The 1,153,433-nt window shown below is 41.6% G+C and overlaps 3 protein-coding genes, 1 non-coding gene and 1 pseudogene across 5 annotated transcripts; 2 read left to right on the top strand and 3 right to left on the bottom strand.

The window, feature by feature from the left end:
* Positions 1-125,606: 125,606 nt before the first annotated feature.
* Trnap-cgg (transfer RNA proline (anticodon CGG)) lies at positions 125,607-125,681 on the bottom strand. Its single transcript has one exon. It is a non-coding gene; the product is annotated as a tRNA-Pro (tRNA).
* A 211,988-nt stretch (positions 125,682-337,669) lies between these two features.
* On the top strand, positions 337,670-894,793 carry LOC126235479 (diacylglycerol kinase eta). The gene is made up of 25 exons (XM_049944200.1): positions 337,670-337,981; positions 535,979-536,083; positions 589,898-589,997; positions 606,533-606,669; positions 606,841-606,932; positions 629,544-629,674; positions 634,187-634,358; positions 647,235-647,337; positions 667,576-667,721; positions 670,215-670,373; positions 709,334-709,493; positions 714,362-714,445; positions 719,191-719,376; positions 733,613-734,981; positions 754,995-755,171; positions 760,527-760,626; positions 783,156-783,324; positions 783,546-783,646; positions 790,523-790,710; positions 791,003-791,109; positions 805,291-805,490; positions 863,804-863,921; positions 864,821-864,916; positions 871,262-871,387; positions 891,944-894,793. The coding sequence occupies exons 1-25, from the start codon at positions 337,670-337,672 to the stop codon at positions 892,223-892,225; spliced, it is 4,920 nt and encodes a 1,639-aa protein (XP_049800157.1). The 3' UTR covers positions 892,226-894,793.
* Positions 339,674-339,791, top strand: LOC126237977 (5S ribosomal RNA; annotated as a pseudogene).
* A 138,085-nt stretch (positions 894,794-1,032,878) lies between the features above and the next one.
* Positions 1,032,879-1,107,860, bottom strand: LOC126237298 (GPALPP motifs-containing protein 1). 2 transcript variants are annotated; one of them, XM_049947256.1, is made up of 5 exons: positions 1,107,216-1,107,860; positions 1,101,078-1,101,507; positions 1,088,048-1,088,221; positions 1,068,164-1,068,307; positions 1,032,879-1,033,412 (listed from the first exon to the last, which is right to left on the bottom strand). In XM_049947256.1, exons 2-5 carry the CDS (start codon positions 1,101,486-1,101,488, stop codon positions 1,033,257-1,033,259), a joined length of 885 nt encoding a protein of 294 aa, XP_049803213.1. In that variant the 5' UTR covers positions 1,101,489-1,101,507; positions 1,107,216-1,107,860; the 3' UTR covers positions 1,032,879-1,033,256. The 2 variants fall into 2 exon arrangements, with proteins under 2 accessions (XP_049803213.1, XP_049803212.1); XM_049947255.1 differs by lacking the exon at positions 1,107,216-1,107,860 and adding an exon at positions 1,105,879-1,106,038.
* Positions 1,105,902-1,107,198, bottom strand: LOC126237297 (phosphatidate cytidylyltransferase, mitochondrial). Its single transcript, XM_049947253.1, has 2 exons — positions 1,106,779-1,107,198; positions 1,105,902-1,106,691 (listed from the first exon to the last, which is right to left on the bottom strand). The coding sequence occupies exons 1-2, from the start codon at positions 1,107,089-1,107,091 to the stop codon at positions 1,106,048-1,106,050; spliced, it is 957 nt and encodes a 318-aa protein (XP_049803210.1). The 5' UTR covers positions 1,107,092-1,107,198; the 3' UTR covers positions 1,105,902-1,106,047.
* Positions 1,107,861-1,153,433: the final 45,573 nt, after the last annotated feature.

Here is a 1,153,433-nt window from a genome sequence, read left to right as displayed (position 1 = left end):
GCCGTTCCTGGCGTGTAAGGCTGTCAACTGTGATTGTGGACATTTGCCTTAAAATTCTAATTTGGTATTTGCATTTTAGCAGTAAGCCTTAAAACCTTATTTACTGCAACTCCTGGTGTCTGGTGCCTTCTGCTGTGTTTGTGTCGACTTACCTTAATATTTCAATATCTGTAAGTCGTAAATTGCAGTGCGTGCTTCAACAATTCTTAATTTATTGCCATTCTTTTCGTGTAAGACCTTAAGCCGTGATTGTGGTCGCTTGCCTTCAAATTCTAATACGGTATTTGAATTTACGCAGTAAGCCTTTAAAACCTTATTTACTGCCATTCCTGGCGTCTGATGCCGTATGCTCTGTTTGTGGCGACTTGCCTTTAATATTTCAGCACCTTTAATTTGTAAGTTGCAGCGAGTTTTAAACAATTCTTAATTTATTGCCGTTTCTGGCGTGTAAGGCCTTCTGCGCAGATCACAAGGACTTGCTTTGAAAACAAAGTGATCCTATAAGGGTTTGGTTATAACAGATTGACGCTCGAAATCCAAAAAAATGACCGCGGAATTATTCATTCTACTGAAGCTCGTCTCTGACAGTCTATACATTTGGACCATCTAGTGGCGCCGTAAATTCAGTGCTATGTGGACGCAGTCCTCAGCAGTCACTCGCTGCGCTATCCCTGCAGTGCTCGTGCTCATCAACATCGGAGGCAGTCCTGTTTCACAGAGTGAGTCTGCGATATCGTGGTATCGCACTAGACCGCCGTCTAACATGGTACCAGTTCATCCGAAACACGATGAACCAATCCAGCAACTCAGCAAGTTGTACCCTGGATCAATCTTCCAGCCTACCGACGCAGCTTGTTATTTCAGTGATCAGGGCGCTGTTCCACACCGCACTAGAAGACGTGATCGTCATCTCGCGTCAAGTCGTCAAAACGCATTTACTGACGCTACAAAAGAGAGGAGACTCGCGCACTGTGTTTGGCTATGCACTTCTCAACGAGCTTTCTGACAGCTACACTAAATGGATGAGGTCGCCTCAATAGGAGATGGCCACAACAGCTAGCTGCCTAAGCAAGCGCTATTGGCTCTAGATAAACTGTATAAACAAGAAGACAGCGGCATACATAAAAAAATCAATACTTCATGCCAAAAAGATCTAAATCTTTTAGTAAAATAGGCCGCTAAATACGGTGGTGTCCAAAATTAAAGCAACAAATGGAAATTTTGCAAGGCTACGTTTATTTTGCCACAAAACAGTATAAACAGGAGATGGTAAAGTAGAAACAGTGTAAAGAATACAGTACGTAATTGTTTGCAACACGCCATAATAGATTTTCACACACATTCCGAAAACTGCTGTGAATGATGTCATCAACGTCATACTGAGGCAATAACGCCCATTCTTCCTGCGGAGCTGCTCGCAATTGTTGTTGAGTGGTTGGTGGATGCTGACGTGATGCAGCCCGTCTCCGCATTGCATCCCAGACATGCTGCATGGGATTCAAATCAGGACAGCGAGCAGGCCACGACTTGCGTGCAATATCTTCCGTTTCCAAGAAAACATCAAACACCTGTGCTCTATGAGGTCGAGCATAATCTTCCGTCAGTACGAAGTCTGGGCCTGCAGCACCTCGCAACGACCGCATCTGAGGTCCCAAGATCCCTTCACGGTATCTAACGGCAATTAAACCGTGTCGATTCACCAGTAAAATGTCACGAAGAGTTGCGAAATCGTGTTGCACGTTCCCTCCAGATGCGAATCCGTCGAGAATCACTCTCCAGAACAAATGGGGACTCATCTGTGAAAAGAACATTGGCCCACTGTTCGAACGTCCAGGTGGCATGTTGACGACTCCACTCCCCTTCTGCGAAGACGCGTCAGAGGTACACATACAGCAAGTCAAACAAAGGCCATTCTGTTGAATCCTTCTGTACACCGTTTGCCTCGATACAACATATCCAGCGGATGCTGCCATCTCACATGCCAGTTTCCGTGCAGTACTAAGGCGATACTCTCGTGCTTTCAGCCAAATACCTATCCTCTCTTCCTGATGTCGCACGTGGACGACCCAACGCCGCTCTTCGAAATTCAGTTTCGGTCTCTATAACCTGTCGCCACATCTGAGAAACAACAAAACGATTCCCATTAAGCCATCGGGGCACATCAGTTTGTGACTCCATTCTTCCTGTGGCCGCCACCAGTGAGAGTCTGGTACGCGTCTTCCCTGTGCCATACTACACCGTCTGTGACTGTGTACACAACGATTGTGGACTACTCGGCAAAAACTAGCCCGTTTGATAGGTGCCATGTCGTTGATGATGGCGTGGTTGATCGTAGATCGGAATGCCATCTTCCGTGCAGAACAGTATTGTACGGACATTTGTTGACAATCTGTATGATTACATCGTCAATTAGACACAGGGCGGGGAAACAGCGGTTGTGGCTTTAATTTTGGACATCAGTTTAAAAAGTTTACCTTCCATTCGTAAAACCAGTCACAGGCCGCATCAGCAGAGTACTTAGAAAACATGGTGATGTTTACACCAAAAGGAAATGTGCGTGAAGATTTGAACTTGCCGCCGCCACTAACTAAAACAGCGGTATATAAAATGTACAGGGAAATAAAAAAGCAAGTACTAACATGCTGTTTAAGGAACACAAGAAAAATTGTCCTGTGGGAAATACGCACAAATCGACAGATCACGCACTGTGGCCAGAGGATCATCAGATTCATTTCTCCGGTTCTTCGGTTTTATCAGTCTCGAATTATTACTATCCTAGGACGCATAGAGCGGCTATAGAAATTGAAGAGCACAAAATCAACTTTAACAGAAAAGAGGAAGACTTTAACTTGGACATATTGTGTCTTAATACTGAATCAAGCACTTCTCCCCGACTCTTTTTTTTTTCCCTCCACGAATTCCTCTCTTGCCAACATTTTCAGCTTGGAGTTCTTGCAACCTAGCTCCTCAGTCACTGGCTGGATGTATTCAAATCTATGTCTACTTCTACAGTTTTTGCCCTCTACAGCTCCCTCTAGTACGATGGAAGTTATTCCTTGATCTCTTAACTCACGTTCTATCATCCTGTCCTTCAAATCGTTCAAATGGCTCTGAGCAGTATGGGACTTAACATCTGAGGTCATCAGTCCCCTAGAACTTAGAACTACTTAAACCTAACTAATCTAAGGACATCACACACATCCATGCTCGAGGCAGGATTCGAACCTGCGACCGTAGCGGTCTCGCGGTTCCGGACTGAAGCGCCTAGAACCGCTCGGCCACTTCGGCCGGCTCCTGTCCTTCTTGTCAGTGTTTTCTATACATTCCTTTCCTCGCTGATTGTCAGGAGAATCTCCTAATTCCTTACCTTGTCATTGCACTTAATTTTCAACATTCTTCTGTAACACCATATCTGAAATGCTTCGATTCTCTTCTGTTCCGGTTTTCCCACCGTTCATATTTAACTACCATTCAATGCTGTGCTCCAAGCGTACATTTTCAGAAATTCCTACCTCAAATCAAGATATGTTTGACAGTAACAGACTTCTCTTGGTCAGGAATGCCATTTTTGCTATTACTAGTCTACTTTTGATGTCAGCTTTGCTCCGTCCATCAAGGGTTATTTTGCCACTTAAGTAGCAGAATTCTTTAACTTATGATCCCCAATTCTGATATTAAATTTCTTACTGTTCTCATGTCCGCGGTTTGTGGTCTTGCGGTAGCGTTCTCGCTTCCCGCGCAAGCGGTCCCGGGTTCGATTCCCGGCGGGATCAGGGATTTTCTCTGCCTCGAGGTGACTGGGTGTCTTTCATCATCATTTCATCCTCATTCAATCGCAAGTCGCCGTAATGGCGTTAAAGATCTTGTGGAGCGGCGGCCGAACCGCCCCGCGAGGGGTCTCTCGGCCACCAATGCTATACGCTCATTACATTATTACTGTTCTCATTTCTGCTACCTCTCATTATTTTTGTCTTCTTCAATTAACTCACAGCTCCTGTGCATTAGGCTGTTCTTCCCGACTGCGAACTTCATAACAAGCGTCGGCGCGACTCTGCTGTTTCAGGCAGCGGTCAGTTGGCTTCACGTCGCAATAGTTGTGTGGATACGTGTAACCAGTTCGGCTTGCTGAGCTTGTTTGAACCTTAATAGCTTCTGATCATGTCTCCAGAATTAGGAGACGAAGCGTTACGCACAAAAATACGCCTTGGACTACAGCCTAATGCCCATAAATTAAAACTCGCCAAGGACACATCCACACTTAATTTTTGGCGATTTCTCTACACTCATGCTCATAAATTAAGGATAATTGCAGAATGTAGTGCCACACAACGTGGCACTACACAAAACTGGCGGTAATAGCAGAGGCACATACGTAACACACACGACACGGATCTGTAAGTCCACGGTATTGGTGATAAGTTGAGAAAACCGTCACAAAGCACATGTGCTACAAAACGCCACGTTTCCTGCGCATTTACCCCGACATCAATATGGGATATGATCACCATGCACACGTACACAGGCCGCACAACGGGTTGCCATACTCTGGATAAGGTGGTCGAGCAGCTACTGGGGTATAGCCTCCCATTCTTGCACCAGTGCCTGTCGGGGCTCCTGCTGTCGTAGGGATTTGAAGACGTGCAGTGACACGTCGACCGAGAGCATCCAGGATACCTGTTAAGGTCTGGAAAACAGGCAGGCCACTCCATTCGCCTGATATCTTCTGTTTCAAGGTACTCCTCTACGATGGCAGCTCGATGGGGCCGAGGAAGGTGGGACCCACTGCACCCCTGAAAAGGCGGACATACTGGTGCAAATTGGCAGCCCGATACACCTCACCTGTTACAGTTCCTTTGTCAAAGACATGCAGGGGTGTACGTGCACCAACCATAATCCCACCCCACACCATCAAACCACGACCTCCGTACAGGTCCCTTTCAAGGACATTAAGGAGTTGGTATCTGGTTCCTGGTTCACGCCAGATGAAAACGCGGTGAGAATCACTGTTCAGACTGTACCTGGACTCGTCCGTGAATATAACCTGAGACCACTGTTCCAATGATCATGTACCGTGTTCTTGACACCAGGATTTACAGGCCCTCCCGTGACCAGGTCTCCAAGCGAATAAACCATGTCTGTTCAGTCGTCTGTACACTGCGTGTCTGGAGACAACTGTTCCAGTGGCTGCGGTAAGGTCCCGAGCAAGGCTACCTGCAGTACTCCGTGGCCGTCTGCAGGCATTGATGGTGAGATATCGGTCTTCTTGTGGTGTTGTACACTGTGGACGTCCCGTACTGTAGCGCTTGGAGACGTTTCCTGTCTGCTGGTATCGTTGTCTTAATCTTATCACCCTATGTGGCACACGGACGGCCCGTGCTACGACCTGCTGTGTTTGACCAGCCTCTAGTCGCTCTAGTATTCTACCCCTCATAACGTCATCAGTATGTGTTCTTTGAGCCATTTTCAACACACAGACACCATTAGCACGTCTGAAAACGTCTGCACACTTACTCGCTGCACCGTCCTCTTACATGCACCAACACACCTCTGCGTATGTGGACTGCTGCCAGCGCCAGCGTGCGACGACCGCTGGTCAAATGCACCGCATGGTCATACCCCGCGGTGATTTAAACACGGAAACAGCCCACCAGAGCGTTGCTTCACCATGTATCAGCATTATTCTTAATTTATGAGCATGAGTGTAAATCGCTCAAGGAAAATGCAAGGATGGTTCCCAAATCCAATCGTAAGATCTGTCTCTAATGAGCCTGTGTCGACGGAACGTTAAACCCTAATTAATTTCTTGTTACGTGCTGCTAATCAAGTTGTTTCCTTTAAACAAATTTCTTGGTCAGTAAGTAATACTTGAGATGCAATATCTGGGTAGAATAACTAGTTTCTACCGTAACTGTGGTCGACAGATTGTAATTTTTATGTTTTGCACATGATTTCATTTTTTCCTATTATTTATTACTCAACTTTAAAATTCCTGTTTTTCTTTTTACAGGTATGCAAGGAACTGACTGTAGCGGAATCATGATCGTAAGTAAAACATACCGTTTTCCTAGGCGCTAGATCCTAATCATTTCCTTTTTTTTTTTTTTTATCAAAGTCGCTCATATCAGTTCATCGTCGCTCCAATGAATCTTCACTCGCCTCTGCTCTGCTTAGATACAGTTCCTTCCTAACTGTGTCACGCCACGCCAACGACACTAGGTGATGTGCTTTCATACTAATAATCAGCAGTTCTGCAATCAGATTGACTGGGTTGCAATGGTAAAAGTCAAACATAGCCAAGGAGAGACTTTATTGCTCATATGACCCCCCAAAAAAATCAGATACAGAACTATTCTATAAAACGTAGTAAAGTATAGATATAGCATTCCCCTTTGATTTAAATCAACTGGCACAAACTATAATACACCCACCCACGAGCGAGAGATGTGGCGTTTCAGGTTGTATGTGAAACAAACTTTCTCAGACGACAGAAACAATTCTGCAGAGTGCGAACCAAGAAGACATTTTTGCCACCAGTTAGTATTACAAAATGTATAGTGGCGCCAAGGTGCATCAGCTAATGTACATTTATCATGGTGTGTGTGACGGCTGTTAACCAACTCATTATAACACAAAAGTTTTCTTTAAGCTCGTGGTAATGACTTTACAGTGATAAAAGATTACACAAAATATTTGTTAAATTCGGGAGTATTAAGTGGCGCCACACATCGTCAAAAACTACAGAAACAACTGTGCGGTATGATAGAGGATATAAAATTAAAATAAAAAATAGCAGTACAAAATTATGGCACAAATTTAAATACAGGCATTGAGACAGGGGAAAGGAGAATTCGATATGTTCATCAAAAAATAGGCCAGTCTGTCCGTTAGACTCAAATCAAGTACCAGAAAGTACTCAATATGAGTTACAGCGGTTTCGTCAAGTAGAACAACTTCCTGCTAACGAGCGAAACCAGCATTTTATGGAACATAGGAAGTATTTTAGTCAACAAACATTAAACGTGGAAGCTTACAAGCCATGTCCACATAAAACTAAGAAAAATTATTTGGTTCCACGTACCTTCAAACGTTATAAGCCTAGTGTCTTTTAATGCTTTACAAAAGTTATAAACTCGAAATATTAAATAGTAGTGTAAACGTACATTTCCGATCATATAATACAAGACACCGACGGGAGAAAATTTTGTCGTGGGCGGGGTGGAAAGGGGCGGAGAAAGGAGACGAGGAAACCAGTATTTTATGAAACATAAAAATTATTATTTTGGTACAGACAAAAATCAGTCATGGTAGATTACGTGCCTGAAAATCGTCTACAAATGTCAGGCTTCTTATTTCAGTAAACTACTGCTTTCCAAGCAGCTGTATTGGTGATACTTGGTATTCTCTTGATTTTTCATTCCAAATACTCAGTATTTTATATATATGTTGAATTTGCCTTACATTTACATATACACTCCTGGAAATGGAAAAAAGAACACATTGACACCGGTGTGTCAGACCCACCATACTTGCTCCGGACACTGCGAGAGGGCTGTACAAGCAATGATCACACGCACGGCACAGCGGACACACCAGGAACCGCGGTGTTGGCCGTCGAATGGCGCTAGCTGCGCAGCATTTGTGCACCGCCGCCGTCAGTGTCAGCCAGTTGGCCGTGGCATACGGAGCTCCATCGCAGTCTTGAACACTGGTAGCATGCCGCGACAGCGTGGACGTGAACCGTATGTGCAGTTGACGGACTTTGAGCGAGGGCGTATAGTGGGCATGCGGGAGGCCGGGTGGACGTACCGCCGAATTGCTCAACACGTGGGGCGTGAGGTCTCCACAGTACATCGATGTTGTCGCCAGTGGTCGGCGGAAGGTGCACGTGCCCGTCGACCTGGGACCGGACCGCAGCGACGCACGGATGCACGCCAAGACCGTAGGATCCTACGCAGTGCCGTAGGGGACCGCACCGCCACTTCCCAGCAAATTAGGGACACTGTTGCTCCTGGGGTATCGGCGAGGACCATTCGCAACCGTCTCCATGAAGCTGGGCTACGGTCCCGCACACCGTTAGGCCGTCTCCCGCTCACGCCCCAACATCGTGCAGCCCGCCTCCAATGGTGTCGCGACAGGCGTGAATGGAGGGACGAATGGAGACGTGTCGTCTTCAGCGATGAGAGTCGCTTCTGCCTTGGTGCCAATTATGGTCGTATGCGTGTTTGGCGCCGTGCAGGTGAGCGCCACTGTCAGGACTGCATACGACCGAGGCACACAGGGCCAACACCCGGCATCATGGTGTGGGGAGCGATCTCCTACACTGGCCGTACACCACTGGTGATCGTCGAGGGGACACTGAATAGTGCACGGTACATCCAAACCGTCATCGAACCCATCGTTCTACCATTCCTAGACCGGCAAGGGAACTTGCTGTTCCAACAAGACAATGCACGTCTGCATGTATCCCGTGCCACCCAATGTGCTCTAGAAGGTGTAAGTCAACTACCCTGGCCAGCAAGATCTCCGGATCTGTCCCCCATTGAGCATGTTTGGGACTGGATGAAGCGTCGTCTCACGCGGTCTGCACGTCCAGCACGAACGCTGGTCCAACTGAGGCGCCAGGTGGAAATGGCATGGCAAGCCGTTCCACAGGACTACATCCAGCATCTCTACGATCGTCTCCATGGGAGAATAGCAGCCTGCATTGCTGCGAAAGGTGGATATACACTGTACTAGTGCCGACATTGTGCATGCTCTGTTGCCTGTGTCTATGTGCCTGTGGTTCTGTCAGTGTGATCATGTGATGTATCTGACCCCAGGAATGTGTCAATAAAGTTTCCCCTTCCTGGGACAATGAATTCACGGTGTTCTTATTTCAATTTCCAGGAGTGTATTTTAAAGGTTTTATAAATGTCACTCTCGAACATTACTTTTAAGATACAGCTTTAATTTACTAAATGTTATTGCTTTAGAATTCTTTAAATTTTGCACATTTTCATATGAAATGGCTAGCGGTAATGTCAAATACATAAATAATGGCTATTAGTAAACTGTGAGATACGTTGGTGGATTTTTACGATGCATGGTTTGAAATTATAGTGAGTCGAGAGGATGGACCCCAAGCAACATTGAAATGACAGCATGGAGGCACTGGCAGGAGTGATTTCTGTCGCAATGAATTTTTTTTCGAGTAGGGCAAAAATTACAGGAACACGTTTCGTAGCAGAAATACCACCTTTTTGGACGTGCCAAATGAATGACTCATTTCATTTAAATTATAAATACAATGCAAATTTTATAAGAAAATTTGCATAATTTTTATCCCTGCTAATGAACTTGTTCCGCTTGGGCACCTGGAAAATTACTCAGAAGCGAAGCTGGCAGAAAAATCCTTCTGGAGGTCACGAAGTACAAATGTTAATGTAGTGAATTGGTGCAGACTGTAAATTGAATTATAATACTGTTTCGAGTAAAGAGTCAAGACGCAAAATCGCAAATACATAATTCAAAAAATAAATTCTCTAAAACATATTCAGTTTTAAATTAGCACTTTCTTTCATACAAAGAGCATTCAGAAAGTAAGTTCCGAACATCCGCGAAATGAAAAGCACTGTGAAAATCAAAAATGTTTTATTTGCAAGAGTTAGCTACAACTTCCAGCTACTTATCTACATAGCCGCCGCTCCGACTTAGTCATTTGTCGTAACGTTGTACCAACTTTCCAGTACCTCGTCATAGAAGGCTGCAGCCTGTGCTTTCCGACAATTCACTGTGCTTGTCTACAGCTCGCTGTCTGTGCCAAAATGTTGTCCTCATAGCCAGCGGATCATGTGAGCAGAGATGAAACTCAGAGAAAGCCAATTAAGGGCTAGGAGGAGGCAGTTATGTTATGTGGCTGCATAACTTCAGACGAAATTTCTCATCAGGCCCTTGTACTTTGTGGGAGACACTAATTTCTAGGCATCTTTTTGTAAAACCGGTAAAAAGAAAAAGAAAAAGACAACAGTCAGATCGCGATGGTACTTTATGAAGGTGACCGGTTTCGGCCTAGGCTTAGGCCATCTTAAGTCAGCACCATCAGCTGAAGTTGATGCCTAGAATCGTCAACTGACTGTTCTGCGAACTGTCGGCTACAGCTGATGGTTCTGTCTGAAGATGGCCTAAGCCTAGGCCGAAACCGGACATTTTAATAAAGTACGTATCATTGCGATCTAGGCTGCTCTTTCACTGATTTTATACAGATTACAATATCGGTGCTTCCCGAAAATGTTCCCAAAAGTCTTTATGTGCTCACTGTGCGCTCAGAACTGGAAAGAGTGACGTGGCGCGATCTACGCGCGTCCTAGAGACATTGTCCCACACATCTGCGCAAAGCTTTATCGGATTTTCACAGTGGATTTCATTTCGCAATCGATAGGAACTTACTTTCCGAATAGCCCTCGTATTACTTGAGTATGCGATGTTGATTTTGGTGTAGTCTTCAATCAGAAGACTGATTTGGTGCATCTCTCTGCCCTAGACTGCAAGTCTCTTCATCCCTGCATAACTATCCAATCTATATCCACTTCAACCCACTGATCTTAGTCAAGCCTTGGTCTCCCTCTACAATTTTTACCTCCTGCAATTTTCTCCACTACAAACCTGATGCAGTAGGCAACGCGTTGTGGAAAATCGGCTGGCACCAAAGCGCGTACCTTTTGTAAGTGGCTTGGCTGCAACTGTGGCTCACGCAGAACATTCCAGACGATACTGTTACTAACACCGATTGCACCGGCAATTGTTAGAATGCTCGTTGATGGGTTTTCTTCAATGCGGTACATCTTCCAATTCGGCCGTACTGTGTTGCCGTAGAGCACCGCAGTCCGGCCTACTTGTTACACGGATCCGCTGCGTAGCTTGGGCAAAAAGTTTGTGCGATGGTGTGCTACGTTGAGCAAAACGTTCGTGATACAGCCGACTAGCAGCTCTTCCGTTATTTCGATCTCCGACATACACAAGGAGCATGTCCGCGTATTCCGAAAATGTGTACCGACCCATGTTTCGGAGACGCACAGGCATTGAATAGGTCTCGCAGCAAGGCAGACGTCACGTGACATCAGATGACCGTCTGACTTAGTACACATCATCCCATCTACTCTACTGTATACCATGACGAATCCTCGTATAACGCAAACAGTACGTTTCCGGACATGGCTTCCATTCAAAATATTATATACTCACTCCCCTCTACAAGTTCTAGAAGTTTGTAACGGGAATTTCATCTTTATCAACTTTTATGTTCTTTTAGTCAAAATGAACAATAAATATCTTTTCTCCCAGACTGCAGTCACTGTCTGATGTAGATATCCGATCCACCCATATAATATTCAGCATTCGTCTGCAGCACCACATTTCAAAAGCTTCTGTTCTCTTCCTGTATGTACATTTTGTTGCCAACGTTTCACTCCTATATGAGGCTTGCTCCAAAAAAAATACTTTCAGAAAAGACTTCGTAACATTAAAATTAAATTTACGTCCGCCTGCCTAGGGGAGTGGTAGTCGGAACGGAAGCTCATCGTGTTCGGTCAGAGGGTTAGCTACCCTTTGGAAAAAAAAAAAAATCACAACTGAGTGAACGGATCAACGAACAACCTGAACGGGTGTCATCGGACGTCCGCCCCGAATAAATTCAACGAACAATACAGGACAAAATGAGATAAAAAAAGTGGTTACGTGCTTGCCTCCCATGCCCTGGGCCCGAGTTCGATTCCCAGGTGGGTCGGAGATCTTCTCCGCTCAGGGACTGGGTGTTGTGTTGTCCTTATCGTCATTTCATCCTCATCATCGGCCGCAAGTCGCCAAATGTGGCGCCGAATGAAATAAGACTTGCACTTGTCAGCCGAACCCGAATGGGACATCACGGCCAACAATGCCATACGATCATTTCATTTCACTTAAATTTAAGTTCAACGTAAACTTTTTTTGTTTTGTGGCAAACTCATTATATTCTATATATGAATTTCTCGCATTAGTTGACAAATTTTCCCAGTAACGCTTTATTTCTTCTTATATTCTCCTTTTTTCCATGTTTAATTAATTGTTTAGTTCCTTTTCTTTATAAATTTTTCAGTCACCATTCAGTAAATTATATTCTGACAATGTGGGTCTGACAAAACATTTAAATAAATAAATAAAAGTAAGCCAATAAAATAAAGTAAGAAAACCTTAATCTGTATGTTCTATATCTTCTCAGACTGCATTAGTCCAACAAATTAATGTAAGGGACCACCAAACCGTTTACTTTAGGTGGCCGTACAGTTCCCAATCGGTACACCAACCACGCAAAATCGCCGTGAGCATTGAGGCAATCATCCCACGGACGCACCCGGTTGAAGAGACCCGTTTGGTAAAAAACCGGGTCGTGCTGCGTGAAGAACTCTGTAATTGCCTGCTATACGTTCTCGTCCGACAGGAACCGCGGGCTCTTCATGGCCTCTTTTAAGAGGCCGAAGGCGTGATAATCGCATGGGGAGAGGTCAGCACTATAGGGCAGGTACTCGAGTGTCTTCCACAAGAGTTGGTGTAAAATTTGCGATATGGATACGTGTGTTTTCATGAAATAGCAGCATGCCTTGTTCCACGGAAGTTCGTGCACCATTCCACAATGATGATTTTCGACAGGCATGCTGCCCAGTACATATTCTTTATTCTCCAATAGATGACTGAACGCACTTCGTCATAGTTCACGTTTCCGCATTTACTACACGCAAGTTGGAAAGAGACGAATTCCACACCAATCCCTTACATGTATGTCTGTATTTATATTCCCGCATCGCGCTACGTTGCATATATGCTGCACCAATGTCCTCAACGGGAAACTTTCTGATTGTCCCTTACATAATTTTTTATCTTTTGTGTATGTTTTGTGCAAACGAAGTCTGGATTTTTTAATGCACGTTCTGTTCTGGAAGTTTAGGAAATAAATTACACTGCAGTAAATTTGGCCTCTACTATCCACCAAGAATTTTTAAATTGGTATGATGTAGTAGTTATAATAGGTCATTATTAATATTCTTAAGAACGAACAAGGTGTGAAAATCTATGCCTACATTTTTTTTTCTTTCGTTTCCCTCGAGAGACTTACTAAACAAATAAGTTTCCAGTAAACGTAACGTGTATTATCCACCATGGATTTTATTTTTAACGCTGTCGCGATGTATCACAGCTATTAGGTATTGTCACACACACGCACAGGCTCATACACAGAATGAGGGAGAGCTTTAAAGTGTTGATTTTAGCAATTTTTCATGCGTTTCTGTTAATATTTTTGGTGAAAGGGTCCCTTTGCCAGATATATTACATAGCTACTGCAAGTTGCTTCTATCCCATCCTAATTATCGCTCCTTCTGCTTCTCCTCCTCCTTTTTCTTGTCTTGCTCATCCTTCATCACCTCCTCCAACATCCTTCGTAGGGCCACAATTTCAGCTAGTGTAAATTATACAGAAAGCCATTATGTTTAAGGTTCGAAGGGCTGATAGAACGCCAGTCTATATAGCAAACGGCTTGAAAGTACGCTTCTCCGCCCTGGCCAAAGGCGATACAGATATTCATTCGACGATAGACATTCACTTTAAAGCGTATGAACGGCGGTCACACTTGAACGGGGACGCTTTGTTTGCTCCTACCTCGCCCCTTAGTGTATGCGGCTGTTTGGTGACCGTTTACACAGACCTTCCTTGTGAGTCAATCTATCAGCGAATACCGTATCAAAATCCCTAAAAAAGATCCTGAGACTAGCCTTCACAGAAAGAAAACCCATCAGTGGCCTTTAATTTATAATACGTGTATGTTCTGATCAAGCTTCGCATCTATCTCGATTTGCACCGTCCGTTACTTTACTGCTCCTCCCGCCAGATACGCCCCCTCTCTAGCATGTAATTCTGAACGGAGAGAAGTCTTCAGACTACAAATAACTTCGGATGTGCCCCTTGGGTGTGTTATAGTACCATTACTTTTCACAGTATAAATGACCTAGTAGATAACATCGGAACTTCTACGAGGCGTTTCGCGGACGATTCAGCTGTATACAAAGAAGTCGTAACGCTAGAAAATTGTAGCGCAATGCAGAAAGACCTGCAGAGGGTCGACGTTTGGTGCAGAGAGTGGAAATTCACTCTCAGCATAAGCAAATGTAACACACTGCTTATACATAGACAGAAAGACCCTTTATTTTACGATTATACGGCTTCAGAACAATCACTGGGAGAGTTACTTACACTAAATATCTAGGAGTATACGTATGGAGCGATTCAAAGTGGAGCGAACACATAAAATTTATTGCGAGTAAGGCAGACGGCTGACTAAGATTCATTGGAAGAATCCTCAGGAAATATAGTCCATCAAAAGAAGTAGGTTGCAAAACATACGTTCGACCAATACCTGAATATTTCTGGTGAGTCCGGGATCCGTACCAGACAGAATTGATACAGGAAAAACATCCAAAGAATTCATTTAAATGGTTCAAATGGCTCTGAGCACTATGGTACTCAACTGCTGAGGTCATTAGTCCCCTACAACTTAGAACTAGTTAAACCTAACTAACCTAAGGACATCACAAACATCCATGCCCGAGGCAGGATTCGAACCTGCGACCGTAGCGGTCTTGCGGTTCCAGACTGCAGCGCCTTTAACCGCACGGCCACTTCGGCCGGCAGAATTCATTTACAAAGCACGAAAGCGGCACAGTAAACGTCAGTCAGCTCCCGTGGCAGACGTTGTAAGAGAGGCATTCTGAATCACTGTATGGTTTACTTTTAAAATTCCGACAATTTACGTTCCATAAAAGTCAACCAATATATTGCTTTCTCCTGCGCATGTCTCGCGAAAAGACCATCAAATTTAAATCACAGAGATTCGAACCCACATGGAGGATTACGAGCAATCGTTGTTCGTACGAACCATACGGCATTGGAACAGAAAAAGGGGAACGTGACAATGGAACCGTATGCGATTGGAAGTGACTCTAGTACACGAAACATCCTCCGCGACACACCACAAAGTGGCTTGCGAAGCATACATTCAAATGTAGCTTATCAGCTTCCAGCTCACGTCATTGCCACGACATATCACTCCAAACGCCAACTAATTCTGGAACAAGATCAAGACGTGCAGTTTCCAGTGATGCGAGTAAGAGTTGTACAATACAACCTGCAACAGGACGAGAGACTACATACTTAGTTTGTTAACAGCAATGAATCAATAAAATACCTATTCAATTAGTTTGTTCGCGTGGCCATTATCCGCAGCTAGATTACACATATTGGTTTTATAAACTGAAACGCCTTGTTTTAGCTGCAATCTATATTTCTTTATGTTCCAGGCGCGCTTCGCCTTTACGTTACGGCAGCTTCAGTAGCTTTAATCTGGAATAATACAAATTCTTCTATGCGATACTTTTAAATTAGCGAACAGTTATCACAATTTTTACATTAATAAATTATTACTTTTAGTTATTCGTTCTTCCAGACGAAATTCCCGTTCCCTCTAGTCTTATAATAGGTTAGGTTAGTGTCATTTGTAAGATACCAACATATTTTCACATCACGATCTTTCTGGTTCTTTTTTTTTCATGTCTCGTAAGTTAACAGCAATGGTACACTATTATTGGTCTGCCACCATCTGCAGATTTTTCTTATGATAACTGTGAGCGAGGAAAAAAGACTAGGAGTAAATGTGAAACAGCTCACTATTCTCATTGACAGACAAAATAGCAGAGTAACATCCCAACAGATGATTAATGCCACACAACTCATTTCACCTCCCTCTCCCGTTTACCCTCCAGATAACATCTGAAAAAAAAAAAATTACCTTCATCCGATCACCTAGAACTATCAATCCACTCCGCAACAGGTATTAGATATACATTCTAATTTCCGCAGCCCTCTCCCTGATTGGCATCAATACTGTCCCCTCAAAAAAAAAAAAAAAAAAAAATGGATGCACGCATGTACGCAAGCAAACACACTAACACATAAATAGAGGGGACAGAAATTAACTGTCGCTAGTTTGCAGCATTTATGTCGCTAAGCTGGCAACAGCTTCACCAACAAATGAGAAAAGAGGCATCACATGGACATGCAGTTACTACATAAATCACTCTCAGTTCTCATAAGAAAAATTTGCAGTTCGTGACAGACCAGTACTAGCGCTCCAGTTAGCTGACGAAATGTAAGGTTCAAAAATGGTTCAAATGGCTCTGAGCACTATGGGACTTAACATCTGAGGTCATCAGTCCCCTAGAACGTAGAACGACTTAAAGCTAACCAACCTAAGGATATCACACAGATCCATGCCCGAGGCAGGATTCGAACCTGCGACCGTAGCAGTCGCACGGTTCCAGACTGAAGCGCCTAGAACCGCTCGGCCACACCGGCCGGCCGAAATGTAAGGGCGAAACAAAAAGATCGCGACGTGATAATGTGCCAGTTTTTATAAGTGAAATTGCTGAACAATCTGGAGAACGAATAAACTGCAAATAGTAACTTATTATTGTCAAAATTATGATGTGAATGTTTTCTGATCTCTAAGAATCACATATGAAAATAAAACTGCAATATTCCAGCTTAGATTCACTGAAGGTGCGTTAATATAGAAGGTGAAAAGAGTGTGGAAAATGAATAAATATTGAGTGCAGTTTGAGCTTATAAAACGAATGTCCGTTCAATTTTCTTTGCGTTAAAAGGACTTTAGTTGATAGGAGAACACGGTGAGAGGAAGTGCGTATAGGCCGCACCTGCGGACAGCGACCTCTGTGTTGTCGCTGGCTGGGCAGCTTTGATTACGGGACCACGTCGCGGGCTGCACGGCGCAGCCAGAGCTGGCGGTGCCCCTGCTACCTGGTGGGGCTGCTACCTGCACCTGCCGCCGCTGCTGCTCCCCACCATATCGAGCGAGCCCTGCCCTGCCCCGGCCCGGCTCCGCGCACCACCGCGTGACGTCACCGCTGAACCCTGCGCGCCCCATCGGCCTAGCCAGCGCCCCCTGTGCTCGGCTCGGCTCGCAACGGACACAGCGGTATCCACGGCCCTTCTGCTAGGCTACGCCGCCACATACAATCGCAGTCCTCTCTGCTTGTACTCCAGACGTCTTCTTGAATTACTCTGGACTCCAAGAACGTAAAAACATTGGTACCTCAAAAAGGCGCTCGGCGGGCGGAATGTAATAATGCAATGGTAATTGACCACTTGGGAGGGGGGTCAAAATGAAATTTTCTGAGAGTAGAAACCATAAAGGTTCCATTGTGTTTACTCACGAAAGTAAATTATTTTTAAAATTTCGTTACTACTATCACATTTTTTTGATATTCTAATATCGGTGGCATAAGTTACCAGTAATAACACTTTTTCTCAGTTAACAGTATCAAAACGGTCACGATGTGTTACAGGCTACAACTTGTGGGACAAATGTATGAATAACATGGTCCACCCAATATACAAAAAGTTCGTGCTTTGTACCAAGCATTTTTGACGGTAAAAGTCAACCGCATATAACGGGCAGTCAAATGAAAACGAGGGACACTGGACTCGCATTCGGGAGGACGGCGGTTCAATCCCGCGTCCGGCCATCCTGATTTAGGTTTTCCGTGATTTCCCTAAATCACTACAGGCAAATGCCGGGATGGTTCCTCTGAAAGGGTACGGCCGACTTCCTTCTCCCCTAATCCGATGAGACCGATGACCTCGCTGTCTGGTCTCCTTCCCCAATCAACCCAACCCCGTTCCCTACTGTAATGGTTCTTTATTTACGTGATCATTACGGCACTCCAACCCCAGTTCTCGATACCAGTAATATCGTACTACTTTTCTGCGAAGTAACAGATATATAGCCGGCCGAAGTGGCCGTGCGGTTAAAGGCGCTGCAGTCTGGAACCGCAAGACCGCTACGGTCGCAGGTTCGAATCCTGCCTCGGGCATGGATGTTTGTGATGTCCTTAGGTTAGTTAGGTTTAACTAGTTCTAAGTTCTGGGGGACTAATGTCCTCAGCAGTTGAGTCCCATAGTGCTCAGAGCCATTTGAACAGATATATATTTGTGACGATATTCACATTTGGTTTTATTAATGTATAGGTACTCCGATGTATCGATATATTACAGTGATATGGTTCTTGTGTGTAGTCATTTCTGTGAGACTGTCATAATCTTTGATTTACTTGTAACCGTTTTGGTGCGAATGCGCACAGAGCAGTCTTCGTTTCAGTTTGCAGAAGTTGTTATTTCGCTTTGTAAAAGAGCAGTCAAGTTTTGTGTTTGGTTAAAGTGGAAATTAAATATATGAAGATTGATACAAAACTCTTTTTTTGATGATGTGACAATTAAGAAGAAGTATATGTGAATTTACAAGAAGTTTAATAAAAATGTGGATCGTGAACACCAAGTCAAAAATTATTTCTACCATACCATTGTTCTGATCTGGGATTGTTTGATCATTAAGAATTTCCTGAAAAACGCATTTGTTAGGGCTTCAAATATTGCTAAAATACGGATCTGGACCTTTTAGCAGTCAAAGTGGAATCACCCTAGAATCAACAAGATGAGCCATAACAAATTCGACGAAATCTACGTCGGAATCCATTCAAGATAAGTGCCAAAATTAATGACTTTTTTTCAGTGACTTCATTATTTCCATTCTGACGATACCATCCATAGTCAATAACTTTGTTGTTGCCCGATAAAGGGAAAATATGTTGCGTGAGCAACATTAGTAACCTGATTTCTAACCTACTTTGCAAGTGGTGGTATTGTTAGACTACGGAATCGTGCTTGTATGAAATTGCATGGAGAGAGTTTCCGGCTCTTTGGAGGACGTGTGAGGGCTTCCCAGCGAAACTTCTGCAATGTCGTCGAAACAATTTTCCAATTCCCGCTAACATGTTTCCAAGGTACGATATTGCAGTGCCTGTGTTATTCCGAATTACGACGCAAAGTTCCTTACATCGTAATTCGGAATAAAACAGGCACTGTAAAATCGTATTTATCCGCCGACACCGCCGTGAATCATGCACGGATAGCCAACTGGTAAGGCAAGCGGTCGCGATAAGCGGGTAGTCCGGGTTCGAGTCCCAGTCCGGCACAAATTGTCATTGTTGTCATTCCATTCTACAGCTGATAGGTTGTCCACATTCGTAGTTGTGAATACATTAAATGTTCTCAAGCTCGTTTCGAGTACGCTGCAGAAATATCACTCAGAAGTTTCACACAGTCCCGATCTATCCCCGTGGTGGTATTGTTAGACTACGGAATCGTGCCGTCGATTCGCTCTGCACAACGAGGTGCATGTTTGGGTACAGTCGCGGTTCCAGAGGCAATCACAAACATTTTTCCATGAAGACGGCGAACGTCACGTCTCACAGTGGGATGAATATACTGACAATTACGACGATTACTTTGAAATAATAAACGATTTACTCTTCTCTTTCCATCGCCCCCATTTTCTTTTGACTGTTCCTTGTATGCAACAAATGATAAATCATGAAAATGTCTTCAAGATGTAGATACGAAAGCGTGCTGACAAGTAGTGCCTCCGAAATTTTTATTCTGTTCTCAATATCAGTTAGGTTATGCCATGTGATGCTTGTTACTAGCTCGACTTTCGCGCTTCGCTGACGCAAGTTGCATTCCTCTACATCTACATCTACATTTATACTCCGCAAGCCACCCAACGGTGTGTGGCGGAGGACACTTTACGTGACACTGTTATTACCTCCCTTTCCTGTTCCAGTCGCGTATGGTTCGCGGGAAGAACGACTGTCTGAAAGCCTCCGTGCGCGCTCGAATCTCTCTAATTCTACATTCGTGATCTCCTCGGGAGGTATAAGTAGGGGGAAGCAATATATTAGATACTTCATCCAGAAACGCACCCTCTCGAAACCTGGACAGCAAGCTACACCGCGATGCAGAGCGCCTCTCTTGCAGAGTCTGCCACTTGAGTTTGCTAAATATCTCCGTAACGCTGTCACGCTTACCAAATAACCCTGTGACGAAACGCGCCGATCTTCTTTGGATCTTCTCTATCTCCTCCGTCAATCCGACCTGTTACGGATCCACACTGATGAGCAATACTCAAGTATAGGTCCAACGAGTGTTTTGTAAGCCACCTCCTTTGTTGATGGACTACATTTTCTAAGGACTCTCCCAATGAATCTCAACCTGGCACCCGCCTTACCAACAATTACTTTTATATGGCCATTCCACTTCAAATCGTTCCGCACGCATACTCCCAGATATTTTACAGAAGTAACTGCTACCAGTGTTTGTTCCGCTATCGTATAATCGTACAATAAAGGATCCTTCTTTCTATGTATTCGCTATACATTACATTTGTCTATGTTTAGGGTCAGTTGCCACTCCCTGCACCAAGTGCCTATCCGCTGCAGATCTCTCTGCATTTCGCTGCAATTTTCTAATGCTGCAACTTCTCTGTATACTACAGCATCAGCCGCGAAAACCCACATGGAACTTCCGACACTATCTACTAGGTCATTTATATATATTGTGAAAACCAATGGTCCCATAACACTCCCCTGTAGCACGCCAGAGGTTACTTTAACGTCTGTAGCCGTTTCTCCATTGGAACAACATGCTGTGTTGATACGCGAGCAAAAAACATGTTCTAAAATTCTACAACAGATCAATGTCAGAGATTTAGGTCTATAGTTTTGCTCATCTGCTCGACAACTCTTCTTGAAGACTGGGACTACCTGTGCTCTTTTCCAATCTTTTGGAACCTTCTGTTCCTCTAGAGACTTGCGGTACACGGCTGTTAGAAGGGGGGCAAGTTCTTTCGCGTACTCTGTGTAGAATCGAATTGGTATCCCGTCAGGTCCAGTGGACTTCCCTCTGTTGAGTGATTTCAGTTGCTTTTCTATTCCTTTGACAGTTATTTCGATGTCAGCCATTTTTTCGTTTGTGCGAGGATTTAGAGAAGGAACTGCAGTGCGGTCTTCCTCTGTGAAACAGCTTTGGAAAAAGGTGTTTAGTATTTCAGCTTTACGCGTGTCATCCTCTGTTTCAATGCCATCATCATCCCAGTGTGTTTGGATATGCTGTTTCGAGCCACTTACTGATTTAACGTAAGACGAGAACTTCCTAGGATTTTCTGTCAAGTCGGTACATAGAATTTTACTTTCGAATTCACTGAGCGCTTCACGCATAGCCCTCCTTACGCTAACTCTGACATCGTTTAGCTTCTGTTTGTCTGAGAGGTTTTGGCTGCGTTTAAACTTGCAGTGAAGCTCTCTTTGCTTTCGCTGTAGTTTCCTAACTTTGCTGTTGAACCACGGTAGGTTTTTCCCGTCCCTCACAGTTTTACTCGGCACATACCTGTCTAAAACGCACATACCTGTCTAAAACGCATTTTACGACTGCCTTGAACTTTTTCCATAAACACTCAACATTGTCAGTGTCGGAAAAGAAATTTTCGTTTTGATCTGTTAGGTAGTCTGAAATCTACCTTCAATTACTCTTGCTAAACAGATAAACCTTCCTCCATTTTTTTGTATTCCTATTTACTTCTACATCCATGGATGCTGCAACGGCCTTATGATCACTGATTCCCTGTTCTGCGCTTGCAGAGTCGAAAAGTTCGGGTCTGTTTGCTATCAGTAGGTCCAAGATGTTATCTCCACGAGTCAGTTATCTGTTTAATTACTCGAGGTAATTTTCGGACAGTGCACTCAGTATAATGTCACTCGATGCTCTGTCCCTACCACCCGTCCTAAACATCTGAGAGTCCCAATCTATATCTGGTAAATTGAAATCTCCACCTAAGACTATAACATTCTGAGAAAATTTATGTGAAATGTATTCCAGATTTTCTCTCAGTTGATCTGCCACTAATGCTGCTGAGTCGGGAGGTCGGTAAAAGCAGCCAATTCTTAACCTAGCTCGGTTGTTGAGTGTAACCTCCACCCATAATAATTCACAGGAACTATCCACTTCTACTTCACTACAGGATAAACTACTACTAACAGCGACGAACACTCCACCACCGGTTGCATGCAATCTATCCTTTCTAAACACCGTCTGAGCCTTTGTAAAAATTTCGGCAGAATTTATTTCTGGATTCAGCCAGCTTTGTGTACCTAAAACGATTTCAGCTTCGGTATTTTCTATCAGCGCTTGAAGTTCCGCTACTTTACCAACGCAGCTTCGACAGTTTACAATTACAATACCGATTGTTGCTTGGTCCCCGCATGTCCTGACTTTGCGCCGCACCCTTTGAGGCTGTTGCCCTTTCTGTACTTGCCCAAGGCCATCTAACCTAAAACCCCTGCTACCCGTGTAGCCACCTGCTGTGTGTAGTGGACTCCTGACCTATCCAGCGGAACCTCTGCCGCTAGAGGGCTCCGAATTGTACTGTGTGACGTGGCACGGTTAACATAACTACGTTGGTACGTCAGAAACAGCATGCTGTAATCGAGTTTCTCACGGCAGAAACCGTGCCTCCAACTGAAATCCATAGAAGAATTAAAGCTGTGTTCAGTGATGACGTCAGTAATGTGCTACTTTTGGGTTGTTCCTGGTCGTAATGAAGGAAACTGGTGCTAACCTCAAGGCGTGTGACGGAGCTCGGAGTAGACAACCGCGTACAGCAACCTACGAGCCTCATCGGAATCGGATTGATGAACTTATCAGAGGAAATCGTCGGACAACGCAGACAGAGCTCTCAAGTAAGTGTGCCATTTCACGAGAGCGTGTACAGGCCACCATTGCAGAACTGCGATGTAGAAAGCTCACACCTGAAATGAAACAGAGGTGGTTCGACATCTGCCAACAATTTACTTTGCGTTTGGAGCGTTTGGGTGACGGTTTCCTTAACAACATTGTAACAGGTGATGCAAACTGTATTCCTAATTTTGACCTCGAAAACAAGAGAGCATCAATGGGAGTTCCTCAATAAAGGATCAGCCGTCAGCTGGCAGTCATGCTGACAGTGTGTCCCTATGTTCAAGGTATGGTACTGTTGGAACTCGTACCTAAAGGCACAACTATTAACTCTGCAAGGTACTGTGAGACCTTCAGAAAACTGAAAGAACGAATTCGAAGATTTCGTTCACGCATAGAGCGCCCTCTCCATCAGCAAAAAAAAAAAAAAAAAAAAAAATCTCTGAGCACTATGGGACTTAATTTCTATGGTCATCAGTCCCTAGAACTTAGAACTCCTTAAACCTAACTAACCTACGGACAGCACACACATCCATGCCCGAGGCAGGTTTCGAACTTGCAACCGTAGCGGTCGCGCGGTTCCAGACTGTAGCGCCTAGAACCGATCGGCCACCCTGGCCGGCCCTCCTTCAGCAAGACAGTGCGAGACCATGCACGAGTCCTGCGACATCAGCAACAATCCGACGCCTTGGTTTCACTGTCATCCATCATCCTCAATAAAGTCCTGACTTGGGCTCACTCGATTTTAATGTTTCCATAGCTTAAAGAACACGTTCTAGGACTTCGCTTTGATAGTGATGAAGTGGTGCAAGTAGAGGTGAGGTTGTGGCCCCATTAACAGAGCCAAACGCTCTACAGTGACGGCATCGAGAAAATGTTCTCTCATTGGGAGAAATGGGTTCATCGCCAGGTTGGTTACGTCGAAAAATAAATATGTAGACGTGATGAATAAAGAGGCAGAATATTAATAAAGTTTGTTTTATTTAAAAAGCTTTGAGAGTGTTCATATAGACAGTTCGGGGCCATTAATTTTCAGCATGCCCTCATACTTCCTCCAGTGGTCCAGAAATTACTGCAGTACTCACTTCCAAAACAAATTACACTCATACTCATTAATTAAGGATAACTGCAGAATGTGGTGCCACAGAACGTGGCACTACACAAAACTGCACTAATAGCATAGGCACATAGGGAACACACACGACACAGATCTGTAAGTCCACGGTATTGATGATAAGTTGAGAAAACCGTCCCGAAACAAATGTGCTACAAAACGCCACTGTTTCCTGCGCATGTACCACGACATCAATATGGGATATGATCAACATGCACACGTACACAGGCCGCACAACGGGTTGGCATACTCTGGATCAGGTGGTCGAGCAGCTGCTGGGGTATAGCCTCCCATTCTTGCACCAGTGCCTGTCGGGGCTCCTGCTGTCGTAGGGATTTGAAGACGTGCAGTGACACGTCGACCGAGAGCATCCAGGATGCCTGTTTAGGTCTGGAAAACAGGCAGGCCACTCCATTCGCCTGATATCTTCTGTTTCAAGGTACTCCTCCACGATGGAAGCTCGGTGGGGCCGTGAGTTATTATCCATCAGGAGGAAGGTGGGACCCACTGCACCCCTGAAAAGGCGGACATACTGGTGCAAAATGACAGCTCAATACACCTGACTTGTTACAGTTCCTCAGTCAAAGACATGCTGGGTTTTCGTGCACCAATCATAATCCCACCCCCCACCATCAAACCACGACCTCCACACACGTCCCTTTCAAGGACAGTAAGGGGTTGGTATCCGGTTCCTGGTTCACGACTTGACAACCCGGCGAGAATCACTGCTCAGACTATACCTGGACTCGTTCGTGAACATATCCTGAGACCACTGTTCCAATGAACATGTACTGTGTTCTTGACACCAGGCTTTACGGGCTCTCCTGGGGCCAGGGGTCAATGGAATGCACCTTTCAGGTCTCCATGCGAATAAACCATGTCTGTTCAGTCATCTGTAGACTGTCTGGAGACAACCGTTCCAGTGGCTGCGGTAAGGTCCCCAATAAGGCTACCTGCAGTACTCCGTGGCTGTCTGCGAGTACTGATGGTGAGATATCGGTCTTCTTTGGTGTTTTACAATGTGGACGTCGCGTAATGTAGTGCCTGGACACGTTTCCTGTCTGCTGGAATCGTTGTCATAATCTTTGGATCACACTTTGTGGCACACGGACGGCCCGTGCTACGATCTGCTGTTTTTGACCAGCCTCCAGTCGCCGTAGTATTCTATCCCGCATAACGTCATCAATATGTGTTCTTTGGGCCATTTTCAACACACAGTCACCATTAGCACGTCTGAAACCGTCTGCGCACTTACTCACTGCACCGTACTCTGACTTGTACCAACACACCTCTGCATATGTGGACTGCAGCTAGCGCCGCCGTGCGACGCCCGCAGGTCAAATGCACCGCATGGTCATATCCCGAGGTGTTTTAAACCCGCAAACCGCCCACCAGAACGTTGTTTCACCATGTATCAGCATTATACTTGATTTATGAGCATGAGGTTCATTGACATCACTAATAATTACTACGTAATGGCAACTGTAGTGCTGCACAGTTATTATTATTATTATTGTTTAGTAGCAGTCGTCAGACACAAAGCAGTGACAGCCTGAAGTCTTCACCATTCTCTTCCATATTAGAAGTAGGGAATCCAGTAGTCAACTGATTTACTACCGGTAAATATAGTGACTATAATTCAACTTGGTTGACTACAAATGGGGGTGTAGGGTGTGAGTGAATCAAGTGGCACTAGGGGAGAAGTGGTGCAGGGGAAACGCGTTTTGTAACAAGCGTCTTCCCCAATGTGGATACTTAGCTTTCTTTTATGAGCAGGATTTGTAGGTAGCACTCGTGATGCACGAGGAATTGCTTCACCGTTCATTAAGAGCGTGCGCGCACACACACACACACACACACACACACACACACACACACACACACTACCCGAACACAGCACATGGAAAAACAATGTGGCGTTTAGTATTCATTGTTCGCAGAGTAGATTTTTGACAATGAAAGCAATGCAAATAAAACCAAGGAATTGAATGAATCGGAGTATGATTTATGATGTGCACTGAATGAGAAACAAGCAAATATAAAGAAGATTGTTCAAAATAACCAGTACCAAGTCTCATTGACTCATTAGTTCGCGGTCTAATGAAACACCTACAAAAACTAAATATCAATTTATTAGTCATTTTCAAAGAAAAAATGTGGAAAGAAATTTCTTTTTCATTGTAAAGTTGGTTGGGAGCAGTTACTGGTGATGAAGGGGGAGTGGAGGAGAGGATACTACGTAATACCTGACTGCGCTCAAGGTTAATGGCCTAAGGAAACCTGTTACCACTGTACTAGTGTCAACAGGGCCATACCAAGGGTGTGGTGAACAGGCCTCTACCATGGATACAAGCACAGGTGGAGCGCAAAAACTGACCGAAAAAATATGAACGACAGTCATTGAAAAATATTGAGACGAAAAATATGCGATAAACAATAAATACTTTCAGGTTTTTTTTTTTGAGAACTTTATGCAATTAGTACTTTAGTTACTACAGAATGCAGTTATTTTTGTTCAATACAGCGTGCAAACGTGTGTAATTTTTTTTTATCGGTTGAGGAGCCGGCTCTGAATAAGGGCAATGTAAATAGCTGAAAATTTAAAAAAAATTGTTGATGCTTTTTTAATTTTCAAGAAACGAGTGTAGCTAGTAACAGTGTTCGAAAGAGTACTGGTAAGTGATCATATTCTAGAGAATGAAAGCGCTTTACTACATTTCCGTGCAAAACTTATAAGTTAATGTATTAGGGATAGTCAAATGAAAAACGGAAGTGATGGAATAGAATGAGTCAATCGTTTATTAATTCAAACGTAATCGCCGTAACTGTTAACACAGTTATCTCACTGTGAGACAGATTGTCAATGCCGTCATAGAAAAATGCGTGCCTACGTGTTGCCAGCGTTGTTTTGAGTGCGCTGTGTAAGTTTAGCTGGAAAGCCCTCACACGTCCTCCATACAGATCCGACTCTCCATACGCCATTTCTGTATGTTTGGAGCCCTGAAGAAAGGCATTCGTGGTCGTGCATTTGCTTCGGTCGAAGAGATGCACGAGGGGGTACAATCATGGTTCCGTAATTAACCGCAAACATATTTCCATGAAGACGTTGACCGCCTTGTCTCTCAGAGGGATAAATGTACGAATATTAACAGTTACGGCGATTGCTATTGAAATAATAGTTTACTAATTTTTTTCCATCTTTTCAGTTTTCATTTGACTACTCATTATACTTTCCATCTTCTCGAAGAAAATGTGATGTGGATGAATATAAAATAAAATCACTTTTTACCGGGAGAGCTAGCAGTTCCAAGTTAAGTAAAAGAAAGCACTGTCTGCCGACATGCATTAGATTTACCACTGCGAGCTTCTAGCACGTCCTCAAGTTAAAAGGATTGTTTGTCGGCGTTACCGTCTTCTCGGAAGGAAAACTCGCACCTTCAGGATGCTGCCGTTCTAATGCACTTCGTGAAATGAATTCCAGGACAGCGAAAAAAATGTACGCTTCTACTGCAAAATACAAGGTCTTAGAAGGAAAACATCAGTGCGTCGTCTTGATAAATGCACAAGACAGCTGCAACTGTAGATTTAAAGTAACGTTGGTTTATTTTTATGGCTTTTCATTTACATCGCGGGTAGGCTCAGGTTCAGCAAGACGCTGCAATAACAAAACTCAGAAGACGGGAGTTTCTTAGACGACTATTGACACAGATGATCTCAGGAGAAAATTTAATAGCCAAGAACGTATTCATTACTATTTATTCCTGATTACCGGTTTCAACAGTTAAGACTATCATCTTAAGGGGCTCCAGAAAGGCTCAAAATCATGAAAAGTTCAATTTTTACTTTTTTGCGTTTTCTGAATCTGCAGACTATTACCTTTTAATAGATATATAATTTATTCAATTCCGAAGACTACAACTATTTTTAAATTTTTTTTTGAAATGTGTTCTACATGGGTGTGACCCACTGTGGCGCTGTTAAACTGCTGTCAAATGGTGTTATTATTAACGTCCGTGTTCATCAGGTACATTTTAGTGATGTGAGATAAAGTATGTGTTGTGGCTAACCTGTGATGGTTCAATATATATCGCTGGTGTGATTGTCGATTGTTTCATGTTTATTTACTCTGTCGTTATCTCGAAAATATTCGTAATTAATTCTGTTTCTTGAGTCTCTGTTTTGTTGAAGTATAATAATGAGTAAAAGTAAAGTTATTAGAAATCCTCTGAAGGCTTTTAAGAAAAGGAGAAATGTTGGAAAGCCAAAGGTATGTGTTATTACTGTAAACAATAAAGACGATAACCAAGTGAGTGAACCTAACCTCTCAAGTTCACCTGCCCATAGCAGTCAAAGTGGGTAAGAAAATACTTCACAGAAGAAGCTTGGTTCAATGAGTGAAAACTATGAATGTTTTATGGGCGAATCGGATGTGAATGAAATATTTGATATGTCGGTTCTCAAAGGAATTTTTTCAAACTGTGTAAGATGTATTCATTGTAGTGAAGTTGGTCTGGAACTCTCCATAATAAAGCACGTAGGACTTGCTAGTGAAATACAACTGAAATGTGATAAGTGTTCATACATGACCACCTTTTGGAACAGTGTTGCAGTAACTGCAGCTGAAGAAAATGGTAGCAAAATCTACGAACACAACATTAGATTTGTTTATTCCTTGCGTTCAGTTGGTAAGGGTGCTACTGCAGGTGCAATTTTCTGTGGCATCATGAATCTTCCAAATCCCCCAACCAAGTTTACGACCTATAATAAATTAATAGGGTCTAAAGTAGAAGATGTCTGTATAGAATCTATGAAGAACGCTGTGGAAGAGGCAGTAATGGAAAATAATGGTAACAGAGATTTGACTGCAGCGTTCGATGGTACCTGGCATAAACGGGGACACACATCTCTTCATGGTGTAGTATCTGCCACCAGTATGTATACAGGGAAAGTTTTAGATGTAGCAGTAATATCAAAGTATTGTAGATGTACACAAAAATATAAAGGTACACATGAAAATAATTGCAAAGCTAACTATAGTGGCAGTAGTGGAGGAATGGAAGTGGCTGGTGTTGCCAGTATATTCCAGCGTTCTGAGGCGTGTGATAAAGTGCGATATGTTAATTACCTTGGTGACGGTGATTCTAAAAGTTTCAAACATGTTCAAGGACTGAAGCCCTATGGTGATGATGTTGTGCAGAAATTTGAGTGTATTGGACACGTACAGAAGCGAATGGGAACAAGACTTCGGCGACTGAAAGCTTCGTACAAAAAACAAAAACTCAGTGATGGTAAAGGGTGGATGGGAAGGGAAGGTTAACTGACAGTGTAATTGACAAAATACAGAACTATTATGGAATGGCTATTAGGCAAAATACACAAAGTGCCGACGAAATGAAGAAGGCTGTTTGGGCTCTTTTTTTTCATACTTCTTCAACCGATGAAAATCCCCAACATAGCTTGTGTCCCAAAGAAGAAGACAGTTGGTGTAAATATAACAAAGGATTGCTAACTGGTGAAGTGTACACTCATAAGCATAGTCTGCCTCATGCAATAATGGAGGTGATAAAACCTATTTTCAGAGACTTAGCAGCACCTGAACTGTTGAAAAAGTGTATTCACGGAAAAACTCAAAACCCCAATGAAAGTGTAAATAGTGTTATATGGTCGAGAATCCCCAAGACTGTATTTGTTGGAATAGAAACACTTCACTTTGGTGTGTATGATGCTGTTGCGACTTTCAATGATGGCAACATTGTAAGGTGCAAGGTATTTAGAAATATGGGAATGAAGATAGGTTCTAACATGGTACGAGCGATGCTTGCTTTAGACAAGGAACGCCTTCGGGCTGCAGACAGGGCTGTAAAGAGTCTAGAAATACAAGCAAGAGTAAACAGGAGGAGGAAGAAGAGGAAGCTGGAGGAGGAGTTTGCAGAGGATGAAGATAATCCATCCTATGGACCTGGAATGCACTAAAAAGTTAATCCAATCTTTGTCGCTCGATTCCCAAAACTTTTATTTTCTCATACTAATTACATGTTTTCTAAGGATCTTCCAAACATATTTGTTTCAAACTTTCAGTAAATGTTACACAGTACCTTCTGCATAATTTAACACAGCCTTTTTCCAAAAAACTGTATATTTTTGAATATATAAATAAAAAATTGCAAAAAATGTTGTGAATTTTCATTACAATTGAAAAAAAATCATCTTTAATAACTGAACTAAAATTTTGTAAAATCCCTGTGTTAAGTTGTAGCCCATATTCCAATAAATAATCTGTAAAAAGTTCAACTTCCTACCTCAAATACTTTGTGAGGAAAGATGTAATTTATAAGCGTTATTTTAACATTGCAAGTATAGGGCGTTCCGGAGCCCCTTAAGATGTATAAAAACCTTGTTGTTATACGTCCTGTTCCATTATGACTGTATCAGCCATATGATGTTGACATTCTAGTGCATATTATGTAGCACATTACAACACCCTCGTTGGCATTATATCGAGAAGGGAGTGCTTCTCTGGGCAGTATCACTAACCTGATGTCTTGCTGCTTCGGTAGGTCCCTCGTAGCACAGTAGTAGCGCTCAGTCGCCAGGTTCTATGTAGGTGGTGATCCTGCTGAACTGGAGTGTTTAGGGATGCCAGTTGTTAATTTCAACAACGTTTGTACTATGCTTGTTCTAATACAGAAATTGCTTTGTCACACACGTCACAGAATCAGCATTTGCAATATGGCGGCTCTGGACTACGCCGTTATATTCGACCCGTTACCACATTAACACACTTTTCTGACGTTACATGATGATAGACACTGCCCAAGACACGTGGCTTTCTGATAACTAATAACTTCACTTTATATATTGTTTAACAGCTGAGAGATGCACTCGCGACCTTTCTTTTAGAGCCGCCCCGGTTACTCGATCGTGCGTTTTGAGTGGCTCCTCGCGACTCGCGACTAACTCCCCTTCAGCCAATAAGCAATAGAAGGGAGAAAACATAGACGAACTCAAGGTACCCTCTGCCACACACCGTCAGGTGGCTTGCGGAGTATGGATGTAGATGTAGAAGGACACTTCTCTCGTTATATATATATATATATATATATATATATATATATATATATATATATATATATATACAGGGTGAGTCACCATACGTTACCGCTGGATATATTTCGTAAACCACATCAAATACTGACGAACCGATTCCACAGACCGAACCTGAGGAGAGGGGCTAGTGTAATTGTTTAATACAAACCATACAAAAATGCACGGAAGTATGTTTTTTAACACAAAACCTACGTTTTTTTAAATGGAACCACGTTAGTTTTGCTAGCACATCTGAACACATAAACAAATACGTAATCATTGCCGTTTGTTGCATTGTAAAATGTTAATTAAATCCGGAGATATTGTAACCTAAAGTAGACGCTTGAAACCTCCGACGTTCAGTTGCGTATTGTAACAAACACGGGCCACGGTCGGCGAGCAGTATCTGCAGGGACATGTTTACGATGACGACCGTGTTTACGAGTGTGGCTGTGGTGCACTGTTGTGGTTTGGTCTAGCTGTCGCAGTGTCCGCATGTAGCGCTTGCTGCTATTGTTATTCTGCATTCGTCTCCGCACGCAGACCAACTGTAGTACACCGTGTTACCAGACGTCTGTGATGGTGTAGTGTTGTAGGAACTGTGACCATGGTGTATTCGAACTCTGAAAAGGCGGAGATGATACTCATCTATGGCGAGTGTCGACGAAATGCAGCTGAAGCCTGCAGGATGTATGCAGAACGGTACCCGGGCAGAGAGCACCCATTCTGTATGCAACAGGTATGATCGTAGCACGCAAACGGGTCCATAACAGGCCCGTCACAGGAGAAGTAGGTGCAGTTCGTGTGTTATCTGCTGTTGCCATGAACCCACACATGAGTACACGGGACATTGCTAGAGCCGGTGGACTGAGTCAAAGTAGTGTCATGCGCATACTGCATCGTCACCGCTTTCACCCGTTTCATGTGTCGCTACATTAGCAATTACTTGGTGATGACTTTAATTATCGAGTGCAATTCTGTCAATGGGCATTAACAGAGAATGCGTTGCAGTTCTACCTGTTTACCGATGAAGCGGGTTTCACAAACCACGGGGCAGTGAATCTACGGAACATGCATAACTGCTCCGTGGACAATCCTCGCTGGCTCAAGACAGGTAGAGCGACAGCGACCGTGGACTGTAAATGTATGGTGCGGAATCATTGGCGACCACCTCATTGGTCCTCACTTCATTGCAGGGGCCCAAACAGCTGCAACATACATCGCGTTTCTACAGAATGATCTGCCAACGTTGCTCGAAAATGTCCCACTGGAAACGCGTCGACTTTATGTGGTATCAGCATGATGGTGCACCTGCACATTCCGCAATTAACACTAGGCTGACCCTTGACAGGATGTTCGACGGGCGTTTCATAGGACGTGGAGGACGCATAAATTGGCCAGCCCGTTCTCCTGATCTTACACCTCTGGACTTCTTTCTGTGGGGTAAATTAAAGGAGAATGTGTACCGTGATGTGCCTACAACCCCAGAGAATATGAAACAACGTATTGTGGCAGCCTGCGGCGACATTACACCAGATGTACTGCGGCGTGTACGACATTCATTACGCCAGAGATAGCAATTGTGTGCAGCAAATGATGGCCACCACATTGAACATCTATTGGCCTGACATGTCGGGACACACTCTATTCCACTCGGTAATTGAAAACGGTAACCACGTGTGTACGTGTACCTCACCCCTCATGGTAATGTATATGTGCGTCAGTGAAAAAGACCAATAAAAAGATGTTAGCATGTGGACGTAATGTGCTGTTCCAGTCTCTTCTGTACCTAAGGTCCACCACCGTTCCCTTTGGATCCCTACGTAATTCGGTGCTCTCCGATACACACGATCGAACAGCGGGGGAGTGGTACTCAAGCTTCAACTTTAGGTTACAATATCTCCGGATGCAATTAACATTTTACAATGCAACAAACGGCATTGATTACGTATTTGTTTATATGTTCGGATGTGCTAACAAAACTAACGGGGTTCCATTTAAAAAAACGTAGGTTTGTGTTAAAAAACATACTTCCGTGCATTTTTTATGGTTTGTATTAACCAATTACACTAGCCCCTCTCCTCACGTTCGGTCTGTGGAATCGATTCGTCAGTATTTGATGTGGTTTACGAAATATATCCAGCGGTAATGTTAGGTGACTCACCCTGTATATATATATCCCAACCTTCAGCCAATCGGCGTTCAGATCGCTGTTGCTAGGCGGATGACGTCACGTTTGTGGACATTGTGACGGAAGTTTGTCTCGGGACACTGCCTCAGATTACGAGATCCTACTCCCAAATAGTCGGATCTTGTCCCTGCTAAGGTTGTACAACATTGCCTCCTTTGATTTCATCTCTAATACTCCTTGCTGACGCTTAATTATTAAATGTACATGTAGCCTGGCTGCTACTGAGCATTCCCGATCGCATAAATGTGCGTAATACTTGGCTTAAACACATGTAGGGAATGCATGTATGCATTACAACATGCCACAAGGTTTGTTACAAATAAAAGTAAAAACTGGTTTGTCACAAGTAAAAACAAAACACTAAAAAAGCATCTTGTGTAATCTAGGATATCCACACACATAACACTCCACTGCTACTTGTTAGATGTTGAAGTGCTTAACAGTGCACATTTCCTGCACTTGTTTACGTCTACATCACTGGTTGAATACATCATGGATCCACATTCTTTAAAGTACACAGTATGCTTGAATTTCTTACTGGAGAGCCATGTTTCTTGAAAGACGACCAAAATCAGGTTTTGGGCTCATGTTGTAAATACACCGGCATGCAAATATTTTTAAACCTGCCTGCCATTGTTTTAATGACAACTCTTTTTTGTCTGATCGTTGGATTCTTTTTGGAGGTGTAGATCAGTGTGTGTAGTATCCAATACACCTTACGGCCGAAAATCCAGTCCACCCTTTTTATTATTGACTCATCTAAAAAATTTGGTTCACCCTAGCTCCCCTTCCCCATCTTAAATTCAGTATTCGAGCTGATACTATTGAGATACAGCAAGTTGTTGTTGTTGTTGTGGTCTTCAGTCCTGAGACTGGTTTGATGCAGCTCTCCATGCTACTCTATCCTGCGCAAGATTCTTCATCTCACAGTACCTACTGCAACCTACAACTTTCTGAATCTGCTTGGTGTATTCATCTCTTGGTCTCCCTCTACGATTTTTACCCTCCACGCTGCCCTCCAATACTAAATTGGTGATCCCTCGATGCCTCAGAACATGTCCTACCAACCGATCCCTTCTTCTAGTCAAGATGTGCCACAAACTTCTCCCCAATCCTATTCAACACCTCCTGACACTTAAATCTGTACTGGATGTTAACAAATTTCTCTTTTTCAGAAACGCTTTCCTTCCCATTGCCAGACTACATTTTATATCCTCTCTACTTCGACCATCTTCAGTTATTTTTCTCCCCAAATAGCAAAACTCCTTTACTACTTTAAGTGTCTCATTTCCTAATCTAATACCCTCAACATCACCCGACTTAATTCGACTACATTCCATTATCCTCGTTTTGCTTTTGTTGATGTTCATCTTATATACTCCCTTCAAGACACTGTCCATTCCGTTCAACTGCTCTTCCAAGTCCTTTGCTGTCTCAGAATCAGCAAGAAGACATCCAATTTCGTTTCAGTGTGTGTCCATACTATAAAGTACCACCGGCCATTTAATTTGGTCACTTATAGGCAGGCGGTTACTCAAACGTTTGCATAAACAGTTGGAGGTGAAACGCCAGAGAACCGTTTTACATATTTGCCACAGGTTCTCTTAGAACTTTTAACTGCTCTAAACACAGGCTGGGAAAACCTACACTGTACGATTAAGATGTAGTAGCAGTCTGTTCACAATAGTATAGGGCTCCTCTGCGGTAATGTTCAAAATAACATTCGTAAGGATTGGCTGAAAGAATTTCATGAGTTACTGCCTTTGATACACTGCCGCGCCAAAGAAACTGGTTGGCATGCATATTCAAACACAGAAAAATGTTAATAGGCAGATTACGGCTCAGCGGTCGGCAACGCCTATATAAGACAACAAGCGTCTGGCGTCATTATTAGATCCTTCACTATTGCTACAATTCCAAGTTATCAAAATTTAAGTGGTTTTATAGTCGGCGCACGAGCGATGGGACACAGTATCTCCGAGGTAGCGACTAAGTGGGAATTTTCGAGGATGTACCGTGAATATCAGGAACCCAGTGGAACATCAAATCTGCGACATCGCTGCAGCCGGAAAAAGAGCCTGCAAGAAAGGGACCAACGACGACTGAAGAGAATCTCTAAACGTGACAGAAGTGCAGCTCTTCCGCAAACTGCTGCAGATTTCAGTGCTGGGCAATTAACAAGTGTCAGCCTGCGAACCATTCAACGAAACATCATCGATATGGGCGTTCAGAGCCGGAGGCCCACTCTTATACCCTCGATGACTGCACGACACAAGGCTTTACGCGTCACCTGGGCCCGTCAACACCGACATTGGAAAGTGGATTACTGGAAACATTTTTCCTGGTCGGACGAGTTGTATCCGAACCGCACAATAACCCTGGGTTCGCTGTGGGGTGGCGGTGGACTGTTGTAGCCTGTTGTGTGGTTGTGAACCACTGAGGGCTACGGCTGAACGAAGCCTCTCTGACGTTTTTAGGTCCCCAGTTCAATACACACATAATATTGTCATACCTAAGCATGACCATCAACATCAGGATCTTCTGCCTCTTTCTCTTTGTCGAGAACTTGCGTTAAGTTTCTCTATATTTCCGTTACGAGAAGAGCTACACTGGAGAGCCGAAGAAATTGATACACCTACCTAATATCGTGCAGGGCCCCTGCGATCACTCATAAGTTCCGCAACACGACGTGACAGGGACACGACTAATGTCTGAAGTAGTGCTGGAGGGAATTGGGAACATTAATCCTGCAGGGCTATCCGTAATACTACGAGAGGGTTGGGAAGGGCATGCCAGAGAGTTTCTTAAGCGCCTAAACCTGTATTTGCCGTGAGGATGATGTCAGATGTAGGAGATATAAATATAAAAAAATTGCATACTTTCATTCTGTTATGTCATATGGGATCATATTCTGGGGCAACTCATCAAACCGAGCAAAAGTTTATGGTGTGCAAAAGCGTGTGACAAGAATCATTTGTGGTGTAAATTCAAGAACATCTTGTAGAAACCTGTTCAAGAAACTTAGTATTCTAACCCATGCTTCTCAGTATATTCATTCCTTTATGAAATTTATTGAAAGTAATACATCTCTATTTCCAACTAATAGCTCAACACATAGTATCAACAGTAGGAATAAGAACAATCTACATAAAGACCTAAAATCACTTACGTTGGTAAAAAAAAAAGGGACCGAATATTCAGGAACGCACATTTTCAATAAATTGACAGCAACCATTGAAAACTTGGTTTCAGATAAAGCACGGTTTAAACACAGTTTGAAAGACTTTTTGATATGCAACTCCTTCTACCCCGTAGATGAATATCTGTTAAGCCAGCTTAAGTAAAAATATGTCTCAGATTTCTGTTTTGACAGCACTTCGTCACAACAGTCAAGATGAGGTTTTTTTGTGTATGATAAACTTACTAATAGAACATAACAGTGTTTCATTCTGAAAGCGTGTTAATTCTGCAAATATTAGCTGTTAAATTTTACGGCATTGTATTCAACTATTTCGACAATCTCCTGACAAATGATCAGGGTAGCAAGTATACTATACAAAGGTTTTATGTTTTTAGGTTATATTTTCTGGTAAGTTCCTCACCCACAAGAATCATCTTATTTTTTGGGTCTATGGAACGAAAACTGAATCTAATCTAATCTAAATCTCTTCTGAACTGTACGTTGCAAGGCATCCCAGGTGTACTCCATAATGTTAATGTCTGGAGAGATTTGGTGGCCATCTGAAGTATTTAAACTCAGAAGAGTGTTCCTGAAGCCACTCTGTAGCAATTGTGGGCGTTTGGGTGTCGCATTGTCCTGCTGGCCTTGCCCAAGCTCGTCGAAATGCACGATGGACATGAATAGATGCAGGTGATCAGACAGGATGCTTACGTACGTGTCACCTGTCAGAGTCGTATCTAGACGTATTAGGGGTCCCATATTACTCCAGCTGCACGCGCGCCACACCATTACAGTCTCCACCAGCTTGAACACTCCCCTGCTGACATGCAGGGCCCATGGATTCGTGAGGTTGTCTCCATACCCGTACACGTCCATCCACTCGATACAGTTTGAAATGAGACTTTTCCGACCAGACAACAGGTTTCCAGTCATCAATAGTCCAATGTCGTTGTTGACGAGGCCCAGGCAAGGCGTAAAGCTTTGTGTCGTACAGCAATCAAGGGTATACAAGTGGGGCTTCGGCTCCGAATCCCATAGCGCTGATGTTTCGTTGAATGGATGGCCCGCTGACACTTGTCGATGGCCCAGCATTGAAACCTGCAGCAACTGCGGAAGGGTTGCACTTGTGTCACGTTGAACGATTCTCTTCAGTCGTCGTTGGTTCCGTTCTTGCAGAATCTTTTTCCGGCCGCAGCCATGTCTGAGATCTGATGTTTTATCGGATTGCTGATATTCACGGTACACTCGTGAAATGGTCGTACGGGAAAATCCCCACTTGATCGCTACCTGGGAGACGCTGTGTCCCATCACTCGTGCGCCGACTATAAAACTACTTTCAAACTCACTTAAATCTTGATAACCCTCCATTGTAGCAGCAATAACCGATCTAACTATTTCGCCAAAGTATTGGCAAGGCATCGCGCCGAAAAGGCATTGGCTGTGAATCCCGCTAGCAGACTTTACATACGACCAGAATCTCTTTGGATTTTCTGCCAGGTTTCGAGATAAAGTTTCGTTGTGGTAACTGTTACAGCATTTCACATTGATGTCCACGCTAAATTTCGAGCTTCTACGTATACATCGATACTCCACAAGCCACCTGATGGTGTGTGGCGGAGGGTACCTTGAGGACCTCTATCGGTTCTCCCTTCTATTCCAGTCTCGTATTGTTCTTGGAAAGAAAGATTGTTGTATACCTCTGTGTGGGCTCTAATCCCTGATTTTACCCTCATGGTCTCTTCGCGAGATATACGTAGGAGGGAGCAATATACTGCTTGACTCCTCGGTGAAGGTATGTTCTCGAAACTTCAACAAAAGCCCATACCGAGCTACTGAGCGTCTCTCTTGCAGAGCCTTCCACTGGAGTTTATCTATCATCCCCGTACAACATCAGGATCTTCTGCCTCTTTCTCTTTGTTGAGAACTTGCGTTAACTTTCTCTATATTTCCGTTACGAGAAGAGCTACACTGGAGAGCCGATTACTAAATGATCCTGTAACGAAGCGCGCTGCTCTCCGTTGGATCTTCTCTATCTCTTCTATCAACCCTATCTGTTTCGGATCCCACACTGGTGAGCAGTATTCAAGCAGTGGGCGAACAAGTGTACTGTAACCTACTTCCTTTGTTTTCGGACTGCATTTCCTTAGGATTCTTCCAATGAATCTCAGTAAGGTTCTGTAAAAGATCGCCAATCTTGGAGATGCTACGTTCGTTTATATTTGGCATGCTTTTTTCGTTGTTTCTGCAACAGTGTTCTGCTGTGCCAAGGGGGATCAACTCCGTCGTTTGTTAATTTCTTTGGTATAAATCTCTCAATCGCTGTCGATACTATTTCTTTGATGATAGTTGGCAGGAGTGGAGATTGTGTCACTAAGTCGAGTATGTCCTTTCTTCGTATGTACAGCAGTTCTGGGTCATCTTCTGTTCCCTTACGAGAATGGTCCGTTGCGTAGACACGTTTCTCAACTGCTGATTTCTCGCAGTTACTGAATGGATATTCGTGTTGTTTGTATCTGATATTCATCATGGCGGCATCAGAGATCCTCATGGTTTATGAACTGAACGTGCTTCCAATACGGGCATCCCCTGCTCATAACGGACCCTCCCCTCCCCCTCCCCCCCCCCCCCCCCCCCACGCTGCTCCCGCCCACGGCGCCCAATCAGTGAATTAGAGAGTATTGCATATTAGCTTCCCGATGGCACCCAAGCCTACCGCTCATTCATTTGCTCCAGTGTTGGAAGTCACGCACTCCGCCGTCAGTGAATAGCCCCAATTGCCAATGTGAATTTCCGAAATGGAATGTCCCATGCGCCTATCCCCAACTACCACCTCTAGTTCACAGTCTGTTAACTCCCGCCTTGCGGCCATAATCGCATAGGAAGCCCATTCACAGAATCACTTGAGTAACAATGACAACTCCGCCAATGCAGTGCACCCTTATGTCTTGAATATGTGATACTACGGCCATCTATATACGTGCGTATCACAATCGCGAGATTTTAATCGTCCGTGTGCATTGTTTCTTATTCTAAAATGGGGATCTATTTATTCATTCACGAAGACAGGTGTAGTAAACCGCTCATAAACCACGCTGCTTGACTGCGTGAGTTTCTGTAGTGGTACTACACTGGACTCACATTCGGAACGAAGGCGGTTGAAATCCACGTTACGCCATCTAGATTCAAGGCGTCCGCGGTTTCCCTAAAACGCTTAGGCAACTGCAGGATTGGTTTCGCCTGAAAGCGACAGTGCTGGTTCCCTGGCCTTCCTTTTCTCAAGCTGATTTCCAGTGCCGTCTCTAACGACTCTACCGCCCACTGGACTTAAACCCCAACCTTCGTCCGTATTGTTTACTGCCATAGCGGAGCAAGACCTACGTCTGTGAAGGATGCGATCACTACCTGTTTCATCTCACAGCCTCATCAGTTAATGGCTTAAGCGTGAAGCTACCTGAACAGGACAGCTTCCACGTCCACCACCGCATTTAATTTTAGTGTGCAAATATTTACAACTCGCAACTTCATGACAGCGCGTTATTTCTACACGTGTAACCGCATTTTAATTAACATAATTTGACTCTACAGATTAAAACGGAGGGAAGCGTGGGAGTGGTGGAGTGTAATGTTCTCGTTGTTTTACTGGACAGGTTGACCTTCATAGTTTATTAATAGCAACTAAAGCCAAATTTTACACATCATTGCGGAGCGAATTCACACTGGCAGATCATAGCAGTTATTTCTCGAAATATATTTGTTACTGAAATCTGGTCTCGCAGGACGGAGTGGATCAACTACTGTTAGTTACACAAGAACACAGAGCTTTATTCCTCTTTAAAACAACAAGGCTGAGGGCCCAAGTAACTTCTCAATAATGAGGTTTAAATAATTCCTTTTAAAACACAAGGATTTAGAGAAACGGCTAAAGGCCTTAAATAATTACTTTTAAGGCACAAGAATTTAGACAAATGGCTGAAGGCCTTACATTAAGTAAAATTAAGTATCTTCTCGGCTAAAGGCCTGAATAATATTTCAGATCAAATAAGGAAATTCTTTAAAAGGCAAGCAGTTACCAATTTCGGAGAAAAGCCATATTAATGAAATTTGAATTAATTCCTCGGCTGAAAGCCCAATAATATTTCAACGTAATGAAAGGCAACCTTTAAAGACAAGCATTTACACAATACAACAGACAACCATCTTAAGAAAACTTGAAATATCTTAATGGCTGAAGGCCCAAACAATTATTCAAAATAATTAAAGACAAACCTTAAGATAAACATTTACACAGTACGTCTGAAGGCCATTTTACGAATTCAAGATAATTAAAGAGAAATCTTACAGACAGGAATTTACGCATTACGGCTGAAAGACACAAATTTTAAAACAAAGTTGGCAGAAGGCTCAAATACAGAGCAAACAAGAATTTTAAATAAAACACGGCTGAAGGCCTAATCTTAAAATACTTCACATAAGATTCGGCTGAAGGCCATATACTGAACATAGAACAGACAAAATTAATAGACAGCTGAAGGCCTGGCACAGTACTTTCGACAAAAGAAAATCACAATCACAAACAACAAACAGTGGTGCTCAGAAGTGTTCCAAGGGTCGGCCTGGGCAGGAAACTCTAACAACAGTTTAGGTGAGACTGGCAGCCAAGCGTAACACTAAATAATAGGGTGGCAGCACGACCTAGGGATGGCTGACGAACCACCCAACAACCTAATCAATTTCCTTCCACCCGACCAACGGCACTACAACCGAAAAAGATCCCAGCAGCACTACGTCTTGACAATTGGCATCTAAACACAGTCAAGGCACAGTAACCACTCAAAGACAAAAAATTAAATCCTCATCAGTCCAACCACGCATGCACGCCGCCAGCTCCACGGCCTGACCACATGCCGCGGAGACTTCCTCGCTCCTCTCTCGCAACCGACCGACTGGCTACTCCAGTATGCAGACAGCATTCATCTGCTCAGTGTAAATCACAGAAGCTACACACAGTTCCACATAAACGCACCAATAACTCTGACAACCCTAAAACCAATCACCGTGGAACAAAAAGGAGAAAAGACAAGTCACAAACACGGAGACATTCCATAAGTGCTCGGCGACCATATACACGTCATCCGATGAGACGACCAACCGAACGACCAACCAAGGTCGTCCCCACCAAAGTTATGAATGTCGGCAATGGTCGGGCCAGTCTTGGCTGTCCAGAGCTCACTGCAGCTCCAACCCGACTCAACTCTATGTCTGTTCAGAACTCGGAGACACGGCGACCCGGTCACACAGGCTCAGACCCAACCATGCAGATGTAACTCTTGCCCATTGGCCACGACATCTCTACACAAGGAAGGAATCGACCCACGTCCGACAAGATGATCAACTGATGAGGCCCAGAAATGGTTAAAACACCAAATACACGTCGCCCAATGAGGCGATCAACTGAACGACCAACCACTGGTCGTTCCCGCTACAATCTCCTTCCGTTGGGACAGTTCGTGTGTGTCGCCAGCGGTCGGCGAGTACTGGCTGTCCACACCTTACTGGCGCTCCGTCCCCGACTGAACTGCCGACAGACGACGACCCGGAAATACTAACGGTCACTCCAGAGATAGTACAACAGTGCAGTTATCGATAAGCGCTGCTGCTGCTGCCACTCACGAGAAAGCAAACTAACAACTTAGTGACGCCCAGACAATTGAATAAGAAAGAGGTGACAGAACCATAAAAACAAGATGACCAGCTATAAACAGCATGACCGCGAGCCGCGCACGGCTCAGTTACTTGTGACTACAAGACAACAAATCTTTAATCTTATAACTGGTATCAAAACGTATGGCTGTAGTGTCTCATGCACTTTATATAAAAACACCGAATAAGAAACTCAGGTGTACATATATGATCAAAGCAAAACGATACTCGAAACGTAATAAACTACGTGCTAGTGGCCAATATGAAAATTCAAAATATTAGAATAAATATCTCAGCAAATTCTTTAAAATGAAACTGTTAACGGGGAGGTGTGTACATTTTAACGCTCTAAATAACACACATCACTCATAAATATTATTTCTTTTGCAGAACATAAGATTAGCCCGAATTCATCTCCTTTCCTAAAGTAGCGCTCTTATGATTCTGAAACTGCCCGTCTTATCCCATACATACGCTGAGGTGATAGAAGTCATAGAATACCTCCTAACACCACGTTGGACGTCCTTTTTCCCAGTGTAGTGCAGAAACTCAGCTGGAATAGGCTCAACAAGTCGATGGATGTCCACTGCAGAACTACTGCTGCCTCTTCACCCGTCTACATTGCAAAAGTGTTGCCGGTGCAGGATTTTGTGCATGAACTGACCTCTCAATTATGTCCCATAGATGTTCGACGGTTTTCATGTCGGTTGATGTGGGTCGCCAAATCATTCCCTCGAACTGTCCAAAATGTTCTTTAAATCATTCGAGAACAATTGTTGCCGCCTGACTGGAGCATTGTCATCCATAAACATTCTATTGTTTGGGAACGTGAAGTCCTTGATTGGCTGCAAATAGTCTCCAAGTAACCCAACATAGCCATTTCAAGTCAATAATCGGTTCAGTTGAACCAGAGGACCCAGTCCAATCCATGTAAACACAGCCCAAACCATTATGGAGCCACCATCAACTTGCACATTGCCTTACTGACAACTTGGGTCCATGGCTGCGTGAGGTCTACACTACACTCGAGCCCTACCATCGACTCTTACCAACTGAAATCGGGACACATCTGACCAGGCCATAGTTTTCCCGTTATCTAGTGTCCAACCGATGTGGTCACGAACCCGAAAGAGGTGCTGCATGCGATGTTGTGCTGTTAGCAGAGGCACCCGCGTCGGTTGTCTCCTGCCATAGTCCATTAACGCCAGATTTCGCCGCACTGTCCTAACGGATACATTCGTTGTACGTCCCACATTTATTTCTGTGGTCATTTCACCCAGTGTTGCTTGTCAGTTAGCACTGACAACTCTACGCAAATGCCGATGCTCTCTGTTGTTAAATGCAGGCCATCGGTAACTGCGTTGTCCATGGTGAGAGATAATGCTTGAAATTTTGTATCATTGGCGCAGTCTTGACACTGTGGATATGGGAATATTGAATTCCCTAAAATTCTGCGAAACGAAGTGACCTGTCTGTCTAGCTCCAACTACACACATCAAAAAAAAATTTGCATTACCCCGGTTCGCAGAACTCCTAAAGAGAGACGTTGACTGTGGATATTGTATCGCAGACACAGTCCCTTTCACTGTTCAGAGATGTCACTAAACCCCCCCAAAGATGTAAACAACCATGCATGAGCAGCGCCTATTAGACGGAGGGTGTCCGACAGCCCATCAGTTCCAGTCATTGCACCAGGAAGGAGGTACACGGCTCGTGTTGTCTGTAGTTCAACCATGTCTAGACGGTCAGAACCGCGGTTAGATCGCGTCCGCATTGTTACTTTGTGCCAGGATGGGCTCTGAACAAGGGAAGTGTCCAGGCGTCTCGGAGTGAACCAAAGCGATGTTGTTCGGACATGGAGTAGATACAGAGAGACAGGAACTGTCGATGATATGCCTCGCTCAGGCCGCCCAAGGGTTTCTACTGCAGTGGATGGCCGGTACCTACGGATTATGGCTCTGAGGAACCCTGACAGCAACGCCACCATGTTGAATAATGCTTTTCGTGCAGCCACAGGACGTCGTGTTACGACTGAAACTGTGCGCCATAGGCTGCATGATGTGCAACTTCACTACCAACGCCGGTGGCGAGGTCCATCTTTGCAACCACGACATCATGCAGCGCGGTACAGATGGGCCCAACTACATGCCGAATGGGTCTCTCAGGGGTAGCATCACGTTCTCTTCACAGATGAGTCTCGCATGTGCCTTCAACCAGACAATCGTCGGAGACGTGTTTGGAGGCAACCCGGTCAGTCTGAACGCCTTAGACACACTGTCCAATGAGTGCAGTAGGGTGTAGGTTCCCTGCTGTTTTGGGGTGGCGTTATGTGGGGCCGACGTACGCCGCAGGTGGTCAAGGAAGGCGCCGTAACGGCTGTACGATACGAGAATGCCATCCTCCGACCGATAGTGCAACCATATCGTCAGCCTATTGGCGAGGCATTCGTCTTCATGGACGACAGTTCGCTCTCCCCTCGTGCACATCTTGTGAATGACTTTCTTCAGGAAAAAAATGGTTCAAATGGCTCTGAGCACTATGGGACTCAACTGCTGTGGTCATAAGTCCCCTAGAACTTAGAACTACTTAAACCTAACTAACCTACGGACAGCACACAACACCCAGCCATCACGAGGCAGAGAAAATCCCTGACCCCGCCGGGAATCGAACCCGGGAACCCGGGCGTGGGAAGCGAGAACGCTACCGCACGACCACGAGATGCGGGCTTTTCTTCAGGATAACGACGTCGCACGAATAGAGTGGCTGGCATGTTCTCCAGAAATGAACCCCATCGAACATGCCTGGGATAGATTGGAAAGGGCTCTTTATGGACGACGTGACCCACCAATCACTCTGAGGGATCTACGCCGAATCGCCGTTGAGGAGTGGGACAATGCGGACCAACAGTGGCTTGATGAACTCGCGCATAGTATGCCACAACGTATACAGGCATGCCTCAACGCAAGAGGACGTGAAACTGGATATTAGAGGTACCGGTGTGTAAGGCAATCTGGACCACCACTTCTGAAGGTTTCGCTGTATGGTGGTAAAACATGCAATGTGTGGTTTTCGTGAGCAACAAAAAGGGCGGAAATGATGTTTATGTTGATCTTTATTCCAATTTTCTGTACAGATTCCGGAATTCTCAGAACCGAGGTGATGCAAAACTTTTTTTTGATGTCTGTACCATCCATCGTGCGGTCATAATCAAGGTGATAACCTTCTGACATGAATCACCAGAATACAAATGATAGCTCCACCAATGCACTGCCCTCTTATACCTTGTGTACGTGATACTACCGCCATCTGTATACGCGTATATCGCTATCCCATGACTTCTGTCACGTAATTTTACGTCAAGTAGGGGGAATACACAGTTAAATTCTGCTCCGGTCAGGTGATGACAACTGGCAAAATTAGTGAACAGTACGGGCGGCAGACCATCTGGCACAACAACGTCACGGGTTCCGCGTAACCGCTCTGCACCAGAGGACCGTTGTGTAGTAGTTCCACTAAGCGGCTCTACCCGCGCCATCAAGGGTCGTGAACCCAGTGGGACCTATTTTGCATACGTGACCCAAGTGACCTAGAATAGTTCCAGCGGTATCCTGCCGCGCAGCAGAATTTAGACCGGCGAAAAGTCATGCATAATGAGTTTACGTCGAGCGAGAGGTAGAGACGGCCATCCGCTCCACTACGATGCCGGTGCCTACTGCCGACCAGCTGTCTGGTCGATGGACTCTACCTGGCCTCTGAAGCTCCGCCGCCGGTCCAGTGTCCTTGGTTGGATGTCAAAACCTGGCTCACGAATTTCTGTAGAAATACTATTGTAGCACCTAGCTGCTGAATGCCTAACATCAGGCTTCAACACGCGAGAGGAAAACGGAGTGCGCCGCATCAAACCAGTCGGAAGGGTGATGATGGAATAATAGTTTGTGGGCAGAACTATAAGTAGCAGGTGGGTCGTTATACGGAGAGGAACCTCAGTGGTGGAGAGGGAGGTATGTGAGGAGACAGAAATGGAGTAGGGGGGTGCAGTTTTGGTTGGACCTTAGTATGAACAAGAAAGGATTAGAGAAAGATGGAAGGAGAGAGGTGGGTGGTAGGACACAAAAATGGAGTAGAACTCAGAGGAGTAGGCCACAGATGGGGTATGAAGGTCAGATGTGTGGTGGGACAGGGAGAAAAAGGTTTCATCTGATAGTACGAAAAAGTAACGGCATGGATTTCGTTCTCTGTAAGAGGGACACGATTCAGGTTTTGTGTTGAGGAGGTATTGGGTGTCAGCAGGTATAAGTTTGGTAGAAAGTATGAGTATAGGCGAGGCAGCTTACCAGAATTTGAAACAATGAGATTGTTGTATTAGAGTCAGCGGTGAGTGCCGGATATACGATGGTATTCAGTGTGTCGAGGAGAGACAGAATTTGATCAGATGGTAAAGGATCCTTCTGAAGGAAGATACACTTGCGGAAGGCGAGATGGAGGGCATGACGTTCACAGATATGGAACTGGCGGTAGAACTATAGGCTAAATCTCCCCTCTCTAATATCCTCGTCAGGAAATGCGCTATCAGCTCTTAGTTACGCGCAACCTTTACGCACTGCTGTGGACACGAGTTCATTTCAGACTTTTACGGTCTAATGATGAACGATAGCGAAGTGTACGGCCTAGGTTCCGGGTTCTGATGTTCTGTGTACTGCTATGGGCCGCTCTTGGAGGCTGTAGGGTATACTGAACCGTAAAGGACCACCACCGAGCGAGTGTGAGCTATCAACGTGAAAATCTGGGCTATCAAAGTGAAAACCAGAAAAAAATTACGTAAGAACTTGTGTAGGTAGCCTAGACATACACTAGAAGCGAGATAGTTGACACATGACTCCAGGCGCGATGTGCGAGTAGCAATCTGGCTAAACAGCCAGGATGAAACTGTTAAATCAGGATATTAGATAAGTACGAGCCAGACAACAAAGAAACTCCAACAAATTACATAGAGAGGGAGAAGAGATATAATAAATCAGCAAATGCAGAATGTTTCTAAAAGCATTTAACAACTTTGAAAATTCGTAAATATTTATTAACCTGGTTTTGGTGTCATTCATTTAGCAAAGTACATCAGTTTTTACCTTATAGCTAAACAGGTCGAATGTGCTTTCCGTTTGTTATATGGCACTGATCCCATATGAAGTCTACTTCTTGCCTAACTTGTTTAATGTTGGAGTAAATTCTGGTTCTGCGCTCTGCTACAGACGCGAATGAATCCCACAAGAAAGAAAATCAAGATGTGTCAGGTGCACTGGACGTGGGGTCCATGCAATCGGTGAAACTCGACCAATCCACTTACCTGGAAAGCGGTCGTTGCGGAAATCCCGGGCGTCTATGAGGCAGTGAAGCGCCTTACTTGAGGCGTACGTTGCATTCTCGGTCAGCCTCGTCAATCAGCGGGATTAAAAAGTTTTCTACCGTATTTATGTACTGTTTCTCATGCAGAAACAGAGGTCCGTCAACATTTTTCTTGATCTACGCACAAAAGACTCAACTTTTCGGACATCACAGACATGTTCCAAGATTTGTCGTGAATTTTACTACTTGAAATCTTGCAATTGTGTTTCTTAACTTTACTACATATGTGTAAAATCGACTAATCACTAAAGGCGTTGTTTTCAATGAAATATTCGTCTTTATCCAACCGATATAACATTTCTACATTTCTTTACAGCATGAAATTAAAACTAGAACAGTCTCTTTTGCATTTAATTTATCTATGCAACCAGTTTCAGTGTTATAAATACACCATCTTCGGGCCCCTTGAACAATGTAAACTGGGAGGAATCCGATATCGTGTGCAGTCATTACCCAACCCAATATTAAATAACTGCTGTCCGTAGATCTCTGGTGTGCACGTCACTATCATTACGTTCATCAACCGATGACTGACTGCACACAACATGGGATTCCTCCCACTTTATGTTCGTCAAGGGGCCTGAAAATGATGTAATGGAACACCGAAACTGGTTGTAAAAATCAATTAAATGCAACAGAGACGCTGCAGGTGTTTCGATTTTCATTTCTTACTGAACAACCGAAGTCCCAGTAACCATCTATTGCAAGGACGGATATACAAAGATTCGTTACGAGCAGTCCTGTCAGTATCTTTTAGTTCTTAAACCGAATTTGTATGGTTTGAGATGACAAAGTTTCCTTAACATATGCCAAAGAGTCTTCTGTGGGATGCTCAGCTCGCGAGAAGCATGACGGGCCGATTTTGTTGGACTCTTAACAAAGCTTTGCCTCACTTGTTCTACGAATTCGACAGACACTTGAGGTCTATCAAGATTTTTTTGGCTTGCTTAGAACCCTGTTTCAACCAAAATACTAATACCAGTCATAAATGATATGCCTTTAAGGAGGATCTTAACCGTAGACTGTACGAAAACTACGTTCCACATTTGTCACGGACACCGATTTTTCAAACGAAAAGACACAGCGAACACGCTCAAAACCAATGAAGGACAATCTTTGCTACAACTGGCGGTAGCACTTGCGACAATTTGATTCGTACTAGCGTAGTGCGTAAAGTAAAACGTGATGTATTTTCGTATATAATAACATCAAGACAAGGTTTCTATGTCGTATGAACGAGTTTTATGAATTTTCAAAGTTTTGAAGTCGTTTCAGACCCACTCTGAACTTCGAAAAAGATTTGTTATGGATACCACTTTCTTCATTTAACCACCGCTCTGGATTTTTTAAAAATTAATAAAAATTTCAAGAACTCCAAGTATATCCAAATGGCAAATTTAGAAACACAATGACAGATATACAGCTGTTGATCTATGCATTCTGCTTTATGTCCACCTATTTTAAATTATTAGTAACACATCTCAAGGCAGTAGCATTGCATAAACTTGCAGAATGGGATAACATTATCAGATAAAGAATGTGATTGATGCAGGAACGATATCAACTAGAATGTAGTCCAAAGATTTTATTTATTATTTGTTCTTTAAAATCGCTCTAAATGTCATACAGACTTGTATGGAGCCACATTTCAGCTACTACACGTGCACCTCTAACAGCTGGTAACAATTCGGAACTTAATTATCTGCGTCGGTTACGAGGGAGAATGCTTGCGATAAACAAGTGTGCGTGGTACTATTTTCCATTCGTTTGTTTCACGTCATTTTGGGCACAAATTACGACTGCACATTTTCAGTGATTAGCAGAAAAACACGTCTGAACTAGACAGAATACAAGCACGGTAGGAATAATTCATTGCTGTCACATCCGACACACGCTGTTACATTTTAATGTCGCCTACAGCCAGCAACATGGCTGCAACACATTTTGGGGCAGGAATTGCGTGATGATACGTGTGCACGTCAGATCGACATACGAGAAGCTTAGCGCCTGTTGCGTAGCAGACGATCTAGAAGAGAATACAATAGAAGCTCGACAGGCTAACATCAAAATTTTTAGCCTACATAACTGAAAGACTTAGGATGATATTACCTTCCTCCGTTTGAAAAGAGCCGTGTAGAATTTCTATATATTTTGTATGTGTTAATTTATTACGTAAGAAATATGATACACTACTAGTCATTAAAATTGCTGCGCCAAGAAGAAATGCAGATGATAAACGGGTATTCACTGGACAAATATATTATACTAGAGCTGACATGTGATTACATATTCACGCAATTTGGGTGCATGCATCCTCAGAAATCAGTACCTAGAACAACCACGGTAATAACGGCCTTGATATACCTAGGCATTGACTCAAAGAGAGCTTCAATGGCGTGTACAGGTACAGCTGCCCATGCAGCTTCAACACGATACTACAGTTCATCAACAGTAGTGGCTCTGAGCACTATGGGACTTAACTTCTGAGGTCAGCAGTCCCCTAGAACTTAGAACTACTTAAACCTAACTAACCTAAGGACAACACAAACATCCATACCCGAGGCAGGATTCGAACCTGCGACCGTAGCAGTCGCGCGGTTCTAGAGTATCGCCTAGAACCGCTCGGCCACTCCCGTCGGCCAAGATTAGTGACTGGCGTATTGTGACGAGCCAGTTGCTCGGCCACCATTGACCAGACGTTTTCAATTGGTGAGCGATCTGGAGAATTTGATGGCCACGGCAGCAGTCGCACATTTTCTGTATCCAGAAAGGCCCGTACAGGACCTGCAACATGCGGTCGTGCATTATCCTGCTGAAATGTAGGGTTTCGCAGGGATCGAATGAACGGTAGAGCCACGGGTCGTAACACATCTGAAATGTAACGTCCACTGTTCGAAGTGCCGTCAATGATAACAAGAGGTGACCGAGACGTTAACCAATGGCACTCCATACCATCACGCCGGTTGATACGCCAGTATGGCGATGACGAATACACGCTTCCAATGCGCGTTCACCTCGATGTCGCCAAACACGGATGCGACCATCACGATGCTGTAAACAGAACCTGGATTCATCCGAAAAAATGACGTTTTGCCATTAGTGCACCCACGTTCGTCGTTGAGTACACCATCGCAGGCGCTCCTGTCGTGATGCAGCGTCAAGGGTAACCGCAGCCATGGTCTCCGAGCTGATAGTCCATGCTGCTGCAAACGTCGTCGAACTGTTCGTGCAGATGGTTGTTGTCTTGCAAACGTCCCCATCTGTTGACTCAGGGATCGAGACGTGGCTGCACGACCCGTTTCTTCCATGCGGAAAGATGCCTGTCATATCGACTGCTAGTGATACGAGGCCGTTGGGATCCAGCACGGCGTTCCGTATTACCCTCCTGAACCCACCGATTCCATATTATGCAATCGTGATAGGCTACAATCCGACCTTTATCAAAGTCGGAAACGTGATGGTACGCATTTCTCCTCCTTACACGAGGCATCACAACAACGTATCACCAGGCAACGCCGGTCAACTGCCGTTTGTGTATGAGAGAAATCGGTTGGAAACTTTTCTAATGTCAGCACGTTGTAGGTGTCGCCACCGGTCCCAACCTTGTGTGAATTCTCTGAAAAGCTAATCATTTGCATATCACAGCATCTTCTTCCTGTCGGTTAAATTTCGCGTCTGTAGCACGTCATCTTCGTGACGTAGCAACTTTAATGGCCAGTAGTGTATAAGTTACATTAGTTCTTGGACTGCACTGAATATTATAACTTAAACATGTAACAGTTTATAACATCTGTATATCTTTGCTCTGTGAGTAGTGTTTCTAGGAACGGGGTCAAAAGGCAAGGTTAGTACCTCGTGATGGAATTATAACGAAGCACAGACGTTTCCAGACGCAACAGCGAGTAGGAGACGTCGGCGAAGACACGCGCTCAAAGTTCCATATACTACCTCTGCAGCATGCTTGTTTACGTCACAGCGAATTCCGCTCAACCCCCACTGTCCCCCACCACCACCAACTCTGCAATCAAGACGACAGCATCGAGCATCGTCTCACTACACAGTGCGAGAGTAGTGTTAGACAGAACTACCTAGCGAAGTTTATAATCTCAGAAGAGACGGTTACCTTGTACTTTGTTCAGAGACAGTAATAAATACACACGACATTCCAATGGAAGTGTTTGTTTCCAAGTATTTCACATTGTTCAAGCTATAACACAGTGACCTAATACTTTCTGTGTGCTATAGCATCAACTCGGCTTCCTCCAGAAGTAAACCTAAAAATCCACCGCTGTGCCAAAGAGTGTCAATTCGTCCGGCACAACACTATGAATACCCTATCTACGTTACTTGTAACAAGTCATTTTCAAAAATAATGTAAGACGAAGAATTTTCTGTCGTGGGATTAGCTGCAAGAAGTAAAATAACGGTGATAAAATTCGTTGCTTTTCATACACCCCACTACACAACATGTATTTCTAGTTTTCATTTACAATTTTATCAAGGTGGCTGGACACGTACAGAAGTTGTAGAAAAATATGGAAACATCCAAAACACAACACAGCACCATGTCTTATACGGTGTAAAAAAAAAAAACCGCTAGCGTTGAAAGCAGCTTCCATTTGTCTAGGAAAGGATAAATACAGGTCTTGTATGGTTTTCAAGAGAATCTTATACCATTCTTCCTGCAGAATAGAAACAAGTTCAGGTAACGAGGATGGAGCTGAATAGTTAGCACGTACTCTTCCCTCCAAAGTACACCACAAAGGCTCAGTAATATTGAGATCTGGCGACTGTTGTGGCCAGGAGAGATCCGACACTTCATTCTTGTGCTCACTTCACCGTCCTGGACGAAGAGAGCTGTGGAACTAGGGGCTCTCTCGTCTTGGAACACAGCATTACCATTGGGGAACAAACACTCAACCATGATATGGACCTGATCAGCCAAACTGGTCACACAATTGTTGGCACTAATACGACGTCGCAGGGTAATCATGGCGTACATGGATTACCATGATAGTGTAAGGTGTCAGGCAAATCCAACACCTTCCATGAAAACCCTGACATGTTAGCAAATCCGGCAGTATGTCACGTAGTTCCGAATAAATCCTGACATTAAATTAACCAAAGTAATACGATCAGCGAGTGAGCAAATGGAATACCACAAACACAAGAACTAGGCGTTCTTGTGTTGCATGTCATACCTTCCCACCGTGAAACAGACGCAGTTCCGAGGGGAGAAACGAGAACAGAAGCCGAGAGCAGAGTCGTGTAGGCTAGGAGGCCCTACGATAAGGGACGGACATCCACGTTGCCAGCCGTCCGCCAAGACCACCCCCAGCCCATGTTAAAATTGTAAATTGTAGTAAGAAGAAGTTAGAAAGAGTTGCTTCCGAGACAGCGAGGTGTGTGGAGCTGCGCCGCCCACCGCCCCATGACACTGACTAACCACCGACAAGGTAATGAACGCAGGCGATGCCGCATGAGCGCGCATAAGGCTTCACTCAGAACTGCAGAAGTCTCATCTGTAACATCCCCTTTTTGCGTAATACTAGTGTCGATCATCAATTAAAGCTCATGGTATTCACATTTGCTACTAGAAGTTAAAATCTGAAACGCAATTATGTGGCTTCAATTATTGAGAAGCCACATCAGCCACTGTAATTTACGACAATTTAAATAAGTAATTAAAGATAATTGAGGGTCACTGTAGACCATTTTGATAGTTTTCTCTTTTATGAAACTTAACTTAAACCTAGATTATAGATGTGATATGGCACAGGTCATCCTTCGATCCATTGTAGAACTTGGAAACCCATTCAGGGAATATTCGTTCACATTTTTGTTGAACGCAGTTGGTTTTTATCATCCTGTATTAAAATATTTCCTTTTATCAATAGAGCAATTCATAAACAATGTTTTGTGAGTAGAATAAAATTTCCAATGGTAAATTTAACTGCTTTTTCGACGTTATTTTACCAGCTAACTAAAAATAGGAAAGCCTTGAACCCCTTCCACTAAATTTAGTTAGTATTAAGATTCTTTTACAGGGAGTGCAGTGTAGCTGACGCTGAAATCATTAAGTATTTGATTATATCATCGCTAGTCTCGCTGAACTCTTCTGAACTCTACATGTCATGTGTGGTCTGGCGTCTCCTTACCAGCAACAGGTCCCAGGTTCAAACTAACCAATTCCCTAAAAAACACGCTCAGAGCGTCGTTGCGCGAAAGTGGTAGGGAAACACGACTTAGAACAATCAGACACCACGCAGAATGTGAGAATAGGGCTGCCGAAATCAATCACTGGACCCGCGCGATGTTTCACTCTTGGGACGTAAACAGAACCAGAAGTTGAAAAAGTTGCGAAAGAAGATTCACCCGACCAAATGGAATTCTTCCATCGCTCCATAGTCTAGGTTTCCTGGCTTCGGCACCATATTTTCCCGTTACAGGCACTTGCATCACTGATAAGTGCTTCTGGAACTCCAGCTCGCCTAGCAATTCGCAGCTTATGGAGCTCGCTAAGAATTTTTTTGCTGCTGATAGGGTTTGCGACTGCGACGTAGAATTTTGCAGTGACTTTTACAGCTGTCTTATTTTTCGTCACAATCCTCTTCAGTGACTGCCCGTGACTAGCACTCGACACACACTTCCGTCCGCGTTGTGACTTAGTGGATGATGATTTTCCGCTTTTCCGTATTCGATACAAATTTTCGAAACGGTGCCTCTTGAAACACCAAACACTTCTGCTCCTTGGCTAAGCAAGCGCCCACAATATTAGCTCCAACAATACGCTCACGTCGAATTCAGTTTGCTCCGACATAATGCACCAACAGCACCACGTAACACTATTCTGATCACGACTGATATCAGCAACATATTGACGACACTGCATAGATGCCATTCGTTGTCAAATACAACAGCACAGCGTGCAGGCTTGGCTAGCATCTCTATGTTCAGGCATGCATTTCTCACATTTTTGTCCAACCGTATTGAGCAGTGCGTGGCTCGTGTTCGTGCCATATCTCATTTGACATCCTGGTTTTACTGTACTACCACCTAAGTCGAAACAAGGCCCCGGGAGTAGACAACATTCCATTAGAACTACTGACAGCCTTGGGAGAGCCAGTCCTGACAAAACTCTACCATCTGATGAGCAAGATGTATGAGACAGGTGAAATACCCTCAGACTTCAAGAAGAATATAATAATCACAATCGCAAAGAAAGCAGGTGTTGACAGATGTGAAAATTACCAAACTATCAGTATAATAAGTCACGGCTGCAAAATACTAATGCTAATTCTTTACAGACGAATGGAAAAACTAGTAGACGCCGACTTCGGGGAAGATCAGTTTGGATTCCGTAGAAATGTTGGAACACGTGAGGCAATACTGACCCTACGACTTATCTTAGAAGAAAGATTAAGGAAAGGCAAACCTACGTTTCTAGCATTTGTAGACTTAGAGAAAGCTTTTGACAATGTTGACTGGAATACTCCCTTTCAAATTCTGAAGGTGGCAGGGGTAAAATACAGGGAACGAAAGGCTATTTACAATTTGTACTGAAACCAGATGGCAGTTATAAGAGTCGAGGGACATGAAAGTGAGGCAGTGGTTCGGAAGGGAGTGAGACAGCGTTGTAGCCTCTCCCCGATGCTATTCAATCTGTACATTGAGCAAGCAGTAAAGGAAACAAAAGAAAAGTTCGGAGTAGGTATTAAAATCCATGGAGAAGACATAAAACTTTGAGGTTCGCCTATGACATTGTAATTCTGTCAGAGACAGCAAAGGACTTGGAAGAGCAGTTGAACGGAATGGACAGTGTCTTGAAAGGAAGGTATAAGATGAACATCAACAAAAGCAAAACGAGGATAATGGAATGTAGTCGAATTAAGTCGAGTGATGCTGAGGGAATTAGATTAGGAAATGAGACACTGAAAGTAGTAAAGGAGTTTTGCTATTTGGGAGCAAAATAACTGATGATGGTCGAAGTAGAGAGGGTATAAGATGTAGACTGGTAATGGCAAGGAAAGCGTTTCTGAAGAAGAGAAATTTGTTAACATCGAGTATTGATTTAAGTGTCAGGAAGTCGTTTCTGAAAGTATTTGTATGGAGTGTAGCCATGTATGGAAGTGAAACATGGACGATAAATAGTTTGGACAAGAAGAAAATAGAAGCTTTCGAAATGTGGTGCTACAGAAGAATGCTGAAGATTAGATGGGTAGATCACATAACTAATGAGGAGGTGTTGAATAGGATTGGGGAGAAGTTTGTGACACATCTTGACTAGAAGAAGAGATCGGTTGGTAGGACATGTTCTGAGGCATCAAGGTATCACCAATTTAGTATTGGAGGGCAGCGTGGAGGGTAAAAGTCGTAGAGGGAGACCAAGAGATGAATACACTAACCAGATTCAGAATGATGTAGGCTGCAGTAGGTACTAGAAGATGAAGTAGCTTGCACTGGATAGAGTGGCATGGAGAGCTGCATCAAACCAGTCTCAGGACTGAAGACCACAACAACAACAACAACAACCTCCTCATTATGTTAATTTCAATTACTGGTGTCACTGAGTTGCCACCTTGCCTGCCCGTGAGCGGCAGCAGCGGCGCTTATCGATATAAGCCCTGGTGTATTATCTCTGTTGACTGCTATGACTTTCCGGTTGCCGTGTTTTCAGTTAGTTCGGATCTGCCAGTGAGTTGGGAGGGGCTAGCAGTGAGTTCAGACCGGGCAGTGTATGACTTAGACGCGGCAGAAGTTCAGTCGGGGCATAGCTTCAGTGTGGTCTGGACAGCCATGACTCGTCCGACGGTTGTCGATACATAACACTTGAGTGCGGACCACCTTTGTTGGTCTTCGGTCGTTCGTCTTGTCGGACGAAGTGTATGTTGGCCGGCGATCGCTTATGGGTTGCCTGCGTGTGCCGACTCGTGATTCGTCCTTGTTATTGCACAATCGCTGCTGTAACTATTGTCCAGTCCTTCCTGCAAGTGTTCGTGAAACTGTGTGTAGTTTGTGATGTCGACTGCTCAGTTATATTAATGCTGGTGTGTGGAGCCGGTCGGTTGGCATGGAGCAGCGAGGAAATCTACGTGGGGCGTGGTTTGGCCGGGCCCGCTGGCTGCCTCTATGCAGTGTGTGGGGGGCTGTTCCCAATGCAACGAGGTCCGTGGCTCACCGGCCCTGGACATGAAAGTTGAGTTTGGATTTAATTTATCAGTAAGTCAATACTGTTCACATTGTGCCGTCTGGTTCTCGTTGTTGGCTGTTGGGATATTCCCACGAGCAACAACGTGTGTGTTCGAGTTGGCGAAGGTTTAGCCACCGTCCGTTGAAGTCTAACTGTATTTGGTTATTTGCAATTGAAGTGCACCAGCGGAATTATCTGCCTTGTGGCCGTTAACGTTCCGGTTACCTGCCCTGGCCGTTGAAGTAAAATCAGGCAGCATCCTCACCGTGTTGTCGCTGTCCAGCACGGTTTGTAGTTTGACAGCTTAATGTATGCTTGGTTTTGGGCGTCCATGCGTTTTACGTTTTGCATTGAACCCTCAGTTGTGTGCTGGTCGAATGGAGCCCAAGTTACCTTGTCGGTGGGTCCGTTGACTGTGTGTTGGTTGGGTTGTCGACGGATCTAGAATGGTTGGGCCGACTGCCTGCCTCACCTAAGTGATCGTTAGTATTTCAAGTGCTGGCCGACCTCCGAAACTTCTGAGCGACGTCAGCTGCACTGCCTTTTCTTATTTTCTGTTGCGTGTATTTGTATGGCTCATAGCCGATGGTTTTGAATTAAAGTTGAATTGTTTTTAGTGGTGTTTTAAGTTGTGGGCCCTCAGCCACTTTAAAATTAAAATTCCTTGCTTGTCAATTGTTAGATTGTTTGGGCTTTCAGCCTGATTAATATATTGTTTAAATATAAATCTTTGGGCCTTCTGCCTACAAAAAATTATTTTAGTTGTGTTTTAAGTCATGGGTCGTTTTAAAATTAAAGATCCTTGCTTGTCAAGTATTAGATTGTTTGGGGCCTTCAGCCTAGTTTAAGATAAGGCTTTGTTGTTTAAATTTATTTTACCTTGAGTCTTATCTTCAGTCATGGGGCCTTCATCCGTTTTTAAATTAAGGATATTTGTGTTTCGAGCATCAGACTGTTTGGGGCCTTCAGCCCAATTGAAGATAAGGCCTTCTGACTTGTGTTCTTTTTATTTAATTTTACCTTGAGTCTTAAATCATCAGCCTTCAGCCGTCTTTAAATTAAGGTTGTTGCTTTTAAAGTGTTAGATTTTGGGCCTTCAGCCAAATTGTAGAACTTACTTAACGTGAGGCCGTCTGCCCTCTAAATATTCTCTTTGGCGTCTGAATTTTGAGTTAATGGCTTTTAGCCGTTTTTTTAATTAAAGTAGTTGTGCCCTTAAGGTATAAGATAGTGTGGCGTATTAAGCCGATAACAAAGTTCAAGAATTTGTACTGTAATGTTTAGTCAAATAAATAAAGTTATATGTGTTCGAGTGTAACTGACAGCCGCACATTTTGGCCCCTTTCCACAATTCCGCCCTGTCCTGCGGGTTTATCAGGGCGTTTCACCTATATTAATGGATATTAATGTGGGCTGTGTCCACCCTGCACCTCTATGACGGCTTGAACTCTGCTGGGGACATTTTCGGTGAGGTGTCTGAATATCGTCGGAAGAACGGCAGCCTGTTCTTCCTCAAGAGCCGAAACCAGAGAAGATGTTGATGTTGGTTGATGGGGTCAGCAGCGAAGTCGACGTTCTGACTCATCCTGAAGGTGTTCCATTGGCTTCACGTCTGTATTCTGGGCAGATCAGCCCATTTCAGGAATGCTATTGTCCACAAGCGACTGGCTCATAGATGCTGCTTTATGACATAGTGCATTTTCATGCTGATATAAAGAATCATCGTCTCCGAACTGTTCCTCTACTTGCGGTACGCGGTACAAAATGGTGTAACATGTGTTAATAAACTTCCGCAGTAATGGGACCGCACCGTAATCATGAAAAATACGCCCACACCGGAACATCGCCTCCTTCGTAATTCACTTTCGGCTTTATATATGATAACAAGCAACGTTCTCCAGCCACTGGCCATACCCAGACCCTTCCATCGATAACCACTGGGTATAGCGAGATTCATCTCTTTATATTATTCGTTTACAGTCGCCCAATGACGTCATTCTTTATACCAGCTCAAGCGTCAACAATTGTACCCTATTTTTAACTCCCGAGATGCAGTCATTTCATAGCTGGAGTGCTGGTAGCAATTTAGAACTAACGAGTGACTGCTTACATGCGATGTTTTAAACAAACACCGTCCGTAATACTCGACGGCCCTTGCCCATCAGTAAATGAGATCTGCATGGTCTCGTTTTAGCTGTGATAGCTCCTGGGCGTTTCCACTTCTCAATCACATCACCAACCATCGACTTGGGCGGCTTTACAAGAGTAGAAATGTCAAATGGAGCGCCAAGATTTCATACGTAATTTAGGTTTTGAATATGATAAATGAGTCTTCGCGTTAGACAAGAAAACGCACGTCTTCATATGGAAATTCGAAAGAGAATTGCTGATCAACTGGGAAAAAATTCATGGCCAGTTCCAAAGGAAATGACTGGTAGATATGTCACGTCTGCTGACTGTACTGAAAAAAAGACAGGAAGACAAAACATTCTTGTTCAAAGTGTGAGAAGCCAACATGTATGGAGCACGCGAAATTTATGTGCGCAGAATGTGCTGATTTGTAAGTGTAATGTTCGTGCTGAGCTAATTGATCTCATAAGACCTTTTATTTTCTTTCTCTGTTTTATAATTAGAAGATAATATCATTATGTTAATTAATCAAAGAAACTGTAATTTTGTTCGACTTTTGTATGAAAAAAGTGTTACACTTCTGAAACTTGTACTTTTTCTGAGAAAATATAGACACTTCATTATTTCATCCAAAAAAACAGGTTTTATATCTTAAAACATAGTATTTTTTACTTAATCACCTTGTTTAACAGACACCATTGCTAATATTTCAAGTAAAAACATACTTAATACTCGATTATAGTATCAAAAATTCGTTATCAGAGTTTCGGGTATCTCATACCCACCTCATAGCTGGTGTAACAGTTTCTCACCTCATTCACGCCGTTTTAAGAGTCGTTGATAATATTGCTTATCCTCAGTGAAAGTGAAGAAGAATTACATGATCTGGTGAATGGAATGACCAGTGTAATGAGTACAGAATATAGATTGAGAGTAAATCGAATAAAGACGACAGTAGTGAGAAATAGCAGAAATGACAACAGAGAGGAACTTAACATCAAGATTGGTATTCACAGTAGATGAAGTTAAGGAATTCTGCTACTTAGGCAGCAAAATCACCCATGACGGACTGAGCAAGGAGAACATCGAAAGCAGACTAGCACTGGCATAAAGTGCGCTCCTGGCCAAGCGAAGTCTACTAATATCAAACTAGGCCTAAATTTGAGGAAGAAAATTCTGAGAATATACATTTGGAGCACAGCAGTGGCAGTGAGATATGGACTCTGGGAAAACCGGAAAAGAAGAGGATAGAAGCATTTAAGATGTGGTGCAACAGAATAATGTTGAAAATTAGGTGCACTTATAAGGAATGAGGAGGTTCTACGCGGAATCATCGAGGAAAGGTATATATGGAAAACACTGACAAGAAGAAGGGACGCCCGCATCTCGTGGTCGTGCGGTAGCGTTCTCGTTTCCCACGCCCGGGTTCCCGGGTTCGATTCCCGGCGGGGTCAGGGATTTTCTCTGCCTCGTGATGGCTGGGTGTTGTGTGATGTCCTTAGGTTAGTTAGGTTTAAGTAGTTCTAAGTTCTAGGGGACTGATGACCATAGCTGTTAAGTCCCATAGTGCTCAGAGCCATTTGAACCATTTGAAGAAGGGACGGGTTGATAGGACTTCCGCTAAGACATCAGGGAATAACTTCCATGGTACTAGAGGGAGCTGTAGACGAAAACAGAAATTAGAACACCTCCAGCAAATAATTGAGGACGTAGGTTGCAAGTGCTTCTCTGAGATGAAGAGGCTTAAACAGGAGAGGAATTTCTGACGGGGCACATCAATAGAATCAAAAGACTGATAACAAAAAAGAAATCTGCTAAGTTTTGACTACAAACAATACTCTAATTGTGCCCCTCCCACCACATTTGCCCCATAAGACTTCTTTCTGTTTCCAAAAATGTTTTAACGAAGTTGTCTGGAATAAATTCATTGAAATTATGAAGGTATCATGAATTTAAAAAAAAGTAACCAGACCAGAGTCACAAGTGTCGAAGGACACCAAAGGGAAGCGGTATTTGAGAACGGTTGTACCTATCCCAGATATTATTCAATCTGTACGTTGAGCAAGTAGTAAGGGAACTTACAAACAAATTTGGAAATAGAATTAAAGTTCAAGAAGTGAAATTAAAAGTTTTAAGAGTTTGCCGATTACGTTCTAATTCTATCAAAGTCGGTAAAGGGCTTGGGATATTAATAAAAAGGAGTCGACAGGGTCTTGAAAAGAGGTTATAAAGCGAATATGAATAAATTTAGAACAAGGGTAACGGAATGCAGTCGACTTAAAGCCGGTGATGCTGAGAGAATTAGATTAGGAAATGAGACGCTAAAAATAGTAGACGTTTTTGATATTTGGGCAGCAAAATAGCTGACGATGGCTGAAGTGCAGTGGCCAGCTGCGAAGAATGCTTGCGAGGTTTGAGGTGGGGAGTGGGGAAATAGGCCTTACCTTCGCTTCATTCCACCCCTGTGGCTCCGTTTGGACTGTGTTACTAGACATCCAAAAAGTCTTGCCTTATCGGTAAATATGAATGACAGCTTTGTTGTTTGTCATTGTGTGCCGAGTATGGTCTCAGAGTTTATTTCATTTACAACTCCATTGCCAAACGCGAAAATTCTGGCGAAGAATGACTGCAGCTATTACATCTACAATAAGAGCAACAAATGGATGAGATAATCTCACCAGTGGTGATTTTTCAACTGAATAAAATGAATCCACTAGTGCACACGCAGTATTATTACTAATAAATTCCTAGGACAGCAGTTAATCGTACCGTATACACTGTACTCGGCACAGCGTGCAAAACTTCACCTACGCACGATGTGCTGCAGGCCTGGGGTCCGAGGTTCGGCCTGTCTCGGCACTAATGGGTACGTCTCGGCTTTGCTCGGCCCTTCTCGGAAGTACTCGGTACAGTGCGACATTTTACGTAGCTTTGTGTGCATCAGATCTTACTCTAAAGTACACGCAAAAGCTGAGGGCGCTCGAGAGGAAGCCGGCCGTTGTGACCGAGCGGTTTTAGGTGCTTCAGTCCGGAACCACACGGCTGCTACGGTCGCAGGTTCGAATCCTGCCTAGGGCTTGGATGTATGTGATGTCCTTAGGTTAGTTAGGTTTAAGTAGTTCTAAGTCTAGGGGACTGATGACCTCAGATGTTAAGTCCCATAGTGATTAAAGCTATTTGAACCGTTTTTAGTCCGCAGCTCGTGGTCGTGCGGTAGCGTTCGCGCTTCCCGCGACCGGGTTCCCGGGTTAGATTCCCGGCGGGGTCAGGGATTTTCTCTGCCTCGTGATGACTGGGTGTTGTGTGCTGTCCTTAGGTTAGTTAGGTTTAAGTAGTTCTAAGTTCTAGGGGACTGATGACCATAGATGTTAAGTCCCATAGTGCTCAGAGCCAACCGTTTTTAGTTCTGTTTGCTTATGAAATACTACATCGGACAAATGACGAGCATTCGCGGCCACACAATACTTGAGGTATTTCACCCAGATTTTGTACACATTTTTAATAACTTCTGGAGGAATTCTGAAAATTTCATCGTGAATTCGATCTTTTAACTGTTTCAGGCTTCTCGACTGGTAGGTCAAATAACCCCACAGGCAAAAGTCCGTCACTGTTAATTCAGGCAACCGATGCCAGTTGTCGGCAGCTAGGGCAGTTTTCAGAGGGCCGGTTGACTTTCGATTCAGTGCACTGTGTAATGGTTCTTTATTTACGTGACCATTACGGCACTCCAACCCCAGTTCTCGATACCAATAATATCGTACTACTTTTCTGCGAAGTAACAGAGATAGTTTTGTGAAAATATTCACATTTGGTTTTATTAATGTATAGGTACTCCGATGTATCCATATATTACAGTGATATGGTTCTTGTGTGTATTCATTTCTGTGAGCCTGTCAGAATCTTTGACTTACTTGTAACCGTTTTGGTGCGAATGCGCACAGAGCAGTCTTTGTTTCACTTTGCAGAAGTTAAGTCGTTATTTCGCTTTGTAAAAGAACAGTCAAGTCTTGTGTTTGGTTAAAGTGAAAATTAAATATATGAAGATTGATACAACACTGTTTTCTTGATGATGTGACAATTAAGAAGAAGTATATGTGAATTTACAAGAAGTTTAATAAAAATGTGGATCGTGAACACCAAGTCAAAAATTATTTTTACCATACCATTGCTCTGATCTGTGATTGTTTGATCATTAAGAATTTCCTGAAAAACGCGTTTGTTAGGTCTTCAAATATTGCTAAAATACAGATCTGGAGCTTCTAGCAGTCAAAGTGGTATCACCCTATAATCAACAAGATGAGCCATAACGAGTTCGACGAAATCTACCTGGGAATCCATTCAAGATAAGTGCCAAAATTAATGACTTTTTTACAGTGACTGCATTATTTCCATTCTGACGATACCATTCACAGTCAATAACTTTGTTGTTGCCCGATAAAGCTAACATATGCTGCGTGAGCAACATTATTAATCTGATTTCCAACCTACTTTGCAAGTGTTGGTATTGTTAGAACTGGTAAATGCACGTAAGTTCATTACCGAAGTCAATATTGTTCCACGAGCAGGAATTGGATGTCGCGGCTGAATCGCGAAATGCTTGTGAAAGGCACGTGGCACACCGACGTCAGATTATTCATCATGGAAATAGCAGTCCACCGCGAACACATAATGTTGCTTCGACCAGTACGACGTGATTACTGACCTGTATACGGGATGAAACTCGATATTCCACACTACCGATAAACAGTGCCACTGTCGGCTGTATCTTGTTTTTCGCATCGTTGTTCAAATTTGAGATCGTCAAAACATTGTGAAACACCCTTCAGAACATGTGTGGTGTGCAGTTTGGACAATCACAGTAAGCTGGATATCAAGGACAAGTTACAACAGCTGTGAACCAACTTACCTCAGGAGCCGATACAACAGTCTTATGAGACCCTTCCCAACCAAACCAATGCATACACCCAGGCGAGAAGGGGTGCAGCCTCATGCTGTTTTCCATAAACTTCTGGATGCTTCGCTATTTTTGTCAAGCAGTGTATTTCACGCACCTTACAATAGGGAACCCAACATCAATCACGCGCTCTCAGGGAGAATAATGTAGGTAGACTGCCTATTGTAAGGTGCACGAAATATTTTCCGCGCCAATTTTAGTTTGCCGTCGCTTATAAAATGCAATTGATAATAGAAATAAAAGACATTCTGTAAAATACATATAATTTCGCATCGAATTTATTTTTTATGTTCTAGAAAGTATCTTCTGAAATATTCGTCTGAAATTTAGCCTTGTACAGAAGTGGAATGTGGACAGTAAACAATTCAGTCAAGAAGAGAATAGAAGCTTTTGAAATGTGATGATACAGAAGAATTACGTACGAGGTTCGGATAACTAAGGAAGAGAGAGTGAGTCGAATGGGGGTTGAGGGGAGGGGGAGAGGAGGCAAATTTATGGCTCAGCCTGACTAAATGAAGTGATCAGTTTATAGGACACATACTGGGGTATCGAGGAAAGGTCAGTTTCGTGATAGAAATGAGTGGTAAAAGCCGCAGAGCGAAACTAAGGTTTAAGAAGATTCAACTGGATGCAGGCTGCAGTAATTAAGTGGAAATGAAGAAGCTTGCGTAGGATATACTGTCACGAAGAAATGCACCTAAACAATTTTCAGACTCAAGACCACAGCAGCAGCAGCAACACCAACAACAAGAACAACAATGACAAACGGAGTTATTTTTATCATCTGTTGGATTAAATTTCCTTTACTTTTCGTTTCCTTTACTTTACATTTATGGTCATAAATTTTTATGTCATCCGACATTTGTGACCATAGACGAGAAGTAAAGGAAATTTATTCTATTTCAGGGTCACTGTTCGATTCGCGACCATATCGCAACTTGTGAAATCTATTAGATTGTTTGCATCTTAAAATAATTATATAAACTTTTTATTTAATTATACATGGAGAAATATTTTACACTGTTTTAATGTACTGATCTATGACATATGCACATGTCACGTGACTATACGACACTTTTTCCCGCACCACATTCTTGCTTTTTGTGTTTATTTTATATTACTCTTGACAAACTACACCCTGCGGCGCCAGGTATGTGTGGGTTCCCGATATTTTTTTGTTATTTATACAGCCAGTGAGAAAGTATGTGTAGTATCGCATTTCTGTAATTAAAAAGTTGTGGCTCTTTTTTATTGATCTGCAGCGCAGATTGAAACCGGTAGTCGGTAAATTTAAGTCTGTGATCCAGGCACTGTTTGTTTATTTATTAAATAATTCGTGAAAAAATTTTTGCAGCTGACTACGTCACTCACTCCGGTGCTGCACTAAACCTGAAGTGTGGGAAACATCCACGTTTAGAGAAGCCAGAAACGGAGCTGACACGGCTGAGGGCTCAGGGGAGGAAACGCCAGAGAGTTGATAACGCTACGGCGTAAACCTGATTGCCGGTGGGAAGTCGATGCTCGTCAGCGCTCCAGCCCTCGGGTTACGCGTCGTCGCCGCTACGTGAACGGAATAGCGTCTTCCGATAAGAGTCTGCAGGGGCAGGAGTACCGCCCGCTCCCCAAGCCCCGCGTCTGTTTCGGCATCTCGCTGATAGACGTTAACTGTTGTGTGTAGCATTTGTTTAACGGTTCCATGTTTCACGTGGTAAATTTTAGTTTTTAAGGCGGGTTAAGAAATTGTCGACTTATGCTGGTAGCTCTGCCTGCTCACCTCCAGCGTGTTTCTGCAGGTCACAAAGCACCAGCGATAATTCCGTTGCATTTGTAAGCCAAACATCACTTTAATTCAGGAAGTGAACATAATGAAATTTTAGCAAGTTCTCTCATTAAACGTATGAAAAACTGGTAGAATCCGATCTCGGGGAAGATCAGTTTCGTTTCTGGAAAAATGTACGAAAACGCTAGGCAATACTGACACAACGAACTTGGAAGTGCTCCCTCCGTTCGAACAGGCCTCGGAAGACCCAACTGTACCGACCGACCACCGTGCCCTCCGCCCGGGATTAGCGGAGTGGTCTAAGGCGCTGCAGTCATGGGCTGTGCGGCTGGTCCCGGCGGAGGTTCGAGTCCTCCCTTGGGCATGGGTGTGTGTGCTTGTCCTTAGCACAATTTAGGTTAAGTAGTGTGTAGCCTTAGGGACTGATGACCTTAGCAGTTAAGTCCCATAAGATTTCACACACATTTGAACATTCGAACAACCGTGTCATCCTCGGCCGACAAAAGTCACTGGATGCGGATATGGAGGAGCATTTGATCAGCACACCGCTCTCCCGGTCGTTGTCACTTTTCGTGACCGCAGCCGCTACTTCACAGTCAAGTATCTCCTCAATTCGCCTCAGAAGGGCTGAGTGCACCCCGCTTGCGAACAGCGCTCGCCAGACCCAGACGGTCCCCCATCAAAGTGCTAGCCAAGCCCGACAGCGCTTAACTTTAGTGATTTGAAGGAAGACTGTGTTACCACTGCGGCACGCGAGTTGGCTGATTTAGAAGATAGGATAAAGAAAAGAAAATCTATGTTTATAGCATTTGTAGAGTCAGAGAAAAAAATGTTTCAAATGGCTATGAGCACTATGGGACTTGCTGAGGTCATCAGTCCCCTAGAACTTAGAACTACTTAAACCTGACTAACCTAAGGACATCACACACATCCATGCCCGAAGCAGGATTCGAACCTGCGACCGTAGCGGTCGCGCGGTTCCATACTGTAGCGCCTAGAACCGCTCGGCCACCCAAGCCGGCCAGAGAGTCAGAGAAAGCTGATGAGAGTGTTAACAGGAATAAATTCTTTAAAAGTCTGAAGGTATTAGTGATAAAACACAGGGAGTGAAAGGTTATATACAACTCGTACAGAAACCAGACTGCAGCTACAAGGTTCCAGTGGCACGAAAGGAACGCTGTAGTTGATAAAGGATTGAGACAGGGTCCGTATTAAGCAACCATTGAAGAAAACCAAAGAGAACTCTGGGAAGGCAGATTAAGGACAGAGGAAGAAATAAGAACTGTGAGCTTTGCCGATGACATGGTAATTCCCACAGGCCGGCCGAAGTGGCCGTGCGGTTAAAGGCGCTGCAGCCTGGAACCGCAAGACCGCTATGGTCGCAGGTTCGAATCCTGCCTCGGGCATGGATGTTTGTGATATCCTTAGGTTAGTTAGGTTTAACTAGTTCTAAGTTCTAGGGGACTAATGACCTCAGAAGTTGAGTCCCATAGTGCTCAGAGTCATTTGAACCATTTGCTCAGAGCCAATTCCCACAGAGACGGCAAATGACTTTCAGCTGAGTGGTGAGGATAATGTTGGGAAGACGTTATGAGATAAACATTAACAAAAGTAAAAACGTCGGTAATGGAATATAGTCGAATTAACTCAAGTGATACCGAAGTAATTAGATTAGGAAATTTGGCTCTAAAAGTAGATGACTCTCGCTACTTGGGGCAGCAAAATAACTGTCGATGGTCCAAGTAGAGAGGATGTAAAGTGCAGAATAGCCATAGCAGGAGAAGCATTTATGAAAACCAAATTTGTTAACATTGAATATAAATTTAAATATTTGAGTGTTTTCGGAATGTATTTGTCGGGAGTGTAGCATTGTACGAAAGTTTAACGTGGCCAATAAACAGTTCAAACGAGAAAAGAACAGAAGTTTTCGGAACATGGTGCTACAAAGTGCTGAGCCGAATAACGGAAAAAATAAATAAATAAAATTATGACACAACTTGAATAAAACAAGAGATCAATTGCTAGGACACATCCTGAGGCATCAAGTCATGGTAACGGAGGGAGGCAGGGGAGGAGATTTAAAAATTATATAGGGAGATGAAGGTTTGAAAATAGCAAGCAGGTTCTCATGGAGGTAGGTTTCAGCAGCAATGCAAAAAGATGAGCCTTGCACAGCATAGACTGTTGTGGAGAGTAGGTGGCAGCTACATGGCTCTCGTCGGCAGGGCTATTCAAGAGAAATAAACAAATGTGTGCGTATGAGGAGGCAGGAAGCTGTCAGACGCATGATGTAAAATGACTGGTGAAAAATCCGTTTATTCTGCAGCGCTTTCTGTGCGAATAACCGAAAGAAGTTCTAACACTGGCATTAACCTTCCGCCTACAGCGTATAAACTTCAAAATGACTCATTAAAACAGTACTGCGAGACCTAACACTTATACCTGTGTTTGAATTTTTAAGTGTCTGTGGGAGTGGCTGCTTCACATTTCTAGTCAGTCATTGACTGGCAAGGTCTATTGACAATTCACTATTTTACTCTTTGTTTAAATTTCAAAAAAGATTTTTATTTACCGTTCTTTACGTTCTTTGTGTAGTGCAGTAGCTGCGTGTCTAGTGCCTGAAATACATTGTTTTATAGAAATATTTTACATTTCTTCAGAAATACTGGTCTATTATCAGTACAGGCACTAATACACCCTAAACACAAAAATATCACCACCACCACCACCACCACCACCACCACCACTCTCACCATTCTTATCCAGTCCAAACTTGTGCTCTGTGTCTTAATGATACTCGATCTCAAGTATACGTTAATTTTTTTATTCATTTGCTTACTGATTAAACATAAACTGGCCGGTTACTTGTCTTCTCAGAACATAAAGGCGTTATAGAAACATATCTTGTGGATTTAGTAATTTTAGAAAATTCTGCGTAGTTCTGTGAGTTTTTTTAATTGTAACGAAGTTCTGCTTAAAGGCCACCGGGACTGTCAGCAGTCAGTAAAAGAAAACCTACGAGATGTGTGCAAAAAGTAACGGGACAGTTTTTTCTCTTCCAAAGTTTTTATTTTATCATACAACAATACTGTTCCCTTCAAAGTAGTTCACTTCGGGAGCTATACACCGGTGGAGTCGTTGTTTCGTCTTGGTAGCAGCGGTTGATCACATTATTTTGAATGTTCTCCAGAGTCCCGTAATGACGTCCTTTTAAGACATTTTAAAAATTCGGCAAAAGAAAAAATGTCACAAGAGCTTAGATCAAGTGAGCAGTAGGGCTGTGAAACAACAGAAATGACTTTCGAGATCAAAAATTCCGTGATCGAAGTGGACGTGTGGCATGTGGCGTTTTCATTATGCGGCATCCACTTGTCTACGTGTCCGGTCTCTCGCGATTCAATACTTTCCTGAGCCTTTCAAGGACATATTTGTAAAACACTTTATTCATAGTTTGTCCTGTAGGAACAAATTCTTTTCGCACGATACCCCTACTTTTAAAATATCAGCGTTGTTTTGATCTTTGATTTGCTCATTCGAGCTTTTTTCAGTCGAGGAGATGCCTCAGCGTGTCACTCCTCACTTTTCCGCTCTGCCGCAGAATCGTACTCAAAAATCCAGGGTTTATCACCTATGATCACACGACTAAACCATTTGTGGTCATTGGGAATCTTCTAAAGAATATCAACACACACGTTTCTTCGACTGTCCTTGTGCTCAGTAGCGACGTTTCTCGGCACCATTTTGGCGCAAACCTTTCCCATGTGCAAAACTTTGGTCAAAATTTGACGTACGGTGAAAGTGTTTAACAGGGCATCTATCATCCTTAGTGTTAAATTTCGTTCTGATCTTACAAAAGCACGCAGACGTTCGACGTTTCCGTGGCTTTTTGAAGAGGAAGATCTCCCTGAGCCGGGTTCATCTTCAGCGTGTTCTCGGCTTTCCAAAAATGATTTGTGCCAGCGAAAAACTTGTGCTCTTGATAAGAAATACTCCCCATAGGCCTATTTCAACTTTTCGAAGGTCACACTCGCGGATGTCCCAAGTTCAAGACAAAACCTCATGCCATAGCGTTGGTCTAAATTACGATGTTCCATTTTCGTAAAACACAACAAAAACACAAATTCACTGATGGAGCTCTCAAAAATCACGTGACGGCTGTACGGATCTGAAAGTCGGGTTGAGCATCTGGAAGAGATGAACACACCAGTCTAGACAAGTAGAGCAACACAGAGTTGCGAGATCACTCGCAGTATTGTCAGTCTCACCACTTTTCTCACCCACGTCGTAAAAACTGAACTCCAATCATATTCAAATGGTTCAAATGGCTCTGAGCACTATGGGACTCAACATCTGAGGTCATCAGTCCCCTATAACTTAGAACTACTTAAACCTAACTAACCTAAGGACATCACACACATCCATGCCAGAGGCAGGATTCGAACCTGCGACCGTAGCAGTCACGCGGTTCCGGACTGAAGTGCCTAGAACCGCTTGGCCACCGCGGCCGGCTCCAATCACATTCCCTTAATTTTATATTGGAACTAATTCTTAGAATTGATCCAGATGTTACTACACCCGTATCAGAGTACTTGGTGTGCTACGTATGTCTTACCTCCACAGTATTTCCTTCCAGGTACAAATCCATACATTCATACAGGTACCAAGTTTATCGAATTCCTCCATAGGATCCAGATCTGTGAGGGCACCCACCTACAAACATACATCAGTGTATGTAAAGTACTCCAAAACAGCAAGTTTTTCGTAACTACACTCTTGTATAATATATTCTCAAACTTATTGCTGGGTGAATTCTCGGGAAAAGTCAAGCTTCCGGCGAGTACCACCATCGCCTTCAATATCGAGAGGAGCAAGCTGTCGACACTGAGAAGAAACAGAAGTTAGTTTAAAGATTTTACTCTCATACTAGAGCGGTGGCGCCATCAGTGCATATGACTCAAAATTAAACTCTGAGCTTTCAGGAGCCGCTACTCCCGTTGTCAGGCCACCAGGTACCTAGGGCTGCCAACAGATGTCACACTCTGCGAGTCGTCCTTTTCCAGAGTTGTGAAAATGACTGCAGTGTATTTCGGCTATTCTCGGATTTGTTACACGCTCTGTCTGTGTTTTCGCTCTGGTCAGACTGCAAGTTGTGAAGATTTTACGGCTGTGGCCGTACATATTGTGCGCAGACATTAATTTTCTAAAGCGTTTCGACAAAATTTTAAAAAAAGGAGAATTCAGAAAAGATTTCTCTAAAAATAAGGTGATATTTTAGCGCTGTTGACTGTACAGCAATCGCACATATTGTATAGATGTCTGTAGTGGGATTCGTTGCGTCGATGTACAGTAAATTCAAAAGGGTGGACCCAGCCAGCAAACAGATCTGATGATCAACTGAAAATGCATTTTTTCCTGGGTATTCTACAGGGTGGTCAAAAGTCCGGAAACACCCTCATAAAATTCAAATGCAGTAGCAAACAAGGAAACAGACTCCCTACACACGAGGAACGGGAAGGGGGAAACTTTATAGGCTATGCCACCAACATGGCGGCCATCTTGAAAGCCGCCATCTTGGATTCAACTCCAAAATTTCAAATGGGAATATGGTCATGTGACATATCAAACAGATAGAGAATTTCACCAAAAAAACAATGCCGTTGTTATTTTAGACGTAGCATTATTCATTCTCCGATTATAGCCAGTTACATGTGGCAGCGGTGGGACGCTCGGCCGCATGTGTGTTATGTGCCGAAGAGGCATTACGCCGATGTTACAGTCCCGAGAGATCACCAACAGTCATAGGAATGGCTCGATATGTTGTCCATTATGTTGGATTGTTAATTCTATCCTCCAAACCCAGTACTGATGAACTTTGACCAACACATCTGGCTGAATTTGACCACACGCATCAACAATGCGCTGCTTTAGATGATGCAAATCCCGTACTTTCACAGGATAAACCATTGCTTTGACATGACCCCAAAGATAAAAATCCAAAGGAGTCAAATCTTGGGAACAGGGTGGCCACTCCCTACAACCAATCCATTTTTGAGGGAACTGCACATCCAGGTATGATCGCACATTGTGCCCATAATGTGGTGGGGCTCCATCATGATGGAAGAATTCCGGAAATGTCCCATCCTCCCTTAACAACGAGGGAAACACTTCTTCATCCAATAACCTCAGATAACCATTGATTAAAACGTTAGCATGAGTAAATGATACCTAACAGTTAAACACATGTAACACATCAGGCATGGGATAGTCACTTTGCACCGTTTCAGACTCCATTTTATGACTTCTCAGTACGTAATACTCACGCTGCCGAGCGTCCCACTGCTGCCGCAAGTAATTGGCTATAACCCGAGAATGAATAAAGCTATGTTTAAAATAACAACGGCATTGTTTTTCTGGTGAAATTCTCTATCTGTTTGATATGTCACATGAGCACATTCCCATTTGAAATTTTGGAGTAGAATCCAAGATGGCGGCTTTCAAGATGGCCGCCATGTTGGTGGCATAGCCTATAAAGTTTCCCCCTTCCCGTTCCTCGTGTGTAGGGACTCTGTTTCCTTGTTTGCTACTCCATTTGGATTTTATCAGGGTGTTTCCGGACTTTTGGACCACCCTGTATATCTCCTCTGCTTACTGCTAATGCCCACTAATTTCTTCGTTCCGTGGTCGCTTAGAAGGCACATTAGGTTGTACATTCAGGAAAATAGGCAATCGTTTTAATACATCAGTGAAATGAATAAACCGCCGCAATAACGTCCATCTGAATACAGTTAATTATCAGGTTATCTTCCATTCAAAAGGCTGTTGCACGCAGCGGCTGTTATATTGACTATCAGTCGTCCTTTTTAAATTTTATTGGCAGATCTAGATTTCAGCAAGAAACTAGCCATTCTCAATGCACTCATTTTTGATCATTGCATGTAATGCAATGTAATTGAGTATTCAATTAACTGTGGATGAAACCCGACCAACAGGCATTACATGCAATGATCAAAAATGATAGTGCATTGATAATGGCTAGTTTCTTGCTGAAATCTAGATCTGCCAATAAAATTTAAAAAGGACGACTGATAGCTGAAATCTATTATTTACAGTTAATTATGTTAAGCATTTGCTACCACTCATAAAATTTTGAACGTTTCTAGCTCCCTTATTAAAACTGACAGAAATTTGATTTGAATTGATTTACATACAGTTGATTTAAACATATCAGTTAGATGTCAGAAACAGTTTTTGTTCTATTTAAAACATGATAGTTCTTCGCTATAACACATTGGAAAATAGTGACCGCATGGTACTAATACGGCACCGCCTAGCGTGTTTTGTCCGATCGGCTTATGTGTAGCTAATTACGGTTAACGACCGCTTTGAAAATAAGAGATCCTGAACTGAAACGTATTTTCCAAACACGTGTAATATCTGCTAATTTTTTTTTTCGTGTACCGTGGCCAAGACAATGAATGTTCTGCAGGCCCCACGCAATGGTTTTTGCTGTAAAAGTGCATCACGGGTTGCCGACTGCTGTTATAGGAGCAAGACCTTCTGGTGTTCGCAAGTATCTTGGGGTCAGCTCGAAGAGATATGGCGTGTGGTACTAAACTTGTCGAGGAATGTTTCCTCCTTTGTTGGCATAGCCATCGCCCTAGAGTCACCGGTCACATCTACATAGCGAAATTCTGAAAGGCAAGTAATAGTCATTCAGTCAATTGTGATTTACAACATTTGTATATTAACAAATTACTCAGCATGACACTACTCATAAATGAATAAAAAGACAGATGTAGCTACTATACTGAGTATTAATGCGTCATTTATACCGTGCCAATGACATACGGTAATGTAGGCGGGTGATATCGTCTCGTGCGCTCTCAGATTTTGCCTGTACTTTAGAGTAAGATCTGATGCAAGAACTAAACGTCTAGCAAAGTAATGATCAAAAGATAGATTAGACTTGTTATGATTTAGCGTCTGTCAAAGTCTCATTCGCGCATAACAAAGAAGTAATTAATCTTGAGGCATATTTTCACGAACGCTGCCGATGACCAATGGCAGACCATATGTTTGTTTACAATTAACCACTGCCATAAAATTATTAATCAGCCACAGAAGGATAATTCGTGAATTATTTTTTATTTACATAGCAAGTCGTTCCAGCCGAAACTTGGGAGTAACGGAAGTAATGGCTGGATGGGAAAGTAAATTACATGTCTCCTCCATTTCTGTTTTGCTTGCTTCCCACTCCGTCGGTTCTCGTTACAGTCTCCAGACTGAGAAATCGGCAAAAATCGGACGTCCTCGGTCGCATAGCATATACGCTTCAGAACCTGATTTTCTACATCTACATCTACATCTATACTCCGCGAGCCACCTTACGGTGTGTGGCGGAGGGTACTTATTGTACCACTATCTGATCCCCCCTTCCCTGTTCCATTCACGAATTGTGCGTGGGAAGAACGACTGCTTGTAAGTCTCCGTATTTGCTCTAATTTCTCGGATCTTTTCGTTGTGATCATTACGCGAGATATATGTGGGCGGTAGTAATATGTTGCCCATCTCTTCCCGGAATGTGCTCTCTCGTAATTTCGATAATAAACCTCTCCGTATTGCGTAACGCCTTTCTTGAAGTGTCCGCCACTGGAGCTTGTTCAGCATCTCCGTAACGCTCTCGCGCTGACTAAATGTCCCCATGACGAATCGCGCTGCTTTTCGCTGGATCATGTCTATCTCTTCTATTAATCCAACCTGGTAAGGGTCCCATACTGATGAGCAATACTCAAGAATCGGACGAACAAGCGTTTTGTAAGCTACTTCTTTCGTCGATGAGTCACATTTTCTTAGAATTCTTCCTATGAATCTCAACCTGGCGCCTGCTTTTCCCACTATTTGTTTTATGTGATCATTCCACTTCAGATCGCTCCGGATAGTAACTCCTAAGTATTTTACGTTTTTCTGCCCCTATGTATGCGCATTATATTACATTTATCTACGTTTAGGGAAAGCTGCCAGCTGTCGCACCATTCATTAATCCTCTGCAGGTCTTCCTGGAGTACGTACGAGTCTTCTGATGTTGCTACTTTCTTGTAGACAACCGTGTCATCTGCAAATAGCCTCACGGAGCTACCGATGTTGTCAACTAAGTCATTTATGTATATTGTAAACAATAAAGGTCCTATCACGCTTCCTTGCGGTACTCCCGAAATTACCTCTACATCTGCAGATTTTGAACCGTTAAGAATGACATGTTGTGTTCTTTCTTCTAGGAAATCCTGAATCCAATCACAAACCTGGTCCGATATTCCGTAAGCTCGTATTTTTTTCACTAAACGTAAGTGCGGAACCGTATCAAATGCCTTCCTGAGTCCAGGAATACGGCATCAATCTGCTCGCCAGTGTCTACGGCACTGTGAATTTCTTGGACAAATAGGGCGAGCTGAGTTTCACATGATCTCTGTTTGCGGAATCCATGTTGGTTATGATGAAGGAGATTTGTATTATCTAAGAACGTCATAATACGAGAACATAAAACATGTTCCATTATTCTACAACCGATTGACGTAAGCGAAATAGGCCTATAATTATTCGCATCTGATTTATGACCCTTCTTGAAAATGGGAACAACCTGCGCTTTCTTCCAGTCGCTAGGTACTTTACGTTCTTCCAGAGATCTACGATAAATTGCTGATAGAAAGGGAGCAAGTTCTTTAGCATAATCACTGTAGAATCTTACGGGTATCTCGTCTGGTCCGGATGCTTTTCCGCTACTAAGTGATAGCAGTTGTTTTTCAATTCCCATATCGTTTATTTCAATATTTTCCATTTTGGCGCCCGTGCGACGGCTGAAGTCAGGGACCGTGTTACGATTTTCCGCAGTGAAACAGTTTCGGAACACTGAATTCAGTATTTCTGCCTTTCTTCGGTCGTCCTCTGTTTCGGTGCCATCGTGGTCAACGAGTGACTGAATAGGGGATTTAGATCCGCTTACCGATTTTACATATGACCAAAACTTTTTAGGGTTCTTGTTTAGATTGTTTGCCAATGTTTTATGTTCGAATTCGTTGAATGCTTCTCTCATTGCTCTCTTTACGCTCTTTTTCGCTTCGTTCAGCTTTTCCTTATCAGCTATGATTCGACTACTCTTAAACCTATGATGAAGCTTTCTTTGTTTCCGTAGTACCTTTCGTACATGATTGTTATACCACGGTGGATCTTTCCCCTCGCTTTGGACCTTAGTCGGTACGAACTTATCTAAGGCGTACTGGACGATGTTTCTGAATTTTTTCCATTTTTGTTCCACATCCTCTTCCTCAGAAATGAACGTTTGATGGTGGTCACTCAGATATTCTGCGATTTGTGCCCTATCACTCTTGTTAAGCAAATATATTTTCCTTCCTTTCTTGGCATTTCTTATTACACTTGTAGTCATTGATGCAACCACTGACTTATGATCACTGATACCCTCTTCTACATTCACGGAGTCGAAAAGTTCCGGTCTATTTGTTGCTATGAGGTCTAAAACGTTAGCTTCACGAGTTGGTTCTCTAACTATCTGCTCGAAGTAATTCTCGGACAAGGCAGTCAGGATAATGTCACAAGAGTCTCTGTCCCTGGCTCCAGTTCTGATTGTGTGACTATCCCATTCTATACCTGGTAGATTGAAGTCTCCCCCTATTACAATAGTATGATCACGAAACTTCTTCACGACGTTCTGCTGGTTCTCTCTGAGGCGCTCAACTACTACGGTTGCTGATGCAGGTGGTCTATAGAAGCATCCGACTATCATATCTGACCCACCTTTGATACTTAACTTAACCCAGATTATTTCACATTCGCATTCGCTAATAACTTCACTGGATATTATTGAATTCTTTACTGCTATAAATACTCCTCCACCATTGGCGTTTATCCTATCCTTGCGGTATATATTCCATTCTGTGTCTAGGATTTCGTTACTGTTCACTTCCGGTTTTAACCAACTTTCCGTTCCTAATACTATATGCGCACTATTTCCTTCAATAAGCGATACTAATTCAGGAACCTTGCCCTGGATACTCCTGCAGTTTACCAATGTTACGTTAACTTTTCCTGTTTTTGGTCTCTGAGGACGGACGTTCTTTATCAACGATGCTGATGTTCTCTCTGGTAAGCCGTCAGGTATTTTATCGTTTCGCCCAAGGGGGGGTCCCTCTAACCTAAAAAACCCCCGTGTGCACGCCACACGTACTCTGCTACCCTAGTAGCTGCTTCCGGTGTGTAGTGCACGCCTGACCTGTCTAGGGGGGCCCTACAGTTCTCCACCCAATAACGGAGGTCGATGAATTTGCAACCATTATAGTCGCAGAGTCGTCTGAGCCTCTGGTTTAGACCCTCCACACGGCTCCAAACCAGAGGACCGCGATCGACTCTGGGCACTATGCTGCAGATATTAAGCTCAGCTTGCACTCCGCGTACGATGCTGGTTGTCTTCACCAAATCAGCCAGCCGCCGGAAGGAACCAAGGATGGCCTCAGAACCCAAGCGGCAGGCGTCATTCGTTCCGACATGTGCTACTATCTGCAGCCGGTCACACCCAGTGCGTTCAATAGCTGCCGGAAGGGCCTCCTCCACATTACGGACGAGACCCCCCGGCAAGCACACCGAGTGCACACTGGCATTCTTCCCCGACCTACCCGCTATTTTCCTGAGGGGTTCCATAACCCGCCTAACGTTGGAGCTCCCTATAACTAATAGGCCCGCCCTCTGTGACTGTCGGGACCTTGCCGGAGAATCGGCCACTGGCCCAACAGGCGAGGCATCCTGTGGTGGCTCGGAAACGATGTCATCACCACTAGGAAGCACCCCGTACCTGTTGGAAAGGAGTAAGGCAGCTGCCACGCGGCCAGATCCCACCTTCGCCTTTCGGCCAGGCACGCGCGAGCCCACCACTGTCCGCCATTCACCCTGGAGTGATGGCTGACCGGTAAGATGCTCACTGTCGGAAGACGCAGCGACATCAGGGGTTGCATGTGATTCCAAGGCCACCGAAGTAGGCATAGGTCTCACCACAGTTGCCCCAACGCCACTACGAGCCGACGCCTGCGCCTCGAGCTCGATGAGCCTAACAGACAAAGCCTCCACCTGCCCCCGAAGAGTGGCCAATTCTCCTTGCGTCCGCTCACAACAACCACAGTCCCTACACATGACTATGTTTACCCTACTCTATACGGTGACAAATTCCCAAGATAATCTTCTGATGAGCTACTCTGATAATCAAGAAACACTCACTGAAATACGAGACGCGAAAACTACGCTAGGTTTTCCCAGAAAAACTATTTAAAAGCTAAGCGCAGCAAATAAGTACAAAATAAATTTCTCTCCTAACGATCGAGAACTGTTAGTTTCTATGCAGAGCAGATAAATACAAATAGAATCCCTTCCTTAGTGGAAGGTCGTAAACAAAATGCAAAATAAACGCTTTATACAAACAGTACTCGCTGCTGCTGGTGCTCTCGCTCTGGCTGTCACAAGACAACCTTTTGAGATCCTACAACATCGTAGCGAAGTACAGTACAGTGATGCAGCTCTCCAAGGTAGTCTATAATGCGCTGTCCTCTATCTCTGCGAAATTATTGTGATTTATATCCGCTTATAGCTGTTTCCTATAATCAACTAGTCAAGCCTTGGCCTCCTCCTACAATTCCCACCGCCCCCTCGTCACCGACTTCCTTCAGTTACCAATGTCCTTGCTGCCTCAGGGTGTCTAATATTAACCGATCCCTTCCTTTATTTAGATAGTTGACTAGATATATTTTCTCCCCCATTCTATTCAGTACCTCCTCATTAATTATTCGTTCTGTCCTGCAAATCTTCAGAACTACGTTTCAAAAACTTCTCTTCATCCACGTTTCACTTCTGTGTAAAACTACACGCCGAGCAAAAAATTTCTGCGAAGACTTGCAAACATTTAAACTACTTGTTAACAAATTCCTCCTTCCACTGAAATGGTTTTCCTGGTATACCTTGTGCATTTTATATCGTCACTGCATCGATCATCATGTTATTTTGTTAGCGAAATAGAAAAATTCGTCTGCTGCTTTCGGTGCCTCAGTTCCTAATCTAATTTCCTCAGCATGGCCTGACTTAATTCGACTGTATTTCATTACCTTTGTTAATGTTCATCTTATAACCTATTTTCAAGACACTGTCCACTCCATTCAATTGCTCTCCAAAGTCATTTGTCATCTCTGCTGGAATTACAGTGTGATCAGCAAACATCAAAGGTGTATTTTTTCCCCTCATTTTAATTCCCTTTCCAAATTTCTCCATTGTTTCCTCTACTATTTGCTCGCTGAACAGACTGAAATATCAGTACATTAAATGCATTCCCATTTGCAAATACCGACAACCATTAGCTGTATAATGGAATAACGATAATGAAAATTTGTACCGGACCAGTACTCGAACCCGAATTTCCCGCTTGTCGTGAGCGGTCGCCTTACCATTAGGCTATCCGCGCACATCTCACGTCCAGACCCAATCTTCCATATTTCGTCAACCATGTGTCTACATCCTGTACTCCTGTATGTATATCCATCTACAGGGAAGACATTTTACTTGAAAGTCGCTTTCCATGTGTCGTCGGATAGAATCTAAAGTTCCTTAGTTCTGTAATTCAGAATAACACAAGCTCAGCAATATCGTATTCAAGTAAAATGTCTCCCCCGTACGGGAATATGCATAATGGATGTGCGAGTATAGAATGCAGACACGTGGTTGACGACATATGGAAGTTTGGTTCTGGGCACGAGTTGTGGTTTGAAAGCCAAATGGTAAGACGACCACTCGCGATAAGCGGGAAATCTGGGTTTGAGTACCGCTCCAGCACAGATTTTCATTGCCCTCATTCCATTATACAGCTGTTGGTTGTCCATGTTGGCAACTGCGAATACACTTAATGTATTTCATAACGGCTGTAGTCACCGCAGTACATGTTCCTTCTGACATGCATGCATACAGGAAGGAATTTTGCATCGTGTTGCTCAGTACAACAGGCACTGCAATATCGTTGTTGTTGTTGTGGTCTTCACTCCAGAGACTGGTTTAATGCAGCTCTCCATGCTTCTCTATCCTGTGCAAGCTACTTCATCTCCCAGTACCTACTGCAACCTACATCCTTCTGAATCCGTTTAGTGTATTCATGTCTTGGTCTCCCTCTACGACTTTTACCCGCCACGCTGCCCTCCAATACTAAATTAGTCATCCCCTGATGCCTCAGAATATGCCCTACCAACAGATCCCTTCTTCTAGTCAAGTTGTGCCACAAATTTCTCTTCTCTCCAATTCTATTCGATACTTCCTCATTAGTTACGTGATCTAACCATCTAATCATCAGCATTCTTCTGTAGCACCACATTTCGAAAGCTTCTATTCTCTTTTTGTCTAAACTATTTGTCGTCCACGTTTCACTTCCATACATGGCTACACTCCATACAAATACTTTCAGAAACGACTTCCTTACACTTAAATCTATACTCGATGTTCACAAATTTATCTTCTTCAGAAACGCTTTCCTTGCCATTGCCAGTCTACATTTCATATCCTCTCTACTTCGACCATCTTCAGTTATTTTGCTCCCCAAATAGCAAAACTCATTTACTACTTTAAGCCTCTCATTTCCTAATCTAATTCCCTCCGCATCACCCGATTTAATTCGCGCGTAATGGGGCCCCTTAGGGAAATGGCAGCAAGAGAGGGGAAGAAAACCAATGTGCACTCCGTGTGCATACCGGGGGGAGTCATTCCAGATGTGGAAAGGGTCCTTCCGGATGCCATGAAGGGTACAGGGTGCACCCATCTGCAGGTGGTCGCTCATGTCGGCACCAATGATGCGTGTCGCTATGGATCGGAGGAAATCCTCTCTGGCTTCCGGCGGCTATCTGATTTGGTGAAGACTGCCAGTCTCGCTAGCGGGATGAAAGCAGAGCTCACCATCTGCAGCATCGTCGACAGGACTGACTGCGGACCTTTGGTACAGAGCCGAGTGGAGGGTCAGAATCAGAGGCTGAGACGGTTCTGCGACCATGTGGGCTGCAGATTCCTCGACTTGCGCCATAGGGTGGTGGGGTTTCGGGTTCCGCTGGATAGGTCAGGAGTCCACTACACGCAGCAAGCGGCTACACGGGTAGCAGGGGTTGTGTGGCGTGGACTGGGCGGTTTTTTAGGTTAGATGCCCTCGGGCAAGTACAGAAAGGGCAACAGCCTCAAAGGGTGCGGAGCAAAGTCAGGACATGCGGGGACCAAGCAGCAATCGGTATTGTAATTGTAAACTGTCGAAGCTGCGTTGGTAAAGTACCGGAACTTCAAGCGCTGATAGAAAGCACCGAAGCTGAAATCGTTATAGGTACAGAGAGCTGGCTTAAGCCAGAGATAAATTCTGCCGAAATTTTTACAAAGGTACAGACGGTGTTTAGGAAGGATAGATTGCATGCAACCGGTGGTGGAGTGTTCGTCGCTGTTAGTAGTAGTTTATCCTGTAGTGAAGTAGAAGTGGATAGTTCCTGTGAATTATTATGGGTGGAGGTTACACTCAACAACCGAGCTGGGTTAATAATTGGCTCCCTTTACCGACCTCCCGACTCAGCAGCGTTAGTGGCAGAACAGCTGAGAGAAAATTTGGAATACATTTCACATAAATTTCCTCAGCATGTTATAGTCTTAGGTGGAGATTTCAATTTACCAGATATAGACTGGGACACTCAGATGTTTAGGACGGGTGGTAGGGACAGAGCATCGAGTGACATTATACTGAGTGCACTATCCGAAAATTACCTCGAGCAATTAAACAGAGAACCGACTCGTGGAGATAACATCTTGGACCTACTGATAACAAACAGACCCGAACTTTTCGACTCTGTAAGTGCAGAACAGGGAATCAGTGATCATAAGGCCGTTGTAGCATCCCTGAATATGGAAGTTAATAGGAATATAAAAAAAGGGAGGAAGGTTTATCTGTTTAGCAAGAGTAATAGAAGGCAGATTTCAGACTACCTAACAGATCAAAACGAAAATTTCTTTTCCGACACTGACAATGTTGAGTGTTTATGGAAAAAGTTCAAGGCAATCGTAAAATGCGTTTTAGACAGGTATGTGCCGAGTAAAACTGTGAGGGACGGGAAAAACCCACCGTGGTACAACAACAAAGTTAGGAAACTACTGCGAAAGCAAAGAGAGCTTCACTGCAAGTTTAAACGCAGCCAAAACCTCTCAGACAAACAGAAGCTAGGCGATGTCAAAGTTAGCGTAAGGAGGGCTATGCGTGAAGCGTTCAGTGAATTCTAAAGTAAAATTCTATGTACAGACTTGACAGAAAATCCTAGGAAGTTCTGGTCTTACGTTAAATCAGTAAGTGGCTCGAAACAGCATATCCAGACACTCCGGGATGATGATGGCATTGAAACAGAGGATGACACGCGTAAAGCTGAAATACTAAACACCGTTTTCCAATGCTGTTTCACAGAGGAAGACCGCACTGCAGTTCCTTCTCTAAATCCTCGCACAAACGAAAAAATGGCTGACATCGAAATAAGTGTCCAAGGAATAGAAAAGCAACTGGAATCACTCAACAGAGGAAAGTCCACTGGACCTGACGGGATACCAATTCGATTCTACACAGAGTACGCGAAAGAACTTGCCCCCCTTCTAACAGCCGTGTACCGCAAGTCTCTAGAGGAACGGAGGGTTCCAAATGATTGGAAAAGAGCACAGGTAGTCCCAGTCTTCAAGAAGGGTCGTCGAGCAGATGCGCAAAACTATAGACCTATATCTCTGACGTCGATCTGTTGTAGAATTTTAGAACATGTTTTTTGCTCGAGTATCATGTCGTTTTTGGAAACCCAGAATCTACTATGTAGGAATCAACATGGATTCCGGAAACAGCGATCGTGTGAGACCCAACTCGCGTTATTTGTTCATGAGACCCAGAAAATATTAGATACAGGCTCCCAGGTAGATGCTATTTTTCTTGACTTCCGGAAGGCGTTCGATACAGTTCCGCACTGTCGCCTGATAAACAAAGTAAGAGCCTACGGAATATCAGACCAGCTGTGTGGCTGGATTGAAGAGTTTTTAGCAAACAGAACACAGCATGTTGTTATCAATGGAGAGACGTCTACAGACGTTAAGGTAACCTCTGGCGTGCCACAGGGGAGTGTTATGGGACCATTACTTTTCACAATATATATAAATGACCTAGTAGATAGTGTCGGAAGTTCCATGCGGCTTTTCGCGGATGATGCTGTAGTATACAGAGAAGTTGCAGCATTAGAAAATTGTAGCGAAATGCAGGAAGATCTGCAGCGGATAGGCACTTGGTGCAGGGAGTGGCAACTGTCCCTTAACATAGACAAATGTAATGTATTGCGAATACATAGAAAGAAGGATCCTTTATTGTATGATTATATGATAGCGGAACAAACACTGGTAGCAGTTACTTCAGTAAAATATCTGGGAGTAAGCGTGCGGAACGATTTGAAGTGGAATGATCATATAAAATTAATTGTTGGTAAGGCGGGTACCAGGTTGAGATTCATTGGGAGAGTGCTTAGAAAATGTAGTCCAGCAACAAAGGAGGTGGCTTACAAAACACTCGTTCGACCTATACTTGAGTATTGCTCATCAGTGTGGGATCCGTACCAGATCGGGTTGACGGAGGAGATAGAGAAGATCCAAAGAAGAGCGGCGCGTTTCGTCACAGGGTTATTTAGTAACCATGATAGCGTTACGGAGATGTTTAATAAACTCAAGTGGCAGGCTCTGCAAGAGAGGCGCTCTGCCTCGCGGTGTAGCTTGCTGTCCAGGTTTCGAGAGGGTGCGTTTCTGGATGAGGTATCGAGTATATTGCTTCCCCCTACTTATACCTCCCGAGGAGATCACGAATGTAAAATTAGAGAGATTGGAGCGCGCACGGAGGCTTTCAGACAGTCGTTCTTCCCGCGAACCATACGCGACTGGAACAGGAAAGGGAGGTAATGACAGTGGCACGTAAGGTGCCCTCCGCCACACACCGTTGGGTGGCTTGCGGAGTATGAATGTAGATGTAGATGTAATTCGATTACATTCCATTATCCTCGTTTGGCTTCTGTTGCTGTTCTTCTTATATCCTCCTTTCAAGACACTGTCCATATCGTATCGAATAATATTAGAGAATATGCTACAACGATGTCACCCTCCTTACTGAATTATGCTTCCCTTTTATACTCTTCGATTCTTGCAGCTGCAGCGTTGTTTCTCTACAAGTTGCAGATAGCTTGTCACTTCCTGTACTTTATCTGCAGAGAAAGTAATCCAGTCAGCACTGTCTATATCTCCCAAAATCTATAAATGCTATGAATGAAGTTCGCCTTTCTTCAACCTGTCTTCTATGATACAGCCTCGCATGTTCCTACACTTCTCGGAAACCCCGAACTAGTCTTCCCCAAAGCCGCTTTCTACCAGATCTTTCCTTTTTCTGTAAGTAATTTTGCATCAGTATTTTGCAAGTAGCACTTGCGGAAATGATACCTCGGTTACAGTCACACAAGTCAGCACCTTTCTTCACTCGAATTGCAGTTATTACATTCCTCTCTGTGTCTGAGGGTATTTCGCCTGTGTCATATATGTTGCACACTATGTGAAATAGTCTTATCATGGCTGCCGCTCCGTACTAGCTTAAAAATAAATAAAAAACTTAAAAATTGCATTAAAAAACGCACAACTGTTCAGCTATTTTTTTAATTGAGGATAGTCGCTGTCGACCAAACAGCGGACCATTCAATACCAATTATAGCTGATAGATTGTTCCGTTACTATCATTCGCTGTCTATGCGTAACATTTATGCCCTGACATCAGTGACAGTTGTGTACACCCTGTCATCACGTTTTGAGTCCTAGAACGTTATGGAGCTGTGCCTAAGTTATAAATGGTACTGCAATTGTGTAGCTTAGTTTTTTGACACCCGAAGGCCGATTGTGTGATTGGATTGAAGAGTTCCTAGATAACAGAACGCAGCATGTCATTCTCAATGGAGAGAAGTGTTCGAGAAGTAAGAGTGATTTCAGGTGTGCCGCAGGGGAGTGTCGTGGGACCGTTGCTGTTCACAATATACATTAATGACATTGTGGATAACATCGGAAGTTCACTGAGGCTTTTTTCGGATGATGCTGTGGTATATCGAGAGGTTGTAACAATGGAAAATTGTACTGAAATGCAGGAGCATCTGCAACGAATTGACGCATGCTGCAGGGAATGGCAATTGAATCTCAATGTAGGCAAGTGTTATGTGCTGCGAATACATAGAAAAAAAGAACCTTTATCATTTAGCTATAGTATAGCAGGTCAGCAACTGGAAGAAGTTAATTCCATAAATTGTCTTGGAGTAGGAATTAGGAGAGATTTAAAATGGAATGATCATATAAAGTTGATCGTCGGTAAAGCAGATGCCAGACTGAGATTCATTGGAAGAATCCTAAGGAAATGCAATCCGAAAACAAAGGAACTAGGTTACAGTACACTTGGTCGCCCACTGCTTGAATATTGCTCACCAGTGTGGGATCCGTACCAGATAGGGTTGATAAAAGAGATAGAGAAGAGCCAACGGAGAGCAGCGCGCTTCGTTACAGGATCATTAAGTAATCGCGAAAGTGTTACGGAGACTCTGCAAGAGAGACGCTCAGTAGCTCAGTGCGGGCTTTTGTTGAAGTTTCGAGAACGTACCTTCACCGAGGAGTCAAGCAGTATATTGCTCCCTCCTACGTCTATCTCTCGAAGAGACCATGAGGATAAAATCAGAGAGATTAGAGCCCAGACAGAGGCAAACCGACAATCTTGCTTTCCACGAACAATACGAGACTGGAATAGAAGGTAGAACCGATAGAGATACTCAGAGTACCCTCCGCCACACACCGTCAGGTGGCTTGCGGAGTGTCATATCCTAGCCAGTAATGCCAACCGAGCCCGCTGCCAAAAGGTTGGCAGCATCAAAGTCCGGACGCCGTCCGCATAAGCAGCGCCAGCGATACAGGAAATCGCCGCAAGTCTGCGCGCGCCACCGCTGGCTTCTGGCTTCTTAAGCGCTGGAGTCGCGAGCGCTAGCACAGTTCTGGATTCGCCGCTCAGTTGTAGACTCGCCACCGAATTGTGTACTTGCTAGTCAGTTGTGTGTTCATCGCAGCAGAGTTGTTGTTTGTCGTCAGCCGACGCTGACCTAGCCGCACCGACTCGAACTAGACAGATTTCTGTAGACCATGTTCACCACTGTGTTCTGTATCGTCGTTAATAAAGATAAGTACCGACTTTCATTTAATCCGAGTGTTTGGGTTTTCATCTTTCTGTTCACTGTTCCAGCGGACCGGTCGGCCCGCTATTAAAAGTGTGGCGGTGACTTCGTAGGCCGTTTCTACAGCGAAGTGTTGTCGCTACGAAGGCCGCCACAAAACGGAGTATGGTTGTAGATGTAGATGTTGGACCGAAATCAATTGTCTTCAAGAAAAAAAAATAGTGGTTTAGCTATGCTTTTTATAATGCAGATTTTAAGCTTCCTAAAAGCTGTTCAGCACCGCCTACACAAAATACATAAAAAAGTAATCAACATCTTTCAGTACTGTCGATACCCATACTTTTACTCCAGATAGATATGTATTGTTGTTGACGCTAAAGGTCGAATCGAATACGCTACGGGAAAGTTCATGGTGGCGTAAAACAGAGCGCAGCGGGCGATCTGGTTGGATTTTTCACAGCGCAGGTAGTAATCGGCCTCGCGGGCCACGGTTGGTGAAACCTCTCACCCTCCAGTTCACAACGTGATACTGCGAGCTGTGAGCTGTGAGCGCGACGTCATGAATTAGTGAGCCCGGCCGCCGCGGCGCTGGGCTGGCCGCCCTGAATAATTGACGACGACGCTCTGACGTCACGCCGAAACCCCCTGGCGTTCCCTTCCCCTCGCTCTGCAGCGAGTCCGAGCCCCTGCGTGTGAACAGGGGCTCCGTACGCGTGGAAGCACCCTTCCATAAGAAATACACTACTAGCCATTAAGTGCTACACCAAGAAGAAATGCAGATGATAAACGGGTATTCATTGGACAAATATATTATACTAGATTTTGATTACATTTTCACGCAGTTTGGGTGCATACATCCTGAGAAATCAGTACCCAGAACTACCTCTGGACTTAATAATGGCCTTGATAAGCCTGGGCGTTGAGTGAAACAGAGCTTGGATGGCGTGTACAGGTACAGCTGCACATGCAGCTGCAACACGATACCACAGTTCATCAAGAGTAGTCACTGGCGTATTGTGACGAGCCAGTTGCTCGGCCACCATTGACCAGATGTTTTCAGTTGGTGAGAGATCTGGAGAATGTGCTGGCCAGGGCAGCAGTCGAACATTTTCTCTTTCCAGAAGTTCTAGGCGCGCAGTCAGGAACCGTGCGACTGCTACGGTCGCAGGTTCGAATCCTGCCTCGGGCATGGATGTGTGTGATGTCCTTAGGTTAGTTAGGTTTAAGTACTTCTAAGTTCTAGGGGACTGATGACCACAGCAGTTGAGTCCCAGAGTGCTCAGAGCCATTTGAACCATTTTTTCTCTTTCCAGAAAAGGCCATACTGGACCTGCAACATGCGGACGTGCATTATCCTGCTGAAGTGTAGGGTTTCGCAGGGATCGAAAGAAGGGTAGAGCCACGGGTCGCAACACATCTGAATTGTAACTTCCACTGTTCAAAGTGCCGTCACGCCGGGTGGTACGCCAGTATGGTGATGACGAATACACGCTTCCAATGCGCGTTCACCGCGATGTCGCCAAACACGGATGCGACCATCCTAATGCTGTAAACAGAACCTGGATTCATCCGAAAAAAATTACGTTTTGCCATTCGTGCACCCACGTTCGTCGTTGAGTACACCATTGCAAGCGCTCCTGTCTGTGATGCAGCGTCAAGGGTAACCGCAGCCATGGTCTCCGAGCAGATAGTCCATGCTGCTGCAAACGTCGTCGAACTGTCCGTGCAGATGGTTGTTGTCTTGCAAACGTCCCCATCTGTTGACTCAGGGATCGAGACGTGGCTGCACGATCCGTTACAGCCATGTGGATAAGATGCCTGTCATCTCGACTGCTAGTGATACGAGGCCGTTGGGATCCTGCACGGCGTTCCGTATTACCCTCCTGAGCCCACCGATTCCATATTCTGCTAACAGTCATTGGATCTCGACCAACGCTAGCAGCAATGTCGCGATACGATAAACCGCAGTCGCAACAGGCTACAATCCGACCTTTATCAGAGTCGGCAGCGTGATGGTACGCATTTCTCCCCCTTACACGAGGTATCACAACAACGTTTCACCGGGCAACGCCGGTCAACTGCTGTTTGTGGAAGAGAAATCGGTTGGAAACTTTCCTCGTGTCAGCACGTTGTAGGTGTCGCCATCGGCGCCAACCTTGTGTGAATGCTCTGAAAAGCTAATCATTTGCATACCACAGCATCTCCTTCCTGTCGGTTAAATTTCGCGTCTGTAGCACGTCATTCTCGTGGTGTAGCAATTTTAAGGGCCAGTAGTGTAATATGAACGAACAGAAATTTATAGACGAGTAGTACAGTAAAAATGGGCAGCTTTCTGACACTTTTACCACTTTTTGTAACACAGCCTTAGTAAAATATGAACCGCAACATTTGACCCTTTCGCTGCTGTAGATGTGCCCTGTGTATTCCGTTGTGAGGGCAGCTTCGCTGCGGCAGTATTGCACGACAAATGCTGCTACATGTGTTCTGGGACGGCATTTCGGCCACTGTGAGATACTCACCTCACCATTTTAAGAAAAAAATACAAAAGAAAACTTGACTTTTGTACATATTACATTCTAACATATTTGCTCGATAAGTAACTGAATCTCTTTTCGTTATTGGTTGCAGTTATTGTGCTTCATAAAATTACGTAAAATATTGCACAAAATTTTCAAGATTTTGCTGAGGTAAAATGCATTGCGTAAACTATGCGCATGATTGATTTTAGCTAGTACATTACCTTATGCGAAATGCAGGTAACATCGAAATTTTATTTAAAATTGAGAACAGAACGATATCTCATTTCGCTCTCGAGTTATCGATTTTTAAACCTGACAGACGATCATGCGACGCGCCCATTTCAGTCCCTGTGCATCGGGAACTATACGGCCATAACAATCGCCATATTTCATAAGCGTTTCAGGATATCAAAACAAGATTTTTTTTTTTTGCGAGTGACAGGACGCAAATAGGAAGATATGTTGTATGATAAGTACTCTATACCTTTTTTTTCTCTCCAAGATATGGAACCAACTTGCCAGAATGAGATTTTCACTCTGCGGTGGAATGTGCGCTGATAGGAAACTTCCTGGCAGATTAAAACTGTGCGCCGGACCGAGAGTCGAACTCGGGATCTTTGCCTTTCGCAGGCATCTGAGCTACACAAGCACGACTCATGCCCCATCCTCACAGTTTTACTTCTGCCAGTATCTCGTCTCCTACCTTCCAAACTGGCAGAAGTAAAGCTGTGAGAACGGGGCGTGAGTCGTGCTTGGGTAGCTCAGATGGTAGAGCACTTGCCGGCGAAAGGCAAAGGTCCCGAGTTCGACTCTCGGTCCGGCACACAGTTTTAATCTGCCAGGAAGTTTCATGGAACCAACGTCTTTGCTGCAGTGAGAGGTCAGCGGCTCAGGACGCATACTGACGTCAGTAGCAGTGTGGGAAAACCCAAGCGGGCCGTGTATACGCGTCCACAGCACCTGCGCAACGGCAGAGCGGGATGTGAATACGCGTCCACAGCAGACAAACTATTAATGTCCCATTTTTATGAATTTTTATAACCTAATTTTGACAGCAAAAAAGTTATGTGCCATGAGGAATTTGGAATATGACCCACCTGTCTAACCGTGCATGTTAAACTGGTCGGAGAGCTGCGCTGACCACAGGTAAAACCTGCCGGGCTGATTACCGAGATGACTCGTTGTGCTACCCAGCTTGCCACACAGTCTGAATGCGGTTTTTAGGCGGTTTCCACGTTCCATTAGGTGACTACTAGGATGATACCTAAGTCTAGCCTAACCTCAGTTATACGATTCGCAAGCATTTACGAGGGTCACTCCAAAAGAGAGGGTCACTCCAAAAGAAATGCCCACTATTTTTGTAAAAATACAGTTTTCATTCTGCATGTGTGAAAGTTCTGCAGTGTGTAGATACATCCTTCCCGCTTGTTTTCAAACTTAGTTCAACCTGTTCCCCTGAGTGCCGCCGCCACAGCGTGTCTTCAAGATGGCTGCTACACTTGACGTTCGTCAGAAGCAACGTGCTGTCATAGAATTCCTGTGCTGTGAAAACGAGACAGTGGGAAACATCCACAAGAGGTTGAAAAACGTGTATGGAGATGCTGCTGTCGATCGCAGTATAGTTGGTGGGCGAGCAGGTTACGTGATGAAAGCGGGCACGGCAATATTGACGATTGTCCTCGCAGCGGCAGGCCTTGTACTGCACACAATCCAGACAATAAAAGTATACCTGTTTCAGTGTTTATGGAAATTCAACGCCTAAGGGAGTGCAATGCGGAATGAAATATCATTATATTAAAAAAAAATTAAAGCTGATTTTATGAAAACTGTCATTTGACTTCTCAGTTAGATATAAAGAAATATTTGCTACAGGATGAAAGTTGCTATGGAAATATGTCCACAAGAACGCAAAAGGTACGATTGACAAAAACTTCGGACCCCAGCTACCATAATCGCTTTTTGGTCAGAAGTACAACCGGAAAAGTCCGTGCCCATATGGCGTTAATTAACGTGAAGAAGCTTATAAGATATTGCCGTTCGTGACCAACGTAGAAATTCGAAAAAATAAAAACAAACAAAAACTTCAGCAGGCCACACAGTCTTCGCGAGCGAAGCAGCGGGCGCTAAGGTAGTTGTGGGAATATAGTGAGTGGAGACATCTGTCTCATTTCATTGATAATGACGGAAACATTCACCTACAATCACCTGTATCTACCAACGGCCATCGCTATGTTTCTCTCGGTTCTCTGTCTCGTGATTAGAAATTTATCTGTAGTCGAAAGGCGCATGCGTTAACATGAGAGTAATTTTGTGGGAATCTGGGTTATCCTTTAACAGTTTCATGTTTCCACTACATCTAAAGCAAGAACATTTCTAAAACCTCTGGAGCAAACTGAAGGACACTGCGTGACTTTTAGCTGCAGCACTTAGCCATCTAAGAAGGTCTAGTTTATCCTTGCCCGCCGTGCTGTCAAGTATTGCAGTTAATTCTGATGCAGAGCTTTCGCCGGCATGAAGCACCGATTCGAGGACTCGACGTGGGCTGCAGCTGGTGAGGGGAAGACAAGTGCGATGACACGATTTCCCAGGAACTTTGCTCAGCGGGAGAGGGGCCGCAACAAGCGAACACGTGTCTCGGCTTATACGTTTTTGAGAAAACGACTGTCGAAGTTTCCGAAGTACTTCATGTGCCTTTTACCCAGTAACAAGTTCAGCCAAAGCGGTGCCTCAAGTGGCTAAGGTCACGACTTCACAATTTGGACCCCGTGCTCGAAACTCTGTTCTTGTTTTTGTTTTAGTCTTTTTTCATTTATGTATCTACGTCCGTAGAAGATAACTAGACGAATGTGTAAAAAAATAAATGAATGATAAAACTATTTTAAACTGTTTGCCGTGAAATTCCTGTAGTGTGTCTTGTCAGTTGGTTAATTAATTATGGGGGCAGGGGGGGGGGAGGGGGAAGGACCAAACAACGAGGTCATCGGTCCCATCGGATTAGGGAAGGATGGGGAAGGAAGTCGGCGTGCTCTTTCAAACGAACCATCCCGGCATTAGCATGAAGCGGTTTAGGAAAATCACGGAAAACCTAATTCAGGATGGCAGGACGTGGGTTTGAACCGTCATTCTCCCGAATGCGAGTCCAGTGTGTTAACGACTGTGCCATCTAGTGCGGTGTGTCATGTTAGTAATAATGTTGGTGTTGCGTACTTGTTCCCGAGAAGCAGGGTTCATTCCTGCTTTCTGCAAGGAGGACCTTGTATTCAACCGATTCTCACCTGCGTACCTTGTTTTGTCCCATTGAGCGGATCAGTAATAGAAACACATCATTTCGAGTCAGCTCTCGAAGCAAACAGACATCAATCGAACCCCAACAAAACTGAAACGAAAAAACAACGAAACCGAGCCCATAGCAGGGAACTTGCAGACCGGTCATCAGGACGAATGCAATATGAAATAATCTATGGATATTCTAAATGAGTGTGACACTGGGATCCCTGAAACAAGAAAGGAAATGACAAGTGCAGTGTGCTATTCTATTTGCCTGTTAAAGAAATAGGATATAACTAATAAAATACAAACAATAAAATCCAAACAATCTAAAATCTTGGGTAAATACGAGGGGCGTTCAGAAAGTAAGCTCCGATCGGTCGCGAAATGGAAACGACTATGAAAATCCGATAAAGCTTTGCACAGATGTGTTGGGTAGTGTCTCTAGTATAACCCCAGTTAGCATCACGTCGCTCTTCTCATTTCTGAGCTCGCAGTGAGTGCGTAAAGATGTCTAGAAAATAGCGTCTGCCGCCAAGTACGAGGGCCTGGTGAGAAATTTCGCCTGAAGCTATGCAGCTAACATTACATAACTGTCGTGCTGTTTCTTCTTCAAGACAATTCTCAGCCGCATTCTGCAGGGGCAATGAAGATGCTCCTGCATCGTTTTCAAATGGAAATGTGAGATTACCCACAATACAGTCCGCAATTGTCTCCCCCTGAGTTTCATCTCTGGTCACATGAACCGCTGTCTTTGAAGACAACATTTTGACACAGACAACGAGGTGTAGGCCAGCGTGGAGAATTGGCGGAAAGCACTGGCGGCTGCCTTCTATGATGAGGCTATTGAAAAGTTGGTACAACGCTATGACAAAAGTCTAAGTCAGAACGGCGACTACGTAGAGAAGTAGCTGAAAGGTGTAGCTAATTGTTACAAGTAAAACATTTCTGATGTTCACTGTGGTTTCAATTTGGCAATCAATCGGAGCTTACTTTCTGAACAGGCCTCGTATATGGCAGGAAAAAATTTTTAATGATGAAATAGAACTCTTGGCTGCAAGAAGATATTGTAAAGGAAGCAGGTTAAGGGCATACTGAACATACAGTCGTCGAAATAAAGACTTCTAGTTCATCATAGATGAGTGAAGACACGGCAAAAATTGACCCCGTTCCACTAGAATTGAAGGTAAATTGATATGTATATATTTATAAATATGTTCAAGCGACTTCTATGTTAAGTTAAAATGTTGGGCAGATGAAAGAAAAATCTTTCATTTTTGATCACAGGTAAAGGCAGTTAGACTTCATCTTAAATGGTCATTGAAAACGAGAGCGCCAAAAAGCTTGCGCAAACTAAAACATAAACAGCTATGGTAATAGAAGAAACAAGTGAAGAACGGTGGAACAAACCACGAAAACATAAAATAAACGATTCGTGGGTTTGTGATGGTTTCGAAGAATCAAGAAAGAATATATATTTGGCTACAACTCGAATTTTTCGCCGGCCTGTGTGGCCGAGCGGATCTAGGCGCTTCAGTCTGGAACCGCGCAACCGCTACGGTAGCAGGTTCGAATCCTGCCTCAGGCATGGATGTGTGTGATGTCCTTAGGTTAGTTAGGTTTAAGTAGTTCTAAGTTCTAGGGGACTGATGACCTCAGATGTTAAGTCCCATAGTGCTCAGAGCCATTTGAACCATTTGAACCGAATTTTGCGGCAATGGCCGATGGAGGCAGCGGGTTCATTGCAACCCGAAGGTAGTGAATTTGAAGTTTTGCAAAGGTGACGTGCTTCCAGGCAAAGCATAGCATTCGGCAGCGACATGTTACCAAATACGTCAGCACAAAGGAAAAACAAACTTTCAAAGAAATATTGCAAACCAAAGAGTCTTTTCAACGTCAAACGGCTGCTGTGCCGTAATTCCGCACTTCAACCCTAATTTTGTGATCACCACGTATCAGACAGTAGCGAATTTCACATCAACAGTAAACGAACACTGTCGCGTCGAGGTGAAAAAATCATGGAACTTGCTGTCAACCAGTTACATCACTTAACACATTCACATACCGCTGAATACTGCCCGAAAAACTGCCAACGGTCTGCATCTGTTCTCAGGATGATTGCGGATACATGAGTCCTCGAGTGCAACAAGAGATGAACCAACTAACGGAATAATCTCCGCACGTATGCGCAACCGCCACAAAATTCGGGAAGCTGACAAAAGAAACATGCAACCAGTTGTTGGCTAAAGCTATGTGGCCGTACGTTGAAACGGACCCACTATAGTTTATTATTGATTTAGCAGTTCTTCGTGATACGAGGAGAAAATAGATTGATATGGAATACCAGCCTATTTGTTGAAATTACACTCATAGTCAGATAAAAAATAGATCACCTTGAATGACTGGAGTTAGGACATTTATATTCACAGGGTATGTACATTAGTATGTTGTGCAGAAATGATTAGCATTTCAGTCACTTCGGTTCAGCATATGTCCTGTTGCCTAATAGGCACAGGGTCCGCCGTGGCCCCGGTAACTTGTTCCACGCGTGGTGGCTTCGACGCGTATAAGGCGCGAATGCCGTCCTGTGGTATAGCCAACCATGCTGCGTTCACCTGCTTCCAAAGTCCATCTGTGGTGAAACTTCCTGGCAGATCAAAACTGTGTGGCCGACCGAGACTCGAACTCGGGACTTTGCCTTTCCGGGCACGTGCTCTGACAAAACCTAATTACCTAATTTATTTTTTTATTACGTAAACATTGGCATACCATATTTAGATTAAAATTGACGTCTTATTGGCCTCACATAACATTCTGCACGTTCTGACAAAGACTATGCCTTTTTTGTTTCGTCCATGCCTAACAGGGGTAGTCAGATTCCTTCTGTAGGTCATGTTTTATTATTTAAAATGTTTTTTCTTTTCAGAAGTAGAGAACCAGTCTCTTTACAAACAGCGCTCGGCAGACACGGACGGTCACTCAGCCAATTGTTCGCCAAGACCCGACAGCGCTAAATTTCAGTGATATGACGGAAGCGAGGGTTATCGCTGCGGCAACGCCGTTTGCCGAAAGAGCTGTGTACGCTGCACTAAAATTGTATTTTGTGGAATGTGTAACACATCATAAACTAAAGTGGAAATCAGTCAAAAGTATTGAATTTTGGCTTACTTATTGCATGTTGCTGACATACTGATATGAACATCACGGTTGGTTGCTGTCTTTTTTTTTTTCAATATTTTTATCTGTACAAAAAAATATTGAAATACAAACAGCAACCAACCGTGATCTGTACAACCTTCCCAATGAACCATGGACCTTGCCGTTGGTGGGGAGGCTTGCGTGCCTCAGCAATACAGATGGCCGTACCGTAGGTGCAACCACAACGGAGGGGTATCTGTTGAGAGGCCAGACAAACGTGTGTTTCCTGAAGAGGGGCAGCAGCCTTTTCAGTAGTTGCAGGGGCAACAGTCTGGATGACTGACTGACCTGGCCTTTCAACATTAACCAAATCGGCCTTGCTGTGCTGGTACTGCGAACGGCTGAAAGCAAGGGGAAACTACGGCCGTAATTTTTCCCGATGGCATGCAGCTTTACTGTATGGATAAATGATGATGGCGTCCTCTTGGGTAAAATATTCCGGAGGTAAAATAGTCCCCCATTCGGATCTCCGGGCGGGGACTACTCAAGAGGACGTCGTTATCAGGAAAAAGAAAACTGGCGTTCTACGGATCGGAGGGTGGAATGTCAGATCCCTTAACCAGGCAGGTGGATTAGAAAATTTAAAAAGGGAAATGGATAGGTTAAAGTTAGATATAGTGGGAATTAGTGAAGTACGGTGGCAGGAGGAACAAGACTTTTGGTCAGGTGAATACAGGGTTATAAACACAAAATCAAATAGGGGTAATGCAGGAGTAGGTTTAATAATGAAAAAAAAATAAGAGTGCGGGTAAGCTACTACAGACAGCATAGTGAACGCATTATTGTGGCCAAGATAGATACGAAGCCCACACCTACTACAGTAGTACAAGTTTATATGCCAACTAGCTCTGCAGATGATGAAGAAATTGAAGAAATGTATGATGAGATAAAAGAAATTATTCAGGTAGTGAAGGGAGACGAAAATTTAATAGTCATGGGTTACTGGAATTCGAGTGTAGGAAAAGGAAGAGAAGGAAACATAGTAGATGAATATGGATTGGGGCTAAGCAATGAAAGAGGAAGCCGCCTGGTAGAGTTTTGCACAGAGCACAACTTAATCATAGCTAACACTTGGTTCAAGAATCATGAAAGAAGGTTGTACACATGAAAGAATCCTGGAGATACTATAAGGCATCAGATAGATTATATAATGGTAAGACAGAGATTTAGGAATCAGGTTTTAAATTGTAAGACATTTCCAGGGGCAGATGTGGACACTGACCACAATCTATTGGTTATGAACTGTAGATTAAAACTGAAGAAACTGCAGAAATGTGGGAATTTAAGGAGATGGGACCTGGATAAACTGACTAAACCAGAGGTTTTACAGAGTTTCAGGGAGAGCAAAAGGGAACAATTGACAGGAATGGGGGAAAGAAGTACAGTAGAAGAAGAATGGGTAGCTCTGAGGGATGAGGTAGTGAAGGCAGCAGAGGATCAGGTAGGTAAAAAGACGTGGGCTAATAGAAATCCTTGGGTAACAGAAGAAATATTGAACTTAATTGATGAAAGGAGAAAACATAAAAATGCAGTAAATGAAGCAGGCAAAAAGGAATACAGACGTCTCAAAAATGAGATCGACAGGAAGTGCAAAATGGCTAAGCAGGGATGGCTAGGGGACAAATGTAAGGATGTAGAGGCTTATCTCACTAGGGGTAAGATAGATACTGCCTACAGGAAAATTAAAGAGACCTTTGGAGAAAAGAGATCCCCTTGTATGAATATCAAGAAGTCAGGTGGAAACCCAGTTCTAAGCAACGAAGGGAAAGCAGAAAGGTGGAAGGAGTATGTAGAGGGTCTATACAAGGGCGATGTACTTGAGTACAATATTATGGAAATGGAAGAGGACGTAGATGAAGATGAAATGGGAGATGCGATACTGCGTGAAGAGTTTGACAGAGCACTGAAAGACCTGAGTCGAAACAAGGCCCCGGGAGTAGACAACATTCCATTAGAACTACTGATGGCCTTGGGAGAGCCAGTCATGACAAAACTCTACCATCTGGTGAGGAAGATGTATGAGAAACGCGAAATACCATCAGACTTCAAGAAGAATATAATAATTCCAATCCAAAAGAAAGCAGGTGTTGACACATGTGAAAATTACCGAACTATCAGTTTAATAAGTCACAGCTGCAAAATACTAACGCGAATTCTTTACAGACGAATGGAAAAACTGGTAGAAGCCGACCTCGGGGAAGATCAGTTTGGATTCCGTAGAAATATTGGAACACGTGAGGCAATACTGACCTTACGACTTACCTTAGAAGAAAGATTAAGGAAAGGCAAACCTACGTTTCTAGCATTTGTAGACTTAGAGAAAGCTTTTGACAATGTTGACTGGAATACTCTCTTTCAAATTCTAAAGGTGGCAGGGGTAAAATACAGGGAGCGAAAGGCTATTTACAATTTGTACAGAAACCAGATGGCAGTTATAAGAGTCGAGGGGCATGAAAGGGAAGTAGTGGTTGGGAAGGGAGTGAGACAGGGTTGTAGCCTCTCCCCGATGTTATTGAATCTGTATATTGAGCAAGCAGTAAAGGAAACAAAAGAAAAATTCGGAGTAGGTATTAAAATCCATGGAGATGAAATAAAAACTTTGAGGTTCGCCGATGACATTGTAATTCTATCTGAGACAGCAAAGGACTTGGAAGAACAGTTGAACGGAATGGACAGTGTGTTGAAAGGAGGATATAAGATGAACATCAACAAAAACAAAACGAGGATAATGGAATGTAGTCGAATTAAGTCGGGTGATGCTGAGGGAATTAGATTAGGGAATGAGACACTTAAAGTAGTAAAGGAGTTTTGCTATTTGGGGAGCAAAATAACTGATGATGGTTGAAGTATAGAGGATATAAAATGTAGACTGGCAATGGCAAGGAAAGCGTTTCCGAAGAAGAGAAATTTGTTAACATCGAGTATAGATTTGTCAGGAAGTCATTTCTGAAAGTATTTGTATGGAGTGTAGCCATGTATGGAAGTGAAACATGGACGATAAATAGTTTGGACAAGAAGAGAATAGAAGCTTTCGAAATGTGCTGCTACAGAAGAACGCTGAAGATTAGATGGATAGATCACATAACTAATGAGGAAGTATTGAATAGAATTGGGGAGAAGAGGAGTATGTGGCACAACTTGACAAAAAGAAGGGACCGGTTCTGAGGCATCAAGGGATCACAAATTTAGCATTGGAGGGCAGCGTGGAGGGTAAAAATCGCAGAGGGAGACCAAGAGATGAATACACGAAGCAGATTCAGAAGGATGTGGGTTGCAGTAAGTACTGGGAGATGAAGAAGCTTGCACAGGATAGGGTAGCATGGAGAGCTGCATCAAACCAGTCTCAGGACTGAAGACCACAACATCTGCACCAAACAATTTAAGTGCTTGTAAGCTGATACCAAAGCAAAGTGCGGTGCTGTGTAGACAAAAATTACAATGAGCTTCGAAATTTTTGGAAATTTGTGGTGAGTTCGTATGGGACCAAACTGTGGAGTGCATCGGTGCCTAGGCTTACACACCACTTAATCTAGCTTAAACTAACTCACGTGAAGGACAACACACAGACCCATGCCTGAGGGAGGACTCGAACCTCCGACGGGTGGCAGGGGGGGGGGGGGGGGGGAATCGCGCGAACACCCGAGACCGCGCGGCTACCCCGCGTGACAATAAGCTTCGAACTTCTTATCATAGAGTCGTTGTATCTGTTGAAGATGCCTTCAAATACAATTTGAAGCTAACCTCGTGAAAGTTGTATCACCAAAATATCACAGTTAGTAGCGATTACAGTTTTTCCGTCAAGAGGCCTGAAATTTAATGTTTTTATGTCAGTGCATGCTTGGACAAAGTCTGAACTTTCCATGCGATGAATTCCACATACACGCTCTTCTTGAAAAACAAAATGACAAATGATCGATTCTGGAACTCGAAATATTGCGTTGATTTGTAATTCATTCAAGTGATGCAAATGTATTTAACAGAACTGACGAATTTGCAGTTAGGTGTTTTATGCCTTCTGTCGCAAATCGTGCTTTAACTAGATTTTTATTAGGAGATTTACGTATTCTATCGGAATTCCAAGAGATCATCAGTACCACGGAGGAAACTGATCACAGCTCTTATGAGTCATCGTATGACCATGTTTTACGGATAGTTCATAATCCTACAGAAAATATAGTTAAAAAGTGGTTGTAGTTATAATGATTTTCAGTTCTGTGACTGCTTTGATGCTTACGCTAGTTTATCCTATGTGAGTCTCGTTATGTCTGGATATATACTGCGATCTACGTCCCAAGGAACTAACTTATTGTATTCGAGCCTATATCTTCCTGTTCAATTTTTACCTCCTTCGCTTCCCTTCATTAGTAAATAGACGATGCATACCATCAACTGAGCCCTTCTTTAGTCAGGTTTGTAGTAGTACGGCCTTTTTAATACATTACAGTAGCATAATAGCAGTGCTGCGTAATTCTCGATGTTGCTACGTATCTTCGCTTCCCTTATTACTCGCCATGCCGTGGTCTACGCTGGCACGGTACCTCAGCGTGTTCGGTCAGAGGGTTAGTCGCCCTCTGTAACAAAATACTGAGTAAATGCATCAACGATGAACTTGCATGAGTGGCCCCGAACAAATGGAACGAACAAAATGAGATTTTAAAAAAAGGAAAAAAGTGGTAGCGTCTTTTATTAGTAATCAAAACGTCATCGGTCCCGGGTTCGAAACTCGCCTCCGCTTAAATTGTGATTAATAATTGGTACTGGGACGGCCGAAGACTTTCGGCGTAAGAAGTCATACTCATTCCGCCAACGGCCTTGTCAAAGAGGGCGGAGGAGCAGACAGGGTACTTTCTTGCCCTTGGGGTGGGAAACTGCCCCTGAAGACAGAAGAATCAGCAATGATTAACGGCATGAGGATGCAGAAGGCAATGTAAACCACTGCACTAAAGACACGTACCGTGTATCCACAGGACACGTGGCCTGTAATTGAGAAAGTGTCACGATAATCTCTCCATTGGAAAAAGATTCCGGAATAGTCCCCTATTCGGATCTCCAGGAGGGGACTGCCAAGGGGGAGGTGACCATGAGAAAAAGACTAAATAACCAACGGAGAGATAACGTTCTATGAGTAGGGGCATCTTGAACGTGTCAGAATCTTGAACGTGGAAGCGAAGGCAGAAAATCTGAAAAGGTAAATGAAAAGGCGCAGTCTAGACAGCTGGGGTCAGTGAAGAGAAATGGAAAGAAGACAAGGATTTCCGGTCAGGCGAGTATACGGTAATATCAACAGCATCAGAGAATGGTATAACGGGAGTAGGATTCGTTATGAATAGGAAAGTAGGGCAGAGAGTGAGTTACTATGGACGGTTCAGTGATAAGGTTGTTCTGTTCAGAATCGACAGCAAACCAACATCGACAACGATAGTACACGTTACATACCGAGATCACAAACTGAAGATGAAGAGATAGAGGAAGTATATGAGGGTACTGAGAAGGTAATACAGTACGTAAAAGGAGATGAAAATCTAATTGTGATGGAGGACTGGAATGCAGTTGTGGCGGAATGAGCAGAAGAAAATGTTAAAGGAGAATATAAGCTTGGGAAACGAATGAGAAAGGAGAAAGATAGGTTGAGTTCTGTAATAAAGTCAGCTACTAATGGCGAACATTCTGTTCGAGAATCACAAGAGGAGACGGTATACATGGAAAAGGCCGGATGATACGGGGAATTTCAGTTCGATAACATCATGGTCAGATTACGAAATCAGATACTGGATTGTAAGTCTTACCCAGGAGCAGATATAGAATCATATCACAATTTAGTAGTGATGAAGAGTAGGTTGACGTTTATGAGATTAGCCAGGAAGAATCAACGCGCAAAGAAGTGGGATACACAAGTACTAAGGAATGACGATACACACTTGAAGTTCTCTAAGGCTGTAGATACAGCAATGAGGAATAGCTCAGTAGGCAGTACAGTTGAAGAGGAATGGACATCTCTAAAAAGGGCAATCACAGAAGCTGGAAAGAAAAACATAGGTACAAAGAAGGTAACTGCGAAGAAACCATGGGTAACAGAAGAAATGCTCCAGTTGATTGATCAAAGAAAAAAGTACAAATATGTCCAGGAAAATTCAGGAATACATAAAGTCATTGAGGAATGAAATAAATAGGAAGCGCAGGAAAGCTAAGACGAAATGGCTGCATGAAAAACGTGAAAAAATCTAAAAGGAAATGGAAAGACTGACAGCATATAGGAAAGTCAAAACGACCTTCGGTGAAATTAAAAGCAAGGGTGGTAACATTAAGAGTGCAACGGAGATACCAGCGTTAAATGCAGAGGATAGAGTGGATAAGAGGAAAGAGTATATTGAACGCCTCTATGAGGGGGAAGATTTGTCTGATGTGATAGAAGAAAAAACAGGAGTGGATTTAGAAGAGATAGGAATACTTAAGATCAAATAAGGCAGTAGGCATAAATAACTTTCCAACAGAATTTCTCAAATCGTTGGATGAAGTGGCAACAAAACGACTATTCACGTTTGTATGTAGAATGGATGAATCTTACGACATACTATCTGACGTGCGAAAAAATATCATCCACACAATTCCGAAAACTGCAAGAGCTGACAAGTGCGAGAGTTATCGCTCAGTTAGCTTAATAACTCATCCATCCAAGTCGCTGACAAGAATAGTATACAGAAGAATGGAAAACAAAATTGAGCATATGTTAGATGACGATCAGTTTTACTCCATGAAAGGTAAAGACACCAGAGAGCCAGTCCTGACATTGCAGTTGATAATGGAAGTAAGACCAAAGAAAAATCAAGACATGTTCATAGGCTTTGTCGACCTGGAAAAAGCGTTCGACAATGTAAAATGTTGCAAGGTATTCGAAATCCTGAGGAAAATAGGGGTAAGCTGTAGGGAGAAACGGGACAATATACAATATGTACAAGAGTTTTGTAGAAGAGCCAAGTGAGAATAATAAGGTTGAACGACCAAGAAAGAAGTGCTCGCATTAAAAAGGGTGTACGACAGGGATATAGTCTTTCGCTGCTGCTGTTCAGTTTAAGCGTATGAAAAGTTTTTTGTTAAACTTGGGGAACCCGCAAGTGCGACCTTTGAAAAGTTGAAACAGTCCTATGTGGAACGTTCCTTACCAAGAGCACAAGTTTTTCGTTGACACAAATCATTTTTGGAAGGCCAAGAACACGTTGAAGATGAACCTCGCTCAGGGCGACAATCAACTTCAAAAACCACCGAAACGTCGAAAGTTTGCGTGCCCTTGTGAGATCAGATCTCCAGGACGAACTTTCAACCTAGTTTTTACAATTTCCTTGAATGTCTCAGGATCTGTTTCGCGTCAGCTCCTTTAGGTGGCCATTCCAATACAATAACATTTCTGTGTCGATCGAACGACCTCTCAACCACATGAATGGGTGAGTGATCATCTTGAAACATGATCTGATCATCACTAAATATCGCTGCCACAGACGAGAACATCATATTCTTTAAAACTGAAGTGTAGTTTAGTGTGTCAACTCTTCCTTCAACTTCCCACAGGGGCCTCACCCTTCGGCAGTGCCCACGCCCACACCGTAACCGATTACCTGCAACAGCTGCGGCAACTGTAAATGTATTTTGCGGCATACCTAGCAGCTTTAGGCTACTTTTCCTGTTTATGTATAAACATGAGCTGACTGCGGAACACTTTCAAACTCATAATATCTCCGTACCATTTTCTCCATGGCAGAGACGATCTGCTCAGAACGTCTGCACACAAACAGAGCTACCACTGCCTTCAGCTAGCCATTGAAAAGTGTATTCGTTATTCGAGCAACAGTTCTCACAGTGACTGCGAGACTTGTCGTATAAACTGGTTAAGTGGACAGTTCAAATGTTTACATACTTAATTCCCATAAAAAGTGGTATGACTACGTTGAACAGACAGTTCAAATTTTTCGATACTGTATACCATTAAAAATTGGTTATTGGACACATAAATTGTATATTTCTGAGTATCAAGTACACAAACAAACACCTTCCGAACAGGCCATGAAGGCCCAACGGCAGCGATCGGCCGCCGTGTCATCCTCAGCCCTAAGGTCCGTTGCACACTTACGCGAATGGTCCGCGCTCCGCGTTCCGCGCGCGGTTGGTAGTCACGTATTCGAATAGGGCACCACACAGTTACGCGGACGGTCCGCAAGCGGCAGAGCCGTCCGCGCAGCCCTTGCGCGCCGCGGACCGTCCGCGTCAGTGGAATACACAGAAACAAGTTGGCGCGTGCGCAGTCCTGCGGACACCGTGCGCGCAGTAGAAACAGAGTACCTCATTCAAGCCGTAGCAGTCGACTAGTGTGGTAAATGTGGGTGTGATTTAAGAAGTCTGCAGAATGTCTTGTGAAATCGATATAGACATGTTAATTGCCGAAGTTGAAGGAAGGCCTCACATATGGGATCCATCGCATGGGGACTACAAAACCCGTGAAATGCGATTGAAGGCGTGGCTAGTCGTCTGTGCAAATATAACACTTGGCTTTGAAGGTTTGAACGAGGCAGATCAGAAAAAGTGTGGTAAGTAGACGCATATTTTCATTGTGTTTTTATTGTAGTTCTATACAAAATACAATGATTTACAATTATAGAATTATAGACAGTCACCAGTTCAGTTTATGCACTGTACAAACATTGATTATGTAGAAAAATTGTACACAACCGCAAATGTCTGTCATTGAGATAAGTGGCCTGTGTTCAGTGAATTTTTGATTCCTGCCATGGCACAGCTCCTCTACCGACAAAATATTCGGCAAATTTATCTCGTACAGTATTACCCGATTTACTGACAGGTGTATTTTCTACCACATCTTCGAAGCCGGTAACATACAGGGTGTCTTCAAAGTTGTATCCGTCTCTTACTCGAACAAAATTATGCAAAATGCAGCACGTTTTGACAATAGATACTGCTAGATCAAGACTGACATTCAAGGGCCTGTGAAAAACCCTCCACTTGTGACTTAATATTCCGAAAGTACATTCAATAAGCCTTCGGGCTCTGGTAAGTCGGTAATTGAAAATCTTCTTTTTGTGAGTAATATTTTTTCGCGCATACGGCCTTGACACATGTGAATGTGAAGCCTTCGTCTGCCACAAGAACATATGGCAGTGGCTTTGGTGGGTGTAACGCTGATTTTCCTTTTTCCATTTCCCCGCAAATGACGCTGTTTTTAAATATATTTGAATCACAGTTCTTTCCGTATCCTCTGACATCAATGAACGTGAAACAACAGTTAGTGTCATAGATGGCCATAAGAATAATGGAGAAATAATTCTTGTAACTGAAGAAAAGTGATCCACTTTTGATAGGTTTTACTAGACGAATATGTTTTCCATCCAGGGCTCCGATGCAATGAGGAAAATTGGCGACATTTTGGAAACCATGGATACTTTCGTTCCATTTGTCTGTTGAGGACTCAGGCATGCGTTCTTCTCTTAACGTAGTCCAAATAGTGGCGCTCATCTGCCTCGTAATCTGTCCAGCTGTTGATGCACCCATTAAATAAGAGTAATGCAGATCTGTAAACGTGTTTCTGCTTCCAAGATACCTGTAACGTGTAAAGCATATATTTGATACTTACGTACATTCACAGAGGAAAGTAGACTTAATTCTAGGTATTAAGTCGGCTACGCTGACATAAAACCTTGGATGTATTCCTTCTTAAAATAATACATGTACGCGTCCTCAGTAATAAAAGACTTATCGGCCTTGATATTTCAGTTGACAAGGTCCAGACGAGATGGAAAACTGCACGGGATGCCTATTTTAAAAGCCTCACTAGAATAAAGCAAACGAGGTCCGGATCAGCAGCAACTAAGAGACCAAAATACATCTACCATGAGCAGTTACACTCTCTTGACCGTCTCCGAGATGCACCAACAGAGAGTAACTTTAACTCAGTATCGGTCGTGGAAGATAATCTGTCCAACAACAATGCACTCCCAGAAAACAGTCGAGCCGAACCCTCTGAAGAACAGACCGATGATGTCCGACTGAATGTCAACACCGATAAACAGTCCTTCAAAAGGAAGAGGTCTATCAAGAACACAACATTTACTTACATTATTAAAAGATGGTAAGGAAAAGGAGGAAGACGACGTCCGAGCATTCTTTGTTTCGCTGTGCCTTCTATGAAGACATTAAATGTTGATCAGAAGCTATTATTTCGTACTCAGGTACTTCAACTGCTTACGTCAATTAAGCAAACAAATCAGACTGATTTAAACATATACCCCCCAGCTCCCATCAGCTCTTTCCACTGTCCACCGACCTCTTTTACCTAAGCCCCACGAAGGTTCGAATCCTGCCTCGGGCATGGATGTGTGTGATGTTCTTAGGTTAGTTACGTTTAAGTAGTTCTAAGTTCTAGGGGACTGATGACCTCGGAAGTTAAGTCCCATAGTGCTCAGAGCCATTTGAACCATGTTAACCTACGCCCCACCTTCAATATCCCAACAGCATCCTAACCAATCAATGCAGTACCGCGAGGATCCGTCCGTACAGACACAAGTTGCGACTCCCCATCCCTCTCCAGCCCAATCAACGTCATCATCATCTTGGGAGATGTTATAAAAATTATAGAAATTCAGTAGTAATGTAGTAATTCAGTAGTAATGTAAAATGTAAAATTTTCAATTGCCAAACTAATGTAATACATAGTTGTAGCAACGCTTTGAATGATTAAATATATTATTAAAATTAATCGTCATCCGTATACATATTCATATTCTTACCTTAAGGTCATTGCTATTCGTTCTGTCGAAGTAATAGGTATCCTTTTGAGACTTTCAAGTGTCAGGTTGTCTTGTATTTTACCGACAAGCACGTCAAAGTAACGAATAGACACACGAAAATATGTTTTAAATTTGTCTTCGTCTTTGCGCAATTCGGAATACAATGTGACGAAGGGCGCCTTTCGTTCATCTTTGTTCCACCATAGGATGCACCCAAAACCGTCTCTCGCGCGTGGAGTTTCTCTTTGTATATCATATAGGATGAAATGACTTTTACTTGCAGCGAGCTCATCTCTATACATCCGATCAAACAGAACGATGTGTTACTCCACGGATGAGATCCAGCACAGTGCAGGGAAGACCGCGTTCACTCGACTGCACAGAACCGCGCGCATCCGCCCGACTGTGTGAACCATGAGGCGGGTCCGCCAACCGCGCGCGGAACGCGGAGCGCGGACCATCCGCGTAAGTGTGCAACGGGCCTAAGGCGTCACCGGCCACAGAGGGGAGCGTGGTTAGCACAGAGCTCTACCGGCCGTTGTCAGTTTCCATGACTGGTGTCGCTACTTCTACATCTACATATACACTACGATAGTCACCAAGCGGTGTGGGGCGGAGGGCACAATTCGCTCCAAAGTCATATTTCTCCCCTTTTCTTCCACTCGCGGATTGCGCGAGGGATAAACGACTGTCTGAACGCCTCAGTACGAGCTCTTATTTCCCTTATCTTTGAATGGTGATCATTGCGCGATTTGGTGGTAATAAAATATGCTCTACATCCTCGGTGAAGATCGGATTTCGGAATTTAGTGAGCAGCCCCTTCTGTTTAGCGCCCCGTCTGTCTGCAAGTGTGTCCCACTTCAAACTTTCTATGAGATTTGTAACGCTCTCGCGATGGCTAAATGTACCAGTCACGAATCTTGCCGCTCTTCTTTGGACCTTCTCAATCTCTTGAATCAGACCCAACTGGTAAGGGTCCCATACAGACGAACAGTGCTCCAAGACTGGACGAACTAACGTATTGTAAGCTATTTCCTATGTTGAAGGACTGAATCGCTTCAGGATTCTACCAATAAACCACAATCTAGAGTTCGCCTTACCCGTTACTTGTGTAATCTGATCATTCCAAAAAAAAAAATGGTTCAAATGGCTCTGAGCACTATGGGACTCAACTGCTGTGGGTATCAGTCCCCTAGAACTTAGAACTACTTAAACCTAACTAACCTAAGGACATCACACACATCCATGCCCGTGGCAGGATTCGAACCTGCGACCGTAGCAGTCCCACGGTTCCGGACTGCGCGGCTAGAACCGCGAGACCACCGCGGCCGGCCTGATCATTCCATTTCAGATCATTTTGAATAGTCACACCCAGATTCTTGACGGACGTTACCGCTTCCAAAGACTGGGCATTTGTTTTGTACTCGTACATTAGTGGGGGTTTTCGCCTCGTTATACGCAGTAGGTTACACTTACTAATATTGACGTCTTAGTCAAGTACCTCCTCAATTGGTCTCACAAGAGCTGAATGCACCCTTCTTGCCAAGTACTAGTTATACCAAGACTATGACCCATCCATGTACTAGACAAGCCCGACCGCGCTTAACTTCGGTGATCTGACGGAAACAGGTGTTAATATTGCGGCATGGCCATTGGCTGAGTATCAGATATACAGATTGAAAATTTAATTACTCACACAAACGAATACACAATAAAAATCCTGCTGTGAAATGCACTCGATCCTAGTGCTTTGTTTTACGCGTCTGTGCTTTTATGGCTTCATCACCATACCCTACAAACAAACTGAACATATTACACAGTGATGAGCGAAAAATTATGACACCTGCTTAATGACTTGTTTGTCCCCTTCTGGAACGAAATGTGTCATTGATTCTGCGTATCAGGGATCCGACAGTTTGTTAGTAGGTTTTTGGAGATATGTGGCATTAGATGTCTACGCATAGGTCATGTAATTCGCGTAAAGAACGTGCCACTGATTTGGATCCGCGGTGCTGGCGCCCTATAGTGACCCAGATGGATTCTATAGGATCTACATCTAGGCAATTTGGTGCCTGAAACTTCAACGTGAGTTCACTTTAATGCTCCTCAAACTAATGTCGCACGGTTCTGGCTCCAAGACACAGACAATTATACTGCTGAATGATGACATCGCCGTCGGGGAAGAGATGCAGGTGGTTTGTAGCTGTCAGCTTATCTTCCAATACTACCACAGGTCCCATGCAAGCGCAGGAGAACGTCTACTACAGCATAATAATGCTTCAACCGATGGGCGTCCGTGGGGCGCCATTCATCTAGATGACGGCGTCGGCGGAGATGCCATCCACCTAGTGCAGCAAATATGTAAGTCACCTGCATAGCTGATACGTTTCCATTGATCGACAGTCGAATCTCGATGGTCCCGTGTCCACTGCACGCGCAATTGACGACGTCATTGGGTCAACATGTGAACACGAAGGGGTGGTCTGCTGCGCGGCTCCATGTTCAACAGTGTAAGATGAACGGTGTGCTCCGATACACTTGTGTGTGCACCAGCATTGTGCTCTTCCGCCAGAGATGCCTCAGATCACCATCTGTCCTACTGTACGCAGCAGGCAACCTCCCGAACCACTTAGCGCCTATGGTAGTTTCACTGTCCTACCTCTATCTATAGATGCTCACGACAGTAGCACGTGAACATTCGACCAGCCTCGCCGATTTCGAGATAGCCGTTCACAGGCACTGCGTAGTAATAATCTTTCCTTTGTCAAAGTCGCTTATCTTGATGAATTTCCAAATTTGTAGGCCTTATCTTCGCTAGAATGATCCTCCGTGCGTGCCTGCTCCGCTTACATTCTTTTGTTAACGCGTCACGTGTCGGCAGCGCCACCTGGCGTCATCCAACGTTGTGGTGGGCTGTGGTCATAATGTTTTGGCTCACCAGTGAATATTACGTGAATATTACGAACACATTTAATGCGAGCTTCTCGAGTTTGGCCCGCCCAAAAATACGTTTTATGCTTGTGCCTATTTTATGTCTTGGTCGTGAACTTAACGTGTGTTAAAAAATAGATCGAATTGGTAAGGGAACTTTGCTGTTAGAAAAAGCGTAAACCTCAGAATTACCGATTTTCGAACTTCAGCAGGAGCGTACTATTTACGCAGAAGTGACAGGCACCACCCAGAAACCACGCACCTTTTGATTCCTGGCAATAAATCGTGGTTTTGATTTCTGTATACCGATTCACGACAGTCTGATACTGTCCTTCTACTTCAGCGTCCACAGTAGAATAATTCCAAGAGATCAGCGTAAAAATGATTTATCCTCAAATATTTTTCTCCTTGCTTTCACACAGTACAGCTGCGGTCACGAAGACGAAAGTCGAAAATTCGGATCTTAGGCGCGAAAGTTTACTTCTCACAAGTTATCCAGTACTTTTCTTTCGCTGCTCACAGTATCATATTACGCCTGCTGCTTGGAAAAGATATCCAATTTCAATGTAAGGCGATCATCGAGAAGACTGCTTTCTGTATATTTCTGGATGTGGATGGTCTGTCGGATTGGATTTTGTTTAGTATGCGAAAGGTCTCGTGTCTGATGCTCACAAGCGGCAATAATTTTAACTCACACCAAAATGCCTCTTTCACCTCTGGCAAATACCAAATGAAAAACGTCGGGCTCTGCTATTATTAGGAATACTTGCCAAAGAGGACGCCCTATGACTGCCGATTGCAGTGAAATCGGATTAATTTAGGCCATAACAGAGGCAGATGACGTGGCCAATTAAAACTCTTACTGTTGCTTACAAAATGCAGTTTTTGTCTCATTGAAAAATAAGAAATAAAAACATCGTTATGTATGTGGATATGATAACTTCGAAAAATTCGCTTGGTGGAACACAGTACTCTTTTGTACAAGTTCCTTTATCACTAACCAGATTTTTTCAGTGCTATGAAAGAAGACTGTGAATGACAATTATTTAGCCATAGCGTTTGCCATCGCCATTATTGTTAAAATTTTATATTCATCTGGTTTTGTAACGAGCAAAACGCAACAAGAAGTATGGAGAAATGCAAGAACAATATGAGAAACACAGTACTTGTGTCGTCGTGTATTGGGCAATGGTATCTCAGCTGCTCACTTCATAAAGAAACTTATAATATAGCAAAACTCGGTGCCCTGAGATTTCGTTTCTAATAATCACATGCGTTAAGCCACTATATGTTATTCTATGTTTATTGTATTAATATAACGACATTGGATTAGTTAGCTGCAGCTGTGAAGGCTCACTATCGCGAGTGTAGTGAAACTGAAGTGCACCTGTGCCAGGCGTGTAACCAAGCGAATTTATTGCAGTAGCAGCAAAAATGGAAGATGGGTAGACAACATTATGAAAGATGCGGGAACAACGTGAATACGAATAGCTGAACACCAAAATACGTGGGAAAATGCAGAGGACTCCTTTATACGTCAGTTTACATCGAATGGCGAGTGATGGTAACCATTATAGGGAACACAGAGGACACCATCTCTGTAATTAAAGAGATGCCTTCCTAGCATCTATTAACACAGATGTGTAGCTGTTATCGTACGGAAATAAACAATTTTTCTGAAAAGGTTCGCTTCCTTCTCCCAATGACACAATTTCAGCAATTTTTCTAAGCGTGAATGACAGAATTAAAAAAAAAAAACGTTTCGTTGCTCTTTGCAGTCTGTCCAGGGTCTCAAGAACCAGCTAATATTCTGAGTAAGTCAAACAGTTGTATGGAACTTCTCTGAAGTCAATGTTACAATTGATTTATGTACTGTCGTAATTTGTGCATTGGTTAAAAAAAAAAGAAAAAAACTAGTGTTACGAAGAGTTAAATTACGAAATTATTTCTCAGAACAACTGATGAAACAGTTCTAATTACCGACTATTAGATAACCGTTGACTTCAAATTATAGTGTATTTTCAGGCTGTCTGTCATCAAAGTCGCTTCGATTTCTTTGCTTTGTCCAGGTTTTCTCGAGCAACTCGACGATAGATTATATTTATCAAGACAGTCTGTTTATCGAGGATCGAGTCAACCTGAGTCGGCTGTACCAGCAACTACATTTCTCGCAATGAAAGAGAAAACAAATTGCAAAACGATTTAGAAAAGATATCTGTATGGTGCGAGAATTGGCAATTGAGCCTAAATAATGAAAAGTGTGAGGTCATCCACATCAGTGCTAAAAGGAATCCGTTAAACTTGTGTTACACGATATATCAGTCAAATCTAAAGGCCGTAAATTTATCCAAATAGGTAGGAATTACAATATGGAACACCTTAAATTGGGAAGGACACACAGAAAATGTTTAGGGGAAGGCGAACTGCATTTTACTGGCAGAACATTTATAAGATGCAACAAATCTACTAAAGAGTCTGCCTGCAGTGCGCTGCTCGATGTGGGGTACATACCAGATAGGATTAACGGAGTACGTCGAGAAAGTTCAAAGAAAAGCAACACGTTTTATATTATCGAGAAATAGGGGTGAGAGTGTCACGGACATGATACAAGATGTAAGTCTGCAGGCTTTCGTGGCCGTTGTTATTGAAGTTAAAATCTTCTTGGTTATTAGGCCGCGTCGTGTTTCTTTTAAAATGTTCGACGTTTCGACCCCTCTGCTGGGATCTTCCTCAGGATCTTCTGGTGTGCACTACTGCTAGAACACAGTCAGAGTGTCGCGTCCACTTATAAAGGGGGAGTTTTCTGGTGTTCGTGCTGGAGAAGTAATAGAATTGGTTAAAATTCATATGGCTACCATTGGTGGGCCATAGTCATAGGCTAATATTCCCGCTCTGATGTAGAAGAACGGGCGCTGGTAGCTCATCTCCTGTGGATACCATTGGCGGTCCATCGTCATTGGATAGAAAGGCACTATTCCACACTTATGCTGTATAAGGGTTATTGGTTGAAATGCCTGCTACCGCTGTGGGTCGGTCGTCATCAGTGGCTAGATTCGAAACGGCCAGAACAAGAGAGGGGGGAATGTTTACCCAAAATATTATTGTCCGCCGCGTTGTACATGTTGCTCACACACCGTGGCCGCGTATTTACTTCCTGGATGGCGGGGAGCCACGATGTGGCTCTGAGCACTATGGGACTTAACAGCTGTGGTCATCAGTCCCCTAGAACTTAGAACTACTTAAACCTAACTAACCTAAGGACATCACACACATCCATGCCCGAGGCAGGATTCGAACCTGCGACCGTAGCAGTCGCGCGGTTCCGGACTGCGCGCCTAGAACCGCGAGACCACCGCGGCCGGCGCCACGATGTCGGAAGCCTATAGTCGTCCTCTCTATTGAAATTAGATGCATTCTTAGAAATTTCAACCGATTCTCGGACCTTTCTTCTATAAATGTTTGTTTCCTTAGCCAGCACACGTACGTTATTAAAATCGATGTCAGCGCCACAGTTCTCGTGATGTTCCGCAGCTGCCGATTTTGCACTTTGTTTTAGCCGCATGTGTCGTTCGTGTTCCTTAATGCGTTCTTTAACAGTTGTTCCCGTTTCGCCTATTTACACTTTGCCGCAGCCACATGACACTTGATAGACGCCTGCATTGTGGAAGTAATTAGGTGCATCCGTTTTCCGTCGGAAAAAGGTTTTTATTTTGTTTTGACTGAAGAAACATGTCTGAATACCATATTTCTTTAAAATTCTGCTTATACGGTCAGTGACCCCAGAAACGAACGGTAACCTGACGGAGTGAGAAGGAGGTTCCTCGTCATTCTTATTAGAAGAAACATGACGCGGCCTAATAACCCAGAAGATTTTAACTTCAATGATACAAGATTTCAGGTGGACATCATTTCGGTGGGAGGCGGGATCTTCTCACGAAATTTTAATCACCGACTTTCCGCTCCGAATGCGAAAATAATGGAAATCTGAGATCGCACGAAAAGATGTAGGTGTTAGTTTTTCCGCTCACTGTTCGAGAGTGGAATAACAGAGAATTATTGTGTAGGTGTTTCGATGAACCTGTGTCACGAACTTAAGTGTGATTTGCAGAGTATACGTGTAGATGCAGATGTAGAATCATTTTGAAACGGTTCATCCTTAAAAGCAATCACTACTGTTTAGCGAGAGCACCTGTTCTTCTGAGAAAAGTCCGTAACCAATGGAGGGGAATCTCCAGTTGCTTCATAAGACCCACATGCTGGCCCTGAAAACAAAGAAGATTCTGTGTGGAATCATTTAGAACCGACCGGAGCGGTGTAGGAGCTGAGCCATGAGAACAGGCCCGAAGAACTTTTCTCATCATCGGAACTGAGAGGGGGCGGAGGGAGTGATCCGCGATGAATCGCTGGTAAGTCGCCGTGAACAGCCGCGCAGGGCTGTAATCTGGGCCCTGATGGCGCCCCCGAGATTTCACCCTCGCCAGTGTACAAGGCCGATTCGAAAACACACCCCAGAAACTTCTCAGCGGTATTGGTCCCGCACACGCTGGCCTTCTCAAACGACCACAGATACCCCTGCTCGCTAGTGCCGTTTTCGCATTCCAGTCGTATTTCCACTTTTTCATAGCTCCTTTTCATGCGTTTTCTGATTTGTAACTTTTTTCCTGATTTATTCTACGTTCATACCTACATCCAGATTTTTCCAAGGCGTTTCGCCGCTTACATCGTGTTATTTTCTCAGAAAAACTTAAGTTTTACGTGACTTAGGCTTTATAAACAACTGGTCCAAATGATACTTAACGACCATAATGCAAAACTTTGTGCTGAGTTATTCAGCTAACGTTGGAACGAGAAAAAATATTAGTGACTGGGTAGAAATCACATAGTCCAACACGGTTCAGTTTTGTGTACACTCCCGTTCCTTACACATTCATGAGCCAAAACATTATCAACATTATGACCACCTGCTTAATAGATTGTCTGTCCCTCTTTGGAACGAAATACATCCCTGATTCTGCATATCATGGGTCCGGCAGTTGTGGAGGTATGTGGCATTTTATGTCCACGGGCTGGTCAAAATGGCTCTGAGCCCATCTAAGGTCATCAGTCCCCTAGAACTTAGAACTACTTAAACCTAACTAACCTAGGGACATCACACACATCCATGCCCGAGGCAGGATTCGAACCTGCGGCCGTAGCAGTCGCGCGGTTCCGGACTGAAGCACCTAGAACCGCTTGGCCACCGCGGCCGGCTAGCCGCCATTCACCTCGATGACGGCGTTTGTGGAGACGACCATCGACCAGTATAGGAAATGTGGTTCACCCGAAGAGCCGACACGTTTCCATTGATCGACTGTCGAATCCCAATGGTGCCGTGCCCACTGCATTCGTAACTGACGATGTTGTTGAGTGAACATGTGAACACCTAGGAGTGGTCTGCTGCGGAGCTCAATGTTCAGCAATGTACATGAACGGTGTGCTCCGAACACTTGTGCGTGCACCAGCATAATGCTCTTTCGGCAGTAATGCCACAGATGACCGTCTGTCCTACTTTACGCAGTGGATAAGCACGTTTTGTGAAGAGTCATGGACGACCAGCCGTTAACGCCTGGATGCTCTCGACAGCAGCACTTGAACATTCCACTAGCGTCGCCATTTTCGAGATACTTGTTCATACGTTCTGCCTAATAATAATCTGCCCTTTGTCAGAGTCGCTTATCTCAGTAGATCTCCCCATTAGCAGCCCATATCTTCGCTATAATGTTCTCCCGTCAGTGTCTGCTCCGCTTACATACTTTTGTTACCGCGTCTTGTGCCTTCAATGCCACCGCGTGGCTACCAACGTCCCCGTGGGCAGTGGTCATATTGTTTTGGTTTATCAGTGTATGTATATGTATGTGAATGATCTTCCACTTAGCATTCATCAAGCAGAATGAGTACTTTTTGCAAACGGTATTAGCGTTATAATCTCATAAGAGACAAAGCAACAGTAGAGATTGTTACTGTTTTTACTTCAAATAATTATTAAAATGGTTTCTTCAGGCAATTTTCAGCTGCGGATATAGATGTATCAGGAAACTCATGAGGGACTGATGACCTCAGAAGTTAAGTCCCATAGTGCTCAGAGCCATTTGAACCATTTGAAACTCATGACACTTGGCTGCAGAGAACAGTTTATTTATTTGCTATCAGTTTCGGTCAACGGCCATCATCTGACACCTGAAACAACGTTAAAAACGGAAATGACAAGGAAACGTCATAAAGACAAGAAAATACAAAACGTAACTAATGCAGCCAAGTGTCGCGAGTTTCCTGAAGTAATTATTAAGTAGTTCCCTGAAAATGGACTCTCTTTAAATTTTAAGGGACCTCACAATATTCGCTTCTGTATAACAAACGGAATAACACCGATAGATGATGTAGTTCATGAACAGCGATCAGCAAATGCTCCAAATTTTTGGGTGTGCGTATTGATGAAAACTTGAACCGGAAGACACACATTACTGAGCTGCTCAAACAATTACAATCGGCTACGTTTGCTCTTCGTATAACTGGTAGTCTCGAAAACAAACGAGTCAGTCTTCTAACAAGTTTTGCATATTTCCACTCAGTAGTGTCTTGTGGACTAATTTTCTGGGGATGTTCATCACTTACGAAGAAAGTATTGGGTTCAAATGGCTCTGAGCACTATGGGACTTAACATCTGAGGTCACCAGTTCCCTAGAACTTAGAACTACTTAAAACTAACTAACCTAAGGACAGCACACACATCCATGCCCGAGGCAGGATTCGAACCTGCGACCGTAGCCGTCTCGCGGTTCCAGACTGTAGCGCCTAGAACCGCTCGGCCACTCCGGCCGGCGAAGAAAGTATTGATTGCACAAAAGTAAACAGTAAGAATAATGTGTGTTCACCGGTAGCCATCTTGTAAGCACGGCTCCAAGTTTTTAGGAATTTTAAATGCAGAATTACAATACAATTATATGCAAGTTTAACCAAGACTCCACAGACAAATTCTCAAAGGTGTTTTTTGTATAGGATACCCACAGTCTCTAGTGGCTCTTTACAAAGTAACTGCATTTGGTTTGGTTTGTTGCCCCAATTAGCTTTGTACCTGTGTTGAACTGAAAACAGGGCGTAACGGTGGAAATGTCCACGGTACGCGCGATGTGTCTTGTTTACATTCGCTCACAGAGTTTTGGTTTGCCGTGTATTTTTGCTAAAGAAATTCGTCATAAATAGTCCAAAACACTTTGAGTACAAAAGTGGTGTCCACGCCTACAGCTCTGTAGGAAAAATAATCTTTATTATCCATTACTAAAACTGTCAGTGGGTCTGAAAGCAGTTGTGTATGTAGCAAGAAAACAATTTGTCTAGTGACATGGAATGTCTTAAAGTGTAGTTTCATGAGCAGGACTGAAAGATAATATGTTCATTAATTTTAAAACAAATCATTTACACATATAAACTGGCTCGTTGAATATTATTTCGATAAAGAAACATCGTTCGAATGCTGTATGGAACATGCAGCTCACTAAATATCCAACCACCCTGCATTCTGAGACCTACTATACGAAGTGTGTGGCAGATGATAATTTTTTCCATTGACTAAATGGGATCACGCAACATGTTAAGTTGATCTACTTTCCTTTTTTTCGTGTTACAGCACCTCCCCATGTTGCTTTTTCCTTTCTTCTGCCTATGTAGTTCCTGGACTTTTTCTGTCTCTGCAGCCTTCTGAATTAAGAATCTTTGAAAAGTTTCTATCTGCTATTTCTGAGTGTTTGATGTTTCCCGCTATAGTTCTTATTCTGTTTCTCTGATTACTTTTTCTAGAAAGACAGGAATATTTGTTATTTTAGTGTGTCCTCTTTCATTTCATAGAAGTGTAAAGAAACGATTGGTCGTTGTTTTGCCATTACTTCCGATATTTTGTGAACATTTTGACAGAGCTCATCATTTTTAGTTTAGTTTTAACACTCGTATGCTGATAAAAATTCTTTTTTTATCACTGTAATAGAAAGCCAAAGTTTTATTTTTCTAGAGATACACTTCTTACTGTAAATGTGTTTGATTTAAGGGTACGATCGTTCCATTTCGTTAATCCTTATGTAGACCTTTGTTTCATGTCTTTGCACAAACACTTTAAGTTGCCAACCATTTATATTTCACCTATGTACTTATGTCTATTTTAGTGCATTTTGTTTGTCACTAATTTAGTAAAATTAAGTTCATTTATGTGACCATAGTGACCGTAGTCGCCTCACAGTTCTTAAAGGTATTTAAAATTTTGAATGATTTTTGCTTACATCAGTGTGTGTTGCCAGCTTGCACATTTTCCAGCAATTCTCGTATTTGACACTAATTTTTCCGCTTAATTTCGCTTTGGCTTCAAGCACTACACATCTTTTTAACGTAAAACACGATAAAATATTGCAGTCCCACTGCTAATTTATGTTCTTCTTACAAAATGTATGTATGTGTGATCCTTGTATCTATTGCAGCCAACGTATGCACTAATTGTGGATTTCACTTCATATCAAAAACGTTCTCGTTATCTGTGACTTGACATGTGTTGTGCATTATATGGTTTTATTTACGTTCATACATATTTATTTAAACATGTATACGGGTTGAAGGAGTAGTGTAGTGGTTAATTATCTAAATAGCGAGTAGATGGTTGGGAGTGCTAAGATGAGTACAGGTAATAACAGTTAATGAAAAATAGGGAAATGGAAAATGGTTGATAATGAGATGGAGAAAGAGGAAAAGGTAGAGGTGACATGGACCTGAGAGAGGAAGAGGTAGAGAGAGAGAGAGAGAGAGAGAGAGAGAGAGAGAGAGATAGAGTGCAGAAGAGAACAAATGTCAAAAGAAATGAAGTAGAAGGGCTCTTTTTTTTTTTTTTTTTTTGCAACCTCCGATCAGTCGCAAAATTAAAATCACAGTGAAAATGCAGTGAACGTTTGCGCAGGTATGATGCGCAATGTCCCTAGTTCAGCAGTCTATCGCGTCACGTCGCACATTTCATTTCTCGACGCACAATGAACACGTAAAGGTGCCTAGAAAATAGTCTCTCCTGACAAGTATGAAGTCATGCTGAGTGTTTTGCTTCATAACAAATCTCGAATCTCGGCCACATACTGCAGAGACAACGTAAACGCTCCATCAACGTTTTCGATGGGAAGTGTTTGAACATCAACCGTACAGCCTAGAGTTGGCTCCCTCTGATTTTCATTCTTCGCTCACATGTGCCCCTGGCTATGAGGAAAACAGCTTGGCACAGACAAGAGCTGCAGACCAGCCAATGGACTTTACAGGAATTACAGGTGGCTGACTTCTATGACGAGGGTATTGGAAACTTAGTACCATGCTACCACAAATTTCTAAGGCGGCGTAGCCACTATGTAGACATGTAGTTGGGAATTGCAGCTAAATATTACAAATGAAACATTTTTGATTTTCACTGTGGTTTCCATTTAGCAACCGATCGGAGGTTGAAAAAGCAGAGATATCGTACGTTCAGGGATATGCAAATGGTTCACATTTCAGCACAAGCACACGATGTATACTCATGTTCAGAAAAGAAGAATACCTTGAACGGCTAGAGATAGGATGTTCAAATTTACTGTACATTAGTATGTTCTGCAGAAATGATAAGCATTTCAGTCACCTTGATTCATCATGTGTCCTGTTACCTGGTAGGCACAGGGTCCGCCATGGGCCTCGATAACTTGTTCCATGCGTGATCGCATCTAAGCATATAAGGTGCGAGTGACATCCTGTGGCTACAGCCACCCACCCTGGATTCAAAAATGGTTCAAATGGCTCTGAGCACTATGGGACTCAACTGCTGTGGTCATAAGTCCCCTAGAACTTAGAACTACTTAAACCTAACTAACCTAAGGACAGCACACAACACCCAGCCATCACGAGGCAGAGAAAATCCCTGACCCCGCCGGGAATCGAACCCGGGAACCCGGGCGTGGGAAGCGAGAACGCTACCGCACGACCACGAGATGCGGGCCACGCTGGATTCTCCTGGTTCCAAAGTTCATCTGTGGTGGTTGGCATTGAGACATAATGCTGCACCCGTCGTTTCACCATGTCCCACAGATTTTCGATTGACGACAAGTCTGGTGATCTGGCGGACCAGGGCAAAGGGATGACAACCTATGACACCAAGAAGGCACGTGTACGTGCAGCAACATGTGGTCGTGCATTGTCTTGCTGAAAAATAGCGTCTTTGGTGTTGTGCGGAAAGGGTATGGCCTATGGGTCGTGGCATGCTATTCACGTAGGTCACCCTGGTCACAGTGCCCTAGACACGCAGGAACTGCGATTGGTGGATGTACCCTATAGCAGACAGTTAGAAACAGAAGAAGGTTACAAACACACAAGCATTGCTCACTCAAGACGTCGTGCCGCCAGAAATCTCATTTCAGACCATTAGTTCCTTATCCGAAAATATTCAGTTGAGGATGCTGTACTGCCTTTATGTACGCTTCCTAAATTTCGGTTTTATAGGAAATTCAGGGCAATAGAGGAACGTTCTTCGGTGGCGCATGTGACGACACCCCGTATACTGCCGAGCCACTGTCTTCACTACACCTGCTCGCAGGCGCGGAGCTGAAGGAAGAAAGATCAGTGTTCAAATAACTTACTGGAATGCAGCCGAGTGACGTCTTCGACAACCGCCGATGTAATTTTCAAGGCAAAACTGCAGAAAAGAACCGCTGTGCAGAGCACATCCGTAAAGATAAAACACACACACACACATATATATAAATGCACACACACACACTGTAGACAGAAGTGCCACCACACAACCAAAGATGACCGACGTTAGAAGTTATCGATAGTGAACTTTAATAACAAACGATTCATTTTTGGCTTGAGTATTTACACTGTGTGTGTGTGAGTGTGTGTTTGTGTGTGACAGAGAGAGAGAGAGAGAGAGCTTTGCGGCTATGCTCTGAATACGGAGGTTTTGGTCCTCCTTCATAGCTCTTCCCTGCTGCATTTGTGCATTGTAATGACGGAGTGTGCACCTGTGGAGATGTCAACGGCTGTCGAAGGCGTCACCCGGCTGCATTCCCGTAAGTTGCTTGAATTTATATGCCTGTAGAAACTCAGGTTACACGATGTCCAGCCGACAATGAAGTCATGAGAGACGGAGCACAAGCTCGGATTGAGGAAGGATAGGGAAGGAAATCAGCAGTGCCCTTTCAAAGGAAGCAGCCCAGATTTTGGCTTAGTGGAAGGAAATCATGGAGAATGTCAGTCAGGATTGCTGGTCAGGGTTTGAGCCGTTGTTCTCCCGAGTGCGTGGATGAAAGAGGTGGGTCGTGTTGATCGTGATATCCACGAAGCAAAAATTTACTATTTTTTTAATTTCCTATCTTTTTACCTAAATTATGTAGAATGAAGTAAGATGAAAACTAATAGTCTTTGTAATGGCATGATATTCCATCTTTTATTTGCTTATACACGCGGCTTTACTGGCTGCAACGAGACAGTTATCATGAATTAAGTATAATTTTGTAGGCAGAAGCGTTGATTTGCGCATGAGGTAGTCCCTCTTTCAACCATAACATACCGTACATCCCTCCACCGAAATAGGCGGACAATGGTTGGAAGAAAGCATAGATCCATCTACGAAACGGGCATCAGGAGAAGAGATACGCATAACTACAGTCCAATACATTTGCTGTAGAATCTTAGAGCATACTATAAGCTAAAACGTAATGAGTGATTTTTATCTGAGTGGCCTCTTCCAAGCCAATGAGCATGGATTCTCAAAACATGGGCCATTTGAAACCCAACTCGCGCTTTTCTCGTCCTGAAAATTATGAATCAAGGCACCCTGATATATGTTGCACGGCCTGACTTCCGAAAAGCATTTGATTCAGTACCACACATATGTTTATCGTCTAAGGTAACATTGTAATGTGTGGGTTAGCATGCGAAATTTGTGATTGGGTTGAAGATTTCCTGGTAGGAGGATGCAACAAGGTTCGTCGAGAGATATCAAAGTAACGCCGGGTGAGCCCCAGGAATGTGTTTTGGGATCCTCGCTGTTCATGTTGTATAACAGGGACCATGTTGTATCAAATTGACATTGCAGACAATATTAATAGTAATCTCCGACTATTCGCAGATGACGCAGTCATCTATAATGAAATACTGTTTGAAAAGTGATGCAAAAATGTTCGCTCAGAGCTTGATAAGATTTCAAAGTGGTTGAAAGATTCGAAAGTTGCTAGCGAAATTCAGAAAGCTAAAATTGTGTACTACACAAAAATGTTAAGAACTGCGCTAAGTTTGGATCTAGCAAAATACAACAGTCCACCACGTACAGCTCCCGTCGTGATTATGAATACAAGATTAGACAAATTACAGCGTGTGGTGAGGCTTTTAATCAATTATTCTTCCCGCGCTCCATGCATGAATGAAACGAGAAAATTGCTTAATAAATGGTCGAATATTAAATACTGTCTAGTAATCTTCACAATACCTTACATAGCGTAGTTGTAAACATAGATGGAGATTCGTCAGTTGACTCTTGCACTACATCAAATTGTTTGTTGTTGTTTCAGGTAAGCCACCATGGCTGAGGACATTCTCCAGTGTCAAGGTACCGTGAGAGGATGTCTCCGCTGTCACGGGGATGACTTTACGACATCGACACAGAGTAAGCTATTGACAGAATTCGAAGCAACACAATGATTCTCAGTAATATGTTCCAATAACTTTATAGTTTTCTATAAGGATATAGGGTCTGCAGGTTCAGGCAGTGCTGCTACAGTCAAAACTCATCACTTATTGATGAATTCGTTTGCAATGGCAGATGTACCACCATGAATTAGAGCACTTACGAGGATTGGTAGACATTAGTAATGCTTCCATGGACAGTAATCTCTAGGCGAAGACAACAGCCGCCTATAGAGCTGTGAAAAAATTTTGGAGTTGTCATAGAGAAGTTCACAAAATCGCTTGGTTGACGGAGGCACGCGAAGCTGGCGCGCCTAGTCCATTGCGACTGTCACGGATCAACTGCAGCTCCCCGCACACGGTTCCATTTCGGCCACGATAGCGACGCAAATAATGATGGCGGATAGGTCGTAAAGAAAACTCCACCCAACTTGCTGAAACCACCGAAACGTCAGTGCTGCCATCTGTTGAATACAGTACCTTGAGGCATTACATACAGCGCTCATTAACGAATATTCCATGAGTTTCGAAGTACCGCCTCTTTACTGCCTGAAACATTCCAGTACTCGCATGTTTTGTTCCCCGCTCGCAGTTCATGTATGGCTACAGGCAAGACGGTATTCCTCAAAGAGGAAGAATATACATAGAGGGACTGTGGCCGTTGTACTATTGCCTGTCGCCATGTTTTGTGTGGTCACTCTGCGATTGTACTGGAAGAGAGAGAGAATTCAAGTGTGATCTTTTAAGATAAACAATTGCGAATTTCTTGTAGAAATCTTGTCTGCCATTCCTCACCTTATAACTGCACGAGCAGGTACAACAAAACTACTAATATTTCTCATTTCAAGTGACTGTTTTTTTAAAAATAGTATATGTTAGTGGTCTTCTTCTTTTGTCTTATTCATTAGCAAAGAAAGAACTTGCTCATGTTCAGCTTTACGGTTTCATTGAAAAACAAGCTGCTAAAGAAGAAATGAGCCACCACAATGAGAAGAGAAACTTGGTTTCCAACAGAACTTCCTCGGATATGTTCTTTACATTTTAAAACCAAATTTATCTCAGATTTATAAATGAATAAAAGCGAGTATTTAACAAAGCTATGTCTAGAATTGCTGTGCTGCTACTGCGAACGGCTGAAAGCAAGGGGAAACTACGGCCGTAATTTTTCCCGAGGGCATGCAGCTTTACAGTATGGTTAAATGATGATGGCGTCCTCTTGGGTAAAATATTCCGGAGGTAAAACAGTCCCCCATTCAGATCTCCCGGTGGGGACTACTCAAGAGGATGTCGTTATCAGGAGAAAGAAAACTGGCGTTCTACGGATCGGAGCGTGGAATGTCAGATCACTTAATCGGGCAGGTAGGCTAGAAAATTTAAAAAGGGAAATGGATAGGTTAAAGTTAGATATAGTGGGAACTAGTGAAGTTCGGTGGCAGGAGGAACAAGACTTCTGGTCAGGTGACTACAGGTTTATAAACACAAAATCAAATAGTGGTAATGCAGGAATAGGTTTAATAATGAATAGGAAAATAGGAATGCGGGTAAGCTACTACAAACAGCATAGTGAACGCATTATTGTCGCCAAGATAGATACGAAGCCCACACCTACTACACTAGTACAAGTTTATATGCCAACAAGCTCTGCAGCTTACGAAGAAATTTAAGAAATGTATGATGAAATAAAACAAATTATTCAGATAGTGAAGGGTGACGAACATTTAATAGTCACGGGTGACTGGAATTCGGTAGTAGGAAAAGGGAGAGAAGGAAACGTAGTAGGTGAATATGGATTGGGGCTAAGAAATGAAAGAGGAAGCCGCCTGGTAGAATTTTGCACAGAGCACAATCATAGCTAACACTTCGTTTAAGAATCATGAAAGAAGGTTGTATACATGGAAGAATCCTGGAGGTACTAAAAGGTATCAGATAGATTATGTAATGGTAAGACAGAGATTTAGGAACTAGGTTTTAAATTGTAAGACATATCCAGGGGCAGATGTGAACTCTGACCACAATCTATTGGTTATGACCTGTAGATTAAAACTTAACAAACTGCAAAAAGGTGGGAATTTAAAGAGATGGGACCTGGATAAACTGAAAGAACCAGAAGTTGTACATAGTTTCAGGGAGAGCATAAGGGAACAATTGACAGGAATGGGGGAAAGAAATACAGTAGAAGAAGAATTGGTAGCTCTGAGGGTTGAAATAGTGATGGCAGCAGAGGATCAAGTAGGTAAAAAGACGAGGGCTAGTAGAAATCCTTGGGTAACAGAAGAAATATTGAATTTAATTGATGAAAGGAGAAAATATAAAAATGCCGTAAATGAAGCAGGCAAAAATGAATACAAACGTCTCAAAAATGAGATCGACAGGAAGTGCAAAATGGCTAAGCAGGGATGGCTAGAGGACAAATGTAAGGATGTAGACGCTTATCTCACTAGGGGTAAGATAGATACTACTTACAGGAAAATTAAAGAGACCTTTGGAGAAAAGAGAACCACTTGTATGAATATCAAGAGCTCAGATGGAATCCCAGTTCTAAGCAAAGAAGGGAAAGCAGAAAGGTGGAAGGAGTATATAGAGGGTCTATACAAGGGCGATGTACTTGAGGACAATAAAATGGTTCAAATGGCTCTGAGCACTATGGGACTTAACAGCTGTGGTCATCAGTCCCCTAGAACTTAGAACTACTTAAACCTAACTAACCTAAGGACATCACACACATCCATGCCCGAGGCAGGATTCGAACCTGCGACCGTAGCAGTCGCGCGGTTCCGGACTGCGCGCCTAGAACCGCGAGACCACCGCGGCCGGCTGAGGACAATATTACGGAAATGGAAGAGGATGTAGATGAAGATGAAATGGGAGATACAATACTGCGTGAAGAGTTTGACAGAGCACTGAAAGACCTTACTCGAAACAAGGCCCCGGGAGTACACAACATTCCATTAGAACTACTGACGGCATTGGGTGAGCCAGTCCGGACAAAACTCTACCATCTGGTGAGCAAGATGTATGAGACACGCGAAATACCCTCAGAGTTCAAGAAGAATATAATAATTCCAATCCCAGAGAAAGCAGGTGTTTACAGATGTGAAAATTACCGAACTATCAGTTAAATAAACCACAGCTGCAAAGTACTAACGCGAATTCTTTACAGACGAATGGAAAAACTAGTAGAAGCCGACCTCAGGGAAGATCAGTTTGGATTCCGCAGAAATACTGGAACACGTGAGGCGATACTGACCCTACGACTTATCTTAGAAAATAGATTAAGGAAAGGCAAACCTATATTTCTAGCATTTGTAGACTTAGAGAAAGCTTTTGATAATGTTGACTGGAATACTCTCTTTCAAATTCTGAAGGTGGCAGGGGTAAAATACAGGGAGCGAAAGGGTATTTACAATTTGTACAGAAACCAAATGGCGGTTATAAGAGTCGAGGGACATGAAAGGGAAGCAGTGGTTGGGAAGGGAATGAGATTGGGTTGTAGCCTTTCCCCGATGTTATTCAATCTTTATATTGAGCAGGCAGTGAAGGAAACAAAAGAAAAATTCGGAGTAGGTATTAAAATCCATGGAGAAGTATTAAAAACTTTGAGGTTTGCTGATGACGCTGTAATTCTGTCAGAGACAGCAAAGGACTTGGAAGAGCTGTTGAACGCAATGGATAGTGTCTTGAAAGGAGGATATAAGATGAACATCAACAAAAGCAAAACGAGGATAATGGAATGTAGTCGAATTAAGTCGGGTGATGCTGAGGGAATTAGATTAGGAAATGAGACACTTAAAGTACTAAAGGAGTTTTGTTATTTAGGGAGCAAAATAACTGATGTTGGCCGAAGTAGAGAGGATATAAAATGAAGTCTGGTAATGGAAAGGAAAGCATTTCTGAAGAAGAGAAATTTGTTAACATCGAGTATAGATTTACGTACCAGGAAGTCATTTCTGAAAGTATTTGTATGGAGTGCAGCCATGTATGGAAGTGAAACATGGATGATAAATAGTTTGTACAAGAAGAGAATAGAAGCTTTCGAAATGTGGTGCTACAGAAGAATGCTGAAGATTAGATGGGTAGATCACATAACTAATGAAGAGGTATTGAATAGAATTGGGGAGAAGAGAAGTTTGTGGCACAACTTGACTAGAAGAAGGGATCGGTTGGTAGGACATGTTCTGAGGCATCGAGGGATCACCAATTTAGTATTCGAGGGCAGCGTGGAGGGTAAAAATCGTACAGGGAGACCAAGAGATGAATACACTAAGCAGATTCAAAAGAATGTAGGTTGCAGTAGGTACTGGGAGATGAAGAAGCTTGCACAGGATAGAGTAGCACTGGGAGCTGCATCAAACCAGTCTGAGGACTGAAGACTACAACAACAACAACATGTCTAGAATTAATTTTTTCACTCTACAGCGGAGTGTGCGCTGATATGAAACTTCCTGGTAGATTAAAACTGTGTGCCGGACCGAGACTCGAACTCGGGACCTTTGCCTTCCGCGGGCAAGTGCTCTACCAACTGAGCCATCCAAGCACGACTAACACCCCGTCCTCACAGCTATAATTCCGCCAGTGGTAGAGCTCTTGCCCGCGAAAGGCAAAGGTCCCGAGTTCGAGTCTCGGTCCAGCACACAGTTTTAATCTGCCAGGAAGTTTCAAAGCTATGTCTAGTATTTTCGATTTTCCGAGCCACCTGCACAAAAAATAATGCAGAGACAGCAATGTACGGAATGGACCCGAATGAAAGGTGTTTGCAGAAGCCTCACACACCATTCTCAACACATCGAAAGCATTGTCAACTGTTTCTTGTACATACTTTTCCATTCTTTTTGGCTAAACGCTGAAAGTTTAAGGTTATTTCGTAATTTCCTTATACACTATCGTGTACCACCCGTCTCTGTTTCGATTACACAGTGTTTCCTCTTTATGATATTCTGCGTGTCTGATATTGCTCCAGTTCTTTATTCTCACTGGCCTCAGATTAACTGAAATATTTCGTTACTCGCCTCAACTTCTGCACGCGCTTCGTGCCGGCGCGTTAGCAGTTCTTTAGGGATGCTAAGTAGCGAATACATTGCCAGTCGCCAGTTTCTTTGTCCCACGAGCAATTCGAGTTCGACTCAGCAGAGTCAGCAATATCTGCAAGTCTCAAATTCCTTTCTCCCAGATACGTTTCGCGTATGCACCAGACGGGTGAATTACTTGTGCTGGAGCTGTAGGTACCCAGCACCACTTGCTTCGACCTACCAACCTTTTTTTACGAATTGCTCAGTACGATTGTAAAATTAAATTTTGAAGTGACATGAGTGGGGGAATAAGTTTTATTTTCGACTAGTGTTGTACAGTACAGACAGAATGAAACTAGCCCGGAAAATACTTCATGCACCTTAAGATAGACAGCACAGAACGTGGATGATGTAAGTCGGGTTGCCTATTTTAAGGGGCGTGTAACTTTTACTTGGACCAATTTTACATTGCCTGCCACTCCCATAACCCCACCCCACCCCCCACCCCCTCTTCCGTGTACCATTCGTATGAGTTCACATTGAGAGTAATTAGCACATTTCCTCACTGTGTAGTGCAATCATTATGGAACAGACAAAAACACAGGAAACAAAGCAACGTGTGATTTACATCTATCAAGTAATTTCAAAGGAGTAGCCACAACAAATTTAAAAAAATTCGTAACCAAACGTCGATCCACCCACGACAGTTTCAGTCAGAACTGCAACATCTGCCGCAGGTTTCTTCACCATCATTTCCCTTTTCTTCGCGTCAACAGTGTAAAAGTATCCAGCAAAGTGATACAGGCCCGTTTTTGGGTAGTCTGACAGCCCTTCCATGAAGAAGTGAAGGCAACTAAATCTATCATGCTAGGTAAAGATACCTGTGAAAGTAATACGAAAAAAGAAAGTTAGCGCTGAAACCGATTGTAAAATATCTCCAGTCTTTCTGTTGTAGAAGATCCCAGTTTATCTAAACTGCTGCATTACCTTCAGTACAATTACACATTTCCACCGCTATTTTTGCTGGTTATTGGTTCACTTCATGCTCAGTTTGTGATGACATACCATTTTCTGCCACTTTAACAAATGGTACCAAAACATTTTTATAGCTCTTGAATGAACCGGCCGGTAGCAACAGTATTTTTTTCGTCACACGCGAGCTGCGATACTAAAAGCACCCCATACACCACTTTACTTTCAGAACTACAGAGCCAAATAATTTCAATGGCTGCGTCTGACATAAAATAACAGTTTGGCCCATATCTATCATAATTCTAGCTGCGCTACATGTCGCTCCATTTATTTCCCAACTAAGACTACGCGCTCATTGCTCAACGCTGGCGATGTGTTGCAGACGCTTTATACGTAATTATGTCCAGTAATGAAATTAATAAATACTTTATAATGGATTCCCATGGTCTGGAAGGGTGCAAATATTATTGCAATATGGTTCAAATGGCTCTGAGCACTATGGGACTTAACATCTATGGTCATCAGTCCCCTAGAACTTAGAACTAGTTAAACCTAACTAACCTAAGGACATCACAAACATCCATGCCCGAGGCAGGATTCGAACCTGCGACCGTAGCGGTCTTGCGGTTCCAGACTGCAGCGCCTTTAACCGCACGGCCACTTCGGCCGGCATTATTGCAATATTAAAGCCTAAGAAGAACACTACAGATTCAGAAAACTTCAGGCCCATCTCTCTTCTATGTTCACTTTACAAAGTGTTCAGTCCATTCTGATCGAGCCATTATTAGAAAACAAGCAGTCTATCGTCTCAACAGTTCATTCTGCGGTCAAATCCTGAATCTCACGCAACATATAAAAGATGGATTCTAACGAAAGCAGATCACAGTCGCATCTTTTTTAGCTCGCAGCAGCCAACGATATAGTCAGTCTTAAGAAACGGGTAACAGAAATATACAATCCAATGAAAGATTGTAGACTGGTACAATTCATGCAGTGCTTATAAGAAAACAGACGATTCTTTCCTACCCTATAAACAAAAGAGGATTCGATGGCGGATCTTAAAAACAACGTTCCCCATGGTATATTCTCGCTCCGCTACTATTTAATATCTGTACCAACCACTAACTGATCAAACCTGACACCCGTTCGTTTATCGATGCAGATGATGCAGACATCACCGTTCAGGTCAAAATTAAAATATTGGCGGCAGTCAAGAATACACAGCAAAACTTTAAATCTGAACCTTGGAAAGATCCAAGTATGTGCTTCCCAGTAGCGGAACAGAGAGGCAAAGCGAGAGCTTACGGTAGCATGGAATGATTACCCCTTCACACATTGCTATATCCGGAAATATTTCAGATTTTTACTTCATCGCAGCCTTACCTACAAGGAAGACTGTGTGAGAACAAAAATGAAAGTGTGCAGCCGGAATAACTTAACACGAAAGCTGACAAAAGGAGATGGGGACCAGAACTCACAGTCTGCATGCGTCTGCTCTGCCTTCTTGTTTACCACCGCTGAGTATGCGGTCCCTGTCTGGCGAATCTTTGCTCATACCAGCAAGTAGATGTAGCTCTGAAAGAGACCGGAAGGATCATTACAGGATGCCTTTGCCCTGCCCCTGTAAATATGGTCCATAAGTTTATGGGCATAGCTCCTCCAAAAATAAGGAAAATAATAGCTGCAGAGGCCAAGAACAAAAGCAAGATATCCCACAAACCCAGTTTGGAGATATTCCTCAGTCGCTGAGACTGAAATCAAGACAAAGGTTTTTACAATCAGTGAAAGCAACTCTATTGTCAACTAATAAATGCTGAGTAGAACTATGCAAGAACTCGTCTCCAACAATCTCACTCAGTGACTCGAAAGGGGAATTTTCTACGGGTTTCGAACTCCCTCTCACGACCTGTAAAGCTCGGGCGTATCCCGGTGTAAAGAACTGATAAACGCTGCAAACGGCAAGGTTCACTCCACTTGCTAATATGTAGAACTGGACGAATCATGCGCCGTAAACGACTTGGTTATAGCAAACAACAAAGCTACTTTGGCTGCTATTTTCTGGACTAATTTTGGAATTTGAATACCTGCAAGCTTTTTTGGATACCATTTCCATCACCACATGATATTGATACGCACTACTGGCGTAAGCTGCCTGGGAGTGGAAGGGCTGTCAAGGAACTTACATAAGAAATTCTCCGTCCCGACAAACCGCGCAATCTGTTTAAGATCACATGGACGAAGCATCTGATTTATAACCGCCGCTTGGTCAGCATCGATGGAGATCGCTTCTCTGGACACAATATGTCCCACGAATTTTATCGAAGGAGAGGCAATAACCACCTTCTCAGGATTTACCGTGAGGCCCACCTTCCATAACCGCCCAAGAATTCCTCCAAATGTAGCAACTACTCTTGAATCGAGTTACTGTACACCACTAAGTCGTCTAAATAGTGGTACACGAACCTGAACTTCACATCAGTAATTACAACTTCCACCAATTGCGACAGGACAGCAACCTCTGTCGCCAGCCCAAAAGAAACTCTATTAAATTCAAATAGATTCCAGTCAGTACCAAAACCAAGTCAAAAATAAACACTACTGTAACGTCCTTTTAAAAGAATTAAGTTTGTTTGTTAAAGAATATGCAATGCGTAATGTTTGCCTTACGGAAATTTACTGAGAACCAGTTTTACTGTAATCAAAAAAAAAAAAAAAGTTAAACAACTTAATCTGGAAAACCAGTGTGAAATGCCTATAATGAAGTGAATCCCTCTGAAATTTACTCAGTCTCGTGAGCACTGAGTTCTATGGCCTTATGCAATAAATTGATAAAAATCCCTATGCACATAAACAATAACATAAATATTTCTTAGTTTTTGAATCGCAACGGATGTAATCATGGTATTCTGTTCTCTCCACAGTAGGCATATAAAATATTCAGTCTTGGCCCAGCCAAGTGCAATTCGGGCCCTAAAATAGCTTCATACAAATAAAGTCGGTAGATTAGTTGGTAAATGAATAACCTTGCAAATGTTCAGTGAAAATACTGTATATTGGCTCAGCGCTGTGCAGTGCTGCCCGCAATGAAGCTGTTACAAACATTAATACTTTTCTGCTTCTAGCACATTAATGTTTTTCTGACTGATTGAAAAATGATTTCTTAAAAACAATATTCATTGAGTTCCAATAACCTGGACATGTAAGAGGACGAGGTACTGATAAGGGGATATGCTAAGATCCGAATGCTTCGGTTCGAAAATTGTATTCCAAATAAGGGTTCACCTTCACAAAATCTGATACGAAACATTTTACATTAACTTCAAAAACAGTGAACTTCTCAACTGTTCTACGATTCTCACTTACTGATGTAATTAAAAATACTTGGATTGTTACATGACAAAAAGTCTGACATCGTTTGACAAAATAGGTTCCAAAATTTAACTTCTCTCTATCAGGATTACAAAACACATAAAATATTACCAATCGAGTATGCCTAATCAGCCTATACATTACCTCTTATGGAAAAATACTTAGTTCCTACACTCAAGAGTCAGTACTGTTATAATTGGCAAAATCCACATTGCGTTGCTGCATGCTTAAAACTAAATATAAAATATTTCAATACCGTACAAAACTGTATCATGCTGCGTCCATAGGCCAACAACTAAATTCTCACAGCTAGCTACTAGCTTTAATTCTTACATCTTACCTTTAACAGAGTGCAACGGCAACTACTACTGCGTTCCGCGTCCCCCTATCTACAATCGATTCTGCCCCTCAGGCAACATCTTTGGTTTAGTGGTGTCAAAGATACAATCTCTTCTACATGTGACAACCATGTCATGACATTTTTCATGAAATATATTACGAAATCGGGCTGCGTGTACAAGTGGACCTCTCACAGTATTTATACCAAAATTGTAACTGCCGATGTTTAATTCAAGTTCTATTTGAAAATTGTTGATTAGCAATGTGAATAAAAGGAATATTGTAGTAAAAATACAAAAAAGTATAGGTTTGTCATATGGCACCAGAAAATCCTATTTCCTCAAAAAAGGCAAAATTTTAAAAACTCACAACAAAAACATATCATACTTTGTTGGGCCTATGTAAAATATGTTTATGTTATCCGTAAACAACTTTTGCACGTACCAAAAATAACAGGAAATTCTTGTCTCTGTTCACGATGTAGAACGTTCTATTTAGTACAAAATAGTAATAATAATTATACACATTTATTATATTTGTGCATATAAACCGTGGCTGTATCAAAAGTAATAGCTTAGGTTGCAAAAAATGGCAGAATTTACGCGATCAAATAACTTTTATTACTTATAAAAAGCAATTTCTACTAAGGATTAAAATACACAATGGACTGACACTGAACAATGTGCGGTTCTAATTATGTGCAAAAAAAAGCAAACAACCAAACAAAGAGAAGTCGCCGGCTCCCAGCTTCTCTCATAAATACACTTATGTTTCTTTTCCTACCAGTGCTATCAATACTACCTATAATCCTACCATTTAGTACGCCATGTATGTACTATACCAAAAGTACAGAACCGTAGTTCGTTAGAGCACAACTCTGTGAGATAACCTGACAGGCGGAGCCTCCCCTGACTGCACTCAGAAAGCACCGGTGAACTTGACACACGAACGAACGATCGTCTGAAGGCTTCAGCTTCTGCACGACAGTACGTTTTCCGTGATGGGCGGTTCGCCTGTTCATTAACAAGGCTCAGTTCCACCTCTTTCCTAGAAACGCCAGTTTGATTTTGTCCACCCTGCACCACTGCTTTCTTCCAACTACTGGTCATGGCATTTTTTTCGAGGCATCTATATATATAAAAGAAAGTCGTGTTAGTTACACTGTAAGTCAAGAACGGCTGGACCGATTTGACTGAAAATTGGTATAGAGGTAGCTTAGAACCAGGAGACGGACATAGGATACTTTTTATCCCGTTCGACCGCTATAAAACGTGCTATAACAAAAACGCATCTGACATGGAATAACCAAACGCAAATGACAACTAAACGTCTATGGTTAAGTATCAGTATATATCATTAATTAAAAATTTAAAGAAATAATTCGTATTTTCTTTGAATCATCATTAACAATGCCGCGACCAAGATGATCGAATATTTCTGGACAAAGCCGTAGTGCAAGATGGATACTAAACATTGAGAACGAAAGTACTGATGAAGAACAAATTGCCCATGAAGAGCGCCGCGTTAGTATTGCTCGACTTAGTGCGTCTCAACCACAAGTCTGAGGACTGGTGAACACATCGCAAAAGAGAGTTGGACGATGTTACCACATCCACCTAGCCTCCTCGGACTGCCACTTTTTGGTGCCATTAAAGGATGCCAGTCGTGGAAGATATTTTGAGAACGATGAAGAGGTGGTTTAAATCTGGAATATCCATGTTTTTCACATGATCAATTATATGTGGCATGTTCACGGGTCGGAAGACCATCTGCGTTGTTTGTTCTTGCGCCTGATAATAAAACAAAATATGTCGTGTATCAAAAGGTACTTAATTGAAGAGTGGAAGCTATGCAGCAGAAAACATAAAGACAAAGAATCATTAAAACACTTAATTTTTTTATTTGTATTTCCTGATAAAAAATTGAACTTAACATCCAAAATCTGATTATTTATTGGCTTTAAGGCGGAACAGAGTTCGCCGGGTCAGCTAGTTTTCGGTATAATACGACTAACGTAGTGGCTAACCCAGCCGCAAATTCGGTATGTAATCTGTTAGTCATCTGTTGGCTCTCCGCGGATGAAACACTTCAACGAGGATACAAGCTACAATCATGCGAGTACGTCCCGCGTCAACAAAACTAGGGAAAGCCGAAGACACGCACAGTGCATCGACGGCCGCAAAGAGCGAAGAACAAGGTTCGGAAAAAGGAAATAAAGACGAGGAATGAAAGAGACACACAGACACAGCATCGCTGAAATAAAGACGCGCCGTACCGGCGACGAAGGAACGCTTTCAATCGGCCAATTGTTCCTTTCAAAGCCTGCAGGCAGTAATTAACTGTGAGAGCCCGTTGCTAGTGACGTGTGTGCCACTGTGCCTGTGTGTGTGGGAGGGGGGGGGGGGGTGGCGGAGGGGGAGGGAGCGAGGCTCCAGATGCTGGAGGTGATTACAGGCTGCCGCCGCCTGCTGCCGTCCCCAGAGAGAGATTCGCGCGCGCCGCGGCGAAGCGCGCCGGTGCGGTGGTTTGAAAGATGGACGATAAAAACGCGCGGCAGTTTTAATTTAAAAGGGTGCAGCGTACCGGAAAAAGAGGCTCCGGTCCCCGCTTGCTGGAACGCTGGCGGGTCCGTCCCTCCCCCTACCCTCCTCATGGTTCGGAAGCCGCGCTCTCGCCGACCGCAGCGGATCGGAGCGCGCAGTGGTCCAGTACTCCAGCCGGGGCTGTCTAGTGTCTCAAAAACCCTCCGCCTGCAAAAGCGGGGCACTCGGCCGAGTTTCATTACCGACTCGTTGCAACTTCTCCTCTCCCCCCCTCCCCCCCCCCCCGATTTATATTTGGCGCAGATTACGGCTCAATAATCCGCGTGTCGAGAACAGTTTTTAAATTACGGTCCCGGTTTTTTAAGCTTTTTTTATGTGGCGCAAAACCGTGCACCGAGTATCCGTTCGTTGAGCGGTAAATGGAATTACGAGGGGCGTTCAATAAGTAATGCAAAACAGTTTTTTTTCTGAAAGCAGGCTGTTTTTATTCAGGATTCCAAAACATCACATTATTCCCCACACATCTGGGTACAAAACTCTATTTTTCAATAAAATCTCCGTTCAGTTGGCCTTAGACCACTGGAGGGCGGTGCCCTGTGTGTCCCTATGGTACCACCAGTTTTACAGGGCGTTTGTGCGATCTCGGCTAGATTATGGGTGCACGGTGTGTGGGTCTTACTTAAAGATGTTGGACGTTGTGCACCATGAAGGGCTTCGATTGGCCACTGGGGCATTCAGAACTAGCCCCATACCAAGCCTCTGTGTAGAGGCTGGTGAACCGCCACTTCATATGCGGCGGCGGCTACTTACGGTCCGGTGCGCCAGGCGTATAAAACTTTGTCCACACCATACACACCTGCATACCATACTGTTGCTCAGCTTCCTCTGGCACGGCTACTTCATAACTGGCAACGAGCGACGCGGCCCTATGGGATTCGCGCACAGGATTGCCTCTCTGCGATAGATATGGCTGGTCTTCATGTTTTCCGTCGCGGTTGGAGGAGATTTACACCTTGGCTGCTCCGGAGACCCAGACTTATTTTAGATCTGACTAATTTTAAGAAGTACACCAGATTTTATATTCCAATCTGTTTCTTAACATTTTAGATGTGCATCACGGTTTTACCGTCGTTTACAGGAGTAGTGTTCCCTGGTCATGTTACCCGGATTCGCCTCCATGATGAATATACCGTTTTCGCAGCTGAGCTCCACGTGATCCTGAAGGCACTGCAGCCGATGAATCGTGTTCGGGGCAATCGATTTCTCCTCTGCTCCGATTCTCTTAGTGCCTTACAATCATTGCAGAATCTGTACCCAACTGAGGAGATCGTCCAGCTGATATATGACCAACCGTACTTGCTCCAACGGCGGGGTAAGGAGGTGTCCTTCTGCTGGATACCTGGTCATGTAGGAATGTGGAGCAATGAACAGGCCTATCGGGCTGCCAAGGAGGCCTGAAGAGAGCAGGATGTGGTCCAGTGTCCTATTCCTCTGCAGTCTGTCATTTCTGCACTCCACAAGAACTGCAAGAAGTTGTGGGAGGAACAACGGCTGGCGGTGACAGCCAATAAAATGCGGTTGGTGAAGTCAACAAATAAGCCGTGGCGTTCCTCCTGCCGGTTGCTCAGGCGGGAAGAAGTGACCCTCACGAGTCTTCGGATTGGGCACTGTCCTCTCACACCTTTCTATTACGGCGGGAGGATCCCCCGTTTTGTGATGCTTGTGGTGTGCACATCTCTGTCCGCTACATTTTCACAGACTGCATTTTATACCGTGATGCAAGGGCAGAAGCACAAGTTCATGGGGAAAATGGTTCAAATGGCTCTGAGCACTATGGGGGACAACATCTGTGGTCATAAGTCCCCTAGAACTTAGAACTTCTTAAACCTAACCAACCTAAGGACATCACACACATCCATGCCCGAGGCAGGATTCGAACCTGCGACCGTAGCAGTCGCGCGGTTCCTGACTGAGTGCCTAGAACCGCTAGACCACCGCGGCCGGTTTCATGGGGATCTGCGCTGTGTTTTACCTAAAGATGAGATGTGTGTGTCTAGGGTTTTAAAGCTTTGTGATGTGTCTGGACTCTGGCCTAAACTTTTAGGCTGGAGGTTTTAGTGTATTGTAGAGTGGCTGGCTCCTCCCTTTTTTTCCTTGCGGTCAGCCAGCCACTTCCATCTGCTATATTGTTTTAGCTCCCTCTACCACTTTCTTCCTGTGTTGTCCATGTCTTACTGCTGGTGGCATGCTTCGTCCCACGCTTCGGTGCGGGTAGGCACATATTTTTCCAAGATTGTTACCTCTGTTTTACGTTCTCGTTTATCTTACTGTTCTGAGTCCTTTCTTGACACCCGTCTCAATCTGTTACTGAGCGGGCGCTGAAGACCTTGCCGTCGTGCGCCCATACAACCCTCTCCATCCATACATCCATCTATTGGATCTATAAATCACCCCCCCCCCCCCCCCCGCCTCTTTCACCCATGTACTGCTTCCTGTAGAGTGCATACTTCAATGGGCCAAACAGATGGAAGCTCTATATGGTCTTCTGTTGGGTGGCGAGAACCCAGCAGGCATCCACCTTTGAATACCACAACTGGTGGACGAGTGTGTCAGCACTACCAACAGAGATGCCCAGTTGAGCAGCGAGGTGTTTGATCACCTCGAATTAGAGTGTCCACTCGTTCCAAAATTGCAGGATTCGCAGCGGTGTGCGGCCGACACGAGAGAGATTGGACAGGTTTGCGCGACCTTGTTGCGATAATGACAGACGCCTCGTACAACGACTCCCGTACTTTTCTTCATTGCCAGTTGTCGTGTTGGTACAGCAATAATTATTGTTGCTGATGTGCAGTACGATCGTGCATCAACATCCATTCCCACTGTAAATATATGGTATGCTCATACAATAAATCCTATTAGTTACGGCAAGAAAGGAAGAATGAACTGATTGTTGCATTACTGCATTACTGCAGACGACGTGTCACTGAGCACATTTGTTCTGTGCATGCAGTATACGTGAGGCGCCTAGTTGTTTCCAATGCACTGTGTGGAATACGAAGGTTCTGTTATAGTTCATTTACCTGCTGTCTTCAAGTTGATGTCCCCAGTGCAGAAAACAGCACGCCGGTCTTAGGTTCTGTATCTTGAGGCTGAAACTGACTTTTAGCGAGGTTCTGTTCTGAAATAATGTATCACTTCTTTGGGATGCCACTCGCGTATTTTAATATGGCCACACGAGAAGACTACATGATCTTAATACAACACCTTCTGATACAGCAAAGTACATGATCAAACACAATGTTTACGAAAATGTATCTTTACACTATTTGTGGCCTCATGACTACCGGAGTGAATCTTTTAATGTTGAATACTGGCAAACACATCCTACCACAGACAACAGGACTGTACATCTCGACTGCCTGATCCAGAGTGACGAACAGGAACTTAAATAAAAATTGGAAACACATCCTACGACAGACAACATGTCTGTTCTTCTCGACTGCCTAATCCAGAGTGACGAACAGCCCGAAACACTTCACCCGCCATACTAGAAAAGGCGTGACCTGAACGCTTCCGAAGTGCTTCGTCTGCAATTTCGTCAGTCTTTTGTTTTTTATTTAAATTGTTTTTAATAATTCTAAAATGACTGATTAATAGCTGTTGAGAGATATTTGTATTAAAAGGTGAAGTCATTCCAATGAGTAGTTTAAGTAATAATAATAACTATAACGTTTTCGCGCCCTTGCTCCGAACACAGCAGCCAATCACAGAGCAGTAGCATTATGCAGGCGGTCTTTCTCACGGGAATGGTACCGAATCTAACATCTGTCACAGGTACCTCTCCGGCCGGTGTGGCCGAGTGGTTCTAGGAGCTTCAGTCTGGAACCGCGCGACCCCTACGGTCGCAGGTTCGAATCCTGCCTCGGGCATGGATGTGTGTGACGTCCTTAGGTTAGTTAGGTTTAAGTAGTTCTAGGGGACTGATGACCTGAGATGTTAAGTCCCATAGTGCTCAGAGCCATTTGAACCATTTCTGAACAGGTACCTCACACCACATTTCGTCATCTATATACTTCTTGCATCTCCACTGCTCTGGGATCAGCTTCTTGGAGCCTAATATGATGGCTGACTAAGCCAGAAATATTACATAGTCCAATTGATAATACACACTCCTGGAAATGGAAAAAAGAACACATTGACACCGGTGTGTCAGACCCACCATACTTGCTCCGGACACTGCGAGAGGGCTGTACAAGCAATGATCACACTCACGGCACAGCGGACACACCAGGAACCGCGGTGTTGGCCGTCGAATGGCGCTAGCTGCGCAGCATTTGTGCACCGCCGCCGTCAGTGTCAGCCAGTTTGCCGTGGCATACGGAGCTCCATCGCAGTCTTTAACACTGGTAGCATGCCGCGACAGCGTGGACGTGAACCTTATGTGCAGTTGGCGGACTTTGAGCGAGGGCGTATAGTGGGCATGCGGGAGGCCGGGTGGACGTACCGCCGAATTGCTCAACACGTGGGGCGTGAGGTCTCCACAGTACATCGATGTTGTCGCCAGTGGTCGGCGGAAGGTGCACGTGCCCGTCGACCTGGGACCGGACCGCAGCGACGCACGGATGCACGCCAAGACCGTAGGATCCTACGCAGTGCCGTAGGGGACCGCACCGCCACTTCCCAGCAAATTAGGGACACTGTTGCTCCTGGGGTATCGGCGAGGACCATTCTCAGCCGTCTCCATGAAGCTGGGCTACGGTCCCGCACACCGTTAGGCCGTCTTCCGCTCACGCCCCAACATCGTGCAGCCCGCCTCCAGTGGTGTCGCGACAGGCGTGAATGGAGGGACGAATGGAGACGTGTCGTCTTCAGCGATGAGAGTCGCTTCTGCCTTGGTGCCAATGATGGTCGTATGCGTGTTTGGCGCCGTGCAGGTGAGCGCCACAATCAGGACTGCATACGACCGAGGCACACAGGGCCAACACACGGCATCATGGTGTGGGGAGCGATCTCCTACACTGGCCGTACACCACTGGTGATCGTCGACGGGACACTGAATAGTGCACGGTACATCCAAACCGTCATCGAACCCATCGTTCTACCATTCCTAGACCGGCAAGGGAACTTGCTGTTCCAACAGGACAATGCACGTCCGCATGTATCCCGTGCCACCCAACGTGCTCTAGAAGGTGTAAGTCAACTACCCTGGCCAGCAAGATCTCCAGATCTGTCCCCCATTGAGCATGTTTGGGACTGGATGAAGCGTCGTCTCACGCGGTCTGCACGTCCGGCACGAACGCTGGTCCAACTGAGGCGCCAGGTGGAAATGGCATGGCAAGCCGTTCCACAGGACTACATCCAGCATCTCTACGATCGTCTCCATGGGAGAATAGCAGCCTGCATTGCTGCGAAAGGTGGATATACACTGTACTAGTGCCGACATTGTGCATGCTCTGTTGCCTGTGTCTATGTGCCTGTGGTTCTGCCAGTGTGATCATGTGATGTATCTGACCCCAGGAATGTGTCAATAAAGTTTCCCCTTCCTGGGACAATGAATTCACGGTGTTCTTATTTCAATTTCCAGGAGTGTAGCATAAATTATACCTAGTGCTCCCAATAATTCAGTTTTTCTTCTTTCTTGACATAGAATGCGTGAGATAATACCAGTCCCTGGTCAAATTAAAATATAGAACTTTGAGTGTCCAAAGAATGAGAATAGCCAGCATATCCATTCTGCAGGCGCCTATGAATATCTGTGATGCTCTGGTTACCTGCCGAAAGAAACTCAGTGACACCTCTCTGCTTGGAATACACCTCCGTTACAGACGGGGAGGGAGGGCTACATATAGCGTCGGCACCTATCTGAACATCGTGAAACCGTAGAGGCTGAAGCGGAAATATTGCACGATGTCCCATGACCAATTCCGCATTTTTTCAGTCGAAATTGTCCGATAAAAGATTGTGCTGCATTACTTATTGAATCCGCCTCGTAAGATTTGCGTGCGTTAGTCTCGCATTCACAGTCTCTCCCGATTCAGTTATAGCTTCGCAGTGTGTTAGCTATGTCCATTTCAAGACTGAGGTACAGGGACTTAAGAAAAGAAATAATGTAATTAAATATAAGATATCTATTTTCTATGACCGGAAAGGGCAAAATACTCTAAAACTGCTGGCAATTTCCCTTCTGGAACGGAAAGCTAAAGTGCAAAACTAGGAAAGAAATTTTTGTAGCTCGTATGTCATCGCTGTACTAGGCTAAACATGAGAGGAACGTTGCGAGTACTGTCAGAGATCCAGATTAATGGAGAAACCTTATTCTAACAATAATTTCCTTCCCTGTCCTCAGTTCTTTATTAAAAATCGAACTCCCGTGTATAATACGGGTTTCCATTTTGCAGTTTTACAGAAACGCTAAACGATAAACTGTGTCCCTGTCATTATTTTTATGGGGCTTCAAATGACAATGAGCTTAGAAAAGTTTTGAAATTATGTTTAAAGTATGTTATAAGTCGCTACATGCTGTCGCTCTCAAATTCCGGATGAATATAGTTCAAAATATTGGTTATGAACTGTAGATTAAAACTGAAGAAACTGCAAAAACGTGGGAATTTAAGGAGATGGGACCTGGATAAACTGAAAGAACCAGAGGTTGTACAGAGTTTCAGGGAGAGCATAAGGGAACAATTGACAGGAATGGGTGAAAGAAATACAGTAGAAGAAGAATAGGTAGCTTTGAGGGATGAAATAGTGAAGGCAGCAGAACATCAAGTAGGTAAAAAGATGAGGGCTAGTATAAATCTTTCGTTAACAGAAGAAATATTGAATTTAATTGATGAACGGAGAAAATATAAAAACGCAGTAAATGAAGCAGGCAAAAAGGAATACAAACGTCTCAAAAATGAGGTCGACAAGAAGTGCAAAATGGTTAAGCAGGGATGGCTAGAGGACAAATGTAAGGATGTAGACGCTTATCTCACTTGGGATAAGGTAGATACTGCCTACAGGAAAATTAAAGAGACCTTTGGAGAAAAGAGAGCCACTTGTATGAATATCAAGAGCTCAGATGGAAACCCAGTTCTAAGCAAAGAGGGGAAAACAGAAAGGTGGAAGGAGTATATAGAGGGTCTATACAAGGGCGATGTACTTGAGGACAATATTACGGAAATGGAAGAGGATGTAGCTGAAGATGAAATGGGAGATATAATACTGCGTGAAGAGTTTGACAGAGCACTGAAAGACCTAAGTCGAAACAAGGCCCCGGGAGTAGACAACATTCCATTGGAACTACTGGCGGCCTTGGGAGAGCCAGTCCTGACAAAACTCTACCATCTGGTGAGCAAGATGTATGAGACAGGTGAAATACCCTCAGACTTCAAGAAGAATATAATAATTCCAATCCCAAAGAAAGCAGGTGTTGACAGATGTGAAAATTACCGAACTATCAGTTTAATAAGTCACAGCTGCAAAATACTAACGCGAATTCTTTACAGACGAATGGAAAAACTGGTAGAAGCCGACCTCGGCGAAGATCAGTTTAGATTCCGTAGAAATGTTGGAACACGTGAAGCAATACTGACCCTACGACGTATCTTAGAAAATAGATTAAGGAAAGGCAAACCTATATTTCGAGCATTTGTAGACTTAGAGAAAGCTTTTGACAATGTTGACTGGAATACTCTCTTTCAAATTCTAAAGGTGGCAGGAATAAAATACAGGGAGCGAAAGGGTATTTACAATTTGTACAGAAACCAGATGGCAGTTATAAGAGTCGAGGGGCATGAAAGGGAAGCAGCGGTTGGGAAGGGGGTCAGACAAGGTTGGAGCCTGTCCCCGATGTTATTCAATCTGTGTATTGAGCAAGCAGTAAAGGAAACAAAAGAAAAATTTGGTGTAGGTATTGAAGTCCATGGAGAAGAAATAAAAACGTTGAGGTTCGCCGATGACAATGTAATTCTGTCAGAGACAGCAAAGCACTTGGAAGAGCAGTTGAACGGAATGGACAGTGTCTTGAAAGGAGGATATAAGATGAACATCAACAAAAGCAAAACGAGGATAATGGAATGTAGTCGAATTAAGTCGGGTGATGCTGAGGGAATTAGATTAGGATATGAGACACTTAAAGTAGTAAAGGAGTTTTGCTATTTGGAGAGCAAAATAACTGATGATGGTCGAAGTAGAGAGGATATAAAATGTAAACTGGCAATGGCAAGGAAAGCGTTTCTGAAGAAGAGAAATTTGTTAAAATCGAGTATAGATTTAAGTGTCAGGAAGTCGTTTCTGAAAGTATTTGTATGGAGTGTAGCCATGTATGGAAGTGAAACATGGACGATAAATAGTTTGTACAAGAAGAGAATAGAAACTTTAGAAATGTGGTGCTACAGAAGAATGCTGAAGATTAGGTGGGTAGATCACATAACTAATGAGGAGGTTTTGAATAGAATTGGGGAGAAGAGTAGTTTGTGGCACAACTTGACAAGAAGAAGGAACCGGTTGGTAGGACATGTTCTGAGGCATCAAGGTATTACAAATTTAGCGTTGGAGGGCTGTGTGGAGGGTAAAAATAGTAGAGGGAGACCAAGAGATGAATACACTAAGCAGATTTAGAAGGATGTAGGCTGCAGTAGGTACTGGGAGATGAAGAAGCTTGCACAGGATAGAGTAGCATGGAGAGCTGCATCAAACCAGTCTCAGGACTGAAGACAACAACAACATAGTGAGGGTAATTTGCGCGCCATGGGCTATGTTGCCTCAAGACAGATCTATAGTTTCTAACTTAATAATCTGATTATGTTAGACCTATAACATAGTACTGTATTATACCTCTTGAAGATTATACACGATCCAGTCACATTAATGTGGCCACCACACGTCTTAGACATCAACGTGTAATAACCACTCACGGAAGGGAAACGGCAGCACTAGTAGTGGAGGGTATATATAGCGCACAGGGGTACACGCAAAATAGTGCAGTCGTTGTCGTAGAGTGGAGAACAGAACGATTTATCTGACGTCGAAAAGGGTATTATCATTGGCTTTCAGGCCAAGGGCGGAAGCATATCCGAAACGGCTAAGTTTGTAAAGAGTTTGTGTACCGCCGGGGTTAAAGTGCCCGTGCATGGCAAAATGGCAACTGACCGCCCATATTAAACGAGGGGCTACTAACAGTATCTCCTCAATAACCTCTCAACGAAAATCGCTGCGTATGGGGTCCCGCACCAGGGGCCCTATTCTGTACCGTTCATACCGATAGGTGTAGTAGGTTCGTCTCGGTAGTGACGTCATTTTCGATTCTTTATCCAAATATCCTATTCATTAAGCTTCTGAGACCTGTTACCGAACGGTCCTCCCACCGATTTTACGGCAATCAGCCGGCCAGGGTGGCCGAGCGGTTCTAGGCGCTTCAGTCTGGAACCGCGCGACTGCTACGGTCACAGGTTCGAATCCTGCCTCGGGCATGGGTGTGTGTGTTGTCCTTAGGTTAGTTAGGTTTAAGTAGTTCTAAGTTTTAGGGTACTGATGCCCTCAGCAGTTAAGTCCCATAGTGCTCAGTGCCATTTGAACCATTTTACGGCAATTGTACCGAGAGGTTTTGGATTTCGGTGTGGCCCTGTCGATCGGTGAGCTGTGGTTTATGTACACCTATAATTTGTTATTTTAAACATATGTAGCAGTTTTAACTTGGGATTTAGTGATTGTGGTACTAAAGAATCACGTGGTTGGAAAGTGAGTTCATAATAGTCTATTTTCCCTTGATAGAAAAATGGTTAGGTTAGGTTGTTACTGTGAATGATTACATTCAAACAAATAACGTTTTCGATCAATATTCTCTCAAAATACGTGTTATTTTTATGCAAATACGAGTTTAAAGATCATTAAATATCAAGACATCGGCTATGCGTACGCATATTACATGAGTGTGAACTGACGCTACTAGTGAGTTTGTGTACTTTTTCCCACAAATGGTTTAGTTAGTAATTATCGAAACGTATTTACAACTTTCAAGTAACAACGGAAAGCCTGATATTGGAAACCTTCCAGGGAATCATGCATTTATGACTTACGCAGCACCGTTTGGCAACTAAGTCAGCCTGCGCAACAGTACAAGAATTGAGCACTACGTTTCTGTTGTTTAGCGTGGCCAAGTGGTCAGCCGGCACGGTAGCTCAGCGTATTCGGTCAGAGGGCTGCTCGCTCTCTGTAATAAATAAATCTGAGTAAAGGAATCAACGATCAACTTGAACGGATGTCTTGTGATGTCCGCCAAGACCAAACGCAACGAACAACACTGAACAAAATGAAAAAAGAGAAAAAGTGGTTTGCGCGCGAGGGAATGCGATAGGAAAGGACACGGATTCGCGCACGGATAGGTGCAAAAAAATTTTTTTCCTCTTAATATATGCAACACGTTCTGAGACATTGTTATTTATGTAAGTTAAGATTTTTCTGCAATATACGTTATTGCTTGCATGTAAGAGCGCACTTCCTCAGTAATGATTTCGTGATTTCTGTGTGTTTAAAAATGAAATATGAAATTGTCGGAGATGAAATTTCTGTGAGTGAAACAACCGGCAGAGACCTTTATATTTTTTCTTGTCAGAAATAATTCACCATTTTTTCCGAATATGTAGCGATTTCCGAGTATGCGGTTCGACAGGAATGTAAGAGCACAACTTAAATTGCTGGGAATGTAACTAGCAGCAGTCATCTTGTAAGAGGCGAGGTATGCGCTATATGCCCTGCCTGCAATAGGCAAGGCATAGGAGAGTCTCTGACCAGAGAGCAGTATGTCGTTAGTTGTTGCTTATCGCTAGTCTGCGCTTGTCTGCGCGTGTCGACAGTAGTCTTGAGTAGTCTGCGTGAGTCGGCGGTAGTCGGCGCGTGTCGGCTGTCTGCTCGGCTCGGGACTCTGGTCAGGACTCTGGAGGATGAGTATTGTTGTAGAAGGTAAAGAAGCAGCCTTTCGCATATCTAGTAATATATATTAATTATCACTTAATTTCTTTCAAAAAAAATGCCCCAATAATAATTTTTATAATATAAAGTAATATATATATATATATATATATATATATATATATATATATATATATAAAAGCATTCATTTCAATTTTAAAGATTTTTTTTTCAATGAATAATCATTCCTTTCACAAATCACAAAGCATAGGCCAGCAATGCACGGAGCTGTGTCGAAAATTTTTATGTAAGAGCAGATATATTTGCAGTTTTTATTGAGGTAAGAATTTTTGCCTTTTTTTAATTCAGAATACAAGGCCGAGGCGCAGCGTGGCTGTCGTCATAAAATTTACCAGGTTACTAACTTTTTTTTGTTATTTTGGTGTTAAGGAATTTTTCTGTTTCGAACTTAACATTAAATGAGAAAAGAATTTTGTGGGAACATTAAATGTGAATGCATTTCTGCACACAGATTATAAATGGAAGCCAATTTTGTTCAGAGGTTACAATATTAAAAAGTTCATTTAATTATTATTTTGTGGCGAGGTTACACATGGTTCATATTTTAATTTAAATATTTTTGTGGGTAGTTTACGCTTGATTCATTTTCTTTTAATTATAATAATTTTGTTGGGAGGTTACATATGGTTCAAATCAATTTTAATAAATTTTTGTGGGGAGGTTACAATCTTCATAATCTTGCTTGTCACAATTATTTATCTGCGATCGAATCCTCAACAACAGTAGACAGAGATGAAAGATCGCCCGAGTGGTCTAAGGCGCTGCAGTCATGGACTGTGCAGCTGGTCCCGGCGGAGGTTCGAGTCCTCCCTCGGGCTGGGTGTGTCTGTTTGTCCTTAGGATAATTTAAGTTAAGTAGTATGTAAGCTTAGGGACTGGTGACCTTAGCAGTTAAGTCCCATAGGATTTCACACACATTTGATTTGATTTGATGAAAGATCTCCACCGTAATATTTTTAGACTGTGGCACCATATACGAAACATTTTCATTAATGAGATGCATGTTGTAAACTTCGACGAACTGCAGGAGCTCTCTAAAATGCGTTTTTTCAATTTTGTTTTTAAGACCCAAATCGTTTATGTATCATATAGGAAAGTGGACTACTTAATCATTTGGATCTCTAGGAGCGAGTTATAACCACATTCTGTTTGTCTTCTTATTCTTTGAAAGTCTCAGAATCAATTTTTTCGGGTGTTTTTATATATGTATTAGTACAATATGGTACTACACACTATTCCTAACTCATTTTCCGAAACGTAAAATCCAAAACACGATGTCAGTGTGAATGAGAATAAGATGACATAATGTGGCATTTACGACAATACGCTATTATTATGCATGCATGGAAACATGCGGTCAGGGAAACTGTAAAACTTTCTATGCATTTCAGCTGAGAATCATGGAAATGGATATACTGCACCCGATACTGTTAAGGAGGAGGCGAGAGCGAAGAAGGCGGGCACGTCAGCTCGATGAAATGTGGCGTCATGCGTTATAGAAACTTAAACGAAATTTTCGGTACTTCGAAGAATAGCGCGCCTGTGTCGTCTGCTAGCCGCTTTGTGTTCGTGGCGCTGTGAGTGCTGCAGTGCGCATGCGCGGATCTGCGGCCGCTTGTTTTTGATTGGCTTGCGCGACGTAAACCGACAACAGCGTTTCGGTTCTCTAAACCCGAACGGTATCGCTTCCGAAATGCGTACTGGATAATGCAGGGACTCTAATTCCAGTACTAGACGGTTCGGTGCAACGATCTTCCAAAGTGTTCATGCCGGAGGATGGAGTGTTATAGTGTGAGGAATCTTCTTGTGGCATTCCCTGGATTATCCCGTCATTCTGGAAGGCATAATGAATCGATACAATAAGACATCTATCCTTGGGGAACATGTCAACGCCGACATGCAGTTTGTTTTTCTTTGGCACGATGGTATCTACCAGCAGGATAGTGCAACGTGTCACAAAGTTTGCAGTGTACATGCATGGATCGAAGAGCACCAGAATGAGTTTATCGTACTCTCCTGGCCACCAGGCTCCCCGGATGGAAACACCACCGAGAATCTGTCGGACTACCTAGATAACGGCCAGCCGCGGTGGCCGAGCGGTTCCAGACGCTACAGTCTGGAACCGCGCGACCGCTACGGTCGCAGGTTCGAATCCTGCCTCGGGCATAGATGTGTGTGATGTCCTTAGGTTAGTTAGGTTTAAGTAGTTCTAGGGGACAGATGACCTCAGAACTTAAGTCCCATAGTGCTCAGAGCCATTTGAACCATTTGAACCAACCTAGATAACGATGTTCGCGCCATGGAAACCTAGCGCAACTCTCCACGCCATTGGAACAGCATAGTTAATGTGACTGATAGATTTTTAAATTTTTACATTCAGTCAATAATCATGAGAAATCCGAAAGTCAAAGTCTTGTGCCCTCCGGAAGCCGTTAGGTATGCAACCCGTAAGTTGGTTTGGGTGACCAGGTAACTGTTTTACCAGTTTAATAGTATCGATGTGTTTTGTTGGAGATTTTTTTCTTGTTGCTATCATTCAGAAGCACCGGCATACGTGACGGCTGCTGGCAGCCCCCTACCTGCGAAGAACTCTATTCTTCGATAGAATTAGTGTCCTTTTTTATATCACTTATCATAAGTAATTTTTTTATTCCTCAGTTAAGTGTCGACAGATACGCAAGAAACTGAATAATTATTACAGAGCAAAAAACTCGACTGTAGAGTACAGTTCCTGCTTTACCTGTTACGATACTGTGCTCTGAGTAACAACTCACTGAGTGCTACCTCGAATTTAAATCTGTCTGCATTAGTCTTATATACACTAACACTGTCGATTCAGCATCAAGCTTCACAATAAATGAGTTACGAGCTACGCACTTCTCAACAACGGATGTACACTGTCTCTCAAAATCAGTGAAAAAAAGGATGGTGAAACGAAATGAAACTTCACTGGTTAAAGGGGTGACTACGAAATCTAGTCGAAACACAAATAACTTGGCAGTATGCGTCCACTTATCAGTAAGACGTTGTATTCACTCCGGGCTGTATGCATGCATGATTGAGTTGGGAATGGTGCCATAAAGTTTTTGCACTCTCTCTTGAGGCAAGCTGATCCACAGCTATTGTAAATGGTCCTTGATATCCAGGATACTATAACTTGGACGGAGTTGACATCCGCGCTGGTACCGCACATTTTCTGTCGGAGCCAGCTCTAGGGATCTTACTGGCCACTGTGAAAGGCGCTCTGATACGATAATCATACTCCTTTTTCTCACAGTAATGTAGCCGAGTCTCCCACTTCTTAAGGGCAAATTTTTATACACTCCTGGAAATGGAAAAAAGAACACATTGACACCGGTGTGTCAGACCCACCATACTTGCTCCGGACACTGCGAGAGGGCTGTACAAGCAATGATCACACGCACGGCACAGCGGACACACCAGGAACCGCGGTGTTGGCCGTCGAATGGCGCTAGCTGCGCAGCATCTGTGCACCGCCGCCGTCAGTGTCAGCCAGTTTGCCGTGGCATACGGAGCTCAAAAAAAAAAAATGGTTCAAATGGCTCTGAGCACTATGGGACTTAACTACTGAGGTCATCAGTCCCCTAGAACTTAGAACTACTTAAACCTAACTAACCTAAGGACATCACACACATCCATGCCCGAGGCAGGATTCGAACCTGACGTCGGCGGTCACGCGGTTCCAAACTGACGCGCTTAGAACCGCACGGCCACACCGGCCGGCATACGGAGCTCCATCGCAGTCTTTAACACTGGTAGCATGCCGCGACAGCGTGGACGTGAACCGTATGTGCAGTGCGTGTGATCATTGCTTGTACAGCCCTCTCGCAGTGTCCGGAGTAAGTATGGTGGGTCTGACTCACCGGTGTCAATGTGTTCTTTTTTCCATTTCCAGGAGTGTATTTAGACATACACTATGTGATCAAAAGTATCCGGATACCTGGCTTAAAATGACTTAAAACTTCGTGGCGCCCTCCATCGCTAATGCTGGAATTCAATACGGTATTGGTCCACCCTTAGCCTTGATGACAGCTTCCACTCTCCCAGGAATACCTTCTATCAGGTGCTGGAAGGTTTCTTGGGGAATGGCAGCCCATTCTTCATGCAGTACTGCAGTGAGGAGAGGTATCGATGTCGGTCGGTGAGGCCTGGCACGGCGTTCCAAAACATTCCCAAGGTGTTCTATACGATTCAGGTAGAGATTCTGTGTAGGCCAGTCCATTAAGAACAATGTTTGCAAAGAGCTTACAGTCATAACAATGTTAACTTACAGATGCTGTATAGTCGATATGGGTACAGTTCTTGTTTGTAATGTGAAGCTGGGCCACGTTTTGTAAACGTTATTCGTGTGTGCTGCGTGTGTAATTAAAATGATGAGGTTAAAAGTGACGCCCATTGACTGGAATAGCACTCACATAATGCATATTGAAAAGTGTATGAAGCTTGCGTTCGAAAACATAAACGCACGAATATTTCGTCAGGCAGAACTACACAGCTCGTAAGTACACTAACCTGCAAGTTTACTAATGTTTATAAAAACCATCTCATGAGCAATTAGATCTTGTAAAAGAAGTAAATCTATCGTAAAAATACCATTACCGATATGACAACAAAGTATTTCTTTTCTTTCCCAGTGCAGCAAACGAATAACACAAAAAAAACTAGGTCCAACTAAGAATGCTTGTAATCTGCCATCTGAAGATGGATTTGTAAAGGAAAATCCGAAACCGGTCATGGTCTGAAGATAATAAAACTTTTTAAACTATACATGTGGCTGGTAGCTGTTTTTTATATAAATTAATGGTTCAAATGGCTCTGAGCACTATGGGACTTAACATCTTATGGTCATCAGTCCCCTAGAACTTAGAACTACTTAAACCTAACTAACCTAAGGACATCACACAACACCCTGCCATCACGAGGCAGAGAAAATCCCTGACCCCGCCGGGAATCGAACCCGGGAACCCGGGCGTGGGAAGCGAGAACGCTACCGCACGACCACGAGATGCGGGGCTATAAATTGTAAACCTTAAGTACAACAGCCACGTTTCTCAACATGTCGTCTTTCGACAAAATAGCGTATATCATGAAATTCTAAACCTGCTTTGACCACAAGAAAGCCAACATCCTTTTGTAATAGAGAATGAATTTCAATTAAATCACTTCTAATTTAAGCTGACTGTCTGCAGTAGCAGTGGAATACTATCTGAACTACTGTAGTTACTACTGCTTTTGAACACAGTAAGCACTTGACTGAAAACGTACTGTAAATTTAAGTAGATTTTGCTTATCTTGACTATTTTTTTCACTTGTGTCTTTCTTCGAATTTGATGAAAGGAAAGGACCCTGCTTATGGTTAACGACTCGGTACAATGAAGTTTCTCTCGTCAAGTTTGCTCTTTGACAAAAGAATCTACAGTGTGTCAAAAAGTTACTAAGACGCTGGGATGCCTGTTACACAGCTGCAAACCACTGGCTGGATCTTACTCTGCGATGCTTTGCTTGTGGTGCGAAGGAATGCTAATTATGAGATCCATTATTGGCAACAGGCTCTACTTCATTAGCGGGCAGCTTGAATACATTTAGGCCACAAAGTATTCTTCATTACTCGCGACGATATACTGTGCCCACATAGTTGCTCACCCACTTATAATTGGCCTCGCCACATATAACAACAACATCATAAGATTTTCTAGGGAAAACACTCTGACATTTGCGCGCCAATAAATATAATTATCTGTTCCACATGACAGGTGTTTTACAACTACTTCTCTGCCTTCATCTCTACTACTGTGCACACTCGCACCAGCAATGTTATTGTTACATGAAAAGTGTTCCTGATACGCCCAGCGTGTTTACTTTGACATAAATAATTCTTACTTGTCCTATCACCATACATTAAATTTTCACTGACAAAATTCATTAATGCATATACACTGATGGAAATAATCGCAGCCGGCCGGTGTGGCCGAGCGGTTCTAGGCGCTTCCGTCTGGAACCGCGCAACCGCTACTTTCGCAGGTTCGAATCCTGCCCCGGGCATCGATGGGTGTGATGTTCTTAGGTTAGTTAGGTTTAAGTAGTTTTAAGTTCTTGAGGACTGATGACTTCAGATGCTAAATCCCATAGTGCTCAGAGCCATTTAAAGTATTGCAACACCAAAAAATGAGTAATGAAATTTCGGGAATACGTTTGTCTAGGTAACGTTTTTAAGTAATAAACATTGCAAGATCACAGGTTAATGAAAGCGCGAGATAAGCCATTGTAAATATGAAATGCTGGTAGATTAATAGCCCGTATAAGCGCCAGAATGTTGAATTCAAGCATGTAAACGTGCATGCGTTGTGTTTACACGGCCGGATGTCACTTGTGTGATGGAGTTCCGTGCCAGTTGCACTTAATCTGTCAATACAAGGACGGTTAACACTGATTGTGGATGACATTAGAGTTGTTGTCCGATGATGTCCCATACGTGCTCGATTGGAGAGAGATCTGTGGTAGGATTAGGCTAAGGAAAAATGTCGACACTCTGTAGAGCATGCTGGGTTACAACGATATGTCGGCAAGGGTTATCATGTTGGAAAACACCCTCTAGAATGCTGTTCATCAATGTCAGCACGACAGGTCGAATCACCAGACTGATGTACAGATTTGCAGTCAGGTTGCTTGGGATAACTACGAGATACTCCTGCTGTCATACGAAATCGCACTCCAGACCATAACTCCAGGTGTAGTTGCAGTGTGTCTAGGACGCAGACATGTTAGTTGTAGGATCTCAACGTGCCTAGTTTTAACCAACACACGGCCATCATTGGCACCGACGCAGAACCAGTTTTCATCAGGAGACACAACAGATCTCCACCCTGCCCTCCAAAGAACTCTCGCTTGACTCCACTAAAGTGATTGAGGTTTGGGGTCATTGGAATGCACTAAAAGACGTCTGGCTCGGAACCGTCCTTAAACTAACCGATTCGTATTACACTACTGGACATTAAAATTGCTACACCAAGAAGAAATGCATATGGCAGACTGATATTCATTGGACAAATATATTATACTACAACTGACATGTGATTACATTTTCACGCAGTTTGGGCGCATAGATCCTGAGAAATCAGTACCCAGAACAACCACCTCTGGCCGTAATAACGGCCTTGATAAGCCTGGGCATTGAGTCAAACACAGCTTGGATGGCGTGTAGAGGTACAGCTGCCCATGCAGCTGCAACACGATACCACAATTCATCAAGAGTAGTGACTGGCGTATTGTGACGAGCCAGTTGCTCGGTCACGATTGACCAGACGTTTTCAATTGGTGCGAGATCTGGAGAATGTGCTGGCCAGGGCAGCAGTCGAACATTTTCTGTATCCAGAAAGGCCCGTACAGGACCTGCAACATGCGGTCGTGCATTATCCTGCTGAAATGTAGGGTTTCGCAGGGATCGAATGAAGGGTAGAGCCACGGGTCGTAACACATCTGAAATGTAACGTCCACTGTTCAAAGTGACGTCAGTGGGAACAAGAGGTGACCCAGACGTGTAACCAGTGGCACCCCATACCATCACTCCGGGTGATACGCCAGTATGGCGATGACGAATACACGCTTCCAATGTGCCTTCACCGCGATGTCGCCAAACACGGATGTGACCATAATGATGCTTTAAATAGAACCTGGATTCATCCGAAAAAACGACGTTTTGCCATACGTGCACCCAGGTTCGTTGTTGAGTACACCATCGCAGGCGTTCCTGTCTGTGATGCAGCGTCAAGGGTAACCGCAGCCATGGTCTCAGAGCTGGTAGTCCATGTTGCTGCAAACGTCGTCGAACTGTTCGTGCAGATGGTTGTTCTCTTGCAATTGTCCCCATCCCGTCGATGGGCTGTGGCTGCACGATCCGTTACATCCATGCGGATAAGATGCCTGTCATCTCAACTGCTAGTGATACGAGGCCATTTGGATCCAGCACGGCGTTCCGTATTACCCTCCTGAACCCACCGATTCCATATTCTGCTAACAGTCATTGGATCTCGACCAACGCGAGCAGCAACGACGCGATACAATAAACCGCAATCGCGATAGGTTACAATCCGACCTTTATCAAAGTCGGAAACGTGATGGTATGCACCTCTCCTCCTTACACGAGGCATCACAACAAAGTTTCACCAGGCAACGCCGGTCAACTGATGTTTGTGTATGAAAAATAGGTTGGAAACTTTCCTTATGTTGCACGTTGTAGGTGTCGCCACCGCCGCCAACCTTGTGTGAATGCTCCGAAAAGCTAACCATTTGCATATCACAGCATATTCTTCCTGTCGGTTAAATTTCGCGTCTGTAGCACGTCATCTTCGTGGTGTAGTAATTTTAATGGACAGTAGTGTAGTTCTTTGAGTCACTGTTGTGTCAACTGCTGCTCAGATTGCTGCTGCAGATGCAGTATGATGCGCCAGAGCTATACACTGAACACGACGGTCCTCCCTCTCAGAAATGCCACGTGGCTGTTCAGAGCCCGGGCATCTTGCACCCATACGTTCTCGTGACCACCGCTGCCACCAATCATGTACAGTGGATACATTCCTGCCCAGCCTTTTTGCAACATCTGGGAACGCCCATCCTTCTTACACGACCGCGTTCAAACTCAGTGAGGTGTTGATAATTGCGTATTTGTCGCTTGAAAAACAATCAAGACTAAGATCAGCACACAAGGTCCAATCTGAAAAGTAACTAATGCTCACGATCACTACAGCTGTATTTAAAGAAAACCTGATTTGCATTCTCAGACTGACGAGGAATCTGAATAGATGAGATCATATTTAAGAAGTACAAACACGCGTGCCAGGTTTCGTTTACGTCGCACAACTCCTTCTTGGTGCTGCGATTTCTTTTCGTCAATGTATTTACGAAAAATGGTTACAAACTCAATAAATCTAGTAGCTGAACAATATGTGAGGTGCTGGGCTAAAGGGTCACAGTGGAACTAACAAAACTGACAGTAGCACCGTGGAGCTGTGTACTGCGATCCGACGAGCTACTGTTTTGCCTACTTGTCGAATGATGTGGTGCGTCTAATATACCGACGGCCTAATGATGCGTTTAACCGGTTGTGTGTGGAGAGCATATTTCGGTTTGGAACTGGTTCTGTGGTGTTTCTGGGATGTTTTCCGTGCCAGGTTTCCGGAACATGAAGCAGGATGTTTATTTCAACACGATCGGAGAGCACATGTTGATCTTTCGTATGTTGCTTGCAATTCGGCAGTTCACATTGACGTTCTGTTCATAACCAAATATTTTATATTTGATGAAGGCATTGAAACGGCTTATACGGTAATACAAATTAATTTCGATACGGAAACTATTTTATATTATTTCCTTTTACATCTTCGTTATGAAAATGCTGCGGGTACTGCCGACCTCCACATCACTATAAGCGTGTCCACAAGTTTTGTGGTTTGACGAACAGTGAGGTATCGTATTACATGTCGACTGGCCTGCTACCTCCACCGGTTTTAATCCCAAAGAAAACATCGGCGATTATTTAGAACAGTACACGGAATGTGCAGTAAAACTATCCAACTACGTTGCACTCGCAGTTTCCGACATTCAGCTCTCTAGCCGTTGTGGTGATCAAGCTAAAGTTTCGGAAAAAAATCCAGGAAATTATGGAACTTTCCCTTAAGAGATGGAATAGATTTCACGTGGCATCTGTCTTAACTACAAGTTTCTAAACATATACTATATCCATTGTGAGTTGTTCGTGTGTGAACGTGATTCATACAATCTTCTCTGACTTCGCTGTATCCAGAGTCCTGAGAAGCCTGCTAAGGCTCTATGTTCATCTTACAAATATCCCACAAAATGCGACCTTTGTCATCTTGAATCGTTTGTTCATTCAGGTTTTGTGACGGCTTAATACGAAAAATTACAAGTAGGGTACCGAATCCAACAATGTGACACTAGGTTTTTTTTCAGTTTTTCACATTCTGTGATATTTAGGGGACGTATTTTCGTGTTGATTGTTACGGAAATGATTTATGGCGTGGCGAGCAGACGAAAAATGGGCAGTAGACCGTATAAAAATTATTGATCGTAACTACAGGAAAAGATCTTGTGTGACGTGAAGAATAAAAGCATCACAACTCGTCACGCAAATAAAAGGTATGGAAAACACCAGTGAGACAGGAGAAGTACCAGCACCAGCCGTGAATAAAGTAGGAAAATTCTGGACGTGGCCCAATCCACCTGATGTTGTGTGGTATAAGTCAAATCAAACTGTTCGCCGCATGGATCCATCACGAGAAACCACACCAGGTGTCTCTGTTGCCAACCTGATGAACTGAATTTCCTTGTTCAGTTCTCTTCTATCTCTGTATGTGTGAGTTGTTTTTTTTTCCGGGTTCCATACTCCAATCCGTAAAGACGAAATCCTTATACGGTCGCTTTGTTGTCTGTCTGTCTGGCCGACTGTTAAAAACGTGGCCCCTTGTGTGATAAATGTAATTTTCTAAGTCAATGCAAGACATTGCCATTATGTCACATATTTTGGTACTTGCAATCTCAGTCATCAAAAACTTAAGGGGTCTTCCAGTTGACCTACAGTCAGAAAATTTGACGAGAAGCAAGGTTTCACAGTACAAGTAAAAGAAACGATACAATATTGTTAAATTTTAGTCATATCACACGGAAAAGTTACTTTTCTTGTCGTTTGTTAACCGAATTCCAATTTAAAATTAAAGCATTCTCAAATATCTTGGAATTCCAGAGATCGATATCTTGCTAGTATCGATGTCGATATCAGGTAAGAATCGTCGAGATTCTCGAGTCCCGAGATAAACTGTCTATTTACATAACTAAGTTTGTACGGAATCCTCAGGGAGCAGTCCTACTCGCACATGGATAATTTTTTTCCTGTTCTTACTAGAGCAGTTTGATTTTTTCATAAGATTTCTGTTCAGAAGTTCATATTTTGAAGCATGGCGGGTTAAAATTGACAATTAGTGACAAGTAAACTGTGTAGATCCAGAAAAGGCACTACCAGAATTTTACACATCCACTATGGATGATTTTCTAAGTAAAATGAGGAGTATCACATTGCTGGGTAACTGGCGCTTTCAACAATGATACACAAAAAAGAAATTCCTCATCACCGCTTAAAAAAATGGGGACTCGAAAGGTGTGTAGCCATGTTGAGTGAATCCTCATTCTCCAACGTGAAATATTAAGTAAGCTATGTTTAAAAGAAACCTCACAAACTGTCATAAAGTTGGGCGGTTCTACGGTAGCAGCCAAGAACCTCAGACAGTACCCGCAGACAGTTACTGACCCTCTTCTTCGGCAAGCTGAGGCCATTATCAAGTCTACAGACGATGTTACTCGGTATTACCGTGATGTCTCCTGGTGGTCACTAATTTTTTGTCTCATGTGCCTGTCACAAAATATCTAGCCTACCGTGTCGGTTGCCTCCGAGCCGGCCGTGGGCCGACAGCGTGCCGTTGTAACATCGGCGGCGTAGGTAGCGACGGCTACTTTCATTCCACCGCCTCCATAGTGCTGAATCTTTCAGACCCCGCCAGGTGTAGCACTCCAGGTGTATTATTCACCACTGCTATCTTTGCTACCAGTGCCTACCGAAGCACTAACAACCTGGGGGCGGACATATTCCGTCGGTCACCTGTCTTATGCATGGCCCTCGCCCCCGTCCCTATGTAGGTAATGCACGGCTGGCGGCTCAACAGAAATAGGAGCGATCGTGTCGGGACTGTCAGCGGTGACCTGACTTAGGTGTGACCGCCCGAATACACTTGCGATTTATTGCTTCCACGTATCCTGTGCTGTGGTTGATGACATGCCTGATACGATATCTGCCCACAATTGTGCAATGCGGTGTCTACTCTGTCGGAATATCTGGTAAACTACGTACGATGACGTGATGATGAGTAATGCTTCCGAATTTTTTATGGGAAACTCTTAAAGAATGTTTAATAAAACAAACGTCATTAACGTTCTACATCTTTATTCTTCATGTCTGTGTGTTTATTTCTCAACATGGTCACCCTCGAACGAACACTGGTGACGGAGTCACAGCCTCCTTCTGCTTACACCGCTTCGTCACTGTCAAAGTCATCTAAGTTGCTGTAAGTATGGAAACTAATGAAAATCGGATGGGGCAAGTCGGGATTGTGTGGAGGGTGATCGATGACAGTGAACCCAAGACGTCGGACTGTCGCAGATGCTAGAGCGTTCGTGTGTGGTCTGGTGGTGTCAAGCTGAAGGAAGGACTGTTCCGCGTCTGGACGAAGTCTTCGAATTCGAGACTCGGTTGCAGTGTTCTGATTCCTAGGCATCGCTTTAGTTGCATTGCACACCGCCATGTTACACGCTATAGTTCGGAGCCCTTTAGCGGCAAGGGCTTGCAAATATGAAGACATGAAGAACGATGTAGAATGTTAATAACGTTTTTTTTTTAAAAAAAAAAAGATTTAACAGTTTTCATATAAAACATTCGAAGGCATATCCTTTCAGCACGTCCTCGTTATTTTTCTCACTAGCATTTAATTTGGAGGCAGCTAAGAAATTTTGTTGAACTTAATACCCACGCAATTCTGCAATTCTGTCCGTATCCTTGAATGAAACCCCAGTTTGTATATTGTGCATCACGTATAATTCGGAAGAATTAATATTCCTGATAAAGAACCTTAAGGCCGACTTTCATTTGTCACTCACGAACTCAAATCACGGACTGAGGAAAAACTGAATAGGACAGATGTTTCATTACTGATGGACTGAGCATGTGCTTTCCTGAAATTTTGTGGTCAGTTCTTTACTAAAATGTCACTGGCAATTCGGACTATAGAAGACTATGTGCCAGGTGGGTCCCTCAACATTTGATACGTTAGCACAAAAATACAAACGATGGAAGCTGCACTGTCTTTTCTCACTCGGCACGACAAAGATGACGAGTTCTTGAAACACATTGTTTCTGGTGACGAGACCTGTGTTTCCCATTAATGTACATAAACAAAGCACTAGTGAATGGAACCCAACAGACTAAAAAAGAGCCGAATACGTTCTAAAAACCAATAAGATAACGGCCACAGTGTTCTGAGATAGAAAGAACGCCCTGCTCATCAACTTCAGGCCTAGTGGAGAAACCATAAATCAGGGAAGCGCAGACCGCGGGCCTCATGCGACCCGTCATTGATGATGGCCCGACCCTCAGCGTTCGGTTTTCTATTTTTTTTCTCATCTTTCATTCTTTTCTGACAAGAAGGGAGCGGACTCTTGTAGAGCTTAAATCTTTTGATCTTCGTACATCCATATTTAAATTGGGTGATGGTGGAACATCAACTGGTATAATTTTTATTAAAAAGGAGGTAATTTCCAAGAATGATTGCCTATCGAAGTCGCGGGGTCCAAACGATACATATCTAACGTGCGATTGTAAATCGATCATGCGACTGGTGGCGGGCCTTATGATCAATTATTTGTGATCGTCATTTTCATTTGTTTTCCGTCGTTCCCTTAGTTGCTCTAAGTTACATACCTCCACAAATTATTTGTGAATCACTAGGGAAACCCAGACGATTTAGGTCGGTGGTGAGTGGGATGTCTGGTGTTCTTGACGTTTCTTCGGAAGATTCTATCACATGGAAAAATCTAATTCCATGCTTATCCAGCGTAGAAAATTGTTTCACTTTTTGTAGCAAATATGGAGTACTACCGGACGAGGAAAGGAGGGATCGCGCAGACTGTGGTGGTGCGAAGTGTGTAAAACTTTGTAAGAAGAGTTTCGATGCTGAAATACCTTTACAATTTCATTGAGGAAAACGAACGAGTATCAGGAAGAATATATGATTCGACTCTTCCAAATTATCCATCAAGACCAGCGTAATTCTTCTATCTTGCTGGATTCGAGACTGCACCTTTCAAGTAACAGCATCGGAAACTGACTTATCTGCTACTACCATGTACGAATATTTCTGGTTTTGCAGATGAGTGAGATATGTGGTAGTGACGAACGACTGGTGGACCGAGTCAAGTTCTTGAAGTGGACGAATCTCACATAGCAAGAAGGAAGAAGCAGAGAGGACGACCTTCAAAGAGAGAAATCGATCATATTTGGGAATTCGGTGGAATACAACGAAAGTCCCGGAAGTGTTTCGTTGTCACAGTATTGTCCACAGACAAGGTCACTTTAGCGCGTCCGATAAAGCGTAGCGTACACTTCACATGGACTTTCACATGACGACAACACCGACGACGAGTAAGGTAAGTCGTCACGTTTGTAATTACAAGTATTTTTGTAACACTCTTCTTTTGTCGTTGCTGTAGTGACCACCGTAAACATACTCATAACTCCCGCCACCAGAGTCGCATGATCGATTTACAATCTCACGTTCGATATGCATCGTTTGGATCCCGCGACTTCGATAGGCAATAATTCTTGGAAATTACCAATAATGAAACTCCACCAGCTGTACTTAAGATTTCATATTTATTTGGCTACTAGTTTCGACGTTGCGTGAACGCCATCTTCAGGCCCGTACACTTTGATGATATCAGTTGTGTGTGGCTGAGTACTAGAAATGCGCTGTGAGACCAATTCGTGCTGCACATGGGCACAGGGCCTAGAGGCGACGACAGTTCGGAACAATAACTCGTCTGACGGCACGTTATTTTTGAAATTGCAGTCCTTAAGCAGTCACAATGAGCCGTTTGTTGTCCACACTACTGGAAAGTCGGTACACCCCTCCCACAAATGCAGCGCCCCACTGCCAGACCCTTCACCGACTGTGCAGCGTCGCTTAAATCAAACGTCTTGGACTGTTGTCCAGCGTCGTCGTACTTTTCACGATAACGGTCGCCCGCTTTCTGCAGCGTTGACCAAGGAATTGCTTCGGCTTTTAAGTGGGATCTTCTAACATCCTTCCAACAGCCCAGAGATGGCCCCTAGTGAGTACCGCCTTTTCTCCAAATTGAAGGATTTTTTTTTTTTTTTGACTGGGAAGCAATTTAGAAATGACAATGAACTGAAAAAGGGTAGGTCTGCAGAAACTAGCGTTCTTTACTTTTGGAATGACATTACATCGCTAAAGAACGTAGAGACCAATAACGACCACATTTTAATACAACTTAGCCTGGCATACTCTGGCATATTCTTGACACAAAGTTATAAGTTTCTGATTTTATCAGTGAAACGACTTTTGTGAAATTTTCCTTGCTGCATTGGGAACTGAAATGAAGTCGATTTACAAGTTTTAGTCGCATATTCCATACCGTCAAATATTAGTCACTAGCGACCCGTCCCAGCTTCTAACGCATAGCATTGTCTGCGGCCTGATCTCTTAACTCATGTAGCGTATTTCGTTTGGAGACCACTGCTCAGTTATAAATAAAATTCAGCGAACAACGTTAAGTAACTGAATATCAGCACTTTGACGTAACTTACCCAGTGTAAGCACCGCACAGCAGGAAAAGTTGTGTGGAAGCAAGAATGTTATGTGTTCCACATAGAATTGGAGTGACATCTCGTGGCAGTGATGGGAGCACATTGTGATGTAGGCAATATGTTTGCAATCAATGTAAATCTTCTTCTTCTTCTTCTTCTTCTTCTTCTTCTTGTATTTGTGCCTTGTCCCACGGGTGCCGCAGGGTCAACATTGTTACAATCGGATATGGCATGGTCAATTTAAAGGGGTTGCCAGATGCCCTTCCCCCCCGCCATCCCATATCCCCAAGGACGGAATCAGTGTACCCCAGCTGTCTGCGTCTAGTGGAAACCATAAAAGAGTGCGAATGTGTTTAAAATGTCTGCGAGTCATGTAACTGAGGCGCGATGTGGGGACCAGGCCGGTATTCACCTAGTGGGATGTGGAAAAACGCCTAAAAATCACATCCAGGCTGGCTGGCACACCGGGCCACGTCGTTAATCCGCCAGGAGGATTCGATCCGGGACCGGCGCTCCTACCCTAGTCGAGGATGCAGCGCATTAGCGCTCTCAGCTAACCTGGCGGGTCTTGCAGTCAATGTAAATACTGCACGCGAATCAATTATGTGTCTGTGTGTGCGTGTGTGTGTGTGTGTGAAAGACAGAAAGAGAGAGAGAGAGAGAGAGAGAGAATCGATATGTACCGACGGCGGGCTGAGATGGCACAAATAAAAAAAAAGAGAAAAATCTCACTTGATCTGCATGTTTATCTCGTCGTACAGCACACCTCTTATGAAGCATAGTACGCACTGTGGTGCGTTGTTGATACTCATTGCCGCAATTCTGTCGCGGACTGCAAACTAGTTCTCTGTGCCATGCAAAGAATTGTGTCCACATGTAGGTTTGATTCAAGGAAGGCAGAAACCAGAAAGATGAGTCATTTGATGACCTGCTGAATAAGAAGCAAAGTTGCTGAAGTGGTTTTACGAAAATCGTTTTATATGAAGCATAGAAAATAAAATCACATATACACTCCTGGAAATGGAAAAAAGAACACATTGACACCGGTGTGTCAGACCCACCATACTTGCTCCGGACACTGCGAGAGGGCTGTACAAGCAATGATCACACGCACGGCACAGCGGACACACCAGGAACCGCGGTGTTGGCCGTCGAATGGCGCTAGCTGCGCAGCATTTGTGCACCGCCGCCGTCAGTGTCAGCCAGTTTGCCGTGGCATACGGAGCTCCATCGCAGTCTTTAACACTGGTAGCATGCCGCGACAGCGTGGACGTGAACCGTATATGCAGTTGACGGACTTTGAGCGAGCGCGTATAGTGGGCATGCGGGAGGCCGGGTGGACGTACCGCCGAATTGCTCAACACGTGGGGCGTGAGGTCTCCACATTACATCGATGTTGTCGCCAGTGGTCGGCGGAAGGTGCACGTGCCCGTCGACCTGGGACCGGACCGCAGCGACGCACGGATGCACGCCAAGACCGTAGGATCCTACGCAGTGCCGTAGGGGACCGCACCGCCACTTCCCAGCAAATTAGGGACACTGTTGCTCCTGGGGTATCGGCGAGGACCATTCGCAACCGTCTCCATGAAGCTGGGCTACGGTCCCGCACACCGTTAGGCCGTCTTCCGCTCACGCCCCAACATCGTGCAGCCCGCCTCCAGTGGTGTCGCGACAGGCGTGAATGGAGGGACGAATGGAGACGTGCCGTCTTCAGCGATGAGAGTCGCTTCTGCCTTGGTGCCAATGATGGTCGTATGCGTGTTTGGCGCCGTGCAGGTGAGCGCCACAATCAGGACTGCATACGACCGAGGCACACAGGGCCAACACCCGGCATCATGGTGTGGGGAGCGATCTCCTACACTGGCCGTACACCACTGGTGATCGTCGAGGGGACACTGAATAGTGCACGGTACATCCAAACCGTCATCGAACCCATCGTTCTACCATTCCTAGACCGGAAAGGGAACTTGCTGTTCCAACAGGACAATGCACGTCCGCATGTATCCCGTGCCACCCAACGTGCTCTAGAAGGTGTAAGTCAACTACCCTGGCCAGCAAGATCTCCGGATCTGTCCCCCATTGAGCATGTTTGGGACTGGATGAAGCGTCGTCTCACGCGGTTTGCACGTCCAGCACGAACGCTGGTCCAACTGAGGCGCCAGGTGGAAATGGCATGGCAAGCCGTTCCACAGGACTACATCCAGCATCTCTACGATCGTCTCCATGGGAGAATAGCAGCCTGCATTGCTGCGAAAGGTGGATATACACTGTACTAGTGCCGACATTGTGCATGCTCTGTTGCCTGTGTCTATGTGCCTGTGGTTCTGTCAGTGTGATCATGTGATGTATCTGACCCCAGGAATGTGTCAATAAAGTTTCCCCTTCCTGGGGCAATGAATTCACGGTGTTCTTATTTCAATTTCCAGGAGTGTATTTTGGATTCGTATGCTTTTCTCTTTGCAACTGTTCTTTGCTTGCAGTGAAACTGTTGATTAAAAATATTTGGTTATTTCAAACTGTCTCAAAACACATGATGAGATGCTTATCTTTTCGTCATTGGTCATATTTATTGGAATACTTCGAAATTGAGTAACTCACTGGTCGTTTTACGAAGAATTTTTGGCGGATTAAGAGAATCAATTACGACTACTAATGTGAAGAAAATTGGCAGTCCTAAATTATCGCCATATTTCGAAATGTGTCTCTCAAACAATTGTAGAAGTATTTCGAAATCGTGTGTATTTCGTATGAAGCTTCTGTATTCCATTCAACAAGATCGTGGCCATGATCTTTAAATGGCCTAAATCTGTTTCCTGCCAGCGTAGATTCGTTTACCGGTCTTCCGCATAATTTTGAAGTATCCAAAGAAATAATATACACTACTGGCCATTAAAATTGCTACACCAAGAAGAAATGCAGATGATAAACGGGTATTCATTGGAGAAATATATTATACCAGAATTGACAAGTTATTACATTTTCATGCAAGTTGGGTGCATAGATCCTGAAAAATCAGTACCCATAACAACCACCTCTGGCCGTAATAACGGCCTTGATACGCATGGGCATTGAGTCAAACAGAGCTTGGATGGCGTGTACAGGTACAGGTGCCCATGCAGCTTCAACACGATACCACATTTCATCAAAAGTAGGGACTGGCGTGTTGTGACGAGCCAGTTGTTCGGCCACCATTGACCAGACGTTTTTAATTGGTGAGAGATCTGGAGAATGTGCTGGCCAGGGCAGCAGTCAGACATTTTCTGTATCCACAAAGGCCCGTACAGGACCTGCAACATTCGGTCGTGCATTATCCTGCTGAAATGTAGGGTTTTGCGGGGATCGAATGAAGAGTAGAGCCACGGGTCGTAACACATCTGAAATGTAACGTCCACTGTTCAAAGTGACGTCAATGGGAGCAAGAGGTGACCGAGACGTGTAACGAATGGCACCCCATACCATCACGCCGGGTGATACGCCAGTATGGCGATGACGAATACACGCTTCCAATGTGCGTTCACCGAGATGTCGCTAAACACGGATGCGACTATCATGATGCTGTAAACAGAACCTGGATTCATCCGAAAAACTGACGTTTTGCCATTCGTGCACCCAGGTTCGTCATTGAGTACATCACCACTGGCGTTCCTGTCTGTGATGCAGCGTCAAGGGTAACCGCAGCCATGGTCTCCGAGCTGACAGTCCATGCTGCTGCAAACGTCGTCGAACTGTTCGTGCAGATGGTTATTGTCTTGCAAACGTCCCCATCTGTTGACTCAGGGATCGAGACGTGGCCGCACGATCCGTTACATTCATGCGGATAAGATGCCTGTCATCTCGGCTGCTAGTGATACGAGGCCGTTCGGATCCGGCACGGCGTTCCGTATTACCCTCCTGAACCCACCGATTCCATATTCTGCTAATAATCATTGGATCTCGACCAACGCGAGCAGCAATGTCGCGATACGATAAACCGCAATCGCGACAGGCTACAATCCGACCTTTATCAAAGTCGGAAACGTGATGGTACGCATTTCTCCTCCTTACACGAGGCATCACAACAACGTTTCACCAGACAACGCCGGGCAACTGCTTTTTTCTGCGTTGGTAGATCCACATGTTCCAGTATTTGCTTTCCCCCTTTATCTTCGGTCATAGTGATGCAGCCAGCACTCGTCCACGGTGAGCAGGCGGCTGAAGAAGTCCGCTGGATTGGTCTGACACAGCCGCGGTTCGGTCAGCCTTTTCCAGTGGGCTTGAGCAGTCGCAGAACCCAGCGCGCTGTGACCTTTGTTGTGTTCAAAATGTCGCGCACGACGCTGACAACGGATGCGTGACTGACGTTTGCGTCTTCCACTGTCTCCTCGGTAACCAAGCACCGTGGCCTCCACTTCTACTGTGATTCCCGGTTTCCCATCGACAGCTGGTCTGCCACTAGTTCTTATAGACCAGTCAACGGAGAAAAAAAATAGGGAAAAAATCATGTTGTCGCAGTTAACAATTACAAACGTGTACCCATTTAATAAACGAAAATGGGAAAAAATAATACACTACATAAAAACGAGCTCAGTGAAATTATTTTGTCTACTCGTGCAAGAGAAATGGAGAGCAAATGCTAGGGAGGTATAGTCCGTCTGTACAGTGAAAAGCGAGCAGCGCTTATCGTGAGGGATGTTGCCTTTCCCGCAAGAACGTTACAGCTGCAGTACAGGATGAGTGAGAACCAGTTTCCCCTCTAGCAGTGTAGAGCACTGTGCAGAGATTTAGGCAGATTCTGTTTGAACATTCAGGATAATGACAAAGCCCGATATAAATTCTAAATCTGACAAATCAATTCGGTAGGGAACAGTGACGACACGTTGTAGACTATTCTCTACTGACGTATGCAGTTCACAACAACTAGGGCAACATGTGTTCTAAGATACAAGGGGCCATGGAAGAGAAAGTACCGTTTCATAGTGGACCTGAGGATGGCGTAAGCGTTGCGGCGAAACTAGTCGTTTGAGGTAAATTTCTTTGATGATACGGTTGTGGTGATTCGTTTTCTTTACTTAGTTAGGGTCTAAGTTTCAAAGAAGAATGATCTACGTCCGGCGATGCAATCACAGAAATATTACGAAATCAAGAATCAGTCTCCCTGTCGGGGCAACGTCTTCTATAGAAAGGCCACGCCTCAGCATCCAGAGCGCGGAGGCTGACTCCGATTGCGATTTCAGCTTAGCGACGACCCTGGAGTGAGCTCCTGATTGTGCAAATGCAATAAGCATGCGGCGCCTGGCCCAGAAAGCAGCTCGACAGGACCTCGCTGTCCAGGGTCCGTGCGCCGCTTTTTGTTTCACCCTTCATTGTTATTTCATCCCTCATGCCCCACATGGGAGTGGGTTGGGGGGCGGATGGGGGGGGGGGGGGAGACTGCCAGTGGTACAATATTTCGCTGTTCATCCAAGAGCATTCTTAAGGGGGGTAGGACGTCAAACGGGTCGACTTGGAGCAGGAGAGGCACCACAGGACATTTTTTTACTGTCTATACTTTTACAAATAAATTCATAAAACTCTGTCAGCATGACCAGGAAGGATTCAGGATTCACACTCATAGCAGTGGAAGTGCAGAAACATAACAAAATAATTTTTTTTTTTAGATATGAAATTTCGTCATTTTTTCACTTACTGTTGGCTGCATTTGTTGTTATAGGTACATTTTTCTTCACAAGTAAGAGAGATTCTTTGATGAATTTTGCGCAGCATACAAACCATACTTACAGGTGTATGAAACTCTAGAATTTTCCAAATCTATTAAAAACCGTGGTAAAAATTGAGATAATGAACTACAATTTTGATTTTTTTCTAAACATAAAGTTTAAAACGTAACAGTTCACTCATTTTTTCACAAATTAAATAGATTCTAGAGTTTCAGACACCTGTAAGTATGTTTTGTATGCTGTGCAAAATTCATCGAACAGTCTTTCTCACTTATGAAGAAAAGTGTACCTATAGCAACAAATGCAGCCAATAGTAAGTGAAAAAATGATGAAATTTCACATGTAAAAAAAGTATTTTGTTATGTTTTTCAACTTCCGCTGCTACGGGTGTGAATCCTGAATCCTTCCTGGTCATGCTGACAAAGTTTTATGAATTTACTTGTAAAAGTATAGACAATGGAAATTAAAATGTCCTCTGGTGCCTCTCCTGCTCCAAGTCAGCCCGTTTGACGTCCTACCCCCCTTAAAGATGTAACAAAAATGAAAGAAAAAAATATGAGGACTGTATTTGTTTTAAATTAAAAAGAATAATGACGGTTAGCTAAAAGGACGAAAAATATACACAATTTAAAAACGCTATTGCAACGTGATGATATTCTTTTATGGAAAGAGCATTGAAGCACTGCACTTTCATTTAACATCTGAAGGACCTACACTGGGTAAGAAGAACTGGGGTGGGGGAGAGAGAAAGAATATGTTCCATGGATGTTGAGGTGGTGGGTAAAATGTTAGGTGTCTGTGATGTGGGGAAACTATGGAGATTATGTTATGGGTAGTGGGAATACAGACGGTAGGAAAGACAGAGGGTGAGGAGGAGTAATGATGTGTAGGGATGGTAGTGGTACAAGAGGAAAGGGGTAGGGGTGGGTGGAGGGAGGGGCCCTGATATGGAGTGGAGAAGGATTAAAGTTGGTATGGCCGGCCGGAGTGGCCGTGCGGTTCTGGGCGCTACAGTCTGGAGCCAAGCGACCGCTACGGTCGCAGGTTCGAATCCTGTCTCGGGCATGGATGTGTGTGATGTCCTTAGGTTAGTTAGGTTTAATTAGTTCTAAGTTCTAGGCGACTGATGACCTCAGAAGTTAAGTCGCATAGTGCTCAGAGCCATTTGAACCAAAGTTGGTATGGAGGATAAATATCGGGGCGGACCTCACTCCCTGGGAGAGATAATTGTTTGAAATTTGTTTGGGATAGGATATGGCTTGTGTGTAGGTTTAGGGAGAGAGGGATGAGTCTATGAAGGCGCGGCAGCACACTAGGATTGGTGATCAGAGGGAAACAATTGCGGGGGGGGGGGGGGAATTGGAATCTAGTTTTCAGCTAGTACAGGGGATGCGGAGGTGTTCGATGTGGGTGAGAATTGAAGGAGATGGTAGAGGATCCACGTGAGGGAAGGTAAAAAGATGCGGAAATCGAAAGGGAGTACATGGTATTCGAAGATATGGAGGAGCCTACAGAAATGCAATGTGGTGAAGATCCATGAAAAATTTACATGGCACAGGAGGGGTCGCATCTAGGTTTTGTAAGTGTGGAGAATAGTGGAGGAGCGTAATCCCAAAGTTCGGCCTGTTAGTGGTTTTAGTCTATTATGGGCTTTCTGTTTGATGGTTAATAGGTGAGGTTTCTACGTTAGTTGCCTATCGAGGTTTAGTCAAAGGTATTTTAGTGTGCTCGTTAACTGGGTAGGACGGTTGTAAATGGTAGGGTAGAAGTAATGGAGGCTGAAGGTGAGAGTGATTCGTCCTATAATGACCGCGCTGGTTTTGGAGGGGTTGATCTTGAGGAGCCATTGGTTACACCAGGAGATATGCTGATTGAGCTGGATTTTTAGCGATCGTTGGGATTTCTGAAGTGTAGGGTAGAGGGTGACGAAAGGGGTGTCAATTGAAGGGCCGGCCGGTGTGGCCGAGCGGTTCTAGGCGCTTCAGTCTGGAACCGCGCGACCGCTACGTTCGCAGGTTCAAATCCTGCCTCGCGCATGGATGTGTGTGATGTCCTTATGTTAGTTAGGTTTAATTAGTTCCAAGTTCTAGGGGACTGATGACCTCAGATGTTAACTCCCATAGTGCTCAGAGCCATTGGAACCATTTTTGAACCAATTGAAGGAGGTGGACTGATAGTAGGTGGTTTAGGCATATCAGCAGTGTAGAGGAGATAAAGGAGAGGACAGAGGATGCAAACTTGGAGAATTCCTGCAGTGGGATCGAAGGTACGGGAATTGGCGTTGTTAATAGCGACGGAGGATGGGCAATTAGATAGGAAAGATGCAATAAGGAGGATATAGTTAATTGCAAGTGCGTGCGCCACATCTGAAAACATTCAGTCTTGATTCTTCTCACGTGGGTGGCGTAACAAAGAGGTCTGTGGTGCCAGTGACCTCTGCTGGCGTTTTGGTCGCCGTCTGATGGTCGAGTCTGCCGCGACAGCCGCCTATATCTTCTACAGGAAAGCAGGCTGCCTGGGCAAATGACAAATGAGATGTAGTTTGGGTTGCAGGTTGGATAGGCGCAAAGCCTACCCTCCTCACTGTCCATACGCGTTTTTTTTTTTTTTTTGCGTTTTTATTATTAGTCATTCATATCTGTATTATATGCAATCTTAATGCACTTTGTGGAAAGTAAACACCGCCCCGAGCAACGTGTGCACATTACATTGCCGGTGACTCGTGAGGTGTGCTGTGGAGGGTAACTATAACTTTGGGAAACACCCTGTAGTTGCTTCTTGTGACGTACTGGGATAGATAGAGTGGGAAATCACCTGCTCGCTGTTGAGCTTGCAGACTTATGAAGGAGGGAAGTGCATGACCAGAATCTGGCGACCTACCTGCCTTCGCACTTCTGCCCACCACTTCCCCAAATTTCCGCCCTGTTGCAGCTCCAGAACACAATTTACCTTTTAATACTGCTCTGCTGCACTTAGACACGCTAAATATATTTAGTATTTGTCCTTCACCCACGTCATTTAACAGTAAACTTTAATTTTACACCATTAAATAGCTGATTTTATAATTTGCGGTTTTTTCACCCTTGCAACGCGAGAACTATTAGTCCTAAAGAAATATAAAGGACATTTTTTGTATGAAATTTTATTTTTATTTCGAAACATTTTCGCTAGAAGTCACTGTGTTCGAATTATTCAAGAAAAACTTACAAAATAACCACCACTCACCACCAGCACCACCAGACTCACACCACATCGATGGGGAACTTCAGTTTGTTGTTCATTACACTCGCTCCTCACTGTACAAAAATTTGCGACTACATGATTTTTCGCTCCTATTCGACCTTCTTTGGTCTTCATTGACTGGGTTATTATTTAAACTATATGACCACGCTGGAAAAGTCAACGCCACCTATTCACAATGGTACAGTTTTGCCATACGCTTGCACTAAGCATAGATTTGTTGCTGCGTTGCTTCCGTTTCAAAATCACGAAACGAGTTACCGCATCTCTATTGGCGAGCAACGTTAGCTTGTCGTGGAGTTCCAGTGTAATCCAGGACTACGAACTAAAAAAAAATTCATTATGTAACTTTATGTTTTCGAAATTTCAATTAAAACAGTGTGATTGCCCTTTGCGTTTCGACTATCTGCATGAATGCGACCCTATTAGTGGGCGATATGCACATTCTGTTACGAAGTTCGACGTTTTGGAATTCTGTACCAGCCTGTTACCATCATCTACATCAAAGATTGATGAAACCATCTGACGTCCGACTTGCTTTCTTTCTGGAGATGCTGAGAAATATTATAATCCCCGCCTTACATTACACCGCCAACTAGATGGTGGGGCTGCCACCTTCAGGTATCTCAGCACACCTGTTTATTTTCGTGGCTTGTCTTCCTCAGATGGTTGCTTTCACTACAGCTCTGGATCCATCTCTCAAGTTTTTCGTCATGGTTGTCTCTTCTAGGAGAGTTGGCTTCCCTACACCTAGATGACCCCTTACCCCAACCACACCCCCGTACGTTGTGACAACTCATCTGAGACGTATCTCAGAGAGACCAAGAGACCTGTATAGCTTTGGTGTCCCTGCCAGGAGTTTAAACTCACGCCAGGATAGCTCTCTGGTTTATAGCATAGTGCACAAACCTCATCGCCAACGGTAAGGTGGCCGTCCCTGAGGAGGTACCAGTCTTCATAACGACAAAAAGTTAAGGAGTTTGGCTGAAAATTCCACTCTGAGATGAAGAGGGAACGTCGGGTCGGAGTGCTTCGAAATAGTTAGGAGACTGAGCATCCAAAAAATAAAATTACGGCTCATCGGCAGAGGTGAAATTCGGTATAGATTAGTCCTCATGTTGCAGTGGTCTTGGTCCTCTGTAATCTCCGTCCCTTGTGGCGTGGAGTGCGGTAAGCTGAGCTACCCGTCGGCTACCCGATATCTGTCTGTGCGGGAATTCCTGTTCTGCGTTCTTTTGAGATCGAACCCATAATTGAAGGCATGATGTCTCAGGAAACCGCGACCACTGCCAATTACAAAGAAGAAAGAAGCTGTCTCGGTCACTTGGTATGTTTTATTTGGATTGGCCAGACGGGTTATTTAAAAAGACACCTGTTGAGTAATACATTGTCTACAGTGAAGGGTTACTTAGATAACACAGAGTACGATTTTGGTAAAAAATGTAACACAACCAAATAATAATAGAACATCTATCATTAATTTGTGGGACGTCGGCCTGTGCCATATTGTCCTCTCACATTTTTATTCCTATTTTAATAACTATTTCCATACCTCTTGCTTATTACCTTCCTTTTCTCTTTCGATTCAGACATTTGCTTCCCTTCATCGAATTGTTCCCGTGCTTCACCACGTAAGTGGTCAAGGGCACCAATGAACTTTTATATCAGTTCTGTTCTAATACTGGGGAAACGTATCATCACTTGAGTTTACAAGACCTTCTGTATCTTCTTGCTTTTGGTCTTACGGGAAACTCTAACTTCGGGACAGAAACAGCCTTTCCCACGGGGCAGCCGCGCTAACGGCGATTCAGAAACAGAGTTCGCTATTCCAGCGAGAGTAAACATGAATACGGGCTGACCAGTTTAATCCGGGGCTCCGGAAGGCCAATTAGCAGATCAAACTCCATCATTCAAGTATTTATCCCACCATTATAATTAAATTGCCAACGCCCTCGAACCACACCCACTTAAGTGAGGCCCCCTGATGAAACCACGATTTAAATTAACGTATCCTGTAAGCACCTCATTTGTACTGATAATCAATCTTAGTGTTTCATAGCGATATGCTACCGCATTCTGATCTGCGACGGTAGTACTGGCAATTGAATTTATTTGCCTATGCAACGAGGTTCGTAACAAGTTGCCGGTTGTATTTCCGAATACACCCGACATATTCAAATTCACAAAATACGTTCACACTCTTTTTCCCCATTTTAAGGGCCCGTGACTCAGTTTGTAAAAACGTAACCCTGATAGGATCGCTTTGTTGTCTCTTTCCAACTGTTAACAACCCTTTTTCTCAGGAAAGAGTGAATGTATGAAGTTCAGGTTTGCGTCACATATTACCATCTATGGTACCTAGGCTGAGTAAACGTCTTAAGCTTCTATGTCAATTCAGGCAGAAAATACAGCCATTTATATCACATATTTTGTTACTCGAAAACTCACTAATCAAAACCCATAGGGTAGTACTTCCCGTTGACGTAGAATCATTAAATTTGGCAAGAAGCAGGGTTTCATAATACAGGTAAAGAGAAAAATCCAAAATTTTTAATCTATAATTATATCACACAAAAATATTACTTTTGTCATTCGTTACCCGACTTTAAACTTGAAATTAAAACATTCTCGAAAGCCTTGCAATCCCTGCGACCAATATTTCGCCAGTATCAGTCTCGACAACACGCAAAAGTCGTCAATATCCTCAATTGCTAGAATGAATAAAATGTCTGTATGCATAATTAAGTTTGGAGGGAACCCTTAGCGTGCGACTCCTCGCATGTGGTAAATTTTTTTCTTTTTCCCCCTGCGAAAAGTTGATCTGAAACCTCTACAATGTGTAATACTAACATCTTACTCTCTTTCTGAGCTTAATGTCTCACTCATTACAGAAGGGTACTCTCAGTTTTTCAGTTTATCAAATGGAACGATGCGCTATATAAAATGGAAATCAAACATCGTCGCTATTATCCCGATGACAGTTGATAGCGAGTGTAGGGTTAGTTTATGATATAACGTGTGTGTAGTGTGTGCAGCAAAAAATAAATAACATTATGAATATAGGCCTACGCAATTTCTGCAAAGCACTGCCTGTCAGCACGTCAAGGATACAGAAAAACTTATGAAAATGATACGAAAAAAAACTATAAGCAAGATATGCAAACATTATTACGTGGCTGATAAAGTGTTTCAGCGTCCTCCTATTAGTAAAAGCCATGTTAGTATCTTTGTCGTATGCCGATGGTACAGTCAAGGAGCATCTGTACCAGCTGTACGCGTAAATTCGAACAACCTAGATCGCGGATGATCAGAACTCTTGGATTCAGTACAACTGGTCTTGTACTGAAGCCAAGCAAGGGGTATTTACGTTGTTATATTTTTAAAGAAAACTTTATTTCTTACGAGTCTCAGGCTTTTAAGTATCGCAACAATTTTTTTCTTTACATTTTATGTTCCAGATTTCACCCTAACAAAAGCAATGCTGACAGTCGCTGACCATGCTACGCTACCAGTGAAATCCTCTTCATCTCCGAATCACTGCTGCAACCTACATCCTTCTGAACTTTCTTAATGTAGTCTCCTGGTCTCCCTCTCTAATTCCCCCCTTTCCTTCCAGTAATTAATTGGTGATGCCTTGATATATCAGAATGCGCCCTATCAACCGATCCCTTATTTAGTCAAGTTTACCACAAATTTTTTTTCTCCCCTGTTCTATTCAGTGCATTCTCATATGTTATAAGATCCTTCGACCTAATCTTCAGCATTATTCTGTAGCACAAAATTTCAAAACCTTCTATTCTCTTCGTGTCTGAACTGTTGATCGTCCACGTTTACTTCCATACGGGGCTACAACCCAGACAAATAACTTCAGAAAAGACTACGTAACACTTAAATCTATAATCGATGTTAAAAAATGTCTCTTTTTTCAGAAACGCTTTTCTTGCCATTACCTCTCTGCGTTTTATATCCTCTCTGCTTAGGTCAACATCAGTTATTTTAGTGGACAAATAACAAAACTCATCTGCTACTTTGAGTGTCTCGTTTCCTAATATAATTCTCCTTCGGAATCGCCTACTAATTCGAGTACATTCCATTACATTTTTTTGCTTTTGCTGAAGTTGATTTTATATCCTCCTTTCAAGATGCTCTTCATTCTGTTCAACTTCTCTTCCAAGCCCTTTGCTCTCTCCAACAGAATCACAATGACATCAGCAAACCTCATTTTTTGTCTTTTCGCTGAACTTCAATTTCTTCTCCAAACTTGCTGTCTGATTTTTTTTTACTGCTTGCTCAGTTTACAAATTGAATAAGATCGGAGATAGACTGCAACTCTGCCTCATTCTATATTACACATGGATGGATGTGGCGTGGTAGTTACTTTTTATATTGTAACATAATTTTTCGTTCTGCAAAATTAATTAATGCCGTTGGAGTATTTTGTAAAATTTCAGTTTATAACAAAAGTTGATTACACTCTTTTCCAGAAAGTAAACTACATTTCAAATGTTATAATTACCACATGTTAGTATGTCATGGTTTTGAAGATACTACCTCTAAACCTAATATTCGAAATTACCTTTCGAGGTTTGTTTTACCCCTTAAAACTGAAACTGCGTAAAAACGAAAAAAAACACATATTGCATTATTTTGGCCGCTCTGCATACCAGCCAAGTTCCATCAAGATCGTTTATTTACACTTGAGAATGTTTCCTTGTAAGGTACATAAACCAAATTTCGAAATATGTTGGATGTGAGACCTACAGAGCAATGAAAGGGAATTCGGAAAGGCGTGAAGAGTGGAGATTTGCTGCAACTTAACTGCTTCCAACAAATACTCGCGTAGATGACTTCGACAGTAGTAGATGATGAGCTGACCTCGAATATAGCTTAAAATTGCTTTTTTTCCTTTTAATTACGAATATCAAGTACAAGGATTCTGCAGGCCATCATGCACCCAAAATTGTTTTGTACGTGAATGAGGCACATAGTCAGTGATGCGATTGGAAAGCCAGGAGAAAGAGTAAAGATTGAAAACTTTATCTGAAAATTCATGACCAAGTCATGTTGGTCTGTTCGAAGTGCAGGCTCTTTTGTGATAGTTAGCTTGTGAATCCTGTGATTTCCAGTAGCTTGGAGAAACTGTCATTTACTGAGTGTGCTTATTTATGTGTAGGCCCAAATGTACGGAATGGTGAGAGAGTAAGAAAGTTTTGTGTTAGCAGAAGAGCCAACACCGTGTTACGAGTGGACGCCGAAATGCACGCGTTTTAGCTCACGCAGGCTGGCGTGAGGAGGGAAGAACTACACTGACGTGAGGTCTGGAACATGACAAGGAATGAGTATTCAGAAAGTGGACGTAATTAGTTTGATACTTAACTTTAATCAATTAATGATGAACGTCGTTCTTGACGGTACATGATTCACAATATTATCTGTTCAGAATACATTCTTGAAGTAATTATACTAACTTAATATGGTGCCTTGCTAGGTCGTAGCAAATGACGTAGCTGAACGCTATGATAAACTATCGTCTCTGCAAATGAGAGCGTATGTAGACAGTGAACCATCGCTAGCAAAGTCGGCTGTACAACTGGGGCGAGTGCTAGGGCGTCTCTCTAGACTAGACCTGCCGTGTGGCGGCGCTTGGTCTGCAATCACTGATGGTGGCGACACGCAGGTCCGACGTATACTAACGGACCGCGGTCGATTTAAAGGCTACCACCTAGCAAGTGTGGTGTCTGGCGGTGACACCACAAAAAGTTTTGCTCTTTTTATGGAAGCACATGCTCTGACAATTCTCTCTCGTATATCGTGCAAATAGTAAATATTCACCAAATACGGCGAATCCATCTAACGTGCCAATGACATGTAAACACCATTCGACGGTTTCACAATACAACACTAATAGGAACGATAAGATTAGTATCGTCGAACCAAGCGAATGTGAATGATGTATTCCTTCGAAGAACAAGTCGCTATGCTTCTCATTTACGGAGAATGCCAACGAAATTTACTGAGAGCTAGAGACTTACACGCTGAAAGACATCCTCAACGTACTCACCCTACACCTCGTACATTTAAATATGTGTATGATAAATTGAGAACAACTGGATCTTTAACGCATCGGAAACATATCCGGCAAAGGAAAGTTACTAACAAGGAAACGGAAAGTAGTACTCTTACCACAGTGGCTGGAGATCCTTGTGTTAGTTCGCGTCAAATCGCAAGGGAATCTGGCATGAGCCAGAGTAGTGTTGTTCGTGTTCTGCATCCCCATAAATACCATCCTTACCATATTAGTCTCCACCAAGAATTAACTGGCACGGATTTTATGCATCGCACTGAATTCTGCCGATGGGCTCCACTTCAAATTCAGAGGAATGACACATTCATTTATTTGATTTTATTTAATGATGAGGCTACATTCACGGACCATGGAAATGTTAATATGCATAACATGCATTACTGGGCAACTGAAAATCCAGTTTGGCTGCGGCAAGTTGCACATCAAGAACCGTGGTCGGTGAATATATGGTGTGGGATTTTGAAGGACACAATTTTAGACCCCTATTCCATCGAAGGAAATCTTAATGGTAGGAAGTACACCACATTCCTACAAGAAACATTAGGTCTGTTATTGGAAGAAACACCTTTAGAAAGAAGGAACAGAATGCTGTATCAACACGATGGGTGTCCGGCACATTTTTCACTGATGGCTAGAAATGAGTTGCAGTGACAATTCCAAAATCGTTGGACTGGATGAGGAGGAGATGTGTCGTGGCCGGCTCGTTCACCAGACTTGACGCCTTTAGAATTTTTCTTGTGGGGATTCGTAAAAAACATTGTTTATAAAGACGTTCCAGCTGCACCTGAAGATATGCGAGAGAGAATTGTCAGAGCATGAGCTTCGATAAGAGACGATGTGATAAGGAATACCACTCAATCCATGATAAGAAGATTACAGCACTGCATTGATACCAATGGTCAACACTTCGAACACCTGTAAATGGACGTTAATGCCTCCTTTGTGACCTTTCTTGACCTTCAAAGACCTTACTGTTACACATCATTGGTTTCGTCTCGATAGCCGCTATGAGAAAATAAGTACCAAACTATAGCAAACCATTAAAAAAAAGGTAGACCTTCATATCTCTGAAGCGACCCCACCTTAGAACAAAAACCCAACGTGATATTATGGCCCCAGCTGTCCCATGCAACTTCTGTCCTAAAACTTTTCAGCTCCTATCATACTTTCGGAGTTATTCCAGGTGGAAATAGTTAGTTCAAAATGGTTCAAATGGCTCTGAGCACTATGGGACTCAACTGCTGTGGTCATCAGTCCCCTAGAACTTAGAACTACTTAAACCTAACTAACCTAAGGACATCACACACATCCATGCCCGAGGCAGGATTCGAACCTGCGACCGTAGCAGTCGCACGGTTCCGGACTGCGCGCCTAGAACCGCGAGACCACCGCGGCCGGCGAAATAGTTAGTGACTCACTCTATTTTACACATTATGACTATATTATTTTTGCCTACAACTTTGCCACTTCCAACGCATTTTCTGTTCCTTGATAATGATCATCTTCTGTACTGGAGGCTGGACGAAGTCTGTGTTGAAGCATATGATATAATGAATAGCCTGGTCTTCTCCACACACACACTGAATATTATCTTCGTCAGTGTAGCCCTATCTTGCCAAATTAACCTTTGTTCTCCTAACTCAATCTATTCAGGGTCTTCCAAGTCGTCCATTTCTCATCATAGCCGGGAGGTAAAGTTTCAGATACACTTTTTCCAGCAAGGGAGGGGGAAGGTAGTTCGCAGTCCTCCATAGTTGAAACCTAGCTTTTTCAGAAGTGCTTCTAAGTGCTGTTGATGTTCTATGGAAACTCCTCCTTCCGTCGTTGCGGGTGCGGTTCGTGCCCATAAAGAGGCTGGGTTCTCCCCTGATACATCGTCTTTCTTTCCTTATATGCGGTATTTCTCTTCGAAGATGAGATGGTGCACTGCGAGGTGTAAGGCAGTGGATTTCAAGCAACCTGTTATGATTCTGCAAGTGTCATTGAGAGCTATGTCTACTTGTTTGGCATATGTTGAATTATACCACAGAGGACAAACATTTTCTGACACAGAATAGCATAGTGTCATTGCAGAATTTCGTATAGTTTTCGGTTGTCTATCCCACTTTGATCCGGCCAGTTTCTGTAGAAGATTCTTCCTGGTTGAAAGTTTTGACTTGTAGTTCATGCAGTGCTTCTTGAGATCTTTCAAATGTCACTCCTAGACATTTAGGGGTCCTTGTTGTTGTTGTTGTGGTCTTCAGTCCTGAGACTGGTTTGATGCAGCTCTCCATGCTACTCTATCCTGTGCAAGCTTCTTCATCTCCCAGTACCTACTGCAACCTACATCCTTCTGAATCTGCTTAGTGTATTGATCTCTTGGTCTCCCTCTACGATTTTTACCCTCCATGCTGCCCTCCAATCAGCATTCTTCTGTAGCACCACATTTCAAAAGCTTCTATTCTCTTCTTGTCCAAACTGGTTATTGTCCATGTTTCACTTCCATACATGGCTACACTCCACACAAATACTTTCAGAAACGACTTCCTGACACTTAAATCTATACTCGATGTTAACAAATTTCTCTTCTTCAGAAACGATTTCCTTGCCATTGCCAGTCTACATTTTATATCCTCTCTACTTCGACCATCATCAGTTATTTTGCTCCCCAAATAGCAAAACTCCTTTACTACTTTAAGTGTCTCATTTCCTAATCTAATCCCCTCAGCATCACCCGATTTAATTTGACTACATTCCATTATCCTCGTTTTGCTTTTGTTGATGTTCATCTTATATCCTCCTTTCAAGACACTGTCCATTCCGTGCAACTGCTCTTCCAAGTCCTTTGATGTCTCTGACAGAATTACAATGTCATCGGCGAACCTCAAAGTTTTTACTTCTTCTCCATGAATTTTAATACCTACTCCGAATTTTTCTTTTGTTTCCTTTACTGCTTGCTCAATATACAGATTGAATAACATCGGGGAGAGGCTACAACCCTGTCTCACTCCTTTCCCAACCACTGCTTCCCTTTCATGCCCCTCAACTCTTATAACTGCCATCTGGTTTCTGTACGGAGAAGAGAATGGGGCATTTCCTAAGGGATTATTCGGCTTAAGTGATTTAATAACAACACCGAAAATGTAAATCTATACGGCGGGAATGGATTTGAAATCCGTTGCACCCGACTGCAAGTGCTGCATCTGTTCCATGGCGTTTCATAGCTTAGTTTCTAAATTAGGGTACCTGTGGTAATGCTATTCTCATTGGAGGTGTTCGAAGGTCGCCTTACTGGTACAGCATTCTACGAGGTTGGATTTACACCTGCTATGGTGCAACACAGCCTTTTTTATACAAAAGACATGGGTACATCGTAATCGCTTAATAGCTCACAATTCCAGGACATGCTAGGTCGTCTTAAATTGTAGAACAGAACAAGGGAGTCACCTATTTAGTTCGGGGTACTGCAGATCCATCAATAATCCATAGAACAGCAATCCAAAACGTAGCCCCGTTGAAATCCAGTAGATATCCAGGTCACTGAGTTATGGTGGAAGCGAGATGTTTTAGCACAGCACAGTTCAAAGTGTCTTGCAGCGGCCCAGTGGCCTGTTTTTATCTCAGACTTGACGTCAGTGGCTCATGTAACATCCCACTGTGCCTCTCGAGGCCCACGAGGAAGGTAGGTCTCACAGTGAACCTGTGACGTCACATTAGTCGGCTTGTCCACCACACTTTGCGAATGCATGGAGGCTCGGCTAGGGTTAGCCTCGATAACTGCGCGGTCAGCGTGGCAGATTTCTAAGCGAGAAGGGCTGGGTTCAATTCCTGGCCGGGTCGGGTTTGAACTTTGTTGTGTGCGATAGAGAGCTTGCATGCATTTAATCGCCCAGTCAATAATCATTAAACTTTTCTGAAACAGGTATTCGCGCCCTCGTAAGACCTGCAGTGTCTCGTGCTGTGACGTACGCGCTACGACCTTTCTTTCTTGTCGGCCGCAGGTGCCTCTTACCAGCCGCTTAAGGATTCGTTGGTAGCGGAAATTGCGAAGTATCGACCTCGCTACCAAATGCCAGCCACAGAAGTGGTGTTCTGAAACTTCTTCACTGCAGAGGAAAACTTGTTACGTATCGCGTAACTGCCCTGTCGGTATGTATCTCATTTTCACAAAAACGAATGGGAGATTTTACTTAAGAAATACCCCTTACGCAGTTTTCAGTTCATCTGTACACTATTCCCAAAAGAAGCGAAACCATGCAAAAGTATATATAACTATTGTTCAATTTAACGGGAAACGTTATGGATGGTATCTATCACGCAAAACGCACTTAGATGACAAAAGTCACGGAACAGCGATATGTACATGTACAGATGGTGATAGTATCGCGTACAAAAGGTATAAAAGGCCTGTGCATTACGGAACTGGCGTTTTTACTCATGTGATTCAGGTGAAAATGTTTCCATTTAGGAAATTGATAAGGAATCCAGTATTCCGAGATTCACAGTGTCAAAGTTGTACCGGAATACCAAATTTCAGGCATCACCTGTCACCATGAAAAACGCAGTGGGCGACAGCCTTCATTAACGACCGTGAGCAGCGGCGTTTGCGAGAGCTATCAATGTTAACAGACAAGCAACATTGCGAGAAATAACCGCAGTAAAATGTGTGGGACGTAAGGCGAAATTTGGCGTTAATGGGCCGTGGCAGCAGACGACTGAGGCGAGTGCCTCTGCTAACAGCGCGACATCACCTGAAGCGCATCTCCTGCGCTGTTGACCGCCTCGTTTGGACCCTACACGACTGGAAAACGGTGGCCTAATTAACTGAGTCCAGATTTTAGTTGGTAAGAGCTGATGGCAGGGGTCAAGTGTGACGCAGACCTCACAACGCCACCGACCCAAGTTGTCAACAAGGTACTATGCAAGTTGGTGGTCGCTCCACAATGGTGTGGGCTGTTTTTACATGGAATTGCCTGGGTACTCTGGTCCATCTGAAGCGATCATTGACTGGAAATGGTTGCGTTCAGATTCTTGGTCTCCATTTGCAGCCATGTTCCCAAACATGTCACCGGCCCCCAGTTGTTCGCGATTGGTTTGAAGAACGTCTGGACAGTTTGAGTGAATGATATGACCACCCACATCGCCCGACGTTTATCCCAATGGACAGTTATGGGACGTAATCGAGAGGTCAGTTCGTGCTCAAAATCCTGCACCGGCAACACTCCCGGAATTATGGACGGCTATGTATGGCTCGGTATTTCTTCAGGGGACTTCCAGTGACTTGTTGAGTTGATGCCACGTCGAGGCGCTGCACTACCCTGGACGAAAGGAGGTCCGACACGACATTAGGAGGTATACCATGACATTTGTCACCTTAGTGTATGAAGTTCACATTCATTTCGTGCGTCGACTAAGCTCAAACGACGTGACACCGTGCAAGGAAGTCTATCTACCCTCGAACTTACAAGGAAACCTTACGGATGGAAGTGTTCAAGCAAAATATGGTGTCCCTTGCGCATAAGCGCATATTTGCCCTGAGCCCAGTGATTCAGAAGGTGCGGCTGCCGCAGTGACCTGTCGCCTGCTGATCTGTGTACTTCCAGAGGTCTCGTTTCTTTCTCTGCACGACACAGAACGGCACTGCCAGGAGCTGGTGGTCTTGGGATTATCACTGTTGACTGTCGATCATGAGCCCCGGTTTCCATCCCCAGCCACGTCGATGATTTTCTCCACTTAGAAATGGTTGTGTGTGTGGGTGTTGTCCTCATCATCAATTCTTCATCACGGACGCGCAAGTCGCCGAAGTGGCCTCGAGTAAAAGGACTCACACCAGGCAGCTGAACTGCCTGGGAGGGGACTCCCAGGTAAATATGCCGTATGCACAGCGCATCGCATGGCACGGCACTACAGTCTTCACACGCGGTATGTGCTGATGGTTCAAATGGCTCTGAGTAGTATGGGACTTAACATCTGAGGTCATCAGTCCCCTAGAACTTATAACTACTTAAACCTAACTAACCTAAGCACATCACACACACCCATGCCCGAGGCAGGATACGAACCTGCGACCGTAGCGGTCGTGCGGTTCCAGACTGTAGCGCCTAGAACCGCTTGGCCACACCGGCCGGCGTATGTAGTGAGAAAATTCTTCATAATGAGGCAAGTGTGATTGTCATGCAGTTCCACAGAATTTATGTCGCAAGAAGAAAACAAGGAAGCAAAAATACCTTTTAGAAACCGTGCTTGAGAGGGATACAGGAACCGCTAACCATACCGTCGCACAATGAGGAGAACGAAGGAGAACGAAGGAGAGGGGAGGAAAAATTGGCTGCAAGTAATCCCAAGGTTTCGCTACTTACGAAAGACGCAGAAGAAGGAGACGAAAATTTGCTTTTTAGGTCATATTGCCGAATATCTTGTCACTCTCCAGCGACACATAATTTCCACGTAATTTATTATGTCCAGTATTGTAGTAAATGACAATGTCTCCTACGATACATTATTACCCACTTTTAGGACTGCGTACCTCAGGCGTTAAAAACTGAATCTTTATTGTCTGCCCGCTTGTTAAGGTGTGGGTAGACGTATCAAGTTCAAACATGTGTCGCATATTAAGATCTATGGTCCCATGGCAATGTGAAACATTTCAGCCTATAAGTCAATGCAGTCACAAAATATGGCCAGTTATGTAACAGGTTTTGGAACCAGCAAACTCGCTGATCAAAGCCTACAGGGTACCCTCCCATCGACCTAGAGTCACGATATTTGGCAACAAGCAAGGTTCTACAGTGCAAGTAAAGGAAAAAAATCCTGAAATTGATAAATTGTAATTACATCACATAAAAAATACATTTTCGCTATTCGAATGTACACAGCATTCATCGCCTGCCAAAAGCATAAAAGATGAATGTTACTGAATGCAAACATAAAATGTAAGTTGTTGCCATGTTCTGTAAGTAAATAAAAATATTTTATGAAAATCTTCTCTCTGTACATATATAAACTGAAGTTCCCTGCTCGCTTCTTTTTGTATGTCCAGCTAGTCTCGGGAACTACTGTAGAGGTTCTGGTGCGATCTTCGAATTCCCGGGACCAGTATCTCGCCAGTACCGATATCGATAACAGGCAAAATCGTCTCGAGTCTCGATTCCCAGGATGGATCAACTGTGTATATACGTAATTAAGCTTCTATGGAACCCTCAGAGTGCGAGCCCAACATGCACTTGGTAAGCATTTTTTATTTCTATTATGGAATTTCCTTCTGGCAACGCATGGTCTTTTGCATCGAATGATTCTTACTTTATGTGATTACTTACAGTAATTATTACGGTAGTCTAGTGAGAAGCTATTGACCATGAAAGTCCACATTCGTCAGATTATTAGCCGTGGCACGTTAATACAACCGTTTGCAGAATCGCCAACAGTAGCTTGTAAATGCGAGAAATGCGCTTGTGAATAGCCTTCGGATGTCGAACTGCACCCCACCCACTACTCAGTCGTCGTTAAGGGTGGACCTCCCAACGCTACGAGTGTCTCTCCCTCCCCCCCCCCCCCCTCCCCCTACTGCGTTTGCTGCGCAGATACAACCCAACCCATATTGCGCGCACTCTACACTTTACCGGTTATCTGGAGAACTGATCGATTTACCATCTAATTCTATAGTCTCCCTGCATCTCATTACCACATCATTTCTTTAGTCCTGTAGTTAACACATTTCGTAACAAACGCATCGAAGACGAGCCTAATTTATGAGTGTTTATTAACCATCCAATAAATGTATTGCAGAAATGCACCCTGAGTCTTTACTATGATCTTTCTTACATCTCTCTCAAGGGGGTAGATAAAGTTATTGCACAATACAGTTAAGGTACATTCTAAGTTTTATTTCTCAAAAACTATAAACGATAATTCCTTGCCATTTTCTTGTACGGAGAGATAGGATTTAGTCAACGGAAAAGACACATACTTGAATAAATAAGTAGATTTCAGATGTTTTAAGTAACAACTGAAATTTAATCTTGCAACAGTGTTGATTTTCGTAGTTTCCTTGCTAACTCAACATGTAATAAATAGTTTGCATTATTCCCAATGGATTATCCGGCTTTGCGCCTTTAACGCGTAGGTAGATTATCGTCTAGGATCATGAACTTATTCCACGTGGAAAAAGTTTTATAATATATTGAGTTCTTTACCCACTTTTTCTACATTATTTACTTCCATTAAAAATTCATGTCATAAAAAGTTTTCGATCTTCAGCAGAAATTCTAGTGTAGTTGTAGTCCATCGTAAGTAGAGTAATAAATGTAAATTTTGTAAATATACGAACTAAGAGAATCAACTTCGAAGCTCTAAAAGTGTTTTACTGTATCTTAGAATGACTTCTGTGGACTAATACTGTCCAGATGAATGTTTTACGCCTCTTCTTTCTTCCTTGCTTCGTTTTGTAGTTGCAAGCTCTTTCTCGCTTTCCTTGCCTCCTTGGCGAATCATTCTGCCCCTGTTTTGGAAGAGTTTATACTCTTCGTGTCTCCCTTCTTCAAACATCCGTACATATCATTAAAATGTGTGCACGTATGACATATGCATGTTCAACATCTCCTAAACCACTGGACCGATCAACCAAAGTTGGTACACATATCACTTACAATCTGGGAAGCATAAGAACTACCTACCTATCAAGTGGGTGCTGATGAGGGTGAAAAAGAAGGGTAGGCCAAGACGCGTGAATACCTATACTCCAGTCATCCGGTATTTGAGAATGTGAACACTTACAGACTTCCAACAAACTTTACACATAAATTCAAACCATTACGAAACTTTTTCTCGCTCACGACCCCCACAAAATGACTTGATAGAAAAAGCTTATCGCTTACTACATTTTCGCTATTCGTGTAGTAAAACTACCGCATGAAACATGACTTTTCAAGTTACACTTATGTTCAGGAAAAACAGAACACCTTGAACAACTACGGATAGGACGTTCATATTCAGAGGACATCATTAATATGTTCTGCAGAAATGATTAGCATTTAAACCATGTCGCCCGTGAGTTGATGTTCAATAACGATATCGCGGCGCAACGACGCCTACCGATAAAATGTGCCTGCGCTATAAACATGAGGTAATGGATCAGTGTGACTTGAGCAGACGTGCAGGATGCCTCGCAGTCGTGGGAGCGAACCACACCGCCAGATGATTGAGTTTAAGAGAAGGCGCATTATTGGCATGAGAGAAGGTGATGCACCATCCGGAAAATTGCTGCTCGTGTGGGACGAAGCCCTTCGACAGTGCAACGGGAGTGTTCAGAATGGCTCACGGAAGTTCATAGAACACGACGAGATGGTTCAGGTCGCACCACCCAGACCACCCCCCGACAGGATCGACACCTTATACGACTGACATCGCTGGACACATCTGCGTCCTCCTCGGCTCCGGCGCAACAGTGAAACAGTGTAACACATCGTACAGCGTTAGGGGTGGCAGTCAATCGCTGTTTATTACGAAATGGGTTGCGTGAGCTTCGTCTACTTCTCCTCCTACCTTTGACGAATGTGCAGAAACATGCTAGACGGCAACTTTGTATGGATCGACGTTACTGGGGACAGGAATGGCATCAGAGAATGTTTTCGGACTAATCCGAGTTATGTTTGTTTGAAAATAATGGCCGCATTTTGGTTCGCCGCAGATAGGGGGGGGGGGGCGGTATCACAGTGACTGATTTCGCACAAGACATACAGCGCCAACTCAAGGGTTGTGGTATGGAGTGCTATTGGGCACAGCCAGAAATCACCTAGTGCGTGTCCAGAACGCTGTGACCAGTGCGACCTATGTGAGTGACATCCTGCGACCCATAATCATACTCTTTCAGCACAACACCCCCGTACGCCATTTTTCAGCAAGACAATGCACGAGCACATATTGCTGCACATACACGTGCCTTATTGGTGTCACAGGACGTTAGCTTTTTGCCCTGGTTCGCCAGATCCCCAGACATGTCACCGGTCGAAAATATGTGAGATATGTGAAACCACAGGTGCAGCACTGTGACCCAGTCCCGACCACCACAGATGAACTTTGGAGCCAGGTGAATGCAGTATGGATGGCTATACCACAGGAAGCCATTCGCGCCTTATACGCGTTGATGCTATCATGCATGGCACAAATTATCAGGGCCCATGGCAGACCCAATGCAACTAGGCAACAGGGCACATGCCGAACTGAGGCGACTAAAATGCTGATCATTTCTGCAGAACATACTAACGTACATGTCCTGTGAATATGAACGTCATGTCTCTAGTCATTCAAGGTGTTCTGTTTTTTCTGAACATGGATGTCTTACTAATTTACTACTTACTGTATTTGCAACAAATTTTGCGGACAGTATTCACATATACCACTGAATGCTCCAACAAAAATATATCATTGTACGACACATAGTTCAGGAGATGTGCCGTCATAAACACAGATGCGTGAAAAACTATATCATCATACATCACGTTTAGGGGTTGAGTACTTAATATTTTGAATAGAAACCCATGTCCGGGAACTTACCGTTTCCGTTCTACGATTCTTTCATTTCAGATATGAAAAGCGTCCACGTCGGCTGAGAGAAAAATGAAAAGACCAGCCGGCTGGTGTGGCCGAGGGGTTCTAGGCACTTCAGTCAGGAACCGCGCGACCGCTAAGGTCGCAGGTTCGAATCCTGCCTGTCCTTAGTTAGGTTTAAGTAGTTCTAAGTTCTAGGGGACTGATTACCTAAGATGTTAAGTCCCATAGTAATTTGATTTAAAAAAAAACAAACAAAAAAACAAAAAAAAAGAAAAGACCGATGTGGTCCAATCGCGTGGTCGCCACGATAGCCGGATGTAATTCCTACGGACTACGTCTTGTGGGATCGTATGCAAAGTTTAATTTACCAGACTCCTGTAGAAACAGAGAAAGATCCGCTCGCACGAGTTCTGGCCACTGTGCTAGAAACTGGTGAGACACCAGGTGGGATGGAGAGTGTCTACCAGAACGTGCTTCCTAGGTACAATACCTGTAACAACATTGGTGGTCGCCACATCGAGCCGTTGTTGTAATGTATCAGTACTGTTCTGTACGTGCAGTATGCTGGGTTCTTTTTGGTTTGGAATAAAGTAAACACGTAATGTCTGGGTCTTAATACAAGCGAACGTGCTTAGGTGATAACTGGATGTTTAGTTGAGATTCCTTTCGAATTGTTGCCTAAAAATTGTACGACATCACGCCTAATTCAGTTCCTCAAGCAGAAGTGAATGAGTTAAACATCTGAATTGAAACAGTCGTAGAATGGAAACTGTTCGTATCCCGACATGGATTCCTATTCTAAATATTATGAACACACTCCCCCGTACAAGTCCTAGCAATTTGTAACGTGAATTTCTGAACACCCTATATTACTACTTTTACTACTAACTCTTTTTGCAACCCTTTTCGTACACAGAACTCACATATGCCACTGGATGTTCATCCAAAATTGTATCATTGTACAGCTCATAGTTCACCACATACGACCTCATAAGCACTAAGCTGCGCGAACATGAAACTGCACGCTGAAGTTCGGTAGAGATACAGCTGAAATACAGGGTGATCAAAAAGTCAGTATAAATTTGAAAACTTAATAAACCAAGGAATAATGTAGATAGAGAGGTAAAAATTGACCCACATGCTTGGAATGACATGGGGTTTTATTAGAACAAATAAAAAAAACAATGTTCACAAAATGTCCAACAGATGGCGCTGGACAGCAAAACTGCTACCGTGACGGGTGAGAGGTACGCCGATATGTTACAGAATCGCATCATCCCCAGCCTGGCTGATAAACACCTGATGGAATGTACGATGTTTATGCAGGATGGCGCTCCACCCCATATTGCTAGACGCGTGAAAGATCTCTTGCACGCGTCGTTTGGTGATGATTGTGTGCTCAGCCGCCACTTTCGTCATGCTTGGCCTCCAAGGGATGCTGAAAGACAACATCCGACGCCAATGCCTCATCATAACTCCGGACATGCTTTACAGTGCTGTTCACAACATTATTCCTCGACTACAGCTATTGTTGAGGAATGATGGTGGACATATTGAGCATTTCCTGTAAAGAACATCATCTTTGTAACGTGTATGCTAATTATTGCTATTCTGATCAGATGAAGCGCCATCTGACGGACATTTTTTGAACGCTTGTATTTTTTGGTTCTAATGTCATTCCAGGCATCTGAGTAAATTTGTACCTCTCTATCTACATTATTCCGTGATTTATTCAGTTTTCAAGTTTATACTGACTTTTTGATCACCCGGTATATTTACAAGTACGATTAAAATATTTTAAATAAGTGTGAAATATATTTTACATGCGCGTACATGGGCAAAGCCAAGGGTAAAGAGATCATCTTAAACCCCTGGAACAATTTCAACCACATTTGGTACACATATTAGTTACGAACTGGAAACAATGGATAAAGATGGAGATGGACAGAGAAAGGGGGTGGAAGGGAAGGACAGAGAGAAGGGGAGAAGGAGATGGACAAAGAGAGGGGGAGGAGCAGATGGATAGAGTGTGAAGTCTGATGGACAGAAGCGGAAGCAGATAGGCAGAAGCGGAAGGAGCAGAGGGAGGTTGGAGGAGGAGATTGACGGAGACATAATGGTGATGATTTTGGTTTATGGGGCATCACAACGGCGCTGTCAAGTCTCGCCATTTTCCCGAAACATGATGAAACGATAAGGACAACACAAACACCCAGTGCCCGGGCTAATAAAATCCTCGATCCGGCCGGGAATCTAACCCAGGACCCCGTGATCCAGAGGCAACAGCAGCAGTGGTAACCACTAGACCACGAGCTGCGGACAATAGAAAATTTGAACAAATACATACTCGAACAATGCCGGATATTCGGCTACTTTTATTATATTTGGCACCGTAGGTATTTTGAACATCTCAATAACTTTAATCTGCTATTCGTTCCGTCAGTAAAAAAGTAGTCAGAGCATTATGATTCCCTATTTTCACTGTTCTTGTTCCAAAAAGGCTAGTCTTTTTGCATGTATTCCAGATCCTGGAGTGGTATTACTCATAAGCTTTTGAGTGAATCCACCCACACACCTTTTATTGCCTTAAAAGTTAAATCTATATTACAAATCACGTTTCCACTATTTGCTGTAAGTGGCGTAGGACTAAAATTTTCACCTTCTTCATCAGAAGATCTGGTGTGTGGTTACTACCATTAACATTCGTCTGCAAATTATTATTTCTGTTTCCACGGAAGCATGTCATTTTTCGTTTTATAAGATACTTTGAGCTTTCCCATTTCTAACTAAAAAAGAACCACCTCACAAACGTCATTAAAACATCTACAGAAATTTGTCTGCACTCTGTAACACAGTTCAAGCAACAAACAGTTCTAAGGCGAACATCTGAAGGACTGTTGTACGCCTAACAAGTATGAGAAATTTACAGTTCCGTTCTGCGACACAGAAGTATGAGAAATTCAGAAAATGTATTGGGCGTGTAATGTCCAAATGTTACACGTGCACCAACAGTGTTACAGACATTCCCTCTAACTTGCTCAGCAACGAATAAATATTTTGGGTTTAAATCTTCACGTGTGTTCTAATGAAGGAACGAGGAATTATTTGGACGGATTCTGAAAGCTGCATTTTTGCAGCCATGATAACTGCATTTATCACATTTCATTCATGCACACTCAAACGGAATTGTAGATAGTGGAACGAGGAAGAGAGAGAGAGAGACTTAGAGACGTAAATAGAAGAGGCTTCGCCTCATGTGTGAAAAAGATTGCGCAAAAAGTGACTTGCTTCATGAGACTCCACCCTACTTCATCCCATGCCTCTAAATCTCAGTTTTCTCTTATTTCACACTTCCATCGTCTGAGAAATTCCCGTGCTCATAAATAAACATGCATTTTGCAGGCCTTTGTCCCATAGTGTGAAGGATTACTTCTCCAGAAAGGCGTCCAGAGTCAAGAATGAAGAACTTTCTTTCGCTGCGGAATACATTTGCGTAATGGATAGCCCCCTTTGTCCCGGCTGGCTGCTCGGCCTTTTGTTCGCTTCGTGGCGGATCTGCTGGTTTTATCAGGTTGTCAGCGCTGCTTTGGGTTTATGATTAGTGTCGCTCCGGGGTTAATGCTACTCAGGCCGGATTTCTGACACCCCTGGTGGAGCCGCAAAGTTGCTGAAAGAACGGCTTTACAAGAAGATTTCCACGCTCACAAATGTTTCGCGTCCTTTTCCCGCGCCATGTCTTTGGTTCCTTCTCTAATGCCTGTAGCTTTCATCTGTTTATAACACCTTTCCAAATTCTAATCTACCAGCAACGCCCTCACCGTGACTGTTTAAAGAATCGAGCTCACATATATACTTTATTGGTTCATCTTCGATAACGTTCCTGGGCGCACTACGTGTTGCCACCTCCCGCCATACGGGCATACGTCAAGAATCACGTGGAACATAATCCTTTTGGTGGTCTAGGTTATTATAGTGTGGGAGGCATAATATTTCATGGGCATACTAACCTCCAAATCACCCACTGTACATAAATTCATCCAGCTTGAGGCTCGACTTCGAGATTAAGAATCTCAGGGTCAGTTTTTTTTTTTTCTTTTTCTTTTTCTTCTTTCAGAGGACGTAATTAATAAATTTTTGTAAAATTCGCGTACGCGGACTGCGTATGTCGAATGTAATACATACAAAATTAAAGAGCACGTGGTTTTTTTAACTGTTCATTCGCTGTAGTAGCTAATGGTGTTACACTGTCTCTGGTTTCCTAAATGGTTCAGGTAAGTAGCGGAATTCTCATTAAGTGGACAAGCTTATCCTTCACTGAACTTCATCCACTTGATCCCGTGCTATTTTTGGTCAAATATCTGCACGAGGCGAAAATAAGACTGCCTAGAAATTACACAAGGTGTTTGTGATCGTATTTTAATAGCCATACGAAGAATTAGAAATGATAAAATATGGTATCAAATTAACCACAGTGGGGCCTAGTTTATTATGGAATGATTTAACTGCTTGAAAGTGATCAGCGTAATTAAGGAAAACATAATTAGTGATTTGGTAGAAAATTATAAAATTGATTCTTGTCCGCAATTATATAGCCAAACTGAGAACGAGAAATCGACAGATGGGGTATCAAATTGAACAGCGAGAGGTCTAGTTTTTCAAAACAAAAGATGGAATTTCTTGAAAATAATCAGGGTCATTAAGAGAAACTTATGACTTATTTGAGATAAAACAGAAATATTTCACTAACATCTGCTGCTGGCTATGAAAATGACTTCTCAAAAATGTTCATGTCTACAACGCTGATATTTCCGTAAAAAGACTTACATTTTTGTGATGTTTAAATGTCAAAATGGCTTCCTTCGAATCAAGTACTAATTTCAGGACATTGAAAGATCGGAAGACAATGAAAATGAGATGTCAAAAAGGTCATCTCTTCAAGGTGTAGTTCTTTGGCGTACCAAAACTTACATTTATGTGAAATTTGATTTTAAAATGGGTCCCTTCGAATCAAGAACTATGTTTAAGACATTTAGAGAACGGTTTCTGCTCAAAACGTTAAATAAACAAAATTTTGAAAAGAAATGATTAAATGTTTCGTGAATTGATTTGTCTAAAAGCAAGAAATAAAACAGACTAGAGAAACATTTGACGCACCTCGTTCGCTGTATATGATTTCCAGCATCATTCACAGACACGTCAAATGTTTCTCTAACCTATTTTATTTCTTAGTTTTGGACAGATCATTTCACAAAACATTTGACCGGCCTTTTTTTCGTTTTTTTTCTAATTATATTCACTATGATAAACAACGACCGCTCCTCCTTCCGTGACGCATTTTGTACTAACAAGCTCTGTTTCAGCAGGACATCAAAATTGTAAACTCAATCCCTGCTACAAAAAGAAGAAAAGCAGCCGTTAAGTCACCATCTCTCAGTATAAACCTGTGCAGTGCACTGCGTTGATAGTAATGTCTGCCCAATACCTAACATTACTACCAACGTTTTTCCCCCTTTAATGATGCAATATCTGACTATTTAGGAAAGAAGGAAAATTTGGATTTAACGCCCCGTCGCTAGCGACGTCATTACCTCGAGCTCCAGTTGGGAAGCGATGGGAAAGGAAATTCCTCTGTCCTTCCGAAAGAGTTTACACCGTCTTAACACTGTGCAATATCCGATATACAGGAACTTTATTCATACTGTATGCAGATTTTGACGAGTTTGTATTCATGTTTGTGCAGTGTGAGGTACGTAAGACAGACCACCGCAAAATGTATCAGCTATGAGTTTGTATATCGAGTTGCAGTTGTTGTTAACTTGTAGTAGACAACGCGCGAATTTTCTGATCGTTCCTTCTCCAAGCCCTCCATTTCGTTGTGGTTGTTGTTGTTGTGCTCTTCATTTTGGACACTGATTTGATGACGTTCTGCACGCTAGTCTAAGCATAATTGGAATCATATCTTCATTCGCAATTTCCCCCAAGTTGCATTTTTCAGAATTCAGGTACAAACATTTCCTAAAGTTTATAAAGCATTTCTCTAATTTTTTTCTTTAACTTGCCATAGTCCATACTTATGTAGTAGACCTAAACTTTATTGCAGAATCAACTAAATTATAGGAAAAATAACATTTTTATTAGGAAAAAAATTATAAAATTAAAATGTAAGACGTGATATTTTTGATCCTTGTAATATAGATAATAGTTGGAATTAAGTAGGCCTAGTACCTCCGCCATCATGTCATGCATATCTGGTAAAAATTTCGTCCCCTTCAAACGTATAACATTGGATTAAATGGTACCTTAATTTGAGGAAGCATTTTGGACAAAATTTGCATCAATTTCTTTGTAATTTTTAATAACCCTAAGCAGGTCAAAAAATATTCAAAATACTTCTAATTTGTTTAGAAAATGTGCTGCATTACCTGATATCAACAAAAAATCCCTTAAACACATACATTGTAAACAGTGCCTGAAAGAAATAAGTGTTAATTTTTACATAATATTGATCTGGAAAAGTACCCTGTATCCTTAAATCTTTTTACAAGAGAAATGCATAATTAAATTTAAGAAACAATATCTCAATCTTACTGAAGGCATTTCAAATCCATCTTTGCATCTACAAGAAAATGGGCATTTTGTCACCAAACACTTTTTGTTTTATTGAAATAAAATATCGTTACTGGTCTGCAATAAAATATTTACAATTTGGCTTGTTTTCTAGGCCACAAACCAGTTCGTTAGAAAACGGGTTGATTGTATTACGGTATTTTATGCCTGGTTTTTGCTCACATCAGGAAATGCTGTCTGCTTGGCCCCTTTTTTAGGTATTCCTCCGTTTGACATTGTTGGTTCTGGTCTAATCCCACACTGTTTTAGAGAACTACGCATTTCTTGATGTGAAACACAGCACGATGTAGCACCCCTTTCGTTTCTGTCTTTCTGTTTAAATACGTTTCAAGTGTGTCATGTTACCAAGTTTACAGTTAGTTTTTCCTTTGATCTAAAATATTCTCTGCCTTTGTAATTTGTATTGTTTCATTATCTTACTATGTATTTATTAAAGTATAAGGGAAATGGTGGAGTGGTGATGTAGTTGAAGATCTAAATTGTGAGTAGGTGTGGAGGGGAAGGAAGACAGGTGGGGGACAAAGTTGGGTGAACGGTGAATGCAAAGTAGTGAAATAGAGAATGATTTGGAGGAAAAGGGGTGAGGAGCAGCAGGTGAAATAAAAGGGAGAGACATAGAATGAGAAAGAATGAAAGATCGGAAAGGAAGAGAATTTTTTCTCATTATGTGTTATTTCGAATTATTTTATGTAGTGTCACTTTTATCTGGTCTGTGAATAACTTTTTATTTTGTGCTAATGCTTTGTGTAAATAGAAGTTTTCTTGAAAACCGACTTAACTGATTTTTATGATGCCCATATGTCATACCTGTTTAAGATGGCCTACAAATGTTGAGAGGTTTCTATCGTATTTGTTCGGCATTTCCATGCCCTGACGCACTCTGTACATCTTGCATCAAATGTCCTGCGAATCATCTTAATGTAGATTTTTTCTACTATCCCTGTCACTCTTGGTATCTGTCAGGTTTTGGATTTAGTTTAGGGGTGGGTTTCTAAATTGAGTTGCTTATTTTGTAGGCCATGTCTATGCCATGTTTTGTCAATATACTACTTATTTTGTATGTGCATTTATTGAGGTAAGTATCTGTGTGCCATTTTATTGTGATTGTACTTCTTAAATGTGTTGGTGTGATTTGGTTTGCTTATTTCATCAATTGGGTCTATATTTTCCTGCTAAGTTTATCTACTAATGTTTCTTTGTATCCATTTTCCAATGCTATCTGTTTTACAGTGGCTACCTCTTTTTGGTAACCAGAAGTGTTTAGGAGTATTTTGTTTAACATGTATTTGATTGCAGTTTATTTGTAATTCTGTGGATGGTTTAAGGTTGCAAATTACTACTGTATGCATGGTGTGGCTTTTCTGCATATTTCAAAGGTGTCGTTGAGATTGTCTTTCGATAGGGTTATGTCTAGAAAGTTGAGTTTGTTTTCTAATACTTTCTCTATTGTAACGTTTATGAGCTTGCATATAGTTTTTATCGCTTTGTGTAATTGTTGCAATTTCTTCTGTGGTTCTTCTACTATGCGTATTATGACAACCATGTACCACCACCAATAGATGATGTTGTAGCTTACCTTTGTTATTACCTTGTCAAGCATTAGTTTTTCTGCACGATTCATAAAGGTGTCGGCTATTGTTCCTGAGTTGGAGAACCCATACACAAACCTTCTTGTATTCCTGATTGAATTCAACATAGTTTTCTTATGTTATTTACTGTAAACATTTTATTGCTTTATCCATTTGTTCATGAGATAGCTGGTTGTGGTTTGTCAGGTCTTCTTTAATTGATTTAATGTTTTCATTAACAGTCATGTAACAGTACATGCTTTCTGCATCAAAGAAGAGCAGTGTTGCTTGGATGTTACTTTTATGTCTTTTATGAGTCCTATTAGCTGATTAGTACCTCCTATTGTCCTATTATTTTCAAGTGTGTAGCACGGGGTGAGCTGTGATTGCACATATTTTGCTAGGAGGTAGGTGGAAGCTGTCCTCAAATTTGTTGTTGACAGGACAGGAATGTTTATCTTATGGAAAACTGGCTGACGTCTCATATTGGGTGCCTGAGGATTTTTTGTACAAGTTTCTGTTCTCCCTGTCTAAAAACTTATGCTCTACGTTTTGGCTATGTTTTTAACTTGTATTAGCTTTAATTTTGACCTCTGTTTTTGTCTGTATTCTTTTGTTTCCATGAGCACTACAGTAGTGCCTTTGTCAGCTTTTCTTATAATAATACTTCCTGCGTACACTTTTTTCTTTAGAGTTTAAGGTTTTGATTCACCACAATTATTTTTAAATTTACTGTTTTTATGTTTGTTGCTACGTTTTTGATTCCTTCTTTTATTAAGTCGCTAGTTATCCCTGTATTTACATTACTGTCGTCATCTTTTTTTTTCTGCGTCGCGCGGCGTAGCTGCGCGATCTAGGGCGTCTTGCCACGGTTCTCGCGGCTACCCCCGTCGGAGGTTCGAGTCCTCCCTCGGGCATGTGTGTGTGTGTGTGTGTGTGTGTGTGTGTGTGTGTGTGAGCGCGTGCGCACACATGTGTGTGCGTGTGTGTGCGCGCGCATGTGTGCTGGAATGTATGTGCGTGTATGGGTGTGTGTGCAAGTGTGTGGGTGGTGTGTGTGTTTGGGGGGGGGGGATTGTTAGTTTGTTGCACTTTGATGTTTGTAATTTTCTTGTTCTGCTGTAGTTGCATTCTTGCAGTAATGTTGGTAACACTACACAAAATGCATGAGAAATTTTTAGCGAGAAAAATAGAAAGAAACAAACTGTTGTTTTTCACATCAAAAATAGCATAGTTCTTCAAGGAAATGTGGGATTAGACCAGAATCAACAGCGAAAAACGAAGAATTACCTCAAAAAACACGGAAGCATTCAGTGTTTGCTGATGTGAGCGAAACGCAGGCATGTAATAATAAACGTAAAATGAACATCTTTTGTAAGGAACTGTTTTTCGATCTGGAGAGCAAGCCAGATTTTAAATATATTTCATTACTGATGAGTTTGTATTTCGATAAACAAAATGCATTTAGTGACAGAAATACAAATTTCCTTGTAGGTGAAAAGACGGATATAATATGATGACGCAAATGTAGAAGAACTTCTCTGTTGTGACTTCTGCTTTTTACACAACTCCATTCTTGAGATCAGATGGTGTAAAATTTACTGTAAAAGTTCCTGACCTGATGAAGAACAATGGGAACGTCATTAACACGTCATTCTGTTTTGCAACTGATAAACGGTGCTGGTGTTTGAGGTTTAGTATGGTATGGCATATACCTGGCATGGTCTTTCATCATTTGGTTACACTGACATTTTTCCATTCTGTTATTTCATAGTAAGAACTTTTAGTAGGTACTTGACATGTATGAGTATGAGGAACTTTGATCATACTGCTTTCTGCGGTGTTACACGTCTGCATTGACAACAATGCCTCAGCAACGTCTTGAAAATCGAAGAAGATAGTTTTGTGCATTGTAATTCATGGAATGGGGTCACAGTTTTGCGTAAATTTTGCAGAACAATGAATCTGACCTGTGGCACTTGGGACTCCTGAAGGAAGCAAGGCTTGGTACAGACAGACCTGTCTAAGGCCCATGGGGACAAAAGCTGCCGTTTGGAACGCCAAGCCGAGAGGGACGTCAGAGGGGCCACAAATATATGAGTTTTATACAGGACGTATCACAATCAATAACAGCCGCTTGGGGAACCAAATTAAATTGGGCGCCTGTGGCACCAAAGTGGAAAATGTGCATACAGGACTCATTCAGATTAATAGCGAAAACTGACCCACATGAAAGTGTACGAGGGAAAAGTGGAAAGCATCGGAGGGAGAGGCGCCAAATGATAAGTCGCTTGTGTGGAAAAATGTTATCGAACCGGCCGTAGGCACAAAGATCATGTGTTAAACGGCAACGAATGTTTAAAACGTTTTCTCCGTGCTTTCACACTTCGAACAAGTCAAGGGACATTAACAGAGTACTGAGTTCGCAACAGCACTCAGACAGGGTTTTTGAAAAAAAGTAGCACTTACATCGTTTCCATTTCCATTCTTCATATGTCCTGTCGTACGGAATCGGCTGTGTCCATGATCTGGCAGATTTATTTTACTTTAACTTTGTGGCCGGATGTCCTCCCTGTCACCAAAGTCAACATTAACGTGGGGGAGGGAAGTCGGGTGCGCCACCTGTCTGTGAATCGCATTAACTCTGTTTTGTGTGTGATCGTATTTTGTTATCGTATTTTCTGAGGCAGAGACAGGGAACCAGCATAGCATTTGCCAAAACAAGCGTGAAAAATAGCCTAAAAACCCCAAACAGGATGGTCGGAGTTCCAGATCAACGGCCACTAATCCGGTACGCAGGTTCGATCCGGTATCTGGCGTACGACCGTGTCTCAGTCCATATTTTTTATTTATTTCTTTTTTAGTACTACCAATATTCACGACAAATTTTGGAGACAGTATTCACACACAAACTACTTGTCGGGTGACAGACGCAGATGTGGTTACGATGTGCTTCGTAGACAATACGGCAAATTTTTCTTGTAGTGGTCAGACGTGGGCTACCAGAAACTTAACTACGAGTCTGCATGTCCTCGCCTTCCCATGCAGTCCAACATCTAATGGTCCACAAATAAGGATATTGCACGATTCGTCCCAGACTGATGCCCCGTTTAAACCCTGGCAGGCGCTGATAACGCTGCCTCACACGTATACGCGGCATCTCCGAGTCCTTCGCAGTGACCATTATCTGTTGCTCCCCAAAAATGGTTCAAATGGCTCTGAGTACTATGGGACTTAACTTCTGAGGTCCTGAGTCCCCTAGAACTTATAACTACTTAAACCTAACTAACCTAAGGACATCACACACATCCATGCCCGAGGCAGGATTCGAACCTGCGACCGTAGCGGTCGCACGGTTCCAGACTGAAGAGCCTAGAACCGCTCGGTCACTCCGGCCGGCTGTTGCTTTTCACGCCCCATACATACCCAACCAGACCAACAACTCAAAACAGCACAACCTTACACTGAGGTGACAAAAGACACGGGATAGCGATTTGCACATATACAGATGGCGGTAGTACCGCGTACACCGTGTGTAAAAGGGCAGTGCATTGGCGGAGCTGTTATTTGTACTCAGATGATTCGTGTGACAAAATTTCCGACGCGATTATGGCCGTACGACGGGAATTAACAGACTTTGAACTCGAAATGATAGTGGGAGCTAGATGCATGGGACATTCCATTTCGGAAATCATTAGGGAATTCGATATCCCGAGACCAACAGTGTCAAGACTGTGCCAAGAACACCATTACATCTCACCCCAAACAACGCTGTGGGCGACGGCCTTCACTTAACGGCCGAGAGCAGCGGCGTTTGCGTAGAGTTTTCAGTGCTAATAGTGAAATAATTTTAATCTTATTTTGTTCGTTTTCGTTCGTTGTATCTGCTCGGGGCGGACGTCCAAAGACACTCATGTCAGTTCCTTGTTGATCCATTAACTCAGTTTTTTTTTTTTTATTACAGAGGGCAGCTAGCCCTCTGACCAAACACGCTGAGTTACCGTGCCGTCTCTACATCTACATCTACATCATCTACATTTATACTCCGCAAGCCACCCAACGGTGTGTGGCGGAGGGCACTTTACGTGCCACTGTCATTACCTCCCTTTCCTGTTCCAGTCGCGTATGGTTCGCGGGAAGAACGACTGCCGGAAAGCGTCCGTACGCGCTCGAATCTCTCTAATTTTACATTCGTGATCTCCTCGGGAGGTATAAGTAGGGGGAAGCAATATATTCGATACCTCATCCAGAAACGCACCAACCTGGACAGCAAGCTACACGGTTACCAAATAACCCTGTGACGAAACGCGCCGCTCTTCTTTGGATCTTCTCTACCTCCTCCGTCAACCCGATCTGGTACGGATCCCACACTGATGAGCAATACTCAAGTATAGGTCGAACGACTGTTTTGTAAGCCACCTCCTTTGTTGATGGACTACATTTTCTAAGCACTCTCCCAATGAATCTCAACCGGGTACCCGCCTTACCAACAATTAATTTTATATGATCATTCCACTTCAAATCGTTCCGCACGCATACTCCCAGATATTTTACAGAAGTAACTGCTACCAGTGTTTGTTCCGCAATCATATAATCATACAATAAAGGATCCTTCTTTCTATGTATTCGCAATACATTACATTTATCTATGTTAAGGGTCAGATGCCACTCCCTGCGCCAAGTGCCTATCCGCTGCAGATCTTCCTGCATTTCGCTGCAATTTTCTAATGCTGCAACTTCTCTGTATACTACAGCATCATCCGCGAAAAGTCGCATGGAACTTCCGACACTATCTACTAGGTCATTTATATATATTGTGAAAAGCAATAGTCCCATAACACTCCCCTGTGGCACGCCAGAGGTTACTTTAACGTCTGTAGACGTCTCTCCATTGATAACAACATGCTGTGTTCTGTTTGCTAAAAACTCTTCAATCCAGCCACACAGCTGGTCTGATATTCCGTAGGCTCTTACTTTATCAGGCGACAGTGCGGAACTGTATCGAACGCCTTCCGGAAGTCAAGAAAAATAGCATCTACCTGGCAGCCTGTATCTAATATTTTCTGGGTCTCATGAACAAATAAAGCGAGTTGGGTCTCACACGATCGCTGTTTCCGGAATCCATGTTGATTCCTATATAGTAGATTCTGGGTTTCCAAAGACGACATGATACTCGAGCAAAACACATGTTCTAAAATTCTACAACAGATCGACGTCAGAGATATAGGTCTATAGTTTTGCGCATCTGCTCGACGACCCTTCTTGAAGACTGGGACTACCTGTGCTCTTTTCCAATCATTTGGAACCCTCCGTTCCTCTAGAGACTTGCGGTACACGGCTGTTAGAAGGGGGGCAAGTTCTTTCGCGTACTCTGTGTAGAATCGAATTGGTATCCCGTCAGATCCAGTGGACTTTCCTCTGTTGAGTGATTCCAGTTGCTTTTCTATTCCGTGGACACTTATTTCGATGTCAGCCATTTTTTCGTTTGTGCGAGGATTTAGAGAAGGAACTGCAGTGCGGTCTTCCTCTGTGAAACAGCTTTGGAAAAAGGTGTTTAGTATTTCAGCTTTACGCGTGTCATCCTCTGTTTCAATGCCATCATCATCCCGGAGTGTCTGGATATGCTGTTTCGAGCCACTCCTGGGCTCATGACGATATCGGTTGGACCCCAGACGACTGGAAAACCGTGGCCTTGTCTGACGAGCCCCGATTACAGTTGGAAAGAGCTGATGGCAGGGTTCGTGTGTGGCGCAGACGCCACGAAACATGGATCCAAGTTGTCAACAAGGCACTGTGCAGTCTGTTGGTGGCTCCATAATGGTGGCTCCATAATAGAGTGGTCTGTATTTTCTTGGAGTGGACTGGGTCCTCCGGTCCAACTGAACGGATCATTGACTGGAAATGGTTATCTTCGACTGCTTAGAGATCATCTGCAGCCAGTCATAGACGTCATGTTTCCAAACAACAATGTTTTTTTTTTTTTTTTTTTTTTTTTTTTTTTTTTTTTTTTTTTTTTTTTTACAATGCGCCATGTCACCGTGCCACAATTGTTCGCCATTGAGTTAAAGAACATTCTGGAGAATTCGGGGGAACGATTTGGCCGCATAGATCGCCTGACATCAGCCCCGTCGAACATTTACGGGACATAATCCAGAGGTCAGTTCGTGTACAGAATCCTACACAGGCAGTATTTTCGCAATTATGAATGGCTGTAGAGGCAGTATGGCTAAATATTTCTGCAGGGGGCTTCCAGCGATGTGTTGAGTCCACGTTCCCGTTCTACCTGCCACAGAGAATTGTAACTCTAATGATGAACAAAAATGCAAATGACGTGTCCGTGTCCGAAGTTACATTGACATCCGACCATGTGTTCTGGCTGCTTCACTTTTCTTTGCTAGTCATTCTAAATTGTACACTAATGGCCATTAAAATTGCGACACCACGAAGATGACGTGCTACAGACGCGAAAGTTAACCGACAGGAAGAAGATGCTGGATATGCAAATGATTAGTTTTTCAGAGCATTCACACAAGGTTGGCTACGGTGGCGACACCTACAACGTGCTGACATGTGGAAAGTTTCCAACCGATTTCTCATACACAAACAGCAGTTGACCGGCGTTGCCTGGTGAAACGTTGTTGTGATACTTCGTGTAAGGAGAAGAAATGCTTACCATCACGTTTCCGACTTTGATAAAGGTCGGATTGTAGCCTATCGTGATTCCGGTTTATCGTATCGCGACATTGCTGCTCGCGTTGGTCGAGATCCAATGACTGTTAGCAGAATATGGAATCGGTGGCTTCAGGAGGGTAATACGGAACGCCGTACTGGATCCCAACGGCCTCGTATCACTAGCATTCGAGATGACAGGCATCTTATCCGCATGGCTGTAACGGATGGTGTAGCCACGTCTCGATCCCTGAGTCAACAGATGGGGACGTTTGCAAGACAACAACCATCTGCACGAACAGTTCGACGACGTTTGCAGCAGCATGGACTATCAGCTCAGAGACCATGGCTGCGGTTACCCTTGACGCTGCATCACAGACAGGAACGCCTCCGATGTTGTACTGAAGAACGAACCTGAGTGCACGAATGGCAAAACGTAATTTTTTCGGATGAATCCAGGTTCTGTTTACAGCACCATGATGGTCGCATCCGTATTTGGCAACATCGCGGTGAAAGCACATTGGAAGCGTGTATTCGTCATCTCCATACTGGCGTATCACCCGGCGTGATGGTATGGGGTGCCATTGGTTACACGTCTCGGTCACCTCTTGTTCGCATTGACGGTTCTTTGAACAGTGGACGTTACATTTCAGATGTGTTACGACCCGTGGCTCTACCCTTCATTCGATCCCTGCGAAACCCTACATTTCAGCAGGATAATGCACGGCAGCATATTGCAATACGGGCCTTTCTGGATACAGAAAATGTTCGACTGCTGCCTTAGCCAGCACATTCTCCAGATCTCTCACCAAATGTAAACGTCTGGTCAATGGTGGCCGAGCAACTGGCTCTTCACAATATGCCAGTCACTACTCTTGATGAACTGTGGTATCGTGTTGAAGCTGCATGGGCAGCTGTACCTGTACACGCCATCCAAGCTCTGTTTGACTCAATGCCCAGGCGTATCAGTGCCGTTATTACGGCCAGAGATGGTTGTTGTGGGTACTGATTTCTCAGGATCTATGCACCCAAATTGCGAGAAAATGTAATCACATGTCGGTTCTAGTATAATATATTTGTCCAATGAATACCAGTTTATCATCTGCATTTCTTCTTGGTGTGGCAATTTTAATGGCCAGTAGTGTACAAACCAACTTGAACAGTAGTTTAGTGGTCACTTCCGCCAGTGATTTCAGACATTCCGAAAGTCACTCTTCACTATAGTAGTGTGATAGTGCAACAGAAGGTTGCTTAATTTTAGTGCCAAGCTCGCCCGCAATTTCCCTGGAGCTCTTCTCGCAACGAGGCCAGACTGGCGTCGCGACTGGCACCGCCGTCTAAAAATACTTTTATTTGCGGAGCGAATTGTTCACGCCGGCTGCGACGGCGGCAGGACCGCCTTTAGCTCAGACGGTGTCGTCACTGGCCTTCCCTGCATGCCGCGCCTCGGTAGTCAAGAGGACTTCAAAGCGGGCCGAGCGGATCCCACTTCGATGCGCGTTCAGGCGTTACAGTATCCGGCATCTAACTCTGCGCTCGCCTACCCATTAAGGCGTCCTCTCACGGGATGTGGAAACGCACGTGGACTGGGAGTACGTGACGTCACAGCGTGAAAATTTACGTTCCACTGCACTGCGAAGCCTGATATACACTCCTGGAAATGGAAAAAAGAACACATTGACACCGGTGTGTCAGACCCACCATACTTGCTCCGGACACTGCGAGAGGGCTGTACAAGCAATGATCACACGCACGGCACAGCGGACACACCAGGAACCGCGGTGTTGGCCGTCGAATGGCGCTAGCTGCGCAGCATTTGTGCACCGCCGCCGTCAGTGTCAGCCAGTTTGCCGTGGCATACGGAGCTCCATCGCAGTCTTTAACACTGGTAGCATGCCGCGACAGCGTGGACGTGAACCGTATGTGCAGTTGACGGACTTTGAGCGAGGGCGTATAGTGGGCATGCGGGAGGCCGGGTGGACGTACCGCCGAATTGCTCAACACGTGGGGCGTGAGGTCTCCACAGTACATCGATGATGTCGCCAGTGGTCGGCGGAAGGTGCACGTGCCCGTCGACCTGGGACCGGACCGCAGCGACGCACGGATGCACGCCAAGACCGTAGGATCCTACGCAGTGCCGTAGGGGACCACACCGCCACTTCCCAGCAAATTAGGGACACTGTTGCTCTTGGGGTATCGGCGAGGACCATTCGCAACCGTCTCCATGAAGCTGGGCTACGGTCCCGCACACCGTTAGGCCGTCTTCCGCTCACGCCCCAACATCGTGCAGCCCGCCTCCAGTGGTGTCGCGACAGGCGTGAATGGAGGGACGAATGGAGACGTGTCGTCTTCAGCGATGAGAGTCGCTTCTGCCTTGGTGCCAATGATGGTCGTATGCGTGTTTGGCGCCGTGCAGGTGAGCGCCACAATCAGGACTGCATACGACCGAGGTACACAGGGCCAACACCCGGCATCATGGTGTGGGGAGCGATCCCCTACACTGGCCGTACACCACTGGTGATCGTCGAGGGGACACTGAATAGTGCACGGTACATCCAAACCGTCATCGAACCCATCGTTCTACCATTCCTAGACCGGCAAGGGAACTTGCTGTTCCAACAGGAGAATGCACGTCCGCATGTATCCCGTGCCACCCAACGTGCTCTAGAAGGTGTAAGTCAACTACCCTGGCCAGCAAGATCTCCGGATCTGTCCCCCATTGAGCATGTTTGGGACTGGATGAAGCGTCGTCTCACGCGGTCTGCACGTCCAGCACGAACGCTGGTCCAACTGAGGCGCCAGGTGGAAATGGCATGGCAAGCCGTTCCACAGGACTACATCCAGCATCTCTACGATCGTCTCCATGGGAGAATAGCAGCCTGCATTGCTGCGAAAGGTGGATATACACTGTACTAGTGCCGACATTGTGCATGCTCTGTTGCCTGTGTCTATGTGCCTGTGGTTCTGTCAGTGTGATCATGTGATGTATCTGACCCCAGGAATGTGTCAATAAAGTTTCCCCTTCCTGGGACAATGAATTCACGGTGTTCTTATTTCAATTTCCAGGAGTGTATGTGGCATGTCAGACTTTTGCCTCGTCGAGAGATACATGGCCAATGAGATGCGACATAGTTCTACGCCGCAAGCAGAACATCGGAGCCACGATATTGTACGGCGTTAAATTTCTTATTTGGTGGGTTTTCTACCTCATAGAGCCCGTGGTAGGAATATAAGCTGTTTCACAGCGTCAGCAAACTGACGATATCGCGAAGGAAGATGGAAGGAAAGCCCCATCGATATCGACGTCGTTAGAGACGGAGCCCAAGCTCGAAGGATAGGGAAGGAACCATCCTGTCATTTTCATGGAGCGATTTAGGGAAATTACAGAAAACCTAAATCTGGATGGCCGTAAGCGGCTTGAACCGGTGTTCTCCCGAATGCGAGTCCAGTGGGCTAAAAAAATGGTTCAGATGGCTCTGAGCACTATGGGACTTAACATCTGAGGTCATCAGTCCCAACTAACCGAAGGACATCACACACATCCATGCCCGAGGCAGGATTTGAACCTGCGACCGTAGCGGTCGCGCGGTTCCAGACTATAGCGCCTAGAACCGCTCGGTCACCTCGGCCGGCTTCCATTGGGCTAACCTATGCAACACCTCGATCGGTAGGATTTCTCTAAGACGCGTCGATTTATCTACGATTTGTCCGCAGCTCGTGGTCGTGCGGTAGCGTTCTCACTTCCCGCGCCCGGGTTCCCGGGTTCGATTCCCGGCGGGGTCAGGCATTTTCTCTGCCTCGTGATGACTGGGTGTTGTGTGATGTCCTTAGGTTAGTTAGGTTTAAGTAGTTCTAAGTTCTAGGGGACTGATGACCATAGATGTTAAATCCCATAGTGCTCAGAGCCATTTGAACCATTTTTTATCTACGATTTGTTGTTATAAAATGACAGGAAACTACGTATTCGTAAGTAAATCCTTCCTGCAGCTGATGTTTTTCGTGTTGCAGCTTGTGTGCTGCGAATGTATACTGCTTCAGTACTACGGCACAATGACCTTTCATAAGCATGTCCTTTTGTTACAGTTTGCATATCAAATTTCAAATAAAGACATTTGTACAAACAGTCCATAAACAAAGTGTGTCGTATACGGAAGCCTTTTTTAGCTTCGCCGATGCTGTAGAGCAGTTGGTAGGATCGTGTACTCTTGAGCTGAAAGAAGAAAGTACTGACCTTAGGTCTACATCCTCCCAATGTTTTTTTCATCTTTTGTTTTCTAAAAGAAGTATTATCTCAAAAGTAGACTTATTTAATATAAATAATATTTGTTGCCTTCTTATTGCAAAGGCCAACGACTGGACTGGAATGTTTCCACAGTGAAATCTTAACGTGGTTGCCAGTCTATATCTAAAATTAGCCACGAGATACACACTGGTAGTTTTTGCTATACTGAAACTTTCAAATGGTTCAAATGGCTCTGAGCACTATGGGACTCAACTGCTGTGGTCATAAGTCCCCTAGAACTTAGAACTACTTAAACCTAACTAACCTAAGGACAGCACACAACACCCAGCCATCACGAGGCAGAGAAAATCCCTGACCCCGCCGGGAATCGAACCCGGGAACCCGGGCGTGGGAAGCGAGAACGCTACCGCACGACCACGAGATGCGGGCTACTGAAACTTTCTGTAATATATACACTGAAGAGCCAAAGAAACTGGTACACCTGCCTAATATCGTGTAGGGCCTCCGCGAGTTCGCAGAGGTGCCGCAACACGACATGGCATAGATTCCACTAATGTCTCGAGGGAATTGACACCATGAATCCCGCAGGATTGTCCATAAATCCGTAAGAATACCAGGGGGTGGAGATCTTCTAAACAACACGTTGCAGGGCATCCCAGATAGGCTCAATAATGTTCATGTCTGGGGAATTTGGTGGCCAGCGGAAGTGTTCAGATTCAGAAGAGTGTAACTGGAGCCACCCTGCAGCAATTCTGGACGTGTGGGGTGTCGCATTGTATTGCTGGAATTGCCCAAGTCTGTCGGAATTCAGAATGGACATGAATGGATACAGGTGATCAGATAGGATGCTTGCTTACATGTCTCCTGTCAGAGTCGTATCTAGATGTATCAGGGGTATCATATCACTCCAACCGGACTCGCCCCACACCATTACAGAGCCTCCACCAGCTTGAATAGCCCCTTGCTGAAGTTCAGGTTCCATGGATTCATGAGATTGTCTCCATAGCCGTACACGTGCGTCCGCTCGATACAGTACGAAACGAGACTCGTCCGACCAGGCAACATGTTTGCGGTCATCAACAGTCCAATGGTGGTGTTGACGGGTCCAGGCTTTGTGTCGTGTAGTCTCACGAGTGGGCCTTCAGCTCCGAAAGCCCTTATCGATGATATTTCGTTGAATGGTTCGCACGCTGACTCTTGTTACGATGGCCCAGCATTAAAATCTGCAGCAGTTTGCAGAAGGGTTGCACTTCTGTCACGTTGAACAATTCCCTTCAGTCGTCGTTGGTCCCTTTCTTGCAGAATCTTTTTCCAGCCGCAGAGATTTCGGAGATTTGATGTTTTTCCGGATTCCTGATAATTACGGTACACTCGTGAAATGGTTGTACGGGAAAATCCCCACTTCATCGCTACCTCGGAGATGCTGTGTCCCATCGCTCGTGCGCAGACTATAACACCATGTTCAAACTCACTTAAATGTTGATAACCAGCCACTCTAGCAGCAGTAACCGATCTAACAACTGCGCCAGACACTTTCTGTCCTATATAGGCGTTACCGACCGCAGCGTCTATCTTGGTTTATGAGATGGCTCGTGTTTGCATCTTGCCGATGAATATCTTGTTTCAGTGAAGTAAACAGCTTGGTAAACATTTCCCGTTCCATTCGAATGAAATAACGTTACGAATCGCGATCTTGGAAACTATTTCATGAAGCTCGTTACTTTGAGTGTTGGTAGTAAATCCAACATCGAGAATAAGGACATTATGCACGCACAAACTGCCGACAGTCACTATACCTTAACTATATTTAATATAAATCGACAATCGGATGAAAATTCAGTTGCGTTAATGAATAACGTCTGCTAAAATGTATCTCAGATCGTCGAACAGCATTATGTGCTGCTAGAAATTCGCTCTTCAATTCATCTACGAGACCAGATTCTTCTTTGTAATTTTCTCCGCTCTTCTTCGATAGTCGGTATGAGTGTTGACGCAGCTATTTTACGAGAGTCCATTTTCGTAAACAGAATGTGTCGTTTACGAGTCAAATAAAGCCGGCAGCGCTGAGAGCGCAAATCACGTTAACCAGCTCGTCCCGTTACCGACGGCGCTTCTCTCGTGAAGTTGGATGTCCCATCCATGTCCGCGTCCACGTCCACGTTCACGTTAGCTGCCTCGTCTTTTGCGACAGCCGCTTTGGGCCCTACCCATATGGAGCGACTCAAATGAAACTCGTTGCCAACTCTAATTGGTAACCGATAGATTATGAATCACTTCCTGTGTAGTTAAATACGGCTCCGCACACGGCGCGACTGCAGAGTGACTCACCAGTACGTCGCTTGTAACGCGTTGCCAACCATTTGCCGGCGGCTGGGCCCTCGCGTTGCCAAGAGACCTGTCTTGCGTCGTGTACTCTAACATTAGTTTTGTAAGAGAAGTCGAGAAACATTCCATTTTATATAATTACATGCTATCAGGATACTGCAGGAGAGATTTGGCCGAGAAAGCGTGGTGTCAAGTGTTTTCATATGACATGTATATAATGCACTGTACCTCTACTGTTTAAAATGAAATTACTGGTACGTCACAGGGAGGAAATGTACATTAAAACTGTAAATCACACCGGTAGTACAGCCTTTTTTATTTTTTTACTGGCACCCTTTTTCGTGGGAAAGCGGCTGGAAAGCGAGAGAAAAGCGACACATCTCCGATACGTGTTCAAACAAATATTTAACGAACACAACCCACCATCATCATATTTCCGCCGAGCGGTTCTAGGCGCTGCAGTCTGGAACCGCGAGACCGCTACGGTCGCAGGTTCGAATCCTGTCTCGGGCATGGATGTGTGCGCTGACCTTAGGTTAGTTAGGTTTAAGTAGTTCTAAGTTCTAGGGGACTGATGACCACAGAAGTTAAGTCCCATAGTGCTCAGAGCCATTTGAACCAATCATATTTCCATGTATAAGATACTTCGTTATTGTAATCAAAATTAACACTGTATTATGGCGAAAGAAATCAACCGTGGCAAATCGCTGTATTACTGTTTAGTAGTTCTATAAAACACTATGAATTTCGAATCTGTCTGTCTGTAGCTGTTTGGTTGCTGCATATAGGACGCAGTTTATATTTCTTACACGACTAGGTTCGTGTTTTAGTCCCTCTGCTGCTCGTAAGTTACTCACACGCAAACGATTTACGAGACAATTTGAGAGGACCTCTTCGATTGTTTGCAGATAATTTTGTTATTTACCGTCTAGTAAACTCATAAAGAAGAAATTTCTGATTATGTACTTTGGAGCACAATATTGTATGTTAGGGACACATGGACTGTGGGAAAACCAGAGAAGAAGAGAATCAAATTACTTGAGATGTGGCTCCAGAGATGAATGTTGAAAGTCAGATGGATAGATGAAGTGAGGACTGGGGAGATTCTCCATAGAATCGAAGAGGAAAGGAATGCATGGAAAACACTAACAAGGAGAAGGGACACGATGACAAGAAGTCTGTTAAGACATCAGGGATAAAGTTCAATGGTTCTAGAGGGTTCTGTAGTAGGTAAAATCTCTAGAAGAAGAGAAATATTGGAATACATCTAGGAAATAATTGAGAAGGTAGGGTGAAATTGCTACACTGAGATGAAAAGGTTGGCACAGGAGAGTAACTCGTGGCGAGCCGCATCAAACCAGTTAGAATACTGACGACAAAAAGGTCATCAGAATATGAAAGCCAATTGCAAAATGACTTAGAATGATACCTGTGTGGTGCGATAAGAGGCAATCGTCTCTCAGTAAGGAAACATGTGAGGTCGTCGACGTGAGTATGAAAAGAAATCCGCTAAATTTTGGTTACACGATAAATCACAGAAATTCGAAGGCTGTCGGTTCGACTAAGTACCTAAGAACTACAATTCCGAACAACTGAAATTGTAACGATCACGTAGATAATAGTGTGGGGGAGGCAACACTAATAATACGTTTTATTGGCATAACGCTTAGAAGATGCAACATATCTACTAAAGAGACACTATGCTTCTTCGTGCTCTGCTGTAGTATTGCTGTGCTGTATGGGATCCTTACCATGTAGGATTGGCAGAGGACATCGAAAAAGTTCAAAGAAGGGCAGCTCGCTTTGTATTGGCTCTTAGCACTGTGGGAGTTAACTTCTGAGGTCATCAGTCCACTAGAACTTAGAATTACTTAAACCTCACTAACCTAAGGACTCACTCACATCAATGCCCGAGGCAGGATTCGAACCTGCGACCGTAGCGGTCGCGCGGTTCCAGACTGTAGCGCCTAGAACCGCTCGGCCAGCTTAGTGTTATCGCGATATAGAGGAGAGAGTGCCACGGATGTGATACACAAGTTGCAGTGACAATTATTAAAGGAAAGGCGTTTTTCATGGAGCGGCGAGATATTTTCACGAAATTTCAATCACCAACTTTCTCCTCTAGATGAGAAAAAAATTTATTATCCCCAATCTACATAGGGAGAAGTGATCATCATAATAAAATAAGAGTAATCAAAGCTCATACAGTTAGATTTAAGAGTTCATTTTTCCCACGCGCTGTTAGAGAGCGTAACGGTAGAGAAACAGCTTGAAAGTGGTTCGAAGAACACTTAAGTGTCAACTGCAGGGTATTGTATTGTATTGTATGTTAACCTGGGACCTAGAAGCGACGGAGAGACTCCCGCCCCGCCGTAACTGCAGTGGCCCACAACCCCACGACGACTACCGCAGTCCACTTCACCCCTCCGCCGCCCCACACCGAATCCAGGGTTATTGTGCGGTTCGGCCCCCGGTGGACTCCCCAGGGAACGTCTAGCACCAGACGAGTGTAACCCCCATGTTTCCGTGGTAGGGTAATGGTGGTGTACGCGTACGTGGAGAACTTATTTGCGCAGCAATCGCCGACATAGTGTAACTGAGGCGGAATAAGGGGAGACAGCCTGCATTCGCCGAGGAAGATGGAAAACCGCCTAAAAACCATCCACAGACTAACCGGTTCAACGGACCTCGACACAAATCCGCCGGGCAGATTCGTGCCTGGGACCAGGCGCTCCTTCCTACCCGGAAAACCGTGCGTTAGACCGCACGGCCAACCGGGCGGGCAAACTGCAGGGTAGTCAAATAGATGTAGAGGTAGATGAATCCAGAAATTTCTTCGTTTTCTCATTTGTGTGAAATAATAATGGTGAACCTATCTTCCTCTGAGCTTGAAGCTGTACTCGACATGCAGAGTCTAACCAAAAGTTGCTCGGATGCATCAAACAAGACTCCCTCTCCTCCACGATCTCACACGTCAGCTGCAGTTTCTCACTTCAGAGCTGTACAGCGTGCGGAACTGCACTGCAAGCTATTCGACAAGTAGTTGCAAATGTAGATCCTCTGCCCGTTGCGATGCTTTTCAGTCGCTCCGTTTGCGGTCGGCCTTATGGAGGCCTAACGCTACGTTGGCATAGGCCGAGAATAGCCTATTTCGAGGAACGAGAATCAAATCTGCTTTCAGTCAGTCCGCTCTAGCCTCCATATGGCGTATCTAGAGCACTTACAGCTTATGCCAACGTAGTTCCTTCAATGCACCAACGGGCAATTTAATCGTCCCCAACGCTTTGCTGATGCTCCCTCTCTAGCTACCATACCGCTGACAGCATCTCCTTGGCTTATCATTTCCTATGAATCTACAGCGACAGAATAAAGAGATGAGCTATGAATAAAACGTTCTCGGTTTTCAAGCCGCGTCAATTCGAATAAAATCCTCGAGCTTTCGATAACCATCTCCGCCATCGTCGTCAGGAGTTCACTCACTGCCGGGGTTGCTACGGTTTCTCGCTTATATAGGCATCATGACATCAGCAGCAGCCAATCAGATAGACCCAATGTGGCGCGCGCGCGTAAGTCGACCCGGGTAGCCAGGGGAGCTATTGCCCGTGGGAGCACCGGTGATGTCAGGTGGCACCAGGGGCAGGCGCCACGTTTGAAACTGCCGCTCACGCGTCGCGCATCTGTCTTTGCTTTCTTTCGATGTCCAACGCCCGCCCCCATGACCCACTGATTGTATATCCCTGATCTCTTTTCAAATTGTTGTTTGAACGAATTTCGCCCGCTTCCATTATAACGGAGTCCCAATATGTAGATGCATGAGCCAACACTTTTGAATTTTCGAACTGTATTTTATGTCCGTTTTTATTCGAATTGACGCGGCTTGAAAACCGAGAACGTTTTATTCATGTATACCGTCGCGAAAGACTCCGAGGACACGGAGATGAGCTATGTTTAGTACTGTGCCCAATATTCATTAAATGGCAGGTGGTTTCCATCAAGTTGCAAACAGAACGCTGAGCTGGAAGGAAGTGAGCTACACTCTCCATGAGCTACTATCCAAGCTGTTCTGTATGGCCGACCAAAAGTCACACTCTTTCGCTACATGGCGAACGCTTTCGATTACAGGCGTCCGCAGCTCGTGGTCGTGCGGTAGCGTTCTCGCTTCCCGCGCCCGGGTTCCCAGGTTCGATTCCCGGCGGGGTCAGGGATTTTCTCTGCCTCGTGATAACTGGGTGTTGTGTGATGTCCATAGGTTAGTTAGGTTTAAGTAGTTCTAAGTTCTAGGGGACTTATGACCATAGATGTTGAGTCCCACCGTGCTCAGAGCCATTTGATTACAGGCACTAAAACTCATGGAAATTAAAATATAAGAGACAATGAAAAAGTTTCCGTTTGAGAGCTCTGCTGCAGTGTATATGCAACAAAATTGGTTCAAATGGCTATTAGCACTATGGGACTTAACATCTGAGGTCATTAGTCCCCTAGAACTTAGAACTACTTAAACCTAACTAACCTAAGGACATCACACACATCCATGCCCGAGGCAGGATTCGAACCTGCGACCGTAGCAGCAGCACGGTTCCGGACTGGAGCGCCTAGAACAGCTCGGCTACAACGGCCGGCTATATGCAACAAAGCGTGACTCTGATATAGCTACATAAGCATCGATATGTAGGCAAGGGATTACTGTGTCATTTGTGTCTTCCCGACGTGCGTGCTGTAAATACGGAAACGTGAACTATGGCGACGTTATTAACAAATGAGTCCAAATAGGACTAAAGTGCTTTTATTCTTTTCTTGGCTCCCGGAGTTGAAACACCGGTAGCCATCTGTCGGAGAATGAAGAATGTGTACCCATTTATGTCGAAGTTCAGTACTGGTCGCGGTTCGACACGAGACGCCCGTCAATCTGGGAGGCCAGCGGCGTCATGAGAGATGGTGCAACCACTGGGAACCGGAGTCGAAAGCTTCGACGATGTAGTGGTGTCCTCGATCGTCATCTCGCCTCAACAAGTTCAGAATCCAGCCATCTACTGAAAAGGTAACTCTCACCCTGTTGGCCTGTTCTTTGATTGCCGGGCAATCAAAATCCAGCCATCTACTGAAAAGGTAACGCTCACCCTGTTCTTTGATTACCGGGCCACATTGCTTATTGATTTCAAGGAACCTGGTTTCTTCATCATTGGGGAACGGCAGTCCGCAGTGCTGGAGAAATTACAGCGGGCAATTACGACGAAACCTCCGGGAAAACTAAGACAAGCGGTGCTGCTGCTTTACGATAACGCATCTCCCCATGTCGCAAACGTCGTACCGCACAAGTTAACCCAGCTCAAATGAGGGACACTCGAGCACCCGCCTTACACTCCTAATTTCTCCCCACGCGATTATCACGCCGTCGTTCCCTTAAAGAAAGCCTTGGAGGTCGATAATTCTTGTCCGACGAGGGTGGGTAGCAGGCATTTACAGACTTCACTGTACGGTTTCTTTCTTTCTTTCTTTCTTTCTTTTTCTTTTTTTTTTTTTTTTTTTTTTTTTTTTTTTTTTTTTTTTTTTCTTCAAGGTGTACAACTTTACTTCCGCTGTTTTTCCCCAACATTTGAGGCTTTAATGAAACAAATTGGTTACACATGTATCATTCAAAGTATTTTCCATCGCTGACCACTACTTTCTGCCATCTTTCGGGCAGTGTACGAATCCCGCATCGATAAAATTGTTCACCTTTTGAAGCGATCCACGATTCGATACAATTTGTGATTGCTTCATGAGATCGGAAGTGTTAGTCAGCCAGGCCATGCACCATTCATCTAAAAAGGTGATAGTCAGAGGGAGCAATGTCTGGAGAATACGGCGGCTGGGTAGGACTTCCCATTTTAACGTTTCCAAGTACGTTTTGATCTCTTTTGCAGCGTGGGGTCAAGCGTTTTCGTGCTGCAAAATCACTTTATCGTGCCTCTCGCTGTATTGCGGCCATTTATCTTTTGATGATCTACTCAAACGCATTAATTGCGTTCGATAACGAGCACCTGTGATTGTTTCACTTAGTTTTAACACCTCATAGTATACGACACCGAGCTGGTCCCTCCAAATGCAGAGCGTGATCTTGGAGCCGTGAACATTCGCTTTGGCCGTCGACGTGGAAGCATGGCCGGGATATCCACATGATTTTTTGCGACTAGGGCTATCGTAATGAACCCACTTTTCGCCCCCGGTCACAATGCGATGCAGAAATCCCTTCCGTTTTTGCCTCTGAAGCAACAGTTCACAAACACACAAACGCCGTTCAACATCTCTTGGTTTCAGCTCACACGGGACCCAAGTTCCTTCTTTCTGAATCATGCCCACAGACTTGAGACGTTTTTCAATGTCTTACTGTGTCACTCCCCCTAATCCTGCCAATTCTTCTTGAGTTTGTCGCGAGTCTTCACTCAGCAATGTCTCCAGTTCTGCATCTTCCAAAACATTCTCTCTTCCACCACTATGCCGGTCTATGACGTTAAAATCACCGTTCTAGAAGCGTTGAAACCACTCACGACACGTTCTTTCACTAATAGCGTCCTTACCACACGTACCTGAGAGCATTCTATGAGACCCAGCCGTTTCATATTAAAACAAAACAGTAACACCTCCCGCAAATGACGAGAATTAAGCTCATAAACTGACGTTTTCAGTCAAGAACAACTTAATGATTCAGACACAAATAGACTAATGTTTGAATGGGGTTATGTTGGCGAGGTCCAAACTAACTGCCTGACGTCTGCGATCTGTTTCTTTCGACCGCTACTTACAGTTGTCGCCACCTATCGGCAAAAGGCGGAAGCAAAGTTGTACACCTTTTAGTAATCAGTCTTCTGTCCGGTTTAATGCAGCAAGCCAAGAATTCCTCTCCTGAGCCAAGCTCTTCATCTCACCGTAGTATTTGCAACCTACGTCCTCAGTTAATTGCTGAATGTATTACAATCTCTGCCTTCGCCTGCAGTATTTGCCCTCTAAAGCTCCCTCTAGTACGATGGAGGTCATTCCCTGATACCTCAACAGCGAAAAGGTCGGGGAAGAAGGCCAGTGTTCACTCTGTCTGCTTGCACGTTCTTTCACTAATAGCGTCCTTACCATACGTACCTGAGAGTATTCTATCAGACCCACCAGTTTCATATTAAAACAAAACAGTAACACCTCCCGCAAATGACGAGAATTAAGCTCATAAACTGACGGTTTCAGTCAAGAACAACTTTATGATGCAGACACAAATAGACTAATGTTTGAATGTGGTTATGTTGGCGAGGTCCAAACTAACTGCCTGACGTCTGCGATCTGTTTCTTTCGACCGCTACTTACAGTTGTCGCCACCTATCGGCAAAAGGCGGAAGCAAAGTTGTACACCTTTTAGTAATCAGTCTTCTGTCCGGTTTAATGCAGCAAGCCAAGAATTCCTCTCCTGAGCCAAGCTCTTCATCTCACCGTAGTATTTGCAACCTACGTCCTCAGTTAATTGCTGAATGTATTACAATCTCTGCCTTCGCCTGCAGTATTTGCCCTCTAAAGCTCCCTCTAGTACGATGGAGGTCATTCCCTGATACCTCAACAGCGAAAAGGTCGGGGAAGAAGGCCAGTGTTCACTCTGTCTGCTTGCACGTTCTTTCACTAATAGCGTCCTTACCATACGTACCTGAGAGTATTCTATCAGACCCACCAGTTTCATATTAAAACAAAACAGTAACACCTCCCGCAAATGACGAGAATTAAGCTCATAAACTGACGTTTTCAGTCAAGAACAACTTTATGATGCAGACACAAATAGACTAATGTTTGAATGTGGTTATGTTGGCGAGGTCCAAACTAACTGCCTGACGTCTGCGATCTGTTTCTTTCGACCGCTACTTACAGTTGTCGCCACCTATCGGCAAAAGGCGGAAGCAAAGTTGTACACCTTTTAGTAATCAGTCTTCTGTCCGGTTTAATGCAGCAAGCCAAGAATTCCTCTCCTGAGCCAAGCTCTTCATCTCACCGTAGTATTTGCAACCTACGTCCTCAGTTAATTGCTGAATGTATTCCAATCTCTGCCTTCGCCTGCAGTATTTGCCCTCTAAAGCTCCCTCTAGTACGATGGAGGTCATTCCCTGATACCTCAACAGCGAAAAGGTCGGGGAGGAAGGCCAGTGTTCACTCTGTCTGCTTGCACGTTCTTTCACTAATAGCGTCCTTACCATACGTACCTGAGAGTATTCTATCAGACCCACCAGTTTCATATTAAAACAAAACAGTAACACCTCCCGCAAATGACGAGAATTAAGCTCATAAACTGACGTTTTCAGTCAAGAACAACTTTATGATGCAGACACAAATAGACTAATGTTTGAATGTGGTTATGTTGGCGAGGTCCAAACTAACTGCCTGACGTCTGCGATCTGTTTCTTTCGACCGCTACTTACAGTTGTCGCCACCTATCGGCAAAAGGCGGAAGCAAAGTTGTACACCTTTTAGTAATCAGTCTTCTGTCCGGTTTAATGCAGCAAGCCAAGAATTCCTCTCCTGAGCCAAGCTCTTCATCTCACCGTAGTATTTGCAACCTACGTCCTCAGTTAATTGCTGAATGTATTACAATCTCTGCCTTCGCCTGCAGTATTTGCCCTCTAAAGCTCCCTCTAGTACGATGGAGGTCATTCCCTGATACCTCAACAGCGAAAAGGTCGGGGAAGAAGGCCAGTGTTCACTCTGTCTGCTTGCCGGGGGGGGGGGGACTCATCCGAGATGTGGAGGAGGCCCTGCCGGCGGCGATAGAGAGCACTGGGTGCACCCGACTGCAAATTGTTGCTCATGTCGGCACCAATTACTCCTGCCGTCTGGGTTCAGAGGTCATCCTCAGTTCATACAGGCGGTTGGCGGAGTTGGTGAAGGCGGAAAGCCTCGCTCGCGGGGTGGAATCTGAGCTAACTATTTGTAGTATCGTTCCCAGAACCGATCGCGGTCCTCTGGTTTGGAGCAGAGTGGAAGGCTTAAACCAGAGGCTCAGACGATTCTGCGGAGATCTGGGGTGCAAATTTCTCGACCTCCGCTATCGGGTGAAGAAATGTAGGGTCCCCCTGAATAGGTCAGGCGTGCACTACACGCAGGAAGCGGCTACAAGGGTAGCGGAGTACGTGTGGAGTGCACATGTGGGTTTTTTAAGTTAGAGAATTCCCTCCCTAGGCCCGACAAGACGCCTCCTGAGAAGCGGCAAGGTAGGAGTAGGCAAAATGCAACAGGGAATAACAATATTAGTGTGCTAATAGTAAACTGCAGGAGCGTCTATAGAAAGGTCCCAGAACTGCTCTCATTAATAAATGGTCACAACGCCCATATAGTACTAGGGACAGAGAGTTGGCAGAAACCAGACGTAAACAGTAATGAAATCCTAGACTCAGATTCGAATGTATACCGCAGAGACAGGCTGGACTGTGAAGGGGGAGGCGTGTTTATAGCGATAAGAAGTGCAATAGTATCGAAGAAAATTGACGGAGATCCGAAATGTGAAATAATTTGGATGAAGGTCACGGTTAAAGCAGGCTCAGACATGGTAATTGGATGTCTCTATAGACCCCCTTGCTCAGCAGCTGTTGTGGCTGAGCACCTGAAGAATAATTTAGAAAATATTTCGAGTAGATTTCCCCACCATGTTATAGTTCTGGGTGGAGATTTTAATTTGCCGGATATAGACTGGGATACTCAAAGTTCATAAGGGGTGGCAGGCACAAAGAATCCAGTGAAATTTTTTTAAATGCTTTATCTGAAAACTACCTTCAGCAGTTAAACAGAGAACCGGCTCGTGGCGATAACATATTAGACCTTCTGGTGACAAACAGACCCGAACTATTTGCAACAGTTAACGCAGAACAGGGAATCAGCGATCATAAAGCTGTTACTGCATCGATGATTTCAGCCTTAAATAGAAATATTAAAAAAGCTAGGAAGATTTTTCTGTTTAGCAAAAGTGACAAAAAGCAGATTTCAGAGTACTTGATGGCTCAACACAAAAGTTTTTTTCTCAAGTACAAATAGTGTTGAGGATCAGTGGACAAAGCTCAAAACCATCGTACAGTATGTGTTAGATGAGTATGTGCCAAGCGAGATCGTTAAGAGTTGGAAAAGAGCCACCGTGGTACAATAACAGAGTTAGAAAACTGCTGCGGAATCAAAGGGAACTTCACACTAAACATAAACATAGCCAAAGCCTTGCAGACAAACAAAAATTACGCGAAGTGAAATGTAGTGTGAGGAGGGCTATGTTAGAGACGTTCAATGAATTCGAAAGTAAAGTTCTATGTACTGACTTGGCAGAAAATCCTAAGAAATTTTGGTCTTATGTCAAAGCGGTAGGTGGATCAAAACAAAATGTCCAGACACTCTGTGACCAAAATGGTACTGAAACAGAGGATGACAGACTAAAGGCCGAAATAGTAAATTTCTTTTTCCAAAGCTGTTTCACAGAGGAAGACTGCACTGTAGTTCCTTCTCTAGATTGTCGCACAGATGACAAAATGGTAGATATCGAAATAGACGACAGAGGGATAGATAAACAATTAAAATCGCTCAAAAGAGGAAAGGCCGCTGTACCTGATGGGATACCAGTTCGATTTTACACAGAGTACGCGAAGGAACTTGCCCCCCCCCCCCCCCCCCTTCTTGCACCGGTGTACCGTAGGTCTCTAGAAGAGCGTAGTGTTCCAAAGGATTGGAAAAGGGCACAGGTCATCCCCGTTTTCAAGAAGGGACGTCGAACAGATGTGCAGAACTATTGACCTACATCTCTAACGTCTATCAGTTGTAGAATTTTTGAACACGTATTATGTTCGAGTATACTGACTTTTCTGGAGACTAGAAATCTACTCTGTAGGAATCAGCATGGGTTTCGAAAAAGACGATCGTGTGAAACCCAGCTCGCGCTATTCGTCCACGAGACTCAGAGGGCCATAGACACGGGTTCCCAGGTAGATGCCGTGTTCCTTGACTTCCGCAAGGCGTTCGATACAGTTCCCCACAATCGTTTAATGAACAAAGTAAGAGCATATGGACTATCAGACCAATTGTGTAATTGGATTGAAGAGTTCCTAGATAACACAGCGCAGCATGTCATTTTTAATGGAGAGAAGTCTTCCGAAGTAAGAGTGATTTCAGGTGTGCCGCGGGGGAATGTCGTAGGACGGTTGCTATTCACAATATACATAAATGACCTTGTGGATGACATCGGAAGTTCACTGAGGCTTTTTGCGGATGACGCTGTGGTATATCGAGAGGTTGTAACAATGGAAAATTGTACTGAAATGCAGGAGGATCTGCAGCGAATTGACGCATGGTGCAGGGAATGGCAATTGAATCTCAATGTAGACAAGTGTAATGTGCTGCGAATACATAGAAAGAAAGATCCCTTATCAGTTAGCTACAGTATAGTAGGTCAGCAACTAGAAGCAGTTAATTCCATAATTTATTTGGGAGTACGCATTAGGAGTGATTTAAAATGGAATGATCATATAAAGTTGATCGTCGGTAAAGCAGATGCCAGACTGAGATTCATTGGAAGAATCCTAAGGAAATGCAATCCGAAAACAAAGGAAGTAGGTTACAGTACGCTTGTTCGTCCACTGCTTGAATACTGCTCAGTAGTGTGGGATCCGTACCAGAGAGGGTTGATAGAAGAGATAGAGAAGATCCAACGGAGAGCAGCGCGCTTCGTTAGAGGATCATTTAGTAATCGCGAAATCGTTACGGAGATGATAGATAAACTCCAGTGGAAGACTCTGCAGGACAGACGCTCAGTAGCTCAATACGGGAGAACATACCTTCACCGAGGAGTCAAGCAATATATTGTTCCCTCCTACGTATATCTCGCGAAGAGACCATGAGGATAAAATCAGAGAGATTAGAGCCCACATAGAGGCATAGCGACAATCCTTCTTTCCACGAACAATACGAGACTGGAATAGAAGGGAGAACCGATAGAGGTACTCAAGGTACCCTCCGCCACGCACCGTCAGGTGGCTTGCGGAGTATGGATGTAGATGTAGATGTAGATGTCCTATCATCTTGTCCCTTTTCCTTGTCAGTGTTTTCCACATATTCCTTTCCTCTCTGATTCTGCGCAGAACCTCCTCATTCCATACCCTATCAGTCCACCTAATTTTCAGCACTCGTCTGTATCACCACATCTCAAATGCTTCGATTCTCTTCCTTTCCGGTTTTCCGACAGTCCATGTTTCACTGTGCTCCAAACGTACATTCTCAGAAATTTCTTCCTCAAATTAAGGCCTATACATTTCGACTACATATACTAAATCTCATAGGCAATAACATATTCGCATTTTTTTCGTTTATTAACGTCCTACTCTATAATTTTCTGCTCTAATTTAAAAATAAAGTTCTCTCAAATACGAACAGTGAGAATACTACGTCTTATCCATTCACACTCATTTTGTAGGGGCCGCTTCAACTAGATGGCCATTTTAATTACGCCTTCACAATATGTGTATTCGCTAATGAAATTCCACAACTATAACGCAAGAAGAAAATGATATGGTGTTTATTACTCATTCCTAGAGTTAGCAGTGACTTAGAATGAAGTTTAATATACAGACAAAAGAATCTTTGAGACTGTACCCAATAGTCTAATATAAACTTACTGACGAGTATCAAAGAAATTTTAAATTTTAAATTTTTCCTACGATCATTTCTTATAGACAGACTCGAAGGGCTGCTTGTCGGTTAACACTGACATATCTACGTAAACGCCGCTGCTCTCTGTCGCTAAATGAAGGCGGTCGGCTACTGCATTGTCGATGGTGAGAGGTAACACCTGAAATTTGGTATTCTCGGCACATTCTTGACATTGTGGGTCTCGGAATTTCCTTCCGTCTTCCGAAATGAAGTGTCCCATACGTGTAGCTCGAACTACCATTCCGCGTTCGAAGACTGTTAATTCCCGCCGTGCAGCTATAATCACGTCGGAAACACGAATCACATGAGTACAAATGACAGATCCACCAATAAACTGCATTTTTATAGACTGTGCATGCTGTACTACCGTCATCTGTACATGTGCATATCATCACCTCAGTGTATGAAATACTAAAAATCAAATTTTTGTTGCCCATAGGAGACGTTAGGTTGGCAGCCTTCAATTGTAATTCAGTGCAACTCAAATACACAGGAGGAAAGAAAGAAAAATTACGTTCCTTGTGCTTACAAACCTTGTTACACCACACAGGGACAAGGTACGGGCTGACACCGGTCCTCTCTGCGGCGCGTCACAGTGTTTTGCTCACGCCGCTGGCGCGTAACCGCTCTGCCGATAACGCGCCGGCGGCAAAAAGGAAATTTCATCCCGCCGTGGCGCGCCGCTCAGCTCCGCGCGGGCCCCTCCATTGTGACAGTAAATTGCCGCCGGCGAGGGCTGCCTTCGCCAATCTCCTGCCCGGACAACCACTGCCCTACTACGGAGCGCCGCGAGTGTGTTTATCAACACGGCTCTGGCCATTGTCCTCGCCCACGCAACCTAATTACTCAGTGTCACCGCCAACTAGGCAGGAGTGACGCTCCTCTCCACATGGAACTACATCTAACTACAGGGCGAGCCAGATAAACCTGAACTACTTCAATGGGTCATAATTTCCATCCGGAAGCATGCAGAAAACGGGAAAGCTGTTTTAATGTTCCCAGTAGATCTGGGAGAATCAGAAGTACCTCCCGTTGTTTGCAAGATGATTGCCATTTCTGCGTATGAGGTCCTTTGTCTTGTATAACGCCGCACTTGATCGGCTCGTGTTAGTATGTTCGTAGCCTCGTCGGTCGCTGTTAGACATTTGAAAAACCAATACGTTGCTACCGAAACCGGTATTTTAGTTCTGAATAACTGGTATTTTTCGATATTTGTTTGGTCTCGGTTTTAAAAGGTGTTTTTCATTTTTACCAGTAACCGAGTAAAAAGACCGAAACCCGCCCGGTTGGCCGTGAGGTCTAACGCACGGCTTTCCGGGCGGGAAGGAGCGCCTGGTCCCCGGCACGAGGTCCGGTGAACCGGCCAGCCTGTGGATGGTTTTTAGGCGGTTTTCCATCTGCCTTGGCGAATGCGGGCTGGTTGCCCTTATTCCGCCTTAGTTACACTATGTCGGCGATTGCTGCGCAAATAAGTTCTCCACGTACGCGTACACCACCATTACTCTATCACGCAAACAAAGGGGTTACACTCGTCTGGTGTGAGACGTTCCCTGGGGGGGGGGGGGGGGGGGGTCCACCGGAGGTCGAACCCCACAATAACCCTGGGTTCGGTGTGGGTCGGCGGAGGGGTGAAGTGAACTGCAGTAGTCGTCGTGGGGTTGTGGACCACTGCGGCTGCGGCGGGGACGGATCCTATCCGTCGTTTCTAGGTCCCCGGTTAACATACAATACAATACAAAAAGACCGAAGTATCAACTATCCACAGCAGCACTGGTAAAACTTTTCGTTGTTAAATAAAACTTTAAAAAGAAAAGAAGAAATATTGCGTCGCTACAGAAAATGAGAAAAGCGATCACTGACTACGCCAATAGAAACGAGTAACAAACACACGGCATAAGAATTGGTACAGCGTTGCTGAGACACTAATGTATCGTGGCTTAAGATACGCGTGTATGTGCAGTGTGAAAGGTTTGCCATTATATGGCGCGAACGGCAGTTTCTCGCTGTCGTCGTCATACGCGAGCTGCTTGGCCACCCGTGCCCGTGTACATTCGTCAAGTGGGTTAAGATGACGTAGGCAAGACTGCCAAGACTGCCTGCGCATCAGCCGCTTGGGCATCCCGGTCCGCCTGTGCGTGTGCACACCCATCTGAAGGGCCGCTGAGAGCCGAGACTGGGCCCGGAGCAAGATGTGTGATTGGGCCCCCTGTTCGAGGATAGCAGCCCAATTGTATTGTTATTTTAAAGAAAATTTGACATGATTTATACGTAACACAACTCGGGGAATGGTTCAAATGTCTCTAAGCACTATGGGACTTAACATCTGAGGTCATCATTCCCCTAGACTTAGAATTACTTAAACCTAACTAACCTAAGGACATCGCACACATCCATGCCCGAGGCAGGATTCGAACCTGCAACCGTAGCAGCAGCACGGTTCCAGACTGAAGCGCCTAGAACCGCTCGGCCCCAGCAGCCAGCAACTCGGAAAATATTGGAGGTGAAACACAGAATAAATGTAATTTTTTATTAAACTCTAAATAAATCTTCACAAATGTAGAAGCCGCGCGTGAGAAATGCGGTTGTTCAGGGGGTCATATCTCACGTCCAGTTCATCACAGAGATAACGGGTTAAGTATTTTGGATAACCCTTGACCTAGCGACCATTTCGTTGGTTGATTTGGGGGAGGGGACCAGACAGCGAGGTCATCGGTCCCATCGGATTAGGGAAGGATGAGGAAGAAAGTCGGCCTTGCCGTTTCAAAGGATCCCGGCATTTGCCTGAAGGGATTTAGGGAAACCACGGTAAACCCAAATCAGGATGGCGGGACGCGGATTTGAACCATAGTCCTCCCGAATGCGAGTCCAGTGTGCTAACCACTTAGCCACCTCGCTCGGTTCGCGACCGTTTGTACGTCTAACGAAAGATCTGGCACACTGTAGCCATCCTACTGTAGTGGATCAAAATTTAATCATGGATCACGTTCTCCAGACCAGGCAAATTTAGCAAATCGATTGGTTCTTCTCATCAGCTGTGGTCCAGAGTGGACCTTCGGCGGATTATAAAAGCACGATTTGTTCATCGGCGATTCCTGAGAAAACCCTGAAAAACCCAAATCTCTGGGAAAGAAAAGTACCAGTTGTGCTGATGGCAAATTCTATAATTTCTGTTGATGGCAGATGGTCGAAAATCTTATCGTATGTTGCGAAGATGACGTTGCCGGAGATCTTCCAAACTTATTTCGATATCATCATCTGTTGCCGGTAACCAGAGGTTAAACATACTGAAGTTGTGCAGAAAACTGCAAAAACCAGTTTTTAGCCGTTTTGCACCGTGTCTTGCAAGAATCTAAATAACTCACGATAGAAGATGGCTCAGACGTTTTCTGTGCGTTCTTTAGACATTCGTCTATGAAGTCCATTTTCCCGTTTTCTAAAATCTGTATCCGTTGCGAAGATACACCCGAAAAACCATGATTTTTGGTATCCATTGTGGGGATGCCCGATTCTATTATTTCTGTTGATAAAGGTGAAAGGGTACAGTACCGCCCGGCATTGAAAATAGGTACAACATACTTCATCATTTTTGTCAGAACAACACTTTTTTTTGTAAAATAACTCAAATTAATACAGCGAAGCCGGATACCAATGTGGGAAAGAATGACAATTTATTTATTTAATTGATCACATGTGCACTCCCACAAAATAAATCCCTACATCCAGTTTGGTGAGATCTGTGAAATGAATGAATGTATGGTCGTCTGCTAACTGCAGATGGTGAATGTGAGTATATGATCATCTTTGAGACGATCCTTTGGCCACCTTTGGTGGGACCAAAGAGATGAAATTTACCTGAGCTTTGAGCGCCTGAAATGTGGCTGACCAATACGGTAGCATGGGCTTCCCCCACCTGGAGATAGGTGCGAGATGACCTGGAGAACGGCCATGTTTCAGCACTCTGCCGCTGGATCTTGTGCTGTTAAGACCTTTTTTAGTTGTACTCCGTAATGACAAAAGAGTGGAGACATGGTATGCATGTGGAATATTTAAGAGTAGTTTGAAATAATAATTTCTCTATTTCAGGAACTTTTGTGGGGAGAATTAAGTGTCAGGCAGGTAATATTAATGGGATTGTAGTAATCTTCGGAAGTGACCAACGGTCACAGTGAAACCACGTGTAGCAATAAGTTGAAATACTTCCGTGTGCTTAAGCTGAATTACTAGCGTGTGTACAATAAGTTGAAATATTTAAGAAATAGCGTGTGTACCATAAGTTGAAATATTTAAGAAATGGCGTGTGCAGGACTTGAAATTAGAGACGAGTACTTCCACGTGGTGATTACTGTGTGAGTCTCAAACTGCGTATGAGACAAAAGATAAAGAGAAGTACTCGTCCACGGTATCAATTGAGGACTCGCGTGTGTGATGAATACGTTCTTAATATTACTTTGCGTGATATGATTCCGTGTGACGCTATATTCAAACTCTGAGAGAGAAGCAAGGTGAGTCGGCCGTCTATCCAGCAACGCCACTTGGCTTGCATTGCACAGGAAGACGTGCATATATCTCCAGAGTTCATAGTAGGAAAGTAGAATTACGAAGTGGGGCAGTGTCGTATGAAACTGGGATAAATATTAATTGAAGTGGGAAAGCTGAAAGTGATAGTGTTGCGACTATTTAGTGTTTTGTATTTCATATTGTAGTGTGATGTATGTCATGTAATTTGGGTATGTGTGGTTTGCATGGGAGAGTAGCAAGGTAGTTTCAAAAGATTGGTGGGTTATGCTTGTTCCTTCTGTACTGCTCGGTATGGAGGATAGTTTCGTGATGATGATTGTGAGAGTCGAAGTGTGAGATATAATAAAAGATCCACCATCCTATCCAGAAAGTGCACTGTAGCGTTAAATAATTACGAGACCATAATATAGAGATTCACCAATGTAAAGCCATGCCCACTGGGCGGAATTTCTCATGTGTTATTGTTGTAGGTTATAGAATTTGTGTGTTTAGGTTAGAGAATTTATCGGAATAAATAAGATAGTGAAAAGAAAAAGATCGGTGGACTTTTCCTTCGAATTGTATGTTGTCATAATGTCCCGAATTTATAATTTGTGCGCCATTCATATTCAGTGCAGTGGCCACGTGTTGACAAAAGCCGTTAAATAAAAGACAAAAAGAAAATGTGGTATTGCCAGTGCGTAGTGTACAGTCAGAGTTCTGTAAATTACTGATAGTCAGATGCGTGTTTCCGTTGCGTATTTATCATATAGGAGGATAACTTGTAACTTAAGTGTGAGTACTAGAGTTCATGTTACTCGATAAATATGAATGAATCCACTCGCTTGGCAGACCACTCATCTTGCAGGCCTGACTGCTTGATGCCACAGTATGAGCAAGGCATGTGGGTGCCTCTCAAAGGATCATCGAAAATTTTACCATAATTTCTTAAGATGATAGTCTCGAGGAACTTCAAAACTTTTTTCGGTATCATTATCCTTTATCAAGATTCAATGGTTCAAAGTTATCGTACTGGTGAATAAACTATGCTCGTAATATTCGGTCTGAGGCGCAAATGTAGTTTTAACTGACGTACTGAGCATATGGCAAGGGTTCTAGGGTCATTTCAAGGGTTCCGAGATCACCAAACTATGTTTTATCATTTTTTCACTAATAAAACTTTGACATAGTGTATCTGTATAACGTGCACTTCACGCCTATACAAGTATGCAGCAGCAAAAAAAGCCTAAAAAGAGTCTTAATATGCCTGAAAAGAACTTAAAATGATTGCCAGAGACAATGTAAAACTGGAAAATCTGGAAATTCAGTAAAATATTTCTAATAGCATATTTACTCTTTTAAGATACAAATCGTAAGCTAGGCGTTTTCAGTAAATTGCGATCGTTGAGCAAAGTATTGAGAGAAAGAGTAAATCAAACGATTTTGTGTTAATTATATTATGCATAATTACTTGTTGTGTATATCTGCCAAGATACACAAATGTTTCGAAGTATACAAGTAAACTTTCAAAACTTTACCAATCTACGGGATTCGATTCATATAAGCTTCATACGTTACTGTAGCAGGGAAAAGAAGGGAACTAGTGGAAACTGACCAAGGCCTCAAAGACGTGGCTGATACTGATCTAGATGGAAGGCCATCGACGCCGACCACAGGTGTTAAAGCCCAAGGCGGTCGAGAACTGATACGTAGTAATCACAGATTTTGCGACGATGATGTAGTTAACATAGCGGTTCTCGAATGCCTCCGTGACCAAGTAGCGGATTTCTGTCATCAAGGAACTAAACGATTGGTAGAACGTTTCAAAAGTTGTTTAAAGACACTTGGTGACTATGCTGGAAAATTGCGTTAAGTGTCACTTTGAAATTTAGTGCAGGATTCAATAATACTTGATCTTAATAATGTGTAACTTACGGTTTTGAAGACCCTTCATAAATGACACTCAGCTTTGTTACACTTTGGTGTTTTGTAGGTCTCCGCACATTTACCACCATTTAGCTTTGTCCATTCCCGCATTACCTATCGCGATACAACTTGCTATGTGTCAGTTCCTATTTGGACGGCTGCATCATTTTATAGATAGGTCGTTAGTGTGATACCTTGTACTCCCAGGGAAATAGTATGACACTGTCAGCTGAGATTTTGCAAGACTCCCCTCAGTTAACATGGATTTGAAATTCTTGTTGGTTCCACTCTTCTATTGCCCGTCGTTAAGTGATGTAAGGGACACCAAGCCATATCTTTTTCACTTTGATTTGGTAGATAACGTATGCTCTCAAGGTATTTTTTGAGTATTCTTCGCGTGTTCTTCGCATTCCGTTTTTCTCTTAATATGCTGTCTGCCGTTGGGTTTTGCATCAGGCTGCATTTTTTATGCTGTGGGAACTATTTATGATATATCACTAGTAGTGATAACACTTAGGCTGTAGATATGCACACTATAGTGTACTTCATAGATTATAGTGCGGCATATTGCTTTAAATGAGGATAGGTCCTCATATGAACTAGGGTTTTCTCATCTGTAACAATCATGTAGGTTCTTACATTTTAAAAAAAATTGACGGTTGAGCTTCTGATTGTACAGTCGTCGACAAAACGAGCGAGACCCCTCGCCTTTTCGTTATACTGATCCGCACAGCTTTAAAGTCTGCTACACAGCATTGCAGGCAAGGCGACGAAGTGCTACCAACATACTATGCACAGGAGTGAAATTGAAAAACTATCTGAACTTTATCAGACTGTTTTCAATCATGTATAAGACTATATTAATGCTGATTAGTAAATATAAGAAATAAATGAAAGAACAAACGCTAATTAGTATGAACTGTACTAATAAAATTAAATATCAGCTTCTCGCGATAACATAACTGTTTTAGTAAGACAACTTACCCCAGATCGTTACGAATTAGCAAAATATTATACGCATTCGGCCGCGAAACAGTCAGTGTCAACATTCAGACCAGTCATACTGGATTACCGTTGCTGACCTACCATGAAAGTGTGCAAATTTGGTAATGCGTGAAGATTCATAACGAAAGTCAGTTAAAAATCATTCAGTGCCACACTTAAGTCAATTCAATTACTGACAGAAGCGGGAAAAGTAGGCAGTAACAAGTATGAAATTCTACGAGAGTTTCATATTGACATCCACAGGGCGGCAGTACAGAGTAAAGGTAGCAATAAAGCATACTGGGGGCGCGAGAATTTTTTAAAATTGCTTTACTGATAGTCTATCTGCCTCCATCGAGATTATAACCGAAAACAAGCCAGACCTCCCTTGCAGTAGCAAACACGTTTCACTACACTAGCAGACAACCCAGGAAAACAGTACTCTATTATTACCCCAGACATGAATAAGCCGGCAATTTCGCAATGAAAATGGCAAAATGATCTGCAGTTTCTATTGCATAGAGCTTTCCGGACTAAAAAACATGAATTTTCTACCTTTATGTCACCGCTTATGTGACACTCATTCAGGATGTTTAACGAAATAACAAAATACTGTTATTAGCTAGTAATTTTATTAGGATAATTCTGCACCACCCCAGGAAATAAACGGCGACATAGCTGCCAAACGTATTCTACAATGTTTCGAATCCTCCATTAGACTCGCCGCAGCCAGAAAACATTCATTAGCCGAAGTGTTTCTTAAGCTAGCTAGCAATGGGAATGCTCGCACTTCTAAAACGCTGTGGCATTAATATTAGGGTCTGAGTTAACATGTGTAGGCAAATGGATTTTATTTGCATTCCTGTAAACATGATTTGGATCGAAAGCGTAGCTACGATTAATATGCTGATGTATCAACTAGAACATTTCGAATGAAGAGTAGGTGCAAATGGTTCAAATGGCTCTGAGCACTATGGGACTTAACATCTGAGGTCATCAGTCCCCTAGAACTTAGAACAACTTAAACCTAACTAATGTAAGGACATCACACACATCCATGCCCCAGGCAGGATTCGAACCGGCGACCGCAGCGGTCGCGCGGTTCCAGACTGAAGCGCCTAGAACCACTCGGCCACACCGGCCGGCCGAAGAGTAGGTGGAATTATTTATGCGGCCCTCATCTTCAGTAATTGTCCTAGCTATTTTCGTTGTTAGGATTTCGTCACCTAAATCGGTAAAAATGGAACACACTAATCAGCATTAATGTAGTCTTACACATGATTGAAAACAGTCTGATAAAGTTCGGATAGTTTTTCAATTTCACACCTTTGCGTCGTATGTTGGTAGCACATCGTCGCCTTGCCTGTTATGTTGTGTAGCAGACTTTAAAGCTGTGCGGATCAGCATAACGAAAAGGCGAGGGGTCTCGCTCGTTTCGTCCACTACTGTACATTGTCTACTTTTGTTCTTTTTAATGTCTGGAATGTTCTCTTATAATTCTGTGATATTAAAATAGTTTCGATGCTAACCAGTATGTACACATATTCTATTTTTATGTGCTGCATGTACACCGGGTTTTGTCTTAACGCTTGTACTTTCATTCTGTAGTTTTTAAGTACTTTTATTATTACCTGTTACTTCCTGTAAACCGTGCTGTGGTGCACTTTGATATACACTACATGTACATTCTTTTTATTATGCAGGGACTTGAAGATGGCGTATTGAATTGCCGAGACGGGTAGCAAAAACAAAATAAAATAACTTCTCAATTTGCACGGCTGTCTAGGTAACTTCTTTGTTAAACACGTTGTACGAGTTCTAAGTTTTATGTGTTGATGCACGTAGCTGAAACCTCGCAATAAATAAAAAAGTATTAAAAGGTCTAGGCCGATTTATTCTCATAAATCTGTGTGGCTGCACCAAGACCTGAACCCATTCTATCTAAATGTAATAGACCACTTCTCCAACTCGGTATCAGAGCTCTTCGTCTGTTCACGAAGCTGTTGTGTGTGTCTGACCTTAGCAGAAAGGGCTTGTGGCGTAACTCACTCTAAATTGGTTTCCCGTCCCTTCGCCATTCAAGTCGGGATGCCTCCCTTCCAAAGCTCCTTACTGTTAAACTTAGCAGAGGTTGCAAATAAGTGTCACACCTAGTTACCGAACGTGAAGCACTTCATCTGAATTGCAGATCACGCCGTGTACATTCATCGGTGTTACTGGGAGGGGAACTCGCGGCACTAAAAGCTACACTCCTCCAGGTAGGCAGCTGAGAGCGACCATCAACAAAAGCTCCTAAGCTGCTAGCTTTAAGATTTCGGAAATCCCTTTTCGCGAAGATGAACTGAAGTGACGTGCAACTTCACTTTTTTTTTAAGGCTGTTGCCAACAGTTGTCAAGTATTTTATGGGAAGCATAATACCCACAGCTGTGACCCCCAGGTTAGCTGAGAGCGCTAATGCGGTGCTTCCTGGACTCGGGTAGGCGCGTCGGCCCCGAATCGAATCCTCCCGGTGGATCAACGACGAGGGCTGGTGTGCCGGCCACCCTGGATGTGGTTTTTAGGCGGTTTTCCACATCCCACTAGATGAATACCAGGCTGGTCCCCACGACTCGCAGACATATGAAGTTGATCGCACTATGTCAAGGCTTACACTAGAAGCAGACAGCTGGGGTACACTATTTCCGTCCCTAGGGGTATGGGATGACGACAGGAAGGGCATCCGGCCATGCTCTGACACTAACATCACCAAATCCATAATAACAAGGCCGACCCCGCGTTGACGTGGGACAAAGGCCCAAAGAAAATGATGATGACGATGATGATGATGATGATGACGTATGACCCGCAGCGGTCTGTACATCATTTCTTAAGACGACAGGGTCAGTTGGTAACAATCATCGCAGTATAAAAGTTCATACATTATTTGCATATTATGTTATGTCATAATACATCATCTGATCAAATGTATCTGTACAACCCTACGTAATGTGGAACTGAGCACCAGGTATCACGACCGGCGGATCCGCTAATATAAAAAGAGGGGAGGGGGAGAATGGGATTGTCAGTAACGAAGCATTAACAGCAGAATAGGGCAGGAGAGCTGAGCGATTTCGATCGTGGTTTGGGTCTGAGCACTATGGGACTTAACTTCTGAGGTCATCAAATGGTTCAAACGGCTCTGAGCACTATGCGACTTAACTTCTGAGGTCATCAGTCGCCTATAAGTTAGAACTAATTAAACCTAACTAACCTAAGGACATCACACACATCCATGCCCGAGGTAGGATTCGAACTTGCGACCGTAGCGGTCGCGCGGTTCCAGACTGTAGCGCCTAGAACCGCTCGGCCATCCAGGCCGGCGATCGTGGATTATTTATTGGGTGGAGTAACAAATAAATCCTTTTAATGCTTCTCAGATAGACCGTTGGTGATGTGATTGTGAACTGGGAACGCGAAGAAACAACTGGAGGAGGAGATTAATGCTTAATGTCCCATCGACAGCGAAGTCTTTCGAGACGAAGAACAAGTTAGCGGTAGGGAAGAATGGAGAAGGACATCGGCTGCGCCCTATCGAGGTAACCATCCCCGCATTTTCCCTATGCGATTTAGGGAAATCACGGAAAACGTATATCAGGATGGCTGGAATCAGGTTTGAACCGTCGTCCTCCCCAATGCGAGTCCAGTATGCTAGCCACTGCGTTACCCCACAATGTGAAGGAACAATCACAGTTATACCAAGACCAGGTACACCTCATGCGTTTAAGCTGCATTTCCTATCTTCCCTTGTTATACCAGTAATGCGGTGATGCAACATTCCCTTTTCACCTTATCCAATGCGGCGTATTTTCGTAGTTGTGTGTGACATCAAGCTATTTTTATGTAGGATAATTTTCTTCAAAGCCAACGGTCTCTTCGCAGTGGTAACTCCGGTTGTTGTCAAATCACCGAAGTTGAGCGCTGTCGAGCTTGGCTAGCAGTTGTTTGCGTCGCCGTCCAGGTCTGCCGAGTGCTGTTGTCATGTGGGATGCACACAGCCCTTGTGAGGCCAGTTGAAGACCCAATTGTTTGAGAAGTAGTAGCATCAGTCATGAAAACCGACGACGGCCAGGAGAGCAGTGTGCTGACCACATATCCCTCTGTATCCGTATCCAGTGATGACACGGCGGCCGGTCGGTACCCTTGAGCCCTCAAGGTCTGTACGGAGGGTGCGCGTGTGCAGTTTTCTTTTTTTAATTGATCTGATCCATCTGTAACCCCAATAGTTCAGTCATAAGCTAATAGTTAAGGGTAATGTAGTTGCATTTCTGAATATCGGCACATTGACTATTTTAGTGCACACCGCTATACTGGAAAAATTGCACAGTATTTTTTTCTTTCCTCTCCTGAATTAGACCTGCGTACATCCCTGCACAACCAATCCCAGTTGATGAAGACACAATATTAAAGGCAAGTTCGTCGATGAAGTCAACCAGATACAATAACGATCCAAACCATTACGACCACTGGCTTAATAGTATGTTGCTCCGCCTCCTAAACGCCATACAGTACCGATTCTGCGTGGCACGGATTCCACAATACGTACATAGCAGGTTTTTAGAGGTACGTGGCGCCAGATGTCTTACGCACAGGTCAAGCAGTTTCAGTAAATTACGGAGCGGTGAAATGAAATGAAATGATCGTGAGGCCCCATGCGGGGAGTTCGGCCGCCGTATTGCAAGTCCTTTTTAGTTGACGCCACTTCGGTGACTTGCGAGTCAATGATAATGAAATGATGATGAAGGACACACAACACCCAGTCATCTAGAGGCAGAGAAAATTCCTGACCCCCCCCTAATCGAACCCGAGACAGTGGTGATCCATCGGAGTTAATTCGGTGAGTTTAGTGGGCTAGATATCATAGTGAGTTCACTAACATGGTGCTCAAATCACTGTAACGCTATTCTGGCCCTGTGACACGGACAGTTATCGTGATGGAAGAAGCGATCGACATTAGGGAAGACGCTCAGCATGAAGCCAAGTACATCGTCCGCAATAGTGTTCACTTATTTGGGAAAAATCATTTTTTGTGCTAACAGTTATAAAATTTTATTTATCTCTACCAGCCTCGGTGCTAGTTACCATCTTCGTAGAAGATACTGCGAGGTACAAGACATGATAATACAAGTATGTGATTTCCTACAATCTTTGAACATGAAAGTAGGTGCAGGTTCGAATCCTGCCTCGGGCATGGATGTGTGTCATGTCCTTAGGTTAGTTAGGTTTAAGTAGTTCTAAGTTCTAGGAGACTGATGACCTAAGATGTTAAGTCCCATAGTGCTCAGAGCCATTTGAAAGTAGGTGCAAAACTTTTGAGGCATCGGATACTTAACTCATGTACATCAACTGGTCAAAAATAAAGCTTTGCCATATTTGGCAAAACCAAGTACTCAATGTGTCGAATTACCGCAATAACAGTTTCACTGAATTTCCACAGCTGTAGATTTACATAATCGAAGTGTGGTAACATGCCTTCAGAAATAACAACCAAAAACTCAATCAGAACATGATCTGTACTAAACGACTCTAATCGTCGGTCACAATAAGTCCGAAGATAAAATGACAATATAAACAGAAGAAGATATTACATATTCATCAAATAAAGAACACGTGTCAGTACACAGGTCATAACACTGTTCAAAAATAAACTTACAGTATTAAAAGAAGAAGAACATCAGACTATAGCTATATGTTGCCAGTATACCTGTTGTATCATTTCTTTAATCGCGGCTGAAGCGGACAAACATTCAAGTCAAGACGACGTCTAATAGCAGTGATGACAAGGGTAAATTACCCAAGAATGTGTGCGCATCATTTGCTTACAAAATTAAATAAACCCTCAACACAGGCATTTTTCACTCACTAACTGGAAGAGTCTACAGTAATCACATAACTGTGCAAAAAATAATTTTAAGTTTATTTTCAAGGAAACCTATCAATAAAAATGTCATTAAATAAACGTAATTAGGTTGTATGGAGAAGCGCACTATATGAGGATACCTAAATGTCAGGAAAGGAATACACAAGTGTCTTCTAGTATGTTAAGGTATATCATGAGCGTAACGTGTGTTACGTGTAATAGCAGTGAAAGTATTAGCAAATACCATATTCATAAAATTTATGTAGACCATTCACAACCATCACTGGCACACGTAAAAATAGTTTCATTTCAAATTTTATCATCAAATATTTTTCGTTAAAAATGATTTTTTCCAAATGCGTATCGGCTGTAGATAACCACTTTTGAAGAAAGCTGTATTGGTGAAGTTGACGGAATTGAAGTTGAAATCTTCTGGGTTATTAGGCCGCGTCATACGTCTACTGAAATGATCGACGTTTAGACCCCTCTGCTGGGATCTTCCTCAGGATCTTATGGTGTCAGAGACGAGTGTGGCGTCCTCTTATAAAGGGGAGTTTTATCGCGTTCGTGATGGAGAAGTGATAGTATTGGTTAAAATTCATATGCCTACCACTGGTAGGCCATAGTCATAGGCTAATATTCCCGCTGTGATGCAGAAGAAGGGGCGTTGTTGTCTGATCTCCTGTGGATACCATTGGCGGCCCATCGTCATTGAAAAGAAAGGCACTATTCCACACTTACGCTGGAAAAGGGGGTATTGGTTAAAATTCGTCCTACTGCTATCAGTTGGTCGTCATCATTGGCTAGATTCTAAACGGAGAGAGCAAGAGAGGGGGACTGTTTACCCAAAATATTATTGTCCGCTGAAGTGACTTGCAGCGCGTTGTTTATGTCGCTCGCACACTGCATGTTCACGTAGTTCATACACTCCTGGAAATGGAAAAAAGAACACATTGACACCGGTGTGTCAGACCCACCATACTTGCTCCAGACACTGCGAGAGGGCTGTACAAGCAATGATCACACGCACGGCACAGCGGACAGCGGACAGCGGTGTTGGCCGTCGAATGGCGCTAGCTGCGCAGCATTTGTGCACCGCCGCCGTCAGTATCTGCCAGTTTGCCGTGGCATACGGAGCTCCATCGCAGTCTTTAACACTGGTAGCATGCCGCGACAGCGTGGACGTGAACCGTATGTGCAGTTGACGGACTTTGAGCGAGGGCGTATAGTGGGCATGCGGGAGGCCGGGTGGACGTACCGCCGAATTGCTCAACACGTGGGGCGTGAGGTCTCCACAGTACATCGATGTTGTCGCCAGTGGTCGGCGGAAGGTGCACGTGCCCGTCGACCTGGGACCGGACCGCAGCGACGCACGGATGCACGCCAAGACCGTAGGATCCTACGCAGTGCCGTAGGGGACCACACCGCCACTTCCCAGCAAATTAGGGACACTGTTGCTCCTGGGGTATCGGCGAGGACCATTCGCAACCGTCTCCATGAAGCTGGGCTACGGTCCCGCACACCGTTAGGCCGTCTTCCGCTCACGCCCCAACATCGTGCAGCCCGCCTCCAGTGGTGTCGCGACAGGCGTGAATGGAGGGATGAATGGAGACGTGTCGTCTTCAGCGATGAGAGTCGCTTCTGCCTTGGTGCCAATGATGGTCGTATGCGTGTTTGGCGCCGTGCAGGTGAGCGCCACAATCAGGACTGCATACGACCGAGGCACACAGGGCCAACACCCGGCATCATGGTGTGGGGAGCGATCTCCTACACTGGCCGTACACCACTGGTGATCGTCGAGGGGACACTGAATAGTGCACGGTACATCCAAACCGTCATCGAACCCATCGTTCTACCATTCCTAGACCGGCAAGGGAACTTGCTGTTCCAACAGGACAATGCACGTCCGCATGTATCCCGTGCCACCCAACGTGCTCTAGAAGGTGTAAGTCAACTACCCTGGCCAGCAAGATCTCCGGATCTGTCCCCCATTGAGCATGTTTGGGACTGGATGAAGCGTCGTCTCACGCGGTCTGCACGTCCAGCACGAACGCTGGTCCAACTGAGGCGCCAGGTGGAAATGGCATGGCAAGCCGTTCCACAGGACTACATCCAGCATCTCTACGATCGTCTCCATGGGAGAATAGCAGCCTGCATTGCTGCGAAAGGTGGATATACACTGTACTAGTGCCGACATTGTGCATGCTCTGTTGCCTGTGTCTATGTGCCTGTGGTTCTGTCAGTGTGATCATGTGATGTATCTGACCCCAGGAATGTGTCAATAAAGTTTCCCCTTCCTGGGACAATGAATTCACGGTGTTCTTATTTCAATTTCCAGGAGTGTAGCTGTCATGGTCCATGCGATTATTATCACAGACACAATGGAAGCTCAGGGGAACTTTCCCCAGAGCACAACTTGGCCACCACCGACCTGTATCAGTAAGGTCCGTATCCATACAGGACAATCGACCTGGTGTAACGTGATTCATCAAACCAGACAACGTCTTTCCACTGATCTACGGTTCAGCCTCGGTGATCCAGCGCCCACTGCCCTCGCAACTGACAATGTCGTCGGATCAGCGTGAGAACACGGAGGGGGCGTCTGCTGTGTTCAACTATGTACTCTGAACTGTGTCCTACGGAACACTTCTGCCAGCACCAGAATGGCGTTCTGTCGTCAGATCTGCCACAGACCTCCGCCGTCCTACTTCACAGAGCTGAGAAACAGCCGGCATCCAACACCTTGAGCTTACTCGTGGCTTCATCGCCGTCAACCGCTTCCCACACATGAGCACGGCAGTAGCACTAAGCAGTTTCGGCGTTAATAATTGGCTCCTCAGGAAGGAGTTGAAGTTTGTGATGTCTGAAGATAGGTGTGATGCCGAAATGCGTAACACGTTCTAATAAAAGAGTCAATTGAATATCTCATGACTTTATTGCGATTGTACAGCATTGGTTGCCAATTACGAGTATTAACATAAAAATGATGGCAAGCCTCAGACTGGATATTATGTCCTGTATATCAGTTTCGGCGTTTCCGAGATGCCCTTACCCAGGCGCCTGGCCACACCAATCTGCCCTTTGTCGAAGTTGCTTATTTTGCGGCACTTACCGCCGCTATAGAGATTCTCGATTCGTCTCTGCTTTGCTCATATACCTTCCTTACTACATGACGTGTCCGCAACGCCATACTCGGCGTTCTGTCACCCCGTGGGCAGTGGCCGTAATGTTGTTTCTCTTCAGGGTATATCGTGTATAGGCCCCTATAGCGTGGCCAAAGAGAAATTGTCAGTATTCGTGGACATGACAGGAACGACATTTGTTATATTTCAATTTATCCGTTACTTACACTACAAAACAAACCAAAATAATGTTCGATGTATTGTATTTATTAATGTTACCATAAAAGGCAAAAAAAGAAAAGGAAAAGAAAAAGTTGTGGTTCCAAATAAAATTAAATTTCCGGGAAAGTATTGTAAGCCATACGCGAGGACTACGTATATACACTCTAAGGACAAAAAAATAAAAAAAGACTCACTACGAAGGAATTATGCGAATGGGACCAAAATGGTTATAAGTGATGTACATTTACAGACAAACAAATGATTACGATAATACGTGCACGGCATTTGTTCATCCCATTAATTGTCATCTTCTGTTACGGTAGCGCCGTCTCGTTTTCTTATTCCATTTACTGGCGTCACTAAATTCCTGCCTTGCTTGCCCGTGAGTGGCAGCAGCAGCGCGTATCGCTAAGCGTACTATCGTACCATCTCTGGAGCGAACTATAATATTTCCGGGTCGTCGTGTGTCGGGTAGAGGGTGAGTGGGAGACGCACCAGCAGTGCAGTCGCGACGGAGCAGCAGTCGCGAACGGACCGGCAGTCCAGTCGGTCGGTTGGCGTGGAGCAGCAAGCAAGCCCCCGTCCCGCGGAGTCGGGGTGGAGCCGCTGGCGGCGTGCACGCGCGGTTGGAGTGTGAGGTGCTGCTTGCGAGTGCTACGGAGTTCGTCGCCCACCGATCTTGGACATTAAAGTTGAGTCCTCACTTAACTTACTATCGATCCTCAACTGTTTACATTTCTTCGTTTGATCCTGGTTGTCGCTTTAGGGACGTTCCTGCGAACAACAATGTGTGTGTATTTAAGTCGGCTAAGATACCAGCTGTCTTCCTGTGAAATTTAAATTAATTTATTCCCTGTTATGGTAGTTCACCAGCGGTATCTTCTGCCTTGTGGCCGTTGACGATCCGGTAACCTGCCCTGGTCATTTACGTAATTTTAGGCAGTGTATTTTCCTCGTCGTGTTGTTGCTGTCCAGCATGGCGTGTATTTCGACAACTGAGGTGTTGTTGGTCGTTGTGGCTCCCAATATTCTGTCGTGTTGAAATCTTGTGGTCGTTTTTGGTGCTTGCGTGGAGCAGAACTGATTGGTCGGTCGTCTGTCAGTCGGTTGGGTTGCCTCCAGATTAAGTAGTCTTTGGACAGGCTACCTGTCTCACCTAAACGGGCGTTAGTGTTACAACCCGAGGCCGATCCTTGGAAACTTCTGACCGCCGTTCCTTGTGTGTTATGTAGTAATTTCCCTGTCTGGATTTTAGTTATTTTGTTGATGTGGGGCTTTCAGTTGAGTATCAAGATCTCTTAAATTAATGTTCTTGTCTTGCCCTTAAGGCATGAGATTGTTATATTTTTATATGAGGCCTTCAGTCGAATTTTACTGGAGAGGTTTTAAGATAAGGCCTTCTGCCTTTTGATTGAAACTCCTCTTATTGCTTAATATGCGACCTCCAGCCTAGTTACATTAAAATTAAATTGCTAAGGCCTTCAGCCGATTAGATTGAAGATTTGGACAATATTCTTGGGTGAAACCTCCAGAAGAATCTTGTATTTCAATTTTCCTTAAGCCTTGTGTCTTGGAGTTTGAGTGTGGCCTTCAGCCGATCTAAAGTTAATCTAAGGAGGTCGATTAAATTTTTGAGTGTTGTGTATCCTTGTTGTAATATTTTGTGTTGATAAAGTTTGTATGCTGAATGCAACTGACAGGAACTCATTTTGACCCCTTTCCACAACCTAATCTGCTCTGTCCTGCTAGCCCAAGCATTTCATACAATTCCAGAAAAATTGTATATTACATTCAAGAGAAAGAGCTTAACAAATTGAGCAAGTCAGTAACGTGTTGGTCTACCTCTGGCCCTTATACAGTCAGTTATTCGACTTGGAACTGATTGATAGAATTGCTAGATATTCTCCTAAAGGACATCGCGCCCAATTCTGTCTAACTGGCGCGTCAGACCGTCAAAATCACGAGTCGGTTGGAGGTCCCTACCCACAATTCAGCAAATGTTCTATAATTCTGCAAATGTTCTCAGTTGGGGATGGGTCCAGCTACCATTCTGGCCAAGGCAGGGTGTGGCAAGCACGAAGACAGTCAGTAGAAAGCATTATTTAAATGTGAGCCCAGGATGGTTTGCCTTGAACGGCAGCAAAACGGAGTGTAGAATATCGCCGACGTACCACTGCGCTGTAAGAGTGCGCGGATGACAACCAAAGGGGTCCTGTTATGGAAATAAATGGCACTCCAGACCATCACTCTTGATTGTGGGGACATAAGGCGGGCTGGTATCTCACCACTGTCCGGGTCGTATCCAGACACGTGCTCAGCCTTTAACTGGAGTAGAAATGCCTTCACTGGTTAGTCCTGTTTCGAACAGAGCACCGACGACCAGCAAAGAAAAGGCTCGAGATACTCCGGACAGCAGTGGCATAGCAATCTGACTGTCCCCCCGCCATACAGCCCGACAGCCAGGAGTGATGGTCTAGTGTGTCACTTCATATCGTAGCAGGACGCCTTTGATTGTCATCGCGACTCCCTTACAGCACAGCGATACGTCGACGATATTCTATGCCTCGTTCTGTTGCCCTTAATGGTCGGCCATACTGGGCTTACATTTCAGCAAGATAATGTCCGTCCACAGACTACTGTTCGTGTTTGCCAAACCACATCTTGCCCAGCAAGCTCTCTCCCCAACTGAGAACTTTCGGAGCATAATGGGCAGGGTCCTCCAGCCATCTCGGGATTCTGAAGATCTAACGCGCCAGTTGGAGAGAATTTGGCACGATATGCCTCAGGAGGACGTCCAACAACTCTGTCAATCAATGCCAAGCCGAATAACTGCTTGTGTAAAGGGTGGAGGTGGACCAATGAGTTACTGACTTGGTCAGTTAGTCAAGCTCTTTCTCGTGAATAAATCACCCATTTTTTATGAAACTGTAATCATTTGTTTGCCTATACATATATATCAAATCTACCGGTTTGCCTTTCATTCGGATAATTTTTTCCTTGCTGTTTTTTTTCTATTTTTTTGTCTTGTTTTTGGTGATGTTTTCATAAAAAGCGTGAAAAGTGAAGGGGAAGGAAAAATTGGGATTGCAAATAAATTTCTAGGAAAAGATCGTAAGCTTAACGCGAATACTTGGTACATAAAATTAGATATTTTTATTATTTTATAGGTGATGATTTACACGTGCTAGGGTGATAATTATCGTGAAGACAGGAGAAGCAGTAATTTTCTCGACGTCCTCAACACGTTATAAATCCCATTTCTTTTTCAATTCCGTGGTTGTTTTAAAGTTTCTGCAGAAAAACAAATTTGGCTTACATTTCTCGCACAGATTGGCAGCAGACTACGTGTAACTCAACTTGTCGCCAAATATTGGCGTCCATTCAGCAATGCAACACTTTTTTCCTGAAATCAGATTGCTCTTATTCAGGATTCCTATTGATTCATTTAATCGTATGGCTAGGGCCAACCGTCGGGCACACCGTTCGCCGGGTGCCGGTCTTTCAATTTGACGCCACTCCGGCGACCTGCAGTCGATGAGGATGATAGGATGATGATGAGGGCAGCACAACACCCAGTCCCTGGGCGGAGAAAATTCCCCGATCCAGCCGGGCATCGAACCCGGGCCCAGAGGACTGACAATCCGTCACGCTGACCATTCAGATACCGGGGGCGGACAGGATTCCAATAAACGATGTTATTCCCACCTTTTCGCTACAAAATCCTGTTCTTCAACATAGCCTCCGTTCAGTGCGACGGCCTTACACCATCTTACTGGGAAGGACTGTATTCCCGCATGGTACCACTTAATCAGTCGAAGTCGGAGCCAACGTCTTGCTGAATCAGTAACCACCCAATCATCGACGTACTTCTTCCCGCAGAGTGCATCCTTTACTGAGCCAGACAGATGGGTGTCGGAAAGTGCGAAATCGGAGCCTTAGGGTGGATGAAGAAGAACAGTCCAGGGAAGTTTCCTGAGCTCTTCTTGGGCGTGCAGACGTGTGTGAGGGCTTGCGTTGTCATAGAAAAGAAGTTTGCATTTTTGTGGCGACGAACACGTTGAAGTCGTTTCTTCAGTTTCCTGGGGGGTATCACAATGGAGTTCAAAGTTGATCGTTGTTCCATGAGGGAGGGCATCAAACTGAACACCCCCTTTAGAGTCCCAGAAGACAGTCGCCGTGACTTTACCGGCTGAAGGTGTGTCTTTGAACTTTTCCTACGGAGGAGAGGTGATGTGGCGCCACTCCATGCATTGCCCTATTTTTCCGGTTCGAAGTGAACAAGTCATGTTTCATCGCCTGTGACGATGTTCGACAAAAGATTGTCACGATCAGACTTATAAGGCGCAAGTAGTTCTGCACAGACGGTCCTTCGTTGCTCTTTATGGTCTTCGGTCAGGTGGGGAGGAATCCAGCGGACACACTTTTGAGTACCACGACTAATGGGCGAGCGTGCAAACACTACCGACAGAGTCGTCCAGTTCAGCAGCGAGGTGTCTGATTGTGATCTGTCGATCACTTCGAATGAGTGAATCTTCAGGTTTTGGCGGCGCAAAGACTGTTCCATTAAGTTTCGGGTGTGCAGCCACAAGAAATATTTCGGCTGTGTAAGAAAGATGTACAGGACACCGGAGGTACACACGACTTTTACAACCTAACAGTTAGTCGGCAGTGGCAGAGCACTGTATTGATAATGGTCACAGTATGTTGTATGACAACGTCGAAATTTTGGCAACTACATCATCCTTTTGGGACTCAATAGTGAAGGAGGCAATTGAAATTCGCTTGACGACGAATTTAATTAATAGAGATAGTGGTTTCAATCTTGATAAATCCTGGAATCCGGCACTTGCTGTAATAAACTCGCAAAGACGTCGTCACAGTGCACCTCACAATGATGTATCGATATGCCAACACAGATCAGCTGCGGAGTCATAGATACAACTCGCGCATTATGCACGTCTCTGCCGCCCAACGTCTCTGGCGCAATTGCATCTGTGGCCGCATGCGCAGTCGCGCGGTAAAATAGTATAAAGGGACGAAGCGAGCACTGGAGCGGCAGTCTTGCGGCTCCTCTGAAGATGGCTGAACGTTACACAGCCGAAATATTAGAAGAAGGAGACTTCTTGCGGCTGCACACCCGAAACTTAATGGAACACTTCGAATGAGATTTCGCTGTTTCCAGAACTGTACGAGTCAGTCGTGTGCGGCCGGCAGACATGCGGGAGATCGGACAGGATTGTGATTACAGACGGCACGCCCAACGACTCGGTGTGCTTTTGTTCACTGCCAGGTCTCCGTGGATATTCTGCAAGCGCCTTTGAACAACTGCGATGCTTCAGTTTTCCACCAAGAGAAACTCAATAGCAACTCTCCACTCGGAACGCACTTCCGTTACAGACGCAATTTTAAGATCGAGAAAAATCATTATTTATTGAACGCCCCTAATATGCTGTACACGCACAATAAGTTACGTTATTTGCTATGCTTCCTGATGTTGGAGTTGCAATCGTCAGCAGTGTGCTACGGTGCGCAGTCTGTTGTTATGCCTTCGTGCCACTGGCAGCCGGGCGGTGACCGGCGCAACGCTCCAGTGTGGTCCATAATAATCGGGGCTGGCTGCATCGACCGCTGCCGCCAGGGAGACACGTTACGTGCAAACAGCACGCGACCTCCCCCCCCCCTTAAACCCCTCACCACCCCCACAACCCCAGCCCCTCCCAGGAGTTGCGCAACTCAAGGTCGGCGCCGAACCCTGATTTTGCATAACCAGATCGCCGCTTCCACGGAAAGCTCCCGAGCAGAAAGTGCAACTTCTATCGCGAGCACAAAGCTGAAGAAGAAGGCTTGCGGAACTGTACGGTGACTGAGAGTCCCTACAGCTTGGAGACGTGGGAGTCGAGGTAGAGATTCCGTTCAGTCGTATCGGGCATGAAAATAGGCCGGATTCCCACTGACGTCCACATTCCCTGTTCCATGTCTGGAAGACTGTCGTCATTAGAGCTGCACTCTACCAAACGACGGTTCGGTAGTTTTGTTACAGAAATAAATGACTTAATAAATGACAGGACAATAGGTGTAATAGACAGCCAACCAGTTTCCATAAATGGTGGTTTTCCAATAACAATTACCATGGTTTCGGTGGATTTAAACCCGTCTTCCTCAGAGGGACAACAAACTTCACATTCGCAATCAGTCAGTAAAGCTATCTCCACATGACATGGGTAGCCAACGGTCTGTATATTCATATGTAAAATTTAAGGCCCCTAGAATCGAGGGCTTGTCACATCAGTAAAAACAATCTCATACAGTAACAGGCCAGGTTAATGGCTACATACAATAACCTGGTCTCTTATTGTATGAGATTGGTTTTACTGATGTGGCAAGCCTTTGATTCCAGGAGCCTTAAGTTCTACATGTGGGCGTACAGACCATTGCTGACATATATCACGTGGAGATAGCTTTAATGACTGATTGCTAATGTGAAGTTTCTTGTCCTTCTGAAGAAGACGGATTTAAGTGCGTCGAAACCATGGTAAAAGTTATTTTAAAACCACCTTTTATTGCAACTGATTGGTTATCTATTAAGCCTGCTCTTCTGTAACCGTTGCTGTAGGGCAACTATGTTCAAAATATTAAATGGTAGGACTGCTGCAGTATTGGTAGCAACGGCAGAGAAAAAACATAAATAAGTGTCCGAGAGACAAAATGGGGCCTTCTGTTTGTCGTAATTTTTTTTCACATAATTAGCACTGCTCATCGTTCAGTGTTAGCCCTTTGTGTATTTTCCATCCTCGTTGTTGTTGTTGTTTTTTTTTTTTGTGGTCTTCAGTCCAGAGACTAGTTTGATGCAGCTCTTCATGCTAGTCTATCCTATGCAACCTACCTTCTGAATACGCCTCGTGTTTTCATCTCTTGGTCTCCCTCTACGATTTTTACCCTCCACACTTCCCTCCAATACTGAATTGGTGATCCCTTGACGCTTCAGAATGTGTCTTACCAACCGATTCCTTCTTCTAGTCAAGTTCTGCCACGAAGTCTTTTTCTCCCCAATTCTATTCACAACCTCCTAGTTAGTTACGTGATCTACGCATCTAATCTTCAGCATTCTCCTGTAGCACTGCATTTCGAAAGCTTCTTCGCTATTTATGGTCCATGTTTCACTTCCATACATTGCTACACTCCATACAAATACTTTCAGGATAGACATCCTGACACTTAAATCTATACTCGATGTTAGCAAATTTCTCTTCTTCAAAAATACTTTCTTTCCCATAGCCAGTTTGCATTTTATATCCTCTCTACTTCGACCATCATCAGTTATTTTGTTCCCCAAATAGCAAATCATCTACCTCTTTTAAGTGTCTCATTTCCTAAACTAATTCCCTCAGCGTCACCTGATTTAATTCGACTGCATTCCATTATCCTCGTTTGCTTTTGTTGATGTTTATCTTATATCCTCCCTTCATGACACTGTCCGTTCCGCTCAACTGGTCTTCCAGGTCCTTTGCTGTCTCTGACAGAATTATAATGTCGTCGGCAAACCTCGAAGTTTCCATCCTTACAAAATATAAATTGCCTTTTATAAGTGATAAAAATTAGTTGAACGCCTAACTTCTGCGCTCTTATGTAACCGAAGCAATTACTTTACTGCAAGTATAGTTTACCGGGACAAACACAAAAAAAACTGTATAATTCTTGTTTTTATTTTATACTCAGTAGAACGTTGTTCAGCATGACCTGAGGCCAAAGTTTCTTGTCATTACCGATAAGCGTGACAGTTGTTTATGAATAGCAGACTAACAGAAACATGTTTTATATAAGCTCGACGAAGCGATGTTTGATATGTTCTTGTTTAGCGTTTTTTTTAAAATTTCACTTTTTTTGAGGAAATTGCGATTTGTAGCGCTATATGATGTACCTCTATTGTTTTTTATGTTTACTACAACATCCCTCGTTTCACATTACGAATCAACAACTTTCAAATAAAATCTGAATTAAACACTGACAGTTTCAATTTTGTGACGAAAACTGTTTATTTTTAAGTAACAGACGGAAGGATAACACCATAGAATAAAAATGTTCTGTAGCTTTCGTGGCCCTTTATAGAACCTTACTCAGTTTCTGGACGGTTCACAGCTTCCGGTTTCTGGGGGAACCTAATAAGACACTCATGGGATACACAAACTATGGCATCGAAATGAGGCAATGCCCAATAGATCGGCAGCACACCTAACATACACATAACACTATTACGATCTTAACTGACAAAGAGTACTAGAAAAACTGCGGTGTCTACCCTTACAAATGATAGTCTACAGTATCCTACGGTAGTTCTACAACTCTAGTCGTCGTCGCCGATCTCTCAGGTTTCCTCGGTTTGATAGATTAGTGTCGTGCTTCCGGGTGTTCAGCCAAGTTGTTGTTTCCATGTTATGTAGAATATCTGAGTCAACTTAATTGTTCGAGACCACTCGTCAGCTTTGAGCCGTAACGTCCTAGGTGGCGTCATTCGTTTACGAGTTGAAGCTCCTAATAACTCAGAGATTCAGCGATGCCCATGGTTGCCCTAGAAACGAACGAAAAAGTGATTACAATTTACGTGAATTACACACTGGGCCATTCAAAAAGAAATAGCATATGTCAGTTATTTATTACAGACAAACTGTAAAAGATAGAAACACATTGCACATGTCATTGGATGCAGGAAGGTTAAAAGTTTTGACACAGCTGGGCTGTTGTTTGTTTATAGCAACATTGCAACTACACTACAAGAAAAATCATTTCGTGCTGGAATTTTTGCGAGGTCAATGGATTATTGAAGTGCACCGTTCATTTCGCCGTCGAGTCAGAAGAAGCTGCCTCTGCACAAGCAGATTTATGAGCTTCATATAAAATTCTTGAAAATTGGGTGCATATGCAAAGGAAAGAGTACTGGTTGGCCACACACCTCTGATGAAAATGTCGAGTGTATCCGAGATGCGTTCACACCGAGCGCTCGGGAGTCCGCAAGGCAGACAGGCCAGGAACTGCTGAGAAATCTAACTGTCGATTCTATAATCAGGGACTTGTCGATTTTTAAGTGGAACGAAATGGTCTACCGTTTTGATGTTCCTTGAGCAAAGCATGGTGCTCAGTTTGTCTCAGTTTGTGTGTTATAATGATGTAACTTATTAATTCTATGTTTTATCGCTGTGTTTAATTCACTTGTTCCAGCATTTTGTTTTTTGATTCATAATCTCGTGCAGTAATTTCTGCAAATTTATTTTTGTGGAACTCTTCATTAACCTTTGGAAGTCGTATGTTGTGGCGGAAGATGGAAGGTCCGGGTCGACTATTACACTGCAAACAATTTTGTGTTCAGGGAAACCGCAGCTGTGAAAGTAAATCTTGTATAATGAAGACCGCGAACAGCCGTATTTATGATCCTTTGTTTGGAACCACAACAGGTTTCGTAGCTTAAAACCACATCTTCAAGTGGGTATCTGAATAAAAGTGGAATATCTATTACAAAAACAGCAGTGTTACCCCAATCCCAAGTAACGGTGCTGTCATATACACTCCTGGAAATGGAAAAAAGAACACATTGACACCGGTGTGTCAGACCCACCATACTTGCTCCGGACACTGCGAGAGGGCTGTACAAGCAATGATCACACGCACGGCACAGCGGACACACCAGGACCCGCGGTGTTGGCCGTCGAATGGCGCTAGCTGCGCAGCATTTGTGCACCCCCGCCGTCAGTGTCAGCCGGTTTGCCGTGGCATACGGAGCTCCATCGCAGTCTTTAACACTGGTAGCATGCCGCGACAGCGTGGACGTGAACCGTATGTGCAGTTGACGGACTTTGAGCGAGGGCGTATAGTGGGCATGCGGGAGGCCGGGTGGACGTACCGCCGAATTGCTCAACACGTGGGGCGTGAGGTCTCCACAGTACATCGATGTTGTCGCCAGTGGTCGGCGGAAGGTGCACGTGCCCGTCGACCTGGGACCGGACCGCAGCGACGCACGGATGCACGCCAAGACCGTAGGATCCTACGCAGTGCCGTAGGGGACCGCACCGCCACTTCCCAGCAAATTAGGGACACTGTTGCTCCTGGGGTATCGGCGAGGACCATTCGCAACCGTCTCCATGAAGCTGGGCTACGGTCCCGCACACCGTTAGGCCGTCTTCCGCTCACGCCCCAACATCGTGCAGCCCGCCTCCAGTGGTGTCGCGACAGGCGTGAATGGAGGGACGAATGGAGACGTGTCGTCTTCAGCGATGAGAGTCGCTTCTGCCTTGGTGCCAATGATGGTCGTATGCGTGTTTGGCGCCGTGCAGGTGAGCGCCACAATCAGGACTGCATACGACCGAGGCACACAGGGCCAACACCTGGCATCATGGTGTGGGGAGCGATCTCCTACACTGGCCGTACACCACTGGTGATCGTCGAGGGGACACTGAATAGTGCACGGTACATCCAAACCGTCATCGAACCCATCGTTCTACCATTCCTAGACCGGCAAGGGAACTTGCTGTTCCAACAGGACAATGCACGTCCGCATGTATCCCGTGCCACCCAACGTGCTCTAGAAGGTGTAAGTCAACTACCCTGGCCAGCAAGATCTCCGGATCTGTCCCCCATTGAGCATGTTTGGGACTGGATGAAGCGTCGTCTCACGCGGTCTGCACGTCCAGCACGAACGCTGGTCCAACTGAGGCGCCAGGTGGAAATGGCATGGCAAGCCGTTCCACAGGACTACATCCAGCATCTCTACGATCGTCTCCATGGGAGAATAGCAGCCTGCATTGCTGCGAAAGGTGGATATACACTGTACTAGTGCCGACATTGTGCATGCTCTGTTGCCTGTGTCTATGTGCCTGTGGTTCTGTCAGTGTGATCATGTGATGTATCTGACCCCAGGAATGTGTCAATAAAGTTTCCCCTTCCTGGGACAATGAATTCACGGTGTTCTTATTTCAATTTCCAGGAGTGTAAATACCCACATAAATTACGTGGTGTGAGATCCAAATATGGGGATGGATAGAAGATCCGACGTACACTGTTCAAGTACTAGTAATACGTCAAGTGAGCTTACTGTCAAATTGTAAATAGGCTGAAATAGTGCCATCAGTATTTACAGGAAACTACCACTCGTCCTTCCCTATCCTGTTTATCGTCCATGTTTCACTTCCATTTAAGCTCCTCACTCCTGGGCTTAGATTTTATTAATGGAAAGCTTGTTTTGGTGGTCAGTGCATTGTTATGGGACCAGGGTACTAAATAGCATACACCAGCAGGAAAATGAAAAACTAAACACAGAGTTCATACCACAGACATCATAAGGACAGTACGGAACCTTGAGTGGTCTGTCCAATACCCGGACTAGTGTGTCTGGGATGCGATGGGAAGACGTATACCTCATTACCATCCTCCAGCTATCAATCTACATGACCTGACACAGCGTGCGTTTCAAGCAAGACACAGTTTCTAAGGTATCATTCGGAGGCTGTCTGCATCCATGCCACAACGAATGCAAGTGTGTATTCTTGACGGTGGGGGTCACATACACTGATATTCAAGATGGACGTATAATTTTTTAATGCCAGCTATGTGATGAACATCTCCACAAAACAAAACTGCAACCGAACAGGCCATGAAGGTCCAACGGTACCGACCGACCGCCGTATCATCCTCAGTCCATAGGCGTCACTGTATGCGGATATGAGGGGCATGTGGTCAGCACACCGTTCTCCCGGCCGTATGTCAGTTTCTGAAACCGAACCGATGTACGTTCCACCCATACAGACAAAAGAACACACGACGAAGATGACGTGCTACAGGCGCGAAATTTAACCGACAGGGAGAAGGTGCTGTGATATGCAAATGATTAGCTTTACAGAGCATTCACACAAGGTTGGCGCCGGTAGCGACACCTACAACGTGCTGACATGAGGAAAGTTTCCAACCGATTTCTCATACACAAACAGCAATTAACCGGCGTTGCCTGGTAAAACGTTGTGATGCCTCGTGTAAGGAGGAGAAATGCGTACCATTGCGTTTCCGACTTTCATAAAGGTCGGATTGTAGCCCATCGCTATTGCGGTTTATCGTATCGCGACATTGTTGCTCGCGTTGGTCGAGATCCAATGGCTGTTAGCAGAAATGGAATCGGTGGGTTCAGGAGGGTAATACGGAACGCCGTGCTGGATCCCAACGGCCTCGTATCACTAACAGTCGAGATGACAGGCATCTTATCCGCATACCTGTAACGGATCGAGCAACCACGTCTCGATCCCTGAGTCAGCAGATGGGGACGTTTGCAAGACAACCACCATCTGCACGAACAGTTCGAAGACGTTTGCAGCAGCATGGACTATCAGCTCGGAGACCATGGATGCTGTTACCCTTGACGCTGCAACACAGACAGGGGCGCCTGCAATGGTGTACTCAACGATGAACGTGGGTGCACGAATGGCAAAACGTCGTGTTTTCGGATGAATCCAGGTTCTTTTTACAGCATCTGATGGTCGCATCCGTGTTTGGCGACATCGCGGTGAACGCACATTGGAAGCGTGTATTCGTCAGCGCCATACTGCCGTATCACCCGGGGTGACCGTATGGGGTGCCATTGGTTACACGTCTCGGTCACCTGTTGTTCGCATTGACGGCACTTTGAACAGTGGACGTTCATTTCAGATGTGTTACGACCCGTGGCTCTACCCTTCATTCGATCCCTGCGAAACCCTACATTTCAGCAGGATAATGCACGACCGCATTTTGCAGATCCTGTACGGGCCTTTCTGGATACAGAAAATGTTCGACTGCTGCCCTGGCCAGCACATTCTCCAGATCTCTCACCAATTGAAAACGTTTGGTCAATGGTGGCCGAGCAGCTGGCTCGTCACAATACGGCAGTCACTAGTCTTGAGGAACTGTGCTATCGTGTTGAAGCTGCATTGGCAGCTGTACCTGTACACGCCATCCAAGCTCTGTTTGACTCAATGGCCAGGCGTATCAAGGCCGTTATTACGGCCAGAGGTGGTTGTTCTGTGTATTGATTTCTCAGGATCTATGCACCCAAATTTCTTGAAAATGTAATCACATGTCAGTTCTAGAATAATATATTTGTCTAATGAATACCTGTTTATCATCTGCATTTCTTATTGGTGTAGCAATTGTTTGTTACTACAATGTATTATATGCTTCTTGCTATGAAAATGTGCAGGGGTTGCATGAGGGAGAAACGCAGATGCTAGTCAACCTTGGAGAGTGCGCTGTTGTGTTTGACCTCGAACAACACTTGCGCAATGCCTTCAATAAGTTGCATGTACCAGTCGTGGTCATAACAATGTCTTATCTAGTTGTGAGTGCATTATGTCGTCGGCCGAAGCGGCCGAGCGGTTCTAGGAGCTACAGTCCGGAACCGCGTGACCGCTACGGTCGCAGATTCGAATCCTGCCCCGGGCATGGATGTGTGTGATTTCCTTAGGTTAGTTAGGTTTATGTAGTTCAAAGTTCTAGGTGACTGATGACCTCAGAAGTTAAATCCCATAGTGCTCAGAGCCATTTTTGCATTATATCGGAGCTAAGCGGATTCGACCGTGGGCGAATGGTTGGTGCTCGTATGGTCGGTGCTTCCACAATCAAGGTAGCCGCAGTGTTTACTGTTTCAAGAGGCAGCGTATAGAATATTTATACCGCACACAGGCAAAGCGGAAAAATATCAACCCGCCAAGTCACATTGCGGGACGAAAGTGTGTATTGAGTGATGAAGAGGATAGTAATAAAAAGGAGAGGTCGACAGTTGCAAAAGTCTCTAAACAACTGAATGTCGCACTCGTGAACCCTGTGAGCGCCAAAGCAACACTAAGGCCGCTCCAGAAGCAGGGAATTACAGGGTGAGCTGTAATTCCAAATGACCGTAGCAAGAAAATGTTGTGCCGAAGTCATAAAATCTTGACTATGGAGAAGTGTAAGTATGTCATTTGTTCGGATGAGTCTTGTTTGACACTGTTTACAACCTCTAGCCGAGTTTGCATCCCGACAGTGAAATATGGCGGGGGTTCGGTGATGATTTTGGCGCCGGCCGAAGTGGCCGAGCGGTTCTAGGCGCTACAGTCTAGAATCGCGCTGCTGCTACGGTCGCAGGTTCGAATCCTGCATCGGGCATGGATGTGTGTGATGTACTTAGGTTAGTTAAGTTTAAGTAGTTCTAAGTCTAGGGGACTGATGACCTCAGAAGTTAAATCCCATAGTGCTCAGAGCCATTTGAGCCATGATTTTGGGAGCCATATAGTAGTATTCCACGGGACCAGTGGTTACACTGCAAGTTCGCATTACCGCCAAGGATTATGTGAGCATTTTGGTTGACCAGGTCCATCCAATGGTACAATGTTTGTTCCTAATTGTGATGCTGTGTTCCAAGAGGACAGGGGCCTCGTTCACACAGATCGGATCGTTCTGGGCTGGTTTTGTGTACACGAGGATGAACTGTCGCATCACCCCTAGCCACCACAGTCATCATATGGTTCCTTTGAGGATCAGCCGAGTTGTCTTAGGCGCTGCAGTCATGGACTGTGCGGCTGGTGCTGGCGGAGGTTCGAGTCCTCCCTCGGGCATGGGTGTGTGTGTTTGTCCTCAGGATAATTTAGGTCAAGTAGTGACTACGCTTAGGGACTGATGACCTTAGCAGTAAAGTCCCACAAGATTTCACACACATTTGAACTTTACTTTTTTTTTTTAAACAAATACCCATTTGAAGGAAGACAAAACTGTTTGTCCGTTACGGAAAATAGAAAAATCAGCTGTAGCGGAGCATCCTCTTCAGTCAGGAAACCATTAAGCTTTCCAGAATATCAGAATTTTGTCTACATTGACTAAATATTGTCAACGGCTATACAGAGATGCCATCGATATATATAAACATAGGGGCAGTGTTAAGAGAAAATGATGATGATGTTTGGATTGTGGGGCGCTCAACTGCGCGTTTATCAGCGCCCGTACAAATTCCCAACCTTTCCTCAGTCCAATCTTGCCACTTTAATGAATGATTAGGACAACACAAACACCCAGTCATCTCGAGGCAGGCGAAAATTCTTGACCTCTCTGGGAATCGAACCCGGGACTCCGTGCTCAGAAAGCGAGACCACGAGCTGCGCACTTTCAACAGAAAAGAACAAGCCTTGAAACGTGTCCCTCTTCTCTCTCTCTCTCTCTCTCTCACACACACACATACACACACAAAGCACGCACACCAGTGGCGTGTTTGAGATAGGCGCTCCACCACCGCCAATGTACAACAGCTACCTGCTACCGCTACACTAAAACATCAATGAAACGCAGTGCTAGTCCCAGGCTCCGGACGCGCTAGCTATCTGCCGTTTTCCTGTTCACGTTGCTTCCGCCGTCCCACATACACAGCACGCTCACCGACTTCTCTAACTCGATTCGATGGCGTAGCGTAGCGCTGATTTGATTAATAAACCAACCAGGACCACTCTACCAGGAGGGGAGGAGGAGGAGATGTAAGCAGCATGAATAGGAGCACAAACAAGAGACATGCTGTCCGCTCAGTGATCGCCGTCATGGTGGCTCAGCGTGTTCGGTCAGAGGGCTGGCTGCCCTCTGTAATAATAAGAAAATTCAGTGAAGCATTCGGCGATTACCTTGGAAGAGTGTCATGTGACGTAGACCAGATAATGAGAACAAAGTGAAGAAAAAAAAGTGGTCAGCGGTCCCGGCCTGGTCGCGGATTTTCTGCACTCGGGGACTGTGCTTTGCGTTGTCCACATCACCATTTCATCATCATCGACGCACAAGTCTCCCAGTGTGGCGTGACCTGAAAAAGACTTGCTACTTGGCAGCCAGTCTCCCCAGGTGGGGACTCCCGGCCGTCAGTGGCAACGATCATTTCATTCACCTTTAGGCTATGGTCCACCGTTCGTTTTGTCCAGCAGGATTGGAGCGAGATAAAATGCGAGAGAATTAGAAGCGTTGCCTCTAATTGAACTTACGCGACTGCTGCGCAGTTATAGCGCGTTTCCAAGGTGGCAGGTAGCAAAACGCCTAGCCGCTAATTTCTCTGCTGGGATTCGAGCTGAGTAAGTCGCGCACAGGAGTAGTTTTTCACGCAGCGTTTAGCCTGTCCCGCGCTCCCGACCAGAACGCAGCTATGACGTGAACTGAGTTCCTAATTCTGTAACTACAAAAATATACATGAATTTATGATACAAGGCGTTCACCTCAGAGGCTGAGCGGCCGGCGCGGCCGACTGCCCTGCGGGAGGCCCGGTTTCGGTTCCTGGTACTGCCTGAACTTTTTTCTGTCTTCCTTGGTGAGAGCACAGCTAAGGGATGCACTCAGCCCCGTGAGGCGAACGGAAGCGCTACTTGATAAAGTAGTAGCCAGTCAAGAAACCCGACAACGACAGGGAGAGCGGTGCGCTGACCACATCCCCCTCCACACCACATCCAATAACACCTTGTGCAGAGGGTGACACGACGGTCGGTCGGGTCCTAATGGCCCGTCTGGGTCCAGAACTCGAAACTTTAGTTACTTTTTTATGATGTAAAGTGGCCAACTATAAAAACGTGTGAATTTGGAGCCACGGCAAGCAATTACCATGCCATTTATCGGGAATGAGTAGGAGCAAATGGAATCGGAAGAAAGAAATACAGTTGGTAAGTGTTAGGACTATATAAAATATTTCATTCATTAACGCGCACATATTTACAAGCAAGTTCATCTTAAAATTCCAATCAGAAAAACCGTTTCAGTTTTACTCTACGACTAGCACAGAAGTTTTCCACAAAGTGGTCTCTGCGCATATGGCCCCAGTTGTTTTTGCGCCCTAAAACAAAACAAAACAAAGAGTTCTTTGACAAAATTTTCGCTTGTGATTCCTGTAGTTTCGCATACAATTATACTTGCCCTTGGACATGTCATAGTGCCCTCAGAGTTGTTTCAAATGGTTCAAATGGCTCTGAGCACTATGGGACTTAACTGCTGTGGTCATCAGTCCCCTAGAACTTAGAACTACTTAAACCTAACTAACCTAAGGACATCACACACATCCATGCCCGAGGCAGGATTCGAACCTGCGACCGGAGCGGTCACGCGGTTCCAGACTGAAGCGCCTAGACCGCACGGCCACACCGGCCGGCCCCCTCAGAGATGTAACCGTCAAAAATCCTAACACAGTAATGAAGTGCACAACATGTTTTAACTACACGGTCAACGAATTCAACATTTACGTCTGTTGACCGTTGCAAAATCCGACGTTCGTTTTCAACACAACGTCTGTCACTTGATAATCTGTAGTTGAAAACTGAAACCTTTTTTTTTTTAAGTGTCAAGATTTTTGCTGGATAAGGTCTTAGAGGTTTTCACACAGGGCAACTGTCTTGTCAGCCACGAATGTAAATAGAAAAGGTGTACCAGTATGACACTTTGGAGAAGTTTTCGACTGTGGCAAACTCAATACGAGCTACCTAGATTTTTTTCTTCTAGGTCAGTTGCCGTGAACAAATTTGAATCTCTTTTATGCAGATAGCCTCCCACTTCAATTTATCTGAAACAAATAATTGCTGTCTGCTACAACTTCTAGGACAATCGAAAAGAACTTTTTCTAGTTAAAAAATTCTTGCCGATCAACATAGTTTTGGTATCCTGATGTGTTTCCCATCAATGGCAATCACACAGTGTGGGAAACTAGCCTAATACTTATGACTGATTTCCATCTAGTCATTAATTATTAGCTTTTTCGTGAACTCTTTTCTGAGCGTCTCCAGTACAGCCACGCTTGTATCACGAATGATAGGTGCAATCGAAGAAGCGCCAAGTACAAACTCAAAGTGAAGGAACAAAATGTGTTTCCTGAAATATTGTAATCGGTGTCTTATCATGTTTGGTATCATCATCATTTTCTTTGGGCCTTTGTCCCACTTCAACGCGGAGTCGACCTTGTTACTATCGATTTGGTGATGTTAGTGTTGGAGGGTGGCCAGATGCCTTCCTGTCGTCATCCCGTACCCGCTGGCACGGAATTACTGTACCCCAGCTGCCTGCATCTTGTGTAAAGTATGAAAAAGTGCGAACGTTTTCAAATGTCTGCGAGTCGTGTAACTGAGGCGGGACGTATTCATCTAGTGGGATGCGGAAAACCGCCTAAAACCCATATCCAGGCTGGCCGGCACACCGGCCCTCATCGTTAATCCGCTGGGCGGATTCGATCCGGGGCCAGCGCGCCTACCCGAGTGCAGGGAGCAGCGCATTAACATTCTCGGCTAACCTGGCGGGTCATTTCTTGTATGGTATATAAATTTTATTTTGGGTAAGGATATATAGAAACGTTGGAAACGTTTATAGGTTACCTATCTGGAACCTTAAAATTGCAGGAAGGCAGAAGTAGAGATGCTTATTATGTTTTCAGCTAAAAAGTGCGTTACTTAGATATATTAAAAATTTACAGTATACGTTACATTACTTTTAACGACTGCAGTGTAGAAAAAACTGTTTTCAGTATTGCAGGAAGCAGTGAAGATGCAGTTCCAACAGTTGACGAAATTGTGACGTCAGCAAATTTTTCAGCAGCGCCTTCGGGACTCCGAGACAGTTGAGAAAAAGGAAGTGTGCTCCGGACGCCGTTTCCGAGTTGCGAGCGGAAAATCAAGCGGCCCGTCAGATACAATTAGTGTCAGTTGTTCTCACAGCGTAGATGATAGCGCGTGAGATTGTTATGCCTTTGGCTCGAATTCCATCCTTATTACCGTTCCATGACCAATTTTTGTATCGCTCTCTCGAAGGACAGGTTTAGCGATACCGTCTCTGGCGGACCGCTTGAATTTGCGCGTATAGTGACCTGATTGACTAACTTCAATGCTAATTAACTCGCTACAGTCTGGAACCGCGCGACCGCTACGGTCGCAGGTTCGAATCCTGCCTCGGGCATGGATGTGTGCGTTGTCCTTAGGTTAGTTAGGTTTAAATAGTTCTAAGTTCTAGGGGACTGATGACCTCAGATGTTAAGTCCCATAGTGCTCAGAGCTATTTTTTAATTAACTCGGAAGCGGAGCAACGTATTTGTTTCTTAACAGTTACTTCTCAGCACAGTCTACCCCGCAATACCATTACAAACTTCACAGACTGTTTCAGACCATCCTGTAGGGTGTCCAGCTGTTCCATACGTCGGTTGGTGGAGAATAAGTAAACCAGTATCATCGATAGACAGTGTATTATGAAGTGTTAGAAGCAGCGTGTACCAAAAATTTTAATAACACATCTAATAAACAGGGACAGCAGTAAGCCACAGCCGGGCTGCAGGTGGACATCCCTGCAGTGATACGCTCTAAGGAACAGAGACTCACTTCTGACGCCCTGCCAACAAGAGGAGGGGTAGTGCCTCTCATCAGCCAGAGTGCAAGTACACAATCTAGGCACAGTGTTCTGCCGAGTTCCATTTTGGCGGACCCTCAAAATTTTGACTAGTGCACGCAGTATGGGTCCATCTAAAATGCTAGAATAATTAACCGTTGGAAGGGCATCGCTTCGCAATTAAACGGCCGTTTTACAATCAGTTCAAAGTGCACTTTGGAAAGGGCACTGTACTCAGCTCATTGATTTCTAGGAAGGCAGATGGTATGGGGAACAGTTCGAACCGTTTCTTACCTCCTGCCGTCCTGCAGGAAGTGACGCTGTAAGCAAGCTTGCGACAGCATGCGCTACCTAGCTACAATACTGGCCATTAAAAGTGCTACACCAAGAAGAAATGCTGATGATAAACGGGTCATCATTTGACAAGTATATTATACTAGAGCTGACTTGTGATTATATTTTCACGCAATTTGGGTGCATAGATCATGAGAAATCAGTACCCAGAACATTCACCTCTGGCCGTAATAACGGCCTCGATACGCTTGGGCATTGAGTCAGACAGAGCTCGGATGGCGTGTACATGTACAGCTGCCCATGCAGCTTCAACACGATGCCACAGTTCATCAGGAGTAGTGACTGGCGTATTGTGACGAGTCAGTTGCTCGGCCACCATTGACCAGACGTTTTCAATTGGTAAGAGATCTGGAGAATGTGCTGGCCAGGGCAGCAATCGAACATTTGCTGTATCCACAAAGGCACGTACAGGACCTGCAACACGCGGTCGTGCATTATCCTGCTGAAATGTAGTGTTTCGCAGGGATCGAATGAAGGGTAGAGCCACGGGTCGTAACACATCTGAAATGAACGTCCACTGTTCAAAGTGCCGTCAATGCGAACAACAGGTGACCGAGACGTGTAACCAATGGCACCCCATACGGTCACCCCGGGTGATACGGCAGTATGGCGCTAATACACGCTTCCAATGTGCGTCCACCGTGATGTCGCCAAACACGAGTGCGACCATCATGATGCTGTGAACAGAACCTGGATTCATCCGAAAAAATGACGTTTTGCCATTCGTGCAGCCAGGTTCGTCTTTGAGTACGCCATCGCAGGCGCTTCTGTCTCTGATGCAGCGTCAAGGGAAACCGCAGCCACGGTCTCCGAGCTGATAGTCCATGCTGCTGCAAACGTCTTCGAACTGTTCATGCAGATGGTTGTTTTCTTGCAAACGTCCCCATCTGTTGACTCAGGGATCGAGACGTGGCTGCACGATCCGTTACAGCCATGCAGATAAGATGCCTGTCATCTCGACTGCTAGTGATACGAGGCCGTTGGGAACCAGCACGGCGTTCCGTGTTACCCTCTTGAACCCACCGATTCCATATTCTGCTAACAGTCATTGGATCTCGACCAAAGCGAGCAGCAATGTCGCGATACGATAAACCGCAATCGCGACAGGCTACAATCCGACCTTTATCAAAGTCGGAAACGTGATGGTACGCGTTTCTCCTCCGTACACGAGGCATCGCAACAACGTTTCACCAGGCAACGCCGGTCAACTGCTGTTTGTGTATGAGAAATCGGTTGGAAACTTTCCTCACGTCAGGACGCTGTAGGTGTCGCCACCGGCGCCAGCCTTGTGAGAATGCTCTGAAAAGCTAATCATTTGCATATCACAGCATCTTCTTCCTGTCGGTTAAATTTCGCGTCTGTAGCAAGTGATCTTCGTGGTGTAGCAATTTTAATGGCCAGTAGTGTAGTATCTTAAAAAACGCAGTGCATAAGAACGAGACTTTTTCGGACCTCATGTGTTCTATTCGTCATTGAAGGATAGGGTCAAGTTTATTGAATAGTCCTTGGGCTAGGGACAGTATGTATACCCAGCAGAAGGATCGTCTTAATATCACTGTCCTACAGTACAGGAGCAACATATGAAAATTGAAGAACCATTTGCAAGTGGTTCTTTTTGAATTTGTGGTTTACGGTGGGCCTTAAGGGGCTTCTGGAGGCACCATTATTTCTTGGGCGTTTCCTTAGAAAACCCGCAAAAAAAACGAGCTTTAGCATTTCCTCGTACCAGAACCGTGCTGAAGATTCCAAGAGGGCTATGTACAGCAAATGGCTGACATTTTTACGATAAAATTATACCTATCGCGAAAACCCTTAAATTTTTCTTGATATCTTTAACTGTTTTCAAGATACAGAGCTTGGAAATTACCCTACTTGCACAGGTAAAATACACTCGGCGTGGGCGATAATGTAGTTTATAAGGTAACGTAACATGGTTAAATACGGTGTAGAGTGTCTCCGTTATCATCAGAAGGTTTCCTGGAACCCCATGTTGTAGTTACTGAAAGACATTCAAAATTTTTGTGCACGTAAAATCGAAATTGAGTTGTAAAATTACTACTGCTTTATTTCAGTTTCACGTTAAGATTATCAAAATTTTACTGGATCTTAAAGTTCTTATCGCATGAGTGACATACCCTGCTGTGGCAGGAAAAAGACGGGAACTAGCAGAAAAATGGTCCTGTCAGAGCACAAAAAGGCGAATAATCTCCTGTTTAAAAGAATCTGATGGAAAAGTGGGGTACCAGCTGACGCATTCTGCCTTCCTCATCTCCTTTAAAAAGTTTCGCAAAAATTATGGCATGCGAACATATTCGCTCTTTTCTATTCTGAGAAAGAAGGAGATAGTGGCGGTGGGAAAGAGATGGAAAAGTATCATACACTGGGAGATAGGAAGTGGTTATGGTATAGACAGAACGAAGTACACGATGGCACTATGAGAGAAAGAAGGGAACAGAGTGGCAGTGGAACATAGCTGATAGTAACAGAACAATACTATGAAAATAGTCAGTGCAAATAGGACAGATATAAATCGGAGAAAGTGGAAGTCAATGAGAGCCAGCGATAATGAGAGACAGAGTCTATGACAATGACAACGAGGAGGAGAGAGGTAGTGACAACGACAACGACTCCACTGTTTCGACATCTTCCGAGACGCCTTACACACCCTCTACTGCTTGTGCTGCCGCCTGTCGTCTGTGACTGGGTATTGCACGTTGACGTCGAACATACACTATGTAATCAAACGTATCCAGACACCTGGCTGAAAATGACTAACAAGTTCGTGGCGCCCTCCGTCGATATAGCTGGAATTCAGTATGGTGTTGGCCCATCCTTAGCCCTGATGACAGCTTCCACTCTCGCAGGCGTAAGTTCAATCAGGTGTTGGAAGTTTTGTTGGGGAATGGCAGACCATTCTTCACGGATTGCTGCACTAAGACAGGTATCGATGACGGTCGGTGAGGCCTGGCACGAAGTCGGCGTTCCAAAACATCCCAGAGGTGTTCTATAGGTTTCGAGTCAGGACTCTGTGCAGGCCAGTCCATTACAGGGATGTTACTGTCGTGTAGCCACTCCGCCACAGGCCGTGCATTATGAACAGGTGCTCGATCGTGCTGAAAGATGCAATCGCCATCCCCAAATTGATCTTCAACAGTGGAAAGCAAGAAGTTGCTTGAAACATCTATGTAGGCCTATGTTGTGATAGAGCCACGCAAAACAACAAAGGGTTGCAATGTGTGTGAAATCTTATCGGACTTAACTTCTAAGGTCATCAGTCCCAAAGCTTACACACTACTTAACCTAAATTATCCTAAGGACCAACACTCACGCCCACGCCCGAGGGAGGACTCGAACCTCCGCCGGGACCAGCCGCACAGTCCATGACTGCAGCGCATAAGCCCTCTCGGCTAATCCCGCGCGGCAAGGGTTGTAAGCCCCCGCCATGAAAAACACGACCGCACCATAACACCACCGCCTCCGAATTTTACTGTTGGCACTATACACGCTGGCAGATGACGTTCACCTGGCATTAGCCATGCCCACACCCTGCCATCGGATCGCCACATTGTGTGCCGTGATTCGGCACTCCACACAACGTTTTTCCACTGTTCAATCGTCCAATGTTTACGCTCCTTACTCCAAGCGACGCGGCCTTTGGCATTTACCGGCGTGACGCGTGGCTTATGAGCAGCACCTCGACCATGAAATCCAAGTTTCCTCACCCCCCGCCTCACTGTCATAGTACTTGCAGTGGATCCTGATGCAATTTGTAATTCCTCTGTGATGGTCTGGATAGATGTCTGCCTATTACACATTACGACCCTCTTCAATTGTCGGCGGTCTCTCTCAGTCAACAGACGAGGTCGGCTTGTACGCTTTTGTGCCGTACGTGTCCCTTCACGTTTCCACTTCACTATCACATCGGAAACAGTGTACCTGGGAATGCTTAGGAGTGTGGAAATCTCGCGTACAGATGTATGACACTAGTGACACCGAATCACCTGACCACGTTCGAAGTCCGTGAGTTCCGAGGAGCGCCCCGTTCTGCTCTCTCACGTTGTCTAATGACTTCTGACGTCGCTGATATGGAGTACCTGGCAGCAGGTTGCAGCACAATGCACCTGATATAAAAAACGTATGTTTTTGGGTGTGTCCGGATACTTTTGATCACATAGTGTATGTGGTGGTGACACTAATGTGACTGGACTGCCTATTACTTATTTACAGTATTCGAAACACATCATCACTGAATTGACCTACAAAATTATATCATTGTACGACAAACAGTTCAAGAGACATGATGTCGTGAACACTGAGATGCTTGAAAAACTACAGTGCCTTCAACCACAAACGTTTTACATGCTTAACGTCAAATATTTAATATGTTAACTGATTTGTAAGGTAGTCAGAGATCTGAAGGTGTTTTGTACATGGCTCTGAGCACTATGGGACTTAACATCTGTGGTCATCAGTCCCCTAGAACTTAGAACTACTTAAACCTAACTAACCTAAGGGCATCACACATATCCATGCCCGAGGCAGGATTCGAACCTGCGACCGTAGCGGTCACGCCGTTCCAGACTGAAGCGCCTAGAACCGCACGGCCACACCGGCCGGCCCTTTGTACATGGGAGTCCGATTATTTAAATAATCGGGTTTGGGGGAGGTGGAGGCTGGAGTGGGGAGCTTCTGGTTGCTACTATCGCTCTCGGAACGTCGATCAGTTCTCTACCGAGGCAGAAGAATCTGTGGACGAAGACGTCGGATTTGCATTGGCTCCGGCCGGTTCTTTGCAACGCGCGTGCGGCGACGACAAATCGACAAGAAGTGCTGTCTGGTGGTATTGATCCTCCATGCAAGCTGGAGGGGTACGGAGAGCCGAAAAGCGTTTTAAATGTCAAGGGGTTAGCGGCAGTCGATAGCAGGCCGCGGCGACGTCGTTCCGCTACGTGGAGGCGAGGCTCCGGCCACCGGCGGAGTGGTGAGAGCCGACCCGGTATTGGATTCGGCGGAGAGCCTTCCGTCCGTGATGATGTCCACCTCGCGAGGCCGGCCCTTGAGAAATGGCCGCTCTGATACAGCTATCTGTCACTCGGGCGGCGCCACCCTTGCGCGATTGGACCCTGCTCGGCCGATCCGTCATCAATCTCGAACAAAGGAACCCATTTCCTCCACATCCTTTCTTCCTCGCTCCCTTCTTTTCGCTTTCCTATAGCAGCAAATTTGAATCTACTGTTAAGAAGGTGCGTTCACACATGGGAAACTCCCGGCGCGTGGCCGTTGCACGAAGAGGCAAGAGAGACAGAGAGAGAGAGAGAGAGAGAGAGAGAGAGAGAGAAGGGGAGGCGGGGGGACAGTATGCAACGGTGCAACGTTGAGCTAGGCGCTTATGAATGATTTTTCGATCGGCCAATCACAAAATCGTTTTGCTTCGGCAATGATGTTATATACGCTGAATCGCCAAAGAAACTGGTATAGGCATGTATATTCAAATGCAAACAGGCACAATACGGCGCAGCGTTCAGCAACGCCTATATAAGACAATAAGTTGTTAGCTCGGTTACTGCTGCACAATGGCAGGTTGTCATGATTTAAGCGAGTTTGAACGTGGTGTCGTAGCCGGCTCATAGGCGATGGGAGACAGCATCTCTGAGGTAGCGATGAAGTGGAAATTTCCCCGTACGACCATTTCTCGGGTGTATCGTAAACACAAGGAATCCGGTAAAACATCAAATCTCCGACATCGCTGCGGTCGGAAGAAGATCCTGCAAGAACGTAAACAACTACGACAGAAGAGAATCGTTCAACGTGAAAGAAGTGCAATTCTTTCGCAAATTGTTGGGCCATCAACAAGTGTCAGCGTGCGAACCATTCAACGAAACATCATCGATATGGGCTTTCGGAGCCAGAGGCCCTTTCGGGTACCCTTAATGACTGCACGACAGAAAGCTTTACGCCTCACCTGAGCCCGTGAACACCGACATTGGACTGTTAAAGAGTGGAAACATGTTGCCTGGTCGGACGAGTCTCGTTTCAAATTGTATCGAGCCCATGGACGTGTACGGGTACGGAACAACCTCATCAATCCCTGGACCCTGCAAGTTCAAGCTGGTGAAGGTTCTGTAATGGTGTGGGGCGTGTGCAGTTGGAGTGATGTGGGACCGCTGCTATGTCTAGCTAAGACTCTGACCGGTGACACGTACGTAAGCATCCTATCTGATCACCTGCTTCCATTCATGTCATTGTGCATTTCGACGGACTTGGGCGATTCCAGCAGGACAATGCGACACACCACACGTCCAAAATTGCCACGAACTGGCACCAGGAACACTCTTCTGAGCTTAAACACTTCCGTTGGCCTCCAAACTCCCCAGACATGAAAATTATTGATCTTATCTGGGATGCCTTGCAGCGTACTGTTCAGAGGAGATCTGTACCCCTTCGTAATCTTACGGATTTATGGACAGCCCTACAGAATTCATGGTGTCAATTCTCTCCAGCACTGCTTCAAAATGAGTCCAAGCCATGTCGTTTTGCGGCACTTCAACGTGCTCGGGGGGGGGGGGGGGGGGGTCCTGCACGATGTTAGGCAGGTGGCTCTTCAGTGTAGAAGTAGCTGTGTGGCCCATCGAAAATTATCGGCCGATCCACAACCGCCGACGGGGTGACGCATACAGAATTTGATGCTGCGGCGCGCATTTGTTGTTTTCGCACGGTCGATTACTGCGCATTGTGACAGTTACTAAAAAGGTGAAAAGTTAATGCGGTGGAATTGCCGTAAATTCTTTGCTACAATGTCGACCCGTGATGTACGATAGTACCGCCAAAGAAAAGTTCAAGAAACCTGAAATTTTTGAATGTTTGACAGCAATACTGGTGGAAAAAAATGCTAACATTTTTACGAAAGGTAGTAGCAATGTATATGAATGCAATTTATGTACCGAATTGTTTCACGAAATATTATACAGGGTATCTCACGAAAGACGCCCGGGAGGGATCCGAGAGCCTAGCGCGGCACAGCCACTGGCTGCCAACACCGCAACCGCCGGTCGCCGCCGCGCCCCTTCTCGGACACTAATCCCTCCGGTGGACGGATGCGCGGGCTTCCCCTTGCCACCCGATTAACTTAAGCTCACCTTTATTTACAGCAGGTGGTCAAAATGATGTCCCTCTGTGGTAAGAGCAACCTCACATCTCCTGAACACATTAGCGAACACTCGACGAATTTCGCCTGCCCAAATCTGGGAACTGACTACCCGGACCCTGGCTTCCAACTCTTCTGTCGTTTGGGGATTGGTTGCAAACACTTCGTCTTTTAACATTCCCCAAACATAAAAATCACACCAATTTAGATCTCAAGAACGAGGAGACTAATCAACTATCCGGCTGGCTGGCTGGCTGGCTCATGCTATGCGCTGGATTAAACCTTCATTGTGATTCTGTGTTTAGTCTCCCGCGGTTATCGCGATTATGCTGTTATCCTCTCCTCCCGCGGGTGGCAGCAGCGGTGTGTATCCATATTCGCACCTTGGATTATCTTTGTCCTGGCGCTGTTAGTTTCCGGCTGGGCGGTGTGTGATCAGTCGGTCGGTTGGCGTGGAGCAGCGAGGAATTCTCCGCGGGACGTAGTTTGGTCGTGGCCCTGGCGCTCTATAAGCGGTGTCGGCGTGTACGGGGCTGTTCCCATTGCTGCGAGGTCCGTGGCTCACCGACCCTGGACACGAAAGTTGGGTTTTGATTTAATCTGCCAGCAAGACAAGACTGTTCACATTGTGTCGTTCGGAGTTCAAAAATGTTTCAAATGGCTCTGAGCACTATGGGACTTAACATCATAGGTCATCAGTCCCCTCTAACTTAGAACTACTTAAACCTAACTAACCTAAGGACAGCACACACATCCATGCCCGAGGCAGGATTCGAACCTGCGACCGTAGCAGTCGCGCGGTTCCAGACTGAAGCGCCTAAAACCGCTCGGCCACACCGGCCTGCGTTTGGAGTTCGTTGTCGACTGTTGGGATATTCCCGCGAGCAACAACGTGGTTTTCAAGTTGGAAAATTCTAGCCACCCTCAGTGGTTAGACACTGGACTCGCATTCGGGAGGACGACGGTTCAATCCCGCGTCCGGCCATCCTGATTTAGGTTTTCCGTGATTTCCCTAAATCACTCCAGGCAAATGCCGGGAAGGTTCCTCTGAAAGGGCACGGCCGAATTCCTTCCCCATCCTTCCCTAATCCGATGAGACCGATGACCTCACTGTCTGGTCTCCTTCCCCGAAACCAACCAACCTAGCCACCCTCCGGTGCAGTTTCACTGTATTTGGTTATTTGAATTGAAGTGCACCAGTGGAACCTGTAGATTAAAACTGAAGAAACTGCAAAAAAGTGGGAATTTAAGGAGATGGGACCTGGATAAACTGAAAGAACCAGAGGTTGTACAGAGTTTCAGGGAGAGCATAAGGGAACAATTGACAGGAATGGGGGAAAGAAATACAGTAGAAGAAGAATGGGTAGCTTTGAGGGTTGAAATAGTGAAGGCAGCAGAGGATCAAGTAGGTAAAAAGACGAGGGCTAGTAGAAATCCTTGGGTAACAGAAGAAATATTGAATTTAATTGATGAAAGGAGAAAATATAAAAATGCAGTAAATGAAGCAGGCGAAAAGGAATACAAACGTCTCAAAAATGAGATCGACAGGAAGTGCAAAATGGCTAAGCAGGGATGGCTAGAGGACAAATGTAAGGATGTAGAGGCTTATCTCACTAGGGGTAAGATAGATACTGCCTACAGGAAAATTAAAGAGACCTTTGGAGATAAGAGAACCACTTGTATGAACATCAAGAGCTCAGATGGAAACCCAGTTCTAAGCAAAGAAGGGAAAGCAGAAAGGTGGAAGGAGTATATAGAGGGTCTATACAAGGGCGATGTACTTGAGGACAATATTATGGAAATGGAAGAGGATGTAGATGAAGATGAAATGGGAGATACGATACTGCGTGAAGAGTTTGACAGAGCACTGAAAGACCTGAGTCGAAACAAGGCCCCCGGAGTAGACAACATTCCATTGGAACTACTGACGGCCTTGGGAGAGCCAGTCCTGACAAAACTCTACCATCTGGTGAGCAAGATGTATGAGACAGGCGAAATACCCTCAGACTTCAAGAAGAATATAATAATTCCAATCCCAAAGAAAGCAGGTGTTGACAGATGTGAGAATTACCGAACAATCAGTTTAATAAGCCACAGCTGCAAAATACTAACACGAATTCTTCACAGACGAATGGAAAAACTAGTAGAAGCCGACCTCGGGGAAGATCAGTTTGGATTCCGTAGAAATACTGGAACACGTGAAACAATACTGACCTTACGACTTATCTTAGAAGAAAGATTAAGGAAAGGCAAACCTACGTTTCTAGCATTTGTAGACTTAGAGAAAGCTTTTGACAATGTTGACTGGAATACTCTCTTTCAAATTCTAAAGGTGGCAGGGGTAAAATACAGGGAGCGAAAGGCTATTTACAATTTGTACAGAAACCAGATGGCAGTTATAAGAGTCGAGGGATATGAAAGGGAAGCAGTGGTTGGGAAGGGAGTAAGACAGGGTTGTAGCCTCTCCCCGATGTTATTCAATCTGTATATTGAGCAAGCAGTAAAGGAAACAAAAGAAAAATTCGGAGTAGGTATTAAAATCCATGGAGAAGAAATAAAAACTTTGAGGTTCGCCGATGACATTGTAATTCTGTCAGAGACAGCAAAGGAGTTGGAACAGCAGTTGAATGGAATGGATGGTGTCTTGAAGGGAGGATATAAGATGAACATCAACAAAAGCAAAACGAGGATAATGGAATGTAGTCGAATTAAGTCGGGTGATGTTGTGGGTATTAGATTAGGAAATGAGACACTTAAAGTAGTAAAGGAGTTTTGCTATTTGGGGAGCAAAATAACTGATGATGGTCGAAGTAGAGAGGATATAAAATGTAGACTGGCAATGGCAAGGAAAGCGTTTCTGAAGAAGAGAAATTTGTTAACATCGAGTATAGATTTAAGTGTCAGGAAGTCGTTTCTGAAAGTATTTGTATGGAGTGTAGCCATGTATGGAAGTGAAACATGGACGATAAATAGTTTGGACAAGAAGAGAATAGAAGCTTTCGAAATGTGGTGCTACAGAAGGATGCTGAAGATTAGATGGGTAGATCACATAACTAATGAGGAGGTACTGAACAGGATTGGGGAGAAGAGGAGTTTGTGGCACAACTTGACCAGAAGAAGGGATCGGTTGGTAGGACATGTTCTGAGGCATCAAGGGATCACCAATTTAGTATTGGAGGGCAGCGTGGAGGGTAAAAATCGTAGGGGGAGACCAAGAGATGCATACACTAAGTAGATTCAGAAGGATGTAGGTTGCAGTAGGTACTGGGAGATGAAGAAGCTTGCACAGGATAGAGTAGCATGGAGAGCTGCATCAAACCAGTCTCAGGACTGAAGACCACAACAACAACAACAGTGGAACCTTCTGCCTTGTGGCCGTTATCGTTCCGGTTACCTGCCCTGGCCGTTGACGTAAATTTCAGGCAGTGTCGTTTCCTTGCTGTCCAGCACGGTGTGTAGTTTGACAGCTCCATGTATGATTGGTTCTGAGCGCCAATATCTTCTACGTTGTTCCGTTGAACTCCCTGTTGAGCCCTGGTCGGGTGAAGTGGAAGTTTTCTTGTCGGTGGGTCCGTTGACTGGTGGTCGGTTGGGTTGTCGTCGGATCGTGAATGGTTGGCCCGACTGCCTATCTCACGCATGCCTCTGATTGGTACTTACGGGCCACCGTGCGCAGGCGCAGGAGTCTCCCCCGTCCCAGAGCGAGAGCTAAGTGCAACATTCCTGTGACCGTCTTCTGTTCTGTTCGTTTGGTGCTTTGCTTCACTACACTGTAAGGCCTGGCTTACAACGGAGCGAACGCAAACGAACGAGCATCAGCGAACGAGAATTCTCTCTGGTGTAAACGGTAGGCGAGAGCCAGCGAACTGTATTCGGTCGCCATTGGCTTTCATTCGCTAGTGTTCGATCTTGTTCTGTTAGTCGACGATCCTATTGCGAACCGTCAACGGAAGTCCGCTTCCTCTCTAGCAATACAGGAATGTTTCGTATGCTATCCTGTCTCCTTTTGTTGCCGACGTGAGTTGCGTGGCCAATGGAGAAATCAATGCTGCCGACACAAGAATACAGATATCACAGTTGCATCTGGGATCCAAGAGATTCACAGCCCATGTGCCGAGAGAAAACAAACATGATTGGCAGAAAATTGGCAAAGAAATCAAGTCTCCAACGGGAAACGTGAAACATGATAGATAAATTCGTTAGATCCTCGTATCGTGTGGGAATGGAGGGTATCAGCAAAAGTTTTGTATATCTCTTTACTAAAAAGCAAAAACACAATAATTTTCTTGAAAGTGTGAGTATGTGTTATATTCTTAAAATGAAAAATATACGAGAGATGATCATTTTCGTCGCTTACGTTCATGGAAGCTGTAAAGGTAGCTTTGCTGATGATAATCAAAAATGGTTTACCTGTTATCATGCTGTCTGCCCTCTGTCTTACTGTATAGGATGGTCAGAAACAGTGTGAAATATTTGTAAAGGTGCTGCAGGATAGGTTGTGCTGAGAAATAATTGTTAAGAAAAAAATAGATACGTAGCGCCCTTTCGAGTTCATTAGAATTACAGTTAGCCAGGCAGGCCATTGTGGGCGCAAATTCAAGTGACCCGTCAGAGACAGTGTCGGCAGACTTATTCTTCGTTGGCTTCCTAAAACAGAATAAGACAGCGATACAAAAATTTGGCATGGGCAGGTAGCTAGGGCCGAACCCGAACCAAACGCTGAGCAGTCTCACGCGCTATTATTTACGCTATGAGAACAACTGTCACTAATTGCAGCTGGTGTGCCACGTGAATTTGCTAATTAACACGGAATCGGCGCAAGGTATAGAATTTTTGTTAACGATTATACACTGAAGAGCCAAAGAAACTGCTATAGGCATGCGTATTCAAATACAGAGACATGTACACTGGGAGAATACGGCGCTGCGGTCTGCAACGCCTGTATAAGACAATAAATATCTGGTGCAATTGTTAGATCGGCTACTGCTGCTACAATGGCAGGTTGTCAAGATTTAAGTGAGTTTGAACATGCTGTCATAGTCGGCGCACGAGCGATGGGAAATGATGTATCCCAGGTAGCCATGATGTGGGGATTTTCCCATTCGACCATTCCACAGATGTACCGTGAATATCAGGAATCCGGTAAAACATCAAATCTCCGACATTGCTAGGCCCGGAAAAGATCCTGCAAGAACTCGACCAACGACGACTGAAGAGAATCGTCCAACACGAGAGAAGTGCATCCCTTCCACAAATTGCTGCAGATTTCAATGCTGTGCCGTCGGCAAGTGTCAGCGTGCGAACCATTCCACGAAACATCATCCATATCGGCTTTCGGAGCCAAAGGCCCAATCGTGTACCCTTAATGACTGCATGACACAAAGCTCTACGCCTCGCTTGGGCCAATCAACACCGACATTGGAGTGTTGATGACTGGAAACATGTTGTCTGGTCTGGTCGAACGAGTCTCGTTTCAAATTGCGTCGAGCGGATGGATGTGTACGGGTTTGTAGCGAGCGGATTGATGTTTACGGGTATGGAGACAACCTCATCAATCCCTGGACCCTGCATGTTCAAGCTGGTGAAGGTTCTGTAATGGTGTGGGGCGTATGCAGTTGGAATTATGTGGGACCGCTGATACGTCTAGCTAAGACTGACAGGTGACACGTACGTAAGCACCCTGTCTGATCACTTGCATCCATTGATGTCATTGTGCATTTCGACGGACTTGGGCGATTCCAGCAGGACAATGCGACGCCCCACAGTCCACAATTGCTACAACGTGGCTCCAGGAACACTCTTTTGAGTTTAAACACTTCCGATGGCCACCAAATTCCCCAGACATGTACATTATTGAGCATATCTGTGATACCTTGCAACGTGCTGTTCAGAAGAGATCTGCACCCCTCGTACTCTTACGGATTTGAGGACAGCCCTACAGGATTCACGGTGTCAGTTCCCTCCAACACTACTTCAGACATTAGTCGAGTCCATGCCACGTCGTTTCGCGTCACTTCTGCGTGCTCGCGGGGGGCCTACACGATATTAGGCAGGTGCACCAGTTTCTTTGGCTCTTCAGTGTATCTCAACATAACTTTCCCTGCAACACACTTACAAGTTATTCAGACTGTTTCTGACCGCACTATCCACCAGATTTTATCAAGTAGCCTATGTGACTGGTCTACGAATATCTCACATTACGTTAATCATACTCACTGATTGATATTTATCTCTTGTATGTACTTTAATACAATCATTGATGTGTTTTGTATATGTCACTGCAGACATCAGTAACTATCTGATATATGGCAGTTGTTAAAATGTATTGGTTGTTAATAACCAGAGTGTAAATGCTAGCCTTCCATCATGTTAAGTCACTCGTCGGTAATCAGTGCACTGTTTTCAATTTCCTCCTCGACTGTAAGCAGAAGCCGAGGAAAAGCGTCAAACGGCACATGTGGAAAGGTTTGGAATAATGCTAAGGTCAGCTGAAATACAGTATCTGTGCTGAGCGCACTACCTTGACATATTTCACGTTTACATACAGGGAGTTTCAAAAATGACCGGTATATTTGAAACGGCAATAAAAACTAAACGAGCAGCGATAGAAATACACCGTTTGTTGTAATATGCTTGGGACAACAGTACATTTTCAGGCAGACAAACTTTCGAAATTGCAGTAGTTACAATTTTCAACAACAGATGGCGCTGCAAGTGATGTGAAAGATATAGAAGACAACGCAGTCTGTGGGTGCGCCATTCTGTACGTCGTCTTTCTGCTGTAAGCGTGTGCTGTTCACAACGTGCAAGTGTGCTGTAGACAACATGGTTTATTCCTTAGAACAGAGGATTTTTCTGGTGTTGGAATTCCACCGCCTAGAACACAGTGTTGTTGCAACAAGACGAAGTTTTCAACGGAGGTTTAATGTAACCAAAGGACCGAAAAGCGATACAATAAAGGATCTGTTTGAAAAATTTCAACGGACTGGGGACGTGACGGATGAACGTGCTGGAAAGGTAGGGCGACCGCGTACGGCAACCACAGAGGGCAACGCGCAGCTAGTGCAGCAGGTGATCCAACAGCGGCCTCGGGTTTCCGTTCGCCGTGTTGCAGCTGCGGTCCAAATGACGCCAACGTCCACGTATCGTCTCATGCGCCAGATTTTACACCTCTATCCATACAAAATTCAAACGCGGCAGCCCCTCAGCGCCGCTACCATTGCTGCACGAGAGACATTCGCTAACGATATAGTGCACAGGATTGATGACGGCGATATGCATGTGGGCAGCATTTGGTTTACTGACGAAGCTTATTTTTACCTGGACGGCTTCGTCAATAAACAGAACTGGCGCATATGGGGAACCGAAAAGCCCCATGTTGCAGTCCCATCGTCCCTGCATCCTCAAAAAGTACTGGTCTGGGCCGCCATTTCTTCCAAAGGAATCATTGGCCCATTTTTCAGATCCGAAACGATTACTGCATCACGCTATCTGGACATTCTTCGTGAATTTGTGGCGGTACAAACTGCCTTAGACGACACTGCGAACACCTCGTGGTTTATGCAAGATGGTGCCCGGCCACATCGCACGGCCAACGTCTTTAATTTCCTGAATGAATATTTCGATGATCGTGTGATTGCTTTGGGCTATCCGAAACATACAGGAGGCGGCGTGGATTCGCCTCCCTATTCGCCAGACATGAACCCCTGTGACTTCTTTCTGTGGGGACACTTGAAAGACCAGGTGTACCGCCAGAATCCAGAAACAATTGAACAGCTGAAGCAGTACATCTCATCTGCATGTGAAGCCATTCCGCCAGACACGTTGTCAAAGGTTTCGGGTAATTTCATTCAGAGACTACGCCATATTATTGCTACGCATGGTGGATATGTGGAAAATATCGTACTATAGAGTTTCCCAGACCGCAGCGCCATCTGTTGTTGAAAATTGTAACTACTGTAATTTCGAAAGTGTCTGCCTGAAAATGTACTGTTGTCCCAAGCATATTGCAACAAACGGTGTATTTCTATCGCTGCTCGTTTAGTTTTTATTGTCGTTTCAAATATACCGGTCATTTTTGAAACACCCTGTACAAATTCGTGTAACTAAATTTTTCTTCTCCTGCGCCATTTTGCTTACTTCTCAAATACAGTGCGCTCACCATGCAAAATAATCCTCTCTGAATGTCAAAGTTCTGCATCGTTACTATAACCGCACAGTGTCGTATCCCATTTCCACCTAAAAAAGAAATAAAATAAAATAAAAAATAACGCAGCGTACGTAGGATATGCGCGGCACATCCGTTCCTTTTACTGCAAACGCTTGTTCATAGATAGAAGTGCATGGTAGTGAATGATCTGCGAATGTTCGTTCGCTTGTGTTCCACGAAAACCAGGCTTTGAAAGATGCAGATTTTCTCACGGATTCAAATTTGCCATTGCATTAGCACTTTGGCCTAGTCGTCTAACGACAAACACAAGAAATTTGAGGATTATCGACCATTCCTTGTTTTCGGTTGGTTCCGGGGATTATGAAGATAGAGTGAAACGAAATGCCTATCTACAGTTCCTTAGAAGAACAACCTGGAATCAAAACAAAGACAAAGCTGAAAAATAATTTAAAATGCCTTCGTACTTCCGGCGAATACGTACTGAAGATGAAGACTGGTTCTGGGGTTATGAATGTGTCGAAGCCGTCCTGGTTCTTTTTTGAGGATCGCTCTCATTCATAAGTAGCTTGCGTCGACGAAAGTAAATGTAAAAAGCTGAAACTATGCTTTTTGTTGCTATAGCTGCTTTTAGTGTTGTACGGGATCTACAGTACTATATGTTTGCCGTCCAAAGCTCCCAACACACACCTGGAAATTCCGCCTCACTATGAAAATCTGGCGCGACCTCCAACCACTCTTTAGGACGGAACTGTAAAGTTTAATTCAGTATTAAATTCAATGCCATATTAAACATAATAGCTCCAGTTGATTTTAGTAACTGTTATTCACACATCCTGACAGGTGAACAACATATCTACACTACTGGCCATTAAAATTGCTACACCAAGATGATAAACGGGTATTGACCGATGACCATAGCAGTCTGGTCCCTTTAATACCACATAAACGGGTATTCATTGGACAAATATATTATACTAGAACTGACATGTGATTACATTTTCACCCAATTTGGGTGCATAGATCCTGAGAAATCAGTACCCAGAACAATCACCTCTGGTCGTAATAACGGCCGTGATACGCCTGGGCATTGATTCAAACAGAGTTTGAATGGCGTGTACAGGTACAGCTCCACATGCAGCTTCAACACGATACCACAGTTCATCAAGAGTAGTGACCGGCGTATTGTACGAGCCAGTTGCTCGGCCACCATTGACCAGACGTTTTCAATTGGTGAGAGATCTGGAGAATGTGCTGGCCAGGGCAGCAGTCGAACATTTTCTGTATCCAGATAGGCCCGTACAGGACATGCAACATGCGGTCGTGCATTATCCTGCTGAAAAGTAGGGTTTCGCAGGGATCGAATGAAAGGTAGAGCCACGGGTCGTAACACATCTGAAATGTAACGTCCACTGTTCAAAGTGCCGTCAATTCGAACAAGAGGTGACCGACACGTGTAACCAATGGCACCCCACGCCATCATGCTGGGTGATACGCCAGTATGGCGATCACGAATACACGCTTCCAATGTGCGATCACTGCGATGTCACCAAACACGGATGCGACCGTCATGATGCCGTAAACAGAACCTGGATTCATCCGAAAAAATGACGTTTCTCCATTCGTGCACCCAGGTTTGTCGTTGAGTACACCATCGCAGGCTCTCCTGTCTGTGATGCAGCGTCAAGGGTAACCGCAGCCATGGTCTCCGAGCTGATAGTCCATGCTGGTGCAAACGTCGTCGAACTGTTCGTGCAGATGGTTGTTGCCTTGCAGACGTCGCCATCTCTTGATTCAGTGGTCGAGACGTGGCTGCACGATCCGTTACAGCCATACGGATAAGATGCCTGTCATCTCGACTGCTAGTGATACGAGACCGTTGGGATCCTGCACGGCGTTCCGTATTACCTTCCTGAACCCACCGATTCCATATTCTGCTAACAGTCATTGTATCTCGACCAACGCGGGCAACAGTGTCGCGATATGATAAACCGCAATCGCGATAGGCTACAATCCGACCTTTATCAAAGTCGGAAACGTGATGGTACGCATTTCTCCTCCTTAAAAGAGGCATCACAACATCGTTTCACCAGGCAACGCCGGTCAGCTGTTGTTTGTGTATGAGAAATCGGTTGGAAACTTTCCTCATGTCAGCACGTTGTAGCATACAGAGATATTTTATTCTGCGGAATTACATTAATGTGACCATACGTCAAAAGCCTGAAAAAACACCATTGCAGCGCAGTCCGCTGCGAGATGTGCAGATTCTACTGACAAGTATGTGGAACCATCCCGACTCCAGTGCCTCGGCCAGCTGTGCTACGTTTCTCGGTTCATCATCCATACTGCGGACAGTCCGGTCGAGATGGTAGCATAAATTCTCGATTGAGTTTCAATTCGGGCAGTATGATGATCAGGAAAGTAAGATAAACTCATCCTACTGCTCTTCGAACCACGCACTTACACTGGATTGTCCTGTTGCTAGATGCTACAGTGCCGAGGAAAAACAAACTGCATGTAAGGGTAGGTATAATTACCGAGGACAGATGCATACTTTTGTTGATCCATTTTGCCTTCCAGAATGACGAGATCGCCCAGTGAATGCCGCGAAAACATTTCCCACACCGTAACGCTCCTTCCTCCGGCCTGGACCCTTCTAACGATTGCTGCAGGGTGTTTCCTTTCACACATTTTACCCCGTACACACCAGTGGCCACCTGTCCGATGGAGCATATAACGGATTCATCTTGTTGTAACGGCGACCGGAACGGTCGCGGGGTAGTAGTGACGGAAACGCGGTGGGACCCGCGGAGCGGCCCGCGAACAACACAACGGGAGAGGACGGACACGACCAACGGAGGACGTTATGACACAACAAGGACAGACAACAGACTAACGAACCAAAACAAAACCACGTCCTCTTGAATAGAAACACGAAAGTCAGTACGCTGTCTGAGGCGATATTTTCTGAGACGCACGCGCGTACAGAAAGCAAAGGGTTTGGCAATGTTAATAAAAGACACGGGAATCAGACAAGTAACATAGTACACACACAATTAAAAAAACATGGCGACAGTCTGGTTTCTGTTCGCAAGAGATTAAAAATCACACCCAGAGACAGTATTATGGCAGTTCGCAACACGTCCCAAAAGACGCACAACACGGAACACTCACTGTAAAACACTCACTGTAAAACACTGACTCATGAGCGAGGAGAGGGGCAGGGCAGACATGAGAGGGAATGAGAAAAGGCAGAGGAGGGAAATACAAAAGGACTCGGGGGAGAGAAGGGGGCAGAGAGAGGGGAGGTGGGGGAAAAAGAGGATGGAAGGGGGGGGGGAGATGGAGCCCAGGAAAAGGCCAGAGGAAAGGAGGGGGAGTGAGGATCAGAGTTGATAGGAGGGATAAATGGAGGGAGAGAGGGCATCATCCGGGAGGGGGAGTTGATGGAAGCCACCGTGGGAAAGGAGATGAAGGGTGTAGAGATGGAGGGTAGGGGGGACACAACAGTGAAGACGTGGCAGGGGGCAGGGATGGGAGAGGAGCTACCAGGGGGTGAGTGGATCAAGGCGGCGGGAGGTATAGAGGATGCGGATATGTTCGAGGAATAGGAGCAGATGGGGGAAAGGAATGAGGTCATAGAGGATCCGCGTGGGGGACAGGAGGCATATATGGAAGGCGATGCGGAGTGCATGACGCTCGAGGATCTGGATGGACTTATAGAATTGGCGGGGGGGCAGATATCCAGGCGAGACTGGCATAACAGTGGATGGGACGGATTAAGGATTTGTAGGTGTGGAGGATGGTAGAGGGGTGCAACCCCCATGTCCGGCCAGAGAGGAGTTTGAGGAGTCGGAGGCGGTTGTGCGCTTTGGATTGGATGGAGCGGAGATGAGGGATCCAGGTGAGGTGATGGTCAATGGTGAGGCCAAGGTAGGTGAGGGTGGGGGTGAGGCGGACAGGACGGGCGCAGACGGTAAGGGAGAAATCCAGAGGCCGTAAGGAGCAAGTGGTACGACCTACAATGATTGCCTCGGTCTTGGAAGGATTGATTTTCAGGAGCCACTGGTTACACCAAGCGGCAAAAAGGTCAAGGTGATTCTGGAGAAGGCGTTGGGACCATTGGAGGGTAGGAGCGAGGGCGAGGAATGCGGTGTCATCGGCATATTGCAAGAGGGTTACTGGAGAGGGGGGAGGGTTTGGGCATATCGACCGTGTACAGGAGGTAGAGGAGAGGGGAGAGGAAAGAGCCCTGGGGCACACCTGCAGAGTGGTAGAAGGTGTGGGAATTGGCATTATGTATGGTAACATAGGAGGGGCGGCGGGAGAGGAAGGAGGCCATCAGACGGATGTAGTTGACAGGAAGGGCGTAGGTTTGGAGTTTAAACAGGAGACCGGGATGCCAGACACGGTCGTAGGCCATTTCGAGGTCGAGGGAGACAAAAGTGGACGGGAGTTAAGCTGGACTGGCTGAGCTTTTTTTTTTTTTTTTTTTTACTTTATTGTTATTTTAATACTTGTACAAAGCAAGTAGGCTGGCAGCGGCACACTACGCCGCTCTTCAGCCACAGCGGTTTACAAAAGTAGAAAAACGGAGAAAGACAATGAAACAAAGTGACGGGCAAAAGAAAGATGTCACATAGACACAAAAAACACGGAGTCGTTCACACGTGACGATAACAACACTGATAACACTTTGGCACGGCGCACACAACACTGACGAATCCGATGGCACAAGTGAACGTAGTAGCGGGACGGCGGACACCAAAAACACTAAACGGCGGCACACACACGAGACACAGAAGGCGATGATCTCCGGCGCGCGAATGTTCACTAAGCGTGTGCGAGTCCGGGGACCTGCCAAGAGAGGAGGAGGAGGAAGTGGAGAGGGAGAGCGAGAGGGGAGAGCAGGGATGCCATGGGCAAAGGAGAGAGGGGGAGGGAGGAAGGGGGGGGGAAGCCCGGGGGAGAGGGGAGGAGGGAGGGGGGAAAGGAAAGAGAAGGGAGGGGATAGGAGGGAGGGAGGGTGCCTAAAGGATAGGACACAGGAGGAGGGGGGGGGATCAAAGTTGATAGGAGGGGTAGATGGAGGGGAGGAGGACATCATCAGGGAGAGGGAGCTGGCGGAAGCCACCTCGGGAGAGGGTAAGGAGGGTGGAGAGATGGAGACCGGGTGGGACATGGGAGTACAGGCGCGGCAGCGGGCGGGGGTGGGAGAGGATCGGGGAGACGAGCGGGTGAGGAGGATCGAGTTTACGGGAGGTGTATAGGATTCGTATCCTTTCGAGGAAGAGGAGGAGGTGGGGGAAGGGGATAAGGTCATACAGGATCCGCGTGGGGGAGGGGAGACGGATGCGATAGGCAAGGCGGAGAGCATGGCGTTCAAGGATTTGGAGGGATTTATAAAAGGAAGGGGGGGCGGAGATCCAGGCTGGATGGGCGTAGCAGAGGATAGGGCGGATGAGGGACTTATAGGTGTGGAGGATGGTGGAGGGGTCCAGACCCCACGTACGGCCGGAAAGGAGCTTGAGGAGACGGAGTCGGGAACGTGCCTTGGCTTGGATTGTCTGGAGATGGGGAGTCCAGGAGAGGCGACGGTCGAGGGTGACGCCAAGGTACTTAAGGGTGGGGGTGAGAGCGATGGGACGGCCATAAACGGTGAGATAGAAATCAAGGAGGCGGAAGGAAGGAGTGGTTTTGCCTACAATGATCGCCTGGGTTTTGGAAGGATTGACCTTGAGCAACCACTGGTTGCACCAAGCGGTGAACCGGTCAAGATGGGATTGGAGAAGGTGTTGGGAGCGTTGCAGGGTGGGGGCAAGGGCAAGGAAGGCGGTGTCATCGGCAAACTGGAGAAGGTGGACGGGGGGTGGCGGCGGCGGCATGTCCGCCGTGTACAACAAGTACAGAAGGGGGGAGAGGACGGAGCCTTGGGGCACACCGGCGGAGGGGAAAAAGGTGTAGGAATCGGTGTTATGGATGGTGACATGGGAAGGACGGCGGGAGAGAAAGGAACCGATCAGACGAACGTAGTTAATGGGAAGGGCGAAGGTTTGGAGCTTGAAGAGGAGACCGGAATGCCATACGCGGTCATATGCGCGTTCGAGGTCAAGAGAGAGGAAGATTGCGGAGCGACGGGAATTGAGCTGTTCGGAAAGGAGATGAGTGAGGTGAAGGAGAAGATCGTCGGAAGAGAAGGACGGCCGAAAGCCACACTGGGTAACGGGGAGGAGGCGGTGCTGGCGGAGATGCTGGTGGATGCGGCGGGTGAGGATAGATTCCAGGACCTTGCTGAAGACCGAGGTAAGGCTGATGGGACGGTAGGAGGAGACGGCGGACGGCGATTTGCCAGGTTTGAGGAACATGAGGATACGAGAGGTTTTCCACAGGTCGGGGTAGTAACCAGTGGACAGGACTACATTGTAGAGCCTGGCCAGGGTGGAGAGGAAAGAGACAGGAGCTTCACGAAGGTGACGGTAGGTGACACGATCGTGACCAGGAGCGGTGTTGCGTTTGGTGCGGAGTGTAGTAATGAGATCCTGTGTAGTGATGGGGGCATTAAGTTCCGCGTGTGGAATGTTGTCCAAGTACTGGAAACCAGGAGCGAGGGGAGGGACAGAGGTGTCAGTTCGATCGCGGATATCGGGGAAGAGGGAGTAATCGAACCGGGGATCATCAGGGATGGAAAACACATCGGACAGGTAGGAGGCAAAGTGGTTGGCCTTGCTAAGGGCGTCAGGGAATGGGTGGTCATCGTGGAGAAGAGGATAGTAGGGGGAGGGCTTTGTTCCGGTAAGGCGACGGAAGGCGGTCCAGAACTTGGACGAGTTTATAGGAAGGGTAGCATTTAAACGGGTGCATGTCTGTCGCCAGTCCCGGCGTTTCTTAGCCGCGAGCAAATTTCGAATGTGTCGCTGTAGTTGCCGGTGGCGTCGTAGGGTGTCCGGGTCACGCGTGCGGAGGAAGGCACGGTAGAGACGACGGGATTCACGGAGGAGGAGGACGGCCTGTGGTGGCAAGGTAGGACGGTGGGGGTGGATGGCAACAGTAGGGACGTGGGCCTCCACGGCCTCAGACAAGGTCTGCTGGAGAAAGGAGGCGGCATGGGAGACATCATCGGGACGGCGGTAGGTGAGAGGGTGGCTGTCGACCTGAGTGGAGAGGGTATCCCGGTAGGCATTCCAGTCGGCACGGGAATAGTCATGGATGTACTTGGGGGGAGGGTCAGTACGAGGGTCGGGGCGGGGGCGACGACCGTCTGAAACGGTGAGGAGGACAGGGAGATGGTCACTACCAATAGGCTCCAGGACATCCACCGTAATGCGACCAAGGAGGTTGGGGGAGGAAAGAATAACATCGGGAGTGGAATTGGATTCGGGGCGGGTGTGCTGGGGGATGGGGATGAGGTCGCCTTGAAGGGAGGAGAGGAACCGATGCCACCGCCGTAACTGGGCAGCGGAGCGACTATGGATGTTGAGGTCGGCGGCGATCACATAGGAGGAGAAAGTACGGTCGATGTGGGAGAGGAAGTCGAAAGGAAGAGGGGCGTTAGGGCGGACATAGATGGTGGCACAGGTAACGGTAAGGCCGGGGAAGAAGAGACTAAGGATCAGGTGTTCGGTGGGGTCGGGAAGGAGAGGTTGGAGCCGAACGGGGATCTGGCGGTGGTGGCCAATGGCAACGCCGCCACGCGCCACTGGGAGGGGATTATCGGATCGGTGGAGGAGATAGGGGGAGGTGTGAATGGAGTGGTGGGGTTGGAGAAAGGTTTCATTGAGGAGGAAGGCATCCACACGGTGGGTAGCAAGGGTGTGCAGGAAGAGGTTCTTGTTGGCGGGAAGGGAGCGGATATTGTTGAAAAGGATACGATGCTGTCGCGCCATGATAGGATTTAGACGAGGGTGTCAAGGCGAGAGAAGGTGAAATGGGCCTGGTTATTGGAATAGGTGGCGTACATTTTAAGGTGGAATATGGAACGGGCGGCGAGGGAGATCTGTTGGAGGGTGTGGGGGCGCTGAAAGGGATGGACGTTTTGGAGGACAATAGTGAGGAACCTGATGATGTCCTCAGCAGTGGGGGGGGGGACGAAGGGAATTGCCAGGAGGGGTGGGGGCGTCCAGGGGACGGACAGGTACGGTGAGTTCAGGGGTGGTGGGAGGGGGCCGGGCTTTACACTTTTGGGAGTAGGTAGGGTGGGGGAGGCTGCAGGTATTACAGGAGGGAGGGGATTGGAGGTTGGGGCACTGCCGGAGAAAGTGCGCTTGTCGACAATGCGGGCAGGTGGGGGCCTCGCGGCACTCGGCTGTTGTATGTGCATTATAGCGCAGACATCTCTGGCAGCGCAGGGATTGAGGGGGGGAACGGGAGGGGTCGACCTTGTACCGCTGATTGAAGAGGAGGGCACCCTCCTTCAGGAGGCGGTCAATGGAGGGGGCGTCCTCAGAGAACACCCGCATAAGGCGGGTGGGGCCGGTCGCGTTAAAAATGCGGCGGACTGCCCACACCTCCAGGGTGGGATGGGCCTTCAGCTCCGCCAACACCTCCTCCTCCGTGATCGACGGACTAAGCCGAGTGATCACGGCGGTGAGGGTCGGCGGGCGACGCGGGGGTTGGGGTTGGCGGGTAGGAGAAGGAGAGGGAGCAGGGGTGAGGGAGGCGTTAGGACCAAAACGGGTGATGGGGAGGCGGGAGAGGATGTCAGTATGGAGGGTCGGGCTGGGGGAGGAGATAAGAACAGAGTCCCGTCTGGGAGTAAGGAGAGATATGGGGGCGCCAGGGAAATGGCGGCGGAGGAGGAGGGAGAGATTCCGGGCCTCGAGGAAGGAAGGATCGGGACGGGACAGGAGATATTTGTAGAGACCGGGTGGGGAGGAGGAGGAGGAGGAGGAGGGAGCGGGGCCAGGTGGGGAGACGTCCATGGCATTTTGGGGTGGGGATGGGGGGCGGGGTGGAGCCTTTTTAGGAGCAGAGGAAGTGGGGGCGCCACTAGGGCGTTTGACAGCTGCAGATGGGCGGGTGGTGATAAGAGGGACGGGAACGATGGGGAGGTGGTGGGAAGGGGCAGGTCCCGGCACGGACGCAACAGTCGGCGCCGGAGATGACTGTGACGGTGCAGGCGAAGGTGGCAGTGATGGTGACGGCGACGAAGATGGCGGTGGTGGCGGTGGTGGCGGCGGAGATGGCGATGGCGACGGGGAAAGCTGGGCGTGGGCAGTGGCCCGACGGGCCACCACCCGAGCCGGAGCTGCAGTGACAGGCTGGGGGAGTGGGGGGAAGGGATCAGAACGAGAGGAAGAAGCGGAAGAGGGGGGGACAAAGAGCGAGGGCGAAGGGATAGAGAGGAGGGGAGGGATGGAAGGAGGGGGGTGGGACTGGGCACACCAAGTGATAGTGGTGGAGGCGGCAGAAGGGGACGTATACACGATGACGGTGGTGGTAGTAGTGACGGTGGTGGTGGGGGCGGACATGATGACAAGGAGAAGAAAATACACAGCACTAAAGGACAGGACACACACTGGGGGACGGCGGACGGCGGACGGCGGACGGCGGACGGCGGGAACGCTGCTGCCGCGGACGGGGCCGGGGCGGCGGCTGCTGCTGCTGCTGCTGCTGCTGCTGCTGCTGCTGCTGGCTGGACGGCGAGAGGCAGGAACGCTGCTGCCGCGGACGGGGCCGGGGCGGCGGCGGCTGCTGCTGCTGCTGGCGGGACTGCTGCTGGCGGGACTGCTGCTGGCGGGACTGCTGCTGGCGGGACTGCTGCTGGCGGGACTGCTGCTGCTGCCACCGGAGGGCTGGCTGGCTGCCCGACCACTGCTGCAGGCCGGGACCGGGACCGGGAACTGCTGCTGCTGCTGCTGCTGCTGCTGCTGCTTCTTCTGGGCTGGCTGGCTGGCTGGCTGGCTGGCACCTGGAACACCTAACACTTCGATAAGCGCTAGAAGGGCACTATCGAAGGGCGGTAACCTTGCGGTGTACCGCCGGAGATGCTGGCTGAGCGCGAGGCAGGCGCTTAAGTAGTCTATTGGGGGCGCCACTATTGGCCGCTGGGACCACGTGTTCCACTGTGGCGCCCTCACACTAAAAGCGGGCTGGAGGCGCGCGCCACCACAGCTTACGGCGCGAGGGTGCAGAGACCTCTATAGGTCTCCGACGTCCATGACGTCTGGCGTGTATTCAAATTCCGCGACGCAGGGTACCAAACATCTGAAGAGGCCACCTGTCGCCACTCAGTTGACATCCAGTTGGGGAATTGGCTTGCAAATTCCAACCTTCGTCGCCGATAATCAGCAGTCAGCTTGGGTGCATGAACCAGGCGTCTGATGAGGAGGTAATATACAGCGACGTTCGCTGAACGATCGTTGAGGAGACACTGTTAGTAGCCCCTAGATTCATTTGTGTAGCCAGTTGAACAACAGTTGCACGTCTGTTCGCCCGTACACATCTCCACAGCCGTCGTTCATTCCTGTCATCTATGGCCTGCGGTGCACCACAGTGCTCCTCCCGGCTTTGGACAGTGCCATTTGCATGCACGGTATACTTTCAAACTTAGCCGTCTCAGAAATGCTTCCACCCTTGTCCTAAAAGCCAGTGATCATGCCCGTTTCAATGTCAGATAAATCAGCTGTTGCCGTATCACAACTACTACACTGTTTTACGCGTCACTCTTTATATATCCCCAACTGCTAGTGCTGCCACTTGCCATACGTTAGTGGTTATTGCACGTTCACATCGTACACAGGCGGTGGTTACAGTAATGTGACTGGACGGTGTATTATGTCTCGGTACCTTTTAGAATAAAGTGTCGACTTGTTTATCATAAGCTTTTGATTTTGTCCTTAATGCCAAACGTACAATTAAGTGTGACACTCTAATTATTAATGTTCCATAATTCAAGGTGTAAACTGGTTGCTGAAGTTATTAGACAACACTGAAAAGGCATAAGGTAGATAATATCATAGTATCAATATTTTCACATTTGACTATGTCGAATTGGAATTGCACAATTTGATTTGAGCATAAGGACGGTAACTTATCTCATGGCCAGAAGAGCTCAAGCAATTTGTAACACATGGTGAACGAGTACGGCTGTTGTACTGTGTATCCACAGGCGTAAGGCTCTTTTTTTTTTTTTTAAATGTGAACAAGTGCTTTCGAGGCTGGGTCTGGTAACCCTCATTTCGATTATGATAAAATAAAAAGAAACTGAGTCTTTTTCCAGTCAGAAGCAAATTTAATCCTAGTCTCAACTTATGATACAACTGTGTTCCCGAATTCCACATATGTGGAAAAGCTTAAATACATAAACTTCCTTTCCTCCTTCGTCTGTCTGCATTCCTACATCTCGTTCAGAATTCGTGCTTTATTTTCGACACAACGTGGCACTTAAGGCGTGATTTGCTATCGACGCGACTCTTCTGAGACCACTCTCAACTGCAGAAGTATCCACCTGAGACCTGATGGGGTACGTGATGTGTCGTTCGCACTGCCACAGCGAAAAAAAAATCAAAGTTTACAAAAGTTTACTGACCAAAGAAAGAAACGTCTGCGTCGATGACAATAACAAAATCACAATTATATTGTGTCACAGTATGGTGCTTCTAGAGTCTTACAAGGTAACACCGTTAGGATCTCCATAGGCAAAAACACTCATATAGAAAATATTCCAAGCCCGAATAAGCAGTCCTGAATAAAACCAGAATATGATAGAGTCTGATGGCGCCAAGGGAACAACGATGAAGGTTGAACACGCAGTTCCTACGATGAACTTCGAGAGCGTCGTTAGACGATGGGGAGTGTAGTGCCCAACTGGAGGCTAGGAGAGGCTCTCGAAACCGAAGTAACTGACTTGTGTAGGTCTGGAGCCGACCTTTATAGCAGCCGGCGGCGGAAAACTCGCGGTGCCATTTTCTTGTGACGAGTATGGCGGACGCGAATAGGTTTCTTGGAAGTGGCGACCTCTGCCAGCGCTGGTACTGCAACCCGATGGCCGCCGCAGGGGCCGTGTAGGCTGCACGCGTTCTCGAAGGGTTGCCGATCGCTTTTGCGAAGATTTCCAGTACAGCAGTATGGCACGTCGCGCACGGAACAGAAGATATGAAACTGGTAATCACTGAGGGAGAGAAAAAAGAAAAAACTTTTCTATTGTTAGAATTGGTTCCTTAGCTTTTAGTGGAACATCATTAAGCATTATAATCGAAATTGTCTGGTTGCGGTAGCGGCTATAACCGCATCAGTACTTTTTTTTACTGTATTTTACTTCCTCATTGATGTTCTCTCGGTATATGTCTTTAATTCGTTAACAAAAATACACTACCGGCCATTACAATTGCTACACCACGTAGATGACATGCTACAGACGCGAAATTTAACCGACAGGAAGAAGATGCTGTGATATGCAAATGATCAGCTTTTCAGAGCATTCACACAAGGTTGGCGCCGGTGGCGACACCTACAGCGTGCTGACATGAGGAAAGTTTCCAACCGATTTCTCATACACAAACAGCAGTTGACCGGCGTTGCCTGGTGAAACGTTGTTGTGATGCCTCTTGTAAGGAGGAGAAATGCGTACCGTCACGTTTCCGACTTTGATAAAGGTCGGATTGTAGCCCATCGCGATTGCGGTTTATCGTATCGCGACATTGTTGCTCGCGATCCAATGACTGTTAGCAGAATATGGAATCGGTGGGTTCAGGAGGGTAATACGGAACACCGTGCTGGATCCCAACGGCCTCGTATCACTAGCAGTCGAGATGACAGGCATCTTATCCGCATGGCTGTAACGGATCGTGCAGCCACGTCTCGATCCCTTAGTTAACAGATGGGGACGTTTGCAAGACAACAACCATCTGCACGAACAGTTCGACGACGTTTGCAGCAGCATGGACTATCAGCTCGGAGACCATGGCTGCGGTTACGCTTGACGCTGCATCACAGACAGGAGCGCATGCGATGGTGTACGCAACGACGAACCTGAGTGCACGAATGGCAAAACGTCATGTTTTCGGATGAATCCAGGTTCTGTTTACAGCATCATGATGGTCGCAACCGTGTTTGGCGACATCGCGGTGAACGCACATTGGAAGCGTGTATTCGTCATCGCCATACTGGCGTATCACCCGGCGTGATGGTATGGAGTGCCATTGGTTACACGTCTCGGTCACCTCTTGTTAGCATTGACGGCACCTTGAACAGTGGACGTTACATTTCAGATGTGTTACGACCCGTGGCTCTACCCTTCATTCGATCCCTGCGAAACCCTACATTTCAGTGGGATAATGCACGACCGCATGTTGCAAGTCTTGTACGGGCCTTTCTGGATACAGAAAATATTCGACTGCTGCCCTGGCCAGCACATTCTCCAGATCTCTCACCGATTGAAAACGTCTGGCCAATGGTGGCCGAGCAACTGGCTCGTCACAATACACCAGGCACTACTCTTGATGAATTGAGGTATCGTGTTGAAGCTGCATGGGCAGCTGTACCTGTACACGCCATCCAAGCTCTGTTTGACTCATTACCGAGGCGTATCAAGGCCGTTGTTACGGCCAGAGGTGGTTGTTCTGGGTACTGATTTCTCAGGATCTGTTCACCCAAACTGCGTGAAAATCTAATCATATGTCAGTTCTAGTATAATATATTTGTCCAATGAACACCTGTTTATCATCTGCATTTCTTCTTGGCGTAGCAATTTTAGTGGCCAGTAGTGTACATTTACAACGCACGTATTATATTTTATTGGACACCTGTAAAACATACGAACTATAGTTTCTTCTATCCTAAATTAATAGTGGGCTACTGTAAATCCTTCATTCGTATACAAAGCTTTATATTTTCCAAACTATTACACTCACAGATATAGCTGATGTATGATTAGATCCGTTTGTCACTCTCTAAATTTTCTGTGAGCCCCCCCCCCCCCCCCCACACACACACCTCCTCCTCTGGTCACACTACCCACGTTCAAGCGGTAGTCAACTTCATTCCATACCTCATGGAAACATCGTGTCAGTGGTCAAAAGCACTGACGTGTTCTCTGCGCAGTTCCAGTGTTCTTGATAGTAGAGACTCGTAAAAACGGGGTTAATGCACACCAAAAACAGAAAGACACAAGGTGCTAGGTCAGGCGATCTGTTCGTCCGAGGGAACAGAGCCACATCATTCGACGATGCGCAGGTTCGACGTTTAGACAGGGACGAACATCGATGCTACAGTGACACAATACTCCCTCTAGTTGGAAGATGAAATTCTCGGGATCAGCAGCCAGTTACAGAAACGACGATAACTGCAACACAATCAGGTAAAAGTCATAGTCTTCTTGCCGAAGAATAACGACCGCTACAGCGTCGTCTGTGGCACTGCACAGAAAAGATTAGATTAGATTAGTACTTGTTCCATAGATCATGAATACGACACTTCGTAACGTGCAACGTGCCAGGTTAATAAAAGGTGTCTATAGGAGATATTACATTACACAAAATATTACATGACACTTAATATTTAATTTTTATTTATTTATTTATTTTATTTATTTATTTATTTTTTTGACGTTGGGGAAATTACCCACTTACTATATCCAAAAATTGATCTAATGGGCAGAATAAGTTGCCATTAAGAAATTCTTTTAATTTTCTTTTAAATGTTATATGGCTATCTGTCAGACTTTTGATGCTATTAGGTAAGTGACAAAAGACTTTTGTGGCAGCATAATTTACCCCCTTCTGAGCCAAAGTTAGATTTAACCTTGAGTAGTGAAGATCATGCTTTCTCCTAGTGTTGTATCCATGTACACTGCTATTACTTTTTAATTTGTTTGGATTGTTAATAACAAATTTCATAACTGAATATATATATTGTGGGGCTACAGTGAAGATCTCTAGCTCTTTAAATAAGTGTCTTCAGAATGATCTTGGATGAGCTCCAGCAGTTATTCTGATTACACACTTTTGTGCAACGAACATTTTTTTACTCAATGATGAGTTCCCCCAGAATATGATGACATACGAAAGCAGAGAATGAAAATAGGCGTGGTAAGCTAATTTACTGAGATGTATATCGCCAAAATTTGCAATGACCCTAAGTAGCTGAACTCAAACTTTTCAGCAGATCCTCAGTGTGTTTTTTCCAGTTCAACCCCTCATCAATGCATACACCTAGAAATTTTGAATATTCTACCTTAGCTACCGATTTCTGATTGAAGTCTATATTTATTAATGGTGTCATTCCATTTACTGTGTGGTACTGTATGTACTGTGTTTTGTCAAAGTTTAATGAGAGCCCATTTGCAGAGGACCACTTAATGATTTTCTGAAAAACATCGTTTACAATTTCACCAGTTAATTCTTGTCTGTTTGGTGTGATAGCTATACTTGTATCATCGGCAAAAAGTACCAGCTTTGCATCTTCGTGAATATAGAATGTCAAGTCATTAATATATATTAAGAACAGCAGAGGACCCAAGACCGAACCTTGCGGCACCCCATTCTTGATTGTTCCCCACTTTGAGAAATCACCAGTTTTTTTGCATATTATGTGAACTGGTTATTTCAACTTTCTGCACTCTTCCAGTTAGGTATGATTTAAACCATTTGAGCGCTGTCCCATTCATACCACAGTACTTGAGCTTATCTAGAAATATTCCATGATTTACACAATCAAAAGCCTTTGAGAGATCACAAAAAATCCCAACGGGTGACTTCCGGTTGCTCAGAGCATTTAATATTTCATTAGTGAAAGTATATATAGCATTTCCCGTTGTCAAACCTTTCCGGAAACCAAACTGACATTTTGTTAAAACTTTATTTTTATAAAGGTGTGAAGCTACTCTTCAATACATTACTTTTTCAAGAATTTTGGATAAGGCAGTCAGGAGGGAGATTAGGCGGTAGTTGTTGACATCAGACGTATTCCCTTTTTTATGCAGTGGTTTAACAATGCATACTTCAGTCTATCTCGGAAAATACCTTTTTTATGCAGTGGTTTAACAATGCATACTTCAGTCTATCTCGGAAAATACCCTCCTTCAGAGAGCTATTGCATATGTGGCTAAGAATCCAACTTATTTCTTGGGAACACGCTATTATTTTCCTGCTGGAAATGCCATCAATTCCGTGTGAGCTCTAACCATCGGTGAACCTCGTTCACGTGTGCTGTTTCATGAGGATATTCAGTACCTCACACTCCCATACTGTGATGATAAATCTTTCCAGATAAAAGGAAAGTTGCTTCATCACTGAATATCAGCTTCTAGGCGAAATGTTCATCCTCAAGAGCTTCCTGCACTGTGATGCAAAATTCAAGGAGCCGTCGATAGTCATCCGATTTTAATTGTTGCACGATTTGCAGCCGGTAAGGTTTGAAAAGTAGCGGCAATCGCAAACTCTTCCAGACAGTTTGCTGCGATATTCCAAGTTCGTGGCTTGCGAGAACCGTTGAGTTTTGTGGAGTGCGTGCGAAACTCTCCACGGCAGCATCTGGCACACTCGGACAACACGTACTTTTCTGTTTTCAAAGACAACCAGTGCCCCTAAATTGTCGGTCATGCATTCTAAACTTATGCCGGCACGGTAGCTCAGCGTGTTCGGTCAGAGGGTTAGCTGCCCTCTGTAATATATGAGTTAACCGATCAACAACGAACTTAAACGGATGTCTTACGACGCCCGCCCCAAGCATATTCAACGAACAAAAGCGAACAAAATGAGGTGTCCCGGCTGGGTCGGAGATTTTCTCCGCTCAGGGGCTGGGTATCGTGTTAAAAGCCGGCACGGTAGCTCAGCGTGTTCGGTCAGAGGGTTAGCTACCCTCTGTAACAAAAAAACTGAGTGAATGCATCAACAAAGAACCTAAGGGTGTCATCGGACATCCGCCCCGAACAAATTCAACGAACAATACAGAATAAAATGAGATCAACAAAAAAAATAGTTGGTAGAGTACTTGCCCGCGAAAGGCAAAGGTCCCGAGTTCGAGTCTAGGTCCGGCACACAGTTTTAATCTGCCAGGAAGTTTCAAACTAATTACTATTTCCAAAATATTTTGTCTTTTAACGTACAGTAGCGTGCAAGTAATGAAAAATGATAATTACATTTTAAACATCTGTTCTCCAGAATTTGTCATCCTCTACTCTAAGGAGCACTGTGGGGTGTTTGAGATCCGGCCCACTAAAGATCTACGCAGTCGCGGTTGTTTTCAGCCAGAAGGTCCCAGCAGGCTGGCAATGGGGCAGAACGAATTCGATCTGGAATATCTGGAAGGGGACTCTCAGCTCCGGCAAACGCCTGTTAATCAACGGAACTCCACAATAACCTTGGTCGGGACATGGTAAATGAAACTACTTATATCTGGGTCAATGTATTCAACTGTCGCAGAAAAATATTTTTTTTTTTTTTTTTTTTTGCTATTTAAGAGAAGGAAGTTCAAAATGGTTCAAATGACTCTGAGCACGTCTGAGGTCATCAGTCCCCTAGAATTTACAACTATTTAAACCTAACTAACCTAAGCACATCACACGCATCCATGCCGGAGGCAGGATTCGACCCTGCGACAGTAGCGGTCTCGCGATTCCAGACTGAAGCGCCTAGAAACGCTCGGCCACACCGGCCGGCGAGAAGGAAGTCTGCAAACTGTATTTTGGTTCTTGCTATGTACACCGGGCACAGGTTACATTGTTCCCTTTTGCCGCCAACGTTTTTCTGTGCACAAATAAATCTCCCCCATGAAGCTACGATAAGGGGAGACGGTGCTGTAGCCTTAACGTTATACATTTTTTTGAAGCTGGCGCCGCCATGTTAGATGCCCCAAAACGTTAGCAGACTTTTCTTGAGTAATGTTTAAAGCGGGCCGCCACGAGTTCCTCTTCTGTGCCAACTTTTTTATCTCGGTGTAGCACATGTAACCTATATCCTCAATTATTTCTATATCCCAGTCCTCTACAGTTTTACCCTCTCGAACTCCCTCCAGTACCGATGATGTCTTAACAGATGTCTTATCATCCTGTCCCTTCTTCTTGTCAGTGTTCCCCGTATAATCCTTTCCTCGCCGATTCTGCGTCGAAACTCCCCATTCCTTACCTTATCAGTCCACCTAATTTTCAACATTATTCTGCAGCTCCACATCTCGAATGCTTCTGTCCTTTTCCAGTTTTCCAACAGTCCACGTCTCAGTACCACACAAGCTGTGTTACAAACGTACATTCTCATAAACTTCTACCTCAAATTAAGGCTTATGTTTGCTACAAACATATTTATCTTGGCCAGGAATGCCCTTTTTACCAGTGCTAATATGATTATTATATCATCCGTGCTCCATCAGTCATGGGTTAGTTTGCTGCCTGGGTAGCAGAATTCCTTGACTTCATCTACATCGACATCACACAACCAGATATTAAATTTCTCGCTGTTCTCTTTTCTGCTACTTCTCATTACTTTCGTTTTTCTTAGATTTACTCTCAATCCATATTCTGTACTCATTCCATTCAGCAGATCACCCTAATTCTTCTAGTCATTTTGAAGCCACTTCTCCCACTGATTTTAGAAATTCTGATAGAATGCTTTTTATTCGTAATTTGTTCTTAAGTCCTCCTCTTTAAGTCATCCGCATGTCCTGTGGATATACGTTATGTCTCTTTAATGCAGTGGTTTCCATTGCCTTCTGCACCCTCATGCCGATAATCATTGCTGATTATTCCGCCATTAGGGGCATTTTCCCGCCCCTAGGACAAGAACCGCTCCTCCGCCCTCTTTAACAAGGCCGCTGGCAGAATGATGGTGGGTTCTTATGCCGGAAGTTTCCGGCTGACAATGCTGATTATTAATCAAAACTTAAATGATGTTTGGTGTAGAACCGGGGACCGGTGACGCTACCGCTAGGCCACGAGTGCACGAGCCCCTAGCCGCTTGAAATAGTCACTGGAAGTTTTTCAGACCTGTTTCGCCCGTCCTGTGTTTTCCAACGCAAGCAACTCAGTAGCGATATATGTGAGTTCCACATCGCTGAGCGCCGACATGTTCGCTATGAAGGCAGAGTTCTAACTTACTCTTAATGTAATGCCACTTCCTCGGACGAGAAATAAAAATCAAAAATTAGCTCCAAAATTCGCAAAGATTTTCCCAAAACAAGTTCCAAATTCCATGAAAAATGAACAAGCAAACAAATTTCCAGTTAACACTATTATTTGGATATTAACCAGTAATTGAATCAAAAATCTAATACTTAGTAATTTATTAACATATGAAAGAAAGATAGGATTCGAGTAAAATTAAACTCAAAATTCAAAATCATAGTAAATCGCAAAATCATTATAATTAAAATTCGCAAATTAGAACCAACGTTCCCAAAGAATACTCCATGTGAGTCCTCTTTGAGATTCGTGAGTATTGGCTAAGGACAATTCAATCCATTGTCACTACGTTACGAGAGTTAGCCAAAGCAGATCATACTTTTGAATGCTCGTATATGTAGGCGCAATTAGATTGTTTTTTCAGAATTGATTATTGCGATCTACTTTGACGCAGTGAAACGAGACTTTGACTTCAAATATTACGTTATTTAGAATTCAGATAGAGGATTGCGTATATCAGACAGAAGTGACTTTTAATTAGATAACCGGAACTTAACACTATTTAGGAACTGAACACAGATAGACAATTTCATTCGTAATAACTAATGGACTATGGAACATGGCGATAGTTACGAAGCATATAATTTATAATTCCCTCCAACACTTGGGAAAGCTTCTTCCTCACGGCTCTGTTAGGAAGTGACTAATATTGTGTCATAAACCAGCATATCGTGTCAATTCACGCATTTGTCATTCAAGTTTTACGATATTATTTATAGAGATAACGTGCTGCGATATTATTAGACTGAAGCGCTCGGCGTTTATATAGAAACTCCTTGACGTTAGGAATTAATAACACTGTTACGACTGATTATAGATTTGAAATTATAACCAGTCTGTAGGGAATTTGGTGTCGCTGGAACTAATTTGAACATCATTAATATTTGAATAGCAACCGATAAACCAACGATTATAAACGATTAAATTACGACATTTGTTGAAGTAAATGCCTCGCGCAAGTCGCGAGTTCAGTTCGCAATGTTCTGTTTTCTAACGTCGATACCGATACATAAGAAAGAACAATCTCATTGCTCTACCGCTGAGTGTTAGCCAAGACCGAAGATCGGAAGGACGTTACATCTTTCCGGGCAAAAATACACTCCTAGAAATGGAAAAAAGAACACATTGACACCGGTGTGTCAGACCCACCATACTTGCTCCGGACACTGCGAGAGGGCTGTACAAGCAATGATCACACGCACGGCACAGCGGACACACCAGGAACCGCGGTGTTGGCCGTCGAATGGCGCTAGCTGCGCAGCATTTGTGCACCGCCGCCGTCAATGTCAGCCAGTTTGCCGTGGAATACGGAGCTCCATCGCAGTCTTTAACACTGGTAGCATGCCGCGACAGCGTGGACGTGAACCGTATGTGCAGTTGACGGACTTTGAGCGAGGGCGTATAGTGGGCATGCGGGAGGCCGGGTGGACGTACCGCCGAATTGCTCAACACGTGGGGCGTGAGGTCTCCACAGTACATCGATGTTGTCGCCAGTGGTCGGCGGAAGGTGCACGTGCCCGTCGACCTGGGACCTGACCGCAGCGACGCACGGATGCACGCCAAGACCGTAGGATCCTACGCGGTGCCGTAAGGGACCGCACCGCCACTTCCCAGCAAATTAGGGACACTGTTGCTCCTGGGGTATCGGCGAGGACCATTCGCAACCGTCTCCATGAAGCTGGGCTACGGTCCCGCACACCGTTAGGCCGTCTTCTGCTCACGCCCCAACATCGTGCAGCCCGCCTCCAGTGGTGTCGCGACAGGCGTGAATGGAGGGACGAATGGAGACGTGTCGTCTTCAGCGATGAGAGTCGCTTCTGCCTTGGTGCCAATGATGGGCGTATGCGTGTTTGGCGCCGTGCAGGTGAGCGCCACAATCAGGACTGCATACGACCGAGGCACACAGGGCAAACACCCGGCATCATGGTGTGGGGAGCGATCTCCTACACTGGCCGTACACCACTGGTGATCGTCGAGGGGACACTGAATAGTGCACGGTACATCCAAACAGTCATCGAACCCATCGTTCTACCATTCCTAGACCGGCAAGGGAACTTGCTGTTCCAACAGGACAATGCACGTCCGCATGTATCCCGTGCCACCCAACGTGCTCTAGAAGGTGTAAGTCAACTACCCTGGCCAGCAAGATCTCCGGATCTGTCCCCCATTGAGCATGTTTGGGACTGGATGAAGCGTCGTCTCACGCGGTCTGCACGTCCAGCACGAACGCTGGTCCAACTGAGGCGCCAGGTGGAAATGGCATGGCAAGCCGTTCCACAGGACTACATCCAGCATCTCTACGATCGTCTCCATGGGAGAATAGCAGCCTGCATTGCTGCGAAAGGTGGATATACACTGTACTAGAGCCGACATTGTGCATGCTCTGTTGCCTGTGTCTATGTGCCTGTGGTTCTGTCAGTGTGACCATGTGATGTATCTGACCCCAGGAATGTGTCAATAAAGTTTCCCCTTCCTGGGACAATGAATTCACGGTGTTCTTATTTCAATTTCCAGGAGTGTATTATGACGTTTTTGTCTATGCAGCGCAGTATACTGAAACAATATTATTATGTCAATAGTACTGACCGTGTAAGAGCCACATCAGCTGCTCAACACTCATTAATCGCTTGCAGAATCTCAACAACTTTATTCAGTTGGAATCACAAGTCCTTTACTCCACATTTAAACACTTTTTGCTAAACATTTAGTCCTTGAGTCGTTCCGATCCTCATTTTAATACATTCGATGTCCTGTAAATCTGAAGTCAGCGCTTTGTTTTCTTTCCCTCCCCTCACTTTCTTTCAAATCTCCGTTATTCTGATTACATATAGATATTAAAATCTCTGTGGTAGTATTCACAGAACAGATAATTTAGACGTGCTGCATTTTATGTGTTTGCTTCTGTCATATGATATTCACTAAGGTGACAAAAGTCATGGGATAGTGATATGCACAAATACGGATGGTGGTAGTACACAATGTATAAAAGGCAAATGCTTTGGTGGAGCTGTCATTTTTTTCTCAGGTCATTCATGTGGAAAGGTTTGCGACGTGATTATGGCGGCACTTCAGGAATTAACAGAATTAACGCGGAAATGTGGTTGGAACTATGTGTATGGGACATTCTGTTTCGGAAATCGTTTGAGAACTCAATACTGTGAGATCCACAGTGGCAAGAGTGTGCTGAGAATACCAAATTTCAGGCATCACCTTTCACCACGGACATCACAGTGGCCGACAGCCTTCACTTAACGATAGAAAATGGTTCAAATGGCTCTGAGCACTATGGGACTTAACGTCTGAGGTCATCAGTCCCCTAGAACTTAGAACTACTTAAACCTAACTAACCTAAGGACATTACACACATCCATGCCCGAGGCAGGATTCGAACCTGCGACCGTAGCGGTCGCGCGGTTCCAGACTGTAGCGCCTAGAACCGCTCGGCCACTCTGGCCGGCTCACTTAACGATAGAGAGCAGCGGCGTAAGTATAGAGTCGTCGGTGCTAACAGACAAGGAGCACTATGTTAAAAGCCACAGAAATCAAAGTGGGACGTACTGTGAACGTATCCGTGAGAACACTGCGGCGGAATTTGGCCTCAGTGGGGTATGTCAGCAGACGACCGAAGCGAGTGCCCTTGACAACAGGACGAAATCGCCTGCAGCGCCTCTCCTGGGCTCCTGACCGTATGGGATGGATCCTAGGCGACTGGAAAACCTCGGCTTGACTATTTGCAGCCGTTTACGGACTTCATGTTCACAAACAAAGATGGATTTTTTACGAATTACAATTCCCCATGTTACCGGGCCACAATTGTTCGCGATTGGTGTGAAGAACATTCTGGGTAGTTAGAGCAAATGATTTGGCCACCTAGACATTTATGTGACATAATGGAGAGGTCAGTTAGTGCACAAAATCCTGCATTGGCAACACTTTCGCTATTATGGACGGCTATAGAGGGAGCATGGCTCATCCTTTCTGCAGGGGACTTGACTTCCAACGACTCGTTGAGTGCACGCCACGCCGAATTGCTGCAGTACACCGGACAAAATGAGGTCTGACACGATATTAAGAGGTATCCCATGACTTTTGTCACCGAAAATCACAGTGAAACTCGTGTGCTTTTAGATGACTTGAATAAAGGACGAAAAAATGAAGCAAAGAAAAAATTCCGTCACATAGTCTTTAGAGTAAAGTATTTAAGAATAGCATTCTGTCTCGAGGCAGAATATGATTTTTTCCAACGTTGACGCATTTAAGATTAATTAGAATTCCAGTCTCAAGGACTACTATTTTTAAATTTTACTTTGGATGCGGAATTTTTTGCTGACGTCTCAGAAGGCATTCGCCTAAACGGAAACTGATCGAGCGGAAATGAGAGCACTTGTAAAACAGCTTCGACACACCGTTTCCTTTTCCTTCACCTTTTTTTTTCTTTTCAGCCAAGTCAGAAAAAACTGTTAACAGGGACGTAAACAATAATATCAACGGCGCACTACCAAATACACCCGCACCACCCGTGGCGGGGCGAAACACAAATACGCAAACTGCATGCAGCGGCAAACACGCAACATGAAAAACAAACAGAAAACACAATTAGCGCCCTAGACAGAAGGGCGAAAACAGAAAAACTGCCAATAGCATGAGGTAAAAAGAAAAAACGTCTCGCCAATTACCGACGAGAGCTACATGCGCAACAAAAAGAAATCCTGGCGCATACATATCGAACCACAGCAATAATCCTAATAACTGCCTCGTTCTCGCTGTGATACGCCTCCAACACGGTGTTGCTGAAATTTCATCTCCCTAAAGGCTGCCACGAAATTTCTCTCATTTTCCCGATGTCTCAGTTAAAGGAATGAAGGTCAAGCTCTAATCCTGCGAGGTGGCTTTTTACCGCACAGAGACGCTTGCTCACTGAATTACTTGATCTGAAATGCACTTGCTGCTGTATTGGTTGACTAACGGTTTATTCAACGAAGTGTCAACCCTTATTTTAGTGAACTGTGGTGTTCATGGATCAGACCGTAAATTTGTAGAACCGGTATTTCCACCCTAGTAACGGTTCGTTAAGGAATTGACCTTACATCTGCAAAACAGTTTCAAACGACTGATTACAAAAGAGTTAATGTGTTCAGTATTTGGCGTTAAGCGCGTAAGGCCTTTATGTTTCCGTTTTACCGCATGAACGACGAACATCTAGTAAACGACAAACTGTTTTCATTTCTTTATATTGTGCGGTTGCAACAGAGAAAGAATTTGAGAAGGTTTCAAACCGTGTGGAATTTTTTTTTTAATCGCTATGTGCTCTCATTATCAAACACAAGATCAAACAGTGTGGGTAATTTGCGCTTCCTTCTAAAAAAAAGCTAAATTTTCACGGAAAGCAACGTTTATGTCGTCATATCTCCTGAACTATGTGTCACAAAATAAGATAAAAGACGTGCAGGTGCATTTACACACTTTCTGCAAAACGTATTGCCAATAGAGTTAGTAGTGAAGAAGTAATAAATTAAAACGTAATGCCTGATGTTGAACTTTTACTGCATGAACGGAAAAAATGTACTAAGCGATAAACTTTTTTTTAATATTTTTTTGTGGTTGTGGTGGTGGTGGTGCTGGTGCTGGTAGTGGTGGTGGTGGTGCTGGTGCTGGTGCTGAGGTGGGGCTGTCAGAAAAAAAAGTTTGAAAAAGGTTTGAAATTACGTGTTGGAAGTCGGTAAGTGCTCTCGCTCTAAAATACTGAATCAGAATCGTATGGGAAATACGCAAACCGTGAGTTTCATTGCCTTAAGACACACACAAAGTTTCTAACTTCAATACTTGACTTATTGTCTTTATTTTAGTGAGTAGATTGTCGCAGAATTTTAAATTTTCATATTGCGCTAATAACTAAAACAAATACTGAAAACCAAATTTTTGTTGCCCGTAAAAGCCAGTAAACTGGTAACCTGCAATTGGTATAGGTGACCCGTTGAGCGTTTTAAGCCGTCTAGTAATATACATACGTTGTTGTGGTCTTCACTCCTGAGACTGGTTTGATGCAGCTCTTCATGATACTCTCTCCTGTGCAAGCTCGTTCATCTCCCAGCACTTACTGCAACCTACTTCCTTCTGAATCTACTTAGTGTACTCATCTCTTGGTCTCCCTCTATGATTTTAGCCCTCCACGCTGCCCTCCAATACTAAATTGGTGATCCCTCGATGTCTCAGAACATGTCCTACCAACCGATCCCTTCTTCTAGTCAAGTTGTGCCACAAGCTCCTCTTCTCCCCAATTATACTCAGTACCTCCTCATTAGTTATGTGATCTAACCATCTAATCTTCAACATTCTTCTGTACCACCATATTTCGAAAGCTTCTATTCTCTTCTTCTCCAAACTATTTATCGTCCATGTTTCACTTGCATTCATGGCTACACTCCATACAAATACTTTCAGAAACGACTTCCTGACACTTAAATCAATACTCGATGTTAACAAATTTCTCTTCTTCAGAAACGCTTTCCTTGCCATTGCCAGTCTACATTTTATATACTCTCTACTTCGACCATTATCAGTTATTTTGCTCCCCAAATAGCAAAACTCCTTTACTACTTTAAGACTCTCATTTCCTAATCTAATTCCCGCAGCATCACCCAATTTAATTCGACTACATTCCATTAACCTCGTTTTGCTTTTGTTAATGTTCATCTTATATCCTCCTTTCAAGGCGCTGTCCATTCCGTTCAACTGCTCTTCCAAGTCCTTTGCTGTCTCTGACAGAATTACAATGTCATCGCCGAACCTCAAAGTTTTTATTTCTTCTCCATGGATTTTAATACCTACTCCGAATTTTTCTTTTGTTTCCTTTACTGCTTACTCAATATACAGATTGAATAACATCGGGGAGAGGCTACAACACCGTCTTATTCCCTTCCCACCCACTGCTTCCCTTTCATGCCCCTCGACTCTTATAACTGCCATCTGGTTTCTGTACAAATTGTAAATAGCCTTTCACTCCCTGTATTATACCCCTGCCACCTTTAGAATTTGAAGGAGAGTATTCCAGTCAACATTTTCAAAATCTTTCTCTAACTCTACAAATGCTAGAAACGTGGGTTGCCTTTCCTTAATCTTTCTTCTAAGATAAGTGGTAAGGTCAGTTTTGCCTCACGTGTTCCAACATTTCTACGGAATCCAAACTGCTCTTCCCCGAGGTCGGCTTCTACCAGTTTTTCCATTCATCTGTAAAGAATTCGCGAGAGTATTTTGCAGCTGTGACTTATTAAACTGATAGTTCGGTAATTTTCACATCTGTCAACACCTGCTTTCTTTGGGATTGGAATTATTATATTCTTCTTGAAGTCTGAGGGTATGTCGCCTGTCTCATACATCTTGCTCACCAGATGGTAGAGTTTTGTCAGGACTGGCTCTCCCAAGGCCGTTAGTAGTTCTAATGGAATGTTGTCTACTCCCGGGGCGTTGTTTCGACTCAGGTCTTTCAGTGCTCTGTCAAACTCTTCACGCAGTATCGTATCTCCCATTTCATCTTCATGTACATCCTCTTCCATTTCCATAATATTGTCCTTAAGTATATCGCCCTTGTATAGACCCTCTGTATACTCCTTCCACCTTTCTGCTTTCCCTTCTTTGCTTAGGACTGGGATTCCATCTGAGCTCTTGATATTCATACAAGTGGCCCTCTTTTCTCCAAAGGTCTCTTTAATTTTCCTGTAGGCAGTATCTATCTTACCACTAGTGAGAATAAGCCTCTACATCCTTACATTTGTCCTCTAGCCATCCCTGCTTAGCCATTTTGCACTTCCTGTCCATCTCATTTTTGAGACGTTTGTATTCCTTTTTTCCTGCTTCATTTACTGCATTTTTATATTTTCTCCTTTCATCAATTAAATTCAATATTCTTCTGTTACCCAAGGATTTCTACTAGCCCTCGTCTTTTTACCTACTTGATCCTCTGCTGCCTTCACTACTTCATCCCTCAGAGCTACCCATTCTTCTTCTACTGTATTTCTTTCCACCATTCCTGTCAACTGTTCCCTTATGCTCTCCATGAAACTCTGTACAACCTCTGGTTTACTCAGTTTATCCAGGTCCCATCTTCTTAAATTCCCGCCATATACATACGAGGGTTACTTTTTTTCAAAGTCCGAAATGGGAAACACAGTGAAAATCAAAGATGCCTGATTTGCAACAGTTCGCTAAATCTTCCAGCTACGTCTTACATAGTCGCCGCTCAGACTTAGATATATGTCGTAGCGTTTTACCGACATTCCGGTACCCTCGTCGTAGAAGGCACTGACAATTTGCTGTCTTCATAGCCAGCGGTTCACGTGAACAAAGAAATGAAAATTAGAGGGAGCTATCTCCCGACTGTCTGGTGGCTACCACTTCCCATCGAAAACGCTGCAAGAAAATGTCATGAAGAGGGAAACGCATTAAACAGATAGTTACGTTACGTGGGCTGCATGAAATCAGGCGAAAATCCTCATCATGAAGACACTGAATGACAGCACGTACATCTCTCTTGGAAGGAGACTATTGTTCTGGGTATCTTTACGTGCTCACTGTGCGTTCAGAAGTGAAACGAGGCCCACGAGAAATAAAGGCCGTGGCGCGTACGTCAGAGCACGTGACTCTGCAGGTCTTCCGAGTGCCAGCAGCCGTCTCCGACGAGGAGCGAGTAACGATTTTAGACGAGTTCAAAAATTCTTGAGTGTTCGTTTATATACATGTAAGCTCTCGATAGCATACGAGAAATTTAAGACCTTTAGTGAATACCTTTTCAATTGCATATTGATTTCCCGTTAGCCATTCACGAAGCCGAGCGTTCGCGAAGTGTGGGGGACAACCTGATTAGCGTGACGTCACAGGTTCGTTGCAGGGCCCCTATATCTCGTTGGCCCAGGAATTGAAAAGTGTGACGAGATATGATCGATAGGCATACTAGAGACACTGCACACCATATCTGCGCATGGCTACATCGGTGTTTCATCGTGGTTTTAATTTCGCCATTGATCTGACCTTTAAAAAAGTACCCGACGTAGATTCATTGGTTATTCGGTTAAAAACGTTCTGAAGCCAGTGTCGCATAAACATTTATTTCCAACAACCGGTTTCGTCACACTTTGCTGTCAGCTTCAGGTCTTCGGAATTTTTGTTAGAAAACGTGTTCGTCCTGAGCTGGAACTTCATGCCAGGTTGCCATGTTAGTGGATAAAATGTAGCTACTTGTACAAGTGTTTGTCAGTAATAAAACATTTACAGTCAAAAAGCACCCTGTTTACATGGCCACGTCCGTATACACATCGTTCACAGATGGTTCTTACGACATAAAAATCACACTATATAATAAAATGCACGGCATTACATCTGTTTACTTTAGCTCGACATACTTCGTTAATTTCTGATCCTCCAAAGACGGCGTATATGGTACAACTGTGAATTTTATTGTATATTGTGATCTTTATGACGTAACAATGATCTGTGAGTGATTCGCGTTTTGATTGCAAATGTTTTAGCACTGTCGACCCTTTGTATATGTTGCTACATGGCAACCAGGCGGTGAGGTTCCAACTCAAAATGAACAAGTTTTTTAAGAAAAATTTGCCGGCCGCTGTGGCCGAGCGGTTCTAGGCGCTTCAGTCCGGAACCGCGCTGCTGCTACAGTCGCAGGTTCGAGTCCTGCCTCGGGCATGGATGTATGTTATGTCCTTAGGTTAGTTAGGTTTAAGTAGTTCTAGGGATCTGATGACCTCAGATGTTAAGTCCCATAGTGCTTAGAGCCATTCGAACCATTTTGTAGGAAAAATTTTGAAGACCTGAAGGTGACAGCAAAGTCTGTTGAAAGCTGTCGTTGAAAATATAGAAATGTTTATACGATCTTGGCTTTAGAAAGTTTTTTACAAGTAAAACAGATCGCTCCTTCCCCTTCATGTAAATGAGAAAATCCAACCATTGCTTATTACCAACACTGTTCCGACCACTCTAACGACGCTTGTAAAACTGGACTTCGCCTGACGGCCAATACCGGAGACAAACAGATTACCTACTTTGTAATAAGAGGTGGAAGAGTGCTACCCAGTCAACAAAAACAAGATCTGGAGCTGATTGCCCATCAAATCATGAGCTCTTAATAGCAGAATTCCAGCTGAAACTGAGGAAAGTAGCCAAAGTTATTCCATCTTACAGAGAGGACCTTCACAGCATACCTTCTCATTATACACTAGAAGTCAGGAACAAATTTAATGCATTAGAGTTAGAAGACAAAATCCCAGAAGAGGTGTGGACGGATGTCTTCTATGCTGTCGAGGAGGCAGCAGAAAAACACATTCCCCAGGAAACGAATAACAAGAAAGCCAGATGATTATCGGCTGAGGCATTGCAAATTGTAGCAGAAACATAGAAAGCAAAAAAAATCGAAGTGGATACATCAGAAATGTTTAAATTACATGCAGAGGTTCGTAAATTAGAAGAGACAAGAATACCTTCTTAAACGAACAATGAAGAGAAGTTGAAGAGAATAACAGACTGGGAAAGGCAAGGGATCTTTACAAGAAAGTTAGAGACATCAAATGAAAATTCCAGGCGAAAACTGGAATGATAAAACATAGAAATTATACAGACCTAACAGAAGCAGAGGAGTATGGGAAAGGTTTTTTTGTAAGAAGAACTGCATTCCTGTGATGATGAAGTTATCTGATCTTAGAACGATAACCAGATGTTTTAGAAATTACAGTATAATGGGCCCTAGAAAGTATAACTAAAAACAAGGCAAGTGGACATGGAGCTCCAACAGAATTTTTCAGTTATTGGAGAGAATGCGCTGAAAGCGCTACATTAATTATTTCAGCAAATATGAAGTTCTCGATAGTGGCCAAGAGACTGAAAAATGTCAGTATTTATCCCGATTCCAAAGATGGGAATTTCTAAAGAGTGATCGAATTAGCGAGCAATCACACTTACCTCAAATGCTAGTAAAGACACGCTTAAAAACTTACAAAATAGACTTCGGAAGTTACGGCAAGAAAAAAGGAATAAAAGTGAGATAGTGTTAATGCTTTCATCTTTCTTTACCTCTTCTGCATTACTGCAGATGACGTGTCACTGAGCACATTTGTACTGTGCATGCAGTACACGTGAGGTGCCTAGTTGTTTCCACTGCCCTGTGTGGAATACATAAATTCTTGTACACTTTACTAACCTGCTGTCTTGATGATGATGATGTCCCCAGCGCAAAAAACAGCACGCAGGTCGTGGATTCTTTTTCTTGAGGCTGAAATTAACTTCGCAAGGAACTGCTGCTACAAATAAACTATAACTCATTTGGGATGCCACTCGCGTTTTTATTGATATAGACACGAGAAACTATTCTTGATCACAACGTATTGAACATATCTTTCCACAGTCATTATATCTGGCTAAAATAAAATGAAATACATCCTGCCACAGACAACATGTCTGTCTACTGGAACCGTCAGAACTGGAGAATAAAATTACATGAATCAAATACTACTATTACAGACAACATGTCTGTACCTAGCGACGGTCGGAACTGTAGTAAATAAAATTGCATGAAACAAATACTGCTATAACAGACAACATGTCTTTCTACTGGAACGGTCAGAACTGAAGAGTCAGACTGCCCGAGACACTTCGCGCGCCAAGCCAGCAAGGCGTGACCCGAACGCCACCGAAGTGCATCGGCAGTAATATCGTCAGTCTTTTGTTTTAGTAATACTTTGATTTTAATAATTTTGAAATGACTAGTTGATAGCTGGCTGTTGAGAGATGTTTATTTTAAAAAAATGAAGTAATTTGGATGACAGGTTTAATTAATAATAGCAACTAAAGTTTAACGTTTTGGCGCTCTACCGCCGAACAGAGCAGCAGCATCATGCAGGCGGTCTTTCTCACGGGAATGGTACCGAATCTATCATCTGTCACCGGTACCTCATCCCACATTGCGTCATCTCTATGCTTCTTGCATCTCCACTGCCCTGGGAATAGCTTCCTGGAGCCTAATATGATGGCTAAATAAGCCAGAAATATTACAAAGACCGATATGTAGCTGAATAACAAGCTGGAATTCGTGAAGGAAGAGGGACAAGGGATCAAACTGCCAACTTCCGACGGATTACAGAAAACGTAAAATAATTCCAGAAAGTTGTGTACTCTCCTTTGTTGATTATGCTGAAGCCTTTGACTGTGTCGACTACGATAAATTATCTGAAGTACTCAAAAATATGGAAGTGCCAGAGCACCTCATAACCCTCATACGGAATTTATACACCCACGAAGAAACCATGATGAGAATTTTATATGGCGCAACTAAACGGATCAAGATTCAGAAAGGAGTATGGCAAGACTGTACATTGTCACCTTACGATGAGGTGTCAAAAGCCATGGGCTAGCGAGATGTACATATACAGATGGTGGTGTAAAAGGACAGCGTATTGGCGGAGTTGTCATTTGTTTTCAGGTCAAATAAATGGTTCAAATGGCTCTGAGCACTATGGGACTTAACATCTGTGGTCATCAGTCCCCTAGAACTTAGAACTACTTAAACCTAACTAACCTAAGGACATCACACACATCCATGCCCGAGGCAAGTTTCGAACCTGCGACCGTAGCAGTCGCGCGGTTCCGGACTGAGCGCCTTAACCGCGAGACCACCGCGGCCGGCTGTTTTCAGGTCATTTGTGTGGATAGGTTTGCGACGTGATTATGGCAGCACGACGGGAACTAACAGACCCTGAACTCGGAATGGTAGATGGAGCAAGATTCATGGGACACCTCATTTCTGAAATCGTTAGGGAATTCAATATTCCGAGATCCACAATGTCAAGAGTGTGCCGAGATCACCAGATTTCAGACTTTACCTTTCACCTCTTTCAAATTCTGAAGGTGGCAGGGGTAAAATACAGGGAGCGAAAGGCTATTTACGATTTGTACAGAAACCAGATGGCGGTTATAAGAGTCGAGGGGCAGGAAAGGGATCAGTGGTTGGGAAAGGAGTGAGACAGTGTTGTAGCCTCTCCCCGATGTTATTCAATCTGTATATTGAGCAAGCAGTAAAGGAAACAAAAGAAAAATTTGGAGTAGGAATTAAAATCCACGGAGAAGAAATAAAAACTTTGAGGTTCGCCGAAGAGATTGTAATTCTGTCAGAGACAGCAAAGGAGCTGGAAGAGCAGCTGAACGGAATGGACATGGTCTTGAAAGGAGGATATAAGATGAACATCAACAGAAGCAAAACGAGGATAATGGAATGTAGTCGAATTAAATCGGGTGATGCTGAGGGAATTAGATTAGGAAATGAGACACTTAAAGTAGTTAATGAGTTTTGCTATTCGGGGAGCAAAATAACAGATGATGGTCGAAGTAGAGAGGATATAAAATGTAGACTGGCAATGGCAAGGAAAGCGTTTCTGAAGAAGAGAAATTTGTTAACATCGGGTATAGATTTAAGTGTCAGGAAGTCGTTTCTGAAAGTATTTGTATGGAGTGTAGCCATGTATGGAAGTGAAACATGGACGATAAATGGTTTGGAGAAGAAGAGAATAGAAGCTTTCGAAATATGGTGGTACAGAAGAATGCTGAAGATTAGATGGGTAGATCACATAACTAATGAGGAGGTACTGAGTAGAATTGGGGAGAAGAGGAGTTTGTGGCACAACTTGACAAGAAGAAGGGACCGGTTGGTAGGACATGTTCTGAGGCATCAAGGGATCACCAATTTAGTATTGGAGGGTAGTGTGGAGAGCAAAAATCTTAGAGGGAGACTAAGAGATTAATACACTAAACAGATTCAGAAGGATGTAGGTTGCAGTAGGTACTGAGAGATGAAGAAGCTTGCACAGGATAGAGTAGCATGGAGAGCTGCATCAAACCAGTCTCAGGACTGAAGACCACAACAACAACCTTTCACCGTGGACAACGCAGTGGCCGACAGCCTTTACGTAACGACCGAGAGCAGCGGCGTTTGGGTAGAATTGTCAGTGCTAACAGACAAACAAAATTGCGTGAAATTACCTCGTTAATAAATGTGGGACGTACGACGAACGTAGCCGTCAGTACAGTGCGGCGAAAATTGGCGTTAATGGGTTGTGTCAGCAGGCGACTGACGCGAGTGCCTTTGCTAACAGGACGACATCGCCTGCAGCGCCTTTCGGGGCTCCTGACCATGTCGCATGCACCCTAGATGACTGGAAAACCCTGGCCTGGTAAGACGAATCCAGATTTCAGTTCATAAGAGCTGATGGTAAAGGTCGAGTGTGGTGCAGACCTCACGAAGCCACGGACTCTAGTTGTCAACAAGGCACTGTGTAAGTTTATGGAGGCTCCATAGTGGTGTCGAATGTGTTTACATAGAATGGACTGGGTCATCTGGATGTATAGCTACTGGGACAGCAGTTGCAACCATATATGTACTTAAGGTTCCCAAACTAGGATGGAATTTTTATAGATGACAATACGCCACGTCACTGGAGCACAATACTACTAGACCGGTTTGAAGAACATTCTGGACGATTCGAGCGAATGTCTAAGCGACCCACACCGGACATGAATCCCATCGAACATTTATGGGACATAACGAGAAGTCAGTTCTTGCACCAAATTCTGCACCGGCAACGCTTTTGCGCCTCTCTAAAGGCAGCATGGCTCGATATTTCTAAAGGGGACTTTCAGCGACTTGCTAAATCCGTGCCACGTCGAATTGCTGCCCTATGCCGGACAAAAAGAGGCTCGACACGATATTAGGAGGTATCTCATGACTTCTGTCACCTCAGACTGTTACATTGTTCTACCTATTCGTGCACTGCGTTGCTTTGATCCTCATTTCACCGATTGTATGCTGATATTCGGTACAATCTGTTCTCTGGATTCCCAAAGTTAGTCGAGAACATTTTCGTCGAAGCACTCACTCATTTTAACAATCTTGGCGGTGGGTATCTACCACGCCACCGTTAAAGGAACTACCCCAGAATTCTGTCGAAGTGATATAGAGAAAGAACTGAAAACTGTGACTTAAAGTACTTTGAAGGGATTTTGAAGCCCATTAGTCCTGAAAAATAAGTCCGCAAACAAAAAAACCATACAACTCGTCTCTAGTCAAGTGAAAACGAAGTCATAAAACCAAGGTCACAGTCGTCGTAAAGTGACAAAGGCATACGAGTACATTATGCATTACTCTGTTTGTTGATATTTTACTTCATTTCAACAAGAAACATGCTTTACACACTGTATCTATATTGAGAAAAGAGCGCTTCAGATACATTTCAGCAGTTTGATTTTAGTGTTTGGTTGTTTCACTAGACGACTTAAAAGTTGTGAGTCCAAAAGTCCTATGAGTTAAAAGTAATGTTTGTAATGATCTCGGGATACAACACACTAAGAGAAGCTTGTATATAAACCAGATTGCAGTTACAAGAATCGAAGAACATGAAACGAAAGTAGTAGTTGAGAAAGGAGGGATACAGAGTTGTAGTCCCTGATATTAATGAATCTAAACAGTGAGAAAGCCATGAAGGTAACCAAAGAAACAATTGGAGAAGGAAATAAAGTTCAGGATCAAGAAATAAAAACTTTGAGGTTTGCTATTTTGGACTGCAAGGCAACTGATGATGCCCAGAGCAGAGTTAGTTAGTTAGTTAGTGTATACGTTTCGTAGATCATTCGAATGATTCTTTTATCGAAATGATGTGGAACGAGTCAGTGTAAAAGATGTGTGTACATCATTAGTGTTAACATTATTGAACACACTAATTTTTATAGTTCTACTCATACAACTACACTAAAAAACAAGTTTGTTTACTTATTTTTATTGGCTACCAGTTTTTAAAAACAAATTCGTTACTGGAATAGAAGAAGTTGCCGAGGACGAATAATTTTAAGTGATATTTAACAGACTTTTGTGGTATTTGTAAAAGGATCAAAATTTTTGTTTCTGCACACTGAACTGCTTTTTGGGCTACTGACAGCTCTAATAATGAGTAATAAAGGTCATTTTTTGCTCTAGCGTTGTAGATCTGGACATCACTGTTCTTCTCAAACTTGTGAAGGATTATTTATGATGAATTTCATGAGTGAATATATGTAGTGTGAGGCTTCAGAATTTGTCCTATCAACCGATTTCCCCCAAGTTTTCGGGCCCAAGGTACCTACATGTCGTACGTGTCTGAACATCACATACTACTTTTACTACTCGCTTTTGTGCTATCAGTACTTCTTTCAAAGTGATGAGTTACCTCATAAATTTATTCCATCAGACACAATTGAATGGGAAAACGAAAAATATGTCCAAGGGTTTATTCGTTTGTTTCCAAGATTAGCAATTATACGGAGAGCAAAAGTAGCTGAACGTAATTTTTTGAGAAGCTCAGTAATACGTTTCTTCCAGTTCAAATTTTCATCAATATGAACGCCCAGAAATCTGAAACATTTTGCCCTATTTACTGACTTTCCGTAATGTGCAATATCAATGACTGGTATGTCTATTTGTCGTACGGAACTGACTATAGTGTTTGTTTTCAAAATGTCGCTAGTGTTCATTTTCTGAGAACCACTGTATAATTCTTTGAGAAATATCATTTATAATCTCTTCCGTTGCTTGATATAAAATACAAACTGACTATAACAAGGAAAGCATTTCGGAACAAGAAGAATTTGTTAACATCAAGTATAAATTTAAGTGCTAGGAAGTAAAAAGTGGACGATAAACAGTTTACACAAAAGGACAATAGAAACTTTTGAAATGTTACGCTACAGAAGAATACCGAAGATGAGATGCTTCGATCGTGCAGTTAATGAGGAGATGTTGAGTCGAATGGAGAGAAACGAAATTTATAGGACAACTTGGCGAAAATTGGCTGATAGGACACATTCTGAGGTATCAAGGATTTGTGAATTTCGTGTCGAGGAAAGTGTGTGTGTGAGTGAGAAAGAGGGAGGGAGAGAGAGAGAGACAGAGAGAGAGAGAGAGAGAGAGTGACAGAGACAGAGAAAATGAGAGAGTGAAAGTGAAAGTGAGAGGAGGGGAGATAGACCAAGGCATGAATACAGTAATCAGGTTCAAATGGATGCAGCAGCTGTTCGGAGATGAAGAGGCTTTCACAGGAAAGCGTAGCGTGGAGAGCTTCATCAAACTAGTCTTCCGGCTGAAGACACGCAATGTTAACGCTGTAGTCTAGGAAAAGTAGCCCAGGACAAGGCCACGCTGATCAGTAAACATGCATAAACTAGAAATAATTTTAATCGACTTTAGGCATCCCAAATATGATGTAAATGAGTTTGCGTCGGTTTCTAGCTTATGCTAAACTTTTAAGGGCCGAAAAAATTGAACTATTTTTTTCAGTTTTTCGCTTATAACTCGAAAACGAAACATACCACAGAAAATTTTCATTTGGAGTAGCCATTTTTGAATTGCAGCCATTGGACCGTGATCATAACGCACTTTTCCGCCACGTCGGCAAAAACTGCCTATTTTTGACGATCGATTGCGGCCAAACCGCTGAACAGATTTTAACTTTTAAGTAGGCCATTCTATGCGAAATATTATGTCCTTTCATCATGGTATTTTGAAAATTTTCTGTGGTATTTGCTTTTTCGAAGTACAAGCGCAAAACTGAAAAAGTCCAAAAATGTCGTGGTTTTTCGGCCCTCAAAAGTTTAGCGCTAGCCATAAAACATCCCGAAGTTATTTAACTCTTACATGGGATGCCCACCGTCGATTAAAATTATTTCCAACTCGTGTAAATTTATTGACCAGCGAAAGTCTAATTTGCCTTAATTACTGAACCGCTCCCTATTCTGCACAAAGTCCAGACAACACGTTGCAACATGGCAAATGCGGGAATTGAGAGAACAGCTGGGTGTACAGCAGTCCAAGACAATGAGGCTAGTCGTGTGGTATTAGCCGTCTATTGGTCTCACGTAGTTCTATCCCACAGGCTGTTCGGAAGCACTGACGTCACTAGAGGGTAGTCGCCCCACACAAAGGGGTGGCAAGCGACGATTGAGTGTTGGGTAGGGGTAGGAATGGCATTCGGGTGGGGAAGGGAGGGTCAGTGAGAAGGCGACACCTGCTTTCGACAGGCAGAAGCCCAGGTCATTGGTGTCACAGCCCTCCAGAGCGCGAGGCAATAGCCCACGTGCCTGTTCACGGACTCCCGTCGCTTAGAGCCCGACGAAAGACGATGCTCTTCCACTCTCGCTCTCGTTTCCCACACTCCAGCACCAGAAACGGAATCACAGAGATGCCGCTGGAATGAAGGGCATCAGTCAATTAGGAGAGGAAGTTTGTTTCTCCATGGCTCAAAGCCTGTAAATATTTTACCAATGAATTCATAGTCTGTTGTAGGCTTTATAATAATATTATTTATTTAATTTCCGCGATTAGCTAATTTCAACATTGTGTCGTTTCGAAGCACATGCCTCACATCAAGTTACATACATCACGTTTTGTATTATGTGAATATCAGACTCATCGTACTCATACGATGTGGTCAGAAACAGTCTGAAAAGTTTGTAAGGATAGTGCAAGGTAGGTTGTGCTTTAGAAAAAAATTCGACACGTTGCGCCGTTCCCGATTTAATTAACACTGACGTTAGCCAACCAGGTCGTTACGCGAGTAAATTTAAGCATTTGCGCGCTAAAATACGATAATGCACAGACATACGTGGGTCCGTATGTTAGCACTTGTTAAAACGCTCATTACCAGTTAATAAATGTCTTTTTGAGAAGTGATAAATTAAAACTAGGTTTGCATAAGCTACAACTGTTCGGTTTCAGGATGCAAAAAGAAGAACACGACTGGCGAATCTGTGTTTGGCAGGCCGCTTGAATTTTCGCACGATCTGGCTGGCTAACTTCAGTGCTAATTAAATCGGAAACGGCACAACGTATCGGATTTTTTCTTAACAATTATTTCTCAGCACCCTTAACAGTTTTTCGGACTGTTACTGACCACCCTGTACATGGCTACGCGCAATAATCCATAAATGCATGTGGACAAAATCCAAATCATAATTCTACACCATCACACGTGACAAGTACTACAGTTGTAGTTTCATAATAGTAACATAATACTCACATACTACTAGACTAAATGAAGATTGACAAACTGCCTATTGGCTTCTGTCTCGGGTTCTTCGGCCGACGTTCATCTAATGATTTTTCTGACGTTTCGCCAGCACGAGTGGCTGGCATTGTCAAAGCTTCACCCTCCATTGCCGGTGGTGAACTGGAGCCGAGCTTTTATATAGGATGGGGCCCCTCCACGCCCGCACCAACGTGGTGACCAACACAAAAGTTTTACTGTCACCTCCGTAAGCATGTTAGTTTTGAATCAGGCGTCACAGGATGCAGGCTGTGGTGTTATCCATGCGTCTGGGTAAGACTACTCATTAACATGGTCCATCAGGAGATAGTAGTGGTCGAAAACGATCGAAGGGTAGCGGTTTTAAGAGCAGAGGAAAAAAAGTGCCAAGGCCAGCGCCAAGGGAAAAAAACCTCTGCGACAGTAGGACGGGTGGTAAGGGCAGTAGCGGCTTGCTAGCTGCGACAGAGCATGCAAGGTGAGGGGGGTTAGCGTGAGGTATCGTGCAACGTTACCTATGTACTGCGTGGTTGTTAGCTGGGGCAGTCCTGTGCTGCGGCTGGGCTCGCTTGTAGTCTCCTGGGCCGGCCGCAGTGGCTTACTCCCTGTAACATAAAAATTCGGCGCGGCAGGGCGGCGACGCTTCTGCGATGAAGACTGGCCTATTGGCTCCTCGACCCCTAGCGGGGCCTGGTCCCGTAGCAGTCGGCGTCGCCAGTGGCTCCTCTGCGGCGGCGGTTGTCTTCTTCTTCTTTGCGCCTCTCACCCGCGCTGCTGCTGGAACAAGAGCTGGGATAGGCGCGCGAACGTCCTTCTGCGAGGTTGCAGAAGTGTTCGCAGGTACGACTGCGCTGAGGCCTTGGGCGAAGACTGCTCGCAGTTGCCTCAAGGCCTCTTCCTTCTCTGCAGCCACGGCGGCTGCGAAGGCAGCCCTCTCCGCCGCCATGACGGCTTTGAGGGCTGCTGTGGCCTCCTTCACGGCGGTGCCGAGTTCGAGGTCACATCTCTTCGCAGGAAGGCGAGCTGCGTCCTGGCTGCCCGTTTCCGAGCGGCCGTCCCTGCCCCTGGCAGGTGGATCTGCTGCTGCGCCGTTCCTCAGCTGCGCCGGGCTGTTCTGCGCCCTACGCCGTTTCCGGCGTCGTCTTCTCTTCTGCTGCTACGTCGGTGCGGCCGCGGCCGCTTCGCCGCCCCCGGCACGGTTGCGGCTTGAGAAAGCTGCACAACCGCGCCAACTGGCGACGTGCGGGCCGCCACACCGGACACAAGTCGGCAGAGCGTTGCTGCCGCGGTCGCAGGCGCGGCTGTCGTGCTCACCTGAGCACTTGACGCACCGCGCCGCGTTGCGGCAATACTTCGCTACATGGCCCTCGCCCTGGCACCTGAAGCACTGGGGCTGAGGATCCATGGCGGTCGGGAGAGCCTCCGTCGTAACCGGGAAGCCCAGCAACTTCCGCAAGTCGAAGATGTCACTCCCGCCGTCGACCGTTTGCACGGTCACGGCATAGAGCGGCGCCCTCTTCCTGTTGGTTCGGTTGTGCAACCTTGCGGCTGCACTACCAAACCCGGCTCGCAGCAGCCCTTCCCGGACCGCTGCCTCATCACAGCAACAAGGCAACCCCCTGAGGAGTGCCTTAGTCGTCTTCATCCTTCCTACGGAAGGTGCCTTCTCACGCGTCGGCGGCGCGTAGCTCGCGGGCGCAGACTATATGTACCTGGCGCGCCAACGTCCGAGGGCTTCTCCGCGGTCATTTCCGGTGCGGTTCTCCTCTTGCTACCTGCGACGGTCGTTCGCTGCAGTACGGGAAGCCAGGATCCGTTGACCTTAAGGCTTTCCTCTTTCTTGTTCAAACTGTTCGCGTGTTTTTGTATTTCTACAGCTTCTCTGAACAAGCGCGTGTGATAGTGGTTCTCTACAGCCAGAACTTCCGTGTCGGCGAATTTTATTACGTGGTCGGTCTCATTCAGTGCGTGTTCTGCCACGGCCGATTTCTCCACCTGCCCCAACCTGCAATGTCGCTTATGCTCCTTGATCCTGGTGTTAATGGATCGTCCAGTCATCCCGACATAAACTTTTCCGCATGTGCATGGTATGCGGTATATTCCCGACATTGAAAGTGGGTCTCTTTTCTCCTTCGCCGATCTAAGACACTCTTTGATCTTCCTTGTCGGTTTGAAGATCGTCTTTACGCCATGTTTGCGCAATATACGGCCGATTCTGTCCGTCACTCTGGGAATGTATGGCAGAAAGGCCGTACCCGACATTTCTTTTTCCGGTTCCTTACTTCGCCGAGTGTTTGGCTCAGTTCCACTTCTAATATAATTTGTGGAGTACCCATTGCTCCTCAGGACTGTTTCCAGGTGTTGCATTTCTCGTTTGAGGTGTTGCGGCTCACATATTCGTCCTGCTCTCGTTACGAGCGTACTAATCATGCCCCTTTTCTGGCTCGGGTGGTGGTTTGACAGTTTGTGCAGGTATCGGTCCGTGTGAGTCGGTTTTCGATACACGCTGTGTCCCAGGTTTTCGCCGTCCCTTGTGACCAGCACATCTAGAAATGGCAGTTTCTTGTCCTTTTCTACTTCCATGGTAAATGTTATGTTGGCATGGAGGCTGTTCAAGTGTCTTAGGAAGTCACCGAGCTGTTCTTCACCATGGCTCCACACCACGAAAGTATCATCGACGTACCTGTACCACACCTTAGGTTTGCAAGTGGCCGAGTCCAGTGCCTGTGCTTCGAATTGTTCCATGAAGAAGTTGGCCACCACTGGACTGAGAGGACTACCCATGGCGACGCCTTCCAGCTGTTCGTAGAAGTCGCCATTCCACGTGAAATAGCTCGTGGTGAGACATGCATGGAAGAGCTTTCTGATGTCTAGCGGGAAAATGGAACCGATGTGCTCCAGAGCGTCACTGAGTGGCACTTTCGTAAATAACGAAACAACATCAAAGCTGACCAGGATGTCGTTTGGTGCAAGTTTCAGTTTCTTCAGCTTCTCAATGAAATGTCCTGAGTCCTTAATGTATGTGTCGGTCTTCCCCACGTGTGGTTGGAGCAGAGAGGCCAAGTGTTTTGCCAGCTTATATGTCGGTGATCCAGGAGCGCTAACGATCGGTCTCAGTGGAACGTTGTTCTTATGGATCTTGGGTAATCCATACAGCCGAGGTGGTAGGGCTTCTGTGTTGCGCAGGTTTCTCTGTATGTCCGCCGGCAGAGAAGACGCCTTGATCAATCGATTCGTATTCCGTGTGATACGTTGCGTCGGATCTGCGCTTAGTTTTCGGTACGTCGTCGGATCTAATAGGTCTCGGATCTTTTGCTCATAATCTTCGGTCTTCATTACGTCAGAAAAATCATTAGATGAACGTCGGCCGAAGAACCCGAGACAGAAGCCAATAGGCAGTTTGTCAACAAGTGGCCACGAAAGCCTCAACAATTTTGTATTACGCCTCCACGGGGAGGAGATTTGCAGATTGTACCGACGCCTTGACCAACGACGGAAGAAGAAAGCGCGACTGATGTCCTCTCTCGCCTTTCTGTCACGGTGCCGAGATGAATGTGCTACACCGAAGTTCTTGAGAAGCAAGCGCCTATTCACCACCGCCCAAGCACATCGTATCTACGACAGAATGGAACGAGCTTTTCTTCGTGAGCGAATACATACAACACGGAGAGACTTGGCAAGAACGGATCAGGAACTTCTGGACATTTTCTATCAACTAAGTAGCAGAATGCATCGAGACGACTGGGACAAGATCGACAGCATCACTCACAGGAGCATGCAGAACGAACTCGAGCGCTGCACCGAGCGACAGAAGAAAAAGTTTGAAAGATGCCGGAAGCAGACCGACAAGGCGACTCCCGACATGTCACACACAGTGGTCAACCTCACTGAACGACAATTGACCGAAGCGGAAGTGTCTGTTCTTCAAAAAGGAGGGAATTTCGCTATCATCCCGAGAACCATACCTATGGAGGACATCATTGCCAACACCGAAGCAGCCATTCGTGCCCTTCCTTGTGAAAGGGCAGAGGAAATACGCACGGAAACAGCCAGGATACTGCGCCGAGCAAAACCGCCAGCTTGCAACCTGAAGAAAGAAGAGGTACAAGCCATTAAGAATCTCAACGCCGACAAGAGTATATTGGTACTGCCTGCCGATAAGGGGAATGCGACCGTCGTAATGAAGACCGAAGATTATGAGCAAAAGATCCGAGACCTATTAGATCCGACGACGTACCGAAAACTAAGCGCAGATCCGACGCAACGTATCACACGGAATACGAATCGATTGATCAAGGCGTCTTCTCTGCCGGCGGACATACAGAGAAACCTGCGCAACACAGAAGCCCTACCACCTCGGCTGTATGGATTACCCAAGATCCATAAGAACAACGTTCCACTGAGACCGATCGTTAGCGCTCCTGGATCACCGACATATAAGCTGGCAAAACACTTGGTCTCTCTGCTCCAACCACACGTGGGGAAGACCGACACATACATTAAGGACTCAGGACATTTCATTGAGAAGCTGAAGAAACTGAAACTTGCACCAAACGACATCCTGGTCAGCTTTGATGTTGTTTCGTTATTTACGAAAGTGCCACTCGGTGACGCTCTGGAGCACATCGGTTCCATTTTCCCGCTAGACATCAGAAAGCTCTTCCATGCATGTCTCACCACGAGCTATTTCACGTGGAATGGCGACTTCTACGAACAGCTGGAAGGCGTCGCCATGGGTAGTCCTCTCAGTCCAGTGGTGGCCAACTTCTTCATGGAACAATTCGAAGCACAGGCACTGGACTCGGCCACTTGCAAACCTAAGGTGTGGTACAGGTACGTCGATAATACTTTCGTGGTGTGGAGCCATGGTGAAGAACAGCTCGGTGACTTCCTAAGACACTTGAACAGCCTCCATGCCAACATAACATTTACCATGGAAGTAGAAAAGGACAAGAAACTGCCATTTCTAGATGTGCTGGTCACAAGGGACGGCGAAAACCTGGGACACAGCGTGTATCGAAAACCGACTCACACGGACCGATACCTGCACAAACTGTCAAACCACCACCCGAGCCAGAAAAGGGGCATGATTAGTACGCTCGTAACGAGAGCAGGACGAATATGTGAGCCGCAACACCTCAAACGAGAAATGCAACACCTGGAAACAGTCCTGAGGAGCAATGGGTACTCCACAAATTATATTAGAAGTGGAACTGAGCCAAACACTCGGCGAAGTAAGGAACCGGAAAAAGAAATGTCGGGTACGGCCTTTCTGCCATACATTCCCAGAGTGACGGACAGAATCGGCCGTATATTGCGCAAACATGGCGTAAAGACGATCTTCAAACCGACAAGGAAGATCAAAGAGTGTCTTAGATCGGCGAAGGAGAAAAGAGACCCACTTTCAATGTCGGGAATATACCGCATACCATGCACATGCGGAAAAGTTTATGTCGGGATGACTGGACGATCCATTAACACCAGGATCAAGGAGCATAAGCGACATTGCAGGTTGGGGCAGGTGGAGAAATCGGCCGTGGCAGAACACGCACTGAATGAGACCGACCACGTAATAAAATTCGCCGACACGGAAGTTCTGGCTGTAGAGAACCACTATCACACGCGCTTGTTCAGAGAAGCTGTAGAAATACAAAAACACGCGAACAGTTTGAACAAGAAAGAGGAAAGCCTTAAGGTCAACGGATCCTGGCTTCCCGTACTGCAGCGAACGACCGTCGCAGGTAGCAAGAGGAGAACCGCACCGGAAATGACCGCGGAGAAGCCCTCGGACGTTGGCGCGCCAGGTACATATAGTCTGCGCCCGCGAGCTCGGCTCCAGTTCTCCACCGGCAATGGAGGGTGAAGCTTTGACAATGCCAGCCACTCGTGCTGGCGAAACGTCAGAAAAATCATTAGATGAACGTCGGCCGAAGAACCCGAGACAGAAGCCAATAGGCAGTTTGTCAACAAGTGGCCACGAAAGCCTCAACAATTTTGTAAATGAAGATTATGTGATGGTGTAGCTTTATGATTTGACGTCTGTCCATATGCGCTTTCGGGTTTTATAACGTGTAGCCATATATATGTAAGATGAATCCGATATTTACACAGTGCAAAACGTGATGTACATAAATTTATGTCACTCGTGTACTTGAAAATACCGTTATGTCGAAATTAGTTAATATCACAAATTAATTAAAGAACTTTAATATACAAAGGACCATATTTTATTTGAAAAGTTTGGTGTCATAAAGCAGTGATCCATCCAACCTCAGTCGTAGATCGATAAATCGACAAATGCTACAAACGTAGGATCGTCTTTCTACGATCTATCCTCTAAGATAAGTCTTCTTATATTTTTCCGCAACCGAAACTGATCTTCCCCGAGTACGGCTTCTACCGGTTTTTCGATTCTTCTGCAAACAATTTGTGTCAGTAATCTGCAAACATAACTTATTAATCCTTTCCACTCGATATTGCTTCCGCCTTGTACTGCCACTGCACTTGTAATATTTGCATTGAAAGTAACCTCTATTACATATAATTAAATTATGCCAACTAAACAAAATATCTGAGCAGTCAGCAACAAATAGTCGATGATGAGGACGAGGATGTGGAAAACAAATGGAAAAAATTCAAATTATTGTGCAATATGTCCTAGACTAGTATGTTCCGTGTAAGACTAAAGAGATAGGAAAAATCCACCATTATTTAATAATCGTGTTAGGAAACTGCTACGTAAACAAAGAGAATATCTCAGATTCAAGGAGCCGGCCGCTGTGGTCGAGTGGTTCTATGCGCTTCAGTTCGGAACCACGCGGCTGCTGCGGTCGCAAGTTCGAATCCTGCCTCGGGCATTGATGTGTGTGATGTCCTTAGGTTGGTCAGGTTTAAGTAGTTTAGGGGACTGATGACCTCAGATGTTAAGTCCCATAGTGCTTAGAGCCATTTGAACCATTTTCAGATTCAAGAGATGTAAAACCTTGGCTGACAAACAAAACCTGAACGAAGCGAAAATGAGCGTAAGGAATGCAATGAGAGAAGCGTTCAGTAACCTTGAAAGTAAAACTTTGTCAGCCGATCTGAGTAAAAACCATGAGAGGTTTTGGTCATATGCAAAAGCGTAGGTCAAAATCGTCTATTCACGCACTCAGTGACAATGCTGGCGCCTAAACGGAAGGTAGCAGAGAGAAGGCCGAAATACCGAATTCTGTCTTCCGAAATTGTTTCACTGCGGAAGATCGTAACACGGTCCTTCGTTTCAATCGCCGTACGAACGTCCAAATGGCAGATATTGAGATAGCCGATAGGGGAATAGAAAATCAACTACAACCGCTTAGTAGTGGAAAGGCGTCAGGACCAGATGAAATACCTATAAGATTCTACACAGCTTATGCGAAAGAACTTGCGCTACTTCTAGCAGTAATTTATTGTAGATGATTTGAGTAAGAATGGTGCCTAGCGACTGGAAGAAACCGCAGGTCATTCCCGTTTTTAAGAAGGGCCGTAGGACAGATGCACGCAATTATAGATCTATATCGTGGACGTTAATCTATTGTAGAGTTATAGAACATGATCTATGCTCAATAATTATGACGTTCTTGGAGAAGGAAAATATCTTCTATAAAAATCAATATTGATTCCGCAAACAGAGATCCTGCGAAATTCAGCTCGCTCTGTTCTTCTATGAGATCCATAGCGCCGCAGACAGCGGCGTTCAAGTTGATGCCGTGTTCCTTGACTTTAGCAAGGCATTTGACACGGTCCCGCACTACCTTCTACTGAAAAAATACTAGCTTATCGGGTATCGGAGCAGGTTTGCGACTGAATTCAACACTTCCTTGCAGATAAAGCTCAGCACGTCTCTCTTAACGGAACAAAATCGACAGATGTAAAGGTAACTTCCCGAGTACCCCAAGGAAGTGTAACAGAACCGTTACTGTTTACAATATATATAAATGATTCAGCAGAGAGCATCGGATGCTCTTTAAGGCAATTCGCAGATGACACGGTTGTCTACAATAAAGTAGCAACGCCAAAAGATAGTAATGATTTGTAGAATGACCTCCAGAGAATTGATGAATGGTGCAGGATCCGGAAATTAACACTGAACGTAAATAAATTTAGCTTATTGTGCGTACATAGTAAAAGAAATCCACTGTTGGACAACTACACTACAGATGAAAAACCGCTAGAAACAGTATCTGGCGTAAAATATCTAAGAGTTACTATCGAGAGCGACCTTAAGTGGAATGACCACATAAAACAAATAGTGGGAAAAGCAGACGCTAGACTCAGATTCATAAGAAGAATCTTAAGGAAATGTAACTCATCCACGAAGGAAGTGGCCTATAAGGCGCTTGTTTGACCGATTCTTTTGTTCATCTATCTGGGATCCCTACCAGATAGGACTGATAGAAGAGAGAGAGAAGATCCAACAAAGAGCGACGCGTTTCGTCGCGAGATCATTTAGTCGGCACGAGAGCGTTATGGAGATGCTTTACAAACTCCATTGCCAGACTTTACAAGAGAGGCGTTGGGCATCACAGAAAAATTTACTATTGAAATCTCGAGAGAGCACTTTCCGCGAAGAGTCGGACAACATATTACTTCCTTTTTGCAGTGAACATAGTGCGTAGTGGGTCGAAAACTCTGTTGTAGAAATAATTCAAAAACCAAGATCGCTTAAATGCTATTTACTGGATAACAGGTTTCAACACACTAAAGGTGCCATCATCGGATCTGAATGTAGTTTAATATTTGATTTGTGACAATGATTTTATATCAGCTGGTCTGCCTCAAGTATCGTTATATCCAAATGGTTTATAAATGTTAATCTACATTCAGATCCGATGATGGCTCCTGTAGCGTGTTGAAACCGGTTATCCACTAAACAGTATTTAAGCGATCTTGGCTTTTGAATTATTTATATTACTTCCTCCCACACACGTCTCGTGTAATGGCCATGAGGAGAAAATTCGAGAAATTAGAGCCAATACAAAGGCTTATCCACAATCATTATTAGCGAGAGAAGCAGGGTTGGAGGGCACAGTTACTGGTACAAAACGTACTCCCCGCCGCACACCACTAGCTGGCTTGCGGAGTATGAATTAGATGTAAAACAAATTACACGTACATTATAGCAATGAATAAAAGACTTTTATTAAATTCATTTCATCTATTTCGTCACTTAGGCCCTATGTTTCTTCAAGGTGCGGTACTTTTCGAAGCGCTCACCCGAATGGAGTGTTGATTTTCTGGGACATGTGTTGCAGTAGTAAATACATTCCCTTCTACTGCTCTTGTTACTGCAAGTAGCACAATCCCTACAGTTACTCTTTCCATTGGAGTAAATGGTCAGTAGCTGCTTTAATAGTCTGTCCTCCTCATCGAAAGTAGGTACCCTTCTCCTCTTTTTCCGTTTGTTTCGTACATTTCCCACCACAGCTTTCAGAAATGCCACTCCTTCTTGTGGCTTAAATTGGGTTTCTGGTTGGAAATAGCAACCAGACTGTATACAACGAAACGATTAACTACTGGCACAGTTTTGTTACTACTGCCATCGCTCAAATCACTCATATCATTCACACTTTCATCCAAGGTCTCCGGGATTCCTTTAGGATTGTCACGCAAATTCACCATTTTTGGTGTTATGGTTCCCGAACACTGCCTTCGGAGTGAACTAGAAAAGTGAAAACGAAACAATAGCGGTATGGTTTCGACAAATGCGTTTCCTCGTAGCTATATCGCTTGCGGATGGTCGTCACTTCAGTACAACACACACGGTGGTGGGAGCCCCGACATACGAGTTAAAGCGAACTGAAGTTTGCGTCGGAGGTAGGGGGGGGGGGATTGGGGGACGGGAGGGGCAACATGCAAGTCTATTGCGATATTTACGCGGTCGGAGTTGCCCTGCCCCTCGAGTGCTAAGGTCTAAACTGATGTCGGAAATATTCACACCTGTCAGGACTTTCCTTCCTTGGAATAGGCTTTTTAACACTACTGGCCATTAAAATTGCTACATCACGTGCTACAGACGCGAAATTTAACCGACAGGAAGGAGATGCTGTGATATGCAAATGATTAGCTTTTCAGGGCATTCACAAAAGGTTGGCGCCGGTGGCGACACCTACAACGTGCTGACATGAGGAAAGTTTCCAACCGATTTCTCATACACAAATAGCAGTTGACCGGCGTTGCCTGGTGAAACGTTGTGATGCCTCGTGTACGGAGGAGAAATGCGTACCATCACGTTTCCGACTTTGATAAAGGTCGGATTGTAGCCTATCACGATTGCGGTTTATCGTATCGCGACATTGCTGCTCGCGTTGGTCAAGATCCAATGACTGTTAGAATGTGGAATCGGTGCGTTCAGGAGGGTAATACGGAACGCCGTGCTGGATCCCGACGGCCTGGTATCACTAGCAGTCGAGACTACAGGCATCTTATCCGCATGGCTGTAACGGATCGTGTAGCCACGTCTCGATGCCTGAGTCAACAGATGGGGACGTTTGCAAGACAACAACCATCTACACGAACAGTTCGACGACGTTTGCAGCAGCATGGACGATCTGCTCGGAGACCATGGTTGCAGTTACCCTTGACGCTGCATCACAGACAGGAGCGCCTGCGATGGTGTACTCAACGACGAACCTGGGTGCTCGAATGGCAAAACGTCGTTTTTTCGGATGAATCCAGGTTCTGTTTACAGCATCATGATGGTCGCATCCGTGTTTGGCGACATCGCGATGAACGCACATTGGAAGCGTGTATTCATCATCGCCATACTGGCGTATCACCTGGTGTGATGGTATGGGGTGCCATTGGTGACACATCTCGGTCACCTCTTGTTCGCATTGGACGTTACATTTCAGATGTGTTACGACCCGTGGCTCTACCCTTCATTCAGTCCCTGCGAAACCCTACATTCCAGCAGGATAATGCACGACCGCATGTTGCAGGTACTGTATGGGCCTTTCTGGATACAGAAAACGTTCGAGTGCTGCCCTGGCCAGCACATTCTCCAGATCTCTCACCAATTGAAAACGTCTGGTCAATGGTGGCCGACCATTTGGCTCGTCACAATATGCCAGTCACTACTCTTGATGAACTGTGGTATCGTGTTGAAGCTGAATGGGCAGCTGTAACTGTAGACGCCATCCAAGCTCTGTTTTACTCAATGCCTAGGCGTATCAAGGCCGTTGTTACGGCCAGAGGTGGTTGTTCTGGGTACTGATTTCTCAGGATCCATGCACCCAACTTGAGTGAAAATGTAATTACATGTCAGTTCTAGTATATTTGTCCAATGAATACCCGTTTATCATCCCTCTTTTCTTCTTGGTGTAGCAATTTTAATGGCCAGTGGTGTATATTCATCTTAAAGTCTGACCGATGTATAGGACTATCATGTTGGCGAAGTGCTGAGTGCTTGCCGATTGCCCCGTCAGAAACTTGTCCATTACTCACCAAGCAGCAAGAGCTCCAAGGGAAGTTAAAATACATGTCAGTGGCTCCAAGGGAAGTGAAAATACATGTCAGTGGTAGCGGCAGCCCTGCAGACTCCTTTCCTCGAGCAGAACAGAGCGGAAACAAAGTGTCAGCCGTGAGAAGTGGTGGATGAGGTGAGGTGCCGTGCCTGGCCCACACCTGGAGAGCACTCAGTGATGCGTCCGATCGATAGACTGCCTTTGCTGCGTGCAGGCTTCTGCACTCATATTCTGTTCCTCCAGGAGGCCCTCCAACTCAGCAGCTGTCGAGGTACGGCGCGGCGAACGACAACTCACTTTCCAATGAGTTTGAGATTTTCCCAAACGCCCGATATGCTATCGACATTGTTAGAAGAGACACGCGACATTTAACTCGAGCAGCAAGGAATAGCCGAGGAACAACGTACTAGGCACAACAAGCTACTTAAAATTTTATAGTTTCGTGAAACACAAGACGAAGTACGCCGAAGAGCCAAAGAAACTGGTACACATGTCTAATATTGTGTAGGGCCACCGCGAACACGTGGAAGTACCGCAACAAACGTGGCATGGACTCGACTAATGTCTGAAGTAGTGCTGGAGGCAAGTGACAGCATGAATCCTGCAGGACTGTCCATAACTCCGTAATACTACGAGAGGTGCTCCCGCGTCCGGCCATTCTGATTTAGGTTTTCCGTGATTTCCCTAAATCGCTCCAGGCAAATGTCGGGATGGTTCGTTTGAAAGGGCATGGCCAACTTCCTTCCCCGTCCTTCCCTAATCCGATGAGACCGATGATCTCGCAGTTTGATATCTTCCCCCAGACAACCCACCACCCACTACGAGAGGTGGAGATCTCTTCTGAATAGCACGTAGCAAGGCATCCCAGATATGCTTAAAATGTTCATGTCTCAGAAGAGTGTTTCTGAAGCCACTCTGTAGCAATTCTGGACGTATGGAGTGTCGTACGGTCCTGCTGGAATTTCCAAAGTCCGTCGGAAGGCACAATGGACATGAATGGATGCAGGTGATCAGACAAGATGCTCACGTACGTGTCACTTGTCAGAGAAGTATCTAGACGTATCAGGGGTCCCAGTCACTCCAATTGCACGCCCCCCATACCATTACAGAGCCTCCAGCTACTTGAACAGTCCCATGCTGACAGCTTGTCTCCTTACGCGTACACGTCCAATCACTCGATACAATTTGAAACGAGACTCGTCCAAGCAGGCAACATGTTTCCGGTGATCAACAGTCCAAAGTCGGTGTTGACGGGCCCAGGCGAGGTGTAAAGCTTTGTGTCGTGCGGTAATCAAGGGCACACGAGTGGGCCTTCGGCTTCGAAAGCCGACATCGATGATGTTTCGTTGAATGGTTCGCACACTGACACTTGTTGATGGCCCAACTTTGAAATCTGCAGCAATTTGCGGAAGGATTGCAGTTCTGTCACGGTGAATGGTTCCTTTCAGTCACCGTTGGTCCAGTTCTTGCCAGATCTTTTTCCAGCCGTAGCGATGTCAGAGCTTTGATCTTTTACCGAATTCCTGATATTCACGGTACACTCGTGAAGTAGTCGTGTGGGAAAATCCCCACTTCATCGCTATCTCCGCGATCGTGTGTCGCATCGCTCGTGCGCCGACTATAACACCACGTTCAAAGCCACTTAAATCTTGATAACCTGCCATTGTAGCAGCAGTAACCGATCTAACAACTGCGCCAGACACTTGCCTTATATAGGCGTTGCCGACCGCAGCGCCGTATTCTGATACTGCAACGGTATGTGTGAGTCTGTATTTGAATACGTATGCCTTTCTTTGGCGCCTAAGTGTAGATCAAATTCTTGTCGGGTCTTCGGCCCGATCAAACTGTGATTTGCACACAGTATTTCCGCTGTCCACCTGACCACGATCATCAGGTGAGAAAAGCTAAGCCTCTCTCACCGATAACTGATTCAAACCGTGAACGACGGAACCTTTATATTCAGTGAAAATACGAAAGCGCATGAGCTAAGGTAATGCCCAAGCTCTTAGTCGTTACAGCTGCCTCCTGATGCAAGAGGAGTTGCAGCGCTTCCAGTATTAAATACTGTCGAAAAACAATATATCGCTAAAAATTGTTACTCATAACCGGCCGAGGTGCCAATGTTTCTTCATATCTGATAATACAGGATCCCAAGTTTCATTTAGCGGGTATCAATTATCGCAGTTAATGACATTATCTGTTTGTCTGATTTCGACAGACTCTTTCAAAACACAATCCCAGTAACGGGAGGCGCTTGCAACCACTTCTGTCTCATTGTATAACACCCTATGTCCCTCTGAAAAACACGTGTTCAGCCACTGCAGACTTGTCAGGTTGTAATAAATGCGTATGGCGATGATGTTCAACTCGTCTGTAATTGACGGTACGAATAGCTTGGCCAATGTATATTTTACCGCACTCACATGGTATTTTGTAAACGCCAGGCTTACTCAAGAGCCAAGAAGTATTCTAATCGTAGCTGGCGGACGGAACACACACCTGATTTCATATTTCTTCAAAACCCTACCTATCTTGCCAGACACGGTCCCAGCATATGGAAGGAAAGCCACAGAACTAAAAGTGTCTTCAGCTGGTTTAGGTAGTGGTCCAAACTGAAAAGCATGTCGAATCAAACGAAAAAATTGTTTTAAGTAACAATATCATGTGAAAACTGGTATTGGCTTACTTTTAAAAATTTTATTGGGAATTAACATATCGCATGTAGTGGCAGTAGCAATGTACGATACCTTTCCGTCCTCCATAACATTCTTATTTTAAATCTTCAGGTAAAATCTTTTATGTACAGCCTAAAGCGAACGTAAGGGCAAATTTATTATGTACTGGTGAAGAAATAAGAATAAGAAATAATTATCTAAAAGAAAGGCTAGTTCGTTGCACGTATCATGTTGTGTATGACAGCAATTGAAATAAAACGCCTGTACAGCGTCGTAAAAAATTTATACACTGGAACGTCTAAACCATATCCATGACACCACATCAAAGAAAAGCTTTCAGTTGAGCAATGGTATAAAACATCGCGTAATAATTAAATAAAGACAAAATTCCTGGTCTCAGCTATTAAATGTGAAGGCAAGCGCGTTACGATCAAGAAACAACATTCACGGTAAAGTAATTGCGTACGTAACAGACATTACCATATTCCAGGTACGTAAGAAAACTTACTAACAGTCGCGGCCACGCTATAAGCCACAACCAAGCAACTTACACTAGAGCGCTCACTTACAATTTGTTAACTTTGGTCACCTTAACGTCACTTGCAACTGTTGATGATTTTTCTTTCATGTGAAGTCACAGTCACATAAAATGTGCGGGAAGATATGACCTCCATTTGACTGTATGATATGCTTTATTATACGGTCTAGATTTCATCCTTAGGCCATTTTCAAGTGTTACAACTGGAATAAGTGAAGGCAATAAAAGTACAAATAGCAGAAAAATACGGCGAAAATATAATTAATGTGTAGATTACACGATTTTTTTTACTTACATGTCAAAAATCGTTTGTTATCTTCGATAATATAAACCTATAGTTAAAGTGAAAACATTTGTGTGCTATAACAGTTGGCTGGCGAATTGCATAACTTATGATAAGGCTGTGAAATAAAACATATTACCAAAGGTCTGCACTTCGTTTCACTGTGTCTAAGCTGCAACCAACGTAAAAATAAGTAAAACGATCGTCAAAGATCGTCACAGAGACATCACAGTCTGGACCAAGTAATCTAAAGTATGTCAGGAAACGGGGTTGTGTAACTGCTTATATAACAAGCTGGTTACATTATCTTTGCAACAGGTGCAACGAGCCAATGTTTACACTATATGGCATGCAGAACCAACTTCACAGTTTGTTATGCCAGAGCCAAGGTAGCCTCTAAGGGCCGGGAACCCATATTACACCACAGAGGACGGCGTTGTCTATGTTCAAGGCGTACCAAAAGCACCATGGTAAACACCGGCTATTTACATATAAGATAACGGAAACAGACATTCCGAGCACTACTTCCTGCAGGGGGAGCTCGAGTCACGGCCTGCAGGAAGTATCACTACGTCAAAACCTGACTGGCTGGAGACAGCTATTTAGGGGCTAGAAGTTCAATTCACTCCGGATGCCGACCTTGTGGACTTCGACCGCTGAAGATTACGTCTCCGTCTCTGAATTGGACTTTTACTAGTGTGTGAGTGCGTTACCACGAACCTTTGTGGAAAATTAGAAGTGAACATTTGTTTGCTTCTTTACCAAATTCTAGATAGTGTAATAAAGCATATCATACAGTCAAATGGCGCTTATATTTTTCCGTAAAACTTAGAACTATGACAGTAGTCACTTATAAGATATCACGCAACTGCCAGGTGATAATGCTCTTATGCTAATCGGCACCAGCTACTCTAGGTTTCCGGTTTAGACCGGGGACTTGACCCCTTTGCTGACATAACAAGCATACAGCGATACGGTTAGTAGTAATCCGCGCTCTAAGATAATTTACCACTAAAATAATTACAACAGTTCTCGTTTTAGGTTTTTCCTAATAAGAGCTCAGCATAGCCACTGAGAAAAGCTGACAACCTCGACCACGAACGCAGTTCCGTTGATCATTAAATGCGCCACAAGGGGATAATTTCAATACGCGCATGTGTGCACAATTAACAGAACCAACAAGGACATGAAAGGTTTACATACCACAGCCACCAAGGACGTTGTTCCTTACAACCAACCAAAACTCAATGGCAAAACCCAAGACAAACACTGATCAACACACCAGGACAACTTTAAATAAACACGCAGACGTGTGTTCAACACACAGTACTAAAAACACGACGAGACTATTCAACGCAAACAAACCAGCGCAAGGCAAGGACCTAACCAGATTCGCACACGTTTGTTCAATACAGAGACAGCAAAATAGACTACAATAAATTGATAAAACAGAACAATCCAAACTTGATAGTCGCTCAGATACGGCTCTGGCAAACCACACGTCCTCTGACAATCCCATCGAGCGACAATTTAATCCACATTAGTGCAATGCAGCTACAGCTGCTATAGATGCCGCGCAATACGTATCCTACTGGCCATTAAAATTGCTACACCAAGAAGATATGCAGATGATAAACGGGTATTCACTGCAAACAGAGCTTGGATGGCGTGTACAGGTACAGCTGCCCATGCAACTACAACACGATACCACAGTTCATCAAGAGTAGTGACTGGCGTATTGTGACGAGCCAGTTGGTCGGCCACCGTTGACCAGTCGTTTTCAATTGGTGAGAGATCTGGAGAATGTGCTGGCCAGGGCAGCAGTCAACATTTTCTGGACCCACAAAGGCCCGTACAGGACCTGCAACATGCGGTCGTGCATTATCCTTCTGAAATGTAGGGTTTCGCAGGGATCGAATGAAGGGTAGAGCCACCGGTCGTAACACATCTGAAATGTAACGCCCACTGTTCAAAGTGCCGTCAATGCGAACAAGAGGTGACCGAGACGTGTCACCAATGGCACCTCATACCATAACGCCGGGTGATACGCCAGTATGGCGGTGACGATACACGCTTCCAATGTGCGTTCATCGCGATGTCCCAAACACGGATGTGACCATCATGATGCTGTAAACAGAACCTGGATTCATCCGAAAAAATTACGTTTTGCCATTCGGGAACCTAGGTTCTTCGTTGAGTACACCATCGCAGGCGCTCCTGTCTGTGATGCAACGTCAAGGGTAACCGCAGCCATGGTCTCCGAGCAGATAGTACATGCTGCTGCAAATGTCGTCGAACTGTTCGTGCAGATGGTTGTTGTCTTGCAAACGTCCCCATCTGTTGACTCAGGCATCGAGACGTGGCTGAACGATCCGTTACAGCCCTGCGGATAAGATTCCTTTCATCTCGACTGCTAGTGATACGAGGCCGTTGGGATCCAGCACGGCGTTCCGTATTACCCTCCTGAACCCACCGATTCCATATTCTGGTAACAGTCATTGGATCTCGACCAACGCGAGCAGCAATGTCGCGATACAATAAACCGCAATCGCGATAGGCTACAATCCGACCTTTATCAAAGTCGGAAACATGATGGTACGCATTTCTCCTCCTTACACGAGGCATCACAACAACGTTTCACCAGGCAACGCCGGTCAACTGCTGTTTGTGTATGAGAAATCGGTTTTAAACATTCCTCATGTCAGCACGTTGTAGGTGTCGCCACCGGCGCCAACCTTGTGTGAATGCTCTGAAAAGCTAATCATTTGCATATCACAGCATCTTCTTCCTGTCAGTTAAATTTCGCGTCTGTAGCACGTCATCTTCGTGGTGTAGCAATTTTAATGACCAGTAGTGTAAGTACAAGCGATACTTACATGTCCTTTCCTCTAGAATGACTTGCAAAACTCATATCCCCGTCAATAAACTCACCATTCGTGTCACACAATCACTGGTATAGTGAATCAGTTCTGCATTTCAATTGGATTCCACAAACATCTCAGAAACACCATAGCCAATACAAGAAGCCAGACTAGCAATAATCTATCCACCACTAGGCTTGCGTGAGAGAAAGCAAACGAAACGCAACTGTACCTTATTAGCAATCACAAGTCGTTGCGAAAACACTCGCAAGCGAACCAAAATCAATAATACATAATTAACTGGAAACATATACGCTCACCAAACTCGTCGCAGGAGCATTAGGTCAGCCTGCCGGTTGCCGCAGTAGGAAACAAACACTACACTGCTGCTGATAGATCATGACGCACTCTAGCCGGTGCTTTCACAATTCCTACCTGAGTTACCAAGCAAAGTGACAGCAGAGAGAAGCATCTAAAAAAACTTCAGCTTCCAGGAGCATACTGCATAGTATCTACCTCGGTGCATATTTCGCTGCAAGTCACTGAACTCACTACCCGAATGGTGCAACCACTGATGTACTACATCACTACAATAAATCAATCAGTTCCACCAGGTCAAAAATACACTCCTGGAAATGGAAAAAAGAACACACTGACACCGGTGTGTCAGACCCACCATACTTGCTCCGGACACTGAGAGAGGGCTGTACAAGCAATGATCACACGCACGGCACAGCGGACACACCAGGAACCGCGGTGTTGGCCGTCGAATGGCGCTAGCTGCGCAGCATTTGTGCACCGCCGCCGTCAGTGTCAGCCAGTTTGCCGTGGCATACGGAGCTCCATCGCAGTCTTTAACACTGGTAGCATGCCGCGACAGCGTGGACGTGAACCGTATGTGCAGTTGACGGACTTTGAGCGAGGGCGTATAGTGGGCATGCGGGAGGCCGGGTGGACGTACCGCCGAATTGCTCAACACGTGGGGCGTGAGGTCTCCACAGTACATCGATGTTGTCGCCAGTGGTCGGCGGAAGGTGCACGTGCCCGTCGACCTGGGACCGGACCGCAGCGACGCACGGATGCACGCCAAGACCGTAGGATCCTACGCAGTGCCGTAGGGGACCGCACTGCCACTTCCCAGCAAATTAGGGACACTGTTGCTCCTGGGGTATCGGCGAGGACCATTCGCAACCGTCTCCATGAAGCTGCGCTACGGTCCCGCACACCGTTAGGCCGTCTTCCGCTCACGCCCCAACATCGTGCAGCCCGCCTCCAGTGGTGTCGCGACAGGCGTGAATGGAGGGACGAATGGAGACGTGTCGTCTTCAGCGATGAGAGTCGCTTCTGCCTTGGTGCCAATGATGGTCGTATGCGTGTTTGGCGCCGTGCAGGTGAGCGCCACAATCAGGACTGCATACGACCGAGGCACACAGGGCCAACACCCGGCATCATGGTGTGGGGAGCGATCTCCTACACTGGCCGTACACCACTGGTGATCGTCGAGGGGACACTGAATAGTGCACGGTACATCCAAACCGTCATCGAACCCATCGTTCTACCATTCCTAGACCGGCAAGGGAACTTGCTGTTCCAACAGGACAATGCACGTCCGCATGTATCCCGTGCCACCCAACGTGCTCTAGAAGGTGTAAGTCAACTACCCTGGCCAGCAAGATCTCCGGATCTGTCCCCCATTGAGCATGTTTGGGACTGGATGAAGCGTCGTCTCACGCGGTCTGCACGTCCAGCACGAACGCTGGTCCAATTGAGGCGCCAGGTGGAAATGGCATGGCAAGCCGTTCCACAGGACTACATCCAGCATCTCTACGATCGTCTCCATGGGAGAATAGCAGCCTGCACTGCTGCGAAAGGTGGATATACACTGTACTAGTGCCGACATTGTGCATGCTCTGTTGCCTGTGTCTATGTGCCTGTGGTTCTGTCAGTGTGATCATGTGATGTATCTGACCCCAGGAATGTGTCAATAAAGTTTCCCCTTCCTGGGACAATGAATTCACGGTGTTCTTATTTCAATTTCCAGGAGTGTATAAAATGGCAGTTGATGGTACGCAGCATCAGACAACAAATTATTGGACCCCGATCTTCAACATGTTTCGCACCCAAGGAAAATGTTAATGTCCCAGTTTAGCAATCACAATGTTTCCCCATTGTGGAAACACTCGAAAGCGAGACAGAACCAATTTCCATAGACGCGATGCCTAATCTCACCACGAGCACAAACGCTGACCGGTGCAGAACATCGGACCGACAGCTATTAATAAATAATCAGCCGATAACTGTACCTCGGGAACGGAGGATGTGCCGGCTTGTGATGTTTGATGGATTGAGTTGACAATACACGTGTGCACTTTGTTTTTAAGTTGTGACGAGGCCTAGTGGCATAAAAAAAATGGTTAAGCACTTGTGAATGGGATAATGTTCTCCCGACACATGTTGAGGTAATAATCACACGATTGACAACTGGGCTGAATGACAATATTGATGCTTTATCTGTGTTATCGATAGCAACGATGCCACAGAATAGTTTCTCAAGTTGACACTATGAGAGACACAGACGACAGCGCCCTCTAGCCGGTGCTGTCGAGGTCTACGAGCACCGCGACTGCTTCAGCCCATTTCATCAGGTGCAGCCAGCCAGGACACTTCGCTTCAGCTTCGCACCTCATTCCAAGTTATGTATTCTTATATTTTTGAGTAAAGGAGATTTAAATTCATACAGTAGTACCGACGTGTTTTGCCTTTTCCTGATCCAACCCACGCGCCACCTTCCAGGCTGGATACAAAACTATCAATTCGCAACTGAGTAGCTACACGGTCGTACAACCGAGCAACATAAGCTAAGCACTATCGCCACTTGGCAGAACGCTGAATAGTATGAATCTCCACTCTCCTGCCCATGATGGTGTGATAGAAACTTGCCACAGCAACATCGACGTAATGATTTCACGCCTCAGCGATTCAAGGAGGAAAAACCTGTCACCACAGCCGCTACAGACTGCTCATACAGCTGATTAGTTCCGCTACACTGCACGTCTCGCCGATGAAGATCCCCGTTTCTGGCCGCTGCAAGCCTCAGTCGCGAAAAGAGACGCCAGCGATCATAACTTCGACAGACAGCGCCGCGAATGCGATGTGGCGGGATTTTGAAGTCCTCGGAAGGCAGGACCACTCGGCACACCAGTTTAAGTTGTTTATAACTGCAATCCCTAGGTATTTAGTTGAATCGACATCCTTTAAATTTGTGTAATTTGCCATGTAACCGAAATTTATCGGTATTCTTTTAGTACTCATACGGAGGACCTCGCATTCAGTTATCACACTTCACTACATGAAGATATTTTGTCTAAATCTGTTTGTAATTCGTTTTAAACTTCTAGGTGGTAGACGACAGTATCATCTGCAAAGAATTCAAGAGGACTCCTCAAATTGCCTCCTAAGCCGTTTATACATTTTAAGAACAGCAGAAAATCTACAACACTCTCCTGAGGAACCTCATATCGGTTTCAGAAGATGACTTCCATTTTGTTATTACGAACTGTGAACTTCATGACGAAATCACGAATTCAGGCGCGAAATTGAGACGATACTCCATAGCCACACAATTTGATTAAAAGCCACTTGTGAGGAACGGTGACAAAAGATTTCTGGAAATTTGTAATTATGGAATTAATCTGAGATTCTCTGTCGATAAAACTGAGAACTTCGTGCGAATAAAGAGCCAGTTGTGCTTTACAAGGACTATATTTTCTGAAATCGTGCTAGTTATGTGTCAGAAGATCTTTTTCTCCGAGGGATGTTCTAAAACCCCACTGCAAATCCATTTCAGTGATATGGATCTATAATTCATCGGATTTGCTTTCATCTGTCATGGTGTCACCTGTTAAACTTTCTGGTGTTCAGGTACGGATCTTTCATTTAGCGAGCGGTTGTACATAACTGCTAAAATTGGAGCTATTTCATCGAAATACTCTGAAAGGAATCTGATTGGTATACGATACGGAAGTGAAGACTTTATTAAGTGATTTAAGTTTGCTTCACTACAGCAAGAGTATCTGATTCGAAATTACGAATGTTGACAGCTGTTCTTGATTCGCATTCTGGAATATTTGCTGCATCTTCATTGGTGAAGAAATTTCGGGAAATTCCGTCTAGTAACTACGCATTATTAGCTCTGTCCTTGGTAACATTACCATTTCTGTCCCGGAGTGAAGGTACTGTGTCTTACTGCTGGTATACTTCACATAGGACTGGAATCTCTTTGAGTTTTCTGACAGACTTCAGGACAGAGATCCGTTGTGGAAACTACTAAATGCATCTCACATTGAAGTCTGCATTAAGTGACAAGCATCTGCAAGCCTTCTGCGTGCTTTTAAATATGCCGTGCCTTATTCGTTTCTTCTGAAACAGTGTCCTGACCTGTTTTTGTAGCATGGCAGATCTGTTAGACGTCTCATGAATTTACTTGGAGCGATACTCCCAATTGGAGCCAGTACAATTTTTTTTTAATTCAAGCCACATTTGTCGGCGCTTACGCACTCGATAAGGTATAAATGACAATTGTTTGTTAGGAAGGCGTCAAGAGAATATTTATCTGCTTTTTAAAATGATATATTTTGAATTTGTTTTGGTGGACATGAACGTTACGGTATTCAGTCTCGCTGCGCTAATTCCTGTATCTGTCAACAGGCTCTATGTTTGCTAGGCTGTCGGTAAGAGGTATAGTACGTTTTAGCAACTATTTGAACTGCTTCAAATGTTTCAAGAATGTTTCAAGAAACTGAAGGTTTTTTATCGAGACGATAGATAGATAGATTTGAGGCATTTGAGGAGAAAGACAAATATTTTAAAAAAATGTATTTTTAAGCACAAGCGTCACGTTTGAAAATAATCCTCGTCTCGTTGTTGTTCCTGTTCCGCGACATCAAAGTACAACGTTTGCAAAACTAAACAGTTTCGCTTCGTCTGACGGTGACTGGATATTTTTTTATTTCAAAATAGGACACGAGAAAACATGTAAGCTCTAAATAGCAATTGATGTAGTTGCGGCATTCAGATTTGCCAAGGCAATTATGTCCTGGGGCCAAACGAAAGTGTTTGCTCGCGGGCGATTGCAGGAAATCTGAAACGTCAATAACATTTTGAAGCGTACTGACAAACACTTTCTGAACCACTAGGCGGCCTCCAGAACCGACCACGTGGAGAGCTGAGACCTGTGATAGTTTTCATTCAGCACAGTGCGGACGCAGCAGCTTCATCCAAGCAATGCAGAACTCTGGGTGTCAACATTCCATACCCGGCCCCCACCCCATACACCGTCCCACACCCCCTTTCCCCTACACCTTTTTGACCTCATGGGAAATGGAATGAAGTTGCTTGCACCTGAGTATTTTAAATATGGTAAATTATTGAAAACTTTAGTTCTGGACTCGCTGATCCCAGACAGCAGAATTTTGTGCAGATGATTTAAAATCGTTTTTAACAAAATACATTACCAGGCTGTCCATCATTGAATGAATTAAAAAATTCCTTTATTTTATTTTCATTTTTGCACAGTTCCAATAGTGAAGCCAGTTTCGCATAGTTTGGATCAGACAACTCACCACAATATCCATCATCGTCAGAGTCGAAGAACTCACTGAGTTCCACAAGTAATAATGTATGTAAACTTAGAAGGACGGCAGCATTACTAGACAATATTCTACGTTTACATACATTATTACGTGCCGTATTCGATGAGATATTCGACTACTGTAACACAATGACCGAAGCCAGATCCGCAACATGACTGGAGAGATACATGTGCGTTCATGTGAGGCCTCTTACAAAGAGAGAGACACTAAATTATTAATATTCCATACATATCATTGCAGACTCCGGACCCATTCTTAATGACTCTCTGGTGAAGTTCTAATCACGCCATCAATTTTATTTCGAGGTACAATATTTCTTCCCCAGTGGTGTAGCTGTATTCCAAGGCCACAGGACCTCTCTTCACACAGCTCACATAGTCTAGGAGTGTTTTTGTAAGCACGAGGGTAAATTCTCGAATTTCTCTTGGCCAACACAGTCACCAGATCTCAATGCTATCGAGCCTTTGTGGTCTACCTTGGAGAGAAGGGTGCGAGATCGTTATTCCAGTAATGATACGGGCCGCAAAAGGGGAAATCCAATGACATAAGTGACGACGAGAAAAGCGAGATGGCTATGGGCCGGCGCCTGGGGACACGCATCTCGACGAAGCTGGTCGCTTCTTCACGCATCACTGTCCTGAGAAAATTAGGAAAGTGGTTGAAGGGTGGTGAAAAGAGGAGTAGGCGACGAGATGTTAGACGGCTATGCCTTATCATAGAACGTGGAAATCAGTAGCTTATGCGCTCTGTAAATCAATATACACTTTTTGATCAAAAGTACCCGGACACCCACAAAAACATACTTTTTTATATTAGGTGCATTGTGCTGCCACTATTGCCAGGTACTCCATATCAGCGACCTCAGTAGTCATTAGACATCTTGAGAGAGCAGAATGGGGCCCTCCGCGGAACTCACGGACTTCGAACGTGGTCAGGTGATTCGGTGTCACTTATGTCATACGTCTGTACGCGAGATTTCCACACTCCTAAACATCCCTATATCCACTGTTTCCGATGTGATAGTGAAGTGGAAGCGTACAGGCCGACTTCGTCTGTTAACTGACAGAGACCGCCGACAGTTGAAGAGGGTCGTAATGTGTAATAGGCTGACATCTATCCAGACTATTACACAGGAATTCCAGCCTGCATCAGGATCCACTGCAAGTACTATAATAGTTAGGCAGCAAGTGAGAAAACTCGGATTTCATGGTCGAGCGACTGCTCATAACCCACACATGACAACTAGTCGAGCAGCGGTCATGAACCAAATAGTTTTATCTTGGGACTTCGGTTTTACATATTTTATGGAAAAGAATGACCAAGAGAGCAGCTGTTTTTTTTTAATTTTTTGTGACAATTATTTTATATCAGCTGGTCTGCCTTATGTATTGTTATATCCAAATGGTTTATAAAAGTTAATCTATATTCAGATGCGATTATGGCACCCTTAGTGTGTTGAAACCGATTATCCAGTAAACAGTATTTAAGCGAGCTTGCCTTTTGAATTATTTCGATAACTGATATGTTCTTAAACTGGTCTAAATTGGTCTTCACTGACATAATTCATCTTGCTCTTGTATTCAACTGGTCTCCATCATTTGTTTTCATATTCTTCCATCTTCCACTCTCTTTGCATGTTCAAACCACTTTAACCTGTTCTTCTCAATTCACTCATTCAGATTTTCTACTCCAATTGCGTTCCCAACATCTTATTTCTTACTCTCTCTTCTCGATTTCCCTAACATACTTCTTAGGATATCATTTCACTGACTTCGATTCCACTCTCCTCTTGTTACTTTTCAGTTCTCTGATGCCTATGTCAGTATGGGTGTGAAGTACGCCCTGCACAACACTTCTTTACATTTCATTGGCAACTAATTTCCCCAGCCTAACCCCCTCACACACTGGTAAAATGCATTTCTCTGCTGTACCCTTTTCCTAATTTCTACCTCCATTCTTGTATTCTCTACTATCACACTTCCTAGATGTTTCAAGTTATTCACAATTAGAATCCATTTTCCTTTAATATTAATTTGTCCCCTACCTTCTCTGTCTCCTCTGGTTATCACCATAGTCGCGATTTTCTCCACGCTGCATTCGGTTTCACATTTTTCGATTTTTCATTTAAGATGGCTGTCTGTTCTTGTACATCATTGCGTATGGGTCTTCGCACCACAATACCGCCGCCCGCTGTGGCCGAGCGGTTCTAGGCGCTTCAGTCCGGAACCGCGCTGCTGCTACGGTCGCAGGTTCGAATCCTGCCTCGGGCATGGGTATGTGTGATGTCCTTAGTTAGGTTTAAGTAGTTCTAAGTCCAGGGGACTGATGACCTCAGATGTTAAGCCCCATAGTGCTTAGAGCCACTTTGAACCACAATACCACCGGTAAACAACAATAACTTCACCTTCCGTCCTATATGAACTTCTTTTGCCTACTTAGGATCGTTACTACCACAACATGTGACTTCTGTATCTATGCGCAACATGATGGTGCAGGATATCCAATGATGCAATGTCTGAAATGCGTAATATTGTAATAATTAAGTCACTTTGCATCCAGTCAATGACTTTCTCCTCAGCGACCCATTTAGCATTCTGCAGACTTTACATACATCGCCTCTTTCACAATTTCATCCATCACCATTATAAATAATATTGTAGCTGTGAAATTTAAAACTTTCCTGGCGTACAGATCGTTCCACAACATTTCGGGAGAACTACCGGATGCCTGCCATTTGCTGCCACGATATTTCGGCGGGATGTCTTCTGGGAATCTTCAAGTGAATACTGACGAAAATGCACCGAGCTGACGTATTGAAGACCCCGCCGGTGTGGAGTATCCAGTTGGCGTTGCGTAAGGGCTTCTGCTTCAAGTCTGTGTGCCGCGCCGCGCGCGCTCCGTGGTGGAAGCTCGCCTCATCGGTACCAAATCGATTGTCTTCGTACGGTAAAATCACAGAACAACGCCGCTGTGCAGAGCCCGAAGTTCTCTATAACAGGATTCCATGCAGAATTTAACTGTAAGCCGCCGTTCCGAGGGACTCAGTCATATTTTCACTGATTCACTGGCGATTGAGGTCCAAAAATTTGACGTTTTGCCCACAATTTTCGTATAATTGTATTTCTGGATACGCCATGCATGTTCCGGCGGGGTCGTAAATGTGTGAACTCAGTGGAGAAGACTTTGCGCCGAAATATCGTAGCAGTAAGTTGTAGACATCCGGCAGTTCTCCCGAAGTTTTACAGAACACTACTGGAGCTGCTATTTTCCTTACATTTCGGGTCATTGTTGGAATATAATCTAGAAATTTTTCAACCATCTCTTTACAATCTCTGTTTTTTACATTCTTGTAATCGAGAAATGAGGTATTTTGCGGTAAAGTTGTGTACATCGAGATGACAAAGTCATGGGATAGCAGTGTGCACATTTGCAGATGGCAGTAGCACCACGTAATCAAGGTATGAAAGGGCAATTCATTGGCGGTGCTGTCATTTGTAATCACGACGGGAAATAACAGACTTCGAATGTGGGATGCTAGTTGGAGATCGAGGCATAGAACATTCCATTTCAGGAACCGTTAGGAAATTCAGTATTCCGATATCCACAGTGTCAAGAGTGTGCTGAGAATACCAAATTTCAGGCATAACCTCTCACCATGGACAACGCTGTGGTCGACAGCCTTCCCTTAACGACCGAGAGCAGAGAAGTTTGCGTAGATTTGTCAGTGTTAACAGACAAGCAACACTGTCTAAAATAACCGCAGAAATCAAAGTGGGGCATACGGCGAAGTGGTGCGTTAATGGACTTTGGCAGCAGACGACCGACGAAAGTGCCTTTGCTAATAGAACTATTTAGCCAGCAGCGTCTTTCCTGGGCTCATGACCATGTCGGTTGGACCCTAGATGACTGGCAAACCATGGCCTGGTGAGATAAGCCAGATTCCAGTTGGTAAGAGCTGATGATAGGGATCGAGTGTGGTGCAGACCCCACAAAGTCAACAAGGCACTGTGCAAGCTGGTGGTGGCTCCACAGTGGCGTGGGCTGTGTTCACATGGCCCAACTGAACCAATCGTTGACTGTAAATGGTTGTGTTCAGCTACTTTGACGCCATCTGCAGCCATTCACACACTTCATGTTCCCAAAGAACGATGTCATGTCACTGGGCCTGAACCGTTTGTAATTGGTTTGAAAAACATTCTGGACAGTTCGAGCAAATGATCTGGTCACCCAGATCGCCCGACATGGATCCCAGCGAACTATTATGGGACATAATCGAAAGATCAGTTCGTGCGCAAAAATCCTTCACTGGTAACAATTTCGCATTTATGGATGGCCATAGAGGCAGCATGGCTCAGTATTTCTTCAGGGGACTTCCAACGACTTGTTGAGTCCATGCTACGTTGAGCTGCTGCACTACGACGGACAAAAGGAGGGCCGACACAATATCAGGAGGTATCCCATGACTTTTGTCAACTCAGTGAAGGTTTTTAATGTGGTTGTGGGTCCGCTCCTCCACCACAAATGGTTCAAATGGCTCTGAGCACTATGGGACGTAACATCTGAGGTCATCAGTCCCCTAGAACTTAGAACCACTTAAACCTAACTAACCTAAGGACATCACACACATCCATACCCGAGGGAGGATTCGAACCTGCGACCGTAGCGGTCGCGCAGTTCCAGACTGAAGCGCCTGGAACCGCTCGGCCACACAGGCCGGCTTCCTCCACCACATCTGAAGCACCTAAAACTTGCTGTTATGTGAAAACCACAGGGAAACGGTTTCGTGAACGTGGTCCGTGGCAGAAGTCCGTTTGTCTGCGCCAACATGGGATATGTGCGACCGCCGGTTCCGTCAACTGCAGCTAATGGTCTGCGTCTCGTGTCTCCACGGTCGCACAGTCGGAGAACCGTTTTGTTCCAGAATCCGTCGGGAACATGCGAGGTCGTCGTTGTGTGTCCAGCTGTTCGCGAGAAACCTTCCAGTGGGCGCTTCTGCGAACCTTTGGCGTGCAGATTATTTCCGAGTCGCTTACACATGTTTCCTTTTCTGTTGCAGGCTGTGATTTTCGATGAGATCGACCTGACGGACCTGAGCTTCGCCGAGTGCAGCATCAAGAACGCGAACCACAGTTTCCAGGTGAGCACACTGGCGTAATTAGAAAGCGAGGAGAGGAGAGAAGAGGCGGGCCAGTCCGATGAAACAGCGGACGGTGTGGCGCAACTGCGCCCAGCCCTGGCCCTGCTTTCCGACTAATTGCTGGGCTGGCGTGGCGTGCAGTGGCTGTCCACGTGACTGGCGCTGCCGTCGCTCGTAAACCCCAGCGCCGCCACGCGGCAGATCACTCACATTAATGCCCACTCCGTCACTCCGGCCAGGCCACTGTCGCGACGCTGCCGAGATAAACAGCCCGTCGGGTAATTACACCAGGCGACCTGGCGCTCAGCCGCAGGCGTCACATTAATACTCGGCAGATGGAGCGTCCAAAATTCAGGTCTGGACATCTCAGTTCATCCACTGACGGAAAATAACATCGCAACACCAAAAAAGACATAATTTAGAGTAATGAAATTTATGTGAAATGTGGTAATGGTAATGGTACACCAAAATCACGATAGTAATCCGTTGTAGTTGCTACATATTTTATTACAAACAAAAGCATTATAAAATCACAATCACAGTAATATAGGAGACTGCCTTACAAGGCCAGATCACTTGGACAAATAACAAATAAATTTCTTTAACCGGAACAAGACCCATTAAACTGGAAATTTGAATATGACTAGGTAAATATACTCAGGTAAAGCTTTACTTAAATACTACAAATGTCCATACAATTCCCATCAGAACTCTCATTACTTCCAGTCAGCTGAGGAACAGATTAAGGGTAAGAACACAGATCTTTTAAGGTTTGGCTAGCCAACTTTCCTAAATAAAACTAGATACAAATGACTGAAACAATTAAGGAGGTGCTTTATTTTTGACCAAGCCAATCTTCAAATTTATTTAGTTGATTCAGATGTTCAAATGTGTGAAATCTTATGGGACTCAACTGCTAAGGTCATCAGTCCCCAAGCTTACACACTACTTAACCTAAATTATCCTAAGGACAAACACACACACCCATGACCGAGGGAGGAATCGAACCTCCGCCGGGACCAGCCGCACAGTCCATGTCTGCAGCGCCTTAGACCACTTGGCTAGTCCCGCGCGGCACTTAGATGATTAATCAACAATATTCTTAGAATGATTACAACTACAACATGACCATATGACAATACCCCTAAAATGAGGTCGCTTCAATATTGCATGTGAATTAGTGATAGACGCGAGCAGACCAAGGATTCAAATCAATACAAGAGATCCACGAGACAGGAAATGTATGCTCGCATCGACTGCTTCCAATTATCTGTAACACAACACATATAAAAAAAATGGTTCATATGGATCTGAGCAGTATGGGACTTAACATATGAGGTCATTAGGCCCCTAGAACTAATAACTACTTAAACCTAACTAACCTAAAGACATCACACACGTCCATGCCCGAGGCAGGATTCGAACCTGCGACGGTAGCGGTCACGCGGTTCCAGACTGTAGCGCCTAGAAACGCTCGGCCACTCCGGCCGGCACATCAACGGCAGACAACATTGTGAAACATAAACTACACAATCTTATCTAGGGAACAGGTGATCAATACAACTGAATAGAAACAAATTAGCCTCCATGAGTTACTTGGCCAGTGCCAGCCCTTAATCTTCGATTGATAAGTTCGCTAAAAATCATGCTCTAAAGTTTCGCTAAAAATCCTGCTCTAAAGTTAAGATGACAGGCAACGGCCTTGCCGTAGTGGATACACCGGTTCCCGTGAGATCACTGCAGTTAAGCGCTGTCGGGCGTGGTCGGCACTTGGATGGGTGACCATCTAGGCCGCCATGCGCTGTTGTCATTTTTCGGGGTGCACTCAGCCTCGTGATGCCAATTGAGGAGCTACTCGACCGAATAGTAGCGGCTTCGGTCAAGAATACCATCATAACGACCGGGAGAGTGGTGTGCTGACCCCACGCCCCCCCCCCCCCCCCCCATCCTCATCCTCCATGAGGAAGACACGGCGGTCGGAGGGTTCCGGTAGGCCACTCGTGGCCTGAAGACGGGGTGCAAGAAGTGCAAGAAAGTAAAAACTACAAGAATTATCTCGCCGCACATTTACACGCCAAACTACAAAATGAAGTACAAGGTAGAATAGAGGACGTATCTCGGCGTGTCTTGAAACGCCAGAGCTGGACTTACTACTCGGTGCACTTCTAGCTACGTCCTTAACCACGCTTCATATCGGTTGGTTGGGCGTAGCCACACTTCCTCAACTGCCGTCAAGATAGTTAGTCACGACACCGAGGTAGGTGATAAACAACTAAAACAATTCCAAAGGATTTTTAGTACACTGGCATATTCAATTAAGCCGCACGTAACCCACCGAAGCAACTCGGCGACTCCAATTCAATCGGTCGGCGTAGCTCATAACAGACGCGAAGGAGGTTATCCTTCCGACCTCTTGGAAAACCAAATCACCATGGGCGGTGGATCTGCCCTAACGACTCAACACGCCGTAGAACCAAGGCTTAACAACTGGCCGGTTTTGAGCACGAGTACTCGCGTCTGCTCACTCACGTGCCCGCGAGCAGGTGCAAGGTCGTTGAGTAGGGCGGGCGGGGAGGGAGGGGAAATGCGCGCGCACGTTTGAATAGGGCCGCAGCGTGCCAATTGAATTCGCACCGACTGTGTAACATTTAAAGTACTACGATCAGCTCTAACAGTCACTTCGCTGGTTAAGAATCATGTCAAGTCGCCGTTGTGTAATCCCAACCATGATTTCGCAGTTCAACTCCCATTGGAAGGAATTGTATCTGTTTACAGAAAAAGATGGTGTTGCAAAATGTTTAGTATGTCACAAAACGCTGAATTCTTTTAGGAACTTTAATTTGTAGCGATATTATATGTCGTACCACGCAAAAGACTACGGAAGTGGAAAATGCGATGGACCAGATCGTGCACAGGAAGTCATTAAACTTAAAAGGAAGCTATCCGAAGAAGATCTGGACGACGAAGAAAAATCAACTGAGGGGCCTCTCAGAGTGAGTTACAAAATTGCTTTGCTTTTAGCAAAATCCCTGCGCCCCTTCACTGATGGCGATTTAATAAAAGAATGTTTGGTAGTTGCAGCGGAGCATTTGTGTCCATCTCAAGTTGAACAGTTTCGGATTGTGCCATTATCTAACATGACCAGTATGCGTCGCATACAGGACATGGCAGACGACGTCCAGAGCCAGCTTGCAAATATCCTTAAAGATTTTATGGCGTATTCCCTAGCTGTGGACAAAAGTGTTTATATCACTGGAACAGCGCAGCTTACCATATTTATTAGAGGTGTTAATAGAGATCTTCAGGTGAGGGAGGAGCTCCTCGATGTAGTAGCCATGAAGAACACTACAACTGGAGGTGATATTTTAAGTAGTGTTGAAGAAAGTGTTGAAAATATAGGATTGTCGTGGAATTCTTTAGTTTCAGTGTCTACAGATGGTGCACCAGCGATGACAGGAAAAAAATCCGGTTTCGTTGCGCTGTTGAAGGAGAAAATGCAAAAACTGACCGTGCCGAATGAAATAAGGGGCGTTCACTGTGTGATTCACCAGGAAAACTTATGTGCAAAGAGTATCACTCTAAAATATGTGATGTTCGTTGTTCGTACAACCAATTATATAAGGAAGCATGGGCTACAACACAGGCAATTTAAAAGCTTTCTTGAGGAAGTAGAAAGCCAGTATGGTAGCCTGCCTTATTACAGCGAGGTCCGCTGGCTTAGTCGTGGCGAATTATTAAATCGATTTTTTTGCCTATTAGATGAGATAAATATGTTCATGGAAATAAATAACACGTGTGTACCTGAATTGAAAGAGCCTTCATGGAAATGTGATCTCGCGTTCTTAGCAGATGTAACTAGCCATCTGAATGCTTTGAACATTTCACTCAAGGTAAAGATCGGCTAATTACTCATTTTATAGATTGAATACGAGCTTTTAAAATGAAATTGACGCTTTGGGTGAGTCAGCTGGAAACAGGAAATCTAGCTCGTTTTCCTAAATTATCATCCATGCAAGATGTTCACAAAGACTGTAATCGTTATTCACATAGTTTAGTTGCCCTTAAGGAAGAATTTGATCAACGCTTTCAAGATCTGACAGCACTAGACAGTGATTTTGATCTGTTCTCCTCTCCATATTCAGCGAATATTGAAGAGATTCGTCCTGAGCTGCAACTATAAATTATTGACCTGCAGTGTGACAGAGAATACGGAGACAAATTTCAGAACGAGAAAAACATTTTGGAATTCTACAGACACTTCCCTCAGGATAGATTTCCTCGTTTGCACAAACTGGCGGCTACAATAATATCAATGTTCGGTTCCACGTATGTTTGTGAACAACTGTTCTCTGCAATGAAATGTAACACATTGTCTGATCGAAATTTAAACTGCACGCTGCGCCTACAATGCACAAGAACAATTACTCCAAACATAGACGCAATTGTAAAGGGCAAAAAGTACAAGTTAACCGAGAATCCCACATTTCAGTGCCACCTTTTATTGTGTAACAGTTCACAAATTAATACGAATATAGAGGCATAAGCTAAGCAAATAAAATTATGTGGCACGTGTACATTCTCCTTTATTTGTTTCGTTTGTCGCAGTAATAATTCGTGAGTGATATCCCTGCAGGTGGCCGCGGATTTACATCGACTGGCGGCAGCTGTTGTGTGCCCCACGTGACTCTCCCCACTCTCCGCTCTGGTCCGGTAGTGGGGGTAGCGTGCTCGCGCTGCTCCGTGCTCGCGCCTTGCTGCTCACAGCTTGCTCCGCGAGCACGTATGTTGTGACGCCCTGCCGTAGCCGCTGGCCCCGCTCCTTCGTTGTCCGACTCGTCCTCTTGCCGCCCTGTCTACGTACACAGTCCCACTTGACTCTCGCTCACCGCCGATCCCGACACAACTCCCAGCAGAGCACTCGCGCTGCCGTTAAATCCGCGCCGCCAAAGATGAGCAGAAGACAAATAAGCATCGAAGTCGACTCAAAGATCAAAATGACGATCGGTGGAAACTGGCGCCAGATTTATCAAGGTAACGTATTTAAGCGGTTAACATTGCAAAATCACAGGTTACTGTATACACGAAAGCCATTGCAACTGTGAGATACTGTATAGTAATAAGCGGTGTGACTGTCAGAATGTCGAACGCAAGCACGCAAACGTACTTTCACGTCACTACTCTCTCGAATTGTTTTAAATTGTTGCTCTTTGGTTTATTTATTTATTTTTTGATTATTGGCGTAGCAACGCATATATGGAAAGAGTTACGTGAAATACTTTTAACAATGCTGTGCTTTGAATTTCTTTATCATCGTTACCTTTTTGCAAAATAAAATGTATCTATGGAAGTCTTATTGTTCTGTATCTGGCCTACAATTTAAAGAACGATTTTTCTTAACTGCAACTCATGCTAAGGATCAATATAACTTCCCTACTTCATAGTTATTAAAAGTTGAAATTACTTTTAATGAACACTGATGTTACAGTTCGTATGATCGTTCAAAAACACAAGTTCGCAGTGGATTTTATTTCTTGGTGAAATACTATTTCATACCACGACTAGCCCAAGAACATGAGACTCTCATAAAAAAAAATTACGTTATCACTATAAAATTTGCCAGATCAGAACGGAGCACAGCAAGATTACTATCAGATTTTGAAGGTACATTAAATTATTTGCACTGTAAATTATATCCTATCAGCAGCCCGCGTCAACCTGCAACACATCATAAAATCTGCTGATCTTCACTGCCAGCCTGGGAGCTAAAAGAAATAATATTATTTTACTATTATTTTACCGCTTCCTTGCGGTATGCTCGACTATATTGTAAGTCGTTTAAATACGCCGCGGCAGCGGCTCTTCGTTCTCCACGCAGCTCAGCACCACAGATAATATTTATATAACTGAAAAATGTCTCAACAGGATGGGATAATAGGCAAGCAAGCTTTAACAATTAATAATACAAGTTTTCATTTAAACAACTCTATTAAAACATTTAAATATCTCATTGATTACAGACCTGTGTGAATTCACACGTAATGGCGTACATTTCCCAGTCTCGACAAAAGAATGCTACATTCGCGTTCTCCACGACAACAACAGGAGATCTTACTCTCACAACTTCCAGATTAAGAAGACAAAGAATTTAATTTACATCACGCATTATATACTAGTTCCTTTTGTAATCTCTGTTCAACATTTATCTTCTGTGGCGGTTTTATTACTCGCCGACGCAGACGTTCTCAAAAATAAATAATAAAAAAAATACATAATTTTACACAATGACACAATATGATACATCTAATTTTCTAATTACTACATAATATGTTGTTTTTGTTTCTTACTAGACGTTACAATGCCCCCTGGCAGCAATTGACTAACGTTGAAAATGTTCGGCAATATGCTGCCACTAACGCCTGTTTGGTTATTGTCTGTTACCTTGGTTGGAACATTCACTTTACACTTCTTAGTTCTTTCACACTGTAGGTTTAATTACACTTTTTATACTGTTCTTACACTTTGCGAGGTGACCGTCAACCTAGTCCCAGGGTCATTACATTTATTTGGCTCCCCCATTCGGGCTACGTGCGATCAGAAAACCTGGGAAAACTGCGCCGGAGCCATGGTCATCTCACAAAAAGTTCAGACTCTATTCAGTGTTCACATATAACAAAGGCTATTTGTGATAGTATGTTAAACTTTTAGTCTCTTTGTTATCAATATAATATTTGTGTTCTGGATTGTAATGAAAGTCACTTATTACACATTTTTACAATAGTATAATGAATCGTCCTTGCACTTACTCGCGACAGTTGGTTTAAAATGTCTAGCATTCGTGCGAGTATCCTTCATTAACATGACGAAAACATATTAGATCGATACATCACTAAACCCATGAATACTTTGAATTTGTGTTGGATAACTCAAAAAAAAAATGTTTGTCACATCATATCGTGTCCACTAAACCCTATTCATGTTAGTGCATTAGATACATAGTTGATAGTTCATTTGAATGACAACAATGTCGTACGGAGCTGGCGGCGCGAAGCAATTGTTGAGTAGCGTCGTCTGGAACGCCGCGTACCGACGGCCGCTGGGTTCGACGACCGGCTCTCAGTAACAGCGACGTCGTGCTGACGTGGCGCCCAAGCAGTCGCGAACCGCGGCGAACCATTAGCCGATGTCGGCGAGTGGCAGTGGTTTACCGCGACCGGCTGGCTGGTGGCACGGCACTCGTCTCTGCTTCTCCGCGTGGCTCCCCGTCGTAGCGCATGAAACAAACATTCCACAACGGTGTACTGTCTTTAAGGACACAGATTACTAGCTGTGGAAGAAGATGCAACTTGTTAAAAGCGTTTATTGTTCAGTAGCCGTCGCTTCACTGGTATGCACTGGTATGTTTTGGCGTGATAACAGGTTTCTTGTGGCATTGTGACACTGGTATTCAGGGTTCCTCACACGCACATTGTACTACACATTTTCACTCACTCCCACGGTTGATACACTGCCAGAGCGTCTTTCAACACGCGAAAATGTTTCGTTACACACATACTAAATGTCTCCGTCGAGCGATGTTTGTTTGAATCGACTTCGAACGGATCAATAACTACTGTTTTTATACACTGTCTATTGTTCGTTGAGCACTGCACTAGGACAGTCTATCCCTCAACACTAGACTTATCGACGTATATATTGGTGCAGATACAACAGTCATTTTCTGTCCCTACTACACACAATATTCCGTCCTTTCCTTAATTGTTTATGCACACAGTTTATTTTTTAATACCTTTTAACTGTTCTTCGCATAATTACTCTCATCTACATGGCGTCTATTTGTTTTTACCTTATCACAACACAGTTTTCATATTGTTACTAGGCGTATATAGCCCTTTTGTAAATTTTTTAAAGGTGTGTGATTTTTTTTTTTTTTTTTTTTTTTTTTACATAGTTTTCCTTTCCTCCTTTCAGTGTAGCTTGCCTGGTTATCACCCATCTAGCAAACAGATTTTACCATGTGCATGACAGCTTGACTTGGGCATATTGCTCAATAAATACTTCATTTAGCACTAGCATTATTTTTAATGAATTTTCCTATATGACTACAGTGTAGGTTCCGCATTGGTTGACTTAATTCGCGTATCGCGTAATGAATATTCAAGGGCGTGTACCAAGTACACAGGCTTCAATTGAAGCATTGCTACATACAGAGCGGAGTTTCCACGGAACGGGCTTGTTTTTAATTAGCTTCTGCTCCAGTGTCGTTCTCAAATCACTACTGGCAGCAAACATCACATCACATAATTGTTGCATATTACAAAGTCAATGTTTGGCTAGTAAAGACTCTCTCTCTCAGGGTTCCTTATTCTAATACAATTACAGCAATTACCTTACTATATAAGATTGCCTCATTAATTGCACTTACACACTACACATAGAAAATGGTTCAAGAAATTAATCCTTTATAAAATGATTCAAGAAATTAATCCTCACTTTATCAACAAGAAGATTGTTCGTTGCTTAATGAGCATATAATATTTTAATGACTAATTGTCTGTAAACAAAATCTTTCCTGTGTAAGCTATTGCTCACTTTCTGATTCCACTTCCTCCAAGTTTAATTACACACAAATTTCTTTCTTAATACTAACATACTTATATTCTAAAACACAATTAAAATCTTCTTACAACTATTACTCTTTATATGTGATATGTCACTGAATAAATAACTTCACATCTTTACGTGGATATAATCCTTTGATCTTCCCCGTATGGGGATGTGCTAACAAATAGCTACATTCGTGTGGCACGCTTATTACTTCAAAGGGCCCTGAATATAGCAATTGCCACTTACTATTTTGTTTTAAGGTGGCTGAAGATTTAGGGTGGTTACGAATAAGTACTAGGTCTCCTACATTATATTTCTGTTCGTTAGTTACACCTCGGTCGTACTTCCTTTTCCTCTTTGCCGCACAGCTGGTTAGTTTGTTCCATATCCTTTTCATCTTTTCCTCCCTTGTTTCTGCCTTGGCTGGTAATCTCGGCAAGGGCGTGAGCCATTCATTCGGCGTCTCATTAAATCCATTCAATATCTCTACCGGTGGATAGCCTGTACTTGAATGGGGTGTTAAATTGTGTATTTCTACAAATTTCGGTACTAGCCCTGGCCATTTTGTATGTCGGTTCCCTATGTAGATTCTAAGGAACTTATTCAATTCTCTGAATATTCTTTCCACTAGACTTGCTTCTGGATGGAATCGGGATACCAGAATATGCTGTATATTTTGTTCCCGTAGGTAATTTTTCCAAGTTCGACCCGTGAAATAAGAGGCATTATCAGTCGTTATGGCTTCGGGTTTTCCCACTTGAGGCAAGTATTCTTGATTGATCCGCCTGACCATGGTTTTGGCAGTAGCTGATTTTATGCAATAAATTGCCAAGTATTTGGAAAAAATATCGTACATGGCCAGTATATATTTCATACCTCCTCTGGCCATGGGATAGGGACCTGCTACATCCACAGATACTATTTGAAGCGGCCTGAGTGGAACTATGGGATGTAGTTCAAACTTAGTGGATCTATTATAATGTTTTGCTTTTTGACATATCACGCAAGTTCTAATTGTTGCCTGAATCTGGTGTTTCATACGGGGAAAATAGCAGTATCTCGCCATGATCTCTGCACACTTTCCAATCCCTGCATGGCCGCATGCCAAGTGCGTGTGCCATATCATAACTTTTACCGACTGGTTGGGTATACATACTGCCCAGCAGTCTTCTTTCGTGCTAAGTTTATGATACAAAATATGGTTCGCTATTTTAAAACCTTGCTCATCTCTATTGTTAACACCCTCTTCAATATTATTAATGATTTTTTTCCACATCGGATCTGATCTTTGTAATTCGAACATGTTTTTACATATATATAAAAAATCCTTCATGTAAGTATTGTCACGCACTAACAGCACTTTATACTCCGCGGATTGCTCTAACATTTCTGCTAACTCCGGTAATCCTACTGGCAGTCGCGACAGAGCATCCGCTATTACGTTATCTTCGCCTTTTATGTACATAATCTTTATCCTGTATTCTTGTAAGACAAGCATCCATCTCCTCAGTCTGGTATGGAATAGTTTGCATGACATTAAAAAACTTAACGCCTGGTGGTCACTATACACTCTAATCTCCTTCCCTTGTAAATAATAATTAAACTTTTTTACAGCCCAGACTACTGCAAGTGCTTCCAGTTCGGTTGCCGAGTAGGCTCTCTCGCAGCTAGTTAAAGTCCTACTGGCGAAGCCGATAATCTTTATTGTTGTTGGGTCGTTTCCTTCCTCCCACTGAAACAAGTACGCTCCCAAGCCATAGGAACTCGAATCCGTCGCAAGACAAAAATCTTTTGACAGATCTGGGTGCTGCAAAATATTTGCATTCAGTAGGGCGGTTTTAATCGCTTCGAAAGCTTGTTGACATTTGTCAGTCCAAACCCACTACACATTTTTTTGTAGTAGATTTAGTAGTGACGCGTCATTTAACAACTGATTGGGCACGAACCTTCTGAAAAAAGACGTCAGCCCAAGGAACGCTTTCAATTGTCTCTTAGTGCGGGGGCTTGGAAATTCTCGGATCGCCTCTAGTTTTTTGTTGTCTGGACTGATACCAAGTGGTGTAATAAGATGGCCTAAAAATTTAATTTTATTTCGTCCAAATTTTGACTTTTCGAGGTTTGCTGTCACCCCTGCTTGCCTAAATCTCTCTAGTACTCTATGCAACAATTCCATATGTTCGTCCCAAGTACCAGTAGCGATTACCAAATCATCAACATATACAGTGATTTTTTCTAGTAAGTCTGGACCCAGTACCGTGTCTAGTGCAGTAATAAACACTCCAGCACTCACATTCAATCCGAAGGGAAGTACCTTGAATTGGTAACTTCGCCCTCCGAATATGAAAGCTGTGTACTTCCTGGATTCCGGTGTAAGGGGGATTTGCCAATATGAACTTTTAAGATCGACCGAGGTCAAGTACTGCACTCCATGAAATTTTTGTATCTGCTCATCTAAATTCTCTGGACGAGTCCGGAGAGGTATAATAATTTTGTTAATGTCCCTCGCATCTAACACTAGCCTGATTTTTCCGTTGGCTTTCGCCACTGCTACAAGAGGACTACTGTATGGAGAGAAGGAGGGCTCAATGATATCCCACTCTAACATCTTCCGAATCTCTTTAGCTACTAATTCCCTCCTCGACCAAGGGATGGAGTAAGTTGCGCGACAGTATGTTTTATGGGGCATCGCCTCTATGTGATAGTGGTACCCTTTGACTATTCCTGGTCGGTCGGTAAATACCATAGTATATTCCGATAGCAGCTGCGTCAACTGTTGCTTTTGTGTATCACTTAAACCTTCAGATTCGTGCACTTTGGTTTGAAATGCCTCAACATTTGTTTCAAAATTTCGCTCTTCTAAATTCGGGTAATAGAGGTCTGCTGCATGTGAAAAATCATCGAGGTGTAGTACCCAAGGGTTCCTACCTTTGATATTGATTCGATTACAACACGGCACAAGTACCTCCTTCGATTTCATCATAGATAACTCAATCCTCCTACCCCTATTAATTATGCTTAATTTCCCCAAGGAGAGGTCGATCAATGCGTCCCTCTCACGGAGAAAATCTACTCCCAGAATGCAGGCCACCTTTAATCCTTTAACAACGAGGAACGAGCTCACTATGGCTTCGCCCTCCTTACAAATCTCCACCTGCACCTGGTACTTAACTGATTGGCTCTGTGCACTAATGGCTCCAGACACCTTACAATTATTAACCGGGAAAGTCGGAATGCTATGTCCTTTTCCCAGTGCTTTAAATAACTCCATACTCATTACACTTACTGAGGCACCTGTGTCGATGATTATATTCACTGCAACATCATTGATTTTCGCTTCGATAATAGCTTGCACATTTTCGTTATTATCTTTCTTACATTCGTGCGATTCGTTCAGTAGATCTTTATCCATACTGACACCGTCGTTGTATCGCAGCATACGTATCCCAGGTATATTATTATCACTCGTGTTGCTCTCACTCCATCCCTCGGCCATCGATGGAGAGCATATCGAGGCCGATTCTAGTTTGTTGGATTGCTTACTTGTGAGGTACTTGGACGGCTATTGTCCGCGACCTCCACTATATGTACATTCTGATTTGTAGGCCGCCACGGCTGCGCAATAGGCGCGTTTTGCGGTGGTGGTCTATTGTTGTCATACCGGTCATTACCCTGTCGCTCTGGGCTTCTTCGCTGATTCTGTTGCCAATTTCGATTACTATCACTATAATTGCTCTGTCACTGACCTCGCGCATTTTTCCAGCGGTTGGTCCCTGACATTCCGGATTCGTACCGGTCGTCAAATCGACGCTTTTTGTTATAAGTTGGTTGTCCATACCCGTTCTGGCTTCTACCATTACTACCATTTTGCGAATGTTCTTGTCGCTTGTTACCACCCCCACCATTTCCATGGTTGTGGTTTTGTGCACTACTATTTCTGTCATGTTTACATCCTGACCCATTATTCCGCGAGTGATCGCACGCTGATTTTGCGTCTTCCTGTATCAAGTCTATTGAATCTAGAACAGACAGGAAGTTTTCTATGTCGCTTTCTGGTACGTGTATTAATTTCTCTTTGATATGAATGGGTAAATGTGATTTTAGCAGTCTTATTATGTCTCTTGGTGATATAGGCTCGTCCCAGTAGCGCGTTTTGTTTATATATTTTTCAAAATACCGCCTCAAATTCCCAAGACGGGGTGAGTACGGTTCGGGATTATATACTTCTTTTCTTAGCCGCTCTTGTATACAAGGCGACCAATATTTCGACAGAAATGCCCTTTCGAACTGTTCGTATGTCCTGCAGCTGTCTGCTACTTCTGTAGCCCACAACGCTGCGTCACCTTGAATGTACGACATTACGTATTGAATTTTCTGTGTTTCGTTCCATACACTGGGCAAGATATTTTTAAAGCTTTTTATGAATACTACTGGGTGTACTGATTTCCGTTCAGTAGTAAACGTTTGAAATTGCCTATTTTTGATTAAACTTTCTTCAACTAATATTTTTGAACTACATGGGTTTGCTCCTGGGACATATGCTGTGTGCTCCGAACCGGAGCTACAGCTCTTCGCATTATCGACTACAGATTCCCCATTGTTGTATCGCGTATAAGTTTGTGCGTTGCCAAAACCATGGGCTGTTGGCGACATAGGTTCCTGTTCCAGATGTTTTCTGCTTTGTGCTAAACCCTTCTCCAGGTCGGATATCCGTTTGTTCATATTCACTTGCCACTGCGGAATACCCTCACTGAGTATTTGTTTGATGGTTTGCACGTCGTTCTGTACCTGACTATTTACTGCGGTACTGAACGAGTCGGAATCTTTATCTGCTATGGCTGCTTGTACTTTGGAATTAATATTTTTGTCAATCTCACTCTCCTTCACTTCTAGCCATGAGTTGAATTCTGTTTCAATTTTAGTTGCTTGTTCGTTCCACTTCTGCTCTACAAGCTGTGTGGAATCTATTTCTAGCTTTTCTACTCGGTTAGCTAATACACCTATTTCATCTACCATGTTAGTGTTTGCTACTTGCAGGTTGTTGACCTGTTCAGTCAGCTCCTGCACGGCCTTAGGTATCGACTCATAATTCTGTTTCATATCTGCAATCTCTTTTTTCATATTTTCTAACGTCTGCACAAGTTGCTGGTCACGCTCAGCTTGCTGACGATCTCGCTCAGCTTGCTGACGATCTCGCTCAGCTTGCTGAGCAAGTAAATTTTCCTCTAGCCTGCGATCTCGCTCAGCTTGCTGACGATCTCGCTCAGCTTGCTGTGCGAGAAAAATCTCAATTTTCTCGTCCTTTTCAGCTTGTTGTTGCGCAAATTTTGCCTGGTAATCTAACACACGCTCTAATATAGCCTGGAGTGAATACCCACCAGGCAGATTACCACTCTCTGGTTCCTGCTTTTCTGGTGGTGGTACAATTTCTTTATCTACTTCTCCTTGATCACTAGTGGGCGGTGGCACCACTTCCTGTGCCCCTGCCCCCACATTTTCGCATGTTATATCCTCAAAGAGAGTACTAGTACTACTTGAGGTACCCGGTTCCACATTTCCTACGCTACCTAATTGCTGTTCCTCAGTATCCATATTGCTCGGACGTTGACTACGCAACTTAACCATATTCCTAAATTGCTTACTAAAACACAAAATCTGACAGTTTTGTCACTTGCACACAAAATACGTTAATTTATCTACACTACACTGCACACTAAAAATTACTATCTACCATCAACTTTGTCCTGTCCCAAACACTAACATCAAACTACGCACAATATGCACACCACCAGCGATATGAGATCACTTCACTGGAGCTCAACTTCTACAAACAGGACAACTACACTGTAGTCTTACCTTTAGTTTATCTTATCTCGGGGTTCGGCTGCCCCCGGATTACGTAGTCGTTAGAGCTTCTCAGTATTATCAGGATCGTCTTCTCAGACTCGCTTGCAGTAGTACGTTTTGTCATGAAAGAGTGTTTGCACATTCATTAATGCATAGCATTGATCATGATATACATACATACATTTATCACTAAATACATATATATATATATATATACATAACAATCATCCCTGAAAGAAAAATACATAAAATTTTATAATTGTGGCCACTGCAAATTCGGGCCCCGCGTTTTTGGGCGCCAGTTTCACGTCACTACTCTCTCGAATTGTTTTAAATTGTTGCTCTTTGGTTTATTTATTTATTTTTTGATTATTGGCGTAGCAACGCATATATGGAAAGAGTTACGTGAAATACTTTTAACAATGCTGTGCTTTGAATTTCTTTATCATCGTTACCTTTTTGCAAAATAAAATGTATCTATGGAAGTCTTATTGTTCTGTATCTGGCCTACAATTTAAAGAACGATTTTTCTTAACTGCAACTCATGCTAAGGATCAATATAACTTCCCTACTTCATAGTTATTAAAAGTTGAAATTACTTTTAATGAACACTGATGTTACAGTTCGTATGATCGTTCAAAAACACAAGTTCGCAGTGGATTTTATTTCTTGGTGAAGTACTATTTCATACCACGACTAGCCCAAGAACATGAGACTCTCATAAAAAAAATTACGTTATCACTATAAAATTTGCCAGATCAGAACGGAGCACAGCAAGATTACTATCAGATTTTGAAGGTACATTAAATTATTTGCACTGTAAATTATATCCTATCAGCAGCCCGCGTCAACCTGCAACACATCATAAAATCTGCTGATCTTCACTGCCAGCCTGGGAGCTAAAAGAAATAATATTATTTTACTATTATTTTACCGCTTCCTTGCGGTATGCTCGACTATATTGTAAGTCGTTTAAATACGCCGCGGCAGCGGCTCTTCGTTCTCCACGCAGCTCAGCACCACAGATAATATTTATATAACTGAAAAATGTCTCAACAGGATGGGATAATAGGCAAGCAAGCTTTAACAATTAATAATACAAGTTTTCATTTAAACAACTCTATTAAAACATTTAAATATCTCATTGATTACAGACCTGTGTGAATTCACACGTAATGGCGTACATTTCCCAGTCTCGACAAAAGAATGCTACATTCGCGTTCTCCACGACAACAACAGGAGATCTTACTCTCACAACTTCCAGATTAAGAAGACAAAGAATTTAATTTACATCACGCATTATATACTAGTTCCTTTTGTAATCTCTGTTCAACATTTATCTTCTGTGGCGGTTTTATTACTCGCCGACGCAGACGTTCTCAAAAATAAATAATAAAAAAAAAATACATAATTTTACACAATGACACAATATGATACATCTAATTTTCTAATTACTACATAATATGTTGTTTTTGTTTCTTACTAGACGTTACAGTACATACATTGGTTTTTACAGGTGCCGGACGTCAGTTTGTGACATCAAGTTTCATGCCTGTTGCACTTGGTCGGTAAATACTAAAACCATTAATGCTGTATGTGGATGACGCTGGAGTTGTCGTCCAATGGTGTCCTACATGCGCTCGACTGGAGACAGATCTGGTGCTTGAGCAGGCCAACGCAACATCTAGATACTCTGTAGAGCATGATGGATTGCAACAGCAATATGTGAACGAGCGTAATCCTGTTGAAAACACCCCTTGGTATGCTGTTCATGAATGGCAACACAAGAGATCGAATCACCAAACTGTCACCAATGCAGAACCAGATTTCATCAGAAAAGCCAACAGACCTCCACTCTGTCCTCCAATGAGCTCTCGTTTCACAAACCACAAATGGCGGTGGTTCGGGGTCAGTGGAACGCACGTTACAGGGCAGCTGCCTCGGAGCTGTCCTTGAAATAACCGATTTGTAACAGTTTGTTTTCTCACTGTGGTGCCAACTGTTGCCCAAAATGAACCATGTGCGAGTGCCATACGCCAAATATCATGGTCTTCCCTCGAGTTAGTGCCATGTGGCCCTCCAGAGCCCAGCCTTCTTAAGACCTACATTCTCGTGCCCATCATTGCCAGCCATCATGTACAGTTGCTATCTTCCTGCCAAGTGTTTCTTCAGTATGGAAGAAAGAACAAAAAAATGGTTCAAATGGCTCTAAGCACAATGGGACTTAACATCTGAGGTCATCAGTCCCTTAGACTTACAACTACTTAAACCTAACTAATCTAAGTACATCACACATATCCATGCCCGAGGCTGGATTCGAACCTGCGACCGTAGAAGCAGCGCAGTTCCGGACTGAAGCGCCTAGAACCGCTCGGCCACAGCGGCCGGCAAAAAAGAACATCCAGCTTCTCATAGCCCTATTAATCTATCTCGTCCAAACTCAGTGAGTTGTAGACTGGCATCTTTGCCGGCTTTAAAGCATTCTTGACTAAGATCAATGCACCACGTTCAGTCTCAAAGGTAATTGACGTCCACAACCGTTACTGCGAGTATTTAAAGCAGGCTGTTCCAACCGAGCTCCAGGGAGCCGGAGCGCTCCGGAGCGCTCACTGCGGCAGCTCGGAGCCCGCGTGGAGGGGGAAAGCGAACTCACTGCCCCCTGGCCGCATGCAGCCGTAATAATCCGTGCTCAATGACAGCTATGACTAGCCGCGGGAGCCCTGTACCTCTGTTGGAGGATACCTTTCTATTCATTGAGAGGCATGGTCGACCGCAGTGTTTTGTATGTCATAAAGTATTTAATTCTGCGAAGAGATACAATATACGGAACTAAATACAGTCAGGTAGAAGGCGTTACACGCAGAGAACTGGTAGCCAGGCTTAAGAACGACATACCAGTAGACGTATGTTTAAAACGGATTCGTAATACGGAGGGTATCAAAACATGCAACATAGTTCGTGTTCTGTAATGCACCAAGAGGCACTGTGTGCTGAAACAGTAGAGCTAGGTGGCATAATGAAAGATGTCGTGAAGTGTGTGAATTTTGGGCGTCGTCAAAGGATTCCTGAAAGATGTGGAAGCGGAGTATGGGGATATATCTTACCACAGTACAGTTCGTTGGCTGAGTCGGGGAAAAGTTCTTGATGTTTTCTTTACCATTAGTGAGGAAATACCCCTTTTCTAGAAATGAAAGGGGAAGAAATGCGTTGTCTGAAAGATATAAAATGGATATCAGACCTGGCGTTCCTAGCTGACATAACTATGCATCTGAATAATTTAAATCTGTCATTGCAGGGCAAAGGGCAGCTAATCGTTGACATGCACGACCAGATCAAAGTGTTCATGGAAAAGTTACGTTTATTTGAGAGGCAGATGAGTAATGGACATCCAACGTTCTTCAATCATCTTGCTTCTTTAAAACTACCTGAAGGTACTACTTTCGGCGATTACCAAGCAAACTTAAAGCAGCTCATCACGTCGTTTGAAACACGATTCCGAGACCTCACTAGTTTGGAAATAAAACTTAAGGTGTTCAGCACTCCTTTTTCAGTTTCCACCGATGACTTGTCACCGTCACTTCAATTGAAGATTATTGATTTGCAAAATTCAACTTTGTTGAAAGAGAGGTACTACAACACGTTGTATTTGTCACGATGGTAGTGTTCATTACAGAAAAAACATTTCCCAAACTTCACAACAATGCCGCTCAGATCATGTGCATGTTCTGATCTACGTTTTGATGTGAGCAGCTTTTCTGAGCAATGAAAACAGTTATAAAGTAAGGAACAATCGCTTCTTCAGGATGCAACAATGAAGGCCATCCTCCGCATTAACGCTGCGAACACTTTGACGCCTGATATTTCCGATCTTGCAATGAAAAGAAAATTTCAAGCTACAGAGGCCCAATAAATTTAGTATGCAATTTCTTGTAAAACATTTGTTTCTTATTTATTTCCTGAAGATCGTATTTCCTGGTGTAGCACGTCACCACGTCTTAGCAGCTAAGAGTGTGAGGTTGTAGATCTTGTAAGACGCAGCTGGCACATCAAGACGCTCGCCTTGCCGCCTGCCTCAGCCAGCCGTGCCACGTGCCGGCCCACTTGACTGGTCACAGCGAGCGACACGGCTCCCTGGAGCAGGGAGCGCTCCGCGGCTCACAACGGAGCCCACGAGCTGGAACAGCCTGATTTAAAGCATACCTGATTTCCACCCTCATAGTGGCTCTACAAAGCGCCACTCTTATCCGACTGGAGCGAATTCTGAATGGACTTTCGTTTATGTCGCACAACTCCTTCTTGGTGTTGCGAATTTTCTCCGTCAGCGTAGCTGATCCCTGACAATTTCAGTGGGCTGGACGTAGCAGCCTCGCACGCCTACCTCAACCAGTAACTTCGCAATTTTGTAAACGTCTCCGTGGCAACGTCTCAGTGTCGTCACAGCTCTCTGGCCGGCTACTGTTTTCGCTTGCAGCCGTTTGCGTTTCACAGCTGAAAGCTTGCAACAGCGCTGCGAGCTGTAAGAGTTCTTCTTATGTAATCATGACTGTAGGCTCCCCGTTGCTTGTCTCAATCATTCCAGCCGAACGGCTACTTCACGGACGTCGCCGCCCACTTCTCTCCCCATACTTGTCCAGTAGCGTTGTTCTTATTTTCTAAGATGCATTTTTTTCTTTGTGCAACCTCAGGTTTGGTTCCATTGTACCAAAACTTGAGTTGTGTATAATATGGACGTAGTAGGAAAAGGTGCAAGATGTTCTCAATTATGAGAAAAATAGGAGTAAGCAACGGGAAAAGATGGGTGATATACACTGAAGAGCCAAAGAAACAGGTAGACCTACCTAATATTGTGTAGGGCCCCCGCGACCACGCAGAAGTGCCGCAACATGACGTGTCATGGACTCGACTCACCTCTGAAGTAGTGCTGGACACCATGAATCCTGCAGGGTTGACCATAAATCCGTAAGAGTACGAGGGGGTTGAGATCTCTTCCGGCAGCACTTTGCAAGGCATACCAGATATGCTCAATAATGTACATGTCTGGAGGATCTGGTGGCCAGAGGAATTGTTTAAACTCAGAAGAGTGCTCCTGGAGCCACTCTGTAGCATTCTGGACGTGCGAGGTGTCGCATTGTCCTGCTGGAGTTGCCGAAGTCCTTCGGAATGCACAATGGACATGAATGGATGCAGGTGATCAGAAAAGATGGTGACGTACGTGTCACATGTCAGAGACGTATCTAGACGTACCAGGGGTCGCATATCACTCCAACTGTACACGCCCCACATCATTACAGAGCCTCCATCAGCTTGAATAGTCCCCTGCAGTCTCACAGGGTCCATGGATTCATGAGGTTGTCTCCGTACCCGTACACGTCCATCCACTCGATACAATTTGAAACGAAGATTTCCAGAATAAGATTTTCAATCTGCAGCGGAGTGTGCGCTGATATGAAACTTCCTGGCAGATTAAAACTGTGTGTCGGACCGAGACTCGAACTCAGGACCTTTGCCTCTTGCGGGCAAGTGCTCTACCAACTGAGCTACCCAAGCACGACTCACGCCCCGTCCTCACAGCTTTACTTCCGCCAGTACCTCGTCTCCTACCTTCCAAACTCCAGAAGCTCTCCTGCGAACCTTGCAGAACTAGCACTCCTGAAAGAAAGGATATTGCGGAGACATGGCTTAGCCACAGCCTGGGGGATGTTTCCAGAATGAGATTGTCACTCTGCAGCGGACTGTGCGCTGGTTCGCAGGAGAGCTTCTGTAAAGTTTGGAAGGTAGGAGACGACGTACTGGCAGAAGTAAAGCTGTGAGGACGGGACGTGAGTCGTGATGGGGTAGCTCAGTTGGTAGAGCACTTGCCCGCGAAAGGCAAAGGTTCCGAGTTCGAATCCCGGTCCGGCACACAGTTTTAATCTGCCAGGAAGTTTCCTGAAACGAGATTTGTCTGACTAGGCAACATGTTTCCGGTAATCAACAGTCCAATGTCGGTATGACGGGCTCAGGTGACGCGTAAAGCTTTGTGTCGTGCAGTCATCAAGAGTACACGAGTGGGCCTTCGGCTCCGAAAGCCCATATCGATGATTATACAAGGAAGGGTTCGCACACTGTCACTTGTTGATGGCCCAGCATTGAAATCTGCAGCAATTTGCCTAGGGGTTGCATTTCTGTCACGTTGAACGATTCTCTTCAGCCGTCGTTGGTCCTGTTCTATCAGGATCTTTTTCCGGTCGCAGCGATGTTGGAGATTTGGTGTTTTACCGGATTCCTGATACTCACGGTGCACTCGTGAAACGGTCATCCTGGAAAATTTATATTTCATCGCCACCTCGGAGATGCTCTGTCCCATCGCTCGTGCACCTACTATAACACCATGTCCAGACTCATTTAAATCTTGATAACCTGCCTTTGTAGCAGCAGTAACCGATCTAAATACTGGACCAGACACTTGTTGTCTTATATAGGCGTTGCCGACCGCAGCGCCGTATTCTATCTGTTTACATATCTCTGTATTTTAATACGTTTGCCTAATGAGCAAATAGTATGGAATGAGAACAAATCGGAGAAATAAGTATAACGAGAAACTTAAATTCAAAATTGATGGCTACGAAGTGAATGGACTTCTGGAATTCTGGTGCCTTAGTATCAGAACAAGCCATGACGGACACAGCAAGGAGGACAGAAAACACTGGCACATGCAAAGAGAGGATTCCTGGCTAAGAGACGTCTGCTAGTATCAAACGATGCCTTAAACTGAGGAAGAAATTTCTGGGGGTGTACGTTTGGAACACTGCTTTGTACGACAGCGAATCAGGGACAGTGGAAAGACCGGACCAGAAGATGAGTCGAAGCGTTTCAGATATGGTACTACAGCAGAATGTTAAAAATCAGTTGGACAGGTAAGATTAGGAATAAGGAGGTTCTCCGCAGAATTGGCGAAGAAAGGGACATATGGAAAACACTGACAAAAAGAAGGGATGGGGTAATGGGGCTTGTGTTAATGCGTCACGGAATTATTTCCACAGCACCATCGTGAGTGTATAGGCCAAAAATGGTAGAGGAAGACAGATACTGGGATACATTCTCTGAAATGAGGTTGTTGGCGCAGGAGAGGAATTCGTGATGGGCCGCATCACACCAGTCAGAAGACTGATGAGTCAATAGTAAATGGTGAAGGTGTGTTCCTGGGTCCCTATATTTGAAAAGAAATCGAAATCTGGGACACAAATCTTGATTAATTTATTTTTCAAAAAATGTTTATTTTCAGGATTGGCTGATTAACCAATAACTTTATTAGTTTCAACTTAAATAGCGTAAATTTCCACGGCCACCGTCACAGTCAATAAAATTCTCCAGAGTACGTGAGTGCATTGTCACAAACCCTGAAGAATTTTGCCAACTATCAATGTTGGTTTATTATTTTATGACCTATATTGCTAAACGGCTGAAATGGTCACGTGCTCCCAATTGCGGGGCAACAAAAATTTGACTTTCGATATTTCATATAATTAATGACCGAATTTAAAAATTTAAAATAATGTCATAATCTACTCAGGAAGTGGTGTAATTGTACACTGAAAGCTAATCACAATAAACATTAAATTTAAAAACAGCGTAAAGTTTTGAGGCATGTAGCTCACGGTATGTAAATTACCCAGCCTAAAATCAATCAGTATTTAAGAATGAGAACAATTCCAACAAACTTTGCACATAGTTTCGTAACTTTTCTAAACATTTTTCTTACTGACAACCCAGACGAAATAATAATAAAGCACATAGGCATCTGTCATCTCCATCTACTTCCAGGTGTAGTGTAGTCAATAATGTTGTTGTGGTCTTCAGTCCTGAGACTGGTTTGATGCAGCTCTCCATGCTACTCTATCCTGTGCAAGCTTCTTCATCTCCCAGTACCTACTGCAACCTACATCCTTCTGAATCTGCTTAGTGTATTCATCTCTTGGTCTCCTTCTAAGATTTTTACCCTCCACTACTAAATTGGTGATCCCTTGATGCCTCAGAACATGTCCTACCAACCGATCCCTTCTTCTGGTCAAGTTGTGCCACAAACTTCTCTTCTCCCCAATCCTATTCAATACCTCCTCATTAGTTACGTGATCTACCCACCTTATCTTCAGCATTCTTCTGTAGCACCACATTTCGAAAGCTTCTATTCTCTTCTTGTCCAAACTGGTTATCGTCCATGTTTCACTTCCATACATGGCTACACTCCATACAAATACTTTCAGAAACGACTTCCTGACACTTAAATCTATACTAGATGTTAACAAATTTCTCTTCTTCAGAAACGATTTCCTTGCCATTGCCAGACTACATTTTACATCCTCTCTACTTCGACCATCATCAGTTATTTTACTCCCTAAATAGCAAAACTCCTTTACTACTTTAAGTGTCTTATTTCCTAATCTAATCCCCTCAGCATCACCCGATTTAATTTGACTACATTCCATTATCCTCGTTTTGCTTTTGTTGATGTTCATCTTATATCCTCCTTTCAAGACACTGTCCATTCCGTTCAACTGCTCTTCCAAGTCCTTTGCTGTCTCTGACAGAATTACAATGTCATCGGCGAACCTCAAAGTTTTTACTTCTTCCCCATGAATTTTAATACCTATTCCGAATTTTTCTTTTGTTTCCTTTACTGCTTGCTCAATATACAGATTGAATAACATCGGGGAGAGGCTACAACTCTGTCTCACTCCTTTCCCAACCACTGCTTCCCTTTCATGCCCCTCGACTCTTATAACTGCCATCTGGTTTCTGTACAAATTGCAAATAGCCTTTCGCTCCTTGTATTTTACCCCTGACACCTTCAGAATTTGAAAGAGAGTATTAAAGTTAACGTTGTCAAAAGCTTTCTCTAAGTCTACAAATGCTAGAAACGTAGGTTTGCCTTTTCTTAATCTTTCTTGTAAGATAAGTCGTAAGGTTAGTATTGCCTCACGTGTTCCAACATTTCTACGGAATCCAAACTGATCTTCCCCGAGGTCCGCTTCTACCAGTTTTTCCATTCGTCTGTGAAGAATTCGCGTTAGTATTTTCAGCCATGACTTATTAAACTGATAGTTCGGTAATTTTCACATCTGACAACACCTGCTTTCTTTGGGATTGGAATTATTATATTCTTCTTGAAGTCTGTGGGTATTTCGCCTGTCTCATACATCTTGCTCACCAGATGGTAGAGTTTTGTCATGACTGGCTCTCCCAAGGCCATCAGTAGTTCTAATGGAATGTTGTCTACTCCCGGGGCCTTGTTTCGACTCAGATCTTTCAGTGCTCTGTCAAACTCTTCACGCAGTATCGCATCTCCCATTTCATCTTCATCTACATCCTCTTCCATTTCCATAATATTGTCCTCAAGTACATCGCCCTTCTATAAACCCTCTATATACTCCTTCCACCTTTCTGCCTTCCCTTCTTTGCTTAGAACTGGTTTGCCATCAGAGATCTTGATATTCATACAAGTGGTTCTCTTCTCTCCAAAGGTCTCTTTAATTTTCTTGTAGGCAGTATCTATCTTACCCCTAGTGAGACAAGCCTCTACATCCTTACATTTGTCCTCTAGCCATCCCTGCTTAGCCATTTTGCACTTCCTGTCGATCTCATTTTTGAGACGTTTGTATTCCTTTTTGCCTGCTTCATTTACTGCATTTTTATATTTTCTCCTTTCATCAATTAAATTCAATATTTCTTCTGTTACCCAAGGATTTCTACTAGACCTCGTCTTTTTACCTACTTGATCCTCTGCTGCCTTCACTACTTCATCCCTCAAAGCTACCCATTCTTCTTCTACTGTATTTCTTTCCACCATTCCTGTCAATTGTTCCCTTATGCTCTCCCTGAAACTCTGTACAACCTCTGGTTCTTTCAGTTTATCCAGGTCCCATCTCCTTAAATTCCCACCCTTTTGCAGTTTCTTCAGTTTCAATCTGCAGTTCATAACCAATAGATTGTGGTCAGAATCCACATCTGCCCCTGGAAATGTTTACAATTTAAAACCTGGTTCCTAAACCTCTGTCTTACCATTATATAATCTATCTGATACCTTTTAGTATCTCCAGGATTCTTCCAGGTATACAACCTTCTTTTATGATTCTTGAACCAAGTGTTAGCTATGATTAAGTTATGTTCTGTGCAAAATTCTACAAGGCGGCTTCCTCTTTCATTTCTTCCCCCCAATCCATATTCACCTACTATGTTTCCTTCTCTCCCTTTTCCTGCTGACGAATTCCAGTCACCCATGACTATTAAAGTTTCGTCTCCCTTCACTACCTGAATAATTTATTTTATCTCATCATACATTTCATCAATCTCTTCGTCATCTGCGGAACTAGTCGGCATATAAACTTGTACTACTGTAGTAGGCATGGGCTTTGTGTCTATCTTGGCCACAATAATGCGTTCACTATGCTGTTTGTAGTAGCTAACCCGCACTCCTATTTTTTTATTCATTATTAAACCTACTCCTGCATTACCCCTATTTGATTTTGTATTTATAACCCTGTAATCACCTGACCAAAAGTCTTGTTCCTCCTGCCACCGAACTTCACTAATTCCCACTATATCTACCTTTAACCTATCCATTTCCCTTTTTAAATTTTCTAACCTACCTGCCCGATTAAGGGATCTGACATTCCACGCTCCGATCCGTAGAATGCCACTTACCTTTCTCCTGATAACGACGTCCTCTTGAGTAGTCCCCGCCCGGAGATCCGAATGGGGGACTATTTTACCTCCGGAATATTTTACCCAAGAGGACGCCATCATCATTTAATCATACAGTAAAGCTGCATGTCCTCGGGAAAAATTACGGCTGTAGCTTCCCCTTGCTTTCAGCCGTTCGCAGTACCAGCACAGCAAGGCCGTTTTGGTTAATGTTACAAGGCCAGATCAGTCAATCATCCAGACTGTTGCCCCTGCAACTACTGAAAAGGCTGCTGCCCCTCTTCAGGAACCACATGTTTGTCTGGCCTCTCAACAGATACCCCTCCGTTATGGTTGCACCTACGGTACGGCCATCTGTATCGCTGAGGCACGCAAGCCTCCCCACCAACGGCAAGGTCCATCGTTCATGGGGGAAGTCAATAATATAGTAAAAAAAGAGGGACAGTGGAAAACTACAGTAAGTCAAAGAGCGTCACTGAGGTAAAACACGTAGGTACACTACTCACCATTAAAATTGCTACACCACGAAGATGACGCGCTACAGACGCGAAATTTAACCGTCAGGAAGAAGATGCTGTGATACGCAAATGATTAGCATTTCAGAGCATTCACACAAGTTTGGCGCCGGTGACGACACCTACAAACTCCGGACATGAGGAAAGTTTCCAACCGATTTCTCATACGCACGAACAGCAGTTGACCGGCGTTGCCTGGTGAAACGTTGTTGTGATGCCTCGTGTAAGGAGGAAAAATGCGTACCATCACGTTACCGACTTTGATAAAGGTCGGATTGTAGCCTATCGCGATTGCGACATTGCTGCTCGCGTTGTTCGAGATCCAATGACTATTAGCAGAATATCGAATCGGTGGGTTCAGGAGGGTAATACGGAACGCCGTGCTGGATCCCAACGGCCTCGTATCACTAGTACTCGAGATCACATGCATCTTATCCGCATGCCTGTAACGGATCGTGCAGCCATGTCTCGAACCCTGAGTCAACGGACGGGTACGTCTGCAAGACAACAACCAGCTGCACAAACAGTTCGACGACGTTTGCAGCAGATTGGACTATCAGCTCGGAGAGCATGGCTGCAGTTACCCTTGACGCTGCATCACAGACATGGGCGTCTGCGATGGTGTACTCAACGACGAACCTGGGTGCACGAATGGTAAAACGTCATTTTTTCGGATGTTACAGCATCATGATGGTCGCATCCATGTTCGGCGACACCGCGGTGAGCGCACATTGGTAGCGTGTATTCGTCATCGCCAAACTGGCGTATCACCCGTCGAGATGGTATGGGGTGCCATTGGTTACACGTCTGGGTCACCTCTTGTTCGCATTGACGGCACTTTGAACAGTGGACGTTACAGTTCAGATGTGTTACGACCCGTGGTTCTATCCTTCATTCGATCCCTATGAAACCCTACATTTCAGCAGGATAATGCACGACCGCATGTTGCAGGTCCTGTACGGGCCTTTCTGGATACAGAAAATGTTCGACTGCTGCCCTGGCCAGCACATTCACCAGATCTCTCACCAATTGAAAACGTCTGGTGAATGGTGGGCGAGCAACTGGCTCGTCACAATACGCCAGTCACTACTCTTGATGAACTGTGGTATCGTGTTGAAGCTGCATGGGCAGCTTTACCTGTACACGCCATCCAAGCTCTGTTTGACTCAATGCCCAGGCGTATCAAGGCCGTTATTACGGCCAGAGGTGGTTGTTCTGGGTACTGATTTCTCAGGATCTGTGCACCTAAATTGCACGAAAATGTAATCACATGTGAGTTCTGGTGTAATATATTTGTCCAATGAATACCCGTTTATCATCTGCATTTCTTCTTGGTGTAGTAATTTTAATGGCCTGTAGTGTAATAATAAAGCGCAAGGGCTTCTGTCATCGCCATCTACTTCCATGTGTAGTATAGTCAATAATATAATTAAAAAAGGGGGACAGGGGAAAACTACAGTAAGTGAATGGGCATCAGTGAGGTTAAACATGAAGGTGTATTGGAAACCGAAACGAACATAAACTGAGATAGCTCTGTTACACAGTTACGTTTGTCTGCTTACAGTTACTAACGATTTGGCTAGCCGTCTTCCTTCTGTAGGCGAAGCGTTACACTCGATACTCACATTAATGATTTCAAATAAAATAAAATAAATATTTAAAAAAAAAACAGTGAAATCTGAAAGAGTTGAAGCACAAAAAGAAGAACTGCTAGCCATGGCAATTGATCAGAAGGAGGGGTGGCACGTTAGAGCTTACTGCATTACGGCTGGCAGATTCGCGGTGTCGAATGTGAGCGGCACTGTCGTCGACACGGCTCGATCACAGCTGCCGTGCCACCAGTAAGCTCCCGACCACCAGACATACACTGAGGGGACAAAAGTCGTGGGATAGAGTTACGCAGATATACAGATTGTGGTAGTATCGCGTACACAAGGTATACAAGGCCAGTGCAATGACGGAGCTGTCATTGTGCTGATGTGATTCGTGTGAAAATATTTCCGACGTGATTATAACAGCACGGCGGAAGTTAACAGCCATTGAACACGGAATGGTGGCTGGAGCTAGACACATGGCACATTCCATTTCGGAAATCGTTAGGGAATTCAATATTCTGAGTCCACAGTATCAAGAGTTTGCCAAGAATACCAACTTTCAGGTTTCACCTCTCACCAAGGACAACGCAGTGGCCAACAGCCTCCACTTAACGAACGAGAGCAGCGCCGCTTTGCGTAGTTTTCAGTGCTAACAGAAAAACAACACCACGTGAAATAACAGCACGAGTCAATATGGGACGCACGACGAAAGTATCTGTTAGGACAGTGTGGCGAAAATTGGTGTTAATGTGCCACGGCAGCAGACGATCGATCCGAGCGCCTTTGCTAACATCGCCTGCAACTCCACTCCTGGGCTCGGCTGGACCTTTGACGATTGGAAAACCGTGACCTGGTGAGATGAGTCCCAGTCCAGTTGGGAAGAGGTGATGGGAGCGTCCGAGTGTAGCGCAGACCCCACGAAGCCATGGAGCCAAGTTGTCAACAATGCGCTGCGCAGGCTGGTGGTGGCACCGTAATGGTGTGTGCTGTGTTTACGTGGAATAGGCTTGGTCCTATGGTCTAACTGAGCCGATCATTGACTGCAACTGGTTACGTTCGGCTACTTGGAGACCATTTCTAACCGTTTATGGACTTCATGTACCCATACAACGATGGAATTACACTACTGGCCATTACAATTGCTACACCAAGAAGAAATGCAGATGATAAACGGGTATTTATTGGACAATTATATTATACTAGAACTAACATGTGATTACATTTTCACCTAATTTGGGTGCATAGACCCTGAGAAACCAGTACCCAGAACAACCACCTCTGGCTGTAATAACGACCTTGATACGCCTGGGGTCGAGTCAAACAGAGCTTGGATGGCGTGTACAGGTACAGCTGCCCAGGCAGCTTCAACACGATACCACAATTCATCAAGAGCAGTGACTGGCGTATTGTGATGAGCCAGTACCTCGGACACCATTGACCAGACGTTTTCAGTTGGGGAGAGATCTGGTGAATGTGCTGGCCAGGGCAGCAGTCGAACATTTTCTGTATCCAGAAAGGTCCGTACAGGACCTGCAACATGTGGTCGTGCAATATCCTGCTGAAATGTAGGCAACATACGAGTGGCCAAGTAAGTGGCCCCGACAGTCGGGATACCAGTTACTTTGGAATAAGGCTGGGCATCTCGGACATATTCTGAGTTGTGGTCACCTTTGTGCTCATACTGCAAAGACTACCAAATCTATCGGTTAGTCCCTCAACCGTTAGGGGTAAAACTCAATGGAACTCGGGGCAAGTAAGGCTAGCAACCTGCTTCCCTGGTACTTTAAATATGATGCTGGCAACAATCAGAGCAAAATGCCTCGGACCTTTGGAGGTGACGGAGTACCACCTCTAACTGACAAACCTGGGACTCCTAAGATACGACTCGGCAAACAAATGGTAATGAGATGGGGAGCTATTAATATTAATGGGGGCTACTCTGGGAAGAAGGTAGAGCTGGCAGAGGCTGCAAGTAAGATGGGTGTGGATGTTTTAGCTGTTAGTGACATTCGGGTAAGGGGTGAGAAAGAAGAGGAAGTGGGAGAATACAAGGTCTACCTGTCAGGAGTCAAAGAAGGAATAGTACAATGGAGTGTAGGGCTTTACATCAAGAAAGAAATAGAACCCAGCGTAGTTGCTATAAGGTATGTAAACGAACGACTGGTGTGGATAGATTTGACAGTGTCTAGCAAGAAAATTAGGATTGTGTCAGTATATTCGCATTGTGAAGGGACAGATCAAGATAAGATGGATAGTTTTTATGAGGCACTCAGTGATGTAGTTGTTAGAGTAAAGGACAAGGACAGTGTTCTGCTCATGGGTGATTTTAATGCCAGGATTGGAAATCGAACAGAAGGGTATGAAAAGGTTATGGGTAAATTTGGAGAGGATATGGAGGCCAACAGGAACGGGAAACAACTCTTGGATTTCTGTGCCAGTATGGGCTTAGTAATCACAAACTCCTTTTTTAAACATAAGAACATTCACCAGTATACTTGGGAAGGCAGGGGAACCAGATCTGTCATTGACTATATAATAACAGATCAGGAATTCAGGAAGGCTGTGAGGGACACACGTGTATTCAGGGGATTCTTTGATGACACTGATCATTATTTAATCTGCAGTGAAATTGGTGTTGTGAGGCCGAAAGTGCAGGAGGTCAGGTCCATATGTAGGAGGATAAGAGTGGAGAAACTTCAGGATAAGGAAATCAGGCACAAGTACCTAACAATGATCTCAAAAAGGTACCAGTTAGTTGAATGTAGAAATTACAGTCATTGGAAAAGGAATGGACAAGGTACAGGGACACAGTACTAGAAGTGGCTAAAGAATGTCTTGGAATAGTAGTGTGTAAAGGTAGGATGAAGCAAACAGCTTGGTGGAATGACACAATCAAGGCAGCCTGTAAAAGGAAAAAGAAGGCGTATCAAAAATGGCTGCATACTAGAACTCAGGTAGACAGAGAAAGTTTTGCTGAAGAAAGAAACAAAGCCAAACAGATAATTGCAGCATCCAAGAAGAAATCTTGGGAAGACTTTGGAAACAGGTTGGAGACTTTGGGTCAAGCTGCTGGAAAACCATTCTGGAGTGTAATTAGCAGTCTCGAAAGGGAGGTAAGAAGGAAATGACAAGTATTTTGGACAGGTCAGGAAAACTGCTTGTGAATCCTGTGGATTCCTTGGGCAGATGGAGGGAATATTTTGAAGAGTTGTTCAATGTAGGTGAAAATATGATCAGTAATGTTTCAGATTTCGATGTTCAATGGGATAGGAATGATGATGGAAATAGGATCACATTTGAGGAAGTGGTGAAAATGGTCAATAGATTGCAGTGCAATAAAGCAGCTGGGGTGGATGAAATTAAGTCGGAACTCATCAAATACAGTGGAATGTCAGGTCTTAAATGGCTACACAGGATAATTGAAATGGCCTAGGAGTCGGGACAGGTTCCATCAGACTGGACAAAAGCAGTAATCACACCAATCTTTAAACATGGAAAAAGAAAAGATTGTAATAACTACAGAGGCATCTCTTTAATCAGCGTTGTGGGTAAAATCTTCTCAGGTATTGTTGAAAGGAAAGTGCGAGTATTAGTTCAGGACCAATTGGATGAAAATCAGTGTGGGTTTAGGCCTCTTAGAGGTTGTCAGAACCAGATATTAAGCTTACGGCAAATAATGGAGAAGTGTTATGAATGGAACAGGGAATTGTATCTATGCTTTATAGATCTAGAAAAGGCATATGGCCGGGTTCCTAGGAGGAAGTTATTGTCTCTTGTACGAGATTATGGAATAGGAGGCAAACTTTTGCAAGCAATTAAAGGTCTTTACATGGATAGTCAGGCAGCAGTTAGAGTTGACGGTAAATTGAGTTCATGGTTCAGAGTAGTTTCAGGGGTAAGGCAAGGCTGCAGCCTGTCTCCACTGGTGTTCATATTATATATGGATCATATGTTGAAAAAAATAGACTGGCTGGGTGAGATTAAGATGTGTGAATACAAAATAAGCAGTCTTGCATATGCGGATGACTTAGTTGTGATGGCAGATTCGATTGAAAGTTTGCAAAGTAATATTTCAGAGCTAGATCAGAAATGTAAGGACTATGGTATGAATAATAGCATCTCCAAAACGAAAGTAATGTCAGTGGGAAAGAGATATAAACGGATTGAGTGCCAAATAGGAGGAACAAAGTTAGAACAGGTGGACAGTTTCAAGTACTTAGGATGCATATTCTCACAGGATGGCAACATAGTGAAAGAACTGGAAGCGAGGTGTAGCAAAGCTAATGCAGTGAGTGCTCAGCTACGATCTACTCTCTTCTGCAAGAAGGAAGTCAGTACTAACACTAAGTTATCTGTGCACCGTTCAATCTTTCGACCAACTTTGTTGTATGGGAGCGACAGCTGGGTGGATTCAGGGTACCTAATCAATAAGGTTGAGGTAACGGATATGAAAGTAGCTAGGATGATTGCAGGTACTAGTAGATGGGAACAATGGCAGGAGGGTGTCCACAATGAGGAAACCAAAGAAAAACTGGGAGTGAACTCTATAGATGTAGCAGTCAGAGCGAACAGGCTTAGATGGTGGGGTCATGTTACACGCATGGGAGAAGCAAGGTTACCCAAGAGACTCATGGGTTCAGCAGTAGAGGGTAGGAGGAGTCGGGGAGACCAAGGAGAAGGTACCTGGATTCGGTTAAGAATGATTTTGAAGTAATAGGCTTAACATCAGAAGAGGCACCAATGCTAGCACGGAATAGGGGATCATGGAGGAATTTTATAAGGGGGACTATGCTCCAGACTGAACGCTGAAAGGCATAATCAGTCTTAAATGATGATGATGATGATGATGAGAAAAAACTTAATATTTTTTGTTAATAAATTTAAAAAAGTATTTCAAAAACTATAAAATGGATAAAGTAGATTTTAGTACAGTTACTATTAGCATCATGTAACATAGAGTAAAAATATTAAGTTCCTGCATCAAATAGTTTTTTTCAGAAATGGGTCAAATACTTGGCTAAATTAACATGGGTTAGATAGTCAGGGTGTGGTCCTCGTAATCATAAGGTCAAATATAAAAAATACAAGAAGTTTCAACTCTCTTGAAGTTCCAGTTGGACACTTCGTCCTATTAAGTTTTCCGTTCTGGTAAGGACTCAGAATACTGAGGGTACAAACAATAAAATCTGAAAAAATTGCATCTATTAGCCACCTTAAAAGGCAATAGAATAGAGAAACTAAGTAATTAACTAAGCGCCTTCACGGCGACCAGTGAGTTTAAATACAATTTTAAAAAATCTACAGTTAGTAGCTCACCCTAGTTGGCAACCAAAATAAGCAAAATTTTAAAAGATCACGTTTGACAACTAATGTTGACAGCAGTCAGTTTAAATTGACAAAGCAAAGAACATCAGAATTTAAATATCTGCCTGAGAAGGTCAACTACGTCTCCAGTGAGCCACCAAAACTTAAATTCCTTAAATTGCCAAGGCCCATAAACAGCAAGAGGCTGCCTGAAACACATCAGAAGTCTTTAAGATTTAAAATTCGACAAGCAGACACAATTAAACCTGAATTTAAAATTAAAAAAGTAGATCAAATATTTAGTCTTCAGACAGCGAAACAAAAATAAGGAATATACCAAAGAGCAACCGTCAAATGGCAAACAGTGTGAGTGGCCACAAGAATCAAAATATGAATACCAGTTAACGTGTAAAGGTCACGAGACAAGTCGAAATCCAAGTAATAATAAATGAGAGCAGTATTTCTTTCAATACCACCTGCCTCACGCAGTTTTACATACAATGCAAAAACAAATGAAATAGATTGCCTACTGCCAACTGTGAGGCAGAACTTTATAAAAATTTAACGAGAGGTAAGAAACTTGCTTATTACAAGAACAGACAAAACCAGTGCACCCTGCGACGTCCCTTCTCCGCCGCGTGCTGGTTTTGTCGACGCCGTGGAGCTGTTACTGCTACAGCTCGGTCGGTGGAGTCGAGACACGATGCGCGATGATGGATGTCTCCGTCAGTTAACGAAAGACAAGATCTGAAAAGCTCTTAAGAAATCGTTCCTCGCGTAATGATTAAATTTTGATTTCGAGTCCGCACAGTTTCCTTATTAATGCGAACCGCCCACTCTGACTGTCTCTTATGGTTTTAAGTTGAATTATTATGTGCCCAGTTAACATTTTAGTGCAGTAATTGATGAATCTCCCTTCATGCGCATCGTCCAAATTACCAAAAGCGAGGAAAAAGTTCAACTGTAGATCGTATTGGTCGTTGTTTGTTCGTTGCTAAGTAAAATTGTTCGCTCTGTATGACGCAAGATCCACAGATACTCTTTAACAATGTCTTAATTATCTTGCGTCGTAATATTATGTATGTCCAAACCTTCCTTGTCACAACTAACAGTCCACGAATTTACTTCCAAGTTAAATAGTCACTGTTCATTAACTTTTGATGAGCAATTACCAAATATCCATAGAATGATGGAGGCGACACGTTGAATTTCCGCTTTTGATGAACAATTTTATTGTTCCTTTTCGCTAAATACTTTATAAACATCACGCCACACGCACACACGGTTAATTAGCGCTGTCAGTTCTGTTAGTTTCAAGTATCGTGACAATTACGACAGCCTTAACGCTCGGCGTAATTGTATCTTCTTCATGTATTCGTGTCAATGTCTCCTACTCGAGACTAAACGTGTATTATAGTCTTTTGAAACTTTGTCCATTCCTTTCTATTTCACTTATATGAATGTTGTCCAATATTGCCTACTTCCGTTAATAAAGTCCAACAATTCGGTATACACAGTCAGCATACTATCTCGGTTCAAGCCTCTAGTCTGAATATCAGTTCACAAAATCTGTGCGTCTACGTCACGCAACAACGACTCTTGAACGTAAAACAATCTCGTCGCGTTCCGTTCGTTCAACTATGGCAAGAGCTGCTCTCGTACGACTTGATAGCGCGATAGCTAGCAAGCGACTTACCTTTTCCGTGAATGAGTATTGTAGACGCATTGAATTTCTTCGTTGCGTTTCCAACTCTCTTCCACATAAAAGTCATCTCTGACCGACATTTCTTTGGACTTAACTTTCATGGTATTAATTTGCAATTATTACTTAGATGTTTGGCAAATAGCTAAAGATAACCTTTCTTTCTTCTTCCTTTCTACCAAAACACACTCTGTAATGCTTAATGTTGGTGTTTATCAAGACTTTCTGGTGTTATATCATCGACAAAGTTGTCGTACCTGTCAGGATAACTTTTCCCTACTTTACATCGTGATGGTCTTTCCTAATTGGGTTTTGGGGTCCATTAGGGTGTTACAACCCACGCAGGTGGGGAGCGCACAATATCGCACCGTAATGTGTCTCGATAATCAGGATGGCTGAACCTTACGGCACATCGTAGGGATTTTCCAAAATTTCCTCTTCCCAACACCCGATGGCTGTAAAGCAGATGCTCACCGTAGTTTCCTTGATGTTCCTGCATGAAATTAAAACAGCCACAAGTGCCCTGTCCACCAGCAAGGCACAGTTTTCTGGGACTCTGACTTCATCCTGCCACTCGCCGCTGCCCAAGCAGGAAGCAAACAGCCATTCCCATGAGCATGGCTGCCCCCGTCAACATTCAACGCTTCAGTTTGATCCAACAACCGAAGCCACTCCCTCGGCTGTTACATGCAGCCGTCAACCAAATGTCGCCCACAACTCGCAGTACTGCAGGGGACGGTCAACCAACCTTCTTGCCGTTAATTCATGAGCGAGCGTTTATCCTAACTAACCTAAGGACATCACACACACCCATGCCTGAGGCAGTATTCGAACCTGCGTCCGTAGCGGTCGCGCTGTTCCAGACCGTAGCGCCTAGAACCGCTCGGCCACCCCGGCCGGCATTTATCCTCACAAAGCACTGCGTCGCTGCCCCCTAGCGGAACGCTCGAGCCGCATTGCCATACAACGAGCCAGAGGTGTTAAGCTGCAGCGCCAGGCATTGATAACGGTTTTCGCACGAATCACTTGCGTTACAGGACCTGTTTCGGTGCAGTTCTTCGAATGCATAGGCCATTCGGGATCCTATGTGCCCTTGTGCCATCTACATCTACATATATACTCCGCTAGCCACCAAGCGGTGTGTGGCGGAGGGCACAATTCGCGCCAAAGTCATATTTCCCCCCTCTGTTCCACTCGCGGATCGCGCTAGGGAAAAACGAATGTCTGAACGCCTCCCTTATCTTTGATGATCATTACGCGATTTGAAAGTTGGTGGTAATAATATATACTATACATCCTGGACGAAGATCGTATTTCGGAATTAAGTGAGCAGCTCCTTCCGCTTAGCACGCCGTCTATCTGCAAACGTGTCCCACTTCAAACTTTCAATGAGATCTGTAACGCTCTCGCGGTGGCTAAATGTACCAGTCACGAATCTTGCCGCTCTTCTTTGGACCTTCTCAATCTCTTGAATCAGACCCAACTGGTAAGGGTCCCATACAGACGAACAATACTCCAAGACTGGAGGAACTAACCTATTGTAAGCTATTTCCTTTGTTGAAGGACTGCATCGCTTCAGGATTCTGCCAATAAACCGCAATCTATAGTTCGCCTTACCCGTTACTTGTGTAATCTGATCATTCCATTTGAGATCATTTCGAATAGTCACACCCAGATACTTGACTGATGTTACCGTTTCAAAAGACTGATCGTTTATTTTGTTCTCATACATTAATGGGGATTTTCGCCTTGTTATACGCAGTATGTTACACTTACTAATATTGAGAGATAACTGCCAATAGTTACACCATGCATTTAGTTTCTGCAAATCCTCAATGATTTGTTCACAACTTTCGTGTGATACTACTTTCCTGTAGACTACTGCATCATCGGCAAACAGTCTAAGGCCGCTGTCAATACCATCAACCAGATCGGTTATGTAAATCGTAAAAAGCAGAGGACCTATTACGCTGCCCTGGGGCACACCTGAAGTTACGCTTGAAGCCACCCCGTTCAGGACGACTTACTGCTCCCTGTTTGTTAGAAAACTTTCTATCCAACCGCGTATGTCACTGGATAGACCGTAAGCCCTCTGATCAAGTATGAAACTAACGGCTCCAACTTTAAGAAAACTTGCAATCTTGAGTGATATTAATATTAATTGAATGGTTGAAGGGGGAAAAACGTTTACTCCTCTCAGCCCTGTAGGCATGCAGGCATGACGTCGGTGGCATTTGTTGGCTGTAGAAAATTAGTTTTGATACGCAAATTGGTTGACTTAATTAGCAAGCTTTTTAACTGCGTAGTTGATAGGTCCGTGCTCAGACCCAACAAACTCGACGTCTCGTCAGCATCATGAATTTGTAATCAGATAATGTGAATTAATTTTGTTTCTCTCTCTCTCTCTCTCTCTCTCTCTCTCTCTCTCTCTCTCTCTCTCTCTCTCTCCATCTATCTATCTATCTATCTATCTATCTATCATGGGTAACTGAAAAATCACATCACACAATCAGTATGATCTGTGAAATGAGGACGTATTCATTTAAGGAGACTGAAGTAAAAGTCGTGCCTCCAAAAAATGTCAATATTACAGGGTGGCTGGGATATCCAAAGAAGTCGGAAAGGGTGTTCTTCCTCTGCGGACATTACCCCCTACCTTGCGGATAGGTGAGAGTTGTGTCACATGTGTATTTGTAGCATATATACACTACTGGCCATTAAAATTGCTACACCACGAAGATGATGTGCTACAGACGCAGAAATTTAACCGACGGGAAGAACATGCTGTGATATGAAAATGATTAGCTTTTCAGAGCATTCACACAAGGTTGGCGCCGGTGGCAACACCTACAACGTGCTGACATGAGGAAAGTTTACAACCGATTTCTCATACACAAACAGCAGTTGACCGGCGTTGCCTGGTGAAACGTTGTTGTGATGCCTCGTGTAAGGAGGAGAAATGCGTACCATCACGTTTCCGACTTTGATAAAGGTCGGATTGTAGCCTATCGCGATTGCGGTTTATCGTATCGCGACGTTGCTGCTCGCGTTGGTCGAGATCCAATGACTGTTAGCAGAATATGGAATCGGTGGGTTCAGGTTTGTAATACGGAACGCCGTGCTGGATCACAACGGCCTCGTATCATTAGCAATCGAGATGACAGGCATCTTATCTGCATGGCTGTAACGGATCGTGCAGCCACGTCTCGATGCCTGAGTCAACAGATGGGGACGTTTGCAAGACAACAACCATCTGCACGAACCGTTCGACGACGTTTGCAGCAGCATGGACTATCAGCTCGGAAACCATGGATGCGGTTACCCTTGACGCTGCGTCACAGACAGGAGCGCCTGCGATGGTGTACTCAACGACTAACCTGGTTGCACGAATGGCAAAACGTAATTTTTTCGGATGAATCCAGCTTCTGTTTACAGCATCATGATGGTCGCATCCGTGTTTGGAGACATTGAGGTGAACGCACATTGGAAGCGTGTATTCGTCATCGTCATACTGGCGTATCACCCAGCATGATGGTTACACTGAAACGTCCCCTTAGAAAAATTATACATGACTGTCCTTAAACTGACACACAATATTTTTAGCGCAACGCAATCTGACTTTCAAAAATCCCTACAAAAGAATGGCCCTGACTAACATTAACCTATACCTTTCACAAATCACTTACCTCACCAAAAATCTTCGTTACTCGAACTACTGCAATACAGCGAGCGCCACTACTGCCAGCTAAATAAAAGATTCAAACTACTCAAGGCACTAACTACTGATAGGCATAGTTAGCAAATGAAAGATTTTAATAGAGAACAAACAATGTATTTACCTAAATAGTAATAATATATATAGCAGTTCATGACATCCAGTCTTACAAATTTCAAAACTCCGCCATTTCTCTCCCCACATCCACCACTGCTGGCGGCTCACCTCCAACTGCGCAACGCTACGCGCTGTTCACATCCAGCTGCCCAACACTACAATGGCCAACAACAATGAAAACTAGCCACAGACTGCACACAGCACAGCCGGTGATTTTCATACAGAGAGCTACGTGGCGTTACCAATATAAAAACCTAAACAGCCTCCTTACAACACGTCTCGGTCACCTCTTGTTCTCATTGACGGCACTTTGAACAGAGGGCGTTACATTTCAGATGTGTTACGACCCGTGGCTCTACCCTTCATTCGATCCCTGCGAAACCCTACATTTCAGTAGGATAATGCACGACTATATGTTGCAGGTCCTGTACGGGCCTTTCTGGAAACCGAAAATGTTCGACTGCCGCCCAGGCCAGCACATTCTCCAGTCTCTCACCAATTGTAAACGTCTGGTCAATGGTGGCCGAGCAATTGGCTCGTCACTACTCTTGATGAACTGTGGTATCGTGTTGAAGCTGCATGGGCAGCTGTACCTGTACACGCTATCCAAGCTCTGTTTGACCCCAAGCCCTGGCGTATCAAGGCCGTTATTACGGCCAGAGGTGGTTGTTCTGGGTACTGATTTCTCAGGATCTATGCACCGAAACTGCGTGAAAATGTAATCACATGTCTGTTCTAGTATAATATATTTGTTCAATGAATGCCCGTTTATCATCTGCATTTCTTCTTGGTGTAGCAATTTTAATGGTCAGTAGTGTAATATAGTCCTATGTTTACGTAGCATGATGATGATGATACTGATGATGAGAGAAGTGTGCCGGCACATGGGCTACTCCTCTCCAGTATCACCAAGGAGGTCGCCCAAATTAACATTCCCATCCGATGGACGTATCTCTGTCAGTACTGTGACATGACATGTTCTCATTCATGAGACACTGCCGAAAGATTAGGACATTGGCGAAAAGAGTGCTTAGGAACTTTTTCGCTACTATTTGTCCTCCCTTTCCCGGCCAAATACTGGCAGTGAGAATTTCACCCACCACCATGACTTGAACCAGCTTGCCTCCGAGTTGAGCGCAGTCGAACAACCCTGTGTTAGCGACCTCCGCTACGGAGAAAGGTATTATTCCTACAATATTTAATGAATGTATCTGTCGTGCAGAAGTTGGTGGGGTTCTTTTTTCTGAAGGATTTTCCAATTTTGAGGCTCATCAGCACCTCTTCCTCTTGTCTTGTTATTACAGTCATGATGAAGACTGGTTTGAAGCAGCTCTCCACGTAACTCTAACCTGTACACGCCTGTTCACCTCTGAATGACTGCTGCAACCTACATCCATTGGAACCTGCTTACTAAATTCAAGCCGGCCGGTGTGGCCGAGTGGGTCTAGGCGCTACAGTCTGGAACCGCGCCACCGCTACGGTCGCATGTTCGAATCCTGCCTAGGGCATGGATGTGTGTGATGTCTTTAGGTTTGTTAGGTTTAAGTAGTTCTAAGTTCTAGGGGACTGATGACCTCAGAAGTTAAGTCCCATAGTGCTCAGAGACATTTGAACCATTACTACATTCAAGCCTTGGTCCCTCTCTACAATTTTACCCGCCCCCCTCCTTCCTCCCCACACACACTCACTTCCCACAAGTACTACACTGATGATTGCTTGACGTCGCAGTATGTGCCAATTCCACTCAGTAACTACTCAGCTGTTACACGATCGACACATCTAGGCTTCATCGTTCTTCTGTAGCACCACATTTCAAAAGCTTCTGTTCCCTTTCTGTCTAAAAATATTGTCGTCCACGTTTCACATCCGTACAAGAAAATGTTATGCCTGGAATAAAGGGTCAGTGTAAACAGGGCGGCTGGGATATTCAACGGAGTGTGTTCAGCTTCCTGTCGAAAAGGGTGTTCTTCGTCGCGGACATTGACCCCTTTCCTTGCGGATAGATGAGAGTTGTGTACATTCAGAAAAGACTTGATAACACTTATACAGTATTTAACAAATTCCTCTTTCTCAAAAATACTTTCCTCACTATACCCTACTTCAGACAACATTAGGTACTTTTACTAACTAAATAGAAAAATTCGTCTACTACTTTCAGAGTCCCATATCCCAATCTAAGTCTCTCAGCATCGCCTGACTTAATTCGACTACATTCTGTTACCCTAGTTATGTTCCTGTTGATCGCATAGCCTCCTGTTAAGACACTATCCATTCGGCTCAACTATCCTCCCAAGTCATTTTCCGACTAAGCTACAGTTTTCGTCGTCAAACCTCCAAATTTTTATTTCTTCTCCCAGGACTTCTACATCTACATGTACATGGTTACTCTGCAATTCACATTTAAGTGCCTGACAGAGGGTTCATCGAACCATTTTCATACTACTTCTCTACCATTCCACTTCCGAATGGCGCGTAGGAAAAAGGAACACTTTAGTTTCACTCCATAGGGAATATGCTACAAACCCGTCTCACGCTCTTCTCAATAGTGTTATCAGCATTGTGGTTCTCCATTTGACCAGCTGGTCGAATCGTGCTATATCCAGATTTGTGGGGCATCAGATGCTAGACTGCCTGGGAGTGTGGCAGTACGCACACTCAGTGTGATATCGCAGATCAGTACCACACGCACCGACGTCTCACAGTCGCCAACAGAATGCAAGTTTCCGAAAATTGCTGATAGCGGTCATGTGGGAACCCAGTGGATCCAATGACGTGTGCCCGCTGAGCCACGCCGTCCGTGGCTCTGACTACAGGCGCCCACTCCCGCCATCATGTAGGATATCTAGCGCCACCTACATGGTGCACTCTCAGTCGCAGTCATCCACAGTCTTTAGTCTTAGCCCTCAACAGTTCGCTCATTAGTAGTGGGAGCCTCACACTGCATGACACTCTCTAGTTTGCATCTTGTAATAGCTGGACTTTATAGTTGTTTGTTCTTTTGTAAATTTTCTTCGCAACACTTGCAGAAAATACACTACTGGCCATTAAAATTGCTACACCAAGAAGAAATACAGATGATAAACGGGTATTCATTGGACAAATATATTATACTAGAACTGACATGTGATTACATTTTCAGGCAATTTGGGTGCATAGATCCTACCAGTTCCCAGAACAACCACCTCTGGCCGTAATAACGCCCTTGATACCCCTGGGCATTGAGTCAAACAGAGCTTTGATGACGTTTACAGGTACAGCTGCGCATGCACCTTCAACACGATACCACAGTTCACCAAGAGTAGTGACTGGCGTATTGTGACGAGCCAGTTGCTCGACCACCATTGACCAGACGTTTTCCATTGGTGCGAGATCTGGAGAATGTACTAGCCAGGGCAGCAGTCGAACATTTTCTGTACCCACAAAGGCCCGTACAGGACCTGCAACATGCGGTCGTGCATTATCATTCTGAAATGTATGGTTTCGCAGGCATCGAATGAAGGGTAGAGCCACGGGTCGTAACACATCTGAAATGAAACGTCTACTGTTCAAAGTGCCGTCAATGCGAACAAGAGGTGACCGAGACGTATAACCAATGGCACCCCATACCATCACGCCTCGTGATACGCCAGTATGGCGATGACGAATACACGCTTCCAATGTGCGTTCACCGCGATGTCGCCAGACACGGATGCGACCATCATGATGCTGTAAACAGAACCTGGATTCATCCGAAAAAATGACGTTTTGCCATTCTTGCACCCAGGTTCGTCGTTGAGTACACCATCGCAGGCGCTCCTGTCTGTGATGCAGCGTCAAGGGTAACCGCATCCATGGTCTCCGAGCTGATAGTCCATGCTGCTGCAAACGTCGTCGAACTGTTCGTGCAGATGGTTGTTGTCTTGCAAACGTCCCCATCTGTTGACTCAGGGATCGAGACGTGGCTGCACGATCCGTTACAGACATGCGAATAAGATGCCTCTCATCTCGACTGCTAGTGATACGAGGCCGTTGGGATCCAGCACGGCGTTCCGTATTATACCCTCCTGGACCCACCGATTCCATATTCTGCTAACAGTCATTGGATCTCGACGAACGTGAGCAGCAATGTCACGATACGATAAACCGCAATCGCGATAGGCTACAATCCGACCTTTATCAAAGTCGGAACCGTGATGGTACGCATTTCTCCTCCTTACACACGAGGCATCACAACAAGTTTCCACCAGCCAACGCCGGCAACTGCTGTTTGTGTATGAGAAATCGGTGGGAAACTTTCCTCATGTCAGCACGTTGCAGGTGTCGCCACCGGCACCAACCTTGTGTGAATGCATATCACAGCATCTTATTCCTGTCGGTTAAATTTCGCGTCTGTAACACGTCATGTTCGTGGTGCAGCAATTTTAATGGCCAGTAGTGTACAAGCAAAACGTCTGTTTACTGTATTTACGTGTTCTCTAATCGTTTTTGCGCCTGTCCAGCTTCCCTACGTACCTTTAATCCGAGAACGAGTCACAGATTCCCTGTAACATTCCGTGTCGCGCTGCACTATTGGTCATAAACTAGCAACAGCTGCACTAGGGAATTTCCGTCCCACGGATAGGCTGTCGATAAAACCGCAACACAAATGGTTGCGTTTGAAATGGTGCTATAACCGGCAAACGTCAAGCACTGGTGTATGACACTGCAATGTATTCAGAGATGTATCGTGGTTCTACATTATCCCAGATGATAATCGTCGGCGAGTATGGCGACGATCTGGTTAGAGGCCCCATTCTCCCAATACTTGGGAGAGGTACAGCAGTATTAATCCGGACGTCAGTGTGGGGGGCCATCGGGATTGACTTCAGCTCGCGGCTGGTGGTAGTTATTGGGTGAATTCTACAGAACAACGGTGTGTTACTTACATTCTGAGTACCACTCCCATGCGGCAGTTATGTGTTGCAAGTTTTAAACAGGATAATACTCATCCACACAGGGCACATGTCCCTGTCAAATGTCTGTGTGATGTTGAGTTACTCCCGTGGCCAGAAAATTTGGGAATTGGAAATTTGTGGTAAGGCCTTACGGGACCAAACTGCGGAGGTCATCGGTCCCTAAGCTTAGACATTATTTGATCTAACTTAAACTAACTTACGCTAAGGACGACACACACACACACACACACACACACACACACACACACACACACACACCCATGCCCAAGGGAGGACTCGAACCTCCAGCGGGGGGAGCCGCGCAGACCGTGACAAGATGCATCAGACTACCTAAAGCCTTCTACAGGGTTATTACAAATGATTGAAGCGATTTCACAGCTCTACAATAACTTTATTATTTGAGATATTTTCACAATGCTTTGCACGCACATACAAAAACTCAAAAAGTTTTTTTAGGCATTCACAAATGTTCGATATGTGCCCCTTTAGTGATTCGGCAGACATCAAGCCGATAATCAAGTTCCTCCCACACTCGGCGCAGCATGTCCCCATCAATGAGTTCGAAAGCATCGTTGATGCGAGCTCGCAGTTCTGGCACGTTTCTTGGTAGAGGAGGTTTAAACACCGAATCTTTCACATAACCCCACAGAAAGAAATCGCATGGGGTTAAGTCGGGAGAGCGTGGAGGCCATGACATGAATTGCTGATCATGATCTCCATCACGACCGATCCATCGGTTTTCCAATCTCCTGTTTAAGAAATGCCTAACATCATGATGGAAGTGCGGTGGAGCACCATCCTGTTGAAAGATGAAGTCAGCGCTGTCGGTCTCCAGTTGTGGCATGAGCCAATTTTCCAGCATGTCCAGATACACGTGTCCTGTAACGTTTTTTTCGCAGAAGAAAAAGGGGCCGTAAACTTCAAACCGTGAGATTGCACAAAACACGTTAACTTTTGGTGAATTGCGAATTTGCTGCACGAATGCGTGAGGATTCTCTACCGCCCAGATTCGCACATTGTGTCTGTTCACTTCACCATTAAGAAAAAAATGTTGCTTCATCACTGAAAACAAGTTTCGCACTGAACGCATCCTCTTCCATGAGCTGTTGCAACCGCGCCGAAAATTCAAAGCGTTTGACTTTGTCATCGGGTGTCAGGGCTTGCACTGTAGCAATTGTAAACGGTAAGGCTTCTGCTTTAGCCTTTTCCCTAAGATTTTCCAAACCGTCGGCTGTGGTACGTTTAGCTCCCTGCTTGTTTTATTCGTCGACTTCCGCGGGCTACGCGTGATACTTGCCCGCACGCGTTCAACCGTTTCTTCGCTCACTGCAGGCCGACCCGTTGATTTCCCCTTACAGAGGCATCCAGAAGCTTTAAACTGTGCATACCATCGCCGAATGGAGTTAACAGTTGGTGGATCTTTGTTGAACTTCGTCCTGAAGTGTCGTTGCACTGTTATGACTGACTGATGTGAGTGCATTTCAAGCTTTCTCGGCTCCTGTCGCCATTTTGTCTCACTGCGCTTTCGAGCGCTCTGGCGGCAGAAACCTGAAGTGCGGCTTCAGCCGAACAAAACTTTATGAGTTTTTCTACGTATCTGTAGTGTGTCGTGACCATATGTCAATGAATGGAGCTACAGTGAATTTATGAAATCGCTTCAATCATTTGTAATAGCCCTGTACATACAAGGCCTATGCACAACGGTCATATTGGCAAGTGACGTCACAAACTGTTGGCCATCTTATCTGTAGTCGGCATTCCTGTTGGTGAGTATGTTGTGTCGAAAGTGTGTGCCACATGAAAGTGATATATAATTCATTAAGTATTCGCCTACAGTTCTTCGAAGTATGGGATACAAGTGTTGCGTTCCCTTTTGCCAGGGAAATTATAAATCCCAAAAAGGCATTAAAGTGCACTTGTTTCGATTTCCCAAATGTGTGAAGTTGAGAAATCGCTGGATTGCAGCTATTCCGAGACAGGAATTTGTGTCTACACATCATTCAAGGGTAAGTAAATGACAAAAAATTAATAGCGTGTTATTTGTTTCCATTACACCGCATTTGCCAATTGTTTTTAAAAGCAGTTATGTATCATGTACCAGTAAAATTTGTTTCTTCATTCTGGGACATTGCTGCGAGGTTAATACGAAGCAACTATTGTCACACAGAATAGTTGTATTAATTAGTGTGGCTCGAAAATGTTTAGTATTCCTTATCATTCCTACCAGATTACTGAGTTTCCAGTACTTTTATTTGGAAGAGCTACAGAATGATTTTGTTTAGCCTTACATATACAGCTATTCCGAAATAATGTCAATTTGAGTAAACTACCTTAGAAAATTGCTTTAATGAATTCAGTGTTCGATAGATTAAGCAGTATAGAAAGCAGAATTTCGATGTAAGAGCATTGTGATTAAATTAACAGCACTCCGTGACACGAATTTCAGTGAAGGATATGTGAGAAACAATCTTTTCATGTTTAAGGTTCTAAAGTTCTGGAGAAACAGGGAAATAAAATATTTTTTCGGGTTTTTTGATTTATGAAACATTACTTCAGGAGGTGCTCAATTTCGTCGAATGTTTTCAGTTTCTGTTGAGGTCAGCAAATTTTGAAGGAAAATTTACGAAAATAACCAGGGAAACAAATTCTTAAATTCTACAGGAGCTCCAGCTGCTTTATTTAAGACCGAAAACGTCTGCTTGTTATTGCATATTGCCGATTTTTTACTAGAAGAAAACATAACTCCTTAGGTAAAAGATAGAATTTAAAATTAAAGTTTGTATTCGAGCCTAGAAACGCGTATTTAAGGCAAATCGTCAAAATAATTTTACATCTTGAAATATCATACGGCAGTTTTGTTCAGTTACTTTAAGCAATGATATAAATTTCCATACTTTCATTACAAGGCCATGTAGAAGAGGAAAGCACGAGAATCCCTATGCGGTCTCAGCACTAAAACTCGTAAAGTTGGTGTAGCTGCAGAGTGCTTAACAGGAGCGTTCCGATACAGACCCGGCCATCAGTATGTGACGTCACAAGTGTGCGCGCAGGCCTGTAGACTAGGTGGTGTTGGGCTACCCAGCGCGACGTGGCCAGAAAGATCGCAGGTTTTGTCTCCTATAGAATTTGTGTAGGACCAGCTCGGGTGTTATCTCAGTCCCAGTGTCCGCAGTATCAAAGGCCTGTTACAACAGTTGTGGACAAGCTTGCCACAGAAGGGGATAGAATTGCTATCCGAATTTGTACATGCTTCCAGGCCAGACGTTGTGCAACGTCATAGTGATATGTGGAATCATACTGCCAAGTTCTTCGCAAATTCGACTCGATTTTGTGGTCACTGAAATAAGACTGAGAAGTTTCATCTCGTTTTCTTCTCCACTTCTGAGTGCTTCACCTTTTTTATCAGGCAGTGTACTCATATAATTTGAAACGTTCGAGATAGTCACCACTAATCTTGTATCTTTTATCTATTCAAATTTAAGGACAATTGTCATTCATTACTTCAAGAGAAATTTTGTCCTAGACTTTGTTCGCTTTCTTGCGAAGGTCCAACCATAATAGTTTCCTCCGACAACTTTTTTGCGAACAATCTAACAGTGCTGCTAACGCTATCTGGCGAACTGTTCTTGTGTATCGAGAGAAACAGGGTTTCTATTAGGCTACCGCTGGATCAACCCATTATTACTTTCATTTTGTCCAGTATACATTATTAGCCCAGAATTTCATAGAGCGAAAAGCATATGCCAATCCGTATGATCATAAGTAGACCGAACTTAAAATTAATCTCCTCCACGAGACAATTCGCTAATGGCTTGTATCGTCCATTCTAACCTTGATAATGGCTCAAGTCAGCGAGGGAAAAGGGTCCGCAACAATCTTCAGATATTCCATATCATGCTGAAGCCGTTCATTAATGACGAAACCTAATCTACCAAATTGCAGAGGTGTTGTATGCTACGTTTAACCCGCTACTCCAAATAGTACCAGATTACTGAAATAAAAATTCCGGTTCTTGTGCTGTTTGAGTCTTTCCCGACGTCACGGTGACAGACCCACAAGGTATGACGCTTTAGCACCGTCTCCAGGAACCAGCTCATGTCTAGAGAACCAACGTACCTGAAGATGAGGAGCAACTGACTCGAAGTAATATTATGCAGTTTCCACAACAGCGTCCGGCGCAAACGTCAGAGGACTTTTCAGGCATTCTTTTTCATGCTCCAGGCAACCCGAATGAGTGGGATAGTAATAACACGAAAAATGTCCCCCAAAACGTTGCAGAACCATCTCCAGCCTGAAGTACACCCTCCACACACTGCAGGCTAAACGTCTCATTGGATCGTCGGGAGACTCGACGCTTAGCATTTCAAAAGGGACGAAATCGAGACTCGCCGGACTAAACTACACACCAGCAGTCAGATACCGTCCGGTTTCTGTGTTGTTTGATGCACTGTAGGCGTAAATCTTTACTTGCCACTGTCAGCAATGAACTTCTTTGCGGTTCTCCATTCCGAATGTCCGTTTTATGCAGTTCACTTCGTAATGTTTGTTCGAAAATTGGTTGAGATGTACCTACATTCACTGTGAAACAGTCCGGCGCCATGCTTCATAATTAAATAACTCCCAACTAGCGCTCTCTGCACGACGTGAAATCGATAGACAGGTGGTCAATAATCTGCGCGACTTGGAGTATCATGTCTTGTTAGTTCAGGTACCTTGACTGGTGCAATCCAATGAGAGGGCAGGCCTCCAAATTCAATTGTACCGACGTGCTCTCAACGGAGGAAACTACGATGTTGCGTCTGGTTCCCGTTCTGGCGTACTTTAGATTTCTGCAGGAATATGATGGTGTTTGTGTACTTCAGCACACTGTTTAGCACAAATGGGTAAACACGCTGCTTCCTGCAGGCGCTAGCCATGACATTCATTCGTCATCTATTTGAGGTTCTCGAGTTTTAAACATACATTTCTGATGATGGTCATTCCAAGTACACTGTGCAACTGAATTAAAGGATCACTTTTTCGAAACCCCGTAATTCTCACCCATTGCGATACATAAGTTTGAAATTTGGCTCAAAGGTGCCTACAACCTCCTTCTCTAATACTGCAACAGCTAAGCGTCCTGCGACGTCACTCTCGGACTCGGCGAAGCTTCAGACTGCAAAGGAGGGTTAAAACCGCGACGCCCAGCGCTGAAATCACTCGATTTTCTTACGAGTGGCCGAGGAAAACATTACAGAGACATCGATGCTCCGAATCGGAATCGGAGTTGCCATAAAGGGCATCAATAAACCCACCACTTTCCCTGGGACGTTGATTCCCACACATTTCATAACTAGCAATAGAGGGACGTTCTTGTCAACTTTGGACACTGCTGACACCGTCAGACATTGCAACCCTTCTCTAAGAACATTGTGAGGCTGCATCACCATTAAACGTAATCTGACGCCTTTGAAAGGCAGCACGACGGAAATTTTTGCTCTCGTGTACAGGTTATAACCACTAGGAACCGATCAAAACCATTCTACGAAATATGAACGTGATCCGTGGTTGGAAAGGGTACGTAAGCATTTTCATCCTTCCTATTTCGCGCCCTCCTCTGTCGTGATCACGATGGGGACAATTTGAAGATATGCATGAATAAAATAGCATACTGTCCCTCTAAGACCATCACTTCGGCAACACCCTGGCAGCCACCTACTCACCTTAGGTGAGCACGTTACCTATGTACCAGTCAAACTTCTACAGACGTTGAGCTTCATGGCTGCTCTAGCACCTGAAGATTATCCAACTCCTTCGACACCCCAAAGGTGGGGTTTGCTAACCCTCAGGCGCTACAGCAGCTACAAGGTGTAATGTTTGTCGAAGTTTCAGGCAGGTATATTAGTAACGTGCTCAGCTAAGATGTGTGAGTTTAATTCTGATTTGCAGCGTAATTTCTCGAAGACCGCGTTTGACAATTTCCTACAGAACTTTGTTGTATCTTTGTGTGCTTTCAGAAGCCACGTGCACGCATTGATGAGGTTATTCAATTATAACTGCTCCATCCATGAGGGGAAGTTGCTTATGATACTTCTCACTCTCTTTCGTAAAAGGCACTGGAAACATTTTGTCGCTTTCATTGTGGATTTGTGAACTGGTGCGCCAGTTGATTGGTGATATAAGCTCTCGAATATCTGTACTATTTTTTATTTTCAAACATTATTGTAGATTTTCGTACGAACATTTATTGAAGTGGGAAATTTTCGTTTGTCAGCCCATATAGCCACGTGGCTTCATTCGTTCAAACTGTCACGAGGCGGCCTATTGGCACCCTTTCCTGTGAAGTTTATCTTGAAATCAAAGCATCCATTTGTTTTGCAATGCGCACACCTGCTTTTTTTCGTAAGATTTTTTCAGAAGTCCGGTAAGTACACCGTGATGCAGATTATGAGAGGCAGTTTGGAGCAGCAATTTGACTGTTTTCAGGTCCATCACATATCACTGTTTAGAAATTTTGAGCTGATTATTTATAACAAATGGTAAGAACACTTGTCCCGCATGAATCGATTCTGTAAGGCAAGATTACTTACATCTCGTTCCACTTGCGAAGAGTCTACCTCGTCTGTACCTCAGTTTTAACACGTCAGGTTCCGTTATCTAGGGCTCCATACTTGAAAACTGATATAAAATTCAGTGTGAAACTTGCTCAAAATTTGCTTGAATACGGACTAAACCTTTACAAGATGTGCAGGCTTAACTGACAGCACCAATTCCTTTCAGTTTTGTACCTTCTCTCCCGCGTCTGTCAGTTAGCATCTTTTTGATACAACTGTTGCCACACTGTGTTACTCGTGAGTGGCTGCGACTGTTTACACTACTCCTTGTACGCGCGCTGCACATTCCGCCTCGGTACACCAACAAATCAGGACAATTCACTGACGGTGTGCTCATGGGCACGTCACCTCTCCACGTCGACCCATATTATTGCACTGATTGTATACTACAACGTAATGTCAGGTACGTACTACTTCACTGCCATGACTTTCGTTAGTGGAAGAACACTAGACTGCCCGTTACCAGTTCTGCATCATGTATGGCACTCCAAAGTAGCCTGTGTAAAGTTTTGAGGAGATGCTTCATATGCTGTGGACAAAACAAAACTGGCCTGGGAAATATTTCATTCGCATTAAGACGGGAAACCCAACTTACATATTCTGCACCTGGAATAATTATGTAAGTTTGGTTTCCTATCTTAAGGCGCATGGTATTTTCCAGGCCAGTTTTATTCTGCTCAACCTGTATTTTATCTGGTGAGTTTTTATACTGCTGAAGCCACAGTACGGTGTGTGGCGGAGGGCGCCTCGTATTACAGATTTTCAGCTCTGCTCCATGACTGTCTATATACCTCTGTCTGCACCTTTACTTCGCTTAGTTTACTCGCACGATCCTTCAACAGGTACGATGGTGGCAGCAGAACTCATATATTCCTCACTGAAATCGGATTCTCTAAATTCACACAACACGTTTCGCGAGAACTACGCCGCACTATTCGTCCACGAGACTCAGAGGGCCATAGACACGGGTTCCCAGGTAGATGCCGTGTTTTTTGACTTCCGCAAGGCGCTCGATACAGTTTCCCACAATCGTTTAATGAACAAAGTAAGAGCATATGGACTATCAGACCAACTGTGTGATTGGATTACAGAGTTCCTAGATAACAGAACGCAGCATGTCATTCTCAATGGAGAGAAGTCTTCCGAAGTAAGAGTGATTTTAGGAGTGGCGCAAGGGAGTGTCGTGGGACAGTTGTCATTCACAATATACATAAATGTCCTTGTGGATAACATCGGAAGTTCACTGAGGCTTTTTGTGGATGATGGTGTAGTATATCGAGAGGTTGTAACAATGGAAAATTGTACTGAAATGCAGGAGGATCTGCAACGAATTGACGCATGGTGCAGGGAATGGCAATTGAATCTCAATGTAGACAAGTGTAATGTGCTGCGAATACATAGAAAGAAAGATCCTTTATAATTTAGCTACAATATAGCAAGTCAGCAACTAGAAGCAGTTCATTCCATAAATTATCTGGGAGTTGGCATTAGGAGTGATTTAAAATGGAGTGATCATGGAAAGCAGATGCCAGACTGAGATTCATTGGAAGAATCCTAAGGAAATGCAATCCGAGCCGGCCGGAGTGGCCGTGCGGTTCTAGGCGCTACAGTCTGGAGCCGAGCGACCGCTACGGGCGCAGGTTCGAATCCTGCCTCGGGCATGGATGTGTGTGATGTCCTTAGGTTAGTTAGGTATAATTAGTTCTAAGTTCTAGGCGACTGATGGCTTCAGAAGTTAAGTCGCGTAGTGGCTTGGCTTGTTTAGGGAAGGAGACCAGACAGCGAGGTCATCGGTCTCATCGGATTAGGGACGGACGGGGAAGGGAGTCGGCCATGCCCTTTCAAAGGAACCATCCCGGCATTTGCCTGGAGCGATTTAGGGAAATCACGGAAAACCAACAGCTTGAGCGAGGTCAGTCGTGTACCCTATCCCTCTGTGAATCGTGTAAATTTTGTCCTCCGTGTTATTGTACTTTAAATGTTTGCGTATCGGATCCTCTGAGCGAAATATTGGTACTAGCCCAGCATTTGCCTAAATGAGCGTCGGAATTAGCCTGAACAACTCAGGTTGGCCGGTGTACCAGACCAACGGTCATTAATCCGACGCGCGGAATCGATCTGTGTCTGACTTAACTTACGAATTACACTGGGCGAGCAGGATAGATGCATTTCCGGAATCTCGGGGGAAACGCGCCGCATAGCCGTATCCGAATTGCACCTGTTGAAAGAAAGAACGTTAAACTCCTTCTTTCTCCCTTGTTATGTCCACCTCAACAATTGACGCCGCATAGCTGTATCCGAATAGCACCTGTTGAAAGAAAGAACGTTAAACTCCTTCTTTCTCCCTTGTTATCTCCATCTCAACAACTGACGCCGAGGTAAAATTTTAGTTTTCATGCGTAAGTTATAATGCATCCCAAGTTTCCACCTTTATTCATGTAAAAGGTGTAGTTCTGTGAAATTAGATGGATCTTTTTGAAATACCTTGTAGAATTCTTCAATCGTGCTTGGAGACGGCAGTACAGGTGTGTGCCACAGTGCTGTTTGTTGGCATACCACATTTGTTCCATATGTTTTCGCAGCTGAATAAGAAGAAATGAAGTGATCGTATGGCATTATTGGCGGTAGACACGTCTGGGCTGTTTCGGCTTCCTGGAGCAGGTCTTTCCATTAGACGCCACTTTGGTGACTTGCGCGTTGATCATACTGAGATGAAATTATTAGGACAACACAGACATCCAGTCCCCTAGCAGAGGAAATCCCCGACACGTCTGGGAGCCGGCCGCGGTGGCCGTGCGGTTCTAGGCAATGCAGTCAGGATCCGCGTGACTGCTACGGTCGCAGGTTCGAATCCTGCCTCGGGCAGGGATGTGTGTGATGTCCTTAGGTTAGTTAGGTTTAAGTAGATCTAAGTTCTAGGGGACTGATGACCTCAGATGTTGAGTCCCATAGTGCTCAGAGCCATTTGAACCATTTTTGAACCACGTCTGGGAACCGAACTCGGGGTACCGGGAAGCGCCACTGACCACTAGACCACGACCTGTGCAAACTGAATAAGAAATATTGTCAGTAATGAAGCCTGGGTCAGACACTGTCTGTTAATGAGCCGCACGTCGTGAGTGGGAAACGGGAGTGGAAATCGCACCGGGCAGTGTAGCTCACGAGTGCATAGAGTTGACCATCCTTTTGTTGCCAGTAAAAGCTCATCTGATACCGAAAAATATTTATCATAAATGGCAGTAAACCTCTGTATATTGAGGTGTCTAAGTCCTAGAGCTGAACGTACTATGAAATTCTCGTGTATCAAAGCAAATAAAATATTTGTGGTACTGAAACACCCAACCTTCCTGTCGCCCTGTAAAAAGATGCGGGACTGCAGTGTAATCGCAGATCGCCTACATCTGCATCTCCGCAAGCGACCTTGCGGTGTCTCGAGAAGGGTGCTTCTTGTACCATCTCCCCCTTATGAGCTCTAATGTGTCTGATTTTTTGGTTGTGGTCATTTCGCAAGACGTATGTGTCAGGAAGAAAGCTGGCCGGGGTGGCCGAGCGGTTCTAGGCACTACAGTGTGGAACCGCGCGACCGCTACGGTCGCAGGTTCGAATACTGCCTCGGGCATCGATGTGTGTGATGTCCTTAGGTTAGTTAGGTTTAAGCAGTTCTAAGTTCTAGAGGACTGATGACCACAAGTCCCATAGTGCTCAGAGCCATTTGAACCATTTTCAGGAAGAAATATGTTTCCCGACCAGTCTTCGAACGTACGCTCTTGGAATTTTAACAGTAACCGTCCCCACGACACACAACGCTTCTGCCGTTCCGACTGGATTTTGCTGAGCACCTCCGTAACGCTCTCACGTCGACTTAACGATCCCGTGACTAATTTTGCCGCTCGCCAATGCTCTATCTCTTCTGTTAATTCTACTTGGTTAATTCACAGACGGATGAGCTATTCTCAAGAATCGCTCGAGCGTGGTACAGGCTGAATCTGAAAACTTAACTTAGGAGTTTGATGAAGATCGTTTAGACCCATTAATACGCAACTCCACGTCAGATTTCTCTAGAATTGGCAAATGTGATGAAATTTGATCATTCCACCAGCGTGCGACATTTTCAGGCAGTGGAGATGCATCAAAAATCGGTTATATGGGTACCGCATGTAGGGAAGCAGCCTACTCACGCCATATAGAATTCATATGCATTCCATTGTGTGCCAGCCTAGTTCACTGTAACTAGCTATGACGTCACGAATGTTGCTCAATACCTTAAAAGTTAATAGCATGTCAGGAATTATGCTAAAATGGTAATGTGTTAAGTTTCAGGTTAATAACTTTAACAGTTTTCGAAATTTCGAAATTTTACGTAAAAATCATAGGCGCAACACGAAGGAGCTAGAAACTTCAAAATTTACATTCGGATTCCTTTTTCATTGTAATTTAATGGAAACAGCATTGAAATTCATGATTTTCTGTTTTTCTGTCCTAAAAGTGCGGAAGCAAGATAAATTAAGTAAGTGATTAGATAAAGCTAGGATGTTTAGATTTAGGTAGAATGGAGATACGCTATACTAACAAAGGTGTGAGAAGTTTCCAAAAGGTAGCTATAAAACGATAGCTGTAGCGTCTCTCCAAAGGGCAAGTTCAGAGCTCATCTACTGCGTGCAGTACAACTAAAATAATTCTCTGGCCAGAAGTATTTAACCTAGCCACATCTGAATTTTATTACAGATACTTACCTGTGTGCTGATAGCACAATTAAATTGAGAGCTTCATTGGCCTTCAGCGAATGAAGCAATTAATTATTTAGTAACTGGAAGTGGTGTTCTGCTAGCCCCAGCAACTAGTTAGGAAGGCCAATGTTGTCGGCTGCACCTTCGGCGGTCCGCACCGCGGCTATATAAATAAGAGCGCTGCGAGTTAAGTCAGGCCCCAGTTCTCTTCTAGATTCGTATCAGCGCGCACTCCGTGTCGGAAGCCGCGTCGCGTTGCAGTTGCAAGAACAGCCTTGGATGCCGTATTGCGTAACTCGGTATGCACGCAACAATGAGTTCGCATTGTGGTAAAGTGTTAATTGCGGAACAACTTCAGTGATTTATTCTCAGTTTGCGTATGTCGTATTTTCACGTGTCGCCGCAGGACAGACCTTCTATCATTATTAGCGTGGCGTTTGATGAGTATTAACATCAAATTTTGGCGAACATTCACTTTGAACATTTACATCGATAACGGTTATTGAACAGTTTCATTATCTAGGGATAATAGGATCCGCACAATAGACTCTGAACAGCTCTGATAGTACAATAGCGGATAGTAGCATTGCTTGGTTAAACATTTATCTGGAATTTTAAGCTTTATCGTTTTCAGAATATAGTGAAAATTGTTATAGTAAACTGCATTTTCTATGAATTCCAGACATCCTAAATACTCAGAGTAATGAACTTCAATGATCAATAAGTTTATTTCTCCATCAGAATGGGCACAGTAAACTTTAATTACAGGCATCACGTTTTTGCTAATCACTTTCTGGTTGCCAGCATTGTAGTTAGAGAGCCTGTGTTGAGAACGGCAAACAATAGAAATAAATTTTCCACCCGCCGCCCCACACGCATGCTATAAGCCAAAATTACAAAAATCAGTTCGTCATCAGTTGGCTTGTGAACAACACAGACCATTCCTATCCTGTATCGTTACTGGTGACGAGAAATTGTGTCTTTGTGTTAAGAAAAGACAGGAATGCTTGATCCCAAACAAAGCAGCAACTCCCCATTCAAAGACCTTCGGGCATCCGCAAAGGGTAATATTATGCATCTGGCGGAACAGCGACGGTGTGGTGTCCTACGAATTGCTTCCCCGAGGTGTAACCATCACTCCTTAAATTTCTTGTCAACAACGCAATCCTAGAACAACGACCAGAAACATTGCATGAAGTGATGCTACAGCACCATAACGCCTGCCCGTATTCTGCTAGAGCGACAAAGACCGCTATAAAGGAGTTGCACCGGGAAGTCATTCCTCACTCACGTTATTCTCCTGACCTTTTCACCTTTTCCGTTCTCTGTCAAAAAACCTTCAAGGAACGTCCTTTCCGGATGAAAATGCGCTCAGTACATGACGAGTTCTTCGCTTCAAAACGTGATTTCTACAGTCAAGGAATCGGAAAGTTATCTCAGCTTTGGCAGACTGTTATAAATAGTGAAGGAGAATTTATTACTGATTACTACAGTCTCTGCTATGTGTATGTTTTGTGTTCATTAAACTTGTGGAGAAACGCTACGAATTTATGCACCAGCCTAATAGATGATTAAACGGTTAGTCAAGTTCGTTAAAGTACTTAAAGAATCGAACACAGATGTGCAAACCTGCATCAAAAGTCTGATTACTTCAGAAACGAGTTAAATTAGTAAATATTTGACCGATGACCACGTAAAACATTTATGGCTCAAGACATTCCATTTTAAGAAATATTACGCTCAATTTCTATGACGTCGTAACTCCTCGTACAATGAAATAATTTTTCATGTACTGGGTGATTAAAAAGTCAGTATAAATATGAAAACTTAATAAACCACGGAATAATGTAGATAGAGAGGTAAAAATAGACACACATGCTTGGAATGACATGGGGTTTTATTATAACCAAAAAAAATTGCTAGACGCGTGAAAGATCTCTTGCGCGCGTCGTTTGGTGATGATCGTGTGCTCAGCCGCCACGTTCGTCATGCTTGGCCTCCCAGGTCCCCAGACCTCAGTCCGTGCGATTATTGGCTTTGGGGTTACCTGAAGTCACAAGTGCATCATGATCGACCGACATCTCTAGGGATGCTGAAAGACAACATCCGACGCCAATGCCTCACCATAACTCCAGACATGCTTTACAGTGCTGTTCACAACATTATTCCTCGACTACAAAAATTCAGTTGGGAGGAGCACACCACAGAACTGCAGAAACGCCTTAACAAATCTGTATTTGAAATTCGAGTGTTAGCAGACATAGGCGACATAAAAATGAAAAAGCTTGCATACTTTGCCAACTTTCATTCCATAATGTCATATGGTATAATATTTTGTGGTAACTCTTCAAGTCAAACAAAAGTTTTCAGAGTCCAAAAGCGTGCAATACGTATTATTTGTGGAGTAAATTCACGGACGTCCTGTAGAAACCTCTTCAAAGAACTGGGTATACTAACTACTGCCTCTCAGTATATTTACTCCTTAATGAAATTTGTCCTAAATAATATATCTCTTTTTTCCAACAAACAGCTCAGTTCATACATACAATACCAGGAACAAAAATGACCTGCACAAGGACTTAAAAACACTTACTTTAGTGGGAGCCGCTACTGAGGAACACTCATCTTCAATAATTTGCCAGCAAACATAAAAAATTTAGTTACAAATAAAGATCAGTTTAAAAGAAGCCTGAAAGACTTACTACTGGCCAACTCCTTCTACTCCATTGACGAATTTTTTAATAGAAACAAATGATGTATTGTATATATTCATACTATTAGTACTGTTATTTCAGCTTTAAAAAAATTGACATGTTACACATCCACGAGGATCTCCTCAGCACGGATCTTTGAAACGAAAAACTAATCTAATCTAATCTATTGTTGAAGAATGATGGTGGACATATTGAGCATTTCCTGTAAAGAACATCATCTTTGCTTTGTCTTACTTCGTTATGCTAATAATTGCTATTCTGAACAGATGAAGCGCCATCTGACGGACAAATTTTGAACGTTTGTATTTTTTTGGTTCTAAAAAAAAACCATGTCATTCCATGCATCTGTGTCAATTTGTACCTCACTATCTACATTATTCCGTGATTTATTCAGTTTTCAAATTTATACTGACTTTTTGATCACCTGGTATATTCAGTGTGCAAAATGTGTTCTAGAGACAGCTAGCAATAAGGAAGTAATAAATTAAAACGTCATGCCTGTTGCTGAAATTTTGCTGCACGAACAGCGAAAGTGTAATAAGCGACAAACTTTTTTCTTTTAATTGTTTTGTGTGTGTGTCTGAAGGTGTGCGTGGTCAGCGAGAGGTTTGAAATCATGCGTATGAAGTTTGAAGCCATAAAGCACTCTCATTCCCAAATATTGGATGAATGTAGTCTGGGTAATTTGCGCTATCTCAAGACTTCCACACAGTTTCTGACTTTAACATTTCGATGAGGAGAATGTGATGGCGTGTAACTTTTTTAAGACGGACAATAATTATACAAAATACAGAAAAACGTTTTATTGCCCTTGGAGTCGACGACACAGGCAACGGGAAATTGGGACCGGCGGACCGATTTAGGCATTTAATAACACAGAATAACTCTGAATGGTCTGAGGTAACTATTTATATATTTATAATTGGGGAGGATTCCGCGGCCAGAGTCAGTCGACATAGAAGTTTTCTGGGTATGGCACCGCGTCATAATGTACAGGGTGTTTCAAAAATGACCGGTATATTTGAAACGGCAATAAAAACTAAACGAGCAGCGATAAAAATACACCGTTTGTTGCAATACGCTTGGGACAACAGTACATTTTCAGGCGGACAAACTTTCGAATTTACAGTAGTTACAATTTTCAACAACAGATGGCGCTGCAAGTGATGTGAACGATATAGAAGACAACGCAGTCTGTGTGTGCGCCATTCTGTACGTCGTCTTTCTGCTGTACGCGTGTGCTGTTCACAACGTGCAAGTGTGCTGTAGACAACATGGTTTATTCCTTAGAACAGAGGATTTTTCTGGTGTTGGAATTCCACCGCCTAGAACACAGTGTTGTTGCACCACGACGAAGTTTTCAACGGAGGTTTAATGTAACCAAAGGACCGAAAAGCGATACAATAAAGGATCTGTTTGCAAAATTTCAACGGACTGGGAACGTGACGGATGAACGTGCTGGAAAGGTAGGGCGACCGCGTACGGCAACCACAGAGGGCAACGCGCAGCTAGTGCAGCAGGTGATCCAACAGCGGCCTCGGGTTTCCGTTCGCCGTGTTGCAGCTGCGGTCCAAATGACGCCAACGTCCACGTATCGTCTCATGCGCCAGAGTTTACACCTCTATCCATGCAAAATTCAAACGCGGCAACCCCTCAGCGCCGCTACCATTGCTGCACGAGAGACATTCGCTAACGATATAGTGCACAGGATTGATAACGGCGATATGCATGTGGGCAGCATTTGGTTTACTGACGAAGCTTATTTTTACCTGGACGGCTTCGTTAATAAACAGAACTGGCGCATATGGGGAACCGAAAAGCCCCATGTTGCAGTCCCATCGTCCCTGCATCCTCAAAAAGTACTGGTCTGGGCCGCCATTTCTTCCAAAGGAATCATTGGCCCATTTTTCAGATCCGAAACGATTACTGCATCACGCTATCTGGACATTTTCGTGAATTTGTGGCGGTACAAACTGCCTTAGACGACACTGCGAACACCTCGTGGTTTATGCAAGATGGTGCCCGGCCACATCGCACGGCCGACGTCTTTAATTTCCTGAATGAATATTTCGATGATCGTGTGATTTCTTTGGGCTATCCGAAACATACAGGAGGCGGCGTGGATTGGCCTCCCTATTCGCCAGACATGAACCCCTGTGACTTCTTTCTGTGGGGACACTTGAAAGACCAGGTGTACCGCCAGAATTCAGAAACAATTGAACAGCTGAAGCAGTACATCTCATCTGCATGTGAAGCCATTCCGCCAGACACGTTGTCAAAGGTTTCGGGTAATTTCATTCAGAGACTACGCCATATTATTGCTACGCATGGTGGATATGTGGAAAATATCGTACTATAGAGTTTCCCAGAGCGCAGCGCCATCTGTTGTTGAAAATTGTAACTACTGTAATTTCGAAAGTTTGTCTGCCTGAAAATGTACTGCTGTCCCAAGCATATTGCAACAAACGGTGTATTTCTATCGCTGCTCGTTTAGTTTTTATTGCCGTTTCAAATATACCGGTCATTTTTGAAACACCCTGTATAAAACTACTGCTGCTGGAGAAAATCCAACGTTTCGGCCCCGGTTGGAGCAGCCTTCTTCTGGGTCTAATGGTCATTTATATATTGCTATATGACCGCAATAACAACGCATAAAACTGTATCTTGTTACAAAAACAGCGCGTTTTATGCGTAAGGAGAAACGTACTGGGAAAAAAGCGCCAGTAAAATCTAAGGCGGATGCATTAAAATGGTCGGCTCCCAGAATACACTCATTGACAGCAGAGGTAGATGTTTGTATGGGAGAGCCGAAAAGACTGACCCTGCCGCTGGCACTAATGGCCGGCGCACTTCAGCCCGTCAGAGAGAAGAGGGAAAGAAAACTCGCGGCAATAAAAGGCTCGCACCGTTCAGTGAACATGAATGGAATCAAAAGTCGCGTGGGTCAGCTAAAACGCTCAGTACACAAGAGGTCATTATGTATGCGCCTACAAAAGACGCATTTTAAAACTTAGGACTTTCCCGCGTTGTGGGGATACCCGCGTGATATGCATGAGAGCAGAAAACACTCGGCCTCCCTTCGGCAGAACACCTACCGATCCAGCGCTATCTCCCTTTCAAGGAAGGACGTAGTCAGACGTGAACCACAGTGCAATGTTCGCCATATTTTCCACTATATGGCACTTCGAACGGAATGGCCCTCCGACAATTAAGTATCTCTCCTCACTATTCGCCTAAGGATACGTAAGTGCTCTTGAGCTCCATTATCAACTTGAGAGAGAGAGAGACTGCCTCCCAAAGATGATGTATCTGTCCAAAATTACTTTAGGATCGACAGTTCCGCAGGAGCACGTGGAGGCGTGGACTAGAGCTCCCACGTCCAACATGGAACACACGCGCAATCTTCCACTTCAATCAGCTCGCTCTGGCTCGAAAACAACTCACTGTATAAACATGGAACTCGCATGTTCTGGAAGAACTACACTACGTTTTCATTTTAGTTTTATTTGTGACGGCAAATTATTGAGACGATATATGGGCTATTTACAAAAATTGCATTTTCTGATTATGTTACCGAACTGCCGACTAGTTTTTTGTTATTGAGTTTAGATGAACGCATTACGCGAACTAAATTTTAAGAACACATCAAATTTTCATCTGTTCCAAAGCGAAACTCTGTCGTTTTCAAACACTACGTAACATTGTCCTGTCACATTAATGTGACCACCTGTCAAAAGCCAGAATAAGTACATCTTGAAGCGCAGACCACTGCGTGATGTGCAGAAAGATAGGCAATGAGGTTCTGAAAGGTACTGAGACGCCCTGCTAAACCCGCAGGTCAGGACAGGTAGTTTAAGATGTGGAAAGGGGCCCAAATAAGCGGCTGTCAGTTACACCCGGACATACAACCTTTTATTTGATCAAACATTACAAGGGCCAAGAAAAAAAATTTTTTAAAAGAAACACAGCCTTAATTTTGGAACTTAATTAGCGGACGAATGCGCCGTACATTTCGTGCCTTAAGGGCAAGAGCACTTTAACTAAAATATGGCTGAAGGCCAATAACTTAAAGCTCAACCAAAATCAGATATTTAAAAGGCAAAGCCTTATCTTAAAACAGTTCCTTAATTAGGCTGAAGGCCCACAGAATCTGACACTTCAAGAGCAAACAACTTAAATTCAAAATCGGCTGAAAGCCCTACACTAAAGTCTCAATAACATTAATTTTAAATATACAAAAGGCTTAACGTAAAACAGTTCTTAAATTAGGCAGAACAACTTTAATTCAAAATCGGCTGAAGACCCAAGAATCTACCACTTTAAGAGCAAAACAACTTAAATTCAAAATCGGCTGAAGGCCCAACACTTAAGACTCAATAACATTAATTTTAATAATGCGAAAGGCTTTGCGTAAAACAGTTCTTAAACTAGGGTGAAGGCCCAAACCATCTGACAGCTTAAGAGCAGAACAACTTTAATTCAAAATCGGCTGAAGGCCCAACATTTAAAACTCAATAACATTAATTTTAAAAATGCCGAAGGTTTCACGTAAAACAGTTCTTAAATCAGGCTGAAGGCCCAAACCATCTGACGCCTTAACGGCAAAACCATCTTAATCTAAAAATCGGCTAGAAGCCATACAAGTACAAACAACAAGAACAAACAATAAAGGGCAGTACACCCAAGGGCGCTCAGAAGTTCCGAGGGTCTGCCTGGAATTCCAACACTAACGCTCGCTTAGGTGAGACAGGCAGTCGGCCCAACCATTGTCGATCTGACGACAACCCAACCGACAGACAGTCAACGGACCCACCGACAAGCTAACCTCCGCTTCACCCGACCAGCACACAACAGGGAGTTCAATGGAACAACGTAGAAGGTATTGGCGCCCACAACCAATTATACACTGAGCTGTCAAACTACACACCGTACTGGACAGCGACAACGTGAAGAGGAAAATACACTGCCTGAATTTACGTCAATGGCCAGGGCAGGTAACCAGAACGTTAACAAGGCAGAAGATTCCGCTGGTGCACTTCAGATCAACTAACCAAGCATAGTTAAACTCCTCCGGAGGGTGGCTAAAATTTGCCAACTTGAAAACATACGTTTTTGCTCGCGGGAATATCCCAACAGCTGACAACGAACTCCAAACGACACAATGAGAACAGTCGTGACTTGCTGGTAGATTCAGAACTCATCTTTCATGTCCAGGATCAGTGAGCCACGAACCTCGTAGCAATAGGAACAGCACCACACACTCTGACACCGCATAGAGGCCGCCAGTGGGCCCAGCCAAACCACGCTCCGTGGAGATTTCCTCGCTGCTCCACACCAACCGACCAACTCCAGGCTCGGAAATGGTGACAGGGCCAAATATACGTCGCCCGATGAGACGACCAACCGAACGGCCAACTAATAGTCGTCCCGCTCCAATCTCCCTCCGCCGAACAGTTCATGTGTGTCGCCAGCGGTTGGCGAGCACTAGCTATCGGCGCCTCACCGGCGCTCCGTCCCTGACTTCACTGCTGCTGCGTCCGGACTACACTGCTGGTCCGTTTCCAACTGACTGCCAGACACACTACGACTCGGAAATACTATCAGTCGCTCCAGAGATGCTACGACAGTGCAGTTGTCGATACGCGCTGCTGCTGCCACTCATGGGCAAGTAACGTAGGAAGTTAGTGACGCCAGTAAATGGAATAAGAAAACGAGACGGCAGTACCGTAATAAAAGATGATAAACAATAAATGGGAGATATGATACTGCGTGAAGAGTTTGACAGAGCACTGAAAGACCTAAGTCGAAACAAGGCCCCGGCAGTAGACAACATTCCATTAGAACTACTGACAGCCTTGGGAGAGCCAGTCTTGACAAAACTCTACCATCTGGTGAGCAAGATGTATGAGGCAGGCGAAATTCCCTCAGACTTCAAGAAAAATATAATAATTACAATCCCAAAGAAAGCAGGTGTTGACAGATGTGAAAATTACCGAACTATCAGTTTAATAAGTCATAGCTGCAAAATACTAACGCGAATTCTTTACACACGAATGGAAAAACTAGTAGAAGCCGACCTCGGGGAAGATCAGTTTGGATTCCGTAGAAATGTTGGAACACGTGAGGCAATACTGACCCTACGACTTATCTTAGAAGAAAGATTAAGGGAAGGCAAACCTACGTTTCTAGCGATTGTAGACTTAGAGAAAGCTTTGACAATGTTGACTGGAATACTCTCTTTCAGATTCTGAAGGTGGCAGGGGTAAAATACAGGCAACGAAAGGCTATTTACAGTTTGTACAGAAACCAGATGGCAGTTATATGAGTTGAGGGGCATGAAAGGGAAGCAGTGGTTGGGAAGGGAGTGAGACAGGGTTGTAGCCTCTCCCCGATGTTATTCAATCTGTATATTGAGCAAGCAGTAAAGGAAACAAAAGAAAAATTCGGAGTAGGTATTAAAATCCATGGAGTAGAAATAAAAACCTTGAAGTTCGCAGATGACATTGTAATTCTGTCCGAGACAGCAAAGAACTTGGAAGAACAGTTGAACGGAATGGACAGTGTCTTGAAAGGAGGGTATAAGATGAACATCAACAAAAGCAAAACGAGGATAATGGAATGTAGTCGAATTAAGTCGGGTGATGCTGAGGGAATTAGATTAGGAAATGAGACGCTTAAAGTAGTAAATGAGTTTGGTATTTGGGGAGCAAAATAACTGATGATGGTCGAAGTAGAAAGGATATAAAATGTAGACTGGCAATGGCAAGGAAAGCGTTTCTGAAGAAGAGAAATTTGTTAACATCGAGTATTGATTTAAGTGTCAGGAAGTCGTTTCTGAAAGTATTTGTATGGAGTGTAGCCATGTATGGAAGTGAAACATGGACGATAAATAGTTTAGACAAGAAGCGAATAGAAGCTTTCGAAATGTGGTGCTACAGAAGAATGCTGAAGATTAGATGGGTGTATCACATAACTAATGAGGAGGTATTGAATAGAATTGGGGAGAAGAGGAGTTTGTGGCACAACTTGACTAGAAGAAGGGATCGGTTGGTAGGACATGTTCTGAGGCATCAAGGGATCACCAATTTAGTACTGGAGGGCAACGTGGAGGGTAAAAATCGTAGAGTGAGACCAAGAGATGAATACACTAAGCAGATTCAGAAGGATGTAGGCTGCAGTAGGTACTGAGAGATGAAGAAGCTTGCACAGGATAGAGTAGCATGGAGAGCTGCATCAAACCAGTCTCAGGACTGAAGACCACAACAACAACAACAAACAATAAACGGGATAAACGCGAGCCGTGCACAGCTCAGGTACCGACAGGAATGTGGCGTCATGCCAACTTTAGTACAGTGGCCAGCTGCGCTGAGTTTCTTGGCTGAGGACCCATAGCGCAAACAGCCCGATCTGGGTGGTCTCACAGATTCTAGATCGGGTTTAAATCCGGGGATTTTGGAGGCTTGGGGAGTACCGTATACTCATCCTGGTGCTCTTTCAACCACGCATGTACACTGCGATCTATGTGACATGTTGGAGTGTCCTGCTGGTAGATGCCATTGTGTTGAGGAAAAACAAATTGTATGTAGGGGTGGACATAATCTCCAAGGATAGTTGCATACTTGTGGTGATCGAGGGTGTGCCACAGATACATTCTCCAGACTATAATGCTCCCTCCTCCGGGCTGGACCCTTCCAAATATTGCTGCATGGTGCGCGCCATCTGTCCGATGGAGCCTAAAACGTGAAACATCTGAAAAGACCAACTGTGGGCCCTCAATGGACGTCCAGTTGCTGCACTGCCGTACACCACAGTTCTGTGCAGTGCCACCGTGGTCTTATGGGTGGCAGAGGGAAACATTCCAGAATCGGCATGAAAAGACCTCAAGGGGTAGCACAAAGGGCGCCAATGGAACGATCCCTTTCCCTGGGGCCCTGATTGCCATACATTTCGCGATCGAAATCGACAGTTTGCAGTGCGATGAGCAATAGGAAGACGATCCTGACAAACTTTGACATTGCTGAAACCCTCGGATGTTTCCACCCTTCTCTAAGTGCATTATGTGACTGCATTCCCATTAAATTTGATGTGCTCCCATTGGAGTGCAGCGCGAAGGGCACTGTTTTCTCTCGTGTACATGTTGGAGCCGGTAGGGTCCGTCCAAAACCATTCGAAAAAACGTGACTCAGGCAGCAGAAGGTACTCATGCATTTTCACCCTCCTATTTAGCATTCTTCTGTGGCGTGATGACTGGGGGCGGTGCGACATTGATGCACTAGTGTCCCTCTGAGACCCATCAGTTTGGCAAACCCTTCGATGGCACTTGCCCACTTTTCTTGAGAATTTTGGAAATGAACGTGTACAGAAACAACGTATAAAGTAGTCTCAGGTGCCTGTAGGTAGGCAACTCGTTGACACCCTTGCAAATACCATTGCCAACTTACTAACGCCTCGGGCTACTTTACATGTTGTTTCTGCACACGTTCATTGCTAAAATTCCCAATAAAGATGGGCGCTCTTAGAGGAACTCTTTGCCGTTTCATTCATTTGTCAGTGAATGTCGTGCGCCCCTTCCCTCCCATCATGATCAAGTCACAGGAGGACGCGAAATAGGAGAGCACATTCAAATTTCGTCGAATGGTTTTGAAAAGACCCTAGTGGTTCCAATCTGTACACGAAAGCAAAAACTTCGGTCTCGCTGCACCCCAAAGGGGCCATGTCTCCTTTGTTGGGGATGCAGCCCCACAATGCCCTTTAGAGACGGGTGGAAATATGCGAGGGTGTAGGATGACTCAGACTGTTGCAGGGAATCCGTTACTTATTTTCTGACAGAAGGTGCACATCTGAAGGAGTTACGGTGTGCTTGGTGGAAAACACGGTGATGTCCCCTTGTGGTGGTCAGACGGGTTCAAATGGTTCAAATGGCTCTGAGTACTGTGGGTCTTAACATCTGAGGTCATCAATCCCCTAGAACTTAGAACTACTTAAACCTGACTAACCTAAGGACATCACACACATCCATGCCCGAGGCAGGATTCGAACCTGCGACCGTAGCGGTCGCGCGGTTCCAGACTGAAGCGCCTAGAACCGCTCGGCCATTCAGACGGGTTAGCAGAAACCGTGATGACGAGAAGTCCTTTGCCTGCCGTCACTCTTCGATGCAGTCCAACATCGGGCAACTATCATATCTGAATTTGGCTTTCCACGAGCCGACCAGCCGACCAAATGGTAACCCATAATGAGGCCTTCTGAACCTCCATCAGGTGCTGATAACTGTGCCTCACTCGAGTACACGAATTTCCGTGTCGTTCACAGTGATCATTCAACATCTGACGCTGTTCACTCCCTTTATGTACCCTACTAGGCCTGTCAGTAACACGAAACACGAACAACCCTAATGCACTCCGGTTGTCATTCTACCAGCGACATAGAACTGCAACTCTAATCAATTATATACCCACCGCTGGTGTGGACGTACCCTTTACGAAGTTACATTGACATCCTACCATGGTTTCTGTATGTTTCAAATTTTTGGCAGGCAGAGTATTTTAGTGTATTAGTTCAATGGACAGGACTGTCGTAAATGATTACGTAGCAGTCATGAATGCGAAAGGTGCAAGTGATTCATCCTGTTTGTATTGCATTCATTTTAGAAGGTCCGCAGCTCGTGGTCTTGCGGTAGCGTTCTCGCTTCCCGCGCACGGGGTTCCGGGTTCGATTCCCGGCGAGGTCAGGAATGTTTCCTGTCTCGAGATGACTGGGTGTTGTTGTGTCGTCTTCATCATCATCACTCATCCCCATTACGGTCGGAGGAAGGCAGTGGCAAACCACCTACACGAGGGCCTTGCCTAGTACAGCAGTGCGGGTCTCTCGCATCGTCCCCTACGCTCCTCGGACTATGGGACCTCATCATCATCATATTTTAGAGGAGGGTGTCTCGAAGAGCCTTTGGTCACTGCATGAGGAAAACATTAAGATGAAGTTGGAGAGTTCTTAAGATCTTGCCGGCCGGTGTGGCCGTGCGGTTCTAGGCGCTTCAGTCTGAAATCCCGTGAGCGCTACGGTCGCAGGTTCGAATCCTGCCTCGGGCATGGATGTGTGTGATGTCCTTAGGTTAGTTAGGTTTCAGTAGTTCTAAGTTCTAGGGGACTGATGACCACCGATGTTAAGTCTCATAGTGCTCAGAGCCATCTTAAGATCTTCTGGAGTTTAGGGTACGGGACTAGAAAAGCGGTGTCATCAGCTTAATGGAGAGAATGGAGAAGGATCCGAGAAAATCGTGAGCCGAATCTAAATACATGCGAGCAGTCATGCTTGTTGTAAACACACACAAATTAACCCCAAAGAGAGTACTAACTGCAACTGGATGTGTAGCACTGTTGTTTCTATATTAACATGTAATCATGTAGGTTCCATTAACTACAAAGATATTTAGATAACACAAAAAACACTTTTCCTAAAAGCTTCCAACGACGCCAGCTAACCCGGATCCGTGGTTAGTTGGGATACTCCTAGGGGTGATTTGGCATTACCTGTATGGGTAGGGATACTTAGGCAGGACGCAGCAATTTTCGAGGAGAAGCATTTTATTTTATCAAAATTTTGGGTAACGTCCTTTTTAAAGAAGAAGTTCTTAATAAATTCCTCGTGTGGAAATAATACTTGAACAAAAATAAATTCTGCTTATGCATACAAGTTCTCCTTCATAGCTAAATGGTCAGCAAAGATGGGTACCATGCCGAGGACCTAGGTGCGATTCCCGGTAATGTCAATGATTTTGCCTCCGTGGGAGGACTGGTACAGGGTAGACTCGGCCTCTTGATTCCAATAGAAGAGCTACTTGACCGAATAGTAGCGTCTGCACGGCCTGGAAAGTCTGGGAAACGTCCAGGAAAAGAGTGTGCCGAGTACATGCGCCTCCATACTGCGTCCGCATGACGCCGCAAGGCAGATGATGACCATGCGGCCGGTAGACATCCCCTGGCCTGAGCCAGTGCAAACAATAGCATGAACTTAAAAGTTTGAACAAACAATAATTATTTGAAATGAAATGGTTGAAATGGCTCTGAGCACAATGGGACTTAACTTCTTTGGTGATCAGTCCCCTAGAACTTAGAACTACTTAAACCTAACTAACCTAAGGACAGCACACAACACCCAGTCATCACGAGGCAGAGAAAATCCCTGACCCCGCCGGGAATCGAACCCGGGAACCCGGGCGTAGGAAGCGAGAACGCTACCGCACGACCACGAGCTGCGGACCCCTAGGCAGGATTCGAAACTGCGACCGTGGCGGTCACGCGGTTTGAGACTGTAGCGCCTAGAACCTCTCGGCCACTCCGGCCGGCAATAATTATTTCGAGAGAATTAAGTTCTGCTTATTATTATAGCTACCTATAGTTATTCAAATACACTAGCAGGGGAAAAAATCGCAACACCAAGAAGAAGCTGTCCGACGTAAACGAAAGTTATTAGACGTATTTCTAAGTGTGTGAGATGACGTCTATTCAAATTTCGTACCATTCGCGTAAGGGTGGCGGTAGTAGAGCCGCTGTGTGGATGTAAATCCGGTATGCTTTAAGTACACATTGAGTTTGAACGAAGTAGTGAAATAGGGCTACGAGGAGCTGGATGTTCCTTCTGCGATACTGCAGAAAGACTTGGCAGGAATGTAGCCACTGTACATGACTGCTGGAAGAGGTGGTCACGAGAATGTGGGATAACATGAAGACCGAGTTTCGGACGGCCACGTGGTATTACCGAGATGGAAGATCATCGTCTTCGGCGTATGGCTCTGGCGCATCGTACTGAATCTGCAACAGCAATTAGAGCAGCACAGTGACACAACGAACTGTTGCAAATCGGTTACTTCAAAGACAGCTCAGAGCCAGAGGGCCCTTACTGTACTCCGCCATTTGCCACTTCAGTCTTGTCAAGTAAGAGGTTATTAAAAGTCAAGTTGGAGGTCTGATGTGTTTTCTGATAAAAGCTTGTTCTGCCTCGTTGCCAGTGATGGCCGGATGTTGATAAGAACTAGGCCAGCTGAGGGCCTGTAGCTAACCTGTCTGCATGCTAGATACACTTGTAGTTATGTTCTCTGGTGCAATTTCGTTTGACAATAGCAGCATTGTCGTGGTTATCCTATGTACGCCGGCTGTAAAATTGCACGTCCAGCTAATGATTCGATCTGTTGTGATGCTTAACGCTTGCCCACATACCGCTGTTGTGACTCAACATGCTCTGCAGAGTGCCGACATGTTGCCTTGGCCTGCTCCATCCACAAACAGCATTAACCGTCCCTGTATTGACCGACCAAGTGCTGCAGGCATGGACCACCATCCCACAAACTGACAACCTGCACCTGTACAACAGAATGCATGTAGTTTTAAAACGCAGTGAGATTCCGTATTACCTAAGCACAAAAGGCAGCGTTGCTAGTAGAGAGCTTTTCCTCCAAGAAAGCATAACGACAGCTATTCCAAAAGTAGCGGTTTTCGATTCGGGTCCTTTTCTAGCGATGTTTAAACGAGCACTTGGTATTCGGCAACGTATCTCCGTGTGTTAAATTGAACCCACATATTTGCTGTGGACTATGGGAGACTTTCAAATCACGTAGGAGAAATGAAGTAACGTGGGTCCAGCGGTCCGGACGTGCGTGGAATCGTAAGACGAGCTGGTAAACTGTGGAATCCACCCACGTACTGTGGGCAGTGGTGACGTCATAAAAAGAATGTCAGAGTTCTCCTTCCGCCTCTCTCTCTCTCTCTCTCTCTCTCTCTCTCTCTCTCTCTCTGTGTGTGTGTGTGTGTGTGTGTGTGTGTGTGTGTGTGTGTGTGTTTGTGTGAATTTATGTGTCAGGCATCCTATCACCCAACATTTGTGTACATCACCGTTCCCAAATGTATATCCGCAATGAATGGAACGGGACATATAATGAATATAATGATTAAATAAGTAAAAGAAGAAACAGGACAGACATCATATTGATGCTGGTGAGCCGGCATGAGTGGCCGTGCGGTTGTAGGCGCTACTGTCTGGAGCCGAGCGACCGCTACGGTCGCAGGTTCGAATCCAGCCCCGGGCATGGATATGTGTGATGTCGTTAGGTTAGTTAGGTTTAAGTAGTTCTAAGTTCTAGTTGACTGATGACCTCAGAAGTTAAGTCCCATAGTGCTCAGAGCCATTTTGAACCTTTTTTTTTATGCTGGTGAACGTTGTAGAGGGAAGTCAAATGTTAAACAACCACAACTTGGTGGAGTAGGATAGCAAATAACGTGCTTAATAGGGACGCTATACATGTCTAGCGCGTTAATGCAACTTCTGTAAATGTTAGATTTTTTCCTCCCATGTCAGGCACGTCACCTAGTCGTCCTCGCTGCGTCGTGTATGTACCAAAAATATAGGCCAATACTTCTAAGATGAAACTTACGGTATTTCCTCTTGGCTCTACTCCACACGACATAGTCTCATGATGAGCTATAATTTTTGTAAGTCGAATTGCATGCCAGATTTTAGCGTATTAGTCTATTTCAGATGTGTGTACGTTCTCATATTGAAGCAAACAGCTTTTGTGAAAACAAGTAAACAATCGAAATGCTAGATACAAGAGCGGAGTCTGGCGTGAGAGCCCAACTTGGCAGTTTTAACACCACAGCAGCAACTGTAGGCCACATTGCCTTTGAAAAGTACTACATTTTTCGAAAAGTTTCAACGCGAACATTAACAAGTGTTGCATCACTGCAACCCTGTTTCCTAGAGTTCTTGCATCACAGCAACCCTCTTTCCTAGAGCTTTTGAATGGCGTTAGAAATATATCGTTCCTTTCAAATAAATCTACTTCTTCCTAAGTTAAGGGAATTAAAAATACAATTTCGTGTTCCTCTGCGTACCATCATTTACTGAAAACCGCGTTTCTACGTCTTGAACCCTTCAGGAAATGAGGGCTATTCGGGAAATAACTTCCAATGAGGTGCGAAATAGAATCCATAATCAAAATCCGATAAAGCTGTGCATAGATGTGTTGGTTAGTACCTCTAGGTACCCTGTCGACCACGTCACGTTACTCTTCTCAGTTCTAAGTGCACAGCGAGCACGTAAAGATGTCTAGGTAAATAGTGTCTCATGCAAAGTACACTACTGGCCATTAAAATTGCTACACCAAGAAGAAATGCAGATGATAAACGGGTATTCATTGGACAAATATATTATTCTAGAACTGACATGTGATTACATTTTCACGCAATTTAGGTGCATAGATCCTGAGGAATCAGTACCCAGAACAACCACCTCTGCCCATAATAACGGCCTTGATACGCCTGGGCATTGAGTCAAACAGACCTTGGATGGCATGTACAGGTACAGCTTAAACACGATACCACAGTTCATCAAGAGTAGTGACTGGCGTATTGTACGAGCCAGTTGCTCGCCCACCATTGACCAGACGTTTTCAATTGGTGAGAGATCTGGAGAATGTGCTGGCCAGGGCAGCAGTAGAACATTTTCTGTATCCAGAAAGGCCCGTACAGGACCTGCAACATGCGGTCGTGCATTATCATGCTGAAATGTAGGGTTTCACAGGGATCGAATGAAGGGTAGAGTCACGGGTCGTAACACATCTGAAATGTAACATCCACTGTTCAAAGTGCCGTCAATGCGAACAAGAGGTGACCCAGACGTGTAACCAATGGCACCCCATACCATCACGTCGGGTGATACGCCAGTAAAGCGATGACGAATACACGCTCCTAATGTGCGTTCACCACTATGTCGCCAAACACGGATGCGACCATCATAATGCTGTAAACAGAACCTGGATTCATCCGAAAAAATGACGTTTTGCCATTCGTGCACCCAGGTTCGTCGTTGAGTACACCATAGCAGGCGCTCTTGTCTTTGATGCAGCGTCAAGGATAGCCGCAGCCATGGTCTCCGAGCTGATAGTCCATGCTGCTGCAAACGTCGTCGAACTGTTCGTGCAGTTTGAATGGCCAGTAGTGTATGAGGGACGGGCAAGAGGTTTCGCCTGATGTCATGCAGCCCACATCACGTATCCGTCACGCGTTTCCTTCTTCATAACAATTCTCGGCCGCTTACTGCATGGGCAATGAAGACACTCCTCAGCGTCTTCGATGAGAAGTGTTTGATCGCCCGCAATAATGCCCGGACTTGGCTCACTCTGATTTTCTTTTCTTTGCTCACGAACCGCTGGCTGTGAAGACAACATTTTAACATAGACAACGAGATGTAGACCAGCTTCGATAACTGGCGGAAAGCACAGTCGGCTGCCCGCTATGACGAGCGCATTGGAAAGTTGGTACAACGCTACGACAAATGTCTAAGTCGGAGAGGCGACTATGTACAGAAATAGTTGGAATGTGTAGGTAAGTGTTACAGATAAAACATATTTGATTTTTACAGTGGTTTCCAGTTCGCGACCAATCGGACCTTACTTTTTCCCAATAGCCCTCGTAAGTGAGGTACTTAAAGTTTCCATTGTGATAGAATGCGGGAACACAGTCGTATGATAAGTTGAAATATTAAATACATTTGGTTCTAGTTGCAGAATAATCTTCAGTTTTTTTTATTCCAGCACTAGCTGTTACCCGTGGCTGTGCGTGCAGTGTTGGTGGGTAAGTAAGCTATTGTATGTGCGATAACGTCGGCTGTCCTAACGTGCCAACCTATTTGGGTAAGCATAGCTCGTGCTGTGTGTAGCCAGCGCCCCTCACCGCCCCCCTATGCTGGCACCCAGCTGCCCCAATGTACGATGCGGCGAAACGTGCAGCTTCGCTTCCGAGCAGTACGTGCAGAGGGCTTGGCAGGCAGAAACGCACATCTATGCATTGTGCTCCTGAAATAGCTATACATTACGCAACGTGTACATCACGCAACAAATTAATTTTTTTTAACATGGTTTACGTTCATTGACGTGGAAAAACGACGTCCCACTCCCAACTTCGCCCTCTTAGAGATCGATTTTATTCATTCACTTACTTTTACTTACTAGAGTAGCCTTTGTTCTTCCTCAGCCTTCAGCCTGTCTCCATTCTAAATTTCATCGAAATTCGTTGAGCAGTTTAGTTGTGAAAACTTAATAATTACCTTAGCATTAATAACATTAGTACGACTTAAACTTGTTGGGGAACGTATAAGCATTGTATTCATTACGTTATCGTAGTACGTACGTAGAACATATCAACCACATTGAGACGGGTATCACGATTAATCAAGGAAAACCCCCAGTTGGGAAACGGGGCCAGAATTAGTTGGTTACTGTCGAGTTGCAATTTACAATTTCTTTATTGATTACTTCAACCATTAAAAGTCATTTCTTTACCACTTGACCAGGAACAGATCCAAAAAGCTAGCAGGCATGAGTGACTTTTCAAAACAATTTACTTTACAGTTAACGGCCAAGCCATTTTACTTAAAACCGGCTTTGATAAAACATTTGATAACAAATCAAAATTTTCCAAGTAATCAAACTAAAAACTTTACTTTACGGTTAATAGCCAAGCCATTTTACTTAAAACAGGCTTTGGTAAAGCATTTAATAACAAAATTAAAACTTTCCATGTAATGAAACAAAAACACCAGTTGCATACAATTTCTCTACCGAACATGTAGGGAGCCACTTCTTTTAAATTTTGCCACAACAAGATATTAAATCACAAGGGCTCGCTAACAGGGAGGCAGAACTAGCATTTTCAAAGAATGCCAAGTAGATTAAAACAATCAAAGTAAAGATACAGTCATTCACCTTTTACAATAACTAACAATTTTAAAGCCACGTAATTTAAAAAAAAACACCAATGAAAGGCAAACTTAACCCTTTTAAACAGTGGCCAAAAACAATCAGAGTAAAATACGACCATTTAACATTTTACAATAACTAAAAACTTTAATACCATGTCCTGCCACCAAAATGTCCTGGGATAGAAACAATTAACCGACCGGGTGTAAGGGCGGCCACAATTGTCTCCCGAAAGATGCTCAGGCTAGAAGCAGACTAACAGACCCACAACGCCTCACATTCAGCAATCACATCGACCTGACGCGAGGCTAGGGGAGGAGGAGGAATCAAATCAGGAACCATAATCCCTGCCCAAAAATACACTTCCTCCCAGGCTGTACTAATAAGAAGTCAAAAGATCACTGTCTATAATTACACCGGCGACAGGGACAGGAAACCCAAACGCAGGAGGCCACAAGGCAGAAAAGACGCTGGTTGCACAAACCAAAATTCTCCAATTAACATCTAAACCTTTAACCAACTTAACTTGCAGTTTATCAGAGAAACAGCAGGTGAACTCCGATGCAAAGGTTCCTCACACCCGACCGTGTCCACGTCGCCAGCGTACCCAACTGGGCACAGTCACGCAGCCACGCGCTCTGTCACCGGAGCCCTCGTCATCTCTGCACCCACGGCGGCGAAATACCACTCCTCAGGTTAGGCGAGTTACTAGTCCATAATTCCCGCCTCCAGACGGAAAATTTAAATACATCCGTTGCCGCTCCCACCAAGTAGTGACTCGGAACCACAGCCTTGGCCCCCGGGTGCTCACAGCAAGAGCTTACAGCCTTGTCCCGTCAACTCGTCCCACACGTCTCGCACCGCCAGCATAGACCACGCGGCTTCTCGGAACAACAGCCAACTCTCCACTGCCACGCCACGCCGCGGTCTCCTCGTACGACATTCTCTAATTCCCGATTTTAAAAACCGACCGACTGACTCGTCACCGCTAGGCAACCAACCGGCCATCCCCCCAAATATCTTATTCCCTTACACAAGGCTAATAGGAAGCAACGACTCGAAGATCGATAGGACCACACACGCCACCAGAGGGGAATCTCAACAGAATCGTACGTAGCATAACGATAAATATGAAAGAATCAATAACGATGGAATGGAAGGACTCAGAACAATCTTAACAGCGCGATATATATGTTGAAAGCCAACACACGGCTCACACACAAAGCATTGTAACAAATATGACAAAGTTCAAAAGTCAAAGAGTAAATAGCTTTTTTCTAAGAGAGCAGTTGGATTCCACTGTTAAATGCAGAGGAGAAAACGAATACGTGGAAGAAGTGCATTTAAGGCCTCCTTAATGGACAGGGCTTGTCTGATGACGCGGTATAGTAAGGAACAGGAGTCGACATGAAAGAGACACGGGATCTAGTATTAGAATCGGGATTTAAAAGAGCTTTGGAAGACCTAAACTCAAATAAGGCAAAAGGTATGGATACGATTCCATTGGAATTTTTAAATTCATTGGGGAGAAATTGCAACAAAATGATTATTCACGTTGATGAGTATAATGTTTGAGACTGGCGGTATACCATCAGACTTTTGGAAAACTACACAGTTCCCAAGATTGCAGGAGCCGACAAGTGCGAGAATTATCCCACAATCAGCTTAACAGCTCATGTAGCTAAGTTGCCGACAAGATTAACGTGGAGTAGAATGGAAAAGAAAATTGAGGATGTGTCAGATGACGATCAGTGTGGGTTTACGGAAGGTAAAGGCAACAGAAAGACAGTTCTGACGTTGCAGTTGATAATGGAAGCAAGACAGGAGAAAAATAGAGACAAATTCATAGGATGTATCGACCTGGAAAAAGCGTTAGACAGTGTAAAATGGTGCAACATGTTCGAAATTCTCAGAAAAATGGGCGAAACTGTAGGGAAAGATGCGTGATATATACCCGATACAAATTCCTCTAATGCGGAAATCTTTTCATGTGTATACCCGCTATAAATTCCTCTAATGTGCGAATCTTTTCATCTCAGAGAAGTAATTGCTTCCCACGTCCTCAAATATTTGTTGGATGTATTTCAATCTATGTCTTTTTCTATAGTTTTTACCCTCTACAGTTCCGTTTAGTACCATGGAATTTACTCCCTGACGTCCTACTTGCTCCGTTCATCATACGTTATTTTGCAGCCCAGGTAGCAGAATTCCTGCAAGCCTTCTTCACTTTCACTGAGGACAGCAATGTAATCAGCGAATCATATCAGACAAGACTACGTCTTCTTGAACAGAGTATTAGCTATTACTAATTGATAGTTATTGCAAAACTCAATCAGTCTTCCTCCTCTGTCGTTCCTGCTATGAAGCGCAAACCAGTCACAAGACTGATGATTCAAAAAGAAGAAGACAGGAATGTATAGTCAAAGAAGCAATGACGGAAATAAAAGAAAGATTCAAGAGTGCGATTTGAATTGGAGGTGAAAGGTCATCAATGGTAAGACTTGCTGATGACATTGCTGGGCTCAGTGAAAGTGAAGAGCAATTACACGAATTATTGAATGGAATGAACAGTCTAATGAGTGCAGAATATAGATTGAGAGTAAATCGAAGAAAGACGAATTTAATGAGAAGTAGGCCGAGCGCTTCTAGGCACTTCAGTCTGGAACCGCGCGACTGCTACGGCGCAGGTTCGAATCCTGCCTCGGGCATGGATGTGTGTGGTGTCCTTATGTTAGTTACGTTTAAGTAGTTCTAAGTTCTAGTGGACTAATGACCTCAGATGTTATGTCCCATAGTGCTCAGAGCCATTTGAACCATTTGAGAAGTAGCAATAATGACAACAGCGAGAAACTTAACATCACCAGTGATTACGAAGAAGATGAAGCAGACAGTAAAATAAACCATGATGGCCGGAGCAATGATGACAAAAAAAGCAAGCTAGCACTGACAGAAAGGGCATTCCTGGCCAAGAGACATCTACTGGTATCAAATATAGGCCTTAAATTGAGGAAGAAATTTCCGACAACGTACGTTTGGTGCACAGCATTGAATGATAGTGAAACATGGACGGTGAGAAAATCGGAACAGAAGAGAATCGAAGCATTTGAGATGTGGTGCTACATAAGAATGTTGAAAATTACGTATACTGATAAGGTAAGTAAGGAGGGGGTTTCGCAGAATCGGTGGCGAAAGAAATATGTGGGAAACACTGACAAGAAGAAGAGACAGAATGATAGGACATGTGTTAAGGCACCAGTACTAATTTTCATGGTACTAGAGGGAGGTGTAGAGGGTAAAAACGGTAGAGGAAGACAGTGAGTGGAATACATCCAGAAAATAATTGAGGACCTTGGTTACAAGTGCTACACTGAGATAAAGATTTTGGCACAGGAGAAGAATTCGTGGTCTGTGGCATCAAGCCAATCAGGAGACTGATGACTCTAAAAAAAGTTTTCCCTAATTCCCGTAATATTCTTCAAATCAACAAATATCTTCTACTACTCACTTTCTAAAGCAGCTTATACTATTCCTCAATCTTCAAGCTTTCTGCATTCAAAATTTCATCGAATTTGGTTCAGGGTTTAGTAGTGAAAACGTAACTGACAGAGTTACTTTCGCATTTATAGTGTTAGTATGGATTATCGATTTTGGGGCTACCAGCTCCATCCTCAGATTATCTTGTATACGTATATTACTAAACGGCTAAAACGGTGCACAGTCCTACCTATCTAACGCCTTCCGGGGGCAACAAAACTTTTATTTTCATTATGTCACATAATTATTGACTACATTTAAAAGTTTAAAATTCTGTCATAACTAAGCGGTAATATCTTACATTATAAGCTTAACGCAATAAAAAGCATTAAAATTAGAAAGCGTCTATATGTCTAGAGGCAGTGCAACTCACGGCGCGCAAATTATCCAAATTATTTTCATCCTGTAAGGATCACAAGCGTGGATGCCGAAGGAACATAACGTCATTTGATAGCACTTCAAGGTGCCCTAACTACACGTAAATCATACACAAGAACCCTTTCCGCCTGCTGACATTGCAGACAAGCACAAATTGGAGAGCTGAAAGTCACATTTATGATCCCGAGGTGCAGTGAAGTACGCTGACAAACCTAGAAAACGGCGCTACATTTGGTCGTCCTTGCCAAGACATAACGTCATTGCCTCTGACAAACACTATGCATAAGCGAACTCCCTTTCCAGCTGCAGTCAGCCAACATCGAGGCAGGGCTCGTGATGCGCTGCCTACCGTTCGCCAAATGGCTGCTACTTGAGGGACCGCAAGCCAGCCTGGCCTGTTGGACTTGCCCACTGTGAACTGCCAAACTTTCGTGCGCTGATATGAAGACTTGGTCATAATGATATCTTCCTCAACTGTAAGATCGACCACCACCAGCAGTGTCTTGTGTCCTCCTTCATTCACAGGTGTAGCCACAGTTTATAAGCCAACATCTCGCGTTCCCTTCTTTTTCTGCCATATTCTGCCGATGAACGTATACAAATGATCTCGTGGATAGTGTCGGAAGCTCTGTGAGGCTTTTCGCAGACGATGTTGTTGACTATAGGATTATTGCAACTCCAGAAGACCTTAGCAGAGAGACCTTCGGATCGATAATTCATAAAGGACTGGCAGTTGATCCTGAGCGTAAATAAATGGAAGGTATGCGCGTGAGTAAGCGAAGAGATCCATTACTGTTCGGTTGCGCTACTGGTGAAAAATCAGTGGGAACAGTAACCATTTGTACCATAAAACACCCAGGAGTAATCATCCAGAGCCACCTAAAGCGGTTCTAGGCGCTACAGTCTGGAACCGCGTGACCGCTACGGTCGCAGGTTCGAATCCTGCCTCGGGCATGGATGTGTGTGATGTCCTTACGTTAGTTTAAGTAGTTCTAAGTTCTAGGGGACTGATGATCTCAGAAGTTAAGTCCCATAGTGCTCAGAGCCATTTGAACCATTTGAACCACCTAAAGCAGAATGACCACATGACGCAAACTGTGTGAAAAACGGGCACCAGGTTGAGATTCATTGGAAGAATCTTACAAAACCCTTGCTCGACCTGTTCTTGAGTATTGTTCATCACTATAGGACCCAATTAGGATCCAGAGAAGAGAGAGAGAGGAGCCACCGAAGAGCATCACATTTCGTCATTAGCAGGCGCGAATGCATTACGGAGATGTGCAACAAACTCCAGTAAGGGCTGCTGCGGAATTGGTGTTATACGCGTGGAAGGTTAATACTGAAATTTCGAGAGCGTACTTTCATAAAACCTTTACCCATGTATATGTCTCGCGAAATGACCAAGATGAAAAAATCAGAGAAATTAAAGCTCATTCGGAAGTTTATCGACAGTCGTTCTTTTCAGGCAAATGAAACAGAGAAGATGGAAAATGACATTTACTTGTTTATTTACGACTAATTATTTGCTGCTTTCTTTTAGTCTGTTATCTAAATACAGGAACATACCAAATGTTGCACATGAATTTTTTTTGTAATTTTTTTTTTCATGAATATGGCACATAATGAAACTTCCTGGCAGATTAAAACTGTGTGCCGGACCATGATTCGAACTCGGGACCTTTGCCTTTCGCGGGCAAGTTCTCTACCAACTGAGCTACCAAAGCACGACTCAAGCCCCGTCCTCACAGCTTTACTTCTGCCAGTACCTCGCCTCCTACCTTCCAAACTTTACAGAAGCTCTCCTGCGAACCTTGCAGAGCTAGCACTCCTGGAAGAAAGAATATTGCAGAGACATGGCTTAGCCACAGCCTGGGGGTTTTTTCTAGAATGAAATTTTCACTCTACAGCGGAGGTGGTAGAGCACTTGCCCGCGAAGGGCAAAGGTCCCGAGTTCGAGTTTCGGTCCGGCACACAGTTTTAATCTGTCAGGAAGTTTCATATCAGCGCGCACTCCGCTGTAGAGTGAAAATTTCATTCTAGAAACAACCCCCAGGCTGTGGCTAAGCCATGTCTCCGCAATATCTTTCTTCCAGGAGTGCTAGTTCTCCAAGGTTCGCAGGGGAGCTTCTGTGAAGTTTGGAAGGTAGGAGGTGAGGTACTGGCGGAATTAAAGCTGTGAGGAGGGGGCGTTAGTCGTGCTTGGGTAGCTCAGTTGGTAGAGCACTTGCCCGCGAAAGGCAAAAGTCCCGAGTTCGAGTCTCGGTCCGGCACACAGTTTTAATCTGCCAGGAAGTTTCATATCAGCGCACACTCCGATGTAGAGTGAAAATTTCATTCTATGGCACACAATATTTTAATATAATTGCAAATGTGTTAATATAACAAAGCATTATGGTGTTTAGAAGGGGAGTGGGTGGGGGAGGGGAGAACTACATAAAGAATGAAAATTATAGCGAAAGCAGAGGTACCCTCCGCCACCCATCGTATGGCGGCTTCCAGAGTGTAGATATTGAGGATATTCTTGTCGGATCTGCAGCAGTCGCATCGTGCAATCATCTGTACACAGTATTTCCAAGATCCATCTGGTCGCCATCTCCACATGAGAACGCTGAATACTAATCTTGGCGAGGGTAGCATACAGCGTTCCCACATGAAGATGGTAGGCACCTAGACATCTTAAATATTGTGTCCAGAGGACTGCGTGGTCTGGCTGTAGACCAGGCAAGAAAATCTTCAGTTAAAACGTCGGGAGAGTTTACGTAGTCACGTGTGGATGTACACTGACGGAAGAAAGCGCAGTATCAAAAAATAATTAATGTAGAGTAATGAAATTTGCATACTTAATTGATGAACGTTGCAAAATCACAGGTTAACGCAAGCGCGTGATAAGCCATTGCAAATGTGACATGCTGGTACATTAATAACCGGTGTAACTGCCATGATGTTGAATGCACGCATGCGACCGTGCATGCATTGAATTGTACACTACTGGCCATTAAAATTGCTACACCACGAAGATGACGTGCTACAGACGCGAAATTTAACCGACAGGAAGAAGATGTTGTGGTATGCAAATAATTAGCTATTCAGAGCATTCACATAAGGTTAGCGCCGGTGGCGACACCTACAACGTGCTGACTTGAGGAAAGTTTCCAACCGATTTCTCCTACACAAACAGCAGTTGACCGGCGTTACCTGGTGAAACGTTGTTGTGATGCCTCGTGTAAGGAGGAGAAATCCGTGCCATCACGTTTCCGACTTTGAAAAAGGTCGGATTGTAGCCTCTCGCGATTGCGGTTTCTCGTATCGCGACATTGCTGCTCGCGTTGGTCGAGATCCAGTGACTGTTAGCAGAATATGAAATCGGTGGGTTCAGGAGGGTAATACGGAACGCCGTGCTGGATCCCAACGGCCTCGTATCACTAGCAGCCGAGATAACAGGCATCTTATCCGCATGGCTGTAACGGATCGTGCAGACACGTCTCGATCCCTCAGTCAACAGATGGGGACGTTTGCAAGACAACAACCATCTGCACGAACAGTTCGACGACGTTTGCAGCAGCATGGACTATCAGCTCGGAGACCATGGCTGCGGTTACCCTTGACGCTGCATCACAGACAGGAGCGCCTGCGATGGTGTACTCAACGACGAACCTGGGTGCACGAATGGCAAAACATAATTTTTTCGGTTGAATCCAGGTTCTGTTATAGCATCATGATGGTCGCATCCGTTTTTGGCGACATCGCGGTGAACGCACATTGGAAGCGTGTATTCGTCATCGCCAAACTGGCGTATCACCCGGCGAGATGGTATGGGGTGCCATTGGTTACACGTCTGGGTCACCTCTTGTTCGCATTGACGGCACTTTGAACAGCGGACGTTACATTTCAGATGTGTTACGAGTCGTGGCTCTAGCCTTCATTCGATCCCTGTGAAACCCTACATTTCAGCAGGATAATGCACGACCGCATGTTGCAGGTCCTGTACGGGCCTTTCTGAATACAGAAAATGTTCGACTGCTGCCCTGGCCAGCACATTCACCAGATCTCTCACCAATTGAAAACGTCTGGTCAATGGTGGGCGAGCAACTGCTTCGTCACAATACGCCAGTCACTACTCTTGATGAACTGTGGTATCGTGTTGAAGCTGCATGGGCAGCTGTACCTGTACACGCCATCCAAGCTCTGTTTGACTCAATGCCCAGGCGTATCAAGGCCGTTACTACGGCCAGAGGTGGTTGTCCTGGGTAATGATTTCTCAGGATCTATGCACCCAAAACGCGTGAAAATGTAATCACAGGTCAGTTCTAGTATAATATATTTGTCCAATGAATACTCGTTTATCATCTGCATTTCTTCTTGGTGTAGCAATTTAATTGCCAGTATTGTAGTTGTGCCGGATGTCAGTTTGTGTGTTGGAGTTCCATGCCTGTTGCACTTGGTCGGTCAATACAGAGACTGTTAATGCTGCTTGTGTATGTCGATGGAGTTGTTGTCAGATGATGCCCCATATGTTTTCGATTGGAGACACATCTGGTGATCGAGCAGACCAGGATAACATGTCGACGCTCTGTGCAGCATGTTGGGTTACAACAGCGGTATGTGGTCGAGTGGTATCTGGTTGGAGAACACCAGCACAACAATGTTGGAAAACACCAGCACAACAATGGCAGCACAGCTGGTCGAATCACCAGATTCAGGTACCAATTTGCAGTCAGGGTGCGGAGGATAACCAGGATAATTCTGCTGCTGTCATACAAATTCGTACCCCAGACCGCAACTTCGGGTGTAGGTCCAGTACCTCTAGCAGACAAACAAGTTGGTTTCAGACCCTCAACTGGTATCTGTCTAACGAACATGTGACCGCCACAGCCACCGACTCAGAATTAGCTTTCATCACAAAACACAGGAGACCTCCTCCACCCTGCCCACTAATGAGCTCTCGCGTGGCCGGCCGCTGTGGCCGAGCGGTTCTAGGCGCTTCAGCCTGTAATCGCGCGACCGCTACGGTCGCAGGTTCGAATCCTGCCTCGGGCATGGATGCGTGTGGTGTCCTTAGGTTAGTTAGGTTTAAGTAGTTTTACGTTCTAGGGGACTGATGACCTCAGATGTTAAGTCCCATAGTGCTCAGCGCCATTTTAGCTCTGGCTTGACACCACTGAAGTCACAAATGACGCTGGTTTGGGGTCAATGGAATGCACGTTAGAAGGCGTCTGGCTCGGAGGTGTCCTTCCAATAACCGATTTGTAACAATTCATTGTGTCACTATCGTGCCAGCTTCTGTTCAAATTGCTGCTGCTGGTGTAGTACGATACGCCGGAGACATACGCCCTCTCGGTAGTGCCAAGTGGCCGCCTGGAACTCTGTCTTCTTGCGGCCATACGTTCTCGTAACCACCGCTGCCAGCAATCTACAGTGGCTACATTCCTGCCCAGTTTTTCTGCAGTATCGAAGAAGTAACACTGAGCTTCCATTAGCCGTATTACACGAACTCGTTCAGATTCAGTAAGGTGCTGATAATGGCGTCATCGTCGTCTTAAAGACATTCTTGTTGTTGTTGTGGTCTTCAGTCCTGAGACTGGTTTGATGCAGCTCTCCATGATAGTCTATCCTGTGCAAGCTTCTTCATCTCCCAGTACCTACTGCAGCCTACAACCTTCTGAATCTGCTTAGTGTATTCATCTCTTGGTCTCCCTCTACGATTTTTACCCTCCACGCTGCCCTCCAGTGCTAAATTGGTGATACCTTGATGCCTCAGAACGTGTCCTACCAATCGATCCCTTCTTCTAGTCAAGTTGTGCCACAAACTTCTCTTCTCCACAATCCTATTCAATACCTCCTCATTAGTTATGTGATCTACCCATCTAATCTTCAGCATTCTTCTGTAGCGCCACATTTCGAAAGCTTCTATACTCTTCTTGTCCAAACTATTTGTCGTCCATATTTCACTTCCATACATGGCTACACTCCATACAAATACTTTCAGAAATGACTTCCTGACACTTAAATCTATACTCGATGTTAACAAATTTCTCTTCTTCAGAAACGCTTTCCTTGCCATTGCCAGTCTACATTTTATATCTTCTCTACTTCGACCATCATCAGTTATTTTGCTCCCCAAATAGCAAAAATCCTTTACTACTTTAAGTGTCTCATTTCCTAATCTAATACCCTCAGCATCTCCCGACTTAATTCGACTACATGCCATTATCCTCGTTTTGCTTTTGTTGATGTTCATCTTATATGCTCCTTTCAAGACGCTATCCATTCCGTTCAACTGCTCTTCCAAGTCCTTTGCTGTCTCTGACAGAATTACAATGTCATCGGCGAACCTTAACGTTTTTATTTCTTCTCCATGGATTTTAATACCTACTCCGAATTTTTGTTTTGTTTCCTTTACTGCATGCTCAATATACAGATTGAATAACATCGGGGAGAGGCTACAACCCTGTCTCACTCCCTTCCCAACCACTGCTTCCCTTTCATGCCCCTCGACTCTTATAACTGCCATCTGGTTTCTGTACAAATTGTAAACAGCCTTTCGTTGCCTGTAGTTTACCCCTGCCACCTTCAGAATCTGAAAGAGAGTATTCCAGTCAACATTGTCAAAAGCTTTCTCTAAGTCTACAAATGCTAGAAACGTAGGTTTGCCTTTCCTTAATCTAGCTTCCAAGATAAGTCGTAGGGTCAGTACTACCTCACGTGTTCCAATATTTCTACGGAATCCAAACTGATCTTCCCCGAGGTCGGCTACTACTAGTTTTTCCATTCGTCTGTAAAGAATTCGCGTTAGTATTTTGCAGCTGTGACTTATTAAACTGATAGTTCGGTAATTTTCACATCTGTCAACACCTGCTTTCTTTGAGATTGGAATTGTTATATTCTTCTTGAAGTCTGAGGGCATTTCGCCTGTCTCATACATCTTGCGCACCAGACGGTAGAGTTTTGTCAGGACTGGCTCTCCCAAGGCATTCTTATCTAACACGAACTCAACACCTCCAATGTCAGAGGTAAGTAATGCTGACGATCGTTACAGAGTGTATTTAAAGCATAGCTGATTTTCATCCTCATAGTGGCGCTACTAGCGCCTCTCTTACGCGACTGTGCGCCAAATTTGAATAGACATCTTTCAGATGTAGAAACACGCCTACCAACTTAAGTTTATGTCGCATAACTCCTTCTTGGATTTGCGACTTTTGTTTTCGTCAGTGCAGATATTCCATCAGTGGGATACGAACCAGTTATCCTCTTTATCAAGCTCCAATGTAGTTCATCGACTTTCTCACCTTCCCCAACCCGCCGCCTTCCCCTCCAGCTCTCTACCCTTTCCTTTCACCATCGGATTTGCTGTCGTTAGATTTGGAACAGTAAGTTAGCATAAGTAATTTCCAGAGCACTAATTAAAGAGTGAAGTGACAGTAATCGATTTATCGTGGCAACGAAACCATTCGGATAGAAGTTCTTAGAAGTTACGAAGTTCCATGCAGGTCATCTCTTCCGTGTAATTTAATCCCAGCCTTGAGGTCCGCTTTTAATGCCGGAAACTCTGCCCGAGTGCTCTGCTGCAGTAGCATACAATTTATATGTTTCGGTTATTACTTCCGCAGCTTCCGCCGGTCTGAGTAATGCCTTTGTTTACATCCATTTGTTCTGAACCTCTCTCTGAGAAAGCATCCTAAATTCTCTTCTCGCCGCACATTACAAATGGTGCTAAATTTGGAGCACAAAATCATGCGGAAATCCCTCTACCTAATTCCTCGCAGCACTGCCCACATAGAAAATCGATATCCTTCCTCCTCTTTGCCTGTGGCTGTCTTGAGATTACATTAAAGTGCTTAATGGTCGTACTTTTTGCTTTTCTGTTACTACGGTGTTCTTTGCCTACCAGCATACCTTATTTTTTATCACTGTGTCTACTTGTTGCTAGCATTTTCTTGATTATTCTCCAAATTGATTTCATACGCCCCTGAATTGTATATCGGTCTTTGTCTCTTAAAACTACGAACATCTTGAACAGGACCACATGTGAATCATCAGTTTAGTTGACTTACTGATAAATCTGCTCTTCGCCTGACAGTAAAACATTTTCGATTCTTCGTCCTACACTACTCTTTTGCTTTAGAGCAATAATATTATGGAAGCAAACATTAAATAAGATAGACGTTCACCTCCATGAATTTATTTGGGTCTCATACATATGAGTAGTTGTCAGTTCTTTGTGTCTGGTAGTTTGGTTAGAAATTCACAATTTTAGAGCTAAGTTTTACCTGTCTAGAATTAATTTATATTTTCTTTTTAACTGAAATTTTAATGTTTATTATTATTATTATTATTATTATTACTGCTCTATCATCACTTATTACATATGATTTTTTATAAGTAACTGACTGTACCCGGCCACGCTCTGCTATCGCTCATTCTGCTTAAATGGAAAAGAAGGTAAGGAGGGAATACACGTTTCTAATATGTATGAGAAATGGACATAAGTCCTAATCTCCTTTTCTCCCCTGTCTCTGTCCATCTCCCCCTCCAACCTTCTTTGTCCACCTCCTCCTCCTCCTCCTCCTCCTCCTTCCGCCTCTCTCCTCCCTCCTCCCCCCTATTCTCTCTCTCTCTCTCTCTCTCTCTCTCTCTCTCTCTCTCTCTCTCTCTCCATCTTCTCCCCCCCCCTCTCGCTATCTCGTCTTGCCCAGTCTTTCTCCCCCTCTCTCACTCCATCATCTCCTCCTTCCTTTCGGTATCCATCTTCTTCTCCCTCCTTCTCTCTCCATCTCCTCTTGCCCCTCTCTTTGTTCATCTCCTCTTTCCCGTTTTCTATGTCCAATTCCTCCCACTCTTCCGTCTATCTCCTCTTCCCTCCTCCCTCTGAGCTTGAGCCTTGTTTATTGATGTTGCAAATTCATATTATGTAGTAATATTCTACTTACAAACCAATAAACCATAAATACCACTATCTATTTACTAATAACGTTTCATTATTGATACTTTATAACGTTTCCCTTTTATTAAATTTATGGATTATATATATTTAAAAAATAGGTAAATATAAACACGTACGTATACCAAAGAAGCTTTTTGTCAAAATTTCTAAGCAATCGGTGAACTACTTTCGGAGATTAACAATTTTGAACAAACCAACATTCACATTTTTTTATAACGTTTTCCTTTTATTACATATATATGTTACATATATAGCAGTAGCTGTATAAAAACACATGAGTATTCGAAATCAGTGTTATGACAAAATTTCAAAGCAGTCCGTGAGAACTTCCGGAAATTTGAGATTTGAAAAAACGAACATTACATTTTTTCATCGTTTTGATTTGCAGCTCCTTGTGTTTACCGTGTTTGCAGTTAAAATTGTTGAATATAACGTGTTTTGCATAACTGGCGGACCTTACATCCAACAATCTACCCTTTTACTTATAAAGAAACTGTAAATGTTCCTAACCGCAAATCTCCAAAAACTTTTGACCAATTGCTTCGAAATTTTGACACAATGTTGCATTCTAATATAGGCATGTTTTTCTACACCTATTTTTTAAGTATATGTAATACATGTAATTTTTTATACTTTTAATAGTAGGGAAATATTAATACGAAAAACATCTCTAAACGTTAACTTACGAACATGTATTACGATAGGTCAAAGTAAGGAACGTTACACTTTCTGCGGAGCTGTGGACATAGTTTATTGTGTTATATTCCAAAGCGATTCAGCAAAGAGGTACGATTTTTTAAATGGAACAACAGTATCTATCATGCATTGGAGTTATTGAGACCAGCTATGTACGAAACAGTTTAAATCACATTCCTGTCACGTTTAGTTTGGGAGCTAAAACCCTTCAAAGTTTCAGGGATGGATACCACAAGCTGTACATGACGCAGTGCGCCTTCTCAAGGTGCTGCACGCAAGCTGTAACGTCGCCGGTGTCACGAAGCGACAAGCTTCCTCGATCCGCTGTTAGACTGTCGACTGTCGCCGTATACGCGACAGACCGAGCCACACAAAAAAATGGGTTTCAGTGGGCCGCGGTTACTGACGTCGGACGAAGGACGGCATACACGTACAACGAGTACGTTGACATGTTGCTGATGCTCGGCGAATGCCGACACGCTGCCACTGAAGCAGCCATGGCGTATGCAGTGAGATGTCCTACGAGAAGAGTTCCGGCAGCCATTAAGTTCTTACGCGCCGAACAACGACCTCGGGAAACGGGCATCTTGGGAAGGTGCAGCAGTAACAGACGAAGACGTGAAAGAAATGAGGAAACGGAGGTGTTTGTTGTAGCTGCAATACACCGCAATCCCCATGTCAGCCTACGAAACGTTGCTGCAGTCACTTGTATCAGCTTTACATCTGTGTCCATATGTGAATACTGCACGATGGTCACTTGTTGTGGAAGAACTGGTCAACAGATCTTCTGGAAGATGGTTGCGGCGCCGTGGTCCTCACGAATGGCCGGCACGGTGGCCCGATTTAACACCAATAGATTTCTTTCTGTGGAGATATCTAAATAATCGGGTTTATGTCACTGAGCCCACAACCCCAGATGATCTAAAACGGTGCATCGAGGAAGCATGTCGCTCCGTGACACCGGCGACGTTACATCTCATCCGCAGATTCTTTGGAAGGAGCATTACGTTATGCATTCAGGAACATAGGTACACAGTATGGTTTGAGAGTAAATCGGAGAAAGACGAAGGTAATGAGAAGTAGTAAAAATGAGAACAGCGAGAAACTTAACATCAGGATTGATGGTCACGAAGTCGATGAAGTTAAGGAATTCTGCTACCTAGGCAGTAAAATAACCCATGACGGACGGAGCAAGGAGGACATCAAAAGCAGACTCGCTATGGCAAAAAAGGCATTTCTGGCCAAGAGAAGTCTACTAATATCAAATACCGGCCTTAATTTGAGGAAGACATTTCTGAGGATGTACGTCTGGAGTACAGCATTGTATGGTAGTGAAACATAGACTGTGGGAAAACCGGAACAGAAGAGAATCGAAGCATTTGAGATGTGGTGCTATAAACGAATGTTGAAAATTAGGTGGACTGATAAGGTAAGGAATGAGGAAGTTCTACGCAGAATCGGAGAGGAAAGGAATATGTGGAAAACACTGATAAGGAGGACAGGATGACAGGACATCTGCTAAGACATGAGGGAATGACTTCCATGGTACTAGAGGAAGCTGTAGAGGGCAAAAACTGTAGAGGAAGACAAAGATTGGAATACGTCAAGCAAATAATTGAGGACGTAGGTTGCAAGTGCTACTCTGAGATGAAGAGGTTAGCACAAGAAAGGAATTCGTGGCGGACCGCATCAAACCAGTCAGTAGACTGATGACCAAAAAAAAGGCACACTTTTGGACACCTCATTTAAACCAACATTCGGCCGCCAGAACATCCATCACCACAGTGCCACGTATTGTGTACAGCGTGTGCTATCCTCCCCTGAAATTGAAGGGTTGTAGCTCCCAAGCTAAATGTGATAGGATTGTAACCTAAATTGATTTGTATACAGTTGATTTGATTGATTCGAGTGCATGCTAGAAACAACTATTGTTTCATTTAAAAAATTGTATCTCTTTGCTGTAACTCTTTGGAAAAATGGTTCAAATGCCTCTGAGCACTATGGGAGTTAACATTTGAGGTCATCAGTCCCCTATAACTACTTAAACCTAACTGAATTAAGGACATCACACACATCCATGCCCGAGGCAGGATTCGAACCTGCGACCGTAGCGGTCGCGCGGCTCCAGACTGAAGCACCTAGAACCACGTGGCCACACCGGCCAGCCTCTTTGGAAAAGAACACAGTAAACTACGTTGAAAGCTCCGCAAGAAGTGTAACGTTTCTTATGTTGACCTACCGCAATAAATTTTCCAGTCACCTATTACTTTGTAAGTTACAGATGCAAACACTTTTACTGAAGGAATAGGTACTTAGGAATACGGTTATATTAGAACCCAACGTTTTGTCAAAATTTCAAGGCAATCAGTCAAGAACGTTTGGAGATATACGATTTTGAGCAATGGAAATTTTACAATTTTATTTACATAGATCAGAACATAAACACTGTCAATATGTGGCTCCCGGGTCTGCCACCAGATCACATTTTGAGTAACCCACATCATTTCCTCGACGTGAATGCTCTACGTCGTCTGGTGATGGTTGCTGGTTACTGGTGGCAGGCAGTAACTGCAGGTGACTGCATTGTGGTGGTTCGTCATAGTGATCTCGTACGAAAGTCGACCAAGCGCGCGACCATGTTGCTTGCAGACCCATGGCAATCGCGTGTTCCCTTCACGCCATAGATACATGGAGACAGGGAACACACATTACCTTTGCTGTCTTAAGGTTTGAAACCAACATGTAAGTCACCTGACGGATGGCAAAAGAGCTGAGTTTCTGTTATCAGGCACTAAACTTTACAGTTTCAGTTACTCCGAAATCAAACATTGATTCGAACAACTGAACATCAGTACTGACATTACTCATGCGGCAGTGTAGTTAACATTATTTCTCCAAAATTCTCTAAGTTAATGTGATGGTTATCGTTTTAGATTTGACCAGGTGAAAGGCGAACAATCTGTTAGAAACACTGTAGTGACAATTCAGTTTTCGAACGACAGAATTGCAGTTTTCAGTAAATTCCTTATCTTGTTGGATTATGAGTCATTTAGTTCGCTTCTTCCAAAAACTAGAAGACGAATTATCAGTTTGGCAGGAAACATGTCGTTTTCCTTCCATTCCTTAACAATACGTGTGAAACATTTTATTATATTATTGTAGGAAATATACATTTCTATACATAATGACCAGTTTTTGCACAAAATAACTGTTTATGTTCTATTATATTTGCTTAATTCAATATAGATTCCGAAACAACGCTAAGATAAAAAGCAAAATACGTATTACAAAACGTTGGTTATAGGGAAAACTGTTGTAGTGAGTCATATAACAACATTCTGTCGCCTCAAAATCTTCATTACTCATAGAATTTTAAAAATTATGGAGCTACATACATTCTAACTTTCACCTATGGAAATATCTCTGCATGGATTTTGAAATATTTGTGCTCCATAGCTCTGTATACACAAGGGTTGGAACTTAACCAGTGGCAACTATTTATTCACAAACGATACAAAAGAGTTACATGTTTGCACCTGTTACGGTCCTTCAAAGTAGTCACCAGCGTTGTGTAGAACCCGTTGCCAGCGATGTGGAAGGCGTAGTATACCGTTAGCAGAGCCTGTTCTGTTGACGGTGCGAATAGGGCGGTCTACTGCCTGTCGAGTCTCTGGAACAGTTCTGAAGTGAATGCCACGAAGTAGTTCCTTCATCTTCGGGATCAAATCAAAGCCACAAGGACTCAATTCCGGGAAGTATGGAGGATGGTACAGTACTTCCCAGTCCCATCGACCGAACAGAGCAGCCACAGCTTGCGCTGTATGCACCCGCGCATTGTCGTGTAAACTGATGGGTGGTTTCCGCCGCTTCTTTCGCAAAGCTGGTCGCAGGTGATGCTCCAAAAACGGACAGTAATACTGTGCATTGACGACGTGCCGTGGAAGAACGTAATGCGTTAGGATAACACCATCAAAGTCGTACACGAGAATCACCATAACTTTAGGCCGCTCCATTCGCTCCATCAAACAGAAGAGGCTTTGCTAACGGTATACTACGCCTTCCACATCGCTGGCAACTGGTTCTACACAACGCTGGTGACTACTTCCAAGGACAGTAACAGGTGCAAACTTGTAACTCTTTTGTACCGGTTGTGAATAAATAGTTGCCACTATTTAAGTTCCAACCCTCGTACATAGACAAATGTCCTAGTTGGTGCTTCACATTTGACGTTTGTTCTGTACATCATTGAAGTTTCGAACCGTTCTGGCAAATGGCAGAGCCGGAGTACAGCGTCAAAATGGGGTCTACATACGACTCACGTGCACGCTGCTGTTATTGAATTCTTGTGTGCTGAAAAAGAAACCGTGGTGAACATCCATAAACGTTTGTGTGCAGTGTATGGCGATGCTGCAGTTGATAGGGAGTACAGTTAGGCGATGGGTAAAGAAAGTTACAGCCTCAGGAAACGCAGAAACAGAGCTCCATGATCAGCCACGCTTGGGACGTCCTGTCACAGCCACTGCTCCAGACTTGCTGAAACGTGCGGATGTGATTATTCGTGCCGGCCGGCGCATAACAACTCGAAAATTAATTCTACAGGTGACGGTCAGTATTGGAAGTGCGTCTGCAATGATCGAGACTCTCCGATATTCAAAGAGGTGCTCACGATGGGTTCCACGAATGCTCGTAACGGACCACAAGATTCAACGAAAGGCCATTTCATTTGAATAGTTGGAGCGTTTTGAGACCAGCGGAGAGGTCTTTCTGTCACGGATCGTTACGTGGGACAAAATCTGGCGGCATCACTTTGTGTAGGAAACAAAAAGGCAGTCCACGGAGTGGAATCATCCTCATTCACCACAAAAGAAGAAATTGGAGACAATCCCAACTGCCGGAAAAGTCATGGTGACGGTCTTCTGGGATTGTGATGGTGTCATTCTCGTGGAGAAGAGGGTCAAGTCTCTCAATAAACTCGAGAACCGTTTCCGACGTGTTCGATCGGACAATAATCCAGCAGAAATTACGTTTTTACAGTGACTGTAATACATAAGGAAAACCACACGTTTTTACAGTGATTGCAATACAGCAGGAAAACCACACCATGTGGTAAGAAGGTATGAATACACAATTTTATATGCTCTTCAAGAACCTGTAATTACGATTTAGAAACTAATATTTATGTGTATTTAAACAGTAAAGAACATTCCTTTTGTTTAACAGCCATAATAATAAAAAACCCAATGATGATGCTGCAACTGCAGTGAAACATGTCTGGGACAAAAAACAAAATTGTGTTTTGCTATAGGCGGACCCCACTCAAAACATATGTTATGTAAATTATTGATGATGCCCTCGTTGGGTAAATTTTGGTGACTTTTACCTTCCCCTCAAAGGCTTAAGTGTAAATACGCTACATTCGACCGGCGCTCTGTATTCTTATCTTTCGTGTCTTTGCTCTCGTTTTACGAACCAAACTTTCTCTTAGGCAATTGAAATACTTCCTGGACATGGGTCAGAATATCGGACCGTTAGTTTTACTGAAAATTGGGATGCTGCAAGAGGCAGCACAAGTCCTTTGATTGCCGCAAAGTATTCCGTGAGACGAAACCCTCCATCGCGTGCCTGGTAAGCGGTCACGGTCACGAAACGTCAACAAGACGTGGAAACAGTATTTACAGAACACGAAGGCTACGGCTTAATTTTGCCAGAAGAAATCAGTAAATGTGAGAGGAAAATGCTATGCTGAAACATAATTTAGTATATCCCACGACTGGAGAAGAGTATCACTAATGATGACAATCCGATGATGATACTTGTTACTAACGCGCAAGGAAGTTTATTTTAACGCTGTTTCCATTCCCTGTCCATGCAGTTCTCTTTATATCTCTATCATTGATCGTAACTAATAGCCTTTTCTGTGGAAGAAATTCTACACAATATTACGGACTGTCTATCAGATGATAGTACCATATGTACGTACTGCTTAAAGTTTTACATTTTTGAAGCAATCGTATAACGAGAATATAAAGTCCCAGTATCACTCAGGAACAAATTAGTGTTTATTTAACAAGAACTGTAACTTCTTTGATGTTCTGTAACTATTATTTATTTGTTCACGTGCCGGTTTTCAGCTTCTTAGACGATCATCAATTGTTATCTGTCAATTACCTGGCGATCTGGTAGTGAGCCAAATGAGATTCCATTTGAGAAATGGGGAGGTTTCCAGTTCATACCTTTGCGTTACAACACAGAGCACCCTCCCGCAAACCTTCGCCAGAATTAGAGGACTGGAGCCAGTTTTAATTTATTTCCGGAACAAAATGTCCCAGGCCAAAAATACCCAAAGTCTTGTGCTTGTTCAAATCTCTCGTTATGCACGAGAGTTACTTAATAAATAATGCTCCACAATTTTGTCACAACATGTTTACTCTTAAAAGTTAGAATTTGGTGACAATATCTCTCAAACACGTTTCTTTCACGTGTACTATCTTTCTACATAGGCTCTATCACGTTCTATGTCCTTAAGCCAGCGTTGTGTAAAAGCATGCATTCGCTGTTGATAACAGCTCCTGTCCTATGCTCGTAGTCATGTTTCCACTCCATTAATCTTATTATCTTCAGAGTGTGTCCCTTATAGAGAAACCTTATATGGATCAAATAGATAGCAGTCTGAAGGTTTCAGGTTTCGGCTATAGGGTAAATGAGGCAATGATGTCCAATCCAGTTTGGCGATGTGTTCCAGGTTCTGAGACTTGTGCGTGGACGTGCAATGTTATGTTGGAGCAATATTTCTTGACATTGTCAAACCGAACGTTTCGGAAACGTTCTTGAGTTTGTTCAGAGTATGCACATCGATTACAGCAGTTTGTTTGTACCGATTGTCTTGCATAGACGCCAGTTTGATGACTCACTAAGGCTATGTCATCTATCGCAATTGTTCGAAACTTCACACACATGCAGAAGAAACATCAACTTTGAAGCACTTAAAAGTATGTTTCCTTATATACATTAAGCACTGACAAGAAACTTGCAACATTTTTTATTGAGTGACCCTTCTGTTAAGTCTCGTCGTGTGCAAAGTAACTACCCAGCGAGTCGTGTGGGTCCTCCTACTGTAATTTCTGCATTTGCTGAGCACCTGCGAAGAATGGGCGTCTTGGCCATTAATGTTTTTAGGCCACACGCCGTAAGTTATAAGCCATTTACTGTTTGAAGTACACATTAAATAAATACCAAAACCAAACGCACGTCAGAAGTGTTTGGAAATTTTTGGAAATTTGTTTTAAGTTTCTATGGGATCAAACTGCTAAGGCCATCGGACCCTAGGCTTACCCACTACTTAATTTAACTTAAACTAACTTACGCTAAGGACAACAGACACCCGTGCCCTAGGGAGGACTCGAACCTCCGACGGGGGGAAAATTTGGAAATTTGTGGTAAGTTCCTATGGGACCAAACTGCTAAGGTCATCGGTCCCTAGGCTTACACACCACTTAATCTAACTTACGCTAAGGACAACACACACACCCATACCTGAGAGAGGACTCGAACCTCCGACGGCACAATGCGTTTCGAAAATTTACTCTCATTTTCAAGTACATTTGTGCATTTGTTTACATGAATATGTTTGATGATGGCTGGATGTGTGGTTTTCTGCCTCTCTTGTGGCTTTTTGAAATTAGACTCCAATCGGAAAATCGGACAAAATGAATCTTTGAGTGTTTTTAAATGCCAATGTTAAAAATGGTATTATTGTATATGTTATAATATGGTATATTATTTTATATGGTAAAAATACCATTTCTAACATTGGCATTTACAACACTCAAAGGTTCATTTTGTCCGATTTTCCGGTCGCAGTCTACCTTCAAAAAGACGGAAGAGAGGCAGAAAACCACACAAGTGAACATCACCCAACATATTCCTGTCTACAAACGCACAACTGCACTGGGAAATGAGAATAAATTCTCGAAACCGTTGTGGTAAGCATAGAAAAACATAAGTAACTGGGGCAGTTTTCATTATCCAAATCATTTATACGCGATTTTAGACGTTTCCTCGGCGGACTGCATGAGTTACCTTAGTCCAGTGCATTTTGAGAAAAGCCACTTCTAGAGCAGCGACCCAGTTCCCGCAAGTGAGAATGGAAATGATTTTGATTTCGTGTATTGTCTGGCAGACTTGTACAGACCCGTCGCAGGCAGAACTCGGTCGGGTACGCCACTACAGCAGCGAGCAATAGTGCTTCATTGAGATAGGGACGAATCCCCAGCGCCTGGAGGCGACACTTGGCGAGTTGGAGCCGCGAATAATTTCCAAAGAAGCGAACTTGGAACGGGTGACAATGGCTGGCGCAGTGGAGCGCCCCCTTAATTAATTACGGAGTTTGCTGGCCTGACACAGTGCGCACGCGCAATGTTTGTTCGCCGGCCCTCCAAGGCAAACGACTATTTTCCCCAATTTGTTCTCAGCCGAAACAAATGACAACACTGCAGCCGCTCCGCTTAATCAGTAAGCGACGTTGCGCAACGGCCAATACAACGGACGTGTATTCGCGAAGAACGGTGTTCAAAATTCTCAGATTTTGCGGTTTAGGGTTCCGGTCGTTTTGCTTGTACGATGAACGCCCGGATAGTTCACTGACAGAAGCCTCAGACTTTTTTTTTATTCATCCAAATGGCCAAATGGAATTCTTGGTGGTCAGCTGTATGTTTGGCATGTCCCTGTCAGTTGTCTGTATTTTTGCTGTTATCTGTACAATATGTTACCGATTTTAAAGTTATATCCAGTATAACTTCTGTGGCAGAAGCCGATTGTCATTTTTGTTCATTTTCTTCTCTGAGAAACTGCTTTCGCAATTTTTTTTCCTTTGTTGTGGAAGAGGAAAAAGTTTTTTATGTTTTCAAGATACATTTCAACACGTAAGTATTTAAAATAAACCTTTTAGATACATAAAAACAGTTTCGCCTAGCGTGCGCACTAAAACTAATATTTAGTATTTTTGAATTTGAAGTAGTTTACGTCAGCTTAGATTTTCAGTTCAGATATGTCCTTTCGCAGAAATGTCCAGTTGAGTGTTTTGCTACAATATTTCATTTACAGTTTTTTCTTACTGTGTCTACCTTTGTGCTCAAGGTTGGTTCTTTGATTTAATTAACCTTGGATTAATTATCATTAAGAGGTTTAGGCAGTACTGATAGCCATGTATTGCTCTAGGCTACTCCCCGAACACATCTGTGAACCTGAGCAATATATCCAACAATTCCGGGTGTTGGCTTCCAGTTAAGGAGCTTGACTCTGAAATCAATTCAATGCATTCTGCTATGCCTACCGGCTAGGGACAGAAAAAGAAAATTCCAAATCAGTTATAAGGATTGTATTACCAGTCCGACTGCCAACCGAAAACATTTTTCAAACACACAAAGTAACCGTTCTACTAGCCACTTCTGAGGATCACAATAAAGAAATTAAATCAAAAGAATTGTTCAAGTTCACATACAAGTTAATACCACTGCCCAAGACGGAAGTTCGATCTTGCAGTAAAAGTTAATCAGCAAAAACAGTTACTCGCGTAAGCCTGCATGAGCACCGTCTGAGACCAGGTAATTGTCTGGGATTTTGAAGACGCGAAGGCTTCCAGGTATCGTAGTGTCGACGATCGGCGGACTGTGAACGGCACCTCGGCTGCTACCAAGATCTGCGCACTCGGTGTGAACACCTCTCGTGCCTCGGCGCGGGCCTAGATAGTACGCAGGTTCCAGAATACATTGCTGACTACGTCCTGTCACTTGGTGTGCGAAAGAAAGTAGAACCGTACATACCCCGACCTCTGGTAGAGCTCGTGTGGTTGCCAAGTGGCTGCCGATGAGTTTCCGTACACCTGGGAACCGGCAAAGCTAACCCCTTTTGTGCCTGGAGCCCGCTGTACAGATTCATCACGCGGGTGGCCGGCGTTGCAGGCGCTCGGCGTGGCCACCTTACATTCCCTTTTACACTGAAGCGCAAAGAAACTGGTATAGGCATGCGTTTTCAAATACAGAGGTACGTAAATAGGCAGAATACGACGCTGCGGTCGGCAACACGCTTATAAAACAACAAATGTCTGGAGCAGTTCTTAGATCGGTTACTGCGGCTACAATGCCAGGTTATCAAGATTTAAGTCAGTTTGAACGTGGTGTTACAGTCGGTTCACGAGCGATGGGACACAGCATCTTCGAGGTAGCGGTGAAGTGGGGATTTTCCGGTACGACCATTTCACGAGTGTACTGTGAATATCAGGCATCCGGTAAAACATCAAATCTCCGACATCGCTCCGACCGGAAAAAGATCCAGCAAGAACGGGACCAACGACGACTGAAGAGAATCGTTGAACGTGACAGAAGTGCAACCCTTCAGAAAATTGCTGCAGGTTGCATTGCTCGGCCATCAACAAGTGTCAGCGTGCGAACCATTCAAAGAGACATTATCGATCTACATCTACATCTACATCTATACTCCGCGAGCCACCTTACGATGTGTGGCGGAGGGTACTTATTGTACCACTATCTCATCCCCCCTTCCCTGTTCCATTCACGAATTGTGCGTGGGAAGAACGACTACTTGTAAGTCTCCGTATTTGCTCTAATTTCTCGGATCTTTTCATTGTGATCATTACGCGAGATATATGTGGGCGGTAGTAATATGTTGCCCATCTCTTCGCGGAATGTGCTCTCTCGTAATTTCGATAGTAAACCTCTCCGTATTGCGTAACGCCTTTCTTGAAGTGTCCGCCACTGGAGCTTGTTCAGCATCTCCGTAACGCTCTCGCGCTGACTAAATGTCCCCATGACGAATCGCGCTGCTTTTCGCTGGATCATGTCTATCTCTTCTATTAATCCAACCTGGTAAGGGTCCCATACTGATGAGCAATACTCAAGAATCGGACGAACAAGCGTTTTGTAAGCTACTTCTTTCGTCGATGAGTCACATTTTCTTAGAATTCTTCCTATGAATCTCAACCTGGCGCCTGCTTTTCCCACTATTTGTTTTATGTGATCATTCCACTTCAGATCGCTCCGGATAGTAACTCCTAAGTATTTTACGGTCGTTACCGCTTCCAATGATTTACCACCTATGGCATAATCGTACTGGAATGGATTTCTGCCCCTATGTATGCGCATTATATTACATTTATCTACGTTTAGGGAAAGCTGCCAGCTGTCGCACCATTCATTAATCCTCTGCAGGTCTTCCTGGAGTACGTACGAGTCTTCTGATGTTGCTACTTTCTTGTAGACAACCGTGTCATCTGCAAATAGCCTCACGGAGCTACCGATGTTGTCAACTAAGTCATTTATGTATATTGTAAACAATAAAGGTCCTATCACGCTTCCTTGCGGTACTCCCGAAATTACCTCTACATCTGCAGATTTTGAACCGTTAAGAATGACATGTTGTGTTCTTTCTTCTAGGAAATCCTGAATCCAATCACAAACCTGGTCCGATATTCCGTAAGCTCGTATTTTTTTCACTAAACGTAAGTGCGGAACCGTATCAAATGCCTTCCTGAAGTCCAGGAATACGGCATCAATCTGCTCGCCAGTGTCTACGGCACTGTGAATTTCTTGGACAAATAGGGCGAGCTGAGTTTCACATGATCTCTGTTTGCGGAATCCATGTTGGTTATGATGAAGGAGATTTGTATTATCTAAGAACGTCATAATACGAGAACATAAAACATGTTCCATTATTCTACAACAGATTGACGTAAGCGAAATAGGCCTATAATTATTCGCATCTGATTTATGACCCTTCTTGAAAATGGGAACGACCTGCGCTTTCTTCCAGTCGCTAGGTACTTTACGTTCTTCCAGAGATCTACGATAAATTGCTGATAGAAAGGGGGCAAGTTCTTTAGCATAATCACTGTAGAATCTTACGGGTATCTCGTCTGGTCCGGATGCTTTTCCGCTACTAAGTGATAGCAGTTGTTTTTCAATTCCGATATCGTTTATTTCAATATTTTCCATTTTGGCGTCCGTGCGACGGCTGAAGTCAGGGACCGTGTTACGATTTTCCGCAGTGAAACAGTTTCGGAACACTGAATTCAGTATTTCTGCCTTTCTTCGGTCGTCCTCTGTTTCGGTGCCATCGTGGTCAACGAGTGACTGAATAGGGGATTTAGATCCGCTTACCGATTTTACATATGACCAAAACTTTTTAGGGTTCTTGTTTAGATTGTTTGCCAATGTTTTATGTTCGAATTCGTTGAATGCTTCTCTCATTGCTCTCTTTACGCTCTTTTTCGCTTCGTTCAGCTTTTCCTTATCAGCTATGATTCGACTACTCTTAAACCTATGATGAAGCTTTCTTTGTTTCCGTAGTACCTTTCGTACATGATTGTTATACCACGGTGGATCTTTCCCCTCGCTTTGGACCTTAGTCGGTACGAACTTATCTAAGGCGTACTGGACGATGTTTCTGATTTTTTTCCATTTTTGTTCCACATCCTCTTCCTCAGAAATGAACGTTTGATGGTGGTCACTCAGATATTCTGCGATTTGTGCCCTATCACTCTTGTTAAGCAAATATATTTTCCTTTCTTTCTTGGCATTTCTTATTACACTTGTAGTCATTGATGCAACCACTGACTTATGATCACTGATACCCTCTTCTACATTCACGGAGTCGAAAAGTTCCGGTCTATTTGTTGCTATGAGGTCTAAAACGTTAGCTTCACGAGTTGGTTCTCTAACTATCTGCTCGAAGTAATTCTTGGACAAGGCAGTCAGGATAATGTCACAAGAGTCTCTGTCCCTGGCTCCAGTTCTGATTGTGTGACTATCCCATTCTATACCTGGTAGATTGAAGTCTCCCCCTATTACAATAGTATGATCACGAAACTTCTTCACGACGTTCTGCAGGTTCTCTCTGAGGCGCTCAACTACTACGGTTGCTGATGCAGGTGGTCTATAGAAGCATCCGACTATCATATCTGACCCACCTTTGATACTTAACTTAACCCAGATTATTTCACATTCGCATTCGCTAATAACTTCACTGGATATTATTGAATTCTTTACTGCTATAAATACTCCTCCACCATTGGCGTTTATCCTATCCTTGCGGTATATATTCCATTCTGTGTCTAGGATTTCGTTACTGTTCACTTCCGGTTTTAACCAACTTTCCGTTCCTAATACTATATGCGCACTATTTCCTTCAATAAGCGATACTAATTCAGGAACCTTGCCCTGGATACTCCTGCAGTTTACCAATATTACGTTAACTTTTCCTGTTTTTGGTCTCTGAGGACGGACGTTCTTTATCAACGATGCTGATGTTCTCTCTGGTAAGCTGTCAGGTATTTTATCGTTTCGCCCAAGGGGGGGTCCCTCTAACCTAAAAAACCCCCGTGTGCACGCCACACGTACTCTGCTACCCTAGTAGCTGCTTCCGGTGTGTAGTGCACGCCTGACCTGTCTAGGGAGGCCCTACAGTTCTCCACCCAATAACGGAGGTCGATGAATTTGCAACCATTATAGTCGCAGAGTCGTCTGAGCCTCTGGTTTAGACCCTCCACACGGCTCCAAACCAGAGGACCGCGATCGACTCTGGGCACTATGCTGCAGATATTAAGCTCAGCTTGCACTCCGCGTGCGATGCTGGTTGTCTTCACCAAATCACCCAGCCGCCGGAAGGAACCAAGGATGGCCTCAGAACCCAAGCGGCAGGCGTCATTCGTTCCGACATGTGCTACTATCTGCAGCCGGTCACACCCAGTGCGTTCAATAGCTGCCGGAAGGGCCTCCTCCACATTACGGACGAGACCCCCCGGCAAGCACACCGAGTGCACACTGGCATTCTTCCCCGACCTACCCGCTATTTTCCTGAGGGGCTCCATAACCCGCCTAACGTTGGAGCTCCCTATAACTAATAGGCCCGCCCTCTGTGACTGTCGGGACCTTGCCGGAGAATCGGCCACTGGCCCAACAGGCGAGGCATCCTGTGGTGGCTCGGAAACGATGTCATCACCACTAGGAAGCACCCCGTACCTGTTGGAAAGGGGTAAGGCAGCTGCCACGCGGCCAGATCCCACCTTCGCCTTTCGGCCAGGCACGCGCGAGCCCACCACTGTCCGCCATTCACCCTGGAGTGATGGCTGACCGGTAAGATGCTCACTGCCGGAAGACGCAGCGACATCAGGGGTTCCATGTGATTCCAAGGCCACCGAAGTAGGCATAGGTCTCACCACAGTTGCCCCAACGCCACTACGAGCCGACGCCTGCGCCTCGAGCTCGATGAGCCTAACAGACAAAGCCTCCACCTGCCCCCGAAGAGTGGCCAATTCTCCTTGCGTCCGCTCACAACAACCACAGTCCCTTCACATGACTATGTTTACCCTACTCTATACGGTGACAAATTCCCAAGATAATCTTCTGATGAGCTACTCTGATAATCAAGAAACACTCACTGAAATACGAGACGCGAAAACTACGCTAGGTTTTCCCAGAAAAACTATTTAAAAGCTAAGCGCAGCAAATAAGTACAAAATAAATTTCTCTCCTAACGATCAAGAACTGTTAGTTTCTATGCAGAGCAGATAAACACAAATAGAATCCCTTCCTTAGTGGAAGGTCGTAAACAAAATGCAAAATAAACGCTTTATACAAACAGTACTCGCTGCTGCTGGTGCTCTCGCTCTGGCTGTCACAAGACATATGGCATTCGGAGCCGCAGGCCCACTCGTGTGCTCTTGATGACTGCGCGAAACACAGCTTTACGCCTCACCCGGGTCCGTCAACGCCGACATTGGATTGTTGATGACTGAAAACATGTTGCTTGGTCGGACGAGTCTCGTTTCAAATTGTATCGAGCGGGTATGGAGACACACCTCACGAATCCATGGACCTTACATGTCAGCAGGGGACTGTTAAAGCTAGTAGAGGCACTATAATGGTGTGGAGCGTGTGCAGTTGGAGTGATATGGGGCCCCTGGTACGTCTAGATACGACTACGACAGGTCACACGTACGTAAGCAGCCTGTCTGATCATCTGCATCCATTCATGTCCCTTGTGCATTCCGATGGACTTAGGCAACTGCAGCAAGACAAGGAGACACCCCACACGTCCAGAATTGCTACAGAGTGGCTCCAGGAACACTCTTCTGAGTTTAAACATTTCCGCTTGCCACGAAACTCCCCAGACACGAACGTTATTGAGCATGTCTGGGATGCCTTATTACGTGCTGTTCAGAAGAAATCTTCAAACTGGTTCAAATGGGTCAAAGCACTATGGGACTTAACATCTGAGGTCACCAGTCCCCTAGACTTAGAACTACTCAAACTTAACTAACCTAAGGACATCACACACATCCCTGTCCGAGGCAGGATTCGAACCTGCGACCTTAGCAGCAGCGCGGTTCCAGACTGAAGCGCCTAGAACTGCTCGGCCACAGCGGCCGTCTAGGAGATCTTCACCCCCTTGTACTCTTACGGATTTCTGGACAGCCCTGCAGGATTCATTGTGTCAGTTCCCTCCAGCACTACTTCAGATATTAGTCGAATATATGCCACGTCGTGTTGCGGTACTTCTGCGTGCTCACGGGGCCCTACACGATATTAGGCAGGTGTACCAGTTTCTTTGGCTCTTTAGAGTACAAGAATAGCTGCAGGTTGTTGTCTATCTACCTTGTTGGTCTCTATTAATTCATTTTACTCTGATACCATGAACCGTTCTACAGTTATTCACTGGTAAAATTTGAAACCTTTATTTTTTACAAACCCCAATGTGTAAGTGTGTGGACACCACATTTACAGCTGATCCTGTGTCTAAAATTATTCTTACAAGTAAGTCCATTATCTGCGCGTTCATTGCGGACTGTAAAACTGTAGAACAGCTTACAACTTTTAATATTGGAGTGCAGCTCCAGTCTAATGTCTACACTAAGAAGATTTATCCTTGCGTCACAGCCCCTGCTCCATTCCTCGACCGATATGTCGGTGCTAGATGCAGTCTTGTCTAGTTTCCTGCCTATTGTTTGTGTCAAGGTGTGTATCATTGATGTCTTCCGTAATTACTGGCTGCTTATCTTGCCAATTCTGGTTATTCTACCTTTGCTGCTCAGTGTTATGTTCGTGGTTGTTATAACTATTCAGCATATAACTAGGTTTGTATCTACACTCTTCTCACTTCTGCTTATTATGGTTGTTGTTGTTGTTATTACTGTAATATTTGTTGTTACATTGCTCATATAAACATAAAAAAATATAGACAATAATAATGGAATTGTTTATCGAGGGAAGCGGACACTATGAGCAGTAGTGGAAAGTTTTCACCCTAGCAGTAAGATGTAAGTGTGTTGCAAATCAGATTCAACTACCAACATGTATTATACGAAGCTGTGAATGTTGACCTGAAGGAAGTGCAATGTCAAACCCTTTAAAGACCCCTACCGAGGAGACAGAGTACCTATGACATTTGTGTCACATAACAAAAGCGTTTCTGTTATCTCTTGTAATAACTCCCCAAATTTGCAAACGCATTTTTTTATTTTACCTGCCGTCTAAACGTAGCAGAGACGACTGAGAAATTATGCGGACGATACCGGTCGCAAATGGAGAAATCCACTAACATAAGAGACTTTGACAAAGGAGTGACTGTTACAGTCCAAAGACGAGCGCCACGTAAACGGCGAAGCAGGTCTGCTGTTAACAACCTAATGTGGTGAGTACCTGTGGAAAGAGCTTGCACGATAGTGAAACCAGGAGAAGGTGACATGTTGTTGGATCTCTGCGCGACGTCGCAGAATGTGACAATCAGAGGTTTGCCTGCGTTGTAAATTAGGACAGATGGCGAAGAGTGGCACATTTGACTGCAGAATAAAGTGCTGGAGCAGGCAAAAGTGTTTCGGAGAAACTCAATCAGCGCACACTGCTGAGCATGGGGCTCTGTAGAAGACACCTACCTGTTCCCACGTTGACCCAACGACATCAATGGCATCGTCGCGCCTAGTTGGATGAATAACGTTTCTTGTTACAGCGGATCGATGGTCGTGTCCGGATATATCGTCATCCGTGCGAGCAGCTGCTTGAAACATGCACCGCGCCTCGGACACAGGCTGGCGGGGTAGTGTTATGCCATGGGTGATATTCAGTTCCATAGGGCCTGTGCTAGTAACCAAAAGTACCATACCACCTTTGGACTATCATCTGTGAACCATCTTAGAGTTGCAATTGCAACCTACGTCCTCAATTATTTGCTGGATATGTTTCAATCCCTGTCTTCCGCTATCGTTTTTACCCTTTACAGCTCCCTACAGCACCATGGAAGTTATTCCCCGCTGTCTTAACAGATATTCTATTATCCTGTCCCTTCTTCTTGTCAGTGTTTTCCATATATTCTTCCTCGCCGATTCTGCACAGAACCTCCTCATTCCCTACCTAATCACTCCTGTCCGTTTAAAAGGTCCAGAATCGTGCTATGCCAACGGTCTTGCCGCAGTGGTAACACCGGTTCACGTCAGATCATTGGGCTGGGATAGCACTTGGATGGGTGACCATCCGGTCTGCCGAGCGCTGTTGGCAAGCGGGGTGCACTCAGCTCTTGTGAGGGAAACTGAGGAGCTACTTGATTGAGAAGTAGCGGCTCCGGTCTCGGAAACTGACATATGGCCGGGAGAGCGGTGTGCTGACTACATGACCCTCCATATCCGCATCCAGTGACGCCTGTGGGCTGGGGATGACACGGCGGCCGGTCGGTACCGTTGGGCCTTCATGGCCTGTTCGGGAGGAGTTAGTTAGTTAGAATCGTGCTATAACGCTTTGAGGAGCGTAATAGTGAATTTACGTTTGATGACTCGGCTATCAAATACGCCTGAGCTGGCGCGATGGAACACATCTGGGACGCTGTCTGTAGTCAGTTTCGCCCCAACAAACCTCGGGCCCGTAAATTAAGACAACTGCGTGACCTGCGAGTAGACACCTGGTGCCATATATCTCCGGAAACTTATCGAGCCAGCCGGGGTGGCCGAGTGGTTCTAGGCGCTACAGGCTGGAACCGCGCGACCGCTACGGTCACAGGTTCGAATCCTGCCTCGGGCGTGGATGTGTATGATGTCCTTAGGTTAGTTAGGTTTAAGTAGTTCTAAGTTCAAGGGGACTGATGACCTCAGAAGTTAAGTCCCATGGTGCTTAGAGCCATTTGAACCATTTTTTGAAACTTATCGACTTGTCGAATCCACGCCACGCAGAAGCGCTGTTATATTGCGTTCCAAAGGTGGACCAACACTCTATTGAGCGGGTGATCATCATTGTACCTTCATCCATTGCCAAATTGCACCTTCATACCAGTACCTGGAATCTGCGAGTCTCTAACGCTCTGCCACCTGAGTCGCACACTACTACAGTTGTTTCACGTGAGGGAAGAAAGAGAAACGGAGAAAGTAGGAGTGTGGGCGGAAAGAGGGTGGAGGTAGAGAAAACCAATTCCTCCCAATCTCGAGGTAACTACCCCCTGAGGAGTAAAATTAAATTATTTAAGGGATAAAAACAAAAGGTTCCATTGTCTTTCTGGAGTGCATTTTTTTAAAAAGATTTTTGCTATTATTAATATTTTTTGATACTGCAACACTGATTACATAAGCTATGAATAATTACATTAGCATAACGCGTGACACAATGTGGTGGAGATCACAGCTTGTGAAACGAATTTATGAATATATTCCTCACATAGCCCACCCACTACCATGCATCTACGACAGTAAAACTGAAATACAGTATACACACCATATCTTACGAAAATGGCTTCTCGGAGTTATGGGTAGGTAGTTCCCGGAGTGGACCAAAAATTGCTTCATTGTTCACTTCGTAAACAGGCAGACGAAACTAAATGACATTAATAAACTGTAACTACATTATTAGTATTAGAAAGCTACAGGGCCTACACCATATTATTATTATTACTATTATTATTATTATTATTATTATTATTATTTATGGCGGTCGGACATAAACATTAGCAACCTAAAGCCTTCCAGTTTGTCAGTTCAGAAGTAAGGAGTCCAACAATCAAGTGATTTACAACCAATAAGTATTTTAAATGGCGATGCACGGTGTGAGTGAAGCAATTGTCATTAGGGAGAGAAGAGGTGCAGAGGAAGCATATTTTATAACAAGCGTCTACCCTAAGTGTGAATAGTTAGCTTTCTTTCCTGAGAAGGGTGTGTGTGCAGTTAGTGGTCCCATTCTTCCAACATTATGGAGAGGCACAGCGGTGTTACTCCTGGCGTCAAAGGTTCACCACAGACATCCTGTATCTTCAGTTGTTACCTGTAAGGGGACAGTATTGCAGTGCCGTTTTTCAACAGTACGTTCTCGTCCAGAAATGGCACGTGTCTTTATAAACAACTCCATGCCACTGCCAGTATCAGTATATCAAGGACCTGTTACAACACTTGTGGGCCAGCGTGCCTCAACAGAAGATACAATATCTTTGAGACACTCTGCCAAACCGATTCAATGCGTGCATATAGGACGGAGAGAGTGCAACGTCGTATGATAAGTGGGCTCATGCTGTCAAATCCTTTGTAAATTTGTCCCGATTTTTTGTTCATTGAAATACCATTACATGCGAAGTTTCATTTTGTTTCCTCCTCCCCTTTTGTGTGATTCACGTTTTTGGCACGCTGTGTAGTATGCTTCCTTATCCCCCACCTACAAATTTTACTATCGGCCCACAGTTTTCTAGACCACACATGATCAACAAAATGGTTCAAATGGCTCTGAGCACTAAACTAAGGACATCACACACATCCATGCCCGAGGCAGGATTCGAACCTGCGACCGTAGCGGTCACGCGGTTCCAAACTGAAGCGCCTAGAACCGTACGGCCACACCGGCCGGCACATGATCAACATTTTTTCAAGTTTAAGATGAGTATTTTTTCTCAATAGTGTATATTCACTACCTATTTTTAGTTGTTTAACACAAGAGTGGTAATATGACCACTGTCAGTTTCTTCCTGTAATGTAAATGACAGATAAATAATAGAATTATCCAGCTATCCTCACTTCATTTTATTGAACTGAGCGGCGTCTGTCCCCCAAGCGAGAAGAAGTTATTAAGCCCTGCCGCAGGTGGTTACAGTGGGTTATCGGCGTTTGGGGCACGAGCCAACTTTTCTTTTTTGACTGCGCATGTATTTTCGGCCACTTCAGAATAAAAGCAGAGAGCATTAACTCATGAATATGCATCCACCTGCGTCCTGGCTAAACTTTTCTTTCGCGCGTTTAGAAGTGCTGCAGAAAATTCGTCCAAGCTTGCTTTTTTTTTTATTCGCATGGCATCTAATTTTTTCGCAGTGCGTACGACCCTTGAGAGCTCATCGATCATCTGCATCCTCATTTGCAAGTTTATTTCTGCTGCTGTTTCTCTCATTGTTTTACAAATTTCTTTTTACGCTCAACAAATCTCCATGCGTGCCGTTATCACTGTGGGAACCACTGCCTTTTGTTCCTACAGTACTTGGAACAACTACGTCTTTACGAGGTATATTTTTCGTTTTGCTGTTTTTCATATGCATACCCTTATCTCTTTTACTCCTGCACATCACCCCAAACTTAACGCTGTCCTTCTACACAGTATCAGTAGACAGTTTGTCTGTGCTCTCTTGATAAGTGTAAATTCTCCTGCTTCTTAATTTCATCAGTGATCGACATCTCCATGCACTGCTAACATTTGAAGTGTTTATAGGAACATTCAGAGCTCGTTGCCTGACTAGTATTCCACCAAATATTGAAAACAAACGTTGTCTGAAAGCAGACTGAATAAATTTGCAAGGACGCGGCAATAATACTCAACAAAAATAGTACAAAGGAGGACAGTGATAATTTTTAAAACTTCAACACAATTACACTGAAGAGCCAAAGAAACTGGTAAACCTGCCCAATATCGTGAAGAGCCTCCGCAAGCACGCAGAAGTGCCGCAACGCGACGTGGCATGGACTCGGCTAACGTCTGAAGTAGTGCTGGAGGCAACTGGCACCATGACTCCTCCAGGGCTGTCCATAATCCGTAATAGTACGAGGGGGTGGAGACCTCTTCTGAACAGCACGTTACAGTTCAGCCCAGGTACGCTCAATAATGTTCCTGGAGCCACTCCGTAGCAATTCCGAACGTATGGCGTGTCGCATTGTCCTGCTGGAATTGCACAAATCCCTCGGAATGCACAACGGACATGAATGGATGCAGGTGATCAGACAGACGTGTCACCTGTGAGAGTTGGATCTAGACGTATCAGGAGTCCCATATCACTCCAACTGCACACGGCCCATACCATTACAGAGCCTCCACCAGCTTGAACAGTCCCATGCTGACATGCAGGATCCGTGGATTCATGAGGCTGTCTCTGTACCCGTACATTCCCGTACACGTCCATCCGCTCGATACAGTTTGAAACGACATCCGACCAAGCAAGATCTTTCCAGTCAGCAACAGTCCAATATCGGTGTTGACGGGCCCAGGCAAGTCGTAAAGCTTTGTGTCGTTCAGTCATAAAGGGTACTCTAGTGGACCTTCGGCTTCGAAAGCCCATATCGATGATGTTTCTTTGAATGGTTCGCACGCCGACGCTTGTTGACAGCGCAGCATTGAAATACGCAGCAACTTGCGGAGGGGTCGCACTTCTGTCACGTTGAACGATACTGTTCAGTCGTCGTTGGTCCCATTCTTGCAGGATCTTTTTCCTGCGATGTCGGAGATTTGATGTTTTACCGAATACCAGATATTCACGGTACACTCGTGAAATGGTCGTACGGGAAAATCCCCAAATCCCCACTTCATCACTACTTCGGAGATGCTGTGTCACGTCGCTCGTGCGCCGACTATAACACTACGTTCAAACTCACTTAAATCTTGATAACCTGGCATTGTAGCAGCAGTAAACGATCTAACAACTGCGCCATTTTTTGTCTTATATAGGAGCTGCCGACCGCAGCGCTGTATTCTGCCTGTTGACGTCCCTTTGTATTTTAATACGCATTCCTATACCAATTTCTTTGGCGCTTCATTGTATATTAATTTACGATTTTTCTGATGTTGTGTTTTTGTATTGCCAGCATTAGATTAGTATCGAAGAGATATAAAGGTATCCCTATTTTGTTCAAGCGATCTGTTTTGTCTCGAACTGCCATACTGAATCCATAACTGTGTAAAAATACAGGTTAATTCTTACAGAAAACTAAGAAACAGCAACAGCTTCTGTTAATAAATTTTATAAACATCCTTGTGGTCGGAATACTCGTTTTTGTTGTACGTGTTTGTGTTCTGTATACACTGTCTGTATCTTAAGGTTCAGAATATTCTTGCTAAGTCTTCTGTGAAATATGAAATTCTTCAAAAGCAGTTAACCGTGATACATAATGAGGCAGAATTTTCGATATACCAAGGAGCTTTCGCCACAACGGAAAACAGTCAACATCGCACGTACAGATTCTGATAAATGTAAATATAAACGTGAATAGTCTTCTGGCTGTGGACCTGTCGGTTGCAAGCCAGTAATCACCAAGTGTGGCTGGTTTTACTTTTTTGTAAGAACTAACTTATACGGGATGAACAAAACTGACGCAGGAAATCTTTCATGCATCTTATGATATGCAACCCAACATACATCATCTGCATCTGCGGCAAATGACAAGTGAAGACACAAAAGAATTACAGACATTGGCTGCGAATGGGCATTAGTTTAAATCAATGGGGAGAGTAGAAAATTTGTACTGTGCCTGGATTCGAACACGAACCGGTTACTTGGTAGATACGCTGACCTCTGCGCCATCCGGACACAATGGTCATCGCAACAGCATGAACTCCAGTCGGACCCAAATTCTCTCCTTGAACAGTATATTATCATCTTAAAAATTAAAATTAAATAAAACGCAATTATGAAGGTGTTTGTTATAATTGTGACCTTAATAGTAGTGTGATTCACTTAGTTGGCAGTAACGTGTGACACACAGTAAGGAACAGTATTAAACCGAATGCATATGACTGTATTTGATGGGACAGCTCTCTGAACAAGCATTAATGAACTTGATCAATAACACAGTCTTAATTTAGATTCAGCAAACTGATCGCAATTAAAGTTTCATTATGGAATGAGTGAAATAGTTTTCTGATCGGCAGCGGACTGCGGCTCAAACCGATATTAGTCAGATACGAGTTATATAATTACGTGTCGTGTAGATTATGATCAGTGCAATAAAATTTGTCATTTTTGAAATAATTAAAGGTACCTATATTTGTATTTTGAGGTCACATAGGTACGTGAATGATTACATGCTTCTATTCGACGTCCCATTGGATAGTAGTGACTGTTTTTAAAGTCATGTTTTCTATCTTTTGCGTTTTTAAATTTCGTAGTTAGATTATCAGATATTTTTGCAGCTCTGCGTAAAGTCAGCAATTAAGATTTTATAATAGATAACGCCCTTAATTAAATATTCTGTCTGCAAAGTCCCCAGCGATTAATATATACTGATCTCAGCGTGTTGTCACTGAGTGACATCGCTGTGATTTCACCTACAAAAATACTATAAAATTAAAGTAAGAAAGAGAGATCATCACTAAGTATACCTTTAATCAGAGTTGAAAAATGTTATTTTCACATTTCAACCGTGAGAATAGGTATAATACTTCATATAGAAATACGTTATCTGCAGATACACTGATGAGCCGAAATATTATCGATGCAGAGGACAAATGGGGAAATACGTGTCGCGTTAGGACCAAGAAGATAAGACACGAGAAATTAGGCCTCGTACTGAGGCATATAGAAAGCCGTTTTCCCCTCGCTCTATTTGCTAGTGGAACGGGAAAGGAAATGACTAGTAGTGGAATAGGGTAACCTCCGCCACGCACCGTATGGTGGCTTGCAGAGTATGGATGCAGATGTAGACTACTGGCCATTAAAATTGCTACACCAAGAAGAGATGCGGATGATAAACGGGTATTCATTGGACAAATGTATTATACTAGAACTGACATGTGATTACATTTTCACGCAATTTGGCTGCATAGATCCTGAGAAATTAGTACCCAGGACAATCACTTCTGGCCGTAATAACGGCCTTGATACGCCTGGTCATTGAGTCAAACAGAGCCTGGGTGGCGTGTACAGGTACAGCTGCCCATGCAGCTTCAACACGACACTACAGTTCATCAAGAGTAGTGACTGGCGTATTGTGACGAGCCAGTTGCTCGGCCACCATTGACGAGACGTTTTCAATTGGTGAGAGATGTGGAGAATGTGCTGGCCAGGGCAGCAGTCGAACATTTTCTGTATCCAGAAAGGACCGTACAGGACCTGCAACATGCGGTCGTGCATTATCCATTATCGAATGAAGGGTACAGCCACGGGTCGTAACACATCTGAAATGTAACGTGCACTGTTCAAAGTGGCGTCAATGCGAACAAGAGGTGACCGAGACGTGTAACCAATGGAACCCCATACCATCACGCTGGGTGATACGCCAGTATGGCGATGACGAATACACGCTTTCAATGTGCGTTCACCGCGATGTCGCCAAACACGGATGCGACCATCATGATGCTGTAAACAGAACCTGGATTCATCCGAAAAAATGACGTTTTGCCATTCGTGCACCCAGGTTCGTCGTTGAGTACACCAACGCAGGCGCTTCTGTCTGTGATGCAGCGTCAAGGGTAACCGCAGCCGCGGTCTCCATGCTGATATTCCACGCTGCTGCAAACTTTGTCTTGTAAACTTCCCCATCTGTTGACTCATGGATCAAGACGTGGCTGCACGATCCGTTACAGCCATGCGGATAAGATGACTGTCATCTCGACTGCTAGTGAAACGAGGCCGTTGGGATCCAGCACGGCGTCCCGTATTACCCTCCTGAACCCACCGATTCCATATTCTGCTAACAGTCATTGTATCTCGACCAACGCGAGCAGCAATGTCGCGATACGATAAAGCGCAATCGCAATAGGCAACAATCCGCCCTTTATCAAAGTCGGAAACGCGATGGTACGCATTTCTCCTCCTTACACGAGGCATCACAACAACGTTTCACCAGGCAACACCGGTCAACTACTGTTTGTGTATGAGAAATCGGTTGGTACCTTTCCTCATATCAGCACGTTGTAGGTGTCGCCACCGGCGCCAACCTTGTGTGAATGCTCTGAAAAGCTAATCATTTGCATATCACAGCATCTTCTTCGTGTCAGTTAAATTTCGCGTCCGTAGCACGTCATCTTCGTGGTGTAGCAGTTTCAGTGGTAAGTAGTGTAGATGTAGAACTCCGCTAACATAAGCGACTTCGATGAAGGGCAGACTGCTATAGCCCGGCGCCCAGGAACTGGAACCTCGGAAGTGGCTGTTCACGTACCGCTGTCGTGAGCATGCATGGAATGTGATTGAAGGACGGCGAAACCAGAAGTTGGCTACAAGGTGTTGGACTGTAATGTTTCCGTAAGATGAGGGTCAACAACCGTAAAGTATTTTATAACAAGCATTTTAACCATCATCTGTTTATTTGTCCCATTAGTCATCTGCCGGTTTCGGTTATTAACCACCATCCAGGATGAAGGTACAACAGAATAGGTAAAAGCATCCCGTATTCCCTTGAAGCTGAACAATATTGAAATTAACCCGTGAAATTGTGCAAACATCTGACAAAAATTGTCTTGTCAGTATTCTAAGACAAGTTACAGGTACTGACACGATTTGTCGTATCAGTATTCTACGACAAATTGTGTCACGTTTCTGTACAATTTCAGTCGATAATTTCGATATTGTTCAGCTTCAAAGGAATATGGGATTCTTTTAGCTAATCTGTTGTACCCTACATCCTGGATGATGGCTAATAACCGAAACTGGTAGATGACTAATGGGGCAAATAAACAGCTGATGGTTGAAATGCATTTTATAAAAAAAGTGTTGGACGCCTATTTCTCATCATAGAACGGTGATGTCAGAGGCCTGCGTGCTCTCTAAAGCAGCCCTGTTGGCGTCATGTGACACATCTGACGAGAGATCTCTATTCCAATTTTTTGTACAGGTTCGGGAACTCTCTGAACCGAGGTAATGCAAAACATTTTTTGAGGTGTATATAATGAAACCGAACGTAGTTTTTTTCTGAACGAAGTTCTTACGTGAGCTCATGTGAGGATTTGAATAAATATCAGAGGAGTGAAAAAAAAATATCTCCTGGCAAATAAAAACCGTATGCCAGACCGATACTCGAACCTTGCATCTTTGTAAGTGCTCTACTGACTGAGAAGTAAGAATTTTAGGAAATCCATAAAAAATCATCCAACGACAACCTCCATGTGAAATTTCCACTTTTTCACAATACTTTCTCATTAAACGTGCAGTGTATACAAATTAATCCGCCAATTTCTCAGCTTTCGTTATTTTAATAGTAACAAATGACAAATTTTTACTAGTGGTGTCGCATGTCAGTAGAGTCTTGTAGCCGTTATTTCTGAAAACTTGAAAATGAAGTAGTTGGTGCAGAATTTTAGAAACTCAGTTTGGTGAAAGAATTGTCGAAATCGTACTGGTGGAGTGTTAAAGATGTCAGTCTGACTATCACTAGCTTCGTAACTATCGCTTCTTTCGCTGCTCTCAAATATACAATCCCTTACCTCAAGAGGAATATTCCTGCCACCATGGCCATGACAGTATCAGACTATTCATTGTACTAAAGGTGTATCTTAAAAGAGATAAATGTGGGATTATCCAGCTTGTCCTTACACCATTCCTTATGCTGATGAAAATAATGTAAATAGCTCGTATGGAAATATTTATAGTACTATTCATTATTTACTATACCCGCAAATCACGTGATAGTCACATCCCCTAAAAAATTATTTCTAGATTAACACATCTTATTTGAAAGCCCCCTTTTCCTCTTTGAAGTAAACATTCACGTTTTCCCAACAGTTTAAATTCCAAAAGTTATTTTTATAGAAAATTTTCGTTTTTCAGAATGTTCCCATCTTAAGGTGTATTTTTTTCCAAAATCTAGTGTTATATTTATGCAGAGCTGATTTTTATTTTTTTAGTAATGTATATTTTTACTCAAACAACCTCTTAGTTACTTAATTACTCCAATTAGAAAATTTCAATATTCAGAAAATTCTTGACAAACTTCAGGAATTCCTGTATACACTGAAACTTCCCTCTTATAAAGTGGCACCCATTATACAGCTTCTGGTTAAACACATACATGAAGTAGTCTGTAATGAGCATCCAACGAGTAGGGTTCTAGAATCGATGGCAGATAGTTAAAAAGTGAAGATCCGTGTCCGCAGTTTGTGGTCGTGCGGTAGCGTTCTCGCTTCCCGCGCCCGGTTTCCCGGGTTCGATTCCCGGCGGGGTCAGGGATTTTCTCTGCCTCGTGATGACTGGGTGTTGTGTGATGTCCTTAGGTTAGTTTGGTTTAAGTAGTTCTAAGTTCTAGGGGACTGATGACCATAGATGTTAAGTCCCATAGTGCTCAGAGCCATTTTTGCCGCATGGGATTAGCCGAGCGGTCTAAGGCGCTGCAGTCATGGACTGTGCGGCTGGTCCCGGCGGAGGTTCGAGTCCTCCCTCGGGCATGGGTGTGTGCGTTTGTCCTTAGGATAATTTAGGTTAAGTAGTGTGTAAGCTTAGGGACTGATGATTCAAATGGTTCAAATGGCTCTGAGCACTATGGGACTTAACATCTGAGGTCATCAGTCCCCTAGAACTCAGAACTACTTAAAACTAACTAACCTAAGCACATCACACACATCCATGCCCGAGGCAGGATTCGAACCTGCGACCGTAGCAGTCACGCGGTTCCGGACTGAAGCGTGTAGAACCGCACGGCCACCGCGGCCGGCAGGGACTGATGACCTTAACAGTTAAGTCCCATAAGATTTCACACACATTTGAACATTTTTTTGAAGATCCGTGTCAGTCACTCAATCTTATGTCAGTTCTGTGTGAAAATTTTGTCAACCCACTTGTGGAAAGTATAACTTATCGATCTCTGTTGTGAAATATCGACTATAATTACAAGCTGAGCGCCTTTTCTGATAAGTAACAATAAATACGAGTGAACTGAAAAAAGAAAACATCGATTTTGTGGTGTTACATCATTATTGACTGTTTGAATAATCTATGATGCATTAGAAGAAGGTAGATTGATGGCCTTTAGAAAGACAAAAGAGTCTCTAAGCAGTTCAATAAGGTTAAAAAGACAAAAGAATTTCTAATCAGGTCAGTAAGGTTACAGTCTGTCGAAACTTGTTGTATGAATTAAATTGTGGTAGGTGGGACGGTTGCAGACAAGAAACAGTTATTATCTGGATATTCTGCTCATATAATGTACCGTGAATGTACGCACGCCACGTAGGCAGTTTTGTTTCTGTTTTTATTTTTCTTAGTATTTATCTGTGTACCTCCTTGCTTATTTTACTTTGTAACTTGGTACAGGTAGAGTTGCGTTTTAACAAAACTGCGGTTTGGTAGTTTTGATACAGTACATAAATGACGTAGTAAACGGTAGGATTACCTATAGTATTGGTAGCATCTGTAGGGAAAGAAACATAAATGGATTTGTGGGGGACAAAACTGGGAGAAGATGACTTCTCTTTTTTGTTTGTTCGTTCTGCACATGATTAGAACTGCGCACCGTTCAGTGCTAGTCCATTCTGTATTTTATATCCTTACTAAATGTAAACTGCATTTTATAAGTAATAAAAATTATTTGATCACAAAAGCTCTGTGCTTTTATGTAACCAGAGCAATTACTTTTGATACAAGTACAGTTTACATGCGCAAACGTAAAAAGATCTGTATATTTATTGTTGTTGTTTTGTGCTCAGTGGAACGTTCACCATCATGATCAACGGCAAGAGTTTTCTGTTATTATTGATAAGTGTGAAAATTGTTTCTGAATAACAGAAACATGCTATTTGATACGTTATCGTTTTGCGGAATTTTTTAAAATTTTACCTCTTTTAAGGAAATCGCGATTTTTAGTGCTATATGAAAATCTGTATTGTTTTTTTATTTTTGTTACAACATCGCTCTGTTTAAAGTTAGAAATAATAGATTTTCGAATAAAAGCCGAATTAAATACTGACGGTTTCAATTTTGCTATAGATACTGTCTGTTTTGAAGTAACAGGTAGGAGGATAACAATGTAGATCAAAAACGTTCCGTAGGCTACCTGGCCCTTTATATACCGTCGCTCAGTTTCTAGACAGCTCACCACTTCTAGCTTCTAGAGGAATCTAGTAAGGCAATGATCGCATAAGTGTACAGTGATCGAAATGAGGTATCGCCTGATGGGTATGCAACACGCCTAACGTACAGGTAACGTGGTTACTATCTTAACTAAATGGTTCAAATGGCTCTGAGCACTATGGGACTCAACTGCTGTGGTCATTAGTCCCCTAGAACTTAGAACTACTTAAACCTAACTAACCTAAGGACATCACACACATCCATGCCCGAGGCAGGATTCGAACCTGCGACCGTAGCAGTCGCACGGTTCCGGACTGCGCGCCTAGAACCGCGAGACCACCGCGGCCGGCTACTATCTTAACTGAGCAAGGCTACTAAGAAAACTACCGTAGTCTGTGCTTACTTACGGTAGTCTACAGTAGCCTACGGTATTTTTACAACACTAGGTACAGGTAACTTAAACTATTGCTGGACAGTGAGTCTACTCAAGTGTTCTTGATGATTGGTCATTATCTGAACAACAGCAGGAAACCGGGATGTGCAGTTTCAGTGGAAGACGTCTTTTCGGATACCAATCTGAAGGTCGCAAGGTCTGGTGGAGCGCCGTTGCTGGCTGAAAGGGAGACATGGCGGTACGGCTTCTGAGACCCCACGGTGCGCCGTCACTGCAGTCCTGGAAGCCGGTTGTAAACCTCAGCCGAGGTGCTATTCACAGCCATACATCCCTAATCTCGGCTCACCAACCTCCCGGGCAGGCTGATTTAAGCGCGTTTCACTGCAGATCCTGCTCAGATCTCGAGAATAACACGAGAGTTGGGGAAAGCGGCACTAGTACAGAAGACGGGAAGCGACTGCAAAAGGAAAGTCTGATGTCTAAAGTACTACAAGGTGTGTGCAGTAAGCTCAGTGAATGCTGTCATAAAAAACAGAATGTAACGTAGGACGGTGGAGTGATTATCATCTCCCTGAGACAGTAAAGCCAGGTACGGAAGTCCTACTAAATTACAGGTCGGGGGCGGGGGGGGGGGGGGTAGGTGAAGCATCCACATTGTGCCTGCCCGTGGGACACTGAATCTACACTACTGGTCATTAAACTTGAGTAGATGGGAAATGTATGTTCTACCCCAATTACCAAAATCAGCTATTTAAACCCTATTTTATGCTATTTTTAGACCATTTTACATCGAAATCAGCTATTGTTCATATTTTTACAATGATACAACCACAAAATTAGGGAAATGCATAAAGTGTCTCTTTTAGATAATACTATATAAATTATAGATGGTGTTGAATAATCTAAATATATACATATATACAATTACAAATAATTATGTTTACATAATACATACAATGAATGATGATGAAACAATAATCTAAATATATAGGATACATACATTAATAAATATAATATATACAACATATATACATATACAATAGATATTACAAGAAAATGTAATGATGGAAAATATAGAAATAAAATACAACATTTCATAAGAACATAAACGTAAACACAAACATAAACATAAATCTTAACATAAAACATAAACGTTAAACATAAACATAAACGTTAACATAAACGTTAAACATCAACACAAACATCAACATAAACACATTTTCATTCTAAATAAATGTTTACAAAATATGATCCAGCTATAGTTAAACAAGCTAAACGTAATAGAAAAAAGTAGAAAAATTAAAAGAACAATTTAAAACATGGAAAAAACAACCAAGAACAGAATATGAAAAATATAAAAATTAGGATCAACCTGTTATTGATGCTATAGAACAAGTAAAACAAGGGCTTGAAGGAATAGGTGATAATGTTCTGAAAGCTATTGAAGAAAATAGAGAGGTAGAAAAACAAGTGATTCCATATCATATACCACAAATCACACAATATGATAACTACAGTGATTTAAATGAATCAGAAATTGATGATGTATTGAGTAAATATGAAGAAGAGAAAAAACTAAAAAAAATTAATATAAGTGAAAGAATGTTAAAATATATCAATCATAGTGAGGATCCAGTTTTTGGATTAAGACCTGTTGGAATGTTTAAGTACATTGGTAAATTACCTGTAGAATTCAAAGGGGATAAACTAATAATTGGTGGACATGAATATGATGGTACAGATGGATTAATGAACCTTTTAACTAAAAAACATATTTCTATGGATGATTTGAATGATAAATTTTATCCTGTTGATTTACCAAAGTATGCAGATATTTTATACAATTCAGATGCATTATATTCTGATAAAAACCCAAATAAAATTAAATCAAGTAAAGGTTTTAAATACAATAATTTGATAAAAGAAATTGTTGATGTCTATTTACCCCAAAAAAGAAAACAAACTATAGATTCATCAGATTATTCAGATGTGTCCCCAACCAAATCAGGTACAGGATTTATTAAAAATATAGTAATAAACCAGTTGAATATATATGGATGAATGATGTTAGACAACTAATTGATAGATTAATGGTAATTCATGGTGAGGAAATGGCTGGTAATAATAATTATTACAATGAAAAAGTAGGAATAACTAAAATGTTAACAAATAAATTTAATGATTTCATCATCAACAATCCAAAAGGAATTCCATACTTGATTCGATTTTTGAATAATTTACCACATACATTTTGGAAGAATGAAAAATATGGTAAAGGCTTGATAAATACATTAATTAATAAATTACCATTTGAAATGCATCTACCTGGTTATAATTATTGTGGACCAGGTACAAAATTAGATGAAAGGTTATCTAGAGGTGATAAAGGTATAAATCCATTAGATGAAGCATGTAAACAACATGATATTGCATATAGGGATAATAAAGATATAGAAAAAAGACATATAACTGATAAAATATTACAAAATGTAGCAAAAGAGAGAATGTATAGTTCAGATGCATCATTAGGTGAAAAATTAGCTTCTACTGCTGTTAGGGGAATAATGTATGGAAAACGGAAATTAGGAAGGGGACTTTATCTTGATGAGATAGATGGGATTTTTAATCTATATAAATGAATACATTTAGTATTGACTATACTTTACTACCTAGTGGAAAAATTAAACCAAAAGCACTTAAAATTAAAGCCAATAATGGTCAACTAAATAGTATTGATCAGTTTTTAACTAATGCTCAAAAAAGAAAAAGAGATAAAAAAATTGGTGGTAATTTACTTATTACACTAGGTATTCCAGTTGTGAAAAAGATTATTGAATATCTAACAAAAAAGAAAGAAGGTTCTGGTTTAAATCAACATGAAGGTGGTTTTCTACCTTTACTATTTGCAGCATTAGGAGCATTGGGATCTTTAGCGGGTGGAGCTGCAGCAATTACAAGTGCTGTTCATAAGAAGCAAAAAGACGATGCAGAGTTAGCTGAACAAAAGAGACATAATATGGAAATGGAGAAAAAAGGTACAGGGTTAAAAAAACGATGCAAAAAATAATGAAAATGTATCCAAAAGCATTAAGTAATTTTGATTTAGAAAATATAGCTAAAAAACTAAGAATTAAACATTTTAAAGGTGTTTTTATGATAGATGAATTACCTAACAAACCAAATACAGTTGAATGTGGAATAGTTAATTTAGACACATCTGATCGTGTTGGTACACATTGGATATGTTACTATAAGAATAATAGTAAGAAATTGGTGTTTGATTCATTTGGTGGCAATGTACCAAAACAACTAGTTAAATATTTAGGTCAAAATGCATTGTACGTCAATAATCAAAGAATACAAAATTATGATGAAGTAATATGTGGGCAGTTATGTATATTTGTGTTAAAGCTATTATCAAATGGTTATAAATTCAGTGATATTTTGAATCTAATAAATGGACATTTTTGGAAATAAAATAAAATCAGAAAATATAAAAAACAAACAAATTAATAAACTAAACTCAATATGGGATTCAAAAATTCAAAATGTAATTAATGAATTTGAAAAAGAACTGATTGAGATTTTTGAGGTTACCAAAAAATATATTAGTTTTAAAGGTAAACGGTTAGTAAATATAAATGACCCAGTTAATGACTATGATGCTGTTACGAAAGGATACATAGAAAAAGAATATGTTACCAAATCTGAATACATGTCTATTTTAACACAATTTAATAACTATGTTACCAATACAAAATTTAATGAAAAAATTAATCAGATTCATCAAGATAACTACAACACTTTTAAGAATTTCTTCACAAAAAAGGAGATTGAAAAAGCTTTTTCAGATTATTTCTCGAAGTCAGATTTATCACCATACATAAATAAAATAAATAATCTTGAAAATAAAATCTGTGATAAACAAACAATTGAATTTACCTTTCTGACTGGAAATGAACAAAAAATGCACAACTTTGAATATGATTTCAGACTTAAAGGAATTGTTGTTGTTGGTAAGAATATAAACAAAGATTTGAAATTTGATGACTTTGATATTGCAGTAAGTGTAGCTGATAAATTATATGAAGTAAATAATGGTAATCAATCAATAATTGTACACAAATCAAATTTTCTAACTGTTACATTAAATGATGCAGTTAAAACTGTTCCAGTTGATGTTAAGTTAATTATATTTGGTGAATTAATAGATGAAGAAGAATTTTAAGCCTTATAAATGAATGATCACATATATTGTTTAAAGTGTAAAACATTTACAGATACACATGATCTACATAGATCAATAACTAAAAATGGACGTAATAGAATTGAAGGTATATGTGTAATATGTAAAACAAAAAAGAGTAAATTTTAAAAAAAAATTAATTGTAAGTAGAGAAAATATAATAAATGAATTACATAAACCAATGAGAAAAAATTACAATAGAAGAAAAGTAGAATCATTTGGGATAGATGATTTATGGCAAGCTGATTTAGTTGAAATGGATTCAGGTAATTTAAAAGGTATATCAAAAATAAATAAAGGGTATAAATATATGTTAACTGTTATTGATGTATATTCTAAATATGCATGGGCTATTCCAATTAAGGATAAATCAGGTGAAAATGTAGCAAATGCATTTGATAATATATTTAAAATTAGATCACCAAAACATTTACAAACAGATAATGGAAAAGAATTTTATAATAAATATTTTAATAAACTAATGAAAATATATAATGTTAATCACTATTCTACATTTACTGAAATTAAAGCATCAGTTGTAGAACGATTTAATAGAACACTAAAAGAGAAAATGTGGAAACAATTTGATATTCAAGATAACTATAAATGGGTTGATATATTACCAAAACTAGTAAATGTCTATAATAATACTAGACATAGTACAATAAAAATGAAACCAATAGATGTTAATGATAAAAATTATAAACCATCTGCTACTGTAATATATCCATATAAAGCTAAATATTCTATTGGTGATCAAGTTAGAATAAGTAAATTAAAAGGAATATTTGAAAAAGGATATACAGCTAATTGGTCAACAGAATTATTTCAAATTGAAGATGTTATTTATTCAGATCCAATTACATATAAATTAAAGATATTAAAGGTAATTTCTATGAACATGAGATACAGAAAACAAAATATCCAAATGTATATCTTATTGAAAAGGTGTTAAGAACAAAAGGTGATAAAGTATATGTTAAATGGTTAGGATTTGATAATTCACATAATAGTTGGGTTAGTAAGGACAACATAATTACGTGAATAATTTTTATATATATAAATGAAGAAGTTTGCACTTCTGTTTTTTCTATCTGTCTGTTATCCTGATGATGATGTATCTATTTTCATTAATCAGTTAAATGACGAATCTTTGAATTATGTATATGATCTGAATGGTGAGGAAATATCTGTTGTTTATGAATATTTTAAGAAACAAACTGTTTATTTTTTATATAATAAATGAGGCTGATAGAAGTCATATCTAAACTGGAACAATTCAACATTGATTTTTATTTACATAATAATCTTAGAATTGGTTATATTAAATATGAAAAAATGTTGTATACGACTTATAGAATTATTATTTATAATTATGATGAAAAGGTATTTCTAAATTTTAAAGAATCAATTACATCATCTGATTGGGAATTTTCTTCAACTATAGATAACCATATTATTGATTTATATTTTAGTGATAAGAATGAGAATATTAAGATTGAATTTTTTAAGTCTATATAAATGAAAACAATAATATTCTTATTGTTGTTTAAAATTATATATGCCAATGATAAGAGTAAAGCAATAAAGTATTTAAGTGATTATGGATATTTAGATATTACAAATGTTAATGATAATACTCATGTTAGTGATGATACATTTAGAGAAGCATTAATGTTATTTCAGTTAACATATAATCTTGAAATAAGTGGTGAATTAAGTGATGATACTTTAAATTTTATGAACATGCCTAGATGTGGTGTAAAAGATGATTTTGGTAGCTATAGAACTAGTTTGTATAAATGGAATAAGAAACATATCAAATGGTATTATAAAGGTGCTACTAAAAAAGTATTACAATTAACTGATGCTGCATTTAAAATATGGCAAGATAAAATAGATATTCAGTTTAAACATGATAGCAATAATCCTGATATCTTAATTACAAATAAAAGACGTAAACATAAATTTGAAATTGATAAAAGTATACATTGTTCAAAGGATTTAGATGGTAAAGGTAATGTTTTAGGTCATGCATTTTTTCCAGATATGAATAATAATCCTGTAGAAATACATATGGATGATGATGAAATATGGTATTTAGAGATGAATACTAATACACCAAAAGGACAAACAAATCTATTTGAAGTATTAATACATGAGATTGGTCATTCATTAGGTCTACGACATTCAGATGATTATGGTTCAATAATGTATGCATACTATAATGGATCGCATTTAGAATTATCTCAAGATGATATTGATGCTATTCAAAGTTTATATGGTAAACAATCAACACAACCAACACAATTACCAATTAAACCAATTTCACCACCTATACAATCAGAACCTATATCATTATGTGAAACTAAACATATTGATCACATATTATTTATGAATGGGATTTTATATGTTTTTTATCAGAAATGGGTGTGGATAATTCAAAATACAATACCAAAATCACAATTAATAACTGATTGGTTAACATTTTTACCAAATGATGTAAACCGTATAGATGGTATATATCAGAGACCTAGTGGTGAACTTGTTATATTTTTCAATAATATGATATATATGATACATTTACATACATTACAATTGATATCAGGATATCCAAAACCAATATCTAGTATAGGTTTACGCAATAATTTCAAATTAAATGGTATAGTGAACACTTATTCTGGTAGAACATTTATTTTCTTTAATGACTTTTTCTATGCTGAAATAGATGAATGTAATTTTAAATATAAAGTACGTGGTATTATAAGTAGAGAATATTCTGGATTACCAACTGGTATAAATTCAGTATTTAGGTACATTAATGGTATGTTGTACTTTTTTAGAGATGATGCCTTTTATGAATATAATGAATTCACCAAAAAAGTAGTAAAGTATGGTATATTTGATTTATCACTATTTGGTATAGATTGTATTAAATCATCTTCGTTAATATCAGAACTAATAATTGTACTAAACAATACAATCCAACAATTAAAACATTTTTCTTCTATATAAATGGAACTATTAACTAGACTTAATAGTGTTAATAAAAATACACCATTGGTGAAATTATGTGACATTGAAGTGGATAAAGTGTATCATATTACAAATGTAGAAATCAAAAATACTAAATTAGGTTTTAAAACATTTATTGAACTTAATAATGAATTTAATATAATATTACCAGATAGATATGCAAAAATGATTGGTTGGGATGATTGTACAACTATAATTGGTTGTAATATTGTATATAAAGGAATGATTGACAGATCAGATAAAAAGGTACATGTATTAGAATTTAGACAACAATAGAGTTTTTAAGTGTAATAAATGGATACAACTAAGAAATGTTGTAGATGTAAAGAAGATAAAAATATTACTGAATTTCATTATGATAAATTTGTAAAAGATGGGCACCGTAGAGTATGTAACCAGTGTGCATGTTATTATACTAAAAGATATTATGAAGCAAACAAAGATAAATTATTTGAAAAGTTAGCATGTGAATGTGGTAGAATTGTAGCTAGATGTAAACTTAAACAGCATGAAAAATCATTAATTCATTCTGATCTTATAAAAGAAAAAGAATCTATAAATATCCACTAATTCTTTATCAAATTATATAACCATATGTTGTATAGTGTATAATATTCTGAATAATAATTATATAAGTAAATAGATACATCTAACTGTATCTAGTTATCAAAATAAGGCTAATAAATATCAGTTATGTAATATAAAAAACACAAAAGAGACAACACATACAGACAACAATTAGTTTACTTTTTATACCTAATAAATAGATATATCTGTATCTATTTGTAAAAATACAGTTACCAAATATTATGAATAATAATTACATAAGTAAATAGACAACAAATACAGACAACAAAAATAATAGTTTTCTTCCTTAATAAATAGAGCTATCATAATGGAGATGAAGATGAATGAACTTAGAGCAATAGCTAAAAGCATAAAGATTAAAGGTTACTCTAAAATGCGTAAAAGTGAATTAATGGATTTATTATTTCCACATACAATTGATATTGCTAAGGAATCTAATAAAAGAAAAAGAACACCTAAAAATGTATCTATTGCTAATATAGAAGATAAAGATCCATCAAAAATGAATGTTAATGAACTTAAAACATTAGCTAAACATTTAAATCTTAGTGGATATTCTAAATTATGTAAAAGTGATTTGTTACAGTTGATTCAAAATACTCAAACACTATTTCCATTTGCTACAGATATATTTGAACATCCTAATGAACGAAAAATTCATGTTTATCATTCAATTGAAAAAGCATTCCAAAATAGATTACAAACATACAATATTGAAAACAACTTAAAAATTAAAGATCCACAACACATTATGACATCAGCAAAACCTATTGTATGTCAGTTAATAAAAGATAATCTTAAAGTATACAATGGATTAAAAGTTAATCTAATATTGTACTGTGAATTCAAATTGAATACTACTAATGAAATAAAACCATTTAGATTCTCAACATACAACTATACAATCACAAATGAAAAAGATCTAAATAAATTTTATACAAAAGGTAAACAACAAATATTAACACACATGCAAAATTTTCAAGATAGAGGATCAGGCTGGATGTTAAATAGTGTAATTGGTTTACAATTAGGAATTAACAAATATACACCACTTAATGGTTCATCATATATTGAACTACCAAAAACAATCAAAGATAAAAAAGCATGTATAAATGTTGAGAATAATGATGAGAAATGTTTCTTGTGGTCAATAGCATCAGCATTAAATCCAGTTGACCCTACAAAATGTAAAAACCCAGACAGAACTAGTAACTATATAGAATGTGTCAAACAATTAGAAACTAAAATTGGTCAAATAGAATATCCAGTTCAAATTGATAATATACCTAAATATGAATGTAATCTTAATATATCGATTAATGTGTATGCATATGATGAAAAATATGAAATATATCCATTAAAGATAACTAAAGATGTAAAATCAACACATATTGATTTATTATACATGAAAAATAATAATAATTCACATTATTGTTGGATTAAAAATCTATCTCGATTAATTAGATCTCAGTGTACAAAACATATTGAAAATATTCATCTATGTAAAATGTGTCTACAACACTTTAATTCAGAAAGTAAACTAAGTGCACATAAAGATGATTGTTCTAAAAATGAATCAGTTAAAATTAGAGTACCAAATGAAGGTGAATACATAACATTTAAGAATTATAAACATACAATGCCTGTTCCATTTGTCATATATGCTGATTTTGAAAGCTTATTATTGAAAATGGACACATGTGAGCCAAATCCAAATGAATCGTACACAATGAAATATCAAAAACATGAACCATCTGGATTTTGTTACTATGTGAAATACATTCATAATCATTATAAAGATCCTGTTGTTTATAGAGGACCAAATGCTAAAACTAAATTTATTGAGATGATTAAAAATGAAGTTGAAGAAATAGGACACATATATTCACAAATAGAACCAATGAAACAGTTAACACATGAACAAATAAAAATACATAACCAATCTAAAAGATGTACATTATGTGAATCACCATATACACCAAATAATAAAAAAGTACATCATCATGATCATTTAACTGGTAATTATATAGCACCATTATGTAATGAATGTAATCTTAAACTTCAACAACCAACATTTGTGCCTATATTCTTACACAATCTAACTGGTTATGATTCACATTTGTTTATAAAAGAACTTGGTTATGATGATAAGGAAATAGAATTGATACCAAATAATGAAGAAAAATATATAAGTTTTGGTAAACAAACAAATAACTTAAAAATGAGATTTATTGATACATTTAGATTCATGGCATCATCTTTAGATAAACTATCATCTAATTTGTCAAAAGATAAAATGAAAAATATTGAATTATTCTTTCAAAAAGATAAAGTAGATCTAGTAATTAGAAAAGGTGTGTACCCATATGATTATATGGATAATTGGGATAGATTCAATGAAACACAATTACCACCTAAAAATGAATTCTATAGTAAGATCAATGAATGTAATATAAGTGATGATGATTATGAGCATGCACAATTAGTATGGAATAAATTTAATATAAAAAATATGGGTGAATACCATGATTTATATTTGAAAACAGATGTGTTATGATTAGCTGATGTATTTGAGAACTTTAGAGACACATGTATGAAATCATATGATTTAGATCCAGCATGGTATTATACAGCACCTGGTTTATCTTGGGATGCAATGTTAAAAATGACTAAACAACCACTTGAATTATTACATGATTATGATATGATATTAATGGTAGAAAAAGGTATTAGAGGTGGTATAGCACAATGTTGTAAAAGATATGTTAAAGCAAATAATAAATACATGAAAGATTACAATAAAAATAAAGAATCAAATTATTTAATGTATTTAGATGCTAATAATTTATATGGATATGCAATGTCACAATATTTACCATATGGTGGATTTGAATGGGAAAATAATTTAGATATTGATGTAATGAACATTCCAGATAAATCTGAATATGGATATATATTAGAAGTTGATTTACAATATCCAATTGAATTACATGACAAACATAAGGATTTACCGTTAGCACCAGAAAATGGACATAAATTATTAACAACATTAAATAATAAACATAAATATGTTGTAAATTATAGAAACCTAAAACAATGTATAAAATTAGGATTGAAATTAACAAAAATACATCGTGCACTAAAATTCAGACAAAGTGATTGGTTGAAAAAGTACATTGACTTAAATACAGAAATGAGAACAAAAGCTAAAAATGATTTTGAAAAAGATTTCTTTAAACTGATGAACAATAGTGTGTTTGGAAAAACAATGGAAAATATAAGAAACAGAGTTAATATAAAATTAGTATCAGATGGTAAAAAATGTGATAAATTAATAGCTAAACCAAATTTCAAACATAGAACAATATTTAATGAAAATCTGGTAGCTATTCATATGAATAAAACTGAAATTAAATTTAATAAACCAATTTATGTTGGAATGAGTATATTAGATTTATCAAAAGAATTAATGTATAGTTTTCATTATGATGTAATGAAACCTAAATATGGTACAAATATTGAGTTATGTTATCAAGATACCGATAGTTATATATACAATATAAAAACAGATGACTTTTATAAAGATATGAAAAATATGATTGAACATTTTGATACAAGTGATTATGCAACAAATAATGTGTACAATATATCACAAATGAACAAAAAGGTATTAGGTAAAATGAAAGATGAATGTAATGGTAAAATAATGACTGAATTTGTTGGTTTGAGAGCTAAAATGTATGCATATTGTGTTGGTGAAAAAGAAAATAAAAAATCTAAAGGTGTTAAGAAATCAGTAGTAATGAATAAAATATCAATGGATGACTATAAAGACTGCTTATTCAATAATAGTGAATTATATAGATCAATGAATTTAATTAGAAGCTATAAACATGAAATATATACAGTGAAATTAAATAAAATAGCACTAAGTGCAAATGATGATAAAAGACACATTATGAATGATGGAATAAATACATTACCACTTGGACATTATAGTTTATTGTAAATATTGTATTTAATCACTAATTGTATATATGTATATATGTTGTATATATTATATTTATTAATGTATGTATTGTATATATTTAGATTATTGTTTCATCATCATTCATTGTATATATGTATTTACTATATAAACGTCATTATTAGCAATTGTATATAAGTAAATATTTAGAATAACCAACACCATCTATAATTGTATATATTTTTATTATTCAACACCATTATAAATGTTGTATAAACGTATATAGTACTATCTAAAAGAGACACTTTATGCATTTCCCTAATTTTGTGGTTGTATCATTGTAAAAATATGAACAATAGCTGATTTCGATGTAAAATGGTCTAAAAATAGCATAAAATAGGGTTTAAATAGTTGATTTTGGTAATTGGGGTAGAAAATACATTTCCCATCTACTAACTTGCTACACCACGGAGATGACGTGATACAGACGCGAAATTTAACCGACACGAAGAAGATGCTGTGATATGCAAATGATTAGCTTTTCAGAGCATTCACACAAAGTTGGCGCCGGTGGCGACACCTACAACGTGTTGACATGAGGGAAGTTTCCAAGCGATTTCTCATACACTAACAGCAGTTGACCGGCGTTGCCTGGTGAAACGTTGTTGTGCTGCCTCGTGTACGGACGAGAAATGTGTACCACCACGTTTCGGACTTTTATAAAGGTCGGATTGAAGCCTATCGCGATTGCGGTTTATCGTATCGCGACACTGCTGCTCCCGTTGGTCAAGATCCAATTACTGTAAGCAGAATATGGAATCGGTGGGTTCAGGAGGGTAATACGGAACGCCGTGCTGGATCCCAACGGCCACGTATCCCTAACAGTCGAGTTGACAGGCATCTTACCCGCATGGCTGTAACGGATCGTGCAGTCACGTCTCGATCCCTGAGTCAACAGATGGGAACATTTGCAAGACAACAACCATCTAATTGAACAGTTCGACGTTTGCAGCAGCATGGACTATTAGCTCGGAGACCGTGGCTGCAGTTACCCTTGACACTGCATCACAAACAAGAGCGCCTGCGATGGTGTACTCAACGACGAACCTGGGTGCAGAAACGCCAAATGTCATTTTTCGGATGAATCCAGGTTCTGTTTCCAGCATCATGATGGTCGCATCCGTGTTTGGCGACAACGCGGTGAACGCGCATTGGAAGCGTGTATTCATCATCGCCTTACTGGCGCATCACCCAGCGTGATGGTATGGGGTGCCATTGGTTACACGTCTCGGTCATTCTTGTTCGCATTAACGGCACTTTGAACAGTGGACGTTACATTTCAGATTTGTTATGACACGTGGCTCTACCCTTCAAAAAAATTGTTCAAATGACTCTGAGCACTATGCGACTGAACTTCTGAGGGCATCAGTCGCCTAGAACTTAGAACTACTTAAACCTAACTAACCTAAGCACATCACACACGTCCATGCCCGAGGCAGGATTCTAACCTGCGACCGTAGCGGTCACTCGGCTCCAGACTGTAGGGCCGAGAACCGCACGGCCACTCTGGCCGGCTCTACCCTTCATTCGATCCCTGCGAAACCCTACATTTCAGCAGGATAATGCACGAACGCATGTTGCAGATCCTGTACGGGCCTTTCTGGATACAGAAAATGTTCGACTGCTGTCCTGGTCAGCACATTCTCCAGATCTCTCACCAATTGAAAACGTCTGGTCAATGGTGGCCGAGCAACTGGTTCGTCACAATACGCCAGTTACTACTCTTGATGAACTGTGGTATCGTGTTGAAGCTGCATGGGCAGCTGTACCTGTACACGCCATCCAAGGTCTGTTTTACTCAATGCCCAGGCGTATCAAGGCCGTTCTTACGGCCAGAGGTGGTTGTTCTGGGTACTGATTTCTCAGGATCTATGCACCCAAATTGCGTGAAAATGTAATCACATGTCAGTTCTAGTATACTATATTTGTCCAATGAATATCCGTTTATCATCTGCATTTCATCTTGGTGTAGCAATTTTAATGGCCAGTAGCGTAATTTAGATATCTTGACTATGTAGGGGTGTTGAATTAGTCCCTACGTGCAGGGGATAACAAATTCATCAACATCAACGTCTACATATACATCGATACTCCGCAAGCCACGGTACGGTGCGTGGCGGAGGGTACACCGTACCACTGCTAGTCATTTCCTTTCTTGTTCCACCCGCAGATACAACGAGGGAAAAACAATTATCTGTGTGCCTCCGTATCAGCCCTAATTTTTCGAATCTTATCTTCGTGGTTCTTAGGCGTAATGTATGTTGGCAGCAGCAGAACCGTTCGGCAGTCAGCTTCAAATGCCGGTCCTCTAAATTTTCTCAATAGTATTCTTCTCTTCTTCTTCTTCCTCTTCTGTCACGCATTAGGCTTTCCCTCAGCCTGTTGCAGCTACACCTGGTACTTCCATCGTTTTGGAGGTCTTCCAATGCGTCTTTTACCTTGCGGAGAATATCGCCAAAAATGTAGTTGTAATCTTGATATGTCCATTCGTAACAGATGGGATATCCATTTTTGTCGGTATTCGTCAACCTTACCGTTTATGTCTGTATTTCTTTTGTAGTCTAGCTTGGTGTATCCTGCTATGTACCTGATGAATTTCATTTCATTGAATTGTAATCTTATTTTATCTTTCTTTTTCATTACCAAAAATTCACTTCCATATAGTAATGTTGGTACTGACATAATTAGATATGTTTCTGATCTTACTTTACGCTGGAGGGCTCTTCCGATAGCGCCAGTAGTTAAATTTCTCAATTTTGTCTTTTTGATCTAGGTCTCCCCTGTACGACAGGGGAAAAGAGTGTTTTTCAAAAAGAACATCGCCTTCCCTCCAGGGATTCCCATTTGAGTTTGCGAAGCATCTCCGTAATACACTTACCGGTACAAAATCTAGAAGCCCCCTCTGAATTGCTTCGACGTCTTTCTCCAGTCCGACCTGGTGCGGATCCCAAATACTCGAGCAGTATCCAAGAATAACACGCACCAGCGTCCTATATGCGGTCTCCATTACAGGAGCTACTCTGTCCTAAAATTCTCCCAATAAACCGAAGTCGACCATTCGCTTTTTCTACCAGAGTTCATACCGCTTTCCAGTGTTACGCCCAGATATTTAAACGACTTGAGTGACAATAGTAATAATGTCATGTAGAAGAAGATGTAATTAGATGAATGACGAACACTAACTTCACTTGACGAAGGTTTATTCAGCACTTGCACATACAAGAGCGCGGAGCGAACTGCCTCCGGCCAGAACCCATACGGTATATATACAGTTACAGAACATTGCAGTACAATGATTCTTGACATTTGTGGATCTTCTAGAACGTACAAGAACCGAATATTGAAATCAAAATTTTACAGTTCAGGTGAGTGTGGATCTCACGACCCTTCATGCAACAGTCTAGTATTATAACCATTACACCACGGTGGCTGTGCCAGTCGGCTTCTTCTGCGACAATATTGTAACCTAGCACTGCAGGTTTTTTCTTCCTACTCATCCACATTAACTTACATTTAAACAGATTAATTAATATACTGAGGGGGTCGAAGAGGTTACAACATATAAAAAAAGATTATCTTTTAAAAGTTCATATACTGAAAAGTAGTCCACCTCCATAGCTCAATGGTTAGCGTGTCTGGCTGCTGTGCAGAGGACACAGATTCGATTCCCGGAACTCCCAGTGACTTTTCATTGGTGCTCGAACTGGAATGGCGTGCACCTAGCTTCGTGATGCCTACTGAGGAGCTACCTGAGTGAGGAGTAGCAGCTCCAAAATTGAGAAAGTCAACAACGCCCGTGAGAGCACTGTGATGATTCCACGCCCCACTTTATTACATCCCGTGGCGCCATTGCCGGAGGATGACACGGCGGTCGGTCGGTCCCACCTGTCCCGTCAGGACGAAAACGGGGAGCTTTTACATTTACTTTATATTGAAAATCATGATCTTACACGTTGCGCGAACAGCGTTACAACGTACTGATATAAGAAAGAAATCATTGCAGAATATGAGCTGCAAAACATCGATAAATACGTACCTGAAGGGAAATAGATGATATTGATAAGCTACGAGAGCTGCTCATAAAGCAGTCTCTGATAGGCTATTACAAAAAAATAGAAAACTTTTGTTTATACACCGTCCATACTTAGATGTTAACATTGCTCCTTCACATAGTTCTTCACCCACACTCAAACACTTATCATGCGGTGACACAAGCTTCTTTATCCAGTCATCGAAGAATAGTGACCCCTGATGCTTCGGCCAGTTGTTGATAGTATCCTAGAGCTCGTTTTCGGTCTTGAAGTGCTGAATAGCCAACCAGGCTTCATCTTCGGAAAGACATGAAAGTAGCATGTTGCTAAATGTGGAGCATAGGAAGAATTTTGCAGCAGTTTCGTTAATCCTACAAAAATAATGTGTTGTTGCTGCATTCTCAGACATTACTCTCACGAAACATGTCAAAATTTCTTTGCTGTCTCAGGAAATTGAAACCATCATTTTGCGGTTTGACAGCGACTGCTTAAAGTTTTTGGGAGTATGAGTGTGCATCCACTGTTTAGGCAGTTTCTTAGTTCCAGAGTTCACGTACTACACTCATGTCTAGTTCCCAGTCGCAGTTATGTTCAGAAATACCTCGCTCTCTTCATGGCAGCGCTGAAATAAGGTCAATACAGAACCTTTTCTTTCAGTTACGTGACGATCAATTAGTCATTTTGGTATCCATTGTACATAAAGCTTTTGGTAACCTGTGACAAGAGCAGTGTCTTTGAAATCTGAGACACAGAAAGTTCGGAAATTTTGAACCGACGCCCCTTACTTACAATTTCGTCAACGTGTTACGCAAGTTCATCAGTCAGATCTGAATGTCTTCTTCGACCACTTTACTCACCCACATCTGCGTGACCAGTCTTGGATTTTGTGCACCAGTCCCTCACAACACCGTCACTCATAACCCTAATCCCATACGCAATCGACGATGAATCTCGGCGACAATGAGTCCTTCTGCTTGCAAGAAGCAAACGACAGGATATAACTCGCAGCTGGCGGAAGACGCAATGACGCCGCCCATTTTAGTCGCTTGCTGCCCATACACTGACGAAAGCAACAGTGAAACGACTCAAGCAGCATGGTCTTCAAAATATCATATTCCAAACACATAAGCGCCATGAAGCTAAAAGCAAAAGCCAATCGGAGATTAATTTATGAATAAGCCGCTTACTAAGCAGGAGGTAGTAACAAAGTGGCGAACAATATGCCATTATATACACATCAAAAAAAGTTTTGCATCACCTCGGTTCCGATAGTTCCGGAACCTGTACAGAAAATTGGAATAGAGATAAACATAAACATCATTTCCTCCCTTTTTATTGCTCATGAAAACAACACGTTGCATGTTGTACCACCATACAGCGAGACCTTCAGAGGTGGTGGTCCAGATTGCTGCACACACTGATACCTCTAACAGCCAGTAGCACGTCCTCTAGCATTGATGTATGCCTGTATTCATCGTGCCTTACTATTCACAAGTTCATCAAGGATCTGTTGGTCCAGATTGTCCCACTCCCCTACTGTGATTTGGCGTAGATCCCTCAAAGTGGTTGGTAGGTCACGTCATCCGTAAACAGCCATTTTCAATCAATCCCAGGCATGTTGCATAGGGTTCATGTCTGGAGAACATGCTGGCCACTCTAGTCGAGCGACGTCGTTATCCTGAAGGAAGTCATTCACAAGATGTGCACGATGGGGCCACGAATTGTCATCCATGAAGACGAATGCCTCGCCAATATGCTGCCGATATGGTTGAACTATCGGTCGGGGGATGGCATTCACGTATTGTACATCGTGCTCCCTGCCGCCGTTGGATAAGCAGCTGCAGCTGCAATTCGTATACCACTAGCTTACTTATTTGTTACATAGTTTAATTCTTAATTTCTTTGCGTGTTTTTGGGTACTTGCATTGTTTATTCATACATTTCCGGCGTATTATAGTATTTGAGAGTTGTATCATCGCGCTTTAGTACCTGAATAGTGTAAATTCGCGTAGTCGTCTGTCTTCTGTTTTTGTTTTGAACGGTCAGTGTCGGTTGGTCACAGCCAGTGTGCACCCTGCCAAGGTTGGATAAGCAGCTGCAGCAGCAAGTCGTATACCACTAGCTTACTTATTTGTTACATAGTTTAATTCTTAATTTCTGTGCGTGTTTTTGGGTACTTGCATTGTTTAATTCATAAATTTCGGGCGTATTATAGTATTTGAGAGTTTTAGCATCGCGCTTTAGTGTTTACTTCGTAGATTCTTACTTAAATTGCGTGTGAGTTTCGTATAGGAGGTGTAATTTCGAGTTTTAGTTACTGTAATCGTAAATTCAGGCAGATTGTAGCGCAGTCGTTAGGCATTTGTACAGGTTAGTTAATACAGTCTTTGCGTGTTTCCCTTGCGTTATCTAGGCACGGACTCGTGTTTCAGTAACTGTTGTTCAACATCGATTAGAATGGACAGGGACTGTGATTGCTGTGTTCGGATGAGGGCTGAGTTGGCATCACTTCGCTCACAGCTGCAAGCGGCGCTGACTTCGGTCGCGCAGCTTGAGGCTGTTGCCAATGGGCACCACTGTGGGGAGCCGGACTTGGGTATCACGGGGATGTCAACCTCGTCCCGTCTGTCCCCAGATCGGTCTGCCGCTGTGGTTGCCCCGGTTGCTGCCCGCACTGGGGCTGAGCCCTCGTCTGTGGTTAATTGGGAGGTCGTTCCAAGGCGTGGCAGGCAGCGAAAGACGTCCCCGGAGGCTGATCAGAAAGCCTCCCCGGTGCGTCTGACAAACAGGTTTCAGGCACTGTCTCTGGCTGAGCCAGATGCAGCTGCCTGCCCTGTTTCAGAGGATGATTCTCAGCCTTCAAGGTCCGGGCAGTCACAGAGGGTGGGCTTATTGGTAGTTGGGAGCTCCAATGTTAGGCGCGTAATGGGGCCCCTTAGGGGTATGGCGGCTAAGGAGGGGAAGAAATCCAGTGTGCATTCCGGGTGGAGTCATTCCTGATGTGGAAAGGGTCCTTCCGGATGCCATGAAGAGCACAGGGTGCAGCCAGCTGCAGGTGGTGGCACATGTCGGCACTAATGACGTGTGTCGCTTTGGATCTGAGGAAATTCTCTCTGGATTCCAGCGGCTATCTGATTTGGTGAAAGCTGCCGGTCTTGCTTACGAGATGAAGGCAGAGCTCACCATCTGCAGCATCGTTGACAGAACCGACTGCGGCCCTTTGGTGCAGAGCCGGGTGGAGGGTCTGCATCAGAGGATGCACGGTTTTGCGACCGTGTTGGCTGCAGATTCCTTGACTTGCGCCATAGGGTGGTGGGGTGTCGGGTTCCGCTGAATAGGTCAGGAGTTCTCTACACTCAGCTGGCGGCTACACGGGTAGCGGAGGCTGTGTGGCGTGGACTGGGCGGTTTTTTAGGTTAGAAGGCCTCGGGAAAGTACGGGGTGGGCTGCAATCTCAAAGGGTGCATGGCAAATACAGGACGCGCTTGGATCAAGGAACAGTCGGAATTGTAGTTGTAAATTGTTGTAGTTGTGCTGGGAAAGTCCCTGATTTTCAAGCGCTAATAGAAAGCACAGAAGCTGAAATCGTTATAGGTACAGAAAGCTGACTAAAGCCTGAAATAAGTTGTGCAGAAATTTTTACGAAGTCTCAAACGGTGTTCAGGAAAGATAGATTAGGCAGAATTAGTGGTGGAGTGTTTGTGTCTGTCAGTAGTGGTTTATCCTGTAGTGAAGTCGAAGTGCCGGCCGCGGTGGTCTAGCGGTTCTAGGCGCTCAGTCCGGAACCGCGCGACTGCTACGGTCGCAGGTTCGAATCCTGCCTCGGGCATGGATGTGTGTGATGTCCTTAGGTTAGTTAGGTTTAAGTAGTTCTAAGTTCTAGGGGACTGATGACCACAGATGTTAAGTCCCATAGTGCTTAGAGTCATTTGAACCATTTGAAGTCGAAGTAGATACTCCGTGCGAATTGGTATGGGTGGAGGTTATACTTAACAGCCGAACTAAGTTAATAATTGGCTCCTTCTACCGACCCCCAGACTCCGATGATATAGTTGCTGAACAGTTCAGAGAAAATTTGAGTCTCGTAACAAATAAATACCCCACTCATATGGTTATAGTTGGTGGGGACTGCAACCTTCCCTCGATATGTTGGCAAAAATACTTGTTCAAAACCGGTGGTAGGCAGAAAATATCTTCCGAGATTGTCCTAAATGCTTTCACCGAAAATTATTTCGAGCAGTTAGTCCACGAACCCACGCAAATTGTAAATGGTTGCGAAAACACACTTGACCTCTTAGCTAGAAACAATCCAGAGCTGATAGAGAGCACCATGACTGATACAGGGATTAGTGATCACAAGGTCGTTGTAGCTAGGCTCAATACCGTTTCTTCCAAATCCACCAGAAACAAACGCAAAATAATTTTATTTAAAAAAGCGGATAAAGTGTCACTAGAAGCCTTCCTAAGAGACAATCTCCATTCCTTCCGAACTGACTATGAAAATGTAGACGAGATGTGGCTCAAATTCAATGATATAGTAGCAGCAGCAATTGAGAGATTCATACCCCATAAATTGGTAAGAGATGGAAATGATCCCCCGTGGTACACGAAACAGGTCCGAACACTGTTGCAGAGGCAACGGAAAAAGCATGCGAAGTTCAGAAGAACGCGAAATCCCGAAGATTGGCTAAAATTTACAGACGCTCGAAATTTGGCACGGACTTCAATGCGAGATGCCTTTAATAGGTTCCACAACTAAACATTGTCTCGAAATTTGGTAGAAAATCCGAAGAAATTCTGGTCGTATGTAAAGTACACAAGCGGCAAGACGCAGTCAATATGAAACTTCCTGGCAGATTAAAAGGAACCTAATCGGTATACAATCTGGACCTGAAAACTTACCCGTATCAAGCGATTTGAGTTGCTTCGCAACCCCTAAGGTATCTACTTCTAAGAAACTCATGCTAGCAGCTGTTCGTGTTTCAAATTCTGGAATATTCCATTCATCTTCCCTGGTGAAGGAATTTCGGAAAACTGCGTTCAATAACTCCGCTTAGTGGCACAGTCATCGGTAACAGTACCATCGGCACTGCGCAGCGAAGGTATTGACTGCGTTTCCAGAATGAGATTTTCACTCTGCAGCGGAGTGTGCGCTGATATCGACACTCTAACGTAACTGGCTCAAATTAAATGTTCAAATGTGTGTGAAATCTTATGGGACTTAACTGCTAAGGTCATCAGTCCCTAAGCTTACACACTACTTAACCTAAATTATCCTAAGGACAAACAAACACACCCATGCCCTAGGGAGGACTCTAACCTCCGCCGGGACCAGCCGCACAGTCCATGACTGCAGCGCCTAGACCGCTCGGCTAATCCCGTGCGGACGCAGCGCGTCCCGCAGGTGCTCTATGAGATTTAAGTCGGAGGGTCGGGCAGGCCAGTCCATTCGCCGGATATCCTCTCGTTCCAAGAGCTTCTCCACCAGTGCAGCTCATGCGGTCGCACATCGATCTTCATAAAAATTTAAGCCAGGGCCGAATGCACCCCTCAAAAGATACACCACCCCGGAAAGAGACTCGAAGTCGGGACCTTTGCCTTTCGCGGGCAAGTACTGAACCAACTGAGCTACCCAAGCATGGATGACGACCCCTCCGCCAGTACCTCGTCTCCTACTTTCCAAATTTCACAGAAGCTCTCATGAGAATCTTGCAGAAGTAACAATCCTGGAAGTAAAGCTGTGATGATGGGTCGTGAGTCGTGCTCGGGTAGCTCAGTTGGTAGAGCACTTGCCGGCGAAAGGCACGCCGCTATGATAGCTCAGCATGTTCGGTCAGAGGATAGCTGCCCTCTGTAATTTAAAAAAAACTGAGTAAGTGGATCAACGATGAACTTGAACGGTTGTCGTGGGATGTCCGCCGCGAACAAATGCAACGATCAATGACGAGCAAATGAGACAAAAAAAGGGCAAAGGTACAGAGTTCGAGTCTCGGTCCGGCACACAGTTTTAATCTGCCAGGAAGTTTCATATCAGGAAGTTTCATATCAACTCACACTCAATTTCACTCAAGGGCGGATATTATTGAACCAGTAATTTAATAAATTATGACTGGAAAATGTGACACGAATTATTAACAGAAGAATGGGAAAAAAAGGTAGAGGCTGATCTTGGGGAAGATCAGTTTGACTTCCGGATAAATGTGGGAAAACTCGAGGTAATACTGGACGTACGACATAGCTTAGAAAATAGGTCGAAGAAAGGCAAACCTACCTTTGTAACATTTGTACATTTAGAGAAAAGTTTTGACAATGTTGACTGAACTACACACTTCGAAATTTCGAAGGTACCAGGGATAAAATACAGGGAGCGAAAAGTAGTTTACAGCAACGAGACTGTAGTTACAGAAGCCGAAGAACACGAAAGGAAAGCGGTAGTTGAGAACAGAGTAAGAGGCTCTTCCCGAAGTTACTTAATCTGTACAAAACGCAATTAGTAGAGGAAACCAAGGAGAATAAATAAAAACTTGGAAGGTTGCGATGATGTAATTCTTTCAAATGGTTCAAATGGCTCTGAGCACTATGGGACTCAACTGCTGTGGTTATCAGTCCCCTAGAACTTAGAACTACTTAAACCTAACTAACCTAAGGACATCACACACATCCATGCCCGAGGCAGGATTCGAACCTGCGACCGTAGCAGTCGCACGGTTCCGGACTGCGCGCCTAGAACCGCGAGACCACCGCGGCCGGCGTAATTCTTTCAGAGATGGACTTGGAAGAGCAGTTTAACGGAATGGATAATGTGTTTGAAAGAGATTTTGAATTTAACATCACAAAAGGAAAACAATGGTAAAGGAATCTAGTCGAATTAAATTAGGCAATGCTGATACAATTATATCAGGAAATGAGACATTAAAACAGTCGATGAGTTTGCTATTTGGCAGAAAAATAACTGGTGATTGAAGTAGGCAGGATATACAACGCTGATTAGCTATAGCGCGAAAATCATTTCTGAAAAATAGGAATTAGGTAATGTCTGATATAAATTTAAGTCGTAGGAAGTCTTTTCTGAAGGTATTTGTGTGTAGTGTAGCCTTGTACGAAAGTGAACCGTGGGTAATAAGCTGTTCAGACAAGAAGAGAACAGCAGCTTTGGAACTGTTGTGCTAAATAAGAATGATAAAGATTAGAAGGGTAGAGTGCTTAATTGAAGAGGTATTGAATCGAAATGAGAAGAACAAAAATTCATCACACAGCTTGACTAAAGGAAGGGATCCGTTTGTAGGACACATTCTGACGCGTCAAGGAATTGTCAGTATGGTAACTGAAGGAAATGTGAGGACAAAAAGTGTATTGTGAGACCAATTATTGAGTATGGTAAGCAAGTTCTATGGACGTAGATTGTAGTAAATATGGGGAGGGGAAGAGGCTTGCACAGGATAGACTAACGTGGAGAGCTACGTCACACCAGACTTATGACTGAAGACCACAACAGGAGCCTTGAGGCAAGATTAGACTAATTACAAAGTCATTTCAGCAGTCTTTCTTGCCACTGTTTGTACGCGATTGGAACGGGAAGAAACCGTAGCTATTGGTAAAATGCTAAGTACCCACTGCCACACACCTCAGAGTGGTTTGCAGGATGTGCAGGTAGATGTTGAAATCACAGCACTAGCCGGCATTTGTTCCGTCGTGCAGCTACGAGTAACGGCCATCGCTAATATTTTACGACCCGTCCGTAGCTAGGGGATGCATCGAAAGTACCGGACCAAATCGGCAGCAGATTTATGCCTCGACGAGAGTGGATTGCGGGCCCGTTGTAAACACGGTGTGCGCCGTCGGTTCGCCATAAATCCGGCCATGTCATTCCGTACATAAATGATTCATAACTCTGGGCGCGGCGCGGATGGGAAAAAGCGCGGGCTCGCTTTGGTGGTCACGGTCGTCGGTTTCCCCACTCTCCGCGCCTCATCCGCGCAGCCCCACAAAAAAAGCAAGCCATGCGGAGAAGCGTAAACAGAGCAGCGCACCCGCGCACTTGTGGCGGGCTTCCTAATTACAAAGCGAGCCACGGAGATTGTGTAACGGCTAGCCACCCGTTCTGCTATATTAGAATTACTGTCTGGAACTAACGAGCTTGCAAACGGAGAGCTCAGCGGATTGCAGAGACAGGTTCCGTGTTGCATCGTATACCGCCGGAACAAAAGCAGAGTAAACAAAAAAGCTCGTGCAGCGGCCAGAGTCCTTTTGTAGGTTATTATTGATTGGTTATTTTCCAAACGCGTACATGGTCACCTCGTTTTGAGACAGACAGGCTCGGTTTAAGGCACAAGAGACACAAGCCTCCGCTTGAGGCGCCAAGCTGACAGGGGTGCCTGAGGCAGTAAGATTTCTACCCAGGACGTTACAACTCTTTCTTAGTAGCGGCTGCTTGGGGCGCCTTGCTCAGAAGATTTATTTACTTCAATGTATATCACAATTAATAGCGAAAACTGATACGGGTGAAAGTCTATGAGGGAAACGAGAGGAAGGTGTGGAGAGGGGGGGAGGGGGGGGGTGGCCAAATGACACCGGTATGTAGCTTGTGTGGAAAAATTTTTTTCAATCTCCGTGGCTTTTACCTTACCATTTATGAACTTCCTACCCTGCTAACTATTATACAACTACCTTGGACTAACCTTCGACTCTCCACTATCATGGAAACTCACCTGTTAACCATTCGACAGAAGGCCCACAACAAACCAAAACTACTAAATCTACTAACTAGCCGAACTTGAAGATATACCCTTCCAGTATCCTCAACACACACCAAACTTTATCGAACTTGTACTCATTTTTGCTAATTTTGCACAGGTATCCGCCCCACCAAGTTCTCGAAGTCCCTCCAAATCTTTGAACGTCATGCACTCCGCCCCACTTTCCGCACATGTTTACCTTCTCCCAGGTGGGTCCTCTACCATCTCATCAAATTCGCACTCCTCCTTGCCACATCGAACATCTGCGCATATCATTCGCTATTCGCAAGGTGGAGTCTAATAACCCTATTGTTTCTCCTCTGATCACCAATGCCGGTATGCTACCATGCCTTTACAAATACATGCCATCGTCATTACAAATACACACTCGACATCCTATCCCAGAGCAACTTCAACTAACTCCCTATCCCAGGCAAAGATCCGTCTCGATTTGTCCTACCAATTATAATTCCCCAACTAACTCACTTCACATCACGGCTCCCCCTCGCTCTTTCCACCCCATCCCCACTTGATATCGGTTAGCACACTGGACTCGCATTCGGGAGAACGACGGTTCAAACCCGCGTCCGGCCATCCTGATTTAGGTTTTCCGTGATTTCCCTAAATCGCTCCAGGTAAATGCTGGGATGGTTCCTGTGAAAGGGCACAGCCGACTTGCTTCCTCGTCCTTCCCTAATCCGATGAGACGGATGACCTCGCTGTTTGGTCTCTTCCTCCAAACAACCCAACCCCAACCCCACTTGATATCAAAGCCCTTCCCATCCACCAGACTCCTCTTACCCTTCTGTCTGTCTACTACCCACCCCAACCTTCATCCCTGTAGTCACCTACTTTACAGACCCCTATTTCTTTTTTCTACTCACGAACCCTCAACCCTGCACATCACATTCTCTCCTCCCAAAATTCTTTTATCCCAGTGCAGATTGTTCAGCTGTTAAGTGAAAGTGAAGTGCTGTTTCTTAAAGGAAAGTCAGCCTTTATGCAATGTGTTTTTAAGTGACGAACTCCCTGTTGGATTCTGTCACGGACTCTTCGGCCAATGTTTGATGATTTTTCTCACGTTTCGTCAGCACGAGTGGTTGGCGTTGTCAAAGGTTTACCCTCCGCTGCTGGTGGTGGACGGTGAAGCTTTGATCATGCCAGACATCAAACAAACATCGGCCGAAGAATCTGAGACAGAAGCGAACAGGCAGGTTCTCAACAAGAGGCCACAAAAGCCTTAACAATTTTGTTTATATATATATATATATATATATATATATATATATATATATATATATATATATATATATATAGTGTTTTTAAATTTTAGTCCTTTGGTTTTAATTTTAAAGAAGACAGTAGTCTGACTCTTTTTATATAAGCGAAAGCATAATCCAATGTTTTCATAGTTTTAAAAAAAATCGTAAATTTATCGCCTTTAAATAATATTTGTTTTCCCAAGTTTTATATTTCTTAAAAATCTGTTGGCCGCTGGCAGCCCACCCCTTTGTCCATATGGGGAAAGAAAGAAAAATAATATTCTCGAACCGAGTCTTGGAAACAGACATACATACTGCACCGCAGTTACAGATTTCATTTCATCGTCTCCTCTTCTTTCTCCTGTCGTTGACACCATCTGGAGACCAGGAGTCAATTACAGTTATTCTACATCTACATCTACATCTACGTGGATATTCTGCAAATCGCATTTAAGTGCCTGGCAGAGGGTTCATCGAACCACCTTAACGATTCTCTATTATTCCAATCTCATATAGAGCGCGGAAAGAATGAACACCTATATCTTTCCGTACGAGCTCTGATTTCCCTTATTTTATCGCGGTGATCGTTTTACTCTGCGTAGGTCGGTGTCAACAAAATATTTTCGCATTCAGAGGAGAAAGTTGGCTTTTGGAATTTCGTGAGAAGGTTCAGTGGCAACGAAAAACGCCTTTCCTTTAATGATGTCCAGCCCAAATCCTGTGATACTCTCTCCCATATTTCGCGATAATACAAAACGTGCTGCCCTTCTCTGAACTTTTTCGATGTACTCCGTCAGTCCTAACTGGTAAAGATCCCACACCGCGCAGCAGTATTCTAAAACAGGACGGACAAGCATACTGCAGGCAGTCTCCCTAGTAGATCTGTTACATTTTCTAAGTGTCCTGCAAATAAAAACGCAGTCTTTGGTTAGCCTTCCCCACAACATTTTCTGTGTGTTCCATCCAATTTAAGTTGTTCGTAATTGTAATTCCTAGGTATTTAATTGAATTTGCGACCTTTATATTTGTCTGATTTATAGTGTAACCGAAGTTTAACGGATTCCTTAGGCACTCATGTGGATGAACTCACACTTTTCATTATTTAGGGGCAACTGCCAATTTTCGCACCATGCACATATCTTTTCTAAATCGTTTTGCAATTTATTTTGATCTTCTGATGACTTTACTAGTCGATATAAGACAGCATCATCTGCAAACAACCTAAGACGGCTGCTCAGATTATCTTCCAAATCGATTAGATAGATAATGAACAGCAAAGGATCTATAACACTACCTTGAGGAACGCCAGAAATCACTTGTGTTTTACTCGATGACTTTCCGTCAATTACTTGAGGAACGCCAGAAATCACTTGTGTTTTACTCGATGACTTTCCGTAAATTACTACGAACTGTGACCTCTCTGACAGGAAGTCACAAATCAAGTCACATAACTGAGACGTTATTCCAGAAGTACGCAATTTCACTACAAGCCACGTGTGTGGTACAGTGTCAAAAGCATTCCGGAAACCCAGAAATACGGAATCGATCTGAAATACCTTGTCAATAGCACTCAACACTTCATGCGAATAAAGAGCTAGTTGTGTTTCACAAGAACGATGTTTTCTAAACCCACCTTCACTGTGTGTCAATAGACCGTTCTCTTCGAGGTAATCCATTATGTTCGAACACAATATATGTTCCAGAATCCTGCTGCATATCGACGTTAATGATATGGGCCTGTAATTAAGTGGATTACTCCTACTACCTTTCTTGAATATTGGTGTGACCTGCGCAACTTTCCAGTCTTTGGGTACGGATCTTTCGTCGAGCGAACGGTTGTATATAATTGTTAAGTATGGAGCTAATGCATCAGCATACTCTGAAAGGAAACTAATTGGTACACAGCCTGGACCAGAAGACTTGCTTTTATTAAGTGATTTAAGTTGCTTCACTACTCCAAGGACTTTTACTTCTACGTTAATCATGTTGGCAGCTGTTCTTGATTCGAATTTTGGAATATTTACTTCGTCTTTTCTTGTGAAGGCATTTCGGAAGGCTGTGTTTAGTAACTCTGCTTTGGCAGCACTGTCTTCGATAGTATCTCCATTGCTATCGCGCAGAGAAGGCATTGATTGTTTCTTGCCGCTAACATACTTCTCATACGACCAGAATTTCTTCGGATTTTCTGCCAGCTTTCAAGATGAAGCTCCGTTGTGGGGAACTGTTATAAGCATCTCGCATCGTAGTCCACGCTAAATTTCAAGCTTCTTGAAAAGATCGCCAATCTTGGGGATTTTGCGTCTGTTGAAATTTGACATGTTTGCTTCGTTACTTCTGCAACAGTGTTCGGACCCGTTTTGTATACCAAGGAGGATCAGCTCCGTCGTTTGTTATTTGGTATAAATCTTTCAATTGCTGTCGGTACTATTTCTTTGAATTCAAGCCACATCTGGTCTGCGCTTATATTATTAATTTGGAAGGAATGGAGATTGTCTCTCAGGAAGGCGTAAAGTGAATTTTTATCTGCTTTTTTGAATAGGTATATTTTTCGTTTATTTTTGGTGGATTTTGGGGTTACAATATTCTGTGTCGCTACCACAACCCTGTGTTCACTAATCCCTGTACCCGTTTTGATGCTCCTTATTAACTCAAGATTATTTGTTGCTAAGAGGTCAAGTGTGTTTTCACAACCGTTTACTATTTGCGTGGGTTCATGAAGTACCTGCTCGACATAATTTTCAGAGAATGCGTTTAGAACAATTTCGGATGATGTTTTATGCGTGCCTCCGGAATTAAGCTTTCTGTTGTCTTCTATTCATTTCTCTATAACATTTATCGGTCCTTTCAGTGGGCTTCTTTTTCCTCTCTTTGTTCACTTTGAAACTGTTTTCTTGTCCTTACTATCTTAGAATCCTAGTATCCGTACCGATCTGAATTTAATAATCAAATAATATGGGTGCTGCGTAAAATCTGACTTCTGCACGTCTTCAGTGCAATAATATGATCAATGTAAATATGTGTCGCATAACTGATTTTCTGACTGACCACGTGTGGCTCTAATAGTCTAAAATTTACCGTATGAACCTCAGTATCTTTTGTTTCAAGTTTGTTAATACGATACGTCTTCAATGATTATTCATTTATTGCATATCCATTTTTATAATTTACAGCACAAGGTACTCACCAGTGATTTGTCTGCTATGTAATGAAATCTTTCTGAATATACTTGCAGTTTTAATTTTTTATAACGAAAAGTGAGTTAAATATGAAGTGAACAACGACATTGGGCTATGCTACATATCTATTGTTTTCAAAACGTGCATTTTCAGCTTTTCATGGTGTATTGAATAATCCATTAAATTTCAGGCAAGAGGTTCTTGGATCACTCCAAGCACTGTCGTTATGGCTCTGAAATAACAGTTGAAGAGCTCGAATTTTCACAGCTGCGTGCCCGAAAGTTAATGGATTATTGTTACCATAACCTTTATTTCACATTTACATCGGTTGGTTTCGCCAACTCACGGCCGTATTGTTACTAACATAACCTAGACCTCAGGTTACGATACATATCATTCTGCCTCCACATCTAAAAATTCAAGAGTGTGGGTAGCTGTTTGAAGGTGAGGGAGGGAGAGGATGGTCAGGTCGTGCTGTAAACAAAAACAGTTTGGTTTTTCAGGTCTATTCAAATTAAAATGTCGCTCTGCTGGTAGTCAGTTGTTTACTATTCGGCATCCACTCCACAAAGAATGGCTCTCAATAACAACCCTATCATGATTACAGTCCTGATCCTTGAACAATTAGGAGGTGCATTCAAGTTATAACACCGATTTTTTTTTCCTCGCAGACTAATTGGACGGAAACTGTGGAAACTGTATTATCAACGTGCTGCTTTGATTTATCGTGCATTTTATCTTTTTCTTTCATTGTGCTTGTATTTCTAAAATCATGTATTGTTGAAATTAAATCATCTCCGAACAACAAACACAAAAAGTAAAACAGTCCATTTTTTTGCTTCAAAGCCGCAAAGTCAACGTTTTCTTTGGTACCATTCAAATGAAAGTCACAAATATATTTCTTGTTGTTGCTTATGCCTGTCTGACACTAGAATATCAGATGCTGAACGAGTTTTTTTTTCTTAAGTGCTCATGGAGAAACAGCTGTGAAAACGTAAGCTATTGACGTTCATTTACAGTACAGAACTCATTTCCTTGTTTAAAATTGTTTTTGAAATAAAACTACCGAAGAAAGCAACAAACAGAATATCTGGAAACAATATAATAATCTAATTCTGCCCCTTATCACATTCAGGATAATGATGCACGGTTTTTAAGCGCAACACAGGCTAAGTATAACAAAAGCTACCTCGTACCAGCCCGCCAGGTTCGACAGTCGGCATTGCGGTAGCAGCAGTGCTCTTTAGACAGCCATTTCTTCGTGGGGAAAAAGCTTCAAATAGTTTAAGAAGCATTCTTAATCGGGATGTGAAAATTTTCTGGTAAATTATGTCTCATCTAGTCCAGTCAAAAATCTTTTTGAAACCCGTCATAAGTGAAGGAAATCCCCTGTTATTAACATCGAATTCAGAGATCCAAAGTTCCGGCGGAGCTTTCTGAGCCGCGCCATAAGTTTTGCTTTCCGTAATATGGAAGGGACTCCTAACTTCCATCAGACAGTCCGAACTTTTAAGTGAAACGAAGTGACTGCAGTAATTAGCTTACAGGATACGTCAAATATTTCCGTCAAACGAAACGTCTCTACCAGTTAATCTGTCTTACGTAAATCTAGGGAGAATCGTTAGAGTGTCTTTCATATCTACATCTACATGTGCACCGGTACTCCGGAGTCCACTTTACGGTACGTGGCGAAGGTTCCCCGTACCACTACTAATCATTTTCCTTCCTGTTCCATTCGCAAACAGAACAAGGGAAAAACGACTGTCTATAGTCTCATACAGTGACTACAGAAGCGCAAATCTACGTTTTCTATCGCAAGGAGACTGAGCGAGGTGACGCAGTGGTTAGTACGCTTGCCACCATTGTAGTAAGAATAAAATGAGTGAAAAAAAGAGTCCTGATGGCGGTGGTTATTTTTATTTAAATGACCAGTTTCGGTCTAGGCAGCATCAGTTAATGGTCTATCAGCTGATGATGCTGTCTGAAGATGGCCTAAGCCTAGGCCGAAACCGGTCATTTTAATAAAATAGCCATCGCTGTAAGGACTTTTTTCACTGATTTTACGTAGATTACAAGATCGCTGTTTTTCCAAAAATGTTACCAAAAATTGTAATGTGTGTTTAAAAGCTTGCAAATCAATGTAAGTGTTGTACCGACGGCCCTTTCTTAACTGGAACAAATTCTGTGTATCGTGCGTTGTTGAGTATGAGACGTTACCAGACGTACATACCACTTACCGTCTAATATTATCGATTTTATCCTGTGTGTTTACTTCACTAGTTGTAGGCTCTTTTTCCCTGAAGCGAAGGTTAGGTTGGGAATGATTCCCACATCTGCCTAGAGATGGTTGTGTGCCACTGTCTAAAGATCACATGTTCAGGAAATCAAGATGAGGTGTTGCGCTTTCCGTTGTTATACGCTTTATCACTCTTAGACTGTAAAAAAAAAATCGTTCAAAACAGGTATGCACGGTGGTACATTGCCCCCAGTTAGTTGACCTGAAATGTATCACAAAATATACGCAAATGTTTTCTTAATTTGCAAGATGAACTATCGAAAGAAGATGATGCCACTTTTATAAGTCTGGTAAGAACAGGTCACAGAAGTTACTTCATGTCCTGTTATCATAACGAGAATTATGAAAATGTGGTAGTTCATAGATAAAATTATGTATTCACAACAACAAAAAATATGTAGACAGAAAACAAAAGTGGCATTATGAATTTTGCAGTACTGTAAGGTTTTCGCTCTGACCCTAAGAGGTACTAAAAGTAGCAAGATGAAATTTGCTCGAGCGTTGTCTTACTATTCTCTTATTGAGACTGTATCTGCCTGCTTGTAGCTCTGCTACAAAAGAATTAAAAATCTGGCGGTCAGCGAGTCTCGAAAGGTGAACAAAGGCAGCATGCATCTGACAGGCAAACCGTTACCAAGGAGCTAGCGAATAGGGGCAGTGTCTTTGACTTACTTGTTGGCCCAGTAGCCGCTATGACAGATAAATCGCAACATAAGAGACGAGAGTAGCTGAATTTCCCGCGTGGAACGACTTTCGTTGACTCAAAAGCATTAACTGACATCCTCATGTCACATCTCAAGAGAAAATCTCTCACATTATTCAACTGAAATGACAAGATAATATCAAGTGATTCTAGCAGGATAGTTCTGTGTCATCAAGGAAGTAACTCGTCGATCACAGAGTTGCCAAACATATTCTGCGCTGTTGCCAAGTTTCAGTTATACTGCCAGGAAGGATACCAGCTGATTTGTTCTGTGAGTGACCACGGAAGTGACTATAGCTTCGTCTCAAAGTTTCGGGTCGCAAGGGCCGCAATATCCTCATTACATGTCAATGAGTCTTATTCGCATTTCTATAACTAGGTTTAGGAGCTCGAGTGTAATTACTTGTAATGCATCGATGCATTGAGTGCAAACTAAATGTCAAATTATTTGTGTTTTACTGTCTTAATCGGACCGAAACCTTGAAAGCGTATTCACCAGACGCGATTCATAATTTTGGATCTTGCCCAGTGGTTGAGTTGGCAACGTATCTTTCCTATACAATATTGTTATTGAGGTCACTGTCATTGGCACATTCGCCAGAAGACAGGCATGGCCTGGCTTCTTGTTGTCAGCTTTTCTGACGGATATTCTACCTTTGCTCGAAACGTGAATACTTAAGGTGAATTCGATTATTCCATATGGCGAAAATCTGATGTTTCTATTCTTCCACCTCTAACATTCAAAAAACAGTTACAATAAGCGGCAAAAAAGCGCCTGTGAACCAACAATTAATAATGCAGTCATAATTAGTGGATTCTGACAAATTCCATCTGTCATATGATAATTGTGGAAAACTACTTCTTTCATCTGCACAGCAACGCAGTATGAACTCAAGGGTTTCGTAGGATTCCTATACTTAATTTCGTTGTGATTGTTTTCAATGACAGTAGGGGAGGAGCAAAACCATCTGACTTGAAAAATACTTTTCCAGTGGGATTTGAATCTTTGGCTACAGTTGCAGTAGCACGTCCAGCAAGGTATCAAGAATGTGAGCATTCACTCATTGCTGTAGTATAGGTTAGGGCAGAAACAAGCAGGTTTCCGACAAAGTAAACGATGAGAGACCCTGTCGCTGTCACTTATTAAACAGGAATTGTTCAGAAAATTGTTTGAAAAATCATTCGTGAATGAGAACTTCATTTTTGGTAAACCAATATTGTAAAGGCTATGAAGACGAACACCAAGAAAAGTAAAGCAAGGTTAATGGGCTGTTCCTGAAAAAATTAGATGAGCAAAGAGATGCTATATAGAAGTAGTACATGAGTTTTGCTATTTTGGCAGCAATAGAGAAGATGTAAAATGCAGCCTGGCAACATCAAGGAAAAAAGTCTTGAGATCTAATATAAATTTTAGTGTTACGAAATCTTTTCTGGAAGTATTTGTTTGGAGTGTAGCGTTGTTTAAAAGTGAAACTTAGACAATAAACAGTACAGGGAAGAAGAGAAAAGGAGATTTTGAAATGTAGTGCCTCAGAAGAATGTTTTACATCAGGTAAGTAATGAAGGGGTACAGAAGCGAGTTGGGGAGTGTTGTATCATACTTTGAGCTTTTGATACAATCACAGAAGGAGACTTTACTCGTCGTCACCCTCGACACTGGAACACTGATAGTGATTAGTGACAAGAAGACACACATTTGTTGACAATTACTCAACTTCGTACAAATCGACTCAGGTAACAGTTCCTGAAGTTCAACTACTATTCCACAAGCTATGGCTGGAGACTGTTGTCCCCCTAAAATGTTCACTGAAGACGGCCTGGTGTGGACTCGCCAGAACCAGACGATTTCGGTAATCGGTAATCGAGCTGATTTGGAACCGCCCGTTCTGCTGCGGCGCTAGCGCATATCAATTCTTTGGCGGCGCGACCGCTGCGAATACTTAGTGCGGCAATCGCTGGGCTATACGCCGTCTGTGGAGTGGGTTGTCGACTTGTCGACGTCTCTAGTGCTGCCTTGTGGTGCGTGCTGTGCTTACGTCACCATAAGGAGAAACTAATTTTTTGGCACAGCGTGTCTAATAAGGAAAGGTCCCCAGCGGTGCGCCAGACTTTTTGAAACTATCTATACGGTGATGTAGGTTAAGATCCCAACCAATTCACCGTGGTGGGCTCTCGTCTGCTAGTAACTGGAGAAAAAGAATTCGAAATTTTGTGTGATACTCAATAGCGTTAAAAAACTGTTTGTTACGCAGTCGGGTAGTGTGGTATAATGGATAGGATAACAGCTTCATGTGCAGGTCGTTCTGGGTTCACATCTCGTCAGCTGCATAGTTTTTTACTATTAAATCTTTATCGAAATTACTTCTATCATTGTATTTATTCAGTGAATGGGTTTAAATATTTTTTTTTTCTATTCCTTTATCACATTATTTTAATCATCATATGAACCTTTTCATTTTTTCTTTATATCATTCTCTTCCAGTCGGAATTTTTGTGAATTTGGATTTAATTATATTTACCTATTATAATATTCAGTTATTTGAAAATCCCAGTTTGTCAGTTAAAAAATAAAAGACGAAGTAATCTATTTATATTTGTGCGACGGTGTGAAAAAAGTATTTTTGTTACCAAATGTGCAATTTCTTTGCGCAGTAATCGTCATACAACCATTTAAAACATAACCTAAATACCTACTGCACAACGGACAAAATAACGCTGACGAAAATTTAAATGAAAGACAGGGTTTGAAACTTCCTGGCAGATCAAAATTATTTACTGGACCGAGACTCGAACTCGGGACCTTTGCTTTTCGCGGGCAAGTGCTCTACCAACAGAGCTACCCAATCAGCGCTCATGACCCCTCCTCACAGCTTTACTTCCGCCAGTGCCTAGTCTCCTGCTATCCACACTTCACAGAAGCTCTCCTGCGAAACTTGCAGAACTAGCACTCCTGGCAGAAAGGACATTGCGGGGACATGGCTTTGCCACAGCCTGGGAGATGTTTCCAGAATGAAAGAACATTACCCCACGAATGGCAAAGGCCCCGGTTCGAGTCTCGGTCCCGCACACAGTTTTGATCTTCCAGGAAGTTTCAAATCAGCGCACGCTCCGCTACAGAGTGAAAATTTCATTCTGGAAAGACGGGGTTATAAGTAAAACGAAATCCCGGAGGTTCGACCCCGCCCTCGGGCACGGGTGTGTGTGTTGTTCTTAGCATAAGTTAGTTTAAGTACTGTGTAAGTCTAGGGACCGAAGTCCTCAGCAGTTTGGTCCCTTAGTAATTCACACACATATTTTTTTTAAAAAAAAACTTCATTTAAATCAATTAACTGAATAAAAATGACGATCAAAGTCATTTCGATAAAGATTTAAAAATAAAAATATAGTGCACCTGACAAAATTCGAACCCACAACCTCCTGCACGTGAAGCTGCTTTTTGCCCATTACACCCCACAACCACACTATATAATACAACGTTTTACACGGTATTGAGTATCACACAAAACTCTTAATTTTTTCTTTAATTAGTCGCAAACGGGGGCGCACACGGTGAATGGATGCAGTATGTAGTACATGTGAGCTTAACCTACATCACCGTATAAATAGTTTCAAAAATCTATCGCACTGGTGGGAATCCCTCCTTGTAAGAGAAGCAATCGGTTGATAGGAGACATCCTACCGCACCAAAGAATCGCGAAGTTGCTAATAGAAGGATGCGTGTGGGATAAAACTTGAAGAGGAAGACCAAGGCTTGATAAAATAAACAGGTTTAACTGGATGTATGTTGCTGTGGTTAACACACGAATGGAACAGCTTGCACAGATTAAATTATCTCGGAGAGCTGCAGCAGACCAATCTTAACAATCCAGATGGAAGGTCATAAAAACAACAACATATTATAAGAACACAGAGTTATAAAATAAATTTATCCACTAACAATAATAATCATTATTATAAAAGTGTAATAATGGAGGATGTTTAAAAAAGAATGACCTGATTTCAAAACTCCGTATGTATTGATAAAAACATACTACAGACATGAAATGAATTGCAAAATACTCAAAAAATCGTAAATTTTTTGTGTGTCCGCCAGCAGCTGCACGAACAACATCTAGACGATAGCTACACTTTACACAATGTATCTGCTTTTACAGAAGTTATGGCGACAGTTATTCAGTTCACCTCTTCAATGTCGCGAGGTAAAGGGAAGATGAACACACTTTCCTTCACATATCCTCACAAGTAAAAATCGCATGGAGTCATCTCTGGCGACCTTGAAGGCATAGAATCCAGGGCAGTGCCTCGAGATCCCGTGAGCCCTATCTAGCATTAAGACAGAATGTTTTTGATAGACTGACATACGTTGTTGTGCCAGTGTGGTGGAACTCCCATCTGGCTGGAAAATAAAGTCACAGGAGCCCTCCTGAAGTTGTGGAAAAAAGCCAGCTCTGCAGCATCTGAAGATAGCTCATTCCAGTAACTGTGGTTTTCTCAAAAAAGAACGAACCATACACTTTTTCACGAGAAATGGTACCAAAAAAACTCACTTTAGGATGAGATTCTGGACTCCTCATATGCGCATGTTATATCGGTTTACTTTACCGCCGCCTGCGAGGGCCGAGCGGTTCTAGGTGCATCATTCCGGAACCGAGCTGATCCTACGGTCGCAGGTTTCGAAGCCTGCCTCGGGCATGGATGTGTGTGATGTCCTTAGGTTAGTTAGGTTTAAGTAGTTCTAAGTCTCGGGGTCTGATGACCTCAGATTATAAGTCCCATAGTGCTTAGAGCCGTTTGAACCATTTTTTCTTTACCGCTAACATGAAACGTTGCTTCATCACTGAAAATTAACCGTGGTAAAAATGTATCGTATTCCATATCCTCTGGTAGAACATTGCTGAAGTCAACCCGTTTCCTTTACCACCAACCTGAAAAGCTTACGCTAATTGTAGACTGTATGGTTTATACAACACCGTAACAGTCGCCAGATAGTCGTATGGGGCGATGCCAATCTCTGCTTGCACGGCGAGTAGACTTTCGTGTACTCCGCTCAAACGTTTGCCGAATTCTTTCCACAATGTCATCATAAGTGCGATGTCCTCCTGAACTCTTATCTCTGCACAAACATACTGTCTCTTCAAATTAACGATGCCAACGACGAATGTTTTTGAGAGCAGGTGGATTACTACCAAAACGCCAACGAAAAGCACGGTGGACCGAAAACACTGACTCACTCTTCAAAAACGTTCGTCTTTTGTTTGTTTTGGTGGTGGTGGGAGCGTCTGCTACTGCTTTCTCTCTCTCTCTCTCTCTCTCTGTGTGTGTGTGTGTGTGTGTGTGTGTGTGTGTGTTCAAAATGGCTCTGAGCACTATGCGACTTAACTCCTGAGGTCATCAGTCGCCTAGAACTTAGAACTAATTAAACCTAACTAACCTAAGGACATCACACACATCCATTCCCGAGGCAGGATTCGAACCTGCGACCGTAGCGGTCACGCGGTTCCAGACTGAAGTGCCTTTAACCGCACGGCCACACCGGCCGGCTGTGTGTGTGTGTGTGTGTGTGTGTGTGTGTGTGTGTGTAAAGGCAGTTATTAAATCTTGACTACTATGTGTGTAAATTATTGCTGCACTATGGAACAATGGTGGTTGATCTAGGGTGGGAATATTTCCTAGTTTGTAATATTATTTTGTGGTATCTAAGGTGGTTGCTCTTTCTCTTCAATATGTTTCATTAGTTTACATAACGTCTGGTTGCTGATGTCTTCTGGTCATTTATTTTGATTTTATGCTGATAAAATAATTCTGCATTACGTATTGAAAAAGTATGAATAAAGTGGAATATTCGATACGAGTCATCAGCTTTGACCAATGACGTTGCAAACATCTGACAAACGGCGTAAAAAAAATGACGAATATAACGAGATTGATATCAGTCGCGATTTTTCCAAACGGGGTAAGCTGTAGATCAGTCTGTGTCCACAACTAGTTTTATTTTTTATTTTTTCAAATTCATTGGCTTTGCCAACTCATACTCTTTAACTGTCGCCTTCCAACCTAATCTAGACCTTAGCTACATATAAATGTCTCCACAACCAGCTTTTGTTTTGCTTTCACATTCATTAGCTTCGCCAACTAACAACAAAATTGTAAATACACACACCAAACTGTGAAGTTACAGCAGCCATTTACATTATGCCACTGGTCAAAACTGGCTCGTAATGAATATTCCTTCTGATCCAAATAAATACGACCGGGAGTAATTACTGCTAGCTAATAGTAATCTGTCACTTCTTTGCTGCTAATGATGTAAGTAATACAAGCTTACCCAGTTGAAGGTTTCTAATTACTGTATTAACGTGGAGGTGTAATTAAATCTTCCCTTTTAAAATGACAGAACGATTATTACGTAAAGTAGAAACTTTCATAGTAACCCTTTTCTTTGCTATTAAATGTAGCAATAATTCAGAGAAGAAAGAAGTACTAGTCAGAGATAATTCCTTTTAAATTACCGGTTAACTTCAACCTATATTCTTTTGATCTTATACAATAAAAAGATAATATCATTGATATTTCCCTCTTTCTATAACTCTTCTTTCCAAAAATATGGATCAGACTGCATGATCTAATATCCCTTTTTCTTTGATATTCAAAGTTAGATTATAGCCTTTAATTATCTGTTATTAATATGCAAAGCACCTAACACTGTGTTTGACTTTTATGGATTGGTAACATTTTTATAATCATTTTTTCTCAGGGACTTGACTCAATATTTTATTTCTTTGTGGACTAACAAAATAAAAGAGAGAGAGAGAGAAAATAGTTACCACCAGTATTTTATGCCTATCAATCAACAATTTTCTTTATTATAACGAAACTTTGGTGTCGGATCCTATCTATCTTTACTCTTAAAATTGTTATAGAGATTGGTAGAAACTCGAATCACCACTTTCATTAAATGAAAAATAAAGTTGTTCCTTATTTTTGTTGTTCCTCCGTGCCATGGAATATAATGAGTAATTTGACGATCTATAGTTTCAGTTGAATGCTAATGGAGTAACACAACGACTCGAATTATCCAGTTACTGTAACCACTCTTTTCATCGTCAAACAAAGCAACTGAGTCTTTCCAAGCTCTCATTCCACGTATATTGGAATCCTTCCACACAAAGGAATCACAAACCTCTCGCAATAGATAAGGCATGGTAAAGGGTAAGCTACTTTATACCGGAAAAAGGTCGAGAATTCTGCCGACCAAAATTTCCTTTCATTCATTTATCAAACATTACTGTTCGATGCATTATCAAGTTGGTGATCAATTAAAGAGCCCTCCAAAATTTTCTTAACCAACAGCTTCACTGCCTTGACTATCCCTTGCATGACGGTAACACTCAGTTGTTATTTCGCTACAACTGAGTGACTGCGCCGAAAATCCACGTAATTGGAACTAAGCTAAAGTTGTAGCCAAATGTTCGTATATACCTTTGTCAGATTACATTCTCGACGTAATATAGGTGACTTTACGTGATCAACTCAGGCAACATCCGCTCCAAATCTTATAATGATTACGTAAATACGGGTACTCAATGAGTGATACCCAATATTACGCAATGTTCGGCAATATGTTACCAGTGGATTGTGAGGGGAGAGAGTGTAAATAAACTGGGGAACAGAGAGCGACCTGAGTTGCGTTCCTGGAGATGTGGCATTACATCAGCCACGCAAGAAGACGACAATTAATAAGTCCCACAAGGCAACATCTGCAAAGGCCACAAAACGAAGGGCTCTGATTGGCCCAAAAGACAAGGAAGCACTTTCCTATCCTGTGTCAATGTAACAAAGCGGCAGTTGGGAAGGGACAGCGGAGGTGAGCGGTCAAGTGTCGGGCGTAGAACCAACTGATCACACTTATCAGTTAAATTGTAACACCGTTTAGAGTTTGTTAAATGTAACTGTTATCGTTTTGGCGCGATACACGAGTGTAAGACCGCTGTAATCTGCGTACGGCGCAGATGGATGGTAAGTGATTGTGTAAACGAGTTTTGTAAACCACCACAAAGAAAATTACTAGAATTAAAAATGGCATCCCTTCAAAAAACGTGCATCCTGTTATTCCTCTACTAACTCCTGTCAGACTTCATTCATTCGACACTGTTAAAGCCATCCATTCAGACACTGAGTCCAGCGAATCCACGACCAACGCTTCTACTGTGCAGACGGGACATCATCACGTGGAAGATGCAGGTCAGCATATTCTAGGAAACTACGGTGAGATATGACAGATGTGCGTGTCTCCACCAGCAGCCTCGCTTAATTCAGGCGGTCTATCACTAACAGGTTCTGTGACCGATCTTGCTAACGCAAGAGGAATGTTGAAACTGCACTAACAAAACTTTTTTAAACCTGCATTGGAATAATAAAGGTCAAACGAACAGCGTTATTAACACTTTTAATAACAGCTGTATTGTAGTAGTTGGCTGTCGGTGCTTCACACAGTGGCAAGCTTCGTGACAGAAGATATCACTTAGCAGCTATGAAGTGCAAGCCCTGCTGGCTCTCCTTTCAGAAGCCTTTAAGAAGCCTCTCCAATCCTCGTCAATTAGTGCTGAGAAAAGTAACAACAGTGTAACGTGATTGGTGTTGAGAAATGAGTCAACAGTCCTTGAAAGAATGTACATGTAAAGAAAACAGTATTTTACACTAGGAACATACAAAATGAGGCAGCATGTTTTTTTAACAATGTGGCCTTGTATTCGGTGAGAGGTATGCTCTAATCCCCATCTGGCCATCATGATATAAGATTTGCCGTGGTTCCCCTAAATAACTTCAGGCAAATGCTGTGATGATTCCTGCTATAAGGCTAACGTAGGTCTTTGAAGTAAACGTCTGTATATGTACAAATTATATTCATTGTTCTTTAAATTTAGTACAGTCAACTCTTGTTATGTCTACCGCCAATAACTCAAACTTCTCAGTGAATTAAAGTTGTTGAGTGTTCACTTGGAAAAAAAAACTTCGATAGTTCAACTCTTGTGAGTTCTGAAAAAGTCGATAGATCGCAGTGATCGTCACGACAGACTGCCTGCAAACTCTCTTTCCTACATTATAATGGAAAAAATAAATAAATATTTTTTTTAAAAATCGCTTATCTATGTTTTTATTTACCCATCTGCTGTAAACCCATCGAAGATTTTACATATGTTTACACGTCTTCTATCAGTAAAAGAGTTTGGGCCCGCCCTGTTAGCCGAGCGGTCTAGCTTTCCGGAGTGTGAAGGAGCGCCTGGTCCCCAGCACGAGGTCCGATGAGCCGGCTACTCTGTGGGTGGTTTTTAGGCGGTTTTCCACCTGCCTCGGCGAATGCGGGCTTGTTCCTCTTATTCCGCCTTAGCTACACTATGTCAGCGATTGCTGTGCAAAACAAGTTCTCCATGTACGCGTACACCACCATTACTCTACCACACAAACATAGGGGTTACACTCGTCTGGTGTGAGATGGTCCCTGGGGGGCGGGGGGTAACGGAGGGGGGTCCACCGGGGGCCGAACCGCACAATAACCCTGGGTTCGGTGTGGGGCGGCGGAGGGGTGACGTGGACTGCGGTAGTCACCGTGGGGTTTTGGACAACTGCGGCTGTGTCAGGGACGGAGCCTCTCCGTCGTTTCTAGGTCCCTGGTTAACATACAACATACAACAAAAGAGTTTGAATGTTTCTTGGTAAAGTGTTGCCAGAGCACCTGAAGAAAATGTGGCTAACATCTTCCTTACTGCCGCACTGACATGAAGAAGATGTGACCATGTTGTGATACCCCCGCCGGTGGCCAATTTTGTCAACTTCCAGCGCCTGCATCCCAGATTGAGGGGAAAGTCAGACTCCATTCAGCACCCAGGAAAGATGCGGACATGCGGGCTTTCAGCAGCCACGCAGGGGGTTGGCTGCCGAATTTCCTGGCCTAGTTTAAGAATAGACATCTCGCAAAGTGCCTGGCAGACAATGAGATATGTTCAGATAACTGTGAACCCCTGCAGGCACTAAGATAAAGAACAGACACAAAAGCTCACATTCTCTTGCCAATCCCTTAATCTCATAATCTTGTGCTGTTTGGTTTCACTTAATTATTGATGTCGCTTAATTATTTGCTCCCAACGTAAGGCAATTCAACTAGTATTCTGCACGTCATTTTATACAAGAAACCAGAGAATTCTCATTCCACTACATTTTGTCACCCAATGTGGTTTGTTGATTTTGGGGGAGGGGACCAAACAGCGCGGTCATCGGTCCCATCGGGTTAGGGAAGGATGGGGAAGTAAGTCGGCCGTGCCCTTTCAAATGAACCACCCATGAATTTGCCTGAACCGATTTAGGGAAATCACGGAAAACCTAAATGAGAGTGGTTGGACGCGGGTTTGAAATGTTGTCCTCCCGAATACGAGTCCAGTGTGCTAACCACGCGCCACTTCGCTTGGTCCCAATGTGTGCTCTGTATTTCATTTTATGCAGGAAATCAAAGAATTCTCATTTCTCAACAATGTTGAGGTGTTAGAGATCTTGTTGAACTCTCTGATGATTGAATCATAGTTGTGCTATTGTCTCTGTAAGGTTTCTCCTGTACATGCAATTTTGGTATCAAGGACATGATGGGAAATTATTTAGCACTGCGACATCATGTCTCCATTTAATTTCGTAAGATCGATGGAGCTTTTTGTTCCATCGGGCCCTGTGTCTAATACTTACAGTATGCAGGAGATCTTCAGGTAGAACTTTACCATATTTCACTGAACTACTCTACACGGCTTCTTTCGCCAGAGTGTCTACTTTTTCATTTCCCTTTACTCCGCTGTGTGCCTTCACCCTAAATGTGATGGTAGTGTTATTGAAGCGATACAGTTCCTGAATTGCTTCTATAATGTGGTATACAAGATCATTTTAGGAGTTGTTGACCACATAGCATTTTAATAGTATCACTGCTGAGCGTGAATGTGATAGAATAATGATTGTTTCTTCTTGAACTTCTTTTGCGTATTTAAATCCCTCTAAAACCGCTATAAGTTCAGCAGCGAGTTTGGAAACTACTTCAGAGAGCTTGAATTTGCCCTGTCGATTAGTTTTACCATCTACGAATGCGCTTCCGGCTCCCTTTTGTTTTTTAGATCCCCATATGTGGAAATCTTTCTTGAGGTGACCATGCTGCTAAATTGTCCGCTAAAATTTTCTCATTCATTGTATTTTAAATTTCTTAGATCTCTAACTTAATTACAAGTTAAATGAATGTAACGGATAATTATAATCTTTCCGTGGCTCAGTCTGTTATACATTTAAGTGTTGAAAATCATTCTGAAGCTAGAGTACGTTGAATGTCCTAAAGCCATTTAATAAAGTAGAAAAAAAACTCTGTGACTCGAGCGGTCGTCTCACACTCGGTAATTCGAATTGATTGGGCATGGGTGTGTGTGTCGTTCTTAGCGTAAGTTATTTTAAGTTAAATTAAGTAAGATTAGAGATCGACGACCTCAGCAGTTTGGTCCCAAAAGACCTTACAATATTTTTTTTTTTTTCGAATTGATTTGCCAATTTTTTTTCCGTATTTGTTTCGTCACTCAACTCTTCGCGACAGTCCTTTGTTCATTCAATAATGCATACCTTATTAAAGTACATAAATCAGGTGTAAAAGTGATATCATAGAAGCACAAGTGTTTGACTCTCACAGAAAATAAGCGTGTTTTTGAAGTCCTGGAATGTAGCGTGAAAAGAAAAGGATATAGTGAAAACTCTGGAAGTTCTGTTATCCCCACCTTCGACAGTCCTGAAGCAGAAATATAGGACCTTTGAAAATGTTTCGTACAGAGGGACAAAGCGGACCCGATAACACCATTTTCAAGAACAAGAATGAGCATCAAATCTATCTGTGACTCCAAAGAGTCAAAGTTGTCATTAAAGGCATTATGCATGTATACCCTTAGAATGTAAGTAAACGATGACGTATTTTAGGTTTTGGTCGAGTAGGAAATTTGTGTGACTAGGTACGCTGGAGGTTACAGAAGCATAAAAAGTTCACTCATTTCTTTGCAAAATAAAACTCAAATTTTCTTTTGTGTTTTCGGAAATTTGTGTGTGCCTTTCGTTTTAAATTTTAAATAAGAATTAATGGAACGGTAATAATGTATATTTCTCTTGAGAACTGTTTACTGCTCTGTAAGGAAATACGAACTGAAACGAAATTTTTTTTCATTTGTAGAGGGGATACTTTACATCGACTATTACTTAACTCTTCCTATATCAGTTACACTTTCATTAAATCGAAATCTCAGTTATTCGAAATTTTTCTGAGGTCCCTTGAACTTCTAATTATCGAGAGTCGACTACACCACATATCCAATGTCCTTATAAAAGAGACCCAGAGATAAAAAAAAAAAAAACTAAAAGTACTAAAGTGGAGTCGGCAGTGCGCTTGATACGACTGCTTCGGGCCACTACCTCAACCAGTCACGTAACGCGATCTTGTAAACGTCTTACGGCAACGCCTCGGTGTTGCCGCACATCTATAGAAACTATTTTTTTTTCTCCTGCAGCCGTCTGCGCTACGCAGTTGGAAGCAGGTAACAATACCGCCAACATAAGGGATCTTCTTTCGAGACTCTACACAATAGGCAACGCGCAGACTGGTCTGTGTATCAGACCAAAGGTGGATAAACCGGCGCTGTGATTCAATATATGTGTGGTTAAGTTTAAAACATGTCACATGTACGTCTGCTCATGAAACATCTATACGTCGGTATTTTACCTCAAAAAATCGATAGAGACACATGTCGATCTCACGATATGTCGCCGCGCTGGATTAGCCGAGCGGTATGAGGCGCAGCAGTCATGGACTGTCCGGCGGATGCCGCGGAGGTTCGAGTCCTCCCTCGGGCATGGGTGTGTGTGTTTGTCCTTAGGATAATTTAGGTTAAGTGGTGTGTAAGCTCAGGGACTGATGACCTTAGCAGTTAGGTCCCATAAGATTTCACACACACATTTTTTCACGATATACCGATATAGATATTGAAAATTCGGTATCGAGTGCCGATGTTTTTATTTTATAGTATACTTTTTTCGGAATTTTCGGTAAATATATGAAATTGTTCAGTATAATGGTAGTAGAACACAATCTTACTTCCACTGTGAGAGGGAGTCTCATTACTATCTGAGCTCGCATCACGTCCAGTCTTTCTCTTTGATTGTGTGAAGCAAGTATAGGTGACACAAAGAAGTGCGATTGCACGAGGGATGGCGATGTGAATGGAATAACAAGACTTCCGACGCGGAGAAATAGCACGCCATTTGCTGTAAAAAACGGTTTTTTAACGTAAATAGTGTGCAATTTCTTCACATAGGCATTCTTCAGAAACATTTGCTGAAAAAAATGACCGTAAACTAAATGACAAGATTGGTTTTCGCGTTGGGTGGAGACGTGTGTCGCTGACGTAATCGGTGCTCGGCGCTACCGACAGAAAGTGCAACGTTTAACATCACCACGCAAATGGTTCAAATGGCTCTGAGCATTATGGGACTTAACATCTGAGGTCATCAGTCCCCTAGAACTTAGAACTACTTAAACCTAACTAACCTCAGGACATCAAACGCATCCATGCCCGAGGCAGGATTCGAACCTGCGACCGTAGCGGTCTCGCGTTTCCAGACTGTAGCGCCTAGAACCGCTCGGTCACCCCGGCCGGCATCACCACGCATTTTTTCACAACTGTAAGGTCGATGGCGTTTGACATGAAAATACACGAAGTCGGCGTGAACTGTTCCAGACAAATCCGATATGGGACGAAACCGAACGACAGACCCATCGGACATCTTTTATTGTGCCACTTACTGGGTGACAATATTGAACAATATGAAAAAAAAACCTTAAATTAGTTACAAACTACAGCTCAAATGTTCAAATGTGTGTGAATTTCTAAGGGACCAAACTTTTGAGGTCATCGGTCCCTAGGCTTACTCACTACTTAACTTAACGCTAAGGACAACACACATCCATGCCCGAGGGAGGACTCGAACTTCCGGCGGGAGGGGCCGCACTATTAGTGACATGGCGCCTCTAACCGCGCGGCCACTCCGTGCGGACAAACTGCAGCGTGCACACACTTTCTTCACCATGCAAACGTCACTATACGTATTCGGATTTAGGTTATGACATGTTCGATATGCCTGCCATCATTGGCGATGATGTGGCACAGACGAATAGCTAAATTCTTCACGATCCGCTCAAGTTTCGGAACATCGATGCTGTCGATGATCTCCTGAATGGCTGTTTTCGGCTCAGCAATGGTTTTGGGGTTAACGCTGTATACATTCTCTTTTATATAGTCCCACAAAAAGGAGTCAGTTGCGGAGAATATGGCGCCCAATCGATGCCCATACCAGTGGCCTCTCGCTACCCCAGAGCCAGAATGCGGTCCCCAAACTGTTCCTCCAGGACACCAAACTGCTTCTATGGAGCCGAGCTCCGACTTGCATGAGCCACATCCTGTCGAAATCAGGCTCGCTTTGGAAAATTGGGATGAAATCATCTTCCAAAACCTTCACGTACTGTTCGATAGTCGCCGTGCCACCAAGGAATATCGCACGGATTGTTCCGTGACTGGACACTGCACACCACAGTCACCCGTTGAGGGTGAAGAGACATCTCAATCGCAAAATGCGGATTCTCAGGTCCCATCCAAAAGAAAGTGGGCTTTGTCGCAAAACCAGACAACAATGAGCATACTAATTCCCATCATGCCCCACAGGTTGAACGCCCTAACGCAAACCGTTCAGAAGCTGTGACGATTTTATTTCATATTGTTCAATAATTGTCACCCTGTACATGCAGTTACCATTGTTAGCAAGATGGTTATCACTAAGTGTGAAAATGGATCGTTTTCCTTAAAACTCTTGCTCTAAAGGAAATAAGCAGACAGATAGCTTGTTGGTGTACAGAATATCTAATAATAAATCAACACTTAAATATACAGCTCTAAAACCGGCAGTATATTTACAACGTGCAGCCGATATTTTTATAGGCCGCTGAATAGTTTTTTTTTCGTCCATATATCGATACGTTTTTCCATATATCGATGACTGATAATTTTTAACATTCGAATTACTTATATTGTTAAAAATAACAACAGTCCTAATCATACGAGGTGCGACAATAAAGTAATGAGACTGATTTTCTTTGCAAGATGTGGCAACCCTGCAGGTTTGCGTAGGCACAATATCTTTGACCTTGGTCTATAAGCTGCTTCTCGTCCAAGCAGCACATCGATGCAACTGTTCAATTGTGAGTTGTGCTGTAATATGTTAACACGTGTTTGTGTCTCTCGTCACAGAAATGGAACTGCATAATATTGCGCAACGGTATGCCATTTCTTTTTGCGTTAAATTGGGTGAAAACGCGACTACAACTTACAGTAAGCTTCAGAAGGCTTTTGCAGAGGAGGTTATGGCAAGAGCTCGAGTTTTTCGTTGGCATAAAATGTTTAGTAAACGCAGAAAGAATGTTGAAGATGAAGACTGCTTGTGTGCTTCTTTGATTCCAAGGGAATTATTCATAAAGAGTGGGTGCCTCCTGGACAAACAGTTAACCAATATTACTACAAAGAAATTTTAGACTTTGTAAAAGAGGTTTTCGTGTCCGTGCCAACATTGCTGATAATTGGATTCTGCAACACGATAATGCGCCATCCCGTACTGCTCTGTCAGTACAGCAATTTTTAACCTTAAAACATATTTCAGTACTACCACAGCCACCTGATTCACCAGATATCGGTCTGTGCGACTTTTTTCTATTTCCAAGAGTCAAAACGGCGGTCAAGGGACACCATTTTCAAACAACACAAGATGTCCAAAAAGCTGTGACGAGGGTCTTGGAGGATATTACAGAAGATGAGTTCCAGAAATGTTACCATCAATGGCAGAAGCGCTGGAAACTTGACTAAAACGGTAAGCAACATTTTTTTTCTCATCAGTCTCATTACTTTATTGTGGCACCTTGTATGCCTGATATTCGACAAATTCCTCGGAGATGGTCCCCCCCCCCTCCTCCACTACCTCCATTTCTGAAGAATTCTTAGCTCTAGGAATCTGATGGATCAAACATTAATCTAGGACTCCACCAAGAAATGTGTAATTCCGTTTGAGGGAAGGAAAATTGGTGTTTAACGTTCCGCAGATATGAGATGACAAGGTCATCAGAACGTAACCTAGGATGTAAATGAATGGAGAAGGAAATCGGCCGTTTACTCATCCAATGAAACGTCCTGATATCTGCGTTAAAGAACTTAGGGTGAGCCTAATCATAGAAACACACAGCTAGATGAGCGGGCAGGGAATCGTACTGAGCTCCTGTTAGAGACTCTTAGTGCCGTTATACGGTAAAAAGATAACAAAATGCAGGTAGAGGTGTTGTGTCTAGCTCATACAGCATAGACACAATGAGGTAGCTAGGTGCACGCTAAACTAACGCAGACGGGCTTGAAGTTCTGGAACATGAGACTTATTAATGAATAAGAAGAAAAGTACGTAGATGTTACTTAACTTTTATTCTCTTGTTGGAATACATCTCTTGAATAATAGTACGCTATTAGCACTGATACAAATGGCGCCTTGCTAGGTAGTAGCTATAGACTAAGCTGAAGGCTATTCTATCTGTCTCTCGGCAAATGAGAGGAAAGCTTCGTACGTCTGGTCGCAAGCTATGTCGTCCGTACAACTGGGGCGAGGTCTAGTCCGTGTCTTGTGACCTGCCATGTGGTGGCGCTAGGTTTGCGATTACACAGTGGCGACACGCGGGTCCGACATGTACTACAGGACCGCGGCCGATTTAAGTTACCACCTAGCAAGTGTGGTGTCTAGCGGTGACACCACAAGAGGAGACCGGGAGAAGCTGACGATGTTAGCGGTTTTCAATAAACTCATATTTTAAATTGTTTTTCTTCGCACATATTAGTAAAATGGCCTTTTATTGTACCTGTGTATAGACTTCAGATTTTATTTTACCCATGTCGCCCCACGCTAAGACCATTGCGCAACAAGAGTGTTAGAAGAGAGTACATTACATGTCCAGATTTCTTGCAGACACGGTTGTGCTGCGGAACGAATAGCAGGTGCATCACAGTGTCGATTGAAATGGCTTCCCAACTGGAAACGTACTCTGAAGTAGGCAGGACAGTACGATTCTTTTGGGAAAAACATCCTGGTATTTGTGTAAAGGGATTTAGGGAAGGCCTAATCACTGAAACATACAGCTAGATGAGCGGGCAGGGAATCGTACTGAGCTCCTGTTAGAGACTGTCTGTGCCGTTATACGGAATCTTCTGGTAAAAAGTTAACAAAACATAAGTAGGGGAGACCAGGAGAAGCTGACGATGTTAGCGGTTTTCAATAAACTCGCGTTTTGAAACTGTAAATTGCACACAGATTCACTGTGAAATTCTGGCGATGTATGGACCAAACACAATGTCGCGTCCAGTCGTGGTAAAATGGCGCCAACAATTTGACCAAGGCGCCACAGACGCGGGTGGTACTGTTTGGAAAGTCCAGATCTTGCATCTTGCAATTTTCATCTTTTCGGCAAGCTGAAAGAACGTCTGGGGAAGAATTTTCCAACGATAAGGACATTCAAACAGTGGTTCTGGAATGGCGCGATTTCTATCGTCGTGAAATTGAACCACTGGTAGAAAGTTCAGACCGTGGTTTACAGTGACTTGGTGACTGTGTTGAAAAATAATGTCAGGTATGGTGATGTAAGCTTTCAAGGCTGGTACTGACATCGCGTATTGCTATAGGTAGGGACAGGAACAAATCGGTGTTATTTTTTGCACTTTTTGGTGTTATTTGTCGGTGTTATTTTCTGGCAAGCTTTTTCTATTATCAGTTATCTATTTTTGTCATATTTAACCATTTTTCAATGCTATGTTGGAAATGGAACTATTCCTAAGATAGGGTGGGCCAAACAAGAGACAAGTGTAGAGAAAAATTATTTTAACAAAAATTTTTGACACAAATAATTAATTAAAAACAAACACCAAAGGTAAAAATGAAAATAACAGTATGATGCAGATATTTTATTGATGACATGTTTCCCGCTTCTTCATATCGTTCTTGAGCCGTGGAGACCACAGAAGTCGGTCTTGGCGGCTCAAGAATGATATGAAGATCCGCTAGGAGCGTGAAACTTGTCATCAATAAAGTATCTGAAACAGAGGCTATTACATAAATTTTTAACATTTGTATACTGTTGCTGTGCTTGGCCAGAATGGTGTGGAGTGATACATATATTTTAAATACTGGAAAAAAAGTAATTTATCAATGATGTATCCATCAGATTAAAAAATATACAGAACTTCCCTTTTTTCAGATCCCAATCAATTTTTGACACTCGACAATTTTTCTCATCGGCTTAAATATTTATGTTAAATGGTTGAAATTTCTTATGGAATAACAATATTGAAACTTAATCTTTTAATGTAAACAAAAGCTCTGCCTTTGCAATGCTATTCTTAATAAATAAAATGTCTTGGCTGCATCCTAAAGAGATTTTTCTGTATGAATTTCACCAAGAAAGCTTGAAGGTTATTTTTTAAGTATTCCTAAGTAACAAAATACTTATAAACATTTACAAAAGGTATTTAACTTGAGTTAAAAATAAGACGAGATTCAATTTTCTTTTTTTTAATGTTCACTCAGACGTTGCTTGGAAACAAAGTTTATAATATGTTTCTGTACACGTTTTGAGTTTTAAATTCCATTTTCCATCAGTAACACAGTCTTGACGCACATATACAACTGGTAGTAAGACTCATTTATGTACTGCATTTTGAGCTGTTTTTACCAAGATCTGCACAAAGGGGGTGAAAACAGACAAAGCATCTGATATTCTTACCTTACTACTAACAATGAATCCAGTGAAGTGAACCCCCACTCTAACTCAGACAGCTATGCCCATCCACGAACCTGGCAGTTTTGCAGCGTCAGACAAATTTTTCCCGGGTAGATGCTGCCTGTTTTCTCTGACTGTTTATACACCAAACAGCCACACTCCAAGTAGCCAGAAGCAGGAGTAGGCGCTGCGATTTCAGCTCTGCGCATGCGCGGCAAGCTGTCTGGTAACTGCTTAAACAAACCTCATTTCAACGAAATTTGAAAACAATCATATCGATATTAATTAAAATTTACGTAATTAATACACGCAGAAAAATACGCACTCATTAGCAAGGGTTGGCAGCGAGCACACGTAAACCAGTTGTCCTGCCAATTAATGGTCTCTGCAAACTTGACTAATGGCTTAAACACAGTCATGTACAGTATTAACATGGTTTGCATACTATCACGGAGTACACCTTTTTCTTTGTTTGGATGATTTGAGAAACGGTTCTGATACGTAAAACCGATCATCAATTAAACAAAAGTAACTGAATGTTGCAACTTTGGCTGTTTACTACATCAAACCGATTAACTCAGGTTGCTGTCCTGTTATTAATCCAGCGTGCTGGAAATCCAAAAAGATTAATTTTATAGCTACTCGTTTCCGTCGTAGAAATTAACGCTGTCCTGTAAGATACCTGCCTCACCATTCGGAACTCATCACATATTCGGAAATAAAAACCCAAATATTTAGTTCATTCTTCGATCTCTAATCAGACGGAAATGAATCATTTACTACAGAACATTCTTGGATTACACTTTCGGATTTTTTCCTTTACTTTTACTGTGAAGGGTGGTAGAGCTGTAAGCTTAATGATTGATGACGATGTTGGCAGTGTTCGCGCTCACCCTCCTTCCAAATACTTGCATTACATTCATAACAAAAGACCCAGACTGTGTCGGCAACGCTACGATGGAAAAAGTATATATATTAGCATCAGTGGAACAAAAACTTACATCCATTCATATCGTAAAACACGAAACTATCCGTGACGTCATGGCTTACTCATTCGGCTAGTCTCGTCTCAATGATCACATTTCTTCAAGCCTTATATCGTTGCTGTGTTATTAACCGTATTTAATAAACATTGGCGATGTGTTTGTGATAGATTTTCAACGCGCCATTGCTCTGAAACGGCACACTGCGGCACATACACTGCAAAAGAAATAAATAATCGAAATTCACACAGTGGTCGTTCGTACGCGCACGCAAAAATCGATAGTCGAAAGACCACTAGTTACGTCACGATTGTAAAAAGTAGTGCGATAGTTGAACATAGAACATTTCAACATTAATCGTCATTAGATTTACGACACTTCTTACGAGATCACAGAGAAATTTTGTTGAAAAACTCCGTTACCTCCTTGAAAACAGCTGAATTCGCGTTATTTCCTTAAAAACCACCAAATTCGCGTTATTCGTCGCATTATCGTTTAAACGGATTTTTCCTGTCCCTAGCTATAGGGTCTCCCACCCAGCTAGACGCCTTGCCTCTCTGCTGCAACCTCGTGTTGGAGGAACTGACAGTGAAAAATCATATCATTTCGTTGACAAATTAAAAGAAACGCACTTGGGCTAAGGTGATATCCCTGTTAGTTTTGATATCGTGTCGTTATTTACCATGATTCCAGTGAACGAAGCTATCTCATGCATAGCCGCCGCTCAGGACGCAAACTATGATGACCACGAGAGCGCCTAGGTGGAAAATTTCGCCAAGCTGTTACCGTTCCTGCTTGACAGGCAATGCTTGTAAACACTCAGGGCGACATACGACACCGCTTTCGCCGAGTGCGCGGTCCCAGACGACACAAAGCAACGTCGACGCGTGCTGAGCCGGGCGAGTTAGCGACTCCCAGCCACGGACGCCGCTCCATCCGTCACTGGTCAATGCCACTAGGAAGCTACGTACAAGGGGTGGCCACGACGTTTGGAACGCGGATTTACTGCAAACTTCGTACACTCGTAGTACTCCATGAGGGCAACAAAGTGTGTAAACAGTAGCCCGAACGTCTCATGCCTTACTGAGAAAATCGCAAGGTAATTTCGGTCGTCAAATATACACTCCTGGAAATGGAAAAAAGAACACATTGACACCGGTGTGTCAGACCCACCATACTTGCTCCGGACACTGCGAGGGGGCTGTACAAGCAATGATCACACGCACGGCACAGCGGACACACCAGGAACCGCGGTGTTGGCCGTCGAATGGCGCTAGCTGCGCAGCATTTGTGCACCGCCGCCGTCAGTGTCAGCCAGTTTGCCGTGGCATACGGAGCTCCATCGCAGTCTTTAACACTGGTAGCATGCCGCGACAGCGTGGACGTGAACCGTATGTGCAGTTGACGGACTTTGAGCGAGGGCGTATAGTGGGCATGCGGGAGGCCGGGTGGACGTACCGCCGAATTGCTCAACACGTGGGGCGTGAGGTCTCCACAGTACATCGATGTTGTCGCCAGTGGTCGGCGGAAGGTGCACGTGCCCGTCGACCTGGGACCGGACCGCAGCGACGCACGGATGCACGCCAAGACCGTAGGATCCTACGCAGTGCCGTAGGGGACCGCACCGCCACTTCCCAGCAAATTAGGGACACTGTTGCTCCTGGGGTGTCGGCGAAGACCATTCGCAACCGTCTCCATGAAGCTGGGCTACGGTCCCGCACACCGTTAGGCCGTCTTCCGCTCACGCCCCAACATCGTGCGGCCCGCCTCCAGTGGTGTCGCGACAGGCGTGAATGGAGGGACGAATGGAGACGTGTCGTCTTCAGCGATGAGAGTCGCTTCTGCCTTGGTGCCAATGATGGTCGTATGCGTGTTTGGCGCCGTGCAGGTGAGCGCCACAATCAGGACTGCGTACGACCGAGGCACACAGGGCCAACACCCGGCATCATGGTGTGGGGAGCGATCTCCTACACTGGCCGTACACCACTGGTGATCGTCGAGGGGACACTGAATAGTGCACGGTACATCCAAACCGTCATCGAACCCATCGTTCTACCATTCCTAGACCGGCAAGGGAACTTGCTGTTCCAACAGGACAATGCACGTCCGCATGTATCCCGTGCCACCCAACGTGCTCTAGAAGGTGTAAGTCAACTACCCTGGCCAGCAAGATCTCCGGATCTGTCCCCCATTGAGCATGTTTGGGACTGGATGAAGCGTCGTCTCACGCGGTCTGCACGTCCAGCACGAACGCTGGTCCAACTGAGGCGCCAGGTGGAAATGGCATGGCAAGCCGTTCCACAGGACTACATGCAGCATCTCTACGATCGTCTCCATGGGAGAATAGCAGCCTGCATTGCTGCGAAAGGTGGATATACACTGTACTAGTGCCGACATTGTGCATGCTCTGTTGCCTGTGTCTATGTGCCTGTGGTTCTGTCAGTGTGATCATGTGATGTATCTGACCCCAGGAATGTGTCAATAAAGTTTCCCCTTCCTGGGACAATGAATACACGGTGTTCTTATTTCAATTTCCAGGAGGGTATATCTGTGCGTGGCCATCTTAACCATGAAGCGGCTGCATCCGAATGGAGGCGGCACGGTAGGTCAACGTGTTTGTTCAGAGCGTTATCTTTCCTTTCTAATAAAAGAACTGAGCGAACGGACCATCGAACAAACTGAACGGGTATCATCGGACGTCCGCCCTCAACAAATTCAACGAATAATATAGAACAAATTTAAAAAAAAATGGTTGGCGTTCAAGCCGCTGGATCGCTGGATCGAGTTCCGTTCGTCATTTTTTATTTATTTTCAACACAGTCATTTTCTTTATTATTTACATTGCAATTGATATAATGGGGATGATGATGATGATAATGGGGAAAATACGTGTAATCGGATGAAAAAATCGTTCAAATGGCTCTGAGCACTGTGGGACTTAACATCTGAGGTCATCAGTCCCCTACAACTTAGAACTACTTAAACCTAACTAACCTAAGTCATCACACACATCCATGCCCGAGGCAGGATTCGAACCTGCGACCGTAGCGGTCGCGCGGTTCCAGACTGAAGCGCCTACAACCGCTCGGCCACACTGACCGGCTGTAATCGGATGAACTTTTATTAAATTTACAATGTTATTTGGCAGTGTACTAATTTTTATTATCACAAATAATGTAATATCCATAACTATCGACTAGTAAACGGTCAAACGCATAAAGTGATACTGAAAATGTATGCTTGTCCGTGATTTGAGAAATCCCTTATACCTGGAAGGAGCCCGAAACGACTTGTTACCTCCAAGTTTTGACCGGCACAGACGGCTTTTGAAAGATGTACAATTAATCGTCGCTTTCGACTTTACGAGTACAAGTTGCAGGATGGTATTTTTCGTAAAAACATGGAAAACATAAAGTTAAACGGCACCAGCTGCATTGAATAAACGCTATGTTTCCGCATACGCAAGGTCTTTTGACATTTTCCGTGGAAAAACAGACCTCGTTAAGGTTTTCAAAAACCTTTCAGACGATAGTTTGGAAGCAAACCATGCATAACGCAGTATTTTCTTAAAAATCGGCGTTGATAACTGGTTATGCAGTATCGAGTGTCTTTCAATATCGTCTTCCAAAGAAGCAATTTCACGTTCTCTTTCGATTAAATATGAACAGTTTTGAAGACATGGACAAGCATACATTTTCAGTATCACTCTATGCGTTTGCTCGTTTACTAGTCGACAGTTATGAATTATTTGTGATAATAAAAATTAGTAGACTGCCAAATAACCTTGTAAATTTAATAATAGTCCATCCGATTACACGTATTTTTCCCAGTATATCAATTGTAATACAAACAGTAAAGAAAATGACTGTTGAAAATTAAAAAAAACTGACGAACGGAACTCAATCCACCGATCTAGCGGCTTGAACGCCAACCACCTTTAAAAAAAATTGTTTTTTATTGTTCGCTGAATTTGTTCAGGGCGGACGTCCGATGACATCCGTTCAGTTTTTTCGTTCATCCGTTCGCTCATTTTTTTATTAGAAAGGAAAGCTAACGCTCTGACCGTACACTCTGAGCTACCGTCCGACACCACTCGGCTGCAGCCACTTTACGGTTAAAATGGCCACGCATAGATATATATATTTGACGAACGAAATTATCTTGCGATTTTCTCAGTAACGCTTGACAAGTACGCGCTACTGCTTACACATTTTGTTGTCCTCTTGGATTACTACGAGTGTACGAAATTTACAGTAAATCCGCGCTACAAACGTCGTGGCCTCCCCTTGTTAGTGTACGAGGGTTGCCTAGAAAGTAATGCACCGCACTTTTTTCTCACCCGAAAACAATGCTACAAATGCTAACCGTTACGTATGTATTATTTGAAGTCTCCTGAGTGAGCGCGCCGAGTTTCCGTCACTTCCGACAGATAGCGTAGCTGCAGGACAGTTTCAAAATGGCGTCTGTAGGTGATGTAAGTTACAAGCAACGTGCCGTTATTCAGTTTCTCACTACAGAGAAAGAAACTATGGTGTGCAAAGTTTATGGAGCATCTGCTGTCGAAAGAAGTACAGTTTGTCGCTGGGCACGGAGGGTGTGGTTATCAGAAGGCGGTTCGGAGGAGCTCCACGATTTGCAGCGATCGGGGAGACCATCCGCGGCTGTCACACTTGACATGTTGCAGCGAGCTGATGTTGTCATTCGCAAGGACAGAACAGACGCATTACGACTCGGCAGTTGCATCTGTCAATCAGCAAAGTAAGTTCACACACTGAAGCACTGCCTCCGTCGCCAGGACAAGGATTGGTACCGACTGGGCATACACACCCTAGTTTCGCGCTGGAGGGTAGGTCATAGAACGGAATGAGGAAATGTCTGTGTGAAATCTTATGGGACTTAACTGCTAAGGTCATCAGTCCCTAAGCTTACACACTACTTAACCTAAATTATCCTAAGGACAAACACACACACCCATGCCCGAGGGACCAGCCTCACAGTCCATCACTGCAGCGCCTCAGACCGCTCGGCTAATCCCGCGTGGCTATAGAACGGAATGGAGATTACGTGGAAGAATAGGGTGCGTAGATAAAACACCATTCTTTTGTGTGGGTACTTGTCATTGTGTTCAATGTTGAAGAAAAAAATGCGGTGCATTACTTTCTGGGCAACCCTTGTATGAATGCTGACAATAAATATATTCACAGCCAAAGTGCCCTACTGATGCCCTCGGGCGTGTCCTATAGTCCGAGCTCCCCATCCTGCGTACTTAGAGACCACGATTTCTTGGGTCTTATCAGTTCACCACCACACTGCGCGACTTTGCTTATTAGATATTGATGGGGCCCAAATTATTAGCACACTATTAAAAGTTTAAAATGGTTACAAGATCCCAGTTGCATATTGGCTGTCTACAGGCTTATCGGAGCAATAAAATTTGATTTTCAGTATTCCATATAATTACTGACACAATTTAAAAACTGAAAAAGCTCTCATAATCTTCTCATTAAAGGTTAAACACACTAACACAAGTTTATACGTCTTGAGGCAGCGTGATTCACGTTGCGCAGAACACCCAGACTATATTCATCCTTTGTTTGAGAATGAGACCACTTACCAGTTTCCAACAAACTTTGCACATAATTTCAAATCATTTTGAAACTTTTGCTCGCTGACAGCCCCCACAAAAGAACTAAAAAATAAAGGTTTATTGCTTACTACGTTTCCACTGTTCATACAGTAAAAGTTCAGCGTCTCGCATACTGATTTAATTTATTACTCCTTTACTACTAGTCGAATCACCACAAATTTTACAGACAGAATTCACATACACCGCTGAATGTACCTGCCAAATCATCTCTCTCTGTTACACATAGTTCAGGAGGTATAACATCATAAACGTTGATAAATATGGAAAAATACCGTTTCTTAACACGGAGCACAAATTACCCAGACTATAGTCATCTATATTTTGGTTCAAATGGCTCTGAGCAGTATGGGACTTAACATCTAAGGTCATCAGTCCCTTAGAACTTAGAATTACTTAAACCTAACTAACCTACGGATATAACACACATCCATGCCCAAGGCAGGATTCGAACCTGCGACCGTAGCGGTCGCGCGGTTCCAGACTGAAGCGCCTAGAACCACTCGGCCACAATGATCTATATTTTGGTTTACCGCATTTGGTTTTAAATTTCTCATTAGTTCATGAGTGAATACCCCAAAACTAATAAAACAAACATAATTAGGGTTTTGAGTGTTCACCCATAAATTATTTAGATGCTTTGCGAGGTGCCGGGGCTAGCAGTGTATTTAACACTAAATTCTTGAATCTACATCTGTAAATGATGCTCTAAGCCCCCCCCTATTCTAACTCCGACTTTTGCTGTTGCACAAGGATGAAAAAAAAATATACGCGCACTGACTGTAATCAGCCCTGCAAGTGGAGTAGAAAAGAGTTTGGCACCTGCAATAATTTAATTTGATAAATAAGTTAAATAAAGGAAAGTTTCATTAACCTAGTGAGGAATGATAGGTTTACTCTACCGATTAACAGAATGAAAGTTCTGTGCAAAATAACAATATGATTTATTACGACTAAACACAAAATACTAAACCAAAACACATGACACATTTACAATACATTAAATTGGCTCGAATTGGAAACACAAACAGACGCTATAAAGGTGAAGTTGTCCCTAACTTAGATCGTGAGGTTTAAGACGAAGTGGTATGTGGAGCCAATTCCTTTCCACTCAAATCTCGAGAGAGACACACAGCTAACCCAACAGTAATTGCTGCTACTCAAGACAGAACAAAGTTAGAAAAAGATGAACAGGCGCGCTCTGCTGAGCTCTGATTGTCACCTAGGAAAATCCCTATCTGCCTGTGCTGCGGACGTACATTACCAAACGGTCTTCTTATCTCCCAGAACACGATCTGGCGTACTGCAGGCGAGGGCTGGTTGCTTCGACGTCCTCGACTGAAAGGCGACTGCCGACCCTCTAGAGCACCCGTACAGGCCGAACACAGAACATTCCCGCCCCCACGACAGTGGCCGTGGTTAAACGTTCCAATCAGCAACCCTAAAACCGGCGGAAATTCCACTCCATTGCCGGAGCACTACCATTCCACCAATGGAGATTCTTGGCGCCAATTTCTGTGCTGATTTTGCTACGTCACGGCGCTATGCCCTGAGCAAACCAATCACCGTTACTATTTTGCAGAAAGTGCGGGAATTTTCCCGCCACAACTGCCTGGGTACACAAGTCATTCCCACGCCTCGCTGGTAGCCCGTCAGAAAGTGTTTTCGCTAAGTTTCTCCGAAGTAACGGAACCTCTAGCCCAGCCGCTACTTCACACCCCAGCGGGCGTGTCTCTTGACAATGTCGGCGTCTGCAAAGCATTCACTCGACTGCCTCACACACGTCGGCTTAACCCGCCTGTCACCGGACCACCCGGGTGACGAGAGACGCTGCGTGGGAAGTTCGCGTGTGAAGGAATAGCAACTTCTCACCGCATGCAGTTAGAGAGGAGAATCGTAAGATAGAAATATGAGAGGGGGCTCATGCCACCTCTCATTGCCCCTACGCCATTTTAGATTGTAATTGGTGAGCGGTTGGCTCACTTAGGAGCAAGGTAGTGAGTCAATCGCCCAAGAACAATCTTAAAAACTGACTCCACATGCCGCACTCTATAAAAAAAATCACTGCAACTGAAAAATGCAGCTCATAGAGGGAGGATTATTTATGATGTAGCCAACTTCACCTTCTTAATATGGAACACTAACACTCACATCACACATCCATACCCAGGGAGCCCCTTCCAAACACCGATTCACACAGACATTCACGCTCTAAATATGGCCCGGGCATGTGAGCCAAATATGGAGCAGTTTATTCTTTACAGTCAGAGTTGGAGTGCTCCGCAATTAAATGCCCAAGATTTTACAACAATTTGAATCATGAAACTAACCTGAACTCACTCACACATGATAATATTTAAGTTAACAATCTCTTTGTGAGCTTTCAGAATCTAGTTACAACCTCCGATTCATTCTGTCTCCCTGCAGCAAGAATAACCTTTACAAAATGTTCCCTGAACTGATGGTCCATTCACAATGACAGTGATGGTATCTGCTTCAGTTTATGGGGACTTCAGGCACACTGTTCGCATACACACAACAATAAATACAAAATACAAAAAAAACATGGTGTGGAGAACAATACAGTAATTTGTAATAAGAATTACAGTGTAAAAACACAAACACATACAAGGTATAACATACATTACAAAACCAACATTAGAGAAAGAAATTTAAGAAAGAAAAGAAAAAAAACAAGGTTCATGGGGCATCAAGTTGTGCGTGCACATTGCACAATGTTCACGACTGTGCTGAGAATGAGGCACTAAATCACATTGTTAGAAATATTCGAAGCACTTCACACATTACACCTTACTGACATCACATAGAACTAAACGTCGGGTGTTGTTGCTATGTTGTTGAAACGGCAGTAGGGTATGCTGGAGCATCTGCAGTACTCTGTTGAGATTGGACCAAGACCCACGCATATGATGACGGCAGTATGGTAGGAAGACACAGTGATAGGCTCTCCTCACGTCGATTAGTTGTCTCTGAGGTCTACTTGTTGGGATACATCACTAGTGTAGGCCTCTTCTCTCGCTGGACAGTACTTTATGTTTCCCAATATTGCAGTTCGACGAGGGATGATGGCACGTGGAGTGACTCCACAAGTGTGTGAGGTCATCCATACAGGATCGAACTAGGAGCGACGATTGCCAAAACTGCTCTCTAATAGAGAGGAGAAGTTAGAAATGAGACCATACATTTGTTAGTGTGGCACGATACTGCTTTGTGTATGCAGATCGGCCAATGCTAGTGAGTTGTAAAAACCCAAACAGGTGAGTATATAGCGTCCCTTTCTGTCCTGAGGCACATGAGGCGCAGGTTCTGACACGATATGTGATCTTCTTCGTGTACTCACGACAACGTGGTCTGCCGCAGGGAATCCCTCCAAACGGCTGCCGCGTCCGGAGAGCTAGCAGGCTGTCGCGTGTGGGTCGCGTGTCAGTGTCAACGGCCAGCCCACTTTCGCTTGTGGCCCGGCGAGGGCTGTCTGCCGCCTAATCCCTCAGGTACACGGCCGTCAGCTTGTAGGACCGGATGCTCTCCCGCCCTTCACGTCAGGTAGCGCGCTGACGCTTTCTTCTTGCAGGTAGCCGATGACCTCCGGCTGGCCCCTGCATTGCCACGATCCCCGTCAACTGCACAATTCTTACAAAAATCTTATTCCTAACTTTTCCCCATGACCTTCTATGTTATAATAAATTTACAGAACGATACATTGATGGTCTGTCATTTCAGACGCTCTAATTTTAATTTTATAGTTATTTATCTGTAGCTATCATAACAAAAATCATGGAAATAATTTATCTTGATATTTGTGTAGAGACCGATCTCACTATTGTACATGGTGTGTGACGCTATATAGGATGAAGAACTAAATGTGCGGGCCCGCACTAATATTACTATTAATTATATAGATCGACAGTAGACATGCTCAAGAGTTAACTACCATATGCCAACGATCTACATTCTATGTCTTCTAAATAAATTATATTATTATGCAGGCTGAAGTTTTACTGAGCTATAAAGAACATGCAACTATTGTACGTTCGAACATGCAACTATTGTACGTTCGCTCGCCGGTCGTCCCTCCATCTCGGGTCTGTGGTTTCATGACCTGAAAAATAACATACCAACAGGCGCGCGCCAAACACAACACTTGTGGTAGAAAACCCCACAATATTAATCTAGTTATTGTAAAAATCCTAAAGTTTAATTTATCCTAGAATATGGTACTCTATTATTATTATTATTACTTTTTTTTATACAATACTCTTACATAATTCCTGTTACGTTGAGATGTCTCGCTGCTCGCCGCTATTGACGACAGTGATGTGCGCGCCGTACGACATGGCCTCCGAGTTCTCACTACGCCTCACTGAAACTCCAGAGACTGGGTTAGCCATGGCTATACACGACAATAAATTTATAGTTGCAACTTCCTTCTCTATCTGATGCGGTTTTCGGGATCAAAGCACACCTTTCCAGAAGCAATGTAATATGACCAAGCCAGGGGTGGTTCCTGTTGAGGATTCAGTCGCCCAACACACGCCAGCTACACAGTATGTCACGAATATCCAAGTATAAGCCCGTGGTTATTCATCTGTGACAGTCACGAGCAGCACGCTAAATCCCCAACCAGCACATTGGCATGGTAGGCTTTATGCTCGCATTTCTCTCGTCTAGGGCACCATTGGAGTCAAACGCTCACAGGATCACCCCGACTTGCAAGACAACGATGCTGGCGCAGCTCTGCAAAAAAAACTATACTGCCCATATTCATCCTCGAAATCACGCAATATACCACAATCTTGCCGTGCACTGACGCGTGCCTGCAAGCATTGGTATGAACGTTTCACGAACTGGTTGTGGCCGCTATTGAGCGTATCACGACTTCTCAGAACGCTTCTAAGAGCACGTTGTTGTATGCGCCCGTTTGTGCGACGTCTCGTCACTCATCTTTATCCCTTAACATGGACACCAGATAGGAAAGGACAAAAACATTGCTCATGGAAAGGTAGTCCCTCTTATCGCAACGACAGATGAGATCCCGAACATAAACAAAAAGAGGATAGCAGCAGTAAATTCTTATGCAAGACAACGCAGCGTGTTAATACTTTAACAATCTTAATCTATTAATGCAACGATTATTGTTCCCCGAAGAAAGGTTCATATATTTGCCTATTCTACTATGTACACCACTTAAACTACTATTATTCCACAAACTTCTTTGTGTGAGAGATGTGGTGGAGTCCTGTGGACTAGCGCCAATCCCTTGTCAGACTCCCCCTCCTCTGACGTGCCTTAGGATTTGCAGGTCTAATTTCAATCTCCTGGTTCTCCTGTGGTCCTTGATTTCGCTCTCTCCAGTTACGGTCGCTTCGCCGTTCGTTATTCCTCCTGTCCCAGATTCCTTGTCTAGATTGACCCTGTTCCCTGACGTTCTGGTTTCCGTGTCTCTGGTTTCCATAATCTTGAATTGCGTAACCTTGATTTCCGTAACCCTGGTTTCCTAACTGACGAGCGCGATTATGCGATCTGTTGTCGTCTGCCCTTGCTGGCCCGTGGTATTTGTTATTTTGCGCCTTCTTCCTGTCCTTTGCGTCTTGTTTATCGAAGACTACTTCGAGTTCGCGCAATAGACTCTTGAATGCTTCGATGTCAGATCCACACTTGCCGACAAGTGTCTGTTGATACCTAACAGGCAATTTGGAAAAACAAAATTTGATGATTTCTCCCTTGCTATATGGACTATCTAAAAACTGATTCTTCTTGAGTAAATCATCAAAAAATTTGGTTGCGCTCTTATGCCCGGACACTTCCAGTTCAGGACAAAATATTATTTCGTCTTTAATCCTGTCTTGCGTTTCATTTGACCAGTAGATCCCCAGGAACGCATCAACAAATTCCTGATAAGTCTGACACGTCGCTGCCACACCCCGCATCTTTTCCGCGGCTTGGCCTTCGATGTTTCCACACATGAATTCTAATTTTGCCAGGGTTGGCCATGATGATAGTAATGAATTTGAAAACTGCATCACCCAGCTCTTGGGATGCATCGACCCTCCATTATCTCTGAACTTTTGGAATTTTAGTATCGACAGGAAGTGATTGTGATCAAAATCCTGTCCGATCCTCGCACTGGTGTTGTCACTCGTTTCCGATACTTGCACGTCTGCTGAGTGTCCTGATCTGCCTTGCTGATAACTGTGATGTGCTACCTCTGTATCACAGTGCCAGTGGCACTCAGAATTCACTCTCCTAAGTGGGCTACAATTATTGGAGCTATTACTAGGTGTTTCTGCGTGTGCATTGTTAGTTCCGCACTCTGTCACTGGGCTAGAGCACGGTGGGCTTTTCCTCGGAGACACAATTCTGTGTACTCCATCATTGGTATCCGAACGCGCAGTGCTCGTGTGCCCGTTTCGCTCTAGTTTCGCTATCCGACTCTCTACTTCTTTCATTCGTTTCGTGATGTTGGTAACCGCAATATTACCTTGGGTTTTTAAGAACGCTAGGGATTTTGAGTGGGCTTGTGTCGCACGTCGCAAGCGACCTTCAAGTTGAGAAGTTACTTTTGCGATTTTCATTGCCCCTGTTGCTGCCGTTTGGGCTAGGCCTGCTACTTTTTGTGCTACCATTGACAATTGTTTTGCTTCTCCACATTCTTTCTTTATTGTTAGTAATTCCCCACGAATTTCCCCTATATGCGAAATTATAGTCTGAGTGTCCTTACGCTGTTTCTCATCTTCTTCTTTCATTGATCGTAGCAAGCTCAGTATTGGGTTAATGTCATCTTTGTGATCCTCGTCACACATGGGCGATGTAACTCTGGACACCTGGGCACTAGAGCTCTGACGTGACCGAGCTGGTCCCTGTCTGCTCTCGTTCGTTTGATTATAAACTTCTGCTGCCGTCTCGACCTGTGTGCCTGTCTCTGTTTCATCCTCTACCTCACCATCATAATCACGGTCGCGACGTTGCTCTAAGATCGCGTCCAAATCACCGTCCTCATCAATGACCCTGTCGTCCTGTCCTGCTAAAAATGTGCCCATCTCACCTCCGAACCTATCCCCGTCAGTAACGTGCCCCTTATCCATTGTAGTATCCACTTTTGTTTTAGCTTCGCTCACTAATAGTCGTGCCTTACTTCTCGTGATCATTCATGAGAAACAAAATTTATCTAAAATACACAGTAAAAATAATCTACTCCCTGTATTTTTACACATAGACATAAAATTTCAACAACGCTGTTCCAACGCTGTAATCACAAAGGCAATTTGATGTGGTACAGAAACCGCACACAAATCCGACAAAGTGCGATGTGGTACGGACACCACATCAACGAAACACAAAAACAATGAACAAACAAAAATATATACACTGAAAACAATAACTGTAACCATGCGCCGCTACTTAAAACTAAACGCGGAACTACCAGAAAAAAACTTGGGTATTAGTCAATAAAAAAATTAGAGAAAAAAAATTTGAATATTCGTACTAAGAATACTGTTTGTTAATCAGTGATTCTCAGGAAAGATCCGAGGCTAAGGGTCGCCATATTATGCGAGGTGCCGGGGCTAGCAGTGTATTTAACACTAAATTCTTGAATCTACATCTGTAAATGATGCTCTAAGCCCCCCCCCTATTCTAACTCCGACTTTTGCTGTTGCACAAGGATGAAAAAAAAATATACGCGCACTGACTGTAATCAGCCCTGCAAGTGGAGTAGAAAAGAGTTTGGCACCTGCAATAATTTACTTTGATAAATAAGTTAAATAAAGGAAAGTTTCATTAACCTAGTGAGGAATGATAGGTTTACTCTACCGATTAACAGAATGAAAGTTCTGTGCAAAATAACAATATGATTTATTACGACTAAACACAAAATACTAAACCAAAACACATGACACATTTACAATACATTAAATTGGCTCGAATTGGAAACACAAACAGACGCTATAAAGGTGAAGTTGTCCCTAACTTAGATCGTGAGGTTTAAGACGAAGTGGTATGTGGAGCCAATTTCTTTCCACTCAAATCTCGAGAGAGACACACAGCTAACCCAACAGTAATTGCTGCTACTCAAGACAGAACAAAGTTAGAAAAAGATGAACAGGCGCGCTCTGCTGAGCTCTGATTGTCACCTAGGAAAATCCCTATCTGCCGGTGCTGCGGACGTACATTACCAAACGGTCTTCTTATCTCCCAGAACACGATCTGGCATACCGCAGGCGAGGGCTGGTTGCTTCGACGTCCTCGACCGAAAGGCGACTGCCGACCCTCTAGAGCACCCGTACAGGCCGAACACAGAACATTCCCGCCCCCACGACAGTGGCCGTGGTTAAACGTTCCAATCAGCAACCCTAAAACCGGCGGAAATTCCACTCCATTGCCGGAGCACTACCATTCCACCAATGGAGATTCTTGGCGCCAATTTCTGTGCTGATTTTGCTACGTCACGGCGCTATGCCCTGAGCAAACCAATCACCGTTACTATTTTGCAGAAAGTGCGGGAATTTTCCCGCCACAACTGCCTGGGTACACAAGTCATTCCCACGCCTCGCTGGTAGCCCGCCAGAAAGTGTTTTCGCTAAGTTTCTCCGAAGTAACGGAACCTCTAGCCCAGCCGCTACTTCACACCCCAGCGGGCGTGTCTCTTGACAATGTCGGCGTCTGCAAAGCATTCACTCGACTGCCTCACACACGTCGGCTTAACCCGCCTGTCACCGGACCACCCGGGTGACGAGAGACGCTGCGTGGGAAGTTCGCGTGTGAAGGAATAGCAACTTCCCACCGCATGCAGTTAGAGAGGAGAATCGTAAGATAGAAATATGAGAGGGGGCTCATGCCACCTCTCAGCTTAACATCAAATATTTAACACGTTAACGATTCGTAGGGTCACATGTAGGAAGATTTTTGAACCTGTTTGATACATGTGAGTTCAGTCTTTGAAGAAATGACGCATAGGTTAGCGGTCGAACCTAGCTCATAAAGGTAAGTACATAAATTCTACGAAAATGGCAATAATATGAGTAACAATCAATAGATTCCTGCCGCTAAGGAGGGAGATGTGCGAGACTTCACATACTGTTCTTGGGGAATAAAAATAATATGTATTTCGTTTAATTCCCTGACAACGGCTACATGAGTTAGGGAACAGTAAACCAAAACGTGGTCGAGCGTCGTTTGCTGACCTCCAGCAATATCTCCTGCCGTCTCATCGCTGAAGCACGGCGACGAGATCCAGCAGAGAGAAAACGTCGTCGTTATCCATAGGACCGGCCGCGTGAAAGCGGCGGAAGATTAGTTGATTTGCTGGTCCGCTACGCAGCGCCACTGTACTCCACCCAAAAGGGACGCTCCAGTTGAGCTACTGTTTGCTTTTGTTTCCTGTGGTGTGTCATGTCACTGCTGGTGGCGAGGAAGGAAAAAAAAAAAGGAGGGTTGGGTGCAGCACTGGATGCCCGGAGCGTTGAGGTGGGGAGGGGTTGGCCCGCCTATAAAAGGGCAAAATAAACGCTGCGGGCCGGCCCAAGTGCTCGCCACATTGCCGATCGATGCTTCCACAAACACCTGAACAGCACAGCCCGTAATTGGATTTGGCCGTGCGTGTGCATGTACTGTGCAGGTCACACACACACACACACAGGCTCCAGACATCACCTCGCAACCCTTCGGCGGCAGCAAACACTGCTCCGAGCGATGGACGGCGCAGCTGGACCATGTACTGTATATCGTGTTTGCTACTGTGCGCCGCAGCGAACTTGGCAGCGGCGAGCCATCAGTTAGCCCAGAGAAGCCCTTCCAACATTGTTTTTCATTTTTTGTACTACATTGTTTTGTTTGCGTCTGTATTGTTACTGGAGCAGTCTTTTTTCCCTATCCGCAACATGGGGGATGAAGTCAAATGGAAATCCTCCGCGAGCTACTGCCGTTGAAATGCGTCAGAGACGTAGTGTTCCGACATGAGTCAGTTCCGCATGTTATTTTTGGAACGTGAATAACAATGCCTCATCCGTCTGACATGCGCTCCGAGGTAACTGTGATGAGCTCTGCTATAAGGGACACCCTGGTGGCAGGGGAGAGGGCCTTGTTACCATTGGATTCCGCGTCGATGACAGGGCGACTGGAGATGAAGAACAAGCTCGCGAAGGTACAAGATGGAAAAGGAGGTTGGCAGTGTCCTGAAGTGAAACGGAATGTTCAGTCCCCGGCCGCTGTTTCCGAATAGTTCTAGGCGCTTCAGTCCGGAACCGAGCTGCTGCTACGGTCGCAGGTTCGAATCCTGCCTCGGGCATGGATGTGTGTGATGTCCTTAGGTTAGTTAGGTTTAAGTAGTTCTAAGTTCTAGGGGACTGATGACCTCAGATGTTAAGTCCCATAGTGCTTAGAGCCATTTAAGCTATTTTTGAGTATTCGGTCTTATCATTACTGCTCTTTTCTACAACGATGATGTGGTAAGCTGAATTTAAGTTTTAAAGTAATTATCATTTATGACGTTATGTTAATGTAATTTGTACTGTTCGCATGTAAGTACGAAAGGTGTTGTTTTATTTTGTTCCATGAGTGTACCAAGAAGTCGGTAGTGACGGCATTCTTCACATCCGAGAGAGCAGTTAATGCCACCGACTATACTCGCCATCAAGTCGGCGGCCAAAGAGATGAAGAAGATGCCAAGAGCATCAATTTCTTGCTATGACTATTTTTGTTAACAATGAATACAAAAAGAAAGATATAATTTGTATGATAAAATTTTCAGTCTGTTTTGAGATCTGGAAATATCAAGAAATGTCACCTGATCTTGTAATTAAAAGTTATTACGTGACACTACACTTTACTGATGGAATAAAACAATCATGAATACTGAGGTTTATTTGAAAATCTTGGCGTTCGTATTTTCTTACTAATTTTGAGAACAGAATATTTGAAAAAGTACTAAGAAGAGTAAAAACGCTGATATCAGAAATTACATAATTAAATATGAGCTTTTATCGAGTGAACAGAGCCAGGCCATCGGCCAACGCATGTAGTTCTGGGAACATAAAAAAAATTTACCATAGTCTTCGGTTCCAAGCGGTCTAGAATTGGCCATATTTTGTAATAATAAAAGACGAGCGTCTTACTGACGCTAAGGAAAAAGTAAAAGTTATGTTTGGCTAATGAAAACTTACGTTAGTGGCAACAATAATTTATTTTAACTGATTGGATATCAGTTCGAGGTTATAACTGATACTGAAATATTCTTTATTTAGCACGTTATAAACGGTGCAGAGAAGTGAGTGCTAAAATTTACAGCCAATTTGCATTTTATTTGGAGAAGTCGATATTACATATCATTTAACTACCTAGAACTAGTGATGATCTCTGGTGAAAACAAACCAAGTACAAATATTTGAAATGTCATGACACTATAGGCCCATATAGGCCCAATAAGTAAATGACTATTTAATTTTAAATGTTCATCTTCGTAAGGAAACTGACGATACGCTAATTAAGTGATTTTTAGATAATAAAGGTATTGGGAATATCAGAGTTGACGGGTAGAAAAATATTGCAGCTAAGCGTGATCTCTCGGTTGGTATAGCAACAGAGAAATCAAGTAATCTGGTTGCTCCGGATTATAAAACTGTATTTTCGAAAATAACAGTATTTAACTGGTGCATTATAAAACTAACACCCACACTCAGACGCGAAAGCGTACAAGAATCTATAATTATTGAATTATCTTCGGATGTGTGAGAGATATGATCTTAGGGGGCGCAGCTTGCGATCTGACGAAGAATACGACGTCGTCTTAGATACATACTGCAGGCTGAATAATGAACTTATCCCACATTAATAATATTGGACTACAACAATCCTTTCCAAAAAGGACGGCTCACCTAAGCAATTAAGGAAATCACGGAAAACTAAAATGGATGATTTTTCTTAACGTGGGGTACAACTACTGTGAATTTGTTACGTATCAAAGTCGTTGTTTTCCCCTCACTTGTTAATTATTTTATCGGCAAAATTTTATTCAATACATGTACACACTGGGCGACTGTGGCCTTGTAGAGTGTTTCAAGTCCGATCTCATTATAAGGCAAGAACCAAGATGGGAAAAAATAGAAGCCCAACAACGAAGTGATCAGATTAGATCAGATATATGTAGAGTTGCCATATCTAGCCCAACCCTCATCGGGACACTCTGAGAAGCGGTGTAGAAATGAAGAAAAACGTTTATTTAATATAATTACTTTTTATTTAGAACACAGCTAGATGGAACTTGTTGCGGCAGAAGTAGTTTGTGCACCATATTTTTCCGAAGATGCCAACTTTTCCAGCAAGTCTTTTTTTTCCCTTTTACGTATTTATAAAACTCCATGTAGTTAAACTGGCACTGTGACATTGATTTCACAGTCTCTGGCAGCAGTAGATTTCTTTCATCAGTCCATGGGCCGACAGTGAAAATACTCTATCCACAGTGGCGTTCTGTGTGTAAATAGAAAACAAATATTCGCATAATTTTAGCAGCTGGCATTTGCGTTCAGGATTTTCGGTTTCCTTAACAAAGTAAATCCACCTTTCTCCCACAGTGTGTTTGGACTTTCTTTCTTCCGAGGCATACTTAGTTTCTAAAAGGCTCTCAAATAAATATTGAAACCTCCCCTTAGAAAAATTTATGGATGATTGTGCTGATAAACCCCTTATGTTATTTGATTTTCAAACAGCTGAGCAAAACTGAACATACTCAGACATTTCTCTCTTTACTTATTCTGATCATCACTAAACTGACACACAATATTTTTTGCGCAACGCAATCTGACTTTCAATAATCCCTACAAAAGAATGGCCCTGACTAACAATAACCTATACCTTCCATGAATCACTTACCTCACAAAAATCTCCGTTACGCGAACTACTGCAATACAGCGAGCGCCAATACTGCCAACTAAATAAAAGATTCTAACTACTGAACTCACTAACTACTGATAGGCATAGTTAGCAAATGAAAGATTTTGATAGAGAACAAACAATGTATTTACCCTAATAGTGTCCAAAAGTCATTATATATATATATATATATATATATATATATATATATATATATATATATATATATATATATATATATATATATATGGACACACGTCCAGATCATCCACTCTCAAAACTCTGCCATCTCTCTCCCCACATCCACCACTGCTGACGGCTCACCTCCAACTGCGCAACGCTACTCGCTGTTTACATCCAACTGCCCAACACTACAATAGCGAATATTTCAACAATGCCAACCAGCACACAGCACAGTCAGTGATTTTCATACAGAACTCTACGTGGCGTTACCAACATAAAAACCTAAACAGCCTACTTACAATATATGCCTGAAAACAATTGTCGTCTGAAATCTTCATACCATTTTAGTCAGGTATATAACATTGTTTTCAAACATCACCCAATCTGGCGTTTCAAATAGCGTAATCCAATCAAATACATGATATTAATCAAGTGCTATGATATAGAAAGCCACAAATTTCGAAATCAAATTATTTCTTAAGTTCTTATTCTTTAATTTCTTCAAATTTATCTTGGTTTGCCTGCTAATAAAATTGGCAGTCTTCATTCAGAAATCTTTTAGTGTCGATTGATATATTTCTTTTTGCAATTTTCGATACTTTATTTTTCCCTACGCTTTTTGTATTTTTTTCAGAGCCAAGTTTGGCTGCGAAAACATGAAGTAAATTTCACTGATCGAACTACTGAAGAAATTTGAAATTATTTTAGGTGGTCTGTCTTCTGGGTCAAAAAACTATTTTAATGGAATCTAAAGCTTACGCATTCTTTCATCTACAGACATTAACGACATCCGGCGTTTTTTTTTTTTTTTTTTTTTTTTGAGAGATAAAAGAGTCTGACGATTGATATCAACGTAGAAGCACAACTCTTTCAGATTTTCTGCCCTTACCATGTGTATTGAAAAATAATTAAATATTTTCTTGACGATTATTTCAATGTCGACAGCAGCGCTTGATATAATATTGTGGGGAATATGAGCAGGGCGTCCAGTTCCTTCTACATATTTTCCTAATTCTTCTTTAATTTGGTGAAACGCATTCCGCTCGCCGCGTCAATGAAGCCCTCCGAAGTTGTGATTGGTATTGTCTCCGCAAAAAACGATTAATTTATCTAATGGAATTTTCAGCTGTCTTAAAGTTTCTAGACAAAACTTTGCAATTTCCCCAGTGTTTCGTAATTCAGCGAAACAAACTTCAAGAGCTTCTGTTGGATGCCGTCAGTTTCGGTAGGGTATTGAACAACTAAAAGAAACTTCTTTTCAGCCTTGTGGTTCGATATGTCGGTGCCTATGCCGTAATATGAAACTTCTTGAAACAGTTTTATGCATTCTGACACGGAGTGTTGTGCGAGGATATTTTCCACAATCGGTGTAGCCTTGGTCCTGGTTGTAGACTGATTTGCGGCAATTTTGGAGTCAGGATACATTGTGACATTTCAGTTTTACGGTACAGTCAAGAAAACTGAAGGATTGACGATGTTTGACACCTTTATAAGCTGTTGTTAGTTCTGCAGCAGCAAAGAGCAGTTCTTCGTGAGCATCTTCTTTAGTCATGAATGTAGAAATATGCTTTGATGTCGATGCTACCGCGAATCTATTTGTAAGATTCTTCGTAGAAATGTGATGCCTCCCACCTGCGTTACCACCGTGAGTTACTGAGTTGAAACAGCTACAAATCTCATACAACGCTACCTGATCTCTTCGTCCTTTTTCGACAAAATACCACTCTTACTGTATGTAATCATCCTAAAAGTGATACTTTCCATCCTTAGGTATTTTCATAAGCTATAAGTTTATTAGACCGTAAACAGTTAAAAATAATACTTTAGTAAACGAAGTACACGTCACTATACACTTCATGCCCCATGTACCCGCGGTGAACACTTCAAACAGTACCAACTTGCCCTCGTTGTTCGTATTACATTTAGAAAGAATCGTCTTATCAGAACGCTATTCAAATGGGAACTGTCCAATTCTTCCGCTTGGCGCTGCTTGAATGGTTCCAGTCCCGTAATACTGGAGAAGTCTGGAATTTTCTGGAATTATGACGGTAGATCTATAAGATGCTTGCATCATGCAACGCCATCTGTAAGACGACCTTGTCAACATAAACTTGTTGACATAGATAAAACTAACGGAGGCCGCATTTACAGGTTGCGACAACAGATGGTGTTACTTCAGTACTTGAGCCAATCTCGTACAGTATTTTGCAAAATCGGGACGAAATTTGGTCATGTCGGGACAAAGTGGTCCATAACGGTGATGGTCCCGATATGTCGGGACGGATAGCAACCCTAGGTATAACACAGGGATGTAGTCCTTCACTCCTACGGTTAACTCTATACGTCGAAGAAGCAAGGTTCAAGAGCGGGGCTAAAATCCAGATTGAAAGGTTGTCAGCGGTAAGCTCGCTGATAATGTTCCTATCCTTAGTGAAAGTGAAGACGTATTATGGGACAAATTATACTACTGAATGGTCTAATGAGTGTAGAATATGGATTGAGAATAAACAGGAGAAAACGAAAGTATTAAGGATTATCAGAAATAGGATTATTGCTAAACTTAACAACAGCACTGTGGGAGACGAAGCAGACAAAGTGAAGGAATTCTGCTACCTTGGAAGCAAAATAACTCATGGCGGATGAAGCAGGGAAGACATAAAAACAGACTAACACAGGCAAAGAGGGCATTCATAGCCAAAGGAAGTCTGCTGGTGTCAAACATCAGCCTTAACCTGAGGGAAAAAAATTCTCTGAATGTACGTTTGGAGCACATCATTGTGTGGAAATGATTCATGAATTGTGGGAACACCGGAAAGGAATCGAAGTGCCTGAGATGTGGTGCTGCGGAAGGATGTTGCAAATTTGGACTGATAAAATAAGAAATTAAGAGATTCTATATAGGATATGCAAGAAGAGGAACATGTGGAAAATATTGGCAGGAAGATGGGCCAGAATGTTAAGATACGTGTTACTACGTCAAGGAATAACGTCCATGGTACTTGAAGAAGCTGTAGAGAGTAAAAACTGTAGTGGCAGACACCTGGGAATACACCTAGCAAATAATTGAGGGTAGGTTGCCATTCCTACTCTGAGATGAAGAGGTCAGTATAGGAGAGGACTTCATAATGGGCCATACAACGACTAATAACCCATGTTTGTATTTCTTCTCTCTTCTTCTTTCGTTTCACCCTCTTTGGGGTAAGCTGGATTTCTTTGTGCGTTGTTATTTTCTTAGGGCCCAGTTTTTCTTCATTCTTTCTGATCTGCTTTCCCTCTCTTCTTCCGAGATGAGGGGTTTGGACTTTTGTGTAGATTTGTCTTGGAACCTTACGTTTTCATCTTTAGTAATTAATTTAGCTGTTCGATCGATAAGTGAATTTTCTGAAATCTTTAATTCTACTAGGTCCTTCTCAGTTTCTTTAAACCAGTTGGGTTTTGTTTTGCGGTTACGGAAAAAGGCAAAGATTTGTTTGGTTAATCTGTTGTAATTCATTCTGAGAAGATGACCATAAAAATGTATCCTCCTTTTTCTCATAGTATCTGAAAGTTTTTCAATTTTCTTGTAGAGAGTTTCATTTTTTATGTATATAATCTTATTGTCTTGAAATTTTGGTTCTATGATTTTTCTTAAAATTTTTCTCTCCTTTAGCTCAAGTTTCTCTATTTGGCCTTTGAAATTCATTTTCAGTGTTTCTGCTGGATACAGTGCTTCTGGCGTAATCACTGTCTTGTAATGTGTAATTTTGGACCCCCATGAAAGGGATTTTTGTTGTATGTATTTTTTGTTAGTTGGAAGGTCAATTCAAGTTTTTTTTCTGGATTTCATTACTTTGCTTTCCCAAGCATTCCAACTAATCCATTCTCCGAGATATTTGAATTCTTTTATTTCTGAATATCACACACAAACAAAAACATAAAACATGATAACTGTTTGTTTTATGTCTCTCCTGGGAGTGCCCAGTATGCTTTGAAAACGGACCTGCCGATTTCATGTGTGAACGACTCGCCTAAAATTTTTAAAGTACAAGAATCGGGTGCAGTAGAACATTTTAATGTTTTACTAGTAGGGAAAGTCCTTCTTTTTAACTACAAAACTGGCAGTTTGTAGCTATTGCAATAGCTGTATTTGCTCTCTGTGATGTTTAATATGGTACAGAATAATATTTCAAGTTACTGAAAGAAAGTGCATCGACGCCTACTGAGCTACGAAAAAACAGCCCACTGTATCACCCCTTTTGTGCACCTAGTTTGGCATTGGCATTTACGTTGCACTTTATAACTGTTACTATTCTGCTGACTCTGACGATGTTTAATTACTGATTTGATCGTATGCAGCCCAACGGAATATTGTTAATTTTAGGCATCTATTTTTCTCTTGGACCTCTCTCCAAAATGCGCTGCAAATAATAGGGCTTGATCTCCAATGACTTTGGTGGACAAAAAAGGATATTACACTCAATAAATACTTCACTGTCTACCTTGTAGTTTTATCTTCACCACAGTAGTGGACGGATTGTAGACTGACATAATCTTACTGTACAACCGTCCCTGCGAAGGTTTGTGGCCGCCAGCTCTCATGGAGCAATTTACCTTTATTCTTTCAGAAGTTATTTAACTGCTACTGAAATGAATTTACAGTATGACAATTTTCAATGTTCTACTTGAAGATAAGACGAAAGCAGCTGTGAGTTTATGAGATAGCTCGGTGGCTACCATCTTTAAATTTTGCCGTTACGTATTAATGAAAATTAGATAACTCAAAATTAAGTGAAGTAAATCTCAAAATATGAAGCATTAATTGAATTAGTAACGCGACCAGTCAATTTAATGTGCACACAAATTTAAAAGCCGTCTTTTTCAGCTAAATACACTAACGACAATCTTACATTATTGCGATTCAAAAATTATTTTATACCTTCTCTTGACAGGTTAGTTTTGTTCAGAATTATTTAAACATAGTGAACAGGAAATTAGGATTCAGTTTGTGACTTTAGGTTAATTAATTTAACAAATAATTTTAAATAATTGAAACTATTCAGTAGCTGCAAATGAAGTTTGTGACTGTAATGTTCATTACACCTCTGTTCACTTAGAATTAATAAAAAAGACTTGCCTTGTTTATGGTAGCTGTTTTGGTGCGACAGTGGTTAATTGCATAATGATAATTGGCAAGGTTCTTCGTGTCTCCAGTGTGATGAAATTAATTGATTATTAACACGCTGCTTGTGGTAGCCATTTTTCTTAATGTTGCGTTGGCTCAAAATTCGATGTTAATGGTGGATATTATTACTTTTCTAAAACCGCAGTTTCTGGAGACGACCTTGCGACACAAATGTCGTCGCCACACCAACTTTCACTCGATTATGCATAGCTTTAGCACTCAAAAAATATTAACATCGCTAGACATGACACATGTATGAACACGCACCAGGATATCCTGCCTGCCATTCAAGATTAAATCTAACTTTGACTAAAGTCTTTGGTCACTTACCAAATAGTATCAAAAGTCTGACAGATAACCAACAAGTATTTAAGAAGAAATTAAAAGAATTTCTGAATCACAACTCCTTCCACTCCGTAGAGGAATTTTTAGATATAAATGTAAAAAAAGGAAAAAACCAAAAACAGTTATATACAAGTTAAAAAAAAAACAACAAAATAAAAAAGTTGTTATATTAACTTATGTTGTTAAATTAACTTAATTATGTCATGTATTGGAAAATTTGACTCGTCCCACATCATTACGTAATATTGTATTCATGATCCATGGAACTGGTATTAATCCAATCTAATCTAATCTAATCTGACAATCGTCTTTCATTCGCTACTGTCCTCTCCGTGCCACTTTGTGCCAAGGTCAGAAAGAAAACCACATATTGAAAACCCAAAGTAGATCCCTGACTTTCTTATTTGCTTTATCAAAAGTATCATACATTTTCAAATACCCTATGCATATTACAGTCGTTATAATTATAAAAATCATTCATTATAATACTTCTGACTTCGTTAAACTATATTCATTACTCCATTTTCTAACTGGATATCAAAGGCATTCAGCATAGTTAGAAACGTCGATACTTCTTGTTTCGATTTTTATGGACATGGTTTAATCGAAAAAATTTTAATAAATTTTTTGGCCTAATTTAAGCTGTTAAGTTACAGTTTATAAGACAAAGTACACATAATGCCTTTGTAATAAAAGAGGTGTTTCACGTGTATACTTCAGTAAAATCTCTGTCATTTCTTTAAAAGTCGTTTGGGCCATCTGTGGATCACGTTGCTTGTGCTTTTGCTGTGCTGTTGTCGTCTGCCACATTTGATGCTCTTGGTGAAGTTTAGTAGATGTCTCCTTGTTAGTACCTTGAGCTTTTGTGTTAGCCTGGTATTCCTCCAGTTTCCTGGTGGTCTCTGTTTCGTGTTAGTCGGACCATTTACTGGTCTTATGTAAGAGATGTTATGAAGGGCCTGGTTTCAATAGCAAACTGGTAGGCACTCCCGTTAGTTACTATGTCTTACCTAATATGAAGTTCTGCATGGTCTTTCTTATTTGCTTGATCCACAGGGATCCAGTGGCTTTCCCCTTGTTCACTACTTTGAAGATCTTACAGGACAGACTAAAAGGGATCCAATCTGTACAGGTACCCTTAGAACGCTAGTTGTCTTCTTCTGGTGGTATCAGCGAGATTTCTTTGTGTTGGTTGAGTCCACGATTAGGTTAGTACTACCGTTTCCCACCTGGTAGGATCCTTGATGGCACTATCTTTCGCAGGAATTTCCTTTCTCGTAATTCGAGGATTCTTATTGGGATGTTCTTGGTTAGGAATAGACACACTGCCTCATAGACGACTGACAGCCTAACTGCTGTGTTATAGGGTCTTAGTTTGATTTTCATCGGTAGATGTTTTGAGGCGTACATTTTTTTCCAAGCACAGTATGCCCTGTCTACGTAGTATGTTTCTACTTTGTTAGAGAGCTACAGTTTCACTAAGATCATCTGAGATCCATTCTCTAAGGTACTTTACAGTTTTGACTCTCTTCATCTGCTTTGTTATTGAAATTAATTAGCTTAAAATTTGTTATCTAAAAAACTTGCAATTCAAAACTGTGCGACTTTTAAATTCCGATTTACAGTGTCACCCATGTATTATGATCTAGAATAGCCTTTGCTACCCTACTTTTGAACATGAACGTAAACTGTAAATTAAATTCACAGTGTATAAAGCCAGTTACTCTAAAATGAATCTCACTATCGGTAAGTGAAACTGAATACAAAGAATGTCTACCAACATTCCACGGAATGGCTTGCTTATCAGTCACAACACACTGGTTAATTGTCGCGTTGAAACTGTGCCCTTTTAAAAAACGCATCTACAGAACTTAACCCCTCGTAAGTTCAACACCATTTATAAACTGAACATTTCAAGGCATTCACTTCAGAACTGCTACAAATTCGTCGGCCAATAGACGGCGCCGCTCGAACTGTCAACACAACTGGCACTGCTAAGAGTATCCTACCCTCGTCTATAAATCTTTCATTTTGTAGCTCTCATTCTTATCATCCTAGGGACGCCTTTAATATTGGTAACGAACTCAGCCTTTCCAGAGTTTGATGAATAGACCTGTTTTCTCTGTTGTTCAATATAGTTTCTGGAGTTCAATGTCAGCCTCTTGCATGTCATTTATTAGTAAAGCCAGGTCATCAGCAAAGACCAGGCATGGGATCCTTAGGTTGTCTACTGCGATCCCCATCCTTAAAACGAAGCTCGCTGGATGATTTCTTTTTCTGAACACATTTGGACGACATACACGAAATACCGTCTCCTTGCCTCACACCTGTATTGATGAGGAACTCTCTGAGAGCTGCCTTCGAAAGTCTACACTGGATTTATTATTGCACATACTGAAAAATTAATTTTTTTCATTCCAGTTTCATATGTTTTGGCAGTTTTCTAATTTATAATGAACTTAGATTATGACAAAATTTTAAGCGACAGGAAAAAACTGAGTTCGGACAAGGATTCAGTGCCCAAAATATTGTGGGTTTAAGCTATTACCTAGCAAACTACACTTTTTCATTGGCCTATTTTATCGAAATTTATTTTCATGATTCATGAAAAACCAAAGATACTGTCCAGGGTGTCAAACACAGAAATTTTCTTTCTGCGGAGCTACTGTGTGCCTAATACCCACGCACAAGGAAAATTCTCAGCAGCTCTTAGGTATGTTAGTGGACGCCGACGCTGCAGCCTGAACTGCTACACTGGCTGACTTAACACACTAACAACCAACAAAATGTTGGTAGCAAGGGCCACACAACGCACATTCCTCTCACCCTGTCCCTCGTCCCTCGCCGGCCGCGGTGGTCTCGCGGTTCTAGGCGCGCAGTCCGGAACCGTGCGACTGCTACGGTCGCAGGTTCGAATCCTGCCTCGGGCATGGATGTGTGTGATGTCTTTAGGTTAGTTAGGTTTAAGTAGTTCTAATTTCTAGTGGACTGATGACCACAGCAGTTGAGTCCCATAGTGCTCAGAGCCATTTGAACCATTTTGAACCTCGTCCCTCAGACAACAGACACCTCATGACGCGACCATAATACACTGCTTGGTAATTGCTAAGGAACAGAGACACTGTTAGACAGGAATAATCACAGGCAACGGTGGACGACGTTGAAACACACAGTACATACGTAATAGTGGTCAGTGGTACATTTATAACGGAAAAGGTACAGATTTCACCTTATGTCTTATACAGGTCAGACTCCGAAAAAAAGGTCAGCATCGAACCCTCAACAAGGAATATGCCCTCCTCGGGCAGTAGTGCACATTTTGCACCTGTAATTCACGCTGGCTACCAAACGGTTCAGGAGTTCTTGCGGGATATTGACCCACTCAAGGCAATTTTCTGTTCTTGCTACCAAGAGCATCCCAGACATGCACTATAGGGTTTAGGTTCTGGAAGTATGCAGGCCATTCCATACGTTCAGTAGCTTCAATTCTCTGAGAGGTCCTGGATGGAAGGGCACTGTCACCCATAAAGGTCGGGACCTAGCACACCCCTAAACGGACATGATCCAGAATAATCTCACAGCAATATCACTGTGCTGTAACGATACCTCGCGCAAAGATATGCTACGGTGTTCGACCAAAACACCCTCTTAGCAACTTGTACGCATGTTAGGCCGACGCTGCAGCCTGAAATGTCAACATTGGCCCACTTAACACACTGACAACCAACAACAATATAATGCCTGTCCACATCATAACTCCTAGGCCACACAGAGGACGTTCATGAACATTTTGTGGTGTGTAACGTGTCCCTCCACCCCCCCCCCCCTCTTTCTCTCTCTCTCCACACTAACTGGGACCAGAATCACTTGCCACAGTGAAGCGGGATTCGTCGGAGTCATTACTGTTACCTGACTCCAACCAACATACTCCGTACACCAACGAACTCTTTATTGACGATGGCTGGTTGAAGTAGGATGCATTTAACAAGCTTCTGAGCATACAAATCAGTCTCATTAAAACGCCATGTAATGATACTGGCAGAAACAGGTGTACCTGTTGAGATTGCGAGGTCTGCAGCGATCTGCCTAGGAGTGAAATGTCCGTTCCTTTTCGCCACTTGGGCGACGTATTGATTCTCTTGCGATGTGCTGGTCCGTCTACAACCACTGACAAGTTTCAGCCGACGTTTTGCAATCGCGAGATGACACTTTTGGACACACCCATAGCCGGCCGCGGTGGTCTAGCGGTTCTAGGCGCTCAGTCCGGAACCGCACGACTGCTACGGTCGCAGGTTCGAATCCTGCCTCGGGCATGGATGTGTGTGATGTCCTTAGGTTAGTTAGGTTTAAGTAGTTCTAAGTTCTAGGGGACTGATGACCACAGATGTTAAGTCCCATAGTGCTCAGAGCCATTTGAACCATTTTTTTTTTGACACACCCATTACTGTGGCCACTGAACTACACGTCCACAATCGTAAGCACTCTAATTTTGTCTTGCAGGTATGTTACTGTACCACACAGAATGTCGCACTAGTCGGTTCCACGACAACCTTTGTCATAAACCATACCTCATGAACTGTCGAACGTATACAGAACGTTAGCGCGCTGGCTTCGCTGCACTTAACACGTCCCGCCCTCTACATTTCCTTTTACTATTATTGGTCGGATGTTTCGAAGCAGTTGTCGGTTGCTCCGCAGCAACTGGCGGTTGTTCCTCAGCAAGTGTTAGTTGTTCCTTAGCAATTGCCAAGCAGTGTACTCACGTCTGCAATAGCTGCACGGAGAGAGTACAGCTTGAGCCTTGCTAACTGCCGACGCCTTTCGACGTGTTGCAGGTGATAACGCCATTCCGGCGGTTGGTGCTGTGTGCAGAATCGCGGAAGGAGATGGAGGAGTGGATATCGGCGCTGAAAGCTTCCAGCAGTCGCGAGTACTACGAGGTGAGTGTGGTGCTCTAGGCCTTCAAGTTTGCGCCGCGCTGACATATTGAATACGTTTCCTAAACAGTGAAAGTTCTGCGTACTTCCTTTCCTTTACGCCAGATACCTTTAGTGCCCATTTTCAGGTTAATTCTAGCGCAAAAGACGCCCCGTTGTTACACGGGCTGCCTAAACTCGCGACCGCCACCCTGATGAATGTTGCACACAACCGAAGAAAAATCTATACCCGCCTGTGTGAAAGCGCTTACTACATTGATCAGTCACATTATTGTGACCACCTGTCAAAAGCCTGATATGCGAGACGTGCAGGAAGAAAGATGCCCCATTGTTACAAGGGGTGCCTAAACTTGCACCGCCACCCTGCTGATGAATGTTGAATGCAACCAAAGAAAAATCTATACCCACCTGTGTGAAAGCGCACACTACACTGACCAGTCACATTAATGTGACCACCTGTCAAAAGCCTGATTATGCGAGACGTGCAAGAAGAAAGACGCCCCACTGTTACAAGGGGTGCCTAAACTCACGACCACCACCCTGCTGATGAATGTTGCATGCAACCAAAGAAAAATCTATACCCGCCTGTGTGAAAGCACATACTACACTGACCAGTCACATTAATGTGACCACTTGTCAAATGCCTGATTATGCGAGACTTGTTACAAGGGGTGCCTAAACTCGCGATCGCCACCCTGCTGATGAATGTTGCATGCAACCGAAGAAAAATCTATACCCGCCTGTGTGAAAGCACATACTACACTGACCAGTCACATTAATGTGACCACTTGTCAAAAGCCTGATTATACGAGACTTGTTACAAGGGGTGCCTAAACTTGCGACCGCCACCCTGCTGATGAATGTTGCATGCAACCAAAGAAAAATCTATACCCGCCTGTGTGAAAGCACATACTACACTGACCAGTCACATTAATGTGACCACTTGTCAAAAGCCTGATTATACGAGACTTGTTACAAGGGGTGCCTAAACTTGCGACCGCCACCCTGCTGATGAATGTTGCATGCAACCGAAGAAAAATCTATACCCGCCTGTGTGAAAGCACATACTACACTGACCATTCACATTAATGTGACCACCTGTCAAAAGCCTGATTATGCGAGACGTGCAGGAAGAGAGCCTGTGAGGTTCTGGAAGGTACCAAGGGGCTGTGCAGGCATGCCGGCTACAGTGCCGCAGCCAGCTGCGCTAGTTTTCTCGGTTGAGGATCCATGGCGCGAACAGCCCGATCGAGCTGCTCCAAATATTTTCGATTGGGCTTAATCCTGGTAAATTTGGTGGACAGGGGAATACGGTAAATTCATCATGGTGCTCTTCGGACCACGCTCGTACAATGCGAGCTGTATGACACGTTGCGTTGTCCTGCTGGTAGATGCAATCGTGTCCGAAAAAAAACTGCATGAACAGGTGGTCATGCTCCCCGAGGATAGATGTGTACTTGTGCTGATCCAGCTGATCCATTGTGCCTTCCAGAATGACAGATTGCGCAGCGAATGACATGAAAATATTCTCCAGACCATAACGCTCCCTCCTGCGGCTGTTGTGTTTGTTCTCAGATTCTTGACGCCGTACACACTGATGTCTATCTGTCTGATGAAGCATAAACCGTGATTCTTCTGAAAGGACCACCTGTCGCCCGTCAGTGGACGTCCAGTTACGCTACTGGTATGCAGCCTCCGTCACTGATGAACAGCAGTCAGCATAGGAGTATGATCTAGGCGACTGCTATGTAGGACCATACGCAGCAACATTCGCTCAACAGTTGTTCAACAGTTGCGCGTTTATCTGCCCGTACGGCTGGCAGCTGTGGTCGACCGGTTCTAGGTGCTTCAGTCCAGAACCGCGTTCCTGCTACGGTCACAGGTTCGAATCTTGCCTCGGGCATGCCGGCCAGGGTGGCCGGCATGAGTAATTCTAAATTCTAGGGGACTGATGACCTCAGAAGTTAAGTCCCATAGTGCTCAGAGCCATTTGAACCATTTTTTTACAATCGTATGTTATTTACGTATCTTTCACGTCACGCCAGTAAGGCAGTATTATTAATATAGCCCCATCATAATTGCTAAACATCAAATTGGCCATACCGGAACAACATCAGTTGAAAAGAGGAAAAATCGCCACTCTTAGGTCCACATTACATTCCTCCAGTCAGCCACGATTCCATTTCTGTGTTGTTTTGCCCGGTTTGTAGATTGCAGTGAACAGCTGTCTTTTTTCGAGGAACCAGACTCCAGGCGTGCATTGTATGCAGCCCGGAAACGAAATTAAATGAAAATAATCATATGGTATTAACCGCCGGAAGCCCCCACCTGGGGACACTCGGCCGCCGAGATGCAAGTCTTTGCAGTTTACGCTAGACTGGACGACTTGCGTGTCGATGATGACTAAAGAATGGGGAGGACAGCACAACACTCAGTCGCAAAACAGAGAAAATCTCCGACACGGCCGGGAATCGAAAAAGGGCCCTCTGCATGGCAGTCAGACACGGGGACCACTCAGCTAAGGGGGCGAAACCGACCCTAACGGCAAGAAAATCTCAACACTGAGGGGGTGTCGTACGATGCGAATGAAAGTTGGTAGGCGTGTTTCTACATCCGAAACAGGATCAGATTTCACGCCGGTCACTTATGAGTGGCGCTAGTAGAGCCACTGTGAGGATGCAAATCCGGTTAGCATTAAATAGACGCGTTAGTTACCTTCGAGAGTGGCCGTGGTGAGTTGATGTTAGTCAAGAATGCCTTTAAGGCCTTTAAGGCCTTTAAGTTTGAATGAGGTCGTGTTATTCGGCTACGAGAAGATGCATATACTTTCTTCTATATTGCAGAAAGACTTGTCAGGAATGTAGCCACCGTACATGATTGCTGGCAGCGCTCGTCACAAGAATGTACGGTCGCAAGAAGACCGGGATCCGGGCGGCCATGTGACGCTACTGACAGAGAAGACCATTGTTTTCAGTGTATAGCTCTGGCGCATCGTACTGCAACTGCAGCAGCAATTTGAGCAGCAGGTGGCACCACAATGACACAACGAGCTGTTACAAGTCGGTAACTTCAAGGACAGCTCCGAGCCAGACGCCCTGCAGCGTGCATTCCACTAACCCAAACCACCGCCATTTGCGACGTCAGTGGAGGGTAGGGTAGAGATCTGCTGCGGTTAGAAGGAGGCCAGTTGAGCGTCTGCAGGGCACCTGTCTGTGTACTAGACGCACTCAAACTGCACCTAAAGTTATGTTCTGGAGTGCAATTTCGTATGACAGCAGGACCACTCTCATGGTTCGCACCCTGAATGCAGATTTGTACATTCGACCTTCTGTGCCGCCGTTCACGAAGAGATTCCAGGGCGTGTTTTCCAACAGGATACCGATCGCCCACATACCACTGTTGAAACCCGTCAAGCTGTAGTGAGTGTCGACTTATTGCCATGGCCTGCTCGACCACAAGATCTGTCTCCAATCGAGCACATATGGAACATCATCAGACGACAACTTCAGCATGATGCACATAGCATTAATCGTCCTTGTATAGACCGACCAAATGCAACAGGCGAAGAACTCCATTTCATAAACTAACATCCGGAACTTGTAAAACACAGTGCATACACGACTGCATGCTTGCATTCAACATTCCAGCGGTTACACCGGTTATTAATATACCAGCGTTTCACATTTGCAATAGCTTATCTTGTGCTTGCATTGACCTGGGATCTTGCAGTGTTGAATAACTTAAACGTCTTAGCTCGGCGAATGTACTCCCGAAATTTCAATACCCAGTATTAGTTACTTTTCGGTGTTGCGATTTTTTTCGTAAGTGTACATACACTGAAATGCCAAAGAAACTGCTACACCAGCCTAATATCATGTAGGGTCCCCGCAAGCAGGCAATAGTGCCGCAGCACAACGTTGCATGGACTCGACTAATGTCTGAAGTATTGCTGGAGGGAACTGACATCATGAATCCTTCGGGGCTGTCCATAAATCCGTAAGAGTATGAAGGGGTGGAGATCTCTCCTGAACAGCACGTTGCAGGGCTTCACAGATATACTGAATAACAATTATGTCTGGGGAGTTTGGTGGCCAGCGGAAGTGTTTAAACTCATTAGAGTGTTCCTGCAGCCACTCTGTAGCAATTCTGGATGTGTGGGGTGTCGCATTGTCCTGCTCGAATTGCCCAAGTCCGTCGGAATGCACAATGGACATGAATGGATGCAGGTGATCTAGACGTATCAGGGGTCCCATATCACTCTAACTGCACACGCCCCACACCATTACAGAGCCTCCACCAGCTTGAACAATCCCCTGCTAACGTGGAGCGTTCATGGATTCATGAGGTTGTCTCCATACCCGTACACGTCCATCCGCTCGATACAATGTGAAACAAGACTCGTCCGATTAGGCAACATGTGCGCAGTCAGCAACAGTCCAATGTCGGTGTCGGTGGGCCCAAGCGAGGCGTAAAGCTTTGTGTCGTGCAGTCATCAAGGGTACACGAATAGGAATTCGGCTCCGAAAGCCCATATCGACGATGCTTCATTGAATGGCTCGCACGCTGACACTTGTTGATGACCCAGCATTGAAATCTGCAGCAATTTGCGGAAGGGTTGCACTTCTGTCACGTTGAACGATTCTCTTCACATGTCGTTGGTCCGTTCTTGCAGGATCTTTTTCCGGGCCAGCGATGTCCGAGATTTGATGTTTCACCGGATTCCTGATATTCACAGTGCACTCGTGAAATGGCCGTACGGGAAAATCCCCACTTCATCGTTACTTTGGAGATGCTGTGCCCCATCGCTCGTGAGCCGACTATAACACCACGTTCAAAGTCACTTAAATCTTCATAACCTACCATTGTAGCAGCAGTAACTGATCTAACAACTGCGCCAGACACTTGTTGTCCTATATAAGCGTTTGCCGACCGCAGCGCCGTATCTGCCTGTTTACATATCTCTGTATTTGAAAAAGCAGGCCTATACCAGTTTCTTTAGAGCTCCAGTGTAGTTTAAGATGGATCTGCATTCACTGCCAATCGCAGTTTCTGTCAGATTTGAAATCGTATGCCAAAGGCGTGACGAAGAGACAGAATACAAATAGAGAGGCTGCGCCACGTTGTTCAACACTCACTGCGGTGCCTCATGTACTATTATCCGCCATACTTTCGGAAGTCATTGTGTACGAGCGACTAAAAACGAGGAAGTATTGCCGAGTGCAACTGCCATTCGGAAATCGGTCATGTGGTGTTAATTGCTTGCTGTGTGGTGCGATCTTTGTCCTGACGGCCAAATTTTCGAAAACGTTGTTAAGAATTCGATGGCAGCTAAATATTTGTGACAAACAAGACTATAAATATGATTGCTGCTCGTTTCATTCGCAGCAATTCAAGCTGCGTTCGTAGGTTCCTTCGTATTCACGCTGTCGGAAATCGCAACATATTCGGAAATAAACAGCCAAGTGGCTGTGACATGCAAGAACATAAATGTCATTGATGCTCAATTCACTCGCAGCAGTTAGATTAGATTCCTGCGTAACCACACCCTTGGAAATAGCAAGATATTCTGAAAATAAGGTCAGACATTTGTGACAAGATAGAATATAAATGTCATTGCTGGTTGTTTCACTCGCAGCAACGTCATCTTTCGTTGGTTAATCCGAATACAGTCACGAAATCGAAGAAACATATTCCTGACAGAACACTCTCTTATTAGCAGATAACATCAAATGTTGCAGAATGTAATTCTGTTACATGAATAAAAATGTCCCAGAGTCTGCTACAAACGCGAAGATGAAAAGAAAAGCATGTACCAGGACGCCAACATACATCCTTTGACTCCCCCATTGCTCGTTTCTAACGCTACGACAATAGCGATCGGTTATAGTTTCGAAAATTACTATCGTTCGTCTTAATATCTCCTAAGGATTTTCACAAGTGATATGTCCTTAGCTAACATTTAATTGTAACAACATACTGTCATTACATGCAAGCTATAATAAAGAAACAACGAAATAAACCAGTACAGAAAGAACTTTCATGTGTTTACGTGAATATGTGAATTTATTATTTTAGGTTAGGTTTCGTAATTTGCTTACGCACTGTCATGTACCATGCCCCTTTGTTTTAACTTCCAAAAACATGGCGGAGGGTTGTTGAATTTGTTTCACTCTGATCGCGGTGTTGCCTCTCCATGGTATTTTATATCTTTGGGCGTGACACCCGTCTCTGGTCCCTGCCGGATGGTGTCTTCATACGACGGCTGTTCTCAGGCAGCGTTACATGCCTGCGAGTGGTACAACATTTATCTTACACTCGTTGGACAGCCTTCGTTGATGCACTAAGGTACCGGGCAACTTCACTCACGATGTGGTCATGGGTACTTCTAAACACGATAGCTCATTTATGCCATTCCGTCACGTCTCCACGTCGATCCGTCTTACTGCGCTGATTCCATACAGTCCACTGGCACATACACACAACTTCACTACCGTAACTTACGTCAGCCGTCGCCTGGTACCAGTTCTGTACCAGTGCTCTAAAGTGACCAGTGTGCTCTTTTAAGGGCGGAGAGGGTCATTAATATTTCATTCATTCAGATTATGTTGCTCTATTGATTATTACGTTATAACTTAATTCGTTCCCAGCAACCACGTTGCGACGTAATATTTTCTTCTTGAAATGAAATGAATTTACGTAAATTTATTGCAGTCGGAAGATCGATGAAATATAAATGGTCTGTATGAGAGGTGTAACTGAAAATCACAGAATACTTATCTTCAGATCTGCTCGTTGTCCTGGAATTTTTGCCGAGAACTGGATTCACACTTCAGATTCAGACGGCATATAATGTGAAATAAGACGCCTATACACGGTGATTCAGCTGCCCATACGTGTGGGTTTTATGCAACCCGCAACACCTTCAGAAGCCATGCGCTAGATTTTCTTATTCTCTCACTTGCTGAGATTTTAATAGAGTTACATTTTGTACCAATACACATTTTCACTGGAGGCTACTGTTTTGGAGTTATTCAAGAAAAACCCGTTTGAAGGTAACTTCTGTATGTTTTCTTTGAATAATTCGAAAACTACAGCCTCTAGCGAGTACAGAATTTAACTACGAGGGTAATCCCAAAAGTAAGGTCTCCTATTTCTTTATAAGTACATAGACCTGTTTATTTCTACAATGGTTTACATCAGTTTATCAGTTTACATCTTGAACATTTTGCTATTTTTCAACATAATCACCGTTTCTGTCGATGCATTTTTGTAGACGCTTTGGCAGTTTTTGTATGCCTATGTCATACCAGCTCGCCACCAGCTTCGCGGCTTTGGCGAAGAAGGATGCCGCCACTGGTGTGACTCTGTTGCTTGGTCACAGATGTAAAGTGGTATGCCCAGGTTTCGTCACCCGTGACAATTGAGTCCAGAAAGTTGGCCTGTTCGGCCGCAAGGCGGTGAAGAAATGCGCGGGAAGCATAAACTCGTTGCCGCATGTGGTCCTCAGTCAGCATGCGTGGCATCCATCTTGCGCACACCTTCCGGTAGTTCAATGTTTCCGTTAAAATTCTGTGGGCGGTGCTTCAGGAAACCTCAGGAACCAACGTGCAGAGATCATCCAGGTAATCCGCCGATCTTCAGGCATGCTTTGCTCAACCTTCAACACTGTCTCCTCAGAAATTCATGGTCTCCCGCTCCTTTGTTCGTCGTGAATTTCGGTCCTAGCATCTGCAAATTCTCTACATCACTTACGAACATTTTTGACATCCATGCACGACTCACCATACACTACCGTCAATTTGCGATGGATTTCAGTCGGCGCAGTGCCCTTTGCGTTCAAAAACCGAATTGCTGCGCGCAATTCGCACTTGGCGGTAACATCCAACGGGAGCTCCATTCTCAACGGCTGCCAAGCCAAGACTGAGAACCTCAGAGCGGCGTACGCATGTTTACACACAGCGCGTGAAGCACTCTTCATAACAGTGTGACCAATTGCCACGCAAACAGAGTTCTGTACTTATAAAAAAAAATAGGAGACCTTACTTGTGGGATTACCCTTCGTACTTTAAATTTCTTACAAAAAGTTCCACTTCATCTTTTCTCTAGGACTAATAGTTTTCACATAGCGAACGAGAGGAAATGAAAATCTTGTGCGTGGTATCTGAAAGCATTGCGGGCGGCACAAAACCTGTAGGCAGGGGCATCTGAATCACCTTATATGCTTCTCATTGCATATTTATTGCACACAGTGACATAACTTCTGTGTCACAAGACCTGTGAACGACAAAGCCTGCCATTGAGCTTGCTCTCTTCCTTATACAATACCAGTTTGAAAAATGCTCCTACCATAACACAAAAAAAACGAATATGTCCTGGGAAAAGTTAGCGATGTAAAAGAAGGAAACTAGCTTTTCGGCTTATTTGGCAGTTTCTTCAAAGAGATTTAAATCAAAACATCTTGCATGTTCGTGCTTTTTTTTTTACTTGTTAGCATTAGTATCCATGTTACTTAGTGCAGAATGTCCCACTTAAAACCAATAAGCGTCACGTCCAAGATTCAGGTAACAACAAACTAACTAAAAAGGGATAGATTACAGTACGGTTAAAAATGTGTAGTTATCAGTCTATAAGAGAGGCTGGAAGTGGTAGCCATGGGCAGCCAGGTTTCATGACTTCATGTGATGACTTTACCAGCAACATTCTGTAATTCTGCAGGCGTGATGTTGTTGATTTCTCTAGTAATGTTCCGTTTAAGATCGTCGATTGTGCGAGGATTGTCAGCATACACTTTGCTTTTTAGTGTGCCACATGAACAGAAAGATCACACGGTCTTAATTCCGAGGTGTTTGGATCCCAGAGGCCTCTACTGACAAGTCTCTCTTCAGAAAATATGTTGTTGATGTGGGCCACACTTTGGCTGGATGTGTGAGTGGTTGCTCCATGTTCTTGGAATACTGAATACAGCTTCTCTGTCTTTGTTAACCGTGCATAGAAAAAGTCAAAGATCTCTAGATATCTGGTACTGTTTTTGGTGCAATAGAAAAATATGGGACCAATCATGCGCATGCTGGACAATGCACACCAGACACCTATCTTCTCCAGTAGAGAGGCTATTCATGCAGAATATGTGTTTTGTCCTGCGACCAGTATTTGCAGTTCCGAGAGTTTATATAACCTGACAAATGAAATCATGTCTCATCTGACTTGAAGTAAAGCAAGGGGTCTACGTAATCATTTGCAACTGATTTTAACAGCCAGTTACAATAATAACTCTATTTTTTCCTGATCCTCAAATTTCAACTCTTGCACAGCACGACAGGAGTTTAATTTCATGCCGCGCGGGATTAGCCGAGTGGTCTGAGGCGCTGAAATCATGGACTGTGCGGCTGGTCCCGGCGGAGGTTCGAGTCCTCCCTCGGGCATGGGTGTGTGTGTTTGTCCTTAGGATAATTTAGGTTAAGTAGTGTGTAAGCTTAGGGACTGATGACCTTAGCAGTTAAGACTCATAAGATTTCACACAATGAACATTTTAATTTCATATCTTTTCGTACACGATGTACGAGATACACCAACCTGCTGAAATAACTTCCTTAGCGACTTACGGGTACTTCTTGTAACGTCCACGTAAATTCTGTATGAAGTTTCAGGGTCCTCACTGTCGGTCTCCTATTCCACTGCACTTTCTGAACGGGACGTCAGCCCTCCATTTCTTGTACAGATCTTCATTTCTTGTACAGATCTTGATAGTGTTGGTCGTGGGGAGTTTCCAACCAGGATACTTCGCTTAAAACATTTATTTACATTCCTTGATAGAGCCTGTCTTTACGTAACACTCCACAATATCACTCACTGTTCTAATGCAAACTGCTCCATTTCTGTAATAACAATACGGGCTTCTCACAACTGACGCAAGCACACAAAGCTGCGCTCAACTTTCCGATAAAATGCTGTGTAGTCAACTTTCGGGACAGTGTTGCCACTTCACAAGCAATTCGACAACAGCTGATTAACGCGTACACGAGGCCTACCGGTTTTATATGGGACACTCTGTATAATGCATCGTGTCAAGTAAAGTAACATGATAAGCGATGTCATGTCGTGAAACATGACACATGCCTTCATACCATCCAACACGGCATTTGTCACGTAGTGCAATATGATACAACGCGCCATTTAATTTTAGGACGCAAGCATCCTCATTCTGGGATAATTCATATTATAGACCCACCTCCACTCTCGGATGCTTCCTATTGCAGATGCATCCCATTCTCCAGAAGCACATAAATTTGTGTCTATTTGTTATTAACTCCTAACCATACATGTAACAGAAAGTGGATTTTGGGAAAAATGGTCCTCTTGGGGAAAAAATCAACTGCTCTCCCAACGCCAGAAATTTAAAAATTGTTTTAGTGTCCCCACAGGAACAAAATCATCGATCTCTTATCTTAAAGTTGTTGTCATTGTTTATTTAAAGTATGCAAAAATAAAAACTGAAATCCAAGAAACTGGCGCTAAATAGCTCATATGAACAATTTTGGCGTGAAATGTTGCAACAACCAATCCGAACTAAGTAAGAGTACGATTGACTGAAATAAGCAGAACTGCGAAGCAATGTATACTCGACAAAATACTATCAACTTTTCAGTCCTGTACGAAAATTGACGAATTTAAGTTGTTTTCTCCAAAATGAATTTTGTGTAACTTGATAGTTTTTGAAGGAAACGCAGTAAAACATTTTCTGTTGGTGAGAAACAAGGTGACATTCCTTCGATAATTATTTTTGTAGCAGTTTTAGGATTACTTTAAGTTACTGCGTGGTCGTCGATAACGCTTCAAATGATCGATCAAACAGTATATCATTTCGTACAAAGCTGGGCATAATTTTGATTTGGTACATGCATTGTTTTGCACGTCCAGAGATATTTCGATGATTAAGCCACTCATGAATGAAATCCATATTTCATAAACAATGAAACGATAATCAACTGTAATATCCAGTCTTTAATTATATCCAAATGCAGTGCTTAAAATGCAACGCATTTCTACGGAACAAAGTTTCACTTCCGACCGCGTGACTTCTCGCACGTAAAGCCCGAACGATGAAATATTTTTACAAACGCTTCTGATAATTAACGTAAGAATATATTTTAATATCATCTGTGTCAGTCTAAACGGACTCAGCAGGTACGATTCGCATAAAATCGGATTTTATGTGCATGTTGCGCGCAGTTTTAGACCGCGATATCGTGGCAACGGATAAAGCTTTCACAAAACAACAGGACGACCACTAATTAAATGTATTTGTCTATTTTCTTACAAAATTTGATCGATTCACACAAGTTTGAAACATAGAAGTGCCGCGTGTAAAAAACACACAAAAAAACGTGTTATTTGACATAAAATGCGAATGAAACTAGATTTTCGAAAGCGAGTTTGTAATTTTATCGTAAGAATGCATTTGTATTTAATTGATTCACTTTAAAGTGTTTCCGCATTCAGTTCACTTAAGAACAAATTTTACGTGCTACATTTAGGTTGACTTTAAACCGTCACATCTCGACAACGGATAAAGATCACTGGACAAAAAAAAAATCGTTTTGTCTTAATCCAAAGTTCGTGCAAAGTTTGAACAGATTCGTACAAGTTTAAAGAAAAGAAGTAGTACACTTCAAGAACCTCCCAAGAAAACTGTTTTTTTTCACGTAAAATCCAAATGAAGCAAGATTTTTTTAAAACAGTTAAAACTTATCTTAGATCAAGGTCCGATACACCAGTGGAGCAAATCTGAACCATCACTTTCGCTCCAGTACGGCGTTATTCAAGGATGATTGTTTCTGCACGTAAAATCCGAGCGGTGCACATAGTTCTGTTTAGTAATTAGCTGAACATTAATTTCAGCCCAATTCAAATTTTTTGCAAAAGGAATTAATCGTTATCTGGACTCCTTCAGATCTCGCTTAATATACGGTAACATAGCCCGGTAACACAGATGTTCGAACGGCTATAAAACGGCCGCTGGTCTGGGCTAAACCACAAACTTTTTACCCGATGTTCGCAGCTCAAATAGGAACCGAGCAGCAAGAGCCCCCCCTTCTCCCAGACAGTGATTCCGCGCTGTAACGATTCCAAATAATGTTTTCATTGTTGCTGTTACAGATATTCGACATAATTAAAACAATTACATCCAAATGAAGCGACTTGCGTGAAATATCTTTCCAAATACTATCTTCTGTTTTCGACCTAAAAGTTAGCCAAATTGCAATGTTATTACAGGAATTTATATCAGATATGTAAAACAAGCAATGAACTTATTAGCTTCCTTAATAATATGATGACAGAATGAAGCATGACTCTCCTACCATGTTCTAACTTATGTGCGGTTAGATCCTTTTATTAGTCTGAGCAATAGTTCTGTTATTTTAGATAAAAGTTCAGATTGGTAAATTGTTTACATATTTCAGGCTGCATTATTTCGAATATTATTTTAATTGCTTTGAGACTTAAACAGTTACATTATGTACATTTATTTTACAGATTTACAGTAGCAAATCACATGTTACTTCAGTTATTTAGACCAAGTAAGTAACACTGCATTATAGGATTTCATCATTCAATAATTAGAACGGAAGTACGTTAATATCAGACGTTCCTACAAATTAAATGAGCTCTATAGGTTTGGTGCATTGCTGTTTCAACATCATACACACTTTATATCATTCACAAGGTAGTGATTACTGGTGCAAACGTTGTATTTACATTATAATTATAGCGTTTATTGGAATCTGGGTGATTGCATGCCCTAAATAAACCAAAATTTGTAGTATCTGTCGTTGCAGTAAACCTCTTAAACTGGACTGTCGTTGCAGTAAACCTCTTAAGCTGGTCTGTTACGTATCATGATCATAAAATAATTGCATTCAACCGTGTAGATATATCTTTAAGTCAGAGAAGGGATGGGAAAAACCGACCCGTTAAAACCAGTACCGGTATTTTAACTCTGAATAACAGGTATTTTTCAGGATTTGTTTGGTCTCTGTTGCAATAGGTTTCTTTTTTATTTTTTATTAGAAACTGGGTAAAATGCCATAGCGGCTATGCTAAAATTTTTCGCTTTTAAATAAAACTTTTTTTAAAAAACGAGTAATATTTATTTGTAACATTTCCATTGATTTGAAACATTCGTTTATTACGGAAAATGGGAAAAGCGATCAGTGCTCTTTCAATAACAACGCCGACATTTGGCACTGAAGAACAAACACATGAAGTAAGAATCGTTACAGCATCGTGGACACAATAGTGTAACTGTGCTGTGTGGCGTGACATGTTAGACGACGCACATGCACATGCAGAGCTTAAGATTTCCCCCAATTGGTTTGTCATTGTCATTGCTGAGACAATAATTCATCCATCGGCCCTATTTTATTATGGAAATATAAATGGCTGATCTGCTGCTTGTGTCTACATAATATCCTTTCGTCTACTTGTAGCCCTTGGAAACTGACAACACAAAAAATAGAGTTCTCCGACCTCAGTTTTCACCCCTTAGCACTGACTAATCGTAATGTCCAAACATCGGTGTGGTCGTCGATTACAGCAGCATTCTTTAGTCTGAAAAAATTACAATTAACAGGAGAATACTGGTGCTTTTTTTGTAGTATTTAACCCCTCATTACTTTTCGAGAAAAGCAGTGAATGGTGGCGGACGAAGTTTTTTTTTTTAACTTATTTCATATTTTGAATCAACGTATCTTGAAAAGTATAATGCAAAAATCTGAGAGAGGTTTCGAATTTTTCAATCTTTGTTCGATGTTTGCACTTATTACTAGCAATAATAGCAATAAAAAACCGAAAATCGGTTATTTCAGAAACCGGTTACTTTGAGTAGTTTTAACAACAAGCTTAAAACCAAGATGAAAAACACTTGTATAACAGAAAACCAGTTGTTTCAACGATAACTGCCATTCCTAGCTCAGTCCAACGTAAAAGCAAATCTACATTTTACTTTTTATTGACCAGTCTTTATCGCCATCTCACGTTACCTCATTCGTTTCGTTCCGCATCACAAGGGCTAATTAGGACAAAATGAGCATATTTTCGTCGTCCGAGACACGCAATATGAAGTACAAAGCAATATTTGGACTGTATGGAAGCGGTGGCGATTTGTACAAGCTTGCACAAAACGGCTGGCCATAAGTGCTTGTCAAACACTGCTGGTCTTCAGAGGTCACTTATACAACATTGGGAAGTGTTACTACGAGCCATGGTAGAAAGCATGAGGAGCCATTGACTTGCCATACGGGGGGCACCGAATTCCGAAACAGTGAGTGGAGGATGTAGTGGGTACCCCTAGACTTAATTACCGACTAGTGTTGCCACAAAGAATTTGCAGAAAGTCAGGAATAACGGACCGATGATTTTAAAAAAATCTGCGTTTTGAGGATCTAAGAGTGGGACATAAAAGACATTTTCAGTCATTAGAAAAAAAACAGTAAACCCCCACCCCAATCTTAAAGAATCGTACACCCACATACAAACCGGTCACAAACGTCTCGATACTTTAAACGTGAGTTAATGTGTTAAATATGTGACGTTCAACATGTAGGAGATAACCTAAGGACATCACACACATCCATGCCCGAGGCAGGATTCGAACCTGCGACCGTAGTAGGTAAGTACTCTCATAACCAAACACTGGATTAATAGATAAAGTCTGGGTAATTTGTGCCCAGTTTTAAGTAAAAGATAGTTTTTCACGCACCTCAATGTTTATGACATCAAATCTCCTCAACTATTTGTTGTACAGTTATATGGTTGGTTGGTCGATTTAGGGAAAGGGACCAAACGGTGATGTCAGCGCTCCCATCGGATTAGGGAAGGATGGAGAAGGAAGTCGGCTGTGCCCTTTCAAGGGAACCATCCCGATGTTTGCCTGAGGCGATTTAGGAAAATTACAGAAAACCTATATTAGGATGGCCGCACGTGGGTTTGAACCGTCGTCCTCCCCAATTGCCAGTGCGGTGTGCTAGCTACTGCGCCACCTCACTCGGTGTACAATGATAGAATTTTGCAGATACTTTCAGTAGTGTATGTTGATGCTGTCTGCAAAATTAGTTGTGAAAACTGTTCTTAGAGCTGAAGTTTTACTACATGAACAGCGTAACTCTATTAAACAATAAACTCTTTTTATTTCATTATTTCGTGGGAGGAGGGGAGAGTGGAGATCATCGAAAAAAACGTTTCATGAAGGTTTGAAATTATGTGTAAAGTTTGTAGCAAGTCGCTAAGTGCTCTCATTCTCGAATACTGGATGAAAATATTCTGGCTAACTGTCTCGCAAGGAGTTAGCTGCCTCAAGATATATACAGAGTAGTGAGAAACAGTCTGAAAACATTTGAAGGGTATTGCTGGGTAGGTTTGGCTGAACGATAATTGTTAAAAAAAACTATATGTTGCGACGTTTTCGGATTAATTAGTATTGAAGTTAGTCAATCAGGCCGTTTCACGCGCGAATTCAAGCGGACCGCCTGAGAAAACTGTGACAATTGTTCTCAGAGCGTCAATAATAGCACTCGAAACTGCTCAGGCCTTGGCTCGGGTTCTCATGTCTAATTTTTGTATCGCTCTCTTGTTCGGCTTTAGGAAACCAAACGAAGGACACGTTTGGCGACACCGTCTCTCGCAGGCCGCAGAATTTTGGCGCCCAACGGCCTTATTGGCTAACTTCAGTGCTACACTACTGGCCATTAAAATGGCTACACCACGAAGATGACGTGCTACAGACGAGAAATTCAACCGACAGGAAAAACATGCTGTGATATGAAAATGATTAGCTTTTCAAAGCATTCACACAGAGTTGGCGCCGGTGGCGACACCTACAACGTGCTGACATGAGGAAAGTTTCCAACCGATTTCTCATACATAAACGGCAGTTGACCGGCGTTGCCTGCTGAAACGTTGTTGTGATGCCTCGTGTAAGGAGGAGAAATGCGTATTATCACGTTTCCGACTTTGATAAAGGTCGGATTGTAGCCTATCGCGATTGCGGTTTATCGTATCGCGACATTGATGGTCGCGTTGATCGAGACCCAATGACAGTTAGCAGAATATGGAATCGGTGGGTTCAGGAAGGTAATACGGAACGCCGTGCTGGATCCCAACGGCCTCGTATCACTAGCAGTCGAGATGACAGGCATCTTATCCGCATGCCTGTAACGGATCGTGCAGCCACGTCTCGATCCCTGAGTCAACAGATGGGGACGTTTGCAAGACAACACCCATCTGCACGAACAGTTCGACGACGCTTGCAGCAGTATGAACTATCAGCTCGGAGACCATGGCTGCGGTTACCCTTGACACTGCATCACAGACAGGAGCGCCTGCAATGGTGTACTCAACGGCGAACCTGGGTGCACGAATGGCAAAATATCATTTTTCGGATGAATTCAGGTTCTGTTTACCGCATCATGATGGTCGCATCCGTGTTTAGCGTCATCGCGTTGAACGCACATTGGAAGCGATGGTATGATGGTATGGGGTGCCATTGGTTACACGTCTCGGTCACCTCTTGTTCGCATTGACGGCACTTTGAACAGTGGACGTTATATTTCAGATGTGGTTCGACCCGTGGCTCTACCCTTAATTCGATCCCCGCGAAAGCCTACATTTCAGCAGGATAATGCACGACCGCATGTTGCACGTCCTGTACGGGCCTTTCTGGATACAGAAAATGTTCGACTGCTGCCCTGGCCAGCACATTCTCCAGATCTCTTACCAACTGAAAACGTCTGGTCAATGGTGGCCTAGCAACTGGCGTGTCACAATACGCCAGTCACTACTCTTGATGAACTGTGGTATCGTGCTGAAGGTGCATGGGCAGCTGTACCTGTACTCGCCATCCAAGCTCTGTTTGACTCAATGCCCGAGCGTATCAAGGCCGTTATTACGGCCACAGGTGGTTGTTCTGGGTACTGATTTCTCAGGATCTATGCACCCAAATTGTGTGAAAATGTAATCACATGTCAGTTCTAGTATAACATATTTGTCCAATGAATACCCGTTTATCATCTGCATTTCTTCTTGGTGTAGCAATTTTAATGGCCAGTAGTGTAATTAACTCCTAAACAGCGGAACGTATCGAATTTTTCTTGACAATTTTTTCTCGGCACAACCTACCCTGCAACAGCCTTATAAGCTTTGCAGTCTGTTGTAGACCACCCTGTACAGTAACGCCCAAGCTCTTTTGGATCTTTATGCCTCTTGATGAGTACATTATGACAGCATTTTAAATTCGGTCAGTAATTATATAAAATAGTGAAAATAAAATTTTTGTTGTGTCTGGAGGACTTTAGGTAGGCAACCTGTAACTAGGGCTATGCGCCCTGAACCGACTTCGCTGTTTAGCAAAATAGATATCCTTGCAATCGAATATTACCAACGGCCTTGCCGCTGTGGTAACACTGGTTCCTGTCAGATCACCGAAGTTACGCGCTGTCGAGTTTGGCTAGCACTTGTGTGGGTAACCGTCCGTTCTGCAGAGCGCCGCAAGCCGGTTGCACTCAGCTCTTGTGAGGCCAGTCGTGGAGGTACTTGATCTGTAAGTAGCGGCTCCGCTCACGAAAACTGACAACGGCCGGGAGAGCGGTGTACTGACCACGTGCCACTCTGTACCCGCATCCACCGACGCTAATTTCTCGTTGTGGTCGTTTCGCGACTTTATCAGTCCTACCTGGTAAAGGTCCCAGATTAATGAACAATAGTCGCCTATTCAGTTGAACGGAATGGACAGTGTCTTGAAAGGAGGATATAAGATGAACATCAACAAAAGCAAAACGAGGATAATGGAATGTAGTCGAATTAAATCGGGTGATGCTGCCGGAATTAGATTAGGAAAGAGACACTTAAAGTAGTAAAGGAGTTTTGCTATTTGGGGAGCAATATAACTGGTGATGGTCGAAGTAGAGAGGATATAAAATGTTGACTGGCAATGGCAAGGAAAGCGTTTCTGAAGAAGAGAAATTTGTTAACATCGAGTATTGATTTAAGTGTCAGGAAGTCGTTTCTGAAAGTATTTGTATGGAGTGTAGCCATGTATGGAAGTGAAACGTGGATGATAAATAGTTTAGACAAGAGGAGAATAGAAGCTTTCGAAATGTGGTGCTACAGAAGAATGATGAAGATTAGATGGGTAGATCACATAACTAATGAGGAGGTATTGAATAGAACTGGGGAGAAGAGGAGCTTGTGGCACAACTTGGCTAGAAGAAGGGATCGGTTGGTAGGACATGTTCTGAGACATCGAGGGATCACCAATTTAGTATTGGAGGGTAGCGTGGAGGGTAAAAATCGTAGAGGGAGACCAAGAGATGAATACACTAAATAGATTCAGAAGGATGTAGGCTGCAGTAGGTACTGGGAGATGAAGAAGCTTGCACAGGATAGAGTAGCATGGAAAGCTGCATCTAACCAGTCTCAGGACTGAAGACCACACCAACCAACCAACCCAGTCACCTATTGGTTGGACGAGTGTCTTGGAAGCCACTTTATAGCACAAATACGGTGCAAAAATAGCGAAGTTAAAATAAGCAGTGGAAAGTCATGTGCACTGCAGATTATTAAGCCTTTTCATCATCTAAACGATGGTCTTCAACGCATATGCTCAATGCTTACTAGATACTACCGAAAATGCATGTTTCCGATTCCACACAATACACCAGCCGGCACCGAATTTCAGTCTCTAATACTGTTCTGCATTTGCACCCTATATCTTCACTGATTATCTGAAGGTGTTTTAGCTCACAAGGCGTCTTCTGCAGATGTCTCGTAGATGTCATTTGTAGATGTTGATGTCCCCACTGAATTCTTCTTCTCAACAGGACGTTGCTCCCATATCGATTGGTGCAAGGACAAACAATGGTGCAAAATAAAGTTCCAAATTATGACTCGTCCGAAATAAAGGGATGGACAGTGACTTAGGATGCTACAAATGCCGCTCCAGATTTATTCGAACTTAGCCATTGTGAGTGTGTGGGTTTTATTTTGTCAAGTTGCGCAATGCATTGATCCAACAAGTACCCTTTGGCTCCTGCAAGAAACAATGCCCACCTCACACTACTACAGAAGTCAGACAGACGCTCCTAATGTACCAACAAGAACTGCTTGAAAAACATTCAGCAACAAATATTTTCTGGAGTCATCCGCTGTAAGGAAAAGACACAAAAATATTCTATATATTCTTATGTAACTAGTCGAATGCTTGGGAACGGGAATATTGCTAGTTACTGTAAGAAAAACATTAAACGAACGAGAAATATTATTTATTACAAAAAATTCTGAGAAATCAAGTGAAACTTTTTCTTATAAAATAATAATAAATTTCTGGGTTCTTTTCGGAACAGTATATTGCCTCTTATGGATAGGAATGCTATTATTTTACAAAGTATGCAAAGGTTCTATTCTCCCTTTTCCTTAATAATGTTATTTACTCAACAGAATGACTGAGAGTCACACCTACACAACTTGAATAACTTTTCTAGGTATGGTCAAGGCTGTTGTGTGATAAGTGTAATGGAGTGTACTGTTATGGAGGACAGATGGGGCTCACATACACTGTAGCACATACCGGGAGCTGTGACGACTGCTGCCTGCATCGCTCGCTGCTGACAAACAACACAACTACCTCTTTCTATCTGGATTGACCTTCGCCAATCAAACTCTCCCTACACCTTTATGAAGTCAAGGACTCCTATCCGCCCCTAGTCTAACTACTGGTGTGGTACACTGGTCAGTTAACCGGTCCACTGCGATGCCGCTCAATACTCGCTCACAGGCGTTTAACTAGTACTCTGTCCGTGTTCACACTGCACAATAAGTGTGGCGACCAACACAGTGAACAACGCTTAATCGCGAGCGTCTCAATATAGAGTGTCATTCCAATTCGCTAACGACAGAGGTGCTCTCCCAGTGAAGTACTGAGGAGAGACTTTGTTCCTCGCTCTTTGCATACATGTACGAGTGCACTCACTCTCGTTACGTGTTCCTGCACCAAGAGCAACAACAGAAAGGCCCCTTCTTCTGGAAAAGTTGCAACGGTATACAATTCGCTACCTTCCCTCACTCCTCTGGCTCCTTGCGTCAGAAATATTCCGCCAATCAGTGTTGCTCTTTTAAAAGGAAGAATGACGTTTCGTTTAAGTCGACCAATGCGGAAATCTGTAGTATCTCTGTTAGCCATATACTGTCCTCCTGTGAAAACTCCGTAACTACGCAGTCGGTCCATGAAAAAATGCGTCTTCTGGGGGCTCCCACACAATGTAGCGGAATTTGCTTTTAAGTCGAACAAGGGGGTCGTTATCCCTTCGCTCGGGCAAAAGCTGTCTTCTCTCTGGGCGGTCGTTTCGGCCTAAGTAGGTATGTTGTTGACCCAGCCCTCTGAAGGGACGGTCTTCCCAGACGGCTGGTTTCCTCCACAGTGATCCTGTGAGACCCAACTCGCCTTATTTGTTCATGAGACCCAGAAATGTTAGATACAGGCTCCCAGGTAGATGCCATTTTCCTTGACTTCTGGAAGGCATTCGATACAGTTCCACACTGTTGCCTGATAAACAAAGTAAGAGCGTACGGAATATCAGACCAGCTGTGTGGCTGGATTGAAGAGTTTTTAGCAAACAGAACACAGCATGTTGTTCTCAATGGAGAGACGTCTACAGACGTTAATGTAACCTCTGGCGTGCCACAGGGGAGTGTTATATGGGACCATTGCTTTCCACAAGCGGATGATGCTGTAGTATACAGAGAAGTTGCAGCATTAGAAAATTGCAGCGAAATGCAGGAATGAAACTTCCTGGCAGATTAAAACTGTGTGCCCGACCGAGACTCGAACTCGGGACCTTTGCCTTTCGCGGGCAAGTGCACTTGCCCGCGAAAGGCAAAGGTCCCGAGTTCGAGTCTCGGTCGGGCACACAGTTTTAATCTGCCAGGAAGTTTCATATCAGCGCACACTCCGCTGCAGAGTGAAAATCTCATTCTGGAAATGCAGGAAGATCTGCAGTGGATAGGCACTTGGTGCAGGGAGTGGCAACTGACCCTTAACATAGACAAATGTAATGTACTGTGAATACATAGAAAGAAGGATCCTTTATTATATGATTATATGATAGCGGAACAAACACTGGTAGCAGTTACTTCTGTAAAATATCTGGGAGTATGCGTGCGGAACGATTTGAAGTGGAATGATCATATAAAATTAATTGTTGGTAAGGCGGGTGCCAGGTTGAGATTCATTGGGAGAGTCCTTAGAAAATGTAGTCCATCAACATAGGAGGTGGCTTACAAAACACTCGTTCGACCTATACTTGAGTATTGCTCATCAGTGTGGGATCCGTACCAGGTTGGGTTGACAGAGGAGATAGAGAAGATCCCAAGAGCGGCGCGTTTCGTCACAGGGTTATTTGGTAAGCGTGATAGCATTACGGAGATATTTAGCAGACTCAAGTGGCACACTCTGCAAGAGAGGCGCTCTGCATCGTTGTGTATCTTGCTGTCCAGGTTTCGCGAGGGTGCGTTTCTGGATGAGGTATCGAATATATTGCTTCCCGCTACTTATACCTCCCAAGGAGATCACGAATGTAAAATTAGAGAGATTCGAGCATGCACGGAGGCTTTCCGGCAGTCGTTCTTCCCGCGAACCACATGCGACTGGAACAGGAAAGGGAGGTAATGACAGTGGCACGTAAAGTGCCCTCCGCCACACACCGTTGAGTGGCTTGCGGATTATAAATGTAGATGTAGATTTAGATAGATGTAGAACGAAAATTCCTGTGGCTGTCATGTTGTGTACGCCAGCCTCGACTTTTTTCAACCTCGGTGCGCACTTGCGATTTACTTATTAGATTTCCATATCGCTTAAATGAATTCATACAAAATTGACTCTACGTTCTCGAGTTTGGGTTCGAATGAATCGTCTTGATGTGCAGAATACGACTGTAAGGACGGAATACGTAAGAAATGAAGGTCACGGGAGTTGTTTCACGCCGCACAAACTAAGCTGTTTTCCGTCACTTTGATTGGACACACGCACAGTACAAATACAACTACCAACAAGAAATGGCTAAGCGCACGAGCGGCAAGAAACTAGTTGTTTTTGTCGGACTAGCTGTGAAGTCTGTCAAGTGTTGTGGCACTAGCGTAGTCAGGGTGATTAGGAAATCATCGAATCGCCGAGCTGTCGTATCTACAAGTCCTTAGAAACGGGTCAGCGCTCCCAGTTGGGAATGTACCAGTTTCTCGCAGCCACTGTTTCAGTCGGTCGAAAATGATATGAAATGTCGTAATTATAACATGAAGTGACGATGGCGCGCTCCTCTCAGTATAGCGAAAGATTTGAAAGTGACCCGATTCAAATTTATTTTGTATCCAAGCGGTACATTTCCGGACATGAGTTCCTTATCAAAATTATAACTACGATGTCCTCTCTACGCCCCTTATAAACCTGTAATTGGAATTGTGAAACACCCAGTATATTACTCCTGTATTATACAAATTGTAATGTTGATTCATGAAGGACATCCGGTTAGGTGAAGGAAAAGACCTGAAGGCCCTAATCTTCCAGATGAAATAAATGCGTACATAAGTAAAAAACACACCTCGACATACGCATTAACCATACCAATAGTAATTTTTACCGTGTTTACATGGGACATCCAAAGCCAGTTTCCGTAAACTGATTTCCCAATACCGCTTTGGTTATTCATGTAAGCACTCCAATATCTATTCTGGAACTGCGCTTTCATCCGTTGGATTGCCTGTTCCACAATCGACATTCGCTCCATTGTAAATGATCAACGTCCAACCATTCTCAGGTTCCTCCTCGCCTTCAAAGGTATTGATTAGTGTGGACGAAACGGTTTTACGCTGATTGAAGGAAGTTATTCACTTTTCTTATTTAACTTAAATGAAGCTCATTCCGTCCTTACCAGATGTAAAGATAAATAATCGTGTATTTCGTGCATTAGAAAATTCGAACTGATTGGCAACAACCCTATATTCTCGATAGTTGACCAGTTGGTAACTGCTCTACCCACTTGCTTTCAATGGCAAAGGCTGTCGTACACACTGTCTAGTGACAATACATTCGCTAATTCTGTGTGTGTGTGTGTGGGGAGGGGGGGGGGGGTTGTGAATGTCTTTACTCATTCGGGAGTTTTCTAGCCATTCCAGGTCGCCAAAACGTTTATCAAGATAATCTTCCAAAAGTCACCAATTCGCACTTTTTTCCACAATGACGTGATTTAGGTGTGTTAACAAAATAGTTATTACGCACTAAGTGGGATGGATAAGATTTTTAAACATCTCTTCTTCTACAGTCTCCTCCTAATTCTGACGAGTTCACTGACATGCAAAAAAATGGTTCAAATGGCTCTGAGCACTATGGGACTCAACTGCTGAGGTCACAAGTCCCCTAGAACTTAGAACTACTTAAACCTAACTAACCTAAGGACATCACACACATCCATGCCCGAGGCAGGATTCGAACCTGCGACCGTAGCGGTCGCGCGGTTCCAGACTGTAGCGCCTAGAACCGCTCGGCCACAACGGCCGGCCACTGACATGCATATTTTGTTTAAAATGTTACGAAAGTACTGAAAACCTCACTTCATCAAGCACCTGAAACCCTGTAGTTGATGTACAGATACCATTCGTCAGTGAGCTCAATAGTAAAGAACACCAAAATATGAGAAGTGCACGTCCCGTGTTAACGATACGGAAGCAGAACGATAGCGTGGCGTGGCAGTGAACTTTGAATACGAGAAATACGGTGCAGAAATCAATATAATTTTTTTTCAAAATACAGGTACTATATGACAATATTTTTATTTATTTTTCATGCGTGGGTCTGGTGGTAAAGCGTATTTATTTGTAAAACGCAGTATTCCAGTTTCGACCGTCTGTCTGTTACCAAGTGGAAGCTATGTTCTTGATTACGACATTCTTGTGCGTGTTGCTCTTTGAATTGCAAAGTAAATATGTTACTCGCATTCTGGTTAATTTTTGTTCTCATCCGTAATACAAGCAGGGGGAGGGGGGAGGGCAGGAGGGGAGTAAATGATCCCATATTCGTTCTTGTTTTAGATGAAATAGAGAGTGGTTTCGTCACGTGGTATTCTGTGGCCTCATCTATTTGTTACTGCTTATGAATCCGTGTGTGAATTGCTCGGTTTAAATGCACTGTACATACATATTGCTCGTATTTTACAATATTTTGTTACCGTCCGTTTTTCATACTCTCGCATTTAATGGAGGTCACCGACATTTTCATTGACTTCTGCTAAAATATACTGTTTGTAGTGCCTTTTAATAACACGTGAAAGCATTTGCTTAACTACTATCGATTTTCTAGCATCTGCCAAGAATGCCGTAGTCACCAAGACTATAAAGCAGAGGGCCTACTCATCTAGGTCTACATCCATACTCTGCAAGCCACTGTGAAATGCGTGGTACTCAGTGACTAGAAGCAACACCATTGAAAGCAAAATTAAATATACATTCCGTGGCAAGATATAATAAAGCTGAATACCAGTACTGTCAAAACCAGCTAAAATGGAGCTCCCCATTAAATGCAAAAAAATACGGAAAGCGGAAGCAAACTTTAACTTAGAATACGAGTAATATACTTGCAATGCATTTAAATCATGTAGTTCACACTAAGATTCGTAAGCAGTAACAGCTACACGTAAGAACGCAGAACATCATGCAACGAAAGCAGCTTCTGTTTTATATGAAACAAGGAAAAAATTGGAATTATTTACTCTACCCGAAATTACCAATGCGAGAAGCACGACGAGTTACAACGCAACTGAAAGAGTGCAACACACTCGAGAAGTTGTAACCAGAACTTCTGTTAACTAAGAAATGAAAACAAACATGGAAGACTAAAAATCAACCAATAAGAAAGCGAGACGATGGACTGATGAACTTGCAGCGCTCCAAGTGGCGTGGCAGCTAACCAAGAGTGGTTGGTTGATTCGGTGGAAACGAACCAAACAGGAAATCATCCATCAGATAGAATTAGGGAAGGATGGGAAAGGAAGTCGCCCGTGCCCTTTCACAGGAACCATCCCGGCATTTATCTGAAGCGATTTAGGTAATTATGGAAAACCTAAATCAGGATGGCCGGACTCGGGCTTGAATGCAAATTTAGTGCACTAACCACTGCTCCACCTTGCTCGGTGAACCAAGGGTGTAATAACAGAAAACTTTCATTCTGTGCTCAGTAGCTCGATATTCAGCTCGTGGTCTTACGGTAGCGTTCTCGCATCCCGCGCCCGGGGTCCCGGGTTCGATTCCCCGCGGGGTCAAGGATTGTCTTTGCCTCGTGATGACTGGGTGTTGTGTGTTCTTCATCATCATTGAAGCACGCAAGTCGCCGAAGTGGCGTCAACTAAAATGAACTTGCAATACGGCGGCCGAACTTCCTCGCATGGGGCCTCCCGGCCAACAATGCCACACGATCGTTTCATTTCATTTCAGCTCGCTATTCTCCGATTAAAATTACTTTGTGGCTATGCGAGTGATAGCTGTGCGAGCACAAAAAAAGACAACTCGTCTTAACTTTTGACATGAAATTTTGAAGATTTGATACACCCGGTATATGCTGTAATGGTAAGGTAGCCAGATGTCTCGTCACGAGGATTAATGGATGCCACATTACAGACTGAAATCTAAAAATTTACCCATGAGACACTATGAATTTGCTGCAAGATTTGGACTGTGATCGGACGATCTTAAGGTAGCTAAATGCCTCGACATGTGCATGAATGGTTGCCGTGCCATAGGTCGCAATTCAGAAATACACTCATGACATTCCTGGAATTTATTCTAAGGATTTTGACACTATCGGACGATATTTAGGTAGCTAAATACCACTCCCGAACTTGAATGGTGTAAAGTTACCACTTCGTTCTCGTTTCCCTCAGTCACTTTCTATTCAAAATTATAATTTCCGAGTTGCCATAAAGCTTATGTTTTGTAACAAAACAAATTATAATAAGCTACTGCACTTTTAAAGATCATAGAGTGTGACGTCCCACTCTGTTCAATTCGGGTTCAGTCGGCGCGACGGCGAAACCATCATCGATATTGGCGGCCGCCGCTCACCCCGCGAGCACAACTTGGTTAAATAACAGTTAAACGCGGGCTGAATTGAAATCCTCTTAACCAAAGTTAACACGGTTTGGTAACTCGAGTTGACCAATCTCTTAAGTATAATCATTCCTGTACAATACAACAGACGCCGGGGAGACCGACGTGATCGGGCCGGCAAGATCGAGTCAGGTCTAAAGCCTAGTTTACACGACGACATTGGGTTGCACCACTCGTTGCGTGGAATGAGTTGCACGCAAATGGTTTCATATTTGACTATAGACACGGCGAAACCAGTGTATACTTCAGTTTCTTCGTTTAGTTGGTCGCTGAGACGTGTCTGAAAATGAAAGTTTTGGCAGCTGCACATCGCACGAGATGTTATGGAGCTAAAGTTTGTTGCGTGGAATCGGTGCATAAGAAAAAATAAGAAACGTGTTTCGATTCATGACTGGATGAAGAAAAGACGTCAGCTCGGTTGCTCAGCATCCTTGCTGAAATAATTTATAACGGAAGATCATAGAAGTTCTTTTAATTATCTTAGAATGTCACCAGAACTATTCACGTTTCTTCTAAATAGAGTTAATTATGCGATAAGGAATAAAGGTACTGTAATGCGTGAAGCACTGTCGCCAGAACTGAAATTATATATTATATTGCGTGCATTACAATCGAGAACACTCGGCACGCTATAAGATACGGTTTTAGTTGGTAAAGACGCCATTTCATTTACACCAATAATTATTAACGTTAACAATAATAATTATTAACATTAGCAACAATAATTATTCGAAGCAGGTTGCATTAAGAAGAGAATGGTTTGCAAACTACTCTCTTGAAGACAGATCTATACAGTGGCAATATTTCAAAATTCTAACATATGTAAATGGGGAGCACTGCAGCGACGTTTTAAATAGATGAATATTGAATAAAGAATGCAGCTTCTTGAATTTGTATAGCCTTCCCTCATGTCAACAATATTCCTTAACAAAGAATTGGCCTCCTCGAACGATGGGATTTTAGTCTTGTAGACGAGAGCATTGCCACAGCTAGAATTACACTACCTTGTATTTTTCTTAATTCAGTTGTACATGTGCTCCTAAGTCAATAAATTTTGTCCTGAAGCTCAGATATTGTCAAACCATCTATGTTATGATCGCACATGACGGTCTGAGCTGTAGCAATATGTTGCTTATTTTTGTAATCAGCATCACTAAAATCCCACAAACACCTATGCAAAGCATAGATATCCAAAAAGCGAACATGATTCTCCGTTCCCCACTTCGTAATTCAGTTTGTGTACACTCTACGACCATACATAACCTCAAAACTCATGCAACTAGTGTCGCCAAAGTTGGAACACACCGAAAATTTTAGTAGGTGTCGCCAAAGTTGGAACACGCCGAAAATTTTAGTTTCACCAACGAGTTGTGCAAACGCGCGGCGCTCATATGCAGTGGCCGGTAGCGCAATTGCCTGCAATAGTGTCGTCGTGTAAACTAGGCTTAATATGTAAACACAACAGCGATAAATGATTTGCGAAATTTTCTGCAAGTAAGCGTGGTGATTATGTACGGGTATGCAATAAGTGGAAGCAGAAGGTGAAGTACGCTACAAGACCTTAAGCTTGTCTCCACCTACTTTTATGCTGGCTGATGTACAGAGGTTCGATTTAGTTTATTAAATCGGCCACGGATAGCGCTCATGTCGCCCACAGCAACGTATTTGTATCACTGTCTCGTCGAGTATTCAGTAGTAGCCGAAGTCGTGTGTATTTTACAGATCTCAGAAATAAACTACTGTCAGACATTATTTGTCATGTTATAGCTTGTAACTTTTAGGATTTTCGTAATCAGCGAGCAGATATGTTCTACAAATACTGTAATGTAATGTAGTTCCTTCCGAGAATAGATGGGTGCCTGTTGTTGTTTTCTGACTGTAAGTGTTTTGACATCTTATTTCGTAGTTTTAAAAGCTAATGGAACAGTAGGTAGGTTTTTATAACCGCAAACTGCTTTAAGAGATGCTGCTAAATCTGTACGTAGTTCGTAATTGGATATGAACAGTAGGCATGTATACTTAAATATTTCTCCAGCATGTATCGTAGACGAGAATTACCAGAAAAATTCATAACGAATGCGTCAATAGGAAGCAAATAATGTTAACAGACCAATAAACCGTAAGATTTCAGATCGATGAATGTCAATTATCGAGTTGTTCAGCGGGTTGCGATATTTGGGCAAGTAAAAAATATTGAAAAGTTGTAATGAAACCAGTTTCTTTGTACATTTCAGTGTCAGTAATTGACTTTGACCGAAGTGTAGTTACTGAGCAGTTTGATGTATTTGCATCACGTAAATGGTGTAAATGTTGGGAATCAGTTGTTCAAGATTATTCATTGTTTCTTCGAATCCGAAACAAAAGACGAGAAATAACACTGAAGTGTTGATACTACTGTTCCAGTACTATTGTTAGATTCAATAAAGACAGGGTGTTTTGTATTTTGATGAATAATGTTATCGACTACAGTCATTTGCAACTAGCAGTTGCAGACTGATCACTAGCCTTACAGATGGCGCAGTCGAAATAGAAACATTACTCTCATTTAATGTTCTGTTCTGTATGGTGATATGTTTTGTCATCATTACAACTTGCTTGGATTTTCGTAATAATATGGATTAGTAACGTCAAAGGTTTCAGTGATTAATGAACACATTCGTTCTGCAGTTTCTTCTCGTTAGAAAAAAATCCAACGCACTCTGTAGCCCAGATATTCTAATTACACAGCCGAGGCCAAGGATATTAATTCCCTTCATTTATGCACAGCGCGGAGTTAATCCATTGACATTACTGGAAACATACGTATATCGAAATTCCGTTCAATAAACTGATTAACTTTCACTCTTATTTGCAAACCTTCTACAACATTGCCTTTTTTTTAAAAAAAAAAAAAAAGATGCAATATTATAGCTCTTCTCCGTAGACTTCTGAATAAAAATGGGCAATAATATTGTGCAGTAGTCTGGTTATAAATGTTGGACTATCAAGACGCTGCTTCTGTGGTAATTGCGCTACTTTGTTGCAAGCATAAGAATAAATAAAGATATATGAAAAATCGATGTACTGGAGTGTCAAGAATTTCGTTCTTAAGGAAGTAATCTTCATTCGTAGCTACATGGTAGGGCTCTCCTGTACTTAGTGGGCAACAGCTCAAGAATCATTCGTAATTTTACGGTTCTCTAATGATTTCTTCTTCTTCTACACTCATTTTAGTAGGTAGACACAATACCGAACGCATAGACGCCCAGGGGCGTGAGCGACAGGCAAGGATACTGTCAATATTGCCCAGAGACGGCAATTTTTAATGTGTTCAGTATTATTGCTCAGCCTAACCAACACACGCTGAATATTATTGCACATCCCGAAATACTCAGCAGTGATACTGACCGTTTAGGGGCCACTTTACGTGTTAACTGATGTCTGCCGTTTACCACTACCAGTATTGCTGTTACAGCTTTGGCGCAATAAATTTCAATTGCACATCGTTTAAGGTTCGGTCGAATGGGCATCTTCCGGCTGGAAAATTCACTTCTCCCACTACGCTTGGCGATTGTCAAATTAGCCGCGGTTTGCAGAATCCTTCGTAAGTGAACTGATAGTGAGACTTCGCAGTGGCATAAAAGCAACGGCGAGTAGCTTTGTGTGTGAGTTATGTTCTCCGAATGGAGGAATTCAGATCCGAGGCGTGAAGTGTCAACTAACAAGTGATTTCATTCGGACAACAGGCATTTTCCAGAAAAAAAATTTTCACTGTGCAGTGTACAGTGTTTTGAAACTTCCTGGAAAATTGGCCAGTGATCGAACGCATAAACTTGCCTTTCACAGTTTTAGTGCTTTCACCGACGGAGCTGACCACACACACACACACACACACACACACACACACACACACTTACCAGTGTTCATAGTATCAGAGCTGATTTAGTTATTTTCTACAGGTAATTATAAAAAAACGGTAAAGGAACAATAAAGTAACGAAGTGTCGGATTTATGCCTAGTAGATAAACAATATATAGTCCATAATGATTCGTCACCACGCGAAAGTACAGTGGTAAGTTTCACGCCGATTTGCCGGCCGGTGTGGCGGAGCGGTTCTAGGCGCTTCAGTCTGGAACCGCGCGGCCGCTACGTCGCAGGTTCGAATCCTGCCTCGGGCATGGATGTGTGTGATGTCCTTAGGTTAGTTCGGTTTAAGTAGTTCTAATTTCTAGGTAACTGATGACCTCAGATGTTAAGTCCCATGGTGCTAAGAGCCATTTGAACCATTTCACGCCGATTTAATTTCGACCTCTACGCCACTAATAACAATTTGGACACGAAAACTGAGGTTTAAATTTTACCACGAATACTAGAGAGCTCCTCAGATGTCATTGTATAGTCTGTACGACATGATGCGCAGTGGATTTACTAATCAATAATTAACTATTAAGCCTACAAGGACAAACGACTAATTGCAGGAATTGGACACATGTTCATATATAAGTTAAAATAAGTAGCTAGGTATGAAAAAAAAATAAACTTTTAATATGGACGTAATACCCATAGTATGTACATAGTTTTCTTATGGTGAAGTACGGGGAACACTTTTTTAGGCTAGCAAGTTGCGGCAGGTGACTGGTGATAGCCTGACCACAAGAGAAATGCTTATGTTGCAGTGGTCAACAGGAAAAATAGCTTATGACATAAACTGACAGAAAACTCAATTTTAGGAATTTTTTTGGATATGTGCCCCAAGTTCGGGCTACCGAGGTGGCTAGTTGTCTACTTCGCTTGGACGGTAAACCGGATGCTGCCTGTTCACTTGCACAAACTAACCATCAATAGGAGTTGGTAACTTTATTTCAGTCCGGATTGAAATCAAAATTTAGCTTACTGTAGTGTCAAAGATATCATTCCAGAATGAGATTTTCACTCTGCAGCGGAGTGTGCGCTGATATGAAACTTCCTGGCAGATTAAAACTGTGTGCCCGACCGAGACTCGAACTCGGGACCTTTGCCTTTCGCGGGCAAGTGCTCTACCAACTGAGCTACCGAAGCACGACTCACGCCCGGTACTCACAGCTATACTTCTGCCAGTACCTCGTCTCCTACCTTCCAAACTTTACAGAAGCTCTCCTGCTAGTTCTGCAAGGTCCGCAGGAGAGCTTCTGTAACGTTTGGAAGGTAGGAGACGAGGTACTGGCAGAAGTAAAGCTGTGAGTACCGGGCGTGAGTCGTGCTTCGGTAGCTCAGATGGTAGAGCACTTGCCCGCGAAAGGCAAAGGTCCCGAGTTCGAGTCTCGGTCGGGCACACAGTTTTAATCTGCCAGGAAGTTTCAAATCATATCATTATTTCTGTTACACCAGGACTTTTATGTTTTACATAAGCTCATCGGATAAAGTATTAGTCATTCCATTTATAAAGAACACTGGTTTCTTTGGAGGGCTGTAGATGGCCATATTACCCTAGTGTTGAGAGATCCTGTTTGCGGAAAATCGGGCCTTAGGAAGAGGTGGTTTAAAAAATCGGCGGAGCGAAGACCTAAAAGTTGTGACACGAAATAAAAGGAAGTGAAATTTTAATCATTAGATAAGTATTTTCTTGAAATATATATTGAACAAAATTGACACACTGTTACAACTGTACTCAAAACTACTCTTTTGTTCGTCAAATGTACCAACTTCAAGTCGGAAACAAACAAAAATTTGCAAAAATTAAATTTGATTTCTCATTAATATTCCAGATATCTGTGACTTATAAGCTCGCCTATAAAAATAAATAAATAAAACGTTAATACAAAAAGCCGCGCATTTAAGTGTTAAACACGAAGAAAGGCGCATTTAACAAATATTATGCTTCGCATGTCTCAAGAATACTACTCAACGCTAGTGTTTAGCCTTGTGAAGTGCAGTTCCTTAATATATCTAACTAGCATTTAGCTTCATTCTGATTGTTTGTATTACTGTGTTTTCAAACATATATCCTATAAATTACTTAGCAGTCGCATTTCCGCTGACTGAACTGAAGGAACTCAGAACGGTGACGAGGCGTTGTGCAGACACCCAAAAGACACGTGCCTATTGCCTTTTATGTTCGCCTCGATAATAGCCGGCACGGTAGCTCAGCATGTTTGGCCGTAGAGCTGCCCTCTGTAATAAAATTAAAAAAAAAAGAAACTGAGTTAATGGATCAACGACGAACTCGAACAAGCGTCATTAGACGTCCGCCCCGAACAAATACAACTACCAGTAACGAACATAATGAGCTCAAAATAATAATAATAATAATCCCTGTGGAGGCCCAGGAAAAGAATAGGCCTCCGGTATGTTCTGCCAGTCGTAAAAGGCGACGAAAAGAACAAACCACTAATAGGGCTAACCCCCCTTTTAGTGTGATTACTTGGTTCAGGACAGAACTAAAGAAGCCTCGGACAAGCGCCGTCATGGTCGGGGACGACGCTTGAACCCTATGCCCGCCCACAATGGTAATGACACTGCTAGCCAACTGGAAAATGATTTAAATCCAAATAGACGTGTTTTGCAGGATATGCTTCCTGCAACCACCCTAGAAGGAAAACAAAGACAGATGATGAGATGGTCAGATGAAGTTAATCGACACCTCATGTTCTGTTATTACCAAGCAACAAACCTAGGAACCAACACAACTGGATACAGATCACAAGTATACACAACATTTATTACCAGATACCCAGAATTAAAATTTGTAACAGAACAACGACTAGCTGATCAGATCCGTGTAATAATAAAAAATAACAGGATACCCCAGTCAGAATCAGAAAACATCAAACAACAAGTACAACAAATACTGGAACAAAATAATGTGCAATTAGAAGAAGAAGAAAATACAGTAATGTACTCAAACATCCCAGAGCAATCAAACAAAGAACAACACGCATCAATTAAACAATCAGAGGAAAACGAAATCTTAAGACAGCCACCAGCACAAGCACAAATAGAACATGAAATGACACACATGTTAGATATAGAAGAAAAATTTCAGTTGACATATATACAATACAAAGACACAAATACAGACATTAGACCATTCTTGTATAGACCACCAAATAACCCACAAGTCGAAACAACAATAAAAACTGTCAACACAATCATACACAACAAAATAAATGAATACACAACTATGGAAGAGTTACAACTACTGGTTTATATAGGAGCACTCACTACACTAAATATACACACTAGGCAGAGATCAGAACCAACCAACACACGAAGAAACGCACAAAACCAGCATGGCAACACAGGCTACAGATCAGAATAGAAAAACTGAGAAAAGACCTCGGACAGCTAACACAATTTATAAGAAATGAAATATCAGACAAAAAACGAAAAAGGTTAGGTAAAATCTCACAACAAGAAGCAATAGAGCAATTAGATGAAAAGAAGCAGAAATTACAAGCATTGGCCAAACGACTTAGAAGATACAAAAAAAGTGAAAATAGAAGGAAACAAAACCAAACATTCAACACAAACCAAAAGAAATTTTACCAAACAATAGATAACACACACATAAAAATAGACAATCCACCAAACATAACAGACATGGAACACTTCTGGAGCAACATATGGTCAAACCCGGTACAACATAACAGGCATGCACGGTGGATACAAGCAGAAACAGACTCATACAAGATGATACCACAAATGCCTGAAGTGATAATTTTGCAACATGAAGTCACCCGAGCAATTAATTCTACGCACAATTGGAAAGCCCCTGGAAATGATAAAATAGCAAATTTCTGGCTAAAGAAGTTCACCTCAACACATTCACATCTAACTAAATTATTTAACAGTTACATTGCAGACCCATACACAGTCCCTGATACACTTACACGTGGAATAACTTATCTGAAACCTAAAGATCAAGCAGACACAGCAAACCCAGCTAAATATCGCCCCATAACATGCCTACCAACAATCTACAAAATATTAACTTTAGTCATTACACAGAAACTAATGACACATACAACACAGAACAAAATTATAAATGAAGAACAAAAAGGCTGCTGCAAAGGAGCACGAGAATGTAAAGAGCAACTGATAATAGATGCAGAGGTGACATATCAAGCTAAAACTAAACAAAGGTCGCTACACTACGCATACATTGATTACCAAAAAGCTTTTGATAGTGTACCCCACTCATGGTTACTACAGATACTGGAAATATACAAAGTAGATCCTAAATTGATACAGTTTCTAAACATAGTAATGAAAAACTGGAAAACCACACTTAATATCCAAACAAATTCAGATAATATCACATCACAGCCAATACAGATTAAGCGTGGAATATACCAAGGAGACTCATTAAGTCCTTTCTGGTTCTGTCTTGCTCTGAACCCACTATCCAACATGCTAAATAGTACAAATTATGGATATAATATTACTGGAACATACCCACACAAAATCACACATTTGCTATACATGGATGATCTAAAACTACTGGCAGCAACCAATCAACAACTCAACCAATTACTAAAGATAACAGAAGTATTCAGCAATGATATAAATATGGCTTTTGGAACAGACAAATGTAAGAAAAATAGCATAGTCAAGGGAAAACACACTAAACAAGAAGATTACATATTGAATAACCACAGTGACTCCATAGAAGCGATGGAAAAAACAGATGCCTATAAATACCTAGGATACAGACAAAAAATAGGAATAGATAATACAAATATTAAAGAAGAACTAAAAGAAAAATATAGACAAAGACTAACAAAAATACTGAAAACAGAATTGACAGCAAGAAACAAGACAAAAGCTATAAATACTTATGCTGTACCAATATTGACCTACTCATTTGGAGTAGTGAAATGGAGTAACACAGACCTAGAAGCACTAAATACACTTACACGATCACAATGCCACAAATATAGAATACATCACATACATTCAGCAACAGAAAGATTCACATTAAGCAGAAAGGAAGGAGGAAGGGGATTCATCGACATAAAAAACCTGCATTATGGACAGGTAGACAATTTAAGAAAATTCTTTCTAGAACGCGCAGAAACTAGCAAAATACACAAAGCAATTACTCATATAAATACATTGGCTACACCACTGCAATTTCATAATCACTTCTACAACCCTTTAGATCACATAACATCAACAGATACGAAGAAAGTAAATTGGAAGGGGAAGGCACTACATGGCAAGCACCCGTATCATCTAACACAGCCACACATCGATCAAGAGGCATCCAACACATGGCTAAGAAAAGGCAATATATACAGTGAGACGGAAGGATTCATGATCGCAATACAGGATCAAACAATAAACACCAGATATTACAGCAAGCATATTATTAAAGATCCCAATACCACAACAGATAAATGCAGACTTTGCAAACAACAAATAGAAACAGTAGATCACATCACAAGCGGATGTACAATACTAGCAAATACAGAATACCCCAGAGGACATGACAATGCAGCAAAAATAATACATCAACAGCTTGCCTTACAACATAAACTTATAAAACAACACGTTCCCACATACAAGTATGCACCACAAAATGTACTGGAGAATGATGAATACAAATTATACTGGAACAGAACCATTATAACAGATAAAACAACACCACATAACAAACCTGACATCATACTCACCAATAAAAAGAAGAAATTAACACAACTAATCGAAATATCCATACCCAATACAACAAATTTACAAAAGAAAACAGGAGACAAAATTGAAAAATACATCCAACTGGCTGAGGAAGTCAAGGACATGTGGCATCAGGATAAAGTTGACATTATACCAATTATACTATCAACTACAGGAGTCATACCACACAATATCCACCAGTACATCAATGCAATACAGCTACATCCAAACTTATATATACAACTACAGAAATCTGTAATTATTGATACATGTTCAATTACCCGAATGTTCCAATATGCAATATAACATATACCGTACAGTTAAAAGGAAGTGACGCTTGATCAAGGTCCGCGTCACTTTCCATTTTTAACCAGACTTAACGCCTGAGAAAGTAAAGAAATAATAATAATAATAATAATAGCTGAATGGTCTGAGCGGCAGAATGTCATGCAAGGGACCAGGGTTCGATTCCCGACTGAGTCGGAAATTTTCTCCGCCCGGAGCCTGCGTGTTGTGCAGTCTTCATCATATCATCCTCATCGGCACGCAGGTCGCCCAAGTGACGTCAACTAGAGATTTGCACCATGCGACCGGTGCACCCGACGGGAGGCCCTAGCCACACATTTCATTTACATTGCCTTTTGTTTCTAACTACAAACAAAATCTCGAACGAACGAACAATCAGGCGCGAGGGACTTTCACCGCAATGGACTCCATGTTATTGAACCGCCACCCCGGTACACGGTACCAGTTGAGGGTGGCCTATCTAACGCTTTCCAGGGGCACCAAAACCTCTTTTTTCAATATCTCGCGTTATTATTGACCGCACTAAAAAATTTAAAATGCTGTATAATTTACTTATTATGTAGTATAATACTACGTTAGAAGTTTGAGGTAGCGTAAATGATGGCGCGCAAATACCCGAATCGTATTCATCCAATAGTTGAGAATGACAGCATTTAGTTACTTCCAACAATTTTCGCACGTAATTTCAAACCTTTCCTAAAGTTTTTCTCACTTGCATACTTCAAGTCAAATACGAAAGCCTACTGAAAAGTAATGCCTCCGAATATTTTATACTCCATCAAAAAAAGTTTTGCATCACAGCGGTTCCCAGAACTCCTAAAGATAGACGTTGACTGTGGACATTGTATTACAGACACAGTCCCTTTGACTTTTCAGAGAAGGCACTAAAAGATGTAAACAACCATGCATGAGCAGCGCCTATTAGATGGAGTGGGTCCGACGCCGTCAGTTCCAGTCATTCTACCAGGAAGGGTGTACACGGCTCTTGTTGTCTGTAGCTCAACCATGCCATGCAATTCGATCGCGTCCGCATTGTACTTTGTGCCAGGAAGGGCTCTCAACAAAGGAAGTGTCCACGCGTCTCGGAGTGAACCAAAGGGATGTTGTTCGAACATGGAGGAGGTGCAGAGATACAGGAACTGTCGATGACTTGCCTTGCTCAGGCCACTCAAGTGCTACTACTGCAGTGGATGACCGCTACCTACGGATTATGGCTCGGAGGAACCCAGACAGCAACGCCGCAATGTTGAATTTTCGTGCAGTCTCAGGACATAGTGTTACGACTCAAACTGTGCGCAATAGGCTGCATGATGCGCAAATTCACTCCCGACGTCCAAGGCGAGGTCCATCTTTGCAACGACGACACCATGCAGCGAGGTACAGATGTGCCCAACAACACGCCGAATGGACCGCTCAGGATTGGCATCACGTTCTCTTCACCGATGAGTGTTGCATATGCCTTCAACCAGATAATTGTCGGAGACGTGTTTGCAGGCAACCCGGTCAGGCTGACCGCCTGAGACACACTGTCCAGCGAGTGCAGCAAGGTGGAGGTTCCCTGCTGTTTTGTGGTGGCATTACGTGGGGCCGAAGTACGCCGCATGTGGTCATGGAAGGCGCCGTAAAGGCTGTACGATATGTGAATGACATCCTCCGACCGATAGTGTAACCATATCGGGAGCATATTGGCGAGGTATTCGTCTTCATGGAATACAATTCGTGCCCCCATCGTCCACATTGTGTATGACTTCCTTCAGGATAATGACACCGCTCGACTAGAGTAGCCAGCATGTTCTCCAGACATGAACCCTATCGAACGCGCCTGGGATAGATTGAAAAGGGCTGTTTATGGACGACGTGACCCACCAACCACTCTGAGGGATCTACACCGAATCGCCGTTGAGGAGTGGGACAGTCTGGACCAACAGTGCCTTGATGAACTTGAGGATGGTATGCCAGGACGAATACAGGCATGCATCATTGTAAGGGGACGTGCTATTGGTATTAGAGGCACCGGTGTGTACAGCAATCTGGACCACCACCTCTGAAGGTCTCGCGGTATGGTGCTACAACATACAATGTGTGGTTTTCATCAGCAATAAAAAGGGTGGATATGATGTTATGTTGATCTCTTCCAATTTTCTGTCTAGGTTCCAGAACACTCGGAACCGAGGTGATGCAAAACTTTTTTGATGTGTGTATAAAAGCTCTTTCACCTTTTAAATAAAATAAACTTCAGTAACATTCTACATCTTTATTCTGCAAGTCTACATATTTATGTCTCAACATAGTCACACTGACGACAAACATATTTAATCCTAAGAGACCAATTTGCTGATACTGTCGCTGTAGCGTGTTCGACTTTGTTAATTGAGCTACAACCTCACCTGTGCTTGCACCACTTCATCACAGTCAAAGTGAATTCCCCGGAGGTGTTCTATAAGTTTTGGAAACAGCTGAAAGTCGGGTGGGTCAAGTCGGGACTGTAAGGAGGATGAGCGGTGACACTGAACCCAAGGTGTTGGATTGCTGCACATGTCGCAGCGCTCGTCTGTGGACTGGCATTGTCATGCTGAAGAAGAGTATTCACCATGTGTTGATGACTCTTCCCGTTCGAAACTCGATCATGGCACACCGCCACACTACTCGCTACAATTCGGAGCCCTCCAGCGGTAAGGGTTGCAACCTGTCAGCGGAGTCGATCGAGTAGTATGCATGACATGTAATACCTCAACCGATATTGACACAGAAGAAAAAATTCGGAAGCATTAATTTTGAGCACACCCTCGTATTTGACACATTAACTCATTTGTAAGGTAATCAGAAGTTGGAAGCTGTCAAAGGGCGAAGATGAAATTGTTCAGAAAGCAGCTGCGTGGCGTTAACGGCCGGCCGAAGTGGCCGTGCGGTTAAAGGCGCTGCAGTCTGGAACCGCAAGACCGCTACGGTCGCAGGTTCGAATCCTGCCTCGGGCATGGATGTTTGTGATGTCCTTAGGTTAGTTAGGTTTAACTAGTTCTAAGTTCTAGGGGACTAATGACCTCAGCAGTTGAGTCCCATAGTGCTCAGAGCCATTTGAACCATTTGGCGTTAACGATAGGACAATGGAAACCACGCGGCTGTCTGTTAAACTTACAGTTGCCGCATGCACTGAGGCGTCCGTTTAGTTAAGGCATCTGGCGTCGACAGATTCATATTGATATTTGACGTAATCGACTGGCGCTGGTCCAAATATCGACGATTAACGATGAAATATATCGATATATCGACTCCAAAGTTTAGTTTTAGAATTCAGATAATGATTTCACGTGTTATTTAGAGCTGTGAGGAGTGGGTTTTATGGGTTATAAAAAAGATAAGCAAATCGAAATTTAATAATAGGGGAGAGCAGGGGCAGTTGGCTTAGTTTTTCGTTTTTGATTTCTCTATATTTTTGTGCAGATGTCGGAGAGATTCTGGCGAATGCGGCGCCCCTCGAGTGTGGGGTTAGTTGGCATACCCATACGAATGGGTAGCGATTCTTAGGTGGAGCACAACAATTCTCCGGTTACTTCCTTTTCAAAGAATAAATTCTTCAAATTTAAATTCTTCGTGGAAAAATAATACTCGAACAGAAATAAATTCCGCTTAAACGTATAAACAGTAGAATGAACTTAAACGTATGAACGAACAGTGATTCCGTAAAGAAAAATAAATTCCGATTGTTATTGTGGATACCTATAATTATTAAAATAGAATTAGCTCAGTATTTGAAATCAGCCACGAGTGTGGGAGTACGGCGCTCGTTTATTTGAACGGGTGAGTTCAATTTCCGCGCAATTGTACTTTGGCCACATCAGACTGAATAATCCTTGTTTGACTACGTCCACTTTTTCCGCTTTTTGAGCATGGTGGGCACGAAAATTCGCTGCCATCGGTGTTGACAATCGGACCAGAGTACTGGCGGTCATGCTACTTCGCCAAAACAAAGTCATTTTCGTGGTATTCAGGATGATCAGGCCATTAAGACCGTGGGAGACTCGTTGTTGGCCTCGTTCGATGTCATCTGTCGGTATCTTTTTGAGGTCCCCGAAGATTCATGGGAATTGTCGAATGAGAACCCTCATCACGTCTCATCGTCTTGGCAAGAGGCTGAGGATGAAAGCTCTTCGCCGTGGAGAGGTTCTTCAGCATCTGAACTATCATTAAGGAAGTGCAGGTTGTCGTCATTTTCGACGTAGTTAGTGTCTGTCACGCCTTCATCAGAATCCTTAGAAGAAAATTCGAATCTACTTCTCCTGGGAAGTTATTTTACTTCTACTTGTGAACTTTATTCATGGCGCCTTTTTCTTCTTATAGGCCCTTTCAGCCGCGATTCTGTCTCTGATGGTACCGTCTGTAACAATGGCAATAAAGCTCCTCTTTTTGCCATGCCTGGATTGCTGTTGTGCCCGGCTTTGGGAAAAGGCCGAGGTTCTTCTTTGGTGATGTGAATTTAGTAATTTTTTACGGAAATTGTTTATTATTTAACGAACAATAACGGAGGGGTTAGTTCGGATAGGTCTGGAGCGAGTTGTCATAGCTAAGGCAACCGATCCCAAACATAACCACGCCAACTGGCCCCACTGAAATACGAAAAGTGGCATGGATGCCACACAACCCATAACATCGGAAACAAAAGATCAATGATACATGCCTACAACCACAACTAACCACTCTTTCGAAAACCGTTGTCAGTACAGCCTCAATTTGATCCACAGAATCGCCAGAACAAAAAAATCTGCAATGAAAAAATTTACTCACCAGTCAGAAAACGATGACACAAGGGTCCTTCTTTCATGGCGCTTCCCAGCAGACTGGAGTTACGGTTGATGCTGCATCTTCACCCCCTCCCCCGCTACCCCAGTACAAGCTGTGCGCCAAATAACCCTGTTTCCCGTACATTATTTTACATACAAACAGAAAATTCTTAGGAAAAAATTAAAAAAGTTGTACTATATCGTATGAAACAAAAGAAAGAAAAACTCTTAAAATACGGATACTACAAATGACATTTATCTCCTATGTTGTTGTTGTGGTCTTCAGTCCTGAGACTGGTTTGATGCAGCTCTCCATGCTACTCTATCCTGTGCAAGCTTCTTCATCTCCCAGTACCTACTGCAACCTACATCCTTCTGAATCTGCTTAGTGTATTCATCTCTTGGTCTCCCTCAAGAAAGCCGTTTAAGGCTTACGCGGTACTGGTCATGACACCCTCAAAAAATCGGGACATCCCGCGAAAATAGGGATATCTGAAAACACTAATGTGATTCTCTACTGCTGACTATGTAGTCATGGCAGTGAAGTGTTCTGTGTATGTGACAGTCGGTTGTCTGGAGTCAGCGCAGCGTCATGGGTCGACGTGGAAACGTGACAAAATGACAGAAAGGAGCCATATCTCCTAAAGAACTTAAAAAAAAATTGTTGGCAAGTTCTGCTTTCAATCTACTTCTCTGAGAGAAATCACTTCACCAGCTTTTGAAAATAGCCTTTCTGCCGGAACTGAAGACCAATTAATAAATATTTCCTAGCTTTCTGATATAGACTGGAACTGTATGAGATTTCCTTCCAGATTGTGAATGGATTATCACCTGACCATCCACGGGCGGCATCCGTAAATATACTGGTAATTCTGGAGAAGTGTCTTCAATGTCTAGACTTATTCTCTTTTTTTACCCTCCATGTTTCGACAATTACATTTCAAACTTTTCTACTAGCCTTACTTCCGAGTGAGAGGAGGTTACCAAAATACACTATTGACAAGTCGAAATTTTTCTAAGAACTTATAAGGAAAAATAAAACGGTAGCTACCGTTCTTTTATTGTAACTATTTCAATATTAAAAAGAAAGTGAAGTTTTCTTAGTTATGAGGTATTTGATGAAATAATATTTTCCGATTTATGGCCACAAAATATGTTACCGATATAAATATCTAGTAAAAACATCGCGTAAGTGGTAGAGATTAATCGACGTTTCGATATATCGATGTCCGATATCCCATCCCTACTTTAGTTCATCGTCTGATCGCCATTTCCAGACGCCGCGTATTTCTTCCTTACCACCCTCGACTCGTTCGGGAACTCATTTCTGAGCTTTTACGTAGCCTATAATTTTTTAAGAGAATACGCATTATATCTCGAATTGTTAACAGTTCGCATAAGTCGGGATATATGACGTCCCGTTTAAGGCTTACGCGGTACTGGTCATGACACCCTCAAAAAATCGGGACATCCCGCGAAAATAGGGATATCTGAAAACACTAATGTGATTCTCTACTGCTGACTATGTAGTCATGGCAGTGAAGTGTTCTGTGTATGTGACAGTCGGTTGTCTGGAGTCAGCGCAGCGTCATGGGTCGACGTGGAAACGTGACAAAATGACAGAAAGGAGCCATCGAATTTGGCCGGGCCCATGAGCACAGCTTGCATGAAGTTGCCTGATTTCCTGGTGTATCAGCGTGGACTGCCCAACGTGTCTACAGGAAATGGGATACCACTTGCAGGCATGTAACATGGCGTAAGAACAGTGATCGTAGAAAGATCCTAACCGATGGGGACTAGAGATTTATGTCACACTTTATCAGTGCAGTTGTGGGTCGAGGAATGACTGGCAGTAACGGACAATGAGCTGCAGCTGGTGCAGTCGACTAACTATCCGGCCGTGGCGTTCCTCCTGCCGGTTGCTCAGGCGGCATGAAGTTACCCCTCACGCGTCTCCGCATTGGGCACTGCCCTCTTACATATGGACTTTTACTAAGGCGCGAGGATCGCACTTTTTGTGATGTTTGTGGCGTGCACATCTCTGTACGCCACATTTTAACAGAGTTCATTTTATACCGTGAAGCAAGGGCAGAAGCTAATATCGGTTGGGATCTACAGGGTGTTTCAAAAATGACCGGTATATTTGAAACGGCAATAAAAACTAAACGAGCAGCGATAGAAATACACCGTTTGTTGCAATATGCTTGGGACAACAGTACATTTTCAGGCAGACAAACTTTCAAAATTACAGTAGTTACAATTTTCAACAACAGATGGCGCTGCGGTCTGGGCAACTCTATAGTACGATATTTTCCACATATCCACCATGCGTAGCAATAATATTGCGTAGTCTATGAATGAAATTACCCGAAACCTTTGACAACGTGTCTGGCGGAATGGCTTCACATGCAGATGAGATGTACTGCTTCAGCTGTTCAATTGTTTCTGGATTCTGGCGGTACACCTGGTCTTTTAAGTGTCCCCACAGAAAGAAGTCACAGGGGTTCATGTCTGGCGAATAGGGAGGCCAATCCACGCCGCCTCCTGTATGTTTTGGATAGCCCAAAGCAATCACACGATCATCGAAATATTCATGCAGGAAATTAAAGACGTCGGCCGTGCGATGTGGCCGGGCACCATTTTGCATAAACCACGAGGTATTCGCAATGTCGTCTAAGGCATTTTGTACCGCCACAAATTCACGAAGAATGTCCAGATAGCGTGATGCAGTAATCGTTTCGGATCTGAAAAATGGGCCAATGATTCCTTTGGAAGAAATGGCGGCCCAGACCAGTACTTTTTGAGAATGCAGGGATGATGGGACTGCAACATGGGGCTTTTCGGTTCCCCATATGCGCCAGTTCTGTTTATTGACGAAGCCGTCCAGGTAAAAATAAGCTTCGTCAGTAAACCAAATGCTGCCCACATGCATATCGCCGTCATCAATCCTGTGCACTATATCGTTAGCGAATGTCTCTCGTGCAGCAATGGTAGCGGCGCTGAGGGGTTGCCGCGTTTGAATTTTGTATGGATAGAGGTGTAAACTCTGACGCATGAGACGATACGTGGACGTTGGCGTCATTTGGACCGCAGCTGCAACACGGCGAACGGAAACCCGAGGCCGCTGTTGGATCACCTGCTGCACTAGCTGCGCGGTGCCCTCTGTGGTTGCCGTACGCGGTCGCCCTACCTTTCCAGCACGTTCATCCGTCACGTTCCCAGTCCGTTGAAATTTTTCAAACAGATTCTTTATTGTATCGCTTTTCGGTCCTTTGGTTACATTAAACCTCCGTTGAAAACTTCGTCTTGTTGCAACAACACTGTGTTCTAGGCGGTGGAATTCCAACACCAGAAAAATCCTCTGTTCTAAGGAATAAACCATGTTGTCTACAGCACACGTGCACGTTGTGAACAGCACACGCTTACAGCAGAAAGACGACGTACAGAATGGCGCACCCACAGACTGCGTTGTCTTCTATATCTTTCACATCACTTGCAGCGCCATCTGTTGTTGAAAATTGTAACTACTGTAATTTCGAAAGTTTGTCCGCCTGAAAATGTACTGTTGTCCCAAGCATATTGCAACAAACGGTGTATTTCTATCGCTGCTCGTTTAGTTTTTATTGCCGTTTCAAATATACCGGTCATTTTTGAAACACCCTGTACCTTCTATTTTAGGTGATGACGAGACGAGTGTGACTAAAGTTTTAAAGTTTTGTGATGTATCTGGACTCCCGTCTAAGCTTTTAGGCTGAAAGTTTTAGTGTGTTGCAGAGTAGCTAGCTCACCCGTTTTTTATTCTTGCAGTCAGCCAGCCACGTCCATCTGCTATATTGTTTTATCTTCTTCTACCACTTTTTTCGTGTTTAGTTGATGTTTTAATATTGGCATGATACTTCGTTTCGTGCTTCCATGTAGGTACACAAATAGTTTTCCACATTTTGTTACTTTTGGTTTCCGTGCTGTTTTATACTCCTGTTTTGTGTATTTTCCCAACACTCGTCCCAAACTGTTTCCGCGCAGGTGCTGAAGACCTTGCTGTTGTGCGCCCATACCAACATACCCATCCATCTATCCATCCCAGGGATGGACATCGAGCAAAAAAAGGTGAAAATTTGTGCCGGATGGGGAGTCGAACCCGGATTTACCCGATTTACACAAGCGTTTGTTTTAGTGCTTCGGCCATCTGTACACATATCCCGTCCGACCCAAATCTCCATATTCCGCACGTTGCAGAGTAGCGCCCCTTATCCATTAATAACCTTACTCGCAGCCTAGCTAAACTGCGGTGACAAAAAAGGTCCTGGGATAGCGATACGCACATATACAGATGGCAGTAGCATAGCATTCACATGGTATAAAAGGGCAGTGCACTGGTGGAGCTGTTATTTGTACACAGGTGATACATGTTGTATTTGTACACAGGTGGTACATGTTGTATGGTTTCTGATGTCATTATGGCCGCACGACGGGAGTATTGGGACAAAGAGATTTCTATGCCATTCTGCATTGTTGCCAGATGTATCCAAGATGGCGGCGATGACGTCATCCAAGATGGCGGCGATGACGTCATTCAAGATGGCGGATTTTTGCGGGATGTTTGAATTTTGGCGGGAAGATGGTAAACTGGGTTCTTCCACTAACCTAACCCCCTCCCCCCCCTGAAAAAGGGCAGGAAGTTCAAATTCCAACAGGATAATGCATCACACCACAGTTATCTCTACTAAGCAAAGAAAATCGTGGGAAGATAAGTCACTTGGGCTACCTCCACTAACCAAAGTCACACAACCGCCATATCCTCCTATGAACTGGCGCCAAGTTTGAATTTTGACGGTAAACAAAGGTCATTTGGGGTTTCGCTGCTAATCTAAGAAAATGGCGCCAAAGAAAGAACACTTGTACTAATGTTAGTCATCCGACCGCCACCTCCTCCTACGAACTGGCGTCAAGTTTTGGTGGTAAAGAAATGTCACTTAGCGTTTCGCTACCAACCAAAAAAACTGCAGGAAACAAAGCGCACCTGCACTAACCTAAGTCAAACGACCGCCACCGCTTCTGGAGAGAGGAAGGAGTGTACTATATTTATTCTCAAACAATTTATTTAGGGATGTATTATATTTATCACAGTGATACAAACCACACACTCTGACATGCCAAACAACATACAGACCTGCAAACTACTCCTAAATAACCCGTGTATAATGCTCTACACATGCACTTGCTAATTGTAAACTGTCAAAAATAATGCATTGCACAGCCTTCAGACATGCAAACCACTCGTAAATAATGCAATACATATACATCCAGAGAGCCAAACAACTCTTAAATTGTCAAAATAATAATCTATCTAAAACATTCTGCAAACATGCTTGCTAATCCTCAACTGTCGAAATCATGCACCAGTCTTTAATTAAGCAATTAGAGACAGCACCACCATCCAGTGTGTTCGCCAGGGGGTCCGCACTCCAACTGATTTAGTACTCCGTACCACCACCACAGAGCACTGTCGTCCAAAATGGCGTTCATGATGTCAGGTTATGACTCGAGTATCGTTGTTCAAGATGGCTTCAAATAGTGTGTTCACCACAATGTTTGGGCCTAGTACTCAGAACCACCACCAGAGACCACTGTTGTCTGGTCCATGACGTAACCCAAGATGGTGGGGTTAAATGGGGGGAAAACGACTTTGCCTGTGGTGAACAGGTGTTTTTATTTTGCAGGCAGTTTCTCCACCACGAGACCTAGACTCCAACTGACCTAGTACACAATACTGCCACCAGAGGGTGCTGTCATCCCTCCTGTGACGTAATCCGAGATGGTGGTATGTGGGGGGATAATGGCACAAAAATGACTCAGCCTGTGCTGGGCTGCGAGAGAGAGAGTAAGGAAGGAGTGTACTAGGCCTATATTTATTTTGAAATATTTTATTTAGGGATGGAGTATATTTATTACACTGGTACAAAACACATGCTGGGGTCACGCCACACAGCCCACAGACATGTAAACTACTTCTAATTTTCCAAAATAATTTCAGTACAGACCTGCAAACTGCTCTAAATAATGCAGCACAGTGATGTCTAGACACGCTTAGTACTCGTAAACTGTCCAAATAGTGCATGGCACAGCCTACAGGTCCCCTCGCAAAATAGTGCAATCAACGCGCGCAACCACCATTCCCCCACACCCTGTCCACTGGACTGCACTGGAGGATACCGACAGCCCCATGAACTGATGCGGCCATCAGCTGTCAAACCACACACAGATACCCGCACGCATGAGGCAACAACATCCCTTTCGTACTTGGTATTTACAGAGCGCAGACACTCCAAGCTGGACCGTGCGCGTGGGTTCGTCACTACCCTCCCTCTAACTGTGGCCCGGGAAGACGCTGCAGAAATCCGTTCCAGAATAGCACAAGCTGCTTTCTCCTTAGTGATTCTAGCAGACCATGCATGACGTGTGGATGACGCATCGCTGCACGTAGCTACTTACCATCGCAAGCGCATCTAGCAACGTTCTCAATGTTATACTGGAGCCACATTGCTATCTAAAATAATAACCAAGTCGAACTATATTAATTTGCATATTGTCCCAGAAATACTTAACCTGCGCTTTTGTAGGAGTTTTCCTGTTGTCTCAGCTTGTATGCGCCGAAATTCTTGCCCTAACAGAACCTGTTTACGAAAATAGTGCAGAATAACGTCGAACGCACTCTTCCCAGCGCTCGTAACGTGTTACCATTCCCGCTCTCAACAGACACAAATGTTCTCACCTCTATGTAGAGGCTTCTATATCCCAGCACAAAGGATGTGAATGAATCGACCATTATGATTGGTTCTTATCGAATTTACCCACCGAATTACTAATGCCTCCGGTATCGAAGCATAATCCACCTTTTCTTTCTTTCTGCAGACAGGACTTTCAGCGGTAAAATTATTTTGCACAGATCGCTAAATTGGATTGACAGTTACACCGGCAAACTTTTTTACAGATCATCAAATACGTACTACCCTCACAAGAATATTGGAAGCCAGGAGCATATTTACCAGTGTAACTACAATTAAATATTACGATTGCTGCTACAGTCTGACACCGATCGATGTACAGGTAATATCTCCATCCCCTCATATTCTTACGGATTTATGGACAGCCCTGCAGGATTCATGGTGTCAGTTCCCTCTAGCACTGTTTCAGACATTAGGCGAGTCCATGTCACGTTGTGTTGTGGCACTTCTTCGTGCTTGCGGCGGCGCTACACGATGTTAGGCAGGTGTACCAGTATCTTTGGCTCTTCAGTGTATATGGCTGGTGTCTGCCCTTTCAGACATCCATGTTCGCTCATCTGTCACCGTTGAGTCCAATGCCCCAGTGGATATTTGTTTCGTCATGAACTGAATACAGTTGCTGATCGAATGAATGGTTCCTGTTCTATCGGGTGTCCGAAAGGGCACACACCATCCTACATAATCTTTCCTAGCGAACTTTGCGAAGGGAACATGTACATTTGGAGTCGGGTACCTTGCAAGAGGCCATTGCTCACACGAACCTACCAAGGAAGGACGTGTCGAATCCATGGCATGCAGAATCGTTGCTGTATTGCGTAACAAAGGTGTAGCAACACGCCGCTGAGAATTTGGTCTTCATTTGGCTTGTCGGTCTGTATTCTCCATATTATTCCAATCACTTTATCTACTGTTCCTTTCAGCCCATAGTTTAGCTTAAATTTACAGAAGATCAAATGAACTCCTACCATCATAATCCCAAGGACACAGAAAGACCTTGATTTAGTCGAGCTAAGCACAGTCTCTATGCGGAAAGTCGCAGCTGGAGCTTGGAGCTATTCTGTTTGCAGTGTACCAAAGCGTCTCTGCGGCTGATATTGAGTTCTCTCTTTCTCTGAGCTGAGGCTAATCAATGTTACTGTAAAAAGCTATAGCTTTTGTTAACTTTTTCAATTGTCCCAAATAATTCTGCCCTCATTAGACAAACACTTCTCTCCATTCGACTATAGGATCGCTTCCCGATGCGAGGACTGAGGCCATTGTGGATTTCGAAATCTCACAATGGTTGGTTCGTTGTATTAGGGAGAGGGACCAAACAGCGAGGTCATCGGTCCCATCGAATTAGGGAAGGAAGTCGGCGTGCCGTTTAGAAGGAACCATTCAGGCATTTGCCTGAAACGATGTAGGGAAATCACGGAAAACCTAAATCAGGATGGCCGGACGCGGGTTTGAACCGTCATCCTCTCGAATGCGAGTCCAGTGTGTTAACCACTGCACCATTCGCTCGGTTCCGCAATGGAATATTTTCTTTCTAATAACGCTCATGAAATCTGATTGTCTCTATTTCGGAAATAAACATTCGAAAAAGTCATTTTTTTAAGGATTTGATAAACGAATGTTCTAAATAACCAAACAGCATTGAGAATTACGATAACGATTCGTCTAGAGCAGCGTTTCTTAATCTTTTCTGAAGGTGGACACTTTTTAATATCCACTTTTACCCACTTGCAGAACCCGTGGTTTTTTCCTGTAGTATGTTTTAACGCAACATTCTGTAAGTAGGTTATTACAAAAATATTTATATGCTTCAAAAAATAATTTAAAAATAATACCAAATTTCTTAAAGTACTAGCTTTAATAAAGAACATAACCAAATATGACCATTAAATCTAAATTTTTATGAGAAGAGTAGGCCCACTTCTTATTTTTACATGGGACAGAATATCAGGTTCTGTAGATAGAGGTAGAATTCTCATGACAGATTCGGCGGAAAGTATGTTGCGGTATGTACACTCCTGGAAATTGAAACAAGAACACCGTGAATTCATTGTCCCAGGAAGGGGAAACTTTATTGACACATTCCTGGGGTCAGATACATCACATGATCACACTGACAGAACCACAGGCACATAGACACAGGCAACAGAGCATGCACAATGTCGGCACTAGTACAGTGTATATCCACCTTTCGCAGCAATGCAGGCTGCTATTCTCCCATGGAGACGATCGTAGAGATGCTGGATGTAGTCCTGTGGAACGGCTTGCCATGCCATTTCCACCTGGCGCCTCAGTTGGACCAGCGTTCGTGCTGGACGTGCAGACCGCGTGAGACGACGCTTCATCCAGTCCCAAACATGCTCAATGGGGGACAGATCCGGAATCTTGCTGGTCAGGGTAGTTGACTTACACCTTCTAGAGCACGTTGGGTGGCACGGGATACATGCGGACGTGCATTGTCCTGTTGGAACAGCAAGTTCCCTTGCCGGTCTAGGAATGGTAGAACGATGGGTTCGATGACGGTTTGGATTTACCGTGCACTATTCAGTGTCCCCTCGACGATCACCAGTGGTGTACGGCCAGTGTAGGAGATCGCTCCCCACACCATGATGCCGGGTGTTGGCCCTGTGTGCCTCGGTCGTATGCAGTCCTGATTGTGGCGCTCACCTGCACGGCGCCAAACACGCAAACGACCATCATTGGCACCAAGGCAGAAGCGACTCTCATCGCTGAAGACGACACGTCTCCATTCGTCCCTCCATTCACGCCTGTCGCGACACCACTGGAGGCGGGCTGCACGATGTTGGGGCGTGAGCGGAAGACGGCCTAACGGTGTGCGGGACCGTAGCCCAGCTTCATGGAGACGGTTGCGAATGGTCCTCGCCGATACCCCAGGAGCAACAGTGTCCCTAATATGCTGGGAAGTGGCGGTGCGGTCCCCTACGGCACTGCGTAGGATCCTACGGTCTTGGCGTGCATCCGTGCGTCGCTGCGGTCCGGTCCCAGGTCGACGGGCACGTGCACCTTCCGCCGACCACTGGCGACAACATCGATGTACTGTGGAGACCTCACGCCCCACGTGTTGAGCAATTCGGCGGTACGTCCACCCGGCCTCCCGCATGCCCACTATACGCCCTCGCTCAAAGTCCGTCAACTGCACATACGGTTCACGTCCACGCTGTCGCGGCATGCTACCAGTGTTAAAAGACTGCGATGGAGCTCCGTATGCCACGGCAAACTGGCTGGCACTGACGGCGGCGGTGCACAAATGCTGCGCAGCTAGCGCCATTCGACGGCCAACACCGTGGTTCCTGGTGTGTCCGCTGTGCCGTGCGTGTGATCATTGCTTGTACAGCCCTCTCGCAGTGTCCGGAGCAAGTATGGTGGGTCTGACACACCGGTGTCAATGTGTTCTTTTTTCCATTTCCAGGAGTGTATTTGTTTCGACACATAATCTAAGACCTATGTTTTGCCTATGAATGTAATTTCAAATGTTAAAAGTACCAGCACACTATATTGCTGCAATTGAGGATATTCATCTTCTTGAAACGCGATAGAACTCTGCTAACGGCATTAATTTACATTTCTTCTTCCAGCGTAAATGCAATAAAAGTTTCACATTCAGCTGCTGACATTGTCGAAGGGCGTGTATTGACAATGACTGAATATTTAATCCCACAATTCATTTTGATATTTAATTTGGTTTCATTTGTAAAACACGGATTGAAACCTTTTCTTCAAACCTTTCAAGTGCTGTGTAATTTTTCAATAAATGTGTCTTTCATTTCAACACCCAACCTCTTCTAGAAAGAATGTTGTTGTTGGTAAGCAGCCACACTTACTGGAGCGCATACAAATTCTCCAAAATTCATTTTTCTTGAGAGCAAGAATATTTTCTTGAGTGATAAGTACTTTCACTTGTTTGCCTTGAAGGGTTAAATTTCGTTCATCGATGTTTGTGAAAATGTCACTCAAATAGACAGTGAAGCAGCCAATTTCTGTAAAGTAATCGATCGGTCAATTCGAATTTATATTCTAAAACCTCGCCCTTACCTGAAAACAGGGGATAGTACCTGTCCTCGAGAATTTAAAAGAAGATATACACTCCTGGAAATGGAAAAAAGAACACATTGACACCGGTGTGTCAGACCCACCATACTTACTCCGGACACTGCGAGAGGGCTGTACAAGCAATGATCACACGCACGGCACAGCGGACACACCAGGAACCGCGGTGTTGGCCGTCGAATGGCGCTAGCTGCGCAGCATTTGTGCACCGCCGCCGTCAGTGTCAGCCAGTTTGCCGTGGCATACGGAGCTCCATCGCAGTCTTTTAACACTGGTAGCATGCCGCGACAGCGTGGACGTGAACCGTATGTGCAGTTGACGGACTTTGAGCGAGGGCGTATAGTGGGCATGCGGGAGGCCGGGTGGACGTACCGCCGAATTGCTCAACACGTGGGGCGTGAGGTCTCCACAGTACATCGATGTTGTCGCCAGTGGTCGGCGGAAGGTGCACGTGCCCGTCGACCTGGGACCGGACCGCAGCGACGCACGAATGCACGCCAAGACCGTAGGATCCTACGCAGTGCCGTAGGGGACCGCACCGCCACTTCCCAGCCAATTAGGGACACTGTTGCTCCTGGGGTATCGGCGAGGACCATTCGCAACCGTCTCCATGACGCTGGGCTACGGTCCCGCACACCGTTAGGCCGTCTTCCGCTCACGCCCCAACATCGTGCAGCCCGCCTCCAGTGGTGTCGCGACAGGCGTGAATGGAGGGACGAATGGAGACGTGTCGTCTTCAGCGATGAGAGTCGCTTCTGCCTTGGTGCCAATGATGGTCGTATGCGTGTTTGGCGCCGTGCAGGTGAGCGCCACAATCAGGACTGCATACGACCGAGGCACACAGGGCCAACACCCGGCATCATGGTGTGGGGAGCGATCTCCTACACTGGCCGTACACCACTGGTGATCGTCGAGGGGACACTGAATAGTGCACGGTACATCCAAACCGTCATCGAACCCATCGTTCTACCATTCCTAGACCGGCAAGGGAACTTGCTGTTCCAACAGGACAATGCACGTCCGCATGTATCCCGTGCCACCCAACGTGCTCTAGAAGGTGTAAGTCAACTACCCTGGCCAGCAAGATCTCCAGATCTGTCCCCCATTGAGCATGTTTGTGACTGGATGAAGCGTCGTCTCACGCGATCTGCACGTCCAGCACGAACGCTGGTCCAACTGAGGCGCCAGGTGGAAATGGCATGGCAAGCCGTTCCACAGGACTACATCCAGCATCTCTACGATCGTCTCCATGGGAGAATAGCAGCCTGCATTGCTGCGAAAGGTGGATATACACTGTACTAGTGCCGACATTGTGCATGCTCTGTTGCCTGTGTCTATGTGCCTGTGGTTCTGTCAGTGTGATCATGTGATGTATCTGACCCCAGGAATGTGTCAATAAAGTTTCCCCTTCCTGGGACAATGAATTCACGGTGTTCTTATTTCAATTTCCAGGAGTGTATTTGGCTCACGTCGCATGTCCTCGCATACGCCATCTAAGGTGAATCTTCTATGATTATTACATGTCCAGCTAAGGTTAACAGATATGCTATTGAGCATTTTATTGTATGCTGTCTGTTTTATGACGTAACAATCATCAATGAGCGCTGCATATATGGACATGGCCATGTGCACAAGGTGCTTTTTGATTGTAAATGTTTTATTTATGACAAACCTTTAAATAATGTGCTACACTTTATCTTCATGACAACCCAAAATGAACACATTTTACAACAACAATTTTTGATGACCTGAAGATAAGAGCAAAATGTGTCGTAACCGGTTTTTTGTAAATAATTAGCCAAATATTTATGCGATCATGACTTGAAAAAGCTTTTACTGATTAATTACCTGTTGCATGTACTTTTAACTGTGGCATGATGAAACAACCACTGTCAGTGCCATTTCTAAGTAGTTTGCCATATTAACATCTTTTGTGTAGTTCCAGATAATAATTTTTCGGTAACTAGTATCTTATATGGCTTTGGTTTTCTCTGCTGACAACAGAAATAATAATGATTTCTAATTTGACGTTAACTTGAAATTTATTATTTTTTTTCTAGAGTGGAGAGAATCATGACTTTCTCTCAGGGCAGCACCGTTGGTATGCAACATCCCATGCTCGCCCCACTTATTGCAATGTCTGCAGAGAAGCTTTGTCAGGTGAGTACCAAGGAGAACTAATGTATGTGTGTGTGTGTGTGTGTGTGTGTGTGTGTGTGTGTGTGTGAGTGAGTGAGAGAGAGAGAGAGAGAGAGAGAGAGAGAGAGAGAATATTTGTACAATTCATAGGTTTATTTTGTAGCCCCTGGCAACTATATGCAACTTCCCATGTTAAGCAGGGATGTAGGTGGAAGAAGTGTGTTTCTCAATTTTGAGATATTCTGCAAAAGTTTACTTATATGAAATCTCTTCTTCTCTGTTGAGCAAGTGTTCACAAAAGCAGACATTAAATGCCCCCCCATCCTGTCCTTTACAAAACTTGGACATGTATTACATTGTACTGAATGTACCCCAGATTTGAGAAATTTGTCAGTTGGAGGTTTCTCATTATGCATAAAGAGCACAGTAATGTCATACATTTTTTGAACAAATTAACTTTACAATATGAAATGTCACCAAAAAGTGGGATCGTAGTGTTCTTAAGAATATGGCCTTTTTTATTGATTGTAGATGGATTTACATTCGTGTTGGTGTTATTTTTATAAAGTTTCTGTACAAGACTTGCATGATATCTGTTTTTAACTGCTTTATACTTTAGGTTAATAAGTTCAGTAGTGATAGCAGAAGGAGTGACAAGAAGAGGCATGAATAATGTTAACTGTTGCAGTGAGTTTCCTGCAATTTTGTAAACTTCTACAGATAGGAAAATTAACTTGTCAAAACCAGTAAAGTGAAATAAAAATATCTGTGCAACTCACAACTGAAAAATAACAGCTGCGAATAAAACGATATATCCTTATCTATATTTACAAATGCTGTAATGTAGATTTGCCATTCTTTAACCTATGTAGTAGGATTAGTCTAGGCCAGTACTGCCTTGCATGTTCCTCCATTTCTCTGGAGCCCAAAGTAATATCGGAGTTTGGCTTCTATCAGTTCTTCTATGGTTCTGAACATAATGTGTGTCAATATATTATAATCATGATGTATCAGACTTATAGTTCAAGAAAAATAGTCATATCTGTCAACACCTGCCTTCTTTTCAATTGGAATGATTACTTTCTTCTTGAAGTCTGAGGGTATTTCACCCATCTCATTTATCTTACACACCAGGTTGAATAGTTTTGTCGTGGCTAACTCTTCCAAGGATCTCAATAATTCTTAGGGAATGTAATCAACACAAGGATTCCTATTCCGACACAGTGCTGGGTCAAATTCTTCTCTAAGTATCATATCTACCATCTCATTTTCATTTAGCTCCACCTTCATTTCAACAATATTGTCTCCAAGTTTCAGTTTTCGCCTCTTTGCTTAGGACTGGCTTGCCATCTGAGTTCTTCATATTCGTACAGTTGCACCTCTTTTCTGCAAATGTCTCTTCACTTTTTCTATGTGTGATCTGTCTTTCCCTTGCATACGTCTTATAGACCCCCAATGCAGTCATGAACCTTTCCTACAGAAGCCTTAGTCCCACAGAAATATCAGTCCTTTCCAAAGGCCTCACCTTTTCCCCCACTCCCAAATTCAATCATGCAGGACTAGTTAAAGACTTTCTCTCCTTCTCCCGGTCCCTACAGTGGAAACACTTTTTCGCCACCAACCCGACCAATCAGACTCAACCAAAGACCAATATTGAACCTTGCCTAACTCACTTCACTCTATCCAACTGTGATCCATACCCACTACCTCCAAACCACCCCCTGTTAACTTTCCAGAATTTCTTAACCTCAAACCCTGCCTCACCATCATTCCCCAAATTCCTCAACATGCAAATTAACCTTACATCTGCAGAAATAACCGCAGTCCGTCATCTAAAAACTGATCCTAACCTTATAATCGTATTGCAGACAATGGCTCCACCATCGTTGTTTTGAACAGCAAGGATTACGTGGCGGAAGGACTCCGTCAGGTGTCAGATACTTCCACCTACAAACTTTGCCACAGTGACCCCATTCCAGTAACCCAGCATGATCTCCAGTCACTACTCAAATCCTTAGGCCCATACCAGAACCTCTCCCCAGAGTCCATCTCTCTACTTACTCCAACCACTCCCCGCACTCCCACCTTCTACATGCTTCCTAAAGTCCATAAACCCAACCACCCAAGACACCCCATTGTGGCCAGTTACTGTGTCCCCACTGAGAAAATCTCTGCTCTTGTAGACCAATATCTGCAACCTATTACACAGAACCTATCCTCATATATAAAAGATACCAACCATTTCCTCCACCGACTCACCACGGTTCCTGTCCCTTTACCACACAGTGCCTGCCACCCATTCCATATGAAGAAGTGCCTTCCGTACAGCCTAGCCACCCATGATCGTCACATCTGCAGTGATGAGCTCAAAATATACCGAGGGTCTCAATGAAGCCTTCACTGACCATAATTATCCTCTCAACCTTGTACAAAAACATATCTCCCGTGCCTTATCTTTCCAGTCCTCCTCCACCTCTCAAAGTCCCACAGTCTGGCCACAGAGGAGCATTCCGCTCATAACTCAGTACCATCCGGGAGTGGAGCAATTGAATTACATTCTCTGCCAGGGTTATGATTACCTCTCGTCATGCCCTGAAATGAGAAATGTCTTGCCCACTATCTTTCCCACCCCTCCTACGGTGGTATCCCACTATCCACTGAACCTACATAATATACTCGTCCATCCTTACAAAAAAAAACCCTGCTCCCAATCCATTACCTCATGCTGTTGATATTTCTCCCAGGTTATATGGCCGTGGGCCATAGAATTCTTCTATTCCTAACGTTTCGTCCAATACTACGTTGGACATCCTCAGAGGTATGGCTGGTCCTGCTGAGTCCTGCCGACTGACGAGTCGGGACCTGCACATGTGAAGGAGGAAGATATCCTCGACTGGGGGCGAAGTACTAGCGCACGAGGCGCTTCACCTTCTGTCATGACGGTTTGGCTAGAAAATTACATGGCTTTATCGTGCTGCTTGGCTTGGCTTTGTGCATTTTTTTTAATATATAAAAGAAAGATTAAAGGATAGTGAGAGGGACAGTGAGAGAAATGGAAAACGAACGGCCTAAGTGACTGGCCGGTAGTTTTAGCAAGAGTCTCCGCTACTGTGATGATGGCCTCGCATGGTTTTCATTACTAATACTGTCGTTGTTGACGTGCAATGGCTTCCAAGGCTTCCTGATCTTCGGGATCCACCTTCCTCCTACCAGACCGGAACTCTTCCCTCACCCATAGGTCTATAATGTCTACTAAGTCGTCCCATTGAGAGGGGGTGAAGATGGGGTGTGAATTTATCAAGGCTAGTTCTTTCTTCGTGAGCGCTTCCATTAATATGTCACGGTATCTGTACGTGCGCATGGGGATCGGTCGATGGGGGAGGGGAGGTATTGGCTGGTCTGGCGGGGTAAAGGGGTATGGATAAACTGGCATGGGGTAGGACCCGTCCTTCAGTGTCGCGGCAATGTGCTTCAGGGCGACCTGCACGTTCCTCACTGTGGGGAATGGTATGCTCGGGCTCAGCCTCCTCTTCTTCGTTGGCTTCTCGGCTTGCGAGGAGTCAGGAGGCGCTGTAGCACCCTTGCTTGCGGCTGCCACCTAGGAGGCGGGCAGTCCAGGCGGCACATCCTCTGTTTCCATGGGCGCCACCTCCTGCATTGCTGCAGGAGGGGGAACGGCAGTTGTTTGCGTGGCCGCGTCGACCCCCACCGGACGTCTCACAGCGGGGGCGGCGGCGGGAACTGGCGGCTTCTTCTTGATAGCCCGCAGCTCATCGCGCAGCCGTTGGAGCTGGCGATGCACAGCTGCGAGCTCCTCCTTCAGTGCGGCCCTTTCGGCCGCAAAGGCGGCTTGGAAGCCGGCCAAAGCTTCATCGGTGGCGGCCTCAAGGCGGCGCGGCTCGCGCCCCTCGCCGGAGCGGGGGGCGGGGCGGCCGTCGAGGTGCTTGACGTCGCCGCAGGGCGTGGTGCGGCGAGTAGAAGGCGTGACTCGCGGAGGTAGCCGCAGCTACGCGAGTTGGCGGCGTGTGGCCCGCCGCAGTTCACGCAGCTGCAGGCCACCCCACGAGGTTTCGTGCAGCTGCGGGTGTCGTGAGTCGCCGCGCACTTCAAGCACGCGACGGCGTTCTTACACCCGCGCGCGGTGTGCCCCAGGTGCTGACAGTTGTAGCACTGGAGCATCGTCCCCGTCCGCTGCGTTCGCTTGCGCCTTGGCTGCCGTTGGCGGCCGCCGGTGAACCCCATCGCATGGATGAGGGTTTCCAATGCGGCGGCAATCTGCTTCCCAGCCATGGCGTTCGTGCGCGGAGACGATGTGAGTCGCAGCGAGTCGAGCGGCGGAATGACGAGTCGGGCGTCGGAGAGCGGCCTAAATACCGAGGAAAGTGGGCGTGGTCTAGCTTGCACATAGTAGCAGACAGAAAGCTAGTCAAAGATAAAATGTAACTATCGATAATAGTCCATCATAGATAAAAATCACTTATCGATTCTGTAACGCCACTGTCCATATCTCGCTTAATTTCAAGGCCTCTTCTTTTCTATTAAATTTATCTTCCTGTTTATAAATTTCAATAGCCTCCCTATACAGTCGTGGATAATAGTTCGCGGTAGCACTTAAAACTGTAGTTTCAGAAAACTTAACTACATGGTCACCTGACTGAAGTGCATGTTCCGCAACGGCCGATTTATCTGTTTTCCCAGTCGGCAAAGACTTTTGTGCTCCTTTACCCTCGTATTCACACTTCTTTTCGTAGTACCAATATAGACCTTGCCACAAGGAGATGGAATTTTATACACATCGCTAGATGATAATGGTGGCCTTCTATCTTTAACAGAACGAAGTACTTGTCCTGTTTTTCTGGTAGGTTTGAATACCGCTTTCACTTTATGTTTCAGCAAAATTTTGCCCATTTGATCTGTAACCTTACTAACGAAAGGTAAAGACACCGTGTTCTTCCATTGCTGTGTAACATCCTTGTCCTTTGGCCTGCTGTAATGAGGTCTTAAAACTCTATTAATTTCTTTGTTTGAGTATTGCATTCTTCTCGAAGGCCTGTTTCAGATGATTCAGTTCTGTATCCAGATGTTCCGGCATACAAATCCATTTTGCCCTGTCCACTAAACTTTTGATTACACCCCCCCCCCCTTTTTTTTGTGGGCGATGATTGGAGTTCTTATGTAAGTATCTATCAGTATGTGTGCTCTTCCGAAACACTTTATGTTTTAGACTGCCATCGGTCTGCTTCATGACTAACACATCGAGAAACGAAATAGCCTGGTCTTTTTCCACTTCAGTGGTAAACTGAATTTTAGGGTTTATGCTATTAAGATAATCAAAAAATTCGTCTAAGGCTTTTTTACCATGTGTCCAAACCACGAATGTGTCGTCTACATAACGATACCAACAACATGGTTTCTTATTTGCCTTATTCAACGCTAATTGTTCAAATTTCTCCATGTAAAAATTGAAAATCGCAGGGCTCAACGGGTTACCCATAGCAACACCATCCACTTCCTCATAAAACTCCTCATCCCACTGAAACTGGCCAGATGTGAGACAGTGTCTGTAATGGCAGAGACTGTTATTAACAAATCGATGAGAGCATTCTCAGGATGAGATTTCAGTTCTCGCAAAAGGAGGTAATTATGTTATTACTCCTACGCATGTACCACTGGAAGAGATTATTACGAATGTGGAAGCAGCGATTCGAACCCTCCCTAAGACAACTGCTAATGCAATTCGTATTGAAATCACAAGGGTCTTATGCCATAATAAGCCATTGGAGAGTAATTTAACTAAAGGGGAGAGGAAGGCCCTCAGGGTTTTAAATGCGGAAGAAGAGATAGTTGTTCTTCCATCTGATAAAGGCAATGCCACTGTAGTGATGAACAAAGAGGACTACAGAAGTAAGATTTTGGATCTATTAGTGGCGGGACATTACAATAAAATTAGAAGAGACCTGACGGCTGTTATTTTGAGGAAAACTAATACGTTGATAAAGTCTTCTGCTTCCATTCCACAGAAGGATAAAAAGTTTTGCTAAGGAGTGAAGCTAAGTGTCCCAGACTTTATGGTTTACCTAAAGTTCACAAAATAAATCTCCCTCTGAGACCCATTGTTAGTGCGATGAGGAGTTTTATGAGCAAGTGGATGGTGTTGCCATGGGTAACCCGTTGAGCCCTGCGATTACCAATTTTTAGATGGAGAAATTTGAACAATTAGCGTAGAATTAAGCAAATAAGAAACCATGTGGTTGGTATCGTTATGTAGATGACAAATACGTGGTTTCGACACACGGTAAAAGAGCCTTAGATGAATTTTTTGATTATCTTAATAGCATAAACCCTAAAATTCAGTTTACCATTGAAGTGGGAAAAAACCAGGCTATTTCGTTTCTCGATGTGTTAGTCATGAGGCAGAGCGATGGCAGTCTAAAACATAAAGTGTTTTGGAAGAGCACACATACTGATAGATACTTACATAAGAACTCCAATTATCACCCACAAAAAAAAAAAAGGTGTAATCAAAAGTTTAGTGGACAGGGCAAAATCGATTTGTACGCCGGAACTGAATCATCTGAATCAGGCCTTAGAAAAGAATGGGTACTCAAACAAAGAAATTAATAGAGTTTTAAGACCTCATTACAGCAGGCCAAAGGACAAGGATGTTACACAGCAATGGAAGAACACGGTGTCTTTACCTTTCATTAGTAAGGTTACAGATCAAATGGGCAAAATTTTGCTGAAACATAAAGAGAAAGCGGTATTCAAACCTACCAGAAAAATAGGACAAGTACTTCATTCTGTTAAAGATAGAAGGCCACCATTATCATCTAGCGGTGTGTATAAAATTCCGTGTACTTGTGGCAAGGTCTATATTGGTACTACGAAAAGAAGTGTGAATACGAGGGTAAAGGAGCACAAAAGTCTTTGCCGACTGGGAAAAACAGATAAATCGGCCGTTGCGGAACATGCACTTCAGTCAGGTGACCATGTAGTTAAGTTTTCTGAAACTACAGTTTTAAGTGCTACCGCGAACTATTATCCACGACTGTATAGGGAGGCTATTGAAATTTATAAACATGAAGATAATTTTAATAGAAAAGAAGAGGCCTTGAAATTAAGCGAGATATGGACAGTGGCGTTACATAATCGATAAGTGATTTTTATCTATGACGGACTATTATCCATTGTTACATTTTATCTTTAACTAGTTTTCTCTCTGCTACTATGTGCAAGCTAGACCACGCCCACTTTCCTTGGTATTTACGTCGCTCTCCGACGCCAGACTCGTCAGTCGGAAGGACTCAGCAGGACCAGCTATACCTCTGAGGATGCCCAGCGTAGTATTGGACGAAACGTTAGGAATAGAAGAATTCCATGGACCACGGCCATATAACCCGGAAGAATTATCAACAACAGTACCATCCGGTCATGAAAGCCTTCATTGTATCCTTACCTCATGGCTCATAACCCTAGATGCAAGACCTGTTCCACACATCCTACCACCACCTAATCCAGTCTGGTCACTAACATCACCTATCACATCAGAGGCAGGGCTACATGTAAACCAGTCATGTGATTGACAAGCTAAGCTGCAACCACTGTGCTGCATTCTATGTAGGCATGACAACCAACAAGCTGTCTGTCCACATGAATGGCCACTAACAAACTGTGGCCAAAAAACAAGTGGACCGCACTGTTGCAGAACACGCTGCCAAACCTGATATCCCTCGTCTCAATGACTGCTTCACAGCCTTTGCCATGTGGATCCTTCCCACCAACACCAGCTTTTCTGAATTGCACAGGTGGGAACTTTCCCTGCAATATATCCTATCTTCCCATAACCCTCCTGGCCCAAACCTTCGTTAGTCACTGTCCTCCCTCATCCAGCCCTCTCTTTGTTCCCATTCCAGCACTACACAGCCGTCATCTCTCTGCCACACCCAGTCTTTTGATTTCTTTTATTTCTGTCCTTTCAACTACTTACCATCCCCCCTCCCCATCTTCTCTCTTGCCCTCCGTCTAAACTGCAGCACTTCACTCTCCACCACCCCCCACCATACTATCACTCCCCCTCCCCACCCCACCCCCCAGCCTTCTCCTTACCCCCCACACAGTCACTACTCCCGTCATGCACTGGTGCTGTCACCACTCCCGTCATGCACTGGTGCTGCTGTTCATAGTGTGGTTTCAGTTGTCTGCAGACGTGTGTGCAGTATGTGTTTGCGTGAGTGTGTGTGCATGCGTGTATGTGTATTTATTGCTGACAAAGGCCTTAATGGCCGAAAGCTATAATTGTGTGAATCTTTTTGTTGTGCCTATCGTGACTCAGCAGCTGCACCATATGGTGAGTGGCAACTTTCCTTCTCTAATATTGTTACATTCCATCCTGGATTATCCATTGTTTGATTTTTGTTCTTACTTTATCATTCACATCTTCTATCAGTCTTATTTTTTAGATGTCTGTACCCTTTCCATGTGCTTCATTTGCTGAATTTTTACATTTTATCCTTTCCTCAATTAGATCCAGTATCTCACATGTTATTTAAGGACTTATAATGTACTTTGTCTTTTTCCCTATTTGATCCTCAGATGGATTCACTATTAAATCTCTCAAAGCTACCTAATCATCTTGTTCTATGTTCTCATCCCCTGTTTCAATCAGAATTGCCTAAAGCTCCCTCTGAAACTCTCAGTAGTCTAAGTTTCTTTCAACTTATCATGGTCATATCTCCTTAAATTTCTAGTTCAAACCTGCTGCAGGAGGTGTCTTACAGTTGAAAATTGATTTCATAATGTCTGCATTAACATTGTATAATTAATCTGAAACCTTCTAGTGATCCAAATTCTCTTTCGTGTATACAACCTCTTCCATTATTCTTAAAGCTAGTGTTAGCACTGACTGTATCCTGATACATGAATGATGGCAGTTTGTGCATGTTGGGGCACGGATGTTGATTGTATTGTTGCCAGTTCCAAACAACAGTTGCGGTAGGCTCATGTACATATTTTGCACTTGAAATCCTGCAAATTATGTGTCCCACTTGCTTATGCAGAATTTGTTGCTTACTACCACCATTAGTGATAATAACCTGCAACAGATGGAATAGAAATTCACTAAGCAACTTGCTACAGTCACATTTAATGGTCGCTTTAGCTACAGCATTCACAGCAGAGTGCTCAGAACACCACTGAACATTCACTGAATGTTGGAGAATGCATGACATAGGTGGGAAGAACAACCTAAACTCGATGCCATCTTTCGTGACTCCAACTATACATTAAGCTCGAGTCAAAATTCTTCCAAGTGGCTTCCTCTTTCATTCCGTTCCCCCAGTCCAAGTTCTCTTACTATTTCCCTACTCTTCCTTTTCCTAATATTGAATTTAAGTCCCCATCAAGTTTTCCTCTTCCTTAACTATTTGAATAATTTCTTTTATCTCATCATACATTCTTTCAGCCTCTTCATCATGTGTGGAGGTAGTTGGCATACGAACTTGTACTACTGGGATGGGTGTTGACTTCATTTTATTGTCTATGATGATGTGTTCATTGTGATGTTGATAGTTGCTTATGAGCTTTTGTATTGCTTATTCATTATTGTTCTTACTCCTGCATTAGCCTTATTTGATTCTGTATTTATAATCTCATACTCATCATACCGGAAGTCTTGTTTTTCTTGCCATTACACTTCACGAATTCACACTGTATCTAACTTCAGCCTACTAATTTCCCTTTTTTAAATGCTCTAACTTCCTACCCAATTAAGTGATCTAACATTCCATGCTCTCACCATAGAATACCTGTTTTATTTTTCCTGATGATGATATCCTCCTGAGTAGCCCCCCACTCTGAGAACTGAATGGGAGACTATTTTACGTTCAGACTATCCCATCATCATTTAAACACACAGTAGAGCTGCATGTCCTCAAGAAAAATTATGGCTGTAGTTTCCCCTTGCTTTGAGCTGGTCACAGTACTAGCACAGCAAACTTTTAAATGACTTAAGTCAGATAGCCTATCCCCGATGTTATTCAATCTGTATATTGAGCAAACAGTAAAGGAAACAAAAGAAAAATTCGGAGTAGGTATTAAAATCCATTGAGAAGAAGTAAAAACTATGAGGTTCGCCGATGACATTGTGATTCTGTCAGAGACAGCAAAGACCTTGGAAGAGCAGTTGAATGGAATGGACAGTGTCTTGAAAGGAGGATATAAGATGAACATCAACAAAAGCAAAACGAGGATAATGGAATGTAGTCGAATTAAGTCGGGTGATGCTGAGGGAATTAGATTAGGGAATGAGATACTTAAAGTAGTAAAGGAGTTTTGCTATTTGGGGAGCAAAATAACTGATGATGATCGAAGTAGAGAGGCTATAAAATGCAGACTGGCAATGGCAAGGAAAGCATTTCTGAAGAAGAGAAATTTGATATATAAATTTAAGTGTCAGGAAGTCGTTTCTGAAAGTATTTGTATGGAGTGTACCCATGTATGGAAGTGAAACATGGACGATAAATAGTTTGGACAAGAAGAGAATAGAAGCTTTCGAAATGTGGTGCTACAGAAGAATGCTGAAGATTAGATGGGTAGATCACATAACTAATGAGGAGATATTGAATAGAATTGGGGAGAAGAGGAGTTTGTGGCACAACTTGACTAGAAGAAGGGATCAGTTGGTAGGACATGTTCTGAGGCATCAAGGGATCACCAATTTAGTATTGGAGGGCAGCGTGGGGGGTAAAAATCATAGAGGGAGACCCAAGAGATGAATACACTAAGTAGATTCAGAAGGATGTAGTTTGCGGTAGGTACTGGGAGATGAAGAAGCTTGCACAGGATAGAGTAGCATGGAGACCTGCATCAAACAAGTCTCAGGACTGAAGACAACAACAACAACAAGTCAGATCAGTCCAGCCTCTATACTGCTGCCCATACAACTACTGTAAAGACTGCTGTCTCTTTTCAGGAACCATGGATTAACCTGGTCGCTCCACAGATACCCTCAATCTTGATCACACCACCTCAGCAAGGTCCATAGATCATAGGGGGATCAATAATTACATTGGCCAGACTTCCAAAAAGAATGTAAATTTTCATTGTATAGTGTAGAACCAGATGCATAGTGGTATCAGACAGTTCCATTACAAAATTACAATTTCACAGAAAGCACCAGCAGTTCCCTCTTGGTTAAGGATTAAATTATTTTAATATGAAGCACAATGCTGTTATTTTGTGTGTGCATTTCTAAGGAATACAGGATCTACAATATATTCTCAAAAGTCAATCAGGGAGATTTATTCATGTTGATTGTTTTATAAAACTATGGAACAATATACGCTCCTTTATTAAGTTGGTCAGAAATTCAAATTACAGTATAAAACTGTTGTAGAATGGAGTTTTCACTACATTTCTCTCTGAATTATTGGCCTGGCCAAGTGACACCATTTGACCATTTGTTCCACGTAGGCCATTGAAGAACTTTAACTCATTTAGCAGTAGTTCATTTAGTCTTTTGTTCTGTTAGCATCATCTTACAGAATATCGAAATTCATCAGTTTGACATGTGATTGCTCAATAACTGCCACATTGCATTTAAACTTCAAGTGTTTCATTTTATTTACAGACACTACAAAAAAGAAAAGAAAAACTCACACTTTGATGATGTCATGTTCACAGTTCTTCTGCTTGATCTTCTAATAATGTATGCAGCAGCTACCATGAGGGTCTACCATACTTGTTAAGTCAGAATAAGATTCATGAGAACTATTTAAAATCACTGTAATTATTTTTATATTCAGTTAAATGATTTTCACTCACAATAGTTTTTCATATACTACTCTTAGAAATTGCCACCAGTTAATTCTCCATGACCGTACTCATATAGGTCTTGCTGCTGTTACTGTTCAGATAATTTTTTTATGCTACGCCAACTTTTAATGCTTGCTAGTTGACAGCGCCACTGTTGTTTCATATCGGTTCTAATACTGCTCCTAATAACTACCCCTCCCTCTATAGTTCACAAAATTTCAGTCTGACAGTTTGGATTAGCAAAATACATAAAAGTGTTTCATTGTATACATAAATATTTGTTGTTGTTATGGTGGTCTTCATTCCAGAGACTGGTTTGATGCAGCTCTCCATGCTACACTATCCTGTGAAAGCTTCTTCATCTCCCAATACCTCCTGCAACCTAAATCCTTCTGAACCTGCTTAGTGTATTCATCTCTTGGTCTCCCTCTATGATTTTTACCCTCCATGCTGCCCTCCAATACTAAATTGGTGATCCCTTGATGCCTCAGAACATGTCCTACCGACGGATCCCTTCTTCTAGTCAAGTTGCACCACAAATTTCTCTTCTCTCCAATTCTATTCAATACCTCCACATTAGTTATGTGGTCTACCCATCTAATTTTCAGCATTCTTCTGTAGCACCACATTTCAAAAGCTTCTGTTCTCTTCTTGTCTAAACTATTTGATGTCCATGTTTCACTTGCATACATGGCTACACTCCACACAAATACTTTCAGAAATGACTACCTGACATTTAAATCTGTACTCAATTAAGGGATCTGACATTCCATGCTCCGATCTGTAGAATGCCAGTTTTCTTTCTCCTGATAACAACATCCTCCTGAGTAGTCCCAGCCTGGAGATCCAAATGGTGGACTATTTTACCTGCGGAATATTTTACCCAAGAGGACGTCATCATCATTTAACCATACAGTAAAGCTGCATGCCCTTGGGAAAAATTACGGCTGTAGTTTCCCCTTGCTTTCAGCTTTTCCCAGTACCAGCACAGCAAGGCCGTTTTGGTTAGTGTCAATCATCCAGACTGTTACCCCTGCAACTACTGAAGAGGCTGCTGCCCCTCTTCAGGAACCACACGTTTGTCTAGCCTCTCAACAGATACCCCTCCATTGTGGTTGCACCTAAAGTATGGCTATCTGTATCGCTGAGGCAGGCAAGCCTCCCCACCAACAGCAAGGTCCATGGTTCATGGAGGGGGAGGGGGGGGAGGACACATAAATATTTATAAAGTATTAAACATGACTCAATAACTCATATTTTGGAGGTATGGTTTTCAATTGTTGGTTGAAAATATTTTACAAAATGATGTTTAGACACATTACTCTCAGGGAAACCATGCCAATCATTATCTTTAAGAGAATTTATAGTGTGACCTTGATATTAAATTCTTTACCCGATACAAGGTACAATTCGTAAACCTTACTATTTCCTTGAAGAAGTATTTTATGTCAAACTGAAAACATAAGTGTATGAATTTAGGCTAGATTGCTACATTGGGGTGGGCAGTGGGTGCAGAAGAGGCATGGGTTGTATAGAGAGAGGGATAGCAGAGCAGGGATGTGGTGGGAACAGTATGGTAGGCTGCTTGGTGCAACATCAGGAGAACTATATAAGAGAATGTAAGAAGGAACCAGAGAGGAGAAGAGGACTGATGACCTCAGATGTTAAGTCCCATAGTGCCCAGAGCCATTTGAACCAGAGAGGAGAGAAGCAAAGAAAGGGTAAGGAATACGCAAGTGATCTGTGGGTTTATGAGGCCTGTGTGAGATGAATGGTAGCAAGGAACAGGTTAGAGGCAGGTGAAGGACAGGAACTAGCAAAGGCTGAGGGGGGTAGGGGGTGTTAATGGAAACAAAGGTGCTGAAGGGAGAGATCCCACCTGCACAGTTCAGGAAAGCTGGTGTTGGTGGGTAGGATCCAGATGACACACATGAGCTGTGATCCAGCCATTGAAGTCAAGCACACCACATTGGTGATATAGGTGGCAACTGGATAGTCCAGTTGGCCCTTGGCCACAGTTTGACAGTGGCCATTCATTTGGACAGACAGCTTGTTAGAGGTCATACACACATGTTCACCTGGTAAAGGACTTTGTCTGATAAATGAATGTATCCTACAGTACTCTTTAAAATGGGCCTGTCTGCTCTTCAGTGCCCCCTGTGTATGATGATTAGCAGTCCATCCTAATTCATATTGCCAGTACATTCAGGATTTTCCAAATACTCTACTAAATTCAGAAAAAAATGTGTCAACGAATCTATTATGTTAATTTTAGCAGATATCCAGTTTGAAAGACTTTAATGTTTTCTGCTCGTAACATACATGAACAAATAAACTACAATAGTTCTGTAAAATAAGTGTTATTCTGTAAAATGAATGTTACAAGGAAGTTGACAGGGAAGCTTACTACATTTCAATACTTACTACATTTCAACTTGATCCTGCCCTTCCTTACTATATCACCAGCAAGATGGGGTGTTATCCACAGGTAATGGAGAGCGGTATTAGATATACTGTTTCATGTGTGACTGAAATTATATATACTCGCGCGCGCGCCCACACACACACACACACACACACACACACACACACACACACACACACACACACACACACACACACACACACACACACACACACACACACACACACACAAAAACTGTTGCATCACCCCAGTTCCCAAACTCCTGAAGATAGACATTGACTGTGGGTATTGTATCACAGACAGTCCCTTTGACTGCTCAGAGATGTCACTAAACCCACCCAAAGATGTAAATAACCATGCATGAGCTGTACCTATTAGATGGAGGGGGTCCGACAGCCAATCAGTTCCAGTCATTCCACCAGGAAGGAGCTACACGGGTCGTGTTGCCTGTAGTTCAATCATGCCTATATGGTCAATACTATGGTTCGATCATGTCTGCATTGTTACTTTGTGCCAGGAAGGTCTCTCAACAAGGGAAGTGTCCAGGCATCTTGGAGTGAACCAAAGCGATGTTGTTCAGGCATGGAGGAGATACAGAGAGAAAGGAACTGTCAATGACATGTCTTGCTCAGGCCGCCCGTGGACTACTAGTGCAGTGGATGACTGCTATGTACAGATTGTGGCTCAGAGGATCCCTGACAGCAATGCCACCATGTTGAATAATGCTTTTCGTGCAGCCGCAGAACCTTGTGTTACAACTCAAACTGTGCGCAATAGGCTGCATGATGCACAACTTCACTCCCAACGTCCATGGCGAGGTCTGTCTTTGCAACCACAACACCATGCAGCACAGTACAGATGGGCCCAGTAACATACCGAATGGAACACTCAGGATTGGCATCACATTCTCTTCACCAGCGAGTGTCGCATATGCCTTCAACCAGAAAATCGCCTGCGACATGTTTGGAGGCAATGCGGTCAGACTGACTGCCTTAGACACACTGTCCAGCGAGTGCAGCAAGGTGGAGGTTCCCTGCTTTTTTGGAGTGGCATTATGTGGGACCGACATATGCTGTTGGTGGTTATGGAAGGCACCATACCGGCTGTACAATACGTGAATACCATCCACCGACCGATAGTGCAACCATGCCTGCAGCATATACCCAAGGCATTCGTCTTCATGGACAACAATTCGCGTCCCCATTGTGCACATCTAGTGAATGACTTCCTTCAGGATAATGACATCGCTCGACTAGAGTGGCCAGCATGTTCTCCAGACATGAACCCTATCGAACATGCCTGGGATAGATTGAGAAGGGCTGTTTATGGGTGACATGACCGATCAACCACTCTGAGGGATCCACGCCGAATCGCCGTTGAGGAGTGGGACAATCTGGACTAACAGTGCCTTGATGAACTTGTGTATAGTATGGTGCGACAAATACAGGCCTCACCAATGCAAGAGGACGTGCTACTGGGCATTAGAGGTACTGGTGTGTACAGCAGTCTGGACCACCACCTCTGAAGGTCTCACTATATGGTGGTACAACATGCAATGTGTGGTTTTAATGAGCAATAAAAAGGGCGGAAATGATGTTTATGTTTATCTCTATTCCAATTTTCTGTACAGGTTTCAGAACTCTCAGAATCGAGGCGATGAAAAACTGTTTTTGGTGTGTGTGTGTGTGTGTGTGTGTGTGTGTGTGTGTGTGTGTGTCATTTCTCCATGCTCTTGTTGACTAGTGGTCCCTGTTAATTTCTTAACCAGCAGTTTATTCTTACCTGATGTTGTGAAGAGAATGTAGCAGTCATTGAAAGTGATCTGATTGTGCGATCAATTTTTCAAGCCTTTCTAATTGTGAATGTGTACATCAGTTTCACAACTTCTTTTCATTTATGTTACATGACTGAAGACAATGTTCAGATGATTTTATTGATATAACTTATTTGCTTCAGGCTATAAATGTTCTTAGTTGCCATTCTGATGTCCAACAAAAAACAAAAGAGAGAAAATTAAAAGCAGCAGCTTACTAAGTCATGATGAAAGAACATGTTTAGTAAAGACAATTTCTAAAGAATATTTTCATTCAGTAATGATTAAGGAACTCATAAATCTTGAATATATGTTTACTTCAGCTGGACAAAATTCAAAATTAAATGTTTATCCACTCTGTGAATGGTTGTACATATTACAAAAACATCATTATCAAATATGAAAGCTGGTCATTAAATAATGAGCAGCTGTATAGTTATTGGCATTACATAAGAAACATTTACAATATTTGTGCTTTGTGTACAATGTATTTTATCCTATTTTCAGGCGTCATGTCGCATGGTCTCAGCTGTGAGGTGTGTAAATTCAAAGTTCATAAAAGATGTGCAGTCAAGGCCATCAGTAACTGCAAGTGGACCACTCTCTCCAGTGTTGGGAAGGACATTATCGAAGATATGGATGGAGTACGTTACGGCAGTTAATCTCTTACATTTCTTAATGCCATTATTTATAATGTTTAATGCTTTATGATACTAGTGTTTTACTTCTTCTGATAGCACAGAAGTCTTTCCTGATGCTGCTGTGAACTGCTTCCTCCTGTACTTCAGCTCTGAACCTTTTCTTCAACCTTACAGAATCTCACAATGCCACACCAGTGGATGGAAGGAAATCTGCCAGTTTCAGCAAAATGTGCAGTTTGTGAACGAACATGTGGTTCAGTATTAAGGTATGTCATTACATTTAATGTGTGCATTTTATCAAGACATTTTGATCTTCAAGGTACACTAGAGATAAAATGAAAGAACTGTACAATAAATAGATTAAAATAGTGAAATTATGATTGAAGAGTTTAAACTGGAGGTTTTTAGAGAGGGGGTAGCTCAGTTGTTAATTGTATAAAGTACTGGTATTAAGATACTGCTGTACTTAAATATATTTTGTTACTAATAGCATGTTACATGAGAATTTCTCTTATATTTTCAGATCAGTTTTCATCTGTCTTTTTTCCCACATTTCCATAATTCGTGTGTACTAGATCCAGTCACACTTTTCTTAGATATCTGCTCAGACATTGTCTGTGGCTGTTTACTTCACAATAGGATATTCCTATCCTATCAAGCTACAAAATCTCCTCTGTCCTCACCCAAATGACCGATAAGATTTCTGAGGACAAAGAAACATATGGACAGAGTTTATTCATCTGAAAGTAACTTTTCTCCACCTGTGTAGAGTAACAGATGTTACACCATTGACTGGTTTACATTCAGAATGATCTATCACATGCTCTCAGAGCTTGTGAGTCTCCTGTGCAGAGCTAGAGCTGTGATATCAAATGTATTGCATGTGTGGCACGATGAAAAAAGAATTCTGTAAATTCAGAAAATTGCAAAGCATTGCTCCTATATGTTATCAGCTATAGAGCATCTGATATAGGGTAAATACAAGCAGTCTGCCATTGATGGTGTGGTCTTCAGTCCAAAGACTGGTTCGAAGTCTGCCAGTAAGAATTTAAAGGTGTCAGGAAGAGAGGTTTCTTTGTCAGCAGTAGGAAAAATTAAGTGATACAACAAGGTGATGCTGGCATTTTCTCTTTATGATTTCTAGGGCATGTTTGACTATTCTAGTAGGACAACTAAATGATATGCTGAGTACGTTTCATTATTCATAATCTTCAATAAAGACCTCTAAAATTGGTAAAACTGTCTTTTCATTGCTTTCAGAGTATAAAAATGTCACTTTTTCTGCAACCACACTTTTTGCACTGTGTGCTTACAGGACACTGTCAGGAAGAGAACTGTGTTCTTTGAACACTTCCTTAGGATGGATAAGGGAAGGTTAACACATCAGATAATAAGGTTTCTTGTAAAAAAGAGAATTGTATTTTCCATGAATGCACAGACAGCATTGGAAATGTTCAAATGTCTTCCAAGCCGGACATCCTGACTTTTGGTACCTCTTCTGATACAAGTGATGAATTGGTAGAGCATTGCCCTCCGCCTTACCATATGTGAAGTGCACTTCTGGCAGCTCCTAATTTAAGTGCATGTGAAACACCAATGTTGCCTCAAAATTAACTGTGTGATGTCATGGTAGTTACCTGCAAGCAGAAGAATGTTCCCTTCAATATCACTATTTTGTAGGCTCTAACTTGGAAACCAAGGATTTCTGAACGTATGTTGTAATGAACTTTTACTATTGTCTAATATGAGGAACACATACTGTACCTAAAATTATGCACTATGTTTTTGGGACATCCTTTATAACTGATCCACTTGATTATGCAAGACACAGGACTCATATTCAGGGGGAATGAGAGTCAAATCCATGGCCTGCACCCTCATTTAGGTTTCCCTCTGGTTTCCTCAATCATGCCAGGTGAATGCTGAGAAGGTTCCTCCAATGATACATTCCCAGTTCACTTCCCCATCCTTAACTGTCTGACCTCGTGCTCCACATCTGATCACCTCAATATTGACAGGATGTTAAGCTTTTATAAAGTTCCTTCCTTCCTGAATTATCTAGAATAAATAACAAAGATCTTTACTGATGCAATATGATTTGTGATGTGAAATTTGTGTTCATTAGCATTTACTATTTATCAATAGCATGTGATACATTTTTATGAGAGTAATTTATGCCAAACTAGCATAACAAATTCAGATCACTGTCTAAGAACAGTATTTTGTAATTTTTTTATTTGAAACTTTTTTGTTCTTATTTGTTTGGTGCAATAGCTCCATATTTATGAATGAATATGTTGCTTTAGGATTTATGTTAAATGTAAATAGTTTCTGAAGGTACTAGGCAGAAAATGATATTACATAAATTGAAACAGGGGTGTCACAGGTCTTGCATCCACATTACACCTACAATACATCAACAAATAGTCTGAGTCACAGGCTACATGAAGATTCTTAACGATGCAGACTTAGTATTCAGGATAACAGACATAGGGTTGCTTATCTTAACATTAGGCCCATAATAATACTAAATTAACAGATGTATATGCAGTGGTTTATCTTCAACTGAAATTCATTTATAGTTGGTGAAAGAAGGCCATGTCCCAGCAACAAAAATGTGAATGTAATTTCATGTGCTGGAAATATTATGGCTAGTAATTCAGAGGGTATAAAAGAGTTTATTCTTATTCAGCACAGGGTAAAATAATAACTGCAAATGCTACAGAAATGTTCTGGACTGACTGGTTGAACAAATGCATCATGATTGAAAGGAAAAAAAAAAATATTTCATTGGTACCCCCGAAAACTTGTTGGCACAGGAGAAAGTGAGGGATTTGGAGTGTGAATTATTGGACACTCTCCCTTTTCACCATATTTAGCAGATGGTTTGATGCCCTGTGCATGCTGCTCTATCCTGTGCAAGCTTCTTGATCTCGGAATAACTACTGCAACTTTCATCCTTCTGAATCTGCTTACTGTATTCAAGCATTTGTCTTCCTCTACAGTTTTTACCCCCCCCCCCCCCCCCCCACGCACACACACACTTCCTTTCATTACAAAATTGACAACTCCTTGATGCCTTAGGGTCTTCTATCAAGCAATCCCATCTTTTCATCAAGTTGTGCCATAAATTTCTTCTTCCCTGGTTTGATCCAGTACATCCTCATTTGTTATTTAGTCTACGCATCTAATCTTCAGCATTCTTCTACAGCACCACATTCTCTTTTTGGCTGATCTGCTTATTGTTCACTTTTCACTGTCATACAAAGCTACACCCCAGATAAATACCTTCAGTAAAGACTTCCTAACTCATAAATTTAGGGTATATTAAATGTTAACAAATTCCTCTTTTTCAGAAATTTTATATCCTTTCTACTTTGCTCACTATCAGGTATTTCACTGCCCTTTTAGTGTCTCGTCTCCTAATCAAATTTGCTCAGCATCACCTAATTTAATTTGACTACATTCCATACCTTTTTTTTTTTTACTTTTGTTGATGTTTATCTCATAATCTATTTTTAAGACATGGTTCCATTCAAATGCTCTTGTGAAGGAATTAGTATCATCAGCAAAAATCAAAGTTTTTATTTTTCTCCCTCCATTTTAATTCCCTCACCAAGTTTCTCCTTTTTTTCCTTCACAGATAGCTCTGTGTACAGACTGAATAACATTAGGGGTAGGCTAGAACTTTGGTTCACTTCATTCTCACCTACAGCCTCCCTTCCATGATCCTTGTCTCTTATTACTGCAGTCTGGTTTCTGTACAAGTTGTAAATATGCTTTTGCTCCCGATATTTTATCACTGCTGCCTGCAGAATGTCAAAGAGTATATTCCAGTTATCATTGTCGATAGATGTTTCTGAATCTGCAGATACTATATATGTAGGTGTCTTTCATCATTCTGTTTTCTAAGACAAATCGAAGTGTTCCTACCTTGCATATTCCTTGCATATTGCTACATATTTCTGAAACCCAAACTGACCGTTTCCAAGTTTGGCTTCTACTAGTTTTCTGTAAATAATTTGTGTCAGTTTCTTTGCCACCATGGCTTATTAAACATAACGCTCAGTAGTGTTCAACCTGTCAACACCTGTCTTCACTGGAATATGAATTACTACATTCTTCCTGAAGCTTGAGGCTATTCCAGCTGTCTCATATATCTTGCAAAGCAGGTAGGATAGTTTTATCATGGCTGGTTCTCCAAAGATCTCAATAACTCTGCCAGAATTCCGTCTATTCCATGGGTCTTAGATCTTTCACTGCTCTGTTAGATTTTTTCCCAGTATCAAATTTCCCATCTCATATTGACCTACTTCCTCTTCTCATAAAATAACATTATTGTCCAGTATGTTTCCCTTATAAAGACCCTCCACATATTCCTTCCAGCCTTCAGTCTTATCTTTGTTGCTTAATACTTGACTTGCCACCTGAGCTCTTGACATGTATGCAGTTGTGTCTCTTTTCTCCAAATTTCTCTTTAATTTCCCTGTATGTGACAGCCATTTTCTGTCTTATTTATGCGTGTTTCTACACCTCTGCATTTGTGTTCTAGCCATTCCTGTTTTCCATTATGTGCATTTTGTCAATCTATTTGTTGTTGTTGTTGTTGTTGTTGTCTTCAGTCCTGAGACTTGTTTGATGCAGCTCTCCATGTTACTCTATCCTGTGCAAGCTTCTTCATCTCCCAGTACCTACTGCAGCCTACATCCTTCTGAATCTGCTTAGTGTATTCATCTCTTGGTCTCCCTCTACGATTTTTACCCTCCACGCTGCCCTCCAGTACTAAATTGCTGATCCCTTGATGCCTCAGAACATGTCCTATCAACCGATCCCTTCTTCTAGTGAAGTTGTGCCACAAACTCCTCTTCTCCCCAATTCTATTCAATACCTCCTCATTAGTTATGTGATCTACCCATCTAATCTTCAGCATTCTTCTGTAGCACCACATTTCGAAAGCTTCTATTCTCTTCTTGTCTAAACTATTTATCGTCCATGTTTCACTTCCATACATGACTACACTCCACACAAATACTTTCAGAAATGACTTCCTGACACTTAAATCAATATCCGATGTTAACAAATTTCTCTTCTTCAGAAACACTTTCCTTGCCATTGCCAGTCTACATTTTATATCCTCTCTACTTTGACCATCATCAGTTATTTTGCTCCCCAAATAGTAAAACTCCTTTGCTTCTTTAAGTGTCTCATTTCCTAATCTAATTCCCTCAGCATCACCCGATTTAATTCGACTACATTCTATTATCCTCGTTTTGCTTTTGTTGATGTTCATCTTATACCCTCCTTTCAAGACACTGTCCATTTCGTTCAGCTGCTCTTCCAAGTCCTTTGCTGTCTCTGACAGAATTACAATGTCATCGGCAAACCTCAAAGTTTTTATTTCTTCTCCATGGATTTTAATACCTACTCCACATTTTTCTTTTGTTTCCTTTACTGCTTGCTCAATATACAGATTAAATAGCATCGGGGACAGGCTACAACCCTGTCTCACTCCCTTCCCAACCACTGCTTCCCTTTCATGTCCCTCGACTCTTATAACTGCCATCTGGTTTCTGCACAAATTGCAAATAGCCTTTCGCTCCCTGTATTTTACCCCTGCCACCTTCAGAATTTGAAAAAGAGTATTCCAGTCAACATTGTCAAAAGCTTTCTCTAAATCTACAAATACTAGAAATTTAGGTTTGCCTTTCCTTAATCTTTCTTCTAAGATAAGTCGTAGGGTCAGTATTGCCTCATGTGTTCCAACATTTCTACGGAATCCAAACTGATCTTCCCCGACGTCAGCTTCTACCAGTTTTTCCATTCGTCTGTAAAGAATTCGCGTTAGTATTTTGCAGCTGTGACTTATTAAACTGATAGTTCGGTAATTTTCACATCTGTCAACACCTGCTTTCTTTGGGATTGGAATTACTGTATTCTTCTTGAAGTTTGAGGGAATTTCGCCTGTCTCATACATCTTGCTCACCAGATGGTAGAGTTTTGTTAGGCCTGGCTCTCCCAAGGCTGTTAGTAGTTCCAATGGAATGTTGTCTACTCCTGGGGCCTTGTTTCGACTTAGGTCTTTGAGTGCTCTGTCAAACTCTTCACGCAGTATCATATCTCCCCTTTCATCTTCATCTACCTCCTCTTCCATTTCCATAATATTGTCCTCAAGAACATCGCCCCTGTATAGACCCTCTATATACTCCTTCCACCTTTCTGCTTTCCCTTCTTTGCTTAGAACTGGGTTTCCATCTGAGCTCTTGATATTCATGCAAGTGGTTCTCTTTTCTCCAAAGGTCTCATTAATTTTCCTGTAGGCAGTATCTATCTTACCCCTCGTGAGATAAGCCTCTACATCCTTACATTTGTCTTCTAGCCACCCCTGCTTAGCCATTTTGTACTTCCTGTCGATCTCATTTTTGAGATGTTTGTATTCCTTTTTGCCTGCTTTACTTACTGCATTTTTGTATTTTCTCCTTTCATCAATTAAATTCAGTATCTCTTCTGTTACCCAAGGATTTCTAATAGCCCTCGTCTTTTTACCTACTTGATCCTCTGCTGCCTTCACTACTTCATTCCTCAAAGCTACCCATTCTTCTTCTACTACTTGGCGAGGTGGTGCAGTGGTTAGCACATTGGACTCACATTCGGGAGGACGAAGGTTCAATCCCGCGTCCGGCCATCCTGATTTAGGTTTTCCATGATTTCTCTAAATCGCTTCAGGTAAATACCGGGATGGTTCCTTAGAAAGGGCACGACCGATTTCCTTCCACATCCTTCCCTAATGCGAGCTTGTGCTCCGTCTCTAATGACCTCGTTGTCGATGGGACGTTAAACAGTAATCTCCTCCTCCTCCGCCTCTTCTTCTACTGTATTTCTTTCCCCCATTCCTGTCAACTGTTCCCTTATGCTCTCCCTGAAACTCTGTACAACCTCTGGTTCTTTCAGTTTATCCAGGTCCCATCTCCTTAAATTCCCACCTTTTTGCAGTTTCTTCAGTTTTAATCTACAGTTCATAACCAATAGATTGTGGTCGGAATCCAAATCTGCCCCTGGAAATGTCTTACAATTTAAAACCTGGTTCCTAAATCTCTGCCTTTGTATAGATGTGTATGTTCCCTTTTGCCTTCTTCAGTTGTTACATTCTTAAATGTTCTTCTTTTTTCAATTAAATTCTGCTCATCCTTTTTATCCCAGGATTCATACTAGGCCACATCTTTTTACCTACATGATCCTATGCTGTTCTTTCTTTTTCATCGTGTAAAGCTATCCATCCATTTTCTATCTTGTTCTCATCCCCTGTTTCAGTCCACTGTTGTGTAATATTCCCTCTGAAACTCTCAGTAACCTAAGGTTCTTTCAACTTATTGAGGTCCCATCCCCTTAAATTCCTACCTTTATGATTTTCTTCAATTTTAATCCACAGCTCATAACATGGTAAAAGTCCACATTTACCCCTGGAAATGTCTTATAGTTTAAAATCTGGTTTCTTACCATTAGATAATGAATCTGAAACCTTATAGCATCCCCAGATCTTTCCACATACACAACCTTCTTTTATGATTCATAAACCAGGTGTTAATGATGATCAAATGCAAAATTCTACAGGATGGCTTCCTCTTCATTTCTTTGCCGTAACCCAATTTCTCTTCTTATTTTTCTTTTTCTTCCTTTTCCTACTATCTTTGCTGAAATTCTGGAATCACTCTTGAGGGATAGAGTCTATTCACTGGAAAAATGCTGAATAAAGTGTTTATGCTGAATAAAGTGCTTTGAACTGAAATAAACTGTTGTTGTTGTGGTCTTCAGTCCTGAGACTGGTTTGATGCAGCTCTCCATGCTACTCTATCCTGTGCAAGCTTCTTCATCTCGCAGTACCTACTGCAACCTACATCCTTCTGAATCTGCTTAGTGTATTCATCTCTTGGTCTCCCTCTATGATTTTTACCCTCCACGCTGCCCTCCAATACTAAATTGGTGATCCCTTGATGCCTCAGAACATGTCCTACCAACCGATCCCGTCTTCTGGTCAAGTTGTGCCACAAACTTCTCTTCTCCCCAATCCTATTCAGTACTTCCTCATTAGTTATGTGATCTACCCATGTAATCTTCAGCATTCTTCTGTAGCACCACATTTCGAAAGCTTCTATTCTCTTCTTGTCCAAACTATTTATCGTCCATGTTTCACTTCCATACATGGCTACACTCCATATAAATACTTTCAGAAATGACTTCCTGACACTTAAATCTATACTCGATGTTAACAAATTTCTCTTCTTCAGAAACGCTTTCCTTGCCATTGCCAGTCTACATTTTATATCCTCTCTACTTCGACCATCATCAGTTATTTTGCTCCCCAAATAGTAAAACCCCTTTACTACTTTAAGTGTCTCATTTCCTAATCTAATTCCCTCAGCATCACCCGACTTAATTCGACTACATTCCATTATCCTCGTTTTGCTTTTGTTGATGTTCATCTTATATCCTCCTTTCAAGACACTGTCCATTCCATTCAACTGCTCTTCCAAGTCCTTTGCTGTCTCTGACAGAATTACAATGTCATCGGCAAACCTCAAAGTTTTTATTTCTTCTCCATGGATATTAATACCTACTCCAAATTTTTCTTTTGTTTCCTTTACTGCTTGCTCAATATACAGATTGAATAACATCGGGGAGAGGCTACAACCCTGTCTTACTCCCTTCCCAACCACTGCTTCCCTTTCATGTCCCTCGACTCTTATAACTGCCATCTGGTTTCTGTACAAATTGTAAATAGCCTTTCGCTCCCTGTATTTTACCCCTGCCACCTTTAGAATTTGAAAGAGAGTATTCCAGTCAACATTGTCAAAAGCTTTCTCTAAGTCTACAAATGCTAGAAACGTAGGTTTGCCTTTCCTTAATCTTTCTTCTAAGATAAGTCGTAAGGTCAGTATTGCCTCACGTGTTCCAGTGTTTCTACGGAATCCAAACTGATCTTCCCCGAGGTTGGCTTCTATTAGTTTTTCCATTCGTCTGTAAAGAATTCGTGTTAGTATTTTGCAGCTGTGACTTATTAAACTGATGGTTCGGTAATTTTCACATCTGTCAACACCTGCTTTCTTTGGGATTGGAATTCTTATATTCTTCTTGAAGTCTGAGGGTATTTCGCCTGTTTCATACATCTTGCCTACCAGATGGTAGAGTTTTGTCAGGACTGGCTCTCCCAAGGCCATCAGTAGTTCCAATGGAATGTTGTCTACTCCGGGGGCCTTGTTTCGACTCAGGTCTTTCAGTGCTCTGTCAAACTCTTCACACAGTATCATATCTCCCATTTCATCTTCATCTACCTCCTCTTCCATTTCCATAATATTGTCCTCAAGTACATCGCCCTTGTATAGACCCTCTATATACTCCTTCCACCTTTCAGCTTTCCCTTCCTTGCTTAGAACTGGGTTTCCATCTGAGCTCTTGATATTCATACAAGTCATTCTCTTATCTCCAAAGGTCTCTTTAATTTTCCTGTAGGCAGTATCTATCTTACCCCTAGTGAGATAAACCTCTACATCCTTACATTTGTCCTCTAGCCATCCCTGCTTAGCCATTTTGCACTTCCTGTCGATCTCATTTTTGAGACGTTTGTATTCCTTTTTGCCTGCTTCATTTACTGCATTTTTGTATTTTCTCCTTTCATCAATTAAATTCAATATTTCTTCTGTTACCCAAGGATTTCTACTAGACTTCGTCTTTTTACCTACTTGATCCTCTGCTGCCTTCACTACTTCATTCCTCAAAGCTACCCATTCTTCTTCTACTGTATTTCTTTCCCCCATTCCTGTCAATTGTTCCCTTATGCTCTCCCTGAAACTCTGTACAACCTCTGATTCTTTCAGTTTATCCAGGTCCCATCTCATTAAATTCCCACCTTTTTGCAGTTTCTTCAGTTTTAATCTACAGGTCATAACCAATATATTGTGGTCAGAGTCCACATCTGCCCCTGGAAATGTCTTACAATTTAAAACCTGGTTCCTAAATCTCTGTCTTACCATTATATAATCTATCTGATACCTTTTAGTATCTCCAGGGTTCTTCCATGTATACAACCTTCTTTCATGATTCTTAAACCAAGTGTTAGCTATGATTAAGTTATGCTCTGTGCAAAATTCTACCAGGCGGCTTCCTCTTTCATTTCTTAGCCCCAATCCATATTCACCTACTATGTTTCCTTCTCTCTCTTTTCCTACACTCGAATTCCAGTCGCCCATGACTATTACATTTTCATGTCCCTTCACTATCTGAATAATTTCTTTTATTTAATCATACATTTCTTCAATTTCTTTGTCATCTGCAGAGCTAGTTGGCATGTAAACTTTTACTACTGTAGTAGGTGTGGGCTTCATATCTATCTTGGCCACAATAATGCGTTCACTATGCTGTTTGTAGTAGCTTACCCGCATTCCTATTTTCCTATTCATTATTAAACCTACTCCTGCATTACCCCTATTTGATTTTGTGTTTATAACCCTGTAGTCACCTGACCAGAAGTCTTGTTCCTCCTGCCACCGAACTTCACTAATTCCCACTATATCTAACTTTAACCTATCCATTTCCCTTTTTAAATTTTCTAACCTACCTGCCCGATTAAGGGATCTGACATTCCACGCTCCGACCCGTAGAACGCCAGTTTTCATTCTCCTGATAACGACATCCTCTTGAGTAGTCCCCGCCCGGAGATCCGAATGGGGGACTAATTTACCTCCGGAATATTTTACCCAAGAGGACGCCATCATCATTTAATCATACAGTAAAGCTGCATGTCCTCGGGAAAAATTACGGCTGTAGTTTCCCCTTGCTTTCAGCCATTCGCAGTACTAGCACAGCAAGGCCGTTTTGGTTTTTGAAATAAACTATGCCACAAAAAAGTTAATTTCTTCCAAAAAAACAAACAACAATCTTTCATTGTCAAGCCAAGAAATTTTTATCTTACTGTCACAGATTGTATGAAGTGGCAGCCAAACGATTGTATATTTAGCTTTAAATGATGTTCACAGCTATATTCATAAATTTGCATACAGAATTATAATTCCATTAAACTTAATCAGTTTTGATGCTTAAGACATTCACATATATAGGTATATCTGGAATGAAGTTAAATATTTGACCGAGTTTAAAACATCTCTACATCCATCTACATCTACATCTGTACTCTGCAACCAACTGTGAAGTGCATGATAGAGGGTACGCCCCATTGTACCAGGTATTAGGATTAATTCTCATTCCATTAATGAATGGAGTGTGGGAAGAATGATTGTTTGAATGCCTTTGTGTGCTGTTTTTAATCTGATCTTATCCTCACAATCCCTGTTTGAGTGATAAGTAGTGGGTTGTAGTATATTCCTAGAGATGTCATTTAGAGCCAGTTGTTGAATCTTTGTAAGTAGGCTTTCTCAGGATAGTTTACATCTACCTGAAAGAGTCTGCCAGTTTAGTTTCTTCAGCATCTCTGTGACACTCTCCCATGAGACAAACCAACCTGTGACCATTTGTGCTTCCCTTCTCTGTAAACATTCAATATCCCCTATTAGTCCTGTTTGGTACCCATCCCACACACTTGAGCAATATTCCAGAATGGATCACATGAGTGATTTGCAAGCAATCTCTCTTACAGACTGCATTTTCCCAGTATTCTACCAATAAATCGAAGTCTACCACATGCTATGCCCTTGACTGAGCCTGTGTGTTCATTCCATTTCATATACCTGCACATATCACACCAAGGTATTGTTGGATTTGGTGGATTGCAGCTGTGACTCATTCATATTATGGTCATAGTACACTAATTTTCTTTCTTTTTTGTGAAGTGGACAATGCTACATTTCTGAACATTTAAAACAAGTTTCCAATCCACTCTGAAATTCTATGAAGATCTGACTGAATATTTATGCAGTACTTCACTATATATAACTATAGATAACTACATCATCTGTCTGGCCCGGTAGCTGCGTAGTCAGTGCGACAGACTGTCAATCCTAAGGGCCCGGGTTCGATTCCCGGCTGAGTCAGAGATTTTCTCCGCTCAGGGACTGGGTGTTGTGTTGTCCTCATCATTATCATTTCATCCCCATCAACGCGCAAGTTGCTGAAGTGGCGTCAAATCGAAAGACTTGCACCAGGCGAATGGTCTATCCGATGGGAGGCCCTCGTCACATGACATTATTATTACTACATCATCACCAAAAAGTCTGAGGTTAGTATTGATATTGTCCACAAGATCATTAGTGTACAACATGAACAGCAAGAGTCTCAACACACTTCCCTGGGGCACACCCAATGTGCACGTAATGATAACTCTCCATCCGAGCTAACATGCCGCATGCTTCCTAACAAAAAAACTCATTAGTCTCAAATTTTTCTTCACCCATCTCTCTGCTTCCATACCAAACCTTCAATTTGTAGCAAACATTGTAGCCCCAACTGGTGTTCAGACTGTGAACTCCTACATTCCAGAGAGTAGTATAAATGATATAAAAATACATTGAGGAATATTATACATATAACTGAGTTTGATGGGCATCATATCAAGCTCTCTTCAAAATCATGGCTCAGTGTTACTGTATACACTATGTGTATTATTCTAACATCTTCCTTTTTTTGTCTTCTTTTCAAAATGAAATTCATTTTCTGTAAGGTCTACAGTAAATCTTTATGGAGTTATAACAATTACATTATATATATATTTTATAATGGTCTCCATGGTCTCCATCAATCATGGACAAGGAGTAATGATGATAGAAAACTATAGGGCGATTTGTTTCATCTAAATAGAATGCTGTTTGTATTGTGCTACACACATTTCACTTCCTTTTATTTGTGAAACATCTTCAGTGGGGTTTTTGATCTTTTATTTATTTATTTGTCCATGAGACCTTGTTGGTACAAAGAATGTACACAAGATGTTGGACATCATTTAATACAGTATTGTTTTTATCATTTTGATATCATTTATCTCTTACGGTTACACTACTTATTGTTGGTACATTATTTGTATTTGTTCAGTGGTTACAATGTTACTATAGTTTCAGTGGATAAGACTGTCACAGTATTATTCATACTGGTACATTATTATTTATCAAAATACTCTTTCAGACTGTAGAAGCAGTGATCAGTTAGATACACCTTTACTGCAGCTTTGAACCCTGTTATGTTGTTTATTGATTGTATGTTACTTGGTAGTTTCCTGAATACCTTTTTTCAAAGTTGTAGAACCCCAGTTTGGCAGAGCTTGGTTTTTGTATGGTGCATATGGAGATCCATTTTTTGCCTTGTGTTGTGAGTGTGTACATCTTCATTTTTTAAGGAAGAGTGTGGGATTTTCAGTCACATACTGCTGTATGAATACTATGGTTTCATATATATGAAGGCATGGAAGTGGGAGAATTTGCAGTTTTCTGAAGAGTGACTTGCAAGATGTTTTGTGTTTGGCACCTTCTATAATTCTTATGATTCTCTTTTGGATTCTATATAGCTTGATGGTGTTTGGAGAAGCACCCCAGAAAATGACTTTATACTTTAGCATTGATTGGACATTTGCATGGCACACACTTTTTAGGCAGTCTTTACTACAGCAGCTTTCAAGGATCCTCATCACACAGCAGAATGTGTTCAAGTTTTTGCTGAGATTGTCAATATGAGTTCCTCACCTGACATCCTGGATCCACATTCCAAGATACATTGTCAGGTCAACTATATTTACAGCTTTATTTGACAATCTGATATTTGCAGTTTGTGGAACCTTTCCCTTGACGTTATGGAAGTTGGTTGCTACAGTTTGTCCTTCATTTATGACTGACTTATTGTATGTGAACCATTTTGCTACGCTATCCAATGTCTTTGTCATGTTTTCTTGTAGTAGGTTTTCTGATTTTGCAGTAATGACAAAATTTGTGTCATTAGCAAACTGGTAAGCATTTTGGCACTGTGTGTTTGTTTGTAGGTCATTTAAGAGTATATATGGGAGGAACAGCACTGGTCCCAGTACTGATCCTTGGGAACATCATATTTCATGTCTTGGTAATCTGAGTATGGTTTGTGATTCTGTTAAGCCAATGTGTTGTATTTCCACTGTTTATTTCCATCCGCAAAGGTATGACCTGATCCAGTCATTAGGTGTGCCTCTGATGCCTAGTTGATTTAATTTCTATAGGAGTGCTTCATGATCTATAATATCGAATGTTTTTGACAAGTCACTTTCTTGTAAATTTCACTTAGGAATTCATAGATAGTACTGTTGGTTGAACAGTTCTTTCTAAACCTGTGTTGTGCTTTGGATAGAGTTTGATATTTTTCCATAAAGACTGAAAGTCTTTTGTGGAAGACTTTTTCTAGAATTTTTGAGAATCCAGGCAATAGGGCAATTGGCCTGTAATTGTCAACTTCTTCTTTGTTTTCTTTTTTTATAGTTTTCTCTTTTTCGTGCTTGAGATCCTTATTCCAGTTTTTACTCAAGATCTGTTTCTATTATTACACCGCAGTCTATGTTTCTTTATTAAGAATGCAGTTTCATAGTACTTGCTAAATATTTCCATAAATCTGTTGGACTTTTCACATGTACTTCCATGCTCATATACTGCATTCCACGTTTCCTTAGCTAACAGTTGTCTGAAGGTTTCTATATTCTGTTTGCTTAGGTTTCATTCTTCTTTGACTAGTTCTGCTGGCATTGTGGGTTTAGGTATTGGTAGTATATGGAAAGAAATACACTGTCCATTATGGTCACTAAATCCTGTTTTTATGGTTCCAGCCTGGAAGCCATTGTTTTCTGCATTTATGAATGTTTAGTCAATAGTGGTCCAGGTAGTTTTGGTAATTCTAGTAGGAGAGATTATAGTGGCCTATAAACCATACATTGAAAGAACGGTTGTGAGATTTTGTTTTACATTTAAGTTTTACTGGTAATTTATGTTGAAGTCACTGCATACTATTAGATTTTTCTTGTTAGCTTTAAGTTTTCTGAGTGCACTGTCTAGTTTCTGTAGGAAAATTGTTACTCTCCATCTGGGCTACTGTTATTGTTTTAGTGATGTTATTTCTGTAACTGAAATTTCAAAGTCTTTTTCTTTTCGCAGTATCTCTAAGGATTTTAAGCAGTGATGTTTGGTGCTACTTCTAACAAACATACATGTCCCACCATGGGCAGAGGATGCCCTACAGAATGATGAGGATGATGTTAATCCTGGTAATTTTGTGACTGCTAACATATCACTACTCAACCAATGTTCACTTAAACATATAACAGAAGCTTCCTTGAGCTCATCTGACAAGAGTATTTCGAATTTCTTGATTTTATTCAGAAAAGATTGAACATTCTGATGAAAGAGCATGAATTTTGCACTTCTGTCAAGTTCAAGCATATGTAACTGACCACTTACCTTCTTTTTTGCCTGTTCATTTTCACCACTGGTGTCTGCTTGGTCTTCTTTTTCTGGTGAGGCCATAAAAAATCCTGGTTCCTTGTTGCTAGTTATCTTTTACAGTTGATTTGTTTTCTGACTGTGGATGTCTGTTTCCCTGTAGCTGTGGTTTTATTTTTTGACATTTTAGTTTCATTGCCTATCGGTGTCTCTTTTCTGTGTTTCTTCATAGCTGCAGAAGTGTCATCACAAATAATTCCAGAATTACATGTTTCAGGTTTTCTCAGACAGTTACTAGGTGCTGTTTTTGTAGAGACTGGTTCTATAACAATTTGTTTTCTTGTAATGTGGTCAATATTCTGTATTAATTTTGCTAGCAGTTTACCAGTGAGCAACTTCCTAGTTTTGTTACAGCATTGTCCATCTTTCGTAAACAGTTCTCTTGATATGGGAAGTTCGAAGAATGTCGCGTTATGATAGGCCTTGCATATTGTTTCAAACTGCCTATTTATTTTTCCAAGCTCCGAATTTATGACTGAGTTATCCTGCAGGTCGTCTCTGTGTTGCATGCTAGTAACTATGATGTTCGGCACTTTGATTGTGGTAAAAATCATTGCTTCCACCCATGATAATGACTGTATCATTCTTAGATAACTCATTCAGTGAGTTACCATTTTTTATTGTCTCTGTCAAAGGTGTTTTTGGTTTTGTTTTTCCTGTGGCTGTAAGTGACGTACTGTAATCATTTATTGTTTCAGCATTTCTCCTGGAGTGGCTGTCACCAAGCATCACAGCTTGTTTTTTTAATGTCGCTTGTTTATTATTTTCTGGCATTATCTTGGCCATGTATGCTGAGGAAATGATGTTTGCATATTTTGCAGGTGACGTTAGGTTGCTTTTTGGAAAATTTATTCTTTGGCTCAGTTTCTTCTTCAGCTAATACACTATAATTTTTTCCTGTCACAACTGATGACAATGTATTGTCTGTGTTAAATTCTATTCACTTACTACCAATTGTTTCTGCGGGCCTGTTGAATGCTTTAAATTTTTCTTCAATAGTGTTTACATTTTCTTTTTCTTGTTCGATGCACACACTTCTGTTATTACTATGTGTATTTGTTCTTAATAGTTGTAGTTCTTCTTTTAATTGGAAGAGATCATTTATGAGCATTCCCTTGACAAATTGTTCAGTATTTAAATCATAAGTTTACAACATCTTGGCTGTGTGCATGCACTGTTCACTGTCACTCTAACATAACAAATTTTTTGTATTGAGCCACTGGATGCAGAAAGAATGAATCCTTAGTTGGGTTTTCAACACAAATTCGGAAACCTTTTATCACTCTTTCACCACATGTACGGCAAGAAACATCCATGTTTTTGTTCTTAGGGTGGGACCCTGTACAACGAGCACCTTGATGTGACAGCATATTTAAGCTATTATTTAATTTTCAAGATGATGTTGTTTTCACTAACAATGAACCACTGGTACTTAGATAGCTGTATGCCCTACAATTTTTGCTGAAGAGTGTCTTATTCACTCCAAATCAACACTTAATTAGGAATCACTTTATTGCATGTCTAATATGGTAGCCATCTTGCTCTGAGTATTTTATTAGTGTATATGTGTCATTCTGGATTTTTGGACATTTTACGAATACATTTCAACTTGATACTTCATGTGCACTTTTAATCGTCACTAAGAAAAGACAGGAAACATTTAAAAAATGATGACAAAATATTTGGAAAAGCTTTACACTGTGTGAAGGACTTTTTGTTGTCAACATATTTTGACATTCAGATGTGGAGTTAAAATTCAGACACCCCACTGTCTTGAACCTTGACCTCAATAGTCAACTGTAAGATCATGTTTCAAAGACATCTAATCATTTAATTTTGTCTTTTCAATTCTCCATGTTTCCCACCCATACAGAGCTGTGGTCCTAACATAGCTTTTTATGACTGTTTTCTGACCTCACATTTTATATTTCTGATTGTTAGCAGATACTTCTTTTCATGCAAAACCATTTTGCCTTGTGCAGTCCTTACTTCTGCCTCTTTCTTATATCTTCCTTCTTTATCTTTCCTACTTCTGAGACAGCCAAATCGTCCAACTCTTTGAGAGTTTCTTGCCCTAGTTTGATATTTAATAATCCATCATGCACAACAGCTGCACACACTGTTCCCTTAATTTTATTTTTGTTTATGTGCGTGTTGTAGCTATCTGTTAGCACACATTCCATTTCATTCAACATCTGTACACTTTTGGTGACCAATATTATGTCATCAGCAAACTGTGTAATGCTGACTTTCTGCCTGTAGCAAACAACTCCCATTTTGAGATACCGTATTTACTCGAATCTAAGCTGCACCTGAAAAATGAGACTCGAAATCAAGGAAAAAAAATTTCCCAAATCTAAGCCGCACCTGAAATTTGAGACTCGAAATTCAAGGGGAGAGAAAAGTTTTAGGCCGCATCTCCAAATCGAAACAAAGTTGGTCCATTGTAATATGAGAGACAATTGAGGTCGAATGAATGACGATACAGCTACAATAGTTTGGTTCGAGTCATAAGCTTAGCAGTTAAGCTTTACCAGGTAGCCATTGCTATGCGTCAGGCTCTCCCTCTGTATTTATACGGGTACTCTTCCTTTTTCACGTGCTTCGTCTGGTTTGAATTGATTGCTTATTTTTCTTTGATCTGACAAGCGCCGTTTTCTTTGTTATAGGTGTTTACGTCACTCTAAGCTGAAAATGCATTACTGTTCTGTATCATACATTGTTTGTCGCATTCTGATAGTGCGTGTTTACGGCCTGTCGCCGCTCGTGGCATGGCTTGCTTTTGTGCACGCTACCACCGCTTACAATTAAAAAAAAAAAAAAAAGAGAGGGAGAGAGGAATCATCTCATTAGCAAAACAATGACAAGAGACTGCTATTTGTTGTTACTTACACTGCTGCTTTCTTTGATAATGATCAACAAGAACCAAATAATAGACTGCGTATGATAGAAGATGTTCTGAACGAGAGTTTAGCGAAAATTTTTCTCCGTTTGAAAATCTTTGCAGGCGCTCTTTAGTACATTACATTCTGCACAGAAATTAGTGTCATCTTAGATTTAAAAATCTAGTCAATTGCCGTGCTTCATTTCTGACTGTATCACTATTAGGCATAAGAATAATATGTATATAAACATGACATGATATGTATATTCTTCCACGTTTGCTGTTGTCTCACTCTAGTTTTGTAGTTTATTAGGCAGAGAGGATTTAAATGAGATAGCAGCAAACATGAAACAATACATGGCAAAATGTTTATATTTGTATTATTCTTATGGTGAAGAGAATGCTTCATAAAAGTTCCTATTAGCAACCATCTCTTCTCACAGGTACGAAAAAATTCAGAATGTAGAGTTGGCCATATTGACAAACATCCCAAACAGTCTTGCCAGTCGGATTTTTGTAGTACATTGAAATGCTGCTACATTCGAAGATGAACAATACGTAATTTGTATTTACTTTGTTGGATAATGTATGAAAATGCAGTGGTCGAAACTCAGGGTGGAGAAAAAAGCTCATCTTCCACCTTTTTTTTTTTTTTTTTTTTTAATTTATTTACTGTCGCAGAGGTTTTGATGCCAGTATTTATCTTTGTGCCTACAAAGCATGCCTGTGTAGCACTATATATATTTGACGGCAGAAGTTAGTTGTGGCGGCACCCACCAACATTTTTCAAACTTCTGCTTGCTTTGCACTCGATTCTAAGCCGGAGGCGGTTTTTTGGATTACAAAAACCGGAAAAAACGTGCAGCTTAGATTCGAGTAAATACGGTAGTCCTTTGCTTCCCTCATTGACTCTTCTATGTACACTATCTGATCAAAAGTATCCATGCACTACTATATAATGTGGCATTGATCACTAGGTGTTATGAGAGATGGACCCACCACTGTAAAAGAAGATGGGGAGTACTGTGATATCCTGTTGTCAGTAGAGAAGCAGTAACAGCAGAGTGTGTCAGGCAGGAGAGCTCAGTAACTTCAAATGTGAACTTTTCATTGTATATCACATGAGTAACAAATCAATCAGGGACATTTCACCCCTTGTAAAGCTATCCAAGTTGACTGTTAGTGTAATAATAGTGAAGTGGAAACATGAAGAAACAACCACAGCTAAACAAAGATGATAACGATGCCATATACAGACTGACAGGAACTGTCAAGCATTGCCGAGGGCGGTTGTAAAAAAATGCATGAAGTCAGAAGGAGGAATAACTTGTGAGTTTCAAAGTGTTAACCATAGTCCAACTACCACAATGATGGCATATAGAAAGCTAAAAAGAATAGGGTACATTGGTTGAGCAACTCTTCATAAGCCTACATTTTTGTGGTCAGTGTTAAGTGCACTTAAGGAAGAAAGCCTCTGGATATTGGGTGACTGGAAATGAGTAATGAATCATGCTATACTTTGTGGCAGTCTTATGAAAGGGTTTGGGTTTTGATGAGTGCTTGGAGAATGTTACTTGCCTTCATGTGTAGTAACAACAGTGAAGCATTGAAGAGGTGTTAAAAGGTAAGGGGATGTTTTTCAGCCACTAATTCACTAAAGTAAATGCCAAATGCAGAAGGATATGAACACATTTTACGGTGTTACGTACTGCCTACAGAAGAGGAACAGTTCGGAGATGGAGTTTGTTTGTATCACTGTGACAATACAGTCTGTCATAAAGCAACATCTGTGAGGTAGTGTTTTGTGGACAATAACATTCCTGAAGTGGGCTGTCCTGCCCAGAGCTCTGACCTGAAGCCAGTGTAATACTTTTGACATAAGTTAAAACAATGACTTCAGTCCATATCCCAGCGTCACTACATTCTCGTTTTCAGCTCTTGAGGAAGAATGGGCTGCCATTTCTCCATAGACATTCAGACACCTCCTTGAAAGTGTCCCAACAGAGTTGAAGCCATCATATTATGGTAATATCCATTAATTTTCGGCCTCTTGTGTCATTCCGTCAATGCTCATTATTTCACTCTGCTTTGGATACCCTTCTATCCCTGTAACTGATACCACACCACCTAAGAAAGGAAAATATTTATTCCAGAGTAATGGACACCATGTTAAAGTGTTTACAGTACCACTGTTGCTGGAGATGAATACTGAAGATACTATCTCTTCAGAACTGCCTAATGAACATAGTTAGGTATGCCTTTAGGTGCCCTCCCGAAATAGACAAAAGAGGTAATCTTCATAGTATCTACACATCATTAAACACACAACAGCACAAAACTGTTTTAAGGGAGACAAATTTAACACAAGATAAAACAATTTTATTTTCATTTATTCATACATACCAGTATGTCTTCATGGAAAAGTTAAAGTCAAAGCTAAGACAACATGGAATGAATTAGTAACTCACAATTTGTCTAACAGGCAGCATTGTGGCATTGTAGAGCAACAGAGAATTAACTTGTATTTTGTTCTAAACAAAAAGAAATATCAGAATAATTTGTTTGTGGATTGGATACATATTAAATAATTAAAATTCTTATAGCACATGAAACATCTGAAACTTTGTCAAATAATAATTTGTAGTGCATAGAGGTCTGTAAGCTTATTTAGTGAGGCATTTGACTTTTGACTGTAAATGTGTGCATATTTGCCAGGTAGACAGAGATAAACCAACTTTTGGAACCTGGGTTTATTCACATGGTTAAATGAAAAGAAAGTTTTAAAGAAAATGGGATTCTAGAATTGTATTAACAGGAAAGTCACTCATTTATTAAATGGAGGTACAGCAGCACAGAATGAGACAGAACTCAACAACAAAACACCAGCAATATATGAGGTTTCCAAATCTGGTAAGGACGTCAACAGGTTTGAGGTTTGGGAAGCAATGAGTGTGAAAAATGTAGATAAAACTGATCTTAAACTGGTTTAAATCACAATTTAATTATATTTGTAAAAAAGGTCAGAATAACAAATAGGTGAGTGAAAGAACAAAAGAAAACTATAAATAATATTGTGTGAGTTTTTCTTTGAGCTTAGGTCCACAGTTTTCATGAATTTCGAAAATAAATGAAAGGTTGTGTCTGTGTGTGTGCACTTGCCTTTGGGCACGTGCATGTTTGAGTAAAATGAATAACGTAGAAGAATGCAGGTCAGCAGATAAACAGAGCAGATTCGATAGTGGAAGGTAAAGAGAGGCTAAAAAGGTGTGGTGAAAGTACAGGGTCTGAATGAGGATGCCTGGTGTGAAATGTGAAATTTCAGCTCAAAAAAGAATTGGACAACAATGGAAGAGATGTATGTCTGGAGGAGGCCAACATTATTACTGAAAAGCATCCTCTGTGAAATTCCAAGCTACTAATCTGGAAATAAAATCCAAGACATCCATGTGCTGAAGCAGACTTTGTGCTAACTGTTATTGTGCTATAGATAAAGTACTCTCTGTTGCCAATAGAAATTTTTGTCTGCATCTACACTTTCGTGGCAGTTGTTGTCATACTGACATAGAAAGTCCATCTGGTAAATAGCTTATTGATTTTAAATAATCATTGGCAGGATTGTGGCATGGAACAAGTTTTGCAGTGTATATTTTTAACTTGCCAGCTGCTCCCTCTGCCATTTCAAATCTCTTGATTTTCCCAGGACTCTTTCCATCAAATGAAGGAAGTCCAGATTCTGAAAGCTACTTTATGTTCATAAGGATTGTATGTATTTATAATTCTGGTGCTGTCAGAGAGAGATTAATCTTATAGCTTCTTCTGTGTGCAGTCTCATGTACACACTAAGAAAACTCTTGGTGAGACGACTGTATGGATTAGCTAAATTGATAGAAATAAAATGACATCTGTTGTTATTGAATGCTTTCTTCTCGCTCCTACCAGACGTTCAGTACCAGTCATTGTATTTAGATTTCTATCAATTCAGTTTTTCCTGTCTGCCACCTCACTTAATACTGATGCCACTGTTAATTTCAATATGATTAACAGATGACAGAAATCAAAGAATGGAAACTCCAGATAGGAAGATCAACAATGTAGGAAAAGACAGATTGTTACTTACCATAAAGAAGAGACATCAAGAGTCAGACAAGCACGGTTACAAAGCGCTGACATATAGCTTTTGGCCACAGCCTTCATCAGTAACACACACATACACACACGCACACACACACACACGCACACACTCTGCACACCTCATGCACACACGACGCGAACTCATGGCCCCGAGACACTGGAGTTGGCGGGGTTGTGTGAGCGTGAGATGTGCTTGCTCGTATGTGTGTGTGTGTGTGTGTGTGTGTGTGTGTGTGTGTGTGTGTGTGTGTGTGTGTGTGTGTGTGTGTGTGCGTGCGCGTCTTTTAATTGTGCCTGTCTGCAACTTGACACATCTTCTTTATGGTAAGTAGCAATCTGTCTTTTCCTACATTGTAGGTGTTAGGAATTTATTACCTTACTCCATTGTCAGCACTTATTCTGTGGAACTGTTTCAGGTTGCAAGACTGGCGCTGCTTGTGGTGTCATACGACTGTCCACACGGCCTGCAGACCTTTGCTACCAGTTCACTGCCTACTGGGACCGAGTCGCCTCAGTGTTGTACCACCAACTGCCTTACATAATGCTGGTCAGTACAGTTTTTAATTGAATTTACTCAAGCAGAATATCTTGAGGATGTTTAAATTGGTCTGATATACTGTTGATAAACAGGTGTAATCATGATATTGCTACACATAGTTAACATTCCAGAATGTATCTTCCACTGTGTAGTAAAGTTTGTGTTGTTTTGGAATTTTCTAATTGATTAAAATGTGTACTGGAACCTTGTTTTGACAGTCTATACTCTTATCCCTATCCTTTCTTCCAGGAATGCTAGTTGTGCAAGGTTCACAGGATTACTTCTATGAAGTTTGGAAGGGAGGAGATGAGGTATTGGTGGAAGTAAAGCTGTGACAACAGGTCATGAGTTGTGCTTGGGTAGCACAGTTGGTAGAGCATTTTCCTGCAAAAGGCAATCATCCCGAGTTTGAGTCTCAGTGTGGCACAATGTTTTAATCTACCAGAAAATTTCACATCAGCACATATTCCACTGTAGAGTGAAATATGCTTTCTGGAAACATCCCCTGAGCTGTGGCTGGGCCATTCTCCACAATACCCTTTCTTCAAGGAGTGTTGCTCCTGCAGGATTCGCAGGAGAGCTTCTGTGAAGTATGGAAGATAGGAGATGAGGTACTGGTGGAAGTAAAGCTGTGACAACAGGTTGTGAGTCTTGCTTGGTTAGCTCGTAGAGCACTTGCCCATGGAAGGTAAAGGTCCTGAGTTTGAATCTCAGTCCATCACACAGTTTTAATCTGCCAGGAAGTTCCAGTGCTGTTATCGACTCAGCCATCCATGCAAAACTCAGTTTCACCCTCTCAGCTTTACTTCAGACAGTCTGTCCCTCTTTCCTTCCAAACTTCACAAAAAGTTTTCTGTGTTTACTTTTCTGGGTTAACACTCCTGGAAGAAAAGACAGTGTGGAGATATGGCTTAACCACAGCTGCAGGTATTGTTTCCAGAATGAATATTTCACTGTGTTGAGTTAAGACAAAGTTCAGTATTCCATCTACACAGTGTTCATTATAAATCTTATGCCAATACTTTTCCTATCATTTCTCCCTAAACACTATGTTTGAGACACTGTTAATGACTCTGTGTAATAATACTTTTCTTCTTTGATCTGAACCCAGTTAGTCAGAATATTTTATTGTTAACATTTGATGACCATGGCTAGATAAACCATGAGCTATTGCTTTTACATGATCATTCCTCTTTAGGAGCTTCACTGTGTGAAATAATTCAGAGCTGGGCATCAACAACTCTATGTGTCATTAGTCAGTACTAAGTGACAGAAAATCAAAGTCTCCATAAACAATGATTCTCATATTTAGTCTGCCATAGTGTCGTTAAACTGCCTTTTTTTTTTTTTTTTTTTTTTTTTTTTTTTTTTAGGTTGTGTGTTTAGTGATCACTGTTGTGGCACAGCATTTAAAGAGCTGTTGAGCACAATATTCTTTTCTTGAAACTGAAGACTCTGGGATTAAAAATCAACTTTTTGTAGAAGAAGTCCCTCCTCCTAAATCACTGCCACTACAAGAGTATGATATTAGCTTATATAGCTTTCATCCGACAAGCTGTATCTGCTCCATTTCATAGATTTCCATGTGATGTTCTGATAAGCACAACACATTTGCTGGTGATCCATCAGTTCTTTCAGTTTACAGTATGTACATTAAAAACTCAGTCTTTTTGTTTATGGGGCTTATAATGTTTTGTGGGAAGCAATTAAATGAATTTTCTGTAAGATCGATGACCATGAGCAGGCTGGAGTATTTTTTTTTACTAGTATCTTTTTTAACTGTAACTGTATTGTTGGATCTAAGCTCCACCAGTTATGCAAAACACCATTTTTTCCAAGCTCCAAAAAATGTTTCAGCACCTCTGGGGTTTCTGTGGGTTTCTGTTTTATTTAATCTGTAATGTGAACATTTTTCCTAAATGTTTTTTCTGTAGCTCTGTCTTTCAGGAGAAGATACTCTTAAAATGCCAAGGAAAAATGTTGAAAAACCCAGATATAATATGGCTACTGCTTTGATCAGGTGAGATTATTCTGGTAATTAACCCTGCAAGTAAGCTCTCACTAGAAGTATTCAAGTGCAAATAATAAGTGGAACCAAAATTTCTTTGTGATGAGGAATATAAGTTCTACTTCTTTGTAGGAGACTTTTTGTATTTTATGAAATTCAGTTAACTTTTTCAGGCATTATTAAAAGTCCACAGTTCCATTATATATAAAAATCCAGAATTTTGTTTACACTCCTTTCTAAACTTGATAGTGTCAGTTCTCAAGCAATATGTATTCCTCACAAGAATTTGTGCCACAGATGCTTTAAAGTGTGTGGAATTTTCTGTATTGTGTACCAGCAAGTGGGTGCACTATGCTAAATGAAGCAAATGACAAGCTACTGCTATTGTGAACTTCTATTTCACCGTGTGCAAAGCCAATTAGTGACAATTTGCTAACCAACTGGGTTGCAAAGAAATTAACAGCTAATGTTAGTAATGAGTTGAGCTGTATGCAGAGGGCCTTGCGCCATTCACAAGAGAGTTACTGAACTTACTGATCTGAACCACTCATCCCATTCAGATATGAGTAGTAAAAGATGTGGTAAGTGAATATTTATGAGAGAAATTAATTATGTTCTTCAGATTTTACAATTTTATATAGGTTTGTAACAATAATAATAATAATAATAATAACAATAATAATAATAATAATTTACAGAATGTCCATGTTATTGGAATGACTGCTATCTTTTTTTATGGTGTTTTCACATGTTTAAAAACATGATTCGTAATTGATAGGCTACCATTTGATGGTAATACCTGTTTGAAGACGTCTTTGTAGAAACTACAAATTTGAAACCGAAGTATCTCCTTTTCTCATCTTGTTTAATGCTGCCTAATATATATTTGATTCTTTTTTTGCTTTTGTCACAGTCTCCATTCCTGTAATCTTGATTATGATAGGATCGTGTAATGCTTTCAGATGAACTGAGGCAACAGCACCTCTGTCGGCCATATAAAAGTAGAATATTGTCGTAAGTGAATTCGATTAACATAATTTGAAACTAATGAAATGTGATACCATTTTTATTACTGTTGGCCCACTGCAAGGAGTGTAAATACAAGTCATTTGTGTGATAAATTTGTGTACTATTGACTTTCTTCACTGTAATGCCTTGCTTTTCATAACAAGCAGCAAAGGGATTGGGTGACCACTCATGGCGTGTAGTGTAAAATAATATTGCAAAATTCATGAAATGGTATGATACTCCTGATGTGAAGACACTGTAGTGCAGCTGTTAATGCTAACAATAATGTGTTTCTGATGTGACGTTACCCAAGAAGAAAAAAATAAGAAATGGAAGTGTGTAATTTTGGAGTAAAGGTAACAACTCCTCACACACTGATGATTCTGTAGAAGCTTAATTATGTGTGTAGATAGTTCATCCACCCTGGGAATCGAGAATCTTGACAACTTTTCCCTGTTATTGATATCTATATAGGGCTAGAATCAAAATATGTGACATTAATGCCTCTGTCTTTTGATTGCACTGACTTGGTAGCTTAAATGTTCTACACTGCAAGAGACCTTGGACCTTAGTATGTGATATAAATTTCACTTTCATAAGTCTACCTGTTCCTGAGAAAAAGGGGTCCTGATAGATAGATAGATAGACAGACAGACAGACAGACAGATAACATGACAGAAAATACTTTTTTCATGTTATATAATTACAGATTAACTGTTTTCAGATTTTTTTCCATTACTTGTACTGTGAAACCTTACTCCTTTTCAAATTTCATGATTTTAGGTAAACGGGTAGTACCCTATAGATTTTGATGAGTGAGCTTGCAGGAATCAAATTATGTGTCATAAATTGCTATATCTTTTGATTGCACTGACAAAGACACTTAAATTGCATACATCGTCAAGGGACCATAGGTCTTAGTATTTGACATAAATTTCAACTTGATATGTCTATCCTTTTCTGAGAAAGAGTTCTTAACAGTCAGATGGACAAACAGACAGATGGATAACAGAGTGTTCCTATAAGGATTGCATTTTTACCAATTGAGTTATGGAACCCTGATACTGTGCCAAATTGTCTAAAACAATAAATGCAGTGTGTGGGGCGCCTGTACACATGCGTGCACATGGGACCTGATTTTTTACGTGGTTATTGTGTAAGTAGATTCCTTATTGACTGTACCATTAAGTTAATTTGTTTTGTTTTGCTGCATCAATAGCAACACACTGTTCACAGTCATGAAGTTTTATGTTTACTTAAGCTCTGCTATAGATTGTTGAGTATGCTTCTTTGTGAGATCTTATATCAAAATAAGGATTGCAGTGTTAATTAACATGACATGTATGTTTACGGTTTGTATAAGTGGTTCTCCATTAAGAAAATTGCATTCAAGAGAAAAAATCGTTTAATTTCCATGTGTTGTTCTATTTCTGCTTTGTGTCATTCATATATTATTAATACAGGAACAAAAAATTACTATACTCTTTAACATTGTTTCATTACAGCGGGGAGTGATGAAGTTTGGGATGCCGTAAGGCCCCAAGGCTGTTCACCACTACTCGTCTTTGTCAATTCTAAATCAGGGGATAACCAAGGGGTGAAATTCTTGCGCCGCTTCAAACAACTGCTGAATCCTGCCCAGGTGTTTGATCTCATTCATGGAGGTCCTCGTCTTGGGTAAGCACTGACCAATACTGATCAGGGCAGTTTGAAAAAACAAAATATAGTTTGGCATAACTACTAATTGATGCAATTTTTGTCAGCTGAAGCCATAAAAATCAGAATAATAAAAATTATTTAGTTCGTTTCTAATGACCTGTTGTCATTTTGTGTTTTAACAGAATCTGATGATGACAGTAGCCAAAATTACTTACTAAAGAAATTAAAATTACAATCTTGATGGAATATTGTGACAAAAAAATTGCTGTTGTACCTTTCCTTTAAATACAAAATTCTATCAAATAGCATGTTTTGGTTTCTCTAAGAGCAGTGTATATATTGTATCAGTGTACATCCTGTCTCATTGATACTGTGCTCTCATAAAAGATATTCTGTGCAACCAACTTCATAACATATTAGTTCGAGACATTACATGCAAAAACGATACATGTTATATAAAGGAGGAAAGAATATCTTGCACATGTAAATAGTGGAGATTGTAGGAAGCACAAGATTACATAGTTGTAAATCAAAAACTACACAACAGTGGAAAAAAGGAATTAATTTCTGTCATTGGTAGCTTGCATCAGTATTGTATTAACTAAACAAAACACTTTATTAGCCTTGTTTCACAAACTTTATTATTGTGGGTACTAAAAACTGGGCTTATAACTTGATACTTATGTCACGTAGTAATAAAAAAGTTTGTGAAACGAGGCTAAAAAAGTGTTTCACTTAGGTAATACAATATACATAAGTAATATACGATATACATCTATTCACCAAAAATCCACAGTTGAACCCATTAAAATCACATCATTATTTTAAATCTAGGGAATTGCATGAGAATCATTTTTCATCATTGGGAATTAAAGAGCAAGACAAGAGGAAAACAAAAAGTTTTGTTACTAGGACAAATCAATAGGAAACTCACATCAGAACAGAAGTAACAACTGATTGTAACCGGAAATAAAAAATATTATTTTAAAGTCAGAAGCCTCTGTTTTCAGAGTAATAATTAGCTCCTGTAGTGCCTCAGTACAATCTTTTGTGCATTTCTTATGTATTCCTGCTAGTGAGGTATAGTGCTAGAAATTATTTAGAAGTTATCGTTCATGTTATTTTGTTGCCTCCATTTCCTGTGTGGCTGTATTGCTTTATGGTTTACAGCTATAGTGGGCACAGAGAGAGAGAGAGAGGGGGGGGGGGGAAGGGGGTGAACAGTGAGTAAAGGCAAGGAATAAGTTGAAAAGTATTTCCAAATTTCTTTGTTCAGAACTTTGTGACGCAAGGAGATTTGTGAGTTATGAATATGAAAAAAAATTGGCCAGGTGCAAGTGGGACTCACACATTAATGGTTTCATAAGCGTACATGCACAAGCACACACGCACGCATGCACGCAGACACACACACACACACACACACACACACACACACACACACACTCTCTCTCTCTCTCTCTCTCTCTCTCTCTCTCTCTCTCTCTGAGGTGACTAAAGTCATGAGATATAAAGTCATGGGCTAGCGATATGCACATATACAGATGGTGGTGGTATTGTATACACAAAATCTAAAAGGTCAGTGCATTAGCAGAGCTGCCATTGTACTTAGGTGATTCAAATGGAAAGGTTTCCAATGTGATTATGGCCCCACATCTGTAATTAACAGACTTTGAGTGCAGAATGGTTGCAGCTATATGCATGGGACTTTCCATTTCAGAAATTGTTAGGGATTTAAATATTCCGAGATCCACAGTGTCAAGAGAGTGTCGAAAAAAAAAAAACAGTTTTCTGGCATTACCTCTCAGCCTGTACAACACAGTGGCTGACGGCCTTCACTTAATGACCAAGAGCAGCGGCATTTAGATAGACTTGTCAGTGCTAACAGACAAACAACACTGAGTGAAATAATCGCACAAATCAATGTGGGACATATGACAAACATATTCGTTAGGACAGTGTGGCAATATTTGGTGTTAATGGGCTATGCAGCAGACGACCAACGTGAATGCCAGTGTTAACATCATAACAGTGCCCAAAGAGACTCTCCTTGTGACTATGTTGGTTGGACCCTAGATAACTGGGAAACTATGGTCTGGTCAGATGAGTCTCAATTTCAGGTGGTAACAGATGATGGTAGGGTTTTGAGCGTGGCACACACTACACAAAGCCATGGACCCAAGTTGTCGACAAGGCACTGTGAGTTGGTGGTGGCTTCATAATAGTGTGGGCTGTGTTTATGAGGGTGGTGCCATAAGTACCTGGCCTGACTGAGAGATGGCAGTTATTGTTGAAAAATATATCTCGGTTAGAAAGTATACGATCTATGAAGCATATGTTTTAAGTTTGAAGATGCCACATTGTTTAGTATTTGTTTGGCAGCCATCAAAGTGAACGTTGTGAGTGATCTTGTGAAAATGGAGAAAATTGGTCATTGTTATGTGACACAATATATTTTTTTTAAGGCCTCAGCACAACTAAAATTATAGCTGAGCTAGACTCTACTTTGGGAGAGTCTGCTCCTTCGTTGTTAACAGTAAAATATTGGGTAGCTGAGTTTAGACGAGGCCATACAAGCTGCCAAGATGAGCATCACAGTGGTCGACCAAATGAGGTGATGACTCCATAAATGGTGAAGAAAATCCATAAAGTGATACTGGATGATCGTCGACTGAAAGTGCATGAGTTAGCAGACATAGTAGGTATTTCAAAAAGTGCATTACATCGCATATTATCTGAAAATTTGGACATGATTAAATTGTGTGCAAGGTTCGTGCCACGTTTGCTCATACTCTAGCAAAAACAGTGTCATGAAGATGTTTCCATTGAGTGTTTAGTGAAGTTTCACTGGAACAAAGCTGATTTTTTGTGCCATTTCATAACAATGGATGAAACATGGGTCCATCACTTCACTCCCGAGACAAAAGAACAATCAAAACAATGGACACAAATTGGAGAATTGACTCCAAAGAAGGTGAAAACGATTTCATCTGCTGGCAAGGTCATGGCGTCGGTTTTTTGGGATGCGTGTGGGATAATTTTCATTGACTATCTTGAAAAAGGAAAAACTATCAATGGCAAGTATTATGTGAACTTATTGCAACATTTGGGCAAAGAAATCAAGCCATTATTGCAATGGCCAAAATTAATGAATTAAAGTTTGAACTGCTACCTCATGCACTCTATTCACCAGATTTAGCCCCCTCAGATTATTTTCTGTTCCAAACTTGAAAAAATGGCTTGGAGGTTGAAGATTATCAACAAATGAAGACATGATGTCAGCAGTTAATGGCTATTTTGAGGAGTTAGACAGTTCTCATTATAAAAAGGGTATCAAACTTATTGAACATCACTAGGAAAAGTGTATAGAGCTGAAAGGAGATTATGCTGAAAAATAAATACATTTTTTTCCAAAATAGTTGGGTTGGATACTTAAGGAACCACCCTCATACATGGAATGGACTGTGTCCTCTGGTCCAAGTGAACTGATCATTGACTGGAAATGGTTAGTTTCGGCTACTTTGAAGATGACTCACAGCCATTCATGGACTTTAAGTTCTGAAACAACAATGGAATTTTTATGGATGATAGTGTGCCATGCCACTGGGCCACAACTGTTCCCAATTGCTTTGAAGTACATTCTGGGCAACATGACCAAATTATTTGGCCACCCAGATTGCCCAACATGAATCCCATCAAGCATTTATGAGACATAATTGAGAGTTCAGTTCATGCACAAAATCCTGCATTGGCAACACTTTGGCAATTATGGACAGCTATAGAGACAGCATGGCTGAATATTTCGGCACAGTACTTTCTACAACTTGAGTGCATCTCACATCAGCTTGCTGCACTATACTGGGCAACAGTAAGTCTGACATGATTTTGAGAAGCATCCCATGACTTTTGTCACCGTAATGTATACAGTCCTTCCATCATAGGAATCGAGAATCTCAACAAAATATTTTTTTAATGTGATATAATCAAAATTTTACAAGTTTCAGATTTTTTACTGTACTTGTACTGTGAAAGCTTTCTTCTTGTCGAATTTCATGGTTGTAGGTCAATGGGAAGCACCCTACACATTTTGATGAGTAAGTTTTTGAGGGTCAAAATATGTTATATAAATGCTCGTATCTTTTGATTGCATTGACTTAGAAGCTTACAATTTGTATGCCGTCAAGGGACCATAGACCTTAGCATGTGAAATAAATTTAAACTTGATAAATCTGCCCATTCCTAAGAAAAAGGGTTCTTAACAGTTGGACAGCCAGACAGGTTGACAGACAATAAAGTGATCCTGTAAGGGTTACCTTCTTACAGACTGAGGCAGAGAACCCTAAAAATCATTGGAAACCTAGCAGTTATATCCCATGATAATAGAACGTTATTAAATGTGATACTGGGAAGTTCTAGGTGGAATACAGGCATTGGAAAGAGTAAAGATAACAAGGCCTCGTGTAGCTGATGAGCTGTTGAGCAATAGGCAGGCACAGAAGCAAGATTTGGAAATCATACTTTAACTTTTGGACATTGTTCTTCTTCACAACTAACACACACACACACACACACACACACACACACACACACACACACGTGTGCACACACTGTACTGTGAAGGACATTGACTGAAAGCTAAGTTACAAATCCTGATTCGTTACGAGCCTAATGCTTAACACCCAACTCAGTTATAACTTTTGAAGTTAAACTTAATATTTCCATTGACATTATTATCAAAAGGATAGACTGCTACTACATCATATAGCGCAGATGTTGGATTGCAAATAGGCACTGCAAAAAGACTGTCAAACAAGGCAGATTTTAGCCAAAAAGGCCTTCTTCCAAATTAGACAACATACGCACACTCACGCAAATGCAACTCACACACATGTGACCACTGTCTGGTTGCCGAGCCCAAACTGCGAGTAGCTGCGCTTGATGGGAGAAGCAGTCGGCGTGGTGATGGTAAGGAGGAGACTGGGGCAGGAGGGAGGGGAGGTGGGGGGTGGAGTATAGGGTAGGGTAAAGTGCTGCTTGTGGGAACATACAGGGATGAGGGGAAGAGAGGGTAGGGAACAGAGAGCTGTGTAGTGTTGGAGAGGTAACAGGAAAGGGGATAGGTGGTTGAAGGACAATGGCTAATGGGTTGTGACCAGGAGGGTTACGGGAATGTAGGATATATTGCAGGGAGAGTTCTTAGGCACTTCTTAAAATGAAGAACATTGTGTTGGGCAGCACGCTCAGCAACTGAGTGTTCCAGTTGTTTCTTGGCCACAGTTTGTCAGTGGCCCTTCATGCTGACAGACAGCTTGTTGATTGTCATGCTCACTTAGAATACAGCACAGTGGTTGCAGCTTAGCATGACTGTTTTCACAGGTAGCCTTGCCTCTGATGGGATAGGTGATGCTTGTGACCAGACTGGAGCACATGGTAGTGGGAGCATGTTTGGGACAGGTCTTGCATGTAAGTCTATTAGAGGGATATCTGCCTTGAGGCAAGTGGTTTGTAGCAGAAGTGTGTTACAGTCTCTGTAAGCCTAAGTGAGACCCTTGGTGTATTCCAAGGAGGACTGCTTGTCACTACAGATGTGATGGCCATGGGTGCCTAGACTGTATGAAAGGGACTTCTTGGTATGGAATGGGTGGCAGCTGTCAAAGTGGAGATATTGCTGGTGGTTGGTATGTTTGATATGGGCAGAGGTACTTATCCATCCACCATGTTGGTGAACGTCAACAACGAAGAAGGTGGCATGTCGGGTTGAGGTGGACCAGGTGAAGTAAATTAGGTAGAGGGTGTAGAGGTACTGGAGGAACGTCAATATCATTTGCTCACCCTCAATCCAGATCACAAAGATGTCACCAGTGAATCTGAACCAGGTGAGGGGTTTGGGAGTCTGGGTGGTTAAAAAAGATTCCTCTAGATGGCTCATGGATAGGTTGGAATAGGATGGTGCCATATGGCTTCCCATTGCTGGACCCTGGATTTGTTTGTAAGTGATGCTTTTAAAGGAGAAGTAACTGTGAGTTAAGGATGTAGTTGGTCACAGTGACTGAGAAGGAAGTTGTAGGTTTGGGATTCATCGGATGGTGGGAAAGGTCGTGTTCAGTAGCGGCAAGGCCATGGGCATTAGGGATGTTAGTGTAAAGGGAAGTGGCATCAATAGTGATAAACAGGGCAATGTGTAGTAAAGGAACTGGAACTGTGGAGAGTTGGTGGAGGAAATGGTTGGTATCTTTTATGTAGGAGGGTAGGTTGTAGGTAATAGGCTACAAAAGCAGTGATTCTATTAGTGGGGGTAGCATTAACTAGCCACAAGGGAGCATCCTGGCTGGTTGGATTTAGGGACTTTAGGAAGCATGGGGTGCAGGAGTGGTAGGGGTGATGCAATGATCGCAGCAGAGCTGCACCTTCCACCAAGACATCACTCTTCTCTCTCTCTCTCCACCTGTACTCTCCTGCCCCTCCACCTTCCCTGCTACACTCCCAATTGCTGCTTTTGTTCATCGCTACAGTGTCAGTCCAATTAGAGTGGCCAGAGATAACAGTCATTTATGTGTGAGGTGTGCCTGCTTACTTTCCTGAATAATGATTTGGTCAAAAGATTAGTATGTAAAAGTCTTTTTGTTGTGCCTGTCTTCATCTCAAAGTGTTATCTTTATGGCGAGTAGCAGTCTATCCCTTTTGTAATTGTTGACATACTAGAAGGATAATTTCTCAGTGTAACTATTAATTACAAACTGTAATTTTTGGGAACTAATGTGCATGTTGGGGGACATTTATTATTTCAGGGTGTATACGACCCGGAAGATCCGGGAAAAATCCAGGAATTTTTTCATCCGGGAAAAACCCATGAATTTTTTAGAATTCTGGGAATTTTTCATTGTCATTTTGACTGATAAGAATACTGTAACAATACTGTAACAAAGGATATTACTGTATCTCACTGCTACAGAATAATACTGCATCAATAAAACACGAACAAGATTTAAAAAAATCTTAAGTTGCAAAGGAAATGCACCATATACAACAACAAAACGCTGTGCTCATGCAAGCACCTGCCAACAGCAAAATGTATCAAAGGCTTTAGGAAGACTATGCAATGCTTCATAACAACAAATTGCCTCCAATGAGCATGACGTCACAACTGTTTACATTAGATTCGTTTGAGTGCATGTGCACAGTTGAGTCGCATATGAGTAGTACCTTCTCCCACGTCTGGCTACAGAAGAGTGGCTGTTAGCTGTGTCAGCAGTAACAGCAAGCTGCCAGATTCATGCTAGAGCAACAGGCCCGAATCTAGGGGGCAAACTGGGGTATCTGCCCTGGGCAGCAGTTTGAGGAGGGGGGGTTGCGAAATTCATATTCTTGAGGAAAAAAAACTTGTTTCACAAAGCGTCTAGCATCCTACACATGTTGGTCTATCGATTATTCATATGATTTTGATATGCAGCCCTGTTGGTTTTTGAACATATTCTAAGTTGATTTCTGAATGAACCATAAGCTGATTTTTGAATGCTTGCACAGTTTACATGATGTGTCTGCCAGGGGAAACCCTGGCACGTCAAGAAGTAAAAATCTTTCCCGCAAACAAAAGGGGATGGGTCTACACGAGCTGAGCCAAATAAACCCGAATAGGTGAATACCAATGCTGTTTTTTTATGTGGTTGATCGGGTATGCAAAATCACCATTGTTATAATTGTTAGTGAAATACATAGATTCAGACTAGAGTGGAAATAAATGACTAACAGGGATAACAGGTAAAAAAGATTATGTATTATCTTCTCGGTGTATCCAAGTATCCAAGAAGATCAAATTTTGACAGAAAATTTTTGGCCAGAGTGTTATACTAGTAAGGGCCAGTTGTACAGTTCCTGGCTAGCAGCCGCTTAAATTCTGTTCTTGGAGTAGCATGGAAAACACATTGTATGGACACGTAATAACATCTAACCAGAGAATAAATGCGGAATAACTAAACTGGTGATTGTGGCAGGTTAGTGAAGTTAACCAGAGAATGAGTTTTGACAATGGCAGAAATAGTTACAGAATTAGTGATGAAAAGATTGTTTATTAGAATAAGGGAGGAGAAGAAATAGGGACATCACAGAAATTATGGAAGAAGTATGTCAATTCCAAACTTATATAAAATTTTGTACTACTGCTTTATAAAAATTTTGTACTACTGCTTTCCAATCTCATGCTTGAGAAGCTAGAGCATTTGAATGAAATGTGAAACTATTTCCTAACAAAAATCTTTTTGCTTGTAATAGGCCTAATAGGCATTTGATATTGGTACTTCATGAATTATATTCTGTTGTGTTATAAAAATGACCATTTGTGCCAAAACAGTGTCGTTTGTTTGGTGTGTGTTACAATTGCTGCATTATTAGGCAGGTCAATTTCGTTTTATCTAGCAGATAGTGACAAAATACACATAATCAGATTGAGAAACCACACCAGTCTTTGGTACTATTTGTATTAACAGCTTTTTCAGTATTAGACAATGACATTTTGTTTTTTCATCCAGCAAAATGTTTGACGATCTTTGATGAGGTAATAGATTCTTTCTCAGAAAGGAAAGTGTGCCATGTAAAGCTGTAGCAAGATTAGAGAGGAAAAAATGCCAGGACTTAAGGATTGAAAAAATGTGTACTGTCTTGCTTGTCTCTTGTCACCTTTCTGAAAGTCAAGTATTAATCGCCTTGCAGAACAGTGAAGTTATTTTTGTCGGTTTGCTAAAGAAGTTTGGCATTTATTAATCTTTTCTGCTAAAGCAGTCAATTTATTTGAAATGAAGTGTTTAATACCACTCTATTGGCTACTTTCAACTGTTTGTTGCATTTCAAGTGTACATTTTTGTCTTCTCGCACATATGGCATTATGCCATAATAAAGAACCAAACATGATATAATACAGTACTGGTACTCCAAGAAAATGTACATCCAAATCTGGACATATGGATACGTACTTTAAGCTGAATTATGCATTTTAGTATGGTTCATGAAATTCCGGTGCTCTTGGAGTATCCTCTAATGTCTTATTTCTTTTATGACATAAAGAAAGATCTTTTAATGTTTTACATGTACGAACATACACGCTTCCTCTGTCATCGTAGCTGTGCAAGCACTGTGATGCCTGTTGCCTGGCATTCACTGGCAACTGCTGAAATGAACCTATTTCTAACAGGTCGTTGGAAAATATTTCGAATGGTTTGAAAAGCATTACCTTCAAAGTAAATTTCCTTTTACTCAAGATTAACTATGTGCAAGAATGTAAAATGAATTTCTTAAATCACAGAGCATTTTACTCTTATTTAAAAATCAGCTCTTTGGGGATGACCATTTAGAGAAATTTCAGGCCCAGAAGATCGGACATTTATGTCATCATTAAAAATTTTACTGTCACGTTTGTGTGATGCACCTTAAAGTGTAACACGAGCAAAAAAGATCAACTTTATATGTGAAAGCTTAGCTTCTCTTGCAGCTTATTAATCTTAGGGACCAATATTATATTTGAAAGCTTTCTTTTTCTTGTAGCAACATTTTGTATATTAATTTCAACCATTAACTCTTCCTATTTGTGTGTTCATGCTACTTAACAGTGATGTTGCTATTGGCTGATTACATCACGTGTTCTATGCTCTGAATATCCGCTGACATCGGGTGGCGAGATCACGTGACATGAGCTATGACAGGCTTACAAAAGCACATCGCAATCTCAATTTCAATGCTTCGGAACGTAACATGCAGTATTTGGTGAAATTCGAATGTATGCTTTCGTAATACAAAAATAAGCAGTGTACATGTTCCTGCACGTCAAAGATCTTTCCAAAGCGTGTTTTTTTCCCTGAGTTTTGTTTTCTAAAGTGCCAGGAAATTCTACGCCGGTGTATAAAACCATAACCATTCAAAGGATTGATAAGTTTTACAGTTCCAAGAAAAAATATACTGTCACTTAACACTGAAAATATATATTTTCACCTGGGAGAAAGTGTATTTTTAACTGGGAACCCTGGGAATTTTTTTCCTTGGCCATGTATATATCCTGTATTTATTAACCTTATTAAGAATTTCATCCCATATATCTAATATATATTAGGTGGTTGCAAACAGTAAACAACATCTCAGTACGTAAGACACTCTGTTTACTATAAAGTTAATTGGTTCTGTATTTTTACTGTACATAGATTGAAGAAGTCACCTCTAATTGCTTTCAGAGAGGTAAGCACATGCAGACTCAAGTGGTGGGGCAGTGTGCAATGTAACGCAGGTGAACACAGGCATCAATCTGCTGATTCTGTCTGATCTTGCAGTTTGGGATCATGTGATACGGGCTGTACAAACCTTCTTCATTGGGCACTGTGTGTTTCCTACGAAATGTCTGATTGGCATTTTGTTCTTAAAAGACCTCCAGAAACCATTGTTGACATTTTGTGGATTCTCACACAAACTGTATCAAGACAGAATCTGTAGGAACATGTGTAGACTCTTCTTGACCTGGTTCCAAAACATTTAGATGCTCTGACTGCAGCACATGGGGGCTTCAAACAGTGTTGTATTCTCAAATTCAAATGCCATGTACAGTTTTGCAATCCTAATAATTTTTGTATTGTCACTAGTTAAACTATAGTATAAAGTTCACTTTAGTCACATGTATAAGAGACATATTCCAAAACTAAAGTCCAGTGACTGATATTTAATTAACATGGTAGCCATGAATGAAGCTTCACACATGCAGCATTGTCTACCAATTCTTTAGGAAACTACTGCTGTGTTGATTTGATTCAGTAATCATTACCGCATGGGGTAGCTGCATGGTCTGAGGCGCCTTGTCTACGGTTCACACAGCTCACCCCTGTCGGAGGTTTGAGTCCTCCCTCGGGCATGGGTGTGTGTGTTGTCCTTAGCATAAGTTAAACTAACTTAGGTAAAGTAGTATGTAAGCATAGGATTGGATGACCTCAGCAGTTTGGTCCCATAGGAACTTATCACAAATTTCCAATAGTAATTTGCCAATCAGTGAGAGCAGACCACAATGTTGGAGACAATCATAGGACCCACCAGTTGTGAAGTGTGTAATGTGATTAGATTTTTGGTAGCAAAAGGATCTTCAGCTGTTGAAATACATCATAAGCTATATCTAGTGTGTGGACTTGAAGTAAAGAAAGACAAATTAGTTTAAAAATGGTGTTGAGGATTTCAAAATGGGCACACAGATGTTCATGATGAACAGTGGGGTGGCAGGCCCATTATTCAGACTGATGATATTGTGATCAAGTGAACCAAAAACTTCAAAGCAGTCGGCGATTGATGACTTGTGGTCTGGCTAACGAATTCCAAAATGTTGCTTGTCGTTGAACAGGTCGGCTATCAGAAAACTGTATGCGAGGTTGGTTCCTAAAATGCTCATTGATCAGCACAAAGCCGGCTGCGGTGGCCGAGCGGTTCTAGGCACTTCAGTCCGGAACCGCGCAACTGCTACAGTCACGGGTTCGAATCCTGCCTTGGGCATGGATGTGTGTGATGTCCTTAGGTTAGTTAGGTTTAAGTAGTTGTAAGTTCTAGGGGACTGATGACCTCAGATGTTAAGTCCCATAGTGCTCAAACCCATTTGAACCATTTGATCAGCACAAAGGGCAAAGAATGTGTAGCGCGTGACTGTTTTTGGAGTGTTGTAAAAAAGATGGAGATGATTTGCTTACCCACATTGTTACAGGTGATAAGACATGGATATCATACACCAGTCCAGAATCGAAACAACAATCAATGCAGTGGTGCCATTCAAGTTCAATCAAACAAAAAAAATTTTAAACGATCTCCATTCTTGAACTGAAAAATGATGGATACTGTTTTTTTGGGCTGAAAAGAGCATCTCTTTGATTGATTTCATGGACCAGGGGTCAACAATTACAGCTGATGTATCCTGTAAAATGCTAACCATACTGAGACGTTCAATCCAAAATCAACACAATGGGAAATTGCCATCTGGCATAATCCTCCTCCATGACAATGCACCCCCTCACACTGCTGTCAAAACCAAGGAAAATATTCACAATGTCCGTTGTGAACTTTTTCAGCCGCTTTCGCACAGTCCTGACCTCACGCCAAGTGACTATTTTGTCTTCTTGCATTCGAAAAAGTGGCTGGGTGTACAACAGTTTCAAAATGATGATGAACACAAGATTCATGTTACTAACTGGCTCAATTCCCAGGCAGCAGAGTCATTAAAGAAACTGGTACAGTATAAGCAAAAAGTATATAGATGGTGAACAGTGATTATGTGGAAAAGCAAAGTAGTTGTGTAGTAAAATGTTACTCAATAAAAACCTTTTCTCATGAGCTCATTTTTGTTATGATCACACAAATCTTAGATTTGGAATATGCCTCATATTTCTTACTGTTGCAATTTCACTGAATGTTTGTATACTTCATAAACTTTATCTTTTTCCAAATGACAGCTTGCATGCAATGATTTGTTGTGCTTTTGTGTGTGTTGAAGCTATTGGTTTAGTGTCAGCATTTCTGTGTTTTAACACATAGCTTGACTTCATAAAATACTTGGGAAGAAGAGTGAAATAACTAGAAAAATGTGAATAGTCATTCAAAGCCATCTTTTAAATATTTTGGTAATGCTGTTTCCATGTATAGTGAGTTTAGTTATGTTAGTATCTTCAGTGAGATAGGTAACTTGATGGTTCAGGAACCATTGTGTCATTCAGTTTAAAATTACAGTTTTTATTCTATACTTAGGTTTAATAAATTTTTGACATCATACTTTCCATCATTTTTGTCCCTTAACACATATAAATGATTAAAATGAAGCTTGTACTTTTAGCACTGTCATAATTTATAATGAATTATACAGAAAGGAAAACAGTTCTTTGGTGTTCATTTCAGACTGCGTCTCTTTCGCCATTTTGAACCATTCAGAATCCTGGTGTGCAGTGGTGATGGTTCAGTGGGCTGGGTGCTGTCAGAGATTGACCGTCTTGATATGCATGTGAGCACTTTACTTACAACTCATGTTTTAATATCGTGGCACTAAGGGAGAAAGAAGCTATGCACGGCTACAATATATAATTCATCACATACTGGAAAATATTTTCATTGCTAATATTTTATGTTCATGCTTTTTCATTGTAATCTAATGTAAGTATAACTACTTGCAGCTAATCATCTTATTAACATAAATTTGAATGTTATGTGACTACCTCTCTAAAATGTGTAATATACCTAGAACTTGTATTTTTACTGTACTGTTCATGAGCATGACTGTTTATGAAACTTTATTTTTATCAAAGTTGCTTTGAGATATATACAAGGTGTCTGGAAAAGAATGTAGTCTTTTCTAAAGAATGTTCTTGGGCCTTCTGAAATGATACTAGAATCCTTTACTTACGAAAATTAAGGTAGTATATCAAAGTTTGTTTACATGTCTTACAAAGACTCAATATCATCACCCTTCATGACATGGCAAATATCGAGTCGATAGTCCATGTCCTTCCATACTTCAATCAACATGTCTCTTACAACAACTCCCATGATCAATGGCATCATCATTGGTGATTAGGCTTGGTGTTACAAATGTGAACCTACCACAAAATGACACAGCATGGAAATTCACATGAAGGGTTAACACTTTGATGACATAACTGACATTCAGGTCAGTGTGACACAGGATTTGAACAACATCCCAAAACAGGACTTTTATGACAATTTCTCATGGTTATATGAACATTCTGTGCATTGTACTCAAGTGGGATGAGACTATGTAGAATACCTGAAGCATTACAATCACCATCTTAACTCTACTGTATTTTATTAATCAACTCTAGAAACTTTTTGGACAGATGGGGTATGTTGTAGCTTGATAGGTTCATTATTTTTAGTTGGCTGAAGTGTGAACTATATGTTTCAAGTTTCTTTAAATTTCAAATGGCAGAGACAGCTTTTTTCTGCATCTTAAAGACTTACCTGCTGAGGACTGAGTTCTTACCAGAAGATTAACCCATATCAAAATAATTAATGAAAGTATGCATAATATGTCTGACAAGGGGAGGCCGCCAATTGTGAAATTCAGATTCGATTCATACTGCGCATAATAAAAGCTCATGGCCAGAGGTGTAATGTGGCAAAGCACCAAGATGCACTTCTCAGCCGTTGTCAAGAAAATCGACAGTTAAAAGAAACCGCTGCGGTGAAATACTCTCTACGATTAATAATTTTCTACAGCGTCGTGGCGCAGCGGTAAGTGCTCGGGTTCATAATCCGAATGTCGCCAGATCGAATCTCGCGCCATGCAACTTTTTTTTTTTTAGTATTTGTTTTTTGTAATTCACACACACACACACACACACACACACACACATATATATATATATATATATATATATATATATATATATATATATATATATATATATATATATATATATATATATATATAAAATTCCCGGCAATCTGTTGCAACAATTATGCATATAATAAGTTGTTGAAAGTCGTTTGTCGTGGAAAAACTGGCGACTTCGAACATCATTATGTTTTCCGCAAACAAAGTTGTATTTCATAAATGTTATTAATTGTCCTCATAATGTTAACCACGTATAGTTAACGGAAGACGTAGAAACGATATTCCGAAACGAATACGTATAGCGTAAGTCAAACGTTCGAATTAGAATAGAGACCCCATGAACACAAATTTGCTGTGGCAGGTATGAAATATAAACTCCGTTACTCGCTCGTTACACTTGAAGGACAGATGTTGAATGGGCCGAAATGAGCCGCCGCATAACAGCGTAGTTGCCTGCTAACTTCGAAAGAAGGTAGATGCGGTCCCTAGCGCAACTTATAACATCGTCGAAAATCGGTGCGGATGTGAGAGCTTTGGTACACCCTGTTAAACAAACGGAAAAATGGAGGCGGTACAATTGGAGAGCGATCCGCCTTCACCAACATGCATAAGCAATATATATATATAAAAACAAAGATGATGTGACTTACCGAACGAAAGCGCTGGCAGGTCGATAGACACACAAACACACACACAAAATTCAAGCTTTCGCAACAAACTGTTGCCTCATCAGGAAAGAGGGGAAGGAGAGGGAAAGACGAAAGGATGTGGGTTTTAAGGGAGAGGGTAAGGAGTCATTCCAATCCCGGGAGCGGAAAGACTTACCTTAGGGGGAAAAAAGGACAGGTATACACTCGCACACACACACATATCCATCCACACATATACAGACACAAGCAGACATATTTAATGCTTGTGTCTGTATAATGCTTGTGTCTGTATATGTGTGGATGGATATGTGTGTGTGTGCGAGTGTATACCTGTCCTTTTTTCCCCCTAAGGTAAGTCTTTCCGCTCCCGGGATTGGAATGACTCCTTACCCTCTCCCTTAAAACCCACATCCTTTCGTCTTTCCCTCTCCTTCCCCTCTTTCCTGATGAGGCAACAGTTTGTTGCGGAAGCTTGAATTTTGTGTGTGTGTTTGTGTTTGTTTGTGTGTCTATCGACCTGCCAGCGCTTTCGTTCGGTAAGTCACATCATCTTTGTTTTTACATATATTTTTCCCACGTGGGATGTTTACAAAAAAACTAATAATAAAAAAAATTGCGTGGCGTGAGATTCGATCCGGCGACCTTCGGATTACGAACCCGAGCGCTTATCGCTGCACCACGACGCTGTGGAAAATTATTAATCGTAGAGAGTATTTCACCGCAGCGGTTTCTTTTAACTGTCGATTTTCTCGACAATGGTTGAGAAGTGCATCTTGGTGCTTTGCCACATTACACCTCTGGCCATGAGCTTTTATTATGCGCAGTATGAAGTCAATCTGAATTTCAGAATTGGCGGCCTCCCCTTGTGAATCACTGCCGGCCTGTTTGCACTTTGGTTTATCACGTAGTACAGTATAGTTTATTTTTTTGTCCATAGATCATATTGTATGATGATATTAGATATGTCATGTTGCCAGTTAATACAGGATAAGCAAATTTCTTAGAAATTTGTCATTCATACATAAAACAATTTTTTCATAATAATTATATTTACAGATAAACACAGGACAATATATACTAATCGCCTGTTAACTTACACAACAGTCTTGCATATATAAGGAAGTCTACAAAGATATGTGTTTTGCCATCTGCTGAATATACTACTGTATTTATACAAACTGAAAACTTAACATTTTTGGATCATAAATGTTAGCTATGCTGCAGAAAAATTTGGACATTTATACATAGTAAAAACTCATTTAAATCATATTTGCACCAAATACACTTACAAGGGAGTGGTCCAGTTTGACATGTTAAAACCTAGATGGAATTTTGTACATAGAAAGAATTCACCAAAGAAATGCATTGTGAAAATTTTAGCTGTTAAGACACACTGCAAGTGCTTGTTAAAAAATTGTTGAAGGTGCTAATTTTTGCCAAGCGAAAACTGCTGATAATATCGGTTTCTACAGCACTTCCTGCCTAGTGTACAACTTGACAAATTAGCCAAAGCAGCCTTGACAAGAGAGCATAGGGGAAAAATGCTGGCTGCACATATGTGAATTTTAAAAGGTGACTAGCAGAGGAAAAGAAATTAAGGCAATGTTTGATATTGCATTACAAAAGACTTCCATCAATCAAGGCTTTAATTTGTAGAAGTGAAATATTTCTTACACATGCATTATCTTACAACAATGACTGTATCACATTTCTTATGATAATTTTGAATAATGTGAATTTTACTAACACTGCAACAGTTCCTTGTTGTTTCCCTATAGATATCACAAAAATGCAAAGTGTCTATTGAAATGTGAAAACAGACATTCTCCTTACACCAGGAACATCTGATAAAAGATAAATTAATGCCTTCAGGCACAGAATTACTAGTTTTATGTAGACAAATTGGGGACGGATGCCGTTGTTTGGCATATCACACTTCAAAGCAGTCACAGTTGATCATATTCATAAAACGTGGTGACGCAGACTGATAATGCACAAATATCTCCAGTTTGAGAACACTGTTCCGATGATAAAACAGGAATGACAAAGTGTTATCAGATATTATATTGCCCAACAATTCCCTGAAAAATGTTTTTCATTGCCAAAAAAGTTACTTATCAGCATGTTCTCTCACACTACTTATTCCAGTTGGAACCCCAGTTATATCAACAGTCTTTCTGAATAAAATGTTTAAAATTCTTCTTTCCCATTTTTCCTAATTTTAACACATCCATTATAAGATTTTTGCAACTAAAGACTCCTTTCTTTTTATTTGTGGTCATAATTTGCCTTGACATTCCCAACAACAAATATAAAGCTAGAGGAACAGTAGACTACTAATAGTTATCACTGGCATTATAGTATACGAATGTGTCATAGTGTTCGTCATCTGCACAACTAGCTCTGTCTTTTTTCCCCCTTCTTTTTACTCTCTCTCTCTCTCTCTCTCTCTCTCTCTCTCTTTCTCATCAAAGGCATGACATATTTCTTCTGAAGTTCCCACAGTTTCTAATGAAAGGTCAACATCATTCAGATGAAAGTCCAAGAAATTAACTAACAAATAACATGTATATAGGTCTTCAGGAGAATTAGGTGATTTCAACTGCATACCATGTTCTTCATATATTGTCTTTGCAAGACTGGGAACATTAATTGGAGTCTGCATTACTGAAACAGACAGATGCTATTAGCAGGCTCATATGAAGAAAATACAATGAATATTAATTCAATTTTATCTCCACTGTTAACATTTATCAAAATTCACTTTACAATTATGATTTGCATTGTGTCGTGCTATCTGTTTACTGATGCACCATCAGTCAAGTACATCCGACTGCCATTTGTGTATGCACAGTATGCCACAGCCCTGTTAGTGGTATACATTTCTCCGGCTGCCTGGTGGGCTACAAATTTGTCAGTTTTCAATATTTTTTAAAAAATACTTACAGTCCATCTTTGCAGCTTAAATTTTAACTGTGTATTTCTTTCACTGTGTTCTTCTTGTATAAAAAGTTTCAGGGCAGTTTTTGACATGTCTGATTGGACTATTCCTTGTTAGTATATATATTCTCTTCTGTACTTTCAGCATTACACTTTGTTTTACTCTTTCCTTTTTTCAGGAAATTTGTTTCCACTTGAAAAAAGAGTATTTTACTCCATTTCCAACTTCACTTTTACATTTGTCCTATGGCTTTGCGTGCAAGTACTACTGCACCTCATGCCGACACCCAGAGATTATATGGTCCTTCAATTTTCTTTTGAAACTGCTCAGCTCTTTTATGCTCTTTATGCTAAATGACAGGCTGTTATAAGCTTATTGCATTTGTAGGACCCCACCTTTCATTTTCAATCTTTTGCCGACAATGTGGGAATTTTGTCTAATTCTTGTGTTGCGGTCATGAAAATCTCTATTTAGAGGTACTGTACAATTTACCATTAAAAGAGATATTGTCTTATATATGAACATGAAGAGTATAACAAGCTTTTGAAACCTTTGTTTTGAGAGAGTTCATGTGACTATCCCTTTTTAGATAATTTTGTACATGTATTCCTAGAACTTTAGATTCAGTAACTGAATTTGGTAATGTGTTGTCACTGTGTTCTTGTAAAAGTGAGGTAAAGTGGAAATTCATGAAAACAGTTTTTTTTTAATTATTGTCTTCCTGTGTTGGAACCAGTGAGTAATCGGACTGTAATTAAAATACTGGTGTCATATGCAATCTAGTCAATTACACAATTAGACTCCATACTTAATATCACCATTTACTGCATGTGTTCTAGGTAAGAACTTATCCAGAGATTTGGGATCATTCCAACAATTGTTTGGGCTAATTTGTGGCTGAGACTGTCATGGTCAGTTATATCAAATGCTTTTGACAGATCTAGAAAAAGTACCAGTAGCACTTTCTCTGTCATCCACTGCTTTGAAAAGAGCTTCTAAATACTCATACACAGCTGTTTAGGTAGACTGGATTTGCTATACAGTACATGCTAATTTGGTGCTAATAATGAATTTTTTGTAATGTAGCTTTGAAGCCCACTACAGGATGCTCTTTCAGTTATTTTTGAGAAAACAATGAGTTGAGGAACTGAACAACAATTTTTTACGTTATCAGTGTCTCTTTTTTATTTAATAGAGGAGTTATGTAAGGCTACTTTCTATTGAGTTGAATGTGTTTACTATGTACATTAATGGTTTCATTAAATAATTAGAGAATTTTTTTAAGTACAAAATCTGGCAGACCATCCACTCCACACACATATTTGTTTTTGAGTTCCTTTATTATTAGTTGTCTGTTTGTGTGACCTCTTGAAGGAACATGGACTTCAGAGTATCATTTAAATAGTTTGGAAGACACATAAGTCAACTGGCATAGTAATTTTGGATTAACTGATTTGCTATGTTACCAAAAACACCTTAAACTTAGGAACTATACCCCTTGAATCTGAGAGTCTGTTATTTTCTGTTACCAGAGAAATATTTTTTGATGTGACTGCTCTATGCCAGTTTCTGATCTGACAACCTTCAACACAGTTTTTCTTGTTTCATGACCTTGAAATTTTATCAGTGCTGTTTTTTGGCTTCTTTTATCACCTTGTTAAATATTTTGTTACATTTTTTCAAATAATTTCTAAATTCTAGTGTAGTATTATTGGGTTTGCTGAAAGAGTGGAAAAATATCTTCTTTATACTTGAGTAATGCTTTTTGATATCCAAAATTTATTTTTAACTATCTTATTCCTCCTCATTCTCATTGGAAGTCTATATGAAAATATTTCAGATGCACATTGTGGGAGCTATTGAAAATGCTATTTACTTCAGCTTTATTGAAGCTATACTCCCATGTTTCCCTTGATAGCACAAAATTAAATACTCTGATGTTTTCATCACCGAACTCTCTCTGTTCAAATATTTTAGTTTGTGATCACCATTGTCTTTCAGTGTTTAATTGATGGAAGCTGAGCTTCACGATCACTGTACTATATATTCCTAATGTTGCTGTTATAGTTAAAATCACAGTCTTATAAAAAAAAAAGATTAACTACAAATTTACTTTCAGGAGTAATTCTACTTGGAAAGCTGATTGTTGGTATAGACCCAAGACTACCTAACTATATTTAACAACTCATGTATGTGGTTTGGATCTCTGTCTGCATTTAAATCTCCACAGATAACCACGCTCTATCATAATTAATATTATTAAGCAGCCTTTTGGTATTTGTAGTTAATATTTTCCAGAGTCATGGAGATCTATAAAATGTTGCAGCTGAGATATTAAACTCCACTAAATCAACTACAGTACACATAGTTAAAAGTCTTTGTCACTAACAAACTTTGATATTTTTCTACTACTGTAAATTTTAAGTAACACTAAAATAGCTGTTCTACCTCATTTGCTACCACTTCTGTGATAATAACTGCCAGGTTTGTATCCAGAAATCATAGTTGACACAATCTGGTCTTTGTCTAACCAGTTGCACATAAAATATCAATGTTTAGTTCAAGATTCACTAATTTGAACTGTGGGAACTTATTTTTCAGAGACTGAATATTGTGGTGTAGTAGTTTTAATGCTTTACAACATTCACCTGGCGATGACATCATTAATTTTAGTTGTTTCTGGGGGAACGCTTACTGTAAAAAATGTTTTTTCTTACATTTACTGTGATTTTATTTTTGTTAATGCTTAATGAGAACCACCTCAGCAGCATTTTTTCACATTTATTGTTTTATAACCATTTTCGTTTCTTTGAACATCTTCAGGTTGCCAGTTTTAGTATTGTTCATTGACAGAGAAATGAAATAGGCAGTAATGCAAGTTAAACGATGAAACTATAGAATGTGTAGACTACACAGAATTTCTTGGTATGCATGTTGACAGTCAGTTAAAGTGGGAAGAATATATTAAAATACTTAGTAACAAAATCAATACTGCATGCTATGCTCTTAGAATTCTGACTGCAGTGTGTGATACTACATGTGTCAGATCTGTATATTTTTCTTATATCCACTCTGTTATTACCTATGGAATAATATTTTGGGGAGTCAACTGTAAAAATATTCAAATAGTTTTCAAATTACAGAAAAGAGCAATTCGTATAATAACCAAGAGTGGCAGTAGGGCTCACTGCCTTGAACATTTCCAAAAGCTGGGAATCCTAATTGTCCCCTGTGAATACATTTTTCAAAGCATTATGTATGTAAAAAAAAAATATTGAGTGCTATGTTAAAAATTCTTTAGTACACAGCTACGAGACAAGAAACCAATACAATGTGCACCTAGAGAGGAAAAATAAAGTTAAAACTCAGCAGAGCTTGTTGTACAATGCCGTTAAATTATATAATAAATTACGCCAAAATATAAAAGATGTTGACACAATTGGAAAGCTCAAAACAAAACTAAAAAAATTTTTATTAAATAAAAGTTATTGCACAGTAATGGACTATCTTAATTAAAACACATAGTGTAATTAAAGTAGCCTGCATTGTAATACACAAGGAAAAAAATTATAATATGAAATTCAGAATTGTTCAGTACTGTAAGAAAATTACATAAGGATAAAAAACTAATGTAAGATACCTTAAAATGTGTGTAAATATTAATTTTATGTGTATAAATTGTAGTTATATTGTATTGTAATTGATTTTGCTAACGAAATCCACACAATGTAAATTGTTACATGGATTAATAAAGAAATCAATCAGTCAATCAATGTGTAAAAATAAAGCTGAGATGGTTTCATTCATCATTAACATTGATGTCAGCTGTGGGCTCAACATGATGAAAATTATTTCCTATGTGTCAGACCAGGCAAAACAAGCAGCCCTTACAGTTCAGCAGACAAGATTAAAACTTGCTGCCTGTAGATGTTCAAAGAAATTAAACCGGTTGTAATACAACAAATGTGTAGAAATGCAGCTTGGTGGTTTTCACAAGTAATAAAACATTTCAAGCTATTATGCTGAGACCCAATAAATGTGTAAAAATGCAGCTTGACGGTTTTCACAATTAATAACATATTCCAAGCTATTATGGTGTGGTCGGGTTGATTTCACATTAAAACCCAGTGTTTTATCCCCATCTGCAGAGGACACTTTCAAGGAGATTATAACTTCATTGAGCATCCAATTCACATCCTGACATGCTACGCATGCTCCCACACAGTGGCGTGGTGTCACAGGCTTTGAATACTTGAGCACAATTGGCTGTTGTAGATTGCTGTTGTCCACTGTTGCTGTCACCCCATGGTGAAATACTCATACACATCTTCTTCAGCACCAGGATCCAAACCGAGCGAGGTGGCGCAGTGGTTAAACACTGGACTCGCATTCGGGAGGACGACGGTTCAATCCCGCGTCTGGCCATCCTGATTTAGGTTTTCCGTGATTTCCCTAAATCGCTCCAGGCAAATGCCGGGATGGTTCCTTTCAAAGGGCACGGCCGACTTCCTTCCCCGTCCTTCCCTAATCCGATGAGACTGATGACCTCGCTGTCTGGTCTCCTTCCCCAAAACAACCCAACCCCAACCAGGATCCAAATGTCACTCAGTTTCATACTGTCCTCCTTCCTATTGAAATTCCTGGTGTATTTAACAATCTCTGTAGCCTCTCTATACAGCCTTTCAGACAGTCATATTGTCAAGAATTTAGCAATTGAACAGCTGGGTGAACCAATGGCAGTCACTATAGATCTCAAAGAAACATGTTCTTTAAGCACCTTTAGTGACCCATAAAGTCTTGGTGGTAGCGCAACTGAATTGTACACTCTTTTCTGATTGCTCCAGCTAACAAAGGACTTTATCAACAACATAATAGTTCTAAGAACTTTGTCAGTGGGGTCTTTAGTCTGTTCATGAATGTTAACATTTTACAATGAGGTAGTTTCCATTAATTATTAACATTAATATCATCTGTGGGTCCAAGATAATCAAGATTTTTTCCTGTCTGCCTGACCATGCATAATGAACAGCCCTTGCAATTCAACAGACAAGAATAAATCTGGCAACATGAAGATGTTCAGAGAAACAAAACCAGTTATAATGCAATAAATGTGTATAAATACAGCCAAGGTGGTTTCCATTAGTCATTAACATTAATATCAGCCGTGGAATCAACAGGTTCAAGAAGAATTTATGTTTTTGTGTTATGATTGTTTTCCCCAAGGCCAATTAGATGAAGACCATGCATATTGTGGACTCTTTGGTCAATACTCTCATTTGGAACTATTTATGTATATTCAAAAGGAACTATTTACATATATTCAAAAGCTGTTCACTTGCAACACTAAACTCTTTCTTTACACATGACGTAGTTGGTAAGTCTTACTGGTTCAGAAAAACCATTTATGTAACATTCATGTGCCCCAGATAACACAAGCACTCGTTTAGTTCTTGGTAGCCTACTGATGTTTCATTCTTGTAGACTTCATTTGAACCATCAGATAGTACAATGAAATCCTTCATCAACTTAGCCATTCCTTTGAAAAGAATGTGCTTTCTTATTTCAGACAAGGATATTTCTTGCTTTATAAAACCTTTTGCCTTACTGTCGTTGGCACTTCACTTCGTGAGAAGCAATCCTACATCCGTGGCTGCTGACAAGCTTTCTCAACCAGTTACAATCTGAATTGTGTTCGAGGATATTTGAAGAGTGGAAACAGCACCACACGGAACTGGAATATCTTCATGTTGTGGTTTAGAAGCAATAGCATTTTGTGAAGTGTTAATGCAGCACACAGTTTTTGGATATGTTTAGTATGACCTACAACGATACCATTGTCACTAACGTCACTGAGAACTCTATTCATGAAAAGAATGTTTGTAGACCTACTTGATATATTATTACACCCATTACACAACCATATTTTCATTCAGTCCTCATTTCCTCTCAATGAGGAGTCCACTTTTACACATTGAAAGTGCAATTTTATCTAAATTCAACTTTTGATTGTTTTCGCGTACTTTTTACAAACGTTATCACATTTCTGTCCAGTAGTCCATGTACCAGTATCTTACAACAGTTCACTCTTTTTTCCCGTATCCAGCTGCTTCAGTTTGTCACATTTTTGTTTTAAAGCAAGCACCTCTTCTAACAGCAAAGCAATAATTTTGAGTTGCAATCCTTCTTCTTTATTGGTTTGCCTAGACCATATTCATTACACATTTTACAACACCATAGTTTTCATATTGGATTTACATATACACATGTGAAATGATACACAGTTTTACAGTTTATGTACATCAAGCCCTTGGCATCAACTCTTCTTGCAGTTGCAAAATTCTAATGTCTACTCTCACAATTATTAAAATGATGTACCTGCTTCACGTACAATTTTATTTTCATGATTTTGTGTTGCTGCCTTTTTCCCTTCAGTAATTTTGTGGACAGTAAATCATACATACACACATTGTCATGAAACACATCAAATTTTAAGCTCACTGCATGTATTGATGAACATTCTCTCAGCAGCAGGTGGATTTTGTTCTGTTTACTTTGTGAATTGCATAATTTTTGAGAAATGATAAGATAAAAAGATTATCTGTAATGTTTTAAGATGACACATAACCTAATTGCCACACCACTAGCTGCCAAAAAAGACATCATGAGCGCATGTCGCAAATGCAGTCCATGATGTAAACAGAATTAAAGTCACCTGATGTAATTACCATCAAAACACATAGTGGATGCATTAAAGAATAACTGCAGCATGTTTGTTGACGTGAAAACTTCTGAATTACATTGTGGTTCAGAGTCCACGTTAAACTGTAGATAACCCTATAATTGATTGGGCTAACTAGTATGAAGGTTGGAGGAAGGCAGCAGCATACCATCTGCATTTGGGCCACATGTAATAAAGCACTGTGATGTTCAAACCAACCTTCAGATTGATGACAGCTTTACTTTCTAATAGTACCAAAGTTGCTCCAGTGGTTCACAGACAACATGTCAGATAATGTTGTGAAAGATGCACAATAGTTCAACAAGACATCTGCTCATCATCCTCAGTTGCTTACTCACATTTTGCAGCAAATGCTTGAAAATATATGTGCTGGTTCACTAAAAAAGTGTAGCTGCCAAGGGATGGGGGGGGGGGGGGCTATAACTCCATTGTAGATGAATCAGAGAGGATTTCAACATTCAGAGCTTCTTACTGGAAAAGTAGCCCTCATGGTCTTCACATACACAACACAGAAAAGGAGCAGCTGAGTTTAGCAGCCCATCGCGTGTTGAAAGTATGTTGGCACCCTGTTTATGTGTCCCGACTTTGATTCCCTGTCTGTGTTGACTCATTGGAGTCATTCGTCTGCAGCGAATATGCCTTTGTACCACCAATGCTGGTCCCCATGCCTTGCTAAGTGGAAATCCTGTGTCTTTTAATCAAGTCATTTGTTATACGTATTTTGACTGATTCTTTAATGATGGAGTCCCAGTACTCAGAGATGGATAAAAGAATCTTTATGCCTCCACAGTTGGTGCCATGTTCCGTGTCAAGTCAGTGTTCAGCAACAGCAGACTTTTCTGGCTGACTTAATTTTGTGTGATGTCTGTATTCATCACAAGTATTTTTAACAGTGCAGCACATCTGGTCAGTGTAGGATTTCCCACACTGACACAAGATTTTATGTATTCCTGGTCTCCTTGGACTGAGGCTGTCTTTAACATAACCCATCATTGCTTAATCTCAAGCTAGAGAGTGGAAGACACATTTTACACGACATTTCTTGAATATCCTGCTGATATAAGGTAGAAAAACCATCCTTGTGGAATTCTCCATTTCTTCTGGCTGGTCTTGAACTTTAGTGCGTGCTGATTGTAATGCGTTTTGGATCTGCTTATCAGAGTACTCATTCTGGAGAAACACAGGGCCCTATGAACAAGAGTCCATAATACAGCACAGCACTGAGGTGGATGATGGCAGCTTGTAGCTCATAGGTACAGGTTAGCGTCAGTTGGTTTACAGAACACATTGTGACTCAGAGAACTGTCTTCTTTTCTGTGGATCAAGACATCAAAAATACAGGAGGTCTCCATTTTTCTCTTCTTTCTTGGTGAAGCACATGGTTGTTTGGAGGGAGTTAAAGTGTTCCAGGAATGAAAGAAGTGTTGCTGTTCCATGTGGCCATACTGCAAAAGTATCATCCACATGTCTCCAGAAAAATTTGGGTTTCAGAACACTTCACTCAAGTTCTTTGTTCTCGAAATCTTCCATAAAAAGTTTAGCTACTATGGGATACAAAGGGCTACCGATAGCAATGCCATCTGTTGGCTCAAAATAATTTTTCACAATGGCCTATATCTATGAGCTGCCATCACATATCGCAATGCAGTGGTGTATTTCAGACTGTTGTTCAAATAGGGCTATAGTTGCCTCAGACCAAGAGAAGCTTATCAGCAGAGCTTATTTATCTTTGCTCAATGTTTGTCCAGAATGGGTACTCTGATTAGCAGATTTGAACTGAATTTGTATCAGCATGCACTAAACCTCAAGAACAGTCAGAAGAAAGGGAGCACTCTGTGTGGATGATTTTTCTACCTTATGTTGGTGATGTGACTGTTAAGATCAGCAAGCTGTTCGAGAAGCATCATATGAAATGTGTCTGCTGCCCTCCAACAAGGGTGCAAGCGAGATTTGGTCCTGTTAAAAATATCCCAGGTCTAAGGATACCAGGAATATATAAAATTCCACACCAGTGTGGGAAGTCCTCCATTGCTCAAATGGAGGAGGAGGAGGAAAGTAGTGTTTAACGTCACGTCGACAATGAGGTCATTAGAGACGGAGTACAAGCTCGGATTAGGGAAGGATGGGGAAGGAAATCGGCCATGCCCTTTCAAAGGAACCATCCCGGCATTTGCCTGAAGTGATGTAGGGAAATCACGGAAAACCTAAATCAGGATGGCCGGACGTGGGATTGAACCGTCGTCCTCCCGAATGCGAGTCCAGTGTGCTAACCACTGCGCCACCTCGCTCGGTGATTGCTCAAATGTGTCACAATGTTAAAACCGATGTGACAAACATAGATGTCACACTATATTAGCCCAGCCAGAAAAGCTTGCTGTTGCTAAGCACTGCAATGACATGGGACGTAGCATGAACTATGGAAAGACAAAGATTATTTTCTTCACCTCCACATACTGGCGCTCCATAATTAGAGAAGCAGTTGAAATATGTATAACTAATGACCTGATTAATAGAGACAGAATTTCACTTAGCAAGGCATTGGAACCAGCAATGGGAGTACTAAGGCATTATTGTCCACAGATGAATGAAACCTGCACATCAACAGAGACAAGGAATCGAAATTAGGACACTTAAACTGGACAGTAACAAACTGCCTGCACCTGCGCACTGGGCCGTGATTTGTGGCACACTTTCCCTGTGTCACATATGCAAAGACATGGCCTGTTTCTCTGGCAGAACATTCTGAATGACAAAGTCCTCTATGATTCATCTACAATGATTTTATAGCCTCATCCCTTGGTGTCTATACTTTTCAAGGGAGCCTGCATATATATTGACAAACAATTGTAGCAACACCTCAGTAAGCAAAGTTCTCATTGTGCGTCTTTCACAACATTATCTGACATTATTCCTGTGAAGCAGTAAAGTAGTTATTACACCAGGAAAGTCTCAAACAGCATAATATTGATGCTATGTATTTATTATTCAACCATTTGCAGTCTGCAGTAAACAGTCCATTATGGATGAAGTGTTTTACGACCATCTACATAATGCCATCTTAGTTCTTACTTTTTTGTTTTCTGTATCCACAGTTCTACATGACAATATGGTAACAAAATGTTTTCAGTAATTCTGTTACACAGAGTGCAACTGACGGTGGGTGTACAAAGTTTGGAAACACGCAAAAGAATCAAAAAAATGTCAGTCCATGCAGCCCCAACAATTGTCAATACAAATGAAATGTCTTGAAGTAGGGTATTACTCAAGGTGATGAAAATTTGTTCTGTGATAGTCAAGAGACTATTAAAAAGATTTTACAAGTTAGTTTCATGCTCAATAAACCATTTGTATGAGATCATCTAGATCATCTCCACATGGAGCTGGATAGTTTACAGACTATTTTCATTAACTTTATTTGTTTAATTTAGTTTAATTTATTTTCATAAGGATGCAGGTTATCCATTTACAGATGAAAAAATGAAATATTGGACAATAATTTTGTTTATAGTGCTAGATATGAGATGCTTACCATTATTTTAGATTCTGGCTGGTTATTAGCAACAAAATCAATCATAAATGAAATTTATTGGGCAGTTGCTGTTAATATGCCTAGTTTCTAAAGTAGTTGTCTACACGATGTTCATGAATAAGCAGTTTATATTACCTATTTCTGTACAATGAATACTACTAAGTGTATATGATTAATTCTACTTTGTACTACGTCCTTTAGTTGAACTGTTTACCACTACATCTTGTAAAGTTAAATAATATGTGAAACATGTGATTGCTATATTAAATACGTATCAAAGCCATGGTTTTTTTTTACCAAAATGTAATGAATTGTACAAATACCTTGGACCAATCACAATTAGTTCTTGAATGTGGTGAATATATAAGTGGTATTCCTAGATTAGCCATCCTTCTGAGTACTAAATAATTATTTTTTAAACTATATTATTGTTATTACTGTTATTATTATGGCAATGAAGCAGATGAGTCAATACTGACAACTTTTCATTGTCCTTTATATTAAGAGATTTAAGGATGATGTATTTTAATTTCTCTCAAAATGCTCCAAGCTGGTGATATTTAACATATTTCAGTTAATACATTACTTAATTAAGAGAACAACTCCCAGGTATTCTATCGAAGATACTGAATACGACAGGAACTTTGTTTTTGAAACAGTTCATTTTATTTTTACTTCCAGAAGAGTTATTGGTTGAGACTTTTAGTGACATGTTTTTTTTATTTATTTTCAATATAATGCACTGATTTTTCTTCTGAGCAGTTTAACCATATTTTCTTTATGCCATTGAGGAAATGATTAGATAACAGTAGTTGCTACTTGTAAGTGGTCGTTTATAACCTTTTCATTAATTTTAATTGTAATCTCATGTTGGGAGAGTTTATTCAATTTCCATTCCACTTACCCATGTGAAATTAAACCACTTGTTGATCATATTGCTAATTTCTGAGTTAATGTGCTATCTTCTGCCTTATGGTATGTTTTATTAAAATATTGTAGTATTTTTGTACTACATATTGATAAAAGCAGGGTCACGTGTGTGTATGTGTGCACACAAACACAACTTCATTATTAGAAAGTAGAGGCACATAGGCGCACACATGCTTGTATTTCATAACATAATGAGTTTGTGTACTAACTTCTTTCTTATTTCTGTTTACAGTATCTCATCAAACTGGACATGTGATAAACAGATAGTCTTGTTAATTAATAGTGAGACTGGTTCCAGAGCATTGTAGACTTGCCTCTTGTTGGCAAACGTCTGAAATTTGTGCCTTATAGATATATATTGATTATGCACTGATCAGCCGGAACATTACAATGACTGACCTACTATTGATATTAACACTTCCAGGTGATAGGAGCATCACCTGCCAAGGAATGAGAGCTTGTCAGACACATGCACGGTGCATGTAGCATCAGTAAGCTGGCTGTCTGTGTGTAAAATGAGATAGGCACACAGTCTATTTGAGTTTGACCAATGGCAGATTGTAATGGCCCAGAGGCTCAACACGTATATTTCAGAAACTGCACGATTTTTAAGATGTTTGAGGAGTTCTGTGTCGAGTGTTTTCAGCACGTGGTGAAACCTTTACCAGACATCGTGGGGCTGCCCTCCCTCATTATGGATGTCGGACGTTGTAGGCCAGGCAAACTGGTAAAACAGGACAGCATGGCAAACTGTGGCAGAAGAAATATAATGCTAGGCAGTGTACAAGTGTGTTGGAACACACAGTCCATGGAGCACTCATAACAATTGGCCTCCAGAGCCGATGTCCTATGCACGAGCCAATGTAGTGGCATGATTTCAGAAAACATCGTTCTTGTGCAACGCAGCTGGCTCTTTATTCGCACGAAGTAATGGCCGCTATTGACAGGGGATCTCAAGTTGATTCCGTGTTTCTGGATTTCTGGAAGGCTTTTGACACCATTCCTCACAAGCAACTTCTAATCTAGCTGCGGGCCTGTGGGGTGTCATCTCAGTTGTGCGACTGGATCCGTGATTTCCTGTCAGGAAGGTCGCAGTTCATAGTAATAGACGGCAAATCATCGAGTAAAACTGAAGTGATATCAGGTGTTCCCCAGGGAAGCGTCCTGGGACCTCTGCTGTTCCTGATCTACACTCCTGGAAATTGAAATAAGAACACCGTGAATTCATTGTCCCAGGAAGGGGAAACTTTATTGACACATTCCTGGGGTCAGATACATCACATGATCACACTGACAGAACCACAGGCACATAGACACAGGCAACAGAGCATGCACAATGTCGGCACTAGTACAGTGTATATCCACCTTTCGCAGCAATGCAGGCTGCTATTCTCCCATGGAGACGATCGTAGAGATGCTGAATGTAGTCCTGTGGAACGGCTTGCCATGCCATTTCCACCTGGCGCCTCAGTTGGACCAGCGTTCGTGCTGGACGTGCAGACCGCGTGAGACGACGCTTCATCCAGTCCCAAACATGCTCAATGGGGGACGGATCCGGAGATCTTGCTGGCCAGGGTAGTTGACTTACACCTTCTAGAGCACGTTGGGTGGCACGGGATACATGCGGACGTGCATTGTCCTGTTGGAACAGCAAGTTCCCTTGCCGGTCTAGGAATGGTAGAACGATGGGCTCGATGACGGTTTGGATGTACCGTGCACTATTCAGTGTCCCCTCGACGATCACCAGTGGTGTACGGCCAGTGTAGGAGATTGCTCCCCACACCATGATGCCGGGTGTTGGCCCTGTGTGCCTCGGTCGTATGCAGTCCTGATTGTGGCGCTCACCTGCATGGCGCCAAACACGCATACGACCATCATTGGCACCAAGGCAGAAGCGACTCTCATCGCTGAAGACGACACGTCTCCGTTCGTCCCTCCATTCACGCCTGTCGCGACACCACTGGAGGCGGGCTGCACGATGTTGGGGCGTGAGCGGAAGATGGCCTAACGGTGTGCGGGACCGTAGCCCAGCTTCATGGAGACGGTTGCGAATGGTCCTCGCCGATACCCCGGGAGCAACAGTGTCCCTAATTTGCTGGGAAGTGGCGGTGCGGTCCCCTACGGCACTGCGTAGGATCCTACAGTCTTGGCGTGCATCCGTGCGTCGCTGCGGTCCGGTCCCAGGTCGACGGGCACGTGCACCTTCCGCCGACCACTGGCGACAACATCGATGTACTGTGGAGACCTCACGCCCCACGTGTTGAGCAATTCGGCGGTACGTCCACCCGGCCTCCCGCATGCCCACTATACGCCCTCGCTCAAAGTCCGTCAACTGCACATACGGTTCACGTCCACACTGTCGCGGCATGCTACCAGTGTTAAAGACTGCGATGGAGCTCCGTATGCCACGGCAAACTGGCTGACACTGACGGCGGCGGTGCACAAATGCTGCGCAGCTAGCGCCATTCGACGGCCAACACCGCGGTTCCTGGTGTGTCCACTGTGCCGTGCATGTGATCATTGCTTGTACAGCCCTCTCGCAGTGTCCGGAGCAAGTATGGTGGGTCTGACACACCGGTGTCAATGTGTTCTTTTTTCCATTTCCAGGAGTGTATATAAATGACCGGGTTGACAATCTGAGCAGTTCTCTTAGGTTGTTTGCAGATGATGCTGTAATTTACCATCTAGTAAGGTCATCCAAAGACCAGTATCAGTTGCAAAGTGGTTTAGAAAAGATTGTTGTATGGTGTGGCAGGTGGCAGTTGACGCTAAATAATGAAAAGTGTGAGGTGATCCACAAGAGTTCCAAAAGAAATCCATTGGAATTCGATTACTCGATAAATAGTACAGTTCTCAAGGCTGTCAATTCAACTAAGTACCTGGGTGTTAAAATTACGAACAACTTTAGTTGGAAAGACCACATAGATAATATTGTGGGGAAGGTGAGCCAAAGGTTGCGTTTCATTGGCAGGACACTTAGAAGATGCAACAAGTCCACTAAAGAGACAGCTTACACTACACTCGTTCGTCCTCTGTTAGATTATTGCTGCACTGTGTGGGATCCTTACTAGGTGGGATTGACAGAGGACATTGAAAGGGTGCAAAAAAGGGCAGCTCGTTTTGTATTATCACGTAATAGGGGAGACAGTGTGGCAGATATGATATGCGAGTTGGGATGAAAGTCATTAAAGCAAAGACGTTTTTTGTCACGGCGAGATCTATTTACGAAATTTCAGTCACCAACTTTCTCTTCCAAATGCGAAAATATTTTGTTGAGCCCAACCTACATAGGTAGGAATGATCATCAAAATAAAATAAGAGAAATCAGAGCTCAAACAGAAAGGTTTGGGTGTTCATTTTTCCCACGCGCTGTTCGGGAGTGGAATGGTGGAGAGATAGTATGATTGTGGTTCGATGAACCCTCTGCCAAGCACTTAAATGTGAGTTGCAGAGTAATCATGTAGATGTAGGATGTAGATGAACTATGACCGAAATGGCCATGTGGCCATCAGCACTGGATGTTGGTGCAGTGGCATAGCATTGGATGGCCAAATGAATTCCAATACCTTCTTCATCATGCTGACAGGAAGGCGCAAATCAATCATCTTCCAGGAGAACAGCTCCTCGACACCTGTACTGCTGGATGGAGACAAGCTGGCGGCAGCTCCATTATGCTCTGGGGAACATTCATGTGGGCATCCATGGGTCCAGTGGAGCCCCTGGAAGGCCCTGTGCTGGCCAAGGTGTATTGCTCACTGGTTGCATACCACATATATCCCTTCATGATTATCATGTTTCCCAAAGCCAGTGGCAGTTTTCCACAAGATATTGCACCATGTCACAGGAATAGGAGTATGTGAATTTAAGGGTTCCATGCCATGATGCTTCACCTCTGTTATCTATGCCAAAGGTGGAAATACAAACTATTAGGAAGGTGATCATGATGTTCTGGCTGATCAGTGTATTTTCATCTGAAACTTACTGTCTACAGTATGTTTCCTTAGAAAATGTGCTATATTTGTAAGTTACTGAAATATTTGTAAAGATATGAGAAATATTTGTAAAAATTGTAATTGGTCACTACATATATGTTTTACAGAAGCAATGCCAGGTAGGAGTATTGCCACTGGGCACTGGCAATGATCTTGCCAGAGTGCTGGGATGGGGCAGCTCTTGTGATGATGACAGCAATCTGCCTCAACTTCTGGAGCGATATGAGAAGGCCAGCACAAAAATGCTTGACAGGTTAGATATGCGTTAGCAGTGCTAATTCTTTGTAAGCAGGTTCATAGTAAATACACACTAAGAAAAAAAAGAGAAAAAAACAATGCACTGTGAAGGAATTATCTGAATGGGATGGAAATCAGGAGATATGATGACTACAATTTCAAAAAAATTGCATGATTTATTCAAGAGAAAGTGCTTCACAAATTGAGCAAGTCAATAATGTGTTGGTCCACTTGTGGCCATTTTGCAAGTAGTTATTCAGCCTGGCAGTGATTAATAGAGTTGTTGGACATTGTCCTGAGAGATATCGTGCCAATTTCTGCCCAAATGGTACAATAGATCATCAAAATCCTGAGCTGGCTGGAGGTGCCCCCCACCACCGTAATGCTCCAAACATTCACAGCTGGGAGAAATCCGGCAACCTTGCTGGCTAAGGTAGGGGTTGGCATACATGAAGATAATCAGTAGAAACTCTCACTGTGTGCGGATGAACATTAGCTTGTTGAATTGTTAGCCCAGGATGGCTTGCCTTGAAGGACAACAAAACGGGGCACCGAATATCGACGACATACTGCTGTGTACTAAGGGTGTTACAGATGGCAACCAAAGGGGTCCTACTATGAAAGGAAATGCTACCCAGACCATCACTCTTGGTTGTTGGGCTGTATTGCGAGTGATTGTCACGTTGATATCCCACTGCTGTATGGGCTTCTTCAGGCATGTCTTCAATTGTGCCCAGTACCACTGCAAAAAATCAGTTTTGTTGGTGTACAGAGGTCAATGGTAGGTGGTGCAAGCAGTGCTGTGAGCTCAGACCCCTTTCTGTGAGCTAACTATTAATGGTCTTTAGGGTCACTGAAGCACCACTTGCGTGTCGGATCAAGGATAATGATGAATTGGGGGCCTCAGAGTGCCTCTCTGATGTTTGCTTGGTCCTCATGTTCCATCATGCCTCTAGGTCGACAACTTTCTTTTTGACACTATGTTTGGCCCTTCTTGCCAACGTAATGAAACAGTGACATTACTCATATTCAAATGTTGAGCTGTTTGACAGTTACTCCTACTGACTTCTTCGAGCCCAACTACATATCCTCTCTCAAATGTTGGTATCTGGTATATTGTAGTGCTGGCAGGTCGACAGGTTGTGTGTCTGTCGACCTGCCAGCACTTTCATTTGGTAAGTCACATCATCTTTGTTTTTAGATATATTTTTCCTACATGGAACATTTCCCTCTATTATAATCATATCATGAGTACATTGAATGAAATTCATGAAGACTTTATGCTCTTGTATTGACATGTCCCATGTTTACTATCCTTGGCAGCTGCACAGTGAAATTGCACTACAGCATCACACATTCGTCCATCAGCTGCCAAAGTTTAAAAGTATAAAATTTTTGTTGATACCTGTTCGAATATCATTTTCTGGCTGATTTGCATAGCTGCACAGCTCCTTTGAGGTGCACCATTTTTCTTCCCTTAAAGTAAGCATTGTTTTTAAGTAATTAATTAAAATAATGTCAGAAAATATGGTGGAGAATTAGTGTATAGACTAAAAATAAATGTACAGTCTGTGACTAAAAGTCTCTGCAAAGCCAATGTTATTCTTTCCAAAGGTAACAGTCATGTAACCAATAATATTTAGAGAGGACCGGTCCGAGAACATTTTTCCACACAAGCAACTTTCATTTGGCACTTTCCACCCCACTTTTCCCTCATGAACTTTTATCCATAGCTGTTTTTTGCTACACTAATTGTGATACACACTGTATAGAAATTTTGCGTTTGAGTGCATCTCTCAGTTTGATGCACCAAGCAGCCACTATGGATTGTGATACATCCTGTCTACGAATCTGACCTGGGCACCCCTATCAGCTGTTTGGATCATCGTGTGGCCTGTATAGGGGACAGCCTTTTGATACTATTACTGTGTTTAATCTTGGGGAAGTTTTTTTTATGAATCTCTGATACACTGAAGGCAGAATTAATTTGTTCTTTTTGAAGTATGGTCAATAGTTGGATCCATTGCGTGATACTACAGTATACAGCTTAGGTGGAATTATTTACTTGTTTCATATGTGGTAAATAATTGTGTCATATGTGGTAAATAATTGTATCATATGTGGTAAATAATTGTTTCTGATCTTTTGGGGGCAAATTGATCCAGCATGCAGCCAATGCTTTAATTCATCCCAGAGATGTTAAATTAAATTCAAATTGGATCTTTGAGAAGGCAAGGCCATCATATCTTCTGGATTTTTCTTTGTGATCAAAATAATTATCATGCTCATACAGAAAGGCCCAATTTCAAACTATTGCTACAGTGAGAAAAGCATACTATTTTCTAAACTGTTTTTTGAACACCTGTATTCAGTTTGCCATTTGACCAAAACTAATCATTGGAGGCCAACTCAGAAAAAACAGCTCTAGACTATCAGCCACATTTCTTGTATAGAAAAAATTTACTTAAGCAGTTTCATGTGAAAATATTAAAACTGTCTCTTTGCATAGGTGGAGCATCATGACTTTTGAAAGGAGTATAACTATTGCACGAAAACTGTCCCAGACTGATCCAGCGTTCTCTATGGCTGCCTATGAGGATTCAGTAGTAAATCATCTGACAAAAATTCTCCAGTCAGATGAACATTCGGAAGTTATCTCATCTGCAAAGTGAGTCAGAACTCAATATATTTTCTTTAAATTCTGTCATCAATATGTTCTTTTCAGTATCAGAAGAGAATCATATTAAAATTTGTTGAAAGAATATAAGTAAGTAAAAAAAGAAGCTTTTAATTTTGTCTCTGTGCAGAAACTTCAAGTGACTTCATGTACAGTATGTTAAATCGATTACTGACTAGTAATACTGTAATTATAAATGTTTATAATGGCTACTAGAATATAAGTACAACCAAATAATAAACACGAGGGAAATACTATACAAAATATCCCAGGAGGAAGAGTTAATATTCAGGGATTTGGCAGGAATGCTCGTTTGAAGCAAAAAGCACCCTATGGACAATGCCCTTTTCTGAATGGTTTCTGAAATAGATCACATTTAATGCACATTAGTTTTTGGTCTGTTGATGCACACACGTTTATTGCCCACCCAGCCTCTTTAAAGTTTTATTCTAGTGCAAGCCACCTCATTGCTTTCAACCTCTTTGCTCATAATGTCCTTCTGCCACTAAAATAGCCCATTATACATGCAGTTGTCGATGGTGTTTAGTGGGTGAAGCAGTGCAAGGGATTGAAAGTATATCAGAAGGGAGCATCAGCTAACTGTGTTTGTACATGTGCTAACTAAAATGCCACACTTCTACACTAAAGAAGAATATGTATATATGATGTATGTTTACAGCCTCTGCAACGGTAGTGCACCTGTTGGTGTCGAAGAATAGTGACACATAGAATTTCTGATCATAGAGTGTTTACCAAAGTTTTCTCACACTGCATGAAACAGGTGTTCTTCCATGTTCCCCTATTTCTTCTGCAAGTGTAGTTCAGCATCCTGTGCAGGAACTGCAACACATTGTTGAAATGATGCTGAATATTCTCACTGCCACCACATGGTGACTTTCTGCATTTATCAATGTCCCACAAATGCATGTGTGAATGTGTTAAAAATACATATTTTTAAACTGATACTTTGTAAAACACATGTGGTAATGTTTACTAACAGTTGTAAATGTGTAAAGTTGACAAAGTGCTGAATAATCTATCTCAGAAATCATTCAGAACAGGGTATATATCCATATGAAGTTTTTTGCTTCAAATGATCATTCCTGTCATATTCCTGAATATTGACTATTCCTCATGGGGCACTCTGTACGTATAGACTTCAAAAAGAGTGGTAATAAACACAAGCACTTGTGAATATAAAACTGAGTCACTGAGGGTAGGGAAAATGTTTTGTTTGAAGTATTAGATAAAAACAGTAGCTGAACTGCAGAAAAGAAGAAACTGTCACTATTTTCAAAGTAGCTGTTTTTTATTGTTACATACAGTATATAAATAGATGTAAATTACTTTAGAATTATTTCCCATAGTTATCAATATGCATAGATTAAAATTTACTATTAGTATAATTTACAGAAATAGCCTGCAGCGTCTACATCTGCATGTTATGTATACTTGACTGTTTTCATATTCCTGGAGTTTTTCCTTCATGATGAGATTTATGGAACACAATGTGTGAATGAATAAAAGAAATATGTTTGTGTTATTAATATTGTATTCTTTAAATTATATGAAGTTCCAGGTTCTAATGTTATGAGACATTATATTTTGAAAGTCCTTGACGTTATTTCATGTTGCTTTGAAAAGAATGGCTAAAATCCCTTTACACAGATGAGATGCCTCATCAGTTTAAATAAATATGTCAGCTTTATTCCACATCTCTCCTATCTGTACAAAGTAGACTAGAGATGTATAAGGGACTAATATCCTGTAAATATAAAATGTTAAAAGCATCCAAAAAAGTTGAATGTAACTCATTTGTGTGACTACCATAATGAGTTGAAATTACTGGAGAGACTGTGAAGGATTTATAAATTCATTATAAAATGTCTTAGTTAACCTATTCAGACACTTTTCTCCCTATATTTACTAATTTCCAAAAAAGAAGACTTTTCATTCCTCTGCGAGAATCTGCATTTCATAAGATGAGGTCGAGAGGATTGCCTAGAAGAAATTTCATTACATTTGCACAATCAGTTTCAGCAGTACACCTGAGAACAACATATTCAGTTAATATGCCAGAAAGCATTGAACATCACAAGATTAGAGCATGTTTGGACAGCACTGATGATTCATTGCTGTAGTCTACATAGTTTTATTTCCATTTGTGTTATGTGCTGATGTCACACTGATATACAAGGAATGAAATTTAATTTTTTAAATAAATCTAATGCGAGATTGCAAATTTTTGGGTTTGCAACTGAGCTGTCATTTTCTCTTGACTTGATACTTCGACACCTTCACTTGTTGTCGTCATCAGGTGTTGAGTGCAGATTTTGTTGCTTGCTGTTTGGACTCCAGCTGAACTGTGAACAGTACACACTATGCCCTGCTGTATTATTTTCCTATACTTTTAAACAGTTAGTCTGCAGAAATTCAAATCCAACAGAGAAGCTATGCCAAATGTAAAAAAAGTTTAAAAAAGGAAAATGATGTGCATATCACATCTGCTGTTGTATGTAATCCACTTTTTGAAGTCCTACATTATCTTCCAAACAACAGAATAGATATTGGATGGGTGGACAGACATTTGAAGTCGTATTTTTTAAGTATTTTCTCGTATCTTCCCAAAGATTGTGCCCGTGTATGGAAAATAAGGAATTCTGGTGGCTTTTCATTGGTGTTGCTTCCTTCTGCAAGTGGTGACAATGTACATAGTAGGAAATGCTCAATCTGATGTTCTACATACTTTTTCTTTTTTAAAATTTTTGTCACTTGTCTGAATTCTTCTGTGACGCTTCGTTTGTCTGACAGTGTACATCCCCTGTGGATTTTAATTTCTGTGACTGTTTTATTATATAAAAGTGCTTGGAGACAACTTTTATGGTGGGAAATAATATGTATTATTCTCAGTTTGGTTGTAATCCAAACAGTGGGCAACAATGTCTGATCTGCATATGACACATGATGGAGATAACTAGGGGAAATGTTGAAATATTGTATAAAGTGAAAATAACAGCTCAGCTGTATTCCCACAAACATGCAAACCATCAATTTTGCAGAGAGAGTGTGCAAGATAAAATTTCATGTTGTCTGTACATCAGTGTTCAGTCACTTACTTAAACTAACAATCACTAATTCACAGTGCTTCTCTTGTAAATCCATTTAGATGTACATTAGAAATCCTCTAATCCCATATCTTCAGTATCCTGTCAGTGCAGGATACCAAAAACGGTAAATTGCAGTGTCATCTAAAAATAGCAGTGCCCAGTGTATGTGACACAATGTAAACAACGGGCGACCGGCCTTTGTGTATTGTACATTCTCCGCTTCTGTTAAATTGATAAAATTGTGTGATACTGTATAAAACAACAAAAGGAAAAAGATTTGTCAGAAGGTAAGTGGTGAAAATATTACCAATTCAGACACAGTTATCTAGCAACAGTACAACACTTCTCTGCTCAGGCAAACCAAGTTTTTTTTTTTTTTTTAAATCTGCCAGTTGTAACACCCCAAATTCTATGATGATTTTGCAATCAGTATAGCCATCTGTAAGAAAATACATTGTGCCCTATGCTCCACATTGGAGTAAAAGGAATTAAGTAAGTAAGTAAGAAAGAAAATACATATTCAGTTTCTGATAACCCCAATTTGTCACAGAACTGTTTACCTTTTTCCGTATTCATAGGTCAAGTTACAGGTTTTCCTTCAAACCTTTTGGTGCAGGACCACTTGTACAAAATTTTATTCATTTGATGTAGTTCAGGCTTTTTCAAAGTTTTTCATGATTCATTGTCTTTTATTGCAACTATCTATCACGCAAACTTTTGAAGTTCATCTTTATTTTTTAACATCATAGACTGTTGAAGAGCCAACTATATATTCTTCCACAATCTTATTTCTGTCCTCACCTTTCTCAATACAGCTAATGATATACAGCCATTGTTGTATCATACACTTAACATGTTCACTTCCACTTTGTTTTGAGAGGTACTTGGTTGAGAAAATTACACTTCAAAACACCACTTTTTAATCACTGTAGACAAATGGTGCATGACAGAAGCTGTCTGATAGGTGACAAAACAGTTGATGGCACTACGTGACTCGCAATTGGTGACCATACCGAGTGTGACTGAATTTTGACAACATTTACAAAATATTCAGTATGTGTGAGGCAATGCCCCCTCATGAACCATGGACCTTGCTATTGGTGGGGAGATTTGCATGCCTAAGCGGTACAGATAGCCGTACAATAGGTGCAACAACAATGGAAGGGTATCTGTTGAGAGGCCAGACAAACATGTGGTTCCTGAAGAGGGGCAGCTGCCATTTTAGTAGTTGCAGGGACAACAGTCTGGATGATTGACTGATCTGGCCATGTAACATTAACCAAAATAGCCTTGCTGTGCTGCTACTGTGAACAGCTGAAAGCAAGGAGAAACTACAGCTGTAATTTTTCCTGAGGGCATGCAGCTCTACTGTATGGTTAAATGATGGTAGGTTAGAAAATTTAAAAGGGAAATGGATAGGTTAAAGTTAGATATAGTGGGAATTCGTGAAATTTGATGGGAGGAGAAATGGGACTTCTGGATAGGTGAATATTGGGTTATAAATACAAAATACAGTAGGAGTAATGCGATTTTAGGTTTAACAATCAATAAGAAAATAGTAGTGCGGGTAAGCTATTAACAGCATAGTGAATGCGGTATTGTAGCCTAGATAGACACAAAGGTCACACCCACCACAGTAGTACAAGTTTATATGCCAGCTAGCTCCACAGATGATGAAGAGATTGAAGAAACGTGTGATGAGATAAAAGATATTATTTAGATAGTTAAGCGAGAAGAAAACTTATTAGTCGTGTGGGGCTGGGATTCGATAGTAGAAAAAGGAAGAGAAGGAAAAACAATAGGTGAGTATGGACTGGGGAAAAGGAATGAAAGAGGCAGCCAACAGGTAGAATTTTGCAAAGAGCATAAGTTAATTTGGGAGCTGATGACCATGCTGTTTAGTGCCTGAAAACCTCAAACCACACACACATAAGTTAATCATCACAAGAATTGTGAGAGAAGTTTGTATACATGGAAGAGACATGGAGACACTAGAAGGATTCAGAGTGATTATATAATGGTAAGACAAATATTTCAGAAGCAGATTTTAAATTGTTAGATATTTACAGGGGCAAATGTGGACTCTGACCACAATTTATTGGTTATGAACTGTAGATCAAAACTGAAGAAATTGCTAAAAGGTAGGAAATTAAGTAGATGGGTTGTGGATACACTGAAAGAACCGTCGGTTGTTGAGAGTTTCAGAGGTAGCATTGGGGAATGATTGGCAAGAGCAGGGGAAAGGAATACAGTAGAAGAAGAACGGGTAGCTCTGAGAGATGAAATAGTGAAGGCAGAAGAATGTAACATAATCATCCCAGCTCATCAAACCATTTAATTCATAACCAGATCCAGAAGCACAACATGTTTTACATTTTTGGAGGTGATAAATTTGCTGCAGAAAGTCTTGGGTCAAAACACAATTAATCTGTTAGCAACAGTTGTTTATTCGTCACAACTTTACAGACACCACAACACACCAGCTAGTCCTCCAACCACTCTCTTTCTAGCTTTTTTGACAATGTATATTTATACATATTTTAACAATTACGTTCTTTGACATTATTATGTTATTTCATGTTTGATGTTACAATTGCAATAAGCTAACCCAGCAAACAATGACAATATGGAGTCTTAGTAGAAATTAAAATGTGTACAATGATAATGCATATTTCTGAAATTAATTATCTTTTATACATACAATTTTAAAACATACATACAGTTAACAATTAAGTTCTTATTATTCAATCCAGAACATTCACGAATATCTTTGTTGTTGTTGTTGTGGTCTTCAGTCCTGAGACTGGTTTGATGCAGCTCTCCATGCTACTCTATCCTGTGCAAGCTTCTTCATCTCCCAGTACCTACTGCAACCTACATCCTTTGGGAATCTGCTTAGTGTATTGAACTCTTGGTCTCCCTCTACGATTTTTACCCTCCACGCTGCCCTCCAATGCTAAATTTGTGATCCCTTGATGCCTCAAAACATGTCCTACCAACCGATCCCTTCTTCTAGTCAAGTTGTGCCACAAACTTCTCTTCTCCCCAATCCTATTCAATACCTCCTCATTAGTTATGTGATCTACCCACCTTATCTTCAGCATTCTTCTGTAGCACCACATTTCGAAAGCTTCTATTCTCTTCTTGTCCAAACTGGTTATCGTCCATGTTTCACTTCCATACATGGCTACACTCCTTACAAATACTTTCAGAAACGACTTCCTGACACTTAAATCTATACTCGATGTTAACAAATTTCTCTTCTTCAGAAACGATTTCCTTGCCATTGCCAGTCTACATTTTATATCCTCTCTACTTCGACCATCATCAGTTATTTTACTCCCTAAATAGCAAAACTCCTTTACTACTTTAAGTGTCTCATTTCCTAATCTAATCCCCTCAGCATCACCCGATTTAATCTGACTACATTCCATTATCCTCGTTTTGCTTTTGTTGATGTTCATCTTATATCCTCCATTCAAGACACTGTCCATTCCGTTCAACTGCTCTACCAAGTCCTTTGCTGTCTCTGACAGAATTACAATGTCATCGGCGAACCTCAAAGTTTTTACTTCTTCTCCATGAATTTTAATACCTACTCCGAATTTTTCTTTTGTTTCCTTTACTGCTTGCTCAATATACAGATTGAATAACATCGGGGAGAGGCTACAACCCTGTCTCACTCCTTTCCCAACCACTGCTTCCCTTTCATGCCCCTCGACTCTTATAACTGCCATCTGGTTTCTGTACAAATTGTAAATAGCCTTTCGCTCCCTGTATTTTACCCCTGCCACCTTCAGAATTTGAAAGAGAGTATTCCAGTTAACGTTGTCAAAAGCTTTATCTAAGTCTACAAATGCTAGAAACGTAGGTTTGCCTTTTCTTAATCTTTCTTCTAAGATAAGTCGTAAGGTTAGTATTGCCTCACGTGTTCCAACATTTCTACGGAACCCAAACTGATCTTCCCCGAGGTCCGCTTCTACCAGTTTTTCCATTCGTCTGTAAAGAATTTGCGTTAGTATTTTGCAGCTGTGACTTATTAAACTGATAGTTCGGTAATTTTCACATCTGTCAACACCTGCTTTCTTTGGTATTGGAATTATTATATTCTTCTTGAAGTCTGTGGGTATTTCGCCTGTCTCATACATCTTGCTCACCAGATGGTAGAGTTTTGTAATGACTGGCTCTCCCAAGGCCATCAGTAGTTCTAATGGAATATTGTCTACTCCCGGGGCCTTGTTTCGACTCAGGTCTTTCAGTGCTCTGTCAAACTCTTCACGCAGTATCTTATCTCCCATTTCATCTTCATCTACATCCTCTTCCATTTCCGTAATACTGTCCTCAAGTACATCGCCCTTGTATAAACCCTCTATATACTCCTTCCACCTTTCTGCCTTCCCTTCTTTGCTTAGAACTGGGTTGCCATCTGAGCTCTTGATATTCATACAAATGGTTCTCTTCTCTCCAAAGGTCTCTTTAATTTTCCTGTAGGCAGTATCTATCTTACCCCTAGTGAGACAAGCCTCTACATCCTTACATTTGTCCTCTAGCCATCCCTGCTTAGCCATTTTGCACTTCCTGTCGATCTCATTTTTGAGACGTTTGTATTCCCTTTTGCCTGCTTCATTTACTGCATTTTTATATTTTCTCCTTTCATCAATTAAATTCAATATTTCTTCTGTTACCCAAGGATTTCTATTAGCCCTCGTCTTTTTACCTACTTGATCCTCTGCTGCCTTCACTACTTCATCCCTCAGAGCTACCCATTCTTCTTCTACTGTATTTCTTTCCCCCTTTCCTGTCAATTGTTGCCTTATGCTCTCCCTGAAACTCTCTACAACCTCTGGTTCTTTCAGTTTATCCAGGTCCCATCTCCTTAAATTCCCACCTTTTTGCAGTTTCTTCAGTTTCAATCTGCAGTTCATAACCAATAGATTGTGGTCAGAATCCACATCTGCCCCTGGAAATGTCTTACAATTTAAAACCTGGTTCCTAAATCTCTGTCTTACCATTATATAATCTATCTGATACCTATTAGTATCTCCAGGATTCTTCCAGGTATACAACCTTCTTTTATGATTCTTGAACCAAGTTATGATTATGTTATGCTCTGTGCAAAATTCTACAAGGCGGCTTCCTCTTTCATTTCTTCCCCCCACTCCATATTCACCTACTATGTTTCCTTCTCTCCCTTTTCCTACTGACGAATTCCAGTCACCCATGACTATTAAATTTTCGTCTCCCTTCACTACCTGAATAATTTCTTTTATCTCGTCATACATTTCATCAATTTCTTCATCATCTGCAGAGCTAGTTGGCATATAAACTTGTACTACTGTAGTAGGCATGGGCTTTGTGTCTATCTTGGCCACAATAATGCGTTCACTATGCTGTTTGTAGTAGCTAACCCGCACTCCTATTTTTTTTATTCATTATTAAACCTACTCCTGCATTACCCCTATTTGATTTTGTATTTATAACCCTGTAATCATCTGACCAAAAGTCTTGTTCCTCCTGCCACCGAACTTCACTAATTCCCACTATATCTAACTTTAACCTATCCATTTCCCTTTTTAAATTTTCTAACCTACCTGCCCGATTAAGGGATCTGACATTCCACGCTCCGATCCGTAGAATGCCAGTTTTCTTTCTCCTGATAACGACGTCCTCTTGAGTAGTTCCCGCCCGGAGATCCGAATGGGGGACTATTTTACCTCCGGAATATTTTACCCAAGAGGACGCCATCATCATTTAATCATACAGTAAAGCTGCATGTCCTCGGGAAAAATTACGGCTGTAGTTTCCCCTTGCTTTCAGCCGTTCGCAGTACCAGCACAGCAAGGCCGTTTTGGTTAATGTTACAAGGCCAGATCAGTCAATCATCCAGACTGTTGCCCCTGCAACTACTGAAAAGGCTGCTGCCCCTCTTCAGGAACCACATGTTTGTCTGGCCTCTCAACAGATACCCCACCGTTGTGGTTGCACCTACGGTACGGCCATCTGTATCGCTGAGGCACGCAAGCCTCCCCACCAACGGCAAGGTCCATGGTTCATGGGGGAAGCGAATATCTTTTCGGAATTTAATTAATTATGCAATTTTATGAAAAAGTTTTGAAACTTCCTGGCAGATTAAAACTGTGTGCCCGACTGAGACTTGAACTCGGGACCTTTGCCATTCACGGGCAAGTGTTCTACCATCTGAGCTACCGAAGCCCAACTCACGCCCGGTCCTCACAGCTTCACTTCTGCCAGTATCTCGTCTCCTACCTGCTTCAGTAGCTCAGATGGTAGAGTACTTGCCTGTGAAAGGCAAAGGTCCCGAGTTTGAGTCTCGGTTGGGCACACAGTTTTAATCTGCCAGGAAGTTTCATATCAGAGCACACTTCACTGCAGAGTGAAAATCTCATTCTGGAAAAATTTTGAGCTGGTAATATTTCTACAACAACAAAATTACAATTCAAATGTTCAAAATGACCTTTTATAACATTTGAAGGCTAAAATGCGGAATAATTATGTACAACCTGAAATCTTTAAATCATGCTATAGAAGGTTAATGAATCATTCTTCTAACATTATTTATGATACAGATTGTCTTTCTGAATCAGGTTATGTCTCCAGTTTAAATGAATCTTCTCTAGTTTTCATAATTTGTGGACACTGCACTGAATTTCTCTATTATGTTCCAGAAACAATAATTATGAGCTTCATTACAGATTTTTAGTTGGTGATTTCCATAAGAATATGTTGTCCTGACTTGCAAAGATACATAAATGTTAAGCTTTTCGAAAATTAATGGTTTACACAGTTAATTTGCGTTATGGTAAACAATGAATTTTACTAATTGAATTATAATTACGAAACTGAATAAAAAAGGTTACTAACATTTATTCACTATTAACACTGATTCCAGAACTTGTTCTTTCTCTTCAAAACGTCCCGAAATTCATATCAAAATGGTAATGACTTATCCTAACTGTACATTACTTTACCTGATTAAGAACATACATTAATTAGTCTGTGGCACAGTTTAACTTTTTTGTTACAACTATTTCACACTATTGCAGTAAGTGACCTCATTCACTGATTGTCCTTATACACTACCTACATCTGTTTTAACATGTATCGCATACTACGAAACTGCTGTATTGGGTACTCCACATGACCCAGTACAGCCTGTTTTGTTACAAGAGGATCAAATAGATAAAAAGACAAGGCCTAGTAGAAATCCATGGGAAACACAAGAGATATTGAACTTAATTGATGAAAGGGGAAAATATAAAACTGTAGTAAATGAAGCAGGCAAAAGGGAATACAAACATCTAAAAAATGAGACTGACAGGAAGTGCATAGTGGCTAAACAGGAATGGCTAGAGGACAAATGTAGGGATTTAGAAGCATTTGCAGGCACTGTGACATCACCGTGAACAACATCATTTATCCCAGCTTTTTTAAATACAAAATGCTTTCCTACTGTAAAATTATTAATTTTAAAAATGTTTCATTTCCTAAGATGGGCCTATGCACCGCACATTTGTAACAAATCAAATCACGTATGTATTTTGTCACTGGCCCATCTTTTAATTCGAACCGTTAAGTTAAAAATTCAGGAAATTGGAGCACTATCTATTGATATATGTTAACACAAGGAATTAACTGATGCACATTATAACCTATAAAAAGCTATGCAAGTTTACCTTCATGAGAGTGATGCTATCATGCACTGCATTAAATATGACAAACTTTGGCAGTTGCACTTAAAACATTTATTTTGCTCTTGATCGATTTTGGTTATTTTATATAACTGTTGTCGAAAGATAATACTGTTAAGACGTATACATTAATTGCATGTCATAATCACAGACTGTATGTTGTAACATCAAAGTATAACATTTCCAGTTGATGATGTTTTGAGAGAGGGATACATGTACATTACTAAAGGAGCTATGCTGCCTGCATTACAGATATGATGTGAATTAACGTTCTCTACAGCACTTTTATTTTCCCAAATTTTTACTCAGTTATTCCTTATTAGCTATATAAAAATACCATTTTAATATTTTTTGAAGTGAGTTGCTGCTTGTGCTTGTTTTTGACAACAGCATGAAGGATGAATGTTTGCATCCTGCAGGAATTTTTGTTATTTTTGGATGAGTAGTGGGGAACCACTCTGTAGGTGTTATACAAAAGTTTCTTAAGACACTCTTTTCTCAGAATAAGTTACTGTATTTATGCACAAGAACAAACTTTAATTCAAAGGCACTTTTCTGATGGTTTGAGCACTACTGCATGGGAAAGTACACTGCTGGCCATTAAAATTGCTACACCACGAAGATGACGTGCTACAGACGCAAAATTTAACCGACAGCAAGAAGATGCTGTGATATGCAAATGCTTAGCATTTCAGAGCATTCACACAAGGTTGGCGCCAGCGGTGACACCTACAACATGCTGACTTGAGGAAAGTTTCCAACCGATTTCTCATACACAAACAGCAGTTGACCAGCGTTGCCTGGTGAAATGTTGTTGTGATGCCTCGTGTAAGGAGGAGAAGTGCATACCATCACATTTCCGACTTTGATAAAGGTTGGATTGTAGCCCATAGTGATTGCGGTTTATCGTATTGTGACAATGCTGCTCGCGTTGGTCGAGATCCAATGACTGTTAGCAGAATATGGAATCGGTGGGTTCAGGAGGGTAATAAGGAACGCCGTGCTGGATCCCAATGACCTCCTATCACTAGCAGAGGAGATGACAGGCATCTTATCTGCATGGCTGTAACAGATTGTGCAGCCATGTCTCGATCCCTGAGTGAATAGATGGGGACGTTTGCAAGACAACAACCATCTGCACAAACAGTTTGACGATGTTTGCAGCAGCATGGACTATCAGCTCGGAGACCATGGCTGCGGTTACCCTTGATGCTGCATCACAAACAGGAGCGCCTGCAATGGTGTACTCAACGATGAATCCAGGTTCTGTTTACAGTGTCATGGTGGTCGCATCCATGTTTGGCGACATCACGATGAACACACATTGGAAGCGTGTATTCGTCATTGCCATACTGGCATATCACCCCGCGTGATCGTATGGAGTGCCATTGGTTACATGTCTCGGTCACCTCTTGTTCGCATTGATGGCACTTTAAACAGTGAACTTTACATTTCAGATGTGTTACGGCCTGTGACTCTACCCTTCATTCAGTCCCTGCGAAACCCTACATTTCAGCAGGATAATGCATGACCGCATGTTGCAGGTCCTTCATGGGTCTTTCTGCATACAGAAAAAATGTTCAAACTGCAGCACATTCTCCAGATATCTCACCAATTGAAAATGTCTGGTCAATGGTAGCCAAGCAACTGGCTCGCACTACTCTTGATGAACTGTGGTATCGTGCTTCATGAGCATCTGTACCTGAACATGCCATCCAAGCTCTGTTTGACTCAGTGCCCTGGTGTATCAAGGCTCTTATTACGGCCAGAGGTGGTTGTTCTGGGTTCTGATTTCTCAGGATCTATGCACAAAAATTGCGTGAAAATGTAGTCACATGTCAGTTCTAGTATAATATATTTGTCCAATGAATACCCGTTTATCATCTGCATTTCTTCTTGGTGTAGCAATTTTAATGGCCTGTAGTGTTCTTGATGGAATTTACCTATTTTAAACACTTTTTCATACAGTAATGTCATCGATTATGACCGACAAAAGTATCTTGCTTAACCATACTCTTGGAAATGGTACGAGAAAATACAACCATTTGCTACTTTCGGATTGTTTTTTTTCTTCATAATTTTGACAACAAAACTCCTTCTAACCATGCCTGCTAGTGAAATTTCACTTCCTTTTGTGTTACAATCATGCAAATTACAACTTAGAAAAGCACAGCCTAGCATTGCGTAAGACTCTACGATCATCTTTGCATACAAATTATGCCCTGCATCGAAGTACTTGAAACAATGGAAAACAAATCAACAACATGAGAAACTCAGTGTACCTTTCTACATACAAAAATTGCAACAAGCATTCCACAGTGACGTCGTGCGAGCAACAATTGAAACACATTTCCATCTGTACACGGGCAGCGGGTTAATGTGTTCCCCTGGACAGCAGCAAATATTCCAAATGCCAGCACCAATAAAGATGTGTGCACCACAATGGTGTAAACAGCAGAAGTTCAAGCAGATCGTTAGTTTTGGGAGCCAATCTTTTGAATATATCAGTTACCAAGTTTGTCATTGTTTTGTGAAGTTATTATTATCGTCAAATAGATATCAGGATTTTTTTTTTAAAAAAAAGGAGAGTTTAGTTACATTACCTACTTCTTTGTTGTTGTTTTTCAAAAGACAGGATGTTTAACTAAATTTTTTGTGCAATTTAAACTAAGACATTATTTTATTACACTGTAATCTGTGAGGTAACAAAAGGATTATTAACATTTTGATGTTCTCTATATAAACTGATGTAACATGTGATGTAGTACGTAAACAAATTCTACATCTACATGACTACTCTCCAATACATACTTATGTGTCTGGCAAAGGGTTCATCTAACCACTTTCGCATTATTTCTCTACCATTCCGCTCCCAAATAGTGCTGGAGAAATGAATGCTTAAATATTTCCTTGTGATCTCTGATTTCTCTTATTTTATTACAGTGACCATTTCTCCGTATGTAGTTGGATGTCAACAAAATATTTTCATATTCGAGGGAGAAAGTTAGAGACTACAATTTTATGTAAAGATCTCTCCACAACAAAAAGCCTCAGTTTTAATGATTGACATCCCAGCTCGCGTGGCATATCTGTGACACTCAGTCATATGAAAGAAAAATGGAACATTATCCAGAGAAGATACCTAAAGCAAAAGAACATTCTCTGAGAATAAAATATCTGAAACGTGTTCTCTGAGGACAGAGTTGTTCTTCAGTACCTCTCCTCCTTCTTGAGAAGATTCTCTCTATGTATGTCCTCTGCCATGTCCAGCACAGAACACACATGTAATTTTATGTTTCATTAAACTTGCTCAAACAGACAAACTGTGGGAGCATGCAGACGAATAGTTGCGTGTGCACAATATAGGGGCAGCAGCAAAGACTCTAGTGTGTACATAATCATTTACTCTTTGCTTTGTGTTTGTTTTTGTCTTAGATGTTCTATGTTAATGTCTGGCTCATTGCTTCACAATAAAGTTGAACATTAAGAATACGAACGAGTCTATCATTAATAGAATGGAGCTACATAGTGGCTACAAAACTATTCAAAGTGCAAGTATGGAACTGGCAACAGTTTTTTCTAGAAGAGCTGCACTGCATTTCGATTTTAGTTTTATGTGCGGCAACAAATTATAAAGCCGATACATGGACAGTTTATGCAAATGAATTTTCTGACAATGTTACAGAATTTTTGACATGGGGGAAACTTTTTCTATATTGAAGTTAGGTGAAAACATTATGTGTACGAAAGCTTAAGAATACGTCACATTTTCATCTACTCCAAATCAGAACTCTGTCAGAGTTTTCTAACAAGAGAAAATTTTGGTTAAATATGACACGCAAACGGTCCATTCACACATCAAGTACGTAAGGCTGAAGTCACAGTAGCACTGATACTGGTGGATTCTGCTGACAACCAACATTGGCAGAAGATAGCTGATCATTTCAAATCAGTAGACCACTATGCGTGCTCACAATGTAGCCGACCTCATCATCTGAAAGTACGTGTTTCATATGACAACCAGTGAAATTCAAACCAGTTGTGTGTGTGTGTGTGTGTGTGTGTGTGTGTGTGTGTGTGTGTGTGTGTGTGTCCAGTCATAATGGCCAACAAAACATGAAACATGAGCTGTGGGGAACTGATAAGTTTAGTCAAAGATACAGTTTGCAGAATCTATGGACTGAAATCATAGGTTTATTGGAACCCACAAATGGGCAAACTCTTTATCAAGCATTTTTCCTGTGGATTACAAGCTAGAAAAATAATTTGTTCAAGTGACAAGGGTGTCTTTCTTTTTACTTAAAATAATTATATTGGATCTTTTTGGATTGTGATTGGTAATTTACAAATTATTATTACTGCTTACTGGTGATGTTTTTATGGCGGTAGGGTGATGATTCTGTTACATTATGCAGTTTGCAAATGTGGTGTACATATGTGTTCCCAATTTTCAGTGCTTTAGATGTTAAGAGCACTGTAGACTGAACTTTTTGTTTGCCTGTCATATACTGAATGACAGCTATTGAAGGTTAATTGATGTATGCTTGCACAATGTAAAAGAAATTCAGCAAAGCAGATTTCAAGTAGGGCCCTACTTGTAGAGGTGTGATTCAAGGTCTATTAAAAAATCCATCACATTAAAAATGCAGTTCTGGTTCAAGTAAAACCAGAAGTGACACTTTGATATGTAACATCTGTCTATTACATCTTTCTAATACTTAGGCCTATACCACATTTTGAAAAGCATAGTTTCAAAATTTTTCAGTTATATGTTAGATGTTATTTATGACACTTGGAATACTAATTTAAGATCTAATATTTTCACTCTAGCACCTCAAATACCTGTGTTATGAAATTTTTAATTTTTCCTATGCCAAATTTTGAAGCCGTGCAAGTGCACTAAAAGACACTGCAATTTTGCTGATTTTCTTTATTAAAAGCAACACTCAATCTGAAGTAATACTGCCCCCAGGAGTAGTGTTACTTCCTTTCTAAAATCCACTGGGTAAGTGTTTAGAGAGTAGTGATGTGTACTAGAATCTGAATGTCCTGTCTACTGCATTAATTTTGATCATTTTTAGAATAAAGTGAGCTGCTGTAAAACTACAAATCTACCTTTCATTAAATGAATAATACTTGCTTTCTTACACAAATTTTATCAATGTATCATATAATAGAAACATGTAATTTCACCACATAAATTAACCATTGCTTGCTCATAACCTCATTGGCAAAAACTGTACACACTGAAGTCACACATCCTGCCACTGCAGCATAATAAACAACACACTAAACAACAAGGTTTGGAGAGATCATTAATGCAGTGTATCACTGATACTACACATTTTCGTAATACAAGCGTATAAATATGAAAAATATCAATTACGGCTTGTTAGTTTCTAAGGTGGTGGCTGATTCTGTTGCTAATCATTGGTGAGCGAAGGAAAGTGGCATCACAAAGTTAAAGTGTTTTTAACTGTTGTGGCATGGTGTTTTTCTCTTCCTCTTGTATATTCATAAAACTTGTCTCGTAATTCCAGTAACTGAGGACAGAGTGTACAGTACCATGTTCATTTCAAGACAGATATAACTCATTTACATGCATCTTTTAATACCAATAGCCACACTGCAGCATTCCTCTCCAACCATGGAAGCATCATAATACTACAAGCGCAGACAAACTTGACACTCAACATGGTGGTTGATGGGAGCGACCGTACAAGCCACCACACCAAGTGTCAACTTTGTTTGCATGAATATTATACATCATGTCCTTGGAGGTCAAAATATAACAAACTTCATACATAAAATGGATTCTAACCTAAACTAACCTCCTCGATCCCATCAAAAACTGACAAATGAGATCGGGTGCTTAGTGATCAAGCTGTCGCTCAGTGTTATCGGGCAACCTTTGGCAACGGCATCTGATGACCATTGTTGGTGCCACTGTGAATGCAGCCTAAGCTGTCATCTGTGCCAAAATCACAAAAATCTGTTGGTGGCCATATGTGCATCTGTGCTTGCCCATCATCTGTTGGATTGTGAACAACATTGACCATTCCTCCTGTGTCATTACTGGTGATGAGAAACGGTGTCTTTATGCAATTGTAAGGAAAAGAAAGGAATGACTGAGCCCAGCAGCAACTCCCTATGCAAAGACCTGCAGTCACCCATAAACGATAATGTTATGCATCTGGTACAACAGCAACGGCGTGGTGTACCGCAAATTGCTTCGCCAATGTCTAGCCATCGCTGCTGATATCTATTGTCAACAACTGAGACATCTTACAGATGCAATCCTAGACCAGGAAGACTGCTTAAAGTGATGCTACTCCACAATAACACTTGACAGCATTCCACTAGATTGACAAAAACACTACACAGTATTTGGGTGGGGAAGTCATTCCGCATCCACCTTATTCATCTTATCTTGTGCCCTCAGATAGTCATCTTTTCCTTTCCTGATGAAAATGCACTCTGAACATGGTTCAACGAGTTCTTCTCCTCAAAACCATGTGGTTTCTACAGTCAGAGAATTGAAAAGTTACCCCAGCATTGGTAGTCTTGTTCATACTGAAGGAGAATATATTGTTGATGATTAAAGTCTGTGTTGCATGTAAACTTATGGAAGAATGCACCAACCCAGTAATGTTGCATACACAATGAAGACGGTAGTGAGTTCCAGAGCCCTATCTGATGCACCAACCACTGCTTGTGTAGATAATCAGCAACAGCACTGACGAAATGTGTCTGTGCATTGCGCATATGTTGAACATGAGGTAGCATTACATCTACATCTATAATCTGCAAACCACTGTGATGTGCGTGGCAGAGGGTACATCCCATTGTATCAGTTATTAGGCTTTCTTCCTGTTCCATTCATGTATGGGGCACGGGAAAAATGATTGATTGAATGCCTCTGTGCATGCAGTAATTATTCTAATCTTATCCTCAAGATCCCTGTATGAGCAATATGTAGGCAGTTGTGGTATATCCCTAGAGTAATCATTGAAATCCAGTTCTTGAAACTTTGTTAACAGACTTTGTCAGGATAGTTTACGTCTGTCTTCAAGATCCTGCCATTTCAGTTCCTTCAGTATCTCTGTGACACTCTCCCATGGATTAAACAAACCTGTGACCATTCGTGCTACTCTTCTCTGTATACGTTCAATATCCCCTGTTAATCCTATCTGGTATGGGTCCCACATACTTTAGCAGTATTCTAGGACGGGTCACACGAATGATTTGTAAGCAATCTCTTTTGTAGACTGTTTGCACTTCCCCAGTATTCTAGCAATAAAACAAAGCCTATCATGTACTTCACCCATGCCTCAGCTTATGTGATCACTCCATTTCACATCCGTACAAAGTGTTACACACAGGTATTTGTATGAGTTGGCCAATTCCAACAATGACTCATTGATATTACAGGGTACTACATTTCTTCATTTTGTGAAGTGAACAATTTTACATTTCTGAACATTTAGAGCAAGTTGCCAACCTCTGCACCATGTTGAAATCTTATGTAGATCTGTCTGAATATTTATGCAACTTCTCTCAGGTAGTACTTCATTATAGATAACTCCATCATCTGCAAAAAGCCTGATTTTACAATTAATATTGTCTGCAAGGTCATTAATATACAACATGAACAGCAAGGGTCCCAACAAACTTCCCTGCGGCACACCCGAATATACTTCAACATATGATAATGTCGTTATCAGGAGAAAGAAAACTGGGGTTCTACGGATCGGAGCGTGGAATGTCAGATCCCTTATTCGGGCAGGTAGGTTGGAAAATTTAAAAAGGGAAATGGATAGGTTGAAGTTAGATATAGTGGGAATTAGTGAAGTTCGGTGGCAGGAGGAACAAGACTTTTGGTCAGGTGAATACAGGGTTATAAATACAAAATCAAATAGGGGTAATGCAGGAGTAGGTTTAATATGAATAAAAAAATAGAAGTGCGGGTAAGCTACTACCAACAGCATAGTGAACACATTACTGCGGCCAAGATAGGCACAAAGCCCATGCCTACAACAGTAGTACAAGTTTATATGCCAACTAGCTCTGCAGATGATGAAGAAATTGATGAAATGTATGATGAGATAAAAGAAATTATTCAGGTAGTGAAGGGAGACGAAAATTTAATAGTCATGGGTGACTGGAATTCGGTAGTAGGAACAGGGAGAGAAGGAAACGTAGTAGGTGAATATGGATTGGGGCTAAGAAATCAAAGAGAAAGCCGCCTGGTAGAATTTTGCACAGAGCACAACTTAATCATAGCTAACACTTGGTTTAAGAATCATGAAAGAAGGTTGTATACATGGAAGAACCCTGGAGATACTAAAAGGTATCAGATACATTATATAATAGTAAGACAGAGATTTAGGAACCAGGTTTTACACTGTAAGACATTTCCAGGGGCAGATGTGGAATCTGACCACAATCTACTGGTTATGAACTGTAGATTAAAACTGAAGAAACTGCAAAAAGGTGGGAATTTAAGGAGATGGGACCTGGATAAACTGATTAAACCAGAGGTTGTACAGAGTTTCAGGGAGAGCATAAGGCAACAATTGACAGGAATGGGGGAAAGAAATTAAGTAGAAGAGGAATGGGTAGCTCTGAGGGATGAAGTAGTGAAAGCAGCAGACGATCAAGTAGGTAAAAAGACGAGGGCTGCTAGAAATCCTTGGGTAACAGAAGAAATATTGAATTTAATTGATGAAAGGAGAAAATATAAAAATGCAGTAAATGAAGCAGGCAAAAAGGAATACAAACGTCTCAAAAATGAGATCGACAGGAAGTGCAAAATGGCTAAGCAGGGATGGCTAGACGACAAATGTAAGGATGTAGAGGGTTACCTCACGAGGGGTAAGATAGATACTGCCTACAGGAAAATTAAAGAGACCTTTGGAGAGAAGAGAGCCTCTTGTATGAAGATCAAGAGCTCAGATGGAAACCCAGTCCTAAGCAAAGAAGGGAAAGCAGAAAGGTGGAAGGAGTATATAGAGGGTTTATACAAGGGCGATGTACTTGAGGACAATATTATGGAAATTGAAGAGGATGTAGATGAAGATGAAATGGGAGATATGATGCTGTGTGAAGAGTTTGACAGAGCACTGAAAGACCTGAGTCGAAACAAGGCCCCGGGAGTAGACAACATTCCATTGGAACTACTGACGGCCTTGGGAGAGCCAGTCCTGACAGAACTCTACCATCTAGTGGGCAAGATGTATGAGACAGGTGAAATACCCTCAGACTTCAAGATGAATATAATAATTCCAATCCCAAAAAAACAGGTGTTGACAGATGTGAAAATTACCGAACTATCAGTTTAATAAGTCACAACTGCAAAATACTAACACGAATTCTTTTCAGACGAATGGAAAAACTGGTAGAAGCCGACCTCGGGTAAGATCAGTTTGGATTCCGCAGAAATATTGGAACACGTGAGGCAATACTGACCCTATGACTTATCTTAGAAAATAGATTAAGGAAAGGCAAACCTACATTTCTAGCATTTGTAGACTTAGAGAAAGCTTTTGACAATGTTGACTGGAATGCTCTCTTTCAAATTCTAAAGATGGCAGGGGTAAAATACAGGGAGCGGAAGGCTATTTACAATTTGTACAGAAACCAGATGGTAATTGTAAGAGTCGAGGGGCATGAAAGGGAAGCAGCGGTTGGGAAGAGAGTGAGACACGGTTGTAGCCTCTCCCCGATGTTATTCAATCTGTATATTGAGCAAGCAGTAAAGGAAACAAAAGAAAAATTCGGAGTAGGTATTAAAATCCATGGAGAAGAAATAAAAACTTTGAGGTTTGCCAATGACATTGTAATTCTGTCAGAGACAGCAAAGGACTTGGAAGAGCAGTTGAATAGAATGGACAGTGTCTTGAAAGGAGGATATAAGATGAACATCAACAAAAGCAAAACGAGGATAATGGAATGTAGTCGAATTAAGTCGGGTGATGCTGAGGGAATTAGTTTAGGAAATGAGACACTTAAAGTAGTAAAGGAGTTTTGCTATTTGGGGAGCAAAATAACTGATGATGGTCGAAGTAGAGAGGGTATAAAATGTAGACTGGCAATGGCAAGGAAAACGTTTCTGAAGAAGAGAAATTTGTTAACATCGAGTATAGATTTAAGTGTCAGGAAGTCGTTTCTGAAAGTATTTGTATGGAGTGTAGCAATGTATGAAAGTGAGACATGGACGATAACTAGTTTGGACAAGAAGAGAATAGAAGCTTTCAAAATGTGGTGTTACAGAAGAATGCTGAAGATTAGATGGGCAGATCGCATAACTAATGAAGAGGTATTGAATAGAATTGGGGAGAAGAGGAGTTTGTGGCACAACTTGACTAGAAGAAGGGACCGGTTGGTAGGACATGTGTTGAGGCATCAAGGGATCACAAATATAGCATTGGAGGGCAGTATGGAGGGTAAAAATCATAGAGGGAAACCAAAAGTTGAATACACAAAGCAGATTCAGAAGGATGTAGGTTGCAGTAAGTACTGGGAGATGAAGAAGCTTGCACAGGATAGAGTTGCATGGAGAGCTGCATCAAACCAGTCTCAGGACTGAAGACAACAACAACAACATGATAATGACTCTCCATCCAAGATAACATGCTGCATCCTATCTACCAAAAACTGCTCCAACCAGTAACAGTTTCACGTGATACGCCATATGATTGTACTTTTGGCAATAAGCGTAGTTCTGGTACTGCGTCAAATTTTTTGCAGAAATCAAACCCCCTTTGTGGCTTCCAATAAACCTATGATTTCAGTCCATAGATTCTGCAAACTGTATCTTTGACTAAACTTATCAGTTCCCAACAGCTCATGTTTCGTGTTTTGTTGGCCATTATGACTGGACACACACACACAACTGGTTTGAATTTCACCGGTTGTCATATGAAACACGTACTTTCAGATGATGAGGTCGGCTACATTGTGAGCACACATAGTGGTCTACTGATTTGAAATGATCAGCTATCTTCTGCCAATGTTGGTTGTCAGCAGAATCCACCAGTATCAGTGCTACTGTGACTTCAGCCTTCTGTACTTGACGTGTGAATGGACCGTTTGCGTGATCATAGCAAAAATGAGGTGTCACGATCAACAGCTGAAGGTGACACTGAGCAGCAATCAGATTCAACAACAATACCTGTAACTGTGTAGTCCCTGTCCATAATTCTCAGTCAGCATCCCAAGTCAGCATCCCAAGTCCCCCCCATGAACCATGGACCTTGCCATTGGTGGGGAGGCTTGCGTGCCTCAGCGATACAGATAGCCGAACCGTAGGTGCAACCACAATGGAGGGGTATCTGTTGAGAGGCCAGACAAACGTGTGGTTCCTGAAGAGGGGCAGCAGCCTTTTCAGTAGTTGCAAGGGCAACAGTCTGGATGATTGACTGATCTGGCCTTGTAACAATAACCAAAAACGGCCTTGCTGTGCTGGTACTGCGAACGGCTGAAAGCAAGGGGAAACTACGGCCGTAATTTTTCCCGAGGGCATGCATCTTTACTGTATAATTAAATGATGATGGCGTCCTCTTGGGTAAAATATTCCGGAGGTAAAATAGTCCCCCATTCGGATCTCTGGGCAGGGACTACTCAAGAGGATGTCATTATCAGGAGAAAGAAAACTGGCGTTCTACGGATCGGAGCGTGGAATGTCAGATCACTTAATCGGGCAGGTAGGTTAGAAAATTTAAAATGGGAAATGGATAGGTTAAAGTTAGATATAGTGGGAATTAGTGAAGTTCGGTGGCAGGAGGAACAAGATTTCTGGTCAGGTGACTACAGGGCTATAAATACAAATTCAATTAGGGGTAATGCAGGATTAGGTTTAATAATGAATAGGAAAATGGGAATGCGGGTAAGCTACTACAAACAGCATAGTGAACAAATTATTGTGGCCAAGATAGATACGAAGCCCACACCTACTACAGTAGTACAACTTTATATGCCAACTAGCTCTGCAGATGACGAAGAAATTGAAGAAATGTATGATGAAATAAAAGAAATTATTTAGATAGTGAAGGATGATGAAAATTTCATAGTCATGGGTGACTGGAATTCGGTAGTAGGAACAGGGAGAGAAGGAAACGTAGTAGGTGAATATGGATTGGGGCTAAGAAATCAAAGAGAAAGCCGCTTGGTAGAATTTTGCACAGAGCACAACTTAATCATAGCTAACACTTGGTTTAAGAATCATGAAAGAAGGTTGTATACATGGAAGAACCCTGGAGATACTAAAAGGTATCAGATACATTATATAATAGTAAGACAGAGATTTAGGAACCAGGTTTTACACTGTAAGACATTTCCAGGGGCAGATGTGGAATCTGACCACAATCTACTGGTTATGAACTGTAGATTAAAACTGAAGAAACTGCAAAAAGGTGGGAATTTAAGGAGATGGGACCTGGATAAACTGATTAAACCAGAGGTTGTACAGAGTTTCAGGGAGAGCATAAGGCAACAATTGACAGGAATGGGGGAAAGAAATTAAGTAGAAGAGGAATGGGTAGCTCTGAGGGATGAAGTAGTGAAAGCAGCAGACGATCAAGTAGGTAAAAAGACGAGGGCTGCTAGAAATCCTTGGGTAACAGAAGAAATATTGAATTTAATTGATGAAAGGAGAAAATATAAAAATGCAGTAAATGAAGCAGGCAAAAAGGAATACAAACGTCTCAAAAATGAGATCAACAGGAAATGCAAAATGGCTAAGCAGGGCTGGCTAGAGGACAAATGTAAAGACGTAGATGCTTATCTCACTAGGTGTAAGATAGATACTGCATACAGGAAAATTAAAGAGACCTTTGGAGATAAGAGAACCACTTGTATGAACATCAAGAGCTCAGATGGAAACCCAGTTCTAAGCAAAGAAGAGAAAGCAGAAACGTGGAAGGAGTATATAGAGGGTCTATACAAGGGCGATGTACTTGAGGACAATATTATGGAAATGGAAGAGGATGTAGATGAAGATGAAATGGGAGATATGATACTGCGTGAAGAGTTTGACAGAGCACTGAAAGACCTGAGTCAAAACAATGCCCCGGGAGTAGACAACATTCCATTAGAACTACTGCTGGCCTTGGGAGAGCCAGTCATGACAAAACTCTACCATTTGGTGAGCAAGATGTATGAGACAGGCGAAATACCCTCAGACTTCAAGAAGAATATAATAATTCCAATCCCAAAGAAAGCAGGTGTTGACAGATGTGAAAATTACCGAACTATCAGTTTAATAAGTCACAGCTGCAAAATACTAACACGAATTCTTTACAGACGAATGGAAAAACTGGTAGAAGCGGACCTTGGGGAAGATCAGTTTGGATTCCGTAGAAATGTTGGAACACGTGAGGCAATACTAACCTTACGATGTATCTTAGAAGAAAGATTAAGAAAAGGCAAACCTATGTTTCTAGCATTTGTAGACTTGGAGAAAGCTTTTGACAATGTTGACTGGAATACTCTCTTTCACATTCTAAAGGTGTCAGGGGTAAAATACAGGGAGCGGAAGGCTATTTACAATTTGTACAGAAACCAGATGGTAATTGTAAGAGTCGAGGGGCATGAAAGGGAAGCAGCGGTTGGGAAGAGAGTGAGACACGGTTGTAGCCTCTCCCCGATGTTATTCAATCTGTATATTGAGCAAGCAGTAAAGGAAACAAAAGAAAAATTCAGAGTAGGTATTAAAATCCATGGAGAAGAAATAAAAACTTTGAGGTTTGCCGATGACATTGTAATTCTGTCAGAGACAGCAGAGACCTTGGAAGAGCAGTTGAATGGAATGGACAGTGTCTTGAAAGGAGGATATAAGATGAACTTCAACAAAAGCAAAACGAGGATAATGGAATGTAGTCGAATTAAGTCGGGTGATGCTGAGGGAATTAGATTAGGAAATGAGACACTTAAAGTAGTAAAGGAGTTTTGCTATTTGGGGAGCAAAATAACTGATGATGGTCGAAGTAGAGAGGATATAAAATGTAGACTGGCAATGGCAAGGAAAGCGTTTCTGAAGAAGAGAAATTTCTTAACATCAAGTATAGATTTAAGTGTCAGGAAGTCATTTCTGAAAGTATTTGTATGGAGTGTAGTCATGTACGGAAGTGAAACATGGACTATAAATAGTTTGGACAAGAAGAGAATAGAAGCTTTCGAAATGTGGTGCTACAGAAGAATGCTGAAGATTAGATGGGTAGATAACATAACTGATGAGGAAGTATTGAATAGGATTGGGGAGAAGAGAAGTTTGTGGCACAGCTTGACCAGTAGAAGGGATCAGTTGGTAGGACATGTTCTGAGGCATCAAGGGCTCTCAAATTTAGTATTGGAGGGCAGTATGGAGGGTAAAAATCGTAGAGGGAGACCAAGAGATGAATACACTAAGCAGATTCAGAAGGATGTAGGTTGCAATAGGTACTGGGAGATGAAGAAGCTTGCACAGGATAGAGTAGCGTGGAGAGCTGCATCAAACCAGTCTCAGGACTGAAGACCACAACAACAACAACATCCCAAGTAGCTTGTATGTTCAAAGATGGTTCAGAAATTGCGATTAAAAGTGACTGCAATCAAAATGGCTGGGTCAAACTATTGGGCCAGTTACTCAGCTAGCAGTGAAAAAGAAGAAGGAGCTCTTACTAAATCCTTGGACCTCTTCAAGGAATTCTGTCTTTGAAAGGGATACAAGCCATTTGTAAAGAAAATTTAATCGCACTTGGTCAGAAAAGTATGAACTGTAGCTAGTATATGCCAAGTTACTAGAAGTAGTGCTATACAAGCACTGTGTTTTGTTTCCTCCTGTCACTGGCACTGTCAGAGGCATCTTGGGATCATTAGTGATTATACCATTCACAAAATTCAAGAGTATGTATGAAGACTGTCAGAAACATGTCAAAACCCAGCCTCAGTTAACAGCATTAGATGCTACAAAAACTTTTCTTGGACAAGTACCTGTAGATGTCTGACTGCATAATGCACATCAAAAAGTGATCGATAAAACCAGGCAGATATTGTCATCAATTCTTTCTTTTACAGTTTTTTGTGGTGCACATGATATGCCTCTTATAGGAAAACGTGCATATGAAGGTGTTTTACCATATTTAAGAATTGATTCTGGTGACAACAAGTTAAGAAATCATCTGGAAAATTGTCACCACAGTGCTGTTTACAAATCACTGAAAATGCAAAATGAATTGATAAATTATTAGGAGAATATAGCCACTGACATAAAAAAGCAATGTTTTATGCAGTCTTGGCTGATGAAACAGTAGACATAGCTGGGAAGGGACAGTTATAAGTAGGCATGTGATTCTATGATGAAAGCAAAGTGAGAATCCAGGAAGAACTTGTAGGTTCTGTAGAGCTACATTCACAAAATACCTCATCAGTCACTGAAGCAATTGATAGTTTCCTGGTCATAATAATCTTCCAGCAGAAGATTGTGTAGTATTTGGCTTCAACACCAGTTCAGTAATGGCAGGCAGAGAGAGCAGTGTGCAAGCCATTTTAGGAAAGAAGTATTATTGAGCCTCATACATTCATTGTTCAAGTCACAATCTCAACCTTGTGGTAAATGATGCAAATACAGTGCTAGAAATTAGTAAGACTGTTGCCACTATAGAAGACACTATAAACATTTTTAGAGAATCGACTACATAGCAGAAATGTGCTCTCAATTTATCACAAATGTGTGAGACGAGATGGTATGAAAAATATAAATCTATCAGATTATTTTCTCAACATTTCCCAGAGGTTGTAAGAGTTCTAGAAACATTGTCCACAGAGGGAAATTATGCAATGAGAAAATCTGAATATCAGTTGGATTCAGCCATTAAAAAACCAGTGTTCCTTTTGGCTTTACAAACAGTAGCCAAATACTCAGCAGTTTGGAACCAGCAGCTGACGTCCTGCAATCTAAGGAAGGAATCCTTGACATTCTTAGTAATGACTGAAAGGAAGCAAGACAGAACAACTAGTGAATTACTTGGAAAGCAGAAACCATTGCAGAGGAACTGGAAATAGAAACTGCTGTTCCACGCTTTGCTTGTAAGCAAAAATTCAGAAGCATTCCACCATTGGAAAGTGACAGAAAATACTGGTGATGTTTGCTGGTAATACCATACATCAAATCACTCATGTCGGTGTTAGTATTTGATTTTACCCCAAAGATACTCCAGTTTTTGCTCTAAATAATAAACTACATTGTTTGAATATTGAAAAAACTAGTACAACAGAATTTCATAAAAATGTACAACTGTTTTAATAAAATTATGGTTTGGATGACATTGCCAGGGGACTGGGCCTGTGGTACAATTTATGGATGAAAAAGAATATATCTAAAGCTAAATTAAAGGACATAGAAGTCATTAGTGAAGTTCGGTGGCAGGAGGAACAAGACTTTTGGTCAGGTGATTACAGGATGATAAATACAAAATCAAATAGAGGTAATGCAGGAGTAGGTTTAATAATGAATAAAAAAATAAGAGTGCGGGTTAGCTACTACAAACAGCATAGTGAACGCATTATTGTGGCCAAGATAGACACAAAGCCCATGCCTACTACAGTAGTACAAGTTTATATGCCAACTAGCTCTGCAAATGATGAAGAAATTGATGAAATGTATGACGAGATAAAAGAAATTATTCAGGTAGTGAAGGGAGATAAAAATTTAATAGTCATGGGTGACTGGAATTCGTCAGTAGAAAAAGGGAGAGAAGGAAACATAGTAGGTGAATATGGATTGGGGGGAAGAAATGAAAGAGGAAGCCGCCTTGTAGAATTTTGCACAGAGCATAACTTAATCATAGCTAACACTTGGTTCAAGAATCATAAAAGAAGGTTATATACCTGGAAGAATCCCGGAGATACTAAAAGGTATCAGATAGATTATATAATGGTAAGACAGAGAATTAGGAACCAGGTATTAAATTGTAAGACATTTCCAGGAGCAGATATGGATTCTGACCACAATCTCTTGGTTATGCACTGCAGATTGAAACTGAAGAAACTGCAAAAAGGTGGGAATTTAAGGAGATGGGACCTGGATAAACTGAAAGAATGAGAGGTTGTAGAGAGTTTCAGGGAGAGCATAAGGGAACAATTGACAGGAATGGGGGAAAGAAATACAGTAGAAGAAGAATGGGTAGCTCTGAGGGATGAAGTAGTGAAAGCAGCAGACGATCAAGTAGGTAAAAAGACGAGGGCTGCTAGAAATCCTTGGGTAACAGAAGAAATATTGAATTTAATTGATGAAAGGAGAAAATATAAAAATGCAGTAAATGAAGCAGGCAAAAAGGAATACAAACGTCTCAAAAATGAGATCGACAGGAAGTGCAAAATAGCAGGGATGGATAGAGGACAAATGTAAGGATGTAGAGGCTTGTCTCACTAGGGGTAAGATAGATACTGCATACAGGAAAATTAAAGAGACCTTTGGAGGTAAGAGAACCACTTGTATGAATATCAAGGGCTCAGATGGCAACCCAGTTCTAAGCAAAGAAGGGAAGGCAAAAAGGTGGAAGGAGTATATAGAGGGTTTATACAAGGGCGATGTACTTGAGGACAATATTATGGAAATGGAAGAGGATGTAGATGAAGATGAAATGGGAGATACGATACTGTGTGAAGAGTTTGACAGAGCACTGAAAGACCTGAGTCGAAACAAGGCCCCGGGAGTAGACAACATTCCATTAGAACTACTGACGGCCTTGGGAGTGCCAGTCCTGACAAAACTCTACCATCTGGTGAGCAAGATGTATGAGACAGGCGAAATACCCTCAGACTTCAAGAAGAATATAATAATTCCAATCCCGAAGAAAGCAGGTGTTGACAGATGTGAAAATTACCGAACTATCAGTTTAATAAGTCACAGCTGCAAAATACTAACGCAAATTCTTTACAGACGAATGGAAAAACTGGTAGATGCGGACCTTGGGGAAGATCAGTTTGGATTCCGTAGAAATGTTGGAACACGTGAGGCAATACTAACCTTACGATGTATCTTAGAAGAAAGATTAAGAAAAGGCAAACCTATGTTTCTAGCATTTGTAGACTTGGAGAAAGCTTTTGACAATGTTGACTGGAATACTCTCTTTCACATTCTAAAGGTGGCAGGGGTAAAATACAGGGAGCGAAAGGCTATTTACAATTTGTACAGAAACCAGATGGCAGTTATAAGAGTCGAGGGGCATGGAAGGGAAGCAGTGGTTGGGAAAGGAGTGAGACAGGGTTGTAGCGTCTCCCCGATGTTATTCAATCTGTATATTGAGCAAGCAGTAAAGGAAACAAAAGAAAAATTCGGAGTAGGTATTAAAATTCATGGAGAAGAAGTAAAAACTTTGAGGTTTGCCGATGACATTGTAATTCTGTCAGAGACAGCAAAGGACTTGGAAGAGCAGTTGAACGGAATGGACAGTGTCTTGAAAGGAGGATATAAGATGAACATCAACAAAAGCAAAACGAGGATAATGGAATGTAGACAAATTAAATTGGGTGATGCTGAGGGAATTAGATTAGGAAATGAGACACTTAAAGTAGTAAAGGAGTTTTGCTATTTAGGGAGTAAAATAACTGACGATGGTCGACGTAGAGAGGATATAAAATGTAGACTGGCAATGGCAAGGAAATCGTTTCTGAAGAAGAGAAATTTGTTAACATCGAGTATAGATTTAAGTGTCAGGAAGTCGTTTCTGAAAGTATTTGTATGGAGTGTAGCCATGTATGAAAGTGAAACATGGACAATAACTAGTATGGACAAGAAGAGAATAGAAGCTTTCGAAATGTGGTGCTACAGAAGAATGCTGAAGATAAGGTGGGTAGATCACGTAACTAATGAGGAGGTATTGAATAGGATTGGGGAGAAGAGAAGTTTGTGGCACAACTTGACTAGAAGAAGGGATCGGTTGGTAGGACATGTTTTGAGGCATCAAGGGATCACAAATTTAGCATTGGAGGGCAGCGTGGAGGGTAAAAATCGTAGAGGGAGACCAAGAGATCAATACACTAAGCAGATTCAGAAGGATGTAGGTTGCAGTAGGTACTGGGAGATGAAGAAGCTTGCACAGGATAGAGTAGCATGGAGAGCTGCATCAAACCAGTCTCAGGACTGAAGACCACAACACAGAAGTCATTGTCTGTTTAATGAGACCAATATCTTCTTCTCTAGCATGAGAAAAGCACTACAAATTTTAGCACTATTCCGTGCACAATGGTGCCTGTGGAGCAATCCTTCACTAAGCTTTGAAGAGTAAAGACATGGCTTACATGCATTATAGGAGATGAAGGGCTTACTGGATTATGCCTGATGAGCATACATGGAAACTGCATGAAAGAAAACTGCGAGCTGTTAGAAAAGAAAGTAATTGACAAATTTGCGGGAAATCCAAGAAAATTAACACTAAATTAAAAAATTGTGTTTTGTGGAAGTGCATTCTCATGTTTAAAATGTTTATTAAAAGTATTTTTCACTTTTTTCTGTTTTACATATTAGTAAATGCTGCCTATTATTCCTGCTCCCTACTCTTTGAGACTAATATGACCTGCAGTCCAGCAGGTACACTGGGGTGAAAGGTTGTGTTGGGTAGAGTGAGCAAATGGAGAAAACAGGTGGGAGGGAGAGTTAGGGAACTTTGGCTGACAACTTGGAGGGGGGCAGCAGGTGTACAAGATAGGAGTGTGGGACAGAGAAGCAACAGGTGTATGGGATAGGGATACCGCACACAGGCACTTGAGCCAATTAGTTCATACAGAATATGCTGCCATGGACATAGGGAGTGGATTGTGAGGGTGTGACAGAGACTATGGAGAAGAGAGTGTGGGTGCATGGGTTTCATGACCACATAAATTGCTGTGCAGTGATTGCAGCATAGATGGTATATGATGTGGCTGGCCCTAACTCTGATGGGACAGGATTAGCCTGTGACAGGACTGGAGTAGGATGTGCTGGCTGGCTTAATAGGATAAGCTTTGCATCATGTCTTCCACAGGGATATGACCCATATGGTAAGAGGCTGGAGGTTGGGTGAGCAGTGGAATACGACTAGGGGGATAGGAAGTATTGTGGGTAGAATGTGACTCATTTCTTGGCCTAATGATAGATAGCCAAAGCTGTAATGAAGGATATTATTTAGTTGTTCCAGTCTGGGATGACATTGTGTGATGTATGAAGTTGGCGGGGGGATCCTCCTTTGTAGCTGGTTCTTGAGTGTGACGGGGGGATTAGGTGTTGAATGTGGGAGATGTTGACATATAGGGAGGTGGCAGCATCAGTGGCAGGAAGAGATCTAAGTGATAATTGGGTGGGGATAATTTAAATTCATGAGGGAAGTGGTTCATATCATTAAATAAGTAGCTAGGCAATGGGTAAATGGTTGGAGTTGTTGGCAGAGAACAGCAGAGATTCTTTCAGTGGGAGCACAGTAACCAGCTGCAATGGAGTCTCTAGAATTGTTGGGTTTATGAATTTTGATAAACTTTTAGAAGATGAATGTGCAGGCATTTATTAGAGTGATGACGAAGGTTGATTTTGGGTTTGTTTAGATTCTGGGTTTTGTGGGATATTGGAGGGAAGCTTGGGGAATATGGCAGATGGAAAGGGTCAACAAGGCAAGGACTAGATGCTATGAGGAGTTGATGATGTTCACTGGGAACATGATAGATGTTGATGAGCAGTGTTACTCCAAGGTGGGAATAGGATGTCAATAAATTGAATAACTCTTGGAGGGGTGCTCCTCCAGTTATTGGAAGATATGTTGCAGTGCTGAAGGTCTCACTGAGGCCTTCTTGAACCACTGCTATATCCCAAACTTAGCCTATAAACGGTTTTCCTGCACCATATCTTCTATTCTGGTAACTGCATTACATTTTGAGTTGGGAATTTCATAACAAATATAACAATCTCATAAATATATACACAAGCAACTAGGACAAAACCAGTTTTCTAAATAAATAAATAATTATTTACTCCTTACTTTATCCTTAAAATTCTTTTTTGCATCTGAGAAATCTTCTTGCCCCATGCTGTATTGCCCAGAATATACGAGGGTCAGTCAAAAAGTAATGCCTCCTATTTTTTTTTCTACGTTTAATTGTCAGGAAATTTAAATGCAATTACATAGGTTGAAAACCACAACATTGAGGATCATTTTGTCATTTTTCAATGTAATCTCCGCCCATCTCTACAGTTTTGGTCCATCTTTGAACAAGGGCATGTATCCCAGCACGGTAAAAATCACAGCTCTGCTTCCTAAGCCATTGATGCACGGATGTTTTGACGGCCTCCTCATCTTCAAAATGAATCCCACAATGAGCTTCTTTTAGTGGCCCGAACAGATGGAAGTCTGATGGTGCCAGGTCAGGGCTGTATGGGGGATGAGGCAAAACGTCCCATCCAATTTTGACAATCTCGTCAGAGGTGTGACGACTGGTGTGTGGTCTTGCATTGTCATGCAAAAGAAGAACATCTGCCATTGATTTTGTTGGGCGAACTCGCTGAAGACGTGCTTTAAGTTTTTTGAGGGTTGTGACGTATTGAACAGAATTTATTGTGCATCCCTGCTCCAAAAAATCAACCAGAATCACACCCTCTGTATCCCAGAAAACTGTTGCCATAACTTTCCCTGCCGATCGCACAGTTTTGAATTTTTTCTTCCTCGGCGAGCTTGTGTGACGCCACTCCATTGACTGCCTCTTTGATTCGGGTTCAAAAAAATGCACCCATGTTTCGTCCCCGGTCACAATTTTTTTCAGAAACTCATCTCCCTCCAAACGGAAGCGCTGCAAGTGTTGGGAGGCTATTGTTTTCCTTGCCTCTTTATTCTGATCGGTTAACATTCTTGGAACCCACCGTGCACAAACTTTTGAGTACCCCAATTGTTTAATAATCGTGATCACACTGCCTTTACTAAGAGAAATAATGCGACACACTTCATCTGCAGTCACCCGACGGTCACCACAAATGATGTCATCAACTTGCTGAATGTTGTGTGGAGTCACTGCACTCACCGGCCTGCCGCTCCGCTTTTCGTCAGTCAACGGTGTTTGCCCTTCAGCTTCCTTACAACGACGAACCCATCGTCTAACAGTGCTGACATCCACTGTCACAACACCATACACCTTCTTCAGTCTTTCATGAATGCGTATGGGCGTTTCACCTTCTGCATTCAAGAATTCAATCACACAACGCTGTCTCAAACGAACATCGATGTCGGCCATCTTACAAACTTCTGCCGTGCTGCCACCTGTTGACACAGAAAGTTACTACTGCAGTGGATTGCAGAAGAAGGTTTGAGGAATGGCGCCAAATTCAAATTTTTCACTTAACTTAATTTCTTTAAGTAGAAAAAAAATGGGAGGCATTACTTTTTGACCGACCCTCGTAATACAATATTGTAACAAAGGAAAGTCGATGTTGGAATATCAACAATTATGAAAAGGCTTGATTGCTACCCACAGTAAAGGTGACAGATTGAGCTGTTCTTTTCTGAAGAAGGCTTTGGGCAAAAATTCAGTGCGTAACAGTCTTTTCATTGACCCGTCCACAGTTGAGTGTGTCATCTTTACGGTGAATAACATTGTACTCTGTTCATAAATTGTTGATATTCCAACCCGGACATTCATTTGTGTGATTAATAACTTTAATGAAAATAATCAGTTATTGAAAATATAATATAACTGCATAAATGAAAACTCTACTCATCAAGTGGCAGCAGGAGAAAACACTTATAAAAGGCTTTGTGGGCTAGTGGCTCCTTCTTATGGCAGAAGAGTTGAAAGGAAAGGAAGCGGTATGAAGGAAAAGGACGAGCAAGGTTCAGAAAATTTCAGGAAACGGGGAGATTAATGGAAAAGTCACCCCGAATCCTGAGTCAGAGGAGACTTACTGAACATTTGGCAAGTCTCACCTGTCCCATAACTCTCCCCATTTCCTGAACCTTGCTAGTCCTTTTCCTTCATCCTTCTTCCTTTTCTTCCAACCCTGCTGTTAGAAGCAGGATCCACTGGCTCCGAGAGCTTGCACATCTCCGTAACTTAAATAAGTTGGTAATTTATCTGGGTATAAATGTGCAGCCAACCACTTTTTGGATTTTTTATATGATTTATTGTACCGTTAACTAGTTTTCAAGCAACTGCAGGCTCATCATCAGATGGAGGCATTATAGAAACTTAGTACTCTGAAAAGTCACCAATTTAAATCACAGTTGCAGTGCATCATCCATAATGCATATACTGATAAGAACTTGTTTTTCTCCTGCTGCCACTTGGAGAATAGATTACATTAGATTAATAGCTTTAGATATTATTTTTATGTTTTGAAATACTGATCAAATTCACCAGTCTCCTTATGAGTTTTTGAGATCTCATAGAGTCTCTGTTGTTATGCACAAGAATTATTAATACTAACATTATCAGAGATTTCTGCCACTGCATTTTAAATGTTTGTTTTATTACGTGGAATTGATGCATTAAAGTGATGTGTAAATGTTTCTAGGAAACAATAACATTTTTCACATGTGTCTTCTCTTCTCTACACGTCATCCCATGCTTCCCTCCTCAGTAGCTTGAAATATTGCATGTCTGATGGTTGAAATCCCTGTCTTTTCTTGCTCTAATAACCCTATGTGGTGGTTGATTTTTGTTTGTAGAACAATGAACTGAATATAATGATCATTGCGCCCTGTAATGATATGTTATATTCTTCTTTGTATGTATTTATGTCTCTCTGATCAATGGTAGTGCTTGATAATTTGACAGCTATGGTTGAGGAATTTATAGTTGTATGCAGTTGTATGTTACACACAAGGCATTCAATCTTTGTTGAAGTTAAGATTCAAATCTCCGCTGGTTATAACTGTCATTAAGTCTTATGATGCACTGAAAGAATTTTCCAGCTTGCTGAAGAAATTGCTGATATTTTCATGTGCACTTCTGTAAAACAAATAGTAATATCTATTTTATAATGTGATAAGTTTAATCGCAGATACTTAAAGATGTGCTCTGTAACTATAGTTTCAGTGGATTGTAGAGGTCAGTGTTCCATACCTCTCCTAACAAATACACATTCCTTCATGAGCACAGAGCAAAGTGGCTGAGTGGTAAGGTGCTGGACTATTATTCAGAATGATAGTGGTTCAAATCCCCTTCTGTTCATCGAGATTTATGTTTTCTGTGACTTATCTAAATCATTTAAGACAAACACTGGATGGTGCCTTTGAAAGGAAGTGGCTGATTTCCTTCCCCAGCCTTCACCAACCCTGTCTTTATAGACCGTCAATTTCTTCCGTTTTCTTTCGTCCATGAGCAGAGGTGTTTCTGCAGACATATGGTGACAAATTAAAACCACAAAGCCTTCTGAGTGCTAGTGTTTTTTTACATTTATTATTATTATTATTAACCAATACTCACTGGAGTAGGTCAGTATTTTAGTTTCATTTATCTTGCCTGGTAAAGATTTGAAATTTTGATAAATTGGCCTGAAATTTGACATACTGGTTGGAGCAGGTATATTTAATTCACCACCAAAAGTCCTCACTTCTTAATAGTGAATGGATCAGCCATTTTCATTTTGGTGTTATCTTCTCTTTTGTATTTGAATAGGTGGTGATTTTAATTGAGCTTTTGTATCTGGAATTTCTATGTTTATGGTTATTTATGAGTTTCCATTAAAAACATTTGACACCACAAATGGTAACTCCATTCATTGCTTGGTCATAAAATTTTGGAGACACTGTGGAATTGTTTGGGCGTAACACATTTGGGGTTACCTGTGGATTTGACTTCCTAGATAGATGCAAGATCATTGTGTGATGGGTTGCAGCTGAATAATAATTTTTGATGTGATTCTTCTCATTGTGGTGATTTCCTTTCTGCTGTTGCGACTGGATGATTCAACACTGCCACGTGATTTTCTCCTATTGCAAATGATTTCAAGTTTTTATTTTGAGCAGTTTCTTTCAGTGTGACTGGTGTCTTTTCAGACGTATGTTTCTGTTATGATTATGTTTGCAAGGGATTTTTCCCCTGAAGTGATTCCTGTGTATTCTGTATCCTGTAGAATGGTTTCTTTCTTCGACATAAACATCAACAAATTTTACATTCTGTAAGGCTTTAAATATTTATTGGAGCATGCAATTTCTGAAAGCAATTTTAAAATCAAACTAGAAAATCCAGGATGGAATGTAAAAATATTATGCTACTCACCATATAGCAAAGATGCTGATTTGCGCATAGGCACAACAAAAAGACTGTCCCAGAATAATCTTTGGTCCAACAACTAGTGGTGGCTTTAGCTGCCAAAGACTGGGTCATATGTGTGTGTGAGTTGTGTTTGTGTGTGTGTGTGTGTGTGTGTGTGTGTTTTGTCTATTTTTGACAAAGGCCTTGTTGGCCAAAAGCTTATTTGGTGACAGACATTTTGTTGTGCCTATCTGCGACTCAGCATCTCCATTATATGGTGAGTAGCAACTATCCTTTTCGGAATGTTGAAAGCAATTTTATTATTCACACAGGAACTATTTATTAGATTGTGATACTTTGAAATGCTAAGAACAATCACTTTCTAAAAGGGGAATTTTTTTATAGTGCTTGGCACAGTGCTCTGATTTCATTTTTTGATTAATTTCAGTGTACAGCAAGCTCCTGATTATCTGGGTGTGGATTATCTGGTTTGTAGGTTATCCATTCATATTTTAACACTATCTCAAAAAATAAAAAAATGGAAACCTGAAGTTTTCCATTATAACTTCAATGAATATTTTTCTTTAGAGTACACTATGGCACATGTGATTCATGTTGTACTGTTTGAAGACATTTTGGGCCCCAGTCTCAGTGCTGGATGTCCCTGCAGTATTTTTCTGTTATTCGCCCATTCATCTTCAGACAAACATGTTCACAGCCAATATCCTATTTATAGGTTTTGCCTGTCCCTTTCCCTAGAAGCTATAGGTCAGTAATTTTCAAGCAATTGTTTCTGGCAAATGGCGTGAAAGTGATACAGTGAACCTTGCAAATGTAATATTTAAAGTAGCACATATTGTAAACATAATGTGGTTATAATTCACATTCCAGTTTCAAAATGCTATAAGAAACCACTGCTTAGAATGGTGTCCAATTTGAGTAGAATATTGCCAAAGAAGGGGGAAACATTGTGGAAACAAAGAAATTTAACGAAAATTTTCCACCTAAATTGTGCTGTAAGCATCATAACGTAAATGGGTTCACCTACAAATGGCAGATGAATTGCAATGAGATGCCTATAGTGCAAGTTGCACATTAAGCTAAATGTACTGTCCATGTGCGTGACTGCACAAGTTTGGCCGGTCATATGGATTTAGGTTTTCTGTGATTTCCCTCAATCACTTAGGGCAAATGCTGGGATGGTTTCCTTGAAAGGGCATGGCCGACTTCCTCCCCTATCCCTCAAGGCCAAAAACCTCATAAAAAGCAACAATGACATTGGTTTTTAATTGTCCTGAAGCCAAAAATCACATGAAAAATAACAACAAAATCGGTTTTTAATTGTTGTGGAACTGATGCAAGACATGTTTATTCAGTATGCTGTCTACCATTTTCTGCCACAGGTTGGAATCAAGAAACAGCATGTTCCACAAAAGGGGTCACATTCAGAATGTGTTGTGCAACGTGTGCCTTCAACTCAGCAACTTTTGTAATCGGGGCACTGAACACTGTCTTTCATACCATCCCATAGCCAAAAGTCACACAGATTAAGATCAGGCTGTAGGTAAATGACTGCTTATAATTCTAGCACTTCCAAAATGCATCTGCAGCAGCTGCTTCTTTGGCTGTGAAATGTGTGGAGGAGTGCCATCTTGCATAAAAATGATCCTACCCATACATTAACACTGTTGAAGGGCTGGAATGACATTGGTATTTACCAGTGATGGTACAGGTAACAGAACCCATAGGACTCACTGAAAAAAATAAAAAATAAAAAAAAGGGCCATACAATAAATGATGCCGTCGAACCGTACCATACAGGTACCTTTGCAGAAATTCAAGAACAAACGTTTGTCTTACTGACAGATTACCATAAAGCAACTCATGTACATGATAATTTAACGTGGATAGTAAAGCAGGATGTTTTGTAGAATTTTATACACCATGCTGACAGGCATGTCCAAAGATCAGGCAATTCCCCATGTCCTGCATGTTACCATACCACCACTCGACTTTTCCTGCAATGATGTGGTCACACCGTGTACTGACTTTGGGTCAATTATCTTCCTCCGTCTTCCACACTGCACTTCAAAAGAACCTGTATTTTTTAATTTCATAATCATTTCCTCAAGACCCTTGGCAGACATTGGATCAATGCCTCTTTTCATACCCGTGAGTGTCACAACTTCTGCAGAGCTACTGCTGCACAGTCACCATACTTGTAAAAAGAGCTTTACCAGCAGCACTTGATCCTGGATTGCAATAGTCATGCTGAGCAGGTCAAATGCAAACTGAGGAACAGCTGTGTATTTTGTATATTCTGCCACTTACCATGCCATCTAGTGGTAAAATTTTCAAACCATATATACACATAGGTATGCCTATATACCTGTAGAAAGATTTTGATTTCAGGCACACAGTTTCATCCACTAACTACAGCCTCCATCATTGCCTGGAACATGCCATTCCAGAGGTTCAAAATTGCTCTGCCTGATATTCCTGGGGCATAGGTGTTGCAGAGCCCAAACTCTATAAAAGGTCATTTTTTGTGGGAACTGGCACTGTACCTGTAACTGGCTACTGTGAAACTTGTCAAAACATTGTTTTGACATACTGTTACTTGACTGATAACCAAAAATGGTTTCACCAGTGAAATTTGCAAGGGAAGCTAATATTCTCATAAATTTCTTCATGTTAGCACCCAAACGTTTTGCCATTCCATCTACATTTGAATGGTTACATTTTCAGTTTTCTTTGCCTGTGATAGCAGCTGAATTTTAAAAAGAAATAAATAATAGTGTTCTTCTTTGGTGATTTTAAAAATCCAAGTTTTCTATGCCTGTGATAGCAGCTGAATTTTAAAAGGAAATAAATAATAGTGTTATTCTCTAGTGATTTTAAAAATTCAAGATCTTATCCTTAACCTAGGTTATTTTATTTTCAGGATCTTGTGTGAGACTGTGAAGGATTTTACAATGCGAGCAGCTGAAATCAGTTTAGGTCAAGGTGATGATCAGTTTGGTGGAAAATGCAAAGTTCTTAATGAGAAGCTTGATTTGCTATTGGCTACACTACATGATGAAGAGAAGATTGCAAAGCCTGAGGTATAGTGCATAATGATTATTTATTATCATGAGCACACAAACAAACACAGGAATGCAGTGATTAAGTGAGAGTTTGAAATGAGCATAATATGTTGAAGAAATGGAAGTGGATGTTTCTGATTTCTTGTGACAATGAAAAGAACAGATTAACTCAGAACCAAGAACCAATACAATTTAACAGTGAAGAACCTCTTCACCCAATAATTATCAAAGTAAAATAAAGCAGTCATAAACTTGAATGTTGGTCTGAACACCATAATGCTCTAGTAGTCTTTGTATAGTTGGGAATGGTTTGCTCTTTGCCATCTTGTAACCTCCTACTGGTTCATTTAGCCTGTTATATGAGAATGTACAGTTGAATGTAGAATTTTTAGTAATATTTGATCTTTTTACATAGGCAATTCGTGTTGTTGAGCAAATCAAAGAGCCTTAATTCTCTATTCTGCCACCTTTTGAGAATCAGCTCTAACAGTTTAAAGTCTGAGATAGTTTTGTTAAAAAACTGTGTTTGTGTGCCCATGTTTCAGAATTAAGTATTGCTTTCAAATACTGTGAGCATAGGACCCATTTACCTCTGCTGTGAATTTTTTATTTCTATATTTGTCAGTTCTATGAAACTTTTTATAGTTCTCTTTATGTAAAAGTTTGAAAGTAATGTTAAAATATTGAATTAATTTGTAGTAGGTTTAATTTTTTATTTTGTTTTATAGCTGGGAATGTTCAGTTCAGATGCTTTCTTTTAATGGTAATTTTCTTCAGTATGTAAGAGAATCTTATGCCCTAGAGACACACTGGAATAATAAGCTAGTTTATTAAAACTATTTTGGTGTATTGTTTGATCATGAGCTGCAGATATAAAAACATGTTACAATTACTGATTTCACAGTTGTAAACCAATGAGCAGCTGAATTAGGGGCATCTACATAGTAGCATGTTAACAACTCTATCTGATTTGATGATGGTGACAACATGTTATGGCTTCGATTCCATTAGACACAAGCACACTCATGTCACTGTGGAGCCTTCCTCAGATCATTATGTCACAGTTTACTAGAAATAGGTTGGTGCTTTGTCCTGCTGAAGGTTTAGGTAACCTGTGGTATTAAATAAAAACTGATTCACATTATCAAACTGTAGGCTTATGTAGCCTATCATTAGCTGGTGACAGATAATGGTAGGCTTATTGGCGCCACCATTTCATCCCATTTACATATGTCCCACATGAGAATACCTCCAGAACTTGCTTGAATGGTGCCCTGCTGAAAAAAGAACTACATCATCTCATGTGATTTTTTGTACTCAGTATTCTGCCATTGGTTTGTACCAACATATATCATGAATAACCAGTCAAGGTAACCTTTTGTCCACATTTTGAGCATCTGGGGCCATGTTGTTCCTTTGGCCACATTAATTTGAATGCCCTTTGAGATAGTGTTTCTGTGCCCTATAGGGACGAGTTGGTTCACGATAGTACGCTGTGTCACTGGCTGATGTTGTCCAGCATTGAAATGGCGAGAGATTTGCTCCACTATGGAACTTCTATCTGTTGCTACAATCTATGATAATTGACAGTGGCTTCTGTCTTTCAAATGTTGTTTTTTATTTATTCATTTATTTACCCATCATCAAGCATTGTAAATACTGTTGATTTTATCATTGTTTGTACAAAATAAGGAGTGTCATTTTGATACATACACATATGTACAGTGCATATCTGTGTTATAAGGCATCTGTGTTAGTAATGTGTTAATGTAAATTAGCTGTATGCAACATAAGTAGTGCTACAGCTGGACAATACACACAATAAGGATAAAATGGTGCAGTAAACTACTAGAAAACCACCACAAAGGAAACATTAATAATTGGAGGCATAACATATTTAATAGAAAGATCACTTTCACTATATGTTTTAAATTTTTTTATATTCTATAATGCCTTTTGGTTGAGCCATCTTTGTGTAGTGTTCCCAAAGACATTCAGTGATGGATTGTTAATCATTTACCTGTGATATGTGTTGTGGTTGTATATAGACTGTTCCTGTTTGTGATTCTGTAGGTTTTCCTTGGTAGCAACAAACAACTAAGTGTTTGATTGAATAGTGGAAACTCTAGTTTGGAATACAAGCAATATTAGGAAATGAATAGATTGCTACTCACTGTAACGATGACTCTTTGAATTGCAGACAGACACAACAGAATACTGTTACGCATTATAGCTTTTGGCCAAAACCTTCTTCAGCAGAGGAAACACACACACATTCACACAAGCAAGCTCACCTCATACACGCATGACCGCTACCACAGGGAACTCCCACCAGATTCCAGACAGAGGTGCTGGTGGTAGCAGTCATGTGTTTATGATGTGTGATTGCTTGTGTGAATGTGTGTATGTTTCTTTGCTGAAGAAGGCTATGGCTGAGTGCTATAACGTGTAACAGTCTTTTTGTTGTGCCTGTCTGCAACTCAATGGTTCGTCTTTACAGTGAGTTGCAATCTATCCTTTTCCTAATATTGTTAAGTATATAATTGCTTTTTTGTAAGTACTAGTCTTCAAATAAACATCTATAATAGCACAAAAAAGATTATAATTATGTTTCAATTCTTAAATATGTAGATTGGACTTGAAGATGTGTCTGTAAGCTGTGAAACTGGTAGTGTGGTCAATGAAAGCTGAGTTTTACCTGATGTCAGCGATGTTTTCATTCATCATATATGAAGGGATATAACTGTCAACAATTTTAGTTTTTTTTTAAATATGACCTGCAGGATACATAATTTCTCACTCAAGAAATGCACCTGACCACCTTTTTTGCCAAATAAAAATACTTTTTGTGCCTGAAGAATTGCCCTATAACAATATTTTATAGGTTAAACGTCTGTGAAAAAGAGCACAATAAGAGTTAAGTAATAACTTGGCACTTACAGAAGTCCCAAGTTCAGTTAGCAAATAGATGCCTCAGACTAATTTAATAGATATGTAGTTTTTGTGATTTCCCCACATTGGTTTTGGATCAAAAGGCATGCCAAGAAATCTGTTTGATGTGGCATCACTGTCATTACTGCAAGGCATTCCATCTCTCTCCAACACAATAGTTATTTGCAATTCATTTGGTCAGGAGTGTATAATATTGTGTGGAGTGTATATGGTTTGTGCGAAGGATGGAAAAGAAACATTAATTTACCAGTTACTGAAACAGCAACTACTGGAGTAAGTTTAACACACACAAAAGAATAACAGCAGTTGAATCTTTAGTTTTCACAACTTTTTGATGATATCTTTATCAAAAGAGAGAGACAGAAAAGAAAATATGCAATAGCAAACATGTAAGGATGTGATGTTTAACAAGAAGCTTTCTTTGGATTCCACTTTTGCACTTTACTTTACTTTTAATTCAAGATTTCTTTCCTTTAGAAATCTGCACTTACTTCCCTTGCAGCTTTCTTTATTGCACTTTGTTCTACATGTATAGTCTGCAAGCCACCTTGTTGTGTTTGGTGGAGGGTACTTATGGTGCCAATTTCTTTTTCCATCATTCCCCGTTCTATTTGCGAATGGTGTGTTATAAGAATGATTGTTGATAAACCATATTAGATCCAATTTCTCTGATATTTTTTTCATTATTGTGATTTCACAAGATGTATGTGGGAGGAGGTAATGTGTTGTCTGACTCTTCCCAGAACTTACTTTGAATGTCAATAGTAAATTTCTCTGTCATGCTTATGTGTCTCTTGCAGCATCTGATACTAGAGCCTGTCAAGAGTGTTATGCTCTCATGCCAACAAAACAATCCTGGGATGAAACATGTTATTCTTTTCTATCCCCCCTATTAATCCAGCTGGTAAGGATCTCAAACTGATGAACAGTACTCAAGAACTGACAAAAAATTATTTTCTAAGCTGCTTTTTTCATGGTTTGAAGTACATTTCTTTAATATCTTTTCTGTGAATCTCACTCTGCTATCAGCTTTCCTAGAAATTGTTTTATGTGTTCATTCCTCTTTAGGTTGTTCCAGACAGTTACTTTCTAGGTATTGTATGGTAACTACTGCTCCCAGCGAATTTTTGCCAATTTTGTAATGAAACTGTAGTGGATTTCTTCACCTATTTATGCATAATATGTGGCATTTATGTAAGTTTGGGGTCAACTGCCAGTCCCCTGCACCAATCGCCAATCCTTTGTTTGTTTTCTAGTAGTCTGCTACAATCTTCTGGCATATAGACAACTACAACATCTGTGAACAGCCTCATGAAGCATCCAGCATTATCTCCTAGATGATTTATATATATGCTTTTATCACACTTGTGGTGTTCGTGAAATTACTTTGAAATCTGTCAGTTTTGTTCTCTCAAGGGTATATGTTGAGCTTTTTCTATGAGGGAGTCCTGATTCCAGTCACAGACCTGGTTTGATCCTTGGTAATATCATATTTTATTCATCAAATGACACCTTCCTGAAGTTGATGAACATAACATCAACCTGGTGCTGCTGTTGTATGGTGCTCTGGATCCCTTTGACAAACAGAGTGAGCTGTATTTCATAGGGTCTATGTTTAAGAAACCATGTTGACCTTTATAGAGGAATTTTTTGTCCAGTATTGTAAAAATATGTGAGCATAAAATCCTGAGATCTTGAAAAACACTAAATGAAAGAGGTTCAATGTGTTTTTCCTGTGTTTAGCGCATTTGTGCACTTTTCTGTGGTTGCTATGTCTGAAGTCAGTAAGGAGACCTTCTCCTTCTACTGTCCTGAATCTATTAATAGTCATGTTTCAGTTCTGAATTTCAATTTTAGTTACATAACACAAGATATAATTAGGTTTCGAATTGAATTAGTAAATTATTTCACTGATTTTGCTTACTACTTTTCAGCCAACTGTGACTGGAATATTGCCTGAAGGAGAAGAAAAGGGTATTGTGGAACAACCTGAGAAAGAAACTCCTCAGCCAAAAAGGGTAAACATTGTATTTCAAATATTGATTTGCAGTAGCTCTGAACATTGAAGCTTTACTGCGTATCCTAGAATACACTGCCAGTATGCCAAAAAGTATAGGCAAATAAACTATTGTGCTCTTTAAAAATGAGCCCGAAATGTGCCTCTTTTTACACAAAAGGAAGAAATTATATCCAGAGGAAAGTGGAAAGATTACCTGTTGCAACTGATATATTATAACTTGAAAAAAGCCTTCATAAAATTAAATCAGTAAATATCATACAAGTTGTGTAACTCCCTCTAAGACCATGAAATTTAATGCTCATATAATAAGAATTAATTCTTAATGTGATAAGTGAGCAGTATTATTTTATTTGCGAGACCTCTTCTTTAGGTAAAGTAAACAGTAATTATGCTGTGATTGAAGGTGAGGGAATAGGTTTGCAGAATGCAGTTTTCTGCCAGTTTGCAGGGCAATATTAAGTGGACACACCTAATTACATATGAAAATGCCAAAAGCAATAATGCTAAAAGTATAAAATATTAAAATTTGATACTAGAGGCCATAACACTGCTAAACTTTCGCTGAACTGCTTTGTTTTACGAGAAGTTAGAAAACAGTTCCATGAGTGTTTAGTATGAAACATCAAAGGACAAATTCTTTTTCTCTTAGTAGTAGAATTGCAGAAACACAATTGGAGGTCTCTGCTCACTTGCTCATTAAGTAGTGAAGAAAATAAACAAACCAAGGGAAACCACATTGTCTCACAAACTAGTCTGACAAAATGAAGAGACAGAATGGCTGGCCAGTTCTTTCCTTCTGGAGGTGAAATTTTTAGTACTGGTGAAAGAAAGAAAAGTACAAGAAATTATCCTAGCTTTTGAAGCTATTTGTTCATACCCTGGGGAGGAAAGGGTACTGGCCAGCCATTCTGTCTCATAATTTTATGCTTTCTCATGTGAATTTCCCTTTTTATATATCTAACTTGTTATGATTTTCATTACTATAGTCCATTTAAAATTACTTGATAGTTGACATCCATCACTTCGTGCTACAGTGTTGCCACATTGGCTACCACTTGGTTAAAGATGACACGCAAGCATGGCTAGTTGCTTCATGAGTGCTGAAATGCTGTTAATGTAAATCAGAACAATGTTGGAAGCTGCTGCCATTAGGTATGATGGGAACACAAGATACTCAGTCCACAGCTGATTTTAAATGGCCAATGACTGAACTGTGGCAGACAGCACATTTTGCAGCCCTGAATTTACATTCATGTCCTAACCAAACCACAACATCTTCATGTGCAGTCTCTCTGAGAAAAGAGTGGTCAGCAACCTGCAGCAGAACTAATCATCGTGCTTGCTTTGCTCACAGTGATTAAAGCTGATCTGTATGAGCAAGCTGAAGACAGAAAAAAATTCAGTTTCAGCACTAAAAGTGAACTGTAACTTCTCACCTTTGGAACTCATTTACAGGTTATGGGCAACATAGGCAGATCCCAAAAGAAAGCAGGATGATAGAAAGAAAAATATGAGCAAATAAAAAAGTATGAGGATGAAAATGATGCAGCAAAAGGTTCAAAATAAAAAAAATTGTTTGAAACCAATTAATTGAAATAATAATGGTAATTTTGGTAAATATTGAAAAAAGAAAAAGAAATATTTCCATCTGGTGATATTCGAACCCGCCTCCTTCTCCGCCACATTCTGTGATGTCACCACTGCGCTACAGAATACTTCTTTACCATTAAATTGTTTTATTTTTGTAACCAGTTGCAACAATCATTTTCTGCCTTCATCCAGGAGCTGTCCGCTAGTAGTGTATACAAAATACTCATATTTTGTTATCATATTGTGTGTGTGCATGTGCATGTGCGCGCTTGTGTGAGCATGCATGCATGTTTCTGATGTGTCATGAAATGCAAAATAAAAGGGTTCAACTCAGGATTCGAGATCCAAACACAAGAAGGAAAAAAAGCTAGACAAGGCATTGGAAGTTATTTGACCATTTGTTGTGACAGGCAATGGTGAACAGTTCAGGTACAAAACTGAGTGGTCTGATCGGAAGAAGACATGTCCAACACATGGAGTGTCAACTATCAAGCAATTTTAATCACAGTATAGTGTATATTGAACTGCTATTTGAATGAGTTAGAATATGAATAAGCAATTTCCTCTTGTGTACTGACTTTCCCACAATTCCTGTAACCACTTAAGTCACCTCTTACCCTGTATTGTTGTTCAGATTATTTTCTCTTCTTTGTATGCTTCTACTTTAATCTGCTGGAGCTGTTCTGCCTTCTCTCACAATTTCTCCTCTTCACTTCCAGCTATGTGATATCCACAAATTTCATAGCATGGCTCACTGACCTTGCTACTTTCTGTTGTGTCAGTGGAAGCCTTAGTTAATTTGTCTCGGAGAATGCACTTTTTGAGGTGTAATCAGGTAGTTACTCACCCACAGAGGCCAACCACAGCCTATCCCAGGTGCCTCACCTGTGCTATAGATTTTCTGACATCCTTGTCCATGTCATAGTGCAGCTGTAAAATGACTCCTATAATGAAGGTGGAACTGGCTGGAAGCCCATAAAAATGACTGGTGAGGTTTAGAAAATGTGAAGAGTTATGCAAGCAACCCAGAACTCCAAGTTATGGGAGACTTACTAAAGTATGAGAAGGAAAAGACATTGTTTGTACCTGCACTGGATAAGATTTGAAAACCTGAGACAGTAATCTCTGTCTTGCTTATTATTAATTCTTTCATCTTTTAAGTTCTCAGGTTTTCAAATCTTATCCAGTGCAGGTACCAACAATCAGCCTTTCCTTTTCATAGTGTAAAGCAAGTCTTGCCTGACCTGGGGTTCTAAGTGACTTTTCTGTAACTCTTCCCTTTTTTCTAAATCTTACCAGGCCTTTCCTTTCATCCCTCTACCTTTTCTCCCAACCCTTCTGCCAGAAGATCACGCATTTTCAGATCTTTTCATGTTTTTTCCTACCACTACATGGTGAGAAGATTTTATATCTGTTCATATTATATTTTCAAACATTGATTATTTTTTGTTGATATGTTTACCATACGTGTTTGGATTAACATAAGCAAAATGTCAGCCTTGACTGTCCGTAGTAGTCTGAGGCACAGCATTGACAAGCTCATTATTCGGTACTGTATTGATCATTGTACTTATAAATTTATTTATTTTTCTGTCCATAATTTCTTTTTAACTCCATCATTTGTTCATTTTGTTCCTTCGCACTCCTTGAATGCTTTTTATTACTTCAGGCATGTACCAAACTTGCTTATTGCTACATTTACATTACCTCTCTATCAATTCATTTTTGTGAATTAGATTTCCTTTCCTCTGTCTTAACTGTTGTAGCATCCTCCTGTCCTATGTCACATTTCATTCTCTCATAACGTTTTCTTCTTGCCACGCTTGTGCTCTTGTGGCCTAGAGCCATTCTGTCTTCTCTTATTACTGTACATCTTCATGATTGACCTTATCATAATATCTTTATTATTAGAACAGCCACTATTTCTGCCTTGCCTATATTCATCACTATTTGGGTGTCCATACATTATAACTTTTCCCTATTATTGCACCTATCATAAGTATTATTATTTATGAAAATCATATATTTCCAGTGATAGTAAAGTTATGGTACATTAACTTTGATGTTGACAGTACAATTATTTTTTTGTCTTCACCATCTTGCAGCCAGGATATCATTTAGTACACTTTGCTTGCATCTTGCTTACAAACTCACTTTTTTCTTGCTTCTTAAAGTAAGCAAGGTAGCAAACTTGTTAAACTGTAGAGCTCCTATTCAATAGCAGCAGGATTCAAATCATCACCTGACTATACTGATTACACCTTTTTTATCAGTTTCATAAATCATTTCAGGTTTCCTTCAACAAAAATATGCCTGATTTTCTGTCTCAGATTTGTCCAACTGAACTCAGGCTCAGTCTCTAGTGATCTTCTCAAAGTTAAAATGTTATATCGTAATTTTGATTCCTATTCTTGCCTATGACATGTGACTCTCTTCTCCCCCCCCCCCCCCCCCCCCTGATTGTGTCTGATATTTTCACATCCCCAATTATACCTATGCCTGTTGTTACTTGAAGTGCAGGAAGAGATACTTTGAGAAGGTAATGTTTTTTTGTGTTTTTTTTTTATTTATTTCATGTTCCATGGATCCAGGTACCAAGTGAATCACAAGGATATGGAGCCTGTCAAATTGATCAGAGTTCAAATATAATTTACATAACAACAATATAATGTAAATAAAATATTGATTACAGGAGATTACTGAATTCATACAAAATTGTGTTTGACTGTGAATGGATGAATAATATAAACAGGAAGAAAAGTTATACTAAATATTACAGTAAATAAATGCATGAATACAGTCCTAGAATATATTATCATTAGGTTCCTAATTGGTTTCCTCAAATTACTTTTGAAATAATTCCTTCGGTAAGACAGTTGACTCTTTCCTTACTGGTTCCTGTGCCTTTGAACTGTCTCTAATGATTGTATTGACAAATGAACATTAAATTAAGAAAAGCAATGAAATGAAAAAAAGGGTTAAATGCTATTTGGCTGGGTAACAAGTTGATACCCTCTTAACAGCGGTTTAAAGAAACTAATACAGGCTGTAAATCTGAGTGGAAATTTTCAATATGTGTGTTACTGTTCACAGATTACACAGTAGGAAAAAAAAGTGATATATGCTAATATTTGCTACTTTCTTATGTTGTAGTTGCAGTTTGCCCAAAAAGAGGCATTAATGTCAAGGGCAAATAGCCTTAAGAAAGCAGTAAGGCAGTTAGTGGAACATACGGAACAAGCTGTTGATGAGCAAAATAGTCAGCAACAGCAACAGCAGCAGCAGCAGCAGCAGCAGCGCAAGAGGTCGCATGACCTTCGGCCAATGGACTCGCTAAAGGTTGTCAGTTTTATTATTTTACATTTTGTACTATATCCTTCATACATTTGAGAAGTAGAAAATATCAGCTTATGAAAATAAGAAATTAAAAAGTGAGGGTCTACAGTCTCTCGCAAGAGTAATTAATGTAAATGGAAGTTACTCTGTAAATCAACATGAACATTTTTAGTTGAGATATTCATGGCAAAAAGTAAGGTTTATTGTGTGTTTTAGTAATTGTAGTAAATAATGTTAGTACTTACTTGTACTTGCATAAGTTGCAAATTGATTCTAAATACATCAAGCTATACACCAAAATGTAAGTGTATTACAAATACAGTTATATCACCAATGGAAATTCCTGTATGGAATAATATGTAAAATAAAGGAGAGGCAACCACTCACCTGTAACTGACTGATGTGTGGTGCATAGAAACACACAACAGAAAACTATTTATAGTAAGTTTTGAGCTCTTGCTCTTCCTCTAGTAGATGTACACACAAACACACACACACACACACACACACACACACAGATACCCAAAAGTACACACTTGTGGCCATGATGAGAGTGACTGTTGATTATCGATATCAGTTGCCTGGGCAGATGAAAATTAAGAGGGTGTGGAAAAGGATACATGAGGAAAGGAGGGGTACTGGGATAGTGTGATACAAGTCTTTCCACTGATGACTCAGCAACTGCACAACAAGATGAAAGGAGTTCAGAGGTTAGAGCACATATGAGGTAGGGAGAGAGGAGGAAGGGAGGGAGAAAATGATAGGAGGGTGGAGATGAAGTGTGAAACATGAAGGCAAGAAAGAAAGGGGGAGGGGTGGAAAAGAAGGGAACAAGAGAAGGATTGGAGGGGGCAGGTAGAGAGATAGAGAGAGGTGGGTGAAGAGAGAGAGAGAGAGAGAGAGAGAGAGAGAGAGAGAGAGAGAGAGAGAGAGAGTGGAAGGGGGGAGGGGGAAGAGTGATAGGACGAGGCAGTACATGATCTGGTTGGGGAAGGAGTGGTGTGGACAGAAGTGAGAAGGGGAAAGGTAATGTGAGGCAGTGGGAAACAGGTTAACAGTTGTTTAGGCCAAGGAGAGTGCAGGATATGCTGGAGAGACAATTCCCACCTGTGTATTTCAGAATATCTAATGCTGGAAAGGAGTGTCCCAATGGCTCACTTAGTGAAATATCTGTTGAAGCCATTTGTGTTGTTGCATGCAGCATGTTCAGCAACTGTATAGTTATGGTCATGTTTGGGGTTTGCCACAGTTTGGTGGCGGCCATTCAAGTGAGTAGGCAGTTGGTTACATGTCATGCCAACATAGAATGCTGTAAAATACAGCTTGTTGGTTGTCATGCCAAAGCTCCCACTGTGCTGCGTTCTACATGGGCATGACAACCAACAAGCTGTCATCTACCGCCATCACCAAGACTGCTTCTCCCATCATGTGCTGTTGCTTGCAATCTGACCTCAGCAGCCAGACTGTGGTCATGTATGTGTGAGTTGCAATCTCATGACTGTATGTTGTCTAATTTTGATGAAGGCCTTTTTGGCCGAAAGCTTACTTTCTTGACAGTCTTTTTGTTATGCCTATCTGCAGCTCAACATCTCCGCCATACGGTGAGTAGCAATCTATCCTTCTCATAATGGTGGCATATGAAAGCACATACTATGTTAGTCAGATTAATTTTGTTTTTTAAAATTTCTTTATTTTACAAAACTTCTTTGGACATGTCTGTAGCACAAACATAAATATTACCGAATGTGTGAACCCATGAAAAAGCCACAGATAACTTCAAGTGAAAAAACAAGTTCTTGTAAATACACTCCACCCTTTGAAGCATTTGATCTTATGCCTTATTAATGGTCAGAGTGAAAGCTACTGTTCTTGGGAATTGTTGTCGTTTGGGAAGGCTAGGTTGTGTCAGAAGGTGTGAGGTTAATGAGGTGTATGAGCAGTCAATGAATTTAGCAGTGATGATGTCCTCATCTAATTGAATCACAACAATCTTAAAGCATTAATTATTTCAGGAGTCGCAGTAAACTTCAAATTAACATAACAATAGTATTTTTAGTTAAAAGCAATTGAGAGGTGGTAAACTGGACAGATTAAAAGAGTTCAAAAATTCTAGGGGATGTGGTTAAATGATATTTATTTCTTCAAGTGGGACAGAATTAGAACTAAGGTAAACCTCTGCCTCTCCAGGTAACAAATTGGAAATGTATATTCATTAACTGTTGTACAATCATCATTTTTGGACACAGAATCACTGTTGAATAGAATTGCTAAAGATTTTGTTCATTGATTTCTGTGGCACTGAATATTGTGGCAATAAAACTATCATGATTACAATAATACTGTTTAGGAATTTTTATGCAGATTAATAGTAATTAGATTACAAGAAGCGAAACATAATGTTGCATACAGTGTAAAGTAACAAAGACTTAAACTATAAAAATAAATATGCATGTTAGTGGTGTTAAGGCTTGGGAAGTGTAAGGTAATGTAGCAAATGCTGTGAAGTAACAAGGAAGTAAAAGTGAAATAAAGTTATAAATCAGGTTATAAAAGTAAACAGTACTTATCTGTGATGATGAACATTGATAGAATTAAGTTTATTCATACAGTACAGATGCTTGCTTAAAGCAAGTAAATAACTCAAACCACAGTTGCACACAAAGTTAAAATTACATTGTCGATAGACGGCATCTTCTAAATTCTTTGTCAGCTTGTATGACCAAAATCTCATGATAGACCATGCTTGTGTAAAGCATCGAAACAACTGCAACAGCTGTTGTGAATGTTAGTTATAAAGGCTGTCAATAGATACACATCTTCTACGGTGACTTGATAAAAATGTTTTCAGAATAAAGTTCTTTAATGAAAACAATAACGTTAAACTAAATTAGTATTTTTCATCATAAGTGGTGAACAAAATTTTCAAAATGATGCCTTCTTCATTAATTTTGATTAAGAAATATGGGAGATATGGTGTACTGACAAGAAAACAACTTTGAGAAATAGTATATACGATCATTCTAATCTCTTGTCATAAAATTTGCAGGAATGTTTGTACACTTTCTCATTCACACCACTTGACCCACTCCATATTTTTCTCTCTGTACATTTACATCTACATCCACAGCCTGTAAACCACTGTGAATTGCATTTAAAGAGTACTTCCCATTGTACCATGTACTTGGGTTCTTCATTTTCCATTTGCCTATGTAGTGTGGGAAGAGTGACCGCATAAATGTCTCTGTGCGTGCTGTAATTAGTCTAATCTTGTCTTTGCACTCTCAGTTAGATGTAGGAGTCTATAGAATATTCCTAGATACCTTGTGCAATACTGGTTCTTGGTACTTTGTAAGAAGTAGGTTTTCATGGGATTATTGGCATCTGTATTGAGGTATCTGTTATTTCAAGTTATGTAGCACTTACATGATGCTCTCAGCATGGGTCAAATGAATGTGTGACCATTAACATCATCATTCTAAGCATTCATTCAGTATCCCCTCTGTTTGTTATGCATCTCTATCACTTGCACAATATTCTAGGGTAGGTCACATGAGTGGTTTGAAGGCAATGACTTTCGTACATTGATTGCATTTTCCCAGTATCCTATTAATGAACCAAAGTCTGCCACTTGCTGTACCTACAACAGAACCTATATAGAAGAAGGAGATCCCATGATCGTATCCCCACAAATTCTTGCACCCAGGTATCTATATGAGTTGATTGATTCCAACTATGACTCATTGATGTTGTAGTCATAGACTACTACATTTTTGTTTTGTGAAGTGTGCCAGCTTCCCCCAGCATATTCAATGTCCAGATAAGTTATGGGAATGCAGTTGGACAATGTTCCTAACTACTGTCAATATTTTGACAAGTGAAATGCCATCATTTTCCAAGTGCAAAGGAAATGAGACATTATTATGTATGGCAACATAAACCATCAGTGAGCAGGGCTACATCAACCAGGGAACAAAAGACAGCATATGTAGGGAGATAATACATACTGTAAACAAGCGCCACCACAAACCAAAGATAACCCGTGTTAGACTTATCAACAGTGAAACATTAAATAACAGTGGGTGAACAAGAAGTGCCACCTTGGTCCCATTGTTTTTTTGATAAGGGAGGAAGCATAATTCAATGCAGGATTTAAGCAAAACCCTCCATTTTTGTGTATAAGGTCATTTACTGATTTAATCTCAAAATCATTTTGGAAAGTCTCCATCTTCGATGTCTAAAATTTAATATAACCTACTTAGGTAAACTGCATTGTTTTTACCTAGTATATACAGTTTGTCCAAGAAGTTCCTGTATCCCTAGATCAAAACAATGTACTGTAAATTATAAAGTAAAGGACTTACGTAAAAAATGATGTATTCACAAGGACCAATATGTGCACTATCACATCCTACAAAGAGATCTATGTATCTCCATGTCCTCTACAACTTGGATGTTTCAATGAAGCTGGAGGTGTTGCTGAACCACAACCTATTCAGTGGTCCTGAAAGTGTTTGTTAATGAATTCACAAAACATTGCCAAATAATATTTTCAGTTCCTGTTCCCATAAAAAAAATATGATCTGTTATAGGTAGTGTGATGACATCCTAGTCCATATTTTAACATGAGGAGACATACTTTTCAACTCTTGTGCATAATGAGATTTTTTCTTATAGCATGAAACCACATTCTCCCAATGTGAACTGCAATATATCACACATTAACCAGAACATAACACTCTTGAGCAAGACTTGGCATTTTGAAATTGTGTCAACAAAGCATGACAGGCTACAAATTGCAGCTCCACATTACTGTCAGATGTTTCATTTACAAACATCATCTAAATCCATTCATTTTCAGTTTGTTTTAAATATGTTCATGCAGTGAAACTTCTAGCAGATTACAACTGTGTGGTGGACTGGATCCCGGACCTGGGACCTTTGCCTTTTGCAGGTAAATAGTTTGCTACCTTAGCTATTCAAACACTACTCATGACCTGCCCTCAAAGCTCCAGTTTTGCAGTACCTTTCTCCAACCTTCCAGTCTTCACAGAACTTCTTCTACATATTTTGAAGAACTAGCACTCCAGGAAGAGGATATTGTGAAGAAATAGGTTAACTATGGCCTAGGGGATTGTCTGTAGAATGTATTTTCACTTTGCAGCAGAGTGTGCCCAGATTCAAAATTTACTGGCAGATTAAAACTGTGCCAAAAGAGGACAGAACCTAGGACCTTTATCTGTTGTAGACAGGTTCTTCTCCAAATTATCCTTTCTTTGAGGTGTCTTAGTCCTGTGAGGAATACAGGAAAACTTTTGTGAAGTTATAATGATAGGTACTGGCAGAGTGGATCGTGAGTTGTGTTTGGAAATCATTTCACATTTGGAAAAGAATCAAGTAAATTTTGGATAGGAGAAGGAGTTGCACTGTTGAATGAAGTGAAGAAGTTCTTCTTTGCTGGCGGGTCCAGAACTCTAAGATAGCATTAGTGAATTTTTTATTATGCTAGGGGCACAATAGAGTATTTGGAGTTGAGGTGTGATTCCTCTGTGTAATCTTTGAAAAAGATAACATATGTTGAGAGTCTTGTACTTTCCTCAACCACCTCTTCGATTTGTTTTTGTGTCTCACCCCAATGGTGAAGAATTCATTGATCGAGATGAAATTGGTTAGCATGTTGAGCAATGTGTTTGGGAGACTCTCGGTTGGGCACTGGGAGAGGTAGTGTTTAAGACAGAGATTCTATTTGTACGTACTATGTTGATGCAGAAAGATATTAATGGTGACAAGGGATGTTGCAGCAAGAAGGTGGAAATGGATGTGAGATGCTCCTGCAAGTGGTTGTTATTCTTGTATAGAATGAGAGGTACTAGGTGATAGGTTGCTTGAGCTGGTCATCCAAAGTTGAGAACCATTTGGTTTGAAACTTTGAATGCTACCACATCTGAACAGCCAGGATTATTATCTTTGTGCATTTCAGGTAGCAGGTAAAGGGCAGGGTTGTGCAAATCAGGAGAGGTAAAAAGTTCTATAGTGACAGCTATCAGATCTTCTGAAGGTCTAGAGGCTTTACAATTATTTGCATTGCAGATCACCGTTAATACAAGAATAAGGCAGAACAATGTCTGAAGATACGGTTCAGGAAGTGTTGGGAGGCAGTGCTTAAAGAGAAGGAGTCCTACAATGATTGAATATGTTTTGGGGAAACTGAGGAGGATCGTTTTGACATTGAGTTTGGAACTGGCAGGCTTCAGCGCTCATTCTGTTGTTTGTGGGTGAGGATTGTATGGTGAAATGTTATGATATCTGTAATAAGAGCAGTGTGGCTGAGTGTTTTGATATAATGGATGTCTCCAGAGCAGCATGCACTCCTATGGAGTCATTATACATTTGTTGCACAGCTACAGTAAAAAGTATTCTATGACACATATTCCATTCCATCCAAGAATCAAGAAAACAAAAACATAAGAGTTGACAGTCCAAATTTCTTCCAAATGCTTTGTTGTCTATTACCACTCAGAATAGTGTGCAATTTCTATTGGATCTGATAGTAGGAGCATGGTCAAGGAAAGCAGGTGAATTAAAATATTCAAGTCAGTGACTGTGGAAAATCAGTTTACTGTAGATGTGATGATTTTATTTGCCAGAAAATATCATTTATGATGTCTGACAAAAGAAACAAGATTGCTGCTGCAAATTTGCGTAGTTGTGTAGTTAATAGTGATGATTACCTTTTATTTAAATTAGTTGATATCTTACGTGCATAGTCAGAAGTTGCAAAATTCTTGTGACTAGCCTTGCTTACAGGAAGCTACCACAGTGCTCCACTTTCCATAACATAAAAAGAAGCACTTTAAAGTCTGTTTCTCCCACAAAAATCACATTAAAATATGTAAATACACATGCAGTACATATTTCAACAGTGTCATTAAACACGTAGAAAATATGTTCTTAATTTCAGTTAGGACTGGAGTCATGTTAAATTTTATGAAACTGATGTAATGTTTCATGTCTTGGAAACTTATCATGCCATAACTTGAAAATTACTGAATTCATTGAAATACATATTTTTCATTGATTACCATAGTATTTCATTCAGCAATGGATCTCTTCAAAGTTTCATATTTCAGATTATTTGCTATGTGTAAGCATAAGGAAAGAATGCTTTTTTTCTAATTTTATCATTATTTAAGTCATAACAAGTATGAGATTAACAGTCTACAACTACTACAAAAACCATATAAAAATTATGAAATTCTCATATGATGTAAGATCTCTATAGTATGTAACAATGGAAGTCCAGGTTGGAACATCAACAATACTGCATTATGAAAAGGATAGATTGCTACTCACCGTAAAGGTGACATGTTGAATGGTAAACAGGCACAATTAAAAGACTGTTACACACTCAGGTTGAGGACAGCTTTTGCTATGCCGGAATTACAGCAGATGCGACTGAGTTTGCATTAATAGTGAGTCAGCTCGAGCAACCCTATGCTTCTGAAGTTCAAGATATAATCACAGCACCACTGACTGAGAATGCATACGAAAGATTAAAGACTGAGCTTATTCATAGAGTTTCAGCATCGCAGTAAGACAGTATCAGACAAGTGCTGACTCAGGAAGATATAGGCGACAGAAAACCGTCTCAGTACCTGTGTCACATCCACAGCAAGGTGGACTTTGGAACAGTGCCCGACAATCTTCTGCATACGCTATGGAGCTATGCCGCAGATAAAGGTGATTGTCACATCGCAGACAGACACATCCCTGTACACTGTTACGGAACTGGCCAACCGCATCCAAGATGTCGTCTCCCTGGACGAACATGTTAGTGCTGTGACAATGTCTGGTAGTGTCGCGTCCGTGGCCCTTCCCGTTTCACAAGCAGATTACAATGCTTGGTCCACCAAAGTTGATGCACTGAGCCCACAGATTGGCACACTGTTGTCACAAGGATGTCCTAGTCGCTACAGAGGACGTAGCCACAAATGATCTAGGAGCTGTTCCTAGACTCAGTTTGTATCAGATGCTGGTCTGACCACTTGTTGGTACCACAGATGATTTGGTGAGCAGGCTAAAATGTGCACTAGCCCCTGCACATATCCATATGCAAATGGCCGTCAGATGTAGATGCCACAGACTGCTCAACTACATCCCGGCACCTATTCATTACTGACAGAGTATCAGGCCGGAAGTATTTAATAGACACAGGGTCCGATCTTAGTATCCTGCCAAGAGCGTCACTGCACTGTTGCAGGCCACCCACTGCATTTAGCTTGTCTGCTGCAAATAATTCAGCAATTGCGACATATGGCACGCGGTGTGAAGAATTGAATATGAGTCTCCGCCGTCAATTCACATGGGACTTTACTGTAGCAGATGTGGCCAAAGCAACAATTGGTGCCGATTTATTAGCTCACTATCAGCTCCTGCCGGATGTAGTGAATTCCTGCCTAATAGACAATGTTACCAGACTTACAACCACTGGGTACCATTGTGATGCCAGATCATATAACATCAAGGTTATACAGGTTGCAGACGAGGAGTATCGCTCGCTGCTGCATGAGTTCCTGTCCTTAAGGAGGCCTCCAAACGCGCCACAGCAAGTTTTGCACAATATGGTCCACCACATAAAAACTACGGATGGACCGCCTGTGTCTTGCTGGCCGAGACGATTGGCTCCAGAACGCCTTTCCATTGTTAAAACAGAATTTGACATGATGTTACAAGAAGGTGTCATCTGACCCTCAAGTAGTCCCTGGTCATCTGCACTGCATTTAGTACCCAGGTAGGAGCCTGGCGCCCCAGTGGCAATTACAGAGTGATCAACTCATGGACTGTGACTGATCACTACCCAGTGCCACTACTAAAAGACTATATCCATGCACTGCATGGAGCCACTGTATTCAGTGTTATAGACTGCACAAAAGCATACACCCAGATTCCTGTGGCAACAGAGGACATTCTAAAGACTGCTATTATTACACCATTTGGGTTGTATGAAAGTAATTTTATGACTTTTAGCTTGCGTAATGCTGCTCAAACCTGGCAGAGGTTCATTGATTCTATCTTGCGTGAGTTGAACTTTTGTTTTGTCAGTCTGGATGATGTGTTACTGTATTCATTGTCCAACGAGCAACATCGCCAGCACCTGAGAGAAGTTTTTGAGCATTTTGAGAAGTACAGCCTGGTGTTAAATACAGCTAAATGTGTGTGTGGCCAACATCAAGTCTATTTCCTGGGTCATTGAATATCTTCATCAGTCTTATTACCACTCACTGAGAACATTGAAGCCATATTGCAATTACCCAATTTTTACCACCATCATTTACCACACACTGCCGAACAACATGCGCTGTTGAACACAACACTGGCTGGTTCCAAGGTTAAGAGCAGTTCTCCTGTGCAGTGGACCAAGGAGATGAATGTGGCTTTTGAAGTAAACAAAAAGAGCCTAGCACAAGCAGCACTGCTGGCACACCCCAAACTCATAGCTCTACTGGCATTAGTGGTGGATGCCAGTCAGTTAGCCATTGGTGCAGAACTCGAACAATGGGTGGATGATGCCTGGCAGCCGCTGGCTTATTTCTCGCACAAGCTGTCACCTGTACAACAAAGATGGAGCACATATGATCGGGAACTTTTAGCCATATATCGAACAATCAAGTACTTTCAACCACAGTTTGAGGCACGAGAGTTTGTGGTATACACCAACCACAAGCCTTTAACATATGCCTTCAAGAAAAACAGCAACACTTGCTCTCCATGGTAGTACAGCCAATTGGAATTTATTAGCCAGTTTAGTATGGACATCCGCCATATATCAGGCATCACTAATGTGGTTGCAGACTGCCTCTCCAGTGTTGCCAGTGTCTCACAGCCTGTGGACATGATGGCGGTTTCCAGGGTGCAACAAGAAGATTCCGAGCTACACACCATATTGCATGATGGCACTGCAGCACTCAAGTTGCAGCAAGTCGACATTCCTGGCGAGTACATGAAATTGTACTTGAAGTGTCACATGGCAGATCACACCCTTTTGTTCCTGTTGCATTTCGCTGGCCAGTGTTTGAGTCGTTACATAATCTTTCCCACCCAGGTGCCCGGTCAACATTCAAGCTAGTGTCTCAAAGGTTCATGTGGCCAGGGATAGAAAGAGACTGCTGCGAATGGACAAGAACTTGCCAGCGTAGCCAACTTTGCAAAATCACTCACCACATTCATCCCCCATTAGGAGAGTTCCCGGATACTTCTCGCATTGCCCATGTTCATCTTGATGTGGTAGGACTATTTCCTCCATCGGATGGCCAGCGGTACATATTCCCAATGATTTACAGATATATGCGATGTCCTGAAGCAGTACCTATGGACAATATCTCTGTGGAAACATTAGCCACCGCTTTCACATCAACCTGGCTGGTGAGATTCACCTGTCCACTCCATATCACCACCGACAGAGGCTGACAGTTCTAGTCAGATTTGTTCACACTGTTGGCAAAGTTCTGTGGCTACGTCCATTACAAAGTGACCAGTTATTATCTGGCCAGCAATGGCATGCTTGAATGTTGGCATTGAATACTGAAGGCTGCGCTAATATGCCATGGGACATCTTGGACATCTGCACTACCCATAGTCCTGCTGGGTCCACGAACCACATACAAACCAGACATAGGGTCCTCAGCAGCTGAATTGGTTTATGACGAGACTCTGCACGTAAGGGGAGTTTGTCGACACAGGCCTACTGTCAGAAACAGATGACCAATCAGAGTTCCTTCACAAGTTACGGGAACATGTAAGCCAAATCAAACCCACAAAGTCCTCCAGGCATGATTGTCCAACAACTTTTGTGCATAACAACCTCGAAAGCTATTTGCATGTTATGTTACATACAGACTGCATCAAGCCACCCCTGCAGCCACGTTTACTGGACCCCATAGCATCCTGTGCAGGTCAATGGTCATCATAGTAAATGGCAAACAGGCCACAGTGTCTCTTAGCAGAGTGAAGCCGACTTACATTTTCAAGGAGGCATCACTCACCTTATGGTCAAGAGCTCAATTCCTGACAGATGCAACACCTTGACTTTCAGCACTGCCGCCACGACCGGATGATGGAGAACCTACACACACCACCCGCTCCGGATGACATGTCCACTTCCCGGCCAGGTTCAGAGAAGACACACCATGCTCCGCTTTCATCAAGGAGGCTCCTGTAGCGACCGCTACTCACATAAACTGCTGTGTCCGCACATGTTAGTTCTGTTCGTGCCATCCATAGATACAGTTGCGTCGTGAATTCAGTGACTGCACGGCAACAAATGAATGGCGTAAACCACCAAGTTTGAATCCGCTGCTTGGAGCACTGAATAATGTTGTTGACTTGCTGTAACTTGAGTGCTGCAGTGTCATCATGCAATATGGTGTGTAGCTCGGAATCTTCTTGTTGCACCCTGGAAAGCACCATCATGTCCACAGGCTGTGAGACACTGGCAACACTGGAGAGGCAGTCTGCAACCACATTAGTGATGCCTGATATATGGCGGATGTCCATACTAAACTGGCTAATAAATTTCAATTGGCTGTACTACCATGGAGTTATAACTTTTGTTTTTATGTTTATTCTGTTCCTTGATTACTGTTTTGTTGTTTACAAGTTACATATAGCTACTGTGTTTCTTTTTCTGTAATACTAAGTAATAAACCGTTCAAGTACATTCTCAGTGTGTGTTTGAATATTTATTAGGTACGGGTAGCTCTACACAATGAAAATATACCCATCATCATAATATTTTCTCTCTAATCTTTCTAAGAATGTCAAAAATTTGTTCTTAACTTTAATTACAGCTGGAGGTTTCCTATTTTAGAACTGGCAGGCACAATGTTTTGCACAATAGATGTGTCACCACATTGGAAGCCAACAATGCCTGGCTCTCATTCATGTATTGCTGGAAGGAGCTGCTTAGCCAACTTGCTTTCGAAGGACTATAGGACTCATTTAAGTCTATTCATGTCTGTTTTCATTCCTTTCACTACTCAGAACATTTATGCATTTCTTCTTCTATGAGACTGCATAGATGCTCTGCTGTTTCTGTCTTCTGGTTAAACAGATATCTGTGATAAACTGTTCACATAATACCACTGGGTTGTTGAATTTTGATGTAACTATTCAAGAAGGACACAGTTCAAGGCCAAGAAACAATTTTGCACAGCTACACCATGATCAACAGTTCTTACTCATACAAGCAAGTGTCATTTTTTTTCATCTGTGATACATATACTGACAGGGGCGAAAAACCCAACATGTTAATTTAAAGAAAAATTTCAAATTCCAGTCACTTTTATGACACTGATTTACTATTTCATGATAAAATATTGTGGTACAGTCCTGTCTAGGTATCTGAACAATGAAAAAAAAGGAAAATTTTAAACGAATTAAGCCAGAGATGCGGAAGAAACGTGAATGGATTCACACAACAGCACATTTTAAGGAAGCTCATGAAGGTAATGCACCTCTGTTTTGTTTGTATATACTTCACACCAATCATAGCATCCAATCTTTTATGCATGCCCCTGAGTTGTTGAATTTTGATGGCACTAGTCACAGTATCATCTCCTATTCTTTCATGATGGCCACCTGTATGTGCTGTAGGGCCTCTGAATAGTGCTGATAGGCACTTCTTCCCAGCTGGTTCCATACATGCTCAGTTGGATTCAAATCATGGCTATGAGCAAGCCAAGGCATAACATGAATCTCCTCTTCATCCAAAAACTTTCACACAGTTCTCTCAACTTGAATGCATACATTGTCATGCATTAGTGTAAAGCCGTCTCCAGTAAATGGAACAAAAGGCTTTACTCCACATATTAGCGCGCTGCAAAGCTCCCATGCTCAACAGAGACCAGCTCCATCCTTGCAGTCACACTGATTCCTGCTCACACCATCAGATAACCACCTTGGAGGTGTCATGGATGAGAATGTGCAAGGGGAATATCTTTCTCCAGGCCTTCTTCATGCAGGCCATATCACGACTTGTTGCTGAACAACACTCACTCCTACTGTTGTAGCCTCCAGCTGCAATATTCGTTTGCAAAACATAGTCAATCTCTGCGATACTCTCTGATGGGTTCTGGTCCTGTAGCTGGTCTCCTGCATTGAAGTCTGGCTTCTTCTCAGTAACATTGGCCCCTCAAATTTGATGGTCTAGAATTTGTGCTTCAATGGTAGTGGTGTGACAGCCACAGAGAACTCTAAGTTGTAAGAAATGGTCTTCCCTTGTCAGTTTGCTTATCCCATGTCTGAGCCTTGTTTCCTTGCATAACATCCAGTTTTCCTGTGCATTATTATGGATCTCGAAATTATGAAAGGTGTAGTATCAATACTTCCGCAGTGTAATGCATGCTGCGACCATCTTCCATCAAAGCAACGGCTTTAGAAGCACATTTACTCCAAAAGCTTGATTATGAGATCCTACAAATGTGTAATTGAAAGGAGAAAAGAGAAAGGTAGGACAATAAATATTACAAGGGTGGGAAAACATTATTGCCCAATATTCAGTATTGTCTTTTACAGCTGGAACAGAAAATAACAATTAAGGCTAATGCAATGAATATGCAACACTTCATTGTTTTCTCACAAAGTGATGCCAATAATAAACCAGTAACATACCCTGTCTAAAAATACAAGAGGAAGTGCTGCATTTTGATTAAATAGATAATTACATAACATTCATTATGTGTTTTGTTTTTCATACCAGACATTGTAGTTGCATACAACACTTACCTGCAACAACTTGTCTGATAACTCTTGTCATTTCACAATGCTCTGAAAGTTTCTTTTCCATTAATTCATGTGCATCTTTGTACTAATGCTAAGAAGACTTCTGCCCATTTTTTCTGAGCAGAAAGTAGGGAACTTTATTTTCCGTTCACCTCCATACAAGCAGTAAAAGTGTTGATATTTCTCTGGTCCACAAATAGTATTGTGCTAAGTGCCTATAATCTTTATTTTCTGTCGAGTCCCCCCAAAGGCATGAAACACAGCTAGAACAAGTAAGCGGGTGTGGTAAGTAGCCCACAATGGGCAAATTCTTTGGTTGAAATCTCATAAAGGGGATTTGTATAGTATTAAATAGTTAAAAATTTTGAATGATTGCAGAAAACTAAGCATGAGTATTAGGTTTGTTAACACTTTTACAATTCCAAATAGCTGTCTTTATTAATAAGATTTATCCATCCTGCAGGTACTCTCTTCAATTGACTCAGCATCCAGCACTGAACCAAGCCCATGCCCATCACCACTTCTCACAGAACGCCTGACATCTATTTCACCTTTGCCAGACTTGAGAAGAGATTCAGCATATGATGAAATGCTTACACTGCCTGCCCCTGATGAGTTTGCTGATGCGGAAGCAAGAAGACGCAGCCTTGAACCACCAGCAGACACTTCTCGTGTTCCATCCAGCAGTCCCAGCCCTGTTGAGATTTTCCTTACAGTGCCTTCTGATGATGACAACAGCAGTAGGAGATCTTCAATGAGTGATAAAGAAGCTAAGGATATTGGAAATCTTATTGTCAAAGACGCAAGTAAATCTTACAGTTCAGAAACAAGTGAATCAGGAATGAGTGTTATCAGTCCAGATGCTTCTCCCAAAAGTGATTTGGACGTGAAAAGTGCTTTTACTGAAGCTACAGTTCAAGTTCATGTTCCAGCAGGAGCGGATTTTATAGACAGTAAGCCACAAGAAAACCAGGATTATCTTCTTAGTCCAGAAGAAAGAGAAATGCGGGAGCGTGATGTTGCCAGAAGAATATCTGTTGTGTGCCTTGAAGATTTAGGTCACATAGATTCACCAGAGACTACAGAAATGGAACCCAATAGTGAACAAATTGCAGATGATACTTTGGAGGATGACACTCTGGTAATAAAGCATGATGACCTTGATCTTGTGGTAAGGCACCATTTAACAGATACATTAATGGAAGGTGAAGATTTATCTGAGATAAGTTTACGAAGTGAACTTGTAGCAGCAGGTTTTGATGTGTATAGTGGTGGAATAGTGTCTTCTCCTGAGGATGAGACAGAACCATTAGTGAAAGATGAAATTCCTTTGGATGAAGAAAGCACAAACACTGCCAAAATTGTAAGGGGCTGCAGTTTGGCCCATTTTTCTGAAGGCAACGATATTGCTAGACGATCTTTTTATAAACAAATAAAGCCTGTACGTAAAACTGCGACTGACAAATCAACTATTCAACAAAGTGAGGCCTTAGCAGAACATGAAAGTGAAAATTTAGATGTTGTTAAAATTCAGATTCAGGGCTCTAACAATAACCTTAGTGGAGAACTAGCACCACCTACTAGTGAGGTAGAACATAGACCAAGTCTCACACCATCTGAAGTTGATGAAGAGTTGCTTCAGTATCATATAATGGGTCAGAAGGCAGCTGGCTTAATTAGCCCAGATGAAGGTCCTGGTGAGCGACCAAGTGTAAGCCCTAATATTTTCCCCCCAGTGATTAGTGTAATTGTTGACCCACCGTCTCCTGCACATTCTGATGACAGAGAGGCCACAGTATACCGGAGATTCAGTGATGACAGCACTGGAAAATGTAAGTACTCCATAGTAATGACAGTTATTTTCTAGTAATAGTGCTCTACTTCTAACACATCAACATGGATGTGGATGTTCAGTTGTGTGTTTCTCCCTTTATCGGCACATTCCATATAAATGGCTGCCAGACAGTAAGTAACAGTGTGGCTGGAAAAATGATGCCACTCCAAACAGTGACAGAATTTAGTACAATCATATTCCTTTCTCCTGTTTATAAAAGCTGTTCCAAGCACATCATCATTGAAGGACATTTTAAATCTTAATTTTTTTCTTGGTGTTCACTGAAGGATTAAGTCTAAGGATATTTTTGAGTGATTCTTTCATTTCTTATCTAAGTTACTTAACTTTTAATTCTCCTATTTAAAATCACATCTCTGTAATCGCTTAAGAAAAAAGAAAGAGAGATAGGACTTCAGTTCCACTTGGTTCAGAAGCAAAGACTGAAAAGGCAGCTTTCAAAGAAATTTATGACAATAGCTTTGTTTATTTAAAAAGAAAGCAAATAGCTTTAATAACAAAAAACAACAAGTAGAAAAAATAAACCATATGGAATGCTTGCACTCACCAAAACACCAAAAATGAGAGGAACACACAAGGTTTTTATTAGCCAGATCCTTCAGAGTGTGTCAAGAATACAAAAGATTGTGGAGTATATGCTTGGTTCAAGATAAAAGCTTTGGGAGTTTCAGTTTTATGTAAGTTTCTTCAAGGGGGCTGCTATTCTCTCTTTTGCTGTTCATTTAAAAGCTTTTTTTATTTCTTTTTTTCTAGATATTTGATTTCAAGGCCTCTTTTGCCAACACACAAGAAACAAATCCCCATCTATCAATAAATGAGAAAAAATATTCACAAAATTGTTAGAAGAGAAGAAAGTTGCTGATTTTGTGTCTTATAGTCATTCTCTCCAGAACACCAGCACACGTGTTGGATGTCTGTGTTACTTTAATTTACTGTGTTGCTTACATTTCATTTCATACCAATCTGATGAATTGCAATGTTTAATATTTTTCCCCATACGCCATCAGGTTCTTCTATTAATTTTCTACCATTATTTGCTTCTTTTCTATTCCCACTGTATTGAGAGGAAAGGAAATGTGTCCCACAAAAATACAAAATTACTCCATATATTTTCTATAATGTAATTTATCTAAAAACAAAGATGATGTGACTTACCAAACGAAAGCACTGGCAAGTTGATAGACACACAAACAAACACAAACATACACACAAAATTCAAGCTTTTGCAACCAACAGTTGCTTCATCAGGAAAGAGGGAAGGAGAGGGAAAGACGAAAGGATGTGGGTTTTAAGGGAGAGGGTAAGGAGTCATTCCAATCCTGGGAGCGGAAAGACTTACCTTAGGAGGGAAAAAGGACAGGTATACACTCGCGGCTAAGGAGGGGAAAAAATCCAGTGTGCACTCCGTGTGCATTCCGGGTGGAGTCATTCCTGATGTGGAAAGGGTCCTTCTGGATGCCATGAAGAGCACAGGGTGCAGCCAGCTGCAGGTGGTGGCACATGTCGGCACTAATGACGTGTGTCACTTTGGATCTGAGGAAATTCTCTCTGGATTCCAGCGGCTATCTGATTTGGTGAACGCTGCTGGTCTTGCTTACGAGATGAAGGCAGAGCTCACCATCTGCAGCATCGTTGACAGAACCAACTGTGGACCTTTGGTGCAGAGCCGGGTGAAGGGTCTGAATCAGAGGCTCACACGGTTTTGCAACCGTGTTGGCTGCAGATTCCTTGACTTGCGCCATAGGGTGGTGGGGTTTCTGGTTCCGCTGTATAGGTCAGGAGTTCACTACACTCAGCTGGCGGCTACGCGGGTAGCGGAGGCTGTGTGGTGTGGACTGGCCAGTTTTTTAGGTTAGAAGGCCTCAGGAAAGTACGGGGTGGGCTGCAACCTCAAAGGGTGCATGGCAAATACAGGACGTGTTTGGATCAAGGAACAGTCGGAATTGTAGTTGTAAATTGTTGTAGTTGTGCTGGGAAAGTCCCTGAGCTTCAAGCTCTAATAGAAAGCACAGAAGTTGAAATCGTTATAGGTACAGAAAGCTGGCTAAAGCCTGAAATAAGTTCTGCAGAAATTTTTATGAAGTCTCAGACGGTGTTCAGGAAAGATAGATTAGGCAGAATTGGTAGTGGAGTGTTTGTGTCTGTCAGTAGTGGTTTATCTTGTAGTGAAGTCGAAGTAGATACTCCGTTCGAATTGGTATGGGTGGAGGTTATACTTAACAGCCGAACTAAGTTAATAATTGGCTCCTTCTATCGACCTCCAGACTTCGATGATATAGTTACTGAACAGTTCAGAGAAAATTTGAGTTTTGTAACAAATAAATACCCCACTCATACGCTTATAGTTGGTGGGGACTTCAACCTTCCCTCGATATGTTGGCAAAAATACTTGTTCAAAACCGGTGGTAGGCAGAAAACATCTTCCAAGATTGTCCTAAATGCTTTCTCTGAAAATTATTTCGAGCAGTTAGTCCACGAACCCACGCGAATTGTAAATGGTTGTGAAAACACACTTGACCTCTTAGTCACAAACAATCCAGAGCTGATAGAGAGCATCATGACTGATAAAGGGATTAGTGATCACAAGGTCGTTGTAGCTAGGCTCAATACCGTTTCTTCCAAATCCACCAGAAACAAAGGCAAAATAATTTTATTTAAAAAAGTGGATAAAGTGTCACTAGAAGCCTTCCTAAGAGACAATCTCCATTCCTTCCAAACTGACTATGCAAATGTAGATGAGATGTGGCTCAAATTCAAAGATATAGTAGCAACAGCAATTGAGAGATTCATACCTCATAAGTTGGTAAGAGATGGAACTGATCCCCCGTGGTACACAAAACAGGTCCGAATGCTGTTGCAGAGGCAACGGAGAAAGCATGCGAAGTTCAGAAGAACGCGAAATCCCGAAGATTGGCTAAAATTTACAGACGCGCGAAATTTGGCACGGACTTCAATGCGAGATGCCTTTAATAGGTTCCTCAACAAAACATTGTCTCGAAATTTGGTAGAAAATCTGAAGAAATTCTGGTCGTATGTAAAGTACACAAGCGGTAAGACGCAGTCAATACCTTCGCTGCGCAGTGCCGATGGTACTGTTACCAACGACTGTGCCGCTAAAGCGGAGTTATTGAACGCAGTTTTCCGAAATTCCTTCACGAGGGAAGATGAATGGAATATTCCAGAACTGGAAACACGAACAGCTGTTAGCATGAGTTTCTTAGAAGTAGATACCTTAGGGGTTGCGAAGCAACTCAAATCGCTTGATACGGGCAAGTCTTCAGGTCCAGATTGTATACCGATTAGGTTCCTTTCAGATTACGCTGATACAATAACTCCCTACTTAGCAATCATATACAACCGCTCGCTCACCGATAGATCTGTACCTACAGATTGGAAAATTGCGCAGGTCGCACCAGTGTTTAAGAAGGGTAGTAGGAGTAATCCATCGAACTACAGACCTATATCATTGACGTCGGTTTGCAGTAGGGTTTTGGAGCATATACTGTATTCAAACATTATGAATCACCTCGAAGGGATCGATCTATTGATACGTAATCAGCATGGTTTCAGAAAACATCGTTCTTCTGCAACACAGCTAGCTCTTTATTCGCACGAAGTAATGGCCGCTATCGACAGGGGATCTCAAGCTGATTCCGTATTTCTAGATTTCCGGAAAGCTTTTGACACCATTCCTCACAAGCAACTTCTAATCAAGCTGCGGGCCTATGGGGTATCATCTCAGTTGTGCGACTGGATTCGTGATTTCCTGTCAGGAAGGTCGCAGTTCGTAGTAATAGACGGCAAATCATCGAGTAAAACTGAAGTGATATCAGGTGTTCCCCAGGGAAGCGTCCTGGGACCTCGGCTGTTCCTGATCTATATAAATGACCTGGGAGACAATCTGAGCAGTTCTCTTAGGTTGTTCGCAGATGATGCTGTAATTTACCATCTAGTAAGGTCATCCAAAGACCAATATCAGTTGCAAAGCGATTTAGAAAAGATTGCTGTACGGTGTGGCAGGTGGCAGTTGACGCTAAATAATGAAAAGTGTGAGGTGATCCACATGAGTTCCAAAAGAAATCCATTGGAATTCGATTACTCGATAAATAGTACAATTCTCAAGGCTGTCAATTCAACTAAGTACCTGGGTGTAAAAATTACGAACAACTTCAGTTGGAAAGACCACATAGATAATATTGTGGGGAAGATGAGCCAGAGGTTGCGTTTCATTGGCAGGACACTTAGAAGATGCAACAAGTCCACTAAAGAGACAGCTTACACTACACTCGTTCGTCCTCTGTTAGAATATTGCTGCGCGGTGTGGGATCCTTACGAGGTGGGATTGACGGAGGGCATCGAAAGGGTGCAAAAAAGGGCAGCTCGTTTTGTATTATCACGTAATAGGGGAGAGAGTGTGGCAGATATGATACGTGAGTTGGGATGGAAGTCATTAAAGCAAAGACGTTTTTCGTCGCGGTGAGATCTATTTACGAAATTTCAGTCAGCAACTTTCTCTTCCGAATGTGAAAATATTTTGTTGAGCCCAACCTACATAGGTAGGAATGATCACCAAAATAAAATAAGAGAAATCAGAGCTCGAACAGAAAGGTTTAGGTGTTCGTTTTTTCCACGCACTGTTCGGGAGTGGAATGGTAGAGAGATAGTATGATTGTGGTTCGATGAACCCGCTGCCAAGCACTTAAATGTGAATTGCAGAGTAGTCATGTAGATGTAGATGTAGATGTCTGGGACCATTACCAGGCTGGTTTAACATAAGAGATAGAGAAGATCCAACAAAGAACCACACTTTTCATCACAGGATCATTTAGTCAGCACAAGAGTATTACAGAGATGCTCCACAAACTCGAGTGGCAGACAGTTCAAGAAAAGTGTTGTGTATCATGTAGAGGTTGTGGCAGACACTTCAAGAAAAGTGTTGTGTATCATGTAGAGGTTGTCTATTGAAATTTCAAGAGTGCACATTCTATTAAGAGTCAGGTAACATATTACTTCCTCCCACATGTGTCCTGTGAAATGGCCACAATGAGAAAATATGAGAAATTAGAGCTAATTCAGGGGTTTACTGTCAGTCTACTGTTGCTAGTCTACATAAATGATATAGGAGACAATGTGAGCAGCTCTCCTAGATTGTTTGCAGTTGATGCTGTTATTTACCATCTAGTAAAGCCATCAGAAGTTCAGAACCAATTGTTAAATGATGCATACAAGATACCTGTATGGTATAAAAAGAGGAAATTGACTCTACATAATGAAAAGTGCAGGTCATCCACATGAGTACTAAAATCAATCCGTTAAGTTTTGGTTAGATCATAAATCACACTAACCTAAAGCCTGTCAATTCAACTAAAAACCTAGGAATAACTATTATGAATAACTTAAATTGGAATGATCGTGTAGATAATGTTGTGGGGGAGGTGAACCAAAGACTTAGTTATATTTGCTGAACACTTAGAAGATGCAACAGATTCATTGAAGAGACTGCCTACACTGTGCTTGTCCATCCTCTGCTAGATTATTGCTGGGCAAAATTTCAGTCTCTGTCTCCTCTGAATGCAGAAAAGAAATTTGTTGACCCCCACCTACGTGGGGAGAAATGATCATCATAATAAAATAGAGGAACCAGAGCTCTCATGGAGAGATTTAAGTGTTCATTTTTCCTGCATGCTGTTTGAGAGTGGAATGATGGAGAAATAGTGTGAAAGTGTGTCAGTGAATCCTCTGCTAGGCACTAAATGTGAATTGCAAGGTAGTCATGTAGATGTAAATGTTGATGACATTCTTCGTACATGCTATTTATGAATGTAATAAGAAAGGAAGAAACAGAAAGTGGTACCAGAAGTACCCTTCATCACACATCATGAGGTGGCTTGCGCAGTTAATAACATACCACTGTTGTAGCATGTAGCAAAGACATAGTGTTACGTTTATGGAGCAAATCACCAGTGAGTGTGAGTGTGAAAAACATGGATTTTCTTCCCAATTCATGGACATTCATTCTTACATTCAGATTAAATTTCTGCTCATACAGAAAAAAATTAAGAGGGTAGATGTAATTATAAGCCCAAAGGAACACAATTTTTGACTTATTTTGGAACACTCACAATAGTAGTCAGACGTAACTTATGACTGGACGAAATCTGGGTCACAAGTAAGATGACAACCTGTTCAATGGCTTGTCCAATTCAATCCATATAAAATGTTTCTCTCCACAGTATGCAAAAAGAGAGATTGATGTCCTAATCAAGGATAAAGTGCACAGCAGAACAGAATTAGCTCAGGACCAGAATGGCTAATAAAAACAATAGTCATGGGAGTTATATCACCGATGAAAATACAGCAAGATGCATCAGTGTGTTATTCTATGTAAATATCACAGACAGTGTGAAGAACACAGATGTATTTGAACAATGTTCTGCTGATGACAAGAAAGACTGATGTAAACATGCCTGTGCAGTAGATGACTTTCAGTTTAAGATTAGTAGCTTGTAAATGGAGCATTATATGGCATAAAAGTACATTGATTTATCTCTGGAACAAGGTTCCTTTGTCTTCAAAACTGAATAATATTGACCACCAGTTTTGAATCTCACATTCTATTGCTCATATTTACAAATGCCTTTCACGGGTATTACAGGGCGTATACACCCCAGGACAACCGGGAAATCCAAGAAAAACCTGGGAATTTTTTTAGAGTCCAGAAATTTTGTATTATTTTATTTGTAAGTAAACTTCTGTGAGTTTGACTGGTAAGAACTGACATTCTAACAAAGTATTTGATTTTAGCCCACTACTGCAGAATGATGCTGCAGCAATAAAACATAGACAAGAATACACAAGATAATACCATCAAAATAAAACTTAAGTTGAAAAGAAAATTCATGATTTACAACAAGACACAGTGCACATAATAGCATCTGCTCTTGGCAAAATGTCTCAAATGATTCAGGATGAAGACTACGCCAAACTTTGTAGAGCATGTGCAGAATACTGTGGCCAGTAGATGCACAGATGGCAGGGCACAGGTGGAGAAAGTGGTAATGGTCGGGGCTGCCAACAGGCACTGTAGGGGAAATGGCAAATGCTGGAGGAGAAGTGCCATTCTAAACTGAAGCATCTCATGTTTTTTGTAAATATTAAGCATGGCCCCTCCACACACACACTTGCATGATGACTGTTCTACTTTGGTTAGTATCTAAAAAGAATTCAGCCAAAAATGCAATGATTTATTTTCACCTGGCTTGTTAACCATTTGTAACTTTCAGAGAAGTGTCACGAGTGGAGAATTTTGAGTAAAACCAAAACCTTTCTCTTGTTCCCATGTAAAATTTGCTTATTTTGCCAAAACTCAACGGAATTTACACGGTGTCACCTCAGTAACATGTTGTGGAGATGCAGTTGTCAGGCAATACTGAAACAGTGGTTTATTAAGTTTGTTAAGTGAGGAACTGAGGAAAAATAAGATCAGTATCTTGTGAAGAAACACATTCTCGGTGTAAAATAAACAATGTCTTCACTTATGTTGCACCAAAACCCATAGCATAAGTCGTTTCACCAGCAAGCGAAGGCTCTTAAATATTGTATTCTTTCACTGAAAGAGTTTGTAATTAGTGGGTTAAAATGATAGATCATCTTGTTTTTGCATATTAACCATATAACAAAATACTCTCCTCCTTGTGAGCTGTAATTTTCCAAAATCTCATTTTGACCTCTCAAACTGTTTATGAAGTGTTGTGGATATTTAACTCAGGCTTTATCACTGGCACGGCGTGATTGCATATGAGTGTGCTACATCAGATCATTTTTCTCGAGGTTGGTGACAGATAGAGATCCTCACCCAAGTCTAAAGAAAAATTCTTCATATGCAGCAACATAACATGTAATATTCACCAAACAAAAAAATCATAGCGAGTCCTGTTTCCCATGCAAACTTTTTTTAGTTACACACAGTGTCTTACTTCCATGTAAATATCACAATACCTATGACAAATAACAAAATGATGGGCATGTTATTATGAAGCTGACATATAAAGCTACAAGTAAAGCAAAAATGAAATTTTTTACTGAATAATTTCTGTAAAATCATTTGAGAAAGGTTGCAAGGCATGCACCTCAATTCTGTCTTTGCTGACCAGCTGAAAGGTGGCAGACAGTGTCAGCCTTTGCTTCCAAACAAACAAATGAACTCCCCCAGAACAAAAATTGGTCACTGTATATCGGCCACCATATTCTGTGTGGACTTTCAACAACAAACTGCTTTTGGTGAAAGTGACATCACAATTGTTTACATTTTTAACAGGTCACAGGAAAATATTGCAAGTGGTGCTTTGAGAAGCATTACTACCAAAGTGAATTTCCTTTTACACAAGATGAATTATGTTATGCGTGATGAATTTCTTAAATCGTGAAACATTTCACTCTCGTTCAAAACATAACACTTTAAGGACCAGCCGCTTAGGAAAATTTCAGTTCCGGAGGAACAACCATTTATGCTATCATTAAAAATTTTACCAGTACTTTCATATTTGATTGATCTTAAATGATAACACACGCTAAATAAGACCAGTCTTAAAGGTTAATTTTTTCCTATTTATTTTAGTTCTTTCATAGATTACAAATTATGAAATAATGATGGCAAAAAGTATAATTATCCTTCAAAAATAAAGTGAAAGGTGAGTTCTTTAGCAATTTTACACATAACCAGCTTTTCTGTGGAAAAGTTGAAGTGCTCGATGGAACATGTATCCATCCAGGTAACCCACAAAATGTTCAGTGCATGGCAGTTAAATTACGATCATGCTTGTGAGAAATATTCATATGCTGCAATTTAACCACACTTTTGGAAGAAAACAAGAAAAATTTTTGTGACTAGTACTATGTGTAAAAGCTTAGTTAGCTTTATTTGATAAAAATGTCATCTAGTAGTCATATTTTGCAAAGCAAGAATATGTATTATTGCCCCACAGGCCACTCGGAGAACTATTACAGTCTCTGCTTCCGTATCATAGCATGGGCATTGCAACTCCTTAATTTTGGTATTCTTTGTTTGGAACCACCCTACTGTATTTGGTGAATTCATATTTATACTTTTGTAATACCAAAATATGCAGTTTACATGTTGCCACACATTAAAGATCTTTCCAAAATGCCTTGTGTTTTGCTGTGGGTGCTGGGAAGTTCTATGCCGACACGTTTTACATCTCTGAGGGAAAGTATATTGTCACTTAACACAGGAAAAATGTGCTTTCACTCTGGATATAGTGTATTTCCACACTGAAAAAGTGCATTTTCACCCAGTGAAAAGTTTGTTTTTTAACTAGGAAATCCAGGAATATTTTTTTCTTATTCCTGTATGCAACCTGTTTTAGTACATTTCATTAAAAAATGGTCCCTCAGATTTTCAAATTCCTGTCCTTTTACAAGGGTGGTTTGAATACATCTCACAACGGAATAGAAAAAAAGTACTTACATCACTGGATTTTTTATTTTGTTTTTCAATGTAGTCTCCTTGTAGATTAATAAAATTGTTCCAATGATGTTCCAGTGCCTTGATTCCATCTCGAAAATGAGTTTCCTCCAGGCCTGCAAAATAGTTGTCAACTCCGGCTATCAGTTCTTTGTTTGAAGTGAATCTTTGTCCACCAAGAAAAATTTTCAGTTTTGGGAAGGGATGGAAGTCTGACAGAGCCATATCAGGTGAATAAGGCAGTTGTGGCAACAGTTCGTACCTTAGTTTGTGTAATTTTACCATGGCAACACCACATGTTTGCAGGCGCGCGTTGATCCAGTGTCAAGAGTCACAACACACATCTTGCAGACAATTTTTTTCATTTCTAATTCTTCAGGTAAATTGTGATATACCCTTTCAGATGACTTACGGCAAGTGTGAGCAATTTCACGCACTTTCAGTCAGTGATTCTCCATGACCATTTTGTGCACTTTTACAATGATTTCTAGAGTAGTGACACATCTTGGTGTGATTCTGAGAACTTTTCAAACCACCCTCATACAATCTGGAATTCTCAAATGGCACTGTGGCTTGTTTTGAAACTAAAAAATGCAAATATAGGTACAGGAGACATTTGTAAATGGTCGGCATGCACCCAATTACCAAATGACATATTATGCTTTAAATGAATTACCATAGTTGCCAGTAATTCCGAGAATATTCAAACTGCTTTATTCACAATCTTTGAGCACAGTTTTATAAAAGTCCAGACAATTATATCCATTCAGTGATTAACATATTTAGAGCTGTACAACAATAGAGCTCAAGATGTTCATCACTGAACAAAATCAGTTACCTAAACTTTTAAATAATTGTGGTCAAAGATTATGAATAACATATTTTGAATGTATATGACCAGGGAAGTTGACACCAAATAACTAATTAAACAGCAAAGCTGTGCAGCGCTTCCTTGATAGATGATGTCTGCGAGTCCTTCAACATCTGTGTTTTGAATGAACATACAATCCGCTCAGCCTCCATGTTGGAGGTTGGATAAAAGGGGGTGACAGTCAGGCGTCCAAGACAGTTATGGTGAAAGGAGGGCTGGAACTGTGTTGATGTAAATTGGGGCTCATTACCTGACACCAGGAAGCATGGCACTCCCTCGGGGCACAGATGGTAGGAAGGGTGGCAATAGATGGCACCTGCACCACATAAGGGAAGTTCAAGAGGGGATCCACCAGTAGCAGCCACATAGCTCTCTAAAATGGCTCAGTAGAACCAATGTGGATCCTCCCACGGGTGGTCAAGGTGGGGCAATGGCGAAAATTGTTGCACAGGGACTGCCTGGTTGAGGTAGCAGGCATGACAGGAGTAGCACATCCATTCATGGTCAGCATCGGTGCTGAGCCAGTAGCCTTCATGGTAATGTCGCCGACTGATACAAGTATCCAAGTTTTCATTTTTCTCCTGCATTTCCAGTATTGCATCACAGCTCAGCTGTGGAGATGCCTTTGGTGGTTTATCCGACCAATCCTGGTGTGAAACATGTGGCCACATAAAAAAAAAAAAAGATGAAGGGTGTGGCTGGGCCTGTTGAAGTTTGCATCTCTGATGTTTTTCGTATTCCTGCCTCCAACATTCCTGCCCAAAATGTAAGACAGAAGCTGAAGTAGTTGTGCACTAACGTTTATGATCTCCTGCTGCAATGTACCAGATGCTTGGGTCAGGGTTTAGACTCTTCAGGTTCTTCTTAAATTGCTCCATATAACACCTCAGAGGAGCACTATGGGGCCTTCTGCTTGCACTCACTTCACTATATGAAATTTGTTTAGGAAGTATATTGTTGCTCATTCAGTGAAAATGACAAATCCATCTGAGTTAGTGATCAATAATGGTGGTTTCTACACTGTACATCTTTTCCTTCTCAAGAACAGTAGTGTTTGACACGAAGTCATCTCATTTGATGTTCATTGTGTGTCTAAGATTCTGTTGATTGAATTATTCTAGTTTCTTAAGATCATAGTGATATAGTGTCCAGGTTTCATAACCATAGAGCAGGGTAGAAACAACTGCTCAACACATCATCACTTTAGTGTATAGTGTCAGATCTTTATTCAGGAAGACCCAATGTAGGAGACATCCAAAAACAACATATGCAGCATGTATACTGTTCCTCCACACCTTTTTTTGATGAGCAATTAGTTGAAAATGTACTTCCTAGGTAGAGGAAGTGATATACTTGTTCCAAAGGTGTGCTGGAAACAAATGTATTGAAATCCAGAAAGGCAGTTCCAGGAGCTGTGCTAGTACCTTCATTTTATATGCCATACTAATTAGCACACAATGCTCAATCACCTTTTTTGAAGATCGTAACAATTGTGGAGTTCCACATATCAGCTGGTACCTTATGGGTTTCCCAAATTAGAGGAAGCAGGAAGAAGAATCTGCTGTTTAGAGGCAATCCACCAATCTGAATGATCTCCATGGGGATATTGTCAGGTCCATGTGCATTTCTCAGTTTCATACTTTGTAGAGCCTTGCTGAATTCATGAAATGCCAGTGGGACTGTCATACAACATTGTGTTAGCTGTTGTGGGACATGTTCAAGAAAGTCATAGCAACAGTAGAATTAGTAGTGATCTAAAATACTCTTTCAAGTGATTCAAGATATGTTGACTGTCATGAGGATGGTTGTACTATTGGCGGCTTTCAAGGTTTCTGACAAGGAATGAACAGGCCCATATATTTCTTTAATCCAGCATAAAAACTCCGCAAATTCCTGCCATCTGACAGACTTTGGTGTCCCTTGACTTTTGTTGGCACCAGTTCTAGATTGTTGTTATTTCAGTATATTTATAATTTTTACTTATGGACCGTCTTGACAGCAACTGAATAAAACACAATTTTAGTGCCATACGCGTTTCGCCTTTATTTTCTGCAAGGCATCATCAGTGGCAGGTTGTGTGGACAATTTCTTACATATTACGCTCCTGTTGCATTTTTGGTGTTGTTCTTCTTCTTATGAACGCCAATTTGCGGTTTTTTCCACATTCCACAGCACTATGCACTGAACACTTGTTTTAATGCAATGTTGAAGATGTTGTTATTTCAGTTTGACATTTCTGCTTGAGCCCTTGAAAGCGTGTTTTCCTTTACATGGAGGACTGATCTTGAGCAAGAGATATATAAGCATTCTGCTTGCCTTCGTGCACATCATCCCCTAAAGTGAAGCATGAAGGAATTGGAGAACGTGGGATGGAGCAGGTGCAGAATGACAATGCTGCATTCAGAGTCCTCTGTGGCCAATGTTTAGAAACCCTTTGTGGTGGTACTGAGCCTGTAATCCAACCCAATATAATTTCAAAAGACTGGGTTGGGCTGACTGCAAACATCCTCTGGCCACTCATTCTATACCACAGATATAACTTTCTGCAGAATGACACCATGGCTACATCGCGTGTGTTCAGGATGACTTCAACCTGCATTTGTTGTTAATGTTGGCCCAGGGCTTAACAAACTTTTTCTTGGTGATCAAATTCTCTGTCAGGACAGAGAGGGAGGCGGAACTGGGCATCAGCATTGGTGTGTTGGGCAGTGGGTGAAAGTGGATTTCATAGTAATACTCACTTAAAAACGACTGCCAGCACTGAAGACACTGCACAGTACTTTCCTGGAGCTTAGAACAATGCCTGAACAGTGAAATAAATGGTTTATGGTCAATCAACAGGTGACGAAATTTTCTGAAATTTATTACCCCATAAATGATAGCTGAAGTCTTCTTCTCAGTTTATAATTTCTGTCTTGTAGGTGATGGCAATTGGCTGTTCAGAACCATCTATGTGGCACAAAACTTCCAAAATTCCTTACTGGGACAAATCCATTGTGAGTGTCAATGGCAGGCATATGGCATCAGATAAGTGCCAACTTGATATTGTCCTGTAGGTGATGAAAGCTTGCTGACGAGCAGCTGGCCCAAAAAGTTGATGCCTTTCTTGTGCAAATGATTTAGAGGGTGTGCAATTTGCACCACTTGGGGGATAAACTTAATGTAATACATGATTTTACTCAGGAACGGCTCCAACTGTTTAAGCTCAGTAGGGGTCGGCACGTTAGTAATCACAATGACGTGGCCACATTTGAATGTGATACCCTTATGACTAAGAGTGTGCAGCAATTATTTCGTATTGGAGGTGAAGAAACTGCACTTTTCCAATTGAAGCTTAAGCCTTTTTCCTGGAGCCATTGACCATTGAGAAGTGATTTGAGGTTCTGTTGTGTTCCAGATGTGTCAACCCCATAACAATGATATCATCCAAATACTTAAGACAGTGCAAAACAACTTCACTCAGTTGTTCTAAATACTTTTGTAAAATGGCAGGTGCACTAGCAATCCCAGAAACACAAATGGTAAGCAACTATTCCTGTAGAAACCGAACAGTATATGTAAGAGTAGCAGCTGGAACTGTGCATTCTGGCCCCTGGCCAAATCCTCCAGGCGAGGCACAGGACAGAGATCAGTGTTAGATTGGGTGTTTATAATGGACTTAAAATCACCACAAATTCATAAAGACCTGTTAGATTTTCTGAGAACAACCATTTGCATCACCCATTAACTGGTTGAAACAGCAGAAAAGAACATGACAGGTGAAAAGAAAAAAAAGAAAATAAACAGGCTAAATCAAACATGTGAGTTAGCAGTAAAAGCAAGAAGAAAAACAAGAGAAAGATGGATAAACAAAATAAACAGTGAAAACAGTTGTGAAGAATACTTCAAAGTGCAATAAGAGACAAGAGAACTGATGACAGAAAATAATATATCTGACTTCCTTCCTTTAAAAATAAAAATAAAAATTTAAAAAAAAATGCGTAGACAGGTCAAAAAAGTAACAGTAGTCAAATGTTCCAAAATATCAAGCAAGTGAGATGTGGAGGAACAGGCAAGTCGCTATTCATTAACAGTATAGATATACAGATGAAACTTGGCAAAGAAATTATCATAGAAAAATTGACAGAATACTTCGCTAGTCTATTAAATGCTGAAGACCCAGAAGAGATGTTGCAGCAAACAGAACAAGAAAAGAACTATGAAACAGTTGACATTATTGAAGAGGATGTGAGAAAGGCAATAAATAGTCTGAAGAAGAGGAAGGTGCCAGGAGAATATCAAATAACAGCAGAGACGATCGAGGAGAAAGCTAGGGACCTCATTAAAGAGTTGACCAGACTAGCTAAAACTATACAGAAGGAGGAAGAGATACCAAGAGAATTTAAGCTGGCTATCATTGTTCCACTCCATAAGAAGAAAAGGAAACAAGCCTGTAATATTTATAGAGGGATCTCACTGCTAAAAATTAGCTACAAAGTCTTATCCTTGATAAGCGATAAGCAGGTGTCAGGCCAGGAAAATCTACAATTGGTCATATATTTACTGTGAGACAGGCATGGGAAAAATATAAGGAATTTAACAGACCAGTATCCACAAAATTTGCAGAGTTTTCAGAGGCATACGGTAGTATCCATAGAGTGATCCTGTACAACATTCTTAGGGAGTTTCGACTACCATATTTACTCGAATCTAAGCTGCACTTTTTTGCCGGTTTTTGTACCCAAAAAAACCGCCTGCAGCTTAGAATCGAGTGCAAAGTAAGCGGAAGTTCTGAAAAATGTTGGTAGGTGCCGCCACAACTAACTTCTGCCGTTGAATATATGTAGCGCTACACAGGCATGCTTTGCAGGCACAAAGATAAATACAGGTGCCAAAACCTCTGCATCATTAACAAAAAAAAAAGGTGGAAGACGAGCTTTTTTCTCCGCCCCGAGTTTCGACCACTTCATTTTCATACATTATCCAACGAAGTAAATACAAATTCCGTATTGTTCATCTTCGAATGTAGCAGCATTTCAATGTACTACGAAAATCCAACTGGCAAGACCATTTGGGATGTTTGTCAACATGGCCAACTCTACGTTCTGAATTTTTTTCTACCTGTGAGAAGAGATGGTTGCTAATAGGAACTTTTATGAATTGTGAATCACACGCGTATTCTCTTCACCATATTTCTTTCGTGTTTGCTGCTATCTCATTTAAATCCTTTCTGCCCAATAAACTACGAAAATAGAGTGCGACAACAGCAAACGCGGAAGAATATACATATAATAGAGGGAAACATTCCACGTGGGAAAAATATATTTAAAAACAAAGATGATGTGACTTACCGAACGAAAGCGCTGGCAGTTTGGTCTTTAAATATGTCTGCTTGTGTCTGTATATGTGTGGATGGATATGTGTGTGTGTGCGAGTGTATACCCGTCCTTTTTTCCCCCTAAGGTAAGTCTTTCCGCTCCCGGGATTGGAATGACTCCTTACCCTCTCCCTTAAAACCCACATCCTCTCGTCTTTCCCTCTCCTTCCCTCTTTCCTGATGAGGCAACAGTTTGTTGCGAAAGCTTGAATTTTGTGTGTGTGTTTGTGTTTGTTTGTGTGTCTATCAACCTGCCAGCGCTTTCGTTCGGTAAGTCACATCATCTTTGTTTTTAGAAGAATATACATATCATGTCATGTTTATATTCATATTATTCTTATGCCTAATAGTGATACAGTCAGAATTGAAGCACGGGAATTGACTAGATTTTTAAATCTAAGATGACTCTAATTTCTGTGCAGAATATAATTACTAAAGAGGCGTCTGCAAAGATTTTCAAACGGAGAAAAGTTTTCGCTAAACTCTCGTTCAGAACATCTTCCATGATACGCAGCCTATTATTTGGTTCTTGTTGATCATTATCAAAGAAAGCAGCAGTGTAAGTAACAACAAATAGCAGTCTCTTGCCATTGTTTCGCTAATGAGACGATTCCTCTCTCTTCCTCTTTTTAAATCATAAGCAGTGGTAGCGCGCACAAAAGCAACCCATGCCACGAGTGGCGACAGGCCGTAAACACTCATTATCAGAATGTGACGAACAATGCGTGACACAGTACAGTAACGCATTTTCAGCTTAAAGTGATGTAAACACCTATAACAAAAAGAATGGCACTTATCAGAAGAAAGAAAAATAAGCAATCGATTCAAACCAGACGAAGCACGTGAAAAAGGAAGGGTACCCGTATAAATATGGACGGAGCGCCTGACGCATAGCAATGACTACCTGGTAAAGCTTAACTGCTAAGCTTACGACAACCAAACTACTGTAGCTGTATCGTCATTTATTCGACCTAAATTGTGTTTCATATTACAATGGACCAACTTTGTTTCGATTTGGAGGTGTGGCCTAAAACTTCTCTCTCTGCTTCGAGTCTCAAACTTCAGGTGCGGCTTAGATTCGGAAAAATTTTTTTCCTTGATTTTGAGTCTCATTTTTCAGGTGCGGCTTAGATTCGAGTGCGGCTTAGATTCGAGTAAATATGGTACATGAGAAACTAATGAACCTGCTAAACGTGCGTACAACAGAGACAAAAGCTTAAGTAAGATATCAAGAAGGAAAGTCAAGGGAAGTGGAGGTACAAACTGGAGTATGACAAGATCATGCATTGTCATCCATATTATTTAACCTTGTCCTTGAAAAAGTTGTGGTCTAGATGAAAAGAGTGGTAAAGGACAACAATCTGAATGAAAATCTGCAGATGCTAACATATACAGATGATATGACAGCTATATCGGAGTCAAGAGAAAAAAAATGACAAAAACAATGGAGGACCTAAGCATTGATGTAGGGAAGGAGTGGTTGTGAATAAACCCAGAAAAGACAAAATTGATAGAACTAAGTAGGATGAACCACAGTGTGCCTGGGGATTTACAGACAGGAGAGGTGAAGTTGAAGATGGTTTAGAACTTTAAATATTTGGTATCATACTTCGACTGGAGGAATAATCTCCAGCGAAGTAAACCAAAAAATTGTTAATGCTTCCAGATCATATAACAGCCTAAAACCAGTCATAAAATCAAAGGTAATCTCAATTAAAGTTAAAATGAAGACATATGATGCAATAATGACCCCAGTGCTGTTATATTGCATAGAAATGCTGAATGCCACCAAGAGCAATAGAGAAATACTGATGGTTTTTGACAGAAGGATCATGAGAAGGATTTTTGTGCCAATGAAGGAAGAAACACAGTAAAGGGGCCTGAAAAATAAAAAAAAAAATATATGCTATGATGAGCAAGTGTAATATTGTACTAAAGGCAAAGGTTAAGTCACTACAATGGACAGACATGTTGTGAGAATGACAGATGATTCTGTTCCAAAAGTAGTGTTGCTAGGAAGGCCAGAGGGAAAGTGTCTCTGGGAAAGACAATAAACAAGATGGGAGGATGGACTACGGAAAGACCTATGACAACTAGGATTCACTAGAAGCAGGATGGGAGCTGCACTGGACGGGATCTGCTGGAGGCATCTTCTAAGACTTGCACATGAAATGCAAGGTTCCTGATCATCAGTTGAGTAAGTAAGTGAGAACGCTTCATAGAGATGTGAGCGGTACAATTATGGGCTCATCCTAACATTGGTTCAAAGAGCTCATTGTATGAATTTCATAGTGTGTCCAGGTCAGAAAAAGGAACTGTTTTGGACAGTAAATTGACTTGGTCAACTATTTCGATATGAAACTGGTAAAGACATCTAAGCTAAAAATGTTTGCAGCAGTAGTAGAGTGTCAAACTAAGAAGGTTAATATACCTTTTTTTTTTTAATATACGTAGCTGCCAGTGACAGATCTACTAAGGCATGATCTGTTTTCAGGTCCTTCACAGCAAATTAAAGCCAAGCTGCTAATATGTGTCCCCATTGATTAAGGACACGGCAGTGCCAGTGTCCAGCTGGAATTTCATGGACAATGTAAGCTTCCACTGTGCCAGGATAACTGCCTGGTGTGCAACTGTGATGATGTGGACCACTGTGCTGTCCCTGTGCCGTGGCTGAGCTTGCAAACAGCAGATCACCTGTTGACACACTGCTGTGAGGTGCCCTTCTTTGCCACAGGCCCAACAATCCATTTCAAGGTGCAGACAGTTTCTTGTGGAATGCCAGGTACCTCTGTCAGGGTAGGACTGAAGTTTTTTAACTCGTGTGAAGCACATCACATTGTCAACAATAGAAGGGTGTTTATGACCTGTACAGAAAATATTACACAAAAGGTCACTCAATGGTGAGGGAGGAGCAGAATGTTTGATGTACTTAGTTCTCTCATGAGATGCCAACAATACAGATACCAGTAAAATCAAGTGAAACTTAAAGATGCAAAAGGATGATGATGAGTTGGACTCATCCGCTGACTGCTGCTCATGATAGCGATGAACTGCTTGTGGATACATAGCTTTCATTTGTGAAAGCATGTTGAGCTACAGATGCAATCTCGAAATTTTTAACAATGTGAAGCAACTCACTGAGACTAGGATTGGACGTGGTCAAAGCTTTTGCTGAAACTTTCCTGTTGGCAGGTAAGGCACATCCCAATCAGTGATTCCACATACAAAACTCAGTAACCCATGATGCACAAGACTGTCCATGTTGTTTGTAACAGTGAATAAATTATAGCCTTAACAGAGCACTGAGAGCATTGAAAGACAAAGCACTGTGCTATAAACAAAACAGCTTAACTCAAAGTGACTGGGGGAGACTTCCCTGCTCTCAGAAGACTGGTTGAAGGCAGTGAATGATGGTGGCAGTGTAGCTGTGACCACCAACTGATGTTGTTGCTGCAGGACAGCCACTTGCTTTTCTTGCTGTTGCTGTATAGTTCCTGGTATTGCTACTGTTGCTACCAAAGTTCCAGAAAGTGATCCATGACACTGGCACTGGGTGCAATCATGTTACTGAAAGCATGAAAGGGTAAGACCTCATCACCACTTTTCTGTCTGCTTCTGACATGAATGTGTGATCTGTAAACAAAGCCAAGTTTGTTGAGAGTAGAATATTAAATGAAAGCCAAATACAAGGACAAGAAAGTCCATGTACAATGAAGGGGTGAAATGCAGTAAGCAGAATGGCACGATTGATAGTACCTCACACAACAGACTGACTAGGCTGAATCACAGCTGCCTGCCCTGCCACATTGCTGTTGCCGATTGCAGTCTATAGCACCTCTGAGCCACTATGAATGTTGGCTGTCGGCAAGGATATTAAGCATTCTGTTACATCCTTGTTAGAATAATTCCAATGTGATAAGGGTTCAAGTTGCTTAATTAGTTATTTGGTGTGAAATTTGCCAGTCACATACTGTTTCATTGATAATCTTGCTCATAATTACACAGTTCAGATAATTAATGTTGTTTAGTATTGAATGAATGAAATAGTTCCTGGGTGAATGGCTGGGTGTCAGTGTTCAATGGGCCCACTGAACATTGGCATTTTGCCATTCATGCATGAACTATTTCGCAATGAATTATGCTGGGTGAAGTTGAAGAATCACAATACTGCTATGATTTCTTCTCCTTGGTGTTTCATAGTAACTTGTACATTCTGTATTTTAGACAGGGTTGGAGATTTGTCAATGTAGATTGAGATCTATTATTTAGTTTCCTTTTTCAGTATCAGCAGCCTCAGCATTTGGAGGCACTCGTTGCTCACCAGCAGCTACTCGCAGAATTTCTAGTGGTTCTTTGTTTATGAAATCAGATGCATTTTCGAAGGAACCTGAGGACACTCCAAAAAGCAACAGACGCCTTCCCATTATCAATCCACTTGTTCGTCTCCCCATGTGGCCAAGTAAGTACCAGACAGTAAGAACTTCGTATTATCTTCAATTTACAAATTTCCAGAATAAATATATTTTTGTATATAGTTTTCTATCTGTTGTTCAGTTATTAATTTAAAACACACAACGTCTAATTACTCAGAAAAAAAATCAAATAAGAGTAGCGACTTATTGCCTATGAAAATTTACTTCAAATATGTTTTGGTACCTCTTTTTTGCTCAGTTTGTGGGATTGTGTAGAACTGCTCTTCAGCTGTAAAGTCAGCGGATGAGCATGAGATCAGTGTATTTGACCACCTTACTCAAGCATCTTCTCTTTGCCAGAAAAACAAATTAGATTGATTTATGTTTGTATTTATTTTGGAATACTTCTTTCTCTTGCAACTCACCAGAAAGAATTTTTACAAGCCAAGCTTTTCAAAGAGATGTGAAAGAAAACTAAATGAAAAATAATGGTGATGATGGATGTGTGGGGAAGGATGACAGGATGTAGTAGAAGTAGCTTTATTCATCCGTAGATCTCTTTTTACAAGGATATAGGACATGTCAAAGTATTTACAAATTTAGATCAGTTTAAAATAAGCTAACTCATATACACATATTTACAGACTTCTAGTTAGAGACAATCATTAGATTTACTCCTGATATATAATATTTTTTTACAAATAACTTATTAAATAATGTAATGCCACAAGGTTCACTCATACCTCACTGTCAGTCACTGCACACACTACACACACATTGTTTTATAACACCTCACACACACACACACACACACACACACACACACACACACACACACACTGGTGATCTCTGGGCCATTTTCTGTACCACAACTTCCCATGTGATATCCTGAAAAACTGAGTCAGCATCCCTCCATAATGAGTGAGATGCTGAGCTCAGAAAGAGGAAGAGGTGTTTGTATTGTGCTATGCATAGCTTGGGGGTAGGTATTTCTAGAAAGGAAAGAAAGAAGGGAAAAAAATAAAGTGAAGGTGTTATGTGGAATGTTGGATATTTTATAATCATTATTATTATTATTTATTTGTATAACATTTTTTATCAGACCCCTACTCTGTTTTAGCTAAGTAATCCTTCAATGTATAAAATGTATTGCATAACAGGTTCTTTTTAGCTGCCTTTTTAAATAAATGTATTTTGGCAATTTCTTTAATCTCTTTTGGTAATTTATTGTACAGTTTTATTCCTTGGTTGAAAATGCTGTTTTGATTTTTATGTTTATTTTTTCTTGGTAAATGTAAGTTAAGTCTATCTCTTGTTGCATGGTCATGGACAGACCTGTTTATGCAGTAATTACCAATGTTATTTTTGACGTGTACAACTGACTGGTAAATGTATTCACATAGAGCAGTTAAAATCCCCAGTGTTCTGAACAGATCTTTACAATGAGCTCGACTAGTATTTTTGCTCATTATTCTTATGGCTCTTTTCTGGAGTTTGAAAATTGTGTTCATATTTTGTGCATTGGTTCCCCAAAAAAGAATTCCATAGCTAAGAATTGAGTATACATATGAATAATATGTAACTAAAAGACACTGCATGTTACACACCGATGATAGGATTCTAAGAGCATAACATGCTGATGACATTCTGTTTGCAAGTACCTTTGTGTGTTCACGCCATTTCAACTGAGAATCAATATTCATTCCTATAAATTTTGCATTTGTTACACAGTCTATAGAGTGCCATCTACATTTAAAATCATCATTTTTCCTCTTCAAACTGAAATTCATGGCATTAGTTTTCTTTATGTTCAATGTCACTTTATTGCTTGTTGACCAATCATAAACTTCCTTGAGAGTTTCATTTGCTTTCTCAGCAAGAAGTTCTCTTGTTTTCTCAGTGACTATAATATTGCTGTCATCAATGAAGATAATTTTTTCACCATGAGTAACACTACTGGGAAAGTCATTGATGTATATCAGGAACAGTATTGGTCCTAACATGCTACCTTGCGGAACCCCTATATTATTAATGTATTTTGGTTCTGATTAGTGTTCTACTAAATGTTTGGATCTATTTGAAGTATGTGTTATCTCTACTCTTTGTACCCTACATACAAGGTATGATCGAAACCAGTCGTTAGCTACCCCTCTTATTCCCAATGCTTCTAATTTATTTAATAGAATCATGTGGTCGGCCATATCAAACGCCTTAGAAAGATCCAAAAATATGCCTGTGGCACACTTATCTTTATCAAGAGCATCAAGTACAACTTTTGTGAATTCTACTATGGCTGACTCCGTATTTTTGCCACTTCAGAAACCAAACTGTGATTCAATTAAATGATTGTATTTATTCAGGTACTTTATTAATCTGTCTTTCATAATTGCTTCTATTATTTTTGAGAAAGCTGACAGCAGGGAAATGGGCTGGTAATTTTCTATGTCTTATGCATTACCTTTCTTAAGGAAAGATACAACTCTTGCCTGTATTAACTGCTCTGGAAATGTCCCTATGCGGAGGATTCATTTATTATATTTGTTAAGGGGCCTTGTATAATCACTATGCATTGTTTCAGTACACACATTGGTGCTACATCTAAGCCTACTGACTTTTAATTTTTTAGTTTTTGAATTGTTGTACTAACTTCATTCTCTGTGGTTGGAAGTAACATCATTGTATTTAGTGCAACATTATTTACAGGTGTTGTATTTGTTCGGGCCAATTTTTGCTGAAACTTCTCTGCATTATGAGAAAAATGCTCGTTTAGATAGTTTTCTAATTGCTGTGGATCCTTTATTACTTTATTCCCCTCCCTCAGAAGTATCAAACAATGGAAAATCCAGGATGTAATGTAACAATACCAGAGAAGGAAAGTTGCTACTCACCATATAGCGGAGATGCTGAGTTGTGATAGGCACAAGAAAAAAAAGGCCTCAATGGCTGAAAGTTATGATTGTGTGAATCTTTTTATTGTGCCTATTGCGGCTCAGCATCTCCGCTATATGGTGAGTAGCAACTTCCCTTAGAAGTATGTTGTTCTGTGTTTGTTTGCCTCTCCCCATTTCCTTTTTTATAACATCCCAGACTGCTTTGCATTTATTCTCTGCATTATATATTATTTTGTCATTAAATGGCTTTTTTGTAGCAGTCAGCACCTTCCTATAGATCTTTTTGTATCTATGATAGAAATTTAAGAATTCTGGATCATTGCAAATCTTTTTCATGGAGCTGAGGTGTTTAAGTGTTTGGGAGGACTTCTTAATAGCTGCAGAAGTGATTAACATAGAGTTGAAGCTTTATGGGAGGAGGGATCAAGATCATGGTGAAGAGGAAGTTCCCATCTATGAAGTTCTGGTACTGGAAGGGAGAATTTTGCAGCATTCTTTGACCTTTCTTTCCTTGTCTGCATCTTCTCTGCTCGTTGCTCCATCTTTCAGTTTTAACTGTTACTACCCATTTACATCTCATAAGGCTTGTTATTCTCAGTCTAGTCATCATATGTCTCTTACTTGCAGTTGTCCTCATTGCCACCCCTCTAGCTCTGGTGTATTCGGACTTCATCTGTTGCTAACATTTCACTGTTGATTTTTCTCTCATCCTACCTCTGTGTTCATGGCCTGAAGTGATTTTTCTTGGTTATTTCTTTTTAGTGTTGTTGCCTCCAACCCCTTTCTGCATATTTTGTCAAGTGAACTCCCAGTTGTGACATGTTAGTTTATTATTATTATTTTTTATGACTGTTTGTTAGGTGCTTCTGGCACAACTTTATAAGCTGAGTGTTTGTTTTTTCTATTTACATGTAATTGAAGTTCTAATCTGAAAAGATGGCTTCGAATAGCAGTAGTTGCATAATGACATTTTGCAACAAGAGTTTCCCTTTACAAGGGGAAGAAAAGGGGAAAAATTAAACCAATAAGATAGCATTTGCTGGAAAAGGTAAACAGCTAATCATATGTTGATAACAGAGATCAAGTCAAAATTCTCTCAGGAAAAACTGAGTTAAAGAAGTTTAGATTATAAATAGAATACTATGAAAGCACAAGCAAATCTGAACTATGCTTCAAGAAAGGTGCATAAAGTGTAGAAATAAGAAAGAGATTATTCGTATGCAAAAACTTCATATTTAAGGAAGGAGCTGATTGGTTCAATTTAAATCAGAAGTAAGTGCCACAATACACAAGAAGTTGGGAAGATAGAACAGTCACCATGAATTAGATTCCAGTTAATACAGAAGAGAAAAAGAAAGCAAATATTGTAATGTTAAGTTATAAAATGCCACCTGCTTCCTCTCCTACAACATAGTATTAACTATTTTTACTCTCTTATTTCTAGGGCTGCCATACATATTATCTATGCCCAAGAGCATATGCAGGATCTGTGCTAGGAGAGTGGGTGGGAGCAGATCTCCTATTAGTTTTGTGGAAAAGGGAGAGGTGGAGGAATTTAAGCACAATCTTCAACAAAATAAAACTCAAAATTATTGAAAAAAAATGGTGCTTATTAATGACCAAACATACTAATACAACCACTTTATAATAGTTTCTGCTATTTACAGTGTGCTTAACTGAGAAAGGATAGTCTGTATGAGATTGGCACATAATATTTTGCTGCCATGCAGATAATGTTTAGGTTCATATGAATAATTTCTGTTTCACATTCAGTAGTTTTCAACATTGTCTGATAACACAAGGAAATCTTTGTGAATGAATGGTACAATTTTGCTGGAAGCTTTTTAAACCCAGAGCCATCTGGTATTTTCAAATCCAAAGAGAATAATGACAAAAGAGAAATAGTTATGAGAATTCGCACCAAGTGCCTCTTTATACACTTGCTACAGACAGTATCCATTACTTTCTGGATTTCCTTGAATTGATACATCTGTCTGTCTGGAGGCAGGATCAATTTGCAAAAATCATAATTCTATTTTGGGGATGAGAGGGCAGGAAGGGGTGTCCTCTCCTATGAATTTCTCATATAATAATGTAATTATTTATGTTTATTGTTCTCAGAATCAATTTCTTGGTCATATTATGTGAGTCATTAAAGTGTTACATATAAGCTGTACTATCAGATAAAAGTCTGTAGTCCTTTCTCCACAATTCACCTTCAGCTTCCATTAAATATCATTGAAATATACTTTGTTTGTTGATACTAATGGAAAAAGAAAGAAACAAATATGCCAAGGGCAAGATACATAAAGCTTGTAATTTGTTCATAAGTATGTCAGTAATGGTGTAATACTGCCACATACGATTGATAATTATGATAGTTATTCAACAGTGTGTCCATCAAAAGCACTGTTTTGTTTATATTGAGGAGAATTTAGCATTACTTACTCATACTTAACATTCTGTTCCATTTTTTCTGTTTCCTAATGTACACTGTTTCATTTTTTTCAGATGTAAGTGGTGCTGGTGTTGTGAGTAAGGTACTTTTGGCAAATGCTGATGCTCTTTGTGCTGCTGTTTCACCTTTGATGGATCCTGATGAAACACTTTTGTAAGTAAAATGTTTCATAAACATTTATTACAGCAGTAAACATGTTTTATTATACTTTACTTTGAAGTTTATCTTCAGAGAATGTATACTCTAATTCTCTAGTTATGATAATATAAGATAGAACTGCCTTGATCATTGTACTCGAACTGTGAGACAAAGGCAAGAAGTCCCTGTGGCCCAAGGTCAAAACATTATATTATATATTGGGTACTTACATATAAAAACTAGCTATCCACTGGATCTGTATGTACATCACACCTTACACAGAGATATGTGTGTCTCCATGTCCTCCTTCACATCTTGCTGAACATGTCAGGAGTTTTCAAAATCTTAGAGTATATTCTATGCTCGAATATTATGACAAACGTGAAGAAACAGAAGCTGCTCCAAAGAATCAGCATCACACAAATCTTTCACATATTCCATCATTCTAAATTTCTGAAAAGCATTACAGACTGTAGCACATTGTTAACTGATAACCAGCATACTTGTACAGTTACATAGCAAATCTTCACAACTATCTCTCTTTCTCACTGAATTTTCTATTAGAACCTAGTACATAACATTGGACAGCTAGTTCTTTATTCCCATGAAGTAATGAGTGCTGTCGACAAGGGATCTTAGATCGATTCCATATTCCTATATTTCCAGAAGACTTTTGATACCGTTCCTCACAAGCAACTATTAATCAAATTGTGTGCATATGGAGTATCGTCTCAGTTGTGTCACTGGATTCGTGATTCCCTCTCAGAGAGGTCACAGTTCGTAGTGATAGATGGTAAATCATAGAGCAGAATAGAAGTGATATCTGGCATTCCGCAAGGTAATGTCATAGGCCCTCTGCTGTTCCTGATTTACATAAATGATGTAGGTGATAATCTGAGCAGCCTCCTTAGATTGTTTACAGATGACACTGTAATTTTCCGTCTAGTAAAATAATCAGACGATCAATTCCAATTACAAAATGATCTAGAGAGAATTACGGTATGGTGCACAAAGTGGCAACTGGCACTAAACAAAGAAAAGTGCGAGGTCATCCACATGGGAACTAAAAGAAATCCAATAAATTTTGGGTATATGATAAATCGCAGAAATCTAAAGACTGTCAATATGACTAAATACCTAGGAATTACAATTACGAGTAACTTAAGTTGGAAAGACCACATAGATAATGTTATGGGGAAGGCAAAACAAAGACTGCGCTTTGTTGGCAGAACCCTTAGAAGACGGGACAAATCCACTAAAGAGACAGCCTACATTACACTTGTCCATCCTCCGCTGGATTACTGCTGTGTATTATGAAATCCTTACCAGGTAGGGTTGATGGAGAACATCGAAAAAGTGCAAAGAAGGGCAGCTCGTTTCATGTTATCACGCAATAGGGGTGAGAGTGTCTCTGATATGATATGTGAGTTGGGGTGGCAGTCACTGAAACAAAGGCAGTTTCCTTTGCGGCGAGACCTATTTATGAAACTTCAGTCACCAACTTTCTGTTCTGAATCCGAAAATATTTTGTTGACACCCACCTATGTGGGGAGAAATGATCATCATAATAAAATAAGAGAAATCAGAGCTCGAACGGAAAGATTTAGGTGTTCCTTTTTCCCATGCGCCATTTGAGAGTGGAATGGTAGAGAAGTAGTATGAAAATGGTTTGATGAACCCTCTGCCAGGGGCACTTAAGTGTGAATTGCAGAGTAACCATGTAGATGTAGATGTAGATGTAGATATTCAACAAAAATGAAGGTAACATCAGGTGTATTCAAAAAGACAAAATATAAGAGGCAGCCAAAAGAAAATGAGATAGGTGGAAAAAAGTGAGTAAACTGTATATTATTTCATAAGTAATCATTATAACTGTTAATATGTTTACCTAATGTGAGACACAGTGGTCAGCCTCTTTGTGGAAAAATGCTTGTGATTGCCTACAGAACCATGATTGTATACATGTGTGCCGCTCTTCATCTGAAGCAAATCGATGGCCACAAATATCGTTCTTCAGGGCTCCAAAAATATGGAAATTCCATGGAGAGAGATCAGAACTGTATGAAGGATGTATAAGGGTGAAATATCTGCAGTGTATTTGAAACAGCCATGGCAACAGTTTGGTGTGCATTAACCTACAACAGAATGAAGCTGTCTGTCAACATTTCCAGGCGTTTGGACTTGATGGAAGGCTTTAATTTTTACATAGTGCCTGCAGTGTGTTATTTGTGGCGCTGTGTCCCAGGAAGTCAGTGAGCAGCAGGTCAGAAGACAGCATTATTATGTTGCAGGATAATGCCAGCTCACATGTTGCCAAGGTTGATTCAACTACACTGAAAATGTTTTGCTGGGAAGCCCTACATATCCTCCATACAGTCCTATTCTTTCTTGACGCAATTTCCATGGAACCCTGAAGAAAGACATTGATGGCCATCAATTTACTTCAGGTGAAGAGATGCATGCCTGATTGTGGTTCCATAGGGAACTGCGAATGTTTTCCCATAAAGGCACTGACTAACTTATATCAAATTGGGATGGATGTATTGACAGTTACGGAAATTACTTTTGAAGTAATAAACAGTTTAACAACTTTTTTTCCATCTGTCTTGTTTTTATTTGACTCAGTACATATAAATGATTTCTCAGATAAAGTCAGCAGCACTTTTAGAGTATTGACTGATGTTGTCTGATAGAAAGGACTGTCACTGGATGATTGTAAGAAAACACAGAACAGTATTTCTACTTGATGTACTGACTGGCAATTATCAAAACATAAATAAATACAAGATAACTCCCTTGACAAAATGACATAATTCCATACTGAATACAATTACAATATTCTGTAATAAATTTCTCTAGCCTGCCACAGTGCTTAAATACTTAAAAGCAATAATGTTTGAGACAAAATGAAATGGTATGAACATGTGAAACCAGTATTTGAAAGAGAAGTGCAGGAGTTAGTTTTGTTGGTAGGGTGCTGGGAAAAATATAGCACATCTTTAAAAGGAATTGCTTACGGGATGCTAGTGTGACCAATTGTAGAGTACTGATTCTGCATGTTGGTCATTATTAAATATGCATGACAGCAAACATCAGTCAGATTGAGGAACACATCACTAGATATGTTGCAAATCAGTACAGGTCTTACAAAAGTCTAGTACATATTTTCATAGAATTTAAGTGGAATCTTTTGAAGAGAGGTGACTTTGTTCTTTTTAAACACTGCTTTGTAAATTTAGAAAGCCAGTGTTTGAGAAAAACGACAAACTAATTGTGTACTTACAATGAATAAACTCTAATAAAGCAACCATCACCAGCTTTGCAGATGTTTTTTTGTCTCTAGTTTATGTCCAGTTTTCATCATTAAATGTGTTATCTCTTTATGATCTTTTCAATCCAGTTTTTAAAAGATACTCTTATTCCAAACATTTACATCTATACTCTGCAAACCACTGTGAAATTATGACAGATGGACATCTCATTGTACCAGTCATTAGGGTTTCTTCCCATTCCATTCACATATGCAGCGCAGGAAGAATGATTGTTTGAATGCCTCTGTGTATGCTGTAATTAATCTAATTTTCTCATCATTATACCTATATGATACATAGGGGATTGTAGCATAATCCTAAAATCACCATTTAAAGCAGTTTTTGAAAGTAGGTTGGCTTGGGATAGTTTATGTCTGTCTTCAAGAGTTTGCCATTGTAGTTTCATCAGCGTCTCTGTGACACTCTCCCATGGGTCAGACAAGCCTCTGACCATTCGTGCTGCTCTTCCCTGCATATGTTCAATATCCCCTGTTACTCCTGTTTTGCACCAGTCCCACACTCTCGAGCAATAGTCTAGAAAGGGTCGCATGAGTGTTTTGTAAGCAGTCTCCTTTGTGGGCAGATTGCATTTCCTCAGTATTCTACCAATAAACTGAAGTCTACCACCTGCTTTCCCCATGACTGACCCCCATGTGATAATTCCATTTCATATCCCTACAAAGTGTTATAACCAGATATTTATATGAGTAGGCCTGTTCCTACTTTGACTTATTGATATTATAGTCATATGATACTATGTTGTTTTTTTTCCCTTCATTTTGTGAGTGCACAATTTTACATTCTTGAACATTTAAAGCAAGTTACCAACTTTTGCACCACTTTGAAAGCTTATTAAGATCTCACTGAATATTTATGCAGCTTCTTTCAGACAGTACTTCATTGTGGATAACTTCATCATATTCAAAATGTCTGATGTTACTATTAATATTGTGCAAAAAGTCATAAATATATACAACATGAGCAGCAAGGATCCTAACACATTTCCCTGGGCACATCCGAAGTGCATATTTGACAATGACTCTCCATACAAGATAACATGCTGCATCCTCCCTACCAAAAAATCCTCAGTCCAGTCACAACTTTCACTTGACATTCCATATGACCATGCTGTAGAGATTAAGCATAAATGTAATACTGAGTCAAGTCCTTTTCAGAAATCAAGAAAAACTGCATCTACCCAACATTTTTGATCCAAAGCTTTCAGTATGTCACATGAGAACAGTGTGAGTTGGTTTTCACATGATTGATGTTTTCGGAATCCATGATGGTTGGCATGGAGGAGGTCATTCTGTTAGAGGTACCTCATTATGTTTGAGGTCAGAATATGTTCTAAGATTCTAAAACAAATCTATGTCAAGGATGTTACACTGTAGTTTTGTGGATCACTTCTACTATGTTTCTTGTAAACAGGTGTGGCCTGCATTTTCACCCAACTACTGGGCACCATTTTTTGTTACAGTGTTCTATGATAGATTATAGTCAGAAGAGGGCCTAACTTAGCTGCAATTTCAGTGTAGAGTCTGATAGTGTTTTCATCAGCTCTGGAGCTTTGTTCAGTTTTAATGATTTCAGCTGTTTCTCAATGCCAGTAACACTAACACTTATTTCACTCATATTTTCAGTGGTATGAGGATTAAACTGGGGTAATTTTCCTGGTTTTTCCTTTGTAAAGGAATATTTGGAAACAGAATTAACCATTTCAGCTTTTGATTTGCTGCCGTCATTTTCAGTTCCTGTCACATTCATGAGTGACTGGACACCAACTTTGGTGCCACTAATAACCGGTACATGCAATCATAATTTCTTCTATGTGTGAAAGACCATTTGACAATGTTCTATTATGGTTGTCATTGAAGGCTTCTTGACAGCCAAATGTGTCTCATTCAGCATCTCTCTATCTACAGTTCTGTGCTTCATTTTACCACTATTCTGCAATTGCCTCTGTTTCCTTAGAAGTTTCTTTACAGTGACTATATACTGAGGAGGATCTCTCCCATTACAGAGTGCTCTATGGCATACACATCTATCCAGTGCATGGTTAACTATTATGTTAAACTTGAGCCATAGTTCCTATGCCCTGCTCTGTACTGAAAGTTTGAAGTTCCTCGTTGAGATACGACACTACTGCTTTTTTATCTAGTGTACTGAACTTATACAGGGTGTTTCACTAAATGTGTTTGCCTCTGTAAGTTATAAAGTAATAGGCGATGGAAATATTTATTGTTGTAGGTCACCACAAGAAACGTTATACTGTCTGTGGAGCTATGAACATAGTTTATTGTGTTATTACCCAAAGAGTTACAGCAAAAAGATAAAAAATTTTAAATGGAACAATAGTTTTTTCTATCATGCACTTCAATCAGTAACACCAGCTGTGTATACATCAATTTAAATTACATTCATATCACCTTTAGTTTGGGAGCTACAACCCTTCAAAGTTTCAGGGGTAGATACCACACACGCTGCGCATAATGCAATACGCTTTATAAATGTGGTGCGGCCGAGTTGTAACGTTGCCGGTGTCATGGAGTGAGAAGCTTCCTCGATGCGCTGTTAAACTGCCAACTGTCGCTGCACACAGCCCTATACCTGACAGTTCAAGCCACTCAAACAAATGGGGCTCAATGTACCACAGTTACTGACATCGGATGAAGATGGCATACACGAACAATGAGTGCATTGACATGTTCCTGATGCTCGGCGAGTGCCAACACGATGCCACTGAAGCAACCATGGTGTACACCGTGAGATATCCTAGGCGAAGAGCTCCAGCAGCCATTACATTCTTATGTGCTGAACAATGACTGCAGGAAACAGGCACCTTAATAATGCGCCGCAGTAACAGACGAAGAACTGCAAGCAGTGAGAAGACGGAGGTGTTGGTTTTAGCTGCAGTCACTGGTGTCAGTCTCACATCTGTGTGGCGTATAGTACACGGCCACAGGCTTCACCCGTACCACCTGTCACTGACCCAGGAATTGCATAGGAATGATTCCCATGTGAGAGTTACATTCTGTGAATGGGCCATGGATAATTTCACGCTGGAGTCTTTACAGGGTGTTATGTTCTCTGATGAGTCCATGTTCACAAATTATGGTACAGTGAATCACCATAACATGCAGTACTGGGCCACAGACAATCCTTGGTGGGTAGGACCTGGCGACCGTCAATGTAGGTGGGCTATTAATGTATGGTGTGGAATCCTTGGTGATGAAATCATCAGTCCACATTACTTCCAAGGTACACTGACAGGTGAGTTATATCGCACATTTATAGTCTACAGTTTGGGTGGTCTCCTTGAACTTGTGTGTCTACACACGAGAGTCCGTATATGGATGCAGCACAATGGTCACCCAGCCCATTCTGCATGTGCTGTTGTGGAAGAACTAAACAACAGGTTTGCAGGAAGGTGGTTGGGGCGCTATGGTCCTCATTCATGGCCTGCAAGGTCACCCGATTTAACACCATTAGATTTCTTTTTGTGGGGATATCTAAAGGATAGTGTTTATGTCACTGAGCCCACATCCCCAGATGATGTAAAACGGTGCATCGGGGACACATGTTGTTCCGTGACACCAGCGATGTTACATCTCGTCTGCAGATCCTTTAGAAGGCGCATTGCATTATGCATTCAGGAACATGGACACACATTTGAACATCTCATTTAAATCAACTTCCCACTGCCAGAACGTGCATCACCCACCACACAGCCATGTATTATGTACAGCATGTGGTATCTGCCCCTGAAACTTTGAAGGGTTGTAGCTCCCAAGCTAAAAGTGATAGGAATGTAATTTAAATTTATGTATACACAGCTGGTGTTGCTGATTCCAATTCATGATAGAAACAACTATTTTTCCATTAAAAAATTTTATCATTTTGCTGTAACTCTTTGGATAATAACACAATAAACTATGTTCGTAGTTCCGCAGACAGTGTAATATTTCTTATGGTGACCTACTGCAATAAATATTTCCACTTGGGAACCACATGGAGCCCACCATTCATAAATATTTCCGTTGCCTATTACTTCATAACTTACAGAGGCAAACACATTTAGCAGAACACTCTGTATGTCTTTCTACTTGTTTTAATTGTCGTTTGTGCTTTGCTAATTATTGTTCCCACAAGCATATCATGATGACTTATACCAGTATTGATGTAGACATCCTCAAAGAGGTCAGATCAGTTTGTTGCCATTAGATCCAGTACATTTCTACCTTAAGCGGGTTTCTCAACTATCTGTTCTAGGTAGTTTCCAGAGAAGGCTGATTAGGTAATAAGCACTTATATCTTAGGAGGACACCAATCAACAGGTCCTTGAATAAGGGCTGGGGAAAACTGTTGAACATCATTTGTCACCAAGCACTCTTTAAAACAATTTATTAACCAACAATAATTCCTTTTTCTCAACAGTAACAGTATACAAGGCTCAAGTTAAAAAACACATTAATGATTAAACTTGATCTTTCAGCTATAAGAAAAGGCATTAAATGTGAAATACCAGAAGCAAAACAGTTTAGATATTCTTTAAAGTTTTTTCATTTAAAAAATACGATTCATCAAAACATTACATAACAATAATTTACATTGAATGTCATGCCAAAGCACACCATAATCTGTAAATTACAATAGAGTAATAGTGCGGCCCCACGTCAGGTCAGGGCAGAAACCCACAGATGACACAAAGACCTCAGATGTAGACCTCTGGACCCAGCCCCCTGGTAACAATAAGCCAAGAGAGAATAGGTAGTGCACAGCAAAGCTCTCTTAAGCAGTGAACAGGTTAAATAAAACCAGAGCCTTTGGTAAATGTTAACTTGCACTGCAGTTCTAGTTAAAGTTAACAGGTTTAATTGAGTTATACACTATAAGTCAGAATCACTGCTGGCCAAGGATCAAAAATTATTAGTATCTTAAGTGTATAACAAATATAACCACAATCTTAATAAATAAATGCAGAAGCAGCCTTCAAACTAGTATCCATAACCAAAGGTGTACAAAAGACCTTTTATTAGCTTAATGATCAAATCAGAGGTTGTCAAAAATTTAATTGTCCTCATGGAATTGCTTTTAGCATGTTTTAGATACAATTTAACAGAGGCAAGCATCATTAATCATTACATAAAATATTTCAATTATTTCTCATAAAGGCTGTTATGGTACCTTAGATGGAAAAAACTTATTGGCTGCAAGAAATCAGTCATTGCCATTAAATAAAGTGGATCTCTTCTCTTAAGACCAACATAGTGACAAAATGGGACACAGAATTTGGCATAGGCCTCTAGGCCTTAAGATTAAGTCACCAAAACAACAGTCAGAATTGTACTTAAAATAAGTGCCCAAGTTCTTTTGAAAAACATTTACTCTAGAAAGAAGCTAATTTCCCCATGGGAGACTGCTGAACACATGCCACAAACCACTTCAAAATCACATTAAACAGAAAATGTAGGAGTGCAGTACATCTAAAAAAAATTGAAAAACCAAGCAGAAGGCCAGTGCTGAGCTGCTTCGAACACAACCAACATCAGCATCGGTGACAATTCCCTGGAGAACATATGATGCCCACCATATACTTGAGGGAGGACAACCAGGCTCTTTCCTCTCAGCCAAGGAACCTAAAGAAGGTACTGACCCAGTACCCAGCAAAATCCTGTGGTGAAGGCATTCTGGTCACCTAATGCAGAAGGGGACATGACTGGAGAGCTTTGCTGACTCACACCAAATTCCATAGGAAGAACTCAAGTACTGTGCAAACTAGTACAGCCAGAGTAGGATTTGGCTGGCCCAGCATGGCACATCAGCAGCCACACTGCCATGCATGGAGAATGCTGACTGCCATTGCTCACACCAGAAAAACGGTGCACCAGCAGTGCCGACCAATTGCTCTCCATGAAGCCCCCTATGTTCCACTGGACACACTATCCACCATAACTTCCAAGACCCGACGGGCACCTTTCCTTTTTACACAGCCCACTTCCTCTTTTACACAAGAGACCTTGTAATCAGCAAAGAATGTGCTCAACATGCCGGGTACGTGGTATTGAACTTGGTGCATGGCTCAGCCTCTCCCACGTAAACTGAACACCTGGAGAGTTCAGCAAGCTTAATCTGACTTACATATACCCTTTGCATCTGGTCAATGCCTCATCTTCACACACATTGTGACCAGAGAGTGGACTACCACAGGATATGGCACAGACCCACAAAACATGTCATAAACTTACTGGATACATTGCCTCCTTCCTCGTGAGCTCCAGTGTTGTGAATGGAGACCATGTCACCACCTTAAAATTGGCAGGCTGGCATCTGTAGTTGAAGCACATCATTAGCCTTTGATGGGCCCTAGCAGTGTCTGCTCTCGGTCTCCATGAGTTATCCCTAAGAACCTCATGAGTAGTCTGATCAGGAAGCAAGGCTGCTATTTCTCTCAAGTTGGACAGTGGCAAATTTATGTGATGGACAAACATTATGGATGCTTGTACGACTTGATGAGCTTCATGCCATGCTGTATTAGAGGCAAAATTCAACTGTGGGAGGGAACATACTCATTTTGACAGAGCATCTGAGTGGTAAGTAATAAGAGCAGCCTTCGAGTTCCTGTTAACCATTTCTGAAAAAGAGGGTTTAGGGTAATAGGCAATGGTAGTTGCATGATGGATGCCATGCCGAAAAAAAATCCAGCGGATTTCATGACACACAATTGCTGGGGCATTCTCAATGATAAGAATGACAGGAGGACCAAAGAGAGAAATCATTTTAATAACATGTTTAGTGACGGCCCCTGCAGTTACCCCTCCCCCCCCCCCCCCCACCTGCTCAGCATCAACCAAACAAAACATGAGAAGGCATCCACTGCTACAAAAATATAGCAGTAACCCATCTGAGTCCAGGGAAGGGGGCTGACATAATCAATGAAAATACATTCCATAGGATATTTTGCACTATGCAACCATTCTCCTTAAATCTTGTAAAGTGAGGGCACATCACATGTTGTTTAATCTTGTGTATGATTTTATAAGTGCCTAAATGTCCACTTAACGGAAACTGATGATAATATTAAATATACTGAGATCCCAAGGCAAACAAATTTTCCACTTACCACCACTCTTGGATTGTGAACACAAAATTCCTTTTTTTGAATCTAGTAGCCATGCACTTCCTCTCCATAATGGAGACACTGTTTAATATGTAACAACTCTGGGTCAGAATCATGTTGTTGCACAATATCACCAAACTCAGGCATCTCCACCAAGACTGCCCTAATAGTAGTGCCCTCGTCAGACACTCATGGAACCAAAGTTTCCTCATAACCCAAGTCAAACATAGGGCTTAGCACAACAGTGATGAGAACTTAAATGCAGAAATGTGCACCGACCACATTGCAATATGCCCTTTCTGACAGGGATGTCCCAAGACCATGAAAGAGCCTGGTTGTCAGTTTGTAAACTAAACTGATGGTACTGTAGGTAGAACTTAAAATTTTCAGTACTATCTAGGACAGCAAGTACCTGAAGATCATAGGTCAAATATTTGGCCTCTATGGTCATTAAAGCATATGACACACAAGCGATAGGGCATGCCACCCATCCTGTTCGTGTAGCAACACATCTGCTATTTCCAAATTTGAAGCATCAGTTTGTAAAATAAAGGATAAATCAAAATTTGGGGTATATGGAGATGTTATTTGTTCTTTTGGACATGTCTGAAAGAACAGATAACATAGGTGACCATCCAACTCTCTAGAATGAAATGACAATTAAATCAAGACCCTAAGCTGCTAACAGGCATTGATATACATCAACGGGGACAGTTTGAAAATGTGAGCTCCGACCAGAACTCGAACCCGGGATCTCCTGCTTACATGGCAGACGCTCTATCCACCTGAGCCACCGAGGGCACAGAGGATAGTGGTACTGCAGGGATTTATCCCTTGTACGCACCCCGTGAGACCCACATTCTCAACTTAATGTCCACACACTACAGTCATAGTGCCCCTGCCCATTACACTCATTACTCGCGGCAGACAATCTTACTGAGTCCCGTAAGAGTTCGGGCAATGTGTCTGCATCCGCACAGAAGGAGGTCAATCGCCAGTGGGCAGCTCCCTGTAATGGAAACACCACCCCTTACTGCAAGTGATGTTAGTTGTAACAGTAATCCTATTGCCCGGAGGACGCCTGGGTTTCCTAACATACTCAGGTGTAGCATTGGCTTGAGCAACCCCAATGAATCAGAAACCAGATGATTTAAATCTTGATGTGTGGTAGGCCTTTACAAAAACAAAACCTGAGAGTGATTCTTTGAATTGATGCCCTGCACAATGCTAGCAACTACTACTGCCTCTGAAAGTTGCATTTTGAATGCAAGTGCGGCAGATATGCACTTCACACATGTAATCAGTAAGAGGTTCTCCAACCTGCTGGATGTGAAACAAATATTTCCTAATTAACTTGTTCCTGAATTGAGCAGACAGATATTGCTGAAGGATCATGAAGCGTAACTTAAGCAAATCACCTCTGTGGGCCAGAATAAACCATTTCAACTAACAAACACGTGCACGAGGATGTAAATGATTTGAAAAACCAAATTCCAAGGTAGCTTAAATACAGTGACTTGCTCCTCTAAGTTTACAGAGAACCACAAAAATTTCACTAACTGGTTTGCAGTATTTATGATAAGATAATCTATGCCCTTAATCATGCTAAGAAATGGATTGGGAAGTATTGCAAAATACACCAACTCATTAGGCATATTTTTTTCATTGGGGCTGTGAGTTTCCCCTGGATATTCCTCTGCAGGGCGACTCCCCTCACCCTCTCAGGACCATTGGTCCCGTTATAAGGCACTTAGCTTTCTTTGCATGGATGTTACCATGAGCAATAATTCATCTACCTTAGCCCTAGAGGAAACATCGGAAACCACAGATCTCAAGTCCTCCACTTGATTGGACAAATGAGCAATCTGCACTTGTAAGTGATAAATTTGCAGGCAAGAGAGAGTAGTGTTGGACAAGGATTTGACATTCTTCTCTAACTCTACCAGGGAAATGGAGCAACTTGCTAGTGCAATATTAATGTGGCCTACACACTCCTCTGTGATGTGCAGGGGAATCATGACTGCTGCATGGAGATGCACGTGTAACTCACTGATGCCACCATCTTCACTTTGGCCCCATCCTCACAATTTGTACTTAAGCTGTTCCTTCTTGAGGGTCCTGACTCTGATTATGGCATGAGTTTCCAGTTTCATAGAGTACCTGAAACAATAATCAGGACAAAACAGTTTCCACACAATACTAAGTAATACAATAAATGAGAAAATAAAAAAATTACAAGAAAAACAAATAATGTTCAGTGAAAGGAGGGTAAGACTAGAATGCAACAACCATGCTCTAACTACTCAACTGATACAGGTAACAAGCAATTGTGTCTTAGGAGGATGCCAACTGACAAGTCCTAGAGGATGGGCTGGGGAAAACTATTGAACATCATTTGTTACCAAATACTCTTTAAAACAATTTGTTAACCAACATTAATTTCTTTTCCTCAACATTGAAAGTCATACTGAGGCAAACCATAACCTGAAACTTACAATAGAGTAATAGAGCAGCCCTATGACAGGTCAGGGCAGAAACCCACAGACAACACACTGTGGCTACAGTTGCCTTAGACTGCAGTTGCGGTTGTTAGTTGTGTGTGCGTGTGTGTCTTCTATTTTTGACGAAGGCCTTACTGGCCAAAAGCTTTATTTGTTATAGTCTTTATGTTGTGCCTATCTGCGACTCAGCATCTCCGGTGTATGGTGAGTGGCAACTTCCGTTTTCACAATATTGTTACATTCCATCCTGGATTCCTGGATTTTCCATTGTTTAGTATAAGTTATTCTTCATCACACATGTAAACACAAACATATATTATAGTTTCTAAACTGCACTTAGGCTATTTTCATATTCTTCTAACAATAACATTAATGATTTGGCACTCCAGCCTCAACAACAAATCACTTTCAATATTCCAAACATAAATTTATCCACACACACTAATGCTTCCTGATATCAGTTCAATATTCTTAACTATTTGGGTGCTCAGCTTATTTTTATTGTATCACTTGGCACACACCTTAGCTACCGTTCGTCACTCTGGCCACCAATCGAGTCGCAAGGCTAAGATGTCTTACTGTGAGTGATACATAGGGGGCTGAAGAATACTGTTAGATTCTTGACTTACGCTGGTTCTTGAAACCTAGTGCATAAGCAGTGCACCTAGTCTAACCTAACCTGATGACTGGCATCTTCAGGTATCTGCCAATTCTAGTTCTTCAACTTCTCCACAGTGCTCTCCCATAGGTCAAACAGACCTGTGACTACATGTGCTATAGTTCTGTGTGTATGTTCAATATTTCACGTTACTCCTATAGGGTGTGGATCCCACACGCGTGAACAGTATTCTAAGATGAGACATACAAATGATTTATAAGCAATCTGCTTTGTAGATGACTGCATTTTCCCATGTGTAACTAAAATTTGTATTTCAATAATTCCAAAAGGTGTAAGTAACAATAGTGGCATGATGTTTTCACTATGTGTTTAGATAATAAATAAATACCTCAGTAGGATTAAAAATTTCAACAACCGTAAGTGAGGGCAAAAGTTGTAAGAAAGTCTTGCAATCCCATTACTACCATTGATATAAAATCCTTTGCTCTATATTAAAAATGAAAATGCTTGCACTATTCACGAAATATAATGCTTCAAGAATAGACGAGAAACAATTTGAAATGTCACTAAAGAGGAAGAAAGAAACCTGGTAATGCAAATAACATTGAGGAAATGACTGTGACAGTAATGACGTCTCATTGGCCATCAAATTCAATAATTAATCCCCCGCCCTCCCCCCGTAGACTAGTCAAAACTATTCATGTAATAAAAAACCACTACCAATGCACATTAGTGTAAAAAACTCACAGTGATGTATGATGCCAAGTTGTCACGAACTCATAAACTCTCCATGAAACAGAAACAAACAGAATTGCATGAATATTTGGAAATAAATCAAACAGACATATATTAAAATTTTGCAAATATTTACTTGATGTCACTCAGGCAGTAAAGACATCTATGTTACTGTCAATACTTGAACACTACACTACAGTGGTGTTTCATGCAAAGGACTAAAATCTTGTGGTGACTTGATAGCTGTATTTGTAATCAGTCATTGTCTCAAGGCATATTTCCTAGCAGATTTAAATGTGCTGTAGTAACATTCATCTGTAAAACCAGAGATGAGCAACCCATCTTTAGATCTATTTTACTCCTTATAAAAAATACTAGTGTATGCAGTACACTATATAATACGAGGATGCATAGTGCCTTTCGCAATATCATATACAAAATTGCATATAATTTGACCAATTATGAGAAGTATGCAAAAGGTATTTTCTATGGAATACTATGGAATACATAGTGTGTATTTACATACAAATAAAATCTGAACTCCAACATTTTTGTTAAAAAAACACTTGCATAGTATAGCAAGCACTTGAAGTCTTATTGACATAGAGTAAATGAATATAGTTATTTGCTACAGGTTTATTGCAGATATTCATTTACAGCAGCTAGTCATCAAAATTTGAATACTGCTTCTTTAAACGAAGATTTTTTTTTAAATTCTTTTATCTGTGCCAGAAGTTTGTTGTACAATGTAGTACACTTAATGTTTGTGTGTTTTTGTGTTATAGACCTGTTTACTATTTTTATATGGTTGTCTTTGCACATCCTTATGTTGTAAGAATGAATATTTGAGTTCGTTTTGAAATTGTCATTGTATCTTTTTATATTAGTTACACTTTTTTGAATGCTGATGCATGGCAAGGGTAGAGTATTTAGCTGTTGAAATAATTATAGCATGTATGCTTTCACGGCCGGCGTCTTCAGTAATTAAAACTTCTGGGCTAAGAGGCCGTGGTCCAATAGTAGAAATACTTCTCCCTGACATTTCGTTGCCAGCTGCGGGCAACATCATCTGAGGTGAGTCTCAGACTCCTACATTTTCATAATTGGTCAAAGTTTTATATGCAATTTTGTATATGATATTGTGAAAGGCACTATGCATCCTTGTATTATATAGTGTACTGCATACACTAGTATTTTTTATAAGGAGTAAGATAGATCTAAAGGTGGGAGAAGTATTTCTACTATTGGACCATGGCCTCTTAGCCCGGAAGTTTTAATTACTGTTGAAATAATTCTTTGGAAGATATTACCCTAGGACTGTTGGTATTATTGTAACAGGTTTGTTTTATACAGTGAAGTTGGTTTTGAAGTTTGTCTTAATATGTCTCCAAAAGGTGATGCCATGGGTAGTACGAATGTATGTGGACTAGACAGTTCTGCTACTCTGTACTTATACTGCACACTGTACTTACGACACATAATGCAATCCTGTTGTTTCGAAGTGTTTGAGAAAGTGGCCTATGGTCAAAACCTGACTCATTTAACAGAGCAAAATTTGTTGACTGTCTATCAGGTTGGCTTTCCAGAGAGCAAGCAAAATCTAACAAATGAAGTCCCAGCTGAGCTAATAAGAAAATAATCCAAATACTAACAAAGAGATAGAGGGGCTGGCCAGTACTTACCTCAGCTCAGTACAGCCGATAGATACACAAAAAAGAACAGAAAATTTACATTCCTAGCTTTCAGAACTTTGTTCTTTCATCAGGAAGGAGAGAAGGGAAAAAAGGGAAGAAGGGAAAGTGGATTCAGTTACTCACAACCCAGGTTATGAAGCAACAGGGAAAGGTAAACAGGGAGGATAGTAAGGATGGAGGCATGGTTGTCAGAGGGAAGCCAAAGATATTCTACTGTTAAGTACTGTGCCAGCTTCAAACCAAAGAGGATGCATACAGAAGTAAAGAGGTATATAGTAAAAAGATAAACACAACTATGTAGGATGAAAATATTTGTGAATGGCTAAAGAGAAGAGGGAAAAAGGAGAAGACTGAAGAGTAAATGGGAGTGAGGTTGGTTAATGTAGGTTCAGTACAGGGGGATGGCGGGATGAAAGGATGTGTTGGAGTGCAAGTTCCCATCTCCGCAGTTCCGAGGGACTGGTGTTGGGTGGGAGAAGCCAAATATCATGTACATTGTAGCAGGTTCCTAGGTCCCTAGAATTATGCTGGACGGCATGCTCTGCTACTAGATATTGGACATCTCCTAGGCGGACAGTTCGTCTGTGCCCGTTCATGTGCTCAGCCAGTTTAGTTGTCGTCATACCAATGTAAAAGGCTGTGTAGTGCAGGCATGTCAGCTGATAAATGACATGTGTTGTTTCACATGTGGCCCTGCCTTGAATTGTGTATGTTTTACCAGTAGCAGGGCTGCAGTAGGTGGTTGTGGGGGGATGTATGGGGCAGGTTTTGCTAACGTATATTAAGAACTGCAGCCTCCCTTCTGCTTTATTTTGTATGGTGTCACTAGGAACAGATTGCCCATTCCTTCTCTTTTCATGGATGAATTTCAAAACTTTTACTTCAACATCAGCCAATATCTGTTTCTTCCATAAGTGGACATTACTCTCAACTACATTAACCTCTGGCCCCGCCCTCCTGTTAACTACATTTTTTAGTATAAAGAATTACTTTATGCTTGAAAGTAGCATCATATGATGGTCTTCTCTGCTTGCCTTCCATTTTGTGTCTATCTAATGCAAACACACAGTGTCTTAGTAGGCCAACAATAATGTACTGAAGTTGATCAAACAATGGTAACTCCAAGTAGGAATATCAACAATGTAGGAAAAGATAGATTGCTACTTACCATGAAGAAGACACTTCAAGTTGCAGACAGGCATGATTAAAAGACAGACACATGTAGCTTTCGGCCACAGTCTTCGTCAGTAAAGAAACATACACACACAGACACACACAAGCAAGCATACCTCACGCACACACGACCGGCAACTCCAGCGGCTTGGGCCAGAGATGCTGGAGGTGGTGCTTGTGTGTGCATGAAGTGAGTATTACAACAATGCATTGGGGAACAGTATCTAAATTTCAGTGGCATTGCTGGTGAATGACGGATTGAAGTTTGTACTTGAATGTATGTGTCACCGAATCTTATGTGCACCCCAAAATTGAATACTGCATATGGTAAAAAAAAAGTGTGCACTAGACTTGCTTAAATACACTAAGTCGCCATTCCACATTCTTATAACATGGTGAAATGGAGAATTAACCCCTCAAAGGAATACACTGTTTACTATAAGAAATAACTTGACATAGTGGCCCTTTCAGCACTGGGCAGGCAAAGAGCCTGTATGTATCTATGTTAATGAGATGAACTGTTGCTCCTGTGTCCACTTGAAATTCAACTGCTCACCCCCCACTACCAAAGTCAGCAAAATATGCTGGGGTGACATGCGGGGCATTGTAAACAGCCCCACAGTCCACTGAAAACACAGGGCTTCCGATGACCAATCCATGGCATGCCCCGACTGTCACATACACTTACTAAGTGGAAAACAGTCATGGCAGGACTGCTAGCTCACCCTATGAGTGGAAGTAGAGTGATTTTGAGGACCCAAAAAGTGCCACAGGTGGGAATTATGATGCCAGGATTGATGCAGGCAAAGATAGGCATTGCCACAATGCCATTGCACCAGAATCATCAACATACACTTCATGATCAAAAGTATCCAGACACCCCCAAAAACGTATGTTTTTCATATTAGGTGCATTGTGCTGACACCTACTGCCAGCTACTCCATATCAGTGATCTCAGTAGTCATTAGACATCGTGAGAGAGCAGTATGGGGCGCTCTGCGGAACTTATGGGCTTTGAACGTGGTCAGGTGATTGTGTGTCACTCGTGTCATACGTCTGTATGTGAGATTTCCACACTCCAAACAATCCCTAGGTCCACTGTTTCCAATGTGATAGTGAAGTGGAAACATGAAGGGACATGTACAGCACAAAAGCGTACATGTCAACCTCGTCTGTTGACTGACAGAGACCGCCGACAGTTGAAGAGGGTCGTAATGTGTAATAAGCAGACATCTATCCTGACCACCACATAGGAATTCCAAACTGCATCAAGATCCACTGGAGGTGAGAAAACTTGGATTTCATGGTCAAGCGGCTGCTCATAAGGCACACATCATGCTGGTAAATGCTAAACGATTCCTCGCTTGGTGTAAGGAGTGTAAACATGGGACAATTAAACAGTGGAAAAACATTGTGTGGAGTTACGAATCATGGTACCCAATGTGGCGATCCAATGGCGGCATGTGGGTATGGTGAATGGCTGGTGAACGTCATCTGCCCGCGTGTGTAGTGCCAACAGTAAAATTTGGAGGCGGTGGTGTTGTGGTGCGTTTGTGTTTTTCATGGAGGGGGCTTGCACCCCTTGTTGTTTTTCATAGCACTGTCACAGCACAGGTCTACATTGATGTTTTAAGCTTCTTCTTGCTTCCTACTGTTGAAGAGCACTTTGGGGATGGCGATTGCATCTTTCAACACGATCGAGCACCTGTTCATAATGCACGGCCTGCGGCGGAGTGGATACATGACAATAACATCCCTGTAATGGACTGGCCTGCACAGAATCCTGACCTGAATCCTGTGTAGAACACCTTTGGGATGTTTTGGAACTCTGATTTCATGCCAGGCCTCACCGACCAGCATTGGTACCTCTCCTCAGTGCAACACTACGTGAAGAATGGGCTTCCATTCCCCAAGAAACCTTCCAGCACCTGATTGAATGTGTGCCTGCAAGAGTGGAAGCTGTAATCAAGGCAAAGGGTGGGTCAACACCATATTGAATTCCAGCATTACCAATGGAGGGCGCCATGAACTTGTAAGTCATTTTCAGCCAGGTGCTGGATAGTTTTCTTCACATAGTGTACATTGACTCAGCGGGAAGGAAAGCCATCTGGGGTTCCCCATGGGGACTGGTGGCTGTGTACCATGCACATCTGATTGTTCCACCAACCAATTATTGGAAAGAATGTCCCTTGCCCACAAATGGGAAGTTGTCCTGAAACAGAAGATGTATCAAGACCGAAGGAGATGGCGAGTGTTTGTACACCACACCCAGGAAACTGGAATTAGAAAACAATGATGATGATGATGATGATGATGATGATGATGATGATGATGTCCCTTGCTGCTGCCATAAGCTCATATGATTCTGCGAATTCAGCAAAGTCAGCTAAAGAAGGGTCAGTCGAGGTCAACACCCTAGTTTGAACTTCAGGTTCAGGTGCTAACCGGACTGTCATATTCCAAATTTAGCTAGCCTGCATATGAGTTAGTGCATTTGGGACACTCAAAAATACACTTGTGCGAGAGACTCCACAAAATGGTGACCCATACCACATCGATTGCCCGGGGTGCTTGTGGTACTGATTAAACTGCAAATGTGCTGCCACCACATGGGTTTGATGCCCAAAATATTGTGTAAACCACCAACAAAGTTTGTCAGAGGGTAGTTCTTTGGGCTTAGTGGAGGGCATCAAACTGTGCACAATTTCATATAATTCCACTCAGCTGGAGAATAACAAGATGGCATTATCAACTAGACAGGCAGCACGCCTCACCTGCCAGTGCAGCAAGAATTGATGCAGATAATTTTTCTACCTTTCAGTAGACTCATCATAATCGGCAAACTGCATTGGGGGGGGGGGGGGGGGGGAAGAAACCAGCCCAGCAGTAGCCTGGCCTGTCAACTAATTGGCACGGGAGTAAAGCAATTCTGTGTTCTCATTTATTGGCACCTGGATCTGCTTGTGCTGCTGCTGCTCCTTCTATAGCCACAACTGCTCCTGCCAGCATTGCAGAAATACCGGGTCCATGGTGGCTCAGAATTAACACTATGAAAAGGGAAGAAAAAGAAAAGTAGCATCATACACATTAGAGTGTGCTTTGTTGCCAATTCAGTATCTACATAAGTGGGACAGTGGCACTAACCAACTCGGTGTGCACAAATTGCTGTATGGCTGACGGTGGCTCCTCAGTACTTCCCCAGTACATTTTCTCCTTAATAACATTTGTTGCTGAATATAAAAATCGGTATCAGCTGAACTGTTATTTTCACAGACACAGTACAAAACAAAAATGATTTTCATGTAGACTTTGTATCCATGCCTAGGATTCAGAGTGGAGTTAATTAGTCTGGTGAAAAGGTCTTCAACAAGTAGTAGTAGCTGTAGCTCCTATCTAACCAAAGCAAGATGTTGGGGATTCCTATTAATCCAATACCTCACCCTTAAAAATTATCTAGATTGTGGACTGGAAGTTTTTCTTAACTCCATGGCAAATATCAGTATACATTCTAAAACTGTGAGATAATAGGTACTGTATTGCAAACAGGCCTCCATTTTTGTAGATGTAGTTATCTATCTTCTTTTAAATTACCACTATATTCATGTAAATATTAACCTGAAAGGTGATAAACAGCAGCTATTTATTGTAACTGAAGAATTAGTAGCATTTTTATCTTTCATAGTAGTAATTTTCTTGCTAACTTACTAGGTTACATTTAGTTGACATAAGCACAAATATTATTAAGCAGTAAATTATGATCGTTTATATTCTAATGACTTAGAGTGAGTCAATTTACTGGTAAATTGAATTATACCTGCCTGCTGATCATTTTTGTATGAGTTCACATAACATAAAAATGGTATTTAGTTGAACAATATATGTAATCATGTAATTCTTTTGTATTACATAAGCTGTTAATTTATTGACAATAAATCTTTTAGGGAGTAGTTGAGGAGCAACATTTTCAAATTACTTTCATACGAGTGGGAAACAGAAAGTCTTTGCCCCCTTTTTTTTATGAAAGCCAAAATAAGGTGCATGCAGGTAGCTACAAATACATATGATTCTATGTACCTCTACTATTTTTCCACATAGTTCCAACTCCAGTTCAGACATTTGTCCTATTGCAGCACTAAATGCCTCTGTGGTAGAATTCATCTGACTGACTGCAGAAACACCATCGGACTGCTGTCTTGGCTTGATCATTGCATGCAAATCGCTGTCCTGTGAGGAGCTTCTTGAGGGGACTGTAAAAGTGAAAATCGTTAGGGACAAGATCCATACTGTATGATGGGTGGTCCAGACTCTCCCAGTGAACTGACCAGAGCTTGTTGGCAGTTCTGATTGCCACATGTGGCATTGCACTGTTGTGGAAGCTAACCGTATTGCCTGTATAGAGCATCCCTCGGAACTTCTTCCTGATGGCAGCCTGAAAACGTGACAGTGTGTAACAATAACTGTCAGCATTGGTTGTGTGAAATACAGTATGTGCATTTCATTGCCACTAACAATGTGGTCCAGGAAATTGTCGCCCTCCTTAGCACGCCATTGCAGATGATTCAGTGAAGCAATCATTCACTTGCCTTTCAGCATGTCATCCAACTGTTTAGGCACACACCAACAAGAAACCTTCTTGCACCCTAAGGAGCAACGAATAATGTTGTAAACACTTCATATGAAATGCCAAGCTCATGGGAAGTGTTCTTTAGGGTCACATACCAATCCACTTTCACCACTGCATCCATGCAGGAAAGTTTGTTGTCAGTCAACAACAAACACAGACTCTCAAAATGATCATTGTCATGCAGGTTTTCTTGACCTTACGCGAACTCTCACCGCCACCACCTCACACTTCTCAAAGAATGAAAATTTTTTGAGGGCTGCATTTCCCTGTGGATTTTGACAGACATTTATCCCTTGCTCCATAGAAAATGAATCACAATTTGCTACTCGTACACTGTGGACATGTGAAGCACACCATCATCTTCAAAACTGACAGCAGTGCCTAGCTGCAGTGATAGTGGCAGATAAGGCCAGTATAGTCCAAGAAAGGTCCATTACTGGGAGTGGATATTTTGACTTCACATTTATAGCTTTAATTTAACAAAAAAATGTAAGGACAAAGATTTTCTGATTTGCCCTCATATGTAGTTTTGTTATCTGATGGGTATTTTATACAATTAAACAGCTGCTCAAAGAAAGCACTCCTTCCTGAGATATGATTAGTTTTAAAGAAAAGCAGTGAGTCATGCATTCAGTTGTGTATAACATGTCCGTTGGCATTAGCAAACAAGTGATTTTTATAGACATTAACTCAGTTGTCAAAGGATAATGTAATATTCCTGTGGCTAAAGCAGTTTTTTTAGCAATTTTTTATGTATCCTGTTGCAGGGAAGGTTACTATGAAAGGTGTGTTATGAACAACTACTTCGGTATTGGAATTGATGCCAAAATTTCATTGGATTTCCATCAGAAAAGAGAAGAACATCCAGAGAAATGTCGATCACGAGCTAAGAACTACATGTGGTATGGTGTACTGGGCAGCAAAGAATGGCTACAGGTAATAACAAAAATAATAAAATTAAATTACATAATTTATGTGCAAATTTTCATCCAGTGTTTTCTGCCGAAGAGCATATGTTAAGTTTATTTGGTTCTCTTTTATCCACTTCATATATGTCATGTGTTTTATGGAAATGATTTGTTATGAAATATTTCATTCACATTATTAGCAGAGCTTGTTAGAAGAACTGTTTTTTTTTTTCTTCTTTTCGTTCACAGAAAACGTATAAAAATTTGGAACAGCGTGTACAGCTTGAATGTGATGGCCAAAGAATCCCTTTACCGTCACTACAGGGTATAGTTGTACTCAACATTCCAAGGTATTCCATTATAAATTATATAGCATACTGTTAAGATTTTCATTAAAATTGCAAATTAATTAGTGACATTTAAACTTTTAATTTTCTACTTTATTATCAAAAACATAATAAACAAAAAATATGTATATGCAAACATTTTACTATACACAGAGAGAATTTTATGATAGACTGGCAGAAAGGAAACTCTGGACTGGAAAATGAGGACATGTAGCAATCTGTGAAGGCAAAGAAAGCAGGATAATTATTTGACAAGTTGCAGGATGTATGAAGTAAGAACTTGCTGGGGCATTCAGTAGTAGTAGTAGTGGGCAGCTGATAAAGTACACTTTATAACAAGGCTAGTATTTTTTGAACTACCTCATCATCAACCTGCTCTGAGGCTGTGCTGTCTCTTTATTGTTGTCATTTGTTTACTTTCATGCACAGACTCTAATAAATCAGACAATGATTGTATCTCCCCTGTTTCCATGATTCCCCACTTCTTCAGAAATAATTCAAACCATTGAACTTATTCTGATAACTGTTTATAAAGTAAAGTGTGTCCCTATAGTATTGCTAAATAAATTGTAAGTTCTGTGGACATAAGACTGGGGGCTGAATAACTATCCTGGCTTTTTAGCATATAAGTGCGTCAAAAATCTGGAAAGTATGGTAGAAGAGCTACCAAATGACCTTAGGCTAAAGGAATTTTGTTATATTTCCAGTGACACATGATCAAGCATTTGGATTCAATTGCAATCAATTAGTCAGTGAGGCTGCTGTTGTGGTTCAGCAGCCTGATTCATCTCCTGTGATACATTAAAAACATATTATTCAGAGAGAGCTATCACATGAGATAATTTTCCATTTGTGGCTACCTAGGGAAGTGAGATTCTCAGATTTGTTGAATCGAAATACAAGAAGGACTCTTCCATGTTACAGCTTTCTGAATACCAACCATAATCCTTGGTGGTGGGTATGGAGGAGAGGTGTGGAGGAAGAGTGTTGTGTCTACAGAAAGCAGAAAAGTGCTGAACCTATATGTGGAAGTTTCAATCTCAAATTCCAGTTTGGCAATTCTAAGCAAATGGTTCACCTACAGGATGTATGTGACCCGGGACAAGTGGGAGATCTGGGAAAAACCCAGGAATTTTTTCATCTGGGAGAAAACTGGGAAAAACCCGGGAATTTTTTAGAATTCCAGGAATTTTTCATTGTTTTAGTTTTCAGTCAAATTTTTGTAGTTTTGACTGGTAAGAACCAATATTTAAGCAAAGGATATTACCCATCCCACTTCTGCAAAATAATACTACAGCAACAAAACATGAACGAGAGGGGGGAAAAAAAAACGAAAATAAAACTTAAGTCGCAAAGGAAATGCGCCATGTACAACAACAAAACATAGTGCTCATACAAGCGTCTGCCAACAACAATATGTGTCAAAGGCTTTAGGAAGACTATGCAATGCTTCCTAACAACAAATTGCCTCCGATGAGCATGACAGCAGTTTACATTAGATTCGTTTGAGCAGTTGCGGTCGGTCTCTTGTGCATGCGCAGTTAAGTTGCATATGAATAGTACCTTCTCCTGCTTCTGGCTACGGATGTGTGGCTGGGTGCCTTTATCTAATATTGCCCTGGTTCGGAAATATCGTAGATTCGGGGCTATGCACAGAGCAGTCTGAGTTGTAGTGGGCAGGTGGGTAGTCTCCACGAGACCTGTGTTTACGTTTAGTGATTTTGCTGTTTCCTCTTCATTTATTGCTCTCATGTTAAATGAAAACAAAACGGATTTCTGTGGCCTGGAGCTATCAAATGAATTAAAATACGTTCGCATAATTACAGAAGGCTAAAATATGTTATTAGTTTCAGGTTTTATTTCCACATTTCTGACATTTGAGCATTTATTGCCATGCAGAACAATGAAGTTATTTTTGTCGGTTTGCTGAAGAGATTTTGTTTTCATTATTTTTTAGCATTGAGGCAGTCAATTTATTTGAAACAAAGTGTTTAATTTCACACTGTTGGCTAGTTTCAACTGTTCGCTGCATTTCAAGTGCATGTCTTTCATCTTCTAGCTCGCATGGCAATATGCCATAATAAAGAATACAGTCCTGGCACTCAAGAAAATTTACATTTTAAGCCGAATTATGCATTTTAGTATGGTTCACGAAATTCCGATGCTCGTGAAGTATCCTCTGATGTCTTGTTTCTTTTGTGACATAGTGCAAGATTTTTTAATGTTTTACACGTACGAACATATGGGCTTCCTGTGTCATCGTAGCTACGCAAGAGCAGTGGCACCTGTTATCTGGCGCGCTCTGGCAATTGCTGAAGCATATCAGTTTCTAACAGGTCACGGGAAAATATTGCAGATGGTGGTTTGCAAAGCTTTAATTTCAAAGTAAATTTCCTTTTACACAAGATGAACTATGTGCGAGAATATTTGATTAATTTATAAAATCACAGAGAAGATTTTGAGCCCAAAAGATCAGACATTTACGTCATTATTAAAAATTTCACTGGCACATTTGTGTGATGTATCTTATGGCTGACTACATCACGTGTCCTATGCTATCATCAGCTGGCGAGATCAAGTGACGTGAGCTATGACTGGCTTACAAAAATGCATCGCAATCTTGATTTCAATGCTTTGGAAAGTAACATGCGGTGTTCGGTGGAATTCAAATTTATACCTTCGTAACACGAAAATATGCAGCATACATGTTGCTGCACATCAAATGTCTTTTTCCAAAACCTGTTTTTTCCCCCTGAGTTTTGTTTTCTAAATTGACGGGAAATTCTACATCAGCGTATAAAACCATAAACATTCAAAGGACTGATAAGTTTTACAGTGCCTAGGAAAAGTATACTGTCACTTAACATGGGGAAAGTGTATTTTCACCAGGGAGAAAGTGTATTTTCAATCGGGAATAATCTAGGAATGTTTTTTCCTTGTCCATGTATACACCCTGACCTAGTAAGAACTTGACTTATATTTCTTTCTAGGGTTCACTTTTTATAGGCCTCATATTCAAAGAAATAGCACAAAAATTAATATTCCTATCCAACTGTTCTCAATTAGGCCATAGATCATTCCTTCTTCCATTTATTCCTATCTGAGCAAGAAGCTGTCAACCAGCTGCTTAACTCTTATTACAAAATGAAACAAAGCAAACCTAGTCCCAAGAGTATCAGCTTGCTTATAAAGCCCACAGGAATGGAGACATACAGCATACCATACAAAGTTGATATTTCAGCACACAAATCTAGATTATGTTTGATACATAGTCAGCCAGTGTTTGAAATCTGTTTCTAATTATGATGATGCTCCTAGTGATATGATCTCTCAGGTTTTCTTACCACAATTGATTAATAGTGTGCTTCCATGTGTTCTGCAAACTAAAAATCTCCTAGTGTTCTCAGCAACAACTTAATCAGACTGTTTACACAGTCAAATTTAAGCCCACACTGGTGGAACAGCACACAGCATATATGTGTTCCATAATGTCAGCTCCGTAGTGCTAAAATCAAAGGTGCATAACATTCTGGTTATGACTGTAACAGCAGTTTTTAGGCAGACATTGTCCAGGGCAGATTAAAACCCTACTGAAAACTTGATTTGTTGAGGACATATAGGTTGCTCAAAGAAATGTGCCACATATTCCTACAGGTTGGTCAAAACTGGAACAAAAGTTCCTGTAATGAAAAAAAGTGAAATGATTGTGGGGCATGTTTGGCCGGGAGGCCCCATCCTGGGAAGTTTGGTCACCGAGTGCAATCTTCTTTCAGGTAATGCCACATTGGGGAACCTGCATGTTCGTGATGATATGTTGATAATGATGACAATGATCATGATGATGATGGTGATGTTGACAATACAACACCCAGGCCACGGGTGGAGAAAATCTCCAACCTGTCCAGGAATCGAGCCTGGGCCCACTACATGGCAGACAAGATGATATGTCCAGAAACCAACAACTGTTGAGATATTGGACACTCTGTCCTCTCATTCCCATCTGTCTGTTACATAGAAGTAGACTTTATAGGCATTGCTGCATGTTGTTAATGCACATCCTTTGCAGTGAGTCATGTATTCTCTCAAATGCACTTGGCTCTATTCGGACTGTGTTACTTGCATTGGTTGCATGCTCCTGTAACATTTGCACATTGTCAATGGGTTGAACACACCCCAATGCCTTTAAATGTCCTCATAGCTAGAAATCCAGTGGATTCACGTTTGGTGAATGAGAAAGCCATGCTATCAGACCACCTCAGAGATGATCCTGATAGATCTATAATTTCTAATGTGTTGCCAGTATTGTTTCTTATAAGTAAAAAATGAGAGCATTGTTCAAGTTGTGGGTAATCATTTTGCTTTTTTTTATTATTACTTTTCCTTCACCTTTAATAACTGCTATTAAAAACCATGTTCTCCAGACACTCCTCCTTCTGGTTCACCACAGTGGCTTTATATACTCCTTATGGCAGTGCTTCTGGAATATCATAATTTTAATGTGTTCCTGATTCTTTCTCTCTGTAGTTACAGTGGCATCTGTCACCAGAACTGATGGAACATGGTGTCCAGTCAGCACATGTTTTTGATCCTGTCTTTTTCATTTTCTTACTGTCTGCAATCATTCCTCTAGTTAACTCCTCATTGTATCTTCTTACATGTTGTTTAGTCAGCTTATTATATCATGTCCCACTTATTGTTTCCTCGTGACTCCCACCTTCCTTTTAAGATATGCCTTGTTCCATTTGTGACTTTCTTTTCCTTTGCTTTCTTGATACATGCAACCTTTCTTTGCTGTTTGCCTATGTTTGTTTCCTAAATAATTACTCCTTTTGTCTATATAGTTGTAATCTTCATTTTCTGATATGCTGAACTTGTGGCTTGTTACTAAATTTCCTTTTCTCAAATAAATTTCATATTTTACATTCCTGGTTACTCACCAGATGAGCCTGTTCCTTTCTAACTTTGTACTTACTTTTACGTATTTTTACATGTTCAGTTATCACAGAGCTGCACAATGTTAAAAATTCTTATATTTTTAGTCTGTATATTACAAATCTGTGATCTCTCATGAATTGAAGGTCAGATTTATTTGCATTTAATCTGTGCCAAGTCCAACCTCCATAGGCTCTCTTATGGACAAATCTGTTTAAGTCAGATCTCTTGTTCATATCAGCAGTTTCTATTAACATATGACCCCTATCATTTCTGATATCACTCTTACATTAAAATCCCCAATTATCCTCTTGGTTTGCTGCCATCTACCAGTCACTGAAGTTCTTTGTAGAGGTCTTTTGTCTCCTTATTAGAGTGTAACCACATAGATGCACAAACTTGAATGATTTACATGGAATATCTTTCATTTATTTTTAAAATAACTCACAAATCTTGATAATATGTCTCTTTTTTTTATGAAGTCTGATGTGAATTTCTTCCCTGCACTGTTTTTCCTTAATAGAATACATGTCCTGATTTTAATTCTATTTACTCTTCATTTTTTCCATACTTCCGTCAACCGTACCATATGCCATTTGATGTTAAGTCCCCTTTCTATGGATCTAAAAGTTCTACAATTTATTGTTCACAAATAAAAAGTTAATGTCGCTGATTTCTGAGGTGACTGTAAATGCGTAATCTGCCAAGTGTTGTGTATCAAAATGTGGACATAAAGTAGCTGAAACCATTGCCTGAGTTTCCCAGTCCACTACTCCCAGTGTTGCTTCAGCCAGGCCAGGTATCGAGTGCCACAGGAAAACACACATAGCAGTAGGACCTCCAACAACACTGCCGATTATATATTAGCTTGCAAGAGTCCTAAGGCTTGACCATGCTAAACTTTGACTGATACATCCCCCCCCACCATAATCGAGCTGCAATTTTATAACAATGTAGTCAGTTCAGCTAATGCAGCCATGCAGCGTATACATATGTAAGTGTATTCAAATAACGGAAAATCTAAGGTGGAATAATGGCATTGTTATTTGCAAATGTATAGCAGTCTTTTTGTTGTGTCTGTCTGCAAATTAATATCTCTTCTATATAGTGAGTAACAATCTGTCCTTTTCATAATATGCATGTATATTCTGTAGCTAGCTCTGAAGTAGGACATCATTGGAAAGGTTAATAAAATTTTCAGTCTCCTTTATGTGCGTCTTGGCCATTTGACTCCTTAACTGTGCAGTGAGTTGTTACTTTTATTCCTTCCAGTACTTACAGATCAGAGTATGGTACTTATAGGTATATTATATACAATTGTGTATTACACAGTCCTGGTAGTTTTATTTTATTCTCTACATTTACACAAAGAGAAATGTTTTAGGAACAGAGATCTGTCACATATTTTTGAACCAATTGTTCACACAGGATCTAAAGTAATTAGCATCTAATGAGTATGCTTGCAGTTTCAGAAACATGTTGTAAATTAATGCTGCAATTGTCAGTGTAGCATTATATTATTTTCTTTTTAATAAAATTTGAACATAATGCTTTCATTTTAGTACATACATGTATATTTAGTTCTATCGTGAGGTACAATATAGTATATGTTTTACTTTACACCAGATAAAGTATATGATACTATATTAATTTTTAGACACTGTAGTTTATATGAAGTGGCCGCAAAATTTGGAGAGTTCACTGCATTTTGATATGCTGTTTATAAAAAATGTTGTGACTTTACAAAAAGAACCCTGTCTTATAGGTTGTGATAATATCTTTGTTATAGTAGTATCATTTGTTGCATTGTATGAACCTAACTGCTGTGTAATTAGTGATGATACTTCATATTGTCAGAATTTGAAATTAGTTCTTGCTCAGTATATCTTCAATAATGTTGTTAGAACTTTCTGGTAGTTAAACAAAATATTAATATTCTGTTTTCAGTTTCATGGGTGGGACCAATTTTTGGGGTGGGACCAAGGAGGATGACATCTTCCTGGCACCAAGTTTTGATGATCGTATTCTGGAAGTTGTAGCTGTATTTGGTTCAGTTCAGATGGCAGCCTCACGTCTCATCAATTTGCAGCACCATCGCATCGCCCAATGTCATTCAGTCCAGATTAACATATTAGGTCAGCTATTTATTAAGAATTTCTTTGTTTGTGGAAGATGATGCAACTTAGTTTGTTTTAACTTTAAATAAACCCTGCCAAAAATTATTTTCACTCTTGACCACGTGTATCCTTTACAAAACATATGACTGTATAAGCTGTGTTGATGAAGCATTATAAAAGTATAATAAAGCTTTACAAAGATTGTCATATTTTGTTCCATTGCACATTTTATCTATTATTTAAGTTGTCCAAACAGTCTTTATAATCCATATGTCATCTGTTAATTAAATAAGTTCATTATTATTTTTAGGTGATGAAGGTGTACCCGTACAAGTGGATGGAGAAGCCTGGATTCAACCTCCTGGGATGATACGGATCATACATAAAAACCGAATGCAAATGCTGTACCGGAACAGGGTAATGTTATTCGTATGTTATGAGTAAATATATTGATTTAAACATTCATCTGCTCCATTCACAGGGAGTGACTAATGAAGAAAGAATATTGTCGAAGGAAGAGGGGCAAATCGTGAGAGACAAGGTCTGGAGATGGGAATGGTGATTGCATAGTAATTAAGTAAATGAAATTTATGAAGTATCAAACAATAGAAAATCCAGGATGGAACTTAACAATATAATGAAAAGGATAGTTGCTACTTGCCATATAGTGGAGAAGCTGAGTTGCAGACAGGGCCAACAGAAAGACAGTTGGAAAGTTAGCTTTTGACCAACAAGGTCTTTGTCAAAAATAAACACACACACACACACACACACACACACACACACACACACACACACACCTACAGCCTCTGGCAGATAGAACCAGAGACTGTGATCTTGTGTGTATGAGTTATGTCTGTATGATTATGTGGGTATGTTGCCTATTTTTGAAAAAGGCCTTGTTAACTGAAAGCTACCTTTGTAACAGTCTTTTTGTTGTGCCTTTCTGCATCTAACATCTCCATTATATGGTGAACAGCAACTGTCCTTTTCATAAATTTATTACATATAGTATACAATAGTATACAGCTGCAAAATACTAACATGAATTCTTTACAGACAAATGGAAAAACTGGTAGTAGCCGACCTTGGGGAAGATCACTTTGGATTCCATAGAAATGTTGGAACACGTGAGGCAATTCTGACCCTATGACTTACCTTAGAAGATAGATTAATGAAAAGCAAACCTACGTTTCTAGCATTTGTAGACTTAGAGAAAGCTTGACAATGTTGACTGGAATATTCTCTTTGAAATTCTGAAGGTGGCAGGGGTCAAATACAGGGAATGAAAGGCTATTTACAGTTTGTACAGAAACCAGATGGCAGTTATAAGAGTCAAGGGGTATGAAAGGGAAGCAGTGGTTGGGAAGGGAGTGAGACAGGGTTGTAGCCCATCCCCGATGTTATTCAATCTGTACATTGAACAAGCAGTAAAGGAAACAAAGAAAAATTTGGAGTAGGAATTAAAATCCATGGAGAAGCAAAGAACCTGGAAGAGCATCTGAATGTAACAAAAGCAAAACGAGGATAATGGAATGTAGTCGAATTAAGTCGGGTGATGCTGAGGGAATTAGATTAGGAAATGAGACACTTAAGGTAGTAAAGGAGTTCTGCTATTTGGGGAGCAAAATAACTGATGATGGTCGAAGTAGAGAGGATATAAAATGGAGACTGGCAATGGCAAGGAAAGCGTTTCTGAAGAAGAAAAATTTAGCATCGAGTTTAGATTTAAATGTCAGGAAGTCGTTTCTGAAAGTATTTGTATGGAGTGTAGCCATGTATGGAAGTGAAACGTGGACGATAAATAGTTTAGACAAGAAGAGAATAGAAGCTTTCGGAATGTGGTGCTACAGAAGAATGCTGAAGATTAGATGGGTAGATCACATAACTAATGAGGAGGTATTGAATAGAATTGGGGAGAAGAGGAGCTTGTGGTACAACTTGACTAGAAGAAGGGATTGGTTGGTAGGACATGTTCTGAGGCATCAAGGGGTCACCAATTTAGTATTGGAGGGCAGCGTGGAGGGTAAGAATCATAGAGGGAGACCAAGAGATGCATATACTAAGCAGTTTCTAAGGATGTGGTTTTCAGTAGGTACTTCGAGATGAAGAGTCTTGCACGGGATAGGGCAGCATGGAGAGCTGCGTTAAACCAGTCTCTTGACTGAAAACCACAACAACAGCAGTATACAATGGGAGTGATTTGTTTAAGAGAAAATATTGTTGGTGGAGTAAATGATGTTCATTAGTACTTACAACAAATGAGTATATTATTCAGTAATTTCCAGTTATGCGGACTTACCTCCTTTGTTCATTACCATTGAAAATGGTCTAGGCATCTGTTGCGAAGATATTGCAGACTGCAGAGTTCACATCAAATACACACTGCTGGCCATATAACAGTTCTTTTAATTGTGTTTATACATTTTGGAAGGAAGAATATCTGATCAAATTTGTAGCGGGTGATGTGCAGGGTTTAAAACTTAGTATACAGAACTGCTGCCTTTGACAGCTACAAAGCTTCAAACTTGGCTGGCTATAAAGTTGATCTGAGCTTGGATAACAGATGTGGGCATGTCATTTCATGCTACTTCAGCTCTGTGCCAGAGTTCACCATTGATAATGACTGTCTAATGATGGAGTGCCAGTCTCTTGACAACCTATGACCAGATTTTTTAAATGAGTGAGAGATGTGTAAAATGAGCTGGCCAGGGCAACAGCCAAACACCAGGGCAGGAGCTAAACACCATCTGTATTGAGGCAGGTCATGGCAGTACAGCCAACGTGCACTATTGTGTTATGTTGTTGAAAGATAATGTCATAGAAAACTCAAAGATAAAACACAGCCACTGGCTGCTGTACAGATTACTGACTATGCAAACACAGTTGATGTTATTGCCCAGTGATACATGATACCATCATGCCATGTGCTGGGCCAGTATGTCCATGATGAATACAATCTGGAAGGTTATTTCTTCTTGGAGCTTCTACAAATGTACATCCATCATGAAGCTGTGCATGGAACCAGGATTCATATGAATAGGTGATGTGATGTGACTCATGTGTCCAATGTTGTTGAGTGCCTGCCTCTGCTGCTACACCAGTGAAAACTGTAACAATGGTTGCTGGGCTGACAGTTGATGGTGTGCCAGACATTGTCCTACTGTCCGATTGGTTACTTGTCTTGCTGCAAACTAGACCATTTCCTTACTCACCATACTTAACATGTCTGTTTCTGTGACATAACCAAACAGTATGTCTGTCCTCTCAGGTGCTAGTCATGTTTGGTCACTGATGTACCACACGGAAATAGGCATAGTCCTTCTGAACCCATTGATTCTATATTCGCACACTTCATGTCAATTTGACATATGTTGCACGCCATCTTCATGGTGTTCTACTTTTAACAGCCAGCAATGTAACAGAGGTTGCAGTAAAATTTTCTTGAGTTTCTTTCTGTGTTGGTTAACAGTGTGTACGCCTTCCAAAACATAACAGATGTGCTGTGAATTGACACAGCGAAAAACCCAAGAATATTTCATCATGTTTTCATGCTACAAAAACCTACATTTCCGTATCACAGCAGTTGGCATATGTACAGAACATTCCACATTCCTCTGTCCTTATGGCATCAGTGTACCAGTAAAACTGTATTGAATCTATGATGAGCACACAGACAGTGTAAAGGCAGATACATAATAAGGAACATCCACAATGAACCACAACTTTCCACAGCAAACAATACATAGGTGAGCATAATGTCAGATTCAAAGTAACAAATTGTATAATGGCCAAAATGGCAAGGTGTTATTAGCATTCATGAAATCCATCAATGTATCTGTGTAAACAGCACAGCATTTGTGATAGCAATTCACATGGGCCCAGGAAGCCCTCAGTTAAATGATTGATCACTGTGAAGACTGGCTTATCAGTAATGATGCATTTTCCTTAACTGTAAAATTAATGTATTGTGTAGACAATGTTTTGTGCAGAGATAGATTTTTTAACACTGAATGCTACAGGTTTTTTATTGTGTGTTTTCTTGTGCTCTGGAGTAAACCCACTGTTTTCTTACACAAATCAGATGATGGTTGCGTGGAGAGAATTTACTCTCCTTCATCCAGTTTATGTTTCCTTGTTTCCAAAGAGTGTTGTATATTCCAAGGAAAGTTGTAATTCTGCATCGTGAGTATCTAAAACCTTTGCAAACAATAACTTGGCCACAACATTTGGGTTATATGAGCCTAATGGAGTATCCATGGTCTGTGTATGAGAGAAGTGTTCATCTTCAACTACTGAACAAATTGGTTGAGTAGTTCACCAAATTAAATACCGTGGCAGATGTCTTTCCTAATTCCCAAACTTCACAGAAGTTCTCCTGCATACCTTTAGGGACTAGCACTCCTTGAAGTAAGGATACTGTGAGAAATCAAGTTCTAGAACAAAACCATACAAAATCGTGGGGAACTGACTGGTGTTTCCTCAATTGTCCATTTACTGTGGCACAATTCACCAGGCGTGAATTGTACTGTTGTTGTATAAGAAAAACTGCTTCAAGTGGCCAGCTCCACTTCATAGCTCTTAAGATACCTAAGAATGAAAAGAAAGGTTCCACTCACAATTATCACCAAAGAAAGTAATGAAACATTTAACTTTATGCCAAACAGTCATGGCAGTACTTTCCTCAAACAGATAAGGACCACATCTCAGTGACTGTAAAGGGATTATCATGAAATGCCAATACCAAATTGCAGATGTTTTTAATGACTACTTCTGTTGTAAAAATCCATTAGTGACCATTTGAACAATCTCCACTGTATATATAAGGGCATTTCAGTTAAACAAAGCATGTACTTGGCCTAACAGCAGTGAGATAAAATACATAGTCAGATCAATAAAATATTTAAAATCAGCAGCTATGATAGGCTGTCTCTAAGCATATTAAAAATACGCATAGACAACATGTCTGATATGATGGCAACAGCAATAAATGATGTAATTGTGTCAGGTAGTTTCTCACTCTAACAGTAGCACAAGGAACACCAATTTACAAGAAAGGCAATAAATCTAAACTGAAAACTAATGAACAATCTCAATCTCAGCTGAATTTTCTGAGTTAGTTCAGAAAGTTATTTACACTATATTAATGACATCCTCAAGTTAACACAATCTAGTATTTGAAAATCAAAATGGCTTTATGAAAATCAAGTCAACTTGAGTAATTGCAGCACAGTTAATAGACAAAACCATAACTACCATAGAGAATAGTTCCTTGACCTTGAAAAATTAGTTGGTTGTGCTAACATCAGTATATTAACCTGACAATAAATGATGGGACATGTGTATTAGAGGAACAGGCTGTGAGTTGCTAAATCCATATATAGCAACAAGAAACAATTTATATTGCTTAAAACAAACAGTGGGTCATTCAAATCCAAAATTACTTAAATCCAATGTGAAGTGTCTCAAGCTTATGTATTGAGACTCTTCTTTTCTTTATTTATATTAACGATACGAATTACAGTTCCTCCCATTGTAAAAAAATGTTGTATGCAGATGATATATTAATTGTGTGGGAACACAAAGTCTGTGGCAGTCTAGAGGTGTGGAACAGTGTTACCAATAAATTAGTGAAGATTTCAATAAAAGCCATTCAGTTGTAAGTGCTTCAAAGACTACAACAATAGAATTTAACACCAGGAATCAAACAGATTTTGTCCACCAGAAACAAAGTTTAGAAAAAGGAAAAATGGCCAAAATTCTTGGGAATCACAATCCAGGACAAGCCAAGTGGGACATGCCTATAGCTTTCCCTAGCCTGTAAGCTAGCTAAGAAGATATTGGTCATAAACATGGTTAGCAAATATTGTAAAGATATGTATGTGCTAAAAACTGCATATCATTCATCAGCATCATCAAATCTGAATTATACAGTAGAAGTATAGGGTTCAACAACAGAAATCACACTAAACACATTTCTGACACTGTGAGAAATAGCTGTCAGAATTATTTGTAGTGCCAGAACCAGAGCATGATGTTGCAGCCTGTTTCCAAAATCAGATGTGATTATAATTCCAAAGTCAGATGTGATTATAAGTATATACATATTAAAAGTAATATTGCATGCAAAAACAGTGAATACAAACTTAAACTGTGACCTTCATAGCATTATACTATACATAAAAATCAATCATCAAGGAAATAAGAGACAGAACAGAATTATATACAAAAAAAAAAAAAGAATTACAAGTTAGCCAGTGTCCTTCCTAAAAAAATATCACATCCCTTCCTTTCACCAAATTAAAAAATCAACTTCAAATAATTTTAACAGAACATCCAATTTATTGTCTACCTGAGTTCTTCATTTTCATAAAAAATAAATAGAAAAGTTCTGCTTTGTTAGTATTTCAGGCTCATAGTACTAGATAATTCACAAACAATCTAATTATAATAAAAATAATTATAATATTGTTTCTCATGCACACTCTAAGACAAAACAAAATGATGCACCACAAAAGAATTATCTGAATGGGATGGAAATCTGTAGATGTGATGCACAGACAGACAAATGATTACAGTTTCAGAAAAATTGGATGATTTAGTCAAGAGAAAGAACTTCGCAAATTGAGCTAGTCAATAATGGGTTGGTCCATCTCTGGCCATTGTGCAAGCAGTTGTCTGGTTTTACATTTATTGATAGAGTTGTTGGGTGCCCTCCTGAGGGGTATCATGCCAAATTTTGTCCAGTTGGTGTTTTAAATCATCAAAATTTCAAGCTGCTTTGAGGGTTATACCTAAAATGCTCCAAATATTCCCTATTGGGCGAGATCTGGTGACCGTGGTGACCAAGGTAGAGCTTGGCAAACACAAAAACAAGCATTAGAGACTCTTATCATGTGTGGGCAGGCATTATCTTTCTGGAATGTAAGCCCAGGATGGCTTTTCATAAAGGGCAACAAAATCAGGTGTAGAATATCATTATGTACGGCTGTGCTATAAGTGTGCCGTGGATGATAGCAAAGGGGTCCTGCTATGAAAAGAAATGGCATTCCAAATCAGCACTCCTATTTGTTGGGCCGCATGGTGGGTGACAGTAATGTTGGTATTCTACAACTGTCTGGGCCATTTCCAGACACATCTTCACTTATCATTGGGCTCAGTTTGAACTAGAACTCAAAAATGAAGTCATTTCTACTCTAGTCAATTAAATTCCAGGTGCCTCACACCACTGCAAGCAGACTTTTTCATGTACAGAGGTCAAAAGTAGTTGGTGCAAAGGATGACATGAGCTCAGCCTACTTTCTCTGAGCCGACTATTAATGGTTGTTGTGGTCTGTGAAGCACCAGTTGCACATTAGGTTGATGGTGATGATGATGAATCCATGGCTTTGAGTGTCACTTTGATGATTGCTCAGTCCTCACATTCAGTCGTTTCTCTATGTCAACCATTTCCGTCTCGACATGTGTTCGGCTGTGGTTCACCTATTCCTGTCACTATCAGCAAATAGTGACATAACCTCTGAGAAGCCCACTAAACCCGCTGGGAAGAACAGGTAATTAGGATTGTAGAAAGGGCCAAATAAGGCTGGGGTCAGTTTCACCTTCTAATTGTAATTTAATAACACATTTACAACCAAAGTGGCATATATCCAAACATTTACCAAATGCAACCCTTTCATGATTGAAGGCCTCCAAACAAGAAATCTTAAAAAAATCAACAAGATAAAAATCCAATTAAAATAGCAATAAAGTAATTTTAAAAAACATCTATGACAGCTAGATGGAAAGCCTCAAAGCAAGGTAGATAGAAAAAACATATGCAAGGTGCAATACAAATGGCTGAAGGCCACAATTAAGTTTCAAAATTTTGAAATATATTACCAAAGACTTTCAAAGGCAGAAGGCCACAGTGTTTAAAAACAAGATATCTTAAAAAGCAACAAGCTAAAAAGCAATTTAAAAAAGCAAATAAAATTAATAAAAAAACATATATCACGGCTAAGTGGAAAGCCTCAAGGCAAAGCAGATGGAACAAACATATGCAAGGTGCAATACCAATGGCTGAAGGCCACAATTAAGTTTCAAAATTTTAAAATATATTACCATAATCTTTTAAAGGTAGAAGGCCAGAGTGTTTAAGCTTGAAAAATAATTTTAAGAATAAGGTTGCAAGACTGAAGGCCCACAATTAATTTGCAAAATTTTTAAGAAAAAAAGAAAAAGTAACCATAAGTCTTAAATTTTAAGTAGTTGAAAACAGATAATTAAACACCGGTGGGAAAGACAATAAAGACAACGGCACTCAGAAGCCTCCAGGAAGGTTGGTCTGCTCTCGTTCACTTAGGCGAAACAGTTGGTGAGGCCAGCTGCACTTGATCCGTCGGAACCTAACCGGGAGACAGCCACGGACCGTCCGACATGACGACTTGTTTCCCATCAATCAGTACATGAGAACTCAAACACCAAAGGATACAAACATGATAATCCACAATGGAGTGTGCATTAGCTGTCAAAATTACACACCATGTTTGACAGCGACAACAGGTGAGGAAAGGATGCTGCCTGAAATTACGTTAGTGGCCAGGGCAGATAACTGGAACACTAGGCAGAAAATTCCACTGGTACACTTGAATCTAAATTATGGTAATATAGTTAACTTCACCCAAAAGAACACTGCCTGAATTTACATCAGTGCCCAGGGTAGGTAACCAGAACACTAATGGTGCACTTGAATTGTAGTCAACCAAACTAGTCAATTGCACCACATGGTGGCTAAATTTCAGCAGTACAAACACTCAGTGTTGCTCACAGGAAAACCTCCCCAACAGCAAACCACCAAAATGAACCACCACCACATGAATGGACTTGGCTTGGGTAGTTGAAAACACTACTCATCTTTGACGTCCTGGGACAGTGAACCACGAAGATCGTAGCTATCGGACAGCTCCACACATGCTCCAACACTGCGTAGGGACTGCCAGGAGACCCAGTCGACTGCACTGCATGGAGATAGCTTCCCTCATGTGCAACAACCGACCAACTCGCCTCAGAATGCCAACAACATCTAAAATTGTTGTCAGTGGAAATAATGCCAAATACACACACAACCTGACAAACACTTGCACGAAGACCTAAATAATACACAACAGTAACTAAGCATGCACGAAGACAAATTGGGAGTCGATGCACACACACAGCCGACTCATGAACGATGGCAAGCCAAAATGCGTCATCCAGTAGGACGCCCAACCAATGATCCACCAAGACCGCGGCCCGGCTCAAGTGATGCGTGGCAGCAATGGTCGGGTGAGCCATGTTGACATAGACCGCACCACTGCTCCAACCTGACAGCACTAGTGCTGCAATGCAACTCCTCGACTGGCAGGTCTGGACTGCGCTCCAGACACGTTCCAACTGACGGGCAGACCCAAATTCACAACCCGAACTCAACTACGACAGACAACAACCGGGAAGTAATAGCAGTCAGGCAAAGATACTACGAGAGGGGATGCATCGATATGCGCTGCTAATGCTGCTCATGGTTAGGCAAAGCAGCAACTCAGTGACCGTAGTAATTTAAATTAACATAATGAGGTGGAAATATGTTAAGAACAGAGTGTAAAATACGTGACGGCGGGAACACTAGCCACGCACCTCTAGTCAAATATCAAGCGATTCACCAATTACTTCAACTGGCTTCTTTGCCCCAATTAGATGTCCTCTCTCAAATACTGACATCTAAGTATATTGTTCATTCACCTGTCTGCGAGGCACAATTACTGTCCAACTGAATACAAGAAATGAAATTCATGCCCTGGTATCAAAATGTCTGCTGTTTACTATCTTTGCTATCTGTGTGGTGAAACTGCACTGTGGCATCACACATTCATCCATTGGCTGCCAAAGTTTACAATTTTGCATTGTTCATCAATACCTGTATGATAGCAGTTTGTGACCAATTTGCATAACTCCTTCATGGTGCATCATTATTTATTTATTTTATTCCTTAGAATGTATTGGTAAAATGTAAAATGTAATAGAAGACCTGAATAATACACTACAGTAACTTATTGTTTCCAAAGCTGGAGGAAGACTTTGGTGAAAAGACGATCGGTAATGATAAGTGATGTGGTTCAATATGTGGAAAAAGTTAATGTAGAGAACAAGTGTAACATTTCAAAAGTGTTGAAATGAAAAAGCTTGTACCAAGGCACACAAAATAAGCAGATATTGATGGTTTTCATGTACAAAAGTAACTAAAGATGCCTCACAATATATTTCGAGTTAAATGAGAACAAATATTTTTTTGTACTTTGTATCTTTTACTTTCCATACATGCTTTGTAAATGATGATGAATATTACATGAGCTAAAACATATGCTGGAGCACCAAAGAAACTGGTATAGGCATGCGCATTCGAATACAGATATATATCAACAGGCAGAATAAGGTGCTGTGGTTGGCCGTGCCTATACAGGGTGTTACAAAAAGGTACGGCCAAACTTTCAGGAAACATTCCTCACACACAAAGAAAGAAAATATGTTATGTGGACATGTGTCTGGAAACACTTACTTTCCATGTTAGAGCTCATTTTATTACTTCTCTTCAAATCACATTAATCATAGAATGGAAACACACAGCAACAGAACGTACCTGCGTGACTTCAAACACTTTGTTACAGGAAATGTTCAAAATGCCCTCCGTTAGCGAGGATACGTGCATCCACCCTCCGTCGCATGGAATCCCTGATATGCTGATGCAGCCCTGGAGAATGGCGTATTGTATCACAGCCGTCCGTAATACGAGCACGAAGAGTCTCTACATTTGGTACCGAGGTTGCATAGACAAGAGCTTTCAAATGCCCCCGTAAATGAAAGTCAAGAGGGTTGAGGTCAGGAGAATGTGGAGGCCATGGAATTGGTCCGCCTCTATCAATCCATCGGTCTCCGAATCTGTTGTTGAGAAGCGTACGAACACTTCAACTGAAATGTGCAGGAACTCCATCGTGCATGAACCACATGTTGTGTCATACTTGTAAAGGCACATGTTCTAGCAGCTCAGGTAGAGTATCCCATATGAAATCATGATAACGTGCTCCATTGAGCGTAGGTGGAAGAACATACTGACGAAACTAAAATGAGCTCTAACATGGAAATTAAGCGTTTCCGGACACATGTCCACATAACATATTTTCTTTATTTGTGTGTGAGGAATGTTTCCTGAAAGTTTGGCTGTACCTTTTTGTAACACCCTGTATAAGACAACTAGTGTATGGTACAGTTGTTAGATCGGTTAATGCCGCTACAATGGCAGGTTATCAAGATTTAAGTGGACAACTAGTGTATGGCGCAGTTGTTAGGTCGTTTACTGCTGCCACAAAGGCAGGTTATCAAGATTTAAGTGAGTTTGAACGTGGTGTTATAGTCAGCACATGACCGATGGGACACAGCATCTCTGAGGTAGCACTGAAGTGCGGATTTTCCCATACGACCATTTCATGAGTGTAGTATGAATATCACCAGTCCGGAAAAACATCAAAGCTCCAACATCGCTGTGACTGGAAAAAGATCCTGCAAGGACGGTACCAACGACAACTGAAGAGAATCGTTCACCGTGACAGAAGTGCAACCCTTCCACAAATTGCTGCAGATTTCTGTGCTGGGCCATCAGAAAGTATCAGCATGTGAACCATTCAATGAAACATCATCAATATGGGCTTTTGGAGCTGAAGGCCCACTAATGTATCCTTGATGACTGCATGACACAAAGCTTTATGCCTCACCTGGGCCCATCAACACTGATATTGGACTGTTGATGACTGGAAACATGTTGTCTGGTCAGGTGAGTCATGTTTCAAATTGTATCAAGTGGATGGATGTGTAAGGATTTAGAGAAAATCTCATGAATCCTTGGACCCTGCATGTCAGCAGGGGACTGTTCTAGCTGGTAGAGGCTCTGTAATGGTGTGGGGCATGTGCAGGTAGAGTGATATACGGGACCCCTGATTTGCCTAGATATGACTCTTACAGGTGACACATACATTGACACCCTGTCTGATCACCTGCATCCATTCATGTCCATTGTGCAGTCCAGTGGACTTGGGCAATTCTAGCAGGACAATTCGACACCCCACACATCCAGGTTTGCCACAGAGTGGCTCCAGGAGCACTCTTCTGAGTTTAAACACTTCCGCTGGCACCAAATCCGCCAGACATGAACATTATTGAACATATCTGGGACGCATTGCAACATGCTGTTCAGAAGAGAACTCCACCCCCTTATACTCTTGTGGATTTATGGATAGCCCTGCAGGATTCATGGTGTCAGTTCCCTCCAGCACTACTTCATACATTAGTCGAGTCCATGCCACATCATGTTGCAGCACTTCTGCGTGCTCGCAGGGGCCCTACACAATGTTAGGTAGGTGTACCAGTTCCTTAGGCTCTTCAGTGCATATTCACCAACGTTACATGATGTCATTTGAACCAGCAATAAAGGTAACATATCGTTGAAATATCATTCAAACAGACTGACTTTTCGTAAGAAAATTACGTAATATTTGCATTGCCTGACAGTGACTGCAGGTGGCATAATTATTAGAGGGCAAAAGTCTACGATTGTTGACATATACTAAACAGTAATCAGTTTCATTTCATTGTGTAACAAGTATCTTACTCGTTGAAGCTAGAAATACAGCTGACCCATGTAAATCGCCCTAGAACATCAACCATCTGAGGTGAGGAGAAATGGTATTCAGATCCTACATTGACTATCATACTTAGGTTTTCATTGTCACTTTGATGGCCTCATCATCAATAGAATTTTAAATCCTGATGTTTCCTTTCCTCGAGCATAAAGAAGTTTACTGCAGTGAAAGTAGCTTATTGTGTCAAAGGAATGCATTGTACTTTTGTCAACTGAAACATTCAAATTAAAGATGCAGATAAATTTGAATGTAATCTCTTGCAGTTTTAAGCATTAAAGTGTCATCATCAGAACTATTGAATCACAGGAAAAGTATAATGAACTTTCAGTTATTTATCAGCTCTGTTGCAATGGTTGGAAGTGGAACTGCTTGCCCAATTTACATTCTAGTATATATACATACATCATCGAGACCTGTTTGAGCTGGGTGTATACACTGGGGCCATATGCAGGCCATCATTTCTTGCCTCATGTGTTGCAACAATGCATGAGCATAGGGAGCAGTGTGATAACAAGTACACAAAGTATCATATATAACTGGAGTGCCCCAGGGAAGTGCGATAGGACCACTATTATTCTCTACATATGTAAAAAGTTTGGCAGACAGGGTAGGCAGCAATCTGCAGTTGTCTGCTGATTATGCTGTGAGTACGGTAAGGTGTTGAAGTTGAGTAACTGTACAAAGATACAAGATAACTTAGACAAAATTTCTAGTTGGTGTGATGAATGGCAGCTAGCTCCAAATACAGAAAAATGTAAGTTAATGCAGATGAGTAGGAAAAATAAATCATTAATGTTTGGATACAGCATTACTAGTGTCATGCTTGATGCAGTCATGCCATTAAAATATCTGGACATAACATTGCAAAGCAATAAGAAATGGAATGAGCATGTGAGGCTTATGGTAGGAAAGGCAAACGGTCAGCTTCAGCTTATTGGGAGAATTCTAGAAAAGTGTGACTCATCTGTAACGAAGATCACTGTAGGATATTAATGTGACCTGTTCTCGAGTACTGCTCAAGTGTTTGAGATCTGCACCAGATGGGACTAAAGGAAGACTTCAAAGCAATTCAGAGGCAGGCTGCTAGATTTGTTACTGGTAGGTTCAAACAACACACAAGTATTACATAGGTGCTTTGGAAACTCAAATGGGAATCCCTGGACGGAAAGTGACATTCTTTTCGAGGAACACTATTGAGAAAATTTAGAGAACCAGGATTTGAAGCTGACTACAGAACAATTCTGTTGCCTCTAACATACATTTCCTGTAAGAACTATGAACATAAGATACGAGAAATTAGGGCTCATGAGGAGGCATGTAGATAGTCGTTTTTTCCTTGTTCTGTTTGTGAGTGGAACAGAAAAGGAAATGACTAACAGTGATATGGGGTACTTTGCACCAAGTGTAGTAAGGTGGATTGCTGAGTATCAGGGTAGATATGTATGTAGAAGTAGATGATGGATGCTTGCATGCTGATTCATATTAACAACACTTACGAATAAGATGTTTTCAGTCAGAAACATGTTAAAATCATTAGTCTTATTTTATGTGAATTCTTAGGGCCTATTTAAAATGAACATTTTTAATGCAAGGCATTATGCTTGTCAAAAGATCTAAATATGACTGAATTGTTTAAGTTTAATTTACTAACAGTTGTTTGAAACTGTATTGCTTTGAAATAAATTAGTTTTTGGAACTTTCATTTGTAGTATGATAGGGTGCTTTACAGGCAACTGAAATTTAAGAACATTGTTTCACTTTTGTGTGGAAATCCAACTTATAAATTCTTTCCTTAATGGTATCAGTCACATAGGAACTTCTCTTATAATGCATAAAAATTTTCATGCACTTATTTACAGTGCAGATCCTTGCACCCATGTTCTTTTAACAGGCACTGGAAACATCATTGCGTACATGGGAAGAAAAACAACGGCAGATGACGCATTCTCAGTCTGCACACTCACAGACACAGCCTGTCCATGGACCTGCACAAGCTATGGGACCGTCTATCCCCAGTCGCCTCTCACCCTTCAGTCCTCAGGAAAACCAGTTGCTGCTAAGTTTTATTGAATCAACTACAACTGTTGTCAAGTAAGTGATCTGATAGTGTATGTAAGTTTGTAGAAAAATTATACCAAATAATTTTTGGAAAATTGTCCAGAGAAGAACATTTGTATTTGGCTTTCTTGCCCTTTATTCTGTCCTTTGTTCCTAAGTATTCTCTGTCATGTCCCTGTTGTATCTATATTTTTTGTCTCTACTGTCTTATTTTTCTTTTTGTTGGTTTCTCTACCACATCTAACTTTCTGTTTTTACATATATAAAATAAAAGAATGCTTTAAAAGGTCACTCCTATTATAATTTAACTGAATACTTGGACTCAAGAAGATAAATTTTACGTAACAATAGTATTTGTATTAGGTGGATCCTAATTTTGTGAGCGTAAAACAATTGATGGAAACTCTAGGTCAGGGAAAAGACAGATTGCTAATTACCATAAAGAAGACACGTCAAGTTGCAGACAGACACAATTAAAAGACACTTACATAAAGCTTTTGGCCATAGTCTTCATCAGTAAAAGACACACACACACACACACACACACACACACACACACACACACACACACACACAAGCAAGCACACCTTATGCACACATGACCGCCAATTCCAGCATCTGGCCCAAGGTGTTGGAGTTCGCAGTCATGTGTGTGCTTGCTTGTATGTGTGAATGGTGTGTGTGTTGTGTGTGTGTGTGTGTGTGTGTGTGTGTGTGTGTGTTTTACTGATGAAGACTATGACCAAAAGCTTTATGTAAGTGTCTTTTAATTGTGCCTGTAGTAGCAATCTGTCTTTTCCTACATGGTTAGCTGATAGTGGTCTGTGTAAATTTACATAGATAATTTGCTTGAAATATTTGGTTATAACATTAGGTGAGCAGTATAGGAGAAATATCAGTGACTTCTTTTAAAGAAGCTGTATTTCTCTTAAGATACTCATGTAAAGTAATGTGGAAGTAAGTATCATAATCATAAGTTTGAATATGTTAGCAGTAGTCATAATTTGTTGTAAGTGTGTTTTACACAAGTAGGCAGTGGGTGCTTCTGCCTGTCAATGTACAGGGTGGAGCAAATAAAAGTGGTCCAGAGAGCTGAGTTCCAGGGTGCAAAGGAGCACAGCAGAAGAAAAGAAACACAGTACCGTACTAACCTGACTATAGCAGATGTTGAAAGTGACCACCATTCATCTCTTGGCACCTTTGATCCCTGGTCAGCAAGTTGCTGAAGGCAGATCAAAGCTGGACTGCTGGAATTGCTGTAGTCTCATCTTAAATGTTGTGCTGCAATTCTTGAAGACTACAAGGGTTGTTGTGATCCATCTTAGACTTGAGGACTCCCCACACATTGTAATCCTACACTGACAGATCAGGTGACCTGGGTGGCCAGCTAGGGCCACAACCAGACTGACGTGTGCTAACAACTCTGGCAGACATGAAGATTGTTAAAATGTGCCCCAAATTTTGGCCGGCTGTATGGACAGTTTCTCCAACCTGTTGGAAGTAACTGTAGGTCTTTTCCTCCACTATTAATTACTGACTACCTTCACATCCAATCATAACCTCTCACCCAGGCCACTTTTATTTGCCCCAAGCTGTATAACTTGACTTGTTGCACATCCTTGAAACCTCTCCTTGATGATGGGATTTACAAAACATAATATATGAGTGAATGAATATTTATGTATTAGCATATGGTGTAAACACATAGGAGCTAGCACCATATTACATTATTGGTTTATCTGATGGTTAAATAAATTTGTGGAACAATATACACACAGATAAGCCTGATAAGAGATCGTAATAACACAATGTGATAACAGTCAACAGAATGAAATGATTGTATGGCATTATTGGTAGGAGATTCCCATCTGGGGTGATTTGGCCACACAGTGCAAGTCTTTTTATCTGACACCACTTTGGCATCTTTTGTATCAGTGATCATCGAATGATGAGGAGGACAACACAACACACAGTCCCTGGGTGGATGAAATCTCCAACCTGTTCAGGAATCGAACATGGGCACTCTGAATGGCAATCTGCTATGCTGACCACTCAGATAGAGAGGCAGACAACAGGCACCAAACAGAGTTCTTTTAGATTACTGAATTGAGGAAACAAAAATAAAAAAAATGGTATACTGTTTTATGTTGTGGGGTGGGTGGTAAGGAAGCATTCCTGTTAATTAATAATTATCTTTCAGTAGTGCACTTTTTGATTCAATAGAGACATGAAAAATGGTCCAAGAAAGCTTTTATAGATAGATAATTTCTGAACAATGGGAGCTTATGAAATTTTGGTGGCACCAAATATGGAGAGACATTTCAACTACTTCCAAAAGTAGAGCATTACTTAGTGTTTAAAGATATTTCTCTGATATGCATTCCAACTTACAGTCCCATATGTTATCTATTTTGGTGAGTACTAACTTGATTTACATCTACATCTAAATCTATACACCACAAGCCATCATATGATGTGTGGCAGAGGGTAAATTGCGTACTTCTGTTATTTATCCCCTTTCCTGTTCCAGCAGCGAATGGTATGCAGAAAGAAAGATTGTTGCTAAGCCTGTATATGAGCTCAGATCTCTTGTCATTTTACTTTTATATCTTTTCATGAAATATATGTAGGAGAAAACAATATTTTAGTTAACCTTTCTAGGAACATACACTCTTGGAAAATTGATAGTAAAGCATTTTGTGATTCAGAACATGTTATCATACAGTTATGGGTCTTTCCACCTATTTATGCACAATATGTTACATTTTTGTACGTTGAGGGTCAACTGTCAATCCCTGTATCAAGTGTCGATCCTATACATTTTGCTACTATTTTGTAGTGTTGTGATTTCCCTGTATACAACAGCATTTTTCAGGCATCCCATGGAACTTCCGATATTGTCCACTAGATACAGTTTATACCCTGCCTGACGAAAAGAAAGTGAAGCACCTAGAATGTATCAAGGACAATAAATGAACCTTCACATGTTGGAGGGTACTTGATGTCATTACAGTGATTACAAAATGCAGTAATATTAACAAAGAACTTGGCAGTATGGGCCCACTTATCAGTATGAAATTGCATGCCCTCTGACCTGGGTGCATGCATTGATTCATTTGGGAAGCATGTCGTAAAGTCATTATATCCTCTGCCCCACAAGTGTTGTAACTGGTCTTTGGTATCCTGTATACTGGCACTGGGATGGAGTTGATGTCTAAGCTAGTCCCACCATGCTCTATCAGGTACAGATCTGGGGATCTTGTGGCCATGGAAGTTCATAGAGACACATGGCATAAGCAGATTAGCATCGTCCTACTGAAATATGGCACCATAGTAGTGCTGCTTGAAAGGTAACACAGGAGGATGCAGAATGTACATGGTGTATCATTGTGTTGTCACAGTTCCTTCAGTCACTTCCAGCTGTGTCCTGAAGTCATACCCAATGATACTAGGAGTAACAATATTGCTCCTCTTCAAAAAACTGGAAAAATGGAAGCTCTCTCCAGGCTGCCGCCATACTCATTGATGTTGGTCATCCAGGGTAGTGTAGAACCACAATTCATTGCAATGGCGTTGATGCCATTGTAGTATATGTTCACACCATTATCTGATTGTGTCTACATAATGGACTGATCCAGAGTGAGCATTGTGGCAGGATGTGCTCTCCACAAAGTATGGACCAGTCCACAGAGGTTGTTAATTGTTTCTTCTAGGCTTGCAAAAAGAATTCTGCTGTACCAATTAGCTACAGGAATCAAGCAGTTGAGGTTACTGATATTTCACACCATAAGATGATGCGTACATTTGTAAATAAATACATAACATTTGTGAGTTGATATTGCTAGCCGATTTTTTATCAGGTAACTGTTTAGTAATATTGTTGCATGATCTATGACAGGCCTACTGGAAAGATGTGGCCTTTGAATTGAGGCATATATTGTCTGAATATTGTAATGGTTTTATCAAATGGAAAAATCTCTAGAGAAAACCATAGAATTACAGACAGAATGACTCGTCAATACTTACCTTCAGAAGGCAAAATGCCAGTACAGCTAATAGACACATTTGAAAGTGAAGAAATTAATCCTAGGATTTGGAACTATCCATAAATGGATTCAAAGAGGGATAAATCAGTGAAGGTGAAGAAGGGACAGGTGACTGAGACTCGAAGACAAGAGGGACCAACTTGTTGTCAAGAGGAGGAGACACAAAGACTAATGGGGAGTCACCAGTAGCACCTGTATTTTAATGACAAGTCACATTGTTTCCTAAACCTTTGGGTGAATTTTACAATAATTTATGCACAAATCCATGTATTGTAGTGTAGAAAATGTATTTATATTGTGCCTGTGAAGTCATATTTACACAGTTTTTAGTAATAAATCATATTTTAGCTAACTTTTGCCAAAAGTTCATGTATTTGTCATATCTTTAAGACCACAAGAATAAAAACATGAAAATGTTGCTCACATGACAATGTTGCCAGTGATGTTGTCACAAATAAACACAACAATCACTACAAAGTTTTATTTTTCAGGACTATACTATACAAGCAACCCACACTAGTGAGTTTGCTGACATGAGACATTGTTGTGAGGGTTCACAAAATTCTCTCGAAGTCAACAAAGGTGGCTGCTGACATAATAAACATTGTACACATGATTACACTATTCAACTTGAATTCAAACTTTGTCTAGTTCAAAAGCCAAAAGTTAATTGATCCAGTGGCATGAATATGTGAGGTTTTGCTCGTGATTTTGGAAAGGATTTCTTCAGTATTGATGGAGAACTCTTATTTTGTAAACTATGAGCAGTTAAAGTAAGTGCAGAAAACCACTGTAACGTGCAATAACATTGTAATACTATCAAACACAGCAGCTGTGTGAAGAGAAGTGCAAACAGACAAACACTGTTATTTGAGAAAAAAGATCCATCTTGAACCATGCAATCATTCTTCAAGGAATTTCTTTCCATGGGGCCCACAGCTTGCATGAGGTTGAAGAACGACATTTTATTTGACATGCAAGTTTTTTGATGCACTATTTGCTTATTTGCTCATAGTGATATAAGTTACATGACGAGCTCGTTTTTGTATTTTGCCATTATCAAGTGTAATTGTGAATATGGTATAATAGACTTAATATTGCTCCTTATATCCATGTTGTCTATGTCTACATATAGCATCTTGAAGTGTTATTTATATGTTTACCTTTTATTTGCGTGATCTTGTAAAGTTATTTTTGATGCTGTTTTGATGGCTTTGACTCCAGCAATCCTATATATTTGCAGTGGATTTTCTGTTTCATGGAAAGTCAGTGATTACACTTAAGTTTTCTGAGATAACATTTTTGTAGTTTTTATGTAAATGATAAGTGCTCTATTTTCTTGTGTTTATTGCAATCATCATCATCATCATCGGCTATTGAGGACCATGTAGATATGCGCCAACCTCACAATGCTCCTCCGTAGTTGGCGATCTTGTGCACTTTGGATCTAGTTGTCACGGACTCCTAGCTGGCAAAGGTTTTTCTGTAGCTCATCCTCCCAATGCTTTCTGGGTCTTCCAATTGGACGGGTACCATCAGGTCTTCCCATAAGTAGGGATTTTGCAATAATATACCCTTTTTCTTTTATAATGTCAATAAAACTTCCAAGGTATTTTTTAATGTTTAAAGTCTGTTTGGTCATTGAGGATGTCTTCTGGGTATTTTTCTGCATGGGTGTAAATTTCCATTTCCTCCAAAATGTTTGTTGTATGTCCATTACTTGTAATTTGTGTAGAATTTTTAGGGCATTATACCATACCATTTTCATAGATACATTTGATAATGGCAAAATACCAAAACAAGCTCATCATATAACTTGTATCACTAAGAGTAAGCTTGTAGTTAAAATAAAATATGTCATTCTTCAAGGACTTGTGTGAGATGTCTTGCAGCATCCCATCGGAGAAGGTGAAGAATCCACATTTCAGAGAGTTCTTGGAGAAGAATACATCTCCAGTTCTAGATGAATCTACATTGAGGAAGAACCATGTGCTATGAGGAGGTGCTCAATAAAGTATGAATTAGTGTTGCTAATCAAAAGGTCTGTGCATCCACAGATGAAACAACCAATGTGGGTGGGTGTTATATTGAAAATGTTTTTGTTGACTCAAACAATGGAAAATCCAGGATGGACTGTAACAATATTATATATGTTATAATTGCTACTCGCCATATAGTCGAGATACTGAGTTGCAGATACACACAACAAAAAGACTGTCAGAAAGTGAGATTTCAGCCAACAAGGACTTCATCAAAAAATAGACAAATACACTCACACACTCATGGAAACACAACTCACACACATCACCAGAGTCAAAGGCATCTGATACCAGTCTGGCTTCACATTAGTGTAATCTATGTGAAAGCTCTGCAACAAGTGCAGAAATTCAAGGAAGAAACATCTTCACTGCCCTCACCTCTCACCTTGTTCTTACACAATGGCGTTCTCGGCTTAATGCTGCACAAACTACAACAAAATGAAGACAGTCCTTTGTGAGCTTGATAGTGATGAATAAAGTCCTACCAAAACTGTGGAAGAGGTCTTTACAAATACTTTGTCTGGAACCTTGCCATACATCAGTAGTGTCAAAAGCCATCATACGACTGGAGCTGCTGGAATCAACTGTGTGATGCCCTGAATACTGCACAACATGTGCAGAGTGAGTTGGTTCAAGCTTGTGCACATGTGGCTAACATTGTGAACAACAAATTGCATAGTGTTCTCCATCAATATTCAGGATATTCTATAATATACAAAATTAGTGACAATCTATGTGGGAATGCCATAACATTTTAGGACAAAGAAGGAAAGCTGGCTTGCAGTGGCCTCGCTGCCTTCAGAAAAGCTCCTGTGACATTCTGTGATATGGGGAGGGGCTTTTTCAAGTCCAAAACTATCCTCAGTGACAACCATAGACCTTTGAAAAATAGAAAACCTGGAAACACCTTGTGATCCAGCACAACTCTGCAGAAACTGAAGACTGACATGATATGTTAACTAATTTGAAATACTTTAAACAAGTGGTGTGCAGTAGTGAAAATGGTTTTATTGTTTGTGTAGGTGTTATTGTTTTCATTGCACTTCACATATTTTTGGACACATGCAGACATTTCAAAAATAAGTTGTAGTTAGTTTCAGACACTGAAAAAAGTAAATACAAGGCTCACAATTTGTTCAGAAATGAATTTTGTATTACATGGTAGATAAAGTAGTCATCAAGAATGTTTTCAAATAAACTTATAAAAAGTCATATTTTATTTTTAAGGTCTTATTTATATACAATTAGGTCACAAATTCTTGCATATTTTGCTGTTTTTTAGATAGTGAAAATCTGGGCCCTAGTCATTAAAAAGAGCAAGAGATCAACGGTAGTGTGTTTATAACCATTGTGTCAGCTTCATTCCAGAATTGATGTAAGGATAGAATGAGAAATAAAGGTGGATTGAGAGAAAGAGAAATTAGAAGAGAAATTAAAGAAGTTAAATTAATAGAGAAATTAAAAAATGAAAATGAGATGACAAATAACTAAAGAGGATGGCACACACACACACACACACACACACACACACACACACACACACACACTGAGGTGTTTTTCTTGTTATGGGTTGATTTTAAGTAATCAATGTATTGTGAGATACCAAGTATTTACTCATTCCCTGTAATAACAGTTACATTCTTTTCTGAATTTCCCAGTCACTGTCTCATTTTCTCTGCTTGTTGTGATCCTGCTATGCAGTGGCATGTATTTGACCGGTGATTTCTTCTCCAATTGCTTAAGGGTGAGAGCCATAAGCGAGCTCCTACATTTAAACAACTCACTGCAACATCACAAACACAGTTGTCATAATTCTTCTGCTTTCAAATAAGTTCTCAACTCCTGACGGTTGATAATTAACAAAGCTTACCAGATAATGTGTTCATACATGATGCCTCAGTGCTTGACCAAAATCATGAGTTCATACTTAACTCAAGATAGCATGGCTTAGAGTCTTATAACAACATTCATTTTTCTTTAATGCTCGGCCATTGATATCAGGCCCGTTTCTCCTTTGGGGTCCACAGCAGCCTCAAGACAAGACAGCAAAGTACAAGTGTCCCCTCTCTGGCCATCCATTGTCACTTTCTGCATTGCATTGCATTTCTGTCTCATATCTGCGTGTAAATTACAACAAACTCTGGCACAGTAAATGCTCTTTGTGCTACTACTAATTAAAGTCAATTTTTTCACATGGACATCTTTCAACATTCTAGTAAAAGGAAAGTAAGACATGTTGCTATGCTTTATAGCAGCAAGTACCTCTACAGATTCCCCCACTAAGGTGAAAGATGTCATGTGGAGTAACTTACACAACTGTAGACAGTGTGGCTTATCTTATAAGCAATCCATTATTTTTATTTCACTTTTATGTTGAGGTCCCATGTGACCTAAATTCAGCGCATTCCTTTCAAGATCGGATTGATACATTATGGTTGATTTTCTTACATTAGTCATGATGGCTTAAAGCCCATTTTGTTTCAAATTGAACTTAATGAAACAAGAGGCAGTTTCTCTTTATTGTCCAACTTTCATACTATACTTATTTAAGATCATTATTTTAATAACATGGTTTGTTTAATTTCCATGAGATGGTTAATTTACCTTGCCATTAACCTTAAGGGGCTGGATTTTGGCATTTCATCTTACCTTACTTTCCACATTTACAAATCTCGGAATTGTTTTTCTTGGATCCACCTGACCATATGACCTTAGGTATGGGTTCCCCCTTTCGTAGGTAAACCTATCTCTCATTCCTAACAAACTGATTGAGGTCCATCCTTCTTTGGATTCACCTGGCCTCAAGTATAGATTTCCTTTTTCCTAGGCAAATGTACCCTCTCATTTTCCTTCTTCTCTATGAATCTGGATACACTCCGCCTTCATGCTTACAATTATATGCCTAGTCTCTGACCATACATCTTTTACCATTTCTAATGCTAAAGGTTTATCCTCAGAAAATTGAACTAACCAAAATCTAAATAAAATATTAGTTTCTTACTTTCTTTCTTTTATCACTCCTGTTTCTCAATGTGTTATTATTTATGTGATATAAGTGCCTCTGACTAACCTATCTTATATTAGTATGTCACTTTGTAATTTCTTAACTTGTACCTCCTTCTGCCCTATCTCCCACTCCCATTCAAAAGACTGGGTAATACTGAACACCTTAATGAGAAAAAAATTTAGTCTGTGTTGCTATGTCATCTTTGTCATGTTCTATCAGCTTCACCAGTGAAAACAGCCTGTCATTACCACTATATGGTCCAGGTAATAGAAGGGTTACAGCAATAATAACTATGCATATGGAAAGAGGAGGATAGGATTGTTACTTCTAAGGAAGAAGAAAGGAAAGGAAGTATAAGAGTAAGTGTGTTAGGATTGAGAAGAAAAAGATAATAGACCCCAAAGACAGATTTCTCTCCCCCCTCCCCTCAACCCCTCAACCCATCAACCCTATCCCTCCCCCACCTACCTAAGGTTCCCCTTCTGCTAAAGTTCATGGCTGTAATGCTGGAGGTAGAAGATGGTTGACATTCCCTAGAGCAGTGTTTTTCAACCCACCCTGGGGGGGGGGTCACAAAGCCTTGCTCAGGGGATCGCAGTTGCAGGAGAAAGCAGTTGCAGCATGTGTCTCATGATGATCATCTGCTATTTATAAATGTCACACGAAAGTGACAAGGTTTTGTGAAAGCACCTTGCAAATTCACTTTCGTTCAGATCTGGTACTTATTTATGGTAATGAATATGAATTTAATTTAAACCTATTGAAGAGTTCAAATACAGGGCTATTACAAATGATTGAAGCGATTTCATAAATTCACTGTAGTTCCATTCATTGACATATGGTCATGACACACTACAGATACGTAGAAAAACTCATAAAGTTTTGTTCGGCTGAAGCCGCACTTCAGGTTTCTGCCGCCAGAGCGCTCGAGAGCGCAGTGAGACAAAATGGTGACAGGAGCCGAGAAAGCGTATGTCGTGCTTGAAATCCACTCACATCAGTGAGTCATAACAGTGCAACGACACTTCAGGACGAAGTTCAACAAAGATCCACCAACTGCTAACTCCATTCGGCGATGGTATGTGCAGTTTAAAGCTTTTGGATGCCTCTGTAAGGGGAAATCAATGGGTCGGCCTGCAGTGAGCGAAGAAACGGTTGAACTCGTGCGGGCAAGTTTCATGCGTACCCCGCAGAAGTCGACGAATAAAGCAAGCAGGGAGCTAAACGTACTACAGCCAACGGTTTGGAAAATCTTACAGAAAAGGCTAAAGCAGAAGCCTTACCATTTACAATTGCTAGAAGCCCTGACACCCAATGACAAAGTCAAACGCTTTGAATTTTCGGCGCTGTTGCAACAGCTCATGGAAGAGGATGCGTTCAGTGCGAAACTTGTTTTCAGTGATGAAACAACATTTTTTCTTAATGGTGAAGTGAACATACACAATGTGCGAATCTGGGCGGTAGAGAATCCTCATGCATTCGTGCAGCAAATTCACAATTCACCAAAAGTTAACGTGTTTTGTGCAATCTCATGGTTTAAAGTTTACGGCCCCTTTTTCTTCTGCGAAAAAAACGTTACAGGACACTTGTATCTGGACATGCTGGAAAATTGGCTCATGCCACAACTGGAGACCGACAGCGCTGACTTCATCTTTCAACAGGATGGTGCTCCACCGCAATTCCATCATGATGTTCGGCATTTCTTAAACAGGAGATTGGAAAACCGATGGATCGGTCATGGTGGAGATCATGATCAGCAATTCATGTCATGGCCTCCACGCTCTCCCGACTTAACCCCACGCGATTTCTTTCTGTGGGGTTATGTGAAAGATTCAGTGTTTAAACCTCCTCTACCAAGAAATGTGCCAGAACTGCGAGCTCGCATCAACGATGCTTTCGAACTCATTGATGGGGACATGCTGCGCCGAGTGTGGGAGGAACTTGATTATCGGCTTGATGTCTGCCGAATCACTAAAGGGGCACATATCGAACATTTGTGAATGCCTAAAATAACGTTTTGAGTTTTTGTATGTGTGTGCAAAACATTGCGAAAATATCTCAAATAATAAAGTTATTGTAGAGCTGTGAAATCGCTTAAATCATTTGTAATAACCCTGTAGGTATGCAAACACTTACAGCAGTGAGAAGCAACACGATGTCTATCGATCTATTCCCACTTCTGTGGAATGGAAGTAGGTCGGCGAGGGTCACTAAGTCTTGTACAGATAATATTTACTTCTGTAAGGACCACATCAACTTCTGGGCTGAAACGGTGGTGCAGTGGCAGCGTCTTGTGTATTACTGACAACTTAGTTTACGTGCCAATCATCTGCTGTGATAAGAAATGGCTGCAACAACACGTGCAAGATTTGGCACCATGGTTACTAGAATGCATTTCAGGAACAACCTTCGAACCAAACAAATAGATCGCTAGGATTGGCAGCAGTGAGACAAGGCACAAAATACAGCAATTTCTACCGAGCAGATATAGGGTGCCTGAGTTCAACTCAGACATTCAATCACACACTGTGTGTTGGCGTTGTTTCTATTTTCCTAGATTTGTGACTTCATCGAGATTCCCACAAAATCATTGTTGCTGGTCACTTGATTAATTTCTCATTTTAGTTAATTGTGGTGAGTGCCGTGAAGTGTATCAATGTTTTTTTTTTATAATGCTTTATAAAATAGTTGAAAAATATCTTACAAAAAACTAGTACCATCATTTATAAAAATATATACTACATATTCTCACAATTAATTAAAAATAAATGTTGTCTTCTTTTGAAACTGAATGAAAGTAAATGAAATAACCATCCTGCAACATGTCTCAAAACTAGAGGTTCTGTTATAGAAAAAAAAAAATTGGCCTGTGGAAAATGGTATTTATTTTTTATTAAAATGACATAATTCCTTGTTTATCATTAATTCTGAATTGAGTATAATGTAGATTGTTTTATAATAAATACACTGTGTTAACTATAAGTAAAAGCAAAACTGGAAAACTGTTTTCTGGAACCAATCGACAACTAAATGAAAAGATCCAACAAGTAACTGTGAGAAATTCGAAAAAAGAGCTTCTTGTTTGCAAATTGACTATACATTGGGACCTCGTTTAGTGAGGATAATTTGCTTCTCAGTCTTACCTGCCCTGCGAAACACTCATTAGGCGAAACAAATTTTTCTGTTGGAATCCACGTAAAAAAAGGATAATGCATCCCATTCCGAAAAAATACTAAAACAGTTTATAAAATGTACGTCCTCTTTTATCAGAAGTCGTCTAGAGACATTTGTTTTTACCTTCTCTTCAAAATGAGTCATAAACACAGAAGACGGCTTGCTGAATGAAACATCTGCCTACATATTGGTTAATGCACAGCTTTATTGAATTTGTGTTGAGTAATGACAACATATCTAAAATGGAATTTGTATAGAGGTATTTCAATGCCATGAAGTAAGATGAGTCTCGCTTGCAACACTGTCACAAAGAATTTGGCACCTTTGTCGAGGAGACCCGAGTGGAGGTATTGGTTACAATAATTGCAAAGCGAGGAGTGTCGTTAACAGTACATCTGAATGCTGCATTGTCAGTGGCATTGTCTTTGTCGGAGTGTCTAAAGTACTTCACTCCTAATAATAATAATAATAATAATAATAATAACACTGTTGTAAAACAATGCACTTCCTTTTCCTCCACTTTTTCTGTTATTTCACTGTCACTTCTTCCCCGCGGATCATAAGACGTCATAATGCCAAGAGTAAAGTCAATAACAATAATGGTACTATCCAGCGATTATATGCTAATGCACAGCACTTTATAGGCACAACTGCAATTTGATGCCTTATGATTAGTCTCTCTCATTTGTATTATTAAAAAGCATACTTGACACTTATTAAGATTTTTTTTTGTTTTGAAGAATTTTTATTCATAGGGGGACACTAGGGATACCTGCCACGGGTGCCACTTAGCCAGATGAAAGTAAGCAAACGTTATAGGTCCTAGATTGCAATAAAAATACAACAGTTTAAATGAGAAGGCTGTGCCTGTTTATTTATTAATAATTTGTCAAATTGTGATTCTATTTTTTAGGCACAAATCATCAAATCATTATCTACTTGAAGTCTATTTCTCTTCTTAGTTTTTATATTCACCATTGAAGAGAACACTAATTTACAAAGGTAGGAAGTTGCGAATGGCACTAATAATTTCAAAGCACACTTTGCCAGCTGTGGATACTCTTCTTTTCTCTTAATCCACAAGATGTCAATCTTTTGTGAATTAAATTCCATTTTAAGCATCCCATCAGCTGCTACATCTGTGTGTGTTTCTTACATCATCATGCTCAGATCAGCCAGTTGTACTGACATATCTAAAAAAGGATGTAGTATCCACTGATGACCATTGTCAGCATCAGAGTTCAGCTCTGGAAAGTAACTTATCAGTTTCTCTTCCAAATTATGCAAGCTCTGTATCATGCAAAGAAAGTGGGAACTTATTACCACTGACTGGTCCACTGCAATTTCTTCGACAATTGTCTAAATAGAAGGGAAAGACGCTAACATCATCTTTTGTAAAAACATTGACGACAAACTAAGTTTGCAAGGAATCCTTTGATTTTATCCTTAGCTGTTATAATTTTTTCTTCTTTCCCTTGGAGTCTCTTGTTTAAAATATTTAGGTGGTTAAAAAGATCTGCAAGAAATTCTGATTTTAATAGCCAAACAGGGTCACAAAAGTAATTCGCATATCCAGATTTAGAATCTTGTAAGAACATTAACAATTCATCTTTCAGTTCCAGAACTCGTTTCAATACCTTTCCTTTGGAAAGCCACCTGACCTCTGTGTGATAAAGGAGATTTTTGATGGAGTGAACCCATGTCTTCACAAATGATCCTAAACAGTTGAGTTTGCAACACTTTACCTTTAATTGAGTTTACGAGTTTGATCACCTCTTTAAGCAAATCATTTAAATCAGAAGTTAAAATCGTGGCTGCCAGAGCTTGTTGATGAAGAAAGCAGTGTGTCCATGAAAAATTTGGCATTATTGATTTTAATTTCACGATGAGCCCACTTTCACTGCCACTCGTAGTTTTAGCACCATCACTACAAATGGCAATACATTTTGTCCAATCAATCTTGTAGTTGCGAGTGCTTTCTAAAAACATATCATACAAACACTGGCCAGTAGTGTTCGCAGGGAGTGCTTTGCAAAATAAAATGGTCTTCCATGATACTTTCATCTGCTTCAAAGCGCACAAATACTGTAAATTGAGCACAATCTGAAACATCAGTAGATTCATCAAACTGCAAAGCAGAATGTGGGCTCTTCTTTAATTTTTCAACTAATTGTTCTTGAATGTCACCGACCATATCATTTGCTTTTTAGCTTGTTTGCCTCTTGCTTACCTAACTTAATTTCAAACATATCCAGGGCTGTTGGCAAAATAAGATTCTCTGCATCTGTATGCGGCTTCCGTGCTTTAGCAATTTGGAATGCGATCCGGTAGCTAGTTAGTAACACTTTCTCGTTGAGACTGGATACCAAAAATCAGATAAAAAATATTGTTAAATCAGAAAAACAAATAAAAAATTGGAAACATTAATAATATTTTAAATCAACAAATAAAATTACTATTTTATTACCTGAATCACAGTAGTTTGCTGCTGGTTAAGTGTTTTCCATTTCCTTTCGAAGAAATCCAGTGGTTTATCAGCTTCCTTGGAATGTTTAGTTGAGAGGTGATGCAGAAGCTTATATGGTTTCACACTCTCATGTGACAATAATTCACTGCGGTTTCCACATTGAGGTTTATTGTTGGTGACAGTAAAACCATACTTCAGATAACTGTCATCACAAAGTCTATATTTTTTGATTTTGATTCACTTCCACCACTGCCACTTGTACCAGATGTGGAGGGCTGCACAGATCTTATAAGAAACTTACCCATTTTATGCTCACTCAGAGTGAAGATAATAATCACGTCAGTACTTACTGGCGTACTTGGCGACTATGCCCCCGCTGACTCCTTTCCACCCCCACACCTCTATCGCAACAAAGAATATAATTTTATTTCTGCTCGCTGAGCACTGCGACCTCTTTTCACATTTCACTTGATTTCTCAATCAGTATAGTATCAATAGAAAGAAAATTGAATATGTTGCCTTTGAAATCGCTGACATACTTTTATTATGGTTTTGGGGGTCGCCAGAATATTTTTTCTTGGAAAGGGGTTGCATATTCAGAAAGGTTGAAAAACACTGCCCTAGAGAACTGACTGTCACAGCTTCTCTGTCACAGACACCGAAAATTGATCCTAATCCACTCCTATTGACAGCTATTAGAAATCTGTTAGTCACACATTATTCATCATTTAGTTGTTGTCATTTGTCTTAATGTCTTTTTCAGTCACCTTTGTGGATCTTAACAACTGTTTGGGTACTTGGTCATTCTATATATAACATGGTGTATACGACCCGGGAGAACCGGGAGATCCGGGAAAAACCTGGGAATTTTTTCATCTGGGAGAAAACCGGGAAAAACCCGGGAATTTTTTAGAATTCTGGGAATTTTTCTTTGTTTTAATTTTCAGTTGTATTTTTGTAATATTGACTGGTAAGAACCAATACTCTAACAAAGGATATTATTGTATCCCGCTTTTGCAGAATAATGCTGCAGCAACAACACATGAAGGAGAGAAAAAAAACGAAAATAAAACTTAAGTTGCAACAGAAATATGCCATATACAACAACAAAACACAGTGCTCATACAAGCGTCTGCCAACAGCAAAGTGTGTCAAAAGCTTTAGGAAGACTATGCAGTGTTTCCTAACAACAAATTGCCTCTGATGAGCGTGACGTGACAGCTGTTTACATTAGATTCGTTTGAGAAGTTGCGGGCGGGCTCTTGTGCTTGCGCAGTAGAGTCGCATATGAGTAGTACCTTCTTCCGCTTCTGACTACGTATGTGTGGCTCTCTAGTATTGCCCCGGTTCAGAGATATCGTAGATCCGGAGCTGGTGCACAGAGCAGTCTGAGTTGTAGTGGGGACGTGGGTAGTCTCCACGTGACCTGTGTTTACGTTTAGCGATTTTGCTGTTTCCTCTTCATTTATTGCTCTCACATTAAATGAAAACAGAACGGATTTCTGTGGCTGGGAGCTATCAAATGAACTAAAATACGTTCACATAATTACGGAAGGCTAAAATATATTATTAGTTTCAGGTTTTATTTCCACCTTTCTGACAGTCAAGCAGTAATCGCCTTGCAGAACAATGAAGCTATTTTTGATGGTTTGCTAAAGAGATTTGGCTTTATTAATCTTTTGCGGTGAGGCAGTTAATTTATTTGAAACGAAGTGTTTAATTTCACACTGTTGACTAGTTTCAACTTTTCGCTGCATTTCAAGTGCACGTTTTCCATCTTCTAGCTCGTATGGCATTATGGCATTATGCCATAATAAAGAACCGAACATGAGATAATACAGTTCTGGTACTCAAGAAAATTTACATCCAACTCCGGACATACGAATTATTATTCTGCATTTTAGTATGATTCATGAAATTCCGATGCTCTTGTTTCTTTTATGACATTTATGCAAGATCTTTCGATGTTTTACACGTACAAACATGCAGGCTTGCTGCGTCATTGTATCTGCGCAAGGGCAGTGACGCCTGTTATCTGGCGCTCTCTGGCAAATGCTGAAATGAACCAATTTCTAACGGGTCATGGGAAAATATTGCAAATGGTGGTTTGAAAAGCGTTGTTTTCAAAGTAAATTTCCATTTTATGAGAATGTACAAGGAATTTCTTAAGGAGGAGGGCTTAACACCAACAAATTGCAAACTAAATTACTCAGAAAAGGCAGAAGTTTATAAAAATCCTTCATAAATGTTCAATATATCCTCCATTGGCTGCACGGATGACATCTAGCCAATAGCTGAATTCATCCCAAACTGAGCGTAAGGTGTCTTCTGTTACTGAAGCTACAGCAGCTGATATTCTGGTTTTTAGTTCATCATTGTCTCGAGGTAAGGGAGGGATGTAAAGACATTGTTTAACATATCCTCACAGGGAGGAAATCACAAGGTGTTAAGTCAGGGGATCTAGGAGACCAAGAGTGTAAAGCCTGGTCTCGTGGTCCTGTACGCCCTATCCAATGATGAGGTACATTGGCATTGAGGAAACTGCATTCGTAGTGATATCTAGCAGATTTTTTCTGGAACTCTAGATCATGCCAATTATATCTAGTGTTGTTTCAGTTACCTAGTGACATTTGTCTCACTATCATTATAAGTTTAAATCGGGTCATTCTTTTTGGAATACCCTTTATATAAAAGTATTTGGCTCATTTTTATAAAGATTGTACCAGTTAATACCTAATTTTATTGTACTCTAGTAGTTTCTTCAATTGTTATGGTAAACCTTTACCTTCCTGCAATGATTTACAGAGATTATGCTATACTTACGTATTCAGAATATTCCTCGGTGTCAATGTACTGGCTGAAAAAATAGGTGGTGGAAGTTCAACTGCTGTCTACTGTTAATGATGTAGTCTACAGATGCACACTTGCATTTCACTGTCTTTTACTTTCACTGTTCACAACCTCCCAATAATACACAGTTATATATGGTCAGTGCACTATTGTTTAAACTTCCATTAGCCTCATTAATAGTTCGCAGGCAAACCTCCACATACTGCTACATTAGTTTATTGTTGAACATCTACGAGCAGTAAAAACCTAACCACAAAGTTCACTGTTCTTGAAGAATAGAAAGGTGCTTATCGAGCAGACACTGTCATTGTTTAACACACGACCTAATTGTGTAACACTTATATCACAGTTAAGTTGGAGCATTGTTGTTATTCTAACCAACACAGGTTTGTCATCTAAAACTCGTCTGGGACTAAAAATTGGGCCCTTATACGTCCTCACAATAGTAGGTGCTGAAACTACACATCGTTCAAAGTTAAATTTATAGAAATTACAATTAAAACTTAAATCATTAAATTAACTGCATACATGGAAAACTTTGTTCTTTTTAACAGTTTCTTCTACTAAAAGCATTAGGCTGAATTATTTGTTTAAATCATGAAATTAACAAATATAAGTATGTAAACAATACATCTTGAAAGTGCTGGCAGGTCGACAGACACACAAAGAAACACAAACATACACACAGAATTCAAGCTTTCGCAACAAACTGTTGCCTCATCAGGAAAGAGGGAAGGAGAGGGAAAGACGAAAGGATGTGGGTTTTAAGGGAGAGGGTAAGGAGTCATTCCAATCCCCGGAGCGGAAAGACTTACCTTAGGGGGAAAAAAGGACGGGTATACACTCGCGCACACACACACACACACATATCCATCCACACATATACAGACACAAGCAATTCGAAGTAGGAGTTAAAATCCATGGAGAAATAATAAAAACTTTGAGGTTCGCCGATGACATTGTAATTCTGTCAGAGACAGCAAAGGACTTGGAAGAGCAGTTGAATGAAATGGACAGTGTCTTGAAAGAAGGATATAATAAGATGAACATCAACAAAAGCAAAACGAGAATAATAGAATGTAATCGAATTAAGTCGGGTGACGCTGAGGGAATTAGATTAGGAAATGAGACATTTAAAGTAGTAAAGGAGTTTTGCTATTTGGGGAGTAAAATAACTGATGATGGTCAAAGTAGAGAGGATATAAAATGTAGACTGGCAATGGCAAGGAAAGCGTTTCTGAAGAAGAGAAATTTGCTAACATCAAGTATAGATTTAAGTATCAGGAAGTCGTTTCTGAAAGTATTTGTATGGAGTGTAGCCATGTATGGAAGTGAAACATGGACGAAAACTAGTTTGGACCAGAAGAGAATAGAAGCTTTTGAAATGTGGCGCTACAGAAGAATGATGAAGATTAGATGGGTAGGTCACATAACTAATGAGGAGGTATTGAATAGAATTGGGGAGACGAGTAGTTCGTGGCACAACTTGACAAGAAGAAGGGACCGGTTGGTAGGACATGTTCTGAGGCATCAAGGGATCACAAATTTAGCAATGGAGGGCAGCGTGGAGGGTAAAAATTGTAGAGGGAGACCAAGAGATGAATACACTAAACAGATTCAGAAGAATGTAGGTTGCAGTAAGTACTTGGAGATGAAGAAGCTTGCACAGGATAGAGTCGCATGTAGAGCAGCATCAAACCAGTCTCAGGACTGAAGACCACAACAACAACAACAACCAACATCGGTGGCTTTTCACATTTTTGTAATGTTTTTCTTAAAATATCCATCTGATCTTATGTCTCGTTTTATTCTTAATGCTAGTCTTCTTACCTCACCATTTGTATAACCCATTGCCAAGAAGTTAATACTGATAATACTGAATATTACTCCTAGTCCTTTAGTTCTTGTTATGTCATTCATACCTAAAGATAGTCATGACATTGTATATGGTTCTACATTGTCTGAACACTTTACATATTTAATTTCTATTTGATATTCCTGTAGGAATAATCCTGATCTCATTAATCTGTTGTGCAATAACCTATTTTCGATAAGAAAATATAATGCCTGATGATCCAAATATATTATGATCTTGGACACCCAAATGAGTGTATCAATTTTTTTTTATACTGCATAAATAGCTAATAATCCCTTTCCTGTTGCTGTATAATTTAGTTTGTGTTTAACAAGACTTCTGCTAGTGAACATTATTGTTCTGTGATCTAATTCAGGATTCCATTCATCCTGGAACTGTTCACATGTAATACCATATTTAGAAGTATCAGTTGCTAACTTAAAGACTTCATGCATTACTGGATGTCACAGAACTGGTGCATTTACCAGTGCCTCCTTAATATTTGAGAATGTTTTGGATGCTCCTTCATCCCATATCAGTTTTGTTCTTTGTTTCAGTAATGACAATAATCTGGGCTCATTCATGGGTTAGCCTTGTATTTAGCAACGACAGAATCTGGCTAATCCCAGAAACATGCATAACTGTTTTACATTTCATGATTCTGGACAGTCTTCGTTGGCCTCTATTCCTTCAGGATCTGGTCTTATTCCCTTCGTCTCTACTAAATGTCTTAGAAATATCAGTTCTTCTCTTCCAGAACATGATTTTGCTAACACCATTTTCGTGAAACTTTTCTAGCATTTTAGTTAATAATATGCAGTGTTCTTCCCATGTACTGGATACTAAAAAATATCATCTACATTCTTGTAGCAATTTTTTTACCTTGTGCCTCATCTAGTGTGCGTATGAACACTTATATTTAAATGTTTAACACAAAAGGTAACACTTTACATTGATAAGACTTTCCATTGAAAAGGGACACAGTATGTTGTTCTTGTTGTGGTCTTCAGTCCTGAGACTGGTTTGATGCAGCTCTCCATGCCACTCTATCCTGTGCAAGCCTCTTCATCTCCCAGTACCTACTGCAACCTACATCCTTCTGAATCTGCTTAGTGTATTGATCTCTTGGTCTCCCTCTACGATTTTTGCCCTCCACACTGCCCTCCAATGCTAAATTTGTGATCCCTTGATGCCTCAAAACATGTCCTACAAACCGATCCCTTCTTCTAGTCAAGTTGTGCCACAAACTTCTCTTCTCCCCAATCCTATTCAATACCTCCTCATTAGTTACGTGATCTACCCACCTTATCTTCAGCATTCTTCTGTAGCACCACATTTCGGAAGCTTCTATTCTCTTCTTGTCCAAACTATTTATCGTCCATGTTTCACTTCCATACATGGCTACACTCCATACAAATACTTTCAGAAACGACTTCCTGACACTTAAATCTATACTCGATGTTAACAAATTTCTCTTCTTCAGAAACGATTTCCTTGCCATTGCCAGTCTACATTATATATCCTCTCTACTTCGACCATCATCAGTTATTTTACTCCCTAAATAGCAAAACTCCTTTACTACTTTAAGTGTCTCATTTCCTAATCTAATCCCCTCAGCATCACCCGATTTAATTTGACTACATTCCATTATCCTCGTTTTGCTTTTGTTGATGTTCATCTTATATCCTCCTTTCAAGACACTGTCCATTCCGTTCAACTGCTCTTCCAAGTCCTTTTCTGTCTCTGACAGAATTACAATGTCATCAGCGAACCTCAAAGTTTTTACTTCTTCTCCATGAATTTTAATACCTACTCCGAATTTATCTTTTGTTTCCTTTACTGCTTGCTCAATATACAGATTGAATAACATCGGGGAGAGGCTACAACCCTGTCTCACTCCTTTCCCAACCACTGCTTCCCTTTCATGCCCCTCGACTCTTATAACTGCCATCTGGTTTCTGTACAAATTGTAAATAGCCTTTCGTTCCTTGTATTTTACCCCTGCCACCTTCAGAATTTGAAAGAGGGTATTCCAGTTAACGTTGTCAACAGCTTTCTCTAAGTCTACAAATGCTAGAAATGTAGGTTTGCCTTTTCTTAATCTTTCTTCTAAGATAAGTTGTACAGTTAGTATTGCCTCACGTGTTCCAACATTTCCACGGAATCCAGACTGATCTTCCCCGAGGTCCGCTTCTACCAGTTTTTCCATTCGTCTGTAAAGAATTCGCGTTAGTATTTTGCAGCTGTGACTTATTAAACTGATAGTTCGGTAATTTTCACATCTGTCAACACCTGCTTTCTTTGGGATTGGAATTATTATATTCTTCTTGAAGTCTGTGGGTATTTCGCCTGTCTCATACATCTTGCTCACCAGATGGTAAAGTTTTGTCATGACTGGCTCTCCCAAGGCCATCAGTAGTTCTAATGGAATGTTGTCTACTCCTGGGGCCTTGTTTCAACTCAGGTCTTTCAGTGCTCTGTCAAACTCTTCACGCAGTATCTTATCTCCCATTTCATCTTCATCTACATCCTCTTCCATTTTCATAATATTGTCCTCAAGTGCATCGCCCTTGTATAAACCCTCTATATACTCCTTCCACCTTTCTGCTTTCCCTTCTTTGCTTAGAACTGGGTTGCCATCTGAGCTCTTGATATTCATACAAGTGGTTTTCTTCTCTCCAAAGGTCTCTTTAATTTTCCTGTAGGCAGTATCTATCTTACCCCTAGTGAGACAAGCCTCTACATCCTTACATTTGTCCTCTAGCCATCCCTGCTTAGCCATTTTGCACTTCCTGTCGATCTCATTTTTGAGACGTATGTATTCCTTTTTGCCTGCTTCATTTACTGCATTTTTATATTTTCTCCTTTCATCAATTAAATTCAATATTTCTTCTGTTACCCAAGGATTTCTATTAGCCCTCGTCTTTTTACCTACTTGATCCTCTGCTGCCTTCACTACTTCATCCCTCAGAGCTACCCATTCTTCTTCTACTGTAGTTCTTTCCCCCATTCCTGTCAATTGTTCCCTTATGCTCTCCCTGAAACTCTCTACAACCTCTGGTTCTTTCAGTTTATCCAGGTCCCATCTCCTTAAATTCCCACCTTTTTGCAGTTTCTTCAGTTTCAATCTGTAGTTCATAACCTATAGATTGTGGTCAGAATCCACATCTGCCCCTGGAAATGTCTTACTATTTAAAACCTGGTTCCTAAATCTCTGTCTTACCATTATATAATCTATCTGATACCTTTTAGTATCTCCAGGATTCTTCCAGGTATACAACCTTCTTTTATGATTCTTGAACCAAGTGTTAGCTATGATTAAGTTATGCTCTGTGCAAAATTCTACAAGGCGGCTTCCTCTTTCATTTCTTCCCCCCAATACATATTCACCTACTATGTTTCCTTCTCTCCCTTTTCCTACTGACGAATTCCAGTCACCCATGACTATTAAATTTTCGTCTCCCTTCACTACCTGAATAATTTCTTTTGTCTCGTCATACATTTCATCAATTTCTTCATCATCTGCAGAGCTAGTTGGCATATAAACCTGTACTACTGTAGTAGGCATGGGCTTTGTGTCTATCTTGGCCACAATAATGCGTTCACTATGCTGTTTGTAGTAGCTAACCCGCACTCCTATTTTTTTATTCATTATTAAACCTACTCCTGCATTACCCCTATTTGATTTTGTATTTATAACCCTGTAATCACCTGACCAAAAGTCTTGTTCCTTCTGCCACCAAACTTCACTAATTCCCACTATATCTATCTTTAACCTATCCATTTCCCTTTTTAAATTTTCTAACCTACCTGTCCAGTTAAGAGATCCGACATTCCACGCTCTGATCCATAGAACACCAGTTTTCTTTCTCCTGATAACAACGTCCTCCTGAGTAGTCCCCTCATGGAGATCCGAATGGGGGACTATTTTACCTCCGGAATATTTTACCCAAGAGGACGCCATCATCATTTAATCATACAGTAAAGCTGCATGTCCTCGGGAAAAATTACGGCTGTAGTTTCCCATTGCTTTCAGCCGTTCGCAGTACCAGCACAGCAAGGCCGTTTTGGTTAATGTTACAAGGCCAGATCAGTCAATCCTCCAGACTGTTGTCCCTGCAACTACTGAAAAGGCTGCTGCCCCTCTTCAGGAACCACATGTTTGTCTGGCCTCTCAACAGATACCCCTCCATTGTGGTTGCACCTAAGGTACGGCCATCTGTATCGCTGAGGCACGCAAGCCTCCCCACCAATGGCAAGGTCCATGGTTCATGGGGGAAGGGACACAGTATATTTTCATGTAATTTAACCTGCCATTACCCGGTAGCCAAGTCAACTGAACTAAAATATCTTTCTTGTTTGAATTTCATTGACAAATAATAAATAACAGGTATGTCTCTTTCTATCTCTAAATGTCTGTTTAAAGTCCATGCATCTAACACTAGTTACACTCCTCCTGCTGGTTTCTTTACTACAGGTAAAGGGTTTTTACATGCACTTAAACTTCTTTCTATCACCATATTTTCTACCATTTTCTGTATTTCCTCGTGTGCTACTGGTCTTAAACTAGTAGTAAATCCCCATTAGTTAATAATTTATTATACTAAATGGTGTAATGTGATTAGAGACTTCCTTGATCCAGTATAGCACATTATCATCAAAGTCAAATTTTACTTTACATTTTAATAAACAACCTAGGTATAATAATATCTGTAGGTTCACTTTTGGTACTACTAATAGTCTGCATAAATTCAACATCACTTATCTCTAATGGCAGCTGAGTTTCCTTGTTAATTTGCTTTCCTTTACTACCTGCCATTCTCACAATATATACTCCTGTCACCAGTAATATGGGACATTTATTCTTATTTTCAAGACTGCATTGGTATTCTTGTGAAATTAATGAAATTTCACTTCCTGAGTCTTTATAAATGTCTACATTTATATGTAATACCTTTCCCCTGCAGTGGTTTTAATTGCTTTTCCTCTTCTGTACTGTCTTCTTGTAATAACCATTCTCTTGTAGGTATCATATGAGTGAATGCAATTTATTTTTCAGTGTATGCACCGGTGATAGTTTTGTTACATCCTGCATCTTGGCCCAAGCCCCAGGATGTTGCCTGTTATCTGATACTGTTATTGGATATTTATTTGCATCTGTACTTTTTTTGACACATGACACATTCTGTTTTACCACAACATCAGTGGTGCTTGGGTCACTGGATACAAAAACCTGAGAATTATTCCTTTCACTATTATGTCTCTTTCTAATGCAATAATTATATGGTCTCCTATCTATCCAACAAATATTATTCTCTTTTATCCTGGAAAATTTAGATGCGCAGTGTTCCCCTCATTTCCTGTATTCCAGTTTTCTGCATGATTAAAATCACCTCTTTCTTTGTTCAGGGTATCCAAACCTTCTACTGTTATACCAAGAACAGGTGTGGTTTATCGAACAAAGCACTTTATAGAGAAACATGTAAGATACGATAAAGTACAGGTTGTGTGTAGCACTGTACACATTGGCTGGACAACGGTAATTCAGATTTCAGAACAGGCCAAGCACTTGTTTGTGATCGCTTAAATAATATTGTTTGTTTGGCGGGCGGCTAACCAGTGGGTGCCAGGGGGCTGACCCAGGTGGCCTATATAAGGGGACCTGTGAACTGTATGGACACATGATCTCTGAAATTGTACATGTCATGAGTGAAGGTACATCACTCCTCCCTTCCAGGAGTGGGAAAACCACTTACATAAAAACACTGGGCACAGAAAAATACATGGTACAGAAAAAATTCACTGGTACCGAAAAAGCACTGGTGTCAATAATGCACCGTGTAATGGATCTGGGAGATGTGTTATTTTCTACCGGATTTGTCGATACCAAATCTAATGAGGGAGGTTGTAAATGTTTTCTTATATTTTTGTCAGAATATTTTTTGTGAATTGTAATTTGTCTTATTTTATGCTAATTTGCTTATATGTTCGAGAGTGACAGAATATTGATTAATATTAGTAGATGTGACGAATAATATCAAAGAGACTGGTTACAAGTGGAAGCTTGTGTGTTGTGTGAAATGTCTTTGACACTGGAGTCGTCTTTGACAGCAGTCAGTCGGCAGTGAACACTCGGTGTGTGACGGTGGAACAACGTACAGGTCCCTGTTATAATAATTTGCAAGCGACCAGCAAAAATGAGTTAATCTACTACTTTTTCATATAAACATCAAGAAGGAAGCACATTCAGAAAAATGGTATTTGAAGCACCAAAAATGAGGCAAACGCATTGAACCAGGACATTTCCGCAGCCAACGAAACAGCATTATGGAATCATACTTTCACTAGACGACTGAAGCCAACACAAAAAAGTCAAATATCATCTTATAAACATCCACAGAAAAGTGAGTACTGTCACGAAATATGCTAAATTCAAGTATATAAAAATAGTGAGCATATTTCAACCGGTACTGTGCAATAAAGCACTGATTTCACAAGGCACTGAGATTACGAGTCACTGAAAACATCAGTGCCTGTGCTGACATTCTGACCAACCCCACCTCTTGTTGCTCAGTGTTGAACTTAGTGAGGTTTAGAGTAAGTTAGTAATTTGGGTGGCTGGTCACATTTTCACAGCACTTGCCACATTGAGATAGTTAGAGACACATTGCAGCAGGTGACACAGACAGTCGAATTTTAATAACCAGTTCAGTTAACAATACAAATACTCATCTTTTTTGTTGCTTGTCTTTGCTGTATGTCATTGGCTCATTGTTCTCGTCCTTACTGTGGTTCATCTTTCTGTAATTGTCTGGAGGATGATCTGAATATTACTTCAGTAACGTGAAATCTGGTGGACTTTCTGCAGAATTGCACATATATTTTCAGTCATTTTGCTTCACAATACAAATTAATAAAACACACATAACTCGTTGTCCAACCCCGCACTCCAAACTCTACAACCAACTAACCAAAACAACAAAGATATACCTCTAACAACTTGTAGCAAAGAAATTACTATCATACATCGATCTATTTATGCAAAATAATCTTTGGAAGACACATTTCACAAATAAAATACAAATAATTATTTATCCTTTTTTAAATGCAAAGTCATTGTTGCAATTACATAAAGTATTTACAAAGGTTGACATTTAAACATTTTTGCATAACTGTGTAGTAGTGGATTTTAGGTATTTATGTCTGTGGTGTGATATCATTCACTTCATATGATCCAAGATCAGTTAGTACATTTATCTCATCATAATCAGTTTTATTACAATGTCCATTCCATCGCCCGATGATGACAGCTGCTGCAGCATGTGGTGGGCAGGCACTAGCAAGTAGGGGCAGAAGTGATGAGGGGATGGTTTGGCATGCCATCCCCCCTTTCGTGAGAGGCCATAGGGCTGGCCCAGGGATGGCATCCCCACAGTGACGCCCTTGTCGAGGTCAGTGGTCAACACCGGAGGCATCGGCGTGGACATCGGAGACGACAGCAGCACAGGACCCAGCAACAGAGGTGGCAGCAGCTGTGGCATCAGGTAGAGTGGGTCTGCACCGGTGATGGCATTCAAGGAGTGGGGGCAGAGACAGGAAACCCAGATAGTGATCTGCCAGGCAGTGACCCCTGCTGCGGTACAAACCAGACCACCTATGATGCTGGCAATGATGACAAACGTGGTGTCGTATGCAGAAGGTGAAGGAGAGTCTGTGATTGGTATCCACATAGCAGCTCCTCCGGGCACTTGTCTGCCACCAGAGTGAAATGGTACAAACTCAAAAAACAGTCTAAAGCAGCAACAAGAGACATGCTGGATACATACTTCTGCATTTGAGTTTTGAACATTCAACTATACATTTGGCCTCACCATTAGATTAAAGATGAAATGGGAGAGCTGTGAGATGCAAACGGGGGATGTAATCCATAACCACGGTATACATATGTCTATCAGTTGTAAAAATCTTAGACAGGGACAAAATAGTAGCCACTGCAGACATGGATGGATAATGCACCACTTTAGGAAGGGCCCAGAAAAATTGACATGTAGACACTCCCAGGGGTGCTGCGGCATTGGCCATGGGGGAAAAGATGCCAACAGGGCTGCCTGTCACTGAACACAGTGAGTGCAAGCAGCAATAAGCAGCATAATGTCCCCACCTATTCCTGGCCAATACACATGCTGGTGGGCCAAAGCTTTGGTGTGAGAGGTCCCCCAGTGACCAACATGCAGAAGCCACAGTACATTACGATGCCTGGAAACAGGAATCACGATCTGGGGTGCAGCATTCTCTGTAGCTAACAAAAGAATCCCATAAAATACACAAAGGCAGGGCTGGAGGGAGAAGCAATTACACAAGGGATCTGAGGCATGGCCCAGATGTTTTTCCAGCCAACCATGCTGCACAAAAGAGAAGACCTGACTAAGCATTGGATTCTTGGCGATGGCCTATTGTATCGTGGCACTAGTGATGAGGAAACCATCGACCACATACTGGTTCTCAGTATCTAAATAGAAACAAAGCAACTTTTCCTGATCAGGCACCGGTTCTGACCTGATCAGAAGGCAAGATAAGGCATCAGCATGCTAGTGATGCCAAAAGGCAAGCATTGATATTAGTGTAGGCTTAAAGGTGTATTGACAACGAGAAGGCACCTAGTGGTCTCATCCAAGTGGACCTGGAGGTATGCTTCCAACAAATCAGTCTTGGAAGAGCAGTGGCCACTGACAATTTTGCAAGCAACTCATCAGGACAGGGCAAAGGGAATGTATCTATCACAGACTGTACATTAATTGTGACACTGAAGTTATCATAGTGGTGAAGCTTGCCCATCAGCTTCTTAACAAAGACCAGTGATATAGCCCATTAACTGAAACAAATAGGCTGAATGACATCAAGTGACAGCAACCAGTCTAATTTGGCCTTGTCGGAATAAGGCAGCATGACAGACATCTGTCATGCCTGAAAAAAAGGATGGCGGGCGGACTCTCTCATGGTAAAGTGGCCCTGAAAGCTGGTAGCACAACTCAACCCAAGGGAAAACAGAGATGGAAACTCAGAGCAGAGGAATAAAACTGCTGATTTGGAACTTGATCTGACACTAAATTTAATCTTGTTGGCAATGGAGAAACTGAAAGCGTTAAGCGCATCTAACTCGAACGGGGTTGTCATGTGGGAATGGCCCACAACAAGGAAGGTGAGAGGGCAAACAACAGATTTGTAAGAGACAAGAGCAGAGAACTGACCTAGGATCAGAATATGCTGTTTATTGTAGCTAACCAGTTTCCATGAAACCAGTGTGAGAGGAAGGGAGCCCAAGTCAATGAATGTTTGTGCATTTACTAAAGTTACTGCAGCTCCTGTGTCCACATGCATTTTTTGCAGTTTATTAAACAATGCAAGTCAATAAACAATTTGTTTGAGGAAACAGTAGTAATATAGTTTATGTCCATCAATACTAGTGTGCTGCCATGTTTAAAGGTGAGTTACACACTGATGCAACGTGGCCTTTCTTTTGACACTTGTTGCAAACTGCCCAAGCTCATGACACTTCAAAGGACCATGCTGCATTGAGCACAATGCTTAGGGGATGCAGCATGCTCATGTTGCATGAAGCAGTACAGGCAAGATGGAAGGGGGGACATATGGCCATAACTGACACTGCCCCATGCAATGCTGAGTCATAGGTTGTACTACTGCAGTGCTTCCCCCTCATCCTGAACATTTGCAGCTTGCCTAACAGGGATTGACTGAGCAACTTCTGATATCTCCCCCCAAGCAGCAATCTGATTGCCTGCAGCTCATGACACTTCAAAGGACCATGCTGCATTGAGCACATCCATAAGCATTGGATTCTCACATTGAAGTACTTTTTCACTGAGTTACCTATCTGGAGCCAGATGAATAATAACATCATGGACCATGTGATCAGTGCAGGATTTGATGGGTACTACTGAAAAATTTACGGTGATCAGTGCGGGATTTGATGGGTACTAGTGAAAAATTTACAATGATGGTTCAACCGATGTAAGATTGGTTTTGGAATTTTTGACAATGGTAAAATTCGACACGTGTCGCAGTGACATGTGTTCTGCCATAGTAATAGGTTGAGCGAAGCTTGCGAACTGGCCAGTTCTTGCAAAGGCGCAAGTTGCCACAACAACTGATAAATGTGCGGGGAAAGCCAGGAAAGAAAGGAAGTCCTACACAGGTTTGCATCATCCATGCAAAAAACCTGGAAATGTTGGCGTAACTGTGTCTCAAAGTTGTGCCAATCTTCAGCCAATTTATCACATGTTGGAAAAGGTGATGGTTGCACTGACAGGAGAGAAACCTGCTGTGAACACACAGATGCCCCTTGATTTAGAGCAGTGGCGAAAGCCTGCTGTTGTTCTGTGAAATCTTGCTACTGGGCAATGATACATTGTAGTACTTCTTTCATTGAGATGTTCATCGGGTGAGTTAGCACTGACACTAACATGCAGAGAAAACATAACCCTGACTCATCACCAAGTTTGCTATAGCAATAACAAACACAAAATATGGTGTGTAGTACAGTGTAGAGAAACTAGTAAGATACAGTGAAGTACAGGTTGTGTATAGCACTGAGCACATTGACGAGACAACAGTATTTCAGGTTACAGAATAGGCTGAGCACTTGTATGCAAATCATGTAAATAATACTATTTCATTGGTGGCTCACCAGAGTGTGCAAGGGGCCCAACCCAGGTGGCCTCTATAAATGGGCCTGTAAACTGTATGGGTGCACAATCTCTAAAATCAAGCATGTCTTGAGTGAAGATACATCATTTACAAATGTTATTGTCCTGCGGTAGCCCAGCCATTATATAATATTTCATTATATGCGAAATCTCCCCCCCCCCCCCCCCCCCATGAACCATGGATATTGCCGTTGGTGGGGAGGCTTGCGTGCCTCAGCGATACAGATAGTCGTACCGTAGGTGCAACCACAACGGAGGGGTATCTGTTGAGAGTCCAGACAAACATGTGGTTCCTGAAGAGGGGCAGCAGCCTTTTCAGTAGTTGCAGGTGCAATGGTCTGGATGAGTGACTGACCTGGCCTTGTAACACTAACCAAAACGGCCTTGCTGTACTGGTACTGCAAACGGCTGAAAGCAAGGGGAAACTACAGCCATAATTTTTCCCGAGGGCATGCAGCTTTACTCTATGGTTAAATGATGATGGCGTCCTCTTGGGTAAAATATTCCGGAGGTAAAATAGTCCCCCATTCGGATCTCCATGCGGGGACTACTCAGGAGGACGTTGTTATCAGGAGAAAGAAAACTGGTGTTCTATGGATCAGAGCGTGGAATGTCGGATCTCTTAACTGGACAGGTAGGTTAGAAAATTTAAAAAGGGAAATGGATAGGTTAAAGATAGATATAGTGGGAATTAGTGAAATTCGGTGGCAGGAGAAACAATTCTTCTGGTCAGGTGAATACAGGGTTATAAATACAAAATCAAATAGGGGTAATGCAGGAGTAGGTTTAATAATGAACAGGAAAATAGGAAATCGGGTAAGCTACTACAAACAGCATTGTGAATGCATTATTGTGGCCAAGATAGACACGAAGCTCACACCTACCACAGTAGTACAAGTTTATATGCCAACTAGCTCCGCAGATGACGAAGAGATTGATGAAATGTATGATGAGATAAAAGAAATTATTCAGATAGTGAAGGGAGATGAAAATTTAATAGTCATGGGTGACTGGAATCCGAGAGTAGGGAAAGGGAGAGAAGGAAACATAGTAGGTGAATATGGATTGGGGGTAAGAAATGAAAGAGGAAGCCGTCTGGTAGAATTTTGCACAGAGCGTAACTTTATCACAGCTAACACTTGGTTCAAGAATCATGAAAGAAGGTTGTATACATGGAAGAAGCCTGGAGATAATAGAAGGTTTCAGATAGATTATATAATGGTGATACAGAGATTCAGGAACCAGGTTTTAAATTGTAAGACATTTCCAGGGGCAGATCTGGATTCCGAACACAATCTATTGGTTATGAACTGTAGATTAAAACTGAAGAAACTGCAAAAAGGTGGGAATTTGCGGAGATGGGACCTTGATAAACTGAAAGAACCAGAGGTTGTAGATAGTTTCAGGGAGAGCATTAGGAAATGATTGACAAGAATGAGGGAGAGAAATACAGTAGAAGAAGAATGGGTAGCTTTGAGAGATGAAATAGTGAAGGCAGTAGAGGATCACGTAGGTAAAAAGACTAGGGCTAATAGAAATCCTTGGGTAACAGAAGAGATATTGAATTTAATTGATGAACGGAGAAAATACAAAAATGCAGTAAACGAGGCAGGCAAAAAGGAATACAAACATCACAAAAATGAGATTGACAGGAAGTGCAAAATAGCTAAGCAGGGATAGCTAGAGGACAAATGTAAGGATGTAGAGACGCATATCACTAGGGGTAAGATAGATACTGCCTACAGGAAAATTAAAGAGACCTTTGGAGAAAAGAGAACCACTTGCCTGAATATCAAAAGCTCAGATGGAAACCCAGTCCTAAGCAAAGAAGGGAAAGCAGAAAGGTGGAAGGAGTACATAGATGGTCTATACAAGGGTGATGTTCTTGAGGACAATATTATGGAAATGGAAGAGAATGTAGATAAAGATGAAATGGGAGATAAGATACTGTGTGAAGAGTTTGACAGAGCTCTGAAAGATGTAAGTCGAAACAAGGCCCTGGGAGTAGACAACATTCCATTATAACTACTGACAGCTTTGGGAGAGCCAGGCCTAACAAAACTCTACTATCTAGTGAGCAAGATGTATGAGACAGGTGACATTCCCTCGGACTCCAAGAAGAACATAATAATTCCAATCCCAAAGCAGATGTCTATCAGTTTAATAAACCACAGCAGCAAAATACTAACATGAATTCTTTACAGCTGAATGCAAAAACTGGTAGAAGCCGACTTTGGGGAAGATCAGTTTGGATTTCGTAGAAATGTTGGAACATGTGAGGCAATACTGACCCTACAACTTATCTTAGAAGAAAGATTAAGCAAAGGCAAACCTATGTTTCTAGCATTTGTAGACTTAGAGAAAGCTTTTGACAATGTTGACTGGAATACTCTCTTTCAAATAAAATCCATGGAGAAGAAATAAAAACTTTGACGTTCGCCGATGACATTGTAATTCTGTCAGAGACAGCAAAGGACTTGGAAGAGCAGTTGAACAGAATGGACAGTGTCTTGAAAGGAGGGTATAAGATGAAGACTAACAAAACCAAAATGAGGATAATGGAATGTAGTCGAATTAAGTCAGGTGATGCTGAAGGAATTAGATTAGGAAATGAGGCACTTACAGTAGTAAAGGAGTTTTGCTATTTGGGGAGCAAAATAACTGATGATGGTCGAAGTAGAGAAGATATAAAATGTAGACTGACAATGGCAAGGAAAGCGTTTCTGAAGAAGAGAAATTTGTTAACATTGAGTATTGATTTAAGTGTCAGGAAGTCGTTTCTGAAAGTATTTGTATGGAGTGTAACCATGTATGGAAGTGAAACATGGACGATAAATAGTTTAGACAAGAAGAGAATAGAAGCTTTCGAAATGTGGTGCTACAGAAGAATGCTGAAGATTAGATGGGTAGATCACATAACTAATGAGGAGTTATTGAATAGAATTGGAGAGAAGAGAAATTTGTGGCATAACATGACTAGAAGATGGGATAGGTTGGTAGGGCATATTCTGAGGCATCAAGGGATCACCAATTTGGTATTGGAGGGCAGCATGAATGGTAAAAATCATAGAGGGAGACCAAGAGATGAATATACTAAACAGATTCATAAGGATGTAGGTTGCAGTAGGTACTGGGAGTTGAAGCAGCTTGCGCAGGCTAGAGTAGCATGGAGAGATGCATCAAACCAGTCTCTGGACTGAAGACCAAAACAACATGTGCGAAATAAGGCAGTCTCTTTATCAGCACGCGAACCAAATGTTTTTCATCTAGTGGGTTATCTAAATACTTAGCCCTAGTCAGACATCACTCAGTATACTTCTCATATGACCCCATGAACTATTATAATGCTTAGGATCTAATAGCTCTAGTGTAAATTTTTCTTGCAGACTTGTGGACCAAAATTTGCTCTTAAATTTTTCCTGAAAATCTTCCCACAATTTATATTCCTGTAAATGAGCTGTTCTCCATTCCACTGCATCAGCTAGTAAATGTTCAAGTGCAAAATATATTTTTTTAATATCATCCCATTTCTGAGGCATAGACTGAAAAAAAGGTCTTAAGGAATACAATGGATGCACTTCTTCTTCTGGCTTAAACTTTGGAAACTGCTTAGCCCGATTAACTCCATTTCCTGTTTGTAATTCTTCTAATAATTCTGGTGACAATCTTGTGTTAGATGTAGCTACTTTGCTTCCAAGTTCCTGTTCACTGTCTTCTATTTTTTTCCATAAGTTCTGTAAGTCACTCTTATTATTTATAGTGTCTTCCACATAATGAGAGATAACACTGTTGGTATCTACTTTTTTGTGTACATTTTGCCCTACTGTTTCTGCTAAACCCTTTCCAAATAAGTTGAAGTATTTGGATCACTAGGAATTTCAATAAGTTTTTTTTATTTAGGTCTAATACTTCTACCCTATCATGTGTCTCTGAGATATTATTGCATATAGTTTCATAGTAGCTCGAAGATTATTTCTCTAACTGTGTCATCTTATCCATCATTTTGATTTGCAGCTCCTTGTAAAGGCTGTGTTTGCAGTTAAAATTGTTGGATATGAAGTCCGCCAGTTATGCAAAACACTGTTTTTCTCAGTACCCAAACATGTTTTGGCACCACTATGCCATCATCAGTGGGTTTTCATTTTTATTTATTCCTTACATTTGGTGTGCATGAATTTCCTGGATCACTTGGGTGTTAATTACTGCAGGTAGCTTGTCATTGCCTTATCAGACCGGATTTTCCGCATAGCTCTTGCCATTCCGGAAAAATTGAGAGTCCCTTCTTGTCGCCCACCTGCCTGTTCAAATAGCAGGTAAAGTAATGGTACGAAAAGTAGCACCACAATGACAACTCATAACACACGGCTCTTCTAAAACTGCTCAATTCTCACAATGTATTAAGATGGTGTGTTACACATGTTGTATGGGCGCACAATCTCTGAAATCAAGTATGTCTTGAGTGAAGGTACATCATTTACAGTCCCTTTGACTGTTCAGAGATGTCACTAAACCCACCCAAAGATGTAAACAACCATGCATGAGCAGCGCCTATTGGACGGAGGGGGTCTGACATCCAATCAGTTCCAGTCATTCCACCAGGAAAGAGGTACACGGCTCTTGTTGTCTGTAGTTCAACCATGCCTAGATGGTCAATACTGCAGTTCGATCATGTCTGCATTGTTACTTTGTACCAGAAAGGGCTCTCAACAAGGGAAATGTCCAGGCATCTCAGAGTGAACCAAAGCGATGTTGTTCAGACATGGAGGAGATACAGAGAGACAGGAAATGCATGCCTCACTCAGGCTGCCCAAGGCCTACTACTGTAGTGGATGATCGCTACCTACGGATTATGTTTCGGAGGAACCCTGACAGCCAATCCATATTGAATAATGCTTTTTGTGCAGCCACAGGATGTCGTGTTATGACTCAAACTGTGCGCAATAGGTTGCATGATTCGCAACTTCACTCCTGACATCCATGGTGAGGTCCATCTTTGCCACCATGACACCATGCAGCACAGCACAGGTACGCCCAATAATAGGCTGAATCGACCACTCAGGATTGGCATCATGTTCTCTTCACCGATGAGTGTCGCATATGCCTTCAACCAAACAATCGTTTGAGACGGGGTTGGTGGGAACCCTGTCAGGCTGAACGGCTTACACACATTATGCAGTGAATGTAGCAAGGTGTAGTTTCCCTGATGTTTTGGGGTGGCATTATGTGGGGTCAATGTACACTGCTGGTGGTCATGGAAGGCACTGTAATGGCTGTATGATACATGAATGCCATCCTCCAACTGATAGTGCAACCGCAGCTTATTGGCGAGGCATTCATCTTCATGGACAACAATTTGCATCCCCATCATGCACATCTCATGAATGACTTCCTTCAGGATAAATACATCACTCAACTAGAGTGGCCAGCATGTTCTCCAGACATGAACCCTATCAAAAATGCCTGGGATGGATTGAAAAGGGCTTTTTATGGACGACATGACCCACCAACCACTCTGAGGGATCTATGCCGAATTGCCATTGAGGAGTGGGACAGTCTGGACCAACAGTGCCTTGATGAACTTGTCTATAGTGTCGCACGACAAATACCGGCATGCATCAATGCAAGAGGACGTGCTACTGGGTATTTAGCGGTACTGGTGTGTACAGCATTCTGGACCACCACCTCAGAAGGTCTCACTATATGGTGGTACAACGTGCAATGTGTGGTTTTCATGAGCAATAAAAAGGGCAGAAATGATGTTTATGTTGATCTCTATTCCAATTTTCTGTACAGGTTCTGGAACTCTCAGAACCGAGGTGATGCAAAACTGTTTTTGATGTGTGTATTAGGAAAAGGACTGACCGTTCAGTTGCAGGTTCGAATCCTGCCTCGGGCATGGATGTGTGTGATGTCCTTAGGTTAGTTGTTTGAGTAGCTCTAAGTTCCAGGGGACTGATGACCACATAAGTTAAGTCCCATAGTGCTCAGAGCCATTTGAACCATTTGAACTGACCACCATAAATATGATCCATTGAGTTGCAGACAATCACAATGAAAAAACTGTTACACATTATAGCTTTCAGCCAAAGCCTACTTCAGCAAAGAAATGACACACACATTCACACAAGCAAGCACACCTCATGCACACATGACCACTACCACCAGCAGCTACGACAGAATTCCAGTCTTAGGCCTTTGGCCTTTCTTCGCACATAGTTCTTCTTTTAAATGTGAGACACAGTGGGCTATCGTTATTTTTAACTGTTTCTCCTTTCTTTTTGTTCCAAATTCTCTCATCATTCCTCATTGTTTCTATATTCTTTCTTCTGTCCAAGTTGCTCCCATCTTCTTCCTGGGTTCTTCATGGAAGCCTTCAGAATTTTGCAGTTTCCTTCTGAGTGGCAGTCATTCCTCAGTATCTTGTGGAGTAATTCAGAGTTTATCCCTTCTTTACCCAATGTGTCATCCATTTTTAATTCACTGAAAAAGTGGACAATTATGTGGTTTTTCCTTTCCCTGTTGCTTCATAACCTGGGTTGTGAGTAACTGAATCCACTTTCCCTTCTTCCCTTTCTTTCCCCTCACTCCTCCCTGATGAAGGAACAAAGTTCCGAAAGCTAAGAACGTAAATTTTCGGTTCTGTTTTTTGTGTATCTATCAGCTGTACTGAGCTGAGGTAAGTACTGGCCAGCCCCTCTATCTCTTTGTTAGTATTTGTTTCACATCTTTATATGAGATTTTCCATTAATCATTTAGATCACCTATATGGTCCACATCCTTCATTGTTTTGTCCCTTTTGTTAGCTATCACTTACATCTGTCATCTAAACACTTTCTCTTCTTCAGTGTTTTATATATACATAAATAAATATTTTCGTCACCAACTGTGCTAGTTTCATTTTCCTCCTATTATCTTGTTCCGTTTGTAGTCCACTTCTCTTTCTTTATTTATTGATTTATTTATTTAACATTCCATAGTTTTAACGTTCGTTATTCGCTGTTTTCCAGCCAACAATCACTGCCAACAATCTCTTCCACTCCTACCAGTATCATCCATTTCCGTCGATTTCGTGTTGCTGGCGATATTTTTGTGCCTTTGGCTATCTTTCTCTGCCACAAGAAAAGTTTTTTTTTTTTTTTTTTTGACATTTCTGCGCCACACGCGAATTTTTTTGCGGCACACGCGATCTTTTTTGCGGCACGTGAGATCTTTTTTTCGCCACTCGCTATCTCTGTTTTTGAGCAACGTGTGTTCTTTCCCCTGATCTGGACATACTTGCTTGGTCTGGTCAACTTTTTCCGTATTTTTCTTATTTAGTGATCTTCCTTTGGTATTGAACATTACCAACACAATTTCTTTCTTTCTCGTCCTTCCCTCCGTGTTTTATTCCTTCTTATGATTACTATTTTAACTTTAGTTATTTAATTTCCCTGCCCACGAGTTACCCACTATGTACCCTAATCCTATACCACATTATTTACATTCATTCCAGAAACATGCATTCACCGTAGCCAAACTGCAATCCCACATACTTTTCCTCCAGTCCTGCTTAACCTTTGGAATTACCCCTAAAGGACTTACCTTAAAAGTTCCCATCTCTGGGTGCAATTCCTCCTTCCACCAGTCTCTCCTGGACTTCCAGAACCTTCAATCCTTAGCCCTTACCCAACTTGTCCTGAATCTCTACACTACTTTATGTAACCACCACTCCCAACAGCTCCTATCTCTCTTCAAAGTCCTCCAACTCTCAAACCCTTGCTTGGAGAACACACTCAGGAACATCATCCTAGAAGCCAGCTGTAAACTTGAGTTCCATGCCACACACCACCTGAAAAAACTATCCACAGTGCTAGTGCAACACCTAAGAAGTGGGGTCCCTCTCCCTATCCCTCACAAACACCAACCACAACAGAACCTTCAACAAACCCCCCTCATAGCCAACAAACCTAGCCTAGCCACCCTACTCAATCTCCCCATCCCAGCACATACCCCACACAGACCAAATCTCAACTATAACCACAGTCAAATGCCACATATCACCAGTCCCAATTCAGTTCTAAACCTCTCATCCAGATCCCTCTCTCCTCCAGAGAAATCTGTTCTATCAAAAGGCTTAACCTTTAGCCCTGAGCCTAAATTCAACCACACTGCCCTGGTTAAAGATCTCCTCTCATTCACCCGGAACCTCAACTGGAAATATCACTTCACTACCCAAACACAGCCCCCAAATACTAGACCCAGTGTTGAACCCTGTCTAGAACAGTTCCGAGCGCCTTCTCAAAGGGATCCTCCTCCCCTCCCCCAAAACCATTCCTTGCAGACATTTCAGGAATTCCTCCCAGTCCTTCTTGAAGAACATCCCGACAACCCCCAACATCACCCCAGATGAATCACGTGCCATTAAAGACCTGAAAACAGACCGCTCTATTGTCATCCTCCCGGCGGATAAAGGCTCCACAACTGTGGTACTTGACCGTGTGGAGTATGTGGCAGAAGGACTGTGTCAACTCTCCAACACCTCAACCTACAAAGCTGTTACCCAGGATCCCATTCCCTCCATCCAGACTGAGCTGCAGAAAATCCTAAAAATCCAAGGTCCCTCACAAGGCCTCACAACGGCTTCCATAGACCTACTCACTCCATCTGAGCCACGTACCCCTACCTTCTACCTATTACCCAAAATTGACAAAGAGAACCATCCTGGCCGTCCCATTGTAGCAGGCTTCAAAGCCCCAACAGAATGTATCTCAGCTCTGGTAGACCAACACCTCCAACCTATCACCCGCAGACTCCCATCCTACATCAAAGACACAAACCACTTCCTAGAATGCCTCAAATCCATTCCCACTCCTCTCCCACCTGAAACCTTTCTTGTCACCATAGATGCTACATTCCTTTACACAAACATCCCACATACCCATGGTCTCTCTGCCCTTGAGCACTACCTCTCCCAATGCCCACCCGAAGATCTTCCAAAAACCTCGTTCCTTATCACACTTACCAACTTCATCCTCATCCATAATTACTTCACTTTTGAAGGCCAGACCTACAAACAAATCAGGGGAACGGCCATGGGAACCAGGATGGCTCCGTCCTATGCCAACCTCTTCATGGGTCGCATGGAGGAGGCTTTCCTGAAGACCCAACAGCTGCTTCCCCTGGCCTGGTATAGGTTTATAGATGACATCTTTGTGGTCTGGACTCATGGTGAAGAAACACTTCTTAATTTACTCCATAACCTCAACTCATTTTCGGATCTGAATTTCACCTGGTCCTTCTCCAAAATCCAAGCCACCTTGCTGGATGTTGACCTTCATCTTGTTGAAGCTCACATCCACACCTCTGTCCATATCAAACCCACAAACAAACAACAGTACCTTCACTTTGATAGCTGCCATCCATTCCACATCAAACGCTCCCTTCCCTACAGCCTTGGTATTTGTGGCAAACGTATCTGCTCCAGTGATGAATCCCTCAACAATTACACCAATAACCTGACCAGTGCTTTCCTCTCCCGCAACTATCCTGCAGACCTTGTCCACAAACAGATCTCCCGAGCAATACATTCCTCCCCGTCCAACAACAATGTTCCTACCCCCAGACCACACAGAAGCATCCCCCTTGTCACCCAGTATTATCCTGGCCTCGAATACATCAACAAATTACTCCGCCAGGGATATGACTTTCTCAAGTCAACCCCTGAAATGAGATCATCCCTTGACAAAATTCTCCCCACACCACCCAGAGTTGCCTTTCATTGCCCCCCTAACCTCCGTAACATCCTTTTCAAACCCTACAATATTCCCAGACTACCTTCTCTACCCAGCGGTTCCTACCCCTGTAACTGACCCCGCTGCAAAACCTGCCCCATGCATCCCCCCACAACCACCTACTCCAGCTCTGCTACTGGTAAAACATACACAATTCAAGGCAGGGCCACATGTGAAACTAGACATGTCATTTATCAGCTGACATGCCTGCACTGCACAGCCTTTTACATCGGTATGACAACAACTAAACTGGCTGAGCACATGAACAGACACAGACGAACTGTCCGCCTAGGAGATGTCCAATACCCAGTAGCAGAGCATGCCCTCCAGCATAATTCTAGGGACCTAGGAACCTGCTACACCATATGTGCCATTTGGCTTCTCCCACCCAACACTAGTCCCTCTGAACTGTGGAGATGGGAACTTGCACTCCAACACATCCTTTCATCCCGCCATCCCCCTGGACTGAACCTACGTTAAACAACCTCACTTCCATTTACTCTTCAGTCTTCTCCTCTTTCCCTTTCCTCTTTAGCTATTCACGCATCTTTTCGTCCTACATAGTTGTGTTTATCTTTATACTATATACCTCTTTACTTCTGTATGCATCCTCTTTGGTTTGAAGCTGGCACAGTACTTACAGTATAATATCTTTGGCTTCCCTCTGACAACCATGCCTCCATCCTTGCTACCCTCCCTGTTTTCCTTTCCCTGTTGCTTCATAACCTGTGTTGTGAGTAACTGAATCCGTTTTCCCTTCTTCCCTTTCTTTCCCCTCTCTAATCCCTGATGGGTTTTTCCTTTCCCTGTTGCTTCATAACCTGGGTTGTGAGTAACTGAATCCACTTTCCCTTCTTCCCTTTCTTTCCCCTCTCTCCTCCCTGATGAAGGAACAAAGTTCCGAAAGCTAGGAACGTAAATTTTCAGTTCTGTTTTTTGTGTATCTATCAGCTGTACTGAGCTGAGGTAAGTACTGGCCAGCCCCTCTATCTCTTTGTTAGAACAATGTTTTTGTCATTTGTTGTGAGTCGTCCTATGGATGTTGCCATAGAAAGCTAGTCTTCTTTTCCTAATTATGTCCGTTACTTTTTCACTCTGTGTATAGAGCTCACAGTTATGATGTATTCTGTACCATGATTGCTCTTTAACTCATCCCTTTCATCTTATTAACTCTTGCTCTGATGAGTTCTTTCTCCAAAATGTCTTGTTCAGTTACTTCTTCTAGGTACTTCAACTTGTTAGTTCTTGGTTTTCTCAGAGGGGATTTGTAAGCCTGCTTTTTCATCTTGTTCATTCAGCAGTTGTGTCTGTCTAGTGGCTGTTTCCATTGAATCTGTAGAGGGGAGGGGGGGTGGGGGGGGGGGGGGGAAGTAAGGTCATGTGCAGACACTAGTCAGTCTATTTGTAGGTTGTCCCATTTGTAACCTAGTCTAACTCCATCATGTTTTCTGTATTCCACCAAAACATAATTCTGCTCTTCACCACAGATATGACGTAACTATTATATACTGTTGTTCTTGTGTGCTTTTCTTTCTTTCTTTTTTTTTTATTTTTTTTTATTTTTTGCTAAGATTTTTGTAGCAAATGCCAGCCTATTTAATTTATTTCTCAAATGTCCAATAGAGGATTATCATGACAGGTTTTCACTGTGTCACATTTGCAAGACTTTTATTTAGTCGACTTCATTTAGTTCTTGATTTTTGTGGATTGTATAAATATAACTGATATACTTATATTATGAGTTTTGATTGTTTTGTTTTAAATTGCACCAGTTAGGTTTTTGAAATATTTAATTTGAATCAATTTGAGTGAGACCAGGTATCTTAAGTTTTCTAGGACTCATATAGCAAGCTTGTCTGTGTTATTGTTTTCAGTCAGTGCTGATATATCCTCTGCAAATAGTAGTGAATGGGAATTTATGTTGTGAGGTAGGTCATTTATGATGTGCCAGTAATTGATATAGCCAACAAAGGTACTCAGACATCTGCAGAAAAGTAACACATTAATAAGTTTATTTATTATATGTACACTTTATGTTTAAGATATTTGTAACTTTGAGTTGTTGTGAGTTTTTCTGCTGTGCTGAGTGTATACGAGGAGTGTAATGGTCTTGATATAAACAAATAGAATTGAATTCTAATAAAATCTGATAGTCACTGACTAATAGTAATCCTTAGTAGCATTGTCCTATGTTGTTATATTTTCTCACTGCAGTCTACTGCACTAAGATTAATACAACTCTGAAGATACACTGAATGTGGAGCCAAGCTCAGAATGAGGTTGCTTAAAAAGATGCACTAGCGTGTCAGAGTTTCAGGAAATGAGCTCATGTGAATTCAATGTCCTCTGGTGGCGTGTTTGCATGGTGTCCCCCCTAGCAGACAGTGACCGATGAAAGAGCAAAATAGCCAGCAGTATGTTGGCAGCAGGTCTAAATGTGCCATCTCCCATGCAGCTGTATGTGGCATGCTGGGTGTGGTCAGTGAAGATGCTGTTGATACCGCAATTTAAATAACAAAGGAATATATTGGCCTTAATATAAAGCCTTGTGGAACTCCATTTAAAATGGTTAGGAATACTTTCTATCACCTGATGACTGAGTGGAGTAGCACAGGTGTTAGCATGTCGGACTCACATTTGGAAGAACGATAGTTCAGACCCATGTCCGGCCCTCTTGATTCAGATTTCCCGTGATTTCCCTAAATCGCTTAAGGCAAATGCTGGGATTGTTCCTTTGCAATGGGGCATGTCCACTTTCCTTCTCCATCCTTCCCTAATCCGAGCTTCTGCTCCTTCTCTAATGACCTCGTTGTCGACGGAACATTAAACACTAATCTCCTCCTCCTCCTCTGTTGCTTGATGTAATGATAAGCCTTTGTCTTCTCTCTGTTAGATGTGACTTAAACAATTTTAAAAGGTAACCCTCAATTCCATATTTTATAGAAGTAGAGAGTGCTTTACACTGATGAAGACTTTTGATAAGTCACAGAAATTCCCATGGTTTTGTGAGATTTGTCTATATGTGAACTGATTCTTTTCAGAAAATCTTAATAACACAAATTTTGCTTTTACCTTTTTGGAAACCAAATTGATTTTCAGAGATGATATTAAATATTTTAATGAAATTCCTAACTTGTCTTCCAACAAGCTTTGAAAAGATTTTAGAAAACACTGGAAGGAGAAAGATGGGATGGTACTTTCCTGTGCCTTCTTGGAAGCCTTTTTTTAAAGGTTTAGACCTCAGCATATCTGGAAAGTATCCCTCTCCAAATGATTGATTTACAATCATTGATAATGGGCTTGCTATTATAGTGCAAGATGCTTTAAGAACATTAGTGGATGTAACATACCAAAAAGTTTTAATTTTTTCGGTGTAATATTATTTTTTCTACCTTTTCACCTGTCACCATAATTACCAAAACACTGTCACAGCTTGATTTTAAAAGAAATCAATGTTCATTTTCTAGATAATGATGTACATTGCTGTCATATTTTGCTGCAGTTATAAAAACATTATTGAAATATTCTGGAATTTGAGCAAGGTTTACAATTAAAATACCTTGGATTTCAGTTTTTTAAATTGGTTCTCAGCTTTACTTCAAAGTTCTGGTTTAACAACTGCCCAACCTGCCTTATATTTGTTTATGTGTTACTGAGTGAAAATATTGTTAGCCATTTCTTTTCCTTAAATTTTTATAGTTTTTGACATTGTTTATAAACTCATTTTTATTGTATTTCCATTGTGTAAGTTATTCTAACTAGTACCACAAAAAAACACACAGTTATAAAATTACAAAGTTTATTGGGTCTCAGAGTGACAACAAGAACATTAGTATATGGAGAGTAGCTACATGAGTGAGATACATTTGAACTGAGGGCTCAGGAGGCCCACTCTTGTCCATATAAAGTGGCAATTTCCAGCAGACACTGCTGGTGTTGCACTGCACATGCACACTGGAACAGGTGACTGCTGTCAGCAGTTGGACCACTCCTTGCGGCTGCCTCAGTCATTCTCCAGCACATTGTTCGATTGTTGACGCACACTGTGCTTGTCATAGTAACCTGATCTACTGCTACGGCAGGTATAGCAGCTAGCAGGTTACTACACTCCTTCTCCATTTCTGGGAAAAGACCAGGTGCTGTTATCCACAATGCTGCGGCTGTTAAGATGTCCGTCATGTCTGTGACAGCAGCCAAAGGTCTCTAATATGCTGGGACTGGAGCCTACGGACTAAAGAGAGCACCCCTGCCTTCTGGGGCATCCAGTAGACAGGACCAGTAATGGGATGGTCCACAGTAGAGGGTGCCAGCTCGGGGAGTGATGACTGCTGACTGGTGAGGAGAGGCACTGGAGATGGTGCACCAGTGTACCTCCCTGCTGCCAGCATCACTCACAAAGTGCCAAGGGAGGGGCCAACACCAGCCATAGGAAACTGAACTGCTGTTACTGTTGATATAGTCCCAACCACTGGGGTAGATGGGCACAACAATGTCTGTCCTACCCTCAGAGCAGTCAGGGCCAGCACAGGACAAGGATCTGATGGCAGTGGCAGCAGGTCCCCAGCTCTGGCCTGATGCCCTTCCTGTGACACAGCTGGTTTTGGTGGCATGTCATGATCCAGACCATGAAGACCATCAATATGTGGTGGCCACACCAGCTGTAGATGATAGCTAGAATCCAGTCCAAAACTTCTGGCCCAGACAGATGTGCCAGGTGCGAACATTGATGAAACCTGCACTGCTGGGGACATCCACTCAGCAACAAGAGGTTAAGAAGTGTGCACAGCTGATGGCCATACAGGAGCTCATCAGGACTCTTGGCCCCAATTGGCATCATTCTGTTTGAGCTTAAGGAAAACATAAGAGCCTCCTCAGCAGGAAAATTTTCCACATATTTGTGCAGCTGTGTTTTAAATGTTCTCTGTTGAGTGTGGATGGAAAGGTGGTGGTGTGACATGGCAAATGCTGTTGTAGTCACTAAAATCTGTAAATGGTTGTGCCACGAACTGATGACCCATGTCCAAAACCAAGGTGCAAGGTGAGCCTTCAGTGCAGACTTTTTCAGACAGAGCCTTGAAAGTCACAAACAGGCAGTGAATAACATAAGGAAAATGAGGAAAAACATCAGTTACCAACAACCAGAAAGTATCAAAGAAAGGACCAGCAAAATCAATATGGACTCTTTTCCCAATGCTGTGTAGGAGCTGGCCATGGCAGAAAAACTGTGTGTAGTGCCACCTACTCTCTTGAACACTTGTGGAAGGCCATCGCAAAGTGCTCCATCTCCCAGTTGATGCCCAGCCAAAACACATGGCAGCACACCAACATTTTGATCCAGATGCAATAAATGGAGGACCTCCCACTGCAGAGCCACAGGAACCATGATGCAGGGAGTAAACTCTTTAGTTGACAGGAGCATAACAGCATCCAAGCGAGACAGATGATTCCAAATGCGTAATAGTTCTGAAGCCAGTCTGACTACGAGCCTGGTGGCTGGACGGGTTACCCCGGTTGTATCATGGAAATGACATACCTGAGCACCAGATCAGTTGTCACAGCAGAGGCAATATGGGAACCAGTGATGGGAAAACCATCCACTCTGTGTACTGCCTCTGCATCCAAATGAAAACAAAGCAGTTCCACTTGATCAAACGAGGGGTCCAGGCTCATGGGGATTCAGGATAGCGCACCTGTATTCACATATTGTGATGTAGGTTGAAAAAAGATCTCAGAACTGCATTGGGACAAAAACAGGGCCCAATACTGAAGACAATGTCTGGTAAGGATACCGATGGGCTAAACAGAAAAACCAAAGGTTTATGATTGGTTATTATATAACTGCTTCGGGACAAAAACAGGGCCCAATACTGAAGACAATGTCTGGTAAGGATACCGATTGGCTACACAGAAAAACCAAAGGTTTATGATTGGTTATTATATGAAATTTGGAACCATACAAAAACACACAATTTTTTTTATGGCATAGATGATGGAAAGAATTTCTTTCTCCACCTGAGAATATGCTGTGGAGCCAATTTGAGTCTTTTGAGCACAAAGGCAGTCAGCTGTTCAGAACCATCAGAATGACGTTGGACCAGAACTGCCCCCACCCAATACTCTGATGCATCCATGGCCACAACCAGGTGTTTGCCATGGGGCATATACCCTGCTTGGAAATTTTATGATCAAAATAAACAATGGAAGGCTGTAAAAATTGAGACTTCAGGAGGTTACACTTGAGGCCCGCAGACTGCAGAACAGTAACACGGAACAGAGATTACGTAGGTGACCCTCCATGGCAGCACCTGTCATGATGATGTCATCTATCATCAATATATTTGATAAGCTTGGGGGCAACTGATGTGACCTGTCCTAGAAAACATGGAAAAATGGGTGGTACACTAGCAACACCAAACATTAGCCACTGATATTGATAGAGGCCAAAAGGCATATTGACCACAGGTAACTGTTGGAATGCCTCGTCCAACAGAATCAATGGGATTCAGCAAAGTCGAATTTTGAAAAAAGTGTGGCCCCTGGCCAACTTAGAGACCAACTCCTCTGGGCGAAGTAGGGGTAAGTGTCCATGACAGCCTGTGTATTAATAGTTACCTTGAAGTCTCCACAGAGCTGAAGCTGACCAAACGGCTTCTTTACAGTCACTAAGAGTGTAATCCAGTCACTAAAGGAAATCAATTTAATCACTCCCAACAACATTAAGCAATCTAGCTCTATATTAACCTTGTCATACAAAGCTATTGGCACTGGCCCATCCTGGAAAAAATGGGGTCAAGCTGAGAGTTTAAGGATGACATGTGCCTTGAAATTGTTTATACAACATAACCCTGAGACAAACAGATCTGAAAACTCAGAACACATATAATACACAGGGTGTCTATGACCCGGGACAACCGGGAAGTCTGGGAAAAACCCGGTAATTTTTTCATCCGGGAGAAAACTGGGAAAAACCCAGGAATCTTTTTGAGTTCCGGGAATTTTTCATTGTTTTAGTTTTCAGTTAAATTTCTGTGATTTTGACTGGTAAGAACCAATACACCAACAAAAAAATTTACTGTATCCCACTTCTGCAGAATAATACTGCAGCAACAAAACTGAATGAGGGAAAAAAACGAAAATAAAACTTAAGTTGCAAAGAAAATGCGCCATATACAACAACAAAACACAGTGCTCATACAAGCGTCTGCCAACAGAAAAGTGTGTCAAAGGCTTTAGGACGACTGTGCAGAGCTTCTTAACAACAAATTGCTTCCAATGAGCGTGACGTGACAGTTTTTTACATTAGATTCGTTTTAATGCAAGATCTTTTAATGTTTCACACATACGAACATGCGGGCTTCCTGCGTCATCGTAGCTGCGCAAGTGCAGTGACGCCTGTTATCTGGCACTCTGTCGCAACTGCTGAAACGTACCTTTCTAATAGGTCACGGAAAAATATTGCGAATATTGCTTTGAAAACCGTTACTTTCAAAGTAAATTTTCTTTTATATAAGATAAACTATGTGAGAGAGTGTACGACGAATTTCTTAAATCGCAGAGCATTTGACTCTCAATTAAAAATCAACTCTCTGGGGACGACCATATGAAGAATTTTGAGCACACATTTATGTGATGTATGACGTGCAAAAAAGATCAACAATATATGTGGGAGCTTAGCTTCTCTTGCAGTTTATTAATCTTAGAGACCAATATTATATGTGATAGCTTTGCTTTTCTTGTAGCAACAATTGTACATTAATTTAAGCCATTAATTTTTCTTATTTGTGTGTTTGCGCTACTTAAGAGTGATCTTGCTATTGGCTGACTACATGACGTGTCAAATGCTGGTGAGATCAGGTGACATGAGCTGTGAGTGGCTTACAAAAGCGCGTCGCAATCTCGATTTTAATGCTTCGGGAAGTGACATGCGGTGTGTGGTGTGCGTACTGTAAGACCTTCGGTACACACACCATCAGATTGTTTGACTTGTCGCTCTAACGAAGTAGGTGAGTGTGAGCAACATGTCTCGTAGTCTTATCGTGGCGTGTTTATCTTCTGCCGTTAGGTCAAATGATAGAAATGCCACTTGCACGCTTAGAGTAGCAGATTGATGGTGACCAACTTTAAAGAGAACTTGATTCATTTTCACACACATTTATTAAAATAATAAGTAGCATAAAAATTACTTAACTTGGTTACAATTGACAATCTGAAGTTCCTTTGGTCTTGGTACGTTAATCTTATTCTCACATATCTCTGATACTTGACAAAGTGTCTATTCATTTATCTTCAGGGGTATGTACAGGAATATGATAATCTTCTTAGGTGCAGACTGAAACTTGACTATAGACTGGTACAGACAAATGCAGACTGGTGCAGACAAATGCAGACTGACTGATCGGAGGTCTGTACACTTGTTATAATACCTCGCACGTTCCTGTATCACTGCGCGAGTGTGATCCGTGAGGAGAAAAGATTCTATGTTAGCAGCAATCTCATTGGCTGCATTACATATTAATACGCGGATCGGCAGAAGCAGAATTTGGTCCGTCTCTAAGACAGCGCCATCTCGTAGTGTGGAGACGGACGAGCGCTGCGCCTGGGCTGTTGTGCTTAGCGGGGCGCGCTCTAGTGGAACTATGTACACAACAGGGTGTTTGGTGGAATTCGAATTTATACCTTCGTAACACAGAAATATGCAGTGTATATGTTACTGCACATCAAAGATCTTTCCAAAACGTGTTTTTTCCCCTGAGTTTCATTTTCTAAAGTGCCGGGAAATTCTATGCCGGTGTATAAAACCGTCAACCATAAAAGGATTGATAAGTGCCGAGAAAAAGTATATTGTCACTTAACATGGAAAAAGTGTATTTTCACCTGGGAGAAAGTGTATTTTCGACCGGGAAATCCGGGAAAAATCCGGGAATTATTTCTCCTTGTCCATGCAGACACCCTGAATCCAACTTGTGGTAAGGCACTGGCACCAAAAGCACCACATCCGTGATAGAAAAACCAAAAGTAGTAAATACAGTATTACAGTGCTAGTGTTATTCTAAATTACTATGCAAAGTTCCTTCAGCCATGCATGCATGCATGTGACAATAGCCATTATGAAATACATGAAATGTATTTGCAGTTGCGAATATGGCCAACCATCAGCTGTATAATGGAATGACAACAATAAAAATGTGTGCCATACTGTAACTGCTCATGATAAGTAGGAAATCCAGGTTTGAGTCCTGGTCCGACACAAATTTTCATTGTCATTATTCCATTGTACAATTTATGGTTGTCAGTATTCACAACTGTGAATACATCTCATGTAAGCGTAGCAACGGTGTCCAACCCGAATAAATTTTCAGTAGTGACATCATTTACCACAAAGTATGTGGCAGAACAGACAACGAATTTGTAAACAGTGTTGAGTGTGAAATAGCTGAGAATAGGAATCTGGTGTTTGTTATAGCTTACCAATCAATGCTCCATGCAGGCCAACAGTTGGGACCTGACCCTGGCATATGTCTCTGAGTTGAGTAGGGACACAGCAGCTCCTATTTTGACCTGTAGCCACAGTGGTTGATTTATCACCTGGACTTCAACGAAAAGTTTGATCTGCCTACTGACAATGGTGAACATGACAATGAAACAGGTATGAATATCTATGTCCATTGATTCTTGCAACAACTCTTGAGGGGTTATAGATTGACCTACTGCTGTTTGTGGCCTTCCTGCATTATCTGTGGCAAGTGGCCCACCACCTGAGGGAGGCCACCCACTGATGCTGTACAAAATGGGGGACACAAAGTAAGTGGAGTTCACTGTTCCTGCTGCTGCTGATATGTTTGCCCATTGCAGCAGGGCAAGTGTGTTTGTACTGCAGCCTTGTCTCCCTTCTCTAGCGTGCTAGGCTCCCCATAACAGGTTTCTATGCTGTCAACAATGGTCTCCCACTGTTTGCCCATGGTGCGGAAAACCTCAAATGACTGTGCAGTATTCGAAACCTCTTCCAACTTAGGGTCCTCAAACAGCAGAGTATGGTGGTGCACTTCCTTATCAGTGGCCAAAAGAATGATTGCGTCTCAGACCATGGTGCCCGCATACATCTCCTGAGGCCTGGCCATGACAAAAGATATTTACAACTGAGGCTGTGAAGATTGGCCACCCAAGCATGGTAGGATTCCTGCAACAGTTTGTGACACTGATAGAATTGATTCTGCACAGCGACTACATGCATATGCTTCTGGCTGATAAGAGGACAGCAAACACACATAACATCAAAGGAAAGTGACACTGGCTCCTGCTGAAGTGGTAGGTGACACAGTAAGTGATAAATACAAGGGGATATCCAGGATAAGAAAAAAAGTCTTACATACCTCCTTATCAACCACCCAAAAGCCACAAAATGTTGGCACAGCTGGTTCTCGTAATGATCCCAGTCTTCTGCCAAATGACTTGAGGGTGAGTACGGTGGTGGGTGAGAACTGGTGGCTGAGCAACTGGTGCCAGAGCGTGAGTCAATGTAACCAATAATCAGTCCAACATGGCTATAGTGTCTTACTGTTGTTGGGTGACTGACTGAAGGAGAGCCTCTGTGATAGAACCAAATGGTAATAAGCCCACAGGATCCAGAACACGCAAAAATTCTACACCCACTTGTCACCACTTGTGTTGTAACTAGGAACACAAGGAAACACACAGTCTTAAAATAACAAAGTTTATTGGGTCACAGAGTGACAACAAGAACACAAATATAAAGAGAGTAGTTACATGACAGAAATACATTTGAATTGAGGGTTCAGAGGCCCGTGGATGTCTGTATAAAAATACAATTACCAATAGACACCGCTGGTGTCACACTGTGTACGCAAACCAGACAAGGTGACTGTGGTTACCAATCAGGCTGCCTGTGGTAGCTTCTTGGTCATCATGCGGTGTGTTGTTTGATTGTTGACATGCACTATGCTTGTCATAGTAACCTGACGTGTGGCCCTAATCTGCCTCCAGCCCAGCACTTTAAGTCATTGTGTAAATGGGCCTCTATCAATAACCCATGAAGACCATGTTTTTACATCACATTTTTAGAGGCTTGGTCAACCAGTACATAAAAAGAGTGGTAAGGAAGAAAAATAAATTTTTTACCACAATCATTAATCCCTACCTGTAGTAAGATAGAGTTAGCCTGTTTCAGATTAGTGCCTTCTTTATGAGACACAAAACGCTTACATAATCACAGCACCATTACCATCTGATAGTTCTCATACACTACTGGATTAAGACTTCCTGTGACTTCTCCATTCATTCATGTTGCTCCTGAATGTTTCCTAATGACGTCTACCCACCTTCCATTTAGGTCATTATCTCATTGTCTGCTTATCTCTTCAAATCCAACAAAGAACTTCCTTGGTTCATCTACCATCTGTTAACTTGGCTAAGTGAGCCACCCATCCAGTTACATTGGGTGTTCCACTCCAATCTATTTTCTAAATGATATTTCATTTCTTTTTATTTTGTCTCTTCTAGTAATTCTTAATATGCATCTCTCCATTTCTTACTGAGCGACACTCAGATTTTGAATGTTTTTCAATTTACAAGTTCATGGCTCACTGTAATAAGTCAAAAGTGACTGTAAACTTTTCTCTTCAGACACATTGGAGGTCTGGTTTTGAAAAGCCTCTTTAGTTTATCTAAACCACTCCATACCATTTTTACTTTACTTTTTATTTCTTTTGCTATACATTCAGTCACTGTCTTTAACTTCATTAAGTACAAAAACTTATAGAGTGATTCTATGGATTCCTTATTAATTTACACTACTTTCTTATTGATACACTAGTTACTTATTATGTTAATCTTTTGTAATTGATCTTCAAGGCTACTTACAAATGTTCTTTGTTGAGTTTTTGTATTTGTTGATGAAGTTAACTTGCACTAGAGGTAAACAGCACAGTGTCATCAGCAAACTAAGGGGGTTCATGTTCCTTCCATTGACATATATTCCTTCTTTGTTTTTGTTCATGGATCTGGGAACTTCTTCTAGAACTGCTGAGAATAGTTTTGGTGATGTGGAGTACATCTTTTCTATCTCCTTTCTTATGATGTATCATAAGTACAAAGTTGTTTCAGTTCTTAAAAAACTTGTCATCCTTTGTGGACATTTTTGTGAAAAATTTTGGAAGTTACTTTAATATTATTTTACTTCCCACTTTAACTATTTCTATTGAGAACTAATCTCCAGGTGCGTTTCCGTTCTTCATAACTTGAAAGCTTTCATAGGTCTCATCTACCATTACTCCCAGCATGTTATTAGTTTCATTCCTCACTATCCATGTTTCTGATTCATCACTTGAACTTTACAGATATTTAAAGATACCTTCGTAGGCTTGTTCAATTTCCTGTCTGTTAGTTATTATACCATCTGCCATCTTAACTGCTGAAAAGTGAGGCCTACCCAGTATAACTTTCCATTTTGTCTTCTTCATACTCCAATCAGTTTTGTTCCATTTGAGATTTTCTTTTGTACTACTCTCTTTTAGATGCACTATCTTTTGCTGTTGTTTGAGAAATCATTTTTGTCAAAAAATTGTATTTTTCAAATATGTCTGTATAATTGTTTGGAATGCCACTTTAATCCCTCAAAAAGGTGGCAAAAAAGCCACACTCTGCAGCAGTGAAACATTCATTCTGGAAACAACCCTCAGACTGTGACTTCCAAGACTGCTAGTCCAACAACATATGCAGGAGAGCTTCTGTAATATTAGGAAAGTTTGAGAGAGTTACTAGCAGAAGTGACAGTGTGAGGATGGGCTATGCTTGTCCTGTTGGTAAGAGCATTACCATGAATGCCAAAGTTCTGGCTTTGAGTCCTGGTGGGGCTCACACTTACAATCAGCCAAGAAGTTTCCAAACAGCATACACTCCACTCCAGAATGAAACATTCAGTTCAGGTTTGAGTATCAACAATTATGAAAAGGACAGATTATGGAAAGGCTACAGTGTTTCACCATTGTGAAGATGTTGAGTCACAGACAGGTCTTCTTCTGAATTACACAATATGCACACACACATTTATGCAAACGCAACTCATACACACATGACCACCATCTCTGGTTGCTGAGGTCAGGCTGCAAGCAACAGTGCATGATAGGAGAAGTAGTCTGGGTGGTAGAGGTTAGGAGGCTGGGGCACGAAGGGGGAGGTGTAGGAGGGTAGGGGTGGGGGACGGAAAATGCTGCCTGTGGGAGCATACAGGGATGAAAATAAGATGGGCAGAGGGTAGGGCAACTAGATGCAGTTGGGTGGTTAGATGGAGGGCAAGGTGGGGGAGTAAAAACACTATGAATATGTTGGCAGAATAGAAAGCTGTGTATTGCTGGACTGGGAACAGGGAAGCGGATAGGTGAATGAAGGGCAGTGATTAACGAAGGTTGAGGCTAGGAGGGTTATGGGAACATTGGATGTATTGCTGGAAGATTTCCCACCTATGCAGTACAGAAAACCTGGTGTTGGTAGAAAGGATCCAGATGGCACAGGCTGTGAAGCAGTCCTTGAACTGAAAAATGTTGTTTTGGGCAGAATACTCAGCAGCTGGGTGGTCCAGCTGTTTTTTCGCTACAATTTGTCGGTGCCCATTCATGTAGACAGACAGCTTGTTGGTTGTCATGCCCACAAGGAATGCAGAACATTGGTTGCAGCTTAGCTTATAGATCACGTGACTGTTTTCACAGGTAGCCCTGTCTTTCATGTGATAGGTGATGCTTATGACTGGACTGGAGTGAGTGGTGGCGAGAGGATGTATGGGACTGATCTTACAGCTAGGTCTATTACAAGGATATGAGCGATCAGGCAAGGGGTTGGGAGCAGGGGTTGAGGAGGGATGGATGAGGATGTAGTGTAGGTTTGGTGGGCGGCAGAATACCACTGTATGGGAAAGGTGAGAAGAATAGTGGGTAGGACATTCCTCATTTCAGGGCACAATGAGAGTTAGTCAAAACCCTGGTGGAGAATGTGATTCAGTTGCTCCAGTGCCAGACGGTGGGACTTTAGGAGGTGCTTCATGACTAGAGAGATAAGGCAGGAGAGATAAAGCACAGCAGATCTATTCCTGTACAAGGTTGTAGGGTAATTACAGTCAGTGAAGTACTCAGTGAGACCCTTGGTGTATTTTGAGATGGACTACTTGTCACTAAAGAAGCAATGTCCATGGTTGGCTAGGCTGTATGGAAGGAACTTCTTGGTATAGAATGGGTGGCAGCGGTCAAAAGTGGAGATGTTTCTGATAGTTGTAGGTTTGATGTGGATGGTGGTACTGATGGAGCTATCTTTGAGTTGGGGATCAGGATTGTGGAAGGTGGTTTGTTCGGTTTAGGAGGACTGGGTGAATTGATTGAGGGAGTAGGTGTTGAAGTTCTGGAGGAATGTAGCTAAGGTGCCCTCACCTTCCATTCAGATCACGAAGATGTCATCAATGCCTCTGAATGTGGTGGAGGGTTTGGGATTCAGGGTGGTTAGGAAGGATTCTGCTAGATGGCCCATGAGTAGAGTGACATAGGATGATGCCATGTGAGTGCCCATTGCTGTACACTGGATTTGGTTGTAGGTGATGCCTTCAGAGGAGAAGTAATTGTGGGTGACGATGTAGTTGGTGATGGTGACCAGGAAGGAGGTAGTAGGTTTGGAATCCAGTGGGCTTTGGGAAAGATAGTGTTCAATAGCACCAAGGCCATGAGCATTAGGAATGTTAGTATAAAGGGAGGTGGCATCAATAGCAACAAGCAGGACTCTGTGTTGGAAAGGAACAAAAATTGTGGAGATTTGATGAAAATGGTTGGTATCTTTTATATAGCAAGATAGGTTGTGGGTAGTAGGTTGAAGGTGTTGGTCCGCAAGAGCAGTGATTCTCACTGTTTCAATTGGGCGAGCTGGGTGGATTGGTTTATGGACTTTAGGAAGCATGTAGTAGGTAGGAATGTGGGGAGTGGTAGGAGTGAGTAGAGAGAGAGAGAGACTCTGGGGATAGGTTCTGGGATGGGCCTAAGGATTTGAGGAGAGACTCAAGATCATGTTGGATTTCTAGAATGGGGACGAATCTGGTAGTTGCCTGGTAACCCTTGCAGTTCAAAACAACAGTGGTGGAGCCTTTCTCAGCAGGTAGGATTATAAGGTCAGTTGGTAGGTGGTGGATTGCAGTTCTTTCTGTGGATCTAAGGTTAGCTTGCATGTTGAGTGATTTGTGGGGTGATGATGAGGCTAAGTTCAAGGTTAAGAAATTCTGGCAAGTTAACAGGGTTGAACTGGGGGCAGTAGGGATAGATCACAGTTGGATGGAGGAATGGACTAAGTCAGGCTTTGGTGGATTCTGATTGTAGGATTAGTGGCAAAAAGTGTTTCCAGTATAGGGATTGGGAGAAGGGAAGAAGATCTTTAACAAGTCCAGCATGATTGAGTTTGGGAGTGGGGCAAACATATCCTGGATTTTCCATTGTTTGAAAAGGATAGATTGCTGCTCACCATAAACATGATACATAGAGTTGTAACAAGCACAATGAATAGACAATTACACACTGACCTTTTGGCCAAAACCTTCTTAAGAAAGGACAGGAAAACACAAACATACATTCACACAAGCAGGCACACCTCATGAGCACATGACTGCTATCTCTGACCACTCTGGTCAGACTGCCATCTTTACAGTGATTAGTAATCTACAATTTTCTTAATTGTCAGTAAGAGTATTAGGCACAGCTGATAACTGAACACCTTGCAGAAGCCTCTTTAACCACCTCGGGATTCCTACACTTGCATTCCAATGCATTTACTCCCTAACATCATTTGTGGTTAATAATAAAAGTGAATTTAGAATGGACTGTGAAATTCAAAACCACAGTGCTAGATGAGAAAATAAATTCTATTTAGACTATATGACCCTAACTGGAGTTGAGAATTGTTGTGTCGATTGGTGTTAACACCTTGGATGAACATTCTAGAACATATCAAACACTATTGAAGGATTAAAACATAAATTTCTTTACTTATAATATATTCTATATAAAGCATACATAATTTTGTATCCTGCAGTCTCTCTTTCTGTTCCACTAGTCCTGCGTACTAGTACTCATGAGCAGTCATAGTTTAAAATTTCTTATTACACTGTCATCCAGATGCTTGGTGTGATTGGAGAGTATTCTAATGATAATCTGTGGACAATCTGGGCTAATTTTAGATGAAGCTCTGAGTGCAGCAGTGTAAAAAGACACGTGGATGAATCACAGTTACAGGCAGTGAGGTAATGTGAAAATGGCATCCTCTTGTGGTGTGTGTAGTCCCGCCTATCAATATCTGGCAAGCCCTCTCTAGCAGGACTCATGGCAGCTAATTTAAACATTTCTTCTGTGGAGATAAGAGTGGTGAACTGATTGCAGTTTATAAAGACACAGTTGGTACCATAAGAATGGCAAAAAAGTAGTTGTCAAGCAGAAAACTGAAAATCGCCAGATATTCAAAAACAAAGTAAAAAAATTACACCTATACCATTTGTTCTATAATGTATCTGGTTAATATTAATGTTCATATTATACAGAAGTTGCCTGCAGTGGCTGCTTGTGCCTATTAGTGCATAGCATGACTTGCTACAGATCATTGAAAGCTCTCCTTCATTGTGAGGTTTACAGAGCATTGTGTGTGAACGAATGAGTGATGAATGACTTTATCCAAATGGTCCCATATTCTTAGTGTGAATACATTAATAACCTTTGCGAATGACAGTTTGTTATCTGTTGCTTGAATGTGTTTCACAGATATTATCAGTAGGTTTCATGATTAATGAGATACAGGAAGGTGACTTTACTTGTGTGTCTGCTGCAGTTTTGACAGTGATGTGCAACTTTTGTCTAACAGCTAACAGGTTACAACTGCTGTTTCAATAGAATATGTATGTGAACATGGTTATATTCTTAACTACTATTACTGAAGCACATTTGTGACTTTCTTTGTCAATTTAGCAGCTGTTTCTATCCATGGTACCTGCTGTGGTTGAGATGTAGTCCATTCCCTCAAATATTGAACACTATTGTGTTATGGTAATTAATCTGATATATTGTGATGATCTTGCATTGTAGTTGTCAACCAGATAATACAGAATCCAGTATTTAGTTGCAAATATAAATACTTGTAATATATACACATGAAGGATTTATATCACAACTCAGTAAAGCAACACTGATACCAAACAACTTGTACTGCTTAAATTTTTTTCTGCCCAAGCACATTTATTCAAAGTCTGTGTTTTCTGAAATGTGTTATAGAAGTAAACTATGTCTGAAGAGATATTGTTTTATTTTTAAGACATCTTTAATTGTAACAAATTGATTTATGTAATTCCGAAAGTTTATCTCTTTTTGTGTGTGTGTGTGTGTGTGTGTGTGTGTGTGTGTGTGTGTGTGTGTGTGTGTGGCAGACCAAGACTTTTGTTGAATCAAAGGAAAATTTAATTTAAAAAACTAATCAGTTATGACAGAATTGCTGGCTACTACTTACATCATGAGATGAAATGTATAGCACTGCCAATACTTATAAAAGTTCAACATACACACTACCTAGCTTTCAGAACTAATAGCTCATCCTTTGGGGAGGAGAAAGGTATAAGTTAGAGAAGGTTAAAAAGGAAGGACAGGGTATTGAGACCCCATAATGGGAGAGACCCACCTGTTTCCTCCCATCCTCACTACAAGTAAGGGTTTCTCTTGTCCTGGGGTCAGAGTATCCAATCCTTCCTTTTAAGCTTCTCTTACATATTTCTCTTCTCTTCCAGAAGTAGGGACTATTAGGACCAAGAGCTAGGTAGTTTGCCCCTTTTTCAAATACACTTGGTCCTTTTTATTCATGTGTGTCATAAGAGGTTCTCCTACCAACTTTATTTATCATGAAGTCGTGCTGTTGGGGAAATTTGCAGAAACTTAATGGAAGTGCATTTTTGTTTTGAAGACTTTCTTAAATTAGTTGTGCAAATAACCTCAAAGATGATGAAAACCACTTCTTGTGAATAGACTTGATCCAGTACGCCCCACAGTGAAACATTTTATAGCACAGTTGGGCTTATGACCATATGCTATGACTGGGGTCTAGTAGTTATTATTACTGCCTCTAGATTGCAAGTTCCTGGGTTCAATTCCTGGCCAGGCCGGAGATATTCTTCACTTGGAAAGTATATGGTTGCATTGTCTAAAACATTTCATCTCATATTTTCACAAGGATGCACAAGTTGCTGAAGTGGTATCAGGTAGAAAGACTTTCACCAGGTGGCCAAACAACTCCAGACAACTCCCTGCCAATAATACCATATGATAATTTTGTTTACCATACGGTATATTTTAAATAACAGTGTTTTTTTTTTTAACTAAGAGATAACAAAATCTGTTTCAGGTATGTAAAACTGGTAGCAATCAGTCACCCCATGATAGAACCAGAACTCTATCAACTTGCTGTACAAGCATCTACACATCTTGAGAAAGTGCATCCTGGTGGTAAAATTGTTGAAGGAGTAAGTGTCATATCTTTTATCTCAATTCGTTTTATTTATGAAATCTTGAGCTATTTCTATCACAATTTATCCTTGTATTTGGTCATTCACCAGTCATAACTGGGTAGATTGTGTCAGTCACAGCATCAATCTTACAACTTCTAATATGCACACAATGAAGAAAGTATACATTAATAGTAACATATGAGTACATGATTTCCAAAAACCTAATTTTTATCCAAGTAGCATAATCATTGACACTGTTTGGATTTACTTTAATATGCTAATTATTTTTCCACATGATATCACTACAAAACAAGTATCCTTGAATAAATGTGTATTGCCTCATTTATTACAAGGATAGCTCATTCTTAAGTTGACATGTAGCAATTATTTTTAACATACATCCAAATTGCCAAAATTATGAACTGTTACTAATTTGTGAGCAAGTAGTCATTTTCTTTAGCAATTGTATTGCAGAATGTTGCCTCTAATGGATAATGAGAGTGCAAAACTATGATAAGAAAAACACAGATAGTCTTTTTATGATATACAATAAGAAACTTTAGACATTTACTGTTGTTATGAATATCTCCTCCAACAATAATCTACATTAGAGATAAATTTAGCAGTTTAGTCTGCACTGAGCCCCCATGTTCCCCATTGTTGTAAACTAACAATTAATTCAAAAGTATTAGTACAAATAAGCAATAATTTAACCCTGAAATCGAAAACTTAATTTTGCATTTAAGAACTGTTTTGTGTGCTTAACATACAAAACCCTGTACTTTCACCAAGCATTTATTTGCCCACTGCTAGTTTTCTGTTTCACACTAATATCTAATAATTGTAATTTTGCTTATGAAAATAGTGTGTGAACACTGACGGAACAGTTACAGTTATTATTATTTATGTTACAGCCAAATCTACGACCTCAAGTCACAGAACTGGTTTCAAGTGCACGTCAGTTGTATGAGGAAGCTTGCAGTCTGTTGCGTGATAAAGCTCAGACATTGGTAAATCAAAAGTCATTATTTTTTTATCACTGCATAAAATCAGGAAAATCAATGAAACATGTTTCAAGTTACAGTAAAATTTCACTTAATACAATATACAGTAGAACTGAGACTGCACTATGTTTATATGGATAGTTCATTATTTCATGCAAAATTAAAATACCTTCTCTTCTAATAAAAACATCAATGTGTATTCAAAATCTGGACATGCAATAATTGTAATTCATTGTGAATGTGCCTGAATGTTAAAATTGGTGATGGTGCCTGCAGATGTCAGAAACATTGCTTAATGGAGTAGTGTAAGGTAGGCTGAAACTGGATGGTCATTTACACTTAAATGAAGCTTTCTTACAGATTATCAGTAAACTGCATTGCACCTTCCCTGAAATGTGTGGGCAGCTTCAAAAAGATCTTATTTATTTTGGATTTGAAATGATAGCCAAGTAATTAATAAACAGTCCCTAAGAAGTGACAAAACAGTTAAAATGTAGTGCACACATGATAATTTGCTACAAAAATGGATTAATATTGCAATATGTAATAGTTGTGATAAATTCTAATTTATAAATTGTTTAATCAAGTAAACAGACTCCAAAATTTTATATACCGAGAAACTGTACTTTTAATCAAAGTTACTGTTGTGCCAACCAACAGCTAAACATAGTAAAAAGGTTATGAATAATTCAGGGCAGTGATACCATGTAGGCAAAAAATGACTTACAATTGCGTCCAGCTTTAAAAGGAGAACCATGTTCATTTAGCAACTGGACTGATTGTCAACACAAAATCAAATAGAGATAACACCAAAGTAGGTCTAAAAATGAATAATTAAATAGGAATGCAGTTAAACTACTATGGACAACATAGGGAATGGATCACCATAGCTCAGATAAACACAAAATTATGAGCCACCCCAGTAGTACAAGTAGATATACCTACTGTCTTCATAGATGATGAGATTTTAAAGAAAATATATGATAAGATACAAGAAATTATTCAGTAAATTAATGGAGACAAAAATTTAATTTTGATGGGGATCTGGAAATAGTAAAGAAAGGAAGAGAAGGCAGAATGGTAGGAGAATATAGACTGCAGACAAAGAATATAATAAGACATCACAGGATACACATTTAACATTTGGTTTAAGAATAATGAAAGAACGTTGGATACGTGGAAGAGATCTGAAGACACCAGAAGGTTTCAGATGGGCTATATAAATTTAGAAATGCAATTTTACACTGTAAAACATTTTCAGGTGTGGACTCTGATGATACTTTACTAGGTATGAAATGTTGTGTTAGAACGTTTCTTAAATCAGTCAACAGATCATCTAACTTTCCATTCACTCAGTGGCCACATTGGCAGCAAAACTGAGGATAGTAGAGTGAAAACGGAAATGATTATTCTGTTTTTCTGTTTTCCAAAATTGTTTCATTGAGGGAGATCAGACTTTGGTTCCTCCTTTTAAGTGTCACACGAAGATCACAGACCAAAATGAAAGATACTAGAGATACTGAGATAAGTGTCCATGAGATATAACTGTGGAATAATGCAGAGGTCAGTTCCATTTTAAAGAAGGGCCATTCAACTAATATACACAACCACAGGTCTATATCACAGATGTCAGTCTGCTACAGAATTTTGGAATATATGTACACTTACATATTATCATCTCTCTGGAGACTGAAAATCTTCTCTTTAGGAATCAACATCCACTAACAACATTCTTATGAAACTCAATTCACTCTGGTCATCTACAAGAACAAAAAGATACTGTAGTAGATACTGATACCCAAGTTTATGGTGTGTTCATTGACTTTTGGAAGCTGTTTGATACTCTTCCACACTATGAGCTAATGAACAAAGTATGAGCATATGGAATCATCAGATCAGTTTTTTAATTGGATTGAAAAGTTCCTAGCAAACAGGACACAACATATCATCCTTAAGGGAGAGAAATCTTCAGATGTAAAAGCACCTTCAAGCATTTTCCAAGAGAGTGTTGTTCACTTGGTGCAGGAATTGGTAGTCGACCCTCAAAGTAAACAAATATGACATATTGCGCATAAACAGGTGGAAAGACCCATTATTGTTTGATTACACAATTAGCTAACAGTTGCTGGAAATAGTAAAATCCGTTAAATATCTGGGAGCTTGTGTACATAGAAATTTGAAATGGGATGACCTCATAAAACTAATTTTAAGGTAGCCAGAGTCTTGACTGACAAGGAGACTACATGGCAACCAGAGTTTTGTATTTTTTTATATTTATGCTATGTGAAGTTTAGAATTCAGATATGAAGCAACCAAAGCAGATTAATGCAACTCTCAAAAATTTGCAGGAAATTGACTGTAAAGTTTTCTGATCATCTTTAATACCCTAAAGCTTTATTTTTATTTATTTATTTATTTTTTTTTTAAATGTGCTGCATGGCTCTGTTGTAGAATACTCACTTATCATGGAGGTAGCCTGGGTGCAATTCCCAGCTGTGGTAGATTTTTAAACAAAGGTGCATGTTTCATCAGTGTTTCCATGAAGTGTAAAATATATAAGGAAGAAAAAATAATAATTTGTAATTTTTTTCAAATTTAAACAAGCCTTATTAATAATCTTTTATAAGACATAGGTTGTTAAGAATTTATATCTGGAATGGATGCTCAAACCAGCAATTACCAGTCTTGAGGGCTACTGATTTTTTTCCATCTTGTGCATCACATAAACACTAGTAGAGCAGGCACCTTTGTTTAAAAAATTTCATCAGCTAGTAATTGAAATGAGGATCCCTATATGGCAGGCAAGCATTCTACCACAGAGCCATGCTGGTGGTCAAAAATAATTGTCCTTACTTTAGGGTATTGAAGACACTTAGAAAACATCAAAAATCATTTACTGGAGAATCTTAGAGATTTGCATCGAATTGCTTTGACTGAATGATAGTTAAGTTCTGAACTTCACATACCATAAATATAAAAAATTACAAAAGTCCAATTGCTATGTGGTCTCTTCTTCATTGGGAGAATTCTCAAAGGATTGGACTCTACCCATGAAGGAGATAGCATACAGAACTCGCATTGAACCGATACTTGATTTATTGCCACTCCTACCTACCAGATAGCATTGATGGAGGATATAGAGAAGATGCAAAGAAGAACAGCATGTTTTGTCAGTGGTTCAGTTAGTAAGTGCAAACACAATGCAGAGGTGCTCATTCAACTCCAGTGGCAGATGCTTTGAGAGAAATGTTGTTCATCATGGTGTGTTTTACTGCTAAAATTATTAGATTGTACATTCTTAGAAGACTCAGGCAATGTATTACTTCCTCCTGCATCTGTCTTGCAATGAAACCTTGAAGGTTAAATGGAAGTTTACCAACAGCTGTGCTTCCCATGCACCTTTCACAATTGGAACAGGAAGAGGAAGAAGTCATTATGGCACATGAAGTACCCTGCAGCACACACACTCTAACATGTCTTGAGGAGTGTAGGTGTAGGTTATATCCCAAACTTCATCATTCTGAGACTGCATTCTAATGGAGGTGATACATTTTCACATGACAAACAACATTACAATAGGGATTAAGGAGTCCAGCTCAGTGCAGCCTGGAACCCTCCAAATGGAAAGAGCAAGAGAAGGATTTCAGACAGTAACTTCATCACAGCATAGTGAGGATGCAAGTAACAATCAGTCTTGGTTCACGTCCCAGCTACAGCAATCCCCAGCAGCATCACTGATGGTCCTGTGCACACAGAAAAAGTCACCCCTTGGTTTCCAGTTGGTGCCTCTTTGGCATGTTATAATCATCTGTCTGGAAACATTTCTGTCACACATGTGCAAATTATGGATGTGCTCTTCATAAGAAGACCTCTAAGGGACCTGCACTAGCTACTTGCCAGCAGGAACCATGGGAAGATTTCTAAATGTCATGGACCTTACAGTAGAAACATACGAGGTGTGGCTAGAAAAAAACCGGACTAGTACTGGTGAAACAATAAAACGAATGCAATAAGGCTGAAAGTCGCGTGGCCTGTCACGTGACTCTCGCTCCGCCTACTGCTCGAGTTTCATCTGCCTCCTGCACTCAGTCTGCCCGTGGCGTCTGTTTTAAGTAGTTGACGTTTTTCTCTGTGCGTCGGAAAATGTTGAGTGTACAGAAAGAACAGCGTGTTAACATCAAATTTTGTTTCAAACTAGGAAAATCTGCAAGTGAAACGTTTGTAATGTTACAACAAGTGTACGGCGATGATTGTTTATCGCGAACACAAGTGTTTCAGTGGTTTAAACGATTTAAAGATGGCCGCGAAGACACCAGTGATGACACTCGCACTGGCAGACCATTGTCAGCAAAAACTGATGCAAACATTGAAAAAATCGGTAAACTTGTTCGACAAGATCGCCGTTTAACAATCAGAGCAGTGTCTGAGTTAACAGGAGTTGACAAGGAAAGTGTTAGGCAGATTCTTCATGAAAGTTTCAACATGAACAAAGTGTGTCCAAAAATGGTTCCAAAGTGTCTCACAATTGAACAGAAGGAACGCCGAAGAATGATTTGTTCTGACATCCTGGAAAACATTGAAAGTTATCCCACCTTCTTACAAAATGTTATTACTTGCGATGAATCGTGGTTTTTTACTTACGATCCCGAAACTAAACGCCAATCGATGCATTGGAAAACTCCTGGTTCTCCACGACAAAAAAAAAAAAAAAAAAAAAAAAAAAAGCACGAATGTCAAAATCGAAATTCAAGGCAATGATGATTGTTTTTTTTTTTTTTTGACATCAAAGGGATTGTGCACATTGATTGGGTACCAGAGGGACAAACAGTGAATCAGCATTACTACATTAGCGTCCTGGCTACCCTACGTGAGCGAGTACGGAGAAAACGGAACGATTTGTGGAGAAAAAAGTCATGGATCCTTCACCAAGACAATGCCCCAGCTCACAGTGCGTTGTCAGTGAAGACGTTTTTGGCAAAACACAACATTCCCATCTTAGATCATCCACCCTACTCACCTGATTTGGCCCCCTGTGACTTTTTTCTTTTCCCTAAAGTCAAGTCAGCTTTGAAAGGAACTAGATTTGAGACTGTTGAAGCAGTAAAAGAAAAAGCGACGGAAGTAACGTATGGACTTACCGAAAATGATCTGCAGCATTGCTATGAACAGTGGAAAATTCGTATGGAGCGGTGTAGAGACCGAGGAGGAGAGTACATTGAAGGAGATAACATGAAATTGTAAATAATTGTAAATAAATGTTTTTTCCAGCATCAGTCCGGTTTTTTTCTAGCCGCACCTCGTATATATTTCTGTAATACATCTTCCTTGAAATAACATCAGTCGGCTACAGTGATATAGTATGTGTCATTATTACTATACATTTATGGGGAAGAAAAGCCATTCAGCCTAAAATTTTAAGCTCATTTGTCAGTAGCAGCACAAATACTAAAGACATTAGTAAGTGAAATGCGGGGTAATAATGTTAAACAAACATCAGATAACACAAATCAACCCAAATGTGTAAGACATAATGCAATATCATTAACAGGAGTGTTAAGGATTTGAAAACTGACAAATGCTCTTATGTCAGTAAAGGAATTTGAGAACTTCTATGGAACATCTTAATTTAGGCCTTTTACATATCTAGCTGGTTTATATTTTCAACAAAACTAAAAGGTAGAGAATGTTGCAGCATAATTCTTCACTTTGAAGTGCAGTGTTTACTATAATGATACATGCTGGCAGATAAAAATGATGGTTTTTTGTTTTTGTCCGGATTTCAACCTGATCTCTTGCCTTTTAAAGGCTTCTGTGGAGTTTGGAACAGTAGGAAAAACTGGTCTATTTGGGAAGATCATTAGTCTCAAAAGTCACTTATGAGACTTGGTGTAGTATTTTCAGTGTTGCTGCATAGTGGAAGACAAAAGTTTTTTTCTTAAAATGACTGACTTTATAGTTAAACTATTCTCCACTGTACACTTCCTTCCCGGAGTACAAGTCCAACAAGACATGCAGGAGATGTTCTATGGAGTTCAGAAAAGTAGGAAAGAGGTTCTGGCACACCGAAGTTTCAAGTCAGGCTATGAATAATTTTCAGGTGACACAATGCAGAAGCCAACAAATTGAGCACCTCACTGACTTTTCATCTTTTAGGAAGGTCCATTGCAGTCTCCATTCAGTTGCAGAGCAAACAATTCATTGTGTTGTTATTCACACCGCTGTTTTACAACATAGACTGTAATCGTAGAAATGAATCACATAAAAGCAAGTAATTCAATTTGATTTAATGCTGTACCTAGTAAACAGTTTCCATGGCATAATTCACATTACTTATTAAAATAAAATTTTTAGAGAATCCGAGAGGACCTTGAAGGAAAGTTAAGTGCTGCCTTGGGAAGCCTTGAGATGGAGCTGAGGCGCTGTGTTACATATGATAGCGCTGGCCTTGTACATTTCCAACCACTTGTTGATGACCAGGTAAGTCACTTTCCACTTTTTAACGTGTATTCAAATTGTGAGAAGTTAAAAAAATACAAACAAAATAGTACATATAAAATTTTCAGAGTCTTTCACAATAATGGCAAGTCCCATAAAGTTAAATTTCACAGCTATAAATGTAAGTGTGATAAAAAATTAATTTGCTTTCACATTTTTAATGGTACTAGTGCCTTGCCCTGGCTTTGCACATGTCAATGACAAGACAATTTATCTGGCAGAGCGGTAATTTTGTTTACGGGCCACTGTGTATAGCAGTGATTAAAATTCAGAGAAATGTATTATGTAAATGAAGATCATCAATTTCATACATCTTAAAATGATTTAAGCAATGCAGGCCAGGAAAGTGTGCATAAGACACAAATTTTACTTGCTCCGTATTTAATTGGCATTTGGAGTGACATCTTGTGACAGTTATGGAATCTGTGAGCTAACATGCTGACTGGTCTGCCCAACTGCAGTGCTAGTTTGACACGAGCTACGGCCACTCGCTGGCCACTCGACTGCAGTGTCAGTATAGTGCAGTCGGCTCAATAGCAACAGAGCTCAACACCAGATACAGTCACTTGCTGGACACCCGACTCCTGTGTCAGCCATCTGCAAGCTATATTTTCTGTGTGACCTTTTCCTGGTTTTTGAAACATAACATCACTACAAAGTGCCATCTGCCATGAATATTGGTATGAAGCACCCTTTGCTATGCTAGATTGGTATGAAGAAACCTCTGCCATGCAACATCAGTACAAAGTAACATTGTCAAAAAAGCATTCTCTGCCACACACAACAGTATGGTGCACCCTTCACATTACAACATTGTTATGAAGCACACCCTGCCACAAAACATCAGTATGAAGCACCCTCTGCCATGCAAGATTGGTACGAAGCATGCTATGCAACATCAATCTGCCATGTACAATATTGGTATGAAGCATCCTCCACAATGAAGCATCATAACAAAGAACCATATGTAAGTAACAGTGGTATGAGCACCCTCTATAGTCAATGGAGCACCTCTGTTCTGCAAAATTGGTAAGAAGCTCCCTCTGCCACACAGGATTGGCACGGAGCACCCTCACCACATAACACTGGTGCAAAGCACCCTTCATCATGTAAGATTGCTACAAAGCACTCTTTGCCACATAACTTTGGTACATTGGTATAAAGCAGCCTCTGCCAGGTAACCTCAATATGATGCACCCTTTGCCTTGCAACATTGGTACAAAGCACCCTCTGCCATATGACAATAATACATACAGATGATTCAAAGCAGTTCTGGCATTCTCCAGTAGATCCCAATGGCATCGTTTTCGCAGAAGCTGGAGACTTTAATTCATCATACTTCAGTCAGTTTGTGCGAAATATTTATAAATTACATCAGGCCTGGCAAAGCTTGGTTCACAGGCATTCCCCTCCTGTGAGTACTTCTCCCCCCATTTGTCTTGTGCGATACTGTCATGGTCCCATCACTGCCACAACGGCCAACTGCAGTGATGACTGTCAATCTTCACGGACAATAGACTCTACCTACTTCCTGTATGTAATGTCATGAGACATAAACTATTAAAAGTTTGATTTTTGTTTAGCTTCACTTAGCTTTATCTTGAAAAATTCAGCAAATCGATTTCAGCTTATGTTGTAGCGAAATGAAGATGATGTTCCAGCCACTCATTGATCACTCCACTATGCTGAGCACATTTAGTGTAATTCCTTGAAAGAAATATGCATTCATAATTTGTGAGTCAGAAATAAATAAATAAATAAAATAAAATAAAATGTTTTAAGAGCAAGATCAGTTAGTGTTGGTCACCAATCTTGTGCTTATGACTTCAAAAATTGCAGCATCACTTTCCATTCTGGGTAACATTAATGAATCATTTTGTGAACTGCACACTTCTAATTGAAAATCATTTCCAACACTTCAAAGACTAATTTTCATTGGATTATTAAAGAAAATGATATCCCACACTAGAGATTTAGTATATTTTAAATGACTATGAAACTCTTGGAGATTTCATCAATAATGGAAGTAAATCTTGAAAATTTTACTTCCTTGTGGTCTTGTTTCAGTTCATAACACCTCGGGAAATGACAGTCATTTTCCATATTTAGTTGCAATTCAAACAATGCACTTTTACACCAGAATCAGTTAATATCTACAAAGATATCAGAAATAGTGTATTCTGTTCCTTTTGAATTTAAATTCAAACTATTTTGTGTTGGTAACATCTGTTAGAAATGACAATTCTGATAAAAAAAGTGAATCCTTCAGTTTACTTTCAAATACCATAGTATCTGATTATATATCTTCTTTGACAAGTTCTTTTCTAAAGTAAAAAAAAATGGTGGGGGAATTGGGGGGGGGGGGGGGGGGTTGGCTAAAGATTTTGTTGCACTCAGCCAATGAAGTCGGAGATCAAGAATTATATTTCCATATTTCACAACAGCTTCTTCCAGAAATTGTTTAGATTTTTGTTGAGATAGTAATTGATTTCCATCACATATTATGTTCTTAATTTTTGTAAATTTTTCACTGTGGGCAGCATTCAGACCCTTTTCTCACACAGTGATTCCTGAAACATAATGCACTTAAAATTTGAACAATTTTTTCAGTTTTTTCTTAATTGACCAATGAAGACATATGCATTACTGGCCATAGCTGGTACACCATTGATACAAATTGCAGGGCATTTTTGAAAACCACATGGTTTGTTAATGGCGTTAAAAAATATCCAAGCCTGTTTCTCCAAGCAATGGAATTAAAGCAAATATGTCTTCATGTAGTGCAGACAAATAAGCAAACCATAGGTGAGGCTGTAATGAGACCATGTGAGTGGGGCTGGAGGGGAAAGCACCTGCTGGAGGTGAATGGCTCATGAGCCATGCTTTGCCAGGCCTGATTATGTAACCCTACCTTGTGAATCAGCCTGTCTATTAGTGAAAACTGTATCAAAATTCCTATACAGAAAAAACCGCAGTGGAGGACTTTCTTTTATTTATTTATAGAAGAGCATGACACCTCAAGCCTTTGGATATTGGACTTAAATGTTATAAACTATAATTATTTATTATGGATATATTTTCCTCTTTGAAATGGCACTCCAGATTTCTTTCAGAACAGTTAATTGTGTTTTGCAGACAGAAACACATTGATAAATTTTCATGGCTACTTTAAATTTGTTTCATTAGTTCTTCTTCTTCTAGTGGTCCTCACTCCAAATACTACAGTGGTGCAGCTCTTCACATTAGCCTATCCTGAGAAGGTCTTTTCATCTCTGCATAACTACTGCAGCCTACATCCATTTTTGTATTGTAGTCAAACTGTGGTCTCACTCTACAATTTTTATCCTCTACACTTCCCTTCATTACCAAATAACCACTCCCTGATATTTCAGGATGTATCGTATCAAATAATCCATTATTTTGGTCATGTTGTGGCAAAAATTTATTTTCTCCTTGATTTGATGCAGTACTTGGTTATTAGTTACGTGATCTACCCATGTAATCTTCAGCATTCTCTTGCAGCACAGTATTTCAACATTTTCTATTCTCTTCTTGACTGAACTGTTTGATATCCATGTTTCTCTTGTAAAAAGCTACACTCCAGACAAATGCCTTCAAAAAAGGCTCCATAACATTTAAGTTTATGTTCAGTGTTAACAAAATTTTTGTTTTTCAGAAGAACTCATTGGTTTTGCCTCTTCAGATTTTATCACCTTTTCTTTTAAATTCTGCCCATCATCAATTACTTTGTTTCCCAAACAGCAAAACTTATTTAATATCTTTAGTGTCTCATTTCTAAATATAATTCCCTCAGCATTGCCTGACATAATTTGACTAAACTCCATGAATAACTCAGTTTAATATTATTACTCAAGTTATTGTATGTCATTCATTCTAGCATTTAATGATCTTCTACTGCTTTATAAATAGGCTGCACCTGTATTTACTGCAACTTATCATGTGTAGTGAACCACTGTAGCTGCGTTACATTTCAGTCAGAAAATCAATAACAAAATTTATTTATTACAGTTTTCTTTTCCCTCATTGAAACAGGAATGACTTTTTCTCTAGCAGATGGAGTAGATTGAGCTTTTCTTTGTTTTTCATTGAACTGCTCTGTAACTGTCATCAGAAGTGATTTCTGTAGCTTCCACCCAATGTCTCTGGAGTTCATTTACTGATGCTCTATATTGAGAACCCATCAATTAGCAACTAAAATTTGGAAAGAGGTTCTTCATTGGGTTTTCCCTCCCTTACACAGAGACCCTACATGTAACATAAAAATGGAAAACTAAATTATTAACAAAATGTTTGTACGCAAACCTTCAGTCCACCATAATTTTAGAATGTCTCCACACAAAATCTTTTACAAAGAAACCAAAGAAAGTGCACAAGAACAAAAAAATGTGGAAGTAAGTGAAAGATGTACCCAGGGTGTATACGACGCGGGACAACCGCGAGATTTAGGAAAAACCCGGGAATTTTTTAGAATTCAGGGAATTTCTCATTGTTTTAGTTTGCCTTTAAATTTTTGTATCTTTGGCTGGTAATAAACAATACTCTGAGAGAGAATATTACTGTATCTCGCTACAGCAGAATAATACTGCACCAATAAAACACGAATGAGAGAAAAAAAAAAAAAATGAAAATAAAACTTAAGTTGCAAGGGAAATGCACCATATACAAGAACGAAACACAGTGCTCATACAAGCGTCTGCCAACAGCAAAATGTGTCAAAGGCTTTAGGAAAACTATGCAATGCTTCATAACAACAAATTGCTGCCGATGAGCATGACGTCACAACTGTTTACATTAGATTCGTTTGAACGGTTGCAAGTGAGCTTATGCGCATGTGCAGTTGAGTCGCATATGAGTAGTACCTTCTCCCACTTCTGGCTACAGGAGTATGGCAGTTAGCTGTATAAGCAGTAGCAGCAAGCAGCCAGATGCTATCCGGAAAAATTTTACTGATGCGCCTAAGCTGCCAGATCCACATATGCAGCAACAGGCCCCGAACTAGGGGGCAGGGACAAACCAGGATATCTGCCCCGGGTGGCAGTTTCAGGGGGGGGGGGGGGGGCTCAAATTCAGAAGCTAGAGAGTATGAATGAAATGTGAAACTATTTCCTAAAATCAAACCTTTTGCTTGAAGTAGGCCTAATAGGCATTTGATATTGATACTTCGTTTATTATATTCTGTTGTGGTATAAAAATGACAATTTGTGCCAAAACAGTCTCTTTTATTTGGGGTGTGTAACAATTGCTGCAATATTAGGCCAGCCTACTTCATTTTATCTAGCAGACAGTGACAAAATACACGTAAACAGATCAAGAAACCACACCAGTCTTGGGTACTATTTGTATTAACAGCTTTTCTAGTATTAGACAACAACATTTCGTTTTTTCATGTAGGAAAATGTTGACGAACTTTGACGAGGTAATAGATTCTTTTCCAGAAAGGAAAGTACGCCATATAAAGCTGTGGCAAGATTAGAGAGAAAAAAAATCAAGGACTTAAGGATTAAAGAAATGTGTACTGTCTTGCTTGTCTCATGTCTTTACTTGTTTTATGTATCCTATATTTAATTTTATGTCACACAAAACAGCAAGTTAATAGCTAATAGGCAGTAAAGACTGCAAATTTTCTGAAGAGTTCTTGTTCTGCCAGTTGCAGATAATGCTATCCAGTATTAATTGTAAGATTTTTTTTAAAGAGGGGCAGGATGTCAAACCGGCCAACTGGTAGCAGGAGAGGCACCACAGGACATTTTAATTTTCACTGGCCTGAATGTAGTTTGATGGCACCCATTACAAAATATTACACATTTGAATTCCACAGAGCGAAATACAGAGACGTGCGATGGAAGAATGCTGTGTGAAGAGGTGTGGCACTGCACTTCGGCACACAGGCCAAATTACATGTCTTACGTTCCCTCAAACATATATGTTTTATCTATCAGACTCTTCAGAAAGCTGTGCGCTACAAAATGAAGATATTTTTGAAAAGTCGATTTTTTTTAATTTTTGGCGCCCTGCCTCAAACGCTGGAGGGAGGGGGAGCACTACTATCTAACATTGCCCCGGATCGGAAATATCGTAGATCGGGACCTGATGCACAGAGCAGTCTGAGATGTAGTGGGGAGGTGGTAGTCTCCATGTGACTCGTGTTTACGTTAAGTAATTTTGCTGTTTCCTCTTCGTTTATTGCTCTCACGTCAAATGAAAACAAAATGGATTTCTGTGGCCGGGAGCTTTCAAGTGAATTAAAATACACTCACTTAATTACAGAAGGCTAAAATATGTTATTAGTTTCAGATTTTATTTTGTTTCCACCTTTCTAACAGTCAAGCGTTAATCGCCTTGCAGAACAATGAAGTTATTTTTGTCGGAAAGTAACATGCAGTGTTTGGTGGAATTTGAATATATACTTTCGTAATACGAAAATATGCAGTGTACATGTTGCAGCACATCAGACATCTTTCCAAAACGTGTTTTTCCCCTGAGTTTCATTTTCTAAACTGCCGGGAAATTCTACGCCGGTGTATAAAACCACAACCATTGAAAGGACTGATAAGTTTTACAGTTCTGAGAAAAAGTATACTGTTGCTTAACACGGAAAAAGTGTATTTTCATCTGGGAGAAAATGTATTTTTAACCGGGAAATCCGGGAAAAATCCGGGAATTAATTTTCCCCGCCCAAGTATACACCCTGTGTACCTTTTACTCAAGTACAATCGATCAGCATGTGCATATTTTGCAAGACACTCTGAACCTCATGTATGGACATTATGATGGCTCTGTTTGCTTGCTACCATTCTTGTCTTTTAATATGTAAATGAGGGCACTCTGATCCCCATGTATAAACCTTATGATGGATCAGTTTGCCAGCGACATGAAAAGTTGACTCATAAGAAACAAATCTTTTCCCAAATGTCATTTTTTGCATCAGCCATGGGCTGCATATCAGCTGCTAAATATTCACAGTGAGTTTTGCCCATTAGCTTTAGTGGCTGAAACAACTGTGGGGGAGAAAAAAGGTCTTTGATAGTCTGGGCAGGTAGTAAGACTGGATTTGTGCTAGTAGTGACAGCTCATACTTGGGTCTTAGGAAATTTTACCATTGTAGCTGGCCTCTTATAAAATCTCCTGGGCCAGCTGTAGTGTTTGTGTTCCTACAACATACCAACTGTTACCTGACTGAGTATGAAATTGGCCACTTGTTGTGTGGAGTCATGTAGGGTTTGTTTGTGTCTTTTTGTGTCCAACTTCCCTGCTTCAAGCCAAATAGTTGGCTTTATGAATACAGCTGGCTGCGCCTGTCAGGTTTGCTGTAGTACAGGAGTTCACCTAAATAGTGTTGTTTGTGTGCTTAAATTAAGCCTTCCATAGGTGATTCAATTGCCTCTAAGGAAAAATGTTTTTGGCTGCTTATGCTTCCACCTGTGGTTATGATTGGAGTTCCCAGATTCAGGATGGAGAGGTTTTCGAGTGTCTTGGGTCATTGTACAGTCATGAGGTGAGTCTGTTAAATAACTCTAAGAGTACTGAGTCAGAATTTATTATATAAATCCGCAGTGTGTATGTATATTGGAGCTTTGCTTACGATCCATTACACATTGTTCTGTATGAACTACAGACAGCACAGATATGTTGGAGCTGCGTAACCCCAGACTGGAGCAGCATATGTCATTAGAGGTGTAATAAGTGTCGTGTTCATGGACCAAGACACCCTCATACGCAGTGTGCTGTGCCTGTTAACCACAGGGTACAGTTGTTTGAGCCTTGAACCTTTCTATGTGGTCCCCCCATGTTAGTTTCCAATCCATCCAGACACTGCAGTATCTGACTTTTTCACTGAAACATATTGGAAATGTGCATAGAGTCATTTGTCTACAGTGTTGATGTTTGGGAGTTGTTTTGGTTTGCATATAAGCAGAACAGCCGTGCCCTTGTTGACATTTACCTTCATGTGTTGTCTCTTCAAGCAAGGCTCAACAGTTCTGAATGCTGTTTGTATTTGTGAGTCAATGTTGGATGGTTTCCAATCTTGCACTAGGATGGCAGTGTCATCTGCATTGATGGCAACCATCATATTGGAATATCATTAATGTGGAGGTTAAACAAGAGGGTCCCCAGGATACTCCAGTTTGCATACCATGTTGTGTTGATTGTTTGCCTCAACTGTCAGAGTTGAAACTTCTGTTAGTTACATATAAGTGTGTGAGACATAAGAGTCCATCGGGGTAACCAATGCCACTGAGTTTATGATTGAGGCTGTTGTGCCAGAGATGATTGAAGAACACAGCCCTCGTTTCTTTGCTGGGGTTGCAGCCATCTGTTATATGTTCTCCTGTATGGAGGAGTTGTTACATTGTAGGGTGGTGATTCCTGAAGGCAAACTGCTCCAGTCTCAGGGTGTCATCGTTGATGCAATGTTTAATGAGTTGTTTTAGAATCACCTTCTCAACAATCTTACTGAACAAACTCAGGATGCTGATGGGTTGGTAGTTTTGTGGGAAGGAGTGTTCTTTCCCTGGCTTTCTGAACACCAGGATCTTGGCCACCTTCCAAAAGACGATGAAGAATTGGTGTCATGGAATGGCATTCATGATGTATGTTACTATTCCATGGCTTTATCCATGAACTCGTTGAGGACAGGTTTTTAAATGCCATTGGGACAAGGAGCTTTCCTAGCTGAGAAGTGCATAATAGCCCATGTGATAACTTGTAGGTGCAAAGACATAACCCCTTGTGTAAGATTTTGGGCCGTGTTGATCGTGGCATATCCAACCCTCTCGCCACAGTATGCACTTATTTTGCCAGACTCCTTGCAAATACCTGCCATAATTTGTGTAGATTGGTGTCTTAAACAGATGGGCAATGTGCCCTTTGTTTATGGAGAATGCTGCTTGTTTCCATAAATGACATGTGCTGAACCTGAATAGTTGGTTTGGTGGTTGATCATTTCCATATTGTGTTCAAAAATTTCACCGTACCTGGGTATCAGATTTTGTTTCTAAGATTATGCTATATACTGAACTTGCTCCTATTGTTCCACATTTTTCATCTAATCTGCAAAAACTGTGAAATAAAATAAAAAACTTTTGTTATCCTGTAACATGTTGAAATCTAGTTGCTCTTATCTAATACAGTTTTCAGGTTATCAAAGACTAAAGGTGTAAAAATAATTTTTGGACAACATGGATATTTATTATTGTTATTGTTTACATAGTTTATACCTACATTGGGGCACTTGAATTAGTCCAAATTCACTATAGTCTTTGGATTATTAGCTAGACATGCTTCTTATGGATTCCTCTTCTGTTCCCAATACTTTTGCATTTTTTTCAATACAACTGTTTTTCCTTCATCAGCAATGCAGAGTTGACCTCATTCATATGGTTTTAATTGTGAATCTCATACCACTGCAGAATAGAATCCTCTTCTCTCATCTGCCTTTGATGTGTTGCAATGTTCTATTTCATACTTCTAAATAATGGTGAACTTCTTTCAGCCAATCATTCTTGGTTTTATTTTTCCTGACGTAGATGAATAGTTGTTAAAACAATGCACTGATAGATTGCTACTAATGACATATAATGGGTGTTGAGCAGCAGACAGGCACATTGCATGTAGGCTGTTGGATATCTTCAAGATATTTTAGGATCACTAAGTAGATTGTATATAGAGGTTACTTATCTTTGATAATAAGGCTTTCATTTTACTCATTGTGCTAACTGTTATAACTGGTGTGTTATGTATTCTCTTTGAATGCAGTGCACGAAAGATGGATTCCTCCCAAGCTGTAACAGTATCCAGTCATAAAGATCATTTCTTTACTAAATACAAGTTAGTCTTATAATCTTTTTACAACTTGTAGACAGAAGGAAGATCACACATTGCGCAAGAGTGGCAGCCTCAGTGGGTACTAAATTATAGCCGTTATTTGTATTTCAAAGTTAATCTAAAAATTCCCCAAACAGGGATAGTTCCGAAATGCAGGCTTTTTGAGCAGTTCCACTTCCCATTGATACCTTCAGTCCTCAAATTACTGATAATACAATGGAACATAGAATCATGGACATCAAAAATAATACATCAAAATTACCTTTAACATGTACGTGAGTTTTATTCTCATACATCTGAAACACTTTTCTCTACTATTGATCATAAATTAATCTTCAGTCTGATCCACAGTTCAGACCATAGGTTCACAATTACTAAATTGCTCCAATGGCATCTCTTAACAATACAAGTCATCTATCCAGACATACTCTCCCAACAAGAACCTCCACAAAGAATAATCCCCCCCCCCCGAAGCTTCCAGGAGTAAACAGCTTTGTCATGGTCCATAGAACATCTGTGTTATTGTTTCTCACTGACGGTGGCCTTGAAACACTACAAATTATTCAAATACTACATACTCTTCACAAGATGTACTACACAAGCCCCCTGTGGGAGCAGCATCTTAAGCCATTAATATTGCTATTATTGCTCTATTGTGGTGAACTTCCTGACTCTTATGAAAAGGTAAAATTATTCAGGTTTCATATAAATTTGCAGAATATCTGCTGCAAATATTGTGATTGTTCATAGAGTTGAAATTCGTGAGACTATTCACTCATTGAAATAAAATCATAAAATTGACGGCATAAGATGGCATGAGCAGTGTGTTACTCCACCATTACTACTTGGTAGCTGTTATAGATGTGCTACTCAAAAAGTTCTAAGATTGACATATTTAGGCAACTAGCACTTTTTACTTCATTATTAGCAGCTAGTGCAACTCTGATTCTATTTATTGATAGCTTCCCTATTCAGGTCAAGTCTCCGTGGGAAACTTTGGAAAACTGGGAGCGAAGCTGGATCAACCTTGGTTTACTGTCAAGAATATACATATATAAATAGTTGTTCTTTGTAATTAGAAACTGAATCTTCAAAAATATTGCAAGCAATGCATGTGAAATTTTGACTAGCACAAGTATTCATATTTTACATTGACAAGTCAGTTTGGTATACGATGTTAAAGTTTGTTGATGTGAGTTGAGAATAATATTTGAACAAAAATAAAGACTCTTAATTGATTCTTATGAGGTCAGCATGATGTTCACATGAAGCCAAAGATTAGCTGGAGATGGACTTGAGGTGTGTGCCGTTGAAGCCCCTTTTCAGTCAGCCAGGATGTGGGTTGGAGAGCAACATGGCTGATCACAGGAACAAGCTTGATCCACAGGATAGTAAAGCAATTGGCATTGGACCCTCAAAACACCATGCTCACACCAATGGTGTGTGAATGTGAAACATAGTAAAAAATTAATGAGTGAAGTTCCATTGGTTCAAAAACCTGGAACGCATGGGATTAGTACACATTTAATTACCTTGTCAGAGAAACTCTGTTTGCTGTAGTTTCTGATCTGTACTGAATTTGTTGGATTTGGAAGAGCTGTAGTACAAATTAGACTAATTCTTAATAGAACAATCTTTTTGGTTTGTTCTAATCTATCACTTCACTCTTACTGGCGAACTGTTTCATGCCTGTGTAGCACAGTCACAAAGTGTCCTCATTTACATTCACGAGATGAAATCAGAACAGTAGAGGCACTTGCCTTGCAATACAGAAGGAACAATACTGTCTGCATGTGCCATTTGTGGAGCTGCATTCCTGAGCAAACTGCTGGAACTCTTTTATTCCATTCATGCACCCCATAAAGGTTACACTTCACGTGACACTGGACTCGAGTGTATTCATGAGTGTGTACATGTTTTTACACATCTCAACCCAACAACATTGTCTATGGAAGTTTGTTGTTTGGCATCATGTGGTGAATCTGTTTCTCGTGGACCTCACAGATTGAGAAATTCCATAAGTCATAATTTTAGAATAACTGAAAACTTAGAGCAAGGTGCTCAATATATCATAGACCACCCCCAGACTGATAATGGAAACCCAGTATATGGCTCTGGAAAGGGATCTGAAAAAATGCAGGACTCTAAAATACAAGCTAGACCAACTGTAAAATGTTAATTATTTTTCAAATGTCCTCCAAATTGGATTGACTCAATTCTTTGCTAGTCTTGTTGATAGCAAGGGAAAAGTGATCTGTAATTTGCCAAGTTAGAATTGTTCCATCTATATAGATATCCAACTTGCTTGAATTGTATTGTGATAATAACTTCAATAGCAAGCAAAATCTTAACAATGTGAAGACCCATTGTGAATATTTTCAGAAAATAACTGATGAAAATTGTGAAATAAAACAAAAGCTCCAGGATTTTTCACAGGATAACACGTATCAACTACAAACTTCATTAGTTCAACAAATCATACATAAATGCATGTAATATCATGTAGAAAAGTCTAAGAAACTCTTGAGCCATGTATCACATATAACAAATCCTTAGTTAAAAAATTATGAAATTGATGTTGTGGTTCACAACAATGTACTCTACTTTCATCAAAAATAATACTTCTTTAAGTCTTGATGTGATATTCTAATTCTATGACTGTCTGGATACCCTAGTAAATAAACACTGGGACTTGGAATTCCTATAATCTCAAAAGGTCTAGTGAACAGCAAATGTCACTTCTTGTTTTTCTTGTTCAAGAGCAGTGTGTGTGGATGGGTTTTCAGTAGCACTTCCTCACCCATTTGAAATCTTTATATCCTAACTAATCTTTTGTCACAATCATATTTTGTTTTGATTGCTTGGTTGACGGCTTCATGTTATGACCTTGGGATGGTGTGGAAACTATGGCAAGGAAGTTTTTTGTGGAAATACTTACAGATAACATTTATATCCTCATATTATTCAAAGCTTTTTTTAAACACTTGTAAATATTGTGTCAAGAGATCAAAAAACTGTCACTGTTGTTTGTTGGCAAGGTTCTCTGGTTCTGATATCTGTTACCATACATGTGCTGCCACCCCAGGTAGTGCTATAGAATGCACCAGAAATGTTCACGTCCTGTGATATTGTCTGACAATAAAGTCAATCCAGAAACCTTGGCAGGGTCATCTGTGGCTATCATCCTTCCACAGCAACTTAGCCTGAGTTCTGGCTCCATCAACCTTGAATAATTCTCATGAATAAATTCAGGGTCTGGAATACAGCTTTCAATTAATCCTTCAACCATGTAAAAGCTGCATTAAGTCACTGCATTTTGTAGCCAAACTGTCATCTTTTGATCACATGCCTATTGCTCCAACAATTTTGCAGCTGTGCACTGGAAAGACTGGCAACCCAAACATCTTATTAAAAAAGCTTGCTGAGAACACAGCAACTAATGTCTCTGTGTCCAAAATAGTTGTGACTGGAATATCATCAACCATGGCCCTAACTGCAGATTATGGAACTCATGGATATTCCTGGTTGCATTTGTTCACATCTGCACAGTGTTCCTCTGTCACATTGGCTCCGCCATCATACCAGAAGAACTGCATAGTTTTGTCACAGCCCCTATCCCATGTTATGACTGATTTTCTGGGGCTTGATGTGGTTGGAGTTAGTTTACTGGAAGCTGTTTGACACCACAATTGCTATCATCAGCTACTTCTGTTATTAAGGAGGTAGGCTGTGTGGAGAACACACTGATTGGTTTTATGGCACCCTATATATTAACTATGTGATATATAACATTTAAAGAAAAATAAAAGAACTTCAAATTTGCATGACAATTACATAAAATAAAACATAAGTAAAATTCTTTACATTGTTGTCCAACTTATTTCCACATTTGCTAGTAAACATAGAAAATATAAGAAAATTTCCAGGTTCACTCCTTGTGAGTCAGTTGTTTTATTCTTTAAACACATATCAAACGTCAGATGGGTAAAACTATTTTTTAAATTTATTTACAAGGCACAATGAGGCACATGCTATATGTAACTATTAGAATTGATCTGATTGAAATGTTTTTATCTTTGTATTATTTTTTTCTCTTTATTTAAACATCATGACAGGTATGTTGTTCCTCTTATTTACTGAATAGTTTGTAGAGGGCGCCAAATATCAGCAAGATGGATGGTTGGTGTGACTTGGCATTCCATTACAGATGTGGAGAGTACTAGTCTCTGTGTCACTTGACCGCGCGGTTAAAGGCGCTGCAGTCTGGAACCGCAAGACCGCTACGGTCGCAGGTTCGAATCCTGCCTCGGGCATGGATGTTTGTGATGTCCGTAGGTTAGTTAGGTTTAACTAGTTCTAAGTTCTAGGGGACTAATGACCTCAGAAGTTGAGTCCCATAGTGCTCAGAGCCATTTGAACCATTTGTGTCACTTGAAATGGATTTTACTTATATATACCATAAAACCAAGACACTGAATTGCTGTTATTAACAATGTACATGCATCTAAACTAACATACCATGGAGAAAGTTCTGTAGATTCAGTGTTATAACCAACATACTCGTACAGTATTATGCTAATGGCTGCTACATATTGACAAGACAGCAGGAGCTACTTCGTTCCCCCTGCGTCAGACCTTACACTGTTTCCTAGCAACAAGTTTTCAAACAATTCCCAGAACAGTGCATTGTCATAATGACCTGATCATTAATCAGGTTGCTGTCGGTATTCTTGTGATGGCAAAAGATCTTCACTTCTTCTAGGAGGTCGAGGAACCTGCCCTTCTCCCATTTATGCAGCAACCTCACATTAGATGTCACTTATGTTTCATTGCAACTAATTGAGCAGCCATACTCGATTTGTCTGTGGTATCTCTTCTGCCCAACGCAATGTGTTCCCCAAACCTAATTTCCAGCCTCCTTTCTATAACAGAATGCCAAGTCACACCAACCATCCATCTTGCTGACATTTGGTGCCATCTACAAACTATTCAGTAAATAAGATGAACAACATACCTGTCATGATGTTTAAATAAAGAGAAAAAATAATACAAAGATAAAAACATTTAATCAGATCAAATCTAATAGTTACATATAGCATGTTCCTCCTTGTGTCTTGTAAATAAATTTAAAAAACGGTTTTGCCCATCTGACATTAGATATGTGTTTAAAGAATAAAACAACTGACTCACAAGGAGTGAACCTGGAAATTTTCTTATATTTTCTGTGTTTACTGGCAAATGTGGAAATAAGTCAGACAGCAATGTAAAGAATTTTACTTATGTTTTATTTTATGTAATTACCATGCAAATTTGATATTTTTTATTTTCCTTTAAATGTTATATATTACGTAGTTCATATATAGGGCGCCATAAAACCAATCAGTGTGTTCTCCACACAGCCTACCTCCTTTATACAGTAGCATTCAAAGAACTGTGACTAACACACAAACAACAGGGAACTAACATGCATCAAGACTAGAAAATAGTGGTATGTAATCGAATGTATAAGCCATATAGGTTATGCCATTAGTTGTAACTTATTGTATCGCCTGACCATGTTCTTCTTGCATTTTTTAGCATTGATAATAGCTAGGCACTAGCTGAAATCTGGATTTGCCAGATAAAACTTGCAAAGAGAAAAAAAAGGATGACTGATTGCTGCAGTCTATACTTTATAAATCACGCCACAGTCACTGAGTGCACACACTCTCCTAATGGAAGGTAACCTGTGTGTTTGATTACCTGACTTTGGACAACTAGCATTCAGTTTGTGTGGTTGGTTTTCACTATGGTTGTTGCTTGTCCTAGACCCCTGCAAATAAATATCTCCATGTCCCAGTCATGATCTGATATCCTCTTGGATTAAATTGATGGAACCTGAGACTGACATGAATTCCTCTACGTTTAACTCTGGCATATGGATAGGGTTTCGTGTATATTGATAGGCAGCCTTCAGGATCTGTAGAATATCTTGATGTGAAATGGGCTTGTCACAGTAACACACCTTGATTAGATATTTTTCAAAATATCTTCACAAACTTCCAATCTTAAACAAGAAAGGTTAAGAACTGTGTACTTCCTTTTTCAATCTTTCCTGAATACCACAAGATCGGTATTTAGCAATAAATGCTTTCTCAAACTCTTCAGACATCTTTCATGAACTGATTATTTCTGTCACTCATAGGCACTGTCACCAAGAATATATCCTGTGAAATAACAATCTTCTGTGATCCCGCCCAAGATCAGGGTTTATCCACTGATAAACACTACAGGATTTACAATCTTCTTGTATGGAGAAAATATCTGAAACTGCATGTATTTGAGCATTTTCTCCTGAGTTAACATTTTCACTTACATTTTAGTTGTTGGCAACATAGCATGCACAGAATGTGACTTATTTTGTATTGGTTGGTATGTGCATATTGTCACATTGTGACCTGGGTCTTGAGGTCTGTGCTCTTTTGACATCGCGTCATTCTCGTTTGATCTCTCGCACCACCCCCTGGACTCCCATATCTCTCTATTGCCCATTTCAACTGTTTCCCCAATTTTTATGTCCACTGAGGGAAATCGTAACCTATCTGTTCCCTTGTTTCTTGCAGTTCCAGTTTCAATTCACTTGCAGTGGGGAATTTTCATTTGACATATTAACAGTAGCCTGTCTTTGTTGATTCACACATCATGTGATTTGTTCCTTCTTGGCCTTGACTCAAGCATCTGCTGAATCCTGCTGTTTATGTATGGTGAACTTTTCCCCTATTTTATCTTCATAACCAGTGGACAAGCTGGTTGCTTGTTCGAAAAGTTGTTACCATATTACTTCCAGATACCTGTCTATCCCAAATATCATTAACTTTGACTGTAAGCTGTTCTATAACAGCTGGAATTTACTCTTCAGCTTTTCATTATTCTGCCCCTTCTTCTACTAATTCTGTAACCTGAGTGGTCATTTTGATTTGTTTAGTGGTCATTCTGGTTTGTTTAGTTATCATTCCAGTTTGTTTAGTGGCCTTAATCTACACAGATACTCCACAAGCCACCATACAGTGTGTGATGGAGGGTACCCTGTACCACTGCTTGTCATTTCCTTTCCAGCTCCACTCGCAAATAAAGCAAGGGAAAAGCAACCATCTATGTGCTTCCGAATGAGCCCTAATTTATTGTATCTTGCCCAAAGTATGTTGGCAGCAGTAGAATCATTTGGCAGCCATCATCAAATGCCAGTTCTCTAAATTTTTTCAATAGTGTTCGAACCTACTGGTATCAGATCTAGTACACCCGCCTCTGAATTGTTTCAATGTCTTCCTTTAATCTGACCTGTTATGAATTCCAAACGCTCAAGAAGTACTCAAGAATAGGTTACACCAACATCCTATATGTGGTCTGCTTTACAGGTGAACCATTCTTTCCTAAAATTCTCCCAATAAACTGAAGTTGACCCTTCACCTAACCTACCACAGTTCTCACATGTTTATTCCATTTCATATTGCTTTGCAACTTTATGCCCAGATATTTAAATGGCTTGACTGTGTCAAGCAGGACACTAGAAATACTGTATCCAAACATTACAGGTTTGTTCTTCCTACTCATGTGCATTAACTTACAGTTTCCTACATTTAGAGCTAGCTGTCATTCATCACACCAACCAGAAATTTTCTCTAAATTGTCTAGTATCGTCCTACAGCCACTCAACTTCAACACCTTACCATACACTACTGCATCATCAGCAAACAACCTCAGATTGCTGCCCACCCTGTCCGCCAAGTCATCTATGTGTACAGAGAACACTTTCCTGGACACTCCTGATGATACTCTTGTCTGTGATGAACACTCACTGTCAAGGACAACATACTCAGTTCTATTACCTAAGAAGTCTTGGAGCCACTCACAAATCTGTGAACTTATTCCATATGCCTGTACCTTTGTTAACAGCCTGCAATGGGGCATCGTGTCAAATATCTTCTAGAAATCTAGAAATATGGCATCTGCTTGTTGCCCTTCATCCACAGTTCACAATAAACCATGTGAGAAAAGGGTAAGCTGAGTTTTGCAGGAGCAATGCTTTCTAAAAGTGTGCACATCACAGGTGATCAGATGGGTTGCACCCAGAATATGCTGAAGGCTGATCTGGAGGCACAGATTCTAACCATCCTAGCAAGACTAACTGAAGAAGTGAACTGTAAATGTAGACAGAATTCTTGATATGCAACTTGCTACCCTCCTGATGTGTCACCAATGGATGCTGATGTGTTAATGAGCTGTGTACTGGTTGTTCAGTGAGCAGCTACTGCACTACAGACTGAATGAATTCACCCTTACAAAAAAGCGAGATTGAACCTCTCAAACAGAAAAACACACACAACGTTTAATAAATTTACTATGAGGGAAACACAGGACAAGAGAAACACTTAATTTGCCACTCTGTAGATGTGTATCAGCCGAGAAGCCTAGCTCAGCCATTTTGTTCTGTTTGATAGTCATTATGGTTTTTTTATTGACCATTTCACTTTTATCTAGTTGCTATTTCAGCTTGTGTAGTGGTCATTTCAGTTTGTTGAGTTGTGAACAATCTTAGTTACTTCATCATTTCAGTTAAGGGATCTATAACTGGTTAGCTCACTGCTCCTGTTTCCTGTACCTCCTCAACTGATTGAAAATTTCCTAGCTCTGTAGGTACCATTTTAAACTGAGCATGAGTTCTGAAAAAAATAATTAATTAATTAATTAATTAACACTAAATCTGGTATGACTAGACACAACACACACAAATTATTGACTGAACAAAACAAATAACACACATATATATCTTATTACTTATACTATTATACAGAAGACACTGAAAAGGAAGAGCAAATGTTCTAGATCAAATGGTAATAGCACTGCACTGATAAATTAACTAGTAGGATCACTATTCTTCAACAATTTGGTAAAAGTGAGAGCTAGTAATAAAGGTTAATGCCATGTCTGACTTTGTTTCCTGCTGCTGCATTGTGAAGTTCATTTGTGATTGACCTTGGTTCAGTACTGTCTGGTGCTGTATCGTCCACTACTTGTTTATCAAAGAATGCAGCAAATATGTCACATAGTACAGCAGTTAATAATGAATACAATAACTACAATACACAGCCCTGTTGTATTGGTAGTACATATAGTGATTATTGCTCTTTGATAATAAGACTTCAGGGTGGTCTGTTGTGCTAACTGTTATCTTACATATTCTCTCTGAATGCAATTTGCAAAAGGTGTATTCTTCTCAAGCTGTAACAATATCTCATAATAATGGTCACTTCCTTACTAAATACAAGTTATTCTTGGTAGCTCATTAGAAGCTTCTAGAGGGAAGGAAGTTTACATGCTGTTAGTCCTGAAGTGCTGGTATGTTAAACGACTCCACTGTCTAGTGATTCCTTCGATCCACAAACTGCTGATAGTATAATGGAGTAGGAAAGGGGGGATCAGTGAGTGGTATCAGAAAAATTCTCCACCACACACTGTCAGGAGGTGGCTTGTGGAGTATTGGTACAGATGTGAACATCATGAGTCAGGGGTAAACGCATCATCACAGTCCATAAAACATGTGTATCATTGTTTCTCATCAGCATCTTGCACACACTGGCAATTATTTAAACTCTACATACTCTCTACAAGATATACTCCACTACAGAACAAAGTTCTTCTTCAGTCAGAGAAATACACACATCCATCCACATGTTTCACACACAGACACACACACACACACACACACACACACACACACACACTTGGGCACTGTCATCTCTGCATGCTGAGCCCTGATTGTCGTGAGCAGCAATATCAGTGGGTTTGAGTAGTTGCGGTATAGAAGAAGTGTGGAATGAGGCGGGGGAGGGAGAATGGAAAAGTAGAAGTACAGAAGGGGAAAAGACTACGCATTTGCACTGGGGGAATAGAAGGCAGTGTAAGCCTAGAGTGGAGGCAGGGAAGGGGATAAGATGCAGGAGCACAAGGACTAGTTAAATTTGAGTCCAGGTGGTTTATAGGAATGAAGTTCATTCTGCAGGGAAAGTTCCCACCTGCACAGTTCAGAAAAGCTGGTGTTCCACCTGCACAGTCAGAAAAACTAGTGTTGGTAGGAAGAATGCAGATGGTTTGGACAGCGATACGATTGTTGAAGTTAAGGACGCTGTGTTGGCTGACAAACTCAGCAACTTTGAGGTCTAGTTGTTTCTTGACCACAGTTTGGCAGTGGCCATTCATATCAACAGACAGCTTATTAGATATAATGTCCACATAGAATGCTGCACAGTTGATAGTCCACATGGCTGGTTTCACAGGTGACTCTGCCCTTGGGGGGTCGGAGACACCTGTGACAGGACTACTCTAGTCCTCCTGAAATATGACACTTAATAAAGTCTAGGATTGGGGCTATCCAATGCAGGTTCTGATTTATTAGTACCCATAAAATTTATCACTGTGTACTTTCTGAATATCATTATTTGATTATATTGTAGTTCAGATTCTTGGGTCCTGTAACAAGTGTTGAACTATATTTATTGAGTCTTATTAGAAATTAAAGTAAATTAAAATGTTCTGAATGCTATTAATGAATAACAAAGGTTTCTCAAATTATTTTTTACATATGTGAACAGTGATTATTTTCTACGTTAGTTGATAATAACAGTATAAGTAATAGTAGTCTATTTTGTATTACAGAGTGCAGGTGAACGCAAGAGCCGATCACGTGGTTTGTTTCGTCTCAAGTTCCGACGGGGTAGCAGTCGAGCAGTACGAGAAGTTTCAGCATGGGGTGTTGTTGAAGTTGCAGCATGGCTTGAAGCCCTGGGTCTTGCCGAGTATGCTGAAAGTTTCACACGCAATGACATTCGAGGTCGGGAGCTCCTTGCACTTGGACGCAGAGATTTACGTGAACTTGGAGTAGTTAAAGTTGGACATGTCAAACGAATACTTGCTGCCATAAGGGATCTGAGTTCGTGATCCAAGAGCGTGTAGGTGGTAACACCTACACGATCTCTCAGTTGAACCATAAGAGGCATATGGACAAAGGACCTTCTGTGCTCAAACAAAATTACAGTGAATGTTATGATGTGTCTTTCTCTGGATGGAAGTTCAGAGTGTGGAAGCTGTCTCATTTACGCTTATTACTACTCTGTCTCTCTGTCTGTCTGTCCGTGTGTGTGTGTGTGTGTGTGTGTGTGTGTGTGTGTGTGTGTGTGTGTGTGTGCACGTGTGTGTGTGTGTGTTTACATATTTCTGTGTGCACACAGTAAATTTGTGTATGCCTTCTCTCCAGACTATTTGCAAAATGCGATGGATGGATGTGTGAATACTTGTTATGGCATTTGTGCCTTTTCTGTCAATCAGGTGCATAGATCTTCGGTTAAATACAAATAGCCTCGTGTCCCTTTGGATGTGGAACATCTGTCACTGTGGCACTGAACATTTTCAAGGAAACTTTAATTATCTTCTTTTATACTTCAAACAATGCTTTCTTGTAGAAATGTTTACATACTGAGTAATACAACGTACATATTGTTGAGAAAGAGTCAGTAATTTTTTTGCAGCAATGAGAGAGAGAAAACATTGAAACATTGTATCTTATAAGATTGGCTAAAATTATACCAATGAAGTATAAAAGATTTTACTGGTTAGATCTGAAAAATTATTTTAAAATGAGATAAGAAAGGATTTACCTCTGTGCCTAATACTTCACTTTCACTTTTTATGAGATGCTTTACATCTTCATTGAAATTTGCTTAACTACATTTTGCTAAGAATATTAACACAGTGCACTTCAATTGCAATGAAGTCAGTGTTGAATACAGGTAGTCAAAAGTTTGTACTTTTGCAGTGTGAAGAATAATACTCATCATATTTCTAATATAAGATATCGGTTATAATTGTCCAATATGTTTGATGTCTGTTGAGTGGTTATGTCAATGGGAAGCCAAGATGACATACATCATGGTAGAACAGACAAATCATACTTCAGTTTAAGAATGAAGTCTTGAACAGTGAGAGCAAAATGGTAAAAGAGTGTACTGTTCACATGGCTGCTAAGAAGGAAATGATTAGTTTGAAAGGAGAAAAAGTTATTGCATACTCAGTGTGATATATTATGTACTCTTTACTCATGGCTTTATTTCTTCTTCAGTCACATTATTTTATTTAAGCAAGATACTAGCACTACATCACATAGCCTGTTCTCTTCAACATAGGAAAACAGCAGAAGTAACATTTCAGTATCTACTAACTACCCAATTAATTTTCTTTCCTGTTGTTAATACTTTTTTCCATGGTGCCGTAAGCCCTGAATTCAACATTGTACTTTGTAACATTCCCTATGTAGTGGCTGCTGCCCTCTGAGTCCTAGTGTCTTCCATGCCTTACCAGAAAGAGAGCTATATGAAGCTCAGAATATAGAACCCATGTGATTTTTGATGTACAAATATTTGTTCCCTTATAGTGTATTGAGTTTAATTTTGTAAATATAGTTACTAAGTATTCTTTAATAAGACTCTGGTAAAGACCATTTCCTAAAGAGAGGTTGTGCATTTACTGAAATGGTAATTGTGTTCTCACTTTTTATTTTTAGAAACACTGTTAATGGTTAGTAAAAATGAATCAATATTATTGAATGAGTTGAATAATGTGTGTGATATTAGGCATAGGATTTTAGGTGCTTCATATGTCTCAATATGCAGTATCATTAAATTCATAAAAATCTTGTTTCTCATACAGCAGGGCAATTCAGTGTAATGTCCTGCTTTGTATCTTTGTACGGGTAATGTAAATGCAGTTGATTTTAATTTTGTCTGGCTTAAGTTAAGTCACTACTAAACCACATTCTGCCTGTTTCCTATAGGAGTACATCTCCAAAACAGTTTTCATAAAGACATATGTTAGATTTTTTTTTCCTTTTACTGTAAAATGATGTGTTTCTGTACTTTTAGACTGGTGTGTTAAAATGTTGCCTGATAGTTTCTTATTAGATTAGTGTTATAGAATTCCTTTTAGAAGATTTTTTAAACAAACAATAGTGAGAAAAAAGTCAGGTATAAGAAATTTGTGAGTACTTTGTGGTGTAAGCAAGGAAGCTCCACCTTGTGTAAAAGGACATAATAATATATTTAGAAAATGTATATGTAGTACATATTCCTTCTGAGCAATACTAAACTTCATTAGAAGTTTCAATAATTATTTGGAAAGCTTGTTATTATTCTTGTCTGTTGGGCGTTGCAGTAGTACAGAGTTCATAAAAATTATTTTCTACTCCAGAATTTCATTACTACTGCTGTTAAATAAGGAGATAACGTGTTATTGTTATTGGCCACATTTGTGGTCACTCTAAATCCGCTATTGCGGTTACATAATCAGTAATGGCCATAAAGTCAACACATTTTCTGAATTTTTGATGCAATTTTATGCTTCATTTTGTATTCACTTTTTAATCTCATTTACAAATGTTGTTTCCACACACTGTAAAACAGGTATTGGGGTATGTTTATACCTTGTTATTTACAGGAAAACTGCAGTTTGTTTGTATTACACAGCAAAAGATTGAATTATATGTGAAAACATTTCAGTGCTATAAATTAAAGACATAAATTTTTATTTTTGATGTTTCATTCACAAAGCATGCTGCTTATCTATTTATTCATTGACTCTGACTTTTTATTTGCTCATATCAAGTCTAAAGTAAAAATATACTGGGCAACATACACTCCTACATGCATACCAAAAAATTAAAGTAGACCAAACATTCACAGATAATTTGCTTTTCCATTTAATTGAGTTGGCATAAAATGCTTATGCTGTAATTTTAATATGTGCATTTGAATATCCGTTTACTTTGCATTACTAGTATGTAAATGTCATAATAAACCCTGGTATGAAGAATTATTTCAAGTATACATATAATCAATACATTTTTACAGTTGTTTGCATGCTTAGTACAGATTCACAGTACTGATACTACCTTCATTAACCAACAATCAGATATCGTAGCTGAAACGCTACAGATGTAATCTTAGGTTTTCAAACTCTCATATTTGTACTTGCCTACAGAGATTTGGGGAAGGAGATAGGTAAGATTGTAAGATTAAGGATAAAGAAGTTTAAACAATCACACATTACCAGAGGTTGAAAATACTGCTACAGTGGTAAAGTTCTTTTATTATCACATGACCGGTTTCGGGGTCTTATACGCCAATCTTCAGGTGTCGTAATTTGGTGCTGCAAGCCCCGAGCGCTGTAGTGGACGTGTACAAGGTGCAGTGTGCTACCTACGAGTGCAGGACATTGCATTAATTCTTGTTTTATAGATCACGAATATGACATTTCATAATGATGTGGAACATGATACAGTGAAGAGAATCTCTGCAAACAGGTACTTTTCTCTTTGATTTATTTTTCATTATGTTGTGCCGTCTACCTGGGAGAGCTTATTTAAAACTCAGTTATATCTCTTCTGTAACTTCTGAAAGGGCTGACATATCTCCGTTCAGTTAATTACTGTCTTTTAATTATTTCATATGGAATTCTTAATAAACTAAATTTACATGAGGATTTGGAGTCATTTCTTTAATCTTCTATGAATGAACTAATGCTGATAAAATATACATTTATCTCATAATGAAAATAAATTAAATATTTATGAAAGAATAATTGAACTCAGTATTCATCGTTAAATATAAAATGCCACACAGCTGCAGCATTTCCAAATTTTGTTTGAAGGAGCTGATGTCTTACTAGTTTGTGAAACAGTAAATGCATTTCAGAATGTAATAGGAATACAAATTTCTCTAGATCCTGTTTTTCTTCTCTACAGATAAATTTTTGTTTCAAGAGGAATTTAGAAATATTTTAGAGTAGTATAATAATAAATATGTTTATAAATTTTGTCCAACATATATAATCACTTAATTCACTCAGTAACAGTAGCAGTGGGGAGTATTGTGCCATCACAGCTGCCGGCAATGCATCAGTTTTCTGAACTTATGATTTATAGTAAATTTTTCAAGTCATCAAATAATGAATAACCAAATGGATTGAGGTTTAATGAATATGACTGGCATTAAGCCTCACATTGCCATGCTATATGGCTGTGCTGCATGATAATTTCCATTCCATTGTTATCACAGTCACATGAGAGACCCAGTTTGCCAGTTACTTATTAAGTAACCCACATCATTAGAATTATGCCTGAACTATGGCAAAAATTGGTGAACATTTCTTGCAAACATCAGGAGCAAAGTGGATTTCTGTTGTACTGAAGACTTGTAGAGGAATCCATTAATAATTTCAGAATTTGTTCTCTGATGGCATTCTTTACTAATAAGCACCTTTTTAGATATACTGGGTCATCAGTATTGATTTACAGTAATCATGAACAGTATTTTAACTAGTTGCTCCTTCTGTTCCTATGTCAATTGATGTGATACTCAGTGTATGTTCTCTATTTAAAACTGAGTTTATCATGAATTGTATAATTTTCCTGTCAACCATAATCAGTTAGGTCAATGCGGCAGTATTCTTTCATATTTTACTTATTGGCAGTTATCCTTTGCTCACTTTCTTGTATATGGTTTCTTTGCCACTAACGAACAAGCTGTACATGTTGTGTGACAGGGCTCTTTCACTACCATTCACTACTCACAGTGCTTATGGGTCACCACGTGTTTTTCCCATGCAAAAATCTCACACAGTTCATCTTGGTCCATCATAGTCCACCTCCATCACATTCATGTAATTGTGCACTTGCAGAAGTAACGCCAAGCACTTTCATACACTTTCCACCTTGTGACTGTGGAACAGTAATACCAGTATGTTGAATTTCATCATCATTGTGAATCATTTGCAAATTATTCTTGTACACAACATTCTCATCTAAATCTGTTTGCACATATTTAATTTTGTTGGGTGTTATGGTTCGTATGGACATATCAAATGTAAAGCATAGCACTTGTTAAAGTGCAAGTATTGTTGTTTGGTGCTATTTGAATTGTACTGAAGTACTGAGTTAGTCATCATTTACATTAATAAGTAAATAAAAGCCAGGCAAGCCTTTTAGTTTAACACCACTTCAGTGATGCAGCCATTATGCTTTTAAAAATGAAAAATACTATGTATTTCATTTATTGCCTACAGATGTTCACATGCTGAATTTGTGCACCTAGAAGCTGTAGCAGTAATTTTTACTTTGATTTGCACATACGTAGGGACATTTTCTATTCAATTTTTCATTTTCAGGCAAGTTGATTAACTTGATCGTCTTCTTCTGATATTCAGGTACTTTAACTAGAGCTTGCATGATACATCCATTAATTTTGTTGCTTGTGGGTCCTCAGCCACTATGAACTTTCTGAATAACATCTGCTGTCCAGATGAAATTCACAGACTAAGACAATAATAATTAAAATAATCTGAAACTGACATATTTTTTATGTTTTATTTATAGCATCTATTTTTAGGCAGCAAAATGGTTATCACTTTTTTTCCTCATTTCCATTGGGGAAGATCTGTGTGGAAATCTGGTCTGGCTGGCAGATTGTTGTGTACTCAGCCTCTTCAAGTTGTAGTGTCCTTCTTGTGAACTGGTCCTGCAGCACACAGAACTTCGTGTTATCTTGAGTGAGGCATACTTGGTTAGAAGCCAGGTATATGCTCCTGGGATGAGCAGTCAGTCACTCATGTACCAGTACTAAATTCTTAAATGTATAAAAGGGAACTGGAAGGTACCATTTTATTGCTATTGATTTGAATAGAATTACAAATCAGTGGAATGTTTGTCCATAGTTTCAAATATATTTATCATTTTGCAAATTTTTAATGTTCAAATAGTTAAATATTTGAAAAGATTATTCTATGCTTCTGGCACATTACTTAATTTGAAATCTATAAAAGTAACTTCTAATCAAAGACCTTTGAGTTTTATCCTGTCTACACAAATCACAAATCCCATATAACATGGGCATTAAAAGTTATTATCAATGCTCAGTTCATCACTACACAGTAATGCCATGAACTAGTGAGTTGCAGCTCAATATTATCAGTTACCAGATATCAATGTTTAGGTGCTAGTGTTGATTAAAATAATTTATTTTGATGAAAACTGTATATATTTTATTGTTAGGATGGCTTTCCTTTGAAAAAGTAGGTCCTTAAGGAGGCGCTTTATTTTCACTGATAAAACTTTTGCCATATGATCATGAGTCGTGATTTCTTTATGGAACCTTGATCGTGTCATAGCTACACAGTTCTGTGCACGTCAAAGATTAATTGACTGGCATCATTTTATTTTCACTGTGTTGGTTTTCTCTCTCTCTCTCTCTCTCTCTCTCTCTCTCTCTCTGTCATACACACACACACGCACACACACACACACACACACATAAGGACTACCTATATCTCAAATTGCAGTAAACCCATATTTATTAGTGTGAAGTAACTGTTATATACTACCCGAAAAAAGTGGGTAAAACATTTCGACGTGATTGATCACATCATGCTGATTATTTAAAATTATCATGGCTTTCTTGTGCTGAACCTCTCTTCTTAATAAGGTCTACCAATCACATTATCTAACCATAATTATTCCACCCTTCCACATTCTTTATTTTCATTGCATAAAATTACCTGTCTTCCATAATAATTGTATGTAGATGTTATAAGTGCAGCATCACACCAAAAACATTTTTACATAATACATAAGAAGACACTCATAGGGCTATATGACCAGATGGGAATCAAACATTTATAGATCACTTTGACTGCTCCACATAGCATCTTCCTTATATTAATGATAGATTGTTTCATCTGACAGTGCTACTGAGTCAGCTAAACCTAGCATCTTCCTGCGGTAATACAAGTTTAATGTAACATCCTCAATACTCTCTCTTGGTCAGACATTAACTTTTGAGAATTTGTTGCAGACTTACATTGAAATCGTGTAAACTTTTAGGCATAAATCAGTTGTTTCTATGACAAATAGTCAGAACACTCAATTTCACTCTGAGTGGACCCACCGACATATACAGTGCATGCTCAACACAATTATCAAGATATTATTTGGCAGCATTTCCTGTACCTGCCACAACTGACATAATGAAATAAGATGAGTGTATGACATTGGCCAGGAGATGCTGTCTAGGATTGTTCGGATGTCCGGTGTAAGCCTTTCTATATGATGCCTCTTCAGCAACTTTCACATCAATGAAGATCAAGTTAAGATGAAATGATTAGGATAACACAAACACCCAGTCCCAGGTGGAGAAAATCTCTGACCTGACCTGTCTGGGAATCAAAACTGGAACCCTGCAATCTAGAGACAGCAACCCTAACCACTGGACCATGAGCTGCAGTTGGAAAGTCTCTCATTACAGTACTCAACCACTGATATCAACATTCATTGTTAATTCTAACCCCAGGCTTCATGCAAACATTATGCTGCCATACAATGTTTCTCAATTAACAACTAAGGAAATTAGGATCAGCTATATACACACTCTCTTATGAAGACAAGGTAACTGACTTGGTGTCTTAGTGAATGTATCTAGTCCTGCTTACCATGGAAAGCTCTTATGATTCATGAATATTGTTATGAAAACTGTGAAATTACAAACAGACAGAATGACTGACCATCACTTATCATTAGGATGTGAAATTCTGGTGTTGCTTATAGACACATTTAAAAATGAAAACAATAATCCTAGCTTATACAACTATGAATTCTTTCTTCAAGGAGGAAAGAGGAGTGTGTTGGGGAAGATTAGAAAGGAGTGACATGTCTTTCAGAACCCAGGATGAGGATGTGGGAAAACCTCTTCCCCTCCTTCCACCCTAAGGAAGAAACTATTAGTGCTGAAAACTAGGATTAGTGTTTCCACTTTTAAATGTGTCTGTCAGCAGTACTGAAATTTCACCACTTGATGGTAAATACTACCCAGTTATTCTATATCACTGTGAAGTTATAGTGTTCTCAAGAAAATTTTCCCTTTGATGTGAACATTCTTTTCGCATCAATAATTTAAATACACAAGCTCATTATTTTCACTTCAATATGTCAAGTGACTCAGTGCCTATTTTACTATATGACCAATACCATACTGACTAAATGCATACCATTGGTAAACAGTTATCCCGTGTAAAGCTATTTAACATACCAGCTGAAAAATGCTCCTGTTGGTGCACAAAAAAGTGAATATACTCTTCTTTAAAAGAATCTGACAACAAAGTGTGGAACCAGCTGCCTCAATCTTCGTTCGCCTTCCTCACTAAAACATATTCATGCACTTTTAATACAACATTCTAAATCCTTTTACCTAGTCTCTCTTTGTAGTGAAGCCTTCAAATTCAGCATCTCCCTCTGACTGCTACTCTCTTTATATGCCTCTCTCCTACCATCTCCTTTTTCTTCCATTGGCACATCCTCCTGTCTGTCTCTTCTGTTGTCATTGTTTTCATCCCTTTCTCTCACTCTTCCTTGCCAGTGTCTCCTCCTCTTGCACTTTCACTTTCTCTCTGTCCCCCTGTCATTGTCTTTGTCACATTATTTTTCTGCCATGTTGCTATTGTCTCTTTCTTCTTCACCTATAGTCTGTCGTCTTAATTTTGAGTGACAATTGTCTCTCCTCCACACATGTCTGTGGGAATGGGTTGCTTGGTGTTTTCACATGTAGACTGGGAAACTTCAACACATGGGTATAGGCAAGGGGGGAAAGTGGGCAGATTTTTTTGTGTTGAAGTTTCCCAGTTTGGGTTTTTCCAGACCCTCTTTAGCCTGTGTATTTCTCCATTCATCTCTCTCCTTCATTTCCACTGTTTTTCTCATTTGCTCCCACTGTTACTATCTCCATTGATCTCTCTCCTCTTTTACTGTCAGCATATCATTGACCATCATTGTCTTCTCTCTCTGTTTGGCTCCAATTTCATTCACCTGTCTGTCTCTTCCACTGCCACTTTCTCCCTCCCACAATTACTGTCTCTTCTCTCTTCCTCTCCTAGTGGCACTATCTCCTCTCTCTTCCACTTTCACCGTCTCTGTGTTACTCTCTTTCAGCACAAGAAAGCTCCTATATATTCACATACCAAACTTTTTGGTGAAGAAGGTGGAATGAGGTAGCTGGGTCCCCATTTTCCAGACAGGGTCTTTTAAAGAGGAGCATATTAGCCTTCTCTGTGCTCAAATAGAGCATTTTTCAGCTGGTTCCCTTCGTTTCCCTGTTACAGCAGGGAGTGCTGCTTATATAAAACAAATTCTGTAGGTCAGTAAAGATTTGACAGTTTATTTGTATACTTTGACATGTATATGTAAACAACAAATATGAGTGAATAATATAAGGTTAATAGGAAATCATCTCCCATTCAACACAAGTCCACTTTACACTGTTTTACATAAAATGCACAACACTTTTAGGTTACATGTACAGTGTACCAAAAAATGTGGTGTTTTGATTTGGAACTATAATGGTTTTGTAAGACAAAATAATGTTTTGTAAGATGCTTATGCCAGCAGGTGGCACCATCAAATAATTTCCAGGTCAAGAAAGCCTGTATAGGCGTGAAGTGCACATTATACTGAGACAGCCATCATAAAGTTTTATTAGTGAAAAAATGGCGATTAAAAACATATGTTGGCGACCTCAGAACCTTAGACCACACCTATTGCAAAAGAACCAACTAATTTGCTCAATTTGCCTGGGCTGGAGGAAGTGTTTAATGTTTAAAGTTTGTCCCCGTATGGTAGGATAGCTAGAGTATGCCCATTTTCTGATAAGTACACAATGGTCACGAGGCCAAGAGCTATCCAAAATTCTTCACCTTTTCTCTTTGCGATCAAAAACATGTTCTTAAGCTATTAGCTCTTTATAGTATCTTTCATTACATTATCAGTTCCAAGTTTTACATTCCATCATTTATTTAGTTATTAAGCTGACCCTATCCACACTTACAATTTAGTCACTAAAATATTAGCTATCTATTTGTGTTAAAATTTCATACCTTCTAGATTTTCAATTATTGTATTCTTGTTTCATCATTATGCACTGTAATGAACTGGAAAATATAATGTAGCCTGTTGGTCAGCAATCATACTTTCAGGTTTCATTATATGTGACACAACATTAACAAGGGAGGTCACTGGAAGTAAGGTCTGATCAGTCACAAAATGGAAATCACAGTGATAATCCAATGAAGCTTTGCACAAAGATGTTGGGTTTCAGTTCTGAAGATGCCAGAAAAATACTGTCTCCCATCAAGTTTGGGTGCCTGCTGAGAGATTTCGCCTGATTTCATGCAGTTCCACATAATGTAACTGTCACGCATTTCTTTCTTCATGACACTTCTCAGCCACACACTGCAGGGGCAATGAGGATGCTCCTGCAGCATTTTCAATGAAAAGTTGTTTGATCACCCACCCTGCAGTCCAGATGTGGCTCCCTCTGATTTTCGTCTCTGCTCACATGAACTGCTCACTATAAAGACAACATTTGGCACAGACAACTAGCTGCAGACCAGCATAGAGAACTGTTGGAAAGCATAGGCAGTTGTCTTCTATGACGAGGGTAATGAAAAGTTGGTACAATGCTATGACGAGGGTAATGAAAAGTTGGTACAATGCTATGACAAATGTCTAAGTTGGAGCAGCTGGAACGTGTAGCTAATTGTTGGAAATCAAAGTTCTCCCCCCCCCCCCTTCACCCCCCCCCCCCCCCAACTGTGGTTTCTATTTTGCGACCAACAAGACTCTACTTTCCAAATAACCTTCATATTTGCACAGGCTTGAACATCCACAAATGCTGAAATGTTGAAACTGTCTGAACTTGTTGATGATCTTATGTGGTCAAAAGTGGTTGCAGAGAAAGTATTTGACACCTTTGGGTATCAGTATGATGATGAGTATACACTTTATTTGAATTCATTGTTTACCAATGTACAAAAATCATATACATCATGTGCTCTATACATCTTAAGTCTTTCTAAATACTCATTTCCTCAGGTACAAAATTCTTTTTCAAAAATGTAACTATCTTTGAATGACACTTATTTGTGACCACAGAAAATCTCATTGTTGTTTTTAGTTGCTGTCACTTTTGTTTTCTGTATGATTCACTGCCGATGATGATGATGGTGATGATATTGTGCTTGTCATTATCATCAGATATAAGCGAAAGGATGAAACCCTTTTCTGACACTTAGTTTTCTCTCCTTAATTATCCCTAAGGGGATTGCTAAACTCAGTTTTCGTGCCTGATGGATTGATCACAATCAACAGTATCACATACCCTCACACCACAAGATACTGAACATTGGTTTAGAGTATACTTCAGGACACTGGTGCAAAGCCTGGTGATCTGGGGCTTTGTCTCCATCTCTCATCCTCTTGACATCAAAATACTACCAATAAAAATTTTCTTTGTCTGTAGGTTTAAACTAGATTCCTCCAAGTGCCACAGATCAAGCATGTATTAAGAATCTTGGCTACAGAGGCAGTAGTCACATTTTATACTAAGCTTCTAGATTCTTCATGTGTCATTCTCAATCACACCAGCAAAGTTCCATGGTGTTGTGTTTAACATCTCCTGGTTCTGGCAAAAATATGATTTCATCCCTCCACAGCATTTCTGGCTCTAAATATGGCTTTTTATTCTCCAAAGATGATTCTACATCTCTGTTTGCATTCTTTGCCACATTCTGTGAATCACTGCTATGCATTTGTCAATATTTTGAAGATTAGTTACTTTTTCGGAAAATGCTTTAGCCATTATCTCTATATGGATTGCTTCTGCAGTGAGGCCTCAATTGATTCCTTCCCCAGTCTTGTCCATTTTGTATTCCATGTCTGATGATTTTATCATATTTTTCTTTGTTGCGCCGATACATGTGGAATGGGTTGCACTCAAAGGTTTCGTTCTTCTAATTTTTTCATAAAGTTTGTAGTTCTACTGACTTTAATATATCTGCTATCAGCCAGAATATCTCTTACAATCTTTCATTATCAGTTTTAATGACCTGCTGAAACATTAGTGGTTGTCTAAAATGCTATCCATCTGTGTTTCCACAAGTTATTTGAACATTTAATTTTCCAGTAGAAGTTCAAGTTTCGCAGTGAAATTCATATCGGTCAGTTTTTTATGTGTTCCTTAAAAACTGAATCCTGAACTACTTAAAAATATTTTTGCCTCGCAAAAATCAGTTTATTACTTATTTGACTATGGGTCACATTCAGTGTCACTCCAGTTAACCAAGTAATTTACAAGAGCCACAACTATTCTGCCAACAATTTGCTCTCCTTCTTGGGAAATGTAGAATTATTTGCTTTCATTTGTTCAGTGTAAATAACATTGATAGGAAGGAAAATTATAGTGGAAATTTGCAGTTCATGTTGCATACATCAATGTAAACACTTCTGACAAAAAGAGTATTCATTGGTAACTGTCTGTGAACACAGTCTGTCTTTTATTCTGAAAATAAATGGAAGACAGAACACACAGGAGGTAACCTCAGATGATTTAGGGTTAAATGTGGTCTGAGCTCTGATAATATTTTTAATTTCCATCACAGAACATCGGCTTGCCTTAAGAATATGGCTGAAATCGCCTTATCTTCATGGTGAGATATGCATGTAAGGAGAGAAACTGTACTTCTTTTCTGCCTAAAATGCTGACTTGGAGATTAGCACAGATATTAGTTCATGTGCACTGCTACCTGTATTTGCCTGTGGTGAAGGAATTGTGTATTTTGTAGAGCTTCTCATGAAGCAGAATATTTATTCGTGAGAGACTGACACAGAACTGTGACAGCTGAGGTAAGTTAATGCTTTAAATTACATAGGCATGTCACAGCAGCAAACAGCAGGAAGTCTTCTCTGTAACCTATTTACATTCATAATTAGTGTGTACATATACTTCAGTTGGTATAAGTAAACTTTTTAACTATCAGAACAGCTATAACTTCGAAAAGAAAATACCCACCAAGGTTCATGAAAAAGACTCTGCAAATAGTTTTTGTATTGACTTTACACAATATTATTGCTACTTCTTTCAGTAAGTAATGTTTTGTTTATCTTTGCATTGTTTTGGAAAATTATATCCTAATTTGCACATCTGCATTGTCTGTAGATAAAGTAATGACCTATACATGCAGTGCAAACCAGAGTAAAGTAAATATTTCATTAGATTATCAAAATAATCATTTAATCTCACTTTATTATCCATTTTCATGACAAGAAGTTTTAAATGTAGAGTATCATGTAGTGTGTGACATATTATCTGTTACTAGTATCTAAACTTTTGGTCTGTAGGTGAACCGTAGTTTATACATCATGTGACAAACATCTGCAAACCATTAGGTTTCCGCACAGCAGACATGTCAGAAATTTTTGATATATTTACAATAATTTTTACACAAATGTAGAATAATATAACAGTGAAATGACATTTGTTTGACTAAATTACAAGTTTTATCCATCTCAAATTACTAGTTTGTTTTTCATCAATTCTTCCACTGAATAATATTGTTTATGTATCAGTGTATTGTGAGACCATATAGGTTCCTTTTCAGTGGATCTAACTTCAACTGTGTTAATATCTTCCATTTTAATTTATTATAAAACTTTTTTTATACATATTTAGGACTTTTAGTCATACAGTTTGAATTGGTAGGTGAGAAGCATAAAGCTTTGTTGTGTCATGATTTTCCTCGAATAATTCCTATCTTGTCTACAAAAAGATAGTCATAATTTTCCTCGAATAATTCCTATCTTGTCTACAAAAAGATAATAATGTCACAAACATATAGGAATCAAAAGTTAATAGTGATTGACTGATTTTCTTTTTTATCTGTCCAGTTTCATCATATAGCACAGATTGCCAAGTGATACTGGACAGGTCAAAATGAGAATACACTTATATTTAATGCCAACAAAAAAGAAGTGAAAGTTAAGTAAATGGATCTTCTTATAATCTAAGTTTATCAGCAACTGTTTAAGGACAGATAAAACTGAAGGTATAGTAATTGATACTATCAGCAAAACAGGCAGGTGGATTAAAACTAGGCACTTATTCTTATAATCTAAATTTATCAGTAACTGGTTAGTGATGTCTGGTTTTACATATCCAGAAATTCTGGTACAGATCAGAAACAGTGTTGTTTTAGAAATGCTTATATTTCATTTTAAATTTTGAATATGTAGCAATTGTGCTCCCTCTATTATCTTCTTGTGTTGTATGATCCCAATGTTAATTATGCTCCACTGGTAGTAACATGTTCTGGAATATTTCAGTTGCAACGCCGTGCACAGCCATTATAAATTTCTTGAAAGAAATTGTTTTCCTACATTGGCTGTTTTTATATTCATTTTTTTTCCAAATTGACCAACTAGGATAGGGTAACAATTTCAATTCGTCTTCTTTCTTTGTTTTTGTTTCTTATTTTTCCTGTACTCCTTCATCTTATCCCCATGTTGTCTTTTCCTTTCTTCTGCCAATGTTGTTCACAATTTCTTAGTTCTTCTGCCTTCAAAGCCTTCTAAATTTTGATTGTTATTCATAAAAAGGTTTTTTCTGTTATTTCCAATTCTTTGATGTTGTTTCTTTCTAGTCTTTGTCCTATTTCTATAATTCATCACACTGTTGACATCTTTTTCCAGAAGTATAAGACTATTTGTTTTGTTAGCCTGTTTTCATTCCATCAGTAGAGGTGTCCCAAGAAGAGTGGTCTTCACTTTGCCATTACTTCTGATTTTTTCCTGTATATTTTCAAAGATCTCCTCATTACTTCTCATTTTCGAAACATCTGTAGCTGGTATTGTGTATTGTGTATTGAACTGGGGACCTAGAAATGACAGAGAGGCTTCCTCCCGCCATTGCCCTCAGTGGTTCACAACCCCACAGCAGTCCACCCACCTCATTGCCACCACACAGCGAACCCATGGTTATTGTGCGGTTCAGTCCCCAGTGGACACCCTTTCGGGGGCATCTCATACCAGACGAGTGTAACCCCAATGTTTGCGTGGTAGAGTAATTATGGTGTACACGTACATAGAGACAGTGTTTGCACAGCAATTACTGACATAGTGTAACTGAGGTGGAATAAGGGGAACCAGCCTGCATTCACCGATGCAGATGGAAAACTGCCTTAAGAACCATCCACAGGCTGGCCAGCATGCTGGACCTTGACACTAATCCATCGGGTGGATTTGTGCCTGGGACCGCACGCTAGGCAAGCAGCATGTTAGACTGCATGGCTAGCCGGGTAGGCGTAGTTGGTATTACTATCCTAATAATCCATCTTTCAAATATCTTTGTTCTGTCTGACTTACAGCTCTTCATTAAGATTCACAAGCATACAAACATTATGCTCTTACCAATGTGGTGTAGTGTTTTAGTTTTGTTTTTACTGATATTCATTTCTTGCTGCATATATATTTTGTCAAACCTTATGCTATTTCTATTTTATTAACTTCTACAGTTATTTCAAAATCGTCTGGTCTGTCCCATTGTATAGTTTTGCCTGAATATTTAAATTTACTAACTCACTCTATTTCATCTATTTGTGTTTCCATGTATTTTGGTGCATATTTTTATATTTGTCATGAATTTTTTTCCCCAAACTGAATTTGTGAGACCAGATCCTGTTAGTTATTTTTTCCAGAAGTTTTATTCAAGTAAGTGGTTCTATCAGATTTTCTGCAAGTGTTGCATATCACCTGCAGAACACCGTCAGTTTACTTTAATTCCATACCCAGAATTACTGTTTCAGTTTTGTGTTTTTTGCTCCAAATTAGAGATCCTTATCATTTTCTTATAAACACAATTAAATGGTAAAGGTGATAAGCAATCTGCTTGTCTAACACCAGTTTTCATTTCAAATGATTGAGATGCCTCTCCCATAAATTTAACTTGGGTATCATATGTGTTACAGTTTCATGAATTATGTTTGCTAGTTTTGCTTTAACACCAAATTTACTAACGAATTTATGTGTTGTTTCCCTCTCTACACAATAAAATTCTTCCTTGATATCAATAAATGATACTATTATAGGTTTGTTAGTTAACATTCTGTGGTGAATTACTGTTTAAGTTAAAAACCTGTTATATGCAGGTTCCTCCATTTTCAAAATCCACCATGATAGTATTCTACCAGTTGTTCGAAAGTTTCTTCGACTATGTGCAGGAGAATTTTGTATAATATTTTGTGTGCAGCTGGCAGAAGTGACACTCCTCTGTAATTGTTGGCACTTTGCTTGTTTCCCTTTTTATGTAGCGAATGGATTAATGTTGTTTCCCACTCTTCTGGAATCCTTTCTGTTTTCCAAATGTTCTCAGAAAGCAAGTGTAGGTAAAAGCTAGTGCGGATAACTTGCAATCTTTGATTCTGACCATGTCAATAACTCTGCTGTAATGGAATCTTCAGCACTCATTTTGTTGTTTTTAAATGTTTTGATGGCTTCATAAATTTCTAACTTTGTTGGTGGGAAATCTCAAGATTTCTGGTATTGCTGGAACTGTGTTTTTTATGCAAAATAAAAATTAAATGATATAAAAAACAGCCATTGCATAAAATTAATTTCTTTCAAGATGTTCTGGAATACATTTTGGTGAATATTACGTAGCTCACTGGTACAGTAGCTGTGTATGTTCTTGTTCTGCAATAAATTGTGTGTCTTCGTAAGATAGATCCTAGTAAATAAGACAGTTTCACAGATGAATAAGCATGAAACATTCAAAGTACCAAGCTCGCTAAAGTGAAGATAATAGACCTCAATTTATTTAAAGCCACAAATTATTCTTAGTGCTCTTTTTTTAATTCTAAAAAAAATTATGCTATGAGTTGAGTGTCTCCAGAGGATGATCCCATAGTGGAGCAGTGAGTGGAACTGTGCATAGAGTACCTGCAGTACTGTTGGATTTCTTGTGTCAGAACATAACATTCTTAGACAGTAGCATGCAGAGGAGAGCTCCTTTGACATGTTATTTACATGTATGTCTCATTTCAGAGCCAAATTACCACCACAGATCCAACAATTTTGTTAGATTTACATTTTTTTAGATTATCATTTTTTAATCTTATTTGAATAGACAGTTGTCTAGGTGGTGGAAATAAATGAAAATTGATACAAAATTTTTTTCAGTATCAAAATTAGTTTGTTTTTGGTGAAACCCTCTAAATGCCTTTTCATGAAACTTTCTACTGTAGAATGTAAGGTTTCTGAGCTGGATCTAGTGAGCAATATCCTTGTGTCACTGGCAACTACAGTAGTTTCACAGATGAATAAGCATGACATATTCAAAATACCAAGCTCACAGAAGTGAAGTTCACAGAAATTTGTAGTGCTCCTTTTTTAATTCTAAAAACAATTATTCTATGTGTCAGTGTCCCCAGAAAATTATCCTATAGTTACGTATGATGTTCTCCCATTTTGAATTTTATTGATATTCTGTTTGTTATTTCTATAACCATGAGTTTTCATCTTGAAAAACTATATCATGCACATAAATCAAGAAGAGTAACAGTCCTAGAGATTGAGCTTTGAGGTACATCATATTTTATTGGTTATTCACTGAAGACAAAAACATTGTTTCTTGTTTTGTTCAGAGATTTAGACCATTAGTGAAGTGGTACCTTCTGCCTGCAGTTTTCTAGATGCCTGCAGTTTTCTAGCCACAGTCATAGTCAGCTATTTCCTACACATCTTACACTTTCTAATTTTTCGAGCAGGATATTATGATCCAGGATACTGAAGGCTTCTGAAAAGTCTTGGAAAAAGCAGCAGTGGTTTTACATTGATAGAGAAATTTTAAAGTACAGTCTAAGGATTCAAAAATTGTTGTTTGTGTAGATTTAGACTCTCTAAAGCCATGTTGTTGTTAAATGGTTAAATGGTGAGAGGTGAATGCTTATTTATGAAATTCATGTCCCTGTCATAAAAATGTTTTTCTAGAATTTTTGAAAAGAAACTTACTTTGACACAAATCTTTAGATGAATATTACATCAGAAGAACCTTTTTTTAATAGCAGAGTATTAGGTTTGTAGATAATGAATGCCATGATTTTTTTTTCATGCACAGTGGATAAATCATAGATATTAGTTTGTAATTAGGCTACATAATGTGGAATTTTGTAAAGACTAAGTGCAATTGTTTACACTGCATCCACTATAAGCCTGTGTATGTATTGCTTTCATGTCTTCGTCCTATCACTAGAAAACTTAAAGTTTCTGAACATTCTTTTTACATCTTATAAACAATAATACTGACATCAAGAGGAATGTTATGTATGATGTTCTCTCATTTTGAATTTTATTGATATTCTGTTTGTGATTTCTACAACCATGAGTTTTCATCTTGACTGTGAAAATATTGAGTCACTTAAGGGAACCCCTTAGATACATTACCTAATTTGTTGAATTTTATGGTTTATAAAAGGCAAACCCAATATTAACTAGAATTATTCGTTTACACTTTCATAAATCACATCACATTGCAAAAGACATTTCTTTCAAAACAGAGTACATCAGATCTAATGCTTTTGTTCCAACTTTACACGCACTGATAATACAGTTTTTAAAGTCATCTGAACTTACACTACAGAGTGCCTCAATGGACTTTTATACATCCCTTCTGTGTCCTGAAACTGGTTCATCCTTAGGTTCCTTTTCATTCTGCAGAACAGGAAAGAGTCATACCAAGCCTGATTCGATGGACAAGACGTGAACAAAACCATTATAATTTTTACTTTCTGCCCAAAGCTGCTTGACAGTCAGCACTGCGTAACATAGAGTGTTGTCATGGTGGAGGAATTATATCTTTTATCATTATAATGCAGGTCCTGTTTATTTCAAAATGGCTCATGCAATCATTTGAGCACTTGGAGCTGATAGTACTGATTACCTGTGGTACCTATGGGAACAAAATCATGGCAAACCAAATCCTTCACATTGCGATAAACAAACTGGCATTATTTTCTTATCTTTTTTGCTTTCTTTGTCCATAGTGGTGTTGAAGAAAGTGCTTCTCCCAGCATTCTGTTGAAACTGAGCTAATATTTCCACAACTGACAGGAATGGAATATGGTGTTAGCAAGTTATTCTGTCTTATCTGCAACTGAAAACCATAAAATGTATGAAAACAAGCACTCAAGTCTTCCTGATACTCACTTTTGGAAGATGTTGATAAACCGATTCAGAACAGTGTATTATAAAGCAACTAGCATGAGAATGCTTGACTACTGCCTTGTCTTCTGGAAGAGATGAATACTCTCTACATTTTGGTCCTCCTTTTTACAATCAAATTATTTGTAAAAATGGCAAAAAGTGCCACTATGAAAGTTTCTTTGTGTCTAACTCAATCACAACAACATTAATGAGTTCAAATATGGTTTTATTTACGGAGTAGCCTTTATTGAAGCTAAAGAAGAGGTCAATAATGAGGTACGATGCGGGAAGCAGAGCTGAAAGAAAATGTCAAGAGACAAAAACGCCTGAAAGTGTGAGATAGGTCTTTTATTATAGATTATTACCTTATCTCTTAATAACTAGTACACCAGTAAAGAGTAACTGACAATTTTTTGCTGTATCCATTTTCAACTAGCTACTAAAATAACTGAGCTGTTGTTCATCATAGCTCCATAATTCTTGCTCTTTAAAGTTTCAAATTCAGTTTCATGAAGTGGAATTGCCAGTGGGCACCCCTTTTAAATTTCCCAAAAACTACTTAGGCCCTAAAAACTGAAAGGTATAACATGGTTTAAGAATACAAAATAATTTCACAAATTAAAGTGGCTGAAAAATAATGTTTCATATTGGCATGTACGGATTCAGCAGTGCATTGGTTAAACACACAATAGGGATATGAACTACATGAGATGTTTTCAGTGCTCGATCTGGAGCTAAATTATCGTATAAGAAATTAACTAACAAATGACGTGACCTAAGTATTACAGTTACTAATAATAAATGTGCCACCTTACCTTTTTGTCCAACATTTTTAAACTTCTCCAATGCCAACAACATACCACACCAAACAAGCAACAAGCTCCAGAAGATAACATAGTTGCTATGTAATTCATAATATTGTGACAAACTGCACCTTCCTTGAGTTCTATATCATTAAATGCATAAAAACATGAAATAAATTATATTTTCTTTTAGCTGTCAACTGTAATTTTTGGCACTCATGTCTCACTTACTAAGCCCGCTTACTTAATTTCTGAGATGCCTTAGCATGATTACTTGACAAATATGGGAGAAAATCACTTCATTAAATTTAAACATTTCTTATAATATTTAGCATGTGTAAGTGCTGTACTCTTGCAGCATAACTGCTATTAATATAACTATGTAGGAGAAAGCAGAGTGAGGTAGTGCAGTTGTCAGACACAGACAATGGACTTGTATTGAGGAGGACCGTGATTCGAATCACCATTTGGCCTCACAGATTTAAGTTTTATGTGGTTTCCCTAAACTGCTTAAAGCAGAAACTGGGGAAAAAAAGCAGAGCCAGTTTCCCTCATTGTACACATATCAAAGCCTGTGCTCAGTCTCTAATGACTTCATCATCAGTGACAAATTAAGCAGTGACCTTATCATCACTGGGATATTAAATACTAACCTTCCTTCCAATGGAGAAAGTTGGTGGCCAGGTGGCACTGGCACCACCAGTTGATCATCCAGGTGTGTGGCACAGGTGAAGTTCATGTAGTCTTTCAATAAACATTTTTGGGGTAATATGGAGATTTGCAGTTCTCATTAGTTTCAAGAACTAAAGTCTTACTTTTGTCAGAAAATTGTTGTGAATTTGTGATGTTTGAGGTAGTTATGCTATCCATTGGTTCTATTAGTGATACTTATTACTTTGTTAAATCAAAATAATAATAGAAAATTTAGGTGTTGGAATACAAACAATTGAATTACTCACTCATTGCTGCTTTCTCTACAGGCAGGTGGTTGTCTTTAGCCAGGTCTTTTTCTTATGCAGCTCTGTTTTGATGAACTTGGTTAAATTATAGTAGGCTGTAGAGCACATTCTAATTGTGAATATTTAGTTACCTGTGTAACTAAGATGTCAGAGCTTCCGATTTTCATAGAACCTGCTACACAGCACCAGATAGGGGTGCTATTTTGATTAATATGTTGCTAAAGCCTTTCATGTGCTGCACATGTTCTTTATTCAATGTTTCGAGTATTAGCTATGAAATACTTTTCTTGTGAAATAAGGTGCCTTTACAACTATGTATACATGTAGCAATATAAATACATCAAGTACACAATAACAGCTAAACAATAGCCAAGTAAAATAACTGGTTGGGTCAGCTTTTATTCCAGCTAGTAATATTCCTATGTACTGAGATGAACAGTCGTTGTTTTTCGTATTAGTTGGCTGAAGCCTACAGTAAACATTCGTGTAGCGTATGATCTGTTCATTGATTTACTGAATGTTCTGAGATCTGCAGAACATTAGATCTGAATAAATGAATGAATATATCAGTTGTTACAGCGAGTGCCAGGCCTTTTGTAACAAGATATTATGTCAGGACAAAAATATTGATAACTTGTAAAAACACCTTTCAGTGCAGGCCAGGACAAATATTTTTTCTCTTGCTAAACATTTAGTGAGCAGGACTGACCACATTACACCATTCAGTAACATGGAAAGTCTATCTCATCTGTCACATTTATAAAAAAAATGTTATTATAATGGTTTCCACAGTAGCAAAGAATGACTAAGAATAAACAAAAAAGTATGAATGCAGTCATTGCACCACACCTCCCTTACACAACATAAATCATGCATAAGGATAACAAAAACTAATAGACTGTCTGTGGATCAATTATTTATTCAGTTTCTTTGCAGCAAGTTTTATTTGCAAATCAAAACTGCAGCTGAGTGGGTATATTTCCAAACACCTTTTCTTTTTATTTACTGTGTGCATACTAATCCTGCAGTTCTCGGAATGAAAGATCAGGTAACATTGCAACTCTCAGTACATCTGATGGACACACATTGTTCCACCTACTTGAGGTAAACACTGGAAAGCCATCTGTTTCTTTGTGAAATTAAAAATAAACAAAATATATTTTTACTTTCTCTATTATTGGTAAATGTTTTTCTCAGATCAGATGATGCTCTGAATGGTACTGAAATCCATCAAATCTGATTTCTCCATAACTCGCTGTGGGAGGGAAAGCACAGTGTCATGAGCACAATCTTTTAACACATCCTTTTACTTTTAATGTATAAAATTAGTATTATACTAACTTCATTAGTCTAATATTATGTTCATAATCTTACGTGAAGAAACATTTTACTATTTTGCATCCTTAGCAGAGTAGGTAATTTTAATGTTTTGTTTCAGTAGCAAGAACAGGGAATTTTTTAGATACTTTGAAGACATATTATTGTTATTCAGAATTTCATGTTAATTTTTTTTTTCAATATTACTGGCTTTTGTGATCTAGTCATATTTTTATACTTTACCTTTCCTGTGTGGCAATAAATATGTGAATGAGCAATAGTTGATTGAGTTATGACTAGTTGATACCATCACACCTTAAAGTGATTGTAGTTTCAGTATTTTACTGCAAGATGGAAATGATACATTCTTCTCAATAAACAATATTAATCCCTTAATAGGTAAAATAAAGGAAAGGCAACCAATCACCTATAGCTGACTGACGTGTGGTGTGCAATATTATACTGTTAATATTTGTATCACGCTTTTTTTGTATAATATCACAAGTTTCTTCAAAGGAATTTTTTCCTGACTGTCTATGTATTGAATAGGTTTGTAAAGAGATTTAGCTACCAGTTGTTCACAGTAGTAGGGAATATGTATTTCCAAGGATTATTAGCCTATGTGAAACTTATATTAACTTAACTACAGTTGAAACTTCAGGTTGATCTAACTCTTTATTTTGCATACCAAATTACAAATACATGAGAAGTAATGTAACTCTTTCCATCAAGAAAAACAAAGAACAAACCTATTATGGCTTGACATTTGTCACTATCAGTATTCACTGCGTGCTGCCACAGTGTAGCTGATGGTTCCTATAGCCCCCCGCCCCTTAAGAGCGGAGCTCCAGGCATGTATGGGTACTTCTAGGTTATTACTCTGCCTGCCCTCGAGCACTTCTCTGAGAACTTTGTCTTCTCCGCCATGATCATCTTCCATATGGAGCTTAGTGGCTCCTTCCAGGGACTGTCACTTCTTCTTGAGTTTATTGTCAGACTGGTGTCTTTCTGTCTGTTTGTCCCTGTTCTGCATTATCTTCAGGCTGCAAAATATGTGTGGGTGTAACTTGCTCAATGTAGATAGTCTGTCGCTTTCCATTATGGTTTATTTACAGCATGTGCACATATCTTGCCAAAATTTTAAATGGTCCCAGTATGTGATGGCCGAAGGAAAGACTGTATATCATCTGTTCCCAATCAGACATACAGGCCATTTCTTACCTCCTTTTGTATGAATGGTGTATTTCCACCTTGCTGAGAACCTGGTACTGGGCATAACTTCGCCATGTGATTATACACCTGCTGCAATACACACGGCATTTCATCCACTGTCTTATCTGGTGGTTCTGTCAAGAACTCTGCTGGTAGTCTTAGGGTCTCTCCATAAGCCAGCTTAGTGATGGAGGCATCTAGTTCTGGCTTACATGTGGTTCTGAGGTCTAATAACAGTGAGAGCAATGCTGAAGTCCAGCTGTCTTTAGACACATCAAGGCTGCCTTTAGTGTCATGTGATACATAGTTGTATGGTGGTGTCAAAATCCACACAGTTTGGCCAATTCTAGGAACAATGTGGATTCGAACTGTTGCCTTTGATCAATCATCACCTATAGGAGACACCTGAAATGTGCAATCCATGATGATAAAAATACTCTCACTACCATCTCTGCTGAAATGTCTTGACAGCAGTGACATTCCTGCGCATCTTGTGTAATGATCTACTTCTATCAATAAGTATTTCTAAACTTCAGAACATGATAATGAGCCCACAATATCTCAGTGCATGTGTGAGAATTTCTTTGTAGTTGGCAGAAAGTCTCTGAAGGCCTGTCATCATGTCTGGTCTGCAAAATTGTCTCAAACCTTGTCAAAAACATAGGTTTGTGGTTCCTTTTACATATCTGACATCTGTTGTGAGCTGACTAATATATTCCATTAGCCAAAACTGACACAGAGAACAGTCATCTTCCAATTTATTGAATGCAAAGGTTATTGGCTTATGGTCAGTAATCACTGTATAAATTCCTCTGCATATGAGTGGAAGTATGTAATCACTTTGTAGACTGCCAACAATTCCTTGTCATAAGTACTCCATTTCATTTGCAATACTGTAAGCATACGCACAGAAAATTAAGAGAAATAAAAAAAAAAGAAGCATCTCCTGTTCATGCATTGATGTAGTGCTGCTTCCAGTGCTCGCTTGCTAGCTTCTCCTACTATTGATAGAGGTGCCTGTGGATCTGGGAAAGCTGTTAGTACTGCTTTTCATAAGGCTGCCTTCACATGTTGAAAATGGCTGTCCATGTCTGCATTCCATTGTAATGTGCACTTGCCGTTTGTGTATTTCCCTGCAAGAATGTCTGTTAACAGTGCCTGTACCTCTGCTGCTTTTGCCAGATGCTGTCGATGGAAATTGACTGCATCCTGAGATCTCAAAAGTTGCTGGTAAATCACTGGTCAGGTCATCTTTTTGATTATTGGTATCTTATGCCTGAATGGGCATATTCCATTTTGTGTCATTGACTACTGTATCATGCTTGTTGATACATTCAAACACAGCAGACAGTTGCCCCTCATGCAGTTCATCTGACACTGATGACACCAATATGTCATCAAGACTGGAAAAACATACTTTCAACCCTGTTAATAATAAAGCATTGTTGTGTTTGCACTGCATTTTTCAACCAAAAAGGTATTCATACATACTTGAATAAACCAAATGGTGTTGTAACTGCCATCTTACATACATCCTTTTCCACTAATGGTATCTTGCGATAAGCTTTGTTACAGTCAGTGACACAAAAAGCTTCACCCCTGCTAACACATTTATGAAATCATGAATGTTAGGAACTGGGTAACAGTCTGGCATGGTACATGCATTCCATGTGTATAAATCTTCACATGGCCTCCACAGCCCATCTGTTTTCTTCACCAAATGTATAGATTACAACCATGGGCTATTTGACCTACGTGTTACACCTGATGTCGGTACTTCCTCAAATTCTTCTTTCCCTGCTATGAACAGAGCATGAGCTAACCAGCAAGATCATTGATGGATTGGTCAACCAGGTATGGCGTAGATGTGGTGCACAGTCTTGTGAATCACTGTGGGAACACTTATCACTGTATTGGCCTTTTTGACATGTGACACCATTCCATATTTATGCTTATTGGCAAAGTAAGTGTCTTGTCCCAATATGCCAGTTACTGTCTCGTAATTTCTTTTAATCTGTGCGTAATTGATATCTACTGAGATGTTCATGTCATAAAGAAAATCAACACCTAATACTGCTTCTGAAATCTCTGCCAGAATGAAAGTGAAGCAGCTGCTTTGCTTGAATCCTAAATCCACCTCTAACTTGATGTCCCATAAGTAATTATGGCCAATTGATTTGCTGAAGTTAATTGCATTAATGTAATGACATTCGCATTCTGATAATTTGCAAGAGACAATACACTGACATCCAATCCAGTATCCACTTGATAACAGTGGCGTGGTTTGATTTAACAACCCTGACTGATGAACTTCTAGAGCGGTAGAAAATTTTTTAACATTACTCACCCTTCTGAAGTCCACATCATGCCCTCCTCTCTGTTGTAGGCACTTGTCCTGAGTGTTGTGGTCCACTGCATGTACTGCTGGCAGCTGCTGATATTTGGGTATATGCATGGCTTTGAACATCTCTTAGCTCTATCCCCAAAACGTTGGTGCTGTGAACACATTTGTCCTTGTTGACATCCATGGTTAGCCTCGTTGCTCTTTCCATAATTCTTGCTGTGCATGCTCTTTTCATTTTGCAACAGTTGTGATACCTGCTGTTGTAACAATGTCACTTGCTGTGCAAGCTCTTGTGGTTGTTTAGAGACATCTGTTGAGTTTTGTGCATTTCTGCCACCACCTCCCTCCTTAATTACTGCCATATATGTTGCATGTGAACAATACAAGTTTGTGTGTGGTCTGTCAGCTATTTACAACATAGTAAGGTGTCATTGTTCCTTCAGGTTACAACTACTGCTTTTGCTGTACCTGACAACTGAGCCAGCCAAATATGCTTGAGTGTCACATCCGACAAACTCACTTCCTCGACGATCCCTCATAGATGTCTCCAATACTCTGAGGGCGTCCTACCCCTATGTGTTCCTCCCTGAGTGCTTGTCATGTGAATTGACTCAACAATTTATGCATTCTGCTACTAAGACTCTTTTTAAGGTTGTATATGGTTGTTCTGCTGGAGGTTGAAGTACCATGTCCTCTCCCACTGCTGCTGCTCTGGCATTGAGCTTCACCTTCAGTATGAACTTTGTGTGCTCAATGATGCCCTCATTCTGGTTGAAAGTGAATTTGATCATCATAAACCAGAGTTCTGGTTTTCCCAGTATGAAATGTGGTGTCCATATTTTCATCTGTTCCTTGTTTTTCTTCATGCTCTTTCTGTCTACTGTCATGCGAGTGCAAGTCATTAGAGTAGTTTGCATCTCTAATATCAATTTAAATTCTTTGAGTTGCTTCTGTTCCTCATCTTGGAGACTTACAAATCACATCTTCTTGATCTTGCCTAAGGCCTCTGGACTTGATAATCTTGATCGCCTGTACATAGTACTTCTTGTTTACCATTAGTTTTCAGGGTCACTGCTTTAGCCTCTTCAGCTCTTATTTTAACATAACTATTGATTAAACTTTATGTTTATCCAGCTCTTTATTTTGCAAATCAACTTACATAGTCACGTGAAGTCAAGCCTAAACAAACAGAACTCTTTTCACCAAGAAAAACAAAGAATAAACATATTACTGCTTGACATCTGTCATGGAGTAACCACCAATGTCCACTATATGCTTCTACTTTGCTGGTGGTTCCTACAGATTGCATGGATTTAGGTGGTATAGGTTACATCAAAAGAATATAAATGAGAGCTTCACAAAATGAACAGGCCACCACCCACCTTAATAGTGAATTAAGTTTTGAATACTGAAAACACGCATAAAAAACACCAGTGTTGCACTCTTAATCTGAAATTGTAACTTGCTACTGACAATATGACTTGTGCATATGATATTACTTATATATATTTGATGATGCTTGTGCTGATTCTACATTTAACATTTGGCGATGCCACTATGGCTCCAGTACATTAGAACTTTGTTTTTATGAAACAGATCTGATGATGGTCATCATAGACCGAAACCGGTAATCTGTTAACAAAAAGTTTGTGACCAGAGACGTAAAGTAAAGGAAACAACTGGTAACACCAGCAGCTTCCACCTGTGTTTTCTTTGAAACCTAAAAATTAGATAACAGCTGTTCTAATTGTTTAATGCTAACATTGTGATTTTCTCTCCTCTGCCAATGTCTTCATCTAGGAGCAACGCACAGTGTCCTTAGTTATTTGTTGTAGACATCAGAGGCTCTGTCTTTGCCTACAGATTTCACTCTCCACAACTCCCTCTAGTACCAGGGAAGTTATTCTCTGACGTCTTAACAAATGACCTTTTATTCTATCCCTTCTTGTAGTTGGTGTTTTTGAAATGTTCATTTTCTTGCTAGCTGTGTGGTGTCTCTCTTAATTTTTTATCGTATGATTCTGCCTAATTTTCAGCATTCTTCTGAAACATCACTTTTGAAATGATTTATTCTTGTCTCTTCTAATTTCTGTGGTATCGTGGAAGTTTGGAGGATGACAGTAAAAGAGCAAGTGAAAAAAAAGAGTCAGGTTTGCTTTTGGTATCATTGGTAAATAACACTCATACTTCACAAGAAAAAAATGTGACAGTGTGCAAGGAAGAATTTTCTCAGCAGGCAATGTCAAATAACTTGATGACTTACTTACAACTTCATTAATAATATAACATACAGCTGTAGAATGCCCTTCATAAAAGCAAAAATGTAATTAGTTAATATGTAATTTTATGTGATCAATGCTCTCTCCTCCCCCCCCCCCCCCCCCTCTCTCACTCTCTCTCTCTCTTTCTCTTTTTCTCAGAAAAGGAAGGAATGATTGATGGATGGATGTTATAGTTTTGTTTGCATGCTTTTGGTATCATGACAGCTTATTTCAGTCTATTGGAGGGTGTATCTACGAACTGGTCGTAAAGATAACTTAGAGTATGCATGATTTTAATATTGTACTTTATAGTCGTCTAAGGAAATCGTGCCTTTTTCAGAATTTGGCTATTTTAACATTACACAATCTAAACATACCCGTTATCTGGATGCTGTAAATCATTCATTTCAGAAAATTGTTGACTATTTGGCACATTGACTGTGAATGCAGGTTCTTGTTAAAATAACAATCAGCACTATGTTTTCTTTTTAAAATGAACATGTTGGATGAATATATTTTGGACGAACATCTACCTCTATTTATATACAAATATATTGTAATTAAATATGACGATATGTTCACATTGTGGCAAAGTAATTGCACAGTGTTTATTCTTTGTCCCATTTCAGGTGAAGAAAATTTTGTTTCTTGTATATTATGCATAATTAAATATTACAAAGAGCTCTCTATCTTTTTATATGCTCCTCATTCTCTCACTATGTTAGGGGTGTGATTAAAGTTCATTGCATGTGTCAGTAAACTATGTATTTTCTAATACTGAAAGTTGTAATTATGTAAGTACATATAACAATGGCTGTTAAAGATTAAATAGTAATATTAGGACTTTAATCAACTAGAAACATAATATAGAGAACATATAAAATAGTTGAGAACAATGTGACCATTTTATGTACTTTCACATACTTTTATTTTCATACTAAAGTAAAGATACAGTTATGTATGGTACCCAATACAACTAATATTCTGTCAGTTAAAAGTAGCAAAGTAAGTATAAACTGAATATAAAATGTTTGACAGACCCAACTGAAAACAATCAATTTTGTAATTTTTCTAATATTTATATGCATTGAGTGAATTCAATCACATTTAATAATAACAGTTACATTATGTAACAATACTTACTATTAATACTAGCTATTAAAATAAATTTTATTTACATTAATAAAACATACCAGAACACAATCTATGATACAATTAGTAGTAGCTTCTTTTTAAAGATGTCATCATGGCAACAAAGTAGAAAGAAAACTTTCAAAGATTTCTGACATTCTGAAAAAAAATGTAAGCATTCTAAAATCGATTTCATAATGCTTTTCCCAATACTGGGTTTAATGAGTCATTTCAGAAAATAATGTTCTTTTCTGTGAGAGTGTTCTCAGATCAACCAAGAAAAGTGAAACTGATTAGCAATACAAATTACCAGATAGATGTGTTAACTGACACTTGAAACAGTAAACAGATTGACAGTTTCATACATGAGGAATTGTACACATAGGTTGTTCACCAGCTGAGGTGGGACAATGGTTAGCATACTGAATTCTGATTCAGGGGGTGCAGGGTTAAAACCAATATCTCGCCAGCCAAATTTAAGGTTTCTGTGGTTCCCCTGAATCAATTAAGGTGAAAGTCAGGATAGTTCCCTATCCTTGACCTATACAAGTTTATTCTCCATCCGTAAGGATTTTAATATGGATGAGATGATTTAAAACATTCTTTTCTGTAAGCTGTGTATCAAAGCCATCAGTTTCTCTCTATATTGCTGAAAGAGAGAGATATGCAGATATATCTTCCCCACCAATGTGGGTGAAATTTAAAATAAAAGAAAGAAAAGAGCAACAAAAAAAGGAAAGTTTTAATAGTGTGTGTGTGTGTGAGAATGAAAGTGAGGGGAGAGGGGGGGAGATAGGAACACTGTAAGTTTCACAGCACCATTTGCAGATTTTGTTAGCAAGTGGTAGTAGAATTATGTGAACGGATTCTGAAGCTACTGAAAATACCACTCAGTTTTTCTTTCAACTTTCTGGTACTCACATGTCAAGATCCTGTCAATATTGGAACCTCAGTCAGTTCATACTTCTTTCAAGTAACTCTTAACTGTGGCATTCCAGTTGTATGTAACCTCTGACTTTATGTCAATCTCTTGTGTTGTTGTTACATGTTCGTGTCAACTGTGTTGCTGTTTCACTTGTCAGCAAGCACAATATGTAAAGCACATATCATTTGATCTCTAACAAAACATTTGTAAGAAATCTTATTCAGCCATTTTTAAAAATACAGAAATATTTACAAATGTAATCAATGTAGGATATTCACTACATGCTAACCAAACTGCTTTTATTTGCTGAAGATATTTGCCTGGTTGCTCCCTTGCCATTTTCACAGATGAGTTGTATGGCTATGCATTTTACAGCCTATGTACTTGACTGATTTGTATCTTAACTGTGTCTTCAAAAGAATAATGAATTGGTTATGATGTTGAACTTCCACATTAATTGTGAAAATAAGTTTTACTTTTGTTAGCACATTTTAAATGTTGCCTTCTCTGTTGTCATTAACTGTGAAAACATGTAATGGTTCACACTGACAGTCTGCAGTATATAAAAATTTTGACTTTGGGTTCAATGATGTGCCATAGTCAGACATCTCAAAATTTTATTTTAGGACTAAATCATTTTTTATATTTAGAGAAGTCAGTTTGATATGATTTTTTCCACTACCTTTTTTTGATGTCACAAAGGCATGGAAACTCATCTTTTGGAACATTAAAAAACTTGCTGTCAGAAGACAGAAGCGTATTGGAAATTATAAAGAAAAACTGACATGTGAAAGAGGAAAGAAGAAAATGAGTTTGAGTACTGAATTAAAAAAGACAAAAACAGTAAGAAGTAACAATGACTGTAACAACGAAGATTCAAATCTCTACATATTAACAACGTAGAACGGGGATCAATAGATCAAAGAAGACAACTAAATCTGGAAGAAAGTACTGGATGAAAACAGAAAATTCTGTTTTAATATTCATATGTTCAGCAGAATTTTTATTGAACAGAAGAATTTAGCTATCAGTAACCTCAATATATTTCTTCTTCCCTTTATTTTAGGGTTAAAAAGCTTTTGGAAGAATGCACAAAAAGCCCATAGTAATATTTTAGAACATCTGATAAAGATACTTATCAAGAAACACTTTTTAGGGTTTTGTGCAGTTCATTGTTTTATATTTTCGCTTGTGTTTCTTTGGCTTAGTATATGGTTGTCTCTTTCACATCACAGTTTCCAATCATAGGCAAGAGATGGAAATTTTATTTGCTTTTCCTTCTTGTGCTCACAAAGTTAATTAGAACAGTTATTCTGCATTTGCAAAACTCTTATGTATGGCAAAATATTGATGCATGTCATTGTAACCTCTGGTGCAGTGAAGCCTGCATATTTTGAAAGTAGTCTTCTGTTATTGAAGACAATTGTGTCCTATGCTCTGCATAATATTTTCATTGTGCATGCAAGTTCATAAAGTTATCAAATCTCCAGAAGATAAATGATTGTGTGGCTACTGGGATTATGTTGTATTAAGAAAAAGAAGTTTGGCTGCAAGTCGTTTTAGAGAACAATTTTTAAGAAATTAAAGTGTTAGGTTTGTACCTGAATCACTATTTAAAAGAAACAAACAACATTGCACATGTTTCCATACAGATGAGAACAGAGAAGGGAAAAATTAAGAATAAAAAATTTACAAGCTTAACATGTTCTGCATTTCTACATGTTATGTGTTTAGTTGAACCTGTTATTACAACAGGGCCATAGCTGTTCAAGAGCACAAATAAAACTATAACACAAAACTACCATTTTCCAAAATGGAATGCTTTGATGTAATTTTAGAGTAAGTTCAACTTTATTTCAATATTATTAAGTGGACCAATATAGTTTGTGTAACCATTACATTCAAAGTAAATGCAAAGCAAGATTTTAGCATAATAATAGTAACTGTAGTACTACAGCAAAGTAAAGAAGTTATTTGTACAGTTTTGTAGCTATTTGTGAATTATCCTGTACTTGCTTCTCTTTTCATTCTGAAACTGATATTAATCATTGCAGATAACCTGCTAAGTTCCTAGTAACACAATTATTTAATAACCATATGATGAAAAAGAAACATTAATGATAGTCTAGAATGTTTGAAACAGAATTTGGAAGCAGAATACTTCATCTAAAGCAATAATGACATTGATAATCATTTGCAAATTAAATGTTTCTGATACATAACCTCTTTGAAATTTTGTAAACCAGTATACTAGATCCTGTACTGAACAAAATTAACCAAACTTCAGAATTAACCTATAGATCATAGTTTTAAGCCCTAGGTATTTTAAGCTATCTTGCTGTAATAACCACATAGATGCATTTATCATGAGATGTAACAAAATTGAGAAACTGATCATTTCTATATACTCTGTCACATCCATTACATGACTATGGATACACTCAAAACAAATATGTCATTAACCAATATGAATTGCTTCTTCATAACATTTCATAGTTATCACATTTTCAGTATTCTCAGATCATAGCACAAGAGTAAAAGTAAACTCATATTTGGAGAAGCTGAAACACTGCATTCTTTAAACTTATGCATATGGCATCTCTTAGTTTTCAGCTATTTAAATAACCTCTAGAAGGTGTTAATTGTTTATACAGAACTTAAATGCTTGCTTCTGGAACACAGTGAAGAGTGGCAGCAACAGTGAACCATAGTAAGACTATAGCTGAAGAGATATGTAGTGGCGTCATGTCCAGTGATTTCACTTTTATTCTCACAAAGACCAATATTAGGTTAATACCAACATCAGTAGAAAACAAAACAAAATGCTGCACATAAAATTCCTATATGTCCTACGGCATAAAGAATTAAACTACAATCAGTACATTCATAAGCTATCCAACAAATACCATTCCATGTATTTTGGTCTAAGGAGTAACACTCAATGTGTTGTTATGTACATGGACTGTATTTATGCAACAAGAAAGTATTTACACAACACAAGCAACCAGTAAAAGCAATGTGCAAATTATGTAGAGATTTCTTTATAGAGCATACTTCACAATTATATTCCAATAAATTTACTTCTTGATAACAACTGAAAAAAGCTTTCCTCAGAATGTCATTTACTCAAGCACAATACACGGTTTTACATTCATGTATAGTACCGCATATAATTATTCATCACTGAATCATTCAATGCATATGTACAAGAACAGCAAAGGTTACAATTCTTGATACATAATGCAATAATACATTATTTCAAATACATTATTGATAACCTTATGATAAGATTACTAATTAATGGTTTGTTGAACACTATTTACATATATTTTTATTCTGCATCTAAGAATGATTTTCTAATATGTAGAAAGGGTTTTGTAAAAGGAATGTCTTAAGCTGAAACTTAAGCTTCAATGTGGGAAGACTCATAACTATACTGTGAAATGCATTTGTTAATTTTAATCCTGCACATAGTGGACCATTTTTGATAGAGTACTACTCTGTGGCTGTCTTTATTTCTGGTATTGTGTGATGCAAATCACAGTACATTTGGGGTGCAAACTATTAACAAGCAGTTTGGCTTTTACAATGTACATGTTTCCTGTGGGCAGCACACCAGTTTTTGGAAACATGCCATGGCATGATTCTTTATATTTAGTGCCATGTATGATTCTTATAGCCCATTTTTCAAGAATCAGTACCTTATTTATATTTACTTTTATTGTCACTCCTCACATTTCTGTCCCATAGTCCAGAGGAAAATAAAGTTTGGTATACAGTCTTTAGGACAACACTAATCATACTGATTGCAAATACTTGCAAATACATTCTTATATAATTTACATGCTAGAGAGTTAACGTGTGTCCCATTTCAGATTGAAAGTTAAACTCAGGAAATTAACAGTAAACTCATATTTACCGTTTCATAGCCTATGTATAGTTTAGTTATGTTACTGAATCTACTTTTATTGAACTTCATGGTTCTTACATTTAGGTGGCTTTAATTAAAGTATTGATTTATTTATTTACTGGTCTGTTTCCTCATTTTTGTACATAGCTTTAAATTGATATTGGACATGTCAGTTTTTATGAGTTGATGAGATGAGTCAACATGAATTTATAGTATGAGTGCGAATTGTATATCAACTACAGCATGAATAAGTTTACATATGGAAAACTGGAAGCAAGCATATAGGTACAGGTCTCTATCCTTTTCAGAAGAACTTATATCTATTTTTTAGTTAAAAAGCAAGAGGATCTTTAAATTATTGTGTTGATCATAGCATACAATTTTTTTTTTTAAGGAAATGAATTTACGTTAAATAATAACACTTTTCTTATGAATTAACAAAAATTACTCTAAATAATTATAAAAACATGTTAATATTTCCAGTTTTTGTGGCATCTCCATGACTATAGTTTACAGCTTTTGCATTTGTACAAATGGCACAAATTTAAAGATTAGAAAGAATTTACAATTTACATCACACACACTAACACTGAAGTATTCTACAGGAACTCATCCAGATTTTAGAAAGCAGCTAGCTTCACTAGCTTCTATACAGTTTATGATTGTATATATTCATCAACACTATAATACAGTGTATTTAAAAGATACATTTTAATGCTATTTTAAAATTCCTTAATTTTTTTGTGTCTTAATGTGGTGTGGTAACTTGTTGTAATGTTATTTCCCTGCTAGTAGAGGCCCATCTTGTCTAAGTTCTGTTTTTGCATGTTCACTATGCAGTTCCGTTTCCCATTGTGTATTGTACTTATGAAGTGTATAATTTTCTGGTTACTAGTTGGTCTTCAGTATCTATTATTTTCTTAATGAAATATGTAACTTCCAAAATGTGTAAGCAAGAGAGTGGAAGACTTTGTAGGTTCTTAAATAGTGGCCTGTATGAGCTTCTAGTAGTTGCATTTCCTTTGGACAATACAGCAACTTCTGCGAATGATGTCATATCTCAACAGTGATTCTGCCTGTGTGTAATATATATTTTTTATCATTTGTTGTGTTATGCTGCCAGTAAGAATTTTCATGCAATAAGAGGTGGTACTTAATTTCATATTGGTGAAGCTTACATGTTTGTCTCACTTTAGATTTTCTTGGATCCATATTCCAAGAAATTTAGTGCAGTTTACAGTTTCTAATTGTCTGACAGATAACATTATGACAGGACTTGAGAGGTGTACCCTGTGTGTTGTATGTAAATGCATAGTTACTGTCTTTTCTGCATTTATGATGAGACTGTTTCTGAAGAACCAGTCATTTATGTGTAATGATGCATACTTTGAATTCATTCTCCATTTCATCTACAGTCTTCCCTTTTATCAGGTGTCACCTGCAAATTTTATACATGTCTGGGAATGGGTTGCTGACTCTAAGTCATTTATAAACAGCAGGAACAAGATTGGACCTAGAGTGGAACCTTGGGGGATACCATATTTAACATTTTGTTTCCATGACTGGTACATATGTATGTTGTTTCCTTCTTGATATTTAACTTCCGCTATTTGTTATTTGTTGTTCCGGTATGATTGTATCCATTTGTATCCCAGTTCACTGAAACCTACATGTTCCAATTTTGAGAGTAGCAGTTTATGGTTAATGACATCAAAAGCTTTTGTGAGGTCTAAAAATACAGCAGGTAAGTGTTGTTTATGGTCTACTGAGGTCAGAGTGTAAATAACATGGCAAAAATGTTTTTGTTGGTAAAGTCTGGGATGTGTATCATTGCTTCACACAAGAAAAACAATATACCATCTCATATTACGGATAACCTCCACCAAATAAATAATATGTATCTTCTGTAATCCGGGGTGCTGCTTCTTAATGCAGCCATAGGTTCATCTTGATGTTGCTGCATCACCACATGGCAATCTTGCAATGGTAGAAATAAGTTCCAGTATTTCTTGTTCACAAAGAGTTTCATTTTACACACTAGATGTGGTGAATTACATGTGTAAAACTGATTTAAGACTGCCTCATGACTGATGTAAGACTGACCTCAGACTGACCCTATGGTGGTGTACAAAGTGCCTCTATTTATATGGTTTTAAACACCTACTGTCATTGTTACATATTAAATTTTTAGATTTATACAATTAAAATTTTTACATACGTCTTCCCAAATTACATAGAAATTTACATGAAACAAAAGTGAATAATTTCATACAAAGACAGGAAAGAATCTGTTTCTATTAAGACTGTAAATTACATGTTTTATCACTGCAACAATATATTTCATTAATTTGCATACATAATTTTACTTACTTAAAGGATAATCACCCTATCATCTTCAGGTGAACAGAGGGATTAGTTTTATTGAATGAAAGGCCTAGACTCAGTTTATTAAATCCCCCCCCCCCATAACCATGGACCTTGCCGTTGGTGGGGAGGCTTGTGTGCCTCAGTCATACAGATAGCCGTACTGAAGGTGCAACCACAACGGAGGGGTATCTGTTGAGAGGCCAGACAAACGTATGGTTCCTGAAGAGGGGCAGCAGCCTTTTCAGTAGTTGCAAGGGGCAACAGTCTGGATGATTGACTGATCTGGCCTTGTAACACTAACCAAACTGCCTTGCTGTGATGGTACTGTGAACGGCTGAAAGCAAGGGGAAACTACAGCTGTAATTTTTCCCGAGGGCATGCAGCTTTACTGTATGGTTAAATGATGATGGCATCCTCTTGGCTAAAATATTGTTATAGGATAAAGAAAAGTGGCGTTCTATGGATCCGAGTGTGGAATGTCAGATCCCTTAATCAGACAGGTAGGTTAGGAAATTTAAAAATGGAAATGGGTAGGTTAAAGTTAGATATAGTGGGAATTAGTGAAGTTCAGTGACAGGAGGAACAAGACTTTTGGTCAGGTGAATACAGGGTTATAAATACAAAATCAAATAGGGGTAATGCAGGAGTAGGTTTAATAATAAATAGGAAAATAGGAATGCGGGTAAGCTACTACAAACAGCATATTGAATGCATTACTGTGGCCAAGATAGATACGAAGCCCACGCCTACCACAGTAGTACAAGTTTATATACCAACTATCTCCGCAGATCACGAAGAGATTGATGAAATGTATGATGAGATAAAAGAAATTATTCAGGAGTGAAGGGAGTCAAAAATTGAATAGTCATGGGTGACTGGAACTCGATAGTAGGAAAAGGAATAGAAGGAAACATAGTAGGTGAATATGGAATGGGAGTAAGGAATGAAAGAGGGAGCCGACTGGTAGAATTTTACACAGAGCATAACTTAATCATAGCTAACACTTGGTTCAAGAATCATAAAAGAAGGTTGTACACATGGAAGAAGCCTGGAGATACTAGAAGGTCTCAGATAGATTATATAATGGTAATACAGATTCAGGAACCAGGTAATAAATTGTAAGACTTTTCCAAGGGCAGATGTGGACTCTGACCACAATCTATTGGTTATGAACTGTAGATTAAAGCTGAAGAAACTACAAAATGGTGGGAATTTGAGGAGATGGGACCTGCATAAACTGAAAGAACCAGAGGTTGTAGAGAACTTCAGGGAGAGCATTAGGGAACAACTGACAAGAATGGGGGAAAGAAATACAGTAGAATTAGAATGGGTAGCTTTGAGAAACGAAATAGTGAAGGCAGCAGAGGATCAAGTAGGTAAAAAGATGAGGGCTAATAGAAATCCTTGGGTAACAGAAGAGATATTGAATTTAATTGATGAAAGGAGAAAATATAAAAATGCAGTAAATGAAGCAGGCAAAAAGGAATACAAACATCTCAAAAATGAGATCGATAAGAAACGCAAAATGGCTAAGCAGGGATGGCTAGAGGACAAATGTAAGGATGTAGAGGCGCATATCACTAGGGGCAAGATAGATACTGCCCACAGGAAAATTAAAGAAAACTTTGGAGAAAAGAGAACCACCTGCATGAATATCAAGAGCTAAGGTGGAAACCCAGTTCTAAGCAAAGACAGGAAAGCAGAAAGGCGGAAGGAGTATATAGAGGGTCTATACAAGAGCGATGTTCTTGAGGACAATATTATAGAAATGGAAGAGAACGTAGATGAAGATTAAACAGGAGATATAATATTGCGTGAAGAGTTTGACAGAGCACTGAAAGACCTAACTTGAAACAAGGCTCCGGGAGTAGACAACATTCCATTATAACTACTGACAGCGTTGGGAGAGCCAGGCCTAACAAAACTCTACCATCTAGTGAGCAAGATGTATGAGACAGGTGAAATACACTCAGACCTCAAGAAGAATATAATAATTCCAATCCCAAAGAAAACAGGTGTTGACAGACGTGAAAATTACCGAACTATCAGTTTATTGAGCCACAGCTGCAAAATACTAACACGAATTCTTTACAGACGAATGGAAAAACTGCTTGAAGCCAACCTCGGGAAAGATCAGTTTGGATTCCATAGAAATGTTGGAACACGTGAGGCAATACTGACTCCACGACTTATCTTAGAAAACAGGTTAAGGAAAGGCAAACCTACGTTTCTAGCATTTGTAGACTTAGAGAAAGCTTTTGACAACATTGACTGGAATATTCTCTTTCAAATTCTGAAGGTGGCAGGGGTAAAATACAGGGAGTGAAAGGCTATTTACAATTTGTACAGGAACCAGATGGCAATTATAAGAGTCGAGGGGCATGAAAGGGAAGCAGTGGTTGGGAAGAGAGTGAGACAGGGTTGTAGCCTAACCCTGATGTTATTCAATCTGTATATTGAGCAAGCAGTATAGGAAACAACAGAAAAATTTGGAGTAGGAATTAAGACCATGGAGAAGAAATAAAAACTTTGAGGTTCATCGATGACATTGTAATTCTGTCAGAGATAGCAAAGGTCTTGGAAGAGCAGTTGAACGGAATGGATAGCGTCTTTAAAGGACAATATAAGATGAACATCAACAAAAGCAAAATGAGGATAATGGAATGTAGTCGAATTAAGTTGGGAGATGCTGAGGGTATTAGATTAGGAAATGAGACACTTAAAGTAGTAAAGGAGTTTTGCTATTTGGGGAGCAAAATAGCGGATGATGGTCGAAATAGAGAGGATATAAAATGTAGACTGGCAATGGCAAGGAAAGCATTTCTTAAGAAGAGAAATTTGTTAACATCGAGTATAGATCTAAGTGTCAGGAAGTAGTTTCTGAAAGTATTTGTATGGAGTGCAGCCATGTATGGAAGTGAAACATGAACAATAAATAGTTTAGACAAGAAGAGAATAGAAGCTTTCGAAATGTGGTGCTACAGAAGAATGCTGAAGATTAGAAGGGTAGATCACATAACTAATGATAACTAGAATTGGAGAGAAGAGAAATTTGTGGCACAACTTGACTAGAAGAAGGGATTGGTGGTAGGGCATATTCTGAGGCATCAAGTGATCACCAATTTAGTATTGGAGGGCAGTGTGGAGGGTAAAAATCGTAGAGGGAGACCAAGAGATGAATACACTAAACAGATTCAGAAGGATGTAGGTTGCAGTATGTACTGGGAGATTAAGAACATTACACAGGATGGAGTAGCATGGAGAGCTGCATCAAACCAGTCTCTGGACTGAAGACCACAACAAACAACAACATTCCTATACAGTCATAATTACAGTTCTGTTAACTAACACCAATTAAAACATGAATATGTGTAATTCTGACTGAAAAATCATCATGTTTTATTTCTATCAGGGATACAATTAGTTTTTTTGGCTTAACATAGCATAAAAATAGCTGTCTCTTAATGAATAGAAATATCAGAAATTTAATATTTAACTACTCCATAATTGCAATACCAATTTTATTCCTACCATGTGCCTGTAGTTTGTATTATGTCCAAATTGTGATGGTACATTAGCTTTTAATCCAACATGTTTCCTTCATTCCACATACTGGTGAGGCCCAACATAAACATCAATAGCTTAAATTAGTGCAAATTACTAATCTGTTGCACAAAAAAATCTTCAGTGTATTCGAATCCAGATAACCAGAAAAGACAAAGTCAAAGGACAGTTTAAATTGATGTAAATTACTGATATTACACATATGCCTTCTTCGGGAGGGTGGGGATGAGACTGGATAAAGATACAGGATCCCCAAAGGGGTTGTGGTATTACAAGGAGTTCATTTATAAAATCTAAGATGGCAGTTTCTGTAGACCTACATTTACAGAAACCATGCTGTGATTTTGAGAAGAGGTTATTTTCTTGTATAAAATGAATCAGCCTCTTATAAAATATTTTTTCTAATATTTTAGAAAAGCCAGACAATAAAGAGATTGGTTTGTAATTTTTTACCTGTGTCTGTTGGCTGTTTTTAAAGAGAGGCCTCACTTTTGCTATTTTTAACTTTTCAGGAAAAATTCAAATAGCCAGTGAGGAATTACAAACATCCACAAAGGGTTTTGCTATTACTGCTGAGCATTTCTTTAAAATACCATTGGGGAAGTTATCAATGCCAGTTGAGAATTTTGATTTTAGTCCTCCAATGACATTCAATACTTCTTTCTCATCTGTTGGATATATGAAAAGACACTTACTTAAAATCTTTGGAACCTGTTCAGTCCTAGTATTTGGTGGATGCATTTTGATAAGATTTTCAGATACTTATGTATAGCAAGAGTTAAATTTAGAATGAAATTTTCACTCTACAGCGGAGTGTACGCTGATATGGAACTTCCTGGCAGATTAAAACTGTATGCCGGACCAAGACTCGAACTCGGGACCTTTGCCTTTCGCGGGCAATTGCTCTACCAGCTGAGCTACCCAAGCACGACTCATGTCCCGCCCTCACAGCTTTACTTCTGCCATTACCACGTCCTGAGTTTGAGTCTCGGTCCGGCACACAGTTTTAATCTGCCAGGAAGTTTCATATCAGCGCACACTCTGCTGTAGAGTGAAAATTTCATTCTAGAAACATCCCCCAGGCTGTGGCTAAGCCATGTCTCTGCAATATCCTTTCTTTCAGGAGTGCTAGTTCTGCAGAGTTCGCAGGAGAGCTTCTGTAAAGTTTGGAAGGTAGGAGACGAGGTACTGGCAGAAGTAAAACTGTGAGGGCGGGGTGTGAGTCGTGCTTGGGTAGCTCAGATGGTAGAGCACTTGCCCCCCGCGAAAAGCAAAGGCCCCGAGTTCGAGTCTCAGTCCGGCACACAGTTTTAATCTGCCAGGAAGTTTCAAGAGTTAAACTTATTTCCAACTTTTTTTGGGTCTGATATTTTGATTGAGTTTTCCAGCAAGTCAATATTGTGGTGTTCTTCACATTGTTTTCCTGTGATGATGATGGATGAAACAAGGAAACAAGTGGTTTGTGGTCCATAACAATATGAAATTGGAATCCATAAAGAAAAACACCAAACTTATGCAGAGCATAAATAATGGCCAAAGCTTCTTTTTCAATTTGAGAATATTTTGTTGGACATCCGTGAGCATCTTGGAGGCATAAGAAATGGGTTGTTCAGAACCGTCAGAAAAACGGTGCACAAGGACTGCACCAACCCCGTACTGAGAGGCGTCCGTGGCAAGAACAAGATGTTGGCCAGGTTGATAAGTAGCCAGGCACGGAGCCTGTTTCAGCATAGTCTTCAATTTCTGGAAAGCCGCATCGTATGATGCGGACCAGTGAAAAGGCACGTTTTTATGCAACAGGTGATGCAACGGCTGAGCCACCAAAGCAGCAGACGGTAAAAACCTGTGATAGTATGCTATTTTCCCCAAGAAGGCCTGCAGCTCCTTAACAGATGTAAGGTGAGGAAGGGCATCGATCACAGTGACAGTTTGCTGAAGTGGATGAATACCATCCCGAGAGATTTGAAACCCCAAGTACGTGAGAGATGCCTGAAAAAATTTTGATTTCTGAAGGTTACACTTAAGACCGGCAGTCTGTAAGACATGAAAAAGTTGGTGGAGATTCTGAAGATGTTCTTCAGTGGTGGAGCCAGTGACAACAATGTCATCCATGTAATTTATACACCCAGGGACAGGGAGCAATAATTGTTCCAAGAAGCACTGAAAGAGAGCAGGGGTGCTGATAACCCTGAATGGCAATCGTTGGTATTGATAGAGGCCGAAAGGCATGTTAAGTACCAGGAACTGCCGGGAAGCAGCATCAAGAGGAAGTTGATGATAAGCTTCTGACAGGTCAAGTTTAGAAAAATACTGACCTCCAGCAAGTTTAGTGAACAATTCTTCAGGTCGGGGCATAGGGTAAGTGTCGATGAGGCATTGGGCATTTACAGTGGCTTTGAAATCGCCACAGAGACGAATATCACCATTTGACTTAGCAACGACAATGACAGGAGAGGACCACTCACTTGAAGAGACAGGAAGCAAGACCCCTGAAGCAGTGAGATGCTCCGGCTCCCGTTTGACCTGATCACGAAGGGCCACAGGAATGGGCCGAGCCTGAAAAAACTTAGGCCGAGCAGTGGGTCTGAGCGTGATATGAGCTTCAAAATCATTTTCAGGGCCTAACCCAGGAGAAAAAAGGGACGAAAATGTCATTGACAAGGAATCCAATTGAGCATAAGGAATGGCATCATAGACGATATTGACAGAGTCATCTATGGAGAACCTAAAAACATGAAAGGCATCGAAACCAAAAAGATTCTCTGCATTACTATGGTTAACCACAAATATGGGAACAGTGTGAATGGCGGATTTGAAAGATACCTCAGCATCAAATTGTGACAAGAGAGAAATCTTCTGTTTATTGTACGTCCATAATTGCCTAGTGACAGGTGATAGGGTTGGAGAACCCAACTGAAGTTATGTCTGAGAATTGATGATAGTGGCAGCAGAACCAGTATCCACCTGCATGCGAACATCCCAACCAAGGATCTGGACCATGAGGAATAACTTCCCTGAAAGGGAAGAAGTACAATTGACAGACAACACAGAATCAGAATCAGCGTCATGTTTATGAACATCATGTATGCGGTCAGATTTGCCCACGGATGACACATGACCTATCTTTTTGCAATTGTGACACACGGCCCAACGTTGGGGACAATCCTCCTGTGAATGTTACCTAAAACACCGAGGACATGAAGGAAGTTGCCGGGGGATTTGTTGCAGTTTCTTAAAGGGTTGTTTACGGTTAGGCCGAGGCTGCGCTTGGGAGCGTCCTGTGGCCATGTCGGCCAGCAGGGACACGCCGCACGAGTCGTCAACAGCGCACAGATGTTGTATTTCCCAAACGTCACCCCATGCCTCTATTTGCGCTCCAGTGGCGCGAGAAAATTCAAACAACTGCGCAATGGATAGGACTTCATCTAGAGTCGGATTTGCTAACTGAAGGGCTCATTGCGTAACTTCTATGTCGGGTGCTGACTGGATAATAGCATCCCGTACCATGGAATCAGCGTAGGATTCTTTGTGAACTTCAGTAACAAATTGACACTTTCTACTGAGGCCGTGAAGTTCAGCAGCCCAAGCACGATAAGATTGCTGTGGTTGTTTTTGACAGCGATAAAAGGCAACACAAGAGGCTACCACATGCGTATGCTTTTGAAAATATACGGACAGAAGTGAGCACATGTCAGCAAAAGACAAAGATGCAGGATCCTCAAAAGGAGCCAATTGCTACAACAACTGATTCATTTGAGGTGAAATCCATGAAAGGAACAGTGACTTACATGTTTGTTCATCCGTGACATGAAATGCCAAGAAGTGCTGTCGAAGACATTTTTTGTAATCAGACCAGTCTTCTGCCATCTCGTCGTAAGGAGGAAAAGGAGGTATAGACAACGACGAGAAACACCCCACATTTGATGCCGCAAGGAAATCGTGAATTGCCAATGTGAGAAGTGTTTGCTGTTCAATGAGACCTTTCAATAATTGCTCTAAAGTAACCATGGAAACTTGTGGGTCAACGATGAAAAGGAAAAATCCACTACCTCATCGCAAATTGTTATAACATCAAGTTGAACACATATATTTCAAAAATGACTCAACACATGTAAGTCACAGAGCAAGTAGACAAGGTAAGACGTGTACACAGTAACAGTCAAATCAGCACTGAGTCCAAGTCTAGCGGCCGCTGGCTGGCTGGCAGCTTAGGTGGCGCTGCATGGCTGGCCGACAGCGCCGCATGTATAGGGCGCTCGTAACTGCGCGGCGGCACTTTGAAAGACCGGCGAGTCACAACAGGTTTCAATTCAGGTAGTTTGTAGGGGAGTATAGTAAACTCAAACAAGGCCCGTACACTGTGAGCTGTGTGACACATTGCATTGTCCTGCTGGTAGATGCCATTGTGCCAAGAAATAAACAAACTGCTTGAAGCAGAGCACATGGTCCCCAAAGATAGATGCATTCTTGTGTTGATCCATTGTGCATTCTAGAATGACAAGATCACCCATGCAATTCCACAAAAACATTCCCCAGAACATCATGCTTCCTCCTCTGTCCTGGACCCTTCTGACAATAATTGTTGCCGGGCAATACATCTACATCTGTACTCTGAAAATCGCCATGAGGAGCATGGCAGAGGGTATATCCCAATGTACCAGTTATTAGGGTGTCTTCTCATTCCATTCTCATTCTGGAGTGTGGGAAGAATGACTGTTGCATGCACTAATTATTCTAATCTTATCCTTTTGATCTCTATGTGAGTGATACAAAGGGGGTAGTAGCATATTGCTAGAGTATTCAGTTAAAGCTGATTCTCAAAACTTTGTTAATAGAATTTCTCAGAATAGTTAATGACTATCTTCAAGAACCTTCCAGCTCAATCCCTTCAGTATCTCTGTGGCATTCTCCCATGGATTAAACAAACCTGTGACCATTCATGCTGCCCTTCTCTGTATACATTCAACATCCCCTGTTAGTCCTATGTGGTACAGGTCTCACACACTTGAGCAGTACTCTAGGATGGGTCTTACAAATGATTTGTAAGCAATCTCTTTTGTAGACAGATTGCACTTCCCCAGTATACTACCAATAAACCAAAGTCTACCACCTGTTTTACTCATGACTGGACCTTTGTGATTATTCCATTTCATATCCCTACAAAGTGTTACACCCAAGTATTTGTATGAGTTGCCCAATTCCAACAGTGACTCATTGATATTATAGTCATAGGTTGTGAAAGGCACAATTGTACATTTCTGAACATTTAGAGCAAGTTGCCACACTCTGCATCATGTTGAAATCTTATCAAGGTCTGACTGAATATTTATTCAGCTTCTTTCAGATAGTACTTCATTATAGATAACTGTACCATCTGCTGTGTCCTGTTGGCTTGTGATGCCAGCTTAGGAGCTATTTGACTGAGAGGTGGTGGCTGTAGGTCATGGAAACTGATAATGGCCAGAAGAGTGGTGTACTGACACCACATCCATCCATATCCAAATCCAACAATGCTTTTGGGCTGAGGATGACACAACGGCCAACCAGTACCGCTGTGCCTCCAGAGGCCAGTTGGGGCAGAGAGAGAGAGATGCTGTCCTCAGATGAACTGCTTTTAAAATTATACTGCAGTTTTTATGTTTGCTATTGACGGCTTTCCTTACTGAAACAGCATTTATTTTCATATTTTGTGAAGCAGAGCTTTTAATTCCAATGCAACAACTGAAAACAAGCTAACAGGGGACAGTAAATACTTGGGTATTCAAACTAAGTAAAAGTACTTCCAAATTAAATAGTTCTTATAAAGAACCTGTTAGAAGGCATATAGAAAAAGATGATAACTTTCCAAGCTTTTGAATGAAGTGCTTCTACAGTTTTCTTCATGCTGTCACAAAATGTACATTGATTGCCCAGTTGTTGTTGTAGTTGTTGTTGTGGTCTTCAGTCCACAGACTGGTTTGATGCAGCTCTCCATGCTACTCTATGCTGTGCAATCTTCTTCATCCCCCAGTACCTACTGCAACCTACATCCTTCTAAATCTGCTTAGTATATTCATCTCTTGGTTTCCCTCTATGATTTTTACCCCCCACACTTCCCTCCAATACTGAATTTGTGATCTCTTGATGCCACAGAGCATGTTCTATCAACCGATCCATTCTTCTAGTCAAGTTGTGTCACAAAGTACTCTTCTCCCCAATTCTATTCAGTACCTCCTCATTAGCTACATGATCTGCCCATCTAATCTTCAGCATTCTTCTGTAGCACCACATTTCAAAAGCTTCTATTCTCTTCCTGTCTAAACTATTTATTGTCCATGTTTCACTTCCATACATGGCTTCACTCCATACAAATACTTTCAGAAAAGACTTCCTGAACCTTAAATCTATGCTCGATGTTGAAAAACTTCTCTTCTTCAGAAACACTTTCCTTGGCATTTCCAGGCAACATTTTATATCCTCTCTACTTCAACTATCATCAGTTATTTTGCTCCCCAAATAGCAAAACTCATCTACTGCTTTAAGTGTCTCATTTCCTAATTTAATTCCCTCAGCATCACCTGATTTAATTCGACTACATTCCATTATCCTCATTTTGATTTTGTTGATGTTCATCTCATATCCTCCTTGAAGACAGTGTCCATTCTGTTCAACTGCTCTTCCAGTTCCTTTGCTTTCTCTGACAGAATTACAGTGTCATCACAAACCTCACAATTTTTATTTCTTCTCCATGGATCTTAATTCCTACTCCAAATTTTTGTTTTGTTTTCTTTGATGCTTGCTCAATATATAGATTGAATAACAGGCTACAACCCTGTCTCATTCCCTTCCCTACCACTGCTTCCCTTTCATGCCCCTCGAGTCTTATAACCACCACCTGCTTTCTGTACAAATTGCAAATAGCCTTTCTCTCCCTGTGTTTGACCCCTGCCACCTCCAAAATTTGAAAGAGAGTATTCTAGACAACATTGTCAAGAGCTTCCTAAGTCTACAAATGATAGAAACGTAGGTTTGCCTTTCCTTAATTTATTTTCTAAGTTAAGTTGTAGGATCAGTATTGCCTCATGTGTTCCAACATTTCTACAGAATCCAAACTGATCTTCACCAAGGTTGGCTTCTACCACTTTTTCCATTTCTCTGTAAAGAAATCATGTTAGTGTTTTGCAGTCATAATTATTAAACTGGTAGTTTGGGAATTTTCACACCAGTCAACACCTGCTCTCTTTCAGATTGGAATTATTATATTCTTCTTGAAGTCTGAGGGTATTTTGCCTGTCTCATACATCTTGTCACCAGATGGTAGAGTTTTGTCATGGCTGACTGTCCCAAGGCTATCAGTAGTTCTAATGGAATGTTGTCTACTCCTGGGGCCTTGTTTCAACCTAAGTCTTGCAGTGCTTTATCAAACTCTTCATGCAGTATCGTATCTCCCATTTCATCTTCATCTGTGCCTCTTCCATTCCCATAATATTGCTCTCAAGTACATCACTCTTGTATAGACCTTCTATACGAGGTGTGGCTAGAAAAAAATCGGACTAGTACTGGTGGAACAATAAAACGAATGCAATAAGGCTGAAAGTCGCGTGGCCTGTCACGTGACTCTCACTCCGCCTACTGCTCGAGTTTCATCTGCCTCCTGCACTCAGTCTGCCCGTGGCGTCTGTTTTAAGTAGTTGACGTTTTGTCTGTGCGTCGGAAAATGTTGAGTGTACAGAAAGAACAGCGTGTTAACATCAAATTTTGTTTCAAACTAGGAAAATCTGCAAGTGAAACGTTTGTAATGTTACAACAAGTGTACGGCGATGATTGTTTATCGTGAACACAAGTGTTTGAGTGGTTTAAACGATTTAAAGATGGCCGTGAAGACACCAGTGATGACACTCGCACTGGCAGACCATTGTCAGCAAAAAATGATGCAAACATTGAAAAAATCGGTAAACTTGTTCAACAAGATCGCCGTTTAACAATCAGAGCAGTGTCTGAGTTAACAGGAGTTGACAAGGAAAGTGTCGAACAAGTTTACCGATTTTTTCAATGTTTGCATCAGTTTTTGCTGACAATGGTCTGCCAGTGCGAGTGTCATCACTGGTGTCTTCGCGGCCATCTTTAAATCGTTTAAACCACTCAAACACTTGTGTTCGCGATAAACAATCATCGCCGTACACTTGTTGTAACATTACAAACGTTTCACTTGCAGATTTTCCTAGTTTGAAACAAAATTTGATGTTAACACGCTGTTCTTTCTGTACACTCAACATTTTCCGACGCACAGACAAAACGTCAACTACTTAAAACAGACGCCACGGGCAGACTGAGTGCAGGAGGCAGATGAAACTCGAGCAGTAGGCGGAGCGAGAGTAACGTGACAGGCCACGCGACTTTCAGCCTTATTGCATTCGTTTTATTGTTTCACCAGTACTAGTCCGGTTTTTTTCTAGCCACACCTCGTATACTCCTTCCACCTTTCTGGCTTCCCTTCTTTGCTTAGACCTGGTTTTCCATCTGATTCTTGATATTCATACAAGTGGTTCTCTTTTCTCCAAAGGTCTCTTTAACTTTCCTGTAGGCAGTATCTATCTTACCCCTAGTGATATATGCCTCTACATCCTTACATTTGTCCTGTAGCCATCCCTGCTTAGCCATTTTGCACTTTCTGTCGATCTCATTTTTGAGACGTTTGTATTCCTTTTTTCCTGCTTCCTTTACTGCATTTTTATATTTTCTCCTTTCGTCAATCAAATGCAACATCACTTCTGTTACCCAAGATTTTTTACTAGCCCTCGTCTTTTTACCTACTTGATCCTCTGCTACCTTCACTATTTCATCTCTCAAACGTACCCATTCTTCTTCTACTGTATTTCTTTCCCCCATTCTTGCCAATTGGTCCCTAATTCTCTCTCTACAACCTCTGGTTCTTTCAGTTTATCCAAGTCCCATCCCCAGATCAACTGTTAAATGGAAAACATGAAATATTGTGTTTTAAATGTTAATTTTTCTGCTACCAAGAATTTTAAATATTTCTAGTGTGCTATTCTTATTCACACTCGTGCATTGGACTTTGTGTTTGCAAAAACTAGCAGCTTCTATATAATTACTGCAATTAATAGTTATCTCAATGTTATAGCCAGTCATTATGGCCAAGCAGTTCTAGGCACTTTAGTCCTGAACCGTGCTGCTGCTACGGTCGCAGGTTCGAATCCTGCCTCGGGCATGGATGTGTGTGATTTCCTTAGGTTAGTTAGGTTTAAGTAGTTCTAAGTCTAGGGGACTGATGATCTCAGATGTTAAGTCCCATAGTGCTTGGAGCCATTTGAATCAATGTTATAGACATAATGGTGGCTAATTAGATCATGTCCAAGTCAGCTAATTCTGATCATGAAGCCAACCCACCCTCACATTCAAAGTAGGGGCTGTTAAAAATGTAGCATTAGTGTTAGAAAATCAATGAGTACAATGCTATATGTCTATTCAATCATACTTATTGTTATCCAAAATAACTTACATAATTATGTAATGAGATAGAGGCTAGGACAGGATAGTGAACAAAGTGACAAGAGAAAGTAGTAAGACAAAAAAGAAGATACTTCCAGAGTTATCAACATTTTAAGCTTACATACTATGCAGGTCTCCTTTTATCATGAAAGAAAACATTAATGTCCATGTAAAAATAAGTCACAAAAGAATATTGTTTCTCTATGACACATAACACCACATGCACATAATAAAAATACTGACAATTCAGTTGCACATAAAAATACTTTTATTTGTTCAAATTGCATATGTAGCAATATTCTTCATGGGTACACAGTAAATGAACTGTATACTGTACTCTGAAATGCAGCAGTTTCTTTACAGAATAAGGTACTCATTCACTTACAATCAAATGTAAGTGTGCAATATTATAAGAATTTTATTGATTAATCAGACTGACTCATAAATAAGAAAAACTGTTATTAGTCCATGTCAGTAGGTAATCCAACAATGAATTCTTGGTAATTTCTTCAGTGCATGATGTTTTACTTTGCCTCACTTCAGACACCGGAAGATTCTCCTCATTTTATAATGATTAAGTGTTTGGTTGCCCAAATACTTTGGCTCTCTTCTGATAGCAAAAACTAGTGTAATGCTCACAAGTAACTTAATAATATAATACAAATCTTTTGGTTGTCGTCTGGAATAGCAGGAGGGTAAGGTTTATGGCCAATTCTATCCCTTAGTTATGTGGTGATGGAATCAGAAACCACCAACACTTGATTAATCATAGGAAACTTCCATTCACTAGTAGACAATAACACAATGAACAAGCATGTGACAACCCTCAATTAGGAGTGAAGTAAAGAACATAAGTCAAAGAGAATGTAGGTCAAACAATACAGATAATGTTATTATTGTTGATAGTCACCACAAAGCCTCCCTTCCCCTCCTCCGACAGTGCATAGTTTGGGGGAGGATCAGAACAGGAAATGGTGGCCATGATGTAGTTTTGTATCCACCTAGGAGGCTGGAGTAGGTATTCCACATGTGAGGGTAAGGGGTAGTTCGTCGAACAGAGCAGAGTTCGAAAACTGGGATTGGCAAGCAATGGTAACAGGGTGTTCCATTGCCTGAAGTGTTGGCTGTGATGAAGTGTCTGTGGGTAACTTGAAAGAGGAGGGCATCAACCAATGACCATGAATGTTTCACTCTATTCACAGAAACTGTTTGACCTGTCCAAGGTACTTACCTTCGACTGAGGACCTTTTGAGTGCCCAAGTATAGGGGCTACGGAGAGACATGGAGAGAATCATCACACAGCATGACAAAATCACAGTGTGTGAGATCTTCATGTACAAAGGCTCATGGTACAGAGTGAGGCTCTGTGGAGGGGTGCAGATATGGGAAATGTGATTGCGTATATGCTTGACCAGAGCAGAGAGTTTGTCATCATTTGGAAGGGAAGTGTGTTCAATAGATTCAACAAGAAGTTTCAGGGGCTCACCAAAGAGTACATTGGCAAGTGAAGCTTGTAAATCTTCTTTGTAGGTGATGCATACTCTGAGGAGGACCCATGGAAGAGCCTCTGACCAGAAACCACTATGGCACATGAGTGTCATTTTAAGGGTACAGTACCAGTGCTCTACAAGACCATTGCTATGCGGGTGATATGCAATGGTGTGGAATTTGTCAACACTGCAAAGTGTGGAAAACAGTGAGGATTCAAATTGGTGGTCCTGGTTACAGGTAATGGAAAGTGTGCAACCAAAGAATGGGCAACCGTGATATCTACTAGTGGGACAGCTGTGACCCATCTTTTAACTTGGTTGACTGTGGAGAATATATGGCAGAAGCCATTGGAGGGAGGAGGTGGGCCAATGATGTCCAAGTGTATATGGCTCAGGCATCTTTTTGGGATGTAGAGTGACCATGGAGGAGGGGACACTTTGCATGTCTGCTGACAGGGAATGCAAGCACATATCCATTCGCGGCAGTCACTCTTGACCCATGCCAGGTGAATTGTTTGTTGATCAGTTCAGTAGTGCCTTTGATGATAGGATGGGCTAGGTTGTGAGGTGATGCCCATTGAAGAAGTGGGATAGTACAGGGTGAAGTAGGTTCAAGAGTCAATATGGAATTTGTGTCTTTGAGCATGTCTGTCAACATGGTGTCACTGATTTGCAGGCAAGCCAGTTCATCAATGTCAGTAGGGGACATGATACTGTCCACCCTGGACAGATAGTCAGTGGCCATGTAGTCAGAGCTGTGTATCTGTGTATCATGTATATGGTGAACATGCATCAAATACAGGCAGATTACGTACATGTCATGCAGGTATCAGGGGGGGTTGGCCATCCTTGCCAGGATTGCAAATGGCATCCGCAAGTGGATGATGATCGGTAAAGATGATAAGTCCACACCCCTCAATATCATTCAAGATGTGTTTCACCACCTCATTGACTGCGAGGAGTTGGGTTGAACATTGACCATTTATACTGGACAAGTGAGAGTTTTTTGGAAATGAATCTGAGAGGTTCGGTGATGTCACTGACATGCTGTTACAGCATCATGCATATAAATGTATTGCTCACATCAGTTATGATTGAGATGTGGGTGTCATGTATTGGATGAACTAATGTGACAGTATGAGCAAGGGTAGACTTAAGGCTGTCGAGGGCTTGAAGCATCTCATGTGTCCATGGCATGTTTGTGTTTTTCTGATCAAAGCATCAGTATGAGAGGGGGGTCTTTCATGGATGCAGCATGTGGAAGATGTCAATGGTAGAAGTTAATAATGCTAAGGAATCTGTGGAGCTCACCATAGCCCATGGTTATATCGAGGTTACAAATAAATTCATCATGACTGAATGTTCGTTAAATACCGTTGGTCGATATGGTATTACTAAGGAAAGTCACAACGGCACTAATTAGCTGGAATTTATTGTGACTGATTTTGATACCACTGTTACACATTGTGGCCTTGGCTTGAGCCAGTTGCTGTGTTCCTTGACTTTCAAATGTGAGTTTAAACAGTATTGAATCGATAAAGTGTTGCCGTGTCTTAGCCATGTTTTTGAGACCATACAGCATGAAATAGTACTCGAACAGTCTGAAAGGGGTGATTAGAGCAGTCTTAGGAATGTCATCTTTGAACATAGCTAATTGATGGCAGGCCTTGCTGAAATCAAGTACAATAAACATTTGTGGACTATTGAGTGGTTGAGCAAAGCCCTGTGTCTGTGGGATTGGGTAATTGTCAGTGATGGTGTGGATGTTGAGGACTTGCTGTAAAATTCACAGACGCAGAACATCCTGTCTTTCTTTAGAGCACACCCCTCAGTATCATTGTGGATGTGTTTGAACACCTCGTCGACTCTGAGATGCTCACGGTTGATCACTGACCGTTTACACTTAGCAGGCAGGAATTTTTTGGAAAACAATCTGAGAGGTTCAGTTGTATCACCAATGTACTGGAAGTGTGGTGCAGTAATGGAGTATCCTGGATATTAGGGGAAAATCCAAATTATTTAAGAAAATGAATACCTAACACAGGTTCATTGACATTCATGACATGCAAAGTCCATGTAAAACTAAGGCCATGCATGACAAAATTATTGAACAATTTTGTTTAATATTAATAATATTTAACATTGTTATTTATTATTATTATTATTATTGTTGTTGTTGTTGTTATTATTATTATTTAATTAATAATATTTAATATTAATAATATTAATATTTAATCATATTTAAATAATTTTGTCAATAATTGATTGTTTTCATTGTTATAAGACCATGAATATCTGTAGTGCCCTGAATGTTGATATTACAGTTATTCATAGCGCATAAAATCAGTTTGGATCGTGATGTACATGCGGGTGCAAGTGCAATCGCAATTATATTGGTCTCCACGCTGGTGTCAATCAAATATTTAAGTGCAGTCCACTACATATAGATGATCATGTGGTACATGTGTTGCATACACTGACTGTTGCTTGGTGAGGTGCGATGAGGAGTTGGCGCCGGCCTGTGCACCTAAACTGGTCCATGGGCACAGTTTGGGACTGCGCAAGGAGGTTGGCAATTCCATACTGTAGTGCAGTGTAAAACCAGGACAGTGGATACACGTGGTAGGTGTATTCTGTGCTGTCGCTTGCCATCTGTTGTTGTCCAAGTGGTGTCTGCCATGCAGTCGGCAGAAACTTTGGCAATGATTGGTGGGGTCAAATGCTCAGTGCAGGTAGTGTGTGGAGTCTGCTGTGAAGTGGCTCTTGTGTTGTCCTGATGTAGAGCATACACTCTCAAGTGGCATCTGCTTACTGGCCGATGAGGAGGGGGTGGAGCTAATCACTGGCACATACACTATCTTCCTCGCTGGCACCTGTATTGGTGAGGTAGTGCCAGTGCCAAAGAATGATGTAAGCTTCATTGGTGAGGCACAGCTTAGACTCCAAAAGTTCTGAAGTGTGATATAGTAATTGCAGTTGTAGCCCATACTGAAGTCTGAAAAGCCATAAGTCAGAAGCATAATGTCCAGCATGAATTCTACATCGACCAATGCATGTAGGTATTACTAGAGCTGGGATGGGGTCCATGATCCTAATCTCTCTTCACGTACGATGTGGTGTAACACTTCAGATAGCGGGCACGATAAATACTTGATGATCATGACTTTCATAGTAGAGTACTTCTGGTGGGTGGGGGGGCACAGAACTAAATTACTGATCAAGCCCATATGTTTGTGTAGATGGCTGATGAGGCAGGCAAAGCATGAGTCATCATCCATAATATAGTGAAGATTGAAGAGATTGACAGCCAGGGCAAACCAGGTCCAATGGTTTTCTTTCGACATGTGAAGTTATTTAGGAAACTTTCCTGTCAGCACCCATTGTTTGGATGAAAGCTGGTGTCAGACCTGGAGGATGCATACATGACATGTCAAAATTTTGATTGAGCAGTGGGCATGTCCCACAGCACCGTAACCCAAGTTTACATGCAGAACATGACATGGTAGTTGTGGGAACACAGTTGACCAGCACAGAAAAGATGACCAATGTCACCTCATGTGGCTGTGATATACGTACAAGCTGAGTGAGCACACTGTTTGATGTGTCACCCAAGGCCCTCAGGGGGTGGGGAGGGGGGGGGGGGTAAGGGCTGGGAGGGGGTAGATATCACAATGATGGATGTGCGGAAGCATGGTCGACCAATGCTTATAGGACAGCAGTGGCTGTGGTAGACGGTAATGCAAGTTGCATAAAATATATGATCAGAGGATGTACAGTCCTTTGTGTAGTATGATGAGCAAAATAGTTCATTGTTTCATGGTCACTGAAGGTCAACAGTGAAGTTTGAAAAGGTCGACAGTGAAGTATGAAATACCATTGTTCCACTCTGAGCTGTGATATCCAGTCTGAAGTACATGTGAGCAGCAAATTGTGGAACTTGTATGGTGCTGATGTCAGTGTGATGTTGCTTAAGGATGGAAGACAAAGCAATCAGCACCGTTGTTGGCTCAAAGGGGTTAAAGAGGCCAGTTGTGTTGCATGGAGAGGTGAGTGTTCCTGTTGCATTATAACAGCAGTTTGCAGAGAGTAACACACAGTTACAGTCAAGTCCAAAGGTTAAATGTGGACAAGCTGAATTGAGGTAGGCTCATTGTTTGTAAGGTGCAGCACTTCAACATAATCAGTCACTGAAATAATGGGAGTAGAGAGATGAAATGAGTCCAGGGTCACCAATCTGACAAATTCTCTCTTAGTTATGTGATGAGGGAGTCAGAAATTACACTCAATTAATCATAGAACACAAAAAGAGTTACTATTCTTGTGGTTGATAGTTGCCATTGGTCTACCTCCTAATATATAAATATCAATTTTGCAAAAGGAACAGTTAAACTTTCATTGAAAATCTAGTTGCAGAGCATGTTTCTGAAATGCCTGAGACAGAATGCACCACATTTAAAATAGCTATTATTTGTTTATACAGAAGTCCAAGTAGAAATCTCTGTACTCCCCTTAGGAAATTGAAAAATGCCCTTAACTCCATCAGAAGACTTAATGAAAGGAACATCTATGGTGCTGATACTGAGATAACATTCACTGTAGTACCAAACAATTTCATTTAACTGGATGGATAAAAAAAAATCTACTCAACAAGCGGCAGCAGAACACACACATGAAAGACTGCTGTGATTGGCAAGCTTTTGGAGCCAGTGGCTCCTTCTTCAGGCAGAAGCATTGAAGGAGAAGGAAGAAGGGTGAAGGAAAATGACTGGAGAGGTCTAGGAAGGGGGGTAGATTTTGGGAAAGTCACCCAGAGCTGTGGGTCAGGAGAGGCTTACCATACAGGATGAAAAGTTTGTAACTGCTCTTAATCTTTGTGCTTGAACACATTAGATGTGTAGTAACCTGCTAATTACTACACCTACTGTGCACAGGGGATGTAAGTTGGGCCACTACAGCAATTGTAGTGCACACCAACATTCAAATGGTGTGCCTGCAGCAGCTGCCAGGGGCAACCAGATCACCAACCACCATCACCAAGTCCATCATGTGCATGTAGCACTACACTAGTGACAACTAACATGGAGAGTGTCTTTATAAGGGCACACAGTTGTTAGTATGTTTGAGACATGTAAACTACAGTCACTGTATTCTTGTTGATGTCACTTCATGACCCAATAAATTGAATCTGTTTTACAGCCATACCTTTCCTTCCACTCATAGTTAGAACACAAGTGGCAACAATGAGCATCAGATTTTCACATGTTTTGAAGTCTGTGGTTCTTTGCTGTTTGTTTCTTCATACCAGTCACTTCTGCAACAACAGCAGGCACATACAGTCATGTTGGAATAGTTGTTGGTTACACTGACACAGCTCAGCCACTGGTTGTTCACGTGCCACCATTCTTATCCTATGATAAATCTGCAGAAGACAGGATGGTTAGAGAAGCTGCTTTGCCAACATTTCATGGCATTCCGAGTGGTTGACAGTGACGCCTGTAAGGCTCATCTCTTATCATGGATACTGCATCATATCTTTGCCTTACTGTGCCAGTTAGCATCTCTGCAAGAATTAGCATAGCATTCTTTTGAGATGTGTCATTTGCTGTCCTCCTATCACTTGTGGTCACTGCACATGTTGAATTCTATCAATTTCACAAACAGCCACAGTAATCATATCAAGCTTGAGTTGCCCAGCTTCATGACTTCAGTGATAAGTATCAGTTTGGCATGGCTGATTTTCAGGCGTCTTATGTGGACACCATGGTCAGAGATGCAATCAATCATTTGTGCAGCTCCAAGTAAGGAAGTGCCTCAACATGCCCTTCAGTTTGAGGACACTATACTGGAGTAGTTTTGAATGTCCAAGAGTTGTTCGAGGTCTCCTGAGCCATGTTCCAACAGTGAAACACTTGGAGTGATGTCACCATTGTTGACAGTGTGCATCCCTGGTGGTGGGCGGGAGGGGGGCAGCCGCAGTACAAACATGCCAATCAGGCTGATGTGAACAGACACATTGCTGGCTGCAGGAACAGCGAATGCCACTTCCCTCACTGTGATGAAAGATAAACTTAATTCTTAAGGATTAGCACATTTTCAATAAACATCAATTTGCAGGCAGTTGTGTAATGTTATAACTTTACAAAATACTAAGGTTGTTTGCATTTCATTTGCCTTTGGGACTCTGCATAATGTTTCACTCAACTCAGCTCATATTTCACCAATTACTTCCTGCCATAAATTTACCCAACACCAAGCTATGTTCAGATCTGGTCACATATAACTACTCTTTTGTATTGCAGTCTTTGTTTATCACAGTATAATTTCATCTCTGCTCAATCATTTGGATATTTTAACTGTGTGATTACATTTTAGAATTCTCCTTTCATCCTTATTACCCAAGCTACATGATCTCATATACCCTCAGCTATGGGTATTCTGACATGCACAAATGTTTCTGTAGGTTCCTCGAGGTATTACACTTAACTAATTATCTTGCTTTCTTTGCTGTACACAGGTGACAAGAGTTTACTGTCATGTCCTTTTTATGCCAGATCTTGGCAGAGGTATTCATATCATGACTATTCACAATTTTAAAGTAATCATTTAATTCATTCATTTATTCAAAGAGTTACTTCCTGAACTGAAATTAACAGTGTGTTTCTCTATTCCTTGCCTCAGATACGTGCTTCCTTAAACCATGTTAGAAATGTACTCAGATTTATGAAGTTTAATCTGCCAAGTCCATACTACATTACACTATCCTGGAGAATGCTTGTGTAATGTCAACTTCCTTCCAGTGCATATTTACACCTCATTCTAAAGGCAGATATTTCTCAGTTATCTTTCATTTTGAGATGCCAGTGTCCCTTTACAACAAACATAATGTTTCCATGGTCTTAATTTCCATAATGGGGGTTCTGTGAGTAGGCCACTGAAACAACCCAGTAGTCTATCCGTAACTTTGATATCTTGCTAGGTATTGTGCTTCTCTTACTTTTTTCCATGGTAGCAATACAATACCATTGCTGCAAGGATCCTGCCATTCGGTACCCTTGAACCATGATACAGCTTCTCCCCCATGAAGTTCATTCTGTTGCATCTAAGATGCTGAAAGAGACTTTTCTTGTTTCAGTGAAGTAACACACTGAAAAAAGTTGAACTCGATGTATTTCCTTTAACACAGAAGTCTAACTTCTCTTAATAAATGAGTTACACATGTGTCACATTCCAGATAGATGTTGACATGCATTACTCTCACATTAGACTCAGAACAGTAGTACAATAAAAAATGAACATCAATGCTGTGATGATTTCTTTGACATCATGAAGGTCACATGTGCTCCATGTCTTTCCCTCATAGCCCCGCTGAAAAAACTGCTCCACCCAGCAGGTAAAAGCACCAAACTGCAGCCCACATCACCAATAGCACAGGATCAGTACCATGTTGACCTGCATAAACCATCAAAAAATCTCTCAAAAGCGGAGAGCTTTCTGCTTACTAACTACCTTAACTGATGAACATCTTTTGTTGACCAATGGGTATCAAAGACATGGAACATCTCTTCTGTGAATGACATGTTATGTCTCATACGCCAAGCTAGGGTCCCCATCATTATCAAGCATCGAGTGTCAATTAGTAAGCTGTACCTGTGGTCTAGGGGTACCGTATTTGATTCATAATCAAAACATCTTCGGTCCCGGGTTCGATCCCCGCCACTGCCTAAATTTTGATAAATAATCAGCATTGGCGGCCGAAGACTTCCAGCATAAGAAGTCAGCCTCACTCTGCCAACGGCCTTGTCAAAGAGGGCGGAGGAGTGGATAGAGGTTCAGGGCACTCTCTTGTCCTAGGGGTGGGAAATTGCCTCTAAAGGTGGAAGAATCAGCAATAATCAATGACATGAGGATGCATAAGGCAATGGAAACCATTGCATTAAAGACACGTAACATGTATCCACAAGACATGTGGCCTGTAATTGAAGAAGTGTCATGATGATCTCTCCATTGGCAAAAGATTCCGGAATAGTCCCCCATTCGGATCTCCAGGAGGGGACTGCCAAGGGGGAGGTTACCATGAGAAAAAGGTTGAATAATCAACGAAAGGATAACGTTCTACAAGTTGGGGCGTGGAATGTCAGAAGCTTGAACGTGGTAGGGAAACTAGAAAATCTGAAAAGGGAAATGCAAAGGCTCAGTCTAGATATAGTAGGGGTCAGTGAAGTGAAGTGGAAGGAAGACAAGGATTTCTGGTCAGATGAGTATCGGGTAATATCAACAGCAGCAGAAAATGGTATAACAGGTGTAGAATTCGTTATGAATAGAAAGGTAGGGCAGAGGGTGTGTTACTGTGAACAGTTCAGTGACCGGGTTGTTCTAATCAGAATCGACAGCAGACCAACACCGACAACGATAGTTCAGGTATACATGCCGACGTCGCAAGCTGAAGATGAACAGATAGAGAAAGTGTATGAGGATATTGAAAGGGTAATGCAGTATGTAAAGGGGGACAAAAATCTAATAGTCATGGGCGACTGGAATGCAGTTGTAGGGGAAGGAGTAGAAGAAAAGGTTACAGGAGAATATGGGCTTGGGACAAGGAATGAAAGAGGAGAAAGACTAATTGAGTTCTGTAACAAGTTTCAGCTAGTAATAGCGAATACCCTGTTCAAGAATCACAAGAGGAGGAGGTATACTTGGAAAAGGCTGGGAGATACGGGAAGATTTCAATGAGATTACATCATGGTCAGACAGAGATTCCGAAATCAGATACTGGACTGTAAGGCGTACCCAGGAGCAGATACAGACTCAGATCACAATATAGTAGTGATGAAGAGGAGGCTGAAGTTCAAGACATTAGTCAGGAAGAATCAATACGCAAAGAAGTGGGATACGGAAGTACTAAGGAATGACGAGATACATTTGAAGTTCTCTAACGCTGTAGATACAGCAATAAGGAATAGCGCAGTAGGCAGTACAGTTGAAGAGGAATGGACATCTCTAAAAAGGACCATCACAGAAGTTGGGAAGGAAAATATAGGTACAAAGAAGGTAGCTGCGAAGAAACCATGGGTAACAGAAGAAATACTTCAGTTGATTGATGAAAGGAAGAAGTACAAACATGTTCTGGGAAAATCAGGAATACAGAAATACAAGTTGCTGAGGAATGAAATAGATAGGAAGTGCAGGGAAGCTAAGATGAAATGGCTGCAGGAAAAATGTGAAGACATCGAAAAAGATATGATTGTCGGAAGGACAGACTCAGCACACAGGAAAGTCAAAACAATCTTTGGTGACATTAAAAGCAACGGTGGTAACATTAAGAGTGCAACGGGAATTCCACTGTTAAATGCAGAGGAGAGAGCAGATAGGTGGAAAGAATACTTTGAAAGCCTCTATGTGGGTGAAGATTTGTCTGATGTGATAGAAGAAGAAACAGGAGTCGATTTAGAAGAGATAGGGGATCCAGTATTAGAATCGGAATTTAAAAGAGCTTTGGAGGACTTACGGTCAAATAAGGCAGAAGGGATAGATAACATTCCATCAGAATTTCTAAAATCATTGGGGGAAGTGGCAACAAAACGACTATTCATGTTGGTGTGTAGAATATATGAGTCTGGCGACATACCATCTGACTTTCGTAAAAGCATCATCCACACAATTCCGAAGACGGCAAGAGCTGACAAGTGTGAGAATTATCGCACTATCAGCTTAACAGCTCATGCATCGAAGCTGCTTACAAGAATAATATACAGAAGAATGGAAAAGAAAATTGAGAATGCGCTAGGTGACGATCAGTTTGGCTTTAGGAAAAGTAAAGGGATGAGAGAGGCAATTCTGACATTACGGCTAATAATGGAAGCAAGGCTAAAGAAAAATCAAGACACTTTCATAGGATTTGTCAACCTGGTAAAAGCGTTCGACAATATAAAATGGTGCAAGCTGTTTGAGATTCTGAAAAAAGTAGGGGTAAGCTATAGGGAGAGACGGGTCATATACAATATGTACAGCAACCAAGAGGGAATAATAAGAGTGGACGATCAAGAACGAAGTGCTCGTATTAAGAAGGGTGTAAGACAAGGCTGTAGCCTTTCGCCCCTACTCTTCAATCTGTACATCGAGGAAGCAATGATGGATATAAAAGAAAGGTTCAGGATTGGAATTAAAATACAAGGTGAAAGGATATCAATGATACGATTCACTGATGACATTGCTATCCTGAGTGAAAGTGAAGAAGAATTAAATGATCTGCTGAACGGAATGAACAGTCTAATGAGTACACAGTATGGTTTGAGAGTAAATTGGAGAAAGACGAAGGTAATGAGAAGTAATAGAAATGAGAACAGCGAGAAACTTAACATCAGGATTGATGGTCACAAAGTCAATGAAGTTAGGGAATTCTGCTACCTATGCAGTAAAATAACCAATGACGGACGGAGCAAGGAGGACATCAAAAGCAGACTCGCTATGGCAAAATAGGCATTTCTGGCCAAGAGAAGTCTACTAATATTAAATACCGGCCTTAATTTGAGGAAGAAATTTCTGAGGATGTACGTCTGGAGTACAGCATTGTATGGTAGTGAAACATGGACTGTGGGAAAACCGGAACAGAAGAGAATTGAAGCATTTGAGATGTGGTGCTATAGACGAATGTTGAAAATTAGGTGGACTGATAAGGTAAGGAATGAGGAGGTTCTATGCAGAATCGGAGAGGAAAGGAATATGTGGAAAACACTGATAAGGAGAAGGAACAGGATGATAGGACATCTGCTAAGACATGAGGGAATGACTTCCATGGTACTAGAGGGAGCTGTAGAGGGCAAAAACTGTAGAGGAAGACAGAGATTGGAATATGTCAAGCAAATAATTGAGGACGTAGGTTGCAAGTGCTACTCTGAGATGAAGAGATTAGCACGGGAAAGGAATTCGTGGCGGCCCGCATCAAACCAGTCAGTAGACTGATGACCAAAAAAAACAAACATCAGATTCATGGCTGACACAATTGTCAGTTCAGTTGTCTGTTCCAGTATGCATTTGGTAGTTAACAATGTGAGTACTGAAAATCTGTTCAAGTGAGATGTCTTTGCTGCTTTTGGTTTTCCTATTGCAGATGCAGTGTATCTGGTGCCAGACCAAGTGCCTTATCATGATTTGGATTCCTTGTATTCTGAGTTTTCTGATCTGTTTGCCCCAGAGTTAATTTGTGAAAACGCACAATACACATCGCTCTCAAACCCTCACTTTTTTTTGGGTGTGGCTGGTGCCGTTAGCTTTATATGACCAGGTTAAGACTGAGCTGGATTGCTTAATGTCACTGGGGGTGTTTAGACTGATTTCTTCAAGTGAATGGAATGTGGCCTTGGTGATAATAAAGAAGCCATCCAGTCAGCTTTGGCTCTATGGTGGCTTCAAGGTTGCTGTTTATGTACAGTTAGTCATAGATACTTACTCCCTGCCTCACCCAGAGGAGTTGCTTACAAAGTTAGCTGGAGGTCAAATTCTTTTTGGAAACTGACTTGGCTGAAACCTACCTTCAGATTCTGTTGGACAAGGCATAAAATAGTTGCTTGTAGTTAACATGCCTTTCAGCCTCTAGTTAAATCAATGGCTAATGTTTGCAGTCACTAGTGCACCTACCATCTTTCAACATTTTGAGAACAGGTTACAATGGTTGTTCCTCACTGCATTAACTATCTTGGTGACATTGTCATAACAGGTGCTACCATGGAGGATCACCTACGTAAAATCTGTGTTTTGTGTACTGTCCTGCAGGCTACAGGCCTCAAATGTAATCTCATTAAGTCTCACTTTTTCCTTTCTTCCATTGTTTGTTTGGGTCACAAAATTTTCCAGAATGGTGTGCTCCCCATGGAAGAACACATTGCAATTACAGCTTTGCCCTGTCCACTTAGTCTACAAGACTTTTGGATATTCCTTAGCAAAGTGTCATCCTATAACAAACTTATTCCCAAAGCAAATACTATCGCCTACCCTTTGCAACTGTTGCTGTGGAATGAAAGTCCTTTTGTTTGGCCTGCAGCCTGTAATCATAATTTTGTGCAGCTTAAGGATAGTCTTCATCCCATGTTGTGTCTTGTAACATTTCAACCCAGCAAGTATCTGTTCCTGGCCATGAATATGTCCCATTATGGGGTGGTGCCTCTGAACAGCTTAGTGCCTCTGCATCAAAAACACTCAACTTAGCTTAGCAACGTTATTCTCATGGGGAAAAAGAGGCTCTTGCTATAGTCTATGCCTTTAAAAAATCAAGTGTTCTTGTATGGTGCAAAATTTCATTTAATTATTGGCCAAAAGTACTTTGTTTTCCTGTTTAACCTGTCAGCATCTTTACCAGACAAAGCCACTCATTGTCTTTGCAGCTAGGCTCTGTTCTTGTTCCATTACAATTATGTGGTCCATTTTTGTTCCACATCACAACATGTAAATGCAGATGTCCTGTACTAGCTCCCCAAGGGCCCTGAGCCCTAGTTCAACCAGGAGGAACTGTTTTGGATACTGAGGTGAACCACATGGTTGAAGGACTAGACCACACTCATGAGTTCCCATATGTCTCCCTTGTGCTGATAGATCTGGTGATCCAGCAGGTTGTATGCATGATACAGCATGGGTAGCATGACCATCTGCATGGCTGGGCATGGGACCTACTTCAGCATTTTTATGTGCATCACTATCACCTCTCCCTCATGGATGGCATTATTCACCTGTCAATGAAAGGATTTACTCCATGAGTTGTGTTTCCAGTGGTTCTGCAGCAGGAGATCCTCCACTTGTTCCATCATGGTCATAGGAGGTTCTTACACACAAAATTGTTGGCACGTCACCATCTATTTTTGCTGGGTGTCAAGCAGAAAGTGGGGTGCCTTGTCATGGTGTGCCACTGTGTTCAGTTCAGCAGGTGGAATCATACAGTTTTTTTCACCATGGCTGGCCCCTATGCTCCCGACACAACCTTGGGAAGTCCACATTGACTTCGTTGGTCCTTTTCTAGACACATTGTAGTTATTAGCAATTGATGCTTTTCCTCATTTTCCTTATTCATTCATTGTCCATCTGCGACAGCAGATATGACTGTCAAGGTCCCGTTGAAGATATTCTTCGGAGAAAGCTTGCCTTGCACCATGGTTTCAGACAATAGTCCTCAGATTGCACAACTTTTCAAGGACTTTTGTACACACAATAACATTCACCTCGTCAAGGTGCCTCCCTTCCATCTGCAGTAAAATAGTAAGATAGAACATCTTCCCTAAACGTTTAAGATGCAGATGCCCAAGTACATAGAACATTTCCCAGCTCAGGAAGCTGTCACACTTTTTAAACTCTTACATAATGATGTCAATTGAGGCCATGAACTTCAGCAAGTTCTTGCATGATTATCAGCCATGGACAATGCTCAGCCTATTGCTGCCAGGCAGGTGCCTCCAGCAGCACTGGTTTTGTCGAGATTCATGTCTAGCACACCAGTCTTGGCCAGGGAATTTGGACAATGCTTTCACTCAATTCCAGCTGTCATCCACAGCCAGGACAGTCAATGTGCCTTCATGGTTAAGACCAAAGATCAACTCGTGGCATGTCACCAGAACCAGCTGCATCCCAGGATGGTTGCAGGGCCATCTCCTTGGACAGTGGGCCCAATGTCTTGTTTTTCATCAGCCCTCACCACTCCAGTGGTCATGCAGGAGTGGTCATGCCCCCCTAACCTGCTGGATGGGTCTTCATCAGCACCAATGGCAGGTTTCCTTCCTGCAGCCACATCTGGTGCCACCACTGTGCTGACCCGGACTCGCCATCAGTGGGGTCACACAGCCTCTCCTCTCCAGTCTGCCATCATCTTTGCCCGGAAGGTGCCCCTCATTATGGACTCTGATGTGTGGATGGCTCCCACCTGCATGTTGCTGGTTCTGTCCACAGTCACCACAGGGACTGCAAGCAGCAGGCGTGCCCTTGTCCACCCACTTTTGTCCATATGCACCGGTCCAGGGATCAGATCAAGAATTCTCACATTGTGGTCACTGCCCATGGCACTGCTATGGTTGACATGTCACAGCATCATGGACGACAACCTCTGGTAATGCAGGACTGGTCATGCCTCCTTGCCCTACTGGGTGAGTCTTTGTCAGCATCAATGGCAGGTTTCCTTCCTACAGCTGGGTATGCAGCCACCACTGTGCTGATCTGGCACCACCATCAGCAGGATCAGAAGCCAGGTCTCCAACATGGGTCACTCCTTCTACTCTGTTGAGGAGTTCCTTGAAAAAATTAAGCTGGTTCTTGTGTTATGTTGTTGACTGCATTTACTGAAACTTACAGCTTGACATTTTTTGTTCCATAAACATATTATTTTTATCTGTTATTACTTTTATGTTGTAATTTCATGTACTGACACATTCCATGACCTTGGAGATTTGCTCCTCAATATGGTACTATGGAATTTGACATGTAAATAAATAAATAAAACAACATCACAGCCTCTCCTCTTCAGTCTGCCATCATCATTGCCTGGGTGGATGCCCTTCATCAGGGACTCTGGTGTGCAGATAGCTCCCACCTCCATTTTGCTGGTTCTGTCCACTGGGCACCCCAGGGACCGCAGGCAGTGGTGGTGCCAGTCCACCCATTTTTGTTCGTACACACCATTTCAGGTGGAAGATCTGGTCACTGCCCGTGGCACCACCATGGACTCTGTCGATGACAACCTCTGGTCTTTCCCCCTGCAAGGAAAGAGAGTTTAGTAACTCACTGGGTGCTATGCCCATGGTCCCACCATGGACACCGTGGATGACAACCTCTGGTCTTTCCCCCTGCAAGGAAAGATGAGTTTAGTAACTCACTGGGTGTTATACCTATCAGCACCAGTGGATGTAAGTTGGGCCACTATAGCAAGTGCAGCATGTGTCAACATTCAAACAGCATGCAAGCAACTACTCAAGGTGGCCGGCTGAGGCAGCCCTGACACTAGCCACTGTCACTGAGGCCACCATGCACACGCATTACTACACCAGCAACAACTGATGTGCAGATCATCTTTACAAGGGCATAGATGGGCCTCTGGGCCCTCAGTTGTTCATGTGTTCAAGGTATGTAAATCACATCACTGTATTCTTGTTTATGTCATCCCATGACCCAATAAACTGTATCTCTTTCATGGCCATGTGTTTCCTTGCGTTCTTAGTTAGAACAAGATGTATCATCAGCATACAAAATTTTCTTTGAATTTGGGGAATTACATTTTTATGTCATATACATAGATCAAGAAATGAAGGAGTCTCATATTTCATGTTAGTAACATTACACATGTGTGTGCCACTTGCAGCTTTCAATAGCACAGATTGCTCTCTCTTAGTTAGATAAAGTTTTATCAGATTATAAACAATGCCTGTAATACCTATGATCCATAATGTCTCTGCAAGTATTGTTACACTGACGAAGACAAATGACTTATAAAGATCAAGGAATATACCAATAACATATTCCTTATTTTTGATAGCAGTTATTATTGCTATATCTGTGCTGTAAGACATTGATGTCAATAGCATGCTATATATGCTGCCAAAATCTTGACCTGTATTCGATAAGAGATGCCCACGAGCAATTACATGAGCCTGGCTTCTGATGTCTTGCAGGAAATAAAACCAGTTACCTTCCCAACATGAATTCACTTGGTACTGTGCTGTATTGTAGCATATCTCAATGCATATGTAACTGGACTGCTTGTTAAATTTCCCATTGACAACTCTTTGAAATGTGAATATATGGATGCTGATGGACAATCATAGCCATGGATTACCTTCATTCTTCTCTTGGTGGGTGTCTATAACTTTACAATGACCCAGCATGGACTGGTTTTGTGATCTGCTAAGTTATAATTGTGTATGTCCTTATTGTGTAATAAAGAGTGTTTGTTGCCCTTTGTAAGCTGTAATGTTGGCAATGAGGGCTCAAACTTAGCACGTGTGTTAAAACAACAGAATAGGTTCAGTGATCATGGAACCAGAATTCTGAGAAACTAACTGTGTCAGCAACAGCTTCAGCTATTAAAGCAGCAGCAGGCACAACAAGAAAAACAATAACAAGAAAAACAAAAAAGCCAGGTGACACGAACTGTGGAACAGTAGTGGCTTATCTTACACAGCATGTCAAGCTATATGAGTGTATACCACCACTATTCATGCCATTTCATCCGGAAGAATAAGACTAGGACTCATAGCACAAATGTCTACAGTTCCACTTCCAGTAGTGAAACATAATCAACATTTCTAAACAGTATACATTTCTGCTGTCTACTAACCTGCCATGTAATATGCCTCCTACAAATGTTACATCCTCTCATTAAACCTGAGTGTTTATAATTGTCAGAAAGCGATACTTTGCTCTCTATGCATTACAAGCAGCAAATGCATGTTGTAGCAGCTAGGCTCATATGTCCATAGTCACAAGTAGTTGCATTAGTCATATGTTGCATGGGCAGCTGATCTTAAAAGTCTGACCCAAAAGTGTCCATTTTTGTGCACAAATCACAGTTGTAAACAATTCTCTGCTGAATCATTAGTTTGTGGTGCAATAATTATGTATGCATCTGATAAAGAAGTTTGTGCACAGACAATGAAATCAATAAATTCTACTCTTGAGAAAGTACTAGGAATAGCAAAAAAAAAAAAAAAAAAAAAAAAAAAAAAAAAAAAAAAAAAAAAAAACCTTTGAAATGTCAGCTGCAACACAGCAAATATTTTGATGAAAGTTACGTATCTTCTGTAAAACTGCTTAAATATCGAAAGCAGCAGAGCAGTATTTTGATAAAAAATGTTTCTTCCACAAAATGGTGTTCTCATTCATACCTCTGTAATTAACATCAGCATTTATCAAGTTCATCTTCAACATCTAACTCATGATTCAAGTCCATTTCAGGCCTTACATAGTTTATCTGCCACCCGTCCTTGCCATATCATTTACAGAAACCAGTTCATAGATATTGGCCACTGATGGGATCATGTATATGATTGGAGCTCACACTGTCAGCATTAGTTAAGGCCTGAAGATGGTGTACTGAATCACCAAAGCTGGAAGCTATATAATAATTAACATCAAAAGGACAGCTTCAGGTGTTCCATTCAATTATAAGGCACAGGCAACATTATTGGCTGTTGTGGGACCCATCTCAATGACCAGACTTCTGATAGAGGGGTCATCAACTGGGAAATGTCTGCTTAGTTCTCCTTGTAACCCAGGATTGCCTCATCAAGTCCAGCATTACCTGGTTACATGAAACAGTTGTACAATAGGATTACTATTACGTAATGTATGACCTGTATACGATATATTGAAAAAATTTCTTCGTTAGGATACAAGTACAACTCTTACACAAGTAGTAATAACAAAGTATAAGTTAGGTGTATTACATGCACCTGTAATCCCATGAGGGGATCTTTTCATTTTTCATCTGCAAACCATCACTCATTGTGCAATATATGGTGATTAAACTATTAAAGCTTGTGATGAATGCATTAACAGAGTCAAAATCATTTTTGCAACTAATATCCATGACATGCAAGTGTAAGTATCACTGCTGGGTAATTTTATATTATTTCAAAATGTACAGTTCAAATCAATAATGATGGCGGACTGTAATGGCACATCCTCCTCTAACATTACTTTTCCTCAACAGTAGTTGTCGATACCAGTATTATTTTCCAAATTTTGGACAGGTCAGTATTATCTCAGTTGCTTTTCTGAAAACTTTCATATAATTTTATATACAGTATGTTATATTTCAAGCTAAAATTTATGAAAAGGAATTACTTTATAAAATATTTTAGTTTCAATGTTATAATCTGAATGTACAGCTAAAATTATTTTTTTCAGAAGCATTTGAAATTATGAATTATTTGCACACTTAAAATTTCTATTATTAATTACGCAGTCCTGTACAGTTTACTATGTCTCTGAATTCATTTATGAAATAATAATCAAAATTAATAATGGTATGAAAAATAGTAGGAATTCATTTAAGAAAAATTGTAATCTCTTTGGCATATTAGTATTTCTGCAGAGAGTGAGAGTCATAAGCTTGCCTCTGATGTGATTAGACATATTTTTGTATAATTGGTGTAAACAATGTAGTTTCAGCTTTGTTAATATGAAAAATCAAAAAACTGTATGATATACTAAAATGTGAGATAATCAGTGGAAAATATATTTATGTAAAAAATTCTGCAACAACAATCTTCCAATTTATCTAGTTCAAACCAACCATGAGGACTTGATGTTAGATTTTCAGCTTCAAGAATCGGATCCCTAGACAAGTAGAATTGGAGCCATTTCAACATGACAAGTTAAGTAACCTTGAAAGTTTATTGTAATCTTCGCTCCTCTCAGATCTTCATAAAAGATTTTATTTATTAATTACTTGGACTGGGCATTGTTTAAGGTGGACAATAGATGGAAGAAGGAAGGAGGGGGAGATTACAAGTGTGGGCATTGTCCGTGACTAACTGATTAATCATGAAGTTTTGTCTGTTGCAGAAATTGTTTTATTTCATTGATTTTTGAAATTTAGGTATCAATAGATTTCGGTCACATGGAGCAGTACTGAATGCTGCCCAACAAAGGACCTTTATACCAACAGTGACAATGCACTACCAATACTGATGGACCAGATCCTACGAAAGTGAGAAGGATTTTATAACTACAACCAGAGATATCAAGATGGAAAGTTAAATACAAACTATTTGTGAAGTTAATTTGTTTGTGGACTTGTGCTCTTGTTAACAAAATGAATAGGGATGAAACAAAAGGTGAGGTAGAAATGGAAGATGCAGGATCCAGTCAGGGCATGTTTTAGCTGAGTGAAATTGTAGAGAGTACAGAAACAGTAAAGACTGAAGTTTTTGCAGTTAATTTTGGCAAAACTAAAGGAAATAAGAGCAGATAATTATACCAAATTTAGTACGAATAATGAAAGAGTAAATGATTTTCAAACTTCACTATAAGGACAATTAAATGACTTGGAAACTGAAAACAATAGTAAAATGGACAGGGTATAAGATTAGATAGGTCAACTTAGTAATCAAGTTTCAGAGACAAAAAATGAGTTGTCAGAGGAGCTAAAAAGTGTGACTGAAGAAGTTGATGTTTTAGAAAATAAAACAATGGAAAAGCCAGGATGAAATGCAACAATATTATGAAAAGGAAAGCTGCTACTCACCATCTAGCTGAGATGCTGGGTCACAGACAGACACAACAAAAAGACTGTCACAAATAAAACTTTCAGCCGGTAAGGCCTTCATCAAAAATAATTGATAGCCCCCCCCCCCCCACACACACACATGCACACACACAAACACACACACACACACTCATGCAAACACAACTCACAGGCCGGCCGTGGTGGCCGAGCGGTTCTAGGCGCTACAGTCTGGAACTGCGTGACCGCCACGGTCTCAGGTTCGAATCCTGCCTCGGGCATGGATGTGTGTGATGTCCTTAGGTTAGTTAGGTTTAAGTAGTTCTAAGTTCTAGGGGACTGATGACCTCAGAAGTTAAGTCCCATAGTGCTCAGAGCCATTTGAACCATTTGAACCACAACTCACACACACAACTGCAGTCTCAGGCAAGTGAAACCACACTGCGAGCAGCAGCACCAGTGCATGATAAGAGTAGCAACTCAAGTCGGTCAGGATAAGGAGGAGGCTGGGTTGGGGGGGGGGGGGGGGATAGTAGGATAAGGGTGCTGCATGTTAGATAAAGAGTGGGGGGGGGGGGGGGGGAGAGGGGTGGGTTGGGGAGTAGCGAGAAATGAGAGAAGTAAAAATACTGGGTGCAATGGTGGAATGAGGGCTGTGTAGTGCTGGAATAGGAATAGGGAAGGGGCTGGATGGGTGAGGATAGTGACTAATGAAGGCTGAGGCCAGGTGGGTTACAGGAATGTAGGATGTACTGCAGTCAAAGTTCCCACCTGTGCAATTCAGAAAAGCTGGTGTTGGTGGGAAGGATTCATATGGCACAGGCTGTGAAGCACTCACTGAAATGAAGGATGTCATGTTTGGCAAAGCACTCAGCAACAGGGTGGTCCACTTATTTCTTGGCCACAGTTTGTCAGTGACCATTCATGCAGACAGACTGCTTGTTGGTTGTCATGCCCACAAAGAATGCAGCACAGTGGTTGCAGCTTAGATTGTAGATCACATGACTGGCTTCACAGTGTAATGTAATGGACTACTGAAACTACCGATACCACCAGCCTGGCTGGCGAGGTGTGCGGTGCTGTCAGTCAACTTGAAGGAGCAAGTGAACTTTAACTACATAAACATAAAGTGAAATATTATTATTTTGTTACAAAACTGTTAATATGATGACAATAATGAGGTATATTGCCACAGAACTATATTATAAACACTTTTCATTTTTCATACTATGTTTTTCATATATGTATACGTGCGATGTGTAAAATATTGATATACAATCAAGGTTGGCAGTACTGCACAGTTTGTAAGATCTGTGAACAGGAGCCAGTTGTTGGCGGGTGTAGAGACAATGGGCAGTTCATGTTGAGACGTCTTGTAATACGCGTGGTTTCAGGAGGTCAAGGATGGAGTGAACGAAATGATGTATTGGAAAACCTGTTACATTGAAAATAATTGAATATCATCATAATTAGCATTTATAAAATAAAAGTTGGAAGTTTAACTATGTGTCAGTTCTTACACAACAAAATACACACCCTGGACCTCAAATTGATTTAACAAACAGCGGATGGCGAGATTCATCACTGGCCGACGAGTGTGCAACAATGACCAATAAAGGTAAGAAAGTTATATTACTCTAAATTCAAATTGTGATGATACCTATCTTTCTCCATGTCTTTAACCCAGTATGTACTCTGTTGTTAGAGTGAACAGTGTGACGGGGACTGGTGGTCGACTAGGCACACCAGGGAGACCACACAGGTTTAAAATGATAATTTGTAGCTTAATATACTACTACTGATAATAATTAATATTTGTCCCCCGGAGAAAGAGGTGCATTACAACAGGTAGCTCTGCCTTTGGTGGGTTAGATGATGTTTGTGACCAGAGTGGAGTAGGTCATGGTGGGAGAATGTATGGGACAGGCCTTGCATCTAGGTCTAGTACAGGGGTATGTACCATAAGGTAAGGGGTTGGGAACAGGGGTTGTGTAGGGATGGATGAGTACATTGTGTAGGTTTGGTGGATGACGAAATACCATTGTGGGAGGGGTGGGAATGATAGTGGGCAGGACATTCCTCATTTCAGGGCAAAATGAGAGGAAGTTGAAACCCTGGTGGAGAATGTAAATCAGTTGCTCCAGTCGTGGGTGAGACAGAGTTATGAGGGGAATGCTCCTCTGTGGTCAGACAGTGGGACTCGGGGAGGTGGTGGGATACTGGAAAGATAGGGCATGGGAGATTTGTTTTTGTGCAGGGTTGGGAGGATAATTACAGTCTGTGAAGGCTTCAGTGAGACCCTCGGTATATTTCGAGAGGGATTGCTCATCACTGCAGATGTGATGACCTTGGGTGGCTAGACTGTATGGAAGGGACTTCTTGGTCTGGAAGGGGTGGCAGCTGTCGAAGTAGAGGTATTGCTAGTGGTTATTAGGTTTGATATAGATGGAGATACTGATGTGGCCATCTTTAAAGTGGAGGTCAACATCTAGGAAGGTGGCTTGTTGTGTTGAGTAGGACCAGGTGAAGCAAATGGAGAAGTTGTTAAGGTACTGGAGGAATGTAGACAGGGTGTCCTCACCCTCGATCCAGATTGCAAAGATGCTCATGTCGGCACCAATGACTCCTGCCGTCTAGGTTCAGAGGTCATCCTCAGTTCGTACAGGCGGTTGGTGGAATTGGTGAAGGCGGAAAGCCTCGCTCGCGGGGTGGAATCTGAGGTAACTATTTGTAGTGTTGTTCCCAGAACCGATCGCGGTCCTCTGGTTTGGAGCCGAGTAGAAGGCTTAAACCAGAGGCTCAGATGGTTCTGCGGAGATCTGGGCTGCAAATTTCTCGACCTCCGCGATCGGGTGGAGAAATGTAGGGTCCCCCTGAATAGGTCAGGTGTGCACTACACGCCGGAAGTGGCTACAAGGGTAGCGGAGTACGTGTGGAATGCACATGTGGGAATTTTAGGTTAGAGAATTCCCTCCCTAGGCCTGGCAAGACACCTCCTGAGACGTGGCAAGGTAGGAGTAGGCAAAATGCAACAGGGAATAACAATATTAATCTGCTAATAGTAAACTGCAGGAGTGTCTATAGAAAGGTCCCAGAACTGCTCTCATTAATAAACGGTCACAATGCCCACATAGTACTAGGGACAGAAAGTTGGCTGAAACCAGATGTAAACAGTAATGAAACTCTAAACTCAGATTGGAATGTATACCACAGAGACAGGCTGGACAGTGAAGGGGGAGGTGTGTTTATAGCGATAAGAAGTGCAATAGTATCGAAGTAAATTGACGGAGATCCGAAATGTGAAATAATTTGGGTGAAGGTCATGGTTAAAGCAGGCTCAGACATGGTAATTGGATGTCTTTATAGGCCCCCTGGCTCAGCAGCTGTTGTGGCTGACACCTGAAGGATAATTTGGAAAACATTTCGTGTAGATTTCCCCACCATGTTATAGTTCTGGGTTGAGATTTTAATTTGCCAGATATAGACTGGGGGACTCAAACGTTCATAATGGGTGGCAGGGACAAAGAATCCAGTGAAATTTTTTTATGTGCTTTATCTGAAAACTACCTTGAGCAGTTAAACAGAGAACCGACTCATGGTAATAACACATTAGACCTCCTGGTGACAAACAGACCTGAACTATTTGAAACAGTTAACGCAGAACAGGGAATCAGTGATCATAAAGCAGTTACTGCATCGATGATTTCAGCCGTAAATAGAAATATTAAAAAAGGTAGGAAGATTTTTCTGTTTAGCAAAAGTGACAAAAAGCAGATTACAGAGTACTTGATGGCTCAACACAAGTTTTGTCTCAAGTACAGATAGTGTTGAGGATCAGTGGACAAAGTTCAAAACCATTGTACAATATGCGTTAGATGAATATGTGCCAAGCAAGATCGTAAGAGATGGAAAAGAGCCACTGTGGTACAACAACCGTGTTAGAAAACTGCTGCAGAAGCAAAGGGAACTTCACATCAAACATAAACATAGCCAAAGCCTTGCAGACAAACAAATATTATGCGAAGCGAAATGTGGTGTGAGGAGGGCTATGCAAGAGGCGTTCAAGGAATTCGAAACTAAAGTTCTATGTACTGACTTGGCAGAAAATCCTGAGAAATTTTGGTCTTATGTCAAAGCGGTAGGTGGATCAAAACGAAATGTCCAGACACTCTGTGACCAAAATGGTACTGAAACAGAGGATGACAGACTAAAGGCTGAAACACTAAATGTCTTTTTCCAAAGCTGTTTCACAGAGGAAGACTGCACTGTAGTTCCTTCTCTAGATTGTCGCACAGATGACAAAATGGTAGATATCGAAATAGATGACAGAGGGATAGAGAAACAATTAAAATTGCTCAAAAGAGGAAAGGCCATTGGACCTGATGGGATACCTGTAGTAACACTGTTCACGTTTTCCGTCGCACTTCTGAGTAGACCGGGAACTGTCTCATAGGCATGCCCGATGTGAACTGACTGGGTACGGCCCATGCTGCCTGAGTTGTTGTTGTTGTTGTTGTTCCGCTGGCAGAAGTCGCGGCCAAATTCTCGCTTGCCCTCTGGTGAACGGGACTCTATTTGCGGCAACTACCGTCCGTGACGCGCTGTGCCGATGTGCGCCTCCCGCGATCTTTCTGGTGGCTACTGCAATACCAGTTCGATTTTACACAGAGTACACGAAGTAACTTGCCCCCCTTCTTGCAGCAGTGTACTGTAGGTCTCTAGAAGAGCGTAGCATTCCAAAGGATTGGAAAATGGCACAGGTCATCCCCGTTTTCAAGAAGGGACGTTGAACAGATGTGCAGAACTATAGAACTATATCTCTAAAGGCAATCAGTTGTAGAATCTTGGAACACGTATTATGTTCGAGTATAATGACTTTCCTGGAGACAAGAAATCTACTCTGTAGGAATCAGCATGGCTTTAGAAAAAGACAGTCGTGTGAAACCCAGCTCGCGCTATTCGTCCACGAGACTCAGAGGGCCATAGACACGGGTTCACAGGTAGATGCCATGTTTCTTGACTTCTGCAAGGCGTTCGATACAGTTCCCCACAGTCGTTTAATGAACAAAGTAAGAGCATATGGACTATCAGGCCAATTGTTTGATTTGATTGAAGAGTTCCTAGATAACAGAACGCAGCATGTCATTCTCAATGGAGAGAAGTCTTCTGAAGTAAGAGTGATTTCAGGTGTGCCGCAGGGGAGTGTCATAGGACTGTTGCTATTCACAATATACATAAATGACCTTGTGGATGACATCAGAAGTTCACTGAGGCTTTTTGCAGATAATGCTGTGGTGTATCAAGAGGTTGTAACAATGGAAAATTGTATTGAAATGCAGGAGGATCTGCAGCGAATTGACGCATGGTGCAGGGAATGGCAATTGAATTTCAATGTAGACAAGTGTAATGTGCTGTGAATACATAGAAAGATAGATCCCTTATCATTTAGCTACAAAATAGCATGTCAGCAACTGGAAGCAGTTAATTCCATAAATTATCTGGGAGTATGCATTAGGAGTGATTTAAAATGGAATGATCAAATAAAGTTGATTGTTGGTAAAGCAGATGCCAGACTGAGATTCATTGGAAGAATCCTAAGGAAATGCAATTGGAAAACAAATGAAGGTTACAGTACGCTTGTTCGCCCACTGCTTGAATACTGCTCAGCAGTGTGGGATCCGTACCAGATACGGTTGATAGAAGAGATAGAGAAGATCCAACAGAGAGCAGCGCGCTTCGTTACAGGATCATTTAGTAATCGCGAAAGCATTACGGAGATGATAGATAAACCCCATTGGAACACTATGCAGGAGAGACTCTCAGTAGCTCGGTACGGGCTTTTGCTAAAGTTTCGAGAACATACCTTCACCGAAGAGTCAAGCAGTATATTGCGCCCTCCTATGTATATCTCGCAAAGAGACCATGAGGATAAAATCAGAGAGATTAGAGCCCACACAGAAGCATACCGACAATCCTTCTTTCCACGAACAATACGAGACTGGAATGGAAGGGAGAACCAATAGAGGTACTCAAGGTACCCTCCGCCACACGCCGTCAGGTGGCTTGTGGAGTGTGGATGTAGATGTAGATGTAGATGTCTTCAGCAAATCTGAACCAGGTGAGCAGTTTAGGATTCTGAGTGTTTAGGAAGGATTCCTCTAGATAGCCCATGAACAGGTTGGCATAGGATGGAGCTATGTGGGTGCCCATAGCCCTACCCTAGATATGTTTGCAGGTAATTCCTTAAAAGGAGAAGTAATTGTGGGTGAGGATACAGTTGGTCATGAGAATTAGGAAGGAGGTTGTTGGTTTGGAATCCATCAGGTGTTGGGAAAGGTAGTGTTCAATAGTGCCAAGGCTATGAGCATTAGGGATGTTAGTATAAAGGGAGGTGCCATTAATAGCAACAAGCAGGACACCGTGTGAGAAAGGAACAGAAATGGTGGAGAATTGGTGAAGAAAATGGTTGGTATCTTTTACATAGGAGGAGAGGTTCCGGGTAATAGGTTGAAGGTGATTGTCAGCAAGAGCAAAGATTCTCTCAGTGGGGGCACAGTAGCCGGCTACAATGGGGTATCCTGGATGGTTTGATTTATGGACTTTAGGAAGCATGTAGAAGGTGGGAGTGGTAGGGGTGAGCAGAGAGATGGACTCTGGGGAGAGGTTCTGCGATGGGCTTAAGCATTTGAGGAGTGACAGGAGATCCTGCTGGATTTCTGGAATGGCCACAGAGTAACATTCCCCTCATAACTCAGTACCACCCAGGACTGGAACAACTGAATTATACTCTCTGCCAGGGTTTCAAATAGCTCTTGTCATGCCCTGAAATGAGAAATGTCCTAACTGCTATCCTTAACATCCCTCCCATAGTGATATTCTGCCATCCACCAAACCTACACAACATATTTGTCCATCCCTACACAACCCTTCACCTCATGGTTCATACTCCTATAACAGACCTAGAAGGAAGGCCTGCCCCATACATCCTCCCACTACCACCTACTCCATCCAGTCACTAAAATCACCTATCCCATCAAAGCCAGCACTACCTGTGAAACCAGTCATGTAATCTACAATCTAAGCTGCAACCACTGTGCTGCATTCTATGTGGACATGACAATCAACAAGCTGCCTGTCCACATGAATGGTCAGCGACACACTGTGGCCAAGAAACAAGTGGACCACCCTGTTGCTGAGCGTGCTGCCAAACATGGCATCCTTCAATTCAAAGACTGCTTCACTGCCTGTGCCATATGGATCCTTCCTACCAACACCAGCTTTTCTGAATTGCCCAGGTGGGAACTTTCCCTGCAATACATCCTACATTCCTGTAACCCTCCTGGCCTCAACCTTTGTTAGTCATTGTCCTCACCCATCCAGCCCCTTCCCTAACCCCATTGCAGAACTACACGGCTCTCATTCCACCGTCGCACCCAGTCTCTTTACTTCCCTCCTTTCCCGCTACTCCTAACCCCCACCCACCCTCACCAACTCCCTCCTGACCTTCATCTACACTGCAGCACTTCACTGTCTGCCACCCCCCTCCCCACCCCAGCCTCGTCCCTACCCCGACCGACTCGAGTCACTACTCTTATCATGCACTGGTGCTGCTGCTCGCAGTATGATTTCAGTTGCCTGAGACTGCAGTTGTGTTTGTGAGTTGCATTGGCATTAGTGTGTGTGTGTGTATGTGTGTGTGTGTGTGTGTGTGTGTGTGTGTGGAGGGGTGGGGTCCTCTTGTCTACTTTTGATGAAGGCCTTTCTGGCAGTCTTTTTGTTGTGCCCATCTGTGACTTAGCCTCTGCACTGTATGGTGAGTAGCAACTTTCCTTTTCACAATATTGTTTTAGAAAATAACTTTGTTGTTTTAGAAAATGACTTTGTAACTGAGTCAGTGAAACAATTAAAGAATGTTGATAACATCAGAGTTGAACAGAAGGCCATAGTGGAAAAACTGTGCGAGTTGGGAGCTACCACCCAATAAAATGTTGACAATTTAAACCAAAAAAATTTAAATGTAGAAAACAGTATGCAAACTAATGTTAACTGTGTTAGATCGAAAAACTTCAGCAGTTCATGAAAGTTGTATTAACAAAAATCTATGTGCAAACAATGATATTGCATGGTCCAACACGCCCATCAAAAGTTCTCCATCAGATAATTTACATCCAGTGGATTTTCTGCACCACTGCAGAGATAGCTTTGTGTCAGGTGTGAATGACTATCAAAAAATTATATTTGTTAAAAGGTTTCTTGAAGGTGAAACTCTTCCATGCGTAAATTTAAATATAAATCAGTGGGAAACATATCAGAGTTTTGAGAAAAGTTTTTTTAAATAAATTTTGGTCAGAAGCAGAACAGGGGAGAAACAAGAGTGAATTTTTTAATTGTCCTAATTATAGGAATAGGGACAGCACTTTGAAAGAGTTTTGTAAGAACCAACTTAAAAAATTAGCACATCTGGACAAACCATTGGATGAAATGACCTTGATTGGTGCACTTAAAAGGAGATTACCAGAAAGATTGCAGTGGGATTTGGTAATGGACCTGGTGACTGTTTTGAACAGTTTTTACAAGATGTTGACAGGCTGGATGGAGCAGTAGAAAGAAGTAAGTACCATAATAATAGGAATGATAGAAATCACAATGGGAGTAATCACAGAAACAGAGATAATGGTAACTTCCGTCAGGATCAAAGTGACAACAGAGAGAGAAATTCTGAACAGCTCTACAATAGGAATAATGGGAGTAACTGTGGGCATTTTAATAGAAGAAACAATCACAGAAGTAACTACTTGGGAAATGGCAGTTTGCCTCAATGAAGGTCCACAGTCTTGGGTATGAGGAACATAACAAGCACAGGACCCCTAAGTTACACTTCCAATTAGACACTAATAACAGTGTTAATGATATGGCACAATGTATCTGAAATTTTACAGAAGAAATATCAGATTTCTCATACATGTTTTGATCAAAAGTTTTGGCATACTATGTTTAATAATGGTGATGTAAGAGCTAACCACAAACAAGAATGTGAGAGTAATGAGAATTTTGGTGCAGTATGTACTAATGATTTCTTCTGTTAGGCAGAAAACAGTGTTGTTGATGTATGAAAAACAGGAGATGACTGTATTGGATCTGAACTAGGAGGTATTTTTGATATAGATGAGAATGAGAGCTGTAAAGTAACTGAGTTTAGTAGGTCTGAGACTGGTAGCTTGTTGCAAATGAATATAGGTGAGGTAAGTGACTTTGATGGAGATGAGAATTGTATTGTCAGTGATGTTGTTGACGAAGTAATTTTGGAGGAATGTGGTGATGATGAGTATCAGGTGTTTATGGAGTTTAATAATAACGAAGTTTCAGAGTTACTTGTAAATGATGGTGGCAATACAGGAAAGTGATATATGTGATGTTGTAAGTGTGGGTCATGGAACACCAGTCCAGTCAGAACAGCTTTTCATTGATGTCATGCACAGTAATGATCCAAACAGTGATGATGAGGTATCTGTCAGCTTGGAGAATGAAGGTGGAAACTTTTTGAAGTTTGTTTGGGACCAGATTAATGATAACTTAGATAAAGGTGCATTTTGAAATAAGTTAGCTGTGGTTAGTCAGAATTTGTATCTCAATTGGTGAAATGAAGTGAAAGAGGATCTAAGCATAAAGTGTAATTTTGACAGTAATGTGTTTTGTGTTCCTTCTGTAACAAGTGATGTTAGTTGTGCCATGGAATTTATCCATTGTGTTCAATCTTTACGCGACAGCATGTCCGCCCCCCGGTAGCTGAATGGTCAGCGTGACGGATTGTCAATCCTCTGGGCCCAGGTTCGATTCCCAGCTGGGTTTTGTGCTGTCCTCATCATCATCCTGTCATCCTCATCGATTGCAGTTAACCGAAGTGGCATCAAATTGAAAGACCGGCACCCGGAGAACGGCCTGCCCGAAAGGGGGGCCCTAGCCATACGATTAAATAAATAAATAAACCTGACAGCATGAGTAATCAAAGTTATGTAATGATACCTATAAAGTTAATAAAACTTTGTGAAGACAGTGTGGATGGACCATTTGATGAAATTGAAAGTGATCTTTTGCATGGACTGTCTGACAACAGAGAGGATGATTCAGATTTTGGATGCCCTTACATTAAAATTAAGATTGATAAGTAGGAAGGCCAATGTTTGATTGATACAGATTTGTGGTATATCTGAACAATTTAGAGACAATGTCAAGTATAGTAAGAGTTTTGTGGAAATGTCCATTGTAGTTGTAAAGATAAGAGGAGCTACAGGATTCAGTGTGAAAGCTAGACTGGAAGTTACCTATCCATTGGAGTGTGTGATGAGAAATCTAGGAAGGAAACTGAAAGATGTGGGTGGATACACTCCCATGCTCTTATATGGCTGTGCCCTTGTTGGTCCAGTTGACTTTCAAGAGATCATAGGTGCTGGGTAATGTACTCAAGCATCTGTCAACTACATCAGTCTTGTGACTGAAATTTGTAATCTGTTAGCCAAGAAATTATCCTATATGCAAAATTGTTGTATTTAAATAAATTTCAAGAAACTATTTGTTTGGAAAAAAAGTCACTGCTATGAACATATTATTCCACATAAATGTATGTTTTTTCAAGTAGGTGGATTAACTTCCCAATACATTATGTAATTTTAAATCTTGCTTGACTTGGGTTTAATGCTGTGGAAGGTTGATATTCTATGACTGATGATTTGTTACATTCAATACAGAAATGTGAAAACTTAAAAAGTTCAGAAGTATGTTCTATGAACCATGTTGTAAATAATTATCAAAATCTGATAAAATTAGGGACTGTTAAGTTATTAGTCATATATTTCCATAAACTTTCTTATCTCAGCACTCAATATGTATTTTTTTATCAATTGTAAATGAATTTTCTAAGTTTCTATGTACATAGGTTAGTTTGTATGAACAATTAGCAAATAGTGTGGAAGACATTTCCATTCGTGATCATACATTGTGTGCAAATTGTATATCAACATGTGTACAATTCTGATTTCACAGACTGATTTTGGTCCTCATGCTACTCGATTATGTCATCATTCCAAGCTATTAATTACTCTGATTACCTGAATTTATCCTGAGTACTGTGTTATTGTATCTCACTGGAACTAGAGTTGTGTGCAAACCCATGCTAAACTCTGTTTTGTGTACCCCCAGTTATTGCAACTGCGTTTGTGTACTCAAGGAGAGTGAGCAACTATTGATTGAGGCAAGATGCTTCCCCTAATTATGCTTTACATATGATTGAACTTATTGATATATGTTTATGAACTTTATACATTTTGTTGTGTTGAAACATTTCTGCTGGTGTGTACCCAATATGGTTTGGATTCACAGGTTGGTCCCCACATCATAAGCATAGGCCCTAATATTTTTTCATTACGTTTCCTTTTCATGAGTCAACATATCCTTACGTACTCTGGTTTATGTGGCTGATTGATTTTGTGCTGTACTCCTACTTTTGACTGAGTATATTCTTCTGGTCAGTACCCATCGTTGTGAGTTTTTTGAGTCAGCTCACTTGTCGCACACTTTGGCTCTGAACTTTTTCTTCTCTTTTGATGATTTTGAAGATGTGACTTTATAGATGTAAACTTGCAATTTGTAATTTTAGTAGTTTACATTTCCCCTGCACTTATTGCTATAGTTAAGTGTTGAAATGCTGTAGTTTTAAATTTGTATCTTTTGTCTTGAGACAGAATTTCCGTGGATCTGAAAATATGAGTGCCATGTCCTCATATAAGTACAGATTATTACATGTATAGTAGATATTTTTTTACATTTTCTGTAATATGTCAAGATTCTGGTTTTGGGATCATTGTAATTACATTCTGTAACACATTAATCTAAACCTATATTGCACTAAAGTTGTACTTGCTTCTTAAGTTGCTTATTTGAAGCAGTGTTTCTCGCATAACTTCATTCTTAACTAACAGCCTGTACTCACATTCATAGAGCTCATTTATTCTTAAGTATATTGGTTAATGAGACCTATAAACTGGTGTAATTAAAAATCTTGTAAGTTATGTGTTATGTATCAGAGACTTCTATACATCTGAATTCTACTTTATGATGGTTAATATGCTTACACTTGTGGTATTTACTATGTTTGTAGAAACAGTGTTTCACTTTTGTATTATGTTCATTTACATTAGATTATTATGGTAACATTTTTCTATAGCATTTTATTATTCATTTTTACATAACATTAACAGATACTTAAACCTCATTCATTGCAATTCAGAAAGAGACTTAAAGATTACACTAGATTACACCATTCCCTATGAAGCTAGATGTGTTAGAGCAACTTCAAGTGAATTTTGTCCATAATTTGGGAAATTGTCACCATATGTTAATTTTGCCATATCACTACTCAGGTTTCACACTTATTTGGACTATAGACAAATTGTAAGGAAGAACTCTGTTCTAATCAGTAATTTGTCAGATGCTATGTATTCCCTCTATACCTTTTGCAGTTTTTTGTAAGCTATCCTATCCTTACATTCATAGGGAAGTGATGATCATACAACCTAAAATTCTTTCTAATTTTGGAATTTAACTTTGAAAATCTATATTCTATCTTGTGACATCATTTTGTACAGCATTTGGCAAACCTTATAGTAGGTCAAAAATACTGTAAACTAATTGTTTCCATATTATGTGAGGGGGATATTGTAACAGGTCATCCTCCTGCAGCATTACTTTTCCTCAAGAGTAGTTGTCGATACCAGAATCATTTTTCGAATTTTGGATAGGTCAGTATTATCTCAGTTGTTTTTCTGAAAACTTTCGTGTAACTTTATATAAAGTATGTTATATTTCAAGCTAAAAATTATGAAAAGGAAATACTTTATAAAATATTTCACTTTCGATGTTATAATCGTTAAGCATTAGTTCTGAATGTACAGTTGAATTTTTTTTTTCAGAAACATTTGAAATTATGAATTATTTGCACTCTTGAAATTTGTATTATTAATTATGCAATCCTGTATTGATTACTATGTTTATTTCTGGATTCATTTATGAAATAATTATCAAAATTAATAATGTAATGAAAATTAGTTGGAATTCATTTATTAAGAAAAATTTTTAACCCTTTGGAATATTGGTATTTCTGCAGAGTGTGAGAGTCATAAACATGCCGCTGAAGTGATTGGACGTGTTTTTGTATAATATGTGTGAATAATGTAATTTTGGCTTTGTTAATGAGAAAAATCAAAATATTGTTTGTTTATTTTTATTTATTTATTTATTTTATTTGAGATACATATTCCATAGATACAGTATGGCATGATTATGCATGGATGTGGAACGAGTCAAAGCAGATACAATATAGATATCATACAATACAAAACATACTGCTTTATTACATATGGTAGATGAATGATTCAAAGCTGGTACAATACAATAATATAACAGAGATAATAAACAATATAATACAAAAATACAATAATGATAAAAAAACAATACAGATACAATGACAAAGGAAATAATCTAAATTACTAGTCAAATTATTTATCCTTGCTGAAGAATTCATCTAAAGAGAGAAAACATTTTTCCAGTAGGAATTCCTTTAGATTTTTTTTAATAGCATTTCATTTTCTTTTAGACACTTAATATTACTCGGGAGTGTGTTAAAGATTTTTATATATGTGTACTTTACCCCTTTTTGTACCAGAGACAGATTTTTCCATTCACAGTGCATTTCACCTTTCTGCCTTGTGTTATAATGATGGTATGCCTCATTTGTTTCATATTAAGAGGAATTGAGAAGTGTGAAAGCCATGAGTGAGAGGAGATATTGTGAGGTTTAAAAAGATTTCAACATGAGGTTCTTGGAGGAACACTACATGTAATTGGGACTACTTTTTTCTGGCTTACAAAAAAATTTTTTTTTATGTTGAGTTGTCCCAAAAGATTATTCCATAGCACATCACTGAATGAAAGTAGCCAAAATAAGCAGACTTTCATATGTTAATGTCTCCAATTTTGGAGATTATTCGGATGGCAAATGTTGCTGAGCTAAGCTTTTTTAGTGTTTGCTGTATGTGGAATTCCCATTTGAGCCGGTTATCTATGTGAACGTCTGGGAACTTTGTGCACTGAACACTCTGTAACTGTTGGCTCTCATGTGCAACATTAATCTCTTCTGGGCTTATGTAACTGGATTGGCATTGCATGTAATTTGTTTTACTGAGGTTTATTGCTATAGAATTTGCTGTGAACCAGTTCAAAGCATTTGCAAGTGCTTGGTTGGCATTTAACTCTATGTCAGTGGAGATTTTGCTGGCTGTCACTATACTTCTGTCATCTGCAAAAATTGTGATGTTTCTAGCACTGTTCGAGGACAGGGGTAGGTCATTAATATATATAATAAATAGGAGGGGACCAAGGACTGACCCTTGTGGAACTCCATGGTGTACTATTCGCCCGTCAGACTCTACCTATCCTACTTCTAGATTGTTAACACCTAATACTATTTTTTGTTGTCTGTCTTCTAGATATGATCTGAGCCAGTTACCCATTTGTCCATGGATTCCATATTGGGCTGCTTTTCCTTAAAGTGTTCTGTGATTGACGCAGTCAAAAGTCTTACTCAGGTCACAGAATATGCCAACAGGTAATTTTTTCCTGTCAAGGCATTCTAAAACGTTATCTGTAAGTGCATAAATTGCTTCGGTTGTAGATATACCTGATCTGAAACCAAACTGTTGTTTACTAATTAGTGTAAGTTTTTCAAGGTGATTGACAATCCTGACGTGTATTAATTTTTCAAAGACTTAAGAAAATGCTGTTACAACAGAGATAGGATGATAGTTGGAAACATCTGTGGGATCACCTTTTTTGTATAGGGGCTTCACAGTAACATACTTCATTCTGTCAGGGAAGATACCTTGATTTATAGAGGCATTGAATATATGAGTTAGAACTTTAGAGAGTTGATTACAGCTGGCTTTTAGCAGTTTGCTGGAAATATTGTCTACACCTGATAAATTTTTACTTTTTAGAGAAACTATGGTTTTTCTTACTTCTTGCACAGTTATGGGGGCCATACCTATCATGTTTGTAGAATTCGGGAAATGTTATTCCAGAGTTTTCATTGCCTTTTCTGAAGAGCCTTTGCATGCTGTTTTCTCAGCAACAGTTAAAAAGTGCTCATTAAAGATTTTAGCTACAATATCTTGATTTTTAACTAGCTTACCTTCATTGTTAAGAGCAATATTTTTGGTCTTGTTGGGGTAATTTGCACCAGTCTCATTTCTTATCATTCCCATCCAGTTTTGATTTTATTAATGGAGTTATTAATTTTTGAGCACAGATACATACTTTTTGATTTCTGAATGACTTTGTTCAATATTTTACAGTATTTTTATAGTTATTTAAAAGGGTAGGGTCATCTGATTTCTTTTGCATGAAATCCTAGTTCCAGTGGTAATCCAAGGCTTGTTGGTGGATTTTTTAGTATAGGTTTTATATATTCTTTTTGGTAAAGTACTTTCAAATATTATAGTCACTTCATTACTGAAAAGATTGTATTTGGAATTGGCATTTTCTACATTACGAGGGTCACTCCAAAAGAAATGCACACTATTTTTTTTTTTAAATCCATCTTTTATTCTACATGTTTGAAAGTTTTACAGTGTGTAGGTACATCATTCAGGAACAATATTTTCATTTCTCCATACAATTTCCATCCCTCTCAACTGCCTTACACTATCTTGGAACCAGCACCTGTATACCCGCACAGTAAAATTCTGGACCAACCTGTCGGAGCCACTGTTTGGCAGCATCCACAAGAGAGTCATCATCTTAAAACCCTGTTTCATGAAGAGAGTCTTTCAGTTTTCCAAAGAGATGATAGTCACAATGAGCCAGGTCAGGACTGTAAGACGGGTGTTTCAGTGTTGTCCATCCGAGTTTTGTGATCGCTTCCATGGTTTTTTGACTGACATGTGGCCGTGCATTGTTGTGCACAGCAAAACATTTTGCTTTTGCCTATGTGGTCAAACACGACTCAGTTGAGCTTGAAGTTTCTTGAGTGTCATCACATATGCATCAGAATTTATGGTGTTCCCACTTGGCATGATGTCCACAAGCAAGAGTCCTTCGGAATCGAAAAACACCGTAGCCATAACTTTTCCAGCAGAAGATGCGTGGTTTTGAATTTTTTTTCTTGGGTGAATTTGCATGATGCCACTCCATTGATTGCCTCTTCATCTCTGGTGAAAAATGATGGAGCCATGTTTCATCACCTGTCACAATTCTTCCCAGATATTCATCTCCACCATTCTCGTACTGTTCCAAAAGTTCACTGCATACCGTTTTTCTTGTTTCTTTGTGAGCCACTGTCAACATCCTGGGAACTAACCTGGTGCAAACCTTTTTTAACGCCAACACTTTCAATATTCTGCAAACACTTCCTTCCCCTATCCCAACGTAGCATGACAATTTGTTCACTGTGACGCGTCTGTCAGCAGTCACCAATTCGTTAACTCTCTGCACATTGTCTGGTGTGTGTGCAGTATGAGGCCTGCCACTGCAAGGACAATCCTCAATATTGCCGTGCCCACTTTCATCACATAACCTGCTTGCCCACTGACTAACTGTACTGTAATCGACAGCAGCAGCTCACTATCCATTTAGTCAAGTTGGTCTGTTTTCATGTATTGGGAGACTGGGAAGAATCAGGTTTACCTGGCGTTTTCAGCAGCCATTTGTCCAATGTTGTCTGTCTATACCCATTCCTGCAGTCTTCTTGTGTTAATGATTTCCAACCTCTTGTGGATGTTTCCCACTGTCTCACTTTCACAGCACAGGAATTCTATGACAGCATGTTGCTTTTGATGAACGTCAAGTGTAGCAGCCATCTTGAAGACATGCTGTGATGGCGCCACTCACGGGAACAGGTTGAACTAAGTTTGAAAACAAGCGGGAAGGATGTATCTACACACTGTAAAACTTTCACACATGGAGAATGAAAACTGCAATTTTACAAAAATAGTGTGCATTGCTTTTGGAGTGACCCTTGTATATACTGGACCCCAGTGTACTTTTTGGAGACGTGATTTAAAGATCTCAGTAGTTTCATCAGTAGATTTCCTAGTAATTTTCCAGTTGGGACCACTATTAATCTCACATATACTTGAATTGTTAATGGGGTCTTTGTCCATCATGGTCAGAGAGACCATTCAGGACTTGCCTGACAGCTATATCATCAATCTTGGTTATGTCAATAAATACATTATCAGTTAATGATTTTGTTCATGAAGTTATACTGGTGGGAAAATTTACAACAGAAGCAAAATTATATGAGGACATCAAGTTCTCAAGGTCTGTCCTGTCTCTGGAGCTCGTTACAAAATTTGCATTGAAGTCGCCATCAACTATGACATCTCTACTGAGTTTAAATACGTATGTTAAGAGTGCATCTTACTGTTTCAAAAAAATGCTAAAGTTACCTGAAGGTGCGCTGTATAAAGCCACTGCTGCTATATAAGAATTATTTAAAGCCAGCTCTATGGCACACACATCAAATTGTTGATCTGTACAAAAATTCTGCACATTAATTACACTACATGTGATGCTGTTTCTGACATAGATCGCTACTCCACCTTTTTCTATGTATTTTCTACAGTAAGATGTTGCTAAGCAGTAATTATCTATAGCACGTTTTTCAATATCCGACATAAAATGGTGCGCACTAAAGCACAGAACATGGGCATAATCTATATCTTGTGGCTCCTGGATATTAATTAAGAGTTCATTAATCTTGTTGCTCAGGCTACATACACTCCTGGAAATGGAAAAAAGAACACATTGACACCGGTGTGTCAGACCCACCATACTTGCTCCGGACACTGCGAGAGGGCTATACAAGCAATGATCACACGCACGGCACAGCGGACACACCAGGAACCGCGGTGTTGGCCGTCGAATGACGCTAGCTGCGCAGCATTTGTGCACCGCCGCCCTCAGTGTCAGCCAGTTTGCCGTGGCATACGGAGCTCCATTGCAGTCTTTAACACTGGTAGCATGCCGCGACAGCGTGGACATGAACCGTATGTGCAGTTGACAGACTTTGAGCGAGGGCGTATAGTGGGCATGCGGGAGGCCGGGTGGACGTACCGCCGAATTGCTCAACACGGGGGCGTGAGGTCTCCACAGTACATCGATGTTGTCGCCAGTGGTCGGCGGAAGGTGCACGTGCCCGTCGACCTGGGACCGGACCGCAGCGATGCACGGATGCACACCAAGACCGTAGGATCCTACGCAGTGCCGTAGGGGACCGCACCGCCACTTCCCAGCAAATTAGGGACACTGTTGCTCCTGGGGTATCGGCGAGGACCATTCGCAACCGTCTCCATGAAGCTGGGCTATGGACCTGCACACCGTTAGGCCGTCTTCCGCTCACGCCTCAACATCGTGCAGCCCGCCTCCAGTGGTGTCGCGACAGGCGTGAATGGAGGGACGAATGGAGACGTGTCGTCTTCAGCGATGAGAGTCGCTTCTGCCTTGGTGCCAATGATGGTCGTATGCGTGTTTGGCGCCGTGCAGGTGAGCGCCACAATCAGGACTGCATACGACCGAGGCACACAGGGCCAACACCCGGCATCATGGTGTGGGGAGCGATCTCCTACACTGGCCGTACACCACTGGTGATCGTCGAGGGGACACTGAATAGTGCACGGTACATCCAAACCGTCATCGAACCCATCGTTCTACCATTCCTAGACCGGCAAGGGAACTTGCTGTTCCAACAGGACAATGCACGTCCGCATGTATCCCGTGCCACCCAACGTGCTCTAGAAGGTGTACGTCAACTACCCTGGCAAGCAAGATCTCCGGATCTGTCCCCCATTGAGCATGTTTGGGACTGGATGAAGCGTCGTCTCACGCGGTCTGCACGTCCAGCATGAACGCTGGTCCAACTGAGGCGCCAGGTGGAAATGGCATGGCAAGCCGTTCCACAGGACTACATCCAGCATCTCTACGATCGTCTCCATGGGAGAATAGCAGCCTGCATTGCTGCGAAAGGTGGATATACACTGTACTAGTGCCGACATTGTGCATGCTCTGTTGCCTGTGTCTATGTGCCTGTGGTTCTGTCAGTGTGATCATGTGATGTATCTGACCCCAGGAATGTGTCAATAAAGTTTCCCCTTCCTGGGACAATGAATTCATGGTGTTCTTATTTCAATTTCCAAGAGTGTATGTTTTGATGGTAAATAGTCAGATTTTGATTTCCATAACCACTTACACATTTATCCCTAGAAAAGAAATATCAGTTACAGAGTGAGTTTGGTATTTTTCACTATCCATTTAGTCGAGTTGGTCTGTTTTCATGTATTGGGAGACTGGGAAGAATCAGGTTTACCTGGCGTTTTCAGCAGCCATTTGTCCAATGTTGTCTGTCTATACCCATTCCTGCAGTCTTCTTGTGTTGTGGAGCACTTATTCTTCGAATGTGTGTGTCTTGAGTATATGTTGTTCCTGGCATTTAGACGATTTCACAAATAGTGGGTGCTAAGTGACTTTTTCCGCACCGATTGAGGTGAAGGCCGTGAGTGGTGTAAAGTTCTCTACTAAAATTTTGCATGTTAACCATTTGTACATTCACATAACAGTTGAATTTCTGCATATTGACTGTTTGTATATGCTATGCCCTATTAACACACAAGAATTGAGGCAAGTCATACCTGTGCGGAATATCAAGCACAATGACGTTTGAGAGATGTATGATGTACTAAAATGTGAGAAAATCAGTGGAAAATATATTTACATAAAAAATTTTACAACAACAATCTTCCAATTTATTTAGTTCAAACTAACCATGAGGACCTGATGTTAGATTTTCAGCTTCAAGAATCAGACCCTTAAACAAGAAGAACTGGTGCCATTTGAAAACGACAAGTTAAGTAAACTTGAAAGTTTATTGAAATCTTCGCTCCTCTCAAATGTTCGTAAAAGACTTGGCTTATTAATTACTTGGACTGGGAATTTTGTAACGTGGACAATAGATGGAAGAAGGAAGGAGAGGGGAGATTACAGTGCCCAGTAGTTACAGTGACAATCAAGTCTGGCACTCAGGCCCCAGAATGGTTGAGCATGACATTGCATCATTGTGCCTGTTGTGCATTGGACACCTGAGTTCTTAGCATGTGTGAAAGTGTGTGAAGTGAAGTTCCAGCAATCTCAATTGCCGCATCAGCAAATTTGCTATAATCAGCCTTGGGTTCTATCTCATTTCTTGTTTCAGTTTTCATTTTAGTGGATTTCTCTTTTTTTACGCTAACATGTAAGATGACTGAAATCATGTGTGTAAAATCACATACCTCAATTAAATATAAACATACCAATAACTGTACTGCTGAGCAAGAACATTCTGGAAAGACGACATTATTGAGATGAAACAATAAAGAACCACTGCTCCATTATGCTAGTATTGCATTTTTTATTGGTCCTGTTGTCTACATAGCAGCTTATGCATAAGACATTGGATAAGTCAAGTTATAAATGTACAGGCTGAAAGTCATTTCAAGGCATACATATTTAAGGTTACAATAATACACTTTACACGTAAGTATTTATATAACACATTTCATAAATTTAAATATTCTTCAATGGAGTAAAAGCAGTGATGCTGTAAATATGAGTTTAGAGATTTTCCAAATGTATTGACCTCAGTGATAGCTTTTATGTTTTCAGGAAGTTTGTTATAAAGCTTAACTCCCATGTGAAAAGTATCTTTTTGGGACTTTGCTGAGCTGATTTGAGTCATATGTAAGTTTCTGTTTTGTCTGGTAAAGTGATCATGTATATCACAGTTCTTTTTGCAGTCTCCAGTCCTTGCCTATTACATTTAATTTAAAGAACAAAAGGGTTTCCATAATGTATACACATGGTAATGGAGGAATACCATATTTTTTAAACAGGGATTAACAAGAGTCTCTAGGCTTGCACCCAAACAAGATTCTAATGGCCCTTTTTTGTAGTTTAAAAGTGCTATTAGCTGTTTTAGAGTTTCCCCAGAAGGTGACCCCATATCTAAGACGAGAATGAAAGTACGCATGATATGCATTCAATACTGTTTTCTCACTACAGCATGATTTTAATGAACAAAGAAGGTAACATGTTTTGCTCAGTTCTGCAGTGGTTGGGAAAGGAGTGAGACAGGGTTGTAGCCTCTCCCCGATGTTATTCAATTTGTATATTGAGCAAGCAGTAAAGGAAACAAAAGAAAAATTCGGAGTAGGTATTAAAATTCATGGAGAAGAAGTAAAAACTTTGAGGTTTGCCAATGACATTGTAATTCTGTCAGAGACAGCAAAGGACTTGGAAGAGCAGTTGAACAGAATGGACACTGTCTTCAAGGAGGATATGAGATGAACATCAACAAAAGCAAAATGAGGATAATGGAATGTAGTCAAATTAAATCGGGTGATGCTGAGGGAATTAGATTAGGAAATGAGACACTTAAAGTAGTAAAGGAGTTTTGCTATTTAGGGAGTAAAATAACTGATGATGGTCGAAGTAGAGAGGATATAAAATGTAGACTGGCAATGGCAAGGAAATCGTTTCTGAAGAAGAGAAATTTGTTAACATCGAGTATAGATTTAAGTGTCAGGAAGTCGTTTCTGAAAGTATTTGTATGGAGTGTAGCCATGTATGGAAGTGAAACATGGATGATAACTAGTTTGGACAAGAAGAGAATAGAAGCTTTTGAAATGTGGTGCTACAGAAGAATGCTGAAGATAAGGTGGGTAGATCACGTAACTAATGAGGAGGTATTGAATAGGAGTGGGGAGAAGAGAAGTTTGTGGTACAGCTTGACTAGAAGAAGGGATCAGTTGGTAGGACATGTTTTGAGGCACCAAGGGATCACAAATTTAGCATTGGAGGGCAGCGTGGAGGGTAAAAATCATAGAGGGAGACCAAGAGATGATTACACTAAGCAGATTCAGAAGGATGTAGGTTGCAGTAGGTACTGGGAGATGAAGATGCTTGCACAGGATAGAGTAGAATGGAGAGCTGCATCAAACCAGTCTCAGGACTGAAGACCACGATGACATATTCCATCTGATGTTACTCTGCAGCCAAAGTCCTAAGAATTTGGTTTCAGAATTGTTACCAACTGGTTCGTCATTGATAGAGATTGATGGGATAAACATGTCCTTGTTAGGAACATTGTGGAATTTTAGAGCAGTGGTTTTCTTACTGTTTATTACAAGCTGATTACTCTGCGCCCAGCTGCTAAGTTGTTTCGTGACCGTGTTTACTGTTTGCTGCAACTGTTCATCGTCATCTCCTTTTAGTAGAATCGTGGTGTCATCTGCAAATATGATAGTCTTGTGTGCATCAACATTTAAGCTTAATCATTTATGAACAGAAGAAACAGAAGGGATCCCATTACTGATCCTTGGGGTACACGACATTTAATTTGTTTATAGTCAGATAAGTGATTAGATACAGTTTTTAGTTCAATATTTGTGTGCTTGATGCACACTGCCTGCTTACGATTAGCCAGGAAGGAACTGATCCACTTGTTGGACAGACCTCGAATACCATATCTTTCAAGCTTGTACAACTTAGATTTTTACTATTGTTGATACTAATTAACAGAGAAATCCTAAATTATTCGAATATCAAGCCAAACTTGTCCATGGATGAACACAGGTTTTCAGGAAATGTATCCTACATGCAGGGAAAGTTGGTTAAAAAATGTTGTCCTTACCTCTGTGTTACACTGTGACGTACATAGTTCATTTTAGAATGTAAATTCAAATGAAATGGTCAGTAAAAGTAATGTGTGAAATTAAGAGAGTAGTATTTCTATTCCTGCTAATAAATTCAAAAACCTTAATAATGACATAATTTGTAGAAATCTTGCTAATAGTAGTGGTACTACAAAGTGTGTTTTTTAAAGTAAGTAGCATTTTGAAATAAAAATAAAACAAGTAGACTTTCCTTAGAAATTTTATTTTTACATTAAAGCCTCTACTTTAATCTACTTTTCTACATATTTCTTATTGATACTCTTTTTATATCATACAACCAGCTTTGAATACCATCCTTGTAGAAATACGCCACCTGAACATAATTTCTGATAATTTAAACATTCTGTAACAGTTGCATAAAGCACACTTCTTGACACTTACAGGTAATGGAATGGGATGGAAATGGGTAAGAGCTTTTAAAGATGGCCATCTGAATTTGCATGAACAGGAATCTTGTAGGTGACCTTCAGTCATTACTGATGATCTGGTGCAGAAAGTTGATGAAAAAAAGAGAGAGAACAGATGCTTTATTATTTTAATATTAGATGACAATTTTCCTCAAGTGTCAAGTATGCCTTATGAAGTTGTTGCAGAATGTTTAAATTATCAAAAGTTACACTCAGGTGGCAGACTTCTGTGAGGATGGTTTTCAAAGCTGGTTGTATGATATGGTAAGTGCCTTGATATTGATGGTAATTATGTGAAGAAGTAGGTTAAAGTACAGGCTTTAATGTAAAAATAATATTGCTAAGAAAAATCTACTTGTTTTATTTTTATTTCAAAATGGTATTTAATTAAAAAGACACATGGCATATTTGGTGTAACATTCAAGTGAAAACTTTTCAGATGAGGGTAGTTTGCATCCAACTGACTTTTTGTGACATTAGAAAGAGAACTTTATAGCAACAGCAGGAAAATTAAGTTTGTCAAACAATTTTTTAAAGGTGAAGCACTGTCATGAGCTAATATAATTTTTCTCTGGACATGTCTTACTCAGAAAATAAAAAAAGGGCTTTTAAATAAAATCTCAAGAGAAAAAGAGCTGGACAGGATAGAAGTGCATTTTTGAGTGGACTAAATTATACGGATGGGCTCAGTAACATGAAGCAATTTTGCAGAGATCAGATAAAGAAGTTAGCATGCTTAAATAAACCATTTGATGAGTTCATATAGATAGATACTTTGAAAAAGAGGTTACCAGCTGACATTCATGGGTCTTAGTGTATGGGCCAGATGATACTATAGATCAGTTTTTAAAATATATGGACAAGCTAGACAGAATAACAGAGAAAATGGGCAGACAACACCACAACAAGTCTCTTGCAAAAGGGGAGGTAATAAAAGCTGGAGAAATGCTAACCATAATAGAAGGGAACCCAGTGATAACAATGGTAATAACTTCACTCAGGAGAATACAATAATTACACTGCTAATCATTTTCCTATGAGGGGACACTATGGGAATGTTTGGGACAGAAATGGGAATAGAGACTGTGACAATAGAAACAGAAGTCAGCATGGACATAAGGAAACAAGGTAATGTAACTATTCAGAAAATGAAGAACTAGCATGCACTCCATTGTTGGTCCACAGGAGAGGGGCAAGCAAATTAACTGAATAACAAATGGACCAATAGTAACAACACAGAACACAAAGGCTCATATGAAGAAATTAGCAATTTTTCTCAAATGTGGACCATTCTATCAATAAAATGTCTGTTGAAAATGAAGTATGTCAACCAGTGAAACTGGAAGATGCAGGTAAAGAAAAGAAAAGTCCATATGCTGGCGAAGAAAATGAAGTAATTAGCTTAGCAGAATTTTATAACTGGGTAGAAACTTGTCACTTGTCAGAAAATCAGCAGGTAACTGATTGGTACAATGATTTAGGAACTGCAAAGTTGATAAAGGAATTAGGTAAATAGGATGTGAAGACTGTGTTAACTGTAAATGATTTAAATGTAGTTGGATGTACAAGTAGTGTTGAAAGAGTAGTGGAGGGCGGCGTTATTTAGGAAGAATATTGGCTATTGTGACTTAGTAACACATGAAGAAGAGAAGTATTTTCTTTGTTTTGAGGAGGAATTAGAAGCAGTGGGAAATGATGAGGATATTAGTGATTGTAAGAATGTTGTGGAGATACCAAAGGACATTATTAGAGACTTGAGTAACATTAATGATAGCATAGTAGCTAATGAGTTGCTTGATTTGATTTCTTGTGAAAAACATACGTAGATGTTAAAAATATTTCAGTTGCCTTATGTGGCAGTGAAGATAAGTTACCTATTGAAATGGGGAAAAGTAAAATTTTTATGATCTGTATCTAAATAGTGATGCTATTAGTAAAGATGAGAACTTCTGGAAAATGATTATCAGTGTGTTTATAACTTTGTATCCAGATAACATTAAATACACTATTGTTGAACAACTTAAAAGTAAATACCATACTGAAGAACAGTGTCAAACAAATGAGTGAAATTGGCTTAGTAAAATTATTAATGAAAATAATAATTATGATGATGCTTCTGTTAGTTAAATGATAGTGTATCATGGAAACAAAGATAGCAAATAACAGTAAATCTGGAGGTCTTTTATTTATTTATTTATTTTTTTCAAGAAATTGAGGTAGACTTATTACATGAAGCTGTTGGTTCTAATAACAGTATTGAATTCTACAGTCCTTTTTATCAAAGCACAGATTGATTCTTGGGAAGGCAGGTGTGTTATAGACAGAGGTAGACAGCTTTCAAGTTTAAGTAAAAAAATTGAGATGTGGAAAGGATTATATTAAGTTGCCTGTAACTGGTGTAAATATGGAAGATGTAGTAAGGTAGTAAAATACTGAACTTTATTAACTTTTACTGTTGAAGGAGAGACTTTTACACATGGATATTTAATTACACCTGATCTCTATGAGGACTTTATTCTGGGGACAGCTTGGATAGGAAATGTGAGTGCAGGGTTCAACCACTGAGGATAACAGTTTTGCATGACAGCACACATGGAGAATGTATTTGCACTAGATGTATTACATCAAATGTAACCTGTAATGACAAAATAAACAGCATAAGATTTTCACAAGATGTAGTACTTGTAGGATTAGACACAGATGGAACAGTCTTTAAAATACTGGTAGACACAAAGATTTTTGAAACAGGAGGGTTTACAGATGAGCTGGAATCTTTATTGTTGGGACATATTGATGTTTTAGTAACATACCAGGGATTATTAAAGGATGCAAGTGTACCTTACAGTTAAAACTGCAGCAGCCCCTTTTCATTAAACCATATGGGGTCTCCATTGCAAAAAGAGCAGCTATTGGAAAGGTGTTATACAAAGAAGGAATGTGTGATATTATGGAGAGTAGTGTTAGTCCATACAACAATCCCCATGTAATTGTTTCAAAAAGAGATGGAGGAGTGAGGCAAGATTTGGATTCTAGACATTTGAATAAACTGTTGTATAGAGAAACAGATCATCCTGGAACACTAATGAACTTATGCATAAATTCAAAAATATTCAGATTATGTCCAGTTTAGATTTAACATCAAGAGCTCATCAGTTTCCTTTAACACCAAAATCCAGAAAATATACTGCTTTTCTTTACTGTGGATATTTCATCAATGATATGTGGTACCTTTTAGTTTAAACTCATCTGCAGCAGAATTTATTAGAGCATTAAACCATGTACTTGGACAGGAACTTGTATCTAAATTAAAAGTTTACTTAGATGACACTTTGGTAACCAGGTGTGATGGGAACAAATGCACTGACCTGTTGAAACAAGCATGTGGAAAACTAAGACAACAAGAAATGATATTAAAATTAGAAAAATGTAAATTTTCAGTACCTGAATTAAAATTTTTGGTATGTGATTACTAAAGAAGGAGTTTTAGCAGAGCCAGAGAAAATTAAAGTTATTTCAGGCTGTCCAGCTCCACATAACAGAAAACAAGTGAAGTTATTTTCTGGTTTTTGTGTGCTTTTTACAGAAAATTTATCAGTAGACAAAATTTAAATTCACACTGTCAAAGTAATTTGCCCAGAAAGAACAGTGAGTAATGAGTAAAGAATGCCATTAAGCTTTTGAAATTTTCAAGAAAGGATCAAATAAACAAAATGTGTTACTTTGACCTGAATTTAATTTACCATTTTGTTTACACACTAACAGTAGTGGTTGTGGTTTTGGTTTGGGTGCAGAATTATTTCAGAAAAGAGAAATGGATCGAGAAATTATACACGACACAATTGCTTTCATAAACAGCACATTTTTAAAAGATGATAAATCTTACTCCTTTACTGAAAATAAGTTATTAGGAATGCATTTGGTATTTACAAAGTTCAGAAGTTATTTTTTGCAATATAAAAGTAGATTCAAATCATGAAGCTTTGAGATCTCTTCAGGAATGAAGACTTTAAAACAGACTTACCAGATTGGCAGAAATGAGATATGTTAAAAGCTCCGTTGCAGATGTTTGGTCAAGAATGCTATTAGGGGGAATCAATAAAATTTAATGAAAAAAAATTTGAGATGAGTTATTTGAAAGGTATACATAATGGAAAAATCATTAGGTCCTTGGGGGGGGGGGGGGGGGGGGGGAGGAGAAGTCAGAATCATGATCACAGGTAAAAATCTGTTTAGGACAAAATAAATATGACAAATTGGATGAGTATAACAAGGTACACTATTTAGAAGAGCATATGCAGATCCTGATAATTGTAAATTATGCTGGCTGTAGGAGGAAGCAGGGAGATTAGTTAAATAAATACATGAAAGTTATGGTCATTGTGCTTTCAAAAACCATGAAAAAACTACACAAAAATGTTTATTTTTATAATATGGCTAGAAATGCATGGAAAGAGTCATCAACTTGTGATAAATGTCATTGAGTCAAGGTAAGCAATTGACAAGTCAAGGTTAAATGCAAAATATTATTCCTGAAAAACCTTCGGCTTTAGTGGCTGTTGATTTCTATGGAGCTTTACCAGAAATTAAAGACAGACACTATTATATTTTTATTGTGCTAACTGTTTTCTCAAAATTCATGATGTTGCACTTGTCAGGAAAGCTAAAAGTACAGAAATTATTTCAAAAATTCAATAAGACTGCTTCAAAAATGTTGAGAAACCAAAAGTTATCTTGTGAGACAATAGTTCGTGGTTTTTATCTATGTAAGAATTGGAAATCATTTATAGAAAACTCTGAAATTATACACATTTTTATTTCAGAACAGAATTCACCATCAAATCCTGCAGAGAGGTACATGCATGAAATTAGGCATCTGTGGTGTGCATGTCGTAGTCATAAATGTCAAATGTGATAGGAACGTGTAAGTGAGTTTGAGGATGTTATAAACAGCTTACAACACAGTTCTAGTGGATTATCACTTTTTGAAATTACTTTTCACAAAAAGTCAGCAAACATTATTTCTGAACTAGTGAATTTTTACCATGTACACTTAAGCCTGAACATGAACCTGAGGCAATTATCAAAGAAACTATGAGAAAAAAAGGGAACAAGGAAAAAGAAGGCATGATGATAAAGTAAAAACAACAAAACTTAAAGATTTAGATTATGTATGTGTCAAATCACATGAAAGGTGTATAATGCTAACTGCTGAATTAAAAAAAGTTTTTTTAAATATATATTGGTCCATTTGAAATTTTGAAAAATCAAAATCCTAATGCTTACTGCTTGATCTTCCCAAAATCTAGGAAATTTCTTGGGCTTAGGAACATTGCTTTGAAACCATATAAGCAGAATGGTGGTGATGTTTCTTAAAGAATTTGGACTTGAAAGAAAAAGATTTTTCACTGGAAATAGAATTGAATATTTACTTGTATTAATCAAATATTGATAGATGCATTTATTGATTGTCAAATTTATGTACATACATGACATTATTTCATTATTTTGATGCAATATGTCAATTTTGTATGAAAATGTATATGAATCCTCCAGAGGAATATATACTCATTAGTACATTATGTGCTTGGTGAGCACAGGGCCCCAAGCTGCTGTAGCACTGTTTCCTCCTCATTTTCTGTGCTACACCCTCTTTCTCTATCTTAAAATCTACCTGTTTCATCTCTTCCTGCCCAAATTATCTTTATCGCACTGTCTGTTCTTTCATACATCTCCAAAAGCACAGGCACCATGTATTCATGTAATTCATATAACTTATTGTTTTTCATAATTGTTCAAAAATATGAAATCAATAGAAGCCTGTATTTGTTTTTGCTTTCATAAAATACTAATCAACTGTAGTTCTTTGGTCAACATACATATCTTTGTACTCTCATTTTGATACAGCTGTTCTTGTCTGCACAGACAAAGTGGGTGTTATGTTTTGGAATGAGGTAGGTGGAAGGCAGTTATTGTTCTGAGATGTTTGTATGCAGTTATGGTGAGTCAAAAGGAGTGGGTTAAATTGTGGAAACTGCAAAATATGAAATAAATTAATAATGGAGAGAATTTATATTTCTGTTTCATGATGCCACTGATTTTATGTATGGATAAACCAAATCCTGATACCTCTTTGCAGTTTTTGCATGAGGGCATCACCAAACTATGACCGCTATTCCAAGAAAGAGAAGAACCAACAATAAACAATGAGAAATAAGGTAAGTGCAAAATACTTTTCACTGATTCTGTAGCTCTCTACTTCATGCTTTAAATAATTGAAGATTTCTAATCTCCAATACTCATTCAGGTATTCAAAAGAATTATTAATAAGTTAAAGTAATATCTGAAGTCCAAGCCTTGTCTGGTGCCCTCTGACCCACCAAAATGTCTTATCCTAGCCACCAATGCTTCGCAACATGGTGTCTGGGCAGTCCTCTCTCACTAAAATGCTGATGAGCATGAACAACTAATCACATATGCATATAAGACATTAGCTTCAGCTCCAATAAACTATTGTCACATCAAAAAAGATGCCCTTGCAGTGATGCTGGACATTCAGAAATTCAACTTCCCCCCCCCCCCCCCCACACACACACACACACAAAATTTCACCTCATTGGTGATCATAAACCATAGATTTCCTTGTTTACTTTCTGAAAAAAGACCCATCTCCAACGCTAGGCCCTCTTCCTTAGCAATTATATTTATGCAATTCATAATCATCAGCTGGCAGCAGAAGATGCTAATTCTGATGCACTATCCATATGACCTATGGGTCCAGACTCAACACTTGACCCTCAGGAAGCACTGTAGTTCCAAATCAATGATGACCTAAAAAGCCACCTACAAAATTTTCACCTCACAGCAGCCATAATTACAAAGGACACAGTTGAGAAGCTCCTCCTAAAGCAAATTATGAGATATATGTGCCCAGGTTACCCTGAATGCCTCCCACTCCACTCTCTTCCAGAACTCCACACATACTTTTCTCCCAAAAGTAAGATCCATATGGTGCAGGGAGCACTGATCCTGACAACAGATGGTGACTGCTTTATAGGCCTATAGTTCAAACAAAAATAGTGCTCATAGCACCATAACTGATTATGCAAATTTATTATTTTCAGTCTGTCACCTTTCTTGAAAACAGGAGTCATTTGGGCTGTTTTCAATGGGCCAATAAAACCTTCTAATATTAATTAATATGCTATTAATTGCATTGAAAAGAGATCTGGATGTTTCCGATGCAGGACTTTAGAATGTTTATATTTAGCACACCATACTCAGCAGACTTAAAATTTCTTAATGATTTTTCTATGCTGTTTACTTCATTGCTGCCAGTACATGCTGTATGCAGCAGAACTGCCCTTAAAGTTATGTTTAAGGTTATTGAAATTATTGTTGATGGACTTATGAAGAGAACAGAACTATTCAGTAAAACTACAGAATTTGCAATATGTTGGCATTCTTTAATAGTAACACTGCAGTTTATTACAAAACCAGTAACAAATTTATCCTTTCTTATGCGGAAGCTATTTATGTCATTTCAGACACTAGCCACAGTATTGCTTCCATTTTTTTAGTATGTGAGTTACATATTTAGTTCTTGTGTACACTAATAAGTCCTTATTATACTCATGTTATTTGCTGAATGCTTCTTTTAGCTAAACATTTTTACCAGGTTCCAATATTTTGCATGGGAAAAGTGTTAATTTTTTCTTTGCTTGTACAACTTTGTTGTCACTACACCTACTTCCATGTATATTTTGTTTATTTTTCACTGCTATGGTTTTCATTGGGCAATCAGTGTCAAAACAGTAAAGTGAGTCACTAGCAAAGTGTTTACAAGTGTAACAGTTTGTTTCAGCCCATGCGGCATTTCCTCAATATCATCTTCGTATAAAATTCTTTTCAGTACATTGTTTCACTTCATTGAGTGGAGTGTTTATATTAGATGGACTTCATAATTCCATACCACGATGGTCAGAGATAGTATGGCAGCTGTCTTACATTGAAACTTTCTGTTGTAGTGAGAACATTATCCAGACAGATACTACTGTCACTTACCTCTTTAGTTGGTTCCTTAATTAGTAAATTTAAATTAAATGCATCTACATCTACATCTACATCCATACTCCACAAGCCACCTGATGGTGTGTGGTGGAGGGTACCTTGAGTACCTCTATCGGTTCTCCCTTCTATTCCAGTCTCGTATTGTTCATGGAAAGAAAGATTGTCGGTATGCCTCTGTGTGGGCTCTAATCTCTCTGATTTTATCCTCATGGTCTCTTTGCGAGATATACATAGGAGGGCGCAATATATTGCTTGACTCCTCGGTGAAGGTACGTTCTTGAAACTTCAACAAAAGCCCGCACCGAGCTACTGAGCGTCTCTCTTGCAGAGTCCTCCACTGGAATTTATCTATCATCTCCGTAACGCTTTTGCGATTACTAAATGATCCTGTAACGAAGTGCACTGCTATCCAATGGATCTTCTCTATCTCTTCTATCACCCCTATCTGGTATGTATCCCACACCGGTGAGCAGTGTTCAAGCAGTGGGCAAACAAGTGTACTGTAACCTACTTCCTTTGTTTTCAGATTGCATTTCCTTAGGATTCTTCCAATGAATCTCAGTCTGGCATCTGCTTTACTGACGATTAATTTTATATGGTCATTCCATTTTAAATCACTCCTAATGCGTACTCCCAGATAATTTATGGAATTAACTGATTCCAGTTGCTGACCTGCTATATTGTAGCTAAATGATAAAGGATCTTTATTTCTATGTATTCGCAGCACATTACACTTGTCTACATTGAGATTCAATTGCCATTCCCTGCAGCATGTGTCAATTCGTTGCAGATCCTCCTGCATTTCAGTACAATTTTCCATTGTTACAACCTCTCGATATACTACAGCATCATCCGCAAAAAGCCTCAATGAACTTCCGATGTTATCCATAAGGTCATTTATATATATTGTGAATAGCAACGGTCCTACAACACTCCCCTGCGGCACAACTGAAATCACTCTTACTTCGGAAGACTTCTCTCCACTGAGAATGACATGCTGTGTTCTGTTACCTAGGAACTCTTCAATCCAATTACACAATTGGTCTGATAGTCCATATGCTCTTACTTTGTTCATTAAATGACTGTGGGGAACTGTATCAAACGCCTTGCTGAAGTCAAGAAACATGGCATCTACTTGGGAACCTGTGTCTATGGCCCTTTGAGTCTCGTGGACGAATAGCGTGAGCTGGGTTTCACACATTGTCTTTTTCAAAACCCATGCTGATTCCTACAGAGTTGATTTCTAATCTCCAGAAAAATCCTTATACTCGAACATAATACGTGTTCCAAAATTCTACAACTGATCGACGTTAGAGATATAGGTGTATAGTTCTGCACATCTGTTCAACGTCCCTTCTTGAAAATGGGGATGACCTGTGCCATTTTCCAATCTTTTGGAATGCTACGCTCTTCTAGAGACCTATGGTACACTGCTGCAAGAAGAGTGGCAAGTTCCTTCGCGTACTCTGTGTAAAATCGAACTGGTATCCTATCAGGTCCAGCGGCCTTTCCTCTTTTGAGCAATTTTAATTGTTTTTCTTTCCCTCTGTCATCTATTTTGATATCTACCATTTTGTCATCTGTGCAACAATCTAGAGAAGGAACTACAGTGCAGTCTTTTGTGAAACAACTTCGGAAAAAGGCATTTAGTATTTAGGCCTTTAGTCTGTCATCCTCTGTTTCAGTACCATTTTGGTCAAAGAGTGTCTGGACGTTTTGTTTTGATCCACCTACCACTTTGACATAAGACCAAAATTTCTTAGTATTTTCTGCCGACTCAGTACATAGAACTTTACTTTCGAATTCACTTTACTTTTGAGTAAGAGCTGTAATTTTTATAGTATGATTGTTAGATAGAGTATCAATACTGATGTTCCTAGTTGCTATTACATTTATCCAACTATCTTTCCCAGAGTATCTGCCATCTATCTCTCCAAGCACTCGATAGAGGTTAGCTAGAAAAATATCTATGCTTGCAAATGGAGGTCCACATATATCTACGATTATATGTTGCCTCTCCCTTCTATATCTTATCGCAGAAAGTTCAATGACAACTTATGTCTAACGGCATGATAATTACTATACATGGTTTGAACAATTACTATACAGTTTGCAAATTTTATCACATCAGACATTTCCTCCCTAATGAAAGCTGGGTAAAAATTCATTATTAATGGGTGAATAGTGAGAATTTTTTCTTCAGAGCATCAAAGCTCAGTAAAAACTAAAACATTGGGTTTATTAATACATGCTGTGGTGTCCAAATCAGTGTGCTTATTTCCTAGGCCTTTAAGAATTTGGGCGGATAAACTTAAAGCTATTTTGAGAAAGCATGTAACAATACATGTGAAAATTTTGTTTTCCAAAAACAATTACCATCATTGTAATGTATCATTCCCAGTCAAAAAGCAAAAACTTCAATATTGTGCCCGAAATCTATCCCAACTCTCTACTTGTATTACAGTATCTTGTGCAGAAAAATGAAAACTTCATGACATCTCAAAAACTTGCATAGGGGCTGATAAATTTCACCCATATTTCAAAATGTACAAAACAATATTTACCAATGTTATCCATGAGGCAAAGAAAATCTCAAATGACAGTTATATCTGAGTTGGAATGTAACAATATTATGAAAAGGTGGCAATTGGCTCTACTCTGGGATTAGAACAGGAATTTAACGTGTATTAAGTGCCACAATGTACTTGACAGATCCTGAATGCCGGGGGCTACAGACTTTCCATTTGTGGAGTCCTTGTAGAATGTGAAGCATTTAAGTAGTATTGTGTCATTCCTCTCTTTCCTTGAAAACTGCTACTAGTTTTTGACTGTCTAGGTTCTCACCTAATAGGTGCCCCCAATTGGTTGAATTATCAATAGTTGAAAAATATCTCCTGAATCCACAATGGGAGCAACTAAGGAGCATCTTGATTTCTAGAACCCTAGTTAATCGTAATTACTATCCACTCAAAGTTTTTTCTAAGCATCTAGCAAATGCAACATTTCAGTCAGCACTCAATCATGCACATCACTTCCCTGGTTTCAGGAAGGTGATGACAACTGTTTCTCTCTAAAAATGTGGAAACTATTATGTCTGCCACATTTGACTAAAAGTTAGGGGACAGTTGTCTTTCATTGACAGTTAAATTTTTACCATATGCTATACTGGACCTAATCACTGCCAGGAGACATGTCCAGAACCTTAGACAGAATGGACTCCAGCTCCCACATAGAGCTTTGTACTCATCTTCATTGTTGGAAATGAAATTACAGATACACCACTTCAGAACCTTTTTGTGGCAGCAAAATAATGGATCCAAAAAGCTATTGTAATCACAATAGCATAATGTTCTGACCAGTGGTGGATACATATGGGGGGGGGGCGTGTGAGCACCCCCCCCCCCCTTCAATTCAGGGTCCCCCAATTGCCACCCACGCCGTCCAGTCAGCCCGCATGCTATTCGTTCATTTCTTTCGTCAGTCGACTCCACCGAATCGAGTAGCTGTACTTTCCTATGTAGCACACGTGTCATCATATTTTATACATTTCTGTCTGGCGCACAGATAGCTAACTGATATCTACGAGAAAAGTCGCAGACATTCTAGTGATCTCGATACGTTATTCTGTCTGGTATTTGTTCGAGAAAAGTCACGAATATTTTACTGTTTTGTGATTAAAAAGAGATTAATGGGAGAGATTCTTCAATGTAAGCAAATGAGCATAAACGCCCTTAATGATTATGCAAGTGTTGTCTGTTTGTCCTAGATCTGACTATCCTACTTTGCACACATCTATTTCTACAGTAGAAAGAAGTTTTTCAACATTGTGGTGTACAAAGACATGGCTGAGGTCAACAATGAAAGAGGATCAACTTAATGGCTTAGCTCTGTTGAACACTCACCGTGACATTGATTGTTGTATTGACGATGTAATTAACAAATTTCCCAGGAAGAATAGATACATTGAATTCATCATTTAAGGAAGAGAACCACAACTGTAACTTTTTTATATCATAAGATGGCATTGTCTTGTATATATGTATAATCAGTTTAAATAAAACTTTCTTAAACTTTGCATGTAACTTGATTATTTTTTATAATGGTGAAAGTAAAGGTAGCTCAAGATATCTTTAGCACCCCCTCCTTGAGGTTTTTCTGTATCTGCCACCAGTTCTGACACTGCCCAGGTAACATCTGCATTTAGGCTTTCTTGTATAAGTACAGTAGATATTGTTGCCATGGATTCTGTGCAAGAAACCCTATCGATAGCTTGCTGTATTTTGATGGAAGTCATTCATTCAATTAAATACAGGAACTCCTGTTATGACCTTTTCATGCTCTCTATTACTTTGTTTTGGGTGCATATCATAACTGCAACTGCTTGAAAAAATGTGGAGAGGAAAACATATGAGGTATGTTATTCATTGCTACTCAATACACGAATACCTCCCATCAGCTGTCTTATCATGGAGATTGTTCTTCCTGTAATGAATCATCCTCCTCTAACATTATCTTTTTTAGAGAGATAACCAATACCATGTATAATCTCGAGTCTTGCATAGGTTAAAATTATCTCAGCTGTTTCATTAAAAGAATTCATATGATTTTTTACACAATGTATTATATTTCAGACTAAAATGTATATAAAAAAGAAATTATTGTATTAAAATTGATATGTACTAACAGTTAAAATCTGTGCACAGAATGAGAACTTTAATGGTGATGTGTGGGAGGGTAGGACCTCAAGTGGTGGTGTCAGCCGGGATCTGTTGACTGATGATGAAGTTTTGTCTGTGGCAGAAGACGAATGGTTTTTGGATATGTGTATTTTCAGTTTTCATGTAAATGAAGATTCGGAAGCTCCAATTACTCAACAAAAGAAGACCAGAGAACTGCCCAACAAAGTCGTTATCAACAGTGATGCGAATTTCATATAATATCAACAGTGATGGAGCAGATGAATTGAAAGAGGACTTGACAACTACAATGAAGGACATCAGGAAAGATAAGTACAAACCATTTCTGAAATTAATTCTTCTTGGTGGACTCGTGTGATTGCTAGCAAAATGAATAGGGATGTGGGTAGTGGTGATGAAGTGAAAGCTTAAGGTTGTAGCCTAGACATGTTTGAACCAAGTGAAAGTGTAGAAAGCAAGGAAACAGTGAAAACCGATATTATGCAGCTTATTTTGGCAAAACTGAGTGTAGTTAATGATCAGTTAACAGAATAAAAATGGACAACAATAGCAAATTTAGTGCAGTCAATGATCAGTTAGCAGAAATTAAAACAGAACAGTCTGAAAACAATGATAAAATGGACAGGGTACAATACCAAATAGACCTACTTAGTAATCAGGTTTCAGAGCTAAAAAATGGGTTGTCAGAGGGATTAAAAAGTGTGAATAAGAAAGGCAATGTATTAGAAAATAAATTTATTGTTTTGGGAAATGAGTTTGTGGCCCAATTGGCACAACAAGCAAAGAATGTTGGTGATGTGAGAGTTGAACAGAAAACCATAGCAGAAGGAATGGAACAGAACTTATGTAGTTTAGATCAAAAAATAATAAATATTGAAAACAGTATGCTAACTAATGTAAATGTTTTAGACCAAAAAATTTCATTAGTTCAGGAAAATTGTACTCACAATAATCTGTATTCAAACAATGGTATTGCGTGGTCCAACATTCAAATTAAAAGTTTTCCATCAGACAATTAAAATCCAGTAGATTTTCTACACCACCATAGAGACAGTTTTGTGTCAGGCACAAGTGATGACCAAAACATTAAATTTTTTAAAAGATGTCTTGAAGGTGAAGCTCTGTCATGGGTAAATCTAAATTTAAGTCAGTGGGAGACATATCAAAGTTTTGAAAAAAGTTTTTTAAAAAAATGTTGGTCAGAAGCTGTACAAGGTAGAATTAAAAGTGTATTTCTGAATGGTCCAAATTATAGGACTAGGGACGTTACACTGAAAGAATTTTGTAAGGATCAACTTAAGAAATTAGCACACCTTGACAGGCCATTTGATGAAAAGACCTTAATTGATGCACTAAAAAGGAGATTACCAGAAAGGTTGCAGTGGGATTTAGTTCATGGACCTGACAACTGTCTAGAACAATTTTTACTATATGTAGACAGGCTTGATAGGGCAGTAGAAAGAAACATGTACCATAAAAATCGTAATGATAGAAATCACAATGGTTACAACTACGGAAACAGACATAATGGTAATTTCAATCAGGGTCAAAATAGTAATAGAGACAGAAATTTTGAACCTCAGCATAATAGGAACAATGGGGATAACTATGGGCAATTTAATAGGAGAAACAAACATAGAGGCAACTATTCAGGAAATGGTGGTCCGCTTCAATGAAGGTCCCCAGTTTTGGGGCAAGGAAACACAACAAATACAGGACCCCCAATTTACATTTACATTTAGACAATAATAACAGTATTAATAATGTAACACAGATATCTGAAGTTGAACAGAAGGAACTTCCAATTTCTCATTTATGTTTTGATCAAAAGTTTTGGAATATTATGTTTAATTACAATGATGTGCCATTGATATAGTATGTATTAATGATGTCTTCTCTTGGGCAGAAAACAGTGTAATCAATGTATGTGAAAGAAGGTGCTGACTGTACTGGATCTGAATTAGGTGGTATTTTTTATGTAGATATGAATGAGAGCTGCAAAATGACTGAGGTTGATAAGTCTGAGACTGGTAGCTTATTGCAAATGAATGTAGGTGAGGTATGTGACTTTCATAGTGATGAGAATTGTGATGTTAATGATGTTGTTGATGAAGTAATTTTGGAAAAATATGATGATGACAATAATGGTTATGATGATGATGATGATGATGATTATCACATTTTTGTATTGGTTAAGAATAATGAAGTTTCATAGTTATTTGCAAATACAGGTAAGGTAAGTGATATTTTTGATGATGTAAGTCAGAGTCATGGGATACCAGTACATTCAAAGCAGTAAAGGTGGGTTACCTGTAAACTTAGAGAATAAAGGTGAATTTTTTTGAAATTTGTTTGGAACTATATTGATGACACTGTAACATAGATAAATTTGCATTCTGGAATAAGATACCTGTGGTTAGTCAAAGTTTGTATCCAAATTGGTGGAATGAAGTGAAAGAGGATCTAAGAAGGAAATGGAATTTTGACAGTAATGTATTTTGTGTACATTCTGTAATAAGTTATGTTAGTTGTGCTATGGAACCATTCCAGTGAGTTCAATCTTTAGCTGACAACATGTGTAGCCAAAGTAATGCTATGATACCAGTGAAGTTGATAAAACCTTGCAAAAACAGTGTAGATGTAGCATTTGATGAAATTGAAAGTGATGTTTTACTTGAAGTGTCTAATAGCAGAGATGATAATTCAGATTTTGGATGTCCTTACATTAAAATTAAGATAGATCAGTGGGAAGCGAACTATTTAATTGATACAGGCAGCCCATTTGTGACATGTCTGAACAATTTAGAGATGAGAACCAGTATAGTCAGAATTATGTGTAAATGTCCATTGCACGTGTAAACATAAGAGGAGCTACTGATAAGCACAGCAAGTATGTAAGATGCCAAGTACTGTTAACATTTAGTATCAAGGACAAGATATATGAACATGTATGCATAATACCTAGTCTAGAAGAAAATATTCACTATGTCTGTAGACTTTTAAGACTATTTAATAGTGTTTTGTTTGCCATGAATTTAGTATGTAAGATGATGTGATTCCCAGAGTTCAATTTTATCCATTGGGAGAGTTTAAATCTCTCTGTAGATTCATAAGACTATATAACTGTGTTTTGTTTTCTGAAATTTAATATGTGAGTTGATGTGAATTTTGAAGTTCTGTCTTATGTATTGACTGGGTTAAAATCGATGATACTCTATACAATTATGTTCTGTAATGGATTTGCGCTCCAAATTTGATACATATATGCCATGACACAAAATGAGAAGAACCTTTTACAGTTTTGAAATAGGACAATATTCATAATTTGTACTGTAAAGATTAGGAATAGTATTTGAGCATATCTGTGTGCATTACCTTATTAGTCCATTTTTATTGCACTTAACTGTGATTATTAATGTTTCATATGTGAACATTTTTTAATCTCAACTGACATAAATCTCATTTAACTGACTGTGTAAAATGAAGATGGAGAACATATCTTGTGTGATGTGAAGAAGGTATTGAACAACATATTTAGTACACAAAACAATGTTTCAAGATTTGATGTGAATGCTAGACAGGAAGTTACCTATCCGTTGGAGCATGTGACGATAACTCTAAGGAGGAAGCTGAAAGGTGTAGGTAGATCCACTTCCAACACTGCTGTATGGCTGTACCCTGCCGGACCAGTCATCTTGCAAGAGATCATGGGTGCTGGGTAACGTACTCGAGCATCTGTCAACTGGAATGTGTGTTGTCTCTGACATGTGTGAATTGTTAACCAAGAGTGCTAAAGACAATGTTATTCAGTATAAATGCATGGTGTTTTTTTTTTTTTTTTTTTTTTTATATTGGGGGCTTGACTCTCCAAGCATTATGTAAATTTAAATCAGTTTTTTTTATTTATATATATATCAATTGCAAATGAATCTTCGAGGTCCTTGTGGACATAGGTTAGTGTGGAAGACATATACTAGTACGGACAATATAATTAGATGTATACATGTTTTCTTTCATGTCTGATTTTGGTTCTCAAGCTTCTGGATTGTGCCATCATTCAAAGCTAACTATGACTATGTTTACTTGAATTTATCCTGAATATTGCAATATTGTATCTCACTGGTTCTTGAGTTGTATACAGACACATGCTGAGTTCTGTTTTGGGTATCCCAGGTCATCGCGACTGGGTGAGTGTGTACTCAAGGAGAGTGTACAACCATTGATTGAAGCCAGATGCTTCTCACAATTTCTCTTTGCATACGATTGAACTCATTGATATGATTATGAACTTTATTCATTTCATTGTGTCGAAACTTTTTTGATGGTTTGTACCCTGTATGGTTTGGATTCATTGGTCGATCCCCACATCATAAACTTAGGCCCTAATATTTTTCCATTATTTTGTTCATTCATGAGTCGACATATCCGTAAATACTATGGTTGATATAGATGATTGATTCCCACTCATGATCGAGTATATTCTTCTGGTCTGTATCTGTCATTGAATTTTTCGAGTCGGCTCACTTGTTGAACATTTAGGCTCTGAAATTTGTTCTCTTCTCTTCTGAAGATTTTGAAGGTTTGATTGTATAGATCTTAACTTAAAATGTATAATTTCTAGTAATTTACATTGTCTCTGTATTTATTTCTATAGTTTAGTGGTGTAATGTTGTAGTTTTGTCCTTGCATTATTTGTGTTGTGACAGTATGTTTCACAGGTCTGAAAATCTGAATGCCATTTCCTGATATATGTATAGATTATGATTTTTATGGTAGATATTTTTCTTATGTTCTCTGTAATACGTTATGTATCAGATATTTCTATACAACTATCTGCTGTCCTGGGCAACATTTTGTACACTGTTTGGCAAACCTTGTAGTCCGTCACAAAATATTGTAAACATTCTGTTCCCAAATTTTGTGAGGGGATATTGTAATGAATCTTCCTACCCTTTTGTTTTTTTTATAGAGATAACTGATACCATGTATAATATTGAATCTTGCATAGGTTAAAATTACCTCAGCTGTTTCATTAAAAGAATTCATATGATTTTGTATATGATGTATTGTATTTCAGGCTAAAATGTATAAAAAAGAAATTAATGTATTACAACTGATTTGTACTAACAGTTAAAATTACTCTTCTTTTAAATATAATTGAAATTACAACATTTCTGGCATATTTAAAATTCACATTATTAACTGTGCAATCAAACACTAATTATTAAATTTGTTTCTGGATTTATTTATGAAATAATGATATAATTTGGTAAAGATATTTCTCCAGTCAAGAAAGTTTCTAAACTCTTTTGCTTTGTAAACTGTTTGGAAATTGTGAGTACTGCAGAAGTTAGGTAGTGGTGGACATGCCTACATCTACATCCACATCTACATTTATACTCTGCAAGCCAACAGTGTGTGGCGGAGGGCACTTTACATGCCACTGTCATTACCTCCCTTTCCTGTTCCACTCGCGTATGGTTCGTAGGAAGAACGACTGCCAGAAAGCCGGCGTGCGCGCTCGAATCTCTCTCATTTTACATTTGTGATCTCCTCAGGAGGTATAAGTAGATGGAAGCAATGTATTCGATACCTCATCCAGAAACGCACCCTCTCAAAACCTGGACAACAAGCTACACCGTGATGCAGAGCATCTCTCTTGCAGAGTCTGCCACTTGAGTTTGCAAAACATCTCCGTAACACTATCACGCTTACCAAATAACCCTGTGACAAAATGCACCACTCTTCTTTGGATCTTCTCTATCAACCCAACCTGGTACAGATCCCACACTGATGAGCAATACTCAGGTATAGGTCGAACAAGTGTTTTGTAAGCCACCTCCTTTGCTGATGGACTACATTTTCTAAGGACTCTCCCAATGAATCTCAACCTGGCACCCGCCTTACCAACAGTTAATTTTATATGATCATTCCACTTCAAATCGTTCCATACGCATACTCCCAGACATTTTACATAAGTAACTGCTACCAGTGTTTGTTCTGCTATCATATAATCATACAATAAAGGATCCTTCTTTCTATGTATTCCCAGTACATTACATTTGTCTATCTTAAGGGTCAGTTGCCACTCCCTGTACCAAGAGCCTATCCGCTGCAGATCTTCCTGCATTTCGCTGCAATTTTCTAATTCTGCAACTTCTCTGTATACTACAGCATCATCCACAAAAAGCCGCATGGGATTTCCGACACTATCTACTAGGTCATTTACATATATTGTGAAAATCGATGGTCCCATAACACTCCCCTGTGGTACACCAGAGGTTACTTTAACGTCTGTAGACGTCTCTCCATTGAGAACAACATGCTGTGTTCTGTTTGCTAAAAACTCTTCAATCCAGTCACACAGCTGGTCTGATATTCCGTAGGCTCTTACTTTGCTCTTTATTTATCAGGTGACAGTGCGGAACTGTATCAAACGCCTTCCAGAAGTCAAGGAAAATGGCATCTACCTGGGAGCCTGTATCTAATATTTTCTAGGTCTCATGAACAAATAAAGCAAGTTGGGTCTCACATGTTCACTGTTTCCGGAATCCATGTTGATTCCTACAGAGTAGATTCTGTGTTTCCAGAAATGACATGATACACGAGCAAAACATACTCTAAAATTCTACAACAGATCGATGTCAGAGATATAGGCTGTAGGGAAGCAGCCTACTCACGCCATAGTAAATTCACATCAGTCTTTCCATTGTGTGCCAGCCAGTCCGCTGTAACTAGCTCTGACGTCATAAATGTTGCGCAATACTTTAAAAATCAAGCAAATAACCTAAAACATTTCTAGCATGTCAGGAGTAATACTACATTAATATGTGTTGAATATCAGTTCGATAACTTTAACCATTTTCGAAATTTGGACGTTTTTCTGTAAAAATAATTGGCGCAACAGAAAAGAGCTAGAGACTTCAAAATTTATAATTAGATTCATTTTTCATAATTATTTAATAAAAACAGTACTTTGGGTTTCACAAATTAAAATTTTAGAGGAAATTCATGATTTTCTGGTTTTCATCTTAAAACTTAAGGAAGCAAGATAGATTAAGTAGGCTAATAAATAAGGCTAGGATGTTTATATTTAAGTAGAATGGAGATCCGCTATCACCATAAGGATGTGAGAAGTTTCATTTGAATACCTATAAAACTATAGCGATAGCGTATCTCCAAAGGGCCAGTTCAGAGCTCGTCTACTGCGTGCAGTGTAATTAAATTAATTCTCTCGCCCAAAATATTTAACTTAGCCACGTCAAAATTTTATTATCAATACTTACCTGTGTGCTGAATGCACATTTAAATTAAGAGCTTCATCGGCCATCAGCAAGAGAAGCTATGATTTATTAGGTAACTTAAAGTGGTGCATTACTAGCCCAGCGGCTAGTCGGGAGAGCCGATTTGATCAGGCGTTCCCTTAGCCGTCCGCACCGCGGCTTTATATATAAGAATGCTGTGTGAGGAAGCAAGGCCCCAGTTCTCTCCAGACGCTGAATAGCACACCACCTGTGTCGGGAGTAGCGTCGCGTCGGTATCATTGCTATAAACGGCCTCGGATGCCGTAGTAAGTTACTCGAGATACGCGTAACATGAAATCATTTTCGAGTGAAGTGTTAATTCTGGGATGATTTTAACTATCTAGCTTCAGTTTGTGTATGTCGTATTTTCACGTGCCATCGCGGGACAGACATTCTACCATTATAAAGCGTGGCGTTTGATGAACCTTATCATCAAATTATGGCGAGCATTCATTTAAACATTTAATTTGGACATTTATAGTTGCATCAGCGCATTAGACTCTGAACTGCTCTGTTAGTTAGATTGTGTGGATCCTCTTGTTTTCATCTGTGACTTTCAGAATACAGAACTTTTTTTTTTTTTTTTCCACGACCGTTTTTGATTATAAATCCCGGACAATCTCCTAATTCCTCAGAGCTATAAGCTGTAACTATAAGTGTATTCTCAGATGAAGTGGGCACTAGGAATTCTAATTACAGGCTTCATGTTTTGCTAATCACTTTCTGGTTGCCAATATTGTAGTTAGAGAGCCAGTGTTGAGAACGGCAAAAGACAGCATAAATAATAGGAACACATTTTTAACAACAATAATTCCACCCGCCGCCGCACATATGGCATCAGCCGGGAAATGAAGTGTTTCTTCTACAAACATTTCTAACAACAATAATTGCACCCGCCGCCCCACAAGGCCTATAGTTTTGCGCATCTGCTCGATGACCATTCTTAAAATTGGAACTACCTGTGCTCTTTTCCAATCATTTGGAACCTTCCATTCCTCTAGAGTCTTGCGGTACACAGCTGTTAGAAGGGGGGCAAGTGCTTTTGCGTACTCTGTATAGAATCAAATTGGTATTCCATCAGGTCCAGTGGACTTTCCACTGTTGAGTGATTTCAGCTGCTTTTCTATTCCTTGGACACTTATTTCAATGTCAGCCATTTTTTTTTTTTTTTTTTCGTTCATGCGAGGATTTAGAGAAGGAACTGCAGTGCGGTCTTCCTCAGTGAAACAGCTTTGGAAAAAGGTGTCATCCTCTGTTTCAATGCCATTATCATCCCAGAGTGTCTGGATATGCTGTTTCGATCCACTTACTGATTTAACATAAGACCAGAACTTCCTAGAATTTTCTGTCAAGTCGGTACATAGAATTTTACTTTCGAATTCACTGAACGCTTCACGCATCGCCCTCCTTACGCTAACTGTGACGTCATTTAGCTTCTGTTTGTCTGAGAGGTTTTGGCTGCGTTTAAATTTGCAGTAAAGCTCACTTTGCTTTCGCAGTATTTTCCTCTGATGAAAATGAACGTATTTTGCTACACTAGTCAACAAAAATGAAATTATTGGTTTTTTGAATGTGGAATTTGTAAAGTCAGTGTGATTTAGAAGAATGGGATAAAATAAAGAGATATTCATAGCAACAGGCAACTCTTCATCAGTTCCTTTGTCATCAAGGACCTAAGAAATCAAAATTTTCAGCTGCAAGAAGGTACTCCTACACAAGACTTTGAGCCACATACAACAACGATGAGATAATGAAGATAAGTAAAAAAGTTCTTCTTTTGTAATCTTACTCCTCTCACAATTTTCAAAAATTTGTGCAAAGAACGAGAACTTTAATGGTGATCTGTGGGAGGATAAGATTACAATACCCATATGCAAGTTTGCAGAGGATTTATTGCCCTTGGGTTAATATGTCTATATTGATGCATTTACTTTGGAAGTCAACTTCTTGCCAACAAAGGAAGAAGATAAATAGGATGTCATAGCTGCAGTGCTTACATAGTTTATTCACTTCTGCACAAAACATTTGCTTGATAATACCGATATCTTGTATCTTCTTCTTCTCAGCACATTCAATTCCAGTTATGTATCTCCCACAAATTGCCTATTTGTTGCATGCCGAGGTTGTCAAAATGCTGGCTTTCATAGCAACATAATGTTTTAGGAAGAAACTGAAAGCACAAGACAAAAGATACCAAAACCACAACAAAGACACACTGACATGGAAGGGAGGACAGTAAAAGTCTCACACATCATGAATAAAGACCAAACACCTGCAATAAGAAATATAACAGTCACTGACCTTTATCTGACCAAGAAATGCAAAACTACAAGCCACAGATAAGAGGTCCTGGCTCTACATAGGACAACTGAAATCTGAGACAGCATCAGACTCAATAAAATAAGTCCTCAGTAAGAAGGGAGACAAAGAAAATGTGATATGTGAAGAAGTGGCTAACAACAATAACACAAAATCTTTTAAAAATAAGACTCCTCTTTCACTACTTACAAATGGTAAATAAAACTGAATTCAAGTCAGTAGGGGTCACTGTTGAATGCTTGGGATCCCCCAGGATCTTTTCCAAGAAAATGGAGGGGGCATCCCTTGAATAAGTCACAAAAACACTGTTCAAAAAAATCAAAGATACAGAAACAGTAGGAAACTTAAAGACCCTCCTATGGAATATAAAGGTCTGAAACGTGTAATGAACATGGCTCCAAGAAACTTTCTACATGGATATGATATAGCAATCCTACAAGAAACTGACAACACCCAGAATTTTGCTGCACTCATCTTCAAGCAAAACGGGGCAAAGGAGGAAGGCCTACAGGAGGAATAACTGTCATAAAACTGGAACTAACAACAAGAACTACAACAATAAAACAGGAATGTACACTCCTGACAACAACAAAACATGGTACAATAGTATCAGCATACTTCCAATTGAACAAAACAGCTATTGATATAATTAATTAAGCATTTCAAACCGACATTATCTTGCTGTGGACACTCACAAAAGTGTAGACTTTTACATACTCATACAATTTTTCAGTGCTTTCTGAATGGTAATTTAGGTTAAAAAATAAATGTTAGTGCTTTCATTGTACAACCTAAAATATTTACACATTGTTTCAAATCTGAAAAAAAACGTTGTGTACAGTTACAACACAGTTAACAGTTTTTCCTGCAGGTGACAATACTGAGTCTTCAAAGAGTTAATGAAGATCATTACTACAGTGGGTGCATGTAAGAAGGTAGGTGATGGGGCAATGAGTAATGGTTGAGGACAGTGTACAACATGATCAGAGTGTGCATAGAACATTTTGCATTTATTTTAATGTTAATTTAGGTATGGTGAAGCACTTGTCACTGTAGTGTTCATTACAGGTGTCATAAAGCAAACATGGTAAATATCATGTCAAGAACTGACAGAGCCATTTTCTGAGCATATTATTAGGTTGGTGCATAAGTTTGTAGTGTTTTTGTTTTGTATGCTGGTATTCGGGTGCTATTGGTTTCTTTATTGATTGTCACTTTTTATTTGTAGTTCACTGTTGCTATTTGAGTTTATGTATTGTCATTTCATCATTTGGAGATAGTGAGTGGAGCTGTGGATGCTAGACAATGGAATGCCAATTGGAGAAATTGGAACATTTCCCACATATTCTTCTGTACAAGTTCAATAGAGGAGTGACAGCAGTGAATGCAGCCAGAAACATTTGTGCCATGGGTAAGGACAATGCTATTGGACAGAGTGTAGCAATAAAATGGTTTTCTCATGTTGAGGAGGGCCATTTTGACATTAGTGACTCTGCATGTTCAGGATGATGTTTGGGGTTTGATGAAGATCATTTAAATGCATTAACCCACAATGATTCAGTGATAGTACTTCAGAACAGGCAAATGTGATGAACTGTGATCATTCCAACATTGTGCAATATCTGCAAGCAGTGGTGTAGGTTTAAAAATCAGGTTTCTGTATACTGCATGCTATAACCCAAAATCACAAAAATTAACAAGTGGCCAAATGTGCATTGTCAACTGGCTCATGAACAACACTAACCATTCCTATTCTGTATTGTCACTGGTGAAGAGAAATGGTGTCTTTAGGCTAATGTAAGGAAAAGAAAGGAATGGTTGAACCCAAACAAAGCAGCAACTCCTTGTACAAAGACCTGCATGTGTCCACAAAAGATAATATTATGCATCAGATGGGACAGCAAATTGCTTCCCTGTGGTGTAACTATCACTGCTGACATTTACTGTCAACAACAAGAGGCCTTGCAGATGCAATCCAAGAAAAACAAACAGGAAGACTGTGTCAAGTGATGCTACTTCACAATAACACCAACCCACATTCTGCTAGACTGACAAAAATTACAATACAGGAATTTGGTTGGAAAGTTACTCAGTACCAGTCTTATTCACCTGATCTTGCGCCCTCAGATTTTCACCTTTCCTGCTCTCTATCAAAGATCCCTCAAGGAACTTTATTTCGGGATGAAAATGCGCTACAAACATGGATCAGCAAGTTCTTCAGCTAAAAATCACATGATTTCTAAAGTCATAGAATCAAAAAGTTACCCCATCTTTGGCAGTCTACATTACTAATAACTAAAGCCTCTTTTATGTGTATCTGTTATGTTTATTAAACTTATGGCAAAAGATTACAAACTTATGACCAACCTAATAATTTTCATAGGGAGAGTGAGAACCAGAAATGTTGGCCCCATGTAGTGCTTTACCCTAGAGTTGCCAGTTACCAGGGAAGGCAATGACTGGAGAGTTTGGCATGGACAGAGACAAAGGGCACACAAAGTATGCTCTGTCCCTCTCTACACAGAATAGATCACTGCAGCTGCCTTCTTACTAAGACACCACTGCAATAAACAACAAATATTGCACTGTACATTGAACTTAAAGGTAAAATATAAGCAGAGATAGGAAGCAGGATCGTTGCAGCATTGCCTCACTGACACACTGATGAGCAGCACCGGCATTCCACACCCACTCTTGTCTGACGCTTATTATTTTGATTCTTGAATTTTGTCTTAACCTTCATTTTTCTTTAAGCAGTTGGAGGGTGAGATTGCAGGGTGCTGAGTTGGTGCCCAGAGTTTCAGGGTGCGAACCTCAGAGATACTGCCATGCTGCATGATAAGTGTACTGGACACTCAAAAGTATAAAGTGAAACTCCAACCTCATAACATCAGTCCATTTATGCTCCTGAAGATGACATCTTATTTTGTTGGCAAATTATAATGCATGTCTGCTACCTAAACAGAGATGTTCCCTTGACAACTTTTCACACAGGACCATAAATTATGTTTCTACAAGCTGCCCAAAAGAGAATACTTTCATTTATTTATTACCAGATTAGTATCAGGTGCACACACCCATCATCATTGGTTTATTATATATTCTGGTTACTTAGTACACGTCAAAGATGTATGCCGATAATATTCACATAATTATCTATAAGCAGGAATCGTTGACCCTTCAAGGGTTTCTCTAAGGGACCAAGGGCAAAATAATTACTTTGGGAGAGATCAGGACTATAGGGTGAGTACTCAAGTGTCTACAACGTGTCTGTAATGGATGAGGCTGGCCTCCCACATCAGCCGGCATCTTATGTCGAACTGCAAGCAGCACAAAACTTGGCACACCATTCCACAAAGGTGCTTTTCAAAAAAAATTCTGTCCCATATGCATTCTTCATTCTCCCATGGATATTTACTGGTGTTTATCCTTCAGCAGTTACAAAAAGACTGACAGCACATTTCCCATTTGAACACATTTGGTAATAACGTCACCATATTTCATGTTTCCACATTTACCACACACATGGAAGATAGACACTAAGGCCACACTAATTCCTTGCCTACATGTTGGTGCTTATATACCCATATCAGAGTTGTGTTACGTGACATTGATAATTAGTATACGAATTTGGGTATTATGTACTTGTCAATGGTGAAATCTTTCATGTCCAGAGATACTAGCCCTCAGCGATACTATCTGATAGAAAGTGAGGAGGCACCTTATCTCAAGTGACTATTTCCCAGTATAACTAAATCTCCTTGAAAAACTAGAATACTGAAGCTTTCACAACATATCAGAACTAAACCTGCCCTTGGTGGAATGAGCAATGTTGTTCTGAAGGTTCGAGAGCAGTCAGCCTGTAGAGAAGAGATAAAAAGGAAATCATGGCAACAGTTCCTGAATGTTGTTAATCACTCCAACACATCAACTAAATATGAGAGTCTCAGTAAGGAAGATTTCAAGATGTGCAACTGCCACCTTAGTGAAGAAAGCAGTGTCCACAAAGATACCATAAAAAACTACATCTACAATCTGCAAATCACTGTGAAGCACACGGCAGTAGGTACATCCCATTGTACCAATTATTAGGGTTTCTTCCTGTTCCATTCACATACTGAGTGTGGGAATAATGCTTTTTTAAATGCCTCTATTTGATCTAGGGGTAGCGTCTTTGATTCATAATCAAAACGTCTTCGGTCCCGGGTTCGATCCCCGCCACTGCCTAAATTTTGATAAATAATCAGCATTGGCGGCCGAAGACTTCCGGCATAAGACGTTAGCCTCATTCTGCCAACGGCCTTGTCAAAGAGGGTGGAGGAGCGGATAGAGGTTCAGGGCACTCTCTTGTCCTAGGGGTGGGAAATTGCCCCTAAAGGCGGAAGAATCAACAGAATCAACAATGATCAACGACATGATGATGCAGAAGGCAATGGAAACCACTGCATTAAAGACACGTAATGTGTATCCACAGGACATGTGGCCTGTAATTGAAGAAGTGTCATGATGATCTCTCCATTGGCAAAAGATTCCGGAATAGTCCCCCATTCGGATCTCTGGAAGGGGACTGCCAAGGGGGAGGTTACCATGAGAAAAAGATTGAATAATCAACGAAAGGATAACGTTCTACGAGTCAGGGCGTGGAATGTCAGAAGCTTGAACGTGGTAGGGAAACTAGAAAATCTGAAAAGGGAAATGCAAAAGCTCAATCTAGATATAATAGGGGTCAGTGAAGTGAAGTGGAAGGAAGACAAGGATTTCTGGACAGATGAGTATCGGGTAATATCAACAGCAGCAGAAAATGGTATAACAGGTGTAGGATTCGTTATGAATAGGAAGGTAGGGCAGAGGGTGTGTTACTGTGAACAGTTCAGTGACCGGGTTGTTCTAATCAGAATTGACAGCAGACCAACACCGACAACGATAGTTCAGGTATACATGCCGACGTCGCAAGCTGAAGATGAACAGATAAGAGAAAGTGTATGAGGATATTGAAAGGGTAATGCAGTATGTAAAAGGGGACGAAAATCTAAGAGTCATGGGCGACTGGAATGCAGTTGTAGGGGAAGGAGTAGAAGAAAAGGTTACAGGAGAATATGGGCTTGGGACAAGGAATGAAAGAGGAGAGAGACTAATTGAGTTCTGTAACAAGTTTCAGCTAGCAATAGCGAATACCCTGTTCAAGAATCACAAGAGGAGGAGGTATACTTGGAAAACGCCGGGAGATACGGGAAGATTTCAATTAGATTACATCATGGTCAGACAGAGATTCCGAAATCAGATACTGGATTGTAAGGCGTACCCAGGAGCAGATATAGACTCAGATCACAATATAGTAGTGATGAAGAGTAGGCTGAAGTTCAAGACATTAGTCAGGAAGCATCAATATGGAAAGAAGTGGGATACAGAAGTACTAAGGAATGACGAGATACGTTTGAAGTTCTCTAATGCTATAGATACAGCAATAAGGAATAGCGCAGTAGGCAGTACAGTTGAAGAGGAATGGACATCTCTAAAAAGGGCCATCACAGAAGTTGGGAAGGAAAACATAGGTACAAAGAAGGTAGCTGTGAAGAAACCATGGGTAACAGAAGAAATACTTCAGTTGATTGATGAAAGGAGGAAGTACAAACATGTTCAGGGAAATCAGGAATACAGAAATACAAGTTGCTGAGGAATGAAATAAATAGGAAGTGCAAGGAAGCTAAGATGAAATGGCTGCAGGAAAAATGTGAAGACATCGAAAAAGATATGATTGTCGGAAGGACAGACTCAGCATACAGGAAAGTCAAAACAACCTTTGGTGACATTAATAGCAACGGTGGTAACATTAAGAGTGCAATGGGAATTCCACTGTTAAATGCAGAGGAGAGAGCAGATAGGTGGAAAGAATACATTGAAAGCTTCTATGAGGGTGAAGATTTGTCTGATGTGATAGAAGAAGAAACAGGAGTCGATTTAGAAGAGATAGGGGATCCAGTATTAGAATCGGAATTTAAAAGAGCTTTGGAGGACTTACGGTCAAATAAGGCAGAAGGGATAGATAACATTCCATCAGAATTTCTAAAACCATTGGGGGAAGTGGCAACAAAACGACTATTCACGTTGCTGTGTAGAATATATGAGTCTGGCGACATACCATCTGACTTTCGCAAAAGCATCATCCACACAATTCCGAAGACGGCAAGAGCTGACAAGTGTGAGAATTATCGCACAATCAGCTTAACAGCTCATGCATCGAAGCTACTTACAAGAATAATATACAGAAGAATGGAAAAGAAAATTGAGAATGCGCTAGGTGACGATCAGTTTGGCTTTAGGAAAAGTAAAGGGATGAGAGAGGCAATTCTGACGTTACGGCTAATAATGGAAGCAAGGCTAAAGAAAAATCAAGACACTTTCATAGGATTTCTCAACCTGGAAAAAGCGTTCGACAATATAAAATGGTGCAAGCTGTTCGAGATTCTGAAAAAAGTAGGGGTAAGCTATAGGGAGAGACGGGTCATATACAATATGTACAACAACCAAGAGGGAATAATAGGAGTGGATGATCAAGAACGCAGTGCTCGTATTAATAAGGGTGTAAGACAAGGCTGTAGCCTTTTGCCCCTACTCTTCAATCTGTACATCGAGGAAGCAATGACGGAAATAAAAGAAGGGTTCAGGAGTGGAATTAAAATACAAGGTGAAAGGATATCAATGATACAATTTGCTGATGACATTGCTATCCTGAGTTAAAGTGAAGAAGAATTAAATGATCTGCTGAACGGAATGAACAGTCTAATGAGTACACAGTATGGTTTGAGAGTAAATTGGAGAAAGACGAAGGTAATGAGAAGTAGTAGAAATGAGAACAGCGAGAAACTTAACATCAGGATTGATGGTCACGAAGTCAATGAAGTTAAGGAATTCTGCTACCTAGGCAGTAAAATAACTAATGACGGACGGAGCAAGGAAGACAACAAAAGCAGACTCACTATGGCAAAAAAGGCATTTCTGGCCAAGAGAAGTCTACTAATATCAAATACCGACCTTAATTTGAGGAAGAAATTTCTGAGGATGTATGTCTGGAGTACAGCATTGTATGGTAGTGAAACATGGACTGTGGGAAAACCGGAACAGAAGAGAATCGAAGCATTTGAGATGTGGTGCTATAGACGAATGTTGAAAATTAGGTGGACTGATAAGGTAAGGAATGAGGAGGTTCTACGCAGAATCAGAGAGGAAAGGAATATGTGGAAAACACTGATAAGGAGAAGGGACAGGATGATAGGACATATGCTAAGACATGAGGGAATGACTTCCATGGTACTAGAGGGAGCTGTAGAGGGCAAAAACTGTAGAGGAAGACAGAGATTGGAATACGTCAAGCAAATAATTGAGGATGTAGGTTGCAAGTGCTACTTTGAGATGAAGAGGTTAGCACAGGAAAGGAATTCGTGGCGGGCCGCATCAAACCAGTCAGTATACTGATGACCAAAAAAAAAAAAAAAAATGTGGTCTGTAATTAATCTTTCCTCATTATGCCTATGAGAGTGATAACTAGGGGTTGTAGTATATTCCTAGAGTCCACATTTACAGCTGGTTCTTCAAACTTTAAGTTGACTTTTTCTGCTTCTGTTGCTGTCATCCATAGCTCCACTCACTATCTCCAAATGACAGAATGACAATATGTAACCTCAAATAGAAGCAGTGACTACAAATAAAAAAAAATTGTCAATAAATAAAACCACAGCAACCAGAATATCAACATGTAAAACAGAAACGCTATAATCTTATGCATCAACCCAGTACTAAAGAGACATTTCAGCTTTCTACCTGTTCTGGCATAACCACAAGTGCCAGAACGAAGACGCAGAACAGAAGACCAGAGAAGGGGGGTGAGGAAATGTTGGCCAATGGTACGAGGAATTAACCACACTGCGCCAGGAGCACTCCCTGCAAGAAGTGATTAAGAGCGCCGCGCCCGCCAGCCTCGGCCACTCAGATCACCTGACATTAGTGGAACATATTTGCAGAGCATGCTACAAGAACAACTGGTTGTGATGCTTATCAGTTCCTTGTCTGGACTTTGCCTATAGCAATGACTATTACCGTTTGCATGTTACCTGCTATGGCGATGTAACTCCAAAGTTAAGTATTGTCAGTTGCTTTATAGCATTCCGTGCACCTAACATCCTTAGGCACCTTATAAGCGAGAAGTGGGCAAGATCACACAACTGGCGATGAGGTGTTACAAATAAACTACATGCCTGCTGGCCACGGACTTCTGTATCTTTTTTTTTTTTTTTTTTTTTTTTTTTTTTTTTTTTTTTTTTTTTTTTGCCCCAGGCACCTAAATTCGCTCTAGTTTTTTCTTTGAAGGGGCGCATATTGCTTTAGCAGTTTCTTGTCGTATTTGCTAATCAGTGGTTTCAGGTGGGTGTTTCTTTCTTTGCGTATATTTTTGCCTATTTTGCTTGCCTCATCTTTTTGCTACACTTGTGTCATCCATCATAACCCCCCCCCCCCCCCTCCAGTCCAGCCCCCTGCTCAGGTGCCACAGATGCAAGCGTTCGATGCCACACAGCTAAGGCAGATGTTTCAGTTCCAGACTCGACAAATACCCACATTACTCAACATGGTGCAGCTGTTACTACATCTACATCTACATTTATACTCCGCAAGCCACCCAACGGTGTGTGGCGGAGGGCACTTTACGTGCCACTGTCATTACCTCCCTTTCCTGTTCCACTTGCGTATGGTTCGCAGGAAGAATGACTGCCGAAAAGCCTCCGTGCGCGCTCGAATCTCTCTAATTTTACATTGGTGATCTCCTCGGGAGGTATAAGCAGGGGGTTGCAATATATTCGATACCTCATCCAGAAACGCACCCTCTCAAAACCTGGACAGCAAGCTACACTGCAATGCAGAGCGCCTCTCTTGAAGAGTCTGCCACTTGAGTTTGTTAAACATCTCCGTAACGCTATCACGCTTACCAAATAAACCTGTGACGAAACGCGCCGCTCTTCTTTGGATCTTCTCTACCTCCTCTGTCAACCCGACCTGGTACAGATCCCACAATGATATGCAAAACTCAAGTATAGGCCGAACGAGCGTTTTGTAAGCCACCTCCTTTGTTGATGGACTACATTTTCTAAGGACTCTCCCAATGAATCTCAACCTGGCACCCGCCTCACCAACAATTAATTTTATATGGCCATTCCACTTCAAATCGTTCCGCACGCATACTCCGAGACATTTTACAGAAGTAACTGCTACCAGTGTTTGTTCCGCTATCGTATAATCGTACAATAAAGGATCCTTCTTTCTATGTATTCGCAGTACATTATATTTATCTATGTTAAGGGTCAGTTGCCACTCCCTGCACCAAGTGCCTATCTGCTGCAGATCTTCCCGGATCTCGCTGCAATTTTCTAATGCTGCAGTTTCTCTGCATACTACAGCATCATCCGCAAAAAGCCGCATGGAACTTCCGACACTATCTACTAGGTCATTTATATATATATTGTGAAAAGCAATAGTCCCATAACACTCCCCTGTGGTACGCCAGAGGTTACTTTAACGTCTGTAGACGTCTCTCCATTGAGAACAACATGCTGTGTTCTGTTTGCTAAAAACTCTTCAATCCAGCCACACAGCTGGTCTGATATTCCGTAGGCTCTTACTTTGTTTATCAGGCGACAGTGCGGAACTGTATAGAACACCTTCCGGAAGTCAAGGAAAATGGCATCTACCTGGGAGCCTGTATCTAATATTTTCTGGATCTCATGAACAAATAAAGCAAGTTGGGTCTCACACGATCGCTGTTTCCAGAATCCATGTTGATTCCTACAGAGTAGATTCTGGGTTTCCAGAAATGACATGATACACGAGCAAAAAACATGTTCTAAAATTCTACAACAGATCGATGTCAGAGATATAGGCCGATAGTTTGGCGCATCTGCTTGACGACCCTTCTTGAAAACTGGGACTACCAGAGCTCTTTTCCAATTATTTGGAACCTTCCATTCCTCTAGAGACTTGCAGTACCCGGCTGTTAGAAGGGGGGGGGGGGGGGGGGGGGGGGGGCAAGTGCTTTCACATACTCTGTGTAGAATCGAATTGGTATCCCTTCAGGTCCAGTGGACTTTCCTCTGTTGAGTGATTTCAGCTGCTTTTCTATTCCTTGGACATTTATTTCGATGACAGCCATTTTTTTTTTTTTTTTTTCGTTCATGCGAGGATTTAGAGAAGGAACTGCAGTGCGGTCTTCCTCAGTGAAACAGCTTTGGAAAAAGGTGTCATCCTCTGTTTCAATGCCATTATCATCCCAGAGTGTCTGGATATGCTGTTTCGATCCACTTACTGATTTAAAATAAGACCAGAACTTCCTAGGATTTTCTGTCAAGTCGGTACATAGAATTTTACTTTCGGATTCACTGAACGCTTCACGCATAGCCCTCCTTACGCTAACTTTGACATCGTTACTTGCGCTTGAGTAGGCGCTGGCGCTACTTTTCTAAAATTGATTTGCGCAGCACATATCTTCAAACATCGCTCGATGAAGTATCTCAAAAAGTGTGTAGTAAATACTCACATGGGATTGTATAAATATTTGTGTTTGCCATTTTCCAACAGTATTTAGAACAGCTGACTGCACATGAGCCAAACTGTTCAAACTATTTGGATGATATTGTAGTAGCAGGTCATACACCTGCCGAACACATTGAAAATTTATGTGCTTTGTTTCATGTGTTATCTGGAGTAGGACGCAAGTGTAGACTGGACAAGAGTGATTTTTTTTTAAACCTGAGTTGCAGTATCTTGGTCATGTCATAAACAGTCAAGGTGTACATCCTCTTCAGTCGCATTTGTTAGTTATACGAGATTTGCCAGGTCCTCGCAATGTCACAGAATTGATGTCAGTTTTAGGGAAAGCGAAATATTATATTCGGTTCATACCAAATGCCTGCACACAACGCTGTTCCATTGCATCGCTTGTGTCACATGAATGTCAAGTAGCTTTTCAAAAACTTAAAGATGCATTGCTCAGTGATTGATGCTTAGTTCACTGTGAACCTGAAAATTCAGTTGCATTGCAAGTTGACACTTCCTCTTACAGAATCAATGCAGTGCTTTTGCACAGAATTGGTGGTAAGGACAGAACTATCGCTCTTACACCAAAAGTGTTGTCCAAAGCTCAGTGTAACTATTCACAAATTGAGAAAGAGGATTTGGCTATTGTGTATGGTGTCACCAAATTCCACCAGAAAATTCTACTAGTAATGGATCACAAGCCTTTGCAGTCCTTGTTTCATCCAACGAAACCGGTTTCTGTATGAACTGCCTAAAAATTGCAAAGATGGGCTTTGTTGTTGCAATACCAGTACAAGATTATGTACCATCTGACGCCTCAACATGGTAATGTGGACGCACTTTCACGTCTTCCAATTGGCCCTGATACAGACTTTGATGCTTCTGCTGCATCTTGTTGTCACATCGATGCTCAGGATTCTGAATTGCTTCAATCTTTTCTGCTGAACTATAAGAAAATTGCACAGGCCACAGAAGCTGATTCAGATTTGAACATTTTGCTTAATTATATTCGCACATCTTGGCCTTACTCATTGCACAGCAAACACAACTTTTTAGTGCTCCGATACTTTGCAAACCGGCATAGCCTCGCTGTACAGAAAGGTGTGATTCTTGTTCAAGTGGCCAGTCACGCGTGTTGAACTCTAAACCTTTGCAAAAAGAAGAGTTGCAGTTATTTCATCAAGGACACTGGGGGATTGTTTGTACAAAAGAGTTAGCACGTCGACACTGTACTTAGCAGGATATGGATGCACAAATAGAACAGATGACATCATAGTGTCACGCACGTGCGGAAAATCAGTCCGCTCTGCCACAAAAATTCTCTGCTTGGCCTAAGTCGCAATTGCCATGGCAACGTGTGCAGATAGACTTTGCGGGACCTTTTTGAAACACCTGTTGGTTAATTGGGGTTGACTCATATGGCAAGTTTCCTTTTCCTGTGCCAATGAACTCGACAATGTCACATAGCACAATTCAGGCGTTGTCTTTTGCCTAGAAGGTTTACCTGAAGTAATAGTGTCAGACAACAGACCTCAGTTCATGTCACGTGAATTTGAAACATTCTGTGAATGCAATGATATAGAGCATCTAACTAGTACACCGTTCCATGCACACTCAAATGGTGAAGTGGAACATTTTGTCAGGACATTCAGGCAGCAGATGGCCAAACTTCGCTCCGCGCACCAGGGTTAAAGCCTTGCAACTGTTTCTCACCTCATTTTGCTCGCACCAGAGAGACGGACCATCGATGGGGAAATTCCTTCACAGCCGCCACCATCACACACTGCTCAGCATCCAGCACTGCCGGAAGGCCGCAAGTATTGCTTTGCACCACATGATATTGTCTTTTACAGGGTTTTTAGCATCAGCAGACGGTGTGCATGAGGTGAGATCTTCTGTCGGCTTTGTGCTTGCATGTATCTTCTTTCAGGTCCTGATGGCTTGCAGTGCCGCCATCAAAATCAGCTTCACCTCTGTCATGTACACGATCTTTCAGTCTCTCTACCCCCAGATTCACGGGTCCAGAGGACAGCGCAGCCGCAGTATCCGCCAGAGGGTGTCATCATGACATCATGGGATGACCCCATGGAGATGGAGCCTTCGCTTCCTCCACTCCTCTTGTCCTACCGATGGGAGCTGGACCTGCCCAAACTGCAGCAGTCGCTGCCTTCTTCATCTGGTTCATGGCAGCAGGATGTGGATGCTTACCCTTCAGGTCGTTTTCCGGGGGACGTTTCTACCAGAGGTCAGGCCAGACAGTGGGGTACGGCCAGAAGCTTGACGTCCCCTGCAACCACAGCTTCCGGCCTGTTGAGGCGCCCACACTCCGCCATCTCCTTACACAACGACGTTCCGTTGCTTTAGGGGGAAGGAATGTTCTGGTGTAACCACAAGCACCGGAACGAAGATGCAGAATGAAAGACCAGAGAAAGCAGTGAGGAAACATCAGCCAATGGTGCACGGAATTGGACTGCGCAGCACCAGGAGTGACGCATGCAAGAAGTGAATATAAGCGCCACTCCTGCCAGCCTCGACCACTCAGATCACCTGACATTAGTGGAACGTATTTGCGGAGCATGCTAAAAGAACAACTAGTAGTGATCCTAAGTTACTTGTCTGGACTTTGCCTATAGCAATGACTATTACTGTTTGCATGTTACTTGCTACGATGATGTAACTCCAAAGTTAAGTATTGTCAATTACTTTATAGACATAAAACTACTAATGTTATTTGTTTGGATTGTTATATAGCATTCGGAGAACTTAGCTTCCTTAGACACACTATAAATGACGAGTGGGCAAGACCCCACGCTATCTGCCATTTAATTATACATCTTAAAGAAATTGGTGGTCTGTCCTGAAATCACTGCACTTTTGGCATTCAGATTTTCCATTAGCAGAACAATTTCACTGAGACTCTTGTCCCTGCTTCAGTCACTTCATCATATTGTGTGTATAAATATATAACATGTATGAGTAATGTGTATGAAGAGTAGAATAGGATACAACTGCAGGGAATGCAAGAGGTTTTTACAGGTGATTTAGGTTCTTCAGGAAAGGATACACACTACAGATGTATCGTATTAAAGACGAAAATGCAATATAGTTTTGGAAGGAACAAAATTTACGGAAATTTGGAAGGAATATTCTGAGGAGCTTTATACATTTAAGATGAAAATATGAAAACAGAGGAACAACATAAAGATCAGAACGTAAATTTCTTGGTTGTGCCACTGACATAGAAAGAGATAATAGATGCAATCAAAATACTTAAAAAAAAAAAAAAAGAAACAAAGCTCCAAGGAAAGATGGAATAATGGTTGAACTATTTAAGACGGGGTACAATTGTAAAACAAGTACACAAACTCGTGACCAACGTTTAAATTGAAGAAAGAATGCTATATAAGTGAAAAGAAGTGGTCATAGAATCAATCCATAAAAAGGACGGTAAACAAGAATGCAGAAATTATAGAGGCATCTCATTAGTTGGCACAAAATACTAAATCATCTTCAAGATTCTCCATAAAAGACTGGAACCATATTTAAGAGATATTTGTACTGAAAGAAGGCATATCAAAATATTGGGAGTACAAGAAAACAATGGCAATATTGTTTGTTGATTTTAAGAAAGCCTATGGTAGCATAAACAGAAAAAAGTTGTGGGAGAAAATGCAAAAGTTTGGAATACCAAAGATCACAAATCTTGTAAAAGTTACACTGGAAGGCTCAAAAGGAATAATACCCACTGAGTGGCTTATTACAATCTGAGCGCAAATAGTACCCCATGGATAAAATCTTTATTGATTTTGTGAGGATTCTTCCCCATGCTAAGAAAGGAAATCTTTATATCCCTGTGGTCGTTGACACATTCAAGTGATGTGTTTGGCTCATTCCTAGCTGGGGGCAGGGGGGAGGGGGGAGGGGGGGTTATTGCTGCTATTACTGCTAGACACCTCACCAATATCATCTCCTGGTTTGGCCCTCATAAGGCTCTGGTGAGTGATAATGGACTGGCGTTTGTTTCTAAACAATTTAAACAGCTTTGCTTTCGCAATGCCATTAAGCACATCACTATCACGCCATATTATCGTCAGGAATCCTTTGCCGAAAGAGTGAACCATACTCTTAAGTCGAGCTTGCTTATATACCATGATAAGTCCCTGAATAAATGGAATACTACACTTCCTTGGCTCAATTTCAGGTTTAATTCTGCTCAATACGAAGCTTCAAAGGCTGCTCCTACCCCCCTTATATTGCCTTATCCCCTCAATTCTCCACTAACATGTGGAATATTAATGATCTTCTGTCACTTCTATCACTCCTGATACCCTTAAGGAACATTGGGAATGGGCTAGGAACCATATCGAATTGTCCCATTGTCTACAGGCAAAGCATTATAAAAAGGGTAGACATCCCTTTCTGGGCAAGGTAGGGGATAAGATCTGCATTAGAAATGATGCCAGGCTTGCTCAGGGTGGCATTGACTTGGTAAGTTCACCCCCCCCCCCCCCCCACTTTATTGGCTTGTCTTCCATTGTTCAGGTTTTGGGTCCAGTTAACTTGCTGGTCAAGGATTTACCCACAGGGAAGATCTTCAGAGTCCACCTTAGTCAAGTTAAGCCAGTTAGTTAGCTTCCCGCCTTTTCTCAAAGGGGGGGGGAGGGGGGGGGGAATAATTGGTTAAATGGGAGGAGGTTGAGCCATGGTGGCTCTAATCTTGAAGGTATGGCATTCCACTGGTGCCTCTTACTACTTAGGTTGCCAATATCGATTTAGTCGTGTGTATTTGGTCGAGGTGTGTGTGTGTGTGTGTGTGTGTGTGTGTCTGTAGTTGGTTTGGTGGGGCCTGGAGTGGAGTTGGCTAAGGGGCACATGACTGGCAAGTTGCAGTTTTTGCGGGACTCCGTCTGTCCAGTGCGGGCCTCAAGAAACGGTGTAAAGTTACATCGGTCAGGGGAGAGCCTGGCCGGCTCACTTAACAACTGGTAGCAGGGGGTGGCACTAAGACACATGTCATTGCATGCAACCTGGTCAGCAAGTTCCTGGCATACTCTGGAAATGATCATCTGCATGGGTTGGAGGCAATAATGCCCTAGCTGGAATCCTGCAAGTCGCGACTTCTTCACACCAGAGTGGAGTTAAGTGTTGTTTTCTTATTTAGAGTACCAGATATTGTAATGCCATGCCTGTGTTATATGGACTTGGACCTGTTATATTAATATGCCTACCAGTGTTTGAGTGGAGGACCATCACTCAGTGTTACTAATTGCAATTTGTGTTCTAGGCCACATGTCATGCAAATGTAAGAGTATTCCCTGTAATAGGTTTTGTGAAGGGAGAAAATTGTGACTGGATCTGTGTTGGAGGCAAGGTGATACATGTGTATGTTTGTGTTATTGTGCCAGCAGGCAATGATATGATCCCTCATGAATACTGGTAATTTTTAAGGAGTGTTAAGTTTAACCGTATTGGTACCTGCTCTGAGACAGAGGGAATGAGAGAGAGTTCAATATTAAGTTGTTTCAGTATTGTTTCCTTCCTTTTTAGCTTATAACTTAATACATCAGAAATTTTGAAGAGCTGCATACTCGTTAAAATGTAAATCTCACTTTTCTGTGACCTTAGCTTCTTCCAATACAGAATTAACCACAACTAAACAAGCTTTGAATTTGTCTAAATAAATTCTTTTATTGGCTCAACAAGTATCAGAGGCAATGAGATGTTGAAAGTCACATTAGCACTGCAGTTTGACTGGTGTGAAACATTTGTCGTGTGGAGTGCACGTGGAGAGAAAGAAGGTGGGGAGTGTATAGAGGAATGGGCGGTGGACGGAAAGGCAGCAGATATGGGGGTTATTCCCCTGTGGAAAGCTCAGGTGCACAACCTGTCTGATACAACCACCCAGCACAGCCTATTTCAGTTCCACCATAGGGCTCTCCTATCTTTTCAACTGTGAAAGCAGTCGTGCCTTTTACCAACTCTGCTCCAATTTCTGCAGTGTTTAATGAGGACATGAGTACCTTCCAGCTGTCACCCTGGATAAATAGTCAGTGCTTAAACTGTGGCCAAGAGCAGTCACTCAAGGCCTGGAACACACAGATAACACAACATGCTTGATTTCAACAGCTTCTTCATAACTCATGCCATCAGGATTCACACTGCAAACATCAGCTTAGAATAATTTAGATGTTTTCCTTCAATTCTATTAATTCTCCTACCCTAAATCTCTATTAGACTCCTACCACACACCCAACTCTATCCCACTCCATGACCCTAATTTCACCCTCTTCCCCACAGTCTCCCCCTCCCATTTCACCCCACATCATTGTATGCTTCGTTCCAACAGGTTTCCAATACCTTATTTAAATCCTTTTATAGTATTTTTCAGCCTCAGTCACAAAAGTGGTATCATACCAGTTGGTTGGTTGGTTTGTGGGGGGTTGAAGGGACCAGACTAAAAAGGCCATCGGTCCCTTTTTTCACAACCATGAAACACCCACAAGGAACAAAAACAAGCAATGGAGATGACAAGGGATGACACAGGACAAGACACAGACAGAGACCAGACAAAAGGAATTACAAGCACACAGAATGTTACAGTGGTTGGCCGACCATGGAAACGAAAAAGGAAAAGCAAACCACCTAAAGACACACTAAAAATCCCAATCTAAAACAGTAGGCCAAATGCCAGAAGCAAAGCACAAAAGAGACAAACCCTCAGATCAAGCAATAAAAGCTCCCAGCTCAAATAAAACTCAAAACTAAGTCTGCCATTGCAGTGTCATCTGTTAAAAGTGCAGAGAGCGTATCAGGCAGTGCAAACGTCTGCCTGAGAACAGTTAAAAGCAGACAGTCCAGCAAAATATGGACCACCGTCAATGCTGAACCACAGCTACAAAGAGGTGGGTCCTCGCAGCGCACTAAATAACCGTGCACCAGCCAGGTGTAGCCAATGCATATCCGGCAGAGTACAATGGAGTTCTTGTGAGAGGCCCACAAGGAGGAGCGCCACACACCGGTAGTCTTCTTGATGACCTGAAGTTTGTTGGGTGAAGGCAGGGTGCGCCATTCTTCACTCCAGGTACCAAGTACCTTCTGCCGCAAAACTGACTGGAGATCTCACTCCAAAAGGCCAATCTCCAGGGCCAGTGCACTGACAGCCTATGTGGCCAGCGTGTCAACATGTTCATTACCCGGGATGCTGACATGACCCAGGGTCCACACAAAAACCACAGAGCAGCCGCAACAGGCAAGAGTATGGATGGACTTCTGGATAGCCATCACCAGACGAGAGTGAAGAAAACACTGGTCGACAGCTCGTAAACCGCTCAGGGAGTCACAACTGATAACAAAGGACTCACCTGAGCAGGAGCGGATATACTCTAGGGCACGAGAGATGGTGACAAGCTCTGTAGTGAAAACACTGCAGCCAACCAGTAATGAGAGTGGTTCAGATTGTTCCCCAAGAGTAAAAGCATACCCAACTCGACCCGCAACCATCGAACCGTCAGTGTAGATGACGGCAGAGCCGGGAAATGTGGCAAGGATGGAAAGAAAGCGTCGGCGGAGGGCCCCAGGAGGGACTGAGTCTTTCGAGCCTTGTGTCAAATCCAGCGGAAGGCCTGGGCGGGGCACACACCACGGGGGGATACATATATGGGCCCAGTAAAGAGGGGGGAGAGGGAAAAACTCAAGCCCAGAGAGAAGAGACCGGATGGGAACCACAATCAGACACCCTGACTGGGGCTGCCATTTGGGAAGAGGATGACGAAGTTGGGGAACAGCAGACAGTAATTTGGATGCCTGGGCAAGCTACAAACGTGCAGTATAAGTGGCCAGTACTCGTTGGCACTGGATCTGCAATGGAGGGACACCAGCCTCCACACGGATGCTGTTTACAGGGCTTGTGCAGAAAGCTCCAGTTGCAAGTCGGATCCCACAGTTAAGTATGGGGTCAAGCAACCGCAACACGTTAGGCGATGCCAAACCATAAGCCAGGCTCCCATAATCGAGATGGGACTGAATCAACGCCTGATACAGTCTTACTGGGGTAGACCGATCGGCACCCCAGCTGGTGTGACTCAAGCAACAAAGAGTGTTAAGATGGTGCCAGCATGTTTGTTTAAGCTGTAGAATATGAGGGAGCAAAGTCAACCGAGCATCAAAAAGCAAGCCCAAAAACCGAAGTGTCGCCACCATGGCAAGAGGTTCACCATCAAGATAAAGCCAAGGCTCAGGGTGAACAGTGCGATGCTGACAGAAATGCGTGACACAGGTCTTGGCGGCCGAGAACTGGAAGCTGTGCGTGACAGCCCAAGACTGCGCCCTGTAGCTGCCTTTCAGCAACCACAATGCCAGTGGAGCCATAGTACACGCAAATGTCACCAGCATACAAAGAAGCCGATAAGGATGTTCCCACAGCTGCAGCTAGCCCATTGATAGCAACTAAAAACTCAAGACAGAGCCTTGCAGGACCCCATTCTCCTGGACTCAGGAGGAACTATGGAACGGACCAACTTGCATGCGGAAAGAACGAAGCGACAGAAAATTTTGAATAAAAAATCGGGAGCGGGCCCCCAAGACCCCATCCATGAAGCGTGGTGATGATGTGATGCCGCCATGTCGTATCATATGCCTTCCACATGTCAAAAAAGACAGCTACCAGATGCTGATGACGGGCAAGTGCCACGCAGATGGCAGACTCCAGGCAGACTAGATTATCGGTGGCAGAACGGCCCTTACGGAAACCACCTTGGTACGGAGCCAGAAGGCCACGAGACTCAAGTAGCCAACTCAACCTCCGGTTCACCATGCGTTCGAGCAACTTGCACGGAACATTGGTGAAGCTAATGGGGCAGTAGTTGTCCAACTCCAGTGGGTTCTTGCCAGGTTTCAACACGGAGATGACGATGCTTTCCCACCATTGTGATGGGAACTCACCCTCAACCCAGATACAGTTGAAAAGGTCTAGGAGGTATCACTGGCAGTTTACCGAGAGGTGTTTGAGCATCTTATAGTGGATGCAATCCAGCCCGAGAGCCATAGCAGGGCAAGTGGCACTTTGGAACTCCCACTCACTGAATGGAGCGTTATACAATTAGGGGTGGCGCATATGGAATGAAAGACTCCGACGTTCCAACTGCTCTTTCGGGAAGCGGGAAGCCAGAGGGTAATTCGTAGAAGCGGACTCTGAGCATGATGCTCTGCTAAGAGTTGTGCAATCATGTCAGAGTCAGTACAGACTGCTCCATTCAGGGAAAGCCCAGGTACAATGACAGGGGTCCGATAGCCATAGTCACCTAATCTTGGCCCAAACCTGTGATGGACAGGTACAGATGCCAATGGTGGAGACATACCTTTCCCAGCACTCCTCCTTCCATCGGCAAATAAGGCATCGGGCTCGGGCACGGAGCTGCTTAAAGGCAGGTGCTGCTTATGACGTTGGAGGGCACGGCTGCGATCACGAATCGCCTCAGCAATCTCTGGTGCCCACCAAGGCACAGTGCTCCACCGAGGGGACCCAGAACAGGGAATTGCAGACTCCGCTGCAGAAATGATGCCGGTGGTGACCGTGTGAACCACCAAGTCAATGGCATCATGAGAAAAGAGGCTCAATAGTGGCAATGGAGGCGAACGAGTCCCAGTCAGCCTTATTCAAAGCCCATCTGGGAAGGCGCCCAGGTGAGTGATGCTGGGGAGAAAGATCAGAAAGTGGTCATTACCGCAAAAGTCGCCATGCACACTCCTTTGGACAAACGGTAGAAGGCCAGGGCTGCAGACCGAGAGGTCGATGGCTGAGTATGTGCCATGCGCCACACTGAAATGTGTGGAGGCATCATTATTTAAAAGAGAAAAGTCGAGCTGTGCCAACACTTGCTCAAAGACAGTGCCTCAGTCTGTTGACACCAATCCACCCCACAAAGAGTTATGGGTGTTGAAGTTGCCCAGTAATAGAAAAGGAGGTGGCAGTTGGGCTATCAGTGCAGTCAGTACATGCTGTGAGACATCACCATCTGGTGGCAGATAGATACTGCATACGGTAACAGTCCATGACATCCACACCCTAACAGTGACAGCCTATAAAGGCATTTGAAGAAAGAGACAGATACCCTCTCATAAGCTGCCCAATTCTTCTAATAACCCCGATAGCCACGGAGGGCGGGGGTTCGCAACACTGGAAACCAAGTTTCCTGGAGAGCAAAGAAAAAGAAAGGGTGAAGGCTGAGAAGTTGTCAGAGCTCAGCAAGGTGGTGGAAAACACAGCTGCAGTTCCACTGGAGAACGACATTGTTCATGGCCGAAAAAGGTGTGAAGGGACTGAGGAGGCAGATTACGCCGCTGGATCATCTACTACCACCAAAGGAGAGCTGGAATCAAGGACCACTGCATCTGAGGAAGAGGCAAGATTGAGGTTGTTGGGGGATGCCAAAATATGCAAATCGTCCTCAGACGAAGAACTGGTAGTAACACTTGGCACAGAGTCAAGCTGAACCTCTTCCGTCTTGCCCAGCTTCTTCTTCTTCTTCTTCTTCTTCTTCTTCTTCTTCTTCTTCTTCCCTCCTCTTGCTGCTCCTTAGGAGCAACCTGGGAGGGAGTCGCAGGAGGAGGGCCAGGGACAGAAGAAGAGCGGGAAGCTCTGCGATCTGCCACTCCTGGCTCCTTGAGCCACTGACTGATGTCAGCTGCTGCACTGGAGGACGCCTTAGAAGGTAGACTTCCAAGGGACCCTTTCCGTGCGAGAGAAGCCTGAGGAGGCTGGTGTTCCTCCGGCAGGTGGGTGGAGGGTGGGAGTCCGATATCTCCATCAATTTGGGGGGTTGGTCTCCCAAAGGAGGTACCTTGAGAGTACCAGAAGAAGCAGTGTCCCCTATCACAGACACGGGGGAAGAGCTAGGGCGGCCCTGAGGGCCCACTGGAGGCTTAACAACCGCAGGGACAGCCGTCGCCATCAGGGGCAACAAAATCGCAGTCACAGCATACGATGTAGTCATCTGCACAGGATGAAGCCGTTCATATTTCCTCTTCACATCCTGATAGATGAGCCTGTCCAGAGTTTTTATTTCCATGATTCATCACTCCTTATGGAGAACAGGGCAGTCAGGCGAACAGGGGGAGTGGTGCTTCCCACAGCTGCCACAAGTGGGAGGAGGCGCACACAGAGTGCCCAGGTGCAGAGGACGACTGCAATCCCTGCATGTGGTGCTGGAAGCACAATGAGGTGACATGTGAGCAAACTCCCAACACTTGAAGCACCGCATAAGAGGAGGGATGTATGGTTTCAAGTCACAACAATAAACCATCACCACGACCTTTTCAGACAAAGAGTCACCCTCAAACGCCAAGATGAAGGCACTGGTAGCAACCCTGTTGTCTTTGGGTCCCCTGTGCACGCGCCAGATGAAGTGGACACCCCGTCACTAAGTTGGCGTGTAGCTCCTCATCCGACTGCAAACAGAGGTCGCGATGGAAAATAAGACCCTGGACCAAGTTAAGGCTTTTATGAGAAGTAAACGAGACTGGGATATCACCCAGCTTGTCACAGGCGAGCAATGCCCGCAACTAGGCTGAGGAGGCCGCTTGGATCAAAATCGACCCGCTGCGCCGCCATTTCCCCAAACCTATCTTCAAGGTGGTCTATGAAAAACTGGGGCTTCGTTGCCTGAAAGGTCTCTCCATCAGTCCTGCAGCAAACTAGGTACCAAGGTGAATACGGCTCACGAGACCGGGTCGCCCTATGGTCCTCCCAAGGCATGGCCAGGGAGGGGAACGATTGGGAATCATAGGTCGCAACATCAAATTCATTTCATACGCGCTTGGAGACTGCTGGGGCCAAGCTACCACCAGCTTGATTTGATTTAACCTGTTTCATTGCGGGTCATCTGCCTTGATGCCACCCACTCCAACTAGGGGCTCCCCCATGGGCGCCACCCAGCCTCAGCAAGGGCCACACATCAATGTGCCATGTGACAGATATTATTTCCAATGGCCATTGCCGGGAGTCCTGGTGCCCCACAAAGATGGGCACCTACTCCTTGGCATATGCGGGGGGTCTCAGCTCTGGCATCAGCAGTGCGATCCCTGTGTTGTCAGGGGGCTACCACCAAGAGGGTGCATGACAACCCTACCACCACGGACTGGCTATGGTGAGGGATTTCGGGTGCTGAAATGGTCCAGAATTGTCATGGGCGTGAAGGATGGTACGGCGCAGGATACGAGAAGTAGGCAACCCATAAGATGTTGGGTTCAAAGCCTGCTACACGACAATAAGTAGCATGCAAGATTTTGGTGCACGATGGACAAACAAAAAAACACCATGTAAGGTGTCCTTCCCCAAGTGGCACACACTAGCAACAGAAATTTGGAAAAGATGGAGGTCGAACCTGAGAGGGGACCAACACATAAAGGCAGAAATGTGTGAGACTCCTTTTAGTCACCTCTTACGACAGGCAGGAATTCTACGGGCCTATTCTAATGCCCAGACCTGCAGGCAGAGTATCACCAACAGCTTGGACTTCTTAACAAGTTGTTAGCAGATGATTAGGGCACATAACATAGAAACCAGTCATAGCACAACTTTGATGAGTTACTACGTAATGCACTCAGATCATCTGACAATTTGTTAAGGAGTCAAAACCTCTTATGACACCATTTGTATCACCAGGGGTGAAAAATACAATAAAAGAATTCAGTTCACAAAATGGTCACTGGGTTCCTCAAAGGCAGAATGGCTAGTCAGTGTATGTCTAAATAATTCTCAGTACTATAACCACATAAATTTTTGGTTCGAACTCGTGATTTGAATGACAACTCCCGCACTCTTCAGTGAAAGTTATAATTTAAATTTTTCCCAAACTACAAATCGAAACAGCCTCAGAAGCACCACAAATGCCTCCCACCTCCTCCCCCCCCCCCACCCTCCACCCCACGAATCATAGCTCTAGTCAAAGAACCAGCTTACCTGAATCTGCATAACACTCCATCATTTTTTTTACAAAGATAAACACTGCCTGTTAATCATGCAATTAATTTCCTTTATGCACTGCATGCAGCCATGAAGGAGGCTCTCGCTCAATAGATTGGCAGATCCAGCAGGCAGGCAGCCCCTGCATGTCTCAGCACCATTAGCATGACATGATGCCATCAAGACTGGCCACCAAGTGGCTAAGTTGGCACCTTTGCAGGTGCCACTACCATGGAACCTACTCACATCGGCGTGCCATGTGACAGATAATATTTCCAACATTACTCTGCTGCAGGTAGCTCTATAAGCCGGCAACAGGACAGCACGAGTCAGACAGGCGTCAAGAGAATCTTCTAGTCCAAGCAATGGCTGCTACTAACCCCACCAAACAGGACTTCTATTATTATGGACAAACGCTGCTATCAGAAGTAATTATCATTTCTTCTTCCAGACACTCATGCGAGCTGATACCCAGAGCAGCAGCACAGTGTGCTCATCACTTGTGATGTTATTCTGAATTGGACACTTTGGCCTTCGGCTCCAAACTCTAACATACTACCTTACTGAACCTTAATCAGAACAATCCCCATCCTTGGACTCAGATATAAAGGCCATTAACATAGCACCCAGCCAGTGATCATCTTCAGCATCCAGCAAGTGCTCATTCCCAGCTACAAGGTGTGTTTAGTTCCACACAGAGCATCCTGCCAGTATTTTCCCTGTGAACTTATTCTCCGACTACTGCCCTTCGCACTTAAGAGCCAGGCCGACCTTATTAAGATCCACAGTTATTTTGTACATATTGCGTTACTCTTGTTACCGTATTCTTGGCCTTTATTTCCTTACTGTCGATGCAAACATCTTTTTTTCAATTAACTTGTTATATCCTGGATATTGTTACCCAGTGTCTTAGAGAGCAATATTTCATGTCCTCTTGGAACAAGGGCACATAGCATTTATAATGGTGAACAAGAAACATACAAACAGAGAACAATGTTTATTGAATTTTGCCACCTTACATATTCATCACATGTATTACTGGCCATTCCCATATAAATTTTATTTAAATTGACAATGTAAATTGGCAATGTGCTGCTCCCCCCCCCCCCCTCCCCGCCCCTCTCTCTCTCTCTCTCTCTCTCTCTCTCTCTCTCTCTCTCTCAAGATAAATATAACGTACTTTGACAAGGGCTGTATTATTATAATACATACATGTTAAAATTATGAAATTGTACATGAGCAAAGATATATATGCTACAATACCAAACACAACAGTTCAGTTTTTACATGTGTGATTCATGATGACACTCAACAAATAAAATGTTATTAATATCTGAAAAGTCATCTGTAATTTTAAAAATATCACTTATTAACATTTTATTTCAACAAGTTAAAAATAGTTTTACTGGAACATATAATTGGAACACACAGTAACCATAACCATAATCATCACTTGAAAAAATAAGGTGGCAAACAGTCAGTAGATTACAATGAACACAACTTAGAGCCTCTCATTTTCATTGGAAAAATAAAATAAGAAAATACAGTCTCTCACTAAACATTACATATGATTCTTCACTTACTATGAGCATTTTTTTAAAGTAAAATTGTCCACTCATAAATTTTCCACTTGGTAAGATTAGTGACAAAAATAAATCATTTAAAATTAGTTCATAAATATTCCTACACATTTGTACTTTTAGTCATTCAAAAAATCAGCACACTTTCTGAAAGCATTGCTCAAAGATATTTGCTTTCACCACTAGCAAACCTATCATTTAATAATTGAGCTTTCTTGAAAATTGCCTTCTTTTGTGCCTCATCAAATCTGTTTGCCTGCAGGTCAACATTTCTGTCAAATGGCCTCCGTTCTTGCTTACTGTCACTGTTTTTTTTCTGTAATGAAAACATAACACCGTATATAAATGAAAGAATATGTTTATAAGAGTAATATAAATGACACACTGCAATAAAACACTGAAAGACGATGTTTAGCACTATTAGCTCATATTATTTTGGAAATAAAAGTGCTACACTTATGAAGAGCATTGGCAATAACAACCATTTACATATGAAAACTAAACTGAAGTCTGTGCTGCTGTTGTTGTATTAGGTGCTGATCTGCTGACTGAACACTTCATGCACTACCTAGACCATCAATGAATAACAATACTGGAAGGACATTTGGACAGTATGCCAGATCTGATATTTAGCTCTTGGTAATACAGAATGTAGTATGCAAACTGCTTTTCTTCTGATAATAACCACCAACAAATTTCTGAAATTTTTCACTACTCCACTTATTTATGGTGCCAGTTCTTGACCACTCAACAACGAGAAGTATCCTATGTTGCCAAATTTCAAAAAGTAATATACCTAGTTAAAAATAATGAAGAATTGCTCGAATATTCTGCTAATCGAAATTAATATTGTATTAGTATACTCGGCAGTGATTTCAGTCTTATTTATATTCTTGTCAACGACTCAGTGCTCCAACTCAACAACAGTTGGTTACCATTGTTCCATTCAATGATGGGAATGTAGATACAGGGTTTTCAAAGCTTCACCTGTCTACAGGAGGCGGTCAAAAATTTGGAAACACCAAAACCACAACACATTACCAAGCCTAATGCCATGCAGGAAAACTGTTAGCATTCAAAACAGCTTCCACTCATCTTGGAATGGATAAATACAGATCCTGTATGGTTTTCAAGGGAATCTTGTACCAGTCTTCCTCCAAAACAATGTCAAGATCAAGTAATGATGAAAACAGTGGAAAGTGATTACACACCCTTCACTCCAGAGTAGACCACAAAGGCTCAATAATATTGAGATCTGGTGACTGTGGTGATCAGGAGAATGTAACAATTTATCCTCATGCTCAGAAACCAGAAAACCAATCCCGCACGGTGAGAAAAAGGGGCCTATCATCTTGGAAGACAGTGTCATCACAGGGGCGGCAAACATTGTATTTTGGGATGGACCTGATCAGCCAAAAAGGTCCATAATACTTGGCAGTAACGCACTCTTGCAGAGTAGCCATGAGGGCCACAGAATACCATGATGATTCCCCAAATCATCACCAAACTTCTGCTATGTTTCACTCTTGACAGCAAGCTTCGGCAGCACAGGCATGGGACAGCCTACACCAGATGTAAACTTGGACAGAAGTTGCAAACACTGTGAAACAAGACTCATCCAACTAAATGACATTCATTAATTGCTTCAAACTTCTGCAGCTCATTTTCCTGTTATGGTTATTTGCATCACTCATGTGGTTTTGGAATTCCAGCATGCCCTGCAATTTGCAGCTTTGGGAGCACTCTTGGTGTTGTTTTTGTGCTGAGAGTTCTTGAGTGTGACACTCCGTGCTGTAGTGATTTTTGCAGCTGTTGTCATCACATTTTTTGACACAATCCTCTTCCATGAGTGTCTGGTACGATCATTCAGCACACACTTTTGCCCACATTGCCACATGGTGGATGATGTTTCTCCACTTTCCCTGCGTATGGTGTTAATCTTCAGTAAGGTACCTCCTAAAACACCAAATGCTTTGCCTACCTTGCTTAAGAAAGTAGTACCCACCATAAGAGCATCAACTATTTGCCCATGTTCGAATTCACTTAACTCCAATGTAATGCACTCGCAACTACACAGAACACTGTTCTGACCATAACTGACACTTGCAATGTACTAATGGCACTGCAGGGAGCCATTCATGGTCAAATATGACAGCACCACCTGCAGGCTTGGCAAGCATCTGCACATCTGCATTTATTTTCAATCATGCATTTCTCGCAGTGTTTCCATATTTTTATCCAACCCCATAAATTTAATTGCATATCCTGGGTTATAAAACAATACAAAATGTATGCATTTTTAACATTAATAAAATTTTATCATGGTAGTTTCTTTCTTATTTTTCATAATGAAGCATCTATTATATTTAAGTACATCATATGTGCAGTAGCCACCAAATAGATCGCGGGAGGCGCACATTGGCACGCCGCGTCACGGACGATAGTTGCCGCAAGTAGAGTCCCGTCCACCAGAGGGCACGCGAGAATTCGGACGCGACCTCTGCCGTCATAACAACAACAACAACTCCGGCAGCACGGGCCGTGCCCAGTCAGTTAACATCGGGCATGCCTAGGACACAGTCCCGGTCTACGCTAAGTGAAGTGCGACGTAAACGTGAACAGTGTTACTACACAATTGGCGACGAGTAGGGTCGTTCTTTCGCGTGTTGTGTCGTTGCTCCGGTTTCGCAGCTTCTCCACGGCATGGAGGATTTGGTGCGAGTTTTGGTTGCACAGCAGACGGAGCTCATGGCCACCATGAAACAAGTGCTTCCGGCGTTGCTCTCCACGCCGTCTGCTCCGGCGCAGTTCCCTCCTCCCTTTCCCCCGTATGACGAGACGGCGGAGGATTGGGGCGGATATGAACATCGCCTTCGGCAGCATTTCCAGGCGTTTCATGTTACCGATGCGGAGGTACGTCGTGCTCTCTTCGTGTCTTGGATATCTTCCTCGCTGTATCAAGTTTTGCGGCAGCTAGCGCCGTTGCAGGAACCCTCGTCCTTGTCTTTTAACGCATTGTGTTCATTGCTGTCTTCATATTATCGCCGCCGCACGCATGTTGTGGCGGCTAGGGTCGAGTTCTATCAATACAAGAAGCAGCCCCATCAGTCTTACCGGGCGTGGGCCACTACCCTGCACGGTCTTAGTCGCAAGTGTCATTTGTCACGGAGCAGTCGCGCGAGTCATATGCCCACGTTATGGTAAGCGATGTCATTGTTCGTTCGGCCCCTGATAGGGAGGTCCGGCAACGGGCCCTGCAGTTAGAAGACCCTTCCCTCGAGGAAGTCCTGTCCATTGCTCAATCGTATGAAGTCTCTCACGCAGCAGGTCAACAGCTGGAAGCGTGGTGTGACGTCGCGGAGGTTCAGGGCGGCGCAGCCGCATCCACTGTGTCCGGGGTGGACGACGTGTGAGCGGTACAATCCGGCCGTTACGGCCGCTCCCGCACAGCGCGTAAACTGAATTCCGGCCGCCGGCCCCTGTTGCCATCCTGTGCGTCGTGCTATATACATCATGATCGGTCAGAGTGCCCCCAGCGTTGGGCCGTTTGTCACAAATGTAATAAAAAAGGTCACATTGCTAAAATTTGCCGCTCAGCCTCAAAAGAATCGAAGGAAGCAGGTACAGAGGACATGGACGTTGACATTCAGGAAGTTTCATCGGGCCAGGCTCCCGACGCATCGGCACGCAAACTCTTTATCGAGGTGTCGGTTCGGTCGCGCCGGTTACAACTGCAAGTAGATACGGGCGCGGCAGTTTCGTTGTTGAATGCACAAACTTATTCCGACCTTGGATCGCCCCCGTTGGCGCCAGTTTACCAGCGTCCACGCGGTTATGGTAAACAGTTCATTCCCCTACTGGGTCAATTCACTACCGACGTGACTTACAAATCAGTCACTCGGCCTATTACTTTTATTGTTGTCAGTGATGCGAGCTCCGCTAACCTTTTTGGCCTGCATGCCTTTCAAGCTTTCGGTTTTTCTATCGCTGACACCATACAGTTGGTCTCCGAAGACGTTCCCTATCAATCATTGGAATCTTTGATCTCAGACTTTCCAGATATTTTTGAGGAGGGCCTGGGGCGTGTTTCAGATTTTGAAGCTCACTTAACGTTGAAGGCGTCGGCTCGCCCGCGTTTTCTACGCGCGAAGCAGATCCCCTTGGCTCTCCGCCCTCAGGTAAAGGAAGAGCTAGACCGGCTGACAGCCCTAGGGGTCGTTCTTCCCATTTCTTCCAGTGAGTGGGCTTCGCCCCTCGTTATTGTAAGGAAGCCCTCGGGGAAAATTACGTCTTTGTGGCGATTTCAAGGCCACCATTAATTCCCAATTGGTGGTGGACACCTCTCCTTTGCCTCGTGCTGATGAATTGTTCTCCGCCGTGGCGGGAGGCCAATATTTTTCGAAAATCGATCTGTCGGAGGCTTATCATCAGATACCACTTGATGAGGACTCCAAATGGCTGGCAGTCATCAACACCCCGTTTGACCTTTACCAATACCAGCAGTTGGCCTTTGGAATATCCAGTGCCCCGGCGATATTCCAGCGTTATCTTGAGCATGTCACGTCGACAACCCCTCATTGTATTAATTACCTGGATGACATAATTGTCACAGGCCGCAGCACGAAGGAACACTTGCACAACCTTCACACCCTCTTTCTCAAATTCAGGTCTGTGGGCTTGCGTTGCAGCCTGCATATGTCAACCTTCTTCCAACCGTCCATTGAGTATGTGGGTTACACCATCTCTCGGCACGGCATCCAGCCACTAGGAAGTTTGGTCCAAGGTATCGTCAACCTTCCTCGGCCCGCTTCGCTGAAAGAGTTACAAGCTTTTTTAGGCAAGATAGCCCATTACCACCGGTTCATTCCCAGGGCTTCCACTATAGCCCACCCCCTGTACTGCCTTCTGCACAAGGGTGTTCCTTTTGATTGGTCACCTGCATGCGAGCGAGCGTTCACCTCGTTGAAGGGCCTCCTCACGTCAGCCCCTTGTTTGACTACTTTTGATCCCCATAAGCCGTTGGTCCTGGCTACAGATGCTTCGCAGTATGGGGTGGGGGCGGTCCTGGCCCATCGCAACGCAGATGGTTCCGAGCGACCACTGGCGTTTGCGTCTAAAACGCTTAGTCCCGCGCAGGCCCATTACTCCCAGGTGGAAAAAGAGGCTTTGGCCATTGTCTACGCTGTTACCAAGTTTCACCCTTTCTTGTATGGCACAAAGTTTCAGTTAATCACTGACCATAAGCCATTAATATCGTTATTTGGTCCCGCCTCTCAGATTCCGGATAGGGCGGCCCGCAGACTACAGCGCTGGGCCTTGTTCCTCTGTAAGTACCATTATGACATTCATTTTCGCCCTACAGGACAGCATGCCAATGCCGACGCTCTTTCCCGTCTTCCGGTGGGCCCGGATCCTACGTTCGATCGAGAGGAGATTATGTGTTTTCATTTGGATGTGGCGTCCCACCAATCGGTTGATGGCTTCCCGATCACTAGTTCCCGAGTCGCCAGGGAAACAGCAGCTGACCCGGTTCTCCAGCAAGTAGTTCGCCTCATTCAGCAGGGGTGGTCATCCCGCCCTCCGGGCCGGGCCTCAGACCCTCTTCGTAATTATTTTCTTCTACGAGACCGCCTCTCAGTCTTGGAAGGAGTTCTCCTTCTGGCTACCGATGATACAGTTCCTCGCGTGGTTGTTCCTGCAAGTTTATGAAGGGAGGTCCTCACGTTATCACATGCGGGGCACTGGGGGTGTTTCCCGTACTAAAACTTTGGCTCGCAGACATGTGTACTGGCCCGGTATTGACAGAGAAATTGACCACTTGGTGGCCGCCTGTTCCCAGTGTGCGAGCCAACAAGCATATCCCAGGGCAGCGTTCTCTTCATGGCTGCCGGCAACCCAAGCATGGGAACGTGTTCACATCGATTTTGCGGGCCCGTTTCTCAATGACTTTTGGCTCATTGTCATTGATGCTTATTCCTGCTTCCCATATGTGGTTCGCTGCTCCTCAATCACTTCAGAAGTTGCAATCCAGGCACAAGCAAAAATCTTTTCTGTGGAAGGTCTGCCAATCACCCTGGTCTCGGACAATGGACCGCAGTTTATTTCGCAGACCTTCCAGGATTTTTGTAGGCGCTTCGGTATTTGGCATGTTTGCTCTCCCCCCCTTCCATCCACAATCGAACAGGGAAGCCGAGCGCATGGTGCACACATTTAAGACGCAGATGAAAAAGTATGTGCACGAATTTCCTGCGGAGGAAGCATTGACGTTTTTCTTGACGGTATACCGGACCACACCAATGGGAGAACGCAGCCCCGCAGAGCTCCTCCATGGGCGTCAACCTAGGACTCTGCTGCACCTCCTCCGGCCTAGTCCTCGCCAGTCTTCACAAAATGGAGTACCTGGTTTTCCACTGGGTATGTCGGTCTGGGCCCGTGGGTTTGGTCGCAATCCACGTTGGATACCGGCGGTGGTCCTGCGCCGCAATGGCCGCCGGCTCTATACCTTGCAGGCGGGGGACCGGGTGGTACATCGTCACCAAAATCAGCTACGTCCACGTTCGGGCACCCACCCTCCGACCTCTCGGACACCGGCTTCCCCATTGCCGGCACCTGTGTTGGTTTCACAGGGGACGTTACCCCCTCTCCCCACTGTGACTCTGCCGCACTGCGATGGTTCTCAGCCTTGGCAGCCTCCAGTAGCTCCAGCACCGGCATTGCCATCGTTCGAGATGCCCCAGCGAGAGTTGGCCCCCCTAGCAGGCCCGGTTTCTCAGGAGGCTGGTTCACCTGTGGTCGTCCTTTCCCCTTCGTCCCCGCCACTGGGTCTTGCCCCTCCCAAGGTGGAACAGGATCCGGAGTTCGACAGCTTGTCGCCCGTTCTGTCCCGAGCTCCGGTTGTGGGACGACGGGGGCCTCTTCGTGTGGGTCACTTCCAGCCGTATTCGAAGGTTCCGGCTCGAGGGTTGGCAGATCCCCTCGACTCCGGCCATCCAATGGATATGTGGGTCATCACTCCTGCCCGACGCTCCACCTTCCGACGCAGTGCATCACAGTGGCTTCACCCCCCGAAGGAGGAGGAGTGCAGTAGTCACCAGAAAGATCGCGGGAGGCGCACATTGGCACGGCGCGTCACGGACGGTAGTTGCCGCAAGTAGAGTCCCGTCCACCAGAGGGCACGCGAGAATTCGGACGCGACCTCTGCCGGCATAACAACAACAACAACTCCGGCAGCACAGGCCGTGCCCAGTCAGTTAACATCGGGCATGCCTAGGACACAGTCCCGGTCTACGCTAAGTGAAGTGCGACGTAAACGTGAACAGTGTTACTACAATATGTAATCAGATACAAGTACTTGTGGTCCTTTTAGGCACAGAAACAATATTATCTAATGAAAATCTGCCCCTTTTATTCACTACTAGCTTAGTGCCTGCTACTTCACTCATATACAATGTATGGGCTCTGCAAATTATTTTCTCTGCTTTTCTTCAATTGAATTTTTTATGTTGTTCACAAACTGCAAAATCATCTAAACTTTCCATACTAATTAAGGCTATAGATGTATGGTCTTTTCTGGATGTAATTCTGACCAGTGATTCTGGTAGCTGGAGTCAAAGGTTTTTGTTAATCATGCCTATTGCTTTCTTGTAGTGATATTTCCATAGAAACTTTCATCCCATAACACATATTTCTTTATATCAAACCAAGAAGAGAAATACCAATTTTCATAGATTTACCTTTAAATTTTTTAATATAACAAAATATTTTCACAAAGGTTTTCATTCCCTTTTTCACTCCCTCAGGGGATTCAATTTCCAAAAACACCAAAACACGTACCCTTTTTTTTTTCTTTTTCTCTTTCTGTTCTGTGTGAGAACTCAAATACCAGTATTGATAGACGTGGCTTTAAAAACACTTTAGTAGTTCTTTAATAACGATTTATTTTCAAAAAACTTTCACTCACTATTTTACCATCTTAGAAGTTTAATTTGCAAAAATGCTGAAAACCATTTTTTTAAATTTCTGACTGAGAAACCAAACACCAATTTTCATATCTCTAAGTTGAAAATTGCCTTAAAACAACATATCTTCAAAAAGTTTTTCATCCTCTTAGGAATGGAATTTTGACAATCCCTTCTTAAATGATACTTAAAAATATAAGATATACATCCTCTTCTATCATTAGTGGTTTGGACTAACATAGAAGCAAATACAAATTTTCATAGAGTTAGCTTAAAAGTGCTTGCATAATGAAATATTCCTATTTCAACCCATAGAGGTTGAATCCAACTCCATGAACCGGGGACCTTGCTGTTGGTGGGGAGACTTGCGCACCTCAGCGATACAGACAGCCATACTGTAGGTGCAACCACAATGGAGGGGTATCTGCTGAGAGGTTTCTGAAGACGGACAGCAGCTTTTTCAGTAGTTGCAGGGGCAACTATCTGGATGACTGACTGATCTGGCCTTGTAACAGCAGCCAAAATGGCCTTGCTGTGCTGGTGCTGCGAACAGCTGAAAGCAAGGGCGAAACTACAGCTGTAATTTTTCCCAAGGACATGCAGCTCTACAATATGGCTAAATGATGATGGTATCCTCCTGCATAAAATATTCCAGAGGTAAAATATTCCCCCACACGGATCTCCGGGCGAGGACGACTACTTAGGAGGATGTCATCAGGAGAAACAAAACTAGCATTCTACAGATCGGAGGGTGGAATGGCAGATCCCTTAATCGGGCAGGTAGGTTAGAAAATTTAAAAAGGGAAATGGATAGATTAAAGTTACATATAGTGGGAGTTAGTGAAGTTTGGTGGCAGGAGGAATAGTACTTCTGGTCAGGTGAATACAGGGTTATAAATACAAAATCAAATAGGGGTAATGCAGGAGTAGGCTTAATAATGAATTTAAAAAAATTGGAATGTGGATAAACTGTTACGAACAGCATAGTGAACACATTATTGTAGCCAAGATAGACATGAAGGCCACACCCACCACAGTAATATAAGATTATATTCAACTAGCTCCAAAGGTGATGATGAAATATATGATGAGATAAAAGAAATTATTCAGATTGTTAAGGGAGACATAAATTTAAGTTATGGGGGACTGGAATTCGATAGTGGGAAAATGAAAATGAAGAAAAATAGAAAGTGAATATGGACTGAATGAGAAAATCCCCTGTACAAATTTTCAAGGAGCATAATTTAATCAAAGCTAACACTTGGTATAAGAATCATGAAAGAAGGCTGCCTATGTGGAGGAGACCTGGAGACACCAGAAGGTTTCAGATTGATTATATAATGGTAAAACAGAGATTTCGGAACCAGATTTTTAATTTTACAATTTCCTGGTGCAGATGTGGACTCTTGACCAAAATTTATTGGTTATGAACTGTAGATTAAAACTGAAAAAACTGCAACAAGGTAGGAATTTAAGGAGATGGGACCCAGATAAACTGAAAGAACCAGAGGTTGTAGAAAGTTGCAGAGAGAGCATTAGGGAACGATTGACAAGAATGGGGAAAAGAAACACAATATGAGAAGAATGGGTACCTTTGAGAGATGAAATCAGCATCAGAGGATCAAGTAGGTAAAAAGATAAGGGCTAGTAGAAATCCTTGGGTAACACAAGAGATATTGATTTTAATTGATGAAAGGATAAAATATACAATCAGAGTAAATAAAGCGGGTGAAAAGGAATACAAGCATCTCAAAAATGAGATGACAGAAACTGCAAAATGGCTAAGCAGAGATGTAGAGGCATATGTCACTAGGGGTAAGATGGATACTGCCTACAGGAAAATTAAAGAGACCTCTGAAGAAAAGAGAATGATCTGTATGAATACCAATAGCTCAGATGGAAAACCAGTTCCAAGCAAAGAAGGGAAATCAGAAAGGTGGAAGGAGTATATAGAGGGTCTATACAAGGACGATGTACTTGAGGGCAACATTATGAAAATGGAAGAGGACGTAGATGAAAATGAAATGGAAGATATGACACTGCGTGAAGAATTCCATAGAGCACCGAAAGACCAAGTCGAAACAAGGCCTCGGGAGTAGACAACATTCCATTACAACTACTGACAGCCTTGGGAGAGCCATCCATGACAATACTCTACCATCTGGTGACAAGATGTATGAGACAGGTGAAATACCTCAGACTTCAAGAAGACCCAAAGAAAGCAGGTGTTGACAGGTGCAAAAATTACTGATCTATCAGTTTAATAAGTCATGGCTGCAAATTACTAACATGAATTCTTTACAGACAAATGGAGAAACTGGTAGAAGCTGACCTCGGGGAAGATCAGTTTGGATTCTGTAGAAATGTTCTGTAGAAATGTTGGAACACACGAAGCAATACTGACCCCACGACTTATCTTAGAAAGATAGATTATGGAAAGGCAAACCGATGTTTCTAACATTTGTAGACTTAGAGAAAGCTTTCGATAATGTTGACTGGAATACTCTCTTTCAAATTCTGAAAGTGGCAAGGGAAAAATACAGGGAGCAAAAGGCTATTTACAATTTGTACAGAAACCAGATGGCAGTTGTAAGAGTCAAAGGGTATGAAAGGGAAGCAGTGGTTGGGAAGGGAGTGAGACAGGGTTGTAGCCTCTCCCCAATGTTATTCAATCTGCATACTGAGCAAGCAGTAAAGGAAACAAAAGAAAAATTTGGAGCAGGAATTAAAATACATGGAAAAGAAATAAAAACTTTGTGGTTCGCTGATGACATTGTAATTCTGTCACAAACAACAAAGTACCTGGAAGAGCAGCTGAACAGAATGGACTGTGTCTTGAAAGGAGGATATAAGATGAACATCAACAAAAGCAAAGCGAGGATAATGGAATGTAGTCGAATTAAATCAGGTGATGCTGAAGGAATTAGATTAGGAAATGAGACACTTAAAGCAGTAGGTGAGCTTTGCTATTTGGGGAGCAAAATAACTGATGATGGTCGAAGTAGAGAGGATATAAAATGTAGACTGGCAATGGCAAGGAAAGCGTTTCTAAAGGAGAGGAATTTTTTAACATCGAGTAGAGATCTAAGTCTTTCTTGAAAGTATTTGTATGGAGAGTAGCCATGAATGGAAGTGAAACATGGAAGATAAACAGTTTAGACAAGAAGACAATAGAAGGTTTTGAAATGTGGTGCTACACAAGAATGCTGAAGATTAGATGGGTAGATCACATAACTAATGAGGTGGTACTGAATAGAATCAACGAGAAGAGGAATTTGTGGCACAACTTGAGTAGAAGAAGGGATTGGTCGGTAGGACACGTTCTGAATCATCAGGGATCATCAATTTAGTATTGGAGGGAAGCACAGAGGGTAAAAATCGTGTAGGGAGACCAAGAGATGAAAGCACTAAGCAGATTCCAGAAGGATATAGGTTGCAGTAGTTACTCAGAGATGAAGCTTGCACAGGATAGAGTAGCATGGAGAGCTGCATCAGACCAGTCTTTGGACTGAATACCACAATAACAACATCACTGATGTCGGTTTGCGGGAGGATTTTGGAATATGTAGGGTGTTCGAACATTATGAATTACCTAGAGGATAACAATCAGTTGACACACACTCAGCATGGATCATTCTTGTGAAACACAACTCGTTATTTATTCTCTCAAAGTAATGAAAGCTACCAACAGGGTATCTCAAAAAATGGCTCTGAGCACTATGGGACTCAACTGCTGAGGTCATTAGTCCCCTAGAACTTAGAACTAGTTAAACCTAACTAACCTAAGGACATCACAAACATCCATGCCCGAGGCAGGATTCGAACCTGCGACCGTAGCGGTCTTGCGGTTCCAGACTGCAGCGCCTTTAACCGCACGGCCACTTCGGCCGGCAACAGGGTATCTCAAATTGATTCTATATTTCTAGATTTCCCAAGGTCTTTTGACACCATTCCCCACAAGTGGCTCCTAATCAAACTGTACGGCTATAGCATATCATCTACGTTGTGAGACTGGATTCATGATTTCTTGTTGGAAAGATTACAAATAATAATAACTCATGGAAAATCACCGAGTAAAATGGAAGCAATCCTCAACTATATAAACAATTTAGGACACAATCTGAGCAGCCATCTTGGATCGTTTTCAGATGACAGTCACTTAAAATTTACTAAAATCATCAGAAGATCAGAATCAATACCAAAATGACTAATACAGGATACCTATATGGTGTGAAAAGAGGCAATTGGCCCTAAATATTGAGAAGTGTGAGGTCCTCCACATGAGTACTAATAGGAATCCATTAATTTTTGGTTACAAATTTAAAGGCTGTCAATTCAATTATATACCTTGGAATTATAATTATGAACAACTTAAATTGGAACAATCACACAGATAATCTTGTGGGAAAGATGAACCAAAAACTGTTTTACTGACAGAACACGTACAAGATGCAACAGGTCTACTAAAGAGATCGCCTGCACTGTGCTTGTCCTTCCTCTATTAAGAGTATTGCTGTGCAGTATAGGATCCTTACCCTACTGGATTGACTGAGAACATCAGAAAAGTTCAAAGAAGGGCATTTTGTTTTGTATTACAGTGAAATAGGGAGGGGGGGGGGGGGGAGATGGGATTGACAATCCATTAAAACAAAAGCATTTTTCACTGTGGCAAGGTCTTCTCACCAAAGTTCAATCTCCAACTGTTCTGTGTACAAGAACACACAAATAATACTGAACACAACACTTTATTACATCAAGAATATGGATATAGAAAAGTACTTGCCAAGGGCTGCCCTACTAGTTCAAGGCACATTGGCTGAGCAGCGGGCGTCTTGCAATTTCTGTGGCATGCCTTACAGCTGCGCATCCAGATTGCAGGTGTGGAATGTTACACATGTCACTATACCCTTCCCCATTTGGGGGTGCATCATCACTGATTCACAGGGCCAGAAGTGAATGGATGCGATGTGGACATGGTGCCCACATCCGTGGAGGCCTCAGAGGGGAGAGGGGAGAAAGGGGAGAAACTCCCGGTTAGCAGGGACCTCGGCAAATGGACCGAAGTGGCCAATACAATGAGCGCCCTGAGGGCCCCTGCAGGAGCATGAGATGACAGGCTGCCGATCGGCATTCCAAGCCAGGATCCATGGTGATGTCCAGTGGCACTGGGGAATGTGGAGATGACTGCCCCAGGCAGAGGTCACACGGGAGACACTGAACAGGCAAAGGTGTGTCCACCGACTGGAGGGGCACTGGAGCGGCTGATCGGGCGGCAAGGCACTGACACACATGGAAACCGAGGCTGGAACTTCAATGGATAGGTGGCACACACCAACTGGGGCACCGGCTAGGGCGTTTGCGTGGCCAGGAAAAGTGGGTAAATGCCCACCACCACTCGGAGCTGATTTTGATGCCTTAAGACCTCCAGTTCTCCTGTCCAGAGAGTGTAGACATGACAGCCATTCCGACACATGGACACATGATGGTTGCCAGCAACCAGCAGGGGCACTGACCAAAACCATTTGCCCAGAATGCCATCCCTGGTGGAAAATGCGGTACATTGGAACATGATGGCAGGCAAGAAGCTGGATGGAGGAGGTGGAGTAGCGTACGCAACTGGCGACCATGAAGAAGCTCAGCAGGGCTATGGGAACCAATAGGATTCGTCTAGTAGGCCACAAGAAAAGAAACCAGTTAACACCTCCTTAATGGGATAGTCCTGCAGATAGTTTTTCAACTGAGCCTTAAAGGTGCGAACCATGCACTTGGCCTCCCCACTATATTGTGGGTGAAAGAAAGGGGACCGAACATAGCAACTGCCTGACAACACACAGAAATCACGAAATGCCTGGGACAGGAACTGAAGTCTGTTGTTAGCAATGAGGGTAACTGGGAGTCCTTTCACAGAAAAAAAAAAATTCAAAGAGCCTGAATAGTAACCTCCACAGTGTCCAAGAAGCATGGGCCACGTATGGTAAAAGCGAAAATGTGCCAACGATAAACAGCCAAAAAACATTCAGAAATGGACCACCAAAGTCCGCATGGATGCATTCCAAGGGCTGGGTCGCTGGAGGACACGGAGAAAATGAAGCATTGGGAGCTGCCTGTTGACTAGCACACTGGGGACACAGCCACCAAATGCTCCAGCTTCTGGTCAATGCTAGGCCAGTACATGTCTGCAAGCCACGTCTTTGGTGCGGGAAACACCCCAGTCACCCTCATGCAACAGCTGTGAGACCTCCTGCAAAAAACTCCACAGAATGACCACTCTGGGAGCTGTGTCCTTGGAGAGGTGGAAGACCCCGTCTAAGATCTCAAGAAAAAATAGTTACAAAGCAGATCAGAAGCGCAGCCCAGAGTACAAGATGACCAACTCTGCTGGACGAGGTGGACAATCTGCATGAGGACAGTAACAGACACTGTGACCCTTGTGACCTGGGTACGGGCAGAAGGCAACATCCAAATGGATGTGCAGCCTGGATAAGGCATCCACATTGGCATGGTGCTCAGTGGGGTGAAAATGAATGTCATAGTGGTATTTGGAGAGGAACAATGCCCACCAATGTAACCTGCAGGCCACCTTATCGGGAATCCAGGCGAATGGACTGAATAACAAAAGGAATGGCTTGTGGTCCATAATGAGTTGGAATTTGGTGCCATACAAGAGTATATGAAATCTGGTGACCACACACACGGTGGCCAGAAGCTCCTTTTGACCTGAGAGCAAACACCAGTGGATGCTCCAAGCAGTCTCCATTCCCATGAGCGAGGACGGCCCCCACGCTGTACTGCAAAACATCCATAGCCAAAACCAATGCTTTGTTAGTATCAAAAGTAGCTAGGCATGGCATTGACCTAAGGTGGTCATTCAGTATGGAAATGCCTGGTTGCAGCACTCTGGAGAACAGATAAAGGAAGCACCCTTGTGGGAAAGAAGATAGAGAGGATGTGCAATGGTGGATATCTTGGCAAGGAACCAGTGGTAACAGGCTATTTTACCCAAGAAAGCCTGCAATTCGTGTAAATGGCAGGTCCTTAATGGCCTTGAGCAGACTCACCATGGATAGAAAACCCTGCCGTAATATGGTGTGGCCCAGATACTTTAGAGATAGTTGGAAAAATTTAGATTTCTGCAGATTGCAATGGAGACCCATGGTCCATAGTTTTTGAAAATGAGCCCAGAGGCTGAGCAGATAGTGACTCGTAGCACATCTGGTAACACTAATATCATTCAGGTAGTTGAAACATTGCAGTATAGTGAACATGACCTGTTCCAGATAGCACTGAAAAAATGCGGTGGCATTTGTCATATGCCAAACATTAACCACTGGTATTGATACAGCATTCTGTGCTATTGATTGGCACATTACCATGATGTGGCCTTTTTTCCATCACTTACGACAGACGGCACAAGACTGGTGACACACTGGTCAATCATGATGGGAGTAATTAGACACACACACAATGGCAACTGGGAGCAGCAGCTGGAACACTGTTTACATGCTGCATGGATCGGCTGGCATACACTGCTGCTATGTTGTCCTCCTCAGATGCAGAGGATGCAGCTGGGCCACCCTGCACTATCACGATGTCACACCATGCTTCCAGTTGCCAGCCAGCGGCAAGTGGGACCTCATACAACAGGGCAATTAACAATGCCTCATCAAGGGAAGGATTTTCTAATTGGAAGACCTGTTGCTGGACATATCTGGGGCAGAGCAGATTGTAACATTGCGCTCCATGTCATCCACATACGATTCTTTGAATAGGACGTGACAAAATGGCATTTGCGACTACGGCCGTGGAGGGTTGCAGTCCAGGCATGATAAGACTGATGAGACCATTTCTTGCACTGGTAGAATTCAACCCTAGTGGTCACAATGTGCATGCGGCAGCAATGACAGGAAGACAACAACAAGAATAAACTGTTGAAAGACAATGAAGAAGGTTCCTGCAACAGGACCAACTGCCACAGTACCCGATACAAGGTGGGAGAAAGCCATGCCAAAAACAGTGGGCAACATGTCTATCACATGAAAGGTGTGGAAATGTTGCCTGAGGAGGTGTTCTTACACAACCCAAACTCCTGCCACCTCACAAAACAGTGAGAACAGAAGAGAAAACATAGCCAGAGATGAAGGTGGAGAGAGCAACACTGGCACAGCCTGTTTCAAGACCATAAGAAGTTCCGCTCTTGGTAAGTGGAAAATCAGGGTTCGAGTCCTGGTCTGGCATAAATTTTCATTGTCATCATTCCATTCTACAGCTGATGGTAGTCATTATTCGCAATTGCGAATTTATCTAATGTGTTTCTTAATAGCTGTGGTCGCCGCAGTGCATTGTTATCAGAATAACACAGGCACTGCAAAAACTTATAAGAAGTTCCATGTACTGTTGCACCAACATTTGAAGCAGAGCTTCCCTAATGCAAAAAGCAATGGCTGGCACAATGGAACATATGAAAAACGACCCTACTTCTCATTAATATGTCGTTTACTATATCAAGTATATAGGTACAGATAAACACATGCCACGGAGTGGCTGCCTACTAATTCAAGACACACTGACTGAAGTAAATATAGGAATGTGAAAGAGGCTGGCTGGACCCGACTCTATAAGCTGTCGGCCAGCCAGTAGTGTGTGCTACAGAGAGGCTACGCGCACATCCAAGAGTGGGGGCCTCTGCTGGTGCTAGCATCTTGCATCTTCTGTAGCAAAAAAAAAGGTTCAAATGGCTCTGAGCACTATGGGACTTAACATCTGAGGTCATCAGTCCCCTAGAACTTAGAACTACTTAAACCTAACTAACCTAAGGACATCACACACATCCATGCCCGAGGCAGGATTCGAACCTGCGACCGTAGCGGTCGTGCAGTTCCAGACTGTAGCGCTCGGCCACTCTGTAGCACATTATAACATTGCCGTGGGCGGAACTTGTGTAGTACACATTTCTGCCACTAGGTGTGTACAGCGCAGCTCACTGCCAGTTCAGTGCCAACTGTGTTGTCAATCGGGCTGTTCTGTTCATCTGCTTTGATTGTTTTTGCTAGCACTGTTTTATTGTTGTTTAGTTTTTTATGAAGGCAAGTTTAAGTGAACAACATGCATCGGTGAAATTTTGTTTTCGACTCGGTAAAAATGCAGCTGAAACTCTTTTAATGTTGAAAACAACTTACTAAGATGAGGCTATGGGAAAAACTCAAGTATACGAGTGGTTTACGCAATTAAAAATGGTGACATGTTGATTGATGATAAATCTCATTTTGGATGTCCATCAACTGCCTGAATTGACAAAAATATTGAAAAAATTCGAGAGCTTGTGCTCACAGACCATCGACAGACAATTGGTCAACTGTCAGAGCTTAGTGGGTCATCTAAGAGCTCGGTTCAGCAAATTTTAATGGAATATTGGGAATGAACAGGGTTGCTGCCACATTTGTTCCTCGGGTTCTGACTGACAATCAAAAGGAACGTCGAGTTGAAACACGTCGTGCTTTGAAACAACAGCTTAAAACTGATACAGATTTTCTGTCAAAGGTCATTACTAGTGATGAGTCATGTTGTTATCATTATGACCCAGAAATGAAGCAACAGTCAAGCCAATGGAAGACATCATCATCACCCCGTCCAAAAAAAAGTCGTCAAGTCAATTCAAACATCAAAACAATGCTGATTTGTTTTTTGATGCCAAGGGCGTAATAAATTCAGAGTTTGTTCCCCCAGGTCAGATCATCAATCAAATGTTTTAATTGGAAGTTTTAAGAAAATTGTGCAACACTGTTCATCAAAAAAGACCCGATTTGTGGCAGACAGGAGACTGGTTCTCGCAGCACGACATCGCACCTGGACACACATCCATCTCTGTTAGTTTTTGGCTAAAAATGGCATGGTACCACTGCCCCACATACCTTACTCACCAGACCCTGTGACTCTGTGTGACTTTCTTATTTCCATGCATGAAAAGGGACAAGAAAGGACACTTATTTGACAGCACTGAAGAAGACAAGGCAAAACGAGGGGGGAGCTATCGGGTGTTTCTAAAGTTACCAACAAAACATGTTTTGAACAGTGAAAGCACCGGTGGGACAAATGTGTTACTTGTAATGGAGAGTATTTTTAAGGGGATATGATTGTTTTGTACACAATTTGAAAATATGAAAATATACAGCTTTTAAAAAATAATTCCAGTTTTTTTTTTTTTTTTTTTTTTTTTTTTTGGTGAGGGGTGGGGGGTGTACAGCTTACAGCTGCACGCCCAGATCCCAAGTGTGGAATCTTACACAGGTTGCTACACCAACACTCTCCTCTGAATGCAAAAGTATTTTGTTGACTCCCACCTACAGAGGGAGAAACAAACATTGTAATAAAATAAGAAAAATCAGAGCTCACACGGAAAGATTTAAGTGTTCACTTTTCCTGCACGCTGTTTGAGAATGGATCGGTAGAGATATAACATGAATATGGTTCAATGAACCCTCTGCCAGGCACTTAAGTATGAATTGCAGAGTATCATGTAGACGATCTCCTTAGCACAGAGGTAGTCAACATGTTTCACCTACCACCCACTTTTGTACCTCTGTTAGTATCAAAATTTTCTAACCGCCCACTTGTTCCACAGTAATAGTCTTTTTCAAAGTAGGAAAGTAACTTTACTTTTAAAAAAATTACAGAGAGACTTACAGCATGTCAAAGCATATAATACAAATTAATTCTTAAATAAGAAAGCCTATGTAACGCACCTCAAATTTTCTAAGGAACTGACCCACTTAATTTTTGACGATGCATATGCGTATATTACGCATCTCATTGATTGTCTGAAGGATAATATTACTAGTTCTCATGTCAGGAAGCTGGAAAGATTAGGGGTGAGGTAGAAGTAGCTCCTAAATGTAATTTTAATTTTTACCATATGGTTGAGAACCAAACGAGCATTGTTTTTAATCACAAGGAAATGTGTTTTCTAAATAAAAGGTTAGCCCATAGTCTTGGTTCCCCATTTACTCAAAATATGCCTCTTTGTTGGTGACCCATACTATTGTTGCCCTGGAGCAGGCTAAATCAGATAACCCCACAAAAAACTCCATCTGTCAAAAACTGAGCAAAGCTGCTGCACTAGAACTTGGCACAATAAATCATAAAAATCAGAAACATCGTGGATCCCACAGGAAGTTTGTCCACGCATGGGACCAATCCATTTTGCGTGATATTAACAGGAAGCTTCAGGAGAACCAAGCCATAATTGTGCGGGTGGACAAAGGCCACACATCAGTAGTTTTATACAAGACCGACTACATACGAAAAGCCAAGACTTCCCCTCCAGCCCTAAGTTCAAGAAATACTCATTTAACCCCACAGCTAAGTTCGTCGCAGAAATTAAGAAGGCACTTAAAGAAACAGATGCGTTATTCACCCCATTTAGTAAAAGAACTTTAATATCGGTGAATCCAAGAACACCCCCAGTGTGTATACGTGGACAAGGAAAAAACATTTCTGGATTTTTCCCGGGTTTCCCGGTTAAAAATACACTTTCTCCTGGGTGAAAATACACTTTTTCCGTGTTAAGTGACAGTATACTTTCCTCGGCACTGTAAAACTCATCAATCCTTTTAATGTTTATGGTTTTATATACCGGAGTAGAATTTCCCGGCACTTTAGAAAACGAAACTAAGGGAGGAAAAACACGTTTTGAAAGACCTTTGATGTGCAGCAACATGTACGCTGCATATTTTTGTATTACGAAGGTATAAATTTGAATTCCACCAAACACCACATTTTACTTTCCGAAACATTGAAATCGAGATTGCAATGCACTTTTGTAAGACAGTCATAGCTCCTGTCACGTGGTCTCGCCAGCTGATGGCAGCATAGGACACGTGATGTAGTAAGCCAATAGCAAGATCATTCTTAAGTAGCGTGAACACACACAAATAAGAAAAGTTAATTGTTTAAACTGATATACATACCATTCAAATATAATATTGGTCTCTAAGATTAATAAGCTGGAAGAGAAGCTAAGCTTCCACATATAATGTTGATCTTTTTTGTCCGTGTTACACTATAAGATACATCACACAAATGTGCCAGTAAAACGATGTAAATGTCTGATCTTCTGGGCTCAAAATTCTTCTAAATGGTCGACCTCAAAGAGTTGATTTTTAAATGGGAGTCAAACGCTTTGTGATTTAAGAAATACATCGTACATTCTCCCACATAGTTCATCTTGCGTAAAAGGAAATCTGCTTTGAATGTAACACTTTTCAAACCAGAATTTGCAATATTTTCCCGCAACCTGTTAGAAATAGGTTCGTTTCAGCAGTTGCAAGAGAGCGCCAGATAATAGGCATCACCGCGCTTGCGCAGCTCCCATGACGCAGGAAGCTCATATGTTCATACATGTAAAACATTTTACATGAGATCTTACACATGTCATAAAAGAAAGAAGACATCAGACGATACTTCAAGAGCATTGGAATTTCGTGAACCATACTAAAACCCATAATTCGGCTTCAAATGCACATTCTTATGTAAATTTTCTTGGTGTACCAGTACTGCATTATCTCATGTTTGGTAATTTATTATGGCATAATGCCGTACATGCACTTGAAATGCAGCGAACAGTTGAAACTAGCCAATAGTGTGAAATTAAACACTTCGTTTCAAATAAATTGACTGCCTCAGCAGAAAAGATTAATTTTAAGCCAAATCTCTTAAGCAAACTGGCAAAAATTACTTCACTGCTCTGTCAGAAAGGTGGAAATAAACTCTGATACTAATAACATATTTTAGCCTTCCGTAATTATGCGAACATATTTTAATTCATTTGATAGCTCCCGGCCACAAAAATCCATTTTATCATTTAACGTGAGAGCAATAAATGAAGAGGAAACAACAAAATCACTGAATGTAAACATAGGTCATGTGGAGACTCCCCACCTCCCCACCACAACTCAGACTGCTCTGTGCATCAGCCCCAGATTCACTATATTCCTGAACCGGGGCAATACTAAGTAGTGGCGCCCAGCCACACCTCTTAACCAAAAGCGGGAGAAGGTACTACTCGTACGCGACTCAACTGCGCATGCTCAAGAGCCCGCGCGCAACAGCTCAAACAAATCTAATTTAAGCAGTTGTCACGCCACGCTCATCGGAGGCAATTTGTTGTTATAAAGCATTGCATAGTCTTCCTAAAGTCTTTGACACACTTTGCTGTTGGCAGACGATTGTATGAACACTGTTTAGTTGTTGTATATGGCGCATTTCCTTTGCAACATAAGGGTCTCTTCCCCCCCACCCCCACCCCCCCACCCCACCCCCCACCCTCTCTCCCCACCCTCCCCTCTCGTTCATGTTTTGTTACTGCAGTATTATTCTGCAGTAGCAGGATACAGTAATATTCTTTGTTAGAGTATTGGTTCTTACCAGTCAAAATCACAAAAATTTAACTGAAAACTAAAACAATGAAAAATTCCTGGAATTCCAAAGAATTCCCGGGTTTTTCCCGGATGAACAAATTCCCGGGTTTTCCCAGATCTCTCGGTTGTCCCGGGTCGTATACACCCTGCACCCACTTTCAGGGGCGTCGTGAAACTTCATAAGCCACAGTCTCCTCTCCTTTAAGGCCAATTATGAATGTTATTAATGCCCCAAATTACTTATTGGCTAAGGAATTGCAAAAGTTTCCTCAGTAAGCATTATTTTTTCCATGATGATCATGGCACCAAGAACAGAGAGGAGTTAATTATACACCTCAAACACGTAATGTAACCAGTGATATGAATCTAGCAAGTCTCAACATCGAATATCCCCATTAAAGAGGTGATTCCTATTATTGAATCCAACTTACGGATGTTCTCTCATCTAGATTCACAAAAAATTAATGAATTCCTTCATTTTCTCAGAATTGTCCCGGACCATAATTACCTTGTCTTCAAAGACACCGTATATGGACAAACTGGCAGGTTAGCCATGGGATCCCCCACTGCCAGAACAATAGCTAATATTTACATCAATCACACTGAACATCAGTTTTTTACAACCCACCCACAACTCCTTCAAAGAGCAGTATACTTCGAAAGATATGTCGATGACATCATACTTTATATAACGGGACCGACACCCAGCTGCAACTTTTTCAATTCAACTTTAACAAAATGCACCCCAAGATTCAGTGTACGATACAATACCACTCTGGCTTTACACTCCCATTTTTAGATCTGGAAATTTCGTTACAGGACAGTAATGTTCACTTTAACATATTTAGAAAACCAACTACGACTAGTTCTATTATTCATTGCTCTTCAGTTCACCCAAAGCAAGAAAAAATGGCAGCTCTTCATGTTGTGCTTTACCGTGCTGCCAGAGTCTTTCTCTCAAAAGAAAATTACCAGCGAGTTGGATACCATTAAATTCATAGCAAATACTAATGGCTTCCAGCCAAATGACATTGATGTTTTTCATCACCAAATGCAATCGAAAGGTGCTTCCGAAGATATGTACGGGATTACCCTGTCATCTACTAATAATAACTCTAAAAATTTTTTTTGCAGGATCCCGAATGTAGGTGTTATATCTGACAGGATTAGCAAATGGCTTAGAAAATGTGGGGTTATACCCGCCTTCTACAAACCCACATAAGGTCAGGCACCTATTGAAGCACCACGAAACCAGAGAAGACAATCGCTAAGCACAATCAGGCGTCTATGGCATCCAGTGTAGTGGGTGCCCTTCCACATACATAGGCCAAACTGGTCGCTCCTTTAACATACGGTTCAGAGAGCATTAGGATCTTAGCAGTTCCAAATCTGCTCTCACTAACCACCTGAATGATCATAACCATTCCATTTCAAATATAAACACAAACTGCAGCATTAGAAGAAATAGAAATCATCCGCAGCATTTGCTGTGATCCGTCTGGCATTTTGAACCAGCAAACTGCGCTTCAGCATGCAGTCCTGCTGAATAACTTTTCTTTTTTGAAGCAGTGTCCAGCCTCATTTCCTTTTCTTTCTGGTCCCTGATTACTTGATTACTGTAAACCATACATGTATGCTTCTTAATTGGGGCAGTGTTTTTTGCCATTATTTTTGTGGCCTCCAATAGGCTTAACGAATGTACGGCACTGAAAGCCGCTATATGTTTTACAACAAACCACAATACTCCATCAGTAATAGTTTCAAAGTTATGATGTTTTAAAATGATAACAGGACTTTACAGACACCCTGTATTTCCATACTTCTTAAGAAAACACCCTGTATATCTACACCTCTTAAGCAAGAAAAGTGACTACAGATGTTGCAAACACTTGTATCATTCATGTATTTTATAAAATTCACAAACCCACTGAAATATATTACATGACAACTGAGCTTATATGAAGTAAAGAAAACAACTTATACATCAAGAGTTAATTAAGGCATCATCATCATTACATAAACCCTACAACAGTTTTACAATGATCTCAGTTGAACTTTTCCTACATAATATGGAGATGGGAGGGTGGGGGAAGAGGGGTGGGGGGGGGGGGGGGGGGAGGACATAGAACTTACTTTCTTCCACCCACAGGGTAATTTAAGCAACAATGTACTGAAAGGTCCTGATTATCTGAAAACGGATATGTAGTTTGCAGATGTTCAATGCCTAATTTGCTGTTTTAAGTTTTTGTATTAATTACAATGAATACTTTTGTTTAAAATACACTCAGGGTGTATACATGGACAATTTATTAAAAAAAAAAATCTCAGATTTTCCCCTGATTTCCCTGTTAAAAATTCACTTTTTCTCGGGTGAAAATACACTTCTTCCCAGGTCAAAATACACTATACTCCTCGTGGAAGCACATCTTTTTCTGTGTTAAATGGTGGTATACTTTCCCTCAGAGTAGTAAACTGAACAATCCTTTGAATGGTGAAGGCTTTATACACCACCATAGAAATTCCCGATATTATGCAAATGAAACCCAGCAAAAAAACACTGCAATTTGAAAGACCATTGATGCAGGGCAACATTTACAATGCATATTTTTGTATCACAAAGGTATAAACATGAATTCCAAATCCAGTACAGAACAGTAGCTTTCTAAGCACTGAAATTGAGACTGTGATGAACTTTTGTCAGCCAATCATAACTCATGCCACGTGATTTCATCAGCAGATATTAAGGGGGGTAGGACGTCAAACGGGCTGACTTGGAGCAGGAGAGGCTACACAGGACATTTTAATTTTCACTGTCTATACTTTTACAAATAAATTCATCAAACTTTGTCAGCCTCACCAGGAAGGATTCGGGATTCACACTCACTCATTGCAGTGGAAGTTCGAAAACATAACAAAATAATTTTTTTTTTTTTTTTTTACGTGTGAAATTTTATTATTTTTTCACTTACTAATGGCTGCATTTGTTGCTATAGGTACACTTTTCTTCATAAGTTAAAGAGATTCTTCGATTAATTTTGCACAGCATACATACCATACTCGCAGGTGTATGAAACTCTAGAATTAATTTGTTTTTTCATAAATTAAATAAACTGTTATATTTTACACTTCATGTTTAGAAAAAACACAAATTTTATAGTTAATTACCTCAATTTTTACCACAGTTTTTAATAGATTTGGAAAATTCTAGAGTTTCATACACCTGTAAGTATGGTTTGTATGCTGTGCAAAATTCATCGAAGAATCTCTCTTACTTATGAAGAAAAGTGTACCTATAGCAACAAATGCTGCCATTAGTAAGTGAAAAAAATGATGAAATTTCGCACGTAAAAAAAAAATTACTTCGTTATGTTTTAGAACTTCCACTGCTATGAGTGTGAATTCTGAATCCTTCCTGGTCATACTGACAAAGTTTTATGAATTTATTTGTAAAATTATAGACACTGGAAATTGAAATGTCCTGTGGTGCCACTCCTGCTCCAAGTCGTCCCGTTTGACGTCCTACCCCCCTTAAGGGCATAGGACATGTGATGTAGTCGACTAATAACATCATTGTTAAGTAGCATGAACACACGGGAGGAAAAGTTAATGGTTTAAATTAATATCCATACTGTATAACTACAAGAAAACCTAAGCTTTCACTTACAATATCGGTCATCAAAAACTTTTTGCTGTTTTTTACCCAAGGGTGTGGTTATGTTGGATCCTAAGTGCACAGCTTAAATTTCAACAGCCGAATATTTCTCCGAAGCACAATTATAAATTTCACTCTTCCTTAGAAAACCCAATTATTTGTGAAACTGCCCTAGAACCTGCTTTGTACTTTTTTTTTACACTTTCTGCCATCCTTAATGCATAATTTGTAATCTATGAAACAACTGAAATAAATCTGAAAAACTAACATTGAAACTTTGTCTTCTTTAGACTGTGTTACCCTTTAAGATATATCACACAAATGTGCCAGTAAGATTTTAAATAATGGCACAAATGGCTGGACTTTGGGGCTCAAAATTTTTCTGAGTGGCTGGTCCTTAGGGTAAGTTCTGAATGGAAGTCCAATGCTACACGATTTAAGAAATTCGTCACACATTCTCACCCATAACAAAATTCATCTTGCATAAAACGAAATTTACTTTGAAAGTAAATTCTCAGAACCACCATTCGCAATATATCCTGCAAACTGTTAGAAATGTAAACAGTTGTGACATCACACTCATTGAGAAGAGGCCCATGAGAAAGACTCATTGAAAGCACTTTGTAGTTATGAATTACTGCATAGTCTGACACATTTTGCTGTCAGCAGACAGTTGTGTGTACTGTGTTTTCTTATAATTCGCGCATTTTCTTTGCAACTAAATTTTTATCTTGATGTTATTCCCTCATTCATGTTTAACTGCTAATTACAAAAATTTAACAGAAAACTAAAATAATGAAAAATTCTAAAAAATGCCTGGGTGTTTCCTGGATTTCCCCCTGATGAAAAAACTCACAGATTTTTCCTGGATTTCCCAGTTACCCTGGGGCATATACACTCCAACACTATTATGCATGTGACTCATGTTTTACTGACAGAAGATGATGAGGAAACATAGTCCCACAGTCAGATATACCTGAAATATTTTCTGTTGTTTCCCATTTCTTCTTTACAGAAACGAGAAGACTACTCTTGTAATATGTATGCAGTCAACTTCCTGTCTGTATGTTTGCCTAGCCCTCTCCCTAAGGAGCTAAATGTCTAAGGAGTCCATTGTTTCCAGTGAGTAGCACATAAGTAATGCAATGGATTTACTAATGTGACATGTAGCATGTTTTGTAAATACAGTAAAAGCAATTTCCAGTAAAAGCACATATTTTCGATTAGCCTTGTTTTTGAGCTATCCATACAGTCTTAGTATGCATTAATCAGGATACTCGGGAACTTGCTGTACTTCAAGCAGCATCCGGAAAAAAACACACAATTCAGAACTACAAGGGCTATTCCTACAGGAACTTCCATTTTCACATAGTATGTAATAGTAGAGCTAGCAGCACCACTGTACATGGTGGCAGCCAGTCAAGGAATATTTTACGGAATTGGTTTAAAAAATTTATTTCAAAGGCCCAGTCAAATCTTTACAAGTTTACTCCTAGAGCAACTTATGCTGTGCCTATGTGACACAAGTTGCCTGTCTTTCAAAACCGAGGCAGTTCTGTCCAGTTAAAGCTGCTGACAAGAGACGCCAGATACCTCTGCTGAAACTGTTAGCACATTAATGCTACTGGTTTTAGCCAAAAGCATGTGTGGGATACAGGTCACATGTGTGGATGCTGGAATGTTCTCTGGTGCGAAACACAGTTGCCTCTCTCTCTTGTAAACCAGACCTCAAGTAGAACAGACATCTTTTTGGAAGGCAGAGCCTCTGGCTCTGCTTATCATGTACAGCCACCAACATAAGTTAACATGAACCACTTCCCCTTCTGTTGCCCATTTCAATTATTTGTTCTACCTTCTAGACTGGCCTGAACCTGGTAACTTCCAACCCTAGGTGCGCCCCTTGTATGCCATACACTGAAATATATTCTCTTTATTGTACAAAATTTCCTGTTCTGTCATTTAACGGCAGCCCTGGATCCCCACTCTCCAGTCCTGACCACTCGACCTCCTGCACACTGTCATCACAAGGCATATGTAACAACCATCTCCCCCCTTCCCTGCCCATATACAGTACACCACTCTTGCAGTGGAATGCACTTTCAACCAATATGCTGAGAGAAGTGGAGAATAAAGGTTTTGTCTTTAATCCTCTCCGAGCCATGTGTTTTCAAAATTCGTGCTGTAATCACACATCCTGCCAGATGTTATGTACATTCTGTAAGATTTCTTGTGGCAAAAACTGTAAAGCTAGTGAGATGCATCGCTAACTTTGTGAAGTTTATGGGCCAAATGTAATGAGTGAAGGTGGTGTAGTATAATGGTGCTGTATGAGAATTTTAGAAATTTCCCAGTGAATTGAGTGTTTGAAGAGATTTTGGGTTTGCTGCAAGCTGTTGAAGAAATAATTAGGGAAATTTGTCATGCTCTTTTGAAAGCTACTCCTCAATGCAGTAATTTAACCTCCGCAAAAAGGGCTGTACTACAAAATCTACAAGAGGATTCTGACATAGTGTTACTGAAGGCTGATAAAGGTAATTCAACAGTGTTGTTACTTTATAGTGTGTATGTTGATAAGATATATGGTCCACTAAGCAATTCTACACATAGGAAATTGATTACGATCCTACAGGTCTTGTGCAATGGAAGACTTCTGCACTCCTGAATTCTTCTGCATTACTTCTAAGGGCCATCAGGATATTAAGACCACATGGCTGTGCACCACCATGACTGTATGGCCTTCTTAAAATTCATAAAGGTCTACCTTTACAGCCAATAGTAAGAAATATTGGTGCCCCCAAATACAAGTCAGCCAAACATCTTACTTCCTTGCTAAGGCAACTGGTGGGCAAACGTTCACATCATGTATGAACATCTGATTTCATCAACAGACAGGGGCTCTACATCTATGAAGTTCAGACTGTTTGATCAGCTTTGATGTAGTGTCTCTTTTTACTAAGGTTCCTCTCACAGATTCTTTGTCGCTAATTGATAATAAGTTTCAGGTAGACACCACTGCTTTCTTCCAGCATACTCTTCCCTCAGTCTTTTTCTTGTTCAACCATGAATATTTTGAGCAGACTGACAGAACCACCACAGTTAGCCCTCTGTCTCCCTGTCGGCCAACCTTTGTATGGAGTGCTTTGAGGAGAGTAGCCCTTGGAGATATGTGGATGATTTTTTTTGTAGTGTGGCCTCATGGAGAAGATCAATTAAAAGAGTTTTTACATAACCTCATCTTCACGAATAAGAACATATGATTCACTATGGAATTAGAGCAGGGCTTCCCAACGTGTGGTCCGTGGATCCCTTAGCGGTCCACAGGCTCTTTCTAGGGGGTCTGCGGCCACCTTTCAACAAATCGTGTAAAATAATGAGTAAAATTATTGAATACAAATGTGAAAATCAAATTCATCACTATTTTTTTCATGTGAAAAACACGTGTACTTTTACTTCAGGTTGTATTCCCAAGCAGCCTTTGCAGTTCCTAAGTGAGAATGCTTACACAGCTTAGTGCCGGAGAATGCGGCTTCTCTGAGCGACTGTTTCGCTACAATATGGAGGTCGTTTGTGGGCCAGCTCACGGCGCTAGATGCGCCGAGACCTTTTACGCATGCACGGAGCGAGCATCGTCGACCAATCACAGCGCTCGCTGGCACATTTGCGGCCCCTGGCATCATTAAATGTTAAAACTTGCTTTGTCAGTGCACTACCTATTTCATAAGTCGAGTTTTGACCAGTCTAACATGGATCGGTGGCTGAAGTCAGGATCATTGAAGAAGGGTGCATTTTCTCCATCGCCTTCACAACAAGGGAAGTTTCCAGTTGAAATGAATGAGGAGGGAGGACGACCAAAGGAAGAACAATCACAAGAAGCTCCACAGCTGGATTTATTATGTGAAAACACTGCAAAAACTCCATTGGTTGCAATATCCTGTGGAAGTGGAATAACCAAGAAGCGTAAGTACAACGAAAGTTATTTAGAAATGGGCTTTATGGAGACAAAGGAGGGTAAAGCTCAGTGTGTAATTTGTGCCCGAGTCCTTCCGAACAATTCAATGGTTCCAGTTAAATTGAGCTGTCATTTTGAAGGTACTCACCCGGACTTCCAGGCTAAAGACATCGGTTTTTTCAAAAGGAAGAGTGCTGAACTAGCTGCTTCTCAGCATTGCATGAAAACTCATGCAAAAACAATGAACGAAAATTCATTAAAAGCTTCTTTTTTGGTTAGTTATCGAGTGACAAACAGGCAAAGCTCATACCATTGCAGAAAATCTCATAAAGCAGTGTGTTAATGATATTGTTTCTTGCATGCTAGACGAAAAGGTAGTAAAACTTGTATCTTCGGTGGCATTATCAAACAATATTGTCAAGAGACGCACTGTTGACATGTCAAATGATGTGAAAGACACTCTTGTTTCTCTCATCCAACACAATTTATTTTCTCTGCGGATAGATGAATCCACTGATGTTGCAAGATTAGTGATTTTATTGGCTTTTGTCTGTTATGAATATTCTGGATGTTTTGAGGAGGACCTCTTATTGTGCAGACCACTACCTGCCAACACAACAGGTGCTGAAATATTCCGTGGATTGGATGATTTTTTAAGGACTAACGAAGTTTCATGGTCTAATTGCACAGATGTACACAGATGGTGCAAAAGCTATGACGGGTCCTACAGTTGGAGCAATAACGAAAATAAAAGAAAATGCCAAGAATTGCAGCAGTAGTCATTGTGCTGTCCACAGATACACTTTAGCTACGAAACAACAGTCTGTTTCGTTCAAGAAAGTTCTAGACGAATCCATTCAAATCATTAACTACATAAAATCAAGGCCGTTGAAGTCAAGACTTTTCAGAATACTGTATGAAGATATGGGAAGCCTCCATCGTTCCCTGCGTCTCCACACAGAAGTGAGGTGGTGCTCACGTGGGAATGCACTCTCTCAGTTGTACGAATTAAGACTGGAAGTCTTATCTTTCCTTTTGGAGCATAACACCAAATTAGCAGACCTTATTAATGACGAAAATTGGCAGTGTATACTTGCCTATTTGTCAGATATTTTCTCCAAAATGAACAAAATGAATATTTCACTCCAAGGGCAAAGTGAAACAAAGGTCACTGCTATCTACAAAGTTTGAGCATTCAAGAGGAAAATCAATTTTTGAACAGTGTGTGTCGAGGAGGGGGAGGTCGAGTGTTTTCCTCTTCTCAAGGAGTTTTTGAAGAACAAAACATTGGCGCTTGGGAAGAATTTGTTTCATCAAATCCTGGAACATCTCCGAAGCTTGATGTCATTGTTGGAGCATTATTTCCCAACAGCTGAAGATGAGAAGCTGCAGAAATACGAATGTGTGGTCAACCCATTCACTGTATCCAAAAAGCCAAACACTCGATATGAGTTGTTGATAGAAATTGCCACAGACCCTACCTTGAAATCAAGTTTTGACATTGACGGTTACTCACACTTTTGGATCCGTTTGGATAACAAGAAAAGGCTGTACTTCTTACGTTTGCCACAACATAAATGTGTGAATCTGGGTTCTCGATCTATGCTGCCCACAAAACTAAGTACCAAAGCTGTCTACATGCGGAACCAGACATCCACCTCCAGTTGTCCAGAATTGAACCCAACTTTTCAAAATTGTCAGCAGAAGCACCCTCAACCATCGCATTAGGATTCCATTATTATTCCTACAGACTCAACTATAGTAAAGAAGAAGGAATTTTTCTTCTTAGATGCTCAGTGAACGTGCCTGAACTATAACTCTGTAGGAATTTTGTTTCTATAATTTACAAAATAATTATTAATTGAAAGGCAGTGTTCAGGGAAAATGGATATCCTACCGGGCAGATTAACAGGGCACTATCAGTTACTACCAAGAGCCAGGAAATGGATGGAGAGGAGTGCACACTGGCAAAATCTCTAGCTTTTCTTTCCTTTGCTGGCAATATTTTGTTTGAAATAGCAAGAAACCACCGTAAGTTTCGGGTAAAAGTTGCTTTTCAACCACCATAAAAGGTTGTCAACCTGCTGGCATGACAATTTGTTATTGTGGAAGGCTGGAATTTACAAAATACATTGCCAGTGCAGTATGGCTTACACAGGTCTAACCATGCATACTGTGGAAGAACACTGCACCAAACACCAATGCTGGACTCACCTTTTGCAATCACACAAGTCTGCTATCCCCGAACACTGCTTCTTCACCAGACACTCAATGGAGTTCAATAAAACAATAATTTTGGCTACAGCAACACTGTTTTGGGATTGCATTATTAAAGAATCCATGGAAATACGCATGGCGGAAAATCTGATGAACCATGACAGTGGCTGCCAGCTGGATACTGCATGGAATCCTATCATCTTCATGATTTGCTCAAATCGAAGATGACAGAGTACTCCAACAGCTGCAGCAAGTGGAACTCTGAGGACAGCTGCATTCTGCAGTTCCACAAGCGAGTCTTCTGTCACCAGGTGGCAGTTCTGTAGGTCCACATGATTTTGATGCATGTGCGCAATACTCACACAATGCTATATAAAACAGAGCAAGTCTGCATCAATCTTCGATGTCTCATCTGAGGATGACTGACATGTGTCCAGTTGAAATATCATGGAGTGTAGCTGACGACGACTGGTTGCAACCCCAAAATTTCTTCGAATGATGCCATATGTTCCAGTGTCCATAATGAAGAGAAAAGTTTGTTGACAGAGTATCACGAATGCAGATCTGATTTGATTGGTTGATGAAAGGGTTAGAGAAACAGATTAGTTATACTTTTCTGTACAAAGTGATTACTGAAAATTTGGGCTACTGCAAATTTAATGCCAGATAGGTGACATAAACTCCTCCCTGAAGAAGGCTCAGTGTATGGCAGCAGCACAGTCCTTTCTTGTATGTTATGAAAAAGAAAGTGAAACTTCTCTTGACCAGATTGTGGAAGGCAATGAGACATGACTGCAGTATGTGAATGCAGAAACAAAAACTTCAGTCAATGCAGTGGGGCCATATTAGGTTACTGGAACCTACAAAGCATCGTCAAACACTTCCCAACAGGAAACTCATGGTACTGTCTTCTGGGACAGATTACGAATTTTGCTAGTGGAGTTCCTAGATAGATATACCACAATTAATGCTGAAAATTACTGCAACACACTGACAAACTCGAGAAGGACCATTCGAAACATATGTCGTGGCATGTTGAACTCTGGCATGATTTTCCTGCATGACAATGCCTGCCTGCATACAGCGCAAAGTACTATCTACGCCAACTAAGATGACACTTGGCACTGTGTCTGATGGGAGCGTAAAGGTATTTCCCAATGTATGGCTGTTCCCATCAGCCACCACACTGTGCGTCAACTTAGTTTGTGCAGACAGTACCAAAAAAAAAAATGTTTAGCCACAGGTGAACATGCCTTGGTGCACGGCCAGCACATCTTGGCACAGTGTTACACCGTCCGGGTTATCTGGATACATCCCACTAACACCAACCTGTCAGAACTCCGGAGATGGGAACTTGCCCTTCAGTATATCCTCTCTTCTCGTTATCCGCCAGGCCTCAACCTCCGCTAATTTCAAGTTGCCGCCGCTCATACCTCACCTGTCTTTCAACAACATCTTTGCCTCTGTACTTCTGCCTCGACTGACATCTCTGCCGAATCTCTTTGCCTTTACAAATGTCTGCTTGTGTCTGTGTATGTGTGGTTGGATATGGGTGTGTGTGCGAGTGTATACCTGTCCTTTTTTCCCCCTAAGGTAAGTCTTTCCACTCCCGGGATTGGAATGACTCCTTACCCTCTCCCTTAAAACCCACATCCTTTCGTCTTTCCCTCTCCTTCCCTCTTTCCTGATGAAGCAACCATTGGTTGCGAAAGCTAGAATTTTGTGTGTATGATTGTGTTTGTTTGTGTGTATATTGACCTGCCAGCACTTTCGTATGGTAAGTCACATCATCTTTGTTTTTAGATATATTTTTCCTGCGTGGAATGTTTCCCTCATTATATTCACATAGAAACAGTCAGACAACTTCCTGTTATTATTGCTACCCAGATGCTTAGCTGAGCTTATTACCGAATTTCTTATAAAAGTAAACATACATTAATTTTTACATTCAACGTAACTAGGAATTTCAAGTCTTTTAAGCATTTGCAAACATCATTCACAATGTGTTTGGTTGGTGAAAATTCTGCATGGAATATGAAGGTGGGTATGAGAAAAGACAATCACCAACTGTTTGAAGGAAAGATACTAATGAACAATAGCAGCAAAAGCATGAGCATGAAGTGTGTTGGTGCATTAGGAATGGCATCAACAGTAACTGAAGAGGCAATGGAGATGTAGTAGGAATTTTTACTATGGGAAGGCAGGATGCAACAATTGTGCTCGCTCAAGATCTCTGTCAACTAAGGCAAAAATTACAGTAATGAGCAGCATCGGGATGACTAATGTAGCTATAACTCTTTGTATTTTGGAAAGCACATAGAAAAAGAGGTATGGAAACTGATGGTGGTGAGAAAGGAAATGGATTTAGGTGAAATATTCTTAGCTGATATAAGAATTTAAATAGATATTACAGATCACGCCGAACTTGTGGAATGGCATTCCTGCAGCAAGCCTTATAAGTACCAGTGACTTTAGAGTAACCACTGTTGTTCAGCAGTGTTGAAACCTTTGTCTGCAGGAAGGATAGTTGGGTAATTTTCTGTTACGAGTATGGACCAGAAAATTCATATTTTGTGATAAATGCAAAATATGTGCAAATTATGCTTCAAAATGCAAAAATGAGAAATTACTTAATAGATGCTATTTCTTAGCGATTTGCATCCAGTAGAACTACTTTATCAGAGATAGTTTGAAATAGATTTATTTCCTGCATACAAATATCAAAACTGTAACCAATTATCAGTTACTGGTACTGTACACCATCTGGCAAAGCCCAGTTTGAAAAGATAATGTATGTAAGAAACTGCAAATAAAAAGTGTATCAATGCAACAATGTATCGAAGCACTCAATGATCTGGTGCCACGCCTACTGTAAGCAGTTCAAAGGTCTGTTTAAGATACAAACCACACAATGCAACCAACGTAGTACTCGGCCTTGGGACATGGCATTATGGCAAATTAAGTGTGGATGTTATGAACTGTGGTTGCATCGAATACCACTACAGGTCGGGCCTGAACTATGTCATTAAAAATACTCTGCTAAGCTCAACAAGCAATTGCACAGTAGCTGTCCCTGAATGATGTGTGTTGAGTGTTGTTTGTTTGGGAAAAAACAGACGCAAATTTTACCAAAAATAAGAGCTACTTTTTCCAGGTTCCTAGTTACGAAGGATGTAGATGGCTGCACCACACCACTATGAATGACTAGGTTGGAATAGGTATTGTGAAGTTTGGAGCTATGCACACACTCACTTAGTTATAATCAGCAAGATGGATGTCAAAGAAGCATTTCCACTTGTGAAGAAGGTGAATGCAAGTAGATACCTACTGAGTAATGTAGTATCATTGAAACTGGATGTAGGACCGTGAAGCCTCTGACAGGACTGAAACTCGTGTGCAATTTAAGTTTTTAATAGATAGTTTAAAAACTACATCGCCACTTTGAGTTTTGTGCTCTTTATATCTGGGAGGGGGTGGGAGTGGGTGATAGCAGCAGCTTTTAGGTTGATGGCATGTGGAACAGGTGGGAAAAACAAAATCTGGAGATTATGAATGGGGAGCAGAAAAATTTGCTGAGGGATACAGTAGTTTCATTGGGTTGTTGTATTCCAAGGGCAGAGTAGGGAATCACTGTCTTGAGGTGGTGAGAAAACTGAAGGATGGATTCTTGTATATCAGGGTTGGAGTACCTTCCAGAGGAGCAGATGTAGTTCGAGGATGCTTAAGGCAAGGTAATCAACATGAAAATAATCACCAGCAGTAGAATGCCTTAACCATAAAACATATAATTAGTAAAACAATACAATGAACATATAAAAACATATGAAAATAACATAATTTGATACAGTGAAATTAAGTGAGGAGTTTTTCCTAACTGACCTTTTCACTTTTCAGCTTCTTTTGATGAGACTCCAATAACGATTCCTTTTGTCTTTTCTTTGAATATCCTTCAGTCAGTTTTTCTATTTCCTGGTCACGTTGTTTCAAAGCCTTCTGCTTTAGACTGTCTGTTGGTGCAACTGGCTGTAAACATCATAAATAACACATTTATTAATACCCTGAATGTGAAGTTGTAAGTAAGGCACAGGTCAAAAGGAAGAATTATTTGTTTTAGTATTACAGAAAGTGTGCCTACCAATTTTACACACTGAGAAAACAGTTTTACAATCAGTCAATGTACTTGAAAATAAACAGAGTAATAAGGCACAGTATTTCAAGTTGCACCCATAAAAAAGATCTATATTTGGTAAAAGCACATTAACATTCTTACAGACGTTCATGCTGACATATCTTTGAAAGATGAATAAATTAACAATAATCATTTCAGCATTTATTATAAAGTCCTATGATTTTTCTAAGTCCTTAATGGAAGATTAATGTATAAGACATAGACTGACTCAACAATACAATAATATGAAGCTTACAGAAAACTTCAAGTTTAAGATACTATACGATGGTGAAATGCTGTGACTTTCTTAAATAAAATAAAAAACTATGCCATGCCATTCAAACCTGTGTGGCAATTGATGTTAAGGAAGGACATTCAGGGTTGACCATGTCATATGAACCAGTTTGGCCACTGATGTTAGGTAAGGATGTTTAATGGTGACTGGATACTGTGTATCCATTAAAGTATGTAATTCAACATAACACATCACCAAAACTTATGCTACATCCTGTTAGTGTATAAAATCTGTTTTTATCCATGTAATTCAACATGACACATCACCAAGGCTTATGCTACATCCTGTTATTGTATAAAATCTGTTTTTATTCCATTCTTATGACATTTATTGTACCATAAAATGTGTCAAGAGTAAAAGTAAAAGAACTCTGGCAACAAAGATGAGAGTAAATTATTTGAAACTGAAAAGCTGGTGTTACACATGAACCAAAATAAGATAGATAAGAAAAAGTCTCTACATTCAACCCAACCTACCAACAACCCCTTGCCACATAGACTTTTCACACAGATATGAACCACAATAATCATCTTGCGTGTTTCTGATTTAAGTCTTGTCACTGGCACATCCTACGCCATCAGATGCGGCACGACCTGTGAAAGCGGACAAATCATATATCGACTTTGCCATAACTCCTGCACATCCTTCATGCCAACATGACCTCCAACAACCAGCTGTCAACCTGAATGGAAGGTGGCCACAACCAAACTGTGGCCAAGAATAAAGTTCACCATCCTGTACCAGAGCATGCTGCTAAGCACTTTTTCTTCTATGCAATGTCAACACATGTTCCGGTTCTCACAGAACAGCAGCATTTGTTTTAATTGAGTAGATGGAAACTGTCCTTAAAACACATCCTTTCATCCTGAACTCCTCAGTCTCTGCAATCTTAATATTCCACACCCACCTCCAGCACTTCCTACACCACTTTGTTCTCTCTGTGGTCTCCATTTCCCCTGCTTTACACCTGCCCACTCTCACCTCTTGCCACCCCACACCTTCACTTCAACTGCATTTCACACATAACTTCCTCTGTCTGCACCAAGGTAAATTTGTCAGCACCACACTCCTATACTGTTTCCTTGTTGCCTCTCCCTTGCTAACAGGCACTAACCCTTCCCTTTACCAGTCCCTTCCCTCTGTTCTTCTCAGCCCATTCCGTCCCACACAGTCTCTCATCCGAGTCAGGATACAGCACCGGGACAGTAGAGACAGAGAGAGAGAGAGAGAGAGAGAGAGAGAGAGTGTTACAAACAATACGTAATATACAGGAAAAGCAACCAATCACCTATTCACCTATATTTGACTGACGTGTGGCACATAGGGGGGGGGGGGGGGGGGGGGGGGGGGAACCACGCACAATTATTTATACTAGTTTTCCCATTCTTGCTTTTTCTCTAGTAGAAACTCACACATCCACACAAACACCACACAGACACGCCACTTCGAAAACTGTCACCCATTCTGTGTCAAAAAATCTCTTACTTACAGCCTTGGCACCCATGGATGCCAAATCTGCAGTGGAAAGCAGCTGTTGAAATATAGGGTTAACCTTATCAGAGCTTTTATTGACAGACAATATCCTATCCAGCTCATCCATACACAGATCTCCCATCCAATCTCCTCTGACACCAGTAAACTTATTAATGTGCCACTGTCCAGCATTCCTCTGATTACCCAGTATCACTATTGCCTTGAAAAGCCCAACCACATCCTTCACTAGGGCTTCAACTACCTCTCATTGTGCCCTGAGACGAGGGATATCCTACCCAAAATCCTATCCACGTCATCCAAAGTTGTGTTCTTTTTGCCACCCAACCCACAGAATATCCTTGGCCATCCCTGTTCCAATCCAGCTTCCAATCCTCCACCCCATGGGTTATTCCGTTGTGATAGACTCGGGTACAAGACCTTTCCAAACACCCACCTCTTACCACAGTCCAGTCAGAGGCATTTCCCACCCTACAAGCATTTCCCACCCTACAAGGGCAGGACCATGTATGATGTCAGCCATGTTATATATTAGCTACACTGCACTTACTGTACAGTATTCTATGTGGACATGACAAGTAACCAACTGTATTCACATGAATGGTCAATGACACACTGTGGCAAACTGCAAATGTGACCATCCAGTTGCCGAACATGCTGTGCACCACAACACAAATGTCTTCAACAGATCCTTCATTAAGTGATCCATCTGAATACTCACTTTCAGCACTAGTGTCTCTGAACTACACAGGTGGGAATTACCTCTCCAGCACAACCTACAGTCTCCATGGCCTAAACCTCCAACAACCTCTTCACACTGCCTCACCTTAACTTTCTCACCTCTCTCTTCTGTCCACACCACTCCTCCTCTGTTCACATCATCTGCTGCCTTCTCCCACCACTCCCCCCCCCCCCCCAAAAAAAAATCTCTCTCTCTCTCTCTCTCTCTCTCTCTCTCTCGCCTCACCCCTCTCCCTTTCTCTCCCCCCCCCTCCTCTTTCCACCCCTCCCCGTTTCTCTTTTCCCTTCCTGTCTCCCTCCTTATCTCCACCTTCCTCTACTTTCCTCCTCTCCATTCACCCCCCCCCCCCTCAACTGTTATATGCTTTATCCTTTGAACTTCTTTTTGTCTTGTTCTGCAGCCACTGAATCATCTGTAAAAAAAAGACCTGCCGCACACTATCTCACTATACCCTTCTCGCTTCACAAGTCCTTCTGTACCCTCTCCCCACCTCATTTGTCCTTCCTTAACCACTTCCCACATCCATATGCCCGTGCAACTGCTATCAACAGCCAGTCTTGCTGTGGCCATGGGAATGTGTATTGGATGTCTGTGTGGTTGTGTCTGTAAATGTGTATACTTCTAACAGAGAAAGAGCAAGAGCTCAAAAGCAAATACAAATAGTTTTCTCACAAGTTTCAATGCACCATACATCAGTTGTTGTTGTTGTTGTTGTTGTTGTGGTCTTCAGTCCTGAGACTGGTTTGATGCAGCTCTCCATGCTACTCTATCCTGTGCAAGCTTCTTCATCTCCCAGTACCTACTGCAACCTACATCCTTCTGAATCTGCTTAGTGTATTCATCTCTTGGTCTCCCTCTACGATTTTTACCCTCCACGGTGCCCTCCAATGCTAAATTTGTGATCCCTCGATGCCTCAAAACATGTCCTACCAACCGATCCCTTCTTCTAGTCAATTTGTGCCACAAACTTCTCTTCTCCCCAATCCTATTCAATACCTCCTCATTAGTTACGTGATCTACCCACCTTATCTTCAGCATTCTTCTGTAGCACCACATTTCGAAAGCTTCTATTCTCTTCTTGTCCAAACTAGTTATCGTCCATGTTTCACTTCCATACATGGCTACACTCCATACAAATACTTTCAGAAACGACTTCCTGACACTTAAACCTATACTTGATGTTAACAATTTTCTCTTCTTGAGAAACGCTTTCCTTGCCATTGCCAGTCTACATTTTATATACTCTCTACTTCGACCATCATCGGTTATTTTACTCCCTAAATAGCAAAACTCCTTAACTACTTTAAGTGTCTCATTTCCTAATCTAATTCCCTCAGCATCACCCGACTTAATTTGACTACATTCCATTATCCTCGTTTTGCTTTTGTTGATTTTCATCTTATATCCTCCTTTCAAGACACTGTCCATTCCATTCAACTGCTCTTCCAAGTCCTTTGCTGTCTCTGACAGAATTACAATGTCATCGGCGAACCTCAAAGTTTTTATTTCTTCTCCATGAATTTTAATACCTACTCCGAATTTTTCTTTTGTTTCCTTTACTGCTTGCTCAATATACAGATTGAATAACATCGGGGAGAGGCTACAACCCTGTCTCACTCCTTTCCCAACCACTGCTTCCATTTCATGCCCCTCGACTCTCACAACTGCCATCTGGTTTCTGTACAAACTGTAAATAGCCTTTCGCTCCCTGTATTTTACCCCTGCCACCTTCAGAATTTGAAAGAGAGTATTCCAGTTAACATTGTCAAAAGCTTTCTCTAAGTCTACAAATGCTAGAAACGTAGGTTTGCCTTTTCTTAATCTTTCTTCTAAGGTAAGTCGTAAGATTAGTATTGCCTCACGTGTTCCAACATTTCCACGGAATCCAAACTGATCTTCCCCAAGGTCCGCTTCTACCAGTTTTTCCATTCGTTTGTAAAGAATTCACATTAGTATTTTGCAGCTGTGACTTATTAAACTGATATAGTTCGGTAATTTTCACATCTGTCAACACCTGCTTTCTTTGGGATTGGAATTATTATATTCTTCTTGAAGTCTGAGGGTATTTTGCCTGTCTCATACATCGTGCTCACCAGATGGTAGAGTTTTGTCATGACTGGCTCTCCCGAGGCCATCAGTAGTTCTAATGGAATGTTGTCTACTCCCGGGGCCTTGTTTCGACTCAGGTCTTTCAGTGCTCTGTCAAACTCTTCACGCAGTATCTTATCTCCGATTTCATCTTCATCTACATCCTCTTCCATTTCCATAATATTGTCCTCAAGTACATCGCCCTTGTATTAACCCTCTATATACTCCTTCCACCTTTCTGCCTTCCCTTCTTTGCTTAGAACTGGGTTGCCATCTGAGCTCTTGATATTCATACAAGTGGTTCTCTTCTCTCCAAAGGTCTCTCTAATTTTCCTGTAGGCAGTATCTATTCTACCCCTAGTGAGACAATCCTCTACATCCTTACATTTGCCCTCTAGCCATCCCTGCTTAGCCATTTTGCACTTCCTGTCGATCTCATTTTTGAGATGTTTGTATTCCTTTTTGCCTGCTTCATTTACTGCATTTTTATATTTTCTCCTTTCATCAATTAAATTCAATATTTCTTCTGTTACCCAAGGATTTCTATTAGCCCTCGTCTTTTTACCTACTTGATCGTCTGCTGCCTTCACTACTTCATCCCTCAGAGCTACCCATTCTTCTTCTACTGTATTTCTTTCCCCCATTCCTGTCAATTGTTCCCTTATGCTCTCCCTGAAACTCTGTACAACCTCTGGTTCTTTCAGTTTATCCAGGTCCCATCTCCTTAAATTCCCACCTTTTTGCAGTTTCTTCAGTTTCAGTCTGCAGTTCATAACCAATAGATTGTGGTCAGAATCCACATCTGCCCCTGGAAATGTCTTACAATTTAAAACCTGGTTCCTAAATCTCCATCTTACCATTATATAATCTATCTGATACCTTTTAGTATCTCCAGGATTCTTCCAGGTATACAACCTTCTTTTATGATTCTTGAACCAAGTGTTAGCTATGATTAAGTTATGCTCTGTGCAAAATTCTACAAGGAGGCTTCCTCTCTCATTCCTTCCCCCCAATCCATATTCACCTACTATGTTTCCTTCTCTCCCTTTTCCTACTGTCGAATTCCAGTCACCCATGACTATTAAATTTTCGTCTCCCTTCACTACCTGAATAATTTCTTTTATCTCGTCATACATTTCATCTATTTCTTCATCATCTGCAGAGCTAGTTGGCATATAAACTTGTACTACTGTAGTAGGCATGGGCTTTGTGTCTATCTTGGCCACAATAATGCGTTCACTATGCTGTTTGTAGTAGCTAACCCGCACTCCTATTTTTTTATTCATTATTAAACCTACTCCTGCATTACCCCTATTTGATTTTGTATTTATAACCCTGTAATCACCTGACCAAAAGTCTTGTTCCTCCTGCCACCGAACTTCACTAATTCCCACTATATCTAACTTTAACCTATCCATTTCCCTTTTTAAATTTTCTAACCTACCTGCCCGATTAAGGGATCTGACATTCCACGCTCCGATCCGTAGAACGCCAGTAGTCTTTCTCCTGATAACGACGTCCTCTTGAGTAGTCTCCGCCCGGAGATCCGAATGGGAGACTATTTTACCTCCAGAATATTTTACCCAAGAGGACGCCATCATCATTTAATCATACAGTAAAGCTGCATGTCCTCGGGAAAAATTACGGCTGTAGTTTCCCCTTGCTTTCAGCCGTTCGCAGTACCAGCACAGCAAGGCCGTTTTGGTTAATGTTACAAGGCCAGATCAGTCAATCATCCAGACTGTTGCCCATGCAACTACTGAAAAGGCTGCTGCCCCTCTTCAGGAACCACATGTTTGTCTGGCCTCTCAACAGATACCCCTCCGTTGTGGTTGCACCTACGGTACGGCCATCTGTATCGCTGAGGCACGCAAGCCTCCCCACCAACGGCAAGGTCCATGGTTCATGGGGGGATACATCAGTTAGCTATAGGTAAAAAATGAAATGAAATGTCGTGTGACGAGGGCCTCCCGGCAGGTAGACCGTTCGCCTGGTGCAAGTCTTTCGATTTGACGCCACTTCGGCGACTTGTGCATCGATGGGGATGAAATGATGATGATTACGACAACACAACACCCAGTCCCTGAGCGGAGAAAATCTCCGACCCTGCCGGGAATCAAACCTGGGCCCTTTGGATTGACAGTCTGTCGCACTGACCACTCAGCTACCGGGGGCGGACAGTTAGCTATAGGTGAATGGATGCCTTTTCTTTATTTCACGTATTACTTCCTTTGTTTTATTTAATTGTTCTAAATGACCTTTCAAAAATAATAACAAAGATAATCAAAGTAATTATTGTTTCACTGTGTACACAGCACTTATTTCAACAAATGCTATAACTATTATTAACTGCAACGAGTAAGATTTTAAACTGTAATTCATTTCCTTGACAAAATTAGTTACAAATAAAATCATCCACCCAAAATGTACCAAGATTGATTTTATTCTTGGCTTATACATGACTCAGCTCAATAACTGTGGAGGCAGGTTGAACTAATAATTGTAAACAACAGATGTGCATTTCAATTAATCAGCTGTGAGCAGGCAGTGTTAAGTACTGGATGTGTGATCGTAGTGTATAACGTCATCATGTCACAAATAACACTTAATCAACACCTCTGAATCCAGTGTTCACTGCATTCTCCAAATGTTTTGAAGAAGAGAAAAGTGTGTGCACAGTCTGCCCTGTACAACTTGACTCCCAAACAAAAACAGCAATGTGTCACCATCTGCCACAACTTGATGGAAATGCATAATGTGCAAATTCTTTTCTGGGAAAAATCATCTCAAGTGATGAGACTTTGTTACATCAACACCAACTTACCACAAAATGAGAAATTTACATAAAGTGCCCAGACTTTGACAACATAATCAACATACAAGCCAGTATGATATGTGAGTTGAATAACATCCTAAAGAAGTACTTTTCTGACAGTTTGACACGGATGTGTATATGTTCTGTGTGTTATACTTAAGGTGGTGATAAACTACATAGAACACTTGAAGCATTAAAACCACCATCTCAAAGTTTCTCCATTTTTTATTAATCAATTCTTGAAATTTTTTGGCTGTCTGCACACTTTTTATGAAACAATTGTATTACGAGGAGTGACTGAATGAAAATTAAATATTTCCCATTTCATGAAAGAAAATTCTCTAAGATTTGATAACGTTTATTGTGAAACAAGATATAAAAATTTACGTGACAGCACAATGAGTTCTTTGGGAGGGAGGAGGGCATCAGCCTTAATGAGTTATTTGTAGAAATTAAAGATTATTATTAAAGAAATGGCAGATTTTTTACAAAATAGGTTCTTGTGAAAATATTTAAATTAGAAATGTTATTAATTTCAGTGATTCTAAATACATCGCAAATCTTCAGCACAGACTGCTACACACAATTGTGTACTTTAATAATTTGGTAATACTAAGCAAAATCTATAAATAGAAAGGAAAAATATCATCCATACTTGCAGTATTAGTGAAAAAAATGTTTACAGAAATTGCATTAGAATTTTAATGAAATACAATACCATTTTTATTATGAGCAGGAAATATGTAAAATGAATGTAAAGTTTTAAAAATTGTATTTTAATGTGTCTCAGCAGACCTGAAGTTATGTAAACATCGTGCATGCTGATGCACAATAAGTTAGCATGAGACACTCAGTCACTGAGCCATAGTGTCAACAAGCTTTCTAGCAGAGCACTGAGGCAAGTGTGTCCATTGTATTCCCTCCACCAAATCCCCCAAAAAACCTCTAGTCTGATCCACCATACACTAGTACTTTGTGCACCAAGTGACAGTGCAGAATGCATTCTGGAAGTCATGGAACATGGTGTCAACCTGGGCACTGGTATCAGAGATCTTTTGGGTCTCTTGTATGAACAAATAAGCTAGATTTCAACAGTGTGTTGTTTGCAGAGCCCTTGCTGATTCCTACAGAGGAGATTTTGGGTCTTCTGAAAGATCACAATACGGGAACTCAAAATGAGCTCTATAATTCTACAAAAGACTGACATCAACGATACAGGCCATCTGTTGTGTGCGAGTGTTCTATGATCCTTCTTGAACAGGACTAACCTGTGCATTTTTCCAATCATTAAAAATGCTTTGTGCCATCTGCAAATATTCTTTTATCTCGTCTAACATTGCAAATCTTCATCCTTTCAAAGGGGTTTTCAACTCTGAAAATAAAAAATGTCCACAGGGACCACATCTGGAGAATACGTAGGATGAGACAGCGCAGCAATTTCACTTTTAGTGCAATAGTCATGTGTGACTCCTGTGCCGTGGGACATATTTGGTGGCAACACGATGCATTCCAAGATGCTGTGTCAGGATTTCATGACATGATCCAACTGAAATGTTACATTCTTCTGCAGTCTCTTGGACAGTCAGTTTTTGATTGGCATGCACAATTTCATTGATGTTCCTGATATGAGTATCATCAGTAGACGTCGAAAGGCATCCTGAACGATGGTCATCTTTAACTTCTGTAAGGCCATTTTTAAACCCTATGAACCATTCGTAAAAATGAGTACGGCTGAAGCACTCATCACCATAGGCTTCCTGCATTATTTGGTGTGTCACTGTAAAGATTTTCTTCAGCTTCATGCAAAATTTAACACAGGCATACTCCTCTAAACCTGTCATCTCGAAATTCGCAAACTGTGCGACACAACATTCTACTCAATATAGCACTGAAAATTAACTAACAGACAAACAACAATGAAACTTTCAGTAGCTACACATTAAGCACAGCATGGGCAAGGATACCAACCAAATTTTGCTCCAACACACCATTAGCACAAAATTACTAATGTTCCGGAATTTTTTTGAACAGACCTCGTAAGCCGATTTTCTATCGCTCACATAATTATTTCGATGTTTGTCATTTCAACATTTGTACGATGACTGAAAGGAGGGACTGTAGTTCAATCTTGCTCCGTGAATTAATTTTGCAAAAAGGAATTTAGTATTATGGCCTTCTCTCTGTCACACTCTGTTTCAATGTCATTATGATCACAGAGTATTTGAACAGATGGGTTTGAGCCATTTACCCATTTAACTTAAACCAAAACTTCTTAGGATTTTCCATCAGCCTGGTATATAGCATTTTACTCGTAAATTTACTGAATGATTAACACATAGCTCTACGTACATTGTTCTGGTGTAACGTCATGCCGGCATGAAGATCGAGAACGATACAGCAGATAGGGCTGTCAGACGACGTCAGCCAACAGCACGCTGACTAGGAAGTCACCACGAAAGGAGCCTCTACACGAAGAGAATAAAAGTGACACACTGCCTAGCCTTGGTGCACTACAAGAGCCACACTAGAAGAGCCGCAGTGATATTAACGATAGCAGTGACTTATGAACTAGTGTGATTATCTTGCATGGAAGTTGTACACATCAAAGTGTATTGATTATTTGCATGTCGCCAATTGCTTGCAACCCATCATGTAGAAATGAAAGTTAATTATTGTCAATTCAATTACTGTAATTAACTCCATTAACATGATTTGCTTGTATATTGTCTAGCTATCTGAAAAAAAAACAAGCTTCCTAGGCACCCTATAAGAGATGAGTGGGCATGACCCCACATATGTGATGAGTTATACGAACAACCCCGCACCTCGTGGCCATGGAATTTTCTGTTTTGTTTTTCTCACACCTTAATTCTCTCTTGTCTTTTCTTTGAAAGGCGTTCACTTGTTTTAACAGTCTCTTTTGCTAATCACTGTTTTCAGATGGGCATTGCAGAAATTTTCTTTGCTTTTTTACTTATTTCCTTACTTGCGTTGTCTGTTTCTTGCATTTGTCTCTTTTAACATGCCCACCCCACCTATCCCACCCCCCTGCTCAGGCACCATAGCTGCAAGTGTTAGATGCAACACAGCTAACACAGATGTTCCAGTTCCAGACGCAGCAAATCACTACCATGCTCGACAAAGTCACAATGTTCGACGCTGCCCGATGGAACAAGCACCAGCTACAGCAACACCTACAGCTAAACCGCCATTTCGCCAGTTTCGTGACCAAGAAGAGGAATGGCTCGAGTGGTTGCAATGGTTCAAAGCACACATACTCACTCACAATGTACCAGGTACTGTGAAAAGCCATTATTTCTTATCTACAGTAGGAAGTGCAGAGTTCTGCCTCATCAACGAACTTTTCCTTAATGCCACTCCGAGTGAACTTTCTTATGAACAGCTTGTGGATTCGCTAACTAACTATTAGGACCAACAAGTGAATGTGGTAGCAGCTAGGTGTCAATTCTTTAACTGCAAAAAAAAAACGGTCAGAACAAACTTATCACAAGTGGGTAACAGATTTGCAGGGTATAGCAAGGAAATGCACATTCCAATGCATTTGTGGAGCTTTATATTCTGATGTTATGTTGCGTTATGTGATCGTGTACAATGTACCTAATGTCAAACTCGGAGAACAGATTTTGGAACAATATGATCCATCATTTCAGCACGTAGTGCAAATACTAGATCAGTATGATTCAGGTGCCCTGTCAGCCAATAAATTTGAGCAGCCAGCTATTTGTCAGGTTGAGTCACTTGTTTGCGATCAGCCCAGTCCACAACAGCGGCTTGTGCTCACCACGCTGAGTAAACAACACTTCAAGCCACGTAAGCAGTTCACTCAACAGGTGGCTACACAGGCGAACATAATTAAGTCTTGCCCTCGGTGTTATTCATGGCACAAATGCCACAACTGCCCCTCCCAACCAGCTCAGTGTTACACTTGTGGTAGGAAAGGACATGTACAATCTGTAAGTTTGCAACGAAACAAACATAGGAATTCTGCCCACTCACAAAAATCTAATCACAAGGCCCACATAATCAATGCACTGTATTCAAAGCCTGCTGCAGGCATTAGCAAAATTAGCAAGCAAACAGTTTCTTCAGTGCTACACCAGTCCAACAAACTCTTTGTACATTTGCATATTAGTGGAATAAGTGTGAATTTTCGGTTGGACACAGGTGCCTCTGTTACATTGTTGAATCATCACATATATGAACTCCCCACGCCTGTCTAAAACTAGCACGCAACTGACGGCTTATAATGGACAAGACATTCCCGTTCTCAAAAAATGTACATTGCCTGCATACAAGAACAGTAACTTTTACGGTGCTACAATCACATGACTGAGAGAATATATTTGGTCCTGATTATTTGATTTTTTTGCTTTAACATTCAGGACAATGTGTTGTCCGTGTCTGCATTCCATGCACAAGACAGTATAGACTTGCTAAAAGAATTACCGAAGCTCTTTTCTGAAGGTTTTGGCATGGCTAACAATTTTATTGCACATATTACTATGAAAGACAATGCTGAGCCAAAATTTTGCCAGTCCAGAACTGTTCCCATTGCGTAATGGGACAAAGTCACTGCTGAACTTAAAGAATTGCAAGATAGTGGAGTTATTGTGCCCATACAAGCTAGTCAGTGGGCAAGTTCACTGGTTTTGCTCCCCAAACCTTCAGGTCGCATTCCCCTCTGTGTTGACTAAGTCTACAATCAACCCACAAACTGTGATTGATACTTATCCATTGCCAGACCAGAGGAACTCACAGACAGATTAGGCACTGGATGCTACTTTTCAAAAATTGATTTGCGTGACACGTGTCTTCCAATACCGCTCAACGAAGAATCTCAAAAAGTCTGTGTCGTAAATACTCATTCGGGTTTGTTTAAATATTTGCATTTGCCTTTTGGCAGTGCTTCCACCCACCATTTTGCAATGGAGCAGCGGAGTGCACAAGTGCCAAACTGTTCAAACTATCTGGACGATATTGTAGTAGCAGGTCGTACATTTGAAGAACATCTTGCAAACTTGCGTGCTTTATTTCATGTGTTATCTGATGCAGGATTAAAGTGTAGACTGGACAAGTGTGATTTTTTTTAAACCGGAGTTGCAGTATCTTGGTCATGTTATGAACAGTCAAGGTATACATCCTATTCAGTCGCATTTGTTAGCCTTGAAACGTCACAGAACTGCAATCAGTTTTAGGGAAAATGAACTATTATATTCGGTTCATTCTGAATGCTGTGCACATCGCGCCTCCATTGCATTGCTTGCGTCAAAAGAATGTCCCTTTTGTTTGGACTGATGAGTGCTAAGTAGCTTTTCAAAAACTTAAAGACGCATTGCTCAGTGATCGATGCTTAGTTCACTTTGATCCTGACCAACCAGTTGTGTTGCAACTTGACGCTTCCTCTTATGGAATCGGTGCAGTGCTGTTGCACAGAATTGGTGATAAAGACAGGCCTATTGCTTTCGCATCAAAAGTGTTGTCCAAAGTTCAGTGCAACTATTCACAAATTGAGAAAGAGGCTTTCGGTATTGTGTATGGTGTCACCAAATTCCACCACTATTAGTATGGCAGAAAATTCTACTTAGTACCGGATCACAAGTCTTTGCAGTCCTTGTTTCATCTGACGAAACCAGTTCCTGTACTAACTGCCCAAAAATTGCAAAGATGGGCTTTGTTGTTGTCGCAATACCAGTACGAGATTGTGTATCGTACAGCAGCTCAACATGGTAATGCGGCTGCACTTTCACGTCTTCCGATTGGTCCTGATACAGACTTTGATGCTTCTGCTGCATCTTGTCGTCACATCAATTCTTAGGATTCTGAATTGCTTCAATCTTTTCTGCTGTACTATAGGAAAACTGCACAGGCCACAGAAGCTGATTCAGATTTGAACATTTTGCTCACATACATTCACACATCTTGGCCTCATTCTTTGCGTGGCATAAAGAACTCTGTAGTGCGCCGATACTTTGCATGTTGGCACAGCCTTGCTGTACAGAAAGGTGTGATTGTTGTTCAAAATGACAGTGGCCAGTCACATGTGTCAATCCCTAAAGCTTTGCAAAAAGAAGTGTTGCAGTTACTTCACCAAGTACACTGGGGATTTGTTCGTACAAAACAGTTAGCATATCAACACTGTACTTGGCAAGGTATGGATACCCAAACAGAACAGATGACGTCACAGTGTCATGCATGTGCAGAAAATCAGTCCGCTCCGCCACAAAAATTCTCTGCTTGGGCTAAGTCACAGGCACCATGGCAACGTGTGCACATAGACTTTGTAGGACCTTTATGGAACACTCGTTGGTTGATTGTGGCTGACTCATATAGCAAGTTTCCTTTTGCTGTGCCAATGAACTCAACAATGTCACACAGCAAAATTCAGGTGTTGCCCACTACTTTTTGCCTCGAAGGTTTACCTGAAGTCATAGAGTCGGACAATGGCCCTCAGTTCACATCAAATGAATCTGAAACATTCTGTGAATGCAATGGCATACAGTAACTAACTAGTGCATCATTCCATTCACAGTCAAACGGCAAAGCAGAATGTTTTGTCAGAACCTTCAAGCAGCGGATGGCCAAACTTCGCTCCGCACACACCAGGGATAAGCATTGCAACTGTTTCTCGCCTCCTATCATTCGCACCTATGGAACGGACTACTGCCGGCAGAACTGTTTCACAGCCGCCACCATCAGACACTGCTCCACCCTCCTCAGCATCCGGATCCGAAGGAAGGCCGCATATATCACTTCGTGCTGCATGATATTGCCTTTTACAGGGTTTTTAGCAGCAGCAGATGGTGGGCGTGAGGCGAGATCAGCTGTCGACTTGTCACTTGCATGTATCGTATTTCACGTCCAGATGGCTTGCAGAGCCGACATCAAAATCGACTTCGCCTCTGTCACGTGCATGATGATCTTTTGCTGTCCCTTTCCCCAGATTCACAGACCCCAAGGACAGCGCAACTAAGCAGCTGCTAGAGGGTGTCTTCATGACACTATGGAACGACCCCATGGAGACAGCGCCGTAGCCTCTTCTGCCTCCTACCGTCCTAACGATGAAGCTGGACCCGCCCACGCCGCAGCAGTCGCGACTTTGTCCATCTGGTTCACGGCATCAGGAGGTAGACCCATACCCTTCTGGTCTTTTCCGGGGCCTGTTTCCACCAGAGCAGGGGCCGGATGGTGGGCTACGACCAGAGGCTTGACGTCGTCCCCTGCAGACACAGCTTCCGGTGCGCCAACACTCCTGCCTCCCTTGCCGTTGGCGTGCTTCCTACACAATGTCAAACCGTCTCTTTGGCGGGGGAGGAGGGGGGGGGGGAGGGGAGGTAGGAATATTCTGATGTTCCGGCATAAGGACAAGTGCACAGCATGAAGATCAAGAACAATACGGCAAAAGGGGCTGTGAGATGACATCAGCAAATAACAAGATGACTGGGACGTCACCACAACAGGTGTGACATCTACACAAAGAGAATAAAAGCAGCGCACCGCCTAGCCTCAATGCACTAGAAGAGCCACAGCAATATTAATGATAGCAGTGACTTATGAACTTGTGTGATTAGCTTGCATGGAAATTGTATATATCAAAGGACACTAATTATTGCTTGCAACCTATCGTGTAGAAACGAAAGTTAAGTACTCTCAATTCAATTACTGTAATAAATTCCATTAATATGATTTGCTTGTATGTTGTCCAGCTATCTAAGGAAACAGCTTCCTAGGCACCCTATAAGAGGCAAGTGGGCAGATCCCCACATACTATGATTTTGCTTTCATTCAGTTTTTATTTCTCTATGAGATTATGGCTATGTTTAAATCTGATGTGAAGCTATCTTTACTATCGGAGTGGTTTCCTTACACAGTTGTTGAACCATGGTAGGTCTTTTCCATTCCTCAAATCTTTGCTCAGCATATATGTGTTTGAGATGTATTGAAAAAAACTCTAAAACGTTTTTCTGTTTACACTGAACAGATTAGTGGAGTTAATACTTGTTACTTTTACAGTGTAAAGTCCCCAATGGGTTACTGGAAAATTTCCATGAAAAAATTTGAAGCCTTACTGTGCTGTTGTCAGAGAGAAAGAAATGGTTATTGATAAGTGATTATTTTAATTTAAATTTCTGAAACGGATCTGATGGGAAAAGTGGTCAAGGTTCTACAATCCACTTACAAGTGAACATCAGTCATAAATTTCCCTATCACAGTAGCTCATGACAGCAATAATGTATTAAAACAATACGTCGAAGTTATGCATGCATATCCTGTAGTAAATCAACTGTCTGTTCATGACGCACAACAAAAACAGTTTACGACATGTTCTATGAGACAGCAATCGATGCATGTGGAGGCAGTGTTTGGCAATAATGTGGATGTGATAGGGAGATCAACTGCAGATTCCCCTGTCACATTCATTGTAAGTGTGAGTGGTATTTAAGCTGAAGAAGCTTTCTTTATTCAAAACACTAATGTGGATTAATTTTAATATGAAAATAAAAATAAATATATGATCAATTAAATATATTTTCAGAAAATATCTGAAATATAGTGTTTAAAGGCCTAAATCAGAATTCCAAATTTTAAAATTTTTCGTTTGGGGGAAGGAGGGGCCCGGCTCCTATCCATATTTGACATGTGATTACTGACAGCCTCATCTCAAGGCTGGCAGCCATGAGTTAATCACATTATGTAGCATACCTACATGTACTGGTTGCAAGTACTCAAAAAAAATAATGATTTATTTTAAGAGAATGATTAAAAATTTTGATCTGAGTGAAGTTTGCAATTATCCAATATACGCTTACCATATGTTCGAGATTAGTACAGACAGGTCTCAATTTTTTAGTCCAAGGTTGCAAAAATGTCCAGGGTTTGAGCATCTTATGATTGACATGGATTTTTTTCTTTAATTTTAGAACTATATGTTCAATATTGCTTTTTTAAACATTATTTTGCAGCCACACCTCTCAGCTGACCCTTGAACAGGTGCTGACATCAATGGGAAGGTGCCATTTTGTAATCTGGAACAAGACTTTACAGGACCTGCAATTGCGTCGACACCTTTCTGAATAATGAAAGGGTTGACCGTGGAGTGGTGGTGGTGTGTTGGGGCTTATGGGCGCTCAACATCGAGGTCATCAGTGCCCTGACACACATTAAAAGGAACGAAAGTGGACAGACCTAAGAAAACTAAAGCACACACTCAAAGAAAGAAGGAAAAGAAGGAAAATGCTACATAAGAAAGTAAAACCTAAGGAAAGGGGAAACATAGCAACACGAATGTCACAGGAAATTGTTATTGGCTGGCCACTTACATAAAATATGGGCGACCTTGTCACACAGTGAGCAAATTAAAATCCTCTCCCTAAAATCTTTGTAAAAACATTTGACAGGGCACAGAACTTTAAAACTTTAACCACATTCGTCCGAGTGTTGCCTAAAAGAGATGGCAGGTCCGCTGGCAAGTCAGCCGTGACCCGCTGGTCAGAAAATAAAATGCAATCCAATAAAACGTGGCGCACAGTGACCTGGACGCCGCAAGCACCACAAATTGGAGGGTCCTCTCGCCGGAGCAGGAAGCCGTGCGTCATAGGGCTGTGGCCTATTCGAAGCCGAGTGAGGAGAACCTCATCCCGTCGATGGGGCTGAAAGGAAGTACACCACACACGCGTTGTGGGCTTGACTATACGGAGCTTATTGTCAGTCACTTCCAGCCACCCATCCTCCCACCGACGCATGACCCATGAGCTCAACAGCGAGGTGAGTGCGTGCAAGGGGATAGCACACTGAGATACTTGTGGGGCGAGACACGCCTCCTTGGCTGCGAGATCTGCCCTTTCATACCCAGCAATGACCGTGGAGAAGTCGTGACCTTTGTCAGACCGGGAAACAACAAGGAACTGTGGCAACAATGGAAGGACTGTCTGTGGCTGAGACTCATTGAACTTACGCTTGTGAGCAGACATAGTAGAAGATGAGGAAACCATTGTGAAAGTATCCCCCATGATTACCGGCGTCTCCGATGGCATGCTCCTTCCTTGTGGGGGCCCTCTCTGAGGGCACCCCCGCCTTAGGTGATTGTTCACACCTCAGGTCACACCTCCTGACAAACGGACGGAGGGAGCAATCGGCACTTTCGGAAGGTATCAGCTCGGGTAATCACCCCTCCCTGGGCCTGGCCATTACCAGGGGGTACGTACGTGTCCTACCTGTCTACCCGGGGCGAGGAATTACACGTTACCCCGTCACCGGCTACGCATGGAAATGCGTGGGTCGGCCTTCAGACACGCACAGGTAGGAAAGAAGAGAAAGTGAAACACAAAGGGAAAGGAAAGGAGAGAGGTCTCAAACGCCGCAGTGGAGAAAAGGGCAAAGAGAAGAGGTAAGGAAAGGAGAAGGACAAAGGAAGGACGAAGACTTGCAAGCAGAGAAAGCAAAGAATGAGTTACATTTTCGAGCGTCCGTCTCTGGACGTAGGCACAAAACAGACTCCCACAGGGGGAGAACGGGAAGGAAAGAGGCGGAGGTGTGTGGGGGGGGGGGAGGGGAGGGGGGGGGTCGAAGATAGGGGATGGGGAAGGATGCGGAAAGGGAAGGTATGCAACCCGGAAAGGAAGGAAGGCCACATTAGCTCGGGGTCCCGTGCTCGCTACGCACGTATCCACAAAAGAGTTGTGGACCCCCTGGGGGGGTTTAATCATGATGATTCAGTTCAATCACTTTATATTTTCAACGTCCACAGACAACAACTTCTGCAAGCTAACTTAGTCCTTAAACATTAGACTCATTTACACATATTCGACTATTATTGGTTTGATAACCAAATAATTTATGAACATCATACATGTGTCTTGCTATGTTCACAGCCAAGACATGAAGAAAGTTAAAAGTCTCCAGTCTCAAGCAAGTCCAATACATGAATTAACATAGAAATCTATATTCAATTGTTCATTAGTCTTTTTACAATCAACACAGACACTAAAGAGTACAGAATACTACATAAAATTTCCTTGTTCTTCTCGACCCATACACAGAAACTCTGTGGACCGTACAGCAGGTACTTGTCTGCCGCCATTCAGCCACCGGGTCCATCTCTTTCTCGTAACTGTTTTTAGACATGCACATACAAATAGGAGATGCGCAGTAGGGCATATCTGTTTCTCCCACACACCTCTAAAATATCAGGTGTTTGAAACGGTGGAAGGCCTAGTGGTACTAGAATTTACTTCGAAATGCTCGAAGCACTACATAACCAGCTGGCATAGCTGATGGCTCCCCACACCATGATGCCAGAAGTTCCACCGCTGTGCCTCTCCAAAACATTGGAAGAATGGGGCCTCTCCCACATCACTGCCACACTCGCCTACAATGGTCATTCAGGGTAGTGCAGAACTGCGATTCATCGCTGAACACAATGCAAGCCATTCACCAGTAGTACATGCTTCCCAATCATGGCACCACTACAAATGCAGCCATTTGTGCTGTGATTTAATGGCAGCCTACACTTTTGACAGTACTTCCCTAGTCTGATTGCTGACAGTACCTGACCTATGGTGTGGGATGACACAGAATACTTCAGGGAGTCCACTACTTGTTCACAACTGGCAGGAGCACATGTGGTGGTCAGACGAGGTCAACCAGCATCTTGATGGCGAGTATGCCTGTCCTCTTGTTCCCATGCAGTCCAACATCATGCCACTGTCACGTTCGAATGCCCCTCAAATCTGGATATTGCACAATTTGACCAGCTGGCCAAATGGAGATCCACAATGACAAAACTGTATCAGGTGCTGATTATGCCATCTCACATGCGTGCATGGCATCTCAGAGTCCTTCACAGTGATAATTCAACACATGATGCTGTTCATGCCCCTGATGTATCCTACCTCATGCCCCTGTTATACCCTATTAGGCCTGGTAACGACACTAAACGTGAACAACCTCTAGTGGCTGTTCTACCAGTCACAGACAATTGCAACTATAATCATTCACATACTCACTGACTGTGTGTACATGTACAAAGTTACAATGTCATCCGACCATGTCTTCACAGTGCCTGACATGGAACAGGTAATACCCATATACAAAATTTATTTTATCCATTGTAAAGATGACAAGAATTTCATTTGAAGCAACAATACCTGATGTGATGCCTTTCTTTCTCTGTCTTCTGGTGTGTCTGTCCACACTGAGCGATCTCCTGTATTTGGCGCAGCTCGTGCCCGAAATTGCCGTGGTCCCAGGCCAAACTGATTAGCTTTCTCAGGAGGAAGTTCAAGCATCCAGGTTTCACGTTTCAGTTTTTGGTCCTCTTCCTGCAACCAAAACTTTATTACATTCATGAAGAAACAAAGCCTGGTAATACTATTGCTAAAAATGTACAAACATAAGCAAAGCTAACAAATAATATTAATCAGAGTGAAGTATCTGTTCCTACAATTTTTGTCACCATGTCAGCCACTTGGAGTTGTATCATCTTCAAATAAACAAACTTAATGGATATATTTCTACTGAAAAAAATTTTAGAACTAATGGGAATGGCAGCTAGACCAGGGGGTCCCAACCTTTTCCTCTGACACTACAGTTTGAGAATTCTGGTTACATTGATGGAAAAGCTTGTTTATTCTGACAGTTAATAATATTTTAAAAACTGAGAAAATTTGTTTTATGCAGTGATTAGTTCAATTTTAAATCATGGCTAATAATACAGTAATCATGTCCGCCCCAATAGCTGAATGGTCAAACAGAGAGCTCAGTTTTGTTCGCATTGCAAAATAATTTGAAAATATAGTTGTATTACAGACAGTTGTACTTTGAGCATTGACCATTATCGTTCATAGCCTTTCGACAAGCAATTACACAAAAGTTTCATTTGTCTGGGACCAGAATAGCGGTTTGTATGGCCGTCCTAAGCGGACACACTGTGGCGCTTCTGTTTGGATTTTACAACTTTATATTCAGCCTCTGCATTACAGTGTTGTGTAAAATTGTGATTGTGGTGATGCAGAATTTTAGTTTCCTTGTTTTCGCGAGCTGTTAACTACTGACATGGCAACCATGTTTCTCAGGAAGCTTACCCTAAGATCTGGATTTGACAAAGCAACCTGTAATGTTCAGCCAAGTTCACTGGCATTTCATTACTGGACTGTTGATGTTATTGGCTTTACTTTGGACCAGACATACACTGCTTATTATGACTTGGAGTAATACTGCTTTTTTGTGAAACTGCTTTCCCCATTGGTGCTGGAACGGATTTTGCAAAAATTTGAAGGAAAAGTTGAAATCCACCATCACGATAATTTGCTGAGTAAAATTACCATTTCAAATGCTGATGTTTATTATAAACAAGCCAGAGTATTTAATTTGCCCCGAGGCAGAAAACTGCTACTTAAAAGACATATTATCTAAATACGGAGACATCAAGCAAATTCGTGATGAACGATGGTCAAGCCAACATAGATTGTGTGGTGTTTGTTCTGTCAATATGCATGTCAAACAAAACATTCCATCTCATATTTTGATTTGTGGCTACAAAATGCACGTTATTTACAATGGACAGACTTTGACTTGTCACATACGTAATGAAAGTGGGCATCTCCAGCAAAACTGTCCAAAAAAGGTGTTTGTATTGGAGAATAATTTACGACAGCATAAAATGTTAACACTGGCTGATCTTGTGACCGAAAATCAGTTGACGGGTGGTGAAGTTTCCAGCATTACGGGAAATGTGGATGACAGGCCACGAAATACTCTTGAAGCATTTCCACCTTTACTCAGGAAAGACACTGTAGACAATCTGGCTGGAAAAAGTAGTATAGCTGCTAACAAGAGACGACAAACTTGTGACGGCAGTAGCACATATGAAGATATCAACCCGTCGCTGAAAGCTGTAGGTGACATTCAGAAAACAGTACTGGAAACTACTGTTCCAGACACTATTGTCAGCAGAGATTCAAACTCTTAGTCAAGTATATCAGTAGACAAATTGAGTACGCCACCATCAACCGAACAGGTCAAAGTGACATCACAGTCCCATTCTGTAGTACTGGATGCACCAGTAGATGGCAATGCGCTGGTCTTGGTGATGCCACAACCTCACTTTGCTGTACTGCTATGTCAATCAATGCAGACAGATTCACTCATGGATGCAACTGAAAGCAAACATGACGAGGTAGCGAGTGATTGTCAATAACAGGCGACGTCACAGCCCAAATCCCAAGACGAAAGTGATCATAGAAGTGACCGGGCATTAGAAGAATGTTTGCAAACTGCGTCTGCACTACCTTTGGCAGAAGAGATGGTGGCATACGACTGCTCCTCAGATTCACCAACGCCACCCTTGGTGGAAAACTACTCAGGGGGTGGGCGGACAGACATTCGGTGAAGGCCAGTGTCAATGCAAACTGCAAGAAAAGTAAAAAGAAAGTTTCTAATGCAAACCGGGATGGTGGTCTCCTGTCAGAGTCTCAGGAAGTATCTGGCATGGAATGGCGTGAAATGATAGACTAGCGGGAAAAAAAGATCATTCCCCTTTGTTACAGTCATATACAATTACCACACTAAACATTAATAGGATACAGTCGGATGTTAAAATAGCTGCTCTGAAACAGTTTCTGTATGAGTCACCGACGGACATTGCTCTCCTACAAGAAGCGGTATTCCTACAATTAAATTTTTCCAATTATGTTGATTTTTACAATATTTCCACTGAAACAAGTGTTGGTATGGCCATTTTAGTTAGAGAAGGCATCCTCATACATAACATTGATAAATTAGAATTGGGGAAAGGTATTGGAATAAATGTATCTGGAGTTACTATCATCAATTTATATGCGCCTTCTGGCAGCAGTAATAGAGCTGCAAGGGCCACATTCTTTAATGAAAGCGTAATTTATTTACTGAGGAAAAACCCCCTCCAACTTATAATAGGAGGAGATTTTAATTGTGTATTGAGTCGAAAGGATCAAATCCCCAACTTCAATTACTCAACTGACTTGAGACGTCCTGTTGTAGTTTTAAAATTAATTGCGTGGGAAATAAAATACCCAACAATGGTGAACTTCACTCATATTGTAGTGAATTCCTGTAGTAGAATTGACAGAATTTATGTATTGGAAAATTTAACAGATAAAGTACTGAAAACAGATACTGTTCCCGTTAGTTTTTCCGATCACAGTGCATTGTTGACCTGTGTAAATTTAACACCACAACCTACCCGACGAGTAAGAAGCCAGGGGAATCTAAAAATATCACACCTCTACAATCAGATTGGTGCAATTCCTATAAGATTAAAAGACATCAAGCAAATAGAAGCAAAATTAATAAGTCTGAAATGTAAGGAACTGGAGGGACTTAAAATAAAATCCAAAGCAAAGTCAGTCACTGAAGATGAGACTGCTGCATTGTACCACCTTGTCAGACACGCCAAGAATAGAAGAAGTAGTTTCATGGATGAACTTGAAATTGATGATGGTACCGTAAACAACAACCAGAAGGAAATAATTAAAGAGATCTCAGCGTACTATGAACGTATGTATGCATCAGGGGAAACAAACGAAGAAGAATACAATGAGCTCTTTGGTACATATCTTCCACAAATATTGCGAGATGATGATGAGAACATTTCTTCGGACATCACCAAGGAAGATGTATTAGAAATCGTGTGCAGCTTCCCTGCTAGGAAATCTCCAGGACCTGGCGGACTACCCATTGAATTCTATAAACAATTTTGGACCCTAATAGGAGAAAAGTTCACCGAAATTGTCAATGAAGTCTTATAGGGAAAGCCAGTGCCTGCAGAGTTCAAACAATGCAAAATCGTATTGATCCCGAAGAACAGAGGCTGCAAAAAAATAAACAACCTATGGCCGATTTCGGTTTTAAATTCGGATTATAAAATTATAGCTCGAATAATTAACAAGCGAGCTTGAGTAATTAACAAGCACTTTACTCCATGCACTGCTGATACCATAGGCCAACAGCAGACTTTTGCTTTTAGAAGGACGATTTTACAAACTGCAGCTTTGTATCGTGATGTCATTGCGCTAACGCAGGCAAGTAACATAAAATGTGGACTGCTTTTCACAGACTTCCACAAGGTATTTGATCAAATCAATCACACATACCTGATAGAGAGAATGTACCGAATGGACTTCCAGCGAAAAACCATCGACATCATCAAAAACATGGCAATGGGCGTTACTGCACAAATCTCTGTTAACTGTCAACTGACAAAACAAATTGAAATAGAAATGTGTGTTACATAAGGAAGCCCCTTACCCATGCTCCTGTTCATTATATCGCTGGAACCTTTCCTGAGACAGCTACACCACAGGCTGACAGGCATTACCATTCAAGGAACAAAGACCGTGTTAGGTGCAAGACCGTGGTAGGTGCTTATACGGACAATGTAGGCGTAATCATCAGAGACCACACAGATGTGACACAAGGGAAAATGAAAACAAAAGTAAATTTCTAAATATAAAACGGCTTGCTAACTTGCACATTGAGTGGGTGAACCATGTTAATGAACACAAAGCTCTTGGAATAGCATTGACAACTTCCCTTCTAAAAATGATAGCAATGAATTGGCGGGAGGTGGCAAGAAAAATCAAGGGAGCTTTGATTGAAAACTGTCAACGTAGCATAGACCAGTTCCAGAGAAAACTGTTTATCAACATATATATTTTATCCAAGGCCTACTACATAGCACATAGCACAGGTTTTCCCCATTCCATCAATGGTGGCGAAGACTATCATGTCCACCTTAGCAAAGTTTTTGTGGAAAGGGGAATTGTTTAGAGCGCCAGGGAGGACAGCAGTTTTGGATCCAGGCAATGGAGGAATGGGACTAATCGACATCAAGTCTAAAGCGATGGCACTGTATGTCAAACGAACATGGAGCATAATGTGTAACGATCCACAGTGCATTACAGCAAAACTATACGACATTGTCAGGCCAGAAAGTGTAGAGCCGCCAATAAATATACAAAAAATAAGTTTTAAACTAAAACATCTTATGGAGTATTATCTTGAACTAAGCTATCTCTGCAAAAAGCTTTTAAACTCCAAAAATGTTACAGCAAAGGCGATTTTAGCTGAAAGACAGAAACATGAAAGGAAAAATAACACAGAAACTAAATATGCTGGAATAGCTTGTAATGTGGTCTGGAAAAACATCAGTAGTGATGTTCTTTCGTCTGACGTGAGAACAGCGGTGTACAAAGTGGTCAGTAACATCATCAGCACTAATGAGTTCCTCTTTGCCATTGGTTTAAGTGACACTAACCTCTGCAGCAAATGCAACCTCGTTGATAGTATGCCTCATCGTTACACATGTGGAGATCGGATTACCAACTGGAGGTGGACCAGGGAGAAAATTGCTCAAATAACAAGAACTTCAGCAAACAATGTACAGACTAACATTTTCTTCAGACCAGAAGAAAGTTACTACCCTCAGACAAAAAATAACGCAGTGATTTGGTTAATGGGCAAATATACAAGTTACTCGTACATATTTAACAATATTGGGAGCGATGAACATATTGAATACAAGATGTATATGGAAAATGAATTCAATAAAACACTTAAGTATCAGAATCATAATAAGAAATATGGTAACATGCTCCGAATTGTCTTCAACAGAATGGGTATAGGTTAGGAACTGGATTCCTCATGGAGAGTGGATGGGTTGTGTCACGTTCCTGACCCTAACCTCACCTACAAGTCACACATGAAAAATAAATCAGTAGTACAGCAGAATACAAGAATATGATGGCAAACATCTGGGGTCTGTTAGATCTTGAACTCCCTAAGGATGCATTTAGAAAGCTGGAACTGACAAAAATAACAAGGCAGTGAAGGACTTTGCGATGTCGCTGTTCAGGACTGCTCTTCTGTCCACGTAATTTACCCTGGTAGGAACACACATCAAGGATTTACTGACTGATTAATTTGGGTCTGGGAAATGATGATGAGGAACCTCAGGCTGCAAGGGAAGAAAATGTGCATGATGAACTGTCACCAGTTGAAGGTGACAGTGGAGGTGCTAAATGTGTGCTACTGTTAAAGACTGCATATCATTCCACTTTCTTTGAATGCTGTAATTTATGACTGCAATTATCTGTCACCTTATTTATGTCATTTCATTGTAAGCTAGCCATTTTTGTTACTGTTTTTGTTGAATTAAATAAAAAAGTTCAGCTTAATGGACTGCCGTCCTAAGGGGCCCAGGTTCGATTCCCGGCTGGGTCAGGGATTTTCTCCACTCAGGGACTGGGTGTTGTGTTGTCTTCATCATCATTTCATCCCCATCTGGTGCACAGGTCACCCAATGTGGCGTCGAATGTAATAAGACCTGCACCAAGGCGGCCAGACCTGTCCCATAAGGGGCCTCCCGGCCAATGACGCCAAACGCTCATTTCCACTTTTTCCTTACAGAAATCATAAGATCTTAAAACCACAATTAGTATCATCAAAATGTCAAAAAAGTCACCATGTTATTAATTGTTTCTCATGGAGCACTTATTAACTTCCTGCAGAAACCAGTGTTCGGCAGAACACAATTTGGGAAACACTGATCTACATATAGAAGTAAAAGTGCCAACTGTAGGCCTAACAATAGTCCATCTCACTGTTGTGTCCTCAGTGATAAAGAGAAGTTCCAGTAACAATACTGAAATTAACTAGAAAAATAATATTGAAAGTAAAGACAGAGCTGGGACACAGCAGAAGCAGACACACATAGGATGAGAAACCTGTTGGTGGAGGTCAGAGGGCGAGGATGAGAGAATCCTGTGAAGTAAGTTAGGAGACATAGTTAATGAAGCAAGGGCTAGATGATAATATAATAAGTTATATGGCAGGATTTATGAAGGCAATCCTTATACAATAACAGAGTAAATAAGGGAAAGCATTAATGAAGGCAATCTTTATACAATAGGAAATAAGTAATGCAACAGAGTGCAGGACCTTAGAAACAAATGGCTAGAACAGAGAGAGAGAGAGAGAGAGAGAGAGAGAGAGAGGGGGGGGGGGGAGGGGGGGGAGGGAGAGAGAGAGAGAGAGAGAGAGAGAGAGAGAGAGAGAGAGAGAGAGAGAGAGAGCAAAAGCTACTGGAGAGACAGACAGAGAGCTTGTGTTGGGACAGATGCTATGTCATAAGAAGCCAACGAAAGGCTTATGACAGTTCTTTACCTTATAGGGAATGGTTTCTCATCCCCTCCGTTCAGCCTCTGAAAGACAGCTGAATGATAAAGCACGAGGGCAGCCAATAAGGCAATGTAAAGCCTTATTTCATGTCAGGATCTTGTGAGAACGATGGGGGAGGCAAATGAAACTAGAGGATGCAGGGTCCAAGAGGAAGTTACAAACATTTAGCCAGTCACTGGAGTTGCAAGATTGGACAAGAGATGTACGGAAAGAAAAGTCGGTATACAGTATGAGTTAGAGGTGAGAAGCAGTCTCAGATGGAGGCAGTCAGTGTGTTAGAGTGAAATTGCTGAGAAGAAGTTCGATAGCTGTGAGGGCTCTCCTGATCTTAGAATATGTATGAGAGTTTCAGTAAGCAGACATAATGATGATAAACTTTCACTGTCTGTGCATAAAGATTTGACTGTAGTGTGGAAGCACCTCAGCTAGAAAGTCATTTCGTAACTTGAGATTCATAATAAACTTAAAAGTTAATAATATCTTCTGACGTGCTTGTTATCCTCATCATACTTTGATCATATGTATCCACGGCAGGGAATTTTAGTCAGATGATCTCAGCCTCCCTCTCACTTCCCTCAATCAACTGAATTCCCTGCAGCAATAACACCTGCCATGCAACCCTTGCAGAAACCACACTCTAGATGCGACATCGTGCTGATTTCACTCAAACTAAAATAAAGTGATGTAAAAGAGAGGGGAAGAAATGATGTGATAAAAGCATATACTCCACAGTGTACAAAATACAACTTTCTTGAGAAACAGGAGATATACTGTAAAAAATACTATCACCAAAATTCTCTCTGTAGAAATAGTTAGCATCTTCATTTTATAACATATTCTGTGCTTCACAGCAAACATATTGTTGATAATTTTTATAAATTCTCAAAACTCCATTACTCTTTGCTCTCAGCACCACACACAGCTTCAAGTCATTGTCGAGTTCTGATAAGCAGATCAATATACTGGGCCTTGATACTTCTTCAACCTTAGAATTTCCTTTTGCATTCAATATTAACTTCTACCTAAGATGGTATAGGAGTTTGACAAAATCATGTAAAAGCTTGTCTAATATGCTGTGGGGCAACGTTTTGCAACCAAAACCATATCTAGCAAAAAACTTGGGAGTTCAAACCACCTTTTGAGACAATGACCAACTACTTTTAAAGGAATACTCAACCCAGACATCCAAGTTAATAATTTATTTTAAACCTAAAAGTCACATTATTAGAAAACCAGTGTGTAGCTTTCTTTGTGTTCATTGCATGTTTGCACTACTTGCTAGTGTGTCATCTACTAACATGCTGGATCACTTAATACATTTCATCAACCCATAATCCACACTTTGTTTTTGATACTTATTTGTCCAGGAGCTTTTTGAGATGTCACTGTGGTTTTAAGATTATAGCGTTAAAATATGTAAAATTTAGGTTTTATTATAGCAGTATAACTAATAAGGATAACTGTACCAAGAAGAAGATTCACATTAAACGTACAAATACAGGTAAATACAAGATTTTTTTTGAGGGTATAGGTGCTACTGATTAAGTCTAATAAAAGTGGCAACATACATCCTAAACACCTAAGCTCCTACATGCTGCTGGCTAAACTCTAGCTATCACCAAGTAGGGGCATAGTTTTTTTTTTTTTGTGTGTGTGTGTGTGTGTGTGTGTGTGTGTGTGTGATTCACTCTATCCCATCATAAGATAGCTTTGAAAGCTAGGAAATTTTCTTTCTTCCATGTGTGCCTATCGAAAACTCGATGCTTCTACGAGGATCACTATTTTTGTAAACACACAGTTTTCATTCTGCATGTGTGAAAGCTTTACAGTGTGTAGATACATCCTTCCCGCTTGTTTTCAAACTTAGTTCAACCTGTTCCCGTGAGTGGCGCCGTCACAGCATGTCTTCAAGATGGCTGCTACACTTGACATTCGTCAGAAGCAATGTGCTGTCATATAATTCCTGTGCTGTGAAAGCGAGACAGTGGGAAACATCCACAAGAGGTTGAAAAAGGTGTATGCAGATGCTGCTGTCGATCGCAGTACAGTTAGTCGGTGGGCAAGCAGGTTACGTGATGAAAGCGGGCACGGCAATATTGAGGATTGTCCTCGCAGCGGCAGGCCTCGTACTGCACACACTCCAGACAATGTGCAGAGAATTAACGAACTGGTGACTGCTGACAGACGCATCACAGTGAACGAACTGTCACGCAACGTTGGGATAGGGGAAGGAAGTGTTTGCAGAATACTGATTATGCCAGTTGGGTTCCCAGGATGTTGACAGTGGCTCACAAAGAAACAAGAAAAACAGTATGCAGTGAACTTTTGGAACAGTACGAGAATGGTGAAGATGAATATCTGAGAAGAATTGTGACAGGTGATGAAACATGGCTCCATCATTTTTCACCAGAGATGAAAAGGCAATCAATGGAGTGACAACATGCAAATTCACCCAAGAAAAAAAAAATTTCAAAACCACACCTTCTGCTGGAAAAGTTATAGCTACGGTGCTTTTCGATTCCGAAGGACTCTTGTTTGTGGACATCATGCCAAGTGGAACCACCATAAATTCTGATGCATATGTGATGACACTGAAGAAACTTCAAGCTCGACTGAGTCATGTTCAACCACATCGGCAAAAGCAGAATGTTTTGCTGTTGCACAACAATGCACGTCCACATGTCAGTCAAAAAACCATGGAAGCTACCACAGAACTCGGACAGACAACACTGAAACACCCGCCTTACAGTCCTGACTCGGCTCCATGTGACTATCATCTCTTTGGGAAACTGAAAGACTCTCTTCGTGGAACAAGGTTTGAAGATGATGACTCCCTTGTGCATGCTGCCGAACAGTGGCTCCAACAGGTTGGTCCAGAATTTTACCGTGCAGGTATACAGGCACTGGTTCCAAGATGGCATAAGGCAGTTGAGAGGGATGGAAATTACGTGGAGAAATGAAAATATTGTTCCTAAAGGATGTATCTAAACACTGTAAAACTTTCAAACATGTAGAATAAAAGATGGATTAAAAAAAAAAAATAGTGTACATTTCTTTTGGAGTGGCCTTCGTACTTTTGGCGAGTGGTCTCCTTTAATACTAAATTATTTAAATTCTTCAAGAACTTTCCCACAACATTTAACATGTCATCTACTAATTTAAAAATGGAGGGTGGGGGATGGGAAGGATCATCGGGAAAGATTAATTTACCTACCAATTATGATGGTAGGGCAGCGCTGAACAGAAACAATGGCCAGTTAAAAAGTTACACTTCCTCAGCATAATTACACTCTAGCACAGATGCTTTTGTCTCAAATATTGCTTCGAGATAATGTGTAACTGGTTTGATCCATAGACTTGTGGCCTCCTAACAGCACAGACTGGATTTCTTTAGACTGTCTCTTATGGAGAATGACTACAAGGATGGATCAGCTTTGTCCCTGATGAATAAACCATCCTGACAATGGCTTGGTGTGATTTGGCCAAATTGTAGAAGTTAAACCAGGATGATATGGCAGGTTTTGAAGTTGTGTCTTAGGCCAACAACAGCATCTTACCGTATTTACTCGAATCTAAGCCATACTTTTGCTCTAGTTTTTGTAATCCAAAAAACCGCCTGTGGCTTAGAATCTAGCGCAAAGCAAGCAGAAGTTCTGAAAAATGGTAGGTGCCGCCACAACTGACTTCTGCCGCCGAATATATGTAGCACTACACAGGCATGCTTGCAGTCACAAAGATAAATACTGGCACCAAAACCTCTGCGTCAGTAAATAAATTAAAAGAAAAGGTAGAATAATGTAAACATTATACCATGTATTCTTTTGTGTTTGCTGCTATCTCATTTAAATCCTGTCTGCCTAATAAACTACGAAACTAGAGTGAGACAACAGCAAATGCGGAAGAATATACATATCATGTCATGTTTATATTCGTATTATTTTTATGCTGAATAGTAATACAGTCAGAAATGAAGCAAGGCAACTAACTATATTTTTAAATCTAAGATGACTCTAATTTCTGTGCAGAATGTAATGTACTAAAGAGGAGAATGTAATGTACTAAAGAGGCATCTGCAAAGATTTTCAAACGGAGAAAAATTTTCACTAAACTCTCGTTCAGAACATCTATCATACGCAGTCTATTATTTGGTTCTTGTTGATCATTATCAAAGAAAGCAGCAGTGTAAGTAACAACAAATAGCAGTCTCTTGCCATTGTTTTGCTTATGAGACAATTCCTCTCTTTTTTTTTAATTGTAAGCCGCGGTAGCCTGCACAAAAGCAAGTCATGCCGCGAGTGGCGACAGGTCATAAACACTCATTATCAGAATGCGACAAACAATGCATGACACAGTACAATAATGCATTTTCAGCTTAGAGTGACAAACACCAATAACAAAGAGAACGGCATTTATCAGATCAAAGCAAAATAAGCAATCGATTCAAACCAGACGAAGCACGTGAAAAAGGAAGGTTACCTGTATAAATACAGACGGAGTGCCTAACGATAGCAATGGCTACTTAGTAAAGCTTAACTGTTAAGTTTAAGACTCGAACCAAACTACTGTAGCTGTATCTTCATCCATTTGACCTAAATTATGTCTCATGTTACAATGGACCAACTTTGTTTCGATTTGGAGGTGCGGTCCAAAACTTGTCTCTCCCCTTGACTTTTGAGTCTCAAATTTCAGGTGCGGCTTAGATTCGGGAAAACTTTTTTCCCTTGATTTTGAGTTTCATTTCACAGGTGCGGCTTAGATTCAAGTAAATACGGTACTCAAAGGTTCTTGAAAAGATGTTTAAGGGACAATGCCAAAAGAGTGAAAACAATTCTGGTTGACCAATGTGTTTAACAAATGTGTTTTACATACTTTAAACAATGATCTACAGAAGCAGCAATTAAAGAGTTAAAATTACATCAATATCACGACCAATAAAAATTTTCCCTTCCTTTCTTAAGATACTTTTACTTCTGACTTTTAAGCCATCTAACACATTCTTCAGTTGCCCGGATGTACACATTACACTCTAAATCGCCTATGCAGTGTAACTCAAGGATTTTGATATTAAGGATTCAACAAAAATATGCTACCTACACACAAGATGATGCCAGAGTGTCTACAAAGGAAAAAAAATTATTATATATGCAGAAAGAAGTGTTCACCAGTCAATTACACAATTAACCTGTTTCTGTTTTTACTCTAAATTGTAACTGCAGCTGTACTAGATTTAAACAGCTCTTTTTTATTTTAGTTGCAAAATTGAGACACTGAGTGGCGCTCCATACTTCAGCTGGCTGCGTGTCTGCTTATATTCAAATTATGTCCCATGGATGCAATTTTCAACCTGGGAATACTTTATACCCAAACACGTCAATCTGCAACATCATCCAGATATCACAATAAACTGTCTTTCTATAACTGAAAGAGTGACCGGGTTTTCAGGTTACAGAGAAGCAGCCATCAGCACTGTGATTTATAAACAACGTGGTATTTGAACCAATTTAACTCTGATTACTGCTTTTCTGCACCTTCTGAAAGCACACACTAATAAGTCATATTTCTACATCAAAAAATGCTAACTCTGAATACATTTCCTAGTTCATATTTTCTACACAATTTTTAAAAAGTCAAATAGCTGTGATTGATTAGTGGCACATAATTACAGTTTTTCAAAAGCACTGTTTATTTTGCAAAATTCTATTCTTTAAGATCTGAAACCATTGCAGAACTCATACTAGACAATATGGTGTTTTATAAGAGACTTATTTATACCATATGTGTTCTGAGCTGTTCTTAAGAAACTCACTTGCAATACGTAACATATTATTCATATTTAATGGTTCTAGTAGGCATTGTATCACAATGGCCTATGTTTTTGGGAAGTTATTTTTGTGGAGCAACCAGTATTTTTGTCTGTTCTGTAAACAAAAATTGATACAAAAATAATGTGCTATCACTAACCTTGCCAGAAAGTTTTTCCTTCATTCTGTGAGCCCGGCTCTCTAGCTGCTGTTTTAACTGCTGTGTAACTTGAGCTGATATATCACTGGCAGGCATTGGCCCTACCACATCACCATCCTCATCATCTGAGCTCTTGTTTATGGAATCAGGCAGTGTAGATGACTGCTCTGCCATAGAAATGGTAACCGTTGCAGCTGGACCTACCACCCTAGGCTTGAAGCCAGGTGGTAATGCTGGACCATACACGTCTTCCGAGACTGCAGGTTGCTCACTTGGAGCATCCTCACGGTACTCCTCATCAGAAACATCACCTGTTACGACATCATCATCGTTACACTCATTTTTGTCATCTGAGTTTTTCCTTGAAATCTTCAGATGTGGTGGCAGTGCTGGTCCAATGAAGTTGGACATGTTTCTTTGTCTCAGTGTCCTGCAGAATTCAAACAATTCAACTGTTACCACACTCAACTGAACTTGAAAATAGTAATTAAAAATTAAATGGAACGAAAAACCAAGCTAAAATTTTACACATTGTGCTACACAGCATGAACAAAATACAGAAGTACCAATTTTGTAAAAACCTATTTATTCGCACACTCCCGGTTAAACAGAGAAAAATGAATGTACTGAAGAATAAACCAATGGCTTCAGTTACTTAAGAAACTGAAGGTATTAACAAGGGCCAAAAGCTAACCAGTGAAAACAGTTACACTGCAATCACTTTCTTAATATGCGCCCTTGAAAACCCTACAGCACCACCATGTAATCATGCTTTTGCTTGCTACTGATGAGGACAGGTGGTCGGCCTGTGACAATAAATTCTTGCTGCAGAACACAACATTTATTTGTATCCGCTAAGTACCTGCAATGTACAGTGTACATTTACCAGCAAAGTACATGGAATGGTGAATGGATATTAACTTTTTGGAACAAATGTGCTTTCTTCACATATAAAGAGCAACATAATATGTCAGGTCCCATCTTAACCTCTCTTTCTTGGTTTAGTATCTTGTGCAACTTTCCACTCAACACAACAGCATAAATTTCATTTTCACACTTTCTCAGTTTCTCCAATCCCAATACGCACATACTGGATTATCTTTCTTTTAACTTAACACTGATCTAGCAATCTGATATACTTCTATCTTACAACATTCATATCATGAGTCTCTCATCCATCATTTATGTGGCAGTAATATGACACGTTTGTTTTATTAGTTAGTTTGGGAGGAGGACTCTGATCTAAAGCTAAGCAAAATTTTCAGTTTTATTGTGTGTGTTTTGAGGTTTTCGGGCGCTAAATTCAGTTTTATTCATGGAAGGAGCAAAGATGAGGTAACCAACCTTTTAAATGAGGCATTGAGTGGTTGTTGGGTTTCAGTTTTATTCACAAACCCAACAACCACTCAATGCCTCATTTAAAAGGTTGGTTACCTTATCTTTGCTCCTTCCATACAATAGCCTACTTTTTTAATTTATTTCATTTTACAGTTTCTCTATTAGAGTACTTGAGCCACTAGTAGCACTATTTCTGATAGTGGGTGTTTTCTGTTTACTTTCAATGTGATTTTGAACACCGTACTTCTGCATTTTGCATATATGTGAGTACCTTATTCACCCTTCTGCAGCCTCTTAACATTCACTGTTCCATTCTTTCCCTAATTTCTGATGAGAGAGTGCTGGAATCCCCATTTCACAGATAAAATCCTCAAAACTTGCAGACAGCATGGTACCTACCACACCTAGAGCTCTGCTGTTACTAATTCTTGAACCTGTTGTAGTGTACAGGATTCCTTTCAAACCAAACTGAATAGCGCAGATGAAAAAATGGTCAGTTTGAAAGCAGCCAAAATATGTGAGGCAAGCCACTCGCATGATGACAGTTTAAAATGCAAAACAGATACTGTTTCTATCATCAAACAGTTTTCATAATATTTCAAGAGATCAGACTGTCATTTACTTTACTTTCACCACTAGATGACATGATAATGACTTTAATTTCTTGTACGACTATTTGAGAGTTTTCCAGTGAGGATCTATATACTATAACAATTATAAATGACTTCTCTAGTAGCAGCAATCCAAAAGAAGGTTTCCAATTGTCGATCTAAGCAGAAACGACTGGTATCAACAGATTTGACATTTATTTTATTTTCTTACATACTGTAAAACAATCACTATTTTCTCTAATTTTTTCCAAGGCTACAGAAGTGGTCTGCTAATTTGTTGTCCTCTCTGTTTAACATATGGATTCTTGTATTTACATGGTGTTTGGACAAATACATCAACTTCTTTTTGACAAACTAGACTATGCAATGAAATAAGAGGTTTGTCAACATTTCTGTTTAGTCCTCTAATACTCTAATGCATAATGGTAAGTTTACTCAAGTTTCTTTTGTGTGTGACACTACATTTATCTGGATCTCTTTTACAGCAGTTTGTCTGAATGCGGTATTCAATATAAACAAGGCCTACCTCTCACACCTGTAATCAAAGGAATTCTACCTTTAGTGATGGCATTCCCCAACCTCCATATTTTCAGTTAAGCATCTGTCCCCTCCCTGTTGAGATATAAGTTATCATCATCTTATTCTTCTTCTTCTCCTCTCTCAGCAGAAATTCGGTCCATTCCTTGTTGACTCACCCGATGTGTCTGTTTATCCACAGTTGATCATGCCACATTAGACAACCAACAAAACTCACATTTGTGAAGGTGGCTGCTGCACCTAGCTTGCACGGGCCTCTCTTGGCACTATATTGTTATTGGCCAGGCTGTTACCAGTCTCTCATATTCTACACACCAATATGAATACTCGTTCTGTTCCCACTTCCCCCCAATGATTTTAGAAATTTTGATGGAATGTTATAGTCTACATTCCTTCTACCTTATTAGATCATAAGTCATCCAAAGCTCTTTTAAATTCTGGTTCTAATAATAGATTCCCTATCTCTTCCCTGTTGACTGCTCCCTATTTCTTCTTCTATCAAATCAGTAGATAAGTACTAACCCTCATAGAGGCCTTCAGTTTACTCTTTCCACCTATCTGCTCTCTCCTCTACATTTACCAATGGATTTCCCATTGCAGTCTTAAGGTTACCACCCTTGCTTTTCATTCCACCAAAGGTTGCTTTGACTTTTCTATGTGCTGAGTCTGTCCTTCAGCCAACAATTTCTTTAATTTCCCTGAAAGTTTTTGTACTGCCTTCATTAGTCAAACAACTGAAGTATTTCTTCTGTTAACTGTGGTTTCTTTGTGGTTACCTTCTTTCTACCTACGGTTTTCTTTCCAACTTCCATGATCGCCCCTTTTACAAATGCCCATTCCTCAACTGAATTACTTACAGAGCTATTCATTATCACAGTATCTACAGCCTAAGAGAATTTCAAGCATACCTCTTCATTCCTTAGTACTTCTGTATCCCTCTTTTTTTTGCACACTGATCCTTCCTAACTGTTCTCTTAAACATGAGCCTATTCGTCGTCATTACTAAAGTAAGCCTTATAATCCAATATCTGATTTCAGAATCTCTGTCTGACCATGATATAATGCAACTGGAATCTTCCAATATCTCCCAGCATTTTTGTGAACACATCCTCCTCTTGTGATTCTTGAACAGAATATTTGCTATTACTCACTAATATTTATTGCAGAACTGTCTTTCTAATCTCCCATTCGTACTACCAGGCCCATATCCTTCCATTACTCTTTTGTCTAATCCCTCCCCTACAACCACATTGCAATCTCCCACGATAATTAGATTTTCATCTCCATTTATGTATCAAATTACCAATTCACTACCCTCATATATTTACTTTCTCCATTCATTCTCTGCTTGTCACATCGGCATGCATACCTGAATTACTGATGTTAGTGCTGGTTTGCGGGTGGTACTATTTATTTATTACAGTGTAACCTGTTACCTTTAATTTAAACAAAATCTGTATTCATTTGTACTCATATTATTACTACCACCTGTGAACTTTGTTTGCCTAAAACTAGCATTTAATGATAATTATCATACTATTATAAGCAATCACAACAAAGTGGAGTGCACAAATTCCAAATTATTTGAAAGCATTTATTGTATGTATTTTTATCTTCTTCACCCAATATTCTTCCTGCGGAGTTTTCATGAATAAACACTTCTGCTTTGTTGCCACAGAAGATAAGTTCCATGTATAAGGGAATGGAGGAAATCAAAATACACTAACAACTTTACTACAAATCAGAATAATGAGGTACTTAATAAATGGGAAACACGCCAAACAGACAGTGCTTCGACTGGTTTATGACCATTAAGGTCTGGTTCTGATTCCTGCTGATAATTTTTGCTTTTCTGAAATTGCGTAATATGAGTCTCTATGAGAGTAAACTGTTTGTTGGGAGTTAGTTGTAAACCTACAACTGCTCACATATCATCTGCGTTGGGGTGGTTTCGGCTCTAGTTACTTAGTCACATGTTCCATGCGTCATTTTGCACGATAGATGTAATGATGTGGCACAAGTCTTTTACACTCACATTGCAAATTAATTTGTACATGTGGTTACATTCTGAACATTTCTAAGGTTTTATATATTTTACAAAATGAAAAAGATATACAGATATGAGTTAGTAATTTCTACCCACCACCTTTTACATGTTACTGTTACAGAAATTATTAATAGATGGATTAACACGCTATCTACAAACTCCATTAACTTAAAGCAATATACTTACAGTAAATTTTATAAACAACGTAACAAAAATTGAATGACGGTGTGCTCAGAGAATATTGTAATTATCTTTAGATGAAGCATACCTGACAATGACTGGCAAGAACTTCATAGCTGTAATCTTGTAGCATAATGTTTAGGCTTGAATTCATAATACAATTTGAAAATACTACAAGCACTTTAACTTGTACATAACAATTATACTGCCTACAGCCCTTGTTAACAAAGTACGACGTATTTGACAATCGTTAATCTTTAATTCTTAGACTTCCAAGAACTTGCCTTCAACATCTTTTTAATTTTTTTCCAACTGTAAACGATGGATTTTATTAGACCTGCTGTAGCAATGCCCTTTACACTTTGTTTTACACTGGAATTCCATACAATTTTCCGTATGCATGTTTCTACTACGTTCCCACATTCAGGGTCATGAGAAATGGCTCTTAAAGTATCTTCCGTATCCTGACGAAGGCGGCGTGGACCCCTAGTATTCCAAAATCTCACTACTGCTCTTTGGGGCGTTCTGGGAAGCTGATTAAGATGATACATTCGGGCACTTGGGCTAATATCCTGGCAACAGCATTCGCCTTCACCAATTAGAACTGGCATGTGCATGTAATCTTGAAGGGATTTTACAACAGGTGCATAAAGACTCCTGAAAGCTTCCACTTGCGGGGCAACTATGTTGACAACTTTATTCTTGTCTTCCCCAAATGTCATACGAAAGTCACCAGAATACGACAATCCAGCAATACACCGATAAAAATCAGTTTCCGTAAACGTTTCTGGAAGAATGAGTAAAGCAGCGTGGACAGCACTGTACAGATTTTGATGCAATGCTGAGCGCAAATGGGAGTTTGTAGCTTGTTTTAGTATTACAACTGGCTTATGGAGGCGTCCTGCAACATACAAATCACACCAGTCCAACAAGTCAGCTTCCATTGCTTGACGAGATATAATACCATACTTTATCACTACATCTTCACCTTCTACTGGCACTAAAGTATTGAAATACACCCTAGCTCCCCAGTGTTCTTGGAAATTCGCGACAAAATTGTGTCCGAACCACTTTAAATGAGAATAATGTTTCGGGTTTCTTCGTATATTTTCTGCATGCCAAAGGGATGAACTATCCACAGCAAAAATAAGATCAATCATATTTTTTGACTTGCGACTGGCTCCACTTTGCTTCATAACGCCTGAACCATAAGCAAATGCGAACGACAGGTTCTGTGGAAACATCCCCACGATTTTCGCGTATAAGGATGGTTGCCCCGCAAGAGAATTCACAGCCATCATATTATGAGAGCAGATATGAAAACCTAAATAATTATTATTTCAATATTCAGTGCAGAACAATAACACGCTGCGTTAAGGAATTATTTCGTACTGACACATAACCTCAAAATATGTGTAAACTTACCAGCCTTCTTTATTGACTGCTTCAGTTGTGAAATGTTTAATTCCCTTAAAATCTCATACCGACATAATTATACGCGGTTAAATAAATTTATCTATTTAAGATCGCGGTAAACTAAGAGATCATTTTGAATCAAACGATTATTGAAACTCTAGTCATTTACAATTACATTGAAAGCATCTTTTACGCAATGACTAGTCATGGGCGAAAGTGGCGTGTATCAGTAGTTGCTAGTCGCCAATAAATGCAAGCATGTACACCAGTCCGCTTCACAATGCCTCTCCAATGACGGGTATTTTCCGAAAATCCAACGACTAAAATTAACAGCCAGCAAAATCTAATTGTGACAGTTGTAGTTTTTCAAGACTTTCATTATACATAGTGCTTTTTACACTTTTTGTACTTAATTGACAGAAATAGTGTCACCCGTTGAAGGTATTCTTAGTGACAACAGAATAAACGTTTTATACATTTCGTTATGGTATGTATCATTCACACTGCAGGGGATTCTAGGAAAAACTGAGTGTGTCGAACAAGTTTTCAAACAGCGTAAAGTTCCTACGCAACAAACGGTTACAACGTATTATCCCGCGTCCACCCGTTTGGCGCTTGCTGCAAACTCCAAGCCTCTACAAAGTACAAACGCTTGTGTACCTTTGGGGGAACTATACACACGCTCGCGAGTGCGCTTGTTTGTTCAGGAGAAGCAAGCATGATGGACAATGGACATAGAGCTTGTGCCGGTCGTAACCTTTGGCTTAACCTAACCTAACTTTCTCCGAACTTCTGAATATAAAGATATTCTCTGTTTTATTCATACGACCCTTTATTATAAAAGTAAAATGAATGTGGAAAGAAAACCAAAAATACGGCAAAGAAGATGATGGGTGTTAAAAATTCGTAGAAACCGTAACAGGTAATTGTTAAATTATTAGATTATAGCTTCATTCATGTATCTATGATCATAATATAGTTTCTTATGTGTATTTCATTAAATATAATTAGGCCTATGAAAAAAATATTGATTTACAATTTGTGATTGCAGAGAATTTATGGAAGAAAAATGTAATGAGCTTCTTCGTGAACCATCTGGACAGTTTGATAACTTCCGCATGATGAGCTACGCTGATTTTGAGTATTTGCCGAATGAAATTTCACCTATGATTTCGAAGAAAAATACAGACTTCAGAGAAGCTATACTACAGTCTAACAAAGTCGCGACACTTCACCTACCGCGCCAGCAGCGCTCCAAGCGGCCAGTAACTTAAACTGTGAGTTCGGTGCGATCGTGAAAGCGAATAGTGGTTGTTTATATTGATTTCTACAATGGTTTTTAAAAGCGGGAGCGTTTGCAGCGCAGTAAATTGCAGCAACAACAGGAAGAAGACACCGCAGCTGTCTTTGTTTAGGTTTTCCTAAGGATCCTGAGAGGTATATACCCTCATGTTACTAAACTGTATCGTCAGGATTCACTTGCAAACTACATGTGTATTAATGATTAATGTTTCGTTTTAGGAGCAGAAAATGGCTAGTTAATAGCAGACGAGGAGACCTTATGAAAAAAGACCCAGTTTAGTTGTATAATAATATTAGGTTTTGTTGGTTAAATTTCGGACAAAACCAGTTCATGAGCGCAGACAATAAAACTCGTGTGGAATGCAGTACCCACCCTGTTTGACATCCCAAATAAGCCACCTCAACTGACGATGAAGAGGAAACTGCCACAATCCATCTAAAGCTGTAGCCAGCACAGAAGCAGCCAGTTCAGCTCTCCGTATATCAGTGACAGATTCGTGTGAATCGTCAACACAGACCTGCTTTGACGATGAAGTGGTTAGATTAAGTGCAGTTATTCGTTTCTTACAAAATCGTAATGTTTGGTATGTATTTCATTCACTTTTGTTGTTAGTCACATAATTTCCCTTGCTTCCTTCGTATGATGACATTATTTTGTTAGCACCTTGTTTACAGACAGATTGTTTGAAAATTATTCAAGTATTTGATTTTGCGTAAAATGTAATGTAATCAGCTCATTATAATGTTTTCAACATATTTCACCAACTATATGACAGTTGCTTGTCCCACTTAGAATAATATAAAGATGACGGTCGTACTTGTGGCAACAGGCGACAATGACAAACACAGTAGGCCTACAGAACGATAAATGAGCTGCCGATCGCTTTTGCATGTAGAGGTACATGTCTGTGCTTCTTACGTGTGAATCTGTGTGTTTATATTCTTTCCATATCAACGAGGTAAGCTGCAATTCTATACAACGTCACAAGTGTTGCTTCAGGAATGTGTTGTAGCTTGCCACTCGATTCATGGTTTTTGTCCATACGTGCGCTTATTTTAGAATCATTTTTAGAAACATATATACCTTCTGATACTACACAAACCCTTGGAGGCAAGAAAAAACTCAAATTTTTCGTAAATTACATAGAAAATGGATGCAAAACAAACATTATGCTTACGACGCGTCTGATGTTCACCTTACTCGCCACTTGGAGCGCTAGTGTCGCTCCATCTGTCAAACGGTAACAACTTTTACAGCAGTGAGTGTCGCGACTATTATGTTAGACTGTGGCTATACCAGCTAAATATCGTCTGGCAGTAACACTAAGATATTTAGCATCTGTAGACAGTTACAAAAGTTCTACACTATTTGTTTAAAGTATCCACCCAGGAAATATCAAAACTTATACCTGAAGTCTGCAGAGCTATTAACAACGTTCTGAAAGATGAAATAAAGGTAATGTGAAAAATGTTTGATATTTTTTTAATGGAGGATCTTTCAAAATTGGAGATGGGATTGGTAGTGAAGGGGTCACGATCTGGAGTAGAAGGTTCAGAAAAAGACGTTAGAACACGTCCTGAGCGGTTTGGTACTATTATATATCCACTTGACACTGATGATGGTCTAGAATATTGAAATGAATTATGAGGGGATGGTGTTTCAACGAAAATGACCTCTGTTTAATTCTTTTGATAAAAAACCATCTATTTCATACATCATTAATAATTTCCTGGCGTCCTGAGGAAGTTCCCGCATCTTTTTGGCTAATAGCTTAGCATACAGATCACGTTCATCAACTTCTGCATTTGCTCATGATGGACGTTGACTAAGTACATTCATTAATTGACTGAATGCTGTGGCCATTTGCTGTTCCACTATATTCCAAGCAGTGCGACGACGAGATTTCTCCTTAGATTTACTTGTAGATAGTGAAGAAACCGTAGACGCAGGAGTTGAGGAACCAGCCACGCTGTTATAATTTTCTATCTTCTCGGATTCATCCACCATTTCTTTGCCAGCTGTTTCTGATGATCTTGATTGCTGCAAAAATCAGATTTTATTAATAATTCTACTGTACGAAAAAATTATTTCAGATTTTAATTATTATTTTAACATTATTTGTTCAGATGCCCTCTACAGCGGAAGATTGGATTAATTTAGAAAGGGGATACAGCAGTAAATTCCCACATTGTGTGGGATCGTTGGATGGCAAACATATAGTTATCGAGTGTCCGTCTCATAGTGGAACTGAATATTTCAACTACAAGAAAATTTTCAGTATAGTGCTTTTGGCATTAGTCGATAGCAATTATAACTTTATATTTGTTGACATAGGATGTCAAGGGAGGATTAGCGATGGTGGTGTTTTTAACAATTCATTATTATGGCAAAGAATCTGCAGAAACGAAATGAACTTCCCCACACCATGTCCACTTCCTGGATCGAATAATAACATAAACGTGCCGTACGTATTTTAGCAGATGGTGCCTTTGCACTTAGTATGCATGTTATGAAGCCTTACCATGGACATCATGAGATTGGATCGCCAAAAAGAATATTTAATGAACAATTGTCTAGAACCTGGGTTGTAGTGGAGAATACTTTTGGCATTTTAACTTCAGTGTTCAGAATTTTTCGAAGACCTATTAATTTAGATCTCGAAACTTTGAAAGAAATTATTATGACCTGTGTGCTACTACATAACTCACTCAGAAAAAGTAGATCTTCTGCAGAAAGATGCATTCCCCCTGGAACGTTGGATGTATGGGATAGTAATGGGAATCTGACAACATCTGGTGCATGGCGGAATATAAAAGAAAATAATGCAATACAAAATTTGCTACTAGTACCTCGAAGATCACCGCTAAATGCCGTCAAGGTTAGGGACGAATTTACTTCATGCTTTTGTAGGAGTACGAATGTTTCATGAGGAGTTCTGACTTCTTAATTTTAGAGCATGTACTTCATATTATAGAAAGTGTAAAAATCAAAATTGATAGATTCGAAAATACTGAAGTGTTTTTGCTTACCGTACCTGAGTTCAAACCAATCTTGTTGGTATATTTTGGCAGAAGAAATGATTCCATAAACTGGTATGCAAACCAAACTGGTTTGTAAATATCTTCGACTCCTGAGGGAAAATTATTATTACTTATTATTTACGTCATATACATACTTATTTTGTTAGTAACACAACTATTTTAGTAAAAATAAATATAGAACTTTGAAAAATAGACACTTTGTTCCAATCATCTATTTGTCAAGTTTATTGCATATATCCAGTAAATATTAATAAATAAATAAATTTGTACCTGAGCCAGAACGAATAGAATCTTGTTTCTTCTTTAAATGTTTACGAAATGTGACCATAAGAACTTCCTATTTTGTTTTTGTTGTGTACATAGTTCCACGTAGTCAGTGCGTACACAACTTTCCCACTAGAGCGCGCCCCGCTAAGCACAACAGCGCAGGCGCAGCGCTCGTCCGTCTCCGCACTCGGAGATGGCACTGCCACAGAGACGGACCAAATTCTGCTTCCGCCGATCCGCGTATTAATATGTAACGCAGCCAATGAGATTGCTGCTAACGTAGAACCTTTTCTCCTCACTGATCATACTCGCGCAGTGATACATCAATGCGCAAGGTATTATAACGAGTGTACAGACCTCCGATTGGTCAGTCTGCATTTGTCTGCACCATTCTGTAGCAGTCTGCATTTGTCTGCAACAGTCTGTACGAGTTCTACATTTGTCTGTGCCAGTCTATAGTCAAGTTTCAGTCTGCGCCCAATAAGATTACCATATTCCTGTATATAGCCATGTATAAACACTTTTCTCCAGTATCAGAGATATATGTGAGAATAAGACTAACGTACCAATACCAAAGGAACTTCAGATTGTCAACTGTAAATAGCATCCAGAACCAAGTTAAGGAATTTTTATACTTGGAATTATTTTAATAAATGTGTGTGAAAATTAATCATGTTCTGTTTAAAGTTGGTCACCGTCAATCTGCTACTCTAAGCGTGCAAGTGGCATTTCCATCGTCTGACCTAATGGCAGAAGATAAACACGCCACAATAAGACCACTAGACATATTGCTGACACTCGCCTACTTCATTAGAGTGACAAGTCAAATAATCTGATGGTGTGTGTACGGAAGGTCTTACAGTACGCCCACCACAGTTTTCAATCTCCTTGACCAGTTTATTTAAAACTTCATTGAGATGACTCCAGGTATCAGCCACTTTTTTTTATCTTTATGGTCTTTATTCCTCGGATCCCAAATGCAGGGTTCTGCTTGATAACATTCGATGAATTGTAATATTTCCTTATTGGAGCAGTTACCGGTATTCATTTTCTGTGCTGTAGCCTGCTTCTATACAAAGAGGAACGCACTTCTGTCCGCCACCAGTGCACAAACAATACTAAGTCCACAACAAATGTGTGGAAGTGTCGCAAGTGCTCGCCGCAAACCTCCTTTGATTTGTAACAAAAAAACCGAGACTCCACCGGATCGGCCACAAGCGCTAACAAACCCACGCAAGTCAAGCCAAACGCCCTGTCCACAAATTTGAATTTGTGATGGCTTGTCGGGGTTTGGCAAGCGTGTGGACGCGGCCGGCATTTATACACTCGTGGAAATGGAAAAAAGAACACATTGACACCGGTGTGTCAGACCCACCATACTTGCTCCGGACACTGCGAGAGGGCTGTACAAGCAATGATCACACGCACGGCACAGCGGACACACCAGGAACCGCGGTGTTGGCCGTCGAATGGCGCTAGCTGCGCAGCATTTGTGCACCGCCGCCGTCAGTGTCAGCCAGTTTGCCGTGGCATACGGAGCTCCATCGCAGTCTTTAACACTGGTAGCATGCCGCGACAGCGTGGACGTGAACCGTATGTGCAGTTGACGGACTTTGAGCGAGGGCGTATAGTGGGCATGCGGGAGGCCGGGTGGACGTACCGCCGAATTGCTCAACACGTGGGGCGTGAGGTCTCCACAGTACATCGATGTTGTCGCCAGTGGTCGGCGGAAGGTGCACGTGCCCGTCGACCTGGGACCGGACCGCAGCGACGCACGGATGCACGCCAAGACCGTAGGATCCTACGCAGTGCCGTAGGGGACCGCACCGCCACTTCCCAGCAAATTAGGGACACTGTTGCTCCTGGGGTATCGGCGAGGACTATTCGCAACCGTCTCCATGAAGCTGGGCTACGGTCCCACACACCGTTAGGCCGTCTTCCGCTCACGCCCCAACATCGTGCAGCCCGCCTCCAGTGGTGTCGCGACAGGCGTGAATGGAGGGACGAATGGAGACGTGTCGTCTTCAGCGATGAGAGTCGCTTCTGCCTTGGTGCCAATGATGGTCGTATGCGTGTTTGGCGCCGTGCAGGTGAGCGCCACAATCAGGACTGCATACGACCGAGGCACACAGGGCCAACACCCGGCATCATGGTGTGGGGAGCGATCTCCTACACTGGCCGTACACCACTGGTGATCGTCGAGGGGACACTGAATAGTGCACGGTACATCCAAACCGTCATTGAACCCATCGCTCTACCATTCCTAGACCGGCAAGGGAACTTGCTGTTCTAACAGGACAATGCACGTCCGCATGTATCCCGTGCCACCCAACGTGATCTAGAAGGTGTAAGTCAACTACCCTGGCCAGCAAGATCTCCGGATCTGTCCCCCATTGAGCATGTTTGGGACTGGATGAAGCGTCGTCTCACGCGGTCTGCACGTCCAGCACGAACGCTGGTCCAACTGAGGCGCCAGGTGGAAATGGCATGGCAAGCCGTTCCACAGGACTACATCCAGCATCTCTACGATCGTCTCCATGGGAGAATAGCAGCCTGCATTGCTGCGAAAGGTGGATATACACTGTACTAGTGCCGACATTGTGCATGCTCTGTTGCCTGTGTCTATGTGCCTGTGGTTCTGTCAGTGTGATCATGTGATGTATCTGACCCCAGGAATGTGTCAATAAAGTTTCCCCTTCCTGGGACAATGAATTCATGGTGTTCTTATTTCAATTTCCAGGAGTGTATGTTCGCGGGTACTCCGTGACAATAAACAATATCGCTGGCTGTCGACTGAGATCACATGTGAGAGGTTTCTGGCAGACAATTCCCTTAAGGACTTCAACTATGGCAAATAAGTTGTACCATGGTCTAACATAATGTTCACGACACTTCACCTCTATTCTGTTGCCTGCTGCGCCAGCAGCATGCCAAATAGCCAGTAAGTAAAACTGTTGAGTTTGGCGCCATCGTTTCAGCGAAAGCGAATAGTAGTTGTTTATTTTGGTTTCTACAATGGTTTTTTTACAGACAGTAGTGTCTGTAGCACAAATACAAGAATAAGACCCATCTGTCTTTTTTAGGTTTCCTAAGGACCCTAAGAGGTATACACCATAATGTTACTAAACTATATCGTCAAGATTCACTTGCCAACCACATGTGTATTAAAGATTAATGTTTCGTTTTACAAGCAGAAAATGGTCCGTGAAAAGCAGACGAGAAGATCTTATGAAAAAAGACCTGTTTACAATAATGTTAAGTTTTGTTCAATACTCTTTGAACCAAACCAGTTCATGAATGCTGACAATAATAAACTTGTGTGGAATGCAGAACCCACATTGTTTGACATCCCAAAAAAGCCACCTAAACTGACGATGAAAAGGAAACCGCTACAAAGTTTCGACAAACCGTCTAAAGCTGTAAAACAATCCTATGACACAGAAGCAGCCAGTTCAACTCTTCATATATTAGTCCCAAATTCATCTGGATCGTCAACAGAGACCTGTCATGATGGTGAAGTGGCTAGTTTAAGTGCAGTTATTCGTGTTTTGCAAAAGCTTGTGAAGTGTCAGAATTTGCAATCGCTAGTCTTCACGCAAAACTATTACATGACAAGGAATGTGCCTGTCATTTTAAGTACAGACAGCAAAAGAAACTGTATCAGAAGGATCAAGTGGAGAAGGACAAACAAATTTTAAAGCCTATAAGATGCCAATATCTAAAAAAAGATGCCCTTGAGTTGTTGTTAAGTCAGATTAGCATGCCACTGAAGGAGAAATGTACTGCAAGATGGAAAGACGAAAACAAGCTGTTTGCTCTAAATTTATTATATGACAGCACTCAGGCATACAGGTTTTGTCAAAAGTTTTATGCTTCCATAAGTGCATACATTACAGAGGTATGTGGAAGGCATGCAAATAAAACGTGGGATAAGTGATAATATATTCAACCTTTTAAAGCAGAAGGTACAGCATTTCTACAATACTGATAAACTAGTGAATATGTCATCAGATGAAATGTATCTAATGGAAAATTAACATATGAAAGTACTTCTGACAGCATTATTGGCATTGAGGACTTGGACTTTACACACACATTATATTTCTCCCACTATTTGGCCATGGCTTGTCCCACTTAGAATAATATAAAGATGAAGGTCGTACTTGGGGCAACAGGCGACAAAGACTAAAACACAGTAGACCTATGGAAAGACAAATGGGGCGTTGATCCCTTTTGCACATAGAGGTACATTTCTGTGCTTATTAAGTGTGAAAATGTGTGTCTATATACTTTTGATATCAACGTGGTAAGCTGCAATTCTATCCAGTGTCACAAGTGTTTCTTCACAAAAGTGTTGTAGGTTTCCACTGGATTCATGATTTTTATCCCTACTTGTGCTTATTTTAGAATCGTTTTTTAAACTTCTGTGTTCTCTGATATTACACAAACTCATTGAGGCAAAAAAATATTTCAAATCTTTCGTAAATCATGTAGGAAAGGGACGCAAAACAAACATTATGCTTACGACGCATCTGACATTCTCCTTTCTCGCCGCTTGGAGCGCTAGTGTCGCTCCAGCTATCAAACGGTAACAACTTTTACAGTAGTCAGGGTCGCGACTGTTGTGTTAGACTGTGGTTGTACCAACTTCATTACATAACGTGTGCGCTTGTAGAGATACAGATTGTGTTATTGTACATTCCATATCCTACCTATAGTAGAGCACTACATTGGTGATCTATGACGATCGTGTTCACATTCATTTCTGGGCAACTACTTTTACTGCACAGCTACAATGCTGCTGTCATGACCCCATTGTGCTGCACATTTCACACAAGCAAACAGCAGTCCTCGTGCAACAATATACAGTGTTATTGATAACATCCTCCATTTTATCAAAAGCGATAATGGCAATCTTCATGACAGTGCTCCGACAGTGAACAAGGGCGCTGAACAATGTATGCATCGAACGTATTACTTTGTGATTTCAGATTGGACTCCGCTCTGCTCATAAACTGGACTACTTTCGAGTTACACCAATCTTACCAGTCAGATATGCATTCGTTACCTTTGCCCGAGGTGTCATCCACACCATTTGTGAAGTCATTCACTCCAGGCTCATGCAGCTGGATGCACTGTCTTTTGACTTTCCTACTGTGCATCATGTCATGCCACATGTGGAACCAAACTGCATGGCTGTTCTTCATCTATGGATGTCACTGTGGTAACCTACTGGGGACTCACCTTAAACAGTCAATTCTATGGCCAGATCAACCAAGCCTGTGATTTGTCATCATGGAAAGCAACTTTGTTTCAAGTGGCATCATCAGTGAAAGCACAAAAGCATCACACTGTTTAGTCAAATGGGTGAACTGGCAAGTACGATCAGCAATATCATCCTCGCCTCACCCTTGAACAACAATTACGAGGCTGCAAAACTGCTCTCCTCCACTGCCTCTCTTGCTCACCAAAAGAACAGTTACACAGTGTCATCTATAATGAAGATTTAAAGGTCAGGACTCCATCGCAACTATGGCATCAGTTATGCACTCAAATAGATTTGCACCTCATGCCTGACAACACACTATGGACATCATGAGTCGTCAACACTCCCCTGCACGTTCCACTGGCCATGATTGCCCAAGAGCTGTAACCACTAGATGAACACCTCAAAATTGCAAATAGAATATTTTCCATCATTCGACATGGAACACGTATTAACTATGTAGACGACAGTAGCATCAGATGTGACTTACAACTGCAATGGGTGTACAACTAGCTTCCCACTACCATGAGCCAAGCCAGTTCCATCTGACCTCCGCCAACTGTGACATCACTGCTACCAGCCAAAGTGACGACCTGTGCACAATCACAGCATCCACAAACACACCAATTGCACTTCACTTACACCTGTGCAGAACCACTTCTGCTGGTACGACACAAAATTCAGTGACACTACTCACAACTTTCATGGACAGAGCGACAGTCCAAACTTGATGCACAGTCCACAGGAGGTGCGCCAAACGATGCAGTATATCTAAGCCAACTAGACACGTGGAATGATAATGCAGGCTCTTTCCTGCCCCATTGTCATCACAACAACAGGCTCTTCATTTTCATCCATATCAGTGGCCAACACTTCCTTGTCGGCCTCGGCACAGAAGTTACTATTTTGGCATTGATAATGCCTGCCTGCTCAGCCATCCAGCTTCTCGCAGTAAATAATTTGATAATCCAACTCTATGGATCTCAGACCTGCACGCTGGACCTGGGTTCTGACGATGTTTTTGATTGGGCATTCATTGTTGTGGATGTTAGCGTGCCAGTACTTGCCGCAGATTTCCTTAAAAAATTCTTCTTGGTTCCTTAGCTGTGTGGTGGTATTTTGAGTCATGCTGGTATTACTGGTCTGTCTCAGGTGTCATCAGCCACGTTCCATTGGCAGCCTGGCACAGAAGAGTCGCCCACTTCACACAACAGCATGTGCTGCTTATCCGCCGGATGCCCAATGGTCACCAGTACCTTCAGGACTGCCTTCACACTATTAGTCGCATTCAATTGGTGCTGCAGCTATATTTCGTGTTGCACATAAAGAACATCCATCTGGAACATGAAAATTATGCCATCCAGTGGAGAATCTACGAAGTTGAAGAGGAATTCCACATGGCAAGGCACCATTTCAACCAGCAGTCTTGACCACTACCAACCGATTCCGACGCACCTACTGTCTATCTGCACTGACCTGACCTTGAAACTCTTTCGCCATCTGCAGATACACCCACAACATTGTAACCATCTGCCGATACAAAGTCTAGTTCTATATTTCTCGTTCATCCTCCTCCTGATGTGACTTCGTTTCCCTGCAAGAACAGTTTGTGCCATGTGCCATTAAAAACGGAATGGTCCACAAGATCAACACCACTCCCAGCCCCCTCCCCACCCACCCACCTCCCAGTAAATCACAGACCACCTAGACTGCTGCCAGAGCTATTAAAGATCACTAAATCATCAGTCAGCAAAATCCTACAGGTTGGTATCATGTGGCCCTCTGACAGTTCCTGGGCTTCACCCATCAAATTAATTTGAAAAAAGATGGCTCTGTTAGGTTGTGTGTAGATCAAAGAACTCTCAATGCCCAAACTGTACAGGACAGTTACCCCATACCAAACATTCAGGACTTCACTCCTTATCTGGTGGACAGCTTTGTGTTTAGTGTCAATGACTGCAGAAAGGCATACCTGCAAATCGTTGTGTGCCCAGACAGTATCCACAAAATGACTATTACCACCGCTTTTGGCTTGTTTGAATTTATGTTTATGCCATATGGACTTAAGAACACCTTTCAAGCCTGGCAGCACTTTATTTACAGCATAATATTCAAGTTTCATTCCGTTATGCTTATGTTGACGATAGTCTTATTTTCTCACAAGATGAAGACTCCCATAACATGCATCTCAGCCAGTTTTTGATTCATTGATTAACAGCAGAGTTGTGATCAACGAAGAAAAATGCCACCTCCAACAAAATGAATTCGTTTTCCTTAGCCATGTAGTAAACATCTGTGGCATCCACCTTGTGCCACAGTACACAAAGACCATTCAACATCTTCTGCTGCTGTAAGACTATCATGAACTACATCAATTTTTAGACAAGGTTAATTTCTACTACCGGCTTTGTCTGGTGGCTGCTTCTCTTCGACCTACTCACTTGAACCCTCATCAGCTTACGTGGACTTCAGAGAAGCAATACACTTTCGATCACATTGAAAACTGTTTCATCTGAGCCATTACTTTGGCTCACACCCGTGCCTGACGCCCAGAGCCTCATAATAACGGTTGCTAGTAACTCCATTACTGGCACCGCCGTGCAACAAGAGGTGTGTTCAAGAGATACTTCATTTTTTTTTTTTTTTTGGGGCAAGCTCTTGTCTACGCAATGCAAATGGTCAACGTATGTTCAAGAGCAGCTAGCACTTTATCAAGTAGCACACTACTTCTGGCAAGACATCGAGCCCCCCACCACCCCCGATTATTTACTGGACCATTGACTGCTTGCAGACTCTATCCAAAATACACTCCTGGAAATGGAAAAAAGAACACATTGACACCGGTGTGTCAGACCCACCATACTTGCTCCGGACACTGCGAGAGGGCTGTACAAGCAATGATCACACACACGGCACAGCGGACACACCAGGAACCGCGGTGTTGGCCGTCGAATGGCGCTAGCTGCGCAGCATTTGTGCACCGCCGCCGTCAGTGTCAGCCAGTTTACCGTGGCATACGGAGCTCCATCGCAGTCTTTAACACTGGTAGCATGCCGCGACAGCGTGGACGTGAACCGTATGTGCAGTTGACGGACTTTGAGCGAGGGCGTATAGTGGGCATGCGGGAGGCCGGGTGGACGTACCGCCGAATTGCTCAACACGTGGGGCGTGAGGTCTCCACAGTACATCGATGTTGTCGCCAGTGGTCGGCGGAAGGTGCACGTGCCCGTCGACCTGGGACCGGACCGCAGCGACGCACGGATGCACGCCAAGACCGTAGGATCCTACGCAGTGCCGTAGGGGACCGCACCGCCACTTCCCAGCAAATTAGGGACACTGTTGCTCCTGGGGTATCGGCGAGGACCATTCGCAACCGTCTCCATGAAGCTGGGCTACGGTCCCGCACACCGTTAGGCCGTCTTCCGCTCACGCCCCAACATCGTGCAGCCCGCCTCCAGTGGTGTCGCGACAGGCGTGAATGGAGGGACAAATGGAGACGTGTCGTCTTCAGCGATGAGAGTCGCTTCTGCCTTGGTGCCAATGATGGTCGTATGCGTGTTTGGCGCCGTGCAGGTGAGCGCCACAATCAGGACTGCATACGACCGAGGCACACAGGGCCAACACCCGGCATCATGGTGTGGGGAGCGATCTCCTACACTGGCCGTACACCACTGGTGATCGTCGAGGGGACACTGAATAGTGCACGGTACATCCAAACCGTCATCGAACCCATCGTTCTACCATTCCTAGACCGGCAAGGGAACTTGCTGTTCCAACAGGACAATACACGTCCGCATGTATCCCGTGCCACCCAACGTGCTCTAGAAGGTGTAAGTCAACTACCCTGGCCAGCAAGATCTCCGGATCTGTCCCCCATTGAGCATGTTTGGGACTGGATGAAGCGTCGTCTCACGCGGTCTGCACGTCCAGCACGAACGCTGGTCCAGCTGAGGCGCCAGGTGGAAATGGCATGGCAAGCCGTTCCACAGGACTACATCCAGCATCTCTACGATCGTCTCCATGGAAGAATAGCAGCCTGCATTGCTGCGAAAGGTGGATATACACTGTACTAGTGCCGACATTGTGCATGCTCTGTTGCCTGTGTCTATGTGCCTGTGGTTCTGTCAGTGTGATCATGTGATGTATCTGACCCCAGGAATGTGTCAATAAAGTTTCCCCTTCCTGGGACAATGAATTCACGGTGTTCTTATTTCAATTTCCAGGAGTGTATGATCAATGACACCTGCCCACAATAGTTTCGGCACAGTTCACCACCAGCGTTTGTCAAGTGAAAGGTGTGGAAAACGTCACAGTACCTCTCGTGCATCAATACCATGTCGTCCTTCTTCGACTATGATCACTTCACAGAAGTGCAACAGCAAGACTAACAGTTACAGACTCTTCTTCATGACTCCTCAATGAACCTCTAGATCGAACTTCGGCCTATTTCGAGTGCAACGCATCTGATCCTCTGTTATGTGGATGATTTTGGAAAGCATTGCCTGTGCAAAACTCAGCTTGCTCTTTTCTCGCCCGATTTACTGCGAACTGTAGATGAAGTGCAATAGATAGATTCAATATTTCTAGATTTCTGGAAAGTGTTTGACATGGTGCACTATTACAGGCTGTTAAAGAAGTTACAAGCATATGGAATTGGTTCACAGATATGTGAATGGCACACAAACTTGTTAAGTTATGGAACCCAAGATGTTGTCCTCGACAGCAAATGTTCATCAGAAACAAGTGTATAGTCAGGAGGGCCCCAGGGAAGTGTGACAGGACCGCTGTTAAATGAAACTTCCTGGCAGATTAAAACTGTGTGCCGGACCGAGACTCGAACTCGGGACCTTTGTCTTTCGCGGGCAAGCGCTCTACGGAGGTAGGAGACGAGGTACTGGCGGAATTAAAGCTGTGAGGACCGGGCGTGAGTCGTGCTTGGGTAGCTCAGTCGGTAGAGCGCTTGCCCGCGAAAGGCAAAGGTCCCGAGTTCGAGTCTCGGTCCAGCACACAGTTTTAATCTGCCAGGAAGTTTCATATCAGCGCACACTCCGCTGCAGAGTGAAAATCTCCTTCTGGAAACATTCCCCAGGCTGTGGCTAAGCCATGTCTCCGAAATATCCTTTCTTCCAGGAGTGCTAGTTCTGCAAGTTTCGCAGGAGAGCTTCTGTGAAATTTGGAAGATAGGAGACGAGGTACTGGCAGAAATAAAGCTGTGAGGACGGGGCGTGAGTCGTGCTTGGGTAGCTCAGTTGGTAGAGCACTTGCCCGCGAAAGGCAACAGGTCCCGAGTTCGAGTCTCGGTCCGGCACACAGTTTTAATCTGCCAGGAAGTTTCATATCAGCCCACACTCTGCTGCAGAGTGAAAATTTCATTCTAGGACCACTGTTGTTCTCTATATACAAAAATGATTTGGCAGACAGACAGGGTGGGCAGCTATCTTTGGTTGTTTGCTGCAGATGCTGTGGCGTACAGTAAAGTTTTGTCATTGAGTGACAGTAGGAGGATACAAGATGACTTAGACAAAATTTTAGTTGGTGTGATGAATTGCAGCTATCTCTAAATGTAGAAAAGTGTAAGTTAATGAGTATTAGTACGAAAAACAAATCTGTAATGTTCGGATACAACACTAGTAGTGTCGTGCTTGACACAGTAACGTCGTTTAAATAACTGGGCGTGACGCTACAAAGCGATATGAAATCAGGTGAGCATGAGAGGATTTTAGTAGGAAAGACGAATAGTCGACTTCGGTTTATTGAGAGATTTTTACGAAAGTGTGGTTCATCTGTAAAGGAGACTGCATATGGGACGCTAGTGTGACGTATTCTTGAATACTACTGAAGTGTTTGGTATATGCATGAGGTTAGATTAAAGGAAGAAATCGAAACACATTTAGAGGCGGTCTGCTAGATTTGTTACTGGTAGGTCTGAACAACATGCAACTGTCATGGAGATGGTTCAGGAACTCAAATGGGAATTCCTGGAGTGAAGGCAACTTTCTTTTCATCGAACACTACCGAGAAAATTTAGAGAACCGGCACTTGAAGCTAACTACAGAACGATCCTGTTGCCTCCAACATACGTTGCGCATAAGAGCCACGAAGATGACATATGAGAAATTAAGGCTGTAGGCTGTATATTCTTATATAAACAATATCAGTTGCTGTCGCTGCATAAAAATGTTAAAAATTAAGAAATTAAGGCTCATATGGAGGCACATAGACAGTCGTTTTTCCCTCGTTTTGTTTGCGTGTGGAATAGGGAAGGAAAGGACTAGTAATGGTATGGGATACCCTTCGCCACGCGCCAAAATGTGGATTGCGGTGTATCGCTGTAGATTTAAATGCAAATGTAGACATTTCTCAAAAACGGACACTCCCCCTTGTACCTCAGCCTTTTCGCTATCTCATCCTTCACCATTTCCATAAGTTAGCACACTCAAGCATATGTCCGATTATGCGCCTGGTGATGGACCATTTCTTATTGTCTAATGTTAAGAAAGATAGTAAGCTCTGGACTTGTGTGTGTGTTCTGTGCAAAAGAGCAAAGTATCGCGCCACGCTCAACCATCCCTAAGTCGCTCTGAAGTCCCAAAAGGACGTTTTCAGAATGTGCACTACCCACTTTTAATGACTGTCAGTACATTATGTCATCAGCCAACCGCATCACTCAATGGGTGGAAGCTATACCTCTTAAGGACTTTATGGCCAAATTCACTGTCGAAGCCATTACTGATATGAGTGATTTCGAGCTTCGCTTGTCCCACGTTCATAACGACCAACCAAGGTCGGCTGTTAGAATCAGCCCTTTCCCTCGAGTTATGCAACCTAGGTGGCACCCATCAAACGACATCATATAATCCACAGAGCAACAGGCTCGTCGAGCAGTGGCATTGCACCTCGTGTGCTACTGTGGACTCTGGACAGAGGCACTAACATTGGTACCCCTGAGAGTGTGTACAGACCGCAAATGCAACCTTGGAGCTTCGCTCACTGAAATTTTGTATGGTGAAGAGTTCTTCTTCCCTACTAACTTTTTTTCCAACAGCTGTCAACTTGCCTTCTGACCTGCCCAACCTGGTTTCACGAGTAAAGCGCCACGTAACCACCTCCACGTACCTTCCTTTCTCCCACACTCTGCACCTAAGGTACTGCTCCACAAGTATCTAAAAGACTGAGTGTGCGATTTACGCGCTGGTACAATACTACCAGCCTTGCAACCTTCATTCTCAGGTACCCATTGTAGTTACCAGTTGTGACCTCCGATGCTTACCAATGTGCGAGCCATCATCTCTGTTCAGACATGGCCTGAAGATGATTTTAGTTAAAATCGAAACCTGTTACCATCTGGACATGTAATTATTAATTTTTAATGAATCTTTGCGTTCGAGACTGGTTATTATTTTCATTAAATAAGTCAGCGCTTTTTCTTTAAAAAATAAAAGGAAAAAGACATGCTTATTCAGCTATAGAATATAGCTGTTGTGCTTCTCATTTATTAGTATTATCCACATAAGCACAGTCATATTTATCACAAAATAATAGTTACCTGTATGTTATTTGAGCATTGGTACTTGTCATTCAATTAACAGCAATTTTAGTTACTGAATCCGCATAATCATAAGATGTGGAAGGAGTGGATGGTATATGAGGTTTTTAAATTTCTCTTGTACTGTCACTCAACTTGACTCAGGTAATCGTTTCATTTTTTCAGAACTGACTCTGTTCCAATAATAAACCAGCTACTACTGACACTCATTTTGCCTCTGGTAATTTCCTTCTGTCCATTGGAAACTGCCTTGTTTCTGACAAGGGGACAGCCATCAGAATTATTAAAATAGTTTTTACGACAATGGGCAACATGTACAAGAGACAATTTTGTTAATTATTTCAGTTCTCTGTTGCAATTAAACAAAAATAAACAAATGTATATAGATTAATGTATTTTTATTTGGGAATCATTTGTTTTAATTTTTCTTTTCTGATCCCAGATTTGAGCTTTATGCTTTTTTTGTAACTAATACAGTTCTCCCTGCCTTCACTGGTTCTTGCCATGCAACTAGCTACAATTCTGCTAATTCTGTCACATTTGAGAATAGGTGTTTTTATTATGAAAGAAGAATTAACAGTTTTAAATTGAGATGATTCTATAAAACGACGAATAATATAGTGAATGTGTCACATCTATAGTTACTTCCCCCTCTCTCTAGAGTATTATAGGAGTCCAGACCCAGACTACTACAGTCATCAGGAGAGAGCCGGGCAGGATGCAGTAGTAAGAACCTAGCTACACTCAAAAGTTCCAAGAAAACAGTATTGACAATAACACATTTACTAGGCAGTAATACAAGATTGTCTTCCAAAATGCCATGCCTCAGATGGGCTGGAAGAGCAGAGCCTCATCAGCAGCAGAAGGCTGGCACGGGCTCGACTGGCAATACCACCAGCACAGCAATGCATTGATTGATGGCTGTTGCATCATGGGGGGTCGTCGACTCATGGACTCTGGTGGTCTGCAGCTCTACGTATTGATCTCGAAAGTGCTCTCATCGAAGTCAAAGATTTGCACTCAGGAGTCTTGCCCCACGTCCACCTGAAGTACTCACTGGCTCATAGGGGTTAGATCTCATCCCCTGTTTAGGAGACAGGAGCTGGCAGCATCGACGTCTGTCGCAGCAACATGATGAATAGTTGCAGTGCCTCTCTTCCCCTTCTTGAAGGAGGATGAAGGACAGCGCCCTGCTCACACAGGTCAAGTCTCCAACAGTCCTGCAAGGTGCACTGGGCAGTCGACAATCAGCACTCAGCAATGAGACATTTGTTAAGAAGGGTGGGGTATTTTTGTCGGCACTTCCCGAACGTTCTTCGGTGATGGGAATGGCAATGTCATCATGCGTCCTGGTTTTCCCTCGCTGTCAGCTCTCCTACTGACTACAGACTTCCGCTACTTCATCTTTCTGAGGCTTTTTCGTGATGGTGCAGTACCTGATGGTGCAGTACCTGAATACATATTGTTGCATTGTACATAGCCTTCCTTTCAACAATCTGCTTTGTCACTAGTATGCTGTCATTATGCTTCGCTTGCAGATTGGGTGCTTGGTCATTTCCCCATGCTGGTGACAGCTTCTGAACTCTCCACAACTTGCTCAGCATTTCACCCTAGCTGGCAGTCTACTGGTCACTGATACAGGCAGATCGGCTTCCAGGAGCTACCAAAGCAGAACTTGGACGAATTTTTAGTGTCTGTCACAGATACTACTGGACTGTAAAACTGTATATTGCTGCTAGAGATGATCACACAAACAAAAATTATGTATGAAATAATTACTTTTCTGAAACATTTAGACATGATATGCCATCACATCATATCATGTTACAACATCATCAGGTGAAGGTGTAGTCACACTGTCACATTACATTACATAGCCCGGAACTGAATGGTGAAACTGAGTTTATGAGTTACCATCCATTGTACAAAAAGTCAGAGTGTATATAGACACACACACACACACACATACACACACACACACACACAAACATATCAAACCTGAATAAACAGAGTTTGTTTATCTTATCCAGTGTGCCTTTTTGTTCTTACTGTAACTAATAGCGTCATAAAGAACTACTTTTCTTCTTCATTACAGTTGACTTTGTCACAAAAATGTTATTTAATTAAATTTGCTTCATCTACTTATGTTTTTATTTATATACAGTGTGGGTGTCAGCTTGTAACCTCCCCCTTGCAAATCAGTCTACTAGACTGCAATATAATTGACCATGATCACGTATGTCTAAAGAAATTTTACAGTGAGTATGGCTATCGTTACCGAAGGAAAATGTTACCAGTTAGCAGGAAGAAAGTGTACAGCAGACCCTCCTCAAGGAAGAATCTATTCTGAACCTAATCTTAATTCTGGTGATAACTCTGAAATGGGTTGAACATAGTGCAATCACTCATGAAGCACATGGGGGGGAGGGGTACCACATGATATATTAAAACAAGAAATACTGATAAGAGAAATAATACTGATTTGCAAAAAGAGGATAATTAAAAGGTCGCCAGCCCACTAGGATAGTGAATGTCCAGAATATTAAGAAAGGTAATAGCAAAGAAAATTAAGCAAATGACACTGGCATGGCAGCAGAAGGTTGTCTTTTCCACAATACAACAGTGCACAAGAAAGTAAATTAATCAAAAATCACTAAGTTTGCAATTACTCAGTCTGAAATACTAAATTTTGAAAGTAAAGTTAAATGCAGTTGCTAGTTAAATAAATGGCTGACAGTAACTGAAACTTTGTTTTATTTAAAATGACTTTCAGTAACCTCAAAATAACATAATGCAAAATTTGGAAATGGGAAAACATTTACTTTTAATTAATGAAATATTGAACTGAATTTAGTTTAAGCAAATGAACAACTGATTGCGTTTTAACACATTAATAAGGCATGTACGAAGCCAGCAGAAGTCGATCGTTAAGCTAAACACAGAATAAATGAAGCTACACTCCCTTAATATGTGCCAATCTTTAGTTTTACTTTTACCAGTTAAGTTTTACACTATTTTAGGCGAGTGAAATTAATACTCAAAATTGCAAATCAGTTAAGTCTCTGTTATGCAACACAAGAATGAACAGTCACTGAGGAAGTAACATTTAGACTGCAACTGGTCATTAGCAAACAAACAAAACTGGCGATAAATAGTTAATCAATTTTCATATTTTTACGACACTCAGTGATTTCATGGAAAGGAAAGGGACCGAGTTTGGTTATAATGTCTGAGGACAGTGACAACACAGGTGCCCTACAGGTTTTAACTATTGCTGGTTATTATCAAAGGAAGTTAAACTCTGTGGAATAAATGCCACTGGATAAGGCCTCTATAACATTAGTTAACAGTCTTATGATGTTGTAGCTGTGCGGATGATGAAGAATGTAGCTGATGACAATGCTGAGCTGCCGTCATTGCTGTTGTTCCCAGCTGAGAAACACGATTCGTCTCAAGAACCACGAATAATTATGAGATAGGCAATAGTTAGAATTGCAGCTTCCTCCACCTGTTCACTCGTACCATGCTCTCATTATACGTGGGTAAATCAATTAGGTGCAGCTACAATGGAGCGATCATAGCTGCACACTGCGTCTGTGGGAATACCCAACGGGCATTTTCCACACTATTTCATGACTCAAATTGCTTTGGTTCCTCTCTGCACACAGTGTGAGAGAGGCTCTCTACACACAAAGATAAAGAATCTCACAGCTACTGCCATTTCGTCGTTGGTGTCGATACATAAAAATAAAGTTCTCTTGGCTACTACCCAGCAATTTACAAAATTTACATTTTAATTACAATCAATTATATACAGTCGGATATAAATACACTATTACATACATTAGATATTTACTATAGTTTCTGTAACAAAGCTTACAAATTTAGAATCAGAAGTACAGTACAAGTTATCAATGGATTTTGAATGGCGAAAAATTTTGGATGATACAGAAGTTATTTTGTCTGCATTTTCGGTGTTACAAGCTCTGTTCTGTTATTGTAAAACTTAAATAGTTTTTCACTTTCACGCATCTGATTTCCCTTGTGGAAGAACACTCAATGGAAAAAATATGCAACTCGTCATGGAACATTAGCAATTTGCCACAAAAACAAAGTGCAATAACAAAATAAGTATTCAGAACGTACAAAACCACAAAATCGACCACAATAACGCTAATGAGAATGTGAAACCAGGTTAACTTCCGATATTAACAGGCGATAACACCATCAAAACTTTCTTCCTGAGAAATCTTGATATGACTTCACAGTCCATTGACAGCCTGTGTGAACGCTGTCATTTAAAACATATTGTAGAATGCTTTGATGTGACATGATATGATGGTCAATGTGAACTGACCTTAAAGGCACTCTCCAGCCACAGGTCTTACATTTGACACAAATTGGTTAAAACGATATTTTGTTTATAAAAATATACATCGACCAAAACTTTTGAATGATTTTTAGAACTATTTTAGGTGGTTTTACTCAACAGTTCAAGTATCATCAGTGATGATGTTAATAGTATTATATTATAACAGTACACTGGTAGCACACGAAAATGATCTTGTTCTCGTTGGAGGTGGAATGATGAGCATTCCAACAGAGCACTGTGGTACTGCAGATAATAATTAGCTACTAACAGACATTATCTCTTTGGATCTTACTCAGTATACATTTCAGTGGAGGATTTTATGTTATATTCCAAGAATTGAAAACATGGAGCATTCTGTCTCTGATGTGCACTGTATCATTTGGATTCATGTGGCTTAGAATAACCCAATGCATGAAGGCCAATTCACACTAACTGGCTCCATCACATCATTGCACCATCATCTCAAGATGTATTCAACTGTCGATCACGTCATGGCACGTCAAGTCAATTCAGGCCATGTGATCTCTATATGCATGGCTGTCCTCAACTGTTTTTGCGGGAATTGTGATCTTCACAAGATGATTTTCAACTATTTCTATAGGTAAAGTGCACATACACAATGCAGTAGCTTATATAAGTGGATGCTGGAGCGCACATTTATACAGAAATGACATTTATTGGGCTCAAATGGTTTGCAGCTTGCAGGGAGAGCTTGTATATTACAGAAGGAAGTGAAAAACAACGCAAGAAGAGTCTAAGTCCGAACAATGTCATTACATGATACAGAAGGAGTATACCAAGACGTTGAAGATGAGGAATCTGGACTTTCTATTTCAGAAAATCGAAGCAACTGTTGTTTCATTTGTTACAACAAATTGCACCCAGAATTGCTAAAAAGAGCATAGTGTTATGAGCTTACATTTACATCCCATGAAAAACTGCTTTGTTTAAGATTTAGTTGCTAGTCCAGTCCAATACTCATATCTCCCTCCATACTCATTTCCTTCAAGATTTACAGGTTTTCTTTACATGTTGTATTTGGCTTTTAATAGTTCAAGTGGCTTATTTGTACTGGGTTTAGATAATGAAACACAATAAATATTGACCACTGATGCTTGAAAAATGGTTTCACACACAATCCAGACAGCAACTTAACAATAAATAAGCCTGCATAAAAACATATTTCAACAAACAACTTGCACTATCTGAAAGTTTCAGTTCATTTCTTTATTAAACACTACAAATGTTTGACAATGTTAAAATAAATTTCACCTATGAATCAATCCAATTCTACCTACATAAAATTGCAACCGTACTGAAATCCATTTCATTGTAAAATATTAAATATGGTAGCGGTATGTATAAAAAATCTATTTTATAAATGCAGTGGAGGGCAAGTAAGTTAGTATGCTCATGTCGTACTATTCACACTGCTACCTTACTGCTTCAATTAATATTTCATGATTTAGCATAAATTTCAACAAAAGAAATAACAAACAAGAACAACAAACAACTGATATCAACCACAAGAACCACGACAAAACGTATGATTTCCTCCCATGTATTGGGAGGAAATGAGTGCAGGGGTCACATGATCAACAATGGATCGATGATGTCAATCACCAAAACTATCTTCGTCAGTGCCATTTGTAACGTTGTTTACAAAAAAATTACATATATATTTTATATATTTTTATTTTTAATTTATCAGGATGAATTTTTCTTTTGTTAGTGCATGATTCTTTCTCTCAGGGATATTATCTTTTCTTATCACTTTTACTTATGTGAATAAGTAAATATGAAATGGGTTCTTGAAGGGCCGCTGTTATTCATGTACCAACTTTAGATTTTGAACGTGATGACTAAAATATAGTTGCCGTTAACTGAATTGAATGTAATTTTGGTAATTTCTATTTATTGATTGCAAAGCAAAGCTCGAGAGAACTTCGATTGTTGCCATGGAGCGGCCAAGATAAAACTTACTGAACTCATGGAATCTGTATAATTTAAAAAATGAACTTTAACGTAAATTAATTATCTGTTGCAATTTAAAAAGGTTCTTACAACGAAATCTCTAGCATTTGCAGTTACTGTTAACATTGAAAAATAAATTAATACTTTGGCGCGTAATGGCCGACCAGAGGCTGCATCGGAAGATGAGCTTCTCACAGCGCAAATTACTGAAAACATGCTTATTAAAAGTAATTAGCCACTGTGAGCATTTGAGGTGACAACTATTACAAAGAAATTCAATTTGTGATAACAATAACAAGTTTATTGTATCAGAAATACGAATAACTTACATAAAATATGTGTAGTCGCTCAATGGCTGCCTTCCGTATAGCGAAACAAAACAGCGTGTGTCCCATAAAATACGTCCTTCCTCCTCGGCTGTACAATCGCGTTTCTTTCGATCCTTTTTTATTTTCACAGACATTAAATAAAGATGCTACTCTTAAATTATCGCTGCATATCAGTTGTTTCAAGAGCATTAACTATATCTTTTACACTAATTATATTCATAAAATACTTTAACTGCAGTTTACAACCGATAAAAATGTCAATATTTATGTGACGTGCCGTCACATGGGCCCCCTAGTGAGGGAGTACGTAATAAAGTCCACTGTTTATGTACAGACTCACTATGGTTTTCTATTTAGTTCAGTTTTGTGGATGGCCAAACGTTTATGTTTGGCCCACCTATTTCAGTTCACTGTTGAATACTCTGTTCGTTACACAATTATGGGTGTCACACATAATTCACAATTACAGGTGAGTACGTCTATCAGTCCCATCTCTCTTTCTGTTTTATTATTAATAGGAACAATCCGGTATCTTACAGGCCTGAGGCACTTTGACTTCCGCTCCCCCATTCGGGTTACAGGCGTAAGGGAAAAAAACAGGCAAAAAAAAAAACCGCCCAGAGTCTTCAGATTGTTGGTTTTGCTTTTACATTGAGTGTGTAGCACCAACACACAAATTAGCAGACAAATATATACATATACATTTACATTATATAAATTCATCATTAAAACATGAAATTACATAACGTACAACAATCTTTTTTCTTTTGTACAGATAGTTTCTTTAATTTTTATGTTTTTTGTGTATCAGTTTGTTACAATTTTACGTGGTGTATCAGTTCATTGTCGACTACAACATTTTTGGATCTGATCGAAGTAAACGTTGCCAACGGCGGTTTGTTGTTTGTCTGGCGGTGTGTCGCTACTGGCGTAGACGGTAGCGTATGTGACCGCTTGTAGCAGCCGGCGCCGGTTCGTTGGCCCAAGCGGTGATGTAGGCACGAACAGCTGCCGGTCGGTGGGCGGAGCGCCGCGGCCGCTGCATGGGCAGGACAACCGCCGATCGCTCGCCGCGTCGCGCAACATGTAAACATTTCACTGAGTATCAGTTCATCAGCATAATAAAGTAAATATATCTGCTATAAGTGTTGGAAGAAAATTCATTATTTCCCAAACACTCCACAGTCACTCGTGTTCACTGTTTTTGTAATGCATTGTAAGAATGTACGAACGAACGAGTTCCTGGTCTTTAAATAAGTTCTGGTATGAACTCACACACTTTACACTGGTTTAACATAACTGTAGTTTTAAACTAAGTGTTCACTTGATCGCAGTATGCACTGTCACTATGGTGAGTTTTCAGTTGACTATGTCGCGGTGACACTTTTCGCTTCATACCACTTGGCCTGCGTCACTTCGAGCGTGCATCTGCCGGGCCGGAAACCACAGTTCGCTGTGCGCTACCTATAGCGTATTTTCACAGTCCACTGCTATGGCTCCGTTTACCAGAAGTCTCACTTCTTTGCCGAAACATTTATCCACACTGTGAATGTCTATCATGTTTTGCATCTAAATTGATTTCTGCAAAAGGCACAACATTTGAGCTATTAATTTTTATTCTTTTGTTCACTATACTTTCAGAACAGTCTTCCACTGTTAAACACAGTCACACATGTTGTGTTCTTACACAGTTAACTGTTCACACTTTTATGTCGTTCCAATTCGTAGTTCAGTTCATCCATCCTTTCACTATTTGAGCGTTCGGATAGTCACTTTTAAATTGGAACATGGTTTATTGCATTTTACTAGAATTACATAATAAATATGCTTTCCATTTTACATGTTAATATTATATATATACATATATATTTGGTACAATTAGAGTTCCTTCTAGGTCCGTTTATCACTTAGTATAAAGTGTTGACCAGTTGGTCATACTGGACCCGTGAGTTCAATAGGTTTTATGACACGTGTATTATTTATTCATTCAACACTGATTGAGAAACTTCTGTCATTGTTGCGTTTGCAGCTGCCTTGCTTGCGCGCGGGTGTACCTGCAAGCGGCTTCAAGCCAGAATCACTGTGGAAGTTAAGCGATATTATTCTGTTTGAAATTTTTTATTACGCGAATTCTCTCGTTTGTACAGCGATTCACTGTTAATTTGCGCGTCCGACGACCATGCACAATGCTTCTTCCCTTTTCAAGGTTTGTCCTGTGCAGAGTATCCTTACGCAGATTCATTTGCTAATATCTTTTCTGTCATGGCACTTGTGCAGTATTCTCCTTCTGTCACAACTCACTCATACATACACTTAGCAACTACTCTATATGTAACAAGCACAAGTATACAATCAAATAAACATTAAATAAATCTTACTAACTTGGCATACACACTTTACACACTACACATTTTAGACTTAAACCCTTAAGTATCCCTCGATACAAACGGCTTTATTATTTGCCATTGCGGCATTCTCTGAATTTTTTTCCCCAGAGTTTGTCTTTTCGACCACGGTATTTAATGGGAGGCACGGCAGAAAGTTTGGTGAGGTTTTACTTGCATGTCGAGCTCATACTCTTTTATTATCCCTGGTTTTTCTGAAAACACTTGTACAAATTGGTTCAGCACTTGGCGCAAATCAGATTGCTGTGGCAGGCTCAGGTACGAAGATTTGGCTACTTTTGATGCAATATGTTGCTTAATAATAGCATTTTCCCGTTCCCAACCGGGTTCCGGTTCACTGCTATCTTCATTACACAACACATTTGTTGTGATTCAACGCGTCAGGATCCTATAAAGTCACCCAGACGTTCCGGCAGTAGTTCACATATGCGTCTGATGTCCTCATTAATGCCAGATCAATTTGGCGGTTTAGATAGGTTAAGGTGCATCTGGCTTGGGGGAGGTCAATTTTTGCCTTCAATTCCCTAAGCACGTCAAGACCCAGGATGCAAGGTACTGTGAGATTTTTGACCACCAGGAATGAGCACAGTATGGCTTTGTTTTCCAGGGCAATCTCTGCCTACACCTGATTCTTTATTAGCTGCACCCTGCCCCGTGGACACCTACTATCCTACAATTTTCTACTGGCAGGCTCAGTAACTTTTTCACACAATCCACGCACTTGGAATAACTGCTCATCAATACAAGAAGCACTCGCCCCTGTATCCAATATTATTATTACTTCGACCCCATTTATCTTAGCCACAAAGGCAGCCTGCACATGTTCGATTTCTTGTTGGTCCGCAGTTCGCGGTCAACTGTCAGATCATCTTTCATCCCGCATCTGTCATTGCAGCGGAGCAAATTCACCCCTACATTCTGTCTGCCCCCTCTTTCACCTTGCCGACCGTCTGGAAAGGGCCTACAGAGGTCGGCCTCAGTTTGACGGCCTGTCGCACCCTGCCGACACGTGATCAGACTCATCAGTTATTCGAACATTATCAGTCACAATTGGTGATGTACACTGCGGTGCATACACGTGTGACTGATTGTTCAGAGGCTGAGGTGGAGGCAGTGGCATCGGAATGGCATTGATGTGATTAACAGGCACTTGACCTGACAGCATGTTTTGATGTGCCTGCCAGTTTGCTGGCCCTGTCCGTTGCCACTGCTCATTGTTAGTTCTCATATTTTTATTGCCGAAGTTGGAGTTTCTTCCCCCTTCGCCTCATCTCTTTCGATTGTAGTTTCGTCCACCTCTTTTTGGTGAAGACAGGTTTGACTGGCCATGCTGGTCCGTGTTGTATCCAGTGCTGTGCCAGTGACCATCCACAGTGGGCACATTATTCATAGTGTTTCCTTTTTTAGAGAAGTTTTCTCATTGCGAATATTCGTCACTCTTTGAATACCCATTCTTACGAGGGCTATTATTGAATTGGTTTTTCCTTTACCGTTCGCTTGTCCGTTGTTTGTACTCCCCTGATCTCCCTGCCTGGCATCCTCGTGTGTTAAATCAAGGGAGTCTATGGTTTCCATAAACAACTCCAAGTCCGTGTCAGGGACATGTACGAGTTTCTCTCTTATTGTTATAGGCAGTTTACCCTACAAAATTCTTAGAACGTCCCTGGCAGGCATGGGTTCGTCCCAGTATCTTGTTTTGTTCAGGTATCTTTCAAAATATTTTCTCATGTTACCTGAATGGGAATTGAATGGTTCCGGGTTATACACTGTTTCCAGAGACGCTGCTGAACACACCTGGACCAGTATCTGGCAAGAAATTTACTTTCGAATTCAGACAACGACGGACACTGCTCCGCGATTTCCATCGCCTACAGTGCCGCATCACCTGTGATGAAAGAGATCACAAACTGAACCTTTTGGTGCTCAGTCCATGATACCGGGAGTACATTCTGGAAACTTTTTATAAAGATTACCGGATGGAAATTCTTTTTCTCATCATAAAACGTTTGCCTGTGTTTTAGTAGTGATTTCTCGTGCTTTACTTGCGCTACAGTTGGTAGCAGTACCTATCCGTTCGCGGCGACAACGCCTGAAAAATTGACTGGCGAGTACGGTTGCACTTTCGCGCAGTCAGCTTTTTCCACACGACATACATTTATCGGCACATTTCCGTACTGTGTTTAGCTACTATGTGTCGTGGGGGTCGATGACTCCTCGGTCCACTCTAATCAAGCTACCGCATGTGTTACGCAGTCGTCGATTCGCTGCTCGAGCGAGTTGGAAATTTTGTCAACAGTTCTAACAATATCTTTCACTTGTTTTTCCAGCACGCACTGAGCTTTGTGTAATTGATCTACGCGTTCGTCTAATTGCGTGACCTTTTGTGGAATGTCTTTGTTCTGGTCTACCAACTCAGCCACTTGCTGTTTTACTACATCGATCTCCTGTGACAAATATGACACTAGCGCCTTGTCACGTTGTTCAAACATTTCATTCAGTTTTGTCAGGAACTGAGCGTCACGCTGCTGTTCCTTGCGTTCGCGTTCAAGGCGTTCCTGCCTTTCCTTTTTCTCACGTTCGAGACGTTCTTCCGCTAAAATATCCTTAACTTGGGTAATTAATGCCTGCTCCCGTTGCTTAGCTCTCATGTCTAATTGTGCCTTTAGCACTGTTAAAAAATCGGTCGTTGGTACAGATACTTGTACAACATTTGCTGTCGCTTCAGTAGCATCCTCTTTCCCTGTGCCAGTAATCGAGTGGATTTCTTTGCTCCATTGAGATTGATACTGATCAGTGCGTAATACTTGTATTTTGTCCGTTTCAGGTAGCTCAGCTTCCGGTTTTGGAAGTTGAGAACCTGTCATTGTGGGTGGGTTATTCACTGGAAACTCTTGTATATTTTCGTCTGTGTCATAGCCTGATAGATCTTACTCCTCTAACCGTTTGTCTATGGGTGTCTTCACCATTTCGACTAGTATTAATCCTGAATGGTAAGATACGAGTACACACAAAATCTATTTTTCCCCAAAAATGACACACACACACAAAATATACTAACTAGACAAAGCACATACAAAACACTGAAGTCAAGTAAAGCAAAGAAGCTACCTACTACTATTACTACTGAAACTAACAGTTACACTTTCTCGCTCGTAATATTTCCTTTGCCCTGTGAAAAATTTTACTTCTGCTAAAACATTACTTTGGCAATCAACTGCACTAGCATTTATTTGATTCACACAGCAGATTGTGTGACCTCATATCACGAACACTAATCACTGTCTCAGAATTCTAACAATGATTTTTGTTCAGCAGTTGTAAATGAATCTGTTTCACTATCTGTTAAAACATTTTGAATAAACACTTCTGCAAATTTTAACTCAAGAAGATAAACACAGTGCATGGCCCCCAGATCCTTTCTTCCTTTAGTTTCCAGCCCAGAAGCACATGCATAAACACCCTTGCCTTTATTCGTTATTGTTGCTTGGTGTTGTCTTTATCTGAGTCGAGACAATGGTACGCATCTAGTCAGCTTCATGTCCATATATCTTCACTAGTTGGATCTTGTACAAGTTTTGTATTTTGTGGTACTTGGAAATAGATTACATATATGGCATTAATTTCACATGCATATAATTACATACATAAAAAATGTTCTTTTAAATATAGTTTTCTAGATAGACAACAATATCTCAGTCAATTTCTTTGTACTTAATATTGGTACATAAAATTTCGGGCCCTCACGTTGTTGGGCGCCATTTGTGACGTCGGTGCCATTTGTTACGTTGTATACAAAATATTACATATATTATTATTATTATTATTAGCGAATGTCCCCATGGGAGAACGATAAGCAGGTGATTAACATTTCTTAATGTTCTTCTTATTTTCCCAGTATTTCTTCATTGCCTCCCCAAAGGCCTTCTTCCTTTCTTCGGTCCACTTTGGTCGGAAAGGTTTAGATTCCGTCTCTGGAGTAAACTTCCACTTGTCGATTTTTCTTCTGAATGTATCCCGGTCTGATGTGTTTGTTATGTCAATTTTTGCCTTTTTCAAATCCTTCTTAACTTCAGTTACCCAGGGTATTGTTGCCTTAAGTGATGTCATATAGTCCAATAGACGTTTAGTTAACCTGTTTCCAGGTAATCTGTCTATATGTCCATAAAACTTCATCCGCCTCTTCCTGATATCTGCCTCGATGTTTGATATTTTTTCGGTTGTCTCGGTAGTCTGCAGCCTGTATCCATCTTGTGTGTATCGTGGTCCTAGGATTTTTCTAATAATTTTTCTCTCTACTTTCTTAATTTCGTGTAAATCTAATTTTCTATTCAGGGAGAGTGTTTCACTTGCATATGTGACTGTTGGTTTGATGACTGTGTTGTAGTGTCTGATTTTAGTGCCTTTTGATAGACATTTCTTGTTATATATATTTTGAATAAGTCCGAATGCTTTCTTGATTTTCTGTAATCGGTTTTTTTGTGCTATTTTCTCAAGTCCTGTTGGTTCAATAACTTCACCGAGATACTTAAAGTGCTTGACTCTAGTTATTTCACCATACTTTGTTTTTAGTTTCGAAATATCTAATTTTGAGCAGATGAATTCTGTCTTCTCAAAGGAGATTTGCAGGCCAACCTTCTCAGCACATTCTTTAAGTGTCTCAATTTGTTTTACTGCTGTTTCTTCACTGTCAGTTATAATTGCCAAGTCATCTGCAAACGCTAAATAAGGGATGTTCAATTTTCCTTTACCTCTTCCTAGTTCAATTGGCTTCCACAAGCTTTGTTTCCTTAGTGTTACTTCCCACTCTTTCATAACTTTGTCCAAAACTATATTGAATAATAGTGGTGAGATCCCATCTCCTTGTCTTACTCCTGTTTTAATTGAGAATGGTTCCGAAATTTCCCCTCTGAATTTAATTTTTGATTTGGTTTCTGTTAGTGTTTGTTCAATTAGTTTTCGGGTTTTAGTGTCTAGGCCTCGTTCTTCGAGAATGTGACATAGAGACTGTCTGTCTATGGAATCGTATGCCTTTTTGAAATCAACGAATGTGCAGATTATTGGTTTTGACCTGATTGCTTTAATCTTTAAAATAGTTTTAAGGTTGAATATCTGTTCCGGGCATGATCTATTAGGACGAAAGCCTGCTTGGTAATCTGAAATTGTATGTTCTAGTTGTTCTTGTGCCCTCTTTAGGAGACATGCAGATAGAATTTTGTAGGTAACTGGTAAAAGTGAAATGCCTCTGTAGTTGTTTACGTCTGATCTCTCTCCCTTTTTGTGCAATGGGTGAATTAGTGCACACTTCCACTCCTCTGGGATATTTTCTGTCCGCCAAATTTCTTGGATGATGCTAGTGATCTCTTTTAACGAATTTGGACCAAGGTTTTTCAGTAGTTCAGCTACAATTCCATCTTCTCCCGATGATTTATTATTTTTGAGTTTTCTAATGTGACTATAAATTTCTTCTTGAGATGGTGGTAGTGAAGTCTCATTCGTGTGTTCTGGTTGTAATCTGGGGAATCTTGTACTTGGTTGTGGGCAATTTAGGAGTTGTGAGAAATATTTAGCTAGTTCTTGGCAATTTTCTTTGTTAGTTAGTGCCAATTTTCCATTCTGTTTCCGGAAGCAGAGATTTTGTGGAGTGTATCCTTTGATTTGATTTGCGAATATTTTATAAAAATCTTGAGTGTTGTGGTTCTTAAAGTTTTCTTCAATTGTGTTTAGCTGTTCATTAAGGTATTTTCTTTTAGTTTGTCTAAGTATTTTAGCTGTTTGTTTTCTCACTTTGAAAAATGTTTGTTGTGTGGTTTCTGATTTGTCACAATTGTAATTTAAAAAGGCTTGTTGTCTCTCTTCTAATGCGTTATCACAATTCGAATTCCACCATGGATGCTTGGATATTTTCTTTAACGGAATCAAATCTCTTGCTTTCTGTATAATTTTCGTTCGGAAATCTTTCCAGTTGTTTGTTGGTTGTTTATCCCATGCTTCTGTAATTTCTGATTCCTTGATATTTTTCAAGTCAAATTTGGGAATTAGTGGTGATTTCCTTTGGCGTTTCCTTTTTGGAGTGAATTTAATTTTAACTCTGGTAAGGTAGTGGTCAGAATCTATATTTGCCCCTCTGCGGACATGAACGTCGTGTATTTCTTTCTGGAAGTCATAGGAGATCGCAACATGGTCTATTTGAAATTCACCAAGCTGAAGGTTTGGTGATCTCCATGTTTTTTGTTTCTTGGGGTCTTTTCGAAGTGATGTTGTCACGATTTTTAGGTTGTTTTGCTGACATAACTCGATGAGTCTCATGCCGTTCTTGTTTGTGAATTTGTGTGCAGGGTAATTACCGACTGTTTTTTTATATTTCCTCTCTTTGCCAATTTGCGCGTTGAAATCCCCTAGAAGAATTTTTACATCCTCCTCTGGAATTTTGGACATTTCAGTTTCGAGTTTTTCCCAAAATTTTTCTGTCTTCTCCGGTTCTTTTTTGTTGGCAATGTTGGTAGGTGCATGAACATTAATAAATGTATATATTTTGTTGGTGTGCTTGATTCGCATGGTCATTAGTCTGTTACTGATTTGATTTATGTCTATAACAGAGTCAAGGGTGTCCTTATTTACAATAAAAGCCATGCCAAATATTGCAGCTCCTTTGCCAATTTTCTTGTCTGTTTTACTTTTAAAGATACGGTAATTGTTGTAGTCTATTGTTTCTGAATCAGTGAATCTGGTCTCTTGGAGAGCAAGGATTTGAATTTTCTGTTTGTTGAGTTCTGTTGTAAGATTATGAAGTTTGCCTGTCTGAATTAGTGTCTGAATGTTAAAAGTGCCAATAAATGTATGGGACTTTCGTGGACGTTTACTAGAGAACTCCGACTTTCTCTGTCGTACGAGCCCAAGCTCCCCAGAATCCGATAGCTTGGTTGTCGCCACAGGGCGAGTGGATTGGCCACCTGGGGTAATATTAATTTTACTTGTACGAATCATACTGCTTGTAATTAGGTTCCAGCTAATGCTGGGTAGTTAGAACCAGGGATTGTTAGTTCCTGGAGCTTGGTGTTCAGCCGCACCTCACATGGTGAACAGACGCTGGCCAGAGTACCGGTGGTTGCCACACAGACGTGTCTGGGCTTTTCAATATGCTTTATCTTGTTGATAATGCTTGCCTCTTCCGCCAGTTCCGCCGTACCGATGATCTTCATCTCCGTCTTCACTGCCGTTGAGGTCTTCGCCGTATCCCTGGCAAGGGACCCTCACAAGGTACTATCACCCGGGCCAGGTGAACCAAGGTTTTTTTACGAGGTGTTACTCCTCCCCCTCCTCCTTTTACAACCGGGCTTGGGACTGGCTTAGGCGGCGTTACATATATATTTTATATATTTTTATTTTTAATTTATCAGGATGAATTTTTCTTTTGTTAGTGCTCGTTTCTTACTCTCAGGGATATTATATTTTCTTATCACTTTTACTTATGTGCATAAGTAAATATGAAATGGGTTCTTGAAGGGCCGCTGTTATTCATGTACCAACTTTAGATTTTGAATGTGATGACTAAAATATAGTTGCCATTAACTGAATTGAATGTAATTTTGGTAATTTCTATTTATTGACTGCAAAGCAAAGCTCGAGAGAACTTCGATTGTTGCCGTGGAGGGGCCAAGATAAAACTTACTGAACTCGAGGAATCTGTATAATTTAAAAAATGAGCTTTCACGTTAATTAATTAATTATGAAAATTAAATATATCTTTTACACTAATTATATTCATATAATATTTTAACTGCGGTATACAACCGATAAAAATGTCAATATTTATGTGACGTACTGTCACACAGTGTGGATGCTGCCATTTGAAATGTATTGAATAATGTTCTCATGGGATCTGACATGACGTTACATGGTGACCAGTGTGAACTGGCCTTCATTGATAAAAATAGATTGGTTGAATCTTCAATGGAGCCTTGGAATAGCATGTCAAATAAGCTACAAGAGTAGCCTTTAAGTTACAGGGAATGTAACATATGGGTTTTCGACTGTAGTAGGTAACAGAAACTGCGATGTTGCTTGCAGTGAGAGTAAACAGTGAGAGTAATAGTCATTTCTTAGGAACTATGATGTAAAAAAGGCACTGTTTGTGTGAAACTCGGTTCTGATATAAGAGAGGGCCTGATGACCCTAATCAGATTAGGTCAAATATATAAATAAACAATACAGGCTATGGTGGCTACATCACAGGAAACTATTTTTGACATCAAATGTCTGTCGCAATAGCTAGTCTTTGTCTGCAGGTCGTAACATTTGGTTCAGGTCACTAATGTGAAGTATCATAACTGCTGCAGCTCTTGAATCTGCTGTGGTTAGTTTTTTAGTAATGCAAGATTGTGAATAACAATTCATTCCTGATACATTTTCCATCAATGGCACTGTATACATAATCTCTTTGTGGTCGAAAGCTCACGATTGTAGTTGGTGCATTTAATATAATGTACATTAAAAGGCTAAACTGAATGTGAATTACATTATTTAGACTGCATTTTTGGTAATGTGTCTGAAGGGTGGGGGAAATGAAAATATTATAGTACCTTAAAACTAGAATACGTGGTGACATATTAGATTGCAACTGACGAACATACAGCTAGAATCAGGATTCAGTCACTCTGTTTTGAGAGAAGCCAAGATAACAGAAGAGGCCTACAAAATGCTTAATACTTAAGAAAGCACAGAAAAGTAAGGTTAGCTGACTTCATCAAAATATTGGACGACTGAGTAATAAGGTAGAAGAGCTCATTGTCTGTTTGGGAAATTTAGAGAGCTGTGAGAAGACAGACACCCTCTGCCGATCTGAGCACCACATAACCACAGGGTTAGTTAACGTTACACATACAGCAGATTACTCATGCAAAAGAAAGGAGGAGTTGTTACATTATATTAAGAAAGAATGCAAGTTCACAGCCATTGAGACAAGTAGTTTTGTAGTGAGCAGCACTTATAAGTGTGTGCTTGTGAATTACTACTGAAAAATAGTTCACCTTTAATTTTAACTATATATAGATACACACTGGGAAATTTTTAATTGTTTTTGAGGACTCTGGATTTTTCACTATGCTATCTGACAGGCACCAGGAAGCAGTTAATTGTCTGTGTAGATTTTCTAAGGGATTCTAATAGGAAAAATGATCTTGAAACCTTATTTGGATCCTACAGTTTGATCTTAGTAATTATCTTTCCAATACATTTGGATAAATAATGAAACAAAATAATATATAACAAATAAGGAACAACAAACAACTGATATCAGTCACGAGGATCACAATGAAACGAAATATGGAAATCTGTGCATGGTCGTGTAGTGGGAGGAACAACAACAGATGGATGACATCAACATTCAAAATTTTCTTTATGAGAAACATGGACAGTGCCATGATGTGACATTATGGGGTGGGATGGCCAACGTGAATGCCACTATTTGAAATGCATTGCATAATCAGGTGATGGGATGGGACGTGAACTGTTTTTGAGGAATCTGGATTACTTACTATGCTATCTGACAGACAGCAGCAAGCAGTTGATAATCATTGGTGGCTTCAGTGGAGATTTTATAAGGGAATCCAATAGGAAAATGAACGTTGATACCCCATTTGGATCCTACAGTTTGATATCCGTAATTAACTTTCCAAAATGCCTGGATAAATGCAGTTGGACACTAACTGTTAATATTTTCTCAAGCAAGAAAATAACTGTTTTGCCAGTAACAAATGCCCTCTCTGATCATGATGCACAATTAGTTAGCATAAATAAGATAGTGCCTTACAGTGTTGATACTCCTCAGCAGAAATCAGTTAGAACAATTAATGACTCCAGGATAAATGTTTGTACGAATAGTTTACAAGAGATGACCTCAGATAGAATTTATAATGACCCAAATCCTAACAGAAAATGTACTCTATTCTTGAGTAGCTTTCAGCATACACTAATTTAAACATAAACTAATCAGAAAGAACATTAAACAGACATCTGAAAAAAAGTGGACCACTAGAGGGATTAAAGTACCTTGTGAAAGGAAAAGTCAAGAACGAGTACAGATCCTGTAGCAGTCATATGCTACAAAAACTACTCAAAATTGCTATCAAAAGTTATAAAAAAGGAAGGAACATGGACATAATGTCACAAATCAGAAATTCCAAAAACAGACTTAAGAGTAGGTGGAATGAAATGAAACAAGGGACAGCACAACCAGCTGCAAAAAAGGCTAACATGACTACTGAACTGAATTGATGGGCTGTACATAATGGGTCAAAGGTAGCAAGTAAATTTAATAAACATTTCTTAAATACAGAAGACAGAATAGGGACAGAGAGTTCAAGAGAAAAATCACAGCGATGCATGGAAAAAAGCAACTCATAAAATTCAATCATATGAATGTATCACCTCTTATCCTTCTGAAATTAAAAAAAAGAGATGTTGTTTCAAAAATAAAAGCTCATCTGGCTTTGATGGTATTCTCAATAGAGTACTAAGGATTTGTTCCCATATAACACAGTAAGTTCTGTGTTATTGGAAACATGTAATGCATCACCAGCTTTAAGCATTTATCCAGAAAGGCTGAATTATGCTGTTATCAAACCTCTCTTTAATAAAGAGACATAATTTTCCAAAATTTTTGAGAAGTTGATGTATTCTAGAACAGTATCTCTCCTCAACAGATCACATGTTGGATTTCGAAAAAGTTGCTCTACTGAAAATGCCATTTAATGTTCACTCACCGGATTTTGGAGACATTAAATAATAAAATACTGCCATTTAGTATTTGCTGTGACTTACCTAAGGTGTTTGAATGTATGAATCATAGTATTATCCTGGATAAACTGAAGTTTTATGTAGCTGATGGTCTAGCAAACCAATGGATAATATCAAATCTAACAAAAAGAATACAGAAAGTTGTACTTAGTAATTCGAGCAATGTACCCAGAGACGTTATTATGACTAGGGAGATATCACATATACCCAGAGACATTGTTATGACTGGGGAGATATCACGTATAGGGGTCCCTGAGTTTCAAACTTTAGTCCACTATTGTTCTTCATATATATAAACAATGTTCCATCTAGTATACAACAAACAGAATTAGTTATTTTTGCAGATGGCACAAGTATTGTAATCAATCCAAGGACACATACAGAAACAGAACAAATAGTAAACAGAGTTCTTAAAGATATCATTCACTGGTTTTCCACAAATAGTCTCACCCTCAATTTTAAAAATATGCAACGTATTCAGTTTAACACATCTAGTGTACTACACCAACGCTAAGGGTAACACATGGTGAGGAGATAATAAAGAGAATGTAAACTTCAAAATTTTAGGTTCCATATTGATGAGAATTTAAACTGGAAAAGGTACATTTTATAACTCCTAAAACAACTTAGTTGAGCCATATTTGCATAATCATTGAAAATCTTGGGCAGAGACAAATCAGTAAGCTGACCTATTTTGCATATTTTCAGTCAATGATGTCGTATGGAATTAGTTCTGAGGGTACTCACTGTTAAGAAAGAAAGTTTTCACTGCTCAAAAACGTGCTGTGAGAATAATATGTGGTGCTCTTCCATGATCGTCTTATAGACATCTGTTTAATGAGTTGGGCATTCTCACTACTGCTTCTCAGTACATTTATTTCCTCATTAAGTTTGTTGTCAATAGTCCACTGCAGGTCAAAAGGAACAATAACGAACGTAGCTACAATACCAAGAAGGAAAAAGACTTTCATTACTCCACATTAAGTTTGTGTTTATTACAAAGGGGGTGCACAGTATTGAAACTAAAATTTTTGATAACCTACCCAGTGACATCAAATATCTGACAGACCGAAAAGTAAATTTTGAAAACAAACTGAAAATACACTCCTGGAAATTGAAATAAGAACACCGTGAATTCATTGTCCCAGGAAGGGGAAACTTTATTGACACATTCCTGGGGTCAGATACATCACATAGACACAGGCAACAGAGCATGCACAATGTCGGCACTAGTACAGTGTATATCCACCTTTCGCAGCAATTCAGGCTGCTATTCTCCCATGGAGACGATCGTAGAGATGCTGGATGTAGTCCTGTGGAACGGCTTGCCATGCCATTTCCACCTGGAGCTTCAGTTGGACCAGCGTTCGTGCTGGACATGCAGACCGCGTGAGATGACGCTTCATCCAGTCCCAAACATGCTCAATGGGGGACAGATCCGGAGATCTTGCTGGCCAGGGTAGTTGACTTACACCTTCTAGAGCACGTTGGGTGGCACGGGATACACGCGGACGTGCATTGTCCTGTTGGAACAGCAAGTTCCCTTGCCGGTCTAGGAATGGTAGAACGATGGGTTCGATGACGGTTTGGATGTACCGTGCACTATTCAGTGTCCCCTCGACGATCACCAGTGGTGTACGGCCAGTGTAGGGGATCGCTCCCCATACCATGATGCCGGGTGTTGGCCCTGTGTGCCTTGGTCATATGAAGTCCTGATTGTGGCGCTCACCTACACGGCGCCAAACACGCATACGACCATCATTGGCACCAAGGCAGAAGCGACTCTCATCGCTGAAGACGACACGTCTCCATTCGTCCCTCCATTCACGGCTGTCGCGACACCACTGGAGGCGGGCTGCACGATGTTGGGGCGTGAGCGGAAGACGGCCTAACGGTGTGCGGGACCGTAGCCCAGCTTCATGGAGACGGTTGCGAATGGTCCTCGCCGATACCCCAGGAGCAACAGTGTCCCTAATTTGCTGGGAAGTGGCGGTGCGGTCCCCTACGGCACTGCGTAGGATCCTACGGTCTTGGCGTGCATCCGTGCGTCGCTGCGGTCCGGTCCCAGGTCGACGGGCACGTGCACCTTCCGCCGACTACTGGCGACAACATCGATGTACTGTGGAGACCTCACGCCCCACGTGTTGAGCAATTCGGCGGTACGACCACTCGGCCTCCCGCATGCCCACTATACGCCCTCGCTCAAAGTCCGTCAACTGCACATACGGTTCACGTCCACGCTGTCGCGGCATGCTACCAGTGTTAAAGACTGCGATGGAGCTCCGTATGCCACGGCAAACTAGCTGACACTGACGGCGGCGGTGCACAAATGCTGCGCAGCTAGCGCCATTCGACGGCCACCACCGCGGTTCCTGGTGTGTCCGCTATGCCGTGCGTGTGATCATTGCTTGTACAGCCCTCTCGCAGTGTCCGGAGCAAGTATGGTGGGTCTGACACACCGGTGTCAATGTGTTCTTTTTTCCATTTCCAGGAGTGTATTTTCCTTTGACAATTCCATCTAATCCTTACAAGAATTTCTATTATTGTACTGTGCAAAGAGTGGTGGGTAGAAATTATTAATTCACATCTGCACATTAAAAAAACTTGTAAATGTTCAGTATGTATGCATATTTACAAAGTAATTTGCAATAGGACTGTAAAATGACTCATTCAACAAAATTGAAATTTAACTTGCAACATGAGACATAAAGTTAACTATGTTGGTAAACTTGCATGTTTGAAGATCATTAACATTAGTTACATTACCCCCACCATCTACTTGGAAAGTCGTTTGGAGCCAACAAAAGAATGCAGCAGATCGTATGTCAGTGTAACTTTTGTCTGTAAGTGAACTTTTGGCAACATTGTGCATGACACCTCAGCTATGAACCACATGTGCATCTGTATTTCCTAACATACATCTCAGTTCACTAATGTATCATCAGTAGTGGCTGATTTAATTTCTATTTGAAGTATTACCTACCGGAATAACAAAAAGTACAATATTGTCCATGCCTGACGTCTTAGAACGATAGTATCCCAGCTGTCAATGGCGAAGATTCCCCACGTTCTTGTCCTTTCATTCCACAATGTCGTTAAATGTTCGCATGTCCTGTGATGATAATTCCCCAACACATTTGCATGAGTCAAAAAAAAAATAACGAAACATCTGAACAATTTTAAACTAAAGAGATATGAAAGAATGAATGGAGCAGATTTGGAAAATAAATGTAATGTGACCTACTATGGGAATAATCGTGCAAGTTTACAATTTCCATTCTGTTACTAAAACATGCACCAAAGCTATATCAAAAATGTAGCAATAATGGCAATTTTTAAATCTTGGTACTTACAATGATGGATAGCTGTTTAGAATTTCAGCTAATGGTAGACCACTTGTGCAGTTTGCATCATGCTGCTGTCACTTGCTTGCCTTAATTTACGACATTGCTGTTTGCCACTGAGTACCAAAATTAATTTACATCTTTTGTATGTGTTGTGCATTTAGGAGGGTATGCTCAGGAAATTAATTATAAGGTTATATCAAACTGTAATCTGGCCTTTTGAGGCATTTATTCCGAAAATTAAATCCTATGTTTAATAACAATAGACATTTTTGTACAGGAATGCCTGTTTGCCTCTGATAATCTGCTTTTTATTTCCTTTTTTGCCTCGCCAGCCTTATGTTATTTTGCTTCCAAGCTAGCCGGTTTCCTAACTTTGTATACTTTGTTCTCACCAGTTTTGATTTTGAATTTACCACAATCTCATTTCTGCTATTCTTCATTACTTTTCTTCTGTTTACTCTCAGTCCATATTCTGTACTTCTTAGAGTGTTCATACCATTTAATAGGTCCTGTAATCATTCTTCATTTTTACAGAAGATAGCAATGTCATTAGAGAATTTTATCATTGATATCCTTTTACTTTGAATTTTAATCCCATCCTGGAACCTTCCTTTTACTTCCATCATTGTTTCTCGAATATGTAGACTGAGCAATAGGATCAAAAGACTGAACCCAGTATTATACTCTACTATTCTTATTGCACGTCATTCATTGTTGTTCACATTGTATATTACCTATCTTTCCCTATAGCTTACACCCTGGCAATTTCAACAAACTCACATCATTTTACACTGTTGAAAACTTTTTATAGATCGATAGATGCTATGAAGGTGTCTTGATTTTTCTGATTCCACGATTTCTTTTTCATTCCTCTACACACTGAGGTGAAAATAGTCATGGGATACCTGCTAATATCGTGTTGGACCTTCTCTTTCCCAGTGTAGTGCAGCAGCACAAAGTGGCATGGACATCAACAAGTCATTGGAAGTCTCCTGCAGAAATATTGAGCCATGCTGTGTCTATAGCTGTCCATAACAACCAAATGTTCCTGACGCACGATTTTGCCAGATAACTGACCTTTCGATCATGTCCCGTAAAAGTTCATTCGAATCCATGTCTGGCCATCTGGTTGGCCAAACCATTATTTCGATTCTCCAGAATGTTCTTGAAACTACTCAGGAACAGTTGTGGGCCAGTAACATGGCACATTGTGACCCATACAAATTAAATCGTTGAACGGATGTAAATGGGCTCCAAGTAGCCGAACGTTACCATTTCCAGCGAATTATTGGTTCATTTGGACCTGAGAACACAGTCCATTCCATTTAAACACAGCCCACACAATTATGGAGTCACCATCAGCTCGCACAGTGCATTGTCGACAACTTGGGTACATAGCTACATGGTGTCTGACCACACTCGAATGTATCATTGGTTCTTATGACATGAAATCAGGACTCATCTGACTACACCACAGTTTTTCAGCCATCTAGGGTCCAACCGGTATGGTCACAAGACCAATAGGGGGGCTACAGGCAATGCCATGCTTTTAACAACGGAACTTGTGTCAGTCATTGGTACCATGACCCATTAGCACCAAATTTCACCTCACAGTCCTACCAGATACGTTCATCGCACGTCCCACAGTGTTTTCTGTGGCTATTTCACACGACATTGCTTGTCTGTTAGCACTTACGACTATATGCAAACGGTGCTGCTCTCTGTCATTAAGTGAAGTCCGTTGGCCACTTCATTTTCCATGGTGAGAGGTAACGCCTAAAATGTGGTATTCTAGGCATACATAGGCTCATTTGTGGGCAAAAAAGGTGATAAACTTCGTTTTATTGGTAGAATACTGGGAAAGTGCAAACACTCTAAAAATAACTAGCGTGACCGGTTCTAGTGAATAGCTGAAGTGTGGGGAACCCATACCAAATAGGCTAGCAGGGGATATTGAACATAAACAGAGAAGGGCAGCACAAATGGTCACAAGTTTGTTTGATGTGTGGGAGTCACAGAGATACGGAAGAAAATGAAATGGAGGACTCCTGAATACAGATGTATACTATCCCGTGAAATTCTATTAACAAAGTTTCAAGAACCAGCTTTAAATGATTACTCTAGGAATACACAACAATCCTCTATGCATCGCTCACATAGGGATCCTGAGGATAAGATTAGAATAATTATTGGACACACAGAGGCATTCGAACAATCATTCTTCCTGTAATCCATATGTGAATGGTATGGGAAGAAAAACTAGTAACTGGTACAATGGGATTTACCCTCTGCCATGCATCTCACAGTGGTCTGCAGAGTATAGATGTAACTGTAGATGTAGGGACTGTGGATCCCAGGATATTGAATTTCCTAATGATTTCCGAAATGGAATGTACCATATGTCTAGCGCCAACTACCACTACGCACTCAAACTGTGTTAATTCCTGTCACATGGCCATAATCAAGTTGGCAAGTTTCTCTATGAATCACCTTAGTACAAATATCAGTTCTGCCAGTGAACTGCCCTTTTATACCTTGTGTATGCATCATCTACATATGTTCCTATCGCTATCACATTACTTTTGTCACCTCAACATACATTGTTCTAGTCACTAACTTGAATGCATGAACGGTTAAGGTGAATGAGTGACAGTTGTCACACTTATCTCCCTTTGCTATCTTTGGCATTGTGTGGATGATATTTTACAAAAGTTTATCATGTGTGTCTAGTCTCATAGATTCGACACACCAACTCGAATAGTAGCTTGGTTGCCACTTCCCCCAATGATTTTAGAAATTCCAAAGCAATGTTATCTAACCCCTCTGCTATATTTGGCTCACACATCTTCCAAGCTCTGTTAAACTCTGACGCTAATACTGGACCCCTCTGTCTTCCATGTCGACTCTTATTTCTTCTTCTTCCAAGCTTTCAGTTTCTTCCACCCTCCCTCCATCTTCCCCACCCCCATTCACACTGTAATGGCCTTCATTGTTCTCCTTCCACCCTATTATCTCTGTCCTCTGCATTTACCAGTGAAATTCCTATTGCACTCTTCATGTTGACACACTTGCATTTAAGTTCAATGCAGCTTATTTTGTCTTTTCTGGTATATGCTAAATAGATCCTTTCATGACCATTTTCGTTTTCTTCAAAGTTTTCTGCAACCATTTCATCTTGGTATCCCTGCAATTTCTATTTATTTCAATACAAAGTTACTTACATTGCTGTAGGTCTATTCCAGTCTTTTCGTGAACATATTTGCACTTACTTCTTTCATCGATAAATTATTTTTTCTGTTGCTCATTGTTTATTCACATCACATTTCTGGTATCTTTGTGTGTCTGTTCAAGTTCTGTGATTTCCCTTTTTGGAGATGTGAATTCTTCTTCTACTGAAGAGAATACTGTCGTATTCATCATCTTAGTATCTACAGCCTTAATACCCTTTTACCAACATGCTTTCATATCTGACAATCAGCTGAGCAAAGGCCAATTCACACTGTCTGTTACAGCGCCATCACGTCACATCACCCTTACATCAGGGTGCAATCACACTGTCTGTCATGTCATGTCAATTCAGGTTACATGATCTGAACTTTCATGGCTGTCAACTGTTTTCTCGCAGAAATTGCGATCTTCACATTTGTACGAAAATGATGTATATCAGACACATATGGTTTGCTGCTTGCATGGATAGGCTATACTCGTATATTAGAGGAGGAAAAAAGAGGTTCAAAGCAACACAAGAAGAGAGTGTGGGTCCAAAAAATGCTGTTGTTACATGGTAGAGAAGAGGAATTAACACACAATACAAGGAGTTTGAGGGAGAGAAATCTGCATTTTATAAATATTTTAGAACATAAAAGCGCCAGTTTTTTTTTTTTTCATTTGCTATGTCAAATTGCACCCGGAGTTACAACAAGGAACACAATCTGCGAAATGTCGGTTTGTTTAAAGCTAAGTTTTGTTGCTTTGATGCAGAAACCCTATATCGAATAACTTTCCCTTCAATACTTATAGGTTCTCATTATGTATTGTGTTTAGCTTTTAACAGTTCAAGTGCCTTACTTGTACTGGGGTTAGCTGGTGCAACAATATAAATCTTGACTGCTAATGCTTGAAAAACTGTTTCACATACTCTACAGAGCTACTTAACAATATATAGGCCTGCCACAAACACATACAGTATTTTAAAAAACAGCTCTAATATGTTACCTGATGGATACTTCCTAAGAAGAAAATGGTTCAAATGGCTCTGAGCACTATGGGACTTAACTTCTAAGGTCATCAGTCCCCTAGAACTTAGAACTACTTAAACGTAACTAACCTAAGGACATCACACACATCCATGCCCATTGCAGGATTCGAACGTGCGACCATAGCGGTCGCACGGTTCCAGACTGAAGCGCCTAGAACTGCACGGCCACCCCATCCGGCCTCTTCCTAAGAAAAGCATTTCCCCGCTGTTGCAGTGTCTGAAGGTTTCAGTTCATTTCTTTATCAAACATAAAAAATGTCAACAATAAATAAATAAATGCCACTTACCAAGCAATCTGATTCTACTGACAATACTTTTTTCATTCAATGTTGCAGGCATATTGCAATTCATTTCATTGCAAAATATTAAATACCAGTACAAATAAAAATCCAATTTGTAAATGTAGTAAAAGGGACTTAATGTATACATGCTATTGAAAATCCATTTGTGGTACATGATAATTACAGCACAAATGCGAGAAGATTTCTGATGTTATGAATCTGACCTCACATATTCTTTATTTGTTCCACTATGTTTCTTACCTAACACAGTTTCAGTAACTACTACCGCTCATGTCGCACAATTGAGACTGCTGCCTCAATGCTTCAATTAATCTTCCATTATTTACTTTAAAATTGTAAATTTTAACAAAAGACAACAAAATGTGACAATTTACAACAAATAACAAAAATAAGGAATAACAAAGACCTAGAACGACAGCTGATATCAACCACAAAAAAACACAATAATGGGAAGTACGGAGGATGATTGGACGGTTGAATAGCCAGAGGAAATTAGCTTGGGAATGATGTGATCAACAACAGACGATGACGTCATACATCAAACTAAGTTCCCGAGACATCTTGCTAGTGCCATAACGTGATGTGATGGTTAGTACAGATGCCAGCATTTGAAATGCGATGTGAAATTTTTTTATAGGACATGGCGCGGTGTGGCATGACAGTCGGTATGAACTGGCCTTAATAGAGACAACGGAGTCTACAGAATCGCTCCTGGTGCTTTATTGCTGCACTTAGTGTCGTTTGTTTCGCGTGGTCATTTTCGTTTATGTGGTAGCACGAAAATATGGTTCGTTATGCAGTTTGGCACCTGAACGGTGTAGCTGAGGTTGTGAGGGACTATACTTTCATGGAACAATCGAAATATGGTATCACAATGTAGGGGTAAGAAATGATAATATATTTTATTAATGACCAAAGCAAAAAGTATAGTGGATGTTTTTGTCGAGGTGTGTTTGGTAAACTGTCACCCGCCTGACAACTGAAAGAGTAGAAAAAGTGTCGTCCAAACATTTCAGAACACAT

The sequence above is a fragment of the Schistocerca nitens genome, chromosome 2 (genome assembly GCF_023898315.1).
Source record: "Schistocerca nitens isolate TAMUIC-IGC-003100 chromosome 2, iqSchNite1.1, whole genome shotgun sequence".
NCBI classification, from domain to species: Eukaryota; Metazoa; Arthropoda; class Insecta; order Orthoptera; family Acrididae; genus Schistocerca; species Schistocerca nitens.
Note: the sequence above shows the minus strand (reverse complement) of the source record. Positions and strands in the feature narration are given on the sequence as shown.

Excerpts from the sequence above, each read along its gene's own strand:
- LOC126235479 (XM_049944200.1), top strand. The coding sequence starts at position 337,670 with ATGGGATATGTGCGACCGCCGGTTCCGTCAACTGCAGCTAATGGTCTG. Across the intron at positions 589,998-606,532 it reads CTGCAGAGAAGCTTTGTCAG|GCGTCATGTCGCATGGTCTC; the intron begins GTGAGTACCAAG and ends TCCTATTTTCAG. Across the intron at positions 734,982-754,994 it reads TGATGACAGCACTGGAAAAT|TATCAGCAGCCTCAGCATTT; the intron begins GTAAGTACTCCA and ends TTCCTTTTTCAG.
- LOC126237298 (XM_049947255.1), bottom strand. The coding sequence starts at position 1,105,904 with ATGAAGTTCTTGCCAGTCATTGTCAG. Across the intron at positions 1,101,508-1,105,878 it reads TTCTTGCCAGTCATTGTCAG|GACACTGAGACAAAGAAACA; the intron begins GTATGCTTCATC and ends TGAATTCTGCAG. Across the intron at positions 1,088,222-1,101,077 it reads AGGAAAAACTTTCTGGCAAG|GAAGAGGACCAAAAACTGAA; the intron begins GTTAGTGATAGC and ends TTTTGGTTGCAG.
- LOC126237297 (XM_049947253.1), bottom strand. The coding sequence starts at position 1,107,091 with ATGATGGCTGTGAATTCTCTTGCGGGGCAACCATCCTTATACGCGAAA. Across the intron at positions 1,106,692-1,106,778 it reads TACTTTAGTGCCAGTAGAAG|GACGCCTCCATAAGCCAGTT; the intron begins GTGAAGATGTAG and ends TGTATGTTGCAG.